Source organism: Eumetopias jubatus, unplaced genomic scaffold (assembly GCF_037043125.1).
Source record: "Eumetopias jubatus isolate StellerSeaLion01/CBP00866 unplaced genomic scaffold, mEumJub1_p1.0 scaffold_14, whole genome shotgun sequence".
Lineage (NCBI taxonomy): Eukaryota > Metazoa > Chordata > Mammalia > Carnivora > Otariidae > Eumetopias > Eumetopias jubatus.
This window is the reverse complement of record NW_028274820.1, coordinates 64,840,329-65,993,761: the sequence shown is the minus strand read 5'-3', so window position 1 is coordinate 65,993,761 and position 1,153,433 is coordinate 64,840,329. Positions and strand designations below refer to the sequence as shown.

The 1,153,433-nt window shown below is 39.9% G+C and overlaps 4 protein-coding genes and 7 pseudogenes across 6 annotated transcripts; 7 read left to right on the top strand and 4 right to left on the bottom strand.

The window, feature by feature from the left end:
* Nucleotides 1–65,327: 65,327 nt before the first annotated feature.
* LOC114200228 (U4 spliceosomal RNA) lies at nucleotides 65,328–65,406 on the top strand (annotated as a pseudogene).
* Nucleotides 65,407–110,843: 45,437 nt separating this feature from the next.
* Nucleotides 110,844–349,609, bottom strand: BMPER (BMP binding endothelial regulator). 2 transcript variants are annotated; one of them, XM_028092257.2, is made up of 15 exons: nucleotides 349,390–349,609; nucleotides 348,270–348,355; nucleotides 320,674–320,773; nucleotides 294,051–294,133; nucleotides 290,092–290,182; nucleotides 286,066–286,148; nucleotides 223,831–223,930; nucleotides 218,630–218,739; nucleotides 214,745–214,885; nucleotides 212,368–212,472; nucleotides 209,031–209,076; nucleotides 187,796–188,125; nucleotides 180,795–181,131; nucleotides 123,665–123,795; nucleotides 110,844–112,262 (listed from the first exon to the last, which is right to left on the bottom strand). In XM_028092257.2, exons 1-15 carry the CDS (start codon nucleotides 349,520–349,522, stop codon nucleotides 112,081–112,083), a joined length of 2,058 nt encoding a protein of 685 aa, XP_027948058.1. In that variant the 5' UTR covers nucleotides 349,523–349,609; the 3' UTR covers nucleotides 110,844–112,080. The 2 variants fall into 2 exon arrangements, with proteins under 2 accessions (XP_027948058.1, XP_087874840.1); XM_088018714.1 differs by having other exon boundaries at nucleotides 349,529–349,609.
* A 201,021-nt stretch (nucleotides 349,610–550,630) lies between these two features.
* On the top strand, nucleotides 550,631–551,124 carry LOC114200212 (small ribosomal subunit protein uS11 pseudogene; annotated as a pseudogene).
* Nucleotides 551,125–633,663: 82,539 nt separating this feature from the next.
* BBS9 (Bardet-Biedl syndrome 9) lies at nucleotides 633,664–1,103,841 on the bottom strand. Its single transcript, XM_028092268.1, has 23 exons — nucleotides 1,103,367–1,103,841; nucleotides 1,089,427–1,089,547; nucleotides 1,081,986–1,082,136; nucleotides 1,079,090–1,079,154; nucleotides 1,072,593–1,072,706; nucleotides 1,006,192–1,006,366; nucleotides 997,310–997,394; nucleotides 988,770–988,953; nucleotides 987,981–988,110; nucleotides 932,262–932,443; nucleotides 927,849–927,925; nucleotides 924,660–924,713; nucleotides 917,976–918,078; nucleotides 915,566–915,670; nucleotides 913,321–913,335; nucleotides 906,711–906,851; nucleotides 884,701–884,796; nucleotides 870,269–870,441; nucleotides 865,483–865,635; nucleotides 739,149–739,331; nucleotides 710,114–710,336; nucleotides 634,318–634,428; nucleotides 633,664–634,102 (listed from the first exon to the last, which is right to left on the bottom strand). The coding sequence occupies exons 2-23, from the start codon at nucleotides 1,089,536–1,089,538 to the stop codon at nucleotides 634,071–634,073; spliced, it is 2,664 nt and encodes an 887-aa protein (XP_027948069.1). The 5' UTR covers nucleotides 1,089,539–1,089,547; nucleotides 1,103,367–1,103,841; the 3' UTR covers nucleotides 633,664–634,070.
* On the top strand, nucleotides 762,503–763,252 carry LOC114200218 (small ribosomal subunit protein eS6 pseudogene; annotated as a pseudogene).
* Nucleotides 777,116–853,117, top strand: LOC114200206 (large ribosomal subunit protein eL36 pseudogene; annotated as a pseudogene).
* Nucleotides 1,046,326–1,046,622, top strand: LOC114200221 (large ribosomal subunit protein eL43 pseudogene; annotated as a pseudogene).
* Nucleotides 1,054,252–1,054,604, top strand: LOC114200219 (gamma-aminobutyric acid receptor-associated protein-like 2 pseudogene; annotated as a pseudogene).
* LOC114200217 (E3 ubiquitin-protein ligase FANCL pseudogene) lies at nucleotides 1,085,839–1,087,211 on the bottom strand (annotated as a pseudogene).
* A 4,703-nt stretch (nucleotides 1,103,842–1,108,544) lies between the features above and the next one.
* On the top strand, nucleotides 1,108,545–1,132,141 carry RP9 (RP9 pre-mRNA splicing factor). 2 transcript variants are annotated; one of them, XR_003607423.2, is made up of 7 exons: nucleotides 1,108,545–1,108,808; nucleotides 1,117,591–1,117,621; nucleotides 1,118,784–1,118,913; nucleotides 1,121,352–1,121,443; nucleotides 1,123,597–1,123,658; nucleotides 1,124,366–1,124,735; nucleotides 1,128,002–1,132,141. XR_003607423.2 is itself a non-coding variant. In XM_028092272.2 (6 exons), exons 1-6 carry the CDS (start codon nucleotides 1,108,657–1,108,659, stop codon nucleotides 1,124,562–1,124,564), a joined length of 666 nt encoding a protein of 221 aa, XP_027948073.1. In that variant the 5' UTR covers nucleotides 1,108,545–1,108,656; the 3' UTR covers nucleotides 1,124,565–1,125,010. The 2 variants fall into 2 exon arrangements, 1 of the variants encoding a protein (XP_027948073.1); XM_028092272.2 differs by lacking the exon at nucleotides 1,128,002–1,132,141 and having other exon boundaries at nucleotides 1,124,366–1,125,010.
* Nucleotides 1,132,142–1,135,327: 3,186 nt separating this feature from the next.
* Nucleotides 1,135,328–1,148,264, bottom strand: LOC148162523 (uncharacterized). Its single transcript, XM_088018370.1, has 4 exons — nucleotides 1,148,123–1,148,264; nucleotides 1,138,115–1,140,046; nucleotides 1,136,356–1,136,445; nucleotides 1,135,328–1,135,383 (listed from the first exon to the last, which is right to left on the bottom strand). The coding sequence occupies exons 1-4, from the start codon at nucleotides 1,148,262–1,148,264 to the stop codon at nucleotides 1,135,328–1,135,330; spliced, it is 2,220 nt and encodes a 739-aa protein (XP_087874496.1).
* Nucleotides 1,148,265–1,153,433: the final 5,169 nt, after the last annotated feature.

The window sequence follows — 1,153,433 nt, the reverse complement described above, 5'->3', positions numbered from 1 at the left end:
CTGGTCGGGGCGTGGGTCGGTCAGGTCGTGGGTCCACGGGGCCAGGGAGCAGGGCGGACTAGAATTGTTAAATCACTATATTGTATACCCGAAAACTGACATAACACTGTATGTTAACTATACTGGAATTTAAATTAAATTGTAAAAAATAAAAAAATTAAATGATGTAAAGGAAAATTATGAAATGCAATTTTCTTACACATCTATGTTTGTGGGCTAGGATTCGTTCCTACTACACTAACTTGCATATAGCTTTTCAATTTTCAAAATTATTTCCTTACCTTAATTACTTATGTCTTAGAATAAATATAGGAAAAGGCGTTATTATCACCCTTGTTTTAGAGATAAGAGAACTGAGATTCAGAGAAGTGGAATAATTTCCCTAAGAAAACATAGCCGAGCAGTGGCAGAGCCAAGAATCAAGGTTAGATACATCTGCCTGGACTAGATACATATTATTTTCAATACGAAATGCTGTCTTTCTAATAGGGAAATGAATACCATTCACTAGGTGCTACTGAGGAGATGGCTGGAGTTATTTAAATATAACTGAGTTGCTAACTTAAGCCACATTTAACAATAACAAAATCAGACCTCCATCATAGGTTGTCAGTGTCCTTGTGGGAGAATTTCCTCGGAATTTTCTACCCAGCTGCTTTGAGACCCAGGCTCCTTCCCAGGCCCTGGGCGTTCCTGTCTTCCTCAAGGAAGCTGCCCCTCTTGGTCTGTCCCTTCAGGGTTTCACCACAGCTGTGCAGTGGCACATTCTCCCCAGGTCTCCCCTTCCTCGGCTGTCCCAAATACAAGCACAGGGCTCTATTCTTCCCCGAAGGTGTGACTAACCTACAGGGAAGGAGTCAGCTCATGACCACTTATAACAGGTTGTAAAAAAGCTTATACATTTCTTATAGCAGCGCTCCCCACTCTCTTAGCATGGCAGTGTGACCTCTGAAACCTAATATCTTCAGTTATAACTTTGCTTCCCGGGACGCGGCTATTATCCAGGTAGAATATTAAGGGCCATCACTTCCTCACTGTCCATCACTCTGCCTTGGCTTTATTTCCCACAGTGTCCAACCTAGATTTCATGGCTCATCATTTCCAATCTTACCCTGTCCCTTCATTCTCCTTTCTTCTTATTTACCTAATAAAACACCAACCCTCCATGAGCCCTGCATCCTCCTCTGCCATGTCTACACCAGCACAGCTGAACAAAACAGCTGAAAATATTGGATACGATATGGTACCTGCACCAAATCTCGCAGCCTAGACGATTGGCTTCACCATAAATCCACAACCCCCTATATCCCATGAGCCTTCAGTTAGGCCGATCGATAAGCTACCTTTCTCGAGTCTTCGAATTTGCTCAAACAAACAAACAAACAAACAAACAAAAAAAAACGACTTCTTACCTTCTCCCCTCTCCTGACATGTTCCAGGCTCCCTTTTCGCCCCCTCTCTTAGATAATGGCCATGCTTCTTAATTCATCCAACCAGTGCAACACCATAAGCGCATGCATCCATTTCCTCCTTCTTTCCCTCAGTCCCAGGGAGGAAATGTCCCTCTTCCTACCAAAGGCCCATGCCCCAGGTCCATCCCTTCTGTCTTCTGCAGCCATTATCTTTCACTCTCCTGCACGACCACTTCTGTCTATGAGGAATCATTCTTTTCAGATATACTTAGAATTGACTAAATCCCATCTTGATAGATGGCATGTTCTCCCTCCCAACTCCCTCTGCCCTCAGAGAACTTGCCATTGCCTCTCTCAATACCACAGCAAAACTTCCAAAGAAGTTGTCCGTATGCACAATATTTCTACTTCCCTACCTCCCATTCTCCAAAGTGCCGCCCACTACCTTCTGTCAAAACTTGCCAAGGTCAACAACTACTTTCTGGTTTCCAAAATCAGGGCCCAGTTGCTTCCCCTGATTTCCTTTATTCCTTCGGCAGAACTCAGTCCCACAGATGACTCCCTCATTGCTGAAGCACTTCTCTCTTAACTTCCTTTCCAGCACGTTCTCCTTCCACCCATCTAAAATGTTCTGAGAGTTTAGAGGGCATTCAGGTCTTGTTCCAGATCCTACCATCCATTAAAAAAAAAACAAAAACAAAACAAAACAAAAAAAACTCTACTCCTACATCATAGACAGGGAGGGAGGGAATTTAGTCATAGCCGACTGAGGGTCCAGTAAATCCAGAGGGGCTGGCCCAACTTCCCTTGATTTCTTGAGCATGGATCCTAGCAATTATGTCAGATCAAGTGGATAAAAGTCACACTTCCTTTTTATGCAGTGACTGACACCTACTCTATAACACATGAGTCTGTCATTTCTGACCATCTGTCATGACTGACGATCAGTGTTATGCCTTTTAGCATTGTCATGACTAGTTCGGGAATCCAGCCTCTCCCTGATCTGATTTTGTGGCTTAGCCATTAGCCATTATGAAAATCAGAGTCAACTGAGTCCGTCCTGAAATAGTTTGCTGTGCCATATGGCCAATAAGAAGATTATGATAACTGATGCTTTTAAAATACATCTTGGCTTTGACTCTGTGTGGCCAATGAAATCATTTATGTTTTTTTCAAGGACGAATACTTGTGCAGGCCCTGGGGGAGTGTACTTCATAACTGACTTCTCATTGAGTTATGTCTAGGAGGGCTTTCTAGTCTTTTAAATTTAATTTGCATGCCTATAAAATTTCAAACTTCAGATTTAGAAAAATGTAGGAGGTAATACCTCTCCCATTAACTAAACTTATTTAGAATCATGGTATATGACAATATCCTCAGCAATAAAAAGAAACAAACCACTACGTGCAATAACATGGATGAATCTCATATGCATCATACTAAGTAAAAGAAACAAGTTTCAATAGCTCATGTATTGAGTGATAGCATTTATATGATATTCTGGAAAAAACAAAAGGGCAGGGAGAGAAGACAGATCAGGAGTTGACAGGGCTGGGGGCAGGAGTGGGGTGGGGGGGTTATTGACCACGAAGAGGCATGAAGGAATTCTCTGGGATGATTGAATGGTTCTGTATCTTCATCATGGTAGTGATTATACAGCTGTGTGTCTCCTCTGGTACGTTTTATGTGTCAGCTGGGCTAGGCTATGGTATCCAGATATTCAGTCAGACATTAATCTAGGTGTTATTGTGAAGGTATTTTGCAGCTATGATCAACACTTACAATCGTTTGACTCTAAGTAGAGTAGATTAGGGGCGCCTGGGTGGTTCAGTCAGTTAAGTGTCTGCCTTTGCCTCAGGTTGTGATCCCAGGACCCTAGGATCAACCTTGCATTGGGCTCCCTGCCAAGCAGGGAGCCTGCTTCTCCCTCTTCCTCTGCCTGCCACTCCCCCTGCTTGTGCTCACTCTCTCTCTCTGCGTCAAATAAATAAATAAGATCTTAGGAAAAAAAAAAAAAAAGTAGAGGAGATTATCCCTGATACTGTGGGTGGGCCTCATCTAATCAGTTGGAAGGCCTTACAGAGAAAGTAGAAATTCTGTCTCAAGACTGCAGCATTAATTCCTGCCAAGGTTTCCAGGCCGACAGCCTGCTCCTGTGGACTTTGGCTTTGTCAGCCCCCACGATTGTGTGAGCCAATTTCTTGAAATAAATTTATCTATCATCCATCTCTCTCTCACTCTCTCTCACTTCCTCTCTCTATCTATCTAAATATGATCTCCTACTGGTCTGCTTCTCTGAAGAACCTAACTCATACAATGTGTATCAAAAATTATAGACATATTCACCTAAAATGATAAATTTTACTGTATGGAAACTATATCACAGTGAATCTGATTTTTTAAAAAAACTGATTCGTAATATTAATCCAGATTGTGTTCTAGGATGTACAGAGAGAGCGTATGCGTGTGTGCACAAGGGTGTGCAGATAAACATGTGTGTGCCCGTGTGCATTGCCCTGTGTGCCTTTGCAGGTATGTGTGTTTCTATGAGGACTATGAGGAAGGTGGTAGAGTTTGAAAGAAAGTCTTTAATCATGCAAAGTGGAGCAATGAAAAGAAGTTCTCTGTCTGCAGAGGGCTCATGAGGAGGTCATTGCCCAACGAAAGGACTCAGCCCCAGTGCAACAGGACACCAGTCGGTTTCTGTCAGGGTACTAATGAGGCCTCACACTTGGCGAGAGAAATCAAATTAAGAGCTTACTGTGATTTGTTGACTACTCCCTATTGACAAGAAGAGGCATCTGTGCCAGGCAGTTCAATGTGAACAAGGTGAATTAAATAGGGTGACTGCCCTCGATGAGCTCACAGTCCAGAGGGGAGCATAATTCCACAAATAGCCATCACCCTGGACACAGAATGGTAAGAGACATCAGCCAGATAAAGAAAATTCCACAGAATGTAAAGGCAGGGGCGTGGAGAGTGGGGTCTCATATTTGAGTGAGAAGGTCAAAGAGGACTATGCCAGGTTGCATGTCAGCTGGATCAGGAGAGAGCAATGTTTCCAGAAGCAGAAAAGGGAGGTGGGGAAGACGGTATTTTGGGAGGAAAAAAAAAAAAAAACAGTACAAAAACAAATAAATAAATAAAAGTGCAGATCTAGGAAAACATGGACTTTAGGAACCGGGAGTTCCAACAGGGCCAAAGAGACAGTTAATCCAACTTAGTTATTAATTCAATAAATACTTGTTGAGGGCTTCCTATGGGTCAATTTGGCTAGAACATAAGGTATATATATATAAAAGAGTAAGAGAAAAACTGGAAAAGGGAAGGTTAAGGTGAAAAACACTGGATACAAATCTTTCATTAAAAATAGCTTTAAAACGTTCCGCCTCTAAATGAATAGACCCAGATGTGAAAGGGGTTACCCTGTCCCTTAAGATCTAGTTAAGATTTGCTCAAGCCATCAATCCATACCCTGTTAAATGCCCGATGGCTTTCTTGAGGCATTTGCTAATTCCTGAGTGCTTAGTCATCCTCACTTCTGGCTCTGATTTTCTACCGCCCTTAAATCCTTGTTTTCACATTGTGTCTTGCAGCTCTTCTGTTATGTGTCTTCCACACCTCTCCACCCATCCTTTTTCACGTCCTCAAGAACCAGGCTCCTGTAAGTTTCCACTCATTCTTGCATCATCCATTTCTCCCTCCCTCCCCGCTGTATTATTTCAACAATGCTATAGAACCTTCAAACTTGAAAACCCGTATGTCTTGCTTCAGCTGCTGGCCAAATTCTGTGCTCCTGTTCGTGGAAAAGTATTCAGTATTTGTCTGTACTCAGTGTCTGCACTTCCTCACCTCTCTTTTTGCAATTTAAAAAATGCATGCAGTATAAAGAAATGATAACGGCTGGCCTTCTCACTGGGGTGCCCTCGAATGTCAGCATCAAATGTCCGGGTTTTTAGAGAACATGAATGCAAATAACCCTATGTCTGAGGCAGGGCGGTGGGGTCACGTCTGTGCGCCAGCGATCTGGAAGCAGCCTAGCGAAGGCATCCTGAGGATTTCCATCCTATTTGTAGACTGGCACTAAACCCTCTTGTTCTCGGCCCCTCACATGGTCTCACGTCTCCTATTCTAGTGTCTCTCTTGTCTTATTTTTTTTTTTTAGAAACAAAATCTTTCCTTCTTCTATGGGGCATGTTTGAGAAGGCTAGAATTGTCATCTGGCTTTGTGGAAAGTGAAGAGGAACCTGCTGTCTATAGAATTTCAAGCCAGTCCCACGCTTCTCTGGGGGGAGGCACCTAGAGCTGAAGAACAAGAAGCTGCTATCACCCATCAGGTGGAAAAGGCAAGGTCAAAGTCCTCTGCTGGTGTCTGGAACATGATGCCTGAGCAGGAATTCAGGGCTGCCGTCTACAAAGGTGCTACCACCACCCAAGTGTCTAGCAAACCCAGGAGGAGACATGCCTTCTCCCCTCCCCATCCCTTCCAATCTCCTGCTTGCCTCCCCTGGGCAGCATCTTCCCTTGGTTCTTCCAGGCCTTCCAATAACTTTATAATAAATGCCCTGTATCAAAGTTCTCTTGTTTGAATATCCTGGAGTGGTTGCCATTCTCCTGACTGGATACTGCCATGAGCATTCTTCCCCGTCCCAGCCACTCCGAAACCAGCACCGCCGTGTGAGTCTCCGCAGAACTGAGTGCTCTCCGAAATGAGCTTGTGTACTTTTGTTCACTTGTTTATTGTCTCTCCCCACCCCACCCCACCCCCTCCACCGGAAGGCAAGGGTTAAGATGGTAAGAAGCTTCTATTGCCTGGTTCACCCTTGTATCACTCAGTTCCTAGAATAAACCCTGCCTCATAGCAGACATTCAAGAACTACTTGTTTGAAAGAATGAACACACGTGAAAATGAGCCTTAGACACTTTTCTTGGTTTCCATTTTAAAAATTATCAACAGAACACTTTTGGCCCTATGCACCATGGCCCGATGGTTTGGGGGAGACAAGGGGAGACGGAGGAAGCTTACAGCTTAGACGTCCCTGCGGAGCACAACTACCCAAATGCATCCCGCTGAAGAACAGTGTCCTGCTCTCGGGCCCCTACACCCACCTTCAGCTCAGGGCTTCCCTGCGTCTCCACACCTCTCAGTGCTCCCCATTTGGTAGACGGCCTCCCATGCACCTTGCCCCCTCTCTGCAATGGGGAAGCAGCAGCAGACAGGGTGGATTTCCCCACCAATACAAACTACACTTTTTGTCTTAGAAAGCAAAATACATTGATTTCAGTGTACAACAACTTAAAAAAAATCATAGTTTATTGCTTTTAGGTAGATACTAAATTAGGAAGGTGTCCTCACATAGGGAGAATAGTGGCCTGTAAGGATAGTCTCCCCTCTTCTGAATCAAATAGTACCTCTGAAGGGTAAAAATAGAAAATAAAGATCCCTGGCTATTCTTTCACTGCCTATGCCCACTCCAAATTCAAATCCAGGCAGGAGGAAGAATGGTGGGCACATTATGTGCCACTCACGCCCTCCACCTTCCGGTTTAACAAAGAAAACTCTTCCAATTCAAAAACGATTTCCGAAGCCAGCAAAATGAAACTCAGCGAAGGGTGTGTGTATTTACGACTGTTGCACATCCTGATAGGAGATACAACATTCCAGACCTAATCCGAATGCACATCGCTCAGAAAATGCACGGACTTGGGAGGTCACCTTCAGACAAGGGCGGAGCCAGTAGCTCCCTCACCGCGGAGAACGAATCGCAGGACTGGCCATGGCCAGGCGGCTCCCGGGCAGGAGGCGTAAGTTGGCAGAGGTGATGGAGAGGGACGGAAGCAGGGCAGAGGAGAGGAGAGAAAAAAAGAGAAAAGAAACTAGGGATATTTGAATACCGTCAGCCGTCACAGCAGGTACATTTTGCTGTCTTAGCTGTGTGACTCAGCCTGGCCGCAAACAAGCTAAAAAAGGCAGCGACGGGGCCGGCTGCAGAGTGCGTATTTTGGGTCCCCTGCCCTGCCCACGCTGGAGCTCCCGGGGCTGCAGCTGCGCTTTCCCTAAACCAGGCACCGGGGGCGGGCGCCCCCAGGGTCCAGTTAGAGCCGCTCAGCTCAGAGGCCCCCGGGAAAGGGGGTGAGGGTGGGGGGCACTAGCTTATTTGCACAATAGTCCTTACTCCCGTCCTCAGAGCTTCCGAAAATGAGAGTTGAACATCAAGTAGAAAATCTTGTTAATCAAACTCAGACGCCTTGCTTAGCCAAGGAACCCGAGCAAATGAGCCGCTGCGGTAATCAAGTTCCAATTCTTATTGGAAGGCAGGGGCCGACTGCGGGAGAGAGTCGAGGTGATAAATGTGCGCGAGTCTCCCTCTAGTGGACGAATGGCATCACCTTTCCCTCGCAAGACGGCCTCGTCCCGGCGAACCAAAAATTCACCAACAGCCAGAAGAGAAGCAGCGAAGGAAGCAGAACACGTGTTATTATGACACGCAGTTCAGTCTTCATTTCCAAGGGGCTCTCTTCAGTGGAAAAACAAAGCTTAGTTGGAGTTTTTACACATCATTTGAGAATTTTTACCTTTAGCGTGTTTGTTATTCATCAGTTGAGTTTGACTCGGTGTCTCACCGTAAGGAAGAGTCCTTCTAGAGAGTCTGCTCCAGCTATTCTTGGCTTTCAGTAGGAAAACTTGAATCTGTGCAATGGCCTTAAAAAGAGTTTTGGGGATTCTGAATATAGGTATATGTGCACATTTGTAAGTGCATGTGTGTGTTTGTGGGTGTATTTGTCCTTTTGGATGAAAGCTTACAGACTGGCAGTTCATGGGATTTTCACAGTATCTGTGGCCTGAGAAATAGTATAGAGCACTGATGAAAACTCTCACTTCACGGGAAAAACTAGCCACAGCAGCAATAGGGTATTTAGGCTGTAGAGTCGGAATGCCTAAGTTCAAATCCAAACTGAGATTCTTTACGAAAGGAACTTAATCTCTCCAAGCCTCAGTTTCTTCATCTGTAAAATAGGAATGATAACAATAACACTTAATCCACTGACTTTGTGCAAAGATTAACTGATACAACATACACAATGCACTTAGCAAATTACCTGGCACATAGAGGAACTCCTTTAACATTTGTAAAATGTTAGGTTCTTTAAAATCCCAGTGTGTGTATCATACACTTTCCAATAATTTTATGATTTTTTGGATGAGGTAGAAGGGTCATTTTTGTCTTTTGATAGGAAAATGTGTAATTTCTTTGAAATAACCTAAGTATCGAGGGTGATGAACTAGATTATAGAATTACAAAATTATCTAATTTTAAAGCAAGTGGAGATGTGAATTATCATCTAATCATATCCCCTTCGATGCCATTTTATAGATACAATAATCAAGACACATCTTGAACAATGACTTGTCCAGGTCACCCCAATTCCAGGACCTAATTCTGAGTTGGTTTTACCATAGCTCTGATAGCTCTTTGAGCCTTTGGCTCAAAGCCAGTATTTTTTTTCCCCTCTGAGCATTGTGTATCACAGTCTCCTCACTGTTTATCTTAGTTTTATGATGCATATCACATTATATTTCTCTTTTGGTCCCATTAGAGCATAAACTTCTTAAAGACAGGAGATATGACCTTGCATCTAATAGAATCAGACAAAATAATGTTTCACAAAGGAAACACTAGATGGTACAAAGGTATTGGAAGGGCACCTATTTCACTGATGAACTCGAACCTGAAAAACTCCAGAGGACCTAAGAGAAGCCCATTGCTCATTGCTGACACTTTCTCCTGGAGTCATCTGGAAACAATATGAACTATAATCGGCCTGTAATCAGGGCCAACAGCACAGAAAGGTTAGAGGTGGGCTGTGAGAAAAAAATCCAAAACCCATTCACACCTTGGGGACAGGACTCTAGAAACTCAAACGGGCTAAAGAGGAGATTCGAGCCTGAAAATAGAATATATGGCAGGGATTTGTTCCTAAGACCATGGTTCCTTGATCTGGTTCCTAGATCAAGACCCCAAGTGAAAGAACAGAGCTGACCAAGTGCCAGGCTCGGTCTACACATCTGAGATTGGATAGGACTGAAGGAGGGGGTGAGATCCCCAGCCTTGCAGATGAGAAGCCATGTGGAAAGAAGTCAGCGTGTCTTCTACTGCTGTTTCTCAGCCTCTCTTCCTTACTGCACCTCAAATTCTGCCGTGAGAGGAGAGGCATGGCCACACTTTCATGTCTTCATGGAGCAAGCGAGGGCTGTTAACCTGAGCTGAAATCGTCCTTTGCCTCCCGCGAAAAAATACACTAAAAAGGAGCCCTAGAACACTGTGTGTCTGAATAGACGATCTGTAGGTTTCCCAAGCTTCTCAGAGAGGTCTGTGACTGAGAAGGGGTGAGTGGTAGCTGCCCTAGTCTCTCAAGTCCCCACCGCTCCCCCAAACCCTCCCAGAGGAATCTTATTCCTTTCCAAGTCCTCGGAGTGACATTTTTTTTAGTCCATTCCCTGGGCCATCTTCCCTTTTGTCATAGGCCAGGACCTGCAGACACCAGTGTCCTACAGAGGATTCTCCAAACATGCTGCACACCCAATGTTATCAGAAGAGGATGCTGGATGTCTGAAAAGGCAGTCTGCCCGAGCAGACATGTAAAGGAGCCTACATGATCCTGAACCCAAGAGAAACTCATGAAACACAGTGCAAACTTACTGACCTCAAAGTGTTCCTTTGACACAGTAGATACGGTAGCTTAAGGAAAATTCGGGGTAATGTGCTTGCTGAGAATCATGAGGCAAGAGTCGTGATTCATTCATTTTCAAATCAGGTTTTGACCTTGACAGAGGGCCGAAGCAGCTTACTTCATTTTAACTTTAAATTATCTGGAGACCTGCTTTTCAATAGCTGGACAAAATAGATGCTGTGTTTGTGTCTTTTTGACCAAAGAAACTCCCATTCCAGAACAAAAAGACATCATCAAGTTTCCACTGCGCAGAGAGAGAGAATTCACAGAGTGTTGTTTGAAGTGCTGGGGCTAATTAAACACCAAAATTTATCTGAGAGTAGCAAGTGAGGGAACAATTTGTTTTCCATGGGATTTATCTATTCTCGTCTTTAGTAAATTGCAAATGTTACTGCAGTGCACAGGTCCCAAGAGTAGGAATAGAAGAGCGTACTCTGAACATTACCCAGGTTTTATTTACCCAAGTGAACAGCTTTTGAAATAGGGCATTTGGGTCTCCTCAGGTGTTAGATGCTCACAACAGCAATATCACTCTTCCATACACCCAGTCTCCTGCACAAAATCCACCATGTCTCAATGAAGAAGAAAGGTAAATGTCAGTGGAAATAAGGATGATTCCTAGAGATTTGGGGAGAAACTGTGTCTCCAAGGATGCTGGTGTGGATGGTTGATGCCTCTGAGAGACACGGCCGGTTGCCTGCTAATAGCCGTTAGCTCTATGGTACCACACAACCATTTTGTTCTGAGATGTTAAGGAAAAAAATTACATTTTCAAACTTTGTTGAAGCTAGGAATGACCACAGGACACCATCAGGCTGCTGAGATATAAGCAGAGTATGGGAAATTTTTCCCCAAAGCTGCTGAGTCAGCTAAGATGTGCCTTTTGACCTTCGCTCTTCCTCTTATTTCTTCCTGGAATAGACACAAGATGTGGAAAGTGAAGTAGGAGACATGCATGGGGACAAAATGCACAATGTTAGGAAAAAGGTAGAAAGTGCTTGGGTCCTTGGTGGCATCATGGAGTCTCCTATAAAGCCTAGACTCCCTGACTCCAGTCTTTGTCATATACGGCAAACGACATACTTGATTATTATGATGCACTAAGTAATGGAGTTTTCTCTTACTTGCAACCAAATGCATTTCCTGCAGATGCAGTGTCTCAACTGTCCTGATGATTTGAGGCTCCCTAATTCCCCTGAAACTTAGATGCAAATCGAGAGAGAGAGAGATGGAGAGATGTGTAAAGCTATATTTTTCTCTCTTGATGACCAAATTGAATTACGCTACATTTTTGGCCCTCAGTGAAATGGAGGCTCAAGAAAAAAAAATTATTTTAGAAACAACTGAAGGATTTTTTTTGCAGATTTGACTTTATAACTTCTGAAATTCATATATGCTACAGAAGTGCAGTATAACAAACAGCTTAAACACAATACCAGAAAACGATATTAAGTTCATCAGCTTTCACATTTAGAAAGAGACCCTTACTGGCGTGTCTTCCTCCTGAGGCCCCAGCTGTCCTTCTTCACTGTTGGAGGGCCCGCTTTTACTCTCTCTACTAAGATCTTTCTTCTATCTTCCTTTTTCTCCATGTCCCAGGGTCATAAAGCCTTGTAATGCTAGCTGACCAGGGTAAACATTCAAAATTCCTATTAATGTATTTGGTAGCAACTTAGCCTCCTGTGTTTTATCACCTTCCATCTCTTCCATTTCATAGTGGAAGAATTATTAATACGTTTCCTTGGACCGAATGAGCAGTCTTTGGGTTCTCCACTTTAGCTTTGCTTTGACAACCTCCCAAACCTCTGATTAATTTTTTAGGCTTTGCTCAAGGTCAGAGTTGGAGGGCTTTCCTCCTCCCAACTGTGACTATCTGCACAAAGTGGTGTGCAGGGCCGGGAGGCCATGCTGGAATCTTTATTCTCTTACATTGCAAAGTAAGCCACATGGAAGTTAGAGGGTTTTCCCCTCTTTTATTTTTTTAATTTATTTTTTAAAGATTTATTTATTTATTTTAAAGAGAAACAGAGAGAGTGCTTGAATGGGGCTGAGGGAGAGGGAAAGGCAGAGAATCTCAAGCATACTCCACCCTCAGCACCAAGCCTGACTAGGGGCTTGATCTCACCACCCTGAGGTCATCACCTGAACGGAAATCAAGTGTGGAGGCTTAACCCACTAAGCCACCCAGGCGCCCCTCCCCTCTTTTAATAGAGATATTCATGTTGACCCTGGCAGCACAAGAAACCCAAATATCAAGGATTGTGAAGCACAGTTTAAATGGTGAGCATCACACAGAAGTAGTTATTTAAACTCAACTCACCAACTCGGCGGCAAGAACCAGAGTTCTCCCCCACCCCCACAATCCCTTCACTCCAGCAGCTTCCTGGGGACGGTGGCTCGTTCCCTGCCTCAGTTCCCAGAGGGTCAGTGGTTCCTGGCTCAGGCATGAGCTAGCACCTCTCCTGTACAGCGACTCCGATTTCCCCTGTCTTCCAGGCCAGAGCCTCTCTTCCCGTTGAAGTTGCCAGTTGCCTGACAGCCACCGTCACTGGACTGGATCCAGTTGATCCAAACTCTGCTCTCACTCGCTATAGTCCTCATGTGTGTCCTGGGCCATTTGCTCAGGAAGTGGGTGTGCACCTTGATAAAGTGTCAGGGCAGAGCTGCTGCAGGGACTCTGCCATGTGTGTTCCCCCTAAGATACACACGCGTGAATGCACACACATATCCCGCGTGCACACACGTACACACACTCACACCCTCGCGCACACATACACAAGCACACATCCACTACCGTGCAGAGGTTGGATGTCCTGCTCCAGGCCCATCACTGCCTCTCTTGCATCAGTTTACTTCCCACCCTGACTCTTTTCAGGAAATATTGCAAACCTCCAGCACCACCATCTCCGCTAGGAGGCTGTGCAATGAAATGGTTGAGACCAGGGGCTTGGAAGCTCATAAGGTTGGGCTTACCTCCCAGCTTGCAGCTTTTTAGCGAAGTGACCTTGAAAAGGTTACTTAACCTTTGTGAGCTTCAGTTGCCTCATCTTTAAAATGGGATTAATGGTTATCCATGTGATTCTTTAAAGGATTATACAAGATGATATCGGTTAAGTACTTAGTACTAGGGCTGACTCCTCATAAGTGTTGATAATTTGGTGTTTCCAATAATGGATTTCTTCCTATTGCAGTTAACTCAGATTCTGGGAAGCCAGCACAGCACACACACACACACCCCCACAGAGTTGTGCTGCTCGCTGGTCTCTCTTCAGTGTGGACTAATCCCTCCCCAGCAGGGTAGGTCCTATGGCTCCTTCTATCCACACCCTTAGTAATTCTTTTTCTTGGTCCCTTTCACACCAAAATCCAACACAACATGTGAAAAAAGGTAACAAACATTGTGAAGATGTCAATGCTACCTAGAGCAATCTACACATTCAATGCAATCCCCATCAAAATACCATCCACTTTTTTCAAGGAAATTTAGAACAAATAATCCTAAAATTTGTATGGAACCAGAAGAGACCCCGAATAGCCAGAGGAATATTGAAAAAGAAAAGCAATTTCTTGGACTTCCAGCTCTATTACAAAGCTGTCATCATCAAGACAGTATGGTACTGGCACAAAAACAGACACATCGATCAATGGAACAGAATCGAGAGCCCAGAAATGGACCCTCAACTCTATGGTCAACTCATCTTTGACAAAGCAGGAAAGAATGTCCAGTGGAATAAAGACAGTCTCTTCCACAAATGGTGTTGGGAAAATTGGACAGCCACATGCAGAAGAATGAAACTGGACCATTTCCTTACACCATACACAAAAATAGACTCCAAATGGTTGAAAGACCTAAACGTGAGACAGGAGTCCATCAAAATCCTAAAGGAGAACACAGGTAGCAACCTCTTCGACCTCAGCCGCAGCAACTTCTTCCTAGAAACATCGCCAAAGGCAAGGGAAGCCAGGGCAAAAATGAACTATTGGGATTTCATCAAGATAAAAAGCTTTTGCACAGCAAAAGAAATAGTCCACAAAACCAAAGACAACCGACAGAATGGGAGAAAATATTTGCAAATGACATATCAGATAAAGGGCTAGTATCCAAAATCTATAAAGAACTTAATCAAACTCAACACCCAAAGAACAAATAATCCAATCAAGAAATGGGCAGAAGACATGAACAGATATTTGTCCAAAGAAGACATCCAAATGGCCAACAAACACATGAAAAAGTGCTCAACATCGCTCGGCATCAGGGAAACCCAAATCAAAACCTCAATGAGATACCACCTCACACTGGTCAGAATGGCAAAAATTAACAAGTCAGGAAACGATAGATGTTGGCGGGGATGCGGAGAAAGGGGAACCCTCCTACACTGTTGGTGCGAATGCAAGCTGGTGCAACCACTCTGGAAAACAGTATGGAGGTTCCTGAAACAGTTGAAAGTAAAGCCTCCATACGATCCAGCAATTGCACTACTGGGTATTTACCACAAAGATACAAATGTGGGGATCCGAAGGGGTACGTGCACCCCGATGTTTATAGCAGCAATATCCACAATAGCCAAACTGTTGAAAGAGCCAAGATGTCCATCGACAGATGAATGGATAAAGAAGAAGTGGTATATATACACAATGGAATAGTGTGCAGCCATCAAAAGGAATGAGATCTTGCCATTTGCAACGACGTGGATGGAACTGGAGGGTATTATGCTGAGTGAAATAAGTCAATCAGAGAAAGACATGTATCATATGACCTCACTGATATGAGGAATTCTTAATCTCAGGAAACAAACTGAGGGTTGCTGGAGTGGTGGGGGGTGGGAGGAATGGGGTGGCTGGGTGATAGACATTGGGGAGGGTATGTGCTGTGGTGAGCGCTGTGAATTGTGCAAGACTGTCGAATCACAGATCTGTACTTCTGAAACAAATAATGCAATATATGTTAAGAAAAAAAAGAAGAAGAGAGCAGGAGGGGAAGAATGAAGGGGAATAAGTCGGAGGGGGAGACGAACCATGAGGGATGAGGGACTCTGAAAAACAAACTCAGGGTTCTAGAGGTTAGCCTGGTGATGGGTATTAAAGAGGGCACATTCCGCGTGGAGCACTGGGTGTTATGCACAAACAATGAATCATGGAACACTACATCAAAAACTAATGATGTAATGTATGGTGATTAACATAACAATAAAAATTAATAAAAAAAGGTAACTCTGGAATATGGAGTCTTGGTTCCCCTCAGTTAGGCTGGTGATGCTCTGAGGGGCAGAGCGAAGGGGCGCTTACCATGCTGTGGAGGGGAACGTCAAGCAAACAGAGAATCCACTGGCACCAGGCGGTTTACAGTAAGTCTTCTGAAGAAACACAAAGAAAAGGCATGGGATTCGGACCAGAAAAGGCAACCATGTAGTGGGACCACTTGAGATGCTCTTTGAAAGAAAGATAGGATTTTAACATGCAAAAAGTAGATGGGGAAGGCAGTCTAGGCAGAAGGTGAAGTAAGAACAAAATGTCAGAGATTGGAAATTATGGAGCATATTCCATTTGGCTAAATCAAGAGGTAAATTTCTGGCCTTTCAAAGTAAAGTTTAGCCTTGGTTAATGTCTAGCTAGGCCTTTGTCCTTTATGTCCATTCATGACAATGGAGGCCAGGGAAAGATCCTTTTGGGAAAATGTAGAAAAGTTGGAAAAAAAACCTGAAAAATCAGCCTAGAGACCTTGCCTGATTTACTCTATGGAGTCTGTACTGTTCCTATAAATGGGAAGTCCTTATAATGTGTCCCTATGACCCCATTTTGATACATACACATGATCCTATCTATCTATATGCATGTGTATGGTATGTGTGTTGTTGTGAATATATACATTTGTACACACAGGTACAAATATGTGATTGGAATTATATATGCCTATGTATTTATCTCTGGTTGGTAAGACTATGGGAAATCTAAGTAAAGATCCATAATTCTAATTTTCTTTCTTTCCTCTTTCCTTACTTAGCAAATACTCAACGAGGTGAGCTTGTTTGGACAAGAAGCCCAAGTATGCAATCAGTGGAACTTTAGAAAACAAAAACAAAATGGTACCTTGTTCATGTTAATAGTTGACTTGAAAAAGTCAGGGAAATTGTGGAAGGTAACATTAGCTAAATAAGATTGTATCCATAGCAGAAAGATGATATTAATGCACCCCCTCCAGGTTACATTTTCAGAGCAGACCCATAAAATCTTTAAAAGTTGATTTTAACCATCCCCCTGAGATTTCCTGCCAACTAGAGGAACAAGTCGAGAATAGAGATCCTAAGGTTATGGGCCTCTGTTCCTCTTCCTCCAACCACTTCCCAGCCCCACTGCAGGTCACCACTGACTCCTTGGGGACAGAGGAGAGGAACTGAGTCAGTCGTCATCTAGTTCTCTAATGTTCTTGCCCATCTCTGACTTAACACACCTGAAGAACAGTGCACCTGCAGCTTGGCACTTCACTCAAAGTATCAGAGCAGTTTTGCACAGAATGGTATTCATTGTTCGTGTAGACAGAGAGACAATCAGTGAGTTAAAGAGATGAGGACAGAAAGATGGGAAGGAGACACACCACACATGGCCCTAGAGGTATTGGTAAAGAGTTTAGCTTTCTTCTAAATGTAGAAAGACGGCATTAGAGATTCAGAGCAAGGCAGGGCTACGATCTAGTTACGAAGGTCACTCTTGGGGCGCCTGGGTGGCTCAGTCGGTCAAGCTTCTGTCTCTTGATTTGGGCTCAGGTCATGATTTCAGGATCATGGGATCAAGCCATGCATCGGGCTCCACGCTCAGCATGGGGTCTGCTTGCCCCTCTCCCTCTGCTCCTCCCCCACCTATGCTCTCTCTAAAATAAGTAACAAATAAAATCTTATAAAAAAAAGGTCACTGTCACTGCTTTGTAGAGAATTAACTAGAGTGAAATGAAATGGAAGGAGGGGGATGAGTTTAGTGAGTGGTCTAGGAAAAAGATAATGTGTTAAGCTCACACACATACATGAATAAATACGCACCTATATATGCATTCATACATATATACATACCCATGTAGAAATATCTATAATTAATGTATTTCTGTTTATTTGAAATAAAATGGCCACCATACTGTGGCCTTATGTAATTCTTTTTCCCATCTCTCCTGAAAAATCACTTTTGACAGGTGTATAATATTTCATTAAACAGATGTGTCACAGGTTATCAAACTAATTTTTTGCTGTTGGTCATTTCTTTCTAGTTTTTATTGTTAAGGATGATACTTTAAGTAACATGTTTGCCAAAAGATCATTGAATATGTCTCTGGCTATTTCTTTAAAGTTAATTATTGAAGTGCAAATGGGTTAAAGGTTTTCTTTTTAAGGGTTTTGACACAGAATGCCAAAGAGCCCTCCACAATGGCTATTCCTTATTTATACCCATGTCAGAAGTGTATGGTGATGCCCAACTCCACATACTCTCCCCTTATGATTTAAACTTGCCAAGTTAATGGACAGAAATATTGCAGGAATTTCAAGTAGTACTTCTTTGATCGTTAATGAGGCTAAATATATGTTTCCCTTTCCATTTATTTTTCTGGGCATTGTCTTCAAGTAGAGCAGAGAGTTAAGCATGAAGGTTCCTTAAATTATGGACATAAGAATGTAAATCATACACAAAACTTGGTGCCAGTCCATAAATTCTTTGTGGTTTCTTAAGTGATTTCTTACATCTACCTGACCTCTAGGTTGCTACATGCCATCCTACTTGCTGAGCAAATCTGCAATGAGTGTAAATAAAATTAAATGCTTTGAAAGTTGGTTCAAGTCGCTATCTGGTATGTGAAATGTGGTACTTAACAAATGATCCTACAACACCCTTGTGAATCCCATGCTGGTCTCACTGTAAAATTAATTGAACAATTAGGGTTTGTGGCTCTCTAGTGGAGGAAGGAAACTCCAATTTTCAGGCAAGCCATGAAAGTGAGAAAGCATCATCTCCACGAGACGTATTATGGAAAACGGCTCTCAACGGCCATCCTCACGATGGCAGGTACCAGGATTGCATGAGTTCAGCCATGGAGCCAGGCGGTCAGCACCCTTGCTTAAATGTAACCATGGCTTGCTACCTGTCAGAAGAAAGAAGTCATGCTCACTTTTTATTGGCAAAACATTAAAAATGTGAGAACTTAGAAAAGGTTTATAAGTTAGAGGACATAAAAGCTGGGAGACTGGTAGTAAAATAAGTGAACAAATTTGTGGTTTTCATTCCTGAGGTTTAGTGCTGAGCTTTTATTGACTCGGAAGCAAATAGGTAAATCATTCGATGAAGTTCTAACTTGGGAGTCTGAATAGCTTTTGACTTTCATCCTGCTCAGCCTAAATTGTGGCAGGAATGAGGTTGGTAGGTGTGGGTTTCTTTTAATAAATATGAAAAAGGTAGAAATCCCTTTTCTCATTTTTTAATTTTTATTTTTTTAAAGATTTTATTATTTGTCAGGGAGAGAGACAGAGACAGAGAGAGCACAAGCAGGGGGAGCAGCAGGCAGAGGGAGAAGCAGGCTCCCCGCTGAGCAAGGAACCTGATGTGGGACTCGATCCCAGGACCCTGGGATCATGACCAGAGCCGAAGGCAGATGTTTAACCGACCGAGCCACCCAGGCGTCCATCATTTTTTTTTTTTTTTAGTTGAATCCTGTGACCTTGGAAACAAAACAGCTGAAATTAATGTAATTATTATTCCTTTAAACACTAGAGAATCATGGGTCCCAAGACCCTACCATAGCCCTGGATTAGGTGTCAGGATCCAATCTCAGCCGTTGACACTTCACACCAAGGCACTGTGCTCCCTAAGGACGTTAGTTAAGCAATGTCACCCCTCACACCATGTCTGTCAGGGGAAAGTACACGGTACTGGGATTATTTATCTTTTTCCTCCTGGGGGAATGTAATAAAGTAATGGAGTCTTAGAGCAAAAGAAGAAAGAGGAGGTAACATTTATTAAGCACCTTCTGTGTGCCAGGCCCTCTAGTTGTGCTTCATATGTTGTTGTATTTTTTTTTTTTCCCAGTTAACTCTCATAACAATCCTCTGAGATAGATATGGATATCGCCATTTTCCTGATGAGGAAAGTAGGGCTCAGAGAAATTAAGGAGCAGGTCCACAGCCTCAGAGCGAGAAGTAATTTAGATCTGTGTGACTTGGACGACTACAAACCCTCTACTGCCCATTGACATTCTGGATTTCAGGATCTGGAGAAAACTCCCCCTTCACTCAGGGAGGAGGGGAGAGGGGAGCAGGAGAGCCCAGTGTGCCCAAGCCCAGCCTGAAAGGCCTTGACATACGGTTCAGCTGCACCCCTGTCATGTGTGGGTGAGGACGTGCAAGCCCAGGGACATGGGCCAAGCTTCCTAGAAGCAGGGACTGAGATGGGGATTGGTGAAGGGATGCAGGCTGGGGAAGGGAAGAAACTAAGCACAGATGTGGTTTGGGGCTCCCAGCTGAGAGCCAGGACCAGCTGCCTGCTTGCAAGAGACCACTGTGGATGCCCCAGCCCTAGGGGAGCCTCTGAAGCTGACACCATGTGGAGCAGAGCCAAGCCATCCTCACTGAGGCCTGCCCAGACTCCTGACCCTAAGAATCATGGGCAATGTCATGGTTTTGTCTTCAGCCAGCCACTAAGTTTTGGGTGGCTTTCTTTGCAGTGATAGATTGTAAAAACATCTCCAAAGCTGTATCTGATGGGGAAAGAACATTCCCTAAAGCCAAATCTGGTTACTGTCTCTAGCAAAAGTGTGCCTATCCTGAGGAAGAAAATAAATGTTAGATAAGTGTACTCCTAATCCCATTTATCTATGTCACCCACCCCCCCACCCCCCGCCTCCCCTCTGGCCACCGCCCGCGTGTGCTCTGTATTTAGGAGTCTGGGTGTTTGCTGTTGTGGTTTGTCTTCTTTGTTTCTTCCTCGGTTCACTTGTCTTGTTTCTTAAATTTCACATACCAGGGAAATCGTATTGCATTTGTTTATCTCTGATTGACTTATTTCACTCAGCATTATACTCTCCATATTTGTGTGTCTGTGACCTTTGTCTGTGTGTGTCCCTGAGCCTGTGTTCCTGGCACATGCCTGTGGGTGTGTTCCTAGTCTATGTACATATCCGTGTGTGTCCGGTGTTCCCACGACTGTGCACCTGCTGGGCGGGGAGGTATGTTGGTTCTATGCATCTCCCTGTATGTCTGTGTATCTTGTGCCCCTGGGATTGTCTCCACGTGATGTGTGTCCTGAGTCTGTGCATGTGTGTTTCACTATTTTCTGTGTGGGCCTCTGGGCTCCTCTCTATGGATATTTCAGTTTTGAGGACATTCCTCCTGTTCTGTGGTGTGTCCCCCAAAGACAGGAAAGAAAGAGAAAGAAAGAGAGAAGGGAAGAAAGAAAGAAAATACACGTTTGAATCTCTTGGAGAAAAGACCTTGGACCTGCTCCTTAAAATTTGCCTTGACTCCCCTGAAAGCGTATCTCATTACTTTTGTATTCTGTCAGTCATTTTTCCTGAAATCCTACGTCTAGGATGAGGCCATCCCTTGCCCAGGAACGAGTATCAGACCACCAAATGCTCGGTCATAGGAAGTTGAAGCTCCAGCGGGTGTGACATGCGTCCCATGGAAATGCTGAGGGATAAGTGATTACATCTTGCTCCTCTCAACCTCGACCCTTCCAACTCTTCCCCTTTCTGAAGGCTGCTTATGTGACTTCTTTTTAGATTTCAATTCTATCTTTCAGTGAACTCCTTTGGTGCTTACAACCAGAGAGCCTTAACTAATACGTAAATTCTGAGAGAAAGTAGCCTCAGAATATAGTTCTGATTTAGCACAGGAGGAGACTGAGGCTGTGGGAAGTTGAGTTTCATTGTTCCAGGTGTGTGGGCAGAATCAGGGCCCAGGCTTTCTGATGTTCAGCCCAATGCATTTCCTCTGTTCCAAAGGAGAAGCAAGTCTTGGGATAGAATTTTCATTTTTTCAGATGGGGAAAATGAAGCCAAAGCCTATAGAGGGGGCGTGCTGCCATCTTCAGGAAAAACCCAGACCCTGAGAGTCGGCAAGCCTCAATACTGAAGCTATTCAGTGTCCAGTCTTCTCTAAAGAGATGCGCCATCTGTAACTGAAAAAAATCTATTTATTTTATTTTTATTTCTTTTAGAGAGGGAGAGTGTGGGGAGGGGCAGAGGGAGAGGGAGAGGGAGAGAATCTTAAGCAGACTCCATCCCAGGACCCCAAAATCATGACCTGAGCTGAAATCAAGAGTCAGATGTTTAACCAACTGAGGCACCCAGGCGCTCCTGTGACTGAAAAAACCTAAACTACTTACCAAGTTAAGTAGTGACCTTATGTTTTGAATCATTAGTAAAGAAATACATTTGCCCCTCCCAATTCAATTCTAAAAATTAATGAGAATTTAGCTTATAATAAATGAGTTAATTGGGAAAATTATTTGCCCTACTTTATAGAAGGTCTCTGTAGTGAGACTATAGGCCCTGGAGTACATTCATGAGATGCTCTTAAAACCCACATAACAAAATGATTTACAGTCCTAAGCCATGAATTAAAAGCTATGGATCTATTATTCATAAAATGACTTAAATTAGTCAAGCAATTTCTGCTTTCTTTCCCCCCTCTCATCCCTAAGTTACTGGTGTTTTTCTCTATTTTCTCTGTTGAAAAACACTTTTTCTTTGATTTCTCCTTTCTTTCTTTGTCAAAAACACATGCCCTTCAAACTAGAGACATTTCCTATTTTCCACAACATATATTGGTGTTGAGTCTATCCACACTGCTTATGTTTTTATAGTCTCTGGCTATACTAGTTTTTCATTTCTGAACTTTTACAGCACTCAGATTCTGGCAATTAAATATAGTTTCTTACACTGCTACTTCCCACCTGTGCTTTCAGCTTCAAGATTACATTTTCATGGTTGGCAATAAATCTTTTTCCATTTTTTGCATGTCTCATAGTTCACACGGGGTTGTAAGACAAGACATTTTTTTCTTCATTCATTCATTTCTTCAACAGCTATTTATGGACAGTCTTCTTCGTCCTAGGGATGGTTCTCAGCTTAGAGCTAGCAAAGATGAAGATGATGCATTACAAACCAATCAATGCCTCTCAAGTCTTTATCAATTCAAGTGTCCCATCACTGAAAAGGGGAATTCACCAACAAAGGCATTATGGAGCCTGAGACACATCCAAGTGACGCATTCTAAGAAGAAAATTCACAGAACGTGACAATAACAAGTGAAAATACTCAGGGTCCTTGAGCCTCACAGAGGTGGAAAGATTCAGGCTGGGAATCTGAAGACAGGAGCTTTGCTTCCAGTTCTGATAAGACCAGTTTTGTGACTGGTCCAAAAGCAGACGTTCCACTCAGCCTCCCCAAACTCTGGTATCTGAAAACCTGGGAAGATGGACTAGACATTCTCGAAGACTCCCTCCAGTTCTAAGATTCTGGGAACAAAGAACAAGGGAAAATTCTTCCAGTTTCTAACCAGAAACAACAGGATAAAATTAAGAACATTAAAAGTAAGGGTGGTTGTGGGAGATAGTTCCCCTTAGTAAGAACCTAATGGAATATCGAGTTGTTCTCAAAGGGGAGAGATTCCTCCTTGGTTAAAGAAATTTAAAAATAAATCCTGACAAATCTCATGGCATATACTGCCAGCATCCTAAGAAAGCCTTTGGAAACAAGTTAAGAATATAAAGGAAGGAAACAGAGATGAATGGACTTTTTTTCTTCCTGGAATATCTATTACTGCATAAAAGAATTTTACTAGTCCCCAGAAGTATACCATGCTTTGCTTCTTAAACAGAATCAAAAGAAATGAAATGATGGTAGAATAGATTTGCAAAGCGTTCAATTAGAGTGACAAATTTACAAATAAACCCTTTTTCCACACAGGACAGCAGCTTCAAGACATCAAGTATGTTTGCTGTTTTGTACCGCACATCAGAATGTTAACGAGACACAGGAGTGAATAATATGTCAACATAACGATAAGCCTGAGTGACAAAGTAATCGAATATGAGGAAAATATTTTTGGAGCAAAGTGGTAACAGCTGCAATAAGGCAGGAGATAAATTGTACAGGATCCATTTAGCTCAGGAGACCCAAGTGAGAGGGGGAAAAAAAAATGCAGCAGCAGGAACCAAACATGAGCTTACATTGTGTCAAAGTCCAAGGACTGAGGAAAACTCTCGAGATGGCAGAGGAAACATACAAAGGAACCAAACTCAACTCAAGAAAGCAAAGCCTATTTGAAGGCATATACATTATTTGGATCATCGAGGAATCACACAGGGAGAATTAATGAGTCAGAACAGAGTTGAAACATAAGATTTCCATAATGTTATTTTACTCCCTTTTCAAAATTCAGTGTTCTTCCTTGGAAAAATGTATGGTGCGTCCCCATATAGCTTTGGAAGAGAACTTGAATAGATTCCAAAGAGGCAGAAGTCGGGAAAATTAAAAGTAGATGTCCAAAAACGTGGCCTCAAGTGTAGACAGCTGTGAAATAAAGCAGAGGTTCGAAAGCCTCCGACGGTAAGAAAATACATTCTCAAATGTACCAAAGCTCTGTTAACATAGAAAGGAGACAATGCGAACGTTACACCTTCATGGAATTGAATTCAAGTTTAAACAAATATCAAGGTGGTTAGGCTCTTTAAGTAAAGTCAGAAAATTCAAACAGATGACTCCCTGGTGACAAGATCTCAGACAGCTTATCCATACGTGTATTTCATGTCTGCTGGCCATGTTAACTTCTCTATTTGTCAAATGACCAGCACTGACTTAGGCGGAGAGTGGTAAACTTTAACAAAGATGTATAACTCATGCTGGGACCTGTGGTTGAATCGAAACAAGTGTACAAAAAATAAAATCTTGTGGAAAGATAGAACATTCTCCCTCTGTTTTCCCCTGACAGGGATTGTTTTAAAGTAGCATACATTGAAACCAAAGTTGCTTTTTTTTTTTTTTTTTCCTAAACCGAAGATTCTTGACATGAGCAAAGAAAGATGATGTGAGTCCAGGGGCAGGGGTTGGATGGCCCAGCCAAAGCATGGCCCTTGTATACAGGACACAGCTCTCCCGGGATCTGGGGAAGATACATACGGCACAGATACCTGGACATACAGAAAAACTGGGCAAGCAAAAAAACAAACAAAAATGTATCCTTACCAAAATACTTCATATGTGTCCTAGGTCTTGCATTTCATAAAGTTTTCTGTGGATACCATTACCACCATTTTCCATACAAGTAAACTTAGATCTGGAGACATTTCTAATTTAATCACTATTGCCACAGCTGGAAAGGAGACCTTCATGCAGGTCTTCTGACACCTAGCCTAGTGCCTTGTCCGTTCTACCACCTTCCTTCTATCTTGATCCAATGGAGTCTCTGGTGGAGAAGGATTGAGACATGATTTACTTTAGTAAAGTAGCCAGTTACTTGCTGGAGAGCTTATATAATCATAATTGAAGAAGTCTCTTTCCGGATATCCAGAAATGTACTGAGTCAGGCAGGGGCACAGGAAAGAATTGTCTCTGTGCTGCACCTAGAGGACATTATGTGGGTAGGAAAGAGAGAAGAGGAAGGAGAACTCACATTTATTGAGCCCTAACTATGTGCTAGACACAGAGCTAAGGGCTTCACATGTTATTTCTCTTAATCCCACCCGAGGAATAGGTCTTAGAGGCTCCATGTTAGAACGGAGAAAACTGGAAAATCACAGAAGTCAAGGAATATTCATTCCCAACATTTCCTAGCTAGAAGGCAGTGGAGACCGGATTTGGAAAAGAAGTGGGTCTGACTTCAAAACCCAGCGCTGTGAATTGTGTAAGACTGTTGAATCACAGACCTGTACCTCTGAAACAAATAATTCATTATATGTTAAAAAAAAAAAAAGAAGATAGTAGGAAAGGAAAAATGAAGGGGGGAAATCAGAGGGGGGAGATGAACCACGAGAGACTATGGACTCTGAGAAACAACCTGAGGGATCTAGAGGGGAGGGGGGTGGGGGGAATGGGTTAGCCTGGTGATGGGTATTAAAGAGGGCACGTTCTGCATGGAGCACTGGGTGTTATAGGCAAACAATGAATCATGGAACACTACATCAGAAACTAATGATGTAATGTATGGTGATTAACATAACATAATAAAATAAAAATAAATAAATAAAATTACAAAAAAACCCCACAACAAACCTCCAATGCCATGTTCCCTCACACCATGCATATTTGAGAGTTACAAATTACAAAAGGCTCTTGCCTACGGAATGTCACTTGATCTGAAGCACAGGGCCCTCTGCTCAGAGCTGGACTGCAGAGTTGGTAGAGGTGGTGGAGGCAGTCACCTTACTCTCTCCCTTTAACCAGGGATAAGAGGAAAATCTGGTTTGGAGAGGAGAAGGCTCTGGTGGCTTCTCCTGAAACCAGGATCTGAGTGCCGATGTAGAAGAGGGAAGCAAATTGTGTCATTGAACAGACTCACCTGCTCCATTGGGCCACGGCCATACGATTGTTACTTCATGACATGCTTCCTGTGTCAGCAGCATATGCTATACACACATTTCAGAGTTTATTACAAACAGCAGGCTGGATCCTGTGGGGAAGAAAACATTCTTCAGTGTAGGGTATACCATTCTCTCTTCAGGCCATGACAACTGCTGCCCTAAGCCCAAGGACAGAAGAGTAGCCCAAAGGCAAAAATGTTCACCAGTGCACAACTGGAGATTATTTTCTTCTTGGGGAGGGGGGCGGTTGGGAGAAACCATCACACTGAGCTTTATGGCTCTGTAAAGAAATGCTAATTTACTCAATATCCCTGAATAAGCACAGACAGAAGCTGCTGTTCCCTCCCTCCGAATTTTCCCACCCACACCCCCACATCTACCCACACACTATATTGTGCCCATTAATGAAAAAAAAATGAGAAATTAGTCAGTGATCTGCATAGATCAGAGAAACAAAGGATTTTTCTGAAGGATTAGATTAATTAATACTAGCTGTTGTAAAAATCTCAATCTTAGTAGCCTAACACAATAAAAATTTCTCATGTATATCATAGTCAAATGAAGATCAGATAAGGCAGTAACAAAGGGGAGACTCTCTCCCTCCACTAGTCTGGTATCAGAGGAGGCATGCTGAAACCACAAGATTTAATAATTCAAATAAGATGCAGAGTCTTATAACATAATGACCAAGATGCCCAAGATACAATCGGAAATCACTTGTCACACTAAAACCAGGAAAAATCTCAATGTGAATGAAAAAGGGCAATCAACACATAACACCAAGATCTTACAGATGTTAGCATTATCTCACAAGGATTTTCAAGCAACCATCAAAAAAAGTGCTTTAGTAAGTAATTACAAACAGACTTGGAACAAATGAAATAGAAAAAAAAAATCTCAGCTAATAAATGGAAGACATAAAGAAGAACCAAATGGGAAATTTAGAACCAAAAATACAATAACCAAAATGAAAAGCTCAACTCAATGGTAGAATAAAAAGGACAGAGGGAAGAATCAGCGAAATGGAAGATAGAATAATAGAAATTACGCAGTCTGAATAACAGAGAGAAAATACACTGAAATAAAAGGAATAGTCTTTGGATATAACAAAATATCTAATATTCATATCATGAGAGTTTCAGAGCAGAGGAGAAAGAGGGCAGGGCTGAAAAAATTTCAAAGAAATCACAAGTAAAATTTATCCAAATTTGGCAAATTATATAAACCTAGATTCTTCCAGAAAATTATTGGACCCCAATGAGAATAAATTCAAAGAAATGCTCACTAAGACCCATTAGCGTCAAACTTCTAAAACCAAGGACAAAACATCGAGAAAGCAGTGAGAGAGAAGTGGACACCCTACCTACAGAGGAGAAACGATTGACATGAGAGCAGATGTCTGTCAGAAATAACCAGGAGGAAGAGGTGCCATAATTTGTTTAAGTGCTGAAAGGAAAGAGCTTATCAAGCCCAAATTCTACATCCAGGGGAAAAACATCCTCCAGGCTTGAAGGAGAAATCAAGACATTCTCAGATGAAGGAAAACCAAGAGAATTTGTCACCTGCAGACTTACCCTGGGAAAATGGCTAAGGAAAGTTCTTGAAACAGACAGGAAATGCAAAAGAACAAATCTAGGAACATGGGAAGGACTAAAGAACAAGAGAAAAAGTAAATGTGGGTAGGTATCATATGCTTTCTTTTTCCTCTTGAGTTTTCGAGATTGTGTGTCATGTTTGAAACAAAAATTATAGCATTGTTTGATGTAATTGTCAACATATGTAGAGGAAATATTTAAGGCAAATGGGAAAGGATAAAGGAAATTAAGATAAGATAAGACTTCCACACTTTATATGAACTGGTAAAATGTCCAACAGTAGTAGACTGTTGGTAAGTTATGTCTGTATAATATAGGACCTAGAGAAATAACAAAATTTTATACAAAGAGATGCACTAAAATGTACTATAGATAAAATAGAATTCTAAGAGAAGTTTCAAGTAACCCACAGGAAGATAGGAAATGGAAAAAAAAACACAGAGAAATAAAATGACAGACCAAATGTTAAGCTGTTTATCAGAATCTTACTTCATATACAAAAGCTGATTTTCCTTTGCCTGCTGAACTAGACCCCTTGCTTTAGTGATGGGCTCCCCTTGCCTGAATAAGTAGCTAAATAAGAGGAAAACAATTCTCCTCATACCCCAATCCATACCCACTTTTCACTGTCCCCAGGTCATAAGTAAATTAATAACTCAACCTACTCCAGAGATCATTACAAAATGTTTTAGAAAAGTGCTGTGATACTATACAAGCAGGACCACCAGGGGATCCAGTCTCTCAGCAGTGAAGGTGTAAATAAACTGGGTAGGAGAGCAAGAAACAGCCATCCCAGCCAGCTACAACTCCATGATCTCTTACCTAAAAGCATAGCATCTACCAGAAATCCGCTCTTTATTATCTCAAGTACATATATTTATATATTTTACCTAAATTCCATTTTGTTTCATTTCTTTCTCCCTTTATGGGTTCTTGATGGTGAATTTTCCAATTTGGTTTATAGCTGTAGACTAACAGTGAAAGAAAATAGAGTATAATGTGGAGATCCCAGACCTGGAACAGGATACAATACTTGATGTAACTTGAGCTGTCTCCTTGTGGGGAACTTCTGGGTGCATTTTCTTCCCTAAGGAGAACGGTTACATGAGAGCATTGTTTTTGAAACACAGGAGGATACATATGGTGCTCGGGCTCATAAAGGGATTGAGTCATGGTAAGACAGAGGTTCACTTCTCAATTCACAGGAAGCCAATGAGACCAGTGGTTCCTTTTCCATACTACCTGAGAGCCAGAAAGGAGTTTAACCCAATCAGGGCTCCCAATCAAAAGACACTGGAATAGGTGAGAAAATATTCACAGTGGTGGTGATAGCGAGAGTCCAGCTGTCCAGGAACATCAAGTGTCCGAAGGTAACAGCACAGAGTAACCAAGTTCTATAGCAAACATCAGAGTAAGCATGTTGCCTTCTCCCCAAAACATATTGTTTTAGATAGCTCAACATGGCCACCATTAACTTTATAAAAAGAGAGACAGGAGAGGGGAAGAGAAAGGAGGAGAAAGAGAGATAAGGAAACAAAGCCGATTTTAAAAATTAGGCTAGGAAAAAATTGGGGTATCATTATTGATACATGAGATTTACTGAAGCAAATAGATCAAAAGCCCACACAGTTTTTGTGGGACGTGTGTTATCAAAGAAACCATGATTCCGGGCTTAAGACCTTCTTTGACAGTTTAACCCTTGAAACAATCTTTGGGCAACCAACCTTACACAAACAGAAAATGGGCTCTGAAAGCCCTATAGCCCTCAAGGAAAGCCTGCTCTCCGATGCCCACTTCAAAGTAGAAGAGAAAAGCATTTCAGAAAGACCTCCCTGAGGGTGGCACCAGGATCCACGGTGTTCCTTCTACAGAGCAGAAGCGGGGCTTCAGTGAGAAACTTCCAAATTAGGTGACCTTCACAGTGCCTGCCCAGCAGTATTCCATCATTACTATGGGCTAGCCCAAGACAAGTGTCTTCTTTTGAATGGGAGTTTTGCTGTTACCCTTCCCATGTTCCATTGTTGCTTGTGGAGTGTGCGAAGTTCAAATGACTTATTCATAGGTAACTGTTTCACTGGGTCATCTAGACCCACGGAGAGGCTTGTACACCACACAGAGATCAAAGTTGGCTTTGGTGACAGTGTGGAACTTTAGTTTCCTCCCTTGATGAGGACGTTGAGTGTATTTTCTCTGCGGGAAGAATGGCAAGACAGATACCATCTTTGGTGAACAGGAAGGCAAACCATGGCAGACTGGCTAACTGTTAACCTATAACCTATTTCCTCTACTACTTAAACATACAACTCATCTACACCTCACAAGCTCCCTCACAGTCAAGTGTGTACAGGTGACTGAGTTCTCTCCTATGAAATGTGAGCAGAAATGACGTGAGTTCCTTTCAAGCTTGTCCCCCAGAAACCACCCATGCATCATCCCTGATGCCTTTGTCTGCTTGCTAGGTTCTTATAAGTGAGCACAGTAAATTTTGAAACAGCAGGAGAGAACCGGGGTCACTGATTGCCATTTGCCCATTACAAACCCTCATTTTGAACTCCATGTGAGTAAGAAATAGACTTCTCTAGTCATTTTGCATTGAGTCATTTTGTATTTTGCCATTTTTTCTTTACCACAGTTGGATTTACCCTAGCTAGAAAAATCTCTTCAGCATTAAATATAGAAGATTAAATCTAAAATATCATAAACATATGGATAATAACTCCACCAAAGAGATTTATTTCTTTCACCAATATCTAGGCATCAGCAGGATGCTGAATTTAGGCAAATTTTATTCTCAATTTTCATACTCCCTACTTTAGCATCATATATATATATATGTATGTATGTATGTATTGTATACATATATATACTTGCAGAGCTATTCTCAGTAAACTGACAGATTAGCCTCAAGCAGCATCTTTATGTCCAATCTGGGGTTTTCTTCAGGGAGTTAAACCCTGCAGAGAACCACACCAATCATTGGCATAATGACTCAAGACAGCAGAATCTACATCCGTTGCCACATTCTCTCCCTGGAAATTTTTCTGGGCGCAAGTCACACGTGTTGATCTAGCAGAAAATTCAATCCACTTCCTCACTAAGACAGAGTAAATTCACAAGAGGTAAATTTTTTCCCACAAGGCAGAGACACATCAGTTTGTAAAAAGAACAGCTTGGATGTTCTTCCTCCCTAAGGAGTGCACATTCCCAGAAGAGTGGGGTGCTGGTGAGGGGAGGTCTCCAACTAGGTTCATACTTCAGAGGTGGGGAGAAGCACTGTCCAAGTCCATGCTGTTTTGCTGATACCTTCTGGACCATTACAGGGAAACGGGGCATACAAACAATGTGAGGGTTTTGCTTGTCTCTGTGAGGACTGCCTGACCTAGGAAACTCTATGCATACCCTGCCCTCAAGGAACTGAGGAATAAAGTTACCCGCTGAAAGAGATTTGAATTCTGGGGCACCTGGGTGGCTCAGTCGGTTAAGCGGCTGCCTTCGGCTCGGGTCATGATCCCAGGGTCCTGGGATCGAGCCCCGCATCAGGCTCCCTGCTCAGCAGAGAGCCTATTTCTCCCTCTCCCTCTGCCTGTCTGCCACTCCCCCTGCTTGTGCTCTCTCTCTCACTATCTCTTTCTCTGTGTCAAATAAACATATAGAATCTTTAAAAAAAAAAAAAGATATTTGAATTCTGAGCAGCAAAACCCACCAGGTCTTATCCCTATTTCTCCTTTTGAGTATCTTGAGTGACAAGAGTTCTGTTGCTCCCTTTCTGCCACCCTAGGTTCTAGAGGCATTCGATGCTCCGTCCTCTGTGCCACCTTCCTCCCCTGCACCGAATACACCCAGTGGTATTCTGTCTCTTCTTCTGTCTTCCCCATTAGACTGTGGACTCCTCAGGGACAGGGATTGAGTCAGACCCATCTTTACACACTCCATACCAGCTCAGGGAGGGCCTAGTGGGCACTAAAGAATCAAAAAGTGGAAACCATTTGTTGTCAGTCTGGATAACTAGAGCTTCTCAGATTTCTTTAATAAATCTCCCCAGTCTTATTTCAGGGCCCAGTCATAGGATTGCTGAAAAACACAATTTAACTTAAAAGATTCAGTTTTATGCATAAAGCCCAATGGGAAATTGTATGAACTTGCTCAGGAGAGTGGCGTTCGCATGGAAGGTTCTCCTGTCTTCTTTCCATGGTCTCAGCTGTTCATTTGGTTGAGACCATCTTCATCTCTCACCAACCCACAGACCTGGGAACTCCCCACTCTTACACCCCACCCCCCATGCCCCATTACTGGAATGAATCACCCAAAGCCCATCTGATTTAAAAGCATCCCATGCTTCCTAATTGGCTACAGATTAAAGTACAGACTTGAAGCTGAATATATTCTCAAGGCTTTAACAGCCACAGACTTGCAAAGATTTTCTAAAAACACCTTCCCCCAACCCCCCCCACATTTTAACATCTCTGAAATCAGTTTGTGTCTTAACATCTCGGGCAGCCATGTGGTGGGAGTGATACGGTTGCTGATGCCTGAGAACACACAGCAGAATTTGTAGACGGGGTGCTGGCAGCGCAGAGAAGGCCCCCGAAACCACAGCGGAGCACCCCTTCAAGAACACCTCGTTCTCAGAGCTCCTGGGGGCACAGAGGACAACACTGTACCAAATGCACACGTGGCTGGGGATGCTGAGAGTGGCGGGGCTTGAGGCATTCTCAAACCAGCTTCTTCTGCTTTTTTGTCTTCTTTCCTACTTCTGCACGAGAATAACATATGATGTCCAATTCTAGGAGAGCTCTATCAATAAAATAAAGTCAATATATTGTGTTGCTATTTAGCTAGCTGGGTTTTCTTTCTGGATGGAGCATGAAAGCATATCGCATCTCACAGTAGATAGTGTTTTCAGATTTGGTTGAAATGGCATCTATCAATCTCATCATAGTATTAATTCTTCCTCTCTCTTTCTGCTAACCTTTTATACAAGCCAGTCCTCATCACCAGTGATTCCTGGATCACTACACTTTTTGGCCTTTTTTTTTAATCCAGGTATTGTACTGGAATTTTGTTATCACTAAACTCCACCTGTTTTAGAAAAGTGCTGTGATACTATACAAGCAGGACCACCAGGGGATCCAGTCTCTCAGCAGTGAAGGTGTAAATAAACTGGGTAGGAGAGCAAGAAACAGCCATCCCAGCCAGCTACAACTCCATGATCTCTTACCTAAAAGCATAGCATCTACCATTGGGCCACGTGGTAGAACAAGTTTTTTTCTATTTCATTTGTTCCAAGTCTGTTGAAATTTTAACCATTCTTCAAATGCCAATTTAAATGTAACCTACTCCATGAAATCTTTCCCCTATCACTCATTTACTGTGACCTCCTCCACTCTCTATAACCCTGCATTGCTTGTGCATCTGTTACACTTCAGATACAACTTGAAATCTTTCTATGGCCTGGGCATGGAGCAATGGTAGGCACTTTGGAATATGTTGTCCCAGTTAATCGCCACAACAACTTTTGGAGGTAGGAACTGGCCTCCACTATTCAGTGAGTTTACCTGATATTTAGAAAGAGCAGTTGACTTACATTTTTTCCTAGATCAGTAGGTGATAAACATGGGTTTTTTTTGGCCCAAATCTGGTTTACCATTGAGCATCAGCTTCCTTTTCTCCAAAGCCTGTCCTCCCCATCTACTTGCATTGAATTTAACTGAATGCGAAATACAAAATACCATTCAAAACTAAATTTTCTTGATAATAATGTCCCAAGTTCACCTGAAAAACAAGCTGAAGCATTTTAAAATTCACTTTTTCGTTATTAGGCCGATGTTCTTTGTTAGAACCCATTTGTTCCAGAAAAATTAAAATTACGTTTCATTGTAAGAAAAGAATCATTGAAGCTTAGCTTCAGAAATTCCATAATTATTTTTCTTGTTCCTTCTGTTATTTTCTTACATAAAATGTAGAACTGAAAATTTAGCAACAGCCAGTTTACATTCCCAGTATTAAAACATAAGAAAGTAGAATTCTCCCTTGTGCTTATGGAAGAGTCAGCTATGGAAACACATAAAAAGCATTCCCTGGCACGGAAGAAGAGAGAGGACTTGCCTTTTCCCAAAAGCGGAGCAGGAGGAAGGCAGAGCAGCCAGCATAACCTTGAAATCCAACAGACCTGCCTCACAGTTCAGGCACTCCCTAACTTTGTGATCTGCGGCAAATTCCTTCACCTTGTTGAACATCAATGTCCTCACTCACAGAATGAGAACTACATCACAGTATCCTTTTGGACCAACTGACAATAGTACCTAAATTAAAGGCATTATTAATTATTATTATTATTATTATCATCGTCATTATTATGTAATGTTCTTAATGGAACCTTTGGCCATATCCAGGAAGAAGACTGTGACATCATTTGATTTCCATTTAAAAAAAGAACCACCTCTTGCTGCTGTGTAGAGAATAGATGACAAGGGATCAAGAGTTGGGCAATCAGACAAATCATGGCAGTTTTTCAAATAAGAGACTGTGGTAGCCCGTACCTGGATCATGGCAGTGAAGATGTTTCAAGTGTCTGCAGTTGAGATGATTTTAGGAGATAGAATCCATATAACATGGTATTGGATTCACTGTGGAGGATGTAGAGGAGCAAGGCATCAAGACTAACCTCTAAGGCTATAGCTTAGGCACTTGGGTAGACGGTAGTACCATTAATTGAGTTGGGGGAAGACTAAGGGGAAGTGGGGAGGAGGTCAGGTTGGGGGTGGGAATAAAATACAAAATTTAATTATAGAACAAAGTCCACTTTTATAAATGAATAGTTTTTAAAACCAGAATTCACCTTTTTATTTTAATTTGGTGATTTCTTTATCTCTGTCCACATCCAAAATGTTGATCCAAGTAAAGAGTGTTTTCTACTCCTCTTCCTTTGCCCTGTAGGTGACAGGCAATATTCTAGAGATCTTCTTATCTGCATGATTCCTTCCCAGAAACCTTTTGGATTTTCTTCCCTCTTGCAGGCAGTCAGTACCTCGGTAGTTAAGTCAGCCATCATGCCTGAATCTTGAAATTCTCCCTACAATTTTCCCTGAAGAAGTAATCGTTCTGATCCAGGAACTTAGGTACTCAGAGTGGGTTGGCTCCTTTGTCCTTGGAGGCAGAGACTCCTTCTAGGGCCCGGAAATTGTGATTGTATCACCTGTCATGTTAAAGCACTTCCCAACCTCATACATTGCTCTGCACCCTCTTAGAATCTCTTTCACAACAACACCCACATTGTTCTGTTTGACAAACTCTCTCCTGATTGATTTATGAACATAAATTCAATTGTTACCTTATGGTCACTGTAATCACAGTTGTAATTTCTAGTCTGCCTTGCATTTAGAGTAATCACCATTATAACCGACATCTGAGTGTCTTAAGCTTCCCCTCGCTGAAATTGTCCAAGCAGAGTCAGTCTAGAGGACCATGATGGATGAAAGGATGACCTCAAAGTAAACTTCCTTCTCTCACATTCTGTGTATTTTACATTTCATATTTTGCAAAAAAACAAAAGTGCTCACTGATCACATGGCTGCTATAATTCACTAAAGCTTTGTAGTACCAACCACGTTTTACTTGATCTTATTCAGCCAAAAAGCTGAATAAGCAGAAACGGTCCCAGATTTGCGATGAAAGAAGCTATTGCTGTCACCTTTTATCTTCCACACACTTCTGCAACACACATAGGGAGCGGCTTGTATTAAATAAGCATCTGTTAAAGAGGTAGGGTGTTGTAGCAGAAAAGGCTAGAGTATTGAATTATTGTCCTCATTCCGGAACCTAAGTAGCTAACTGAATTTGGACAGGACACTGCACATCTGTGAGTCTCAAACTCCTCATATGCAAGATAAAAGGGTTTAACTAGATCAGGGTTTCTCAACTTCTGCACCATGGACACTTGGGGCTGGATAATTCTTTGTTGTGGGGGAGTGCCCTCTTCATTGCAGGATGTTCAGCAGCAGCCCTGGCCTCTACTCATTGGATGACTTTAGCACTCCCTGTCCCCAGGTTTTGACAGCCATAATGTCTCCAGACATTGGCACCTATCTTCAGGAGAGCAAAATTATCCCAGTTAAGAGTCTCTGCTCCAGGTGACTGTATGAAGAAAATGTACGTAGAAAAAGAAATGTAAACCAGGTAGCATCCTACCACCTCCATTAATGTCTACTATAAAAAGTTTGTGGGTTTTTTTGTAACTTAAAGATAAGCACTAGTGGAACTTTTAAGTGGATATGTACCTTACAAATCACTACAAAAAATAAAAGCAAATAAAACCCACCCCTTACTGAAAATAAATAATAAACATTAATAACAAAAACAGACTATGCAGCATTACATAGGCATTAAACAAGAACTCAGAGCATGTCGTAAGACAATATCAGATCAAACACGCCAGTTATGACAGTAACTTAAATGGCTGAATACATCTATCAAAAGACAAAGACACTCAGAAATAAGTCAATCAGAGAAAGACATGTATCATATGACCTCACCGATATGAGGAATTCTTAATCTCAGGAAACGAACTGAGAGTTGCTGGAGTGGGGGTGGGGCTGGGAGGGATGGGGTGGCTGGGTGATAGACATTGGGGAGGGTATGTGCTATGGTGAGTGCTGTGAATTGTGCAAGACTGTTGAATCACAGATCTGTACCTCTGAAACAAATAATGCAATATATGTTAAGAAAAAAAAAAAGATAGCAGGAGGGGAAAAATGAAGGGGGGGAATCGGAGGTGGAGACGAACCATGAGAGACGATGGACTCTGAAAAACAAACTGAGGGTTCTGGGGGGGGGTTGGTGGATGGGTTAGCCTGGTGATGGGTATTAAAGAGGGCATGTTCTGTGTGGAACACTGGGTGTTATGCACAAACAATGAATCATGGAACACTACATCAAAAACTAATGATGTAATGTATGGTGATTAACATAACAATAAAAAAATTTGAAGGAAAAAAAGCAAACACACTCAGATTGTTTTAAAAAATAAAATTGAGCTATACGCTGCCTAAAATAACAGATCTAAAACAAAATGACTTGAAGTTTAAAAGGAAAAGTATAGGCATTGACTTATCTGGCAAAATAAATAACAAAAAAATTGAAATGGCAAAATTAATTTCAAACAATCTAGAAACCAAAGCAAACATTATTAAAATTGAATAAGGAATATTGTTCTATATTAATAAAGGTTATAATTTAGGGTGAAAATATAAAATTAAGATGAAAGGCATAAACTTCTATTCAACCAATAACAAAACATATAAATATATAAAACAACACAATCACCTCTTATTGCAAGGGAATCCAAGAAGTAATTTTTAGCAATATCTAGGTGGCAAGCCAAATAGTATTGAAATACAGCCTCACCCACGGCCTAGCAACTATTATTGGTGGTGGACAGTGAGCAGGTGGAGAAGCTGCTGTTTTAAGAGTGAAGTTGCTGATGAGTTGGCTTTCGTAAATATGACTTAAATGTAGCTATATGGAAAGCAAGAAAATACAATTTCTACCTTTGTAAAGGAGAAACTGATTAAGATAATGAAGTACGTTCCAGTAAATTTTGTTTGACCATAGCAAGTCAAATATTTCCTGTGACCTGAAGTATCATTCATTCAGGAAAGAAAAAACAGGCACATAGAAGGCACCCAATGAATCATATTAAAATACATTACACTGACCAATCTTTTTTAATAGAAGTCCACTATGTGGTTTCCTTATTAATTCAGGATAATATTACAGTAGCGTGAATGATTAATGTCATTTGATGAAGGGTGTCATTATGCAAACTAGAATTATTTCTTTATCGTTTAGTTCCTCACTTTAAAACATGACAGCAACATTTGATAAGCACCTATTTCAACAAAACAATTCATGCTTGACAGATAAAATACATGCAAATAAAAAATATACAGCAAAAACTGAGACAAAAAGGCAAAATTAATTTATAAAAACACAATAATGGCAAGAAAACTTAGTACAATATTATTTGTGTTTGAGTGATAAAATATACCAAAATCAAATAAGGATGTAGAAATTTTGAATAGTATAATTGAAATGATTAAATGAATTAATACTAAATTTTATGAGTTAGATAATCATTTCGTAGACCTATAAAATAATTATCTTAAAACTGATGGCCTATCAAACCAAATATGGGTCTCAATCCATTTCAAAAAGTTCTAAATGTATAAACTCTATTATTTGATGTCAAGAGTAGAACTATAAAATATAAAAATGAAAAAAGTAGGAAAAAAAGCCTAAGGAATTAGGCTTTTGAAATGAAATGAAATTTCATTTCATAAGAAATGAAAACTAGAATTACCGCCTTTGGAAGATAGTGAAAATGAGCATATCACATTTAAAAATATCCGTGATAAAGACTTGCGACCCTGCTGATGACAGAGCGGCTGGTATGGCAGTAAGCTGTGATGCAACTGAATGAAGGAGGTGCCATGACTCTTCTCAGGGGTCTGGTAGCAGCCCGCACAGGACACAATTGCTGGAGGAGAGAAGTGCGGAGTTAAGCGCCATCCTGGGTTTCTTCCTGGGGCATTTCCATGGAAGTGGAGACAGTGCAGAGCCAGGTCTGGTTGGGGGAAGGGAACAGTGATTGGGTCACTAAAGTATCTGGGATTGTGGGTCGAGGGAGCTGAGAGAAGGCAGCTGTTGAGGAGCCCCAGAAGTCATAGGGGCTTCCATCCTTGGCAGAACCTTTAACTGTGCAAGCACTAAGCAAGACTCAGGGGGCCTACCAGAGAGCAGCTGCTGGTGACCGGGGGATAACAGGGATTTCTGAGGTTACACAGGGGCCAGGAGACACTGAAGTTCTGACGCACCAGAAGGGAGAAACCTTGGTCAACACCCTAGGCTTTCCACTGAGACTAGAAAAGTTCACTGAACCTAAAGATGGGCCAAATTATCCAGACTTATGTACAGAGGAAAAATTAAAAAAAAAAAAACAGAAAAGACCATCCAAGATCTATGGGACAATTGCAGATGGTCTCATATATTTGTGTAATTGGAGACAAATACATATTCGAAGGGATACTAGCTGAAGACAGTCTAAAATACGTGAGATGTACCTAAGCTACATGCACAGAAAATCCATAGCTTTATTCACTTGAACTACCTTTAAGTTCAACTAAATTGCAGCAGACATAGTACCAAATAAGTTTTCCAAATACTCCCTTCCATTGCGTATCCTACCTGTGGTTACACTGAGGCTTTGTAACTACTCTTGGCCAATGAACTGTGAGTGGATGAGGTTTCTCTCCAGGACTGAGGCCGTTAGGAGACTATGTCCCCCTTCTTTCCCTCTTCTGCTCTTCCAGTAGCCACCACAGCTAGTCAGATGGCAGAACTACAAGGTGGAGGAGGGCTGGCCAATTCTCACTGGACTTTCCACATATGACATATCTTTCAGGTTCAACCCCTGGAGTTTGTGTGTCCTAGCAGCATTAAGTACGCAATTCTAAAAGTTATAAGAATACAGTCAGAAAAAAAGCTGGAACAGTAAGAAGAAAATTATAATAAATAACAAAAATAATACAAGCATAAATCAATGAGTTCAAAAGAAATAAAAATGAACACTTTTCTTTCCAATTCTTAATCAAATAAATCTAATCATGAATAGATATAGGACATAAATCAACATTAGTATTAGTTTCTTAGGGCTGCCATAACAAATGACCACAAGCTAGGTGGTTGAAAACAGAAATTTATTCTCTTAGGCGTGGTGGCTAGAAGTCCATAGTGAAGTTAATAACAGGACCATGCTCTCTCTGAAGACTCTAGACCCTTCCTTCAGGTTCTGGTGGTTGCTGGCAATCCTTGGCTTTCCTCGGCTTACAGCTGCACAACATCAATTTCTGCCTTTATCATCACATGGCCTTCTTTCTATGTGTCTGTGTCTTTGTGCCTTCTCTACTTCTTATAATGACCCTGGTCATATTGTATTTATGGCCCTCCCTAATCCATTGTGATCTTAACTAATGACATCTGCAAAGACCCTATTAACAAGTAAGGTCACATTCACAGGTACCTGGGGTTAGGACTCCAACATTATCTTCTTATGCAACAGAAGGGAGACAGCAATATGAAGAAAATTTGAAAACTATTAAGAGACTACATGAATGATTCTAAAAGGTACTATGAAAAATATGCTTCTTAGGTAGTGCATGGTGGGGAGGGTGGGTAGTGGTAGAGATCCAGAAACCAAGTGAAAAGCTGAGAGGCTAAAAGACTAAACAGGAATTTGGGTAGTCTCATGGTACTGGAAAGACTAAAAGTGGAGGTGGGCCTGCAGGGAAGGTGAGGCCATTATAAATATATCAGGATTTTAGCTGCGACCCTCCCTACCACACGCTCCAAGAGCTACTCCCTAGAAGTAAGGACAAACAGAAAGTGCACGTGCCTCCCCAAAACCTAAAGTCATGGCAATGGCTGCTTGCATTAAGGTGATTTGCCTCTATTCTATCAGCCTGCCAAAAGAATATTAAATCCACTCTGGAGGAAGATAAAATCTTCCAGAGCTCCGTATTACCTTTCATGGATAATGTCTGGCATTCAAATTAAGAGGCGTGCCAGGAAACTGGACCAAATGACTACAAGGCAAAAGGAACAAAAACATGGAAGGGAAAGAGACCATAGGTGATCACAATACTGAAGTTATCAGACACGGATTTTAAAATACCTACAATGAATGCATTCAGGAAATAGATGAAGAGATGCGTGATTTCTTCAGTGCACTAAAATATACGGAAAATTAAAATTGTAGGACCCTAAATAGGGCAATACTAAAATTAAGAATTAAGTAGATGAGTGTAACAACAGACAAACCAGCAAAGAGGATTAAGCAGCTGGAAGGTAGTCAGTAGAAAATATGTAAATTGCAAACATAAAGAGTGGAAAATTAAAAAGGGCAAGACTCAAATGGCACATAATAAAAATGCCTCCATTGTACAATAGGGATCTAAGATGCAAAGAAAGATGGAGCAGAAGAAATACGTGCGAGAAAACTGTCCAGGGATAATCTGAAATTTATGAAAAATATAAAGCCACAGATTTAAGAATCTCCAGAAACCTAAACAGGATAAATACAAAGAAAAGCACACCTAGGCACATCATAATAGCAAAGAGAAAATCCTAAAAGCTGCCAGGGATAAAGGACACACAACCTTCTGGAAGCAGCAATAAGACTGACACCTGAATGTTTAATAGAAACAATGGAAGCCACCAAATGAGAGAATGGTATTTTTACAGTGTAGAAAGAAGACACCTGTCAACTTAGAATTCTATAGCTAGCAAAAATATCTTTCAGAAATGAAGTAAAATAAAGAGTTTTGACCAGCAAAACTAAGGAAATTCATTCCAGCAGGACCCTACCTACATGTGTATCATATATAGTTAGTAAAGGGAGTTTATCAGGCAGAAGAGAAATAATCCCAGATAGAAGCAATTAAAAGTAGGAAGAAGAGTACTAAAATGAGAGGAATGTGGGTAAATTAAATGAATATTCCTTTTTAGTAACAATAGTAATGTCTAATGAGGATTCCAATAAATGTAGAATTAAAGGAACTGGTAACAATAGCAAAAAGGTGGGAGAGGCATAAATAGATCAAAGTGTTTCAAGTCCTTGTATTATCTAAGAAGTAGTAAATGTACTAATTATAGGTAGATTCTGTTAGATCAAGGACGCATTATAGGTAGCCACTAAGAGAAGAATAAAAGAATACATTACAGTACAACTAATGGAAATAAAAATGGATTTAAAAATACTAGACTGATACAAAAGAAGGCAAAAAAGAGAACAAGAATAAAATAGGGTAAATAGAAAACTAACGGTGAAATTGTATATTTAAATCCAAATATGTCAGTTATTGCATTAAATGTAGATAGACTAAATTACCCAAATTAAAAAAAAACCAAAATACAGATATATCTTACATATATATATCATCCATATCTATATAAATATAAATATATAGAGAGAATATACCTTATCTTTTAAGAATATACCTTAAACATAAGAACACAAAAATGTTCAAAAGGATAGGATAAAACACATACAACCACGAATACATATATTTTTAAAAGGTTGGCATTGCTTTACTAAGATCAGACAACGCAAATTTTAAGGCAAGAAATATTTGAGATGAAGGAGACATTTATGATAATAAAATTTCAATTCAACAAGATACAAAGTAACATAATTCAACAAGGAGATATAATGAGCTATAAGTTTGTATGCAGCTATTAACATAGCCGTAATTATATACCTGCGGAAAAGGCAAACTCTCCCATATGCAGCAACCTGAATGAATCTCATAGACATCATGCTGACGAAAGATCCAGACATAAAAGAGTATATACTGTATTATCTCATTTAGATAAAGTTCAGAAGCAGGCAAAGCAACTCTGGTGAGGCAGGTCTGATGGTGAGTTTCTTCGTGGGTCCAGCAGGCACTAACTAGGAAGGGGCTCGAGGGGACTTGTGGGGTGCTGGCAATGGTCTATATCCTGATCCAGGTGAAGTATGGGTGAGATGGCTTTTTAAATACTCATGGACATATGCACTTAGGATTTCTTTACTTTACTAGGTACATATTATGTTTCTAGATTTTAAATTTAAAAAGAAAAGAAAAGAAACACTGCACCAAAAACTAATGATGTAATATATGGTGATTAACATAACAATAAAAAATTAAAAAAAAAAGAAAAGAAAAGAAAAAAATATATATCTTCAAGAGACTTCTAATGTGCCCCAGGCTTGAGAGCTACAGAGCTGTTCTGTACTTGACACCTGGCTGATGTCCTTATTCTTCAAACCACCTGCTGTCTGGGAGGCGCCTCCTCCCAACTAGACTAACCGCACCCTTGGCCACCGAGGGCATTTTGGACACTCTGAGTACTGAGTACCACTGGGCAGAGCCTTGCTGATGGAGACTCCTCATCTAAACATAGATCCAGAATCCCACTCCTTCTCTGATCCATGGAATTTTATAGCCTGCACTCCACTCATAAAATTCTTCCTCTAGAAAATACTAGACTATATCAAACATATACCCCATTACATCAGTTTCTCTTAAATGAGCCTCAGCTATTTCCTCCCACAAAGGGCAAAAACCTAGTGTTCTAAGATCTATATATGTACTAAGTCTCTACAACCTTTATCTGGCCCCAAGATCCACAACTAAAAATATCACTTTCTTCTCTCCCATCCAAGTTGACTCCTTTTCTCGTTCCTGATCACAGACCCCCATTCCTAATTAGTCACATCGCTTTGAGAATGGGCAGACACAGCCTGATTTTAACACCAAGTGGTGATAAGTCTCCACTTCTGACCATGGATACTATAGCAATCATTTGAGGAGCAAAGGATTTTGTTTATTGTATATAGAAACCTAGGAAAATGCCTCCTTGAGAACAGTGTAATAACCGATGTGCTTATTTTGCAAATGTGGGAAGCATTGCAAACATGAATGCCTTGGACTGGTGCAGTGATTGGACAGATCTGGCCCATCTTCAAAGACGTGTTTTCTCTCTCACTCGCAAGCAAAGGATTCCAGCAGAGGTGGACCAGTTTCATGCATTGATATGATTAACGCACTTACTGATGCATATGTTTGCTGAAGGTGCTACTGGGTTCTCTCTCCCTGTGCTTGAGAACAGGGAAGTTTCCTGGAGAAAAATGTGCTTTGTGTTTCTGCTCAGGTTTATTTATTTATTTTTTTACATTATGATAAATTGCACTGTGTTTTGGGAAAATGAAATAGTACATGTTAAAAGAACAACAGAGTGGAAGAACACAATATGGGAAGCAGCTGGAGCATCTTAAGATAAAAGGGGGAAATAGAAATGACAGAGTTTTAAGAAGAATTAATTTCCTCTTCATCATCCAAACAAACAAAAAAAATGTATCTGCTAGGATCCATTGGGAGAGATGAATGTTTGATAATGCTCATGTTCAAAGTGGTTTGGCATGATAGATGGGTATCCAGTCCCCACCACAAAAGAGCACCGCATCCTGAGTAAATTATTTTTTCTTTCTGTGCCTTGGTTTCCAAATTTGCCAAAACAGCATGATAAGCATGGAAATGATCCACATGGAGGGCTTCTATGTGCCAGTCAGTGTTCTAAGCAGTTTCCATATATTACCTCATTTAATTCTGACAGTGAGGTGAATGCCATTATCATGTCAGTCTTACAGATGAGCAAACTGAGGCACGGAAGAGCTAACTGATGTGCGGATTCAAACCTAGGCTGTTTGCTCAGTGTCTGCATGCTCCTAAGTGTGAGACACCTCACCCACACGGCCACACTCGGGCTTCTCATCCTGTGTTCCCTGAACATCACCTGTGTCCTTCCTGCCTTGGGCTCTCCTCTCTCTCGTTCCTGTGGCTGCAGTCTTCCCCTCCCCTGTGCCAACCTCTTCTGATCTGCTTTATGGACTCCTATGCTTCCTTCAAGTCCTGGAAAACTATATTTCCTCTCAGGAATTTTCTTGACTTCGCTGGGCACTGTTCAGTCACTCACTTTCTATATTCCCATGCAACTTAATAATGTGTACTTCTGCTCTAGTGTTTTGTCGCTCAGCAATACATTGTTTTATGCACGAATCTGTCTCACTTGCCAGATTATGGCTTAGACATTGGGTTTCTTCTCTACTCGTCCAAGGACTCAGTGGTACTACCCAGAGCACTGTGTTGAGAAGGATTCTGAGGCCATATTTGAGCTCACCAGGAGAATGTTGAATGCAGACTTCCTAAGGGCAGGACCTTCCCCGAATTTTACACTTTGGTATCTCTAGTGCTTGGCTCAGTCTGAGTATACAGTAGACACTCAATTAGTATTTATCTGAATGAGTGGTCCATGAACAATGTTACGGTAAAGGAGGTGAAAGTGGTGACATTTGTGACAGATATTTTACAACCTTCTAATTGTCTCTGAATGCCACAAGGGCAGAGACCACATCTTCTTTATCTTAGTATCTTTGATGTCTTATTTAGTGCACTGAATAAAATGTTAATGCTGTGTAAGTACATGATTGAGAGAAGTACCTTAAAGCTCAAAGAGGCTATACTAAGGCAAGGCAGGGAAGAGAAAAACCAAGCCACATGACTCATTCTCTCTTCTGTTCCATAATGAGCCAAATGGAACACGGCAGAAAGTCTTGTTTTCTGTGGCTAAAGATGGGTGTCCCTGCATTGTGAAGCAACAGCAGATGTGCTGAGGGTGGGACTAGAAAGGGAGATGGCACCCACCAGAGGGGGATGGGTGGGGGCGAGCCACACCTCGTGTTATTGCTGTCATCTCTGATTCTCAGGACTATCTTCAGCTCCCTTGCCCATTTACTCTTGCACCTCATCTCCTGGTGGGTCTAAGTTTCATCCCCCAAAAGGCCCTCTTTAAGTCCTTTGGACACGAAGAATCGTTATTTAATTCTGTTTTGAAACTCCTTTCCCAAATTGTCACATGACAAGGAGAGGAAGCTTGGTCCTAAAAATGATTACTATTTTTTTATAATGAACCAAGTCCACGTGGGAAGTTTCCCCCTTGCCAACTTGACATCCACATGCCTGTGCCTCCTGTGGAAGGATATCCTTACTGTTTATTCACTAGCTGATCTTGATCCAAGCCGTTGCTTGGAAGGCACCAGAAAGTCTAAACAGAAAAGGTGGAAGACGCAAGGGAGAAGTGGCAAAGGGGTTCTGGACAATGAAACAACACCTGAGCGACACCAAGGGCCAAGTGCACATTACCCATCTCCAAACTGTGCTGGTGATGTAAGTGGTAGAGCAAACAAGCCTGTGTGCTCTAAACAGGTTCTATTTTCAGACCTGCTCAAATAGCTCTTCTGAGAAAATGTGAACAAGAAAAGTTTTGCTCTTCACAGGAAAAAAAAAATGGAGTGTGACTTTTTTGGTTTAAACTGACTTGAATTGGAATGAATTAACTTCAAACTAATTTGGTGACATTTTTTGAGGTGTTCTGGGAATGTTTGAAGTATCATAAAACCAAAGATAGCTTGAGGAAGGAAAGTGTTTCCTCTTTTCTGATCTCACCCTGGGACTTTGAACAAACTCACTGTGAAATCTAGAGCACAGATTGTCCAGTAGAATTCTCTGCAATAATGGCAATGTTCTACATTTGCACTATCCAATATGGTAGCCACTAGCCACACACTCCCTGCTGAGCATCTGAAATATAACTAGTGTGATTTTACTTTACTCTTTTCTTCAAAATGAATTTTACAATCTAACCAGGAGAATTTTCTTTTTCCCCCTTAGCATACACATTTATCTACAACTCCAACCTTCAGACCCTCAGGATTTTGGTGTCATGAGCTATACCTGACCAAGAGAAGTCTATACAGCCCTACCTAGTTTTTAAATTTGTATTTAAATTCAATTTAGTTAACATATAGTATATTATTAGTTTCAGGGGGTAGAGTATAGTGATTTATCAGTTGCATATAACACCGAGTGCTCATTACATCAAGTGCCCTCCTAATGTCCATCACCCAGTTACCGCATTGCCCCCCACCCCGATCTCCCCTCCGGCAGCCCTTGATTTGTTTCCTAGAGTTAAGAGTCTCTTATGGTTTGCCTCCCATATTTTCATCTTATTTTATTTTTCCTTCCCTTCCCCTATGTTCATCTGTTTTGTTTCTTCAATTCCACATATGAGTGAGATCATATGGTATTTGTCTTTCTCTGACTGATTCATTTTGCTTAGCATAATATACTCTAGTTCCAGCCACATTGTTGCAAATGGCATGATTTCATTCTTTTTGACAATGAATATTCCATTGTGTATATATGTGTGTGTGTGTGTATATACCTCTTCTTTATCCACTCATCCGTCAATGGACTTCTGGGCTCTTTCCATAGTTTGGCTATTGTCGACATTGCTGCTATAAACATTGGGGTGCATGTGCCCCTTTGAATCACTATTTTTGTATCCTTAGCCCCACCTACTTTTAACTGTTTGCCTGGAATATCCTGAACCCCTAGTACCTGCTACCTATCTCTTCAAGACCTAATGCTACCCAAAGATTTTTCCTAACCCTTACCACTTCATTGCTCTGTCTTGCTCAGCCACTTATTTTGCTGTGATCACTGTCCCTTCTCCACTATGACCCCTCTCTCCCCACTTCCTTACCTTCGATTCCTAAAAGTAGCCCCTGAAAATAATCTTCCCCAGCCCCTCATCTTATACAAGGGGATCCTGAGACACAGAGAAAATAACTGACTTGCATCAACCCTCATTACTCCCCCTTTAGTCAAGGCTCATCTCCAGTGCCCCTCTTCCCTGCAAGCCTCTCTCTGATTGTTTTGTACCCGTTGATAAGTCCTTCCTGTGCATTCCTTTAGCATACTGCCAAAAATATCCATTTTGGAGCAAAGTCTTATGTCGTTCTATTACTCTTTTCTTAATGAGAATGTAGAAGTCCAGAAAATAGAGACCATTCTTTCAACTGTCTTTCCACACAGTGTTGTGCATCAAAGTATCTGTTCAATAATACTGTTGAAAGATAAAAATGACAGAACTCGTCCTGACTTCTAAGAGACTAGCATGTACCCTAAAGGGAAAAAGAGTAATCACATCATTTCTCCTCCTCTCACATAAACTGTGGAAGAAAAATGTTTTCTTAATTTGCCTTTCTGTTTAAATGGCCACTTTTGATAGTCTATGCCCGAGCACATATTTAAAAATTAAAATTATGAGCCAACCTATGAGCCCGTCAATTCAATTTGGCAAGTATTTATTAAATTCAAAGACCTTCTACTATAGTTTAAAGGACAATACATTCACACATGAAGGAGATTGATATTAATATGGCAAAATGTAATTTAATTCAAATGCTTATTAAATGCCCACTATGAGCCAAAAAAATGTGTAGCTCAGAGCTATTCAAGGTTGGTGGCAGCAAAAGTTACAAAGGATCACTTTAGTGATGTGGAGAGAATTAAAATAGCCTTTATCTGGTGGTAGAAAATAACCAGGCTAACACCAGGAACAGGATGAAGACTTGTCAGTTACAGGAATTAGCTAAGCAATTGTGTTGATGCAGTAATGCATGGGATCTGCATAGACTTTGGCCAGAGTGGAGGGTATTTACTGAGAAAGGTGAGGATTTCACTATTTGGGAAGTATGGGCCAAGCAGCCCTGATGGGGACCCGAGACTGGGCTTGACTGCTCAGGTGTTGGGGAAGCACACTAAATTTCTGAACTGCCGAGGGGTAAGTGGAAGCATCAGTGATATATGGGGTAGAGGAAATGACATATGCACCAATTATCGTTGTTCAGCAGCAACAAAGAACAAGACATTGACCCATTTTAAGAATAATTGTGAGACAGGAAACCATCAAAATCCTAGAGGAGAACACAGACAGAAACCTCTTTGACCTCAGCTGGAGCAACTTCTGATTAGACCCGTCTCAGGAGGCAAAGGAAACAAAAGCAAAAATGAACTATTGGGACTTCATCAATATAAAAAGCTTCTGCACAGTGAAGGAAATAATCAACAAAACTAAAAGGCAGCTTAAGGAAAGGGAGAAGATACTTGCAAATGACATACCTGATAAAGGGCTAGTATCCAAAAATCTATAAAGAACTTATCAAACTCAACACCCAAAAAACAAATAATCCAGTTAAGAAATGGGCAGAAGACATGAATAGACACTTTTCCAAAGAAGACATCCAGATGACCAATAGACACATGAAAAGATGCTCAACATCACTCGGCATCAGGGAAATACAAATCAAAAGTACAATGAGATATCACCTCACACCTGTCAGAATGGCTAAAATTAACAACACAGGAAACAACAGATGTTGGCAAAGATGCGGAGAAAGGGGAATCTTCTTGCACTGTTGGTGGGAATGCAAGCTGGTACAATCACTCTGGAAAACAGTATAAAGGTTCCTCAAAAAGTTAAAAATACACTATGACCCAGCAATTGCTCTACTAGGTATTTACTCAAAGGATATAAAATACTGATCTGATATATATATATATATGTATATATATATATACACACACACACACACACACACACACACACACACACACACAGTGGAATATTACTCAACCATAAAAAGAATGAAACCTTGCCATTTGCAACAAAGTGGATGGAGCTAGAGTGTATTATGCTAAGCGAAATAAATCAGTCGGAGAAAGACGAATACCATATGATTTCACTCATATGTGAAATTTAAGAAACAAAACAAGTGAACACAGTGGGGAAAAAGAGAGGCAGACCAAGAAACAGACTCTTAACTATAGAGAACACACAGATGGCTACTGGAGGGGCGGCGGGCAGGGGGATGGGCTAGATGGATGATGGGGATTAAGGAGGGCACTTGTGTTAAGTACCGGGTGTTATATGTAAGGATGAATCACTGAACTCTATGCCTGAAACTAATATTACCCTACATGTTACTTATTAGAATTTAAGTAAAAACTTGAAATATTAAAAAAAGAGTAAGACTGTATCGTTTTATGGATATGGAGAGTTTTAGGGAAAGAATGAAAAATGATTCCACATTTGGGGGTTGGGAGAAGGAAAGGATATCTCACTGATGTATAAGAATTAAGAAAGGCAGTAAGGAGCTAATGTGGTAAGAACAGGACGTATTGAGTGAGAAAGGATAATGAACTTTTAGATAGAGATGCACAATTAATTTCAAAGTAGGAAACTGGAAGTAGAACTAAGTGTGGTTGGTGCCTGTATTGTCTGCATGGAGGTTTCTGGGATTTGTCCTGCATAACTGACCACCCCACCCCACATGTACGCGGGCAGGTTAAGGAATGCTGTGTGTGAGACTTGTGTTGCATAAGTGACCTCGGGAGCCTGGTCCGTTGACATTAGCTGGCCTCCAGGTCAGAACTGGCCCTTCTGGTCTGGACGCCAAGAGCTATAAAATTTGCCTTGCATCCCCTCGGGCTCCAGGCCGGGCTGGCTTCCCAAAATGGATCCAGAACAGGAGGCAAACATATATGGCCCGGGCTCCTTGAAGGTGTAAAGACATGATAACATAGGAATGTAGCTCGCTCCAAACTGTGCATTGGTGAACAAATGTTTAACTCCATACCCCGTCATTTGCCTATAAATACAGCCCTTTGGGGGATGGTCAGTTGGAAGTCTCACCTGAGGGGAGGATGCTCCTCCCAGGCCTCTCCATCAGGATTCCAGCCTGGCTGTCTTCACAGGGCCTCCCCAGCCAATGAAGTTGGATGTTGTAAGTACCCAGGTTGATGTAACTTTGTCTTATTCTCCTTTACTGCTTACTATTGCCCTCATCTATGTGCAGATTTCCCTTTTCTTCTTTCTATTTTCATAAGGTTTTTACTTTGTAATATCAGTTAAGTGTTTTTTCCACTTCGAAACTGAAAACACAGCTGTTGTGAATCTTTTCTTTAGAACATCCTTCCTGGTCCTTTTTCTCCTTCCTGTTTCTGTCTATACCACTCTAGCTGAGAGCCGAGAAGGCCCTGTCAACCTCTACTGTTACAGTTCACCAGAGAACGCCAGGCAAACACCATAAATCATAATTTGTTACCCTAGTTGAATCCAAGAATTCCTTGGTTAGGACTTTCAGTCATTTCTAGTCATTTATAAACACTACTTTGATAACCCTGCTGGTGGTTTCTAGCCAGTCTTTATGAATGTGAAAATGACACAGGTCCCAAAGTAGTATCTGATAGCTCAGTGGGTCTGGGTTTTTTGTTGTTGTTTGTTGTTGTTTTGTTTTGTTTTTCTGGGTTTGTTTGTTTGTTTGTTTTTGTTTTACTGCCTGTAAAATAATAGCTTGGAAGAGAGCAAAGGAAAAATAAATCTAAACTCTAAGTTATGAGAATATGTTGGACCACATCCTCTCCCTGAGAGTATGACTGGTTTGGCCAATAATCTTTCAGGAAGTGCATCAAAATGCAGCAGGAGTGAATTCTGATTTTTTTTTTCTGACACAGTATGAATTGTTAAAAAATGGAAAAACACTGAGAAATAAAAAGTATAATTCACCCATCATCTTTTGCCACTGACTGGAAATAGAAAGTTCTATCCTAAATTGTTCTAGAAATTTTTCATACCCACAGCATGCCTAGGTAAAAACAGCTGGATCATGCTCAGGATGTAAATCACAGCAAGACTTTTAAGTGCTTATTTTAAAGGTCACAGCTTTAAATACTGTTTAGAGAAGCTGCAGTGAGAGGTAGCATGAAAAGGAGAGCCAGGGTAGAAACAGGAGTCAAGGGGACAGAAGACTCCAAGTACTGCTAAGTGAGGCCAGTATGACCATCAGGGTACACACAGGCGAAATTCAAACAATGATTTGTAGAGCAGTTGTATTGTGAAAATCAAATGTGGACGTTTTTGCCATTATTGGTAGGAGATGAGCTGGAGAGTACTAACTTCATAACTGCTTTGAATTGTGACATTTATATTCCTGTAAAGTCACTTTAATCACTGAGCTCTCCAGAAGTTTCTTTATACACTCCACAGATTTTACCAGGAAATACATTTGATTCTGATCTTGTTACCCTAATATATAGTATTCCCAACATGTACAAGACAAACCAAACTCCCCTCCCCCTGCACAGCTTAGGCGATCACTCACCACCTGCTACTATTTCCCTTGTCTTCTCCTCAGCTCCAACGCACTCCCATCACATAAACCCTCCACACCAACCATGTTAACGTGCGTGTAGTTTCCCGACCAAGTAATGCTATTTCCCATGAAGGTATGTTCTCAACGTGGTTTTTTTGCCTGAACCCTACAATCAGGGCTCCAGTGTGATGTTCAGTCCTCCAATAATGTGCAGGTGTCCCCCAGTAGATCCCGTCAAGTTTCCTTCTGCATTGTTTAGCCAGGTGGAGCTATTGCCCTCTACCAGACCAACCCCGACACGGCACATAGGACTTGACGTCATAAAGTCAATTCCTAGACCCCCAACCTGGGGACACTGGAGCTCGACTGAGCTCTAGCATCTGTGGAAAGTTCTGGTGTACCTGACCACAGGCTGTACTGTATAGAGCTGAGAGAGGCCACCTCTCAGAGAGAAGCAAAATGAACCAGTCAGGCACACACTATCTATATGGCAGAGCAAGCTTATAGGGTGAGGAGGGAAAGAAGAATCCAGGTTTAATCCAGTAAAATAGAAGTCAGAGAAACAATATGATCCGGGAGGCTAAAAGCACAGCCAGAAACAGCACCTCAAGAAACACCCTGGAACTGTGGGTATCAGTGAGACCTGAGTTAGAAATAGAAAGACAAACTCTATGGGTTTGAATGGATTGGATTAGAGAGTTGCACATCAGATTATCCACTAAGCAGCTATAATTTTAGTTCAAGCTCAGTGTCTCAACATGCACGGTGATTATCTTCCTTTATGTCCGGCTGATTTCCAAGAGCACGTATTTTCCAGTGATTATGATACCTCTCTTGAAACTGATCTAGATGGAATCCCAAAGAAAAGTTATCATATGCTAACTTTTTCAAAATGGAGTTTAACATTACATGTTGTCAGAATTCTTAAGCTCCAAAAAACTTGTTTCCTTAAATATTATGACATAGGCAACTTTTTTTTTTTTTATTCCTGAGCTATAAAGAGAAACATTTTTGGAGTTAGGGTAGACTGGCCAAGCCTCATATTAAAGATTAAAAGAAATGCAAGTTTAAAGGAATGTAAGCGTCAAGGAATGTAAGTTAAGCCCCTCAGCTCATGCCAAAGGGGTGTTTTCCTTCTGGTGCTAGTTCAGTTCTCTAAGAAGGTAGAAGTGCTTTGTTTCAATATTCTGATGCAACTTTGCCAACAGAAAAAGTGATCCTTGATGTCAGATCAATATTCCATATTATCTCACAATGCTGAAGATGTCCTTGATGACCAGCTTTACAAGCCTTTACGTGGAGTCCCTGCAGAAAGAAGTGATTGTCATCCATAATTTGGTTCTGCTGAATGGAAACACTTTTGATAGACAGAAGACACTTGGCTTAATGTCATGCTAGTTCTTTCAAGGGTTGGCATCTTGGCATAGCTGCTCCCAGGTTTATGTGGATGCATAATTGGACCAGGGTTAGTATTGAGGATTAAAAATTGGATTGGAAAAGAGGAACATTCTATTTCTATTGGTAATATTTTATTATCACTCCTTCAGTTATTGGTTTGAAAATTATTGTCAGTAAGTCGGATAAAAACAGGCCAGCTTGGTGATGTGACAGATGAAACAGAATTTAGAAAGGAATTTGGTAAAATCAATCCAGAATAATATTAAATTTCAATTTTATTATAGACCACTATCCCCTCCAAAACACTCACATATAGGATATACTTCTGGGAGGACCTGGGCTTACTGAAAATTGAGAATAAAGGCAGATTAGGGGGAGCTATCCATGACTCTGATAAACAAAATCTTAGAAACAAGATCTCATCTGATATCTAGGAGATCCATTTTCCCAACTTCATAATCTATAATCTTAGGAACTTTGCAGATCCAAGTCCCTTATCTTGTTTGGTTTGCAGATAACATTAGTGATCAAGAAGTTCAAATTTTAACACATGGTTAATGAAGACTTTCTGTCCCCAGAATGTTGATATTCTGTTGAGCCCTCCCTTCACTAATTTGTTAGACCTAGTTTTGTAGGTCAAGTGTAATTATTCCCCCTTTAAATAACATTTCCTCTCTTTCCTAAAAACCATAAACCAAGCAGTTAATGGGATACCCTCTTCTCCTTCCAGCCTCTTATGCCAGTTGCTTCATGAGCAAAGGACAGTCTGGTGGGTCTTAAGTTAATACTTAATTTAAGGAGCAAAAAGTCTTTAAGTATGACTCTGCCATACTTGGTCACTGTTACACTTCCTTATCACCTTGAGAAGCAATCTGTCAGAAAGTGATTCAGTAACCTACCATCTGTCCGTGTTGATCCTTCCCTTGCCTCTGACTTGGTGAAGCTACACTGACCCAGGTTACTGATGTCTTTACTGAGCTTGTTCTTTAACAACAAGGTGATGATCAGGGTTGGTGGAAATAGTTGTGACAGATTAACAATAACTCTTGGCAGTGAGAAACAGAGCTTCCTCTGGCCCTGGTTCCTTTTAACTTATATCTTAATGATTGGATCCTATTTTTAGTTGTGGTTGAGAATAGGTATACATTCTTTTCTGTTCCCAAGAATGTGTACATTCTTTTCTGTCTCTGCTATTTTTATCATGATAAAATATATATGGGCCCCATATATAATTTGCATTATTATCTGATCATGGTCAGAAAGAATGGCTTAGGATAATAGCCTTAAGCCAAAATCATTAGGTTTGGCAGACATCCTCCAAGATTCAGTAGATTTATATTCACTTTTCTAATGGCGGATTAAATTATTTAGTTATACCCATAGTACAGTTTTACAAGTATTTACCCTGAAGGGTTCATCAGGAAGTAAATGCTTAATGTCAAACTTTCAATTTTGTACATAAAAATTCCTGGCAGAGTGCCTGACGCTCCATAAAGAGCCACTGTCATGATGTTAAGGTATTGATGATGGTGATGGTAACCATGATGGCAGCCAGAGTGATCATCAACACCCTTTGAATATTTCATGTACTGCCTTCCAAAGAGTGAAAAACCCATCCTACTGAAAGGTACACTTGAAGTATCAAAATTAGTCCTCTCCCCAAAAGTTTAATAATATGTCTTTTATTTGATAACAATGTCATCTTAAATTCTAGAACCACCTAGTAGAAATGGCTACTGTTTAGTTGGCTTCATTTTTGAATGGCTTATAAAATCATTCTCTACAATCAGATCGACTTGTAATCAGTTTCTGACAGCAGCTAAAGATGCATCTCCTTAGATGTTTTCTAGAGGGATTTAATTAAAAGAATGACGCATCTTTTTCAGCCAAGAACACAGACCGCCTGGCCTAGATCTGAAAAGCAGGAGCGGCAGGAGACTGCAGGCAGGTGGAGTCACCTGATGGGGAGGTGGAGGGGAGCACCTGCACCCCCTCACTGAGGGCCACTCTCTCCGAGCAGCAGAGTGAGAAATGACAGCAACAGGGAGTGTGAGTTACAGAGATGGACGCTCTCCCTCTACCAGGCCCTGCTAATAAGTCAGATAGATAACAGAACTGAATCAGCTTTATCAGTGCAATTTTTCATGAATTGAGCAATTAGTTTCAATGACTACCACCGGATACAAATTCCCCCTTCTGAGCACTCCTGGAAATGTCTAAATTATAAAACAAGCACTATTATCATTAAATTGTGAAGCTCATCACCTCCTCAGGCTTCACCCTGACTCTGCCCACACTGCAACCTGGCATTGGGTGAGAAATGCTCTCATGAGTCACTCACAGCGTAACTGCCACCTCTCAGCCACCTGCGGGAAAGTCACGGGCCAGCTGTCATGGATTAGCTATCTGGCCTCCTCTCTCAACCTCCCATTCCACGTAGCCTAATCCCGGTGGCGCAGGAAAACTCAGTCCTTTTTGGTGCCCATCCCCCATGTCTTTTCTTGCATATTCGCATTTTTCCTGTCTTTTAGTCACACAAAAAGTCTCTGTGGCCTGCTCTTCTCAGACAGTCCTTTGGATCACTCAAGTACTTCCCTGTGTAATTCTATCTAAATTGTCCACCTGCAGTGTTTAAACAATAATTTGGTTTCTTCACCAATTTCCATATACCCCACATAAATTTTAGACACTATTACTTAATGAAAGGTAGAAAGGGCTAAGAAACAAACATTTATGAAGCACTATTTTCTGTCAGGATTTCTCTGAGGCGATACACCTTCAAGATTGTAATGGGGATTAAATCAAACCATATTTGCTGTCTCTATTACATCCGTCTCACTCAGTAGAAAAAAGGCAGTCAGGGAGGTGAAGCCACTACGCCGGTTCACAGAACTGATTAAGGATGGCACATAGAACAAAGCCCAAGTCAGCTTCATTCCAGAGCTATGTTCTGGCAGTACATCTGTGCTCCAGACACCTTTATGAGCACACACATCACCTGGGGGCTTGTTAAAATGCAGATTCTGACTCAGAAGACCTGAGGTGGGGCCTGAGGTTCTGCATGGGTGACAAGCTTCCCAACAGGAAAAGGCTATTGGTCTGCAGGTCACCAGTTGAGTAGCAAGGCTCTACAGTGCTAAGCTCAACTTTTTTTCACAGAAAAAAAAATGGCCATCCTCTGGCCAATCTAAATGCCACAAATCCCACCTTGGTCAGTCAAAATGAATGCATACCAACTTCACGGGAACACAGAAGAGGTAGCGTAGTATTTCCTAACGTGTGCTCCTTGGATCATCTGCACAGAATTCCCCAGAGTGCTTGTTAAATGCAACTTTCTGGGTATCACCTCAGCCCTTGGGGTCCAAAATTGTGGGAGGCAGCACCTGAGAAGCTGTACTTATGACAAATTCTGCAGGCCCTTGTCATGCACATTCAAGTTTGAGAAGAAGTAGAGTAGCCTGAGCACTGAGAGGGGAATGATGATCCCGGAGGCTTATGGAGAAAGACCTGCAGACAAAGGAGCTCAGATGGCATCTCCGTGAAGGCCAAGAAAGCTTTTCCCTTTGTGGTGTAAAAGTGGGATTAAAGAGAAAAGAGTGAGTCCTGAAGTTTGAGAGTTGGAAGTGGGCCAACGGACTAGGTATTTTGACAAGCCCATCAGCTAGGGGATCTCAAGGAGACTATTCTCGGCCCCTTAGGAGGAGGGAGTCACAGCCTCTTTACCTGCTTGGATAAAAACTGGACAGATAGTAAATATTGAATCGACACATGCTTGAGATGCTCTTCTGGCAATGCTTGTCATGCAGAGGAACAGAAATAAGCTCTTATTTGTAAAGCATTTCCACCATGTGTGTTAATACCCATGACATAATCTGCTCTCACACATTGCTTCAGAGGGTGTATAAAGGCAGGGATTATTCATTCCTAGCTCACAGGCGAGCACACTGAGCCCCGGGGAGTCGTAGTGATGCTAGAGCCAAACTTTCAGTCTCTAACACAGCGAGTAGACTTTTCAACCAGTCCAAAAGCTCCCGGACATGGCTTGTGCATTAAAACCACTCAGGCCTACTGAGTCAGAACTTTTAGGAAGGGGCCTGGTAATCTGCATTTTTAAGAACAATTCCATAGGTGATTCTTATGCAATCAGTGTATGGAACCATGTTTGGGAATCACTCAACTAGAATATATGGTATAAAAAGAGCTTCCTTATGACTCAAAGGGTCATATGAAAAGAGAAGAAGCCAAGGTATTGAGACCCTGTGACCCCTTCTGAAGATCAGAATGGTAGCAGGAATGTTCTAGGGTCTTCCCTGCTTGGAATGATGAGCTTAGAAGTAAGATTCTATAACTGCTGCAGGTGGGAAACTTCAAGAAATTCTCTTTTTGAAAAACTGATCAAAAGAAAGCATACCTCAGAACATAGAAGGTTTTATTAGGAAGACCTTCAAGACTACGGGACAAATGTAAAGTTCTCAAACCATAAGATACGGAGAAAGAGCCAGTGCTGAGTTTAAGGTGAGTTCTTGCTTTAGTCCTTACTAGTGGTATGGCTTTGCCCAAGTCAACTGACCATCAAGACGTTCAGCCACATTCTCTCCAGAACATAAAAAAGTGTGAGGAAAGATGAGAGAAGATGAGTGAAAGCACATAATATGTAAAATAGATGCACCTTACGTGTTAGCTGGAACTGAATCTGAGGTTCCTTCGTTGAGTGGGCTGGAGATAAGAGATAGGAAGTAGAAGATTTCCCGCGGCTGCTGGCAAGATCCAGGGTAGCTCAGACTCTAGGATCCGAGCCCTTCTCTCAGCAGATCCGGCCTTCCTAATTGACATACAGGGCAGCAAACTGAGTGGTGTGGTGGTGTGATTGAGGAAAGTTCCTCAGGGATGCAGTGTCTGAAATGTCATAATTTTATCATTTAGAGACTACTCCTTGAAACATCTATTCTTGTGCTTCTCTTTGAGAAATGAAAAAGCCCCAATGAGCTGACTTTTTTCTAAATTTTAATCATCTGTTCTTTTGACCAGAGGAACCCCAAGAACATGTGTGGGAAGAATGGGTGGCTCAGGAGCACTGTGGAGAAAGGATGTGGTAAGAGAGAAAGGGGCCCAGGAAAGGGAGGTGAGGGGTGCTGAGGCCAAGTTCTGCCAGCTTCACATTTCCCACACCATACATTTAGCAACATGGTGTGGGTAGATCAATTTCAAGTACCACTAAAGGGGAGGTTTGTTACCAGAAAAAAATCTTGTCTGACAATGACATCACTCTCCTCAGATGGAGCAGGTGGCCCGTATGAGGGGAAACCTATATCATAGGAGCATCCTTAAGAAGGAGACAGATGCTCCTTATCAGAATAGGGAGAATTTCTTTTAGTAAGGACAAAATACATGATTCATATGAGACCAGTCTGTGTTGTCTCTTGAAGAGAACAAAGTCTCACTGTAGAATTGTGTTTGCTTATAGATAATTCATCAGGGAAAAGCAACATAAATATAAAAATATGCTCAAGTTCATTAGTAATCATGGAATTGCACACCAAGTCACAGTAAGAAACCATTTTATATCTACAGTATTGGCAAAAATTAAATTCTGACAATACCAAACCTGGTACAATTTGGAGCATAAGAAACTAATCATTCTCCTGGAGAATAAATTGGTAGCACAAATTGGATTGTTTAGCATTTTCTTATAAAACTTTACATGTGTATCCCCTAAATCCTAGCATTTCCACTCTAAATAAATACTTACATATGTGCAACAAGATGCATGTAAAAGAATGATCATAGCAGAATTATTTTTAAAAACAGAACCAGAGCAATCCAAATATGATGGATAGGAGAATGGATAAACAGCATGGATGAATCTTTGAAACATAATGTTGAATAAAAACAATAAGTTGCAGAACACTAAAGACTATTTGATCCTATTTTCATAACGTTCAAATACAGAGACAACTAAAAATTACATTGCTCAGGAATACAAGCAGTACATAGAAACAACTTTCAAAAAACAAGGAAATGATAGTATCAATACAAAATTCAAGGTAGTTATTACCTAAGAAGGAGAGAGGGGAACTAGGTCAGGGGAAGCGATATATTCCATGGTATTATTAATGTTATGGTTTTTTTCTTAAAAAATAAGTTTATTGATCTAAAAAATGTAATACCGTTACCAATAAAAACCAAAAGTAGAGAATGGAGACCATTCTTTTCTATTTTATCATTGAATCAAAAACATGTTTTTGGATTATACAAATCATTACCAATCTAAGTATGACTTGGCCACAGTAATCCATAATGTTAGTTTTTGATATGGTATTGGGTCATCAAAATTTAAATCATGATTCAAATTCATATTAATATTATAAAGATTCTTTTGTATGTTTCAAATAATTGTAATAACAAATTTCATAAGGTCACATTCATATTTGTACATGAATCCAGATAGCTCCAAGTCTCTGTTTATTTTATTTTATTTTTTTTAATTTTTTATTGTTATGTTAATCACCATATATTACATCATTTGTTTTGGTGTAGTGTTCCATGATTCATTGTTTGTGCATAACACCCAGTGCTCCATGCAGAATGTGCCCTCTTTAATACCCATCACCAGGCTAACCCATCCCCCTACCCTCCTCCCCTCTAGAACCCTCAGTTTGTTTTTCAGAGTCCATCATCTCTCCTGGTTCGTCTCCCCCTCTGACTTACTCCCCTTCATTCTTCCTCTCCTGCTATCTTCTTCTTTTTCTTTTTTCTTAAAATATGTTGCGTTATTTGTTTCAGAAGTACAGATCTGTGATTCAACAGTCTTACACAATTCACAGCGCTCACCGTAGCACATACCCTCCCCAATGTCTATCACCCAGCCACCCCATCCCTCCCACCCCCGACCACTCCAGCAACCCTCAGTTTGTTCCTGAGATTAAGAATTCCTCATATCAGTGAGGTCATATGATACATGTCTTTCTCTGATTGACTTATTTCACTAAGCATAACACCCTCCAGTTCCATCCAAGTCTCTGTTTAATACCTGTTTTAATTCAGTCTCTTAAAGTTATTCCCACCCCGAGTGAATTTCTGGGAATCCCTAAGAGGTGCCTTCTGTGTATCCAGAAATATGTTGGCACTCACCTCTACTATCCACATGGGCCAATGGCTTCCGCTGTCTAGTATGGGCTTCTGCCTCTATTAATGATCCCTGTTGATTTTCCCTGGTTGCCTCAGTTCTCATGGGGTCATGGAGGTTCATCAGTTTTTTGAGAACAGAGAGGGGGAAGGTTATTCTGGTATTGTTTGGTGCCCACTCTAAAGTGTGGCGGAATCTACTGGGCTAGCTCTTCCAGCTCAGATCCAGGGCCCTATCTTCTCCTACATTGCATTGTCCCAGAGTGACTATGGTGCCATTGGCTCACTTCCTGTTCCCCAGCTCTCAGCCTCCTTCTGGGAGCCTCATGCTGTAATTGGCTCAACTTGCCACCCTCCCTCAGGCCGAGTGGACACTCTTTCAGGAGCACAGTGCTCACACCATGCCACCTGACTTCTGTTACCATTTCTCCCATGCCCCCACCAATCACCCTGGATGCAGCATAGACACAGAATTCAAACTTTATTTTTTAGCCATTCTCCTGTTCAACCTCCTATACAAATCATCAGGGTGAAGAGATGTGAGAGAGGAGATCACCCCAGCCAAATTCAAAACCATTTTTACTCTGTGTCAGTCCTTGTTGCAATTAAAAAGGAAAGGAAATTCTGTATCAAAACTGAAACTGAGAATCATACCATCTGAATACCAGGGATGTCAGGTAGGATTTAATGGAGAAAAGAATGGCTTGAGGAAAGAATGGGTGAGCCCACGATGTACCTTTCACAAAGGATGGTGTGTGTGGGAAGGAAGTGGAATAGTGCTTCCCACAGGACACACCTAAATATGACCAGCCACAAAGGGGGAGGAGCTAGAGGCGAAGGCAGCCTACTGCAGAGTTGATGAGAAGCAAAAGATAATAGCGTCTCCAGAGAAGCATCCCAAGGCTAGTATGGGAAGTACCTGATTGCAGCACTCACTCCCAGCTTATTCCTAGGGCAGAGAGCATGCTAAATAAAGCATGACAGTCCCCCCCCGCCATGGTCATGCCAGGTACAAAAGGGGCATTGCCATCACCCAAGGTAACTTTGACTTGAAGACAAATTCTTTGAAGTAGAAGGATTCTTGCTGAGCTGTGCCTCTGAATCTTGTTCTCTTCCTAACCCCAAGAGACAAGGCTCTTTAAGTAGAGAACATCTACACACAAAGTCTATCTAAAGGTCTAGCTAAAGTTTCTCTCCGGTCTTTGTCTGGACCTGTATTCTTTGATAAGTACCCTCTACTATTTCTGAGTAAAATCCCCTCATCTCCCAAACTGGAAAAGGGATGCCTCACATGATAAAGTTGAGCAAAGGAAGAGAAATCCTCCAACATGGTAAGACTTACTAAATCAAAAGAAATGCCATACCAGTCAAGGCTGAGTGCCATGCTGCAGTGGCCATGATCTCCTCTTGCATGAACACCACTGACCGTTCCAGGTGCTGCCTCCCCAGATCTACCAGAGCTTTCACACCGAGACACCTCTTCTCATGGGCTGCTCCAACACTAACGTGGGCCCATTCCTGCAAGACAAGAGACTCCTTGAACGGCTGGCTTTGGCTAAAGAACTCACCATCCACCTCACCAAAAACGTCTTAGAACTGTAATCCAAGAACCCATTTCTCTCTCCTCCTCCTCCTGCACAGGTGTCAGACTTCATGGTTGAAGCCATTTCCTGCCTTCTCCTGCTTCCTCTCCTTTATCCTTCACGTGGATTTCCCCTAGCTTTTTTAAAATATCTACTCCTGTCTTGGAGTGTACTGAGCAGAGAAGCTGAACCAACCCACACATGAAATAAAAAACATTGAAATGTATTACATTTTGAGGGAACCTGCCTCAGTATAAAAGGGCTAACCCAAGACCAGGCAATGCTGCATTCAGACCATACATACAATTGCTTAAAACATTTCTTTTTTCTAAGTACTTTATTTATTTATTAGAGAGAGAGAAAGCACAAGCAGGAGGAGGGGAAGAAGGAAAGGGAGAGTGAGAAGCAGACTCCCTGCTGAGCAGAGAGTCCAAAGTGGGGCTTGATCCCAGGACCCCGAGATCATGACCCCAGCCGAAGGCAAACACCCAACTGACTGAGCCACCCAGGCACCCCTGCTTAAAACATTTCTAACGGAGAGAAATATTCTGAAGAATAGAACCTGTCAATCTGGCTCACTCTTGCAGAATTTGAGGGGAAAAGATGGATATTGAATATATAGAGAATAGATCCAAGAGAGCCAAACCAATACATGCGATAGAAGAAACCTAGAGGGAGAAGATCGAAGCAATAGAGAGAATTAATGATTAAAGAAATAAAAAGACATACCCCTAGGCCTTGAGATCAAAGGGGTCATCCTCCTGCTTCAGATTCTATAATTCAAGCAGCATAAGAAACAACAAGTGCTGAAAGCTCTATTCTTAGTCATCTGAAAGCTCTAGAAAGAAGTGGTTCTAGAAAACTCTACCATAAATTCCAACCTCTACCGGTCGTGTTCTTCATAAGCTTAGGAGCAAAGAACAAGACTCAAAAACCTGGATTAAGTTACAGCAGATTCATCATTCTAAGAGAGTGGAAACCTAGTTGCAAAATCATCTGTTAGTGACAGAGCATGATCATCAGGTACCGGCTATCAGGTCACAAAGAAACGTCTTGATATGATATGCTTCATCCGTCTGGAATACTGGAGACTGACTTTATATGGATTTTTTTACAAACTAGGTTATTATTTTTTTAACTTTATATCAAAACTCAAAGGAGATCCTCTTAGCTACCTGTCTGATAAGACTGTCATGTCAGTGGGACCAGAATATGTGACTGATTACTGAGAGATAAGGCAAAGTGTTCAGTACTGAAAATGTTATCACCATAATTCACTCAGTTCTGCCCAACCACACAATATTTATATGGCTATTTGTGTCATCAGGGTTATATCCAAATCGGAGTTAAAGTAGAATCCCACCATGACATTTCCTTTTGAAAACAGTAAGATATGATATACTCGGTATTATTTGCTTCCAGAAAACAGGTCTAGTTGTTAGTCATTGGTGTCTTCGTTGCTCATATCTTATACGCAAGTGAAACTGATCGCCTTTGATGGGCAGGAGAAACAGGAGTCAGCGAACAGATTGCAATTTCAGGTTATCACGCTCTAGCTATTACCAATAGCTGTGAATGCAAAAACTGTATTAAAACATGTGGTCTCATTTCATGCACCATAGTACCCATGATCATTCTGTTAAAGGCCCTGGATTCTGATTTTAATAAATTAATCACTCTCTACCTCTTTATAGAATATATTAAAATCCCATACTATTTGGTTTGGGAGATAGGCAATTATTCTGGTGAATCAAATATCCTCATTAATAAATACCGTATAGACACACTACATGAGCATTATCTATTTTCAGAGAATTAAAGTAAAATCAATTCAGCACTAAAATAATCATGAAAAAAGTTAATACCTTAAATGTATACACATTGTTCCTGTGTACACTTTTAAAGTCCTGATTTAATTTTTTTTATTTTTTTACTGTTATGTTAATCACCATACATTACATCATTAGTTCTTGATGTAGTGTTCCATGATTCATTATTTGTGCATAACACCCAGTGCTCCACGCAGAATGTGCCCTCTTTAATACCCATCACCAGGCTAACCCATCCCCCCACCCTCCTCCCCTCTAGAACCCTCAGTTTGTTTTTCAGAGTCCATCGTCTCCCATGGTTTATCTCCCGCTCCGACTTACTCCCCTTCATTCTTCCCCTCCTGCTATCTTCTTCTTTTTCTTTTTTCTTAACATATGTTGCATTATTTATTTCAGAAGTACAGATCAGTGATTCAACAGTCTTCCACAATTCACAGCGCTCACCATAGCACATACCCTACCCAATGTCTGTCACCCAGCCACCCCATCCCTCCCACCCCCCACCACTCCAGCAACCCTCAGTTTGTTTCCTGAGATTAAGAATTCCTCATATCAGTGAGGTCATATCATACATGTCTTTCTCTGATTGACTTATTTCGCTCAGCATAACACCCCCCGTTCTATCCACGTCATTGCAAATGGCAAGATCTCATTCCTTTTGATGGCTGCATAATATTCCATTGTGTATATATACCACTTCTTCTTTATCCATTCATCTGTCGATGGACATCTTGGCTCTTTCCACAGTTTGGCTATTGTGGACGTTGCTGCTATAAACATTGGGGTGCACGTACCCCTTCGGATCCCTACATTTGTATCTTTGGGGTAAATACCCAGTAGTGCAATTGCTGGATCTTATGGTAGCTCTATTTTCAACTGTTTGAGGAACCTCCATACTGTTTTCCAGAGTAGTTGCACCAGCTTGCATTCCCACCAACAGTGTAGGAGGATTCCCCTTTCTCCGCATCCCCGCCAACATCTGTCATTTCCTGACTTGTTCATTTTAGCCATTCTGACTGGTGTGAGGTGGTATCCCATTGAGGTTTTGATTTGGATTTCCCTGATGCCAAGCGATATTGAGCACTTTTTCATGTGTCTGTTGGCCATTTGGATGTCTTCTTTGGAAAAATATCTGTTCATGTCGTCTGTACATTTCTTGATCGGATTATTTGTTCTTTGGGCGTTGAGTTTGGTAAGTTCTTTATAGATTTTGGATACTAGCCCTTTATCTGATATGTCATTTGTAAATATTTTCTCCCATTCTGTCGGTTGTCTTTGGTTTTGTGGACTGTTTCTTTTCCTGTGCAAAAGCTTTTTATCTTGATGAAATCCCAATAGTTCATTTTTGCCCTTGCTTCCCTTGCCTTTGGCGATGTTTCTAGGAAGAAGTTGCTGCAGCTGAGGTCGAAGAGGTTGCTACCTGTGTTCTCCTTTAGGATTTTGATGGACTCCTGTCTCACGTTTAGGTCTTTCAACCATTTGGAGTCTATTTTTGTGTGTGGTGTAAGGAAATGGTCCAGTTTCATTCTTCTGCATGTGGCTGTCCAATTTTCCCAACACCATTTGTGGAAGAGACTGTCTTTTTTCCATTGGACATTCTTTCCTGCTTTGTCAAAGATTAGTTGACCATAGAGTTGGGGGTCCATTTCTGGGCTCTCGATTCTGTTCCATTGATTTATGTGTCTGTTTTTGTGCCAGTACCATACTGTCTTGATGATGACAGCTTTGTAATAGAGCTGGAAGTCCGGAATTGTGATGCCGCCAGCTTTGCTTTTCTTTTTCAACATTCCTCTGGCTATTCGGGGTCTCTTCTGTTTCCATACAAATTTTAGGATTATTTGTTCCATTTCTTTGAAAAAGGTGGATGGTATTTTGATGGGGATTGCACTGAATGTGTAGATTGCTCTAGGTAGCACTGACATCTTTGCAATGTTTGTTCTTCCAATCCATGAGCATGGAACGTTTTTCCATTTCTTTGTGTCTTCTTCAATTTCTTTCATGAGTATTTTATAGTTTTCTGAGTACAGATCCTTTGCCTCTTTGGTTAAATTTATTCCTAGGTATCTTATGGTTTTGGGTGCAATTGTAAATGGGATCGACTCCTTGATTTGTCTCTCTTCTGTCTTGTCGTTGGTGTATAGGAATGCCACAGATTTCTGTGCATTGATTTTATATCCTGCTACTTTACTGAATTCCTGTATGAGTTCTAGCAGTTTTGGGGTGGAGTCTTTGGGTTTTCCACATACAGTATCATATCATCTGCAAAGAATGAGAGTTTGACTTCCTCTTTGCCGATTTGGATTTTTTTTTTATTTCTTTTTGTTGTCTGATTGCTGTGGCTAGGACTTCTAATACTATGTTGAATAGCAGTGGTGAGAGTGGACATCCTGCCGCGTTCCTGACCTTAGGGGAAAAGCTCTCAGCTTTTCCCCATTGAGAATGATATTCGCAGCTTTGCGCAGTGGCAGTATCGTAGCCAATGAGGTTTATCCGAGGCACGATTATTGCTAATTGAGAATGATATTCGCTGTAGGTTTCTCGTAGATGGCTTTTATGATATTGAGGTATGTACCCTCTATCCCTATACTCTGAAGAGTTTTGATCAAGAAAGGATGCTGTACTTTGTCAAATGCTTTTTCTGCATCTATTGAGAGGATCATATGATTCTTGTTCTTTCTTTTGTTAATGTATTGTATCACGTTGATTGATTTGCGGATGTTGAACCAGCCTTGCAGCCCAGGGATAAATCCCACTTGGTCATGGTGAATAATCCTTTTAATGTACTGTTGGATCCTATTGGCTAGTATTTTGGTGAGAATTTTTGCATCCATGTTCATCAAGGATATTGGTCTGTAATTTTCCTTTTTGTTGGGGTCTTTGGTTTTGGGATCAAGGTAATGGTGGCCTCATAAATGAGTTTGGAAGTTTTCCTTCCATTTCTATTTTTTGGAACAGTTTCAGGAGAATAGGTATTAATTTTTCTTTACATGTCTGATAGAATTCCCCTGGGAAGCCATCTGGCCCTGGGCTTTTGGTTGTTGGGAGATTTGGGATGACTGCTTCCATTTCCTTAGTGGTTATAGGTCTGTTCAGGTTTTCTATTTCTTCCTGGTTCAATTTTGGTAGTTGATACATCTCTAGGAATGCACCCATTTCTTCCAGGTTATCTAATTTGCTGGCATAGAGTTGCTCATAATATGTTCTTAGAATTGTTTGTATTTCTTTGGTGTTTGTTGTGATCTCTCCTCTTTCCTTCATGATTTTGTTGATTTGGGTCATTTCTCTTTTCTTTTGGATAAGTCTGGCCAGGGGTTTATCAATCTTGTTAATTCTTTCAAAGAACAAGCTCCTAGTTTTGTTGATCTGTTCTACTGTTCTTTTGGTTTCTATTTCATTGATTTCTGCTCTGATCTTTATTATTTCTATTCTCCTGCTGGGTTTAGGCTTTATTTGCTGTTCTTTCTCCAGCTCCTTTAGGTGTAGGGTTAGGTTGTGTATTTGAGACCTTTCTTGTTTCTTGAGAAAGGCTTGTATTGCTATATACTTTCCTCTCGGGACTGCCTTTGCTGTATCGCAAAGATTTTGAACAGTTGTTCAACAGTTGTTCAACAGTTGTTTTCATTTTCATTGGTTTCCATAATTTTTTTAAATTCTTCTTTAATTTCCGGTTGACCCATTCATTCTTTTTAGTAGGATGCCCTTTAGCCTCCATGTATTTGAGTTCTTTCCAACTTTCCTCTAGTGATGGAGTTCTAGTTTCAAAGCATTGTGGTCTGAAAATATGCAGGGAATAATCCCAATCTTTTGGTACCGGTTGAGACCTGATTTGTGACCTAGGATGTGATCAATTCTGGAGAATGTTCCATGGGCACTAGAGAAGAATGTGTATTCTGTTGCTTTGGGATGGAATGTTCTGAATATGTCTGTGAAGTCCATTTGGTCCAGTGTGTCATGTAAAGTCTTTATTTCCTTGTTGACCTTTTGCTTAGATGATCTGTCCATTTCAGTCATGGGGGTGTTAAAGTCCCCCACTATTATTGTATTGTTGTCAATGTGTTTCTTTGCTTTTGTTATTAATTGCCTTATATAAGTGGCTGCTCCCATGTTAGGGGCATAGATATTTACAATTGTTAGATCTTCTTTTGGATAGACCCTTTAAGTAGGATATAGTGTCTTTCTTCATCTCTTATTACAGTCTTTGTTTTAAAAACTAATTTGTCTGATATAAGGATTGGCACCCCAGCTTTCTTTTGGTGTCCATTAGCATGGTAATGGTTTTCCACCCCTTCACTTTCAATCTGGGGGTGTCTTTGAATCTAAAATGAGTCTCTTGCAGACAGCATATTGATGGGTCTTGTTTTTTAATCCAATCTGATAGCCTGTGTCTTTTGATTGGGGCATTTAGCCCATTTACATTCAGGGTAACTATTGAAAGGTATGAATTTAGTGCCATTGTATTGCCTGTAAGGTGACTGTTACTGTATATTGTCTGTGTTCCTTTCTGATCTATGCTGCTTTTAGGCTCTCTCTTTGCTTAGAGGACCCCTTTCAATATTTCTTGGAGGGCTGGTTTTGTGTTTGCAAATTCCTTTAGTTTTTGTTTGTCCTGGAAGCTTTTTACCTCTCCTTCTATTTTCAATGTCAGCCTAGCTGGATATTGTATTCTTGGCTGCATATTTTTCTCGTTTAGTGCTCTGAAGATATCATGCCACTCCTTTCTGGCCTGCCAGGTCTCTGTGGATAGGTCTGTTGCCAATCTAATATTTCTACCATTGTAGGTTACATATCTCTTCTCCCGAGCTGCTTTCAGGATTTTCTCTTTGTCTCTGAGACTCATAAATTTTACTATTAGATGTCGGGATGTTGACCTATTTTTATTGATTTTGAGACGGGTTCTCTGTACCTCCTGGATTTTGATGCCTGTTTCCTTCCCCACACTAGGGAAGTTCTCTGCTATTATTTGCTCCAATATACCTTCTGCCCCTCTCTCTCTTTCTTCTTCTTCTGGGATCCCAATTATTCTAATGTTGTTTCATCTTATCGTATTGCTTATCTCTCGAATTCTGCCCTCGTGATCCTGTAGTTGTTTCTCTCTCTTTTTCTCAGCCTCTTTATTTTCCATCAGTTGGTCTTCTATATTGCTGATTCTCTCTTCTGCCTCATTTATCCTAGCAGTTAGTGCCCCCATTTTTGATTGCACCTCATTAATAGCCTTTTTGATTTTGACTTGGTTAGATTTTAGTTCTTTTATTTCTCCAGAAAGCGTTTCTCTAATAACTTCCACACTTTTTTCAAGCCCAGCTAGTATCTTTAAAGTCATGATTCTGAACTCTAGGTCCGACATCGTACTAATGTCCATATTGAGTAGGTCCCTAGCTGACAGTACTACCTCTTGTTCTTTTTGCTGAGGTGATTTTTTTGTCTTGTCATTTTGTGCAGAGGAGAATAGATAAATGAGAGAACACAATGCTAACAGGTTAACAACGTCCCCAGCAAATATACTCTATACAAATCAGAAAAGACCTAAAACCAGGGGAAAAGAAAGGGAAAGAAAGAAAAAAGAAAGAGAAAAGAAAGGAAAAAAAACCAAAAGAAAAAGACAAAAACAAAAACAGAACAATACAAAAAAACAGAATATGATCAAATATGATCAGGCTAGTGCATAGATCAGTGCCACACACTAGATTTTGGGCGTATTTTGGTCTGTTAGAAAAAAGTGTCTCCTAAAATTTTAAAGGAAGAAAGACTTATATATGTACAAAATAAGGGTTGATACAATGAAGGGATGGAAGATGACTGTAGAGATGAAAATTATGAAAGATTTTATAAAAGGAATTGATAAGATAAGAAGTTGTTGGAAAAAAGAAAGAAGATTTAAAAAAAAAAGAAAAAAAGGGAGAGAATTTGATCAGGCAGGAGACTAGAACAAAGCCATACACTAGTGATTTAGGGTATATTTTGATCTGTTAGAAGAAACTGTATCTCAGAATTTTAAAGAGAGAACAACTTATATATATATGCCAAAAATAAGGGTAACTACTATGAAGGGATAGAATATGACTCTAAAAATGAAAAATAAAAACTTTTTTTTTAAAAGGGATTGATAAGATGTTGGATGAAAAAGGGAAAAAGAAAAATAAAAAAAAGTTAAAAAAATTAACTTTGAAAAACTAATGAATCATGGTTAAAAAAAGCCATGAATTCTATGTGCAGTATTCCCCTAGCGCTGGAGTTCTCCCGTTCTCCTTGATCAGTAAACTTGGTCTTGGCTTGCTGGGTGTTCGTGCTGATCTTCTTGGGGGAGGAGCCTGTTGCCGTGGTTCCCAAATGTCTTTGCCGGAGGCTGAATTGCCCCGCCCTTGTCGGTCTGGGCTAAGCAAGCTGCTCGGGTTTGCTCTCAGGAGCTTTTGTTCCCTGCAAGCTCTGGTACAGCTTTGGAGGACCAGGATGAAAATGGTGGCCTCCCAATCTCCATCCGGAGGAGCTGAGAACTCAGGGCCCCGCTCCTCAGTGTGCCCCCAGAGAAAAGCAGTCACTCCCGTCTCCCTGGTCTCCGGCCGCACTCCGTGCTCACCCAGCCTGTGACCGAGCGTTTCTATGTCTGGCACCCGACCCCGTGTGGAGTCTCCAAACCCAGCAGATCCCTGCGGTGCGCTCCCGTGCTGCTCCTCCCGGGGGAGGAAGGGGAGTCTCCCCGGATCTGCCGCTTGTTGGGCCCCTGCTGGAGGAGCAGTGGCCCGACTGTGCCGCGGATCACAGTTTATGGCCACCCCGAGCTGAGAGCCCACACCTCGGCTCCGTCTCTGCAGCCGGCTTCCCCGCTCCAATACCTGGGAGCTCTGCCGCACTCAGGCACCCCCATCTTTCTGTGACCCCGAGGGTCCTGAGACCACACTGTCCCGCGAGGGTTCCACCCCCCACTTAGCCACTGAAGTGACGTCCCTCAGCAGAGCCGACTTCTAAAAGGTCCGATTTTGTGCTCCGCGGCTCTATCACTCACCAGAAGCGGTTGACGGAGCCCCCCCCCCCCACCGTCTATCCTCCCAAATATCGCCTCGGATTCACTTCTCCTCACGTCCTACCTTCCAGTAAGTGGTCGCTTCTCTGTTCAGAGAGTTGTTGCTACTCTCCTCTTCGATCTCCTGTTGAGTTCGTAGGTGTTCAGAATGGTTTGATCCCTATTCAGCTGAATTCCTGAGACCAGACGAAATCCAGGTCCCCTACTCCTCTGCCATCTTGCTCCGCCAGTCCTGATTTAATTTTAATACATCTTTTAAAATACATTTTGCTTTTACAAATGTTTTTAAAAATTTGGATCTTGAAGAAAGAAAAGGAGGAAGAGAGTGGAAGGAAGTATCTTATGATTTGTTAAGATAGGAGCACTAGCTACTCCATTTTCATAGGAAAAATGGGAAGAAAAAAAGAGTACTGAAATGAAAGCATAAGCAAGTTCTCAGTAGGAAATGTCCCTATGACTGCCTACCAGCCCAGAGGACTTCAGAAGGGAATGGCCCACTAAGGAAGGGAAAAGTCAGGCTCTCCTCTGATGAAATATTGTAGAAGAGGTGCCATCTTTGCTACAGGAGTGACCAGAAAGGAGGCTTGATTTGGGGAAGCCGTGCTAGGTGAGTAGCACCAATGTCCCTGCTGTCTCTCCCTCTGATTGGTCAGTGCCCGGACTGCACCAGCTATGAAATAGTTTGAATATCACTCCTGTGTCTGAAGAGCATTGAGGCCATTAGCCAGGAGGCCAATGCAGCTTATTCACCACATTAAACTCTGTCAAATGCTTTAAGGGGCAGATAACAGCCAGTTGAAGCTGGCTGGCATGAAGAAATGAAATGGTTTACATAGTGATGATCTAGAGGAGGGCTGGCTCCCAGGCCATTTGCCTGTTACCCCCTCACCCCCATCCTCATTCCTGAGCCACCTCCCCTTCAGGTTATCAACAAGGTGGCTGGAGCCATATTTGCCCTCTGCATGTCCATAGCATCCTCTACAGGGAGAGAAACCACTTATTCCTCAGGCTCTGTCTAAATGTGGCAAAAATTTTCTCAAAAAACTTGAATAACCTTCCACTGGCATCTTTTTGGCCTTTGTTGGTGTCCCATACACATTCCTGTAGCAATCCCATGGCCGTTGATTGGGTTAGGCCTGGGTTTCTGAACTAATATTCCCAGCAATGACAAGGGTATAAAACCAATGTTTCTCATACTTAGGTGTGCCCTGGAAATCTCCTGGAAGATCTGGCCCCTAGAGCTTGTGATTCAGTAGGGCTGGGGTGGAAACAGAGAATTTGCCTCTCCAAAACTATAGTTTTAGAAGAAGCTTATTTTTTTCCAGGTGATCCAGATGCTTCTGGCCCCAGGATCACTGTTTGCGAAACACTGATTAGACCAATCAAGAATGCAGATTATGGTTCTAGAAGGGATTCTGCAGTTTTGACAAGCTCCCACATGATGTTGATGTTGCTGGCCCATCGGCCACCCATTGAATAGCACAGGCTGGGAGGCCTCCTCACAGCCTCTCATCCTTAGTCATGTCTATTCCCCTTTCCGGAGCACACTCTCCCCACCACCAACCCTCTGCCCAGAATCCTTTGTAGGGTGAGCATTTCCTTCTCCTGAACAATAAAGAGAGAGTGTACCTGACAGTAACCAGCAAAGGGGAAACCTCTATTAGACAGCCCTGAGGCCCATCTTTGGTAGACCCATCACTTTCTGGGGTGATTTCTGGGCTTCAGGTGTAGGGGAAGCAAAGATGCATCAGTGTGGTACTATGGTCCGGGCATCTTAGATGGAGGCAGCCTCCTCCTGGCTGAATCCTTGTTGTCAGGTTAACCAGTAAGACTTTCTTTCCAAAGGTCAGTATAATCTTGAGTGAAATGACGGAGAACTTTTTCATTTCAGTAGCACCCTTCTTGAAAAAGGCTCAATCACACGACAGTGAACATTGCAATTTATTAAAAAAAATCATGATGTGAGTGATCTCTTTACTCCTAATGCACTAGTCCTGGTCTGGGAGGGGAACCTGTCAGCTAGGAGTGATGTAGGAATTCATCACTGTTCTCAGCCTCCCCTTTTGCCTATTCTTTGCTTAAAATGTTTTATTTAGGAGCCACAGGAGACAGTAGAAATGAATCACCTGCAAGCCCTCTCTGATGGCAATGAATCACACTCCCGAGAAATGATCCCGTCTAAGGCAGGCAGAGGGGCCAGTGCAGGTAATCACAGTGCAATTATAGCATTAGGCTGAACAGCACTGGGCCAGGCCAGATGATATATGACTTTTCTGAAGGAGAACAGGGTTAGAACACTTGGCAGTGATGGCAAAGACCTCCTTCGATCATCAAACATCACACTGGATTTTCTCAAGAATGAGGTGAAGCACTTCCATGAGGCTGCTTCCACTGCGTGGTGTGCTAAAGCAATCACTTACTAAATGGTGCAGGTCAAAGAAAGAGAAAAATAAACCTAGAGAAGACCTGGTGATTGTACCCTTTGGCCTGCCTCCAGCAGTTTGAGAAACCCCATGAGCAAGAGGAGATGGAAACAGAGGAAGTGGATGTTGGCTGATAACACGTGTTGAGGAGAATGGCATGAAACATCTTGGCCCAGTGGCTGCTATTCAAGAGTAAGCAGAGAGGTCAGATGTCTGGGTCTATTGATTAAAATTCCAGCAAAGCGGGAAGGGCTGTAAAGTTGGCTGTCTAAGTGGAACCAAAGGACAGCGGAAGGCGGAGGGAAAGAATGTGAGAGGAGTAGGTGGGGATGTTGATAGCCAAGACGGGAGCTGGGGTGAGCCGGTCTCCAAAATTCGGTGCTGCTTAATGTTCAGTGGGGGGCGGGGGGGGGGGTAGAGGGCGCATTTGATATATTTAGTGACTGTAATCAATTCTGCGTTCAGAGAGCTTAATCTCATGGAGAGTGGCTCTCTTACGAATGGCCCTATTGAATATGAAAGACAAGGCTTTAGCACAGCCTGAGAAAAGAAGGTTAATAAGGCAAAGCAAAGATAAATTGCTTGTTCTGTTTAATAGTGAAATGGGAATCTTGGACATTTAATAGGAATTAAGGGCCCAGGGATTGAGAGGGAGAGAGGAGAAAGCTCTCGTGGGGGAAGACAGAAGAGTCAGCAGCGTGGTGGGAAGCCAGCTCCCATAAGGAGAGACATAGTGAAAGTTTTCTGTGGGTTAGAGAATGCACATAATGTATTAAGAATAGTGACTCCTGACAATGCAACTAGAAGCTTCCTGTTCTGTACTGTAATCTCCCTAATATCCCCAAATATTTTCAATAGAAGTCAATTAGATGCAACCTGACTTGTATTAGTAATGGCTTGGGGGAATAATTTTAAATGTGTGGTTGTCCATATTTGGGTGAAGTCAGTCTCTCTCTTACCCCAGCTGCAGACGTATGAACTGATGGATTACCAGAAGGAAACAGGAAATCTCTGATGGAGGCAGAGGACTGATACACATTTTCAAATTATTAGCTACATATAGCTCATTAGAGGCTTTAAAGAGCCTTCTGGCTTGTTTTAAGTAAACAAGATTCTCAGTACCCTTGGTGGTATGAATAGCCCTTACAATTTTGAGAGTTATATGCTTAAGTAGTCAGAGGGACTCTTCATGGGTGTCTCACTGAAATGACACACTGTGTTCATGTCTTTAAATAATGAGAATGGGGAAATAACTGTCACCCAGGCTCCAGCCTGAAGATAGTCTTTCTCTAAACCTAATAAAACAGTTTCCGCTGCCACTGGGTGGGTAGAAAGGGAAGCCGTGCTGTCTGTCGAAGTCCAGGGTGGCAGACAGTGTCCTCGGAGAGACAGGATGCTTCAGGACCAGGCAGTCCTGGCTACCAACAGCCAGGACAGGTGTTCTGCAAGTAGCCTCAACTGCTCCATTTCAAGAGTGAATGAATGAACGGAGAGGAACAGAGTCAAGGGTGGAGAGGATCCCGTACAATGACTAGGAGAAAGGACCAGGGGAGAAGAGGAAAGATAGAAACCAATGAGATCCAAGGAAACAGAAGAACCAGGCAGAACAGAGGATTTTACAGTTCTCGGTGGAGACTTAGCAATTTATGTCAGAAGCTACTATGTGTCATTTATAATGTGTTATGTGTAATTTTCCTTAAATTATCCGTATAGTGAATTATGTATATAGTTCTTATTCTAGTACCAAAATATAGGTTCTGTCCATTTCAACAAATCACCTGTGCTGCTATCATAAATGCTTGGGTTGCAGAAGCCCTCCGGGTATTGATGTAAACAGACACGTTCCGGACACTGTGGCTTATACTCAAGTCCCACCCACCCACATGCGTAGATAGGCACATTATTGTAGAAGATTTTTGGACTCAAAATGAGCATAAAAGTTAGCCTATTTATTTTAGAATCCAAACCAAAAATACAATGTGATACACACACACACACAGAGAACAACTCCATATTTTAAAAATTGAGGGATAAAATGCTAGTTAAAAAAAATCAAATATACTTTGTGGAAATTTCAGTGCCAGTATGTTTTGCTTCTTAAAATGATTGCCTGCCTTTCTTTAGTGAGGAGAGATTGCATTGAGGAAATTACATTTTAAGAGAATCTGAACCTCGAAATCCTAAAATTAGCTAGGGAAAGTATTGCTGAGTATATTTTATCAGGAAAGATTAGATAAAAGAAAAATATTCTAGGAGAAAAAGAGAACAAAGGAAATAGACAAAATACAAGTGGCTAAGAAACACATGAAAAAATGTTTAAACTCACTACTGAGCAAGAAATGTAAATGAATACAAAATACCATTTTTTCACATCTCAAATTGGCAAAGTTTAAAAAGAATGAAAATGCCTATTATTGGCAAAGGCATGGGGAAACTGGCTTTTTCTGGTGCTCTGGTGGGAGTAGCACATGGGCAGCCTTCTGGAAGATGTGTTGGCCTAAGTATCAGGAACCATAAAATGCACATATACTTTGGCCCCATAACTTTACTTCCAGGAAAGCTTCCCAAGAAAACAACCAGATAAGAAAATAAAAGATGTCCATTGCATCATCATTCATGATGATTGATTTTTTTTGTTAAGTTCCAGCAGTAAAAATTATTTCAAAATGTGATGGTACACCAACACAATGAAATATACTCCAGCCACTCAAAATAAAGATGGGATTACATACATGTTATCGACCTGAAAAAATGTTCACAACATATTACTATGCAAACAAGCAGGTTACAAAAGAGCATAGTATGATATCCTTTCAAAAAATAGTAAAAACTAGAAAGTTTTACACACACACACACACATATACACATGGGGAAAGAAACAAAAGAAGAATTTGCACCCAAAGGTTAATAATCGATGGCTTTTTATATCTGGGAGGTGAGATTGTGAGGGGTTTTCTCCTTATGATTTATCTGTACTGTCTAAGTTTTCTATAATGAACATAAATTAATATGTTACATGTATAACAAAAAAGAAAAATAGTACACTCTTTCACTTCCATCAAAAGGAGATTGGATTATTTTGTAACTAAATTAATGTTATTATTATTTGCGATTGTTTTTCTTAATAACCACAAAATGAATACCAATGCTTTTTTATCTGTGACCTGTATCCACATGGGTCCCTAAAAGGCTAAGCCGTTTTTCTTCTTCACAGTGAACCTGCAGGAGGGCTGAGGACTGCTGTGTTATAAGTGAAGAAAATGAGGCCAGACAGGCAGTGACATTTTCTCTCGGGTTTAAGGAAGAATTAGAGGCAGCTCTGAGAAAAAAAAGAAATGCAAGACCCCAGACAGTTGTTTTGAATAAAAGTTGATTTCCCTATGAATGTCAGTGGGCATTCTATCATATTGAGCCTCGACAGAGTGTGCTATTTGGTCCCCCCAAAATATCCTTCCTCTGGGTGTACAAGCATCTTCCTTGAGGTGGGAACACGTATGTGTGTGGATGGCAAGATGCTGACATGTGCATTATGGTTCATGTTGGACAGATGCTCAGGTTGTCCTCTGAGCCCAGTCTGTCCTTAGGAAGAGATTATTCTCCTTCTACCAGGGGAAAACCTTCCCAGTAGGAAGGCTTTAGCTGCACCAGGGAGAAAAAGAATATTGACTGGGACATAACCAGGTTTGGCTCTTAAACTCCCAGAGCCTTACCTCCTCCATAACTGAGGAAGGGAAAGAAAACTGTGACTGACTTGCACGATGCCAGGCTCCTGGTAGGGACTAGCAAGACTAGCTGTCTCTCCCCAGACTTCCACACTGTCTGTGACTTGCCCATTCTCCTCCCTGCAGGAAGCTGTGGTCCGCCCAGCCACTGCTCACATCCACAACTCCAAACCCAGATGCGAGCTCAGCCAAGGAGCACGGACCCCAAAGTCATGAGGTTGAAGCTTCAGGGCTCTTCCTTGCAGGGGCCCATTGGAGAGCTGAGAGTTCTGCTGAGAGCTGTAGAATGTTCTATGGGACATGGGAAGACAGGTTACAAGCAAAAAGCTTTCCGGATAAGTATCCCTGGTAAATTGCCTGGTAAGATCTCAAAGGGAAGAGACATGAATCTCCAAGATCCCAGTAATCTGTTGTGATTTCTTTCCATATTCTAAATAAATATTTACCTTTATATCTAATTACATGTTTGTGTTCTTGTAGTTTTTAAGAGGCATCCCCAAATTGTATAAACTCCGGGCCTCACAAACCCTGGATCATCCCTGAGACCTTCGTTTACCTCTCTTACCATCCCCACCTTGGCTCCTGCCTGAAGTAACAGCAACATTTATATCCCCAAGGAAGTCCACTCAAATAAGGAACAGTTCTAAACGAGACCAAATACACCAGTGGAGTTGCAGGGCCCTTGAACTCCTCCTGCTCCTGAGGTCCATTTCCACTCCCTGGGACCGCACAGAACATGTCCTGTCTCTGACGCTGGTTTCCAAGCCTCACACGCCAGCCTTCAGGCTTCTTTCATCTACTTACACCCTCCCTAGTGTGCTGTGGCCCCTGTTCAGGTGGGCTCAGAGCTGAGCCCAGCACGAGAGGTGTGGGCTGACTTACCAGCACACAGCAGGCATCTTGTCCCCACCTCCCGTGGTGCTGGGCACTCTCAAAGTAATCACCCTAAAAGGTCAAAATTTTCCCAGAGGAAATAATGGTAATGAACTCCAGTGTGACATTTCCAGGGCCAAGGCTGCCTCAGCCTACACACTACCTATGCGTTAGAAGACAGCTGTTCCCACACAGACCCAATTCTACCTGCCATAGGGAAGGTCGGGACTAAGGTAGGGTACAGTCAGGCTCTAACATGGTGGACGGTGACCAGCCTGTGGGCAGGACCTGTGCCCTCAGGAGGAGATGCCATCTTTGACTGTCTCCTTTGGGAGCCTCTGGTTTCCACACCACCTTTATTCGGTTCCTTTCATTGTGATCTTGACAACAGTCATGACAGTGCTTTCCTTCAAGTTGTTGAAAGGCGGCTTTTTGGCTTATGTGCTCAGAGGGAGAAGTTGCTTCCTCTGCTTTGCCTACCCACAGTCCCCTCCATCCCCCAGTCAAAGGAGGAATGAAACCTTAATGTCTCCTAAAGAAGTTCTGGAACTGGGAGGGGCTCTCTTGAAATCTTTCCCTCAGGATTTCCTAATAAATAAGGATCCTCTGCTGATGTCATGCAGGGTGTTATTCCAGAAACTAATTCTGCAGTAGGGATAGCATAATAGAGCAGGCACGACCCCAGACATGGCTGAGGTGTAGTCAGGCTGCCAATGCTTCCAGTCTTCACCTATCAGCTCTGTGACTCTTCAGGTCACCTACACATAAACACACACCACACACACACACCTACACCATACACATACCACACATACTACACACACCACACACACGCCACACCATACATACCACACACACACATACACCACACACATACACACACACGTCATACACACACCACACAGACATCACACCATGCACACACCCCACACCCCCCACACACACCATACACACACCATATACAATACACACACCACACCATACATACCATACACACACACCACACATACACACTACACACACACCACATACACACAGCACACACATACCACATACCATACACCACACACCACACACACACACACACATACCACATACCATACACCACACACCACACACACACACATACCACACCATACACACACACATACCACATTCTACACACACACACACACACACACCACACACCACACACTTGTACTGCAGTTGGCAGCCTGTGGTGGACTTTCTATCATGGTGCAGGCTGCAAACTGAGGCACGGACATAGAGCTAACAGAGGCTAAAATAAAAATGGTGTTCCAATTGAAACAAGCCAATGCAGGCAGCCCAAGCAGTTTCTATATATATATTTTATACACTGCATTTATCAAGTAAGGAAACCTTAAACAAGGGAAGCTATTTCTGACATTTTTCCACCCTGCTTGCTCTCCCCTGTGAATGTAACTTGATTTTGTCTTATGTCGGCACCCACAAGTTAGAACACGTCCCAAGCCAAGAGCCTCCATAGATATGACTCTCTCAATTACTCAGAGCCTGTGATGTTAGTGCAATGGAATCACACCATTTGTGATTTACCTTGACCTGTGAAAATTCAGATTAACTGGAAGAGGATAACTGCTAACAACAGTAAAAGGCTAAATTTCAGTTTTTGGAAATAAGCCAAAATCGATTAAATGGGCAGATTGGTTTTGACAGCTCATAGTTTGAGTGTCACGAAATAAATAACACTGGTTAATATGTTCTGTCATGGAAGACCAAGCAGATGATATCTCATGCTTTTTAGGACTGACTGAAGAAGACTGTAAAACAGAAAACTAGAACAACCATTAAACAACTACTTGCTCATTCCACCCAGAGCCTAAAGAAGTCCAAGTGAACTGAACCTACTCTTCACTTTGTTTCATTCACCTACCCATCCATCCCTCCAGTCACCCCCAAAACCACAGTTTGCCAGCCAAATGAGATAGCACAGAGTTATTCTGTTGTTTTGACAATATAGTCATTTTGTCAATGTCTGACACATAAGACATGCTCAATAAATGCTGCTTTGGCCATTTTGTCTCCATGGCTTCCATGACTCAAAAACATGTTCATTCATTCAACAAATTTTGTTTTAGTGCATTCTATATGCCAGGGATCTATTCTTATCACCATCACTCAACAACAAGTGAGACAAAGTGCCTTCTTTTATAGACGTAATGATGGGGAGGGGAGGAAGGAAGAAGAGGGGTAAGGAAAGGAAAGCAGAGAGTTATCAGTCCGTGATCAGCATTATACAGAGAATAACTAGGATGCGGTGGGAATAAAAAGCAACAGCATCGCTATTCTGATAGGATGTTTAGAGTAGACATCTCAAAGCTGGTGACATTTAGTTGAAATCTAAATGAAGAGCCATCCATGCCCAGACCAGGAGGAAGCATTCCATGCAGAGTTAACAGTGAGAGTGAGTGCCCTGCAGTAGAATTGAGCACTGCCTGTTCATGGAAAAGGAAGAAGAGCAGTGTGGCTGAGATTTAGATTCATTTAGATCAGTGCTGTCCAATGTAAACATAATGCAAGCCACCATACAGAATTTAAAATTCTCTGGTGGCCATATATATATTAAAAAACTGGTGAAATTAATTTTAATAATAGATTTCACTTCACCCAACATATCTAAAATATTATTTCAACATATAAGCAATATAAAAATTACTGAGATATTTTCATTCCCCTTTTTTCATTCAAAGCCTTCAATATCTGGTGTATCTCAGTGTGGACCAGACCCATTTCAAGGGCTCAATAGCCACATGAGGCCAGTGGCTTCTGAATTTGACAGGGCAGATTTAAAAGTTTGTAACATAGGATAAAGAGCTTGGATTTTTACTCCAAGCCACTGGACCGTTTGAGCAGGAGAGCAATATTACCTGATTTACATTTTTAAAAGGTCACTCTTTGTGGGATGCTTGTGAAAAATGGACTAGAGGGGGATTAAAGGAGGAGAGAAATGGAAGTTGGAGCTGGAGCTGGGAAGCGATTGGGCTGGTACAGTGAGGGAAACTGGTGGCTTGGACTGGAGTGGTGGAGGTGGTTAAGGAGATGGAGAAGCTGGATTTGGCATGCGGATCCCAGGTTGGCATGATATGTAGGGTAAAGTCCTGTGGATTACAGTGTTGAAATCAACACTTCTATGTGTATTGGACCCTCTGCCACACTCACGTAAATGACACCGATCTTCAAAATGTTGTTCTATCATATTGCATAATGCCATGAGGATTCTGCTTGTCATTGCTGAGTGAAAGAGTTCCAGTAACAGGCCAAATAAGAATGATCCATGCAGAGGAAACAGAATTAGAGCACAGGAAGACTTAACACTGAGAGTGGAACAGGAATAAGAGGAAAGTTCAGACTTCACTAGCACTGGCCTAGAAGTTTCCTTCCCAATTGCCTGCCTACCTGAGGCCTGCTGTGGAAGCCTACATTTCTTAGGGTCCTGCCCCTGCCCCATTTCAGCTCTGCCCAAATCACTGCAAATATCTCCTACTATTTTTTGTTTAACTCACTTCCAAAAGAGGCAGCAGCAAGCAAATAGCCCAGCCTCCCACCCATCTCCAACCTCAGCTTTTGCCCTTCCCAGTCCCTCAGACAATAAACCTCAAAGGAGACAGGCCACAGAGGCAGAAGAAAGAAGGGAGCTGCTCAGAGAAACTTCTGGGCAGTTACGGAAACATACAAGTGGGGAGGAAGCCAGAAAGGAGCAAAAGCAGAACAAAAGAACCGATCTAAATAGTCCACAGAGCAAAAGGCCCCATGTTTATAGAACACTTTACAGCTTGTTACGGGCCTTCCTATATTTGCCCCATTTAATCTTCAGGAAGAACCTGAGGTAGACATTTTTTTAGAACATTTTCAAGAGAGGAGCCGACTCATCTGAGATCACACAGCCTGAAAGAAATGGAACCAGGGGCTCCAAATCAATCCCTCAGTCCCATTACACCCATGCCAAAGTAGGAATAAGTCCACATGGCCATGCTGGGGAGCCAGCCATGATCAAGCAGCTGTGAAACACACAGGGAAGCCGAACACGCCAAGGATCAGTCTTCCATATTGAGCATGTAAGTCATTTAGGTCATGCTCTGTGGACACTGGGCATCTTTTCCTCATTTATGTTTTCTTGTATTTGAGTTTCAGACACCACACTTTAATAAACGAAATGCTGGTTTGGACCAAGGCTATTAGTAGCATCTGGGATCAGCCATCGAGTGGAGAATCTGGCCAGGGCAGGATGGAAAATGTTTTCCATCATAGTTTATTTAAATATTTCCAAGTTAAGTTGACCACCTTGAAATGCCATGGAAAGACAACCAAAGACCCAAATGGCCTAAAAGAAAAAAACAAAACAAAACAGCTAAGATACATGAGCTATTTATTTCCTTTCATTTGTATTTCTTGTCTAGATCCAAATAGAAGATTTCTAACACAGACTTTCTCTGCCCTGTTTCCGTCACAGAAGTACCCTATGAAAATAAATTAACATCAATCCATGCAGCATTTACCAAGGATGAGGCACTCGTCTAAATGTTTTACATTTAATCTTAGTAACAACTCTTACAAGTAAGGCCCTACCATTATTCCCATTTTACTTATGAGGAAAAAGAAAGAAGAGAAGGGAAGGAAGTTGGTAACTATGTTTATTGAGCACTTAGGACAGGTTTTCCATTGAGGGGAGTGTCTTGTACACTCCGAGTTAGCTACTGAATCCTCCCACAGTGCATGGAGCCCTGCTATCCACACTTTACATGTGAATAAACTGACTCAGAGAGGTAAGCCCCTTGCCAGAATTCATAGGTACATATATTAGAAGCAGGATTCAAACCCAGGTCTTCCCAGTACATTCCTCTCCTGCTGCAAGAGAGCCTTGTGATTAGGGCATCTCATATAAAACAATTCTGTGATGTGAAACTGAAGAACATGATTACATTTTGGTGTATGAACAGCATGACTCTCCCTTCTTTTGCCTTTTCATTAATCTGGCTCACCACTCTGTTCATTTGGCAGCTTAACAGGCATTATCGAGTGCCTCATGCACACAGAGCACTTGTACATCATTACCTTCCTTCTGTCTCTTAAAATCCACCCCCAGCTTGGTCATGCCCAGTCTGGGAGGATACTATGCAATAAGCTCAGGCCTAACTGCTTTGCACAGCTGAAGAGATGAGGGGAATATTTATTGACTGCAGACTATCCATCGGGCTCTAGCCCGATGGCACTAGCTATTCATCTAATACAACAATCCCATGAAGTAGGCACTTGATATTCATTTTATAAAAATAGAAACCGAGGCTCAGATAATTCAAGTGACAGAGCTATAAAGCACCAAATCTTAGTAAAATGATATATATGCTCCTTTCAATTGGCTACCAAAGTTGATTTTCTGAAAAGCAGGACATCATATTTGTCAAATGCCATTACCCAGAGGTCTAAATATGACTCTGTACTTGGAAATTATATATAGTTTTTGAATGGGGCTCTAATGTGGGACATTCCTAAACAAACTTCCTTCCTTCCTTCCTTCCTTCCTTCCTTCCTTCCTTCCTTCCTTCCTTCCTTCCTTCCTTCCTTCCCTCATCTATTCATCAGATATTTTCAACTCCTGATTTGTACCAGCCATTGTGCTGGAAACAGGGGATGTGTGGTGAATAGAACAGTCTTGTACCAAAGCTGGGTTTTGAACTTTCCATTTACTCTCCCTTCACTTCCAAGAGCACATGGTCAAGGGCTACGCAGCAGCTGCTGTTCTGTCTCCAGAAATTAAGCAGGATATAAACCCTCCTTCCATTTTCAGACAGGGCCTTTTGACTTCATATCCCCTCTGTAAGACCATTTACTCTGACATTTATTCATGCATCCATTTATTCACTCAACCAACATTAATTAAAATGTATTAAGGGCCAAAGAGCAGTATAATGTAGTGTATCTGTAAGCTCCAGGGTCAGGCGGACTAGACTTTTCTCTTTCCCAGCTATGCAAACTCTCCAAGGCTCCGTTTCCTCCCCTGTAAAATGGGGCTTATAATAGGACCTCCTTCATGGACTCGTTAGGAGGATTTAATTGCACACAGAGCACCTAACACACTCAATAAAATGGTAGTTGTTACTATCTTTGTTACTCTTATGTGCCACGCACTTAATCAGACAAATCAGGCAAATCATAAGATCAGACAAAATTTACAAAGGGACCTTGAGGGGCCAAACACCACCTAGGCAGTATACTGCATCTGGCAAGTCTGATGCATCCAGTAGCCTTAAAGCACTCCAGCGTGTAGCCACTTCCGTTTTTACCCGAGTGAACATTATACATAATTGATCACACTGCAGAACCCATACCTGAGAAGCTGTTAGTTCAATAATTCACCTTGTCTGCTTGCATAAAACGGACGTGACTCTCACAAGCTGGCTGAAGCATTCATTAGTCTGGAGAGGCGGTGCTTATCTGAGGGTTCTAAAAGAAGTAGCCGGAGGATATCCCCGCACTGGGAAGCGGGCAAGACCAGCCCTCCACACAGTGCTTTGGCAAAATAGACTCACAATGAATATCCAGGAAGGACAGCTTTCAGGGGCAGGGAATGAATTTCTCCCCCCAGAACGGGGCATGCGCTCTTTCAGCTCATAAGGATAAAACTTAGCAAAGGACATTGCCCAGAGAAAGAATTGTTGCCTAAGGAAACTTGAAAGAGAATACCAATGTTCCAAGTGGGGTCAAGTTACTCATTTAGATGTTAAATAATAATGTAAATATAGGTGAATGAAATGATTCCACAGCTTTAAACTCTATCTTTGGGACAGATAGAATGGTCAGGGAAGAGGGGTGAAAACTGATACAGGAAACAGGAAACAATCACAGATGAATGACTTGAGAATGGGAGGAGAGTCTAGAAAGCATGGGCCAGTTTTCATTTGCCCTCCCACCTGCAGTCAGTGGGTACTTTTGCAGAGGGTCATTCATTCATTCCCCTAATCATTTATTTGTTGAATATATTTTTCTAAAGATTTTATTTATTTATTTGACAAGCAGAGAGAGACAGCCAGAGAGGGAACACAAGCAGGGGGAGTGGGAGAGGGAGAAGCAGGGCTCCCGCGGAGCAGGGAGCCCGGTGTGGGGCTCGATCCCAGGACCCTGGGACCATGACCTGAGCCGAAGGCAGACGCTTTACGACTGAGCCACCCAGCCGCCCCTATTTGTTGAATATTTTAAAGAGTAAAATTTTTTTCCTCTCTCTCTATATATGTATATATATATATGTATGTACATTTTTTGTGCAATAGCCAAAAAGAACAAGAATTATCTGAGTAATAGAACTTCAACTGACAAAAGCTCTAAACCTAAAATAATTGTAGGCAGAGACTTGCAAGTTCCCCATCAGGGCAGTGAGGGCATGCTCCAGGCTGAGGCTCTAAGAGACACGTGAGTTTCCTACAGTCCTCACGTACTTCTCATTCACCAGAACCTGAGCATGACCCAGGTACCCTCCAGCCTAAGTCTCAGATCTGAGACCCCCATGGAGCAGGTCTGAACCCGACCTACAACCCGAAACCAAGCCAGCTGAGCCCAGCAAAGCACCACAGAGTCACGGCTTACTCATAAACCTGTAAGTAAGAAATTGCTATTGCTTCTACGGGAGGGCTGGGGTTGTCCATAGCACAATTGTGGCAAAATCTGACTGACACAAGAAGTTAAACTCAATTGATAATTGTGCTCACATTCATAGTACACAGAGCAGGGCGGGCAAGTTAAGAAACTTCCCTCCCTCAGTGTTGCCTGAATATGGCCTGACGGTGCCACTCATTATAGAAGTAATTTGAAGTCCAGAAATCAGGATGGCATTCCCATGTGCTATAACCCGGGAAACCCTGGATAATTATTTACAGGTGTTATTCACTTCTTCATTAATATGAATGCTGCCACTGGGACACCTGGGTGGCTCAGTCAGTTAAGCGTCTGCCTTCGGCTGGGTCATGATCCCAGGATCCTGGGATCGAGCCCCCACATCGGGCTCCCTGCTCAGCGGGGAGCCTGCTTCTCCCTCTGCTTCCCCTCCCTCTGTGCGCTCTCTCTTTCTCCCTTTATCTGACAAATAAATAAAATCTTAAAAGAAAAATACTAATGCTACCACTTATAAAGGGCCCACTGCCAAGTCTTTTGCATACATTATTTCATTGAAGCCTCAAAACAACAAAACGAGATCGTTATTAAGATTATCCTCATTTTAGAGAAACTAAAGCACAGAGAGGTTAAGAAAAGCATCCAAAACCACACACGGGTCAATGGTGGAGCCAAGGTTTAAATCCAGACTGTCAACTTCCAGAGTATATTAAACTGTCACTTTTGGAATCCATGGGGCTTACAGAACTGTTCACACCTCCCTACCTCTCATCCAGCCCTAGCCATAGACCGATCTTCCACCTTCTGTTCCTCCTCAGGCCTCATTGCATTGATTCAGGATCCTGAGGCTGGTTTGAGGGGCCCATATGTAAACTAATCCCAAGTATTGTCCTTATGTAAACAAATCCCATGATGACTCAGAGGTGGTCCTGCTGGAGGCCGGAAGGTGGGTTGTGAGCTAGGAACCTCCTGTCAGCCATCTGGCTCTGGGCTATTGGCTGGCTTCTTCCTTACCTTGGTGGGTTCTCACAAAAACCCCACAGTTGTTTTTTACCGTGAGCTTTCTTTTCCTTTCCAGGAAAGGCTATGTTTCTTATTTTTTTCTCTTTAGATTCTCAATACCCCTCGCCCCCACTTTTCTCTGACTTCTCTTACAACTTTGTGTGTTTTCCTTTGGTTTACAGTCTTTGCTTTTACTGCCCTCAAAATTCCTCAAGGGCTTCTAAAGCCTTTTTATGTTTCTTCCACATCTCAGGATGCAGTGAAAGACATATTTCATTCAGGTGGATCCAGCATTGTACTTGGAAAAGAAACAATCCCTTCTGAGATTGTTTGACCAAAAAGAGAAAAGAAAAGTAAAATCTCTGGATGATAAAAGTAATATGTGTTCATTGTGGAAAAACTAGAAAACATAGGTAAGTAAATATAAAAGCTACCCATAATTCTTCCCTCCTGAGATTACTGCTCTTGGTTGATATGTTAATATTTTGATATATTTCCTGCCAGTCTCTTAAATACATTTTAACATAATCATGATTTTACAGTACATGAAATTTAGTAGCTTGTTTTCTCACTTAATATTATAATGTAAACATTTTTTTCCCAAATCCATAAAAAATTATTAGAAAAATGCCTGCCAAAGCATGCCAAGGACCACTGGACTCTAAAAATATCCCACATACAAAAAATACGGGGACCGTGGTCAAACACATTTGAGAGAAAATGTATGTGACATGGCCCCATCTTGGAGATGTATAGTGGCTTATTTAAATACCTGGAAAGCCGTGCAGTAAGAAATCTGTTTCATTTTATTTACTGGGCAATTCCCAAAGAGGTTAGAGCATGCATCCCATGTTTTGGAGGAACAACTATTAAAGTCCCACTAAAGTAGTGTTTTTTGAGACCAGATGAGGGTCCTGGGGATTGCTAATTGGGTGCCCGTGAACTTCTCACTGGAAATCAGTTGGTGTTAAATACTTAGGCCCCAAAGCTCTAAAAATAAGCCATTTTCCTCAAACCCTACTGAAAAATGGGGTGCCTAGTTGGCTTCAATCAGTTGAGCATCCGACTCGTGGTTTCAGCTCAGGTCATGATCTCATGGGGCGTGAGATCAAGCCCCGAGTTGGGCTCCACACTCAGTGTAGAGTCTGCTTAAGATTCTCTCCCTCTGCCCCTCCCCCAACTTGTGCACATGCGTGTATACACACTCTCTCTCTCTCAAATAAATAAATCCTTAAAAAAAAAAAAAAACCTACAGAAAAATCTAGTCACAGTTAAAAGAAGAGATGTAAGGACATATGCTTTTCCAGATTCAGGTCAAATTCCTAAAGAAGACAAACCAAACTAACTCCTTAACCCATTTCAGTTTGTACTGGACACTCACACACGGCCAGGCCTCTGCTGGAGCCCTGGTTGTTTAGTTTCTCATTTCACGGTCTTCATACTCCTGTTCAGTACATATTGTTGTACCCCTTTTACGGGTGAGGAAACTGAAGTTGAGCGAGTGTATGAGACCGACTCAAGGGCATGGGACTTCGGTCTGAGAGCAGCACGCTCTCCACAGCATGGCAGCTGGCTCCGGCCAGTCTCTCCCAGCAGCCCGCAATAGGCACGGGAGCTTCCGATGGAAAAAACAATGGTGGTCTGGAGCTAAAAGCTTTCATCCTAAAACAATTAGCCATCTTCTTAGTCATCATTATGGCCCAGCACAGAATGAATCTTTCTCATTCTTATCCTCTTGCAGCATCTTCCTCTGAATGCACCTCATGTTCCTGCATATTTGGATTATAAGCTAAATCTCCTTTTCAGTCTCATACATTAAAAGCATTTCACTTAATGTATTGAATTTCAGCCCTTTTTGGTACATTAGAAGATGCTAGGAATGCAAAATCAGGCATCCATTTTAAGATAGAATACTGAGAGGTAGCTCACAGACCATCTTCCCTTTAAAGGAGAGGAATTGGAAACAGAGTTTGCATGCTTTATGGGTTTCATGAGGGAAGGATGAAGAAAAGGAAATGAGAATTTATTGACCTATCCCAAGTCAAATGCTCTACATGTTATTCTACTTAATCTTTAAATCCATATATGAGATGGTTACCATGAACCCATTGTACAGATGGGGAAACTGAGTCTCTGAAGACACTACCTGTCTAGATTCATGCGTTTAGGGAGGAGTCCATCCAAGAGCTATACCAAGATCTTCCTGAATTTAAAGCCATATGGTGGCTGTCACAACCATCTACCACTTGCAAGAGAAATGACTCCAGATTCAGCCCCTGGCTAAGGAAAGTTTACTTGACCCCCAATCCTGGAGCAACAGGATTGACAGGAAAAGAAGCAAGGTAGGAATTCTGTTACAAGGCCTGGGACAACGCTGTGGGCTGGGTTGGAGGAAGCAGGCAAGTTTTCGGGGAGGTCCAATGTCAGAGGAAGGTCAGCAGACCTAAAGCCTAGGATTCTTCTGATCTCTGAGTACAGCATGGGACTGGCCTGCAGGGACCCAAGCAAAGCCAGCAAACTGGAAACAGAAGTGCTACAGGCATGAAAAAGCATGGGAAGTAATGCAATCAAATATTAAAGTCCCAAATAATCGGGTAAGAGAACCCATGTAGTGATGAGATTGTGGGGGTAAATCAGAAGGAATGGATTCCTAGCCATGAGCTACATAATTGAATCTTGGATTTCAAGACAGGCTAAAACTGAGGATGTTATTTTATTGATTTCTGCTTGCTTTTGTAGTTATTTGTTTGGTGCATTAATGAAGAAACATCTTAGCTATTTCACATATTAAATTCCAGTTTTGGGGGCGCCTGGGTGGCTCAGTCGTTAAGCGTTTGTCTTCAGCTCAGGTCATGATCCCAGGATCCTGGGATCGAGCCCCGCATCGGGCTCCCTGCTCCACGGGAAGCCTGCTTCTCCCTCTCCCACTCCCCCTGCTTGTGTTCCCTCTCTCGCTGTGTCTCTCTCTGTCAAATAAATAAATACAATCTTAAAAAATAAATAAATAAATTCCAGTTTTGTTTACCAGTTTTTGATACCTAATAATGGATCCAATATACAAGACAACACATAAAAATAATAGAGCTGCAATTCATCACCTCTCTCTTCTTTTGTGTCAGGAAAAAAATGTCCACGTGGCAGGACCTGCAGTTATAGCAGCTGCTCGTATGGCCAGGAGCTGGCCTGGTTATGATAGGGTTTACTACAGGAGAAATGTTGTTGGATAAGACTCAAGTTGCCCCCTCTACCTCCTAGGACAGTTACAGCTAATCTGGACCAATAAATTCTAGAATACAACCTCCCTTCACCTAGCCAGTGAGACAGAAACAAATGGTGGGAAGAGGTGCATTCATCAACTCTGAAAAGGGACAAATTCTATCCTAAATAGAGTTGTGCTCCAGCACCTTCCCCACCCCCAGTCAAGCATACTTATATCTTATTAATGTTTTTGAGGCAAACTGCAACCTCACCCTGCCCCAAGCAGATAATACATCCTGTTAGGGTCAATGTGGCATTAAGCATCTGTTACTGTGGGCCATTCATAGGTGTGTTGGCTGGAGGGAGGGGAGATTCAATAGGGAGCTTATGCTAAGGAAGATGGAAAGGTATCAGTCTAAGAACCAACTCCACTAGACTGGTAGTAACAGTCTGATGCACGGTGTTGAGAAGGATTCTAAGGCTCACTAGAAAAGAGTTGCTCCATTAGCCATGTCCACCATAAGTGCTAGAAGTTGGAATGGTGCCAGAGTGTAAGTGTCATAACCAATTCAGGAGCCCTCTGCTATTCTTGGATATCTGGAATGCAATGCTGGTGGGACAAGCCCAGTGATGATCTGTGCATGTGAGAAAAAGAGGAAGTTTGGGAGAAAGATGAATCCTTAATACTTTGAAAGTCACAGTCCACCTCGTTCCTAAAGACCCCCCACACGGCAGGAGAACAACCACCTGAAGTCATGATCCAGTAATGAATGGTACTGAGCTGATGGAGAGAGCCATGTGCAAACCTCAGTGAGGGCCTGCTCCCCAGGACAGACGGACGGACATGAGAGACGATGGGCTGTAGCCCAGAGCCGTAACCCTCCGACTGCCTTCTAGCCTGGTTCTCACTGGGCTGCCTGAGTCCTCGGAAGAGAGGGCTATAAGGGGGAGGACAGCCAAAGAAGAATTTGGACATGAAAAGACACAGGTAGTGCTGCTCTGTGGTTCTAAGAGTATGGCACTCTTGCGGATGACAGAAGTTCTTCCTACTCTCTTGCCATGGGGCCTTTGGACTGGAAAGGAGAACCAACTGGGTGTCCCAGAACAGAGAGGAAAGAGGCATCACAGTAGTAGGAATGCCAGTACCCAGACCTGTCAAAATGGAGATGGTCACCATGGCAACTGGTAGTCAGAAGGCCACAAAGTAGAAGATCACAGTGAAGGAGTTACCCCAGGAAGTCTCTCCTCTGAGGCAGAGAAATAGCTTTGGAAAGATCTTTCAAGATCTTCCAGCAGGAACCAGTCACGAAGTGGTATCTGTGACTACCATTGGTGATTTTGTTGTGCCCCAAGGCCACGGACGCGGAAATCCCTGCTTCCCAGCATCTCTGTCCCCACAGCCCTGGTGGAGCACTGCTGTGTTTTCTGTCCTGTCTGCTGCTCTGGGGCCAAGCCTGTACTCAGCCCAGACTTGTCCATCCCCCTAGATTTCTAGAAGGGCCTCTCATAGTTTTCTATTTCTCTCTTTCCCAAAAGCCCTTGCCTGAGGTGCCTGACCAAGGGAGTCAGTGTGTCCCTCTTAAACTAGTGGGAGGAAGGAAAATACTTCACAGAGCTGATTAGGAGCAGAGCAAATGATTCTGTGGAAACATTTAATTCGTTCTTGGCAAGCCAGGCTATCAGTTTGGAAAAACAGAGCCGCTGTGTGATCATCCAGCAACAAGAGCCACGCTTTACTGTTCTCCTCCGGAAGCCTATTCATTGGGCCACTGAAAAAAGAAAACAAGAACTAGAGAAAGGTAAAGCCAGCCTTCTCTTCAGCAATCTGGAAGTAATGACAAGCGCTGTGAGTAACTAGTGTTAGCAGGATGGGCAGGGCAGGGAGAGAGCTGGCTCCAGACTGGTGGCCTGGGTAAGCAATCAGCCTCTGGCCAAGCATCACGAGCCCTACCCCAGGGGCTGGGGGTCGCCCTGGCCTCAGCCCGGCCTGGGAGAATTCTGAGCATTGACCCTTCTGGGACTCTTTCTTCCTATACTTGAACATGATCTCTTAACTCTAGAGAACAAACTGATGGTTACCAGAGGGGAGACAGCGCGGGTGGGGAGGGGGGATGGGTGAAAGAGGTGAAGGAGATTAAGAGCACACTTATCATGATGAGCACTGAGTAATGTATGGAATTGTTGAATCACTGTATTGTACACCTGAAACTAATATAACACTGTGTGTTAACCACACTGGAATTAAATTTTTTTTAAAAAGAAAAGAAAATGATCTTAGCTCCAAATGGAAGCCTGGTAACTATTAGACCTCCTTGCTTCCCTGCCTACCATGAAGGGAAAGTGGAATTGATTTACTCACCACTCATGTGTCATTGCATTCAGAACAGCATTGTCTGGTGTCCAAAATACTTGCGAATGCCCCTGCCAGTGGGCCCGGTGGTCTGAATCCAGTAAGGGACATTCGGAAGGCTTAACACAATCAGCAGACTCACAGCCTGAGGGCCCCACCTCCTCACTTCAAAGGGTAGGCTCTGTGAAGGGATCAGAGTTCCTTTCCTGCCAGGATCAGACCTACAGGAATCAACCCAGCCCTCCAGAGGGTTGGGTTCCCTACCAACTGAAGGGAGTGCCACGTGACCAGAAACACGTTCCCTCCCCGTCTCCACCCCCACAGGAGCTTTGCATTGCTCCTGCCCCTATGGCTTCATCTGGCAAGAAGTGAGTGGCCAGCTCAAGTTCAGGCAGCCTGACAGTGGCAGAATCCATGGCATTGCCCCAGACACTGGCCATGTCCAAACAGGCCTTGACTGAGACCACCAGCCCTCTCCAGCTCACCCTCCATTATCTAGCCTCCAGACTACCCAGACTGTCGGCTTCAGCGACGGTCCTCCCAGACTCCTGCCTTCAGCCAGGCCCCCTGCTTCCAAAAGGGACACACATGATGCAATGGTTGCCCCGGTTCTAAGAACTGCCAACACAGAAGGGAGCAGAGGGAGCAGGAGGGAGCTACCATGTGCGCACCCTGGGCGCCAAGCGCCATTAGAGACCAACACATCCAGGTGCAGTATTGGCATACGTCACTTTAGGAGAACGATAGCTCCATTAATTTATTCTTTTATTCTTTTGCTGCACTCCCAGGTTTGAGCCCCTGCCGTGTATGTTAAGATCGTGAATGAGCACACAAAAATGGAAAGAAGCGGCCCTGCTGTGGAGGATTCAGTCTAGAAGAAGAGAGGCACTGCCTAGCCCTAGACAAAATGCCCTCCCCCCGTCTGGAAGGGACTGGGCATCCCCACCGACCCCTCCTCTGTCTCTGGAGCAACCAGCCTCCAGTTTACCTGGGGAGGTCCTCGGGAGCGGGGCAGTGGCGGGGAACACGGGTGCCTTGGCCAAGCCCAGCTGTGGCTACAAAGGCCAGTGCGTGCGTTTCATTGCTGATTCTACAGGGAAGCCGCTGGGGAAGAAAAGCTATAGGACAACAGGGATGGGGGAGGGCTGGTTACCCGTCATTTCCCTGTCCTGGTCACTGGTCGGTGCTTCCCAAAAGTCCCCCCCCCCCCCGGATGGTTTTCCACCATGTGGCTTTGCTTTCTGAACCTTATTATCTCTCCAGCCCCACCTCCCGAAGGCTACTCGTCTTCTCCTCAGCTGTGGGCAAGAAAACCCCTGCTCCCAACCCCGGCGGCCAGTGCCCCAGCCCAGGTCAGATCCTTACTTCTATGGAACTAAAGAGCGTGGAAGGGGTCGATTAGGTGAGGGCCAAAAGAGAGGCTTCAACCAGCCAGCTAGTAAATGGCAATGAGAGGATGAGGGACAGAAAAGAAAGAGAAAGATGTGAGGGAAAGGCAGCCAAGAAGAAAAGTGAGAGACTCCCAAAGAAAGCATTGCTATTCGGCGAGCTTGTCTGGAGCCAACCCTGCTGCGTCATCACTTTCTTCCCCATAAAAGGTGTGGAAAGCACTATCTCCTGTTTCTGGTTTCCTGTGAGATTAAGCTGAGGCAACAGAGATGGGAAGCAGGCTGGGGGAGGGGGGAGTGGTGGGGGGTGGGGAAGAACACGTGAGGACAGAGGCCCTTTATTATGAAGCCTGGGGGATGGAGCACTTGCCATAAAAGTTTCCATCAAAACAGCCTTGTGTGTGCACAATAATGTGGTTTCCTCATTAGTGGTTTTTGTCTGTGATAATTAAGCCTCAATTCCAGATAACCATCCCTACCTTGACATCCCCCATTCAGTTTATGGATGGAGAAGTGGGGCTTGGGGAAGGGCGAGAGGGGGACAGAAGAAGAACTGAACCAGCACCACTAATTTTCTGTGGGTGGCTGTGACGACAGGGGTGGGGCTGATGGAGGGCTGTGGCGGGGCGGGCAGGAGCACCTTCCCTGCGGAGCGAGCCGCTTCCAAGGTCTGTGCTGTGCGGGACTTCAGTCTCCCAATGAAAAGACTTAAGCCCCCCCCCCCCCCCCGGCTCCAAGGGAAGTTCAGTAACCCCGACATCCCGCAGTATGTACATAGTCAGATCCTGGAGATGTCAGAGAATTTCCCAGAAGGCTCTGGCTCGCTCCAGGTCCATTTGCTGGGAGCCCCGGCTCTAGCTTTTAAACTTTCAACACCTCTTCACGGTCCCAGCTTCTGCACTGCTGTTGTCACTCTGTGGGATAAGGCCCAGACCTCCCTCCCAGGTTCACCTGCGCTCGCGTATTCCACTGTCTGATGGAGGCGTGAAGATAATACCAACTCGGCCCCAGAGCATCTTCCTGTTCACATCCCACCTGGGCACCATCCCTCTTTTAAGGACTCCTTTGACTACCTTTAACTCCCAGGGCACCACTCATGAATTTCCATATAAATTTTTATGTGGAATAAATGATATCTTTGTTTTCTCATTTCTCTCCCACTGAAACCAACCCAAAGGCTTATCATTTCACACCCACAAGGTCCTTTAAGGAGTCTTCCCGAATAAAAAGGCCATCTAATAAGAGATAAGAGTGCCTGCCTTGGAGTTCAGGATGGCCACCTTTTCCCTACGTTATTATCCAATTTGGATATTTTCTAATGACCGGTTCTAGTTCACTAATCCTGTTTTCTGTCATGTCTATCTGCTTCTACCTTAGAGGTCATAATTTTAGATATTCATCTTCTTAAGCTCTAGAATGTTCAGTTTAATTTTTTTCAAATAATTTTTGTTACTCTGGTAAAACTTTCAAGCTTTTCTATTTTAAATGTAGAATTCCAAAGAAACTTCATTCTCTCTCTCTCTTTTTTTTTTTTTTTGTCGGAAAAGGGGAGGGGATGCTGATCATTTTAATCTAGTCATAAACTGAGATGAATCTGGGCTACTTTGCAAGTTTTGTTAGGCTTAGTCTACTTCTTATTCACTCTTGTTTCTAGCATACAGCTCTTCCGGGTTTTTTTGTTGTTGTTTTTTTTTTCTTTTTTTAAAGAGCGAGATCAGGAGCAGGCAGGGTAGGGGGGCATGCTGCGCAGAGGGAGAGGGAGAATTCCAAGCAAGTTCCTTGCTCAGTGCAGAGCCCAATGCGGGGCTCAATCCGGCAACCCTGAGATTATGACCTGAGCTGAAATCAAGAGTCAGACACTTAACCCACTGAGCCATGTAGGCACCCCCAGTTCTCTAGGGTTTTTAACTGAGTCTAGTGTGTTGTCAGTGACTCTTAAACTTGACTGTTTTCTTTGCACAACAAGCCTACTATTCAGATGTTTTTATCTTATCTCTAATTTTTCATTCCAGCCCCAAAGACCACAAAAAGCCCCAGTCATTTGTCTGTCATCCATTTTTCTCTTTCTCTGCTTGAGCCCAGGTGGATGGTCAGCCTCTTGTTCTTGCCCAGAATCGGACAAATGGCCACAGGCCAAAAGTGACAACAGACTTTAAGCTCACTTCTTGGTGGTTCTGACCCCTCCAGCCTCAACCTTTCAATCCTCATTGCTTTAGCGGATCCCCACTGCCTTTAAACTAATTATTCTTATATTTTATCATGATTTTTTTACTTGTTCTTAGCAAAAAAAATTGGTCTCGCCCCTCCCATTCCATCTTACATATAAGCAACATTCCAGTCATTTATTTTTATTATCATTTTATTTTTCTTTCTGGTGTATCCATGTCACCTGAGTTTTCCCAAATTATTTAGCATATCAGGAACATCCATCTATTTATTATCCAAGTAATAATATGAGAAACTAGGCTACATGCCTGAAGATAATATGGCCCATTTTTGAATAGGAATGTTCACAATCAGTAGAGACTATGGAACACAAACAATGAATCATGGAACACTACATCAAAAACTAATGATGTGATGTACGGTGATTAACATAACAATAAAAATAGAGACTACGGAAATTTTTCTCCAAACAAAGAAACTCTAACGTTCTAAAATTATAGTTTTCTTTTAAAAACTTAGAGTTAAGATCAAATTCTTAGGCCAAGATCTGATACATTATTTTAGAGCCTCCCTTCTCCTTATACACCCATAACTGTCTACCCCGTATCAGCCATTTCTAGAAGTTGAAATCTTTGCTACAGTATGAGAATAATGCAGCACTGATAAGGAAAGAAGGGTTTGCTGTGAAGAAATTATCTTCTTTTTCTGCCACAAACTGCAGGGATTGTATCACGTTCCCTTCACATCCATTTTACAGATGAAAAGTGAAATTCGGAGAACTCAACTCATTTGTCCAAGATCAAATAACCAACAAATGGTGGAGCGAATAAGTGGTCTGTCTAATTCTGATACCTGCAAAAAACATGCAAATCCAGATAAAGGAACCAGCATCATCTCTGCACTGGTTTCTCAGGGTGATAGTGTAGGCGAGAGGTGAGCTTGATAGGTTCGTCTATTCTTTTCTGGAACCATCTGTTTTCTCACTTCTCCTAACATTGAAACCTATCTGAATGCCTCGAGCATTCCAAATGTGGATTTCCTAGATGTCTTTTTCTCCCCCACAGACAACACAGTTTGTAGGAATCTGAGGGCTCCATGAGAAAATAAATACACGTGCAACGGACACAAAGATGCAGCATCTTGTGGGTTCAGGGGAGTGAGAAGTCATACCAGAGGGGAATGCATATTTATTGGGAAAATTTTTCAGTTAGATGACCCATCTAACAACCACAAGCTCTGGAGTGACAGAGTAAGAAATGACCCTATACCAGCCTGCTTCGGTCCCATGAGACACCTGGAAAGTGAAGAAGGGAAAAAAAAAAAAACAAAAAACATTCTGTTCTTATGGTGGCAGGAAGAAAATCTCTGGTAGGAGAAACCTCCAACAATTAACTTCCTTGACCATGGGATGGAGATTTCTTTAGAGGCAGTAGCCCACTTCTTGTCAGTGGTGAACATGAGGCATTTTGCTGTCATTTCAACATTTGTAGATTTGAGCTGTCTGAATTAAGTCGATGATTGATGTCTAGAATAGTAATAGCATTAATATCTCCCAATTTTTGAGGAATAACATGCCACTATGTTAAGCAACTTGCATAAATTTTAAACCAACCTTCCCAGTAGGATTAGAGAGCATTATTTCTATTACACAAGAAAAACAGGCTCAAAGGAAAGCTACTTGCCCAAAGTCACATAGCTCTTAAAGTCTAAATGAAGTCTATGGCTCCAGAGTACATATTCTTTTAAATTCTTACGTTCTATCTTTCTACTCAGGTTTTTCATAATCCTCTGTATATAGGAGGAGGCTTACAAAAGGTGACCTGCTCACTTTTGAAATTGTCTAGGCATTGATGAGGTTTGTTTAAGCTGATTTTTGAAATCTGTGCAACTTTTGCTAATGTCTTTACCACCTTAGAAAAATCACCTACAATTTCTTCTTTTATTGAGTAATTATTTTTATTTTTATTTTTTAAAGGTTCTTATTTATTTGAGAGAGAGAGCACAGGCAGGGAGAGCAGCAGAGGGAGAGGGAGAAGCAGGCTCCCCAATGAGCAGGGAGCCTGATGAGGGACCCGATCCCAGGACCCTGGAATCATGACCTGAGCCAAAGGCAGATGCTTAATTGACTGAGCCACCCAGGCGCCCCTTTTATTGAGTAATTTGAAAAGCCAATTTCTCCTGGTTAAATTTTTCAGTGACGTGACCACTGCAAAGTCACAATCAAAAGCTTTTTTGCCTGGGATTTTTGGAACTACTCTATTTGACCAGCCTTAGAGGCCTATCTCATGGAATAAACACATCTGCTGGATACTACTTTGTACCTCAGTGTTACAGAAGTGAGCAACACACAATCCTGGGCCTCGTGGAGCTCCTAATTCATTAATTAAACTGGAGAATGATAAATCTGTATTAGAGAAATTTGTTGGTGCAATTGGGAGTAGAGGAAAAATGACACCAATGTCCAATTCAGGAAATGAGAGAAGCCTTCCTTAAAGGAATGCTTTAGAATTTATCTTCCATCAAATCCTCAGGACTCAGATAGTTGGTGTTAAATTTTCTTCACCAAGAAGAGACAGTGCTCCCTTTACTTATCTGGCAAGAGCAAACCCATAATAGGCATCAACTTACCCATCTGCTGAGATATCAAAAGCCCCAGGAGAACCTCTCTCCCCTTAAATTTATACCAGGGTAGCTTCCTCTATTCACCATTTGGATTTTATTCCACACTAACCTATAAACACCCTGGGAGAGATAAGAAATGATACCTTTCCCCCCCAGAAGCTGGCAATCCATGTGAAGAATATGAGAAAGATCTGTGGTATGATAAATACTAATAGTAAGTTCAATTGATCTTGAATTCTAATCCTTCCATTTAATTGTTGTAGGATTCTAGGTTTGATATATCCCCAGTCAGATCCTCGTTTTCCTCATTGTAGACAAAGAAACACAGTTGCACAGTTCCTCTACTTTATTCTTTTCTTTTCCTTTTTTTTTTTTTTTTTTTTAGAGAGAGAGAGGACAGGGAGGGGGACAGGGAGGAGCAGAAGGAGAGGGAGAGAGAGAATCTCAAGCAAACTCCATGCCCAGTGCAGAGTCAGAGGTAGGGCTCCATCTCACAACCCTGAGATCATGACCTGAGCTGAAATCAAGAGTCAGATGCTTAACGGACTCAGCCACCCAGGTGCCCCTCCTCTACTTGATTCTTGATGAGGATCAGAGAAACAAAGGATATGAGAGCCCCCCTCTGCCTATCATTAGGCAGAAAGAGGAGACTCAGGATGCCCGAGTCTGAAAGCAAGAATTTATAGATAGGGGATCATACAGTCCCCTTACCTCATTATAGAAATGGTAATAATGTCCTTTCTAGCACATCTGTATGTCTGAAGCAATCTACACTTCCCAAGGCACCTGAGACCCCCATCCTATCCTCAATCTGCAGCCAAGGGTTAATTAGACTAAGAATGAGACTTGACCCCACAGTGGCAGAAGCAATCAAAAATATTTCTGGAATAATTAGATTCTGCTCTTGGAGATCTGAAAGAGAAGTTGAGAGATTGAGTCAGAAGAAACTGACTCCCTAATGTCAAGAGGTAGATGGAGGTCAAATAAGGCTACATTGATTAGGGTCTCTGCAGGAAAACAGATGGCACATTCAAATCAATTATTTTAAGGACAGTTTTTAAAATGGACTATTTATAAAGGTCTGGGCGGGGATAAGGAATAATGCAGTATCTCAGGTCTAGTCATTGCGGACACCATCACCAACAAAAGGTAGGAAGGAGCAAGAGACGGGACGTCACTAGAATCTGGAAAGAGTTGTGTGGATACAGCTATGTGACCTTCAGTTGGCAGATGAGAGGAACTGAGAAGTAAGTACCTGACCTTATTCTGTTTATTCTCCCCAGACTTTTTGGCCAGTCCTACATAATAGCCAAACCCAATCTAAAGCCACATAGAAAGGGAACCCTCTGGTGTAGACTTCTGGAGAAAAAATAGGATGAGAAAGAATAATAATGCACGTAGAAGGCAAATTGAGTGCAAGACTAATCAAAAGTAGCCAATTGGCTAAGAATAGCTGAAGGGACGAGAGATGAAGAGATGCCCTAACAGACGGTGCAGCCGATAAAGAAGAGCCTCAGTTGCTGTTTCCAGATTATGTGCTTCCTTTTAAACCCCTTTTACTGGCTCTGACTTAGTGAGTAAATCCTTTAGTCAAGCACTATTAACCAATGCTCTACTCCCTGTGGTAGGCGGTTTCAGACATGGCTCCCAGTGATCCCTGACCCTTCTTGTAATACCTTTCCCTGAGATGTGGGCTAGGCCTTTGTGACTTGCTTCTAATACACAGAATACAGCAAAATTGACGGGAATCCCACTTTTGATCAAAGGCCAGTTGGGAAGCGTAGACTTCTATACTCACCAGGCTGTAATGAGAAGCGTCACTCCCCTGTTGGGTGATGTTAGGGAACTAGGACATTCCTACCCCCTGATGGTAATAAGGAGCACCCCCTCTGGTGTCAGTGGAAGCCATGTGGGGAGCAACAACAAAGGGTGCCCTCTCTGAGCCTGGTGATATCAGCAGAAGGCTAGTGGGAAGCCTGAATTCCCACTCCTGCCATCAGTAGCCATGAGCTGCCCCTGCACCCAGAGTGTCAGTAGGGGCCAAGTGAAGAGCATGGACCAGCACACACACTGGTAGGAACAAGAGAACTCTGTCAGTGCAGTGTCAGAGGAAGCCAGCTGCTAGGGACTGAATCATGTCCCCCCTCCATTCATACACTGAAGGTCTAACCCCCTCTACCGTCTAGGCCAATATCTATTTCCCCTTGCTTTGTCTCTGATTCTGGCGACTCAGGGTCAGCTGGGGCATGGCTGGGAAAGTGGCAGGAGAATTACAGCAAAAGTGACAGAAGCCCTTCTTTACATAACTAGTGCTATTTGTAGTTTACTTCCAGCTGTAGAAGCATGTCGAGTATCCAAATTCCAGCTCTTTCTCATGGAGCACATTAATGGTTTTGGTAGAGAACCAACCCTCCAATCCCAACCTAGCAAGGACTCCGCACAGCACACCTCCCTGGCTGACCCCTTCAGTGTCCCCTCAGCGTCGTCTCTGAAGCACTATACCCCTGCGAGCCCCATGCCCTGGGTCCTGCAGCTGGAAAATGACCCACTAGGGCTTTCATTATAAAGCATAGCCTCTCTTTTCTCTAACTGGACAGGGCAAAGAGGAAGGCAGAGTTTGTCTCTGATGTCCTCCTTTTTGACTCCCTGCTCCCTCCCTCACTAACATCTGTGTTCCCATGTCCCATTGGTCTAGAACTTACTACCTGTGCTTTGGTACCCTGAATAAGGAAATGAGTTAACCCAGCTGTCTTCAGGTTCCATGGCAATGTCTGCTGATGGCTTAATCCTCCTCACCTTCCTCCTCCCTCAGGTAATAAACAGGATGCTTGAACTCAGTAGAATATCTACTTCCTGTGGACCATACTGTTGGGTCTTCATAGTGGCTAGGGAAATCATGTGACTCAAATGGGCTTTTTAATTCCTGGCTCTGCCATTTATTAACTGCATATATTTGGGCAGGTCATTCCAACTTTCTAACCCTCATTGTGCTCATCTGTAAGAAGTGAGGGCTCCTCAAATGGATGATGCACCTACTATGGCCCAAAGAATGCTAATATACTGTTATAGAGGGTTCCAGGTCACAGTCCTAGGTTCACAGCCATTGAAGGAGAAGTGTTCTCTGGCAAACAAAAAAATGATTCATTGCTGTATCTAGAATTTTCAGTTTACTCTGATAGGGACTTCGGCTTCCCTGTGATTCTCCTGGCACAGGCCTTCCCAGGCACAGCCCAGGGCATCTAGGGATTCCTGGCTATCTGCTTCCTCATTGAATAGATTTTCATCTGGCCCCATGTGAGGATTTTGTCCTCCTATGATCTATGTCTACATTTAAACACATTTCTGTTTTAAACATCCCCAGACCTGTGGGATCTTGTTCTAAAAGAAGTGAGTGATAAACTCCCCCATATCTTCTATATATGTGCATATATATATATATATATATATATATATATATATATAATCTCAAGTAAAAAAAATCAGACACCCTGACTGCTAGGAATTTGTTTCTTGAAAATAACAATAGACTGCCTCAGACTTTAAAACATCTAATTTGCAAGTGATCTATTTTTATAAAGGGCAGAGAAAGGGTGGTGGGGGGAAGTATACAATCTCATTAAAATTCTCATGACAATTTAATGAGGATGGATTGTCTTCATTTTACAGTTGATGAAACAGGGGTTCAGAAAGATTAAGCAACTTTTTCAAGGTCACACTACATGTTAATAGGGAACCTGGAATATAAAGCTAACTTTCTCTAACGGCAAATCCCATGCTCTTGGCATTGGCTCCAGGAACCCCACTGATGCCACTGGAAGTACACAGGAGTGCTTTGAGTAGGAGAAAGAAAACAAAACAAAAAACAAAGAGTCTTCAAAGTTTTAGAAACAGAAAAGGATGGGAACAGCTAAACAGTGACAACAAAAACAGAAGGGACTAGACCCAGAGGACAATCTCCCAGGGAAGGCAAACGGGCTTCTGCTATTCCTGCCCACCTCTACCCCAAGCCCTTGCATAAGGCTCTGCAATTTGTTGTCACGTGAGTGAAACATACAAATAGCTGCGGGAACAGAGCATTCTGGGAAGAGGAAACAGCCAAGTGCAAAAGCCTGGACGTGGGAACAAGTCTGGCACCTGGAGACAGCGGAGAGGTCTATGGAGAGCTGAGTGTCTGGAGCAGAGGGAGTGGGGAGAGAGGAGTACAGGAAGGAATCAATGGGATCAGAAAGGGAGCCAAGAGTCAAAACATACAGGCTTTTGTAGATCCGAGAAAGGATTTGGGATTTTATTCCAGCTGAGATGAGTAGTTGCTGGATTTTGAAAGGAGGCAGGCCATGCTACGATAGAGCTTCTAATGGTTTACTCTGGCTCCTACCTTCGGGGTGCATTGGGTGGTGGGGGCGTGGGGATTGGGGGGGCTGGGGAGAAGACAAGTGACGGTAGGAAGGGAAGGCCATCAGCAAACTCTTGACAGTCTGGACCAGGGCAGGAGTTGTGGGATGGTGAGAGACGGTCAGATTTGGGATAGATTTTACAAGTACGGTTGACAACAATTCCTAATGAGTGGAATACAAGGTGCGGAGAGTATGGTGTCGGGATGGCTCCCAGCTATTGCGCCCTTCATAACTTCTCCACCCACCTTTTTGTTCCGGCACCTCTGGCCTCACTGCACTTTACCTCTCCCGCCCTTTCTGCCCCAGGCATTTGGGGACCTGTGGAAGTTCACACCACAGGGGCAACTTTTGACCAGTGGTGGTGGGGCACAGGTGGATAACACGCACCCTCTGTGGAGAGAACTCCCTGAAAGTGAGGCCCCGGGGGAGCCCATAGCAGTAACCAGCCCAGCCGTACGTACTCCCTCGGACGGGATTTCCCTCTTTCCATTTGACTCTTCCCAATCCTTTACTACCATTCCCTGAGTTCCCTTCTCAAAATAAACTTCCTCCAGGCATGCCTTGCCCGAGGCTCTGCAGCCAGCCGCGTCTTCTGTCCTCCATTCACCGAAGTGTGAGAGACCGTGAGGGGAGAACCTCGAGAGGAGAACGGACATAGAGTTCGGCTGTTGTGTGAGTCGCCGTCTAGACTTCCACATGGAGATGGCGAGCAGGCAGCTGGACGGCTTGAGTCTGCAAGTGAGAGCACAGAGTGCAGAAGGGACCAGACTCCTTGTCTTCAGTGGCCCCTGTGTCGGGAGTGGCAGGTGCCCCCCACATTCACGGACTTACCCATAGGACGAGTGTCCATCTCCCACTGTGCCCATGGCCGGTGACCCTTTTCCTGGCCCTGCAAGGGCAGCTGAAGAAGATGACAGCAGCATGTCCTGTCTTGGGATGACAGCTCCCTGTGCCCGCCTCACTGAAGTCTACCGCCAGCAGATACCATGTCCTCACCGCGGAGAAGCATCATCACATTTGAATGAAATCTTGTCGTAAAACGTCAGCGTGGCCACCTCTGCAGAGGGACCGCGTGGGATGGGATTCTCTTCCCTCTGTTAAGATCCCCCCTGAGGTTTCTGGGAAGGAGAAAACAAAGTGAGATGAGGGGCAGTTAGGGGAGGCGGAGAGGATGAGCCGCTGTGTTCCCAGGAGCACCTGTGACAGTCCGGGCCCCAGCCCCCAGCCTGAACCTCGCTCACACTGACACTGCAGAGACAGGACATGGCTTTTGTTTTCACTTCCATTTAATTTGCCCAAATGAAGACTGCAATTACTGAGCAGTTATACATTCCCTTGTGCTTCAGGGATGCTGTCCCTGGCACCTTTGCCACCCCCATTTGGAAAATTCACCCATAAAAGCATCAGACTTGCCTGCATAGTATGTGGAAATCTGCAAAGTCATCCTTTGTGCAAGGGATAAAAGTTCACCCCAGGATACCGATTTTAATAAGGCTTAATTAGACCAATTTGTAGTAAGCTGAGGTTTCCACTTTGCAATTTGACAAGCAGCTTGAGCTGCCTTACTACGTTTTTATGTTCAGGAATTTCTGTATATCAAACAAAAGGTCGAATGGAACATAAAATTCTCTCCAAAAGACTCCTAAAGGAGTAGTGAATTTCTGTCGCTTTGTGTGTGTGTGTGTGTGTGTGTGTGTGTGTGTGTTTTAGAATGTCTTTATTGACGGTTAAAGGGTGATCTTGGGTAGCCATGGAGTCCAACCCATCACTGAGGTCCAGGAGGGCAGATCAAACTGGTCCCCCTCTGGTGAAAACCTTGCTACTAGCTCATGGCCCTCTTCCAACAGAGTCAGGGAAAGACTTCACAGTCCCCAGTACAGCACACAAACAATAACTCAAATTCACTTGGCGTTCCCTCAAGAGATAAGCTTAGGGATGGCAAATAAATTTTATATATTATCCTTGGATTGATTGAATGACATTATCTTTAAGACATGACACAAAGTTGATTTTACTGAGTTGCACGTTGATGCCATACCTCTGGACTTTTATCCAGGACCCTTAGAAGGAAAAGTTTTGCAAAATTCACTCATATGGCTGTAGGGAAATAGTTGGGGCCACTGTTCATCAGAAGTGGGATGTGAATCGGGACACAAAATGGAGAAAATGGAATAATTTTTTCTTCAGTGAATGCTTGACATCAGAAATTGTAGACATTCTACAAACAAAAACAAAAACAAAAACAAAAAAACAGAAGGAATGTTCTACAACCAGAAAACATTTCAAAAAATGTTTCAAAGGGCATGTGGCAAACAGAGCCAGTCTTCTATGGAGGTAGGGTCTACGTTGCATCTACATTGCTGGGGCCAACAGAATGTCCTCCTGCGCTCTAACAATCTTCCCTTCCAATCTGACACAGTGCCTTCAATACCCACATTAGAAATAGATGACTGCTTAAAGATGTTAAATGCCAGAAGACTCACAAGAAGAAAATGAAAATATGGTACCTAAACTGATAAAGCATAGACCTCAGAGCAGTTTAAATATATTTTCTACAAATTGATTCTTGAAGGAGTGGGAACCAGGTCAGCTGCATTTTTTAAAAGTGCCAGGAAAGAACTAGAACATGAGATCGTGCCAGGAGGGCAGGCCAATTTGAAGGGGGACCAGAGAAATGGAGAGAGAAGCCTGGGAAAACTCCATTTAAGGAGAGGAGGAGAGAAGTAAAAAGGGACAAAACTGAGAGGTGAGAGGAAGGAGCCTCTGTTGAAGGTTGAAACAGGACAGCTGGTTTGAATTCCTGGTGAAAGGTCTCTGGAAGCTACACTGTGATCTGTTTCTCTTAGAGGAAGCATTGCCATTAGGCCTGCACTCTCTAACCCAACTGCTGGGATCTTTGGCTGGAAATGCTGAGATCCCATGGTCTGTGAGGAAAATCTTTCCTCTCTCTCTCTACTAGGGAAGAAGCCTGAACAGAAAGAGCAAGGCCAGCCCATCCTACAGGCTCAGGGGACATCTGGCAGGACCCCTCCCCAGACAGGTACACACCGGTACCCATGACCTTGGGTGGCTTACCTGGGGCACCTGCTCACACCCATGGTTCAAGCACCAAGGAGGACCAGGCCCACATGATCCCTGACATCCAGCCAGCTCAGGCCATAAGGAGGCCAGTCCACCAGGAAGTTGGCTCCTGTCTCCAGCCGCCTAGACACCTGGATGACAGATCACAGCTTTGAAGGAGTTCAGGGGAGGTTTTTAGACATGGGGACTCTGTTCCCCTGTGTCCCCTGTGAAATGCCTGAAGACAAAGTGTGTCAGGCCATGAAGTTCATAGGATGAGAATCTCAAAACTGGATTTTATTTCCTTCCATTTGTCTGAAGGCAACATAGATTAAGCTGCATCTGCGTGACTCTTGCATGATGCAGCCCCTCTTGGGTTGTGCTGCAGAAAGGTACACATGGTGGTATCTGTTGCATGTTTGCTGTTTACCTCACAGCTTCACCTGTCTCCTCCTAGGCTTCTCTTCCTCTACACTAGAAAGGATTGTGCACTTATGCCTGGAGAATCAGAAACAAGTGAAGTCACATGCATTACTGATGAAAAGATAATAAATGTTGTTAATGTGAGAAAAATAATATGCATATACATTATTTAGACAGATATTTCCACACATTTGCTGTCACGAAACAGATAGTCCAAATGAGCGAGTCATATGAACAATAAATCATGGAACCAATTTCAAGGAAAACGAGTTTTGCTTGGGGAATCGCATTCAGAATGTATGCACTTAAAGTCAGCTAAATGTGAAAATTTTAACATTCAATAAATTATACTGGGTAGAACTTGAATCCAATGAAATATAAAATTCCCCAAATTTGAAAACAATTTTTATTTTACCCATGTTATTTTAAGACAAAAAATTAAAATGTGTATCTGCTCCTTGATATTTGTCCCCTCAGAGTAAAACCAACGGAAATAAATAGCAAATTCAGAGAGAATTAATATGGAAAAAGCCTTCCTCCCTTACTGCCCTCTCTATTCCCAAGCAAAAGGGTGAAGCTGATGGGTCCACTTTGATCCTCAGGCATGGTTGGGCATAGCAAACACCTCCCAGCTCAGCTGGACATACCAGTTCCTCTGGGATGCTCCTCTGGCTGCCATCTTTATCTCCTTTAACCAAAGCAACCCAACCAGTCTGTGGCCCAAGCCAGTGGAAGAGCAAAGAAGGGCAAGACAATCATGACATGAATTATGGGGGAACTCAACAGGCAAACCAAAACTGGTCTAAATTCACCTGTCAGGACCTTTGAAGGGGATAGCCTAGCATATTAGCAGACCATTGGAAGGATTCTCCCAGAAGCATCTCAGAGAATCACAGAATTAACATAGCTGTGTGGATCCATCATGGAAATGAAATTGCTCGGGCTGAGCTGCTCCATGAAAACAGATATTCCCCAAACGTCATCACACGAAACAGAGTGGAGCATGCTTTTCAGCGTGATCAAGCAGCCTGTCGTATGTCCTCCCTGAAGTTTTCGGGGTGGACTGGAGTGGCAGATGCTGTGGCTAAACCTGTCTTTTCATCTTCCCTTTCTTCCCACTGCAATTTCCTATCATAGCCAGTTCTGAGAACAAGTTAAGTGAACAAAGAGTTGCCTAAGACAGGGTCCCCCTGGTCTGGCTCTGTCTTCAGGAGGGCAATGGGAATTCATAGTGAGGATCCTTCGATTCGCCTTCTTCCAGAAGTGTGCAGGTGATCCAGCAGAAACATCTCCCATCACAGGCTCCCAGAGCAGCCTGCTCAGCGCAGGGAGGGATCTGGCCAGGCTTCCTGCTGCCTTCCTCACCCTTTCATGCCTGCTTCAGCACCCAAGCCAGAAGGAGCTGTTCAGGATCCAATTCTTTACATTATATGTCGGAACATGGTGAAAATGGCAATATAACAAATGGTATTGACACTTTCGGAGCCAAAGTGAAACTTTTTCATCACCACAAATATTTCCTAAAGCCCAAAATTCCACTGCTGAAAGAACCCCTCAGAATTACTTAGTAAGCCAAATTCCAGTTGGAGGAAGCAAAGAAGTTTATGTCAGCTTTTAAAGCATAAGCTGGATTATGACATAATGTGGCTAAAACATGACAAGATTGTTCCAACCAGAACTCTGGGTAAGCTATGTTTTCCAGGCTTTTTACCTGTTGGTGTGACCAGAGCTGCTGACACTGGTGGGCCCAGTGTTTGGACCCTAAGCCTCCCATATCCTTACCATCAGACCACAGCCAACTCAGTAAAAGCTGTGGTTAAGTGTATCTGCCTTGGACAGTCTGTAGAAGCAACCAGTGCCTGCAGGGTCTGAAAGATGCCTCCTCATTATACAGTTCAAGACTGAAGGTCCCAGAGAAGCCGCTTCTCTCTTCCTTCCCTCTCTGGATACTCAGAAGACACATCAAAGAACCTCGAACACTCCTAGGTGCAGGAAGCAAAGAGGGCTTAAAACAAAATGCTCAAATTTCCTCAAACTGTGCTTATGCTCACCCCGTTAGAAATCAAGGGAAGTTTGCAAAATCTCTCAGAGCGTGTGAGCTACATTGATGCAACTCAGGAAAGTTCTGTGAATTTGTTATACCCGCCAAATACCAAAAAACCTGTTGTTCTCTGCACGCCCAGGCTACCTGCTTATTTTTCTCCTTATCCATGCAGTGACTTGTGCCTTAAAGTGCACCATCCCTGCCCACACACACACACACACACACACACACACACACACACACACACACACACACACACACCTCTTTGCATAGAGCCTGTTCAGCCTCATAAGGAATAAGTAGAGCCTACTTAGCTTAGCAAGGCTCATCCGAGGAGTCGCTTTCTCTGGCAAACCTTCACTGATGTACTCCCAAATAGAAAACGTCAAATTGAACTTCCTGAGGCTCTACGGCCAGCTTAGTTTTACCTCTGGTTTACCACAAATCACGAGACCTAGACTGTGATTGTCACGGTCTTAAGGCCCATGTCTTCATCTGAATGCTCAGAATGTTTATGGAACTGAACCAAACACAACCTAAAGAAAACAAATTTTGATTTACAATAGAAATTTCTGTAAATCTGCCCCCCCCTGCCCCGTGCCCCTGCCAATGTTCCTTATGTGACAGACCGGCATCCATTGTTAGCACCCATCACTCAAGCCAGAAACTCGCCTGTCATTCAACCGGTTACAGAGTTCTTCCCTTTTTATCCTAGTTTTGGGGGCTCATCACCTGGACTATCTCAGAGACCTCCCACCTGCTCTCTTCACTGAGAATCCCACCTCACTCCACTCACTGAGACAAAGCTCTAGTCACAGAAGTGCTAGATGCAAACAGCCCTGTATTTTTACCCCAACCCAGACAAATGTTATTTTCTGAATGCACTGTGACATTAAGCACTTTGGGAAGTACTGCGACAAAGAAAAAAACTCAGGCTTCTGGGAACGCACAGGAGGCCCTCCCTTCACTGTGCTTTATTTATGCTTTCTCTTCACACCACACCACTTCTGGTGCAGCCTCGGTGCTTTGTTCTCCCTGTACCTGGAACACACTTCCCGCTTTGCTTAGCCAGGCTCACTCTGAATTCGCTTTTAAGGCTCATGTTTGTGTGTAGATTTCCCATGCTCTCCCCCACATTAATCTTTTCAAAGCTGGCTTGCTCCAAATTAATCTGAAAGGGAACTAGAGTAAAAATGGATCTCATGCAAGGGTTTGTCGTTCAGTTGGTTTAATGAAGCCCAATATAGCAAAATGGCTCTAAAGCCCAAAAGGCCCCCTTAAAGGACTAAACGTCTGGGTTCTTAATTCAAAGTCAACATAATCAACAGCACTGGTTTCTTTTCCTTCTTTGTTCATTCTTAGCCGCTTGAACATTTTCAATTTTCAGAATTAAAATCCTGGTTTCTGAAAAGGCTTTTACTTCAGGATTTAGATTGGAGACAATTCTTGCTCGTTCCTGAGGGTTATGTTTGGAGGAGATAGCTAATTAAAATGTCTTGGCACCTGTCCCCTAAGGCATTTTCCTTCTCCCACACCAAGAGCCTTCCAGCTCACATCTTTAGTATTTGTCAGATCCATATGAATGTCAGTGACAAAGAGCAGAAAGGCAACAGAAACTCAACAAGGAAAAACTCCACACAGAGCTGTTGCAACCATGAGGCTTGGCTTGATTTTATTTATGTAAGAAAAATTTATTGACTACCTACTAGGTTATTTTTCATAATTAGGGTATTTATGGGTGTTTACAACATTATTCTCTACACCTTTTTATATGTCTGAAACATGTCATAATAAGAAAACATTTTCCTGTCAAAATGGTTTATCCATGCTCAACAAAAGCTGGGGAAGAGTCAACCACTGGGCTTTTCTCATCTCATTAGGAGATGCCCTTTCCAAGCTGGTGGTCAGACACTCAGGCAATACTCAACCACTTAACAGGGGGAGAACTTCCACTTGAAGAGTTGACGATTCTCAACTTTTTCGCAAATAATTGCTGTTGTCAACATGCCATATTCATTTTTCTTCCAAGTTCAAAACTTTTCATTCAAAATCTTTAAACATTCCTATTTTCACAGGGAGAGGGGAAAGGACTTACTTTTACTGAGCAGCAACTACATGCAGTTGGAATCATAATTGTGATTGTTCTTCATCAAGGGCATTTGTCCCTCGTCAAGTTCAATATTCATAGCTAATAGCATAGTTAAAATAGGGATTCTATATGTGTAGATAGAGTGATATTAACCCATTTTTTAATTGTATATATACCATGGTGCCAACATGAATTGCTAGCCTGGGTTATATATATTAAAGAGTGAAATATAACATTTTCATTTCAAATTCTCTAACTCTGCAGGAGTTTAGCCTTGAGAACCCATTGAAAATATCCCATGTGAATAAGATGAGGCCACTACCATCAAAGCATCTTGTTGATCTCCATTATGATCAATCATTTGATAAAATCATTGCTCATCTATAGCCCATGGCCAAAACCAGAACATGGCAAACAGACCATTTGGCTCATTTCCCCATACTCCCCCATCAGGGAGCTGCCTGCCTGGATTAGTAGGCCTGAATAACCCTCTGCCCTTTCTGCCTTCTCTTTCTTCTAGGATTAGGAATGAAAAAAGTGTACAAACTTTAAACTAGCCATGGACAGAGGACATCACACAAACTTGTAATCAAGCCACCCAAATTGCCAGAGTTGGTCCATGAGGAAGAGTCTTCATCTCATTCACCATGGTCAGACACGATTAAAAATGCTGGGATATGAGGCTATTAAGCATTACCGGGTAGAGTCACTCACTCCTTGGATGACTCATGAGCAGTAAATAACCATCCACAATTTTTCCTGCGTCCCTCTTTCATAGAGAGAAAACCCAGAGTGAACTGGAAAGGAATTTAAAAATAATCTAAAAGAATTAAAGATAATCTAAAAAGGAACCTATCAGGAGAGGTCCACTGATTTGCCCTAACCCTCCTTTCATTTGGAAATACATGAGATTATAAATATAAGAGTTTTGCAGACTCCAAGTGTCCCAGACTTCTGTGCAAGTAATCTCACCAGAGGCAGGGCGTCTAGTTTTCCTGATTCTTAACCCTACCCATAGGCTACCCAGCCTCTTTGTGTTACAGATGAGCAAAAGTGTGGCTCCAAATGCTTAAACAGTGTGGACAAGGTCACAACTATATTTGGAACCCAAGTCCCCTAAAAAGCTCTCTTTCCAAGGTCAGTGCTAAAGCAATGACCGGGCTACCTCGCATTCCAGATATTAAGATATTTAGGACCCATGGGAAACAATAACAACTACATTCTCTGGTGCCCCAGCCAGTCAGTATTATACCCTGTGCTTTAGTCAGTTTACTCAAACAACTAGAGATGTCCCAGTAAAGAATCCAAATTAATACTTAAGCTGTGATGAATATAGGTAAAGGGAACATAAATGTTGTAACAGGCAATGGCAATATGCTGATTGTTAAAAATTTGGGGATTTGCTCTTGTCTATTAATAGTACTCTATAAAAATTAAGTATTGTAGGTTACATAAAACATACCTAAATAAAGCTGTTATAAAATTGATGAGCCCAAAGTCAATATGGCTTATTTATGAAGTATAACACAGCACACCTTGCAAGAGAAAATGCCTTGTTTTAAGTATTAAGCCCTTTATTTACTACACTGTAGAACATAGTATTTTTAGACATCAGTGGGTTTTGTCTTGTTGACATTTTCACTTATTCAACTGAAAACAAAAGTCAGGAAGCTCACATGATGACCAGTAGTAAACTACCAGTAAATTAGAGCAAGTACAGAGACCAGATTTGTTTGGCCTGATGTTAAATCAACTGGTCAGTAAAGGCTTTCCTGCATAATAATTATGACATACTAACAGTCACCAAATAGCACTGGGCTAGGAATCCTCTAGAAATAATTAATGATTTTCATTTACACATAGAATAGTCACACAATGTAAATGGCTTACATCACTCATTGTATTTGCCCACCCTAAATTGCTCTAAGATTCAAAGAAATGGCTTCTTTCTCACATGTTGTGCAAAAGTTTCTCCAAATATCTGCTCATGCTCCATAAAACTAACATGTCACCCAACCATTCTTTAATCTCACTGTGACATATAAATGGACACATCCATCATACACACATGTATAATTAGGTGACTCAAGGAATATGCAAAGATGGCAAGAAACCATTCAATTCTTTGGTTATGCTCGACTGACAAATATATATTTCTTGGCAACTAGCCAATCGGTTTTGGAAATAATATCGGTCTATGACCCAATAAAGTCTAACAACCTATCCCTTGCTTTCCATGCACCATTAGGGCCTGTCACCAATCACCAGCCATCTCTCTCAGGCACACATTCCTCTCCTTGGAAGCATGAAATGCCCCTAGATAATTTTGCCCTTCTCCAGAGAAACACATTTTCCACACAACTGCAAGTCTTGATTCAAAGCTCAAATTAATGCAGGCAGGCAATTTAGGTTTCTTAGAAAACTTCTTAAAAATGACAAATGTATGTGATGTTAAGGCCATCCAATATGTCTGCATGCTGCCTTATTAAATTACAAACACCTGGTTTATTTATACAATGTATCCAATGGCTTACAGGTTAGGATCCTAGAAATAATACATGTCTTATAGCAAAAAATATACATATAATAATCCACCTATAGTTTATATAAATGATGAAATGTTTCTGAATATATCTATCTATATATGTACACATATATACTCTGTGTGTGTGTGTGTGTGTGTGTGTGTGTGTGTGAAGAATCAGCACACAAATACTACAGTCCTTCATTGGCTCTTCCACTTCAGTGTCAAGGACACCAAGTTTCAAAGTCTTAGGAGCAGAACAAAGGTCACCGCTGAGGACAAAGGACTGGCTTGATGCACCTTCCCTTGTGAAGGACCAAGTTCGCTGGACAGTGGCAGCCTGCAATGCACGGCTTATTGCATGGACCGATCTCATTCCAGTTGTCACAGGTCTTGGGACATCCTGGGCCGCAGGTATCATACACAGCCCCGTGCTTACACTGGGTGGCTGAAAAAAAAAGGGGACACGGATGAGACGTGCCAACGTGGCCACGTCAGTTCAACCTCAGCCCAATGCCAATTCTGCATGCTCATGTCACCCGCTGCCCCAGCCCTTTCACAGCACAGATTCACTTTTGCATTTTAACAAAGGAACAACCGACCTCCGACCTTCCTCAAACACCTTGGGAATCACTGGCACCTGAAAAAACAACATCAGAGGTCCACCTGCTGGGCTAGCGAACTTCAAAATAAAATAAAATGGAGAGCTTTTTATTCCCAAAGAAGACAAACTATCCATTAGTGAAACTACCAGGAAGTCTACGAGGTTATTTGGTTATTGAGAATAGTGTGAAAATTCAGCTCCAAATAGTGCTTAAATCTCAAGTTGTGATGAGCTTTTATTTTATGCAACTACATCAATATTCAAACACACAGAATTACACATACAGAAAAAAAAAAAACCCTGCCAAGGATACGTGACAAATTTTAATCATAGTGATCAATTTGAGGCAAACTGGAGCAAGAGTGGGATAAAAACCAAGTAAGGAAAAATGAGATGTGTAACCTGGGGAGACGGAAGTGTGTGGCTGGTTGGCCAGAGAATATAAAAATGATGATCTAGCCAAATCACAACCCATTTGCTATCTTTGTTTACTTAGAGCTAAAATGATTCTGACAGTTCCTGAAAATTCATGAATAGATTTGTCAGAAAAAATACTGCAAACATTCTGGAAGTTTTATGACATATAAACTTTCCTATCTGAATTATTTCCAGTGACAGCCAAAGAGGTCCCCCCTCATTCTCATGAATAGGAATGTTGACACATGTAGGAATGTAGAAGAGGGACTTTCCAAGAACACTACTAACAATCTAACCTTCATCTGACATCGCTCCAAAGAAAATTAATAACAATGGAAGATGATCCATTGAAACACCTCTACTACAGTTTATGCAGTTTGCAAATTAATACCTCGTAAAGAATTACATAATTATAAAACTGAAAAATTGAACTGATTTTCAAGCAAGTGCACCTTATGCTCAATCTTTCAAATTAGATATTTAGAGTTACCATGGAACGCTCATGTTTGACCATATCTAACTTATAATAAGCTAATAAGAGCTCTCTCTGTCCCGAGATCTGATAGCCAACCCCTCCCTTGACTGTTTAGGCCTGGGAATGATAACAGCCTCTCTGTTATGAGCTAGGGTATGATATAATAAGAAATAAATATTTAGTCTTTGTCCCTAGTTCCTGGCACAGAGCTCCTAAAGTCTGTGGAGTAATAAGTGTCTTTGGTATGCTAATGACATGACTGGTGGCTAGGGGAGCCCACACAGCTTCAAGATTGCGGGCTGGTCGCCAGAAAGACCAAGGCATAATTAGAGGGTTGCAACTTTCAGCCCCACCACCCAATCTCCAGGAAGGGGAGGAGGGGGTGGCTATTGAGTTCATCACCAGCGGCCAATGATTTCATCAATCATGCCTGCATAATGAAACTCCATAAAAACTCTTAAATGACTAACAACAAGGTTCAGAAAACTTCAGAGCTGAGGAACATATCAAGGTACTGGGAGGGTGGTGTCCTTCCTCCACTGGGACCGAAACTCCTGTGTCAGGACCCTTCTGTGCCTTGTTGTATGTACCTCTTTTTCTGTTCATTTGTATCCTTTACAATAAACCAGTAATAGTAAATAAAGTGTTTTCCAGAGTTTTGTGAGACATTCTAGCTGTTAAGTCTGAAAGGAAAGGAGGATTGTAAGAACACCTCTCTCCCCCTACTTTGCAGCCAAAACAGACAGAAGTGAGGGTAACCGAGGGACCTAATACTTGCAACTAGCATCTAAAGTGAGGGCAGTCTTGTGACACTGAGTCCTTAAGCCGGCGGAATCCGATGCTAACTCGGTGTAGTTAGTGTCAGAATTGAACTGAATTGTAGGGCACCCAGTTGGTCTCTGGAATGTTGGGAGAATTGGTTAGTATGAGAAAAACCCACACACATTTGGTGTCAAAATATTGTGAGTAAAAACAGTTCATTTCTAGGGCACTGGGCTTTTCTTTGTTATTTTCCTATACCCTATTTATTCCTTTTCAAGAAGTCCATCTATTAAACTCACCTCAATTAGTAAATGTGAGTGTGCCATTTGTTTTCTGGCTGGATCCCAAGTGATACAGTAGATAAGTAAAAAATTACTACTACTCGTTAATTCTACATTCCCTAACCTTACCGCTACCATGTAACTTTATTAAGTTGCTTCAGCTTTTCATAATTTAACTTTATTCTTTAGGCTACTTGGAACCTCCTCTAGGCAAGCCTGAGACCCACCCTCTGCCTTGATCTAGTGCCATTATCTAGCTTGATGAGTGTTAACTACCATCCACCCCATCTGCCCCTGTTCTAGACACTTCCCAACTTTTTCTCCCATCTCTCTTACCTGGATGAGCTGTCCCTTGACTGTATGCTCAGAGCACCTGCTGCCCCCCTCCATTCCTGCGTTTGCAACATGCAATTATAGTCATAGGTTTCCTTGTCTTCTCTCTCTCTCCAACCAAATCTAGGCCACTAGAGGGAAAGGCTATTTTGTTTCTCTATTTTCAGCAATAGTGCGCTGTTTAACATGTAGTAGGTAGTCAGAGGACTACTGAGTGATTGAATGCATTGGTATATGGATGAGTGAGTCGGCAGAACATAACTCTTCCTTTAAATCTTACTTGCTTTTCTGATAATCTTTTGGCTTTTGACAGATCCCATCAAAGTTTTTTTCTCTTTTAGTGGCTAACAGAATACCCTATATTTGTTTATGTCTAATAATTTGGAAACATCCTAGCGGAACAGCATATTCATATACAATAACTATATCCCTGTGTTGTTGTGTTTCCACAGACCAATGGTGTTCAAAACTGAAAATTAGTATCATCAGGGAGCTTCCTGATGCCTGACATTCCCCTCCCACCCTGCAAAAAAAAAACCCTAACCCAGGTAATTTTCCCATGCAGTCAGAATTGAGAACTTATCCTATATACAACCCTCACATTTATGCTTCAATCACTGCGGAGACTCATGCCTTTTTAGCAAATGAGAAAGCAACTATGTCCAAAGTGGAAGTAAGTGCACAATGGAAGCTCCCAAACATGTTGGGAGCTTCCCAACATCTTCCACCTAAAACTCTACTGGCGCTCTTCTGCAGTCTCAGACCGCCCACACTCCCTTACTGATGGATTTAGGTCATCTACACAAGCATCCTTAACTCATCTCCCTACCACCTCTCTGCCACATCTGCACCCATCCTTGACCTGCCACTCTGGTTTCTGACCCATCTCCTCCAGGAACTTGCTCTATTAGTTGTCCTTCTCATTGCACATTTATCTTCTTCTCTGTTGGCTCCATCTTCTAAATATTACAAACATTTTCAGATCAATGCTAATCTTTGACAAAAAAAGATTCCTTAACATATCAGACTTATTTTCTTTTTCCTTTTACCTCTAAATCTCATAAAAGAGTTTACAGTCATTTTATTCAATTCCTCTGCAATTAATCAACATTAGTGACCTTTCTCACCTACCACTTTACTGAAGCAGTTACCACCAAAATTTTCAGTAGTGACTATATCTACTGATACACTGGTTGGCCCCATCCTCCCATAACCTCTCCACAAATTTTTTGGCCTTATTGTGCACTTTGTCTTATGACACTGAACTCCCCAGTTTCTAACACCTTGAGAACACCTTCTCCCCTGGGCTTCTTTGCCTACTCTCTTCTTCCCCTTACATTTTGTCTTCTCTCTCTCTCTCTCTCTCTCTCTTTCTATCAGCTACTACGGTGTCATCTCTAATTTCTAGTTCTGATTCTCTTCCCAAGCTCATCATTTTCCAAGTCTTAATTCAAGCGGCACCTCCTCCAGGTAGCTTCCTGGATCTCCCCCAGAATATCCTTCCTCCCTCTGTACCCCAGAGCACTTTTCATGTTACAGTTATTTGTTTATTTGTTTTAATCCCCAGTTCTAGTGCAGCTGTAGTTCTTAATCAGAGATGCTTACAAGAGTCCCCTGAGGATCTTTTAAAAGGTGTTATTCCTCAGCCCCATTCCCTAAAGATTTTTGCTCTGAGTCTACAGCGGGACTCTTTAAGAGTTCCAGGGGTGCCTGTCATAGTTACCAATGACAAGCACCCCTGGTTGAAGAGGGTGAACTGCTGAGGCCCTGATCCTGTGGGCAGAGTCCTTATCTACCATGACCCAAGGCTCTGGCACAGGGCCAAGCACCGAGGAACAGCTTAATAAATGTTAGTGCTTGTTGGATGATGATTTAATCTCAATGATGCTCAATCCATCATCTCATTTCCCAGTGTGGATTACATTTGGTTGGCCTGGAGTTCATTTTCCACTCAGCTGCTTCCAGAAAGCCTCTTTGAACTCACTTTACCCTCCAGATAATTTGCTTCCCTTTAAATCTTGCAAGATCATTTGTAGGATGAAAACTCGATAGAATTTCCTCTTCCTCACCTGTTATTCTCTCCTTTTCCCACATGCTCTACATGAGCTCTCTCATGTCTCCTCTTCTCTCTGACCTTTCAATTCTTCCTTCTAGCTCTACCGCTTCACTTACTGATGCTCTGCTGTGACAGTTCACCTTTGACTAACTGAACACTGATTATTTCCTTCACAATCTACGGCTAGAAAGTAGAATGTAGAGAATGAAGAACTACTAGAAAAAAAGGGGGGGATCTTTTCTCATGGAACAAATACCACTTGCATTTCAGTTCAAATTAATAAACCTCTCCCACATATCTGCCATGTGGTGGGCATTCTCTTAGGCCAGGGAATCAAATGTGAATAAGATACCATCTCTGATCTCCAGTTACAGGAGTCTGGGCATACAACCAAAGAGGTGAAGGTGACATGTAAACAGATTCTTAATAAAATGCAAAGAAGTACCATAGTAGATCATGAAAGCAAAGTACCGTGGAGGAGTAAGAAGGAGACATCAACTCCATGTTGATGATGAGGGAGCAGAAGGCTAGCTGAGGACAAAGCAGAAACTGACACCCTACACCCTCCGCCCCCATGGGATATATGTGACATTCCTCAGGCACTCCTGGCTGCCCTAAAGGAAAAACAAATGGTTAACTGATAGAGATCACAGTCCTATAGGACAGCAATCTCCCTCAGTTTACAAATGTCCTAGTGATTTACAAAGAAGAAGATTTCTTGTCAATAACCTAACTTCCAGAGACCCATAACGCAGTTTCCTGAAGCTCTAACATCACCCTCCCCTCCATAAAACTGAGGGAAGCTGAGGCAGAAGGAAATGTAAATAAAAGTGAATTTCTTCTAAACCTGAAGCCCATTGACAAGGACGTGTGATAGGAGGAATGGAACATTCCTCCAGGGAACTCCCAACTGTCTTCCTGTTAGTGTCTCCTTAGAGGAGAAAACAGCCTTGGCTTGACAATAACCAGGTCTCCAGTATCCTGAGAGTCTTCTTTGGCATACGACAGTCCTTCTGAGCACCCCCTTTGTCCTCACCTCCCTAACTCCTGCGTATATAATCAGCCACTCCTCAAGACCACAGTGCAGCGGCTCTTTCTGCCCACGGGTCCTGTCCCCGGGCTTAAATAAAATCACCTTTTTGCACCAGAGACGTCTTAAGAATTCTTTCTTGTTCGTTGGCTCCAGACCTCACACCACTGAACCTCACCTATATTCTAAAACTTGATCATTGAGAGTAGGTCAGCGTCAAGGAGGACCTCAGAGAACAGAGCCCACTTAGGTCTTAAGAGGTGAGTAGCAACGGTCAGACAGACTGTGGTGGGAAGAGTTGTCCAGGAAGAGAGAAGAGAGAAGGGCAGGATGTGGGCAACAAATAACTGCCTGGCTCAATCAGGGAACAAGGGTCTCAATTTGGTAGGTGGGAGCACAGAATCTGAGGAGGGAGAGACGGGGAGACAAAAGTAGACAAGTAGGCAGGGGCTCTAAGTCTTGGCAAAGGGGAATCTTGGAAGGGTCTTAGCTGGGCGATGACATGATTAGGTTTGCCTTCAAACTGATCATCAACTTTTATATGATCCTAGAAAGTGAATACTGACTCGGACCCTGTTTGACCCTTCTGTGAATTCGAAGTTATTTCTAAAATATAACAGGCAAAAGGTAGTTTTTTAAAGCCTAAATGTGATCAATATGTACATATACATTTAAAAAAGGATTCAGCTGGTTAAATTAATTTTTTTAAAAACCAGCAAACTACTAAAGTGATTAGGGTTGGCATGCATTTATTCTCAAGGGGGCACACAAGCAGCCACTGGGTAATGCATACAAGCAGTATTACGTGTTACTTTATGTGGTAACCCATAAAAGCGCTAGGTGTTGGCTTTATTAATAAATTCAATAAGCATGGCTCTGTGCCCTCTGGAACTCAGCTGTCTCCATGTCCCCCTACCGGGTGTTGAAGATCACCATACTAACTTTATCTCCTAAACTGTTACAGGAGGCATCCAGTAACTGGCCAAGGAAAAGCTCACTGTGTATAATGAAAGCAGTTGCTACAGCAAAGGGGCTAGGATCACCTGGAATTTGTAGAGGAAAAAAAAAAAAAAACAGAGGAAAAGGCTCACAGAACCCAGCGGACTAAATGATGTGCTACAGAAAGATACACGCTACTTTGAATATCCCAGCACCTTTCCCTCTTATAAGATGTATTACTGAAAGTGCAGTGACAATTAGCATCAGGCACAGGGAGGTGGCCAAAAAACCGTTAAGGATGGTGAAGTGAGATGCAGGAGCAAGATCAGAGCAAAGTTAGCAAGTAACAACCATTAGTGACAAGACACAAATGAATAGAAATTGGAGAGATCTGCATAACAAATGCTTGAATAAATTCATTGATGCTTATGTAAATATGCAAATAAATATATATTCATACTCAAATATATTTTTCCAATGCTCTTGCAGCTCTGTTTTCATAATGATGAACAACAGAGGCTGTAAGGCAAATTGACCTGGGTTTCATTCCCAACTTACTCATTTTGAGCTCTATGACTTGCAGCCAATCACTTAAATATTCTAAACCTCAATGTCCTTACCAGTAAAATGTGGGTAATAGAATGTTACCACATAGATTATAATGCAGATTTAAGATAAAATGTCATAAAAGTACTAGTATAGTCCTTGGGGCAAAAGAAGTGCTTAGAAAATGGTGAATATTAATATAAAGGGTCATTATTAAACTTTTATTATAGACCTTCATGATGGCCCACTGCCAAGTGTATTGTATTCGGTAATTCACATGCTAAGCCTCAGCGCCCTCAGTCCTTTCAGCCACACATACACTTCCTGCTGGTAGTCATGATAGCGTTAAAATCCAGTCCAGCCTTGCAAATGTCATTTGCTCATTTCAGGGTTTCTTGCCTGGCTGGCTTCTTATCTGTTCAACTTCCAAGCTCTTTATTCTGGAAAATTTCTCTTCTCTGTATTAAGTGGCCTTAAGTGCTGTCATAAGTCAAAAGATCTGGGAGCTAAAAACAAGGAAAGAGTATCCTTATGGTCTTCAGTATTTCTGATCAATTGGAACTGGATCTACTGAAAGATGCTGCATGTCTCTGTAAATTTATTTTTCATGTACCAGCTGCCAATATGTGAAAGCTTAGTGTGTGTGTGTGTGTGTGTGTGTAAGGGTTCCCTGCAACTGCAGAGTTATACTTCACTCAGATGGCTCCATTAATTTTAAGTGGTAAATGGAACCTTTCAAGAGCCATATTCCTTGTCCATCAGAAAAGTACTTTTAGCTCCTAAGATTCGGTCCCTGAAATCGGGATCCTGGGGGAAACGTGTAGTCCTCAAATGCAGTGTGCGCACCCAGATGGTGCTACATAGAGCTCCAGGCCAGGAAGAGAGTGTTCCTAGACTCTTTATCTAATATAAGCCTTACCATAGCACCACCACAGCTAATAAAGTTTATAAGGTTCTGCAGAGTTCTAAATCACAGAGGATGGAAGCATCGGGCTTGCCTCCATATATCTTACTCATTTTCTGGTAGATTCAAGGGAAAGAGGACTCAAAGGCGAGAAAGGGAACCAGGAGTATTCAAGATGAACTGAAAGGGCTGGTCCCTCAAAAATATCACCTTCATTATGCTACCCACCCCACACTGATACGTTAGGTGAGAGGTAAGCCATTTCCTCTTATTTTTTAGAAGCCTCAGCCACACCTTACTATTGCGATAGGGAAACTGAAGGACTTCATAAAAATCTACTTTCTGCTCCCTTTCCTGCTTCTATTCTTGCTAGGACCTGCACCTCCCACCCTACACATGTCTTAATGTAAGTCCTCCTTGTAAGGGATGAGGAGTTAACTATTTCTTTGGAGTCTTCCAGCACAATAGGTAATGTCTAAGGAATTATGGGGCAAAGTCATCATGTGCATATTCCAGACCACTAGCGCTAGACATCTCAAGGATGCCAAGACACCCTGGTTCCAGGGAATAAGTGACTCATGATGGACACCTAGACCCTGCCCTTGTTCTGACCAGTTCCTATATGCCTGAGAAGACATGTGCACCAGACCACAATTGTCAGTAAAGACTCCAGACCCCACACAAAGTTGAGACTCATCCTCCATTCCCTTTCTGAGTCTCCCAGATGCTCTGTCTGTATCTTCTCTATATATACCTTCAATAAACTCTGCTCTCACTTCCTCCTGGCTCATGTTTGCTTTCCATCCTGTGTGAAGCCAAGGACCTTCTCGGTTGGTCTTGCAGGATCCCCTCTGGGTCCTCTGGTCCAGCCTGCCGGCATTACTATGAGTTATTTTTATCAATCAATACTCCTTTGAGAAGGGTGGCATTGACAGAGAGGCACTCTTGCTGTGGAAAGTGAACTCAGATACAAAGATCGGACTTGGGTTTGCAGAGGAGAGAGAGCAAATTCCAAAAGGAAAGTCAGAAGAACGTAAAAGGGCTTGGTGCTTTTCAAGAACACAGACTAGTGACTTTGTCAAGGGGCAGCTTGGAGAAGTTTTAGTAACCCCAAAATACCTGGCATCCTACCCCCTCAAAGCCACCCAAATAGGCATAAAAATTAACTCAGTGGTTTCTTTTTCTTTTTAATTATTATTTTGTTATGTTAGCCACCTTATAGTACATCATTTAACTCAGTGGTTTCAACTCTGGCTGCAGGTCAGAATCACCTGAGAAGGTTTTGTTTTGTTTTGTTTTGATTTATTTTGTTTTAAGATTTTATTTATTTGAGAGAGAGAGAGCACATGGGGGGTGGGGTAGAAGGAAAAGAGAATCTCAAGCAGACTCCACACTGAGCATGGAGCCTGATGTGGGGCTCAATCCCAGGACCCTGAGATCACCACCTGAGCCAAAACCAAGAGTCAGACACTTAACCAACTGCCCCACCCAGGTGCCCCTCACCTGAGAGGTTTTAAAAGCTACAGAAGGCCAGTTAAAGCAGGCTGTTTGGGCATGGGGCCCAGGCACAGGTTTCTGGTTTATTTTTTAACCTCCCTAGTGACTCCAGTGTCCAGACAGACTGAGACCCACTGCTCAAACAAGACTGGAGGCGCCTGGGTGGCTCAGTCGTTAAGCGTCTGCCTTCCGGCTCAGGTCATGATCCCAGGGTCCTGGGATCGAGGCCCGCATCGGGCTCCCTGCTCAGCGGGAAAGCCTGCTTCTCCCTCTCCCACTCCCCCTGCTGTGTTCCCTCTCTCCCTTGTGTCTCTCTCTGTCAAATAAATGAATAAAATCTTAAAAAAAAAAAAACAACAAGATGGCCTTGCACTGAAAACACAGCTTCAATGCAATTCTTCTTGACCCTCCTTCCAACCAGATGACCACTTGCATCCTCCACCAATATAGGCATTCTAGAGTTAGTAGTGCCACGAATTGCCTTCTTTTCTAATAGGAGAGCTATGGTTATTAGGATTGGCATAGAATTAGTAACAACTCCAGTCTCTTCATTCCAGGCAAATCTGCCCCTTTTCAGAAAAATGTTGGCCAACACTTGAAGTAAGTGACAAATATTCTGTCATCTCATCTTCAAATCTAAATAGCAGCAGCTGCTTCTATGAGTTGGACACTCTTCCAGATGTTTCATATATATATATATATCACCGATGCTTATCACTCTGTTTAGTAGATATTATTGTAAAATTCCAAACCAGAGCGGGAATCTCTCTTCTTCTCTCCCCGTACACTGCCTCCATCTTAATCCAAGCCACCATGGTTCACCACCACTACTGTAGCAGCCTCCTGCCTGGTTACCTGCTTTCAATTTTGCCCCAGCCCATCTATTCCCCCCCATGGTAGCCTGGACACAGGGTGATCTTTGGAAAGCAGAAAGAGGCTTGCTTAAAGCCCACCAGTGACTCCCACTCCTCTTAGAATAAAGGCTACCCACCTTCCCAAGACCTGAAAATCCCTGCATGATCCAGCTCTTGCTTCTCCTCCACCCTCATTTTATGCCCCTCTTCCCCTTGCCCACTGTGCTTGAGCCACACTGGCTCCCTTCCAGTTCAAGAGCATGCTATCTTAGTCCTACTTTGTGGCCATCAAATACATTTCTTCTGCATAGAATGCTTGCCCTGACTCCCTTCGATCCTTCAAGACTCAGCTGAAATGTCACAGCCTCAGAGAAGCTTTCCCTTGTCACCACCTAAGGAGCCACCCACTCCCTCTCCATTTGCTTTCTATTGCTCTGCCTTATTTGCTTCCTTCATCCCACTTAACATACTTAGCAAGTATTTGTTGTAGAGTTACGATTTTTGTCTGGTTCTCCTTTTGGACTGTGGGCACCTCAATGACAAGGGCTTCTACTCTTAGAGTCACCAGAGTACCCGCTGTGCTCAACACAATGCCCAGCACTTAGCCACTGGGTAAGAAATAGTTCTCGAATGAACAAAGAAGTCCATTTTCCAGATTTCAAATAAGCCAATTAACTTGCCGGAGATCAAAGAGCTCTAACAAGGAATATAGAAATCTCTCTCAGAGGCAAAAGAACATTCTCCTAAGGTTTAACAATCCTTCTCTTTCAAAAAAAATCACACTTATCCTGAAGACCTTAAATGACTGTAATCATCATGAATCTTCTTTGCTCCACACATAACCTAAGCCCCAGCTGTGACTGTCCACGTGCTAAGTACATCCAGCTGGTAGCTTGAGGTTGGGAGGATTTTGCAATAGAGGAAATCCTTAAATTGTTCAAATGTGCTTCTCACAAAGCATTTTTCTTAAGTGCTTTCTATCCTGCCTAGTGGGAAGCCCTTGTATTTTATCAAGTTGCAATCTAGTTGGACTACTGATGGAATTTCCCTTTGGCCAAGGGGGGATGTGGCCCACATCAGCAAGTCTCTTCCATTGCTATTTTGGGAGCTGTAGGGAACTTCTGATGGATGGATACACTGGGAATTTCTCACCTGCACAGTTCTGCTGAGGCTCCCAGTGGACACTGATGCCCTCTCTCTGGCAGGCCCGGGTATATGCCAGGAATGACTCGCAGTAACAGTTTTTATGGACTGGACATTCACACATGTCTGTCACGCAGGACCTAAGGAACCCAACAGAAAGAAATGAACATGTAAAAATATCAAATTATCACACACCCTAAATATGACTTGCAGAAAGGGGTGGGTGGGTGGATGTCAAACCTTGACTGGCCATTAAAGATTGCTATTTTAGATCGGAAATCTAAAAATGGCATAAAAGTTCTGCATGAAGCCTTACTGGGTATCTCTGAACAACGTGATATTAGGTTTCTTTTCTTCTAGAGCAGGACTGTCCAAGAGAACTTTCTGCAATGATGGAAATGTTCTACAATCTCCACTGTCCAAAGCAGTTCTACCACCCATATCTGGCTATTGAACACTTAGAATGCATCTAGTGTGTGTGAGGAACCAAATTTTTTATTTGATTTAATTTTAATTAACTTAAATGCAAATAATCAATATACCTAGAGGTTACCATGTTGGAAAGGCAGCTCCTAGGCTATCGTCACCATCAAAGTGCTGTCATTTTATGAATAGCTCTAAGAATCATAGTTTCTACTTCAATATAACCAAAATAGTGACCAACTTGATGAAAGTATAAAATCCCAGGATGAACCATGAGAGACTATGGACTCTGGGAAACAATCTGCGGGTTTTAGAGGGTAGGGGGTTGAGGGGATGGGTTAGCCCGGTGAAGGGTATTAGGGAGGGCACATAATGCATGGAGCACTGGGTGTTATAGGCAAACAATGAATCACGGAACACTACATCAAAAACTAATGATGTACTCTATGATGACTAACATAAATAAATAGATTAGATAGATAGATAGATAGATAGATAAAATAAAATCCCAGGGCTTTCTGAAGACGTACAATTAAGATTCACTTTTGCAGTCACTTGGAATCTTAAGTTTTTTGAGAAACACTGAACCTCATTCTTTAGAATATGGGGTGATAAATTCCAAATAAAGCAAAACTTTCAACTCCTCATTAGACTGAAAGATAAAGAAGATTGAGCCAAGGTCTTCAAAGCTTAAGTTTAAATATGGAAATGATGGGCCAGGACATCAGAAGAACTGAAACGGACTCAAATGTAAACTAACAAATTTTCAAGCACATTAACCTCCAGGACACAGTAATGAACTTACGTTGGTATGTCCTATTACCATTTACAAAGTGCTTGTGTCTGTCACTGAGTGCTACATAGGACAAAACAGAGTCCCTATTTTATAAATAAAGAGGCCATTTTACAAATGAATAGATGGGCCCAAAGTCCCATTAAAAAGTGGCAAAAGAGTGAATTAAATTACATCCCCCCACACTCAGGCTCTTCCTTTTATGCCATAGAACCATCTTCATCTTCACCTTCCAGCAAGTTCACTCCCTCCCAGTTTGGATTTGACATTTACGCAAGAGACCTTCAAGATTAAGAACATTAAACTACCCTTATTTTTCTTTTCATACTCTTGTTCAGTGAAACCTCTTCCTTATAGAATCTAATTCCAGGCTGAAAGCAAAAACAAATAATAATAATAATAATAATAATAATAATAATAATATTCAAGATTACAAACAGCACAGATGATCTTGAAAAGTGACCAGGATGTGATAATCCAATGTGAATACACCAGCATTTTCTCTTGGTGTGGGACGTGTGTACACATCAGATTACAGAGAGTGGCCCGCTAGCTCTGTGTAAAGGCTGGTGCACTGCCTACTTGGAACAAGAATTAGGTGCCGAAACCGTATTAAAGAATCAGTAGACTCACCATGTACACGCAAAGTTACTACAGCCCAACCCTCAAGAACACAGCCTTGGAAATATGAACTAACAGGGGCAAAAGAGCAACTGTACTGAAACCTGACAAGCCTCTTCCATGTCATCAAGTGAGAAATTATCTGATGACTGATACTTAAGACAGAAAATTATTTGATGACTGATACAGGACAGAAAAACAGATCTCTCTCTCTCTCTGAAATAATAAAGACTGTATTTCCTTTTTTTTCTAAGATTTTATTTATTTCAGAGATAGAGGGAGAGAGAGAGAGGGAGAGAGGGATGGGGAGGAACAGAGGGAGAGGGACAAGCAGAGTCCTTGCTGAGCCCAACGCGGGGCTCGATCCCAAGACCCTGAGATCATGACCTGAGCTGAAGTCAAGACTAAGGTCTAACTGACTTAACTAACTAAGCCACCCAGGTGTCCCAAGACTGTATTTCTTAATACCTCTTCCCACTCGCATTACAGAAACCCTGTGAAATCATGCTCACTTGCAAACCCTTTCCTGCACCAGACACAGTGCTGTGTCTTTAAATTCTTGCAGAGCCTCCAGGCTTCCGAGAAAAGCCAACTAAAGCCTGTTCTTAAAACGGCCTCTAAACATCTGAGGACCAACACTCCTCAACACCACTGCCTTTGCTGTTTTCATTTTCGTTTCAGACCAACCCACACCCATCACACTCCCGCTCAGCTCAGACTTCACAGCGAGGCTTCGGCTGCTAGAGCTAACCTCTCATCCTGCCCCTGGCCTCTCCCTGGGGACTTCCCTGGCCCGTGCGGTGCTGGTCTCTTGGGCACGGGTCCCACCGACGCAACAGGGATGCAGTGGGACCGAGTGGGCCCGATGAAATGATGGTCCTCGTGTGGGAACGAGGTGGTCTCCGCGTGAGGAAACACATCCTCTGATCTGAAAGAACAACTATATCGACTCCGTAAAACTGTGTGGACAGTAAACAGAATTTAATTGGTTTGGGTGAAAGAATTGTTAGTGAACTTTTTCCTTCTTTTCTCTTTCTTTCTACTGGTTGTCTTAGGAAGCTATTTATACGATTTAAAATAAACTAGGGACAGCTAAATCCAATTCACCGAGACTGTCGAAAGAAAATGTGGTAAGCCCATATTTAATGTGGAAGCCCACATTTAACAACCACCCCACATCTGCCCTCCATCTCCACAACAGGCCACGCAGGGCACACACGCAGTCCGCAGTGGATCTGCCCTTTAAAACAAAGGAAGATTTGAGCTAACTCTATTACTTGGCACTCATGAGGAACAACACCACCAGAAGAAAGAACAATTGTCAAAGCCACCCTTGGCAAGGAATATTTCACATATATTAAAGGCTTGGGAGATGTGTTTTGTCACAGAAGTTAAAACTACAAGATGTCTTTTTTTTCCACTTGTCAAGTTGATACTTTTTTTACACCAGATCATACCCAGGGTTTCTGACAGAATGGAGAAAGAGAGGGTCCCTACTCAGCTGGCAGAGTGAACAACTCTTAGCTCTTACGTCGGGCATTTTGCTACCGTCGGCTTGTATGGGGACTATCTCATTTAGCCCACACAGCGACGGGGTCTGAGGCATGTCTTATGACCGGCCCACTTTTGGGGAAACTGGAGCTTGGAGGTGTTAGCTTGCTCAAGGCCACATGGCTGACTTCGGATGTGGAACTGCAAAACCAGGACTGTGATTCAGGTCTTTCTCATCTCCATCCCCATATTAATAACAACTGCATTAGAAGATCTTTCTAGGGAGCAATTTGGCAATACTAATAAATAGCCCTAAGGAAGCTCCCTCCTTCGGCAGGGAAATTTCACACCCAAGAAAATAGTAATGCATGTGGACAGAGACTCTGTACACAGGGGTTTTCATCATAATGCTATTTAAAATGAAAAAGAGAGCAGGGGGATAACCTGAATTGCCTGTAACAGGAGCTAGTTAAATATATCTAGGTGACCTTTATACCCTGCAGACATGTTTTTTAAAATATGAGGAAACATTCCAGCAGGATTGATTGAAAAAAGCAAAGCTGTTTCAGTACCGTGTGGTCGCACATAAGAAGACAAAAATAACTGAAAACAGATATGCCCAAATGTTCACAGCAGTCAACGCAAGGTGGTAGAATTGTGGCTCTTATTTACTCCCTATCTGTATTTTCTACAATAAACACATATCATTTTTCTAAAAAGATAAAATCGGTGTCTTTTTAAATTGACACAAAGAGTAACATGAGACATATTAGTATTTCAGTCAGAATGTAGGGACTAGAGCGAGAAAAATAAAGCGTAAAGAATGAGAGGAAATTAAAACATCCATTCGTAGGTCTTAGGTCATTAAATATTTCTCCAGCTAAAGTTTCCCAGTCTGTGTATCAGAGGCCTCCTGACCACAGGCTTTGATTCTATTCACTGGGTGTTATCCTCAGACTCCCACCTCATTGGTCAACTGATGCTACGGATTTGACATCCAAATGGTTGGAATGGATAATGGGATAATTGGGCACGTGTCTGGTGGTAGGGATTTATTAAGAAAAAGGAGCTTATTAAGAGAAGAGTAAAAGCATCCTCAAATGCACTTCAAATTTCAGGGAGGGGTGAAGCTATTGTGATTCAGGTGTTCAATTTGTGTTTATCACACTTAATAGTTCAGTATGAGAAAAATCTAACTTATGACAGTGGAGTTGAATTTTTATGTGGTAATGGAAGAGTGTTGTTCTTTCCTTAGTCAGTATGCGCTGATACTGCACATTTATATTCGTTTTATAGAATCTATAGGAGAATGTTAATCACTTTTAGTAGTTAGATTTCTGGCTTTGGTTTCTCTGTTTTCATGGCATGATTCTGTCACAGTCATGTTCTGTTCGATGTTGAGTTCCTGCTCAAGAAACACAGGCACCCATTGCTCCAGTGGGAAAACACAGGCTGCATTATAATAGAGCTTTCCCAGGAAAGCTCTACAGGTAATGCAGAATCATCACCTGCCTATGGAGCCCTTTGAAGCATGCCTTCTGTCACAGGAGCTGACGAATGTATCTAGAAATGATGTTCTGATTTCTCTGCCCTGCTCCTGGCAACTTGCCTGACAGCAGAGAGGTGCAGGCAGGATTCCTGCTCCTTGGGGCTCACACAGCCGTGCACCGCAGTGATGTAGAGAGAGGATGCCAAGAGCTCCCGCAGGCTCCTCCCAGGCTGGTGCCCTGCTAGGCAGCCCTTTGTCACACACCAGCTGCCCCCTTCTCTAATCATTTCTTGTACGGGTGTCAAGTCTCAGTAAGACTCTTCGAAGGCCTCTCCTCACTGCGTGCAGCACCGTACTGGTATGGGAACCCACCTGGGGTCAGCTCCCTCCCTGAAACCCAACTTAGCACGATTTATCCGCAGGGGAGCCCCCATCAGCTTCTCCCCTCCATTAGGTTACAACCGCTACCTCCTGCAAAGGCTCTAGAAAGAAGCCACTAGCTACACGGAACTGTTTAAATGGAAATTTAAATTCATTACAATTAAATACAATTTTAAATTCAGTTCCTTTGTCACACTAGCCACATTTCAGGTGTTCCATGGCCACTGTGGTTAGGGGCCACCATACTGGACAGTGCTGATTTACACAAGTTCCATCCCTGCAGAAAGTCCTACTGGATGGTGGTACCAAGAGTACAGCTCCATCTGTGTTAGGAAACCATTCCTCTTCTCCCCAGAGAGATTTACAGATGTTGGGAGATCAAGATCAGGCTCACTCTGGCTCATACTGGGCACTTACAGAGAAAATTCAAATTCATAGTCGCTAGCGGTCTAAATCATCCCTTTTTCTTCCCCACTCACATTCTCTTACCCAGTCACAGGGAATGGCTCGTTACCCCAGGCTTCCTTCCACCTTGCCATTCCTGCTTTGACCGTTTCCTCGTCTTTTTCCGCTGGAAGAATCTGATGTCTATCCTTTAATAAGGACTCAGTTCAAACTCCTCCACAATGCTACCTGACTGGCCCAGGAAAAGTCAGCCCCTTCCTTCTGGGTCCTATCCCTTCTACATCTTTATCCTGGCACAGACCCTCTGAATCCTAATTACCTCTTTGTCGGTTTGAGAGGGGGGAACTTGTTCATCCAGCCAAGCACAGTCCCTTGAATACACAGCTCAGTAAATATGGTGAATCATCACAAGAGTGAATGAGAATGGCCTGATGACTTTTGACCGGCTTCCATGGAGTCACAGTCCGACCCCGATGTCTGAAGAGTGTGAATTCTGTCTTTGCCCCTCCCCCCCGGCCAGTGGCTAACACGGCCTGCCCCCCATCCCCCGCCGCGGGGTGGCTCACCACAGCAACCTCTGAACTATGCTGCTTCCAGAGGAACCTTTCATCTTCATTTTGAACTTCTTGCACCCCTCTCCTGTATCCTAGGGGATTTTCTTTTTAATTTAATGAATGGCAGAACAAAGGATCTGATCGGAGTACTCTGCTTTAATAACACATTCTTCAGAAAAGCACATATTCAATATTGTAAGAACAACCTATAGCTCTTCACGTTATTAAAAAGGCAAGCCTCCAAAGGCTGCTAAAATCAAAACATCAAACATCTCTCTGCTTCCTAGCAACAGCATACCAAGTGGTTTTCGCTCTGCTTTTTCTGGCATGCAGGCCACCCTTGTCAGAGAGGTAAGTGTTCATGCGTTTGCCACCCAAACGGAGTTTTGAAAGACAGATATGCTAACCATCAGGAGCTCTCCACACGGATTCTGGGAGAACAGAAGGGCAGGCCCGGAGTAACAGCAGCCTGCCCCATCCGGGGGCCAGGGCCAGAGCTTGGCTTTTTCCCTCCGCCACCAGGAAGGGTCTTTGGCCGGACTGTGCTGTTCTGTTTGGAAGCCAGCTTTCCTGAGAGCAACAGGAACATGTTGCTAATCCAGAAGAGGACTAGAAAACGTTGGGTTCAGGTGGCTTTCCTTGCCCCGTGTATCTAGAAGTTCACAGAAGCAAGTGAAAGCATCTCAGGCTTGTTAGTGTATGGGCGTCCGTGCGGAAGGGGGAAGGGAGAGGATTCGGGAGACAGTCCCGGCTGGGCGGGCAGAAGTGTGTTTAACTACTAAGAGACTATTAAGAAATTCGCTTACACTTTAATCCTTGAAATTCTGCCCTGACTTCCCTAACCTGAACTGCAGAGAAGTAACTACAGGTAGTAGCCATAAGAAGGCATAGCCATGTCACATTATACCTAATAACTTCATGCCTAACTCAGTAGTGGCTACCTCTGCTCTTCTCAATACTACATGGGCACCCTCACCAATTCACAAAAAATCCCAGCATATTGGCATAAAAAACAGGGACAAAAGATTCAATAATGGGAAACCGGAGTTTGCTTTACTGAGTTGTTAATGGAAGGGGGTGGCGGTGTGAAAACCTGCAGAGCCAGCCAGTAGGGAGTCCAGGCTGCTCCCTCCAGATCCTTCCTGAGCCAGCCACAGTTTGGCACCACGGTGGCTTCAATATTAGTGAGAATATTTGATATCAAATCTTGGCTTAAATGTTGGCTCTGTGGTTGCCTAAGTTCCCAGGACAGCACCGCAAGGCCAGGTATTTCTGGATGAGCTTACTTATTTCACAAACTCAATCTAAGGAGATGGGGCAGGACAATCTGGGAGTCTAGCTGTTTCTCTGGTTGTGGATACTGCACTCACCTGCAACCCAGACTCATCTGATCCCCACCCCCACAGACACACAGACATTAGACCTTTGGCCCACTCCTACGTGTTAAGAATGAATTCATTGAGCCCTTTTTGTTTGTGGCACAGAGGGAGGCACAGACATGAACAGAGATGGACACACCTTCAAACTCCAAATGACAGAGCAAAGGCTGTTATGGGCAGGAAGTTAGTGCAAATGGGATTCGGAGGACTAAGTCCAGAGGGCTTCACACAGTAGGAAAGACACGGGAGCTGGGTCTTGAAGGATGTGTAGAATTTTGCTTCATTCCAGAATGAGGAAAAGGAAATTTCAGGCAAAAGGAGAAGTGTTGAGTCTCCAAATCACCAGATCTCAGATTTGATGGTCATGTGGTCCAACCTCCATTATTAAAAAAAGGGGCCAAAACAGAGTCCCTGACAAATGGTCACACAACCTGTTGCCGAAGACTTCGTTTCCTCACACAGCAGCCTGGCAGGTCCTCTTGTGAAGACATTTCTTTCTTCTTGGGATCCAAATCCTCATCATCTCCAACCTGAACTCACAGGGGTGACACGTGGAGCCACCCGGAATCAGTCAGCGAGCCCGTGCCCTTGATGACACTTCAGTGATATTCCCCAGCTCCACCGTCAGCCTCGTGTGTTCTTCAGCTTCTAACGTCCGGTGTCCTTCCCCCTGTAACTGCTCTCTCTCTCTGCCTCAACAGGAATAAAAATCCAACTACCAAAGTAACAGGGAAGAGCCTACCAAACCATTTTGAGAATTATTCACAATGAACCTCTTTTCTGATCGCCTGCACTCTATTCCTGTCATGTATACATTTGCTTACTTGTATGTATGTACTTCCAACTTAAAACCTAAGGGACTCTACACTTTTACCTAACATACCTTCTCCAGATACTGAACAATACTGATTGCTTTAACCCTCCAGGGTTAAATTCCCCAGGAGGCAAATGGCACTACCTGCATGGCAGAAGCTAGAGTGGCATAGGAGTTCCAGAAATGGTCCTCAGCCTTGGACACCCTTCTAAAGCTAGAGATTGTTTGGTGGAATGACATAGGAGGCACAGAGACCTCCTCTAAAGATAGAAATGCTTATGATTTTCCATAGGTGCTAATTTTAACAGGAGTCCTTAGCACTTGCTCTGAGCAGAGACCAAACAACCATCATGCATGTTCTGGAACCTAAAATATTTTCTCCCTTGACAAAGTCATCTATCAGACCATATGTGGACACTATAATCCCCAGGCTCATAGTTAAGTTTTCTTGTGCCTTAGGGTGGGGGAAGGTGTGTGCACCACCCTGCTCTTTGCCCCAGGCCCAGGGGCTACAACTTCAAGGAGGACAAATCCAGAGACTCCACAACCCCTAACATGGTTAGAAAATACTCCTCTTGGGAAAAATGAGATATCTTTGCTTGAGTATGCAACACTGGCTCCACGGAGGGGAAAAGCTGGCCATGATTAGCAAACATTTGCTGGGTTGTCACTCTCCGAGGGAGAAGTCATTATTTCAGTTTGGGCAAAGATGTCTCACAAGCCAGCCAGGGAAAGGGGAAGCCTGGTCACTACCCCCCTCTAGTGGCCGCGAGTTAGAGTGCCAAGTAACCTCAATTCTTAACCCAGCATTTGCTCCTTACTCCACTTTGGGGGGCGGGGGGGGGGGGGGCAGGCTGGCTGATAAAGCAGAACTTAAAAACGGCTGCTTGTCAGAAAATCAATCACTTTTCTCTTAAACATGTTCAATTCATCACCGTCACGTTCACTGTAAAACAACGGTGAGGCTGGTCGGTGGACTATATCCCCGCATAATCTAAGAGCCCCCTGGGCACCTGCCACAGAGGGTAGATGATCTGAGGCACTCCCTGCAAGAGGGCAGGTGAGGTGGGGCATCAGTGGGAAAAAGCCTACGCTTTTTTGGTTTTCGAAAAATCTCATTTTACCTATGTACTGTTACCTAGCTTGACCTACTTTGTTTTTGCAAAGAATCTGAAGTACAAAAGACTACCAGACCCTTCACCTAAGCAGGAGGTACCATATCTGAGGTGGTAACATAATGAGAGCCAAAGGTGCCGGTCATGTTACTGCTTCCTAATTAGTAAAATGGCAGAATCATTACTGTACTAGTATTCTAGGACTCTAGGTCTAAATGGACTTGTCCAGTGCTCAACGAGCTCTAAAAACTAGGTGATATTCACACTTGGAAAGACCTTCCAGAAATGAGAGGGGTACCTTTACTGAGAAAATCTTCAATATCTCTTCTTTGTGGCAAGCCCACCTCATTATACTTCTACCCCCAACATAGATACACATCACCTTTGCAACCGTTCCATTCAACACGACAAATATCACTGAGTGTCTGCTGTATGCGAAACAACAGGTTGGGCTCAGTGGGGAATCCAGAAGGAAAGAAAGGCCTGCCTTCAGCTTGCGACTTGCACAGTGTCATGGGGAGGGCAGGGTGAGACTGAGGAGGGCAGCAGGGCACAGGCGGCACAACTAAGGAGGCTCCTTCCTTGTGTCATCTCTCATGGGGTTCTCATGAAAAGTAAGTGAGAAAACAGACTGCCCAGCTGTTAAGGAGGAGAGAGAAATTAATCCATACAGGGGCATGAAGGCTAAGAGGTGGAAGCCAGGCAGAGAGCAGGGTCTCCTCTCTTTGCCCAGCCGGAGCTCAACATGAGAAGGGTGCATAAGTGGTGCTTTGTTCTTTCTCTCATTTGGGGGTGGCACCCCCGGGGACTTCCAGCCCCAGCAGTCCCCTGTGAAATCTTGCCATTCGTGGCCCAGCGTGCCAGGACAGGCATGCGTGTCTGGACCACGGCTGCTGGCTGAGAGGCAGGCCCTGGGAGTGGTCATGAGGGGCAGTGAGGAAAATCCATGAAAGTGAAGGCATCAGCATCTGGAGGCCACACCCTGGCCATACGCGGCAGCCACCACCAGCCCAGCCGCTTCAAAGGGGCCAATCTTTCCAGAGGCCTTTTTCACATTAGGCAGTGGAGGGCTGCCAAGTCCACAAACCCTCCACTACATGTGTTAATAAAAGGGCGGCAGTGGTGGACCCGCCCTCAGAGGACTCAGTGCTGTGGTGAACTTTTTCAGATGCTGGGTGCCTTTCATCAAGCATCTGCCGTGCCTTTGGCTCCACAATAAACCAGTATTCACATCCAATCGCTGCCCTAGGATGGGGTTTTTGCACTCCGTACTCTATGCAGCTTGACTGTACAGGGAAAACTCAGTCACTAGACCTAAGAGAAGCATCCTTCCCTGGGGCCCACCCCACTCCCATCAGTGGGCGATGGTACGTGGCCATTCTCAAATTACGGAAAAGAGGTGCAGGGACCAGACATTCCCCAAACCCAAACCATAAACACCATGGGCCAACCACCTTCTTGTAGCTTCCCTCCCTCTGTTCAAATGACAGCATCCAAATAAAAGTCCCAGAGAGATGAAATGTGAGGCCTATTTCCTAGAAGCAATATTCCTGAGAATATTGCTTTGAAGGCCCCAGAACACTCAGAGCCTCAAAAGTGGAAGAAGTGGGGTTAGGCAACATTCCCTCAGTACCTACTCAGTACCAGGTGTGTTGCATATATAAGCAAAATTTATAACAGGAGAAAGAACTAAGACCCAAAGAGGTCAAGCAGATTTTGTGTTCTTTTTTTTTTTTTTTTTTTTAATATCACACAGGTAATAAGTGACAAAGCTAGGTCCGTGTTCTCCGCCCTACAAAACAGTGCCTCATATGACACATGCTGTTCCTTCCACCCCCTTCTCCTGGTTAGAACCTACCCCTCCTTCAATATGCAGGCCAATAGCTTTCTCAGGGGAGCTTCTGAGATGCCCAAGCTAGACGAGGTTGCTACTTGACATCCTCATGGTGTTCCTGAGTGGCCCTTGTCACAGCCTGCAACTCTGTTCTCATCTGATTGATCCCTCACTCCATCCACCTCTCCACGCTCCAGAGAGGGCAGGTCTTGTTCACCATCTTTCACCAGCTCTGGTCAAGAGGAGATGCTCAAAACCTATTTATCTGAATGAATCACTTATAGATGGTTATAAAGTCAAGTCCAGATAAAGTGAATTCTAAGATGACAATGAGCATCAGATGGTTCGATGACCTGAAGAAGTTTCAAGGAGGAGTGAGCATCCCATGGATTTAAGTACAACCAATGGCCAAGAGGAGTAAGATCTGGAAACAGGCCACTGGGTTAGGCAACCAGGAGTCAGTGAGGGCCCTGGTAGGAATAGTTTCATGGGGTGGGGATAAAAGCATGGAAGGTGAGAAATATGTGAGACATTGAGTGAAGGCCATTCTTTCAGTAGGTTGGCAGTGATGAGGAGAGAAATGGAATGACAGAATGCAGGGAAGCCAGGTGGAGCACTTGTGTGTGTGTGTACACGTGTGTGTACGTGTGTGTGTGTGCACACATGTGTGTTAGGGTCAAAGAGACTTGGACATGTTTGGCACCAAGCAAAAAGAAATCCAAGAGAAGATGTTGAAATTAAAGAGATGAAGGGGTTAGGTAACTGGGAGACTAATATCATGAAGAAAAATAGGTAAACATGGGGTCACAAATGTAGGAGAAAGATTGTCCTTCTCTTCACTTACACTTGCTAGTAAATCCCTGAAAAAAATTCCTGGAAGAAAACACACACACGTCCTTTTGTTTATACACAGCAGAGTGGGGCAAGGGGTAAAAAAATCAAGGCTACATTCTAAATCTGCAGTTGGATGAGGATCAATGACCCAATGCAAATACCTAGCAAAGAAGGGGGTAGAATTAAAAGAAATTTGCAAATGGCGTTTCCAGGTGAGGAAGCCCTACAGATGAGGGACAAGATTCCCACCTTTGGAGAATAAGAGTTCCACTCTCCCAGTCCATGACCTTGGAGACCCATAGCAAATGAACCAAAATAAGACTAAGCCAGAGTTTTAATCAGGCAGAAATTTAGTGCTGGAGAAATTAATTGGTTCTTAGCTCCTATGGAGAAAAAAACAATATGGCAGGTTTCTTAAACCTTAATTTTATGATCTAAAATTAGTGGTGGGACAATTTTCCCCATCAGAGGACTCAAAATTTAGAAACCACTTCTTTGCCGGGGGGGGGGGAAGATTTTCTAGATTCTTTCTTCCTAAATATTTTAAGGCTCCCATCTGAATAGTAAAAGTCTTAACAGCAACCACTGTGGCAATCTATCTTGGTTTAGGACAGAGTGCTCAAAAATCCTACCCATAGGCTAGATGACTCATAAACAGTCACCAAATAATAGACTCAAGAGTCTTAAAAGACCTTAGTGAACATCTACTTGCTGCAGGAAATCCTTTTATAACATCCCTGGCAGATGGTCATACATCTGCATCATGTCTGTGACAACAGCTCAGTAGCTTTTTAGGAATATCACTCCTGTGATAAACAATTAAGCCTTCTATCTCTCAGGAAGTTTTCTTATATATTAAAAGAAAACGTGTTCCATAGCTTCCACCCATTTTCTCAGATTCTACCTTCTGTTCCATTGTGGAATTATTCTATTCTATTCCAGCCACCATATGATATCCTCTTCAAACACATTACAAAAAGTAAAAAATGCTCCATTTAAAAGCTAACTTTTGGGGAACTTCCAGAAATACGGCTATTATACCATTTTGTACTTCCTGTGCTTTTATTTCTTTACACCTAGCAGCTAAAGGGCATTCAAGTTAAGTATAAACCTTCTTTCCCTTTTATTTAGTCTTTCAACAAATCTCTGCTGAGCAGGGCACTGTGTTCACCCCCAAGTTAAGGGTAAAGATGAAAAAGACGGGGTTTCTACTCCAACTACACAATGTGCTAAAATAAATTGTAATAAAAGGAGGAAATCAATGAGTGCTATAAAAAGCAGTTACAGTATTACCAGGGGAGTGCAAGGAGAGAGAGAGAGTATTCTGGCAAGGAGGGGAGGGAGTGAGAAGTTAGAAAAGATTACAAGGAGGAGGTTTCATTTGAGTTATATCTTAAAAGAAAGAGCTGGGTTTACCCAGACAAAGAGGAAGGAAGGGCTTTTCAGAAAACTCATATTTTAGAAATACTTTTGTTTGAAATGCCACGTGTGCCATTTGCAAATTCCTGAGCATCAAGAGGAGGAAGAAAAGTCTTAGGAAATCACTAGAAAGGTAGGTTGTGCTCAGATAATGGACTGCCTTGTATGCTAGGCTATGAAGCATGAGCCTTATTTGGAGATCAGAGGAGTCACTGACAGATTTGAGCAGAAAAGGGATAGAGTAGAAAACATAGCTCAGGAACGTGAGCTGATAATCGCGTGTGAAGTAGGCTGGAGGAGGTGGAGATGGAGAATAAAATGGGGTGAGGGTTGGGGGTCAGGCACCTATTGAGGGTGACCCCACCAGGGGTTACAAGAGGGGAAAAAGAAAAAAAAAGACCCGACCAGGGATTTATCGGTTTGGCGGAGGGGTGGGGGGTTGCCAGCAGAAACAGAGAGGAGACATAAAGCACATGAGATAGAAGAAGGGATAATCTGTAGGATTTGGAAAAGGATCTCATGTCGGGGCAAAAGGGAAAAGCAAGGGTCACAGATGCCTCTGGAGATTTGAGCCCAGGTTTAAAGTCTGTTAACCAATAAGGAATGCAGAAGTAGGCTGACAGCAAGGAGGAGTGGAAAGAGAGACAAGGAGCTTGTAGTCCAACATCCTGAGTTTCTGCTGGAACATCCAGGCAGCAAAGGGGTGGTAAATGTTTAGCAACCGGCTCCTGGGGAGTTGGGGAGAATAGAACCCCAGATTTGTAGCCTGTGCCAATTTGCAGGGCATAAATTCTCCCACGGTGGCTGCTTGCAGGCTACCAACATGACATCCCAGATCACGAAGCATGGTGTTGGGAAGAGATTCTAGCAGCCATCCCCGGAGAGCCCCTGGAAGCCAGCCCCAGCACACCACCGGCCCCAGTTAACAATGTGGAACAGGCGCTGGAGAGGGCAGACATACATTCCGCCAAGAGGATTCCTTATTTTTCAGTAAACAAAATGCAATTTCATTTTTGTGAGACAAAGTTAACTAACACCATGGCTACAGGCAGACTTGAGGATCCCTACTGATGTGTTCTAACGTCAGCCAAAAGTCACAAATAAATTATCTCATTCTCTGTTACCAATGTTCATGTAAACACCATAAAAATGAGTGCTGACAGCAACCAATGAGTTTATGCTAGTTTGATTTTTCATAATGTCCTAGGAAGATTCCTCCTTTAAGATTTATTATTGTTTTGCCTACCATGAAATAGTAACTAAGTGTTTTGCTAAATCAATTTAAAGGTTGCTTTGTTTCATTGCCACCTTTGCAAGTACCTCTGGGCTGTCTACTGTTTTATAATGGCTTGTAATAATGCTGCTCAGTCAATCATGGGATACAATTTGGCTTAAAAAAAACCCATAAACTACTCTTTATCTCTTTGCAGGTTGTATAAAAATCTAGCAACATGACTGATTAATACTGGGACCGTCAGTAATGCTATGAGGTTGGTAAGGCATCGGAATAAGAAAATGAGAAGGTGAGAAAAGTGGATAGCTCATATAAGCACAGTGATTGAAAGTCATGCACTGGGGAAGAAGATAAGAGGAAAGAGGGAAAAATGAGTGGTCAAAAAAGATTTCACTATGACTCAGCAGTGAAAAATGGTAATTTCTCACCCATGTCTTTCCAGCGATAGCACAGATAACATCATATGTTTTCTTCCGGACACAGCAGCGAGTCAAGTATTTTTGTGCAAACACTTCTTATAATAATACTTAGGGGAACATAAACTCCTCATTCCTCACATAGCAGCCAAATGATCTTTTAAAAATACAAAATAAATCAAGTCACTCCAAAGATGCCTCATCACATTAAAAATATAATCTACATAAACCCTAATTATGGTCCACATGCCCCTGACAATCTAAACCCTTCCTGCTTTACATTTTCAACTCTATTTACCGCCTCAGCTCACTACCTTCCAAGAAGACCTGACTGCCCACCATTCCTTAAATATGCCAAACTCATTGCTGCCTTTGGCTGAAACAACCTTCTGTGTTCCTAGAGCAGTGGCTTGCACCTTCTTAACTTTCAGGGCAATTATTAGCTCCTCAGACATTCCTTCTCTGACCACAGGTATCTACAACAATCCCCTACCTCCACTCCACCACCCTCTCTCAAATCTATTTAGTTGATTATTGCTTTAGTTTTGGTTGCATTCCCCAGCGAGGGTATAAGCTTTGTTGAAGGACCTTGTCTGTCTAATTTCCTGCTGAATCACCAGCACAGTCACTAGCATGTAGAAGGTGCTCAGCAAACATGTGGGGAAGGAACAATGCTCCCACTCCCATTAACTGGACATATTTTTATGAAAGAAAAACAAAAGAATGACTAGTCCTGTCTCCACCATCCTATCCTCCATTATGTCTAAATATAATGTCCTGCCACCATGAATGCCACTTAAAGTAACATAGCAGCTTAAATAATTTAAATACATGGACTTGGGATCTTGCATAGGACCACAGATTGGCCATTTTAAAGAAACACAACCAAGACTGCATGTGCTGACTTTTCCATGACATACTGAGAGCAACCCACAGTACTTTCCAGGAAGCCTTGCAATAAGGTGAGGTAAACATGAGTTCCCTTCAGTCACTCATTCCTCTAAATAGCATTTACTAAGCAACTACACAAAGACATTGTGCTGAGAACATTGTGCTGATATACACATGGGAAGTCAAAATCCCCATCATCAAAGACATAAAATAGAGTGAGAGAAACAGATATAAAAGGAATTTTGATGCCAATATATTATATTTGTATATAATACTATGTATAGTATTATATAGAGTATATATATGTATGTACATATATGTGTGTGTATGTATACATATATATAGTATTATAATATATAGTATTATAACAGAGAGATGAAGAAAGTCCAGAGAGACAGCAGAAGAGAGAATGATCAGTGGAGTTAAGAATGTGGGCAGTGGGGTGCCTGGGTGGCTCAGTCAGTTGAGCGTCCAACTCTTGATTTCAGCTCAGGTCACAATCTCACGGTTGTGGGATCGAACCCCGAGTCAGGCTCTGTGCTCAGCAGGGAGTCTGCTTCTCTCTCTCTCCCTCAGCCCCTCCCCCAGCTCATGCTCTCTCTCTTTCCCTCTCTCTCTAAAATAAATAAAACTTAAAAAAAGAGAATGTGGGCAGTATATTTGAGGAAATTTCATCAAAGGGAGGGACCAATAATGGCCAATGAGCTCAGTCTTGCGTGAGTTTGAAAGGCAAACAGGGGAAAGAAGAATAGCACGGAGAATAGCAGATATAAAGCCATTAAGTCCTGAAATGACCCCACCTACTTAGGGAACTACAGTTAATTTTATATGGCATGAGCGGCTGCATATATGCAAGGAAGGACCTTGGCCTTATCAAAATACAACAAAGAGAACATAGACAGTATAACTAAAAACTAGCTATTTACAAAAATAAGGGCAAAAAAGACTGTATAATTAAACAGAATCCAACAGTACATTAAAAGAATAACATATTAAACCAGGAGCATTTATTTTAGAAATGCAAGGTTGGTTTGATATCAAGATATTTAATAATATAATTTTTCATCTTAATAGATGAAATAAAAATAACTATACATTCATGTTGACAGATGCATTACAACATATAATAAATTAAACATTTATTCTGGATTTTAAAACTTTATAAACATGGTAAAACTGAAACAAAAGGATGTTTCTTTAACACAGTGAATGGTATCTATCTCAGTGTAAGAAGTCAGAATTATTCTTAGTGATGAAACATTAGAGACATGTCAGTAAATTCAAAAACAAAGGCTGCCTTTAATTACTATTATTAAGTAACAGTATTATAAAGTTATATCCTCTAAAATTACACAACAATGGAGTGCCTGGCTGGCTCAGTAGGTAGAGCATGTGACTTTTGATCTCCAGGTCATGAGTTCGAGCCCCACATTGGCTGTAGAGATTACTTAAAAATAAAAAAATCTTTTAAAAAATTAAAAAATAAAACTACACATGAAGACAAATAATAGACAGATTTTAGAAAGAGCAAAATTATACTTGGCTTGCAAATTATATGATTGTCTATAATTAAGAAACTTCAGAAAAAGAGAAGTTCTAAAAACAGCTTTATTAAATGCCAGCAATAGCTGCTTAGGAACTATCCTCTACAAAAAGACCCAATTCACTGGGGCGCCTGGGTGGCTCAGTTGGTTAAGCGACTGCCTTCGGCTCAGGTCATGATCCTGGAGTCCTGGGATCGAGTCCCACATCGGGCTCCTTGCTCAGCAGGGAGTCTGCTTCTCTCTCTGACCCTCTTCCCTCTCATGTTCTCTATCTCTCATTCTCTCTCTCGCGAATAAATAAAATCTTAAAAAAAAAAAACAAAAAGACCCAATTCACAATACCAACCAGTCAATGTGAGAGAGACCAGACTTAGAAAATGCAGACTCTCTATAAAGCAAACAACAAAATGTACTTGTATAAACAAAAAGACATTTCCTGGGATAATATAGCAGACTTTATTTTTATATTAAAAAATTCTCCTTATGTAAGCATTCCTGTGATAAAAATCAAAATACTAAATTTGAAAAAAAACTGTTTTAAATCTCTTTGGCTGCCCAGTGAAAGCTGGGGTGCAGAGGAAGGGTTAGTGTTCATTGTGGGAGAGGAATGCATCTGAGGGAGGAGGGACAGAAATTGGAAGCACGAAGAGATAATGACGGTTTACACCAAGGCAACAATGGTTGCTAATGCAACCAGGAAAATGGATTTTAGATATGCTTAAAAGCTTCCATCAGCATGATTCAGAAACTGATTGACTATTTGAGCATAAGAGTTAAAGAAGAGAGAAGAAACAATGACTTGTACGCTCAACTAATATTTGCTGAGTACCTTTTATGTGTCAGGCACTAAATGAGAGACCTGGAACCATGGATAATTAAATGAGAACATACATTAATTCAGCATCCTTCTAGGAAAGAGAATGCATTAAAAGATATAAGTCTAACACACAAAAAGCCTACACATATTTCTTCAAGTACACACAAAAATAAAAATTCAATCTGGAACTTTATTAGCTGGAAATTATGAAGAAATTATGCCTTCGAATGAAAGCATAGCTGGAGGAGACTCTCAAAGTGTTTAATGAGTGGAGAAGAACACAGACCTTCAGGGAATGGCAGATGCAAAACTCATCAGTGACTTTGGCTCAGACATAGCAAACTCGGAGGAGCCAGAATCATAATCCAGAGTGAAATTTAGAAGTAGAAGAGGATCCAGGCCTCTGGACCACTGGTTCTCAAACCTGATTGCACCTTAGAATTACCAGGGAGCATTAAGCAACAGTGATACCAGGGGCTCCAGGCTGCAGGAGATTCGGACTTAATTGGCCTGGGTGTGGCCCGGGCACCAGAAAACCCTCGGGTGACTCCCCTGTGCAGCTCTAATGGAGACGCGGATGATCAGATCGTCACCACTCGCTAAATCTTGGTTCATGGTCTAGATACGTACTGCAATCAGCCACTGCTAAGAAGTCCCTATATACTAAGAGTTCACAGATCCCACTAGACCCTAATTCTCCATAGGAATCCTCCATCATAGTAAACTCACTTTTTTAAAATAGGGGAACTAAGATACAGAGTTTTACAATCTTCTACAAGCTAATTAGCTTTTCTAACCTCAAAAGTTTTAAAAGCACATGATAGTCTATTGATTTTCCTCCATCTCTGTTGTTTAAATAAAATTGGGGGGTCAAAATAGAATCCTACTCCCCCTAAAATTTCATTAAAATAATTTTTACTTAATTTTATAAATACTGGTCGGCATTGTGCTCTTATAATTTTATCCTTCCACACAATAGTCCAGAAAGAAAGAATACGATATTAAAGAATGAACAATAAATACTGATTGGAAGAGTTTCCGTGCACTCTGAGAACATTATATTTGCCCATTAACCTTTACACAAGAATCAGGTAATTGCAGTGGCAAATGTTATTTCAGACCTTTGATGAAAATCATCCCTGTGTACATATCATAAACTCAGAAAAAAATGAACACTCTGGGTCATTATTAGAAACTCCAAACAAAAGAACTGTAGTCTTCTCTCTCAAAGCTCTGTACTCATAATGTCTTTCAACTGAAAGTCACTACAAAACCAAAATTCTCAAAGGAAGTTAAGAGTTAAGGGCAAATAACAGGGCTGCCTGAGATTTCTTGTTAGCAAGACTTTCTCTCCAATGAAAGCACTTCTCTGGTGTCTGTGCGCAGGCAAATTCACTAGGCGGCTGAGGGTCCAGTTGAACTCAGTGCCCGGGGTCCTTCTACTCAAACAAGCAGCCTTGACCTGCCTCACCTGGGATCTGTTAGAAATGCAGAATGTCAGCCCTACGCAAAACCTATGAAATCAAACTCTGTGTTTTAACAAGATCACGAGGGATCGGAACGTGCATTGAAATTTGAGAAGTATTAGTTCAGAATAGAGCTACGGAAAATGCAGTCAAACAGCAGCTTCAGCATCATCCTGGAGTTGGGTAGAGAAACAAATTACTGGGATCCTTTCCAGACCCACTCAATCAGATGCTCTGGGCGTGGGGCCTAGGCCCCAGGAACTGGCTTTTTAACTATCCCTACAGGTAATTCTTGCACACAGCCAGGTCTGAGAAGCAGTTGTCTTGAGCAGGTTTTTGCTCTGCCCACCCCTACCTCCAGAGCACTTACTCTCTACAAATTGATAGTTTGGACCGAGACCAAAGGATGAGAAAGAGTTAAATGCGAAAGAAAGAGAAGGGATTGCAGTTTCAGAAAGAATGGTCCATCACCCATCATCCATGCCACAGCCTGAGAACTTATCATCATCCGATGATGGGCCTTATGTTTTCACTCCTTAGAATTTTAGAACAAAATGATAAATCCAGTGGTTTGAAATCTCAGTCTTAATTTATTTTTGCAGAGCCTAACTTTAATTTCTATTTTTTTAAATAAAAAGTTTGGGTCCTGCCCCACTTTCCCACCCCTATTCCCACTAAAGATTTCTGCAGAGTTTTAAAAGCAAATCTTCACAATGATGGAAATCTTTTGATGCACGTTAGCTCTAAAATACTCATATTGTCATTGCTGTTGGTAAGTTTCATTTTTTTCCCCATATTTTCATGGTGATTTCACTGTATGGTAAATGTAGCTGTATCCCTCAAGGAGTTTACTGTGTGCTTCATTGACTCGCTCCCTCTCTCAATAAACATGCATTGAGTGTCTCCTCTATGTGAGGCCAGGGGTAGGACACTGGGCAAGGCAAACCTAGTTTCTCTAGGGGCCCTTATGGGGCTTCCAGCTGGGCAGGAACAGCTAAATATTCAGACACTTAGCATGTTAAGGACTATGGTTAGAGCTACCAAGAATGTTGCAGGATGGACCTCCTCTGAGTCCTAATCCTGAGGTAGAGCGCACTGATGAGGAGGATGAAACTCGGTCTGGGAAGTCAGGGATGGAGTTTCTGAGGCTGGCCCTTGATGGAGAAATGATTTCTTTCTTTTAAAATGCTGATACCTGGGGTTTCATTAGCTCCTTCCAATTCTGTCATTTCCTTGCTATGAGACAGCAGTTAGCTTTGTATAGAGAAGAAAAAGCAGCCTGTCACCTTCTCTGAGTGTAGCAAAAGCCCTTGTTCCAAATTTCTTTGGTCCTCCACAGTACTCTAGAGTTGACACACTGCATTGGATTCTATCATAGATTCTTAGTAAAATGTGATTGTTATTTGATTGAAAAGTAAAAAAAGAAAACTTGTTTTCTCCTGTAGTCCTGTGTGATGCTCAAGGAAGAGCAATCAAGCTTAACTTAGAGTTGGTCAGTGATAAGGGCAAGATCTGTATTTCTTCTTTACACTAAATGTTCTCCTAATGAAAGCTGACTCTATGATTCTTTCTTGTTTAATATTCATGACCTAAACTCTCGGGAGTCAAGGAGAAAAGTGAGTAAGAATGCAAACAAAGAACAAACTTCAAGAGTAGAAGACCAAAAATCAAGTCATTTTTTAAGTATAAATAAACTTAGGAGAAATGGAAGGAATTCAGTTGGAAATTATAAACACTGAGAACTTTTGTACAATAAAAAGTAAGGAAACCAAAATATTGAAACTAAAATACCAAATACTAACTCTGTATCCCTGGGCAAGTAACTCAAACTTTTATTCATAATGAAATATTTCAAACAGAAAAGAACAGAGAGTAATATAGCAAGTAGCTATGTACCCAGCACTCAGAATTCACTAATGTTAACATTTTGCTGTATTTGTTTTAGGTTTTTAAAAGGAGGAAAACACTAGAATTATAGTAGAAATTCTTTGATCTCCTCTATCCCTAATTCCATTCCTCTACTTTTCTTCTCTAGGCAAATGATTATCCTTTCTTTACAATAGTTCTATATTTTTACTATATATAATTGTAACCATGAATAATAGGTGGTATTCCTTTATATTTTTAATTTTACACAAATGGTACCACACTGTGTATATCTCTCTTGAACTTGATTTTTCTACACAATATTGTGTTCTGAAAAATTACGCATGTTGATACCACTACATCTAGATCATTCACTCTAATGTGCAATATTCATTTTTTAATGACATTCACTGAACCAAAGACAATAGAGTTTTCCAATGTGGGGTGATGATTAAAAATAATTCCAAGTGTGTATGTGTCTGTGTACATGTGTATGTATATGTGTTTGCTATCTTTTTGCTATATATTTTGCTATCTTTTTGAAAACTTAAAAAAATAATTATATTGTATGTTATGTCAATCTTTGGAACATGTTGAGACTTTCTGGAGTCTAATAAATGTCACCTTCTTTTTACAACATTCTATGTATGCCATAATAAATGTATACTCCATTTCTTGAATGCAGAGTTCTATATACATCCATTAAATCACGCTTGATTCCAATTGTTCAAATTTCTATATTCTTATCAATTTTCAGCTTGACCTATCCATTTCTTAGACTAGTGTATTGAAATCTCTCCTTATGATTAAAGATTTGTCATATTCTACTTATAAGCTGGACAATTTTTGATGGATGTATGAAGTCAATGTGACTGGAAACACACATGTGCATGACCGTGGCGTCTTCTGACATACTGTTTCTAACTTTGTACTTTCACTTTTTTTTGCCTTTAATTTTATCTCATATTATTGCTATAATAGCCTTCATTGGTTAGTGTTAAGGATACATATTTTTCTGTCCCTTTACTTTCAATCTTTCTGTGCCATTTATTTAGGTATTCCTCTTGAAAACCACATATACCATATATAACTTCTTTTTAGAAATCTAATCCTAGAGTCTATAAATTTTAAATTTTTCCAATTACTGATCTGTTTGGATTTTTGTCTTCCAGGTTTTTATGTTTCCTATTTATAATGGTTTTTCTTCTTTATTTCCCTATTTCCTACCTTCTCCTCTCTTTAGGACAACATAATGTTGTTACTGTCCTACCCAGCAATTCCATTACTGGCTGTTTACTCTACAGAAACAATGAAGATATAAGAAAATATTTGTACATGGAGATGTTCCATGAAGCATTATCTATAATGTTGATCTAGAAACATATGTCCAAAAATAGAGAACACGACTGAAATATTTTATAACCATTACAAATGTTTTGCAGCCTATGTAGCATAAGGAGAAAATGTTGCATGACGTTCTGTTAGGAGGAAGAGCAGAATACAAACTTCCATATATTCCATGTGTATGGCTACATTGCAACCATGTAGACATAATTTGGTGTTTGGCAGAAAGATGTTCAGCCCATCTGATTTCTTTAGGCAGCATTGCCCTTCTTTGCTGTGGGTGCTATGTGGGTACCCTGGCACGTGGGATTTGAACATCTGACTCATGCCTTGCTGCTTTTAACTCTCAGCAATCCTAACCAATGATGTGTATGCTCACCTAGAAAATTCTCCGATACTCACTGTATTAGTCAGGGTTCTTCAGAGAAACAGACCTAACAATGGATGGATGGATGGATAGATAGATATGATAGATAGGTAGATGATAGATAGATAGATAGATAGATAGATAGATAGATAGATAGATAGATAGATGATAGATTAAATAGAGTGAGCGAGAGAGAGATTGAGAGAGATTTATGATACTTACGGTAAAGAACTGGCTCACAAGATTATGCAGGTAGCAAATTCAAAATCTGCAGCATAGGCTGCAAGCTGGAGATACAGGGATGCTGCAGTTCATGAAGGCAGTCATGCTGGAAGGATTCCCTCTTTCTTTGAGGGAGGTCAGTCTTTTTCTTTTCCTTTTTTTTAAGAGTTTAATTATTCATTTGAGAGAGAGAGAGAGCATGCAAGCAAGGGAGGGGTAGAGGGAGAGGGAGAGAGACTTCCAAGCAGACTCTGCAATGAGTGTGGAGCCTGACGCGGGGCTAGGTCCCACAACCGAGAGATCATGACCTGAGCCAAAATGGAAAGCAGGACGCTCAACTGACTGAACCACCCAGGCACCCCCAGGCTTTTTCTATTAAGGCCTTCAGCTGATTAGATAAGGCCCACATACGTTACAGAGAGTCGCTTCCTTTACTCAAAGTCTACTGATTTAAATGTTAATCTCATCTAAACTATGCCTTCACAGAAACATCTAGAATGTTTAATCAAATATCTGGGTACCATTGCCTGGACAAGTTGATGCACAAGATTAACCATCACACTCAGCTTAACATTATACATTCATCCATCCATCCAGCAAATTTTCATTGAATAACAAATATGTGCCCGTCGTTATCTCCCCGCTTACCACCCTCCCACCCATGGGGAGTCTGCTCTGTTCTTCCCCTTTGAGTGGGGAAGGCTCTGTAAAAAAAAGAGAAGATGCAGATACGAACAGCACTGTGCAGAGATAGTAGGATAATTTCTTTTAAATTACCTTTTATAACTCTAAGTTTTATCTTGTTTTGTTTTAATAAAATGGAGTAAATGAATTCAAGGCTTTTTTAAGAAAAGAAAAAGTGGAAAAACCATAACAAAGAAATGCACCGAAGGTAGAAATTTAGTTCTCAGGGATTTTCAGAGGTTTATGCTTAAATCTTTAACACAAGGAATAAAAGTTCTGGAAATGCTTTTTCATCCCCTTAGGATGGCCTGCATTTATTACATTAGCAGAGTGTCCTTTTAACTGGCCTTACAGAAACCTTTTGGATGCCAAATTGGCAGAACGTCTTCTATCTCAACCTTCTGGTTTTGGGTGAAAAATGATTTCTGAAGCAAGTTTGGCTCCTGCTGTGCAAAGACTTTTCAGAGACCCACAGCTTCCAAGGTATTAAATAACAGCCAGCAAGAGTGAAAATTAAAAAATAATAGTAAACAGGGCAATCATAACAATACTTCAGAAAGCCCTTCCTCTAGTTATCATAAAGGTCCTGGGGTTAATAAGATAATGATTTCATTGCTTCTCTTTAAAGAGACTGACTGTCAAACGTGATTGTCAACCTAACAGCTTACTTGCCTGTTTCCTATTACTTACGACTTTTTGACCCTGAAGGGGCCTGGGACAAGATATGGTCTCTTTATGTATCTTTCTGAGGAGCTGAGTTCAGTGCTTCTGACTCAAGAGACCCTTGAGACATCCTGATAAGAATGTGAGCTTAGTACTTTTGACTCCAGTGGCCTTATAAAAATGGCTGTGACGAGTAGAAAGAGCACAGTTTTAAATCCAGAATTACCTGAGTTTCTGAGGTGCCCTTGCCATTGATGAATGAGGCAATTTGACCTGAAGCTCTGACATTTTACTGTATCATAGATAATTCCCCAAACGTAAGGGTAAATGAGATTCTGCTTGAGAGGATATAGATATGCATTAATTTTCAGACTCTGCCCCTCCTGCATGTAGTCAGTATTATTGTCTATGTAACAATAACAATACCCCTTAAGGAAAAACAATGACTTGAGAACACTAATTGATTTTGGAAGTTTACTAATGCATGATTGTGGGACTGGGATATTTTTGCTGTTGTTGTCAGGTTTGAAAAGTCTCTCTTAACTTCCACAATTCTGTAATTATGAAAAGTGACTAATTTAGAGAGACAAAGAAAATGAGCTATAGAGATCTGATACCTGACAAGTTTTCTTTCTTTGTAAATATAGGAACAAGTCAATAAACTGAATAATTCAAGACAAAAGGCAGATGGAAAAAACTATATTCCATTTTAGAAATCCTTACTTTATCCTCACCAGAAGGAACAAGGCATCCATCCATCCATCCGTCCATCCATCCATCCATCCATCCATCCATCCACCCAATATTTTGCTGTACACTACCATTGCCTACTACTAGTTAATGAGATTATACCCATGAATAAGACAGGAAGGTTCCTATCCTCATGGAGTTTATATTCTACCTCATTTTCATCAACGCAAAATGATATGAGTTATTCATTTTTTTAAATGGGAACTAATTCCATCACATAAAACGATACTGAACATCAATAACTGTCATGGAAATACAAACCAAAACCACAATGAGATACCACTTCACACCCAAAGATTGGCTATCATCAATGACAAGTGTTGGCAAGGGTGTGGAGAAATCAGAACCCAAATTGACTGCCGGTGGGCATAAAACTGGCATTCACTGTGGAAAACAGTCTGGCAGTCCTTCAGATGACGAAACATAGAGTTACCACACAACCCAGCAATTTCATTCTAAAGAACTGAAAACAGTTAATCAAATAAATACAAGTGCATGACTATTCATAGCAGTACTATTCAGTACAGGACAATGTGGTACAATAGCCTAAAGGTGGAAACAACCCAAATGTCCATCAACTAATGAATGGATAAACAAGATGTGGTATAGTCATGCCATGGAATATTATTCAGCCATAAAAAGGACTGAAATACTGATACATATTACAATGTGGATGTACCCCGAAATTTATTACTAAGTGAAAGCAGCCAGTCACAAAAGAATACGTATTGTATGGTCCCAAGTATACAAGATTGCCTGAGATGGAGGGTGGGATGAGATGGGGGGGAGGGGGTGATAACTAAAGCATACAGGGTTTCTTTTTGAGGTAAGAAAAATATTTTAAAATCAACTGTAGTGATGGTTGCACATATCTGTGAATATAACAAAAAACACTGAATTATACATTTAAATAGATGAATTGTATGTGTATGAATTATATCTCAGTAAAACTCTTTAAAAAAAAAGAACGAATTTCATGGCCATTTTCTCAAGAGATCAGTCACCTTTCTCCTAAGGCAATCATCCTATTTCTAAATATCTGTGCTCATTTCTCTGTACTGTTCCATTGTATTAAAGTTATTTGTGCATATGTGTATTGTCCCCTGCTGGAATGCAAACACCTGGAGGGCAGGATTTGTATCTGCTTCCTCTTTGTAACCCCAGAAGGACCGAGGACAAAGCCATTTACATGGTAAGCACTTAATATAGTTCTTAGTGATCAAACCATTGATTGGTTCAAAATTAAGAATTATTTGATTAATTGATAATTGGATAATTTTTTAAACACATGGCGAATGACAATCTCTCTCATTTCCTTGTTTTCCTGTTTTTAGTATGAGAGTATGATGACCTGAATCATTACTTGGACCTCTGCGATCTGGCCTGGACCCATCTCTCCAGCCTCATCTCACTGACCCATCCTCTGCCTATACCCGGCTTCCTATCAGTTCCTAAAACAGGCCTTGTTCCTTTCTACCTCAGGACCTTTGCACTGGAGTTCTTCTCACTGCCCTTACCTGATTCATGCCCACTCCTCTTTGGATGGCAGTTTAAGGCCCCCTTCCTCGGAACACCTTCCCTATGGCCCAAGACCACATAGGTTTATATTATAGCATCTCACAACTCTTTTCACTTTTTTTAAAATCACACTTGGTACTTATCAGAGTTTGAAATCACATTTACCTGTGTGATCACTTAATGCCTTTCTCCTTGCTAGACTGTAAACTCAGTGAGGACAGAGATCCTGCCTCTTTATTTATTTGCTTATTTATTTATTTTGCTTAGGCATTCCCAAGCCCTGGGACCTACTAGGCACGTGGGAAATACTTTTGAATGAATTCATGAATTGGGTTCTTCATGGTCAATAAAGAAAAACAAATTGCAGAAGAACCTCAGTGCTAATAAGAGCAAGACTTCATAAATCCGCAGTTCACATGTTGAATCTGGTTTCAGGAGCAAAAGTCAAAGGAACAATGAGAATCCAGAAATGGAACTGCTGGACACACTCGGGGGTCAAAAAGTCAAGTAGTGTAGCCCTTGGCTGGCTGAACGGCCGCACAGCCTGAGAGGTAAATCCCTGGGGCTTTGTGCCCATGGTGATGGAAGTGACCTCCCAGAGATCCTGGAAAAACACATGCCTAAGTTGCTGCTTGTTGTGGAACTTATAAGAGGAAGGGGATGAAGCGCATGGCCACATGACGACAGCTGCCTAAAAATGGAAACCCAGGTTTCTTCTGCAGGCATCATCTCCCCTAGCTTAAAAACAGAAAGGCAATAAAAATGCCAATTGTGTCAATAAATGCTGTCAGTAAGAGAGAAGATGTGCCAACACTCATGCACAGGAACAGCTGCAGTGACAAACCATTAGAGGACTCCAGCAGGAGAAGAAGAGACTGGGACATTGCCCAGACTACATCCCAGCAGCAGGGAGGTACGGACAAAAAAGAGGGAACCTACGGGGGAACCCTGGATTGCAGTTGGGTAATTAGGCCCCTCACCAAGCTGTGTTCTGGGACACTTTGGGAAGATGACCAGTTACCATGAGACCATGTTCGGTAACTACAGGATACTTTAAACTGAGCTTCTTGTTGGAAGTCCATAAAATAATACAAGCAAAACCTTTAGCATACTACCTGGCACATGGTAAAGAGTTAATAAATGTTAATTTTTTAAATTGTTACTATTATTCAATTCAAGGGGTGATATTTCATTGTACAACTTGCTACCAAACTGCACAGACAATATTTGTTCCGGTGTACTGAAAGCATTCTAAATGGTTAAAAAAAAAAAAAAAGTACGCTGATCAAAATAAATTCCAGATGGAGTAAAGATTTAAAATAAAATAAATGAAACCATAAAAGTACTTAAAAATTTATGTATGTTTTTATGCAATCTAAGGGCAACTAAAACCCATATAAGCGTAAATACAAAAGGAAAACCCATAAACCACAAAGAAAAACACAGATATATTTGACTACTAAAAAAGGTAACACTTGCCTATGATATAAACTACTAAATCAGAATAACAAAAACAAATGAGAAAAACTGCAGCATATTGTGAAAGGTTAATATCTTTAAAATCAAAAGAACTGGGGCGCCTGGGTGGCTCAGTCGTTAAGCGTCTGCCTTCAGCTCAGGTCCTGGGATCGAGCCCCGCATCGGGCTCCCTGCTCGGCAGGAAGCCTGCTTCTCCCTCTCCCACTCCCCCTGCTTGTGTTCCCTCTCTTGCTGTCTCTCTCTCTCTGTCAAATAAATAAATAAATAAATCTTTAAAAAAATAAAATAAAAAATAAAAAATAAATCAAAAGAACCCCCCCAAATCAGTAAACCAAGATAAATACCATTAAAAATGAGAAATCAATTTTTACCTATCATTTTAAAAAGAAATTTTTTCTTTGTTTTTGAATTTTTTAGATTTTTGTTATTTATCTTTTCATGAGTTTATTTTTTTCTTTCAAGTTTTCATTTGTTTTAATTAAAAATACTGTTAGCGAGGTTTCTTGCTCACATATTGCTAGTTAAAATATAAATTTGTCTTAGCCTTTCTGGCGGCAGTTGAGAAACATATATGTATATGTATATACGTATCAAAAGTACTGTTTGACTAGAAATTTGTATGCTGTTTGACTAGAAATTCCGTTTCTGAAAGTTTATCCTAAGGAAATGAAGGTAAGCACAACTATTTAGCTGCAAGTTGTGTTCATTGCAATGATACTTAAAATCATTATTTAAAAAACCCTTAATGCCCAACATTGGCAGAACGGTAACATGAACTGTTATATCTCTATGTATATGAAATGAGTTAATATTTGTAAAGCAACTAAAACTTTGCCTGTCATATAATAAACTTTATGTAACTATTAATAAATGAAAACAAAAATAACTGAGTATATAAGAACATTTCCTGATGTGGAAGGATGTGAATAATATATTGTTATAAGGTGAAAACAAAGGTTATAGTGGTATACACAATATGATTTGCCTGTTGTAAAGTAAGTGTATATATGTGTATATGTATACATGTATGCCTCAGAATAATAAAAAAAGGTTATCTTAATGGAGTTATTTTTACTCTCTACATTGTCCGTGTTTCCTAATTCTTCTGCAGCATTTATGAAATGTGTGTAATACACTTTTTAAAGCATACTGTTTGAATTTTAACTTGCTAAAAAGGAAAAATTTCATAAATCTTATAAACTTTCCCAAGAGTTTAAATGTAGAATTTATAGAAACCTTTCTATAAATTCTATTTAAAAATAGTCATATCCATTTTTTAGCAACCATTTAGATAATACAAGATTTTTTTTCTTTTAGGTTCATTTCAGAATTGACAGAAATTCCCACAGACCATAATTTTGCCTTAAATTATTTTCTCTTCAGAGGGCTGAAAGCGGTGTTAACCTGTGAGCTCCACACAGATTACCAGAGAATTATTTATCATCATCCAATGCCAGCTGAGATCCAAACCAAAGTCTTGAATCCAGATTTACTCCACCTTGTTATCCCCAAATGAGATTTATTTCCAGCAGACCACCCGACTGCCTCCAAATGATTGTAACATTCAGGCCTCAGCCAACCAATGAAGTCTTTACAATCCAATTAGATCAACAGTGAATTCCATTTGATTGCTTGTGCAGACAAACCATATTCATAAAAACGGAACTGGGGGACAAATTAAACTTGAACAAAAAGATCTGATGCACAGCCACAGATAGGTAAAACCTCAGGTACAGCTCACCAGGACAAAACCTCTGCTAATAATCTAGAACTGAAATACTATGCTACCAAGTCTCTGATTTCCCATTTAAAATTCTATGAAACAGCGGGAGAGTCCATAAAAGCTTAAGAAAAAAATAACAAATAAAAAGCCGTCTCCCCTCAATAATTTTCCAACGAGCTGTTAACAGGATCATGTCACTGAAAACTAATTTAAGCATTAATCTTGCGTATGGAAATCCCAGCACTTTACTTTCTCTTTGCCTTGCTCTCAAAGCAGGTTCAGCCAGTAGCTTGAAAGGAAAACCACTGAGCCAGAAGGACTTTTTCCCTTGGAAACATTTTAAGAGCAAAAGCAATCTTTATCTCTCCACATACGTTTGAGAGTCCTTGTTAGTCCCTCTTATACCTTAACCCAGAATTCTACCATCATCCCACTACCCTAAGATTAATATTGTTCTACTCCTAATTCTTCACACTCTTATCGGATTATTCAAGCTGGGTGCATTTCTCCCTTCAAATGATAAGTTTTTAAATTAAAAGACAGCATGCAGTGGATCAGGAAGAATAGCTCTGGAGTCTGAGGCCAGCACCTTTGGCTCCCACAGGGAACTTCCTTCCCAGATGCAGCTCATCCAGGGTCTCCATAGGATACAACGGAACCTTTCCACCCTACATCCATTTGTACCGATGCTTCCAAATATCACAGGAACATGCACTATATAAAGCCTGAAAGCACATACAACAGTGATGAGGAAAGTGACAAACATACTACTTCTGTGATTTCCAGACCAGCAGGCCAGCTGTTGTTCTCATCACTACATCCTTTCCTCAACTCTCCCGAGGCTTTGCAATCTGGCACTAACCCTCAGTGCTGCACTAATCGCACCGAACAGGAAGCAAATGCTAACCTGTACATCTACTTTCCTTCTCTCCCTGCTGCCCGACACCCTCACTCCCAACAAATACAGACACTGAGGGGGTGGGGGAAGCAGGGCGGGGAAGGAGCAGGGAAGTTGTTGGAACATGCTGGCCTGGGATTGGCAATTCAAAGCAATAAGACCTTGGCACTTATAAAGCCAGCTGTCCTTTGCCCGAGAGAAGACCAAGGACGATAAAAATGCAAACTACAGAACAGAGCCAATGAATACACAGCCAGCAAAATCCACTGCGCAGGAGAATCAGCAGAAACCTTGATACTTGGTTCAAAAATCAGGTCACTGCTTCAAAATCTCATCAGAAGCATGATTTTATTTGAAACTTCTAGGGCAGCGGAGGGTTTTCCTTGGATGGCATTTTCCACCTCACTGTATAGTGACTGTCAGCAGATTCTACATAACATTAAAAACCAGAAGGATCAAGAGCAGCTCCTTCATTCTGTGAGGATGAAAAAGAAGCCAGAGCAAGAGAGAGGAAACAACCCATTGGTATTGGTTCACCACGAGAAAGTCAAATTTTGAAAGAATCCTTTTAAGTGCTAACACACTTAAAGGACTAAAGAAAATGAATTTCTAAAACCAGGTTGGCAGCAGGCATCTGGCATGGAGGAAATTTTAATCTTGAGGCAGAAGTCATAACTAGTTCAGCTTTGCCTCCCCCAGAGCTTGACCAGTACCCACCTACAGTGGGAGACTCGATAATTTCTTACAGAGCTAAAATCTCTTTACTACTTTTTGTATCATGCCAGTCAAGAACTCTGAAAAAGGATACCAAATGAATAGGGTAGCTCTCGGAGGACCTGGAGAACTGAGTCAAAGTAGAATCTGTACTTTAATTGTGATGCTTAAGTTTATGGGTCAACTTGTCTAGGCCACAGGGTACCCAGATATTGGGCCAAACTTTATTCTGGGTGTTTCCGTGAGGGTGCTTTTGGAAGAGATTAACATTTAAATCTATAGTCGGAATAATTCAGATTTTTCTCCCTAATGTGGGTGGGCCTATCCAATCAGCTGAAGGTCTGAATAGAGCAAAAAGGCTGACCCTACCTTGAGTAAGAGTGAATTCTTCCTGACTGCCTTCCAACGGGGACATTGTTCTTTCCTGCATTTGGACTTGAACTAAAACACGGCCCTTCCTGGGTTCTTGTGAGCCTGCTGCCCCTTGGACTGGAACTACACCATTGGCTCTTCTGGGTCCCCAGCCTGCCAACTCATCCTGCAGACCTGATGGTTCTGTTTCTCTGGAGAACCCTGACTAATATACCACTCCACTCAAAAATCATAATCCAGGTTGAGGGGGTATAAAATAGGTGATGGGGATTAAAGAGCACACTTATGACGATGAGCACTGAGCAATGTATAGGCTTGTCGAATCACTGTATTGTACACCTGAAACTAATATAACACTGTAAGTTAACTATACTGAAGTTAAAATTAAAAACTTAGTGAAGTTTTAAAAACTCATAATCCAACCTCTCCCATACCTGCCCACTCTTGCAAGAAATAATTTAGGCTCCGTCTAAGACTAAGGCCATCTGGTAACCCATACTGGGGTAAAAACTCAAACTATATAATACTCAAGGGAGTGTTCAATGTTTAAGAACATTCAAAAATCCATGGGGATTGTCAGGGCGTTTTTCTTGTTCCAACCCAGGAGTTTGGCATCAGGTGGAAACAACTCTAAATTTCATGTTTGCTATATAAATACCTAAAAATATAGACAGAAACAATGCAGTCAAAAGGTACTCTCCTTTTCTCCACTGATACTCAGGACCCCTGATAATGTTATGGAGAAACCCTAAAACAGGGAATATCACCCTTAAGTAAGAGAGTCAGCAGCAAATACACTATATGCCACTCAACATATCATGTTGTTCTCTAGCATTCTGAAGATTGGTGACCAAGAGAAGGTAGTGGAAGAAAATTAACATGGAAACCGAGAGATCTGGTGTGACCTCAGTGAACGGGTTGGTTCCAGATTCCATTAATAAGATGACTTCACATTCACGGAACCATAATGACAGTGTCCTCTGCTGGTTTTACGTGCCTCCTTGGCTTATCCAGGGTTATGATTCAAGGCCATTTCTAATAAGCCAAGCTCATTTCATCACACTGGAACAGCCAAAAATGTACAAATGTAGGACCAATATGCCAGAGATTAGTAGTTGGAAAGATGAATGATTTCCATTTACCTGTCAAAATTGCTGTTAATAATTAGACATCAAGAATCAGCACAGGCCTTCCATTGATACTTTTAAATCTCTACAAAATCCTGTAGATCCAGGACCATAATCTGAAAAGGGTTTCTCTTTGTTCTGTTTTATGTTATTCCCTATCACTACACTGGCAAATAATATATAACATTTTTTCTAATTACAAACATTTGTTGAGCATTTATTATATCGCAGCTTTGTACTAAGTACTTTAAATACATTTTATCATATAACAGTTACAAAAATCTTATGAACTAATTCTGTATTATGTGTACTTTATAAACAAGGAGTTTAAGGCCTAGAAAGTTTTAGTCATGTTCCTAATGACACACAGTAATGGTGCACGCAGGGTTGGAGCCCAAATGGTTAGACAATAAGCCCTCACTTTTACCTATTAAACCAAAACACAACACATCAAAGAACCAAAAGTATACAACCTTATATGTCACACAATTTCTAACAAAAATAAAAACGCCTGATATGACATGAAATGGAGTCTCATTGGAAGAACAATCCCAAAACATCAAGAGCTGCTCTAGATTTATTTTTTAAAGACCAGAACACACAAGAGAGGAGAAAAACACCTGGACCAGAGTTGGTGTCATATTGCTATTTTACTTCCGAAAAAAAAAACTAAATCTAAGTCCAAATTACATAACACTCCAAATGGCTTACTTAGTTGCTTCTGCTCCAATTTAGTCTCTGGAGAATGTCAGCCAGAGCCATGCTCAGAGGTTTGGCAGAAATTATAAAGTCTGAGAGAATTAGCATTCTAATGTCCAGAGGATACAATGACAAATCAGTTTGAGAATGCTGCACAGTTAATAAGTCATTCAAATTGGCATGTCCCAATCGAGAATAAGATGCTGCACGTTGAGTTGCCACATCTACTGCTAATATATGTTAAAAACAAAGACTTCTATAAAGAAAAGATTTATTCTAATCATGACGAACCTCTCCTGCATCAAATAACTACTGAGAGCCTCCAATGCAAGGAATGTCATGCTAGGAAATGTGAAATATAAATGTGACATAGTCTTCGGTTTTGTGACACTTAACACCCTCTGCTCAAGGAGGTGGGACCTGAGCTGAAGAAAGGAGAAACAGTGACAGAGGATCTAAATTCCAACTCACGTCCACAACAAGAGGCTGGGTAGTTTGGTTATCAGCCAGTCAATGGAGTAGTCAATTCATGTAGGAGTTCAGAAAAAAAGAAAAAGTATGTGTCTTTGGTGGACAGGGAGAACTTTAAAAAGTCATGAAATTTGAGCTGGAGATGGAAAGGTGGGTAAGATTTGGAGAGATGAGAAAGTAGATTCCAGGCAAAAGGCCTAAGCAAAAGGCCAGAGGCACAACAGAGCAGGGCACACTCAAGAGTTTGTCAGTCGGCTAGACCAGAGTGTTTGGAAAGTAAAAATTGACACCACAGAAATACAAAGGATTATAAGAGAATACTGTGAAAAATTCTATGCCAACAAATTAGACAACCTCGAAGAAATGGATAAATTCCTAGAACCATACAATTTTCCAAAATTCAATCAGGAAGAAATAAAAATCTGAATAGACTGATTATTAGTAACAAAATTGAATCAGTAATCAAAAACCTACCAATAAGTAACAGTCCAGGACCACATAGATTCACAGGTAAATTCTATGAAACACTTAAAAGAAGAGTTAATACCTATTGTCCTCAACTTATTCAAAAAACAAGAAGAGGAAGGAAAGCTTGCAACTATAGTCTAGAAAGCCAGCATTACTCTGATACCAAAACCAGACAAAGACACCACAAAGAAAGAGAACTACAGGCCAATATCCCTGATGAACATAGACGCAAAAATCCTCCAACAAAATGCTAGCAAACCACATTCAACAATACACTAAAAGGACTATTCACCACAGTCAAGTGGAATTTATTCTGGGGATGCAAAGATGGTTCAATATTTGCAAATCAATCAATGTGATATACCACATCAACAAAATCAAGAATAAAAATCATATGATCATCTCAACAGAAGTCAGAAAAAGCACTTGACAAAATTCAACATCCATTCATGATAAAAATCTCAACAAACTGGGTTAAAAGGGAACATATTCCAACATAATAAAGGCCATATATGAGAAACCCATAGTCAACATCATATTCCATGGTGAAAAACTGAGAGCTTTTCCTCTAAGACCAGGAAAAAGACAAGAATGTCCACTCTTGCCACTTGTATTCAATAAGAGCGAAGTGTTTATTTTACAGAGTTTGTGGGGTAGAGACTGGAGCAATCCTTACATGCCAAGCTAACGAGTTTGGACTTTGTCCATCAAGTAAGGGAGCCACTTAAAGAGTTTTGATGAGAATACCAGAGAGGTCAAAGCAGCACCTGAGTGTGGAGTTCAGCAGGCAGAGAACGTTAAAGGAGAAAACAGTCTAGCAGGGGGCACGTGTGGAGAAGCCTGGAGCAGTAGTGCAGGCTCACGGAGATGAGGGCCTCACTGTGCCCGTGAGTGAGAAAGGCATGTAGAGGAAGGCAGTGATGCCGGTCAAGCCCTATCTACACACACACTCGGTGCCTAGATGCTTTGTGTTCATGTCCAGTTGGGTTCTAACGACCACCCAAAGTAGAGCTCTTATTCATCCCATTTCACAGAGGAGGAAAGCTCAGGAAAGTTACCCAATCACAGAGCCAGTAAATGGGAGAAGTGATATGTGCATAATTTCTTAGGATAAATCAGCAGAGGTGGTAACTGACTGAAGAGGTGTGAAATGCAGGATAGAGTCAATTATGCCTAATCACACCCACAAGGTTTCAAGCAGAAAAGACTAAAGGTCTTTCCTAATCAAAATATGAACCAACAGGAGCACATAAGAAAGTTGGGTCCCCTTTCTAGGGTAGTTTTCTCTGTAAGTGTGTGGAGTGTGCCCCTGACAGAGGATTGCATTCTGTTTGTTCCCACCCAGGCTTGAAATTAAGCCCCATAAGCCTAGTTGGCATAAGCTTTGGGTACATAGTCTTGTGGCACCTGTGGTCAAGTCCACGTGAGTATTATATTGATAAGAATCAACAATACCTTCTGGAAGATAACTTGGGAGCTGGGAGACTGAAGGCCTGAATATCAATCCACTGCTTCTGGGACTGGGCCACCTTTGGAAAATAGGTCTGCAATCTAATCACTCCCCTCTCCTTATCTGTTAAAGTTCAGCAACGAGAACTGTCTCAATGCTCCTTTGGCTCAGGGACAATGTTAGCATGAATGAAATAGTGTCTCCGATTCACATGGAAGACAGTTGATCTACTCACCTCAAGGCACATGGACCCTTTAGAAAGGACATGGCAACCTTTCACCTTTCTTAAATAGGACTGTGAAGTAAACATGCACTTTGTCCCTTAAATTGCCTCATACTCTAGAAGTCAAAAAGGGACTAACTTCATCTTCATTTAAGAATCCACATATTACAAATTATTTCATCTTCCACTGGAAAAATAACTTGACTCATGAGTCAAAGATCAAACTTCTCATCACTGGTGAGTCCAGACACTACTGATTAGCCCTCTGTGGTGAACCTGGTTACTAAGCATAAATATGATTGACTTTGACAGGTCCTCAGGTGCTTTTAGTTATCTTCCAGTGTCACCTTGAGGGAAGAAGAACAAAACCCAAATTGAACTCTCTTAAGAAAGACCAAAGCAGGACAAGAAGGCATGTATTATTCCAGTGGCACGCTCACAATCTGTTGCCGGCCTCTGCAGACGTACGGGAATGTGTTCAGAATTCACACAACATGATGGCCCTGACAGCCCAATTATGCACAACATGCCTCAACTTGCAATTCATCTGTGAGATGAGATTCACAAAAGACAGGCAGTTAGGAGCAAAAATGACTCTAACACAATTGTAAAGAGCTAAGAACCCATAGACACAAAGGCATACTGTATTACTTACCTCTCTCCTCTCCATAGAAGACATGTACCTCCTTCTTTTATATAAAGTACACATTCCTAGCCAGTCATTTCTCCATAGGAGGTGATTCATAATTAAGATAAATCCAGATCAGTGCACAAAAGAAAGCAAATCAAGCTACATGGTTCATGAAGTAAGGGACATCTCTGGGAATCCCACAGCCCTGAGGCCGTGCACATATCAGCTCTCTCCATTCTCCTTTCCAATCCAAAACGTGTTTCTGAACATGACCAACTCCAATTTTTCAGGTTGGGAGATCCATGATGGTGACATCTCCTTTCTCCCACCCAGGCAACAGGCCAATGGGGGGAAGACAAGTTTGCCACAGGAGGCCAGGGAACTAAGCATATCCAGGAGCAAGTAGAGTGTTATCTGAGCTCATTGTTGGTCTCCCCAAACACCACTGCACAATTATACTTCAACCCCAGAGGCAGGCTATTTGGTCGGGTTGAATTATACAAGGGAAAGTGGTCCTGAGCATTCAGGAAAATATAATCCACATGTCTCAAAAGAAAAAAGAAAAGGAGAGGTTGTGTAAGAATACAAAAGAAAGAAAGGAAGGAAGGAAGGAAGGAAGGAAGGAAGGAAGGAAGGAAAGAAGGAAAAAGAGAAAGAAAAAAAAGGAGAAAAGAAAATTGCTTAACAAGCCCCAGGATTAAAATAGCCCACAATCACCATCATTCACCTAGAGGCAGAGTTCAGTTTAGTGCAATTCACTGTTCCGCTCTTGAGAATTCTGAGTCCCCCTGGCATATGCTGGAGTGTGGCGGGTGTTTGAGAGGGACATAAACCTGAATGGCAAAAGGCCCTTCCCTCAAGAGATTGTATCTCTTGAGGAAAACTGTCCTATAGAGGAATAATGGTAATATATCCAAGACCAAATGGAATTAGTGCATAAAATGGAACAACCAAAGCATGAGAGGCGCAGGGGAGAAAGAATCAATTTTAGCTCAAGAGAATGCTTTTAGGAAGGAAATGTCCTTAAACTGAGCTGGAACAGGGAGAAGCAGGGAAGGACAGTCCCAGCAAATGACAGCAAACAAAAACGAAGGCATGTTCATGGGAAAGTACCAAGTGCCCTCAGGGGTTGCCAGATTGGCTGGAATAGAATGTAGGTAAAAATGAGCAAATCTCAAAACATAAGGTATTGCCAGATGGCATGGAGCCTTGACAACCACACTCAGAAACATGAACTTGATGGAATAAATTAATAGAGTCACTAAGCACTTCCGAGCACCACAGATGGGATATACTAGGTCTCACTGGTGGCCTAGCACCACAAGCTTCTGGATGACTTTAGAGTGCCCTGGGTGGGCCTGCCCTCTGGGAGGCTGGTGCATCTTTATTGTTAAAATCAGCCCTCATGATTCCTTCTCTTGAAGGTCCTAAGAGGCCTCCCGTTCCAGCAGCCCTGCAGACCTGTAAACATGTCACCCCTCTGTGACACCTGCATTCTAATCAGACATACTTTTTCATTTCTTCCTTTCCTTTGAGGGGAAGTTATTTTAAAAAATCAATGTGCTTCCAAAAACTTTTTCCAAGCACAATTCAACAGGAATCCCTCTTCCCAGTGCCTAGAGGAGGAATGGGAGAAATGGTGGAGTTTCAAGTTTATGTGATGGTGGCTTATCGCTCAGAGCTTACATTCAGAAGAAAACAATCTTCGATTCAGCTTAACTAGAAAGGGTCTCAGGCGCAGGATGGAGAGGCACTGAGAGAGATGGGTAATGTCTCCTTTCTTCTGTAGAATACTGAGCTTCAAAACATACAGTGACGAGAAATGGTGAAGGTAGGGAGCAAAAATGCCAGGTCCACTTAAAGCCCAATGCTGGATTTTCAGTAGTTGGACACTAACTGAATATAAGGGCACAGTTCATTCTCTCAACGTCTATGTTTATTCTATCGTATTTCAAATCCCTATTCCCAGAGGTGCTGCTTATGTCTCAGGAAGTTTCTCTTCTTCCTCACAGTAAAAACCCAAGGCCGTGTTCACTCTCTGTAAAGCCCTGTGTTTCTGCACCTCTTCTCTCTCCCCCCTCGCTCCTTCTTCCTTGGATACAGTGACTTCCTCAAACTCTCCAAGCCCCCTGCACTCTGCCTGGAAGGGGTTTTTCCTAAATTGGGGCAGGGCTCACTCCCTCCCTCCCTTCAGGTCTCAGCCCCAATGGTACCTTATCCAAGAGGCTTTCCTTCACCAAGTTATATGAAACACCCCCCAGATTTGGCATTGTCCTCCATCTCTTTCCCTGCTCTGTGTTTCTTTGTAACACATGAAATCACTTCATCTGTTATATAGGTATTTGCTTTTTGTTGCCATCCTCACCACCGCTCCAGGTTCTGAGAGTAAAAACTCTGTCTGGGTCACAGGCGCATTCCCTGAGCCTAAAAAATCCCTCGTAGAGGTGTTCCTCATGACACATTGGCAGGAATTGTGCTTCAATAGGAGTACAAGTATGCTAGAGAGGGAGCAATAGAAATATCCAACTCCCTTCCTCAGCTAAAAGATCACCCTGAATTACGTTGTCACCTCTCTCTCTCTCTCTCTCTCTATGTGATGAGCCCCTGATTGGTTTAAACCAGTGGTTCTCCAAGTGTGGTCCTCTGACCAGCAGCATCAGCACCACCTAGGAACTTGTTAGAAACTCTCAGATCCCACCTCAGATCTGCTGAATCAGAACCTCTGAGTGTGGCATCAGTAATCTGTGTTTGGGTGGATCCTCCAGATGAGTCTCCAAAGTTTTGAGAACCACTTGTCTAAGTGAATCAACTCATGTGATTTTCCCAACTATGGTGATTGGTTTAGAGATGGGTACAAGACTCAGAACAAAGGAGATGCATGAGACCTACTGGGGTTTGGGGGAGAAGAGACACACCCCTGTCTGCATAATTTTTCTGAAGTTCTAAGCAAGAAGAATTTGGGGCAGGGGGACTATATTCCAACACAGAGGGACTGTGGCAGGAACTGGAGAAAGCACAAACCCTGGTAACCTCATTTAAATTCTGGATCAAGCCACGAGTGAAGTGGAAAATGCCCTGACTTTTCAGTTACATGAGTCAATTAATCCTCGTTTTTACAGGTTAAATACATTACTATTGAAACTAGTTTAATTGGGGTTTTCTTTAGATGCAACTGAAAAAAAAAGATCTAATTCATACAAGGGGAGCAAACTTAATCAGCTAAACTTAATCAAAGACAGCTAAAACATAGGAAATAGAGGATGTCATCGAAATGCAAAGAAAAGTTATCCTGCCACTTGAATATATACGTTCTTGTACTCTCCCCGAGCTGTGGTCCCCCACCACCCAAGGCGTACCTGGGGCCCGAGACTCATGTAGGAAGGGTCTCCTACCCAAAGCTGTAAGCAATACTAAAATCAAGGGAAAGGAAAGAGAATGAAACAAAATGGGTGGTTAGCTGGCCCAGCGAGGCAGGGAATGAGTTACTATTACAAAGAACTGAAGGACAGAGCCTGGGAATCAGAAAGCAGGCAGGAGTGGGCCCAGTGGGGAGTAAGTGGTGTGGCCGGCCGGCCAGGCCAGATGCATGAGCTGGGCTGGTGCCTGGGCTACTTTTCACTGTCATCTTGCAGCTCAGTGTCTGGGAAGACCCTTTTAAGAAGGCATGGAGCAAATACAAATGACCTTACAACTCACAAATATGAGCTATTTCACTGATTCGTGTACAATTGCTTTGCCCTGTTTCGGTATCACCAGCCGCTTCAAAAATGTCTGTTAAGAGACTTTCCATCTGATGTAAATAATGGAGAACAAGGCCAGTAACTAACAGGTGACCAACCCATGAATGGACGAAGTGCCTTTGCAGAGTGTGACAGTACACCGTCCACCCCGTCAGTCAAATCCCAACTGTCCCACAAAACAGTGACCTGGACTCCTCCTTTTCTCCACATAGGAAAAGAAATTATTCTATCAAAATATAGATAATTAAAAGCCTCAATGTGCTATCAAGCCTTTCATGGAAGCACTGAGACTAAAATATTCAACAACACAGTACAGAGTGTGTAAGAGTGGAAACCAGCATGGATCACACCTCAGTGTACACACAAATCATGTGGGAACCCTACTGAAATGGCACATTCTGTTTCAGGAGGGTGAGAGGAGGGACTGAGATACTGCATTTCTAACAAGCTCCCAGTGCTGCCGGCCCAAGGATAACAAAGAATGACACGGGTCTGCAGCTCGAGCCGGAGTAGTGGTGCACAAATGTGTACTGACAGCATGACCACGGCCTGGCGTGCGCGTCTGTGCATGTGTGCCCGAGTGTGTGCCCGCTTACACAGCAAAGGTGTCTGCATCGCTCCAGATGGGCGCTGCAAAGGAGCAGGGTCCTGACTCCAAGCATATCGCAGTGAGTAATGCAAACCCCTGCCCTGGATAGAACAGATTCAGCCAAACGGACTTCCTTGAAGGTGAAGAGAAAACCCATTTTAGTCTACGGCCATACCACCCTGAACATGCCGATCCCATCTGATCTCGGAGGCTAAGCAGGGTCAGACTTGGTTAGGACTTGGATGGGAGAAAACCCATTTTAAAGCTCCACAAGAGGGATTTATCTTCAGGGGAAATACGATTCGACACATGACATGACTGAATCACTGACAGGTGAGATTCTGCATCATGGCCTTTATTACATTGGGAATATAACACAGGAAGTACACAGAGATCCTTAGGACAGGCACATGGTAGTTTGGGGGATTGGCTACATCAGCACTTTAGAGGTTCATGAATGTGGCACAATACTCCCTGGTTAGGCCCCTCTCTTCCTGCCTCTTAGCTTAGTTCACTGCTACCCACCCTTTTGCTCTCAGCTCACGTAACATTTGCTGGGGTGAGGGAGTCATTGTCTGATGCATGTGTCTCCCTCTTCCCCTACTCACACACACACCTACTGGGTCTGACCCTCCTGTGAAATGATCTGCTTATACACCAAAGTATTCCTTTATAGCACATACATATATCATAGCATATTTATTAGTGAGGATATTGGATCACTGTCTTTCTCATTCACGAGACTATAAGCCCCATGCAGACAGGAGCCATGTCTATCTCACTCACCAATGTAATCCCAACACACAGCACTATGCCTAACACTTAACAGGGTGCAAAAAAATATTGATTAAAGAGCTGAAGGGAGAGAAAGAGGGAGGAAAGAGGCAGGATAACTTAACTGATGCCTACACAGATAATTCCCTGTCATATGCACAGGAGTGCATGCATTTTTCTAGAAAAAGGACCTTAGCTTTTGTTAGATTCTCAACAAGGACTGTGGCCTCCCAGAAGTTCAGAATCACTGAGTTACCAGTATCACATCAGTCAGAACATCTTAAGCAAGATGTGAAATAAAAATCAGTTTCTTTCTTTAGAAATTGCTTCTAAACAGTCTTTAAAGGCAAAAAGAAGAAAAAAGATGAAAAGGTTAGAAACAATAGGTGCAGAGCACTAGAATCAAGCACTGCCATTCCATGATGAACTCGGCCTTTCGCACTGGGATCTGGCACTAGTGGATCTTAGCGCTAGAATTAATACTGTGGGCCAGAAAAAAAATTTGAGTAGAAAAATGGCCACCATTTTGAAATTCACGTATTTCTATTTAAAAGACCAATAGGATGAAATTGGTTTATTAAAAATTCAGCCAACATAAACTATAGCACAATGCTTCCAAAGCCTGAGCAGATAATTCTGCTTAAAAGAAAAGAAAATATTTTAAAAGAAGAAAACACCCTTTGAAATGAAAATAAATTGTAGCACATGTACCATTTGTAAAACCCAAGTGTTTTTAGCTCAGTTTAGAAAATGGAGAAAATTTAGGGTGGAGGACAGGGGATGAGGAGGCACTATTATCAGATTATGATGGTAATGGTCAAAAGCATAAGCTCTAGGTCAAATATATTTGGTTTCAAGTCCTGACTGCCTCTATTTTGCCTGGTGACCGTGAGTGGTATGTTTGACTCCTCCATGCTCCTGCTCCTCATCCACGCAAATGGAACACTACATGCAAGCAAAGCCCTCAGAGGCCGCCTGGCCCATAGTGAGCACTCCAACATGTAAGCTCTTACTCCTCCAGTTATTGTAGCATTGTCCACTATTATTAACGTCGTAATATATTATCAGACACCCTCCCCCCGAGTTTCCGGCCCATAATGCCTGTCAATCAATGTCAGCTAACACGGTTGCTGGTACCTCCTATTACCAAAGCCCATGGACTCATTATCTATAGTAATACAGCCCTCTGTTTTCAGTCAGCTTCTGGATCTGAAGCTTTTTATCCCCTCAAGTAACTACCAACTTCAGCTTTTCTGCAGCCCTTATTTGCTCTTCAGGCCAATAAATCCTAATGGTGGCCACAAAACCATGGGTCAGTATCTGTTTAATATCTTTCCTTCCCGGCTTTGATCACAAAGACAAAATGAAGACTCCAAATTCCTGGTTTTCTTTTCATATGGAAAAGCTTTCAGGGGCTCTGAAAGGTCTTCTGGCCCATATTATTTGAGCAGCTCAAATGCATCCTACCTTCAAGCTCACACATGGGCCATTTGCTTGTGATGCAATGAACAAACCAGCTTGTCTTCTCTCTCTTTTAAAACTCCAAACACTAGGTAAGGCAGTAAAGATCATAGGGAACTGCTCTTTCATGTTAAAAGAATTATTAATTCCAGTATCGCCACCAGATTTCCCCATTTCCTTGCAAAGCATTTATTTCTCTACTCTCTGTGCCCATTGACTGGGCTCTTTAAAAGTCTAACGCCAGTAGAAAGGAAACAGATTTTTACAGATACATCCTGTCGGCTGATCTGGGCACACAGTCCTCGCCCCTGTCTCCACGTCTGCCTGAGGACGTTGGGGAAGAGAGGATTTGGGCAGCCCTGCCTCTGCACAGGAACCCCGGGCTCTGATCCTGACCAGCAACAAAGCTGTGTTGTATTCAGCCCTCCCTCTCCCCTCACTGGCTGGGCCCTGGGTCCTCTAAAAGTACCCGGGGTGGTTCCCTGCACTGGGCTCTCAGTGAAAAGTATCTCAGTGACCAGGAGAACTCTGACTCTGGATTCTAATTATGACTCACAGATAACCTAGCAGAGCAAACCCAGCACTTCTGCTTGGCCTGGCCTTATAAACAAGGAGGCAGTAAGGCCAGTCCCCTTTCACTCACCAAAAAACACATAAAAAGATTTACTTTGGTGTTTGTACTTTGAACTACACATCAAGGAAATGCCACTGAACTCCCATTACCACTTTGGTCTAAGTGGGCATACACTTAGCTCCTAACCCCTAAGCCACGGACCCACTCTGTATTCTCATCTCTAACGTTTAGAGATAGACTGTAGAGGATAAACACACACACACACACACACATCATAATAAAAAAAGTAAACTTGTTGAGTAGACAAAATCTCAGAGAATTGAGTCCCTCGGGGACCCATAAACACCTGGAAGCAATTCTTCCTATAATTCCTCCACCTTGTACAGAAGTTCTCCAGGTGTGGTCCCTGACCCCCAGCATCACCTGGGAACTTGTTACAAATGTACATTCTGAGGCCCTGCCCTGGGCCCACTAAATGATTCTAAAATCTGCTAAAGTTTGAGAGTCATGACTTAATGCATACAATATATAATAGGTGTATAAAAACTAATAAGTAATTGAATGATGAATAAGTGAAAAGCTTCAGCTTTACTGAACCACTGCTCAGAATAACCTGCTCCAGTTAATGGCTGAAAGACCCTATGTGTCCCTTCCATTGTCTGATGGATGGTGGGGCATAAACTATAATGATCCCACTGAGGCCTCTGCCTCCTGACTCATGGTCCATACCCCTCATTGTTTATGACCCCGCACCGTGGACGCACCGTGGAATATCCTTCTCCTAGCCACCTGTGCCAGGCTCTTGCTGGCCTCCACAGCTTTGAACGTGCAGGCTCCTTTGGCTGGAACCCCTTACTCCTCTTTCTGTGCAGCTAAACTCTACATATGTTTTTGGTTTCAGTTTAGGAAGTCACCTCCTCCGGGAAGCCACCCCCTGGCAGATTCCGACAACACCGTGTACATCTTCTTTCAAAAATGCATCCCTCCCTACCTACAGTCCTGTTTACTTGTCTTGCTCACTCACTAGCCTGATCCGCAAGCTCTGTGAATCAGAGGACTCATTTATCTTGTTCACTGCCCTATCTCCAGCACCTTGAACAACGCCCAGTGAATTATTTAATCAATCAACAGTGACTATAAAATCATCTAATTTTTTTACACTAGATAATATATATCTATTTTCATTTATTATTTATTGATTTCATTGACTCCTAGACATGAATAATTGACCATAAGCTTAGAAAAGAGGACTGTGGATACATAAAAAAAATTCATCATTTCCTTCCTTAAGTAAACTGCCCCTTGGTCTTTTTTTTCCACCAATATACACACTTCTGAATTTATTTATATACACATTGCCCCCTCTGAAAGCCTGTGTGTGAAAGCCTACTACTCCTTTTACTTGCCAGGCCAGAAGAAAAATAAGATTGAATATTAGATTTCCATGTAAATAGAGAACAGTATGTAGGACGATCCACGAATGCAAAAGTTACATCTTACTGTGTATTTGCACGCTCTCCATTGATTTTAATTTCTGCCAACTTGATTAGGAAATGGCCAGAGAATCCTGGAGAGCCATCAGACCCAGTACAGCCCTGCACTCTGGACTGAAGCCCTGTTGCTGCTCCCAGAACATACGAGGACCACCATGACACCTTTGAGAAGCCCATGATGCTGCCAGGACACCAGCTAATTTTACAAGATTCTGCACCTGTCCTTGTGGTTTCACTGAGCCACACAGCTGTACTTATGACACATCAAAGTTCCAACCCATCTGTATGTGGCCTGATGGAAGCCTGAGGACACCTGTCTCCAGGCTCTCTTGATTCTGAGTTCTGGCACCCAACTGCACATCCTGATTTTCCAAAGGATAACCTGAAACAACAAGGCTCAGACCTGCCCTCATGAAGGCCACTGTATCTTACTGGTGACGTGGCCAGCAAAAGTAGAATCCTTGGTCATTCCATCTGGGCTTTACAACAGAAACATCATCCAGCCTCATGAGCAACCTGTTGCTCTATTTCATAATGAAAAACACTGCAAGTTCAGAGGTGCTAAGTATAAAATAATGACCAAAACATATGAGCTTCCAGGAGCCTACAGTTTAGTAGTGATAAGGTTTTTTTTAAAAAGACAGGTATAATACATGTGTCAAATCTACAAAGATAAGAGAAGTAGTCTAGGACCATGGAGTAGGGAGAGGGAGCCCAGAATTGGTGTAGTCACATCAAACTGTTTGAAACAGTTAAAAAAAAGAGTGCTCATATTATATTTTCTGTCAGTATTTAAGAAACAGTAAATCCAAAGATAAGTCAAGATTGATTTCTACATATAGTAGTTGTCTATTGCTGTGCAACAAGTTTAGTGGCTTACACAACAAATTAAGTAGCTTAAAACAACACACATTTACTATCTCAGTTTCTCTAGATCAGAAGTCCAGGCAAGGACTCTGCTCGGGGTCTCACAAGGATGCAATCAAGGTGTTGGCTGGGGCTGCTGCTTCATCTGGGCCTCAAATGGGCAAGGATGTGCTACCAAGCTCATGTGGTTGTTGACAGCATACCCATCACTTTTTTTCTTCCCCTGACAAGTGTGTGTTTTTTTAATTACTTAATTTATTTTTAATTGAAGTATAATTGACATTCAATATTATATCAGTTTCAGGCTACAGCCTAGTGAATCAACATTTATAGACATTACAAAATGTTCACCACGATAGATCTAGTTACCATCTATCACCATACAAAACTATTACAATATTATGGATTATATTACTTATGCTGTACTTTTCAACCCCATGACTTATTTATTCTACTTCTGGATATTTACCTGAAGATAATAAAAACGCTAATCCAAAAAACTATATGAAGCATTATTTACAAGAGCCAAGATATGAAAGCAACCTAAGTATCCATCAATAGATGAATGGATAAGGAAGACGCAATGGAATATCACTCAGCCATAAAAAAGAATGACATCTTGCCATTTGTGACAACATGGTTGGACCTAGAAGGCATTATGCAAAGCAAAATAAGTCAGACAGAGAAAGACAAATACAGTATGGTTCCACTTATATGTGGAATCTAAAAATCAAAACCAACCAACAAACCAACAAAACGAAACAGAAACAGACTTACAAATACAGAGAACAAACTGGTGGTTGCCAGAGGGGATGGGCTTGGGGGAAAAGTGGACTAGGGGAAGGGATTAAGAGATACAAACTCCCATCACTTTCCAGAAGTGTGAGTCATGGCAGCCTCCTTTCTGGTCTTCAAACTGACCACACCTTCCCAGCATCGGGGTCTGTGCCTTTCCCCCTGCCCTGGCTAGGCCTCCTCACCAGTCCTTCCCACCTGCCATGGACTCCACTCAAAGGAGAGCTACTTCTGCAGCTTGTCCCTGTGCACCTAATTCAACATTGGCCTCCCCCAGCCCGCCCTATCTCCTCCATTACTATTCTCACAGTTGGCGGTGACCTTGTTTCTTATTTATTGTTGTCTGCCCACACTAGACTTTGGGTCCTCTGAAGGAAAAGCTTTTGTCTCTCTTGCTCAGTCCCAAATCGCCAACCTACATCAGTACCTGGCACACAGCTGGTGCTCAGTTGAACATTGTAAAAGGAAAAAATTAAGTAATTAATGAAATCTTCTTCCAAACATCATGGCAGAGCAGGATATTTAAAAAGCTGAACGGACAGCGAGAGACTCTGAGAGCAGCCATGGACCAGGGGTCCCATCAGGCTGGCTGCTCAGGCTCCATGGGCAGCCCTGAAGGAGTCTCCTCATCTCTCACCTCTCAGTGCCCCAGTTAGCTCAACGGGGAATAGAGAAAACACTACCCACGCCAGACTTGCTCTCGTGGATGGAAAAGGCCTCGTGCTCATCAATAATGAAAACATAAGGAAGCTACACCAGACTGCCTCCTGCTTACTGAGAAGGAATTAAGACCTCCCCGAAGCAACCAAGAGAAGTACTACAAAATAATCAGTGTTTTACCTGTGACAATGACACTCACTGAAATGTGTTCAAAAGCCTCGTCTAATTACATCCCAGGATGTAATTTTCTGAGGAGAAACACTGCAGGATTCTAGGAAGTTTATGCTGAAAATAAACTCAAAGCTAAAATTAAAATCAAACTGAAATTAGATTTAACCTTGAGCCAGGCAGGCTGTGTAGTGAAGAATTCACCTTGCCCAAAAGTCTGGCCCTGGACTTCGGCTCCCGGGGGGGTGATCTCTAGGCCCCTGGAATGTCCTGCCTGTCAGGAGTATTGTTTCTTGCCTGGGGACTTTGGACACCAGACACTAACAGTGTGATTATGATGGGGGCTTTGGGCCACATCACCACAGTCCCAACTTCCAGAGGAACCGGACACTAGAGGCACCAGCATGACCTCTGGGAGGAGCTGCAGACCAGAAGTCAGCCATGCGGGTAGCAGGTGGTAGGCCCAGTAAAATCCTTGGACATCAAAGGCTCAGGCGAACCTCCCTGATTGGAAACACCCGGTGAATAGTGAATGTTGCCAGCAGGGTGGCCAAGAGGCGTTAATGCCAGTCCATGACTCCATGGGAGATGACAGCAGAGGCTCATGCTTGGACCTCTCCTGGACTCTGCCCTGTGTCTCTTCTGATCTTAATATATGACCTTTCCCTATAATAAACTATAACCATGAGTATAACAGCGTTTGTGAGTTCTGTTAGTCCTTCTAGCAAATTATTGACCCTGAAGGTGATTTGGAGAATACCTCCCAACTGGTGGGGTCAAAAATGAGGGTTGTCTTTTATGGACTGTGCTCCCTCCACCTTTATAGTTGGCTAGCTGTACCATTGGCCCAAACTCTTCAGGTAACCTACCTGCTAAGACAGGTATTGTTTTTCTTTATTTCTTCTTTAAAGGATACTGTTTCTCTTTTTGATATGAAAATTTAAACATGAGATGACTTTAGACTTGGATACAATGATGTCCCAAGCAACACTGGACCTTTCCAAGTGTACTCATATATATATATATTTTTTCTGCGTTAGCCCCAAGAAAATTGGACTAACCAGAAAGGGCCCTTCTGAACTGAAATCCAGGCACTTAGAAGGCCGTTGAAAACCTTTCTTTTGGGTTATGTTGGTGGAGCAAACAGGAAAGAATCTACCTGTGGTTGACATGGAAAAGAAAAGATGTAAGTGTTCAATGAGGCTTAGGTTCCAACCTGCCAGAAGGCTCGGGGCCAGCGACAAGGCAGAAAGGGTCTGACTCCTCAGGGAGAAGACTGAGGGGTGCCAGGGCATAGGGTCAGTTTGCCATGGCAAGATCACCCATCAAGGTCAGTTGTTGTGCCTCTAAAAGAGGAGGCTAATTTGAAGTCCTAAGACCAACTGAGAGAGACCAACACAGAAACGTCTGTGGATCAAAACACTATGTGAGAAGATGGCAAAGCCAAACCCTATCTGAGAGATAAAAGAGGAACTGGGAGGTCCAAATGGCTTTCTTTTTTCTTTTTTTTTTTTTGAAGATTTTATTTTATTTTATTTTATTTTATTTTATTTTATTTTATTTTATTTTATTTTATTTTATTCATTAGAGGGAGACAGAGATAGCGAGAGAGCATGAGCCAGGAGGAAAGGAAGAAGTAGGCTCCCCGATAAGCAGGGAGCCCAGGACCCTAGGATCACAACCTGAGCCAAAGGCAGACGCTTAACTGACTGAGCCACCTGGCACCCCTCCAAGTGGCTTTCAAGTGAATTGTGAGTAGGCAGAGGTAGTGCTGAGCTCCAGAGGCAGTCACAGCAATAGGCTCACACAATAAGAAGTGCTGACAGTTCTTGGAACATGGAAGGTGGACCAGAGGCTCTGCCTGCCCTGACCAGTATAGACTGACCAGTCTATTCCCTGATAGGACAGAGACGCATGCACACTCTGACTGTAAGTGTGTAACTGAGTGTGGGGATAAAGACCTAAATGGACTTGGAATTAAGGGTAGCAGAGGTCACATATCAGAGAGGATAAAAATGGGAGAGAGGCTAGCAAGGGAGCTGAGACACATTTCCTTCCAGGGGTGACTTCCAGGGGTGATGCTGGGTGAAATACAAAAGGGTAGAAAAGATATCCCTCATTCCCCAGGGAACCTAAAACCCAATGCTGGAGAGCCAACGGCAGTGCAACATAGCATATGTTAAATAATGATACACACAGTCAGCATATCTAAGAAACTAAAGAAAGAACATTTATGGTGGCGTGGGATGAGACTTTAGCTGTACCTTCTGCTTAAATCAATGTAGAAAATGGGGGCATCCCAGGAAGGGAATGACATGGACCCAGAGGCAGGAATGTGCATTGTATATTTAGATACAGTAAAAGGAGTAGCCTAGGGCAGAAGTGAGAGAGAGAGCAAGAGAGCACACTCATGAGTAATAATGACAGTATTTGTCTTTCTCTGATGGCCTTATTTCGCTTAGCATAATACCCTCTAGTTCATCCATGTCGTTGCAAATGATAAGACTTCATTCTTTTTGATAGTTGAGTAATATTCCATTGTATGTATATAACACATCTTTATCCATTCATCTGTTGATGGACTTCTGGGCTCTTTCCATATTTTGGCTGTTGTGGACATTGCTGCTATAAACAAATGGGATTTATTCCTGGGATACAGGTGGTTCAACATCCGCAAATCAATGTGATACACTACATTAATAAAAGGACAAGAACGATATGATCCTCTCAAAAGATGCAGAAAAAGCATTTGACAAAGTACAGCATCCTTTCTTGATCAAAACTCTTCAGAGTATAGGGATAGAGGGTACATACCTCAATATCATAAAAGCCATCTATGAAAAACCCACAGCGAATATAATTCTCAATGGGGGAAAAACTGAGAGCTTTCCCCCTAAGGTCAGGAACGCAGCAGGGATGTCCACTATCACCACTGCTATTCAACATAGTACTAGAAGTCCTAGCCACAGCAGTCAGACAACAAAAAGAAATAAAAGGCATCCAAATCAGCAAAGAAGAAGTCAAATTCTCTCTGTTTGCAGATGATGATACTTTATGTGGAAAACCCAAAAGACTCCACCCCAAAATTGCTAGAACTCATACAGGAATTCAGTCAAGTGGCAGGATATAAAATCAATGCACAGAAATCAGTGGCATTTCTATACACCAACAAGACAGAAGAAAGAGAAATTAAGGAGTTGATCCCATTTACAATTGCACCCCAAACCATAAGATACCTAGGAATAAATCTAACCAAAGAGGCAAAGGATATGTACTCAGAAAACTATAAAATACTCATGAAAGAAATTGAGGAAGACACCTAGTAACATTTTAAACTTTAAGGGTGGACTTGTAAGGGCTGAAGTCTGATAGGTGGTACAACTGAGGTGTCTACTGCCACCTGGTGTCAGCATACCTTATTGACAGATTCAGAGTGACTACTCATCCTGAAAGCTTAGTGTGCCAAAAGAAAAATAAAAAGAAAGGCCTATAATGTCACACTTTAAAATGAAGATCTCATTTGATTTAGGATCCTAGTTCTAATGGTAATTTGAGACAAGTTATTAAAAGATGTAAAGAGAAATGTTCCCAGCATGTTCTCTGAAGCAAGGGAAGATTGAGTTGATTTTAATTATAGCATCACAGTTAGTTTTATATGACTTTCTCACACACAAACAGACACACAAAGTCTGTACTCCTTGCCTGATCTCTTCTCTTGTTTTATAATAAATGATTAGTTTCCTTCCCAGGAAAACACAAAGTGGGTCATCCACAAAGTCTGTGATCTTCTCCTGGAAGGAAGCCACTGTCAGTCCCGGGACGCCAGTATATCCAACAACACTGTGCTATGGAGGTTCCAGTGTTCTCCTGCGCTCCTCCCGACTCCTACCTCCCAGTACCTCTGCGGGAAGGACACATCTGTGAATCCTCTGGCGTTACTTCAATTCCTTACAGCTGTACAAACCACTGCATGGAAAGAAAAGAACATTTCCTAGACTGGGAATCCCCAGACACTTTCCCAAACCGAACAAGTGAACAGTTTTTGCTCTGATGAATTATATCCCATTAAGAAGAACAGAGAGAGGAAAACAGTCCTGAGACCACTGTGGTCTATAAATGCCTGGGCTTTGCTGCAGTTCATAGCCATTTTTCCTGACTTCTCTGAAATGTGGGCCGCCCTGACTTCAGAGCCCTGCTGTACTGGCAGGTTACGCCTTCTTGTAACTATTTTATCCGGGATTTGGGTCTGCATTTGGGAGAAAGCCCATTGCCGATGTTTCACACACAACAATGTGGTCTTCTCTTTCCCGGGTTTGACCCACACAGCCCGATCCGCCTCCTGGCTTCTCCCTGCCCAAGGCTTCTCATCAGTGTGGTCCAAGACAGCAAGTGGGGAGCAGATTTGATGCTGGTTGCTGAGGATCTCGAGGGAGGGTTTGGGTGGGGGACCGTCTGCCCATTCCTCCTGGATGTCTCAGCTGGCATCTGGGACATGAATAGAGAAGGCAACTTGAGGCCGGGAAAGTGAGGTGAACATGAGAAAGGAGAAGAGAGGCATGAACATACTCGACATATTCCCCTCGGGGGAGCCCGTGCATGAATCCAAATAGAATTCAAAGGACTTCACATCAATTTTTACACAGTACACTACCTCCCTAGCTACCAGAAATTTCTCTGTAACATACCAGTGAAGGAGAATGCAAAAAATTATTCAAGGAAATTATCTAATTTAAGGACAAGTCATTTAGCAACTCTAGGACTTTAGATGCATTATCAATGCAGCCAGCTAAAATTTTTACGTGATTTGTAATTAAATTATCTTGCACCTAAACATATTCAATTACTGAATTAAACCAAATTATGCTGATCACAAAGCTAAATTAATATTTAATTAAATATTACATTTTTATGCCAAATGAAGCCATGATGGGTAGAACTGATTTGTGAGGAAAATTAGCAAAACTGAAAAAGTTTCCCAAAAGACAAAACAAAAATCTTGGCTAATTTCTTATTCATTTATCAAGTTTTTCAAGTCTTTAGACAATAGACAATTTACTATTTAAAATGCTGAACTAGATAAAAGACCAAAATAAGAGTTTTAAATCCTAGACATCTCAAAAGTAAACTCTAATTCAGAGAAATCAGAATTATGACTTTCACTTTATAAGAATAGTTATCTCCTATTTATAACAGAATTTGCCCTGTGGAATTTATCACATGATTAAGAAAACCCAAAAAAGGTAACATTTCCTCAGAAAAATATCTTCTTTGTTCTCTCCCTTCTCCATGTCATAAATACAGTGCTGCTGGGAAGGCTGCATTTGTATGCTATGTGACCTTATTCTTTGTCCTTACAGGAAATACTCATATTTCTTTGGAGGGTGAAGGGAAAATGCAAGGAATCAAGTTCATACACAATTTATGTATATGACTTTTCATGATATCAAGGCAAATCCTTGATTCATAAATAAGATCACAGCCACAGTCATGTCTATGTTTTCAGATTCATCTTAGAAATTTCACCAATGACATCAACTATACAGGCAAAAATTTACATGGGTTAAATATCATATGATTACCACTTTCTTCTTTATTCACTTTAATATTATTTGTCATGAACATGTATTACTCTAATAAGACAAAAAACACGTTTTTAAAAGGGATCGCAATGGACTCTTGTCTTCTACCATCTCACTCAGTGTCACCAATGAGAAACAGTTCATTTTTAAATTGTTCCACGGATTTATCAGCGAGAATCTATCTAATCCGTTCTCCATGATAAGAGCAGGAGAAGATATGGCCAATCAGAAAGAGCAGTGCCAGAGCTGGGGACAAGAGTCTCCGGGGGAAGGAAGGGACACAGGACAGGAGCCACTATGCCAGCACTAGCCGTCTCCCAAGTACAACATGGCACTGCCCGTTGACCTCAGTCCTTGGAGGAGCTAGCCCACCAGGCAGTTACTGTCATACCCATTCTACAGGTGAAGAATCTGAAGCTCAGCTAGCCACCAGGGCCACACAGCTAGAAAGTGGCAGAGTAGAGACGAGGTCCAACTTGATATCACCCAACACATTCTCTGTCCACTGCTTCTTAAAGCCTCTCTAAGGTTTGGTCCTCATGGGGGATCCCCTGGAAACAAAACTGCCTTTCCATGTTGACCTTGTTCATTTTCTTTTTCCTGCCACACGGATGCTTGAAAGAAAGGAAGAAACCCTGGATCTGCCCAACATTGGCCCCCCTCACTTGAAAATGCACGAAGACACACTCTTGGTTGGGGCATGAGATCATCAGCAGGATGTGTGACAGGCAGGATTGCCCAGCTCCATTCTCTTGAGCTCCCCTGCTTCCTCTGGGAAAGAGTGGCTGGCCACGGGAGGGTGCTCTGCCACCACCCCATGCGCAGTGGAACATGAGCTCACCTCCCACCACATCCCGTGCTCCAGTCCTTATCGCAAAGGTCCCGGGAACATTCTCATAAACTCCCCAGACTCTGCACATCAAGCCCCTAACACAAGCAAGCACCCCCACTGTGCTGCTGTGGAGGCTGCAGCAACTTCCGAGGGCAGAGGGGGAGCATCTGCCTGGCCACCTCACAATTCCGCTTCTCTCTGTTCGCGTCTGTGTCATTTCTCACGACTTCTGCCAAGGTGCTCATCAGATTGCTGTTTGCAGTCCAGGGATCATAATAGGAAATAAATCGCCACAGGGAAAAGAAACAGAAATTTGCAAAAAGGGACTAATCTCTGCAGGCCTGCTCTCCAATTTCTGTTTTCAACACACTCCTCTGAAATGGGATAAAAATCAAAGGTGTAGACTGTTGGGGCCCTGGGAGAAGCACAGCCTTTCCTTTCTATGTTAGACAGAGAAGGGTCTAATCCAAACCTGCAAATGGGGCAGAGGAGCTTCCAAATGAGTCTTTATACTTGTTCATTTAATTTAATTGATAGAAGAAACCACAGCAGCCATCAATTAATTACAGAGCACTTGCTATGCACGTGCACTGATGTTCATAATCTCACTAAATCTGAATTACAACTCTCTAAGGTGGGTTCTTTTATTATCCCCACTTCACAGATAAGCAAACTAAGGTTTAGAGAGCTTAAATAATTGTTCAAGGTTGTAAAGCTGGGCTGGATTTTTAGCCCCATAAGACCACAAAGCTCTTACTTGCTATGCTCTACTGCTTTCCCTCAGACCTTCAAGTGATGGGTATTCAGATCCCAAACGAAGCCTGGTTTGTTTGTCCAGCTGTTTAACTCACTCCAAAGTCTTACATTAAGATCTTTCAATTTCAGTAGACAAGGGTGGGGTCAACCTAGGGGGTGGTACAGGAAGGAGGAAGAAGGGAACCCAGAGAATTCAAATTTATAACAGGAAAATGGCTTGAAAGAGCTAACTGTAGGAGTTGGAGCCAAATGGTTTGGCAGACGCAGCCATGTTCAGGATGCGTGATGACAGGGACAGTCCTTTTTCCACTCCACTTTGAGCTCTCTTTATAGAACTTTATCTTTTATGTCCAAAGATCAAATAAAAAAAGATCACATTTAACGAGAACTAGGGGAAATAAACTGGTGGCAATTAAAAAGTAAAAATAACTTCTCTGTGGCTTCAGACCACAGGAGCTTTCCCATTTTAAGAGGCACAGGCAAATCACTTCAACAAGGCCTTTTGGGCTGCATCGTCTCATGTTTCCTCCCACACCCATGGTGGTTAAAGTTATAGACAGTCATAGCTCTTGAAACCGTGGAATTGTGTAATAAATGGAAGTACAACCCAGCCAGACTCATCAACTCACAAATGCAACCTTGCAGCATGGAAGAAAAGGTTATGGAACCCATATTCTCAATGAAAGACTTTCCTTCTTCAATCTTCGAGCCTTCTTTCTACTCCACCCTGACTTTAGATGCAAAGTCTGAGAGTTGGCCAAGACCCAAGGAATTTTCATTTCACTGCCTTGTTTTCCACTTGCAGATTTGTTGGGGCTAGACAGTGAGGCAGACCTGAACTCTTCCTCAGGCCTTAAATAACCAGGTTCACTCAAACATCCAAAGGCAGCCAGAGTTACTTGAGATTCCCACCTCTGCTCTATACCACCACTATGTAGGCAGAATTCGGGAAGCACTCCTCAACCTTAGAGTCAAGCCAACACCTAGAAAAATCACCAGTTTCCCAGTGAGCCTGCAGACACAAAAAAACAGAATGACCTATAGGCGATAACTCTGAAATACTCCCTGCAATTTCTTAATTTGGTACATAATGTGGGACTGAGTCAAGATAAGATCTGACTCAACACAAGAAAGAAAAAGTGTTTACCATGTGCACTGGGGGCCCTTGTTTTATATGTCAAGAAATTTCATACACTCTGTTTCAAGGTTGAGTCAATCCTTGGTCTCTAATCAAAACCCATCCCCCAAAGCACTGTACCTACCGGTAGAAAGTGGCATAGTCCACAGTTGAGTGGCAGGTCTGAAACTCCCAGGATTTGAGTTTCTGGCATTCTCGATGAGCTCGGAGCTTTACCTTCACCGTCCCTTGACACAGTTCAGGCACTGGTTTTCTCTGAGGTCTGTTGCAGAACTCATTGGACTCTACCCTCCAGGACTCAGCAAAGTCATCCACATCAAACTTGAAGTTTCCATCTCCACCAATTAAGTCATCACGCTTATGTCCATTGTAGTTGCCACAAAGACCACAGAGTTTGCCCTTGAGATGGGGGGCAGCCATGACTTCAACAAAACTGTCTCCATCCCAGGATATTTCCAAACCTAGAAGAAAAGAAGAGGAAAAGAGGATCAACCACTCTTAAATCCACCAATAATTCCCAAGTGCATGTATCCTTACATAGTACATATGACTAACCTCTAACAAGGAACACTAAGGGTCTATCCAAATTCTTGGTTACTGTTTAATCACACCATATTAAATTTTGTATTACAGTACGTGAAACACTTTTGGGGGCTCAGAATTTTTAAACTGTATAACTTTTGTCCTTATATGGTACCTCACATACCCTGGTTTGACTTGTAGAGGACCACTCATTGACCATGTTCTTCTTAGGTTTATAGTTTTGCCCTTTTCTATAGTAATTGTGTTGATCCATCTTGTGCTTTCATTTATCCAATGGCAAGTGAAATGTGGAAATGGAAAGATAACGAAGATGATAATTTTTAATGTAATTTTTTCTTTATCCAAAAATCCCCCATGTAATTATACTAAATGTCAAATGAAAATATCTAAATTATTTGTTATAGTGAAACTATTAAAGTAATAAATATATAGCTTCTGAATAGATCCTCTTCAAAGGAAAACACTCATATGGAAATGTCTGACATGAAAACGTTTGCCTCCTCATCATTTTACAGACATCCCCGAGACAAGGATGGTTGTTTAATCAATGTTTCCTAGGGTAGAGTTGTTGTGGAACCCTTCCAGTCTTCACAGCCCTGAGCTTATCATAAAATTCAACATTTGAGGAGGCACTGGAGGCTACGAGGCCATGTAGAAAAGTTCCTCATGTGCTAGAAATGAACCAGCAGGGCAGAAGCACCTTGTTCACCAAGGAAATAATCTTTGCTCCAGAAGGTAGAGAACAGAGGCTCCTCTTAGTTTGCTGAACACTGACCATCTAATATGCTAGAGGTTTTGTCTATAAACATTCATGTTTTTTTCAGATATGTGGCCCAAGACTTCAAGATCCATCAGCCTATGACCCCACTGAATAGTGCCATTTCTATGTCACTTATAGACAGCTAGGTTATGCTGTCACACACCAAAGATCAGTCTGACTAGAAGGTCACATCAAATATCAGTCTGACTAGAAGGTCAAGAAGAAATGTCCTCATACAGTCCTGATATTGTGTGTGAAAACGCTGTCCATTAGATAAAGCCTTTTCGAGCTCAGTCCAGAGCAAATGACACACTCTCCTGGTCAGAGCTTTTCTTTATGTCTCAAATGTGTGCTGGAAAATTTTCTTACTGTTTTCCTGATAATACCCTCACAGGGCCTGAGTTTCCCAGAGAATGGATGGAGTAGGTACCAGTTCGGTGACACGAACACCAGGAGAACATCTACAACAAGTTGGTGGGCATTTCTGCCCTGGTACTTCTCCTTATTCACTGTCACTGTTTCCTAAGAGTGGCAACCCCAAGAAAAAGTCCCTTTTTTTAACAAAAAAAGAGAAAGTTTTCCGTGTGTGTTTTTTAAATCTTACCCTCTTGGGTTTCTAACAAAATCTAGTCTTTCATTTAGCCTGTTCTGAGCCTCTGAAAAAAGCAACATGACTTTCCTCCCAGAAGACCTTGCAAGATTTGGCTGGTGAGAAAATGTTCAGAAGATGCTCAGAAGTTGGGGGATGAGGCAGTGATAGGAAAGAAGAAAGGGGCGGCAAAGGAGGGAATGGATCTCGTCTGGATATAAAATTGGCATAAGACGAAATCAGAGTGATGTAAGATTAGTAAGAAATGCCCAGAAGTAGGATTCTAAAGCCAATATTCCTTAAGTCTGAACATGCTCCAAGAGGAGAGAAGGCTAGCCAAATAGCATTCCTGTGAGTAGGCCACACAACTGCCACAAGAAAGAGTTACAAATCCACTTTAGGGAGTTACTGATAGAATAAAACAGTGGTCTGAAACTGGGTTTCTCAAGAAATAAACAGAAAGGCCCATAAGGAAATCACTGTATGGCAAATGAAAGGAATGGAAGCATTCTTAGTCCAAGGCAAATGGTAGAGAAGATTTCTTGGTTTGGAGAAGAGCTGGATTCAGAAAAGCAATTAACTAGAGTTGGGTAAAGAAGCAAGGAAGAAGGTCATAAGAAAGTCTCTCTTAGAGAGAGGTAAACCAAGAAATAGATTCTTAACTGTAGAGAACAAACTGATGGTTACCAGAGGGTAGCAGGCGGCGGGGAGGGAGTTTAAATGGGTGGTGGGGATTAAGGAGGGCACCTGTGATGAGCACTGAGTGTTGTATGTAAGTAATGAATCACTAAATACTACAACAGAAACTAACTGTATGTCAACAACTGGAATTTAAATAAAAATTTGTAAAGGAAAAAAAAGTCTCTCTTAGGAGTATTTTGGTGAAGAGAGTAGAGCAATGGGGCAAGGCGATCAGAGAAAGGACACACTGAGAATATCCACACACTGGACTGACCTCCTCGATGGATCTCTGTGAGACAATGGTGTCACCTCCGACAACCACAACTCTCCTATAAAGAGATTTATATTTCTTCATACCCCACCATCTAACACGTTATCTGGCACATAGTATATACTCACTAAATGAATGAATTACCCTGTAAATTGACACACTGAATCTGGAAAGCCAAAGAAATGGTGAATTTCATGCTAGTTAAGACACTGAAATAACAATTTTGAAAAAAGACAAGCAAACTATAATATGATTTGTAATACACTCTCTAAGGTATAGAAGAAACATGACCTCAGAAGCCTGTAGCCAGGCAGCTGCCCAGCAAGAGAAATGAGGGAATAAAATCAATTCCATATAACATTCTAACTTTTAGAACATACTTCCAAAGACTTTCCATGTTGCAAAATTTTCCAAACTGCAAATCTCTTTCCTAGACAGTAGGCAAATACTATTCTTCCAAATGCCACAATGGTTGAGAATTTATATCCAAAGGAGTTCCAACATCATTACTGACAATGATATAACAAATTTGAGACTTTGGGCAACTGAATTCATCGGAAATCAACTCACAGTGAACAAGCCAATCATTATGTTCTTTTCATGCAATGGATTGGTGGTCCGTGCAGGTTTGGGAAGATGCAGACCCACTGTTTCTAGTAAACTCTTCTCAAAACTCTTGACCTCTCAGTCACAAAACAAAACAAAACAAAGCATGGTCCCCACAGTAAGGGAATAATTTGTAATTCACTCTCTTTTCCTCCTCTTTTCTTTGTTATTAGGAGGATTTTCAATGGACCAAATCTAAATTTCATATTGTATAGGGATGACTTACGCAACTATAGATGCCTTTGTCTATGGCTATATCATATACATCTGCGTTTGCATGATTGTCATTACCCTCTACATAAGTAAAATCCATGCAAAGTAAATTACAATAGAGACAGGCAAAATAATGAATAAGTTGTAACTGAAAAAATTGCTCTTCCAAAAGATATTTTAAATAGGCATCTTATGAGAGGAAAACCTTGTGGCAGGGGTTGGGGCTAGTCCTTTCTACAGCTGGGATGAGGTTCCCCATTCCTCTGCATGGGAAATTAGGTAGAAATAACTGGCAGAGTCAGGAGGCCAAAGCCAAGGCACACGTCCCAGCTGGGATGAGGTTCCCCATTCCTCTGCATGGGAAATTAGGTAGAAATAACTGGCAGAGTCAGGAGGCCAAAGCCAAGGCACACGTCCCAACGTGGCTACTGGTGGTGTAAGCAGTAGCCACGTTCTCTCCTCTGCCTGAAACACTTTCCAATTATCCCTTTTCACCAGTGAATGTTTTACCAACTTGTTTTTTACCCTTCAAATGTGTAGCCAGGCTCCAGACCACTAGGGGTTTTTTGTTTTGTTTTGTCCTGGGGGGGGAAGGAAGTTGTTTCTCTTTTGTTGTTGTTTTTGTTTTGCTTTGTTTTGTTTTTTTTGTTGTTGCTGTCATTGTTGCTTTTGCTGTTGTTTACTCAAAGGACAGAGGAGGTACAAAATCTATATACACACCATAGTGATGCTTAAAAATTGATGGTTTTCTGTTCAGATTTTATACCAAAGGAAAAAAGAATAAGAAAAAATATGTGTAGTCTCCAGGTTCATAAAGTATAGAACTCTACCAAAAGCAAAATAAAAAACCACACTCCCACGTGCTAATGCCTTTGGTTGGATCTGACGTAACTCTCTCAGGTAGAGTTGAGGAAGTGAACAGATGGCAGAAAGGAAGTATTTTTAAATTAATCACTAAGAGCCAAGAGTTGGGGTAGGAGTGTGATGGGGGTGAGCAGTGCTTTCTCAAGCTACTAAGCCTGCTCCGTGCCCTCTGTACCACCCCGGTTGTTATTAGGTAAGCAACTACAGCCTAATCCCACCACGTGGCATGGCCACCTGCACTCTTCTGCCAAATGATTCCGTCATGAAGTGCTGAGTTCATAAACCACAGGGGCAAAGAGTCATTCCTCCCCTTTTCCCATCTGCCAGCTGCAGGCTTGATTTAAGCTGTTATTTTGAAGAAAGGACCCTCTGATCATGAGTTTATGAAATTAAAAAGATAATCTATGGGAGAAGAACATTCCAAGGATATATTGTAGTATTTTAAATGGACAACCAATAAATGATAAAAAGAAAATAGCCCTCAGGGGTAGTACAAACTGAGATTGGTTTGGGGAGAAGACTAGTGTCTGGAAATAGAATTGTTCCATTCCAAGGATAATCTCAACACAAGTTTAGAGCCCAGAGGAATACAGTTCTTCCCTCGGAAACAGAAAGATTATGCTATGGGAAATTGTTCAACTGGGTATTACGGGCATCACATAACTTACTTGCATCTTGGAAAAAAGGAAATTGTAAAATCAAGTTCAAGGCCTAGAAGAGTTAAATTCACTAATCTAATTATGGTGTTTATGATCTATTATTATTTTCTTAGCAGCCTCAACCTTTCACTCATTTTTACAGTGTGGAATCCTGACAAGAGGACACTTATTCCATAAGGTATTGCCAGCCATGGGCAATACAGTATCAAAGCTCCTAGACTGTTAGCAATCTTCCAGGATCCAGGATCCCTCTGGGAATTGGGCTGTGGTTGACCAATAATTTCCATATCAGTAGAATCCATTGTGTTCAGCTGGCATGCAAACAGATCAGCAAGGTGCTTCTAATTACTGCTCTGTAATAATGAGTCATCTTGTGCACAATTTACGAGGAGCCACAAACTGTTGCTTTCTTTAAAGAAACAAGCTGAGGCCTACATCTACAGAGTGACAAGTCATTTGACTAAAACAACAGGTGTCTGAATTTTCCGAAGAGGACTAATCCCTCTAAAATTGAATAAATAGAGCTCTTCACACCTGCTACTTTCAAAGTGAAGCTGGGAGTCCCTCTCCCTTTATAGAATGCTCCAGTACATTAATATTTAACTTTTTCTCACTGAAACCACGTTATGCTCTTTAAATAAAAGCTCCCTGGGCTTCGCCTTGGCTTCCTGCCTTTGTTTAGCTAAGCTGGCATCCCATAAACTCGGATCAATTTGTCAAATATATTTTGGCTTGAACTGAAGCAGTTAACAGCGTTCTGAAGGTACAGCAGAGAACAGTCTCTACAGTTCCTCTGAAGTGCCTGCTCTATCAAATCTTTCCCTTTTGGGTCCTTATTATCTAAAGGAACTGGAATGCATTTGATGCTTTTACAGTTACATTTTCATCGATATAAAAAGCAAGAAATATGGTGATTTCCTCAAGTATCATGCCGACAGAAATAGCATACACCAGGAGAATGTGCGGTTCAATATCGAATTGACAAACAATATGGATTAACCAAAGGCAGCGTGGAAGGAACCAGACATGATATAACTGAATGTGTAAATGGGCTGAATTCATTCTTTGGGGCTGATTCTGAAAGGCAGACGTCCGCTTCTAAGAAGACTCTTTAGGTAGTACCCCACAGGCAAGAATGTGAGCTTTCATTGGGCCGCTAGTAGTAACCTGCTAGCCCCTATGAACAGCTTGGTCTCGAGGGGATGTGTCTGTCCATGGAGTGGAAATACAGAGTCCAGTAGGCCACAGGCAATAGGGGATGCTGAGCAAGGGTAGCAGCAAGCAGCTCCACGTACCCAAGGCTGGGGGAAAGCACTCTCAGAGTGCTCTAAGCATCCTCCAGTGGGGCCATTCGTTCTAGACAACCACTAACTCAGCGAGCACCTTCCCCAGGGTCAAGAATGGACAGGACTGCTGGTCACCCAGCCATGCATACTCCCATCTGCACACCCACACATTTGTGGTTTACTTTGGAGGATTCCCCCCTTCTTGGACAGATGCTAACAAGAAAACACTCTTTCTCACAGATGTGAAACTGCACATTACTGGCTGAGATGGGAGAAACACTGACAATTCTAAGCCGGACATCAAGGGCCTAACATTGCGAGAAAACATGAGAAAGAGGTTATTTGGAGAGCAGAAATGCTCTCCAAATAACCTCTTTCTTTTTGGACCGAGGATGTCAGCAGATTGCAAGACTGGTGTGACCGACACCGGACTGCAAGGCTTCACGGTGTGCAAATTTCTCCCACTCTTTTGTGCCATCTTGGAGGTGTCCCTTCAGGGCCCCAGTGAGTGGGGATGAGGCCATGCCTGCAGTCGGAACCCTTGTCTGCCTCCACATTGTCTTCAGCGGAAGAGGCAGAGCGCTGAGGCGGTGCTGCTGTGCTGTGTGGGTTGGTGAGGCAGAGGGGTGAGCCAGGGGGACACAGAAGCCCACCTGCTTTGGTCGTCACTTTCAAGAGGTAGCCATCCAGGTCGATGTGGAACTGCGGTGCCTGGCAGGGCAGCGCAATGCGCGAGCCATTCCAGCGCACGGTCAGGTGCTGCTGGAGGCTGACGGTGCTGGCACCCAGCACCAGGTCCACCGACTTGGTCCAGGAGAAGGACCGGGTCCTGCGTGCGTCGTTCTTCACCAGCACCTGGAAGGGCGAGGCAGGGGAGGAGCAGTCTTTTGTCAAAACGTACTGACACGTCCCCTGAAAGTTAAATGTCCGTCCGTCAAAAGTGTTGTAGTGGGGATCTCCGAATACCGTGCAAACGCCGGGCTCTGCGGATGAGTGAGAGACAAAAGCAGGTCATAAACTGAGTGAAGGATTCAAAGAGAAATCAGGGGTCCCTGCAATATTAACTTGGAGGGGGGCACCCGCCAGGTAGGGGAGGGCCTTAGCAGAGACGCACTAGTGGAAATCAACTTTAAAAAAAAAAAAAAACAGTTTGGTTGTTTTAAAAGTCTGGGCCAAACGTCCTAGGACGTGCAATACGTTGGGTGCTTTTGCACTTAAAAGTTATTGATAACACTTCCAAAGTTTTAAACCATCTCTATTTTGGAGCCTTGATATGCTTCTATGGTCTTAATATAAGGGATAGAGAAATGAAACTAAGATAATTTTTAAACAGAACTGCCCTTACTTCAGAACCCATATAAACAAAAACCAGAAATGAATAAAAGGCAGCAAAATAAATGACAATACAGCAAGGCAATAGTATCATTACCATTTAACTGATTCAAAAAATGTGGAAATATGCTATTGTAAATGTTACTTATGTTTTTTTAAGGTATTATATTCAACACCATGTATTTACTAAGGACAAATCAATAGAATTGCTAAACAGACACATGTCTAATACTATTAGTAAACAAAGTACTGATAAAATTAATAGTCTCTATGTTTTTTACAAATACAAGGTTCCTATATTTTGATCTGTGTATCAAAATCTAAAATTGGATAAAAATAAATTGAATGTGTAAATGAGCTGAATTCATTCTTTGGGGCTGATATTTAATAATCATTTAATAAATCATTTAATAAATTTAAGAAATTCCAAGGCATTCATCACTTCAAAATACCATTCATTCAAATATTTGTGAAACCCAGGTAAAGTGTGACACTGGGGGCATCTCAGAAATTGTTATAGAAAATTAAATATTGTTTCTTTTTTTTAAATGATATTTGGCATTGATTTTTTTCTCCATGTAAAGATATTTTATCTGTTTTCAGGGAGGCATGGACAACCAGGAAATGAGGACTTCATTTAGATAAAGGAGCCCACATGGTAAAAAAACTATAATAAAAAGATCAATTTCCAGTCAACACCAGCACAGGTTCAGAATACGAAACTATCCTATCAGCAACTGCTCTGAATATGTAAGAGAAGAATTAAAAGTCAACACAGAGGAAGGATGTGCCAACTGATCTGAAAGGACCAATGGGTTCCAAGGCAAACATGTGCTTTTAATTTCTAAAGTGTTTGGAGAATAATGTTGTTTTATGTTATGATACATTATGTCATTTCATATGTCAATTACATTTGACTCCATATAAATCACATGTATTTGGAATTTGGTAAATTATTTGTTCTAAGCTTTCCTTGTCAATATCTGATAGACATCCAAAAAGATACAGTTTTTGGTGTGTAGGACAGTTTCAATGAACAAATGCTTTAAGGAATACATAAAAAGCACTACTTGAGGTAAGAGGGTGGAAGAAGTGGGTGGGGGAGAGAAGCTCTGAGAGCTCAGCAACAAAATTTTTATTTGCCCTCCATTTCTATTCCCTTCTTGTCCTTTTCTTGAATGTTTTTTCCTTGTGATTCCAACTTTACTGTTTGTTGCTTCACATTGGACCCCACCTCCACCTTCCCAATCGTATATCCACCTCCAACTAGTATTCCCATCTATCTAACCACTCCATAACACATGTCCCAGTCCTTTCTCCATGCAATTGCTTTCAAAATTGTCCTATCACATATTTCCCTCACAGTCTAACAAAAGGAATCTTTCCCTGGCATGAAAATGGTGTTTCTTGGTTGACAAGGGGCAAGGCAGTTCTTTGGGACACCCCGAGTAGCATCAGGAAAATTATAGTTCTGAGTTAATACTGTCATGTGCCACAAAAAGACTGTTAACGTGACCACCAGATGCACCAAATTCAAGACAAGGGATTTTTTCAGAGTTCTTAACTCTGCATACTCAAGAAAACCCAGAACAAATCAAGGCTTTTGAGCTTTGAGCTTGAAACAGATGGAGCTGAGCCTGCAAAGGCCAAAACCCTAATGAAGGAGCTGAGATACTCCTGAAGAAATCCTCTCTCAGCTGGGAGCAGCACAGGGAAAACACCTTCTGCCCAGAGTCTGAAGTGGCAATCTTCTCCTTGCCCCAGGGATAATCCATGGCTTCTCCTGGTTTTCTGACAACAACTGCATCCAAATTATCATTACCAAAACCAGGAATAGCTAGCACTTACCGAGAATTCACTACCTCCCCTAGTACTCTTCTCCATGCCTACCGATCCATAAGAAAATGGATATTTAGATTGTCTCCTAAAATTAAACAAATAGCTAAGCACTTGGTAGTAAATCCGTAAGGTGAACTATTACCTCGCCACTGAAAAATTGTAAGAATAACATTTGCGATTGAGGAAACGCTTATGACATGTTAAGTGAAAAACAGAAAACAAAATTCTGCCTACAGGATAACCTTTTTTAAAAGGTTTATTTATTTATTTTAGAGAGCGAGAGCATGGAAGAAGAGGGAGAGAGAGATAATCTCTCGCAGACTCCCCGATGAGCACGGAGCCTGACGCAGGACTTGATCTCACGACTCCAAGATCACGACCTGAGCCAAAACTGGGAGTGAGACACTCAACCAATTGAGCCACCCAGGCACTCCTGTCTATAGGATAATCCTAACTGTTAAAATAAATACACAAATACACACCCCAAAATTGTCAATTTCTTGGTGGCAGGACCACGAGTGATTTTGTTTCTTCCTTTCTTCCTTTTGCTTTTCTGTAGTTTTTGTTGTTGTTATAGTTTTGTTTTGTTTTGTTTTTTTAAAGATTTTATTTATTTGACAGAGAGAGACACAGCGAGAGAGGGAACACCAGCAGAAGGAGTGGGAGAGGAAGAAGCAGGCCTCCCGCCGAGCAGGGAGCCCGATGAGGGACTCGATCCCAGGGCCCTGGGACCATGACCCGAGCCGAAGGCAGACGCCCAATGACTGAGCCACCCAGGCGCCCTACAGTTTTGTTTTTAAGAGTCAAAATGTGGGCACCTATAGATAAGGCCAGTTATATGACCAAGCAAATCCTCAAAGAAGCAACAGAAAATATACTGCCTACAGTGGCCCTAGGGAAGCCTGAGCTTACTCATAACTGGGCAGAAAGCAATGAAGGACATCCCAGGGAGACCAGGCAAGGGAAATCACGTGTAACAGGGCTGTCAGGGAACATATTTTTCAAGGGGCCCTAACTTGTAGAAGAGAGGGGTTTGGAGATCAGAATGATTTTTCTCTGTAACAAGATAGAAGAGGCCAACAAAATTTCATGACTAGGAAGATGCTTGAGAATTATGTGTTACATTTGGGGACATTTGTATCATGAGTTAAAATAATTTTGAAACCTTGGCCCTTTTTCCTGGCACCTCTAGGTCCCTGTGCCAGATCCTGCAGGAGCAGTGAACACATGCACTGGAGAATGGCTTGAAGTGAAATGGCTTGAAGTGAGAATCTCAGGGTCACACAAAATCTGCCTAGCTGGAGAGGAAAAGAGCTAGAGAAACACTTAAGGGACACAAATGAATGTTGTAAGCTCACATATTTGTGTGTGCATGTGTGTGCGTGTGTGTGTGTATTTTTTTTTCCAGCAGACCCAGTGAAATGAGCTGCAGTCCAAAATGTCCAGATGTCCGGTCACACTCTTCTGGAAAGCTTGGAATGATAGTCCGAACTAGACAAACAGACCATTCTATAACTAAGTTTGTTTGAGTATGTGTCAGGGGATAGAGAGAAAAATTCCAATTTACAAGTAGTGGTACATTTTTTCATAGTCCTTTAAATCAAACCATCAAATGCCATTTTTGTTTTGGTTTGTTTTCCTTATATGGACACGTCTAAGCATAAAAAAAACACTAGAAGTATATAAACCCAAATATTAAGAGTAGTACTTTTTTTCTCTTAAGTAATGGAATTATGTGTGACATGTATTTTCCTCTTTCTTGTTTATATGTATTTACATTATTATTTACATTACATGTCATTATTTACAGTGACTAGGTATACTTTTAGAATATGAATATTTGTCTTAAAAATGAAAAAGACTGGATTAAAACACAGTGCTTTGATGTTACCTACTTTAATAAGATTGCTATGAGGATTAAGAGAGTCAGGATGCTTCTAAAAACATAATTCCAACATTTTTCTCCTAACCTCATCAGGTACATGTATTTCTGCCACAAGTATATTTATTCTAATGAAATGCCTTCCTTCTGAGAGCAGTGATTATTCCCAAAACATCCGTCAAAGAAAATTAAGGGGAAATTATACAACTCCATGTTATAAAGAAAATAACAGAAATCGAATAGACTCCAAACCCTCACCCCCAAAACACAACCAAACAAAAACAGAAAAAAACAAGTATCATTCATGGTTCTGTGACCAAGAAATAACCACTGTTTACAGTTTGGGAGCTGGGTGTGTGCGTGTGCATGTGCGTGTGTGTGCATGTGCATGTATGTGCTTGTGTGTGTTTTAACATAGTTAAGATTATCCTATACATGAAATTTTATTTCCTCTTCACTTAACATGTCATAAGATATCCCCCGTCATTAAAGTCACTTTGAAAACATACAAAATGACTTTCATTCTCAGTCTTTTAATTCTGCAGAAGACGGTCTCTCCTACTCACGGTACCACAGCACCACACAGATCAGCATGTGTCCAGAAATGTTCTAACCACGAGAAAATCTCAGATAAAAAACACAGCTTTAAACTTTTCTCAACACAAATTGCAGGAAAACAGGTCCTATGGGACTTGGAGTCACCAGGTCATGCAGGGAACCCCAGGTGGGTAAGGTGTGTGATGATGTGCCAAGTTTGAGTCAAGAACCAGGAAAGGCTGGGATTAGACACACTGCCCTTAACACAAGCCCTTATGCTGCTCCAGCACATGATGTAAGCCTCTGACATAGAAAGGCTGTGAGTGCCCCAGCAGGGACTGAACTGCTCCCCGCACGAGTCTCTGGCCTCACACAAAGGTGTCCCTGACTGCTATCGCCCCACAGGACCTGAGGGCCAAGAGATGTTCCACAAAGTGGCACCTGGATTCCTAGAAGATCTTGCATCTTTGTCTTCTGAAGTAAAAACTTAATCTAACTTTACTGTCTGAATGGGTGGGGTGGGGGGGGACAGGAAGGGGGTAGTGGGTCTCTTCCCACCAATCTATAATTCACCAGAGAGACTTACAAATCTACATACGAAAAACTCGTTTTTAAAAAAAGTTGAGTAGGCATCTGAAATTAACATATATCTTTTTAAAAAGTTGAGTAGGGATACCATTAAGAATGTAAATTTCTTCTCACATATTTTCCATATACTCACCAACTCCAAACGGAAGAGCAAAGAAAGCAGCCCCTACCTTCAAGATCTAATCTAAAATAAATCTAACCCCAAAGTCATGGCTGACTTCCTAGGGCCTCCCCAACTGAGCCCAGTGCTACCCTACCTCTTACCTTTGTTCCTGGGGTGGGGGGGGGCATGCACCTGTCCCACACTTCACAGTTCCCAGTGCATGGAACCTTCACTACCTCGTTCAAATGCCAACTCCCCACAGCACCTTCCCCAACACCTCAGCCATAGACATTTCTCTTTCCTCAAAATCCCAAAGGCAAAACTGACCACATAGCTCAGATTATCTGGGACAGTCTTTATTTCAAATGCTCTACCCTATAGATAGACACATGATGTTTTTCAGTTTGAGGGTTAAAAATATCATCACCAAACCCATCGCAGGCTTATGATAAATCAATTTCTTCCCTAACTTACAGTTAAAATGTATCCTTAACTCCTAAACCAGGCTTTAAACTCCTTATATGTAAACTTTGCTCCCAGAGCCTGGCACCCTGCCTTGTAAATTGCAGGTATATACCTATATATTACATGGATTCATCTTGGCATTACTCACAACGATGCCTGCTATAATACATACGAGGTATCCGTAAATATTTCTTGAATGAATGGGTTAATTAATTAAAGAATACATTTTAGTAGGAAAAAAAACTGCCCACACTGAACTCACTAAAATAGCTAATGACTAGCATACAGCAGGTTATCAACAGGATTTTATTTAATCAGTTAACTAATTGGATAATTAATTAATGCTCTCAGAAAAAGGAATTAAGGCTGCAGATGGAATTAAGGTTGCTAATCAGCTGACCTGGAGATGGGGAGATTATCCTGGATAATCCAGGCAGGATGAACGTCATCACAGGGGTCCTCGTAAGTGAAAGAGAAAGGCAGGAAAATGAGTGTCACAGTGACACAGCACGAGGTGGACTGAACTTGCCATTGCTGGCTTGAAGATAGAACGGGACTTCAAGCCAAAAAAATGAGGGTGGCCCCTAGGTGATGAAAAAGGTGGAAAACTAAACAAAACAAAACAAAAAAACGAACACAGATTCTCCCCCAGAGCCTCCAGAAGAACCGCAGCCCTGCTGATACCTTAAATTTGGCCCATTCAGAACCATTTCAGACTTCTGACCTTTAGAACAACATGTGTTGTTTTAAGCCACTAAGTTTGTAGTAATTTGCTACAGCAGCAATAGGAAACTAATAAACTTAGCAATAGCCAAGAAGAGTCGTTTAAAGTAACTACTTTATGCCAGGCACCATGCCAGATGCTTTCCATATTTTCACTATCTCCTTTAATCCTCACTACTTCCCTGCACACCGTATTTCATTACCCTAATTTCTTAGCAATGAATTCAGAGAGGTGGCCATGGTGCCCATGGTCACGCAGCCAAAAGCAGTGAAGACAGAGTCCAACCCAGGCTTTGCAGCTCTGAGGCCAGTGCCTTCCTCAGCATCACTCGATGCTTCCACCGATACCCTGTACCACAGCATCCTACACAGTTGCTGTTAACTAGATGGGACCACAGAGCTCTTTGAGAATCTGGAGAAATGTGAAGACACTCTTCCTCCCAAATGCACACAAGTGCATCCACTCAGATGTAGAGGTTCATGACCACTCTGTCCCAAGACTGATCAAGGAATCCATCACCTTCCATTTAAGAACACTATCTAGAAGTTAATTATAAACTATATTATATGGTTCTCTTATTTGGTATGTTTATAGTTCATCTCCCCAACTTCATTGTAAGTTCCTAAATTCAGGGTCTATACCAGCTTTTTACCCATTTCCTCTACAGTACCTTCCAGAATACCGGAGACTCATCAAACTTGTTATAGAAGATGCATTTGTGCCACTCTTGCCATCCAAACTCTGACCTTAACATGTCTGCTGTCTACAAACTAGAAATTCTCATTTATCACTTAAGAGAGCTGTGCACCTGAGCTGAAGAGGTGGGCTTCACATCTTTAAGTTAATCTAGCTTCCAGCTTTAAAGCCACTTTAGAGCTTTGCAAACATTAAGTATGTTGCTTTGAAGACAGTTCTGGGTTTGAATCCTAGTCTTGCCACTTAATGACTACAAAATCACGCACAGACTACCTACATCCCCTCCGTCTATTCGCCTGTAACATGGGTCTAAGAACAACTACATTTCAGGTTGGTTATAAAGATAAAGACAGCATTGCAAAAGTGCTGAAATTATTACAGACACCGAGAATGTAACAGATGCTAGTTATTATTAGTTTTATAATTGTTATATGAATCCAGACATATACAATAGACATCCACTGCTGGCTAAAATAGGGCTGAATAAGACTGTAACATACACCTAAAATAGATTTGTGGAAAAGACAACGTGAGTTGAGTCCATCTATAAAAGATATATAAAATGTAGATTTGGGGCTAGCATCGAGTAAGCCTTCTAGGCCAAAAGAAGAATGTTAATCAAGTCATGTGGCAGCTTGCACAAGAAGAGCAGAGACAGATCGGACCAGAGTGGGGAGTTACTTCGGGAGATGTAAGACACCCAAACTGCCTAAGTAAATTGGCCTGAGATTTATTGCCAGCCTGAGAAGTTTAAATGTATTCCAAAGAACCAGCATTCCTTAATGTGTTTCCTATGAAACATCAATCCTGCCTGTTGCTCTGCCAAAATAAGTAGAAATAAAAAAAATCTCTGCAGCTCAAATTAGTTTGGGAGGTACTCCATACTCCATCACCCTCCTTAAAGTTTACCCTGCACATTGGCATATAAAGGGCTCTGCAAATTCTGCAGCAAAGAAACATATTTGAGTTTATTTGACCCAGCATTTCCCTCATGTATTGAATCACGGAGCCATGTTTTGAAAATATTATTCACTACTCTTCCTCAGCACTAGCGTTTTATAAAACAAACTTTGAGAAACTGCAAGAGACAGTGAAGGCGGCCCTTGCAAGTTCTTGCGAAGGCCAGTGGCATGCAGGAAGGGCTGAAGGAGAAAAGACCGAGGTCAGTTGCAGGCAAGAGGATGAAGGATGGCTGCCATGGAAATGGGAAGGAACTTATTTATTAGAAAAACAATACAAAGAGACAATCAAGCAAGCAGACTTGATGACTGATCAGCAACATGGGAGAGAAATGCCAAGAGCATGAGAAATAACATAAGGCCCCAAACCTGTGCAGCTGGGGTAAGGGGGTGCCAGAATTCAGTCAACAGATAGAGGCTGGAAACAGCCAGTCATTTCTCCATCCAACTCCCAACGCTGAGAATCAAAGGTAGCAACTGTTAACTAAAATTCAAATGCAGTACTTTGAAAGAATGTGGTGTCCCCAAAAATTAGAAGCTGAGATTTGCCATATCAGCATCTTGTCAAGAAGTCATATTAAGGCCCTCAGAAATCAGAAATCAGAAACCAGAAAGAGAGAGGAGCTACGGAAGGGGTGCTGTGGAGGCAGAGCCATGAGCTCACAGGATAAAAAGGTGAAAAAAGGAGAAGAGATACGTGTTCTAAGGACAGGCGTGGAAGGGCAGAGCAGAAGAATGGAACGGTGGTTGGGGGCAGAGGCGGAGTACTAACCAAGAAGGAACTGTGATAAGAAGAAAGAATGATAGTGTTCATAAATTAAAACTTCACATCAAAGGGAACTACATAGCGCAGCTAATGAGTCACTTCTCCAAACTCCCAGGGAAGGCTAAACCTTCAAGTATTGTAACCCAAGGGATGGGAGGTTAAGTGATCTCATAAATGTAGGTAAGTTTTTAAAAGGTGAGCAAATATAATGGCTCTCTAGTCATGCAGGGAGAAAAGAAACTGGCAAACTTCATATATGTTTGGAGGCAAGCCTCTGAAACAAATAAAAATGTAGTCAATGGAGAATAATAGTTCTTAAAAGTGTTGGCTTAGGAGTCTCATGAAGCCGGGTATCAGCTGCCCACACCCTATTTAATTTCTCAGACCCTCAGATCGCTCATTTGTAAAATGGAGATTCTACTTCATGGATCATTGTGAGAATTAAATGTTAGGATACATGGAGAATGTTTATCACAACACGGACTGACACGCACTTACATTCAATAAATGTTTGCTGGCAATAGGAGCAATTTTAGTGGCAACAGAAGTAAAAATTTTTGTTATTCTTATTTTGCTCATAGTAGACATGACCTCCAGAGAGGAATAAATCTGCCTCAGTTTTGCATACAGTAATCTGTAATTTATTATACAGTATTATCTATAAAGTGTAATATTTGTTTCAGAGTCTGCATTGTCTGGTCACTTTACTATATTTTAGATGTACCATTGCTAAGGGGTTTTGGTCACCAGTTTTTTCAGTAACAACTAGGTATATGCCTCTTTCTTGAAATTCAAGATGGCAGCCTTGACTAAAAGTACCAGATGGCTAGTAATCAATTTATATATCTTTTTCTGTTCAAAACACAGTCTTTCAAAATTAGGCAAGAAAGAAACTTTTAATTGAATGATTTAATAATGGTGCATTTATATTAAGAATACTTTCCCAAGCATAAAGGCCATCCAGGGAGGCCATATGATGTGTGAGAACAAATATTGGACTAGAAGGTTAAAAGAGAGAGAGAGAGAGAGCAGGTTCTCAACCAGCTCTTCCAGTTAATACTACCAGGAGCCGAAGTTTCCTTACCTGAGAAGTGAAAGGGCTGACCTCAAAATTAAGGTTCATTCATTTATACAATCCCATGATGCTGAAATGGTGATAAGTTTGAGTGACAGAGCAACTCTGCCCTTCTTCCTTACTCCTGGTGGAAATTCTACAGTTATTTCAAGTTTAAAACTATATATATTTTAATATTGTGAGTAAGAAAATTTGGAGAGGTCTTCGCCTTAGCACTGAAAATACCTAAGGTGCAAGAAGGGGGGAGAAAGACCTAGAAAAATGAGTGGACATGGAAAACCAAGCCGTTTGATTTGTCAGTGAGCACAGAGCATACCAAGTACCACTGCTCTGCACCTGAGCAGAGGTGGAGGTGTCACCGGTAGAAGAAAGCCTGGGCACTTGAGCAGGCATTTCTTCCAGGGTGGGGTGGAGGGAAAAGCTCTGAAATTGGAAACTCCTCCTAACATCCTTCTCCAATCTCTAATCCCTACCATCATAAAGCCCTCCCGACCTTCTTTTCCCTTCCTAACTGCAACTGGTTGTTAAACTGTACCAAATGACAAAGAAGTCAATGGTAGATCTTCTGGCCAGGCCCTGGGGCCTGATTTCATTGCAGGAACTCAGGCTCCACACTTAACTTGGGCGTTCTTCTTAACCACTAAGCCTCAGTTCCTCAGCTGTAAAATGGAACTCATAACATTATTTGACTCTAAGATGGCCGTGAGGATCAAATAAATAGGATCAAAAGAGATAGCCCACGACAACGCTTAGACACAGCAGAAGCTAAATAAATAATTAGCTGCTGCTGCTACGACTGCTGTTGCATTTCTTGCCATTATTATTTGACGATGAGGATGATGATGAGGAGGAGGAGGAGAAGGAGGATTGTTAACTAAAGAGTCAGAACTTAAGGAGTACTAACACCCTGTAGGAACCACAATAGGTGGTGGATAAAAGATGACCCCTAATAACCTCAGTCTCCTCTTTCAGCTTTGCATCAACCCACGGACAGAAAATTTAAAGTAATAGTACCCCTTAGAATAGAACAGCATATGAAACAGAAAACAAACTGGTGTCCTCACGCCCCTTCCAATGCTGCTGCTGCTGGGGTGGAATTTCCTAGCCACCATGTATGACACCGTTGGGTTTTATTTGCCACCTCTGTCTGCTGGTTGGGCCTCAGAGCAGTGACAAACCCACCTACAGATGCTCAAGCAGAAATTTCAGTGGTCACTTAGCTTAAGACCTCCTTGGCAGGGCTAATGTCAACACCACAAATTCTTATTCTACAAGCATCTTGAGCTGTGGTTTCAAATTTCCTTGCTTTCCTGAGTTAAGGACAGACCCGTGGTGTTAAGGGACCTGGAGTTGCTTACAGTCTCGGGGCCAGAAACCTTGCTTAAACACAGAATTACTAATTTGCAGAACCTCTTGTCAGTGGAGATTTCTCATAAAATGGGCCCCGAGGTGAGAGTTTAGTTAAATTGTTGTTGCATTCCCCCTCCTACCACAACTCTTTAATTGGAGATACTGGTAGGCATGCCTGGGGAGCTAAGTAAGATGTGCCCAGACCAGCCAGGGCAATTCCACAGCACCCTTGATGGGTGCATGCAGCAGGAAGGGGTCCTCTCGGGCACCAACGTGGTGCACAGTTGGAAACTAACCTGGGGGGGAGGGGCAGTTTAAAAAGTCAACTGGCAACTGTGAGCCTCCTTGCACCCTGAGTTGCTGAAATCTGATATTTCCTATTACTTGTGGGATGTGTAGCTGAGGTTATTTCAATTAAATGCACATCTGTGCTCAGTATACCCTACCCGCTTCTGTGTTAAGTAACTGTGACCTTTTGTTTTGAGTTGGGACTCTGATGACTGGGGCTAATGTAGCTACAGGCACAGCTTAATGAATTTATGGGGTCTGGGTTTGGGCATCCATATCTGGGCTGCCTTTCGCTGCCTCTGGTCCTGTACATGGTGAAGAGATCAAATTCTCTCTCATGGTCAACGTCTCTCTGTCTCTGTGTCTCCCTCCCTCCCTCCTTCCCTCTCTCCCTCTACACACACACACACACACACACACACACACACACACACACACACACACTCACACACCTCTCTTATCAGTGAAAACTTTGCCACTAAGTATTATTTCCATGGCTGAAAACAGACATTCTGCCAGCAAAGAATTTATCTGATTCAGGTCTCTTTGCTGGGAGGCTTGGTCGAGATTTCACCTACTGCTTGTCAACTCACAGTAAGAAAACATTTTACTTAAACCAAGTGCTATATGCACAACAGACAGTGGCCTTTTTGGCACCCAACGCATAGTCCTGTGACGCCCAGCCCAGGCAGAGTGGGAGCCGCTCTAGGCTACAGCTCTTACTTTGGCAAGAAACAGCATTTGCATGAAAGCTTTATAAAGTTTGTTTAGCTTACTTCAAATATTTTATTTTAAATAAATCACCCAAACCAAATTTAATTCTTTTCATTTGGACAAGGAGAAAGAGAGAACGTCCATGTTATTAAAAGACAACAATGCTTTTCATTCTTCCTTCAGGTCTGATTTTAACATGACTTTTTATTTTTGTCGATTTTGATGGAATCATAATTGCCCTTTCAGATCAACCCCAGGAAGATGGTGCTACTATGGGGAGTACAAGTTTGAGCCTCAACTGTTGCTTTTTACCTACTGAATTGTAAATTACCACTATCACTGACTATTACAAAGGGAGGCCTATAGAAATGTTCTACACATTTATTTCAAGCTTCCTCTTTGCTGTTCTTTTCAGAGGTCTGCAAGAGCCCCAAACACTACCAAGATGGACTAACCCAGTTGACAAGGCAGAAATTCTGTGGGATTTCAGAAACAGACAATCCAGTGTCACCTCTGCTGGAAATAATGTGACATTCATTTAACAACAACAGGTAATAAAAGTAAGTTTTAGAGTATCTGAAGCTGTATAATCAATCCTTTTCATCAGTGTATGAAACTATATATGTATCTAAGTATTTATTCTTGCCTCCTTCCAAAAAGGATTGGGAGTAGCTTACAGGCATACATACTAAATGATTCAAAACACATAAAGGTAGACATATAAGGTGAAGTCGGGAATAAGCTTATTACCCAAAAACTACCTGCCATTAGAGGTGGGCTACAAATTTATTTCTAGCTTCCTAGCAACTAAAGCAAAGATGGTGAATTTTAACCAATCAAGATTAATTATGCCTTTATCATTTTTTGTAGGGCTAAGCAATGAAAATCTGAACACACTCAATTACATCCAAAGACTTCTGGTCTGCCATTTTTTACCCCAGCTCTAGGCTCCTATTTCATCTACTCACTGTGTGTTGAGAGTAAGTTACTGCTACTAGCACCACAGGTGTTTATTTCTGCATTCACCCATGCTGTTATCTCTGTTAGGAGTACCAATGGTTCTCAACCATTTGTCCTGGGGAGAAGGGTGTAAATCACCCCAGGAGACATTTGGCAATGTCTGGAGACACTGTTGATTGCCATAATCTCTGGGAGAGAAGTGCTACTGGCCTGTAGCTGATAGAGATCAGAGATGCTGCCAAACATCATACAATGTGCAGGATGCAACCCACAACAAAGAATTTTCTAGTCAAACCATATAATACTGAGGTTGAAAACTCTGTAGCAACTAATGGGGTGTGTATGGGTGTGTGTGATTTTGTTTGAATAAGATAGAAATCAGTCACTTTTCTGTTTTAGAAAACACTAGCCTTCGTTTGAACTTCAGCCTTCATTGGTCTGCTCTAGAAACCCGTATGTCAGAAGAGCTTTCGTAATTGACAGAGTAGGAAAAAATGAGCCCAAAGGTTTGTTCTGGATCTTGGATATAATGCCAAAGGAATTTCAAAATAGGAGATCTTTAGGCAATAGCTAAAGGACATCAGAATAAGTCTACCTGATGTGTTAGGAAAATCGGGGCATTGCTTAAAAAATCTGGAAGTCATCCCATCTCTTAACTCAATCTGAATAAATAAACCTTGCCAATAGAATGTGTTTTATAGCACTGATGGAAGAACTGCTGGAGAGCAAGAGAGAGTAAACAGATGGAAAGAACACCAAAGGAAATTGAGAAATAGCCATCTGATGATATCATGTAGATTGGACCAAGAACCACATGCCTGGGCTCTTCCCGCACTGACCTGCTGGATGCAGGTGCACAGTCAATGGTCTCCCTGGTACCCTAACAGCTGGATGATTTTCTCCCTTGCCAACTGCTCTCTTAGAGACAGAAGTCAGGCTCATTCCCATGTTTTACAAATACAATAGTTAAGACGGCTGGTTAAAAACTTGCTTTGATTTTTGTCATGCCCAATCCTACTTTTTTCTTTCTTTCTTTTTTTTCTGACAAGCTACCATTATTCTAGATATGAAAAAAAAGGCTAGCTCATAGTGGATAGACTAATAATGAAATGTGACTTTTCTCTCAACTATCTCAATAATCATCACCTTCATTCTTCGTTCACTTCATTCACCTTCATAAAGTCGGATAATTCAAGATTTGGGCTGTTTATGCACAAGACTGGTCATGTTTTTATTAAACTGATAAGCAGTGATCCCACCTGACAGCACTGTGATTAGCAGATGTAACCTATCTGTGTTCATGCAAATTGAAATGGTTAGCTAGAAAATTTTAAGGGTTCCTTTGAATTCTGTGTCTGCTTCAATAAGGAAATACTTTCTAGAGAAATGCAAACATCTTCACTGACATGGATACAGAGGAGAACCTCATAAACTTAAATTCTACTGTGCTCATCCAGGAAGGAAGGAAGCTGGACCTAGCCTCCAAACCATCCGTAAACAAAGTTTCCTCAGAGAGTCTCTGGGAGGATGATTAAATGTAATAATTTATATACCATTTGAAATCAACTGGTGTGTTAATCATGGGTAATTCTTCCTGCACTAACTGCGGGGCTCTACTAAGTCATACTTGGTTGGCTTCCTTTGAGTTATTTTATGTACAGCATTCTCTTTAAAGAAAAATTATTTTATTAAAGCTACAGTTTAATTTTCATTAATTCAATCTACATTTTATCCAGTGTATAATGTGTAATTATTTAATAGCTCTCTGTCTCAAAAAATAGTGAGAGAGATATATAATAAATATATTTATTACATCTCACATACATATCTATTGTCCAAAAAAACAAAGCCAAGATAACTTTTAGCTATATGATTTTAAACATGTGGAATGAAAAAACTTGTTTCTATGTGAAAGCTGTTTTCAACAATTATCAAAGCCCACTTCTCTAAGGCTAACTAGTTCATAAAATACTTTCTAATAGATTTCATGGCTTTGTTAATCCTGCTTATACAATAGAACCAATTTGATAATGACATTACTAATACTTCTCTTTTGATGAAACACTTCAGACAGCTATCTGCCTACAAGAAATTCAACTTCAGAATTAAGGACTCACACAGACTGAAAGAGCAGGAATAGAAAAAATATCCCATGCAAATGGAAATGAAAAGAAAGCTGGAATAGCTATACTCATATCAGACAAATAGACTTTATTTTTTTTTAAGATTTTATTTATTTAGGGGCGCCTGGGTGGCTCAGTCCTTAAGCGTCTGCCTTCGGCTCAGGTCATGATCTCGGGGTCCTGGGATCGAGCCCTGCATTGGGCTCCCTGCTCAGTGGGAGGCCTGCTTCTCCCTCTCCCACTCCCCCTGCTTGTGTTCCCTCTCTCGCTGTGTCCCTCTCTGTCAAATAAATAAATAGAATCTTAAAAAAAATATATTTTATTTATTTATTTGAGAGAGAGAGAGAGAGCACATACAGGTGAGTCAGGGGAGAAGCAGAGGGAGAAGGACAAGCAGACTCTGCACTGAGTGCAGAACCCCACATGGGGCTTGATCCCACAACCCTGAGATCGTGACCTGAGCCAAAATCAAGAATCAGATGCTTAACCGACTGAACCACCCAGGTGCCCCCAAAATAGACTTTAACACAAAGACTACAATAAAAGGCAAAGAAGAGCATTACATAATGATAAAAGTGTCAATCCAGAAAAAAGATATAACATTTTTATGTTAATGTTATGTTTATTTATTTTAAGTGATTTATTAATTTATTATATATGCACCCAAGATAGGAGCACCAAAATACATAAAGCAAATATTAACAGAGCTAAAGGGAGAAATTGAAAGTAATACAATAATAGCAAAGGACTTTAATATCGCATTTTCATCAATGGATAGATTATTCTGACAAAAAAATCTATAAGGAAACATCAGCCTTAAACAACACATTAGACCAGATGGACTTAATAGATATATGCAGAACATACCATCCCAAACTAGCAGAATACACATTCTTCTCAAGTGCACATGGCACATTCTCCAGGATAGATCACATGCTGGGCCACAAAAGTCCCAATAAACTCAAGAAAACTGAAATAATATCAAGCATCTTTTCCAACCACAATGATATGGAACTAGAAATCAAATTACAATTAATTATAAATTCCAATTACAAAAAATGGGAAATGCAAAAGCATGAAAACTAAACAACATGCTACTAAACAACCAATCAGAGCAATCAGAGCAATCAAAGGAAAAATCCAAAAATAACTAGAGACAAATGAAAACAGAAATGCAACATATCAAAATCTACGGAATGCTGCAAACATGGTTCTAAGAGGGAAGTTCATAGCAATACAGACCTACCTCAAGAAACAAGAAAAATCTCAAATAAACAATTTAACTTTACACCTAAAGGAACTAAAAAAAATAAGGACAAACAAAGCCCAAAATTAGTAGAAGGAAGTAATAAAGATCACAGTGGAAATAAATGAAGTCAAGACTAAAAACACAACAAAAATGATGAATGAAATTAAGTTCTTTGAAAAGACAAACAAAATTGACAAACCTTTAGCTAAACTAGCCAAGACAAAAAGAAAGGGACTCAAAGAAATAAAATCATAAATGAAAGCGGAGATGTAACAATTGATCTCAGAGAAATACAAAGGGTAATAAGATACTACTATGATCAATTATATGCCAAACAAACTCCTAGACATCCTGGAAGAAATAGATAAATTCCTAGAAACATACAATCTTCTAACACTGAATCAGGAAGAAATAGAAAATCTGAACAGATGAATTACTAATAAGGAAATTGAAACAATAATTGAAAACCTCCCAACAAACAAAAATTCAGGACCAAATAGCTTCACTAGTAAATTCTACCAAACATTCAAAAATTTAATACCTAGTCTCAAACTTTTCCAAAAAAATTGAAGAGGAGGAAAAGCTTCCAAACACATGTTATGGCTAGCATTACCCTGATACCAAAACCAGATAAGGACACCACAAAAAGAAAATTACAGGCCAATATCCTTGATAAACATAGATGCAAAAATCCTCAACAAAATACCAGCAAATCAAATGCAACAATACATTAAAAGGGTCACATACCACAGTCAAGTAGGATTTATTCCAGGGATTCAAGGATGGTTCAACAACCACAAATCAATCAATGGGATACACCACATTAACAAAATTAAGGATAAAAATAATACAATCTCAACAGATGTAGAAAAAGCGTTTGATAAAATTCAACAGCGATTTATGATAAAAACTCTCAACAAAGTGCATACAGAGGAAATATATCTCAACATTAAGACATACATAACAATCCTACAGCTAACATCACACTCAACCATGAAAATCTAAAAGTTTTTCTTCTAAGATCAGGAACCAGATAAGAATGCCCCCCTCACCGCATAGTACTGGAAGTACCTACCCAAAACAATTAGGCCAGAAAAAGAAATAAGAGCCATCCAAATCAGAAAGGGAGAAGAAAAACTGTCGTTATTTGCAGATGATATAATATATATATATATATATATATATATATATATATTTAAAACCCTAAAGAAACAACCAAAAAAACAATTAGAACTAATAAATGAATGTAGTAAAATTGAAGAGTATAAGATCAATATACAGAAATCCGTGGCATTTCTATACACTAACAACAAAACAACAGAAAGAAATTTTTTTTTAATTTTCACATATAATTGCTTCAAAAAGAATAAAATATCCAGAAATAACTGTAACCAAGGAAGTGAAAGACCTGCACACTGAACTATAAGACATTGATGAAAGAAACTGAAGACACAAATAAAATGGAAAGATATTTCATGCTCGGGCACCTGGGTGGCTCAGTTGGTTAAGTGACTGCCTTCGGCTCAGGTCATGACCTGGAGTCCCAGGATTGAGTCCCGCATCGGGCTCCCTGCTCAGCAGGGAGTCTGCTTCTCCCTCTGACCCTCTTCCCTCTCGTGCTCTCTATCTCTCATTCTCTCTCTCTCAAATAAATAAATAAAATCTTTAAAAAAATAAAAATAAAAAAGTTTTAAAAAAAGATATTTCATGCTCATACATTAGAAGAATTAAGATTGTTACAATGTCCATATTACCCAAAGCAATCTACAGATTCAATACAATCCCTATCAAAATACCAATATCATTTTTCACAGAACTAGAACAAATAATACTAAAGTTTGTATGGAATCACAAAAGACCTCAAATAACCAAAGTAATCCTGAGAAACAAAAACAAAACTGGAGGTATCATACTCCCTGATTTCAAACCATACTATAAAGCTCTAGTAATCATATTTTTGGTACAAAAACAGAATACAGATCAATGGAACAGAACTGAGAGCCCAGAAATAAACCCACACATATATGGACAATTAATGTATGACAAAGGAGCCAAGAAGATACAATGGAGAAAGGACAGTCTCTTCAATAAATGATTATAGGAAAACTGAACAGCCACATGCAAAAGAATGAAACTAGACCACTACATTTCACTCTACACAAAAATTAATTCAAATCGATTTAAAGACTTGACTATAAGACCTAAAACCACAAAATTCCTAGAAGAAAACATAGGCAATATGCTCCTTGACATCAGTCTTACTGACATCTTCGTGAATCTGACTCCAAAGGCAAGAAAAACAGAAGCAAAAATAAACAAATGGGACTACATCAAGCCAAAAAGCTTCTGCACAACAAAGGAAACCATCTTCAAAATGAAAAGACAACCTACTGATTCAGAGAAGATATTTGTATACCATACATCTGATAAAGGGTTAATATCCAAAATATATAAGGAACTCGTACAATTCAACAACAAAAAAACAAACATTTTAAAAAAGGGGCAAAGGCTCTGAATAGACATTTCTCCAAAGAAGACATCCAGATGGCCATCAGGCACATGAAAAGATGCTCAACATCACTAACTATTATGGAAATGAAAATCACAACCACAATGAGATAACACCTCACACCTGTTAGATTGGCTATTATCAAAAAGACAAGAGATAAACAAGTGTTAGAAAGGGTATGGAGAGAAGGGAACTCTCATCCACTGTTGGCGGGAGTGTAAATTGGTGCAACTGGTGTGGAAAATAGTATACAGATTCCTAAAAAAATTCTACCATATGATTCAGCTATTCTACTTCTGGGTATTTATTTATTTTAAAAGATTTTATTTATTTATTTGACAGAGAGAGAGGGAGACGCAGTGAACACAAGCAGAGAGAGTGGGAGAGGGAGAAGCAGGCTTCCCGCTGAGCAGGGAGCCCAGTGCAGGGCTCGATCCCAGGACCTCGGGATCGTGACTTGAGCCAAAGGCAGACACTTAACGACTGAGCCACCCAGGCGCCCCCTACTTCTGGGTATTTATCTGAAGAATACAAAAACACTAATTTGAAAAGATATATGCACTTCTATATTCATTGCAGTATTATCTGCAATAGCCAAGATATGGAAACAACCTAAGTGTCTATTGATACGTGAATGGATAAAGATGTGGTATATTTAGACAATGGAATAGTACTTAGCCATAAAAAAAAGAATGAAATCTTGCATTGGTAACAACATGGATGGACCTTGGGGGTATTATGCTAAGTGAAATAAGTCAGATGAAGAAAGATAAATACCACATGATTTCACTCATATGTGTCATCTAAAACAAACAAACAAATAAAATAAAATAAAAACAAACTCAGAGATACAGAGAACAGATTAGTGGTTGCCAGAGGGGAAGCAGATGGGGGAGGGTGTGTGTGTGTGAAATGGATGAAGAAAGTCAACTCTATGGTGATAGATGGTAACTAGACTTATGGTGATACTCTGTAGTGAATACAGATGTCGAATTATAAAGCTGTACTCATGAAGCTTATTAAACAAACAAATAAATAAATAAATATATCAGCTGTCTCAAAACTGTATGAATTTGAAAAGGATGAAAATGGCAGTTTGCAAGTCACATGTCAACATGTGTGGATAACATTGATCTTGTTGCTACGCTCTGTCTAAATGATTAGCAGTGCAGTCTCAGCCAGTTTTCGGAATAAGCCATGTTAGAGAGACCCTTCAAAAACTCAGCTTAAAAATAACAGTATGGCCAAACCACTGCCAGTCTAAAGACCTCGCTTCACTTCGCCAACAGTAACACTGGATGTGCACAGGTGAAATGGTAAAGAGGGTGAGGGTGGGGAGAAGGAAGGGTAGCTGTTTGGCTTTATAATGAAAGAAGGAAAATCCCTCCCAGATTATGTACCTTGTTTGTCTTACTGGATATCACCTTAACTGCTATGACTGCAGATGCTATTAGTTAAAATGCATATTAAGTTATCTGGTCCTTCTTAAATCCTCATCAGACCACTTAACTTCTAAATTTCTATTAGCAACAATTTCTAATGGAAACATCTCAATTTTGGCCTTCTGTGAGAGGGTTACAATTGACTTAAAGTGTCCGGAGGAAAGTGGGGTGATTCCATCCCATACTGAGAGACACAAAATGTGCCAAACCTTACACCACCATTTTTCTTGTTGAATTATAAAGTGTGAAACAAATATTAATAGCAATTTCCAAAGGAATAAACTTACTTTCAGTGCAAATAGGACAGCATCCTTTTCTGTTGAGAATTTTACCCTAATCAAGAGGGAAAGGAAAACAAACAAATTTAATGTTAAGAAACAGGGTCTGCTGAGGACAAAACTCTTTTTTTTAAATCTAATACCAGTTAAACCAATGAAATCAGTCCAAGCTGTATTTGAACTTGATTCCCAGACAGTGATGATGGTGGCAAAAATGAACTTTGAAATATCAGGTTCTGATGCAGGCAAAGTCATTCAGAAAGCTTTCCTGTTCTTATCCTCTGAGAAATATAATATCCGAGGGGCTCACTGGTGTGATTTTTCTCACATGGGGGGAAGATGGAGACAGTCTGGATTCAACCTTTTCATTGATATCCAAACTAGCCCTCTAGAGACAAAGCATACACACATAAAAATGGGAATCATCTGTCAACCTCTCGATCCATGTAAGGTTTTCATTCTGTCTTTGCTTGTCAGAGGGGCCCAAACAATAAATCATATCCCTAGCACAGGCCTATAGATATGGACAATATCTGTGCTACAGAAAAAATTCAGTCAGATTTCTTCTTTCAGAAAGTGGTATGCTATCTATGTTAAGTCACTGTTATGCAGTTAAAGCCAATGAAGCTGAGGGTTTTGAAATGCTGAGTAATTCCCCATTACCTTTCTGGAAATACAGTGTAATCTCCTATATTCCATTTCTTCTAATTTTTTTTAATGCATGGCATTAAAAGGAGGAAACGTATTCTCAGGGTCCATATCAGAGAATGTCATTGTCTTGTCTCTGACTCAATGAGACTCACAGAGAAGAAGAAATGTGGTCAATTGCCACTAGGGGTCAATTGCATAAAGAATAGATTTAGGCACTCAAAAAAAAAAAATACAGACTTTAAAAATGCTGGTTGATAATTGAAGAACTAGAACCACGTCTCATTCATTTTTGCATCAGCCAGGCCTAAAATGGTACATTAAAGACTATGACAACTTTGAAAGAGGCTTAAAACTCGGCCCCACTCAGCCCTCCCTGGTTTGGGGCATTATGACCTATTTTCATTGCCTAGAGTTCGATTATCTATTTCTATTTGGCACAGAGGGCCCCCTTCGGTTTCTTGTCACCAAAAGCAGTTGAAGAAAAGATCAACTGAGGTCGGTTCGGGCTGATGGAGTGGTGGCCCCAGGGGAGTGCAGTAAAGTGCTCTATCAGGAGGAGGCAGAACTACTTGAACAAAGGCCCCAACAAAGGGTGACTATATGATCCCCTACATCTGCACCTTGGCAGAAACTGCCATCTCCCTTCTGAAACTGAGTGGAGCTGGTAATCTCACTGAATCACATAAGGAATAAGTCAAGCACAAGCTATGAAGTCTAGGCTCCCAAGTTCTATGTAACTAGCTGTGGAACTCTGGACACATTGTGACCTCACTGGTAAGAAGTGTCTAGTAATAGCACCCAACTCAGAGGGGTGGTCTCAACATTAAACAGGGTAAGTCCTGCAACTATAGGGAAAGTCTCAGTATGTATCAGTGATGATGAGATGGCAGTGTTATAAACAACCTGTCCCCACTGGAACCCCTCACAGCCCTTCTCACCAAAGGCGCTCCTTTTCCTCAGGGCTGGGGATGAGGGAGGGGTTGAGGGAGAGTGGGGTCTGTCAGGGAGGATGGACAGGAAACCCTTCTTCAACAAGGCACACATACTTCTGGAAAAAGAGATGAGTAGCAGTCAGGAAGGATAGAGCAGGGAATAGAGTCTGCTTCTTCAAAAGAAAACACACACACACACACACACACACACACACAAACACACACACACTTTTTTAAATTTCCCCAGGCAATGCAAAGGAGGGGAAATAAGCATTTAACAGGATTTCCATAGTAGAACTAAGTTATCTTCCAAAGTCCTTGTGCTGGCCCCTGAGGAACTGCTGGAAGGATGCCTAGAAACAGAAACATGCCCTTGGGGCAGGAGCCGGGCAGGACAAGCTTCCACAAGACCAGGAGGGGTGAGGTGGGGGAAAGGTCTGCACTTGGAGAGACGGATGCTCCTGGCTCAAATGAGGTTGTCAGAGAGGAGATGCTGAGATGCCGCTGACATGAAGAACATTGACCTCCCCACAGCAAGAGGACAATGAAACCCATCAAGCCTGCCACAAGCCGGGGGACTCCAGTCAAGCTGGAAACCCCACCACGGCCTGCTGAGGCTAGTTACTTGAGCCACCAGGTTGGCACAGCATCCTGTTTTTGTCTTGTAGAATAAGGAAGCCCATTATTACCAACATGTGCTGCCTGAGTTCATTAACAGTGAGGGTTCCCCAAGGACTGGCATAAATGATGTGATCCCATTTTTCCCAATGAATATTTATAAGCAGACCATGTTCAAGTCTACTTATTGTATCTCCTTTTTTTTTTCTTTCACGGGAGGTTTTCAGTTTTATGTCTGAGGCTTTTTAAAGTAAGACTAATTAGGGTTGTTTTTTTTTTTCCTTTTTTTTCTCCTCCATTCAGTTGTGCAATAGCAACAGCTGTTGTTTTTTTCGTGCCTCATTTGGCACTCAAGTAAAAACAGCAACTTTCTGTTTATAATAATAACAGATGTGAATAAAATTAAAAGCTGTCTATAAGAGAGAAGGGAGGACATGCCCTGAATATATGGATATATTTTTTTCATTCACTGGAAGGTATTGAATAGGTTTGACATTTTCCCAAAATGCATAAAACCTTGAGAGGTTTCAGGTTGCCGAGGTGAAGTCAATGAAGCTCATGCTTTAGAAGATAATGGCAGCTTTCTTCCGAGTTCTGGAACTGTGCGTTTCTGAAAAGAGATATTTCCATAGGGGCACTATTTCCATTTGGGGCTACGACAGAGTCCAGGGTTAGGGAAGGAAAACGCAGTAAAGGGGTCGGGGGTGTCGCTAGGCCGCCAGAGAAACCTCTCGGGGAGTTTATTACTAAACGACTACATACTACTTTGAAAGACTAAGGGAAGAAATCCCTAATTTGAGAAAAGAGAAAGAGAAGAGAAAAATGGGAAGGCTGTTCAATGGAAAACCCAACAAAAGGAACAAGAGAGCAGATCTAACAGGAGCTGGAGACATTAAAACAAAGGAGTGGGAAAAGTCAGTGAGGAATAAGGGAGCTGGGACAAGTGAAAGGTTAAGAGCTATTTTCATGCGAGACTAGAATTTCCCAAAGGGGCCTTGCAAAGGGGGTTGTGGCTGTCCAGGAACCTGGAAGTATCAGTGGATCTGGATTCTGTGTTCAGAAGATGGCATGTAACCATGGCACATGTAGGGTGTTTCCCAAGACCTTAAGGTAAAGAAAAAAACCAACCTGCATTCCAGACATACCTGGGGGCAGCTGCTGATGGGAACGCACTGCTTCTTTCGACACTCTGTCTTGCCTTTCACACAAGCACAGATGGTGCAGTTAACAGAGGACCACATCTCTCCATCCTATAGGAGAGAGCACAGGATTCTGCTATCAGCTGGAGGCTGATGGGAGCTAATCCAACACGCTGGGATTTCTCTGCCAAGAAGAGCATTTCTTACCCTGAGTGAGGGATCCATCATCAGACTAAATTACCCTGAGATGTCTCTGCGATTGGAGGGTGTGTGTGTGTGTGTGTGTGTGTGTGTGTGTGTGTGTGTGCGCGCGCGCCCTCTCCAGGATAGAAAAAGAATTCTTGTGCATCTAACCAAACCATATTTGCATCTTGCTCCTCCTGCATTGTTTACTTAGCTTCACCCTTGGAGGGTGTGTGTGTGTGTGTGTGTGTGTGTGTGTGTGTGTGTGCGCGCGCCCTCTCCAGGATAGAAAAAGAATTCTTGTGCATCTAACCAAATCATATTTGCATCTTGCTCCTCCTGCATTGTTTACTTAGCTTCACCCTGGAAGACAAACATGAATTTTCATATATGATGCAGTAGCAAAGGTCTAATTTTCCTGTTTGATAGAACTGAAATGTTTAAGCTGTCCCAGACACCAACAGTTGAGATGTACAAAAGTGGTTAGTTTGTTCCCAGATGTGACATGGTTCTGGACTACATAGGACATGAACATGCAAAGAACAGAGGCTAATTCAAAGGACTCTCATTGCCCAGGCAGACACCTGATCAGCAAGCCATCTAAATATGTGGAGCCCAGACAGAATACTCCAAGATAACGTGTTCCTGCCTGTCAGATCCTCTGCTCCCAAAAAGCTGGTTAGCACCTTGGAACACATTTTCTAACCCAGAGAAGGCTTTTTGAGGAATATTTTTGGCTCACTGAATTTATAATATGCAATTGCCAAATACCCAGCCACAAGAAGCCCCGTTCCTCTAGAGAATGTACAGGGATGCATGGCCTAGCTTGTGGAAAAGTAGATTACATTCAAAAGAGATGGGTCTGAAAACAAAACAAGGATTCCTTCCTGGGTTTGTAGATATAAGCAGCAAATTCTGTTAAAAACAGAAAAACTAGCTCAGATTTTGAGGATGACTGCTCCTTTTCCTCTTCCTTCTCATTTTTTGAAGCTGTATTAAGGACTTCTAGAGCTTTTTATTTCTCAGGAGAGAAAGAACTAACTGAATCTGTCTTAAAGGACATCTGACTAGTCCAAATTCTCTGAGTGCACATTTCTAGGACTTGGTGTTTCAAAGGTAACTCTCTGCAAATTATTTTAAGCCTCATCACATAAAGGAACCTTTGTATAAGGGGCCTTGAAAGCTCTTTGCACACAATACCAGCATGAGAGGGAGTCTATTGCATCCAGGTGCTCGGGAAATGGAGGATGACTTTATGTTAAAAGGACACATGAGTGGCTCTGAGAGCCTGGTGTAAATACAACACACACATGACCCCCTTCCTCTGGGCATGACCCATCATGTCTTCTTACTGATTGCATAGGAATCAAGACTCTCCCTCCAACTCTGTCAATGCAAAAGGAAATCTGGCTAAGTGCAGGATGAGGAGGAGCTTCCACGTCTGACTTGATTCCGTGGTTCTCAGTCTCAGGAATGTCCTGAGGTGGCACCTTCAGGTACAGAAAGACTCCCTCCACCCAACAGACCAGATGGAAAGCCCTTTGGACAAAGAAAATAATCTTCATTCTGATGTTTACATGGTCACTGCACAGCTGCGCTAACAGAAAACTATGGGTAGCAGTTGACGAGTAGCAGATGGTCAGTGGCCAACGCTGGTGGCTCAGTTGGGGCAAGACTCTCTCACCTTTGCTCAGCGGCTGTGCTGGCATCAATATCCTCACCTGAGCATCTTCCAAGTGAGAAAAGTCTCTCTTTGAAAAAGAAGCTTTGTGAAAAATTCTAAAAGTATTAAGCTACAGAACCATCAGGATCTCGGAAAGGGACACTGAGCATCTCTAACTAAATGAGATGCCCCCAGTCATTAGGGCACCCAGAACAGCACTGTCTTCAACTCAGTCCCAGTCACTGGCCCTGCACATGTGGTGATCATGTTTCACAGGCTTAAAATACTTTGTAAAGCAAAAATAAAGCCAAAAAAAACCATTTTTCCAAACAGTTGCTTCTCTGCCCCACATGTATTTGATCTTAAATATATGTATATTTAGTATTGCAATATAAATAATTACATTTGCATACACACACACACACACATGACATATGTGTCTACAAAATATGGATTACTCTGGTCTGCCTTTTGTCTGGAGCTTTCTACATTCCCGTATGTAGAAAGTGGTTCCCAGGCACTTGGCTTGTGACATACCCGGAAAATCTTGTTGCCAAACTTGCACACCTTGATGTCCTCCGGAGGCATGCGCAGGAGGCACTCTTCACAACACATCTCCTCCCCTCTGACGCAGCCACCAGGGTGGGAGCACTTCTTCTTACACACCACGGTGGAGTCCTGGGGGCCCGAGGGCAAACCAGAAATTAAAAATGTTCTCCATCTCTACCAAACATCCCACCTGACCCTCCTTTTAACAACCCACAACTAACTGCTTTAAAACATATTCTGAAGATATCACACTGTAACTTGTTGCAATAAATCTCTCTTTCCCTTCAAAATGTTATTTGTTGATGGAGGTATCTGGACAAGAAGATGAAGAAGCTATGAGAAGTGTGATATACCTTCGCTACCTTCCAATGTCTATAACTTAATGTTCAAGAAACTTCTGGTTGCACTCCAGCCAGCGTGTGGCTCACCAGTTTCCTTCTTCCTGCCCTTTTCCTCTTGCACGTCCTTCATGAACGTTGCTCTCTCAGGTCTCCTCCAGGGCTTTATGCCACCTTCAGGGGGTTTAGCATAAAGGCATAGTATCTAATCAAAAAGTAAACATTAGGAGCTGTTGTTCCTCCTCAAGGTGAAATTCCTTAGTGTGTTCTATGTTCACAGAAGAACTGAACAAGCAAGTCCAAAACTGGGCCTGGGCTCTAGGGCTCCTCCATAAAGGATGTAACCTTCGTCAGACCACTTACCCCCTGAGAGTGATGAGTTTATATCTGTAACTTTAAGAGGTATGGCTTGCTTTCTAAAGAAGTGGCATCGCATGAACAAAATAGCCAAGTAAGTTGTGCCTACTAATTTATTCAACACACTGGAGAAAAATTCAGAGCTGTTCAAGAAAAGTAAACTTGTTTAGTTCCCCAGCCAACAAGTTTCAATTTTACCGGAGTAGGTTGTCAGCTGGAATGAATGTAAGAGCAAAACACTTGTGAGACTCGGTGGCAGGCAGGGATGGAGGAAAGCAGTGTCCCAGATAGATGGGCAATACCCTCACAGTGTGGAGTTACTGGGAGACCGATGACAGGGAAACGAGACCAAGCCCTCTCTTGTTAGTTAGCGTTGAGAGAGAACTCACTTAAACAGGTGTGTCAATCAATGTATGTAACTTCTGTAGCTCCTCTGTTAATCCTATGACTTCAAGAAGTACTCCTGGTATTCATCCACTATACTCCTACTGACCTATCCATCTAAGATTAATATGACAATGAGATAATCCTTTTAAAGATGGCATTAGTTGTGTTTTATTTTTAAGGTTCTACCACATCAGATAATGGGTAGGATTTAGCATTGGACAAGACCAGTTCATTTATTAGGTATGTTATCTTATGCAAATCCATCTCCTTGAGCCTCAGATTCCTCATCTTCAAAATGGAGGTGAGAGTACCTACTTCTCAGGTTTATCGTGCGATTTAAATGAAATATGCAAAGCACTTGCCACAGTTTCTGGCACATAGAAATTATTATAAGTCTACTCATAAACTGGGAAAAAATATGTTGCCAAGCTGCACGTCTTGATTTCTAGTTTGAAAACAGCGTACTCCCTAGCTCTCAAGTAATACATACTTCACAGTAATAGATTTCCCACCTTTCACTACACACACACACACACACACACACACACACACACACACACACACACGGCATGCATTAGATCATATGGCTGGCAGTAGTTTAAGCAATGAGAATACAGAGATGGATGGATGTGCTTCTGTATACAAGGAGTTCACAGAGCAAATGGAGAGAGAGGACCACGGGAACAAATAAATTGCAATATAATGTAGTAACCAGAATTAGTAGAGGTATAGAGGTAACAGAAAAGAGGGGTAATTACCTACCTGTGTGAGTCAGGAAAGCCTCCCCAGGGGACGTAACATGTGAGATAGGCTGTTGTGTAGGAAGAGGAGTTTGCTAATCAAACTGAAAGATGAGGCTACACTCCAGGTGGAGGAATCATCAGATCTGAAGGCCCAAAGACCTGAAACCATACTGTGCTCAGAGTACTATTAAACAGTTTCCTGCACCTGCCATGGCACTGGGTGGAGATGCTGAAGAGGGAAGCTCTAAGCAGACAGAAAATAATACTGATTATCCAAAATGACTTCAAGCATCCAGTTTTCCAAAGATGACTGTAAACGCATACTCTGAGAAAAGACAACCTCTTGAAGGAACAATATTAATTACACTTTTTTGAGCACGGGGACATATTGCCTAATCTTCTCTCAAAAGAATCCATGAGACCCAAAGCACTGCAAGCATAACAGATTCTCAGTCTGCTCTCCTGCAATTAAGAGAATTGGGGATGTGGTATGTTTCATCAAAGGTTCAGTACCCTCAAGAGGAAGCTAGAACCTGTAAAATTCCTGGAGAGGAAGAAAAGTCTGGAGGATGGATGCCAAGGCAAACAGAAGGAGTGGCTATATGTTTAGCATAGGATAGTGCAAACGACGAGAGGAAGGAGCCTGAGGAAAGTATTCTCAGTCTTCGGAAATACTCAGTGTCAGTGCCAAGGAACAGACAGTTCAGCCCCTATTCAGCCACCCCCCTGAAGGAGTGCATGCTACTTAACAAAGCATGCCTCAAGTAATCAGGAACTTCTGAACTCTAATCCTAGCTACTGACTCATAGCTGACATTGAGCAAAACTCCTCTCTTTCCCTCTCTAGCGCTTTAGCTATTAAAAACAAAACAACAACCATCACCACCAAAATGCATTATTCTAAATTCATTTCACACAGATGTTTGGCTTAACCCACTAATGAATGATCCTAAAATCTCCCATTAAAATGGTTCTCTTCTTGGTTTTAAAAATAAATCACTGCATAAGCACAGTCAATTAATGTGTGATGTGCATCCCTTTAAAATTCTGGGGGCACCTGGGTGGCTCAGTCGTTAGGCATCTGCCTTCGGCTCAGGTCATGATCTCGGGGTCCTGGGATCGAGCCCCACACTGAGCCTCGCATCGGGCTCCCTGCTCCGCAGGAAGCCTGCTTCTCCCTCTCCCACTCCCCCTGCTTGTGTTCCCTCTCTCGCTGTGTCTCTCTCTGTCAAATAAATAAATAAAATCTTTAAAAAAATAATAAAAATAAAATAAGATAAAAGAAAATTCTGGAGCTGTGGAATTCATTCTTTACCAGTCATTAGACCTCTGGTTGCCTTTGGAGAAAAGCAAGCAATGCCTCAGGTAAGAAATGGTACAATGAACAATGCATAAATACTCTCTTCCCAAACTATCAGGTTTATCTTTGTGATAAACTATAAATCCACGCTTTTCTTTCCTCTTGAATGTGATTAAAGTCATTTTTAGTGCGAGGTGTGTCAGAGAATTCATCTTTGATAGTTAGAGCCAGAGAACATTGCCACATCTATGTGTCTGATTTTAGAAAGTACCTCAGGATAGCCTCCTCAGACTTTAGTTCTCACCTCTGGAACCTAACTTGTAGGTCCTGGGAAGATAACAGTGAATTGTAATTTGGGTCCTATGTTTTAACTTCCTTGTGACTTTGAGTATGATCTCAACTAGTAAAATGGCATTGATAATGCCTCGTTCCAGTAAGTAACACATTGTGTTACTTGTAACACATGGCTATACTGTTAACAATAAAACCCCGGGGTGCGTGGGTGGCTCAGTCCTTAAGCGTCTGCCTTCGGCTCAGGTCATGATCTCAGGGTCCTGGGATGGAGTCCCGCATTGGGCTCCCTGCTCAGCGGGAAGCCTGCTTCTCCCTCTCCCACTCCCCCTGCTTCTGTTCCCTCTCTCGCTGTGTCTCTCTCCGTCAAATAAACAAAATCTTTAAAAAAGAAATAAATAAATAAAAATAAAACCCCAACTGCATTTTTGGACCGCAGCCCCTCAGAGCCACATTACCTGGCAGGTGCATGCAGTGCAGTTATCGTAGAGAAATGAAGATCCATTGTCATAAACGTCACTGCGAAAGAGGCAGCTTCCAAATGGGAGGTCAAACACTTTCCTCTGACCTAGAGGGAAGCAACAGCATGGTGTAAGCAAGATAGAAGCCAGGATGTCCCACTTTGTCATCAACAATTACATCACAGGGCTGTTAAACATTTTCACAAGAGCAGGTAAACCTGGTACACAAAAATAGCCCTGGGTCAGATGTTCCCAGGGAATCCCCTGGGGTCATAATGTAGAGAGCTTTTGTTATAAAGGGTTTGATTCCACACTGAATCTTTTAAGTTCAACAAATCTTTATTACCATTATAGTGAACCAAGATGACCAGGTCTATGTTGACCTGCCCTCATGGAGCTCACAGTCTACTGGTGAGACAAACCCACAAAGAATGATTTCAACACAGTAATACGGTAAGTTGTGGAAAGAAGCCAATATGGGAACTGTAGGGACAGGGAGGTCAGAGAAGATTTCTTAGAAGATGTAATGCTTGAGCTGCATTTTAAAAACAAGTAAAATTATCCAGAAAGAAGGTACTGGCAGGGAAGAGGCAAAAGGAGTCAAGATATCCCAAGAAGAACTAGAATGAGCGAAAAGAAGAACCAGTGATATTCCATCTCGGTTGGAGATGGCAATGGCAAGTCCACTGGTATAAAGGATGGCACTAACTCAAAATGTGCATAAAGGCAGAATCCAACCCACATGCCAAGTGCCCAAGCTTTCATAGGCATCGCACCTCTGTAGAATTAGCTTGGTTTTCCCTGATGTGAAGATCTGATTGGTGACCAAAAGGGCCATAAAAAAGCAAACCCAAATAAAGACTACAATCCAATTTCCTCCTTTCTTTCAGTATATGAGCATCTACTCCCTGGAGCATACAAAAACATCCCTGACAAGTTACTTGAATCAAGGACTGAGTTAAGAAGTCAAAGATTCATAGTCACTCATTAGATTTACATCTATACTCTTTCTTCTTATAAAAAGATTAAAAGCAATCTCTATTTATCAGAATGCCCAGTGAAATGCTGAAAATACCTATAGGCACATACTAAATGCTACTCTCAGAATTAGAATTGTTGGAATTACCATCAATAGGAGTCAAGAAAAATTCTATCTTCCTGCTAGAGTCAACTTCAAGGCTAGAATACGTATACATATAGAATTAAATCGTTTAGTTCTTACTACCAGAAGTAAACTTGCCTCAAAAGATGGCAGTAAATTATAACCTGGGTCCCACATATGGACCCCCTGGTGACCTTGAGTATTTCTCCAGGCCTCACTTAGGTCACTTGTAAAATGGTACTAATAATGCCTCCTTGCAATAATACACGGCCCTCTCTACCTACAATTCTGATACTAGAGTACATAACCAAAATCCCTTTCATGGTTAGACAAAATTTAGCTAAATGACTGTATTTTTGCACCTAGCAAGTACTAATAACCCAACTAAGATGGGTATTCTTATGTGTACACCAAGGTCCTGAATTTCTTGAAACTTGTGAGAACTTAGAGACTCAATTAGAGGATTACCTGCAAAACACAAAATTCAGCCTTTCTCTAGTTCTTTCTTCTAGGCCCTGAAGGATCAGAAAGCTGTGTGCAGGCCACCCACCCCATTAGAATCACTTCTGTCGCATCACACCTTGGTTTTAAGATATTCTGATATAAGCAACATCCCTAAGCATATCTTTTTTCTCTTTTGTATTTACTATAAAAATGATGGTGATGTCATTTTTCACTGCTGTAAACAGTGTCCTCTATATTAATCTATCAGAGATGTTTTTCTATCCTTCAAGAATTAAAAATAGCTGTTTCAATTCAGCAACTTTTACAAATGTGATAACCTGGTTTGCCTTTTCCCAACTTTTATCTACATGTGTTTCATGTATCCTATAAGAGGCCTTAAATCCTTTGGCAAGAGGCAGGATATAAATATATAAACATAGTCAAGCTTCTTTCTCCACCAATCAAAATACATCTTCTTTATGGCTGAGTTCCACATGACCTCCTCAGAGGCCCTTTTACCTCTTAGAATGAGCAGCCCCTTCCTGTGTTCCCACAGCTTGTAGCTTTTACTACATTTATAGTACTCAGTACTGTGGCATGGCTGAATGAATGAATGGTGAACAAATGGATGGATGGATCGGTGGATTGATGATGCATCAGTAGATCACTGAACAAAAAGACTCTTCAACAAGTTTATCCCCCTGAACAAATGTGAACAATTACCTAGATTATCACCCAATAAAATATAATTTTTACCTAAAACACTGATGTAAAGCTTTTATCACAGAGTTTAGCATTCATTACACACCCGCCATAAGTGGCAGATAATGAGTATTATCATTACTAGCAGTAGTAAAATTCCAATATGATCCTAGGCTGTGTCACTCTGAGAGGTGCATTGGGTGTTCAATGTACACAAACCTCTGATGGGTCTCTTCCTTGAAAATGAGAAAGAGAGGAAGAGAATGTTATAGTGCAAAAGGCAGAGGTATGTCATATAAATGAATCCTAGTCAAAGGAATATTTAACAGCAAATTGGTGTCCAACCAGCCAAAAGTCTAATTAGTCTAAGATTTCAGGATCTAGAAAGTATTCTAATGTTTACTTTTTTTCCTTTCTTTTACCATGTGGGTATGTTTCTTTTTACCCCTGAGGAACACAAAATCTTACCTTAATCCCAAAGTCAGCATGGCCAAAAATAAGATAAAACATTCAAAAGAGTGGTTCAGAGACTCCATATACAGCCTAATTTAAGCCATTTCCACATTATTCCACTGGGGTTTAGGTCAATCAAAAAAGGTCTCATTTGGGAGAATTATGATTTTCAAGTTTCCTAAGACTTGCCGTTCCTTTTGTAGTCTGTCTTATGACCACAAGTGGACAAAAAAAGTCTGCATTCAATACAACAGCCATTGCTCATATGAGAAGTTTCTGAGCTGACTCAGCACATCCACGGTACGGGCTTCAAAGCATTAATCAAACCTACTTATCTTCAATGTCAGGCCCCAAATGTCACTTGCTCTGTGATGACTTTCCTGCTTAGACGGAATGCTGTGTCCACCACGACCAAAAGCATAATGATTTCAACCACAGTGAACTCGCTAACTCTGTGCCGGTGTACAAGCACACATTGGCAACCCAGGAAGCACATATCTCAGTGGAAATGTCTTTAATCAGGCATGTCTAAACAATTCTTCTTTGTTCTTTTAATTATTTCATAGTTACTTAAAAAGTATGTGCGTGTGTGTGTGTGTGTGCGTGTGTGTGTATACATGTAGCAGGAAGGTACACATTATTAGATGAAGAGATGGCAGAGAAATCCCTCGAAGAAGAGAAAACTGCCTTCATTTAACAAGATATTTTTAGCTGACCACTTGGTTGTAGAAAGACAGACTCAGGCTTTCGCGGTGATAAGCTGGGAATGAAAAACATCCATCAGCAGGGTGTTCTGGAATTAACAAGAGCAAACTATGATGGAAAGGAAAGAGGAATCAAAAAAAAAAAAAAGGGGTGTGAACAATAACTGATAGGAGGCTGGGTCCCAAATAAAAGATAAACAGTGATACTCTCCCAAAGACAAAATAGTTAAAACCTTTGAAGAACAAAGGGAGTTTAAGGGTCCATTTCACGTTGTTCGCTGTCCTTCTCTTTAATCACCCTCCTCATTGGCTGCAAGCCTTCAGTAAAATCTACTACATGAGCCTTGATTCAACAACACCATAGAATGTGAAAAGACTGGAGAGTGAGTATCCCTGGAAGTACAAGATGATGTTAAAGGAGGAGGAGGAGAAGAAGAAAAAGAAGAAGGAGAAGGAGGGAGGAAGGGAAAGGGGAAGAAGAAGAAGCAGCAGCAGAGGCGAAGGAGGAGAAGTTATTATCTGAGAAGGAGAAGGAGAAGGAAGAAAATAAAGAGAGAAACAGCAGGAGCAGAAACACAAAGCCAGTGGTGACTAGGAAATGTGTTAACTTCCTCAAGGATCCCTGGAGATTTGAGTGGGGTTGCTGGGGGATTCTAGTGGGAGATGTTCTATTGTATTCATATGCTGGGTCAAGGTGCTTTTATTTGAATCTTAGTCTGACCTCTACTAACTCAGGAGTTTGAAGATCGCGTGCAAGAAGCTGACGTATGGATTATAAACAAGTGCCAAAGGATCCCTTGCTCTAGAGACTCTCCATCACAGGCTGTCTCTTTTCAGTTAGCAATGTGTGTGCCACTCTCCGCATCCCCAGGGAGGCTGAGCAGCAGCAGGTTAAAGCACAGGCTTAGGAATCACAGGGACTCGTGTTCAGGCATCAACTCCATAACTCACTAGCTGTGGCACCTTCTACGAATCTACTCCCCTCTCCTGCAATAATACTAATCAGAGCACCTATATTACATAGCAGAATGATATATTTAGCACCTATACAGCACAGCTTCCTGAGAAACTTTAATGAGAAAAAGCATATAAAGTGCTTTGCATGGTGCCTAGGACATAGTAAATGCTCAACAAGAAATGGCTAATCCTCTTTTGTTGGCTATTTTTCATCGTTCCTTTCCAAACCTCTTGCTTTTGGTGTTATCCTCCGGCCTGTTTTTGCCTCTAAAAGTAACACTGGTCTATGTTCTTCCATATGTTAACTTCATATGCCTTTAAAATACTAGTCATTTCTACTGATCATCATATGTCCGAAGAAAGATAGTTTCTTCAATACTGTTCTCTCTATCAGGAGCTATTATCCCAGGTTGTCTGGTGAACCAGGTTTACAGATACAGGGGAAGACAAGACAGAAGAAACCCCTGTAGATGGGGTGCCTGGGTGGCTCAGTCAGTTAAGCATCTGCTTTCGGCTCAGGTCATGATCTCAGGGTGCTGGGATCAAGCCCCGCATCGGGCTCCCTGCTTCTCCCTTTCCCTCTGCCTGCCCCTCCCCCTGCTTGTGCTCTCTCTCTCTCTGTCAAATAAACACATAAAATCTAAAAAAAAAAAAAAGAAAGAAACCCCTGTAGAGAACTCAGAAAAGAGATAAACTCCTATAATCAGAAGAAGCAGTTATTCCTAAGAAACCATGAACTAGGACAACCTGAGAACCCCAACAATGTGAATGAAGACTCTCAGCAGAAACTCCCAAGAATAAATTACATTGTTTTTGACCTGAAAGCATTCACTCACCCAAACATTTGGGGCAGCACTGTCCTGGGGGAGTGTGGCTAAGGTGCTGAGGACAGGAGAGAATGGGACAGACTTCTCTCACGCACTGTGTCCTGCCTCCCTGAAGAAAAGAGAGAGAGAGAAAAAAAAGCACATTTAGAAAAGTAAGTGCATATATATATATATATATATATATATTGTATAATCAAGATGTCTGGAACAAACCTAGGGCCTTCCCTGGTATTAGGTCCCTGGGGTGACTACTCACATCCGTGTAATTTCTCCCAACTCTCCATTTATCTTCCCTGTCGGCCACACGAACTACATCCTCAAAAAGACTGTCCCTGAAGAGATTATTACAGCATCACCTCTCCCCACCCAACACCACTTTTATTTATCTTTTTCCTCCTCAGGACTAGCCAACCATCTCAGTTTGCCTGAGATTAGAGGCTTTCAGTACTAAACCTGGGAGAGTCTTGGGCAAACCAGGACAAGTTGCCCTCTCTTTCCAACCCCGAAGCAAGCAATCCCCTCTGGATTTTACTGAGAATTCCTCCTCTTTCAGACCCCCATCTTTCTGTAGGTTCTGCAGACATCTTCCTCCAAGAATACTTCCCTTCCTGTCACTGCTTAAAGGTGTTGCTAGCATGACTCAATGAGGCTTGGATTTAAGGAAGGTAGCCAGACTGCTGAAAATGGATATGCTGAAAGCCAATATTCAGAAGAACCATTTCACTGAATTCACTCAGCTAACCAAACCTGTTTGTATCATAAGTACACGGCAAATGATGATTGATAATGGAAGGAATGGCAAAGGCCCAGCTGCCTATGGGAGAAGTTCTAGAGCCTTCAGATTTTTCCCTGCCCCTCATTCTCTGCCCTTTCCTCTTTTCTGACACCCTTTCTTTCCTTCTTTACCTCAGCACGCCCCTACCTCCTCTGGCCATTAATCTCTCTCCCCTCCCACAACTCGAAGATGCAGCATGCCTACTCCCCCTCCTCGACGCCTCACCAGAGGCATCTGTTTTTCCAGCCTCAGCAACTTGTAATTGAATCTTCAGAAAGCTGGGGCAGGGAAAAATAAAAAAAAAGTGATTTCCAGTCAATTTACATCCAACACCCTTGTAAGGCTCATGTGAAAACTATCCTGTGCAAAATGAATTTCTACCAAATTTATGAATAATTAATTTTTTTTTTAGAAAAATCAGTAGATTTGGTAAACAGATCACTAGGCAAATGCAATTTCAGTGGATTGGCTTCTCTGGGATTTGAGCTAGAAAGCAAACTAGTAGACCCTCAGGTACCCGCTGTATGAAACCGGTAATTTATATCTCAAGAGGCCTCAGGAAATGAGGAACTCACGCCTCAAAGAAGGGAAAGATTCCCCGAGGCCTTTCCTCACACCTTCTCCAGCACTCTCTGCAATAACACCAGACGTTAGCCGTCTGGGTCATATTCATGCCCATTCCCCCGCATGGCCGCCGTCCATTGTTCCTGCTCTCCCTTCCTCGTCTTGCCAGTTTTGTAATTACTGTTTATTTTTTGGTATGAGTGGATGAAAAGGGCAGGGCACATTATGTCTTTTTAAATATTTATTATTTTTAAGCCATTTTCACATTGGATTCTTCCCCAAACCAATAGAGAACATGCAAAAACACAACAAAAAGCTCTTCTGTTGTTTTTACATTATTTCCAGACCAGCAAGAATCACTAAAAATCTCCTAAGAATCCCTGGCTGTTTTCTGTGAGGTTCCTCACTCCATTCTGCATAATCCTAAAGTCAGGCCCTTCACCAGACTTCGGAGGCACATAACCTGAGTCTGGGTCAGACTCTGAGGTCTGCCCTAGCTTATACATAAGCCACAAAAGCTAAACCTAGAGGGAAGACATAATGCTTCCCTTAACTTTTATTTGAAAAAATTCATCTGCAAGCAACTTCCTAAAATCTTGAAGCCTCAGGCCACATGAGGCTGCCTGTGTGTTGGCTTCCTGTAGGTGCACAGAGAACATATTCTTTTCTTCAATATTCTCTGTTCCCGTTGGAGCAGCATCTATTTTTCAAGCATATTTTAAAATTAAAATTTTTAAAAAATATTGCATAATTGCAATAGGAGTTAACTTGTCCAATCCTTCAGAAAGCTGGCAAAAGATTATGTGGTCTCCAGTAATTTCCCTTACACTAAGGTCAAAGAGCAGATTTTGCATACATAATACAACTGCAGTTTGTCTTTCCCAAGAGCCCATTAAAGTAACTTGAACTCCAATCTGGGTTTGCTAGTTTAGTCAAGTTTTATTTTGTTTGGGTTGCAGTATTGTGGCACAGCCCAAGTCCCGAGGCTGCATTCCAATTAATACCACCAAAGAAAGTGCCAGCCCTTTTCGGCTCACAACCTGCTTCTGTGATTTCAACTCAGCAGGGAATCTGGTTAAACGATGAGATGTGGCTGTGCTGCAAACTAGGAAAGTTAAAATAGTAGAAGTAAACATTTCGGTTTCTAAAAATGTACTAATTCCTACTGTAACTGCACTAACTCAGGCTCTATCAGATTATCCCAATCTTTCTAACCGGCTTCCCTGCCTCAGCTCTCTTGCACTAACCCATACTGGAAACTTCAATATGTCCAGGACTCCTTTCCAACATCCATCCGTCATTTCATTACTGGATCAAATATATGTTTAAGGTCTACATATGCTGAGGAGACAGCAGTGAATATAACATACAAAAATCACTTGCTTTTTGGAGCCTACGTTACCATGGAGTGTGTCCCCATGCCAAACTGGAGGATGACTTACCACCGCATTCGGGATAAAATTCAGGCTCAGTGTCCATTGTAGAAGCAATTATAGGCTCACTAAAATCGGTTTCTTCTTCTCCTGACATAGACCAACACTACATTTCTCAGACTCTCTTGCGGTTAGGCCTTATGACTAGGTTCTGACCAAGAAGAGGTGGACAGAAATAAAAAACACGCTTCTAGGCTTGACCCATAAAAATGTCTCATCTCAGTGCTCCACACTCTCACTTTCTGTCTCTACTAGATGAATGGAGGGGATATCAATAACGGTACAAGATGGGAAGAGCCTGCTTCCGCTTCCCTGAGTCACCATGTGGAAGTCTATCCACTAAACACTTGCAATGAACTATTAAATGAGCAAGAAATAAATTTCATTGCATTAAAATACTCAGATGCATTAGATCTTTATTAACCACAGTTAGTCTGCTTTGTCAAGATACCCCACAATCTTCTCTCCCATCTCCTTTCCTCACCATACCAACCCGGAGAGGGGGGTCCAGTGTATCTTCTTTATTATCCCCAGGCACATCTGTGGCCTGCCATCTTCTTTATATGTACCTCTTTCCCTCTCTCCCCCTGTCATTGACTCCTATAAAAATCCTGCTTTGTTCAAGGTCTATTTCAAGCCCCTTCTCACCTGTGAAGCCTTCTAGACCCCTTCATTTCCCAGTGACCTGCTCATCTTTCCATATCTTTTTCATTCTCATATGTATTCCTGTATTTTTGACACATACATAGAAGTTTAACCCTGCAAGATGATACTGGTTTTGCCTCCAAGCTAATATCCTTCAGGAGAGAGACAGACTGGACAAAACATCTCAGTAAAAATTTCTTGAATGAAAGGAAGAGCCACCACACAGGATGAGCTCGAGAATCTCAATGAATTTCTCAAACCACTTTGAACTACAGGATGCTGATGAGATGGTATAGTTTCAGGGCTGTCTGCATCTGCTTACCTTGTATTTCCTTGGGTTTTGTACATGTTAGGTACTAACTAAATGTTTCGTGGTGCTGGTATATCAAAAAGCAACACTTAACGTCACCTTATAAGCTGGCAGGATTCCTAGGACCCCATGTGTTTTGTTAAATGTTTGAAAATTTCTACATGGTCAAAATACACAAGGATTAATGACTATATTCTCATGTGGTCAACAAGGAAAGGAATGCTAGGAACTTCCATAAGTACTGGAGAGTTATGATTTCCACCATTTTTCCTTAGTTTGTTCTTTAGAGGTGGTCATTTGTTCCCACTGCATATCCTAGTGCTTCTCCGAAAGTAGCTGTTTTTAAAAGAAAGACATGAAACTTGTCCCAAGTCTATTTACCGCCCCCTTATTTTTTTGTTTTAGCTGATCCAGTCAAGAACACAATCGTTTTGCGTCAAAGTTTACCCCAGAGCAGCAGTCTTGCTGCATAATAAAAATCTATCTTCCTGAATATAGTAATGAGTGCAAGATGATAAAACCACAGCCATGTGCATACAGGCTTCTTCCCCCATCCCTGAAGACCACTGAGAATTGAGGGCTGGAAACCACACTATAACATGTGACATAGCGCTCATCCCTTGACCAGGATGCAGAGCTGGCTCCCCAACAGGAGGCATTTCTAACCAGTTAGAACCAATCCACTACATTCAGCCACATTCTAGAGGGATTTTTTTTCCCCCAATGTTCATTCAATTGTTTGAAGGGAATGGAATTCTCCATTGATTCTAGATGAAGGTGAGAATAGGGGAGAAAAAACCTGGCAGAGCTACTGTAGGGGAGAAATATATCTTGAGTGCAAAGAGTTTATATGTGCACCATGATTCTTATACTCATAATAGCCAGGGGTGCAAAGCTGACTTGTGAATAGAGTAACCACTCTGAATTGAAAATTGGTCAAAAAACATCACAAGAGAGAAAGGATGTCCTTAGCCATGCCTCTCTTTGACCTGCAATTTTTTTTTTTTCGTAGTTTCAGAGCATGACAGTTACTTCCAGGGGTAAAGGTCTTGATCCTGGCCAGTGCAGAACAGAAAAATCAAAGCAAAGATGGCCAGTAGGTGAGCTGTCTGATGGAGGGAGCAGGAGTAGAGTGGACAATGGGAGACAGGATAGCCCAAATTGTAGTGGGTGATGAGCCTACTTTAGAGAGAGAAAGCTATTTATAGACATGCATACACATACATGGACACATGTGTACACATATGTACACACACGATATTGACATATATGTACATAGCACTGTGGTATAATAATACAATGGGTGTGTTTGTGAGAGTTACCCACTAGACCAGGGTCTTTCAAGTTTGTCATTAATAACATTTGGGGTCGGGGTTCCTGGGTGGCTCAGTCAGTTAAGTGGCTGCCTTCAGCTCAGGTTGTGATCCCAGCGTCCTGGGATCGAGCCCCACATCGGGCTCCCTGCTCGGCAGGAAGCCTGCTTCTCCCTCTTCCACTCCCCTTGCTTATGTTCCCTCTCTCGCTGTGTCTCTCTCTGTCAAATAAATAAATAAAAATTTAAAAAAATTTTAAAAAGATTTAAAAAAAAAAACATTTGGGGTCAGAGAAGTCTCTGTTTTAGAGGACCATCCTGTACCTTGTAAAATATTTAACAGCATCCCTGGCCTCCATCCACTAGATGCCAGTAGCACACTTTGTCCCCTGTTGTAACAAACAGAAATGTCTCCAGACATTGCCTAATGTCCCTAGAGGACAAAATCACTCCCTATTAAAGACCACTATCCTAAACCAATGTTTTCTCAAGCCACAGCCCAGGAACCTGCACTTTCAATAACTTTCCCAGACAAATTGGATGCTACCGTCCAAGGCACTGCATTTTGCAAAATGCCTCACTGACATGAGCTTCCAGCAACGAGGTTTTGAGGCTTATTTATCTTATTGGTTCCTCCAGCAACTAGCACATGTCACAGCTTATCACATGTGCTCAAGACATGCATTCTGAATGATGGAGCACATTTCTCATGTGGGGGAGTTCTCTCTGAGCCATGAGCCAGGCCCTACTTCAGATCGCTGGTGGCTAGAGGCCACTTTACTCAGGCTTGTGAAGGAAGAGAACAGCAGGAGCAGAGGCAGGGGTGGACTTGTGATTGAGGTTAATGGGCTGGAATTCACCAAGGGGTCTGGGCTGAGACCACGGGAGGCTTTACCATCACAATCTTTCTACTCTAAGAATCTGAACATTATGCTACCCATGGGCTTACATTTCCAAGTGATAAAATACAACTCAACTTTGATTCTCTATACACAGAGTCAAGAACACATCAGCAAAGTTTGACCAAGATACCTATTCTGTCCCATAAATTCTTGAGCCATCACCCCTGAGAAGTGCCCCCTGGACTGACAAAAACAAAAGCCTTTTGTCCTTCATACCTATTCAAAGAATCATGACCTTTGTCTCGAGAATCAAGCCTAAAACAAATTCCTTTTATGTTTCCCATCAATTTTAATGTCTCTAAGCCCAATTGTATTGTTGTTCATAGTATTGCTTTGGTTTCCTATTGCTGCCATAATAAATTATCACTCAGTGGCTTAAAACAATACACACTCAGTATCTTACAGTTCTGGAAATCAGAAGCCTGAAGTCGGTCTGGGCTTCAATCAACATGTCAGCAGGGCTGGGTTCTCTCTGGAGACTCTAGGGCAGAATCTGTTTCCTTGCCCTTTTCCAGCTTCCAGAGGCTGCAGGCCTTCCTTGGCTCTCGGCCTCCTTACTTCATCGTCAAAGGCATTAACACAGCATCTTCAAAATCTCTCCCTGACTTGGACCCGCCCACCTCCGTTTTAAGGCCTCTTGTGAGAGGGCCCATCCAGATAATCCAGGATAATCTCATATCAAAATCCTTACGTTAACCACATCGCAAAGTCCATTTTTGCCATGTAAGGCCAGTCGCAGGTTTGGGGGATTAGAACATGGATATCTTAGGGGCCAGGGGATCCATTATTCTGTCTACTGCAATTATTGTTTAAGAAATGTGCGGTCCCAGACATAATATTTTAGTCCTTAGGTGACTGTGAAACACTAAAATAACCCACTCTATCCGCCATTCCCTCATTGAAAAAGCTAGTTTTTCCCTTTTTTTTTTTTTTTTTTTTATCAGAAAGAAAGAGGTAGCTAAGAATCTCAGTTTAAATCCTGGTCATGTGGTTGCTGAACTGAGCAAGTTCATGCCCACTTTTTGTTTGTTTTTCCTGCGCTCTTCTCTAGTTATTTCACTACACCTTTCAGAAGGTGATCTCCAACCCAGACAATCTGAATTTCACATCTCATGCACTCTCTCTTTTATTGTCATAGGCCATTCATATGCCCTAGTGGACAGCTCAACGTCTTGGGTGTTCCTAAAGTAGGAAAGCTGTTGTGTCGTCCAACAGACCTCTTCAGCAGCAGCACGCCGGCCATGCTGGTGAGCACTACTCCCCTAAACTCAAGCTCCCACCAAGCCATATGACTTGGCTAGTCACCCTCTGGCCTGTGCTGGCAAGCCCTGGAGGGACTTCAGTGTCCTCTGGTGGCCAGACAGACAACTCCCACCGAGTTTTACGGCGTCCCTCATATTCAAAGACACTTGCAGAAGAATGCCTGTCCTGGCACCCCCCGGGTTTGCACGGCATTGCAGCGAGGCCTCGGCCCACTGGCAGGACGACGGGCCAGGTCCCAGCGGCTATGGAGACAGTGCTGGGCTTCGAGCACACCAAGACGCAGAGCCAGAGGTTAGAATTTTGTAAAAGAAATATTCTTAAATAAACAGGTGATGCAAATATGTTTACTATTATTCTTAAATAAACAGGTGATGCAAATATGTTTACTATTGTTCCACTAATGCCATTTTAGAAGGAGGTTTCTGCATTGTGTTTGCCTAAGCCTCCTATTGAAAGGTAAAACTCGTCTATATTCCTCTTTGAGTCCTTGCTTTTCGCGCTGTCTTGTCACTCACCTGAAGGGCAGGTTGTTGTTTCTGTTTTTGCTTTCTTGTGTTTTTGCTTTGGAAAAGAAAATTTCGAAATTCTTCTTCCTCCCCAAACCCCGCTTTGGCACGCAGGCTGACACACCAACTGCTGATAAGATTGGGATATGGTTTGAGGCAAATTCCAACTGGTTCTGGGTTTCCACAAATATTTCATGGCATTCTTTGTCTATTTTAGAAGCAGGAAGATAAGACCACCCTATGGGACCACGCGCAGAAGAGACCTCCGGACAAATGCCCTGGGAACTGAGGGGTGGGGGACAAAGCCCCAAGAGTCAGAATAGATTCGCCAGCCCTGGTTTGTTTGGTGTCTGCGAGCAGGTGCTGAGGGATGGCTGGAAACCTACACGATCCGCCCTGAGGAATGTGATACCCCTTTCCAGGGTTCACTGGGCGGAGAGGTAGGGGCTTACCCATAAGGCCCTGAGAATCTGGCCCTGCTATGCTGGAGAGCATGCGTGTCCCCCCTCTCTCAAACAATCGATACATAAGCAAAGAAATCCACAAGAGAACAGCCTCCTAATATTTCAGATTCCCAGAGACCTCACAGACCACCCTGGTTAGAACGCTTCTCAAAATGCCACCCCCCCCCCCAAAAAAAGCAAAAGCAAAAAAAATGAGCCCTTTTCCTTTTCTTGCCATTTTTTATCAGAGTTCAACCTTTCATCGTCATGTAAGTAGTCAAAGCTGTTACAAGCCTACTGCTGACACATCAAACGTTTTATCTGCAGTCTGGCCCACTTCCAGGGAGATGAAAAGAACAATCATTCAGAACTCACACCTCCCATGAGTTACGAGCCATTCCTGAAGGGAAGGAAATAACACCAGTGTGGAGGAGAAAGGGCATTTTTCATATTCCTCAGGTTGTCTCCACCATAGCAAAGCTGGAGATGCACTGAGGAAGAGGCCCCATGAAGGCCTTTGATGGGGGGCAAGGCTCTACAAATACTGATCCCCAAAGACAGAAACCCAAGCATCACTGATGAACTGTTTCTCTGAAACCTTTCAGTTGACTTTGAAGTTTGGCTACCAAAAATAATTGATGTACGCTACCTGCTTTGCCCACTGTTTTATTTTGTTTCCACAGTGTTTCATTTGCATTTATCACTTGCCCCAAATTAAGCTGCGATTCACTGGAGGGAGAAGCCATGTGAATATTTCCTTTATCCTCCACAAGGGCCTCAGTCTTCCTAGCCCCACAGCGAGGCCACAGTAACATCAAAAGTGCTTGGTTTTCACTTAAAACCTACCTGCTGGGTTGTCAGCCAGAGCTGAAAGTCAGTCAGATATGTTTGTGCTCCAGTGAGGTTTCCTAAGGCACAAAATTATCTGTTGTCTTCAAATGAATTAGTCCTAAGTAAAATGTACCTGGATCCCCGCAATGTATTGACAAAATTATACTTTACAAGTCCTTGGGATATTTCCTAAATCTGGTACGCTTGAACACACTACTGAAAAACAAGATTACATTTTCACTTCATTTTTAACTTCTGAATAGCAGTTGGTTAGTCACAGCATTTTGGCTTTTGTTTGCCCATTCAACAAACATCTGAATTTCTACATGTTAGACACGGTGGTCTTTAAATGAAAAATTTCAAAATCTTCATTCAATATAAATTACCCTTACACAGTTCTCTATTTTGTATCAAGTGACAATCTCCTAAAATTTTAACAAAATCTTAAATGTTGTAAGTAAAATATGAAGGAGTCCTATAAACATCCTGACCTCAATCAAGGGACCCTATGAAGGGAGACTAGAGGTTTCTGGCACCATTCATTCAAACTAGTGGTGCCCCTGGGTACTGGTCTTGTCAACCAATTCAAAGTTTGTGTTCTGAGACAAACAGGCTGCAACCCAATCTTGGCAAGCTCTTAGGATGATCATAATCTAGGCCAAAGATGATCAAAGGAAAAGAAGTGTACAGGCTGTTGGAAACAGCTGCGGAGGGGGTGGGGGGGGTCCCAGTTTGAGCCAAAGTTAGCATTCAGACATGTCTGGGCAAGTCCAGTGAAAGGGGGAGGTTCACCTGCTTAGCTTCTCATGAGAAAAAAATCCATCCCAAGGGAGGAAGAGATGCAGCACAACACAACCACCAGTTCCTGAGCCTGATTTCAGAAGGAAGGCATTGGTGCAAATAGGACTTGGCATCTGTCACTCGAGTCACCCCAAGTTCTGTCATGGATGCCCATTTGGGTCCTAGAGGAGAAAGATGATGAAAGGAAAGCCTCAAAGAACAGCGTTATTGAAACCTCTGTGACATATTCAAGTGCAGGCCCCTTCTAATTTGGGATTCCTGTGATTGAGTAAAACCACCCCAAAACAGAAAGTGATATTGGTCCCTCCCACTTCCCCTCCACACCACTTTATCAACAGAGGCTTCCAGGACGTTAGCGGTGATGCACCATCAAAGAGGGTGGAAGTTGAAAGTAGTAGCCATGCTAGGTGGAAAAGCAAGGTGCTCATGAAATGGCAGCGGTGCCAAACAGAGGAAACAAGGGCAGACAGACACGGTAGGAGATGGACTCTTACCCAGTCCAGGAAAATGATATTTCCTCTATCATGAACTCTGACCTGCTAGGAGGACTGGCCATCAGTGTCCAACACTAGACAGTATAAAATCGCCACCTAATAGACAAGGCATGGGTATACTGTATTCTCTGACAAACGAATTCATATACTGGTCAAGTAGAAAGCAAAAGTGCTTGGCCTCTTACAGAAACAATGAGTTATATTTAATCAAGCTTCTCCTGGAATAATATCAGGCCAGGTTCAGAAGCACTGTCTGGTGATCTTGGCCAGAACATGTGATCAAGAGGCCAGAAGGGGGAAGGTACCTCATTGAGGCAGCAGCTGGATGGAACGCTTGCCTGGTCATGTACAGCTCTGTGACTATGACAACACTCTTAGCAACCACAGACTTTTTTCCCAAGAACGATGGAGAACCAGGACCGGACAGGTCAAACCCTTAACCTTATTGAAAGGAATGGATAAAAGTTCTACCAGAACAACACAATTAGTACCTTATTTCAGAAAATGATACAGATAGGACCGGGTTCAGGACTGGGTTTTTTACACCTAATAGCTAGGACAGAAGTTCAAGTGCTTGTCAGAACTTCCCTCAGTGCTTCAATGGAAACCAAGGATAGTCTCCTTGGAACTCCTAAGAAGCTAAAAGAAGAAGAGTGGAAGGCCACCTTTAATTGGAAATCAAAGGAAAGGCAACCCACTTAAAACAGCTGTCAGGACTTTAGTGGTGAGTGGACCAAACAAAAGCCACTCAGAACCTGACCCAAATGCTCTCCGAAGACCAGTGTTGAAGGGAAAATCTGGGGGGGGGGGGGTGGAGAGAAATGTCTAGGACTCAGGGAGGCAGTAGAGTTCAGAACTATCCACCATTTTATTATACCAGGCCAAGTGGAAGGTGATGGCAATGTCTTGAAAACAGGCAGATTAAGTGAAAGCCTGCATACTGAAGGCAGACCCCTTTTTTTGACCAAGAAATCCAGAAAAATCATATTTTAAATTGATAGATGTTACTTATAAAAAGCCTCATCCATCAGGACTACAGTTTGGTTACCAAGTTCATAGAACTGATAAACAAGTAGCTCAAAGTATATGACCACCTCATTATCAGAACATTGCTAGTTCTGATTGGTTGAATATATTTGTGATCAGAACAATGCCTGGCATATTCACAAGTGCGTAGACTATGGATATTGCCCTTGCAGTGAAGTATTTTTCTTTAGTTTTAGTCAGGACATAAAATTTTGATTTGTGCTAAGTAGCTATCTGATAAGGTCTGTTCAGGGGCTCTGGGGATGAGACTCCAAAACCAAATGTCTCCAACTCCCTCCAAAAATTGCTAAGGTGGAAAATACACTTAACATTTATGTTACATACATATTTTATTAAAATGCACTGTGTGAACATTCATGCACAATGAGTATTTTGTATTTTTGTTCTAGGAAAGTGTTTCCAGTGGCCTAGGACAGAGCATATGATCTCCTGAGCCTCTTAACTGATCTGGCCTGAGATGGCCTTTCGGCTCAATTCTTGTTCCCTCTTTTGCAAACCCTCCCAAGCAGACTCTAACTTTGCAATCACAAGTGGCCCACTTCCCTAGGATCAGTGGTGCCTGGAAAACGGTTGCTGTCATTACAGCAGTAATAAAACATGCCATGGTGGGGAACTTGAGCAACCACAAGAAGATAAGGATTCAAAATCCATAGTTCTCAAAGGCTCTAATGGGTTTGACTTTCAAAAGCAGAAGAGTTCTCAAAACTTGGAAATAAAAGGAGCAGTGTGAGCACCAAAACTGTTCATAGCAAAAATTGTAAATGACTCTATTCTCAAACATTCCCAATTCCAAAGGGTACACAGGAATGGAGGAAGAGACTCTCAGTTATACATGTATCCCAGTGTTGTGGGCAAAAGACTGCAAATCTTTGTAAAGAGGCCATTTCTTTCATCTAATACTTCTACATAAGGTATTTGCATTGAAATATGCTCAAAACTCCAAATATGATCTATTAGAGTTACAGAAATAGCAATATCCACGAATGTGGAAATGATACTAAACTCCAGATACTGGGTGATGAATCAAGAATCAAGGGAAAATGACTTTTTTAAATGTTTATGAAATCCTAGTCCATGAAGACATGAGAAGAGCTGTGCCTTAAACTCAGTACAAACCAGGAAAATTTCCAGATTCTAAATCAAGAAGGAAAACTGGGAAACCACATGACTCAAAGGAACAAACCCCTGGCATTAAGGACTCCTTCGGACTCCAGTTTATTACTTTGTACTGAAGTTACTTAACTTCCCTAAATTTCAATTTCTTCATCTGTAAATTAGGAAAACAACAGTACCTCTGTGTCACAGAGTTCATGCAAAGAATAAGACGATGGAAGAAAAGCTTTTAGCCCAGGGCCTGGCGCATAGTAAGCACTCATTAAATGTTCGCTCTTACAAATATTTAAAGTCAAATTAATTTTGAATCCCAGCCAGCTCCATAAATTAATAAATGAGTGGACCTTGGGCAATTTATTTAATCTGAGTCTTGGTTCTTTTATTACCAGACAATGCCATTTTTCCCACAAAGCTACTGTGAAAATTTTATGAGTGAATGTGCTTCAAGTGCCCAGCACAGCACTTGAGCTATAAAAGTCCCTGATAAAAATGAACCTTCAGCCCCCTCACCTCCACCCTGCTCTCTTTAGGATCAGCCATTCAAAGTATGTTTCAGTGGCCAAGAGAACAGGGCTGTGAAAGGTACAGGGCTGTGGTGACTTTTCCTCTGAATTAGTTGGAGAACATTTGTGTGTTCCTTGGCACAAGGAACACATGGAGTAGTCTTTGTGGTATACAGTAGTATATACATCGCCCACGTATTTGCATAAAGTTTCAAAGCACTTTCTTGATACATGCAGCATGACAGCTGCTGTCACAATATATTTATGTAAGTTCTACACAGATTTTATAAAATAAACTTGCAGATGTTTGTTTTCCTAAGGAGGGGTATGTTTGGGGATTGACGGGGATAATCATTTCATCTCACTATAGAAAGTAACACACGCGGCCCCCCTCCCCCGCTCGAGTGCCACAAATGGGCTGGTGGGCCCTGAGAGTAAGTGAGGCAACCACACAGATCCAGGAAGTCACTATATAACCATTTTTTTAATGCTTGTTCTGTAAAAACCAGCACTGATGGGCACCGTAGCCACAATCCATCTAAGGTCTAGTAGGAAGAGTGAAATGGATGGCTGTGACTTGTAGCACCCAGAATCCCTCAGGCGAACTTATCATAGCCCCAGCTGGCCGTCCATCTTTCCATATGAAGGAGTCAGTCAGATGTGAAAGGCAATGACAATTCCTTACCAACAAATGCCAACGTTTACCTCAGTCTTCTTTCAGAGCACCAGAAGAATTGTCTGGATTGGCCAAGTCGTTCCCTCAAAAATAGCAAGGTAATTTATACTCCGTTATCTCCTACAGCATTTCCTAAACAAGTGCTTTGTGGAATCCTGTTTTATAAGAAGTCACTAGGGTTTCCATTACATGACTTCTACAAAGAAATGAGTAAGGCTGTGTAAAACAAAGTTAAATTGCTTTCTTTATTGCAAGACTTTTCTTATCCTTTAATGCATATGGATATCCAACAGGAAGATTATTGGTATGGTGTTTCTCAAACTTACCCGACCATAGAACCCTGTTGTCGTGGCGTATGGTACAATATAATGAGGAACACAATTTGGAAGGTGCTAGTCAACTTCAATTTACCACTGTACACCTGTCCGAAGTTTCTACAATGATAGGGTCTTTCCTCTTTGGGGCAAATTTCTCGGCAACAATTTTTGGTTAAACAAGTCCTTATATTGAGCAATCGGTATTCCTTCATTGAGCAAGCAATTCTATTCCCCAAAGCCTTCCCCTCCCATAAATGCTACATTAAATGATATGCTCCTCAAATTCAATTTAAGATTATATTTTTAGAGATTCCTAAAACCACTCTAACAATGGTTTGTTTGAAGGATACTGTCAATACAGGTTATCTCAGGATTCCTGTTCATTTTTTTCCAGGATTATCTTTTTTTTTTTTTTTCCAGAACCGTTACACATTTTACTATAGAAGAAAAGAATTCTTGACTTCAACATTCCATAAACCAGGTCACCCTACCAATATGTGGCATTTCTGAAATATTTATAAATACCATAATATGAAAACTCTACCTCCCACATCCTCTGAAAATATAGCTGACTACAAATTCCCCAGGCAGACGATGTGGGATATGTGGTTTCCATGGCTTTAAAAGGGGTATTTGTAGGATATGCTAAGGAATATTTCAGCCATGTCTTCCTCCGGGGCTTTTTTGTTTTTGTTTTTTGCCTAGCAAACTTGCCCCTCAATATCTGCCTCTGGGTGGCCCTAAAAAAGTGACACATTGTAAACAAATAAAACCCTGATAGATTCCTCAGTAGGTGGTAATGGAAGAAACAAACATTTAGAAGAAAGGCTTGTTTACCCCTGCAGCTCCCTTTGGGTAAGACCTCATGGGACCACAAGTGAGGCCATGACAGTCCTGGCTAGGGGAGGTCAAGGAGCTGTGTAGACTGAGTAAAACAAGGCAGGAGCTTTGTGGATCTGGCAAGGACACCAGGTTGGAAGCAGTCAGAAAGATCAGTGCCCTTCCCAGTGTTTCAAAGAGGCAGGGATCAAAATAGCAGGAATTTCAATCTCTAGCCCCTTATTTCCCTCATATTGAAATTTTAAAAATATCAACATTATTTTTTTTAAATGTGAGAGGTTTGGGGGCACCTGGGTGGCTCAATCCCTTAAGCATCCAACTCTTGACTTCAGCTCAGGTCATGATCTCAGGGTTGTGAGATCAAGCCCCAAGTAGGGCTCCACGATGAGCATGGAACAGGAATGGAGGAAGATACTCTCTCTTTAAAATTCTCTCTCTCCTTCTCCCGTTGCCCCTCCCCCCCAGCTCACACATACGTGTGTGTGCACGCTCTCTCTCAAAATAGATTAATTAATTAATTGTGAGAGGTTTGAAGCAGCTTCTCCATTATTTTCATTTTTATCCATGACCTTCAATTTTGTCTCAACATAAATGTATAATTTTATATCCACAGTCAAGGGCTGTGTCCTCAGTGCCTACCACGATGTCTTTTTCTAATAAATAATTACAGCTTTTTTTGATAGACTGCAATACCATTGGGTAATCTACCTTCCCCACCCAAAGTCCTAGCAAGCAGTTTCCATGATCTTTCCATAATTAACATTTTATTGCCCACTTAATATTCCACTATGTTGAGAATATTCTTTATGATGAATTCATAAACACTTCTCCAAATTCTAATTCTCTTCAGCTTAGAAAGGTCTCATACAGAATCACTCAGGCTAGTCACCACAGCCCCAGCTGGCTGTCCATTTTTCCATATAAAGGAGTTAGCTAGATGTGAAAGAGAATATAAATGTGTCCATAACTGCACACAGGCTCTTCTCTTATCCTTCAGGTAGGTGGAGCCCATGGTTGATGCCTCCTCCCGGGCGGACAATGTGAATATCTTGGAGCCTCTAGATTGTAGGCCAGCAATGATATTTTATGGGCATTTCTAGACAGACACACAGGAACCAAAGGACAAGGTAATGCTAAGAAAACTGGGAAAAAGGCAAAACATGATTTGCTTTATACTTAAACTAGACATGGATTCCTAATTTGGGCTATATGTGGAAAGCCTCACTTAAAAACTAGTGGTTTTCAAAGTTTTGACCTCAGGATCCCTTTACAGTCTTAAAAATTATTGAACCCGTCAAAGAGTTTTTGTTTACAAGGGTTATGTCTATCTGTCAATATTTACTGTATCAGAAATTAAAACTGAGAAATTTTAAAAATTTGTTCGTTTTAAAAGGACAAAAATCCATTACATTAACATAGACAACACATTTTTATAAAAAAAATCTATGCCATCCAGAATACCACAAAACAAAACAAAAAAATCAGTGAGAAAATTGACACTGTTTTACCTTTTTGCAAATCTCTCTAAGCTCTGGCTTAACAGAAGGTAATTGAATTTTCCTACTTGTTTCTTTCAATTTATTGCAATATGCCGTTTTAGCTGCAGTATATAAAGAAAATCCAGCCTTATACAGATTTGTAGTTGGAAAATAGAGGCAGATTCTAAGAGCCATTTCATATCATTGTGGATACTCTTCTTTGATACTATACCAAAATTCAACAATCTTAAAGGTTGGTTGCAATGCGAAATTCAAAACCATATCTTGTACTTTAAGGGGAAATTTTCCCCATGCATGATTTTTGTAATGCTATGTATTGGTCATTTGGAAAATATTGATTTAGGCAGATCTCCCTAATGTTGGTGTATTTCATTATCGAATACCAAAAATAAATAATATTTATTAATGTCATCTTTTATCTCTTCATAAGTCTTTAAGTATTAGAAATATATCAAGCACATAGTGGTAAATACAAGTTTCCCAAAATTCTAATTTTCACATGAAAGTTCAAATTTTTATCACTGATGATTTATCACTAGGCCGCCATTTATTTTCTTTAAAGTGACACACTCATTTTTTTTAATTTTTGAGAAAATGTCTGCCAAATGTCAAAGTCTGAATAATTTGCCTGTCAGTCATTCTTTCGAGTAAAAATGGAATTCCATGAAAAAAATGTCTGGCTCAGCTCACAACTCAAATAAACACATAAGTGTTTTTCCTTTAGAGATATCCACTGTATTTCAATATTCAGCAGTATTTTTTTGCACACTTCCAATGTTAAAATGATGTGTATTCAAGGGTAAGAGTTATTAAAAACATAATTCCTTCATTTCATCAAGGACATTTTTAAGTAAAAATGGCTTTAAATTTTTTTTTTAACTAAAAGTACATGATGGTGACCAATACAATGACCACTTTGGTGCCATTGCCTTGATCCACACTAAGGAGCTAGCACTTTTACCCACCATCAGTATAAATGTGAACATAGCAAAAAAGGCAAATAATGTCTTTGTATTATGATAAAAATCATTTTAAAGCTCATGAACCTTCTGAAACAGTCTTTAGGACTCCCAGGGGTCCGTGGATTACACTTTGAAAACCGCTGACTCAAATACCTTGACTCTTACATTCTTGAGGTCTACCTCCATGAAGTAATTCTTATAACTATGATAAACAAACCAAAGTATAGCAGCGCACTTGGGTCACAAAAATGAACTCTATGGTCCCAGGGAAACACTGTACATCATCACTTAAGTTGGCAAGTTCACTTAGTGGACTGTAATACCATATGGACTACAGAGTGGAAAAGGGATAATCACCACCACCCACAGAGCCAGCTATATACGGGCAATCAAAGCCTGAAAACACCAGTTTTGTTCCAGTAAAACTGTCAAGAATCCATATTAGTCATTTACACCCATATTTCCAGGTATTCAGTAGAAAAAGAGAAAGCCTTTTGTGTGGGTAAAAAAATGCAGTATAAACCCAGGAGGCAGGACTGAGAAAGAGCAGATGCTTGTGTCTCCAGAGTTTGTACTTTTTCTCTAAAAACACATCTATCATCAACTTCAATCTAGAAGACCAACAAAGTACTTTTATAAATACACACAGTGCCCATTTTCGTTTTAGTGACTCTGAATTCTTGGTAATCAATCTGATGGCCATGAGACACCAGCTAACCCTCCTCCAATATGCTCTAGTCGGGGTTTCCTCACAAGATGGTCATTGTCTTGAGTGAACCAGGACCTACAAGAATCAGACCTGATGTGTTACAGTCAACAACATGGCATTTTTAGCTACTTGTTTAGAATTTCTATCTAAAGAAAGATAAATGAGAAGTTTCCATATCTCCCTCATTTCAAAACCCCAGAAATCTTTGCATTAAGTTGGCTCACAAAGAAGAAATAATCCAATGGAGAACCTGTGATTCATAACAATGATGGCAGCTGGAGTGTCTCATAGACCAATAAAGTCATCCTTTGACTCTACCTGGTCCTGTTACCTTACCACTGCTCCAAAAGTGTCTACCTAGAGCCATGGCCCTGTCCTAGTTCCCAGACCAATAAGGGCAAAAGAAAGTAGGGGGTCAATCAGTCTCAAGCCTCTACCTTTCCATCTCCCCAGAGGTACCTGATACTAGATCACCTTTCTTGCTAGGCTGGGCCAGGAGTAATAGTCTAATGCTAAACCCAGTGTAGGGGATCTGGAATTGTTCCTGAAATTCCAAGACTTTTTGAGCCTTTACCCCAACACCTCCTGGTCTTGGGCCTCCCCTGCCCTCCCAAACTCCCCGGAGCTGGACCCGCTAACTGATAAACCCTGTTTCAGCCTCCAAACAAAGGTAAAACCCTAACAGGTAGGTCAGAAATATCTTGGCAACTCTACCTCCAGAGCTTTTCCTTTTAGGCACTAGCAACTCATGAACACACTCTAGGTTTTCTCCTACTATTTTCTAAATCTGGTTTGTAGATAAACATGCCTGTCACCTGAAATTAGTACTAGTCTCCCCTCTGCCCTCACCCATCGTGACTCGTCCCTTACGGCTAAGCTTCTGCATGAGCCCCTCTTTAATCACTGAACACTTATTCTTCCTAGCATCCAGGACCTAGAATCACTTCTTTTTCTGCCCCTGATCACCAGGCTAAGGGGCATAAGCTTCCTTCTTGTAGGCAAAACTTCCTAAAGATGATCCAGTCCTTGCCTCCTGGGATCTCTCCACCTCATCTCAGGCCCCAAGCACTAGCCACCTGTCTGAAGCTGAGCTGTAAAGGTTTTACTGAGCTATGCCTGCCCCTCTGCCTAGCTGTACCTCAATTTTTTGAGCCTATCCTCTGCCTCCTCCCCTACAGCTGTCACATCTGAGAGCCACCATACTCCCTAGACAAATAGAAACACATGTTCAGAAATCAAAGACAGCATTTCATAATATCATTTCAAACATTATAAATCACTTAACTAGAAGGCCAAGTTAAAGTTCATGCTTTCACTGGCAAACCATTCTAGTGGGTATATATTTTTTATGTTTAGGGGGAGCAAACCATTGTCAATCTTATTTATAAACAGCAATTAAATACAATTTGTGTGGAGTCTACAGATCCATTTTATCTATTCATTACAACAGAACCCTTGAGTCACTGCTTACAAATTGCTATGCCTTTATATCCTCCACAGTTCTGGAAATCCTGCATTACCTAACCCTAGAGAAGAATCAAGAGTCAAACTCTTGACTACAGTTTTTCTAAATATCTTCCCTGAACACCTTCATCAGACTTACCGGAATCATTTGCTAAAAACGCATATTGCATCAAAAGGAGGCCACCTTGCACCAACTCTATCAGAATCTGAGTGCAGAGCCTGGAATTTTGATGAACACGTCCATGTTCAGGATTTGTATTATTAGCAGTATTAGTATGTCACATATCAGGATAATAGGTGAATAAAGAGAGAGACATGCAAAAGAGCCAAAATCATCCTCAACAATCACTCCAAGAAATCTATAAGCAATATTTTAAATTGATGAATCAAAAATGAGGATTACAAATATTATTGAGTGATATGGAGAAAGATATCAGAAGAAACAGCTGAAAGCACTGGAATTGTTCACTTATGGGTAAAAAGGATACAGGGTTCCACCGGGGTACTATTGGTTTTGTTATTAACCTTTAGCACCATCTGATTTTTCTTCTATACTCACATACTAACTGAATTAAAATGAAAATATATTACATATAGAGAAAATAAAATACTCTATTATTCAGACTCCTAATTTATTCAGATTAGTGTTTCCATACAACTCCCATTAACCTGTGGTAGTAAAGTGGCACTTCTTGGGAAAAAAACCATAGGAACCAAGGATGTTGTTTTTTTCAATTTTGATTTACTTTGATAGAAGACAAAATATATTCCAACGTATTATTTTAACTGTTAGCTTGGCTGTCTACCTACTTCTTCAAATGATTAAAGAAATTTCACAGAAACTTCCTCACCATTAAATTCCTACAAGTGGTCAAAAATGAATTCTAAACATCATAACTTGGACCACTTCAAATTTGCTGCGTAACAGCCACACAATTCCTATTAATACGTCACAGCATTTGGGATACTTGGATATTCTCTAGAAACTCTTGTAATTTTTCCTTGCCCATTCCTCATGTTAAACCTGTATAACAGGGGTTGAAATTCCTATGCTTAGGGTCTCAGGAGATATGAGATTATTTAGGAGTCAGTAAGGGATGGTGGAAGTTGGGAGGTTATGTCGTCTGGACAAAGACAGAAATACGGAGAGTCGGAGAACAGGAGAAACATGGGAGAAGAACCGCCAGCTAAGAGAAGGGCTAGATTCGAAAACTAACATCTCTCCCCACCATGGCAACAGTGATGCCCCTCCACCAGCAAAAGAACACGGAAAATTACATACCCCACAGATATCAGATTTGTTTCCTACACTGAGTAAGCTCCATTTTTTCATCCCAGATCCATCACACGTCATCAGTGCCAATCAAGCCTTACAACGAGGAGATGTTCTAACTGAAGGGTCTGGGTTCCCAGCAATGTCTGAGGACAAGCCGTCGGTGGCAAATTATGACAACAGTGGGCACTGGTGTAAACAGGATAAATGATTCGTGTATCACTCAGCCAATATTTCTGTGGTGTCACCAGGGAAAATGTGAAGGCCTCCATACAACGTGAAGGAGATTAACTGGATGCTTCCAAAGTGAAGCCACTTACTTGAGAGGACCTTTCTCATATAAAGTGCAGCCCACCTTCCTTAGGTTATACCTTTCCACTGTGGGCCCCTCAGTCTTAATTCATTTTACTGTTAGTTTCAAAGAGCATTCCAAGTTGGCTCAAAGCCCCTCAAATCACATATCACCGCTTGTGACAAGAATTATATTACCATTCACATTGGACTTCCAAGGGGAAGCCCAGAAGGGTGATTCACATTATCACCACAGACAGCATGAGACAACTACTGTATCTGAGATAAAACTCTGGGCTATTACAGGGAAAAGGCAAGGGATGTTTGAGCATTTTACCAACATGATAGATCCTTTTCTGCCTCTTCTCCTGGCCTTTTATTTTTGGCAAATGTTAAAGGGATTGGTCCATTCAGTCATAATCTTGTTAAGTGAAGCCAAATCTAAATTACCCTTGCAAGCTATTTCTTCTTCGAGCTGAGCAGTAGATCTCAGAAAGCTGGCTATGACAAGACTCCATTATATGTCCTGTAGAACTTTAAAAAAGATTTGAGTTAAACACTGAGTTGGAGTTTCCTAATTAAGAAAACTTTCGTAAGAGAGTTCAGATTCTTCCTCCCATGTTTTAAAGTCCCCACTGCCTTATGGAATTTAAGAGTTACCTCTCCTAGAGGCCATGAAAATGGAGAAAGAGGTTGCCTGAGTAGCTCTCTTCACTGTGAATTCCCCCAAACCTGGCACGGGACAAGGGAAAGCAAAGCATGGGACATGATCCCTAGAAGTAGCCCCTCACAGAGCACACCCAGCAAAACAAGCAGGAACAGTGACTCCTACTAAATGGGAATATTTTCAGTTACAAGTCTATAATATTTTCAAAATTAAAGCAGCTCCCTGAGTCCTGTAATTGGGAAAGAATCCCTAAAAGGCCCATCATTTGATGACAGGGCTCTGGGAGTTTCTACACAGGTTGGACAGCTTTCATTAATGCCCAGATGACTCTAGAAGCCATGATTGATAAGCACCATGGAGCAGAATAATCATTAAATTTTTAAAGATTCATTATACCACCTGTTGCGCACTAGTACCCCATAACTGCCATCACATCTCAAGAGCAACAATATTCCACAAGAAAGTAAGTTCCCTGATGGCAGGGGACCCACCTCTTGTTCACTATTACATTTCAAACTTCCGTAGTATCTGGCACTCAATAAATATTCAATGGGTGAATGAATGAATGCCCCAAATACAAAGGATGAGTATAGCTTAGACAAATTGGCATTTTCTTGGAATAACCATGTCCATCCGTAAGAATAAATTATGAACAGGGGACCCAGGTCAGTGAGAAAAGAATGCTAATCCAGCGCCCTCGGTAAAGCATGAGAAAATGAATGCGAGAGTCACAATTCAATAAGTTCTTTGAAAATTTGCTTTGCAGCCAGACTTTGGTTCCAGTTCTAGCTCAGCCACTTAATTCTTATGTGAGTATAAGTATAATTGCTTCAACTGAAAATGGAAATGCTTACCTCTGATGATTGTTGTAAAAACTAAGCAAAATATCACCTAAACATCATGCACAGTCCCTGACATATATAAAGCCCCATAAATACTACTTCTCCTTAGGGCCATGACTGTATAGAATTGTTCATTTTGATTAGATTTAAATTCATTAAGTCAGATTAAAATCTTTTAACTGAGGGAATATCTAGAATCTAAAAAAAGAACATGCTATTACAAAGGCACACAAACCAATTAGTCTCACTTAATTAGATAAAAGAAACCTTCATTACAATTGATCATTCAGTGTTGCCAAAGAGTTCAGAGATAATAAACATCAGTGGCTAGAACTCGTGTTAAGGAGCTAGTCATGCTAAAATACTTTTCCAACAGTTTCAAAAAATGTTTAAAATCCTCTTCCCATATTTCCATCAGCTTTGTCCAAATAAAGAGCCATTTCTTCCACAAGCTTGTGATTCTACTGCATCAAGGTTTGTGAAACATATCTCGCTACATCAAACATAAGTATTTATAAAGCAATTAACAAACTGGAATGTAAAGGGCCAGTTAAACTAACCCTGTATTTGTCTTAAGTCTCTCTCTTTATACACACACACACACCTATAACATAAGCGTACGTGTGTGTGTGTGTGTACACTCTTTTTTTTGTTTCCCCCCAAAGAAATGTGCTCTTGAGAGAGGAGGGATAATTTGATTTTCCTGTTTGGGAAATGCATTTATAAAAGGTAAAATCCCAGTGGAAGATCCATACCGACTGCAAAGTGCACTGACAATAGCTTTGTCCTCATTTTGCCCATTACTGACTGGCACTCTCTCCTGCTGGGACTCTGAGCAGTAATTCTGGGTAATTCAGTTCAGTCATCCTACCCCTCAAGTTCTCTCCAAGGACTTCTCATTTTATCTCCGCGGTTTATTTTCTCCTAGTATGGCTCACAGACCACAAGCATCAGAATAACGCAGAGTTTGGGTAAAACTCAGATTCCCGTGGAACGCCCAGATCTTCAGAATCAGAATCCCTGGGGTAGGGCTGAGGAACCTTCAATTTTAACAAGCACTGCATGCGATTCTTAAACAAACTAAAATTTGAGAACTGCCTATCTGCATATGCTTCCAAAGGTAATTGTCATCTATTCCCATGGCCTCAGCCATCAGACAGGTTGGAAATCCTGGTTGACTTCTATACCTGGATGTCCAGGAGACAAGAGAAACTGAACACACTTGCCACCGTCCCACCCTCAAATCCATTTTCTCTTCCCCAGGAGGTAGTATGATCAGGTTTTCACTGCTTAAACTTCTCAGTGCCTCAAGATCCCTGCTCTCAGGATAAAAGTCGATAAAGAAATCCCCAACTACTTCTCTCTTCCTCTTGCTTCCACTGCCCACTGCACTCATCCTAAACCATTTCTAAGATGTTTCATGGTTGCCCTGGTCCCTGAGCCTTTGCACACGCTGTTCTTTCTGCTCTTCCCTTCCAAATTCTTCTTTCCTCTGGCACACCCACATTCATTTTCCAGATTTCAGTCTGCTGTTACTTCTTCTGAAAAACTTAAAGAACAGCTCCTTTTTTTCCTTCCCTCCCCAAGCAGCAAAGGTCAGTTCCCCTCCTATGTAGACTCACTGGCACCTTCTACTAGTCCCTGGGCACCAATCACTCATGTGCAGAGCTGCCAAGTACTTCACCCCATTTTATGCTCCTTGCTATACTGTTCTGTAATTGCTAGTTTATTGACTTCCATTTTTCACTACAGCTCCATGAAGCAGGAACTGCATCTGTCCTATCCACAATGGTGCCCCCATGTGAGGCACAAGGCCCAGCACACAGTAGAGCCCCATGTGTATTTGTGAAATGAATCAACGACCAAATGAGTGGTCCTTGCTGCCTAAACTCCCCTGAATATGAGAAGGATGCTTTTGTCCCTGTGACATCACTCCAAGGAGGAGACTAAATTCAGTAACATCAGGCAGCATTCCATGAAGGCTGAGTGAGCTCATCCTCCAAGGACTTTACTGGGGCTCAGAGTACAAATGACATAGATCATAGGGGAAAAAAATGTTTTTAACGCGTCTTGGCTCCCAGAAGTAAAATCTGAAGGGGCTGCTGAGACAAGAGTCAACCTTGGATAGCAGAGCCCTTGTTCTTGGTCCCCTGACCAGAGAAAGGCTCCTGGTCGGCTAACATGCCTTCTAACCCTAGCTGTCCATACCATGTGATTTATGAAAGGATTAAAACTCAAGTCTCCATTGTATACAAGCTGTTTGGAAGTTGGTGGGGGGAGTGATGCTCTTTTTCAGTTTCTCCAAAGCTATATTCTAGACACAATGATGCAGTCCTGCAGGCATCTCATTTCCAAGGAAGGACATCCATTCCAAAGACTGACTCTTCCATGGAATAACTAAGTTAGATGTCAACCAGACCATCCATCTGTGGGGCTATTGCTCCTCAGTCCTCCGGAAACCTGCAGCTTTCTTTTCCCAACCTGACCACTGGTGAGGATTTTACAAGCAGATCAGGCTCTGGGGTCTTTCCTGCCACTAACTCGTATTTGCACCCATCAGACCCCTTTCCGAGTCAAGGGAAGCAGCACACTTCAGTTCCAACGTGAGATAAGGAACACAAGGCATAAAGCCACATGGTTTTTGTCTTTTCTCTTTTTCAGTTTTGTTTGGTGATTTTCACCTCCTGGGACTCTGTCTTTCATCTTCCAGATTTACAGGGAAAAAGTAAAACAACTTCCAAGGAAAAATTCCACTGCAACATGGTTTCTCTGCAGCATGAAACATCTCAGGAAGTATTTCCGATAAAGTCAAGGCAGACCTGCATCAAAAGGAATCCGAAACTTGAAGTGTTCAACAAGTGCGAGCCACATTTAGGATTGTAAGTGAAATCTGGAACCCGTCTTGGTGTCCAGTTTCATCTCTAAACTTTTGCGAGGTGTGCAGAATTTTGCCAGGGCCTTTCCAAGGTGATGGTTAAGATTCAGACAGACTTTCTAAATGAGGATCTGAAGGTGATAAAACGGAGCCCACCTTTAATACTAGATCTCTGCTTGCTCAGGCTAACTTTAAAAGGCTAGAACCATCTAAAACTTCTCAGTATGTGCTAACGGTGAGATTTCCCTTTATATTTTAGGGCAGTGGGGGTGGGGAGTGACAGGAAATAGCAGATTTCCATTTGGTTGCTAAGAGAAGAAATGTTCTCTTATATTCCCAAGTCTCTTCTTTGAAGTCAACCTGTTTTTCTGCACTCCATAATTTGAGCCTTCAAACAAGTATTTCTCTGTTTTCTCCTACCAAGGCAGGCAGAAGAGCAAACTGGGTGTGGATACTGGTGACTTCGAATTTGGTAAATGCAGCTCAGGCCACCGTGGTTTTGTTTATCCCAGCACCCACAAGATAAGTAGTGGATTTCAAGCTGCCTTGAAGTAAATGCTCCCTTCTCCAGGACTCATTCATCAAACAACTAGTGGCTTTCGTTAACAAGGTGAAGTACCTTTGGTGGAGGCACCCAGCAGAAGAGACTGGATCTCCCAGGAGAGAGCCACATAGATGGCAGTGAGGTTAACATTTCAGAAATAGTAAGAAAAACATTAGGCATGCAGCATTCTATGGCAACAACAGCTGGCTAGCCCTTTTGCTCAGTGGTTCTCAAAGCCTGAATGACAGCCTCAGCATCACCTGGGAGCTCTTTGCAATGCAAATTCTCAGGCCCTGCCCCAGTCCTTACTAAATCTCTGCCTCTGGGGACCAGGCCTGGCAACTGGGGTTTTAACAAGCACTTCAGAGGATTCAAATTTGACGTTCCCTGCTTCACTCTGTGGTTCCCAAATCCAGCTAGCCGCTAGCACCACAAGGCAGTGTTTTAAAACTTTCTGATCCCAAGGGCTACTTTCTATCTAACTGAAACAGAATTTCCCCAAACTCAAATGATCAGCCTGCAATACAGACCACTGACTAACTCACATTGCTCAAACCAGCACAGTAAACAGACAACCTCTGGGGAGTGCCTGGTGCTCTACTGGGAAGCTGACAATTTTCCAATTCCTGCTTTACCTGGTCTCTGTAAAGTCTCCCAAATCCCTTCTGGTTTAATATCAAGTTGATTTCTGATTTAAAATTAAGTTGATTTCTGTTGTTTGTAATAAAACAGCAATAATACTGACGAACACTAACGTTTTACCTGAAAATTCTGAATTTGTAATAAATACATATTAAGTGATAAACTGCCCGTTGCTTTTCCTAAGAGTTGGAAGACTGCATTTGGCAGGAGAACTGCAAGACGAACAAAACTGTTTTGTCTGAGCAGGAAGTTACACAGATAAAACTGGAAAATTGGGAACCACAGAGGACAACACATTATGAAGGATTTAACATCCAGTATATGCAAGGTGATAAAGACACACCCCAATCACTTTGAGTAAAATCAAGTGTCAGTCCACATCCAGATTAATTCCACCCCAGAAACTGAAAGAAATTGCAGAAATGATCTTAAAATGCAGTCAGTAATCTCAGAATCATGGAGAGCTGAAAAAGTCCCAGAGAAGGGACAAGGGCAAACACTGCCCTCATTTTGAAAGAGAAGGGAATGCTGAATTTTAGAAATTTCAGACCAGTTTAATAATGTTCTTTAATTTTTCAGGCATTGCATCAAACAGGTAGGTTTGAACATACAGAAAGTAAGTAAAGTGATCATAGGCACAGGTAATCATTATTCAAGAACCAATCACAGGGACGTCTGTGTGGCTCAGTGAGTTAAGCGTCTGCCTTCGGCTCAGGTCATGATCCCAGGTTCCCGGGATCAAGTCCCACATCCGGCTCCCTGCTCTGCGGGGAGCCTGCTTCTCCCTCTCCCTCTGCCTGCCGCTTCCCCTGCCTGTGCTCTCTCTCTCTGATAAATAAATAAATAAAATCTAAAAGAATAAAATTAAAAGAAAAAACCAATCACAGTAGAAAATGCTCCCAGGTCTGTTTTATATGGTCCCTGGGGATCAAAGGATATTTGAACCATGCTGTCTCTTTATTTCAGTAAGGTAACTGGCAAACATCCCATTACTTTCCTGGAGAAAGGATAAAAAAAATAAGTGGGATGAATGATAAACACCACCCAAAACCGAAGTTTTCATCTATGCGATAAATATGATCAGGGGTTAGATTATGGTCCTGAGTTTTCTTTAAAAGACTTAAAACTTTACAGTGTTCTCATGGGGTGGGAGTGGGGGTCCGGGGGAGAGGCTAGCTTTCTAATCTCATATCTGAATGAAATAACAAAGCCCAAAATGTTCCTGTACCTGCTCATAAAAATGCGTGTTATTTTCCAGGAGCACTGGGCCCAAGGTGGGGCACACCCTCAGAACTCTCTGCTTGAGCCCCATTGCTGGGAGGAGGGTCTAAGAGTTCTAGACTCAGAAAGTACGCCCCCCTGTTCAGCCCCACAGGTTTGGAGCACTCCGTCTTCACTAGAAGCCCTCCCTGGTCAGAAATAGCCGACAGCTGGGAAGAACCAATATTACTCCAATCAATCAGAGTTTTCATGTGCTCAAATGTACATATCCCCTTTTGAACTTTTTCATTTCTGCTTTTTGCATCTCACCAAAGGAGAGCTGACAGTGCTGTCACAGAAGCCACTGCTGAGGTACTTTTATCCACCGGTATCTATAGGTTATTAAGGACAGTGAGCATCCCTCACTCACTTCGGATTCCCTATAGGTACAATTCTCATAGGAAAGGACTTATTTCATAAATATCAACATCAATCTTAGTAGGTATCACTTTTATACCTCTTACTGTGTAATAGGCACTCTTCTAAGCACTTTTAATAAATCATTCAATCTTTTCCAAGACTGTGAAGTATTATCATTATTGTCCTATTTTACAGATGAGGAAACAAAGGCACAGAGCAGTGAAGTAACTTGTCCAAGGTCACACAGCTCACTGGGAGTGAAATCTGAATTCAAACTCAGTTCTGACTCCAGAGTCTAGTTTTTTTTATCTTCCATGCTATATTCAACTGCTGTATATTTGTCCCTTAACCTGAAAGAATTTCAGCACACATTCAGATCGATCTTCAGAGTACACCCAGTCATGATATATACGGAGCATGAAATGAGAGGTTCTTTATTGATCACATGGAAATTCAATCTTCTGTTTCCCTTCTAGGGAATAGGATACCACAGGGGATAGAAATGCTACTTCCTAGTGGGGATATTACTGATAAGAAAACAAAGCAAACTTGTAAGCATCCTTTTAAAAAGAGAGAAATACTGAAAATATGCGAGTAAGCTAAAGTTAACGATAAATGAAAATGAATCATTCAATTCTATTCTTGCTCATATAAAATACACAGATAGTCTCTCTATCGTACTGACTTGACTCTTTTATTTAGTGAACATATAAACCATTTATAAAGGCTTTCAGAGGACCCTCACTTCTCAATATCATTTTCCTATAAGAACTTAATTTGCCCAAAGAGAATTCTTAGACTAGGTGTTTTCAGGGCCCAAGTCTCCCCAGATGTGAGGAAATTTCATGCTCCATGGTACTAGCCTCACACGGTACTATACAGTCTAGCCAGGAGGCTCTACAGACCAACAGATGAATGGGCTGCTTTGGCCCAAATTCATCTCATCACAATGCCACCTTCAAGGGCCATTGAAAGGGGATCCAGGGCTGCCTCACACATTCACAGAGCACAGCATATCTTATTTCAGGGATACCCCTCCTCATTTGGCCCCCTACACATTAATGTCATCCTGTGCATTTCAGGAAGATTCCCATCTGCTGCCTTTTCTCTGTAAACAGCAAATACCACTCCACATCTCTGACTGCACTGTCACCTCCATCAAAAAGACTGTGACTCTTCCAAAACCAGCTCCTCTTGACTTTGCTCCCTCTGGTTTGTTCAGTCTCTACTTGCCTTTCCCATATTCTCCCACATTCAGGAGAGAAAAAAAAAAAAACCCCATACAACATGCCTTTTTTATAGATGCCATAATCCTCCCTTGATCGAATTTGTTAGCTCATTAACTCATTTCATCCACCCAACAAGTGTCACATGAGCACTAGTATTTGTCAGACATTGTCCTAGGCTTTCAATGACATGGGATAGGAGACACAGTCCATATCCTTATGGGACTTGCAAAGTAATCTGTGGACAATGAAATCACCCCACCAGACTATAATCAGATTCACCGGTATGTGCAATAAGAGGAAGGAGAGGGAACTCTGAAAAGCCTCTAAGAGTTTTAAGCAAGAGAAAGGTATGATCAGATTTTGATTTTAAAAAGTTAATTTGTAATAAAAGTTCACAGCAGCTGCCTTTTGGCTATAGGCAATGGTTATCAATGGCTGCTATAACTCTAAGAGGGAAGGTTATTGAGAAACTGTAAAATGGATAGATCAGGCTGACAACCCCTGAATCCAATCAAACTTGACTTCACAAAAATAGGTACAACCAGACATTAGGTGCCTCCTGATGGAAGTTCATGATATCAACTACGATGTATTCTTTCTAGAAAATCAGACCTATGTCTGATCAATCCTCTAGATAGAACTATAAATTTCCAAAGGATAGAAGAACACATTAAATGACACTATGGGAAATTCTAGTATATAAACAATTTGATTTCTTTCACAAGTAAATTATAATGACAAAAAAAAGAGGGAGATGGAAACTTTGAATTAAGAGAAACTTAAAAGACATATAAGCCAACTGTAATAGATGGACCTTGTTTGAATCCAAACACACCAGTTGTACAAAATGAAAAAAGAGAGAAATTTATATGCTGACTGAACATTCAAGTTAACATTAAGGAATTATTGGTAGCTTTTTAAAGGTGCAATCATGTATTGATGCTTTTTATTTTCATAGGAGTCCTTATCTTTTAAAAATGCATACTGAAATATTTACAGATGAAATAATCTTAAATTTAGAAGGTGCTTCAAAATAATCCAGTGTATATGAGGAAAGTAGTTGGAAGTCTAGACAGAACAAGATGGACAATGTGTTGATGGCCATTGATGGTACATAAGGGCTCACTACACTATTCTCTCTACTTTTGAATATATTAATTTTTTATTATAAACATTTTGAGAAAACAATGTAGGATTTTGGTAATGCTTGCACAACTTTAAATTTGCTTTCAAAATCATTGAATTATACGCTGAAACCAGTGAATTTTATGGTACGTACATTATATTTCAATAGAGGTGTTTTAAGAATCCAAGAGAAGAATAAAAAATAAGAGATCTGCCTATGAAAAAGTATAAAATAAAAATAGCAAAGATAAAAAGACTAGTTAGGAAACCTTCATTGGAGCTCAACTGAGTGATGACAAGCTTGAACTGGAATGGAAGCAGTGAAGATGGAGAGGAATAGATTCAAGAAATATTTACGCTACAAACTCTACAGGGCTTGGAGGATGGTGGGAGGTGGGAAGTGGGGAGAAGGAGAAGGTGCAGAGTATAATTCCTGGGTGCCTGGCTTTCAAGTGGGCAAAGTGCTGTGTTACTTGCTGAGACAGGGAACTGCTGAGAAGCAGGGTTAGTGGGGTGCTGGTGGTGCTCCTGAGTTCTGTTACGGTACCTGAGGAATAAACCAGCAGATGTGAGCAAGGGCAACTGGAGCCCAGGAGAGAGGGCGCAACACAGTGTTCTGCTGGCAATTTCTAGGTCTTGAGTTCTTTTCGGCCATGTCTGCCTGCTAGTGAGCCAGGGTTTCAAAGCTGAGAGACTGGGGATTCCAGAAGTCTGACAATCAAGAAAGATGGCAGTAAAAGACATCACTCTTTCAGAAAGTTTGAGCTAATAATTTTTAAAATACAGTTTAGAAACAATAGATTGTAAATTTTTAATAGTGATTCCATTTGAGACCATCTTTAGAGAAGAGAATTAAACTCAATTTGATGTACTCTTAGATTGACAGTTTTGATTTTTCTTCTCTCAGACTTTTTTTAAGCTTGTTGTTCATACTTCTTTGATCATTTTATTTGGTTGTGACCGTTGTTATAGGAATACCTTATTGGTATAATTTGGTGCTGGTATATTTTGTTTATTGGCATATTATCAATATTTTCTTTGATTTTATTTCTCTCTAGGGTTTTCCTACATGGGAGCATCCACAAGCATGTAGAAGGAAATGGTGTCTGGTTTTGTGTGTGTGTGTGTGTGTGTGTGTGTGTGTGTGTGTGTGTGTGTGTGAGATAGGAGAATGAGGAACAGGAGTTTCAGGACATCAGCTCTTTTTCTGGCAGACAATTTCAACAAAGGAAAATTAAATATGTCATAAACTGGAAAGTAAGTCCATTTCTTTACCTAAGCCCCATTTGCCTTATGATTAATGCCAGTTCCTTCAAAACAGCAAATTAGATTTCTGCCTATGTCAATTTTCAAAGTTCTTGAGAGTATATTCTTTGAGGTTTGGGAGCTATTTTTGTGAGATATTGTAAGAGACTGCATTGAGGACTACCATTTAACTGGGATTTTTAAGGCTAAAACCCCTCATAGGAAATCAAACTAAAATGAGAGCCATCTAGTCTCCATTGAACTTTTAGCCTTTGCCATCTTTTTAGCTTACAGAAGTTTCTTGTTCCCAGTCCTCCTTTGTACAACATCTCAGTGCAGTTTGTATTGGAAAACTGACTTCTCTTACTTCCCTCTTATTAAGTTTCTATGCCCCTTACCAATTTCAACCTAATAATTTGCAGATTTCATTTGGCTTCATTTATTCCCATTGTTGCTATTTCGAGGCCTTCCCAATTGCTGCATGACATTCAACTCTGGAAGCATTCTTGGGGTTTTTCCTTTCAATTAAATGCTTCCAGAAACAAAATTTCAGAAAATGGGTTCACCCTAGCTGACTCAGATCTGAAAGCCTTTCCAAAGAGATTTTCACAGGGAAAATATTACTGGCTTTAAACCTCAAGCGGTGAGTTCTGGGCTGCACTTTGAATTTGGCTTTCATTTTTCATATCTCCAGCAACGTAAAAATCCCAGCAAAGTAACAGTCTTTTCTAAGAAGGGCCCAGATCTCTGGAATGTACTTGTTCTCTTTATCCAAAGGAATTTCAAGGTACGGTGTAAACTTGCTTTTCTTGCCCTGACCAACTGAAAGCAGCAAAGCTCTTATTTATATTCTGGTTTAAAAGGTTTTCCGTTAATGGAAATTTTTACTCATCTTCCAGAAAGTGGTATGAGGATGAGTGAGCTCAGTCTATTGTGAAACTTTGCATATGTAAAATATGCTTTTTATTTCCTTCCAATGACACCTTCAGAGGCAAGCAAATGAGTTTCTAATAAATTCTTAAAGGTACATTCCCTGTCCTTGCTACATGAAGTGTGGACCAACCACATCCTTTTCACCTGGGAGCTGGTTAGAAATGCAGACTGGGGCTTCACCCCAGACTTACTGAATCAAAATCTGCATTTTCAGGATCCTCAGATGATTCACATACACATGGAAGTCTGAGAAGCACACCAACAAGAGTCCAGGTGGTGTTGCTGCTGCCACTGTTGACCAGACCACAGTCTTGAGATGCCAGAGTCTAGAAAATGGAAGGAGAAAAAGTACAGTGGTACTGTAGAAAAGAGATGGCCAGAACGAATCTCTAGAAGCAAGACAGCAACATCAGGCAACCGTGGACCCTGTTAGGTAGAGAATTTGAGGAAAGGTGCTTTGGAGGGTCAGTAGAAGAAAAAGAAGTTCTGGAGGAAGAGAATGATAATGAGGGCCTTTCATACATACACATGCACACATGCACATATCTATGTACGTATGTGTGTGTATGTATGTACAATTCCTAATTTCATAACGATTTTGTAAGGTATACATTTTCAGCTTTTTTTTAAGATTTTTATTTATTTATTTGAGAGAGTGAGCAAGAGAGAGAGAGAGAGCAGGAGCAGGGGGAGAGGAAGAAGCAGGCTCCCCACTGAGCAGGGAGCCCAATTCGGGGCTCCATCCCAGGACCCTGAGATCATGACTTGAGCTAAAGGCAGACACTTAACCAACTGAGCCACCCAGGTGCCCCTCAGCTTTTTTATAGAAGAAGAAAACTGAGGCTCTTTGAGTTTAAGGAACTTACCTAAAAATCACATAAGAAGTCAGTAGTGTGCTTGAATTCAAAGCTAGACTTAGGGGGCACCTGGGTGGCTCAGTCAGTTAAGTGTCTACCTTCGACTGGGGTCATGATCTCTGAGTTCTGGGATCTATCCAGACCCACACTGGGCTCCCTGCTTAGTGGGGAGCCTTCTTCTCCCTCTCCGTCTACCACTCCCCCTGCTTGTGCTCCCTCTCTCTCAGTCAAATAAATAAATAAAATCTTAAAAAAAACAAAAAACAAAAAAAACTAGACTTAGCCAACTTCCAAGCAATTCTCGGAAAAAAACTGTTCTCACTTTACCGTCTTCCCACAATCTAATGATTAAGTGATTAATCATTTTAATCTCTAACGGATAACCTTACTAGAATTAGTACCTGAATAAAAAGAAGCATAAGATAAAATCTTGTTCTCAAAACAAAAACAAAAACAAAAAAACCATAGATATTCAGTATAAATTGAAATTTTTTAACCAAATTTTTTATCAAAAATTATACTTTAAAAAAAGAGATTCCACTTAAAGTAGTCACAAATCTCTCATATTTAGAAGGCATTTTCTAAGTTACTTTATTCCGAATATCGAATTACTATTTAGGAAAGACCCACTAGCCCGAATGCAGGTCAGTCAATACCAGACGAACAAGGTCAATTAGTGGAATCAGTAAAAAGAAAGGAAGTTTAACAAGGGTATGGTAATTATTCCTGGAGCAAAAGTTCACATTTTTTAAGCATAGAATATCCTCCTAAACAAAACTTTAGAAGTTCGCATTTAAAAGTAGTACAGCATGTAGTTACATTGTGAAAGTCATGAATGTAACCCCAGCAGAGATGAATGAAAAAAATGAACATCCCTAATGTATTAGTGGATACTTGTGACAACGTCATTCATGGGTTTAATAAGTACTGGATCTCAAACAACTTAAATGAAGATGGTTTACTCTGGAAAATCAGGACTGATGACTCAAAGAGTAGCCCTATTAATGTCAAAGGTCCATGATGAAGATAAGTGTAATTAGTGCCAATAAAATTGTTCTTATGAAAAATGAGAATAGAACAGCTATGTTCCTTAAATAACATTTACATAACAAGTGATTTTCAACATGTAGGTATAACTAAATTAATAAGTTAAACTTTATTAAAGGTAGATTTTAACTATCCCATCTATACCCCAAAAACTATTTTTATTCAAGTTGACCCAAAAAATTTCTGTTGAATTTTCTCATTGAAAAAAAATGGAGGGAAGCCTCCCTAAGAAAATTGCACAACAATGTGATAAATAATAACAGTGAACTATGTACAAAACGCATACAGAGGAAGGAGCAGGTAATTGGGGTGACCAGGGAAGGCTTCTCGGGAGATGACATCTGAGCTAAATTTCAAAGGTAAACAGAAAAGGAATTGAAGGAAAACACTGCAAACATAAGAAACCACATGTCCTGAGTCACAGAGGGGACAAGACATGGCATGCTCGAAGAAGTGTATGGTTTATAAGACATGTGAGAGAGGGTGGATGTAGAAACATATTTTCAGCTGGAAGAAACTTTTACCTGCTGACCCTGGGGCGAAGGTGGGAGACAGAAACATAGCATCTTATCAGAATTACCTGAAAGGTCACCTTCCTTCTAAAATTGGGTTATTTCAACAAAAATACTTGATGACCATTTTCTTGCTCTTGAGTACAAGCAACCAGGCAACACAGAATCACAGTACAAGCCTAGAGGTAAAAGCAAAGTGATGCTCTTAAAGAAAAAATGGGTCAAGGAATTTCTAATTTTCTAGAAACAAAGCCTGAAAACTAACTGAACAGTTCAAAAGAGGAGACATGGAAATCTTAGCCTTAGTTGAGAGCAGTTTTTTCCATCACATTTCTCTCCAGAAAGGGCAACCAAAGATAATGACTTCTCTCACACATTTATAAACTTTGTGTAGGGATGCACATTTTTCCAGCCACGGGACACTCTCACTCTTCTATTATATTTATTATATTTATTTTTTATATTTCATTATATTAAGCACTCAGTGTCATTATAAAGATAGTAATGATATTGTTAAATAGCCAACTCTGCTATTTGCAGGGGAGGGGGCAATAATTAACACACTTGTCTTGCACGCAATGACCAAGGTGGCCCTTACTAGAGCAAATGGAAAGTCAGTCCCCCTTCCACTAACAGAACACCTTCATGAAGCACAGTTTGGGTCATTTCAGAAAAGTTATTTCATCTCCTTTTCCAGTCCTTAAGAGTTCAAAAAAAAAAGAAAAAAAAATGAAGTCTTAAGCTCAGAGCCTTCGATAATAAATACATTCAAGAAGTCTGCTTTCATATATAATTTCACTCCTAATAAAACAGAATTGAATGGATACTTCCTTAACATGATCCTCTATCAACCCAAAAACCAACCCCATGCATAACAGAGAAACACTGGGGATATTTTCATTCAATTTAGGAAAAAGATGAAGACATCCACTACCACCAGTATCATTTAACATTGTTCTTGAAGGGCCAGTCAGCAATTGTATAAGAGAGGAATTGGAACATATACACATTTTACAGAGGAAGTAAAAATTATTATTGTCAGATGACATGTTGGTTAATAGGGAAAGTCCAAGCACGACCGCAATAAATATATCAACCAGATGCTAATTAGAACTAAACGGACTGTTTAAAACTGGATAAAATTATAAGAAAATTCTGGAAAACTATGAAAAGATGAGTAATATAACATTAAGATAAAACAATCGAATACTAGGAAAAAAACTAGGAAAAATATTTTTTTGATCTTAGAGAGGGAAAGTCCTTCCTCATAGTGACACAAAATCCAAAACCTAATAAAGGAAAGCTGAATGAATTTAACTACATAAAAACTAAAATATTCTGCATGAAAAAATACTCAGAATAGGCAATAAAAAATTGCAAAATGTAACACATATCACAGACACAGGGCCAGTCTCCTTAATTTATAAAAGCCCTTAGACATCAATACAAAAGATCAACAAGCCAGTAGAGAAATAAATGATACTTAACAAAAATGGAAATATATATGGCTCAAATATCATATTTCATCAATTCTAAGTTTGCTTGTTATATGTTAGCATTTCTGAAATCTGGATGAGTCTTATAATCAATGGGTCCTTAAAGGTGATGAATTGCAGTCCATAAAAAAAATATTAAACTACACTCATAGGGAGAGAAAATCAAATTAAAACTACAATGAAATAATATTTTTCACCAATCATGTTGACAAAATAAAAGTATAAAAATACTCTATTAGCAAGGAACAGACCAACAGGCACTCTCACACACTGTGGAGGTAAAAATCACTACAATTTCAATGGAGAGCGGCTTGGCAATATCCAAAAACAATTAAAATGTACACTTTGATCCAAAAACTTTAGTTCTAGGAATTCATCCTAAAGAAATATTTTTACATATGTGAAATGAAGTATGTACAAATATGTATTAATTATATCATTGTTTATAAAATCAAAAGACTGTAAAGAATATATACTTACATCCATAAATAAATTACCCTATACCCATGAATAAATTATCCTCTATCTATAAATGGAATAAGATGCAGCCATTTAAAATAATGAAGCAGTGCTTAAATACATTGATTTGGAACAATATACAATATATAATTAGTGGAAAAAGTAACATATAACACAGTATATAAAATACTGCCATTTGCAAGGGTAATAGGTATATATAAATGGAAATGAATATGGTTATGACTGTATATGCATAGACTATTTGTGAAGAATACACAAAAACCCGGTAACTGAAGAGACTGAGTGACAGGGGTGAGTGGGAGACTTAATTTTCACAATCTATCTTCTTGTACCTTAGAAATGTACATGTGTATATGAAACATATTCAAACAATTAAAATTTTAATTTTAATGCAATATTTATAAAGTTTCTAACCCCCTTAAAAGCAGGGCATAGAAAGATTTGAGTATCACTATCACAATCCCTTCATTATATGGAGAAGAAAATTCATCTATGATTAAACAACTTGCCCAGAATCTATCCTGGCAGACTATTTCAATGTCCTTTCCAATGCTAAGGTTCTGTTTTTACCTTATTTTATTTATGTTAAGGAATACGGTGAATTAGATATAGGAAGGCATAGTTTCATCACCACTCATTGAATCCTGACCTAATCTAGGAAAAAATCCTCAGAAAATCACATTAAGAAGGTATGTTAGCAGATAAGGCTGCATCCACTCTTAAACAGATGGAAGAGTCAATGTGCTTAACAAACCTCCCTCATTCTGGTCTGTTCTCCATTTCTCAAACAAGGGAACAATCACATAAAACATGAACTGGTTTCTTTGTCAATGTGCCAATTTGCACTAACGGTCAAACTATGGCCACCAAATTCTTGAAGTTCTCTCCAGTTGCATCCCAAAGAAGGAGGGATAAATTACAATATACAGGTGTTCGAGAAACATCACTGTTTCCAAATAATACACCACCACTATCAGATATCTGGGAACTCATGATGAGTAGTGATATCCATCTGCCAAAACTACCCAGTTGCTAGTTAAGCATAATATATCAGTGACCCGACTTCAGGTTAGGGTTAGGGTTAGCACCTCCTGCTCCGAGCAGCCATAGCACCACCCAAAGAGAATATCACAGATTAGTAATTTTAATGTCCGGAGTACTCATCAATTTAGCTCTGGCTGTTTGCTTTTATTTGCTTTCTGGTTTTATTATTCTTCCTCTTTTACTTGGCAAATGACAGAGTTTGGTAAGGTCTCCTTTCCAGTAAAACCTAGCCAAAACTACATGATGATTTTAGGGATTCATTCATGCACTATAAAACCTAAGCCTTACTTAAAAAGACATAAACCAAAATCTCTCTCAGAATTTAAAAACACTTCATATTTTATCTATATTTTCCTAGGGCTTTTAAAGTGAAATTAGCATTATGTATATGTTTTTAAATAGAGAATACAATTATTACTTCAGAAAAAAACTATTATTTTTATTCAGATCATATTTTGGCCATTATCCTAGTTGTTACAGTACTTTATTTACATAAGACAAAAAATGGGATAGAACTCTGTAGTTTCTAACTTCATAATAGAAAAATAATATATATTATAATATCCAGAGTTGCTAAGCATGCAGGAAAACACACCTTTATTACATATACTAAGAGCTAAAGTGTGAATTAAGAGAGCCTCTGTGTAACACAAATTGGCAAAGCATAACAAAAAACTTAAGAATATTAATATCTTTTGACCTAGCGATCATATTTCTAAAAACGTATTACCTTAGAGAAAAACTTAAGGACACAAGAAAAGATTTAACCTCAAGGGCTTTCCTAGTAATTAAATAAAATTAATTGATAAAATGAAATGCAAAAGTAACATAAAATGGTTCTGAACAGTTTACAGATTCCAGAACGGTAGAGGAAGGACTACTGAAAATTCACACCACCATAAAGCAATGAGAAAAATCATCAAAATTATATCATCATTTTCACAGCTCTAGAGAATAAAGGCTTGCAACAATCTGAAGAGTATTTATTAAGGAAAAATAACCAAATCCCGATAAGACCAGCAAGTTTAATGGCATTTTGACTTACACTAATCTTGTCCCTCTCTACCCAGCTCTACTATAGCCTTGAAAGCCAACTGTCTTACACCTACAGTGGCCTAGCAGCCACTAGAGTGAGAAAAATGGGTTTGGAGTTCCCCAAATATCCCATCCCGAGTATCTATCTCTATTTCATCTGTCTGAGAGCTTACTGGAAAATTTCACTCTGAATTTATCTTTATTTATCTCCAACTCAAAGCTCACTCTATCTTATCCCCAAGGCATTTGTTAAAAATGATCAGTAGTAATTGTTTAACATAGCAGCACCCTAAAGCAGCATTACCAGTTGGGGTTAACAAAACACTGACCAAAAAACTTAAAAGGAAAAGTTGAGGAATGGTTATCTATATGGGATTTTGAAAAGATCCTACATAATCCTCGGAATCTAGAAAGCCACACACATGTACAAGACAGTATGCATTCCCAGGAAACACCTGAGAAGGCTTAAATCTCTCACATCTGACTAACCTTGAGGCTTTGCACAATCAAGAAGTTAAGGACAGGGTAGTGTTGTAAACTTCCTGCTAGAATATTGAAAGCATGCTCCAACACACACACAGAACCCCTTGGCAAAGACTGGGAGACCTATTGGTTCAAGACACTCAGGGAAATCTCTATCCAATCAAGAGCTGGCAACTAAAGTAAGCAGAGATTCATTGGCCACACATGACAAAAAATACAGACTTTACAGAATTAGTCCAACTAAGTCACCAAATAAACAAAAAGTAACAATAACAACCACAAAAACAAACAGCAGTAACAACAAACCCTGAAAGAGGAAATCTAATTTTCAGAGCCATTATATTGCATTATTTAAAATGTCCATTTTTCAACATCAACAACAAAAATGAGACATACAACGAAGTGGGAAAGTGTGGCTTACACACACATCTACACAAAAAGCAGGTAATAGAAATCATCCTTGCTGAAGCTCAAAGATTATACTTGTTAGACTTTAATTCAGATATTATAAATATGTTCAAAGAACTAAAAGAAATCATGTCTCAAGAAGAAAAGAAAGTATGAGCATGGTGTCTCATTAAAGAAAGAACATCTATAAAGAAAAATTAAAAAGAACCAAATAAAAATACTGGAATTGAAAAGAATAATAATTGGAATAAAAAATTCATTATAGGGGCTCAAGAGCAGATTTGAACTGGCAGAAGAAAGAATTGGGGAACTTGAAGACAGATCAACTGCCATTATCCAGTCTGAAGAACAGAAAGAAAAAATAATAAATAAAACTAAGCAGAGCCTCAGAGATATGTGTGACACCAGGAGCTGTCGCAAATACAAATAATGGGAGGAAAGAAGAGAGAGGAAAGGGCAGAAAGAATACATGAAGAAATAATGTTCAAAATTTCCCCAAATTTGATGAGAAACATTCATCTACACATCCAGGAAGTTCAACAAACTCCAAATAGGGCAAGATTAAAGAAATCCACAAATATATAATAGTCAAACTATAGAGAGACAAAAACAAAGAGAGAATCTTCCTTCATTACTCATCACATACAAGGGATCGTCAATAAAATAAGCTGATGATTTCTTATTGGAAACCAGTAAGGCCAGAAGACATATGCCAAGTAATAAAAGGAAAAAAAAAAAAAAGTCAACCAAAAATTCTACATACAGCAAACTCTTGTTCAAAACAAAGAAGAAATCAAGACATTCCCAAATAAATAAAAACTAAGAGAATTCACTGCTAGCAGAACTACTAAATAAATAGAAATACTAAAAGGAGTCCTTCAGGGTGAAATGGAAGGGCATTAATCAAATCCACATGAAGATATAAAGGTCACCATTAAAAGTAACTATATAGATAAATATAAAAGACAGTATGAATGTATATTTTTCTCTCATTCCATTTTTCCTAAAGTATTTAAAGGAAGCTGTATAAAACAATAAATAATAAACTGTGTTGATAGCTTGTAACTTATAGAGATGTAATCTGTATGACAATAACAGTAGAAAGGAAGAGGAAAACAGTTATATTGGAACAATGTTTTTATATACTATTGAAATTAAGGATGGCATTAATCTGAACTAGATATTTTTAAATCAAGATGTTAATTACAATCTCCAGGAAAACCACTAAGAAAATGACTATGAAAATTTTATATATATATATAATTATTATTTCATATATAAAGAATATGAAATTACTATATATATATATGGCTAAAATATATCTACTTAATAAAAAGAAGGTAGTCATGGTGGAATTGAGAAACAAATAAAAATTGACAAACTGAACAGAGAGATCGAACAGGAAAAAAAGAGAAAACTCAAATTACTAAGATCAAGAATGAAAGCTCATTGCTACTGACCATAAAAAATAAAAAGGATTACAAGAGCATGCTATGAACAATTGTATATTAACAACCTCAATGATCTGCAATGAAATGGTCAAATTTCTAGACACACACAAACTCCTGAATTAAGATTCATAAGTAAGCTTATGAAGATATAAAAAATCTGAATAGATCTCTAACAAGTAAAGAACTGAATCAATAATCAAAAAACTTCCCCTGAAGAAAAGATCACTCCCAGATAACTTCAGTATTGAATTCTACCAAATGTTTGAGGAGAAATTAACACAAATCCTTTACAAAGTTTTCCAAAAAATAGGAGAGAATACTTCCCAGCTCATTTTATAAAGCTACTATTATCGTGATCAAAAACAAAAACATCACAAAAAAAGAAAACTATAGACTAATATCCCTTATAAATATAGACACAGAAATCAACCAAATACCAGCAAACTGAACCCAACAACATATAAAAAATATAATACACTATGACCAAGTAAGATTTATCCCAGAAATGAAAGGTTGGTTTAACATACAAAAATTAATCAATGTAATACACCATATTTATGAAACAAAGGACAAAAACCACACGATCATCTCAATAAATGCACAAGATACGTTTGACAAAATCCAACACCTATTTACATTAAAAATACTCAATGAACTAGAAATAGAAAGGAATTTCCTCAACCTGATAAAGGCATCTACAAAAACAGCCACAGCTAACATCATACCAATGGTGACACAGGTTAGCTGATAAAATGACAAAAGAATAACTTTACAACCACGTCCAATTCTTTGCCCAACACTTAATTTTAAAAAATCTTAAGCCTTCAGAGAAGTTGCAAGAATAATACAATGAACACCCACATGCCCTTCACCTAGAAACACCAGTTTTTAGTATTTTGCAATACTTTCAGGCAGAGAAAGAGACTTTTTTCTGAACTGTTTAAAACTCATTTGTAAACATCCTACCCTTAATTAAGCAATTAAGCATGCACCTCCTAAGACTAAGAACACTTTCCTTTTTCCTTTATAACCACAATGCAACTGTCACACTCAGGGAATTTAATATCAATCAGTACTATCATCGAAAATACGGTCTATCTTCAAATCTTCCCAATTTTCCTAATAATGTCTATTAAAGGATTTTCTTCAATCCAGGATCTAGTCCATGCTCATGCGTTGCATTTAGTTGTCATGTCTCTTTCATCTACTTTATCTAGAACAGTTGCCCAAATTTTTATTTTCCTTCACAACACTGACATTTTTGAAGAATCTGGGCCCAGACTGAATTTGGATTTGTCTGTTTCCTCATAATAAGGTTCAGTTTTAACATATTTTGTTGGAGTACTACATAGGTAATGTTTCAACCATTACTTAAGAGGGCAGGTTTGTTTCTTTAGAATGGTGGTGCTATTTCTTCATTTTTGTGCAAGCATTTTTTGTGGGTAAAATATCAAAAGTATGTTTACCAAAATTCCTCTGCATTAGTAACTTCTCAGAAAAAAATCACAGAACAGCAAGTCCTAAAATGGCCATGACTCAAAGGGTCAGTTTACAGTTCATAAAGGGATAAGCAGTATGAAATCCATACATTTATACACATTGAATTCATTATTTGATTTAGACAAATCTCTGGAGATTTCTTAATTATCAGCTCCTCTTTTCACTGAACAGACATGTGTCTATTAGTTGCAAACACAGTAGAGTCTGGGGTGTAATACACTAATACACTAGTGAGGCAATGGTGAGCCCTTTCTTGACCCCATTATTTAAGATCACTGTCCACCCCACCCCAACACATTTTCTCCACCTTCTCTGTTTTGCTTTTCTCCTTAGCATTTTTCACTCTTTGACATACATATATTTCACTTTTTCTCCCGGTTGTTGTCTACCTTGCCCGCTAGAATGCAGGCCTCATGAGGATGGACATTTTTATTTTTCTAGCTTCACTACTGTCCTCCCAGCACTTAGAACAGTCAGGCTCTTGATTCCAGTAGGTCCAAAGTAAAAAGTGTTATTACATGAATGGGTGAATGAATGAATGAATGGTTTCACTTCCTGCATTTAAATATGCCAAAGTCAGTGTATGTGGGTGGTTCAGTCGGTTGAGCGGCCAGCTCTTGATTTCGGCCCAAATCATGATCCAGCCCTGTCGGACTCCACACTCTGCAGGGAGTCTGCTTGAGGATTCTTTCTCTCTATCCCTCTCCCTCTGCCCCTCCCCCTGCTTATGTGTTCGCTCTCTCACTCTCTAAAATAAATAAATAAATCTTTAAAAAAATATATGCCAAAGTCACAGGGGTAGTAAGAACTTGGGATTATTTGAGCCGCATAACTCCTTTTCAAATATAATTTGATCAAGCTGTCTTTAAACTCATCTCTTCTCATAGGTTTGTTACAGAAAAAAATTACAAATGGGTCATTTAGTAGATCAGAAAAATGAACACAATTATTAACCAAGTTGTGACAGACAAATATAAAACTCTTACAGATCTTGACCATAAAGCTCTGGATAGGATACCTTCCACTAGAAGGTTTGGGAAGGTCTCCAACTTGCTTACAGCCAGGGTTGCCTTTGAAGTTTTGAGGAAGTGGGAGAAACCAAAGAGGTATTTAAAAGAAGAAAACAGACAGTTAAAAAAAAAAAAAAAGAAAGAAAGAAACAAAACAAAAGGACTGGAGAATAAAATGAATTCTCTATGGCCTCCCTTCCTTCCCTCCACCATGTCTTTCCATCACCCCCAAGCCCCCCAGGCTTATGCATAGTTTAACATCAGCCTTTAAAGTACATTTGCACTCATTCAATGAGGACTGTGGGAAGGTCATAAAGAAAACAGTCAACAGACTGGATATCATCTTCCCATCTAGATTATAAGGTCAGAACTGAGGGTCTCAGAAGGAAAGCCTCTTCACAAGAAAGGAGAAACTGATTTCAGGGCAAAATATCCTTTCTCTGAATGAATTCAAAAGTTCTTGTCAAACTATATCTTTTGTAAACACTTGAATGGTATAAACCAGTAAGTATGGTAAAGCCTTTTTCACATTAATTAAAATTTGAGAGCATAAGAATTATTACATAATAAAAATAAGGTTTAAGAACCTTCCTATATTTGATTATTTTTTTATGGAGGGATGACATACCTTTGTAAAGTGTGAGATTTTTGGTTTTAATCCAAAACTATCTTACCAAATTTTAAACTAACCACAGGACCTCCTTAACTTAGAATTCTAAATTCTCATTCACCAAATGGCACATTCTCAGCATGTAAAACCCATTGTGTTCCCAGCACCCAGGAGGGTAAAGGGAAGTCAAAAGGGGATTCATTGCCTAGAAACTTCAATCTTGAGTTTTGACTCTGAAACTGTTGACAAAGGTTTGATTTCCTCTCTGGGAACATGTAAGAAAATGGTAAGAGGCCACTCCACTGCTAGAAAGAATGACTTAGTGTGAAATATATTTATGGAAATTGCCAATTTTATGTTCAGGGACTGAGAGCAGACAGGGAGAGAGGAAAGAGGTACTGAGAGCTCCTTGCTAACCTCCATACTACAAGTTAGAAAATCCTGACAGCCTCTCTGATACCACACACTTCCCTCCTGCTGAGGCCTTCAAAACTTCACCTTCTTGGAGAAAACACAAAAAAGACAAAAGGAAGTTTTTTGGCTTCTAAACTAGACTGGCCTTTCCTCTGAAGAGCCAGGCAGCCGCTGCGCCAGACTCGGGCTTCTGGCAGGGCTCTCTGCAGCCGGAGGATCACATCACGCTGTTTGGCTGCACAAGCCCATGGTTAGCGCTGCTCCCCACACGAATCCAGCCAACAACAAACAGCCCTTCTTACCATTCAGCCTTGACCCTGTGCACATGTTCACAACATTCTCAAGCACCGTGCTGAAACTGGATGGGAAAGATTTGTTTGAAGATTTATAAAGATAGAGGCGGTAATCCAACCTGCCTCCATTAAATATTTAAGTTGAGAGTTCCTAAATTTTGAGAGTTCCTAAGTATCTACTTCCAAAGAAGGAAAAGCATTTAAGAACTCTGCTTGAATTTAATATGAATCTGCTCGGACATTCCAACAAGTCACCATTTAAAATCGAGCAGGCTCTGTGTTTGAGGGCACTGACCAGACTCCCCCTGGGGTCTAGTTGACCTGGACAACAATGTAAAAGTCTGTTAGTGGACATTCCAAACCAGAAAAAAAGTTAATGCAGGGGCGCCTGGGTGGCTCAGTTGGTTAAGCGACTGCCTTCGGCTCAGGTCATGATCCCGGAGTCCTCGGATCGAGTCCCACATCGGCGGGGAGTCATGATCCCGGAGTCCTGGGATCGAGTCCCGGCTCGGCGGGGAGCCTGCTTCTCCCTCTGACCCTTTCCCCTCTCATGCTGTTTCTCTCTCTCTTTCTCTCAAATAAATAAATAAAATCTTTAAAAAAAAAGTTAATGCACAGATGATTTGATTGTATTTTCCAAATTAAGCAAATTAAGCTACTTATCTTGAGCAGGGTGGTATTCAGAACTTTCACAAATTTTAATCAACTGTTGGTAAATACTATGATTGGAATTCTGCATTCTTAGAAATATCAAAGGCTTGGTATTGTTCATCCATTTATCCCTCAGCAAATATTTGTTGAGTGCCTACTATGTGCTAAGCTCTGTTTTAGATAGCAGGAATACAGCATGAACAAAACAATGTCCCTGCCCTAACGGGGCTTGTATTCTACCAGGTCAGTGGGAAAAAGAGAATGATAGAGAAAAAAACAAACTTATCAGATAGCAATAAAAAAGCTCCAGGAAAAAACAGACAAGATCAATTTGATAAGGAGTGTCAGATGGCAGAGCAAACAGGGTCACCTGGCAGCAAAACAGGGTCGCCATTTTAGATGGCATTGGTGAGGAAAGACCTCACTAAGAAGGCGAAATTCAAGCAAAGACTTGAAGGAGATGAAGGAGCCAGACCTGGACATCTGGGGATGAACATTCCAGGCAGAGGGTTCCACAAGTACAAAAGACCTGAAATAAGAGTGTCTGACATGTTTGAGGAATCGCAAGAAGCCTAGCGTGTGTGGGACGGTGTATGCGAGGGGGGAGCATCGGAAGGTAAGTTGGGGATGGAACCTTAGCTTTAACTCTGGAAAAGAAAGGACACCAATGGAGGATTCAGAGCAGAAAGAGGCAAACCCTTAGAAAGGATTATTCTAGCTGATAACTAACTTCCATTTTTTACTTCACCCTAGTTTCTTGGCACAATATCAATCCAGCAGACCGCAAATAGAATATCAATATGGCATGTAATGGTATTGGGCAGGAGGGAAGGTCCTGTTGAGTGTGAATATGGGACCTGCTTCTTCTGTACCTTTCAGCATTGGTTAGACCTGTGCTGTCCAATACGGTAGCCACTCCCCAAAGGGCTATTGAGTACTTGAAATGTGGCTAGTCTGAAATAAGAAGGGCTCTAAGTATGAAATACACACCAGAAGGTGAAAACATAGTATGAAAAAAGAAAAAAAGAATGTAAAATGTCCCATTAATATTTTTATAATGCTTATATACTGAAATGATAATATTTGGGATACAATGAGTTAAATACAGTGTATTATTAAATTTATTTCACCTGTTTCTTTCTTATTTCTTTCAATGTGGCTACTAGAAAATTTAAAAATTGCAAATGTGGTTCACTTCTGTTTTCATTGGACAGAGCAGGGTTGGAATGCTGCTAGAACAGTGCCTAGAATTTCCCAAGGTGGCTAAGGAGACCTAACAGCTCCTTTAATGAAGAGAAAGAATGACTGAAAGCACTACAACTAAAAATTATTCAGCTCTGCAAGAAAGGGAGACATCTACTAAGTGCTGTTAGTAGGCAGGACACTTTGTATGTACCATCCCATGAAATCCTCACAGCGGTATGGGACTTCTTTTATTTAAATAAGAAAAAAAAAATGGGAGTGGGGTAGTTTGGGGTTCCAAAGCCCTAAATTTTCTTTGAAATCTCTGATTTTATTTCTACAGCAAGAGGCAAGAGATCCTTATCTTTTCCGTTTTGCATAAAACTCTTCCGAGATGGATTAGCTTTGTAGGTCCTGTTTGCTATGGCATATTTAGATGGCAGAAAAAAACATAAGGTTCCTGGATATTTTTTGCCAAGAAGAGGTCCCTTATTTTATGAATGAAGAAAGTGGGGCTCAGGGGTATATTCATTTGCTAGAGGAGCAGAGCTGAATTAAATCCCTACCCCCACTGACTCCAAAGACTATGTCCTCCCACCAGAGCCCATTGGCCAGATCCTCGGTGGATTATACAGAACTCACCTGTTATATCCCCTGACTCTATTAATACTATGGTTATGGCTACCCTACCCTATGGAAAACTCAAGCCTCTTCTGTACCAGCATTTGGACAATACCTGGGATGAGAAAGAAACAAGAGTTAACATGGAGAAGGAAGCAACACTTAACATCTGCACAGGTCTCAAGGAACAAATACAGCTGGAAAGGCCAGGGGACTCTCCTTAGAGAACCTCAAAACTCTTCCAGAAAACCTTCGATCTCATACTATTTGGTTTTATACTAATGTGGAAACATATCAAGCCACTGAAATGCCTTTCCATCTCCGAGCAATGAATCCTAGGGTCGTATAATAAACTACAACCTACGTATTCAGCAACATGAGTGAGAGAACCCAGCCACTGGAGTTCTCTATTCTATTCCTGGCTCTCACTACCATCTTATTGTACTGTCTTACCCTTATCCTGGGGGGAAAAAGAAAAGCTTCCTCTATTTCTATCATTGTTCTAAACAAGACCCACAAATACATTTCATGAGTGAAGACCTTCATGAGATCCAAAATGGATGAGAGCCTCTTCCTCCTCATTCTAGACTTATTGGAGGAACCAGACATGTTTTGATATTTCAGAGAAGCTTTATGACTGAAGAGTCAAAACTAGCTTATCTTTCTAGTTTTTTAATATAACTTGTGGTAGAGCTACAATAATAGGTAGATTTTTTTGCATTTCTGAATATAATTTATAATAATATTAACTATTTAAAAATACATGCGACTGTGCATTTGTCAAAACTCATGGATATGTATAACAAAGGGAGTGAATGTAACTATGAATAAATTAAAATTAATGCATTTTTTTAAAAAAAGTAAATTCTAAAATGTAGTGATGACCTGTTATTATATTAGAAAAAATAATCCCATTAACCTGTATTTAGAGTCTATCAAATAACTCGCTTCCTGGGAGAATTAAGAGCTTTTCTGAGTCAGGAAATTATAGAACTGAAAAGGTTCTAACAAGCTCTTGTTTTACTTATGAGGAAACTGAGTCTCAGAGAGGTTAGCGGGAAGGCTCTGGGTCACAAAACTGGCCAGTGACAGAAGCACGACAGGACCCGTTCTCCTCAGACTGGCCAGTGATCTTTGCCCACAACAATGCCCCCTAAGGGAGGCAGAACACATCTGCATGCTTTAAAACTATCCAGAGCAATATAGTAGCAAAGGCAAAACTTTTAAAAATACCAAAAACTTCATTGCCACTTTTCCTCGCACTTGGTCAAATGCTTTTACTTAACTGATAGAAGTTTAGAGTAAACATCCAGTTTGGTTATAAATGAAATCTTGCTTCAATATATGAAATTTTTGCACTGGAAAAAAATCCTTACAGCCTGATGTTTTTCTGGCACGCGTTCTGTTCTTTCAGTTGGTGTGCTTAGTTATTAAAGACAGCTGTGTCCATTGTTGATGAATATTATGGATGCTGAAAACCTAATAACAAAACCAAAAATTCTCAAGAGTCCCCTCCCTCTCCTTTTCTTGAACTTGAAACTGAAAAGAAACACATTTTCCACCAATGTCAAGAACTGTCACTCCTGTCATCTACCAATCACTTTCATAAATTCAGATTGGCGAGGGAAAAGAACCCTAAAGTCAACACATCCCGACAACCAAAATGTGGAAGTACATTAAAACTTGTTTTGTCAGATTAAAGCATGAAAAAAAGTAAGATGTGTATTGGTATGAATGATGTGGTGAGAGTAATTTTTCATACTCATTTTGAAATTAAAAAGATGCTTTTCTATTACTGAATTTTCATTCTTAAAATACAACCAAAGTATACCACCGTATAATGGCTAACTGCTTCTATTGATATTTGACTACATTACAAATTTATATTTAATCAGACCGAAAATGAAACAGGTACCTTTTTCCCCCCTCACTGAAGAAAATGTCATGGACAAACCATGGCCTTTCTTTTGGTTCGTTATGAGTAACATTTTTTACTTGTGTTTAACTCCAGCAATATTCAGGGGTTTAAAAAGTCCCCACATAGGACATCTGGAACAGAATACTGTTAATCACGATCACATTGTCTGATTCTGATGTGTATCACGGAGAACAGAAGAGGCACTAGGCAAAACAGCAGTGCAGAGAATTACGTGATAGATAACGTTTGACAATGGATATAACTCTGGGTTGATTATACATTTCATGGTGCTCCTTGCACAGAAGGTTCATCCAGATCCTGGAGGCCTGTCCCCTTTCCAAACAGCAAAATCTGCTCAATATTTCAAGCTGGCCCTTCTAAACCACAGTAAGAATTTAGGTGGGTTTACAAGGGATGATTCACTGCACTGACTCAGGGTAGGCTCAGAGATGGGCTTTAGAAGACAATGTTGGATATGTTCGGGGGAAATATTCTTCTGTGTGTCTGTGGTCCAGTATCCCCCAATCTTTGGGAGGACAGTGGCTCCCTGCGATCCAAACACATTGTTGCTTACATGAAACAAGTGGTACCATTTAAAATTCCACTCAAAGGGAATGGTGGTAATTGAAGCCATTCACAGGACCACAAAAGCACTGCCACCCTCCAAAGCGAACAGTTGAATGACATTTAAAAGGTGCCAAAATGCGTAATCAATTCATTCAAAAGATAATTCCCGAGTATCTAGTGTGCACAGAGCTCTGGGCTGGTTATTCAAGGAGAGACCAGGATGGCAATGAAAGTGAATTATGCTACTTTACTGAAACAGGCTATCATGCCAAGATACTGATGAGAACCAAAGCAGGATAGCTCCAGGAGGACTGGAAATGACAGGGAAAATGGAAGCAGGAGGGAATGGAAAAGAGATGGGAAAGCAAATGAAGGGGAGGGGGAGTCATAAAGCAGAAACAAGAAGACAAAGAGAGGAGCAAGACCCATAGTACCGATTTTTTTAAAAAATTAAGTTCTCATGGTGATAATGGAGAAAAGATCAAAAACGTCTGGAAATAGTCTAAAGTATCACAATGCTAATATTTTATTCTATTTTGTTGACAAAGTGGGATATTTCTTTTCACTTTTATTAATGCCTGTTTCCTTTCCCTTCCTGCCACACCACAGGGAGATACTTTCTGACATTTGCCCTCCCATGAGGCTGAGGACTCAGAGCTCACCCCATCCCCACTCCTACCTCTTCACACCGCCACTCAGATGTCTCCTCACCAGTTTTTTTTAAAATGCCTTAGATTGCATTCTCTTCCCTCTACAGGTGTATCATAAACCCTTCACGTCACTATGCTCATTGAAAGAAAAAAGTGAATATGTAGCTTATTGCCTTCAAGATTGAAACAAAGTCCCAAGCAGGAAGGTAGAAGGTTCTAGATCATATAACTCATTTTCAAGAACATGGATACTCAAATCAGAAAGTGTAAGACCAGGCATTTAGTCAAATATTTACTGTTTCCTATGTGTGAGACACTGCACTCAAAGGTATAAGGCACATTATGTCTGTCCACAAGAAACAAAATCTGAAACACAGAAGGAGGGAAGGTGGGAACAAGAGCCCCGATGGACGAACAGGCCTGGAAAGCAGGGGGGGTCCTTCTCAGTCTGAGCCAAGAGAGAAAAAGAAAGCTGTGAGGAGATAGAAAGGTGCGAGGGGGCAGAGCCATGGGGTAGGGAGGAGGCACTGTCGAAACCCAAAGAATAACTACACTTTAGCCTGGGAACAGGTACAGAAGATCACTATCTCAAAACGAAGGGGTCAGAGACAGAAAGAGAGGAGCTGAAATCAAGAAAGGTCTTGGACTAATTAAATTTGGGAGCTAACAATATTGACTCACTTTTCTCTTTATTAATATATTTGGATCAAGATTTGAAGAGAAAAGATTGGAAGAACACACAGGATTTCAGCAAACTCTGCCATTATCCAACATGCAGTATACACACTAAGGTCAAACTACACACACAGCATTTTTCTCAGTGTTTTTAAAAACACACCTAATGTAACTAGGAGATTAATATCCTAAATACGTACATAAAGTTCAAAAGAACTTTAACCACTCAATAGAAAAATGAGAAATAAAAACATAAGTTACAGAATAAACACAATTGACTAATTGATGTATGAAAACTGTTCAGTTCCAGAAGTCAAAGGCCAATGGAAACAAGGTTCTCAAATGGAAAAACAGTTTTGGTGCAGGGATATATACACCTCTGTGCTATAGATTGAAATAGAAATTAGGACATCACTTACCTGAGGTGTTTTAGCAAAACACACACACACATACACAGCAGTGTTTGTATCCCCAACCCACTAATTATACGTCTATGAATTTAGCCTAAGGAAACAATCAGAGAAACAAAGAAAGATTAATTCTCAAAGATGTTTGTCATGTCACTCATTAACAGTGAAAACTGAAAACAGTATTAGGTTTTTAATACCAGAAAAAGGCTAAATAAATCATAGTATACTGATGGAATACTATGTAGCCATTAAAAATATTTTTCAATTTTCAATGACTTTTTAATGAAATGGAGGTATGTTCACAATATGATGATAAATGAAAATAACCAAGATGCAAAATGGCATATAGGATGTGATCCTACCTAATTATATAACTATAAGTAAATATGGAGAAAAAAGATTGGAAGGAAATATATCAAATCATATTAACAGTGGTTATCTTTGAATTGTACAGTTGTTTCTATTTTTCAATCCATCTGGGATTTATATAATTATCATCTATCTTAGAGTTAGCAAATATTAGCATTTAATATCATCTTAAACTTTGCACACAAAAAATGTGCTACATGATAGTTTGTTTTGGGGTTTATTTTTAATACACCCAAATCAAAAGACTATAATTGTCTGGAGATAAAAAAATGAAATCCCCTTCATCTTTGAGCCCTCGGTGCCTAATATATTGTGTCTAACACATAGCAGACAATCAGTTAAATGAATAACGACTGACTGGCTGTAGAGACAAGTGCTGGAAAGATGGAAGGAGGAATGGCTAAATAGTTGGGATATTCTTCAGCATTTAGTAAAATCAGCATCTTTCCTGGGTTTTTCAGAGATAAAAAGGACCCATCACATGACACAACTTAAGAGGAATAAAAGGGAGAGGAAAAAAATTAAAGGAATGATCTTTGCAAGGATAAATGGGAGGAGATTTAACCAACTGAGCTCATTTTCCTGCCAGCTCTCAATCTCTATTCCAAACTCCACTCGATTATGTACATGTGCCCGCTTCTTAGATGAACAGTAGAAAGCATCTGCTCAAACACAATTATACACTTGCTTCATTCTACCAGGAGGATGGATTTCTACTCACAGAACCACTGAACCTTGTGTCCAGGTGAACCCAACTCCTCTACATCATCTCCAAAGAGGGCTATCCCAAATTGCTGCTTCAACTCTGTTGGTGATTACTGCAAGGGACAGATGGACCCCATTAGATAAACATTGATTTCTATCCATCTTTAGAAGCAGAAGCAGTGAGAATGGCTCTATCCTAGCGACTCTCACATTTTCATTGTATATTCATAGTTCCTTGGCGAGGAGACGCACTATAGATCATAGCATCTCCATTCCCCAACTGACGTGAGGGTAACAGATACGGGTTCTTCATCCACTCTGGCATCACAGTGACGTACACTTAGGCTGAACGCCCAAGGCTGAAATCTGGTATGAGTTTAAACTTGCTTAGACTTGTGAACTTCTGAGAGGGGAAGTGTAATTCACACTTTTATTGTGTTTGTACCTCTTGCACCAAAATTGGGGTTCTTTGTAAATGCTCACCTCACCATTATTTCTCCCTCAAAAAGTCTGGTTGCTCTTCACTCCATAGATTCAAACGGCATTTCCCACTTCCAAATGTCTACAATCATACATAATATCTCAAAATTACACTGGTTGGTCTGGGGGAAGGAGGGTAAGATGGGAGAGAAATGACATGTGGCTTTATAATCAAGCAGTTCAAGATTTCAATTCTTATTAGCTCTTTGATCTTAGGCACGCTATTAAACTTCTCAGAATCTCACTTTCTTCATCAAAAAAAGGGGGCTAATGCCTCCCTAGATTGCAGAACAATTTTGAAAATTAACGTTAAATCATTATATGTATCTGGCACAGAGTATACACAGCAAAAGCAGCTATTATTAACAATAATTCCTCTGTAAATAAATCATTCACTGATCTCTTTTCAAACTATGTGTTTTCCTATGAATGCTCAAATGTCATACAAGAAATTTCCTTTCCAACCATTTTCCCTAATGGGCTCATTTTTAAAATGGTGCCTCCCTATGTAGAAAAATAACTTTATAGGCTGTTTCAGTTATAAATTATATAAAGAAATAAGCATAGGGAAGCTTAGAAACTACAAAAAAATAAAGATATATGTAGGGATTAAAATCCAGTATTTGGACTGAAACCACATGAGGCAGGGCTGAAATAGGATTTAAAATATACAATAGTTACTCCCAGTCTTTTTAACATCAAAAAAATTGAGCTTCCTGTTGATTTCAGGAACTCTGTTGAAAGTACTCAACTAGTAACATAGATAACTCATCTAGGCTCATGAACTCTTTAAGACATGCCTTGGAGCCCTTGCCTCACTGTTCCCACCAATTCTAGACTAGTATACCATACCAATGCAAATCAAGACCTTACAGTGAAAAACCCACCTTAAACTAGATGCCCCCCAAACCTCCTAAATATCTTACCTTTGCCTTCTCCCTTCTAAGACATAATTTTAAGGCTCTGTCAAGGTAATGATCAATAAACACAGTAAGCAATACACTTGGTTTTGCTTTATAAACAGGTCATTTTGGTGATATTTTCAAGAAGCAAGAATTTGACACTCCCATAACAATACTTGTACATTTATGGATTCAATCTAAAGAGAATGGCATTAAAATAGACCTTTCAATGGTAGTCATAGCTGACAGATCACAGCTGCTCAGATTCATTCTAACATAAAACACCAAGATTCAGAACTTCATGGTCTAGCCAAAGACAAGTATGGCACCAGCCACTTTCCTAAACAAGTAGGAGTCCCCTCCTAGTGGTCAAGTGCTAACCAGACCCCAAAGAAAAGACTCTTTTTTTCAACTGACTGTTCAAAACCAAGAATGTTTTTGTCCTCAAGGTAATGGTACATCCACAATGCAAAATAGAAGACTGCAGCAATTATCCCAATATTTCAGACTACTTTGAAAACTATTCCGTGGGCTTGGGGCCCACACTATTTAGACAAACTGCCCACATTAATCCAACTCACTTGATAATTGCTCAATTCTCCAATTTATTGCCCAGATGTAGCCAAATTTCTCCCTGTGGATAAGGAAGATATAATGACAGCCTGGATCTAAAATGTGCCAAATTGCACATATTACAACAAGTCAGGGAGAGGCCCTATGAGAAGGTTCAAGCACGGAGGGTCCCAAGTCCCCATGCAAGAGGAGCAGCAGTGTGGTTGGGAATATGGGACTTGGATTGCCGTGGCATCATGTGACCACAGAGATGAGGAGATGTCCCACTGCTTCCTATTATAGGGAAGTGCAATCTGAAGCCAAACATGCTGCAACAGGGAGAGGTCAGACACGTCTCCCCCTTACTTCAGGGCAAGGTCAACTCTGAGGGTACAGAAACATGCTCTCTTTCCAAAGCTCTGCCCTGAACATTGGCAAGTGCTTCCTGCCACTGCATCTTCCTGCTGCCATGAGTAATAGGAATCTTTGAGGCTTAAGGAGCACTTTCCAAAGAAGACATCTCCAGGGAAGTCATCCGCATTCCATACAAAGCAATTTATTATAAGTGCTACAGCAGCTGAACATAAATCCATCTTCCTTTCTGAGCTCATCTACCGTGATGTGCATCTCTCTATTCCCTGCTGAACTTGCAAAGACTAAATGTGCAGGGGGAAACTAAAGTAGCAGAGTGGGGAGAGAGGCAATGCGGAAAGAAAGGAAGATCAAAGTAAGTGGTCATTTGTTCATGAATTCAGCAATTATTATGCATGCCCGCTTACATATCAAGCAGTAAGGATACAAACCATTGTACCCTGGTGGAGTTAAATAAAATCATCACAAATTTTTAAAAAATCTAATTACGAATCATTTTAAATGTTTGGGAAGTTAAGGTACGGGCTGCTCTAAAAGGTTTAGCAACATGACCTGATCTCACCTTGAGAAACAGATCAAGCTTCCCTAAAGAAGGAATGTTTGGGCTTCCAAATGCGGGATGAGTGGGTGTTAGCTAGGTATGGGGGATGACAGGGAGAAGAAAGGAGAGAAGAAAAGGCAGCCCAGGTAAATAAAGGCCATGAGGTATTAGAGCAGTACTCCTCAAATTTTATCTGGCAAGTAAGGACTCCTGAGATCTTATTAAACTTCAGATATCAATTCAATAGGTGTGGGATAGGGCTTGGGATTCTGCATTTCTAACAATCTCTCACATGAGACCAACACTGCTGGCTGGGTCCATACTTTGTGTAGTGAGGACTCTGAGGATCTGCCCAGAGGCCAAAGCAAAGAGGACATGGGAGGGCCAAAAATGAGGCCAGAGAGATTGGCAGAGGTCGGCTCATGCTAGGCTGTGCAGAACATCTTAAGGAGTTTGGTCTAAGAGGAGCAGGAACCATGAAGATCTCCATTTGCTTTGTTCTCTCCAAATAACCTTCCGAGGAGTTTCACTTTCCCTGGGAGACAGCACTTTGCAGTATCTAAAGTGTAAGTGAGAGCAAAGGTGTTTATGGACTTCATGGCTTCTAAGAGCCAATAAAGTACAGCTCCTTCATCACAGACAGCCCATTAACAACCCATGTTTATTAGTAAAAATCCTCTGAACTTAATACGCCTTTGTCAGCAAAGTAATTGATCTTGGCCAGTTAATTTGGCTGGTTTTGCAGACTGAGGACTTGCCACTCTTTAAAGAATATCCTACAAACTCTGTGGGCTTTACTCCCTTCAGTAAGGAATTTCCAAGAACGCTGAGCCCAAAGGGTTCTTAAAATAGTTTGGTAAAAGAGAACACAAACATCTCTCATTGGCACCTTGGTCTTTAGTCTTACAAGTCTGTAGACATCGGATTTTACAGAAATGTCTGTGCCAACTGCCGCCATCCTGTTCCCTGAAAATTTGACTGAACAAAGGCATACAGAACTGTGTGCTGTCCAGTTAGGCAGGTAGTAAAAACTCAAGCTTGAACAAAAAAAGAAACAGATGTGTGCTTTAACCAATGCTTGGTATACTTTATAAACAATACTTTGCTTCTGTGTTAGGAAAGAATCGTCTTCTTTCCATTTTAAAATGAATGTAGGACTTATTCACACTGAACACATGCCATAAGGAATGCACTCCAGTATGACTCAGCCAACTCTATGGAACAGCCAAAAGAACTCGAGTTTTCACCTGCCTCCCCATTAGTATTGGGACTCTGGAGAAGTAATTCTCTTGGCTCTCTTATTTATGTAATGGGCAAATGGGGATTATATATAGTTTAACAAGTGATAGGAAAGCACTGCATTTTCTACGTGAGACATGATGATATTCACACCTAAAAATGTTAGATGCTCTGCTTCTAGAATGAGTAAGAGCAAGAGGTTGTGAAATCCTCTCCAGATATCTTCAAATGTTAGCATGTTCTCAACTGTCTGGAATGCCATATATACTGTCCTGACCTAAATCAAGGATGTAAAATCATGCATAAGGCATTTGTTTCATCATCTAAGGCATCCATCTCAAGAAGATGAAATGTCTTTCTGGTGGTCTGCCCCTGTCACCACATCACATAAACATGGGTAGACCAATTTTCACACATTTGGAGAGTGTAACTAAAAGGGTTGGATATAAAATATAAGCCACATGGTACATGCAATATTTCCTTGAGAGAGAGGAACACCTCAGAGAGTTGGCAAGTCATCCATCAGAGATGGCTAACATACACTAGGGAAGCTTTGCTTGTACATGACTCCTTAAGGCGTCTCCCAGACAAACAGAAATCTAATGAGAATGGGATATCTACATACAATAGCCATTCTCCTAGGCAAGAAGGGGCTGGCCAGCTCAGAAGGGCAGAATTGTCACTGGAAGAGAAGAGATCACTGGGTTGTAATGTACTACGTCACAAGACAGTAATATAAAAGAATGCTAACATCACTGAACACTCACATTGCTAAGCACCAAGGTTAGAAAGACATGCATTAGGAGACATGGCTCTTTCCCTGATGGAGCACACGGTCTAACACGGACCAAAGTAAGATAAACCAGTAATCATGCTACAGCCTGCTACCTGGAAGTGTGTGTGTGGGTGCGTGTGCGTGCCTGTGTGCGTGCGAGAGAAGGAGGAAGCAAAAGATGGCGGGCAAGCTAGCCAGTGAGAGCCGTGAGCCTCGGGAACACAAATGAGAAAACGTTGCTGCCACTCTCTGGGGAACAAAGTGGTCAACGAGTTGCAGTGGGATGGTGATAACCAACTCTGAGAGCTCAAGCACTCACCAGGTGAAGAAGAAAAAGAAAGGAATTCCAGACCAGGCAGCAGCAGTAGGAGCAAAGGAAAACACTGGTGCTCCAGTGTTCTAAAGATGGGTATATAAATATATACATATAATACATACACATGCACATATATACAAACATACTCAGAGATATAAACATATTAATGTGCTGAGGACGCCTGGGCGGCTCAGTTCGTTAAGCGTCCAACTCTTGATTTCGGCTCAGGCCATGATCTCAGGGTCGTGAGATCGAGCCCCTCATCTGGCTACACACTGGGCATGGAGCCTGCTTAAGATTCTCTCTCTCCCTCTCCCTCTGCCCCTCCCAGCTCAAGTGTGCATGCTCTCTCTCTCTCAAAAAAAAAAAAAAAAAAAATTAAAGTGTAGTTTGTGTGTGTCTAGGTACCATAGACACACACAAATATGCTGTCGCTGACTGTGTTGCTGCCCCGTCCCCGTCCTCCCACACTTAGCACATGAGTGTGCACGCCAGGCTTCCAACTGCCGGCACCTATGTTTCTTCCTCTTGCTGCTGGAGGCCACTTTGTCACCTGAGCGGCAGCCTCAGAATGGTACCCAATCAGCAGCCCTCTGGAGCAGATGGGAGTTGCTGTAAACATATCTCCTCTTCCTTACCTCTCAAGCAGGAAACTCAGAGGCATGAATCTCACGCCGGCTCCCAGAGTTTGCCCAGCAGGAGTGCACCCTGGCTGAGCACACGGTCTAACACAGACATCCCCTTGGTGTCTTGTTGGTGACATCTTGGTGACATCCCCTCCACTGGCTGCCTCCCCTCTTCATCTCATCACCCCACTCCTCTGCCAGCCTCCTATCTCCCACGGAAACGACTTACATGCAAATCCTTGTCTCAGGGTCTGTTTCTGGGAGAATCCAAACTTAGACACGGACATGTGTGGGTTTGCATTTCTATTTATAGGCATGTTTATATAGACTTGTATATTTATGTGACTATATACACTCATAGATATAGACGCCTACACATGCAAATATATACACACACAGATACCACATACATGCTCAAATGCATAAATGTGTTTGTATCTCTCACAGGATAGTATTGCTTTCCTTTTTACTGAAGCACATGTTATTATACAAGGTCTTCTTTTTTTTTTTACAGAACAATCTATAGCCTACACCCCTTCCTATAGCCTCCCCAGCAGAGCATTTAGCCTCACACTGGTCCTGTCCAAAGCCTTTGTCCAGCCTTGCCCCCTCAGTCAGCAAGATGACACCTCACTCCTCCTAGCACCTTCCATGCCAAAGCTTCCAAGCCTGCTGCTGGGCAGCACCATCAAACTCTGGGCCTCATGGTCCCAGGGTCAGGCTGTACATTTGCAATATTACTTCTAAGCAAACATCTGGGTCACTACTCTCAAAACAGGACTGTTTGCTACCAAAACACTATCTTTTTTTCTTTTAGTGTACTACATCAAAACATGACAAAGTGAAAGAATATAAAAAACCAGGTTATTTTAATAAAAACTACAAAAAAAACAAACCTGACACTTCAAATTTTTATATTTACGAAAAGAAAAACTGCTCTCACGGCTCTCCTCACAGGCAAACCTAGGCACAAATGTCTTATCCCCAAGCGAGAGCTCCCTCCTCTCTTCTTACCCTATTAGCTTTGAGACTGACATCAGGAACATAAGAAAAAGCCATTCACTGCTTATGTGCTAAGGGTGGCAACACAGAGAACTAGAAGGAATATGGGATTAAGAAATTAGGAAATTAAAATACAGGAATATAAAAAAGATAAAGAGATTTGGAGAAAACTCGCTAGCAGGAAAGCTTGGGCGAGAAACATCATCCCTGGATTTTTATTTCTTCAATTGAAAATGACTTCCAGGGGCCTGAACTTGGCCCTCAGGTATGTTTTGTTCAGCACGTTGTGTGCTTACAAACACGTGAAATCTGAATACCTTGAACACATTTGAGTTTGTGACCCCTATATGTATAGTTTCTAAACTCATTTCCCATTCCCGACATTAGATAACTTTGTGTGATCATCATTGGAAAAAACTGCAGGAGACTGTCCTCTTGCCACCTTCTGAATTTCCTCCCCAAGGAGGCTCACCTGCCTGATCTCAGCACACCTTTACGGGGAAGACAATTCACGCAGGTACATATTTAAAATTTCCTACTGAGGGGCACCTGGGTGGCTCAGTCAGTTAAGTGTCTGCCTTAGGCTCAGGTCGTGATCCCAGGGTCCTGGGATTGAGCCCCACTTCAGACTCCTGCACGGCAGGGAGTCTGCTTCTCCCTCTCCCTCTGTCCCTCCCCCTGCTTGTGCTCTCTCTTGCTCTCTCTCTCTCTAAAGAATAAGTTAAAAATCTTTCCAAAAAAAAGATTAAAAAATTAAATTTCCTACTGAAATGTGCCTTGTTTTTCTTCAATTTACCCAAAGGAATGAGATTAACTTAAAAAATTATCAGAAAACTTTACCAATATGGAAGAAATAAAATTAAGAAATAGGCTTGTTATAAAGGCTTCTTTATGTAAGAAATAACATAAAGCTATTTAACCATAATTAGCAAAGGAGAAAAACTGACAGTTGAGTCTGAATACGCAAACTCCTGTCCATCTTCATCAGGAACTCACTTTCATATTTTTGTATATTATTATAGTATTATGGGTATTATACATCTCATATTACATACCTTTTATATATCCCCTCTCCCTCCCTTCCTTCTTTTCCTTCTTCTACCCCATACAAAAACCATCAACCTTGGTCATGTTCACTTTAATGTGTGATGTAGGGAAAGGGAAAGATTTTAGAAAAGATATGTAGAGAAATGGCAAATGTTGTGATTCATGATGATCCACATATGATTCTACTTTAGGATACTGGCGTTCTCCGTGTATATTTTTTTAATATTCTGATATGCATACTATCTGTTCTTCATTACAAAAGATTAAAAAGTTATAAAAATATATGGTTGTACTAACTCCCTACTATAAATAACTTGGAGCACTGATTAAGACTAGACTCCCCATCATCACCATTACCACCATCACCAGTAATGATCTTACTCCAAATCTGAAATAAATTAATTAAAAAGATCCTTTTAAAATTATGGCATACACCAAGTTCCTTCTTTCATTCCTAAGTACTCGGAAGCTATCCTTAGTATATGAATCACAAGTCAACAATTCTTAGAAAGGCAAGTCTACGGCTTTGTCTCACTAATCCCTACTCTGCTCTGAATGCACAGTTTAGTACCAATTTCCTTCTTTCATTCCTAAGTACTCGGAAGCTATCCTTAGTATATGAATCACAAGTCAACAATTCTTAGAAAGGCAAGTCTACGGCTTTGTCTCACTAATCCCTACTCTGCTCTGAATGCACAGTTTGGTGCCCATTTCCTCCTGTCCATCCCCCAGTGAAAATGACCAAGCCTCAGATCAGGTTTTCCTCACCCTACAGAATATATTGAGGCAAGCTGCACTTATCCCCCTCTAAGCAGAGGGGGATGTGACTGCACTGAAGAACTCAACAGCTACCTCAAAAAGAGAATCCAGATCTTCCCAAAGAAGAAGCAGATGGAGGGAAACCAGCTTTTCTCCCTCACTCTTTAAAACGAGTGATTTTCAACCAGGTGTGATCTTGTTCTCCAGGAGACATGTGGTAACGTCTGCAGCTATTTTTGGTTATCATAACCGAGGGGGGTAAGTCCTACTGGCACCTAATGGGCTGTGGCCAGGGATAATGCTAAACATCCTACAATGCACAGGAACATGCATTCCCAATGCCCCCACCACAAAGAACTACCCAGCCCAGAACTATTGGTCAATAGTGCCAAGGCTGAGAAACCTGCCCTAGAGCGATGAGCTTTTTCCTTGATTCCATGTCAGGAGGGAGAGGAAGAGAGACTGTAAAGAGAATCAGGGCTGTTCTTGGTGGATCCCAGCCATGATTCAGCAGAAGGAATACCCTTAGAACATCCAGGGCAATACTTACAACACAGGAACACCTGGTACATTTGTTTCCTTCTGGCTGAAATTCTTCCCCTTCTTGGTACTGCACACCCTCAAACACACAGCCTGGAAGGTAAGGAAAAGTTTAGAATTAGGGCAGTAGCCTTTGCTCAGCTTGACACTATGCTTCTATCCACTGCTCATCCATCCTGTTTATCCACCTCCCACTCCATTTCTACCTAGCAGACTGTCCTCTTTAACCAAAGGACAAGATTGATTCATAGTTAAAAAAAAAAAAGAAAGAAAAAAAGAAGTACCAAAGATTGACAAGTGTCCAGAAACCTGAAGATGCTAGAAAGCAAAGATGGTGAAAGCCAGGTCAGCCCAGGGGGGAACACTGCACAATGGTGAGCCCTATGAGTCTAAGGAGCTCATCATGACCACCCTGACCACAGCCAGGGAAACGAAACCCAGAGGGGCTGGAAGAGGCAAACAGAAGAAGGCCAAGAGAAGTCAAGTGACCGAGCAGAAAACATGAAGAGCTGTCACTTGGTGAATATTCAGGAATTGTCCAGCCTCTACCAGGCTCTTTGTACCCCCGATCTCACTCCATCTTCACAGTGAGCCCACAAAGTGGGGACTCTTGTCACTGTCTCCATAGATGAGGGAAATGTGGCTCAGAGAGAGGAAGTGACTCACCCAGTCGGCAGGTGCCAGAGCTGGAACTCAAACTCAGCTCTGATCTGCCAGCTGAACCACACAGAGGGTCAGGCACCATGGCAGGAAGGGGGAAAGGCAGGGCAAGAGATGTCACACAGTTTTTCAGACCTATCCTATGTGCTATTAAAGAGGTTTAGCCACCAAGTTTGTCTAAAAATAAGACGAAAAGCCCAGGAAGTGTCTCCAATTCAGAAAGACGCTCAGGACACTGCTGTATTCTTAAGGAATCCCACAAATACCTGAAACACAGGCTGGCCAGTCACCCCGTGTCAAACAGGCTATGAAAGGACTGTCAGCTAATGGCAAAGCCACTTTCCTCGGGACCATCCTCATAAGGTGTTTGTCAGAATAGCTGAGGTCACTTTCCACACAGTAGACAGTGTTGGAGCCAGCACAGTGGTGCCAAAAATCAGCAAAAGGAGCCCTTGTGAGAGACTGACACATGCCCCTGAGAGTAAGTATTTAAGTCCTGCCAATTGAAGTCATCAACAGAACCCACCAAACTCTTGAAGCTCGTGGTACCTGGTAAGGGGAAACAAGGATTACCCATAACCAACTAGTCTGGCTGCTGGACCCATTCATTTTAAATCTAGATATGGAGCCCTTTGTCCAACGGAAAGACATGGAAACAAATGCTACTGAGTCTGAAGTTGAATCACTGAGTGCAACTGTGATTTTAAAGTCTACCTGATACCCACAGCCAGAGCTAGCAACCAACCGCCTCTTTGCTGTTCCCACTGACACTTAAGTAAGCTTGGGTCCCTCCAGAGGCTATATCCCAGCCTTGTTAATAATGGCAGGTGCCCAGATGTCTCTTTCCAAAGCATACTTCCAACAAAATGTCTTCAATTCTTTCATATATGTTTGCACACTGGTTTTGTCATCCAGTTTGCCAGACATATTAACCACAACAATCTACATCTGACAACTTAAATAAGGGAATTTTAAACAAGAATTCTTCATAAACTGTTCCCATCACAACCCACCACCCTTGAGTAAAGTCAGACGAAAGGAAAAAGCAGACCAGCAAGAATGCCCTGAAATCTGTTTCAGGAAGAAAGTGACCACAGACTGTACATGTTTGTCATTATGCAGAATACCATTCTATGATCAATGACAGATGCCAGTCCTTCTGAATTACCAAGGAGAATACCCTGTGGCTTCCCTCAACTGTCCCTACATAGACTTGGCGGAGTCCTCCCTCCCAAGACAAAGGACAATACATTCTGGGTGTGGCCTCTTCTGAGTCTTCTGATTTGCACCCAAAGGTTGGCCTTTGAAATCAAAGAGAGGGAGCAGAGTTGATTCTTGACCCCGTAACTAAAGGCACAGAGACTACACAGGTGCCAGGGGGCTACCATGTGGCACTGACATGCTAACTTTTAAAGATCTATCTCCCAGGGCATCTGGACCCAAGCAGAACAATTGTTATGGCATGTGTTTGGGGCAGGGGGAGGAGTAGGTAGTGCAGTATGGTGGCCAAGAAAGAGAAGGGGCCAGAGCCTGACCCCACCTCATGGGCCTTGGGAAGGTACTTATTCTCACTGGGTCGAATTTCTTCCTGTGTGAACTGTGGACAGTGCCTCATTCCTCCCTGGACGGTTGTGAGGGCTGAGTGCGGCAGTAGGTGTAATCATAGAGTTCAGCCTTTCCTTCCTGGAAACTCAACCAAGAGCCAAATGAAAGAAGCAATTGCTCAAATATGACAACTTCAACTGCTGAAATAAATTCACTCAGCTATTTGTATACCCACATTTCCAAAGGCAGCCTAAAAACATGATGATCTCATAAGTAAGGAAGAATGTTGCATACGCTGAGTTGATTCTGTACCAATAAAGCAACAGTCTCTTCAACGCAACTGAATTCATATTTAAGAGTTACAATGATTTTTAAATCTATATGGCATATAAAATTTGCTCTGTTATCCATCTCAAGCTTGCCGGTGTATAGGAATTATGTGGGAGGCCTGGATTCTGCCCTCAGAGATTCTGATGGAACTTGTCTAAAATGCAGCCAGGGCATCCAGCTTTATTTTTTTTTTTAAAGCTTCTCTGGTGATATTAAAGTGCAGCCTAGAGAACTACTGATCTAACTTCATAAGGACCCTTTAGGCATTTAAGAGTATGGTTACATAATACAAAGCACTTAATGCATTCAGAGGCAAAAGGCACTCAAACAAACTCTGTTTGATAGATACAAAATAATTGGATTATGGAAAGAATTCTTTTACTCTCAACCAGTTCTTGGCCTTCTCGTAAGCTCATCTAAGAACACAAGCTTCACAGAAATCCCAGTGTGGAAAGGAAGTTTGGCTCAATCAAGACCGTCCAGGGAACTCAGGAAGGTTAGAGGTAGTGGAGAGCAACTGTCCTCACTGTCATTTAAAGATGAGAAAAACTGGACTCTCTGGACGGGACTCAGGTCCAGACGTGTCTCAGACTGTATGGGGTAGGGGAGGGCAAGTAGCTACCTGCAAAGGGAGCAGGGCTCATCTTTGCAGAGCATCCCAGCATGGTACCTGAGCCATTCCCCAGGAAGTTTTGTAGAACAGAAGGCCCTTTGGAGATTAATCTCAAAAGCAATGAGTACTAGTTGTCAGTATTGCCTCCAGTGAGGAAAAGCACTCAGAGTAAAACCAAAACTCAGAACATCTGTCTGAGAGCATGGGCCAGGGGCTTAAAGGATCAGAAAAAAAAAATCTCTCACCTCAAAATCCCTGGGCTCGTATGTAAGGGCAAGAAAAGATGCAGGAGGCCTTTGTAATCCTGTTCCGAAAAGTGAGAGGAAACACTCTAGCCACTGGAAAGGAAAGATCCCTTTGCTGTCAGCTAGGCAGTGGGGCCCTCTTAAAAGACAGTGGGTCCAACTTGTTGTACCACACCGAAAACTGAGACCAGCAAAACCCTAAGTTAAATTCACTTAGGGACACAGCTCTCAGTTTTCAGAAAACATCTGGTCACCTCATCACCAAGGCAAGTTCTAGCCAAGATACTGCAATATGAAGCAGCAAAAAGACATTTCTGGAAGCAAGAGAAAGCCACAGCCTCTCCTTCCAAAGTAAGCATTACCTGTGACCCTGTGGAGTGGAAAGCAGGCCTCCGGAGCCTGAAGCATCCGCATGCCAAGACCTACAGCACATTGCATTCATCCTGGGCACACCGGAGAGTCCAACCGGACATTTCTATGCAAAGGAGTTTGCTCTCTAAACCCATGATGTACAAAGACACAAAGGGAGACAAGCTCCAGTCCGGAGGGGGAGAATCCTGCATTCTTGGAAGAGCACACAGAGATTTCACAGTCATGTGCTGTAGCAGGGAGCCTGGCAGGCTTCCCTTCCCACGAATGTTACCTGGACAGGTGGGGCAGCACGTTCCCAGATGCTTGGAAGGATTTTTACAATGAACAACACATCGCAGCTCAGACTCTGTGACAACACCTTCCTGAAAAACAGAATGCCACAAACATGTCAGCCCGGAAGTCCCACTGAGGAGTGACTCACTTTGGGAAAGAAACCAAAGGAGTAGGGGAAGAGTCCGGACACCAAAAGTGCAAAGGAGGGTGGGCATCAGGTCCAGAGGACATGGCACCAGTGAGGTCCCATCTCCCCAGCTCACGGCCTGGATGCTTTCAAACTCGGAGCACAAATCCTGTCTTGACCCTGACCTCAGTCTTTCTCTTTGGCCCAAAGTTCTTTCTTTTAAATCTAGTATTTAAGACCTTCTTGCTGTCCGTCAGTAGCTGACAGAGTCTGGCTGTTCATTCACAATTGTTTTAAGTTGTCAACGCTGACTATATTTTCTATAATTGTTATTACACTTTAAGCCATTAATGATGAAGCACAGAGTACATGTGTAACACCCCAGGCTAGCATCTGGAGACCTAATTCATTTACCACCCTTCTAGAAATATCTAGACTAGCTCTGCAATCGTAGAAATTTCACTCTGCCTCACATAGAGAGCCTGGTTCTCAAGCATCAAATGATGAGATTAGATAAAACTACTTTAAAGTTCATACCATATATGGAAAAATAGAGCCTTTAGATCTTAATAATGAAATCAAGTGATTCGTTTCCAAACTGATCTTGGGATTCTAGTATTTTAATGTCAGTTGAAACATTTTTTTGATTAATTTTCAGAGTTGGCCTTTGAAGAATTTTCTCCATATTCTCTACCCATTTTATAAATGGATTTGTGTGTTTGTTTAATTTTGTTTTGCAGGGAGGGCTAGCACAGGCTGAAAAAAATGTTAACAATGTGACAACTAGATAATTTTCTTCATCCTGTCTGCTACCATATTATCTCAGGCCAACAAGGAAAGTTATATCCTAGATGTCTTCATATTTGTGAGGCCTGAGGATTCCACTCCCAGAGGAACTTATTGTGGTCTATATCACATTTGGGAAAGAAAAGAGCAACTGTCAAAATATCACAATCTACAACATCAAAAAAGGAGCTGTGCTTTAGTTACATAACTGAAGCAATGCAAAAAGCTATGGCCCCAGATCAATTTCCCTTTCCTATCTGCAATCCAGATGGAGGATTCAGAATTGTTCCCAGCATGAATTTCCTGTTTGTGATCTTCAGATTTTTCTCTTTAGTAAGAAAGTAAAAGTGGAAAATAAAGGTAAATTTTTCACCATCGAAACTCTTTTGGTAGGAGGATTTAAGAAAGCAGCTAGTTTTACAGGGGAGGGGGATGGGGGGATGGGTTAGCCGGGTGATGGTATTAAGGAGGGCACATATTGAATGGAGCACTGGGTGTTCTATGCAAACAATGAATCATGGAACACTACATCAAAAAATAATGATGTAATGTATGATGACTAACATAAAAAAAAGAAAGAAAAGAAGAAAGAAATATCAAAAAAAAAAAGAAAGAAAGAAAGAAAGAAGGTAGAATTCAACTCAAATGGAAATAAACCAGGTTGTTTGACTAGCTGTTACCTGTCTGGTATCTAATCCTGCCCAGGCCATGCAGCCTCTACCAGGAACTGTCTTTGGTGATGCTTACCATCACCCTAGGAGATGGTACCATCCTGGCCGCACAGGAGATGACACTGAGAGGTCCAGAGAGGAGAAGAAACAAGCTATGTGAGTGGCAGAGCCTGTATTTTGTACTCACTCGCCCCACTCTCTCCTCTGTTACTGCTCTTGTGCCCTGAGAAGGGAAGGGCTTAAAGAGTTTGCAATTGTGCCATTCTGCAGAGGAGGGTCTTAAAGGAAGCCTTCCCTGATAGGTACCAGTAAGTGGCTATTTCCCACATTCACGGATGAGCTCTCATTCCCTAAAGAAGGAAGAAAATAAGCAGGAGTGGGAAGGTGCCAGAGGAGTAGAGAAACAGCTTTTATAACTACCTTAGAGGTTGGCTTTTATGACCATTGAATGAAATGATATTTCTAAACTAGCTAGCAGGGCTTAGGCAACATTTTTAAAAAGGAGGAGAAAAAAAAGGCAAAGTTCATCTTTGGTAGGTAGAATCGCCTCTCTGGGCTCTACTCTCAGTTCAGCACTTCCTGACTCCTAGGGCTGTTGGTCGTTGGGATGGCTTCCAATAATAATGGGATATTCCTGCATCATTCTCTGTGGGCTTGATGAGTGGCTGGTGGCCAAAGATGATAGGCAATAGGACTTTCAGTGTCAACACTTGAAAATGGCTTCATGTGTTACTGAGTCAACAAAATATTTCCTCCCAGATAATAGTTTTCATTTAATTCAAACAAAGTCTTCATCTGAAAGTAGCAACATTCACCATGCCATTTGAGGTCCATACAATTTGAGGATCTTCAAGATCTCTGGCCGTTGCATAAAAATGTTATACTACACTCCAAAAGGCAACTCCAACAAGGTTGTCTCGCTTAAAAGACAGTTTAACCAGGGCTTCCAGAGTGCCCCTATCAGAGTGGAAATTTCATTGGTCAAGAAGCAGGGTGTGAGTGGGGTGGTGCAAATTTTAGAATGAATGTGGACTTTTGATATTATTAAAACTCACTGTTCTCATCTCTTTGTTCCATGAAGCTGGTTGAATCTATAACCCAGAACAAAAATTCAACAAATATTTATCGATTCACTTAATCTATTATTTACATCTGTTCTACCTACTGCTTATTTTCACAAATAATTTGGATTTACTACACAAATGAACTGAACATTTAGCCAAATAAATAACTGACGATCTTTCGAGTGAGTATGCCCACTGTGAGTATGTAACAGCATGGCTGCTTATTAGTCAGATTTTAGTAAACTAAATGTCAGCGTATTTTAGATAAGATCCAAAAGAAATATGCATTATCACACTAATCTTTCTTTCCCCTTTATTTTTTTTAAAGATTGTATTTATTTATTTGAAAGACAGAGACAGAGCATGAGCAGGGGGGGAGGAGGCAGAGGGAGAGGGAGCAGACTCCCCGCTGAGCAGAGAGCCCGATTCGGGGCTCCATCCCAGGACCCAGAGATCATGACCTGAGCCAAAGGCAGACACTTAACCATCTGAGCCACCCAGGCGCCCCTTTCTTTCCCCTTTAAATGCAAGAGCATATCCTGGAACAGTAAAATGGGGCTAAGAGTAAAATGATTTAACAGCATTTTCTCTATAGAGAATTTTTAAATAATGTCAAGATTAGATGAGCATTTTTTTAACTGAGTATTTCCTTAGAGATAAGAAAAGGAGTTTGAACATTGAGATTCCTCATTTCTCCTTATCTTGCTCTATTGAAGACCTGTAACAACTAGAGTCACGCAGAATCAGAACACTTCGCAGGGTGCAGCAAGCACCAACCACAGTGGGCTCCTTAGGAACTGAACTGGTGGTTCTCACATTTGTCAGGTTGAAATCATTGAGTTTACAGTGCACTAATTGCTTTGATTTAATAAGCTTACAGAATGGTTCCAGTTCAAAATGTTTTTAAATCAAAGAAGGAAAACATACATCCTCTAACAATACCTCTTTCTGCTAACAGGAATTCAGGTTTTGCTCAAAGTTGACTCACAGGAAGACATGAATTTTCCCCAAGGACATATATATCTTCCCAGAGATTTTCCAGGCACAATTTAACAATGGTGAACAATTCCATTGCATGTTTCTGGAAGTGAGTGCTATATAGTATCTATCCTGTACCTGTCTTGTTATGGTGAATGTCACAATAAATATGTATAAGGATACAGTGATACAAGTATGCATTTGGGGACTTTTTTATTTGTTTTTGGTTTTATTTTCGGTTTGTTTTTGGTTTTGTGCTCTGCTGTCTAAGAGATGTTTCTGAGGAAGACTTTATCGGTTCGTTTTCCATGGAGAGGAAAATAGACTTTACCTGGCACTGACGTAGAGCACAGGGTTGTGCAGGACTCTGCCATCTGAAGGAGCTGTTATAGGTATTTCCTTCATAGGTGCAACCTAAACAGGAAACACAGAAGCAGGAAAAAAGACCAAGAATGAACGTGTACTTCCTTCATCTTTGGAGCAAAAAAAGTTAGGTATTCTAGGCCAGGACTAGCGATAGTGGGAACAATCATGTTCCGTGGCTATTTTCTCCAAAACACAACTATGCCTTCTAAATATCCACTTGGTTTTCACTTACATTAATTATTTGACTACTGATAAGATTAACCTCCCAGACTGTGTTTTCAAATGGAAAAGCATGGATTGATGAACTCTCCTGGCCAAAATGCATGCATGACCTCACAATTTTATTTATGCCTAGTGAAGTAGGAGGAGAACCAGGGCTAAAATCACCACTGTGCGAGGAGATTTTTCATAAGACTTAAATGAACAGAAAACTGTGAAGGTTAAGAGGGAAGTTTAAAACATGATAGGAAATAAAAGCAGAAAATTAAAAATAGGAAATGATTGCAAAATTCTATACCCACTTAAGACCCTTGACAAGCTACTGTCCTCACCAGATGAAACCTTCCCAGTCTTGCTTCCCAGTTTGAGAGCTATGATTTCACATTTCACTTTGATTTTACTTTTACATAGTGAACTGGATTAAGAAAATCCGAAACTATAAATGTATGGATTATCACAAATTAATTTACTAGCCAAAACAGAAGTCATGCTCATTCATTTGTAAAAACCGAAGTAAGTCAAAGGCCAGAGATCCTCAAAAAAAGGAAACAAGCTAGTTATCTCAAGTCCCTGTAGAAAGAGCCAAAGAAATAATGGTGCCAGGATCACAGCCTAGATCTTTATTTAGCTCATCCAAATATCACCCTCCATCCCGTGTGTTACACTTTCAGGGAAGATGCACCTGCCTATGCCACTTGCCACTGCATATGAGATTATTAGGAGTCCACCAGGCGAGGGGATTTACAAGTCACAGTCTGATTGCTTAGCCCAAGGAGTACAGAAGCTGGAACACACACATAGAATAATGCACAAATAAAAGGACCTGGCTCTCTGTACCAATGAATGATTTCTGGCAAGCCAATCAACCTCAATCCACATCAGTTTTTCTTGTCCCAGATACAGACCAAAGACTCGCCCCCTTCCCTGAACTCTTTTCGGTATTGCTGTGGTAAGAAAATAAAATAAAATAAAATACCCTCTCAATACACACAAATAGAATACTAAAGGACTGAAGAAAATTTCAAGAGACATTTTCATAAACTTGGAACCATGATCTGAATTCCCAGAGAATTATGAATGATTGAAAAGAGTGCAGTAACACTCTTCTCTCTAGTTGAACTACTACAAATCAAATTACTAAAGTACACAGCTGATTGGAAACATATTAGGGAAATGCTTTCACTATATATTTTTTAATTTCCTTTGCATGAAGTGTTACAGTGATAAAATGTTCAACCACAGGAACCCCTAGCACACTACAAATACTTAAGCCAAACCAAGAATGAATACAGTAAATTTTCAACAATGAAAACCAATATAAAACAATTTGGGCTAGCATAAATCTTACTGAACAAACACACTTACAATAGATGTGCCATGTGCATGTCTGATCCACTAACACAGACTCACTTGGATAATAAATAACTTGTTCCGAGAGATGGAGGTGGGGAAATCGGAGGACCAAATCCAATTCATGTTAAGTCCAAGTAAATATGAAATGCCTGCCAAGTCTGCCAGTGGAGTTTCCAAATATGTTCTATATTTTCATCCTCTGGATTAAAAAAAAAAAACTGAAAGAAAGGGTGATTTTCTGCTGCTAATAGAGCAAGCAAAGATCTTGCCTTTTTTTACTTTGGAGGAGGAAGTACACTACAAGACCCATACAGACCAGGCAGAACTGCAGGCCAAGGGACTGTTCCTGCAAAATGCCAGGTCATGTGTGAAGGGTTCCCAGGAGTAGAACAGGCCTCTCTGGATTATTCCACTCAATATGGGATAAAAGGTATTCAAACAAGTGGCCCATGGTGCAGAGAACTCAGCAATGCTTTCTCCCTCAAATAACTGTCAGCCTGAAGGCTGGCTCCTCCATCTTGATTTAACATCTAAAGACCAAGGTCAGACTGTGAAGTGCTCATTGCTTAACTGCCCCTGTTCATCTATCAGTCTACCACACCTGAGTCTGTGTATCAGATTTTCCCAAATGTTGAATGAGTCTGAATGACAGAACAGACTTAAAAACATCTCTGTTAATCTCTTTAGCAAGTATAATCCACACCTCTTCCATTTTCTACCTACCTCGCCAACATCAGCTAGTACAGAGTCCCAGTATACCAAACATTCTAACAGATGGTATATCTCAGGGATTCTTGGGGTTAAAATAATTTTTAAATGGACATTTTCACTGCTCTTTGGGTTTCTGTTCTAAGATAAACACGTTATTTGATGCAAGACACTAACATGAGCTATGTGAAGACTTACATATACATACAATCCAAGAGAACCTCGTATTTACTCCAGAATTACCTCTTATTTTCTTTGCCACCAACTTTATGCTGCTAATAAAGCAGATAGGCAGTATCTTCCCCCTCTCTTCACTGAAACCCCAGAAGAGGAGTATACTAAATATCTTTCTTATTGGCCCAGGGTAGAAAGAGAAGCAAAAAAATATTTCCATCATACCTCAAGGCGGTGCTTCTCAAACTACCTCTAGTGAAAGACCAGTTTGTTTTATTTTTCTTCTTCCAATCCAATGTGGACTGCTATCTTCATAAAGCATAATAAAAATGAATTACTAAAAAAGTTCAATTTAAAAGACTAAGACAAACTATAAGCTCAATTTTTTGTATTATATGTAACAGGCATAAAATTACTCTGTCAAATTATAATAACCATTTCTAGTTGTTTACTCTCTCTTTCTGTACTTAACTCAACGTGGACCAGCAATGTAGTCTATAGACCACTGGCGACCTAGAGAGTGCATTTTGGGTGGCACTGCACTGGGGGATGTGGTGCATGGCAGGGGGGACAACCCCAAAAAACAATCAAAACATTTCAATCTTAGAGCTAGAAGCAAACTTACAGATAATATACTTTATCTCCTTCATTTCACAGATGAGAAAATTCTCACAGGAAGATTAAAGTGGCTTGGTCAAAGTTAGAAAGCATTAGGTGTGAAACTAACACTAGAATCCATGTCGTGCATGAAATCCACATGTTCACACCCAGTTCTAGACAGGTGGTATTATTTGGGCACTTTCTACCGCATAATATCCTTTGCATTGAGAACTTAGTGACCCAGACTGAAATTAAATGACAGCATATTCAGGAACTAAATGAAAGAGTGGGTCCATGGGGTAAGCAGAGGAATGGTCAAGCAACCAGTAGCTTTTCCTTTTCCTTTTTCTTTTTATTTAAACATTTTTTTTAGATTTATTTATTTATTTATTTATTTATTTGAGACAGCGAGAGTGAGAGAGCACAAAGCAGGGGGAGCGGCAGAGGGAGCAGCAGAGGGAGAGGGAAAGGCAGTCTCCCCACTGAGCAGGGAATCTGATGCCGGACTCGATCTCAGGACCCCGGGACCCTGACCTGAGCCGAAGGCATACACTTACCAAATGAGCCACCCAGGTGCCCCTCCTTTTTCTTTAAATATTTTTAAGTAAACTTTTGACAAGGGAATTTATAAATATTCATTAGTTTTCTTCTGGTGACAAAAAGTTGCTCAGATTCCACAAGCTTCAATAAAACTATCCATACTGCAGCAGGAGGAAGTAGTTATTTTCTGATAAAACCACTACAATATATATTGAGAACCAATAGTTCTCAGTCCAGGGCAATTTTACCTTCTTCCCATCCCCCACGCTGGAGACTTTTCATAATGCTGGAAGGTATTTTCAGTTGTTACAAGTGGGGCCGATAAGGGTGTTACAAGCATCTTGTGGTAGAGCCAGGGATGCTGCTAAACACTCTACAGTGCACCACAGAGGATCAACCAACTCAAAATGTCAATTGTGCCAACACTGAGAATCCCTGATCAAAACCATCATACCTCCAAATAGCTCTTCTCTACAATACTAAAATAATACAAAAACAAGCCTAAACTAGCTATATTTCACTTATGCATGTATTTTTTGGCTTTTTATATGTTAAATATTTTCAGGGTGGAATAGAATTTCAGAGCTTTTTTTTTTAAACATACACACTCTTGTAGAGAAGCCTGGCCTAGTCAACTAGTCAACTCAGAAAACACATGGTAATGGTAACAGGAAGTACACAAATAAATTGAATCCACAATTAAGCAATAAAACTCATTTTTCCTATTAGTTGTGACCTTTTTCAGCAGCCACATTATCCCAAGGGAGAAAGAATACCACACATTTTCATCATTCTGTTGTTAAAATAGCTGTTAAAAATCATCAGGACCATAAAAAATGGCATTGGCCTTCTAATAAGCCTTAATTCCACCTGGTCTCACCCTAAAAAGGCTTAACCTTCTCATCTGTCAGGTATCCATTAGCCTAAGAGCAGAGAGCTGGATCTCACCATTACCAACAACAACCCCCATCCCCCATAGGCACCTCACAACAGAGCCCCAGCCTACCTTTCCGGCCCTTTCCTTTCATTCTCGCAACTCCATTTAGGTCCCTGGGATTATCCCCCTTCCCCGATCATAACGAACTTGAAGGCTTCTTAAAGCAGGTTCAATGTCTTCAACCTGGGTTATCGGGCTTCTGCCCCCAGCATCCCACTGAAACATCACTCTCTCTGGCTACAGCTGCCTACTACGTACCCAATCCCAAGGATACTCAGTCTTTACCTTACACAAGACTTCTCTGTGGCAGGCTGACATTTCCCTTCTCCTATCCTCCCCTCCCACAACACACACACCTTCTAGATGTTCTCTTTCATTACCTGTCCATTCTCCATCCTGCCTCCAACTAAGCTGCTGGTTGTTTCCCACCTGAACTACTACAACAGGCTCGCTGATTGTTTCTCTTGGCTGGGATAGGGGCCTTTTTCAAGCATCCTCCTGCGCAGCAACCAGTGTGTGCTCTTTCAAATCTGGGTCTTCATCTCATTCACACGCTTGCACTCTATCAACGACTAACGGTTCACAGCCTGGCTGAGGTGTAGACGGATACCCATCCCCAACCTTTCTTCTCTACACCAACTGGATCAGGGCATCTGGAAGGAGGAAGTGGGAGAGGATTTAAAACCACTGACCTTTACTATAAAATTCAAACTTCTTAGCATCTATCTCTCTCAGGCCTGGCCTTGACTCACTTTTTCATTCCCTTATCCGCTATCCCTAAACTCCCCACCCTGCAGACATGCCGCACTTAGAACCCCCCAAATGTGTCCAAAAGATCTCACCCTCTGATTTTGCAAATGTTGTTCCCTTCTTGAAAAACCCAGATCTCATCCGTTCATTCCATCTCTATCATCCCCACAACAACATTTAGGTCACCCAGGCTCTCCTTCTTTGCCTGGCCAACTCCTCCTTCATGACTCAACTCAAGGCCATGGCCTCTGGGGGGCCTTCCTAGAAACTTCCCCAATCAGGGTATGCTCCTGTGCTCTTTCTTCATGTGTATGCAGCCTTTGAAATGTCCCTTTCCAGGTCTCTTACAGTACTTTGTGTGTAGCAGGTACTCAAGAAATGTCCAATTTCACTAGGAATACATAGTAAGTACTAACATGCAGCTATTCCTGTAAACCACAGGAAAGGAATTTTGAAAAGATGACATCCCTGGACCTCCTGTCTCCTCCTCTTGGCAGGTGGACCAGTTCAATTCACTATTCCACTTCCAGAAACAGTAAACCTTTCCTGGAGCAACTCAGATGTCAAAGCCTGTTTCTGTTAACACTGACTAATGCTACCACCCTCCATGGACCAGGCAGGCTAGGGCAGAACATAATGAAGGAAAGTCCTTGAGCATCTAGCACCTACCAAACCTTAGAAGGGAGAAGCATATCAACACTTTCCAGGTCCCCTCTTCCCATACTGTGCAAGCCTCATGTTAGGTTAATTTTCAGGAGGGTGCCTTTTCTTTCCAAAATCCATTTTGGTCCCCCAAACTTGTTTTGTCTTTTGTTGGGGGGAGGGTGAGCATGCAAACTGTCATACTCACTTAAATTAAAGAGAAGTTGGGGTCTTTGAAGTCAGTTCATGACACATGGTAGAGGGAAGCAGAGCAGACTGCACTGCCATGCTTTGCTACTTCCAGGCCACCTGATCGGGTACCCCCAGCCCTGAGACTTCGCCAATAAGCCCCAAATTACCCCAGTCCAACACAATTTTTTAATGAAGCATTTTTCAGACACTGTTCTCCAGAAACATATGGAAGTATAATCAAGAGGGATAAACATAAAATATGACTAGCCATTCTCAGGCTTATATCGTGTCCTTAGGAGTTCATTTTTAAAACAGGCTTTTATTACTCTCCAAGGCTGTACCTACCATGAATCCTGCAGGCAATTCTGCTTATTTTTGGCTAATGGGAATTTTATAGTCAAACCATTTCCTCAATCCCCAGAGAAAGAATCAGCCCCATGAACTGAGTTCTTAAAGCGCAGTGTGTGCCCCCCACAACATTCTTTTTCATGGCTTTTTGGTGTTCCAATTAGAAATTAAGTATGTGATTGAAATAAAATAATCAACAATAGAAAAAGAAATAGCAGAAAGCAATTTTACTTAACTTTTGATGGCTTTATGAATAAAATCCCAAATATGCAGAAATATTAGATGAGTACAGGTGATTTGCAAATTCAACTCACTTCACCAGTATAAAGGAACACAAAATCTCCACGTGACTTATGTGGATTTCTGATCTATGTGTTTATTGGAGATTGTAAAGTGAGGAAATTGTGGTTTATAGAGCCAGTCTCATAAGTTCATAAGATTATAATATATACAATATCTGGCATTGATATTAAGGTAATAAAACAGATTCTGTGAGCCACAAATAAATTAGGCTTCTATGCAATAAAATATGCTTTCAAACTTTTAGTGTAATTAATACAATAAAGGAAATATGCAATGCATTAAGGGAGAAAAATGCTTGCAACAACTTTCTTATATGAGCCACATCACCCATCACTCCTGCATTTGATCTGTTCTTACCATAAACTCTTTTTTTATTTAAATTCAATTAGCCAACATATAGTACATCATTAGTTTCAGATGTAGAGTTCAATAATTCATCAGTTGCGTATAACACCCAGTGCTCATCACATCACATGCCCTCCTTAATGCCCATCACCTAATTACCCCATCCCCCACCCACCTCCCCTCCAGCAACCCTGTTTGTTTCCTATAGTTAAGAGTCTTTCATGGTTTGTCTCCCTCTCTGATGACTTCCATTCGGTTTTTCCTCCCTTCCCTTAAGGTCCTCTGCTCTGTTTCTTATATTCCACATATGAGTGAAACCATATGATAATTGTCTTTCTCTGATTGACATATTTCGCTCAGCATAATACCCTCCAGTTCCATCCACATCGATGTAAATGGTAAGTATTCATCCTTTCTGATGGCTGAGTAATATTCCATTGTCTGTATATACCACATCTTTATCCATTCATCTGTCGATGGACATCTTGGCTCTTTCCACAGTTTGGCTATTGTGGACATTGCTGCTATAAACATTGGGGTGCAGGTGCCCCTTCAATTCACTACATCTGTATCTTTGGGGTAAATACCTAGTACTGCAATTATGGAATGGAAGAAGATATTTGCAAACAAGATACCATAAACTCTTCTGAACATGGGAGTGCTTCTCCCTCTTGGCTGAATTGGCACTGCAATGGCTGGCCGGCCCTTCTATCTTCAGCACCCCATTGTTAAACAGCCAACACCTATCGCTCCTCAGTAGGCAAAGGAGAAAGAACTGAGTGGATCTCATATGGAGCAAAAATGGAAAATGAATAAAAACCAGGAGAGACTGTCCTGTGAAGTTATCAGACTGGTTTTCTACTGTGGGCAGGCAAAATGTCACTAGAGGTCATTTCCAAAGGTGGGTTCCAAAAAATATTTTCAGAAATATTAATAAAGAATCCTCCAACAAGAGAAAAGGAAAGAACAGAGAAAATAAAAATCACTGCATAATTATTACGGGTGAGGCACTGTACTTGGGAGTTTTCACATGTGATTTCATTTTATCCTCACAAAAAGAATTCTAGGACAGAAAGTTTTACCCCTAGTTCTTTGAATGAGAAATCAAGAAGAGCTAAATTACTTTGTCCAGGTCATATAGCCATTCTTTTTATCTTGCTCCAAAATCCATGATCCATTCATTATTTGGTTCCTGCCAGGCGCATAGAGGAAGCTTAGAACATGGCAGCTTCAAAATTAAAAATGATATGCCTGGGGAACATGACATGCTGCGTTTTGGTGATACTTTAAAATCATGTTCCAGTGATGTCTAAAAACTAATATTATAAAGTAAAATGCAGGTTTTGTGGCTGAAGAGGCAAGACCTGATTTTGTGGGTCTATGTTGAAACTCTGTTCTGAAAGTCTTTACCTTGGGCTACCAATCATGCCATGCTTTAGGCTTTTTGAAGCAACAAATAATAAGGGATCAAAAGATCAAATTCAAACATCTAAGGTTGGATTCATGCATTTTTCAAAAAGGGAACATGTTTCACAGTTTGGGGCACACAGCAGCAATCTAAGAAAATAAGATTTATTTGAAGACAGCCAAATGCCAACAACTTCATAGGATAAATTATGGTGGCCACAAAGAGCAGTGAATGGAACCCTCAGTTTCCCCACAGTAATTTCAAGGACATGAGTGAAAATCTCTTTGACTAGCATGAAGAAGAAATGAGCTATATACAACACACATATGAAATGCCATCTGTGTGATTAATGAATTGCACTGCACGATTTTTACACTTTGGGAAGCATATTACACAGATGTAACCTTTATGGTTGATTAAATAGGATGTTTAGGGCTTATTGCAGAAAAATTGTCAGAAATATCCTATCACCCCCATTTTTCTTTTACTTTTTATTTTGAAATAATTATAGATTTTCAGGAAGATACAAAAAAATATTTTTCCATGCACCTTTCACCCAGCCTCCCCCAATGTTAACATCTTGCTTAGCTATAATACAATATCAAAATCAGGAATGGACACTGGTGCAGTCCACAGAGCCTATTCAGATTTTACTGGCTTTACATGTACTCCTGTGTGTGTGTGTGTGTGTGTGTGTGTGTGTGTGTGTGTGTATCTATGCAGTTTTATCACATGTGCATCTTTGTGTAACCAACAAACATTCAGAACTGTATTATCACAACAAAGCCCTCTCAGGCTATTCATTTATTAGTATACTCATTCCACTTGTAGCCTTCATGCTAAGCCTGGACAACTGCTCATCAGCTATCCGTCTCTATAATTGAGTAACAACTCAAGAATGTTATATAAGTGGAATCATACAGTATGCAGCCTTTTGAGATTGGCTCTTTTCTTTCAGAATAATTGTTTTGACATCCATGCAAGAAGTTTTTGCATTGATCAATAGCTTATTCCTTTTTACTGCAGAATAGTATTCCACAGTACAGATACATCAGTTTGTTTAACCATTCACCCACTAAAGAACATGTGGGGTGCTTCCAGGTTTTGCCTATTATGATTAAAGCTGCTGTGAACATTTCTGTAGAGTTTTGAGGTTCACACTCGTTTTCATTTTACTGGAATTGCCCAAGAGAGCAATTGCTAGGTTATATGGTAAGTGTATATTTAGTTCTATAAACCATTATACTCATGTTCAGAGTAGCTGAATCATTTGCTATTTTTACCAGCAATATGTAAGAGATTTTCTACATCTTCACCAGCATTTGGTTTAATTGTGCTATTTTTTCTTTAGCCACTTTGATAGGTGAGTCGTAATATCTCGCTGTGGTTTTGATTTGCATTTTTCCTAATGGCTAATGATGTTGAGTATCTTTTCATGTGCTTTCTTGCCATCTGTGTATGCAATATGGTGAAACACCTCCTCATATCTCTTTCCCATTTTCTAATTAGATTTTTTTGTTCTCTTTACAAGGCCTTCCCCAAAGCAAAAATATTTACTGAAGTTTAATTTATCAATTTTTCCATTTTGTGGACAGTGCTTTTGGTGTCAAATCTAAAAATCTCTTTGCCCAACCCTAGGTCCTACTGATTTTCTCCTATGTGCTTTTTATACATGTTTTAGAGTTCTGTGTTTCACATTGAAGTTCATGATCAATTTTGAATTAATTTCTGTATAACATATGAGGTTTAGATCATGTTCAGTTTTTTGCCTGTGCGTGTCGAATTCTTCCTGCACCAGATGTTGAAAGGGTCAGTCTTCTTCCATTGAATTGCCTTGGCACCTTTGTCAAAAGTCAGTTGTGCATTTTGTATGACTCTATTTCTGGGCTTTCCATGCTGTTCCATTGATGTATACGTCTATCCCTCTGCCGATAGCACATCGTCTTTATTACTGCAGCTATATTATAAGTCTTGAAAATGGGTAGACTGATTTCCCCCTTTACTCTTGTTTTTCAAAATTGTTTTGGTTATTCTAAGTCTTTTGCCTTTTTATATAAATTTTGGAATAAGCTTGTCTATGTTTACAAAATATCCTTTTTGGGCATGCCCCTTTTTATACCATTTAAAAAATTGTTTATATGGGAAAATCAGGCTTGATGCACACATCACCTAGGAGCCTCTCCCCTGCAGGATGAAGCCTGCCTGTGTTTGCCAATTACACTTTTAGAAAGTATTTGTCAAAGAGCAGTCCAAGGACTAAGGGCATCCCTTGGGGTTTGGGGGTGGGGGGGGGTCATAAAAATGCAGATTCCTACAGCCCATCTTTTTCTTTTTATCTGCCACCTCTTTTACCTGGGCTCTTTTTTAGAAGGTTTGAGCTGAGCTTCATTTGCGTGGGATGATTTTAGGACTGTGTGGCCAGCAGAAAAGGTGTCTGATTAAACAGCCCAAACATATTTGCAGAGTTGTCTGGGAGGCTGTGTGTGGCCCCCCTCTGATCTCATGCCACGAAAACTGAGGGAGGTCTTCATTACATTTGAAACATGGGTAGATAAGGGCATTAAAGAGAAAAATTCAGCTTCTCTCTAAAAACAGGACAAAACTGAAAAAGACCTTCACCTATGGGCAGAAGCTGTAGAAGAGATTGCCAAATATCTAACAAGAAAAGCAGTCACTGATGGGCATGATCATACTTGAAGAGGGCTGAGGAGAAATCGCCACCAGCAGAGAAACCCGCACCTCATCCAACATGGAGTTTAAGGAGAGGGGCTGAATGGGAGCTCTATCAATCACCTGTACTTCCTAAACCCTAAAACTGTGGATTTCTGGGTTTTAGCCTGTTAACAAAGGCTTATCTTTTAAAATGTGTTTCTTTTGTTAGTGGTATTTGTTAAAAAGAAGAAAAATACTGAACACCTAACATGTAGTCAGTGGTGTGCTGCTAATGTTTAATAATCAGCTCTACAAAAGGGAAAAGCCCTGATTTTGTAGGGTGTTCCAATTTCCAAGGTGTAAATACTCCTACCACGGTCAATTTTGAACTACCAACATGATGTCCCTGAACTCTTTGTTGGGAAGATAAGCACTCCCACACACCACTGTGTAAAAACTATGTATTTTAACTTTGGAGGCTATTGGGTCTGTGAAGCCTCTTCTTTTCCTAAGTACAGACCATGAACATTTGGCTAGAGTCCAGGGCATTTCATTGGCATCAGAGGTTATGCTGTTTATTCTATATACCTAGATAAGTAACTTAAGAACACCAACAGTCACATCTTTTCAGTTATGACATTGCATCTGGCCCTCCTCCTAAGCCTTTTCCTATATACAAACCCAGAATTTATCCAAAAGAACATTAATTCCAGTGGCTTCCAAGCCTGTTAGACACCAGAACCACATGGGGGCTAATTAAGAATACAGATACCCAGTGGTAACAACCTAAATGTCCACTGCTGGGTGAATGGATAAACAAAAGATATTATACACACACGATAAATTCTTATTCAGGCCTCAAAAAGGAATGGAATTATGATACACGCTACAACATGAATGAACCCTGAAGATATGTTAGGTGAAATAAGCCAGTTCCAAAATGACAAATGTTGTATGATTCCACTTCTACAAGGTATCTGGAAGAGGCAAATTCACAGAGACAGAGAGTAGAATAGAGGTTATCGGGGGCCAGGAAGGGAGAATAAGGAGTTACTATTTAGTGGGGATGAGTTTTAGCTTGGGATCTGATGAAAAAGTTCTTGAAATGGATAGTGGCGATGGTTGCAAAACAATGCAAACACATTTAATGCCACCAAAGTATACATTTAAAAATGGCAATTATGTTATATATATTGTACCACAATAAAAAAAAAAAGTATAGATGCCTGGGCCTCACTCACTGGAAGTTATGATTCATTTGGTCTGGACAGAATCTGAATATCTCGTATCAGCCCTGGCAATGCTGAGGCACATCTAGGTTCAGGACCTCTGTGTTTTACAGAAGACAAAACCAAGGCCCAGAAAGAGGTGGCTTGGCAAAGCTCAAGTAACTAGAAGTGACAGAGCTGGGAACTGATTCTGCACCTAATTCCAAGTCTAGTCCTCTTTCACTTCATTCTTCAAATGACTGAGAATTTCTATGCCTATCCTCTAATCCACAGGCCTCAGAGCACAGAATTTCCTTGTTTAGATGCCTGAAAATATTACCCTGGCTTTTGCATTTAGGTCCTCAGTGTGGGCTTGCTTCTGGACGTTTCAAGCTGTTAGCTTTGCCTTCGCGGCCTCATCAAGGTGGCCATACCACAACCCCCAGAACCCAAAACATCAAAAACTCAAAGTGCATTTTTAAATCTGATCCCTCTACCTGCCCCAGGTAGGGCTCAGAGAATGCCCAGACATTCTCAGGTAGTCAGAGGGCTGCCTCATGTGGTAAACATCAGCTGGTCAATGCCCAAGCATGTCTGCAGATAAACATCTTGAGCCCTTTAACCACCAAGCTACTAGAAACATAATTAGCTGGCTCCAGTGTAAATAAGCTCATCTGAGTGAAGGATGCACTCGAGTTCATGGACATACCAATGCACTTCGTTCACCTTCATTATCATCAGTACTGCTAAATGTCAGCCTCTGCAGCAGACAGATTTCTAAGGCAAATACATATTAGCTCTCAAGATGAGATTCCTCTCAAAAAGAGAACCTAGAACATTTGATCTCAAAAGAAAAAAAGAGCCAGGTTTTTTCTGAAGATAAAGAGAGTAACCTCTGATCAAAGCCCAATAAGAATGGTTATAATTGCTGCATGATGATCATTTTTAAAATAAAAAAGAAATGCACGTACATTCATGCGTCTTCATAAATAGATACATGTCACCCATATAGACATACTTTCAACTTTGCAGTTGCCAAACTTAAGCAGCAAATCAAAGAGAAGCTGGACAGGCGTTGGGGGCTTCTGTGTCAAATCATTTCTTTCCTGTAGTTTCTAATGATGCGCCCCAACTTTCCACTCAGAACCCCTCACTTTATTTTTTTTCTTGGTCTGATAGCCTCCATGAAACAATGCCAATCGAAGCCCCAGAGGAGATCAGAGTGTTTTGATTCCAAGACATTTTCAGATGATAAGCATCACTATGATTTCATTCCTATAGTGAAATATAAGACAGGAGAGGGGGAAAATCATCTTCAAGTGCAAAGAGGTTTTATTCTTCATGGCGGGCAAGTTACAAGCAGTCACAGAATAGTTTTAAGAGCAGCTGCAGAAAACTCAAAGCCAAATTAGAGGTGTGTTCTATATGTTGTGATAAAAGGAAGCAGATAATCATATCAAATTGATGGTCACTAGGAAATCTGAAGTCATCATTGCATAGTACTATTGGGTAACTTTGCACAAGACAGGGAAAGAGCTACCAAAAATTACACTGAGGTTATCACCAAGTCTGTTAACACTGAAACACACTACAGTCAGTACCACATAAAAATACACAGAGGTGTTGGTGATTTTAAGGACTTTTTTTAAGCTCTATGGAATTCAGTGAAGAAACGGTAAAGTATCAGGAATCTGGGACTAGTTTATAAACATTCAGCCATTTTTCCTTCCTGTTTATACATTGTTATTCTCTCCCTCGAATTCTTACTCAACTGTTTTAAGCCATGCAGAATTCCAAAAGGACTTAAGATGTGTTAAGATGCATATGACTCAATAGTAATACACTAAATATGCAGTTGACTTTATGAGTACTAACTAGGGAAGACTGAAATTTGGTCCAAATTTTCCTATCTTCCTCCTACTCCCCTTTTTCCAACATATATTCAGTAGGCCACCCCTGTGTGCCAGGCAGTGATCACAGCTGAGAACACTATAGTCGCTGCCCTCACAGAACATCCAGTTTAGTAGGTGTTATGGAAAATCAAAATGTTAAATCACAATTGTGCCCCCTCTTAAGAAGGAGGGATACTTACTTTTATGGCAAGTGGCTGTGGAGTCAAGGAATGATGCCTGAAGTGTGAGAACTGAAGAAAGGGTACAGGTTAACTACATGACATCGGATGGAAAAGCAGTCCATGCAGAGGAAACAGCATGTGCAAAGCCCCATGGCAGGAAGTGGGCACAGAACACAGGGAAATGATAAAAGGTCTTCTATCTGGAGAAGTCCAGAACAAGAGAAGGATAGAAGGTAAGCAGGAACCGGACCTTGCAGGGCTTGGTGGCCACCAGACCAGAGGAGGAGAGAGAACAGCCAAGAGTTGGCATTTGTTAGCACTTACAGTGTGCAACACAATCTGTAGGCTATCTTCTAGCCCTAAGCACCATTCTCCATAGATGCTTCTACTTGCCATGCATCTCAGAACTGCTCTGAGTATGGGTGTTAGAATTCTAAGATGGACCCCAAGATTTCTACTCCCTGATATATCCACCTGTGTAATCCCCTGCCATTGACTGTGGGCAAGACCTGTGAATGTGATGAATGGCACTCCCATGATTAGGTTATCTCGCCTAGCAAAGATAAAGAGATTTTACAGGTGTAATTAACATTGTTAATCAGTTTGACTTTGAGTTATTAAAAAGAGAGATTATCCCAAGTGGGCATGACCTAATACGTGAGCCCTTTAAAAGGGTCTATAGGTCAGAGAGATGCTCTCCTGCTGGCCTTGAAGAAGCAAGCCATTCTATAGCTACAAGGAACTAAATTCTAACAACATGAGCTTAGAAGATGACCTTGAGCCTCAGATGAGACCCCAGCCCTGGCTGACACTGAATGCAGATTTGTAAGACCCAACTAAGTCATGCCCAGAAGCCTAACCCATGGAAACTACAAAATAATAAACGAGTGTTATTTTAGGCCACTACATTTGTCATTACTTGGTATGTACCAATAGACACTTAATAGACCGTGCATCAGCAGCTGAATGGTGAGAACACCTGTGTTCTAATACAGCTGTCAGACCCATACCTGATTAAAGCACTTTGCCTATGATACAAAAGGGGGACCAGGGCCACCAGCCTCCTCCACTGAATGAGAACATCCTCAAATTGCCCACTTTAGAAAAGTGAAAACTTAGGGGGTGCCTGGGTGGCTCAGTCGTTGGACGTCTGCCTTCGGCTCAGGTCATGATCCCAGGGCCCTGGGATCGAGCCCTGCATCGGGCTCCTTGTTCCTCGGGAAGCCTGTTTCTCCCTCTCTCACTCCCCCTGCTTATGTTCCCCCTCTCGCTATGTCTCTCTCTGTCAAATAAATAAATAAAATCTTAAAAAAAAAAATAGAAAAGTGAAAACTTATGCATCCGAGCCAGCAGCAAGCCTTGGAAATCTAATCTTCTAACTTAAAGGCAACCACAAACTCTTCACTTAAACTGCCTTCCAAAAATCTTACAGAATTTAAAAAACAGAGGCTCTGAATAAATGGGTTGGGACAAATCTGACAGGGAAAGCTGATTTCTGTTTTATGTTTTCTTACTAGTTTTAACAACTAAAACAGATTTTTGTAAAGTATGATTTTAATGTTAACAAGATTTTTTTAAACAAATAGGGTTATTTTTATTTAAATGCCAAAATAGCCTGGTTTATATTATGGGAAACCAATCTATGAAATATAACATTTTATACATCTTTTTTCAGTTAGAGAAAAAGAGGGAGAAAAATAAAGCCCTCTAATTCTGTTTTGTTATAGGTTTTTTTTCCCGTTTTTAAAAACCTATAAACAACCCCCACTCAAATTTCTGGGGCTGAGTAGATAAAATTAGTTATAATGCATAAAGTTAAAATATATATGCAGGCATTCCATTAATCTAACAACTTTCATCAAGAAACATATCAGAAATTCTCCTAAGCTCAAAATCATGGTAAAAATAACAGTGGCCCTGCAATTGAGTAGTTCAATGGTGGAATGTTTTTCAAAGCAAGGCAATTTCTTGGGATGTTTTAAGTGATATGTTAGGGTCTCAGCGTTAAAACTGCTAGAAGTAAAGCTAATGGATACTTCCGTTTGGTTAAAAATGAACACACACACACACACACACACACACACACACACACACACACACAGTCTGCAGAGGCTGGCTCTAGGAGGATCCCCAAGAATCTGGTAAATGGTTATCTCCAGGAAAGGGTACCAGCTGGTCAGAACGAAGAGGGGGAGAAAGCCTTACTGTGACCTTAGATGCTTTGTGTAGTTTTAATTGTATGAATCCATTCTCTATTAAAAATATTTTAAGAAAGCAGGCACATACATACATATATACAAAGGACTAAAGCTCATCTAAATTGTCTCACGGGGGCACTGCTGCCGTATAAACAGTCGTGGATACTAAGGAGGAAAAAACAGTTAAGTTAGGGGTTCCCAAAAAATGTCAGTTAGTAAGAAAAGCCACCGCCTCCTAAGCCACATGTTGTTTTCAATCACCTCCACAAAACTCCTCTGCCCACATACTTCCTCTGAAATTGCAGGCCAACCCAGGCTATAAAAGCCCATGGAGGGAGAAGGGGTGTGGCAAGGCAAAGAAAAACTCGAGGTCGGTATGGCTCTCTCTCCTTTATTTCTGGAGCCCTCCTGATTCTCCAGGTCTCTCCTCCCCCCTTCTTATCTCACAAGCAGTGTGATACCAGGAAATAGAAGCACTGGGAGTCTAAGTCCCCTCCCCCACCACTCAACAACTGTGGGATCTTCAACATCACTTCATATCCCTAAGCATCAGTTTCCCAATCTGTTAAATCAGAATAATAATAACCATTCCCTTGGGGCTAAATATAAAAATATCTATAAAAACCTAAAGATTGTGATTTGTCATTCCTTCCAAAATCTTCTCTAACTATAGTTCACAGTATAGTTTAAACGACCGTTAGAGCATTAACCTAAGGACAGCTCATTCCTTATTTGGGATGTGAAAGCTGGGGCAAATTGTATCTGGGTAAATCACATATAATCATTACCAAAGAATCTGGTCATGTCTAAAAGAAAGGAAAACAGAGGTTGAGGAAAGAGTCACTCTTTTGTTTGGGCAACCATCAGTGCACCCTTAGGACTGCCAAAAGAACTTTGGTTAAAAGCAAACAACCAGATTTGCACATGGCTAACAGCCTTTCCAACTTAAAATGTTTAAACAATAGGACAATTTACTCTGTCAACATAAGGAGGGTGACTATTTTTAAATAATTTTTTTTTAATGTTCATTCCTATTATATGGTAAGCGGCTGCCACCCTCCAAACAGCCACAAAGCAGTATTATAAAAGGCATGGTCATCTTCCAGGTCACTCTCCAAACAACACTGAAAAGAAGCCCTTATTCATGACCTCGAATTATATAAAGGCAGCCTATAGTTAATAATGTTCAATCTTTTACCATTATTCATAGTTCCCTTTTACTTTGGTCAGTAATTGGTCTATATAAATGAGCCCAATCTCCCTTAAAATTCTCCATGCATGCTGCACTCTCCAATCTTTATTTATCAGAGCCCAGGATTGTTGGCCTGATTTTAGAAATCAGTATGCAAATATTTATATTTTGCCTCTTTCCTTTCATTTCATGAAACATCATAGGATATTTTTTAAATCAAATATAAAAGTTAAACTATTAAAAAAAAATGCAACCCATGGGATCACGACCCATAGAAAAATAAGATAAAGCACAGAGAAATCAAAGACAAGAGAAGATTGTGGAAAATAAATCCCACTTGACAAATGAAAGACTATTCTCTTATATCTTTCATCCAAGTATTGCAGACAATTAATATTTCATGTTCTATATGAAAAAAAAGGATGGAATTTGACCCATAAATGTTGGAAACACACCTTATTCATTTACGATCCACTAATAACAAACATACATTCAGATAACAAATACATTATTGTTCATGAAAGAACCCCAAATTAAAGGGTGAGTCTAAGTCCAAGTAAATACAGAAAAGCTGCCAAAACTGTGTTTGTCTCTCAATGATCTCATCTGTTTTCATCAAACAATATTGAGTTTTTTCAAATTAGATTAATCTTTGCCCTCTCGTTAGGCTATTTGGATGAAATTTATAACCCTTTTTACATAAAATAATCTCAGAAGTACACTGAAATACCTGCTTGAGAAGAACTAGTTATAATTTACTTACTTTTCTGTTTTAAGGAATATTTTGACTTCATAACAGTTAAAAACAATCTGGTAAGCTGTGCCATCCCATAAATACCTGGCATGTAGATCAGTAAATACTTGGATAAATGAATGAAACATATAAGCAACCTAATTGAAGCAAACAGGAACACAAATGCATGCATGCACACACACATACACAACACACACACACACACACACACACACACAACCTTCCTAAGAATTCTTCTGAAAATATTAATTTTGATATTTCCGTCTGGAAGCAGATCTATCCTACAACTTACTTTTCAATAACAACATCTTTTTCAGAGGAAAATAAGTCGAAGCCATGACAGGATTCTATTACATTTTTATCTGATCCCTTCTCTCTCCCCCAAACAATCAACAAATCAACAAAAACTTATGCCAGATTTGTTTTAATTCAGTGGGTCTAAAGGAAATCCCAGAAACTGGCATTTTATCAAGTTCCCTAAATGATGATGAGTGGCAGATAATGTCTAAGAACTATTTCATGTCTCTGGGTGTACCATGACCTGCACCTGGGAGCTTTCCCTTGAACAGCCCTCTTTGGATGTGATGAATTCCTTGTTCATGCAAGTGAGCCGCCCCTTCTGGAAAGCCTTCCCTGCAACACTCCCCAGTCCCGTGCACATGGGCGGTCCTCCTTCCCTTCACTCTGGCACACCTTCCCTAAAGAACATCCCTACTGGACACTATTCCTCTGCCCCTGGGTAGAGCAAGGTTCTTGAGGGCATGGACACTCTCTGGCTGAGCCGTGGGTCACTGACACCTCGGCAAATGAATGATTTAACTTCTCTGGGCCCTTAGTTACTTCATATGTAAAATGAGAAAGATAGAAATTACCTCCCTGCTGTGAGCACTAAGTGGTGAGTGTAAACCAACTAACACAGTATCCTGCATGGTGGGAAAACAAGTCCCTTCAGCACTACTACTCTGAAGAAAATAGTGAGCCTAAGGTCTGAAAACTAATCTTCAATTCCACACCTCACTACCCAAAGAGGGTCAAGGACACTAACTGGAAAGGCAAAGCCCATGGCTGTTACAAGCCTTGGAGTCAGAGCTCTTGGGAGATACAAGCAGGTTCCACTTTTAATCACACTGGAAGGTGATCATGTATAAAAGATTGTGTTTTCCTATAGGAACAACATCATCAGGAATGTGTGTTCCTCATCAGCAGCCTGGCCTCAAACGAAGAATGGGAATAACTTGTAAAGACCCTTAAAGAATGGTCATGATCATAAAGACCAAGATCCAATAAATATAAACGTCTGTAATTATTTAAAGGAATGAAATTAGGCCCCACATAATCATAAATAAGCTATGAACACTAATTACAGAAGTGGCCAAATATATGATGGTGCACATAGAATAAAATATGGGCACAAACATAGACATTGCATAATACAAGATTTTTATGTGGTCCAAACTTCTTTAAGACAGGCCAAGAAAGAATGAGCTGATAATATGTCTTCTCCTCTCCATACTTTCCACATATTAGAAGTATCAAAACAAAAAGTGATAACCTCAGAGCACTTTCAAATGCTTCAAATGTGGACTACACTTGATGATTAGGATGACAAAGATACCAAGAATGGTATTTCTCATTGAAAGATCATTCTTAGAAATATGAGGCAAGGAAAACATTTCCCCCTTTCTTTATCTAGCCTCTGTTCTAAATTTAGTCGATTCCAAACTGCAGTTTGCCAGCACTGGGCCAAATTCTGAGAAAATAGTATCATTCGAGTCTTAACTTGTTGACAATTGTCAGTGCTTTCTAGAATACACTGAAAAGCACGAAAGCAATTGATAGCCCTCAGCTAGGTTCTTCACACTTGCTACCACTTCTCACCGAACCACAGAAAGGGGAAGGAAAATAGCCCCTGTAACTAGGGGAGGAAGTCCAGAACAAGGGAAGAAGGGCGATACGAGTGTCCATGTAGCAGTCGAAAATGAGGAATCAGCAGGAGGAGGAGGGGCAAGGTTTGAAGGCTAAGGTAGCCAACATGTCTCAACGTCGCCGTGTGTAACACTCACTCTCCCTCCTCTCGCCCAACACCTCTCAGGAAGAAAGGGCCTAAAAACTGTGAGGGCAAGAGGAAAGGAACTGCCTTGGAAAAGGCTTGCCTTTTTTGGAGCCCACCGAGTAATGTCCTTTTCAACTGAACATTTGCACACCTCCCCCATGGCACACTGGGTTCCAGGTTTCTGTCCTTAAGAAACATACACATGTGTGCATAACAGTCATGGCAAGCTGGTTCCCTTCTTAGCAAAAAACCAAAACTCTAAACATCAGTGGGGAGATGTTACATAAAGTACTGTACATGTATGCTATGGAATCCATACAAGGGTTAAAAAACATGAACTGGCACGGGAAAGTTCCTAAGTCCTACTATTGTTGAAATACTTTTAAAAAGCAAACTGTAAAAGATGATGTAACATTTAATTCCATTTGTGTAAAAATAAAACCATACATACGAAATTACGTACATATGTATATGCATATATGTGTGAATGAATACGTAATAAACTGAAGAAGGTCTGGGAAAGACCTAATAAACTGAAAAGAGTTGTTATTTCTGAGAAGAGTGGATTTTTGTAGTTCAAATAAGACTTTTTTCCCCTCTTGTTTAAATTTTTTGGTATGATAATGTATTAATGTAGCAAGTATCAAACTGAAGTTAAAATTATATAATTATGCTAGAAAGGGAAAGAGGAAGAGAGAAAAGTCCCAATGAATGATGGGAGATGGGTAACCAGTTCTGGGGGATCGAGCTCTCCCCCATTTATTACACAATTGAATAACTGGGAACAAATTTTGATAAACATTCACCAGCACTTCAATTTTGAGTTATAATTTCTTGGTCATTATCTATTTTACTTTATCTCTTACACCATCATTGTAGTAATCTATAATTTCCAAAAAGGAGGGGACATAGAGTCAGAGAAACACGGTGGCCTCACAGCTACAAAGGTCAAGGAGAGTTTTCACCTCAAAGTAGTTATCAACCAACAGCCTGTAAGTATGTCGTTCTCATTCCTTCATCAAGAAGGCTCACCCTCTGTGCTCCTGTCCTTTCTTCATCTGGTAGCAGTGGTTCTCAAGCCTCAGCCCCCATGAGAGGCCCAGTGGAGACCTGGAAATGCAGACTCAGGGACCCAGGCCCAGGGCTTCTGATACAGCAGGCCTGCAAGCCTCCTGGTGAGACCACACTCTGTGCCCCATCTCCAACATTTTCTAGCTCTGTGATCTTGGGAAAGTCACTAAACCTCTCAGTGCTACCATTTTTTCACTTGCAAAATGGGGTTATGATAGTACCTACCTCACTAAGCTGTGGGGATTTCATGCCTGGCTCTGAGTAAGGATTACCTGTAGTAGCTGCTCTTATTTTGATGAAGAAGATGATGATCTCAGTTACTATAATTATTAGGGGGCAAGGCCCAGGAATCTACATTTAACAGGTGATTCTGTAGTCCACTGCATTTTGAGAATCACTGCTTACACTCCTGAGTCCCTCAGGTAGGAGAAAGGACAGACAAAAAACAATGCTCAAGGGAAAAGTCAAAGCAGCTAGCCAGCTTTCACTACTGCTTCGCCCAGTTAGCAATGCTGGATTTCACCTTCCTGCATGCCTGCTGATGGTAGAAGGGTTCTTCCAGAAGGGCTCTCTCTGCTGGGAAGCCTGGTAGGTCCACACCCTCCACCCATTCCATCAGGTAGGATACGCGTTGCGCTCACCTCTCCAACAGGCCTGACCACACTGTGGCCTAATCTGTTTGGTGAGCAACTTTAGAATGAGCCTTCGGTGGTACCCCTGAATGTAAATGCCCTTCAAAATACAGATGAATTAAGTCCATCAGCTCTCTGCTTACCATGTATTAACTCATCCAAAACCAGACGCTCCATTTCTTTGCTAAGGAAAATTAATTGCCTATTATTCCCTGATCTGATCAAAATTATATGACCCTGAGACAATCTTGCCTAAACATCATTCTGCTCTAAAACACAGTATTATCAACAAACTTCTCATTAATACGATTCCTTCCTGAGTCACCCTCCTTGAATCGGAAAAGCCAAAACCCCCAGTGTTGGCATGGAGGACGCTGTTTGGAAGAGGACTTATGAGAAACGGCTACCATCTCTGAATTTCTGCTGCACACTAAGGGTTTGTTGTTGCCCCCCTGTGTGAACAAAGGGCACAAGAGGGTTAAGGAGAGGGCCATCCAGATTCCTTTGGAAACCAAATCCAGAATGGTCTGTGGGTTAACGCTAACATCTTCTCTCTACCCAGGTACTGCTCCTTTGATTCTCCCTTTCCCGTCCTTCCTTCACTGTACCTGCTCTTTGGTTTCAGCTGTTTGGCTTTAATCTTTCCCAGTGCTAAAATCCAAGATACGACCTCGATGCCCAAAAATGGAGAATGACCCAGTGAATGGTGATACCTTCCCACAACAGAATTGTATGCACTGGGTGTTACACGCAAACAATGAATCATGGATCACCACATCAAAAACTAATGATGTATTGTATGGTGACTAACATCACATAATAAAATTAAATTAAATTTAAAAAAAAGAATCATACGTACCCATCAAGGGCGAATATTTCCAAATAAGTTGAAAAGATATTATGCCCTGAAGTTAAGTGGAATTTTTTTTTAAATAATGCAACATAAGTTCTAAGATATTAGCTAGATAAACACTTTTACACAGAAAAAAATACAGAAAGAAATACACCAAATATTAACAATTGTAACTTCTGGGTGGTGGGATTATGAGTAAATTTATTTTCCGCTTTCCCACAGTTCAGACTATTTTTCAAAGCTTCTTCTATGAGCATATGTTACTATTCTGATCAGAAAAAACATAAACCAGCAGCTATGAGCAAATACAATTGTGTCCCTTAAAATCAAGGAGACAAATTCTGTGTGATGGAGTAGAAATAGAGAAAATGAAGTAGGTAACTCTAACATCAACCACCAGAGCTTGAGAAATCTGACGCATTCATGAGTCTCTCTCACCAAGGACCACCTCAGGGCAGGTTGGGGATTTTGATCTCCCCCAAAAGGCTGACACCACTATCAGAAAGAGATCTCAGGACACTGAATTCGCTGGTCTATTTTTGGGCCCAGTTTAATTTGAAGTAGCTTATCTTCTTAAGCCCAAAAGAACACTCAGGAAATGGATGTGTCTTGGGTGTCTCTTCCCCTTAGAAGATTAGGATAATCAGAGATGAGTAAGAATGATGATGCAGAAAATAGCAGGACAAGCAGGAAAGACCGTGACACAGTACAGCGACAGGAAGTTCCCTTCTGTGTCACAGTTAATGGGGAAACGAACCAAAAGCCTTGGGCATGTTCCCTTAACACATGACACCTCCCTTCTGTGGTAGCCAACTGGCCTCTCACTGGCAAGGCAGCCTTGCTAATCACGGAAAGATAAAAGATGGCAAATAAGCAGTTTAAAAATGAAAGAATGAAAAGAGGGGCTTCTTTAAGGTGAAACAACAGTAACTTGGACATACATTGGCTTGCTAATGTGTTTTCGCTGGAATCACTTTATCTGACCATCTGCTTGGGAGATTCCTGACAAATGAACATTTCAGCCCTTGCACTGATAGCTCCCGGAAGTCACATGGGTAAAACATCTGACTCCCATCTCACAGGAAGGGGGTGATAGATAAATGGTTGACTGAGAAGGCTCTGAAAAAATATCATCCACCCTATTTGTCCCTGTTCCGAAAGTCTTCAGAAGGTATGTTTTTTATAGTCAAGCCCAACAAGTATTTAAAGAGCACCTACTATACTTACATTAACTGAGAAATGCTTACACACCAGGCACTGTGTTAAGCACTTTGAATGGACCTTTCCATTCAATTCCCTCCAATGCAATTAATTATCCCCATCTTATAGGAGGGAACTGGGGGAGACAGATTCCAAGTCTCCACCTGTTCAAGTGGAAATGTTGGTGTATGCTTTTTCCTGGGCTGCCATACTAAATTACCACAAGCTTGGTGGCTTAAAACAACAGACGTTTATTCTCTCATAACTCTGGAGACCAGGAGCCCCAAATCAGGGTGTTGGCAGGACCACACTTCATCTGAAGACTCTAGGGAAGAGCCCCTCTTTGTTTTCTCCTTCCTCCTGGTGACTCCAGGTGCTCCTCGGCTTGTGGTGGCATAACTCTAATCTCTGCCTCTGTTGAGTTTTATTTTGCTTTTTTAGTTTGTAATTTTTTAACAATTATTATAATTTTCTACAATAACCATGGTTATTAATATGTAATTGGGCATTAATTCTTGAAATGGGATTTTATGTAACAGTGCATTTTGAAAAGTTCACAGGATCTTTGTTCAACACTGAGACTTTTGGGTTGTCATTAGAAACGGGCTTTAGAATATTATGGAATATTAAGTCATAGAGATGAGTGGCTCACCCCAGGAATAGAGTCAATGGTACTGTAACAGTGTATACTTGTATGGTGAGAGATGGTAGCTACACTTGTGAACATAGCATAACATATCGTTTGCAAACCACTATGCTGTACACCTCAAACTAATGTAACCTTGTGAGGCAACTATACTTCATTGAGAAAACATTTTTTTAATGGGCTTTAGTTAGCCTGGTATCTGTAGAGTTCTTCTGAGGGTTTTTTAAACCTTCCCACCATCCAAAAAAAAAAAAGAAAAAGTGTATATTCTTCTGGGGGATACAAATCACCTGGTACTAGGTCAAGATCTAGTTTAGTGGTTTCCCCATCCAGACTGCACACTAAATCTCTTGGGAGCTTTTTATTAAAAAAAGGATGCCTAGGGGCATCTGGGATACCTCCCCAGAGAAACTGAATCGGAGTCCCAGGAAACAGAGCCCAGGTACTTATATCTGCCTCTCTCATAATATGGTTGTCTTCTCTGTGTGTCTGTCTGTCTCCTCTTCTTGATGTAAAGACACTAGTCATATTGGATTTGGGGCCACCCTCATCCAGTATGACTTGATCTTCACTAATTACACTTCCAAAGATCCGATTTCCAAATAAGGTCACATTCTGAGGTTCCTAGTGGATGAGAACTTTGGCAAACACTGTGCACCCCGGGACTGCAGGATGCTGGCATGGCCGTGTGACTGCAGAGCCCACATCCTGAGCTACGATGCTCTCAGTGCCTCCTGAGACCCCACTCTGTTAGACACTATCCACACACATGCTAGGTGATGTCAGAGTATGATCTGGCTCCCGTCCCCGAGGAGCTAATGATTTACTGAATGCAAATGAGGTGATGAAGGAGGAAAAGTACATATCGGAAATACCTCTGTGGACCTCGGTGTGCCACAGAAACATGGAGGGGAAGGGACAAGTGATGGCTGGGGGCCTTGAGCATCTGGACCCATGGAGAGGAGAGGCCTGAGCTGAGGCCAAGAGGCAACACCACCACGAAGAGCATGCTCAGGACAGAGTGCATGCCCTGGAGGACCATGGGAAATGAAGTTGGTGTAAGGATACTTTAGAGAGGTTTCAAAGGCAAGGGAAGGAACTCTGATTCAATTTGGAAGGAAAGAAAAAATTAATCGGGGCCAAAATGATAAAATTCAGGCTTAATTTAAAGACTCCTCTGGCAGAGTAAGGCAGGGTAAGCGTGCAGCCTGGAAAAATGGCTGACACTTCTTGACAAAATAAGCTGTGCGCATGTGTGTACCAACACCCAGGGGCATCATGTTCGCATCTTCTCTGTCACATTTCAGCAACTTGCCTTAGAAAGTAAACTGAACCTGCAGATGTTCACCAAACCTTCACCCCTCTGTTAGGAGAGTCCCCGTTACTACCAACCTCCCCAAACTCACACAGACTAGCTTCCCTCCCAACACCCACTTGCACCCCAGCCAAGAGCTGAGTGAAGAGGAAGGTGAGAAAAAGAGAAATAAAAATGCCAAAGCAGCAGCCAGAAGAGAAGGCGGCCAAGACATAAATCACCTTTGCACCGCTCACAACAGGCTCCCCTCTGCTTGATGGCGAGGGCACAGTCTCTCGACAGCACGGGGCACTTCTCTCTCTTACAGGTCACTTCCTTGTTCTAGGCAGAAAGAGACAAGAGACATTTGAAAGAAGCTCCAAACAGAACCCCCCGAACGCTGACACATGCCTGAGGTTTTGCTAGCCTCCCTCTTCCGATCTTGCTTTCATCTTGGCAAGAAACACTCATGCGAGCATTTTGCTCTCTCTGGAACAGAAATATTCATCCAGAAACACAGGACTTTTGAGATTAGGGGCACATGAGAGAGGAATGAAAAGTCCCCTCTTTAGAAACCAACGTCACTTAGATAACTGAATGCCGAGACCAAAGCTTTCTCCCACTCTGTTCTAAGGTTTCTTTTTAGTACACACTACAGAAATGATAATATTTGTGTAAATCATATTTTGCCCATTGGGCTACCTGGGCCAGGACTGCATCGTGAGAACAAAAATATTTGCACACAGCCGTCCAACAATCCTTAATAGTAGAGTGCATTAAAATGCAGCAATCTAAAGTTCCAACTCAAATAATGACAAAGTTGAGTATTGAATCAGCTCAGTAAGAGAAAAAATAATATTCCCCATGCCAAGCAGAGACACAGTCGTCAGTGTTTTATAGCCATGGGACAGCTGCATTATATTAGCACTTATGCTAATGAAGTGTGGTGAACATTTGCATCTTCGGTTTTATCCTGAAAGGTTAGCTGTTAAAATGTCTCAGAGAAGATCCAAACATGATGTATATGCCTGTTTATACACAGGCTAGATCCACGTGTGCCGAAAATACCATGTCACAAAACTTAACAAGATTTGTAAGTTTCTTCTATATGCTATATGCTAGGTGCTATGGCTTTCATTCCTATTAAAATTCTCTGAGATAAGTTATATCACTATCCCCAGTTTATAAACAAGAAAACTGCTGTTCAGAGAAGGTATAAGACCTGAGTAATCGATTCTCTTCTTTTCCCCCTTTTCGGTGTCTTTTATGTGAGAAGGGGGCCTCATGGAGCTAGCCTCATTTACTCCTACAATCCTGTGGTCCTCATCCTAAGGGGTAAATCAGGACCCCTGTGTGGTACTTCACAAAGACTGGCACTGTTGCCCACCCCCTGTAGCTCAGATCTGATGGAAACTAAGGGCCAGGCCTAGATGTTTTCCCAAACTCCCCAGGTAATTCCAATGTGCAGCCAGGGCTGAGAACCACTACTCTGCAGAGAGCATTCTTGTGCCCGGTGAGGCTGAGATGAGTTCGGGAGCTGTCCACAGTCACTCAGTGATGGCAGACGTACCATCTGAACCCAGGTGTCCCAGCTCCAAGCCCTCCCAAGTTGCCCTTTCCTCACCCTGTCCTTTCATAAGGGTGGTAGAATCAAGGTTCCCTGCAAGTCACAGCCCTTCAGTGGATTCTCATAATTTTTCTTAAATTACAAACATAATGCTTAGTATGGTCACAATTCAAATTAAAGAGGTCTGTTTAAAAACTAAGTGTCCCTCCACTACCACTAAAGTAATCATGAACAATGACCAGGTGTATATGCTGTTTGGCATTATTAACAGTGACTTCATTTGGCAGAGTACAGTTCTCGCAAGCCGTCGTTTGATACCGATGCCCCGCCCCACCCCAAGATGTCTGTGAAGTGAACATACTTTCTGAGCAGAACATCTGTTAGCATGGCTCATGCAAACCTGGCCGCAGCTTCGGGGAAGGGCCATCCCCAAGTGCATTTCCTCTCTGAAGGGAAAAATCCTCAGACATGGGGAGTTCAAAGCTCTAAGGGCAGTCACAGTGGGTGACAATTCGGGGTCTGATAAATAGGAAGATGTACACTTTCTTAAATATAGGAACTCTTTGCTAAATTAGAAACCTGGGAGCCAGTCAAAATCCATAACAGGATGCCCAAATTCACAATAAATAGCTTGTAACTACAGTCCAGCACAAAAGTTATTCCAACCAGATGGTTTGTAGCTTCCCATCTGGGTTTTTTTTTTTGTACACACACATGTACACACGTGCACGCACACACACACATACACACACACACACCCCAAACCTAAACTTTAGTTGTAGGTTTAGTGGGGGATTTCCCCCCCTTCTAATAACATTTGGAGTTTTTTTATATTCTACCAAACTGCCATATCTGATCATTTCCCTGGTGTCTAGTTGGCATGGATATGAAGCACATGCTTAGAATCCCAGGACCTCGAAGAAAGTAAGAAAAACTAAAGAATTGCTCATAAGAGGCTGATTCCTCTGTCTCCTTAATTGAGTCCAGCAGCTACAGAGTAAATTTAAGCACAGGTTAATTAAGACCACTTGCTTTGCTTTCACTGATTTTGCCAAAAGACCAAAGCACTGGGCTCCAGCCAGGGGCTCTGGTGAGAAGTGGCGTACACAAAGCCATGCCTGCAGGAGTCCATCTCTACCGGCCTCCTCATCCGCCTGTGAGCCAAGTGTCCTCTGCTCTGAAGCAAGGCCAGGGCTCATTCGGTTCACTTTTCTACTCAAGAAACCTTTTCTGGTGCTGATTCATACTTACCAAATACGTTCTATGTCCAGGGCTCTGCGCTAAGAATTTTACACGCATTATTTCGCACACATGCACGCACACACACACACACACACACACACACACAAATCCAGATCACCCCCATTTTACAGATGGGGAGCCAAGGTTAAGGTTCTTGCCCAGGGTCACACAAAAGGCAGATTTGGAATGCAAACAGAGGTCTGCCTGGCTCCAAAGGCAAACATTTAAATGCTGCACTTTGCTACTTCCCAGACACTCAGGATACGGACAAGAACAAAACAATGTCCTGGCCCCGAGACCCCAGGGGAAACTGGTGCCTCCCCTGTGGTGAAGCGAGCTCTCACAGGAGCTGTGTCATCACCAACCGTGGGAGGGTCTACAAATACCAGCTGCTTTCTGGTCATGAGGATGGTTATGCCACTGGGGACGCAGAGAGGTAGCTGTGCCTATCATTCCTTGAAAGCCAGACTGCCATCCTTGAACAAACTGTCCAGAGGTTCCAGCTTGGGTTTGAACCTCCCCAAATCTAAGCAACAGAGAGAATGGTAGAAAAGCAGTGGAGAAAAATGTCAGAACATTCTAAAAAAAACGGACCTAGCCGGTGTATAAGAGTAATAAACCTTATCACATTTTTCATTCTCAGTCTCTGTCTCCCGGTGTTTATCCCTTTCTAGGGTCAGCCAGCCTGTGATTTACCTGCTGTCAAAGGCGTCGGCATTATTGCCTCCTTTCTGAGAGACCAACTATATCAAAACCCAAAACACAGCCTCTGGAGGCACGTGAAATGAAGTGCCAACATGCAAAAATAAAAGGGGGGCATAGGGAGTAAAAAAGAAAAAGTCTACATGGCTGGCAACAAAGCTCTATAAGGTTGTGAGCCAAACCACAGCCTCAGCCACAGCCAAGTTCAAACAGGATTCCGGCAGCCAGCTTGCTGTGCCTGAGATCTGCCACTAGGTGGTAGCACAGAGTTCCCTGGGCTTCGGAACTGGGACCATGAGACCCGCTAGGGGCTCGCGAACATTCTTCAGCGTCTGGTGTGGAGGGGCATGATCTCTCACTGAAGGGGGGCAGGCGCTATAGAGAAGATAGCCGATCATCACTGTGAGATTCTCCTGTCTGTTTTCTGCAACTAGAAAAAAAAATGTTTTGACATGCTTTTTTTGTTCTATTTCAAGCCAATGTCTCGAAGATATTTTTTTCTAAGATTCTTCCAGGACCAATCCTATTATGAAATATGGAAAGTATTACCTGACCTTTCACTTACATTTAAGAAATAATAAAATAGAAATCTGGAGAGGAAAACACAGCAGCTAATAGGATGAGACTGATCAGGGAGAAATGTCAGCTGGCAAATACTCTATTTTTAGACTCTGAAACAGCATCACAAATCTCTTGAAATAAGAATAAAAACAAAAATACCTGGTGCCCTGCCTGCTGAGACTCCAGGGCCGTGTTAGGAAGGTGGCAGACCCCACGAGTCTCTTCCTCTAGAAGATGGCATTATTTTCCTTCCATCCTTGTCTCTTATGAAAGCAAAGCCTGCCTTGGAGGCAAACAGCTGTCATTTGGCAAACTAGCAAATTCTAAGTGCCAGATCCTTTTTCAGAAAATCAAGAAGGCTGCGAAGTTGTTATACTTCTTTCTGCCCAAATGAACCACACTCAGTATGTCAATGAAGCCTACAGACCAGGTTGTATCAGAGAGGAGATGAAGGGGTTAACAGTGGCTCTCTTCCTTAAATTAGAAACCCTGCCAACTTTCCCTTCCTCCTCCACAGATGCAAAGCTCCCATTCTCATATCATCACTGCAGTCTTATTTGGGGAGGGGCTTATAGATTGTGATGCCCTCAAGAATCCCCCTCCCAAACTGCAAACCTCCATGGGGGCGAACCCATATTAACCCTGAATGGTCTGTACCCTTCATCATCGGCTACTGTCCGGGAGCTGGATGCCCAGCATGACCACTCTCAGAAGTATAGGTACTTAGCAGTGAAGTTCTAGGGCAGCCAAAAAAACGCAGGACGTGACACCCGGGCCATAGTACTCAGTGCTGCTGGAGTGAGAAATCATGCTACAAGCTTCCCCTCTAGTCTCCAGAAACATCTACAGTGTTGGAGGCAACAAGATGTCAGACATTGGCGGGTCACACAACAACTCCTGTGTACCTTCTGGCATCAAGGGAGAATTTCGCCTTGACTCAAAAGCCATCGTGGTCAGTGAGCACAGATAGGACACAGTGACCCTTGATCGAATTATTTTTATCAGTGAATTTATCTGAAGTCCACACACGATGATGGTTCACTATTTGAGAGTCTGGAGACTGCTCACAGAGGAATTTGTTTTTAGGAATACCAATGTCTTGTGTCAAGCTTCCCAAGGAGGAAGGTGATCCGACATCAGCACGTGTATACTCCGTGGAATTTCTAGCCTCCCCATGCATGAAGTCAAAGAGGTCAACTTTTCCTTGAAGTTCCCCATTGTAAACCAATTCCAGCCCCAGAAGAGCCAAAGGGAACGTTATGGTGCTTTTGAACGCAGGTCACAATTTCTCCTAGGCAATATTATAAAACTTCTCATAAACAGAATAATACTTCATGTTTACATAGCACTTTTCTTCTAAAGAGCTCTGCAGACATTATTTCATTAATCCTCACAGGTTTCTTAAGATCCGCAGATGGTGAAATGGCACACAATAAAGTTAAGTGTCTCAGGTCCCTCAAAGAGCTAGCCAGCAGTGGACCTGGGAACACAACCTGGTTCCCAGGCCTGGATTAAGGGGCCAGCCAGGGAGGTTAGTTGCTAAGGCACAGCATTAAAATTTATGGATGCATCATATTAGAATTAGGTTAGCTCCTACTCGACTATTGAGATTTTAGGAATAGATTAATATGTAGCTGAGCTAGTCTGGAAATTTTCTGGAAAGAGGCCATCTGGGTCAGACAGGCGAGGTCTCCTGCCCTTGTTATAAGGTAACCTGTTAAAGGTGCCACACAAGGGCTGGACCGAGACTTGGGCAAACAGACCTGACTGCAGAATGTCACAGTTCTAGAATACAGAGATGTAGGCAAAGGCTGAAAGAAAAGACCCAGAAGGGACAGGTTCCATTGGTTGTCAGTGGCTTTGATAAATGGGACCTAAAATATAGTGATTCTCTGGAATATATGGTCAGGGGAAATCCTTTGCAAGTGAGCATGAGCACTCATAGAGGAGACAACACAAGTTTGTACCTGCTCCAGCCTGTCTCCTTTGGACAAAATCTGTTCTTAATCTCCGAGAAAATAATCATTGGGAGGGTGGGGGGGAACTGAGAGAGTTCAGTGGTTGCCAGTAGCAGTATTAAATTTGATTGATGATTTATTGTTTTAATTAAGCTTTTACTTGCTTGTTCTTTATTACTGATAGTACAATTGACTTCCCCATAACTCTTGCATAGAATGAGCTGGAAGAAAAAAAAAGAAAAGGCAGTTCGGTCCACTACAAAGCCTTAGTATACAAGATGAGGCTCTGAGCCATATCTCTCAGCTCAATGAAAGTAGGGGGAAAAATGGAGAGAGAGAGAAAAAATTAACAAAACCATTTCTAAGGTGAAGAAAAGGTGTTTGATAGGGAAAATGACTCAAACTTCCCAGCCAGGAGAATAGTCTCCCAACACCTCTTTTCTCTCCCAATCCAGTGAGGTCCTAAGATAGGTACAAGAGGTGGGGGATGTCTGAGGTCTGTAGGAGGTGTCAATGGCCCTTGCTTTTAATGTAAATTAGCATTTCCAGATCTTTCTGAACCCCCAACCTCCACCACTTTTGCAAATCCCTTCCATAGCCAGAGCAAGAGAGCTGATCCACTGCTAACCAAACAATGAAGTGGCATATAGTTTTCCGGGCAGGTTGCTGAACTGTTAAGAATAATAGCACCTGGCATTTACAGAAAATCTCCTATTTACCAGACTGTGTTAAACATGTTTTATGTATTGTGTCCTTTTTAACCTTTGCATCAAGTCTCAGGAAGGTACCAATTTACCCCTATTTTATGGATAAGAAGACTGAGGCACAGAGAATGTTAATGACTTACCCAGGTTTACACATAGCTAGGCAGGGCAGAGATTCAAAGGCAAGACTAGCTGATACCAGAGAAGGTGGTGACTTAACCACTATGCTGCACAGCTTGGTTCAGAGGCTAAGATGAGCCGTCTCTTCCTCGTCACTAGGAATCTAAATGTTTGCCTTTGCTAAGCACTCCCCATTTTCAGACCATTATAAACCTTAGTGGTTTATGGTTTCGTTTGGATCACATGAGTAAAAATAGTGCATTTTAAGATAGACAGATTAAGTCTCTGGCTTAAAACTCAGAACGGGTCTCAGTCTCTGAGGACCTGGTCATTTGCAAGACAGATCAGAACCTAGATCCAAAGCCTCCACGTCCTCTCATTTCTTCCTGGATTTGAGCAGGAGGGTGCTTCTCGTGGGAGGCTGGCAGCCTCCAGAGGCTATCCTTTTGGAGTCTAGAGGTAAAAGTACCTTGCAAGAATATATTTTTGGAGACTTAATGTGAAAGCATCTTGCAAGGACATCACACAATTCATCGTGCTACATCTGGGAGTGTTATTCTTTCTTCCTCCTGTCTAGGCTCAGCAAGCCTTTACCCCAGAGACCCAGACCCTGGCAAATGACGCCTACCCCGGCCCGGCTAACAGTGCAAACTCTGAACAAAGCTGCTCTTGAAGCTCAGCCATTTAGAAGACTTTATGAAGCCCACTGGGGCCCCCCGATTATTTTGCAACAAGTCATATCCCATGAAGAAATTCACTTCTCTGCAACACAAAACAGAGGGAGATTAAAGAAAATGGCAGGAGGGGCAGGAAGGGTGGAGAAAAGAAGTAAGACCCCCTGCTGTTCTGTCTGGCCAGAATCGTGTCTTTTAGTACCCATGTCCTCTACAAAGACGATGTTCTGATGATATATGGCCCTAATACATCACTAAATGACAGTGCTCTCCTGATATTGTACCTTGAAAATATGACACGTGCCAGCAGAAGCAACGGGGGATTAATAAGGAGGCCTTTTTATATTTAACTTACCTGACATTTCAATTCTTTTTTAATGGGCTTTAGTTTGTTGGAAGGGATTGTTTGGGGTCTTATGCTGTTTAAGGATGTAGGTCTGGCTTTTTCTTTTGCCTTTTCAAGGAACTCTCAGAACAAAGAAACACAGACCATTAGAATGTCCCAGCTACTCAAGTACAACTCTGATTTAAAACAGGGCAGTGTCAAACAGCTCCTCACTCTGTTTAATCATATTTTGAAATAGAACCAAAACACTGGAGATGGCAGAACACAAAAGAAATAACCACCAAATAAAAATAGTAGCCCAAAGAAAGTAGCACTGCCTGGTTTTTATTAGACTGTACATTGTCTGAGCAAGGGGTCGGCTGGCAGCTCCACGCTCATGGAGCTATAATGGATGGAACACAAAGTAGCCAGTTTGGACCACTGGACGCCGTCACAGATGCAGCTTTGACAACTCGGGCTCCCAGAAGCAGGACGGAAAGCCAGAAGGTGGACTTTGTCCCCTCCTGCCAGGGAACAGGAGCCAGGTGTGTGAACTGAGAGGAGTAAAGGTGGCCATCCTTTCTTTATTTGACCCCAAGCTTACTCCTCTCCCCTCCCCAAGCAAAAGGGAATCAAAGAGCTGGGATGTGGGATGGAGCCGGTGCTCCAGAGAAAATGTACACATACTCCTGACCGGGGGCGAGAGGGGCTGGAGTCCTGCAAAGCCTCAAACACAAGCGGTCCAGCCACGTCTCCCAACACCTCTGATTATTTTACATCGCTGTGTGCCCTTCAGCACATTTAGAATAATGAATCCGCTTCTTCCTCCACCCGAAAAGAAAGCAAAAAGGAAAGGGGAGATAAAATTCTATGAACATCTGTATGAACTTCTGGTGAGTTCTTTTACTCTCCAGATGATGGGAGCCCAACTCCAACCACCAGCAAGACCTATGACACAGAGGGCAGAAGCCAGCTTCCCACCCTTTGGGGGACAGCATGGAGCTTGCCCACCAGGTTGGCAGGGGGACTGGAGAGACTGAGGAGTGAAGGTGAAGGAGTTAAAAACAATAATAAAATCGGAACAACTTCCATCGGAAAGGCTGCAATATGATGTTCAGGAAGGATAGATGAAGATATGACTTCGGCAGTGCCTTTTCTGGCCCACGGCCATGTGAAAGCTGGGCTCCCTGGCTATACAAAGGGGCTGAGAACTCAATGAACCCTTTTAATTGTGCACATAGATGATTCTCTGCCAAGAAGGAACATGTCCGAAATATGCACGCAGAATGTGTTAGACCCCATTTGAGTCCTGCCTGGGTGACTGGCGGTGGCAAACCATGTCTTCACGTGGCCAGCCCTGAAAGGTGCCCCCTCATCAGCACACGCTGCTGCCTGCATCACCCACAGTGGGTGGGACCCACCAGGGCCTCAAACGCCCCCGACTCCTGTGGGTCAACAACAAGCCACTGAACAGATTTTTCATAGGACAGAACAGAAGCGTTTTCACAGGTTGCCCATGAAAGCCCGCGCACTGTTGGGAGCTACAAAAATACCTTCTCTTGACAAGTAAATGGAGCTGACATCACAGGGAAGAAGCAGGGTGGAGGGGCTGCTCGCAGTCCATCTGTCATCTTGACAAAGTAACTTTCTGGTCACTAGTGAGACACTTTAAAGACATCTGCACAATTGACCCCGACCACCAGCAATCACAGAGGCTTTCAAAGGGACCCCTGGGATGGCAGGCTTTAGAGCTGGTTCCTACCATCCTGCCTCCGGATAACGGTAAGGGCGGCGTGATGCATCGGGTGCTGGAAAGATCCCTGCTCCCAGGTTGTCCTCACAGTGATACTGACTACAGAGGGTGTCCAGTGAGCCTGAGGAACATCAGATGGGGGAGCAAAGGGAAGCATGGGCCCTCTAGCTGGCTGGAACTGAAAAAGCCAGCCCCAGATAGCATTCCCATATGAGGACAATTCTGTGAGCTAGGGTTGGTCTGACTCATTCACCAGGGCCATTAGCAGCATGTTCTCTTCACCAAGGCCTTCCCAAGGGCCACGTGCAGGTGTCAGAAGAAACTAGAGGAGCCACAGATTTATTTCATAGGTTTAGAATGCAGTTTGAATCCACTAGCTTTCATTTTCAATTCATTAAACAATCAACAAGTGCAAACTTTGCATATAATCCACGTTTGATTAAGATGTTATAAAGAAATAAAAGTTGCTGGTCTTGCAACTGTAAAATGTCTTAGGTAAAGTATAAAAATACCAACATACTGAATTTTAATTCATATTCCAAAACCGATAATGATCATGCTACCAAGTATGAGCAGTAAGAGCTTTTAAAAAAAATAGCTTTCTATAGGAAAAATTTTGTTTTATAATTGTTATTGCTTATAATTATATATTTTACTCTGACTATATTATTGTTCACTGGAAACAACTTTTCATCTTTTAATGTATTTGTATAATTTCCCCAGCAATCAGACTTGATATGCAAAGTCATGTGAGCTATGAAAAAGGCAAATCACAGAAAAAGCAGAATTTGGAGTAGAAAGAAAATTTCATGATTTACTTTTGGTGGTTGGAATTAGTTAGATCTTCAAATTATGGAATCAAAAAAATTAAACACAAATAGCACATCCTCATTTATTTGACCGATAAGCACTGACGGGGCCCAGCATTCTCTCAGGCCCTGGGGGTACAGCATGAACATCAGATTCGACATCCTCACATGGCCGATATTCTAGTTGGGAGACCTACAGGAAACCAATATCTGCATGGTAACAGGCACTGACAAGGACTTCAGAGAAAATGAAGCAGGACAAGGGCACAGAGTGACAATGTGTACTGGGGAGAATGGAATCCAGTCAAGATGCTTTCTCTGTTTACATCCTTACCCTAGGTGATTTTATGCAGATTTATGGCTTAAAAACCATCAATATGCGGAATGTTCCCACATTCATGCTCCCAGCTCTCTCACCCTTCAAGTGCAGACTCATATCCGAATGTGCCCATGGATATCCAGGAAGCACCTCCCACTTAAGATGGCCCAACAGAGATCTCTGTACCACCCCTCCCGCAAATCTTTCTGACCCTCTACTAAGGAAACATTTGCTCTGAGACCAGAGTGAGGGGATGAGAATAGGTAATATATTGGATAAGTGTGTTCCAGGTACAGGAAAGAACAAACGCAAACACCCTTGTTGAGAGGATGTTGTGTATCATGTGTGCTGGGAGCCCAGGGGTGAGGTCGGAGCACAGTGAGGGGCAGAGGGATGCAATGGAAGGGGAGGCCAGAGGCAGCATCAGGAGCCAGATCTGGGAGGGCCTTGCAGACCACAGTTATACTTCAGACTGTGTTTCGACTGAGATGAGAAGTTACCAGAAGGTCTTTCATAAATAACTGAAATAATTGGATATATACTTTTAAATGGTCGCTGGTTGATAATATATCATCCAGAGGCAAAAAAAAAAAAAAAAAAAAAAAAAAGGTGATCATGGAGGTAGTCAGAAATTCTCAGGTATATTTTCAAGGTTTTGCTGTCAAGATTTGCTAATAGATTGAACATAGGGTATAAGAGAAAGAGAAATCAAAACCCCCGTGGCTGACGGCCTGGGAAAATGGAACACTGCAGTTGACATTGCTGGCTGGAAAGGACTAGATTTGGGGGAGGGGTGGGACAGAGATCTCTGTGGGGGGCCATTAAGTCAGAGGTGCTTCCTGGACATCCATGGACACATTCAGATAGGAGTCTGCCCTTGACGAGGGAGAGACCTGGGAGCATGAATGTGGGAACATTCAGCATATCGATGGTTTTTAAGCCGTGAATCTGTATTAAAATCACCTAGGGTAAGATGTAAACAGAGAAAATGTCTTGATTGGATCTTTGGGCCCTCCAGTATTTAAAGTTTGAGAAGATATGAAAGACCCAGCAAAAAAAAAAAAAAAAAAAAGTCCAGGAAAGAGTAGCCAGATAAACAAAATTCTTATAAATCCATCATGCAAATGCTAAGAGAATACTACACATGCAAAGTCCTTACACACACGCACACACACACACATACACCTGTACCAAATCACTGCCTGGGATTATTACATGAATCCAGTGACCACCAGGGGTCACCTTCTTGCAGTACCTGCCACCATGCCAGATACCTAGAGACCAGGATACTTCAGGATGGACCCGTCACTGTCAGCCACTGAGGCTCAGTAGATGTTGTCTTGGCCGCTGCTGTGTGCTTCTTGCCCCTACTGCTAATAAACTCCATGCCTGCCAAGCTACATCTCTGAGGAAGTAGACTCAAGTTTAGGAAAATTCTGACTGGCTGGAAGAGTTGACAATAAGACCGATATCCCCAACCAACAAGGCTCAGACCCACCAGAGCCTAGTGATCAAAGTCTAGCTGAGTATTAAGGAAGAGTGTGGGAGGGAGAGAACATTAACCCTTAGGAGTAATGGAAAGAAAAGGAAGGGAGAAATCCTTTAAGTTTTCCTTCTCAGTTACACTAAGACCTAGAGCCAAAGCCCTGAGATGAATAAAGTCCACAGTCAGACCCTGCTTTCAATTTCTGATCCCAGCAAATGTGGCTCAAAGCTGGGAGTGTGATCTCATCTATGGCAGGGTAACTAGGATAGAGGGATCTAGGGAAGAGGCCTGGACTCGCAGACAGGCGCTGGCCAAGAAGCAGGGAAGCCAACACCCCACAACCACTTTGGGGCTCACTCTGGAAGTAAGCGAGAGGCAGAGAGGCCAGCAGAGAAGCTGGAGCTAAAGATATGTTGCAACTGTGGGATCTGTACTCCTCTCTGTCCTTTCAACAAAGGATTTCCTTTCCAGATATTGCAAGGCTCTTAAAGTTCCCCTGGGCATCCTCTCCACCAGGCTCAACGATATCAGCACATCATCATTAGCAGAAAATATTTACTAACCCCCTACCTGGGCACTCGGCTCTGATTTAAGCCAGCCCTTTAGCTGTTCCTATCCATCCTTTTCTTGACCCCTTAATCCTTATCACAAATGGCCTGCCCCCTGGCCTTCCACCGGTTCTTCCAACTCTGCATGTGCCAGAGGGCTTCCCACTGGACACCCCATCCCTCACATGTCTGGCCGCCATGGTTTCTGTAGGAAGAACAACCACCCCACTGTAATTCTGTTTGTGTGTCTCATTATCAGGCCGAAACCAAGAATTAGAAACTGAAACTGAGGAAAACAAGACAGAAAACTTGAGGAGTGGTGACATCATGGAAATGCTGAGCTAATAACAGAGAAAGAAAATAACATGGTAAAAAATAATAAAGATGGAGATGATAAAGGTGAAACCCTGGAACAATGGAATGCCAGGCCAATTAAAAAAAAATTTTTTTAAGGATTCTCATTAAAAGTATGGGAAACAGTTTAGCAATGCGACCAGAATTAAGTGAAGGCAACAGCTCGACTCTATGTTCTCCCTGCTCAAGGAAAAGATGGTGTGAGCACAAATGGGGTGGCATAAAGAGAGAGAAAAGAACTCAAGTTTCCCAGAATAGTTCTGTTCTGGATGAGGAAGGTACCTGCTGCACAGATAATGGTTAGCAGAAGGAAACAGCTTCTATTATGGAGGTTTGGGAATGGAAGGGGTTGCGGTGGGATGTCTCCAAACCCCACCTCATCTGGTCCTCCACTCCTTATCGACTACCTGTTTCCTCCGGATGCTGCTGGATCCCAGCAAATAGTCCGAAAACCCTGGCTGTTTTGTCAAATTGCTACATCTAGTTGGCTCATGCTGAAGAAGCAACAAACATATGTCACATCAGCTTTATCCTGCAGCTGCTGCCCATCACAGAAAGACCAAAGAAAACAGAGTGTATCCCTGTGGGAATCCATCATACAAAAAGGCTGGCAGCAACCCAGAGGGTCAGAGGGTCAGCCTGTCCCACCCAAAGGCGCTAGTCAGGACTCTACCTAACTGGACCGCAGGGACTCTTAAAAACCTAAAACCCGGGGAAGTTATTTGCTGGGTGTCTCTCACTCACCCCCCTCACCCCGGGTGCTTTCTCAACCCTTGTGGTCAGGAAACATTCTCTGAAAGATACCTCAGTGGAGTCTACCCGGGCTGGTGCAGGATTCCCGTACTTGAATCATAGTTCCAATTCTGGCTCATCTGCAGCGTGAGCTGTGTCTTGCTTTACTTTTCTGAGCTTTAATTATTTCACCTGTGAAATAGGTTTCTTGAGAAAACCTACCTACCTTAACTCACAGTGTGGTTTTGAAAAAACTGAAGTTCAGGCTCCCCCTAATTTATGAACACAGTATTTATTCATAAAATCATTGTTAAGAGGTGCTATTCTAGGAGCTTCGAACAGTAGTGAGAAGTCAGACACAGTTCTTGCCTTGAAGAAGCTTAAAGTCCAACAGGAGAGACAGCCATGTAAATAATCAACAAAACTTCAGGGTAGGCAGGAGTAAGGGTTATAACGAGAGTGACCAACATAAGTCTTTGAAGAACAAATGATTAATTCCAATCGGGCGACTAGAGGAGGCTTGAGAGTGAAAGGACGTGGAAAGAAAAAGCAGCACTTCAATAAATACCATTAACCTGCAAGAGAATTGTGTGAAAGCCCCCACAAAAACAATAATCTATAAATGGGAGTTGACCCACTGTTAAGTTTTGTACCAATAACAGAACTTCAATTGTCCCAAACCCCTCTTTAACATGTTGCTTCAACGAGAAATTTACCTATATTTATGTTTCTATTTATACATCCTTCCTTCTCTTTCCACTAACCTCAGTTGGAAAGAGTTTTTCAAAAATGGGCCTCCGTGTAGAATGACTGGAAGAGTTTATTAAAAATGGAGATTCTCTGGTCTCCACCAGACCTTGGTGTCAGAGTCTCTGGAGGAGAATCCCTGAATCTGCATTTTTAACAAGCTCCCTCCTGGTTCTTAGGCACATTACAAACTGAGAGCCAAGGCAAAATCCTTACCACTGACTTGTTAGTGTGAGATAACATAAGCAGTCATGTTGAAGTATCTGGGTGAGGACCAGAAGAGGGAGGGGCTGCCAGCCATGGAGACTCAATTGCCTGCTCCTTGACACCAGTGCCCAAAACTCCGCTTGAAGGGCCCCCCCCACACGCACACGACTACTGGTTCAATCCCACGTTCACACTTTTATTTTAGACTCTAGTGATAGAAGGTAGTTTGCAAACTAGTTCCATTATCTTATGTTACACTAAATACATACATATTATGCACGCACGTGCACATTGGTGTGTGTGTGTGAGGGTGTGTGTGTATAACCTATCACAGTCAAGGAATAATAATTTGTTCTGATTAATCAAATATTCCAACCAAGAGTTAATATCTGTGGCTTACATTAGTTCATCAAGAACTCTAGAGCAATATAAGCTATCTAACTTCAAAACTATCTGGAACATAATTTAATCTTTTTGTTCATTTTTTTAAAAAGTGTTTTTCCAATCTCACAGTGCCTCAGGCCACTATTAACATAAATGCTCAATAAATATGTGCTGAGTTTAATGACCATCAATCATTTTCCTCCTTCAGTCCTGCAACTCAGCTCCCACGTTCCCTGCTGAGCACACACCGTGTCCTGTGTTCCCTCTCGTTGGCACGAAGGTGAATGCTTCCCTCTCTACCTCCTCTCCACCCCCACCACCAGAAGAAGGGGTCTGTGGATATACAGAGAGCCCGTTAATTCAGAGCTGGGGTCCAGAGATTGAGAGGTGTTCCTGTTTCACTATTTCACCACATTTTAGGTTTAGTTTATGATCCCGGTGTAAATTCAGCCTTAATTTAAAGGCCCCCTCATTCAGATACATTGCAATAACCTGTTCAGAGTAACTCTCTCCAGTAAGAAAGTCTTAAGATGCTCAAAGTATGAATTAGGTTGAACCACAAAAATTGCTGTTTCTTTGATATTCACCAAATATCAAAATTTTCATACACTTCAACCAAACACCAAAATCTGGGAACTGTATGTGTCTGTCACTTGGCCAAATAGTATGTAAATTACTTTAAGCAAGCTTCTCTTTGCCCTTGTCCAGTGTATGGTTTATACAAAACAGGAAAAAAAAATGTGCATGTTTTTAATAAATCCCAACTATTCCCCTACACGCACACATACAAGCACTCACAAGAACAAGGAAGGCTGCTCTGTGGGACATGCATGCCCAGCACATCCCAGTAAGGAGAAAGAAAGGCTAGTTCGTACAAAGGAAGCCACCCCTGGATTAATGAGACTTGAGAAAAGGGCATATATCCCTGCCCCCCTTCCCGGCCATCCAGCTTTTCCCCAAATTCTGACTTGATTCACCTCGTAGGGGAAAGGAATTTCCATCCCAGTGCTCACCTATGTGCTAATGGGACTGGGAGCTGACCTCGAGTGAGTCCCACCAGGCACAGAACCATTGTTTCACCAGTGCTTGAAAACAGGAAATCACCACATCTCAATTCTAATCGGCCCTGTTCCCCACAAGAAGCACAGACACAGGTACATGGTGAGACCCTAAACTGTTTTGGCATAGCAGATCTCCGGCGGGAGAATATCTGATTAAACGTTCATGTCCTCTCATTCAGAAAATAATGTCCCCCCGGAGACCAAGAAACACGGCTATGTGAAATGTCTTGATGCTACTGCCTTTACACTATAAATCCACAAGGCAAGAGAGACCCAGCAGGCTGTGAGAGCCTCCAGGATTTGTGAATTTCTGAAAATAAAAGGGACAGAAAGAGGCAGTCAAACACGGCACAGCCAGACTTTACCAGAGGCAGAAGCGTCAAGCACCACAGACCACGGACACAATGCAGGTGCATCCGACCCAAGAGTGAGCAATTGTCATATCTTGCCTCAGACACTTCTGCTTAATGGGAAAATAAAATAGCAAAGGAATCCCCACCCCCCGGTATTTTCCAATAAGAAGCTCTAAAAATAAATATGAAAAAGGATGCAAATGTCATTACTTTGCTCACTAAAAAGGAAGCAGTGAGGGGTGAAAGGAACCTTAATGCCATTGCTGGGGTCCACAGATTTCTCAGAGAGAAACCTAGGAAATATAGGTTCAAAAAAAAAGAAAGAAAGAAAAGCAATGTTTACAGAGAAAGAGGGAAAAAATTAAGATAAGGAACCTAAAAATGCCTCTCAGTGAGGCCCAAAGAAATACAAGAAAAACTTTGGGCCTTCTGGTCTTCGTGCCTCCTTTCTGTGGACCAGGGCTGGTCGCCCGATCTCATCTTCCTGAGGTCACCCACAGCGGAGAGGGCCCGCAGCACCAGCCGAGAGACCCACCGCACATGTTCTAAAAATAAGATGCTCAGCCTACGCCTGACAGCCTCAGAGGCCATGAAAAACCATCCAGCCAAAATCTATTTATCTGACCAAGAATACAAGAGCTATTTTGGAAATGCCTGCTTTTATAAGTTAAAATGGGCTGACTGTCATCTCTATTATTTTGATTATTACTGTCATTCTCCTTGAAGTGTCTCTGGGGCATCATCACTCATGCTGCAGGTCCTCTCCCAGAGTCACTTGACGGTTATTCCATCAAAGAAGGGCATCTGGGGAACACCGTCTCATCAGTGGAGATGTTACTTGTCCCACCCTCTCATTTTCTCTTGTTGAGTTACCTGCGTGAAACCTTAAAACTGCCATTCAGGTTACAGACCTACCTTTGAACTTCTCATTTGGCAGATCTGGGTTAGTACCACCCATTACCTAACATTAAAAAAGAAGAAAAAAAAACCTCATTACACTACACGACATGTACACACAATAAGGCCTTTGTCCTTCAAAGAAAAACATAATTTTCAACAGACTCAGCTTCCAGAAGCCAAGGGAGCTAACATCCAAAACCCAATATAAACATTAAGGCTTGTGTCAAGGTTTTGGAGCTAGCCTCACTGGAAAGGGGAGGAAATGACCGGCTGGGGCAGCAACAAGGATGGGGAGGCATTTTTCATTGTGACTTTTGAAAGCAAAAGTGAGATAATCCCAGATTCTTCCCTCTCACACCTCCTGTACTGTCATGCACATTGCTGCATTTGACAGCAGGATATTCTCTAAGAGGGAATGTTCCTTTTGTCACAAAGGAAAGCCGGTCTTAATGTCTATAGGACTCTAAATTTTCAAATGTGAGTACATTCCTTTGAAAGGGAAAAATGTGTTTCTGTAATGATTATTTAGGATGTCTTTTATAGAGAGGGTTGACCTTCTGTGACAAACTCTCTGGGAGAATCATGTTTTGGAACTTGGAGTTCCATTCTAGGGGGAGCTAGCCCAAGTGTTAACAACCCAAACTATAAACAGGAAACTCCAGGCTGACTCCTACTCAAGTCCCAAGGTTGTGGACCTCTCACTGAAGATACGGAGCTTGCAGAGATGACTGGACGAGGTTCTTAGACTTTCAGACTTCATCTCATAAGACATAAATTCACCCAAGTACCTACACCACGACACAGAGCATGCTGGTGAAGAGAAGGCGACGGCACACCCTCAGAGCAAGTGATGAGATCATGGGTTGCAAACATTCAAAGCTGCATGGATTTGTAGGGCCCCCGAGTCCAAATCCAGTCACATCAGTGACTCTGGGATTAACCTGGAGAGGGAGAGGCCCCACACCACAGGCATGCAGGAGTGACTGTGCTCAGTCAGAGAGCAGGACTCTGCACACTCTCAGATGGAGGGGCCTCACAAGGGCCAGGCTCAGCAGGTCCACTCAGTAATTAGGTTTACATCCTTGCCTCCCACCTGCCACCTCCTGATTCAATGGCAAGTGCTGAAAAAGGACAACTAGGCCTCACTACGAACGCAACGTTGTGATCTATCTGTAGATGGGCACCCACCAAGCACATGAGCCTTGGAAGATGCAAAACAGAGCAGCCATCCATCTTGCTAAGTCCCAAAGACGACCAGCGTTTTCCATCTTCTATCAGAAAAGATAGCAGTCATGTCTACTGAAGTTCCTTGTCTACCCTGACAGAAGTTCACAGTAAACATATTTCACAAGTGTCGACAAATATTGAAATAAGAACAGTCCATTTCATCACTTCTTAAAAGCATTGCATCGACAGTCATAGTGGCAGTGGCTATCGCTTCAAAAGTGCTTACCATATTCCAGACCCTGTTCTGAGAACTTTACATGCTTGTTGTTGTTGTTGCTGTTGTTTTAAAGATTTTACTTATTTATTTATTTGCGAGAGAGAGAGAGCACGAGCATGCATGGGGAGAGGGGGAGAGGGAGAAAGAGAATCCCAAGCAGACTCCATGCTGACCTTGAGACCATGACCTGAGCCAAAATCAAGAGTCAGACGCTTAATTGACTGAGCCACCCAGTTGCCCCGAGAACTTTACACGTTTTCACCCACAGTTCTGACCAAAGCCCTATAATAAAGGCAAAGAGATACAGAATATTAGGCAATTCACCCAAAGCCTTACAACTATTAAGGAGTAGACATAGGAATCACTACACCATTGTTCCTAAAAAAATATACTTATTAAATAATCTGCTAAAAACTGGTTTATGGCATATACTTCACTTTCTTCTATTCAAATTCTTGCCCTTAATAATTCCATTTATACTCTTAACAAAGGCCTTTCACAAACAGTGCATTTAACCCACACACATCACCTCAGTTAATGCCTCCAGTCAACAGATGAGGGTCTGCATGATTATTCCTCTTTAGAGGTGAAGCTGAAGGGTGCACACACCGTTGTGACTTGCCCAGGACTCACAACTAAGACTCAGAGAGTACAGGACACGTGTTCAGTGATGCCCAGATAGCAGGTGGCCCCCATGAGACTTGAACCCATAATTTCAGACACCAACGCTGCCACTCCACAGCTGTACTTCAATGACAAAGCAGATATTAAACATTTAGTGAAGGAAGAAAATATTTTTCCTGAAGATCTAACTAAGGGATTAAATTATATTATAATATTTTTTAAAGCACCATTAGCAGTTTAATAGAACAAACTTGAAAGTTTATAATGGTAAGATTTTATATTAGCCAGACTCTTTTATATTGTTGCTCAATAATAATAATAATTAAAAAAAAGCCTCAATGTGGCCTTGTCCATTTTGCACTTAACTATAGAAACATTCCAAAGATGTTTGGAAAAGTATATTACTTTTATCCATGAAATTAGTTTTGTTTTGGTACCTTTTAAAATTTCATGTGGTATTTATTCACTTTTACTAAGAGCTTTCCAAATCAAAGTAAATTTTCAAAATCCCTACAGCAATCTTAGTTCTGGATTTCTATCAAATGGGGTTCCAGCAAATTCCATCTATGATGAACTCTATTCCATGTGAAAACGTACAGCAGGTATTAGGGAGGTGGACACCGTCACTGATTGTTTCCAATAGTCCGATAAGATAATGAGAAGGTTCTTTCTTTGATATTCTAGAATCTTCAGTCTAAGGCTGCAATATTTATTACCACTGGTCTTTCTATTCTTCAAACATCTTCAGCCTTGGTCTGCACTTTCCCGGTTCTGCTCCTTCTCCTATAACTACTTCTCAGTCTCTGTCATGGGTTTCTCCTTTTCCTACCCTTCCCTTAAATATAACCCTTCTTCTAATTACTCTTGTAGGCCCATTTCTTGAAAGCTCCACGTAGACAAATAATTTATTCCCAACGTGTTGAAGTGTATTTCAATTCAGGCAGTTAACAGACGTCTCTGTCCTCTGGTCCTGATTTCTCTACCAAGCCTACTAGGCTCTTCTACCTGGAAGGTCATCAAAGCCAACTCATCAGGTCTAAACTCATTCTCACACACCCACATCAGTGACCTCTTCTCTTCCTACATTGTCTATACCACCGGTAGAACTCTCGAAATTCCCTCTAATTCACCCCATCTCTCACTTCTGCCATCTGTTCTATTGTCAAGTTCTATCAACTTGGGCTCTAAAATTCCCCTGCAAGTCTAGGGGTCCCAGCACATTGATAGACTTTTTTAAGGGGAGCTACCCAATTTTGACTATTGTATAAAATTTGTGCTACCACTGAGAACACATACTATCATGGCAATATCTAACAGATGCAATAATTTGCCAAATGAGTCATGCAACAATAGAGAGCAAAAATGGAATTTTGAAAAGGCTGCTCTGGAAAGTAAACTCTTCTATTCAGGTGGCAGCACCCTGCTCTAGAGACACCAAGTGACTAGCAAAGTGACTGCTACAGAGACACCCTAGCATATCACTCTACCATAATGACACTGCATTTTACTCCTGTCTTGCTGGGTGTGGCTTGGAGTCTTTTAAACCACATATTCTAGAGCTGGAAGGTGGTTAAAGAAATTCAGAAGAGTGAGCAACATTGGTTTACCCCCACGTCTCCTTCCATTCCCACTGCCCATGCTCCTTGCTCTCACTGGCTTGCTGCTTACTCTCTCCTGACCTCGCCTGACCTCTCTCAACACATCCCCGGAGGCTGTTGTCCAAACTCCAGCCTCTCCACACCTGAAACATGCCCACGGAAAATCCTCGAGGCACTTACAGAAAACACATCTGATCGTGTCATGTGGCTGCACCAAAATAGGAAATCCTCCCAATTACATGAGTGGAACTGATCTCATTATTGCACCCAGCTTTCTAACTCCAGCTTCTACCAGAGCTTCGGGCACTCAGGACTTGGCCCCCTCCACAGTCCCCAGGCACACACTCCTCTGTGCCTTTCCTCCAACAATGCCTTGCCAAGACCAGCTTTCCTCCACCTGTCAGGGTCCCAGGTAATCCAGTCAGAACTCAACTGCAACTCCCTTAGTACTTGGGTTCGAGTCGATGATAGTGCTTTTTTCTGTCACTCCTGTGGAACTTATTTATGCCTGGGTCTTTCTCCCCCATTAGGCTGTAGGCAAGAATCTGTCCTGTTGGTCTTTGCTTCCCCGAGGTGCCCAACCAGCACAATGCTTCAAACACAGAAAAAGCTAAAAATAATAAAAAAAAAAAAATGGAAGGGGAGAATGAAGTGTGGAGAGAAGGAAGAAAGAATAATATTATTGAAATTATAACCTGCTATCCCTAGTGCTTTGAGTAGTGTTTTATAGAATTAGATCTGGGAATCAAGAGGTCTTAAAATATACACTCAGCTCATTTGCTGATCTTAACGAAGTTCAACAAGCACACTTGACCTCCCGGCACTATGAAAGGTGGTGTTATTCGTCTTCTTTTTATCACAAAGGAGTCAATATACCATCAGCTGGACAGAAGTGCCACAAAAGAGGGTGCGAAAAAGTGATATCCTTTACTGGTGCCACAAATTTTTATTAATTCACTTTATTTTCCAACGTTTTGCCTTGCCTGACTTTTCTAACTATGTCTTCTTCTTCTGCCTCACCATATCCGTATCCCAATCAGCAGACGGGCTCCCCTTCCTCAGCATCATTTCCTACACTTAAAACACAGTTTACCACTGGTGTGCACTTGAAAGGCCAGAGTCTACGAATGAAATGAAAGCGTCTTTGAAATGGGATGGGATTGGGAATGGGGAAGGGGAGCACACGAGTAAATAGGCAGCAAAAACCCACTCAGGTCTGGAACAGGGTTGGGAGACTTCCACGAGGCGGGCCAGGAAAATCCCCAGGCTGCCAGACCACTAGGCAGTTTTTCCAGAATTACGGCGCTCCTGAGTCCCAACTCTATCCCTCTGCCAATAAAAGTACAAGTGAAGGTGACCCCACAGGCATAGAGATGTAAATACTCTGCAGAAAAACGAGGCCCCTCTTCCATGGAAAGTTTTTTTAGTGTTTAATGGAGAGCAAGGGGAAAACTTACACCAGGGCTCGCAGACCACTGGACCAATAAGGAAGCCGTCTAGATCAGCCCAGTCCAAGTCTGGAGGGACAGAAAAGCCCACAAATGTTCCTGACTTAGCCCTGTTCATTCATAATGATGGGTGGGCTTGGCATCATTATCCCCATGCTTTTTCTTCTTTTTTTTTTTTTTCTTCCTTTTCTGATGAAACTTTGCATCCTACTCCATGTGAGGAAATAAGAATTTAAACAATAATGTCATCATCAACAACAACAACAATGAATCATTCTAGAGAGCTCACTCCACACCAAACTCTGGGCCAAGCCTTCCATGCGGCCGCTCACTTCATTCTCATGGCAGCTCTCTGAGTTTCGTATGGACGTTCATCCCGCTCTCCAGATGAGGAAACCAAGCCTTTGAAAGGTAAGGCGACCTTCCCAAGCTCACCACCAGTGAGTGACAGAGCCTAGATTGGAAACCAGGCCTGTCTGATTCCAGCACCCAAGCTCTTTGCCAAAATATGATGCAATGCCAGACAAAAGCTGCCTGAACTGTGGGTCTTCCTTTGAAAAGCCCCCCAAATTCCAGACTTGGTGTGTGCTACAAGACCAAAATCACTCTAACCGCCCCCAAAGAGAGCCTGTGTCAGCTTTGCAGAGGTTGAAATAACTCTCTGAAGCCCTTGGAAGTATTTATAGGCGTTTCTAAACAGTAAACAACTAGTAAAGGCAAATTGGTTTAATGGAGAAAGCACTCGATTCACAACCCCGTCTGTCTCTTAGGAATGGTATAACCTCAGGACATTTGCTTGGCCTCTCTCAGCCTCAATAAAGCATGGGTAGAAATAACTGCCTCAGAGCTGGTACTGGTGAACTTGCCAGCACAATGCTATAAATAAGTTACCTCCCCTTAACTCTGCTCTATTGAATACACCATTTTGTGGAAAAGCAATTAATCAGAACACCTTCTAAACAGAAAATAAATAAATAAACAAATATCGATCACTTCCTTAGTGAGCATCAAAAGTCTAAACATGATATGAAACAATTTTCAAAAAATATGGCAATCTGTGTACATGTGCACATATTAAGGGCAGTATCTGTCTGAACACATCTAGACTACTTCATATTTCCTCTTTCTCTCTCTCTCTCCCCACCCCCAACTCACACACACACACACACACACACACACACACACACACAAATTGAATCCTGATACAACATTATCTCCCTCATTCTCAAACATGTGCCTAACACTTGTTCAGAAAATAGATATCTACTCTCTAGCCAGTTAACTTAAACAATAAAAAAAAAAATGAGGATTTTACAGAGATAAGGCACCCCAGAGAACCGAAGATGCTGGTAGCTACTTGTTTAGTGACAGAGGATTTTTGTGAGTAAAAAGTAGAAGACAGCAGACAAAGTCTCCTCTGTTCTCACCACTTGGTTGACTCCAAGATAGGTGGAGGCCCGCTTCTTGTAACACCAAATTTCACATTGCTTTTTATGAGCAGAGGGTCCATTTCTACATTGCACCTCTGGATTTAAAAGAGGAAATTTAAACCTCAGAATAATGTTTTTTGCTGAACAAATGTATGCCAAACTAAGCTCTGACAGACTTCTGGTTTTCTGAGTCCTGGCCCCCAAAGTTTTCTCAGGTTTCCAGTACCAGGCCGAACTCACTGGCTTGTCCTGCTTCCTTCTATGTGACAGTTAGGTGGAAAAGGACAAGAAGTAGGAGCACCACCTCCCAGGCACAGTTGGTGGATTTGGGGATGCCCAAAAGATCCCGAGAATTGGTCTCGATTCATTATATGAATGTGACTTATCACCACACTCCAAGAAAGGCACACCCATGTGTTTTCCTAGGCATTCTGGGGGGAAAATTCCAGCAGAAAGGATGGGGGGTGGAAATCATACAAAACAGCAGTAAGTCTGAGCCTTTTCTTTCCCAGCCCCATAAAAAACCATTTTTTAAGGTGGGGAAAAGCCACGCTTTGCTTTCTAACTAAACAATGGAGCACTTGCATCTTTAAAGTGCCCACTGGATTCCCTCAGTTTCATGACAGTGGTCCAACTTCTCACCTTCCCCTTGAATAGATGAACTGAAGCTTTTTGACTCCTACACTTTAAAATTATATCCATCACCAGCTAACAGACAGGTTATTCTTGGATCACAGCTGATTCTGGCAAGATGCTGGGCCTTAGCAGATGAGGATAAATGAGAATACAATTATTCAGTTCTGCTTGCCATAGCCACTGCATCCACTGTCATCTTCAAAATTCCCACAGAAATGAGCTCATTCCACCTTTAAAACATTTTAGAGCTTAAAAGTTTAAATCAGGCCAAGTTGATTTTGTGGGGTTTTTCAAGCTTTTACACTGTAATTATATACAGGACTTTGTGCCACCTATTTCCTCCCAACTGTAACATTTTACGTCTTTTTTAAGCATACGTTGAGGTTAGCTTTTTTTTTTTTTTTTTTAGTTCATGTTATGAAATAAGATATGAGCTTGTGCTTAGCTTTAAGCACCTTTTTGCCAAAAGGCTGGACCAACACAAACTAAATATGACTATTTTCTTTATCCAAAGTACAGTTTTGACTATTACATACCCTCTTAATGTACATACATAAAACTAGCTCACAACTAAAACTCCCTGCAGGTCAACTGAGATCATAATGAGATTTTCCTTTCATATAATGTGATTAACAAATGTTAGCTAACTGAACTCCAAAAAAACTCAAAAGAGAAAAACAAAATAACTCACGCAGTACCAAGAAGTAAAATAACTCAACAATCTAATTTTTTCTTGCTTTTTCACATCTTTAAGCAAATAGCCTGTTCCACTCGATTATAGGGATGTGCTCTAGAGGCAGATGAAACCGAGAGCTAGTTCCAGCTCTATCTACTAAAATATGAACTTCACAAGCTAGGAGACTCCTTTGGCCTCAGTTTCCTTGTCTGTAAAATGGGGGTAAAGGGCTTCAGAGGATTTTTGTGGAGGTTAAATGAAATAATGCAGGCTTAGATAAGTGCCAACAATAGAAATGTTGCTACCACTGATATTATCTATCTGCTAAATATGGCTACCTTCCAAACTAAGTGTAAAAATGCCAACCCGCCTCACAGCAGGCTGGGGTGCTTTGAAATCCTTGTTCTGCAGTGGATCCCTTGGAAACTTACAAGGACACACACAAATACAGAATGGCCAATCCTCTATTCCTTCTCAATTTTATCAAGTCATTACAAATGTTTGGGAAGCACTAACTATGACAGCTGGGGTCCCATAATCCTACACCCCTGCAAGGTCAGGGTAACGTATCACTGGACCTTTTGGCTCCTGAAAGAACTCTGAGGCATCTTACAAATAACAAGCGAGGTGGATTGTCAGAGTCGCGACTTCACCTGTTAAGAAAGGTTTTCTGACAGCTCTCACTCAAAGCAGATACCTCTAAATATTAGATATAAATGAACCGATGGTCCTTCTGAACTTAATCAATACTTTTCCAGGATAAATAATCATTCCCACTTGAATTCCAACTCATTCATCTTTTCAGATTCATTCTTTTAGCTTCAAAATGGCAGGATTCTAACATCTATCTTATTATCAGTAAGGCTGTGCTTTCAGAGAAAGGCACTATTTTCCACCCTGAGGAGAATACTGAGAAGGTGGATTGCTCTGTATAGAATTTTTCATAATGTTACTTGGGAACAGTTTGCAAACTATATGTTTAAACTTCATGAGTAGCAAGACTGCTGAGGAGAAAAACAGTATTTTCACATGTGGAGCTCCAAGCACATTTAAATTTTTCTCAGGAATTCCCACACCCCCCCCCCAAAATCTTAAGAGATTAAGATAAAATAATTCACTCATATTATACAGGTAAGATCAATGAACGGAGAAGGTTATCTCTCCCTCTCCACCACCCCCCGTCCCCCACACACACCGCATTTGTAAATATAAAATGCATACAAAATTTAAACACAAAGTTTCTTCTCAACAGGTCCTTTAGTAAAGGATCACTAATTAACATGGCAACTCATAAACAAAATCCAAAGAGCCCCTCCTCTTGGCTTTTATTAAGGCAGCAATATTTACCGTCTCAGCAGACGTACTGCATTTTTACTTCTGTCTCTGTTGATTCCCTTAGTCTTCAGAACCTGCTAATCATTCGATACAGGTATTCACCTTCACTCATTTATCATTTTGCAACATTGACCTCACCCCTTGTCATGAAAAGTTTGGGTAGTTTAAACCCAGATGGCTTGGCTTTCCCCTAAATTGAGAAGACTCCCCTCCCCAGTTCCATACAGCATGTTGATCTGATAACTAGCAGTCATCTATCACTTTGGGGGTTTGCATTTGACTGCCTGAATGTTTTTCCAGCAGGGTTTTGTGATGTGTAGTTCTTAACCAAGTTTTGCCAATGGCGATTGGCACATAAAACACTCTGAAGCAAAAATTTTGCTCCTTGTGAGTCCCTATTTCATCTCAGAACTTCTTGTTCATATAACTTAATTTCCCCCATGTGGTTACACATTCGATCTTATCATTAACTCCTGCACTAAAATAAATTGCAACAAATTATGCTTTTGAATCTATTAGTCACTGCCAGTGTTAACTAAGCAGCCGACAGCCAAGTGTCATTCTCTGTTAAGGACAGAATGTCTTTTCTGACTCATGCTTCCAGATCAGAACCATAAAGACTGTTTTTGAGATCTTAGGGTATAAAACAGGCAAAGAAATCCAAGATTACATCTTGTCCTCAGGTTTCTTCTTTGTGACTGTCACCTCTCTTACCCTTTGTCACATACCTTATCCCTGACCTTTATACCTAAATGTGATCTCATCATTTTCTCACTAAGATGATAGAACCAAGGCAGAAAGTTTGATGGCACCTATGATTTGGTGGCAACAGCCATTCTGGGAACTAAGAGTGTCAACAGTAATTATCACTGAGACAGTGCTGTACAAAGTCCATCTTAATTTTTTTTCTATAAGGATGATGTCAAAAATAAGAATCCTAAGCCTCATGAAACATAAATTACCAAAGTTAAATTACCAAAGTTATAAAACTCAGAAATCCAGCTGAATTCAACTCACCAGCTATGTGCAGTTTTGTAAGGACTAAAAACAATTTTTAAGATCTGGTTATATGATTATGTTTAATGGATTCACCTTGTCAAAGGGAGTAATTGACTTCACATTACCTGATCCCCATACTTACCAAGCAGACACACATTATACAAGGATTGTCTGTGATAAATGGAATCTGGAGGACTTCACCTTCATTTTCACACTTTGCAACAGAACCTGAAGTGGAAAAAAAATCAATTTAAATTTTGTTTAATGGTATTATTGCAAACATTTAATTTTACACTAATCCTTTTTTGAAGCAACTACCAAATTCAGAAATCCCTAATGAGTTTTAAATTACCAAACTCAACAAAAACAAATTTCCCTCCCAAAAAATATTTTAGTTTTATTTGAAGTTTTAAAAAAAGACTGTCATATAGAGATAGATTTTCTGCTCTCAGACGGCTTAAGCACAAATCCAACTATTTCACTGAATCTTTAATAATACTCCTCTTTGATGAAGGTATTTCAACTGAACACATACCCCCATATGCAAAAAAAAATTTCAAAGTGGACATTAGGGCTGAACAAAATTCAGGACTGCGTCAACCAACAGGCCTTTATATGAATCTGCCTCAGATTGTCTTGAATTTAAATCACTTTTTGAAACAATCTCTCTCCTCTTCTCTTAGAAATTGACTTAATATTTTCTTTTCTGCACCAGGTGTCAGTAAAGTATGTCCTTCAGAATAGCAGCTGAGGTCTTCACCTGCCTGAAAGCCTACCATTATTTTATTCTGCTAGTACTACCCTTTTTAAATATGACAGTTTCTTTAAATTCAAAGCCTGGAGAGCTAGTGCTTTAAAAAGCACTGCGAACACAGAAGCTATATTGGAACCTTACAGAGTGAGAAAGAAGGATGTGCGGAAAACGGTGCGAATTTTTTCCTTGATATGCACTGGAGGAGAAGAAATCAAAATAGGGTTTGAGGAAAACAACAAAAATGCAGAAATTTCTCAAATTCAAACAGAAGAATTCCTATCATCACTATATTCATGTTAACAGCCTCTCGGTCCTCCATCCCTTAACCTACTGACTGCCTTCCCACCCCTTAACACGGCGGACTTCGCTTCATCCTCATCCGCCAGCGAGTGGTAGGCGCCAAGGTGCTCGCTCCCCACCCTCCCGTCCCCCGGGCAAGCCAGCGCCTCCTCTCCCAGGTACTAAGCCAGCGTCCCGGAGGGCCGGTCCCTCCCGCCCCCTCCCCTACCTGTCAAGAAGGAGGAAGCCAGAGACATGGGGACCCCCGAGCAATTGAGCAGCAGCAAGACGCAGCAGGTAATCCCGGGCGAGCGCCGGCAGGGACGCTCAGCCAGAGCCCTGACGCCGGAGAACCAGAGCATCGTCACCTGGAGGGAATCCCGGGCGACTGCAGGTCCCGCGCCGCCGCCTCTGCTCCGCTACCGCCGCTCGCAGTCAAAAAGGGCTCTCAGCCGGCTAGTCGGGAGACAGTCCGTGAAGGAGGGAGGCGGGCGCCCGGGAGCGGGGGGGGGGGGGGGGGAGGGGGGAGCGAGGGGTGAGGGGCGCCAGGGAGGAGGGGTCCTGCGGCCAGGCTCCTCCAATGCGGCTTTTTTTTTCTTTTTTCTTTTCTTTTTTTTTTTTTTAGGGATTTGCTCGCAGCGGCTTAGTCGTCCGCCACCCTACGCCAGAGATGGGGCCGGGAGGAAAGGGATGTCGGAGCAGCCGGAGATAGGCCGAGCAGAGAGGCTGCGCTGCCGACTGCGCACAGCCGCTCCGCCGCCGCCGCCGCCCGGGCTGCAGCTACTGCCCGGGGCGCTGCCTCTGCGGCGGCCGCCGCGTCCTCCACTTCTGCACTCCCCACCTCCCGCGGGCCCCGCCGGCTCTCCGCCCGGCCCGCGCGCGCGCTCGCTCCCGCGCCCAAGACAGGGGCGCACCGGCCGCCTCCCGGAACCCGCTGGGGGCGCCCGGGCGCAGGAACCCCGCGCCCCGGACACGTCTCAGCCGGGAGTCCAGCCGGGCGTCCAGCCGGCTCCCCAGCCCCTCGCGGGAGGCCGCCAACCCCGGGGCGCAGATCCGAGCCGGGCAGGCGTGTCTCCACCGCCCGGCGCGCTCGGTGCCTCCTCCCTTTCCCCGGGGAACCCTCCCCTAACAGGGGATGCCACACCACTCCTGCTCACGCCGGGGTGCCCCAACCCTATGAGAAAGCAGAAAATGGGGCGCAGGGGCGCTTCAGCACCCTGCTGTCTCCCAGGTGCCCCCAGCTTTGGGAAGGGGCGCAGGAGGGGCCCAGCAACTTTTCACTCCTTGCTTTGCTTCCCTCTGGCGGGGGCGCAACAGCGGACTGCCGGGCTGAGCGCACAGAGGGGCGAGGCGCCTTCTATACCAGTGTTCTGGGCTTATGTGTCCGCGCGTCCTGACTCTAGGGAGGACAGAAGTTGAAACGACACGCAAGGTCGATTAATAAAAGCACAGAGGCGAACGCTTTTCGCCCTTAAAAAAGAGGAACAGTCGCTCCAAGACTCCTCCCTTCCAACCTCCGGCTCACTGGGGCGGGGAGGTGCTGTTTGACTAATCATTCATTCACCCGCGAAAGAGGGAGGGACCTGCCGGGCGGCTAATCTCTGGCGGGAGGGGGGGGGGGCGCCACGGCGGCCTCGGGAGCTTGGAGCTCTGTCGCCGTCGCAGCCTGGCTGCGCCCTTCTTGCCTCTGCAGCGCTGGGTGTCGGCGAGCCCGACCGCACGCCCCGCGGATAGCCTCCGTCCGAATCGCAGCCTTCTGCCCAAACCGTACCACCCTCTGCTCAAAGAGGGGTTGCAATGGAGGAGGGAGGGGAGAAGAATTTTTGTAACCAGATTGCGAAGGCGCGGGTTGGCATTTAGGGGACGTTGGGCAAATGTTGGGATCTGATAATCAGCTGTCCTCGGAGTTCACCTTGGGTAGCCGGCTTCCTATCCCCAAGGATGGAAATCAGGTCCCGCGTGCGCCGATCCTCCCGACAGATCACGTCTGGGTGGATCCAAAGGGCAATCTTCGACTAGCCAAGCACTTTTCTCAGCAGGACGCACCTAACAGTCTCCCGGCAAAGGCGATCGTTTTCAGTCTCAGAAACTATACCTTTAAAAATAAATTAGTCTGTTTGCTAACCCATTTAGTCTAGTTCCATCTTAAACCCTCCATGACTGGGGGTGAGGTGCTGTTTATCTGTTTTCATGTTTTAACGCAGCAATGCCAGAGTCCCCACACACCAAGGAGCTGATAGGAGCACCGCACCTTGCTCTGACATGGAAAAAATAAGGGAAGGGAAAGCTATCATTAGCTTAGCACGCTCCATTTCCCTCTCAAAACAGATTTTGAGTGTAAAACTTAAAAGAGAAGAAAGATTACGTGTGACTGGGGTTTTTTTTCCCCCCCCCTCAGATGACTACCATGGCCAGGCAGCTTCCTGAAAATCAGAATGTGTTTAATGTGTTTACTAACCATAAAGAAAGAGATCGTAAAAAAACAAAAACAAAAACCCTCTAAACCCAATCTTACTTTCCAATCCATAGTGACTAATTAAAAAATAAAAACTTTTATGACTACAGATCAGTACAATCAGTTGAAACCACTACCTTCTCAATCTACAAAGATTCTCTCTTAAAGATGTTACTCACAACTTAACTAGGGAAAACGGAATAACAGGGAGGCTGAGAGACCTTTTATCACCCCTGACTTGAGCAGTAGATCTGGATAAACACACATTATGGAACTGGAGGAAATCTGAAGAGGACGTGGGAGTTGCTCTGATGTGCCTTCCTCCCTGGCACCAGCCACACATCCTCAAAGGTTTGGGTGACAAAAGTATTGATGATGGAATCTAAGTGTGTGTGGCATTTCTCTAACCAGGGGCACGGTGCTTTGGGGTGCATTGAAACTCTCCCCGAAGGAACAGATCCAAAAACCACCTGGAAAACATTTTCATCTGCCTGGAAGTTTACAAATGGGAGAGATGTACAGAAGCCTTTGGCAAACCTGTCTCCTCTTCCTGTTTGTTCTAATCAGCTGCCACCAGTGATTTCCCTTGCTGCCTTTTCAGCAATTGGGGCCTACTTCTAGAAGAGCATCCTTCTCCCCGAAGGGCTTATCAGAACGTGTCTGCACACATTCGCTGCTGCGGCCACCACCCCTTCAGCTGATGGTCTCTCAGCTGCCGACTGGTCTCTGCCCAAAGCTGAGATATTCCAGGGTCAAAAAAGAAGGAGGAGGCCTCTGAATAACACAAAAATCTGCTTTCACAATTAAAACAAATGGTGGTACCATCCAAATCCCAAAACTCTCTTGACTGAAATCAAAAGAACACAGTGTGTGTTTGGCTCTGTTTATAACATTTTTAAAGGAGAAGGAGATAATGGGGCTCAAAGACCATTGTCTAACTCAGGGCCCATTCCACTCGCAGTTAGACAAAGTGCTGCCTCATCCTCTTTAAAATAAAATATTTAACCTAATCCGACTAAAAGGAAATCAGGCCTGTGGTACTTGAAATTCTCATCTCCTTGTGAAACTATGATACTGAATTTTCAGTGAAAAATCCAACCAAATATATAATTTAGCACAAGAAATTGCATCAGCTCAGCTTCCTAAAAATAGAAATAAATAGATCCATCAAAAAGGCAGCAGGGTAAAGGAATTGTGATACCAACCACTAGGGAGGGCCAAAAGTATTCCATAAATGTGCGAGGGTTTTGCTTTATAAAAGACATCAGGCTAGGCATTTTCGAGTTGATCAGGAAAAGTGGTGGTGCTACTAAGAAGCTTACCATCTAGTGAAGGAGATAAAGCATGTTTGTAAATGAAGGTAGGAATAAATGTAGTAATTTCCCCTTATCTGCGGGGAAATAAAGTCCAAGACTCTCAGTGGGTGCCTGAAACCACAGATAGTACGAAACCCTATATATATACACACTATGGGGTTTTTTTTCCTATACATACCTATGATAAAGTTTAATTTACATTAGGCACAGCAAGAAATCAACAATAACAAAAGAGCAATTATAACAATATACTGCCATAAAATTATGTGAATGTGCTCTTTCAATATATCTTTTCATACTGTACTCACCCTTCTTGCAATGATGTGAGATGATAAAACGCCTCTGTGATGAGATGAAGAAAGGTGAATGACGCAAGCATCATGAGCTAAGTTAGGCGGCTAATGAACCTTCTGATGATTCGTAAAAGGAGGATCCTCTGCTCCCAGACCTCGGCTGACCACTGGCATCTGAACCTGCAGAAAAAGCCAAACCACGGATAGAGGGCCATTACTGTGTAAAAGGAGGAGATAACAGGCCCTGCTGTGGAAGTTTAAAGAAGAAATTAAGCTTCCTGGAGGAGGTAGTACAGAAGCTGAGCCTTGCAAAAGGAGAGCTTTAGTAGGTGAAGCGCAACATGGCAAGAGTAGAGAAGAACAACCAGGAGACACACAGTTTATAAAGAGAATGGGGAGTAATCACTCAAATGGCTCTCTCTGTTGGCTGAGCAGGAGCTGTGGGCAGCCTTGGAAATCATGAGGAATCTAGAGGCAGCACTTAAAGATTCTACCCCAGATAAGCAACATGAAGTTTGCCATGGAGTAAGTGCCTAATTCTTTTTTTTTCTTTTTTTATGTATTTTTTATTATTATTATGTTATGTTAATCGCCATATATTTACCCCAAAGATACAAATGTAGGGATCCAAAGGGGTACATGTACCCCGATGTTTATAGCAGCAATGTCCACAATAGTCAAACTGTGGAAAGAGCCAAGATGTCCATCGACAGATGAATGGATAAAGAAGATGTGGTATATATATATACAACGGAATATTATGCAGCCATCAAAAGGAATGAAATCTTGCCATTTGTAGTACCTAATTCTTTAAAACAACCAGACCACATTTCTTTATTTTTTTAAAGATTTTATTTATTTATTTGACAGAGAAAGACACAGCGAGAGAGGGAACACAAGCAGGGGGAGTGGGAGAGGGAGAAGCAGGCTTCCCGCCGAGCAGGGAGCCCGATGCGGGGTCGATCCCAGGACCCTGGGATCATGACCTGAGCCGAAGGGAGACGCTTAACGACTGAGCCACCCAGGCGCCCAGACTACATTTCTCTAGAAAGGAAATTATTCCTGCAGGCATATTCAGCAGTCTGCACAAGTAGCATTATTAACGATGATATGGGAGAGCACCATTTCCACCTGCATCTGTTTGAAAGGGTTCAGGTGATGTGATGCATAATACACATGAATCAGTTTCTCAACCTCTGTAGCAATGGCTAGATGATTCTTCTTGGGATGAAAGGAGAAATGCTGCTTCTAACTATTTTTTTAAGCACTTAGAGATCATATAAACCAACTTCCTGCCCTTTCACTTTAAAAATGAGAATCTGAGAGCTACAAGGTAAATGATGTGCCCAGGGTCACTCAGCTAGTTATGGCATAGCCCATTTTCAGAGAGTTCCTCTGGTTCTTGGACATGGGGCTTTCTGTTACAAATGTTCTGCCTTCTTAAGTCATAGGAATTACAGGAGAGCACCACTGGATGTTTTAGATACAATGCAAATTAAAATTACAGAGTTGACACAATAAGTACTCAAATATCAATTGAACTGAACTGGCACCAACGAGTTCTAAGACAGTAAAAAGCACACCACAACCTAGCTCATCGGTTGTACAGTGAATGTGCTCTTAGATCACTAGACTAAATGTTAAAGAACTGCACTCTCTTCTAGGCTTTGCTACTGGTTTGCTTAGTTTCTTGTCCTTCAGGAAAGGGTGCCTACCATCGCAGCCAGTGAGAAGTCCTCCAGATTCTGCCAGAGGGCTCTCCTGTCATTCCAAGAAGTCAGAGGCTCTGAAATTACTTTTTCGTAGGGGAGGGGAGAGTGGGGACAATGACAAAAGCACCATTATTGGTCTATTTTATTTAAATGATCAATATTAAAATTGAATTGCTAAGTCGTTAACCTGATCTTTTTCTCAATTAATTATTTCTCCATTATTTGTAACCTTAAGGTTCTTTTCATATGACTATACTCACTAAAGAGCTTATCCATTTCTAAAGCAGGGCATTTTGGTGAAGATGATAGAACTGAGGCATTTTTAGACACAGTTGCATCCTAATAACAAAATCACTATTTGTCTGTTTGTTTTATCTCTGAAATAATATTGCAGTATCTTAAGTCCCCTTCACTCCCTCCCTGGCTCTCACCCACCTCTGACCTTACCACAACCGCTGCCTCAAGGATGGTGGTACACCATGAGCAACGAGGTAAGGTGTGCCTGTCTCACATAGTACTTACTCACTTAAATATCCATGAGCCAAAACACCCACATTAGAAGAGCTATTTTTCAAAGATGTTTTCTAATTTCCTTCAATATCTAAAATATCTAATAAAGAAATCATTTTGATATTGGAGATTATAAAAATCAGATATAAATTTGACTCCATCACTAGGTAGGCACCAGGGTTGCACATTTATAGAGAATAATCTTTGAGAAAAGGGTCTTTTTCTCCACATTCTCTCTAGGAAATCACTCCCCAAACCCGCTTTGCCCAGTCACCAGCTTCACTGGCACCAAAGCTGCAGCCCTATCTGTCTATCTGGAGTGGTGGATACAGTTGAAGGAATCGCAACACAAACTTCAGGCACCAGGATATTAAGCTAATGCCTTGCTCATTTTGTGCGAGGTTTTACGAGCTCTCCTACGAGACTTTAAATCAATCTCATTTGGAGTAAACATCAACAGAGCAGAGAAAATCACCATTGCCTCAGAACTGTTTTTCAAGATTATCTATAGGCTCGGAGAAAAACTGTTCAATACTACCTACCTAACAATGGATGCTAGTTAACACATATGAGACTGGCAGGGACTCCTGGCTGTCCCCCAGTATCCATTCTTCCTCAATACAGAACCCCTAATTTGTGCAGTGCATATATGGCTTACCAGTAATAAACACCTCTTTCCTCAGCTTCTCTGACAGGTGGCGACCCCATGATGAAGTTCTGGCCAATAGGATAGAATGCAAAGTGTCTTGGGGAGGGGGCATACTCTTCCTTCTTCATGATGGCTGGAATATAAGCATAAATAATGCTGCTGGAACTCTAGCAACCACCTTGTCCCATGAAAAGAGCTTTAATGAAAAAAAAAAAGCTTTAAGGACATGGAAGAGCAAGAAAGAAGAGAGAAGATTAAACTCGGATATGAAATGCAAAATGAGCCCTTGGACTCACTACCTCTGACTTTCTGAACATGAAAGGAAAGCAGTGTCTTTTTCCGGCCCTCGTTAGTTGTATTTTTCCTTGTTATTCTCCACTAAACATACAATCTTCTGAATAATTTACAACTGAAGACAAAGAAAAAGTGCCCAATAAAAAGCTAAATGTATTAATCTGATATTTAAAGATTGAAGCACTTTCAGAGCCAAAGAACAGATCCAGGATTTCAATCAGCCATAGTGCCTGTTTACTTATGTCTAGTGAGTTTTAGGAAATTCAGGGTAACTTATTCTTTCTTAAAAAAAAAAAAACTTTTAAACATTTGTATTCATAGCAGCATTATTCACAATAGCCAAAAGGTAGCAAGTGTTCATCAATGGATGAATGGGTAAACAAAATGTACTAGATACATAAAATAGAATAGTATTCAGCCTTAAAAAGGAATGAAATTCTGACACATGCTACAACCTGGATGAACCCCAAGGACATTATGCTAAATGACCTAAGCCAGTCACAAAAGACAAGTACTGTGCAGTTCCACGTGTAAGAACCACCCAGAGTAGTCAAATTTATAGAGACAGAAAGTATAGAGCGGTAACTGCCAGGGGCTGAGGGGAGGGGGGAATGGGGGTTGTTTAATGGGTAGAGTTTTAGGAGATGGAAAGAGTTCTGGAAATTAGTTACATAATGATGTGAGTATACATAACATTACCGAACCGTACACGTAAAATGGTTAAGATGGTAAATTTTATGCTATGTCTATTTTACCACAATTAAAATGTTTAAGGTAATTTTTAAAATAACTTTTATATTTTCTTCTTCATTACCGAATTATCAAAATAATTGGCCCACAAAGTAGGAAATACAGATTATCAAAGAAAGAAAATGTTGTACTGGTTTAGTTTAGGTTTTGTGTGTGTGTGTGGTTGTTGTTTATTTATTTTAAAGATTTTATTAATTTGGGAGAGAGAGAGAGCAGGGGGGAGGGGCAGAGGGAAAGGGGCAAGCAGACTCTCTGCCAAGCAGGGAACAGGACATGGGGCTCGATCCCAGGATCCCAGGATCATGACCTGAGCTGAAAGCAGGCGCTTAACCGACTGAGCCACCCAGGCGCCCCTGTTGTACTGTTTTATAATCTTATTAAAGTGACTGGCTTTGTGCTAAGCAGTCTACATATTACCTCATTCAATTCACCCTACGAGCTTATGAAGCAGGTACTATCATTAGCCCCATCTTATGTTTGAGTGATATTAAGCACAAAAGACTAAGTAAATTGTTCAAGGTCATACAACATGGAATTGGTTGAGCTAGAATTAAGATCCAATTAGGCTGGCTCTGGAGCCCATGTTCTTCTTAAGTTATGTGAATGTTTTTGTCACTAATTATTCTTTGGCTGCATCATTTTAAGTAATTATATAATATTCTATTTTCTGAAAGTACCATAACAGATTTTTTAATTATTATTGTTACGTTAATCACCATACATTTACATCATTAGTTTTTGATGTAGTGTTCCATGATTCATTGTTTGCGTATAATACCCAGTGCTCCACGCAGAACGTGCCCTCTTTAATACCCATCACCAGGCTAACCCACCCCCCACCCCCCTCCCCTCTAGAACCCTCAGTTTGTTTCTCAGAGTCCATAGTCTCTCATGGTTCATCTCTCCCTCCGATTTCCCCCCCTTCATTCTTCCCTTCCTGCTATCTTACAAAGGTACCATAATTCTCTTAAATAATCTTCCATCTAAGTTGTTTCTGGTTTTTGACTACTATAAGAGATGCCTGATTGAACATCCTTTTACTATTCATATTTATTTCCTTGAGGATAAATTCATTAATTGGCAGAACAAAGGCATGTGCATTAAGGCTTTTGAATGATATTTTTACACATTCTTTTTTTTTTTAAGATTTTTATTTATTTATTTGACAGAGACACAGCAAGAGAGGGAACACAAGCAGGGGGAGTGAGAGAGGGAGAAGCAGGCTGCCCATGGAGCAGGGAGCCCGATGCAGGGCTCGATCCCAGGACCCTGGGATCATGACCTGAGCCGAAGGCAGTCGCTTAACCAACTGAGCCACCCAGGCGCCCCATTTTTATACATTCTTAATCAAGGATTATTTTCCCCTTTGGTCTTACAAATTTTATGTGCCAGACTGATGTACTTGCACGTCGTCAGGAGCTCTAAGCTATTTCTCAGAGTTATCTTAATAGATGTTTGTAGATGCAGAGGATATACAATTAATTTAAAGCTTGTTAAAAATAAAACACAGTCCATTGACTTTCTAGACTTCATTGATTGTGTGGTGTAAATATTTATTTAAGGAAATCTTAAAACAAATAATAGTGACTTACTTGACCACTATCAGCTTCAAGGCATAATATCAAGTGCCTGTGGGCTGCAAGATAAGAATCAGTTCCTCCCATTTTCCCCCTCACTCTCTGCCTAAAAGCATCCTCTTTCAACTTGAATTCACAGTAGCTTTTCCTTCCCCAAGCCATACTTTCCAGTACATCCCATCAGAAAGACAATAATCATATTAATGAACAATCTCAGCATCTCTCAGAAGGCAGCAAAATAAAAATTTCCAGTGCCCAAGTTTTAATCCATCAAAACTATCCCATTAACTAGAGCTTAATTTATTATAGTAGTTTGCTACCCAGGAGATTATTTAGTGGTCATTACAGAATAAAGGAAACTAATTTCACTAATGTGGGAAGCATTCAAAGGGAATTCTTTGAAACTAATCCAATGACTTAGTATCTAGTCCTAGTTCTGCCACTTGACATTCTAATGATTTGAGGCAAATTAATTAACTTTGTAAGGCTCAGTGTCTCCATCTAATAAGAGGGTGAAATACCATCACCTCTGCTTGCTTGTCAGGATTGAATGTGAGATCATTTTATAAAGTGCTACATTAAAAAAAGTAACTGAAAACTAGAGATTTGGGATATGAAAGGACCCTCAACAAGCACCTAATTCTACTCCATTATACAATCTCTTCAACCGAGGTTCAAATAAATTAAGTAACTTGCCCAAAGCTGTGGGAGACGTGAATTTTTTCCAGAAGAGCAAGGACCTTCTCTGGGAAACATTCTTCAAAATACATGGTTTTACTGAGGTTTGCCAATCATTATTACCCCCCTCCCCACTGCCCCCACCCCCATACACTTCTTACAAACAGGGAGATCATATGGCCCAAGCTGGGCCAATTATAACCACTCATCCTTCTGACTGACCACTTTCATTGGCCCAGCACTGAAAACATGACCCCAGCTCTTCTGGATTTTTCAAACTTGAGCTGGAGTGGTGGGGTGGGAGGGGTACCTTTTGCTCTCTGCTTGAAGTCCGCCATATAGTTGGCCCTGAATAAATGTTGGCCAACATAAATATTATTGACAATAATAATTGCAAAGTTAATATACTGATATCTAAGTACTATAGCACCTGCTATAATCGATACCTCAACCTAAAGCACTAAAGCTAATTTGGGAAAAAAAGACTGGTCTTGCCGGACCTCTCAGATCCAGGACAGAGATACCAGGAGCCTGCTTCCCCACTCTGGCGTCTACCCTTATCTTCACAATCCATATCAGTCTCTGCACACCTAGGAATTCATTTTTAAGGGTGTTCAAGGCAGTCAATCCACATATATTGAAAAACTACTGTGTGCATAACAGGTACTCTGTTCCCATTGAAGTAACCATACTTTTATTTTCTTCTTGTTACAGTTGCCATAACTTCCACTACCCTACTTTGAGACATTAATACTCTAGAATATAGAGAAATACAAGGCAGTCACTTATATTTAGCTATTTAAATGTATATATTTTATTTGTGTAAATGGGAGGGATTAGGGGAGAACCCAACACCTTCACTGAATATTTTAGTTGATGTGGCGGGGGCGGGGGGATCAATTCCAAACAGAGGATCTAGTTCCACTGCATTTCTCCTCCCCAGTGAGGTTCAGGATGGAAATAATTGCCGGGCATTAGCTATTGTAGCACTAACAGATGCCATTAAATGGACCCCAGACAAAACAAACAAGTAAATGGCAGACTATTTACGGGTCACTTTATTCTTTACTGCTATAAATAGCTTGTCCTTTGGGCATCATAATAAGTCTTTGCTCTGTATCACGTGCGAATGTGTTACTTTTTGCTACTCAACATCTGGACACTCTGATAAGCATAAGCATAAATGAATTCCCAGATCAGAGTGATGTGAAAACATGCTTCTTCATTTTAAATCACTGAGTCTACCGCTCTACTCTTCCATGTAGTGAATTCCCTAGATGGCAGAAGAGTCAGTTTGAAAAACCTGAAAAAGTGGTAAGTGTAATTTTAACAAATTTTTCTTTAGTGTCATCATTACTCTCCCTTAGAGTTTGGAAAATAATTTCATGATGCTAAATTACTCTTTGATTGAAAGCAAAATTCCTTCAGGTTTATCTAGCAGTGAACACTTTATAAGCCAGCCTAGGTGAAGGAATAGAATATTCTGGTACATTCAGTGTTCTAGTTGATAAAATATTTTAGATGGAAAATATATATACTGATTCTCAAAGCATTAGGAAACAATAAAATATAATTAGTATGCCACAAATTAAATTTTTATTTTCATGATTCAAAGGAACTTCAAGATCTTCAAATTCCTTGAAACTCAAAGTGTGGTTGCTGAACCAGCAGCATCTGCAAACCCCGGGAGCTTGTTAGAAATACAGAAACTCAGATCCCGTCCCAGATTCACTGGATCAGAATCTGTCTTTCAACAAGGTCCCCAGGTGAACAATATGTACCTTAAAGTTTAAGAAGCACTGTTAGTAACACGGGATGGTCAATTTAAACATGACTTTGTAGCATAAATATAGCATAAGTGTGCTCAAATGTCGATTAACTGATAGTGTTTTAGTTGGTAAAAACAAGACAGGGCACTTTGTTTTGTAGTTTATCTACAATATTAATTCATTCAGGTTGGCTTGAATGAATAGACATAGCCTAATTTACAAATGGACAAAGATTTGGGCGCTGGTAATAAAGATCTAGCTCACTTTTGTATATGTGAATATTTCTGCCATAGCATCTTTACTTGAGGAGTCCAGATTTTCAAAACAGTAGCTCAAGGTAAGCAGCATTTGTCATGTGCAAACAGAAGCTCTTCGTGACTGTTGATCCTGTTGGGTCAACTCAATTGTATATGCTTTTATGCTTGGGAAAGGTGGAAAAATAATTTATTGGATACTATGTTATGTGATATATATGGACTCTGGAATGTGAAGGGTGCAGGTTCGGAACAATTGTGTATTAGATTCCCTAACCTACTTTGAAATGGGGATAATAATGCTGATGCTATCTTTCATGTGGATAAAACGCAATAGCATGTCCCAAGCCACTAACTCAGTACCTGGCACATGGTGTGGCCTTAATGTGACATTTCTACATTTCTATGTGTGGAGTTTTGTCATATTTTATTTTGCACTGACCCCCTTTTAGAAATAATGTTTTGAAATGTGTTTCAGAACTGTTGTATCTAGGGCAGAAGCATTTAAAACCTGTACCAGGGAGGAGCTCATGAGCACTGGAAGCCAAGGACGGCGCGCGTTGCCTCGAAGGCCCTGTAGGTGGCAGCACTGAGGCCACCGGAGCGCACAGCTTGAAGTGGCGATTTAAGAAGCTCCGCAGAGGCCCAGCCTGTGGTTAAGCCCAGTCATCTGCATGAACGTGCAAAAAGTTTGCTCCCACGCACGGAGAAACTGTTCTTTCCACTACCTGTCAAGATTTCCTTTTCGCTTCCCTCCCAGTGTAACTTCTCTGCATGTGTTTACATTTGATTGGCTTCTCTATTACGTTGTCTGAACTTAACTCAGAAAATTGGTCTTCCATTCTCTCTCTGATCAGCATCATTTGATTCACACCCAAATATTTTAGAATGGTCTTTTAAGAGTGGCTTCTTCCTCCTCCTGGCCACCCTGGGGCACTCCTGCTCCCATCCTCACTCAGTTTTTGACAGACCATATATAATAAATTGTAAACCATATATAATAAATATCATGCACATTCTATGCACGTTAGGTACTTTTACTCACTTAATCCTAAAACCAGGCCATGAGATATGTAGTATTGTCAGTAACCTGCTCAAAGTCAAGACTGTAACGGTTCAAACACAGGCATCCTGGCTCTTGAATTGGTGTTTTTAACTCCACACTGATTAAAAGCCATCAGGTAATTGCCTGCAAACTGAAGAGATCTCAAAAAGGAAATAAGTCTCTACTCTTCTGGAGAGTTCCCCAAATGCAGATAATAACTCTTCTGGCCCACAGATAGGCAAGGTAATGGGCTCAGCAATGGCTTAATATGGACTTTCACCAAGGCAGTGGGAAGATGAGAGAGGCCGGGTGTGACAGAAGACAGTGAGTCCATTCAGAAGCGTGTTTGGAAGAGCAAGAGTTTCCTTTTCTCAGGTCCTGAGTAAAGCCACACCCAGTCCGATTACTGTCAAGTCCTGACCTATAGGGTTGACTCTGTCTCCTCAATCCCATCTCACTGCTAAGGGAGACCACTTCTCTTACTTTCCCCAGGGAGATCTAAAACAAAGGTGGAGTGGAATTAAATACTTCCTTTTATGGTCTCTGGAATTCAGCAGACCAGGGTTCAAATTTGTATTTCTGTACTCACTTGAGGATATGTAACGTCACTGATGATAAACCCATTTCCTTGTCTGTACAGTGGATCTCTTGGTAGTACCCAGCTCGGAATAACACAGGATAACCCAGGCAGAGCTGTTCACACGGTGCCCAGATGCAGTGAGAGCTTCACCTGGGTTTCTGCAGTAAGACTCGCAAGGGGCTTCCATTTCCAGCTTCTCTCTGGTCAAATCAGAGACTGCACTCCCCTGCCTCCTGCCAAATCAATTGCTCTGACATAGAGCAGCATGCTGTCATTCCTTTGCTCACAGACCTGCACTAGCTTCCATGGCTTGGAAAAGAACATTTAAACTCTTTACACTGACTATCAGAGTTTGCTCCATGGCCCTCTCGCATCACCGGTACAACCAGTGTCCTTCATACAGCTTGGTTGTCGCCAAGCTGAAGCACGTGCTGCACCCACACTGGCCCCCATGGTTTTCCTCTTCTGTCATTCCACTGTTGCTGTTCCCCCTGCCTCGTCCTGTGAGTCCTGTCCTGCCCAATACCATAGCCACGGGCCACCTGTGGCTGTCTAAATTAATTAAAATTAAATGTAAAATTCTCTCCTCAGTCACACTAGCCACATGGCCGGTGCTCAATAGCCACACATGTTAGACAGCACAGATTACAGCACATTTCCATCAGTGCAGAAAGTTTAATGAGACCTTGCTGGCCTAGAGCATGTGTCTAAATCCTAACCATCCTTAGAGATCAGACCAAGTGTCACTGGTGCCCCAAAGCCACTTCTGTGCTTCCCCAGCTGCAAGTTCTCATTCCCAGAGCAGCAGAGGTTCTGCTGGCCATGACTCACCCCACTGACTGGTTACCACTGAGACAGCCGCCGTCCCAGGCCACATGTCACTTCAACTAAAGCAGCTCTTTGGTTTCTGAGCTGTGTGTGGTAGATGGGTGGGCATGGAGGCTAGAAGCACCAAGGGATAGGAAATTTAATATTGGTTTTACATAGGAGCACCTACTATAGCCCAGGCAGTTTTAGGTAGTTTACATACACTGTCTTATTCGACACCTTCAACTCAGTAAAGTAGATATCATGACCCCTACCTTAAGGATGAGAAAACTAAGAACACAGTGGTTAAGAAACTCACCCAAGATACGGTATGCTTGGTATGCGAACATACCAAGAAATAATCAACCCAAATGCAGAATCCAGATCTTTGTGACTCAAAGTTGGGGCTCGTTCCATACACAGGCAGACCGCCCGCAAGCTTGTTGTGAGGCTGCCTTCATTGCTTTCAAGCTAATAAAATGATTTCAGGCAGAGCTGGGGGGTGGGGGAAGAGGGTAGATACACCTGAACAAAGGAAAACAGTATCACGAGCAGACTGTCCAAGCTTTTATTCATGTAAATGCATTACCTCATTCTCATCTCATTTCTTAATTCTCTAAAGTCCCAGAAGAGGAAGATTAAGTCATTGTGTGCATGTGTGTGTGCATGCACGCCTGTGGGTGGTCTTAGTACAGGTATGCAGGGTACAGGAAGAGAAGTTAGAGGCCATGAAACAATGAAATGACAAAAAAAAAAGCTTTCAATATCTCTTCATTGATGTTTGAAAATATTTTACACTATTAGGTAGAACCATAGGAAATCGCTGTATTTGTAAGTAAAAAGGTTGCATACTAGCACTTTCTTATGGTTCAACCTAATAATTTTTTTTATCAATTATCCACTAGTTTATCAATTTTACTCTCAATTTTTATCAGTTAGAAACAATGGCTATTTAGGGGTCTTAGCCTTGAATCTAGCTCAATCCAAGTATGAATGCTTTAAAATCTCTATCAGACACATCTGGGCTACAGAAGTGGTTCCCTCTGCCTGCAACCCTCCGGGACTTGGAACGGTGGGGGGGGGGGCGGTGGAGGGGAGTGGGGAAACCAGGCTACTTTCTGAGCCTTCAACACTATGGGAGCCATAAATCATCTAAGTAGAGATATAAAATCCTCTCAAGGAGACTGAGAGGCTGCCCCAGGTAGCTCCTTGAAGAGGCATTAACATATCTAAGGAAAGAATGTGGATCTCAAAAGGGGAGAAGTAGGGGCGGGGCTTGGAAAAGGGGGACAGAAGCTGGTCCTGGCTTCCTGGCTCGCAGTGATATCTGGCCTGGTGGAGACAGATAACAACAACGCCATTAAAATAAGCCAACTCAGCTCCCTTGCAACTCTGGCTTTCCTTGGGGATTTTTCTGCAGGGGAAGGAATTCCTTGTCCTCAGCTAGCCATCCCTAAAAATGCAGCAGTGTTCTTAAGGTTGCCGAGAAACAAGGCAATTCATACCCCAGGCTTCCATGCATGTTCCAGTCTCTCCCAGTCTCCTTCCCTGGACAATATCTGAATCACAATGGTCAAAATGAATGTTAGTCCTACTTGTGTAGGAACCTGGTATAGAAGCAGAGAGAAAGTTAAATTCCCAGAATATTTATGTTAAAGGGGAGAACCTATGATTCCAAATGTGTTTGGCTAAATTCTTATGTCTATACCACAGGCTAGTACCTTGTGACATTTCACTCCCTATTAAACTGATACCCACAGTTTAAGGGACACATTTAAGCAATCATCACGAGCCAAACTACCTTGAAATGTTAATCAGCCCTGATCAAAGACAAAAATGAGAGTGAGGAAAAGCCTACCTTTGTAAATGTGAATGGTCACATGCCCTCCTACACAAATGGGTTACTTCTGACCCACAAAAAACAACTCACTTTAAGATACAAGTGTACATAGAATTTTTAAAATAGTGTATGATATTTATTTTAGCTATCTTTGCAAAAAGACTTTGAAGTCTTGTAAGAAAAATCTCCAGAGGTCCAAATCCGTTTGTTTAGTGATAAATTGTCCTTGAAATGTGGAACTAATGTTTCTGCTCATTTCATTTAATATTTTTAAAAGCTCTGTGGCCAAATCATCTCATCTTTGGAACTTTCTAAAAGTCTAGAAATAACTTTAGAATTTAAGTAATGCATTTCTGTTAACATTTTTCTTTATTTCGACTGTGATGTTTGTAATTTGGTTTCAAAAAATACTCATGGGGGGCCTAGGAGCAGCCTCAATCAACCAACTCATATTCCTAGCCAAAGAACAGATCATTTAAAATATTTGAGAGGTCAAGATGGACCTGTAATAAAAATACGGAAAAGGCTGCTTTTTGTTTTTCAGGAAAATGTGAATAAAGGGGTCCAGCAGCTTGTGTTTTTTATAATGCCCGACTCCAAAAAAACTCAAAACATAAGTGAATGTTTAAAGTCTGGTTAATATTCAAAAATAACCTCTGAACAATATGGTCCTCCTTTGAAAGATGAAAAAATAAATCCCAAGGAAAGGAGCTGACTTGGCCAGCAAGGCCTTGGTTGATTCCAGCTGGCATCCTCGTCACTCACTAGAATTACCTGATGGCACCTGGAGGCCTGGGATCCTGCCTCCAGCCTGGACCACTGTCTCAGTCCCCATTGCCACTCTTCAGACCGTCCCTCAAGCTGGTCCATATTTGCAGACCATTAAGCAGAGATTGCTGCTGATGGTCAGATCACGGATGACCATGAAGATGGACCAGAAATGACCTGCTCTCTTTTAGAAGCAGCAATTCCCCCATTTACCTTGCCCCGGGGCACTTCCGGCCTCAGCATTTAGCACTGTCTTCACAGAAGACTGTAACCTATTCAAGGGGTAGGGGCAACAATTTAGTATCTTTTCATCTCCCTGTTCTAAAATTGAGGTTGTCATAATCCAGGACAAAAGAAAAGTGGACTGGGGTGCCTGGGTGGCACAGCCAGTAAAGCATCTGACTCTTGGTTTCAGCTCAGGTTGTGAGATCGAGCCTTGCGTTGGGCTCCACGCGGAATCTGCTTAGGACTCTCTCTCTCTCTGCTCCTCTGCCCCAGGCACTCGTGCTCGCTCTCTCTCTTTCAAATAAATAAATAAATCTTTTTTAAAAAAGTGGATTATTTGGAAGCTTGAATACCAATGGACCTCAGGCAGAATAGACACCTTTAACTTTTCTAGCCTCATGGCAATTTAAATAGATATTTGTGTGGACAAAGTTCACTAAGTAAACCAACCTCCTAAGGTTTGTTTTCATTGGAGGCAAAAAGATAGACAGTTGTAGAAAATGAGTGAGGCCAGCATCATACTCATGTAAGTTGTGCTCAGAAGGGCCCCACTCTTGGTTTAATGCTCTACTGTTGAGGTCTTGGAAGGGGCCACTTTGCATTTTTATTTTGCAGTAGGCCCTGCAAATTATATGGTTGGTGCAAACAGTGAGAGAATCCACACTTATTCTGGGGGGCCTTCTGAGTCGCAAACAGAAGACTTGGGTATTATTCCCACATCCTTTGACTTCAACTGGTTTCTCACTCAAGGCTTTTATCATCAGCATATTCTCCAACTAAATAAGGGCAGCACAGTGATAGTGCTCTTAAACAAAACTGTTGATGATGCTGTAAATGCACACAGTCATCTTCATTAATATAAAATATCAGCAAACAGCCAAGTAAGTTGTTTCTGTGGTCTACAGTCAATTCAACCTCATATTTGAGGGTCTAGTGTATTCCAGGCATTGTGTTTGGCACTGGGGGTAGCAAAAAGGAAGTGATCGCAATCTTTGGTTTCAATGGGCTTCCATTTTAGTTGGGAGAAATAGATAATAAATATAAATGAATAAGTCAATACACGTTGAAAGATGATTGACTGCAGGAAAATAAAGCAGAAAAAAGGCAGTGGAGGTGTTTTAAATAGGATGGTCAGGGAATAACTTAACAAGATGATGCGATGTGAGCCAAGCTTTGAAGGAAATAAAGGTGCAGGCTGTGCACTCACATGGGCTGAGAAAGAGAAGGTACACAGACTCTAGGGTAGGTGCACACTGTTGGAGGAATAGCAAGAGGGGGGAAGGAGTGAGAGGGGAGGAAAAGATGAAGGCATAGAGATAATAGGAGACTGATTTTGCACCGATTTGTAGCCTGCTGCAAAAATTTTACTCTGAGCAGGCAGGGAAGTGATGGCAGGGTTTAGAGCCTGCAAGGGACAGGATGGGATGGACCAAGACTGTTCTGGCTGCTGTGCGGAGGGGCAAAAGGCAAGTGGGGTGAAACCAGGAGACCAGATAGGAGAGTATGGCAACCACGCAAATAGAGGTGCTCAGGGCTTGGACCAGATGATTGGCAGCAGAGGCGATGAGAAGTGGCGAGATTTGAAATTTACTTGGAAGGCAGAGCTGATGGGACTTCCTGAAGGGCAACCACGAATAGTAACAACCATGACAAAAATATTAACAAGATCTTAGACCATATCCTTCAACCAGCCTAGTTTCTGGCCAACTTGAGCTAACAACCAACGTTAGCTCAGTCCATCTTCACAGTAACCTTGGACAAAAATTATCTGCATTTTGCAGATGAGCAAATAGGACTCAGAGGGCTTATGTAACTTGCTAAGGACACTAACTAGTAAGCAGAGCAGACACTGAACTCTGTAAATCCAAAACATTAGCAGGACATCAGGGTGGGTGGACACTAGACTGCAGAGTTAACTGAATAAATAAATAAATAAATAAATAAATAAATAAATAAATAAATAAAATAAAAGAGAGCAAGAAAAGTCTTATATGGACTGTGAACTTTCTTCTCTGTTTACTGGCTGAAAGGGTTGCTAATGGTGAGTTAGCACTGGGGTACCATAATGAACTTTGTGCTGGGAAAATGAGACATCTACCAGGCACTGATTTAAGAGAAATGAGCTCATCTCGTTCTTTGAAGAACTTTAACAACCATGGGATTACACCAGTAGGGTAGAACTTGAGCCAGAGAGATACCCACTAAGGTGGCTTCAGACCAGCCACTTACACAAAAAGCCCAGAACTGCCCCTGGGGTTGTGAGGAATGGGAGGCAGTGAACTACATAAATAGCTCTAGAGTTGATGAGAGGCTTTGGCCCCGGGGCCTGAATGGACTGAAAGGTATCTGCCATCCAAAAGGGGAGGCACAGGGAAGGGGGTGGGGAGCTGTCAACTAGAGTGAAGGATGGGAAAGGGGCTGGGAAGGAAGCCTAGGAGCCTGGTTAGGAGAGGCGGTTGTAAAGTAGCTGGTTCATCTTTGCCAGTCTACCAGGGCCCTCATCAAAGAATGAGATGAGCACATGTACTTGTGGGGGGACCAACACCACTTATGTCCGCACAGTTGATTGAAAAGTAAGAGCTTGGTATGGGGGACGAGGAAGGAGACATGGGATGCTTCTTAAAAATAAATAAAGTGAGATGATGTTCTGGTTACAATGCTGCACAGCAATCTACCCCAGAACCTGGTGGCATAAAATGACTTTATTATGCCTATGGATTCCATGTGTTGGGAATTCTGACAGGGTACATGGCAGAGCTTACCTTTGCTCCATGACATCTGGGGTCTGACTAGGAAAATACAAAGACTGGGGGGGCAAGGTGACTTGAAATCTGTGGACTGAAATCATCTGGAAGGGTCTTCACTCACATACCTAGTAGATGATGATGGCTACTGGCTGGGACTTCACTTGGGACTACTGGCCAGAACCCATGACCTGGGTTTCCTCTTAGTGTGGCAGCTGCACAAATGGCAGATTTCCTACATGGAAGCTCAAGATTACAAAGGTGAGTGTCCCAACAAAAAGGGTGGCAGCCATGTTGCCTTTAATGACCCAGTCTCAAAAATCTTGCAGTCTCTTTTCCTGCACTTTATTGGTTATAAGCAAGTTACAAGCCTACATAGACCCAAGGGTAAAGGACAAATGTCAAAGAATTTGTTTGCACATTTAAAACCACGGCAGAGGAGCTTAAAATATCCTGGCATTTGGTAAGCCTGCACTTGTGCACTTATCCCAAGATCTGGGAGGAGAGGAGAGGGTGCAATGACCTGGAGGGGGTGTCACTCTCCAGCAGGAAGTGCTTACATCTGTTCTCTGCTCCTTTTCCTCTGGCCATCGCTCCCCCTTACTTGTTCTCTGAAACCACATGGATTCGCCCTGCCTAACTTGGTACTTTGCGAGGACATTACTTTCCAAATGGTTCATCAGACTCCACAAACTCATGCTTACGTTCTCTTGCTCCTTTATGCAGATGTGTATTCTTCCTTGCCTTATCACAATCATTAGAATTCTGGATGACCTGAGTTTGAATCCTAGCTCCAGAAATATTGAGTCATTTGCACAGATGGCTTGACCTCTCTGAGGCTCAGTTTCCTCACCTACAAAGTAGAAGTTTTGAATGATTAAAAGGGATGATGCTTGGCAGAGAAAAACCACTCGAGAGTTGTAAACTCAACCTGGGCTTAAACTGCCCAAAATAATTCTCTCTTTTTTCTTAACAAGTTTCCTACTCCTTATACTTCGCTCATATGCCTGCACCCTGACAGGCCATAGTCACATCCTGACCCCAAAATCTTCTAGGTATGTGGCCTTGGGGTGTGCCTTTATCCCCTTGAGCCTCAGTTTGCCATCTGTGTACACTGGATAATAACACAGGACTCAAGGGTATTTGGGTATATAAAGTGAAATGATACATAGAAAGCAGCACCCCAGACCAGGTTCTTGTGAAGGTTAATTCCATTCCCTGCCCCATTCCCCCTCCCCGCCACCGTACCCCCATCTTTTTGGCTTTGGTACTGCTGTGCCTCACTGAAGTGGGCAAAGTTCAGTCCACTTAAAGATTCAGAACTCTCTTTCCAATTCCATCTCCTGGGCCTCCTTCATCAATAATCATTCTCAATTTCCCAGTCTCCCACTATGAAAATTCCAGTACCTGAGGCTTTTGTGAGGGGAGGTTGCTTAGAGATAAAATGATCTACAGGATCCCCGAGAAGAAAGTGGAGAGGACAGCCCATATCACAGTGGGCTGCCTTGCCTGGAGGCCTGGGTAAATACCTTAACCAGGCCTGACTCCAGCCCCCTGGTGGGGAGGCTGACACCCTCGGGCTGAAGGGAAAATCCCTCTTGCTGGATGACTGTTACTCAACTCCCAGCCTTTGTACTGAAGGAGCAAGAAGGGCACTGTTGCCAAAGCCCAGGGTTTTCTCATTCAGGACTAAACAGAGCATAGCGTGACAGCAGCTGCCGGGGTGTGACTTCCCCCCAAGGGAAGACAAGCCTTAAAAAATTCTGCCCCTAAATGGGGTAGGCCTTAAGTGATCCCAGCCAACCTTGTAGTGTCTTTGCTCAAATACCCATGATAGTAGCAAATGTGGTCCCTGGCAGCCCAGCAGAAATCATTCTCCCAAGTAACTGTCAGTTTTCCTTCTTCTTCTTCTTTTTTTTTAATGTAAGAAGAAGTTATTTGCAGTGAAAAGAATCTGAATGTTTACATTCCTTAGACCAAAAGGGGAGACCCAGGTCTTAAGAAAAGGCGAGCTAGAAAGTTAAATGGGCATCCTCTTCCCTGTTTCTTCTTCCACTGTCCTCTAGGGAACGCTGTGGGGTTAAAGATGGCGCCTTTTTTTTCCCCCCACATTTCCCCTGTCTGCATCAGTTCATCAACTTATGCCTTCAACAAGCATTTAATGAACATCTATTCTGTGCCTGGCTATGTAACTTGGGTCACATAAAAATGAATTAAACAGGATCCAGCCTTCAAGATGCCCCATGCATGTTTTGGTGGGAGATAATGGGATGGCCAGATACATGAGAACAAGTAAATATCATCAGGCATTCGAGTGTTGTGGTAGGGCTTGAGAGCACAGCCACACGGGAGCACCAACAGCTTCTGGTGATGAGTGAGCAATGGACGAGTGGGTGTTTGCTCCGTGGGAAAGGAGCAGGAGGGTGTTTCAGCAAAGGGCTGCATGCACAAAGACATGATGCAACATGACCCTCGGAAGAACCACAGGTCGTTAGATGCACGAAGGACTTAGCTGGAAATGTAGCTGAACTCATGGGCTAGGCTGGAACTTGCCATGCTACAGAATCTGGGCTTTCTTCCAACCCTCAAGAGAGCTGCTCTTCCAAATTAGAGCACCTGGCAGGCAACTTGCTGTCAGCCACACCCAGGGACATGAACCTGGTGTTTCCTCAGTTTCCCCCATCTGCAAAACATAAAATCATTGATTCTCCAAGTCTTTGCATGGCCAGGATGAGCTCCACAGAGACCATTATGTGGTTTCCAACTTTCATCTGCTTTATTGGTTCAAGAGTGAAAACATTCATTTATTTTTATGGGACACATGGGCTTGGGCTTTTTTTTTATTATTAAAAATAAAATTCTTGAGAAAAATTCAAAACTTTGGTTTCACAGCTTCCTACAATATTAAGTTTGGATTCTATGTCCCTCAGGCAAAGCCAGGAGGAACTGGTCTATGGTGATTGACAATACACCACATGGGTTTCTTATAAAAAAAAAAAAAAGAATGTGTGCATTACTTCCCCCACCCTGCCCTACATGTTCCCCCCAAAGAAAGACTCGTGATTATTTCACTTTCCTACTGTTCAAGGAGCTGACATCTAAGTAATGAGCTGGCCAGTGGTGGAATAAATAAGGCTTAGAGCTGGTTGTTTCAATCTGTGACCATCTAGGATGTCCAGTTTAACAAATAAGAAAATACTGCTTAAAAAGAGAAGGGAAGAGATGTCTCACCCCTCTTTTTCTTTTTTGAGTATAGTTGACATACAATGTTACATTAGTTTCAGGTGTACAACACAGTGATTCAAAAACTTCCTACATTACGCTGTGCTCACCACAAAGATAGCTCGCATCTGTCACCATACATTGCTATTACAACATCACTGACTCTAGCCCCCTCTCGCCCCTCCTTCTTAATTGTTCCTACTTTTCAATCAAGGGATTCCAAAGTGAGACTTGATGTTTTTCATGCTAAGGTAGACCTGTGTCTGAGTTTACTCTTATGAGGGAGTGAAGGGTAGGAGTGGGAGTATGGATGCTGTACTGAAGTCAGCCCAAAGTGGTAGGAAGAAGAGTAGGCTTTGGAAAGAGGTGAGTTTGACCAAGCAGTTAGGTAACAAAGGGGAGTGGATCTTAAACTGGGGTTCAGGAAGACCTTGCATCAGGACCACCCACACTGCTTACTTAGAATGGATGTTCCTTTGACTCCAGCTCAGAGTTACTGAGTAGAATCTTTGGGAGTGAAGTAGAAGAACCTCCATTTTTGACAGGGTCCCACATGAAGTTGAAGAATTATCAGGAAAGGGAGTAGGTATTCTGGTTCTGGGTTCAGACAAAGAGCATTCCAACCCAGGCATCATTGCTACTCACTAGCATGTCACCTGGGAGGCCTCAACTGTCCTATATTATCAAATTAATGATAGTACTACCTGTATCAGTGGGATTTGGTCAGCTGCAATAAACAGAATTCCCAATAGTGTCTTTAATAATAAAAGCATCTGATTCTCTCATATAACCAAAAGTCTGGAGAGAGTAATTCCAGAGTGGTCTGGTTCTACAGCATGGCACCCCCGCTGGCCCTTCCTCCAAAGCTGCAAGATGGCAGCAAAAACACAGTCCCTCAAACTTACACACTGAGGTCACAAGAAGAAAGAAAAGAGTAGCTGCAATAAGCTCTCCCCACAAGAGTTTCTGTCATTGTACCTTGGGAGAACTTACTGTACATGTCGTTGATCTGAACACAGCCATCTTCCTAGGCAAAAGGCTGAAGAAAAGGGTCCCAAGAAAATGGAAACTCAGGTCCATGATAGGCTTCCTGGGGGGCTTTTGAAAAGGATTATTTTCTCTGAGACCTGGACATCTTCACTACCTGAATAAGTTGGCTCAGTGAGTAAGGAAGAAGAAGCCAGGCATGACTGAGAAACAGGTGTGTTTTTCCTCTTAGTCAAGAACCATGTAGCAAGCCTTGTGTTTTCTTTTTTGTTGTTGTTGTTGTTGTTTTACGTCCCTTTGTGCAACTCAGTTGTAGCCATTAAATAGTTCCTTATGTCCTAGTCTAGAACCTTGACTTCCTATTCTATTTATATTGTATTATATGTGTTGTCATTACTGAAAGATGGTTTGAGCATGGATAAAATAGGTAAACACACAAAAAAACCCTGAACAATATGGAGAATTCAGGAATAAGAGTATGTTTGTTCTGCTGTAACTCCATGGAGCTACCTCCCTTACCTTGAAATAGCAGTTGGTTGCCATTGTTCTGAAGAGTTTCATGGATGGGGCTAACAAGAATGAACATCAAAACAATCCACACTCAGGGCCTCAGCCCATCCCATCTCCACATAGGAATGGGCTTAGAGCCAGGGCAGGAAGTAGAAGATCAAGGTATTGGTCTAGTGGACCCACTGGAGAGGGAACTGTGAGCAATTCTCTTGGGGAGCCACAAGGCTATCACTATGAGATAACCAGTCTAGACTTTCTTCCAATGGCTGGGAGACACACCCCCTCCAAGTGCAGCCCAACAAAGCAGGCCGCCCCTTTGCCGTGGCTTCCCAGCTGCTGCCACCGTGGAGTTGTCAGGAAATTTGTGATAATTCTTTTTATTGATCATCTCTATTGATTTTGTCTATGGCGAAAATATACTGCAGACACATTAAGTAGCTATTATAGGCAAATTGTCTCTTAATGAATTGTACCAACAGACAGGATTTTACATTTAACCCTAACTCGGATTTTGACTTTCTAGTCACTGAATGATCATAGAAGGGTTAGATTCTAGTGCAGAACCCAAGCTGACATTTGACCGTGGTCATTTTCCTGGATACTACTGAGGAGTGCTAAAACCTGCCCAAATGAAAAGTGCAGAATACTATCTCAATAGGAGAGGAAATAGATCATTGAAAAAAACATGCAAGAATCAGCCCTGTGACTCCAAAGCATGCAATTTTAGCCATTTTTCCAAAATTTAAGTATTTTCCAGCTGGTTTCTATATTTCAAAATGCCAGCAAAAAAAAAGGGGGGGGGGTTATCACTTTAGATAAACCCCCATCTTATCCCACATCTTAAAAGTAGGTTGTTGCTTTTAAGAGGCTGGAAGAAAGCAAGACTTTGTGCCTTGTCAAAGTGTGCTTCTTCCTCCTTCATGTGTTTCTGTTTTTGTTTTCTCAAAAAAAAAAAAAAGACTGTGTACATGTGTGTGCCTGTGTGTATGCGTGCATGCCTGCATTTTGGCAAAACTGTATTCAGAAGAATGTTTGGAAGCTTAAATCTAATATGCTAAGTGTTAGCCAACAGCAAAAATTTCCAACTCTGTTATCACATCCCAAAAAGAGGGCTTGAACTGGAAGTGTCACTTTGTGGTAGTCCTAGCAGATGCTCAAAGGATACTCTATTACCAGAAGCAAGACTTTGACTATTATTATTTTATAATGTAATGGGCAAAAATCACAGTAAAAATGCTATCTCTGATGGGAAAATGCTTCTTTGCCAGACTCTTAAAAATTGTAATTTCAACAATTTGGCAAAAAAAGACTGTATTTTTGACACAAATGAATTATGACTACAGGCAATAAATAAAAAGGCCAATATCCCAATTGTACTTGAGCTTTGGTTTTGAGGGGAACAATCATTTAGGGCTGGTCAGATGATAAAACTGCACTTTCCTTACACAATATACGGGAAATAGAGTAGCTCTTCCAATCCTCACTGGCCAACACTCCAGAGTCCTTTGGTGCAGATTCAAATGAGGGTTCCTCTCCAAATCAATAGAACCTAGGTCGCTGCTTAGATCCCATGCACTGAACCCTGACTGTAGGTCAGGCTTTAAGCTTACAGCTTTGGTCCTTCTGTTCTTCTGTCAGCAGAAGCTTTATTCCAAGGCTGTTTTGCCTTTTGGTTACAAGATGATTGCCTATAGCAATAAGTGTTCATATGCTTCCTGCTTCACACTTCCAGGAGAAAGAAGGAAAAAAAGAAATGAATGCTCTCTCCCATCATGGGAGGCAAATCATTCCTGTCTGTATGGGTCAACTCAATCTTGTGCCCTCTTCTAAGCAAATGGACATGCCAGGGAAAGGCCATGGACTCCTTGATTTACACAGGTCTGGACATTTCTTTGGAGCTGAAGATAACGTGGACCCCTAGACTAAGACTAACCTGGGGCTCTGTTCAGAAATGAGGAAGTGGATGTCAAGTGGGTATTCAAAGACATTCGCTAGACAATCTTATTTAGTGCATACTATGATCCAATGCCTTAAGGATGACTTTGATTCATGAGGAAATTGAGGCTTAGAGTTATTAACAAATATGCCCGAGCTTATGCAGCTGACGCAGGGTGAAGTCTTGGTTGGAACTCAAGCATATTAAATGGTGAAAGCCCTTAACCTCATCACTCTACTGCCTTCCTTTAGTTGGAATGTTACAGGGCTGTGAGCCCAAAGTTTTCCTTTATAAATTCTTATCATTTATGCCACAAAGAAATAGCATTTTCTATTAGTCATATGGGTAGCAAAGAAATATAGGCAAACAGGATGTCAGCAATCAATTCAGTTATCTATTACTGCTTTTACTTATCTATTGCTGTACCTCAAAACTTAATGATTGTTATAGTAAGGGATAATTTTCAAAATATGGTACAATCATGACTCTCATACAGATATAAAATGAGCATGTGTTTAAGATTTTATTTAAGTCAATGTTAATTGAATTTAAATTAAAAAAGGAAAAAAATTAAAATAAAAAAAAGACTTAAGTCATGAATTAAATGAGGGAAACAGGTAAATGTTATATGGATTCAAAGAAGAAGGCAAAGAAACATAAGTTTATATGGGGTAAAGGGCTGTTGAAATGAAGATGAAAATGGGCATAACATTAACTTCTGGCGGGGAAGGGCAGCTTGTTCATCCACTGGACAGAATTCATTTACATGTCTATAGACAAGAATTATTTTGGATTGAGATCAGTTGTCAACAATTTACAGAGTTCTGAAATAGCTCCCATGGAATCAGAATCTGATAACTTGAGAAAGAGTGTACTCTACACAATGTCATTTTCTACTACAGCACATTTTTTTTCTATATACCACTAATACTTAGTTTCTCATAACTTAATAATTTGAACAGGACTCAGCTAGGCCAGTGGCTATGCTGGCTTCACCTGAGACCACTCCTGTGGCCGCAGCCATCTGAAGGCTTGACTGAAGCTGGAGAACCTAGCCAGTTGGTGCTTGTTCTAAAATTTGTACCTGCAGGATTTTAATTTATGGTGGTAACTGAGTCATGACACAGAAAGGCTAATACCATTGAAAGAAGATTTTTCACTACTTACATTTCACATGAGAAGGGGGCATGCCACACCATGCAGGGCTCCATGGGGAAGTACCAGGTTTTGGTCAGAAAGCAAAAGCAGGAGCAAGAAGAAAGCCCCGTGCCAAAGCTTTTATTGGGATTTAGGATTGGCCACTTTGAGTAATTTCGACAGGCTTTGGCACCTCAGGGCCTGTCCCTAGCTATCTGATAGCTGCCCTTGGGGTGATTTAGGGCAGGGGAAATAATGGCTTGGAGTGGGAGAATGAGATAAGCAGGTAGGTGGCGAGTTGGCACTGAATCAAGCAGGCTGCAAAGGAAAGGCATGCTCTGGGCAAGCTGACCACCACCTCTAGGAATTAGCTGGCCATGGGAGGGGCAGTGTCTCCCTAGGTCTGAAACCCCTGAGATGTCAAAACATTACAAAATACAAAAAAATAAAAAAAACATGACTGACAGTGCTGCCATCTGCTGAGGTTCCTCAGTTCTACCACACATGGCCTCTCATTCTCCAGCGGGCTCAATGGGGCTTCTCTACATGGAGAGATGATTCCAAGAGGGAATGTAGAAGCTTGCAATGTCTCTGGAAACCAAGACTCAGAAATGACATGATGTCATTTCCACTGCATTCAGTAAGTCAAAACAAGACACAAGGATTGCCCAGGCTCATGAGCTGGGGAAGAAGAGTCCACTTTTTAATAGGAGCCACAAACAATTGGCAGCTATACTTAATCTATCCAAGGAAACCTATCATATCACTCACCAAATTATATTAAAATTGCCTGTTGATATGGCCAACTCATACAATGAACAATAAGCTTTTTATGGGCATACCATACTTTATTTATCTTTGTATCCAAGGGCCTGAGATAAAATAAACACACTTGTCCAAAGCTAATGGGTGGGGAGATCATTTAGATAGATGGAATTAAATGAGCAAAGACAGAGAAGCAAGAAAGTACAACTACTCACTTTTAAGTTCTCCAATTTAATGTATGATAGATGGTAGAAAACAAAAGTTATAAGAGCCTTATAGTCAAGACAAAGGATTTGGACTTAGTTTTGGGGAAATAGGATGCCATGGAAGGTTTCCTAATGAGAAAATAACTTACCACTATTTCTCTAAGTTTGCTTAAATTAACTGGTGGCTCTACTGAGGGACCAGTTTAACTAATTATTTGCCATAACAAAGAAAAATGCTAGAGGACACAGAAGGGCCACTTTATCATGCAAGGGAGTCAGTCAGTTGTCTGATGCATTAACCTCATGGCACATCAGCACTGTTACAGAATGACCCAAGTCAAGTTGGTCATTCAGTCATCCCACTTGTTTGGGTTGATTTCTTTAGCCTCTACTAGAAAAAGGTGAGAACTACAGATCTCTCATATCCTCAGGAGCAGCACATTACAATGAAAGTAGGTCTTTGACCAAAGTCTGCCTCACCAACAAGCAACTATTAACATGTAGGCACAAAGAGGTCTCGGAATCTGCTCTAGTAAGCTCAGAAAAGTATCAACTCCACACTCCAGACTCCTTGACAAGTAGTTTGCTTAAAGGTTTTACTTGAGACAAAAGCCACAGTGTTCTAGCAGTAGATCTTAGCTAACCTGAGTCAAATCAAGCCACATAATCCCTCCATATGATGGCCAAATCCAGGGTTGAACAAGAATCCGGGGTTTAGGGTACCACCAAAAAGAGTACTGGGCTCTGGGCTTTCCATATTCTTATGTCTCTTACATGCAAAGGCAGAGGTACTCTACGTTATTTCTAGCCAACTCATATATTTTGTATATACCACTCCTTTCATAGATACATGTACATGTGTTTCTATTATTTATGGTATTTAACAAATGCTCTAGTCTACATTTATAAATAGCTTTATTGGGGTATAATTCAGTTGTAAGTATACAGTTAGATCAACTAGTGTAGATTAAAACAGGATCCTTGCAGCTCTTTTGTATTAGTGATCTATTCCTGCATAACAAATTACCCCAAAACTTGATGGCTTCAAAGACATTTATTAGCTCCTAGTTTTGGTGGGTCAAGATTCCAGACACAGTTCAGTGGGGGTGCTCTGCTTCAGGTCCTCTCATATGCTGCAATCAAGGTGTTGGGTGGGTCCATATTCACCTCATAGCTCAACTCAGGAAGGAGCAGCTAGCTTCCCCTAGCTCAACTCAGGTGCTGGTTGGCAGGATCCCTTTCTTTGTGGGTTCTTGGACTGAGTGTCTCAGATTCTCTATGTCTGGGGGCCACCCTTACTTCCTTGCCATGTACACCTCTCCCACATGGCAGTGGCAGCAAGACAATGCTTGCAAAATGGAAGTCACAATCTCAAAGTGACATCTCCTCCCTTTTGCCGCTTTCTCTTTGTTAAAGGAAGTTGGTTCAGCCCGCATTTAAGCGGAAGAGTTTGTATAAAGGGAAGAATAGTGGAAAGCTGCCCACCACACCCTGTGTTAACTTCCTGGAGACCCTTGATTAGAGTTTTTCAAATGTTAACCAACCACCTCTGGTTAGGTAGCTTTGATTGGTAAGTAGTCCAATTTGGGGTATAGAAGGAAATTAACACAAGTATTTATCACCTGGAAATCCATGTTGAAATATTTTAAAGTCAGTTATAGAAAATATAACAAGCACTGCTACCCTCTTTATCTGGCACAAACCATATTTGTACCAGATTTTATTGAAAATCATTTTATTTCTCAGTATAAGTTCCCTATGATCACTGACCTTTTTGTTAAGTGTTTCAGTTTTAGAGGCCTTGGACAGGACTTAAGTTTGTCTGGAGGAAAGGCAGGTTAAGGTGCAGGAATAAATAGGCCCTAGCCTTAGAAAAGTTGGATTTTTTAGTATTATAAAAGGTTTACATCAACAATGAGGTGCAACACAAAGTTACCATATATTTATTGAATTTACCAAAGTTGTATCTGGGGGGAAAAAAAAAACAGTTGTTAATGAGATCATTCTTTCCAAGAAAAAAAGCCAAAATACGTTTGTCTATCTTGAGTGGAAAGGAAAAAAAAGAATAGCCGCATTATTTCTGCTGAAAATAATCCACTCCTTCTTGGGTATTGAAAAATACAAACTGTATATTTTGACAAGAAAAAAAATATCCTTATTCAGGATGTAATTTTTAATACCTGACATAGAATTGATAACTTCTGTTATGTGACTTGGTTTATGCAATAAAATTTTCTTTCTGCAGACAAGCTTTCAAACAAAATTCTTACCAGCCTGTACTGTGAAGGGTGGTATTGGAGAAGATAATGAACTCCCACCCCTGCACCAGATGAGGTTTCTTGGAAACACAGGACATTTGTTATCCATTGCTTTATTCAAATATGACTTGGATAGAAAATCATTCTTGGGGTGCACAAACCACAGAAGGCTTTTGGATGCAACACAACCTCCAAAAATTAAATGATTCCAATCTTGCAAAGTTTCAGTTGGATTCATGTCTTATAAAAGCCATTTTTCTTCAGTTTGGTAATTGCAAGGGCAAATCAACAGTGTGGGCAGAGCACAAACTTTAAAATGTGTCATCGGGCAGCCAAACCTATAAAAGGTCACATTATTAAGGCAATGTATAGCTCACTCGTGTTATTGGTAAAATATTTTATTCTAACAACAATAACAAACTTGTAAAGTGGCTCAAATGAAAAGCAAAAGAAATCATTCCCATCAGCTTTTGGAAGAACAGTACTGCCACATAACCAGCAATAAGATGAAGATTTCTATTGTTTTTTATATAATTGATAGCATCTTGATTCATGTCAGACTGGCCATTAAATAAAATTCATGTCAGTCTATCACATAAAAATACAACATTTTCTTCTGATAACCTCATGAAGTCAAGGCATTCTCTGGGCTTGAAGCTTGTTCTGATGAGAAACAATAAGATCTTTATGTGGCTATTCATTTTGTGGTATAAATAACTAGAGTCCCAGATAAGAAAATTATATTTACAGCCTCACTTTATTATTTTAAAATTGTTGTTTTCCTCCTTAAACAAGTCAGCTGACTCTGGATTGCTGGAAATCCCTGCACATTCTATCATGCCTGGGTCAGCAATATATTCTTGGCTTCAGAAACATTCATGTTGAAAACTGAACATCTGGCCTTCCCTTTCTATTACCTCCCCACCCCACTCCCCACTATTTCTCCCCCAAATAATCAGCATTCCCTTCTTTGCCTCTCTGGCTTGAATAACATTTAAAACTTGAATTTGGTATGTATTGTATTTATCTGTTTCCGGAGCCAACTGAATACTAGTTCCAGTTCTGAAAATCTCCTAGCAGTGCCATTTCCTGTTACTCCTTTTTATAAACCACTGAAAATAAAGGTTATTCTGATGGGTTGAATCAACTGGTCACTAGTACAAGAAATTATATCCTTGCCCAAGGTCAGAACCCTTCTTTTTTCCTGCCTATCATGGATATTCTTTAAGTAGACCTAATGAAATTTCTCCCATGGTGATGTTCTAGCCCTGAAGTTCTTGGAACCCCAGAACCGAATGAAAAATACAAGATGTATATGAGATATATGTTCCCCTTTTCTTGTCTTTAATCAGTTTCTCAAAATGATCTATAAACCAAAGATTTTAAGAACCACATTTCTAAACCAAGAAGATTAGTCCCTTAGAGAAGCATCCAAACACCCTTCTTGGACTACTGCTGGTTCTTGTGGGGCGTGAGGGACACTGCTCAGTAGAGACAACACTGCTCAGTAAAGACTTGCTAGGTAAAGCATACAGAGCAGGTGTACTGAGTGATCCCACAGCATTGCCAATGCATCTGAGACATGCAGCACCTACTGGAGTGCAGAACATAACCATGGTGACCTGAATTCCATTTGATCCTCCACATTCTATTCTTTTTAAATATAGATCATTCTTTTCTTTATTATAATGTAAGATTCTTTGATAATTCTTGCCTGTCCAGTTGAAGATGTCTTTGAACAGAAAGACCTAAGTTGTACATTTTTTTCCTGACTCTCTAGCAAAACATTTTGCCGCGGTTGTTGAAAAATATCACACACATTGAGGTCTTTGTAGCAAATGGTAATTAAATGTTTTAAGAAGTGTACTTTCCGCAGACTTTCCTAGAGTCACTGAGATGTGAACAGAACCCAGAAGAATTTGTTTCTGCTGTTCCATTTCAAAATAGGTTGAGAAGGGAAATAATGACTTTTTAAGTGGAAGTGAGCTTCAGCTTTTAAGAGACGCTGTAGATTTTTGAGGGAAGGAGGACATGTGTCTGGGATCCAGTATTCCCATGTGGTTTCTAGTTTCTAAAATTTATCTCATGTGTTTTAAGTGTTTGGTATAAATTTTTATGAGACTTCACATTTCCATTCAATGTGTTAAGATTTAGATTAAGACCAAACTTACACACCTTTTTCTTACTTACGAGCAATTAAATGATATAAGAAAAAAAGTGACTTTATTTACAGCACCAATAAAAAAGATTGGCAATGTTATAACTCTAACTTTAAAATTGTAATTTTTAAAAACATTTTTAAACTAACTTTTAAGACAAACTGACTTTTTTTCAAGGCAAGATCCTTGGAACCACTTGGTGAGTATATATTGAATATTTTACTTTTTCCTGTGATACAGCAAGAAGTTCATCCAAATAGAACCATGCCTCCACCACATAAATCATTCAGAAGATCTGGTAACTTTCCATGTGATTCAGTTAAATCCTTTAAATCTCACAGGAGAATTTACTTGCTTTTGGCATATTTCACCATATTAGGAGGAAAACCAGTCTCCAGGGACATGGTGGTTAATGAGAATGGGCCAAAAGCAGATGTCCTAAACTCAGTTTTGTTAGCTTAGGCATTTTCAGATGGTGTTTCTCTTGGTCGAGAGTTCCTGAAGAAGTTTCCTTTCTGGGTCCACAATACCCCCTAGGCCCCACAATGCCTTTAAAAGGATAGAACCCTTCCTCTCATAATTAAAGACAAGACAAATGCAGAGGAAAGTTAAAATGTCGAACTAAATTCATTGGCACTGAGCTGAAAACCCAATATCAGACTTGATGTACCTAATATCAGACTTGATGGGCTTTGAGGGCAGCAGAAAGAGATGAAGTGAAATGAGGAAGAGAAGTGAGCAGGCCTCTTGCTGGGAAGTAGAGAGGCTTTGGGAGGCAAACCAAGTCTTCCCACCTCTCAGTTTTGCCTAGTCCCCGTCTATTTGTGCATTCTCTCAGCTGACATGGAAAGCCACCTTCTGGCGGTGGTTGGTATTTTATGGGTAATGCAAATGCTAAACTGAACCTGAAGCCAGAAGCTTTTCTCATCCTCTATTTCTTTAAGTTTCCTTATGTAAACATGAATCCACAAGGCCCAGGAGAGAGGTGGCATGGGCCCTAAGAAGACTACAGTGCGTCCAGCAGTGTTAAGATCATCACACACATTTTGTTCAAGAAACCATTCCTTCACATCAATGGAAATGGAATGGAGGAGGCAAAATCAGGGACTGGATGCCAAACATTATAAACTGTACTGATGCCACAATGAAAAATGGTATCTCCTCTGAAACACTTCACATACACAAATCTGTAAATGACTAACTGATATAAATATAAAGTTTCATGAATTTGAGGGTAAAATTTAAAATTCTTATTGGGGCTCTCTGCTGAAGGTCATGGCAAAGTCTAGTCTCTCCCATGATCAGTTTGATCATTGGTCATCTCTACCCTAGGGGAGTTTGAAGCATCTGTATTTCCAGACTGGAGGAGGAAGGACGTAGGGTAAAGAAGGAAATAAAAAGTGTTCAGAGAGTGGTCGCTCACTCTGCCTTCATTTGTAATCTTAGCAGTTCCTGATAAGCTCTCCTACATTTTTTTATGTGCCAATTCTTGACATAGAAAATTTCCCAGCACAGAGCTACATAATTTATTGAATTTCTACATATATACTTGCTTTAAAACTCAATAGTTCAGCTAGCTAGCAGAGAGAAGGAAGAAAAGCTATGCATTCAGTCTAACCTGAAAGGAGCATATTATGGATCACTGAGGGGTGATCCTAAGGCTCACTTGGGGCTCATTCTTTCTTAAATCAAAAAACAGACTATATCTTAAAGTCTGTATGCAAAGTATCAAGTTAGATATAAGGTGCTTTTGGCTAAAGAGGAGAGAAAAGATAAAACAGTCCTATGAGAGTAGATACCAAGGCATGTCAAAGGGTATACTGTCAACTTTTCAACTGAGTGTAGGTCAATGAAATACTCCAAGCCTGCAGCTGTGGCCTGAATCCATGGCTCCAAACTTGGACAGAATGGCTCCTTCCGAAGTCAGCACTTAAACTAGCCACCCCCACCACAAACCCAGCCCCAGATGTTGCAAGAACTGGATTAATCTAAGGTCTTTCTAGCCTCCCACTGAGCATACATATTTAAATTCTGGGACTCCAAGCCAAAATTCCCCAGTGGACCACCTTATACTTCCTTAATTGAAAAAATAAACAGTTCTGTAGTAATGGAGAAGGGCCCTTTTCATAGAAGTGTCTTTGATGTTAAGGCTGCTGTAAGGATACATGTCCCCATGCCTCTTGTGAATTTTAACACCAAACTCAAGGACCCCAAAACACAAGGGGGCAACCAATAGTCAAGAACAGAAGTGTTTTCTATAAAGGCAATGGATGGGTAATTATAATCATTCTGACTCCAGTTTAGGGGAACCAAATCACGGGGAGACTAGGGCATTGGGGAATAACAGCTGGTGCATTCAACCCAAAAGGCAGAGCTCAACATAGTGATGGTGTGACTGCCACATACACAGGTTATTGCTTCTCCTCTCTTGAGGTGGTGACAACCTATGACATTTTATTTTATTTTTATTTTTATTTTTTAACGATTTTATTTTATTTATTTCCCAGAGAGAGAGAGAGAACGCAAGAGAGGGAACACAAGCAGGGGGAGTGGGAGAGGGAGAAGCAGCTTCCCACCAAACAGGGAGCCCAATGCGGGGCTCGATCCCAGGACCCTGGGATCATGACCCAAGCCGAAGGCAGATGCTTAACAGTTGAGCCACCCAGGTGCCCCAACCTATGACATTTTAGCTACTGATGCTGATCCTATGGAAGGAGCCCATGGTATGTTATTGCCAACCTACTATTTTTCCATTTTCTTTATATATTGCCATCACGGGTGGGAGGAAATAAGAGTTTATCAATATTTCCTTTATGTTTACTTTGGTGGGGAGGGAAAAAGCTAGTACGTACTTATATATACCAGTTTTCAGTTCACTGGTTTTAAATAAGCATGACAACCTAGTTGAATGTTATTTTCTCCTCTGTGCAGAATTCTTTTGAAGAAGGTGAAGAACACATATCCTCAAGGTAAAAAGAACCACCCTTGTGTGTGGCAAAATAAGAACTGTGGTTATATAGAATTGACACCTAGATGGACCAACTCACCACCTGCCCACACCAACAAACTGAAAATGCATAAGTCGAATCTGCTGGTTAAAAGCACAGGTGCTCAAGTTAGATGGGCTTTGGTTCTAAGCCTAACTTCTGCGACCTAGGTGGGCAATTGTCTTCAGTCAGATTCTTCCAGAATCAGACCGTGAACCAAAGACTCAAATTCAAATGACTTACTTTCAATAAAGAACTCCTAGGAACAAATGGTAAAAGTTTGAGAAGCAGACTAGGGAAGAAGAAGCAGCTGAGCAAAGGTCTAATTTTACTTAAAGACCAGCCTCAACCTGATCCCTGCAAAGGTCTGAAGGGTAAATTACACCCAGAGTTTGTCCAGAGGCAAAGGAAGCTGGGCTTTTGTACTTGAGCATCAAACATCAGCTAGTGGGTACTTGGGCACTGGCTGGGCAACTATGGTAGCCCACGGGCAATCCTCTGAAGAATTTTGCTGCTACCTGCCATTAGCAGCAAGACACACCGAAAGGAGGGATGGATGCCCAGCACTAGCAGAAATGGCTAGAGAGGATTTGGTGGGGGTACAAAGAGTGTCCATTACTGGGACTGGGCAAATTTCTTAACTTCTCTGAGCCTATTTTCTGTCATGTAAAATGAGGATACAAGTAACAAACCTCAGAGAATTGTCATGATCATTAAACGGAGGTACCACATGAAATGCACAGAACCTGACACGGGGTAAGTGTTCAATTAAATATCACCTAGTTTCTCACTGGGTTGTCAACTCCACAAGAGCAGGAGAGCATCTCCTTCATTATTATTGTCTCCCCACTCACTAGAAAAGTGCCTTGTACACAGGAGGCATTCAGTAAATATTTGTGTAGCTTTAAGGTAAGAACAACATCACAGGGATGCATGAGACTTTGCCAGAGACAGAAAACTAAATTCAGGTGGGATTGGACAGTAAGCTTGTAGCAATTCAAAAATTCTATGTTGACAACAGAAAGAAACAGAGTTCTTGTGTGGGGAAAGGTAGGTACAGGAGAGGGATTAATTGGGACTTACTAAAAGGACTTTCACTGGCAAAAATCAAAATCATTTTTTGTCCTGTTTTGGTATGGGCCCAGAGTAGAGAGGGTCTTTTGAGTTGTCTTCAGTTGCTTTGCATTCCCAAGCCTCAAATCAGTGGTCCAACTTCTTAGAAACTAAAACAGACTTGCCTATTTTAGCAATTCTCAAGTTTTTTGGTTCCAGGACTTCTTTACATTCTTAAGAGTTACTGAGGACCCCAAAGAGCTTTAGTTTATGTAGGTTATAGCGAGCAATATTTACCATATTAGAAACTGACACTGAGAAAATGTTTAAATCTTAGTTACCTAGTTGTAAAATAATAATTAGATGTTAGCATAGGTAACATATTTTTATGAAAAACAACTATATTTTCCAAAACCAAAAAATAAAGACAGAAAATAGTGGCATTGTTTTACATATTTACAAATTTAATGTCTGGTTCAATAAAGATAGCTAGATTCTCTCTGCTTCTGTATTCAGCGCATTGTGATATGCTGTTTCTGTTGAAGCCTTTAAGACTTCATCTTCAAGAAGACCCTGACTGACCTCTTTCAAGGGCCACATTTCCAAACTCCAATGACTCCTTCTAAAGCAATAGTTTGCCAACAAGTCAATCTCATCCAGAACGATTTTCTGTTGTTTGTCCTCTGTGTCCAGGACCAAGTGGTTATGCAAGAGAATTTTATCACCTAGGCCTGCCTTACAATTCAACAACACGGACATTTGGAGAAGGGAAAGAACAATTACCAGACAGTCTGCAACCAGCCAGAACACCATTGTATGGGCCAGGGTGCTCTGCTGAGCATCTGTTCATGGGATATTAATATAGCCATAGCATGAGAATAAGTTAGGGAAGCTTGGGGTTAAACCAAAGTCAACAGGTTTCTTTATTGCAGGGCTTTTCAAATTGGGAAGAGAGCACATTGTGTTTCCCAAATGTGTTCAAGAATGAGACCCTTTTTCACCAAGTAATTATCTGCTTAGTTTGAAGAACACATTTTGGAAACACTAACATAAACTCTAATGGCTGAGACTGGGTGTGGGGGCCTCAAAATCTCCTAGCCCCGTTGAAAAGCCACAGACTTGAAATAATTTCTAACAAGCGTTAAGATATTTCGGTGCTCTCAGGGTTCCTTCTCCAAAATTCCAAAAATTCATTAGCCTAGAGTCCATCTGCAAGGTTTGGGTTATTAACACCAAAGACTGAGCCAGAGATGAAGTCTACAGCTAGAGAATATCAGAGGGAAGTTCTTTCCTACGCCTGAACATCTTCTCCCACATACCTCCATGGCCCTTCAACCTCCCTCAAGTCTGCTCAAATGCCATCTCCTCATCAGACCCCCCTTTTACCACCCAACTTAAAATTACAGCCCCACTCCCCAGCACTTCCTATGCCCCTTCTCGGCTTTGTTTTTTCCATATCACATCTCAACTGCTAATATACTGTATAATTTACTCCTTTGTTTTAGGACAGTCTCTCATTACCAGAACGTAGGCTCCACAAGGGCAGACATTTTTTGTCTCTTCTGTTCACAGTTCAATCTCTAGATTTGGTATTCTAAATCTAGTACATTGTCTGGAACAATGCTTGGTGCAAAGTAGTCGCTCCGTAAATATTTGCTGAATGATTGAACGAGTGGATCAAGAAAGACAGGATGTTCGGTTTTTACTTGAGGTTGTGGAGTATATTTTATATTGCTTAGTCTTGCTCCTCTGTCCTCAACGTCTAGATCCCAGGAAGTTAGGCAGTTACCAAGATTACACTTTGATCCTTCAGTACTGCCCCACCTCAAGCCCTAGACATCACTTTGGTGTTTGGCATCGTCGGGGTGAACAGCAGTAGCAGTAGCCTCTGCGTTACCAAGGCCCTCCCACAACCCCCCACAAAGATGCCAGCTTGCAAAAGTGTTAAGGAGAATGGGGAAAATATTATTTCCATTTCCATACAAATAAAAATCAGATATAAATATGGAGATGCTGCTCTGGGCAACAGTCATTGACCATCAAGAGAAGGTAATGCAGTTTACTTAACATTCCCCAAATACTCCATATTTAGCAGTATTTGCTAATTTTTCTGTTATAAACAATTTTAATGAACATTTTAGAATATGACTGTTACACATTTAGTTTATGTCTTTATGGAGCATACTTAAAAGCATATGTACTGACTCCCACTGTAAACATTATCTTGTGATTATTTTCATTAAGTCTAATTTCCTGTGTTTAAATATTCAGATCTAAATTTTGAAAGAAGTTTCATTCTTCCATCAATTTGAATGTTACCATGTACAGTTCAACCATGAACATTTTACTTTATATTGAATATTTCTACAAGTTCTTTATTTTTGGTGAACTTTTGTAGTTTTCAATATTATAAACAAGAGGTGACTTTTCAGGCAGTTAATCATATAACACTTTATATTTTATATATTTTCTTAAGTAATATATATTATGAATTGAATTAACAGTCTCATAATTTGCATTTATTTCTTGGCTAAACTATAATAAAACTGTAAGTAGTTCTTCTCAGATATTGCAAGGTTGCTCTAATCTGAAAATACAATCATTATTTTCCAAAGTCTGCTGATGACTTTGATGAATTTCAATAGGCTCTATGGTATAATCAGCACATCCTTGGGTCAAAATGGTAGGGATAAAAACAAGAGGGACAAAATGTCCTACTTTGGATCAGCAAAGGCCAAATGGAAGATGTTAAATTTCAGCTAGGCATCAAAGGATACTTAGGATTTGCTGCCAGAAGGAAGGAATACAGATGGTCTTTGTGCAGCTGCTATGTTCCATATTTTTCACTGCACCATTTGAACAGGTGGATGGTATGATCTCACTCTTCTAGCCTATTTTGACTCGTGTTTATGAATTTCTTATCCAAATTTTGCTAACACTGATTAATCATCTTCTCACGAAAACTTTCTCAAATGCAAAGATTGGATCAAGTGCCATTAAATCACTTTCCTTCTTTGATCAAATTCTATACCACACATTTACACCTTTTTCAATATTATTCCCATTTTCATTTTTCTCCTACTGAATATTTTTATCACATTATATTCCTTGTAAATTTTTAGATTTTGTGCAACATATTTTTAACTAAGATACTATTATATGCTGGGCGATGACGGGAATATGTAGTAAATAAGACATACTAATTCCTGCATTCATGGAACTTAATACTGAATCATTAATCAGGGTTTCATAGTTGTCTAGAAATAATTTCAGAGTAATAATCTCTGCTTTTGTGAGCCTTCTTTTTGAAGCCACTATTTCTAACAAGTTCAGTGTTTCTGGGTCCAATTTTGAGATTTAATTTATTTTTTAAGAAGACTTGATTCTTCTTTGTTTTTTTTAAATCTGTATCTTGCCATGTGCAATTTTAGCTGTTGACAGTTTTATTTCATGTTGATTATGTCTACCAAGTGTAATTTTTTTCCTGAGCCAATTCCCGCAGTATCCAATATGACCAACATATAACCCTTTAAGCAGGTTTTCATGTATATTTGAGTTTTACCACTTGCATCTTTAGGCATTATCAGTTTTATTTTGTGTTGATTATTTCTGCTGAGCCAAAAATTTTCCCAGCAACCTAGTAAAAATGTCCTTTGGGTCAAATATGTGGGATCAAAACTGCAAAATATTTAAAAAAAAAAATCCTCGAGTGAAACAGTGTAGCAAAAATTGTGATTCAAGACTTTGTACTTTGGAAGAGATGCATGACAAAATATGAAAAGTAGCACCTCCCATACTCTAAGGTGCACACAAATTACCTGGGATCTAGATAAAATGCAGATTCTGATTCAGTGAATCTGGGGTGGCCCCGATCCTTTGCTTTTCTAACAAGCTCTCAGTAGATACTAATACTGCTAATCCCCAGGCTGAAGAACAAGGAGTTAGACTACATGTTTTGTGGTCCTGCAGGCTGGAGTTCAAGACCCTTGCTGGCCCCTAAACTTCAGGAACTTACTTAACCTCTGAGTCTGGTTTTAGTCATTTGTAAAATGGGATGATAATACTATTACCTATCTAAGAGGTTTGTTGTCAAGATTAAATAAGATGATTTCTGTAAAAAACGTAGCACAGCGCTTCCCACCTAGTAAATAACGAATGGTAACCCTTATTAACTGAGTGGTAAAAGGTACATGAAAAACATACGGGAGGTTTCAGAAATGAATGGTAAGTGGCCTGGCTACTCAGAGTGTGGTCGCTGGACCAGCAACATCTGGGAGCTTGACAGAAATGTGAAATCTCAGACCCTGACTCAGACCTACTGTAAAAATTCCTTGGATATTTGCGTGCATATTATAGTTAGAGAAGCAAGGGCACTGAATTTAAAGAAAGGGGGCAGGAGGCAAGTCTGAAAAGGTATCCCAAGGACTGTGTAAAGCAGCTGACTTGCCCATGGAGGACTTTGAAAACTGTTTTGCAGGGCTGTGGGGTGAAAAATACCCATCCTTCACCATCCACCCCACACATATTCCCAAATCAGGCATTGTTAATCAATCAAGCACTCTTTCCAGCTGGGCCTTGGTTAATCTCAAGATCCCTATCTACACAATGCCCTGGGCAACGTCTTATCAGTGAATTCAGGGTGACAGAAATGATAATTTGCCGGCACTGCATGAGACCATTTGGAGCCATTAAAAAACCTTAAAAAGGAAAACATGAGAATATATGTAAGGGCTTAGATTCTGAGTCTGACACCTGGCTAAACACTCAATAAACAGGAGTCAATTACTTCTACCTAGCCTAGCATCTGTGCCAACATTTTCTCCAGACAGCGAGTACATGAGAAAATTTAGGACAGTGTATTCATATTTTGGGGTGTTATAATACCCTTTTATTGTGAAATGATGGAAGGAGTAGAAAATGATTTCTTTTTAATTCTCATATGGCAAAATTAAAATTTTAGCAACTCCATGTTCCCTTCATGACACCGTGAACACCTGGAGGTGATTAGAGCCTGTATTTCTGGGGTCTGGGGGTACTGGGGTCACTCAGGCTGGCCAAAAAGGCCTAGCCAGAGCGGAATGGCACTTCTTACTGTTCTCCTTCTACTCGCCGCACAATGTCTGCCTTTGGACAAGTGTCGATGAGAATATTTCCTTCTGCAAATGGCGTGCCTTGTCCCTCTCACCACATTACACCAGAGTTGACTCTGTGCTTATAGAAGTACTGTTGACAAGTAGTGGGAACCCGTGGCAAGTCCAGCGATGGTGGTGCAGAGCCAATATGGGGGAGTAGAGTCTGACTGTCCCCATGAGGCACAGTCTACTGAGAGTCTCCAGAGAGTCTCCTTATTAGCAACCCTCAGACAGAGGCTAAACTGGGTGGGAGGAGCAGAGTCCAAGGGCCTGGAGTTGAAGAGGGCTGCTTTGCACTAGGTGACCTGAGAGGACTTTTCCAATGCAAGCATTAGACTTTTGGACACAAGTGAACTGTTGGCTACGTTTTCTGGATGCCGCATCACGCCAGGATACCCTGAGGTCCTAGAGCCAACACTGGCTTTGACATGCATGTGCTCCTGCTTCCAAGATCTCAGCTCTCCCTGAAAGTTCACTCAGCAATTCTGAGACCAAACTGTCCTAACAAGCTAAAGAACCAAAGTCTATTGAGGTTTACACCTCCTCCTATTTAAAAACATTTTGTATTCATTGTTTTTTTTTTGTTTTTTTTTTAGGTTAAACACAGGAATCTATGTGCTGTAATACACCACCCACCCCTTCTTCATACACTCCCTGGTGTTATGTATGCAATTGCACTGCCCTCTGAATCTAGAAAATTAATATGCAAATGGAAGCAACAATAATTCCATATAGTGACATACAGTGTTACGTGTAATTTTCGGACTGGTTTCCTATTGGCAGGACAATCCAAGAGAAAAAAGAGAAGGGGAACCAGAGTTCAGAGCTGCAGCGTGTGGGGCTGGAACAGGAACCCCATTTAATACCACACTGTATTCCATATTTCCAATGGGGGACTCACCCTGACATCTTTTTGAATACCCAACTCACCCAAGCTCATCATTAATTCTCTTTCAAAGTGTGGTATCAACAGACTTTGCATACAAACATCTCTCAAATAATGAAGGCTTTGGTTCTACTGAATTACTTTGAAACAGTAGCCCTTAAAAACATGATTAAAAGTTTCCATTGAAGTTTATTATTAATGAATAAGGTTTTGTACTTATGCATATGAGGCCTTCTACAGAGAAGGATTTCAAATTCCTTTCTAAATGAGGCCAGGGATAAACATAACCACTTCCCTTCATGAGTAGACACACTAGAGCTGGTGTGTGTAGCCATTAGGGGCCATGACTTAAAATGTAAAGTAGTTTAACCTCTTATGAAAGGCTTAAAAAGAAAAAGAAGAAAAATGGTGCTCCCCACTCCCAGCTGGTTTGTTGTATTAACCATGTCTTTTGTTTTCTGTATTCTGATGCTTTGACATCTGGGGCCTTACTGACCCTGGAGAGACTGCCCATCCCAGGGTTAGCTAATTCCTAGATAGGAACAACTCACCCACGAACACACTTTTCAAATGCACACCAACCATTCTAGAGCCCACACCTCCAACCGCCCCCCTTTATCAGGCTCTCCCACTCCAGGCCATGGTCCATCTAATCACCTCAGGGCCAGGGACCAGACAACTAGGGACGGCTCCTATGCCCTTGAGTCCACTGCAATTATTCAATCTGGCCAATATTAAGCCTGCTTACCCTGTCTTGCTTGTTCCTTCCCACAGAAACCACAATAAAGGCTCTTGTCTGCGGTTCTCTCTCCCCTCTGCCTTCCAACTGACCCCAGTTCTTCTTCAAATGCCCCCCTGCCCTTTCCACCCCCGATGTGGCAAACCCCTTCCTCTGGGGAATGGGAAGAAACTGTCTTTTCAATGGCAATCTTCCTCCCGATCTGTTGACCTGAGCGTACCTCAAATTTCCTATGAATGCACTTTATGACTATTGTTGAACACGTATCTACATAATCATGACAGTCCTGGAAACCTTCTCTTACCAGGTGAGAGCAGCATATCTCCAGGTTTTTTATTCCCCAGTTCTTCCGGAGGGCTCCCATAATCCTCTGTTTCCCCACCACCTTTTCTCTGTGCCCTATCTGCCACCCCTTCCCACCACTCCCCTGCAAGGGTGTTTCGTCTACCTTCACTAGGCAACACAGTGACGTTCACACAACTTAAACTTTCAACACCTCCCAGGAATTCCTTGCCCCACTTTGAGAACCACCCTCTGAAGCTGCTCACTTCTGTTACTACTTCCGAAAATGTGGAGTTTATTTCATTTTATTTTTAGCAGGGATTATGGAGATGTGGTTATACCTCTTCTTCCAGAAATTCCTTTGAGGCTTCTAAAATGACCTCCTCTCTATGGATGTTGAGGATTCTTGGATTGGTAAAGAAAACACTTCCCTCCCTCCTTCCCCAAACAATTAATTTCAGACCTATTTCCCTGAGAAAGAGACCAGTGTGAGTGAGCAAAGAGATCCATTTCCCTCCATCCCTAATCCCATCACTTTTCGGTCCTCCTTCAGGGGGATTTGGTAACAATTTTCCACACAAAGAGGACCCGCTTTCACATTCAACTTTATGAAGGCCACATAAATGCTTCCAAAAGGTACACAGAAACGAGAGATTCTCCTGCCACCAGACTTGAGACATGCAGGAAGATGCTCGGCTTCAAACCGCACCCCCTCTAGTGGCCCACACCCTCCCCCCACAAAAAAAGAAAGAAGGAAAGATTGTTTCCTAATTATCCAGTGCCAAATCTCTATCACAGGATCTGGACGTCTCTGAGGTGACCTTCACATACAGGTTTCCTCTCCTCATCTATGTTTTTCTAGCTCTCCTCCCAACCGCCCAACAGGGTTACCTATTTTTCTGTAATATTTCACCTGAAATAGAGGCATTGTGCAAATCTCAATAAATACAACTTGATAATATGGAATAGGAGAAAGAAGAAAACAAAAGAATTGACTTAGTCACTCACTGTTGCAGGGATTTTGATTGAATCTGGGTTTGAACTGGGAGACTAAGGACTCCCACAGGACAGTATGTCCAGTTTAGGGGCTTGGTATTTCTGGGAAATAAGGCCCTGCCTCTCTCCACATGCAGCACTGGAACTGGGAATCTTAGAAAATGATTCCTTCCAGTCACCCGAGGCAGATGTTCTCAGGACTCCCCCCATGGCTCTGTGCCCCTCTTAGCTCAGTGCCTCTGGACCAAATTGCAGTCTCTCAGGGAAATGCACCTGTGTTTGTCTGCTGGTAGGTCAAACTTGGTCGGTCAAAAACACAAGGGAATTCATGTCACCCGTGAAGAGCTCCCCTGACCAGACCAATGGGTGTTGATGTAAAAATACCTCAGCTCCCTTACCTCTCCGAGGGAGCACACCCTGCCCCAGGATGTGCTCCATTCTGGCTCCCAGAAATCCACAGCAGAACTGAGCTTCGGTTTCCCGCAGTGGGAACTGGCTCGACAATGAGCCCTTACCTTGGCTTTCTTTTCTTCCCTGTCTCACTTCCCCACTCTCCCACCAGTGTTTCCTGGGATCACCTCTTTTGGAGTCCTTTGCATAGTATCTGCTTCTGCAGGGGCTCAAACTAAGACCATTTGTGAAAGAGATCAACCCCTTTGTTGCAAGTTCTTTTCAGAATAAGATGTGAACTTTATTGGAGTCCTTCATGTACATAGTTATTGTACATCTCACCGTGTGCTAAGCTGTGCCTCTGACTAGAAAGAGAGGCTCTTCCTATTCCTAGTCATCCTGCACAGTAAAGAGCAACTGGGTATTAAGGTGAAAAGCCAACCTCCAGAGTCAGAGTGCTGGAGAAACTAGTGCACACTTATACATACATGTATGCGTATATAAATAAATATAAATATAAACATAAACATAAATACAACTTGCCCAAAAGATACATCCATATCCTAACACCTGCTAGATGTGCAGTTTTGAGTAATTTATTCTCCAGCCTTCAGTTTCCTTATCTATGAAATGAACATAATAATTGTCCCTACCTTAAAGGATTAAATGAGATAACTTATGTAAAGCACGTAACACACCATCTGGTGCAAAGCAAATACTCAATAAAAGTCAGCTCCTCTTATTGTTCTTGTACTTTCAGTTTAAATGACTCCTCCTTAGGGAAGCCTTGCCTGACCTGAGATTCAGTCTATCTCATACGTTCTCACAAATTCCCACACAGCCCCTACTATATATATACATAGTATGTATGAAGACTGTATGTATAATATATGCATACATGTATATCTTCAGTAAGTAGCACAGAGCTATTCACATAACAGGTGCTCAGTAATGGTTGTTGAAGGAGCAAATAGGTAAGTAGCATGGGATCCCTGCCTTCGAAGAGTTATAAAAATTACTGGCAAATGTGGACAAATTCATGTAGAATTAGACCCTTACGAAGTATTTCACTCCTTCACAACACTCCACAAATAGTTACCCAAAAAAGAGCCCTGCCTTGGAAAAGCTGCAAATCGTTCTAGAAGTACTGCTGTGTTCAGGTCACCGCCTGCCTCCAAAGTCTCCCTAGAGAAAACACAATAGTCCTTTTACTTTCTACTCAGCAGGATCCCCTCCAGAACATTCTAGCACTTATAAGAAGCTTTCATTCACCATGATTTCCCGCTAAAGAAATCCTAGCTCTGTACTATTAACAACTTTTCCTTAGTAAACTGAGGGGAGAGCGGGGGACAGGAAGCCTACTATTTCCCTGTCCTCAGCATAGAATATTTCTCCTGTGCTCTTTTGCCAAAAGTGCCACTCGAGAAAATGTAAGAGGGGAACAAGAATTGATTATTGCCAAGATAACCATGGATAATACCACCCAACTAGGCCACACACTCTAGAACACAACCAGAGAATCTGCTTTCCAGTTCTTTCCTATTCGATAAAGACAGATCTACAAAGATATAGCCTGACTTCTACGGAACACTCCATTATTTGGACATGTCACTTTAACCGTGGCCACCCTGCTTGAGTCACTGGGTCATCTGAAGGTCGCAGAGAGGGGTAATTCCTTCTCCTCCCTCTCTGTACAGAGGAATGTAGGGGCACCAAGAAAGCAACGCCTGTGTCGGAGTCCCTTCCGTGGGCACCCTGGCTGCAGACCACCTCCCCACCTCTCTCCCTGACACCAGACGGCTCCAGATGGTAACCATTTCCATGTTTTCCCAGTTAGGTTTGGAAATGAACCAGCGTCAGCATTCTTAATTCTATGAGCAGACACTATTGAAAATCCCATTTCTCTGTAATGGGATTATCTGGGGTCAGCTTCTGCCATTTACTTCTTTCGGTGCTTCTCCCCAGCCCCCACCTTGGTGCCCAGGCTTTCAGATGAGGAGCTGTTGGGCACCCCTCCGCCGTGGCAGGGCACACGATGTGCAGAGGAGGAGGAGACTGTGTCTTGCTTTACATTGTTAAAAATGGTTTTTCTGATTATAAAAGCTGTGAGTGAAAAATAAAAGCTTCCAAAAAGGTATGAAAGCAAAATAAGATTAGTCATTTTCTTACTATTCAGAAAAAAAACCCAACTCACCAACCAAAAACCCATTACCATTACCATTCGATGTCATTCTTCCAGGCTTTGATAATGCAACATACACCATACATATTTTCTTTTGTTCTTTCTATATCCTTGCAAAATTGGGACTGTATAAACAATGGATCTTGATAAATCTCCAGAAGAACCTTCCCCAGTTTTTTAAGCGGTTTTAATCTCTACAGCACAAGTGCAGTGTTAAATGGCAAAGGTGAGAACACAGCCTGAGGTAGGCTCTGCAGAACACAAAGCAAACAGGTACAGCCTGGCTTCTGAGCCAGCAAACCTGTAATAAACCACTGGAGCCTTCAACTTACTAGCCCCGTGTCCTTGGGCAAGTTATATAACCCCTCTAACCCAGAGCTTCTTATCTGGTGCACAGAAAACGATTAGCCCATGCCTAGCAAATAGGTAAAGATCCAAATCACGTTAATACCTGTCTCCTAAATAACAATGTGGTGCCCAAAAAGACTTTCATCATTTCCTCTGGCTAAACATTTCATTCTTAAGAAACAAAGGTCGATCTATATGATAATTACTGATTCTAGTAGTCTACTCTGGCTGCTATTACAAACTAGCATGGACTGGTGGCTTAAGTAACACATTAATTTCTCACAGTTCTGGAGGCTGGAAGTCCAAGATCAAGATGCCAGCTCATTCAGTTTCTGGTGAGGGCTCTCTTCCTGTCTTAGAGATGGCTGCCCTCTTGATGGGGCCTCACACAGCAGGCAGGGAGAGAGAAAGAAAGGGTAAGTTTTCTGATGTCTCTTCCTCTAATGATACGAATCCTATCAGAACAGGGCCTTGCCTTTATGACCTCACTTAACTGAAATTACTTCCTTAGAGGCCCTATTTCCAAATACAGTCACATTTGGGGGTTAGGGCTTCAACATTTGAATTTGGTGGTAGGGACACAGTTCAGCCCATGACACTGATTAATGCTATTAACAAAATAGTACTTTAGTCTTATGGAGAAAAGCAGTGGTATCCTTTTAGCCTACAGTTGAGGTGAACGTGTAGAGAAAGAAGAGGGCAAGTTGAGGGCTTCCCACTGTAAGGAGAGAAGCACAGAGAATCTACTCCCACAGGTAGATTGGCATGTTCTTCAACGCCTTTGTCAATGCCCAAAGAAAAGCACAGTTTACTTCTGCTGACTCCAGGAGCAAGTCCTGAGGTGAAAGCTCTCGGTTTTAGAGCCTTACGATTGGGAGTGGCTTCTAGCTTCACGTTGGGAGAGGTTTCTAGTTTCAGGAGTCTTCCTTGATTTAGATGAAGAAGAGATAAAAAGGATATTAAGGCCCTTTTAGAAAATGAAGGCAACTCCCTCCTCCCCAGCTGTGGGAGGGATTTCCTCGTATTGCAGCAGCTGGATGGTGAATACCATTGCTGAGGAAGACAGAAATTCATTGTAACTCCAATGTGATGCATCTCGACTCACCTGTTCCTGTGTCCCACCCTTCCAGTCAGCCCTGGGGACACTGGTCTGACCCCCTGCCTTCAGGCCAGCCTCTCAAATGCAAACCTCTGATGGGCTCAATGTATTCTACCTGCAGAATGTGAGGGAAGCTTTGGCTCCGGAATCCCACTGACCATTTCCTCTTCATTTTCTGCATAAAGAAGGTAGGGTCATTTCCTGAGAAATTTCACTCTGAGAAATGACTCTGTCTATAGAAGATCTCATGTGGTGGGAACTGTGCTTAAATTTCTCAGTGGTTCCTGACTTCCAGATTTTGCAGACAAAGAAACGTATCCTGGGGGATTCTCAGAATTGTCAAATGAGTACATGCTCTCATAAAAGAGGGAGCGTTTTAAATTAGGAAGAAGGTATTCCTAAAATAAGTAAGTCTTTCCCACAAAGGGCCTTAAACTTAAAAGTTTTTTAACTTTAAACTTTAAAGGTTAAACCTTAAACTGGCACATGGTTAAGTACTACAATCATTTTGCCACAGATGATAAAATAGCACCAAGATGGCACCAATCCACCGATTAGAATTTTGAAATGGCCTTTTACTCTGTTCTTCCTTTTTCTCATTTTTAAAGTTGGTTCTATTCTGCTCTGCAATTATCTTCTCACTCTGTATTCCTCCCGTCCTCTTGTCTCTTTTGCACACAAATTCATTGGCAAACCCCACAGGATCAGTGGGTGGTAGACAAACAGTTGTGGTCAGAGTTGAAGGGCATATCAGGTCTGGACGAGGAAAATTATTTCTGCACCTTAAGCCCTGCAAGCCTCTGAAGTGATTTATGTGAAATAAATTTACTTCTTCCACACTTGCAAGTTACAGGAGATTCTAAGCTGTCTAAGTATACAAATTTCATCTCCATACCCTTTGGCTTGGCACTGTGTCTGGCCCAGAGTAGGGCTTCAGTAATTCCCTGCTGAATTTATATATGTTGAATGATTATTCATTCATTCACCTTAATTATAATTATTTTTTCCTTCTGATCCCAGACCTCATTCAGCCAAAGAGACCTCAAAAGAATTGTGATTAAAAAACAAAAACAAGGGGCACATGGGTGGCTCAGTCGTTGAGCGTCTGCCTTCGGCTCAGGTCATGATCCCAGGGTCCTGGGATCGAGCCCCGCATCCAGCTCCCTGCTCCACGGGAAGCCTGCTTCTCCTTCTCCTACTCGCCCTGCTTATGTTCCCTCTCTCGCTGTCTCTCTCCATAATAAGTAAATAAAATCTTTAAAAAAAACCAAAAAAAACAAAAACACTAATTCAAAAGAATACATGCACCCTTATGTTTATTGCAGCATTATTTACAACAATCAAGATATGGAAGCAACTAAGTGTCCGCTGATAGATGAATGAATAAAGAATATGTGATAATATTATATATAAATAACATAATATATAATGGAATATTACACACCCATAAAAAGGATGAGATCTTGCCATTTGCAACCACACAGCTAGACCTAGAGGGTGTTATGCTAAGTGAAGTAAGTCAGACTGAGAAAGACAATACCATATGATTTCACTCACATTTGGAATCTAAAAAACAAAATAAATGAATAAACAAACAAAAAACAGAGTCAGATCTATAAATACAGAGAACAAACAAACTGAAGGTTGTTGGAGGGAAGAGGGTGAGGGGATGGGCAAAATGAGTGAAAGGAAGTGAGAGATACAGGCTTCCAGTTATGGAATGAATAAGTCACAGGAATAGAAGTCACAGCATAGGGAATATAGTCAGAAAATGTAATAGCATTGTATGGTGATAGATGGTAAGCCACACTTTTGGTGAGCAGAGCATAAGGTATAGAGAAGTGGAATCACTATGCTGTACACCTGATTTGTGTCAACTCTACTCAAATACAAAAAAGGAATTTTTAAAAATATTTTAATTAAAAAAAAAAAACAGGTGTGCCTGGGTGGCTCAGTCATTTGGGCATTGACTCTTGATTCCAGCTCAGGTCATGATCTCAGCATTGTGAGATCAAGCCCTGTGTTGGGTTCCATGCTGAGCATGGAGCCAGCTTAGGATTCTCTCTCTCTCTCTCTCTCCCTCTGCCCCTCTCCCTTCCCCGCTTGCACGCAGGCTCTCTCTCTCAAAAAAAAAAAAAAAAAAATTAAAGAAAATAAAAATAAATCTTAAAAAAAAACACAAGAATTGATTGGGACCTAACCCACTGCCATCTCAGTTACACATTGCTATATTTTATTCTCAGAAACAACACAATCCCAGAGTGACAGGGCTTGGAAGAGAAGGCAGCCAAATGGAATTAAGAGAGCAAATGCTGACCAATATTTCTTCCTTTGCCGAGACTTCTTCCTCCTACTCTCCTCTCTGCAATGGACTGATTCATACAACATAAATGCATGTTCATAATAACCTCCATCTGTGGACCAATTCATATCATTTTGTGAACTTCAGTATCTTGGCACTTTACAGTTATTTTTAAAATATTTATTTAAATAAGCTATATTTAGGGTGCCTGGGTGGCTCAGTGGTTAAGCTACTGCCTTCAGCTCAGGTCATGATCCCAGAGTCCCGGGATTGAGTCCCACATCGGGCTCCCTGTTCGGTGGGGAGTCTGCTTCTCCCTCTACCCTCTCCCCTCTTATGCTCTCTCTCTCTCTCTCTCTCTCTCTCTCTCAAATAAATAAAATCTTTAAAAAAATAAGCTCTATTTAGACCTTTCTTAGCAAAAGGAAAATGAAATAATTAAAAGGTCAATAAAGCCAGTGCAAAGATTCACACTAATTACCTCAAACTTTTATCTCCTTAGAGATTGAGAATTTCAGATGTATAATAAATAAAACATTGAAGGCTCTGGATTCCAGAGGTCTCTGTAACCAACATTCTCACTGACTAACATCCTGAAACTGGATCATCACCTCGTCACCTTCTTCAACCAAATCACTGAGTTGATGCAATCCAGGAGAATTTAAGAACGATTGTTTTAAGAGAGATCTGAAAGAAAGATTAAACTTTCCACCTGATTTTTCCTTATCACCAATGTAATACCTAAACAATAATGGCATAGCAGTCCAACTTGTACTAACTTAAGCAGAAATGACACACTTTGGAAAGAAACTGGGAGACCTCTTAAGACCAAAGGGATGCTGAAGGACTAGATTTGGGCAATGGCAGGAACCAATGAGGTTCCTAATCCCTAAAGGACCAGGTGGTAAAAGCCATGTGACCAGGATCACCAAATACCAGACACCTCTCCTGGCTCAGCGCCTTTGAAATATTTTCTTCTCTATCGTGTTATTTATTGAATAGTCAAAGTCCCAGAAATAATTTCTGATTGGTCAAGCTTAAGTCATCTGCCTGGCCCTAAGATCACATGCTTGGCCTTTAGGCCCTTGAACATAACAATGGGCAGTAGAGAGGAAGAATCTGGACTCCCAGATTCCATAATGCGAGGCACGGTCTTAGAATCACTCTCATGTTAACTCACATTCAAAAGGGCATTCCTCCAAAGATTGGAAGGTTGGGATGACAGTAAGAAGGCCAGGGGGTTTGGATATTAGAAGCTAAGAAACAAGAAATGTCTACTAGAATTGCCTGTGAGAATAGAAGTGTTCCTCTTTACTTTGACATTGGTATGATGTCAACTTAACCTAAAATACCTGTATATATTTTAAAACTTCTCTCAGTTTGGGGAATCTCTTTCAAAACACTTTCCCTAATAAAGTTAATTAAGAACATGTTAGATTCAAGCACCTACTTCCTTTCTAAGATGATTTTTTAAAATCAAGTTAAGGTCTCTTATTCTTATTAATAAAAGCATGTCACAGACATATCTCACAATCACTCGCTCACTTCTTCCCTTGTTCCTCTCCGGTTTCTAATACGAGGAGGAGAAAATGCACCACATAGTGATGCTTCAAAAGGAAAGACACTCTGCCCATAGGCAATAAGAAATCTTCCTTTTAGGATTAGAAGAAGAGGAAGCAGAGCTGCCAGAAGAGAAAAAGGAAAAGATGTGAAGGTATAAATGGAAGCTGGTTGGTATCCAGCTACCACTGGATATCTGCTATGTGTCAGACACCGTATGTGCTTATCGTATTATTATCTCCAAATCACAGATGAGACAACAGACATTCAAAGATTTAAACCACCAGATGAATGACTGAACAAATGAACGTGATGTTGTGTAGAGTTAAGGGGTCACAGCATCTGATGTGCCCAGGGCCCACATGCTTGGCCAAATCTGGTCACTGTGCCCCTAGCCAAATCTAGAGAATGTTGTGTGCTTTGCTTCCCTGCCCACAACTCTGCTACCTCTTAGGGCCCATAGTTCTTCTCCAAACTCTAGAGCAAGTGGCTCCAAACTTAATAGGCCTTTACTCTCAAATCTAGCCAATCACCTAGAGCCACGTTATCCTGGGTCACCTGAGTATCATTCAGCAACTGAAAGATGTAACATACATGACAGGTCTATCTCCTCTTCCCTGCCAGAAAACCAGCTGAGAAATCTTACCTCTCTGCCCAGCCGACATCCTGTGATCATCCTTCTCATGTCAGTAACCATAATAGGTGATGTTGATTTGTCCCCCTGATAAGGTCATGACCATGTAGGGTGCAGAACCCGGCCCAATGCCTCACATGCGTAAGGCACACAATAAATGTTTGCTGACCAAAAACCAAAATAAAATAGCGATGATGTTCTTTGGACTTTGAGTATGGGATGACTTAATATTGTATAGGAGCTACTTCCCAGTGAGAATATTCTGCCCTATCTAGCTCCATCTTCCTCAACACTTTGTGTTTCTAATTCTATAATGTGTCACCCCACACCTGCCCAGAGGATAACAGAACCACATCTCAGCTATGTCCTGAAATCAGTAACTTTTATCACTACAGAAGCAATGGTGTTCAGAACAATGACCAAAAGATGCAGCAGTATTAATTGTTAATGGAATACTTTCATCATTTTGTTCTTCCTAGGGCAAGGAATTATATATTCATTGTGAGTTGAAACAAAGGTCTTTCTATTTAACTCCTACTTGAACAGTAATTCAGTTAACTGGAACACTTAACTCTCTGAGCATTCTGGTAAATCAAGGCTTTACTGTCCTATTCTTGGACAATTTTTCCCTTTTTACATCTGCTGCATTTTTATGATCTTCATAAAGCAGTATGCTGCTTTTATGGAAAAAGTCTAATTATAATAACTTACATTTGTACATGGTTAAAAAGCAATCTCTGATAGCAATCTGAAATGAAGACAGCCAGGCGTTAATGTCCCTATTATATCCGTGATTAAATTGAGTCTTATATGATTAAATATGCCTAGGTTCACAAGACAGATAAAGAGTTCCCATCCATTCATTCAACAAATATTTGCTAAGTACCTACTGTGTGCTAAGTGCTGTGTGGGGTTCTGGGGTGCAATTATAAACCATATGGACAGCTTCTCCTCTCTCACAGAGTGTCTGGCTCTGTGTCTTGCCATTTCCCTATCCCTTGCAGGATCCCCACCCCTTGCCAAATAAATTCCTTACAGGCCCCTAAAGAGTCTGCCCAACCACACAAGAAAAACTGTGTTTTTCTTTAAACATTAAAAGCATTTAAATTTCTTTAGGAGAAGATGGCTGAACACTTCTCCCATATGAATGGTTTAAGCATCTCTCAGTACAGTGGGGCCAGGACTTTGGGTTCCTTACCCCCACCTTCAAGGGGGAGTGAAGTTTAGGTCACCAGCCACACTGTGCAGTCCACTTTGTCCAGCTATGAAACCCTTGCTCTTTCTGATATCAGTGGGTCATCCACCAGGTAATAAATAGACTTGTAAAAATGCTGGAAGAGAAAAATGCTGAAAGAGAAATGCTTAAATGTGGTACTTAGAATCAACATTACCTCCACAGTTATCTTTCAAGACCAATCCAAAATGTAGAAATGTAGATGATGTATGGTTATATTTGGCTATATTTGGGGAGATGAGATTTGATTCTTGACCTACTGAAATGTGGAGAATAACAAAATATGTTGAAAATTCATATTACTACAACTTCAACTTTCCCTTTCATCCAACTTTCCCTTCCATCCAACTCTTTCCCTTTCGTCCAACACAACAAGCTAAACACAGTACATCAAGTCATTCAAATTCCCTCTTCCTTCCCAAGAGAAGCTTCTGGAGCCATTTTAGTAAGCAATGATATTTTATCAATAGTGGATCTTGGAAGGGTCCAGGGAAGACAGCTGCAGAAAACTGATGGTCCAAGGGTACAGGTAGTAGAGAAGTAGCCCAAGCCAACTACATATTCCTCCTTCTGGCCCTCTAACTAGTGGACTTCTATGGTCTTGGATCATAACTGAGACATCTTGTTCCCAGACTTTGGATACAGCTGGCCTGTACCTGCCTGCACCTGTGGCCTCTCTAGCCTGGGCAATCATCCCAATGCCCCTTTCAAGCCATTCTTGATGTCCTTGCATTTGTGTTTATCTCCCTGCTTCCTAGATTTCTGGCTCCATTCCTTATGCTCTTACATGTGACCCTTTTGATCAGCAACTCACCAGCTTCCTGGTCTGAAGATTTAGCCTTCAACTTCCACCTCCCCCAAAACATGTTCTCAGTTCTATTTAATTCTTGGTTGAATTATCCTTTATAGTCTGAAAAAAAAAAAAAAAACAGCTCTAGTCCTGGCCCCAACAAGTTCCCCTGGACAAAGCATTCTTAATACTTTACTGCTCTCTTCCTACTAGATCTTCTTCCTATCCCTAAAACCTAAGCTAACCTGTAATTGTGCCAAACCAAACAGTTTCAGGTAGAAATGATCAGCTTCAGGAAACAATGAAGTTAAATACAGTTCTAATCACTGGAGTACTATGTGGAGAGTTTTTCACTAAAGCCAAGAGGACAGAGTGATTTATGATCTACAGCACCCTGAACAGGACATCGCCACTACAGCTGGTGACGGCAGTGTGGCTGCGCCACATGGCGCAGGGAGGAGGACAGGTGTGCGAGATGTGATCAGACAGGCTTCCTGTATTACCTGCTCTAAACTCTGCCAGGCATATGAAGACAGCCAACAGACACAAACAGCTCAACCACCCCTCCAATAATCATGGCAAAGGGAGCGTTCACCAGCACAGAGGACTCTTGCAACCTGGCTTTTAAAGAGGACCCTCTGGCTGCAATGAGAAGGGTGGTGGAGAGGGGGAGCACAGAGGCACAGTCCTGTCACAAGGAGAGCAGACAGGAGTGCCCAAATGGAGCAGTGGCGTTGGGAAAAGGAAAGACGGTAGAAATCAAGAGATCCTGCAAAAGCAGAATGGAAAGGTTTTCATGGCGAAGGAGAGCAGGAAAGGTGAATCCCAGGTCTCTGATTTGGGTAAATGTGTGAATGTTGACGGCTTTAGCTCTAATGGAGGTTGGGGGCAATGTGGTGCTGAGTTTGTTTTGGGACATATTATGTTCAAGGCCCCGGAGGGACTTGGAAAATGTTTACATCATCAGAGATCTCTACCTGAGAGTTAAAGCACTATTTCTTTATAACTTGATAATATAGTATCAAGACAAGGGTGCCTGGGTAGCTCAGTCAGTTAAGCGTCCGACTTTTGGTTTTAGCTCAGGTCATGATCTTGGGGCCCTGGGACTGAGCCCCATGTTGGGCTCCACACTCGGTGAGAAGTCTGCTTGCAGATTCTCTCTCTTCCTCTGCCGCTCTCCCAACTCGTGCTCTCTCACCTCCCCCTCTCTCTCAAACAAATAAATCTTTAAAAAAAATATGGTATCAAGACAAAGGAAACAATATCATATATATTTCCTGACAAAGTTGCTTTCATAGGAGAACTGCTCTATGAACTCACCGGAGTATGAGAAAGAGATAACAAAATAATGGATAGCATAAGGTTTTAGGCAAAGAATATTATGTTCCTTGTGAACTATAGAAAGGGGTGTGTGTGTGTGTGTGTGTGTGTGTGTGTGTGTGTGTGTGTACATCTGTCTGTCTACATGTGTCTGTAGGGCCAGGACTAGAAGGGGTCTCCAAAAACCACAGTAATCAAGACAAATAATTTTTTCTCCATCATTTTAATGCAATATTTTTTAAAATAAAAATTAATACAAAAATACATAATAAACAAAATATCAAAGTTTTAAATGAATACAGGATCAGTTACAGCGCCATTCCATGCTGAACTATTTTGGAACCTAAAGCAAAGGAAAAATCAGTAAAATTAACCCTGCCTCTATTTATAGTTTTTTATATTCTATTCATCATGGGGGGGTTGCATTAATTTTGATTTTTAAAAATATTGCATGAAAATGTTATTTATCTTGATGTGTGTATTTTTTGGTACTCCTTTAAATTTTGTGCCCAGGGCAAGTGTCTCCCTCACCTCCCTTTAATCCCGACCGTGTGTGTGTGTGTGTGTGTGTGTGTGTGTGTGTGTGTGTGTGTAGTGTGTGTAAATGAGAGAGAAAGAATGAGAACAAGCACATCAAGTCAAGCAGACTTTTACAGAAAATTTAAGATTCTTAGTATGTGCTGTCATTCTGCCCCAAGCAAAACTTTTAACCTCAGATTTCATGCTGTCCATTGTGGTTGTCCAAGATACAGATATAGGGCTCAAGACCACATTTAAACACCAGCAGTCTGATACAATCATCTTTAAGCACATCAGTAGTGTTAAAGAGTCCATGGCCTTCCTTCTACCACCCAGCAAACTATTCTCAAAACTGTGCTGCCTGGATCCCAAGAGGACCTGAGCTTCTCTTCCCAAATGGGCCCCTCTTTTATGATCCTTAATTATCAGAGGCCACATAGGTACTGGGGACACAGGACAGAGCTGGCTGGAATCAGTGACCGGCACTTCGTTGGGCCCATCACAGTACAAAGGCTTCCCCATGTCGACACATCTTTTACTGGACGCAGGAAGTAATACAGCCACAGGCAAAAAAGAGTGGCTCAGATCACCTGAGTTGTGCAGATCATCTGAGAACATGTGGAAACATGTCCAAAAAAACAAGGCTCCAGCCCTTCAAGGTCAATGATAGCCCAGAAGCAGAGTAATAGAAAGGAAAAGATGGCTGCCACTACAGTGGCCAGAGAGAAGGCAGCACATTCAGGACCATGTGGCAGAGCAGAGAGGCGCTGGGTGTAGAAAAGCAAAAGGCTTGGAATCTGGGCTCTCCTCCCTGCCTGATGGCTCAGGCTGAGATCTCCGGGTTTCAGAATGAGGGAGCATGAGACTTGTTCCTAGTCAGCTGCCCTTGCCCAGTATGACATTGGGGGCAATCTAGATTGACACTTATGTCTAGACAATCAAATGTCACCGACAGATTGGATCTCAGTGACACGGGCCCACGTGGGAAAGAGACCATCGGTCCTCTAAACTTCATCCATTCTGAGGTGGTGTGTAGGAAAACGAAAGCAAGCCTTTTGACTTTCTAAAACCATTTGACACATTTCCCAGATTCTGAAGGTCAATTCAGCTGAAATCTGAGCATCCACAATTTGGGTGTTGCGTTCAAAACGGCTAGATGACTCATCTGCCAGCCGAATCAACTATCATGACTGTGATTTGCAACTAGATAATCAAAATGGTTTTTGAGACTGTCTACAGGAATGGCTTCTGCAACCTTTGCGGTGCCAAGTAATGTTACATTTGAAAAGAGCCTGTCAGGCTGCCAAATATAGATTCACCTCATGGTTCAACTTCTTAACACAATTATACTCCTTCAGAATGTGGAAATCCTTAAATCACTTTAATTTTGTTTTAAATGTCGCCTTATTTTATTTGTGGGGGGGTCTTCAATTATTAGCCCTGCATGTTCAGTTTTATAAAAAAAAAAAAGACATGCCATGATTATGGAAAGGAGGTATTATAAGCCCTCCACCTGTCAGGTCATAATTTGAGAAGTAGCTAGGGAACTGCAAGGGAAAGAAGTAAAAAAGATCCAGATGAAATCAACCAGCCAGCTTAAGACTCCCTAGAATAGAATTTAGAGTGCTTTCCCCTGTGCCATCTGAAATGGCTTGAGAAATGGGATTTCCAACCCTTCATTAAAAATACATAGCAGCCCAGTGGGTCCAGTGTTTATATTTTTTCCCTGCTGGAATTTCCCTATGCAAAGTTTTATCCAGAATCATGTAGGAATCTGCGCTAAATGAATGCAACTCACTACTTCCTTAATACCTTCAGATCTGAATGTGCAGGGCTACGTTGGGTTCTTTTACTTTATGTGTTTACTGGGCCTTGATTTTTCTTTAGAGCACTTCTTTTGGTTTTTAATTATATATTCATTATCTGCTTGCTTGGTTAATATCTGTCTCTCCCCTTGAACTGTAAGCTCTGTGACTGCAGGAAACCTATCCATTTCGTTCACCACTTATATTATTAGTTTGCTAGGGTGGCTGCAACAAATTCACATAAACTGGGTGGCTTAAACAACAGAAATATATTATCCCATAATTCTGGGGCCTAGAAACATATTATCCCATAATTCTGGGTCCTGAAAACAAGGTGTTTGTTCACAAGGCTGGTTCCTTCTGAGGGCTGTGAGGGGAAGGATCTGTTCCAGGCCTCTCTCCTTGGCTCCATAGATGGCTGTCTTCATGTTCACATGATATTCTAACTATTCCTTCACATTGTCTTCTTTCTACATGTATCTGTGTCCAAATTTCCCCTTTTTAAAAAGATACCAGTCATATTGGATGGGAGCCCACCATAAAGACCTCACTTTGATTAACTCCATACCAAGTGTATCTCCAAATACAGTCCCATTCTGATTCCAACCTATATTTTGGGATGCAATTCAACCCATAAAATCACTGCATCCCCAGCATTTAACAGTTGGCACTGAGTGAGAGCTCAATAAACATTTGCAGAATAAATGAATGAAATGCCCACCAATTTAGCTCAGGGCCATCCCAAAAGCTTGGCCAGTGTAAGAACCCATTATAGGCTATCTTGCTTGACTGAGAGAATGGAGAAAAGAGGCAGAGCCCAGGCAAAGGATTAAGCACATCTAGGCATAGCCTCAGTTTCAGACTTTCCTCAGCTCCTTAGTTACCTCTCAAAAAGGCAACACTGGTGCTTTGCCATATTGAGCTTTCCTGTTGCATTAGCAAGCAAGACTTTCAGCAACAACATGATAACAAGGCAAACCACCCGTGTTATATGTCAGTTCTGTACATGTGAAAATACATTTCACTAACAAACAAAATTATCTATCTGTATTGTTTTAGTGTGATCAATATTCTCTAACTACTCACATTGGACACACGATCCACAAAAAGTACAGCTTTCCTGGGGCTTATATTCAAGTCAATTAATTTCAAACCTATAAACATTTTACTGAATGACAGCCATGAATAGAGAACAGAACTTTACACTTTGGAGTTTGGTAAAAATGAAAAGTCAAGACTCCTGCTTTCAAATAGCTTATAATTGAATGAGAGATTAAATTGTCTTCTCAGAACATTTGGTGACAAAGGAGGATGTGCTCAAATACAGAGCAGAGGTATAAATGGGACATGATGTGGTAAGGAGGATCAGAGAATAACTAGTAGGCAAAAGATGAGTTTTCATTCCACAAGCAGAAATAAAAGGGAAAGGATGATACTTCTAAGGGAACAGCATGAGCAAAGGTAGAAATAAGATGAGCCCAGCCTTAGTAGGTATCATAGGTGATATAAAGATGAGTTAGAGCTTAGCAGGGAAATAAACTATGGTGAGAGAGAGAATGGGATGACAGAAGATGGGGAGAGAATGGAGAAGGCTTAGTAAGTAAGAGGTAAGTCTTTGAGATAGACCTTAAAAGAAAGTTGCGTTTTCAGAGAGATGGAAGCAGGTCAGTCAAGGCTAAAGGAACAAATTGATGACAGATGGAGAACAAAAGCACAGAGAATGCTTGGGGAACTACAGGACCCCTTTCTCTCATTTTTTTTTTTTAGCAGACTACATGATGGAGAAAGTAGAAAGGTAAGTTGGAGCTCACTGTAGAGGGCCCTGAGGACCATATTGAGGATTTTGAATCAGATACCGTAAGAAAGTGGAGCCAGGCAAGTTTTTGAGTGAGGGCAGGCAGGCCTATGGTCAGCAGTTCCCTGGACAACAGTGCATGCGATGGACTGGAGAGGTCAGGGGGTGGGCACCTAGATTGCCTCAGGCCAATTCCTCTAGAATGTCACCATCACATGGACATGGATGTTTGTTTTGCTCACTGCTGTATCCTTGATGTCTTGGCCAGTGCCCACTACATGGCAGGCATTCCACTGATTTTGGATTTTGAGCAGGAGCTAGGAGAGAACCTTCCTATGTGACCATGAAGCTATGAAAATGTGAGTCCATATCCACTGATACTCCTGGGTCCCTCCTCATGGCAAAGTTGATGGGCACACAGTTAGAGAACCACCTAAGAATCCTGAAGCCATTTCCGGTCTCTGCTCTCCCTGCATTCGATTGTGAGAACCAGACTTTGGCCCAAGCTTGCTTGAGTTAGGTTTGGTTACTTAACCGAAAGAGCACCACCGTCACTCTGTACAGCCCCGCCTCAGCTTAACCACCTTCATTCAGTGAGAGGTCTTGAAATCAGTGCAATGACAGCTCCTGTGCATTGTTCCTAGTTCTGTCTCCTGGAGCTATGCAGAGAAAGTGCACTTGCTTCTTTACTTAAAGGTGGCTTTCATAGTGTGTGTGTGTGTGTGTGTGTGCGCGTGCGCGCCTTCTTCTCTTCTACAGGCTTTCATGGTGTGTGTGTGCGTGCGTGTGTGTGTGTGTGTTCTTCTCTTCCACAGGAAAGAGGCCCCAGTTCTTCCCATTCCATCTCTTCAGATAATCCAAATCCTGGCTGGTCCTCTTTCAGTAATCTCCAGGCTGTCAATATACCTTTTAAAACCTAGTGCCCAGAGATAAGCACATGCTTTCAGGAGTGGTCAGACTCTGAGGTCCCCTTGAGCACCATTATTCATTGGTGGTCACTGTAACTCAATTTACACAGCCTGAGCCTTATCCTAACACACTGTTGTCTCACGCTGATTTAATGTGTTGTCTCATAACAACCAGGTCTTTTGGTTTCCTCACCTGTAAATGGGTTGGGAAGGAGGAAATACTGACTTAACTTTTCTCAGAATTTCTTTCCCTTATGTCATGATATGATTCTAAGTACATGACTGGTCTTAATCAAAGATTGTTCTCCTGGACGTAGCCTTTTGTCCTCTTCCCCGATAGCCAGAACATCCTCTTAAAGACTGACAAAAGATTAACAAAACCCAGGGAGCAGGAGATTCTGACCAGGAAACAAAAATCCCTGATAGATTCCAAAAATTGCCTGGATAGTAGGCAGCTTTTGAAATGGCTTTCAATGATCCCCACTTTGTGGTATTCACATCCTTGTGTAATTCCTTCCACATGAATGTGGCTGGACTAGTGGCTTCAAAATCTATAAATGGAATCCTACAAAAGTTACTTCCAGGATTGGGTGATAAAAGACAGTGACTTCCATCTTGCTTGCCCTGTTTTGTTTTCTTACTTGTTGCTCTGATGGAGTTTGGTTTCTATGATGTGCACAGCTCTGTGGAGACACCACATGGCCAGGACTAGGGGTGCCCTTCTTCCAAAACCCACCAAGGAATGGAAGCCCTCAGTTCAACAGCCACATGTATGAGCTTGGAAGTGGGCCCTGTTCCAGTCAAAACTTGAGAGGACCACAGCCCTGGCCAACACCTTGACTGCAGCCTGTGAGAGACTGGGAGCTTGAGGACCCAGCTAAGCTGTGCCTGGATTGTTCACTCACAGAAACTGGGAGATAATAAATGTCATTATGGGAAATTCATTCCACAATAAGCAACAATTAATATACTTGGCATATGTTCTGCTCATTAGGTAACACTACAAATTACTTGAGCTGGAATTTCACAGGATAATTTTTTTCACAATTAACTTTGATAGCAACTAGCTTAAGGAAGTAAGATATTGAAAAGAAGATGCTTTTCCTCAGAAGTCGACAGCCTCAAATCTCATCCTTATTTACTCCCCACCTCTATTAATGTACCAACCATCCTGCTTGTTCATGATGTAACCTCTTCTCCTCTTCTTGAGTTTATCTGCTCAAGGGATCCTCTGTTGTCTGCTACAGATTCAAGTGTGTTTGCCATTTTTCCAAGCCTTAGAATTAAAGCCCTTGCAGATCAAGACCATGTCAGGTTCAGCAATTATTCTACCTTCTGTTCTGGCATCATATTTAATAGGTTCAATCACATGACATTGCCCATATTTAATTTTTTCTGACCTACAAAGATGGCCATTTCATATGGTTCAACTTAACACCTCTTTGATATTGCTTACTGTTCTGTGTTATCATTCTTTTTCATGTTTCAATCTCTTCTTCTAGACTGTGGCAACTTTAGGGAAAGAAACGGTGATTTACCCATGTTTGAATCCCTGGCACCTGGCCCAGTAGATGCCACATGGCAGACACCGACAAAAATTTCAGAATTGAATTGTTGATTTGTTTCCATTATCTTGTGAAGCAATTAATTATTCATCAATTCAATAAATATTTCCAAAGAACCTGAGTGTCAGGACTGGGCTAGGTGCCAAAGTGACAGAGATGAATCAGTCCCTGTCCCTGAAGTGCTATCACCTAACAGTAGAGAGATATGTAAATAAACAGAAAATTACAATTCAAAATGGAAAGAGCTTAAATAAAGGTATTAACAGTGATTTAAAAGTCACAAACAGAGCTAATTATATTTAGAGTAGAAAAGTGTCTTAAAGGAGGTAAATTCACAGCTAACAGAAAAGTGACTGATGTGTCAGTTCCCAGGCATGCCCAGAGGGCAGGGAAGTTAATACCACACAGGCTTCCCTCAATCAGAGGAAGACAATGTCCCAGCCTCCTTTCCTTCGGGGGACAATTCCGAAGACTCTTCTATTTACTTCCTCAGAGGTCCCAGCATGATGGAACCCCTAGTTAACCTGCTCAATAATACACCCTTTAATGTACTAAAAACCATCGCATTGTATGCTTTAAATGTGTGAATTGCATAGTATTCCCTTAAGAATGTAAGAAAAAGAATAAGCTTCCCTTTATCTGTTCCAATTATATCTCAATAAAGCTATTACAAAAAAAAAAAAAAACCCAACTCTTTATGGGCTGTCCCTGATTTACACTCCTGCTTCCTGAGGTCACCTCCTAAATCAACCACCTACACCCAAGTCCTTGACAAGTTCTGTTTTAGGCAGAACCTAAACTAGGGCAGGCCCATATAATTGCTCACTGAGTCACATTTTCGTTCCTCCACTGACATTAATTGAGGATGCTACAAAAACAGTCTTACGGCTCGTGCAGTGGAGATATTGCCAGGAAATACGTTTGCCTCATCTTTTTTTTTATTTTTTTTTATTGTTATGTTAACCACCATACATTACATACGTTTGCCTCATCTCTTGATGTCAACAGATAAAGTCCCGTATTCGTGTCTCTCAGTTTGAGGGCTCTAAAACTTTGCCTCTACACCACGGAGGGGCTTTGCTTCAGCCACTAGGAAATATCATCCAATCTCAGCTTGACTAATGCAATTAAGTAGGACATGATGGCCTATAAATGTGGGCTCTATTTTTATCTTTCAGTCTTGACACCGTATTTAAGTTTATTTCTTCTTCAATCCTGATTTTCTAATTGTGTTGAATCATTTTATCGTACACATTTCTTGTAATTAGCCTCACATTTTTATGGATAAAATGAAGCACAATTAAATTAAATAATGTTACTTTTGTCATACCTTTTAATGAACTGTTCAGTTCTTCAAAAAAAATAACACCACAATTACAAATTTTTTAATTATAAGAGTAATGCATGTTTCTCGCAGGAAACATGGTGCATATGGAAAACTGAGAAAAAAACTGCCATAATCCCACCAGCCAGATATAAACCAAAATGTATTAGTGATTATGTACTTCTAGTCTTTTTCTTGTATATATGTTATTTACCAAAGTTAATTTAATTAATTCATTTCATTCCCTGTTTTTTTCCACTTAACATTATATCGGGAAAATATTTCTTTCTCCATCTCTAAAAAAGTCTTTCAAGGGCACCTGGGTGGCTCAGTTGGTTAAGCGACTGCCTTCGGCTCAGGTCATGATCCTGGAGTCCCGGGATCGAGTCCCACTTGGGCTCCCTGCTCAGCAGGGAGTCTGCTTCTCCCTCTGACCCTCTTCCCTCTCGTGCTCTCTATCTCTCATTCTCTCTCTCTCAAATAAATAAATAAAATCTTTTAAAAAAAAAAGTCTTTCAAAATGATTTTTGTGTCTCCAGAATATGTATGTCATAATTTATTTAACTATCCTCTTATATTGGGAATTTTGTTATTTGTATATATACCTCTATGTATATTACTAATTATGTCCCTAGGATAAATTATGAAAAGAGGCATTACCGAATGACAGTGTACAAATACTTTAATCCAAAAACCCATAACAATTTACAGTCTTATCGGAAATGTAGGAGTATGACCATTTCCCAACCTCTCACCAATGTTGGGTACTATCTTTTTAAAAAACGTCAACTTCATAATGTACTGCTCAAAATTAAGGAGTCCAACTAAAGAGAGTGGACCCCTCTGCAAGTCACTTTCTCTTAAAATAACCCCTCCCTATAAGTTCTTCAGCTTCTACTTAAAAGCAAAAATATTTGATTAGATAAATACGTATTGACCATCTACTGGTGTAAACAAGGTCCTCGATTCTCAGTTTCTTTAGGCAGTACCAGATGAAATTTCTTGGCTCATGTAAAAAGTAAGACTTTGCCATGTGCCTGGGAGGCTCAGCATTACAAATACAGCCAACAAGAGGAAAATCCACAGCTACACATTTTGGTGCCCAATGCCACCATTTGTCAGACACTATTATAAATAATGTCTTTGAGTGTTTTAGAAGTGTGCACTGTGCCTGGGAGGTGGGACATATGTTAAGTTCCTCTGGAGTGTCAATTTTGAAATGAATTCCAATGACAAGGTCACCACTTCAGCTAGACTTCTCCTCCCAGAATGGCAGCTCTGCAGGAACTCCCATAGTCCATATAGAGGCCACCACTCGTGGAGGGTGAGAAGGTGAGATGAAAACAAATCTCCTTCTTTGAGGTCTATGTCACTTGGAAAATAATTAACTTTAACAGGTGGTTTTGACATCTTTGAAATCCTGGCTTTAAGGTAACCCATAAAAGGACAATTTCAGTTGAATTAAGTTGCTACAGAAAAAGAATTTTCCCCCAGACAAGGGCAATCAAGCAACTCGTCAGGCAAGGCTTCGCTTGGGAATCCAGAGTACATTCCAGTACCAGCCATTCTCGGCCAAGAGGTAAGAGGTGGTGGGATGGGGATGGCCTTCGAGCTACATCCCATTGCCTTCCTCTTCTCGGAGATCCATTGTGCTAGTCCACTGTCTTCCCCGATATGCTCCAAACTTTGGGCTCTCCTCTGAGGGGGACACATAGGGACCAGGTCAGATTTCCTGGCTGGAAACTCAGAGGTGATGGCTATTGCTCTTACACAGGCCAGCAAGCATGGGCCCATTCTGGCAGACGTGGAATCCATTCCCTCTGTAACACCCAGAATCCCAGAATCCTCTCTTTGTCTGGCACTGGTTCATTTCCCCCACTTATCACCCCACTGCACAAGCTCACGTGTGCACGCACACACGCACCTACACGCAGTGAGTCATGTGCCCAGTAGGTTCTTTTGCGTAGGAACTTACTGTTTGGTTTTCCTGAAATTTAGTTCATTTTTCATTCCTATTTTTTCCACCTTTTAGCATCATGATAATGGGAGGGACTAAGGCAATTCAACAGATGCTTCACCATTCCTTTGGTTTGTGTATTATGCCCTTCAAAAATGAAGAAAATTCACATTACTCAATGTCTACCCATGATATAAATAAATGTTTTATATGCAGCAGAGTATAATTGCTATGCTCCAAGTTAAATTAACCCATTTTAAAACTTTACAGGAAACATGTTGATTTTCTTTAGATTCCCAAGAAAGAAAGACTGAGAAAATAAATATCTCCACCCTTCTACAAAGTATTAAAAAATAGCACATTTTGGCACAATTTGGATTCAGAGAAAAGCCAAAAAAAAAAGAGTTAGCACATGAACATATAGCCATATATTTTTGTATCCCACCTTCTTCCCTAAAGGATTTATCATGGAGGAGAAGAAAACACACCAATATTATGGCAACTTTCACCTCAATCTGCCAGGGTTAAAAGGAAAAACCCAATCCTCCTTTTGGATTTGGGTTTTTAGGACTTTATCTTAACCACTCTCCAAGACTGTGAGCAGAAGTTCAAGGAAACTTAAGAGAGAAAGCAACCAACTCAAGATTTTATGGGTCAAATCTAATTTATTTTTTGCCTTAGGATTCACCATAGTGCAAAACAACTTCCCCTTAACTGCCCCCAAGTTTTGCCCACCAAGGAGAACATGCTCCATTCTGGAGAGGAAGTCACATGTACTTTTTTGGTATGTTTTTCACATCATGAAACAAGCAATCTGAACTTTAGGGCAGGAGCCACAAACAGCCAACAAAATGGAGTGAGGCTATGAGTCAAGAGGAGTCATGAGTCAACAGCAGAAAGGCTGCCCCCATCCTGAGTTGATCCCGCCAGTAGGTGTTACTTTAGCCATTAATCTGGGGCGCTCCATGGATGGAGGATGGTCCCTTCCTGCCAAGAAGCACACAACAAAACTCCAAACCAAACTGAAATCTACCAGTTCTGCAAGTCTCTGAACACAGAGTTGGGCCACTAAGACAGGATGCAGAGCTTGCCTGAGAGGCCTGACAGCAGACCTACCTGGCTGGAATAGCAATGGAGAGCCTCCTGGTCACCACTGCAGGCCACTTCACTTCATCATTTAAAGTGGCTTTTGGCATTGGGATTAGTATGATTTAATGCAATCACAACAATAACCATCCTCACCTACTGTCTGAGGCCACCAGAGCCCATCCAGCACTGTTTATTAGCTTTGGCTTCATACCCCATGATCAAGTTCTTTTCAAGCATGCTTTCCTTGTCCTCGTTTGGTTTTACTTCTCTCCAAAGGAGCTTTACCCTCTAGTTTAAGGACCCAAATTCCCCTAGTTTCCCCAATTAAAGCTTGTGTTTTAGGAATTCAAAGGACTCAGGAGCAAAGAGAAACTTTCTTACTGACCTGCTGTGACCACCATATTGAAAAGGAGTTCGCCAGTCTGATTCCTGTACAATTTGTTACTTTGTGGTCCTCGAGTCTACGGTACATGCAAAAGGTCCTCCTGGCCAGCAGGGGGCGGTGCAATCTGTCACCTTAGGACAATTGGCTTGTGGATTATTTGCAAGTTGCTTTCTTGTTCACTGACTCAGATCTATACCTCTAACTTCCCCTTCCTTCCTTTCTCACTCTCCTTCTTTTTCCTGAGGTTAGAGGCTTAAAAAATGTAAAGATGTCCTCAGAGATTATTCATGCCAGACATCAGCAAGCTTTTTCTGCAAAGGGCCAGACAGTAAATCTTTTATGCTTGGCAGGTTATACAGTCTTGCCACTGTTCAATGCTGCTCTTGTAGCTGGAAAGCTGGCTGGATAATATGTAAACAAATGAGTGTGACTATGTTCTAATAAAACTTCATTTACAAAAACTGGCAATAGGCAGGACCTGCCCAAAGGTGGGACTCCTTATAATCTAATATCCTCATTTCTTCTTCCTTTCTTTCTTGCTTTCTTCCTTTCCTTCCTTTCTTTCTTTTTTCTTTTTTTTCTTTCTTTCCTTTTATCTTTTCTTTTTTTTAACAAAACAGAATCCCAGAGAGCTCTACTGATTTGCACAAGGTCACGTGGCTAGTAACTGAGAGAAGGAGGAGGAATCAAGGTTTCTAGACCCCTTTTATAGAGCTCTTTATTCTCTGTGCTATTTTCTATAATGGGATTTTACCCAAAAGGCCTGAAAAAATCTCTTAGGTGTCTGTGATTGGCTAAGATCTATCAAACACCGACTGAATGAAAGCACTTTACTACTCACACAAAATGGTACAGAAACATGATGCTATAAATACTAACTTCCTTGATTCTGGCCCCTGGGTTGGCTCACTCACTGACTTCACAGTAGACAGAAGCAGTTCTGGTTCTAATGCCTGTACAGATCTCTTACCTTTCTTGTAGTTCACAAATCCATATTATATCTTAAACTATGATCATCAACGTCTTATCTATTTCCCAAACTTTACCCTGGTCACAAGAGGACAAGATGAGAGAGAGTATGTGGAAGCATGGGATAAATCCAACTCCTCCCCACTGGAAAACAACTGAAAGAATATGCTCCCCTTTCAAATAGCTTTCAAATAAACTAATTTGCCCTATTATTAGATGAGTACCACTGTTTGAGAGGTATCATGATGAAGCAGAAATTATGTTGTCAGATCCTTTTTGTGTTGTGTTGAGTTGTATGGGTTGAACTAGTTTTCAGAGACTCAGTGTCCAGATGTGAATAGTGGAAGTAATGGAATTTTCCCTAAAGAGCTCTTACTCAGATTATACATAGGATGACCATATAATTTATTGTCCATACCAGGATACTTCTGAGAGTAAAGGGAGTTCCGTTATTACTTATGCTAGGTCAATAGGCAAAATCAGGGATGTGGCATACGGCCACCTAAGTTACACAACATGGTGTCTGGCACAAAGATATTTGACAAATCTTAGTTTTCTTTCTCTTCCTTTTTCTCAAGAATCCAAGCAATTCTACAGTAAGATCTTTCTCTTCTGTTTCTAAATGTACTCCAGTTGGTCATTCGAGCACTCTGACTGGACGGTGAAGCCCCCATTTACTAGCCGTAGGTAACACTCCCCCTCCACCACCCCTTTCCTAATACTACACAACACTGGAGCTGTGTGATCCACACACCCTGCCTTGCTCACACTGCCCTTCCAACTTCTCTGTGATACCAACGATGTTGGGGGGGAGGGCGGCAAGGGTGGGGGGAGATGGCATTCATTATTCTGCCAAAAGCACAGATGGTAATTTGAAACAACAACATTCCTATTTGGGAAGGAGAAACGTTGTGCTGTGAATACAGCTTATGAAAGCATAAAGACTGAACGCCTTGGATGTGGCAAAGGGCCGCATGGGGGTTTCTGATCAGTTCAACCCATGTACACTGCATGAACTCACTTAGAAATAATAAAGCCTCTATGCTCTCTCAGTCTTGTATTTGTCTTAAACTCAGGCCCACCAAATTGTGCCAAATTATGTGTTGTTCAACTTGCACTGCCCCGAGAACAGTAAGCTCATTTTGCAAGTTAACTGTGCCGTATTTGTAAGATTTCAGCATTTCAACCAGGAGTTATCGACAGAGAAAGGGAAATAAACAGATAATTTTTCAGCCATTTTTCACTTCAAGCTTGAATCCAGGTTAAATTCGTTCATGTCCCTCTGTGACAGTTATACACACGTAGGCAGAACTCACGCTACACAGTATATTCTATGTATGGGAACATGGAAATAAAGAGGATTAAGATAAACATCATGCATTGAATTTCTGAATTTTGTGTCTATTTTAAGACAGAACATTTTGGATGAACTTTGCTTTCACTCCATAGAGTATCCTTTTTTCTATATGAAAGTGTAATTTGTTCATTTCTATTTCAAGCTAGCTATTTTTCCCAGGCCAAGAAAATAATCATAATTTAATAATTCATTGAAATGTTACATATCCAATAGTTTTTAGAAGTTTCTTCCCCTTCTCCCTCCACTCTTCCAATCCCCTCCAGTATCAGGCACTAAGGCATACACTGTGGTTGGGATTTTGGAGTATGGGATCAGATCCGAGCGTTTCTACTTCCTACAATGTGGCATTGATCAAGTTCCTTGATGCCTCTAAGCCTCAGTTTCCTCATCTGAAAATGGGACTAATGATAGTTCCTACTTCACAGAGTTTCTATAGGGATTTTTTTTTTTTTTTTAAGCAGGCTCCACATTCAGTGCAGGACCTGATGCGGGGCTCAAACTCACGACCCTGAGATCAAGACCTGAGCTGAAATCAAGAGGCAGATGCTTAACCGACTGAGCCACGCAGGCACCGTTGTAAGGATTAATACATGCAGAGTACTTAGCAGTTTGGCAGGCACATGGAAAGCAGTCCAAAAAGGCTGGCCCTTACTCCTTCCCCTAATGACTCAGCGCAGTCGCCTCCTCTCCTGTACAACCTCTCTCTCCTCTCTCCCTCTCCCTTCTGTGGTAACCAGAGTTCGGGGCCTCTTTGCTGCACCCCTGCACTGGGGCAGTGGTCTTCTCTCCAGTTTCTGTGCCACCGATCTCATCCCACTTGCCTAGCTGTTCTGTGACCACCTACCAAATGTCTTCCTAAACGAGCATTCTCATTCATGCCGCCTCAAAAACAACTCTGAAGTCTCTCCATTCCTATGGGATAAAATTCAAATTCCCCAAATGTGACAATTTAACGTCAGGCACGCCAATCTCCCTTTCCAACCTTACCTTGATCCCCAAATATGAATTACTAATTGCCTCCCATACCCCAACAAGAGCCAGACCCTTCTCTGCTGCATACTTTTCCTTCTCCAGGGACCATTTTAATTTCCCTTCCTCTCTAAAATTTTGTCTACCTTCTCCATCATCACTGACTCTTCCCTACAGCAAGTGCACTCTGTTTACTATTGCCATAGCTCATTTGGCACTTAGTTATAAACTATTTTGTGACAGCTCTATGATCAATGGACTTAGGGGAAGCCAAGACTATCTTTTAGATTGTTCTAGATCTCTGTCACTTCCACAGAGTAGATGCTCAATAAAAAGTTTGTTGAATGAATGAATAAATTAAGAGAAATTAAACTACAGAATCTAAGAGATCAGCATTTCACAATCTAAGAATCACACTCTGATAAAGGCCCTAACTTATTCTTACTGTAATAAACTTTTCTGCACTATAAATGCATAAAATGCTATCACTCATAAAAATTATATTGAGAAATATGATTGACATTCTTTTGAGCTACTTCTTGTGGATGAATATTTCAGAGAATTTGGTCAAATCCAAAATAAATGCAAAAAAAAAAAGCTATACTTAGCTATCATATTAAACTCATTTCAGGGGCACAATCCCCTGAGATCAATCTTACCTTTTACTAACTTTCCAGGGAACAAAGTCCATTAAATGATATCTAACCTACATATACCAACCCATCAAATATAATAAGTTAGAGATTCAAATGGATCTTCATTTTCTAAATATAAACAAAATACCTCAAAGCCCCCTTTAAACCAACATTCATCGCAAAGGCAAGATAATTTGCTATGCATGGAGAAACTTGATAATGTCTCAACATTGCCCAAATGTCTGAGACATATGCTACCCATCAGACCCCCAAAAAATGTTTAAATGCATCTGTTTTTACTCAGAGCCCCCTTTTACATCTTTATGAAGTGAGCAAAACTGAAAAGTCACAAGGAATAAAAAGACGGTTGTAACATACACAGTACTAATCGCTTAATCCTCTTACTAGGACCCGGGCCGTCAGGGCCAAGGACGGTAATGCCGATGCTAATACACGCTGTCTGCGGGAGCTGTCACTGCCACCCGTGTCCCCGAGGTCTGTGTGTCAATACCGGAGGGATTACAGAGAGACAAAGTACGTAACTGAGTAACGTTTGTGTCCAACGTGGATCCCGTTTCCCTGTTTGTCAGTGAGTGCTGATGGAGCCGGGAGGACAGGGATGACACCAGCTGAGCCCTCTGCAGGCAGAATTCCTGTTCCAACACAAGTAATAGTCCCAAGAGTCCAGAAAGAACAATGCAGCGGACCCGAGCTCCAAAACAGCAGGGCTCACTTAGCACATACTTCAGCAGAGAAGTTCCCCTACAGGTGAAATCTAACAGGAGAAGGTGTTGGCTTTTAAAACATCTGGGTGTTTGGAAACCAAAATTCAAAGACCACCTCCATCGCTGCTGGAGCCAGAGCCGTCCCACTGCCGGCCTCGGCCTCCCCCCGCTCTGTATGAAGAGCAATAGGAAGAACAACTGCTCAGATTTAGTGAGACTCAGGGAAGCAAAAGAAGCAAATGGCCCTGGTCTGGTTCCTGCAATTCCTGGAGACGGCTTGCAAGGTGAGGAGGCAGAACCCACTGTTGGGTGGCCCTGACCTGAGGAGTGGCACAACTCTCTCTCTGCTTTGGCCGGGGATGCCCAGGGTAGGTGTGGCACCATGCTTGGCTCATCTTTATTTAAAGACTGCCATCTAAAACCCCAGTTCTGCCCCACCACACCTTCCTGAAAACCTCCATTCCAATCCAGCTGGCATTCCGAGACAGAACAGATTGGGTCAAGAAGCCAGTCTTCACTGGAGTGAAGGCTGATAACAGCTAGAAGAAAAACAGGGAGGCAGTGAAAGGAAAAACTCCTCTCACCTATAAGCTCTATGACTTTTGGGGCCTCACCTGGAAAGTGGAGATCGTCATGTCCACCACCTCAGTCTAGTGCCAACACTGAAGGAGATGATTTATGTAAAAAGTACCTGGCATTGTTTCTAGAACTTGGTAGCCACTCAAAATTAGGTGATTAACATCGTCTTCCTGAACACAGAGGAGTCCCAGAACACGAAATGTTTAGGGACAGTGAGGCCAGAGGGGCTGGTCTTGGACTCTACCAGATCCATGGAGCATAAGAAAAAGGCTGCCAGTCCCACAGAAAGAAATACTCCATCAATGCCTTCACAGCTGCTCTGACAAATAGGGGCTTCGTTTTCCACATTCCCCCTGTAGGACACAATGTCACTTTAGCAGGATGTAAGAGGCCTTAGCCACAGCCCTTTGTGCCTCGACAGAGATTGGAAAACACAAAGGTGAAAGTTGGGGGGTTCTCAGTCTAACATAGCAAGGGTCCAGTCAGCTTTTCCAGATACTTTTTTCTCTTACATAACAGAAAAACGTGCTGGGAGGCTCAGTGCATATCCAGCTTAGGGGAGGGACAAATAGATTAGGGGAAATTTCCTGCAGGCATTAACAAAACTGAGGCTTACATTTGCCCAAAGTTTGCTTTCCATCACACTGTTCAATTTTTAATGTGACAGAGAATACCACATGTTAAATTTCTTACTAAACACACTGTGTATGTTCCAAACCTCCGAGGACCATTCCAGGCAAGGGAGGTGGTAAAAGGAAAGACTTGGGGTGAGCCCTAGTCCCTGTGAGTACTGGGAATAACAACCTAGACATTCAGACTTCAGTGTCTCTAGTTCCCTAACTTGCCTGATGGTCTCTGAAGATTGTCCTCTTTATGCCCCCGATGAAGTTAAAGGACACAGTGTCATGTAAAGATTGTGAGAAGCCAGCACCTAGAAATTCGATAACAGTCCCAGATGGTCTTTGATCCTCCACTAGGGTTCACATGAGAACCTGTGCTAGACACAGATTCTGAGCCAATTTTTGTGAGTTATTCTTGTTACACAATCCAACACTGAAGCACCTCCCTGACTTCATTTCTCACTACTCTCCCCTGGCTCCACACAATCCAGAGCCACACTGGCCCCCTTGATATTCCTTGAAAATGCATGCATGCTCCAACCCCAGGGCCTTTGTACTTACTGTTTCCTCCACTCACAACACTCTTCCCCAGATATATGCATGGCTTGTTTTTCACATCACTCAGTTTCTGCTCATTGTCAACTTCTCAAGAGATCTTTCTCAATCACTGCAACTTACATAACGCCATCAGACCTCACCACCCTCCATCACTCCTTACACTTCAGTGTTTTGCCCTACTTAGTTTTACTTCCCAGCAGTTACTACCTGATATGTTATATACTCATTTGTATTTTGTTTCTTGTCTGTCTCTCTCATTGATATGTAAGTTCCCTGACAGCAGAGGTTTTTCTTATTCTGTTTATTGTTGAATCCTCAGTTACTACATTTGTGTTTGGCACTTACTAGATGCTCAATAAATATCTGCTGAATAAAGAAAAGAATAGAGTTCTTCATATCAGAGGATGCTAGAGCTGTGAGACTTGTAAACTACTGGTTTCATCCTTTGTTTCATAGATGAGGAGGCTGAGCCTGCTGAAGGGAAATAGCTTACCTCCAGCCAGTAAATCTAACAAGTTGGGAGGCACAAGAGGTGATCTGCATAAAAAAGCAAACATATCTAGTGTGGAGAAAAAGTTCTGGCCAAAAAGAAAAGTGAAAAGGAGAAAGAAAGGAAGGAAGAAGGAAGGGAAGGAGCAAGGATAGCTACACATTTTACTGGCTGAACAAGAGACTCTGGAATCCAAACATGTTTAGATAAGGCTGAACTAAGATTTTGTATCTAAAAATTACCTTGCAAATTGTATCTCTTGCAAGTAGACGGTCCACATTTAGGAATGGCCCCTGAGAGGTCCAGCTCTCCATTCCTCACTGCGGTGCAGTGGGAATATTCTAACAGCTGAGGTTTATCTAAAGAACAGTTATCATCTGGGTTCAACTCTCCCACCTGCAGCAGAACTCCTCATGCTAGACAGAGAAGGGGAAGGGGGAGGAAAGAGATATTGAACTAGGCACTATGCCAGGGGCTTTCAAGGATCTCAGTTCATTTTCATGACATTCCTGCGACCACTTTACAGATGAGAAAACTAAGTCTCAGAGGGTTAAAAAGGCTCAAAATCCCCTAGTTGATCAGTGGCAAAGACAGGACACTAACTCAGGTAGTCCAATTCTAGATCTCACGGTTTTTCACTCTACTTGGCTGTTCTCTCCAATGTGTAAAGAACTTCAGAGGAGAAAACTTCCCCATGTGTGTTTTCACGAGCTTTTTTATACCCACCCTGAGGCAAGGTTGAGTCACCAGTCCTCTTTAGGCACCTCCGCTTTCACAAAAGGATCTGATTCCACCACCCAATCATTAGTCTGCAAAAACATTCAGATTTGGTGACACAGAACACATGTATCCTTCAGTATCCCCAAAGCCACTTCTAAATAAACATACAATCCAAGTAAAAACAGCGCACTTGCTGCGTAAGTGCAATTTTGAAACTCCTGGTGGAGCAGGGTCCAATTGTTTGGGTTTGCCTGGGACTGAGGTGCATCTGGTGATTTTTGGGATTTTCAGTCCCCAAACCGAGAAAGTTCTGGGCAAATTGGAAAAAGTTGGTCACTCTACCCAACACCCACCTGCAAACCAGACTATCCCTCTTAAGCCTCCACCCCATGAAGAAATTCTAAGGCCACTACTTTCCTTATATAACAACTTTTGATTGAAGCTCCATTGATAAAAATGTCATTTATGGAAGATGGATTAAAACATAGGCATTTTATTCATTTCTAAATTTTAGCTTTTAATCCTGGATTCATTGGAGCTCTAGAATCCATTCATTTATGGAAGATGGATTAAAACATAGGCATTTTATTCATTTCTAAATTTTAGCTTTTAATCCTGGATTCATTGGCACATACAAATATGTGCCAATGGACCACATTTGTTTAGTGTTTTCACATAATTCTTCTCAGCGGACTGTGCTTTGGTATTTTGCCTTTTTGTGATACTGAAGAGACCACAGAAATACTATTGAATTTAGCAGGGAGGAGGGGAGTCATGAGGACAATGGTCACTACATGATCCAGTGTCATCCTTAATCTCCTAGAGAATTTATTTCAGATTTAAGTGCCAGGGAAATCTCTGTCTCCCTTGAGAAACTGTATTTTCTATGGTTTTTTCTTTATGAAAATTAATATATACCTGATCTTGTTTCCCTTTTTATTTTGACCAGTAGGCAACTAATTGCCAAATTTGTTGTTCAATAGTAAATATTGTACAGGACTCTTTTGTCTATATGTTCACATTTTAACTTACTACATTTTCCAGATTTTAATTATTTATGTAATATAACAAGGTGATAGGTGAGAATAAGATCATTGGCATACTTCATTATAATTTTCAGTTTCTCCTTACAAGTGAAGTGGGTATTTTCTGGGGGATTTAAAGTTCATGCTGGAATCTGTCAGAGAAAGGAGAACTTCTGGTTCAGCATTGGAATGGGAATTTAAGACAAGAGCCAGCTGAACAAACATAGAAATGATTGGTTCACAATTTCCTAATTTATTTCAACATTTGTCAACACCTTCTATACATTACCTAGGACAGGTAGAGAATACCCAAGTGAAAGTTTCATGGCTCCCACCCCTAATTCACTCTATTCACATGATCTCAGGTAAAGTGGGAACAGACTCAATTCCTGTTGATCAATAGGTGACAAATAATCTGCCTGAGGACATCTGGTTTTATATTCTCAAGTTACCAAAGGGGCAGCCTGGTACAGGGCAGGTGATGGGTTTGGAATGGACTCTCAGCCCCAGTGTTTGTCACCAGTGTGACCCTGGGTATGTCATCTAAAGAGTCTGACTCTCCATTTTCTCTTTGGTAAAGGAGGAGTAATAATGTCCACCTTAGAGAGTTATTCGGAACACTAATTAAAATCACGCATATGAAAGCATCTCCCCCCCCCACCCCCCACTGCACTGTGCTTGGCATATAGTGAGACCTAAAAAAAAAAAAAAGGTCTTCGTTGTTACTACAGAAAAGTTAATCCTCGGACTGACAGGGTTCACACTGTCCCTGGCAGTGACTGGAGATTTTATCATAAACCTCTGGCAGCGTTGCCTAATATAACTTTGGCCACTTTTGCTCATTTGTTAAAGGATACTACACAGGCCCAAAGCAGGGGCCCCACATTAAAGCGGTTACTATGGCGGGTCACTAGGGTTCTTTTTCCCTAGGCAACAATGAAACTGCATTAACAAGCATTCACCAGGGCAAACCATAGGCAAGGAACATTAGAACTTTGCAAAAATAATAAACTCTTAAAGAGATACACTGCTACACAGGCTAGCCTTTGGTGATTCTTGCTTTTTGCACATGCTAAGCTGGCTGGAGCCCAACCATTAAAGCAGAAGTGTGCTCTGCAACACGATGTGTGTTCATCCTTGGATACCTGAGATCCAGCCTATGAGAAGTTGCAGATACCTCTCAGATTTTGTGAGCTCAGGACACATTGCCTTGTTTGGTCCCTCTCACCTCCTGCTCACTTCCTTCCTGTCTCCACTCAGCATCCCACCCTGACTGAATTCGATATTCTGTGAACTTTCCCACCCACCACCCTCTCCAAATTCAGGTGCTGAAAGAGGCAGAATAAACAGAACTGATTACAAATTTAGCCCCATTCTTCAGATCCCAGATTCCAACCACCAGAAACAGAGAGACCAACAAGGAAGAGCAACAAGGTCACAGCTCCTGAATCACCAGTGGGAAGTGTCAGATGCTTCTGAAATGCTCCACACTAGAGAGAGGGAAGGGATAGTGCCAGGAAACAGAATGGCAGAGTACCTCCAATAAGTTATACTCCAGGGTGTGATTTGAACACGAGGAGTATTCAAGCACAGATTCTCAGAGCTGACTCTGAGAGGTTGTCTGGACCAGCCCTGATCTGATTTATAAATCAATCTCAGAAAATTTTTACTAACAGAGAAATGAAACCCGCCTGAGGCAGCCCACACTCCCTTTGCAATAACTATAATGTACAAACTGGCCTTCCTTTGTCACACTAAGCCTATGCAATTTCTCCTTCATATTGAAACTATTTATGTATTTGATGAGCACCTGTTGTGGTCTCAGGCTTTGGGCAAAGGGGGTGAAATGGAGAATTCCAAAACAAGAGACACATTCTCTGCCCTGGTGAAGCTTATAGTCTAGACGGCGAGACAGACATTAATCAAACATGACTGATGGGTATGGGATAAATACTCCAAAGGAAAGAGAAACGATAGTTCCGTGGCCTGGTGCCACTTAGGCTGCAGGTAAAGGGGCAGGGGAGAGGGTAGCTGGAAATGCTCCTCAGCTCTCACAGAGAGCTGAACAATAAATAAAGAGTTAACTCTTGAATGCGGGTAGGGACCAAGGACATGCCAGAAAGAACAGCTTGTGGCAAGAGGGATTTGTAGCAGGAGGGATCATGATGCACTCAAAGAACCAAAAGATAGCCCACATGATTCCAGTGTAAGGCAAGTGCAGGAGCCAGAGGCGATGCAAAGATTTCTGTCTTTATTCTCAAACGGCGGGAACAATTCAAGGTGTGTGTGTGTGTGTGTGTGTGTGTGTGTGTGTTGGACCCAACATCTGCACGTACTCAGATTCCTGCCTCAATCCTTTCCCGGACCCCTGGCTGCTTACTTTCAGGGAGCCTTGAATGACACAGCCAAGGGAGCTGCCACCTCACTCTGAGCACTAGCCACTGTCTAGGCCCCCCGACTGCATGCATGTCAGTCAGCAGCCTAGGCTCCTGGGTTGGCCCAGCCTGGTCACTTAGCCCCTGTGGAGGCTCTGTCTCCTCCTACCACTTCTTGGATGAGAGGAAACTCCATGTCTTAGGACTGTTGTCTGACTTGTGTGGGAAATGCATCCTTAGGAGATGGGAAGGAATCAACAAATAAATTCTTTCACCTTGCTTGTCCTCCCTTCTATGGATTGTCAGGAGTGCCAGTGGTTCCACATGGCCTGTTTGGAGATGCTCAGCTGAACGAGCCACTGCCTGTGTTTCTTTGTGGAGCTGTAGCTAGTCTCATGATCACACCATCACCTCATATTTTCTTCCCTTTTTCCCTACCTTACTTCTCTTCTACCTGGCTCCTTGTCCCAGACCTCCAACAAAGCTTTACTTCAGGCTCTGTGTTCCAGAGAAACTGTATGTGGACGACAGGATTATGTAGATGTGTGTGTGTGTGTGTGTGTGTGTGTATCTGTGACTGTGTATATGTACATGTGTGCTCCTTGGGTGTATCTGGTGAGGAGGGAAGGAGACGGAACCATGACAAAGTCATACAGAGTCAAAACATTCATGTTTTGAAAAGGTTACATGTGGTTGCATGTGGTAAATGGAATGGGGTGCTGAAGGCAACGGCAGCCCTCCAGGTGAGAGGCGATGTTGACCTCCTGTTCCCCATTAGCTCTTTTCATGTCCCAAGACAGCATTCACCCACCTCTGAAGCCTTCTCCTCTTCAGGTGAAATACTTGAGCTCCTTCACTTTACAACTGCTGTGAGTTTTCTCAGCCTCTTGTTCACTCTCATCTGCATAGGTTAGCTTGTGAATATTCCTCTTAAAATGTGTTGTCTGGAACTAGACGAAATAGTCCCGGTATCCTCTGGCCAGCCAGAGTAGAAAGAATTGTCAATTTCCTTCTTCCAGATGGTGTATTCCACCAACATGGCGAAGTGCTAAGCCACCATTTCCTTTCCAGTTGTGCTTCAAGTCATGGAGCCACACCACCAGTCCTGTCGTCAAAGAACATCTTGCTCGTTCTCCGCCTGTATCCTAGTTACTGCTATTTTTGTTGTTGTTGTTTTAACTGACATGTTGGGCCATGTATTCATTCCAATCAAATTCCATCCTATTGCTTTTGGTCCACTGCCCCAGCCTGTTGCAGTTTGAAAGGAGATATCGTGTAATGGTGAAGAGCAGGGGCCCAGAAAGCAGACAGTCCTGACTCCAATCCTGGCTCCTTCTCTTATTAGGTATGTGATTTGGGGGGTATTGTTTTAAGTTCTCTAAACCTAAATTTACTCATTGAGGAGATGGGTAGAAAAAGGGTACTGTTGTGTAAGTCAGTTTCTGTTGAATAATAACAAACATTCTCCAAATTTCAATGGCTTACAGCAACACATTTATTTTTACACTCATGGGTCCACAGATTGGCTGGGATTCTGGCAACGAAGGTTGGATTCAGGCTTCCAGTTGCATTCGGATCTGCTTCACCTAAAGTCCAAACTGGTACCTACGCTGAAGGGCTAGACATTCTGGAGCTTGCTCTTCATATCACAGTAGTGAAAGCAGATCACGGTAGTGAAAGAAACCAAGGCAAATGCCCCAAAGTCATATAAACTGCTCTTTTTGATGTCTGCTAATATCCCATTGGCCACAGCAAGTCTCTTAGCCAAAGCTAACATTGATAGGGTGGGAGCTTATACTCTGCCTACACTAATACTGCAAAGTCACAGGGTATAATCATCCTTGGGCTATTTTAAGGAGTACTTAGGTCAGGTCTGTGAAGTGCTTAGCACGGTGCCCAGGCCAGAGCAACGTGAGGTCATTGCTAACCCATCATCACAGTTTGTTCCAAAGCTGTCACCCAGCATTCTCACTGTTTTTCCCAGAAATGGGCCATCCATAGACACACCTGTCCTCTTTAACAAGGCAAATTCTTTGTCACTGATATAATTCATTACAGTCTGGTGCAGAAAAGGAACAGCTCTGTAACTCCGCCAGGAGCTTGGGGAAATGAGCAGTAGTAAAGAAAAACAGCCAACCCCATATAGGCAGAGACTAAATGAGGCAGTTATGCCTCCCTTAGGCTCCTGTGACATTGAGGACCCCTTCTTGTAGAAGAAGGATGTGTGTCAGGGAGAAAGGGCAGGCCTTTGAAAAGTTCAAGAATTTTTCAGGAGAATTTTGCCACTAACGGGATTAAAAAAAAAAAAAAAAAAAAAGGCAAGCTTCTTATATATCACCTAGATGACCCTTTCCCAGCTGGAAAAGAGGAGAAAACTGGCAAACTGGCAGAGAAGAAAAAGTGACTTATCGCCCAGACTACAGTGAGCCTTCTCTCACCAGCTTGTTTTGGAGGGATCATCTGAGTGTAAGCACTCCCGGATGGTCGAACGGAAATGTTTATGACAAGAGAGCAATTTCTCAATACAACCTTCACTCTTGTATTTATACAGAAAAAGTAATATGTAAACATACGAAAAAGCGCTCACTCCCAATAGTCTTCGGGGAAATGTAAATTAAAACCACAGTGAGATACTGCTACACACTGAGCAGATCGGCTAAAATGAAAAAGACAGACAATAACAAGTGAAGGTAGGATGTCGAGCAACTGGAATTTTCAAACACATCCCAGTGGGAGTGCAAATTTACACAACCACTCTAGAAAACTGTTGGGCAGTAACTCTTAAATCTGACCATACACACACCCTATGATCCAGCAATTTTACTCCTAAGTATACACCTCTCAAAAATGCTTACATATGTGCACCACCAACTAACATGTACAAGAATTTTCAAAATAGCACTGTTCATAATAACTCCAAATTGGAAACAACACAAAAGTCCATCAACAGCAGAATGGATGAAAAAGTGGTACATGATGAAATATACTATGTATCTATGAAAATTAACAGGGTACTTTACATGTATTTCATAAATAGGGGTGTATTTCATAAATACAATGTAGAATAAAAGAAGCCAGATGTAAAAGACAACACAGTGTATGATTCTATTTATATAGTTTTTGAACAGATTAAAAATAACCCCTCCTGTTAGGAGGGATAATAATTATCTATGGAGGTGAGAGAGGGGTAGAGCTTGGCAGGGGATGCAAGGACCTTCTATTTCTTGACCTGGGTGGTAGCTATACTGGTGATTTGGGCTGGATCATATCCCCCAAAAGATATGTCCACCCAGAACCTCAGAACATGACCTTATCTGGAATAAGTGTCTTTGCACATGTAACTAAGGTAAGGATCTTGAGAGAAATCACCTGGGTGTCCTTCTAAGTGACAGAAAAGGAAAAAAAACACAGAGACATGGAGTGGAGAGGGCCATGGGAAGACTTCTGTGAAGACAGAGGCAGAGATTGGAGGGAGGCAGCTGCAAGCCAAGGAATGCTTGCAGCCACCAGAAGCCGAAGAGGCAAGGAAAGATTCACTCCAAGAGCCTTCAGAGAGAGTATGGCCCTGCTAAGAATGTGGATTTCGGACTTCTGGCCTCCAGATGTGTGACAGAATACTTTTCTGTTGTTTTATGCCACCATGTTTGTGGTAATTTGTTATAACAACTCTAGGAAACCAGTACAGATTTTGGTCCTGAGGAGTGGGGTGGTGGTGTAACAAAATGCCTGAAAATGTGGAAGTGGCTTTGGAATTGGATAATAGGCAGAAGTTAAGAGTTTTGAGACACAAATGAGAAAAAGCCCAGGCTGCCTTGAAGAGATGGTGGAAATACGGGCTTTAAAGGGGATTCTGGTGAGGTCAGACTAGCAGTGAAGGGCAAGGAAGAGAAATCTTCTAACCTCCTAAGACTACATGTATCATCATAAAGAGAGTCTTAAAAGAGAGGTAAACATTAAAGGTACTTCTGGTGAGGAATACGTTTTTAGAAACTGGGGGAAAAGCAATCCACGTTATAGAGTATGAAAACACTTGGCTAAATTGAGTTCTACTGTTGGGTGGAGGGCAGAACTTGTAAGCTGTGAACTGGATATTTATTTAGCTGAGGAAATCCCCAAGCGAAGTGTAGAAGATGCAGCCTGGTCTTTCCTTGCTGCTTACAGTAACATTCAAGAGGAAAGGGATAAATTGAGGAAGGAACTGCTAAGCAAAAAGGAAGTAGCACTTGATGATGTGAGAGGTTCTTGGCATATCCAGTCGCAAAGGATGCTAAGATTAGGAACTAATACAACAGGCACGCTTGCTTTGTGATAATACATCAAGCTGGTGTTTACAAGTTATACATTTTTATGTACATTTGTTATATTTTTTTAAAGAGCAATACAAGTTCATGGTGGGAAAATTAGGAAATAGATAAGCAAAGTAAGAAAAATTTTAAAATTAAAAATAAAATTAAAAAATTTTTCATTATCCATATTTCTAATCTCTAGAGACAACTCCTGTTGACATTTTGTTTTATGTGCATTAAGATTTTCTTCTACACATTTTTATATTTCTACATATATTTTTGCCAAAATGGGAAATGTCTTGTCACACATTCGGATTTATTGGCTACTTTCCTCTCCATTGGCAGATAATTTTCCCAATAAATATACTCCTATAGGATCACTCTCCTAACCCTCAAGGATAAGGAAGATGGTAAGTGCTTGGGAGATTTATACAAATTTCATAGTAGCAAATTTTATTTTTTATTTCATTCAAATGTCTTTTTTTAATTTATTAAGGAATATAGATATTTATAAAGTAAAAAAAAAGCCTATTCCTTAGGGTAACTTATTTAAATTTGCATTTCTTTGATTACAAGCAATATGAAATACATTTTCATATGTGTATTACCATTTCTGTTTCTTCACCGTAAAATGCCTATTTATAGCCTTTGTCTCTTTATTTCTAATATAGTGTTTATTTTTTCTTATGAACTTGTGATGATTCTTTACATATTAAAGACAGTAATTTCCTGTTTGTCTCAACTTATATGTTATAAACATTTTTCTCGGTTTTGCTACTTGCTTTTCATTTTGTTTATGATAACTTTTTTTTAAGATTTATTTATTTTTGAGAGAGAGAATCTCAGGCAGTCTCCCCACTGAGCACCCTGAGATCACCACCTGAACCAAAACTAAAAGTCGGAGGCTCAACCAACTGAGCCACCCAGGCGCCCCTATGATAACTTTTTTATGCATAATTTGATACTTATGTAGTTACCTATCTACACTTCTTTATAGTTTCTGCCTTGGGGTTATGCCTGGAAAGACCTACCATATACCCAGATTATACGAATAGTAAACTAAGGTTTCCTCTGGGTTTTTTTTTTTTTTTTAAGATTTATTTATTTGTTTGGGGTGGGGGGCAGAGGGAGAGGAGAGAGAGTATCCCAAGCAGACTCAGCCCTGAGTGTGGAGCCTGACACAGGGCTCCATCCCACAATTGATGATATTATGACCTGAGCTAAAACCAAGAGTCCAATGCTTAACCGACTGAGCCACCTAGGCACCGCCCCTCTGGTGTTTTTATGGTATATTCTATCTTTTTTGATCTTCCTAGTATTTGTTTTAGTGTATGGTGAGAGGTCAAGGATTAACTTATTTTTCTTACGTAAAAATTATTCCAGCATCATTTATTGGATAATCCTTTATACACATTATTTTAAAATGCTGGATTTTTTCCCCCCCAGATACTAAAAATAGACATATCCTTGCATTTGGGGTCTATTTCATTATCTTTTCTATTCATTATCCCATCTATTCTACACGTTTATTTGAATGCAGCTTTATGTTACAATTTACTGCCTCCCACTGTAAGGTTCCCCTACAATTTCTTCCTTTTAAATATATTTTTGCTATTCATGGGCATCTCTTCTTTCAGATAAATTTAAAAGTTACAAAAACAAATCTATTTGCATTTCAATTGTCCCCTTATCTGAAGGGGATACGGTCCAAGACCCCCAGTAGGTGCCTGAAACCGTGGATAGCACTGAACCCTATGTATACTGCTTTTTTTGGCAGTATACATAGGCACAGCATGAGATGAACAGCAATAACTACTAATAAAATAGAACAATTGTAACAATATAGAGTAATAAAAGTTAAGTGAATGCACTGTCTCCCTCTCAAAATATCGGCCTGGACTCACCCTTCTTGCGCTGACGCGCGATGATAAAACGCGTACAAGATGAGACGCAGGCATCATGAGGTAAGTTAGGCGGAGATTGACCGTCTGATGATTCGTCAGAAGGGGGATCATCTGCTTTCAGGACCGCGGTTGACGGTGGAAAATTGAAACTGCGGAAAGGGAAACACGGATAAGCAGGTAGTACCATAGATTAATTTTGTGAAGAACTGCTATCCTCTTACTAAATACAGAGTATTCAGGAACAGAAATGCTGAGCATCTGGGGAAACAGTAAGAAACACAACTGTGTGATTGGAGAGAAGTATTCCTGTAGAATTCTGTAGAAGCAGAGAGACAGGTAACACTGGATCTTTAGGTTGTGGCCTGACGGTATTTAGGTTTCTCTTGGAAGCAGTATAAAGCACTTTCAAGGAAAATTAGTCTCACAAACACACATACACTAATGAAAATGGAGAGACGTAGAATGCAAGAGACTGGGGGCTCCTGCAGTGGTTTAGTGGTAAAAGGACTAGGAAGGATCACAGAAGTCAGGACCGGATGCCTCTGCAGGTGTGAGGGAAGAGAGACGACGCTCTTGCGATATTGCTGAGATGGCAGGCTCATCTGACCGGGAGAAGCTGCTGCCAGCCACAGAAATCAGGAAGTCAGGAAGTAGCTCCTAAAAGGCAAAGGAGATGCCCAGCTCGGGTTTAAACAGGCTGAGATCAAGAGATGGTGCGACTTCTAAGTGGAAACATTCTGAAACCAATCATAGATCTGGAGCTTCCTGAGGGTGAGGATTGCAGAAAACAGAGAACATGGTGCACAGGGGACCTTTGATAAATGTATGACGTTGAACTGAACAAGTGGTAGGTTTAACAGGATGTGAGAGCTGAAAATCATGTTGCAGAAGAGGAAAGTTTCAAGGAGTGTCCCTAAACCTTGTTGAATACCATATCTATGGGACAGAAAGAAAACGAAGAGTCAGAAAATAAGCAGATAAAAACAAACCAGCAAGCAAGCAAACAAGTGGGCAGGATGGTTGTGATTATGAGCAACATTGCTGAACATCATCTAATGATGATTCAAGGTGAACACAAATGCACAAAGGTAGGTTTTAAATAACTTTATTTGATCCCTGTAACAATTCTGAGGGTGGGAAATACTAGAATGCTTCCACCAGCAAGAAGTGGCTCTAACTCATCTAAAATTTGCATAGCTCATTTGAGCTACATAGCTTTTATTTAAGGACATGACTTCAATTCTATAGGGTCAGCAAGAAAGAAAAATATCTAACTAGTGTTGTCATGGGTAGGGAAAGACTAGTCATTGGAATGTTTGGAGTGCTCACTGGAACCTGTAGAGAACCGAACACCTCATGGCTTATCATTGTTGTAACAGGCTGTATGCACAGAATATGGTGAGCAATTTAAGGGATTTTCAAGGGTAATCTTGACTCGACATGATTTTTGCCTTTGACAATGACTTCCAGATTTAAATTCTTTCATGACATACGACTTCACTCTAACTTGGTCCTTTCATATAGTTTTTATCATGTCATTTTATTACACTCAAGTTGTCATGACCCCATTATCTGAGCTTCACCAAGAAGAATGTCTAGGTAGAAATCTTACACAGATCACAGAGATGGAAGGGGTGCAACTGGGACCCTCACTGAGATCTGTGGCCCACAGACCTTTCCATCACTGCTGCAGGGAGAGTAATATGGTGGCTAAAATAACGGATTCTAGAGTCAAACTCTCTGTGTTCAAATCTTAGCCCTACAACTTTTCATCTGTGTGATCTTGGGCAAGATACTTAATCTCTCTGAACTTCAGTGGTCTCATCTGTAAAATGAAGCTAAGAATAGTACCTATCCCATGAAACTGTATTTAGGTAATTGTTAAATGAGTTTGATATATGTGAAAATCTTAGAACACCATTTGGCTTATTATAGATCCTCCTTAAATACGAGCTATTAATTTTAATTAGCACTCCACGTAATTTTCCATCTGGTTAAGTAATTAGATAATTTACTCAAATATATACAGCTAGTAAGTGGCTAACCTTAGACTCATAGGCTTCTTGATTAATTCAAAATTTTGTCTACTATTTTATACTTGCTCAAACTTTGTGTATAGTCAAAGTATTGAGCTATGTCTAATTTGGGTAACAATATATATTTGGCAAAAAGCAAGGACTGCTTCATTTAATTAATTTCATTTAATTTTATTTTGTGCAGGCTTTCTGTGAGGTATGTTTGATATATTTGTACACACACATACACAAATACATGATTCTATATGACTGACATGTTATTGATCATGCCACTAAGGATTGTTCTAGAGCCCCTAGGAAGAATGAAGAGCCACCACAGCCAGTCAATCAATGACACGGGCCCTCTTGTACAAACTTCCAAGTTTGAAGAATGAAACCAATAATGAGTACCATTTATTAGGAGCCTATGGTATGCCATGGTATGATAAGCTCTTTATAAATATTTTCTCTAAAATAAGTCTCATCATTCCTATTTTATAAAGGTGAAAAATGGGGCTTACGGAGGTTATATGACTTCTTGAAAGTCAACCTACTAGTAAGAGATGAAATAAGTAGCCAAGTCTGGGTCTAATACCAAAGCCCTTATTTCTCCCTTACTCAACCATGCTGCTTCAACCAAAGCTAACAGAAATTAAAGAAGAAATTAAGTGGTTGAGATTTAGAGATGATGAACTACCATAAAAGTTCACTCTTGTGAACTTTAAAAGGGGGAAAGCTAGGAAAGCTAGCCAGTTGAACATTGGTTAAGGGAATGCTTTTATAATGAATACATGTTTTCCTTTATTTTTCATGTTGTCCCAAAACAAGAGAACAAAGGGTCAACCCAAGTTCATGGCAGGTAAATTTAGGGATTAAAAAAAGAAGAAGAAGAAAATATTTTTTGCCCCTCAGCATGGAGCCCTTCTATGGAATTCCCATATTTTCAGAGTCCAATTTCAGAGCTATAGTTTTTAAAGGCATTTGGTTTGATTTAATGCCCAACAACAATGCTGGCTGTTACCGGGCAAAGATTAGAGTAACCCAACCACCCGCTTCAGGGCTTCAGCTGGTTTCTGCAGAAGCCAAAGAGGCAGTTTTCTTCTTCCTCTCACTCTCACCATCTGCCCCAGAACCCAAGAATCCAGAGGTCCTCTCACTGTCTTGTGGAGCTCCAAGTTCCCGGCAGGGCCAGTGTGTCACTGACAATCCACCTACCCAAGGCCAAAAGACTCAGTCCCCACAGAAGTAGCTAATCCAGTCATTGAAGGGTTACCCAGTCCAAACCCCCAGCCACAAAGTGAAAACAGAGCAGGGTCTTTGTTTATTGATTTGCCTAGGACCCTCTGACTGGCAAAGGAAGAAAAAAATAACCCGGCACAAAATAAATGTTCGATTTCTTTTATGTAAACAAGATCAGGACCAACTTGGCTGTACAAAGCCATTCTTTGCATGTAAAGCAAAAAATAGCTCCCCTGAGGAGGAAGGAACCCAAGCCCTACTCAGCCTTCTTTCTCCACCCTTCCCCCAGCCCTTTCAGTTACCACTGCTTTTCTGCCAATGAATGTCTTATTCAGGGTCCCTGTGCGGGAGTCACTGCAGGCAATGAGCTCACCCCCTCCCCACCACCCTATTCAAAATGTTTTCTGATCAAGATAAAGGCTATGGAGTCTATGCTGAAAGTCAGTATTATTGCAAATTATCTCCATAAAAAGGAAAAACGTTTATCCAAAAATCTCAGTCTCCTATTTCTTTCTGTGGGGCTCCAACCAGTCCCAAACTGCTTTTATGTGGGTTTAGAAGTGGACCAAAGGGAGAACTTAAAAAAAAAAAATCCAAACTCCTTTTTTGTCGAATACTCAGATGGTAGATGGCAATTTGGATACTAATCCCTTAAACAAGGATCTCAAAAACTTAGTTCACCTTTTGGGACCAAGGAAGTTAATACTAAATCCTTGTTCAATCTTTATTCATGCCAAACTCTAGTGACTTAAACAAAACATCTGCCAACTTGGATCACATGACTTGACTTCACTAGCCAGTATATCTATGGATAGGAACATTTTAAGGAAAACAAAAATCTAGCTGAACCCTCACCCAAATCTCAACGCCAACACAAACGAAAACACTCATATTTCAGAAGACCTGATTTCCTGTGGAAAGGGGGCTGCTTTCATTTTTATATAGGTCGCATTTTCTTAGTGCTTTCAAAATGAAGCCTGGACAAATCTCTCTTGAAAATCTAGTTCCCTTACAGTCCAGTGACACCAAGCCAACTGGGCATCAGGCATTTAGGGGAGAGGGTATTTGTAATGCTTCTAAAGCTTTAACTGTTAGGGAAACATTTGGGCTCGTAAGGTTCCCACATTATTGAGGTACTCAGTGAATGCAAAGAAGATGGGAAAAAAAGGATTCCTGCACCTGATGCACTAACATTTCTCCCACTGAGAACCCAAATTCTGGGAGAAGACCCTGAGAGCATTAAAATGCCCACTGACTAAGGTTTGCAGGTGCAAGAATGTTTTTCCTGGATGTACTCTACATGAAAAATCCTCCACAAGAACGCATGGGGTGCTCATTAGAACAAAACTGGGACCATGGTGGTGTCAATACCATCTTACCGTCCTGATTGCTATGGTTTCATCGCTTGGTAAGGAATGCTCCAGGAACTGAGTGGCCTGGTTATTATACAGGATGGGAGGGGACATAGAGGCATACCCTCTCAAACGTAATCCTGCCCCCTCCCTACGGTTCTGGTTTCAGGGGAGAGCTCTTGGGTGTGGAAAGAGGCAGGTGTAAGGAACAAATGAGCAAGTCTTAGAGATGCATATGCAAATTCCTAGTACCCTAACCATACAGCTCCCCCAGGTCTCGAGTGAACTATGGAAACTCAACTTTTCTATCTAGCAATAAGAACCACCTAAGAAAATGAGGAACAAGAGCTATTGACAGAAATAGGTCTTCACATAGGGATGCGTTTATAGCCTAACTTATTCCACAAATTATTGGAGGTGCAATGACTTCATCTCAAAGGCTCAGATGAGGCTCTTCATAATGGTTATTATCTCAACTCAAGTAGAGGATTCAAAAAACATAGGACAAAATTAAGGAAGCAATCAACACCACGTCAACAGGCCCCACCTGCCTGTAAGTCTTTGGGTAGAAAATGCTCTGGCGGTTAAGACTTTTCTGTATTTGGTATTTCCACTCTAGTACAAACTATATGCCACAGACGGTGCTTCTTGTCACTTACTGTGGTGTTTGCCTTACCCACAGGCTGTAAATCAACTATCTGCAAGGCCAAGCTCATACAAGGTTTACCAGAGGGGAAGGATGAGAATTACCATGACATGAAAGGAGAGAATTATCAAGGGATATAAAGCACCCACCCTTCCCTATCAAAAAATTACAAATCTCTAAGGCAATTATTAGGAGAGAGGCTAATTTGAATTAGAAAAAAAACTGAATTTTAAACCCTATAAAAAATAGATTTTCTTTTTTAGAGCAGATTGAGGTTCACAGCAAATTCAAGCAAAAAGTACAGAGTTCCCATATAACCCCTCTGCCCCAACACACACACAGCATCTCCCACTATCAGCATCCCTCACCAGGATGGTACATTTGTTTAACTGATGAGCCTACATTGACACATCATCATCACCCAAAGCCCATGGTTTATATTAGGGTTCACTCTTGATGTATATGCTATGGGTTTTGACAAATGTATAATCACATGTATCCACCGTTACAGCATCATACAGAATGATTTCACTGCCCTAAAAATCCTCTGTGCTTCCACTATTCATCCTTGCCTCCCCACTAGCCCCTGGCAACCACTGATGTTTTCACTGTCTTCATAGTTTTGCCTTTTCCAGAATGTCACATAGTTGAAACCCTACAGTATGTAGCCTTTTCAGATTGACTTATTTCTCTCAATAATCTGCATTCAAGATTCCTCTGTTGTCTTTTCAAGGCTTGATAGCTCATTTCTTTTTAGCGCTGAATACTATTCTGTCCGGACATACCACAGTTTATTTTTCCATCCACCTACTGAAGGACATCTTGGTTGCTTCCAAGTTTTAACAATTATGAATAAAGCTGTTATAAATATCTATGTGCAAGTTTTTGTGTGGACATAAATTTTCTATTCATTTTCATAAATACCAAGGCATGTAATTGCTGGATTGTATGATGAGAATTTGCTTAGGGGCACCTGGGTGGCTTAGTCAGTTAAATGTCTGCCTTTGGCTCAGGTCATGATCCTGGGGTCCTGGGATCAAGTCCCATATCAGGCTCCCTGCTCAGCGGGGAGCCTGATTCTCCCTCTCCCTCCGTCCCTGTCCCCCTGCTCATGCACACACACACACTCTCTCTCTCAGATAAATAAATAAAATCTTAAAAAAAGAATATGCTTAGTTTTGCAAGGAACTGCCAAACTGTCTTCCATATTGGCTGTTCCATATTCTATTCCCACCAGCAATGAATGAGAGTTCGTGTTGTTCCACATCCTCATCAGCATTTGGTGTTGTCAGTGTTTTGGATTTTGGTCAGTCCCTAAATAAGTCCAGAAAGTTTTTCTACAAGTACATAGGTAGCAGTGATAGAGAAAGAGCTTTGCCAATTATTGGCTATGCAGGAAGGATGGTTTTTACAGAGAATTTAGAATTATTGATTTCATCAGGGGTGAGGAATAGCCTTGGAGATACTTAGTACAGCACAGTGAAAGACACACTCTCTCCTCTAATTCTCCTTGCACCCCCTGGACAGGGAAAGACTGTACCCCTACTTAATATATGAGAAAAATGGAGTTCAGGAATTTGCCAGAGATCAAACAGCAAGCTAAAGAGCCAAGATGTGACCACCAAGCTGTCCAACCCGCAGATCCAGCCACACTGCTACTACCCCACATTGCAGAAGGCAGATAATTTTTGCCTAAATTACTTTTCCTCAAGGATCAATTTCACTTGCCCTCCCAGGACCTTCACTGTGAAGGGAAGGCTGTAGTAGGTGATCTCCAAGGACCCTGTAAACTCTAGCACTGCCAGAGGCTTAATGTGATTTTTAAGCCAAGATGGGGCGGGTTTCACAAAACTGCTTAGGTAGAGAAAACCGCCTTTATAGCTCCACCTCTGATATAACTGTGAATTAACTGCCTTGATTTTCCCATTTCAAAAAAGGGACCTGTACCAAACCCACCACTTGCTTCTCTCCAAATATATCCTACATTCGTTCCTGAGAGACATATTTATAACTAAACAAAAATGAAGATTGATTATAACGTCATGAGAAAAAGCAGGGAACAAACTATTTTGCCAAATCTAACAAGGTTATCACTCCTGTTTGAAAGTGTTCTTTTAAAAATGCTGATCATTATGCACTAAGCAGAGGAATTTAGTCCAAGGCAAAGTATAAGGAATGGGTTGAGTGCCTCAGAATCTCTGTCTTCTTCCCCTCTTTGAAGTATGGGGGCTAGAGTCTCACTAGCCCCCCAGGGGCAGAGTGGTGCCAAGAGCATGGGTGGTAAATATTTAAATTCGGTGTCAATTGACTTTTAATCTGCACCAGACAGTTTACTACACTTTGAGAAAAAAGATGGCCAAGATAATATAGTCCTTGCCCGCAAGAGCTCCTGGTCTTTCTTGGAGATCTTTGTTTCTATCATAACACATATAACTAATGACTTTCATAGCCCTGGAACACTAAGATAAATGATCACAATGTTTAGTTATATATAATTCATATTCTGGAGCTATACCTCCACCACTTTCTCTCAATCTCTCTCTCTCTCTCTCTCACACACTCTTTTTCTCTCTCTCATAGGGATATATGTTGAAATAAGGAAAGCAAAGCCAGCGTATCTCATTCACAGTAAGAGTGAACTAGCAATGATGATCTTGGCTTTCTTTAACTCATAATAAAGAAGGAATGTGTTTGAAAATGTGTGTACTTTATTATCAGATAGGACTGACTTGCAACCACCAACTAATGTATCGACACAGCAGTACACAGAACATAAGATGAGCCTGAGAATCATTGGTCATGTGGGAACTGAGGCTCAAGTTCAGGTTGCCGCATCCTGCCTTGCAGGTTGTAAACTGCACAACTCCAGAGGATGCCATTCACATAGCCTAGGATGCGAATGATGCCCCCGGAATGTGTAATGAGATGAGGCTGCCCAGACTGGACTTTAAAACCAGCTTGTAACCTCTCACATAACCACTTTGACCAGACTAAACTTCCACCCCACAACCTGGGCAGATGAGGCTGCCCAGATTGGACTTTAAAACCAGCTTGTAACCTCTCACATAACCACTTTGACCAGACTAAACTTCCACCCCACAACCTACTCAAGCCTTTAGGATAACTTGGTTTCTTACGAAGCTGGGATCTTTAAGACAGAGTAGGATCCATCTCTAGAGGAGGAGAAACAAAAGGTAAGAAGGTATGTCTCCACCCCATTGTTTTCTTTTGTCAAAGGAAAACAGTAATCAAAACCTAGGGCCGATCACATGGAAGGGCTGTATAGCACAGCACTTGCAAAACACCTCACAGGTGCTGGAGGCACGGGAGTTCTGGGGTGCAGGCAGTGCCACAGGCCCCTTCTAGGGACAGCAGGTAGCCCCACCTCTGCCCTGGTGACAGTGTGTGACCTGGGCCAAAAGTAGTTCCAAGAGGTTGAAAGGGATGCAGGATGTCTTGACTTTGTCAGGGGCTCTCCTATTCATTAAAGCTCCTTTAAAGACAGTGTGTGAAGAGGGTTTATGAGTCGGGTACGCTGGGCTGTCCTGTGAAAATGCCTCCCCCTCCCCTGATAAATAAGCCCAGATGTTTTGGGCACCTTTTTAATATATCCTCATCAAAGTTTCCACACGGAAAAAAGCTGTTAGAAGTAAGTGCTCCTCATTCCCCGAGAAAACTTCCCAGTCGTCATGGCTGCTTCCATTTCCCTGGACAAGCTGCTCCAAAGTTATTTCAAGATGGCAGCAGTAGAAAGATGGATTACCTCTGTCAACAGGGAGTCCTAAAGTCCTGCCATTCACTGAGCAAAGAAACGTGTGCCTGCCATGGGCGGCTGATAAGGGAAGTGGACACAGGATAAACTTCAGCCCAGCCAGCTGACAAAGCTCAAACACAGCCTTTGAAAAAAACAGCAACTCCCGGGCCTCTGCTTTGTGAAGGCAAAGACTGCGGGCTTTGTTCGATTACCAGGCTGTTACCGTCAGCGGGAGGCATGCAATCCTGAGCGGCTGTTGCCTTCTGCAGAGACAACAGGACACTTTCCTCATAGGGAACTAGAAGCACAGGTTGTCCAAAAAGGGCCTTTCACCTCCAATGCCTCACCTCAGTCCCTCAACCCCACCCCGTGAACCTCTCTATTCTGATTCATTTTAAGGAGCAGGCCATGATTTGAAAGTGATGGACTTCCCGATGTGTATTTCAGAACTGGATAACCCCTGACACTTATTGGAGCAGTGAGTACGGGCTTCATTAAGAATAGTAAAAGTTTTACATGCAAAAATCTCATTGAATCTTCACAACACTCTGGTGTCATTAAGCACAGCATTTTATAGATGAAGACATGGAGTTATAATACGGTGAAGTGCCTTGCCTAAGCTCACACAGTTAGTAAGCTGTCAGTCCAGGATTTGACCCCCAGCCGGATGGGTCTGGTTTCAAGACCAAATCCTCTTCTACTAAGTGCACTGCTTCCCTTGCCCCTTCTTAGTCTATGGAAAGAGGTCATATTGAGAGAAGCTTCATAGCTTGCAAAGGCTTTGGAAGCCCTTCGCCTGAATTACAGGTTTGGAGAATCATAAACTGTGCATGCTCCAATGCAATAAAATAATAACCATGTGATGCTAATAATAACCATGTCTCCTTTCGGGAGTCCCTTGTGTCTGTGCTTGTCCCCTTTCAAAAGACTGTCCACTTTGCTCGTTCCTATCTTATCTTGGTTAATCAAGCCATATTTTACTTTTCTCTGGCTCCTATAAAGCCCTCCCCCACTAGATAAGCCTCCCAGGGTTCTTTCTCTTTGCCATTAGTCACAATTTCCTAATGTTGAGCTTCTGCCAGAAGACAGAGGAAGCAGCTCCAAATGCAAGTGATTAGCTTGTGTGTGGGGCTTTGACACAAAGTTTTGGTCACTTACAAAGGCAAACACAGGGCTGGCCCAAGGGCAGTTGCTTGTCATTTTCCATCACTGAAAAAATGCAAATCCCAGTAACTAGTTGCTTCAAAACATCTAGTCCCCTCACTTCTGTGGGGATAACGAGGCAGACATCTGAAGGCAGTTACTGGATCTCCACAACATTCAGGCCAGTCTAAGAGCTCAACTAATCAAGGCAACGTGCACATTGTTGAGTGCTGTTTTCTAAAGAGCAGTGACGGTCCATTAGAACCAATCATCCAACCATACAGAGATTTACAAATGAAACTTGTTATTCCTGTGCCATTTCTTTAACAAACATTCCTCTCATTGCAGTGCAAGGTCCAGAGCCAGAGCACAAAACTGCACAGGAAACTTAATGAAAACTGCTATCAAAAAGAGCAGTTTTGAATTGGATTTAAGTACATTTCTCGAGTGGCCGTTATTTTTTAACAGGCATGGAAAGACTCTATTTTTATCAATGGCTTTCTATTTATCTCTGGGACTTAAATACCTTATTTACGTATGCATTCCTTCAACCAACATTTCACGGAACACCTACTACGCCTTGCAAGACAATAGGAATGCCAAGAGAATACACTGAAGCCCATTGAGGAGTTCACTGTCCCATAGGGATGACACACATTGTCTCAGGAAAGATTAGCCAGGTTATGCTGCAGTGACATACAGCCCCAATATCTCATTGGCCAAAATTAGCAAAGGTTCTCGTTCATGTTACATGGCCATTGTGGGTCAGCAGGAGCCTAGGTTGATGAAGCAGTCACCATCTTTAACGTTGCCAGTCAACATGCTAGAAGAAAATGTCTGAAAAGCCTTGCAAAGGCAATGATATGCTCCATTCCAGAAATGACACTCATCTCTTCCATTCTCAATTCATTGTCCACAACTAGTCATTGGTCCCACCCAACCATAAGGAAGCCAGGAAGGACAATTTTCTACCTTATAGCTAGATTTGGGAAGATCCAGAAACATTTGAAGAATAGTCCTAGTGAATACCACATACATGTTAGCAGATAATTGTGATACAATAGGGAAAGTGCTGTAATAGAGAAATAGGAAAAAGAGGGACCAATAAACTCACAAATTTCATGGAGTAATTACAAAAATTTCCGATAGGAGGTAGGATTTGAGTTCAATGTTGAAGGATGAAAGGTGTCTTCCTGGGGAGCTAAGATATGAGCATTCTAGAAAAAGAGGCATTGCTAAGGCAGAGAACAGGAAAACACCTTTCACTGGACGATTGGAGGGAAATTCAGTGCGGCTGAAGCACCACATCTGGGAGGGGAGGAGAGAGGGGGAGCAGGGGCGAAGGCAGGAGGCCAATTGTAGAGGATATTTGCCTTTCTTAGGCGTTTGGTCTCACCCGGCAGGCAACAGCAGATAACAGAGTGTCCTACAGGGGAGAGTTGTACAGTGGAGCGTCAGGAGTATGTTTGTTTGTTTTTTAGGGAGATAACACAGAGAAGCACAGATGAGGAACTGGATGGGAGAGGGAGGCCCGCTAAGGGGCCGTGGCTGTAATTCAGGTGAGAGACAGTGAGCCCCGCCTCTGGCCTGCCAGAGAAATCTGAGATATAAGAGGCATTTCTGAGGAAGAACTGATAAAACCCTAATGTTTTCTCATGAAAATCATTGTTTTTAATTAATTGGGGGCTGATGACAAGGAAACCTCCAAGACCACTTCAAGGCTGCTGGTTTAAGAAATGAGGAAATGCTACACCACTCCCAAGACAGGGAATACAGCTGGAGATGAAAAGCTTAGAGGCAGGAGGATGATGAGCTCAGATTTGGACATGTTGAACTTGAGGTGCCTGTGGAGATTCAGGTGGAGGTGGCCACTGGAATATAGGGCCCCGGAGTCTAAATCCATTAGGAGATATCAATTTCTGATCAATGCAATTTGCAAATAATGCATGTAGTTGGCAGCTGAGCCCTGCTAATACAGTGTCTCCTAGGGAAAACTGAAGAGTTAAGTGCAAATATACAGAAACATTCGGAAGTCGGTTTTGTTAAACATTTAAAAACATATGTATATGTGTAGTAAAAGCTCAGGGGCAAAAAGTTTGGGAATATCTCATCCATCCAAATGCCCTGAGAAAATTCTTCCAAAATTTCAGTTAATATCTACCCCCATTGAAGCAAAAAGTTCTTGCCTAGGAAAATGTAGATAATTTAGAACAAGGAAATGTATATATTTCACTCAGACCTGATTTGATGTTTAACCTGAGGAAAGAATTTTGAAACCAAACTTTTAATGACAATTATAAGTAATCAATGCAATTTTTTAAGTGACTAATCAAGTTTGCAGAGTTTCTGCAAATTTGGGTGGCCATCTGTAGGAATTTTCACTAGACTGGGTTTTTTTTTCCTTTTAAGTTTTAATCAAATTGGCCTAAGTCAGCAATCAAAGTTTCCATGTTACCGTGTAATGTATAGGGTAGCAAGTACACTGGGCTCCCACAAGCTCCAAAAGAGATCATTTAGAAGGCCAGAGGGAGAAATCTGAACTCTCATTGTCAACGTTCCAAGAGATAAACAGAGCATTATAAGTCGTTCTGAGGCAACGGGATCAGGGTTTTTAAATAAATCATATTAATATGTGAATAAGACAAGCATTATTCTCTTCTTTCAAAATTTAATAGAACTTTTGTTTTTGCCAAGTAGGAAGGTGACTGTTGAGCTGTGTGGCTAGGGAGCACATCTCAGACTTTCTGGTCTTGCCTCTCCTGTGCATGCCTGGGTTACATCTGCTTTCTAGGTAGTTAACCCTGACTCCTGGGGTCAGTCCACTTCAGGCCAGCTCAGGCAGTCCCCAGGGGCTAGCTACCTGTTATGGCAGGAAAAAGAAAAAAAAACAAAAACGAAAAAAAACCTGTCTTCTGGGAGGCAGACCATCTAGGAATTGGTAACAATCCACCCATTTCCAGAAGTGAGAGGAAAAAACAAACAGGTTTGATTCAATGAGGCTATTTTCTAAGTTTGACTTTGTCCTAAGCCCAGGCGACTGACATGGAGGGGTTCAAGTCTGCATTCTTTACATGCAGGCCCACACAAAGAACTGCGCATCTGTCTAAACCTACTTTTCCCTCCCTTGCTAATCTATTATTCTGAAAAGCACTGGCTTTCAAACTTTGGGGGCCTGACTCACACTAAGAAATACATGCAAATATCACCCAAACAAAAGTTTCACAAAGCGGCATTTGCCCGAACAGTGTGTGATGTGCCTGACATTTCCCAGTCTGTCATGTTTCATTTAGAAAGCCCTGCTTATGTCCTTCTAAATGACTCATGACTCACCAATTGATTTTGACCCACAGTTTGACACATAGTATTGTAGAGTATCCCTTCCCCAAATATACATTTAAATCTACATTGAAGAAAGCAAATAACGTTGGTAATGCTTTGACACTCTCAACAAGTACATGAAACTAATGAGTCTCTGAGGTCATCTGTTCGGGGCTGGTTATCTCCCATTTCCCACATGGACATTGAGCAGATTCCAGTGGGCCTCAACTCTGTGGAACCATCTGTTGCTTTTGAATGAATTTTCACCACCGGCATGTTTACTCTGTTTGGCCTTTACCTTCTCAAACAGAGCCCCACCCTTTATCCATTCAACTTTAAGCTAAGAGGCACTTGACTTCACTGATCCTAGACTAGCACTATTCAGCAGAACTTTCTGTATTGATGGAAAAGTTCTAGACCTGCACCGTCCAAAATGCTGGCCACTAGCAACAAGTGGCTAGGAACATTTGAGATGGGGCTAATGAAACTGAGGAACTGCCTTTTAAATTTTATTTAATTTCAATTACTTAAACTTAAGTAGTCATGCCGTAGTTAGTAATTTTCATAGCGAATAGTGCCAACTCTAGATAAACCCTCAAAATATGTTTCCATTTCTTCAGTATATATCTTCCCCTCTTATTGCTTACAGTTAATTGCACTGACATCACATTGACTTTGTACTCTTTACACATTACCTCGTTACTTGTGGTCCTTTAAAATCGTGTTTATGGACAAATGATTCAATCCATGCGTTCAGCGCTCTCCGTTTTCCTGCCATTTTCATTTTTTAAATGAATTTTTCCTTTTATTTCCATCATAGCCTCATCTTCCTAGACCTTTCAACATATTCATTTTTGCAATATAACTTTTTTTTTGCAATACAATTTGATGCTTTTTTTTTCAATTTAAAAAAACCTGAACACTGGGGCACCTGGGTGGCTCAATTGTTAAGGGTCTGCCTTTGTCTCAGGTCATGATCCCAGGGTCCTGGGATCTAGCCCTGCATCAGGCTCCCTGCTCAGTGGAGAGCCTGCTTCTCCCTCTCCCATTCCCCCTGCTTGTGTTCCCTCTCTCGCTGTCTCTCTCTCTCTCTCTGTCAAATAAATAAATAAATCTTAAAAAAACAAACAAACAAACAACCTTCACACTAATCACAGACTCAGTATGCCAGGTATGGGCTGGTGAACAGGCAGTAGTTAAGACTGAAGTGACCAATCCCAAATGTTGTTTGGTGGTGGTAGGTAGTGTAGACTGGCTTTGGCTCCGGACTGTACCTTTTTGGCATCTATATGTTGGAAATGTGTATATTTTGTATCTGAAACTGGAAAGTATATAAGTAGAGAAACTACCATACTTGAACAGAGTGATATGTTGGGGAGTAAAAAATGATCTTTTAAGAAGACGCTTTCCACCCTCTAGGGAGCTTTTGATTGAGGGAGGTAGACAAACATAGGTAGAAGTAACTTCCCTATGAGACTCCTCAGGAGATGACGCTGTGAGAGTGGTATAGTATTAAGGGTATTGGGGAAAGAAGAGTTCTGAGTTGGGAATGGAGGTATTAAGGGTTTCTTAGAAGAGGTACCTTGTAAGCTGGGTCTTATGGATTGGTGCTTATAAGCATTTGGGGACAGGGAAGAGCACTCTGGGCTAGGAAACATAGTTAAGGGAGAATTATAGAGCTTGAGTGTGTGGCCTGTTCAAAGAAAGTTAAGTACTCTCGTGTCTTAATGTCTAATGTGTCTAATCAGGCCTGCATTTTAGGAAAATGCATTCATCCACAAATATTTACTTTGGACAGCAAGATAAAAATACTTAGTTAGAGGAAAATAAAGCTGGAGCAGGGAGGTCAGCTCCTCGAGTAATGAGATAAACTCAGTGAGAGATAACCACCCTCTAAACCAGGAGATGGCAAACTGTTCCATGGGTTGTATCAGACCAGAAATATGTTTTTGCAACTAAAGTTTTATTTAAACACATTCACATATTGCCTATGGCTGCTTTCATGTTCAATAGTTGCAACAAAGACAGTATGTATGACAAGCAAAACCCTAAAATATTTACTATGGAGCTCTTTCAAGAAGTTTGTCAACCTGGGGTCTAAACTAGAGTAGTGGAAGTGGAAAGGGTGGAATGCATACCAGGGAAATGATAGCAGCAAAATCTACAGGATTCAGAGACAGATGGCCCAATGGGATTCATTGACAAGAGAAGTTTAATTCAAGGGGTCTTTAGGGTCTCTCACTGGGGAGACATAAAGGAAAGCAATTTTACTAGCTAAGATAGGGATGAGAAGAAGACAAGCTAGGGAAAAAAAGGTAAGAAGTGATGTGTTGTTTTTGAGGCACCTGTGGCACACACACACACACATGTGAAGATGAACACACTCATCTCCTGAGCCAAGGAGAGATGCCACAACTGGACAGGTAGACTTGAGAGCCATCCACCTAGAGTCTAGAGGTGGTGAGAAGATGATGGACCAAAGAGAGAAGAAAGGAGAGAACAGGAACAGACAGAAACCTGGGAGGACATGTCAATTTAAGCATCACACAGAGAAAAGAGAACCAGTGAAGGATTCAACAGAAGGGTAGCAGGAACAGCATGGCATTATGGAACTAACAGGAAGCAAAAAACATGGGAGAGACGATTGGCCAGTAGAATCAAAAGCTGTCCTAAGAGTCAAACTGAATGAGGATGTTTTAGAGGCAGTGACTGAACATATCAAGAGCATCACTGTTGGTATTTGCAGACAGAATCCAAGGAATGAACAGAAGAGAACAAATTGTGACAGCAAATGAAGACTAATCCTTTGAGATCTTTAGCTATTGAGGAAAGATAAAGACCAGCTGGAAGCTGGAAGAGAAAGCAGGTCGAAAGAGGGCTTTCTTGAGGAGAGGAGAGCTTTGGATAAGCTTATTTTACACAAATGTCAATAGACTCTGGCATGAAGACATTTCCCAGACTTTGGACAGTTTACAAATCACTCAGAAGCCTTTGTTTGCTTCCTCTGGAACATACATCACTGCTATGGTCTGAAAGGTGGATGCTTCTGGAACCCAAGCACAAGCTAAATGAAATGCTCCTTCTAACTCAGCCATGTTGAAATTTACAAGGTTGAGGAGAGGTTAGTATCTGGAGTCTTTGGCTTCCCCCCCAACTGGAACACCACTCTTTCCTAAGCCCAGAAGGTTTGTCCCCAGACCTACCTTTATGGGGCCCAGGGTTGCGGCTCTCAGGGATGTGCCTCTTCCACTGCTACTGTCTTTGAACCATCGATTTGACATTTAATTGCTGATAGCTTTACCTTAGAGAGAATGAAACAGAAAACTAAAAACTTTCAGGTTTGTGGGAGGGGAAGAATGAAGGGGGGGAATCGGAGGGGGAGATGATCCATGAGAGATGATGGATTCTGAAAAACAAACTGAGGGTTCTAGAGGGGAGGGGGATGGGGGGATGGGTTAGCCTGGTGATGGGTATTAAAGAGGGCACGTTCTGCGTGGAGCACTGGGTGTCATGCACAAACAATGAATCATGGAACACTACATCACAAACTGATGTGATGTATGGTGATTAACATAACATAATAATAAATAAATAAATAGATAGATAGATAAATAAATGTTATATAAACCCAAGCTCTAATCACTGCTTTGAATTACTCATTATAACTGCTCCCATGTATATTTGTGATGGATGTGTTAATAAACTTCTGTTTTTCTCTTATTAAAAATAAAAAAAGAATACTTTCAGGTTTGGAACCAAGTGGTAAAGAAGGCAAAATGGAGAGAGAAAAAGCAAGAGTCTTTTGTGTCATCATTCAGTTAGTGATCAAACTATGCCTGGAAGACACTCCACCACCGATCTTCTGCTCATGTAAAATATCTCATGCCCCTACTGCGTAAGCTACCTTGTATCACGGTTTTATGATGTTTGTAACCAAGATCATTCCTACCAATATAGTTTTTTGTTTTCTTTTTTTTTTTCCTCTTTAGGAAGCAATGTCTGAATGAAAGAAATTATCTCTAATCATAGAAATTTAGGCCTTTGAAGTCGGGGAGAGTATTTTTAGAACCTTTCAGAAGCAAGGCGTATTCCATCTATATTCTTTGTTCTTTTGCCTGCCATCCTGCCTGTGCCAGGCTCTCCTTCAAAACTCAATTCACTCAGCACCTTGTCTTTGAAGCCCTCTCTGAATTCCCCCTCTTCCCTTCTCCAAAACAAAGTAGATTTTCTCCCTCCATGCTTTTGGTGTATACAAATTGCATATCATGTTGCATTTTTTTTTTTACAAGTCTGTAAGACTCCCAACTCCCCAGAGGCCAGGTTGTTATATCATTTTTTCCCCCTGTATCTCCAGTGCCCCCCATAAAAGTACTCAATAAAAGTGTCAAGGACTGAACTGTGTCCACCCAAAGTTTATATGCTGTACCTCTGAGCCCCAATGTGACTGTATATGGAGGTGGGGCCTTTAAAGACATAATTAAGGTTAAATGAGGTCATAGGGTGAGCCCTAATCCAATAGGACCGGTGTCCTTAAAAGAAGAGGAAGGGACACCACTGATACACAGGAAAGGCCATGTGAGGACACAGAGAGAAAGGAGTCATCTGCAAGCGAGGAGAGAGACTTCAGGAGAACCCAAGCTTGATGGCACCTTGATCTTGGACGTCCAGCCTCCAGAACTGGGAGAAAATGAATTTCTGTTGCTTAGGACTCCCAGTCTGTGGCACTTTGTCGTGGCAGCCTGAGCAGATGAATACAAAAGGAGTGCTGAATGAATGAGTGAGTGTCCTTTAAGAAAGATAGTTCACCTTGCCCCGTAATGGCTGGGACCAGGCCCATCCCTTCTCCACAGAACTGTAATGGTCGGAACGAAACGTCACCGAGGTGGCTTCTCCGTGGCTGAGAGGCAGAAGGGGTGGAATTTGCGCGTGGGCCCCCTCAGCGTCCCGAGTGAGGGCAGGAGAGAGAAGCCATCCTCCTCTCCCATCTCACTCCCTGAGGCCGGGGGCTGAGAGAAAGCCCTGTCCTCCCCTCAGAGGTCAGAGGGGCTGCTCTCTCTCCCATGGTGCCAACGCCCATGTGTGTTGTGTGTGTGAGCAATCCTGCGTGTGGGGGGAAATAAACACCTGGCACTGAAAAAAAAAAAAAAAAAAAGAAAGATAGTTCACACATACATATTCATCTGCTGCTATTAAGCACTTAGGTGCTTCCACTACTCCAAGAATATGATTTCAACACAACTCTGACAAATTAGTTTTATTTTAGCTAAGAAAAGGAAGAAAACAACCTATCTCTTTGCCATGGAAAATAAAGAAAGATATTTTCTCCTTAAGTCTTTCCATATCCCTGACTTCTGACTTTTTCTCACTTAGGTTTGCTTTACGCAGAGAATGATGAACCCAGTGGAGACCTGGGAACTATACACAAAGAGGAAATACGACCAAAGAAAGGGGTCGCTTTCATCTCCCATGAAAGCAACGCTGTTTTTGTTGATACATATGGAAAAAATCAGGGCCAATTATGCATTGTGATTTGGCACTGGGGCTGCAGGCTCCCCACAGGCCTTTTCGTTCTTTCCACAGATATACCATTACAGTCCACGGGAGCCCCTCACCCTCTGTTACTGGCAAAGCCATTCCTCAGCGAGATGGACTTAGCCAGAGGCGTCTCTGTCACTGTCAGAATGGGCTTCAAGCGCAAAGAGCGTTTCCTGTCCGTTGACTCTAAGGAAGAAGAACCGTACTTGGTCAAGGGAGAACCAAGTTAGGCTCCCGATGGAGACAATCACACACTGTTTCACACAGCAGGTGTGGGCACCCTTGTCTTGGCACCCTCTCAAGCCTCAGGGAACCCTTAAAACTGCTCCAGCCTCCTGGTATTTCACCAGCTGCTTATTTCACGTGGGCTTTGGGTTGATAATGATTAATCCCCTTCTCTAATCTCCTGGTCTAAATCATTGATATTGAGAATTTTTGAAGTGGAGAATATCAGGGTGTTAGTAGACCTGGTTCTGGACCTGCTGTTTGCTAACTTACTGTATGACTTTGGGCGAGTTCCTGCCCCACTAAGAACCTCAGTCTCCTCATCTATGAAACCAAAGGGTTGGACTGAGTGGTCTCCCAGCTGAAACCATCTCCTGGTTTCAGCTGCCCACTACAGTAGCCATTAACCACACGTGGCTGTTTATATTTAAATTAATTAAGTGAAATTTAAAATGCAGTTCCTCAGCCTCACATTTCAAGGACTTTAATAGCCACCATGTGGCTAGTGACTCCCATGTTGAACAGCACAGATAAAGCATATTTCCATCATTGCAGAGAGACCAGTTGGACAGCCTGGGTCTAATGCTCTCATTTTATCACGACTTTAAACAGATAATTTCGTAGCAAAGCCTGACAGTTGAATAGTACTTTTGTGTTTATTGTGTATTTCAATACATCATAACATTTTTAAAAAGATTTTATTTATTTATCCGAGAGAGAGAGCAAGCGCATGAACAGGGGATGGGGGGCGGGTAGAGGAGGCAGAGGGAGAGGGAGAAGCAGATTCCCCACTGAGCAGGGAGTCAGGACCCCCAGAGATCATGACCTGAGCTGAAGGCAGACGCTTAACCAACTGAGTCACCCAGGCGCCCCTTCGATGCATCATAACTTTTAACCACCCAAAATAGGTAGGAGAGGTATTACTATGCCTGCCTTGTCAGATGAGTACCCTAACTCAAAGAGTAAATGAGCTCAAACTCCTGTAGGGTCATGCTGCTGATGACCACAGCGCTTTCCAAATCCAGCACTCTCTCTAACACCTGGCACCTTGTCACAGGGAAAAGACGTATGTGGCCTGGCTAAGGTCCCTCCAACCCATGGCAGCACGGGAAATAAGACCCAGCCATTAAGAGCGGATCTAGGGACACTGTGCCTTAGTTTAGATTTTACCTCCGCATGCCCTCGCTGTGGGACCACAGACCAGTTATTTAACGTCTCCGGGCTCCTTTTCCCTCATCTGTCAAATGAGATTGGCAAGAGTACCCACTGCTTGTGAGAATTACAGGAGCAGACACAAATGAAGGGCTTAGCTCAGGAAGTCAGGCACATAACAACTGTTCACTAAAAGCTAGCGACTGTGATGACTACCGTTAGCACTGCCTTTATTCTTCTCCAGGACTGCACTTCCTCTCAGCCCCCGCAGACCCACTGACAGCCCTTGCACACTTCCTGCCAGCTTATCTAAGGAAAGACGCCACTCTTACACATGGACAACAGCTCCCTTTTTTGAAACTTACTGAGAGATTTGGCCTCATAACCTCCTGTGGCCACGAGTTCCCCGGATTAATTACAAGTTGTTTAGGAAGAGCTCTCTCGGAGGGATTGGATTAATCCGCCTGGGCAGCGTGCCACAAGCAAATGGCTTTTCCCATTTAATTTTTCCAAAACTCTTTGGTGCCAGGAACACATCATGTGTCTGCCCCCAAGGAAGGCCTGGCCACAGGAGGTGCCACCAGGGCATGCGGATGAGGGGCGGGGGTGGAGGGCACCTGCAGAGCCTCCTGCAGGGTTTCTCCTCCAGAGCAGGGTCCAACAGCCCGAATGCAAAGCTGGCTCTGCCCAGCGTGCATTTCATCTTCTGGGAAAGGCACGGTAGACACGTGTCCCCCAGTGATGACTTTTCCTTCCCTGTCCCACCACAGTGGAGTGCCGCAAAGAACAATATTTATGCCGACGGAGCCACAGAGCATGGGGGGCCAGGCTACAAAGCCCGGCTCTCTGAGAGCTTAGGAGGTGGGGGGCTGCCCCCGAGTGGGCCGGCACGGCACAGGCCTGAGTCCACAGGTGTTTCCGCCAACCCGCCCATGCTCTCCTGGGGCCCAGCCAAGGATCCCCAAGTAAACAAGGATCCTTCAGCCATGCTTCATTTCTCTAGGAGCCAGGAATGGAACTGTGGTCAGACCCTTGGTGTCTCTCGAGGCAAGAAAATGAAGTGCTTTTGCTACAGGATGCAGCCATGGAGCATCATGGCACACGAGGGGTGGCGCCGAGCATTAACGGGGCCTGTTTGTGGAGTCTATCTGCTGACTACCATGGAGCACCTCAACCCAAGCCGCATGCACACCTACGGGGAAGAGGCACTCACTCGTTCATTCGTTTGTTTGTTCATTCATTTATTCAACAATAACTTCCTGACCACTTGGTCTTGGGAGGATTCTGAGATAAGTAAAATCCAGTCGCTCTTGCAAGAACCTCAGAGAGCTGTGGGAAGTAGAAAGGAGGAAAGAAAAATGAGGTGACAGTAGAGGAAGTGCTCAAACTGAGACCCCAGCAGAGGGCTAAGAGGCCCACACAGGTCCGAGGGAATGACATGGGAGCTGGGTCTCAGTGGCTGACTGAGAATTTAGAGATGCCGGGTTGAGGGAGAGGAGCTGTCGGGGAGATCTCTTTGTGCAGCCTGGTCGAATACTATACAGACTTTTGGTCCAAAAGATGGGGAAAGCCTTTGGTGGGCTGTGAGGAAAGGTGTGATGTGATCCGAATGCTGTTCTGTCGATAACACATTGTTGAGGGGAAGGATGGGAGCAAGAAGACCGGTTTGGGGGGCTCTTACAATAATTCAAATGACAGACGATGTGGGCTTGTTGTATAGCAGACACACTATCAGTGTTGGAGGAAGGACACACGCAGGCATCATCCCATCCACTCGTGATATTCTTTACCATCTGGCCAGACAAAACCTTCTCCCTCCTTCAGCAAGGATAACCCTCAAGTAATAGTTAGAGCCTCTATCTTCCTATTCCTTGCTCTAATTTTCCTCCAAGTCTTCAAATAGCCACTAGGCTCGTTGAGTTTCCCTTCATAGCATGCTCTCGGAATCTAAGAGCTTTGCAGAGTGCCTGCTCCATCTCTGGGGTAGTAGGAACCCCATTCCGTGGAATCAAGGGGACCCTGCTTCGGAGAATAATATTGGATCAAGCCAAACTTGAGCACAGGGGAAGCCTAAAAATCCCCACAGACCCAAGCACTGCTCTGAGGCTTCAGTACGAGAGATAGGGAATGACAGATACCTAAACTCCACGGAGAGTACAATAGATGCTATTCTTTCCGGAGTTCTTAGGAGAGACCCTAGCTGACTTAGAGCAGACTCTCTTTTGTTTCATTTCTCTCCCTTACATGGTGAGCAGTGTCCTTCAAAGGAAGCATTTAGAGGAAAATGTCTCCACAGGCCTGATCCTTTTCTTTGAAAACATAATAACGCTCAAGAATGACAACAATGTAAATCACCAGAATCATTAGGCAGAATCTCAATGAATTAAAATTGCTTACATCAGGGGAAGATTAGGTCAGCTGCCTTGAAGGGAACCAGAGAGCTGGGGTTCGCTGACTCCCAGCCTTTCAAAAGCAAATATTGTCAGAGCTGCACCATCTCGGTAGCCTGGATAGTCAAGCCTGATAAGCCCATCCTTGTCTGGAAAAGAACAAATTACCCTGCCACTCAGGGTCCAAGACCCCTTCACTACCCAGCCCACAAAGACAAATTACCCTGGAAATGCTGATAGGATTGACCCTCCAGAAAGCCTAGGTCTGTCCCGCAAGCATGGGCTACCTCTGCTCATAAAATTTGGGTTGGAGGGGACAGGGCTCCCATGCAAGTCCAAGATGCTGCCTCCTGAGAAAAGTTACATTCAAATGGCCAAGCAAACCCAGGAAGGTCTGAATGCCCCAAGGGGGAGGGAAATCCTCGGAAAAGCAAAATAGAGCCATTATGTCTCAGGCCTAGGAAAAGCCTGAGAGATTCTAGCGCCTGAAACGAATAACAGGAAAAATATGTCAGATGTGCGGTTGTGGCATAAATCATGAACAAAAACACAATTATCAGACTCCGGAGAAGCAGGAGGAGTAGTCGCCCGAGTACGATTCTCAATAACTATTGAATACAATTTCCACCGCCCCCCAGGGGCAGGCAGTTTGTAACCACGTTTATTTTAGGATGTCAGGAGTGATTGCCCTGGGAAGCTATGGTGTACTCTTTTTTTTTTTTCCCATTTGTAATAAAGTAACATTTATCTCCAAGAAATTGGGACTTGATTCCTTCTGAGAGTTACACATAGTCCAGACCGCCAGTGACCCAGACGAGGAAGGAGAGAATGGCCTGAGGGATTAAATGGTGCAAGCCCCCAGCTGGGTCGGAATCCCACCTTCCATTTCCTGGTGTCCTTCCTCCTCGCAGGCGAGCCTTGATGTATCTGATTTGTGCTTCATGATTTGGGCCCTCCTTTGCAATCTCTCCTGACCGGGTGAAGCAACCCCCTGGTGGATGAAAGCGCAGTGCTTAATGCTTGGGTTGCGGGTAAGACCGCCGGGTTCAAGTTCGAGCCCCACCGCTTCTTAGTTGAATAGTCTTGGGGAAGTTGGGTAATAACTCCGTACCTCCCCTCCTTCTCAATAAAACAGGAATAAAGCAGTCGAGAAGATTAAATTAGATCATCCATGTAAAACCACTCAGCTCTCATGAAATATCTGCAGAATGGAATTAAGAATAGACTAGAGATGAGGAGAAGGAAAGAACAAGGGTCTGCATAATGCATGAAACGCAAGCCTTAAACCCCTGGTCCCTGGATAATCAAGAGCTGACCTAGTAAAAACGGTAGTGACTATCCAACAGCAAACCATTTTCACTTTGGAGAGAAATATTTTTATATTTTAAAAATTAGCAAGAGAAAATGACTTAAGATGGGTAGCAATCCAGAGGGTCAGTTATCAACTGTCATCAAAATAGAGGCAAGTGACTCAAAGCAGCCCAGGCAGAGAGAAATACCTAGGAAAGATTTATCTGCAGCCTCTGAGCATGGCCATTCTCTGCTACACGGCAAGGAATCGTCTCGGTCCATCACAGGGAATTTAAAATAGAGGATACAGGAGCCAGCCTTCTCAGAAAACGAGAGACCCAGAATGGAAAGGTCCAACAATTCATTTTTATGATGTTACATGATTCTCAAATATTATTTAAATAATAACAGCTCAATGAAGTATCCCCATTTTACAGATGAGGAGATTTGAGGCTCAGGAAGGGACCAAAAGTCATGTCACCTGTTAGGTGGAAAGGCTGGGATTACACACAAGTTTGTCTGACTTCCAAGCCAGTGCATCCAAACATCGGAGGGTCACTAACCACACACATGTGGAAAGAGATATCGATTAATCTACTATGCCCATTAACAAGTCAGTCTTTCGTTAACAACAGATGGAAATGATGGTAAAGCGACCTTTATTCTTCCTTTACTGGGTCTTCCCCGCCCCCCCCCCCAGTAAAGCAGTTACCCTCGGGCATGTTTCTGTGAGGCAATTTGAGGTTTCAGTGTCCCATAATGTCAAGCTGCCAAGCAGAAAAGGAAAGCCAGTTTTAACAATGCATCTCATTTTTCACCTAATTAGTACCAACACACTTAGGGATGTTAAGGGTGAAGTCTGAGCTGTCAGCTGCTGGCAAACACAAACCCATCAGTGTAAATCTCATCCCGGACCGGGGAAGGGGGGGGGGTGCGTTTCCCCAGTTGAAGGCTGTTTTTCTTGGCTGGGTGGTTGACAAAGCAGGGTCCCTTTCCTTCTATGTCTCTGGTTCTGGGTGAGTCTGGTGCTGCCTCAAACAAGGCTGACCTCCCTTCCAGCCTAGGAGTTTCTTGTGATCCTTTACACCCAAGAAGCCTGGCTCTGAGGGAGTGAAGGGACAGGGCCACCCCTTCTTTCGCCCGGGGAATAGAAGCTGCATTATATCAACTGTCCACCACTATGGATTCTCCCTGCACTCTATTTACAAAATGGAAACAGATGAATTCAATCAAACATAAGCCCCCCGAATTATGGCTTCCTTTATACCTTGTGGTAAAGGAATTTATACATAATTGGCACATGATTTTCTCCAGTGGTTTCAAGTTGTTCCCAAACGTAAAAAGGAACCTTTCAGTTTGGGAATGAGATGATTTTGTTTCAAACCAATCCATCATGCCTTCCAAAGGCAGAGAGAGGGTGGTTCGGCTGAGCGAAACCAGGAAAGCGGCCAGGGGTCGTGGCCTCGCTGCTTTAATTGGGGCAGATGGAGGCAGGCGGAGGGTCAGTGAGAAGAGCAGCACAAAACCTCCTTTTGGCACTTGTGCGGGTTCTGGGGAGTGAGACTGTTACGTTGGAGATGGAAAGCCATGGACTCCCCCACATTTATCACTGCAGTCTGTTACTGGACCATGAGATACAGAGGTAAGTCCTCCCCCTTTGCAGGTCAAGGTCAACCAACACCCAATGACTCCACCTTTTACAGACTCTATAGATCAAAAACACCCTCCACCAGCAAAAGCCAATTGACATAATTGGCTGGCACCAAAAAGCAACGTAGTCATCTTTCAGCTATGTTTACCCAAATCTTTAATGAGAGTCAACATAGAAAACAAGGAAAGACCACTCTACATTTGGCTTTAAAAAGCTGGGTTTGGAGCCTGAGAGGTCTTCCTAAATTACTATTAACACAGTCAACAGGTTAATATGTGTTCAAGGCTTCATCCAAATGGGGCAGTAATGATCTGATTACACTAAGGTAAACAAAAGGGCAATTGAGCTCTCACCCCTGGATCAGGAGGCATCTTAAAAGCTCTTTCATATTTATTTTCCACAATTTAGCAAGCTCAAAAGGGAAATGTTCAACTTCGTTAGAGAGGATTGTTTACATGTTGTGGAAACAGCAGGTCACTCCAGGTTCTCAAGGCATTAAAGATTCATGTAGGATTTTTACGGAGGTCTTAGGCCTTAATGGTTCCACCTGCAAACTTCCCTCAGAGACGGTGGATACAAATTTGGGACGATAGAAGCACCATTCGATGAGAGAGAACATCTGCCATAACCTGTTACAAATTTCTGTTTGGGGGCAAGGAGGCCTTTGTTATCAAGAGAGTCTGGATCAATTGTGAACCCATGGTCTTGCAAGCGCAGGACATCAAATGTGACTCTTTGGGATGCTACACTGAGTTTGGTTCCTCTCTGATCCCTCTCCCAGAAAAACACGAGCCAGGAGCTCTGGTCCACAGAGGAGAGTAACCTGGCAGGAGCCCAGGCCAAATGTGCATCCAGTAGTGAAAGCCAAAGGGCTCAGGGTCCTGGGAGAGCTTTGTAAGAATATCACTGAAATTAAAGCCTGGACCATGGGCCCGGCTGAAGGTAGTGGGTAGGGACCACTGGAAGCAGAGCAGTGGTTTGGAGATTATGAGACAGCCCCTGAGAAGGAGCCCCATGACCACTATTTATGAGACCTGTGGCACACAGCCTCTAAGATGACCCCCCAATGATCACTACCTCCTGGTATTACAGCCTCGTGCAACACCATCCCGAGAGTATGATCTGGACCTAGTGACGAGCTTTTAACCAATAGAAAATGGGATGCTATGAGATTCCTGTCAAAGTAAACCAGAGCCAAACAGAAGTTAGAGCAGTGAAGGCAAACTTTATTTGGGAACTACTGCAATAGAGGAAGAGTGGTCTCACTTTAGAATCGGGCACGATTCTAAATCCAAGAAGGACAAGTGGGGATTTTGGCCATGGCACAGGATGGCGATCAGTGGATGGAAAATGACTAAGAGGAAACAAGAGGAATGAGGGGCATCTGGCTAACCTGACACAGCAGAATTCTTCCTGAAGGCAGGCCAGGCTGATAAGATATGGAGGGTTGGGAATGAGGAATTTTACCAGTTATCAAGAGTGGTCCGATACCAAGGGTAGAGGATTCTGGCTAAACTGACTCCATAGGATTCTTGCTAAACCTGGAGTAAGCAGGCCAAAGACAGAACCAAGTTCTGCACTTGAAGGACTTAGAGGAGCCTGACTCATGTTAAGTCAAGTAAGGTCATTACAAAAAGAGGTGGCTTCTGCCTTACCCTTCTTGCTCTCCCATGTGCTTGCTCTGATGGAATCCAGCTGCCATGTTACGAGATGCCCTATGGAGAGGTCCACATGGCAAGGAACTGAAGAAGGACTCCAGCTGAAAAAAAGCGAAGAACTGAAATTCTCCAACCAGTAGGCTTCAAGGAACTGAATTCTGCTTGGGCGTGGTCCCCCCCTCAGCCTTCAGATGAGACCACAGCCACAGCTGACACCATGGTGGCAACCTTGTGAAAGACCTTCGAGGCAGAGACACCCATCTAAGCCACACCTGCCCTGCAGAAAGTGTAACATAAATGTTTCTGACTTTAAGCTGCTAGGTTTGGGGGGTAATTCATTACACAATAAAAGAAAATGAATACAGGGCCTCTATGGTCCCAGATGGAGAGGACGTCACTGAAGTTTCTCGTGGGCACTAGGACTTGATCTTCAGAGCCTCTGGGCATCTAGAGGGCGGCTGCCTTAGTTGTCGGGTGATTCCTTCATTTGCTATGGAAGCACATGAGCAGGAGTCCTGCTGTAACTCACCATCATTAAGCAACACAGCAAATCACAAAGGGCACACAGCAATTGTGGAATAGCAGTACAAAGCAAAGGGAACAGAGAGGAAAACCTACCAGGGTAGTCTCTGCAGATAAGTTTTACGACCGAAAAGAACAGAATCCATGTCCAGGATAATAACAACCAAATGGAAGAAACCCTTAGGGTTTACAAAGTGTTTTATATCTGTGATGTCCTCTACCCCTCACAAACACCCTGCAAGTTTCTTCTTGGACCTGGAGGGATCATTTGGAAGGATTAGTAGAGGAGCACAATTTCCCACATACCCAAATCAGAAGGATGGTCCTTGTCTATTTGAGGAGACTGACCTCTTTGACCAAGCACAAAGCTTCAGGTGAGGAAGGAAGGGGCTGCCTGCCTAGCCAGCTGGATGGGCTGCATCGATCCCAGCCAACACAGAGAAAGGCCACAAGTAAGTCATACTCACACCTGTACCCCAGGGCAGAGGCTATTTCCGAGTGTGCCGATGAGGACATTACAATTTGTGGAGCTTGTCCAAGTTAGCACAGCCGGGACATGGTACGTGTGGAAATTGGGCCCAGATCTGACATCACACCCTGTGGCTTTTCTACATCCCAAGCTAAGTTGTTGACCACTTAGCATACAAGTCCAAGTTAAGACCTCTTCCTAAGTTGCCCAAGCACTTTCCTCCAGGCCTCAGCAGTAAACAAACGAACAAGGAGAATAGGAGAATATTAATAAAGGGGCTTCCGCATTTGGAAGTCTCTCATACCCTCTGATATAAAAGATCAGGATGAATAGGCATGCCCCTCATTCCCAGTCCATGCTCTAGCTGAAGCTAATTGTTCTTCCTCTTCTCCACTCCTCAGTTCCAGTCAACCCCAGTCCTTTGCCCTCCAACACATGGAGCAAATCTGCTTCTTCTCTCCTCTACTGTTTGCACGGCCGTGGCGCAGGTGACACCCTCCCTCCGCTTGCCGGCTTCATAACCAGCAACCTCATCTCTGGGCTGGGGCCTTATCCACAGAGCGAATCTGTCCAAACCCAGATCTGACCCTACTGCTTGTTTCTTTCAAACCCCACAATGTCTCCCTGTGTATTACAGGATGAATTTCATCTCTTTAAATCACATACACGGTCTTCCATGGACGGTCTGACCACCATCCATCTCAGCAGCTCAGCTCTGCCCCCTCCTTGCCCCCTTGTTTATGTTCCAGCCATGGCTGGGACAGCTTCTGTTTCCTCAAACAGATCATGTTGTCCCACGCTCCAGACCTTTCCTAGAACTGTTCCCTCAATGGGAACCACCCCTTTCCTCTTACACACTTGACTAAATCCTATCCCATCCCTAAAACCTAGACATCTCTTCCTGCCCCCCCTTCCCCTCTCCAATATAGTCCCTCCTTCCTCCGCGCTCCCATTATACTCTCAGCGTCCATCCACCATCACATCACATTATAGCATCATCCATGTATGTGGCCTGCCTCCCACGCCAGCTTGGGGCAGGAGCCTGCGCAAGGAAGGAAGCATGCACGAGTGGCCAGGGTGCTCGTATGCAAAATAAAAAGACAAGCAAAGGCGTGGGTTCACACACTTACCTTGGACACAGATTCCGGCTTGCTCACTCACTCTTTTCTCAGAGCAAAATGTTCATACAGCCATACCTAAGTGGCAAAAGATAAAAAATAAAATTTTAAAAATCCTCTTTCTGGATTCAAATCTAGCACGACTGAGGGAGCCCCAGGCGATGTGAGGGAATGTCAGGCTAAGCAGCTGCAGAGATATGGGTGTGTTTCTCAGAACGGTAATGCCACCAAATGCCCCACTGAAAAGCGTTTGAGGTGCAAATGGATTTGTAAGGGCCCTAGTATTGTCTCTTTCTGGGGGAAAATAAAAGCATTTGCAGGTCAAATAAATTTGAGAAATGCTGCATAATTGTATATTAAAAGCTCTGACACGTTCTGAAGTTGTTGCTTTTAAAAGGTGTATAAATGTCTTCAATCTAACATTCCCCAAATACATGTGATTATGGCCCATCCCTCCCTGTGTCTCTTTTCCACACATCATCATCCACAGTATTCCCAGTCTAAGCACATTTTAAGAAGTGCTAGTTGAATGAAAGTGTGTTTAAGCTATAGAATCAAGCAGACCCTGGTTTGACTCTGCTCACCAGGTTCTAGCAGTAGGTGCAGCTCATTTGAATATCCCAACCTTCCTGAATTTCCTCACCTCTGCAAAAAGCTCAGTAATGTCCACCTGGGGGATTGTTGTGAGGATTAAAAGAGATACTTTAAGTTAATCACTTGACACTTGGTAAGTATTTAGTTGCTAATTCAATTTCTTTCCCCAGCATTTCCTTACTTTCCCCCTAGGGCCCTCCCTGTAGGGCCTTAAACCCTCTGGTAAAGAGGTAAATGTCAACTGCAGGATTACTTGCTTTTTAGGACACCAAGCAAGCAAACACCAAGCTTTACTAATTTTTTTCTACTAAACCAACCTAAAATCGTATTTACTGCAGGCAATCCAGCAAGCCCTCCTGTTCAAACTGACTAATCGTTATTTCCAAATAATGACTTCTTTTGTGCCACAGATATCAGAAGACCATGACACAGACAATAAAGCAGAATGTCCTGGCGCCCGTGAGACGCTCAGTTATAAATTAGCTCCCCAACTAGAGAACTGGGGCCACCAGGGTACTATTCAGAACACACAGCACACACAACCTTCATTTTGTTTCTCTTCCTTTGAATAAAAATGTGTCTGATGCTTCACCTACAATGAAAATATTCTACAAGCTGTAAAAAACAAAAGTAATAACACACTTCATAGGCATGCATAACCATGAGATAATTGTGCTTCTCAGTTCGTTGATGTCACCCCCCCTCCCAACGGGGGTGTTATAATGCATGCCTTGTTGTGTGGTAGTTCCCCAAAATATTATTCGTAGGAGGTTTATAATAACAAAGCATTACCATAATAAATACTGGTCACAAGAGTCTTCTATCAGAGAAGCCTACTAAACTTGCTCACATTCCCTACCCTTGAATCAAGATTAAATTTCACTTTTTTAATCAAAGATTCTAAATCCTAAGAACTCTGAACCTTGAAATTGATACCCTTTTTAGAAAGAAAAATTAGATCGGAACTGTCAGAAGGAGAGATCAAAATGACAGGAGGCAAATCAGATGACGTGCGTGTAAGAGGTTTTCTTTAGTTCAGCTGTCAGGGAAACACTGAAGCGTCTTATCTCCCCAAAAGCCCCAAAGCCACTGTCCCAGGCCAGGCAAGCCAAAATTGTTTTAAGAAAAAATAAAGGCACAAAAGGTTTCTTAGGAAAGTCACATTTAAAGTGTTACTTAAGCCCACATCTTCGACCAGTAACAAACAGGGGACCGGGATGGTAGTAGGCAAATGAGAGAAGAAATTATTTATACTAAAGATCAAATCCTGTTAAAAAGAACTCTAAAGAGACCAGGGTTGTTTAATTATTCTATCCTATTACCCTATCAAATATTCTTTCAAGTAAGTGGGTCAGGATTTAGACCTTGGAAATTTAATTATTATACATAATTTCGTTGGAGAAGCATTTGTTAGAATGTGATCTGACCTTCAGCTTTGATTGAAAAGAGAGCGTATTTTTTAAAAAATCCCTCTATAATGAAGTATTGGTGACTTCTTTTGAGGGGTCACTGTCCAAAAGTCTCTCGGATCATTTAAAATTGACAGTGCAGCAGGGTTAAATCTGTAGTTAAGAAAGATGTGACATAGAGGTTTTTAAAGCTGTTGTGTTCTGAAAGTTAGCTGGAATGCCACTTGCCTTCGCCCCTACAAGAAAATATTCAGAAAGGGTTTGCACACAGGCTCCCTGTCTTTGTAAGGAGTACATAGTGATCCTGGGAGAATGAATGACTGGCCCCAATTCTTTACTCTCCCTTGCCCTGGCCTCGTCATGGGCCAAGTGTACTTCCCTAGCTGCATCAGGAAGGGTTCCATCAGAGAAGCAGAATCATGATGAGGGATATGCTGGATTTATTATAGGACTGAGACCTTCTGTGATCTCGGGAGTGAGTTAAACAGTCCCTTGAAGGGCATCGTGCTTGCATCTGGTGCCAGGCCTGAGGCCAGCAAGGCCAGCACTTGGGCAGAAAAACTGTATGCAAAGCAGGGCAGAGCGATGGCCAACCAGAGCCCACAAGAATGCGCTAGTTCCTACATGGGTGTCTCACTGCCTCCAAGCCCCCTACATTTAGGCAGATCCGCAGAAGAGTTGATGCATTCCTCCTCTGAGCCCCGCCCCGCGCCCCGCCCCCCCGCCCCGGCCCCACTTGGAGCTGCCCAGGAGTCCAGCCCATGTTTCAGAGCAGCTGAAGAAAGAAAGCCTGGTGGAACCAAAGGATCTGTGGGGTGGCTGCCGCCCACACCAACAAGGCAAGCCAGCAGATGGCCTGTGAGAGCAGCAGCAAGAGATCTGACCCTGGCTGCACTTCCACCGTGCAGAGAGTGTGCCCATTTCCCCTGTGGGGCCAGCCCGATTCCCGAATCATGCAAGAAAGGCCATTCTGAGAAACAGAGCTCCAGCTTAGCTAAGCCACCACACTGCCCCAACTTTGAATTCAGCCCTATGACTTGCCTTGACCAATGGCAAGAAGTGACGGCATACCCGTTCGATGTCCAGAACTTCAGAGACCTCAAGTTCTGCCGGACCTCTTACGCAGAACTGAAGAGTCGCAGAGCGAGCTCAACGCAACATCAGCAGCCACGGCCTGAAGCAGAGGACTCCAGCCAAGCCCCAACTAGATGAGCTAAATTGCCACCAATCTGCAGATGTGTGAGCAACCGCAGAGATGGTTATTGAAGCCCCTGGGTTTGGGGAAGCAACTGATGCAGACCCAACTTTACTTGATGATTAAGGACCCCTCTCCCTACCCATCACCCTCAGAGCCTGAATTTCCGCAGTTGTACCAGGCCCCTGCTGCCCACGAGCACATGCCCACGATGTGAGGCAGCAGAAACCCCACAACTGGAATCCAGCCCACTTGCCTGATTTCAGGGCACCCTCTTTCCAAAAACAAAAGAGCACCAATTCAACATTAAACCTCAACTATTGCCACAACAGAACAAAACCTTGAGAAATACAGTGAAAGCAATGCACAAGTCATGCATAGAGACAAATCTAAAATCTGATTGAGGGACGTGAAAAATGGGAAGAGACACGATGTTCCTACTGGGAAGAATCAGCATTGTCAAGAGGCTAGTCCTCCAAATTAAATTATGAATGTCCTGTAATTGTACTTAAAACCCCAGGGGGGTTTGTGTGGGGAAAGCCTGCTAACATTATGAGGGAAAAGAAATGCGTGGGAATAGCTGAGAACTACTTTTTTCCAAGGTAAGGGAAACACACTTGGAGCCTGGTGGTGAAGGCCCTTCTGGCTCCAAGGACGCCATGAACCCTGGCTTCAAAGACCTCCACTTCTGTTTCCTCTCAAGGACATGCCAAGGCACTCCTTTTAGAGACTCAATAAAAACTGATGAGGTAAGCACATATCCACAAACACACAAATAAAAGTTGTGTGTGTGTGTGTGTGTGTGTGTGTGCGCGCGCGCACGCGTGAGTGTGTTTGAATTTCTTGTTTTAGGCACGCCTTTCCATTCTTCGAGCTACTTCAAAAGCCTAGAAGTTGGGATTTGTCCCTGGACAAGAGAGAAACCAAGAGGCAACCCAGTGGCTTCCAAATACACCCTTGATGGTGCAGAAGCTGTCAAGTGCTTGGTGGTGATTTAGACTCAAAACAGATCACTGCCCAGGCCAGCGGGCGAGAGACTGATATGAAAAGTCTCAAGTTTTGCAGCAGATCTGAGATGGACAGAGCTGAGGTTGGTTAGTTTGGTCTTTCAGAAAAAGGCTTCATTTGCACTCAAAAGCCTTCTGTTTCTAACCATCAAAGCCCTGAGTATCAAGGATATCACACACCAGCCCCCTAAGACTCACCTGTGGGTTTTCCTGACTGCTAGGCTCTTCCTTATGTGAGCAGCATCAGCTACAGGCTTTTGAGTCGAAGGCCACACCAACCGTGATAAGATTTTGAGAGAGAGCTCAAGCAAGCAAGTTTACATCAGCCAACAAATAGTCCCCAGCTCCTTCTGTGGGCCAGAGCCAAGGGCAACTCAGAGAATAATGATGGGGCTGCTCCCAAGAAAGCTGCAGCCCAGAGGGGGCCTGGAGCTGGAGTGAGGATAACCAATGCGGGGCTGAGTGTGGTGAGTGGGGTAGTTCAGTTAGGGAGAGGATTCAATAGTAGAAAGTCCTGGGTTTAAACCCCTCTTCCATAGACCATTATCACTGTGAGCAAACTACCTGGCCTCTTAAGAGGCTCTCCTTTCCACCAGCAGAAGTTAGGTAATCCTGGTTCCCACTTGCTAGATCCTCCTGGGATTCAGTAAGAAAGTTAAGTAAAGCCCTTTACACTGTGCCTGACACACAGTAGCACTCTGTAGATGTTTTGCATATAAATGATTGTTGAAAACAATGTTGTTACGTGCTGGGCTGTAGACACTTTCAATCGGCAGCAGCGGGTGGGATTGGGGCTATTGAATGAGCCTAAGGAGTTGGATTAGACTTCTCAAGAGGAGGGCATGTTTGAACTGGAGCTTCAAGACTGAAGGGGGTTTCAACAATGCGTGATGAGGGAGCGCTTTCCAGGATGAAGAAAGAACAGGTGCAGAAGGGTAGAGGTGAAAAGTGACATAGAGGAGGCTAGCCCAGGCTGTGGGGTGCCCGGTGTGCCGTGGTGAGGGGCGGGGGCTTCATCACATAGGCAATGGGGTGGTCATGGAAAGGTGTAAAGTAGGACTGATGACATCCTGGTCAGATAACATCCATTTCTTATACCAACTTTCCCTTCTAAAGAAAAAAACTTCAGAGAAAAGTAAGTGAGGGACGGCTAACAAGCAGGCAGCCCCAGAGTCCACTCGTCCATCACACTTCGGATCCTGTACAGCCTATTATGCTCTACTTTGTGGGACCTATTCTTCCCACCATACCCTGGCCAGGCAAGCCTGGTTGCCAGGCTGTTCCATTTTCCCAAAGCCCCTTCAGGTATAAGAAAATATTTTTCCACTGGGAGTCTACTAAATGTCATGTCTAATTTAATCCTAAATACATTTCCACAGAAAAAGGAGTCAGATGAGTAAACCTCTCCTAAGTCCCTGATTTCTTGTTTCCCTAGCCCTTCACCCACATCTCCGTTCCATCTTATTTTTTCTTTCTTTCTTTCTTTTTTTTTTTTTTCTTTGTAAGGAAAGTAAAAGTGGACAGGGGAGGGGAGGGGACAACTCTGCCACTTACTGATTTGTTTTCCATCCTTAGCCCTGGATTTCTTTCTCTCTGACCTGCACTGAGACAGGACAGATGGAACAGTGCCAAAGGGAGACTAACTTATTTATCTTGAAAGCATAAATTACCTCCAATTATCAGAATACCAATCATATCCAAGTAAGCACCTCTGCCTCTCCTTAAACCTCTTGGTTTTCTCAGCTGCTCACTTAAGTTTTCGCAAGATAGCAGAAGGTCAGAAAGTCAGGGACAAACTTAGGTTTGCTGTAGACCTAAGCCCCCTCCCCATTCCACCTCTGTTTTCTTCCCTGCTCTTCTCTGCGGGTAGACCTTCAATGATTCCAATCAGAGTGACATGGTGGGAAGAGCCCTGGTTAGGAACAGGAGACCAGGCTTAGCATGGGCTTTGCCACCACATTCCCATGGGAAGCCACCCTCTTCTTTCCCCTGAGGCTCACACTCCACATATGTAGGACAAGGGAACTGAAAAGTTTCTCCCCCAAGACCCCTTCCCATTCTCACTGCCATGATTTCAAGATTCCAACTCGAGTTCACCTTTTGTTTCTGAATCATGCTCAGTTTGATTTCAAATAATTTATTAAAGCCTCCTTGTGCTGTATGCGTTAGCACAGAGCTACCTGAAGTGTGGCTATGGACCCAGGCCAGTCTGCAGACTGTTACTGATGAGATAAGCTGGCAAAGTTGAGAGCAAGTGACGGAAACTTTCTGGCAGTTTGACATGGCTGTGACATCCACATGCATGACAAGCCACCTCGTTGGTTGCACTTGCCCAATGAGTTGCATGTGGCACGAACTGTGTCTGAGCTATATGCCATAGGAGCATATATAAACAGAATGGAAATCAGAAAGAAACAAATACTCCAACCAGGTGTCAAGGTCAGCATCAACAGTCATAAATCATGTTGCTAGTTTGTACCGTTGATATGATGTGATGAGGATGGTCTCTGTTGTCTTCGTCCCAATAACTCATAACCCCAGTCTTCTCATGAGAAAAAATATCAGACAAATTCCAGTAATGGGACATTCTACAAAATACTTGCCCACTGCCCCTTAAAACTGTCAAAGTTATCAAAAAAAGGCAAGTCTGAAAAATGCCATAGCCGAGAGGAGCTAAGGAGTCAAGCTGATTAAATATAATGTGGTATCCTGGAGGGGATACTAGAACAGATAAGGGACATTAGGTAAAAACTAAGGAAATCTAAGTAACCATGCACTTTAGTTAATTCATTTCTTAAAAAGAGAAACAAACTGGTCCTTACCACAGATAATTTAAGAAGAATCATTCTAGCATATATTAATTTATTTAATCCTCCCAAAAGCCCTGGGAGGTATGGAGAGTAAGCATTATGGTTGGTATTTTATGGAAATTTTGACTCCACTTCTCTTGACTTCTATTGTCTCTCTTGCTCTTACCCACTTGCTTTTCTGGGTACACATTTATCCAACTTTAAGCTATTTTTCTGATTAAAAATAATATGCTTGGTGTAAAAAAATAGAAAATATATACAAGAATAAAGAAACAGACTCCTTTAAAAAAAAAAATCACCAATTATTTCCCCAATCCATAGCCAACGGTTGTTAAACTTCAGTCTTTTTCTGAGCACCTACCATTCCTAAGTGCGAAGAGGAGAGAGTGGGTCCCGGAACTGAGAGAGACAGCAAGCAACCCCCGGGCAAAGAGGGTCATCCACCAAGAGATCAGCAGATGGGACCTCCGCTGGAGAGATATAGCCAGACTGCTGGAAAAGGGAGGGGACAAAGTGAAGGAGCAACCTGACGGTCCATACACAAATGAGAAGGTGCTCCTTGAGGTGAAGGGGCTGCAAAGGCAAGGGAGAGAGGGCTAGACAGTAAAACAAGGCACTGGAGGAGGTGAGAGGGGCGGGGTCAAGAGCCGTGGTGGGGGGTGGGGAGGCAAGCATTAGAACAAAGGACTGGATTCCTCAGAAACGAAGTGAAACAAAGAGGAAGGATAAAAATACAGGGATTTCTAAAGCACAAAGGACACTTCAAGTCAAACGACCTCATCTTTTTTCGGCAAAGTAGGATATGAGGTCACCTACTACTGAGGAGGGGACAAAAACACAATCCGAGTTTAAGTGTGAAACATTTCTCAGCTGTGTCCATGGGCAGCCGCTACACTTGAACAAACTGTGGAGTTGGCATTGGTGCGCTTTCAACCTTGTGACAGCAAACCCTGAAAGGAAGCCCCGTAGTCACCCGTGAGCTTTCCCAAGCTGGGCACAGATTGCTTCATCAGCCAAGAGTTGAATTCAACATTCCCCACGTACAGAGTTGTGTGACTCAGCATGAGACAGACTTTTAACCCTCATTAGCTAGAGGATGAAGTGATATCGCACCGTATGATATTCCAGTGAGGAACCTGAGGTCATGAAGAACATCAGAACCCACTACAAACAGAGAAAGCAAACCACAGTGAGAACGGAGTTCTATAAAATGTTGACTAGAGGCCAGGAGGAGTTATGGATGTGTCCCGAGGAGTAAAGAGGAGGGAATCCTCCGCTAGGTCTGGTAGCCACTACTACCATCAGGATGGTATGCCCTCTCCCCTTCTACCTTGGAAACGAGCCCCGATTTTGTCGGGAACAACAAGATGCCCAGCCAAAAGACTATATTTCCACCCCTCCTCTTCAGGTGGAATGGCATGTGGCATGGTTCTAGTTAAGTTATATAAGCAGAAGTTGTTGGACGAAGTTACCAGAAAGCCCCTTAAGATGTGGGGATGGGAGAAGGAAAAGGAGGAGCGCGCACTCAGCCATCTCCTGCAGTTTCTCTCTTTGTCTACCCCCTTCATCCTCTCTAGAACATGAAAGAGATGCCAGAGGAGAAGGGCGGGGCGCAACCATTGCTCTGCAGAGAAGAAAGCCAAGAGATCACCAAGAACCTGGACCCTGACATCCTGAGCCATGGTTCCGAGATCAGCAGCTGTGTGCCTCCAGACTGCTCATTGTCAAAGAAAAATAGGACCAGTAATTTGTTTAAGGCTCTGCTTTTGGGGGCTTTGTTCCTCCCAGCCCAATATAATCCCCAGTCCACGGACTAGGCAACATTTCATTTCAATCATTAATTTAGAAATAGTGTGTCAGATATTTGCTTGTACTTGAGTTTCACGTAGCAAATGCCCCTTGAAAGAACCAGGCCATCATTTAGGGGCTTGGAAATCTTTTTGTAGAACTGAGTGTTTTGTTTTGGGGGTGTCTGTCTTTGCTGTAAAGCGAGCTGACCTACATGCACAACATCCGATAAGCATGAAGCAGCCCAACTGGTTTTATTAGTTTTCCTTGGGCTTTGGTCTAAAAAGGCTTCTTGCTGAGTTGATTTCACCCCCGATAACTTCCTTCACACTCCACTTCCTAATCGAAAAAGGCCCACATCAGGGGTAGAGAAACAGAGACCAATCCTTTCCCACCCCTCTCTTGGGACTCCTTAGCTCTTTACTATACCGCTGGGCTGGCTTAGCAAAAGCAATCTGATGTCCAGAATTTCCTGGCAGCCTTCCATGAGTCTGTCTGCCTCATCAGAAAACTCCAATCAGTAAGTCTGTGGGCTAAAGGGAGTCTGATCTCACTGGTGGTGTTGCCACACTTTTGTTCTTTTTCTGATATATTCTGTATTCATAGTGGTTTTGTTCCTTTTCAGTTCTGAAAGCTGACATGATTTTGGAAAGTGAACCGTGCTTCGCTAAATTCTGGCCCATCCCCCGCCTCAGGTGAAACTCTCTAAGCCGTTAAGCTTCAGGTAAATCTCCCCAGAGGAGGGCTTTTTGTATTAGATTCCAAGAGCTACCATTCCTTACCGCCTTGATTTTAAAGATTTTTTATTTATTTTTTGACAGAGAAGACACAGTGAGAGAGGGAACACAAGCAAGGGGAGTGGGAGAGGGAGAAGCAGGCTCCCCGCAGAGCAAGGAGCCCGATGCGGGGCTCGATCCCAGGACCCTGGGATCATGACCTGAGCCGAAGGCAGACGCTTAATGACTGAGCCACCCAGGCGCCCCACCGCCTTGATTTTAAAACTGTTAGTTGCAATGTAGCTTTTCTAAATTAAAGCAAAAGGGGAAGGCCAATACATAAAACCAGTAAAAGCAGGGTTGTTCTCATTAAAGTGTAGGTGGGTGAGGGAAGGGAAGAGGTGTGTGAGGGGAAAACAGCTGGGAGACCCTGCGGATTTACCATAGCCTTTCCCCAAGGAAAACATCCATGCGGATCCTTCAAGGAGCCCTGGGATTCCAAGGAACACTGTCCAAAACCCATTTTGCCAGTAAGCCCAGAGTGGCAGGAAGAGGTTTCATCGCTGTCTTTAAGATAAGGAAGCTAAAGGCAACTTGAATCCAGGACACTGGGGATGTGGGATGAAAAGAGTCTACTTAAAACCTCCCCTCCATTCCAAATCGTAGTGATCATTTTCAAGCCCTTTGCATTTTGTCTGGATTTGTCTTCAATGGGCTCGAAAAGCTTGTTGATTTGCCAAACCTAAATGGACTTGGATCGTTACTATAGCTCCCTAGCATTTTCTAAGTTGCAAAGTAATAAGCCTGTGGTATAGGCGGATGAGCCATATTATATGACCCACAAGCAGTGATTGCGAATTAGGGACTGGATTAAGGGACACGTTCTTTGGGGTTAGGGTTAAGGTTAGGCCTTTGGGGTGAGGTCCTTAGCGTAAACAGAAGGTATTCCCTCGCCCACAATGCCAAATTCTATTCATGTGTTCTACAAGACACAAGACAAAAGGCTCTTATCCACCAGAAGCTCAGTTTCCTTATCAGCAAAATGGAAAGAGTAATCCCAGGTATTTCCTAGAGTAGCCCTGGGGGCCAAAGGAAATAAGGTCACAAAGTTCTTTGTGCCCAACATACCCTAGAAGTTCAATTTCCTGTGTCCTTCCTTCTATTTGCCTTATAGGGCAGCAGGAGAGGACAGGGTGGACCTGCTCTGATTAATTTAAGAAAGGCAGAGTAGTGAGTGGTTGGCACCCCCGGGCTCAGGACCACAGGTAAAGCTCGGCCCTGGGCCCCCACCAAGCTCTCCAAGCTCAGAACGTCCCAGCTCTTCCATCTTCACACACACCATGCTCTCTTTCTTTCCTCGGTTTGTTCTTTTCTTTACTTGTCAGGTCGCTGGGAGGGGCCCCTCACCACTTGCAATGACCATCTTTGCTCTGCCTTCAACAACGCAGCTTCCATTTCATTCTGAGCGTGCTGGCTCCTTAAAAAGGGGTTCCTTTGACCAATAGCAGAGTTGAATGTGAGAGTGAGGAAAATGTTTCCCCTTTCCTGCTCTGATTTGGACCCATTTTTGACAGAGTAGAGAGTCCAGGACCCCATGTGGCATCGCCTGCAAACTGTGGCCAAGAAGCCATTTATTTCCACTCAGGACTCGTCCTGCAACCTGAAAATCCCACCACAAAGCTGTCTTCAAATTACCCCAGTGGTTAGAAGCTGCATTACTTTCAGATCTGATGGGAGTCCACCAAGATTTTGGTAGCAACCAGTGGAAGAAAACCCCCCGATACTGTCTACCTCCCACTCCATCTTGCCTTTTAACACTTCTAAGGAAGTTTCTCTTCTGTCTCTTGCCAAAAACTAGTGGTAGTCGTAAGAGAACTAATATAGTTGGATTTCCTCTTTCAAGCCTGGCCTCATGCGAGACACTTGACACTACTTTAACCCACGCCATAGCCCTTAGGGCCAAGTATCATTATCCCCATTTTAAGTGAAGACACTGAGGTTAAATGCTGCAAAGTTCATCATTCAAGTTGAGCTTTTAGAGAGCGGAGCTGTGCTTTGTTCACTTTTGTCCCCAGACCACAGTTCCTGGAATATCGTGGGGACTCTCTCAGAAGGGTCAGCTCTCTGGGTACAGGGATGGTGACTAAGATTAGGAACCCAGGCCAGGAGTAAGGTGTCAGGGAGTGCGCTCAGGCTGACGAAGGGGAAGGTCTGGAGAAAGGCCTTCTGCGTGGGGCGTGGAGCCTGCTGTCTGGCTTTCCCCAGTGATGGGTTCGAGGTTGCAAAGGGAAGCAGGCTTTAGAGTGGGAGGGAAACACCCGAGCTTGGATTCCCATTCTGCCGGTTTACAATCTCTGTCACTTTTGTCATCTTATATGATCTCTTTGAGCCTTCATTTTCCATCTGAAACAAACAGAGATAACAATATTTATCTCAGACAGTCATGAGTATTAAATGAGAGAACATATGTGAAATTTCCTAGCCCAGATCTTGGCATACAAACGATGCTCCATAAACACTTGTTTCTGCCTTCCCTTCCCCCACCAGCCCAAAGCATCAACTGACTCTTTATAAGGTGACAGGTTTGTACTAAGTACCACCACAACCTCCAATGTTCACAATCTCGATGTCTTTATGAAATGGTACAGTATCTAGAAATGACGATTTAAAAAAAAAATTCAGAATACTGAAACGAGAATACGATACAGTGGATTACTGTCTTCATTTCACGTCCCCCCCCCCCCGTAATTGAAACCACTTTCAAGTTTTATTTAGTACAAAATTAATTTCACATTTTCATCAAGGAACTCATGTGGATCCCAGGGTGATTCAAATTTTCCAATACAGAAATTCATAGCATTCATTACTGGTATTTTTTAAGACAAAAGAGTTTATGCCAGAGGAGACCATTTTGGTCCTGCTGTATGAGCAAAATAAAAAACTTTTTACATGACACTTCCAAATTTAGGCTTGACATTAATGTTTCATAAGAGAACTGATTAAAAAAAAGTCCTCATCAGTTACCCAGCCTCAACTTTCTCATTTCCCAAATAAAAAGCGCAATTTCATTTACCTTAGAAATGAACTGGCTTCCTCTTGTCCTCAACCCAGAAACGACACTGGGCTTGCTTGTCAGGGAGAAATGCACATTATGTCAACATATGTGGGTGAAGTTCTGACCACGGAAACCGGGACAGTTGGCGTCCTGCGCTTTCTTGCTGGTCCAGGCTACCCGGCGCGACCCCGGGACAGTTCACAGTGGCTCGAGCGATACCTCGTGGCATCAGGACAAGGACCCACCTAGGCTGGATTCTATCCCAGGCAAAGAAAAGCAGAGGCTGTGCTTTGGGACATCAGTCCTACGCATTTTAGGGAGCACTCGCTGCTGTTATTCTCCAGGACATAAGCTAGGGTCAGAAAAAACAGCCAAACTGGGGCAGGTGAGCGGGGGCCAGTGGCCAGAGAAAGGTGAGTGGGTGCCTTCTGGACACCCCTGTGCCCACGCTGCCTCAGCATGTTCCCACTTGTCCTGACCCCAAAATTCCTCACCTGCCTCTTTCTGGTGCTGGAATCAAAACCATCGTCTTTCCTAGCCCTGCCCTAGGCCCTGGGAGCACCTCTCAGCCATCCTTGGGATGCAGTCAGCCTTCGGTTCCCTAGCACTTAGGAGATCTGACATTTGTGCCCAGGCTTAACACTCTTAGTTCATGGTCCCTCTCTTTTTTTGAGGTAAAATTCCCTTGACATTAAAGGTAAAATTGAGGTAATTTGGGGTAAAATTCCCTTAACATTAAAATTCACCATTTTAACCATTTTAAGGTGTGCAATTCAGGGGCTTTTAGTAAATTCACCATGTTGTGCAACCATCACCACTATCTCATTCCAGAACATTTTCATTATCCCCAGAGAAACCCTGTCCCTACTAAGTAGCCACTCCATATTCCCCGCTCTCCCCCTCCCCCCCCGCCCCCAGCTCCTGGCAACAGCTAATCCACTCCTGTCTCTATGGATCTGCCTATTCTGGACAATCCGTCATAAGCAGCACTTTTGCCTTGGGCAAAACCATGAGAAATGAAGTTCAGAAGAAGGCCCAACCCGTTTTTAAGATATCAACATGTCGTCAACAAAACAGTAAATTGCCCTCAGAGTAGAGTGCATGTATTTTGTTCTATTATCTCATTCCCTAAAATCCATCTGTGGCATTGCAATAAACCCAGAGTCTTAGTCAACAGCATGCATGCACGGATAGCTGCATGGGTCCAAATATGTCCCTGCGCATGCATGTATGTCACCGTACATACACGTTCTGTTTACCCAGAAAGGTGACGTTCCCTGGTCTCTGCACTGAAAGGCCTTGCTACTGTCAAATGAGAGGTAGCACATTTTGAGACGGGCTAGTGAGAAGGGCTCTCGATTACAGCCTGGCATAGTGGGAAAAACAGCGCCGATGGATTTGGGCCAAGTCACTCTTGCACTTGGGTCTCATGGACTCTGTTCCCCTCTCGATCTATTCTCTGTGCTCCTAGAAGTTCAGGAAGGGGGCTGTAATGCACTGATCTGTCCGAGGCTTCCTGGCAGCACTAGGGGAGCACAATACGGTTTTGTAGAATCATGTTCAAAGGTCAGCCCTACTTGTTAAGATTCTTAAGGTGTCTGTTTCATTTAAATCAAGTTTTGTGTTTGTACATGTGTGTTTTTTAAGGGAGAATGGAATCTCCTGAGAGAACAATCCCACTTAAATTAGAAACACGTGGGGGCATTCAGTAGGCCAGCTCTGTAAAGATGTGTTATTGTATCTTACGTTTATAGGAATTTTACTCACAGACAAGGCCACATATGAATTATAGGATCCTCTGGTGCCCAGGCTACCTGGTTCTTCCCATCCTGATGGAGTCGTTTAGATACAAAAACTCTTATCCTCTCCTTTAGGTAGAGATAAGGAAGAAAAATCTATTATAAATTAAAGAGTGGAACATTAGCTAAATATTATGGGAACACTTATGAAACATTTCAGTGTGGCATCACACTTGATACCAAAAAAGTGGAAAAGACCCAAGGTCTGTGTGGACCACGTTGCTTTCAAAAGCATTGGCCTGTTTTGCTTTCGCTGTAATAGCACTGTCCACCTAGAGGCCAAAGACCCGTCTAAATTTGAGACAGATTTAGAGACAAGATTAATATTGTTCATAGGACTTTCTGCACTTAAAATTAAATACATAAAACTATATTTCATAGGCTGTTCACAATTACTGCTTCTTCCCCTGCCTTCCCAAAATTGCTTTATCACATACGTCAGTCTAATGGGCTAGGGAAGCAGGAAAAAGAAGGAAAAGAAAACCAACATGTATTGACTGCTTTGTCCCTATATTAGGTTTTACTCTATTTGATCTCATTTTTATTTCTTACAACTACCATGTGGGGCAGATAGAATTCTCTCCATTTTACAGATGAGAAAACTGAGATTCAGAGAGATTGAGTAATCCATCTGAGCCCACATAGCAACCAAGAACGGGAGCTGGAATTGGAAGCCAGCCTGGCCCAACTTTAAGAATCACATAATGCTGTTGGTGTTTGACCAGAGGCTCCCAAATACAGTGGGCGGCGCCAGGCCATCCTGCTCTAGTCCATATTCCACCGCTCTCTGGGTAATGCTGTGAAGAGCCAAGAATTCTCAGGGCTTCACTCTCCCCAGTGGTGTCATGGCAATAACACTGTCTGTCCCTTCTGCCTCTCAGGGATATCATGAACCTCATATAAGGAAATTTATGGTAGGGGACAGGGGAGAGACCTTGGGATACAAGATTAAAGTAGTTGTTAATAGGGTTTTGTGATCTACAGCTCTCCCCAAAGTGGGATGCATGGGATCCTTCATTGGAGTATGGGACGAAATTAAGCATTTAAGCTTCTATTTATATTTCATTTACCTTTGAAAAAAGAAAAATATAGCTATTAATAATAGTAGATGTACATAGTTTATCGGTAAATTTACAGATATTAGGAGTGGATGCCCCCCAATTTTTTACTGATTAGGAGCATGATCAGAAAAATTTGAAGACCACAAATCTATATAATAAACAATGTATATCCAAAAGATTGTGATATTGTTAGGGGCATATGAGTAGTGGCGGCTCTAGACACATAACGAAACTACCGAAGTGAGTAGCTCAGAGTTCTAATATTTGTTTTTAATCCCCAAGCATCTCAGCATAATGGAAAAACCATAAAAGTCACTTTTTTTCTTTTTTGTCTTTTAATGGATGAGTTGAATTATTCATTATCTTAGTTCAAACACGCGGGCGTCCTTGGTCTACATAAGGTGACCTTTTGTTTCACTCATTCATTTAGTCATTCGTTCAGTTACAATGCCATGAATACTCATGAGCCCATTACTCTCTTTAAGAACATGAAGTATATTTACCTCTATTTATCTATGTGCCTATTATCCTATATCCTGCCTTCCCACACAGAAGTAACTAGGATCCAGAATATTATGACTATTATTCCTTTGCTTAAAAAGTTCAATCAAATATATATAAATGCCTAAATAATAAAGTGTTTGAACTTTATAAGAAGAGTGTACTGTTCTAAGAAGTCACTTGGGACTTGTTTTCATTTAATATTATACTGACTGAAATCCATACTGTTGTGGGTGGCTGTAGGTCAGTCCATTTCACTGCTGTGTCATATTCCATCGTGTGATTATACCATAAGTTATTCATTCGTTTCCTTGAGGATGGGCATTTGGATTATTTCCAGTTCTCTGCTACTAAGAACAATACTTCTTTGAACATTCTTATACGTATCTCCTGGTGCTCATACATAGGAATTTCCTACAGGAAGTGGAAATTGGGGGCAGTAAGGATATGTGAAGGTTCAATTTAACAGAATAAAACCGCATTATTTTCCAGAGCAGTTATACCACAGGTTCACTTTTTTAGCCAATTTATTCAGTTTTCTCATATGGGAAACCTGACTAAAATGATTACCTTACCGGTACTGGTGAAGATTAAAGTAATTAAACAAGAAAGTACCAGCACCCTTTTTAGAAAACAAAAGACTGTCAATAAATGAGTGTTAAATCTCTTTCGCCGGGTTAGCTTAAGACTATGCCTTGTGCAGAGCCTTCCTTCCCATCTATACCCCGAGGGAGCTGGAGAGGAGGGACCCTAAGCCCACTACAGCTCTAACACTTTGTAAGTTGGTGACAAACGCTGGACCAGTAACCCCTCATGGCAGGTTCCAGAGGCTTAGCTTTACAGTGGGATATGCTTTCTCCCCACCCTGGTACTTATTCCCTGGTCTGTGGAGCAGATACTCATTGGAACTCCTGCAAAATCGGGTGACAGATGACAGGTTCTTGGTGCTAAATAATGGTTGCAATTACAACAGGAAGAAAACAAAACTACTGATAAAACTGTACTTGGAATGAAATCCAAACTCTCTCCCAAGGTCATGTGTAACCCATCCTTGCTGACCTCTCCTGCCTCAGCCCTCCCTAGCGGTTCACCTCTTTGCTCTTCGGGCCACAGCTGTTGTTCTTTTTTGGTTCCTGGAACACTCCAGGTTACTCTCTGCCTCAGGGCTACTGCACAGGCTATTCCTTCTGCTCAGACTGCTTTACAGCCCGCTCTTCCCATGGATGGTTCTTTCTCATGCTTTAGCTCTCTGCTTAAAGCTACGTGCTCAAAAGGCATGTCCTCTCCTACCCCACGTGAAGTAGTTTCACCCTTCCTCCAAATATTCTCAGTCTCAGCCTTCGGGGTCTCCATGACATTTGCCTACATTTGTGGTGATTCTATATATATTTACCTGTTTACTTTTATTTTCCCCTTTCTCTACTAAAATGTTAGCCCTATGAGGGCAGAATCTATCCATCTTAATCATTCTTGTACTCCCCAGCCTCTAACACTGTGCCAAATGTTAGCTGAATGAATGGATGTATTAAGTGTCCACTAGGCATCAAGTTTTACGTAAGCCATTCTACGCATGTGACTGTTTTTCATTATCTCAACAACCCTGTGACATAGCTATTATTAACCCCATTTAGAAGGTAAGGAAACAGGCTTATGGAGGTTAAGGAACAGCTCCAAAGGCTCACTTCTAGGGAGTGGTAGAGCTGGGATTTGAACAAAGATCTGACTTCAAAGTCTGTGCACTTCCCACTGACTCATGAAGCCCATAGGGAAAGGTATTTAAGGAATCCAACTGATGTCGGGTGGCCTTTTCAAACTGCCAACCCAGAGTTTCCCTGGGAATTTCTCATTTTCTATGCTAAATCTCAGAGCTGTTAGTTTTGCAATATTGCACAACATACTGATAGAAAATGTCACCTGACTTCTTTATCTGTTAAACAAACATTAAGAACAGCTATTTGGCCAAACTTACACTATTGTTCCCGCATCTATCACAATACAGTATTACTTATCAATGGAAAACCATGTTCCCAAAATGTCACAGTAGGACTTTAAAAGTTAAATAGACCCATAAATCATTCTTCCAAAAGCAACAAAGCTGACCTCTTCTTTAGCACTCAAGATATTTAATCTGTAAATTATTTAGCTTGTGTCATTTCTTTTCCCCAAAGTTTAAATAGTAAAGCTGCTATTTTCACTTCTTTTTCTTATTCCCCAAGTAATTAGGAAGTAGCACTCTTCAGAAACACAGGCCGCAGTTATATTTTCAATAAATAGATTAAAAGAATAGGTTTCCTTGGCCCATGGACATACTGTACTCTCACTCAAGGGACCCAAACACCAAGGGAAAATGGTTAGAATACAGGTAACTTCCAATTTTCAGGTATTAGTGGGACAGTTACTCTTCTGTGGGTCATCATTTTAGAAAAGACTAGAGTCATACCTTTCTGCCAACCACAAACATCATTTCCCTCAAGATTTAACTAAAGATTGTGTGTCCACCCCAGGAACTCTCACCTGGACTAGTCCCAATTCCTGCTGCTTAATTTCATTCTCAACACCTACAGATGACACTCATACCACATTATTAACTTTGGGTTTAGGTGCTACCTTTTGTTTTTGTTAGTTCCAAAAGTTTGCTGTGTGAGTAAATGTCCAGTCTTACCATATTTAGATGGCAAGCGTTTCAAGTGCCTGGACAACTTCTTCTTATTCTTTTGTGTTCCACACATGTCTATGAATGCATACATTCAGTCTTCTATCCCTCCAGCCACTCCAGATTTCTTCAGAGCAACTCTAAGGTTTTAGAAATGGTGGTAGAGGCTCTTGAAAGATATACATGCAATTTGAATTCAATCAAACTGAAGAGATACTAATTCAATATGTATAGGAAAAAAACTACAGCATGATGTTGACAGCATTTGCCTCAATTAAGGTAAATAGAGTTCCTTTACTGATTTTTTCTACATTTTCAGTAAGAGTATAGGTTTATCTTATATCACAGAAAAGCTATTTTAAACCCAATCTAATCTTTAAATTGAAAGAATGAAGTCAACTGGGTATTTACCCCAAAGATACAAATGTAGGGATCCGAAGGGGTACATGCACCCCAATGTTTATGGCAGCAATGTCCACAATAGCCAAACTGTGGAAAGAGCCAAGATGTCCATCGACAGATGAATGGATAAAGAAGATGTGGTATATATACACAAAGGAATATTATGCAGCCATCAAAAGGAATGAGATCTTGCCATTTGCAACGACGTGGATGGAACTGGAGGGTGTTATGCTGAGTGAAATAAGTCAATCAGAGAAAGACATGTATCATATGACCTCACTGATAGGAGGAATTCTTAATCTCAGGAAACAAACTAAGGGTTGCTGGAGTGGTGGGGGGTGGGAGGGATAGGGTGGCTGGGTGACAGACATTGGGGAGGGTATGTGCTATGGGGAGCGCTGTGAATTGTGTAAGACTGTTGAATCACAGATCTGTACCTCTGAAACAAATAATGCAATATATGTTAAGAAAAAAAAAAGAAGAAGATAGCAGGAGGGGAAGAATGAAGGGGGGGAAATCGGAGGGGGAGATGAACCATGAGAGATGATGGACTCTGAAAAACAAACTGAGGGTTCTAGAGGGGAGGGGGTGGGGGGATGGGTTAGCCTGGTGTTGGGTATTAAAGAGGGCACGTTCTGCGTGGAGCACTGGGTATTATGCACAAACAATGAATCATGGAACACTACATTAAAAACTAATGATGTAATAATGTATGGTGATTAACATAACAATAAAAATTAAAAAAAAAAGAATGAAGTCAGACTTACAGAACAAAGAGGCAGATAGAAGTACAGTGAGTGAGCACTCAGATAGGACTTAAAAGTTTGAATCTGAGTTGGGACTTTGCCCCTTACTAACTGCGTGATCTTTTCAAGACTTGGTGTCCTCGTCTATAAATTGAAGATGAAAATATCTCCTTTATAGAGTTGTTCTGAGGCTTATACGAGATAATGTGACTGAAAATGCTTTACAAGATTGTAAAAAGCAGTAAGTAATGAAAGGTATTATTACTTATGTTGTGAATTGGGTCTAATTTCAATTGGCCAGTGCTGGAAGTCAGACCTATTGCAGACACCACTAAGCATATTATGGGATTAGGAGGCTCAAGGCCAATTATCCACAACAGTGGTTTAAATGTTTGGTTCTTCCCACCCCATGGATGTCACAATTTGGTCCAGATGAGTGAATGTCAAAAATGTCTTACCAATTCAAGTGCCCTCCCTACTTGAAATTAAGACCCAGGCATTGGGGCACCACAGAGGGTGGGTTGGCGATCCCTTGGACTCATGTTTCTTTTGTCTTTTTCTGGGCTAGGATAAAATTACAAAGATCTATTTTGAATTTATTCTCTTAAGTCAGGGAAACTATAGGGAACACGTTGACTTATTTCTCCAGTTCATAAAAAAGAAAAAAAAAACCCACAGTGGAGTCTATATCTAAGATAAGATGGTGAACTTTGGTTTAGAGGAGAAAAAAGTTGCATTTCTACCATGACCAAGTCTCAACTTCCCAATATCTTGTATTATTCCTCTTCTAAAACTCCATTAATAGTTTTGGAATTTACTGTACCTCCTGCAAAGCTCTGTGGCAAATATTCACTCCACATGTCACTTACCTAACTATGGAAACAAACCCTTCAGAGCATATGCTAATGTATTATTTCCCGTCATTCTAAATTTCTATGCACCAAGCAAAAGAAGTGCATTTCCAAAAGTACTTGACAAAGGTTGGCTGAAGTCAAAACTGACCAAAGAACTGCCAAGTAGGTCACCAAACATAAGGCATCCCCACCTCCTCTGAACCTCAAGTTTTCAAGCATCCTCTCCTCTCTCTCTCTCTCTTTCATTAAATGGAAAGAGAACAGCTGTTAGAGTCAGATTACCCTGGGTTCAAATTCTGACTCCACTTATAAGGTTTATGGATGTGGGTAAACAGGTTGGCTTCTTGAAGCCCCAGTTTCTTCTTGCTAGTAAGAATACCTAATGTACAAAACTGTTATGAGGATTAAATGAGATGATTGTAAAGCATCAAGCACGATGCCTGGCACATTATCAGGCTCGATGAATGCTAGTTTCTATCTCCCCCTCCTTGGCCTACTTCATGCTAGTTTGAGCACAGCACATGTCCTGATTGTACATTCATCACAAATTCCTGGACCTCTGGCACATCCAATGTTCCAAGCATTCAGAGGTAATAAACTGGAGGGAGCCCCCAGGGCTGTGGGAAGCCTGGCTTCCCAGCCCCTTAGGCAGACCACCTACTGCTGCCTGAAAGCAGCCACCCTGTGAGGAAAGCAGCTGCCAGATAGAGGGACAGGGGATGGGCCTCCATCTGTACCTCCAACCCTCTTGCCTCTGTGCACAGAGCGCAGCGACGGTTCCCCAGGAGACACCAGGGAGAGGTTTCAGTGTTTCAGATGACATAGCAGCCTATGCTCTCTGACCCAGATTAGACTCAAGCCAGAACCAGCTCACCCGCCTATGTCACCAGCAAATGATTTTAATTCACTCCCAGGAGACTGTAAGGAACACTTGAACCAGGAACACGTGTAATCTGGCTGAGCCCTGCAGTGAGCATTCATAAGGCTGTAGGTTTCACATGTTCCCCTAATATTTCACTGGCCTGTCAGCCCCAGCTTGCCTGTGGGAGCCAGGCTGCACATTCAGCACTCCTGGGTCCCTGGAAAGTTGGGGGAGCGAGAAATGAGGAGGAGGCTGGAGGAGACTCCAAAGGCAAGAAGAAAGGAAGGCATACTTCAGCCCTGACACAGTGGTTCTCAGAGTGTGGCCTCCAGACCAGCAGCAGCAAGAGCATCACTGAGAGCTTGTTGGAAATGAAAACTCTCAGGTCCTGCCAGGGCCCTATTCAATCAGAAACTCAGTGGTGGGGCTCAGCTATTTGTGTTTTCACAAGTGCCCCGGTGAATCTGATGCATGTGATAGTCTGAGAACCACTGACCCAGCTAAATAATGTTTAGGTAGACTGAAAAGTCTAAGTTCAAGGAGAAAAGCAAGAACCCAGCAAGTACAATTGTGATAAAGGAGAAAAGCTCCAGATTTGATCCCGAGGCCTTTGTCTGAATTCTAACTGCAATAATTGCTAGCTGTGTGATCTCGGGCAAGTTGCTTCACTTTTCTGAGCCTCACTTTCCCTGCGTGTGAAACAGAGGTAGTTAGTTAGACCTCCCCTGCAGAGGAGAGATAAGCTCTCCACAGCTGGCTTGGTGTTTATAAGCCTTGTTCTTACACCACTACATCACACAGCTTCTCCCGTAGAGCCTCAGGTCAGGCTCTCTCAACCTTGACACTATTAACATTGGAGTCTGATCATTCTTTGTTGTGAAAGCTGGCCTATGCATTGCAGGATGTTAACAGCATCCCTGGCCTCTACCCACTAGGTGTCTATAGCTGCCCAACCCCATTGTAAAAACCAGAAGTGTCCCCTGGCATTGCCAAATGTCCCCTGAGGGGCCAAATTGCCACTGGTTGAGGACCACCGCATTAGAGTGTTCAGATGCAGCAGAAGCAAAAAGCAAGAGCATTGTATTCCAATTAGAACTAAGATCCACAGGCCAGTTTGTCTACCAACTAGATATCTGACCTCAGATGTAACTAGTAACCTGAGCTTTGATTCCTCACCTTCAGGATGGAGATTAGAACCATCACAGGGATGGGGTAAAAGCGAAGATTTGTCATATAAAAGATGCTCAACAAATTTCCATTTCAATTCACAGAGAAAATCTGATCTCTGTGCTTTTGATTTAACTACTAAGAGGCAGAGTGATAGAGGATACAAACTTCAGATGGCCTCTCTTAAATTACAAGGTAAAGGACAGCCAGACTCATGAAATAAAAGGAAGGCAAGCGAAGGTCAAAGAGGAGGGCTGGGTCTTCACCCTGCTGAGCCTGGCATGACAAAGCACCTCTCTTCAGGAAAAGGACAGGAACAGGCAACTCTTCGGACAGGTCATATGACAGCCCACTTCCCTAGCCCCCCCCTCTGAAGCCTGGGGCCACGTTCCCAACGGATTACTTGTTGTACCGGTCATATTGGCATGGCCGAATGAGAAGCAGTGAAGAAAAGGGAGTGGTTAAGAGCTTGTGGTCTGATTCTCACAGACCTGAGTTCAAATCCTAGGTCTACACATATTGGTTCTGTGAGTTTGGCCAAATTACGTACACTCTCTGAACCTCAATTTCCTTATTTAAACGAAGAGACAAATAGTAGCCACCTGAGCGTCTTAGCAAAAAGCTCTATGAGTTCATGTGTGTGCAACACTCAGCACAGTGCTGAAAAGGTATCATAACATTACTGTATCCGAACCAAAAGAACTATGATCTTTGTCACATCATCACATGGCCAGGCTCAGGGCAAGTGTGCATGAGAAAACTATCTCTTAGCAACAAGCACAAAAATGATACACTGCAGTACAATGAGAACTGGTTCTGCATTTCATTCTCCACCATTCAGTCTTTTCAAGATCATTCTGAGCCTCAAGACTGTCCAAGCAGAGAGGCTGTAGCTTTTGCCAAGCCCTAAAAGATAAGGCACAATACAGCTTGAAAAGAACCCTTTTGAGCAGCTGGGTGGCTCAGTCTGTTAAGCATCCTGATTTCAGCACAGGTCATGATCTCAGCATCGTGAGATTGAGCCCCACGGCAGGCTCCATGCCGGAGCCTGCTTAGGATTCTCTCTCTCCCTCCCCTCTGCCCCTCTCCACTAGTGTGTGTGTGTGTGTGTGTGTGTGTGTGTGTACAGAATGACAGAGAACAAGAGAGAGAGTCTTCTTGAACTCAGTAACAATTGGCTAGAATGTCTCACCTCAAGGACAGGAAGGAAAAACCTCTCCCCATAATATCATTTAGAATTCACTTACAACAACACGGCTCAGTGTGTTATACACACTACTCATTTTATCCTCACAGCCATAAATTGAGGTACATACGACTGTAGTCCCCAATTTATAGATGAAGAAACTGAGGCTGATAGGGCTAATTATGTCTATATCATATTAGGCAGACAGAGAACTGGCCTAAATAACTATTTTCCTAATTCTTAGAGAGATTTTCCAGCCAGTCTCTGTCATCTATTTCACTGTCTAATATTTTCCACAGTCAGAAGAATTATCTTCTTCTGCACTTTGTTCAAGTTGCTCCGAGACCTGATTTAGGGAGGTGAGAGGTGCTGGGCTGAAGCCCGGGTCACCGGCTGGATTTATGGTCTCTCCCAAGCATCTTTATATCCAGGCCAGGGAAAGAAAGTCACAAAGCTCTAGTTTGTTGTCCCGAATGTCTGTACCACCAGGCTGGAGCCCTTGGCCTGGATAACGCCTCTGTGATTATGCCTGAATGGCAGCTGGGCGACACCTGTCTACACCTTGGCCATATCTGGCTCCATTCCAGGGAGCTGAGGCCCTCCTTTCCTCTTTGAAGGTTACCAGATGTCACTGATTCACACACTCTTCATTTTTAGAATCCCGGCTGGCCATAAATGTAATGGCTCTGAAATCTGTCCATTTATTCTGGGTCTGCATGGACTGAGCCATCAACAATCTCTGGACATCTTGGGTGGTTTTTCAGACATAGTTTTATTTTGCTATCCTCCTGAATTCTCTAGAATCTAGACACCAAGACTACAATGAACCAGGCTCTGAAAATTCTCCCCCTGGACTCTCTTCAGTAGTTTCCTGCAACCATCCCAGTAAGGGTTTGCTGAAAGATTATTAGGTTCATAATCTCATGGCCCTGATTAAAGGGTAAATGATAAATTTTAGAGGTCATCTCTAATTTTCTTGATAAAGTTCCCTTTATCCCTTTAGGGATACTTTAGTCCCTTCTAGCTCTTTTCTCTTCAGAAAAAAATAAAATCAACTCCCGCCTGTGCCCCAGTGTGAGTCCACCTGAAACCATTTAGGACAGCTCATTAGGAAGATGCTTAGTCAGGGATGGAATTGGAGGTGGGGTAGAGATGAGTAGGTGACTGTTAGGATTAGCTTCTAATGCAAAGACTGGCTGGGAATCACTTCGGCCATAAAACTTCCACCTCTTAAGCTTAGTCCCCTTGTCAGCAGGAGAAACCAAACAACAAGCATGCTTTGTAACTGGATTCAAGAATGCTGTGTCTAGGGCATCTAAAGGATCTGGGCCCTGAGCCCCAGCACTCACTAGGCAGTGGGAATGAACATAGAGGAATTGAGGAACATGGCCTGTATTGATCCCTAATCTAGTAAAACTCTAGCTCATGCTAGAACTAAACTTGTCTCCAAGGTTTTGAGCAACATTTGGTCTTACCATCTTTTCCTCTCCCAAACACATCTGGACGGCTGGGCTCCAGGCTAAGTGGGAATGAAACAAACACTGAAATCTTGCAGCCGGAAAACCTGTTTATTTTTATTTGAAGGTCTTAAAAATTGTATCCGGGAGGAAGTGTGGTCTAATTGTGAAAATTGTGAATGATCCCTAATATCCTGGGTTCTAGTCTCTTTTACTGTTAGTAACTCATCATACAAGACCTTGGGTGATTTCATTTAAACTAAACATGGCCTAATTTTCCCAGTGAGTCCTAAGACCTTAGAATTAAAGATGTTATTCATACACACGTAAGCAGCTGAAATGGAGAATTTCATCCTGGGCAAGGCGCTTGAATTTATGACCAAACTTGGCCAAGAAAGAGATGGAGGTATTACTTTTGGGGAAGCAGCATCACCATCCTGGATTTTACAAAATGTCTACCGGGCACCCAAGAATTAATGATTTGGTTCTCAAACTGGCTTCAAAGACATCCCCCCACCCAGAAGCCTTCAAAGGCAGGTATGAGTATTGATGAACAATTCCCAACACTTCGAAAAGCCCAGTAGAAACTGTATGTTTATCCTTGATGAGACTAGTCAGGCACACTGTCTAAACCTCTAACTTTCTTTGATTTTAGCTGGAGCAACAAACTCATCTGGTAACAGTTGTCATATTCTGAGCAGAAGATCTGACGCAGTCTTTGATTAATAAAAATCCAAAAATAAATCTTTATTACTAAATTAAGTTTGTTTGCTAGGCCAAAGCATTTAAAATATGGGGTCTATAAGGAAAAGAATAATTTTAAAATGGTCCCCGGTGCAGATGTTTGCTCACTGGACCATTGGGGTGTGGGTTTGTTTTGAGGAGGGTTGGGGAAGTGGGGCAGGAAGCTGAATACTCATGAAAGAAAATAGAGTAGCCAGCAAACAACCCACAAAACTTTAATAAATTAAGGGTAACCAATTATAGCACCATCTAATTGTCAGAGAGGTTTTTGCTGTGATAATTTCTTTAGGCTTCATTCATTTATCACTTTTTCTTTAACTCAACCAGAAGATGGAAAAATAATGGTTCTCTCAATAGGATGCTCTCAGGGTGTGAAACCCTAGGTACTTCCACGGTACCTTCAGGTGTGTCCTCCTTCCTCCAATGAGCCCCTGAAATGCCGATTGACCACAACTTGATGGTTTGTCTGGAGTGGTAATCGGGAGGCATTCTTTTTGTGGCCGTTTCTTCCCCATGGGTACAATGCATGGCTACAACACATTGTTAAAACTTATAAGAACAATACATTGCTACCAACTTAGAAGAATTGGGCTACTTGTTGATCTACATTACTACTCAACACAAATTTCACACAGGCACAATTCTGCCAGAAGGTGGGCTGGGTCTCCTGGCAACCTGAGGAGAAGGCCAGCAGATGCTTATTCTCCCCAGAGCACATATTCCAGACATTGTTAATCAGCCACAGATCCCAATAAGGATCTCTCTCAACACTGCAAGCCAGGCACTACTACTAATTGAATTTCACATAAATTTTATTTGCCTACCCAGCCTTAAGACGAAGAGATCACTTAAACTTAAAATATCACTGTTGGGAGGGAGGAAGACATAGGAGTATGGGCCCACAGTCACATTAAATTGGTCTCAAATCCCAACTCAGTCACTCAACTAGCTCTGTGTGCTTGGGCAAATTATTTTGCCTCTCTGAGTTCTGGCTTTGTTCTCTCTTAAACAACGATTATAGGGGCATCTGGGTGGCTCCATCGACTAAGTGTCCAACTCTTGATTTCAGCCCAGGTCATGATCTTGGGGTCATGGTATAGAGCCCGGCATCAGGCTCAGCACTCGGCAGGAAGTCTGCTTGAGATTCTCTCTCTCTACTTCTCCCTCTGCCCCTCCCCCCACCCACGCTCTTTCTCTCAAATGAATAAATCTTTAAAAAAAATAACAAGGATTATATCATCCACCAACAGGAATACTGTGAGGATTGAGAGAACGTTCCAAGCCTGGCAGCCCAGTGCCTGGAATTTTGTGTGTTTAACAAATGCTGATTACCTTTCCTGCCAGTATTAATGACAAAAGGAGTTCAGCACCTTACCTAGAACTCCAAATTCTCTTTGACTCTTCAACTCCTGAGTATACTGGATTTAGCTGACAAGCAACGATATGAAAACGGCAATACATAAACTCTATTGTGAATTTAAGGATAAGTTGAAGAACTAAACACAGACGGAGAGACGCCAAACATTAAGTTTTATGGGTCAGCTTTGACCCTATACAACTTAGTATACAACCAAGTATTAACAGTCCTGTTGTGCCCAAAGTAGGCACTAAACAGATGGTTAAGCCTCTGAAATCACATACATATACCACTAAAGCAGAGGGGAGAAAAGCAATTAGGGGGGCAGAACTGAGAAGACCCACCATTCCCTTGACCATTTCTGGCCAAAACCTTTGTTCCAGGTCCTGTGACAGAGAATCATCTGCCTCGGCAATCCAACTTCACTACGCAATCTTCTTCTGCTTCCTTCCTCTGGAATAAATAGAGCTTGTCTAGAGTCTGTGTGACCTGATTGTCCGTGCAGATACCAGCTCCCACTGAACTCACAAGCATTGAGGGGAAAAAAACCAAAGAATCAACAAAGAGAGAAGGCTACTACCTTGATCTATTTCTAAAGAGCAACCCCGCTGGTTTTGAGGGGCACACAGGAGCTGTGAATGTAATTATGACCAACGTTAAGATTAAACCCATGAATGATTTGGCTTGAGCTTTTGCAAGAGATCGGAATTGTGTAGCATAGCAGTGTTTACAGGTTTATAGATCTGCCTGGGGCGTCTGACGCCCTTGACTATGATTTATTATTACAGGACAGAGATTATCTCAGACTGGGCTGGAAATGGATCTTGGCTGAGTTATTTACTCACCGGATGCAATGTGTGAGAGTTGATGGCCTTGTTTCTCAATTTGTCAGTTGTAAAGGGAGTCCCCAAGGCTCGATTTCAGACCCAGTATTGTTTATATAGCCCAGCAATAATACATCACATGTGGCAAAATATTACAAATTCATTTCTATGCTGATGATATGGCTCATGCATAATAGCAGCTAATGTGCTTCTCTTTTTAGTTGAAATTGCAGCTAAGTTTCTAAAGGCACAAAGGGGCTTTTGTGTTTTGAAGCATAAAGAAGAGAAAGTATATGACAGTTTTTAGAAGGACTAGTGAAGAGTTTGATCTGCCTCGGCTGCCATCTGTAAGAGTCCCATTATAGCAGTTACGGTCATTATAATACCATACCATCTGAAGATATCTGTCAGGATTTTTAATACTATTATTATTTTATTATTATTATTATTATTTTGGAAGCTATGGGAAATGACTTCCCATTTTACTGTTTGCATTTAGGTGATGGGAAAGGAATAATTTGAAGGATGATTTCCACCTGGTCCTTTATTCAAATGGCTCACACCAACCATATGGAGACAACACTCTAGCACATACACTGCGTGCGTACCAAGGGATACACTATGCTTAAAACAATCTCCGCATAAATCAACTCACTGTGGGTCACAACAAACTGCCTGCACTCTGTCTCTGAAGAATCTTTAGCAGAAAAAACACCAGCATGTTTTAAGGAACCGAGAGATGCCCCAAAGAGGCAAAAGCTGCCTTTGGTTTCTGGATTTGGACTCTGAGAATGCAAATCCTGGGCATCTTTCTCAAGAAAGAGCCATGCCTTTTAAATAAGATTTCATGCTCCAAGACACTAACGAATTAAAAAATAAACAAATAAAGCGGCAGCCTCCTCAGGAATTTGGTATGTTTCAAATGAATATTTACAAAAAGGGAAAAGGACAAAGCCATTTCATAGCTTTTTTTCGGGCGTGTCCTAGCTCTACAAAGCCCTACCTTTCCCCACACTGAAAGACAGCAAGTAGCTGCTTGGCCACGGGTAATTTGGGTTTAATTGTGTTTGTTTAAACCATACATTCCACTCCCAAACTGTAAAAAGGAATCCTAGAAATCTCAAAGACTTGAAAAGTCTAGAGCCTATGTCCTGTTTGCCTTCTCAAAGGAAGATTCCCAGGAAAGCTTCATTGCAACCTGTGTGTTAACCTCTGATATCTTTCTAACACACTCCAAATGCTTAGCAGCTCCTCATTTTAAAGCATTATACAGAAGATCAAAAGATGCAGACAAAGTGCCTCCAAGCAGTGATATCATAGCCAATTGTGAGAGGAGGTGAGTCAGAGGAAGCAAGAAGGGATTCCCAAAGCCTTTCCTCTCATTGGCATATGGCCCAAGGTGCTTACAATCATTCATTCATTTGTTTTTTCAACAAACTTCCACTGAGCACCTAATATATGCTGAAGAGAGAAAGGTACAGTAGTGAGGGTACAGGCTTGAAAGTTGGTGGACCTGAGTTCAATAAATGGCTTTGCAACTTTCTAAATGAGTGACGGTGGGCAAGTCACTTAACCCCTTTAAGCCTGACACATAGTACGAGGTCAGTGAAGATATGTCAAAGAAATAACTAAGTTTTTGTTCCTTAATCTGTAAGCCACGGCGATCAGGCCCTACCTTGTAGGGGTGTAGCAGATCTGATGAGAAAATGGATGGATAGTGCTTTACTAGTAGGAGTTCTTTCCTAGTAATTGGTGGTCTCCGACCTTTGATCTCATGGGGAAGGCAGACCAGGAAATCAACAATTATTACTCTCCAGTGTGATTGAAAACCAAAACATAGTCGGGGGGAGGAGGCACCGGTGGTGAGATTCAGACAAGGTTCCCAGGGGAAACTACCCTAGAGCTGCTTTAGAAGGCAGGTGAAACCTAGCCAGGCACCAGAAGGGAGGAACGGCATTCCAGACAAAGGAACTGGAATGTATAGAGGCAGAAGCATGTGGGCACCGCGTGCCCTGATCAGGCTGCTCGGTATGGTTCGACGTTGGGGCCTGAAGAAGCAGGCCACGTGCACGGCTGCCGGGTCTCACAGGCTCACAGGAGGAGCCTGAACCATGCCCCGAAAGCTGGGAGCTATGAAGAGCACATGAGGACACTTTGGCTCTTCAATTCAAACCAAGTGACAATGACGGAGGCTGTGATGCTGTGATTTATAAGAAGACATACAGATCTGATATTCATCCCCATTTCTAACTGAGAGCTCCTACAATTATTGGAATTTCCTAAGTGACAAGAGCAGTAAAGGCGTAAATGAGATGACTTGGGGCTGGTTGGCAGAAGAACCAACCATGAGATTAGAGGGTTAGAACTTTCTATCCCACCCCCTTTACCACCAGGTAGAGAAGAGGGGCTGCAGGTTGAATCCATGGCCAGAGGCCAATGACTTCATCAATCACACATATGTAATGAGGCCCTCATACAAATCCCAAAGGACAGGGTGCAGAGGGGTTCCGGGTGGGTGAACACACAGAGATGTGGGGACAGTGGCACATCAGGAGGGGACATGGAAGCTCCGTGCCCTTTCCCCAAACTGTGCCTGAGGCAACTCTTTCATCTAGCTCTTAATGAGTCACATCCTTTTATAACAAACCAGTAATCTAGTGAGTCAAATGCACCTTCTGAGTTCTGTGAACCACTCTAGCACATTAATTGAAGGAAGGGGACCATTAGAACTTCCGATAATCTACAGCCAGTGGGTCTCAAGCGCAGCTGACCACCTGGACTTGAGACTGGCATCTGAAGTGTTGAGGGGGCACGGAGCACGGTCTTGAAGGACGGAGCCCTAACCTGAGGGATCTGATGCTGTCTCCAGGTACATAGGGTCAGAATTGAGTTGAATTGTAGGACCCCCAGCTGGTGGCAGGTAGCTGTTTGCTTGCATGTGTGGGAACCTCCCCCCCTCCCCCACACACACCCCGACACAGGTTGGAATTGGGTGCAGAATCTTTAGGAGCACAGGTAAGACAGAAACCTGCCAGCAGGAAACCAGCCCCCCCATCCCCATTGCTGCTGGTCAGTGGGAGGTTCCAGGAGCCAGCTCTTACAGAAGCCACCAGAAAATCTGTGGGAGCCACCAAGAAACCTACCACTCCCCTGAAGCACTCAACTGTAAAGGACTTGTGAAATCTTCGTTTTCCTATTCACAGCCTAGGCTCTTCAGTCCTGAATTCCTGAATGTAATGGCTAATCCCATCTGCTTTCACATTTTCAGCTTTTCATCCAGGAGCCTTTTATCTTAACATTTTACCTCTTCTGCTTTTATGTTTTTATCCTTTTATCTTATTAGCTTCTAGCCTTTTATCTTTTATTCTAAATGTTACCCATTTTATTTCATGTCCCTTATCTTATAAAGATTTTAAATGGATTTTTAACTAATACTGCATTCCTTTTCCTTTACCTTTTTTTTTTTTCTCGCCTTGATGGCAGCGTTGTAGCTATATTCTCCTGGTAACTTTCTAGCTTCCTTTTATTTTAAAAGACTGCCTTCCTCCCTTTCTCATTTTCCTCTTCCTCCCCCATCTTTGCCTTCTTCCTCTTCTTCTATTTGACCCAGTTTGTATTTGTTTTTTTAATGTCTGAGAAGACAAATGCTGGTCGGGAAGGAAGGGTGGTAAGAGGCTGCCCGTGGACAGAGGAGGCTGATGTCCTCCTCAGGGCACGGCCGTGCCTCCCCCAGGCTGCTCAGCCACCCCTGAAATAGAACCTGAACTCTTTTCCCCCTACCTGCAACCCACACCCCGCACCCCCAGCTCCACCAATAACTTGCTGGGCCCTTTAAGGCCTGGATTAAGAGAGAGAAAGGAAACTTGCCTAAGAGAATAATGGGCTAACCCCTTCCAGGGTTATGGTTCTGTGACAGAGTATACACACACGAGTTACTGCTGTAGTTCTTCTTTCTGACATTGTATCCGTCAGACCTTCTGGGCAGTTTTGCATGTGTAGAAGCAGTGTGAGTGTGTGTGTGTGTGTGTGTGTGTGTGTGTGTGTACACATGTATGTGCATCTTTCCTTCTTTAAGAAGATGAGCTTATACTGTACATACTATAAGGTAATATGCTTACATCATTTACTTAATTACAATACATTTCCACATCAGGAAAACTCATCCAACATGATTTATTTTTTAATTTTTTTTACTTCAATATGATTTTTAATTCTTATCCCATTTTATGGGTGAACTATAATTTGTGTAATTCCTGTCATGTCATTTGTAGATACTAGAACCAATACAGCAACCAACATCTTTGTGGCTACACTTTTGGGCACACGCAGGATTATTTCCTTCAGTAAATTTCCTAGAAAGAGTCTTCCTCAAGACTGTACATGTCTTCATGTGTTTTTATATTGCCTAACCGCCCTGCCTAACACAAGAAGGTTGTGTCAATTTCGTAATATCAAAAGTACTGGTTTCTAGGTATGAGGCTGATTATTCTTTTGAATTATTCTTTGTGACCCTCGCCAATGTGATAGCTGAAAAGTGACACTGCGTTTGCATTTTGTAGATTCCCCATGAGGTTGAAGATCTCGTACGGACACACTCCTGGCTCCAACGTCATCCCTTCCCAAACTGCTTTTCCCAGCCTGAACTTTGGAGTATTGCCCTGAACATACATTGGCCGACACTGAAGAAAAGTCCCACAACATGTGTTTGTATGCACTGTAAGAATGTTGTGAAGGGTTTGGGTCACTATGAAAAACAATGTCTTTCCTTAGGACCCACTTTAGTACTAGGAATAGCTGTGCTTTTTATGAATATCCAATTTATTTTTATCTTACTGATACCACGGAATGTGCATTTGACTGCGTTGTCTTTTTATTTTTTTTTTCTTCCAGCAGCAGCTAGAAAGCTCAGAGCCAGTTTTCCTCCAACCTCCAGCAAGTTTATTCCACATACCTGTTTGTGTACCGACCTCACTCTTGGCTCCTTTTCTTTCCAATCCTTATTTCCCCTTTGTCATATTTTCTTCATATTTCAAATTGGATTGCATCTTGTTGGGCAGGCATGTATGCAATGCTGGGCATAAATAAATAAAACATGGTACTCTCTGAGTTGACGGGGGCTCCTTGTGGTTGGTGCCACCCCAGTGCCTTAGCAGTCACTGATACGGAGCCCGCGTGGGGCTTCCCAGAGTTCTTCACATCACGGTGAACATTGAAAATGATGATGTTGGTACAATTACTGACGTAAATGGAGGAGATGCTCAGAGGCAGAGGAGATGGCTGAGGGGTCCTATCCCACCCTGTCCCATTCCCCAAGGTGGAGAAGACATTCCTGTAGCCCTTTGGTGGCACACATTCAGCCACAGAGGCACTGGGCTCGTGGGGAAAAAAATACCTCACAAAAGTAAAACTAATAAAAGTAAAATAAAAGTCATTCCATTTTTGTGCCTACTTCGAAAGCAATGCTGTTTTCCCCTCAAAGAAATGTTTATTCTGTAGATATACTACAAATAAAATAAGAACAATTCCCTGTATGGAGATAACCTATGGACAGCTGCTACCTTTCCATCCTTTCTGGAATTTGTGCCTGCCTATCCCTTCTTCCTTCCTTTCCCCCCATGTTCCTCTAATAGTATTCACTCTCTCCTCAGAGCCTAAAGGGGGCATTTTCTCCTCATGGAGCTCGTGGATTCTTTGGCTCTTCATCTCCTCAGCTAACTCCTGGCTATCCCTTTCTCTTTGCTGCAGGCTCCACAAACTCTGCCCCTCCCCCCAATTTTTTCTCAGCAGCATCCACCTTCTCCAACTCTTAGTTCCCTCTCCCATCAAGACTGGCATCAGAGTAGGACTCAGACAACTAAATTCAATATTTTTGCTCTCTCGCGGGGGCAGAGGTGAATTAGAGGTTCACCATACGTGTTTCACTTTCCTAGGCACACAGCAAAGCCACCTTTCCTAACCCACATGCACCCGGGTGGGGTGCAGGACTGCATTTCACCCATGGAATGTGAGAGAATTGGCAAGGTCACTTCTAGGCCAGGGAGCTAAGAGTGTGTGTTTTTTTCCTCTCTTTCTCTCTTCCCTCATCTACAGCCAGATCATACCAGGGCAGCTCAAAGTCCCATTCCCAAGACGGCAAAGCCACAGAGTGGGAGGAGTATGGATCCCTAAATGACTGTATGGAGCAGAGTTCCCTACTAACTGCATTAGATGGTGGCATGGTGGGGAAATCAACTGTTATAGTCTAAGATCACTGAGACCTGGGGAACTGTTTATTATAGCAGTTAGCATATACTAATTAGCATATCCATTTTTCTTGTTTCTAAAGAAAGAAAAAATAGGCCTTTCTAACTTTTTTATAGCTTGTTCTTATTAATCACAGGGGAACAAGATCAAAAAAAAAAAAAAAGCAGGAGAGGTTTCAGAATTATCAAATTCTTAGAACAATGTTTCCCAAAGAGTGGTTTGTAGAACAGATTAGGGAATGCAGAATGAGAAAAAAAGAGGCTTCCTTGCTGCAGGACTTCTCAGAGCCTTTAATATAAAGCTGTACATTGTGATTCTCCACAAGGGGTCTCTGTGGAACAAATTTGTCTCAGCCTGAAAGACTGAAGATCAAATCTGAGAACACAACAAGAACTGGCTCCTTTCAGATGTGAGATCTGTACCTCTGAGTACCTTTAGATGCAGAAATTCTATTCCATTGGAACTCTGCTATAGTGTAGAGTTCCTTCTAAAACTGACCTTCTAAGGACTTCTTACTCCCCAGAAGAGGAGCCAATCCAGAGTTGACTGTTCCATCATCTGCCTTGTCATCATGCACCAAACCCACCAGTTTTGGCAGTGCCTCTCCCCCAGCATAAGCAACAGGCCCCTCCCACTTCTGAGCTCCTGCTACATGAAACAATCATGGCCTCTTTCTGGGAAGGCAGTAGAAATGACCGTCTCTGACTGCTCAACAGCTACTACCGTTGAATAGTTGATCAGGTACAACTAAAGAGAAGGATGGTGAGGAGCATACCATGTGTGGCATGAAGGGAAAGAGTGAGAAAAGACCATAGAATGGAGGAAACCCAATGAGGAAAGCAAACAATTGGAGCATGTGCTTAATGATAGTCCAGGGGGGCAAGATGTGTTTGTGTCCAAATTCCATATGAGCATATAGGAAGCCAACTGCCTACAAGCTTCCTGGCAAACAGAGTTGAGATTTACATAGATTTCTGAAGGGGAGACTGTCTGAACTTGCCCTGAATCACATTCAGCTGAATGTTGTAATGCTGTAGTCCTCAGGCCTCAACAGCAACTCCAAATGTAACACCTGTCTCTGCCTAAAATCCCCAGACTCCATCCCCAAGGGGGATCACAGAGCACAGATCTCAGCAGACAAGACTACTTGTGAGATACTTTTAAGACACACTACACATGCATTTTAGGTTTTTGGAAGATTGCTAGCACCAAGGCCAGGAGAGGCCTCTGTCAGCTCCAAACCAGAAGGAACCACTGTCATCCCCAGAAAGGAAGCAGAATGAGGCCTGACCACAGGACTGCAAACCAGTGGTGCTCACTAATGACCTTTACATCTATAAACTAATGAAGGGACAAATGCCAGCTGATGTTATGGAAGTCATCCAGCACCCAGGATCCTGGACTGCTCCTTCCTCTGTGTTTCCCACAGTACCAGCCATACTGGAGTTCAACAGATACAAGTAATTCAATAATCAATAATCCAAAGAGGTGAAAGTGGGATAGAACACATGCAATAATGCATTTATGATCTCTAACTCCGACTCAAGTAGCCAACAGTCTCTTTTGTTCACCCTTGGTTTCTTCACTGTATCTCCTAAGTGTGTTTAATTGTTTGCCAGCATCATGATCTCCTGGGTACTTTTTTTTTTTTTTTTTTTTAGAGAGCGAGCGAGCACGTGAGCAGTTGGGGGGAGAGAGAGAGAGAATACCAAGCAGGCTCCATGCTCATCATGGAGCCCAGCGCAGGGCCCAATCCCACAGCCCCAAGATCACAACTGAAGCTAGAATCAAGACTCAGACACCCAACAGACTGAGCCATCCAGGCACCCCTCCTGAGTACTTTTTTAAAGTGCAATGCCCAGGCCCCTGATGAGACATTTCAAAGCAGAGTCAGAGAGGAGTCCAGGAACCTGTATTCTGAAAACCCTGCCCAAGAGATGCTTCTGTACACACAGTCTGAAGAGTGCTGCTCTGGGGTCTGCACTGCCAGCAGTCACCCCTCTCACCAAGAATGAACTGCAGCCGTACCCCACAGGCTCACCTGCCCCGCTTCCCTGAGAACACCAGAGCTACCCACTGGCACTCCCCGCACCCCGCCACCAAGCCAGTGGGCCCTTGCCTCTGAGGCAGAGTTGTATCCTTCCCACTCTTGCCCCAAATCCCTCCTCTCCTGCCTCATCCAGGAAATTGCTCAATCATATGTACTTCAACCCACAAGTACTGCCAAATGAGATTCCCGTCCTGCTGCATCCATGAGGACCCTCAGAACATCCCCATTCTTTGGAGTTTTTTCCCCCTTTACAACCAAATCTGTTAAACCTACTGCCTGCACCTGTTCTCCTCATTCTCTACCTCCTACTCACTCTTCAATCCTCCACCGTCAGACTTCTCCCCACACTCTACTGAATCAAATCTGCAGCATTTGTCATGAAAATAACGATATATTACACCCAAAGTGTACTTTGCTGTTAATAAAATACTTTCACACACATTTTGCCATTTGGACTTCGTGACCCCGTGAAAAAAAAAGTATGTCAGATCTCAGAGATTCCCAGACTTCAGTGTACATTATTGTGCCACCTTCCCAATTTTTGCCGTATCTATTGGCCCCGCATTATTATCTACTTGGTGTTTTTCTTAAAATGACTCACATATTTTAACTTGTTTATTTTGAAAGAAAAATGTATGTAAGTGGAGAATCAGTATCATTTGTCATAAATAAGAGGAACTGGTATAAAGAAATTCAGTGAAAACAAAATAATGTGATTAAATTTTAAAGTCAAAGTGACTCTGGCCTGTGGGATGATAATCAAAGGTAGACTTCTGAACCCCTTGGGAAAGTCAGCTCTCTGGATTCCCCACTGCTCCCACCCAGGGTGTAGGAAGCCTAAGCCCTACTGAGCTCCCTTATGGCCTTTCTGGGTTCACAGAGCCTGGTTTACTTGCAAGTGGTCAATATCAACCCTTTCCCCTCCCCAAATACCAGGTCTTTCCCAGGACCTAGACCCAGACACAGCGCCCCAACCACTATCCAGCCTGGTGGGGGGGGGGGGACAAATCACCACAGCTGTTCTCCCATAAGGATCTCAGCAGATCCCAGGGCCTCACTCACATCCAGTTGCCCACAGGTTTCTACCACAGCCCCAGGAGAGGCAAAGAATGAGGGGTAAAGGCCCCCTTCAGGTGGCCATGTTTTTAGCATCTCTTCTATAATTCTAGTTGGAAACCATCACTTGCCAAGGCTTTGAGACCAAAGACCATTCACACCTTGTTTAAAAATGACATCATCATCATTGGGTGCCTGGGTGGCATAGTCGGTTGAGGGTCTGACTCTTGGTTTCGGCTCAGGTCTGATCTCAGAGTCATGAGATCAAGGCCCCACATGGGGACATGGGGCTCCACATTCAGCATGGAGTCTATTTGAGTTTCTCTCCCCTCTTCCTCTGCCCTTCCCCACTGCATGCTCTCTCTTTCACTGAAATAAATAAATAAATCTTTAAAGGTGAGATCATCGCATACATTTGATTGGTTATTATCAAGAAAGAAAGAAACAAAGAAAGAAAAAGAAAGAAAAGAAAGAAAGAAAGAAAGGAAGGAAGGAAGGAAGGAAGGAAGACGGAAAGAAAGAAAGAAAGAAAGAAAGAAAGAAAGAAAGAAAGAAAGAAAGAAAGAAAGAAAGAAAGAAAGAAAGAAAAGAAAAAAAGAAAGAAAGAAAGAAAGAAAGAAAGAAAGAAAGAAAGAAAGAAAAAGAGGAAGGAAGAAACAAATGTTGGTGTGTACGTGGAAAAATTAAAACTCTTGTGCATTGCTGCTGGGAATATAAAGTGGTGCAGCCACTGTGGAAAATAGTATGGTGGTTCCTCAAAAATGTAAGCATAGAATTACCATGAAGCTGAGATGAAGCTGGAAAGATCCAGCAATTCCTCTACACAAAAGGATGGAAAGTAGGGTCTTGAAGAGCTATTTGTAAACCTGTATTCATAGCAACATTATTCACAATAGTCAAAAGGTGGTAACATGCAAATGTCCATCAATGGATGGAATATTATTTAGCCTTAATAAAGAATGAAATTCAGATACATGCAACAACATAGTCGAACCTTAAAGACATTATGCGTAGTGAAATAAGCCAGTCACAAAAGAACAAATACTGTATGATTCCACTTATATGAGATACCTAGAGTAGTCAAATTCATAAAGACAGAAGGTAGAAGGGTGGTTACCAGGGGCTCTAGGGAGGGAGAAATGAGGAGTTATTTCTACAGCTACAGAGTTTCAGTATGGGATGATGAAAAGTTCCAGAGATGGATCGTAATGACGGTTGTACAACAATGTGAATGTATTTAATGCCACTGAACTTCATACTTCAAAACAGTTAAAATGGCAGATTTTCTGTTATACATATTTTACCACAATTTTTAAAAAATGAAATCAGCAGTTACATGTTAGAAAGGTGTTAAAATCAGATTAGCACTGAGTTGAGACTCTCTACTTGACCAAATCAAGACTGAAATTGAACTGGAGAGCAGATAAGTTTCCTACCATGCGTTTCAATATTATCGAAGGTCACATTCCAGCATCTCCAAAACCACCAGTAAAATGTTTACCAAGTTTTGAGAAAACACTCTAATAATATCTTATACACTCGATACGCAGATAAGGACACTGAATCCCAGACACAAGAGATATCATAAGTGAATTTCCCAAGGTCACACATAGTCAATGGCTTGATCTAGGTTGTCTTGAGTCAGCCCCAATAACTCCTAGTGGTCCTTCCCACCTTCTCTCTTTTCTTCTCCTTTGGTATCCAAGACACTGAACCCTTTTTGTTTTACTCCTACCCATTTTTCTTTCTCTACTTGTTTTTTTGTGATGAAAAACAATTAATAGACTTTATATATTTAAGCAGTTTTAGGTTTACAGAAAAACTGAGCTGAAAGTACAGAGAATTCCCGTATGCCACCCCTCCCCCCAGTTTCCCCCATTAGTAACATCTGCATTAGTGTAGCACATTTGTTATCATTGATGAGCTAATATTGATACAACATTATTAATTAAAGTCCATAGTTTACAGTAGGGTTTACTCTGTCTTCATACATTCTGTTGGTTTTGAAAAATGTATGATGACTTGCATTCACCATTACAGAATCATACAGAATAGTATGATTCTGTTTCACTACCCTAAAAACCCTCTGTTTCTTTCTCCTTTTTCACCCAAGTCAAACAATTCCCCCAAAGTTCTGATCCTGATCCATTTCTCTTCTTGTTCCAGTCTCTCCCTTGGGGGATCATTTTCATCCCCACATTTTCAGGGACCACTTCCATTCTGACAACTCCCTAAGTTAAACGTCTGCTGGCCTGCTGCACATCTCCACTTGGATGTCAGAAGCAAGCCAGCTGTGTACTCAGCCCCCAGCCCCTGACCACCTATTTCTCTTAATGACAAGGCACCCTCCTAGTTACCTCATCACCCTGGAATCAACTTTGACTCTTCCTTCCTTATCCTTTGAGGCAGAGGCCTTAAAAAGAGGGGGGAGGGCACCCAGTGACAGGTTGGAGTCTTGTTCGTGATGAGCTTAGACTCTCTGGCTGCAGGAATCTGTCTTCAAGTCCTCTGACCCATGCAAGGTGAATGGCAAAAATAATGACCTGGTGAGCTAGCAGCCATTTTCACAGAAGTGCTTCTTTGTAGTCAACCTAGCCAAGACCTCTCCCTCTTTTTTCACTCTTTTTTCACATCAAACAGGTCTTCCCCTCTCCAACCCCCACCCCCTGTTGCCTTTGATGTCTTCTCTAACCCAGGTCTTGGCCACTGGTGGGAAAGAAAGTCAGGATGAGACCAGATTCACTGATCACCAGTAGAGTGATGGAGCTTATTCTCTGTGGTCAAAGCTCAAAGAAGCCATTAAAAGTTTCTTTTAAATATAAACTCATCAGTTTAATAAAAATGTACTGTACAATGCTCACTATAACTTAATGTTTGCCCTCAAGGAGTTCACTGAAGAGTTGAGGAGAAGCTTATGTAAATAAGTCATGAAAATTAAGTGTGACATGTATAGTAATAGAAATTTTACAAGTTTAAAAAAAAAAGAAACTTTACAAGTTTAGAAAAAGACAAAGGAGTGCATTGGGTAGAATTGTGGCCAGGTGCATGAAACAAGAAACTGCCAACAGTGACATCAGCAAATCGGGGTCATTTTTCTCAAGTAACAAGAAGTGCAGAGGTTAAGCAATCTAAGGCAGGTATAGAAGCTCCATGAAGCCATCAGGGACCGAACTCTTTTTATCATTCCCCTCTGCTGTTCCTCGTTTGTGACTTTCATCATCTTGCTTGCAAGATGACTGCTTGCATATCCAGACACCAACTATGAGTTTGGGGCAGGAAAAGCAGAAAAGGGTAAAGGTTAAAAGGTATGCACCAAGTGAGACTGTCCCTTTTGACCAAGAAATAAGAGCTTTCCTAGAAGTTCCACCCAGGAAATATAAGCTTCACATATATTTCATTAGCTCGAATGGTGTCACAGGGCTGCCTTCAGTGCATGTGAGCCCAGGAATTCCAGATTGTAAGGTGGGTGCACTGCTGCATGGAAGAAAATTTAAGATCAGTAAAAATGAAGATCTGGGACCAGCCAGCCATCATATTGTGTGGATACTCCATCAGCTCTATGAAGAGATCTACATGGTGAGGAGTTAGGGCACCATGCCAACAACCAGCCATGCAAGTGAGGCATCTTAGACTCTGGTGGCTCCAGCACCAGTCAAGCCTTCAGATGAATGTGGCCCAGCTATCACCTAAATGCAGCCTCATGAGAGACCCTTAGCCAGAACCACCCAGCTCAGCCACTCCTGAACCCCTAACTCTCAGAAGCAGTGTGACATTTTAAGGGATGATTATTGTTTTAAATCCCTTTCTCAGGGCAACTCATTATGCTGCAATGGATAACTAATATGGAAAATAAGAAAGAAGAGATGGAGGGAACATGGGTTGAGCACTAGTTGTGCAGGTGGGAGACTGCTTGTAGGTAGAGAGAAGGCATGCACAGCTCACTGAGCCAACATGGTGTGGTCATGGGAGTTGGAAGGAACACCACCACTTCCGTCTTGCTTCCATCTATTGCTGGCATGATAGCGGTGGGGTGTTGGGGGAGAGAAACATGAAAGAAGCAGGAGACGAATGCAAGGGCTGGATCATAAGTGCTCTTGAAATTCTTCTTAGGTATCTTGGTTTTATCTTACAGGCAACTGAGACCCAGTAAAGGTTGTTCGGAGGGGATAGTCATGATAAGATTATATTTGAAAAAGATCACCCTAACGGTAGTGGGGAGCACAAATGAGACACAAGCTGCCTAGAACACTTAAAAAGAAGATTCTGTTTGTACACTTAGATGTTCAATTTTTGTCAACCATATAGCTTTTAGGTGCTTTAAGTTTTGCAGAGATCATGGACTATTTCCGCAAAGTTTTGCAGAGATCATGGACTATTTCCACAGGACCCGAAAACAATAGAGTATTTAGCATCCTTATATCCAAAATGCAAATAGGGGACAATGGGCAGAGTATACCTGCCTGGGTTCTGGACTTAGACTGGGACCTGAATCATACTCTGCTACTTAGGCAGCACCTCACCATGGGTGACCCTCTGAGCCCCAGAGCCCTTGCCTGCAAAATGAGGATAGTAATGAAGCCTCCCACGTAGCAGTGGATAAGCCTCAGAACTATGTAAAGATCCCAGCAAAATGCCTGGCACATGGAAGAATATATTTAATACTCTTCTGTTGATAATTTTACCTTCAAAAATGTTTCTTGAGTGAGATGGATTGGGCTGAGTGATCCATTTTACAGAGGCAGAAACCAAAACCAAGATGATTAATGTGTACAGCGGAGTTAGGATTTGAATCTGGGTGTCTTGCCTGTCAATCCAATGCTACTCTACTCAGCCAACACACAGCCAAGCAATCACGCTGTCACTTCTTTTGGGGTGGTAAGAGTAAGAGTTGAGAAACACTTATGAAAGATGAAATGAATAACTAAAATAAGAGCAAAGGATTATTTCCACAAAAATGATCTTTAGTCTTCTCTCCCCTGCTTCCAACTTAAAAATCTCCAGTCCAACTTTCTTTATTCTTTGCTCTTATTCATAATGTGCCCTAAGGCAGCTGACAGAAAATGATACACTTTTCTGAGAATTAATGTCCTTTTACTCTCCTAATTGTTGAGTAAGAAGAAATCAGCACTTGGTTTTGTCACGTATGTTACAGGTACATTATTTTAATTCAGAAGAAATTGAGGACATAACATGTGCTGGTTATTGGGTCCTTAAAAAGATACGTAAGCCAGGTCTCAGCCTGGAGGAGTCTAGTATTTATAGTGGGAAAGTCAGACCTTGAGCAAATACCTATCATGCCAGATGGTAAGCCCTACCCTAGAGGATAAACACCCTGCCCTGAGGAGCCCAGACGAGGGAACAGTTCGGTCCGTTCAGAGTGGAGGTAAGGAGGACGGATGGCCCCTAAAGTCATAATGAGGGCACCCTGGAATTAGGTTTTGAAGAAGGAGTGGAAGCTCACCAAAAAGAGAGGCATTTGAGCCAAAGGGGGTTAGCATGAGTCATGTCCAGGGGCATAGATAGGTAAACTGTTTGGGAAATATAAAGTATTTTGGCACTGTCAGAGGGAAGGGCATACAGGCAGAGTGGGAAGAGATGAAGCTGTAAAGAAAGGCCCTCACTAGGAAGGTTAGGCTTCATTTTGAAGGCAGCGGGAAGCACCTGGAATGTCTGTAAACATTATGTTCAGCTATTGGACTTTGGAAGAGGCACCTCCCATGGGCTTCTTTCTCTGACCACTCGTCTGGTCTTCCAGTACTGGGGTTCTTCACACAGCAGGCACCCGCGGGGAAGGCGAGTATCCAGTCTATTAGGGACTGAGTCTGTCTTTCTTGTGAGCCCACTGGAGTCACAAATGAGAAATAATGTGAGTGAATTACATGACCAAAAGACATTTAATCTGGGCCAAATCCATTTGGTCATGAGGGTGATTTATCAAGAAAGCAAACCCATTGCCAAGATAGAGGAGGAGAAAGCACCTAGGTTGATTTATGCTTGCCCAGCAGAACAGCAATGTCACTGCATTTCACTTTCCAGCCGGTCACTGCTCCCTGGCCACTTGAATGCCCCACGCCCCTGCACAGGACTACGTGGAAATGGAACAGCACCTTCCAGACCATGGCACCACACGGATAGCACTAACCAAGCAGAAAGGCTCTGCAGTTCACAAAAGTTGTCCCAAGTCTCCCCTCCAACCTGGGCTCGTAATGCAATTGCAGCCCTCATGGTGGCCTCGTCTGGGGGCCAACCAGGGTGCTCCACAGAGACACCAGGCGCCACGAGGACTGAAGATGTTATTTATCACCTGTAGCTTACAGGGTTGCAGGAGGAGGAAAACCTAGAAAACTCCAAGCATCCCATGGTTCAAGGAACACCCTGCCCAAATATTATTCTGCGCCAGGCGTTTACTGCCCTTCTCCTCTGTGCTCTGGATTCCGGCTCTGGGGCATTGCCATGCCCTGTGGGAGGAAGCCCCTGGTATCTCCACCAGCCCATCCAGCCCTCTCAAGTGACATCGGACCCAGCCAAGGAGCATACCAATCTCGCCGGCAACAGCCGCCTCACTACCCAGGAGACACATAAGTATCTCGGGGCCAGGACCTCACCCTGTTTTGTAACATAAGCACTTTCCACGCAGGGTGCATAAGTCGAGGAGGGTCTGATTGTGGACTCCAAATAGTCCCTATCGCCATGTTATTGTAGCCTCCCCTTCTTCCTCCTGATTACACCACTCAACATAATCTACAGCCTTCAGCGATAAACCTGCTGGCGCTCAATTTATAGGCAAACAATTCCCGTCTCTTTTCAGCCACTTATCTTTTCCAGCAGTCAAAGAAAAACTATATATAGTGTCTCTCTGGCGTCTAATTCTCTCTCTCTCTCTCTCTCTCTCTGACACAAGGGAGACATCGAGTTTTCACGTGGGGTAAAAGAGCTGAATCTAGCTTCTCCCTGGCACATAGCAAATAGCTGCGCACCGGGGCAGGGCGGGCGGGTGATGCATGACTGCGTGATGAGCCCCAACACACAAACTCGGATGTGATAAAAGCAGAATCAGTGTTAGCAAACAAAACAGCAATGATACCAATTAATAACAGTAGTCCTTTACAGAAACACCGCTTCTTCACGGGGCTTGGTGTCATGGAAATGGCATGAGAGGTCTGTGCGGTATTTTATTTATTAAGCAGTTTTAAAATATCTGATCGCATTCCTGTAACAATCCTAGAAAGCAGGCAGAGATGAGAATTAGCCTCATTTTTAGATGAGAAAATTGATCCAGCATATCTGCTTGCCAGTGGTCCTAGCACTACTCAGTAGGAAAGAGAAGGATAAAATGGGCAGGTTTCTGACATTCAATCCACTGCTTTTCTCATTCACTCTTTTGTAGTTTTGTCCACCTTAGGCTAACTCGGTTGTACCCACGCTCAGTTACATCCACACATCTGCACCTAACTATAAGTACTCAAGCAGGAGAAGCCAGGAAAAGTCAAAACATCTCCCTGTGCCAACATTTATAATATTCTCTATCCTCTACGTAGATGCAGTTAGTCACTGCTAACAAGATGTTTTTAGCACTGCAGAAGGAAAGCTAGAATTAATCAGAAGTCAGCAAAAGAAACCTTCGCTCAGTTGAGTATTTTCTGCTCTCTACTTTTGGGGAAAAATATAAAATCCCCAGAAAACAAGTAGATAAACAGGGCTTTTTCAAGGCTATGCCCCAGATTACTCAGCTTTATTCCCAAACCTGCATTTTTAGTCCTTTATCCTACGAACAGAAAGTGAGCATCCCATTTGCTATCCCTTCACCTACTGAAACAGGAAAGAGATATGCAGTTTAGGCAAAATAGCATCAAGAATTAAAAACTACAAGGGGTTTTGCTTATGACAAATTAAAAGAACAAAACTCCCCATTTCCCAAGTGTTACAGGTAATCCAAGTTTTTCTCTACAGGACTTTTGGAGGTTTTTACAAAATTTTTCAGAACAAAATGTAAAAATCACTCATCATTGAAAAGCACCTGCCTATTATTTTTAAATGTGTGGTTTTTTTTTTTTTTAAAGATTTCATCTATTTATTTGGCAGAGAGACGGAGCACAAGCAGGGGGAGTGGTAGGCAGAGGGAGAGGGAGAAGCAGGCTCTCCGCTGAGCAGAGAGCCTGACTCAAGGCTTGATCCCAGGACCCTGAGATCATGACCTGAGATGAAGGCAGATGCTTAACCAACTGAGCCACCCAGCTGCCCCTAAATGTGTTTTTATTTTTTTTTATTTTTTTTAAAGATTTTATTTATTTATTTGAGAGAGAGAATGAGAGAGAGAGAGAGAGCATGAGAGGAGGGAGGGTCAGAGGGAGAAGCAGACTCCCCGCTGAGCAGGGAGCCCGATGTGGGACTCGATCCCGGGACTCCAGGATCATGACCTGAGCCGAAGGCAGTCGCTTAACCAACTGAGCCACCCAGGCGCCCCCCTAAATGTGTTTTTAAAGACTAGACTTATTCTTTATCCCAAATTCCAGATCAAATTCCATCAGAAATGCTACAATGACAAAATGTTTCATTCCCAGCCTTTAGTCCTGGACCTATTTGGTTCTAACAAGACTTCTTACCAGCAACACTTCTTGCACATGGATTGTGTTGGGAATCCTGTGTCATATAGGTCCAGGAAAGAAAGGGTTCTGACAAAATGTGGGGACAAATTCCAGACATATGAGGTGCTCAACAAGGGTGTGTCAGATGGAGCACAGAGCCACATGCAATTCAAGAGTAAGGAAAGCTATTTTGACCCAAAACAGGAAGAGAGCACTGGGGACCAGACAGAAAGATCTTGGTCCTCGTGGAAGAGAGAAGCTAAGTGAAGTCTGCCCTTGGAGCAGATGACACAGGCTCTGCTCTGTTCTTGAGGAGCTCATGGTCTAACGGAATGAACCACCAAGCTGATAAGTACCATGCATGTGAACAAAGAATGACCAGGCTCAGGAGGGGTTGTAAGTGAGCCTGCCTGATAGTGTAGTTCAGGCAAGGTATCGTACGTGAAGGTGACCCCCCCCCCAGAGTGGAGACTTGCAGAATTTTTCTAGCTAGAGAAGGGCTGGGGAATCACTTGAACACAGTTAAAGAGATTGCAGTGGGTTGAATGGGGGCCCCCAAAGGTACACCCACATCCCAGGCCCTGCAACCTGGGAATGCAGCCTTTTTTGGAAAAGATGTAAATGAGTGAAGGATCTCAAGATGAGGTCATCCTGAAAGATCTGAGTGGGTCCCAAATCCAATGACAAGGGTCACACAGAGGAGAGACCCCCAGAGAGAGGGGAGGGCCACGTGAAGAGGGAGGCAGAGATTGGAGGGGTGCCGCCACAGCCAAGGAACCCCTGAAACCACGAGAAGCTGGACGAGGCAGGGAAGGATTCTCTCCCAGAGCCTCAGAAGGGAGTGTAGACTTGCTGACACCTGATTTTGAACTTGTGGCCTCCAGAACGGTAAGAGAATAAATTTCGGTTGTGCTAATGCTTGTGGCAGCCACAGGCCACGAACGCAGGGGTGTGAGAGGAAGACTGGTCCTGGGCTCTGTTCCCCGTGGCCGGGGCGGACCCCTGCGGGCTCCAATTTCCCAGACTCCTGTGCTTTCCCGTGGGCTCAGCCGACAGGAGGCGCTTGGCGGGGGACGGAGGGTGGGAAGAAGGGAAGAGCCAGCGTATTTCTTCCTTCTGCCTCAGCCTCCAGAGGTATACCTCCAGTAGCAGCCATGTCTCTGCCTCGGCTCCCACACCTACCAAATAGCATCCTGTGATCCCACATCTCCCTGGGTCATCCCAGCCCCTGGTTCTAAGTCACGATAGTTTCCAGAAATAAAGAGCCCAGTGTGATTTGGACACAGGTCTTTTTCGGGAAAGGATGGGAGAAGAGTTTGAAAGAGTAGGCCACGCTGGATTGGGCTGGGCGGGTCCACATACACAGAAAGCCATCAGGGCACCAGAAGCAGAGCTTTGAGGCTCCTCTAACAAAACAAAAATCTCAGCAGAAGTCACGGGCTCTTATCCCCGACTCGACATCTACTGGTACCCAGCTTAGTCACCATGAAGTCTCCAGACAGTTCCTGGCAGGGGACTGCATTACTTTGTGAGGGGTGCCATAACTGGGTGGCTTAAACAACAGAAATTTACTTGCTCACAGTTCTAGAGGCTAAAGTCTGAGAGTTTTGGCAGGGGTGGTTTCTTCTGAGGCTTCTCTCCTTGGATTGTAGATGGCTGTCATCAACCTGTGTCTTCACATGGTCTTCCCTCTGTACCTTTCCAAGTCTAAATCTCCTCCTCTTATAAGGACAGCAGTCATATTGAATTCGGGTCCACCCCAATGACCTCATTTAACTTAATTATCCCTGTAAAGACTCTGTCTCCAAATACAGTCATATTCTGAGGTAGTTGCGGTTAGGGACTTCAATATATGAACTTGGAAAGAACACAAACCAGCCCGTGACAGGGATTTACGGATCCATGGCAGACAGAAATGGTAAGAATCATGGCGTCCCCAATAGGAATCAGATGTAACCAGCAGGTGTTCAGTAAGAAACAAAGGTGCTGGGTGGACTTAGGGGTACCTGGCAGAAACTGGAAGGTGCTCGACAGGTGCCAGCAGCCTGCCCGGCAGAAGAGGCCAGAGCAGGGGAAAAGAAGGAAAAAGGAAGATGCCTTGCGGGATCTGACCGTATGGACAGCTGGACTAGCTTCTGGGAGCACGTGAGAAGCCAGCAAGCACTTCCAGAAAGCTGGAGTTGAGATTCTAGTGGCTGTTAAGGACGAGAGTGAGCAAAACAAAGTTTTGCATTATTAATGGGATTTTTGTGTACCCCCAGGTTGATAAAATCTACAAGGTAAAATCTGTGCATTTTGAAAGGGATAAAGTTCTTCCTACCAGCACACCCTCCCCACCACAACACAAACATACACAGATGGTGTCTGGCCTCCTTTACACAGCATCCCTGTGGAGATAAAAACAAGAAAGCAGGGCCCACGAGCAGCCACTGCAAGGGAAGACAAAATCAGACAGCGGCAGCGGGGACTTGACTGGGGGCCCGGTTCAGGCAGAACAGCTATGTTTGCGTGTTGGCCACATGCAGACGTGCCGCAGCTCTAGGACCATAAGCCTATGTCCAAGGGAGCCATATACACGTGCTTTTGCAGATGAGACGCAATTTATTAATATGAGACTCTGCAGGGTGCATAGCAATAAATTGTAATTCGTGAAATTTATAAACTGAGATAGCACTAGTGAGGGTCCTGTGAATTGTAATTCTCTCCACCTGACAAATGAACTGCTCCGAGCAGCAACAGCGTCAGCGGGGTGAGAGAAATAAATCAGCCCGCTGAACTGGGGTAAGAAAGCAAACAGTTTTATGGGTCTACGGATCTTGAGAAATGTTGATTAAGTCAGATCTGGAATCCCCCCACGGTTGTTTTACAAGCGGCTTTATCCTGGAGACCCCCCAGGCCTCCCCATATTAACCACAATCTCCCAGGAAAAACGGGAAATGAGTTATACCGTGTTTGGGGTAGGAAACAAAAACATATTTCTTTATGGTCTTGGGAAAAGGTTAAGTCTGACCATCCAAGGAGTCTTCTGTGTTTCCAAGGTCTGTATTAGAAGAAACCTTTATGGGAGGTTTTCCACAACATTGATAACCTTCAGTTGTGGGACCCATTGTGTGGGAATACATTTAGAATAAGCAGAACTCATCAGAGGTTAGCCTCTGAACTCACAAAGTATGGGTTTTACTCAGCAAGGGCAGAAAAAAGAGAACGTGGTGGGCAATATTAAACCAGAGACACTTGAACAAACTGCTTTTAATTACCTTTGTGTCCTAAGAGAACCCATTTGCTATCAAATAACTAATGTGCTAATGACAATTCAGTTCGTCCATTCTAGGAAACAGTTTGGTTTCAACAAATGGTCACATTTATTCTGAACTGTGGCCTTCAAATTTAAAATGTCATGTATTCAAGCCTTATATTCCCTCTAGTTGATCTGAACTCCCAGACAGGAACTATTTAACTCAGAAGTTGAGTTGCAAGAAACAGCAGGAGAGAGGTAGCAACTCTGGAGAGGCGAGGGATAGGAGGACCAACATTGATTAGCCACCCATGTGCCAGCTGGTATGCTCAGGCTCTCCCAACCTTCGAGAAGCTACTACCATCTCCTTTTAGACAGAAAAGCGAGACTCAGAGAACTGAAAAAGGCACGATTGAACTGACAACTAAGTTTACACCCTTTCCTTTCAAAGTTGAGAACCCTAGAATCTTCCAGTTGAAAGAGTTCTCTCTCTGCTACCCACCCTTTCTTTCTCCCGACAGATGCAGACCCAACCCCGTCCCAGACCTAGATTACTGTGTCCCTGGTTCTTGACCACCTCCAGGGAAGGAGCAACCACCTCCTCCCTAGGGCGAGAGGCCCAGGACACGCGGTCTGTGGCGCCCATTTAGCAAGGTCACCAGGTTTGAACAGAAAGAGAAGGTGTTGGGGCAATGCTCCTCATACCCCATTTGAAGTAGAGCCCGCAAGGCCCTGGGAATGTCCAGTTTCAGGAGCTGGCTGCCTGAAGACTGAGAAAAGCAGGTCACATCGGCGCTGTGGGGCAGACCCTAACAATTTGTTGCAGCTGCGGGAAACTTCTGAGATGTCTTTCACAGAAGCCCTGGCTCCACCAGGAGCTGCCGCGTGTTTGTGGGGCTGCAGGGCACTGGCAGACCCGGCTCTGTCCCGGCTCCCCCCGGGGTCTGGCAGATAAGCAGCCACAGCCATGAAGCCTGACTTCAAAAACAGATCCTGGGGATGGCCACTTCCTGAAAACACACATTTCCTAATGTTGTGCAAAGTCTGGGCTGATCACCACGGGTGCTGCCACCTGAGCGGAAGCCAGGAGTCATTGCTCCGGTGAAAAGACTTACCTGGTCTGACTCTCCTCCTCAGGGTTGTGGCCAGGGGCTCCTACGTGAGGGTTCTCCAACCATCCCTGTGGACTCATTCCTAAACACATCCACCATCATGTTACCCCCCAGCTCCAAATCTTTCTCGCTTCCTCTCAGCCTAGAGCAGTGTTTGAATGAAGACACAGATCTCCTGGGGTTCCTTTTAAAATGCAGACTGTGATCTCCTAGGTCTGGGGTGAGCCCCGACTCTGCCTTTCTAGCAAGCTCTCTGGTGACTAGGATGCTTAGTCTTCGGACCACACTTTGAGAGGCAAAGACCCATACCGCAGGTCCCAGATTCCTAAACTGGGTGTTAAACACTCTGGCCCACCTCCTTCCACCTCCCACTACCCTCCTAACCTATTTTATCTCCCCCCCAACCTACTTCTGCTCTGCTCCAGGCAGACAACACCTAGCCCCCGGGACCCCTTGCTCAACCCCCTGCGGGGTTCCGGGCCTACCGTTTCCCGTGCCAGCAAAGCATGCATCCTTCTCTTTGCTTTCCGTATCTTTCTCCCTTGCAACCCTAGCCTTCCCACAAGGACCATTGTCTTCCTAACAGGAAGAGCTGCTTTCCAGAGTTGTGGCACACAAGGGAACCAGCCCCGCTTTCTCAGGAAGTATCAAAACCAGGGATTGTTTGGGAGACAAAGACCTGGACCACCTCCCTCCGTATGAAGCAAGCCCAGAAAACTGCCCCGGGCTGGCCCATCATTCTCCAGCTGGAAGCCCTGCTCCATGATGGTCATTTTGGAAGCAGCAGACTTTAGCTATGTGCCACTATTTAGGGACGAGAGCGCTTCATGCGCTGAACGGATACAACACTGTGTCCGAGCATCCAGCGGACATAGGTAGAGTTGAATGTTCCTGCTTCACGCTGGTGAGGCCAAATACCAGCTGATGGAAAGTGGATCGTGTACTTTCTAGAAAAATACTTTGTACCGTCTGATATTTAATTGGGAAATGTACTCTTAGCCATCCTTTGTTTCGATTTAAATATTCAAAAGCCTCTATCCTGACAAAGCCCCCTAAGAAAGGCTATCTGAGGCACTCCTTAATTTTCCCTTTTTGCTTCCAAACAGTGAAACTGCAGCCAAAATTTTCTGGTTATGGAACCTCTTCTGATCCTGATATCTCACGGGCTGTGGAAATTATTGAGAACTGGAATGAAAATTTCCATCTTATCTGCCCTCTGTTATTTGGCAGGGAAGGGTGTGGTGTTAAGAGTGTGCAGTGGGGCTTAGGGGAGGTTTAGCTTTGCAGAGACTGCAGTGGGTTCTCTCTTCCCCAGCTTTGCTGTCAGTTGTTTTGAGGGAAATGGGTAACCGGATCTTAGAATCCCTGGATGTGACGAGATAACATTGACTATAGGCAATTCTATTTACTGATAAAAATAATATATAGTTTTCAAATAGTCCCATAATGAGTCACTTCTAAATAGTCAGAAATACGTTTCCTGCAATTCTTCTTTGAGACTTGAATTAATAGTTTTATAAAATTACTCCCCTCACAAAGGTAGTCTATTGAATGCACATAGAATTAGCAACACGGTCTTAAACCTGCCGCAACCTAGACTTTGGGGACCCACCAGATATGCATCAAAGTCCAGAGCATATTCTCTAATAAGAAATATATTCCACTTCTAGCTCCTCTTCCTGAAAGTAACAACAACAAAAAAAATAGCATAAGAACAAGAGTTAGACGAAATCTATCAGCAAGTTTCCAGATTGCCAGATCACTGCCAAAAGCCAAACATCCCACATCACTGACAGATGTCGCTGAAGCCTAATCTAAAATCGTGAGTGAAACTGGGGACTCCTGAAGAAAAAGTAAAGTAGACTTGAATGCCTCATCTTGCTCTGCCACTCAGCTCTGTAACTTTGGGCAAGTCTTTTAAACCCTCTGAACCTCAGTTTCCTTATCTGGAAAATGGGATTAACAATTGCCCCACCTATCTTGCGGAGTGGCTCTGACCGCCAAATAAGATCATCCCCGAGCAAGCACCTTCTTAATTTACAATGATTTTAATGCCATGTAGTTGGCAGGCAGTGTCTTCTGCTGACCTCTTCCCCTGCTGCCCGCCCAGCCCTTCCCCCATAGCTTGGTGACTTCTGTAAAGGTGGAAGTGGAAGGAAGGAAAGCGACCAGTATTTTAGAGGAAACAGAATCTTACCCTGTTTCACCATGTGGTTCTTTAAATCTCTCTCTTCCATTTTCCTCACTGAGTCCCCAAATTCTCTGGTCCTATCTTGTTACCTTTCTCGGTAACAGAACTGACTAATTCTAATTAGTCTGGACAACTTATCTTTCCCCCAGCCCCAGGAAGTGGAGGCTATCATTGTGTTTCTAAAGGCTCTCTGAAGGGAGATGATTGGTTATCTTCACCAAATGATGGAGAAGGGGACTGAAAGGAATTCTAGGGCCTCCTCCAGGACGAGAAAGGGCTAGAGACCTGTGTTCCCAGGCAGAAAGGTTCTGAAAGCCCTCTAGGAAGACGGCAGGGCCTCGGGGAGAAATTACAGCCATGGCAAAGCTCTGCCAAGAGAAGGCAGAGCCACCAGCCTCCAAGGATGATGAGGACCTGGCAAATGAAACACATCCACGGTCACCTATGTGGACCCAAGACCAGAGGGCCATCCCTGAATGTGCCGGGTGGACATTCACAGGAACTGAGAGTAAGGGGGCATTTCTGGAAGGTCTGAGACTGAATTTCCCACCAGCCTGGCAGGATGGCTACAATAGCATATCAAATTTAATTTAGAGTAATAAAAGAAATGTGACATTTCTTATGCCTGATCATGTGGCATAGAATTCACACGCCTGTTGTTCTTTCTGGGACATTCTGGCAGATAACTCTGCTTTCTTTGGATGCTCCAGGGTTTGGGGGAAACGGTTTTAAAGATCAGCATAAGCTCTTTCTGAAGTTACCTTCTGCTCCCACCCCCAGTGAGAATTTACCCAGGGAAATACCAACCGAGCAAGTATTTCCTTCATAACTTGAAACTCAAACCCTGAGTGGCCTGCCTCCCCTTCACTCACACAGATTTCTCAGCAAAGCTTTAGTGGAAGAGAATGTTTGATCTTTCCTATATCCAAAACGTTACAAACAGTAAACACATCAAGAAACAAATATAAAACATCATGACTAGCAAGCACTGTCCATGGTTCCCAGGCAGGAATGAATGCTGAACTGCTACCAACTAAACTCACAATTTGGAAATAGATGTATCATTGTCCATATTTTACTCTGAGGAAACTGAGGCCCAGAGGTATTAACTAACTTGCTAAAGATTTCAAGCTATTAAGTGGCAGAGCGAGGACTAGAACCCACCTCTGCGTTCTGTTCTAGCGGGTTACGTAATCCCAATTATCTGCCTTCTTCAGCAAGATGCTTCTCTGTCAGTGTGTGTGCGTGTGTGTGTGTGTGTGTGTGTTGTGTGTGATGTGTGCGGGCGCACGCGCGCATGCTCTGCTGCTGGATGTAGAACAGAGAGCACAGATTTTTAACTGTAACCATTGCCATATTTGTTTAACTCTGGGAGGAGAAACTATGAGCTCCAGTAGGCGTCCGCTGAGCTACGGCTGAAATGTGCCCATTGCTGATTTAATGTGATAATCAGGGGTGGGGGCCCTGGTGACAGACTGTGATGTATTGGCTGTTGTTCTGCACTTTGATGTTCTTTGGAATTTGTCAAAACTTCACTTCAGCACTCCAGAAAGTGCCATGGCGTCATCTGTCCCTCTCTCTGACCGCAGGAGCAAATGGCAGGGGAGTGGCTGCCACTTGAGTTCAGGTCAGCACCAGGTCAGAAAGTGGCAGACCTTTCCTGAGGACAGCCGGCGGCAGCCGCTCCCCAGGCTCACCACCGCCCACCCAGAGGATTCCTGTCTCTGGGGGATAAACATCTTTGCTGTCCCCAGCTGAAGAGGGACTGCAGATCCCTCCTGTCTCAGCTCAGTCACGGGGCTTCTGGAGAAAGGAATCATGTTCCATACCCTGGGTCATGGGGGATTGAGCCACAGGCAAGGAGGAGGGCTTGGAATGCAGGGGGCACGCCGGCTGAGCTTGCTACCTCCAGAATGCTCCCTCTCAGGGCCGGGAAGCCGGCAGCATGCAGCCTCAGACCCCAGCCTCCGCCACGACTTTTGGCCACCAAGGTCACGGCAGAGGCAGCAGCAGACAGGAGGGCATGCTGATGCTCAGGTTCTCGCGGCCAGATGAGTCAGCCTGGGTCTCGCCAGCTGGAGAGGGATGTCTGTTTCCCAAGGCTGGTCTGGGCAGCATAAAGATTTTGGAACAATGTTGGCAGCCAGCACTTGGGACCTGTACAGCCATCTTGAGAGCAGCTGATTTCAGAAGGGTCACACTGTCCTAGAGGTGAGGAACGGCAAATTTTGGTTGCCCCAACTCTCCTGTTGGAGGAGAGAGTGGTTTGCCTAGAAAACCCCATCACATTATTGGGTGACTTCATGTTGGCCTCTTGAGGACACTGGATATATCAGGTAGAATCTCAGTGGGTCCCTGTTACTGTGACATTGGCATCCTTGTTCTAATCTTTCTGGAACAAGGTGATACCACCTCTACAGCCAACCCTCAAGAAAATCAAGAAAAAGCCATGTAATCCTTCATTTTATTTTTAGCTCTCCAAATCTTAATTCCCACATCTATAACATGAGGTTTGTAAAGTTCTAACCTAGGGAGTTGTCTTAAGAGTTAAATGCGACTATGTACATTAAAATATTTCAGCACAGTGCCTAATGCATACTAGATGCTCAATAAATCTTCATTTGTCCCCTTCTTCCTTGTCCCCTCCCTTTTCAGGATCCACTGTCACATTCTCTAAATGTCCAAATTAAAACGAACACCATTTTATAATAACCAAAGCTTAGGAAAGATGATGTGATGTTGTCTACCATGACAAAGCCAGGGATTCAGTGTGGTCTTGAGAGGCAGCAGGATGCTTCCCACTTCCTAGTCTACTGTTTGAAGCCACATTATTGTCCCCCAAGCTAGGGGCAGAAAATTGTGCTGAGCCTTTATGGATGGTGCCTAGCTAGTGAGTGTGACTGTTATTACAACTCATGGAGGCAAAGAGGCAAAGATTTAAAGTTATGAGGCTTGGACAGCCCAGACGTGGGTCTGCAGGAGAGAGAACCTCAGCCCAGAGAAGCCATCAATTTCCCTTCCACTTAGGCTTGAAGGAGGAGCTTCCTTGCCAACTTCAGGGACCCAGAAAGGGCCACTGCTCACTGTAAGCCAACAATTTCTGACAGGGAAGTGGCCTCAAGGGTCACCTGGGATTAACTACTGGGAAATGATTCCAGAAAGAGGCCACAGACATCGAGACAGTTTGGCTCCCTGTGCTGAGAAAGTGACGTCAGCCATGCAGATAAATTCCAAAGAATCTATCCCTCCCCCCCACCCCCCACGACAATGCTTTACTAGCTTGTAAAATGTTCCTAAGCTCTTTCCATACTGACGACTTCTGGGGGCTGTCCAGGGCATCCTGGAAAATTACAGCAAGAGGGTGGCTTTCCAATTCTTCCTCACCCAGAGCCTAATTTCTTTTAGACTTAGTCTAATTTCTTTCCATTCTATCAATTCTTGTTAAATGCAGAAGCTTGTTCTAGTACTAATGTTGAATGCTGCTCAGAGTAGCCTGGGAAAATTACCAGTCTCAAGGTTCTGATCAGAAGATATACTACTGGATTTGGATGATGACTGCAACATTGCAATTATTACAATTTTCCTCTTGAGTTCTCACTAAGTTGTTTCTCAAGGTCTGCTTATGGGTACTTGTGTATACATTCTACAGACTAACAAACTGAGGTATAATCTGCTTATGGGCATTCAGCAAAACAGCTGCCCAATCAATCTAGAAGTCATGCTTCCTTGCTCCCGGACCTCCTCACCATCCTTCTTTAGGAAAAGAAAGAGACTCAAGAGATCAGACAAAGGTGGGAAGAGAAGGGTCTAAATTGAGCAGGAGTTCCCTTGATCTACCAAGCCCCCCAGTGTCCTGAAGGGAGCTCTTTGAGAGAAGAGATTTCCATGGGGTGGGGGGTGTATGGGAACCAATCAAATCCAAACAATTTGCTGCCAGCCCAGGTCACTTGATGGAGAAGGCAATCTACTTCTACAAAGAGCTTTTGAAAATATATAATATTTTCTCACTTTTTGCTGACAACAGAGCTATGACTACAGACTTATTATTGCCATTTTCCAGACAAGGAAACAGAAGTCTGGAGAAGGTAACTTGCCCAAAGTCATACAGCTAATAAGCAGTAAAACCAGACCACCCGGCAACCCAGCTTTTCTGAATCCAAGTCCACTGCTCTCTGCCCTATATTTCAGAAGTTATTACATGGAGGAGTTAGCCAGAGCTTGTATCGGTGGATGGCAAAGGAAACATTTATCAAAAGAGATGTGACTGTGCACTAGGGGAGCTGACTTTTAAAAGAACATTCACTTGTCAGCTCCCTAAACTATTCACATAAAACTCAAATGGCAGAGGGTTCTAGGATAGCGATCACCTAAGGATCCTACTCTGGGTTAGGAGAAGTCTTAGAAGCCTTTCTCTGCCCAGACAACCCCTTAGGGCTGGTGTCTGTCCAAGATAGGAGTCTCATGTTCACTTTAATATGGGTCCATGATGGGCCCCAAGACCTTGAACCCTAGAGCCTTAGAGGGATGCCCCAGGATATTTCAGCCCTCCTGAAATCCTAGAATCTGCTCTAAAAGGGTACAAACCTAGGCCTCATGTTCTTCCAGGATCTTGCAAAAGACCCAGCCTCCTGTTCTCTATCATATTCTGCACACATAGAGCTGGGCCTCCAGAGGTAAAGTGGGGATACGACAATGTCCCCAGGTATCCACTCCAGCCTAGGCTCCGGCTTTGGGAGCCCAGTCTACAGCCAAATGGCTTGCCCTGGCCAACACAGTCATAAGCAGAGGCAATCACACTCCAAGCTAAAAAGGCGGAAAACCAGTAGGCAGGGAAACTGTTTTGTCATCCAAGGACAATAAAGTTTATGTATTCCCAGATGTGGGTCCTCCCACTTAATCAAAGCAGAGGCCCATTCCAGTGAAAAGAGCTTTTCTCCAGCAAAATGGAAAGGCAGCTTCTTTAGGGCTAAATTTAGACTTCACCCACAGGGGAAGGACTCCAGTTCTTCAGGGCTGCCGACAGAACAAGCAAATGGTTCAGTGTCCCAGCTGGCCACAGCCAGCTCCAGAGCTGAGCCAGTATGAGTCTGAAATGTTCCCAGCCCAGGAGTGTGGGCTGTACTGTCCCTGGGGCTAGGCTCTGCCCTCAGCTTGATCACAGCTTAGAGGGTATCCAGCTTTGGGCATTTGGCTGGTGTGTCATCTCTATTCACCTACTCTGCCAAGGGGGCAGCCACTCGATGCTCATTACCCCAAAGACTGGGGCTCCAGAGGATTCAAGGTGCTAGAAGGCCAAACTTCTGCCCTCAGGCATATTCTAATGGTATCTTGGAGATCCAACACTGAAAAGGGTGATGCTTGGCAAAATGGCCAAATTAATATACAGAGCAATATACAGGGTAATATGGTCCCAAAGAAGAGAGAATAAATTACTCATGGTCATGGAAGGCTTCAGTGGAGGAGTGGGAGTTTTTCTCCTGCAGCAGGGCCTCTTTCTCCATCTAAAGCTTGCAGTGTCCTCTCACTAAGTCAGTACTTTTTCTAAATGGCCCAAAAGCAATCATGGCAGAATACTGAGAGGCTTGCCCTGTTTTGGGAAAAAGTTAGTGTGGTCCCTGCCAAAGAAAGCCAAACAAGTTCCATTCATTTCTCTCTTTGGCCAAGTAAAAAGGAAGGTGGAGGAAAGTGACATTTTCCCAAAGGCATCAAGATCAGGCTTCCCATCCTTAGCTCTCGGACAGTATGTGCCAGTGTTCACCCATTCACTATTGTCAAATCTAATCACAACTTTGTACCAGGCGGGGCTGGGAAGACTTGGAGGGGGAGTGATAACAGTAAAAATGGACTACATCCTTCTCATCCAGCATTCCTGTAGATATGAATCAAGGTTCGCTTAGAAGGTGAAATAAGATGAAAAATACACCTCCTGAAACAAGTCACATTGCACACAGACACAGTTCTACCTCCTGAGAAACCTCTTGCTGACACAGCCAATCACCACCTTCACTGTGCTCTCCTGGTCCTGCACCCTTAGCTCAGTTGCAGCACTTATCCCTCTGTAGGGTCATTAATGGTTTATATTAGCCTCCCCCAGAGACTAGGTACTACTTAAAAAAAAAAAGTGTCTTGATCTTATTTCCTTTTGAATCTCCAATTCCTGGCATACAGCAGGCCTTCCACTGACATTAAATGAATGAATGCATTGAACGAATGAATGATACTCAAATGTATAAACCATCTTACTTAAATATCTCGGTGTCTTTCTTAATAAAAGAAGTTGGTACGATTCAAAGATTAATAGAGTTCCATGAAAAAGAAATGGTATTCCAGATCTTTCCCCAACTATACTCACTAGTTCTCATTAACTGAAAAGAACAAAGCTACCTTGTGTATCTCTCTCTCTTTCTGCTTCCCAGAGGAGGCTACCCTGCCTTACTCTAATGTGATTCCCCTGGCAGTAAATTAAAACAGTTTATCAAAGACCCAACTGTACTCACTCTCTGCATTGAAGCCCCTCAGCAACTTCCCAGCCTATCTGTCCCTGCACCAATGATATGGCTACTAGTAGGCACTATGGGAGGGAGTTCCTAGACATACCAGATAGACTCCAGAGATCAGTTTCTTTGAAGAACTCTCCCCACCAATCCTTATATGAAATACATATAGTGAAAGTCAGAAAACAGAGAATACAGGTGGGAGAATTCCCACTTAAGGAGTGGGAGGATTCTCAGATGACCTAATCAAGCAAAACAATGATCCTATCTTATAATATCAATGCCAGGGATATAAATAATCAAAAGAGAAGCATGCCTGTGTTATCGTTTCTGAGCCACAATTTGTTCTGCATTTTGCCCAGTCAACCAGGAAGAGAGAGAAGGTATCCTTTTTTTTTTTTTTTTTTTTAAAGATAAATTGCATGGCAGCTAGACACAGCCAAAAGACGCTTGGGCTACAAGGCAATGTATCGAACAAGAATACCGGAGATCGCTGAATGGAAGGGTTACTAGGATGGACGTGTGTGTTTCCTGTAACAATAAATATAAATGATTATACATTACCATGATTGAACTTCAACTTGATGTTTTAAGACATTGGACTTAGCTGATAGGAACTATTGCCCTCTACTGGATGGAATGTCACAGGAATGTCATGATTGCATATTTGCTGTTGCCTGGATGCTTTCATGCTTCCAGGGGAGAAAAGGCCATGATGGTGGCAATGATGAGATCAATGATGGCAGAAGAGGAGGGAGAAGAGAAGAGAGAGAAGGAAGACATAATAACTATGGCATTGGGAAGAATCCCTTAGATTTATACAGCACTTTAGTTAATCTTAGAAAGGGTGTTCACACAAATTGTCTTACTCGAGCTTCACAATTTTCACAATTATCCTGTGAGGATGATGGTGTTGCAAATGAAAAGACTTAGCAAAGATGTTAAACCATTTGCCTATAGATTCAGAGCCAGTAAGGGGAAGAGCTGAGATTCCGACTTGGGCTTCCTAAATCCAAACCCTGGAATAATTTTCCTTCACTCTACTTATTTGGTGGGTTTTACTTATATTTTCTTCAATCTACATTTTTGGGAAGAGTTTCTAAAGTCTCCTTTATGTGTCAAAGACATAATTCATTCATAAACATTTATTATACACCTGCTCTGTGCCTGGTCCTCAAGCTATAAACTGGGGAACAGCAGAGAACAAAACAAAGTCCAGCTCTTGTGGAAGGGGCAGTCAGCAAACATGGGAACAAATCCATAAGGATCATGAAGTCAGAGTAATAAATGGTTGGGAGGCAAAGAAACAAGGTGAAAATGTACAATGGCCCCAAAGTGAGAATGCAAATAGTAAATGACAAGTTTTGACTGCTAGTATTTTTAGAAAGGTCACCTCTAATGGCAGAGCACCAGCCTTGGTCTTCCCAAACATAAGTCCAAAAATCATTGGTTGATATCAGAAGAGTGACCTGGAAATGGGCATTTGCCAAGACACCCCTTTAAGAAGCCCCTGAAGTATACAGGTAGGAAAGAACTCCTCTAGAAATGTGTATATTTTTCTATTGACAAAGATTAAGAGAGCCCGTTTCTAAAATATCTCTATGACTGTTATATATTTAATTTGTCCAACCAGTTACATGACTTGAGCACCTTTTTTTATAATACCCCAAACCTATAAACAACCCAATGTCCTTCAACAGATGAATGGTAATACAAATTATAGAGCAACCACATCATGGAATAGTATTCAGCAATGAAAACAAACAAACTATTGATACATGCAGCAATTTGGATAGATCTCAAGGGCATTATACAGTGTGAAAATAACCCAATCCCAAGAAGTTGTACAAGTGTATGATTCCATTTGATTCCATTGACACATTTTTGAAGTGACAATTTTGTAGAGATAGAGCCTAGGTAAATGGTTGTCTGTGGATAGAAGAGTGAAGGAGGCTATGGCTACAAAGGGTGGCTCCTTTGTGGTGACAGAACAGTTCTGGAACTTGATGTGGTAGAGGCTGTATGAATCTATACAAACTATAAAATATCATAGAATTACATACAAAGACATACCAAAAAATGTGTACATGTACTCTCAAATACAGAAAACAAAGTAGCGGTTGCCAGAAGGAAGATGGATGGGAGAATGGGTGAAATGGATCAAGGAGATTAAGAGGTATGAACTTCTAGTTATAAAATAAATAAGTCCTGGCGATGAAAAGTACAGCATAGGAGGTACAGTCAACAATATTGTAATAACGCTGTGTAGTGACAGGTGGTGACTATGCTTATCATGGTGAGCACTGAGTAATGCATGGAAATGTTAAATCAATATGTTGCACACCTTAAGCTAATAAAACACGGATGTTAATTATACAAGAATGAAAAAAAGCAAAAAAAAAGTGTGCATGTAAAAACTGGTGAAATATGATAAGATTTATAGTCTAGTTGATGGTTTTGAGTCAATTTCCTTGCTTCATAATGCTCTGTTACATGAGAGGGCATCATTGGAGAAAGATGGGTGATGGGTACACTGGACGTTTCTGTTCTACTATTACAATTTATTGTGAGTCTATAATTTTTCAAAATTAAAAAAAAAAAACAACAGAAGAAGAAGAAGGCCTCCTTGGTACGACCCAACTGGTTCTGCTGTTTCCCTTAAAGAGGAGAACCCTGGGGTCCTTGTCTTTAGAGGCGTGTACAGTGGGCAAATAATCTGACAATGATGAGATGCCATATGATTCGCAGGAAACAAAAACAGAAGAAATCAGGATTCACGATGAATACCGCGTTTTCAGATATAACAAAGTTCTGCCCTGAAAATTCACCCCACCAACCCAAGACCCAATCAGCACCCTGCAGTGCAGAAAAGAGTGCAGGGAAGCACCAGGCTGGGACAGATCCTTCAGCCTTGACCTCCCTAATGCGGCTTCTCTGTGGTTCGTAGGGCCCAGAGCTGGGGCAGCAGCGAGAGCAGCTGTCGGCCCCACTCACAGCAGTCAGGTGGGAACCATGGGGGCTGTGGTGGCTCAACATGGAAGCTGCTCCAAGGCTGGGGACACAGTGGGAAGAGCCAGGAGAGGGCATGGTCTTGGGCACTTTGGGGAGCACTCAGGGGAACACTTGGGTGGGGGGCTGGCACTGCTGCTGGGTTTGCTGGCTGGACATCTTGGGAATTCAGTCAACTCCGAAAGACGTATATCTTTATTTTGGATTAGATAGCTCTCAGGATGATTCCAGCCCTAATATTCTGCATTTCTGTGAGTCACCTAAGCTAATCGAGTCACTGTGATTCAGCACTCACTTGTTCTCTTTGCCCTCAGCTTCCTGGCAGGCAAAGTGAAGTCACTTTTTTGTGTACCAAATATTTGACACTCATCATGGACAACTTGTATTATTGACTATGGTTTTATAAGTATTTTGTCCCACAACTTGCCAATGAATTTCCTGCTTGCTTATTCTCAGAATTTGTAAACAAACTTCCCTGATGACAAACCTGAAGCCTGCCAAGACAGAACATGGAATGAGCAGGAAGTTGATCGGCAGATCCCAGCCCCCACAGCATGATCAGCAAGATTTCCAGCAAAGCACTCAGCCCTGGAGGGTGAGGGGGCTCTCTGGTTTCTCTCTTTGCTGAGGCCAAAAAAGAGCACAGGTAAGTAGAGAAGGACCACCTGGCGTGAAAGACAAAGCCAGTGGCTTGAGACTTTTTGGGGAGCAGGGGACATATGATTTGCAAAAAAAAAAAAAAAAGTTATTTTTCCTTTCTGTTAAAGTTGCCAAGACCTGAAGGTGCTATTGTTATTGCAGATAATACTGTTGTTTAGCTAGAAAGTGCAAGAATGAACCATTAGCATGGAGCATTTAGCAAAGTGATGATTATAAAATGAATAGCTACATACCAATGGGAGCGGGGAGGAAATGTTGTCTAATACCAAAAAGAAATCCTCTTAAGGAAGAGATAAACATGACATTATGATGAGCCGTTGGAAAAATTGCCCCCAGGGATGAGCAGGTGGCCTAGGAGTAAGACCAAGACAGCCTTCAGCTGCCCTGCCTCCTAGATGAGCAGGAGCTTGGGAGGCTTGGGGCAAGGACAGTGGGAGGAGGGAGAAGAAGAAGAACCTAGAATCTGCGTAGAAATTAACATTGCTGAAAATTTCTCCAGGGTTGGAACAATCTACAAACTTCCAAGAACATGAATAACGCCCCTTCCCCTAAAAAAAAAAAAAAAAAAAAAAGTCTGAGTCCTAATCCCTAGAACCTGTGAGTGTTACCTTATATGAAAAAAAAAAAAAGGAATCTGCAGATGGGATTATTCTCCCAGATTTTCCAGATGGTCCCTAAATATAATTGCATGTATACTTCTGAGAGAGGCAGAGGGAGATTTGACCACAGAAGAGAAGGCAATGTGGCTACAGAGGTAGAGATTGGAATGGTATGGCCACAAGCCAATGCCAGAATCCACCAGAAGCTGGGAGAGAGAAGGAAAAAACTACAGCCTCCAGAGGGAGCGCAGCTCGGCTGACACCTTGACTTGAGTCCAGGGATGCTGATTTTGGACTTCTGGCCTCTAGATCTGTGAAAGAATACATTTCTGTCATTTTAAGCCATCAAGTTTGTGGTCAATTTTTATAGCAGCTACAGGAAATGAATACAATAGCTGACCTCAATTTTGAGAAATTTGCTTTGCTGTTCTGATAAATAATCCCTACCATACTGCTAAATGGTCATATCAGCTTTGCTTATAAAAGCAAAAAATTGGAAACACTCTAGAATTTCTATAAATAGCAGTTTAGTTTAACAAATGATGCTATTTTGTTAAGTGGTGTACTATACAACTATTAAAAAGAAATGGCAGAAGTATGTTTGCTGACATGGCATTAAGTTCATAATACACATAGTATTTGAGTAAAAACGCAACACCAGTTATGTGCTAATTTTTTCAGATTTAAATTTTGATCCATTTGGAAGTTATCCTGGCATATGTCATGAGGTACAGAGATAGCTTTATCTCTTTCTGATTGGCTATGATTTTATGATCTGTTCTAATACCACTTATAGAGTAGCACAGACTTCCTCCACTGATTTCCCATACATTCGATTCCTATCTACTGAGGCTTATTTTTGGACTCTTCAGTGTATTCCACTGATCTGTCTGTGTGTTTTCATGCATCACTACCACATCAGTGCTATTTCTAAGTAGTTATAATTTAATATCTATAGGATGACTTCCCTCACTACTCTATTTTTTTCAGAATTTTCCTGTTCTCTTATAAAAATTTTTATTATTAAATTGTAGTTGACATACAGTGTTATATTAGTTTCAGGTGTACAACATAGTGATTCAACAGTTCTATACATGACTCATGCTCATCATGGTAAGTGTAGTTACCATCTATCATCATACAATGTTATTACAATATTATTGGCTATATTCCCTTTGCTGTATTTTAAATCTCTGTGAGTTATTTATTTTATAACTGGAAGTTTCCTGCTCTTCTTGGTTGAGAATTACCTCAGCTATTTTTTTAAAGTCCTATAGGTTTTTTGTTATGATCATGTTAAATTTATAATTAGTGAAAATTGACCATTAGTGAAAATGGTATTCTTCCCATCTGAGAATTGGTATGTCCCCCGATTTGTTTGTGTGTATATGTGTGCACATGCATGCTCTTCAGAAGTGATTTTGAAGTTTTCTTCCTATAGTTTTTTAATCCTTACGAAGTTTACTCTTAAGTATTTTATCTATTTTGTTACTATTAAACATGTGATTTTTTTATTATACTTTCTAACTTTGAAAGCTATTTATTTCTTTTTATTAACTTTGTACCCTGATATATTACTAAATTTTCTCACTTTTTGGTGGTTTTTCAGGTATGTTCTTGGATTCAACAGATTTATAATAATATCTTCCACAAAGAGTGATAGTTCTATTTCCTCCTTTCTAGTTTTCGTAGCTATAATCTTTCTTATATGAGTCTATCAGTGTGCACCTCCAGTACAATGATAAATAATAGCAGTATCTATATAATATTCTTGAATTTGGTGAGAATGCTCTTAGCATTAAGTATGATACTAGCTTTTGGGTTTGAGATACATGTCAATGAGGTATCTGTTATTAATTTATTGAGTGTTTCATTAAGAATGGACATGGGATTATGTCAAATGATTTTTCTCAGCATCTATTAAAATAATTTTTATAAAAAATTATTTTTCTTACATTAATACAATGAATTGATTTGAAAATTTCTTAATATTGAACCAAACTTGCATTCCTAGAATACCTACCTAGATATAATACATTATTGTTTTAATTTGCCATTGAATCATGTTTCTTCATATTTAATTTAAGATTCTAGAATAAATGTTCATAGAAAAATTACTCTTTAACTATTTTTTGTAATCTTTTAAGGCTTTTGGTATCAACATAATGTATTTTGTCAAACAAAATTGGAAGTTTTTCTTCTTTTTCTATGCTATGGAATTATTTAAAGATTATTTAAATAATATTAAATAAATTACTTAAATTTGTTTAAAGATGTGGTAGAATTGCCCAGTGAAACCATCCAGGCATAGTACTTTTGTGGTGGATTACTCTTTGACAGCTTTCTCTATCGGAACTGATTGGTTTGGATTTTCTTTCTCTTCTTGGGTCGGTTTTGGGAAAATTATATTTTCCTGGAAAATTTTCCATTTCATCTGGGTGTCAAAATTATTTGCATATGGTTGAACAATACAGTCTTTTATTATTCTTATTTGCTCTATTTCTCTTACCTTTCTTTACTATTTCATATTTATATAGAAAAATAGGAAAATTTTTAAATTTAACTTTTAAAAGGTTTTAAAAATATGACTCACCATCCAGAACCCATAAAATAGAATGGACAAATTCTGCCATATAAAGTTAAAAAAAAAATCTTTGCATAGCAAAAGTGCTATAAGCAAAATCAAAAGTTTGACAACAAATTGAGGTAACATTTCCAACTTACATAATAAATCAAGAATTAATATCCTTATATATTTATGAGATATGTTTTAAAAGCTTTTGTAAATACAAAGGGAAAAAACCAACAGCCAATAGAAAATTTACCAAAGGATACAATGGAAAAAACATTACATATGGCTCTTGAACGTAGGGACAGCTGCTTGCTCACTCATAAGAGAAAGGCACATTAAAACATAAGTGAAATACCATAGTTTAGACATATATTGGCAAAATGTAAAAGTCTGAGTACATGCTCTTTGTGCGGGGGTGGGGGGAAGCTGGGGGAAACAGTTACACTCATATAGTGCAGGTGGAAGTAGAATTTCATAAAATATTTAAGCAGGAAAAGTTGCGTGTCTCCAAAAACCAGGAAAATGCTTTGACCCAGACATTCCACCTGCAGAAACAAGCTACATTTCCCAGATTGACAGGCAAATGCATCCTCTGACACCATCTCTGCTTCCAGCAAGTTCCACAAACTCTCACCGGATGGGGACAGTTTTCACACAATGGAGGACAGGCACCACAACGTGCTGACAAAATCACACTTGCTGATGTTGGCCAGAATATTTCTTACAGCTGGTTCTCTTTCCTCAGGATCTCGCACCTCTCAACAGACCTTGCTATTCGATCACACAACACAGCACCTCTGAATCCAAATGGCGAAAAACCACAAATGAGACAGGTACTCCCACCATGGACTGCTCTGAGATGTGATATGAATTAAAGTCACCCTTCCCCCCCCCACACACACTTTTTAATTCAGACCCTCTATTACTTTTTTTCAGACCCTCTATTAATTTTGTTACTCAGGGGTGATTACCCCAATTTTTCTAAATTTTATTTAACAGTCTGCCCTTCCCTTCAACTTTATGCCATGTTTCTAGAGAAGGCTTTTGGTTGAAAGTATCCTCCTTCCTTGTACTTATGAGTCTGCGCACACTGTCTTCCCTGCTTTCTCATAATTCCATGTTCTTCATGGCAATAGGAAAAGTGACATGAACTCTCTTTACCAAAAATGGTCATGATCCTAATATAACATAACCCATTTCTATCACCTTCTGCACTTTCCCCCCAGATCAGTGCAGCCCTCCCTGTCCTCCTGCTCTACTACTGGAATAAGAAATAATCAGAGATGCAGTCCCGGGCCCATAAGAAAGGCAATGATCAAAGGGTTAACCCCTTTCCTCCACAGAGTGAAGCATTTTTGCTGACCCAGTGTGAGATGGGTTGGCCCAAATTCGATTTAACTGCAGTCAACAGGAAAGTGGGAAGGAAAATAGGATTTCACAAACAAAGCATTAAAAAAAAAAAAAAAAAAAAAAAGGAGTCCATGGCAGGAAATAATTATTTGGGCAATTGTTCACTTTGTGAAGGGGCTGGCCTGTATGAGTATCTATCAGGATGCAATGCTGTGTCCGGGGTTTCTCCGCAGCACCCTGTCTGGTCTAATTAGTTACAAAAGTGGTTCTATGGGCTGAAGAAATCTGCAATTGTGTTGGATTTCAGGGGAATGAACACATATGTCATTGAAGTGGAGTCTGGCACTAGCTTATTCTGGTGAAGCCTCAAGTGGCCGGCCAGAATGGAATCAATACGAAAGGAAGCTCTGAATGCCAACAGAAGTGGTTTACAAAAATAATTCACTGACCATTCCATCTGCCTCGGATTAAGCATGTTAAACGGTTCAGTTCAAGTTAACATTTCTAATATATAGATATACATAAATAAACAAAACCACATATTTTTATCAAATATTTGCGTTTGAAAACCTCCACCGACACACACGGAACTCGAACTGAGCTCTTTCATCTAACCATATATTTTCCCCTTTAGAACAGTTACACTAAAAACATGTAATCTGAAAAAGAACTTGGATTGTTCCATTAGAGAAGAGTAAACCCCCTTTGGAAAGGAAAGTGAAAATAATATTTTCAGAATGAAAATCCCTCAATCTGTAAAGGAGTTTTAGATTTGAGTCTCAAGAAGGTCAGCCAAAGATTCAATTGACATGGGAAACAGAGGGGGTCTTGGGGAACCCAAGCCTAGCAGATTGGTTTATTCACTGTCCCAACAATGGGTGCTAGAACCAAATGCATAATCTGCTGGTGTCATAAAAACATCAATTTGCATGTAAAATCCATCAACTGCATCTTAAAATCACATAGAAGGTGACATGATGTAATAGACAGATCATAAATAAAAGATGTCAACATATATTGAATACTTGCTAAACTAAATCCTTCTCATGTAATTGTTGCAACCCACCCTATGGGGTGGGTATTTTATTATTACCCTTATTTAACAGATGTGGAAACTGAAGCACAGAGTGGTTAAGTAACTTGCCCAAGGTCACAAAGCCAGTGAATACACAAAGCCTGGAATGGGACCCAGGATCTGATTCCAGATCACGCTCTACTATGCTCCCTCATGTACGTAAAAAAGGCAAGAGAGGGGGCGCCTCGGTGGCTCAGTCAGTTAGCATTGGACTCTTGATTTCGTCTCAGGTCGTATGTCTCAGGTCATAATCTCAGGGTCATGGGATGGAGCCCCACATCAGGCTCCATGCTGGGCATGGAGGATGCTTGGAATTCTCTCTCTCTCCCTCTGCCCCTCCCCACCCCACTTGCATTCTCTCTCTTTCTCTCTAAAAAAAAAAAAAAAAAAAAAAAAGGGGGCAAGAGATTGGGGATAAACAGAAACCCAAAGCAGTTTCCCAGAGCAAGTCCTAGGAACAGACAGAGCAAGATTCAGCAACTCATCTGTAGGCCTTTACCTCCCCTTTACACCCCCATATCCACACCTCCACAGGGTTCTAAAATAAAGAGGGCATAATGGGATAACTTTAACATTCCATCAGGAAAAGGAAGCTGGCTGCTTCCCTGGAAACGAATCCCCAGGCCCAGCTAAAGGATGGCTTTGCAGAATGTCAAACTCAACCCTGCAAATGAACGTGTCCTGCCAAGTCAAGTTTAAGCCTTAGTGCTTTGGTGCCCCTGTAGGGTCACATGGTGCGTGATTTACTTTATCTAGTAAAGAAGTAGAGAGTGGAACAGGAAGGCAAAGGCCTGATGATTTGTGAGCACCTACCATGAGCTCACACGATTCTTGGTGTGATAAGCATTTTCCCAGCTCACCTCATTTGAGCCTCACACCAAATCCATGGTTACAGATGGTGAAACCAGAGCTCCGAGGTTTAAGTGGCTTGTGCAGAGTCACACAGGCAGGAAGTGACAGAGCGAGGATTTGAGCCGGGCTCTGACTCCAAAGCCCTTGTTTGCCTGGTGATGCCTGGCAGCCCTGCCACCAGCCTCAAAGGCCACTTTGTGCAAGTTTGTCAAAGGTGCCCTTGCTCAAGACACTTTTCTACCAACTGCCAGGAAACTGTCGTAATCATTATAAAAATGTACAAGATGAATGGCTGCCCGTAAGGGGTAGCCCTGATCCTGGACAATAGGAATTTAGGTCCCCAGCATGTTCTCAGTGTTGGGTCCCGTTGGCCCCGACAGAGTGGACCCCTTGACTGTAACCCTCCTACATGGGCAGAGGCACGTCCTGCTTCGGGTGGTGTGGGGTGTGAGCTCATGCAGCTCCTGTTCAAGCTGAGCAAGACCACGGAGAGTTTCCAGCACTCAAGGTAACGGGAAATGTTGCGCAAAGTAGGTGAAAAGCCTTGTCTAATATTTCCATTTATCTACTTTGTCTGTCTGAATAAGTGTCATTAATTCAAACCATTTCAAAATGGGGCTTAATGATGTGTGAGAGCGGAAACCCCCAAGCGCCAGGCCTCTCCACACCACATCCTTGCTGACGCTATCTCTTGCTTGAAGCGATCAATTGAACCCCAGCAAATGCGCTGTGAATAGTGCAGCTAACCTGACCGCTAATGCGCATGTGTCTGTGTGTCTGCGGCAGGGGGAAGAGCGGTTGAGAGAGGCAGCCAGGGCTCTTCCCAGATGCATTTCCCCGGCCTGACTTCCCTTCCTCCCCACAGCGACCCCTCCTTCTCAGAGCCCCCCACTTTGAGACCACAGGAGGGACACTTCAAAGGAAGAAAAGACAGATGAGCGTGATTTTCTCTCTAGGAAATACCCCGCAAATCAACTACTTTGCCGACTTCTCGCTGCTAATGCGGTTCGTAGAGACAGCAGAGTTCTTCCTGCAACACTGGCCAGCCTCTCTAATGCTGCAAAAATCCCTCAGCCAGGAGGAAAACCCATCCCTTTCCAAAAGCAAGAGAAAAGTCTGAAAGCTTAGCAACGCACAACTTTAATATTTTGGTTGATAACATGCCATGAACTCAGAGTATTTTCCATTTCCTCTTTGTCATGTTTCCAATGATTTCAAAGGTCTTTATTGAATCTATCAAAATCTAAATATGGTAAAATTAGGTAACTTTTTTTTCTAAAAAAGTATATGCATCCAAATAAGTCTCATCCTCTTCATAGCAGATTACTATATGAGACCTGGATTTATTTGAGTGCAGCCTCTCTCCCCACTTTTCCCCAACACACACACACACACACACACACACACACACACACACACACACACACACAATCAGTTATCTGTCTGTGTGAGAAATTCCCTTGCAATTGCGTTCAATGCTTAGCTCATCATTTTTTAATCTTCATGATTGCATAGTATGATTTGTGGGAAAAGTCCAAGAAGATGAGTGCTTTATTTCAAAGAAATAATCAACCTGGAGTATAGTATTTGAGGGTCAAAATTAGATTGCTCTAGAGCAAAAAAAAAAAAAAAAAGCTGATTTTTATCACATGGCTTATAAGTGGGCTCTGCAAGCTATTTCAGGGCTGCAAGTACCAACATATTCTGAGCAGACTGAAGCATCTCCAGCTAAATGGATACTGAGGACATTGTGAAACTTCAAGGAACCTGTTTCCTCACTGGCAAGACCGAAAAATTAACAGCTGTCCCACCTGCCCCACAAGGCCCCCTGAAAACCATTTCAGGAAGACATGTTTTTCCAGAAGTCATGTGCATTCTAGTCCAATACCCAAAACATATCAAAGCATAGCTGTTCCAGTCTGAGCACCAAGGAGGAGGGCAGAGCCCTGCCTGTTTAACCCCTGGTACTCAAACCCTCCCCACATGTCACCCATCCCTGAGGCACCTTTGTGATCTCCTACCCTCATCCACAAGGAGCCCAGCATTCATAAATCTAAGCCAACTCTAGAGAAGTCTTTGTTACCTGTGAAGCCTGGGATAAACATGAGTCTATTGTCCCCAGCTTGCTCAATTAGCCACAAGGTCCATCCTCTGTAGATGTTTATGGTCACTGATAAAATGATAATCATTTCAAAACATTTGTCTACTGGTTGACCCTGGCCCTGACCTCTAGCAACTTACTGGACATAAATTGTCTTTCTAACAGTTACCACTGTGGTAGGCAGAATTTTAAGATGTCCTCCAAGATTCTCATCCCTACACGTCGAATCCAAAACTAACTGAGGCACTCCCCATCCACAAGTCACACCTTAGACTAATTACATCAACACCTCAGGAAGGTGAGGGTCAATATGTTTTAAACCTCCTAGGTGACTCCAGTGAAAGCCAAATTTGGGGACCACTGTGATCTGTGGTTGGTTAGACATGAGGGTAGAACAAGATTTGACTAGTTGGGAGAAGGCTTTATCTCCTGGTAGAACTCAAAGAAAATGCTCAAGAGCAAAAACTCATATTCAGGTGTTGGTAGGTTGTTCCGATGGAGTGTATCTCCATTGTTGGATTGCTCAACAGAGAAAGGCACAGACATTATCTGTCTTGAAAACTTTCAAATCCCCCAGGATTTATCAGTGCACATAGTTGGTGCTCAAAATGTTTATGAAGATCCTATCGTTCAGTGATTCTCAGTTCCACTTGGAGGAGTGTGGAAATACTGCAAAGTTTCCTAATGTAAAAATCAAGTGCATTCACAAAAGAAACAGGCCTTCTGCTCACCTTTGCCAGGAGCAGGCTTTCGTAGGACATAGAAGGTTTTTTCTCAGAAATGAGGAGGAGCGTAGTGTGGAAAGACTGTCATTAGACTTTTCCTTAAGTCCTTGAGCCCTTATGGAATTGACATTCTACAACGTGGGATAATGGCAGGTTTTCCTGCATTTATGAGTTTCCAGAGAGTGTTTTAGAATCCTCACATTATTTTGTGTATTCTTAATACTTGGACACCAGGGCAGGGTGGAAGGGAGGGACATTTGTGCTTCTGGTGACATACTCTGTTGAATAAGGCCTGTAAGATGCATTTGCTGGCTAAAGTGTGAGACCTTAGATACCAGGTGGATTCAGTGTGATCACTTTCCAGAATCCTTCCCACATGAATTGCATCCTTGGGCCTTCTCTGCTCCTCCTGATGTTGGCATGATGAGCTGGCATTCTCAATTGCCTGGAGTTTTTCCCACATTCCAAACACCTGAGATTGCCCCTCTGTGGATTCTCTCACAGTGACTCCAGTGAAAATTCTAATGGGAGATTTTCCCACACTGCCAACATGCAAGTTTTCTCTCCTGAGGTCAGTTTATGGCTGAAGCTTCTCCCCACGGTGGCCCTGTGGATCTCACAGTCTCATGAGCACATATGCTAATCACATTTTGAGATACTCTGAAAATGTAAGTTATTTCAAGTGTCCTTCTACTTCAAATGTGTGAATCTGTTTTTATTTGGCCAATGGCCTAGACAAATACCATTAGCATTTTGAGCATAGGTTGGCACAACAAACTTTTCCATAAAACGTTTTTTGAACACACAAACAGCACTTTGTCAGAGGCTTTCCCTGCTGCTATTCCCTGGCCCAGGAACCTGAAGCTCAAGCCTCTCAGCTGCCACTGTGCACTGCTTCTTTGCAGCCTTTAAGCTTAAAGACCACCAGTAAGCTTAAAGGGAAATGCAGACCTGGGGAAGCAATGTCTGGGGAGGGTAGTCTGAAGATAAAAATTGTGCAACTAAAAGGTTTCCACAGTTAATGCAGCTCTTTCCCACTGCAAAAGGGTACCTTTAAGAGCTGCCATTTCCTTTACATTAACTAAAACTGGACACATCTGTTGAAAGAAGCGTGAGAGGAGAAGACAACAGCTATTATGATAGTCGGGCAAAATGAGAGTTGTGTGTGTGCGCGCGCGTGTATGTGTGTGTGCACGCACGCATGTGTGTGCCCATAAACCACTAAAGAAAGTGCAAAGAGGCGAGCCTGGTGGAAAGAGTACCATGGAGTTGCTGTCAGTTATTATTTATACAGCATCATAAATGCATGGCTGTCAAAGCCAACGGCCATCTTACTTAACTGCTACCTAAGTGCTGGCAATGCAAGACCTCAGAAGAATGACTCTCCTATTTAATATTTAACCAGATGCTTCCATTTTTGAAAATATACTTTGCTCCTTGTGGAGGAAGGAGGGGAGGCTGACTTTCAACTTCTGTGATGTATGGACTGTTGTTGGAGTAAGAGAACACCAGGTTTTGTTCTTCTAACTTCACTGTCAATATTTCTATCATGTTGGTGAACAGAGCATTTGTCTACAAGTTTGAATCACTCCCCTACATTATTATATTCATGAACATGCTGACGAAATAGGCTAAGGTGTAGTTACCATGATCCTATAATGGAGATGTGACAACTAAGGCAGAAGGGGCAAAGCAAACCAAAGGAGAGATGGACCAGAACCTGACTTTTTTTTTAGGGCTTGAATCTTAATGATATCACAGAAAGGCCACGTTAGCTAGACTGCTGAAGTCCCCAAGAATTTACCCAGACTACCAAACGGACACAGGACTGCCAGTTCCACTCCATACACTGTGATGGGAAGGATGGGGGGTGTCCGTTTTACCCTCCTACAAACTGGCTGACTTCCCATCTCTCTTCCTTGAGTTCTCCCTCTCCCTGTCTCAGGCACACCCGTTGCTTCTCCATCATTTCCTATGCTTGCCCTTCATCTCTGGGCCTCCTCCAAGGCCCTAGAAAGTACTCTCTCAGACACCACAGCCATTACTGACCATGCATGAGACCACATGCTCATGCATCACCAGGTCCCCTCTGGAAACCAACTTAGATGGCTATCAGTTCATCAATACTGCAGCCACAGGTACACAGTGAAGAGACACTAGGAGCCTCTGAAGTTCACCTGCCAGGATGCCCCTTCCCCTGTTCTGCATCATGAAGAATTTACTGTTCTCGTGGCTCTCTATCTTTGCTTCCATCTGAGTGTGTGGCCAATCTCTAAATGGCTGTGAGCCTCTCTGCCCACGATGAGGGTACACATGGAAGTGGTCAGCCCCTTGAAAGGCCCTCTATTATTCCAGCACTGTTATTGTTACAGGCCGACTGTCAAGCTCTTTCTCCCATATCTCTCACACATCATTTCCTCCTGTGCCCATATATTTTAAATGAAAAATGCAAGGACAATAAGACAGTCTGAGAACAAGAGAGCAATATCCCCAAGAAGGAAGACTGTCTGTTCTTGTTGATCTTGGTTTACTTTAATCTCACCTTTGGGTCTCTTTAATACATCCCACCCTCCTAAAGGGAAAATCAGAGAGACAGAGGAGGTTTGAACAATGAAGCATTTCTCTGCTCCCTTCCCCACCTCCCCCATCCCACTGCCCCAGACCCCCTAGGGCCAAGAACGACTCCCATGCTTCATGAAATTTCAGATGATATTGAGGGGGATGTCAGAATGACTTCACTGGCCGGTACAGACAGCATCTGTATGGGCTCCTGAGGGAGACAGGCTCGGACACAGAGCAACCCCTTGTGCTGGGGACGGCATAAGAGGGTCCCATTATCTGCAGAAGGGATGTGAAATTGGAACAACTCCAGCTGAGAATGCAGCAAGCCACACCATTTACATGAAATATACGGTGTTGGGTCCGCCACAAAGCCGACTGGCTTTGATCTTGGTGAACTTTTGAATCATGTGTGACTAAAGAATTCTTTACAAAGAATTATTTCAGCTTTCTGAGTTAATGAAAAGCCAGCCCGCAGAATTTATGGAAGCAAGAGACCAAGCATTAGAGGGAGGGGAAAAAAGTCATAAAAAAAATCCCCAGGAGCCTTTAATGCGACAGTCCTCATGGTCTGTGCGGATCTCTAACTCCACATTTTTCTGTCAGATTTATTGGGTTTTATTGGAATTCATTCTTCTCAGCATTGGGGTTTGTGGAGATAATCTTAGGGAGAAAAATGTGTCTGAGGCAAAATGAACCAGATTGATGAAACAAAATCAAGGAAATAAGTCCCTAATTGTCAGGCAGTGATCAACCTATGTACACAACACGCCATGCTGCATTACAAAACCAGCGTCACATAAACACCACCGTGGTCCCCAGGAGGAGGTTACCAGAGTCTCTGTTGCCTGGGATCAATTGCTTGTAACAGACGTGGCAGAATTCTACAAAATCAACCTGCCATTTTTATTGTGTGAAGTGGTTCTGCTTCCTAACCTACTTCATGGTAGACAACATATTCTTGGGGGAAAAGAAATATGGGAAGCCAGGGGAAAGTGACCACTTAAAAGCAGAGTGCATGTGTCTTCTGACATGCATAACATCTGCGCACGTTGGCCGGGAATTTGCTACAGAGCCATCATCCAGACAGTAAATCATAGGATGTGTACAAAGAGAAAAATTAGAGCAAAAAGGTTAAGATGTGAGTCATCTCAGATGTGGGAAACCATTTCTCTCCCAAGCCTGAGCATCATTCACTTTCATTTATCCTTTCCCAAGATTTTTCTTTCAAGAAGAGATTAAAGACAGCAGTGATCTCTGAGAAGTTTTCATTCTTTACGCTGTGGTAATAATAAATCTAATCCCTTTCGCTAGTTATCTCTCTCAATGAAAAACATTTTATCCATAAGCTGTCCTCTGGATAGTGAGAGAGTAGTGCTTGGGATAATTTTTCCACTACAGGGAGGCAGACTGGTGCCGAGGTTAAAAGCCTGGTCTCAGCCCCGTGCCACCTTGGTTTGAACCCCCTTCCTAGTTAGTTCTCTCCCTTCCCTGGGGGGCTCTGCACTTAAGAGTTATTCTCTGAGGTTCAATTTTCTCATGGGAGTAATGATAGTGTCTCCCTCCTCGGGTTTTTATAAGGACCAAATGAGATAATAGGTACTAAATGCTTTCTGGTACACCGTAAACCCTCAATAAATATTAAATGACATCCTAAAACTAGGTGCCTTGAAAAACTGATTACAGATTAGGTCCTTTTTACTTACTGTAAGAGGCTTTCAAATTTGAGGAGGAAAAAAACATGCTATTTAAAAAACGGAACAACTGGAATGAAAATAACATCCACTTATTACTCTAACAGAGCTTTCAATTTAACAAACTCCCAATAGCTATTTTTTAGGATATACCTACGTGAGGGCATCATGCCAGATAATCTGATGCTCATTATCTAATTTTAATTCTCAGTATAAACATTTGGAGGAGATAGCTATCTTGTAGCCTTGAACACGTTCGGTGAGGTTATGTGATCGGCTCACAGTTGCAAGGGTAGAAGCGTCAGGGTTTGCATTTAAACTCAGTTTTTTTTTTATTTCAAGTCCATACTCTTTCTAGGCACTTGATTCCTACTTGGTAATATTCAAAATTCAAATTATTGTATGCATAGACTTTATTAATGCTAATAATAGCTGATCATATTATAAAATAAAAAGTGGAATCATATAATCTGCCCCTTAGACAAATACACATGCCTTTTACAAATCAGGGAAAGCAAATGATGTGCCTCAAGGGCAACTAGGAACAATTACACACAGAATTAAGAATATTCATCATTAAGGGTTGAAATTCAGAGAAAAACTAAAAACTAAGTCAGGGAGTTGAGATGAAGATCAGACAGTTCTACTAAATCTTCAAGAAAATAAAGTGAAGGGCTTTTGTTTTGGGGTTTTGGGGTTTTTTGTTGTTTTTGCTTGGTTTTGAGGGTTTTTTTTGTTTGTTTTCAGTCATTTGAAAAAGAAAACCACAAAAATACCTTCTCTCCTTAAAAATGTCCTATCGATAACTTGTGAATTCTTTTCACTGCTGGTTAAAAGTATTATTAAAGGGCCCTGAGGGCTTTTTCTTTTTCTTTTTCTTTCCTGTCCAACATTCCACAAAATAAAAGAAAGCTAATCTATGAGGTCTTACTCTCTTCCTATACCATTTTTGAAAGACGAAATGTCCCCATGCCGAGCCATACTGAATTCATAACTCATGCTTGGCATCTCTTGGAAAAAAAAAACAAATTCCCTCCTGTCAGTGCAGAGGAAAGTGAGCAGCTCTGACAGAATGAGGCAGCACCTCAGTAGACCCGTTCCCTCTACTCAAAGCCAGACGCCAGAGTTTGGGGGCTGTACTGGTTTACTAGGGCTGCCACACAGGGCCACACAACTGGGGAGCTCAAACAATAGAAATGTGCTATCTCACAGTTCTGGAGGCCAGAAGTCCAAAATCAGCGTGTGACCGGGTTGATTCCTTCTGCTGGCTGTGGGGGAAGGATGTGTTCCTGACCTCTCTCCTTGGCTTGTAGATGGCTACCTTCTCCCTGAGCCTCTCCATGTTGCCTTCCCTCCAGGAATGTTTGTGTCCGAATTTCACCTTTTTATAAGAACAGCAATCAGATTAGGAACCTGCCCTCATCTGGGATGCGCTTATCTTAACTAATTACATCTGCAACGACCCTATTTCCAAATAGTCACAGTCTGGGGTAAGAATTTCAACATATGAATTTTGGGGAGACACAATTCAACCCATAACACTGAGTTATGGCTCTAAAATTTTACCTGACGAAGGTTAGCTCTAGTCACTAAGAGGATGAGTTAAGTATTAGGCAAATAATGTCATGCCCATTAACGTACTTTCTAAGAGCTAATTATTATACAAAAATAGGTGGTGTTGTCTCTATAAGCTCCTCACAAATTATTTCCTCTAAGCAAGTAGATTCCCAACCAGTGTAGTCATAAGCTCTAAAATGGCACTCTGACACCAGACATGCCTACCTTGCTTTAGTTGAATTTCTAACACCCAGAACTAAAAGGAGGAAGGAGCAGGATTGGGGATGGGAAACCAGTAAGATAACATGCAGACACATTATTCTGTTGGACTTACAATCCATCACTAACACAGACCAGTATTTCCTACTGGGAACTAAGGCTTGGGGCTTATTCTAAGTAATTCATTTACAATTAGGGTATTAGAATCAGCTCCATGTGGCTTTCTCTGGCTGCTTTTCTCAGAAACCTCCCTCTGCTCCCTTCTACCAAGACGAATGACCTGCCTTTCTCTGGCCTTCCCAGCAACCTGAGTTACTCAGGCACGATGATTATTGGGTTACTGATGTGTCTCCTTCAGAAGATTATAAGATCTTTAAGGGAAGGAGACCATGGTTAATCTCTACAGCCACAATACAAAGACGAGTACAGTAAAGATTTGCTAAATGAAAGGAGTGCAGTAAGTGTTTGCTGAGTTAAAATTGGATAAACATGGACCATCTCAACCTAAGAGGTGGCGAATAGCTGGCTGTCCCTACTTTATAGAGAGGAATGGCCAGCCCTTATTTTTTCTGAAGACACCACATAGGGAATACACAGAAAGGCTCGGGAGCTACACTGGGAATGCCCCCCATGCTGGGGGTGGTGCTGGCTGTTTACACCAGTCCCTTGCTGGCAGGAGCACAAGTGACATATCCAAGAGCACAGACCACAGCTGACTGCCTGGTCAAGATGGAAAGATCACTTTAAACAATTTGAGTCTCTTTTAATCAAAAGTACTATGGTTTAATCCTTGTCCTCCTTTTCTTGAGCTATCTTTGTTGAATCTCTAGCCAAAGTGCATAGTAAAAAATATATATATCTCTTTTTGCAATAGTTTATCTTTTATGAGAATTTCTCTGTGGCATTCCCCCCTATTTTATTTGGGCACATTTGGTTTCTCCCAAAAGGACTATATTGGCTGGCATTAGGAAACTTTAGAAATGTGTTTACACTAAAACACTCTTGAAATTGAATCTTCAAGATGACCCAAGTCTAAAGGGACTGTTATTTTATTAACACAACTCTGTTTTCTCTAAATTTGCTTTTGTGAAACTAAATTTTCTCACATGTTAAGGTTGGGTCAGGAAGCAACAGACAAACTTAAGTTAACTCCTTATCAACTGTAAGCGATGCCAAGGTGGGAAACATCGACTTCATTTGGGTTCCCATCTCTGAATTAGCTCAGCGTGTGACCAAACTTGTGGTAGCTCGATTTAAACTGCCTTCCAGAGTGCTCTCTTCAAGTGTCTTCTTGAGCTACCTTTGCATCCAAACTCAAATTCAATGGAAAGAGGTTCAGAAAGGTATCCCAGGATCCCAGGATGATGTGTTCTGCCTAAGGAATCTAAGTCTTAGTTTGACAACATTCTTTAAGCTGCAAAAGAAAAGAAAAATTACCTCCTTATTCAGTGGCCTTTGCATCAGAAGAACTCCAAGCACTTAAGAAAAAGGATCCCTTTCACCTCTCATGTGCTTCGTTCTGTATGTGCATTGTTCTGGGACTACGCCCGCAAGGCTTCACCTAGGGAGAGGAAAAGACAGCTATGGTTATTTAACACGCAGTCCACTGCAGTACAGACATACCCCTCTCTTGCTCCACGGAGGACCGTATCAAGAGTAGATGTGCAACCAGAAGATAGAGAGCTGAACCCCTTCCCACCACCACCCCTCCCACCCTCCCACTGAACACTGGTAGCCTAACCTAATGTTTACAAAACTGAGCTCTACAAACCACTCCATTGAGCCAGGCTCTATCCATGGAGGAGATGAGCTCTTCTTTTCTTTAAGATAAACCTGATCTTTATCAATTCTCTATTAAATTCAAGAAATAAGGAGAAACTCTATGTATTAGTTTCTTTTTTTTTAATTATTATGTTATGTTAATCACCATACATCATTAGTTTTTGATGTAGTGTTCCATGATTCACTGTTTGTGTATAACACCCAGTGCTCCACGCAGAACGTGCCCTCCTTGATACCCATCACCAGGCTAACCCATCCTCCTACCCCCTCCCCTCTAGAACCCTCAGTTTGTTTTTCAGAGTCCATAGTCTCTCATGGTTCATCTCCCCCTCCAATTTCACCCCCCTTCATTCTTCCCCTCCTGCTATCTTCTTCTTCTTCTTCTTCTTCTTTTTTAACATATAATATATTATTTGTTTCAGAGGTACAGATCTGTGATTCAACAGTCTTGCACAATTCACAGTGCTCACCATAGCACATACCCACCCCAATGTCTATCACCCAGCCACCCCATCCCTCCCACCCCCCACCACTCCAGCAAACCTCAGGTTGTTTCCTGATATTAAGAATTCCTCATATCAGTGAGGTCATATGATACATGTCTTTCTCTGATTGACTTATTTCACTCAGCATAACACCCTCCAGTTCCATCCACGTCGTTGCAAATGGCAAGATCTCATTCCTTTTGATGGCTGCATAATATTCCATTGTGTATATATACCACTCTTCTTTATCCATTCAACTATCAATGGACATCTTGGCTCTTTCCAGTTTGGCTATTGTGGACATTGCTGCTATGAACATTGGGGTGCATGTACCCCTTCGGATCCCTACATTTGTATCTTTGTGCTAAATACCCAGTAGTGCAATTGCTGGATCGTATGGTAGCTCTATTTTCAACTTTTTGAGGAACCTCCATACTATTTTCCAGAGTGGCTGCACCAGCTTGCATTCCCACCAACAGTGTAGGAGGGTTCCCCTTTCTCCGCATCCCCGCCAACATCTGTCGTTTCCTGACTTGTTAATTTTAGCCATTCTGACTGGTGCGAGGTGATACCTCCCTGAGGTTTTGATTGGATTTCCCTGATGCTGAGTGATGTTGAGCACTTTTTCATGTGTCTGTTGGCCATCTGGATGTCTTCTTTGGAAAAATGTCTGTTCATGTCTTCTGCCCATTTCTTCATTGGATCATTTGTTCTTTGGGTGTTGAGTTTAAGAAGTTCTTTATAGATTTTGGATACTAGCCCTTTATCTGATATGTCATTTGCAAATATCTTCTCCCATTATGTCGGTTGTCTTTTGGTTTTGTGGACTTTCTTTTGCTGTGCAAAAGGTTTTGATCTTGATGAAATCCCAATAGTTCATTTTTGCCCTGGCTTCCCTTGCCTTTGGCGATGTTTCTAGGAAGAAGTTGCTGGGGCTGAGGTCAAAAAGGTTGCTACCTGTGTTCTCCTTTAGGATTTTGATGGACTCCTGTCTCACGTTTAGGTCTTTCAACCATTTGGAGTCTATTTTTGTGTGTGGTGTAAGGAAACGGTCCAGTTTCATTCTTCTGCATGTGGCTGTCCAATTTTCCCAACACCATTTGTGGAAGAGACTGTCTTTTTTCCATTGGACATTCTTTCCTGCTTTGTCAAAGATGAGTTGACCATAGAGTTGAGGGTCCATTTCTGGGCTCTCGATTCTGTTCCATTGATCGATGTGTCTGTTTTTGTGCCAGTACCATACGGTCTTGATGATGACAGCTTTGTAATAGAGCTGGAAGTCCGGAATTGTGATGCCGCCAGCTTTGCTTTTCTTTTTCAACATTCCCCTGGGTATCCGGGGTCTTTTCTGGTTCCATACAAATTTTAGGATTATTTGTTCCATTTCTTTGAAAAAAGTGGGTGGTATTTTGATAGGGATTGCATTGAAGGTGTAGATTGCTCTAGGTAGCTTTGACATCTTCACAATGTTTGTTCTTCCAATCCATGAGCATGGAACGTTTTCCCATTTCTTTGTGTCTTCCTCAATTTCTTTCATGAGTATTTTATAGTTTTCTGAGTACAGATTCTTTGCCTCTTTGCTTAGATTTATTCCTAGGTATCTTATGGTTTTGGGTGCAGTTGTGAATGGGATAGACTCCTTAATTTCTCTTTCTTCTGTCTTGTTGTTGGTGTATAGGAATGCCACTGATTTCTGTGCATTGATTTTATATCCTGCCACTTGACTGAATTCCTGTATGAGTTCTAGCAGTTTTGGGGTGGAGTCTTTTGAGTTTTCCACATAGAGTATCATATAATCCGAAAAGAGTGAGAGTTTGACTTCCTCCTTGCCAATTTGGATGCCTTTTATTTTTTTTGTTGTCTGGTTGCTGTGGCTAGGACTTCTAGTACTCTGTTGAATAGCAGTGGTGAGAGTGGACATCCCTGCCGCGTTCCTGACCTTAGGGGGAAAGCTCTCAGGTTTTCCCCATTGAGAATGATATTCGCTGTGGGTTTTTCATAGATGACTTTTATGATATTGAGGTATGTACCCTCCATCCCTATACTCTGAAGAGTTTTGATCAAGAAAGGATGCCCTACTTTGTCAAATGCTTTTTCTGCATCTATTGAGAGGATCATATGGTTCTTGTTCTTTCTTTTGTTAATGTATTATATCACGTTGATTGATTTGCGGATGTTGAACCAGCCTTGCAGCCCAGGGATAAATCCCACTTGGTCATGGTGAATAATCCTTTTAATGTACTGTCGGATCCTACTGGCTAGTATTTTGGTGAGAATTTTTGCATCCATGTTCATCAAGGATATTGGTCTGTAATTCTCCTTTTTGATGGGGTCTTTGTCTGGTTTTGGGATCAAGGTAATGGTGGCCTCATAAAACGAGTGTGGAAGTTTTCCTTCCATTTCTATTTTTTGGAACAGTTTCAGAAGAATAGGTATTCATTCTTCATTAAGTGTTTGGTAGAATTCCCCTGGGAAGCCATCTGGCCCTGGGCTTTTGTTTGTTGGGAGATTTTTGATTGCTGCTTCAATTACCTTAGTGGTTATAGATCTGTTCAGGTTTTCTATTTCTTCCTGGTTCAGTTTGGTAGTTGATACATCTCTAGGAATGTATCCATTTCTTCCAGATTATGTAATTTGCTGGCATAGAGTTGCTCATAATATGTTCTTATAATTGTATTTCTTTGGTGTTGGTTGTGATCGCTCCTCTTTCATTCATGATTTTATTTATTGGGTCCTTTCTCTTTTCTTTTTGATCAGTCTGGCCAGAGGTTTATCAATCCTGTTAATTCTTTCAAAGAACCAGCTCCTAGTTTCGTTGATCTTTTCTACTGTTCTTTTGGTTTCTATTTCATTGATTTCTGCTCTGATCTTTATTATTTCTCTTCTCCTGCTGGGGTTAGGCTTTATTTGCTCTTCTTTCTCCAGCTCCTTTAGGTGTAGGGTTAGGTTGTGTATTTGAGACCTTTCTTGTTTCTTGAGAAAGGCTTGTATTGCTATATACTTTCCTCTTAGGACTGCCTTTGCTGCATCCCGAAGATTTTGAACAGTTGTGTTTTCATTTTCATTGGTTTCCATGAATTTTTTTTAAGTCTTCTTTAATTTCTTGGTTGACCCATTCATTCTTTAGTAGGATGCTCTTTAGCCTCCATGTATTTGAGTTCTTTCCGACTTTCCTCTTGTGATTGAGTTCTAGCTTCAAAGCATTGTGGTCTGAAAATATGCAAGGAATGATCCCAATCTTTTGGTACCGGTTGAGACCTGATTTGCGACCTAGGATGTCATCTATTCTGGAGAATGTTCCATGGGCACTAGAGAAGAATGTGTATTCTGTTGCTTTGGGATGGAATGTTCTGAATATGTCTGTGAAGTCCATTTGGTCCGGTGTGTCATTTAAAGTCTTTATTTCCTTGTTGATCTTTTGCTTAGATGATCTGTCCATTTCAGTGAGGGGGGTGTTAAAGTCCCCCACTATTATTGTATTGTTGTCAATGTGTTTCTTCGCTTTTGTTATTAATTGCCTTATATAATTGGCTGCTCCCATGTTCGGGGCATAGATATTTACAATTGTTAGATCTTGTTGGATAGACCCTTTAAATAGGATATAGTGTCCTTCTTCATCTCTTATTACAGTCTTTGTTTTAAAATCTAATTTGTCTGATATAAGGATTGCCACCCCAGCTTTCTTTTGGTGTCCATTAGCATGGTAAATGGTTTTCCAACCCCTCACTTTCAATGTGGGGATGTCTTTGGGTCTAAAATGAGTCTCTTGCAGACAGCATATTGATGGGTCTAGTTTTTTTGTCCAATCTGATAGCCTGTGTCTTTTGATTGGGGCATTTAGCTCATTTACATTCAGGGTAACTATTGAAAGGTATGAATTTTGTGCCATTGTATTGCCTGTAAGGTGACTGTTACTGTATATTGTCTGTGTTCCTTTCTGGTCTATGTTGCTTTTAGGGTCTCTCTTTGCTTAGAGGACCCCTTTCAATATTTCTTGTAGGTTTCGTGTTTGCAAATTTCTTTAGTTTTTGTTTGTCCTGGAAGCTTTTTATCTCTCCTTCAATTTTCAATGATAGCCTAGCTGGATATAGTATTCTTGGCTGCATATTTTTCTCATTTAGTGCTCTGAATATATCATGCCACTCCTTTCTGGCCTGCCAGGTCTCTGTGGATAGGTCTGTTTCCAATCTAATGTTTCTACTATTATAAGTTACATATCTCTTCTCCCGAGCTGCTTTCAAGATTTTCTCTTTGTCTGTGAGACTCGTAAGTTTTACTATTAGACGTCGGGGCGTTGACCTATTTTTATTGATTTTGAGAGGGGTTCTCTGTGCCTCCTGGATTTTGATGCCTGTTTCCTTCCCCACATTAGGGAAGTTCTCTGCTATAATTTGCTCCAATATACCTTCTGCCCCCCTCTCTCTTTCTTCTTCTTCCTGGATCCCAGTTATTCTACTGTTGTTTCGTCTTATGGTATCGCTTATCTCTCGAATTCTGCCCTCGTGATTCAATAGTTGTTTATCTCTCTTTTTCTCAGCTTCTTTATTTTCCATCATTTGGTCTTCTATATCGCTAATTCTCTCTTCTGCCTCATTTATCCTAGCAGTTATTGTCCCCATTTTTTATTGCACCTCATTAATAGCCTTTGTGATTTTGACTTGGTTAGATTTTAGTTCTTTTATTTCTCCAGGAAGGGTTCCTCTAATGACTTCCATGCTTTTTTCAAGCCCAGTTAGTATCTTTAAAATCATGATTCTGAACACTAGGTCTGACATTGTACTAATGTCCATATTGAGTAGGTCCCTGGCAGACCGTACTACTTCTTGTTCTTTTTGTTGAGGTGATTTTTTCGTCTTGTCATTTTGTCCAGAGGAGAATAGATGAATGAGAGAACAAAATGGTAACAGGTTAACAACGTCCCCAGAAAATATACTCTAAACAAATCAGAAAAGACCTGAAACCAGGGGAAAAGAAAGGGAAAGAAAGAAAAAAGAAAGAGAAAAAAAAGATAAACAAAAAGATAAAAACAAACAAAAACAGAACAAAACAAATAAAACAGAATATGATCAAATATGATCAGGCTAGTGCATAGATCAATGCCACACACTAGATTTTGGGCGTATTTTGGTCTGTTAGAATAAAGTGCCTCCTAAAATTTTAAAGAAAGAAAGGCTTATATATGTACAAAAGAAGGGTTGATACAATGAAGGGATGGAATATGACTGTAAAGATGAAAATTATAAAAAATTTTAAAAGAGGAATTGATAAGGTGCCTGAAAAGAGAAAGAAGTGGACTAAAAAAAGAGAGAGAGAAAGAAAAAAAAAGGGGAGAGAATGTGATCAGGCAGGAGACTAGAACAAAGCCATACACTAGAGATTTAGGGTATATTTTGATCTGTTAGAAGAAACTGTATCTCAAAATTTTAAAGAGAGAACAACTTATATATATATATATATATATATATATATATATATATATATATATATGCCAAAAATAAGGGTAACTACTATGAAGGGATAGAATATGAGTCTAAAAATGAAATATGAAAAAAATTTTTTTTAAAAAAGGGATTGATAAGATGTTGGTTGAAAAAGGGAAAAAGAAATATTAAAAAAAAAAAACAGTTAAAAAAATTAACTTTGAGCTTTTTCCGGTAGTGGAGTCTGGAGAAGACATGCAGAAATGGCACCTTGCAAGGGGAAGGAAAAGAAGGAAGAACAGGTCATCAGCCTTGGACCTCAGGTAGCTGAAGGAGAAAATGTGTTTGGTATCTGCCACATCTTTGCATCCTTCAATGACACTTTTGTCCATGTCACCGATCTTTCTGGCAAGGAAACCATCTGTCGCGTGACTGGTGGAATGAAGGTGAAGGCTGACCGAGATGAGTCCTCTCCCTATGCTGCCATGTTGGCTGCCCAGGATGTAGCCCAGAGGTGCAAGGAGCTGGGCATCACTGCCCTCCACATCAAACTATGAGCCACAGGAGGAAATAGAACCAAGACCCCTGGACCTGGGGCCCAGTCAGCCCTCAGAGCCCTTGCCCGCTCAGGAATGAAGATCGGGCAGATTGAGGATGTCACCCCCATCCCCTCCGATAGCACCCGCAGGAAGGGGGGTCGCCGTGGTTGCTGTCTGTGAACAGGATTCCTCAAATTACTGTTTTCTGTTAATAAACTGGCTTTGTGTGAAAAAATTAACTTTGAAAGACTAATGAATCATGGTAAAAAAGCCATGAATTCTATGTGCAATATTCCCCTAGCGCTGGAGTTCTCCCATTCTCATTGATCGGTAAACTTGGTCTTGGCTGGCTGTTTGTGCTGATCTTCTGGGGGAGGGGCCTGTTGCCGTGGTTCCCAAACGTCTTTGCTGGAGGCGGAATTGCCCCGCCCTTGTGAGTCCGGGCTAAGCAAGCTGCTTGGGTTTGCTCTCGGGAGCTTTTGTTCCCTGCAAGCTTTCCCTACAGCTTTGGAGGACAAGAGTGAAAATGGCAGCCTCCCAATCTCCACCCCGGAGGAGTGGAGAACTCGGGCCCCACTCCTCAGTGCGCCCTCAGAGAAAAGCTGTCAGTTACTCCTGTCTCCCCGGTCTCCCGCCGCACTCTATGCTCACCCGGCCTGTGACCGAGCATTTCTATCTCTCGCACCCGACCCCGTGTGGAGTCTCCAAACCCAGCAGATCCCTGCGGTGCGCTCCTGCGCCGCTCCTCCCCGGGGAGGAAAGGGAGTCTCCCCGGCTCTGCCGCTTGTTGGGTCCCTGCTGGAGGAGCAGTGGTCCTCCTGTCACCGATCACAGTTTATGGCCACCTCGAGCTGAGAGCCCGCGCCTCAGCTCTGTCTCTGCAGCCGGCTTCCCCACTCCAATACCTGGGAGCTCTGCCGCACTCAGGCACCCCCGGTCTTTCTGTGACCCCGAGGGTCCCGAGACCACACTGTCCCGCGAGGGTTCCACCCCCAGCTTAGCCACTGGAGCGACGTCCCTCAGCGGAGCCGGCTTCTAAAGGTTCCAATTTTGTGCTCCGCGGCTCTATCACTTGCCAGAAGCAGCAGAGGCCCCCTCCCCCACCGTCTATCCTCCCGAATATCGCCTCAGATTCACTTCTCCGCACATCCTACCTTCCAGAAAGTTGTCGCTTCTCTGCTCAGGGAGTTGTTGATATTCTTATCTTCGATCTCCTGTTGAGTTCGTAGGTGTCCAGAATACTTTGATCCCTATTCAGCTGAATTCCTGAGACCAGACAAAATCCAGGTCTCCTACTCCTCCGCCATCTTGCTCCGCCCCTGTGTATTAGTTTCTTATTGCTGCTATAACCAATTACTAAAAACTTAATGGCTTAAACCAACTCAATTTATCATCTTACAGTTTTGGAGGTCAGAGTTCCAAAATCAATTCCACTGAGTGAAAATCAAATTGTCAGCCGGGCCACAGTTCCTTCTAGAAGTTATAGGGGAGAATCGGATTTCTTGCGTTTTCCAGCTTCTAGGGGCTGCTTATGCTCCTTTCATGACCACTTCCTCTATCTCAAAGTGCATCACTCCACCTCAGTTTCCATATTTCCATCTCTCCATGACTGTGATCCTCCTGCCTCCCTCTTAAAAGCATTCTTGCACTTCTATTGGTCCCATCTGGATAACCAAGGATAATCTCCCCATCTTAGAATTCTTAACTTAATCACATCTGCAAAATCTCTTTTACCATGTCAGGTAACATATTCATAGGTTCTGGGGATTCAGATATGGTCGTCTTTGGGGGTACCATTACTCATCCTACCTTACTCCATGGAAAACCTAAGTTTATTCCATCACACCTATAATGAAACATTTTTAGTTCTCTTCTTGTACTTCAGGATAGAGTTCAAGAGCTTCCAGCACCCTTCATGACCCCATCCTGCTTACTTTGCTAGCAGTTCAAAGTGACTATTTAGAGTACAGATTCAGAGCTCAGCAATCTGAGTTTTTATGAGCTACAAAACATAGGGCAGGTTATTTGACCTTTCTAAGTTTTGTTTTCTCATCTGGAAGTGGGAGAAATGATCATCTATCCTACAGAGCTACTGGTGAGGATTAAATGAGATAAATAATGTAAATTTAGCCTTGAGCTGAGTTCCTGACACATAAAAAGACCAATAGATGGTAGTTAGTCCTAAAAATATTATACATCAATGAAAAAAAAAGACAAATATTTCCACCCTTGTAGAGTTCACATTCTGGTGAGAGATATACACACACAGGAAATGAAGAAAAAAAGAAAGAGAGAATAGAACAAGTTAGAGGATGATATGTGTTCTAGAAATATTTACAAGAGCAAGATTAGGGAGACTGGGTCCTGGAGTGGGAGGTCCCGTTGCAATTTCAGATGAGGGGTGGGGACCAGTGGAAGCCTCATGGAGTAGGTGACCCATGAGCAAGTATTTGAAGGAAATGAGTGAGTTCACACTCTAGGCAGAGGGAAGAGTGAGTGCCATGTCCCTAAAACTGGGAGAAGACCACATTTGAGGTACAGCAAGAAGGCCTGAATGGCTCAGTGAAAAAGAATGAGAGTAGGCCAGTCTGGATGGGGAATGCTACTTAAATAAACTCCTTGGAAAGTTACAAGGATCCGAAGAGCCTCATAGACATGTTAGAGACTTTGGCTTTTACTCTGAATGGAAGAGGAAGCCACTGCTGGGTTTTGAGCAAAAGAGTGACATGCTCTGAATTGTTTGTGTGTGTGTGTGTATGTGCATATTTGGGTTTTTTTTGTTTGCTTGTTTGTTTTGTTGTTGTTCTTGTTAGAGACATTTCATTTAATCTAACATTTCTAGGTGTCATATGTTTGCCATAGTGCTGGAAATTAAAGTTTTATGTTACTTTATAAACATGTTGGTAACTAATCTCTAGCTTAAGCCCTATCAAATTAGTTCATGTTTAATATGGCTTACCATTTTCAAACCAAATTTTACCAAAAAAATTATTTAATGTAGTGCACCCTCCCCCTTATTGTTGGTATATTTATCCTAGAAAATAGGCAGGAGATTTAGAAAAACAGAGAAAAATAAAAGGAATATATATTACAGGTTCCAAAGCTTGAGAAATCTTACACAATGATTCATCTGTAGTGCCTAATTTATACTTCTTGCTGATATGCTACCCGACTGACACTAGTGAGGGTCACTAGTGAGTGTAATAGTGAGAACTGACACAATTAACTGAAAGATTTTGAACAGTGAAAAACTATGTCTGAAAATTTTATTTTATTGGCTTATTTTATAATTATTCATGTATTAGAAAAATTTTTCTCAGTAACAAAGGGTCTCCAAATAAGAAATTGCAGCTATTACATAATAGACTTTTCTTTTAAACTTGAGGTATAGAGATTAATTCTTTTTTTGTCATCACCTGCTTAGTTTGTGACATAGATAAAATTTGCATTTTAATTTAATTTAATTAATGTTTTATGGGAAAAATAATTATATTTTTAATATTATATAAAATATAAAATAATTATATTTTTAAATATTTTTTAAAGATTTTATTTATTTATTTATTTGACAGAGAGATAGCGCACAAGTAGGCAGAGCGGCGGGCAGAGGGAGAGGGAGAAGCAGACCCCCCAGCTGAGCAGGGAGCCTGATGTGGGACTTGATCCCAGGATCTTGGGATCATGACCTGAGCCAAAGGCAGACGCTTAACCAACTGAGCCACCCAGTGCCCAGAAAAAATAATTATTGATTCAATTAAATATTTGCTTTTTTCTTGAATATTTACACAGAATAATGTAGTTTGTAATAAGAGTTAAATATCAGATGTATATTATCACTGAATCATTTTATTTATTTATTTATTTGTTTATTTATTTATTTTTACTACTGCTAGGACCACAACTTATCAAGAAGATATCACTGGCTGACTTGGGCTTTAAAAGTATCCTTCTGACTGCTTTGTGGGGAATCCACTGGAGGGAGGTGAGAATAGGGCAGGGAGACAGACAAGGATTCTAGTAGTGATGTGCAAGAGATATGGCAGTGTCTCATACCAGGTCACAGTGGAAGAACTGAGAAGGGGTCAGATTCCAGGTATATTTTAAATATGGAGCCAATAGAATTTCCTGATGGAATGCATGTGAGGTGTGAGAGAAAGAGAGGAATCAAAAATATGCTTAATCTCTAATATGGATGAACCTTGAAAATATCACACTGGGTGAAAGAAGCCAGACACAAAAGGTCACATATTACATAATTTCATTTATATGAAATGTCCAGAAGAGGCAAATCCATTGCTACAAACAGTAGATTAGTGGTTGCCAGGAGCTGGGGAGCTGGAGAGAATGGGGAATGGTTGGTAATGGATAAAGGATTACTTCTGGGGATGATGAAAATATTCTGGAATTAGATAGTGATGCTTTCACATTATGAAAATACTAAGAGCTACCAAATTGTACACATTAACATGGTTAAAATGATGAATTTTATATTCTATGAATCTTACCTCAAATACAGGAAAAAAATATCTTGTAGTATTCTGGCTTGAGCAACTGGAAGAATGAAGTGGCCATCAATGGAGGCGAGGAAGGCTGTGGCTGGAGCAGCCTAGTGGGGGGGAAGATGAACAATTGAGTTTTGGACATGTTGAGTCTGAAAGGTCTATTAGGCACCCAAACAGAAATGTCAGAAAGATAGTCTGTAGACAAATTTTTAGTTTGGAAGAGCATTTAGGCTAGAATATTTACATTTGAGTGTTCTTGGCACAGAGATGACATTGAAAGCCATGAGACTCAATGAAATCACTAACGGTGCGAATGTAGATAGAGAAGAGGACTAAGAATTGAGCTCTTAGAAAATCTGCAGTTAGGAATTAGGGGAAAAAACAGGAAGCTGTCAAGGAGACAGAGAAGTAATCAATGAGTAGGAATCAAACCGAGAGATTATTCTTATCTTCTATCACTCTCTCATGTTTACCTTCTTGAGTACACATAAAGGTCCTGGTCAGTGTCATGATAATGTCGTACCTTAAAGAGGCTTCCTACATGCTGTTCTCTGTAACTAGAATGTCCTTGCTCCTTTCTCACTGGTTAACTCCTTCTCATCCTTCAAAACTAATTTCAAATATCACGACCTTTAAGAAGTCCCCCTTTCTCTTCTAGTCTGAGTTAGATGCTCCTCTCTTGCGCTTTCCCAACCCTGTATGCATAATTTACCATAGTCCTGTATACCCAATGGTAAACCCAGCCTACATGTCTATGTCCCCCTCTACTACAAGCGTATGTCATTATAGCACACTTAGCATTCAGTCCAGCATTTAGCACATAGAAAGTAACTAAAAAATATCCGCTGAATGAAAGACAAATATATAAATGCCTTACTTGACTCCATAGAAATGTTCTTAAGAAGTTAAATGTACAGGGGCACCTGGGTGGCTCAGTCATTAAGCGTCTGCCTTTGGCTCAGGTCATGATCCCAGGGTCCTGGGATCAAGCCCCGCATCGGGCTCCCCGCTCAGCGGGAAGCCTGCTTCTCCCTCTCCCACTCCCCCTGCTTGTGTTCCCTCTCTCGCTGTCTCTCTCTGTCAAATAAATAAATAAAATCTTTAAAAAAAATGAAGTTAAATGTACATCAAAGTGCTTAGGAATTTTTCATATTCATAATCCTCTGCTAAACGAACTGGATAGGAATGCTACTTAAATCAATTCTGTGGAAAGTTACTTTATAAAGCAAAGAATTCTACTACAAAAAAAAAAAAATCACCTGCAAATCAGCTGTTATTGAAAGTGTATAATTCTATACACATATTTGGGATTCTTATTTTATTCTAATAAAACAAATTTGAGTAGATACTTTCATATTGCATTTTTACAGGTACTTTCAAATATACAATTATAGTTGGATGTTTGGGGTAAAATGAAATCTAAGAACAACTGCCAGAATATTTATAAATAAAGTTCCCCACCTTTAAAATGGGGAACTGGGACCAGCACACTATGTAATGTCTCCTAAGGGTATAAACTATCAAATGAAGAATAGTTAAAATTATACAGAGGCAGTTAATGAGAATTAAAACATTGTGCTCAAGTCTTTGCATTCAAAAAAAATAATAAATCAAGAATCTCTCAGGAATTTTTTTATCATGTGAAAAAAATTCTCTCTCAACTTTAAGAAGTTTTGTAATCTTATTAAAGGAAACATAAACTCTGACCCTTTAGTCATGTTTAGAAAAAGTAATTCCATATGTTTATTAAATTAGAAAAGGTAATTATGTCAGAGGCCAAACACGCAGAAATAAAGACAACTCTAAGGGAAAGCCACTTCATGATCATCATTTTCCCCTGGAGGGGGACCATGAGAGCAGATTCTAGAAAAGGCAGAAGAGATGACTGAGGTAGCTATGAAGGAATTCAAATTTTGGATCTGCCGTTTAAAGGAAAATAAAATAATAGGAAATATTAGGAAATAATAGGAAAATAAAATAACAAAATTCTTTCAGTCATTGCCCTGGCATGGCCCTAGTACCTGCTATTAAACCTTCCAGCTCTCCTGGGCTTTATGGCCTCCACTCCTGTCTCCACTTTTCTACCTTCAACTTCTGAGGAGTGTTTGCAGGAGAAAAACAATTTAACAACTCAGGGTCTTTCATCTAGATTTGCTACAAGCAGAGTTGAGTTACAGGCTGACTTGGGGAGTATTCCGGACTTCTTTCGGTCTCTTGGTATTTACCAAACATCATTCAGTGAGGAATGGGCAAGCTAAGTCCAAAGCTTGTCGCAAGAGTGTTACGTTACCACCTCGTTGCTTACTGAATGGGATTCAGCATAATCTCTCTCAATATAAAGCTTGTCTTTCGGACGGATTCTGCAAGGAAGAGGTTTAACGGGAACAAAAGAAGGAACACCTTGAGAATCAGCCTCACCAATCCCCAGCCTCCCAAATACCTCACTCAGGCTCTCAGCCACGTGCACCACACGCACAGCTGTGACACCTAATTATGTAGCCACTGGAGGAATTATTTGTCCGAGTCAGTCACAGGACTGAACTGGCAGAAGGCTGCTGCAGGCCAACCTGTTCACTAATATGCCTTCTCCTGACCGAAAACATGCAATGTGATGTAATCTTCTTAGAGTGCCTGTTGTTCGAGACTTACAAAGAATGTTAGTTTGCATGTGTGGTGGCTTTTAGTCTATGCACCTAAAAATACATCGGAGATTTTTTTCCCTTCATGTTAACCCTTCACCACCCACATCTCTTATGAGATTTCAGGCCCCAAGTCTCCCTGTCATTTTGAACATCAAAATCTTTTAGTTAATTTTCTTGTCAAGCGTATTTTTTTTCCTATGCAGTGTGTATATAAACAATAGCCAAAATATACAGCACTCAGGAAAACATATGTGAAAACATGTCATTATAAACACTCACTCCTCAGGCCAGAGTCCAGGCCCTGAAATTCAATAACATGTCAGGAGGCGACTCCAGAGCTGTGGTCACACCGCTTTCTAACATGTAAATTTAGCTGTCCCATCCTAGGAGGCTTCCAGCCTCAAACCAATCATCATGATGAACTGGGTCTTGTTTCAGAACTTCAAGATCATTATACTTATTGTTTTCTGTGCCACATGCCCTAGAAATCACCCTGTTCTAAAACTGAATTTTAGTGTATGTTGCTTCATCAACAAGAAGCATAAACCAGGGCGCCTGGGTGGCTCAGTTGGTTAAGAAGCATAAACCATGCCTGATGCAATTATTCCTTTAATCTACTAGTACATCTGTTCCATGAGGGCAAGAATTCAGTACCTGGCAAATGTGAGGTCTGTACTTAGCAGATAATAAATGAGTATGTCATACTAACATGAGTCAATCTTAAAAGGTTTCTCAGGCTTCCAATATTCTGAGTTTTTGCACGAGAGAGCATACGTATACCACAAACTTTGCACATGAACCTGGCAGTATCATTACATCATTGAGACTCTTATTAGACTTCTCTTTCTTTAAGGAAGGACCTAGGTAAGCCTTATGTGTCTTTTTAATGCCTTACCTGCACTAGCCACAACCAATCCTGGTGTGGGCTAGAAGGAAATATTTCACTTCCAAAATGCTATGATCAATGACTAAATTGTGAATTTTGTTACATTTATCTTAGGTTGAGGTCTTCATCTCTGCACAAAAAAGTTGCGTAGAAAGGAATGAACTGATGAAAACAAGATCAATAGAAGTAAATAAAGAATTTAGATGTTAAGCTTTTTTCACTTGGCAAATGGGTTGTGGCTTCTCCATCTTACCTTAAGGTAATAAAAGAGCATTTCCCTAAAAGTGTGCAGTAAATATGTTTTTCAATAATTTCGATTACTTTTTCTTTTCTTTCATTTCAACTTGTGAACTCTTTGCTATAAGAAAAAAAAAAACCTTGAGGACCTCTATTAGTCATTTTGATAACTTTGTGTTTGATAGCTGATATAAAGCACAAATGGGTACAGGTAGAAATAATAACAATTGCAATACTTATTTGAACAACAGGAAAAGGATTCTCATGTTTATTGTTGTCTTAGAAAAATAACCATAGTGCTTACTACTTCTAAAAGAGATGGAGCTGGTGACTTTCTTTTATAATTTGTCCAGAAATTTTTCCTTCCATAGGTATACCACTTGAAATTCAAATATCCAGTACAAACACGTAACTATAAATACATCTACAAAGTAATAGTATTGTCTTTTAAAAGAAAGGCAAAACTTAAATATTCCCAACACAATCCTGTTCTTCACGGAATTCAGCTTGGGAGGAAAGCCTTATTTTCTCTATGTAGCCTTCCCTAACAACCTAGGAATTGGTTACTATTGAATAATATCTAATATGTAGAAGACATAAGAATATATCAACACAAGAAAAAAAAGAATATATCAACACTATAGCATTTATCATCCTGTGTTTCATGTATTTCTTCTATGCCTTTCCCACCCCACCACCCAAAGTGGATGGATCCCTCATCAAAGGACAGACTGTCTCGCTCATCATTTTCATTCCCAGTACCTAGCAGCGTATCGGAACAACAATAATAGGTCTTGACAGATAATAGATGAATAAATGAGCAAGCAAATAAACTAAAAGTATTTCAATTGTGCTAAAACATTTTTTCTGAAACTCTTTTAAAAACTACCTTCAGAACCATTTTCGCAAAGTATCCAAGCAAATGATTCTCATTACTTCATAGGCACATCACATGCGTATATTGAATTATTTTCCACACTTTATTCATAAGACATGATTGTGAGGTTTCCACAGTGGAATTCTTCCTTAAGAGGATGAAATTAATTGAGAATATCCAATAACTGTGCTTCAGGATCTGAAGGCAGCATTGACACCAGAATCCTCTTTCTCAAGAGAATAACCATGATGCCTCAGGGCCACATTTATCTCCATGATTTTTACCATCATTTTATAGACATACTTAATGACAGAAAATGCTTACCACTGTTCTGAAATAAGCTAAGTCCAGCAATGATGAAGTCACACTATGCTCCCCATAGAAAATATAAGCAAAGCCATAAAAGCCAATAGAGCAATTTGTATGATGTCCCTGTCAACTCGTCTCTGACTCAAAGAGAGAAGATTGAGAACTTATAGGTGATGAATCCATCCCCTTTTGTGAAGGATCTAATTAGAAAAATCCATGGTTGCCTCAATAGCAGAGTTTTAATATTGAGCTGGAATTCCCCAAAGGCCTCAAATGAGAAGGTTCTGTCTCAATGCCATTGCAGTCGTTGGCAGGAATACCTTTTCAGGGAATTCAGGACTAGGCAAACCTAACTCAGTGCTGAGAAAAAGTCCCCTTTGTGGCACCAGTCTGAGCACAAGGACTTCCACAGAACATGACAGCTGTTTGCACAGAGAATTCCACAGAGAGTTCACAGAGAAGTACAGCAGAGTGTAACTTAATAGACTGCATTAGTGTATATTTTTTGTGTATTATATATACATGCATATTAGATTATACTCTAATCTAATATACTAATGGCAGAGGTCAAACTGAACTGCTAAGACGAAGAAATTGGCTCCCTAACAAAGCCTATGTAAAACCAGCCTTGGACAACAAAGCACAAGCTCACCTACACACATATATACAAGGGTGTAAAGAGACACATGTCCTGCAGTGGCTACACCTGACGCGTATGACAGATATCTCTGTGTCTTGGCTCCAAGAATTGAGAATCCCTTGAATTTTTAGTAAGACCACATTTAAGAGTTGCAGGGAGGGAGGTGACTAACATTTCTGGAGTGCTGGAGTCTTTGTTAGGGGATTCATTAACACTAAATCATTTTCACTTTCCTGTACAGACAATGTTGTTCTCACCTTTGTAATCCTTATTTATGTTGTCTCCATAACATGGAATATTCTTATAATTCCTCTTCACCTGGGTAGCTCCTACTTTTCTTTTAAGATCTGCCTGTCGATTTCAGTTATCACCCTATCGAGAGTGATCCCTAACATGCTCCCACACCCCCAGTGCTGGGCTGCTTGCTCATATCTGTGCTTCCATAATGCATCCCTCTGTCCCAGCCCTCACCACTTTACACCCTAATAACCACTCTTGTGCTTCCCTCACCTGCTCAACTGCCATCAAGGATTTTTGGCTTACTTATTGTTGCATCTTTGCACAATGCCAAGTATTATGCCTGGCACTTAAAAGAAGCCTAGGAAATGTTTGTTAAATCAATAAATGAATGAACTTCTTCATTTGTTTAATATTATCCATAACTCTGGTATCAGTTTCCCCAGCTTGTGAGAGAAGAGGTTGAGCTTGCAAAATTGTTTAGGTTGTCCAAGTTCACAGAGCTCATTCAGAGGATTCACACTCTGAAATAATTAGAGAGCAAATTGTCTTCCCTTTGCACCAGACTAAGAGATGGAAAGCAAAGACAAAGAGCATTAACTCTTTTAAGTGGACATAAGCAGCATGCAGGACTGGTCTTAAAAGAGAGAGACCCACACAGTGAAGAGCCCATTGACCAGGAGACCCTGTTTACCTCAACACCAATTCCTCTCCCAGAAATACCTGGGATATTTGGCTAACTCGATGTCGAAGATTGAAGACAACTAAATATAGGGCCAATAGTCAGCACAAGTTCAAAACTCCACGACAACCAAATCTAATTATAATAAAAAGAAGAATGAAGTTTTGCTCAGTCTCTTTAGTGTCCAGATATTAATTTGTAGTCACAGAGAACAATATTCCACTCCCAATATATTCTGATATAAAAGTTAACACCAGAATCTTCACATTTCAAGATGGTACAGTAAAGACACTTCTATCTCCTTATCCTTTTAAAAATAATCTCCAGACGGCAAATAGAATAAGAAAGAGAAACACAAACTCTATCTTTAACAGTATTAGGAGACATCTCTAACCTTATTCTATATTATACACAGAAAAAGGATTGCCCCAAAGGAGTGCAGGAGGGTTAGGCTAAGTGCCTTTGGATGGCTCTGTAGATGAGAAGCAAACTGAATCATTCTGTGGAACTCTAGAAATGCTCAGGCATTGAAAACACCAAGAAGGCTGGGGCAAAGAGAATGGCGAGAACAGGGAGGTTATCTGAAGTCTATTTTAGGGTCAGTTATAACTCCAGGTTCCACCCTTATCAACAGCAATCCTCCCCTGACCAGAGATAAGTGGTACAGTCCCTGGAGAAAGTGAACTAGAAAAACTCCTGAAGAAAGGACCCAGACACTCAGGACAGCAGATTAAAAATATAGCCATTATATTGTAAGTCTGAGTACTGAATAGTGATACCCCCAGTTCCCTTTCCCACCCATCTCTGAACACCAGTCGCCAAGTTTAAAACTCTAAGGCAGGAGATAGAGGATTTTCCTCAGACGTACCATCCCCTCAAAAAGATTGATAGCTACTGACATCTGAGTCACCAGTGAAAAGGCCAGTTAGCAACTGACCACACGACAGAGAGGCATGGTGGCATGATGCGTACACCATTTCCAATCACCTTTTTAGTAGCCCACTTTTAACATAGGAAAAGACAGCCAAGGATACTAGGCAATTGAGGAAAGCTTCCAAAATGAACAAGGGAGACCAAAACGAATAAGCAAACAAAAGAGAACTCAAAAATAACAGAGATACTGCTTGAAGCAATAGAGAATTTCGAAGAAACCATGAAACATGAACAGGTTGCTATATAAGGTGAGTAATCAGAGAAGAAGAAGAAGAAGGGGCTTTTGGATATTAAAAATCTAATAGCTAACTATTTTTCATCAGCAAAAAGTTAAAATGTCAAGTAAAAGAAATCTCCCCAAAATAGGACAAAAATTGAAAGGACATAATAGAAAAAATAAGATGTGGATAAGAAGCCCAATTTCCAGAAGTTCTAGAAAAGGAGACTAGAGAATGTAGCAAAAAGAAAATTATCAAAGAAATAATATAAGAAAATTTCCCAGACTCTAAATTGGAAGGGCACACCAAGTGGTCAGAATAATAAAAAAAGACTCTCACCAAGGCATGCTATCATGAATTTGTCAGATTGCTAATAAAGGGATCTTAAAAGCTTCAAAAGGGACTGGAAAATAGAGTGACATCAGACTTCTCATAACAATATTAGAGGCAATATTAGGCCTGAAATACTGAATGAAAAAAAGATTGAGAATTTTATACCTTGGCAAATCATAAATCAAGTGCAAAAATAAAATAATGGTAGTTTAAGACATGCAAAGTTTCAAACATACCCATGGACATTTTTCTCAGGAGCTTACCAGAGGATACATTTCACCAAAATGAGGGAGTAAGCCTAAAAGAGAGAGAGAGAGAGAGAGAGGGAGAGAGATGGGTTTCAGAAAACAGATGATACAACAGGCTATATAGCAAGGGAGGGGCTATTTACAGGATAACAACGGGGCAACTGGCCCAAAGATAGTTCTCTTTGGAATAGGAAATGAGACAACTCTTAACTATAGACAGAGCAAAAAGTTATTTAAAAAAAACCCACAGGAAAACGAATCATGACATATAATTTGGCTTAGCTGATATATGTGTGCATATATCACTAAGGAAGAATATAACCAAAAATTCTGATATTACTGCACGTAATACCAGGTTCTGTAGTCCGTGGTCCAAGTGCTGGTCATCATCACAAACCAACAGCAGGAGGTCCAGGGAGAGAATGCAGAAAACAGCCTTGAAACTGGTGAGCCTCTGGTTATATACACCTCCTCTAATAATGCTTACCAAATAGTTATTGTGTAAATTGACGAAACAGTGAGTTTTAGAATCGAATCAACTATGTATGTATTTCTCTTTCTGCCAGAGAACAGTTTCATTAAGTATGCAAACAACAGACATGCTGAATAAAAGATAATCTGCAGAAATTATTCCTCAGCAGTCCTCAAATCCTAAAGCTTATTTCAATTTGTTACACTAATTTTTGTTATACTTTTTTGGCATCAAGCTTTTTGAGCCTCAGAAAATATGGAGAGCTGTGTTTTATTAAGTGTCTGTTTTGATCCAGTTACTTTACAAACCATCTATTTTCATCCTCATTCACCATCATAGGAAATTATGATTATAGATGAATTGCTTAAAACAAATTGTTTAAAATAACAAATTGGCTTAATGATTAGTTAGGTAAAAATCTAGGCAGATTTTTTTTTTGTATATATTAGTCATCTTGTTGTATCATTAAGCAGTTTTGGTTCTCTATTCTGAGTTTTTATGCATTTTGCAGGTTTTTTAATTTGGAGAGCAAACCAACATTTTATGTGTGTTTTTACATTTTTGTCTGTTTTCCAGATCATTGGTTTTCAAATATTGTATTTACTTTTAACCAATTCTGCCTACTCTATTTGTCTGGCAATATTTTTTGTGAGTTTTAAATTTTTATGTCCAGTTCTAAGTAAACTGATTGAAAAGTAAAATGGTTCAGAAATTCTTGTTTCTGACCAGTAATTCACATATTGAGGATGTATGTGCATCCTCAAATGATTTTCTTAATTTTAATTAGATTTTTAATTTTTAATTAATTTCCTTTAGATATTTTACCACTTTCTAAGTATTTTGCTTTTGAAATAATTTAAACACATTTTCTGGCAGTTATTCCAACTTTGCCTTTTTAGAAATTGCAAAATAGAAAGATCTGTACCATCTAGATGTATAGTAATGATCTTGAGAAAAAGGCACAACAATGCCTACCAGAATGCTCAAGTACCAAGAAATAGTCTAAACAAATATTCCTTACCTTTTTATTCCACATTCCATTTTTAAAAATAACCACATGAGTGGCCTTCTCAGGAATATCTAGCAAAAACTGCAAAATATAAAACATTTTAAAAATGTGTGGAAATAGCAGCTACAGAGGCAAAATGGACACTCTTTTTGTTGATATTTTGCTTTTATTAACTTTGTCTTTATTGGGCTTTTAGCTTTATCTTTTATTTTTAACTTCATTGTCATAAATGACTAAAAATAGAAATTTAAGGAATCTCAAAACAAAGAAGGCATTAGAGTCCATGAAAAGTTGCTAAATCATCCTAGAAGTCACAAAGCAAAGATTTTAAAACAAACATTCTTTTAAAAATGCTTTCACAAGTGCCTTAAAAGTTGCAAATAACTGATACGTGAACAGAGGCAAAAAATACCAATATTCAACCAGTTGGTCATTTTGACATATGAATTGGCAAGTAAATAATCTGTTTCTGTTGCCTCTGGTATTATCAGGTTACGGGTGAGAAAACTGAGAGTGGGAGAGTATACATAACTTGTCAGCTGCCACCCAGGTAGTAAGAACAGAGCAGGGACATGCATCCATTGACTCTTGTTGACACAGCTCACGCCCACCGGGCTTCATCTCCTAGCTCTGCTTTTACCCTGCGTGATACTCTTAATGCCTGATTCCAGAGGGCTTGTTGAGTGAAAGTAAAGGGGGAAATCTCACGTCTAAGTATTTCGTTTCCCTTTGAGTTTTAAAAATAGCTTGATGTTGCCAGAAATTAGAATCGTTGGTTAAAAATGAGACTGAGATTTTACATGAATTTCATATCTATTTTACATATCCCTGATCCCGAATCATCAAGATCTGACTATGCTGGCAAATATGACCCCTGAAACATACTGGATTCTGAACCACGCCTTTCTTCGCGGTGAAGCCCAGGCACAAAAAGAAGTGTTGTTATCTGGGATAAGTGTCTTCTTTGGACCTGGTTCCAAAGTGGAAGAGGGATTTCTTTGCCAAAAATGCCCAGGCTGCATCCAAGTTTCTTGGACTGTTTCTTGATTTATCAAATCAGAAAGATTTTTAAAAACAGGCAATGTATTTTGGTTGAAACTAGTTCATTTCCCTAATGTTCTAGCTGTCTGAAGGTTGTAAATACAAAACACAGTACATACTCAGTACAACGGCACATGCTTGCTAGAGAGGGGAAGCCCCTGACTAAAATAGCAAAGCCATATATAAATAGATAAATAAATACTGAAATATCTTTAAATAAAGTAAGTTAGATTTGCAGCTTAATTTCTTCCAATCTTTTTCCCCTTTTAAAATATTCAATATATGTGTGTTTATAATGCTAGTAAACAAACCTTGTTTGGAAATTCATAATTATTTGGCTAATTTATCTTTTTTTTCCAGAAATATCACTTAGAAATATTTAAGAGGGGGTGTGTGTGTGGAGGGAATGAATGAACGTCAGTCACATTACATGCATCCTCTCCCTTCATCCTCCCAAAAATCTTGTGCACAGGGAATTAGTCTACCCATATCATAGATGGGACGGAAAAGTTGAGACTCAGAGAAATGAGTCTCACAGGTCGGAGGTGCTGGAACAAACTTTGAGGCCTGGGGCTGCTATTCCAAAGCCCCTGTTCTTCCAGCATTCAGCACAGGAAGGGAAGATTCTCAAACACCTTATTAAGGTCTCTGAAAAAAATTAACTCAAGGAGAAATTCATGTTAAAAACCATGAGTGAAGCCTAAAGTTCACTTATCACGCTGTGAATGCAAACGCATTCAGTCTTTTCTTGAGATGACCCCACGAAGTGGGAGGAAACCTAGGAATTAAGCCTACTTGCCCTACTGGAAATCCATCTCAAGCATATTGATTGGATACTGCATTACACTTCAGTCAGCTTTTAAAAAGTTAAACAAACATTGGCATGTCCCACAAATCATAGGATAAATGTCTTTCTCCGACTGACTTATTTTGCTTAGCATAATTCCTTCCAGTTCCATCCACATCATTGCAAATGGTTAAGATTTCATATTTTTGATGGCTGAATAGTAGACCCTTGTATATATATATACCACCTCTTCCTTCTCAGGCCTCTTTTATAAAGGCACAAATCCTGGGGCCCTCAAAACCTAATCATTTCCCAAAGGCCTCACTCTTAATACCAGCACCTTCGGTGTTAGGTTTCAACCAATGAATTTTATGGGGACACAACATTCAGACTACAGCACTCTTCTTTTATCTAATTAAGAACCAGCAAAAGAGGGAACAAAGCACACATATCAGTGAAGTGACCCCCGCATAGGGTTTCAATGCTCTATCAAAGGATTAGTATCACTCTTCTTTCGCCCCAGACTCCTACATGGCTCTGCACAGCACTGCATCTCATCTGATTTTGCTGAAATTTTTGATATGTTGTTCATCATGGATTTTTGTATTGATTTTTTAAAATACTGTATTGAAATATTATTTATCTTAATTACTGAGGTTTTTTTTTTTTTTCTTTTTAATCCCCTCCGGTATTTTTACCTGACACAAGTGCCTCACTCAAGTGCCTGGTCCTATTCTTATGGACCTCTACAGAAAGCTTGCCAACCCCTAGCTAGAATGCAGAAGAAATGAACACAGTTGTCCTTCTACTAAGAGATAAAATCAGCAGCCATTGGAAATGAGCTTGAAGGAAAGGCAAAGAAAGATAAAAGCATAGTGTGTGTCTTGTCAGCACAATACTATGGTTAAAACTGTCAGTTGAGCCAGATGGAAGGGTTAATGAGTCCCCTCGCTCTCTGCTCTGTAGTCATCCACATGCTTTTAGCCCTCGTTGGAAAAAGCAACAGGCCTAGTGCAACACATGGTCAAGTACTTGTGGGAATAGCTCACAATGTAGTCAAGTGTGGTGCTATCAGACACAGCACAGCTAAGCCTCTTTGAGCAAACCCAATGTCTTAACCCTACCAGAAGATCTATCACATTCCATGGGATTTCCTTGAGCCTCTAAAGCATCTAGAGGCAGGGTGTGCTGGTTTATCTGTTTGCCATACTACCAGTACTAAATTATTGCTGAATGAATGAATGAGTGAATGAATGAATGAATGAATGGGTAAGTGGGTGGATGAATGAATGAAAGATTAAATAGCAGAGGCTCTGTAGACAGAAGCCCTGGGCACAGATCCCACCTTGTGTGACTTTCGGCAACTCTCTGAAGTTCAGTTTCCTCATCTGTAAAATGGAGATGAGAATGATAACTATTTCACAAGGTTTAGGAGAGGATCAAATGATAAAATGTTCCTAAAAGTGTTTCATAAACTGTAAGAATTTAATTTAACAAAAGATTGTATTGGTTTAAGTGATAACTAAGAAAAATGTTGAATGCTCTGGAGGGTATTTTTGGAGAAGGAGAAACTCTTTGGAGCCAAAATAAAAACAGTGAGGGAAGGTCATGAATGATTAAGGGAGGTGAGTGTCTGCTACTGTCTATGGAAAACAGAAATCAAAACATAATTCCCTGAAAACAGAAAAATGAAGCTTTCAAGTACTGAAAAAATCATGGCAACAGACCATGGTCATCATTCCTGCATAATGTGAATATGTTTCAGATTATGGATCTAGTTTACTCAGGACATAGTCAGAATCCCCCAAAGCCGTCATTTTCTATTTTGAATGCTTTTCCAAATATGTAATATTCAAAATAAATGGTTAGATGCCACACACACAAAAAAAGAGAGCGCTCATGTTTTTAATAGCTTGTGAAATGCAGCCATGGGCCTGCTGGTTGGGGTTGAAAGGAAGTAGCCCATAAACAACTCCATCAAGCGTGACAGAGCATGTTTGAGCTAAGTTTCACACAAAGGAAATTCTTCCATAGTTCCAAGTGCCTGGGTCCCTCACACAAGATCACATCCTACTGATAGAGACATAAGGCCTTTTAGGAAAGCCACAATGATACCTCGTAGCCATACTCTCAGGGCTGAGAGGTATGAGGTTTAAGCTTTATAAGAAGTGTGGGATCTATTTATTGCTCACCTCTGAAATGGTTTGATAAAATCTTTCCTAACAGTCTTATAAGGTTAGCGTTTGAATGAAAGCTTACTGTGAAAGGGGACAATTTCAGTTTAATTTTACTTTGGATCAACTGAATGTACATAGGAAAAGGTGTACCTTTTGGAGAGGGGAGGGGGTATAATTCGTTAGATTCCTTCTTCTGGTACTTAGAATTACCACACAAAGCAGTTACATAGTCGACTCAAATCAGGTAGGAGATTCCCTAATGAGATCTAATGAAATACAGTCAAGTAGGCAGAGAGAACTAAAAGCTAAAATCTGTGTTTCCTTCTTCGTCCATCCGGTCATTTACTATATGAGAGTGTATAAGTCCTTCAGTATCTCATCATCTTAGCCATGACCTCGAATAAATGGGAGTCATGGTTCTCATCCTCTGGAATAATTCAACCTGGCTCGTTATCAACTTACGGCTCTTCTCTACCCTCCAAGATGAAGGGGAGCAACTTGTCCCTACTATGTGACTCCACCTTCTGGCTGCTGTTGATTGGTCCAAGGGGACCCAAGTCATGGAAATCAGTTCCTGCAAAATTTGGATCAGATCTAAGAGAGAGTGATTTTCTGCCACCTGGACAGCTAAACAGGGAAGACTATTCTGTAAGAAAGAGGAAACAAGATCCAGGAGAGGCAGAGAAGAGAGGCCAAGAGGGCAGGAACTTGGGGGTTTCTCAATGCCCCAGCTGCAAAATCTCTTCTTCAAGGCCAGCTGCCTACTTCAGAGTTCACGGAGTTCCTCAATCATGAAATTAATAAAATCACCTAGTTTGAACATGTTCAGGTTGGGTTTCTATAATTGCAGCCTAAAGAGCCCCAGCTAACATATTCCTGTAACATAAACCCCCAAACGAACTTAGGCACTACTGGTGAAGCCCACCCCCTGAGCCCCCCAGCCTTCTTTCTCTGTTTGCTGAGTATATCAGATTTATAGATTTGAAGGCTAAATAAACATCTGACCCCATTCCTTCAGCTTACAGATGTAGGACCAGAGAAGTTAAGTGACTTGCTCAAAACCACTTTGCCTATAGTGGAAGATTCATGGAAAATTTCTGTAGCCACAGCATCTTAGGCGTAAGTCTTAGGGTTTTTAAATTTTTATCTCTATGCCTCTCTCTCTGCAGATAACTCTGTTTCAGTGGAAAAGAGTATGCTCTAAGAAACTTGATTCAGGAACTTAAGAGGTTGGAACACAAATCCTATGCTACAAGTCCAGATACCACAGGGAGATAGTATGCTATGTTGGGAAAACATGGTTTGGGCATCTGACTGCCTGGGTTCAAACCCAGCTTTACCACTTATTGGCAAGGTGACCTTGGCAAGTTAGTTAAACTCCTCTGAACTACAGTTTCCTCCCGTGAAGACAGGGATGGCAATACCTATCTCATAACGTTGATGTAGAATGAAATGAAATCACATCTGTAAAATGCCTGAGACACCACCGCATAAGGTTGGCTATTACTTTTATTAAAGGGCAGACCATCCTAGCAGACAGAGGGAAAAGAGCTGCTCATAAGACCTTTCAGCTTCACTGGGTTTCCCTTATCAACAATACCCTCTGCCAAGTCTGAGAGGAGCGACAGCTGCCCAGTTGTGAGACAAGAAAGCAGACTCATTAGAGATTAGGGAGAGCTTAAAAAGCCACCTGGCGAGGCATTCACAAAACTCCCAACTGCTCCAAACAGACATGTGTCAAAATGGGTTTTGTGCTTTTAAACTGTTCTCTTTTTCTGATTTCTACCTCCAGATGACTAGAGGACTTGTTCACACCCTGGAGCCAAATCCTTTCACATAGATGTTCAGAAATACTCCTCTTACTTCATAGCATTGATATTTTAACTATCTGAGAAATGTATTTCTCAATTTGCCCATCCCTGCTCCTTGGGTCTTCATTTCTAATGTCAAACAAAAGCTCTCAGGCACTCCTTTTCTCTCTGACACTGACAGAGAAAGTAATTTAGCAAAGTGGGTATTTATTTAAGTGACTGGGCGTTGATTTAAATGCTAGTGATAAATCTGTGGATCTTGCTCTAAAGACTGTTATTCTTAGTAATGTAATTGTCATGGATCATAACTATAAGACAAAGTATAGCTTCAGCCATTCTGCTTGTTGCAAGAGGATGGAATGTCAAGAGATGTTTTGACTATGGAGCATTTCCTGGAGAACAGAGAACAATAGACCCTTCTCAACATGGGATTAAACACATAGGAAAACATGTCTTGAAATCTGGTGGAAGCATGGATCTATTAAGGCATCACAGGACTGTGTTTCTTTCTTTCCTCTCTTTCAATAGCAGTAACCGGCATTCAGTTCATAACACTCAAGGATACCCCACCGCCTCCTGGCATAGCTTTGCTTTTTGTTTTGCTCCGTGAACCCACCACATTTTCTGACCTCCGTGTCTTTACATGTGCTCTTCCTCCTCTTCTAAACCCCTTCCTCGGGCACCTGGGTGGCTCAGTTGGTTAAGCGACTGCCTTCGGCTCAGGTCATGATCCTGGAGTCCCGGGATGGAGTCCCGCATCGGGCTCCCTGCTCAGCGGGGAGTCTGCTTCTCCCTCTGACCCTCTTCCCTCTCGTGCTCTCTCCCATTCTCTCTCTCTCAAATAAATAAATAAAATCTTTTAAAAAATAAATAAATAAATAAACCGCTTCCTCTTCTCATTTACTTCACCAAAACTTAACTGATTATTCTTCATTCATCAAGAATCAGCTCAACAACTCCTTCTTGGAAGGTTTCCTTGAAAGTCCCAAACCGGACGGGGATCTCTACTCAGGGCTTGCAGACCTGTGCTTCGCAATCACCACACTAGTAATAGTGGACACATATGTCTGTTGTCCCAGTGGGTGTGCATTCCTTCATGCAGGGCCATTCATCTCTGTACAATAGATGCTCAATAGATATTGTCCAATGAATGACCGAATCAGTTCAGAAATCAACGAATGAATGGCCTTTATGTCAAAAAGAAATGAAGATACTATTTCTTGTAACTTATACAAACTGGGAATTTTCTGCCCAGCTGAAAGTGCCCACTGGATTTATGCAAGCCAGAGCAATTGCATAATAGAAAAAAATTCATTTTTATTTTTGGAAAATAGTTTGTTTTAGAAACAATCTGAGATAACAGATCATATTTTCTGCCTTCTCCTGTTGTTTCTTATTCTCAAACTATTTTCAGAAAAACAGGATATTACTTGCCTCAGAGGTTATTTCTTTTTTAAGATTTTATTTATTTATTTGAGAGAGAGAGTGCACACACAAGTGGGTGGAGGGACAGAGAGAGGGAGAGGGAGAAACGGACTCCCCGCTGAGCAGGGAGCCCAACATGGGGCTCAATCCCAGCGCCCTGGGATCATGACCTGAGCCGAAGGCAGACACTTAACTGACTGAGCCACGCAGGCACCCCTACTTATTTCTGATCATGATCCACCCCCTCCATCAAAATGCTTAGTCTTTAATTGGTAGGCACCAAAGAAAATTACAATACCCCTCTTTCCCCAGAAAATATGTCAAATGGGTAATAAGCCATAGGAGCAAAGAGGAAAAATATTAAACTGTCATCATGAAGGTCTTGTTTCGATTCCTGTATCTGACACAACAGGGAAAGAGGAAAAGAATCACACTATTCATATGATACATATGTGTTCATAGGGTTGTTTTGTAAGAGCCCACCCTAAACCTTCCTCTGATTATACAGGCTGATAAACATGAAGGAACAACATGCTATCAAAATGGAAACCAACCTGAAAATATTTAAATATTGTACATGGAAATTACACAGATTGGCCCATAATGACCATTCTATAGTCCTTTGGCAATATGGTAAGAAAAATTAAAAAGTAGATTACCAGTTTTCTTAGCAACAGTCCTGCTGATCAACCTGCAGTTCAGGCTCACGAGAAAGGCTTCCTGTCTCCATGGTGCACTAGGCTAGCCAGGTAGGTTCTTTCTCTGCCTGAGTCTCCACTGTAGTTAGGCATCTGTCTGAACCCTTGCACACTAAGACAACTTCCCTTGCTCATTAAATGCCTTCTCAGAGGGAGACATTGCAAAGTCTTTCTATAGGCCATTCCATAACATTCTAATCAGATCTGGGAAAGCCTATGCGCCAGCATCATGTTTCAAATGACAGTCTTCCTTGCTAACACAACATTGTCTTCCTCCACCGCACACCTTACCTCATTTCTTCATCTGACACATTGTGGGACAGTGTGAAAGGGGGCAAACCTGATCCAGGACAGCCAGTCAAATTCCTTCTGTTTAAAAGAACTGGACAGGAAGGGACTAGAGAATAGCCAGTTAAGACATTTTCCTTTGGAAGGTCCCTCATAATGCTGTGGGAAATTTCCAAAAACACTTTCTGATTCAAAGTGTTTGGGAAGTGACTTAAAACTTTTCCTTCCTTAGTTTCCAGAAGAAACGTTGGGGCAACGTGGCGGAATGAAGTGGCCTTGTGTGCAGTGTCACTCTCCAAGTTCCATTTGGAAGGGCAAGCGGGACCATGAACACGTTGGAAGGGCTGGAGGGGTGTGAGGGGAGTGTCTTGAAGTGGATTTGTACGACTTGCACAATTTTATTTATCAGGTGCAATTTTATGCAAAATGTTCACCATTTTATTATATTATTATTAGATAATTTGTAATGGCAGCTGGGGGGTGGTAATGGGAGCTAATAAAGCCCTTGAAGCCACTGCTGAGCATTGCCTTCCTCAGTCAGGGTCATCCTTTTTGAGCCTCTGCTCCTAACCTGTAAAGCGGACATCAAAAACAATTAAGAAGAGTTCTATGCCAGACCCTGGTTTGGAGGACAAATGACACTTTACATTAACTAAATATTTATGCTCCACTGAAGCCCAGAAAGGATTGAGGTGGCTCACGGTGAAAGACAAATGCACAAGAGGTCTGTGGAGCCGTGAAAGCAGGGTGAAAGAGAAAATTCCAGTAGAAGGGAGAGGGAGCCAAACCACAAAGACTAGAGCATGCTTCTTACCCGGGGATCTTATTACAAGGCAGGTTCTGCCTCACCCGGTCCTCAGGAGTGGAGCCTGAGGTTCTGCATTTCTAACAAAGACCCTGCGAAGCAAATACTGCTGGCCCAGAGTCTACATTATGTGTAGGTTGGAGGAAGCTAATGTAATAGCATAAAAAGATTACTCCACTGCCCAGGTAATTAAACCTTTCTGTAAAGTGCAGTGTGGGTCCTAATACAGAATTGCATTATTTTTTTAATTTTATTTTATTACGTTATGTTAATCACCATACATTACATCATTAGTTTTTGACGTAGCGTTCCATGATTCATTGTTTGCATTCTAGTATCTTTTTAATTAGAAGAAAACTCTGAGGGTATCGGTGTGTGTCAAACAGTCCTCCCCTCTAAAGACTGCTTTCCGCCCCTCTGCCTCTCCCTCCTCCCCCTCGGAGGCCTTCCAGACCTGACACTGCGAGCAGGAAATCTGATGTGCCCGACACATCTTTTTAAATGATTTCGAGGAAGAAGAAGCAGGCTGCACAGATCCTGGAAATGCATGATGTAACCTTTTACGTTCAGAGAAAAGGCTGTCCCTAATTCAAGCCATATTTCGCCCAATGAAGTAGACATATTTGAAACTGGAAAACGTCCAAAGAAAATATGGAATTCAATATATTTCTGCAAGCCTTGGCCTTTGCCTTCTTGTGGCCCGATTACCCACCTGTGCCTGGCGTGGCCCTTCCTCTTGCCTCATGCTGGACATCTCCCAATTCTAATTCCCACTTGAGCTCTCCAGTGAGGCATCTGTTGGGGAGAAATCTATAAAGCACTTAAAGGCTGTTGAGAGCTCCCAGGAGTCAGGCCGTCTGCTAAAAGCTGTAATAGATTATCTCATTTAACTCACTATAAGGACTATCCAGACAAGGATATTCATAAAGATGGAGCGCGTTACAAGGCCAGATGTCTATTAGGTATCACAACAGAGATTCCAACTGAGGTCTCTCTAACTCAAGATTTCTCAAGCCTCAACACCATTGACATTTTGGACCAGATAATTCTTTGTTATTAGGGGTGTCCTGTGTGTTGCATGCTATTTAGCAGCATCCCTGGTCTCTACGTACTTGATGCCATTAGCAACCTCTCACTCTAGTTATGACAACCAAAAGTGTCTCCAGACATGGCTAAATGTCCTCTGGGAAGCAAACTGCCCTGGTTAAGACTGTTCCAACCCAAAGCCTGAGAGCCTGATAAATAAGGATAAGAATTATTTTTCAACATTTTATAAGGATTCACCCTATAATGGGCTGAATTGTGTCCCCCCAAATTCTTATGTTGAAGTCCTAATCCTTAGGACCTCAGAATATGAGTGTATTAGGAGACAGGGCCTTTGAAGGAGTGATTAAGTTAAATGAGCAGGTTAGGATGGTTCCTAATCAAATCTGACTGGTGTTCTTTTAAGAAGAGGAAATTTGGATACACAGAGAGACACCAAGGATGCATGCACAGAGGAAAGACCATATGTAGACACAGAAGAAGGCAGCCATCTGCAAGCCAAGGAGAAGAAACTAACCTTGCCAACACCTTGATCTTAGACTTCTAGCCTCAGACTCTTTCTTAACACTAGTCTCTAAGCAAGACCATCAAAATATCAGAAGTGGCAGGACAGACGAAATTTTATGCTGTCTTAGAGGTAGTGCAGTATTCTCAACCCTGGCTACACATTGGGATTATTTGGAGAGTTTTTAAAAATATGAGTGTTCAGTCTCAATCCCCCAAATTCTGATCAATTGGTCTGAGATAGAGTCCAGGCCTAAGTATTTTTCCAGGGACTCTAATGCACCACCAAGATTGAGAACACTGGCTGAGTGGAGCAGAGTATTCAAGCTCCACCATAATAGCTACAGGGCTATGGACAAGGCTCTCAATTTATCAGGGCCTCAGTTTTCCCACTTGTAAAATGTCCATCGTAACTCTTGACTTTCCTGTCTTACAAGGTCACTTTGTTCAATTAGTTAAGTTGAAAACCACATAAAATGTACAGGATTATAAATTTTAAGTGCTGACATTAGCACTATGGGTTCTCACCTCATCTCTACACCGATCCACTGTACATCCTCAGGTGAGTAACTTCATCTCTGTGGGCCTCAGTTCAGACCCACATAAAATGAGGCAGTGTCTAAAGTCACCTTCAGGCCCAAATTACATGCTCTTGGCAGGGCAGTTTCATACATTGTATATAATAATGACTATTTCTACTGAGATCTGATTTTCTCATTAAAGTAGGATGTTGAGGGTTTAGAATCCTCCTCTTAATCATCAAGATGACATTAGGAATAAAATTTAAATTACACTGTGGCCTGGAAAGTAATTTGATAATTTCAATGCAAGTACCTTACATGTTCATTTTTTTTTTAGCCCAGTTACTGCAATTCTGGAAATCTATTTTAGAGAGAGAATCAAGATATAGGCAAAGATTTATGTACGAGGATGTTCGTTACAACATTATTTATAGAAGTGGGAACACTAGGGGTGGGTGTAGATATATTTACATGAAAAAAGTGCTTTTATAAATTATGAAAGTCACAGGATGGAATGTCATATAGTCATGAAAAAAATATTTTTCAAAAAATAATGATAGGGAAGTATGATAGATAAAATAAATACATAAAAGAAGACAACGAGAAGGATCGAAAATATACGATACATTAATTAAACACACACACACACACACCCCCCTCAGGGAATGATTAGAAGGAAACACACCGAAACATCGATTGGTCATAACAGTCGTGGTGTTTTTCAGAATGTTTTAATTTTCTTTATATTTTCTGTACTTTCTAAAATGTTTTTCCATATACATGGGTTGTTTTTACCATCAGACGGGGAAAAACATTATTTTAAAGAGCTACTGTGGGTTCAGATGTAGTAAAGATAATACCTTTGAGGAAACATCTGGTGAAGGAAAGTGTATAAAGTGCTAATATCTTCCCAGCCAAGGAAACCCACATCGTCCTCAAGAAGTAGGGCCCATGAGAAATCAGTGAGAGATCAGGTGAAAACTGAAGGCCAGCCACTGGTACCTCCTGTCTCCAGCAGATCGTTATCCAATTGGAAAAATGGCAAAGTCTCACTGCTCAGAGCTTATGGGCTTTTCCCCTCTTATATGCAAAACAAACGTTCTACTTTTGGAGGACACGGGCGGGGCGGGGCGGGGGGAGGGAAGAAAGGACCCAACACAAAGCACCAAAGAAGAGGCTTTACCATGAAACTAATGAAGCTGAAGCTTCAGGGCGCCTTGCTTTCCCCAGCCCCTCCCAAGATCAAGAAATGTGTTCACATGGTCATTGTTTCCCAACATTCGCAGAAGTAAAATATTTTAACCACAGTTATGACTACAGTCACTTCCACTTTGACTTCCCCTCTGTCACACTGCTGCTCACATCAGGTGGCATTGGAGTAGCTGTGGCTTTTGGAGGATCCATTTAGTCAGAGTTTACTAGTCTCACACTGTTGACATTTGGGGCTGGATAACTATTTGTGGTGAGAGCTATTTCGTGCAGTGAAGGATGTTTAGCAGTATTCCTGGTCTCTACCACTAGACTCCAGTAGTACCACCCTACCCCCACAGTCATGACAATGAAAAATGTCTCCAGACATTTCTAAAAATCCCAAGGTAGGAAGAGGGGTGCAAAATTTCCCCAGTTGAAAACCACTGACCTAGGGGACACTGAGTTGAGGATACACGTAATTTGGGTTTAGTGAGGTATGTTTCTCTGATTCACAGTTACTTGCATGCTGAGTCAGGTTCCCAGCTGTCCTAGAAAGAATGGCTTTTAGGTACATTCCTACAGCTCTCTGCGATGACTCCCCATGTAATATGACGGTGTGAGTCCAGAGGAGCTATGTGTGATGTGAACAAGTCCACAGCTCTTGACATTTGAAGTATGTGGGTGATGGAGGAGAAATGAGATTTAAAATGTATGGAGCAAGAAGCTTTCTACAGAAAGTTCTTCGAATCAGAAGTATGAGAAGGAGTTTCATTTCTCATCAACACTGATCAAAATGCAAGTTCTAAAGCACATGAATTATAAATGAACAAAATTAGGACATTTCATTTATTTTTAAATGAAATCAATAAAACTATTCTTGCTTTTTTGGTACAACCACTTATTTTTTACACAATTTTTAAATTTTTTTTATTTAAATTCTAGTTAACATTCAGTGTTATATTAGTTTCAGATAACAATATAATGATTTAACACTTCCATATAACACTCGGTGCTTATCACAACAAGTGCCCTCCTTAATCCCCATCACCTATTTCATGCATCTACCCACCCACCTCCCCTCTGGTAACCATCAGTTTGTTCTCTATACTTAAGAGTCTGTTTCTTGGTTTGCCTCTCTCTCTTTCTCCTCTTTTCCCTTTGCTCATTTGTTTTGTTTCTTAAATTCCACATATGAGAGAAATCATATGGTATTTATCTTTCTCTGACTGACTTATTTTGTTTAGTATAATACTCTCTAGCTCCATCCACGTCATTGCAAATAGGAAGATTTCATCCTTTTTTATGGCTGAGTAATATTCCACTATATATATATACACACACACACACACACCACATCTTCTTTATCCATTCATTAGGCAATGCATATTTGGGCTGTTTCCATAATTTGGCTATTGTAGATGATGCTGATATAAACATCAAGGTGCATGTATCCCTTTTAACTAGTATTTTTGTACTCTTTGGGTAAATACATAGTAGTGCAATTGCTGGATCATAGCATAGTTCTACTTTTAAATTTTGAGGAACTTCCATACTGTTTTCCAGAGTGGCTGCACCAGTTTGTATTCCCACCAACAGTGCAAGAGGTTTCCTTTTTCTCCACATCCTTGCCAACACCTGTTGTTTCTTGTGTTGTTGATTTTAGCCATTCTGACAGGGGTGAGGTGATATTTCATTGTAGTTTTAATTTGCATTTCCCTGATGATGAGTGATGTTGAGCATCTCTTCGTGTGTCTGTTGGCCATCTGTATGTCTTCTTTGAAAAATTGTCTATTCATGTCTTCTGCCCATTTTTAAATTGGATTATTCATTTTTTGGATGTTGAGTTTTATAAGTTCTTTTCTTAAATTTTATTTATTTATTTATTTATTTATTTATTTTTGAGCGACAGAGAGAGAGATAGCAAGAGAGAGGGCAGGAGCAGGGAGAAGAGGGAGAAGCAGGCTTCCCGCTAAGCAAGGAGCTCGATGCGGGGCTCGATCCCAGGACCCAGAGATCATGACCTGAGCAGAAGGCAGATGCTTAACCGACTGAGCCAACCAGGTGCCCTGAGTTTTATAAGTTCTTGTATATTTTGGATACTAACCCTTTATCAGATATGTCATTTGCAAATATTTTCTCCCATTCCATAGGTTGCCTTTTAGTTTTGTTGATGGTTTCCTTCACTGTGCAGGTTTTTACTTTGAAGAGGTGAAAGACCTGTACTCTGAAAACCTTAAAACACTGATGAAAGAAATTGAAGGGGACACAAAAAAATGGAAAGACATTCCATGCTCATGGAGTGGAAGAACAATTGTTAAATGTCTATACTACCCAAAGCAATCTACACATTTAAAGCAATCCCTATCAAAATACCAACAGCATTTTTCACTGAGCTAGAATAAACAATCTTAAAATTTGTATGGAACCACAAAAAACCCAAATAGCCAAAGCAACCTTGAAAAAGAAAAGCAAAGCTGGAGGCATCACAACTCTGGACTTCAAGTCATATTACAAATCTGTAGTTATGAAAAGAGTATGGTAGTGGCACAAAAACAGACACGTAGATCAATAGAAAACTCAGAAATGAACCCACAACTCTATGGTAAATTAATCTTCGACAAAGCAGGAAAGAATATCCAATGGAAAAATCATATAGTGTTGGGAAAACTGGACAGCAACATGCAAGGAATGAAACTGGACCACTTTCTTACACCAAACACAAAAATACATTCAAAATGGATTAAGGACGTAATTGTGAGGCCTGAAACCATAAAAATTCTAGAGAACATAGGCAGTAACCTCATTGACATTGGCTGAAGCAACTTCTTTCTAGATAAGTCTTCTGAGGCAAGGGAAACAAAAGCAAAAATAAACTATTGAGACTTCATCAAAATAGAAACTATTCTGACACAAAGAAGCAAATTGCAAACAAAACACTTTCCTAAGCATGCAAAAAAATCATTAATTCTTTAACAAGGAGACATACATTTTGAATCAAAGTAATGAACAGGCTCTTAAATTTCTTGATAATCCATCTAATGAAGAAGAATAAATCATATGAGCATATTGAAAAAAGATGTTGCCCCTTTTGGCCCATTTACATGAAATTACTGCTATGGTTGAAGAGCACATAAAACTCATAATACTCAGCTGAAACAAGGACATCAATGACCAACTGGCAAATGAGTGCTGTCAATTCAAAGAATATTTAGGATTCATTACTTCACAAGAAAATTTGAAAAACCCTGAAATAAATTTAATGACATTTTCCTTAAATTTGACAATTCTAAAATTTTATACAACAATCCCATTAGCAAGTTGTGAAGCTAAAAAAACAATTTTTCTTTAAAGATTTTATTTATTTGAGAGAGAGAGTGAGAGAAAGAGAGAGCATGAGAGAGGGGAGGGTCAGAGGGAGAAGCAGACTCTCCACTGAGCGGGGAGCTTGATGTGGGACTTGATCCTGGGCCTCTGAGATCATGACCTGAGCCAAAGGCAGTCACTTAACCGACAGAGCCACCCAGGCGCCCCTAAAAAATGCTTTTTAAACTACGAATAGCAAAAAATAAAAGAGCGGAGGGCTAATATGATCAACCATGCCAGAGAAAAGACAAAGTTACCTTCCTGTTCTCTCGACAGAAGTGTATAACACAAAATATCACACAAAGAGGCAAGGAGTAGGCAGATCAAAGACGTAAAAGAAAAAATATTATGGGGTCAAAGATCCAGCAGTTAATTAATTTAAAAATTATGTTATTCTGGATATTATGGTATTTGCAACAACTGCTGGCTATTCCGTTTTTTAATTTGAGATTTTCTTCATTCTAATATATTTTTAATTCATAATTTTGTATTTTTTTATGCCTTCCCCCCAACTGCATAAGCTTTAGACCTCACCATTCCTGGGCCTGCCGCTGGGTACACAGCCTGGCCAGGCCCCGGGTTTGTGTTCTCTCAGGCCATATTCACACTCACTAGTGAAGTGGGCCTTGTAATTATCCTTTTACAATTAATCTAATTGATTGGATCATATACCTGCCTCCAAAACATATTAAGGACTTGAAACTTAATTTAGAAGTGCCGAGGATTCCACATCATGGAAGAAATCTCTGCCATCCTTTGTTACTGGACTGTAGAGTCCACAGGTGTTAGTGACTCTGGTATCAGAGAGCAGAGCCAACACCACATTCCAGCTACCTGCAGTGGGCACAGAAACTCTCAAGACAGCAGCTAACAATGAGCATGTATCTAATCAGCCCCATTAAATTGTCTCCTGTTTTTACTTATTTTTTAATATTTTATTTATTTATTTGACAGAAAAAGAGAGTGAGAGCAGGAACACAAGCAGGGGGAGCAGGAGAGGGAGAAGCAGGCTTCCCGCTGAGCAGAGAGCCCAACGTGGGGCTCGATCCCAGGACCCTGGGACCACGAGCTGAACCAAAGGCAGTCGCTTAACGACTGAGCCACCCAGGCGCTCCTGTCTCCTGTTTTGAAAATTTTTAAAATGTGCTAGGTAAATTATAGCGGATAGGGCAAAATAAATACATTTAGTTTAATATCAGCATACTGCACAAGACAGGGACCAAGTGGCAATGTGGTTCTATGTGAAATATTAGGCCATTTATACTGATAATATTTGTTTTGGTGTTCTGAGGAGAAAAACCGTTAGCCCTATAGGCCATCTGGGAAAGGTCTGTTACATTTTCCAGAAGGTTCCATGAGTGCGGGGACTATGTGATAGTACCTAGCACAGTGCCTGATGCATATAGGCACTCAACAAATATTTGTTGAATGAATGAGACTCCACCACTCTTCCCTGTTTCCTGAAAGTGAGAGAAGGAAAAATGTGAATAAATATGAGAAGCCATTTTCTTTGTGAAATGACCCCTGCTTAAAAGGAGAAACCCAATCTTCAGAAACTTATTCTTCAGATTACAGAAATCAGTAGATTCCTTAAAAGGAAGCAAGGATGGCTCCTGGTGACTTAGGCACACACATCTCCATAGTACCAAAAGAGTAGAAGATGAATCCTATCAGAACCAAAAGGCACTTAAAAGCTAGAAACCCCCACAAGGAGCTATTTATTTATCTCAAGGACTAAATTTAGCGTATTGAAGACAAGGAAATCCAAAACTTAAGCCTCCAGAGATTATAATTAATTACAAAATCTTTTCAGTTTTCATGCCTGCATTTCTATCTACCTGACTGTTAGGACTATTAGTCAGGAAAATATATCCTAAAATGTGTGGTTTATACACGTTGCTTCAGTCTCAATACTGATTTTTATTATATAGTGGGACCATTTCCTTCCTTTTGAAACTTTTGAAAATGTACACCTCTAACACCATATTCCACAGGAAAAAGTTTTTTACAGCCAACTTTATAGAAGCATATATTTAAAAGAATTCTAAAGACCATTCCAAAATCCTTTCCTCACCAATGACTGGTTTTGTATTTGTTAGACCTGAATCAATATACAGCGTTCCTATATTCTCTTGCTCTTGCCTTTCATACATTTTTATGTAGATGTTCATCCTCATCTATTTTTAAAAGGAGGCAGTATGAGATGATCATGCATAGGAATGAAAGCTTGCTGTGTGATCTTCCCCTTGGGCATTAGCTGAAGCTCTTGGTATAACTTTACCCTCTGGTCCTCCATATTCTTTTCTATCTACTTACCAGGGGTCAACCAGAGTAAATTAATAAATAGAATGATTTTCGTGTTAAATTATCAAATTACTAACCTCATTTTGTGATCTATTTGTATATGATATGTAGGAAATAACTTTTCTCAAATATATTTTTCAAGATCACATAGGTGATGGCAACCTAGATTTCCAAGTTAATTAAATCTGAAACCAGACCCACGGGGGGAAAAATGCAAAAAAAAATTCCAAATGACTCAAAATAGCAGTAGGCTTCAATTATATTTTAACAACTTTCACAACAAACCCCAGTGTCTCTTTTGGCAAAGACTATCTCATAACTTTATTGAGAAAAACAAGCTCAAGAGGCAAAAACATTTTAGCACAATTTCAGGCTTAACAGTTTATTGCTCTGTGATTTAAAATAATAGAAAAAAAATAATGAAAAGATCTGGAGTGAAACTGCTAAAATTTGAATTTAAATTCTTCCAGCCACCTGCACATGGATGTTTATAACATGTTTATTTATAATTGCCAAAACTTGGAAGCAACTAAGATGTCCTTCAGTAGGTGAATGGATAAATAAGCTGTGTTGCATCCAGGCAATGGAATATTTTTCAGTGCTAAAAGAAGTGAGCTATCAAGTCATGAAAGGACATAGAGGAAACTTAAATGCATATTACTAAGTGAAAGAAGCCAATCTGATATGATTCCAACTATATGACATTCTGGAAAAGGCCAAACTGACAGTAAAATCAGGAGTGGTCAGTAGTCAGGGTGGGGGAAGTTGGGTAGGGATAAAAAGGCAGAGCACAGAGGAATCTTAGGACAGTGAAAATACTGTGTATAATACTATAATGTCGGTATGTGTCATTACACATTTGTCCAAACCCACACAATGTACAACACCAAGAGTGAACCCCAAGGTAGACCATGGACTTGGGGTAATAATGATGTGTCAAGGTAGGTTCATCAATTGTAGCAAATGCACCACTACAGTGGGAGATGTTGATAATGTGGGAAGCTATGCATTGGTGGGGGCAGGGATATGTGGGGAATCTCTGTACCTTCCTATCATTTCTGCCATAAACCTAAAACTGCTCTAAAAAATAAAGCCTTTTAAAAAACTCAGTGCACCTCTTGGAAAGTAAGACTATTCCTCACTGGAGGTTTTCAAGCAGGATGGAGGAACTTGCTGTCATAGGTATGTGCGTACAGGAACCAGGCAGTGGATGGGTAGTCAGACTAGATCATTTCCAAAGTCTTTTTGTAAAATCATTTCCAAAGTTCTTAAAAACCTCAACTAATACAAGATATAGCTAAAATAATTTAAGTCAAAACTCTACAAATAAAATAAAATGGAGAAAAAATCCTGAAGGCAAAAAAAAATTTTAATAGACAATTAGGAAATGTAACAGCTAAATAATCTGGTTAGTAAAGGTATATCAATAAATTTTTGTGAAAAAAGAATTCTTTCAGGGGTACCAAGGTGGTCGGTCGGTTAATCATCCAACTCTTGATTTTGGCTCAGTTCATGATCTTAGGGTAGCTAGATCAAGCCCTGCATTGGCTCACACTCAGTGGGAAGTCTGCTTGAGATTCTCTCTCCATCTCCCTCTGCCCTCTCTCCTCTTTCTAACTCTCTCTCTTTAAAATAAAGAAATTCGAAAAAATTCTTCCAGCAGATTTTAGAATCTATTAGAAGATAGGCAATCAAATGATGTTGGCACAAGTCCATGTCAATTCTCTGCCATGGTGTCCTTCATGAGGGGAGATGATGCCTGCTGATAGTTTAGTTGCTTCACGCTGTTTATAGTGATTTGAGAGTACTGGTCTCTGACCTATGGACTCCATTTCCCAGAGTCCCCATTATGAACAAGTAATAGGCCCAAAGGATGGGACAGCCGAGTTAGGAGAGCGACTAGTACCTGACTGGCCCACAATCAACCAGCACATGACTTTGGCCCCTAGTGCCAATAGAACTAACAACACATGGGACCCTCATGAAGTTCCCTAAGGTTAGATAAAATTGGGAAGGAATAAAATCTAAGGCCCAATTGTTATTATCCCGTCATGGAATGCATCTAGTGCTAACACAGCCATCCGGAGTTGGCAACAGACACCAACTAACCAAACCATCTCCTGAGGCCCAAAAAGAAGAATGTCCAACCTTGCTAATCTGCAGCAGAGTTGGAATGGGGATTCAGGGCTTGACACCTGCAACTAAATTTTTCCATAGAGCCTTCCCACGTCATTCTACCTTGAAATAAACTGATTCTACTCCTCGACCCTTCAAGTGATCATGACTTATGCTTCTCATGGACACTCTGCTTGCCTTCAACAGCAGCTCTCTTGTTAACCACAAATTCTCTTCCATCTAGCCAATCCCTAAGTTTGCCATGCTTTAAAGTGACTGCCAAAGGAGGAAGATAATGATGTTAATTGAGTCTTCTAATTTCTCCCTGTAAAAGTTATGAAGTTGCTTGATGAAGTTAATTTATTATACAATAATGTGTGTGGGCTGAGGGTGGGGGTGCTGTTCCATTTCAGTTCCTGGGTCTGTTGCTGATGAGGCCTTTGAACTCTTGCCCACGCCAAGCCCATGAATCAGTGTCATTTACCATGTGCATTTAGATAATTGAAATAATAAAGATGAAATGGATACAAAAGATCTATTTCATGAATAGTAATTCCCTTTTATCAGTGCACCAACAATGAAGCAAATTAGACCACCTACATTCTTGCCTCATCCTACCATCTTGCCCTATCTTTCCACCATCCTACTTATTTTCATTTTCTTTCTCAAAAAGTACTAATATGTGTAAATATCTATATATATGAGCTTCTAATCAAAATTGTAATTCTGAATGAAAATGATGTGGGAATTTATACTAATAATATGCAGGAAGAAAATCGAACATAAATGTTTATATTTTCTTTCTTCACCATGGTTATAAAAAGCTTAAGCATACAAAAATTGGAAGTTTAAAAACTCAGCTTACTATAAACTTTGAAATACCATGCTGAAAAAGAATAAAAGTGTACATATTTCAAGCCACTTAACCTGCTATAAAGTCAGGAAAGGATATCATTCCTAAAAATTAAATACCCCTAAAATAAACCGAGTCAGGAAGACATCGTTGTTATGAGAGGACATCATTAATTTTGAACATGATTTTGAATGTCTCTCAGCCTGGTCTGGAATGCCAGTGATGATGATAAATCACATTTACCTCCTTTACTAGAAACTAACACAAATTTTAGAATGACAAAGCACATACGATACAAAAGGATTCTTCTAGATCCGTTTCCAATTTCAGTATTAGTTTTTTATCTAGGACTGAATTTCAAAATGCTAAAACAAACCATCCATGTAATGGACAAAAAGAACACATGGGCTTGACAAAGAATGCCAGAGAAGAAAACTTCTGAAGGAAATCTCTGTTAAACAAACAAACAAACAAACAAAAAACAAAGGAAGGGGCCCCTGGGCAGCTAGTTCAGTTGGTTAAGCGCCGGACTCTTGATTTTGGCTCAGGTCACGATTGCAAGATCCGGAGATCAAGCCCCATGTGCGGCTTTGCACTGAGTGTGGAACCTACTTGAGATTCATTTTTTTTCCTCTCTCGCTCTCTCCCTCTGCCCCTCCCCCTGCTCATGCTCTCTCTCAGTAAATAAATAAATAAATAAATAAATAAATAAATAAATAAATAAAATTTAAAAACAAAGCAAAAAAATCACCCAAATCATTTAGCTAATGCATGCATGGTGCTACCAATGCACTTTGTCTTTTGCCTTCTGTGTCCACAAGATTCAGCTTGACAGTGGTCTCAATTCAAAGTGTGGACCTCTTAGTAAACATTTGGGATCTGTTTTCATCCTTTCCCCATGGCAGCCTCCCTTTTGCCATCCTGTGCTGCTGCAGCCCTTGGAAACATCATTCTCCCTGAAGATAATTCTTCCTCAGAGCCTAAAACAGTGGCAGGCACACATAAGTCACTTGACAAATATTTGTGAATTAGTTACTTAGCCAGCACTCCCACATCTCCAGGCTATCTCTTCCACCTAGCCTTACAGCCCAGCAGGAAAAAGCTGATTTCCCCAGAGTCTCTGGAACTTTCTGCTCAAACCATCTAGATATCTCGTTGGGTTGGCTTTCAAACTAGGTATTGCTCCACATGGGAGTGATGTCTGGAACTTTTTCTACAAGTAGTGAGATTAAATCAACAACAACAAAGGTGAAGAAATAAGAAAGTAAGTAAATCATAAGCTCATTTTTCTCCAAATATATTCAAACAAAGAACCTCCAGCACCCTCTGCGGGACTTTTTATTCTCAATTTCTTTTTCTCTTTCTTTTTTTTTTTTTTTTTGCATTCCTTAAAATGTAGGTATCAGCACTCCATGAAGGCATGAATTCTGGCATTTCAGACCAGGAGGGGTTTATTGGAGAGACTTGAGAGTTTAGAAGGTTAAAACAACATCAGAGCCAGGCTTCAGGGATCAGAAGACCCCACTGTCTCTGGGAGCATCAATAATGAACTTAATGCAATTTTGAGGAAGTAACAGTCATTGGCATCTATTGGCCAATCCAAGTATGAGCCCACTCACCAAAAGGAATTCACAATACAGTTCAATTCTAAAAGCATCTTGTGGAGCATCTATGCAGTGCCAGACACTACGCCAGGCAATGGGAAGCCAGAAATGATTAAGAAGTGGTCCAGAGGATGGGGCGCCTGAGTGGCTCAGTTGGTTAGGTGTCTGCCTTCAGCTCGGGTCATGATCCCAGGGTCCTGGGATCGAGCCCCACATCGGGCTCCCTGCTCCATGGGAAACCTGCTTCTCCCTCTCCCACTCCCCCTGCTTGTGTTCCCTCTGTCACTGTGTCTCTCTCTGTCAAATAAATAAATAAAATCTTAAAAAAAAAAAAAAGAAGTGGTCCAGAGGAGAGACATAAGCAAATAGCTATAAAGAGACACACGAATTTACTTTCGGTAAATACTCAGCTCTTCATTTACCATATTTCATTAACAATAGTGTTTCCCTTATGCCTCCAAATATGTTAAAATGATTAATTATATGCAGTGACCAAGCTCTGAAATTCCCAGGGGAAATCATTTTATTTTAAACATCATCCAGATGAGGGGCGCCTGGGTGACTCGGTCGGTTAACTGTCTGACTTCAGCTCAGGTCATGATCTCGGCGTCTTGGGATCGAGCCCCACATCAAGCTCCCAGCTCAGTGGAGAGTCCCTTTATCCCTCTTCCCTCTGCTCCTTGCCCCACTTGTGCATTCTCTCTCTCTCTTTTAAGGAAAAAATCCTTAACAAAACAAATAAAATAATAAAAAAAGAAAAACAAAACAAAAACAATGATCGAGACCCAGATGAGAATATGTAGGAGGCACTGTCAGGTAAGTTGTGGGGAACCCCAAGGGGAGAAGGCGCTCTTGCCTTCCTCCCTGTTTGAGAGTCAGGGGCAAAATGCAATGCAGGGGTCCCACACCAACACAGGAGCAACCCAGCAGAGCAAAGAGGGTAGAGCATGTGGTCAAGTGGAAAGGGCTGGTACCTACTCCAGCCTGAATACTGAGTACTGACTCCTGAGGCTGCCTCAGTACTAAGTGGAGTAGACACTGCTGAGAGCCAGCAGGCCTGCCCAGGGACCTTGCAGGGCATAGGCGGACCTCTTGGCACAGCCTAAGCAGAGTACCTGAGTCAGGAAGAGGATGCAGGACCAAGGAAATTTCTCATCAGCAAAGAGAGGCCACCCATCATTGGCCAACCTGAGAAACACTAGTTGACAAATTTATCAGCTGCAGACATCAGGGAAAGAGGTCAGCAAAACACACAGGAGCAAGGCTGCCCAGGATGCCAGTGTCCACAGCACAGCTGGGAGTCCCTCGTGTAGATAGATCCAGGCACCATCTCAATGTAGACCCAAGGGACCAGCCTGTGAGAACAAATGCAGCCACCCCTCCACACACCCAACCACTGTCTAAAGACAGCAGGGAACTTGGGATGGAAATTCAAGAGGAAATTAGAGCAATCATCCCCATAGACAGGTTTATCTAGAGATACTCTAAATTATTGACTGGGTCTAAGGTTTGAAGTAGATTGTGTATTTAGTTATTTTCTTCTCACCTAAAAGGGTGAAGGACTCTACAGAGTATGATATAGTTCTAGAAAAAATAAAAGATATTTTCTCTTGTGCATCTGAGTTGCCGTGGGCAGCCCCACCAAACAAAAAGAAAGTGGTGGTGAGGGTTTGCCAGGCTCAGAGATTGAAGGAAGCAAAGGTACAGAGTTGGGAATATGAAAAATTCTCTTAAGGACTAAGAGGATTTTCAACTTGACTGTAGAAGAGGTTCAAGAAGAAGGCCAGGATAGGTCAGAGCAGTATGGAGGCTTACAACTCCTTGGAAATGGAATTTAATTAAACCTTGTTTTTCCAACTTTAAACTTAAGTCTGATTTCACTAAGAAGCAGCTTTTATTCTGAATTAGAAAAAAATCAGAATTTCAAATTAATGTCAACATTTACCTTCAATGCTCTAAAGATCTTTTTCTTTTATCAAAAAATGTATTAACAATAGATGGATACATTGACTACTGATAGAGGAAAGAGAGATCTTCAGGGTAAAATAAATCTTATGGACAAGAGGAGCTGAATTCATTATATGCATGTTCACGTAAAAAATGAGCAAAATAATAAAAAGGGACACACACTAAAACTGTACTACACCAAGGGATTGCATGGTTTTACTTTCCACTGGACTGTAAACTGTCTGAAAGAAACAAAAAAAAGGCATGTCTGGGTTGAATTCCAGCACATTGCATAAGGAATTAATTACCTCCAATTTCAAAACTAGCCTTTCTGGTGTTTGCTTTCAGTTTGGGATATTTATGACTTTGATTTATTTTTACACTGAATTAGCAGGGTTTCCCCCTCTTTATTATCTATAATACAAAAGCAGCCATATCCTTCTCTATCATATTATACAGCACTAAGGTCCTCATGATCTCATCAGGAAAGGTGGCTGTCATCAAGAGCCCTGTGTGTCCATCCACCACCTTCAGCAGAGGAGGGTGAAGATGGATAACAGCCCACTACAGCCCTGGGGGTTCTCATCTGACAGACCAGGAAAATCTGCAGCAAGCACTGAAGAAGTGAGTAATACATTAATTGTCAAGGTTTCCCCTTCTGTATTTGTCTATATGCCTATCCTCTGAGCAGAAATGGGTTTTGACCTCCAGGACCAGGGGCATCTGTGGATCACATACAACCTTACCCCAAATTCCACAGATTTAATTTGGAATTTTGTCTGGCAGTTTGGATTGGTTTTTGTTTAAAGGTCAATGGTACATGAGAGACGATGGACTCTGAGAAACAAACTGAGGGTTCTAGGGGGGGTGGGGGGATGGGTTAGCCTGGTGATGGGTATTAAAGAGGGCACGTTGTGCGTGGAGCACTGGGTGTTATACGCAAACAATGAATCATGGAACACTACATCAGAAACTAATGATGTGATGTATGGTGATTAACATAACATAATTAAAAAAAAGTCAATGGTACAGTGCTCCTGCCATCCAATTTACATGGGCTTTTCAAGTTACTGAAGGAGTTGCACACATGGGAATACATGCAGCTCTTCAACCATGCCAAGTTGTTTCACATCTTCTAAGAAGTTGATCAGCACCCCACCCCTACTAGGGACCGTGAGAACCTTGAGGATAAAGAGTTGATTCTAAGATAATGCTTGGTAACTAGTAGGTGTTCAGTAAAGTCTAATCGAATGTGCTGAATCCTAAGAAAAGGACAAGACAACTGGGTTAAGTTATATTAAGAGACAAGCTTTTGTCTTAAAAGATTGGCTTTGCAATGAGCTTTACTGAGCACCAGAATGGTGTGGCATGTCCCTGTGAAATTAAAATCGGCAATCATTAACTGATAAGTACTGATGAATGACTATGGAAGGGAGTGAATATTAATCAACTAAAACATTAGAGTTGGTAGGAGAAATAGGATCCCCCCCAAATCAATTTGTTAAGTGGTCTTCCCTGCCACTGAAATCTATAGGAGGTACAGATGCCTATACATGGATAAATGAGGCAGAGAGATGCAGAGTCTGATTAGTTCAGGGTTGTATGAAAGAAACACCAATCCTTAGAGTATGGGCCAGACTCCCAGGCATGAGACTCATCTGCAGCAAATCAGAATCCCTGAAAGTGTGGCCTAGGAATCTATATTTTAACCACATTCCATAGTGATTCCTATCTACAACAGTCTGAAAACTGATGCATGAGAAGACAGTGATCTCCCTGCTGTGAATTTCAACCTTGAATTCAGAAGTGAATTTCAGTGGAAAAAGTATGATCTTTAAAAAAAAGAAATGATGTTGGATAAATTGCAAATCTATATGGGGGGGAAAACACATGTATCTTGATATCTACCTTAAACCACAAGCAAAAAATCAATTCCAAATGGTTTGTAGATCTATATATAAAATGTAAAACAATAAATCTTCTGGGGGGGAACCCCCAGAAGAATAGTTTCATGATTTGGAATAGGAAAAGATTTCTTAAGTCACAAAAAGCATTGAATAATTTTTCCTTTAGGAAAAAAATATAAATTGAAATACATTTAAGTTAAGAACTGATGTTATCAAAAGACACTATTAAGAAAGAGAAACCCAAGCCACAGAATGGATGAAGATACTTGCCATACATATATCATATCTGACAAAGGACTTATAGCCATAAACCTATAAAAAAAAAAAAAGGCAACTTGACAGTAAGATAGACAAAAGACTCAAAGAGGCACCTCACAAAATAGAATAAACATATGTAAGGGTAGTTATCAAGATTAGTTACTAGGGAAGTGAAAATCAAACCACAATCAGATGCCACTTTACACCCAAGAGAATGGTTACAAATTTAAAAAAACTGACCATGTCAATGTTGGTAAGGATGTGGATCAACCAGAGCACTTACATACCACTTACTGGAGTAAAAATTGGTACAACCACTTTGGAAAATGGTTTGACACTATCTACCAAAGCCAAGCACATGCATACATATTTTATGAGCCAGAAATTCCATTCCTAAGTCCACATCCGGCATACACTTATATGTTCATCAAAAGACGTCTGGAAGAATGTCTAGCAGCACAACTCATAATAGCCAAAAATTAGAAACAATTCTAATGCCCTTCAATAATAGAACAGGTAAATAGTGGTATATTCATACAAAACAAGCCATACAATAAAATTGGTACAATATGAAGAACTGAAGAATTGCTACACGGATGAATCTTGCTAACACTATGCTAAGAACAAGAAGCCAGACCCTAGAGTACATTCTGTGTGATTTGATCTAGGTGAAGTTCAAAATCAGGTGAAACTAAATAAAGAGAGTAGTGGTTACCTTGTCCCAGTGTAGGGAATAAGAAGGGGCATGAGTGATGCTGTAATGTTCTATTTCTTGATCTGGGTGCTGGTTAAATGGGTGTATTCTCTGTGTTGAAATTCATCAAGCTGAACACTTATGATCTGTACATTGTTTTGTATGTATGTTTACTTCACTAAAAAGCTTACTTAAAAATTAAATTTCTCAAACAAGCCTACTTATCTGAATATATTCTTTGGCATTAACATTCCATAGCCTAGTACACTCTTCCATCCAACAGCATCACTAAGCAGGACTTCACCCATAAAGCCACTCTTCTGTATGATTATAATGGATTTCTGCATTTATATGGCGCCTTTCCTCTGCAAAGATCAAAGGGCTTCTGCATAATAAAAGATAGCATATCAAATGCAGCATATCAAACACAGTTAGGTCTGAGAGAATAAAGGGGAAATACTGAACTCAGGGACATATAATCTAGAAATCTTGTAGACATAAAATAAGTCATAAAAACTGTATGTAAAAACAATCATAAACATCAACTATTAAGAATTCATTTGTGTGAAATAAAAGGCCCGCTGCTCTTGAGGTTGCATTCTTGCTCTTGACATGGCAAGGACAGAGAGCAGCCTAGGCATTCAATTTAGGTCTTAGACTCCTAGGCACCACATTGCAAGATTTCTCTGGAGTCAACTTGGCACCTCACCGCAGTAAAACAGAACAACTAAATAAACTGTGCTGTTGTTCAAAGAGCTTTCATATGTGCTTTAAAATATAAACTCACTAACCCTGACAACTAATTAAATGGGCCTTTTTCATATTTGTGAAATAAATATTCTATTGATATATCTCTCTGAGGCATATGGAATTATATACCTTGCTTTTATGTTTTACATTGACATTCACCAAATGTGTTTTCCTCAAACTTCAGTTCTTAAAATCATCAAGGGAAAATGTGCACAATGAGGAATTTTTCACTGACCTGAGGTCGCTTTCAAAACCTGTGTGGGGTGATGTTCTGGCTTGGCCAGTGACCCCGGGAGATATTTCTATAGCCTAACAAAGGACACCTTTAGCTTTGTGAATTGTGAAATCACTGCTCAGACTTCTTTCTGTAATGTCTACACATGTGGAGGGAGGAAAATGAAAATAGTCGGCCTTGAAAAACTTAAATAACCCATGTTCTGCACATGGATAACTTCAATAAAGGGAGTCAGATAAATGCAAGCACTGTTGTAATTTCATGTATATATCCCTTGACGGGGGTGACAATAGACAATGATAATGGAGAAGAGGAGGAAGAAACTGGCCATAAACATTTGGCAATCCCTTTAAATGGATAACCTCATTAAATTTTCACAACAATCCTATTAAGTCAGTAGTTTTTTATCTCCATTTTACAGATACAAAAATGGAGATTAAAAAAAAAGTTTAACTAACTTGCCCAAGGTCGCACTACATAATAAGTGAGGAAGTCAAGACTTAAACTTGGGCAATAGGACTCCAGAGCTTGTGCTCTTTAACCCTAGCATTTATGGAATTAGGGGGAAGGGATATGAAGGTATTCCATGGTAAGATTTTGTGTTGAAAGAGTACCTTGCCATTCATTCTTTTGGGGTTCATGTTTTTCATGGACCGCTCTGGTAGAAGTTACTCCTATAACCTGTAATAAGAAAGGAAGACAAAAAGACCTATTTCACAAAGCAGAAATGGATCACAAGTCCCATGTTCCCACAGGGACCATCAAGATGTGTGTCAGGAACCAGACACAACTGCTTTAACACAACTCATATAAGTTTAAAAGATTACAACCACTCCCCATCATTAGAATTTGCACTTTTTGCAGATTTCTGATTTGTCCTTGTCCTTGTGTTTAGGCTTTTAGCCTTGCGGCATTTACAAAAAAATTCATGTTCCTTGGAAGCCTTATGAATTCAGATTTCCTCTATAGGCAGTAGCAATGATTCATTCAGAACAAGAGTGTTGCTAACTTGTTCAATAGGAGACCAGTCTTTGGGGAAAAAAACAACAGCTAGGAGATTTTCATCTGAACAGGAGGTCACTTTAAAATTCAATTTAGTGACACCCTTGTGGGTTTTCCCTGGCACCTAGAATATATGGACTAATAATTGGGAACAGCTGCTTGTCTTGACTGGAACCACTCTATTTAAATAGCTCCAAGATTACACCCTTGGCCTCTGCTTCTTTATATACTTTGGAAATAAACTACTGTGGATGCCCAAATGTATTCAGACAATGGAAGAAATGATTTATGGAGACTGACCAAATCCAGAACTGCAAGCCTCATTCATTTCCCTGGTTCAATCATCACCACCCATACAAAGGAGAGGGAAGAAAATGACAAGGTCACACAGTTACTTATCCCCAGGAGTCACCCTGAATAAAAGTTACCCTCAGATTGAAGCACTTTTTCATGACCTTCACTCTAAGACACAGTTGTTGCATTTGACTCCACCAAACACCTAACTTAATGTCAAGTTTATTCAATCTGACATTCCCAGAGTATTTATTTCTGGTGTGCCCCAAGTGGAGTCCTAAACAGTTAATAAACTCCCTGTAGAATATGAGATTTACATATTTTAACTGGACACTTTAAAGGATACTTCAGTTTTCTTCCCATTTGGGCAACTTTTGTCCAGTTTTTTCTTTTAAATTATTGATTCCACGAAGATTTATTACATGTTTATTCTAAGCCAAGTGCTCATCCCTCAAAATGGCCTGAGTGTGCCAAACACACTTGTAATCTTTCTTTTCCAATGTAAATATCCAACAACAAAAAAGTAATAAAATATAGCATGACATATCCACTTGGCAAAATATTATGGGCCTATTCACAGATAATGATTGCATCTATAGGATTACAAAGAAATTGGGGAAATTAAAATGATATTGTTAAGTTAAAAGAAGCAAAATTGAATAGACCAATGGTGGTAACCATGTAAAATTATGCACAGACAAAAGATAGAAAAGAAAAAAATCAAAATGAAATATACTATATTCTGAATCTCTCCATAAATAGTCCAAAAAGCCAGAGAGTTCAACAAGATGAGCCAGGAAAACCACTTGAACCCACACTTATAGCACAACCATGGGACAGAAAATACTACAAACTCAAAGTCTATCTAGATAGGTAAATAAATGACTCAGTTCAGAAGAGCCACTTCAGAAAAGACAAAAGGAAAGCAGGGGCCTAGATAAGGAAAAACAGATACAACAACCCCCAGAAAGAGAATGTCTCCCCTAAATGGGAAAATACTAAATATAGGTATGAGACATGGTAGATTAAACTGCAGGTAACTGATGAATCAAAAGGAAGGAACTTTGAAGTCTGCGAGAACAAGGGTGGAAATCTTGGGAAAGCACTGGTTCTGGAGGAAAAGGAAAGCGTGACCTTCAGATATTTGGTGTTAAGAAAAATAAGAACTGGAAATTAAGAGTACTTCAAAGGCTCAGTCATTAAGCGTCTGCCTTCGGTCCCAGGGTCCTGGGATCAAGCCCCGCATCGGGCTCCCTGCTCAGCGGGAAGCCTGCTTCTCCCTCTCCCACCTCACCCCCCCAGCTTGTGTCCCCTCTCTCGCTGTGTCTCTCTGTCAAATACATAAATAAAATCTTAAAAAAAAAAAAGAGAATCACAAAATCAGAAGACATACCACCCTCCCCCACCCTGCCCCGAGAGGGGGCAAATTTTAGGAAACTGTAATTTATAAACAAACAGAAGAAGCAGCTCTTGGATTAAGAATCTCATAAACTACCTAAATCTTCATTTCCTCACCTTATCTACCTGTACAGTTATTGCTGGCCCAGGAAAATAAAGCATTTCAAAATGAAGAGTAAACAGCACAACAGTCATACAATGTTAACTATAAGAAGAAACTACAACATAAAAACCAAAACCTTTTAGCTGATGAATATTCTCCCTCCCCAAACAGTAACAAAGCAGAAGAAAATGCCAACACCCCAATCTGAATTAAATATCCTTAAACAAGCTTTTGGAATATGGAAGAAAAAAACAGCCTGACTCAGAAATTTTGAAACTCAAAACATAAATGGATAAAAATTAGCAATGAAATTGAAGAAAAAGACAAAATCATCTTTGAAATTATGACTAAATTACAATATGCCCAGGAAAGGCATAAAAACAAACAAAAGAATGAAAACAAAATTACAAATTATATAACAAGAATGAGAGAAAGTGATTGAGGTAGAAGATAATTTAAAAATTCAATGTATATCAGAGAGGGAGAAAAACCATGAGAGACTTTTAACTATAAGAAACAAACTGAGGGTTGCTGGGGAGAGGAGGATGGGTGGATGGGGTAATTGGTTGATGGGCATTAGGGAGGGCACGTGATGTAAGTAGTGGGTGTTATACGCAACTGACGGATTGTTGAATGCTACATTTGAAACTAATGATGCACTATAGGTTGGCTAATTGAATTTAAATTAAAAAAAAAGAAGACAACATAAAAATTAAAAATTTTTAAAAATTAAAAAAAATAAAAATTCAATTTATAGGGGTGCCTGGGTGGCTCAGTCAGTTGAGCATCCAACTCTTGATTTCTGCTCAGGTCATTATCTCAGGGTCATGAGATTGGGCCCCATATTGGATTCTGTGCTTGGCAGGGAATCTGCTTGAGATTCTCTCCCTCAGCCCCTCCGCCATTCACGTGCTCTCTCCCTCTCTGTTTCTCTAAAACAAAGAAAATAAAATCTTTTTAAAAATAAAAAATAAAAATTCAATGTATGAACAATTGGAGTCACTGAAAAATTAAAAACAAAATAATGGAATAGAACCAATATTTAAAACTATAATCCAAGAAAATTTCCCAGAGATAAAAGACTTTCATTTACATCATCATTTACATAATGAAATGGTCCACTGTGTATCTAGTAAGACTGACAGAATGGTTAACTTCAAAACATATCCTATTAAGACTATTAGATTTTTAAAGAAAAAGGAAACAAACAAACAAACAAACCAACTCTGGGCCTCAAAGCAAAATGACCAACTCACTTACAAAGGAAAGCAAATCAGTTCGGCATCAGATTTCTCAATAGCAGTAGTATAAACAAGACAATAGTGGGTCCACAACTTCAAGAGATTTGAGGAAAGAAGGAATAAACTAAGGTCAAGTGGATAAAACATAAGGATATAGAAGACATAAACAAAACAGCACTGTAGATTTAATGTATATTTCTTGATCTCTCCACGTTCATACATGAAACATTCATACAATTTGATCATGGGTTAGTTCACAAAGACTCAATAAATCCCACATAGTAGAAATAAAAAAACACATTCTCTCATTACAATTCAATAAAAATATAAATTAATAACAAATTTGTTAAAGCTAAATTGCTTTCCATCTGGAAATTTACAGCCTTTTTTTATTAAGATATATTTGACATACAACATTGTGTAAGTTTAAGGTATACAACATATTGATTTGATACATTTGTATTGTAGCATGGTTGTCATTTTAGTGTTTGCTAACACCTCCATCATGCCGCATAATTACAATTTCTTTTGGTGTTTGGAACAATAAGGATCTAGTCTTTTAGAAAGTTTAATGTTTATAATACACTTTTGTTGTCTATAATCAGTACAGTGTGTATTACGTCTCCAGAACTTATTTATCTACTAGTTGCAAGTATGTACTCTTAAACAACATCTTTCCCATTCTCCCACCTCCCAGGCGGTAACCACCATTTTACTCTCTGCTTTTAAGGTTACAGTTTTACATTGTGCAAGATATGACAGAGTATTTTTCTTTCTCTCTCTGACTTATCTTACTTAGGATAATCTTCTCAAGTTCCGTCTAGCTTGTTACCGTACTTAGTATAATCTTCTCAAGTTCCGTCTAGCTTGTTACAAGTGGCAGAATTTCCTTTTATTCTCATGGCTGAATAGTATTCCACTGTATATAAATATATTTTCTTTATACATTCATCCACTGATGGACACTTAGGTTGTTTTTATACCTTGGTTGTGGTGAAAAATACTGCAATAAACGAGAGTACATGTGTCTCTTTGGTGACCTATTTTCATTTCCTTTGGATATATATCTAGAAGTGGAGTTGCTGAATTGACCATACAGTAGTTATATTTTTAATTTTTTGAGTAGCCTCCACACTGTTCTTCATAGTGGCTGAACCAGTTTATAATCCCACCAATAGTGTACAAGGGTCTCCTTTTTTCCACATCTTTGCCAACACTTATCGTTTGTCTTCTGGATGGTAGCCTTTCTTACAGGTGTGAGGTGATATCTCATCTTGGTTTTGATTTGTATTTCCCTAATGATTAGTAATTTTGAGGAACTTTTCAGTACCTGTTGGCTATCTGATGTCTTCTTTGGAAAAATATCTATGTGCCCATTTTTTAAGCACATTGTTTGGATTTTTGTTACTGAGTTATATGAGTTCTTTATAAATTTGGGGTATTAACCTCTTACCTGATACATGGTTTGCAAAACTTTTCTCCCATTCTGTAGGTTGCCTTTCCATTTTGTTGTTTCTTTTGTTGTATGAAGTTTTAAAGTTTGATGTAATCCCAGTTGTTGATTTTTTCTTTTGTTGTTTGTGCTTTTGGTGTCATATCCAAAAAATGATTGTCAAGAACTAATGACAAGGAGCTTCTTCCCTATGTTTTCATCTAGGAGCTTTATGGTTTCAAGTCTTATGTTTAAGTCTCTGATACATTTCAAGTTAATTTTGTGGGTGGGTGTATCCTATAAGATAGGAGGCCAATGTCATTTTTCTGTATGTGGTTATACAGTTTTCTCTACACCAGTTTTTTAAGAGACTATCCTTTCTCTACTGGATGTTCCTTGCTGCCTTATCAAATATTAGTTGACTGTATATGTGGAGTTTTAATTCTGGTCTTTCTATTCTGTTCCATTGTCTATTTTTATACCAGTACCATTCTGTTTTATTTACTATAGTTTGGTAGTGTAGTTTGAAATCAGGAAGTGTATGTCTCCAGTTTTGTTGTTCTTTCTCATAATTGCTTTAGCTATTTGGCTATTTGAGGGCCTTTTGGGGTTCCATACAAATTTTAGGATTTTTTTGGTTCTATTTCTATGGAAAATGCCATCGGAATTTTGATAGAGATTGTGTTGAATCTATAGATGGCTTTGGGTAGTATGGACACTTTTTGAAATTTTTTAAAATTTTTAAAAAGATTTTATTTATTTATTTTACAGAGAGAGACACAGCAAGAGAGGGAATACAAGCAGGGGGAGTGGGAGAGGGAGAAGCAGGCTTCCCATGGAGCAGGGAGCCTGACGTGGGGCTTGATCCCAGGACCCTGGGATCATGACCTGAGCCAAAGGCAGACGCTTAACAACTGAGACACCCAGGCACCCCTGAACACTTTTTTATTTTTTTTTTAAAGATTTTATTAATTCATTTGAGAGAGAGAGAGAGAGAGAGAGCGTGGCACAGGGAGAGGGAGAAGCAGGCTCCCTGCTCATCAGGGAGTCCGATGTGGGGCTCAATCCCAGGACCCTGGGATCATGACCCAAGCCCAAGGCAGATGCGTAAGGCTGAGCCACCCAGGCACCCCTGGACATTTTAACAAAATATTAACTCTTCCAATCCATGAACACAGGATGTCCTTCCATTTGTGTCTTAAATTCTTTCAGCAAAATCTTGTCATTTTCATTGCACAAATCTTTTACTTCTTTGGTAAATTTATTCCTAGTTATTTTATTGTTCTTGATGTTGTTGTAAATGGGATAGTTTTCTTTCTTTATTTTTTTTTCAGGTGTTTTGTTGTTAGTGTATAGAAAAATAACTGATTTCTGTGTATTGACTTTATATCCTGCAACTTTACTGAATTCATTGATTAGATCCAAGTTTTTAGTGGAATGTGGGGTTTTCAATATATAAGATCACATCATCAGGAAATAGCAACAATTTTACTTCTTCCTTTCCAATTTGGATGCTTTTCATTTCTTTGTCTTGCCTGATTGCTCTAGCTAGGACTTCCAACACTATATTGAGTAAGAGTGAAGAGAATGGGCACCCTTGTCCTCTTTCTATTCTTAAAGGAAAAGCTTTCAATTTTTCTACATCGAGTATAACGTTAGCTGTGTGTTTGTCACATATGGCCTTAATTATGTTGAGATATGTTCCTTTTATAGCCAATCTGTTGAGGTTTTTTATCATGAAGACATGTTGTATTTTGTCAAATGCTTTTTCTGCATCTATTGAGATGATCATATAACTTTTCTTTCATTCTATTAATGTGGTGTATCATAGTTATTGAGTTGTGTATACTGAACCATCCTTGCATCCCAGGGATAAATCCCACTTGGTCATGTTGTATAATCCTTTAATGAGTTCTTGAATTTGGTTTGCTAATATCTGACTGAGAATTTTTGCATCTACTATATTCATCAGGGATATTGATGTATAGTTTTCTTGTAGTTTCCTATCTGACTTTGGTATCAGTATAATGCTGGCCTCATAGAGTTTGGAAGTCTTCCCCCCTCTTCAATTTTTTGGAAGAGTTTGAGATGGATTGGCATTAATTCTTCCTTAAATGTTTGATAAAATTCGCCTGTGAAGGCATCTGGTCCTGGGGTTTTCTGCATTAGGAAGTTTTTTATTACTAATTCAATCTCCTTGCTTATATTGGTCTGTTCCAACTTGCTATTTCTTCCTAGTTCAGTTTTGGTAGGTTGTATGATTCTAGTAAATTATCCATTTCTTCTAGATTTTCTAATTTATTGGCATATAGTTGTTCATAGTAGTCTCTTATAAGCCTATGTATTTGTGTAGTACCAGTTATTATTTTACCTCTTTTATTTCTGATTTTATTTGTCTCTTTTCCCCCTAGTTTCACTAAAAGCCTGTCAATTTATCTTTTTGAAAAACCAGCTCTTTGTTTCATTGGCCTTTTCTGTTGTTTTTTTCTGGTCTCTTTTTCATTTATTTCTACTCTGATATTTATTACTTCCTTCCTTCTGCTAACGTTGGGCTTAATTTACCCTCTTCTTCTAGTTCCTTGAGGTGTAAAGTTCTTTGCAAACTCTCATTTCTTTTTTTTTTTCATTTCTTAATATATACATTTATCACTATAAACTTTCCTCTTAGAACTGCTTTTGCAGTGTCCCATAGATTTTAGGTTGTGTTTCTATTTTCATTTGTTTTGAGATATTTTTAAATTTCATTTTGATTTCTTTTTTGACCTATTGGTTATTCAGGATTGTGTTTAGTTTCCACATATTTGTAGGTTTTCCAGTTTTCATGTTATTAATTTCTAGTTTCATACTATTGTGCTTGGAAAAGATATTTGGAATGATTTCAATCTTCTTAAATTTGCTAAGACTTGCATTGCGTCCTATCATTTATCTATTCTTGAGAATGTCCCACGTGTACTTGCGAAGAATGTGTATTCTGCTGCTGTGGGTTGGAATGTTCTATAGACATCTGTTAGCTCCACTTAGTCTAAATGTATGGTTCAGTCCCATTGTTTCCTTATTGATTTTTGCCCTGACAATCTATCCAGTGTTGAAAGTGGGATGTTGAAGTCCCTGCTATTATTGTATTTTCTATTTCTCCTTTCATATCTGTTAATATTTGCTTAATATATTTAGATGCTTCAATGTTGGGTGCATATATATTTACAATTGTTATATCTTTCTGATGAATTAATCCCTTTATTATTTTTATATAATGATGTTTCTTCTCTCTTGTTATTGTTTTTGCTTAAACTCTGATATAAGTATAGCTACCCCACTTTCTTTTGGTTTCCATTTGCATGGGATATCTTTTTCCATCCCTTTGAAGACTATGTGTGTCCTTAAATCTGAAATAAGATATCTGTTAATATACTTGACCATATTACTAGATCTAAGAAGGAAGTTTTATAACTGTTTTTTTAGATGCAGAAAGGTGTTTGAAAAATCTAACCCATTCCTGATGAAAATACCCAATTTAATAGGAATAGAAGGACACTTCCTTATAGATTCTACACATACACACATACACACATTATATGCACATATATAATAAATACCAATTCATAAATATATACATATACATAATCAGTTCTGAAGACAGTATCTCATGGGAAACACTAGAGGCATATTCACCAATGTGAAGAACAACTACTTATCATTGTATTGGAGGTATTCATTGATGCAATTAGACAAGATAAAGAACTCAAGAATTAGAAAGGTTGTAAAACAATCTTTATTTTCAGATAGTAGAATAATATATGTGGAAAGCCCAAATAAATCAATGACTAACTCAACCAGTAGAGAATTCAATAAAATAGCTAGTCATAAAATTAACATACAAAAACTGATAGAATATATACTATTGATATACATACACACTTACACATGTTTATATATGTAATATATATGTACACACATATACATAGTTATATATGTAATATATATTTACATATATATGCATGCAGTTAGAAGCCATAATGAAGGAGAAAAGCCTCATGTACAATAACAACAAAAAATATATTTCAGAATAAACTTAAAAAGAAATGTGCAAAAGTTTTATGAGAAAAGATTTAAAACAGTCTTAAAATTATTTTTAAGTAATTTTATTTATCTTAAAATTTTATTTTTTATTTTTTTGAATATGCAAAATTATTTTTAAATAAATGGAAAGATGTCTCATGCCAGAAGGAAAAGAATGCTCAGAAGCTGCTGGGACATCAAAAGGACTCATGGGCTCATTGAAGGGACTATCAATGGCCAAACTTGGAGGCATCAAAACAAATAATGATGATAATTACAAAACACTGAATAAAAAGAATCTGACTTCATGGTGAAATTGCGAAGTGGATAGGAGTGAGAGAGGAATTGAAAGATTCCTTACAGAAGAATGCTAACAACGTAGCAGGAATCAATGTAGATGGAATCAGTGTAGAACGAATAATAGAATTTTAAATACTACTATTTTGCAACCACTGATGTAATAATTCAGGCCAAGATCGTCAGTGGATGGTAAAACCATTAGTAAAAATTCTGAGGGGAACAGGACATTTACACAGTCTTAAAATATCACCCCACAGATTATTTATTAATTATGAAGGTAAAGAATATTTTCATGATGAAGGAATCTGGCAGACACCTTCTTAACCAAATGATTCCAATTTAGCATCGTCATTAATGTAACCAACTGATATTTGACTCCTGACAGATGAGTCAAAGAGGAAGTCCTGTCACTTGTGATGTTTTTGCCAAAAATACTTAATCTGAATGGAATCATTAGGAAACAATCAGACACATTCAAATTGAAGGCCATTTTACAAAACAACCAACTTGGACATCTGAAAAATGCCAACAGCATTTAAAACAAAACAAAACAAAAAAACAGCAAAAGGACCATTCCAGATTAAAGAAGACCTAAAGAGGTAGGACAATTAAAATACATGCTTATTGATCATATCATGGAAAAAATCTATAAAATTATTGGAACAACTGGGGAAATTTGGATATAATTATATATTATTAGATCAAATTACTCCATCAATGTCTAATTTTGAGTGTGATAATGATTTTGGGGTTAAACAGGGGAGATGTCTTTATTTTTAGGTGATAATGTGATAAAGTATTTAGGGGTGAAACATGATGTCTTCAACTTTAGAATGGTTCAGAGAAATAAAAAAATGACAAAATGTTAACAATAAGTAAATCTGGGTAATGGAAATATGAGTGTTTATTGTACTATTCTTTCAGGTTTCTTGTGGGTTTGACATTTTTTCAAAAAAAATATGGAAAAAGAAAAATAGACAAAACTAGAAGAGAAACTATGCTAACAATTACCTGAGGGGAAAGATGGAGAAGGGCTGAGGCAGGGGGCAGGGGCACTTCTGTGGGGGATTTCTGGTGGGCTGGCAATGTTTCCTTTCTTGATGTTGGCTACACAGGGGTGTTCACTTTGTGAAAACTCATAGAGCTGTAAACATACAATTTAACTTTTCTGTGTGAGTCATGCTTCAATGAAAAGTACTTTTTTTTTTTTAAGGCCATAGTCATTAGGCTAAGGAGATTTACTTATTTTCTTTTCTCTGTATTTTTTTCAAAATTTTAGTTAAATAATTAACTTTAATCATTCAAATGCTTATGAATTTTTTAAAGTTTAAATCTTCCTTTTCCTCTTCAGAGATGCAGGAGAATATGAATAATCTAAAGTATAACAAGGTGTCCAGGTACTATTTCCTCTCATTCAGGGAAGGGTTGATGTAAGTGCTTAATCAAATGTTAATTCGCTACATTTATGTGTACACCTTGTGTCTTAATCTATCTGTGCTGCTCTAACCGAATGCCACAGTGTGCATTGTAAACAACAAACATTTATTTCTCACCAGTCTGGAGCCTGGAAGTCCAAGACCAAGGCACTAGCAAACCTAGTGTCTGGTAAGAGTTTGCTTCCTGGTTTATAGATAGAACTTTCTAGCTGTATTCTCACATGATGGAAGGGGAAAGGGAGTTTCTCAGGCATTAATCACATTCATGAGGGCTCTGCATTCATGACCTAATCTCCTCCCAAGGGCCCCACCTCCTAATACCATCACTTTGGGGGTTAAGATTTCAACATACGAATTTGGGGGGGACACAAACATTCCATCTGTAGCACCTTGTAACAACAAGAGAATTTTGCATTCTAAAAAATTTTCCTTTGGAGATAAATGACCATTACTTCATTGTGATTAAACATCGGCTTATTGAAAAACTGTTTAGAATATTTGGTCGAAATGATTATTGCATGTGAGCATTTGCTTTTCTACAAACTCGCTGTTTTCAGATTAGTAATGATATGCCATACCCAGGAATCTGTGTTCAAAGAAGTCAGGTTGGCACCAGCACCAGGACCTGCTGTTTTTCCTTCCAAACTTGAGCAAAATTATTTATAATATTTATTTATAATCAAATCAGAGTAATAAATAAGTCTTTATCTTATGTTCACCCATCTCAGAACTGACCTTGTAATGGCACACTGAAGAAATACGGTCTATATTTTCACGTATCTGCAGGACAAAAATGAGAAGATGAATAAAACCAGTGTTTCTCTCTAAGTAAGTATGTCTGTTCAGAGAAGAGTGTCACTATTTGGAAGGGTAGAAATGCCAGTTGTTTTGTTTTGTTTTGATTCTGACATACAAGCTGACTTAATTGATTTGATAGGGGAAAAAAGTAGCCCAAGAGCTTCTAAAGGAGAGCAGAGAGCCAAAATTGGGCAATGTCCTTGTATTATAGAAATAACAGATGAGCGAGACCTAAATAGGTCATTCTCAATATCCTCTAGAGTTCCCTGGGTATTTTTACTTCTCTGAACACATTTTGTAAAATTATAAACTTACCTATTTTCAAAACTTTATTAAATTAAAAACATTTTAATCTTTTCAGGAACGAAACAAAAAACAAGAGGATAACTCATTTCTTAATGGATACAATTTAAAACCTTGGCAGTCTCTTTTCATGTAAACATTCCTCTGCTCTGAGCTCAGTGGGTCTGGGGGTGAAGCAGAGGGATGCACACAGACTCCAAAGAGAAAACAGGTCTTTTCTAATGGAGGCCACATCAACACAACCCTTGCTAAACAAAGTCTAGTATTCTGCTTCAAGGCAGCACAGAACCTGGGTGCAATCTTAGTCTGTATTCCTCTGTGTGCGTGAGCCCCAAACAAGTCACCAGTTGCCCGTTGGCTTCCTATCCTCCATACGGCAGAGAAAAATGAGAGAAGAGTGATGAGGACATGGGAGGGGAAGCTTCCAAAATTCATCTGATGAAGGATACCAGCTGGAGCAATTACTGTCAGTTGTTGGCTCTGCCCTTCTGAAGGAGATGCAGCACATTCACAAGCAAAAACTTCATCTCTGGAGACACTCTTACCACCAAAGGAGAGAGGCAAATTAGACACTGCCTCCCTTTTCCAGAAAAACATCATTGCCCTTAAAAGAACACGGTGCTGATCCTCCCATGGAAATTGATAGAAATGTTCAGCCAAACAACGGGAAGGAGAGGAAAGCCTCTTGAAAAATCACTTTGTCCATTCCTTGCATCTGGTTAAGATCGAACCAAAGTCACTCAGAGTTAGCACTTTATAGCCTAAAATTTTAAATATCCATAGAAGGAAATGGATTTCTCTTTGTCCACAAAGTTCTAAGGATGAAAGAAGTGCATTTTTCTCTTTCTATGTAAACTGAGTTTTCCTAAGTTCTCTAAAGATGGAGAAAGCTTCTTGTAATATTCCAGAGATTCATCCCTCATACATAGAAGCTATTAAGTTCCAACTCAGATGAATCTTCTTCAGGTTGGATCATCTTCATTCCTTTTTAATTTCCTCTTGTGCATTGCACTTCATCATGTAAAGATGTATTCCTGAATACATCAAGCATACATATACAATGCAGCCATGCTTTGCAAGGTCCTGATTCACATGCCATACAAAATTAATTCAAATAAGCCTGTCACTTATCTAGGAGTCCGAATGGTACTTACCTTTGGGGGGTGAGTGACTGGGAAGAGGGTACGGAGGTGCTGATATTGTTCTGTTTCTTGATCTGGGAACTGGTTACATGAGTATTCTCTTTGTGATAATTCATCACACCATGTTTATGATTTTTTGTACTTCTCTTTATGTGTGTTACTACAGTAAAAAATTGTTAATAATAAAATGTTTGCAAAAACCCAATGAAACAAAATCATGTCACCTACTGACTAGGAGCTTAAAAGCCACCAGCTCCTCATGTATCAGATGGAAATCTTACCCTCTCCTATTTCTCAGGATTCTTGTAAAAAAGCATTGAGATAATGTTGAGAGGAAGCTTTGTAAAATGAGAGAATACATAATGTGAGGTATGGTTGTTGGTGTTGTTCTTGTCATTGATGAGCTTCTCAAAGGGCCATGTTCATAATTTTGTGGGACCAGACTATAGCCATGTAATATATTTACAGCTGTATATGTAGATAAAAGCAGAAGGAATACATGATTTACACATTGTTATACCACAGTTGGAACTCCTATTTCTCAACCCTTCTCTAGCCCACAGTCCCAAGACAGATTATTTTGCAACTAATTACTTGCAGATGTGAAATCATTTCCAGTGTTATGAAAATAGCAGAATGGATCCTGGAATGGGCAGCGCTGAGGATGGAGTGGACAACATAACAAGATCATTGTTATTCTCGGCTTGAGGCCTTATTTTGTGGCTCACAGTTCTGTCTCCTAGTATTCTACTAGGGACAAAGTCGAAACTGTATCTATCTCATTAAAAACAAATCCAGATTGTGCGTTTTTTTTTTTTTTAATTATTCACATTCTCAGTACCAGAAACTGAAAATATAACTTTAGGCTTTCCATTGTTCTCAAATAGGTTTTAGCTTCAGTCAACTGAAAATATGACAAATTCTTCAAGAAAAATGAGACAGGCATTAAGTTACTTCAAACTAGAAGAAAGTGGAAGGAAAATAATGAAGCCCTTCTAAAACAGTAAGTGGAAAGAGGGAAACTCTACTAGAAAGAGCTAATGGCAGGGGATTTTTGTCCATCTCTCTTTCTGCAAAATATTTAGCCAATGTTAGCTACTGCTAGAACAGAATGGCACCATTATTGCTTTAAGCAATCATTAAGAAAGGAAAGAAGTTTCTTATGAATTTCAAGGGTGAAGGACAGAGCTTGAAAAGCACATTCCTCACAAGTGGGAAAAGAACAAAGGTAGAAGGAAAATGTTTGCTTGAGACACCACAGGACCAAGTTCTTGCAGGAGCAGAATTTATCTGACAACAAATAATCCATGTAAAGGCCTAATTTGTTGAGGGAGGGGGAGTCAAAACTCAGTGGGGGCAGAAATCAATACATCGTGAATCCCCTGAATTGTCAATTAATTCATGTCTCAGTTGGCTGATGCATGTCTTCAAGTAAATATTTAAAATCAGATACACGGGTACTATAAATTTCTGAGCTCTAGAGAACACCTTTCTGTTGAACCTGAGAATATCTCTCTATTGCTTTAATACATTGCAAACAACTTCACTTATAAATAAATTATTGGATATTCCAAAACAAAAAAGAAAAAAACCGTTTACCTACACTGGAAGAAGTAATCCCTTCTAGCTTTACAAGAAGACAAAAAGCAATAACTCCAAAGTTCGGAGGGAAGAATTACTTTGAACTGGAATTCTACTGACAGGAAAAATATTATTCACTGAAAATATAGCAATCAAGAACACTTTCTATAAGAGTCATTAAAAGAGGGTGCCTAGGTAGCTCAGTTGTTAAGCGTCTGCCTTCGGCTCAGGTTATGATCCCAGGGTCCTGGGATCGAGCCCTGCATCGGGCTCCTTGCTCAGCGGGAAGCCTGCTTCTCCCTCTGCCACTCCCCCTGCTTGTGTTCCCTCTCTCACTGTCTCTCTCTGTCTGTCAAATACATACATAAATAAAAATCTTTAAAAAAAAAGAATCATTAAAAGATATCTTCTAGAAAAATAAAAACAAATTCAAAACACAATTCCAAGAAAAGAGGAAAATATGGGCTATGAGGAAAAGTAATAAATAAATAAATTAGAAAACTCATATATAAACCTCAAAATTCCTTTTCCTTCTCCTGGGTCATTCCCATCTGCAGTAAAAATCCCTATTGTCAATTCTTCCAAATTTAAAAAAACATTTTGCTTCAGAATAATCCAAATTGGTTAGAATTGATTGTTTTGAGAGTGGCATTCATTGTTTTCCTCTTTTGCATATGCCTGAAATTTTCCATTATAGAAAAATCTCTTCTTGAAAGAGACATAGACTGGGCAAAAATAATTCTTTTAAATCTATGTTGATGTTTAAGACAGATACGTTTAGAACAAAATTATTCAGAAGGATTAAAAATAATGAGATGAACAATAATATACCCGATAAATGCTTTCAGAAAAGAACTAGATGTAAAATATTAGTATTTCAAAAATATAATTCAAAATAAAAATATTACTGGGTAATATTGGATAATACTATGGAGGTTCCTCAAAAAATTAAAAATAGAACTACCATATGATCCAGTAATTCCACTACAGGGTATTTACCCAAAGAAAATGGAAACACTAACCCAAAAAGATATATGTACCCGTATGTTTACTGTAGCATTTACAACAGCCAAGATATGGAAGCACTCCAAGTATCCATCAATAGATGAATGGATAAAGAAGATACACACACACACACACACACACACACACACACACACACACACACACACAGAGGAAGGTTATTCAGCCATGAAAAAGAACGAGATCTTGCCATTTGCAATGACATGGATGGACCCAGAGGGTATAATGCCAAGTAAAATAAGTCAGACAGAAAAGGACAAATACATATGATTTCATTCATATGTGGAATTTAGGAAAACAAATGAACAAACAAAGAAAAAAAGAGACAGACAAAAAATCCAGACTCTTAAATACAGAGAACAAACTGGTGGTTGCCAGGGAAGAGGTGGGGGTGTGTGAAATAGGTGAAGGGGATTAAGAGTACGCCTATAATGGTGAGCACTGGGTAATATATAAAATTGCTGAATCACTATATTGCACTAATAAAACACTGTATGTTAACTATACTTGAATTAACAAATTAAAATATTAAACATGACAAAGGGAGAATGCATTCATAAAATGTAGAAGCCTTTTAAGGAATCTTTACTCACCTAAATAGTAATGTATGTATATATACACACACACATATATTATATATATATATATATATATATATATACAGTAAAAATTGTTAAAAGAATAAGGAAATATTAACAAATCCAATGTCATAGTGGAAAACTTTAGGCTAATCAACAGATCATGGAGGGCAATCATAAGTAAGAATCTACAGAGTATTTACAAAAAATGATGATGCAATGGTCCTCAGGGAAAAAAAAACTCCATAAATTCTAAAAAGCAAAAATCATAGCATATACTCTCTAATCACAATATAATAAAACTAGAAAGTAACAGTCAAAAGATAACCCCCCAAAATTCCCTTCACTTAGATTTTAATAATTCCCAACCTGGATACAAGAAGAAATCAAACCTCAAATATCAGACTATTTTCAATGTGGCATATCAAAAATTATGGGATGCAGCCCAGCTGGTACTCAGGGAAAATTTTATCATCTCAATGACATGTACTAGAAACTAGGAAATACTGAAAACAAAAGAACTAACCATTCAGCTAAAAGAAGGAAGTAAAAGAACAAAATAAACCTGTAGAAAATAAAATAAGTAAATTTCATCTTATTCCATTGTCTCTTTATCTCAGCCTGATCTCTCCTTTGGGTTTGTTTTATTTCAGAGACCATGTTTCGTTTTTGTCTTGTTTGTTTTTAAACCTATTGCTGGAGCCCTAACATCCTTCTAAAAATTTCTTCCAGAATCTGCAGTAGATAATTTTTTTAGACTTTAAGGTATCGTTCCCTTTACCTCATTTTATAGTTTTTTCTCACCAGCCTACATTTGAGTTTTTAAAATGTTCTATTCTTTATAGGGAGCATTATCTAAACTCAGTATTTGCCAATATGCAGTAAAACACTGATTTCCCATAGCTCTGCGGACTACCCCCTTGAGTTCTGGTCAGATCTGCATGTAGGTTGATATGAATTTCTCACCACCCAATTCCATACAACTAGCGGGGGCTCAGCAAGTACGGCTCCGTTGTAATGAGGTGGAAGTTTTTTACTTGCCCTGTTGCTGAGAATCTAAACTGGGGATGGGAAAAACCTGATCCATGTAGTATGACCAGACTCCACTCCCGTGCCCAAGACAGATATCACTAATAAATAATCATGGCTGACCCAGTAAGCCTACACTCAACCTTGGACTCTTTCTGAATATAAATTCTTCACGTACTATTCATTATCTGTCAAGAATTGTCTTAAAGATGAAACCTATTTTTCTACCCTGCTGCAAATCAATGGAGCACATACAAACTCCTATCTCTGATATACACTCCACTTGGACAATGCCCCTGACCAGGACTCTGGGATCACTGTTGCCCTAGGCTTGGCTTCTCTGTAGCTGACTTTCTCCCCAGAGCCCCTCCCCTCTAGAAATTTCCCTCCCACAACCCAATAAATACATAGCTCAGAGGTAAAAATAACATGTCAAGTTGTTGTTGTTGTTTTTATAATCTTACAGGCCTTTTGGATAACCCCAGTGACCCTAACTTGGGTCATAACCTAAAGTTGGACCCAATAATCAGCATTTAACTTCCGGCAGATTTCCAGTCATCTGCATGTTAAACTCAGTCTGGAATGATCTAAACTTAAATTACATTGTCTTTGCTCTTTCAAAACTAAAGTGTCTTCATCATAGCTAACTAATACCTAGCCTTTGAGCATTTTAGACCAAAAAAAAGTATATACAGACCAATAATCTTGCAATGAATTTAATTTCCTACTTATACATCTTCAGTGTCATTTGTTACATGAGATCGTTAAAAGAAAAGCACCATTTGGAGCGCCTGGGTGGCTCAGTCGTTAAGCGTCTGCCTTCGGCTCAGGTCATGGTCCCGGGGTCCTGGGATGGAGCCCCGCATCGGGCTCCCTGCTCAGAGGGAAACCTGCTTCTTCTTCTTCCACTCCCCCTGCTTGTGTTCTCTCTCTCGCTGTGTCTCTCTCTCTGTGTCAAATAAATAAAATCTTTAAAAAAGAAAAAGAAAAAGAAAAAGAAAAGCACCTTATAGACTCTCCTATACTTGGATACTTAGTAGTGACTTTAAAAAATTCACCTCAGGGAGGAAGACCCTGGAGTCGGTTGAAGCACACAGGATTTTTCCAGAAAGAAGTGACAGAAACACAATGTAAACTGATTAAAGCAAAACAGGGGTGGAAAGGGTTACAGTAAGAACACTGGTGCAGCTCACAGACAGGAAGAGCCGCAGGTGCATGGACTAGGCTAGTCTGGGGGCCTTGGGGCACTAGAACCAGGGCCTGATCCTGGGTAGGCCTCTCTCCAGGCTTCATTTTGGTTTGGCTCAGCCCTGGGCTTGTCTTGGGCACATAGACTTTCTCCACACACTAGGGTAGACCTCCAGTGTTTCTAACTTCACTAACCCCGAACAGAAAGACCTTCTCCATCAGCTTGTCTCAGTTGTAACTACCCCAGGGAAAGTCTCTGATTGGCCTAACTTGACCTTTGGGCCCATATGTCGTCAGCTGGAGACACTGGCCAAGAGGGTAAGGTACTCTGACAGTCCAGGTATGGATCCTGTGCTCACCCCTGGGGTCCACACACATAATCTGTGACCAGAGAGGGATGGAGTGGGAGTAAAGGCATGCAGGGCATCTAAAAGCCACAGCTCCCACAAACCAGTATGACCTCTTCACATGCATTGCAGCACCTAATTCTGAGCACAGCATTTAATGGAGGGAAAGGGAAGGACACTGGGTATCTGATGCCTTAGAAGACAGAGTCACTAAAAGTAGGGAGGTAGCAATGATGAGGCCAAGGAAACCAAAGGAAAATGTCACTCCACTCCACATTTTTTCTCAGGGTCGGTTCCATCTCCTAAATCCATCAGCGGTCAATTGCACACACCTGTGCCCTGTTTCTGACATGACAATGGTGTGTGTGCGGAGTCCACTGTGTCATCTTTAACCCAGCACACAGGACTAAACCTGTGGCTGAAGAACCTTTTCTTGAGGTCATCATTTAACCAAACTGGGGAGTCAGATCATCCTCCCTTCGCCTGACAGGTTTCAAATTCTGACCAGGTCCCGCCTCAGCTTTTATTTATAGCTTACCCTCTAAAAACAAATACCGTGTGCTTATACATTATTATCAATTCAGAGTTTCTCAAATGGTGCCTTGTAGGGTACAGTTCGTTTGTTTGTTTTAGCTGTTTCCTACAAACATGCACTGAATCTGTTTTACTTGACATAGCCAGCACTGGACAGAAATAACACACCTTGGGTAACAGCACCAATATAAGATATTGCTGACACTGGAAGCATCTGACAGGTGTCAGTGGGAAAGTCTGGAAATGCTCTTTTGTGATTCTTAACATGTCGGGAAATATGCAAAGCATTTTACATCTATTAATCCTCACAACAGTCATGTGAATAAGTATGATTATCTCTATTTCACAGAGAAGGAAAGTGAGGTTCAGAGAGGTTAATAGTATCCAGACGCCAGGCTGCCCCACTGCAGAGTCCAAGCAAGGACTCCCCTCACCCCCAAGCTCATCCACCACCTCTCCTACCTCAGACATCACAAGACAAAACTTGTAGGCTCTGTTAGGTCTCGATCCCCTTTTCAGCAGAGCACTTTAGCCAAAATTGACCTACCTCTTGGCTGACACACAGGCACTTCTGGGCAAGGCAGGGGACTTGAGAGATATGGAGCCTGCAGGCTTTCATCTATGGGCTTACATGGGGCACCTGGTGGGGAAGGTGTTTGTGCAGCTTTTGAGGTGGGGTGGTCAGGCACCTGGAAATTAGGGGAAGGCTGTGTAGTGCTTGTGATTCCCACAACTCCTTAAAGTCGACTCTGAGCCGTGAAGAAAGGAGCTGTGACACTAGGGGCAGCCGCCGTTCTCACAAGTTCAGGAAGGACTCTGAGGCATGGTGCTGGTGGAGGGCAGGGAAGGGTGGATAGGAAAACGGCTCTGATGCCCAACTGACAAACTCCAGTTCACATGGACATAAGGTAGTTTACAGGCAAGAAGTCTCTCTTTTATTGACCTCAAAACCACATTTCCCAAGATAATTATATGAACAAAGTTTTTACTGGAGGAAAAGAAATAATTTTTCCTCACGACAACACTGCAGTTAAACTTGTAAAGTATATTCAAAGGAATACTACAAGTATTCCTTTATTACTTCATGAGGAAGGTATTCCAAAGAGCTTGGGAAGATACTAGTAAAACCCATAAAAGTAACACAATAAATATATTTCAGTATTTACCTGGTAGAGAGCTCCTCTCTTAACCCCTATCCCAATATTTCCAAACCTGAAAAAAAAAGTTAACTTTACCAACTTCACAACGCAAAACAATTGTTCATGAGTTCCCAGCTTTCAAAATCTGTCAGCTGATTAACACAACTTTTCCTGAGAAACATTTCTAAAATGCAGCCCCCTAAAGTATATCTGGCAGTTTTCTAGAAAGAAAAGTGATTTTTTTTTTTAGTTTTTTCCCAAGTCTTTTCTTTAAGTCTTTTTTTAAAAAAAAAAAAACTATATAAACTGTTTTCTAGTAAGATCAGTGACTGTATTTGTACTTTGCCTTAAGAAAAAAACAGTTCCAGTCACATCAGAAGTAACAGGTGAAGGGAAACAAATTCCCTGTAAAGACCGTTAATGCTTCGATGAGCAGCATTCAAGTGGCTCCTCAGGGACTAAGGATTCAGGCAAGTGGCTTCCCCCATGCAAAAGGTTTTCATTCACAGGCCTTGTTTGCTTTGATCCATCCAACTCTGAACCACCTGATTGGGCCACATAAGTGCTTTAGAAGGGATTAGACTGCCCACCACTCACCCACTTGAAAGGTTTCAATGATCCCTTGTCACAAACCAAAGAAATCCTTCCTTAATGCTAAAAGGAAAACATTGTCTAAACAGCCTCTACACATCCCCCTCATTCAAATTCACCCCCAAAGAAACCACAAATCAGTTCAATACTTTTATTAACATCTGTGTGCATTTCCACTGTGTGTGCTTTAATAAAGAATACTTGAGTGTAGAAGTGTGGCCTTTTTATAAGTTGTATATGTTAAAGCCAACACACAAAGGACCCTAAGTAATTCTTTTGCTTTACTGTCATGGACTGACTGGAGTGATGGGAGAGGAAGTGCTGGGGCCTGGAGTCTGGAGATGGGCAGTGGTAGTTTTTAGTTTTTTTGTTGTTTTGTTTTGTTTTGTTTTGAGCTAGAAAGAGAGAGAGAGAGAGAGAGAGAGAGAGAGAATGGATATGTACCCACCAGCAGGGAAGGGGGTGAGGGGCAGAGGGAGAGGGAGAGAGAGTCTTAAGCAGGCTTCAAGCCAGGGTGGAGCCCAACACGAGGCTCTATCTCACAACCCTGAGGTCATGACCTGAGCCAAAATCAAGAGTGGGACGCTTAACCTACTGAGCCACCCAGGTGCCCCAAGTAGTTCTGAAGCCCAACACCTAAGTCCAAATGGGTCAGTCTGTGACTGGAAAACCCAAGAACAGGCAAATCCAAAGGGAGGGCAAGGCAGAGAAACAAGGCCAGCCAGAACAAATGAAGAAGCCACAGGGGCACCCAAGGGTAGGGAGTGATTACTCTGAGGAGGAGGGGTTGCCAGGCAGGATCAGGAAGATACAGGGTGGGAAGGAGGGCTTGCTGGGAGGGTCACTGTCGGGCAGGTGAGGCACCGGAGACTCTGGGCTCCATGTCTGTCTAACCTTGTTGCTCATTTACAAACAGCAAATAATGTTCAAAAAACCTTTCCATTCATGTTATGATTCTGAAATAAATGAAAAGCAGTTTTCACTCTCTTCTCCATGGCATCAGCATAATCATGAGAAATGAAGATTTCTCAGGGTTTCTGATGCTTCTTCGGCTGAGCAAAGGGGTTGATAATCACCCTAAAGAGGAATATTTGGTGAGTGCCAAGAAATACAGCAACAGAAGGGACTCACCCTCCAAAAGGATAGTAAAGGAAATACTAAAGAAAACCCACTTTCTTATTTGAGCACCTACTGCCTTCTCTTTATGTCATATTTCATTACAGTCCTGGCATACCAGTTTGGCCAGCAAACGATTTCTTCTTTACAGTTTCCAGCCGAATTTGTAGGCAAATCTCTTCTTTCCCTCAATGTGAAATACAATACCTTTCTGCAATAAGAGGGAATTTGTTCCATCTATGCCCCAATTAGTGGCTGTGATTCCCCATCCCTGTTCCCCACTTGCTCACTGGAACATTCCCAAGAGGGTACAGCCTCTCTCTCCAGGATCCCTTTAATAATCTTCATCATCGGAACACCAAGCCGGGAAAACTGATGAGAATCGGGATGGCACCCGTAGTGTGGAGTTAAGTCATGGTTGAGTTCTTCTGCACAAACCACATGCTTCCACATCAGATCCAGTGTTTCCTTACCATCTGAAATTACATCAAGCTGCGATTTGGTTTGAATTAAAAGGGAGGGATCTTTTTTTGGTGGGGGAGAGGGTCCCTGAATTGGTGCTGTTAGAGTTAGGGCCACCTGCTGGGAGAGCCTTTGAAAATTGGACTCATATGACCAAGTGGCCTCCCTACGCACTCAGCGAACAGAGCCCCAGTCCTGCTTAGCCTGGTTTTCCCACACACCCATCCCTCCGTGGCACAGCCTGTGAAAGGAGCTGAGGATGCAAGGACCAACATGCCACCGTTCCAGAGGGAGGACGCTTCACCCTTCAGAGAGAGAGGGAAGGCGCCAGAGGCTTCCTAGAGAAGGGGACACCTGAGCTGAGCCCCAAAAGATGAAGGAGATGGGAGAGGAATGTCCAAAGGGAAGGCAGAGCCACTGGAATGGACTGCTAATGGGATAAATAATCACAGTGCTTCGGCAGCCTGGTCTGTCTGCCTCCCTCTGAGGAGTCCAGCCTCGCCGTGCTTTCCTCCCTCTGTGGACCTGCCACATCCACTGTCTCTCCTTCTTTCTAACCCACAGGGCTCTGCCTTCTCCCAGGCAACTGCTGCTCTCTCTTCTGTGTCAGGGCCACACTCACTTCCTCAGAGAAGCATTCCTGACTTCCTCACCACACACAGTCCCTGTATTTAACAGGGACTGCATCAACCATCAGAGCAGTCATTTTACAGTTCCTGTGGGATTTTTCAATTAAAGTCCATTTCCTCCACTTGGCTGTAACCCCCTGAGGGTAGCACAGTGTTTCTTTCAGTCCTCCTACTGTATCTCCACCACTAAGCACTGTGCTCATAGATACTTTGTAGGATGAATGATGGAATGACCAAAAGGTTGAATAAATGAGTGATCCCACAAGGCATAGAACCATATGCCCAGGAAGTGTGAGTGCTGTGTGGCCAGAGGGAAGGGTGTGTGTGGTGGGTAGAGGATGCCAGGGGAGAAACCAGAGAATGTCGTGAAGGAACATGGGTCCACCAAGTCTGTGATTTTGAATTTGAGACTGAAAGCTGTGGGGATCCACTGAAAAAGGGGGGGGGGTGGCTGCCTAAAAAACACAATACAGAAAAGACCAAAAATGTGCTTAAGTATTTGGATCTTAAAGAGCCAGTGAGAAGAGAGTTGGATATCTAACTGACACATGGGTGGGAAATATTGTGGTTTAGTAATCCAATTGAGTTTGCTCAACAGGCAGTAAATACAATTTGCTGTGAACCATCATTATATATGAATTTGATTTTTTCCTCCAAAAATTTCCCCAGAAGAATCAATTATGCTCTGATTTAAAAAAAAAAAAAAAAAAAGCATTTGAACTTGGGTACATTAAAGTTCTCTTAAAGTTTTCTCACCTTATTTATCTTTTGTTCGATTTCAGCTTGGATTAACTCCTCCACATCTGTGAAAATTAAATGGATTTACTTTTGTTACACTGCTTGAAGCCGTTTTCACATAGATCTGTTTTGCTTTGCTTATGTCTCAACCATACACTTTCTGTGTGTTTTAATCATTATTTGGCAAGGAATTTTCAGATGTAATTAAAAGCAGCTAATCAAATCAAAAATTTACATGGAAAGTTTTATAAACCTGTGCCACATTACCCCCACGAATGTCAATAGTATCAATGTGAGGGCTGCACCAGATTTCATAAATAAGAATATGAACTGTATAAAAGGTCTTGAAATATAAACTGTTGAACAGAGAAGGCCCAAATCTGAAATTAGCCTTTTAAAGTCCTCGAAATATTTACACAGCAATAAAATACAGAGGAGCTTTAGAGGAATTCAGAGGTAAGCACAGTAGCAAGTGTAATTGTTCATGTTTAATTTGCTGATAATGTAAGAAAGATTGTATTTATTTAAGGGAGATCCAGTTGAATACATGGGTTTACAGAAATGTAAAACCATGTATTCTCTGATACAGTCACTCCAGCTGATATATGACTAATGTTTGCATGGTATATCTTTTTCCTCCTTTTATTTTTAGCCTAACTGTCCCTCTTTATTAAAATTTTGGTTCTTGTAAACTGCATTTATTTAGATCTTGCTTTTTTATCCAGTCTGACAAAAAATCACACTGAATGTAATTTTCAGTATGGTTGGATATAAGTCTACCATCTTGCTATTTGTGTTCTATTTTTCCTAGATTGTTATTCTTTAATTTTTCTTTCTCTTTTGGATTGAGTATTTCTTAGTATTCTATGTTTTATATTGCCTTCTATACTTGTTTGTTTGTTTGTTTTAGTGCTTACTCTGGGGTTTACTCCATGTAAGTTAAACACATCACAGCCTACGTTCAAATATTATTATCACTTTGTGCTCGCTTCGGCAGCACATATACAAATATTATTATCACTTTATGTGTAATGTAAGAAGCTTACAACAGCTACTTTCAATTCTCCTTCTATCCTTGGTCCTACTGTATACTTTATTTCTATATATGTAATAAATATTGAAATATATTATTTTTGCTACAAACATCCTATTTTATTTTAAATGAATCAAATGAGGAACAGTTTTATATATTTACCTGCATGTTTACTATTTCTGATATTCTTCATAACTTTGTGTAGATCTGAGTTTCCATCTGGAGAGTAAATACTAAAATGTGTTATTTTTGCTACATCAAATTTTCTTTTAAAAGAAAAAAACTGAGGGAAAAGTTTTATATATATACTTATATTTACCTGCATGTTTATTATTTCTGGCACTCTTCATTCCATTGTATAGATCTGAGTTTCCATCTGGAATTATTTTCCTTCAGCCTGAAGTACTTTTAAAATATTTAATGTAATGCATATCTGCTGACAATGAACTATGAACTCTCTTGGCTAGTTGGTAGGAAAATGTTTTTTCTTAATTTTGTTTTTTGAGGGACATTTTTGCCGGATATAGAATTCTCAGCTGACAGAGTTATTCATCTGGCATATTAAAGATGACATTCCATTGTCTTCTAGTTTGCGTTGTTTCCACAGAGAAGTCAGCAGCTCTTGTCTTTGTTTTCCTATATGAAATGTTATTTTTTTCACTGGCTGCTTTTAAAATTCCCTCTTCATCACTGGTTTTCAGCAAATTGATTATCACATGCCTTGGTATGATCTTCCTTATATTTTGTTTGGCATTTATTGAGCTTCTTAGATAAGTAGGTTTACAGTTTTCATCAAACTTGGAAAAAGTTCACCCATTATGTCTTTAAATATGTTTTTCCCTCCTTACCCTCCAACCACCAACTTCCTTCAGGAACTCAAGTTATATGTATTATAAACGTTCCTTGATATTTTCACACAGATCATGGAGGGTCTCTTTATTTTCAGACTTTTTTCTTTCTGAACTTTTGTTTGGGTAGTATCTATTGCTATGTCTTCAAGTTAATTCATCTTTTCTTTTGCAGTGCCTCATTTGATGTTAAACCTACCAGTGTATTTTCTCATATATTGTATTTTTTCTCTAGAAGTTCCATTTGATTTTTAGAAATATTTTCCCTTTCTCTTCTCATTTGATTTTTAGGTGCCATTGGTGACAGATATAAAAATTATTCCAAACCATGGAAAAATGTTTCCTAAAATCAACCTGATCATTCTAATAGTAGTTGTATGGTGGAAATGGAAAAGTCACCTTATGAATGTCCAAAGGGAGCCTGACCTCTGTATCGGTAGTGATACATTGGCAATATAAATAAGAAGGGGAAAAAAACAACAAAGAATCAGTAGGCATAATAGAGAGATAGTAGACAGGTTTTTGAGTCAGACGGACCTGAATTTATATCCTAACCACATTTATGTAACTTTGGGCAAATTCCTTAACAGTTTCCTCACCTGAACAATAGAAATAATAACTTCTTAATATGGCTGTTAAGAAGATTACATGCCATATGAATAGAACTCAATGTCTGGTACATAGTACAAACTCAATAAAGGCCCATTCTCATTTTATTATTATTTATAAACTTGTACAAATACTTTTCATAGCATTTCCAGAAAGAATTTTTATTCTTCTTGTCTTATATGTAAACCATTTGTCTAGACTTTAAGCCCATATAGAATAGGAACCAAGTTGCTGTACTTGTGCTGTTTCAGGTAATAATCAACCATTTAAAAATTATTTTTAAAAAAATGCAAAGCCATCTTTCTCTAATATATTAGTTGGGCACTTGTTACTTTGCATGGATTGCTGAGAAAATCCCCTCTCAATAAATAAGCATCCCATTATTGGTGTCAATGAAGCCTAGCAACACATCTTTCAAGAGTGCAGATTAAGAAATGCAATTATGGCAGCACACATTTCCTAAGCCAGGATAGTTTTATTTATGATGTTTTAATTGTTGAAATGGGACCTGTACCAAACCAGATGTGTTCTCATCTGGGCACTCATTGAGCTAGAATCCTCTATAATCAGGGTGACTCTACATCTCAGTTTGCTTAGAACTATTCCAACTTATGCCTGTCATCCCAAAATAATTATTAATAGTGCCCCCTTTCACTCCCCAAAGTGTTTGGATCATCAGTCATATGGTTACTTTATCTATAATTATCATTTAACAACTATATTCTGCAACACATTTGTTAGATGTCATAAGTACTATTGTGCTGTTATTACTCTTATAGGTGATCAAGGGTTAAGACCTATATTAACATCTGGACTGTGAGAAATACCACGTGGTGAAGCAAATTACTTATAAGCCAAGCTCTCTGTGAATTTAGAGAAAACACATTGCAAGTTAATTAGAAAATGAAAGAGGAGAACTAGATTTCAACCATACTGCCAAACAGAATGTTTATAGGATGAGGAGATACAGATGGGATTGTTAGATCAGAAAGTTAATATTTGCAAAAATTTCTGTCCTCTATTAATCCTTGGCTACAAATGTGGCTACTGTATGGCAATTCTCAAGGGTTGAGGGTAGATGTGAGGGAGGTAGTTGGTGGAAGGAGAAGAAATCAAAATCTAAATAGAGGATGGGTATACATAATTAGATAAGGCATATTCAACATAGTATAACATATAAATTTACATTCGAAGAACAAAAATACCCATTGTTTTCTTAAACCAAGGAAAGTAAAATTTAACCAAAACCTCTACTGGCAAAGCTATACAGGGATTTGCAAATTGGGGCACATCTCTCAAGGATTGAAATCTATCAGGATCTTGAGGGAGATAAGGTACATGAGGTTTTTGTTTTCAGATTTTTTTATGGTGACATAAATTATACAACCCAAAGAGTATATAAAACCTATAAATATGGGGGTTTTTAAATAATGAAATGAATAAAAGATTTGCTTACTAACCAGCTCAAGAAATAAAACAGGTCTTCTGATGCTCCTCCTCATGGTATTTTCTCCTTCCTCCATCTCCAAAAGACAACCTCAATTCTAAAACTTTGTTAATCTCTGCCTTACAGTTTGTCACCTAGGTATATAACCTAAAACAGTATGTTGTTGTGCATTGCCTGATTTTGAACTTTTAATAAACAGGATCATAATGTATGCATTCTATGATTTGCTTCTGTTGCTAAAAAAAAAGTGTTTTTGAGATTCATCCATGTTAATCCGGGTAGCTTTAATTAACTTTTATTGCTGTATATTAATTAATTCATCATAAGAATATATTAAAATTGGTCAACTCTACTGTTGCTGAATATTTGGATAGTTTGGAGGGTTTCTGCTTATGATTAATGCTTCTGTGAGCATCCTTATAAGTTTTTCTTAGGCATGAGTGCAAGAATTCCTCTAGAGCTCACATCTAGAAATGTAATCCCTGGTTATAGGTTATGTGCACATGCAACTTTGCTAAAAAATGCCAGACTATTGGCCTGAGCCAACTGATACTCCTACCTCCAACAGACATGGGTTTTTGCTGTTCCATATCCTTTCCAAGCATTGTTATTTGTAGACTTTTTAATTTTTTCCTATCTAGTACATGCAAAATCATATTGCGGCTTAATTTGCATTTCCTTGATTACTAATGAGATTATGCTTTTAAAATTTCATTTTTAGCATATTAATCATTTCCCTTCTGCAAAACACCTTTCATATTTCTGCTTGTGTTTCTATTAAGATGCCTCTTTCTTATTCATTTGTTGAGGAGATCCTCATACATTCTGGATACTAATCCTTCACTGGTTATATGCACTGGAAATATTTCCTCCCACTTTGCGAGATGATTATCATTTTCCTTATGGTGTCTTTTGATGATCATAAATTTTTAATTTTAAAGCAATTCAACAATTGAATTTATGACTATGATTTATTAAATTAAGAAATCCCTCACTACCCTAGTCATAAAAATATTCTCCTACATGTTTTTCTAACATACTTATAGTTTTTTCTTTCACATTTAGGTATTTAATCCAACTGAAATTCATTTTTCCATATGTTAAAGTGTGAGTAGCAGTTCAGTAATTTCATTTTTTCCCAATATGGTTATACAATTGCTTCAACAGCATTTATGAAAAGTCCATTCTTCACCCATTGTTAGGCAATATCTCTGTCATGTTTGGACATATCTGTTTCTGGACACATTATTATGTTACATTGGCCTATTAGTATATGTCTGCATTAACTTCACACTGCCTTAAGCTTTAATTAGACTTGACATTTGGCAGAGCAAGTTCTTCAGTAGTGACTGTTTTGGGGTGAATCAGATTGTCAAGGTCGATAAAAGCCCTGCTGGGATTTTTTTTTTTTTTTTTTGGAATAGCATTAAATCTGTAAATCATTATTATTCCTAGCTTTCTTATAACATGTTCTCTTTCTCTATTAATTTAAGTTTTATGAATCTTTTTAAGATTCATTTATCTATTTTAGAGAGAAAGAGAGAGAGTGTGTGAGTAGGGGGAGGGGCAGAGGGAGAGAACACCCAAGCAGACTCCCCGCTGTGTGTGGAGAAATCCCACGACCCATGAGATCATGACCTGAGCTGAAACCAAGAGCCAGATGCTCAACTGACTAAGCCACCCAGGTGCCCCTAAGTTCTATGAATTTCTACATGAAAGGCTTACATATCTTTTGTGAGACTTTTCCCTAGGCATTTTATATTTTTATTGCCATTTTAAGTACTATCCTTATTGTTAAAATTACATTTTATAATTTCCAATTGCTACTGAAAAGCACAAAATTCACTTTTACATATTGGTTTGGTGCCCAGCAAACTTCCTAACTCTTAACAATTAAAATAGTTTATCTGTAATTCATCTGTAATTTGGATGGGGAACTTTCTATATAGACAATCATAATATGTACAAATAATGACAGTTTTGTACTTTCCTTTCCAATCCATATATCTTTAAATCGTTTTCTTTTTCTACTACTGACTGGTACCTCTTGTAAGAAATTGAAGGAGTGGTTTCTTTTTTTTTTTTAAGATTTTATTTATTTATTTGACAGAGAGAGACACAGTGAGAGAGGGAACACAAGCAGGGGGGGTGGGAGAGGGAGAACCAGACTCCCGGCTGAGCAGGAGCCCAATGCAGGACTCGATCCCAGGACCCTGGGATCATGACCTGAGCTGAAGGCAGACGTTTAATGACTGAGCCACCCAGGCACCCCAAAGGAGTGGTTTCTTAAGAGTGATGGCAGACCAGGAGGTCCCAACCCTCATCCCCTCATAGAAACAACATTTCAACAACTACTCATGAATGAAAATAACTCTGAGAAAGCTCCAGAGTATAAGTAAGAAGCTGCAACAACCCAGTGCAGCACAATGACTGGGGATGTCTGCATAGAAAATTGTAGGAAACATTTATCTGCATTGCCCCATCCCTGAGGGCAGCACAAATTGGTGCCAAGAGGGACCCCCTACACCACAACTTCCCTTCATGGGAGAAGTGGAGAACAGGAGGACCCCAGCAGCCTTTGCCACGTAGGATCCCTACAGTCTTTTCATGGCTTGATAGCTCATTTCTTTTTAGCACCAAATACTATTCCATTGTCTAGACGTACCACAGTATTTTTATCCATTAACTTACTGAAAGACATCTTGGTTGCTTCCATTTGGGGACAATTTTGAATAAAGCTGCTATAAACATTTATATGCAGGTTTTCTGTGTAGACATGAATTTTCAACTCATTTGGGTAAATAGGAAGGAGTACAATTGCTGAACTGTATGCTAATTATGTTTAGCTTTTGTAAGAAACTTCCAAATTATTTTCCAAAGTGGCTGTACCACATTGCATTCCCACAATGAATGATTGTTCCTGTTGCTCCACATTCTCACCAGCACTTGGTGTTGTTAGTACTGTGGTTTTGGCCACTCCAACATAAGTGTATTAGTATCTCATTGTTGTTTTAATTTGCAATTCCCTAATGACATATGTTGTTGAGCATATTTTCATATGCTTATCTGCCATTTGTGTATCTTCTTTGGTTACATGTCTGTTGAGGTTTTTTGCCCATTTTTTAAATCAGGATGGTTTTTTTTTTTTCCTTCTTGCTAAGTTTTAAGAGCTCTTCATATATTTTGGGTAACAGTTCTTTATCTGCGAAGACAGGTCTGTGGTTTGTCTCATCATTCTCTTGACAATGTCTTTTACAAAGCATAAGCTTTTAATTTCAATAAAATCCAGCTTATCAATTTCCTCTTTCATGAATCATATCTTTGGCTTTGTATCTAAAAAGCCATTGCCATACCTAAGACAACCTAGATTTTCTCCTATGTTATCTTCTAGGAGTTTTATGGTTTTGTGCTTTACATTTAAGGTCAATAAGCCATTTTGAGTTAATTTTTGTCAGGTTTGTCAGGTCTGTGTCTAGATTCATTTTTTTTTTTTTTGTAAGTGTATGTCCAGTAGATCCAGCACCACAGACTAAACAATCAAAGATTAAGAGAGAGATTATATGAACTAATGCCATTATGGGGATCAATTATATACATGCAAATGATGGGAGGGACTTAAATGAAGAACAAAGGCAGGCAGGCATCAGAGGAGGTGATGAAATTGGAGGCCAGCCTGGAGAAAAGTACATCACTGTTACTGGGATGGAAAGAGAGGACCAGATCCAGATGGCATTGATTTCAGAAGTAGAGTGAAGTGTGTGTGTGCACGTGTGTGTGTGCATGTGTGTGAAAATTTGAAAATATATCCCAACTCTCATTCTCTATCTAGCCTATGTGTGATTAAAGTCTGGGGAGTGTTTAATGTTTTCTCGCAGAATTACTTGTTAATTGCTTTTTTTTTTTCATTTTTGTAAGCTGCTGCGTGTGAAAGATGAGGATTACACACCATCATTTTCCCCAAGGAATGAATAACTCCTTAATTTTATCCCAAAAGACTTGGTAAAATAAAAGCTTCAGTTTCCTTACTTATGCCTAGAGACCTAAAGAGATTTCTTAATTTTCATCCTCAGATAAATAACAGTTCACCGAAACGCAGGAAGATAACATGAAAAAGACTGAGTGAATATTACAGACCTAAACTTCACTAAATGGCAAATGACTGGAGTCTGGGCTTAATTAGTATCTGTCTTATGTGAGAAGATAAAGTTTCTACATCTTTTGTTTACATAAAAGCATTCAGTTCCAATTGTTCCCCATATTCACGCGATCTTAATGTTTTTATGGAATGCCTGGCACACAGAAATGAGAGTTTACGAGTGATACCATGAGCTTCCCCCTCTGGAGCTGGTACCAGATGGAAAAACAAACAAACAAACAAACATTGATTACTGTGGCCATTTAAACAGAATTTAGTTAAATTAATAGCACTTTAAACCTCTTCACTCTCACCAATTTGATGATCCTAGAGCCAATAAAGTGGCTGTGGCCCCCTTAAAGTTGATAGCCTGCTTTGTACTTTTTATCTAACATATATCCTTCGGCCAGCTGAGGAACTGATTTAATCCCTTTGGAGGCTTCAATTGGAGTAGTTGCTAAGAGGTAAGGGTGGGCAGAACTGTCCCTGAATATATAAGGTGAAACATCTCTCTACAGAATCAAGGCCATGCCCTAGAGAATAGCTCTGCTAGTCCATATGGCTTATTGATACCTCTAAGGGAAAAACTAATTACCAAAAATTAAAAGTGGAAGTGTACTTAGAGTTGAGCCCAAAGCTAGGCACATTTGAAGAGACTTAGAATGTACTTAAAGGAAGTTTTAATACTTCCTTACAAAATCTGCCCTCCTCACTCCAATGTACATACTCTTGTCTCAGATATTTTTTGCAGTTATATTTTATGGGGGAAAAAAAGCAAATGGACTCTTCAAAGCGTACTTTCTATTCTGACTCTCATGCAAATCAACAAAGCTAGATTTACTGTGACATTAATGAGGCTTAAACTTCGGGGCACTTCCCTTACCTAGGAAAGGTACATGGTCATATGCTTTTGTAAAATCTGCAAAAACAATTTTAATCATGATTGGTAAAGACTGCTGTCTCTTCCACTTGTCTTCCCCTAGTATCGGGCACTGGAGCAGCTGTGGACTTGGGGATCTGGCTAAGGGGAATTGAGTGGGGAGACATTCAACTTGGGCGAATGAGATGCAGTTATGTGGCTTTCAGTCAACTTTGAATATGGTTAAATTATTGCTAGCTGTTCTGTTGGAGGGATGGATTCTAGGAACTCCACTACTGCCCATTGTTCCTTCTTATTGTCATGAGAGGAAAGATGCAGAGCAAAAGGCTGCAGTGGTAAATGAGAAATGGCACTAGAAGGGTAAGTCTGGTGGAGATAAATCATGGTTTGAAACATACGGAATCTGATGTTCTGAACACCAGACATCTAAAAGTGTCACAGACCTGTACCTCTGAAACAAATAATACATTATATGTTAAAAAAAAAAAAAAAGAAGAAGAAGAAGATAGTAGGAAAATGAAGGGGGGGAAATCGGAGGGGGAGACGAACCATGAGAGACTATGGACTCTGAGAAACAAACTGAAGGTTCTAGAGGGAAGGGGGTGGGGGGATGGGTTAGCCTGGTGATGGGTATTAAAAGGGCACGTACTGAATGGAGCACTGGGTGTTATACACAAACAATGAATCATGGAACACTACATCAAAAACTAATGATGTAATGTATGGTGATTAACATAACATAATAAAAAAATAAATAAATAAAAAATAAAAGTGTAAGTAGATTCATGTTTCAGGGACACTAAGTGAAAGTGGAAGTTCTTGCCTGTCAGGCATATTTGATAATTCAGAGTCTAGAATTACAGACCCCTTGTCCAATAACATTTTTTGTCATACTGCTCCTATATAAAATCAATACAAATTATTCTGCTATAAACAAGAAAACTATAACAAAAACATTTTCAAATAATGCCAAGATTAATTCATTAAGATGAGATGATAAATTTCCAATAGAATAAATAGATTCCTGAACTGCTTAACAACCTAGTTAATGAAGAAGAGTGAATCATATGAAGACAATGGAGAAATATTTAGTATGTGGCTGCTCTGACATAAAATTCTGGTACCGATGAAGGTGAGGACCCCTTCAGTGAGGATGCTGATGGCAGACTGGTTAAGGACAGCTCTCAATTCAATGGCTATTTAAAATTTATCACTGAACAATAAAACCTGAAATGCCTGAAATCTTACACTGTAGGTATGAAAGAAGCTTGAGAAAGGTTTTCCTAAGTATATTAATAATCCTGAAACTTACACATTACCAATAAGTTATAGAACAGAAAAAACTATTACAAACTATCAATAATTTTTCAGGGGTTTGGTTAACAATGCCAAAGGAAAATTAAGTTATCTTTTAATTCACTCTATAGAAAATGAAATTATAAAACTGTTGATAATTGAAGAGGTAAACAAAGAATATGAGGCCAAAAATATGCAGAAGTATTAAAAAGCTATATGAAGCAGTTAAGAAGATAAATATATTATTTTTATGGATTTTGTGATATTTGTGTCAATTGTCAACTTTTTACAAATGTGTAACTTATTGTTATTCTTTTTATTCTAAATAAACATATACCTTAGGATCTAATGTTGTATTAGAATTATTGTTTTCCTTTAAAGGTGCTCCAAAATTGCATACATTTCAGATACTCAAAAAACCTGAATCCTGTGTTCAAATCACTGTCACCTAAGTACTCATGGAAAAAAAGGTCGTGAAGTATTGAATTTCTAAGAATCATACCTCTCTTTAAAGCCAAAGTTAAGTAAATATAGTAGGAGAGTCTTATTAGCCTCTTCTGCATAATCTGCAAAAATAAATTAGGAAAGTAAGATTACAGATTTCTCCATTTCTCTATGACTTGTTGACTTCTTTTAAGAGACTGATTTACTAATACAGCATAAATCTACTAATCAGTAAAAAGAATCCAAGAACAGTCATGTCCAAGAAGTCTGCAAATCCATCCCAGCTGGAAAGAAAAATTCGACTTCTGAAATAGAGTAAGTGAGGGATAGTGTGTTTTAAGAGAGGCAGGGAGTTCAGGACTTTTCAAGAGGGAAACATGATCACCAGCAACAGTGACTAGAAAAATCTTGAGAGGTGCCAATATTGATTTATTCACCCCCACCTGTTACGGAAATGATTTAAGGTGCTTAAAGGACCTGTCAATACAACAAAAGAGAATACAGTGAGAAGTGGAGCAAAATAAATAGAGAAAAAAGAGGAGAATGTAATAAGGAGCCAGAAAACGGGACTAAAAGGCACGACCCACAAAGTCGTCCCCACTGTTCTAAGGGGGCCTCAAATGCAGCTCTTAGTATCCAAGTGAGGAGATAAATTTATTCAGACTGAGCCTCGGAGGAAGGGTTGGAGTCTGGGTTGAATATAATTAAAATGAAACAACAGCAAACCTGAGAATGAGGGGTTTCGCAACGTTTTTCCCACATCAGCCGGAACAGAAAACCCCTCTCTGGAGCACAGATGAAGCACTGGGGGATGTGATCACTCCAACAGGCATCTTACTCTGATTAGGTCTTGGCATCTGTGCTGCACTGTAAGTTATACCTTTTAAAGTCCAACTCAACAAATCCCTTAACACATGGGATGTCACATAGCTTCCATGATTCAGCCATAAAAACAGAAAAATAACACCAGCTAATTCAACACTGCATAAACAAAAAGGCTATACAAAGGACAGCGTCTGACACAATCTAAATTGTGTACTGAGCCTTGTGTATTGCTCTTTCAGAAACCTCTCTAATATTTTCATATTTAATTGATATGTTTGCTTTTTGCATCAGAAGATGTTAAGGACATAAAGAAAAAAACCCGTAATTTTCAATATAATCTTAGGCTCACGTTACGGCTACAGATCATAATAATCATGTTATTTTGATGATAATACGTCTACTCTGGACCTTTCAGCATTCTTGGAGTACAATGTCCAAGCAGTTTCTCTAAAACTCATGCTGTTAATATACCAAAAGCTAAGTAACAAGAGTATATTACTGATTATTGTGTGTATCACTAGCACTGATATCCTGAATGATACACACAAGGTTGAGATCTGTTCTCTTATTACAAGAGAAATACATATTCATTACAGAATACTCTGAAAATACAGATCAGCAAAGGGAAGAAAATTAGAGATCGTAAGGTGCAACTAAGGCTGAAAATCCCCAGTTTGGGCTCTTCTCATCAGCCTGTCCCTCATCAGCTCTCTGACCATTTTGGACACACCCTTCATCTCTGAAGAGGAGGCCATGGATAATACTGCTTGGCTCACAAGAAGGACACGGTGCCATGGCAGATGACCACTGTCAATCCTGTATTTATCTAATGCTTTTTAAGGAGTTTAAACACTCCTCACATATATTTTACTTTGATTTTTTTGCCCATCTTCACCTACATTTTTATGTGATAGGGATCACATGCACTGTGACAGACTACTGACTAGTCAGAGGCAGCTATTAAAGAAAAAAAAGAGGTCTCTTTGCTTAGCTACTTTTAATCCAGAGAATAATTTTTTTATTAATGTGATTACAACAAAGCCATTCATAACACAATCTGATGTTCCTCAACTTGAGGGATCCCCTGTGGTTCCAGGTATACTTGACCTATGGAAACACCAAGCTAGTCCCTTGTGAGGCTGGGGAACCAAAAAGCTTAGAGAATGGGGGGATTGGGGCACAGACTCCATAACAAATGATTTGCCTCTCTTGCCTCTGTACATATAGATTTAAGTGGGCATAGCACCCTCAACATGAGCCCAACTTGTGCTCACATGGGATGGGAACATGTCTGGCCATGTCTGACGGCTGGTGTGGGAGCGGACAAGGCTAATTATAAGACTGCTAAAGAATCTTTGGGGAAAGCTAATCATCCTAAAGGAGAGTCCACAGGAGGGGCCCAGCATCAGAGGGGAGCAGGATTTTGAAAACTGTGGGGTCTATTACTTGGGTCACTTTCCCCAGGGTGAAGAAGCTGGGTAAAACCTAGGAGGCATTTCACATAAAACTCTGTGAGATATGAGAGCAGAAAAGAACACAGCTCTGTGTCTTATAAAATCTGTATGACTGAAGCCTGCTACAGCACAGAACACAACAGCCTGCGCAGGACCTTATACTGGCACAGAAAAGAGGCAGGAGAGGGTATCAGACCACCCAGGCTGGACACCAAAGACAGCAACCACAAAGAAAGGGGTTAATAGATTTGGCTACTTAAATTTTAGAAAACGACCTTAAAAACAAACCGAGAAACAAAACTAGAAGACAAGTGAAAAACTGAAAACAGTGTCGATATCATACCAGATCAACCAAAGACTAATATGATTTTTCAAAAGGCTATTAAAATTCAGTAAGGAGATTATTACCACCATCACCAACCTCCCCCCAAAATTAAGAACATGAACAGGTAATTCACTAAAGGAGAAATATAAATAGGTATATTTTTAAAATAACCATACTAGAAATTTAAAAAATGTAGCTATCCTGGACTAAAAACCTTCAGGTTTAAAATGTATTTTATTGTAGTCTTACCAATAATCTCTACATTTTGGGTGTGTATATGGGTTTTTGGAATCAGCCTGGATTAAAATCCCAGTTCTGCTACACACGAACTATGGGACACTGAATAAGTTACTTGGCCTCTACAAACCTCAGTACTCTTATTTGCAAAATAGAGATAACATTATCTACATCTCAGTAATGTTGTAAGGAGTGAATGAAATCGTGCATATACAGTACCTAGCACACAGTAAGAATTTACTAAATGTTTGCTGTTTTATTAGTACCTATTCTGATATATTTGGTAATAATGAGACTATTTGGCTAATCAGAAACCTGGATCATCTTACTTCTTAAAGCTTTCTGAGTTACTCTAAGATTTCAAGACCATGTATACACACACATACACACATACATGAAAGAGATAATGGACAATTGTTATTAAAGACTGAAATACTAGTGCCAAAACAATGAGAACAGTTAACAATTATTTGGGTCTTGATCTTTAAAAAGTCACTTCAAAGGATAACATAATTCTTGGCTGCTAGTAGAAACACTTTATGTATGTTTTTAAATCATACTAAAATCAAGGGTAAAAGACAGTTACATAACTTAAATTTAGGAAATTTTTTTATCAAAAGATATTTTAAAATCATGAATCAAATTATTTTATCATTTTAGAACTTATATTTTATATTTGATAATGTTGAAAAGGCTAATTAGTACCTTCTTTCCTTTTGGCAGCTAGTATAAAATGCAAATATAATTAGATTTTTTAGAAATATGTATATGATGTATGTATATAGAATTCTGTACTAGTGATTCAAATAAAAAAAATTATTTGGTCAAGTAGTTGTGCCAATAGACTTAAGATACTGATAATGATTTCCAGGAAAACATTTAGAAATATACATCTTAACATAAAAACTCTCAGTATGACATGTAATTGTAGGAACAAAAGTCACCTTAAATTCCCAAACTGAAGGTAGGAAACCTTTTGAGTTTACACTGGTAGTCACCCTCTCACAGAAGTGAGCAATCGTGGAGGACACAAATAAAAGGAAATCAATGGAGGAGGGATTTGAAAGAGAGAGAAATCACTGCACTTGCCCATGTTTAAAGTAACCATTACAAATCAAACAATATATTTGGGTTTTACATCATAGGAAATAAAGGGAAAGAATTGGGGGGCGAATAAGTGAAGGAAAAGAAAAACTGATCAAGTCAGATGAACATAGAAACACAAGAGAGAAAAAGAGTTAAAGAAAGACAGTTAGAAGGACACATACAACCAGGGCATGACTCAAGAAAGAAAAAAAAAAGAGAGAAAGGAGAACAGAAATTAGCATATGGAGATATGCACAGCACAAAAAACAACCACAGGAAACAAACATCCAAAAGAAAAAAAAAAGGAAGAGAGAGAGAGAGAGACATAACACGGAAACACCTTTTTGAGAAGTAATATACTTGTTTTGTAACCTTTCCTGAATGAAGTTGTTAAAGATGATCAGAAGTGTTGCATTTTTTGCAACTATAGTCATTCGCGGAGCCATGACATCTTTTACTGGTCCCCAGCGGCTGGGTGAAATTAACCTAATGGTTGATTCTGGTCCAAAGGCTAGAAGTTGTCCATTTCCATGCTTGACAATTAAAAGTATTACATCTTCTGCTGCATCTCCTAAAAAAGAATGCTAGAAATAATAAATAACACATCCTCTGCAGTTTTTTGACATTTCACATATAGAAAAACCACGAACCATATCCCCCTTTATACTGACTGACAGGCATTCCAAAACTGGCACAGACTTATTTTTAATTTATTTAAATCAGTCTTGAAACTGTAATTTTAACTTGAAATTGGCAAAATCTCCTTTATTTCTTGAATATAAAAAACCTTACATTTTAATTCCAATGTGTGAATCCTTTTACAACCTGAATTTTTAAAAGGTGTGACCAGGGGTAATCTAAAGAGGATGTTAATATACTACCTTCCCTAAAAATATTTTAACATTTTCATACAATACTAAAAACTTACCTTCTTCCATTTTTTAGAATAAATAGATCATATGAAAATTCTGTAGTTTATTTATAAAACAATTATATTTGAGTGTTACCATGGAGTAGCAAAGTTTTCAATTCCTTTCAGTTTTTTTCCTTTGAAGAAAAAATGTAGAGAAACCAGCTATAAAACCCTCTAATTAAAAGTCAAATCCAAGATTTTGTTGGACAATGAGATGCTTTATTAAATTTGATACACTTACTATATAAGAATTCTGTGAAAAAAATGGGGTATCAAATTACTTTGGATCTAGGTCTCTGCATTATAAAGTCTGTCCCCAAAAGATGTCCTCTCACTATATCCGATGGCTATAAGCATAGAGATGACCAAAAAGCGGCAATAGCTTTTCCCAGTAAGACAAGTTTCAACTGACCTGCCCACGGTATTACAAGTCCTCCTAGCAAAATAAAAAAATCCCAATCCCCATGTCTATATAGTATCATCTCCAAGCAGGTGAGACGGATGAAGCACTTGGACCAGCCCTACATCTGTGCTTGGCATGAGGTCCACACAGCATCAGCCTTGGGAAAGCCATCTTCCCCTCATCCAGACAACTCTACTTGAACTATTCCGAGACTCCTTGGAGGGGTGAAACTTCTAGAAAAAAGAAAGAGAGCAAGAGAGAGAGAAACAAGGTTTCAATATTGAAAGGAATATACAAATAATCAAATTCAACTGCACCAATGCTGAGGGGAAGAATGAAGAAGTTGGAAAACAAGCAGCTTTGTAAAAAGGCTCTCTGGTATGACAAGAACTGACCAGAGTGCCACTATCCCTGACATATCATTGGTGAAGGCCACCCATTTTCTTACCAGGCATGGGCGTCTCCACAATAAGGTGTTTGTGGTTGGTAAACAGTTCAGTGGAGTCTTGTTCTATTGATCTTTCCTCTAAGTCTGATTCTGGGATGGCAGTACAGCCACCTAGTTGGAAAAAATACATACAATATTTTGAGCAGTGTGTAGGAAAATCTGCCTCTCCACACGGCAACCCAGCTTAAGAACATACCAATCATAAAGATAACCAACGATGTGACAACAATCTTCACGAGCAGACCAAAAAGAATAATTTTAAATGTCTCTCTTTGGTGACAATACTGGGAATGAGTTATTGCCCCCAAAGACATATTATACTGAGATCACTTAGCAATAGCAGCAGTGGTGTTGTCTTTAAATTTCTTCTTTTTGAAGTCAGAAAGGACAAAACCTATAGCATATGTGATATCTGTAATATAAGGGTACCCCAGCAGGAATTCTCTCTAATATCAGAGCATCAGAAACTATAAAAACAAAAGCACACTGACCACAAGGGAATGCAACCTTTCTTGAGCAAAGTGGAAGGCTGCTGGTATCCTGAGACGGTGACTGTGGTGGTATATCTCTGGACTTTGATTCTATCCCTGCGTTCAGCACTTCACAGTACAGACACAAACACTTCATAATTCAACAGCAAAGCCACATGCTGCATTGTGGAAGCTTTCAATTCCAAGTCAATTCCCACAGTGACTTGTGGATGAGCCAGCACCACTGCACTTTCAAAATATTGGGTATAAGTCATTTGATTTTATTCACCAAAATCTTGTAGGGGAGACTTGTGATAACTTCTTGACTGTATCTGTAACTTGATTTGACTAATTTGCTACCATTTCCTGGAAATGTACTGACATACTGTATACTATACATATTTTTTTCCCAAAGCCATTCTTCTTGTTAATGTAGCGTGATTTTTTTTTTTTTTTCTTTTCCTTGTCTGAGGCTTCTCATACACTGAGTCCAAAGCCTCTGTACTCAAGTTTGGCTGTATGCATGAGGGGGTTTATGAGGAAAGACAGGGTATCGCAGCGCTGATTTGTAAACCACATCACTCAAATGAGAGGGAAGGGGCAAGATCCCAAGTCTGAAGGAGAATACACCTTACCATTCATCCCTCTGCATCAACTCTGAAAAAAGAAATTGATGCCAAGGGAAACTTGAGAGAAAAGCATCTCCACATTCATAAAATAAGAATTAGAGGTAGCCTCAGAGGTTCCCCAAGAGGATATGTTAGAATTCTCCAACAGTGCAATGGAACTTGCCTGGCTATATCTAAAAATGGCAAGGGCCCCATCCAGAAGGAGGACCAGGCTTATTTTTTATTCATTTATTTGACAGAGAGAGACACAGCGAGAGAGGGAACACAAGCAGGGGGAGTGGGTGAGGGAGAAGCAGCTTCCCGCTGAGCAGGGAGCCCGATGCGGGGCTCGGTCCCAGGAGCCTGGGATCATGACCTGAGCCGCAGGCAGACGCTTAACGACTGAGCCACCCAGGCGCCCCTTATTTTTAATCTCTTTCCAAAGCCTGTATATCATGGTAACAATAACTATCCTTATTGAGTACTTTCTAAATGCTAGAAACCCTGACCATATTATCTCATTTAGTTTCTAGAAACCATGAAATAGATATTATTATTCTCATCTTACAGATAAGACGGATCTAATGAGATGCAGTAACTTGCCAAGGTCACACGGCTCCTAAGGAGTAAGGAATAAGACCGAACTCGCACCCAAGCCTGACAACACCTAAAGCGCATGTCATCTGATCACTTACTCTATGGCTCCTCAGTTGCAGCATTAGCCAAAGAGGTACTTGAGACTGCAGGACTCAGGTGTCAGCAGGTTTTATTCCACCTGCCAATCCACTGAGTGTGATGGCCAGGAGCACTGCTTAGAGTATTGTGAGGCCAAGGCAGGCCCCGAGGTGCTGGGACCTTGGCAAAGCCCAAGAAATAGCACCCTTCCCCTCCTGGCCCCTCACCCAACTGAGATAAAAACTAGGGTATGTGGGGTGAGGGAGAAGTACTTCTGTAAGACTAATGATAGGGAAGAACAGGAATAAGTGATGTGCTCCTTGCAGAACAGAAACTGATCTTAAGAAAAAAGGACCAGGAATGGCTTGGTTTCTCGTTGCACACTCACAAATCAGTTTAAGGCATCCCTGAGGCAGAGGGAGGGAGGAAGCAGGGCGAGGCCAGGAGCGTTGTACCCCTATAGCTATCTTCGCGCACAAAGAAACCTCAGGAGTGGGGAAGAAGTATACCCAGCCAACAAATGGGAAGACTGCAGTGATCAGTTAGCAGTGTCTGCCACACATTTGTGGAGAGAGGCAGATCCGCGCTGATTAAGTAGAGTCCACCTCTTTCATTCCAGCTGACTCATACTGAGGCAAGACAAAGGATACAGACTTAAAAGCACTTCCTAGTTCTTTAATCACATGGACATAAAAGGACCAGTCAGTCATTACAGACTAGGAACAACTTATGTAATTTCCTCTTTTCTTCCTGGCACAAAATTTTTTTTCCTTGTCCTTAGTACAAAGAGATAAAAAAAAAAATCTCTCAAATCCCACTGCAGGGCTGACCAGTCATTTGCCCTGGGAATCCCACCCCCCTCCTTTTTCGGATGCCTCGATTCAGCCAGACTGCCCAACCATACGCCTAGAGTTTCTGACCTCCCAGTTTGGAAGAAAGAATAAGCTATGGGATCTGGCATCCTGACCAATGGAAAATGGGAGAAGGAAAAAAGCCGGGCAGAGAATTCCCCTCCTGCCTCTCCCCAGGTGGGCCCTGAATTATTATTTTCCTTTTGCCAACCTCCGGGAAACTGCTGTGTGCTGGGTAGATGTATCTGCTGGGTCTCTTCATGGCTCTTTGAGGGAAGAACCAAGGATGAACCACTTTATAGTATATCACATATTTCCTTGACTCCCTTACCTTTTTCCTCATCCTCCCTTCCCCTGAGTTTGTCAAATAAACCATCATTTTAATCCTTCCCTCAGGCTCTGCTTTATTGCAAAAATCACTGACACTGGAAATAGTTCTAAAAAGCAGGCCTCCAACACAAAATTTTGAGGTTAGATTGCCCACCTATGTGTAAGAAATGGGGGCTCCATGAGTGGGAGCAAACGTGATGGGCAAAACCCTGTTATGTAATTATGTAAGCTTTCATCCATGGCTGACTGGAATGAAGTGCATGTAGAGGTCAAGACTAGCAGATTGAATAGCTGTGGAGTGGAAATATTTATAATTATAAGCATTCCCGAATAGGGCGGCTGCTTCTGATGACCAGATATGTTGGAAAAAAAGAAAACGGCAAGTTTGGTGAAGTTAATAGGCAATGAAAGGCACATCCTTAAAGTCAGAAGGCCACTTTGGCCTTGCTAATTTAAGTGAGATCATTGGACCCACGGCACTGGATATCACCAGGGAGCTTGTGAGAAATGCAGAATCTTAGTCCTCACCCCACAGCTACTGCATTTGAATCTGCTAAGAAGGACAGATGAGTATATCTGATGAGATTTTTGCTAGGATAAAAAACATTTGTTTGTTAAAAATTTCAGAATAAACAGTAAATAGAAATAACATATAAAACTTCCAGACTATCAGAGACCCTCTGAAGTCCATCCGTGAGAGTGGAGCCTGGGTTCCATGGATGCCAGATGAAGTACCCTTGGCTTAGAGCCTGTATCATCAAAGGATAGAAAGGAAGAAAAACCACAGCCGGATGAAATCATCCAAACACACATTGTGTGTGCAACACATAAGAGCCAACAGGCAAAAACAAGTGAGAGCCAGGGACCTCCTGATCTGGAAATCATAGTACTATGGACCTAGTGTGTGCTGGACACTTGGCTATGAATTCTCAATGCATTAGCTTACTCAATCCTCAGACAACCCTATCAGTAAGCGTTTATTGGCCCCACTTTACAATTATAAAATTATTGATATTAATGTGTGTTTTTTCTTCAGCTTCCCCCCCGCCCCGTGCCTCTTCCCCCCAAATTTCTCCAGGCCATTTTGCGCTTCCATGCCTCAGAAATTTGTACTGGGGCCAAAAAAAAAAAAAAAAAAGTAGCCTGAAAATACTCTCTTTTCTAGCCTTAGTTTTCCATAGACTGAGCTCACTGAAGATAGGAAAGTATCTCTGGGGAAAGATTTTCTCTAGTGGTAATTCAGAGGGGTAAAGAGAGCCAGGTTGGACCACCCCAAGGGAGCAAAGCATCAAGGAACGGAGATGCAGGCACAAGGAGGGCTGGGGATCAGGAGTTCCAACCTCAGCAAGGCCTCCCTCATCCACCAAGCCTCTGCTGTATGCTTAGGCAATGAGGCTGTTCACAGTACTGCACCCTCATTTTCTGAGCCCCAGAGAGACAAGAGGTAGGGGAGGTGGGGTGGGCAATAATAACTGAGACTGAATTTCCCACCATCCTGCTCATAAAGAAAACTAAAATTTTGACATTTTTTGTATCACTGACTTAGCTTTGTAAGACTAAGTGTCAGTCCTGCTAGAAAGTCTCAACTTATTAAATGTAAACCTAAAGATTACATCATTTGCCAAAGGTCACACAGCAAGTCTATATGAGCTGCAGCCCAGCTCTTCCCAGGGCAGCCATGCTTCTCAAAAGGACCAGTTTTTAAAAAATTTCTAATCTATCTAAACTAATACGTTTGTAAAATGTAATAACAATAAAAGGAGTTACTAGAAAAATGAAATGAATATACCAGCCCTCATCTATTAGTAGTATACTTAATCTTTATAAAAGTACCCTGTCAATTGCTACAAGTTCCTAAACACTCTCAATTACAGGTTCACAAAAAGTCTACAGGCAGATGCCAGTCTTCTGGCCACATTTTAACAACAGTGACACAAGATATGGTCTACCTTAATCAATATGATATAGAGAATTAGAGTTTAGAAATAATTATTCAGCAAACTCCTCATTATTTAAAGTTCAGATAGCCAGCAAAGTCATTGTGGCAACAACAGGGGCTTCTCACGACTTACTTATGTGATCTCTGTTCTTCTCAAATATCTAGGGGCAGCTCCCTCACTGCACAGTGTCCAGACCAGGCCCCATCTCCCTGCCAGGGAAGATGTCCAGGTTCCCCAGTGCCTGCTCCCGCCACAATGATGGGGATCCACTTCTACTTCCATGCCCTTTTATAAGAGGAGATTCAGTAAGGGAAACTGCAGTCAGGAGTTGGGACTAAGAGAACAATGTTGTAAGTGGTAGCTAACCCCTGCAGGTAAAATTTTAAAAATGTGAAGCATGTATCATGAACTGTGAATAATCAGCCCAGGAGCAGTTGGAACAAGATAGTCTATAAATTGGAGACTACACCAATGACATTTAGGAGGATGTTTTTGAGGCACTTTACTACACTGCCTATTCCTCTGAATTGTTACCAAATTATGTGCAAGCTCATTTGTGTTAACCATACGTAGCTGTAAAAATTTGTTTTTTTGCAAGTTAATAACACATTAATACATACAGAAATCCTCATGTAGCCAGGAAATTATTTAAGTAAAAAACCTTACCTAAAATTCTGAATAGGAGTTCACACTATATTTATAAAGATAATGCAACTCGAGGATTTTTTAGGGAGTCCAAACTATCCTCGAACCTGTCTCTGCATTTAAAAGCAAACTATAAAATGGTTGAACTTCCTCCTTAACCAGGTGGAACATATTTTCTCAACAAGGGAATTACGCTAAGGAATTTCCACCCACTGTCAGAAAAACAAACAAATAAAAATAACAATAAAAAAGAGCTCAGGTGGGCGGCTGGGTGGCTCAGTCGTTAAGCGCCTGCCTTCAGCTCAGGTCACGATCCCAGGGTCCCGGGATCGAGTCCCACATCGGGCTCCCTGCTTGGCAGGAAGCCTGCTTCTCCCTCTCCCTCTGCCCCTGCTCTCACTGTGTCTCTCTCCGTCAAATACATAAATAAAATCTAAAAAAAAAAAAAAAAGAGCTCAGGTCCTCCCTGTAGGTTGCTACTGTGGCATTAACTATAAAAGTTATAGAATTCAAAGGTCAACATAGGAGGCCAGGCAGAAACAAATGTGACTATCCTCTAGAATACTAGCTAGAGATCAAAATCTGAATGCAAGGTAAACATTGACACGTCGGTAAATATATAACCAGCTAGCTGGCAAGAGAGAAAAGTAAAGCCCTGATCTGTAGTGTTTGCCCATGTCCATGGTGTAAATACTCCCAACATGGCCAATTTCAAGCAGCCAAAGTGGCATCGCCAAATAAGAGCTTGGCAGAGTTGCACAAGGAGCACACGGTTAGCACTTTCACCACACAGACTCTGTAGACACCAACCACCTCGAGAGCATAGAGTAAAATGTAGTAAAATAGTAAAGAGTTTTTAAGTATATTATCTTTGTTGCTGATACAATGTATTTGATTATAAAAATACATAATTTAGTTTTTAATAGTGGCTGAATTTGTCACTTAGCTCACAGAATACCTAAAAATTCAACAATTGGCTCTCATGCGCTCGTGAAAGCCAGTTCTGGCACTGAAGGTGGGCATGGTGTAGGGGGTTTAATGTCATGCTTTGAATCCTCGATTCAAACTGTGGCACAGCATTTATGAGCCAACCAGTCCTCTGGCGCAAGTTATTTCACTTGAACGAGCTTCAGTTTCCTTATCTATAAAATAGAAACTATGGCATCCCTCCTTCATAAGAGAGAAACTGATGAGTGTGTGTAAGTGCCTGGCACACTGAAAAACACAGGAAATTTTGGCTATTTTCAGGTAAAAGTTAGGAACACCAAAAGAAGAATAAATCGGCCAAGATAAAGGTCCCTTTATAAAGGTGGGAGTGTGAAAGGGTAGGGGTCACACAGGCTGATGCACCTATGGACCAAAGACACAGCTCTGCAACAAAAAAAGAAAAGTGCCCAGAAACCTTAAACATGTGGCCAACTCTGAAATTGACTACTCTTTTTTTACTCATGCCCTATCTTATACTTTTCCTTCTACTAGATTAGCTGAGTTCTAATATTTGATCCTACCCCCATGTGAATCCTGATGGCCCCACTGACCTGCCTCACTCTCTACCTTATAACCCAAATAGTCTAAATCAGGGGTTAACCAGATAGTAAACATTTTTTAAATTCTGCAGGCCACCTGATCTCTGGTGCAATCACTCAGTTTTACCATTGTAGTGCAACTGCAGCCAAAGACAAAATGTAAACGTGAATGAGCACTGGTTGTGTTCCAATAAAACTTTACTTACTAAAACAGGTAGGAGGCCAGATTTAGCCCATGGACCAGAAATGGTTTGCCGGTCCCTGGCCTAATCCAAGGCTCACAGAAAGTTACTTTTTTACAGTATCCTAATTCTAAAGGATCCTAGAGGCGTTTTAACACTGTTAGATCACCTTACAGTTACTAGAATAACTAGAAGGAGGAGGACATTGGAGGAGGAAGAGGGTGACGAAGAGACGGGAGAAGGAGGGGGGTGAGGAGAAGGAGAAGCAGTAGAAGTAGAAGTAGAGGGCGCCTGGGTGGCTCAGTTGGTTAAGCGACTGCCTTCGGCTCAGGTCATGATCCTGGAGTCCCGGGATCGAGTCCCGCATCGGGCTCCCTGCTCAGCGGGGAGTCTGCTTCTCCCTCTGACCCTCTTCCCTCTCGTGCTTTCTATCTCTCATTCTCTCTCTCTCTCAAATAAATAAATAAAATCTTTAAAAAAAAAAGAAGTAGAAGTAGAAGTAGTAGTAGTAAGAGCAGTACTAGTTTAAAAGCATATTGTTGGGCCCCTGGGTGGCTCAGTCAGTTAAGCGTCTGCCTTCGGCTCAGGTCATGATCCCAGGGTCCTGGGTTGGAACCCCACGTCGGGCTCCCTGCTCCGCAGGGAGCCTGCTTCTCCTTCTGCCACTCCCTCCTGCCCCCTGCCCCTGCTTGTGTGCACTCACTCGCTCTCTCTCTCAAATAAATAAATTGTGAAACACATAAATTGAAAAAAAAAAAAGCATATTGTTTACCCTACTGCTACAATATTTTGGTTTGGGCAGTGATAAACTTTTTTTTAATAGACTACTTTTCAAAACCATTTTAGATGTTCAAAAAAATTTAGCAGATAGTACAGTGAATTCTTACATATCTTCTGCACAGTTTCTCCTATTGTGGTATCTTGCATTAGTGTGATACATTTGTTATGATCAATGAGCCAATATTAATACATTATTATTAACCAAAGTCCATAGTCCATTCAAATTTCCTTAGTTTTTACCCAATATCTTTTTTCCATCTAGGATACCACATGACACTAGTTGTCATACCTCTTTTGGCTCTTCTTGGTTGTGACAGTTCCTCAGACTTCCCCTAGTTTTTGATGGCCTTGACGGTTTTGAGGCGTACTGATCAAGTATATTGCAGAATGCCCTTCTACTGGAATTTATCTGATGTTTTTCTCATGACTAGACTTGAGGAAAAATTTTTATAGGAGGTTTCTTTTTATAAATTCTTAAGGTTTCCAATATTTTAGAATTGTCTCCAGGGGTTTATCTTTCCTTTTATCAAAAGCAAAAGCTAAGTGGGTGGTGACTGGAGAGGCCACTGAAGGGGAAGGAGGCCAACAGTGAGACTTGACCTAGACGGTGAAGCTCACAGTAGCGGATCCAGGCTGGATCTGGCGGCAGGACCCAGGCCAGGTTATCAGTTGCCCCATCAGTAAAAAGAGGGTCTTAATGAGGACTATTGGGAGGATTATATGAGACCATGTACACCCAGTTTAGTTCTTAGTACACAGTACATTTTATCATCTCTGCCCTCTATTAATTTTTTTTGGCAAGATGTACTTTCTGCACCATTTTTGTGGAATCAGAGAACTCAGTTTTCAGTTCAATTGCCTTCATTTAGTAGATATCAAAACAGAGGCTCAGAGAAGGTAGCTCATGCCCCTAATGTCCCAGAGCTAGTTCTGAATCTCTTGCTTCCTAAACCACTAGAGCTTTCTCAAGTACTCCTCCTTTTCCAGAAAGATCTCAATGGATTTGTGAGTTGGCTGTCCTAACTAGTACTTCCTTTCAATGATACAGAAAATCCAGCAGGTTGGCAAGCTGTTCTTCGGGTATATTTTAGGATTTGCTGATTTATTTTCTTGCAAAGGTGACCTTTGCAGTCAATTGGGTGTATGAGTGAGAATGTTCCATTCCTTCAGGGAGGAAAAAAACTTTTCTTCTTTTTTCTTCATAATTGAGAGGAATCAAACAAGGTGACACTGAGAATCACAAATGACCCCAGACCCTGCTCTGACTTGCCAGCCAAAGAATCATCTGTTCACGTGGCTTGAATTGCCACTTAGAATGAAAAACAGCAGAAGCCTCAAAAATACACACCAGTGATATTCTTCATTTAACCAAGATTTAGTTGATGGATAGAGTATTTTTTTGAGGGTAACATTCAGATTTCATTTCAAAGGTTTATAATTCATGTAAAGAGTGGGGAATGGGTGCTTCGAAAAGAATACTTCACTATCTTAAATATGAAGAGCTTCCCAAAGAGACTTGAGTAGTAGTTTATAAATTTCTCTATAAACAGAGCCATTGGGAAACGTTATGTTCCTTATCCTCCCCCCTTCTCTATCTATACATGTGTGAGTGCGGGCACACACAAGCACAGAGGCACACAGACATGTACAGGAGTTTTTCTGATAATTCTCCTTTACTGTGTTTATTTTCCTAATTGTTCTTAAATATATTTTTTTCTAACCCAAGGACAGCATAAGCTTAGAAAGCCAAGTATCCTACTGTACGTTTGTATAGCGATTTTAGCTGAGTATTTAGAAACTTTTCAGCAAAATGGACCGGTGGAAGGAAGGATGCAGGTAGAGGAGACAGGGAGACAGAGAATGCAAGGAAAGGGAAAGAAGAAGGATGAAGCACCAACGCAGGCTATGACTCTGTGAACATACTCCTATGTAAGATATTTGGGGCAACTTACTGAAGGTGCAGATGATCAAATATTCAAGCATAAAAAATACATTAGCAGTTCGGAAAAGGTAATGCAGAATAAGAGGGATAGCTAAGAAGAGTTGTGGATAAAACACAGATTAAAGACCTACACAAGGGCTACAGTGGAAATAAAAGGCAAAAAGCTCTGGAGGAAAAGTGGGGCTGCACTTCCCTGATTGATCCCCCACCAATCTCCATCTAAATTGGACCTCAGATCAAAGTGTCTGGTCTGTCCCATACTTGGACTTGACATTTCCTTAAAAGCACATCATAAGTGGTAAGGTTATGCTTGTTGGAAATATTATGACTAATGACCTGTGTGTGTGTGTGTGTGTGTGTGTGTGTGTGTGTGTGTGTGTGTAACTGTTCTGTGCTTAAGAGTAATTTTGGAGAGCCAACATTTCTGTGAAATTGGGTTTAGAAAGGTGCTTGCTTAGCAGATGTGTTCCAGAAAAAAAAATATATATATTTATATAAATGTGTATACATACATATACATAATAAATACAACAGGCACAGACCTCATCAAAACACGTCTTGGAAATAAAGCTGTTGCAAATGTACGATATCGCTGAATATGTTTCTACCACAGCACGGTAAATCAGGTTGATATCATATGATGCTGCTGCTACTCTAAAGGAGGAACTGGATGACATAGGTCTGTATCTTTCTCATCTCTACTTCCATTCTGCCCTTTATTTTGTTGTAATGTGGAAGCACCCCACCCTTAACTTGGTTCAATTTTACAGTTTCAAAATTCAGCAAAGCAGAAGAAGAAAATGCTTTTCCATCTAGTTCTATGTGTCCAGTTCCAACATAAAATATTTGCTTTTCTGTGTTCTGTTTCAGTCCATTCTACAACTTTTCTATCTCCCTGTATTCGCAGATGCCATGCTGACCACATTGACAGTAGCTCATCCACCAGCCAACAGAGATAATAATGTCTAGCAAAGAGAGGCAGGTGAAGGTCACTGTAATGTGTGTCCACCATGACAACCCATGGACTGTTTGGGAATCTAATTCTGCTGCTTAATAATAAGCTTTGATCCCCCCCACACAGTGAGAACTTAAAATGTGTTCAAGACTATGTGTGTACCTATGTTTGAAAATATTTCCATTTCACACCTCATAGCAGAGACCAAGTGTGTGAATAAAAGGGAGTCTAATATATTTTAAGAGGTCTAGCATGTGTCTCAACAAGTTTTAAAATCCCCATAAAGGCTAAATACTAAGTCCCTTGGGGTATAAGGGCTCCAGTTAGAGTCTGTATTTAAGAGAGCAGGGTGCTCCTGGCATTAAGAGGTTTCCACAACTTGAATAATGATAGGTGTCTAAGTATTCTTTTAGCTAGACCACCATTTAGAATTTAGGTCCACTTGGTACAGAGGATTAAGAAGTACGGGAACATAGCCATTTTCATCCATTGATAATTATGTAAACAGAATGTACCAAGCAGAAAAAGAATCCTATTTACAAAAAAGCAAGTGCAGTCCATAAATCCTACAGATTGGAATGGATCCAGGTTAAGAATTTCTCCAGATGTCAGTCTGTAAACAGGGCTTCATAAAGTGAATTCCTCAATTAATTGTTGGCAAGAGTGATCTTTACACTATGCTAGTGCATTATGACCCCCTACCATATGTAGGTGAATTGTTGTCTGGCCCTATAGATCATTAATCAGTTATGACACAAAAGAGGAGAAAGAAGCTGGGGTCAGCACAACTTCTGACATGGAGAGAAGGTACCATAAATTACTGCTCAGGAACTCAGAGCTTTGCTCACTGAAGGAAATGAGAACTCTTCCTATTTACTTGCATTACATCTGTTTTTCTAACACATTTAGTTCTTAACCTGGAGCACTTGGAAAGACACAAACCCAGTAAGAACATAAACATGGAACTTAAAAAAAACAAAACAAAACAAAACAAAACAACCTACTCACCATTTTGTTAAAGACTCCAATCACAATGTTTTCCCACATGTTAACAAGGCCATTAAATCCCCCAAACAGGAATACGAAAGTATTACCCGGCGATAGTGAGAAGGTGGGGAAGAAGAGAAAGTTAATATTTGCTTTTCCTTGCCAGTTGATCAATGTCTGGAGCACTCTGCAATGAAATGCAAGATCTACTGTCTTTCAACTAGATCTTTTCTATACTGATAAGTACAGTATTTTCTTGTTCAAAAAGAAGGTGATTGTGGTTTTTAATTTCCATTTTGTTTCTAAATCCTAAGGAAATCCAATGTACAACTGGAAAGAGACATGATTTTAAGACATTTCCATTTCAAATACTTTCCTCTCCTAACTCCCACTTCAGAGACCAACTCTCTCTCAAAAGTACACATGCACAAATAAAACATTATAGCCACAGTTGAGAAAGAAAGGAAGCCAATAGTTCTGCAATAATAATTTCTTTCAAAAAATGAAATGAAATAGTAAAAGCATAACTCTACTTTGCCTGGACACCACATAATAAGAGAGCCAGTGTTCTTCACAGCCTCCCTCTTGCATCAAGTGGCTATTAATTCCCCAATGATCCTGGCAACATTTCTTCAACTTGAGTTTCTTTCCACAACCCAATTAAAAGCCATAATCTTGACCAAACTGTGTTGTTTTTAATAATGACAGAATCTAGGTGATGATTATGAAACGAAGAGTTCAGTTGGGTCACTCTGGTTACAAACAGGTTCAGAGTAAAGAGAAAAGAACACAATGGTTCTGGAGAGTGCCTGTTCCATCATATTCTTCAAATGCAATGGGGAACCTGAATAAACACTCAGGACTCATTCCAAAGTAACTTTATTGTCTAGTGATACATTTCTAAAATAGTCCATTAAACAATGTCATATCTTACAGAAAAGGGAAATGTACACAGGATAATGTTAGCCCACTGATCGCAGAGAGGGATATCCTGAAAAGGGGCGTTGCATGGCAAGTTTCACTGTATCTTGAACAAAGTCACATAAATCTGGGCCTTAGTTTCCTTTTCCCAGAAATGCAGAAAATATAGCATTTATCTTAGGAGAGAAAAAGATTAAGCTAGTTAATGCCTGTAATATAGTCATCACAGAGCCTGGCACACAGTAAACTCCTAATAAATGTTAGCTATTATTTTCATGATTAACCCCCAATATACATTAGTCATTACAGTTACAGCCAATTACACGTGAAACTGCAAGCCATGAGGACAGCACAAATTTATATTTGACACTCTAAAAAATGCTCAAGTGAAAATTGAGGCTGGGGTAAGCAGACCAGTGGCAGAATGTTTCTAGCTGTACCAAGTAGCCAAAACCCAAACTGTCAATGATGCATTAAAATAATTCACTTGAAAATAGTGCGTGCATTCCTTTTAAGTTGAAATCAATTAATATAACACTGTATGTTAACCCCACTGGAACGAAAATAAAATAAATATAATAAGTAAATAAAAATTTAAAACAATTTTAAAAAGATGAAATCACTGATAAGTTACTGTCAAAGATGACCACCCCTCTTGAGATCACAAAAGGAATTTTTTAAAAAGGCTCACCAAGAAGAAGATGATGATGACGATGACGATGATGGGTGCATAATCACATTCATTGTTTTCTATTTACCAGCAGTGCCATTATTACTGAGAAATGCAAACCCACAAGATAATATGACATAAATGGAAGAAACATTAAGATAAAAGGGTAAAAGAGTGGCAGGTTTGCTTTCTCATGGGAAATTGAAATGGCCAGCAGATGAACCTTAAAAGAGGAAGTCTGCTGACCTAGAGTTACTAAACATAGGAGGCAGCCAAGGAGCAAAGGAATAAAGCAACGTATTTAAATGTATGCCTTGAAGGAAGCAAACACCAATTATTTTTATATGACTTTAATTCTCCTAGTGAATACTTTATAGGTGTTGGCAAGTCCTTCTGGAAAAGGAAGGGATTATTAATGAAGGATTCAGTGGCAACTACTCACCACCAGTGTTTTAAGAAATAACGCTTAACAAAGAGTCATTTAGTTCATACCTCACCTCTAAAGATATAGAAATTTTAAGATCCTTAAATAGCAAAGTATTACATTCATATATACAGTCCTTTCTATTTCAGTTTCCAGATGATTCTCTAGCCTGCAAGGTAAACAAATAAGCTTCCCACAGGAAAATAAACACATAGAGGGAAGGAGATAGTTTTTTTTCTCTTATGCAAAGAGTAGGTACTTAATATATACTATTATATCATATATATCATATATGTGATATAATATATATATATGTATACATATATTCAAAAGGGAACTCATGAAACTTGAAGAAACACACAGGAAACAGTCCTTTAAAAAGTTGTCTTTGAAGAATGCTCTACCACATGATACTAGGGTTGTGGCTGGCGACAGCCCACTAATGTACAGGCTAGCCAAGCTGGGGAAATGCCTGATCAGGTCCTGTATTCTATCTTGTTTCTCAAAGAACTCAATCCATCTACTCTAACAAATTCTCATATCATGTGAAATGAAATCTCTCTGGCTAACATCTTGCTCTGAAAATTTTCCAGTTGCTTCAAGAGCATAAACTCTTGTGCTAGGCTGTCAGAATTTTAATCCCAGCCCCACCATTATTAGTTGTTGTTTTTTTAAAACTAGTTACTTGATTATTTTTCTGCCTCAAATTCCTTATTTGTAAAATGCGGATAATAATTGTACCTAGGGGCGCCTGGGTGGCTCAGATGGTTAAGCATCTGCCTTCGGCTCAGGTCATGATCCCGGGATCCTGGGATCGAGTCCCGCATCGGGCTCCCTGCTCCTTGGGAGCCTGCTTCTCCCTCTGCTTCTCTCTCTCTCTCTCTCCGTCTCTCATGAATAAATAAATAAAATCTTTAAAAAAAAAAAAATAATTGTACCTAGCTCATAGGGTAACTGTAAAGGTTAAATGAGTTAATTTATGTAAAGCACTTCAAATAGTGCCTGGCTCACAGTAAGTGATATACAAGTATTATAATACCACTACTACTATTATCATAAGCATCATTTTTACCTTATATTGCCAAAATTCCCTCACTTGAGCCTGAGAGTCTCATTGTAAGGAAAGGAGATTACTGAATTTCAAGGTGGAGAGCGGCAACTCTGGCTATCTGACCTCCAGAAAAATGAACTGTTGTGTTAGACAAGAAAAACCTTAACTGGTCATCTGGTCTGGAAAAAAAAAAAAAAGTGACCAGTAGGAAGGAAATAACAGCTTGGTAAAGAACGAACAAAGACTGGAGTCTAGATAAATAATCTAGATAAATAATCATGGACAACCATAAAGATCAAATCAGGAATAATTTACTGTCTCTTGACCATACTTTCTTACATCTTCCTCCATTTCTTTGCGCCTCTTGATGGCAAAACTTCTCCAAAGAGTTGTCTGAATTTGCTGTTTTCAATTCTTTTCTTTTCCCTTCTCTTGTACATGCATCTCAGTGTAGCCTTTGCCTCGACCACTCAAGCTGCTTTTATCAGGATCACTATGACCCCCATGTTGCTAAATCTACTGGACAATTATCAGCCCTCAACTTACTTGACCCCTGAGCGGCATTTGACACAGCTAATAACTCCATCTTCTCTGAACCTCTTTCTTCACATGACTTCTAGGATACCACATCTGACTGATTCTCCTCTCACCTCACTACATGCTCCTTCTCAATACCTTTTGCTGGTTCCGCCTCTTCTCCCAAACCTCCTATAAATTAGAAGATGCAGCACTCAGTTTTTGATCCTCATCTCTTCTAAAATCACTACCCTGGTGATCTTATCCAGCCTCATGGCTTTAAATAACACTTTCATGCTGACAAATCCTAAGTTTATAACGCTGGCCCAGACTTCTCTCCTGAACTTCAGGCTCATATATCCAACTACGTACTCACTCACCTCACTTGGATATACAGCGGCATCTCAAACTCCATGTATCCTAAACTGTACCCTGATTTTCCCCCACAAATGTGTTCTACCACAGCCTTTCTCATCTCAACTCCATGCTTGCAGTGGCTCAAGCCAAAACTCTTGGGGTCATTCTGGACTCCTTTCTCCCTCTCACACATCACAGCCACTGTTACTAAATTCTGCTGTGTTGTCTTTGTATTTAAAAGATATCCAGAATCAGACCACTTCTCACCACCTCCACCACTATACCATCACTCTGACGCAATTCACCATCATTTCTTACCTGAATTACTGCTAAAGTACTTAACTGAGTAACCACTGAACTGACTGCCCACTTCTACCTTTGACCCCTTGCCCCCTACCAGTCCATTTTCAATCTAGCAGCCATGGATCCTTTTAAAATGTAAGATCGCATCATTTCTCCATTCAAAATGGACCTACCCATTTCACTCAGAGAAAAAGTATAAATCTGAGAAAGGCCGTACATGATCTGACCCCTCTGACCTCCTATCCTACCACTCTGCCTCACTGGTCTCCTCGCTGTCCCAGGAACATGCCAGGTCCATTCCCTTTACTTGGAACACTTATCCCTCTGATCTATGCATGAATAAATCCCTCATTTTCTTCAAGTCTCTGTTCAAAAGTGGCCTCCTCAACAAAGCCTACCATGACAACCAATTTAAAATCATAATCTTGTAACTGCCCCTTTTCCGACATTCCTTTTCTTTTTCTGTAGTGCCTACCACCTTTTAACACTAACACTATTTTCTAATATAGGATAGAGCTTACTTATTTATGATGCTTGGCGTGCAGTGTCTCCCCCTGCTAGAATGCAGTGCTCCAAAACCGCAAAGATCTTCATTTTGTTCGTTGCTCTATCCCAAGCCCTAGAATAGTGCCTGGCACATAGTAGACACACAATAATTATTTGTTGACCTGAATGAATGAATTTAGGCTAAGAGATCAGGAGGAAGCAATGGAAACCAAAATTCTCTTTTAACATCACATTATCTGCCTTTCCCACTGGGCGGTTGGAAAGTAATTAGAGCAGAATGTAGTACAGTAACTTTTATTCCTACTTCCCAGCGTACCTGATTGCTCTGTGAACCAGAAATGGTTCTCAACAAGTTCCTTGCTTTAGTTGATACTCATCTTTAAGAAACGAACCTTACTGGATGATAACACATGGAGAATCTGTGAGATTGAGTAGGTGCAACAAGAAAACATCCAGCCCAGAAAGGAAATAAGATCTCAGTAGTAATTTGTGTAGAAGCTAAAGTTAAAAAGAAGTATTGGGGCACTTGTAATTCTAGTTCTTGATATCAGTCATTTGTGGATGAAAGAACTGCAAGGGAAGGTACAAAGACTTCTGTCTGAGAAATTTCTCAAAACGAATGAAAAAGGATCCATCTCATTTCCACTGGGGCATCAAGTTATAGCCTGGAACAGTTTATTTTTCTCAGGCTACTTCAAATCTAAACGTGTTTTTAAAAGCAAGACTAATGCAAGATTAGATAAATAACTGGACAATGTTTTTTACACTCTTGTAAACTAAACATTTCAAATTCCTCCCTAACTCTTTACTAACATAAATCTCTAATTCCAGAGAAAGTGAAATATCCTCAAAGTTTAAACATCACTGTGAATTATTCACATTTACCTCCATTTCCCTCTTACACTTTTTTGGCAATAAAAAGCCAGTTTTCGTCCAAACTATGGTACCATGACTCTCTTCCGATGGTAAAACAACTTGGACGAAGCCCAGCTCTACTGCCGTTGAAGACGGCACACTGCAGCCCTTCCCGACACTTCCTTTTCTTTCTTACCTTCTGTACACCCCGCACTGGCCTCTCTCAAACCACACCTCTATAAACAGACGGGAAACGTGAAGCTATTTGCCTGCAATTAAGCTAGGGAAACAATTTTTAAATGGTGTCACACACGAAAGAGGAAGAGTTGGTAAGGCAAGAAAACATCAGGGAGAGGAGGGGTCTCTCTGGCTGAGTAAAGGGAGACGCTGGCATGAGCAGCTCTGTCGGAATGCCACAGGGGAAGAAAGGAAGGGAGGGAGAGATGGCGGAAGACGAAGGGTGTGCAAAAGGCAGAGGGAATGAGGATGGTCAGCCCACAGCACAAACCACGTGTCAGAACATTTGGGAATGTAAGGGGTGGCTTGGAGATAAGAGAATACACCAGGCTAATGGGACCATTCAATCTGCGTCATGTTCCACGGTGTCTGAAACAATCTCACTTGACTTTGGTCCTCACAACAGCTCTTAGTGGTGGAGTAGCTAAAACTCTATGCCCCCACGCCCAAGGAAAACACCCGCCCAGCTCCTGAGTAACTTACTTGAAACTTCTGAATCTCGATTTCCTCATATGCAAAATAATGGGTAGTTCTTATAATAAATAATATGAGGACTGACTGACCCAAGGTCAAACAACAAGCCAATGACCCCGTTAGGAGTAGAACCTGTGTCTTCCATGCCATGAGCATTTTCCACCAAAGCACACTGGTACGGAGACAAAGACAGAAGGCAGAAATTGAGGGGGCTTCAAAGGAGTACAAGTGGAGCAGGTGGAAACGTGCAGAAGAGATAATACAGATGACTACAGACCCAGACCGGGGCTTCTGGGAGGTGAAAAACTGGATGCAATTTTTGCACAGGAATATGAAAGAGAAGACCATGATGAAGGGAAAGAATTAGGGGCTTATTTATGATAGTTGGATAATAATTACATTAGTTCCGTTTTTGAGTATTTGTTATGTACTAGCCATCATGCTACTTCTTTACATGGCTGCTCATTTTCAGCAACCTAAAATGGTGGTTATTAGTATCTCATTGCACAGGTGATGAAACTAAGCTCTAAAAATTGACTTGTTCAAGGTCACACACATGTGAGTGAGAGAATCTGTTACATGCTGACTCCAAAATCCAAGTCTTAAACCATTCCATTATCTTGCTTCTCCCTGACAGAAAGAAAAGACACAATGGGATTGTAAATTATTATTTGAAGAATAAGAGTTTTAGATTGGCAAAACAGGATGCCTGGGTGGCTCAGTCGTTAAGTGTCTGCCTTCGGCTCAGGTCATGATCCCAGGGTCCTGGGATCGAGCCCCTGCTCGGCGGGAAGGCTGCTTCTCCCTCTCCCACTCCCCCTGCTGTGTTCCCTCTCTTGCTGTCTCTCTCTGTCAAATAAATAGATAAAATCTTAAAAAAAAAAAAAAAAGAGAGGATCACGGTGTATACCTTATATTCCCAAAACCCACTCATCCCTACCTCTTGCTCAAAAGAAAAGTGAAAGGGCTTAGGAAAATGACTGAGGTTTCATCTCAGCAAAAAAGAAATCAGCACAGAAGTAACTTAAAGAGCCACCAGTGAAGACAGATTCTTAGACAGTTTAAAAAGACCCTTAGACAGTTGGGGGGTGCCTGGGTGGTTCAGTCATTGGGCGTCTGCCTTCAGCTCGGGTCATTATCTCAGGGTCCTGGGCTCGAGCCCTGCATGGAGCCCAGCATGGAGCCCCGCATTGGGCTCCCTACTCCGTGGCAAGGCTGCTTCTCCCTCTCTCACTCCCCCTGCTTGTGTTCCCTCTCTCACTGTGTCTCTCTCTCTCAAATAAATAAATAAAATCTTTAAAAAAAAAAAGGACCCTTAGACTGTTGAAAAAGAATTCAGAGTTAATGGATGCTTCTATAGAATATAATTACAAAGGAGAGGAAGTGGCTCAATAAGAGTAGATAGGATTTACAATTAGAAAGAAGTGGAATAGTAAAGTGGAATATAAATGCCTTTTCCAACTACACTGAGGAAAACACAAAATCAGTCTTCCATAAGCTGGGAAATGTCAAAGGAGTTCATAGAAGAAAAATTTTAATTACAACAAAAATAAAGAAAAATGGTTAAAAATTATAATAAACTATCTTTCTCATGATGCTAGACCGTGGCAGAACATTTAACATTTACATGAAGATCTGTTTTCCAAATTTAGCATAACTGTGCTAGGAAACTATGACAAAGCCCTGCAAGTGCAAACTCGCACAGAAAAAAAAATAACAAACTCAAGGGCAATTTGTGCATGTATATATGCAAAAAATCCAAATTAAGACAGCAAATCAAACTAAGAATGATATATTAAAAAAGCAACAATAAAGAAAAACTTATTCCAGGAATACAGAATTTTTCGATTAATATAATTCTTCAAACCAGTATATCAGAAAGGAATCTCAACAGAGGATAATATTCAACATGCACTTCTGATTTAAGAAGACACCTAGTGAACTAGGAATAGCTATCTGAAATTCATAGGCAACATCAAATTTATGAGTAAAGCAGATAAAGACATTCAGGGTAAGATAAAAACATGAGTCAAGATAAAGATGAGGATCTTGGCCATCTATCACTACTATTGTTTAATGTGGTTCTAGAAATTCAAGGCAATGTAATAAGAAAAAAGGAAAAGAATGTGTGTATTAGAAAAGAGATTAAATGATCATAATTTCTGGATGATGTAATTATATACCTAAAATATTTCCAAGAAGATGAAACAAAATCTATCTGAATAGGTGGAAGACATATATGTGTGTCTGTGTGTGTATATATATATATATATATATATATACACACACACACATATATATGTATATATATATAACATATGTATAAAAGATAAATATATCAAATATATATACCTATACATACAATCTTCCACCTATTCAAATAGACTTTATTTCATATTCTTGGAATATATATTTGATCATTTCCCTTTGAATTAACAATATCCAAATAGAAATGTAATGGAGGAATTATTATATTCAAGGGATACCAAATAGGGGCACCTGGGTGGCTCAGTCAGTTAAGAGTCTGACTCTTGGTTTTGACTCAGGTCATGATCTCAGGGTTGTGAGATCAAGCCCTGCATCAGGCTCCACACTCAGTGAGGAGTCTGCTTGGGATTCTCTCTCTCTCCCTCCCCCTCTGCCTCTCCCCTCTCCTTCTCTTTCTCTCTCTCAAATAAATAAAATCTTTAAAAGCAAACAAACAAAAACACAAAAGGATACCAAATAAATACTTAAATAAATGCTACTATGCCATTATGGTAATTATAATAGCATTGCTATCAGTGTCAGAATAGGAGAGGAAAATGGAATACCATATGAGATATTTAGTATATTTTACAAGTATATTTCAAATTAGTGGCAAACGATGTATTATCCAATAAACTCTGCTGGAATTTGTGTAAAATATTGAGAAAAAAACAAAAGGTAGGTACACCAAATAAATTTCTGATGGTTAAAAGAGCTTAAGGTAAAAATGTACGAAGAAAAAGTAAAAAAAAAAAAAATATGTATATATATATATATATATATATATATATACACACACACACACACACACACACACATATGGAATCAGTAGAGAAAAAGGAATAGATTTGACTATCAAAAGGAAGTCAGGTTAAAAACAAAAAAAATCCAAACAAATTACCTAAAGCAAAATTTAAAACAAAACTAAAACCTCAGAAAAATATTTGTAACATACATTATAGAAAATGAGTTAATTTCTTTTTGATACAAAGTGCTCTTCAATCAATAATAAAAAGTGATATTCTGATTGATAGAAACATGGGAAAGCGTGAAGAAGTAATTCACAGAAGGAAAATATAAAAGGCTAATACATAATAGGAATGATGCAAATTATTACAAAATTACCAAACTATGGCTACAAATATTTTTAAATGCAGCCTTATTAATAGCCACAGATATACAATTAAAATACCAGTTTCCACTTTGATAACAATAAAGACAAAAAGGAATGATAATCACTGATGTCAAGGAGGCACCAAAAAGTCACTGTTGAACTTTTAAAATCAAGAAGAAATTCCTGGAGAGCAAGCCAAAAACAGAAACAGGTTCTTCAATTCTAGGCCTTTGCTCTAAGGCAATAATCAAAGATGGGTACAATAGCCTCACATAGATGTTAGACACAGCAGTATTTATAATAATTAAAAAATAAAATTATCTAAATGTCCAATAATCAGGGTTACAACACCCATATACTTTCTGTTACAGACCTCTCACTCTAAAGATCCTGCAGGTAGTTTCTTGAACAAGCTCTGGTTTTCCACACTCCTTTGTTCTTATTTAAATTATGTCCTCTGCCCGGAATGTCCTCCTCTAATGTCCTTTACATTCATGTTCTTCGTGGATCAGTTTAAAGAATAATAATAGTAACTATGATAATAAGTATAGAGATAATAACAATAACAGTGGATAACATTTATCAAGAACTTTTAAGAAGCAACTGTTATTCTGAGTTATATATGATAACATTTAATACTGGTAACAACCCTATGCTGTAATGCTTTTATTACTTCTACTATACAGAGAAGAAAACTGAGGGATATAAGAGTTAAATCACAAACCCAAGGTCACACAGCTAGTTAGACGGCACTATGATACAGACCCAACCAAAAATGTGGCTCTAGGTTCATGTTCCTAGAATTTGGCCTCTCCAAGCCACCTCATCTGTAAAATTTCCTCCTGCCCCAAGCCCAGAATCAGGCCCTAGCTCTCAAACCCCCTATGTATTTCTTATAAAATCCCTATGAGAGCACTTTCACACATGATTTGGCATCTTTATTTGTGCATCTCCTGTATCAGACTCTGAGGATTATATCTTACTCTGGCTTGTATATTCCATGATTAAGCACAGTCACTGGCACAACAATGGTTTTCAGTGTATGTTTCCCCAATAAATAAAAACAAAGTATACGCATAAGAAGATTAGCAAAACTGAATATCAAGCATCAAAGAAGAAAACTCTATATAAGGAGGGAGTCAAGGACCAAGGATGGATGGATGGATGGATCGATCTATCTATCTATCTACCTATCTGTCTGCCTACCTACCTACCTACCTATCAGATGTGGGCTGATACCACAATACCAACCAAAAGACTAAAACGAAAACAAAAAAGGGAGACAGGGAGGAAAGTCAACACTGAGCATCTAACACTTGTCAGACCCTGTGCTGAATGCTTTCATATAAGATATGTCATGAAGTAGCCAAAAAGGATATTTCCTTACTGGTGGGTCTGCAGGTCCCTTTTGAGTTCTACAAAACTGATGAGGATAGTCTGAGGAAAACACAGATTTCTGTTTTCACTGACAAGTGGGTGAAACTATAGATACCAGGATAATGATGCAAGAGGATGTGTCTAAGGTAATTTCAAAAATAAAATAAGGAGGGTGGGAGGGACAGGCCACCAAATTTCTAAGACCTGGTCTGGCAGTTCTGCTCCAAAGGCTGGAACCTATGGCAGTGGCACAAACAGGTAAGGTATGGAGTTCCCACCAACAGGACCGACACACTACAGCAGTCATAACAGGAACCATTCAACAAGGCAACACACAGATAGGAGGGATGTGTGCTAAGTTTAAATTTTTAAAAGTATTTGCTTGCCTAAATCCCCACATTCTTTTTAAGTCCATGTAAATATGTAATGTGCCACAACAGCTCCTGAGAGCTTCAAGATGTCCCATACTAAATGTTTACTGAATGGAAGGAAATTGAAACGAGCAGCAGCAGGTGAATAGAAATAGAACCTAAAGGTACAAAGGTGTCCAGAAATGCGGACCATGCATCAAACTCATAAAAAATATATTAGTTTTGTAGAAACAAAGTATAAATATGAAAAGAGGACAGGGGCCACATCCCTCTTCTATTTAAAAGCCTGCAATGGCTCCACTTAGCTTTTCAGGATAAAGGCTGAAGCTCTCACAGTCTGGCCTGGTCTGGCCTTCATGTTAGCTTCTTCCCAGCCTCCCCTAATGGGTACCACCTCTCACCACAGCCCCACTGGTCTACACAGGTTCCTGGGACTCATCCCACTGCACTGCACCTCTGTGCCTTTGTGACAGGAATGTCTTTTCCCTCCTTGTTGGCTTAAACTCCTACTTGTTTTTCCAAAACCCACTCACATGTCTGACAGGCCTTCCTTCCCTGACCCCTGACTCTGACTGTACTTGACTCAAGGACTTAAGGTCAATCAATATTTGACAAGGTAAAAAGGGGTTGAGGATGGGTGGAAAAACCAAGGAGAAAAAGGACAAGTCACAGTTTTATATCAAATCTTATGAAAAAGAAAGAAGAAACAACAACGATGTTCAGCAAAGGCTCTCTGGCTCACTGATGCCTGAATATGTCTAAAACAACTGAAAGAAAAGCTGTCCAGAGAATATCAAAAAAGAGAGAGAAAAGAAAAGGTAAAAATAAGAGTACAGTAACTATTTCTGAAAATTGTGTGTGTGTGTGTGTGTGTGTATGCATGCATGCATTTAAATTCATGTAAGTGAGAAATCAGTTGCATTTCTATAAACCAACAAGACAGAAGAAAGAGAAATTAAGGAGTTGATCCCATTTACAATTGCATCCAAAACCATAAGATACCTAGGAATAAATCTAACCAAAGAGGCAAAGGATCTGTACTCAGAAAACTATAGAATACGCATGAAAGAAATTGAGGAAGACACAAAGAAATGGAAGTACCACCAACTTTTTTCAAAGAAATGGAACAAATAATCCTAAAATTTGTATGGAACCAGAAAAGACCCCGAATAGCCAGAGGAATGTTGAAAAAGAAAAGCAAAGCTGGTGGCATCACAATTCCCGACTTCAAGCTCTATTACAAAGCTGTCATCATCAAGACGGTATGGTACTGGCACAAAAACAGACACATCGATCAATGGAACAGAACAGAGAGCCCAGAAATGGATCTTCAACTCTATGGTCAACTAATCTTTGACAAAGCAGGAAAGAATGTCCAATGGCAAAAAGACAGTCTCTTCAACAAGTGGTGCTGGGAAAATTGGACAGCCACATGCAGAAGAATGAAACCGGACTATTCTCTTACACCACACACAAAAATAGACTCAAAATGGCTGAAAGACCTCAGTGTGAGACAGGAACCCATCAAAATCCTGGAGGAGAACGCAGGCAGCAACCTCTTTGACCTCAGCCACAGCAACTTCTTTCTAGACACATCGCCGAAGGCAAGGGAAGCAAGGGCAAAAATGAACTATTAGGACTTCAAGATAAAAAACCTTTTGCACAGCAAAGGAAACAGTCGACAAAACCAAAAGACAACCAACAGAATGGGAGAAGATATTTGCAAATGACATATCAGATAAAGGGCTAGTATCCAAAATCTATAAAGAACTTATCAAACTCAACACCCAAAGAACAAATAATCCAATCAGGAAATGGGCAGAAGACATGAAAAGACATTTCTGCAAAGAAGACAAATGGCCAACAGACACATGAAAAAGTGCTCAACATCACTCAGCATGAGGGAAATCCAAATCAAAACCTCAATGAGTTACCACCTCACACCGGTCAGAATGGCTAAAATTAACAAGTCAGGAAACGACAGATGTTGGCAGGGATGTGGAGACAGGGGAACCCTCCTACACTGTTGGTGGGAATGCAAGCTGGTGCAGCCACTCTGGAAAACAGTACGGAGGTTCCTCAAAAAGTTGAAAATAGAGCTACCATATGACCCAGCAATTGCCCTACTGGGTATTTACCCCAAAGATACAAATGTAGTGATCCGAAGGGGCACCTGCACCCCAATGTTTATAGCAGCAATGTCCACAATAGCCAAACTATGGAAAGAGCCTCGATGTCCATCAACAGATGAATGGATAAAGAAGATGTGGTATACATACACAATGGAATATTATGCAGCCATCAAAAAATGAAATCTTGCCATTTGCAACAATGTGGATGGAACTAGAGGGTATTATGCTAAGCTAAGTAAGTCACTCAGAGAAAGACAATTATCGTATGATCTCACTGATATGAGGATTTTGAGAAACAAGACAAAGGATCACAGGGGAAGGGAAGGAAAAATGAAACAAGACGAAACCAGAGAGGGAGACAATAAGAGACTCTTAATCTCAGGAAACAAACTGAGGGTTGCTGGAGTGGTGGGGGTGGGAGGGATGGGAGGCCTGGGTTATAGACACTGGGGAGGGTATATGCTATGGTGAGCGCTGTGAATTGTGTAAGACTGATGAATCACAGACCTGTACCCCTGAAACAAATAATACATTATATGTTAATAAAAAAATAAAAATATAAATTCATGTGAGTGAAAAACAAACTGAAATAGTATATGCCATGTATATTATGGCTTTTATTTTCTAAAAACCCTGTAAGGGTAAAATGAGATTGTATAAATGATTTTGGAAAGGTTAGAATATCATAAAAATGTTAGTGACTGTCATCGTTCTGGAACTAGTAAAGGCCTTTGCCCTAAAACTCCCAGATAAACCCTTCTGGCAGGTGATATTTGTCCTAACTTTCATGAAAACAAAACCAGTCATTTATCACCTGGGCCCTGTTTGTTACTACCAAGGGCTGTTCAGGTAAGTAGATTTAGCCAAAGTCTCTGAGTAAGTCACAATAATTGGTTCTTTATGTGATGTCTATTTGTCAAGCAGAGATACGGCTAGACAGGCCATAAAACCTGTTTTTACAGAAACAAGGCAAGGCTGAGGTAAAGTAGCTTTTTATGTACAAGAAAATGGGCTTAATGTGCCAGGGCATGATGTTTACAGAAATAAAGACTTCGGACATAAAGTGGCCTTCTACCTTGGCAGTGAGAAGAACTTACTCTGCTATCATTTAGTTCTACCAGAAACACTACTTATTTTTGCAACTAATGTGCTTTATAGGTAGTCTTTCCCCCAAAACGGAGTACAAAATATCTTGGCCCAAAATGGTCATTTTAGGACTGAAGAAATGGTCTTTCTCAGATACACAACGTTCGGTAAGTGGTAGACAAAACATTTGTCTGAAGGCTGTGGCCAATGGTTGGTTGTATGAAACAATTTGGCATGGCTACTCACCAGCGTTAAAAAACAATCTTTACTTTTCCCAAAGGTTCTGTCCTGAACAATGTGGTTTATGATGCAGAGGGGGTGAAACCTCTGACCTTCCAAGTTACTGAATCTTGGATTTCACTGATATTCACGGAAACCCCCAGCGTATAAAACAGAAAATAGAAGTTATCCTAGCATCTTGGCTGAATCTGTCTCCCTGTATATGTTTGAACTGGAATGATTTCTGTTATATCCCTTTCAGCTATTTCTAGAAGAGACAGTTTTATCTGTAAAAAATTTCCCCCTGGTGAAATTATCCTTTAACAATCTCCCTGGACACTCTCTGGTTCAGTCTCTTGTAGGATTCTTTGATGTTTTCTCTGATCTCTTATGAGCAGCATATGGGTATCCATCACTTAAAAAAGAAAAACAAAGTCTCATCTGGGAACATAATGAGTAGCAATCATTCCACATCCAAATAAGCAATCTTACTTCTTGATTACTACCTAACTTCATTTCTACCCAGCTTCCATGAACTTCTCAAGTGCCTACAACTGTATTTTGTGGATGCCAAATACACACATTAAAAAAACTGTCAATTTCTTCCACTTTGCTAGGCGATGTTCCATGATTAACATTCTGTTCTCAAGGGATCATCCAGTAAACCTGTCATCAATTGACCACACTACCTGGATGAACTGAGCTTCAAAACAGAAAACTGTCTGTGTAGTAATAAGAGCACAGCGTTGGAGTTAGACTTGCGGGGCTTTCAGCTGGAGCTCCACAGCTGTAGGTCTTAGGTGAGGCATCTAAACAATGGAAGCCCCTGTTCTGTCATATGTAAAGTGGGGGGACAATAGAACCTATCTTACGGATTTTTGAAAAGACTAAATGAGACAACCACACGAGGATAGGCCAGGCACACAAAAATGGTCAACAAATGTTAGAGACTATTATTTTTATTAGCATAAATCAATTAGTTAAAACCACATGCCAATTAAATAAAACTTTTCACTGCATTTATGGTGTTCCAATTTTAAGTACTGTCACACAAAAGAATGTTCTTCATTAAGAATGTACCAGCTGCAGAACAAACACTACAAACTACCTTTTTCGGTTATTGTTCAAATGAATGAAATTCATCCAGTTGAACATAAACTGCTTAGTTTATAAAATTTTTAAACAAACATTTGCCTTAGACGTAGAGTGAAGAGGTTGAGGGAATTGGGTAATTCTCTAATCTGTCTTGAAAAGCTTGGCTGACATTGTATTTTATTTTTTTTTTTTACCACCATCAAGAGTTCTGGGCAGCTCACTAACACTCTGTTGAAATGGGTTCTGAAGTCTGGTTGTTGTCCAGGTCATCTCATAATTCAACATTTCTTCATCTGATCATTAAAATGACAGGTAATATCCCAGCCACTGCTGAAACTCTTTTAAGTTTGAGGCTCAAATTGATAGAAAACAAACCTCAGTACCTCAGGACAAGGCTTCCAAAGAGTGTAATAAAGATATTCAAACTCTTAACAATTTAGAAAATAAATTTCCCTTGTGTGACACAAATAAATACAACCAACTTGAGATAGTGAATGGTTTGGTGACCCTAAGGCCTGGCAATACTGGGAACAAGACAAACATACTGTCCTGTTCCATCTCAGATAGAATAGGGTCTCTTGTTTTGGCTCCTTTTCAGCTCATAATGAAGTGTTTCAGAGGATGAAGTCGTGAGTCTTCAGAGGCCCCTGAAGGACAGGAGAAGTTCCAAGCTAAACACTGAAAAGGATGGTCCCTCAAAATTTTCCCACTTTTATTAGGGATTTCAAGGAGAAATATCCAACACTAAGATTTTCAAGCTGTTAGGACTTCGGGCCAAAGAGTGAGCTGTAGCCTTCTGAACATGGAGAAACAGACAGCCCTGCAGACTGGTGGGAAAGCAGACGACAAAAGGCAGCGGCCTAGAGCTAGGCTGAATTGTCTCCTTTGAACACTGAGGATTTTCATGTTCTGGTACGTTTAATGCATACTTCCTTCAGGCTTTACTCCAATGCTTCATACTACTTTTTGCATATGTTTTTTCTTTGCTAAGTATATTCTGAATCCAGATGGAAGACTACACCATTTTCCTTTGTCCCAGATGTAGGAAATATGAAAGCTTATACACTGATATGGGATAGATTTTAACAGCTCATGAATCTCAGAACACAGCTATGATGAGCCCTTATCCTAGAAGGCAAAGCAACATAAAAACAGAAATTCCTACCTGATACCCTGTTAGTATTTTGTTGCAGCCTGTGGCATAAGAGATTGTGCAAGGTAAGTGGTAACACACTCTATTTCCTATGTGATTTCTGGCTTGTCTTCCAGAACTTGCCAAAACTAGGTTTCAATTTTTTCACAGAGTTCTCTATCAAAACAAGAGAAATAAGCAGAGAAATGTGAAATTGGTCTTAAAGGGCCAGCACAAGCAGATGACTGACTACCTGTGGGAAAAAAAGAGGCCATCCCTGACACTGTCTTTTTCCAAACCGGGCCACAGTTGAACAATTATTGTGATTTCTGAGCTCCAGAACACATCCTGCTTGGGAGCTGTCCTGCATAATAGGGTAGAACAAGTATTAGTGCAATGCTGGGCAAATTGCTTGAAATCTCTAAGCCTTACTTTTCTCCATACAGTGGGTGGTAACTTCCCTCCTTATTTCAGCGTTGATGTGGAAATCAAACTGATAACTTATGTGAAAGCATTATAAAAATGAAAAGTTATGAACGAAACTGGACCATTTCCTTACACCACACACAAAAATAGACTCCAAATGGTTGAAAGACCTAAACGTGAGACAGGAGTCCATCAAAATCCTAAAGGAGAACACAGGCAGCAACCTCTTCGACCTCAGCCGCAGCAACTTCTTCCTAGAAACATCGCCAAAGGCAAGGGAAGCAAGGGCAAAAATGAACTATTGGGATTTCATCAAGATCAAAAGCTTCTGCACAGCAAAAGAAATAGTCCACAAAACCAAAAGACAACCGACAGAATGGGAGAAAATATTTGCAAATGACATATCAGATAAAGGGCTAGTATCCAAAATCTATAAAGAACTTATCAAACTCAACACCCAAAGAACAAATAATCCAATCAAGAAATGGGCAGAAGACATGAACAGACATTTTTCCAAAGAAGACATCCAAATGGCCAGCAGACACATGAAAAAGTGCTCAACATCGCTCGGCATCAGGGAGATCCAAATCAAAACCTCAATGAGATACCACCTCACACCCATCAGAATGGCTAAAGTTAACAAGTCAGGAAACGACAGATGTTGGCGGGGATGTGGAGAAAGGGGAACCCTCCTACACTGTTGGTGGAAATGCAAGCTGGTGCAACCACTCTGGAAAACAGTATGGAGGTTCCTCAAACAGTTGAAATTAGAGCTACTGTTCGATCCAGCAATTGCACTACTGGGTATTTACCCCAAAGATACAAATGTAGGGATCCAAAGGGGTACGTGCACCCCAATGTTTACAGCAGCAATGTCCACAATAGCCAAACTGTGGAAAGAGCCAAGATGTCCATCGACAGATGAATGGATAAAGAAGATGTGGTATATATACACAATGGAATAGTGTGCAGCCATCAAAAGGAATGAGATCTTGCCATTTGCAGCGATGTGGATGGAACTGGAGGGTGTTATGCTGAGTGAAATAAGTCAATCAGAGAAAGACATGTATCATATGACCTCACTGATATGAGAAATTTTTAACCTCAGGAAACAAACTGAGTGTTGCTGGAGTGGTGGGGGGTGGGAGGGATGGGGTGGCTGGGTGATAGACATGGGGGAGGGTATGTGCTATGGTGAGCGCTGTGAATTGTACAAGACTGTTGAATCACAGATCTGTACCTCTGAAACAAATAATGCAATATATGTTAAGAAAAAAAAAGAAGAAGATAGCAGGAGGGGAAGAATGAAGGGGAGTAAGTCGGAGGGGGAGACGAACCATGAGAGACGACGGACTCTGAAAAGCAAACTGAGGTTTCTAGAGGGGAGGGGGGTGGGGGGATGGGTTAGCCTGATGATGGGTATTAAAGAGGGCACGTTCTGCATGGAGCACTGGGTGTTATGCACAAACAATGAATCATGGAACACTACATCAAAGACTAATGATGTAATGTATGATGATTAACATAAGAATAAAAAATTTTAAAAAAATAATGAAAAGTTATTATAATGATAATAAAAATAAAGTGATAGGACAAAGATAAGCGGAATCAAGCTTTAAGCCTTCTCAGAAATGGGGACATTCCTATAAAGTTTTCAGAACACTGAGGAATTGTTCATAGTGACTGAATCCTGGAGAGCACCACTCTTACTCACCTCCTAATAAGTTGAAAGGAATACTGAGCTGAAAGAGAGCACATAGCATCAATTTTTTCTGTCCTCTACTTGGGAGAGGTTGAAACATCTATTTTTTAAATCATTTCTTTTTTTTTTTTTTTTTTAAGACAAATTCTTACCAGCCTAAAGTCCTGGACTTAACAGTGGCTAATCAACCTATTGCCAGCCCTGTTCAAATCACATAAGGCTACACAACAGGAGAAGCCAGATAAACACCCCACTTTCGAATAGAGAGATCACTTCTCTTAGTTAAGAGTAGGAAGCAAACCCAAGCTGTAACTTCAAAAAATGGAGTTTAACAGCTGCATATTTTAAATTTGAAAATGATAATCAACTGCGAAAAGAAAAGAAAAAAATAGCCTAAAAATGTCTTTTCAGGGGAAACCTCCTACACTGTTGGTGGGAATGCAAGCTGGTGCAGCCACTCTGGAAAACAGTACGGAGGTTCCTCAAAAAGTTGAAAATAGAGCTACCATACGACCCAGCAATTGCACTTACTGGGTATTTACCCCAAAGATACAAATGTAGTGATCCGAAGGAGTATGTGCACCCCAGATGTTTATAGCAGCAATGTCCACAATAGCCAAACTGTGGAAAGAGCCAAGATGTCCATTGACAGATGAATGGATAAAGAAGATGTGGTATACACACACACACACACACACACACACACACACACACACACACACACACACACACACACACAATGGAATATTATGCAGCCATCAAAAGGAATGAAATCTTGCCATTTGCAACGATGTGGATGGAACTGGAGGGTCTTATGCTAAGCGAAATACGTCAATCAGAGAAAGACATGTATCATATGATCTCACTGTTATGAGGAATTCTTAATCTCAGGAAACAGGGTTGCTGGAGTGGTGGGGGGTGGGAGGGATGGGGTGGCTGGGTGATAGACACTGGGGAGGGTATGTGCTATGGTGAGTGCTGTGAATTGAGTAAGACTAATGAATCACAGACCTGTACCTCTGAAACAAATAATACATTATATGTTAAAAAAAAAAAAAAGATAGCAGGAAGGGAAAAATGAAGGGGGGGAAATCAGAGGGGGAGACAAACCATGACAGACTGTGGACTCTGAGAAACAAACTGAGGGTTCTAGAGGGGAGGGGGTGGGGGGATGGGTTAGCCTGGTGATGGGTATTAAGAAGGCACGTTCTGCATGGAGCACTGGGTATTATACGCAAACAATGAATCATGGAACACTACATCAAAAACTAATGATGTAATGTGTGGTGATTAACATAACATAATAAAATAAAAAAAAAATCTTTTCACATTTTCTTCTTAGTCTTTCTACCTCCTTCAAAACATAACCCCTCCTAAAACTGTATGTATTCCCCATGACTCCCAGTACAACAGACATACTTATTCCTCCCTATACCAGAAACTACTAGGATTACCTGTGTGGTCCCAGAGGATCTCTGCCTCTGTCACCAAAGATGCAGGCAAAGAAAAAAGATATATGCAAACATCCTCCTGCCTTTGCTGCCAGGACCTGATCATACAATTAGTAGACTGGACTTCTGAAGAAGTATGTAACTTTCAACGAATTCCTTTACTTTGCTGGGCCTTGTTTTCTTCCTCAGAAATTGTGCCTGCCTCACTGGGTGATGTAAGGAGTACATGCTTTAACATTTATGACGTGTTTAGAAACATGTCTGGCACACACAGTAAGCACTACATCGGTATTTGCTGCACACCACTGGCACAAGGTTGATACAAGGCAAGAGGCAAAGGTTGCAGCTAAAACTGGAGCTTAAAGGTGAAATTCAAAAACAAGTTCTTCAGCTATTTCTTATAATTACAATTTGAAAAAAGCTTTCCAAATTCATGCCAGGGTTGAGGAGGAGCATATGGTCAGGTATTTGGGAGACCTGGGCTCTGGCTGTAGCTTACGGCTAAACCGCTATGGGATATTAGGCAAGCAAGACTCTGGGCACTGGGACCTCGCATATACCATGGAGGAGCTTGTTCAAGGCCCCTTTCTGCTTTACTAGTCTACCAGTGAGTGACCTGAGGCAAGGAATATCATCACTGCCAGAGGCTAGCACTAAAACCCGCAAGCTAGGTGCAAATCGCTTTGTACATGCAAAATGGAAACTACACAGCCAGCCTTCAATTATTTAGGAGTTGATGCTCTCATACCTTGCTTTTTTCTATTCCTGGGCTATCTGCATCTTGACTATTCACTGTTCATTACCACCCTTACCAGAGGTGAACATAAAGGATAAAAATAAGGTGGAACAAATCAATCAAGGTTTACCCTGATAGTTTTACCCAAAGTGCTTGTATTTGTTTAAGAGGAAATCCTGGAGCATGTTTGTTGCTCTTATTAATAAACAGTTTTATTTTAAATAATTTTAGACTTACAGGAAAAAGTCGAGGAAAAATAGTACAAGTTCCTGTATACTCTTCACCTATATAACATCTTCTACAACCACAGTACAATTATCAAAACCAGGAAGCTAACACTGATATAATACTGTTAACTAGTTAACCTACAGGTTTTATTCAAATTTCGCCAGTTTTTCCATAAATGTCCCTTTTCTCTTCCCGGCACCAGCTGGGATTCTACATTGCTTTTAGTCATTGTATCTCATTGTCTCCTCTCATTGGTGAGAACTCCTCAATCTCTTGTGACCGTGACACTTTTAAAGTTGTACTGTTATTTCCTGGAATATTTTTCAGTTTGGTTTTGTCTGATGTTTCCTCATGGAGACATGTGCTTTTGTTAAGAATACCACAGAAGTGACGTTTGTGCACTTCTCAGCACCTCATATCAGAGGTATATGATGTTAATATGTCTTATTACAAGTGATGTTGATAATGATCATTTGGTTAAGGTGTGTCTACCAGTTTCCTCTGCTGTTAAATAGTATTTTTCTCTTTAGAGTTAATAAACATATTGGGGGGATACTTTAAGACTATGCAAATATCCTGTTTCTCAAATTTTCCCCTACCAGTGTTGGCATCCAGTGATAGAGCTCACCTATAGTAATTATTATTGTGGTGTTTGCCTAATGGTGATTTTGCATATCCCTCATTCCTTCTACATTTATTAATGGATTTTTACTGAAAGGAAGTCTGTCCCTTCTCACCCATTTATTTATTCAATTAATTTACTTAGATCAATATGGATTCGTGGGTATTTATTCAATTCTATGGGTTATAATACAGTACTATCATTATTTATTTTGTTGCTCAAAATTGTTCCAGCTTTGGCTGTTGGGAGCTCCTTGTAGATGGGTTCTGTCTTTTGAATATGCTTTCAGGCTTTGTGGCACAGTCAGATGCTCCAGGCTCATCTCATGTTTTCCTGCCTTTGGTCTAGAATCAACGACTTCTCCAAGGAGCTTTGGTTCCCTTTTAAGTTGTTCCAAGTTATAAAAATTTATATATTTCTTGTCTTGTAAAAGGAGCTATTACTGTTTATTTTTGACGTAAAAATCCCTTGCATTCGGATGTACTTTGAATCTTAAGAAATGCTTCTTTAGACACAGGACAATACTTTTGATAAAGGAAGGAAAGCAGAACATAAAGCTACTTTTAAAGATAAGCACGCATTATCTATATAATTAGGCATGTTCCTTTTATTAGAGATGATAATTACAAACCAAAACCTGGACACCAGGAATGCTCACTCTGCTGTATGTCTTCAATTCTAGGCCCTCTCAGCAGACAGAGCAAGGAAATGTGATGTATACTAACCGTGTACACATAGGCACACACACACATGCATCTATTTTATTTTTGCATCTGTATATCTGTATATACATCTATATACAGATAAAACCATGAGTTCATATACTACTTGTGATTTCAGTCCAACCACAGGGTTCTCCCTTCCATAATTTAACTTCTTTGTTTAATTTTAGTATACACAGAGCAGTTGAAGAATTGATAACCCACACCACCTCTTTGAGAGACAGATTCACTAATTTGAGTACCACATTTGTGTACAGTTTTTTGTCCTTAGTCTCACAATTTCTAATCAAAATACTGTTTTTAAAAATTATTCAGGTTAGTGTGCTTTTCTTTCCCACTCTCTTCAGTGTGAATATATTATTAATTCACAATAGAGTTAGGCTTATCTGTTACATTTTGTTTGTTATTTTTTAAAGATTTTATTTATTTCAGAGAGAGAGAGAGCAAGCGTGAGCAAGCATGAGTGGGGCGGTGAGGACAGAGGGAGAAGCGGGCTCCCCGCTCGGGGGGGCTCGATCCCAGGACCCTGGGAGCATGACCTGAGCCGAAGGCAGACGCCTAACGGACTGAGCCACCCAGGCGCCCCTTATCTGTTACATTGTGTATTACGTTTTGGGTTCTCCCACAGCCTGGTTTTATTTACCTATTTTCAGAGAAGAAAGATGAAAAAGATTATGATGATTCCAGGAATCAAATAATACTTAAAAAAAGGTTCTTAGAATTGTTCCCTCCTCTCCCCTGCTATCTTAGTCCCATGTCCGCCTTTCCTTGCCACTTACCATTATTTCCGCCTTTACCATTCACTCCCATAGGGAACTAATCTCTTTAGTTTTTTATTTATCCTTCCTGTTTTCTTAGGCACAAATGAGCAGACACAATTATATTTTCTTATACTCCTTCCTTCTTACATGAGGGAAGATTACTGTAATGCTATACTGCATTTTACTTTTCCTTAACAGTGCAATACTGTTCAACATATTTTGAAGTTAAGTTCTCATATGGAATCAGGAGAGAGATTCTGAAACTGAGGGAAGATATGATAAATGATGACACTGGCAAAACCTCCATGGAAACAGTAAGGAACAGTCACAATAATTCATTTATACACTTGATTCAAGAAATACTTTTCAAGCATACACTATATTCCAGGAACTACTAACAAGTTTCAACATCTTTAACCTTAAAGAACTTACAGTCTAGAGGTGAAAGTTGAGAATAAAAAGGAATTCTAATACACTGGGGTGAGTGCTATGATATGGTAAGCCATAGGCCTACATAGGAGAAACATAAAACCTTGATTTGGTGAGTAGGAGGAAGGAAGTGGGGATGTCAGCGGGAGCTTCTGGAAGAGATATCATGCAAGCCGAGATACGAAGGTCAGTTAGGAACTGGCTAGACAAAAGTGGTAAGGTAGGAGGAGGTAATCACTCCAAAGAGGGAGCCATATGCAAATGTTTATAGTAAAGAGAAAAGGCAGCTTGCTGCTGCTCTCATGGAGTAGGAAGCAAAACTAGAAAAGAAGGCAATATGAGATCATGAGGTGATGCACGGCCTGCTACCATGGTGAGGAATTTGGACTTAATCCTGGAAACAATGGTTGCTGCTGAAGTTAAGATTTAAGTCAAGGGGGTTCTTCCTACATGTTCCGAAATGTAGAGAATGTATTGAAGAAGAAAGACTAGCAAAAAAAGAGAAGAGGCTGCTGCAACAAAGCAAATGTGGCAAGAGCAGTAGCCCAGAACAAGCTAGAGGCAGTGAGGACAGAGAGCAAAGACTTGAGACAAGAGATTTTATGCATGAATGTGACTAGCTCAGGCACCTAAACAGGGGACAGTACTAACCTGAGATATGAAGTACAAAGAGAAGAGGGCTTGGGGTAGGGTGGGATGTGGACAGCGATGGCTTCAGTTTCTGAAAATGTGAGCTTAAGATGCATACGTCACATTCAAGTGGAGCAGGCCAACAAGTGGCTGGATATATGGAGCTAGAGCTTGGGAAAGAGGTGGTGAGGATACAAATCTGAAGTCATTAGTATATAGAAAGACTAATGACAGAAATTAAAATCAGCCAGGAAGAAAGAAGAGAGCCAAGGACAGAACCTGAGTGAGTATCAACTTTTCAGGCTAGGAAGAGGAAGAGAGGCCCAGAAAGGAGGCTGAGAAGGAGCAGCCAACGAGATGAGACAACCAGGAGAGAACAGGATCACAGAATCAGGGGAGGATCACTTTAACGAGGAAGGAATGGTCAGTGGCACCAAATGCTGCTCAAGGTCCAGAAAGTTAACAAGAGACGGTTTCAGAAAAGTTTGACTTTGAAAGAAAGAGAAAGAAATGTCAACAGCTATCTAGAGTCCTGGGATCCAAGAAAACATGTGTAATATTAAATGTACATACTTAGAAGAAGGGAGAGACTCTGCTGAGTTTGAATGCTGCTGGGAAAATGAATGAATTGATATATTTTCAGGTTCAATAAACAACACTGCATCATCAGATGGAAAGAAATGCATAAAGATAGGTCTCACGTAGGCTCACCCTAAGTACTTAATAGAGAACTGACTGCATCTGATTTCGGGATCCCTTAAGTAACACACATCTAATTAAATCTACTTCACTCTGACATCAGGCTTCCATTCTGAAGGGGAACAGAATCTGAGTACGATTCCTGCTTCTTTTTCCTTATATGGTCCTCACTATCCCACTGAACCACCTGGAAGGAACATATGATCTGGGGAGATTTAGATCCTCATATGGTTATTTTCTTATGTTCTTGAATCGTAGCTGTTCATATTCCTAACATAAAGGGTCTAATATTTGTTCTTATAATTTTCTTTGGGAAAATGTGTCTCTAATTTGTCAACGTACATTCTTCTTCAATGAAATTTTAAACCAATTTAGAATCTTTCATTTGAAAGCTTTGTCTTTATATTAATAACATATGTATTTTACAACTTTTTGGCAAAAATGTACTCCATATATATAGTAATGACTCACTAATTCACCTTGTTAAAAAAGAAAAAGATAGCACTCTGATAATAACCAGAGCTATAAAAATAGCAAACAAGGGTTTAAATTTGAAAGGCACTAATTCTTTTCTCTCTACCTTCCAAATCATACATACTACTTTGAAACAAACAAACAAACAAAAAACTAGGGCAAGTCCTCTTTAATTCTTAGATCAGAAGGTCCTTATTAGAAATGCTCGGTTCAGGGCTCCTGGGTGGCTCAGTCGTTAAGCATCTGCCTTTTGCTCGGGTCATGATCCCAGGGTCCTAGGATGGAGTCCCATATCGGGCTCCCTGCTCCGCAGGAAGCCTGCTTCTCCCTCTCCCACTACCCCTGCTTGTGTTCCCTCTCTCACAGCCTCTCTCTCTCTCCGTCAAATAAATAAATAAATAAAATCTTTAAAAAAAGAATGCTTGGTTCTTGGGGCAACTGGGTGGCTCAGTCAGTTAAGCATCTGACTCTTGATTTCACCTCAGGTCATGATCTCAGGGTTGTGAGAACAAGCCCCACTGGGGGGAGGGGGGGAGGGCGTTCCACACTGCACGTGGAGCCTGCTTAAGATTCTCTCTCTCTGTCCTTCCCACCCCTACTTGCACACATGTGCACACTCTCTCTCTCAAAAACAAAAAAGAAAGAAAAAGCAAGCAAGCAAGCAAGCAAGCAAGAAATGTTTGGTTCTCTTCATTTAATTTTTTTTAAAGGTTTTATTTATTTATTTGACAGACAGAGACAGCGAGAGAGGGAACACAAGCAGGGGGAGTGGGAGAGGGAGAAGCAGGCTTCCCACGGAGCAGGGAACTTGATGTGGGGCTCGATCCCAGGACCCTGAGATCATGACCCGAGCCAAAGGCAGATGCTTAACAACTGAGCCACTCAGGTGCCCCAGTTCTCTTCATTTAATGGAAACTTTAAAAAAGCTGAAGTTATTTTCAAAATTTACTCTTCCAGGAAATAACTTACCATGAGAATTTAAAAATACGTATTTCGTAATATGGATAATTTATAATGTAATATATAAATCATATATTTCATAATATGTATAATATATAATATAATCTATATTATAGATGCATGTTCTATATATTATAAATTATAGACGTATAGTACAGAGACACACACATACATGTATATTGCAATGTGAGAGCTTTCAAAATTAGTAGAAGTACAGGCCTTTTTTTCAAAAAAACATCACTGCTTATCTGTAGCATTTCTTTTTTTTTTTTTTTAAAGATTTTATTTATTTGAGAGAGAGAATGAGATAGAGAGCATGAGAGGGGAGAGGGTCAGAGGGAGAAGCAGACTCCCCACTGAGCAGGGAGCCCGATGCGGGACTCGATCCCTGGACTCCGGGATCATGACCTGAGCCGAAGGCAGTTGCTTAACCAACTGAGCCACCCAGGCGCCCCTGTAGCATTTCTTGATCACCAACCTAACATTATGCCAACATCTTAACAAAAATGAGAACCAAGCTTTCTCATCAGTATATATCAAAATTGTGTTTATATATATGTGAATGTGTGAAGCATAAAGTGGAGTCTGTGACCCATAAGGCAGAAATCAACAGAATCTATATCTAAAGGAAACAAACCTAAATAAACATTAGGAGATAAAATTGGTCCAGATGTTATCTGCAGACCACACTCCCTGTGCTTTTTCCCAACAATAAATAAGTGGTCCAAATCAGATCCTGGGACACAGTCCCTTCCAGTTCCCACCTTGTACCTGTATAAACAAATACTCTGTAGCTGCTGTCTAGGAAGGGTTCTGATTTATTTATAGCTATAGTTTACTGTCATACTTTGCAGATACTTCATCTGGGGAACTGATAGCCTTGATGTTTTGTATTGATCTGGGCTCTGCTTTTGACCCTACATGAATACTGACTGCTCTGCAAGTCTCCACATCAGCCCTGAAGACAGGCTGTTAAAACTTAAGTGATGACATGCGCAGACTTTCTCCTTCGATGGCGAGAGAATACCCACAACCTGGGAGCTTTGAACTAAATACAGAATTTAAAATAATCTCTACTACCTTCATGTGTCAATGAGAAAAACAAAAAAGACAGGGGATCAAGAGAAAGAAGAGAAGAAAATAAAGTGTTAAATAACATCCTTCCATTGCGTACAAGGCCAAGTAAGGCAGAAGTCATTAGTTGGCACAGATGCATTTCCTGCCAGCTCACTAGTGTTTTAGTTAGTAAATAGGTATGACTTTATTTCTCTTTAAGTCACATTTTCCTAAACTCTACCAGGCAACTTCGATGACAGGACCAGGCTTCCTCACACCACGTAGGCAAACAGGGTAATGGGTCAAACACGAAGGCTCAAAGTCAGAGGGCTTAGAAAGCGGGGCTTAGGAAGCAAGTCAGTAGCTCCGTGGTGAACCACCTCAAACACAGGCGGGACCAAGGATAAGAGAATTTACTGAACATCTACATGGAGACAGATTCAAGGTTCAGCTACTGTATGTATGTTTTCTCTTTTCTTGATATTTCAGTACCCTTGTGAATTAGGCATGGGATAAGCATCATTTTAGAAATGACACTGGTGCAAATGATCTACAATGACTAGGTAGAATCTAGATTTAAATAGGTTCATCCAATACCGACCTTTAAGCTACTTCCACTTGCCCACGCAGCCTCACCCATCACACTCTGCAAATATTTCCTTCTGAAGTTATACATATACTGCAGTTTCATAGCCAGGAGATTCTTCAGCGTTAGTTCCAAAAAATTAGTACAAATTATTCTTTACCTCAAAAAGAGAGATTATCTCCCAGCAATGAGTTCAGTTTTTAGAGAAACAGGCTGGATCTGCTTTCAATCTCAAATGCCTGGTAAGGCAACACAGAAATATCTGTGAGATTGTTATTCTCATCATAGAATGAGCACACATTACATTTTCACCTCTTTTCCAGAAGAAATTGATCAGGGCTTTAAAGTAACAGCCAAGAATTTCTTTATGTAATCTTCCATGGCAGTTTTAGAACATCTGACGCAAAAAGGAATAAATCATTTTCCATCATAATAATCATAATAAAACAAAAAATCAACATGAATTGAGTGTTTCCTATGGGGCAGGTCCGGGGCTGTGTTCCTTGCTTTATCTCAGTCGGTCCTCACAGTGCTACTATGGCGTCATTTGAGGAGACAGAGAATCAAGAAGGGTTAGGTTACTTACTCAAAAATCACAAGGCCAGTCTAAAAAACAAAACATATGAAGAAACAAAACGAAACAGAAACAGGCTAATGGCAAACTGTTGCTTGCCAGAAGGGAGGAGGGTGGAGAGATGGGAGAAATAGGTGAAGGGGATTAATTGGTACAGACTTCCAGTTATAAAATAAGTCACTTGGGCCGCCTGGCTGGCTCAGTCAGTTAAGCGTCCTACTCTTGGTTTCGGCTCAGGTCATGGTCTCGCTGTCCTGGATCAAGCCCCACATTGGGCTCTGTGCTCAGTGTGGAGTCCGCTTCAGATTCTTTCTCCCTCTCCCTCCCGCTCACTCACCCTCTCAAATGAATAAATAAATTCTTTAAAAAATTAAAAATAAAAAAATAAATCACTAGGATGTAATGTACAGCATAAGAAATACAGTCAGTATATCTTATATACTTTCTATGGGGATAGAGGGTAACTAGACCTATCATGGTAAGGATTTTATAATATATAAAATAACTGAATCACTCTCTTGTACACCTGAATATACTATTGTTTGTCAATTATAATTCAATTTAAAAAAAGGGAAAAAAAATCACATGGCAAGTAAGTGATAGACTCAAATACAAATCCATGTCGGCCTGCCTCAATATATCATGCTCCAAAAACACAACATATCACCTCCAACTAATTATATGTTGCTTGCCTTATTATATTAAAATGCCTTCCGAAATTAAAATGCAGGAGGTATTATAAGTAAGAGTTACAAATATGATGAGAGAGGAGCATAGCGTGGATAGTGTAAGAATAGACCCCTAGCAGATACGTTACACTATAATGTAACCAAGATGCAAATAAAAAAGATCTCCCTCACCCCTTACCCCCATCTCTCTCTCTCTCCCTCATTTGCCAATAAAACAAAGAGGAGACAGCCTAAAAGAAGACAGTCCTTATCTTTAAAGCAAGACACAGTAGTATAATGAAATACATTTTTTAAATTGATGGAATTCCAGGCAAGATTTTTAAAAAGTCTTTCAAAGCTAAAATGAATAAAGCATAAGTTCCAGTAAGTACTTGGTCTTATTGGCAGCAACATACTGAGACCTGAAGTTTTAACCTAGCTTCCTTCTCAAATACTCCAATCATGCAATAAGGCCCACCGTAAACACTGTTCAAAGAAGCTCTCACTCACATCTCATGACTCATCTCATGCTTTAGCACTGAATGTAGATTGGCACAGATATTATATTGCACTCCTACTCAGACATTCCTTCCCTTCACCATCATTTACAGTATGCAGTGTGGCTAAACTGACCCGTACGTGCAACTCAATAGGCATAGAGGATTGAGTTACTCATACGAGAATCAATTTCACACTAGACTAAAATAAAAAGTTGCTTTTAAAGTGCCAGATAAGAAGCCAAAAATACACACCATTTCTTTGGAGGCAAAGACACCACACTGTCTCCTTTCTAAGATAGAGGGTAGTTGTAAAATGGCCCGTAAAAAAAGTTATTAAAATGCAATTTTCTAATCAATGTCTTGACTTCAGATCAGAATGATGTCAGAAGTGATATTTTTCTGCACAGACTTTACCTCCTGTGTTTGTGGAGATTGTGAATTCTTCTAAAAGTAGTCTTTTTTTTTTTTAAAGATTTTATTTATTTATTTGACAGAGAGAGAGACAGCGAGAGCAGGAACACAAGCAGGGGGAGTGGGAGAGGGAGAAGCAGGCTCCCCGTGGAGCAGGGAATCTGATGTGGGACTTGATCCCAGGACCCTGGGATCATGACCTGAGCCGAAGGCAGGCGCTGTGCTTAATAGCTGAGCCACCCAGGTGCCCCTAAAAGTAGTCTTTTAAAAGGATAATAGCCATTGGGTGAGAATGAATTAAAATGAAACAGTTATCACTGATCCTAACAACAAGCCCATTTTTAGATCTCAGGTTTCAGGGGTCTGATCCTGGTTTAAAGTTGAAATGAAATGTATAGATGTTTTAAAATCTGGAAGCCAAAATATAGGCAAGAACCTACATATTATCTTGCAAATTATTTATTTAATTATTGACCCGAAGTTGCCGTTTTGATAATCCAGATGATACACAACACAACTGAAGTACCACTTTGACACTATTTCTGATTTGCACTCATAAGACCCATTGCAGTTGCCTAGGCCTTAGCAAGGTAAGCAAATCAAAAAATACACTCCCTAAAAATAATTACACTGTATTCATGCTCTCCATTGCACCAACATATGTCATCAAAATTGGCATATTTTTGGTTGTATAGAAAATATTAAGAATGTCTCCTCATTTCTATGGTTCCTATCACTAAGTTTCTAAGATATCAGGCTTTTTAAGTTTTTGTATCTTAGATGTTTCAAGTTTAGTTGAGGCTTAAGGGTTGTGCCACACAATGGGGCATGCATTTGATTTAGCAGAAGCCAATTAATTTAATTTAGGGGGAAGATGGCATTCTGTCCTGTCTGCAGAATAAAACTTTAGTCAAATGGTACCTTTCCATAGAAGCAAGAGAAATACATGTTTCATTTCCTTTTGATTAGTTATAGTTAATTTTAAATAGCTGTAGGTGACAGATATGCACATTTAACAAGAAATCCCTCCTTAAGGCATCCTCCAAACGTGCTTACTAATGTTTGTTATCCTCTGTTGCATACTACAGAGACCTAATATTCAGTCCACTAGCCATGTAGTGGCTAGCTATCTTCCTTTGATTTTCAAGGATAATTTAAGGGCTAACTAGATGTTCCTTAAAATGCCCTGTACTGCACTGCTATACAGAAGACAGAGTATCATCAATAAAATCGTCAATGCAGAGAATAAAACATAATGCTACTTATATTCCTAACTGAATTTGATGTTACTCTGAAGTTACACTAATTTCAGTAGCAATTCCACTTACAGTCAAAGATTATTTCTGAAGGGTCAGACTATGTAGAATTATTAAGGGATCAAATTAATAACACCTATCTTTCCACAAAGTATAGGCAGCTGCTGTTAACATGTCTATGAGGAGTTCCTGGATTAACAGCATAGGTTATGTAGCCATCAACAGAAAATCTTGTCATGTTTATTTTACAAATTTGAGTCACTGTTCTTATTCTGGAATTTTATGCTTGTTGTTGTTGTTGTTGTTTTTATTTTGCTAAGGAATCTTACCATGATATTTTCCTATCTGAGGATCACAAATTAAAGCACTTTTTTCTTCATACTCGATCACATCTGTGTTTTCTTCCTGCTGTGCTTCCTTTTCTCTCCTACTTTTTAATTCAACTAAATCCTCATTCACACCTCTCATTATCTTCTTTCTAATTTTTAGGGAGAAATTTCTATTTTTTTTAAGTTTTCTTTAAGTCATTTCTACACCCCATGTGGGGCTTGAACTCACGACCCCAAGATCGAGAGTTGCACGCTTTTCCGAATGAGCCAGCCAGATTGCCCTGAGAAATTCCTATTTTTAAGGGGGTAAACACAGTTGTATTTTTATTTTCCAGCTCACCTTCCTTTTCATATTATTCCCAAGTCCTTATCTCAGATTCCCAAAAAGATCAGAGTTCCATGAGCTGGGGAATTTGCAGCTTCTGCCAACCCTACCAGCTATTGCCTCTAGGATCTGGGAAAGGCAAGAGGAAAAGAGAATACCGTTCCCTTTCCTTCTCCCTCCATCCCCTGAGCTACCTGGCAGGGTAGTGAGTACACCTAGGAGCCAGAAACACTGTAGTTGTGGCTGCATGACACTTACGTATGAAGAAGCAAGAAATGAACAGGAGAAACATTTCACCCTGAAGCATGGGAAATAAGGGCAGCGAGGGTACTGGGCAACGGTAGTAGATCACTTGGAAAGAGGAAGAACTCTACAACTCTAAAGCGCTTGACAACAGCGTCCATCGATTCTTTTTCAGTGTGTTATGTGGCTTACTAAGATTATACAGATTGGCAGATTGAAAAGATAACTGCAGGATTAAATGACAGATGACAGAACTGAAATGCACGGTCCCTGATATCTGCTGCAGTAAGAGCAATGAAGGGGCTTTAAAAGGAAGAGTTTCCAAGAAATGGCAAAAGGAGAAAATGGGAGAACTGGGTCCATTTAACACCAGAAAGAGAAAGCTGCCTGGAGGAAGTTTGGCATCTTCATTTAAAAACAGGGTAATATATGGTGATTAACATAACAATAAAAAAATTAAAAAAAAACAAACAAACAGGGTAGGTGGGTGCTGCTGAGTTATTTGTTTTTTATTTCCACCACAGCCAAGATGAAAGGAAATGAGTTTAAATTGCAACAGGAGGGATTAAAGTTAGACATTAAGGGAAAAACCCTTCCTGATGAGAAGGCTGGTGGGATAATGGAACACATAATTGAGACGGCCGTGTAAGCCTCTATCCCTGGAGATGCTTAAGACTAAACATCTATCTTTCTGGGGGTCATCTTAGACAGAGAACGGCCTAGAGTATTAGAATGGAGACTTGTAGATTTATCCTCCAGTCCTAAAACGCGATTGTGTTTCTGTAATGAGAGAGGCTGTTCAGTGGTGCAGGCGTCCACTGAAGTGACAGTGACCAGGGACAGGAAGCAAGCAGCAGTGCTCTTCTTTTGACCTTGCTTTGATCAAAGCAATTCTCAGAGCACCCAAACCAAAGCCTACACCCAGGTGTGGCTAATCTCATAATAGTTCATGAATGAGTCTCGTGGATTTCACAGGGTACAGCAAGTTTGGACCATGTTCCTTCATTAAGTAAAGGGATTGTAAAAATGTCTTCATTTAGAAAGGGAAGCAAATTGTTTCTAATGCAATGAGGGGACTGAAGTTTGCTTATCTCGTTACTACCAATAATCCAGGATGAGATCTAGGCTGGTTTGGAGAGGAGCCAGCTGTTCTCTATCATTTCAGGGCCAGAAAAGAGCTCTATTGCAATGGATCCGATCCATCCAGCACAGAAAGCCTACTGTGTGCAGACTCTGTGCTAACAGCCAGGAGTACCAAGAGCACAAACAAAAGCTCTATCCTCAAGGAGCCCACAGCAGGGTTGGGGTAGGGCATATTGATCTCTATTGTAATACACGGCAATCCCATCTAGGGTACGCAAGCACAAATGGGGATGAAGCCATGACCCAGGCAGAAACAGGCACCAGGGAGTGTGGGGAGAGGCAAGAATGGTCTCAGAAAATATCTGAGTTGCAAAAGACGGCCGAAGTCAGCTGGCTGGAGTAGGCAAGACGGGAATCCGAGGTAGAGGAGCTACATGCCTGGGGACGAGGGAGACCCAAGGACAGGAGAGAACATGCTTCTTCCCGGGAGCTGCAGATAGATCAGAACGGTAGCTGCACACACTGCTAATGGCAAGTGCAAGAGAAGGGGCTGGACACACACAAGCCAGATCACGAAGGGACTCATGAGCCATGGCAGATAACTGGGAGTTTATTGTGAAGGCAGTCAGAACTTCAAACTCTAGAGGGATAGGATCGGATCACGTGCATCTACACAGGTTGCACAAGATAAGTAAACTCAGCTAGCAGCATAGTGGGCTGAGATTCCTCAGTACTGTATAGTGGCTGGGTCAGGTGAACATTCAGATAATTATCAGGCTGGCAGACTCAAACGCCCAAGCCACAGTCCTATTTTTATTGGGTTAAGTTGCTGTCTAAAGCTGCAGTAAGGCAAGCCTGCTCACTCATCCTGCTTCTACACCCAATAGCTAAATGATGAGGTCATAAAACTGTGGGCAACTCTTGGCATTTATTTCTTAAAGAAAAAACAAACAAACAAACTCATGGTTGGCTAGCTCCATTCTTAAAGAGCAGCTTATACCACTTATACCCTCCTGACACCAGGAATGTCAAGAGTTACAGAATTCTACTTTATCATTGTTAAATATCTTGTGGTTTTAGAGCAATTATCATTGTGTTTTACCCATCAGCTATGCAATGTTTATTCCTGGTCTCCTACAGACACAAAAATGTTTAGGAAATCAACTACGAAGATAAGTGTGGTCACTGGGGACAATTCTCTTGCTGACGATCATTTTCACCAAAAGCAGGGAACAGGGTTATGAATCATCTGTGACCACTTACGTTTAAGCTGAGTACATTAAAATTTAATGGTTTTGACACAAGAAGCCAGTCATAAGTCTGCACATCAAGGCACTAATGTGTTAGGCCTAATTGTACTTAGATGAAATAAGTCAGGAATGCATGGTAGCCAACTATATTTTGTTGTAAAATGAAAATTACAAATCTCTAATCACAAGTGAGGAGTCTTTTTTTACAATTTATTATTCATGATTTCAATCACTTTAAATTATTCATTTTCTCAAATGTTATTGCTACAGCCTTTTAAACTTTCCTACTCCTCCACTCTCAAGTGATAAATACCTGAGAACTTAGTGGTCTCAGGCCTCTGAATACAATAAAGTGCTTTTTCAACAGGCTGCTGACTTCTCACAATTATTCCAGTTTATGAATGCAGGTTGGCTCTTCAAGGTTAGGACTGCCACCTTTCATTTGGTCTAAGAGATAACAGGTTTATAAAAAATGTCCTATTCCAAGAATGGTCATTCTTAATAAAGCCTAAACTTTGAACAAGGCCTCCTCTATGCCACAGAACCATGTGCAGCTTTGTTTCATACTGAAACCCCCTCCTGGGTTGAGAAAGAGGACATACTTTGCCCAGGACCATCCTTCCTCTGCTGTCATGGTCCATCATCACTGCTTCCCTGGTTAGAGCCTCCTCTAAACAGATCATTAGCCAGACCATGTTGTGCAAAGGGCTGATGCTCCGTGCAAAAGGAAAAAAAACTAAATAGGTCAAGTTAATAGAGACTAAGTCTGAGAGTTATTGAAATATATTTTCACAATAAAAATCAAAGTCTGGTATCTTTGAGCATTTTATGCTTTCTCAAATTAAGTGATGCTTCTGGCTAGCACACAGTGTGTTACTACAATAAAGAAACCTTAGATTCAGATATTAAATATGAATTAATGATGATGGCCTTCTAAGTAATTCAAAAAGGTACTCAAATGGAAACTGAGTGCATAATTACTAGACATTCTTGGCAAATGCAAATAAAAAAAAGTAAAAGATCTTCAGATAAGAACTCCAATTAAGCACCTTGGGATTATTGAGAGATAATTTTACAAGTATTCAAGATAGGGTTATTTTTGTTTGTTTGTTTTTGTTTTTTTGAGTACTACTAAGTTTTTTTACAACACTTCTTTGAAATATTATTATTATTGGCATTTGTAGGAGACCTGAAGCCAGGGAGAGGAAAGGTAACTGGTCTTGCCATAAAATCCATGCCTAAAATGATAAAGGCTCAGAAAAAGGGGCTTAAGTAAATATTTGCTAAATAATTGATGAGCCAGATAAACACTGGAGGAACAGAAAAGCTTAAGTTTCAATTCCCAGTCCCACATACAACCTTTAGATTAGGCCAGTCTTCTTTTAGACAGGCTTGTATTTCTCATTACTTATTAAAACAAGATTTTGGAATGCCTACTGAAGTCATTCAAATTGCCCTTTTGTACCTTAGGCGGCTAACGTGGCAATATAATTTACAGAGGATACATTATGTTAGACTTTACAAAGGTTCTGTGATGTTCTCAGATGCCCACCAAGGAGTCCAGCAAATTGACACCTCTAAAGTCATTTTCCTGGCATCCTGAGATGAATTTAGTGCCAGGTCTTCAAATGTGAATAGCTCATATGTCATCCCATTATGCCACCTGGCCTCGGACCAGCACACCTTTAAAATAGATTTATTTAGGCTATAAACTTACAGGACAGTGCCTCTGTCTTCAAATATATTACATTTAAACAGCTGGGAAAATAAAATCCTAACTTTCCAAGGCTGAAATCTCTGAGGCCAATTTGAAGTATGAAGAGCACTATCAAATTCCGTTACTGACACAAATTTAGATGATGTTTTATAACATATTAAAGGAAAAAGCTCACAAAAAGCAAATTTTGAGATGGGAAAACTCTTGAGGGTTTACCATCCTTGTGTTTTGCTTGCAGTTAAGTTAAATACTATTCAACATTTTAAGTGGGAGGGGTTTCACGACTTTAATTAGAAAGTAGTTCCAGATAGGGAACATAATCCACTAGTATGTCAGAGTATATAATTCACTTTATGTCAACAAACTCACTCATTCCTATTGCCCTGGAAGACACTTGTTATCTAACGAATCTTTGTAGATTATTAATTAACCCATAAGAAATTAGGCTGTGTCTCAAGAAAAATCACCTAGTGACACTGGGAATCCAAATATGCACTGCCATATAACATCATGCTCTGCCAAGTGTTACCAGTTGTATAAACAAAAAGAGTGATCACATATTTTGTGCCCACGTGGATTTTATGTTCTAACTTAGAATACACATATAGCAATTAGAGAACTAGACAGTGTAACATGAAGTGCCAATGGGAAGTACTGAAAGTACTGAACTCCTTTCTAAGTTGTATTAGCTTAAAGCATATGGACTTGCTAACATTATTTACTCTATAGGAGTTAGAATAATTAGCAAAGGGTAGAATATTCAGGGAAGGCTTCCTGCAGGAAAAGCAGAGATGAGATAAGCCCTCAATTTCAACATGGACAGAACCGAACTCATCATCCACCTCCCTCAAGCTTTGTTCTCTTCCAAAGATGACTTTTCAGTGAATGGCTCATTGGTCAACTGTGACAAGCGATCCAGGAGCCCTTCCCAATAGCTCTCTTTTACACTCAACCCTGATCTCCAATTACCAGATTTATTGATTTTATCTCCTGAAAAATTTACATCTATCTGCTCTTCTTGATCTCTATTGCTACTTCCCAAGACTGAGCCTCTCTCATCTCTTGCCTTCATAGTATTTACCTCACTTTGTAACTGAATATCTGTATAATTATTCCAATTCTAATTGACAAACATAGGCTTCATGATGGTAGAGACCATGTCTATTCCGCTCACCATCAATTCTTCCACTGCCTGAAACAATACCTGGAACATAAGGAAGTAAAGAAATTGGCTAATGGAGCTAAGGTTCAATATAAAGATGAGTGGGAGAAGAAAGAGCAATTATGCCAGATTATGAAGAGCCAGGACCTGAAACAACAAGTTTGGCATTGTTCTAATTAGGAAAAGGGCTGATACCATGTCCGTCTGAAGAAATAACAAGATGAGGAGAAAGTACTGATTTGTTTAATATAGTGCTTCAATTTGCTATTTCTATTAACTAAAAAAGGGGGGGCTAGCAAGATACACATAACTTTATTTCCATTAACAATTAGGAATACTTTATACACATAAAATATATAAAAGAATAAATGCTACAAAAGCTGTTAAGAGCTCAGCAGTAGTATGACAGCTCCCACCTCTGCCCTCATCTTGCTCCATCTCAGTAGCACGTGACAATGCTGACCTTGGAAACGCTCCCCTCTCTTGGCTTCCACGTGGCTACTTTCTCATAGTTTTCCTGTTACTCATTCTTTGGCTGCTTCTCCTCAATTTCTGATGTTGGTTGTTGCCCTTCTTCCCAAACTCTAGATGCTGGAAGGCCTCAAAGTTTAGCTTAGGCCCCTCTTCTCTTTTCTCTTTCCACATAACTGAGTCCATTCAGCTTTAAATACCACACAGAGGCTCTGTCCCCCGACTGTCTCTCTGCACCTCCGGCTTTTCCCCTGAGCTCCAGACACCCTGACATCCAAAAATGGGTGCCCACACAGCCTCTCAAGTGGAACAGATCCAAACAGATCTTTTATTCTGCCCCCCACATAACCCACAGGCCCACACACACTGTTCTTCCCTCAGACTTTCCCATCCACTACTGTCCACCTCATTACTAAAACCAGCACTCCAGGAGTCCTCTCTGCTTCCTCGCTCATCTCACCGCTTACATGCAATCCATCACCATGTATGCTAGCCTCTAAAATATGCCCTAGCGCTCTCTAATTCTATCTCTATGGCCACAACCCCAGTCATCGTTGTCTATTGCTTACACTTCTACAATAGTCTTGCTAGCTCTCCCCCATTTCCACTCCAGCTGTTTTCCAAATCATTCCCTAACAGTAGCCATAGTAATTCTTAAAAACACAGACCAGATCACATAATTTCCCTCTTTAAAACCACTCGATGGCTTCCCACTACTCATAGGATACCATCTAAACTCCTCACTATGGAATGTAAGGAATACATGACTTGGCTCTCCCTGCCACTCTTCCTCATTAGGATCGAGCCAGGGAGGCCATGTGTCTTTTAAATACACCAAGCCCTTTCTTCCCTCCAGGACTTTAAATTCTTTTATTTCTAGTTTTATTAAGGTATAATTGACAAATAAAATTGCAATTGAAGTGTGCAATGTGATTTGTTATACGTATACATTATGAAATGATTCCCCCATTGAGTTAATTAATATACACATCACCTCACATATTTACCTTTATGTGTGTGTGTGTGTGTGAGAGAGAGAGAGAGAGAACATCTAAGTTCCAATTTCTCAGCAAATCCAGACCTTTAAAAATTCTATTCTACCAGCTCAGAGTGCTATGCCCCTGGTTCCTCATTTTGTCATCCTTCTGCTCACAGAGTCCTTCCCCAATAACCCTGTCTACACTAGCCTCCACCCCAAACTCTCTTAACTCCCTGTTTGTTTCAATGAACATAATATCACCCCCAACTCTTGTTTAGCTGTACAGTGGTTATTGTCTGGCTTCCCCACTAGAATATAAGCTTCAGGAAGGTAGGAATGCTGTCTTTCCTCTTAATCAGCATATCCCAGTGCCCACCATAGTGCCTGGAACATGGTGGTATTTTTTAAAATATCCGTTAAATGAACCAAAAATAGTCCTATTTCATGAATAAAAACTCCTTTCCCCCTTTTAAGAACTTATGTGTGTCCATTATGCTCCTAATATTATTCCCTGGGCCAAAAGATGAATTGTTTATACATGGTGCTATTTAGCTTCATCCCAAATTTATATTTAAGAGACCACAGTATAATGTGTATGGTTTACAAGTCTGAAGGGGAAGAAAGAGAAGACAGTTGATATAATGAAACAAAGGAGAACTGAGCAAAGTTAAGAAATGGGAAGGTGGCAGCAGAAACAAAAGGGCAGACAGTTCAACTGAGATGACTATGAGGCTACAAGGTCCCTGAGGAAACAGGAAAACAGAAGAGGATACAATTCATCCCTCAACTGTCTCTGGGATACCCACTGCATGGCAGGCACTGAGCTGAGTATATGGTAGTAAATAACATAGACATGGTCCCTCCCCTCATGAAACTGATAGTACAGTGAGATAAATATTAAATAAATACACAATGAAGGTATAATTCAAGAAATTATAAATTAATATAAATTATATAATTATAAATTTATAATTAATTATAAATAATTAAAAATTATATTAATTAATTATAAATAATTAATTAATATAAATAATAATACAATTATAATTAAACAGCCTCTCAAGAAAAATCTGAGAGGCCATGAGCAAGAATGATAAGGGTCACAGAAGACCTCTCATGGGAAAGTGATCTATAACTTGGGAGAAATTAGCTGGTGAGCATGTAGATCTGTGGCAGGGGGTAATTTCTGGGGGGTGGATAAAGGACAGTATTTGAGGCAAAGAGAAGAGCATATGAAAAGACCAGAGGCAGGAAAAATCTTGATGTGTGGAACTGAAGGGAGACTTATATGCCAAAGGAAGAGAGGGTAAGAGGAACTGTGGGGAACTCCTGGCAGAGAAATGGATGGAGGGAGAGAGGAAGCAGAGTCCTGCAGGGCAAGGTGACAAGTCTGAGTTTCATCCTAAGACCAAGTATGTCTTCTGAGAAAGAACAGAAAGACAAAAGATGAATAAAATTGCAAAAATTTTAAATAAACCAAGGGGAAATAGAGTTTGCTTTGGATAGCCTCGATCTTCACAGTAGAGAAGGAATGATGGCTTCTGTACAGTTTGGAAGAGAAGAGGAAGGAGCTTGAGCAAAATCACAAGAATTAACTTCTGCTGGGAATGAGATAGAAAATCAAACAAAAACAAGCAAGTAGAACTCTGATTAGCAGAGGAAGGCCCAGGTGAAATCACACAGCATGAGAGGAAAAGAAGCAGTTGGGTCAGTTTTATGATTAATTTTAGCAATAATTTCTGGTCCCAGAGTAGATCCAAGAAAAGCCAAAGATGTACTCAGGACTGGAGACTGACAAGGGATCTGGGATAGAAATTCATGAAGTTCCATAAGGCAGAGCAAAAAAGGGCTAGTGAGAGGCAGATAGAGATGGAGTAGGTACGTTGGAAAGTGGGGTTGGAAGGAGGAGTAGAGAACTGGGTGATAGGAAACTGGGAAAGAGAGGAGATAATGTTCAGGTGAATGATTCAATTCAAATCATATTCACAAGGATATGTTGAGCATCTTCTGCATTCCGATTATATTAGATTCTAGGGATGAATTCTAGCAAAATGAATGACGGTCTCTGCCCTCAGAGATGTCATAGTCTCATAAGCTGATGTCAACAGAGAGTAAACATCTAATAATGACTGATGGTATAACACAGAAATAAGAATAAACTCAAAATAAAAATAAGATGAAAATAATATGAAAACTGTATGATACAAAATGTTCTAATGATCACTATAAATATTTAGAAAATTTACCTATTAGGAAAACTTCTCAAGAATTACTTTGGTTTCTCTTCTAAAAATTGAAACACATTCTTTCATCAGAAAGCTTTAGGGGGCCGCCCTGCATCAGGCTCCCTGCTCAGCAGGAAGCCTGCTTCTCCTTCTCCCACTCCCCCTGCTTGTGTTCCCTCTTTCACTGTCTCTCTCTCTGTCAAATAAATAAATAAATAAATAAATTAATTAATTAATTAAAAAAAGCTTTCGGGGCACTTGGGTGGCTCAGTCGGTTGAGCAGCTGGCTCTTAATTTTGGCTCAGGTCATGGGATCGAGCCCCACATTGGGCTCCACGCTGGGTGGAGTCTGCTTGAGATTCTCTCTCCCTCTCCCTCGGCCTGTCCCCTGCTTGTGCTCTCTGTCTCTCTCTCACTCTCAAATAAATCAACAAATCTTTTTTTAAAAAGCTTTAAAAAATATAGCACCCAAATAAAATATTAATAACAAAGTTAACTACAATATTATATAACTAAATGATTATTTTAATGAGTCACAAAATGTATCTGTCCCAAATAATGAAATATGCCCTCCCCCGATTTCACTAAATGAAGGAAAAGAGAAAGAGGCTTTAGTCATAAGAAAGATGTAGGCACAAATATAATCGGCACTCTTTCCTCTTACCCTGACTTACTTTTTTGCATTGCACTTTCACTATCTGAAATTTGCTTCCCTGTGTATTGACTGTCCCCGACCAGAATGAAAGCTCCAAGAGGGCAGGGGTTGTGTTTGTCTAGTATATCACTATGCCCCTAGTACCCAGAACAGTGCCTGAAACTTAGTAAGTACCCAACAAATTTCACCTTGGAATCTCAATCATGGCTTGGGACATGAGGTGTTTTTCAATGGAAATAATGAAGTGTGAAGTGTAAAATTTATGAATTGTTAAAATGTATAAATTATAAATGATTTTCCACAAGTTAACATGTTAATTTTAAGAAATTAAAATCTGATGTTTTATCTAATTTTGAAAGATTTTTTTATCTCTTAAAAATATGTAAAACATGGAACATCAGGTAACTTACACAGTCATGTACACTGACTAAACATCTCTCTTGACAAGGTATGCTGTATTGAACTTTATTTTTTTCATTGAAACCCACCAGATTTCTATACTGAGCCCTTAATATTTGCCACTGCATTTGCTCATAACCAGAGAGCCAGTAAGCTGGAGCCTTGTATCCCTTGCCATGCTATTCACCAGTACAATGTATTTGCTTCTTGTTTTATGGTTGCAGTTACTTCCAAGTTTATTTTTAACAAATGACAAAAGTATCTTAGAGCAACCAATATGCTAAATAAAAATCATCCTATTGGTATTAACATAAATCATGGCTTCTGAAAGCTAGAGAGTGACATCATTTTATTTTTTGGTAACATTTTCCACATGACACTGGGATATGGCTCTGAAAGCAGACTTGAAAGAAATATAAAAATTCTGGCTAACCAAAATATTTATTTTTAAATAAAAAATTAAACATTTTAAAAACTAAGAGATACTTTTTAAAAAACATAGAGTTTAGACATATGTACAGAGGAATACAACTAAAGGTGTTTTACTTTTTAGAACTGGAGATTTATATGCTCTAAGAACCACCAGAAATGAATCATTTTTCATTTTAATTGTTTAAGAATTACCCACATTATACATAAATCAGAAGGGATTGACAATTCCAATAATTTACTTGAATAAACACATTAAAAATGAGGTTTCTTTAAAGTTTAGTATAAAAAGATTTTTTAAAAGGTTGGCAGCATGGACCTGGCTCCCCTCAGGATGACAATTCAAAGTGAAAGAACATTCTCTTTACTTCCTAGGGCTGTTCAGTGTCATCAGAGTGTTAGTCCTATTTTAGGGCAGGTGTATTGGCCCAAATTAAAAATGACTAAGACATAGGAATGGGTCAAACTGTATTGTCTGCCCTATCTATTTGTGGATATTCTCATTATGCATATGTTTTAAGTTTTTAAATAAAAATAACATTATATGAAATAAGTCTTAATGACTGTCTCATATAAGTCACTGATGAATTGTTTTTAAGCACTTAACATACTTTATCCAGCCACCCTAAAATCTAAAGAAAAATGAAAAACAATTAATAGAACTTTAATACTATTTATCAATTTACACTGAAAGCAGAGAAATGTATCCTTCTTATTGCTGAAGATGTAATTGCTTGGACAGATAGCTGATACTAGGAGTAAAAGTTGAAGGGAAGAAAACAGGAAGTATGTTTGTTACAATTTTGAGGTGAACCAGGAAAACCTTACTGTTGAAGACAGAGCCACTGCAGTAGCCAAAGCTGATGGGGGGTTAAAAGTTGAGGGGAAGAAAACTGGACAAATTGTTACCAGTTTGTAGTGACTCTGTAGAAATCCCTTCATATTAGCAACTGCTGGAATAAATACCAATTTTTTCAGCCTCCTATTTGATGATAAAACAACCCCAAATGTGAATAGAATATGTGAGAAAAGGTCTTTTTTATAGAACGCAAAGTCCCAGAAATAATTATCTTCCTGAGGAATGCTCCAGTGTATTGAGATGCTCTTTCTTTTGGCCAACCTCTGCAATTTTTAAAGATGCTGCAAATTACATGAGTTAGGATTTCTATTGTAATATTTCCTATCAGAAAAGACAGCTCACATTTAGAGCTGGGTGAGGGTAAGAACGGGCATTTTACAGATCCATCCATATGACATGACTAAAGACAGAGGCATAGTGATGTCTTTTAAAAGTTATGTAATTTATTTTTTTATTTTTTATTTATTTATTTATTTTTAAAGTTATGTAATTTATTACCTTGCTTTCAGGTAGGGTTTCTCCCAAATTATCTTTAAACTGTCGAGTATCCACATTAGTTTAAACATCTGCAAGGAAGGAAATTCCTCGAACTTCCCTGGTATTTGATTCCTGTGTTAACAGCTCTACTTCCAAGAACTGGGCTTTGGTCATCCCACTGTAATTAGTTACCAGCCAGCTTGTCTATCAACAAGTATTTGCTAAGTACACACAGGGAGAGTGTCGTTCTGTTAGGTCTTTGATGGTAGACTTTTCCCTATAGTTACTCCTAATTGCTTCTCCTGTCAAATACAACTCTAATCCTGGTTCAAATATTCTCCCACTAAATTTCCATTAGTCCCATTATGGACTCCCTATTACAATGGATAAGAAGGAGCAGCCTATTAAAAACTGAATGTTTTCTTTATTTATACAATAAAGTTCGATGTTCAAAACAATTTTGAAATAGTATGTTGTTTCAAATCCAGGAGGTGTTATCTCAAAATTTCAAGTGAGGAAACCATGGCCTCAGAAGAGTAAATATCTGCACAATTACTAAATGGCTGACTTGTCCTTCCCAGAGTGGCTCATGCAAATCAACTTTAATTTGCCACCTCACCATTCACCCCTTCCTGCTCTCTCACAGATCATTGTAAGACTTTACTTTTCCAAAACTCATCAGCTGGGTTTCACTTAATTTTCCTTTTTAATAAATCTCCATATATTCCCAACTTATATCTAGGTCCTCATTTCTTCTCTTCTTAAATACTCTCTTCAGTTTATCTATATTCCAGATTATTCCTCTGCCTCCTCAAAATTTTCCATTTAACATGAATGCTGCACTTTAGCATTCTCATCTTGCCACCAGCCCTTGACCTTCAAACACCTCTAAATATCATTTTTTTTAAAGATTTTTTACTTTTTATTAGAGAGAGAGAATAAAAGCAGGGGGAGCAGCTGGCAGTGGGAGAGGGAGAAGCAGGCTCCCCACTCAGCAGGGAGCCTGATGTGGGGCTTGATCCTAGGACCCCGGGATCATGACCTCAGCCAAAGGCAGACGCTTACCCAGGTGCCCCTCTAAATATCATTTCTGAACAGAAGGAGAGAAAAGAAATAACCCAGACCATAGCCTACTTCTTCCATCTGCCTTCCTATGTTCCTTCCAGTTACAGAAGGATCTTTGCTTGGGCTTCTTCCATCCTTGATAGTACAGACATCATCTATTCTGGGGATTCCTTACAATTCCCTCCTCAGGGACACCTGGGTGGCTCAGTCGGTTAAGCGGCTGCTTTCGGCTCAGGTCATGATCCCAGGCTCCTTGCTCAGCGGGGAGCCTGCTTCACCCCCCGCCTGTCGCTTCCCCCCTGCTTGTGCTCTCTCTCTCTCTGACAAATAAATAAAATCTTAAAAAAATTTTTTAAATTAATAAAAATTTTAAAAAATTCCCTCCTCCCTATAGAATCCCCTTCTTGTCCCAGATTTCTGGTTCTGCAGCTAAATCCCAAATCTAGTGTTTCCCTCCCTATGCACTCTCTCAGAGGTTTCATCCAATTGCAAATTTTTTTTTTTTTATATTTTATTTATTTTTGCAAGAGAGAGAGAGTGCACACACAAACGGGGGGGAGGGCGCAGAGGGAGAAGCAGACTCCCTGCTGAGCAGGGAGCCCGATGCAGGACTCCATTTCAGGACCCTGGGATCATGACCTGAGCCGAAGGTAGACGCTTAACGGACTGCAATTGCAAAGTTTTAATGATGACTCTAAAGCTCAGGATACAAAAATCTACTTTTCAAGCTTCAGTATATCCCTTAAGCTAGAATTCCTCAGATCCAGCTGTTGACACACATCAGCTCTTGGATGCATCTCAAGCTCATCATACTTGAAATGAAGCACATTATCAATAACAAACAAAATTCACTTGCCAACTTAATCAGTTCCATCAATGGCAACTAGAAAACTTGATGGACTATCTGTATTCTTCCCTGTTTGTCATACTTTCCTTTATTCGGCATAACATGCTCAGATTAGTACTTCTAGAACACTGCTTTTTATATCACTTATAGCTTATGAACCTATAATAGCTCCCATTATCATCTGCATTATGCTCAATCTCTTTTATCTAGCTTTTCAAGTTCTTATATCAAGTAGTGTTTACTGATCTACTCAAATAAATTTCTAATCTGAAACTTAGCCAGTTTACTTACAGACCCACATCTCCTTGCTCAGATCACTAACTCTATGTATATTATCTGCCATCACCCTTTTAAAAGTCCAAAACTTATACCTACTTTAAGACTTACCTCTTTTATGAAAAACTCCACTGATTCATTCTAAAAATGTAAACCAATGTCAATTTCCTATTTTTGATACTATACTACAGTTACATAAAATGTCACCATTGGGGAAAGCTGAATGAAGGGAACATGGGATTCTATGTAGTATTTTTGTAACTTTTTATGAGTATTATTCAAAATATTATAGATATTTTATATTATTTCAAAATAAAAAGTTTAAAAAATATACAGTGGGCATCAACTATATATATGCCAGGCGTAAGTGGGGTGCTGAGGTCACAAAGAAGAATACAATACATACTGAGTCTTCCATGCATGTCTACCTTCTATCTGGGAATGTTATGGACTGAGCTGCGTCCTCCCCCAAAATCACAGACTGAAGGCCTAACCCCCAAAATGACTGTGTTTGAAGACTGGGCCTTTAAAGAGGAAATTAGAGTTGAATGAGGTCATAAGGGTGGGGTCTAATCCAAAAGAACTGGTGTCCTTACAAGAGAAGGAAGAGGCACTGGGAGCGTGCACATATAGAGAAAAAGGCCATGTGAGGACACAGATAATAGGTGGCCACCTGCTCACCAAGCAGACAACCTCAGGAAAACCAAACCTGCCAGCACCTTGATCTTGGACTTTCAGTCTCCAGAACTGTAAGAAAATAAATTCTGTTGTTTAAGCCACCCAGCCTGTGGTATTTTGCCATGGCAGACTTAACAGCCTAATATAGGAGTGAGGGATGAAGTAAAAATATTAAACTATGGTACCATATGATAAGCACTATAATAGCCATATGCCCAGAGACCAAGAAGGGCAGGTGAGAGAGGGACTAGCACTGCCAGGAGGACTAGGGAATGCTTTGTGGAACATCATTTCAGCTGAGTCTTCAGAAATTAGTGGTAATTTTACCACCAGCCAAAGCCTGACTCTCTAAGCCAAGAAAATTACAGAAGCCTGCAAAGCATGGTGCATTTGGAAAATATTGAATACTTCGGTATTGGTAAAGACTCTTTTTTTTTTTTTTTGGATAAAGACTCTTAAGGATGAAAGTGTAAGAGATAACAGCTAGCAGGATAATGTTGGTCTATTTCATAAAGACTGTGTACTTCAGGCTTAAGACTTTTGATTCAATGTGGTAATTAATAGGGAGCTGTAGAATATTTTCAAGCAGGTAAGTAACATACTCAGGTCCCTATTTTTGCAAAGAAACTCATACTCATGGAAAACTGTAAATTCATTACAGATGTATGCAGATTTAGCTAAAAAAATGCTCACTAAATTGTTTATCATACTAAAATCAGAAATTGTATATTTTTTAAATAATTTTTTATTGTTATGTTAATCACCATACATTACATCATTAGTTTTTGATGTACTGTTCCTGATTCATTGTTCATGCATAACATCCAGTGCTCCACACAGAATGTGCCCTCTTTAATACTATTCACCAGGCTAACCCATCCCCCCACCCCCTCCCCTCTAGAACCCTCAGTTTGTTTTTCAGAGTCCGTCGTCTCTCATGGTTCGTCTCCCCCTCTGACTTACTCCCCTTCATTCTTCCCCTCCTGCTATCTTCTTCTTCTTTTTTTTTTCCCCTTAAAATATATTGCATGATTTGTTTCAGAAGTACAGGTCTGTGATTCAACAGTCTTGCACAATACACAGCGCTCACCATAGAACATACCCTCCCCAATGTCTATCACCCAGCCACCCCCTCCCTCCCACCCCCCACCACTCCAGCAACACTCAGTTTGTTTCCTGAGATTAAGAATTCCTCCTATCAGTGAGGTCATATGATACATGTCTTTCTCTGATTGACTTATTTCACTCAGCATAACACCCTCCAGTTCCATCCACGTCGTTGCAAATGGCAAGATCTCATTCCTTTTGATGGCTGCACACTATTCCATTGTGTATATATACCACTTCTTCTTTATCCATTCATCTTTCGAAGGACATCTTGGCTCGCTCCACAGTTTGGCTACTGTGGACATTGCTGCTATAAACATTGGGGTGCACGTACCCCTTCGGATCCCTACCTTTGTATCTTTGGGGTAAATACCCAGTAGTGCAATTGCTGGATCGAACGGTAGCTCTATTTTCAACTGTTTGAGAAACCTCCATACTGTTTTCCAGAGTGGCCGCACCAGCTTGCATTCCCACCAACAGTGTAGGAGGGTTCACCTTTCTCCACATCCCTGCCAACATCTGTCGTTTCCTGACTTGTTAATTTTAGCCGTTCTGACTGGTGTGAGATGATATCTCATTGAGGTTTTGATTTGGATCTCCCTGATGCTGACAGATGTTGAGCACTTTTTCATGTGTCTGCTGGCCATTTGGATGTCTTCTTTGGAAAAATGTCTGTTCATGTCTTCTGCCCATTTCTTGATTGGATTATTTGTTCTTTGGGTGTTGAGTTTGATAAGTTCTTTATAGATTTTGGATACTAGCCCTTTATCTGATATGTCATTTGCAAATATTTTCTCCCATCCTGTCGGTTGTTTTTTGGTTTTGTGGACTGTTTCTTTTGCTGTGCAAAAGCTTTTGATCTTGATGAAATCCCAATAGTTCATTTTTGCCCTTGCTTCCCTTGCCTTTGGCAATGCTCCTAGGAAGAAGTTGCTGCGGCTGAGGTCGAAGAGGTCGTTACCTGTGTTCTCCTTTAGGATTTTGATGGACTGCTGTCTCACGTTTAGGTCTTTCAACCTTTTGGAGTCTATTTTTGTGTGTGGTGTAAGGAAATGGTCCAGTTTCATTCTTCTGCATGTGGCTGTCCAATTTTCCCAACACCATTTGTGGAAGAGACTGTCTTTTTCTCCATTGGACATTCTTTCCTGCTTTGTCAAAGATGAGTTGACCATAGAGTTGAGGGTCCATTTCTGGGCTCTCTATTCTGTTCCATAGATCGATGTGTCTGTTTTTGTGCCACTACCATACTGTCTTGATGATGACAGCTTTGTAATAGAGCTGGAAGTCCGGAATTGTGATGTCGCCAGCTTTACTTTTCTTTTGCAATATTCCTCTGGATATTCGGGGTCTCTTCTGGTTCCATACAAATTTTAGGATTATTTGTTCCATTTCTTTGAAAAAAAGCGGATGGTATTTTGATGAGGATTGCATTGAATGTGTAGGTTGCTCTAGGTAGCATTGACATCTTCACAATGTTTGTTCTTCCAATCCATGAGCATGGAACGTTTTTCCACTTCTTTGTGTCTTCTTCAATTTCTTTCATGAGTATTTTATAGTCTTCTGAGTACAGATCCTTTGCCTCTTTGGTTAAATTTATTCTTAGGTATCTTATGGTTTTGGGTGCAGTTGTAAATGGGATCGACTCCTTGATTTGTCTCTCTTCTGTCTTATTGTTGGTGTATAGGAATGCAACTGATTTCTGTGCATTGATTTTATATCCTGCTACTTTACTGAATTCCTGTATGAGTTCTAGCAGTTTTGGGATGGAGTCTTTTGGATTTTCCACATACAGTATCATATCATCTGCAAAGAGTGAGAGTTCGACTTCCTCTTTGCCGATTTAGATGCCTTTGGTTTCTTTTTGTTGTCTGATTGCTGTGGCTGGGACTTCTAATACTATGTTGAATTGCAGTGGTGAGAGTGGACATCCCTGCCGCGTTCCTGACCTTAGGGGAAAAGCTCTCAGCTTTTCCCCATTGAGAATGATATTCGCTGTAGGTTTTTCATAGATGGCTTTTATGATGTTGAGGTATGGACCCTCTATCCCTATACTCTGAAGAGTTTTGATCAAGAAAGGATGCTGTACTTTGTCAAATGCTTTTTCTGCATCTATTGAGAGGATCATATGATTCTTGTTCTTTCTTTTGTTAATGTATTGTATCATGTTGATTGATTTGCGGATGTTGAACCAACCTTGCAGCCCAGGGATAAATCCCACTTGGTCGTGGTGAATAATCCTTTTAATGTACTATTGGATCCTATTGGCTAGTATTTTGGTGAGAATTTTTGCATCCATGTTCATCAAGGATATTGGTCCGTAGTTCTCCTTTTTGATGGGGTCTTTGTCTGGTTTTGGGATCAAGGTAATGGTGGCCTCATAACATGAGTTTGGAAGTGCTCCTTCCATTTCTATTTTTTGGAACAGTTTCAGGAGAATAGGTATTAATTCTTCTTTAAATGTCTGACAGAATTCCCTTGGGAAGCCGTCTAGCCCTGGGCTTTTGTTTGTTGGGAGATTTTGGATGACTGCTTCAATTTCCTTAGTGGTTATAGGTCTGTTCAGGTTTTCTATTTCTTCCTGGTTCAATTTTGGTAGTTGATACATCTCTAGGAATGCACCCATTTCTTCCAGGTTATCTAATTTGCTGGCATAGAGTGGCTCATAATATGTTCTTAGAATTGTTTGTATTTCTTTGGTGTTGGTTGTGATCTCTCCTCTTTCATTCATGATTTTGTTGATGTGGGTCATTTCTCTTTTCTTTTTGATAAGTCTGGCCAGGGGTTTATCAATCTTGTTAATTCTTTCAAAGAACCAGCTCCTAGTTTCGTTGATCTGTTCTACTGTTCTTTTGGTTTCTATTTCATTGATTTCTGCTCTGATCTTTATTATTTCTCTTCTCCTGCTGGGTTTAGGCTTTATTTGCTGTTCTTTCTCCAGCTCCTTTAGGTGTAGGGTTAGGTTGTGTATTTGAGACCTTTCTTGTGTCTTGAGAAAGGCTTGTATTGCTATATACTTTCCTCTCAGGACTGCCTTTGCTGTATCCCAAAGATTTTGAACAGTTGTGTTTTCATTTTCATTGGTTTCCATGAATTTTTTAAATTCTTCTTTAATTTCCTGGTTGACCCATTCATTCTTTAGTAGGATGCTCTTTAGCCTCCATGTATTTGAGTTCTTTCCGACTTTCCTCTTGTGATTGAGTTCTAGTTTCGAAGCATTGTGGTCTGAAAATATGCAGGGAATGATCCCAATCTTTTGGTACCGGTTGAGACCTGATTTGTGACCTAGGATGTGATCTATTCTGGAGAATGTTCCATGGGCACTAGAGAAGAATGTGTATTCTGTTGCTTTGGGATGGAATGTTCTGAATATGTCTGTGAAGTCCATTTGGTCCAGTGTTTCATTTAAAGTCTTTATTTCCTTGTTGATCTTTTGCTTAGCTGATCTGTCCATTTCAGTGAGAGGGTGTTAAAGTCCCCCACTATTATTGTATTGTTGTCGATGTGTTTCTTCGCTTTTGTTATTAATTGCCTTATATAATTGGCTGCTCCCATGTTAGGGGCATAGATATTTACAATTGTTAGATCTTCTTGTTGGATAGAACCTTTAAGTAAGATATAGTGTCCTTCTTCATCTCTTATTACAGTTTGTTTTAAAATCTAATTTGTCTGATATAAGGATTGCCACCCCAGCTTTCTTTTGGTGTCCATTAGCATGGTAAATGGTTTTCCACCCCCTCACTTTCAATCTGGGGGTGTCTTTGGGTCTAAAATGAGTCTCTTGCAGACAGCATATTGATGGGTCTTGTTCTTTAATCCAATATGATAGCCTGTGTCTTTTGATTGGGGCATTTAGTCCATTTACATTCAGGGTAACTACTGAAAGGTATGAATTTAGTGCCATTGTATTGCCTGTAAGGTGACTGTGACTGTATATTGTGTGTGTTCCTTTCTGATCCATGCTGCTTTTAAGCTCCTCTTTGCTTAGAGGAGCCCTTTCAATATTTCTTGGAGGGCTGGTTTCGTGTTTGCCAATTCCTTTAGTTTTTGTTTGTCCTGGAAGCTTTTTATCTCTCCTTCAATTTTCAATGAGAGCCTAGCTGGATATAGTATTCTTGGCTGCATATTTTTCTCGTTTAGTGCTCTGAAGATATCATGCCACTCCTTTCTGGCCTGCCAGGTCTCTGTGGATAGGTCTGTTGGCAGTCTAATGTTTCTACCGTTGTAGGTTACATCTCTCTTCTCCCGAGCTGCTTTCAGGATTTTCTCTTTGTCTCTGAGACTCGTAAGTTTTACTATTAGATGTCGGGGCGTTGACCTATTTTTATTGATTTTGAGACGGGTTCTCTGTACCTCCTGGATTTTGATGCCTGTTTCCTTCCCCACATTAGGGAAGTTCTCTGCTATTATTTGCTCCAATATACCTTCTGCCCCTCTCTCTCTTTCTTCTTCTTCTGGGATCCCAATTATTCTAATGTTTTTCATCTTATCGTATCGCTTATCTCTCGAATTCTGCCCTCGTGATCCTGTAGTTGTTTCTCTCTCTTTTTCCCAACCTCTTTATTTTCCATCATTTGGTCTTCTATGTCGCTGATTCTCTCTTCTGCCTCATTTATCCTAGCAGTTAGTGCCCCATTTTTGAATGCACCTCATTAATAGCCTTTTTGATTTCGACTTGGTTAGATTTTAGTTCTTTTCTTTCTCCAGAAAGGGTTTCTCTAATAACTTCCACGCTTTTTTCAAGCCCAGCTAGTATCTTTAAAGTCATGATTCTGAAGTCTAGGTCCGACATCGTACTAATATCCGTATTGAGTAGGTCCCTGGCAGAGGGTACTACCTCTTGTTCTTTTTGGTGAGGTGATTTTTTTCGTGTTGTCATTTTGTCCAGAGGAGAATAGATGAATGAGAGAACAAAATGCTAACAGGTTAACAATGTCCCCAGCAAATATACTCTATACAAATCAGAAAAGACCTGAAACCAGGGGAAAAGAAAGGAAAAGAAAGAAAAAAGAAAGAGGAAAAAAAAAAAAAGAAAAAGAAAAAGATAAAAATATAAACAGAACAAAACAAAAAAAACAGAATATGATCAAATATGATCAGGCTAGTGCATAGCTCAGTGCCACACACTAGATTTTGGGCGTATTTTGGTCTGTCAGAAGAAAGTGCCTCCTAAAATTTTAAAGGAAGAAAGACTTATATATGTACAAAATAAGGGTTGATACAATGAAGGGATGGAAGATGACTGTAAAGATGAAAATTATAAAAGTTTTTATAAAAGGAATTGATAAGAGAAGAAGTTGTTCGAAAAAAGAAAGAAGATTTAAAAAAAAAAAGAAAGAAAAAAAAGGGAGAGAATGTGATCAGGCAGGAGACTAGAACAAAGCCATACACTAGTGATTTAGGGTATATTTTGATCTGTTAGAAGAAACTGTATCTCAAAATTTTAAAGAGAGAACAATTTATATATATATGCCAAAAATAAGGGTAACTACTATGAAGGGATAAAATATGACTCTAAAAATGAAAAATAAAAAATGTTTTTATAAAAAAGGGATTGATAAGATGTTGGTTGAAAAAGGGAAAAAGAAAAATAAAAAAAAAACAGTTAAAAGAATTAACTTTGAAAAACTAATGAGTCATGGTAAAAAAGACATGAATTCTATGTGCAGTATTCCCCTAGCGCTGGAGTTCTCCCGTTCTTCTTCATCGGTAAACTTGGTCTTGGCTTGCTGGCTGTTCGTGCTGCTCTTCTGGGGGAGGGGCCTGTTGCCGTGGTTCCCAAATGTCTTTGCTGGAGGCAGAATTGCCCCGCCCTTGTGAGTCCGGGCTAAGCAAGCTGCTCGGGTTTGCTCTCAGGAGCTTTTGTTCCCTGCAAGCTCTCGGTACAGCTTTGGAGGACCAGGGTGAAAATGGTGGCCTCCCAATCTCCGCCCGGAGGAGCTGAGAACTCAGGGCCCCGCTCCTCAGTGTGCCCCCAGAGAAAAGCAGTCACTCTCATCTCCCCGGTCTCCAGCCGCACTCCGTCCTCACCCGGCCTGTGATCGAGCGTTTCTATCTCTGGCACCCGACGTCGTGTGGAGTCTCCAAACCGAGCAGATCCCTGCGGTGCGCTCCCGCGCCGCTCCTCCCGGGGGAGGGAGGGGAGTCTCCCCGGATCTGCCGCTTGTTGGGTCCCTGCTGGAGGAGCAGTGGCCCGACTGGGCCGTGGATCACAGTTTATGGCCACCCCGAGCTGAGAGCCCGCGCCTTGGCTCCGTCTCTGCAGCCGGCTTCCCCGATCTGATACCTGGGAGCTCTGGCACACTCAGGCACCCCCGGTCTTTCTGTGACCCCGAGGGTCCTGAGACCCCACTGTCCTGCGAGGGTTCCACCCCCCGCTTAGCCACTGGAGCGACGTCCCTCAGCGGAGCCGGCTTCTAAAAGGTCCGATTTTGTGCTCCGCGGCTCTATCACTTGCCAGAAGCGGCCAACGGAGGCCCGCTCCCCCGCCGTCTATCCTCCCGAATATCGCCTCAGATTCACTTCTCCGCATGTCCTACCTTCCGGTAAGTGGTCGCTTCTCTGTTCAGAGAGTTGGTGCCACTCTCTTCTTTGATCTCCTGTTGAGTTCGTAGGTGTTCAGAATGGTTTGATCCCTATTCAGCTGAATTCCTGAGACCAGACGAAATCCAGGTCTCCTACTCCTCCATCTTGCTCCGCCCCTCTTCAGAAATTGTATATTTGACAAAAGGGGACTGATTAAGTATGTAGCTATTAAAATATGTATAATATTTAATAATGCAATAATGATTTAATGAGTTTTTAAAGTGGGTTATAAAGTAGTAGGTTCAGTGTGACCCAATTTTATGAAACAAAAGTATATATGCAAAATAAAAAACTGGAAAGATATGTATACACACACACAGAATATATATATGTATATACACATACATAAATCTATATACAGCAGCATTTGTATCTATTTCAGGGTGGTCAGATTAGTAGCAATTTTTAATCTTTTTTTCCCATCTGAATTTCCTAAATTTCTACAAAACATGTTTTATCTGTGTATTAAAGATATGAGTTATTTTAATAACTTTATTACAACATAATTTACACTTTTAAAACATATATTCAGTGGTTTTTAGTACATTCACAGAGTTGTGCAGCCATCATGCAACCTAATTTTAGAATACTTTTCTCACCCAAAAGGAAATCCCATACCCATTAGCTATCACTAGCCATTTCTCCACCCCTACCCCACCCCTAGCCCTATGCAACCATTAGTATACTTTCTGCCTCTCTGAATTTGCTATTCTGGACATTTTATATGAATGGAATCATATAATATATGGTCTTTTGGACTGGCTTTCTTTCACTTAATATTATGTTTTGAAGATTCATCCATGTTGTAGAATATTCCACTATATGGATGTGCCACATTTGTTTATCCACTCATCATTGATAAATATTTGGATTGTTCCCATTTTGGGCTATCATGCTGCTATGAACATTCATAAGTTGTTTTGTTTTTTATGATAGTACTAAAAATAAAGGAGGAATGTTAATTCAAGAAGACTACTGGTAGGCCATTTTAATAGCAATAGGAGACAAGGGCATTAAGTAAGGTAATAGCAGTGTGGACAGTGAAAAGAGATACATTTGGGAGGTGCCACCATCAAGTTTTGGTGATTGACTGAACATGAGGAATAAAGGAAACAGAGGGTCAAGGCTGTTCTGAGGCCCCTGGCCGGGGCACTGGGTAACATCATCCACTGATATGAGACATGCAGAAGGAGGTGAGGTGCATTCAGGCACGTGGAAGTGGAGAGGCCTGTGGGATACTGATGGAGACACATGAAATCTGGAAAAAATAGCCAGACAGAAATGTACAAACCTAGAAATCATGGAATGCAGGTGGTAGTTGGATGAAACTGTCCAGGAGAGCATGAAGATGGAATACTGACAGTCGAGAGACAGAAAAAGGGACAAGAAGCCACAAAGCAGTCAGGAAAAGACACGCCTGAGGAGGACAGGGACAGTTTCCAATAGTGAAAGAAAAGCCGAGGAACGAAAATGTTGTAAGGAAATGGTCTCAGTGTAAAAGGGTACAGGGCAGCCAAATGAGTTGTAGGCAAAGTGTTCACCAGATTTAGCAATTATGAAGTCACTCATGGAAAGGTGAAAAAGTTACTTAGAGATCAATAAATGGCATAATTTCGCCTACTTTCAGAGAGGAGATGAGATGGGATGGAGGCAGAATCCATAACCTGGCTGCACACATTTATACAAGGGGTCCTGGGCGGGAAAGGACTTGGGCTCATTTATCAGGATGGAAATACAAATAAGCCCCATAAGCACATGGTCATTGCCTTTGAACAACTTATTTCTTTTTGGGAATAAAAAAAAAACCATTAATTTTCCTGGTCTATGAAATGAGTCCTTGGTTTTTCCTTACCACCATTTCTGATACAATTATAGTTGTTTTCTTGGTAGTACTTTTGATCATGGTCCCTTCTGATGAGTTATATACATTTTTTGTAGGAAAATGTACACAGTATATGGACAAGAAAGAATAGGAGGGTACTCAGCGCCTATAACTCCGCTACCCAGGGTAATTACCATTAACACGCCCCTTGGTTTATATGCTTCTGGACCAGATTTTGAGAAGTATGTACCTGAAGCTCAATCTTTTGTTTCCTGCCTTTACTGACTTACTTAGAAAGACCTATCCTGCCTCCACATCTATGTGTCTACCTTTATTTCCTTCTCTGTTTTGTGATCTCATTTTTTTACATTTAAATCTCTTAGCTATCTGAAATGCGCTATAGCACATGGTAGGGACTAGGTAATCTATTTTTTTTCTCCAAACAGCGGGCCAGTTCCTAGCACCATTTTTAAACTCACCCTGTCCTCTCTCCTTTGCTTTGAAATGTCACAGAAGCACATGAGGTCTGAGTTCAGATTAGCACATTCTAAATTCTTACATATTTAATGGGCAGAGAGGGAGGCGGATTTTCCTGCTTATAGAAGTTCTGATTATCCCAACTGTAGTCACAGAAAAGCAAAAGCATAACACAAAGACATTCACTCAAAAACTAACAGACTACTTATAAGATCAGTTTCTCCTCAAGGGTCTTTCCACATTTAACACTAGATGAATCCCTGGCTGCTATCAACTTTTTACATGGGTCCATCCCTCACCAGCTGTTGGAGATTGTTGCAAATACAGCATAAATGGGCCGCAGAGGGAAATTATAAATCCTGCAAACGATGCAAGATTTAAAGCAGCTTAAGTGTCATTAGAGATGCAAGGACAGTGACCAGTGAAAATCTGGCAATCATTCCAATTAATCAAGAGAAGAAAATTGACCAGAGGATGACAGGATAGATGTTTCTGGAGAAAATGATTTGCATATGAAAGGATTAAGAAAGACCCCACCTAGGGAAATGGATGATGCCTTGGAATATTTTTTCCTAAAAAGAACACTCTCTTTGTAAAGGTGCTTATAAGGTCAAATGTGAGTATCTATCAACATGCCAAAAACAAAAATCACACAAAATTCTTTCATTGTTGTCCTAAGAATTAGCACATAATTGTGGGCATAACATAAATTTTGGCAAATACATGATAAAATAAACTTATTGCTAATTTTAACTTTACTTATTTTTCAACTGAACCTCTTTATTTTCCCAAATAAAAACAATAAAATGTTGGTTCCAGTTTCAGGTAGTCTTCTTCTAATACCAATTAGTCTCAAACCTTCCAGACTTTAATCAATTTTGAATGTTCTATTTGGTGTATCAAGCTCCCTTGTTGTAATTGCAACACTGCCATTCACTGTTACTTTATGATAAGTATCCCAAAAAGGCAAATTTTACACTCTTCTTTTTTAAAATTTCCTGTCTGATCTTACATTTTGTTCTCTTGTAACTCTAGAATTCTTTTATCAAATTCTCACAAGTGCCTTTTAGATTTTATATTAGTATTTATAATAATTATTAATAGAAACTCACATTTAGTGAGAATTTGCTGTGTCAAGCACTTACTCAGCACTTTCCAAGTACTATTATATTTAATTTGGCTAAAAACTCTGGTAAAGTACCGTTATTATTCCTATTTATAGTTGAAAAAAATTGAGAAGCCGACAAGCTAAGAAACTTGTCCTGTATTATATATCTGCTAAAGGACCAAGCTAGCTCATGTACTTCTGAAGTCAAAGTCCACTTCACAATAGCACAGTTGACCCTTGATCAATGCAGGGGTTGGGAGTGGCAACTCCCTGTGCAGTGGAAAATCCATATATGACTTCTGACTCCCAAAACACTTATTAAGAGCCTACTGTTGACTGGAAGCCTTACCAATGACATAAACAGCTGACCAGAATACATTTTGTATGTTGTCTATCTTATATACTATATTCTTATCATAAAGCAAGTTAGAGAAAAGAAAATGGTATTAAGAAAATCATAAGGAAGAGAAAATACATTTACAGAACTGTACTGTATTTATAAAAAAAAAAAAATCTGCATAAAAGTGGACCTGTGCAGTTCAAACCCATGTTGTTCGAGGATTGACAGTATTTTACCATTTTGGAACTTGCTCCTTTTTTAAACAAAAATGAATCAAACAGATTCAGAAGCTATTTAGTAATTTTTCCTGAGGGCTTTCCTATGTTGAATTTGTCTAAATTTCTTAAATGAAAGACTTCAAACTTATAAAAATTCAAATAAAGTGTAAAACCAACAGCTAGATCATGCTGACAATATGAAAGTAAACACCAAATGCCTTACCAAGCAACCAAGTGAGACCTGAGAAAGCTAAATTTAAATGCTACTGAAATGGGTCATTTGGAAGAAGCCTCAAAATAACATCAACCCTTAAGGCAAAAAGGTCATTAACTCAAATTTAAAATACTAAAAAGTGGGAGTTTTAAATATATCTCCACAAAGGATAGAATAGATACCTTATTCAAATTTTTACTCTCTATTTTCTCCTACCCACTTAATATAGTAAAAATGTACAAAATACTAAATTTGGGGTGGTCCATATCACATCTCAGAGTTAAGTTTTCTGACCCATACCTGTAAAAAGGCTCATCTTATTTATCAAACTGTCTTTGCTTTCTTCTTCCACCCCAAATTGGCTTCCTTACGGCCCAGGAATCCAGCAGTGCCAAAGCAAATACAATTGAAGCTATGGCCCGTTGCAACTTCTGATTCATTTGATCACATTAAGAGAATAGTCTCTTGAGGCACTTGACCAGCCTAGATTGTCCTTAAGCCTTTTTCTCTGCTCAGCTTGCTGTGCCTGCCCTGCTGTGGGACCCATACCATCTGCTCTCCAAGCTTCCATCTGATGGGCCATCATAACCCCCTCCACTTCTTGCAATGCAAAGCATCACCTAGACACATGAGGGTTAAAAACCATACAGACGGGGTACCTGGATGGCTCAGTCAGTTAAGCAACTGCCTTTGGCTCAGGTCATGATCTCAGAGTCCTGGGATGAAGCCCCAAGTCAGGCTCCCTGATCAGCGGGGAGTCTGCTTCCCCCTCTCCCGCTGCCTCTCAGCCTACTGGTGTCTCTCTCTCTCATGGTCCCTCACTCTCTCTCGAATAAATAAAGTCGTTAAAAAAAATGAACAAAAACTCATACAGAAATGATAAAAAGCTCCAGTATTCATGAGGTTAAAATGACTTGTCTCCAAATACCGTAAGTTAGGCCCACCTATGTGTGCATTAAGTTTTACATATGTGCTTGAGAGAGTCAAGTCTTCGCTATAATTAGGCCAGTGAAATATCATCCTAGACACTGAGGTCATAAAAGGAAGCCTCTGGCCATCTAAGGCAAATCTGTCAGCCTCAAGCACCTACAGAGACAAAGCAGGTAACAAACGTGTATAAGAAAGCCAGCTAGGCATTCACATTTCATTTTTTTTTTTTAAAACACCACCCTGGTGGCTTTCTGTGACTCTTGCTCTAAGGGGATGCATACAGCTGAGATTAGAGAAAGGACATTTAATGAAAGTGCAATATTCCCCAGCAGAAAAAAATGTGAATCTGGAGCTCCAGGTAGGAGACAGTTAAGTTTAATGGTTCTACAATTAAAAAAAGACATACACCCAGAAAAGGGTGAGCTAAATCTTGATAGAGCATCTGAAGGTTCATAAAGGCAAACAGGAGAAATGTGAGGCAAAAAGTCCGTAAGGTAATTCCCAGTGGGAAAGATTTTCAAACTCTGGATGCCAGGGAGGATGTTGTCATCATGGCCTTTACTGGAGCAAAGAAAGGGCACATCCAAGGTGCCGGGCTCATAAAGTCATGAGGCTAGAAAAGACCAAGGGTTTTTTATTTTGAGATGTTTATCCATCTGCCATTTAATAGGGAACATGGTAAAATGACACACACTCCTGCCTTGTAATACCAACCACCAAGTCACTTCATCTTCCTAGGCCTCAGTTACCTCAGCTGTTAAGGGAGGGAGGTGAACCAGATGATTTCTAAGTTCCTGCCCAGCTTTTAAAAAAGATCATGTCTGTGAAAACTGCTTGTAAGCTTATGCGTTCAGTAACCCACTCCTTTCTAATATGCCACTTTCCTTTTGTGTATTCTGAAACAACTATTACAGCTACACTAACACTATAAATTGCACAATTACTGGCTTGAAGTAACACAGTAGTTCTTATTATCTCTGTGATGATGGGGATCATGGCACCTACGGAGATAATAAAAATGAAGCACAAAATAAAGATCAATCTTTACCATATTCCTCACAGCAAAGAAAAGACACTGTATGAAACTGTTTCTGCCCTTTTCCTCCCACACTGCTAGACTGGAGTGAAAAGAAGGCCAGATCAAGAACAGCTTACACAGAAGGAAGCTCAGGCTGGAAATGTGTTTGTACCACTGCGGTCTGTGTGGTCTAGAGGGAAGCACAGTGGGCTAGATTTGGATTCTAGACTGAACCCTTCCGGTCACCATATAACTCTGGGCAAGATATTTAGCTTTTCCTAAATCCGTTGTCTGTTTACAAAACAGCAGTAACTCTACATGTTTCTTCTACCTCAGACATGTGCTAAGTACAGAAATAAGTGTGTGAAAAATTTGAGTTCTAGGGAGGAAATGTATTATAGGCAATAATGGAGCATGTTAATGACAGAGAGCACTGATTTAACAATTTTTTAAAACTCACTACCATAATTAGATCAAAGCAAGCAGGACAGAGTCACTCAACCACAGTCAAAAACTGGGTCAAGTAGAAGCAATGAAGACCTTGATAGCGCAGCACAGATGCACAAAGCCTCAGTCTCCCCAGTGGACTGATCTTAGCTAGACTGGGCATGAGAGGCACAGACCTGGCTTATAGACTCCTGGTTTGTGAACAAATACATTTTCCATCTACCTGCATTTTTTCATTTCTCCCTCCCTCCCTTCTCTTCCTCTTTCCTGTGCCCCTTCCTTCCACACATTCAAAAATTCTGCACTGAGGGCTTATGTGGAAATAGCTCTCAAGATGCTTCTGAACCTAGTTATTTAAACAAATGACTAAAGTTTCATAATCAATAAATGTGGCTAAGGGAGCATCTGTTCTCTCCAGGTGTCAAGGTCTTTGCTCACAGCATTGCCACTGGCTATTCTCGAAGAGGCTCGGGCAGGGAGGCGGAGAACAAAGGGCAGGGCTGCCCAGGCCTGTACCGACGGGTAGCTATGCCAGCCAGTCAGGGGGCCGCTCCCACCTCTTTCTTAAGTTTTCTCTTTTATATATTTGTCCTTCTCCCTCAAGCTTCCTTTGTTTTTCTAATTGGCAAGGAAGGAGGGAGAGCCATATACTGAGTGCTGATCATAGTAAATATTTTTCATTTACTATCTCATTAAGCCTAAATATTTATTTCTTACAAATATAACCCTGTAATAGGGGACAGAAGACAGATGAGTAGAGGCCAAAGGACCAGTTGGGCGGACATGAACAGAGCAAGAGGAAGAGGGCCTAAATTAAGATAAACTATATTAGAACTGTTTCTATGTGGAAAGACATTTCTATTCTGAAATGGTCATATTAGAAAATTCTTTTGGAATAAAAGGTTCCATCCGAGTGCAAATAAGGTAAAAAAGATTTCAAATCACGGAATATAGCAACCCATGATGCCAAATCAACTACTCCCCGCCATGTATATCTGTAACAATGGTAAGAATTGTTGGAGTGTGTTTTATTTTTTGAGTGTGTCTTTACTTTTGAGTGTGTCTCAATCCCAAACATTGTCCTAGGTGCTTTACAAACATTTAAGGCCCCAGTGACAAGGAGGACATTATTATACCTACTTTCGAAAGGAAGAAACTAAGACTCTGGAAAGTTAACTAACATATCCAGGGTCATATAAGCGGTAAGGGATAAAGGCAGGACCCAAACACTGGTCTGTCTGCCTCCAGAGTCTGTCCTTATTAGATTATGCTATGCTGTCTCCATGTTTATCTTTTTAAGTTTTTGCTTGCATTCCTTTTTACTTCTAGGAATGCTGATTGAGGGGAAAAGGAAGCAAGAGGAAGAGCATCAGCATGTGGGGGAGGGGCACATAAGGCATGTGAGAAGGAAGAAGAGAAAACCACATCACTTCTCATACCCTGGTCCTTGCTTTAGAAGGAAAAAGATACTACAGCTGTTGCACTGAATTTACTTTATGTTCCCTGCTGTTGCCATAAGACAGACCACTAAGGGAAGCAGGACATGGGAGCTGCTGCCCCCGAGGGACCCAGGTGTAGCACCATTGATTGCTTAGCCCCTCTGACCATGGAAAGGGCTGACCGGGATGCCCATGGCCAGCACTAACTGCTCATGTTGGGGCAAGCTGGATCTCTCTCTACCTTGGCCTGTAGGCGCCATGTCTCCGCAGCCTGTTCACATCTCCTGATCCCAGTCTTTTTCTTTGTCTCTTCCCCCCTTATTCTGATGACCACAATCCAAGCGAACAGCAGTAGGCACGGGACTCGCTCATCTGGATTACATTAGCTGCTTGTATTATGCTATTTACATTTATGAAATATGGTATCGCGAGACCACATTTAGTAAAACTTTTTCTTAAAAATAGTTCTATTCTCTAATCCACTTTTTATTGGTTAGAAGCAAAACAAAATGGATCATATATTTAAAAGCAAAGGGAAGAAAAAAGACATACCATTCTAGAAATGTCTAGCAAGCAAATACCCCAAGAATATTTATCCAAGTGGTTACGCTGGGATATCTGAGGGGAAATGTGAAAGCAATTTTCTTGGCTATCATCACTTTAATATGAAATGTAAACCCCAAATACAACCTCAGGCACATTCCTTTAATTTGGGAAAAGTAGTCGTGTTTAGGGAACATGGACGAAGCTCTTACCTGGCATGACTATGGTCTGCGGAGCCGCTGCATCTGTACTTAGGCAGAGACGTCCACCCTTGGCTAATCTATCACAGAGCAAGGTGATATGTTTCTTCAGTCGGCTTGTGTCTTTGGGTATGTTCAGCTGGCTGCTGAGGTTCAAGGCCTGCTCCTTCGAACTCTTTGATAGGCAAGTCTTCAAGAGGTGGGAAATGGCAGCATCCACTGTTTCTTCCCAGCCCTGGATGCAAAAACCAATTTTGAATTTACACAAAGATTAAAAATGAGCAAAGGAGGCACTTGACTGTAAACCAGGTTATAAGATGGCGTGTTTATGTCCAAGTGTTGGGGGCCTTTTGAGAATTTGGTTTCTGAACTATTTCATAATAGTCTGGTTTCAAATTCTAGCTCTGTCAGCTGTTTGACCTTGAGCAAGTTACTTAATTCCTCTTAGCCTCATCCTTATCTACAAATGAGGATACTAAGAGTCTGCAGCTCCAAAGGCTGAGGTGATTAACTGAGATGATATAGGAAAACTATTTAGCCCTGTGCCAGACATAAGTCATAAATAACAATAACGATAATCGTCTCAGGTATAGGTATATTTGATGATCTGGATCCTGAAACTGCCAGGATTACAGTTCATTTGCTTTATCTTTCTGCTCAAGGAGAACTGGCCAGCACAGGAAGGACCTTTGGAGATCTTGGGGGAAACTGGAATGAAGAGAAAACCCTGGTGTCTCTCTCAGCTACTGATCCCACAGCCTTGGGGTTGCAGGCAGAAACCAGAGGAGCTTATTTCAAGAGGAATTTTGTGAGACATAAGCCTATCTGGTCCCACTTCACTGCCCAGGTGATAAAAAATGACACAAAATGAGGAAGTGGGCTTTTAACCCCACTTTAGCTGGGACTAGTATGGCTGTGCTACAGTGAAGACCTCGAGAAGTGCAGTGTCACCTTAGCACCGTGACGGCTGCAATCCTAGAAATACCAATGCTGGGCAGGGACCTCGTCATCATCATAGAGGGAACCACCAGCAAGACTGGCGTGAGGAGGCCCCACCCTCAGGTGGGTTCAGATAATAACAGAGCAAGAAGCAGGAGGAGTCAGCTCATGAGCGCCCACTGGGCATGGCCAGGGAGTCCTAGAGATAGCTGGGAAAGATTTTTATAGAGGTCCAGAGGTCCTAAGCAGCACAATAGGCAAGCCTAAGTGAAATCTGGGTATTGTTGCCAGTGTGACTCCATTTGTACCCAGAGGTTGGTAAAAGCTAGAGCACCATGGGCCTGACGATCAAAATGAAACTATAAAGGAAGACACTGAACGAATTTATTTGCATAGAATGCTACGGAATAGTCCAAGCCCCTTATATAAGAGGTAAGAAACCTGAGACTCGGCTGGAACCCCTGGGAAGCCTACAGTTAGCACCGCTCCAACCTCAAATATCCAAAGTGGATTAGGTTACTTCTCACCCTGTGCTGTAGTGGCTGGCTGCATGTTTGGTTTCCCCATGGGAGTGCCCGGAGTTCTCTGCACTCCTAGCACTATGCTTGATAAACAGAGGGTGATTAAGAAATGTGTTAGCTGGACAGAGAGATGGTAAGACATAGAACATAGAACTAGGTTGGGAGGACTTTAGAGATCCAGTCTTGTGGGATTTTCCTAGGACCCTGTTTGCAATAGCAACCATCTGCCTAAGCATGGTTGTCTTCACAGTCCAAAATTACTACTTTTGGAGGCAGTTCACTCCGTCCAGGGACATGTGTAACCAGCAGAAAGCTATTCTTATAGTGAGTCAAAATCTGCCCCGCTGGCCCTGAGTCTACCCTCCAGAGCCATGCACAATAAAGCTAACCTCTCTTCTACATGATAGCCCTTTATATCTGTGAAGACAGCAATTCTGTACCCTCTCCTCCAGAATAAATAACCTCAGTTCCTCCAGCTCTTCCCTATATAAACATGGTTTCAAGTTTTCTCTCTGTCCTGACCACTTGTATTTGAATGAGCTCCAAATTTAAACAATTAAAAATTTATACAGCTAACTAGAGAACCCCAAACTGACCCCCAGGACACCAGGCTGGGGTTGGGAGTGCAGGGTAGGAGAGGGCCATCCCTCCCATTTACTGGGAATTCTCCCTGCCAGCCAGGCCTTTGGTTGCCTCTGATCTCTTGACAGCTGCCTCAACTCTTGATTCACAGTGAGCAACCAGACAACTAAACTCTAGACCTTTTCCATACTTGCCACATGTCTTCCTTCCGCGCTAATGGAGTTGGTTCTTTAGACCTAAGTGTGAACTCTCTGTATGTCCAATGGAGAACTTCCCACTAATTGCCAAAATTAAGGGTTTTTGCCCTACTGAGCCATTATAAATAGCACTGACTAAATTAGGATACAAATTAATTACAATGATCTTGAAAATCCTTTCAGGAGATGTCACAGACTGTGAAAAGAGCTTCCTACCCCAAACCACTGAAGAATAATAAACCATTATTTACCACAAAGACTCTCTATACAAAATCCAAATCTAAACTAGACCAATACCTAAAATTGAATTTGTATTTCAAGATAATGGGTTTAAGACAAAATAGTAAACCAGGTGAACCAGAAAACATATTTTTAAGTTGCCTTTGGAGCCACTGACAAAGAACTCTGGAGTATAAGAAGGAAAGATCCTTTGTATATAATTTGGCATTTGTGTGCTCTGTGGTCATTTCAGCATTAAAACAGTTCCTACTATTTTATAGACTATTTGTCTAAGCAAACTACTGTTTTCATAAGATTACAGTAGCATATTAGATAATTTAAGTAGATATGGCATTTAGTTAACATAGAAGTACTATGAATTTCCTCTCTTACTGCCAACTTGCAGATCAAGTCAAAACCATGTCATAGTTGGCATGGATATTTCTTTAATATAATGAGGCATAATGCCAATACTTCAGAAGGATTGCTACTAAAATATAGGATTATTATTTAGAAGGACTGTATTGCTAAATAAACTCAAATATGATAATAAAAGGAATGCTATGAGACAAATGAAGAGCCTTTGAAATGAGAGTTTTGTTAAATAAAAATGCAATGTGATAATTTACTGATCAAACACATAGCAAAATTACCTCACAAAATGTGAGACAAAAATATGTGGAAATGTAGAATCTTCAAGTATGAGAAGCACGTTAAAGGTAAGCGATTTTAACCATCTTTTTAGTGTTTGAATCCACCACCTTTATTTACAGCTCTTAAATTGACAAGTTTAATGTCCAGTTTTAATGTCTATACAAACACACACACACACACCATGCATATACCTAACCTTTATCCTTTATAGCTGAGTATCAATTGTACTAATAATTTTGCCTCTTCTAATTGTAAGAGTAGAAGAAAATCTTAATTTGGGGAAAATTGTGCTAAAAGTGTCTGGAAAGGGAGAAAATACTAAGCATGTGCTCTTCTGTAAGAACTGATATGATTTTAGTTTTCAAATCCCAGCTATCTCATGTGTGGCTTTTAGAAAACAACAGCAGGTAGGAAGTTAAATAAAAAATGTGTGAATCAATCAATCAATAAATTTAAGGGGCACCTGGGTGGCTCAGTCAGTTAAGCATCTGCCTTCAGCTCAGGTCATGGTCTCAGGGTCCTGGGATCGAGCCCCAAGTCAGACTCCCTGCTCAGTGGGGAGCCTGCTTCTCTCTCACCCTCTTCCCCTTCCCCCCTGCTCATGCTCAGGCCTTCTCTCTGTCTCAAATAAATAAGATCTTATAAATTTTTTTAAATAAATTTAAATGTACATGTTATTCTGTTTTATCTTCTTTATAACCCATGTCAGTTAGAAATTAATATATTTATTAGGTTTTTTGGTGCTTACTTCATCCAGTTTAGTATTGATAATTAGGGTTTTCCTTTGTTCCCAAGGTCTCAGCTCAACCCCATCTTCCTCTCATGCAGAGGGCTCAAAATGTTGAGCTATTTACCTCTGAAAAGTAAAACAGCCCTTTGAACCTAAAACACAATAAAATAAAACTTTTTAAAATTATACCAAGCTGAAGGGAATTAAGAGTACATTTACGGTAATGAGCACTGAGTAATGTCTAGAATTGCTGAATCACTCTATTGTACGCCTGAAACTAATATAATACTGTACGTTAACCATACTGGAATTAAAATTTTAAAAAATAGAAAAAACTGACCCAAAAACTAACACAAACCTTTAAGAATTAAAAAAAAAAAAAATGACACCAAGCTGTATGGCCTCAATGGCATCTTAGTAAGTTTCAGATTATTATACTCAACAGTTTTTATAAAATAAAGCTTTGAAAAAAAAATCGGCTTTATATTTTTCATCCTATCAATAATAAAATGAAACACTTGCCAATCATTCTTTTTAAATTTTAAACCAAAGTGATTTATTGGACTTTGGAGTTCTCTACTTCTTTGTCATGATTCAAAAGCTGTAAAAGTCTAATTCACATTTCAACCAAAAGGAGAACAGGGTACTGGGCTTATCAACACTGCTTTGTGAAAAAATGAAGCATATTGCTTCCTAATGGAGGACAATCTAAAAACTCTGGCAAACAGAAAACAAGTGACCTTCATAGAGTTTAGCTGCAATACAACCAGAAAGCATGAGGTTGCTTTAAACAACATACTCTGGTCCTGTTTCCTTAAGCTTATGTTTTGCATTTGATCTGTACTCCCATGCTGACCTCAATGCTATCTACAGTAGATTACTTGAATTATCATAAAACTTGATCCTGGATAGCCATATTCATTTTAAAAATATTTCATTTATTTATTTGAGAGAGAGTCAGAGTACAAGCGAGGGACAGAGGGAGAGGTAGAGGGACAAGCAGACTCCCTGTTGAGCACGGAGCCCAATACAGGGCCGACATAGGGCTCAACCCCAGGACCCTCGGATCATGACCTGAGCTGAAGTCAGATGCTAAGGCAACTGAGACACCCAGGTGCCCCTAGACATATTCAGTTTTAAAATAAAACATCAATGACGTCCAATGGAGCCAATCACCCTCACTAAGCACTAACAATTGCTTCAAGAAAAGCTCCTGATCAATATGCACTATTCAGAAGCAACATACAAAAAAACATTAAGACTGGAAAATCAAATTGATAATGAAGATTCCAGAGGAAAGTTCCTTCTAGCAATGGTAGATTAGGTAATTTCAACTAATTATCCCATGGAAAATAACTAGAGACAAATATATAAAAATCATTTCTTTGAAGGTACAAGATAGGGGACAATGGAGGCCCAAGAAGGTGAGCTCCAAGAAAGTAAATACTAAGTTTGATGCTGCTTTTCCCGCTGAGGTCATTAGCCTGACTAATATGCATCACTTATCCTTCACTTATTCACCATTTCATGCTAATGACTTATGCTTACTTATAATTTCCATAGAAGCGTCAGCATAGATCATGAAAGGTGCATTGGCTTAGAAGTCAGGAGACCTAGGCTGAATTGTGGCACCTTTCCTTACAAGCTGTTCGTCTCTAGGAAAGTTATTTTAGTTCTCTGGGTCTTGGTTTCCTCATCAGTTAAAGACCAGAAAATGAATTTCCCTTGCCAGATGCTCGCAGATTTGAGACATATTTAGCAATTGTATATACTTAATTCCATGCTATCATTCTTTCTTGTAAGAGTTCTCTCCAAAAGGTTATCTTTTCTGAGCTGGTTCCCATGAATAATAGCCCCAGAAATAACAGCAACGGCAGCAACAAGAGTAAAAACCTCTTATGTGCTAGAAAATATGCTGAAAATTTTACAAATAATATTTTGGTTAATTCTTACTACTATCCTATGAAGGTAGGCATTGCAACTTCCAGCTAAGGCTCTAGATATAAAGTATTGCACCATAAAATGACACAATTATTAAAAGGAGGAGCTGTAATGGAATCCAGGATTATGCGGCCCTAAATGCCCTGCTCCTTATCTCCCCATGCTCTAGATTTTGGAGGAGACAGAAGAGACCTTTACACAGCTCCAAGTCAAAAATGAGAGACTGGTAAAGGGTGGAGACGGGAGTGAGAAAGTCAAGAATGCAGGTTTCAGAGAAGAATTAAATTTGTTAACGTTTTCCTAAGATGACATTGAAAATTATCTGTCATAGCAACCAGGGAAAACACAAGTAATATTTTCAGAGATCAGCCTGAGAAAACATTGTAAACCACCACAATTGCTTCATATATGATAGTTACTTAGATGGGTTGGTATATATGTTTGCGTATTTGTTTGCTGTTTTTAAGCAAATAAAAGTTACTTTCATCCTAAGAAAACTAATGAAATTAAAAAATAAATCTTGACCACTATGCTACAGAGCACTTCTTTCTCATTTCATTGTATGTCTTGCAATCTACTGTCATCAGATCATCTTAGGCTCCTTTTACTAAACTTGGCTTTAGAAAATATCATATGAGGTCTTCTCCCCCAGAAAATTTATGGGCACAATTAACATATTAACAGAACCAAAATTTAAATCAGCTTCTGGACTCAAATGAATAATCTGCATATAATTAAATAAGATTTTATCTATGTCAGTTTAGATGGGTCAAACTTTCAGAAGAGTCCATCAAAGCTTTAGCACCTGGGCACCTGGGTGGCTCAGTTGGTTAAGTGACTGCCTTTAGCTCAGGTCATGATCCTGGAGTCCTAGGATCGAGTCCCGCATAGGGCTCCCTGCTTGGCAGGGAGTCTGCTACTCCCTCTGACCCTCCCCCCTCTCATGTGCTCTCTCTCTCTCTCTCTCTCTCTCATTCTCTCTCTCAAATAAATAAAAAAAAGCCTTAGCACCTGCATAAACTACTGAAACTGACACCTAGGAATGGTCTATGAGTCTGAATTATAGTTGCTTGTTTCAGGGATTCACTATTAAGAATACTTGAAGCAGCCACTCCTATAATAAAATCATAAGTCACATGGGGTCATAGACTCCCTAAGTACCCATATCTGATGGAGTCTGGGGAAAACTTAACAAAGCTAGAACAAGAGAAGAACCATGTGAACAAAGTAAAGGCATCAACTCCTCCCCCTGATGATGCTTTGTTCTTAACACTCTCAAAGAACAAGGAATGACCAAAATCAGGGGAAAGCGTCCAAAAAAAGTGTGAAGATGTACAGGATCCTTTTCTTTATGTTTTTCTCTCCTCCCTTTAATTAGTTTGGGTTCTTCAGAACCACCCAGTAGCTTCACTATTTTAAGATGTGACTACCTACTTCTTTCTTAGTCAAGGCTACCAATGGATCTGAAATAGCTACAAGAAGGTCCACATACTAGGTTTCTATTTCTATTTTCTTTTAAACAGAATTCTGGAGAAGGAGAAAAGGTATTTAGAATGGTATCGTAAGTTACTGAGTGGCACATCATTCAATGTTAGTGTCATTTTTCACAATCAAGCCAAGGTAACAAATTCAACAGCACAAATCTCACAGTTCAACAGTAATTATTTATGAGATGGTATGTTTATCCCCATATTGATCCTAATTTTAAATGTCTTTGTCCATTTAATAAAGCACTAGTTTTAATCAATATAGTCATTTATTTATTTTATGAATATTTATTTAGACCTGACTGATACAAGACATTACACTAAATATTGTAAGGTTAAAAAAAAGGGGATCAGACATGGATCCTATCTTCAAGTAACTTTCACTCAAGTAATAACATAAGAATGTATACAAAAATGATGATGAAGAAAATGAAATGTATTTAGAAAGAGGTACAGGTAAAGTGATTTTCGAATGATTTTTGTTTTAGCCTCCTTCCTAGAAGAACATCAAGAATTATCTGCCAATAAGTTATTCAAGATAGAAGGTCTTTACACTTGTCTACATAATAAGGTAACTTGCCATCAGTTTTCTGCAAAACTCAGTATATATTTTGAGTTCATCCCAGTGCTATGTGAAATAAACCACAAGTCAATTAAATTTGCCCATTAAATTATCTAGTATAGAATCTAACACAGGTAGACATAAGTACAAAATATAAGTTATACTTATCCTTGTTAAAGTAGTCAAATTGGAGAAGAGTAAAACTTCAGTATGATCAACTCTTCTGCTTATTTTTTAATTGGAGTATTCATTTTTTGTGTGTTGAGTTTTATAAGTTCTTCATATATTTTGGATACTAACCCTTTATCAGATATGTCATTTGCAAATATCTTTTCCCATTTGAAGACATGAACAGACATTTTTCCAAAGAAGACATACAGATGGCCAACAGACACATGAAAAGATGCTTGACATCACTGATCATCAGGGCAATACAAATCAAAGCTACAATGAAATATCACCTCATACTTGTCAGAATGGCTAAAATCAACAGCACAAGAAACAACAGGTATAGGGAAGGATGTGGCAAAAGGGGAACCCTCTTGCACTGTTCCTGGGAATGCAAATTGATGCAGCCACTCCGGAAAACAGCATGGAGGTTCTTCAAAAAGTTAAAAGTAGAACTGGGATGCCTGGGTTGCTCAGTTGGTTAAGCATCTGTCTTCGGCTCAGGTCATGATCCCAGGGTCCTGGGATTGAGTCCCACATCAGGCTCCTTGCTCAGTGGGGAGTCTGCTTCTCCCTCTGCCTGCCGCTCTCCCTGCTTGTGCTCTCGCTCTCTCTCTGACAAATAAATAAATAAAATCTTTAAAAAAAAAAATAGAACTCCCCTATGATCCAGCAATTGTAGTAGTAGGTATTTACCCAAAGAATACAAAAATATTAATTCAAAGGGATACATGCCTATCTACAATAGTCAAATTATGGAAATAGCCCAAGTGTCCAACAACTGAGGAATGGATAAAGAAGATGTGATATATTCAGCCATAAAAAAGAATGAAATCTTGCCATTTGCAACAATGTGGATGGAGCTAGAGAACAGTATGCTAAGCAAAGTAAGTCAGTCAGAGAAAGGCAAATGCCACATGATTTCACTCATATGTGGAATTTAAGAAACAAAACAAATGAGCATGAGGGGAGAAAAGAGCGAGGCAAACCAAGAAACAGACTCTTAACTACAGAGAACAAACTGATGGTCACCAGAGGGGAGGTGGGTGGGGGGATGGGTTAAATAGGTGATGGGGATTAAGGAGGCACTTGTGGTAATGAGCACCGGGTGATGTATGGAAGTACTGAATCACTATATTGTACACCTGAAACTAATATTACACTGTATGTTAACTAACTGGAATTTAATTAAAAATTTTTAAAAATCCTTCAAGGTTTTTTATCTTTTTTTATATCTTTTTTATCTTTTTGAATAAGATCACCTGGTCAAAAGTTTCCCCATGGAATCAGGCTGTTCATTTTTGTGAGCCCTCTAGTTTAGATTCAAATCTTGCCTGGTATTTTCTAGGCATGGTTCCTCATCTGTAAACTGGAACTAGTAGTCCTGAGACAAGGATGTGAGTGCAAATAGTTTATCCAAGAGCTGATCCAAGAAGTACCAGGGGTGAGTGAGGAAGTGAGATTGGGAAGGGGGGAAAAGCCAATAAACCGTGCTGTCAAGCAATTACCATTAAAGGCAACTGTGCAACCCTGTTGGACTACTCTGGGAGATTGTGCATAACATACCTTGGACTTTCCTGGTCAGAGGGACAAGGGAGCTAGGGTATTAATCTACCAACTCCCACCAGTCACTGACTGAACACAGTGGCTGTACAGCCTCTGCCAAACAGTAAGAGTACTCGGGCAAAAAGCTGTACATGTTAAGAAGGCAGAAGCTTTCAGGAATGGTGGGAAGTGAAGAGATATGGGCAGATCACACATAGCATCTGCTAAAACCCCCTACTTCAAAGATGCATAGGATTAAATGGGGTAACATATGTAGAGTCCTTGGCCAATACATAATACTTAATAATGCTCAATAAGAGTTAATTTTCTTACATTATTTTGAATTGTGGGAAGCAGGCCTATCTCTCTCTCTCTCTCTACTTCTCCTTCTGTATGTGTGTGTGATTCCTCTCCTTTTTTCTCTACAAACCAGGGAAATCCTCTAATTAGTGAAGTTTACAGGCCTTGGTTCTGAGATTGCTAAAAACTATATAGAAATATTTATAACCTTGAATTTAGAACAAATGGGTTAGAATGCAACTAACCATTGCCATTAAGCCACAGAAATTAGATTTTAGTTCCAGGAAAGTGGAAAGTCTCACTACTCTCAAGGCAGAAAGTGAAGCATATTCCTGTTAACGATACCAGTGATTTCCTCTGCATATTCATATTCACTGTGGTGAGAGGGAAGACCTGGGTTCCTACAGTTCTCATAAATGACATATAGGGAAATTTAAACTCAGATTTCATAACTGTGTTATGCAATCTGCCAGATTAAAAGTGGTATCAATAGGTACTCAACCTTCATTACTTTTCACAGCTTATTTGTGGCTTTCTCTTCAAAAAGCAGCAACTAATAAGATTTTTTTTCCTATTTATGTGAAATCTGCTTCTGGTCAAGGATGTCTGCTCCAAATGGAAAACTAAGGCCTTTCCTTTTTCAATAACTTCCTGTCCCCAACTCAAACTACTCAGAGGTTTCCTGTTAATAAAAAATGACTATAATTATAATTGTTAGTCTGTACTTAACAATTACATTCCATCAATTCCAGGAGTTTCCTCCCCCCACCCCAATTTTAACATCTCTGAAATAGGGATGTATCTTATCTAACAACTGCTGGCTTCCAGGCTCCAATAATGCTATCGTTGTCAGTGTCTGTGTATGCACAGCCTTTGTCCCAGCTATTTTTATATTGTCACTTCAACTGACATATGTGCAATGCTCAGACTCCCCTATTGAACTGTCATTTAAAATATCTTTAAAAATTATGCTATGACTCACTGAATAAAAAAGGTGGAATGGGGCAGTAGGAAGTATAAATTTGAAATCAGTGAAGCAAATATTTACGACAGAAGAATGACAACAATTCATATTTTCTTGCAAAAGCTAAGTGCTTTCCAGGATGTAAGACAAGAAGATACAGATAGAAGAAGTCTTTTATGTTTTGTTACTGAGATACATGCACTCAGGTTACATCCTATGCCAAGCCATACAACTGAAGTAGGAGAAATTACCAAATCCCTGGAAGAGAAGTGGTTTGATTAATTAATGTATCACAGAGAACTACTGTTCAAGCAATAAACATCAATTTGCCTAAAACTTCCTGCTAACTCTGGATGGAAGCTACTTAACTTCAGCAACATCTGATTCAACTGAGAGCAAAAAATAAGGCTTTGAGCTTAGTCAAAAAGGAAAGTATTTAAAACGGATATAAGAGGCTCTGACAAAAGTCGGGAAGGCAATAGTGGCACGCTCTGAAATGCTGCATCAACAAGCCTCTTCATGGGTGCCTGGGTGGCTCATTCATTAAGCACCTGCCTTCTGCTCAGGTCATGATCCCAGGGTCCTGGGATCGAGCCCCGCATTGGGCTCCCTGCTCTGCAGGAAGCCTGCTTCTCCCTCTCCCACTCCCCCTGCTTGTGCTCCCTCACTCACTGTGTCTCCCTCTGTCAAATAAATAAATAAAATCTTTAAAAAAAAAAAGCCTCTTTGTGGCACACAGGTCACACACATGGCACATAGGACAATGCTACATGGAAAAACATGGATAGCAATGACATGTAGAGTTGAAAGATGAGTTAAGAGAATCGAATTTTGAATGTGAAGAAGTGTCAAGAACACTTAAACCAATTTATGTTGCCTGATTCAGACATGAGAGTAATAGATAATAAAATATATGTCTAAAGTCTAAAAGAGCTCCTTCAATACTTATTAAAAACCTTACATGAGGGGTGTCTGGGTGGCTCAGTTGTCACGTGTCTGCCTTCGGCTCAGGTCATGGTCCCAGGGTCCTGGGATCGAGCCCCGCATCGGGCTCCCTGCTCCACGGGAAGCCTGCTTCTCCCTCTCCCACTCCCCCTGCTTGTGCTCCCTCACTCACTGTGTCTCTCTCTGTCAAATAAATACATAAAATCTTTAAAAAAAAATCTTACGTGACCAAAAACACTGTCATAGTTTAATTGACAGTGTTTTTTTTTTCTAAGTGGTCTATAAAATAATGCTGCAACTTATAGCAGCTTATTGTTCAAAACCAGTAGTAGTATTAATAACTAATAATTCTTAGATGATCATCATATTCCCGGCTCCACATTTGGTATTTTATGTATATTATCTCAATTAGTCCTTACAGGAATCCTAAGAGGTATATAAAGGGTATCCTCATGATGCCCGCACACCTCTGACAAGTAGTTCCCAAATGAGGTCACAGATGTAATGCAATTTTTTTAAAGATTTTATTTATTTATTTGAGAGAGAGAGCACAAGTGGGGTGCGGGGCAGAGAGAGAAGCAGACTCCCTGCTAAGCAGGGACCCCGCCCCACCCTCACCACCCAGATGCAGGGCTCGATTCCGGGACTGCAGGGTCATGACCTGAGCCAAAGCAGATGCTTAACCAACTGAGGCACCCAGGCGCCCTTGTAATGCAATTTTTTAAAACATGGCTTAGCACCTCTGTACATACAGTAGTAGTAGTATTTTGGTCAGTATACATAACTAAACATCAAAACCCTGAATCTGAAAATGATGATGGAGACACCCAAGGGAGGCTCAGTATGTGGTCTACTTCACTGAGACCAACAAGCAAAGCAATTTTCAGTTACTTTGTGTGAAAACTAGAATTTGGATCATGTCTTCTTGAGGAAGAAAAACCTTGGTATATATTTTTTTCATTAAATGTTTATTGTGTTTCAGTCAATCATTTGTAGTAGGCCACAGCCAAACCGAATTATGCAATACAGATAATATAGTACAAGAAAGGATATACCTGCAATGCAAAAAGAAACTCCATGTGCAACAGCTCCTCAGATGCTGACGTGGCCCCGCTCCCAGCCTAACTGTGAGAAAGGCAGTGAGCCTCTGGTTCTAAACACCTCTGAACTGGCAGAGTCCCCGCCCTGCACAAACTGTGTTTTCCATCAAACTCTGGGCATGCCTTCATGAGAAAGGCACTAGAGAGCCAAGTTCACTCACTTTCTTCATCTCATGTTCTTCCTCTCTACCATTTGTTTACTGGTTCAGTAGGAATATAAAGTGAAAGCAAACTGAAATAAAATCTGAATAGCCAGACCTCTCTTCAAAGCAGAGCCAGTCCTTAGGGTCTGGTCTAGTTCACCACTGTACAGATAAGGAAACCAATGCTTAGAGAGTTTCATAATTTGCTTAAGGACATAGAGCTAGTTAAGTATTTGCTCAAAAAAAAAAAAAAGTATCTGAACCCCAGTCTGACACAATATTCTATTCAACTGATATACTACAGTTTGTACTTTCCAACTGTTAGCATTTAGGTTGCTTTCAGTATTTCATAATTATAAAAATAAACATGGTACCAAATGGATTTTAGTTTACTACTTTTAGTGCATTAACTTAGATTAGCAGTACCAAGTGTTAGATTTGTTTTGTGACTCCGCCTTTTCCTAGTGACCCACGACCCTCTGGAAAGCCTATAGCTTCAGAAATAGGTGGGTATGTCTATTTTACTTCATGTCTCTCAGCACTATTTATTATCAAGTTTGACTAAATCAATATAGGTGAGGTGTACCTAATAATTGTTTTCACTTGCATATATTCATCACTGGTATGATTAAAAATTTCTGTATTTACTGGTTTGAATTATAGGACATGTGAATGAATATATGTATAAATATATACATGTGTGGTGGTCTGGCAATCAATCTATCTATATCTTTTACCATCCATGCAGGAGAGATCAGGTTTCACTGTTACAGAACCCAAAAATATTTGAGGTTGCTTGCAAAAATGGGGGTGGTGAAAAATGGAAGGAGAATGCTTCCTTTTTTAATAAAACTATACAGTTGTTTGAGGAGAATCTGCAATTGTGTGGAACACTATGGAAATAAATGGGGTATCAAGCAATCCCTAGATACTTATATCCAACTATATGCTTAATTTAAGTTTTTAATTCTATAGGGATGTAGAAGAATCTGTCCTTACATTTATTAGAATACAAGACAAGTGGGCAGCCTCCGTGGTGCAGTCGGTTAAGCAACCGACTCTTGGTTTCGACTCAGGTCGTGACCTGATGATTGTGAGATTGAGCCCTGCTTTGGGCTCCATGCTCAGTGGAGTCTGCTTGAGATTCTCTCTCTCTCTCTCTCTCTCTCCCTCTGCCCTTCCCCCCCAACTCACGCACACACTCTCTCTAAAATAAATAAATAAATCTTAAAAAAAAGAATACAAGATAAGCACATTGACAATTTCAGAATATATAATGAGAGCTAAATTATGTCACAGCCCCAAGTGACATTCACAAGAGAGTGGAAGTCAGAATAAATAAGAAGGGAAAGAGAATTGATCTGCCTCTAAAAGAGGGTGGACAGAGGGGTAAACAGAGGACACTGTGTTAGGTGAAGAAAAAAACACTATTAGCCGTGGCCTGATGCAAAGAAGCTGTATACCCGTGGAAAGTCAGATTACCCAGAACGAAGTAGGAAAGCTGGGGAGTCACACAAGCTGATTTTGAGAAAGAAGATATGATGGTGCCCAGCAACTGGAAGTCCTGAGTGCCCGGCAGTGGAGTCCAAACTGAACCAGGAGCAAAGAAGAGCCACAGAAAGTATGCAAGCAGACATGTGACAGAGAGCAGTGGGCTGAGTCCAGCAGTGATGTACAGGGCATACAATGCAGAGACATGAGCAGAAAGGCTACTTCAAATACAACCACAGAAAGCCAGGCAGAATAACAAGGATGCAAGCCAAGGGGGTTTCTGAGAAACATTTCCAAATGAACCACAGCAGGCCAGAGTGACCGACGAAGACTGCAGCTCTGTGTGTGGCTACAGCACAGGGGAGCACTGGTTTTAGAGGAAAGAGACCCCAATTTCCACGTGTACCTTTCTAAAACAATGCAATGTCCCAGATGTCAAAGTCATCGCTTTGTAATTTGTGGATTCAAACTAAGCTGGGTAAAGGTATTTTAAGGAAATCAAATTAATATAAATATACTTCTGGGGCACCTGGGTGGCTCAGGTCATGATCTGAGGGACCTGGGATCGGGGCCCTGCGTCATCGGGCTCCCTCTTCAGCTGGGAGCCTGCTTCTCCCTCTCCCACTGCTGCTCATCCTGCTTGTGTTCTCTCTCTCTCTCTCTCTCAAATAAATAAATAAAATTTTTAAAAAAAAATACACTTTTAGCCAGGATCAAATCAGTGGGCATTATGAGGATGATGATGATCTTTATTTTCCTCACTGTGGTTGTGTGAATTCACTTATTTATTTATATTTAAACCACACCTTGCTTCACAAAGGTTTTGGGGTGGCATACAGTGAGAGTGAAGCTTCAATTAATCAATTCTTTGTTCATTTATTTAGTATCTCTATTCTTGAATGTATAAATAATATTAAATGTATCCATTAAAGTGCTGTTTCATATCTAATATACATTCTTTTTAAGATTTTATTTATTTATTGGAAAGAGACACAGCGAGAGAGGGAACACAAGTAGGGGGAGTGGGAGAGGGAGAAGCAGGCTTCCCGCCAAGCAGGAAGCCCAATGCGGGCCTCGATCCCAGGACTCTGGGATCATGACCTGAGCCGAAGGCAGATGCTTAACGACTGAGCCACCCAGGGGCCCCCGTATCTGATATACTTAAGAGAAGTTTAAAAAATTACACATCACCACTGGTATACTGTATTCTACTTGGCTGCTATTCTGATGTATTCCAATTTTTATTTTTTTATTATTTTTCTAATTGATTTATTGTTATGTAAATCACCATACATTACATCATTAGTTCTTGATGTAGTGTTCCATGATTCATTGTTTGCGCATAACACCCAGTGCTCCACGCAGAACGGGCCCTCTTTAATACCCATCACCAGGCTAACCTGTCCCCCCACCCCCCTCCCCTCTAGAAACCTCAGTTTGTTTTTCAGAGTCCATCGTCTCTCATGGTTCGTCTCCCCCTCCAACTTACTCCCCTTCATTCTTCCCCTCCTGCAATCTTCTTCTTCTTCTTTTTTCATAACATATCCTGCATTATTTGTTTCAGAAGTACAGATCTGTGATTCAACAGTCTTGCACAATTCATAGCGCTCACCATAGCACATACCCTCCCCAATGTCTATCACCCAGCCACCCCATCCCTCCCACCCCCCACCACTCCAGCAACCCTCAGTTTGTTTCCTGAGATTAAGAATTCCTCATATCAGCGAGGTCATATGATACATGTCTTTCTCTGATTGACTTATTTCACTCAGCATAACACCCTCCAGTTCCATCCACGTCGTTGCAAATGGCAAGATCTCATTCCTTTTGATGGCTGCGCACTATTCCATTGTGTATATATACCACTTCTTCTTTATCCATTAATCTGTCGATGGACATCTTGGCTCTTTCCACAGTTTGGCTACTGTGGACATTGCTGCTATAAATATTGGGGTGCACGTACCCCTTCGGATCCCTACATTTGTATCTTTGGGGTAAATACCCAGTAGTGCAATTGCTGGATCGTAGGGTAGCTCTATTTTCAACTGTTTGAGGAACCTCCATACTGTTTTCCAGAGTGGTTGCACCAGCTTGCATTCCCACCAACAGTGTAGGAGGGTTCCCCTTTCTCCGCATCCCCGCCAACATCTGTCGTTTCCTGACTTGTTAACTTTAGCCATTCTGACTGGTGTGAGGTGGTATCTCATTGAGGTTTTGATTTGGATTTCCCTGATGCTGAGCGATGTTGAGCACTTTTTCATGTGTCTGCTGGCCATTTGGATGTCTTCTTTGGAAAAATGTCTGTTCATGTCTTCTGCCCATTTCTTGATTGGATTATTTGTTCTTTGGGTGTTGAGTTTGATAAGTTCTTTATAGATTTTGGATACTAGCCCTTTATCTGATATGTCATTTGCAAATATTTTCTCCCATCCTGTCGGTTGTCTTTTGGTTTTGTGGACTGTTTCTTTTGCTGTGCAAAAGCTTTTTATCTTGATGAAATCCCAATAGTTCATTTTTGCCCTTGCTTCCCTTGCCTTTGGCAATGCTCCTAGGAACAAGTTGCTGCAGCTGAGGTCGAAGAGGTTGCTGCCTGTGTTCTCCTTTAGGATTTCGATGGACTCCTGTCTCACGTTTAGGTCTTTCAACCATTTGGAGTCTATTTTTGTGTGTGGTGTAAGGAAATGGTCCAGTTTCATTCTTCTGCATGTGGCTGTCCAATTTTCCCAACACCATTTGTGGAAGAGACTGTCTTTTTTCCATTGGACATTCTTTCGTGCTTTGTCAAAGATGAGTTGGCCATAGAGTTGAGGGTCCATTTCTGGGCTCTCGATTCTGTTCCATTGATCTATGTGTCTGTTCTTGTGCCAGTACCATACTGTCTTGATGATGACAGCTTTGTAATAGAGCTGGAAGTCTGGAATTGTGATGCCGCCAGCTTTGCTTTTCTTTTGCAATATTCCTCTGGCTATTCGGGGTCTCTTCTGGTTCCATACAAATTTTAGGAATATTTGTTCCATTTCTTTGAAAACAGTGGATGGTATTTTGATGGGGATTGCACTGAATGTGTAGATTGCTCTAGGTAGCATTGACATCTTCACAATGTTTGTTCTTCCAATCCATGAGCATGGAACGTTTTTCCATTTCTTTGTGTCTTCTTCAATTTCTTTCATGAGTATTTTATAGTTTTCTGAGTACAGATCCTTTGCCTCTTTGGTTAAATTTATTCCTAGGTATCTTATGATTTTGGGTGCAACTGTAAATGGGATCGACTCCTTGATTTGTCTCTCTTCTGTCTTGTTGTGGGTGTATAGGAATGCCACTGATTTCTGTGCATTGATTTTATATCCTGCCACTTGACTGAATTCCTGTATGAGTTCTAGCAGTTTTGGGGTGGAGTCTTTTGGGTTTTCCACATACAGTATCATATCATCTGCAAAGAGTGAGAGTTTGACTTCCTCTTTGCCAATTTGGATGCCTTTGATTTCTTTTTGTTGTCTGATGGCTGTGGCTAGGACTTCTAATACTATGTTGAATTGCAGTGGTGAGAGTGGACATCCCTGCCGCGTTCCTGACCTTAGGGGAAAAGCTCTCAGCTTTTCCCCATTGAGAATGATATTCGCTGTAGGTTTTTCATAGATGGCTTTTATGATATTGAAGTATGTGCCCTCTATCCCTATACTCTGAAGAGTTTTGATCAAGAAAGGATGCTGTACTTTGTCAAATGCTTTTTCTGCATCTATTGAGAGGATCATATGATTCTCGTTCTTTCTTTTGTTAACGTATTGTATCACGTTGATTGATCTGCGGATGTTGAACCAGCCTTGCAGCCCAGGGATAAATCCCACTTGGTCGTGGTGAATAATCCCTTTAATGTACTGTTGGATCCTATTGGCTAGTATTTTGGTGAGAATTTTTGCATCCATGTTCATCAAGGATATTGGTCTGTAATTCTCCTTTTTGATGGGGTCTTTGTCTGGTTTTGGGATCAAGGTAATGGTGGCCTCATAAAATGAGTTTGGAAGTGTTCCTTCCATTTCTATTTTTTGGAACAGTTTCAGGAGAATAGGTATTACTTCTTCTTTTAATGTCTGATAGAATTCCCCTGGGAAGCCATCTGGCCCTGGGCTTTTGTTTGTTGGGAGATTTTGGATGACTGCTTCCATTTCCTTAGTGGTTATAGGTCTGTTCAGGTTTTCTATTTCTTTCTGGTTCAATTTTGGTAGTTGATACATCTCTAGGAATGCACGCATTTCTTCCAGGTTATCTAATTTGCTGGCATAGAGTGGCTCATAATATGTTCTTAGAATTGTTTGTATTTCTTTGGTGTTGGTTGTGATCTCTCCTCTTTCATTCATGATTTTGTTGATGTGGGTCATTCCTCTTTTCTTTTTGATAAGTCTGGCCAGGAGTTTATCAATCTTGTTAATTCTTTCAAAGAACCAGCTCCTAGTTTCGTTGATCTGTTCTACTGTTCTTTTGGTTTCTATTTCATTGATTTCTGCTCTGATCTTTATTATTTCTCTTCTCCTGCTGGGGTTAGGCTTTATTTGCTCTTCTTTCTCCAGCTCCTTTAGGTGTAGGGTTAGGTTGTGTATTTGAGACCTTTCTTGTTTCTTGAGAAAGGCTTGTATTGCTATATACTTTCCTCTCAGGACTGCCTTTGCTGCATCCCAAAGATTTCGAACAGTTGTGTTTTCATTTTCATTTGTTTCCATGAATTTTTTAAATTCTTCTTTAATTTCCTGGTTGACCCATTCATTCTTTAGTAGGATGCCCTTTAGCCTCCATGCATTTGAGTTCTTTCCAACTTTCCTCTTGTGATTGAGTTCTAGTTTCAAAGCATTGTGGTCTGAAAATATGCAGGGAATGATCTCAATCTTTTGGTACCGGTTGAGACCTGATTTGTGACCTAGGATGTGATTAATTCTGGAGAATGTTCCATGGGCGCTAGAGAAGAATGTGTATTCCGTTGCTTTGGGATGGAATGTTCTGAATATGTCTGTGAAGTCCGTTTGGTCCAGTGTGTCATTTAAAGTCTTTATTTCCTTGTTGATCTTTTGCTTAGCTGATCTGTCCATTTCAGTGAGGGGGGTGTTAAAGTCCCCCACTATTATTGTATTGCTGTCAATGTGTTTCTTCACTTTTGTTATTAATTGCCTTATATAATTGGCTGCTCCCATGTTAGGGGCATAGATATTTACAATTGTTAGATCTTCTTGTTGGATAGAACCTTTAAGTAGGATATAGTGTCCTTCCTCATCTCTTATTACAGTCTTTGGTTTAAAATCTAGTTTGTCTGATATAAGGATTGCCACCCCAGCTTTCTTTTGGTGTCCATTAGCATGGTAAATGGTTTTCCACCCCCTCACTTTCAATCTGGGGGTGTCTTTGGGTCTAAAATGAGTGTCTTGCAGACAGCATATTGATGGGTCTTGTTTTTTAATCCAATCTGATAGCCTGTGTCTTTTGATTGGGGCTTTTAGCCCATTTACATTCAGGGTAACTATTGAAAGGTATGAATTTAGTGCCATTGTATTGCCTGTAAGGTGACTGTTACTGTATATTGTCTCTGTTCCTTTCTGATCTGTGCTGCTTTTAGTCTCTCTCTTTGCTTAGAGGACGCCTTTCAATATTTCTTGGAGGCCTGGTTTCATGTTTGCAAATTCCTTTAGTTTTTGTTTGTCCTGGAAGCTTTTTATCTCTCCTTCAATTTTCAATGAGAGCCTAGTTGGATATAGTATTCTTGGCTGCATATTTTTCTCGTTTAGTGCTCTGAAGATATCATTCCAGTCCTTTCTGGCCTGCCAGTTCTTTGTGGATAGGTCTGTCGCCAGTCTAATGTTTCTACCATTGTAGGTTACATATCTCTTCTCCCAAGCTGCTTTCAGGATTTTCTCTTTGTCTCTGAGACTCGTAAGTTTTACTTACTATTAGATGTCAGGTTGTTGACCTATTTTTATTGATTTTGAGACGGGTTCTATGTGCCTCCTGGATTTTGATGCCTATTTCCTTCCCCACATTAAGGAAGTTCTCTGCTATTATTTGCTCCAATATACATTCTGCCCCTCTCTCTTTCTTCTTCTTCTGGGATCCCAATTATTCTAATGTTGTTTCGTCTTATTGTATCGCTTATCTCTCGAATTCTGCCCTCGTGATGCTGTAGTTGTTTCTCTCTCTTTTTCTCAGCCTCTTTATTTTCCATCATTTGGTCTTCTATATCACTGATTCTCTCTTCTACCTCATTTATCCTAGCAGTTAGTGCCCCATTTTTTATTGCACCTCATTAATAGCCTTTTTGATTTTGACTTGGTTAGATTTTAGTTCTTTTATTTCTCCAGAAAGGGTTTCTCTAATAACTTCCACACTTTTTTCAAGCCCAGCTAGTATCTTTACAGTCATGATTCTGAACTCTAGGTCCGACATCGTACTTATGTCCGTATTGAGTAGGTCCCTGGCTGATGGTACTATCTCTTGTTCTTTTTGTTGAGGTGATTTTTTCGTCTTGTCATTTTGTCCAGAGGAGAATAGATGAATGAGAGAACAAAATGCCAACAGGTTAAGAACGTCCCCAGCAAATATACTCTATACAAATCAGAAAAGACCTGAAACCAGGGGAAAAGAAAGGGAAAGAAAGAAAAAAGAAAGAGAAATGAAAGAGAAAAGAAAGAAAAAAAAACCAAAAAGAAAAAGATTAAGAACAAAAACAGAACAATACAAAAAAACCCGAATATGCTCAAATATGATCAGGCTAGCGCATAGATCAGGGCCACAGACTACATTTTGGGCATATTTTGGTCTGTCAGAAAAAAGTGCCTCTTAAAATTTTAAAGGAAGAAAGACTTATATAAGTACAAAATAAGGGTTGATACAATGAAGGGATGGAAGATGACTGTAAAGATGATAATTATAAAAGATTTTATAAAAGGAATTGATACGATAAGAAATTTGAAAAAAGAAAGAAGAAAATTTTAAAAAAAAAGGGAGAGAATGTAATCAGGCAGGAGACTAGAACAAAGCCATACACTAGTGATTTAGGGTATATTTTGATCTGTTAGAAGAAACTGTATCTCAAAATTTTAAAGAGAGAACAACTTATATATACATATGCCAAAAATAAGGGTAACTACTATGAAGGGATAAAATATGACTCTAAAAATGAAAAATAATGTTTTTTTTAAAAAAAAGGGATTGATAAGATGTTGGTTGAAAAAGGGAAAAAGAGAAATTAAAAAAAACAGTTAAAAAATTAACTTTGAAAAACTAATGAATCCTGGTAAAAAAAAGCCATGAATTCTATGTGCAGTATTCCCCTAGCGCTGGAGTTCTCCCGTTCTCCTTGATCGGTAAACTTGGTCTTGGCTGGCTGTTCGTGCTGCTCTTCTGGGGGAGGGGCCTGTTGCCGTGGTTCCCAAATGTCTTTGCCGGAGGCGGAATTGCCCCGCCCTTGTCGGTCCCAGCTAAGCAAGCTGCTCAGGTTTACTCTCAGGAGTTTTTGTTCCCGGCAAGTTCTCGGTACAGCTTTGGAGGAGGACAGTGAAAATGGCGGCCTCCCAATCTCCGCCCCAGAGGAGGCAAGAACTCGGGGATCTGCTCCTCAGTGCACCCCCAGAGAAAAGCAGTCAGTCACTCCTGTGTCCCCGGTCTCTGGCCGCACTCCGTGCTCACCGGGCCTGTGACCAATCGTTTCTATCTCTGGCACCCGACCCCGTGTGGAGTCTCCAAACCCAGCAGATCCCTGCGGTGCGCTCCCGCGCCGCTCCTCCCGGGGGAGGGAGGGGAGTCTCCCCGGATCTGCCGCTTGTTGGGTCCCTGTTGGAGGAGCAGTGGCCCGACTGGGCCGCGGATCACAGTTTATGGCAACCCCGAGCTGAGAGCCCGCGCCTCGGCTCCGTCTCTGCAGCCGGCTTCCCTTCTCCGATACCCAGGAGCTCTGCCGCACTCAGGCACCCCCCGTCTTTCTGTGACCCCGAGGGTCCTGAGGCCACACTGTCCTGCGAGGGTTTCACCCCCCGCTTAGCCACTGGAGCGACGTCCCTCCGCGGAGCCGACTTCTAAAAGTTCCGATTTTGTGCTCCGCGGCTCTATCACTTGCCAGAAGCGACCGACGGAGGTCCCCTCCCCTGCCGTCTATCCTCCCGAATATCGCCTCAGATTCACTTCTCCACACGTCCTACCTTCCAGAAAGTGATCGCTTTCCTGTTCAGAGAGTTGTTGTTACTCTCCTCTTCGATCTCCTATTGAGTTCGTAGGTGTTCAGAATGGTTTGATCCCTATTCAGCTGAATTCCTGAGATCAGACGAAATCCAGGTCTCCTACTCCTCCACCATCTTGCTCCGCCCCGTATTCCAATTTTTAAAACAGCAAGCAAGTCATCAGAAGGCTCTGAGATATGTTATACTCAATACTGGTAAAGTAGAAAACCCTACCATTACAGAACAGCAGTTGCATGTATCTAGCAACAACACAGAGTATGTGGCCATTATGAACATGAAACTAATTCTTTCATGTTTATCTTGTTGGCTAAGATCAAGGGGATTACCAAAATATTTACTTTCTCCACTATGTTCCCATAGACAGTTTATAATTGTGATGATACTTTAACAGTCATAAAGGCCGACTTGATACTGACACCAGACTTCCTCCTTTTGTTTGCCTTTTAAGAAGAGGTCATTAATAACAGCAATGATTAGCCATCTCAGTCATCACTCAATCCAGACAGGAGGCACAATGGCCCTTATATCAAACCTGAGCTGTGACGTAGAAGCCTTCAAGCCCTGTAAGTGAGCCTTGATAAGTCTCTCCACACAATAGGATTTCCTATTATAAACATCTGTTTTCTCACATGAACCATGTTGAACATGTTAAAAATAAGTTTCTCCTTCCATATCAGTTTGTCAAAGGAATAATCAATCAAAAACTAAGGCTGAAGGTCCAAATCTCCTCCCCCAGCTGATGTAAGTTTCCACCTTAACTTTCTCGGGGGATTTGAAAGTTCAATACTAGGGAAGGTAACTGTTAAACTCTTAAAAGCACAATAAAGCTTTTCTTTTTCAAACAGTAGATAACATCTACTAAAGATACTAAATGCACTTTTAAAGAAAAGAAAAAGTAAGGCAAAATGCTACACAATGTGCCGATAATACTCCTTCTAATTCTAGGACTGTGTGTACTTAGGTCTCCAAACGGGCGCACTGTTGCTCTTTTCCTTAGAGATTCCCCTGGAGTCAGGTGGAACATAAATGAACATTTGGAGCAGAAGTCAGAGAAAGCCCATTTGGAAATAACAATATTGTTCCTCTTTGCTCTCTTGCCATCTCCTGGACTTTATGTGAAAGAATCTTAGACATCTAGCTGTTTGCTAAGAAAATGAGAAGCAGATCTGTACAGAGATCAGGAAAGGCAAAGAGGATTCATCCACATACCAACTGCAAGTGATAGTGACTACCTAGAATGCTATATTCAAAAGGATTCTGAGGTCATGTTGCTGACTCAACAGGAAAGAATTTGCAGTGATTATAACGTCTACCAAGATCATGTGAAGGGGGAGTAGCAGCACTTGCACCAGCTTATTTCCTCCCTTTTGTGTAGATGTATTCATCTCCCTGGAGAAAGCCTGGTTATTGCACATGTGACCAGGAAGATGATACCAGAATATCAGAAATAAGGGCTGCTAAAGCAAACACCATGGCATAACTTAATGTCAGTGTCCTACCCTTCTCTCATTAATTTGTTAATATGTGCTTGAGTTGTCAACCCAATTGACAAAACCCTTTCTCTTTTAATGACGGAGAGTACTATGCAACAGAAATTATTATGGTGAAGGAAATGTTCTATATCTGCACTTTCCAATGTGGTAGCCACTAATGGTAGCCACACGTGGCTACTGAGCAGTTGAAATATAGCTAGTGAAATCGAGGAACTGAAATTTTAATTTTATTTCACTTTAATTTATGCAAATTTCAACTTAAATAGCCACATTTGGCAAGTAGCTAACATATCAGACAGCCAATACGTTTATGGCTAAATGTGACTGGAATCTGTTTGCTTAAAATGTTGATGTAAATCCACAAAGGATGGGCTCCAACTCTGTTTTGTTTATTGAAATATGCTGAAAGCCTACAACACTGCCTGAAACATAGTAGATGCTTAATGAATACTCATTGAATGCATAAATCACTGGATAAGACTTCAAGTCAATCCTGAGGTATGTATAGTTTTGCAGCTTTTGGCTTTTATACAACATTATGAGAGGGAGATATATGTCCTATCACAATTAAACACTCTCTCAGACTCAAACCAGTAACCCAGCCCTCACTGACCTAAGTAAAGATAATATTTTCCACAGAGCTTCAAACAGATAAAGGGTCAGTAGATACATGTTTAAATTCTGCATTGCAAATACTCTGAAATCTCCTCAGCCCCTAACCTGAAAGTAAGAAAACAATTCATTTTAGAATTGACCCATCAGGTACTCTGAGAGAATACACTATTTGGGGCAACATTTCTCTATCATGACAGGAAGATGGCAGGGACAATATCATATTTATTATCAAATCCACTGATGGAACTGAGTTTAAGAGCTCTTTTTGGAGATGACAAAGAAAACACTTAATGTCTTTCTTAAAGTGAAGGGAAATACCCCTAAAAAAACCACATTTGGCATATGAACTTTCAGCACCTTGGAAAAGTCACGTGTAATATTCCACAATACCGGCATTTATTTGCCCCAAAACAGTTATGAGAAGTGGCAAAAACAGAAAATCATCACTAAAGAAACAGATCAAAGAAAACAATGATGAATTCTGTTCCAAATGAGATTGTATTTAAAAAAAAAAAAAACTGATAATATAGTGTGAAGCACATTCCTTTTCATTAGTAATAATAAATTCTAAATATTTTTGCTTTGTGAATCCAATGCCAGTAAGAAAATATTCCAGAGGGAACTAGGGCATTTTGCCTGCCTTTGTGACACATGCCATCTCAATAACAACGCAACAAACCATTATGCAGTGCTATTTGAAACATAAATAAAACCTCTTCTGAGTACTTTCTTCCTCCTCTCAATACTTGTGGGGACATCTGACCTTGAACTGAGAGTCTCTTCTGAAAATGTTGTCCACATGTCTGAAGTTCTCCCCCTCACACATGTACTCTGCCATCCACTTTCAACCAAACCATCTAAATTACATTCAGATTTTTGTGGTATCATAATAACTTCAATATGGGATATATTTTCAACATTCTGGTCAGAGACTCCTTTCTTCCCCGCCTCACCCTCCCTCCAAGTTATTTCAGGTTTGCATATTTCATTTTCACATCTCAGTGGGATACCCATCACATAACATTTATTTGTGAGGTCTAAAGGCATAATGTGGAGGATTGTGAACTAGCATGTCAAAACCACATACTGCATGCGTACGTCTTAAAGAATGAAAAAAGATTCCTTTTTTCCCCAGACATATAAGCTGTCTCAACAGTATAAGTCCAAAGTGAATATCACAACCTAATTAAAGATGAAGAGCATAACAAGCAGTATTAAAATGTCTTTCTTGATTCATTCTTCTCCAAGTTATGTTTTTATCAAATGTCCTGTCTCATTAATGACTTCGATAGACATAACGAGTATACACACCTTCTAATCTCACCACATTCAGAAGAAAGTTGAAAGAATTTTCCCCACCCTGCTTTGGGAGGTATGACAGCAGAGAACCCAGTGGTAGGGCAGAAAGCAGCTTTGAAAAGATGCCTCGTCCATTCACCTGCTTACAGGGATGAACATACTACATACTCCCAGCAGAATGAGGCTGTTTTTAAAGATCTCTAGATTTGGAACTACCACAGTCTCTCTGGGGACTCAATCCCTACATTTGAGAACCTTTATTTCAAGGAAGTTCTTCCTCTGGGTCTAATCACACTTCAGGAGCATGAGAGCTGTGCAGTCGCACAGGGCTCGACGTTCAGAAGGGCCCCACACTTGAATTAATGCTTTGCCGTCGCCATCTTGAAATTCTTAATAATGTTATCTTTGAACTTGTGTTTTGTAAGTGAAGTCCGATGGGACAGTGAAGTGTGTGTGAGAAGGGAAGACATGCCCAATATGCGTGGCCTTCTCCCTTTCTGCTCCATAAGCTTAGAATTCCACGGCCCCTGAATGAGTGGGAGTCAGGGAGACTCAAAGCAAGTACAAGGAAGGCGTGTTACATCTAGACTGATTAAGTGAGGCACTGACAGCCCTTCAAGGCTTTTCATTTGCACCAAAACTTGTTTTGAATGAAGAAAGAAACAGGAATGACTAAGGCAGTCCATTATACTCCTGTTACTTCCTTGTATTATCCAACTATTACACTGAAACCGGTAACAGAAGGAAGGGGAAATAGAGCAACACAGAGCTCCTTTTCCTTTCTCTCCTTCCTTACTCATCAGTAAGCTGAAGGTGGAAAGTGTTGGTAGATGTGTGCATATCAAGAAGTGAAATAAAAACAGTTAATTTTGTGCAGTGATTCACAAGTTCTTTAAGAACAAAATGCATAGGCATGTATGAGCTACAAAATACAAATTACATAATTTTGGTGATTCTGCATAGAGGGTCAATGCTCTTACATTTGTATTAAAACTGGCATTGCATACTAAAGATTGAGGGTAAAATTCATGCTAACAACTTAAATTTTTAATTTTTCTTCATTAAGAACATAAAATAGCAAATAAAGCACCATGATGAGAGAGAGATGGCAGAAAGTAAAAAGCTTTGTTTTAGTATCTGTTTTAACAACACTTTAGCACTTTTCTCTACTTTTTGAACAGCGGATCTACATTTTCATTTTGCACTGGGCCCTGTACGTTATATAGCTGGCCCTGCCCTGATCCTTCATGCTCCAGATTATATCTACTACCTTTGTTCTGCCAAGTCAGCTCTTAGTAGCTTTCACCCTTCTCTCCAGTCATTCACCCAACAAATATTGACTGTGCTATGGTCAGGCATTGTGCCAGATGCTGAGAAAATAAAAATGCGTAAGATATAATTCCACTCTATTCCATTATCTCATTTAATTCTTATTCAATATTGCATAGGTCCTATTATTGCTTCCAGCTTAGAGCTACAGAAGTAGAGATTTAGAACAGCTAGAAAACCTGATCAGAAGGCATCAAGTGGTGGAACCAGGAACTGAGGCCACCCACATCTTTCTGACTGCTAAATCTGAGTTCATAGTTATCATTCTTGCTAATACACTCCTAATTGTATTGTTTTCTATTACTACAATGTCCCTATTTCTAGCGTCTCAAAAATCAATTTTAGCAGTAATTTTATTTTCTCAATCTAGGAAAAAGGTGTACTCTAAATTTTTTTGCAATTTATTTATTAGTATTTTGTTTAGGACATAAAATATAGTTTGATTTTTTTTTTCATCTGACAATCCTTAGAAAATTACATTCAATTGACAAAGCCTGTGATTTTCAAAATCTTGTTCATGACTTTGTTTGTTAAAATACAGTGCATTGGTTAAAAACATATGCTTTGAAAGCAGCCAGACCTGGGCCCAAATCCTGGCTCTACCACCCACTAGTTTCCAAAAGGTACTTAACCCTCAAAGCCTAAATTTTTTCATATATAAAATGGGGATGTAAACAGTACCTTAACTACCTTACCTTTGGCCATGTTTAAGATTAAATGAGATAATCCTTGTGAAACACTTAAAATATCACCTAATGCCTACCTAGTAAGCACTCAAAAATGTTAGTTTTAGTAGTATTATTTTTAGTCCTATGTTCTCATAGCTGTGTTTAAAAATGGAGTTGAAATGATTTTTTTCTTGAAATGGTTTCCTCCAATACAGAAAATAAGTCCAGGGGTCTCTAATTTCCAAGAAGTATATTATTTCTTTGTATATAAAAGCATGCAAAAAGTTCCCCAAAAATGACACCTGGTAGTCATATAAACCTCTAAAATTCAAGGGCTCTAAGATGTTTTTTACTCATATAATCTTTCACCAAAAACTCCAAATATGAACCCTCATTTTGCCCTGTTTGGTTCTAAACTGCCTACTCAAAGGGTCAAGAGTAAAGGAGTTTATACACTATATACAAAGAACTATATAAATGTAACAAAATATTCCTGTCATTTAACAAGGCTATCTCAGCTCTCCCTAACCCTTGAAGTAACACTTAAATTTAAGAACATTGAGCAAATTAAAATGGCTGAACTGTTTTCTCTGGTGGAAAAGGAAAGGATTAGCTAATCTGAAGGTTTACTGCCATCGCTCAGGCAGTCAAATGACTATTTCCCTGGCTTCTAAGTGATTGAAGAGCACATAAAAAATAGACTGGATACCACATAAAAATGGACTATATACCTATTTTTAAAATAGCTCTAGAAAAAAAAAGGCCTTTATTTGACATTTTTATTATGGTTTAAAGAAAAGAAAAACAGGATCTCGGTTAAAAAAAAAAAAAAAAGCCTCCATCTGATACCTTAGAAAACATGATAGCCATGTGAGATCTTCCCCAAACCACACTCTTTTCAATAATGATGGCTGTTACCACTGCAGGCTTGTGGGTCCTTACCAATTCTTGAGTGTCCTGCTGCAGTGGCAGAAATGCTGCTTCCAGAATAGCAACCTGGTCAGGACTAAGCTTCTGCCACAGCCCAATCAGCAGAATCACCAGATGGGTGGCACTTCTCAGCTTGGTGAATGACTGGAACAGATTGTCTTGGTTTTCCTCTACTGCATCTGCTAGAGCGATTACCTGCAAAAATGACAAACTTCAGTTAGGGATAATTTCACAATTCTTGAGCCCTCAACAAATTACATTTGGCACACTCTTGTTTTTCTTTAAAACAAATTGATGAACTTTGTCTTCCACAAACACAAGCTATGTTGAGTAATAAAATAGTTATCATTCATCTGTTCACTTCCTTCTTCAAAAAAAAAAAAAATCCCTAAGGTAATTCCAAACCCATATGGCCAGGAGATGAAAATATCCATGAAATCAGCTTAATGGGGACATTGTTCGGTGTCTGCTTCACCATCAATTGACCTTCTACAATATATGATAATATAAGTAACCTCAAATACAGTTACAGTAGTCTTTATTACTAGCCACAGAGATTGATTAAAAATATCAAAATAACAGCATTTGCCACATAATTTAAAATAATGACTTCATTACACACTTCAGAAAGTAACTGTCCGCCTCTGATTATTATTCTTTACATGTTACAGGATGCTAGGATATCTAGTATTTCTTTATTATAACCAAAAAGTAGATAATGTTCAAACATTTGACCAATTGAGTAATGTCATTTTTAACATAAATGTCAGGCACTAGCCCACAGGGACCTGAAAGAAAAAAAAATGTTCAGGGTGTGTTAGCTTTACAATGCCAAATCTACTTAGGATAAAATTGGCAGGAGTAGAGTTGGCTTTTTTTTTTTTTTAATCCTCTTGAATAATCCTGTGGAAAAAAGAACTAAAGCAACAATTGGATGGAACATCCAAGACTGCCCATTGGTGTTTTATTTTAATGTCTTGGTGAATTTTGTGCTCATTAAAAGTAATGAACTGACTGGCCCAGAGGGTCAAGGCGTCTGACAGCCCCCAGAACAGGAAGAGTAAAAGCCAGGGCAATGTGAGCTCCTTTCTATCAGTCCCTGCCAGCTTGAGGAACTAGAGCTTAGATGACTTTCAGAACTCTAATGCACATGAACCATTTGGTGATATTTCATGCCTTATTGACACTGGCCCAAAGGGCTTGTTAAAAAAATCATCATTCAAACAAGTAAGAGTTTACAGCTGTGTGGTCTCCCAAATTCCATGTAGCAACAGGGGCTGTAGGGGGACAGTCCTCAGAATATCTGGGAGATGCTGGAAAAGACATACAGTTTCGGAAAAGACAAAGCGATTGAAGGTCCTTGCCTGACAATGCTGGGCAGACCAAGATTCTTTGCCATTTGGTTGAGGGGTTGCAGGAGATAGAAAAGACAATCACAATTCACATTCAGATCTCCAGGGAGCCCTGGGAGTTTGGACCAAGGTCAGCATTACAAAAAAGCGCATTGCTTACTATGTACCTAATACGGTGCTACTTCCTTTCCATAGGTGTTCAGAAAAGTACATGATATCTTATAGTCCATAAGGATCTTATAATTTGTTGGACAGGAAACATACATACACAACCAATTAGTGGAAAGAAACATTACTGAAATAATGTCCTAACTGTGCAGAACAGAAAATAAGTGTAAAAGAAGTTAGCAAAGGGACAGATTACTATCGGCCAGAGTTAATATCCCTGAGGCCTCTTTTACTCAAATGAGGCTTGGAACTCATCCCTTCCCTATTACTTCAAGAAGTCCCCTCTAAGAGACAGAGCCACTTTCCTTAAACCAAAACACCTGGAATCATCTGCTTCTTCCCCCACCCTCACCATGATTACAACTAACTCCTATTAAAGTCTACGTTTATATTTTTTTCTTCCTGTGAGTGTTACCAATTAAGCCTCATTGTGAGGACCATCACATAATGACACAGATGCTTTATTGTTGATAAGCCCAAATCACACAAAGATCAAGGTCATAAACACCTCCTAAGTGCCAGGTATATGCAAGAATTTGCAGGAAGCACTCTAGGAAATTCAATGGCGACAGATCTAATCTCTACCTTCAGAGAGTTTATAATGGAAAAAGGAAAAAACTTCAGAGGCAAATGTTGACATTGTAGGGAAGATCCTATGAATGATAAAGGAGAATGATATTAATATAATTGTTAGGTTAATAATAATCCCTGTAATTAAGTGAGCACAGACTACATGCCAAACATTCTGCTGTGCCATACAGGTATCAGTGCCTTCAATCCCCACACCTCCACCCACTTGGAATGATCTCTATTTTACAGATGAGGCCTCTGAGGCTCAGCAGATGTAAGGAATTTGTCCAGTACTGTTCACAGGGATGCAATGCCCATGCTTAGAAGGGCTCCGTGCTTGGTTTAATGCCCTGCTGTCTCTGTCTTGAAATTCTTCTTCTTCTTTTTTTTTTTTTTTAGAGAGAGCATGAGCAGGGGGAGGGGCAGAGGGAGAGAGAGAGGGAATTTAAGCAGGCTTGACACCCTGTGCAGAGCCCAACGTGGGCATGATCTCGTGACCCTGAGATCAAAACCTGAGCCGAAATCAAGAGTCGGACACTTAACCAACTGAGCCACCCAGGAGCCCCTCTGTCTTGAAATTCTAAATAATTTTATTTTTGAACTTGTGTTTTATAAGTGAAGTCAATGAAGGGATGATAGACATGCACATGAGGAGATAATGCTCATTAACTCATAGCATTAAATGTTCTTATATTTGCATTTAAAACTGGCATTGCACAATATAAGATTAATGGTTAAAATTCATGGTAACAATTTCAAATTTAAATTTCTCCTTACTTGGAATGGCATTAAATAGAAAATAAAAACACGATCAGAAGGTGTGAAAGAGAGACTACCGAAGAAAGAAAAAAGCTTTGTATTTTAGTAGTTATTTTAACAGCACTTTCTTCCGGCCTTTTAACAAGGGCCCTGCATTTTAATTATGCACTGGGAACTGCAAGTTAAGCACTCAGCCTGACCATCACCTAGCAAGTGACAGATCAGGATTCAAACCTCGGAGTCTCTCACTTCAAAGCCTGCATGCAACCTGAAGCACCTTCTAGGTTCAAAGAAAGGCCTTACTGATTCTGGAGCACTTTAGGAAAGAAAAGGTAGAGGAAGAAGCAGTGGTGTGCTGGAACCAACTTGTCCAGCTCCTACAGGCTCCAGAGAAAGGATGGGTCATTTGATTTTCAGTTTTGTATACCAGCTGTTAAACTCGGCTATTACTAAAAATTAAGCTACATAAACTTAAAATTAAATAAGTTACAACAAAACAAAGGTAATACTCAAAACTCGTTACTTCCTAATTAGTTTACTATCGTCTAGGCCATTGAGGTTATTTATGCTTATTGTATCTGTATGCTGGAAACACTGCAATGGTGGGTTATTGCCCATTTCTTCCCAACTTTGCATTCAGTGACCTCACACTGGCAGATTGAAATCAGCCACGGCAGAAGAATTTACAACATGAACATCAACAAATCCTCCCAACATCTCTCCTTCCCAGAGAACGAGTTGCTAAATATTTACCAGCATGCCACTGCGAGAGGTACCTGAAATTCATCCTCAAGAATAGATGCTGGGTAAGGGCGCTTTAAAAGTGCAGGAAACAACTGAACAAATGCATTAAAGCAGAAAAGTAGAGGCTGCTTGTTCAGGAAGGAGCAAATATTCCAGTTTGGGAACAGCATTTGATGGGATTAAAAAAAAGGTAATCTGGGCATCTATTGTAGAGGAAACAGAATGTCAAGGTGAAGGGCATGCACATAACACTATAGTACTGTGAGTGTGGGTGTTCCCTGTTGGAGGCTGCACTCAAAGCAACTATCGATCATAGTAAACATTTGGGCATTTGGTGGGACTTAAAGTAAGGCTGTTACGCACGTTCCTCACTATCAAGGGAAAATTCTTACTAAGTGTAACAGCATGTCAGTTCACAGATCCACCCAACTTGCTAAACACAGCTGTGGTGGAAGAATGACTTCTCAGAGAGACAGCAGCCCAAGCCACAGGATCTTTCCTGAGCAAGGCCCAAAATACATCAGTCTGGGAGAAGCATCATTTCTCTAAGTTTCGGTCTTGCTGGTTATATTTCTGTGCCATTGTGGAAAGTCTGCTATCCCCAAACGGTCACAGAAATTGGAAAGAAATGGGATAAACAAGTCCTTATGTAAATTACCCCCAAGGAAAATCTTCCTGACCTAATGGCCAGCATGAAATACTAAACAGATCTCCATGTTCTCAATTTGGTTTTACATATAACAGCCAAGTTTACTTTGTTCTCCATAAGAGCCAAATGAATTTAGCAGAATTAACAAAAAGGGCTGGAAAACGTAGACCCATCAAGATTTAGATCTGTCCCACTAAGGCCTAGAGGATCTCGCTGCTCACCTGGAACTGCAAAACGAGGCCAACCAGCTGCTAGGCCTTAAATCTGAAGGAGAGTGATTTTTCAGTGCTCATCACTGGCTGTGCAAGATGTGTGTTCCCTGGTGTTCAAAAGAACTACAGAAAGGGAGGGGTTTAGGAAACAATACATGCTAACGATTTCAAGCACGAATGTGTTGATGGCCTTTGTTTTGCTTTTTCGAATTGAAGGTTTCCAAATAAAGTGGAGACCCCAAAGGACATCTATGTCCAACTGCCGTATCAGTTGATGCCAAAGTAATGAGGCAGAGGCCCAGGGAGCTGCTTGCAGGAAAATGCTCAACTCATAAAGTGAGTGTGAAATTAATCCCAAATTCTTGCAGCTGCCAAGATCGGCTCTAAAATTGGTTACAGGAAAGCAGGAGCAGCAAAGCAGAGCAGACATGAATCATACTGTGTGAACACAGACACGTCCAATTCCTTCACCTAAACTCACCATCGAAGCTGCCTCCAAATCTCATGTGTGGCACACAGAACCCTATTACATTGCTGTTTAGCTGTCATTTACTGAGCGCTGACTGTGGGCCAGGCACTGTGCTAGTGCTGTTATATCCAGATTATCACTTGGTCCTCATGACTACCCTCTGAGATAGGAATTGTTGATCCCTGCAGCCCCCATTTCCAGATGAGGAAACAGAAGCTTAGTGCTCAGATGAGCTTAGCGCCCGTGGTCAGGAACTACAGCAGAGAAGTGCCAGGATTCCACTCCTGTCTCCTGATTCCCCACTGAGTGCTTTTTCTTCTGCAGTGGTACACAAATATATACAGTAGGCTCCTTAAAATAATCCAGTAGGTTTTTATCTTGATAATCAAATGAAGATACTAAGGAAAAACACTACTAATACATTATGTCCGTAACAGGCATATGTGCTTTAGTTAAATTTCCCCATTGTTGGGGCTTTTATCATGAGGTCAACTCAGGTTGAAACTTCCAGGCCAAAGTTTCTGCCCAAAGTTATGGCATAAGGAAATTAGTTCATCATTTGTAAAGGATGGGAAGATTTTTTTCTCTTAAAAAAATGTTCCATATAATTCAAAATTAGGAAGACTTTAGAAATTAGCTATTTATTTACTATATCTGCTCCTTTAGTGAAGCTACTTTTAAAAAAGGGATGATTTATTTATTTTCTACAAATCACAGACTACAATCTTTTCAGTGGTCTAAGCAAGTTGATGTTATGTAATAATAATTGTCATCATTAACTGGGGCTTTCTAGGAGCCAGGCATTGTGCTAACCTCCTTACAGAGATTAGCTCATTTTATTCTCAAAACAATTCTATGAGGTAGAAATTATTACTGCCCCCATTTTAAAAATAAGGAGACAGAGGGGCTCCTAGGTGGCTCAGCTGGTTGAGCATCCAACTCTTGATTTTGGCTGAGGTCATGGTCTCAGGGTCCTGAGATCGAGCCCCGCATCAGGCTCCCCAGTCAGTGGGGAGTCTGCTTCTCTCATTCTCCCTCTCCCTTTGCCCTCCCTCTGCATGCACTCTCTTGCTCTAAAAATAAATAAATAAATATTTAAAAAAATAATGAGATAGAAAGGGTCAAAGCAATTAGTCAGCAGCAGAGCCAGAATTTATACCCAAGCAATCTGACCCAAGAAATGTCACCAAGTAACATCACCTGCATTGACTTTCTGCCTGCACATCGATTTCATCATAGGCATATGTGGAACAAATTCTATCAGAAGCTTCCCAATGGCAGGTTTCCTCTTTGCTGATATTCTAATACCCCCGTATGAATTAAGATAGGTTTAATTTAATAAAAGGCCAGCATGGATGAATGAGTGAAGAAAATGGAGTCATATGATAGGGGTGAGTTTATACATCAGGGCTGAATACAGCAGGCTGTGCCAGGACTGCCTTCCCTAGGGAGCAACTTTATGTCACTATGCAATTTACTTCCCTTTTCTAGGCTCTAGGTTCATCACCTTTAAAATGTAGGGGTGGGAAATATAATCACTAACATCCAACATAGCTGTAAGTGCCAGATTCAAAAACATTTAAATTATTTTTGGATGATATGTTGTTTTGAATTATCCATGCCACTTCCTGTGTTTCTCATTTCATGTTTACTGATCTGGAGTTTTTAATCTATAAAATAACAATAAGAATAATCCTCATTTATTTTATAATTATAATCCTACAAGAATTAAATGAGAGAGGTAAAAAGATGGACAATACCAAGTGTTGGCAAGGATGTGGAAAAACTGGAAACCTCACATACTGCTAGTGGTAATGTGATATGGCTCAGTCACTTTGGAAACAGGTTGGCAGTTCCTCAGAAAGGTAAACATTGAGTTGCCATATGAGGCAGCAATTACAGTTCTAGATTTATACCTCAGAGAAATGAAAATATATGTCCACTCAAAAACTTGTTCACAAATGTTTATAGCAGCATGATTTACAATAGCCCAAAAGCAAAAACAACTCAAATGTCTGTCCATCAACTGATGAATAGATAAATTATGTGTGGCATATCTATATAATAGAATACCATTCAGCCATAAAAAGAAATGGGAGTACTTACACGTGCTACTACATGGATGAACCTTAAAAACATTCTGCTGAGTTAAAGGAGCCAGTCAGAAGGACTGCATGTTGTTATCATCTATGAGATGTCCAGAACAGGCAAATCTATAAACACTGTAAGTAGACTGGTGGTTGCTTAGGGTTGGGGGGTGGGGGGTGGACAGGAGGGAATGGAAAATGCCTCCTAATGGTTGCACAACCCTGTGAATATGCTAAAAATATTAAACTGTACACTTCAAATGAGTGAACTGTATACATATATAAATTATTTCTCAAAAAGTTGTTAAAAATCATAACAGAAGGAAAAAGTACTGTGAAAGTATAATTCATGTAAGGTAGATAAATTAACCCAAATAAAGGCAACTTTATTTAAGCAACAATTTTGATATGTTAATGGCTATACCATATTGTAACTTGGGCTTAATGACATTCAGAATGATATAATAATCAAATAACTTTGGAGTCAATTACATATGTATGAATACTGGTAATGCTACTACTTGCTAGTTGTACAACTTCGGCTTCTCTACCTTCCTCAGACTTAGTTTTCATCTATAAAATAGTATTCAATCAGTTAACATTCTTTTTATCCATTTCTAATTTGTTTGGCTCCCGGTTACTATTTCTTAATACTCTATAGTTGAGTGCTTATTTCAGTGTAGTAACATCAGGCAAATTCTACTTTTTCTGTTAGGTTAACAAAGACACTGGAAAAAGGAAGACCCTCCTCCAGTACTTGAGGCACACTACTAACTACTACCTCCTAAGGTGATGCAGGACAGCTGGTCATTCTGCAATGCTCCCTGGCCCTCTCTGTGTGGTCACTCAATGGAACAGGGCTCTTCTATAGCCAAGTTCAGTCGAGTTTCAAAGTAAAATGTCATGAGACCATGTATCAGATATGTACCAAAAACCATGCAAGGTTACATGTATTAGATTCCTTTTTTTATTCCTTCAGCAATTCTATTAAAACACACACACACAAACATACAACTTTGCCTGCTCTTGACTTATTCTCTAAAAATCCTCTGAGGCTTGTTAATCAGGGAGCTAAATGTTGGGTTTTTTTAAATACCTTATTGAAAATGCTGGAAAATTTGGTGATTTAAATAAGATGTTTATAAAGTACACTATGAAAAGGCAGAGGGAAAACAAAACTCATACTCAGCCCAAAAAGTAAAAAGAGCAATCGTTAAGTCCCCACCATGCCCTCCATTTTCTAATACTTGGTAAACAGTGGGTATCCCATAAATGCTGGCTGAATTAATGAACCTCAGAGTCCACCTAAAACTCCAGCAAAACTAAACTGCCTCTTAAATCCTAGACATACTCAATCAGGCATTGTCAGGGTCCCAATTTGAATGGAACCCAAGTGATGTCACATGGAAACAACAGATCTCAATATATCTGTCATCTACTTAAAAAAAAAAATTGCTTCAGTTCACCTTTAGCCACAGCTGCCTAACACCAGGCTACAGACAGCTATAATGACTGCCGAAATGAATTGTTTGTTCACATTGGCTGCCCTTTGGTCAGAAAGACACACTTTCTGTCTAGGGGAGATCTGGAAGCAGGCAAGAAAAAGGGCATACTTCCCACAAACAATATTATTTGTGATAGTGTTTGCTGCAGACTCCAACATGGGAAAGCCCCTGCAATAAGGAAGAAGAAAAAATTTACCATGTCTAAACTTTTACTTTGGTTGAAAAGATCCAATTTGTATCCAAAAGAATTGTTCTTTTAACAGAAACAGTGAAATAAGGTTCAAAATGAAAAGAGAAAGGGCATGATGAATCAAATGCCAGATAAGCATGTAACTGCTTCATTATCTGTGTGCTCAACTTTTAACTAGATAAAAGAGAACCCTAGGTTTTTAACTGGAAGGCATAGAAAGAATCTAATTCTTAGCTACTTTTGCTACTGTGTTATTTTGTATAAACAGGACAGGGGACTAGATTACATTCTATTACACTTCTCATGAAGTAAAAACCTAGCATTCCCCTATAACAAGCATTTAGCTGAAATTCCTAAACCAGACCCAGGATTAGAATACATTTCTAACCATGCTATCATTTGGGGGTAGCTATTAAAACAACAGGGAAAATGTACCCATTAGTAAAAAAAAATATTCAGTCACACATGATTTGTCTTCATAAAAAGAGACCTGCTAATTGGCCAAATCACCTGATGCTTTGGAACATTGAGGTATGATCGTTGACTCTTAGAAGTCATGATGGTTTTACTGGTCTAGGATTCTAATTTTCCCTGACACCAATCTACCCTTGCCAAATGCCTTGAGAATTCATTTAAAACTGGTTTTAGAAAAACAAATTATTCCTGAGAAATTTCTTTATACTATGTACTTTTTTTTTTCTTTTTTAACTTTTTTTTTTTCTTTTTTAATGTTCTGCCCAGAAGAATATGAAAGGTGGGCAGTGCTGGAATATAGACTTTGGCTGGGACTTTTAAAACATATACCACTGATACATAAAAATATTAAATAAGACAATAAATCATTGGCAAGTGACACAGGGACAAATTTTGCTATTTCTGCAAAGTTTATTCATCAAATAGACAGGTAACTTAATCAGCTCAAAGGAAACTAACTCCAATTCCTGGCTAATATAATGCTAAAAATACAACTGATCTCAAACCTGATTACTATTTTTACCTTCCTCCCACCCTCCACTCCCCCGCTGACCAAATTTTTACCTCTTTCCATAAAATTACCTACTTATAGCCAAGTGAAACCCCAATTTAAAAAATAGCAATTAATGGAATCAAGCTGTAAAAAAAGAATGAATGTTCTCTGGACCACGATTACTCATTGAACAGATCGCAGTTAAAGCTGGAATCTATGGTTGGCAATGATAGAGCTCGTTTTACAAACCCTGGAGAATGCCACAGTTATCACTGTCCAAAAACAACATTCAAGAGGTCTGATCTGAATAGTTCCTAAGTTCAGAATATTTTAGACCACATTCCGACAGGCAGACATGTCAGTAATTACGTAGCCACCCACACAGCCTTGAGTGCCATCTCCAATGAAGGCAAATGATGGAGAGATGGGTACTTAGTTGGTTATCCTAAGGGCATTCCTTTACCTAAGGCTGCTAATGCTAAGACACATTATTACATGTGATCAATTAAGGCATGCTGATAATCCACCCAAAAAAGCCAAAAGAGAAACTGGAGACTCCAATAGTGTTGATGATGGTGTTGAACATTTCCTTCGTTCCAGAGTTTAAGAGGTAAATGTGGCATTTTCACAACAGAGTGAAATTGTTGAGTTTTCTCTTTCTATGCATCTTTTTTTAAAACATCTAGTTTTTCAGAGTCCATTTCTCTTGAACACCAGTGGTTTTATTTTTGCTTTTTTAGATAAAATACATAATAGTTACACCACTACTATCTGGTAGTACTTTGGCAAGACATGTACAGGGCTATATGGCTCAGATCACACGGAAATAATACAAAAGTCAATGAGTGGAGCTTCCTGGTTTCATATGGAGTGAAACGAGGGTAAATTATTGGTATTTCTACAATCATAGGTTGTTTGGACATTATAACTGGAGGAGGTCTTGCTGAAGATATGTTGTACGTGATTTCTTCTGTGCTATAAACTCCTCCAGGCCAAAGACTGTTTTATTGTTTGGTGTACCCCTTCCATAGCCTTAGTCCCATAACAGGCATTTACTGTAAGTTTACTATACTGAAGCAAAATAAAAAGCCTGACAACTCAGTAGCGCAAGAGTGTCCACTAAGATAGCAATTTATAGGGGTGCCTGGGTGGCTCAATCAGTTAAGTATCCAGCTCTTGATTTCAGCTCAGGTCACGATCTCAGGGTCCTTGGATCAAGCAGGCATCAGGTTCTGCACTCAGTGGGGATTCTGCATGAGGATTTTTTCTCTCTCTCTCTCCCTCCCCCCCACCCCTCCCACTGCTCTCATGATCGCTCTCTCTCTAAAATAAATAAATCTTAAAAAAAGAAAAAGGATACCAATTTATAGGAGCACTACTTGGGCAATGGAAATCCATCCCTACATTCCAGGTGGACAAGACCAAGGCCTACCATTTTTAAAAAGCTTTTATATGCTATTTATTGGATCTACCATAGGTATTAAGTAGCTAGGCTCTAAATTCATAACTTCCACAAGTATTACATTACAATGAATTAGTAAATTCATTCAAGTCTTTACTATTAAGTTTATGTGATGAATGTTATAAAGACGGTAATTTAACTTTAAAATACATCCTCATAGAAAAGGTCATACGATGTAAGCAGGTGAGTCAGTTTAAACTATACCCCAGAGCAGGTTCTCAACCTTGTCACTAATGACATTTGGGGTCAAATAATGTTTTGTTGTGCTGGCCTGTCCTGGGCACTGTTAGAAGTCTAGCAACACTCTGGACTCTATAAACTTGATGTCAATAGCACCCTCCCCCCAGTTGTGGCAACCAAAAATGTCTTGTGACACTGCCAAATATCTCCTTAGGGGCAAAATCACCCTAGTTGAGAACCACTGCTCTAGAGTCTGAGTTTGTGCTCAAAGGAGCTACCCTTCTATAATCAGAAGAAAAGCTCACATCAGAGGTGACTTAAGTTATTGGTGTCTCTACCAATACCGAAGACTTTCTAATTACCATAATGAATTTCAGAAATAGGTTCTGATTAGTGAGATCAGAGGTTGGATAATCAGCATTATGGTGTTAGAAATAGATGCACTGGCAAAATCAACTGTATTAAGATATGTGAATTGGCTGAATATTTTTACACTCATACTTTTCCTTACATGAGAGGGATGAGAATCCAGGAAGACACTGAGAGGATATGGTCCAAGGCTTGAGCCTAAAAGATCCCGTGCCCTGCCTTTGGGGCAGATTTCTAGCTATCCGATGCCCACTATGAGGGTAAGTAGATCCAAAGATTACTGTCCTACCTGCTTCAAGTGAATCTTTCCAGAAAGGTGGTATTCTAGTGCCTACAAGACATAGATTAGAGCTTCACCCAGCCTACTACAGTACAGGCTGCATGAATTGTTCCATGCCCACTATGAGGGTAAGTAGATCCAAAGATTACTGTCCTACCTGCTTCAAGTGAATCTTTCCAGAAAGGTGGTATTCTAGTGCCTACAAGACATAGATTAGAGCTTCACCCAGCCTACTACAGTACAGGCTGCATGAATTGTTCCAATGTTTATTTCATAAATGTCTTTGTATAAGGCAAAATTTGACATGAGACTTACTTCGATTATAGCCAGGGAGAATGGTTACAGGAAAACAGTTCATTCTCATCCATCTCAAGCTTTTTGATGGCTATCATTACTTACCGAAAAGAATTTTGACATGACCAAATTGGCAAAGATAGTGTACAAGGTCAATTAAGTGCTAAGTGACAGGGATAAGTGCAATTTAAGAGCTGCCCGCAAAGAACTAACAGTAAGGAAAACAAATATATTAATAAAAACAACTTCTGCTTACTATGTGTCCACTATGTGCCAGGCACAGTCCTAAGAAGTCAATGGATATTATTCCTAAACCTTTCAACAACATTTTAGGTAATTATTATTTTTGACTTATGAAGAAAACAAGGTTCAGAGAAGTTAAGAAACTTGTTCAAAATCACAGAGCAGGGGTGCCTAGGTGGCTCAGTCGTTAAGCGTCTGCCTTCGGCTCAGGTCATGGTCCCAGGGTCCTGGGATCGAGCCCCGCATCAGGCTCCCTGCTCCGTGGGAAGCCTGCTTCTCCCTCTCCCACTCCCCCTGCCTGTGTTCCCTCTCTTGCTGTGTCTCTCTCTGTCAAATAAATAAATAAAATCTTTTAAATAAAAAAAAATCACACACCCATGCCCAAATTCAAACCAGGGGTGCCTAAAACCTCCAAAGCCCAAGCATTTCCCAACCCACCACACTATAGCTTTAGATAGATACACACACGCACACACATGCACACGCACACACACACGTACACGCGCACACACGCACACACTGCTAGATGACAAGCGTTATACAAATGACTATTGGGTTGAGTTAACATATGAAAAATCTATAAACAAGTCTTCCCCACCAACCTGATTTCCTGGCGATAAAGGGTCTACAGATTCTTCTGTTGGTCCCTCTTTTAAGTAAATCCACATTTGAATGTTTGAACGTTTGTGGTTCAGAAAAGCACTCACAGTGCTGAACATCACTCCTACTGTCTTCCATCTACATCTCTGTTACCTGTCTGGCCCTGGAGTCATTGAGTTTGCAACCCCTGCAATAATCACAAACCTTTCAAACATAAAACAACTACAACAAGTATGGAGAAACAGAAATCGCCCACATGACAAGTGATTAAATCTGAATCTGGGTTCTGGTTCTGTCCCAACACTCCCTGTAGTTTCTGACACCATTAATCCCTTCAAACTTCAGCTTTCTCCTCCATAAAGGAGAGGTATTTGCTGCGGAGCTCAAATGAGATGCAATATAAATGTGTTTGTCACAACACCTAGCACATAGTAAGCACTCAGTACAGCTTAGCACTGTTACTGTTATTATTATTTATTGTTCTCTGGCTAAATACCCAACCAACCAACTTTTTATTAAAACAAAAAACTATTACATACAGTAGCAACCCCTTCCTTTGCCTTTTCATCTCTAGTTTACAGGCCCAATAACTTCAGCATCTCTTCATGGGATTGATTTAGCCCACAAGTTATATACATTATTTACCAACATGTGTAGCATAATTCCCACACCCTACACTTTCAAAGCACCTGTATGTCCCCTTCCATTATATCCATCACATTCAGAATAACTTGTTTGATCATTTTAAGCTCTGGGAAGGCAGGAATTGTGTTTTATCTTATTTACTGTTGTGTCCCTGCCACCTAGTACAGGGCCTAACACATAGCAGGGATCAACAAATATCTGAATTGGAACTGAAATAAACTCCATCTGGCATATCTTGGAAAAGTAGCATCTTGGCTTAACACTACTATCTGAAGCTTCTCTCAGAAGTAGAGCTAATGCTATGGTGAGCACTGTGAATAGTACAAGACCGATGAATCACGGATCTGTACTTCTGAAACAAATAATGCAATATACGTTAAGAAAAAAAAAAGAAGAAGATAGCAGGAGGGGAAGAATGAAGGGGAGTAAGTCGGAGGGGGAGACGAACCATGAGAGACGATGGACTCTGAGAAACAAACTGAGGGTTCTAGAGGGGAAGAGGGTAGGGGGATGGGTTAGCCTGGTGACGGGTATTAAAGAGGGCACATTCTGCGTGGAGCACTGGGTGTTATGCACAAACAATGAGTCATGGAACACTAATCAAGAACTAATGATGTAATGTATGGTGATTAACATAACAATAAAAATTATTTAAAAAAAAGAAGTAGAGCTAATGCCTAGCATACCAGTTGTGATGTCTAAAAAATAGCACACTTCCTTAATTCCATAATGCACTTTGCTTGTTAGGTGCCCCCCCCCAGACACACCCATTCTAATGATTTTCAAATCATAATGTGTCTTATCTCTTTGTTCATTTAATGTGCTAATTTTACCTTTTATTTTCAAAGGTAATCAAATCAACAATGTGGCTTAAAATTAACATATTAGGGGCACCTGGGTGGCTTAGTCTGTTAAGCATCTGACTCTTGATTTCAGCTCAGGTCATGATCTCAGGGTTATGGGATCAAGCCCCACATCGGGCTCTGAGCTGGGCATGGAGCCTGCTTAAGATTCTCTCTCCCTCTGCCCCTCTCCTCCTCCCCATCTCTAAAAAACAAAAACAAAAAATCTTTAGAATCTACTAAATATATTTTTGTTTGGTATTTTGTTTGGAATCATACCTCCCAATGTCAGGGTCTTCATCCAGTTCCCAGAAAATAAGTGTTCCCAGAGCATCCCTAGCTGTCCTTTGTGGGGCATTCTCTCTTCTTTTCTTCTTTTTTTAAGCTTTTATTTAAATTCCAGTTAATTAACATCAGTATAATATTAGTTTCAGGTGTACAATACAGTGATTCAACATTCCATACAACACTGGGTGCTCGTCACCACAAGTATACTCCTTAATCCCCAACACCTATTTAACCCATCCCCCCCACCCACCTCCCCTCTGGTAACCATCAGTTTGTTCTCTATAGTTAAGAGTCTGTTTCTTAGCTTGTCTCTCTCTCTCTCCCTCTCTCTTCCCTTTGCTCATTTGTTTCTTAAATTCCACATATGGGTGAAATCATACGGTATTTGTCTTTCTCTGACTGACTTAATTCACTTAGCATAATACTCTCTAGCTCCATCCATGTCATTGCAAACGGCAAGATTTCAATCCTTTTTATGGCTGAGTAATATTTCATTATGTATATGTGTGCATATATATATATATATATATATATATACACACACACACATACATTATATATATATATATATATAATATACAAACACAATCTTCTTTATCCATTCATCAGTCAATGGACAGTTGGGCCATTTTCATAAAGGTCCCCTCAGCCTTACCTGCACTTCCCAGTGGGACCTAATGTAGGCCAAGCATGAGTTCTTTCATATGGTCTCCATAACAAAATTGTGCAGTAGAGTTGCTAGATTCACTCTGGTCATGATGAAACTGAGGCCCTTTCTGAAAGGTTTGAAAGACTGTCCACAAACATGCAGCCAGATTCAAACCCAAGTCTGTCTAGTCCTAAAGTCCATGTTCCTCCACTGCACCCCCTGTTGCTACAGAACCTTAGCTCCATGGAGCTAGAAAATTCACTTCTGCAAATTTTTCACTAATTTTTAAAAATTTAATTCTGCTTTCTTATGATCAATGAAAAAATCCATTTTGGGAAGGTAGTAAAGTATATTTCTTATTAATAAAGGCTAAGACTGATTTACCCTAGTAAACATTTGTGAGATAGTGACTTTTTCACAATTACAAAAGTAATTTTTGGTAACTATTTTCAAAATGATCTTGAGCTACAAAACTAGCCAAAAGATAGTAAATATCTATGTACATTTCTAATGTACATAAGACTAGAATAACATAAAAAGGAAAAGGATCCACAATGGTTTCAGTCCTGGCATCAATATTCTCATTTAAAGTTTCCCCTTTTAAATAAAACATACAAATAAAAACAAAAACAAAACAGGTAGAAAAACAAAAGAAAAAATATTTTTTTGCCTCAACAAAAAAAAGGGAGAAAAAAGTAAAAAAAAAAAAAATTACAAACACAAGCAAATAAATGTGGTATATATTAAAATGAGATCTTTTCTTGAAATGTCCAAGTCTGGATTTGATAGGATGAGAGGTCCTTCTAAATCCAAAACCTATCTTTTCTTCCCTCTAAGTGGCTGAAATAGACTATATGAGGAAGATTGTGTCTGATGAGAGAGGTATGGGTTGCAAACTAGTTCTTTTTAGTTTACTTAAATCAAACAGGTGCCACAGCTAAATGAGAATCCTCTAATAGAGTCCATTTACCAGAAATCTGAATCCATTTTCAGGGAATAACAAAAGAAAAAGATTATCATCACACCAGGAACTGATTCACACAGCCGCTTTTTGTTTAAACTCTTGGTATTAATATCCAAAGATGTGATAACGAGCTCAATTTGGATAAAATAACAGGTATCACAACAACTATCCAGAGGAGAAATTTAAAATCTGGGGATAGACTGCCATGTTGGCACTTGTGGCCTGCATGAGTGATGGGAAAGATTACAGTTTAGCTTGTGAACCCTCAGGAAGCAGTTCTTTGTTTCAGCTCTCTAGAGTTTTACCCTGCAGCCATCATTTTAATTCTCCTAAGAACACCTTAGAAAAGTAGGGTTTAACAGTCCTTAGAGAAATTACGGTTTGATGATTAAAAAATAGTATTAGGAAAGATTATACACGTTATTAGGGAACTGCTCACCGCAAGAGTTCCAGGATGTCAGAAACCCATTCTGGCAGAAGAAAGGCAAAACATAAATGTTGCATAAAAAGAAACTGATATGAGGGCATAGGTGTGGTTAGGTGGAAGAAAGAGATTTTGAAGTTGGTAGTGGTAAGTATCTCCATAAAATGGGATCATGATCTGGGTTTATTTTGACTTTCTCTTTTCTCAGAAACTTAGTAATTTTCTTCGCTATCACAGTTTTCTAATTTGTATGGGTGATTTCATGTATAGCTTATAGTCTACCACATCTCTGACACTGATGATTATTTTCCCTGTGATCACTAAGTTGTGATACTGGGACATCAAGTTGAGATGTTATGTTAAAAGGGACGGGGGCGGGGTGGCGGCAAGTGAAAGGAGAGCCCTGAGCCTCTCCCTAACTCTTTCTCAGTTTGGGCATAAGGTTTCTGTTCCCTAATGATTGAGAAAAAGACAATTTATAAAGGACAAGGACCCAGACATATCAACTGGCCACTCTGGCCAGAGCTACTGGGAAACCGGGGACCAAAGTATGGTCATGGATGAAAGGGGAAAAGAAATGGCCCAGACAACTTCTTCAGCAGCAAAAATCTGCCTTCGGCTCAGGTCATGATTCTGAGGTCCTGGGATCAAGCCCCCTGCTGGGCCTGCTCAGCGAGGAGCCTGCTTCTCCCTCTCCCTCTGTCTGCCGCTCCCCCTGCTTGTGTTCTCGTTCGTTCTTTCTTTCTCTCTCTCTCTCTGTCGAATGAATAAATACAACCTTAAAAAAAAAAAAAAGATTGCTTGGTATGTTAGAAACTCAAGGCCCTCGACTTAACAGTTTGATTCCCAGTTTTGCTGTTTCTCCAAATATTCTTAATTAATATATTCCAAATGGAGACCTACTATTCCACTAACTTAGAAGGAAAGAATATAATATCAGTATCTTGTCTGGAAAAAAAATAGCATCTGGAACAAATTTCTGTTTAAGAAATGAGGATACCAATGGATTACAATGAATCTTTGGCATATGTCCTTAAACAAAGAATATTTTTTAAGACTAAAGATTTGTCAGATTATACAGGAGTAGAGGGGACATTCAATAGTTGGGTTCAAAGGATTTCCAATATCAAAAAAATGGATAGAAAGAACTTTTGCTTTCTGTAACGCTGGTATTGAATTTCAATTTCTAAAATAAAACATGTCGTTGACTTTGGACATGCACAGGATGAGGAGAAAGGGTAAGACATCACTGAACAAGTCATAAATTCAACTTGGTCTCAATAAAAGATATTACTAGCTAAGACAATGAAGCATGTTTTCTTGGCTGGTAAGAGCACCAGCGAATATCAGCTCTGGTCTCAAGCAGCTAAAGAGATTAGGAGAAAGAAAAAGGCTTCCCGAGGATCCCACGCTTCATCTCAACAGTTACCAGGGCCACCTCTGAACAGGCAACGTCTGCAGAAAGACAGAAGTTACTGAGATTTTTTTCAGCGTCTATAAAAACAACAACAATAACAAGTTGGCTTCTATGTTGGGTGAGGGAAAAGAGTAGGATCTCAGCTTCGTCCCCCAACCTCACAATTCTGAACAAACCTACGCCTTAAAAATCGACACGTTTAAAAGTTAGTCAAGGATCCCCGAATATATAAAAAAGTATTGGAGAAATCTATTCACTTTAAAGAATAATAGTTAACAGACTCACTTTCATGTTCAGCAACTCTCTGAACGCACTAAAACCAGAATCTGATTTAAAGAAATTTTGTTTCTTTACAGCTTTTTCTCAGAGCACACTGATACAGCCCCAGAGGAGATACTTGGCCTGCTGGCTCCCTCACTTCCAGGGCTTCTCTGCGGGGCTGCCCCTGACCCATACATCCATGAGGAGATCATGTACAGCCCATTTGAATAATACGAATTGGCTCCTGTTTGTAAGGGGAACTGCTCCAAGACTGCCGCTGATTGGAAGCTGAAAAACAAGTTAGCCTAGAAGATTCAGACTGAGTGAAAACTGCCCCAGATTCAACTTTGGCAGGGAGTCTTGAGCTAAAAATTACATCCCTGAATTTTGGAGAGGACAGAGACCACTTTGGTGTTCCCCTACACATTCCCCCAACCCCTGAAAGAGCATAAAAAAAGAAAAGATTAATTTCCAAAGTTAGGAAATTAGGCTTCAACCCACCATTGTGTGGTCATAAGAATTACACCCAACTACTCATGAGTCATAAGGCACTGGATTCAATCAGTGAATGAATTCATCTTTTTTCCAGTGGCTATCTCTACTGCACCAAAGAACTGGCAAAAATGAACAAGTTGGGGAAAGTGAGCCACTGGCCTTCTTACAGTTCACACCTAATCAACTACTTAATTTTGGATTTGAATGTATCAACTAATTTGACCATATCTTCCCACTCTCATCAAGGCTGATTATTCACTACATCCCACCACGTCCACCTTATACAGACCCAGAAGAAAAATTCCTCTCAGTATTAGGGAGGTCAATCCGATACTGAAAAACCAAACAACAACAGATAAACAAGCACACAAAAAACTAAAACAAGAAAAAGAAGTGTCCTCTGTTTCTTTAAAACATTAAGAATCTTTTAAAAGGATGTGATTCCAATTTTGTACTGACTAGAGAGAAATCAAATCTGTGGCTCATGTCTAGCAATGTAGGAATATTTTATATATATTTTCATCCAGACTGCTTGAGACTTACTGAGAAATCTACTTTGATTTAATTTACCTTTTTTTTTTTTTTTTTAGACTGTCTTGGGTACTACTGGGCTGCCTTGACTAATTAACAAGTGCAACTTCTTGCTAAATTTGATTTAAGTGGTTCATCCAAGGCTGAGCACAATAAAAACAGTCTCAATTCAGTTCAAGTAACATCAGTAATGTTTAGGTCTCAATCCAATAAGTCTCATTTCAGAACATTTTCTCCATATCACCTTAATACTAATGCCAAGTACCTGCTGATCATTTACTATGCGCCTGGTACCTCCCTCAAAAAGGAGATTCTTGTATTTGAAAGCCTAAAGGTAACACTGTGTAAAAGTTCAAGTGGAGATCAAACTAGCATCTATTAAACCAAGGAAAATATCACACGGTACTAAATTCAGCGGTAAACTTCAAAGTATTTCCTGTAAATGATCTTGATGAGCTTAATAAATGAAGGCTGGAGTTGTTAGGAGAGACTCCCTGGAGTTTGGAGAACCTAAATTTGTTGCGTTGAAGAAGTCTGTAGGTGATTCCAAGCAAGGTATATACGCCAGTGAAGGCATAGAGGTAAGACTCTGTTTTCATGGGCTAATGACATCATGTTTTCGTAAAGCAATGACGAGACCCATGTGAAAAAAAAAAGCAAAAGTTATAGGATAGAAACTTCTGGAAAATCAATTATGTGAGGACATAACAAATCAAATCAAAGATTTGAGCTTGGTGATTACAGTGGCCAAAAAGAGTGCCCCATCTTTCCATCTCGGGCCAGGTCAATATTGAAAGTAACTACTTCTCTTTATGGAGTATAAAGATTTCCTGCTCAAGGCCAAGGACCAGATTATTTTAAGATAGGCTACCAATTATCAAATATTTCAGTCTGTGTTTAAGCTATTTCCTAGAGAAAATAAAGGTGTTTATTCTTCATTTAGAATTCATGACTTACTCGAGCTATGAGATTAAAACGTAAAACTGCCCCTTCTCTTGATTTCTATCCAGAATCTGGTTTACTAATCCACCTTTAGAATGGAGATAAATAACATACTCTAATCTAAAGGAAATGAATAAATCCCATTTCCATTCCAGAACAGCCCAGAAACAGAAACGGTAAAGTGTGTATGCCCCAAACAACAAAAGGGTCTTATCCTCTAAAAGCCACTGAAGCACTAATGCTTTAAATCCCAACATTTCTGCCAAAGTCTATAGAACCTGGAAAGATACAGGTTTAATACCATATAATTTCAACTGAACTGGAAATAGTGTGGTTTCTAACATAGTTTCAGCAGACAAATTTAAGGCTGGCTAACTCTTAAATTGAAAGAAACATATTCTAAAATTAGTAATTAGGAGAGGGAAAAGGCCAGTATAATTAGAAGCTCTAAAACTTACTACTAAACATAACGTTATTTCCAGGATATCCCTTTCTGTCTCAATTGTACAACGTATTTTCTATTTTGAGCCATCCTTCATGGCATCTCATCTATGTTATTAGTTAAACTTAAAAAATAGGCCACCACAGCTTTTGGTAACAGATCCCTTTTTCAAATCTGGATTAAAAAAGAAAAGAGAGTTACAACCAAAAGACCAATCACAATGGGATACATGAGTATCAGTGATGTACGTTTTCCCCCCCATTCAAGGCAACATGGTAGTCAACCAAAAGGGAGACCCTTTCTCGCCCACTCAGTAAGCACCTGCATATAACCAGAGGTTCCTCTATTTCCCTAACTCTTACTTTCTCACTCTCTAAAATGAGAAATACCATACTTGTCCATTTTCTTCAAGAATATATGAGAAATGAGAAGACACTTGGTTTTTTTTCAAGAATGTTATATTCTGAGATAGAAAAATCACAATTTTAGCCACCAGGCCCATGCTTACACTCTAATCTCTGCTTTACCTGATATAATTCACTACTAACTTCTACTCTAGCTGCTGCTTCATATATTATATAATAGTTCCAGATATTGACATTAATAAGCCAATGTTCCAATAAAAAGTGTCCCTGTTTGCAGGGTGCACATCCCTCCCAAGTTTACTACTAACAATAACTGCCTCAAAACCTAGCATCATATTTAACTCACAAGTCCTCCTTTAACCACTTAAATATTAAGTAAGTCACCAAGAACTTTCAGTTCTGCCTTCAAAATATCTCCCTGTATGTATTTCTTCCTCTCCACTCCAACCACCACTATCCTCCTCAAATCACCTCTAGTTCAGGTAAACTGAAAGAGAGGAGAAAAGATCACTCAGACTGTGCCAGAGAGAGTGATTATTAATATTTTAAGAAATACCTTCTCAGACAATTCTGAAACTAGCTCCACATATACAGATATGTATACAAGTTTACATGAACGTGATATTTTAGGTGCTTTGCTTATTTTATGCAACATTATATAATAAATCAATAATAAATACAATAAATATCAGACCACATAATTTAATTTTAAATATAATTTTCTATACTTGTATTTCCTAACTGATCTATTCCTCATTTTATAGAAAAGAAATACATGTGTGGAAGTTATAGGTCTTGCCCATGCTATGGAATAATTTAGTAACAATACTCAAAGTCTCCCCAATCTTGCCAGTGTTTATCTTACCTAATCTCAGTTTATACTAACTCTCCTATATCAGCCTTTTTATCAAAAATAATTTGGTCCACTCATCATTTCCCAGACACCTCGAGTATCTCCACTAACATACATTAACTTGTACTCTTCCTTCTGCCTATAAATCCTTCTTAATCTCCTCTTAAATGTGTGTCCTTCCCTCAAAATTAAACATAAGCTTTGCCTTCATTTATGCACTCATGACTCATTCATTCAACATATATTTATGCTGTATTATGCCCCAGTGCTAAAGATTCAGAGTTCAATAATACACACACCAACCCTGACCCTAAGCAATTTAGCCACTAATGATCAAGGAAGACAACTATACAAGTAATAACACAAAAATGTGATAAACATTAGGTAAAGGTTCATGGCAGAGACCTACAGGGCAGCCAATAGGAGAACTTCCTCTGTGAAGCTTGAAAAGACATCCTGGTCTGTAGTGTCTCCTCCTAGGTCAGAATTCCTCTGTCATTTATTTATTTATTACCTATACTGTTCATTTTGAAACTTCGTCTATGCTCTCTTATACCATGATTTACCTTTGGGGTATATGTTCTTCTTCTCTATTTAAACAATTAGTTTCCTTACAAATGAAGAACTTGTTTTATCCTTCTTTTGTGTTCTTAGAAATTAGTACAGAGCCTTGCAATAAGCAATAGTGTATTGTTATTGTCACTGCTAACACTGAGAAATAAGAATTGGTCTATGACTAGAAACTGCCTGTTTCTAATAATTTGGAGTAATATTTATCATTTGCAGCTTCCTCATATTCCTAATCTGTTTCTAGAGTTTAGAGTTTAGGTGACTCTCTACCGAGACTTACCTCTCTAGTACACTCATGAGCACTAGTACATGAAAACAATGCTGTGACTCCTCTTCCCTTCGGCTGTGTTGGGCTGGAAGTCAGTGAGCTTGGCACCCAAGGGTTGGAAACCCTTCAAAACAACAGAACCGCTTTGCTATATTGTACAGCCATACCCTGAACCTGCGCTCATTGGTTTGCTTGATAATACTGATTTTAGGAATATAACTTACTAGTAAATGGACAGTAAAATAACATCATCAATCAAGAATAAATTATGTTTCTCTTTTTCGTGACACCTCGGAGGCGGCAGGCTGCTTCAGGATGAAGCTGAACATCTCTTTCCCAGCTACTGGCTGCCAGAAACTCATTGAAGTGGATGATGAAAGCAAACTTCGTACCTTTTAGGAGAAGCGTTTGGCCACAGAAGCTGCTGCTGATGCTCTGGGTGAAGAATGGAAGGGTTATGTGGTCCGAATCAGTGGTGGCAGTGACAAACAAGGCTTCCCCATGAAGCAGGGTGTCTTGACCCATGGCCGTGTCCACCTGCTGCTGAGTTAAGGGGCATTCCTGCTATAGACCAAGGAGGACTGGAGAGAGAAAGCGCAAATCTGTTCAGGGTTGCATTGTGGATGCCAATCTCAGTGTTCTCAACTTGGTCATTGTAAAAAAGGGGGAGAAGGATATTCCTGGACTCACTGATACTACTGTGCCTCGTCGCCTGGGGCCCAAAAGAGCCAGCAGAATCCGCAAACTTTTCAGTCTCTCTAAAGAAGCTGATGTCCGCCAGTATGTTGTGAGAAAGCCCCCAAACAAAGAAGGTAAGAAACCTAGAACCAAAGCGCCTAAGATTCAGCATCTTGTTACTCCACGTGTCCTCCAGCACAAACGTTGGTGTATTGCCTTGAAGAAACAGCGCACTAAGAAAAATAAGGAAGAGGCTGCAGAATATGCTAAACTTTTGGCCAAGAGAATGAAGGAGGCCAAAGAAAAATGTCAGGAACAGATTGCCAAAAGACGGAGGCTGTCCTCTCTGAGAGCTTCTACCTCTGAGTCCAGTCAAAAATGAAATTTTCTAAGAGTGACAAATAAACAAGATCAGACATCAAAAAAAAAAAGAATAAATTATGTTTGATGGAAACAAAAACATCCTGTTTAAATAGCTCCAAAAAACATTAATAACTTTGCTTCTGTTGCTGATTTTTAAGAATAATCTATATTGACTATTTTGCAGACATGTCAAGATTGTCTAAACGAAGTATGACTGATTGGATGTCTACAAACAGTCATATAAAGCAAAATATCTGGCTCTAATGAATCATGTTCTGATTTATGTAGAATGAAAGAAATAAAACAAACAAAAAACCTGGAATAATCTCTCAAGTAAAAAAAAATTACAAATAAATTGCTAACAAACCTTCTTGATTGTTTTGACTAAGTCAAACCTTCCAATAAGAACACCTCTTATTCTGAAATAAAACTATATTTAATGTATTTTTTTGTTTCCCTTACTAAATATTTGAAATTCTTACTCTTTTTTCAGTTAAATAATTCTAAGTTTATTGCACCTTGAATCAGCTACTATATTCTACATGATAGAATTCTGTAAGTATTCTATAAGAAATGTAAGAATTAGTATGACCATACCAATCCCACAGTCAGAAAACTACAGTGGCTCCCAATTGCTTCGCAAATGAATAATAAAATTATAAAACCTGACATGTTTCTAAAAACCCTAAATTTTCCTTTAACCTAAAGGTATAACCTAAGCCCAAGAATAGACTTCAGGGGTCAGAAAGTCCCCTGAGGGGTGCCTGGGTGGCTCAATTGTTAAGCATCTGCCTTCGGCTCAGGTCATGGTCCCAGAGTCCTGGGATCGAGCCCCGCATCGGGCTCCCTGCTCCGCGGGAAGCCTGCTTCTCCCTCTCCCACTCCCCCTGCTTGTGTCCCTGCTCTTGCTATCTCTCTCTCTGTCAAATAAATAAAATCTTAAAAAAGAAAAAAAAGAAAGTCCCCTGAAACTAAAAGTAACATTTTGGGTGATTTTATGTATTTTTCTAGAGGAAAGAGCCCAAAGCTTTCAGAGTCCCATTGGAGTCTCTGACCTCAAAAAAGGTTCACAAGTATAATTTTAATATTCCCCTTTCACCACCTCCATCATACTTAATGGCCCACATCCATTATTATTTCACAGATCTGGAATTTCTAGCAGTCAAGAAAAACTACCTGCTGCCTCGAAGCAAGAGACATATGATTTCCTTCACTTAAAACACCCTAACCCTCACAAAGCTCTCTTTGAGATTCCGTCCTCCACCAATCCATCCTACCAGATCTCACTGACCCAACTCACCCCGATGTATCAGAGTTACCAATCTTCAACTGTTGACAGATGACACAGCTAACTAACTGGTTGAGGACACCAGGCCAGTCCACTTGAATTGTGGGCAAATGCGCTCACAGGGGTTTTTCTGGTACACATTCCCCAGGTTGCCATGTTACAAGGACTTTTCAAGACAAGTGTTGAAATGAAACAAATAACTTGAATGATAAAAACTGTAAGCGTCCAAAGCTGGAATAATAAGGTCTTTTAAGGCAGGTTGGGTCCTACATCACCCTCTATGTCATACCATATCAGTATCCAGCTCCAACACTTATAGGATAATTTTCAGCTCTAAAATGAATCCCAATAAAAATCTGTCTTCAAATCTACACAATAGCAATTAATGTTAAAATTCATAAATAATATGTGCAATCTTAAATGAATGAAGTAAATGTTGCTTTTCTCCCTTTGTTATTACTTCAATTTTACTTTAGGGCAAGTTACTTGACAAATCTAACAGGCAACCCAAACTATTTTTAGGAACTTAGCACGACATAAGTGACAAATAAAACAAATTTCCACATCTCACATCAAATGTTTCCAACTTCTTGGATCTAAGAAATTTAGGACTAACGAATGAATAGCACTGCCACCCACAGAAAAGTTGAAATGTTAAATAGAAGACCTTTTGTTTTTTAACAACTATTTTAACAATTAACATGTCAGGATTAGTATTTCCTGACTTTTTTTTCTCCATATCTCTCAGAAGACTGCTCTCTTCTTCCAAAAAACAAATAAAAATGAAACACAATGTAACACATCCTATAAAAGTTTCAACTGATTCTCCCTCCCATTCCTTACATCTATTCCACTGTTAGGTCCGTGTCTGCATAATTCGTGGTTACCACGTAACTTTGATGAATTAGCTAATGCTCTTCTAGAAGCCCACTGCTTACATCCCTTGATTAAAATGCCCATAGCCAAGAATATATCCGTGGGGAACAACCTAATGCTATACTTTTTTATTCACAGTGTTTCCGGACACTGTATGATAAGGCATGCTGAGCCAGTACCTGCCATAGGCCAATTAAACCCATGGAATCGAGAGAATTTTTCTTACTCTTCTTAAGATTGAAATCCTGATATTCACAAAAGCTTTTTTTAAAGTGATAACCTCTATTATAAGATATTAAGGTATGCGTATGTGTGTTAATTTATATATACTTTAAAGCAGTTGCACTCATGGTAAACAAATTAGGAGGAAAAAAGTACTTCAGAAAGCATATATTCAAATGGGCTTTCCCTTTGGGATGCATTTTCATCCTTACTCCATGTAGAAACTTATTTTTAGGGCCTGTAGTTCCTCTCCATAGTGAAAGGCTGACTCAATCAGTTATGGCTAGGGTAAGTATTAAAAAAATAGTGATGATGATGGTTAATATTTATTGGGTGCCTATTATAAGCATTTTGGATATAATATTCACTTACTTCTCTCAACAGTCCCTTTGAGACCAAAAATGTACCATTATTTTCACCAACTTATGGACAAGAAAACTGATACTGAGAAACTAGATCGTTTGCTTAAAGCCAAAATGCTAGTAAATAGAAGGGCCCACTTAAACCTGGGTAGTTCAACTTCAAAACCAGTGTTCTTTGTCTCTAGGCTATAATAACGGGTCCCCCTGTGAAATAATTTACCAACTTTTTAACTTCCTTTTCTATTTATAAGAATCTGAAGCTAACAGCTATCAAGACTACACCTTAGTATATGCGTTACCACTGACAATTTCAACAGATGCATTATTTGTACTTTCTTTTTTTTTTTTAAGAACAACAAAATCTCCTGATGGGATAAAAAAAATTTTAGGTATATGACAAGACAGTTAGGGCTGGGCTTTGTATCAGTACGAGTTTAATCAAGAAAACAGAAACCACGTTGAATATTTTTAATTCAGGTATCTTAAAGTAGGGTTTAATGGGTATGGAGGGCTGAGAAGCCAGGCAGAGGGTGGGTGATGACTGACGTACCTAGCAATTAGCTACAGCAGGAAGCTACTACCACCTCACATGCTGGAGGGATAATGGGAAAAGACAGAGGTATCAGAGCCCAGGGACCTGGAATCACCAGACAGAACACTGGCAGACTTGTTCAGAGGGAGCTGGAGCCCTGGAGAAAATGCAGCCCCAAATGAGATGCTGCCCAAAGCAGATGAAGACAGGGAGGAACATTAACATCAAAATTCCTGCCGCCTTCAGGTCTCCTACCAGTGCCTCCCAATTGACATGGTTCCTGAGAGATGCAGCCTGCAACCCTCTGACACAGAGCAGAGCTGGAGAAGGCTAAGGAATGGCTCAGTAACCACGCGGGTTTCCACCGTGGCTTTGTTACCTATATAAATAGCCAAAGTTCTGGTCCAAATAGTATCCAAGAGTAAAGATTTCCTAAACAAAAGGCCCATACATTTACCAAAGCCAGATTTTTCACATTTTAACTATCTAAAATAGAAAACAAATTATGTTAATGTTCCTTTTTAAAGGCCAACAAAATTTTATGAACATAACATTAACTCTTTCACAGACTTTGCATGAAAAACATCCTATAAGAACCAAATGCAGATGTCACCTTTAACTAAGGCTTTATCTAATGGGATGTTTTGCTCATTAAATATTTCTCTACCTCTCTGTATTCATTGCCAGGCTCTCCATGAAGTTCCTTCAATTATGCAATTAGATTCTATGCTCAAGAAAACCTTAGAAGGTGGGTATTCTTGCTCCATTTTCTGAAATATTTTGGCCAGTGAGGTCTTTTTTCCAAGGAGCTATGATGTCATCAGCGGTACACACTCCTAGCCGCCTATCCAGCCATCATTTCTCTCGCTTCTTTCCTCACAGAATGGTGACGCTCTGCCCCAAATGTGAACCTATTCCCAGATCCAGGGGGTAGATCTGAGTAGTCTAAGTCTAAGGGCGATGGAGAATCAAGAGATTTTGCCCCCTAGAGAACATGTGGCAATGTTTCAGACATTTCTGGTCTTCATACTAAAGGGGCAGGGTGCCTACTGGCACCTGGTGAGTAGAGGCCAGGGATGCTGCTAAACATCCTATCATGCACAAGATAACTCCCACACACACGATAAAGAGGTACCAAAACCCTGGTCTAAGCCATTGGTTCTGAAAGTGAGGTTTTTGAACCAGCATCAGCCTGATCTTAAACCCAGTATCAACTGGGAACTTGTTAGAAATGCAAATTCCCTCATTCTACCCCAACTCTGCTGAATCAGAAACTCTGGATGGGGCGACCTTATATTTTAAAAGCTCCCGGATGATTCTGATGTATGCTAATGTTTCAGGGTCACTGCTCTAACAGCTCCAGGAGTTGGCCATCTCTGGCCCACGGGCCTGCCACCTGTTTCTGTAAAGTTTTATTGAAACACAGTCAATACCCATTTATTTACTTGTTGTCGATTGCTGTTACAATAGAAGAGCTGAACAGTTGCGACAGAGAACAAACGGACTGCAAAACCTAACATATTTACTATCTAACCGTTCGCAAAACAGTCTGCCAATCCCTGAAGCCAATCACGGTAATTTCATCATTCTTGCCGGTTATTGGTTTAGGAAGCACTGTTCAGGAAGGCATGAGATTATGAGGAGCAACAGGATGGGAGAGGAATGTTGGCAGACATGAGGGTGGGACGTCAGAGAAAGCATTGTTTACTTCTAAGGAGGAGAAACAGCAAGGATGTCTTCTTTTCACCTCTGGGTATTATATTGTCTGGATGTGGTAGCTAGAACTGCAGCAGCCATTTTGCAGCCAAGGGGAAAGCCAGGCTAAAGGCAAGAACAATATTCCAAAGACAGGGGAAGTGGCAGAAAGAATCTGATTTCTATATGTTAATTTTTTTTTTCCACAGTGAGGCTGTATTACATGAGGAATAAGAAAAAAAAAATAAATTGAGAGGCAAAAAGACTGGATAAGAAGCCAAAAAAATTTTTTTTTTAAAAATGGCCAAACCCAAATAACCACAGGCGTTTTTAATTACCTTAAGTCTATGTTTTACTGTATGTATGTTTGGAACGATAATCCATACAAATTCTAAAGTAAAACAATTCTGGTTTGAAGCAAATTAAATTTTTCCCCCAACAATAGTGAAGAATAACTATTTCCTTTTCCACTGCAACCAGAGCAATTTAAACTAACAGGCCACATTTGCAGAAATATAATCAAAGGTTTACCACAGGGAGCACACAGCACAAACTCATTCTACTTGCAATCATCTTCTCCAAGAAATCAACAGCAACTAAAGAGACCACAACTTAGATTTTAATCAATTCGAATTTGTGCAGCACCAAATCCAAATGAATATTTAAAATCTTAAAAGTGTGAAGAACCTCATTTTCCACCGAATATAATATAGCCCAGCACCTATCTACACAATATATAACACAAATGGCATTGTGCTAGCTAGGTTATAGAGATACAAAAACAAGACATAATCCCCTGCCTTCAAGTAGCTTTCCCTCTGGTGGAGAAAATGATAAATAAATACATACAGAATTATAAGACAAGGAATCATAGTACAGAAGTTTGTGTTTGTAGAAACAGGAGGAGCAGATATTCTAGTCAGAATCCAAGTCACATGTGAGAAAATATTATAGAAACTGTAATTTACCACACAAATACAAATATTTCAGAAGCTGCTATTTGGAAAATTAATATTTTTAAATGTTGCATAGAGAAGGCTGTAAAGCTTATATTGTAAATTAATTTGAATATAATTATTTAAAATACATTAGTCTGCAGGAAACATTTTTTGGGGGGGAACATTATTTGCAAAACACTATTCTTCTTAAAAGGTCACTGTACTTGGGAGATTTATCTTCATTAATTTCTCATTATACACCTGGTAGAAGGAGGATACCATCTTTCAAGACTGATAAGGATGGTCCCAATGTCATGAAAGTCTTCCCAAGTGCAAAGAAGGGTCCATGCCAGAGCTGGAGATTAGCAGGGCCATCTAGGGTCCACATAGCCAAATTAGAGCCTGGGGTTATGGAGAGTCCAAAACCCTGTGGAACCAGGAACTAGATCAATACCCAATCAAGTCATCATAAAGAAGAGATCTAGGATGAATCATTTCACTGCATTTTGGACCAACTAGAAAAGCAATTTCTTATGTGGTTATGGTCCTATTGATTATGTTTATCATGTGGTGAGTTCCATAAACAATAAAGTTTCTATGTTCACCAGAAAAGAAAAGTAAGAGTGGTTAAAGGGATGGGGCTAATGTTGCTGCACGTTAGACCTAAGGAGTCACAGGACATTTAGAAGCCATTTGGCCCAAACAGGTCAACTATAAAATCTGCTTGTCAATGCATCCTTCAATTACCTCTTTGCTAAAGAACCTCTCAAGTAGTTAACTAATGCCAGATCTGCTAGGGACAGTATGTCCATAAATACTAGCCAACCCCCAGGTTATTTAACATCATGCCCTCATCTTATTAGATCTGAGAGGTCACCCAGCCTCAAGCTTATTTATTACATTTGGCCCATTTACTAGACTCCTCTCTGGGAGATATTTTCTCAAGTATTACATAAGAAATCAGTGCTACATTTTTTTCTGGAAAATGATCCTCCTTACGAATTTTGCTTTGCTATTATCCACTCTAAATATCAAAAGATAAATAAAATTCTCCATGATCAAGGTCTAGGCCTTCATCCAAGATTCTCATCTGCTCTTCATCTATTTCTTTTCTCTCAAAACTTAATAAACTCACCTGGACAACTTTACTGCATTTTAGATATGCTTATTGTCTCTGAAGGAATAAAAATATGATTTGTCTGTGTAAGTCATTATTTATCATTGAGCAATGACTCCTACACCCTCTTGCTTACTTCAAGAATTCTCAGTCAGAGCCTACAGAGATATGAAATGGATCAACGTCTCTCTAGAAGTTATTTTGTGAGTCAGAAGTCCTTAGAGAAAAAATGAGTTTTTATCCTGAGAAATGATGAGGAGAACAATCTCTGGGAGTAGATGATTTTAGGCACTTGTGGTCAGAAGCAATCCAGCCTGACGGAAGTCCTCAGCCTGAGCCACCATTACCCATCTGCTCTACCAGCTGTGCAGAGCTCTGGCTTACCATAAAATCAACTTCACTGACCTGGTGGCAGTTCATGGTTTTGAAATTCCACTTTAACTGGAAATTTTCGAAAACAGTTCTGTAGCTCTGGTTTGCTAACAACCAACATTTGCAAATTTGGCAAGACACCCATCTCACCCCAGCTGCCTCCGATTTCCTGTCCCTGGGCGCAGTCTCCAGCTTGGCTGTGGGGCTCCACACAGCTAGCTCTGCCATTGCCTCTGGCAATGTGGTATGGTGGAAGGCACAGTGGACAGAAGCTAAGGAGACCTGGGACCAGTCCTTCTTCTGCTACTAATGAGAATGCCCTTAAATTTCCTGGGTGTTGGTTTCCGCATCTCTAAGCTCCCTTCTAGCTCTAGTCAGACAATTGTTCCATAGCAGTTAATGAGCACCTATTATGGGCTAGGAGTGTAACAACGGATATAAGCCAAAAACCCCACCATCATAGTCTAATGATTCTCTGATTTAATACACAGCCAACTTGCCATCTTTTATGCTAAAAAAAGAAATGCTGCTGATAAATCCAAAATCAATTCCAACATCTAATTTTGGCCAACTCTTTTAAAACTTCTCCACCAACTATAAGCAAATATAAGTATAAGCAAATAGGTAACAATTTTGGAATAAATGAAAGACCATCACTTTCGTCTTTCTTCCCTTGTCCACTGGGACTTTCCATTTAAAAATCAAATAAAAGGAGGGGGCGCCTGGGTGGCTCAGTCGTTAAGCGTCTGCCTTCGGCTCAAGTCATGATCCCAGGGTCCTGGGATCGAGCCCCACATTGGGCTCTCTGCTCGGTGAGAAGCCTGCTTCTCTCTCTCCCACTCCCCCTGCTTGTGTTCCCTCTCTTGCTGTGTCTCTCTCTCTGTCAAATAAATAGATAATTAAATCTCTGAAAAACAAACTGAGGGTTCTAGAGGGGAGGGGGGTGGGGGGATGGGTTAACTTGGTGATGGGTATTAAAGAGGGCACGTTCTGCATGGAGCACTGGGTGTTATACACAATGAATCATGGAACACTACATCAAAAACTAACGATGTAATGTATGGTGATTAACATAACAATAAAAAATAAAAAAAAACTAATGATGTAATGTATGGTGATTAACATAACATAATAAAAAAAATCAAATAAAGGAGGATGAAACAGAAGGAAAAGAAGCTTGGATAAGTCAACAATGAGATAATTAGCCACCGGACAACAAAAAATTGCCTGAATTGATGCTAAAAACAAAACAAAACAAAACATACTTTGTAATGATACCAGCTAAAAATCTCAGCTTATTCTACATGTGAGATATTACATTGAAAACTGATTAGAGAATAGTGTACAGGATGACAACCTAAGCACATACTCATTGCTATTTTCTACCTCTTTTGGTTTTACATCTTCCAAAGCCCGTTATGCTTAGAAGTCTAGTACCACTTGGAAAAGAGGGAATTCATAATTGAGCATTGGCATCATACATATCAGGAAAGGAAAAAATCTTGCTATTTTCATGGAAAACTAGAGATGAGCTACAGCTGAGAAATAAACAGGAGTGGTATGAAAGCAAAGGAAAAGAAATGGAATTTACATTAGCAGATTAGGGAAAGAGACTATCAATAGAAAAGTAGTGTCCTTTAGAAGGTCTGGACATGATTTTTTTTAAAAACATAGGTTCTCATTTTCTACCATACAAATAATTAGTTGAGTCACCTATATCAAATCACTTATCTGAGAAAAAGGATGCTGGTATTCGCTGTTTACAAAAATCTAGGAAGCTAATACTAAAATGAATATGAAATTCTGAGGAAAAAATTCACGTAATTCTATATTGTCATGAAAAGGCAAAATAACACCACAATTTGGTTCAGCGAAATAAGCAATTCTTGAGGGCCTACCATGGCCCCAGGGAATTGTGCCATGTGCCAGGTCCTCAAGTTCCAAGAATGAACAAGAAATGGCATTTACCCTTGAGGAGCTTACATTCAACAAAAACTTACATTCAACAAAAACTTTCTCAGAACAAACCCAATCTAACATATCAACATCTTATTAGTTATGGTAACTAAAGTCTCCTCAAATACGCTAAGTATATACTCTTGAGAAAAAGAAGATATTTCTGTAAGAAAATCAAGACAACACAGTCAGCTGATTCATTCAAGGGCACACAATGAAGAACAATGGAAGCAAATAAAAGATAGTAGGGTGCTTTGAGTCATAAACCTGGGTTACATGCTTTCTGGGAGCACAAAGGGCCCAGCAGCTTTTCTTTTCTTTTCTTTAGTCTTTTGTAACAGCTGGGAAAGTTCTGGGGTAAGGTGCCTGGTCCAAAAAAGTTACTGTTTTGGCTTTGCTTAGTTTTGCAAAAATAAAAAGTCTTTCAAAAAAGACTTCACATTTCTGTAGTTCATTTAACCCTCCGGATATTTTCCCATTTTGTCAACCATTTCATTTTATATCTTAGTTGAGAAACATCTCCCGCCCTCTCATCAATTGCTTTACTATTTCACATTTAATTTGGTAATGATATCCCTTCTGTCTGTAAAGAGACAGGACTTTATGATATAATACATATCAAAGATATTTAGCCAAATAAAACTGATGTCAATTGGAAAAGCAAACCTTAAGATAAAGTCCAAGATCTTGTTATCCAAAGACATGCAGGGATGTCTGCACATACTGACTCTACTGACCACTCTGTAGGTCTGAACCAAATGAATGCAATATAAGATAGACTGCTCTTGTCTGGGATGCCATAAATTATAACTCATATTGATTTTTCTCCCCTAGCTGGGAAGAGAGATCTGTGTTTGCAAAACAGTGCGTTCACCAGTCCTTCTATTGTGCCTCAGAGTCTACCAATGAATCACTGGATGGGGTGATGATCAGTTTGACACTACCTTACCAATGCACATTCAATCTATTCCACTGTGATAACTGGTTATTAATACAACCGCCAAAAGAGCAATCTCTGAATTCCTATCAGAAAGTGAAGAATTCAAGCATTTATCACTGTTTAATGGGGTCAAACGTTATAGTGAAATGCATCTATTAGAACAGGTTTCAAAAAGTACTAAGAAATATGTAGGTTTGAAACAACATGAGTCGACTCACTACGTCCACGCTACCCCCCATTAATGTTAGAGAGTCCCTTTCTTTTTTTCTTGTTACATCTGTTTTATCCACTCCCTGATCTCCCTCTTTTCATCTTCCTCCTTCCACTATTTTCTATAACATCAGAGTGAAAAAATACATGCATCTTCCTGTAGCTACATTTTTCCCTAAAATAATCACTTGAACATTTAGATCACAGAGAATTATGTCTAAGATTTGACCAATCATCAGCAAAATAAGAGACAAAATCTTTTTCAAGGCGACCAGGTATTCTTCAGCCTGGGGTTTGGCCAACTCAGTGAGGTAACATATTTAGATTTCAGCCTAAGGACTAGTTTGCTTTCTCTTATCACTTGATTCCTCACCCTGCCCCCCATTAACAGGAGCTGATGCCTTTTCTCCTCACCACTGTGTCATCTAGGTACCCTGACTACTCAGAATCTGTTAGAGTTTCTGCATGTTAAAAGATCCCCCTCATTTATTATCTTTCAGCACAAGAAATACCTATTTATTCATTGCTCCTTCTCGTTTTCAATTTCATTTCTACCACCTGATGATGATATAAAGTTATGTGCAATGTGTGTTCTGTTGTTGTCCATGTGTATGTAAAAGAATCACATGTGTATGTAAAATTCAAGTCCAGCTAAACATCTTGAACAAATTAAACATCTCCTGGGTTTTATTCTATTGATTGAATTACCCTTCGTTGCTAAAATACTGGAAAATAGAGCACACTCCTCAGCAGCTGGGCCTTAATTTAGGATCTATTAAGAGATGGATAGATTTGGGTAGGAGGACAGCGTTTGGGGTTAAACATGGTGAGTCCTAGTCTAGGGCATAATTTTCAATGTCATCAAAAAATGTAAAGAATCCTCACAGTGGTTCAGAATAGGAGAACGAGCTGTAGTACCATAAAGTCACAGCTACTGTTCTGTGTCAACAGAAGTCAAAAATCTCAAAATGGTTAAAGGTTACATTAAATTCCTACAGGCATAGCACTGATATACCTCAATGCAAATTAGAAGGCAAAAGGCTGTTAATGGATTCTGTCATCCATGCTACCTATAATAAGTCACAAAGAAGCCAGTAAAATGTCTTCAGCTGGTGTAACAGATAATTAATACTTTAACAAAAATGAAGACAGACCAGAAAGTCATGCTTAAAAGAAAAGAGAAAGAAAAAAAGGAGGGGACATAATGAGTTCTGAATGAAGAATTTGGCTTCTAAATCATTACTTCAGCAAGATCCTTTCATTTACATAGGAAAATTCTATTATAAACCCCAAGTTAGGACAGAAGATTAACAAATTATATCAAGAGTACTAGCCGTTATAAGACAATTACAATAATGGAGGTGGGGTGGGGGGTTTGTTCCATACCACACCTGGATCAGTGATAAAGGGGGGCATTTGAAAAAGAAAGGATCACACAACTGAGCCAAAGTGCAAGAAATACAGAGATGAACTGGTAGACCTTTCTGCGTAAACTAGGAATAAGAAAGCACAAATTAATTGAAGTTAATGATCTTGTCAAGCCCCAAAGAAGATACAAAGGAAATTTAACACGGGGTCTGGGATCTCCAATGATTTTTAAATAGATCTGGGGGGTGACATAAACAGAAGAAGACAGCACATCATTTTGGGTCTAGTAAACAAACTGAAATGAAAGACTTTTTGCTGATACAAGTAACTGAGCAAGGAGACAAAACTAGAGATACTGCATGGAATGCTCTCTGGAAAACCATCCTATTAGAATCAAACCCCTCAACCCCCATCCTCCCATTTTCAGTAAGCATACAGCAAATGTCTTTAAGCCATCTTCAATCACTGCCTCCACCCCCACTAAAAAGGTAACCTATATTCTCTTAATGATGGCAAGCCCTTGGATTATTGTCATTCAACGGTTTTCATTACGAGTTCAGTTGTCCTAACAAGGGAAAGAAAGAGAGAGGAGGAGAGAGGGAAGAGTGGGGAGGCCTAGGGGGTGGGCACTGTTCCTGATATCAGGAATCTGCACCAAAGCAGTACTCACCCTTGACCTCTGCCTACAACTCTCCCCCAACCTTCCCAAGCTTTCCACACTGAATCAGAGCACCTAACAGGCCCCTGTCCATGACATATTCCCTGGGCCAAGTTTGTACGTACTGGACTTCTGAGCTTCCCTCTTGTATGCTCGCTCTGACTTACATATGATCAATACTTGGCATTGTTCCATTTCTTCCTGGTTATGAAATACCTCTCTTTAACTGCGGTTTATCCTTCTTTTCAGCATTTTTGCATTTTTAATTATCTCAACTGTGATGTCATGATTCCTACTCTCCTACCCAGTCATCAATTAGTCTTTCAAGACTACAATTACTCCTAATTAAATGATCTCCCTTGATTTATATCATCTTGGTTTATTTTTATAGTTCATCAAATATACTAAGAAACGAAATCACGACTTTCATTGCTAGAAAGGGTATTTTTTAAAGTTACTACTCCAGTTAACTGTAAGCAACAAAGCAGGAACATAACAACAATAATAATATTGACAGCTAGCACTGATAATTAAGCATTTAGTATGTACCATGCACTGAGTGCTTTAGATATATTAACTCAATTACTCCTCAAAGCAATCTTAAGAGGTGAGGTTGTTATCACCCCATTTTACATACAAGAAAACAGATATAGATAGCAACATGCACAAGGACACAAAGCTAGTGAGGGCCAGAATTCAAACCCAGACAGCCCCCAGAAGAGATTTATAATTCAAACCAGTCATTTCTGATGGAATAAAAATGTTCTGAAATCAATATTTATGGAGTGTTCACTTTATCTTCAGTATAAGATACAAAGAAGTAACTATCCTTCATTTTTCGAACTGAAGTACTTTTAGCACTACAGCACTCATGTTTCCCCCTACTGGCCTTCCTCTGCAAGTGCACCGTTCACAGTGCCCCTCCCCAGTGAGAATCGCACTGGCAACAGTTTCCATAAGCATCATAAAATGAATATGTCTCATGGAAGGATTAATGGGAAAAAGTTGAAGAAAGCAGAACCATTCATACTTACTTTTCCATACAGACCCAGCATTTCTGATACAAAAAGTATTATCTCTGAAGCAAAACTACAGGTAATAATGTCTATATAAAGCTGCCACCAAGTAACTGAGAAACGCACAGGAGCTGTGGCTTTTATAGAAGAACTGGCTTTTTGCAGGTTCTAAAAGAACAACGTGATTAACAAGTAAATTATAAAGCCTGGCCGACTGACACATACCGTCATGGAACCTGGGGTTGGTAGAGAAAGCGTAATAGTCGGAAAGAACGAGTTTGTAAGCCTCAGTTTCCTCCTTACCTATAAAATATGATAATAACAACCGCGTAATGGGCTCATTACGAGAATTAAATAAAATTAAACAAGAACAGGGTGAATCTGGTGAATATGCTTTATAAAATAAATACTGATTAAATATGTAATATAAAAATTGAGAATGAAATCACTAGCACTCCATATTTACAATCTATCAAAATAATCTAAAAAATACTAATATATCCTTCTGTATTCCAATGCAGAAAAAATTATCAAACAAACACTATCATATCTTCAACTGGATCATCTAAATAGAGACCTTTAAAAGCTCTGGGGAAAAACCTAAGTTCATAAAAACTATTCCTCACCCCTTCAAAAAAAAGTCTTTACATAATTATAAATAACTTTTCCAGCTTCATATCCACTACATATTTATTATTCTACCTACTGTGAAGGAAATGTATTATTATTCTTATTTTATAAAAGAGGAAACTGAGTCAGGGAGTAAGTGGAAAAGCAAGAAATAAATCTCAAATCTTCTGATCTACATTTCTTACCTTTTTACATTGCCCCAGGCTATCAAAAATAGCTCCCTCATTTTTATGAGGCCCTTTTTTGTTTTATCTTGACTTAGGTTTTCTGATAATGATGTCTGCCTTTAGGTAAAGTTAAATCATGTTTTTCAAGTATTTTAGGCTTTTAAGCAATTCTATTAGCCAAAGCAGATAGCGAAATTTATAGAAGTCCCATGAGACATTATACAAATTTGATATATTATAGATGGAGTATAATTTTAATTTAACAAAACAACAAGAATAATCATTTAAAAGCATATTTTAAAGTTAGCACATCTAAAAATACTTCAGGATATTATACCATAAGATTTGTCAACCCCACTGAACAGGCAATAGATAGATCTAGAACAAGATTACATAATTTAAAAGTAAAATAATCATATACCTACATAAAATAGAAATGTCAACTCAGAATTTCAGAGAGGGCTAGGTCTATAGGGAGATCAAAATTCAAATTTTAAGTTGAATCTCTCCATAAGTGAATTGAGCATCTTTACCTTTGTATAATATTTGATGGATCTCATTCTGTAAATTAGGCTCTTCTGTTTGGCTAACAGAGAATAGCTTAAAAGCCTAAAATACTTGAAAACCATTATTTTAATTTTGTTTACATCTGGTTGCAATAACCCCAATTCACTAGCTGAAGTTTATTCCAGTGTAGAGGAATTTGATTCACTTCATTTCAAACAAAAATAAAAGATTAAGGGCAATGGTAAGAGGACATTGTAGTTCCCAGGGACAGTGTATAAACTCACAGTCTAGAATCTTAGAATTTTTAGAACCGGAAGGGATCATGGTAACAAGGAAATACTTTGCAACCCACCTCATTCACAAACAATACAACTATTTTTTCTTTCATAAGGACCCTAACTGAAACTAGGCCTACAGAGTGAGATGCATCTGAAAGTTAATGCAGAAACTCCCTTTGCTATTTCACTTCCTGTATTTACAAGTCCAGCACAATTGGTCGCAAAGGGGAAATCTAAGCCTTTTACATATCTGTGTTTTGGACTACATGACTCCAAGCAACCAGTTTGGTTTGATTTCATCTTCTCAATTAATTGACCGGCTGTTCAGCTAAACAACATAGCCTCAATCCTCTGACCACAGACAACTAAACACAAGGAAAGCCTGGACACACCACTTTCTTTAAGAAATCTTGGCACATCCTGACAAAATACAAATCCATTACTCTTTATGCAGACCCTCCAGGTTCCCCAGCCTGGGGATGGCCCAGGCTTTCTACTTTGTTCATTACACACAAGCATATACCCTTCTATCACCCATGTTCTCCTGGTTTGGCCCTCTAGTTCTAAATCCTAAAAAGTTTTGACATACAAAATGATTTTGTAGTTGATCTACTCACTTGGACTTTCTTTAAATGTGTCCTAATAAAAAACTTTTTTTAAAAAGATTTTATTTATTTATTTATTTATTTATTTATTTATTAGAGAGACAGAGTGAGAGAGAGAACAGGAGAGGGGGGAGGGTCAGAGGGAGAAGCAGACTCCCTGCTGAGTGGGGAGCCTGATGCAGGGCTCAATCCTGGGACTCTGGGATCATGACCTGAGACAAAGGCAGACACTTAACGACTGAGGCACCAAAGCACCCCTAAAAAACATTTTTTAAAAGTGGACAGAGCAGGGGCTTCATGGGTTTTTCTTGAGCCAAATCTAGAAGAGCAATTCCATTATGCAAGAAGAAGCTGCCATTCTGGACATTTTCTTTCACTTTAGCTGGGTATCCTCATTCTGGTTTGTTCCAAGTAATATCTCCATTTGTGTGGAATACGTTTTAAAGAACCCACTCAGAATCTTTAAACGTTTTTTCATATGTGCGTGAACACAGATTTTCTGTTAAAGTTTAGTTAAAGGCAAGTTGAGCTCATCATTTTGTCAATGTTAAAAATAATGTGAATATTTCAAACTTTCATAGTTTCAGATTAAACTACTACAATTTTCCAAGTCAATATACTGTCATAGTTTTTACTGTCAGCCCATGGTGTTTTCAGGTAAGTGTAGCCATCTATAGGAGAATACTTCTGATATCTAATAATTGTGGCAACTTAGAGTTAAATTTACTATGTGCCATCTCCCAATGCCAACCCCAAAGAAGTACTATCTGGTTCCACTTCCTACAATGACATATATTTTTTCTCAAAAATTTTATGTATTTCCTGGGGCACCTGGGTGGCTCAGTCGTTAAGCATCTGCCTTCACCTCAGGTCATGATCCCGGGGTTCTGGGATCGGGTCCCACATCGGGCCCCCTGCTCCGCGGGAAGGCTGCATCTCCCTCTCCCACTCCCCCTGCTTCTGCTCTCTCTCTAGCTGTCTCTCTCTCTCTGTCAAATAAATAAAATATTTTTAAAAAATCTTTAAAAATTATATATTTCCTTAATCAAGGAAATGATTACAAAAAGGGCTCTGATTGACTTCAAATATAAATGCGAAATACATCTGGGATATAAAAGACAGCCATGATTATGGATACAAATTTGGAATATTTTATATATTCAATAGAATGGAAGTATTTCATAATAGGAGAGGCAAACAAATAACCAAGTATTATCCCAAAAAATATTCCTGTGTACTCAAACTATAGTGAAGGTTTTAAATTTAGATTGACTTTTATTATTTAACAATTAACATGTACCTACCCCAAGGAAAAACTACATAGCTTCATGTTTGAATATCATAGATAACAAATATAGACTTAAAATTAAAAGTACCTTTGATATGGAAAGAATCAGCTTCAGAAAACTGGCCTTCACCAGTACTTAGAAAATACTTACACTATATATTAGAGTTTGTTCATTCACGCAATAAATATTTATTACATGCAAGAGAGTGTTAGGTGCTGGCAATATCCCCATGAACCAGACAGACACACTTCCTACAGTCATGAGGTCTCCTGTCTGGAGAATTCACCATCAATTCAGTTCAAGAAGTATTTGTCGAACATCTGTAATAAACCAGTACTATGTTGACTCATTCAAGAATACCAAAAAGCTAACATAGGATCCTGGACTCCCTTTCTGTGCCTTTGGGAATAAAAAGCTCATATTAATGAAGTACTTAGAAAACATACAAGCTATTTGCTGCTAACAATAAATACCACAGAATATGCACACTATTTCTGAATCCACTTGGTAATGACACATGCTGTAGGAAGTTACAAGAATCCAGTGCAAAAGAATATCTTTTTAAGCTAATCTTTAAAACCCCAACAACATGGCAAAGAAAGAAAGAAACCAGCATTCTATTTCATGGGTGGGTACATCTTAAAACGCTGATCTCCTTTTTTTCCTATTCAGAGTGAACAAAACATTTACAATCTCCTTAAATATACTGTATAAAAGGTTATCGAACATGCAATAAAATTTTTTGTTTGTTTTTTGTCAAATCACATGGAAAGCAGATTCTATGTCTGAATATTTAAAATGGTTATGCTAAGCTCAGGTGAGAGCTAGCTAATTGTCTTAGAGCAGAAGATGAGAAATTAAAAGCCTTGCCTCTTTTTCTGAGAGTCTTACAAACTCTCCTGAGAAGAACATGGGGATTAGCCAAAGATTTTTTTAAGCAGCTCTGGAAAAAGCAGTGGCTCTGTTAAAGAATAATCTATTTTGAGAGGCCGCTGGGAAGATGGCAGAGTAGGACGTCCCTGGGCTTGCCTCTTGCCACGTGGTCACCTAGAGAGCACTCATGTCGGCATAAATAACACAGAAAGCAACCCGAAAACTAGCAGAACAGACTCTCCACAGCCAGCAGAGACAAGAGGCCACAGCGAAGCAGATCTACCGCCTCCTATTGCTCTTGGCAAGATCCCATCAAAGCGGTGCCACAAGCCTGGCAGTGTGCGCGCAGCCCAGACGAGGGGCAGCACTGCTCCAGAGTGAGTCCTGCCCCAGGGAGAGGGGAAGATAACCACACACCAGTCCGACTGTGACCCCAGCAGTGGGCTGGGGGCAGGCAGCTCGTCTGACTGAAGGCCCCACCCACCAACAAAACCTTCTCAGGGGACAACACAGGAAAAGTGCCTGCAGTTTGGTGCTACTGCATCTCTGGCAAATGCCTGGTCAGACTCAACTTAAGCCCAAGGCAGCCCCCGGACCAGCCCACTAACACCACGAGCACCAGACTCTGCCCACAACAGGCAGAAAGCCATCGCAAGCTGGACTGAAGGCATACACATCCCAGCCACAATGGTAGGACACCCCTGGAACAACACACATAGGAGACACCCCCTGAAGCACCAGGTTATGGGGAACAGGAGACATTGCACTGCAGGACCTCTTTTTCATAAAGCCACTACTTTAAAGTGCAGGAGACGTAGCTGACTTCCCTAACGCAGAGAAACAGACACAGCAATAGACAGAATGTGGAGACAGAGGAATATGTCCCAAATGAAAGAACAGAACAAAATCAGAGCAGGAGACCTAAGCGAAACGGAGATAAGTAATATGCCTGATAGCAAATTTAAAGTAATGCTCATAAAGATACTCGCTAGAATTGAGAAAGGAGTGCAAGACCTCCATGAGACCCTCCACCAAGAGATAGGAGAGGTAAAAAAGAACCAACTATTGGACTCACTAAATGGAAATAAAAATAGACCATCTGGAATAAAGAGCAAGCAAGAGGAAGTGGAAGAAAGGATCAGCCACCTGGAAGACAGAGTCATGGAAAGTAACTAAGCCGAGCAGATGGGAGGGGAAAAAATTCGCAAAATGAGAACAGACCCCGGGAACTCAGCAATACTGTCAAGCATAACAGTCGCATGATAGGGATCCCAGAAGGAGAAGAGCAAGAAAAGGGGGCAGAAGATTTGTCTGAAGAAATAATAGCTGAAAACTTCCTGAATCTGGGGAAGGAAAGAGAAATCCAGATCCAGGAGGCACAGAGAGCCCCCAACACAACCAACCCAAAGAGGTCTGCACCAAGACACAAAGTAAATAAGATGGCCAAAAGTAGTGAAAAAGAGAGAATTTTAAAAGCAGCAAAAGAAAGGAAAGCAGGTACATACAAGGGAAACCCCATAAGGCTATCAATGGGTTTTTCAGCAGAAACTCTGCAGGCCAGAAGAAGGTGGCATGATAAATTCCAACTGCTAAAAGGAAAAAATCTCCAGCCAAGAATACTCTATCCAGCAAGGCTTTCATTTAGAATAGAAGGAGAGATCGAGTTTCCCAGAAAAACAAAAGTTAAAAGCAAAACCAGCCACATCCCTGTCACACACGATGCCATTGGCCTGTGGGTCCCAAATCCACAGTCTGGCCGCCCTCCTGCCTGAGTCAGCATACACTGCCTGCCACCTGCTCAATGCCAAGTCAATACGCCTTCACCTCAGATTGCCAAGGGCTCAAATTGACACTCTTCCCCTCAAATTCCAGCCCCTGTGCTCAAGTTTGTGCACAAAAGTGGGCATAATTATAACAGCAGAATGAAGCAACTCAAACATCTAACTATTTCTATGGAATACAGAATGGATAAAAGGAGTGTGCTAGGCTGAGAACATCTCCAACAAGCACATCAAAGAACAATACATACAGCATCATTCTGGTTAGTAAAAAAAAAAACAAACCTGAGAAGAATAAAACAAGATGAAACCAGAGAGAGAGACAAACCATTAGAGACTCTTAAGCATAGGAAAGAAACTGAGGGTTGCTGGAGGGGAGGGGGGGGATGGGGTAACTGGGTGGTGGGCATGAAGGAGGGCACGTGATGGAATGAGCACTGGGTGTTGTATGCAACTGATGAATCACTGAACTCCACCTCTGAAACTAATAATACACTATATGTTAATTAATTGAACTTAAATTAAAAAAAGGAAACCCGCCCCAAAATAAAAATAAAAATTAAAAAAAGAATAATCTATTTTTTTAATAAAATCAAAGCAATGAAGAGAATATGCTTCCAAATTATTTTGATTTAGATAACAGACATAAAATTAAGAATAATTTTTAAAAATCATTCCACTGCTGTAGAAAACAATTTAATGGTTCCTCAAAAAGTTAAACAGAATTACCATACAACCCCACAATCCCAGTCCAAGGTATATACCCAAAAGAACTGAAAACAAGCACTCACATAAATACATACACACACATATTCACACCAGCATTACTCACAGTAGTCAAGAGGTGGAAACAGCCCATATGTCCATTAACAAATAAATGGATAAACAAACTGATATATCCACACAATGGAATATTCAGCCATAAAAAGGAATGAAGTACTGATACGTGCTACAATGCAGATGAACCTCCAAAATTTTATGCCAAGTGAAAGAAGCCAGTCACAAAATGTCACATGCTGTATGATTATATTTATATGAAATATCCAGAATAAATAAATCCATAGAGACAGAATTCAGATTGGTGGCTGCCAGGGGAAAGGGGCAAATGGAGAAATGGCTTAATGGATAAGGGGTTTTCCTTGAGTGACAGAAATTTTTGGAACCAGATAGAAGTGGTTAAACAGCATTGTGAATGTACCAAATGCCAATGAATTGTTCACTTTAAAATGGTTGATTTTACATTATGTGAATTTCACCTCAACAAATTATTTTTTAATAATGCTACATCACCAAAACATCTGATGACACAGAGGATAATACTATTTGGAAAAATACAGACATAGAAAACTCTAAGTTTATAAGTGATCAACATATGGGATACCTGGGTGGCTCAGTCTATTAAGCGACTGCCTTCGGCTCAGGTCATGGTCCTGGAGTCTCGGGATCGAGTCCCACATCGAGCTCCCTGCTCTGCGGGGAGTCTGCTTTTCCCTCTGACCCTCTCCCATCTCATGCTCTCTCTCTCTCATTCTCTCTCTCAAATAAATAAAATCTTTAAAAAAAATAAAAAATAAAAGTGATCCCAAATAGATCCTAAATATGAAAAACTTTTAAGAATATCTTGAACAATTTATTTTATTTTTTTCTTTAAATGTATACTCAAGTGTAATAAATTATAAAATTTGTGTCTAAATAAATCTCAAAGAGTTCTCTCAATTCATATAAAATAAACATTTATGTAATAAGAAAAAAATCATTGCACTGTTTTAAAATCAAAATTATTTTCATTTGTACTTGAAAAAAAAAAGTCAATGATGCCACTTAAAGAGAAAACCCTGACAAGTTATATAGATTGATCATGGCTATAGGAGACAGTTTCTTAAATATGCAAAGCAGTTTAAAGGCAAAGCCAGGAAATTTTAGAAATCATCTTTAGAGAATTTAAACCTTAAATTTCTCCAGAGATATGCACATTGACCAATGAAGGATTAAAGACAATCAAAGAAATTTAACTTAATCACAAAAGAACTCTTATAGCAAGGGTCACCATTATACAAATTTTCACACACTTCCGAACAAATTATCTGAATGTTAACAGGGCAGGACTAAGCACCTTCCAGCTGTAGGAGGCTATGACATAAAACTACATGTGCTAAGTGCTTAATAAGAAAAGTTGACTTAAGGCAAGAGTAGCCTCAAATGCCATCAGTACACTATAAAGGAAGAAATATAGTTTACAAATCACATTATTGAGATTTCATTTATTTATAAAAAGTCATTCCTAATTTCAGTATTATTTGGGTAATCTGAAAGTTTCATATAAACTCAAATATCAGAAAAATACTTTTTAAAGTATACTCATGTGTATAGTGAATACCAAGGTTTAAAAAATGATCTAATGAACAAACTAAGTTTAGATTATGGAGTTCAAAACTCAGTGTAAATGAGCACACCCAGCACCCAGACCTTGGCTTCTAATATTACTCTGCAACAAAAAGAACCAGGGCTCCTTGGAGAAATAGCTGATTCTAGCACCGGGGCAGGAAATACGAAGATGAGCCTGGAGAGTCTTTAAAATACCAGGAAGTAAGTGCTCAAAACAAAAACAAAAACAACTCAGTACCTTCACTACCTGGTGCGGGATATTTAGAATAACTGCTTACACAAACCTTCTATAAATTTGCAGAGACAGGCCAGTTTTTTCAAAAGTCTTTTAATTTTTTCATCCAGAGCAGAGTTCCTCAATGTTAGCACTATTGACATCTTGGGCCCCATGCTTGTGTTGGGGGCTGTCCTACGCAGCGTAGGAAGTTTAGTGGCTTCCCTGGTCTCTACCCACCAAAGGCCCATAGCACTGAGAATCACTGCTCCAGAGAAACTCCCATAATGATGAACTAAATAAAACTTGGTAGCTAAACTGATAGAACAATGCTGAGAGATTCTGTCTGGTGTTAAGAGCCAACATAGCAATGGGAAGAGGGATCTCAATGGGGAAAGGAGCTGCTTTTTGTTTGTTGAACCTTTTTCTTCTTTCCCCCTCAGCAATCAGCAATAAGGACTTTCTAACAACTATTTTAGCACTGTACTCCTGATCCCCTAACTCCATTCCCACTGCTTCTAAAAAGCTTCCTGGAAGAAAAGAGAAAAGCCCTAGCACTTGACACTTCACAAAAGCTGCCTTTCAAAGACACTGGGTGAGAAGCAGTTTAATTAAGGACAGGGACAACAGCCTCCCAGTTAAACTCAGAAAAACCCCATAAGGAGGGTGCTACAGTTTCTGGAATCTACTGCTAGCAAAAGCTCACTGACCCCAGAGCACTAAAAGAATCGCCATAACATATTCTGGGTGTGAAATTGAGAAATGTTCACCTATTCCAGTGAATCACTCTTCCGTAACATTTGCAAAGAAGTGCAAGTATACTCCCCTTGGGCAAACACCTGTTTATGAACAAGAACATGTCATTAACAGAGACCAGTTTCTTTTACACCCTGTGCCAAATTCAGTGTAACTCATTTGGCTTCTTTCAGAATTGGATTTCTAATCCTGTGTTCTAGACAATTAGCTACAATCCTTAGCTTCTTGTTACTTATTTTGGCCTAAAAGAAGAGAAGGATTTTTCACAAAGAGAAATGGTACAGAATAATTAATAAAAACACTCTCTCCAAAATGGTAAGCTAATTCTACAAATTCATAAACTGGACTAGAATTTTAAGCACTGATGTTAGATGCTCTCAAGGAAGAAATTTATGGATCAAATGAATAAACAGGTACACTGGCACAATGTTCTGAGAGCTAGGTTTTTAAAAGGTTACCTACACTTGTTTTATCATTCACTTTTTTCTCTCATTCAGAAAATCAACTTTACAGATGTGTTTCATTCACCTCTTCCTTAGCTGAGATTTACATTCCATCTGACATAAACAGTTTAGCCAAAAGCAGACATTTTCTATAACAAATACTTTTCAAAAAAAAAAAAAAGGCACAGATTCAGTCAAGCTAGACAACTATCCCTTTTACAAAGTGCACCTGGAAGCTCCATTTAAATTTTCTTGTGCTAAACTCAGGGGAGAACTACCTAATTGTCTCAGAGCAAAAGACTAGAAATTAAAAGCCTTGAATCTTCTTCTGATTCTGCCGCTTGCTGTGTTATTTTGACAAGTCACTTAACCTCTTTGGACTTTTATTGATCTATAAATGGCAACTATTTGGCAAATGATAGGGTCATTTATGAAAAGGACATTTTAGGAGGGTTGACTAAGAGTCAACCTTTAAATGAAAGTTAAATTGTATTTTTAAACTCTAAGTAGAGATATTAGGGTTTTTCAATAACACTCTTTTCAGACACAATTTCAATAAAGTTTATCCTCAGATAAATCTTTCATATTTCCAGACAAATTAATCTTGAATTCAAAATTATCAGCTGGCTATGGAAAATGAAGACTATTCTAAGATACATGCTTTCTATATATTCTGTGAAACATTTTAAGTACAAAAATTATACCTTATTCCATCAATAAGTAAGTTTCAGAAGGCATCTGATCTCATAATGTATGGAAATGAGTATGGTGACATTTCTCATTGATTAAATATAGTAGAGGAGCTTATTGAAACAATAATGTTAGCCAACATTCATGGATCCTTATTCTCTGGTCCAGAGAAAAATCTTAATCAAAATTCTCTTAGATCAAGCAGAAGAAAGGCTCCACAATCTGCCCCACACCATTTCTCAGAGTGTATCAATAATAGGAGACAACTTTTGTGGAGGTAAAAACTCCTCTGAGCAAACATAAGCTAATTTATTTCATTCTTGCTGTTCCTCTTGTACCTTAGAAAATATGTGGCCTCTTGCCAATAATTCTCAGTATTACAAAGCTAATTACTTCTGTGACTCATTCATCAGTGTGTCCCACGGATTTCCAGAAAGATGACTCTCTGTGTAAACAATGACTGAAGAGGCCCACAGAAGCCAGAGAAGAGGCTTCCCAGAAGACAGTTTAAAATAGTTCTGGAGTGCACCTTAGCTTCTCCGTAGGGGCTCTGTACGCATTCTCCATTGTGCACCATGGAGACCAAGTCTTGGCCCTACTTACTAGTCATCCTACTAATTAACAGTGTGACTCCTTTGTTCTACAAACATATTTTATTAAGGAAAACCATCTTAAAATCAGAATCAGGTTTTTTATTTGGCTTTTTAAGTTTTTATTTTAATCCCAGTTATAATCAGAATCAGTTTTAAAGGTAATTGGTAATCCTATTTATGGCATCTGTATTTGTTCTATTTAAAAACTTGAAAAATAAAGAATAAATAAAAACTTGAATTTTTTGGAGGATATTACATCTTGCCACTTTTTAATCAAAGCTCCATCTGACACTGTAGGAAATGCAGAGACATTATTTAATGGGATCCTATATTCATGATCCGACATTGATTTTGCCATCTATGATAGCAATCTTAAACTTTCCATTTTATCTGGAAGAGATATCTATTTAGCCATATCTAAGACACAGAAAACAGATACTTCAAGGAGAGGGAGGAAAAACAAGGGACATCCTGGTTCTGACTCGAATTTTGCTTTTTTAACTCTAAAAAATAGAGTCATGGAACAAAGTAAAAGAGTCTTCCAATTACAACTTAAAAATGGCTCTAATATAAATTAGTACAGGCGCATGATTAAGAGGAAAGATTCTGAAGTGAAAACACCATCTTTTGTCATGTGTCTTTCCTCCCATTCATAATTACAGAAATAGAGCTGCCACTGTGAAAATGATGCTGTCCCAATTAAATGCATAGTTTCTTTTAATACACAAGAAATTTGAAGTTACCTAATGGTTTAAAGGATTTAAACTTAGAACTTAAATTTTTAAAATTTACATCCTTGGGTCAGTTCCAAGATACTTAGTTGCCTTTCCTCTGGGAACTATAACTAAAAATATTTGTTATCTCTATGATTAAACAGTAATTGTTTACCAAAGAGCACTAATATTACGTAAACACATCTTGGATTAATGGGGTGTGTGTGTTGGTGTGTGTGAGCCTGTGTGCACGCACGCATGCATGTGTGTGTATTTGATCCTATGCTTCTGCTTTGAAGGTGAATTATTCCCCCAGCACAATAATTTCATTATCTCCACATATTCCAAATATTTCTGAAATTGCTTGCTATTAAGTACATAAAAGGCAGATATATTGATTTACTCAATAGTACTAATTAAATAAATAACTTCCTCTTTTATAATATTGTAACAAAATATGTTGAGCCGAATAAGCAACCACTTATCACTAACAGCTCTGTTAAAACAGAACACAAAGGAGGCCAACCCAGATTGTTCTTACCATCCCCTGTGGTTCTGATCTTGTGTTAGTTGGAGCCCCAACTCAACATTGCCCTTTTTGAAAAAGTCAACACCCTAGTTACCACACCACATGGGGGTGTTTTCACCACTAACAGTTTTCTATGGTTTCTAATGCCATGGTTAATCATCGCTACGGGGATAATTTTGCTGAAATAAAGTCTAGGAAAAACAAGACTTTAACTTTGTTAGACCGCCTTGAGTAAGAGGTGGGACATAAAGGCAATACTTTGAAGTAGGAAAAAAAAAAAGAAGAAGGGGGATACTTTGTCAAAGATTTCTTTCTGGTTTAGTAAACTGACTTTCTTTGTAGTGCAAACATATTTTCTCATCAGAAGCAAGCAGAGTTTACCTGGAAAATGATGGAGGGCCTTTGTGATGATCCAGAAGCTCTACAGGAAAACGGAGGTTTCCTCACAGTCCAGACAACTGCAAAGGCTGTGCTGCTGTTATTTTGCATTCCCTCTCACTACATCCAGCAATGGCTCCCAATTAGACATCACCATCCATATTTCAAAGACAAGGAAGTGATGTTTGAGGAGATGAAGTGACTTGCCCACCGTCTACCCATAAATAAGCAACAGAGTCAGGGATCACCTGTGTATTGGGCGCTGAAGGACACTAAAAATAGCTGGCATTTTGGGAGTATTTGGCATACTTCATCTCACTTAACCTTCACAACTTGATGAACTGGGTACTATGGGTATTATTACCCTTTACGGAATAAAATTGAGTCTCAGCAGAATTGTCACTTGCCTGTGGTCTTATGGTTCATCAGAACTGCCCTGATACCAGGAAGATAAACCTTTAGACTCTGGGTTTGGAGTTCTGAAAGGCCAGAGCAGGCCCTACTCTCTGTACTTTTCCCCATGGGTACAAAAGCATATAAAGCCAAGGAAATGTATTAACCAAGAGTCGTGCATTCTCCTGCTAGACACGCTCTGATTACCTCAGAATTCCTTGCCAAACTGGCCCGAACTCTCCTGCACAGCCTCTGTGGGCCTCTTCCCCAAATCCATTGCTAGGACTGACTTTAGAGCAGGTGTCACATGCCCATAGGCCTAGGCCCAAGGTGTGTACAAAGGTGGCTTTTTGAGTAGGAAAGACACAGCCTGGACATATCAGCCGGCATGTCAACACTTGGTAGTGTGGCAGAGACACCAGCAGGCTATGGACACAGAATGCAGGCCTGGGTCCTACCCTCCATATATAATCATGTTCTAGACAGAACTCTGAGGTATCCAAGTATTCAAATTCAAACATGACTCTCCAGATCATTATAAAGGTATATTTATCAGGTCAGAAAAAATTGGTTTGATTTATAACTTTTAAAAATGTGTCCATATAGTATATGTGAGCCATCATTTGAATTTTTTCCTCAAACGCCACAAATATCAGGCTAGGGCCTGCAGCTAGTAAATGGCAGAGCTAAAACTTGAGAACAAGTCTGTTTGACTCTAGGGAGAAGACTGTGCTATCCTCAACCCCTATGCACCCACAGCAAGGTAGCCATTATGATCTAGGTGGTTTGGCACCACTTCTAGAGGTAAATCATGATTTGTCTAAAACATTCATAATCCCATCCCTCTAGGCAATGACTGGTTCAGGGACCTGGCCTAAGATACTCAATATTTAACATTCCTCCAGCATGAGAGATTGCTTGGAAAATGAGTAGCTGACCCAATACAGGCCAGAAAGAAATAAGGGAAAGTCTGCTGGAGGCTCTTAGAATTTACGTCCTCTAAGAGTAACCTCTAGATGTCACATGAGCTGTAGGATTCCAGCACCGCTGTGGACATCTCACTACTACCAGCCCAAAGATAAAACCAAAATGCAGAGGAAGGCAAAGCCAAGTGAGTCACTAGGCCCCAGAATGGAAGCCACTGGACAGACAACCCAGAATCCTCTGGACTTTCAGGTATATGGGCCCATACATCACGTTCTTGTTTAAGCCAGTCTGAGCTGGGTTTTAGTTACTTACAACCCAAAGCATCTCTATCTGGTAGATCTCAAAGCCCATGCTCTTGACCACTACATAACACTGCCTCCCTTGTAGAGCAAGGAGGAAGGAGTGGTGGACAGCCCTGACCCCCAGGAAAAGTCCAAAGGCTCTTAAATCCCGCCTAAGTCCAGAGTCAAACATGTACTTAGATCTAGTCTGGCACTGTTGGCACAGCAAGGGCCACTTAGCCCCTTCTTCCCTTTAGCTCAGCTCAGAGAACACGAATCCCCCAGAATATATTATCTGAAAAGTATAAAGAGCATGTCTTGTCTAATGGCACAGCCATTCTTACCCCCACACTGCAGCAGTTTGATTTCCAGTACTTTAAAATCTCAGCCATATGGAACATCAGGGATTTTTAGATAAGCTGAAGGTTTGTAGAGCCATCAGTAAAACGGGCACTATTTTAAAGGAAAATTTTTCTAAATTGTGCCCCAACCCCACTGCCTTCTTAAATGGAGTGCACTTCACATAATTTAATCTTTTCCTGATGACTAAAAGAAGTCACTATTATGAGCATCAATTGCTGTATTAGGCTGTACATTCATTCAGCTGGAAGAAATTATGGAGAGGTGGAAAGTTCTTTTGATCCTATACACATAGCTATAACTATTACACAATTGTTGCTCTTGTATCTAATTTTATAGTTGCTGACTTCTTGCTTCTAATCACACAATCAGTTGTTACTACCCACTCTTGTTAGTCTACCTATGATAGCCCTCTTACCTTTATAAGTTATTACATTTACTCTAGTGTGTTTTTAAATACATGAAACATTAAGAATTTTTTTATTTTTATTTTTAATAATTAAATTAAATTAAATATTATTTTTAATAATATTTAATAACAAATATCATCTCCTGAGTGCTTGGCATGTTCCATTAGTATATTCAGAGTCTTAGGTCCTTTATCTCATGTAATACTCAACCTCGTAAGAGAGGTATTATCCCTACTAGAGAAATGAGAACATTGAGGCTCCAGGAAACTGGTGATTTTCCCAAGGTTAGACAGAGGTTAAGGGCAAAGTTGAAGTGAGGATATACAGAACCTGCCTACAGGTAAAGTGCAGAGGCTTGGTTAACATTATTTTGATTATTCAAAAGACTATGGGGGGGCGGAGCAAGATGGTGGAGGAGTAGGAGACCTGGATTTCGTCTGGTCTCAGGAATTCAGCTGAATAGGGATCAAACCATTCTGAACACCTACAAACTCAACAGGAGATCGAAGATAAGAATAGTAACAACACTCTGAACAGAAAAGCGACCACTTTCTGGAAGGTAGGACGTGTGGAGAAGTGAATCCGAGGCAATATTCGGGAGGATAGACGGCAGGGGAGGGGGCCTCCGTCAGCCGCTTCTGGCAAGTGATAGAGCCGCGGAGCACAAAATCGGAACTTTTAGAAGTTGGCTCCGCTGAGGGACGTCAGTCCAGTGGCTAAGCGGGGGGGTGGAACCCTCGTGGGACAGTGTGGTCTCAGGACCCTCGGGGTCACAGAAAGACCGGGGGTGCCTGAGTGCGGCAGAGCCCTCAGGTATCGGAGCGGGGAAGCGGGCTGCAGAGACGGAGCCGAGGCGCGGGCTCTCAGCTCGGGGTGGCCATAAACTGTGATCCACGGCACAGTCGGGCCACTGCTCCTCCAGCAGGGACCCAACAAGTGGCAGAGCCGGGAAGACTCCCCTTCCTCCCCCCGGAGGAGCGGCGCAGGAGCGCACCGCAGGGATCTGCTGGGTTTGGAGACTCCACACGGGGTCGAGTGCCAGAGATAGAAACGCTCGGTCACAGGCCAGGTGAGCACGGAATGCGGCCGGAGACCAGGGACACGGGAGTGACTGCTTTTCTCTGGGGGCGCACTGAGGAGCGGAGCCCAAAGTTCTTGCCTCCTCTGGGGTGGAGATTGGGAGACCACCATTTTCACCCTGTTCCTCCAAAGCTGTACCGAGAGCTTGCAGGGAACAAAAGCTCCTGAGAGCAAACCCGAGCAGCTTGCTTAGCCAGGACTCACAAGGGCGGGCCAATTCCGCCTCCGGCAAAGACATTTGGGAACCACGGCAACAGGCCCCTCCCCCAGAAGAGCAGCACGAACAGCCAGCAAGCCAAGACCAAGTTTACCGATCAAGGAGAACGAGAGAACTCCAGCGCTAGGGGAATACTGCACATAGAATTCATGGTTTTTTTACCATAATTCATTAGTTTTTCAAAGTTAATTTTTTTAAACTGGTTTTTTTTTTGAATTTTTCTTTTTCCCTTTTTCAAACAACATCTTATCAATCCCTTTTTTAAAAAAACATTTTTTATTTTCATTTTTAGAGTCATATTTTTATCCCTTCATAGTAGTTAACCCTTATTTTTGGCATATATATATATATAAGTTGTTCTCTCTTTAAAATTTTGAGCTACAATTTCTTCTAACAGATCAAAATATACCCTAAATCACTAGTGTATGGCTTTGTTCTAGTCTCCTGCCTGATCACATTCTCTCCCTATTTTTTCTTTTCTTTTCTTTTTTCTTTTTCTTTTTAAATCATCTTCTTTCTTTTTAAAAAACAACTTATCAATTCCTTTTATAAAGTGTTTTATAATTTTCATCTTTACATTCATCTGCCATCCCTTCATTGTATCAACCCTTATTTTGTACATATATAAGTCTTTACTCCTTTAAAATTTTAGCAGGCACTTTCTTCTAACAGACCAAAATATGCCCAAAAGCTAGTGTGTGGCACTGATCTATGCACTAGCCTGTTCATATTTGATCATATTCTGTTTTGTTGTCGTTGTTGTTCTGTTTTTGTTTGTTTTTATCTTTTCCTTTTACTTTTTCTTTTTTTCTCTCTTCTTTCTTTCCCTTTCTTGTCCCCTGGTTTCAGGTCTTTTCTGATTTGTATAAAGTACATTTGCTGGAGATATTGTTAACCTGTTAGCATTCTGTTCTCTCATTCATCTGTTCTCCTCTGGACAAAAGGACAAGACAAAAAAAAAAATCACCTCAGCAAAAAGAACAAGAGGTAGTACCGTCTGCCAGGGACCTACTCAATACTGACATTAGTACGATGTCGGACCTAGAGTTCAGAATCATAACTTTAAAGATACTAGCTGGGCTTGAAAAAAGCGTGGAAGTTATTAGAGAAACCCTTTCTGGAGAAATAAAAGAACTAAAATCTAACCAAGTTGAAATCAAAAAGGAGATTAATGAGGTGCAATAAAAAATGGGGGCACTAACTGCTAGGATAAATGAGGCAGAAGAAAGAATCAGTGATATAGAAGACCAAATGATGGAAAATAAAGAGGCTGAGAAAAAGAGAGAGAAACAACTACAGGATCACGAGGGCAGAATTCGAAAGATAAGCGATACAATAAGACAAAACAACATTAGAATAATTGGGATCCCAGAAGAAGAAGAAAGAGAGAGAGGGGCAAAAGGTATATTGGAGCAAATAATAGCAGAGAACTTCCCTAGTGTGGGGAAGGAAACAGGCATCAAAATCCAGGAGGCACAGAGAACCCGTCTCAAAATCAATAAAAATAGGTCAACACCCCGACATCTAATAGTAAAACTTACGAGTCTCAGAGACAAAGAGAAAATCCTGAAAGCAGCTTGGGAGAAGAGATATGTAACCTACAACGGTAGAAACATTAGACTGCCAACAGACCTATCCACAGAGACCTGGCAGGCCAGAAAGGAGTGGCATGATATCTTCAGAGCACTAACCGAGAAAAATATGCAGCCAAGAATACTATATCCAGCTAGGCTCTCATTGAAAATAGAAGGAGAGATAAAAACCTTCCACGACAAACAAAAACTAAAGGAATTTGCAAACACGAAACCAGCCCTACAAGAAATATTGAAAGAGGTCCTCTAAGCAAAAAGAGAGCCTAAAAGCAGCATAGATCAGAAAGGAACACAGACAATATGCAGTAACAGTCACCTTAAAGGCAATACAATGGCACTAAATTCATACCTTTCAATAGTTATCCTGAATGTAAATGGGCTAAATGCCCCAATCAAAAGACACAGGCTATCAGATTGGATTAAAGAACAAGACCCATCAATATGCTGTCTGCAAGAGACTCATTTTAGACACAAAGACACCCCCAGATTGAAAGTGAAGGGGTGGAAAACCATTTACCATGCTAATGGACACCAAAATAAAGTTGGGGTGGCAATTCTTATATCAGACAAATTAGCTTTTAAAACAAAGACTGTAATAAGAGATGAAGAAGGACACTATATCCTACTTAAAGGGTCTATCCAACAAGAAGATCTAACAATTGTAAATATCTATGCCCCTAATGTGGGAGCAGCCAATTATATAAGGCAATTAATAACAAAAGCAAAGAAACACATTGACAACAATACAATAATAGTGGGGGACTTTAACACCCCCCTCACTGAAATGGACAGATCATCTAAGCAAAAGATCAACAAGGAAATAAAGACTTTAAATGAAACATGGGACCAAATGGACTTTATAGACATATTCAGAACATTCCATCCCAAAGCAACAGAATACACATTCTTCTCTAGTGCCCATGGAACATTCTCCAGAATCGATCACATCCTAGGTCACAAATCAGGTCTCAACCGCTAGCAAAAGACTGGGATCATTCCTTCCATATTTTCAGACCACAATGCTTTGAAACTAGAAATCAATCACAAGAGGAAAGTCGGAAAGAACTCAAATACATGGAGGCTAAAGAGCATCCTACTAAAGAATGAATGGGTCAACCAGGAAATTAAAGAAGAATTTAAAAAATTCATGGAAACAAATGAAAATGAAAACACAACTGTTCAAAATCTTTGGGATACAGCAAAGGCAGTCCTGAGAGGAAAGTTATTAGCAATACAAGCCTTTCTCAAGAAACAAGAAAGGTCTCAAATACACAACCTAACCCTACACCTAAAGGAGCTGGAGAAAGAACAGCAAATAAAGCCTAAACCCAGCAGGAGAAGAGAAATAATAAAGATCAGAGCAGAAATCAATGAAATAGAAACCAAAAGAACAGTAGAACAGATCAACAAAACTAGGACTGGTTCTTTGAAAGAATTAACAAGATTGATAAACTCCTGGCCAGACTTATCAAAAAGAAAAGAGAAAGGACCCAAACCAACAAAATCATGGATGAAAGAGGAGAGATCACAACCAACACCAAAGAAATACAAACAATTCTAAGAACATATTATGAGCCACTCTATGCCAGCAAATTAGATAACCTGGAAGAAATGGGTGCATTCCTAGAGATGTATCAACTACCAAAATTGAACCAGAAAGAAATAGAAAACCTGAACAGACCTATAACCACTAAGGAAATGGAAGCAGTCATCCAAAATCTCCCAACAAACAAAAGCCCAGGGCCAGATGGCTTCCCAGGGGAATTCTACCAGACATTTAAAGAAGAATTAATACCTATTCTCCTGAAACTGTTCCAAAAAATAGAAATGGAAGGAAAACTTCCAAACTCGTTTTATGAGGCCACCATTACCTTGATCCCAAAACCAGACAAAGACCCCATCAAAAAGGAGAATTACAGACCAATATCCTTGATGAACATGGATGCAAAAATTCTCACCAAAATACTAGCCAATAGGATCCAACAGTACATTAAAGGGATTATTCACCACGACCAAGTGGGATTTATCCCTGGGCTGCAAGGCTGGTTCAACATCCGCAGATCAATCAACATGATACAATACGTTAACAAAAGAAAGAACAAGAATCATATGATCCTCTCAATAGATGCAGAAAAAGCATTTGACAAAGTACAGCATCCTTTCTTGATCAAAACTCTTCAGAGTATAGGGATAGAGGGTACATACCTCAACATCATAAAAGCCATCTACAAAAAACCTACAGCGAATATCATTCTCAATGGGGAAAAGCTGAGAGCTTTTCCCCTAAGGTCAGGAACGCGGCAGGGATGTCCACTCTCACCACTGCTATTCAACATAGTATTAGAAGTCCTAGCCACAGCCATCAGACAACAAAAAGAAACCAAAGGCATCCAAATCGGCAAAGAGGAAGTCGAACTCTCACTCTTTGCAGATGATATGATACTGTATGTGGAAAACCCAAAAGACTCCACCCCAAAACTGCTAGAACTCATACAGGAATTCAGTCAAGTGGCAGGATATAAAATCAATGCACAGAAATCAGTGGCATTCCTATACACCCACAAGACAGAAGAGAGACAAATCAAGGAGTCGATCCCATTTACAATTGCACCCAAAATCATAAGATACCTAGGAATAAATTTAACCAAAGAGGCAAAGGATCTGTACTCAGAAAAGTATAAAATACTCATGAAAGAAGTTGAAGAAGACACAAAGAAATGGAAAAACGTTCCATGCTCATGGATTGGAAGAACAAACATTGTGAAGATGTCAGTGCTACCTAGAGCAATCTACACATTCAGTGCAATCCCCATCAAAATACCATCCACTTTTTTCAAAGAAATGGAACAAATAATCCTAAAATTTGTATGGAACCAGAAGAGACCCCGAATAGCCAGAGGAATATTGCAAAAGAAAAGCAAAGCTGGCAGCATCACAATTCCAGACTTCCAGCTCTATTACAAAGCTGTCATTATCAAGACAGTATGGTACTGGCACAAAAACAGACACATAGATCAATGGAACCGAATCGAGAGCCCAGAAATGGACCCTCAACTCTATGGCCAACTCATCTTTGACAAAGCAGGAAAGAATGTCCAATGGAAAAAAGACAGTCTCTTCCACAAATGGTGTTGGGAAAATTGGACAGCCACATGCAGAAGAATGAAACTGGACCATTTCCTGACACCACAAACAAAAATAGACTCCAAAAGTTGAAAGACCTAAACGTGAGACAGGAGTCCATCGAAATCCTAAAGGAGAACACAGGTAGCAACCTCTTCGACCTCAGCCGCAGCAACTTCTTCCTAGAAACATCGCCAAAGGCAAGGGAAGCCAGGGCAAAAATGAACTATTGGGATTTCATCAAGATCAAAAGCTTTTGCACAGCAAAAGAAACAGTCCACAAAACCAAAAGACAACCGACAGAATGGGAGAAAATATTTGCAAATGACATATCAGATAAAGGGCTAATATCCAAAATCTATAAAGAACTTATCAAACTCAACACCCAAAGAACAAATAATCCAATCAAGAAATGGGCAGAAGACATGAACAGACATTTTTCCAAAGAAGACATCCGAATGGCCAACAGACACATGAAAAAGTGCTCAACATCGCTCGGCATCAGGGAGATCCAAATCAAAACCTCAGTGAGATACCACCTCACACCAGTCAGAATGGCTAAAATTAACAAGTCAGGAAACGACAGATGTTGGCGGGGATGTGGAGAAAGGGGAACCCTCCTACACTGTTGGTGGGAATGCAAGCTGGTGCAGCCACTCTGGACAACAGTATGGAGGTTCCTCAAACAGTTAAAAATAGAGCTACCCTACGATCCAGCAATTGTACTACTGGGTATTTACCCCAAAGATACAAATGTAGGGATCCAAAGGGGTACGTGCACCCCAATGTTTATAGCAGCAATGTCCACCATAGCCAAACTGTGGAAAGAGCCAAGATGTCCATCGGCAGATGAAGGGATAAAGAAGATGTGGTATATATGCACAATGGAATATTATGCAGCCATCCAAAGGAATGACGTCTTGCCATTTGCAACGACGTGGCTGGAACTGGAGGGTGTTATGCTGAGTGAAGTAAGTCAATCAGAGAAAGACATGTATCATATGACCTCACTGATAGGAGGAATTCTTAATCTCAGGAAACAAACTGAGTGTTGCTGGAGTGGTGGGGGGTGGGAGGGATGGGGTGGCTGGGTGATAGACATGGGGGAGGGTATGTGCTACGGTGAGCACTGTGAATTGTACAAGACTGATGAATCACGGATCTGTACTTCTGAAACAAATAATGCAATATATTTTAAGAAAAAAAGAAGAAGAAGAAGAAGATAGCAGGAGGGGAAAAATGAAGGGGAGTAAGTCGGAGTGGGAGATGAACCATTAGAGATGATGGACTCTGAAAAACAAACTGAGGGTTCTAGAGGGGAGGGGGGTGGGGGGATGGGTTAGCCTGGTGATGGGTATTAAAGAGGGCACATTCTGCGTGGAGCTGGGTGTTATGCACAAACAATGAATCATGGAACCCTACATCAAAAACTAATGATGTATGGTGATTAACATAACAATAAAAATTATTTAAAAAAAAAAGACTATGGTTCTTGGTGAGAAATCAGAAGAGCTAAATTTCAGAAAGACAGAGTGTTATTGTGGAAGGAAAAGCTCAGAAATAAACTCAATTCTATAAACTGGTGTTTAAGAAAGAGTACTTCTGTTATTGACCAAGCATGATACGATTTGTTTTCTTAATTCCTATGGTAAAAAGGAGACAGGCATAACAAATATATTTGGATGGGTGTGCTTACCTCATCTTAAATATGTTTCATTTCCAGATTTCATATATACATATATTTCAAAAATAGTTAAGTTTCTCAAAAAAATAGTCAAACTTGAGGCCATTCTAAGCCCTCACTGCAGGCTTCCTGTCATTGAGACTTCTCTCCACCCAGCCATCAATGCTCTCCAGGGCTCTAGGCCCTAGAACTACTCCGGCTACTCTCTATTGGGTAACTTAGCTATTTATTGGTGAAGCACGCTGAGTTTCAAGCAGTGAAATTACACGTTTTGGAAAACCAACCTGCCTGCAGTCAGCACTATTTTGGTAGTGATCTATTTGCTATGGGTGGTAATTCATGTACCACCCCATCTTTACTACTTACCTTATAGAAACCCCATGGAATAAATAACGCATCCTGTCCTCCCCAAAATCAATCATTCAGAACAACATTCCTTTCTAAAACAGAGGCAAAATCCAGTTATATGGCTCAAGTACCAAAGTCAACCTCAAATACCAGGAGTCAAGATACAGGATTTCATCCTTTTCTGCCACCTTTCCTTCTCTCATGTATCCAGTGAATATTTATTGAAAGGCAGTGGAGCTCTGGAACCAGACTACTGACCTCAGACTACTTACTTAAATTCTCTAGATGAGTCTATCTCTAAAATGGGTGTATTGATAATACCTACGTCATTGTTCTTTGAAAGGAAATGAGTAAATTTATGTGAAACACTTTGAACAGACTGAATACAAATTAACTGGTCACTAAATGTTAGCTATTTTTCTTATTATTCTATGCCAGGCACTCTGTCAGATAGTAGGGAGACAGGAATGAATGAGACTAACATGGGTCCTGCCCCATGGAGCTTTTAGACTCACAGATTTGGCACCAGTTCTGACAGTATATAATCAAGCTGTCTTAGATTTGCCACTCTTTAAAAAGAAGAAAATAACTCTAGTCAATGTTTGGTTTTGGTTTAGTGTAATAATCATCATTATCATATAAAATCACTTCGACTTTACTGAGTGCTTACTACATGCCCAGGTACTGGGCCAACTGCCTTACAATATTACCTCATTTAATCCTTACAACAATATCGTGCAACAGACACTACCATCCCCATTTTATAGCTCAGGAAACTGAGGAACAGGGAGATCAAGTTAAATCCCAACATTCAGATGCAGGTCAGTCTGACCCTAGAGGGGCTCTTCTAGATCCCAACCCCAACCTGCCTTCATAACAGCAAATGAGGGACTACCCACCAGAGCCTTGAAGTGGAAAACTGCCAAGACAAAGGAAATGCACTCGGACTACATCTCAATCTGAAGAATCAATCCTAGCCTAAGGGAGTGTGCCTAGGTCACTAGAAAGACTAGGAAACAAAAGATGGAAAAGAGGCCTGAGCTGAACTATTGGGTATTTACCCCAAAGATACAAATGTAGGGATCCAAAGGGGTACGTGCACCTGATGTTTATAGCAGCAATGTCCACAATAGCCAAACTGTGGAAAAAGCCAAGATGTCCATCAACAGATGAATGGATAAAGAAGATGTGGTATATATACACAATGGAATATTATGCAGCCATCAAAAGGAATGAGATCTTGCCATTTGCAATGAAGTGGATGGAACTGGAGGGTGTTATGCTGAGTGAAATAAGTCAATCAGAGAAAGACATGTATCATATGACCTCACTGATAGGAGGAATTCTTAATCTCAGGAAACAAACTGAGGGTTGCTGGAGTGGTGGGGGGTGGGAGGGATGGGGTGGCTGGGTGATAGACATTGGGGAGGGTATGTGCTATGGTGAGCGCTGTGAATTGTGCAAGACTGTTGAATCAGAGATCTGTACCTCTGAAACAAATAATGCAACATATGTTAAGAAAAAGAAGAAGATCGCAGGAGGGGAAGAATGAAGGGGGGGAAATCGGAGGGGGAGACGAACCATGAGAGACGATGGACTCTGAGAAACAAACTGAGGGGTCTAGAGGGGAGGGGGTGGGGGATGGGTTAGCCTGGTGATGGGTATTAAAGAGGGCACATTCTGCATGGAGCACTGGGTGTTATGCACAAACAATGAATCATGGAACACTACATCAAAAACTAATGATGTAATGGATGGTGATTAACATAACAATAAAAATTTTTTTAAAAAGAGGCCTGAGCTGAGAAAATACCTGGAGGTTTGAGCAGGGCTGAGACCAGGCGATTTGGGGTTCAAAGGAACAGTCTGGCACTGGCACACACACCCATCAGTGCAAGTCCTGTTCTCCCTTATGGCGGGCAACGCTGCGGCTACCAGGGCCAAAAGAGGCCAGAAACCTGGCAGCTAGGAATCAGAGCGATGGACCATCAAAGGCAACGGGCAGCCTTCCGCCTCCACCTCACTGGCCAGAACTATAGAACATGTCCACTCCAAGCTGAAAGAGCCTAGAAAATGAGAGCTTTTAAAATGAGGTACCAATAAAACTTTGCCCACCCATTCCTTTTCCCAATCCCCACATAAAATTGGGAGTTCCACTAATAAATAAGGAGTGCTGGATACCATGTAGGCAACCTAAAGTCCCTGAGCAACATATATCCACCTTTCCTTCTTCACCAAAATCAGCTATGATTCTTCAGTATTTTTTGGAAACTCCCCAAAGTAATATATCTATTGTACCTAGGGCAAAAGCTATCCAAAGTTAGCCCTGGTTTAAAGTTCACAGAAACTCTCTAGTAGACGCATGACCCATAGCATCCACCTCAGATCACCAACCTAATCATTCCACATCAAAAAAATATTTAACAGATCAATGGTAAATTTCTATAAAACAACAGTAAATATATCTGGTAGCAAATTAAGGGAGATATTTATGGAAAAAGTATTTTTGGAAACAATTAGATGACTAACCTTCTAACAAGCATCCAAATCAGATCAAATTTTATATACAAAATTTTTTAAATGTCAAGACAACACTAAAGTCAACTCAACGATGACTATTGAAAATGTAGATATTCTTTGTTACTATTTTGTATATTAAGCATTGCAAATGCTAATTGTAATGAGGTTTGTCCTCTGAAATACTAGTTCTGACTGGACTGTCTTTCTCTGAAGTCTGTTTCTTTGTGAGGTGCGCCCACTAGGATTGCTTTTCTGCAGCTTCAATAATTAAATTTGGATCTCAGGCCTCTCATAATATCAGTCTGTGGCCATCTGGCCTAGAAGTGAGGAGAGAAGACTGCCAACTAAGAATAAAGGGGAATATTATGGTTTGTCTCCTCTTTCACATCTTTAGCAATCTTTGTTTTTCTGTTTCTTCCTCCATGATAATGTGTAAGAAACACAATCCTAAAAATACTTGCATGGTCTTTGGATGGACGATCCTAAGGTCTGATTCTGGCCTTTGATAATGTGACATGCTTCTTTGCTTATCCTATAAATTCATTAGTTTCTTTACCACCCATCTTTGGCTTTTTTTTTTTTTTCCTACTACTACTAATAAGCAACTTTCACTTGGTAGCAGGGTTTGCCACCTTTGGCCTAATATAGGGTGAAATGAGCCTCACAGTCAACTCAGATTAAATCTGTTCTCCACGTGTTCAGGCTTTGTCCAGATGCCAGTTGGAAGACTTCTGATGTGCTCAAAACCAGATCCTATCTGGGGATTGATATGCCTCACACCAAGGGAATGGAAAGCAAGTAAATCCAAGTCTTCATGCTAGTACTGCTCACCATTCACACCATAGCACATGAGGAAGCACTGGAAAATGGGGTATTGCCTTTTTGCTAGAATGGCAAGAAATACAAGACAATGGAGAAGGCAAGAATTGAGCCACTTTCTCATTTAATCATTTTCTGCTTTTTCCTGGCCAAACACCAGGTTTCCAACATTAAATAAAGTTTAAGTGAAGACCTTATTCTGTTAGATATGCTGTTTGTCAAATATGATCATGGTACTGAGCAGGGACCAAACTAATGTTTGTCTGGTTTTAGATTTGATTTGATGGTAGTTATGACACCTAACACTTTAACGGAATTTGAGCTCTTTCAAGAAAATAGCTTTAAGGGCGCCTGGGTGGCTCAGTTGGTTAAGCGACTGCCTTCGGCTCAGGTCATGATCCTGGAGTCCCAGGATCGAGTCCCGCATCGGGCTCCCTGCTCAGCAGGGAGTCTGCTTCTCCCTCTGACCCTCTCCCTTCTCATGCTCTCTCTCTCTATCTCATTCTCTCTCTCAAATAAATAAATAAATAATCTTTAAAAAAAAGAAAATAGCTTTAATATTTAATTTTCATTGTTAATATTAATTATTAATAAATATTAACTTAATATTTAATATCAAGATATTAACCAATTGGTAATACTCCCGACTCAGAATTATACTCTGATATTGGACATAGGAACACAGAAATTTTGGCTCATATGTGTTATTCTCTTTGGTCATAAGGACTTCATTTTTAGGGCCTCCTTCATTCACTTATAAAGTATTGTGACTTTGTCTCTATGATAGATGGGTTTTGTTGTTGTTGTTTTAATCTCAAGCAGCCATATGCCAGAAGTCTCAGTCTCATGTCAAATATATTTATACTTGAGGTTCTAGGTCTTAGCATATTATTTGAAAGAATGATGATATAATTATACATTTTCTACTTCAAAAATATATTAATACCATTTAGATGGGTTAACATAGTTTCAACAAAGTGAGGAGCAATTTGATAAACAGAGAACATGCCAATTATATGATAATAACATAAACTTTCTATGCCCCAGCTTCTCAATCTGGTCACAGAGGTCTTATTAACTTTATATATAACTATATATAACAACATGCAAGTAGTTTACTAAGTAGATACCTACTATGGTATACCAGCATTTCTGATATAAATGCAATACATGTGTTTCTGCAGAACTTCCCTTTCTGCAAAACTGCAAAAATAACAGGATTAATGGGAGGAAAGGGACTATGGGCAGACCACTCAAAACTTAGGTAATTCTGTAATCAGAAATAAAATGATAACAGTTCTAATAGTAATATTAGCACAGTTCAATATCCACTGGCATTTGCATCCAGCAATGTATCTGTGCTTTACAGCCTAAAACCCAGGTTCATGCTTCCTCCTATAGGATGTAAGTCCTTGCTTGGATTCATTTCCAATAGAGACAAGATGCATCAAAATTCCAAATCCGACCTAGGGATCTGACCAGCACATAACCTCGCTCCTCTTCTCCCTTTCCTTCCTTCCACCCCCTTTCCCCCAACACACATACTGTTTTTTTAAACACGGGGAAAGGTGCACTCTATACCCTCAGCTTCCCCCAGATAACTATTGTGGAAATGCAGCAGTTTTGAAGCAATTGAACAAACCACTACTTGCCCTAAAGTAAGAGTCCTCTGCAAGATTTTCAACTTATATCTTAAGGTCTCCTTTCAACTTATATCTTAAGGCTTTTTCTTTAGTTTTCTTTAGTTATGAGAGAGCTTAAAGTATGTTATAGGAGAATAGACTATACTGGGCATCTACTCTTTACAGTGACAGACTCTAAAGCAGGGACTAGAACTCCCATAATAAAAAGGCAGTTTGTATGACCTCCCATCGTGCAATGTTCTGGGCTCTTAAGATCACTAAGCCTGCACCCTGGCATAAATCCAAGCCAGCAATCATTTAGTAATACACGTGTTCTTGGAGCCAAGACATCTGTGTGTTATAATGACATGCAAGTTACAAAGGAATGTTTATATCTCACTTTAGTATAACATGAATATTTAGCTGTTGCAAATCAGCTTTCTGTAATGACCAGTCCTTGCTTAAAGGATTTATTATATTTCCAATTAAAGTCCTTCACAATGTACAATAAATTTATATGTCCTGATTAACTTGTTCATTACCGCAACTCCAGAGGTGCTATGAAGATAAGACAGTAGCTAAACATGTTGAAAATTAGGAGAAACTTTAAAATAATCTATATTGTATAAAATAAATATACCATATTAGACCTCTTTCCAATAACTTACTTCATTTTTATCTCCTTAAATAAGAGAGTTATTGTTCTCCAAAACCGACAATGAAAAAACAGTGTTAGGGCAGAACAGAATGATCCTCCTGCAATTAGGAGCCATCAAGATGCCAACTGGTTTGGATCTGGGGAGGCACCAGCAACAGTGGTGGCCATCTCTATTCGGTGGTCCTAGTGAAATACAGTTGTGTAAGGTCACACCCTGACCCAATACACCGCACTACAGCATCAGCCTTCAAGGAAAAGCTGAAATTCTGGCCAGAGTTGCCTTAGGGTGAAAGAAGAGAGTAATTATCTTTCAAACCTAAGAGAAGGTAATGGAAAAGGTCATTTCAGAGGTCAAAAGACCAATTCAAACAGCTCATCAATTCAAACACCTTCTCTAATTTTTTAACTACTTCTCCTTGTGGTGAAGCACAGTTTGAACTCTTTTGGTAACTCATAAACCTCTGCTGATGACTTCTTTTCTTGGGCATTCATTTTATGGTCCTAAACTTGTCTTATGTAAAGACACTTTTAAAAAGTTATAATCCATGTTCATATAAAAGGGGTCTGGTGTCATATGTACCCTATTTTGGCTTGATTACAGGTCAATACTTGCTAACAGGACTTCAAGAAAATGCCTCCAATATGAACTCCTTATAGGTCACAATGGAGAATCAACAAGTTATTTTCAATTTTTTTAAATGATGGAATGTGAGTGTTCATGTATAATATGGCTTCTAAACTAGAGTAAAATGTTAAGTGTCTTTGTAGAAATATAGATTATTTCACACTGATCAGAAACTTTTATATGTAATTCTATGTAGGCATTAGTAAAAACATGCAAAAACTGATATAATATCCTTGGGAGAAAAACAGTATTTAAAGCATGGAGTCCATAGAGAAGGATGATATATACAAGTTCCCAGAGGGCACACAGAAGACAGGATATCTGGATTTAAAAGAATCCCCGTGACAAAACTAGTCCTCTACCAGCTGAATATGCAAGGATGAAGTTTTCCATATTTCTTTTCATGAACCAGCAGACAGAATGACAAGTAAGTCTCCTTTCCCATCTCCATCTTTTTATCAAACCCTAATCAAGTAATTCTGGTGAACAGTTACACACTGAAAGGTTTGGCTATTAAGGCATTTGGCTAAGACAAAGTCATTTTTATCAAAACCAATCTCTAATTCATAAATTTTTGACAATACTGCCAGTTCTACTATAAAGCAGTCATATTTTTTCATAGAAATGAGTATATGATCTACCCATTTGCCCATATACAAGGTGTGACAGTACAATAATGAGACCAATTCCATAAGCCAGTCATAAAAACCAATTCCATCAATTTTTCACACATGACATAGAAGATGCCAAAACTGCTTTATGCTCCCAATAGACTTCCTTAGTTTTCAAAGGTATTTCTTAGGAATAATTTTTTATTTCTGCCTATATTTGCACAGTGTTGAAATTGAATAAGGACCAATCCAAGTGAAAGCAGCTTATAACTCTAACCATACCTGCATTAACATCAAGCTAATGAGACAAATACAAGGATCATGTCATCTTTAATGTGTACCTTCTTTGAGGGACTATAATCCTCAAATTTGGTGTTTTTACAGTGGAGCGTCCCATCATTGATGTTGATTTGTGAGGTGCTAATTACCTTTTCTTTCCCAACCAAATGACAGAATTTTTCAGACAAAAATGGACTTGCTTCCATTTTAATCAACTGAAATACTTTAGCTCATAATTTTAAAAATTCTTTCCAAAATTACTAATTTTCACTCCCTCTAATTCCACTAAAAATTTAATAATTTGGTGAAATGTTTCCAGAGTACTTCATATGCATGCCACTGATACTGTCTTGAGAACATTTTAGTTTTAAAAAATTCATACTTGGATTCTACATACAGCTTGTACACCACAAACCACACTGCTTCTTTTATATGCTTTATGTTATAGCCTGAGTTATGCAAATTGTTGTTATCATAATCTCTTTCCTCTTCTTTGACAAACATAATACAATAATTAGTATCAAGGGCTTTTAGACCAAGAATTCATGCATTCAACTGTCAAGCTGACTGAATGTGAAAACTTCTTAGAAGTATATGCCAGGGATGGTTGAAAACATTCCTATAATTGATGGGCAATTTTTATGGGTTGAGCTGAGATAACCTATAAAAGGAATGTCTTTAATTCATCTTAAACTTTCTGAGCTCCACAAAAGATTAATCAAAGTATTCATAATGGATTCTTAGGAAACAAATCAAAAAGGTAATGAGATAAAACAAAAGTCATCAAAGTGCACATTAGTTCCAATTAAAAGGGATAATAACCATGTGAATACTAACCACCTGGTATAACGGAGTTATCAGACAGAGAAAGGCAAAAAAGAAAAAAGTGGGCATTTAAGCCTCAGGGTGTACTTAACAATACTACTCAAGATCTCAAAAAGATCATTCTTTAAAAAGTACATATATTTTATGTAGTGATAATCTAAAATATCACTGAATGATTAATTATTAAGTTTCCATAAGCTGTTATTGGGATTCTCATTTTATGAGCACACACATTAAAGCATTATTATTCAATCATAAATTCTTTGAAAAATCAATCTGCTGTCCTGTCTCAGTTTACACCCTGCTCCCTCTGCGCCTGTGTGCATACAGGTTTCCAGGGCTTGAAGGACCTCTTTGGCATTTACAGTTCATCATTTCCTCAAAATCCAGCTCAAGAACTCACCACATAGGGGGCATTTCCAGATTAACTCCATTCCAGCCTATTTTGATGATTCTTTCACTGTATTTTGCATCAAAATTAGGTGTTCCACTTATACCACTTGATTATTGCTTTCATACCTAGTAATTTTTTCCACTTAAACATTTTTCTGCCTTTATTATTTTTGTTGAAGCATAATTATAAGCAGAAAATATACAAATTTTAAGTAGCAATTTCAACAAGTTTTGACAAATGTATATTTCTATATAAACAATACTCAAGATATAGAATATTTCCATCACCCTAGAACTAAAAAGTTCCTTTATTCCCTTTCTTAACTAATTCACCTCCCTCCCTAAAAGCAAACATTCTGATTTCTATTCCTATATATCATGTCCATTTATTAAATGTAAGTTATATCACTGTCATATTGGTATATACCCACTGCATAGGTCCTTACATGCTGCTAATATATTTTTATTGTTTAATTTATCTATTTCTCTGGCTCCCAGATTTTTATCCTTTAGAGTCAAGTCTGCTTGTTTATCTATAACTGGTCTAACACATAGTCTATTTGAACAAAAGATGTACTAACACAAAAGGTTGCACTTCCTTTTATTCACCCCAGTTTTATTAAAAAATAATTGGTATATGTCACTGCATAAGTTTAAGGCGTACAGCATGATGGTTTGACTTACATATATTATGAAATGATTACCACAATAGGTTTACCTAACATCAATCATCTCATATGGATATAATAAAAAGGAAAGAAGAAAAGTTCGTGATAACTCTTAGGATTTACTCTCTTTTTTTTTAATTTTATTTTATGTTATGTTAGTCACCATACATCATTTTTTTAAAGATTTTATTTATTTTATTTGACAGAGAGAGACACAGTAAGAGAGGGAACGCAAGTAGGAGGAGTGGGAGAGGGAGAAGCAGGCTTCCCGCGGAGCAGGGAGCCCAATGCAGGGCTCAATCCCAGGACTCTGGGACCATGACCCAAGCCGAAGGCAGATGCTAAACGACTGAGCAACCCAGGTGCCCACATCATTAGTTTCTGATGTAGGGATCCATGATTCATTGTTTTCGTATAACACCCAGTGCTCCATGCAGGACATGCCCTCCTTAATACCCATCACCGGGCTAAGCCATCCCTCTACCCCTTCCCCTCTAAAACCCTCAGTCTGTTTCTCGGAGTCCACAGTCTCTCATGGTTCGTCTCCCCCTCCAATTTACCCCCCTTCATTTTTCCCTTCCTTCTCCTAATGTCCTTCCTTCTCTTAATGTCCTCCTAAAGGAAGAAAAATGTTTAAGTGGAAAATAAGTGAAACCATATGATAATTTACTTTCTCTCCTTGACTTAGTTCACTTAGCACAATATCCTCCACTCTCATCCATGTTGACGTAAAAGTTGGGTATTCAACCTTTCTGATGGCTGAGTAATATTCCATTGTATATATGGACCACATCTTCTTTATCCATTCATCTGTTGAAGGGCATCTCAGCTCTTTCCACAGTTTGGCTATTGCAGACATTGCTGCTATGAACATCGGGGTGCACATGGCCCTTCTTTTCACCACATCTGTGTCATTGGGGTAAATACCCAGTAGTGCAATTGCTGGGTCATAGGGTAGCTCTATTTTTAATTTTTTGAGGAACCTCCACACTGTTTTCCAAAGTGGCTATACCAACTTGCATTCCCACCAACAGTGTAAGAGGGTTCCCCTTTCTCCACAACCTCCAACATTTGTTGTTTCTTGCCTTGTCAATTTTTGCCATTCTAACTGGTGTCAGGTGGTATGTCAATGTGGTTTTGATTTGAATTTCTCTGATGGCTAATGATGATGAACATTTTTTCATGTGTCTGTTAGCCATTTGTATGTCTTCATTTGAGAAGTGTCTGTTCATGTATTCTGCCCATTTTTTGACTTATTTGTTTTTTGGGTGTTGAGTTTGAGAAGTGCTTTATAGATCTTGGAAATCAGTGATTTGTCTGTACTGTCATTTGCAAATATCTTCTCCCATTCTGTGGGTTGCCTCTTTGTTTTGTTAACTGTTTCCTTTGCTGTGCAGAAGCATTTTATCTTGATGAAGTCCCAAAAGTTCATTTTTGCTTTTGTTTCACTAGCCTTTGGAGACGTATCTTGAAAGAAGTTGCTGTGGCCGATGTCAAAGAGGTTATTGCCTATGTTCTCCTCTAGGATTTTGAAGGATTCCTGTCTAACATTGAGGTCTTCATCCATTTTGAGTTTATCTTTGTGTATGGTGTTAGAGAATGGTCGAGTTTCATTCTTCTGCATGTGGCTGTCCAATTTTCCCAGCACCATTTATTGAAGAGACTGTCTTTTTTCCATTGCATATTTTTTCCTGCTTTGTCGAAGATTATTTGACCATAGATTTGAGGGTCCACATCTGGGCCCTCTATTCTGTTCCATTGTCTATATGTCTGTTTTTGTGCCAGTACCCTGCTGTCTTGGTGATCACTGCTTTTTAATATAGCTTGAAATCAGGCAACGTGATGCCTCCAGCTTTGTTTTTCTTTTTCAACATTTCCTTGGCAATTCGGGGTCTCTTCAGATTCCATAAAAATTTTAGGGTTGTTTGTTCTAGCACTTTGAAAAATGTCAATGGAATTTTGATCAGGATGGCGTTGAAGGTATAGATTCCTCTGGGTAGCATAGACATTTTAACAATGTTTATTCTTCCAATTCATGAGCATGGAATGTTTTTCCATCTTTTTGTGTCTTCTTCAATTTCTTTCATGAGTGTTCTGTAGTTCCTAGGGTATAGATCCTTTACCTCATTGGTTAGGTTTATTCCGAGGTATCTTATGGTTTTTGGTGCTATTGTAAATGGAATCGTTTCTCTAATTTCTCTTTCTACAGTTGCATTGTTAGTATACAAAAAAGCAACTGATTTCTGTGCATTGATTTTGTATCCTGCTACATAACTGAACTGCTGTATGAGTTCTAGTACTTTGGGGGTGAAGTCTTTTGGATTTTCCACATAAAGTATCATGTCATCTGTGAAGAGAAAGAGTTTGACTTCTTCTTTGCCAATTTGAATACATTTTATTTCTTTTTGTTGTCTGATTGCTGTTGCCAGGACTTCTAGTACTATGTTGAACAATAGTGGTGAGAGTGGGCATCCTTGATGTGTTCCTGATCTTAAGGGAAAGGCTCTCATCTTTTCCCCATTGAGGATGATATTCGCTGTGGGTTTTTCATAGATGGATTTTATGAACTTGAGGAATGTTCCCTCTATCCCTATACTCTGAAAACTTCTAATCAGGAAAGGATGCTGTACTTTTCTGCATCAATTGAGAGGACCATATGGTTCTTCTCTCTCCTCTTATCAAGGTGTTCTATCACACATTGATTGATTTGCAAACGTGGAACCACCCGTGCATCCCGGGGATAAATCCCACTTGGTCGTGGTGGATGATCCTTTTAATGTATTGTTGGATCCTATTAGCTAGGATTTTGTTGGGAACTTTGGAATCCATATTCATCAGGGATATCAGTCTGAAATTGTCCTTTTTGATGGGGTCTTTGCCTGGTTTGGGGATTAAGGTAATGCTGGCCTCATAGAATGAGTCTGGAAGCTTTCCTTCTGTTTCTATTTTTTGAAACAGCTTCAGGAGAATAGGTATTATTTCTTCTTTGAATGTTTGGTAGAATTCCCCCAGGGAATCCATCCGACCCTAGACTCTTGATTTTTGGAAGGTTTTTGATCACTGCTTCAATCTCATTACTGGTTATTGGCCTATTCAGTTTGTCAATTTCTTCCTGTTTTGGTCTTGGCAGTTTATAGATTTCCAGGAAGGCAACCATTTCTTCCAGGTTGCTTTATTGGCATATAGTTGTTGATAATAATTTCTAATAATTGTTTCTATTTCCTTGGTGTTAGTCGTGATCTCTCCCCTTTCATTCATAATTTTATTAATTTGGGTAATTTCTCTTTTCTTTTGGATAAATCTGGCCAGTGGTTTATCGATCTTATTAATTCTTTCAAAGAACAAGCTTCTAGTTTCGTTGATCTGATCTGCTGTGTTTCTGGTTTCTAATTCATTGATCTCTGCTCTCATCTTAATTATTTCTCTTCTAATGCGTGACTTAGGCATCGTTTGTTGTTTTCTCTAGTTCTTTAAGGTGTAAAGTTAGTTGGTGAATTCGGGATTTTTCTGTTTTTTTGAGTGAGGCTCGGATGGCTATGTATTTCCCCCTTAGGACTGCCTTTGCAGTATCCCATAGGTTTTGGACTGATGTGTTTTCCTCTTTGGTTTCCATAAATTGTTTAAGTTCTTCTTTGATTTCTTGGTTGACCCAAACATTATTGAGCAGAGTGGTCTTTAACTTCCAAATGTATGAATTTCTTCCAAATTTTTTCTTGTGATTGAGTTCCAGTTTTAAAGCATTATGGTTTGAGAATATGCAGGGAATAATCTCAATCTTTTGGTATCGGTTGAGACCTGATTTGTGACCCAGTATGTGGTCTCTTCTGGAGAAAGTTCTGTGTGTGCTCAAGAAGAATGAGTATTCTGTTGTCTTAGGGTGGAATGTTCTGTATATATCTATGAGGTCCATCTGGTCCAGTGTGTCATTCAAAGCTCTTGTTTCTTTGTTGATTTTCTGCTTAGATGATCTGTGTATTGCTGAGAGTGGAGTATTGAGGTCTCCTACAATTAACATATTGTTATCAATAGGACTCTTTATTTTGGTTAACAGTTGGCTTATGTAGATGGCTGCTCCCATGCTGGGGGTGTAGATATTTACAATTATTAGATCTTCTTGTTGGATAGACCCTTTAAGAATGATATAGTGTCCTTCTGTGCCTCTAACTACAGTCTTCAGTTTAAAATCTAATTTGTCTGATATAAGAATTGCTACCCCAGATTTCTTTGAGGTCCATTGGCATGGAAGATGGATCTCCATCCCTTCACTTTCAGTCTGGATGTATCTTTAGGTTCAAAATGAGTCTCTTGTAGACAGCATATGGATGGGTCCTGTCTTTTTATCCAATCTGTAACCCTGTGCCATTTTATGGGAGCATTTAGGCCGTTCACGTTGAGAATGATTATTGAAAGATATGACTTTATTATCATCATGTTGCCTGTGAAGTCCTTGTTTCTATAGATTGTCTCTGTAAATTTCTGTTCTATATCACTCTTGAGGTCTTTCTCCTTTTATAGAACCCCCCTTAATATTTCTTGCAGGGCAGGCTTAGTGGTCACATATTCTTTTAATTTCTGACGGTCTTAGAAGCTCTGCATCTCTCCATCCATTCTAAATGGCAGCCTTGCTGGATAAAGTATTCTTGGCTGCACATTCTTCTCGTTTAGTACCCTGAATATGTCTTGCCATCCCTTTCTGGCTTGCCAGGTCTCTGTGGATAGGTCTGACGTTATTCTGATGTTCCTCCCTCTGTACGTAAGGAATCTCTTCCCCCAACTGCCCTTAAGATGGTTTCCTTGGTTCTAAGATTTGCGAGTTTTACTATCACATGCGGGGCGTTGGCCTGTTTTCCTTGATCTTGGAAGGGGGTCCTCTCTGCCTCTGGGACACGCATGTTTGTTTCATTCCCCAGATTAGGGAAGTTCTCAGCTATGATTTGCTCAAATATATCCTCTAGTCCCCTCTCTCTCTCCACCCCTTCAGGGACCCCAATAATTCTGACAGTGGAACCTTTCATGGTGTCACTTATTTCTCTGATTCTATTTTCATGGATTTTGAGTTATTTTTCCCTGGCGTCCTCTTTTTCCTTCTTTTCTATCAATTGGTCATTTAGATCACTAATTCGTTCTTCTGCCTCGCTTACCCTAGCTGTTAGATTATCTAGATTAGATTGGATCTCATTGATAGCATTTTTAAGTCCTGCCAGTTCAGCTTTCATTTCTGCCCTTAGAGACTCTATGTTGCCATTAATCGATTTCTCCATTCTAGCTATCGTCTTCACAACTGCTACCCTGAATTCCATCTCTGACATCTTGGTTATATCTGAATCCATTTGCAAGTCTGTGGCACAAGTCATAGTCTCTGAGTCTTTCCTATTTTGGGGGTTCCTCTTCCTAGTTTTCTGTTGATGGGTGGTTGAGGGAATGTATAGAGTCCAAATTATTGACCACAACCCAAGCAAGATGCACCTGTTTTATAGGGACCTTAGGGTTGTTGGCCTCTTGTTCTCCCAGCCTGTCCTCTGGGGGATGGGCCTGCTGCACTGTTACTCAGGCAACCCTGTTTGGGCAGAGTTGCCCTGCCCCCTGTGGCAGGGAATGGGCTCAGTGAAAACAGGTTTTTGGGGGCTTTTGTTCTCTGGCAGCTTTCCCTGGTGGCTTTCTGCATCTCTTCCGAGAGTGAGAGCAGAAGAGATAATTTCCAACCCTCTGCCTCAGAGCAGACTGCAGTCTGTTCTTCAGTGACCTCTCCAGGCCACACTATCTCCGTTTCTGTCCATGCTGCTATAAACTGCAGCATCCTGGGTTGTGCCTCCCCCCGCAGTACTCCCAGTCCTGCCTCCCGGTCAGGGCACGTCTCTGCCCTTTGTGCTTCTAAAACCGCCAGCCACACCCAGTTCACATGCGTGGCCCCACCAGTCCAGGTTTCATTCCAGGGGGCTGCCCTAAAGTCCTTTGCCCACTGCTACCAGTCTGTGAGTCTGTGCCTGGTCCCCAGCACAGGAGGCTATCGCTCACCGGCAGTGTATGATCCCCACTGCTCCCTCCCCCTTCTGTTTATCTTCAGATATGTGCCCGCAGAATCACAGCTCCCCACTTCATACCTCAAAGCCAACCACCTGTGATATTCTGTTTGTAGAGATCCAGATATATCTTCTTACATATCAGGCTGATTTCGTGGGTGTTCAGAGTGGTCTGGTAGATATCCAGCTCAATTCCGGGAACTGGTTGGAATAGGGTCCCCTACTCCTCCACCGCCAGGATTTACTCTCTTAACAACTTTCTTATATATCACACAGCAGTGTTAACTGTAGTCATCATGTTGCATATTACATCTCTAGTACTTATTTGTCTTCTAACTGGAAGTGTGTACCTTTTGACTACTTTCCTCCACTTCCCACTCCCCTATCTACCACCTCTGGTGAACATAAGTCTGATTTTTTTTTTCTATGAGTTTGGGTTTTGTTTTTGTTTTTGTTTATTGGTGGGTTTTTTTTTTTTAATTTCACATATAAGTGAGATCCTAAAGTATTTGTCTTTCTCTATCTGACTTATTTCAGTGGTGCTGGGATAATTAGATATTCACATGTAAAAGAATGAAACTGGACCCCCACCTCACACCACTCATAAAAATTAATTCAAAGTTGACTAGACTTAAATGTAAGACCTGAAACCATGAAACTCCTAGAAGAAAACATATGAATAAAGATCCTTGACATGGGTCTTGGTAATGATTTTTTTAGACATGATACCTAAAGCACAAGCAACAAAATAAAAACTTATCCAGTGGGAGCACATGGGTGGCTCAGTTGGTTAAGCATCTGACTCTTGATTTTGGCTCAGGTCATGATCTCAGGGTCCTGAGAACGAGCCCCATGTCAGGCTCCACACTTGTGGGGAGTCTCCTTGAGATTCGCTCTCTTCTTCTACCTTTGCTCCTCCCCCCTCGCACGTATTCTCTCTCTCTCTCTAACAAATAAATCTTTTTTTCTTTAAAGATTTTATTTATTTATTTGACAGAGAGAGAGACAGGAGAGAGGGAACACAAGTAGGGGGGAGTGGGAGAGGGAGAAGCAGGCTTCCTGCTGAGCATGGACCCCGATGTGGAGCTCAATCCCAGGACCCTGGGATCATGACCTGAGCTGAAGGCAGCTGCTTAACCGACTGAGCCACCCAGGCGCCCTCAAACAAATAAATCTTTAAAAAAAATAAAGAAAAGATGCTCAGCATCACTACTAATCATTAGGGAAATTCACATTGAAACCATATTTTTTGATTAGGTGACACAGGTAACCTGGCCTTTGAGAACACTACTGAACCATTTTAAACTACATAAAAATTAAGTCCTAAAATTTCAACTCTTCTATTGGCATTGCAAGTAACAAAAATTGTCTGAATAAATCTTCAACAGCCTTTTAAAGTAGGCAGGGGCAAGTGGTATTCTCAATTTATAGATGAAGAAAAGATTCAAATTGTAACTGACTTGCTCAAAATCACTCTACGAACTAACTGGTGGCACCAGCATTAATTTTTTTTTTCTCTCATTCCACTATCTCAGGCTGCAGGCACACAAGAAAAGAGCTGACTTGTGTTCAAAATTCAACTTCCTTGTTTATTCTCTGAAAATGCCTATGTTGCTCACTTTTTCCAAAATCCACCATGGTACTGAGCACTATTAAAGCCCAAAGATCTTGCTGTGTCCAAAGTCTTTTCACTTCTTTCTTATCTAGCTAGACAAGAATACGCTAGACTGCCAGATTCAGATGGTTTTATTTCATTGTACTTCTCTTTGAAATATCTTGGGTTCCTATGAGCTTGGTCTACCTCATTGAATGGTATATAGATGGACCCTGGAATTTTTCCATGTTCAAGAATGCCCAGTGTCTCTTTAACATCAATTAACCTAATATTTTGTAATTCAGTAGTTTGTTAGGTTCTTGATAAATAACTTCTTTAAGAAGTAAACACTGAGAGCCGAGTTAAGATGGTGGATTAGTAGAGGGACCCTGAACTTGCCTCGTCCTTCAAATATAGCTAGATCAACATTCAACTATTCTGAACAACTAGGAAGATGATCTGAGGATTAAGGAAACAATCTGCACAGTTGGAGGGAGAGAAAGTTGCATATGCAAGGTCTGGAGCCCTTACCTGGGGAAGAGGAAAGCCCCATGGCCATGAAGGGGAGGCAACCCTTTTCATGGAGCAAAGTCAGAAGACGGAGAAAGTGGGAAAGAGCCCAGAGGGTAGGGACCACATAATAAACCGTGGTGAGGAGATCCCCTGGGTCACACTGCAAGCAATAGCTCCCCTTCCCAAAGGGCATTTGGAAGAGCATATTTTGCCTCTCCGAGGACAAAGGCCAGCCAGGGACCCACTGAGCCATGCTCAATAGCAGGGTCAGAGATGGGTGCAGAGGGCAGAAAACCTCTTAACAACTTTTCACCATGAGCCACAATAGGCTTAAACATCTGTGTGTGTCTGAGCGACTGCTTTTCTTTGGCAAAACTAAGCAGAAAGCTGAGACAGGAGCAGATTGCAGATAACCTGGCTGCCACTTTTCGCTATCTGCCACAATAGATAGAATAAAACCTCTGCAGTGGCTTTTCTGGGACCAAAGGGAATAAACTCCAACCTCTGTGCAGCACTGTGTGACTGCTTTTCGGTATGGGATGATGCTGGGCACGCCCTGAGCCCCTCCTTCAGGGGACTAGAATGGGCCCACACCTTACCAGGCCCATTGAAACTTGGAGTTTTGAATCCCAGCCACCGGTCAGAGATAAAATACAGGAGATCTGTAGCACTGGGCTTGTCCACAGCCCGGGCACAGACAGGTTAAGGGCAGGGAACTGATGAAAACTAGGGACACAAGGAGATTGTTTGCTCTTCTAAGAGGGCCTCCTGAACAGCGGTGGCTGGGGGTTCCACTATGCAAGGACAAGAGGGGAGGGTAATGCCATATTCTTCCTCCACCGCCAACACTCCCTCCTCCTGCCCACCAGTACAGTCAGACCTCAGAGAGAAACACAGAACCTCCAGTGGAGGCTGGGGTTGCCTACATAAAACCCCGCCCCCTGCTCTTGCAGGGGCATCTTTACAAGAGTAAGTCAACTTCTGAGCCAGCCCAGCAGGCTTCTCTCTCAGAAGACCAACACAGGCCCAAGCATCTACCAAGTCTACTGATTAAAGAAAGCTCCAAAACATCAGCTTCCAGTGGAAATAGGACCAGGCTTGTTTCCTTTGTTTTTGTTTTTGGGTTTTTTTTTTTCATTTTTCTTAATTTAAAAAAAAATTTTTTTTCTATTTCTTATTTTTTCTTTATCCTTTATTTTATATATATTTTCTTTTTTCCTTTTCTCTTTATATTTTTTTTATCAGCCTTATAGTCTTTTGTTCATTTGTTGGTTCATTTGTTTCCTTCTCTTATTTTTCAGATCAGGCTTCTTATTTTTTTTCTCTCTTTTCTCCTTCCTTCCTTCTTATTTTTTAAATGAGGCAGAAGAGAGTCAGTGATATAGAAGACAAAATGATGGAAAATAAGGAAGCTGAAAAGAAGAGAGAAAGACAACTACTAGATCATGAAAGGGGGACTTTGAGAACTCAGCAATTCCATAAAATGAAATAATATCTGGATAATAGGGGTCCCAGAGGGAGGTTTATATGAACAAATTATAGCTGAGAACTTCCCTAATCTGGGGAAAGAAACAGGCATTTAAGTCCAGGAAGCAGAGAGAACCCCCCTCAAAATCAATAAAAACAGGTCAACACCTCAACATATATTTGAAACTTGCAAATTTCAAAGATAAAGAATATTCTGAGAGCAGCTCGGAACAAGAGGCCCTTAACCTACAAGGGTAAAAACATAAGGCTGGCAGGAGACCTGTCCACAGGGACCTGGCCAGCCAGAAAGGACAGGCATGATATATTCAATGTGCTAAATGGGAAAAATATACAGCCAAGAATACTTTATCCAGCAAGGCTGTCATTTGGTATAGGAGGAGAAATAAAGAGTTTCCAGAACAAACAAAAACTAAAGGAATTTGTGAACACTAAACCAGCCCTGCAAGAACTATTGAAGGAGCTCCTTTGAGTGAAGAGAGAGCCCAAAAGTAACAAAGACCAGAAAGGGACAGAGACAATCTACAGGAACTGCTACTTTACAGGTAATACAATGGCACTAACTTCGTATCTTTCAATAATTACTCTGAATGTAAATAGACTAAATGCTCTAAGCAAAAGACATAGGGTATCAGAATGGATAATAAAAACAAGACCCATCAACACGCTGCTTATAAGAGACTCATTTTCGACCCAAAGACACCTCCAGATTGAAAGTGAGGGGGTAGAGAGTCATTTATCATGCCAATGGACACCAAAAGAAAGCTGGAGTAGCAATCGTTATATCAGACAAACTAAATTTTAAACCAAAGACTGTAATAAGAGATGAAGAAGGACACTACATCATAATAAAAGGGCCTATCCAACAAGAAGATCTAACAGTGGTAAATATGTATGCCCCTACTTGGGAGCAGCCAATTATATAAACCAATTAATAACAGAATTAAAGAAACACGTTGATAATAATACAGTAATAGTAGGGGACTTTAACACCCCACTCACAGCAATGGACAGATCATGTAGGCAGAAGATCAACACGGAAACAAGGGCTTTGAATGACACACTGGATTAGATGGACTTAACAGGTATATTCAGAGCATCCTAAAGCAGAATACATATTCTTCTCGAGTGCACATGGAACATTCTCTAGAATAGGTCACATACTGGGTCATAAATCAGGTCTCAGCTGCTACAAAAAGATTGCGATTATTCCTCACATACTTTCAGACCACAGTGTTTTAAAACTTGAAGTCAACTACTAGAAAAAATTTGGAAGGACCACAAATACATGGAGGTTAAAGAATATCCTACTAAAGACTGAATGGGTTAACCAGGAAATTAAAGAAGAATTTAAAAAATACATGGAAGGAAATGAAAATGAAAACATGACAGTTCAGAATGTGTGAGATGCAGCAAAGGTGGTCCTAAGAGGGAAGTATGTAGGAATACAAGCCTTTCTCAAGAAACAAGAAAAGTCTCAAATATACAACCTAACCTTACACCTAAAGGAGTTGGAAAAAGAATAGTAAAAAAAAGCCTAAATCCAGCAGGAGGAGAGAAATAATAGAGAGTAAAGCAGAAATCAATGATGTAGAAATAAAAAAAACAGTAGAACAGATGAACAAGACTGCTTGGTTCTTTGAAAGAATTAATAAGATCAATAAACCCCTAGCCAGACTTATCAAAAAGAGAAAAGACCCAAATAAATAAAATCATGAATGAAAGAGGAGAGATCACAAACAACACCAAAGAAATACAAACAATTATAAAAGAATATTATGATCAACTATATGTCAACAAATTAGGCAATCTGGAAGAAATGGATGCATTCCTAGAAACATATAAATCACCAAAACTGAAACAGGAAGAAATAGAAAACTTGAACAGAGCCATAACCAGCAAAGAAATTGAATCAGTAATCAAAAACCTCCCAACAAACAAGAGTCCAGGGCCAGATGGCCTCCCAGTGGAATTCTACAAAACATTTAAAGAAGGATTAATACCTATTCTTCTGAAAATGTTTCAAAAAATAGAACTGGAAAGAAAACTTCCAAACTCATTCTATGAATCCAGCATTACCTTGACCCCACAACCAGACAAAGACCTCATCAAAAAGGAGAATTGCAGACCAACATCCCTGAGGAACATGGGATTCTCACCAAGATACCATCTATATGCAATAGTACATTAAAAGGATTATTCACCATGACCAAGTGGAATTTATTCCTGGGATGCAAGGGTGGTTCAACATCCACAAATCAGTCAATGTGATACACCACACGAATAAATGAACAAGAACCATATGATCCTCTCAATAGATGCAGAAAAAGCATTTGACAAAATACAGCATCCTTTCTTGATAGAAACTCTCCACCATGTGGAGATAGAGGGAACCAAAAAATGCACAGCAGAGCCATGTGAGTGGCAGTAAGAGAAGAAACTGCCCTTCCCACTGGCCCAGGAAAGAAAATTAGGCATGAATCTCAGAGCTGAGCAGGCCCGAGGCTTTCAGACTGGATGGCCCATAAAGCTTCCTCAACAGTAGAAGTATCTTGGTTGTTTGTAAATCACCTCAAAGCTTAAAAGCCGTTTTCATTCTTGGTTGCCCATCTACCAAAACACCAGTAGAGTGTTCAAAACCCTATAAGCATCTACCAAATGTTATGAACTAAGGTCATAAGAGTCTTCTTCAGAGACTAGTCGTCATTACTCAATGAGCTGACTGTCCCAACTGGAGTGGAGAATAGCAGTGTACAAGAAATTTTACTTGCTTTGGGAAACGAATACTGTCATAAGATCTGATTCCTGGTTCATTGTCTAGGCTTACCTCTGATAACCTTCCTGTTTTCTCATTCTATCCACACCCCAGTCCTGAAAGTGTAGAAATAAACTGCATATAGGTCCCTGAACACAAAATGGTATTGCATAACCCCGTGCCTACACACTGTACCACTTTTCCAAAACCAGCATAAAGGTCATCTATTCCAGAGGGCCCTCCCTGACCTTCCCTCAGAGAATGAGTTCGCCACTGTGCATTTTCCCCCCTTCCTTGTAGAATGAAATAGTTAAAATACACAAGGTGGTATAGAAAATAATACAGCAAACACCTGGCATTTGTAAATCTTTATTATCCTATATTTGCCATTTCTTTTAAGAAATTAAACAGTTTAGATACAGCCAAAGCCCCTTCTGGGCCATGCTCCCATCATATCACCCTCTCTCTTCCCCTGGAAGTAAGCAGTATCCTGAATAGAATGTTTGTATACTTTTACTATATACGTATCCCTAAACAATATGTCTGATCTTTTTGCATGTTATTAAACTCTAAAATCACACCATGGGTATTCCTCTGTGTTCTATTTTTCTCAACAGTGTATTTTTGAGGTTGTTTTAAATGTTGACATATTAAATCATTTTAAGTGCTCTCTAAATATTATACCAATTTGTACTCCTACCAGCAGTGTACAGGAAGTTCTCTGACTAGAGTCTCTGAAGAAAACTCTTATGACCTTAGTTCATAACATTTGGTAGATGCTCAAAGGGTTTTGAACACTCTACTAGTGTTTTGGTAGATGGACAACCAAGAATGAAAACAGGGCTTTTAAGCTTTGAGGTGATTTACAAACAACCATGTATTTGCCAACACTTCATCCTATCAGAACTTTTAAATCTTTTTCAGTTTGATATGTATGAAATGGAATTTCACTGTGGTTTTAATTTACATATCTTTGATTACTACGAAGGCCAAGCATCTGTTTATATGTTTTTTTGGCTACTTACATTTCCTCTTTTGGAATTTTCTTCACATACCCACCGCACATTTTTCTTATTTTTATGTAGTCCTTTACATACTCCTTTGTTGGTAGAATTAACTAAAAAATTTCATCTTAATTTTGTTCATAGTTTCCTTTGTTGTACAAAAATTTTCTATTTTAATATAAATCAAATTTATCTATCTTTTAAGGACTCGCTAAGCTTTTTGTAGCTTTAGAAAAATCCTTCCCAACCCTGACGTTATAAAGATGTACTTCTCTCTTCTCTTATAAAAGCTATACATTTTATATCTAAGTATTTAGTTCCCTTAGAATTTATTTTTGTTTATGGTGAAGGTAAGGATCCAACTGAACTTTTTGAATATGGATAGCCAATCAGTTTAGTTCTGTGATATTTAAAAAACAAAAAACCACAAAACTTTTACTGTGGCTCTTATCACAAGATACTGCAATGTACTTTTTGGTTGTTTTTGCCAGCAGATCAGAATTGCTAAAGAAGAGAGTCTATGTCTTTTCCATTTCTCTATTTCAGAACCTAACACAACACCAGCAAAAATACTGAATGAATTACTTGTTAAAGTACAAAAGCTATATCTAAAGACAGACCAAAAACGTATGAACACCATTATCTAGGAAGCTGTCACTTCTTGTGTGTAATAATCCTCAATATAAATCAATCTGTGTTTCTAGCTAAAGAATTAATGTGAAATTCAAAAGAATTTTCCCAAAGAAATTTGAAGTCTCATAGATAACCACACTGATGATTCTCTGAAGTTTGGCAATTAATACTAATAGTTTGACAAACATTCATGTGTATTCACTCAAAATTCCCTGGAGTTAACCTGATACAGCACCTGGCTTTGTTCAATGAACAGGTTCAAGCCTCTGCTTGGAAGAGGAGTGCAGTGGGAACTAAGAGGTCACAACATAAGCCCTACTCTGACATTAAGAAGGGTCTTGCCAAAGCAAGTTTCAGTTTATCCTAACTCAGTTTACTTCAACAAAAATGATGTTATATTAGGTGCTTTCTAAGTATCCTTCTAGGCAAGAATTAAATGTTTGTGATTGGCCTGAAGGAGAGACAAGACTGTGATGGACAGAGATGGCTTCCAGAAGGCTGGTCCAATCAACATGTAAAAGCCATAGGTTGTTTCTCTGTTCTTTATTTAATTCCTGATATTTTGAATCATCTACTAAAATTTCCTTACTCATGCATAAATATCACCCGCGAAAATTCTGTTAAATAAATCATGCCACAATTATCAGTCAAGTCACACAAAAATGATCTCAGATCACTAATGCTTGAGTGTTTTATACTGTATTCCGTGTTTAAGTCATTTCATGACCATTTCAAACACATTTATCTGGCACTTATTAACAATGGGGACATATACTAAAACAGGGATATCACTGAAGAAGACAGACCCTCTTCCCTTAAACAGCTCACAGCTTTGTTAATAACACAGATGTGTAATCAAACAATTGCAATGCAATGTCATAAATGCTGTAATCAAAGAGGGCCTAAAAAGCTGTGATGGCAAATCGGGAGTCAGCAGTGGATCAGAGTCTTAAATGAATAGTTTTTAAATAATTTCAGTGGATCTAATGGTTCGGGCTTAAAAAACCAACCGTTTTTATTCATTATTTCTAGTATGAGAGTTTGAGATTATAAATTATGTAATTATAAATGTCAACTATAAATTCCTTAAAGCACTAACTTTCTGAACAATGATTATCTGAAGTTAGATGTTAGATGATTCAAAGTTGGTACACTGATCAAAAGAATGTTATATCGATCATTAATAGTAACAAAGTAAGGTTTTTTTAACCACTGGGTAGCTTTCTTCAAGTACACTATAACATACTTATTCCATGCATGCGAAAATATGATCTAAGTTCATATCAAGAGTAATAGCAGTTGGCCATATGCTTTTGTCATAGGATTCCCACATCTCTAAGATTCAGGGAAGAGTTAAGTAGCAGGAAGATAGTAGGTGATGGCAAACCAACAATTCTTACTTAAATCAGACAACTCCAAACTGTAGTGGCTCCAGCTTCAGTGTGGCAAACTGCTGGGAAGTTCAGAGGTTGACCCATCTTGAAGCTGTGCTTGCCCAGCACTTTCCATACAAACACTGCAAATATGTTATCTCTTCATATCAAAGAACTGGAGAAGGCTGCTGAAGGTTATAGGACTAAGGATGCTTGCCCCAAGTGAACACTTGGTACCACCTCTGGCTGCAAAGAGTGCCCTGATAACTCTTCATGGTACCCTTGCTTCACACACAATTATCGCATTGATAATTCTGAGCCCTAAAGTTTTCACACATCACAAAGAAAAGGGACCAAAAACTCAGTGTCATAGAAAGCACACTGAATCCTCTTGGAGCCAATTTAATGGCTTTTATGGAAGATATACCTGCATAATGAACAGGCACTGCTATTTTGTGAGTAACATATTTATAATTACAACTCCTACAAATTGTGCAAACTGGTTCCAACAGTTGCAAACACAGGATGTTGTCAACCTATATCTTAACCTTGACATTTAAGATATGTATTTTTTTATTTTTTTAAGATTTTTATTCATTTATTTGTCAGAGAGAGAGAGAGAGAGAGAAAGAGCACAAGTAGGGGGAGGGGCAGGCAGAGAGAGAAGCTCCTCAGCAAGAAGCCCGACATGGGACTTGATCCCAGGACCCTGGGATGATGACCTGAGCCGAAGGCACACACTTAACCGACTGAGCCACCCAGGTGCCCCTAACCTTGACATTTAATTCAGTATGTACTGGTGCATCTGTATTTCAGAGAAAGAACAAAAACATCTTGAAGGTATTATTTTTCTGAGTGCTACATGATACATGCTTAATGGTTTGGTTCTTCTCAACAGAGTCCTTAGTCTAGCTCTAACCTTCGACATATTATACATGTAAGAACAAGAAAGGGACAAACTTTTGCTAAGGATCTTCTACAAATGCAGTATTTCATTCATTATTCCCTTAAATCTTTGAGGTAATGACATCCCTTATTAATAAATGAGAAAATTGAGGCTTAGAAAGTATCAAGAACTTGACAAAGGTCATAAAGCCAATGAATATTACAGACAGAATCTTTAAATGACCCCAAGTATCTTGATAATTACAGAGCTTCTTCCCCTTCACCATTAATAAGAAGTCTAACAATGCCAGACTAAAGAAGTATACTACAGTAGAAAAAGTGCCAAAAATGACCTTCCCAAAATACAGTATTTATATTATGCCCAGATTTTAGAGTTACTTTATCATGCAGTAAAAACAGTGTTCCCACCAGCTGGGTCAGAGGAACAGAAATTATTATTCATTTCACATAGTCTTTACAGAGGATGTAAGATTTCCTAATATATCTTAAAATGTCTTGATAGAGGCTAAAAAGAAGTAATAAAGTCACAACACTCTAATTAAAACATTTCCCTTGAACTTAGTATTTTCTGCATATCTTATGAGGTCAAAGCCACAGAATTACTTCAAATTCATATAATATTATGTCATGACCATCACTGTACATTTGGGACCCCATTACTTAAGATCCAATAAGTAAATGAGCAGGTATGTTATTTCAAATATAACCTCTTTTGATTTGATTACCAGACTTTCTACTGATTTTGACATATTTATAAATAAAAAACTAGGTCACTAAATGTTTCTGTGAACTAGATTAAAACACAATAAAATCTCAGTTAGTATTCAGGAAGCAGTAGACAGCAGCTCTCACTTTTCCACATCAGATGAACAGAACTGTCATTATCTGCTTAAATGCTCAGACCCACACTATATTTCTATTCATGCATGTAGCCAGAGGGTCTAGCAGTTTAAGTCATCAAAAATTACATGCTAAGAAAAGATGGTACACCAACATGTCAGGCAGCTCTTTGCATTAGGAAGCTCTCCATCGTTGGTTATTTTAGCAATCTAATGATGTCTTAATTTGTCTATTTTAATGAATATATTACTGAAAAGACAGAGATAGACAACCTTACATCAAAAATGACTACAGGAGGTGTGCCTGGCTGGCTCGGTCAGAAGAGCATATGCCTGTACATCTTGGGGTCATGAGTTCGAGCCCCACACTGGGTATGGTGATTACTTAAATAAATTTTAAAAACTTTTAAAAAAATGGCTATAGCAACATAAGTAAAAGGAAGACTGTAATTTTTTTGACCAAACAGGAAATAATGGTTTAGTGTTTTTGGAAAGTTGTTTGGCAGCAGGAATCAAGAGCTTTTTAAATGTTTTAATTTTTGGCCCAATAATTTCACCTCTAGAAATCTATCCTAAGGAAATACACAGGGATATATGATCAAAGATTTATGAACAAGGACATGCATTCCTATTGATAAAAATAAAACCACGCAAAAATACAAATGTTTGAAAATTGAGAATGTTTGAAAATGATACAATATGAAAAATTATTATAAATACATCAAAAATCAAGTTTTCCAAAATGTTATTACATATAATTGCTAAAGAAAAACTCAGCATTCAAAACTGTATATACAACATGAACTTAAATTTATTTTAAAAAAAAAGACAAGAAGGCAAGGCATTGGATCAATATGTGAATAAGGTGATAAAATTATGATTTCATTTTCCTCCTTATACATTTCTAATTTTTCCAAATTTGGTACAATGATTATTGTAAACTAAAAAATTATTTGAGGTTACATTTACATCAGCCTTATTTTAGCTTCTTAATTCTAACTGGCACCAACAAAATAAAAAGATACACTATACAAATGAAGATGCTTCTATGAATGTGAAAGAAATGGAAAAACAGGACAAGCTGACACAGAGAACTCTTGACATAATTGTATCTCTTCAGACTGAATACTAATGCTGATAGCACTAATGGAATGAAACCAGAATGGCATGAATAATACATTACTTGCACCAATCGATGTTAGAATGTTACAAGCTGATGGAAAATAAATGCTCAGAGTAAAAACAGAGGAAGACATTTCAAACGCAAATACAGTATAGCAATCCATCTAATATCTCTACTGGACCAGGGTATGGGAGAATTGTTGCAACTCTGCCAAAAGAATACAAAATCGATAACAACTGTTGCTTTCTCGCTGCCAAACTGTGTTCCACCAATGATGTATCAGAGGAAAGACATTACAGATGACTGTCACTGGAGGTAAATTATTGATTAATACACATGTGTTTTCATGTAACTATGTGTACCCATTAACAGAAGACTTATCATGATGCCAGGAAATGCAAAATTTTAACCGCAATTAGTATAAAATTATATGCTGTATATTAAAACAAAGAACAGAAATAACACAGACATAAAGAAAGTTAATTGTAGCACACATTATCCATATTCCTAAGTCAAGGGTCTTCTAGCACAGAGCTCTGAAGGAAATAATGCAGTTTTCAGTCTCTAGGTAAAGTGGCTAGGTGATTGATGGAACATGCCTCAAGGAATACATAAGCCCCCTCTTATTCACATATATGTCAGTTCCTTTTCAACTGAGGGTCTGAATTATAGAGTAGATCAGTGCCTTAAGAGAAAGTGAAAACAAGAGGATACTACCAGGTAAAAGGCTCCTTAACTCTCAAATCCTACAGGGGAAATTCAAAGGACATCATGTTCCACATATGGTACAAATGGGGGAAAATATCTTGGAAAAAAGGAAAAGCATGTTTATTCAAAAACTTGCTTAGAGATGCCTATAGTAAAACTCTCTTATAGACCAAATTAACAATGATACTTTTATTTCAAATCATCCTCCATTTTGAATAAAATACACAAATTCGATTTTCCAAGAGCATTTTCCTGCCAAATTCTTGTAAAACAAGAAAAGAAACAAAGACATCTTAGCAGTTTAATACTTTGGCATAATGACCAAAAAGAACACCCTGTATTTGATATTAGCGAGTTTTCCATGGACACGCCCCCCCCACCCGCGCAGGTTATCATGAAAGAAACAAGATTTATAAAATCACATCATAATGGAATTCTGCAAAATAAAGATTTTTTAGAATAATTTAAGAAAACATTCCAGACACAAGTGATGGACAAACTAGAATGGGTTTCTTGGGGATATTATACAGTATTTTTTCTTTGGGGATCTTAACAAGAACAAATGTAGCCCTAGGGGCTTTCTGGTTGACATAGTGGCTAGCAAATGGTACTTGATTTGCTGTTTTCTCATATTTCAATGTTAACCCTCTTGAATGCACATAAAAAGAGGCTCAGTTACAAAGCAGTGCAAAGTAAGAATATTTGTCAACTACCCACTGTACATCAGGAGTGATTTCTATTGAATATGTAGCCCTGACTCTGAACAAGAAAACCTGGGTAAAGAAGGGGTACGTGCACCCCAATGTTTATAGCAGCAATGTCCACAATAGCCAAACTGTGGAAAGAGCCAAGATGTCCATCGACAGATGAAGGGATAAAGAAGATGTGGTATATATACACAATGGAATATTATGCAGCCATCAAAAGGAATGAGAGCTTACCATTTGCAACGATGTGGATGGAACTGGAGGGTGTTATGCTGAGTGAAATAAGTCAATCAGAGAAAGACATGTATCATATGACCTCACCGATAGGAGGAATTCTTAATCTCAGGAAACAAACTGAGGGTTGCTGGAGTGGTGGGGGGTGGGAGGGATGGGGTGGCTGGGTGATAGACACTGGGGAGGGTATGTGCTATGGTGAGCGCTGTGAATTGTGCAAGACTGATGAATCACAGATCTGTACCTCTGAAACAAATAATGCAATATATGTTAAGAAAAAAAAGAAGAAGAAGATAGCAGGAGGGGAAGAATGAAGGGGAGTAAGTCGGAGGGGGAGACGAACCATGAGAAACGATGGACTCTGAAAAACAAACTGAGGGTTCTAGAGGGGAGGGGGGTGGGGGGATGGGTTGGCCTGGTGATGGGTATTAAGGAGGGCATGTTCTGCGTGGAGCACTGGGTGTTATGGACAAACAATGAATCATGGAACACTACATCAAAAACTAATGATGTAATGTATGGTGATTAACATAACAATAAAAAATTTAAAAATTAAAAAAAAAAGAAAACCTGGGTGAGGAGAGAGAGAGAGAGAGAGAGACCTTCAAAAATGATCTCCACCAAAATCCAGATCTATCCTTTGCTTTTATATAGGTTTAACTATGTGAAATTTTACTGGCTAAATGCTCTGGTCAGCTAAAACAACTAAAAATTAAGAAAGCTGAATCCTTTAAATTTTGCTCTTTGGCAAATAAAATCACTCTCCTAAACAGCTACCATACAACTACTGTGTCAAAGGGAAATCAAAATGGAAATTATACAGTATTTGTAAAATCATAAAAATAATAAAGATAGGCACTTACTGGTCAACAATTTACCTTTCAGGTACTATGCTACGAACTCTACAGACAAGATTTAATTACATTTTTTAAACCTAAAAGGTAAGTTATTAATAGCCCCATTTTACAATAGAAGAAACTGAGGCTCAAGGTCATGAGATAATAAGTGGCAAGATCCTAATAAAAGTCTTGCTGCCTCCTAAGTCTATATTTTCACCAAGCCATAATGCATCATCACTGCACTTAAATGTGTATGTTGGCAAAACTGTACTCAAAGACAAATTCATAGCCTTAAATGCTTTCAGTGTTCTAAATAAAAATAAATGATGCAAACACTCAAGTAAACAGTTTGAAAAAGGAACAATGGAAATCACAGTAGGCAGAAAAAGGAAAATTAAGAGATTCAGAGCATAAAGAATTATTATCAATAAATAATAGTTCTGATTGAATTTTTTTTTTTAAATCGGAAGGCAAAAACTACCCCGCCAAAAAAAGTGAGCAGGTGAGGACAACACAAAATTAGTAAAGAAAAGGAGATATAACAACAAATAAAGGTGTCGTTTTCTTTAAAAAGGAGAAATACACTTGGGCCAATGTATTCCAAAGTGTGCTTCTAGTGTTCTATAGAAAGTTAATAGATGCTACACACACACACACATACACACACACACATACACACACACACACACACAAGCATTCAGTATCTAAATTTGGGAAATTCTGGGCTGAACAAAGTGAAAAATTATTTCCAGCATTTCTCCTCATCTTTAACATGATAAAGTTTATTGTTAGTCTCCAATACTACTCCAATACTACTTTATTTGACAGGAGGATCATTTCACACCTTTAAAAAAATACTTCAGTATAGGGGCACCTGAGTGACTCAGTCAGTTAAGCATCAGAGTCTTGGTTTTAGCTCAGGTCATGATCTCAGGATGGTGAGATGGAGCCCTGTGTCAGGCTCCATGCTCAGCATGAAGTCGGCTTGAGATTATTTCCCCCTCCTTCTCCCCATCTGCCCCCCTCCAAAATAAATAAAATCTTAAAAAAATACTTCAGTATGGAAAAAATGTACAAAACATATTTACAAAGCTTGCCTAACACTCATATCAAAAAAATCTAACAAGTAGTGCAATAGAGAAAAATCAATTGAAAGCCACTATAATACCCTGTAGAGGCTAATTAAACAACTACGTGTAAGCCACAACAAGAAAACTACCATAGTTATTACAGATCTGTATATTAAATATTATTCTCTGTTTTAACTCCCACTGGAAATGATGTCAAGGAAAACAAAGTTTTATCCTTTGTCAGTTGACATTGGGAGGACAAGATAGGATTGCAGTTTTCCATCCTCAGATGGGTTTCATTTAGAGGAGAAATATGGACCCTATAAAACCAAGTCAATCATGTTCCTCAGTTTGAGGGAGTGGAGGGAGACAGAGGGAAGTAATTTTCTCATGATCTGCTTTAAAAATGCCATAAATACTCCCTCTACTTTGGACTGCACTAAATTCTGGAAACCCATAAAACAGTGAGGTGTGAGAAAAGGATATGCAGTAATCCATTTTATCTATATTGGAACTGTCAATAAGGGTGGATCTACCTTGGCAATAAAACACTTTTAAAAGCACAATAAAATATTTAAAACTATTTGAATTCAACATATTGACTCAATGAAAGATCATATCCCACGCTGTCAAAAATCAGCAGTGCAAATATAACTACAATCTATCCTAGTATTTACTTACGCATTTTGCACATGGTAGAATGACTGCACACCCTGCTTTTCCATGACAGTCTAGGCTTACACTTGCTATCCTGGTGCAATTATTAATTTTGCCCCTCTTTCCTCTCCAAAATGTCTAGTTTGGAGTATAACTACATAGTCACCCTAAGCTCAAACCATATAGTACCATTATCTTCCTAAAACCTCAGGTCAAGGGTTGGGGAGTGACCTGATATCAAACTCATATACATATCTGCATTCATATCATAGCTCTGCTAATTATGTGACCTGGGTGAGATCACTTCACCTTTGGTCCTCAGTTTCTTCACACATAAGATAATAATAATAACTATTTCTTGGTCATATAAGGATGAAATAAGAAAATATGCTGTTTACTGGTATTCAGTAAATGCTCTACAAATGCTAGCTATGAAAATTATAAAACCACCTCAGAGAGCCCCGAGGGTTTTCACACATAAAATGAGTATAATAATACCAAAATCCTGAGTGATGTGAAAGATTATACTAGAAAACCCATGTAATGTGCCTGGCAGAGTGTCAGGTACACAATATGTGCTCAGTAAATGTGTATTTCCTTCGTTTTCTTAAATCTACAAGGGCTGTAGTACTAATCACCCACTAGTACTTTGTGTTTCATTATATAAATACAAATTCTACACCTGGAAAAATAAAATACAAAAAAAGAACAATAGCAAAATATGATAGCGTCTAGTAAATAAAACTTGAAAGCAACAAGAACTGAGGTTAATTGTCTCAGAGGTACAAAATTGCAAGGAGATTCAATATTCTAGAACATTAGGAAGGTGCTTGCATTTTGGAGACATACATAGTTAAAACTCTATTTTTTAACATTCCTCATAGCCTTCCCCCAGCCGCTCCACCCCAGCCCACCCCAGTCTACTCAGCCAAAAGTAGATCCATTTACCTCTAAGGACATATTTCAATATTTCCTCACTGTGGAGAATCAAGAAGAGTCTAAGATTTTACACTACATGCAAACTAACAAGTTAATTGCCATCATTTCATAAATGTGTGCAGAAGACTCAAGACCCTTAACCAGAGCAGCGCCTGGGTGGCTCAGTTGGTTGTCTGCTTTCGGCTCAGTTCGTGATCTCAGGGTCCTGGGATCAAGCCCCGAGGCGGGCTCCCTGCTCAGCCGGGAGCCTGCTTCTCCCTCTCCCACGGCCCCTCCCCTGCTCGTGCTCTCCCTCGCTTGCATCCTCTTTCTGTCTCTCTCTCAAATAAATAAAATCTCAAAAAAAAAAAAAAGACTCCTAGCCAGAGGCAAAGGATTTTATTACTTAAAGTAACAGCAAAAGCCAGAATGTCAGCATCTGTGCTAGTTCCCCAAGCCCAAATTACCACAAGTGATACAAAAAAGGCCAAGGTGACATCTACACATGTGGCGGGCTGGGTTACAGCAGAAGAACCCAGAGCTCAGGGAACCTGAATCTCTTATAATGATCAGTAAGTTCACATGGAAGGAGTACTTATCTTTATTATATTACACAATAAATAACCTACGCCTTGCACTGGAGGGAGCTACTATCTCTATCATCCAAGGCTATTCCTTGTAAAAAATATCCTTAAAAAGACAGTCCAGAGCAGGCAGTGCCTCTGATCACAAGACATGCAGAAACATGACACACTGTGCAGAATTGTCTCCCAACACCAACCAGGTACACATGGATTGTGCCTGCCCCTGGGTTCCAACACACAGTGTTCTGTGCTTAGATAAATTAGGGAAATATTAAACACAGGGTTGTTGTTGTTTTTTTAAGTTTCTTTAAAGCAGAACATCTCAGAGCCTAGCAATCCGATGTGGCTTAGTGAACCCCCAACAGGAGGATAGAATGCAGGTTTTAAAACTCATTTTTCACAAAACACCTATAAATATCTCCCAAAGGCATATTCCTTGGATCACAGTTTGGGAACTCTGGGGAGAGTTTATATCATGTGCTCAATATCATCATTCTCTCTTGTATAAGGTTAGCTAATATTTTCCCATTTATTTCCTAAAATCCCAAATCCACAGGGAAATGTTTACATAAAGAAATGCCTTTTAAAAGTATTAAAATATTGGAAGCAAAAAAACTGTAGAGTCCCTCTGTGCAAAAGAACCCTTAAAAATAATTGAGATAATATAAGTAAAGTACTTAGCACTAGCTGGCACACAGTAAGTACTCAAAAAATAGCAGCAATTATAAGTATTAGCCATTTTATCATGGTACATTTACAGAACCCTCTTTGTTATAACACACTGAATTCCTATTATAAGTAAGCTGGTGTGGCTGTAGTAACATCGGGTCATGACTAGTGATTTTTCCTTCTCTAATTCTACTACCGTACACTTTCCTACATGCAATGTTTCCATTCTCCTCATGCCAATATTTTACTCCACAAACTGAACCTTATAAGCCTCTAGGTTTATTTTAGTCTAAATTTGATAAATGTTACTCAAAGCCAGTCTTCCTTTTTGTTTTCTTTTAATGTGAAAAATTAGATCCCCATTTGTTTAAAAGAACTAATTCATAGTTTAAGTGTCTGTGCTTTCTTTGTTTTTTTTCTCTCTTAACAGGGTTGTCACTGAAAGGTCAAGCTGGATCTCATGAGCAAGTGGCAAAGACATTGGCTTAGTTACTGGAAGCTCAGCACTAAAATAAAACACAGTGAGGCCTGCTTGGTACTTCAACGTGAAGGCAGTGTCAAGTTGGCTTGTGTAGGTCCCAAAAGAGATTTCTAATCCCCTGCTTCTTCCAGCTCCCCTCATGACAGTACCTTTTCATTCTGAGCCTTTGGAGGAGGGGAGACTGCCAGGCAAGCTGGCATCCATTTCTACAAGACATCCATCACCTGGCCACACTCTTTCAAAAGTGTGCCTGTTTGTATTATCACCATACTTTGATTTAATTAATGATAAACCACTGGATAAAGTAAGGTCTAGGATCTATAACCAGTCTCTAAATTTAGACATGGGGTCGGGGGGAAAGAGGGAAGAACTTCTCCAATTATACCAGAATGGCAGATAACAAAATGACATGGAAATCAAAATAATCTAGTATTCTGTGTGTTTACAGTATGTTAGAATGTCCTTAAATAAAGGCTTTTCCTCCTCATTGCTCAGTTTCCTGTCTGTAAACTGGAATGTGATTTTCCCCCTTATTTCATAGTTTAGAGGAGAGATTAATGAACATTTGTAAAATATTAATTTTATACCAAATAAAGCATAAATGATATTTTGTTTTTCACAAAATATGATGGTGAATATCCACTTGCACGTTACTCTCAGAGGGATCAAATCTCTAAGTCAAGTTATAAAAAGGAACTTCTATTACTGTGGCACTCTAGATCTTCCTTGAATAGCAGCTAAAGCTAAGTGAGAAATTAAATTTCCATTTCCAAAATAAAAAAAAAAACAAATCTTATACTTTATAGCCATTTATGTGAAGAAACTCCCAAATAAGAAATTTCATTAAAATGTGGTCTAAGTTTTTTTACAAAACGGTGTTAAAATCTCTGCTTAAAACCGTATGACATGAACTATTTGTGGGTATTTCTAAATACGTGTTTCCAATATTTTAAACTTTTTGAGAAGTTAGTGCTGAGGAATTTTCTTACTAGTATAGTTCTCACAAGCTACAGAAAAAAAAGTTGCCAGGCATATTCCTGGACTTTGCACAAAATCACCAAGGAACCTTTAAAAACCATCCCTTGTCTCTTAAAATTCAGTGAATCTAGAGTGGGGCTCAGGAATCTGTATTTCTAAATATCCCCTCTAGGGGCACCTGGGTGGCTCAGTCATTAAGCATCTGCCTTCAGCTCAGGTCATGATCCCAGGGTCCTGGGATCAAGCCCCGCATAGGGCTCCCTGCTCGGCGGGAAGCCTCCTTTCCCTCTCCCACTCCCCCTGCTTGTGTTCCTGCTCTCACTTGCTCTCTCTCTGTGTCAAATAAATAAATAAAATCTCTAAATATCCCCTCTAGATCCAACCCTAGGCAAATTTTAGAACTACTGAAAGATTGCCATTGTACATTTCAAAAAGCATCAAGCTGGCAGTAGAAAACCGTGCTTTGGAAAAGGGGTGGTTCTTTTCTTTATAAGAACAGAGAGCAGTCCTCTCTCTATTCTTTTGAAGTGATAAGCCAAGGAGTTTCTTCTGTTCCTCCATATATAACCACTTGTTCTTCAAAAGAATTTTAAAACAAATATAATACATATTCATGGTGTATGTGTGTAGTTTCTAGAGAAACGAAAGTCATCATCAGGTAAAGTCAAGTCAAAGGAAGACAGACCGTTGCTGGACACTGAAGCAAAAAAAATGCTACTGAGTAGCTGAAAAGTCAAAGAATGCGCCTTCTAAGCCAAATCAAGAAATTAATTCTAAGTTTTGTAAACTTTTCAAACTTTATTTTATTTGCTTTAGTTCAAAAAGAAAGAAAAGTGGTCCTTTTAACCTTCCCACCAGAGAAAATACTGTGCAGACATGTAATTTTAACCAAGTCGTGGCTGCCCCCTAGTGCCTGCTTACCCCAATTACAAGATTTTTTAAGGGAGTCTTACTAGTCCTGAAAAGAATACTTCCTTTCAGCTTTGAAGTAAGAACACAAACTAAAGTTGGTTTCTAAATGTCCTGATATATTCATTCTTGTAAAGTGACTATCCCTAGCCCTTTAATTTATTTCCCAGGATATCTACAATTTTTGAAGTCTACCTGACTTTGAACGGTGTTGCTAAAATAATGCAAGATATTTCTATGCTTTTGTTTTCTGTTTGTATATTCTTTGCACACCATACAGAAGAGCCCCTTAATCTTGGCCCTTGCTAACTACCAGAAGCAGGGTGTGCCCATGTGCCATGAGTCTGAATGCCTCCCCTTCTGTGTTCCTACAGGCCCAGTAGCAGAGGCAGATGTCTGCAATGGAGCCAGACCCACACTTGTGCTTTTGCAGCCAGTCTTCTACCAGAGCCAGGCCTGCTAAATGGTCAGGCCCTAGGTGGGTGGCTTCCATAATCTCTCTAACCTGGCTATAGTTTCCTAATTTGCTGATCTCCCTGCCCCTGAATCAGCAAGTATCAGGATCCCAGGCACTCATTGGGACCACCGCCCTAGCCTGTTGGGGAAATGGCATTGGCTTGTGATGGGAGGGTCCTTGACTTGGGTCACCCCAACTTCTCTCCTAGTTAGGATTCCTTCAGGAATATTCATATGCCAGACATAATTCAAATAGGTGTGCTCATATACAAACTGGATAGTTAGCATTTACTAATTATGTCTTTTTTTTAACTTACTTGCTTTTTTCTCTTTGCAGAAAGCCAAATACAATTTTATGCTTCTTGAAAAACTATACTGAACATAAAGTAGTCTTCTTTCAAAGTAGGAATTTAAGTAAGACAATCAAAAGTAATGGAAATTTGGTAGACAGAAAGCAAGAAAATTTGGGCATCTATTTTGCTACTTAACCAATACTTTAAAAATCACCAAATTTAAGGTATTATCACTATGTAATCACATTCTAGTGAAAAATATCACTCTCTCTAAAAATGGCCAAAAGTTAGAATGAGAAGCTTCTGAAAGTAAATCACCAACAGAAAGAAAAATCAGCTAATCTGCAAAAGTAAATATTTATTCTTTTGGTACACATCAAACATACAGTGGTCTGCATCAGAATAATATTTATTCACAAAGTGAAATGAATTACTTACATGTTACTATGAAACAATATGCCACATTTTTTGAAAGGCAGAAACATACCATACAAATGTTACTGAAATCAGCAGCTAGAGTAACTAGAGTAGCTATAACTATATATATTGACATGTAACATGTTAATGATTTATTTTTACAAGGAAAAAATAACTTTCCAAACAGCATGTACCTTATGACCCTATTTTTAAATATTTTTTAAAATTATTTTTATTTTTATTTATATTTACACATGTTACAACACATTCAAAATCTGAAAGGATATATACTAAATTGAAAATATGATTTCTTCCTGGGTGGTAGAATTAGGATAATTTTTATTTTCATTTCCCTCTCTTACCTATATTTTCTGACAAAGAATTCTGATATGTAGTACTTGTGGCTTTTTTAAAAGCTATTATTTTTTTTTTTAAAGGGAGTAAAATTATGCCATGCTAACTTTTATGGTTATCCTCGGCTACCACTCTGTCCTTTCTTCAAGTTCAGTCTTGCTGAGTAAATTAGAGAAAGTTTTTCTTGGTTGGGGCCTACACTTAGGATGGGGGAGCAGGATACTGTTTAAGGATCTCTATTGTTTGTTTTCATCATTTTTTGAGTCTGAAATTCCTCTGTTTCCACAGTCCAGACTGACTAAGGAAAGACTAGAGTACATTTTGCAATAACTGGCTTTTGCTGCACTCTGCTGGAACATTCTCTGGTGTTCTGCACAAAATGATCAACAAAGAATGCTCAGGCCTTTGCTATATATATCTGGTTTAAAATGTCGTCATGGAGGTTTACATATTTCTATGGATAAATGAGAATGTTCTTTATCTAATAAAAGGGATATAGTTTACAAACATACACACCAAGGATCACCATGCTCACATATCAATAAGTGGCTATACATGCAGTAGTTGATTATGGTATGTTAGAGGTAACATTTTTAAGTGTTTATTTTGTACCTTCTAAATGGTAGATCTTTTCTCAACTCTTCTAACAAACTCAAAGATCTATCTTCAATCTTGTAAATTCTTTAGAGGTACCTAACTGGACTCACATTATGTGGAATCATTTGTTACATTAAGAAGAAAAAAAAGGAAACCCTACCAAATTAAAGCAGTTTTTCAGTTTGTTGGGAAATACTCAAATGACTTACACCTGCTTTGTCTACCTACCAATTTCCCTGTTTTTAGTCTTTTACCTCTTCCCCCAAAATGCACCTGCAGTCAACATTCAGCATGAAGCTCTTTCGGTGAAAAGTAAATCAATTTGTGTTGGCCCAAGATTCCACAAAACAGTGTCTAGAGAGGCCTTAGTAACACAGATGCAATGGAAAAGAACCGTGGCAGGCTTGTTTCAACAATCTTCTGAGGGCAGTAAGAAAAAACTTTCACCTTAGACCTGTCTTGGGAGTTGCAAACACAGATGTTGGCAAGAATCCCAGCATACACAAAATACCTCTCAATTTTTACTAATACCTGCTAAAATTATGTTTTGGACTCTCTGCCTGGAAAGAAAAGTCTGGGATGACCCGTCTTTTGACTTTATAATCTGCATAAATCTCTTGAAGAGGGTTCACAGGAAAAGTTTCCATGGAACATTTCTATTAAAAAAAAAAAGACAAAGAAGAAAGAAAGAGAGAGAGAAAGAAAGAGAGAGAGAAAGAAAGGGAAAAAAGCAGCAGCCTCCACAGCATCATCTCCCTCTCTGTGGATTTCTCTGCTGCACTCTCAAATGAGTGGGGAAATTCAGGAGTCCACAGGCCACAAGACAAAGTGTGCATGGGCCTCAGAGCGGATCCCTGCCCAAACCTTCCAATAGCATGGTCAAAAGCCGACTGTATACTGGTGCCCCCAAGTGTCTGGTGCTGGGCCAGCAACAAACCTAGACCTCAGGGCCAAAACAACCAAGGTCTTGTTTTGCATAAATGACCTGCTATTAAGATAATCCTGTGTTGTAGGAAAAAACACTGGCCTGACAGAGGTAAAGAAGCCCCACCAACTAAGCATTTAGAAGGGCCAAACCCTGAACCAGCCCTCCAAATTCATTCTCTCATAAAATCACTCAATGCCCTTAAAACAGAAAACTAAAGGAAACTGTGGCTCAGAGAGCTTTAATAATCTGCCCATGGACACAAAGGTGGTTAACAGTGAAGTCAGGGTTGAAACCCAGGTCTGTTTCATCCCAAAATCTCTTTCAAGTCCACCAAACTGTCTCAGAGATTCCAGTTCTTGTCCCATCTCAAATACTTTTAAAGAGTCATTGACTCTTCAGGGCTTTTTAAAATTCTTTTGTGAAATGATATAACTGAGCATAATTTCTAAAACTTTCTTAAACTCCCAAAATCCATTATTCTCAGGATCTGTTCATATCTTTCTTTGCCCACCTCTCAATTTTTTTTTTTTTTTTGGATGTGACATAGGATGTAAATTCTCTAGGCTAAAAAAATCCAAATCCAAGGTAATCCTAAAGGCTTCAGATGTCAGACAGTCTCTATTGCTGAGTATAGCTTGGAATTGTCACTAATGTTCTCTCTAAACCTGGTCATATTTAGTGGTGTGTGATTATCAAATAAAAGTAAGCCATATAAAACACCAAGTGCTATAAAAATATTTAGCATGGTCTCGGGAAATTCCAATCCCTAAAATTATTTATTATTTATTCACTACAAATTATCCCCCCAAAATTGTCTAACATATTGGGAATCAAATAATGAAAGATGTTTTTGCCACACCACCATTATGATCTAGTTTCACAGCATTTTATTACTGTATCATAATCGCTCAGCATATTGATATAAGGTGACAATGACTCTATTTGGAAAACTTTTATATTTAAAAAGCAAGTGTTTTAAATCTTTAAATAGAAATAAGCTACCCATTTCCATCAATTGTTTGATCAATTGTTTGACCTTAACCAAAGCATGGTTATTTCAAAAAGAAAGCAAGTAACACTTTTACAATCTATTTTCCTTAATAAAAGGTACATTTTATTTCATTATTGATGTACAATTTTAATTAAAACTCCAAGTCCACATTTTGCTTTTTAAATGATAGATATTTTCATTAGCTAACAAGAAGTTAACCCATTGCCACAATCCTCCTGAAATAATGTGTGTGATGAAGAATAATTAAGGTAGCAAGGGCAAAAGGTTACTTAAGACTTTACTACGGTGTGAGCTTAAATTATAGGTTTTAAACAAGATGTAAGGACCAATGCGCATAAAAAAAGTGCAATTTTAATGGAATGCAGAACAAATTAACTTTTTAACATTTAATAATACCCAATTGCATAATGGGATTTTGTAAGTGCTACAGGGAGCAGAAAATAAAAGTAACACTGCAAGGTATGCTTGTTAACTACTTCAAGCTAAAGCATTACTGGCCTACTAAATGCTGTAGTAAATGGACACACTGACATGAAAGACTGGATTCTGCCATCTGATTGGCATGTTTTGTTTGTTGTTTCTTTTTAAAAAAGCGGAAAAGATCAAAAACCTTTAAGGAATTTTGTTAGCATGTTCTCAGAATTTCTTCTCAATACTTCCATAGGCTGGGAAAAGTTTCTCTTGCAGGGTTACCTTCTCCCCTATCAAGTCAACCAGAAAGGTGGCTACAAGATCCTTTTAAACCCAGCTCTCTCCACAGGGGCAGAGCCACCATAGCATTCTGGTCCTGGACCTAGGGAACCCACAATTCAAACTGTGCCTCTTGCCTGTAAAGCAATAACCACAGGGCATGGGGCCAGCCTTTGTTTTCATCCGATTAATTGAGCGAAAATGGTTTCAACTGTGAAAAGTCCCCCATGACTTAGCTCCAAAGCTTGACAAAAGAGGAATGGAGTATGTGCCCAAGCTTCAGAATTGCATTTCAAGAAGTCACTGTCGGCCACACACCCTGTCTCCCAAGGGAGAGGGTCAGTGACATGGTCAGTTCTTATTCCTTATAATCAGGGGTGAAAATATATCCATCATCCTTCTGCTGACCACATTTGTAATCAAACCAGAGGAACCAAAACCATGTAACTTTCAAGAGCACTAAGAGCTAATCTTAAGTTTCCTCCAAAGATGTCAGGGACTACATTCATTTATTCACGCTATAAACTCTGGGTTACCTTCCATAGGCCAGGCAATGTGCTTGACAGAGTGAACAAGACAGCTATGGTCCGTGTCTCTACAGGACCTAGAACCTAGCAGCTGCACACTGCCATAGATAGTCTCGGTCAACTGAGCTTCAAACTCTTGGTAAAGAGGAAAGTGCCCAAACTCAAACAGTGAACACAGGTCAGCAGAAACACTATTTCCACCTAACTTCATTATATGCTCTCTTTTCTGTGCTTTAATCCTTTGGTGAAGCTCCTGAAGAATTTGGCTGAATGAAAGACTGGCCATTAGAAAGAGAAAATACTAAGACCCTTTCTAAAGGTTGACAGTGAAAACCCATTCTGATCAGCCAGAAAATCTCCTTTCTTATAGTCAGGCATATACTAAAACATTCTTAATCCCCACCTCTTTGACTCTGCTAAACAGTTATGGAAACAAGTCAGCATTTTAGGCAGCCACCACCAACTGTTCAGAATTGGCATAGGAGATAAAAATTAGTTGCTAGTGCAATCTTAGACTGTATTAAAAGAGTTTCTAATGCCATAAATATAGGAATATGAAATTCTAAAAATGGGAAGTATCCAACTTAAATTAATTCCAACATTCCAAAAGTGTGTTTATTGGTAGGGTATTTAAATCATAGAAGGAATTTCCCCAATGAGACAATACTATAAATTGTGTTAATGTCACAAAACAGTCCTCAAAAGACTCTTTTATCCCATTATGTGCCAAAATGGAACTGAACCAGTATACATTTGAAATGAAAAACTAATAGAAAATAAGAGACTTATGGGGGGTTAGTATACTACTCACAATAAAAGTTTAAGACAGCATTGTGGACTAGACTCAAGAGCTAACAACTACTTAAACTGTTAAAATGTTGTGTCTATTACAGCTGTTGGGATGCATATCTTATTGCCCAACTAGACTAGAAACCACTTGAGGAAAATAACCATTTCTAACACATCTTGTACCCATTCCTAACTTCCTCCCCCTTCAGTGTCCCTGATAAATATTAAGCAAGTGTAGATAAATGACAGAATTTCCTAGTAGGAAACCTAGGATTATCAGGGAAGCAGATGCCCCTACTCTTTTCTATACACAGTGAAGAAAAAACGAACAATGAGGCAGCAGTGTCACTTTTTTGCTCACTAAAGGGAGACATTTGGCTACCTTTTCCACTGCCTCCATGTGACTTGGAATGGCCATTTATACCTGTAAGATGCTGATAAGCTATGGATTTAGAGTAACATGGAAAAGTCCACTAGACTGTCAACTCCATAATGGTGGGGACCATGACTGTCTTATGAACCACTAAGGACCTGATGACTATCTCAGTGACCTGGCACATAGTAGGTACTCAATATGTGTTGAATGAATGAAGGACTATAGTGTTCAGGCAATAGTTTTTAACAGGCCCCTGGAATTTGTACTGTATAGCATTTTGAACCCTAAAATGTACATAACTTCTCGGCCTATCATTTATTTTTCTAATTTTTATAAATGTGGGTAAAAGAACAATTTCCCTTTCCTTTTAATGTGATAAACATGAAGAAAAAAAAAAGAAAGCAGCACACACTTGATAAATGGTAACTGGCCCTTGCGCATAGTGTCGGGAGACACCACCAGTGAGGGAGGCTACCAAGCAGAAGGCAGGACTCACATGGAGAGGGCTGCCAGACAAACACCATGGGGGAATGCAGGCCCAGTGTGGCTAGGACTTCTGATTTTTCAAGAGGAACCAGAAGTCAAATTCTTCAAAATAAAATCTCTTAGTATTTAATTTTGGCAACTAATAAACATTTTAATAAACTGCATTAGCCAATTCTGTTTTCTGATCAAGAAGATGAAAATGATTTATTCTTTTGCTGTAACTAAAGGCAAAAGAGAGAGAAAAATGGGAGAGAGCTCTCCATTTCCTTGTGTTTTAGCAAAACTACAAAGGATCTCAAAGGCCCTTTCTAAGTTGGAAAAAACTACTAAACAGGGCAACAGTTTTCAAACATTTAAAGAACTGAAATCCTAAGTGAAGCCCAATACCTAAAAGAAATAAAACTGAGGTCTACCAGTTGTACCCTTCACCCTTATCCGATGGTGCAAGGCATGCCAGTGAGGCCCTAGGTTTCCATTGCTGCCATTTTGGAAAACCAATGACTGTGGTGGTGGGCTTCTTGGAATGAGAGGAAAGGAGACAAAGTCTCAGGCAAATCCAAGAAGGGAATGGACTTAAGAGTCACAATCCAAAGTAAAAATATATTTTGTAAAATGTTCCATTATAAAGTGCTATGGGTAACAGCCAAAGGCAGGAAGAAACCTAGTAAGCTAAGAACTGCAGTTTTTCTCATATTCCTTGAGTTCAGAAAGCACATGTAAAAGAAGATGCCACAACAAGGCCCAGAGACAAACTATATAAAACCACTGAGAAACTAGAACTCTGAATGGGGGTCCTATGCTTTAATCACCACATCCAACATTAGACATGAAAGAGGAATTAGCTCATCCAAAATGTTGACAAAGATTAGGACCAAGGCCTAACCACACTACAAACTCACACACACTACAACTAGTAGGACACTATTTTCGTCTATAAAACTGGCAGAGTTTTTGTTTTTTTAATGATAATTCCCAATGTCAATACAGGAGCCAAGAAGTAGACGTTCTCATGTGCTTCTGGGGGGAGGGACAGTAAATTGATACAACCTTTCTGAGGGGAAACATGTATTAGAAGCCTTTACAAATACACATGGACCTTGGTCCAGCAATTCCACATGCGGAAATCTATGCTGAGGAAATGGTCATGAATGGACCAAGTTTTACCTCCAAAGATATTTACTGCAGCATTATTTGTAGAAATGAGATCTTCAAAGCAACAAAATTATCCAACACTAAAAAACTGGGTAAGCTGATTTTGACATAGCTGCTATGTAGCATTAAATAAGATGTTATAATGCTATTTATAATGACATGAAAACTATTCTTGAGATAAAATCAAAAAACAGGACTATAAGCACATCTTTTATATAACTATCCCAATTTTTAATATAATGCATGTATATACACAGAAAAAGAGAAAAAAGAATGTTCACAAGGAATTACATTCATTTTAATTTTTGTGGTTTGCATTTGTCTGAGTTTTGCAAATTTTCCACATGATAGTATTTAATGCAATTCTTATATTTTGTTCAAAAGGTACATAAAATGAAATTTGATTATTTTTTTTTATTTCTGATTGTTTTAAAAGAGACTTTTGTAAAAATTTTCTTTGTGGATATAATTTAAAGTCATTCCACTATATAATCCAATCAAAAGTCAGTCATTGCTTGACATTGTTTGACTTGCCCCTTTTCAATCATTTTCCCTTTTCTCTCCATTTCTCCCAACAAACAGAGCCATTTGTAGGCCTGAAGAAGTCAGAAAAATTCCTACTAATTGATCTAAATCCCAAAATAAGGGAAGACTGCAGGGGCACTCATGTGCTGCCTCCTTCTCAGTCCACTTTGAGAAGTTCGGTTTGGTTTGGTTTGGATTTTAATACACTGTAAGCAAGGGGCCAATGGCCGGCCCCTGTCTTTATCTATTTGTGACAGTATTCTATATGTGTTTCCATATGCAACTCTTTGCTCTCTTCAGTTGGACTGGGTGGTCTTCTAGCACAGGACTATGTAGACATATTCTTTTGCAGTTTCCCTCTAAGGTGCTCTGCAAATAGTGATCCTGACATATCTACTAGGGAAGATACCATTAAGGAAAAATTAAAGCTCCCCTTGCACATTCTATGCTGCTGGTGGCACTATCAACTCACAAAATTAGCAATTACCTGGTCATTTAGATTAAAGCCTTAAAAATGTTCCTATTCTTTGAGCTAGTAATTACTCTAATGGAAGTCTATCCTGAGGAAACAAATTTTTATTTAGGAAAAAAAAAATTCAAAACAAAAAATTAAACTCAACCTAAGTCTTACTAAGGGAATGACTAACTAAATCATCATTCACGGTCCCAGTGGACTCTCCATCTTGACAAAGCTGAAAGGTATAATGGCTGACAGTGGAAGTGAGCCTGTAAGATTTCTCAGGCACCAAGAGTTGTAGGAATGCCTGATTCTCCATCCCTTTACTATTGAAACATATTGTATCTGGACTTGTACTTGTTTGGAGGCTAAAGGAACTATCATTTAGCTCATAACCTAGTCTTGACTATGAGGAGTCCAGAAGAACTAATTCACAGTAAAAAATAAATTGACTCTTTTTCTAGGTCCTAGGTATCCAATTATCTTCTAACATCCCCTATTAAACTATATCAAACATTGCAGCCATCAGCTTTCAAGACTTTATGGAAAATAATTTTTATTTTAAGAAGAAAAGCCAAAATCAAGGAGACGCTATCAAACTAGAAATTAAAATTTGGAAAAATGAAGTACCTCATCGGAATCTGTGATTCAGGCTCATGAAAAACACATTTAAAAAAAAAGAACTGTAAACCTAATTGGAATGTAAAAAATAATTTACCTCAAATGACATACAGCATAAACCTTTCAAACACTTGTAACTTAACACCGAAAAGATGATAGAGCCTATTCTTGTTCCAAGATGATAATTGCTTTTTAAGTACAAAGAGATCATAAAAATTCCAGGGACAAAACAGAATCCTGAAACAATTCAAATCACAGCAAAGGAGGATTAGGAGCATTGCCCATTGTACCTGCAGTGACTGCTCAACTCCAGGAGTAGGAATGATAAACATAGGTCTAAATATGTAAGTTGTAAAGTGCATATCTCATTAGCAAAATAATATCCTGGTCCCAGAAGAAATTTCTGGCAGAGACATAAGACATGCCTTCAGAAGCTCCCTGAAGAAATGCCAACTACCGCTGGGGCAGGACCACTGAGTTCAAGAAATAATATGTTGAGCCCTACTATGTGCCACACCAGGCTCTGTGCTAGGCAATGGGGCACAAGAGTGAACATTAGATCTGGTAGTTACTGTTATCCTGGAAACAGACTAAAAACAGATGGAAAATCCACTTCAACTGAAATGTACAGTACTTATCTGCTAAGTAAGTTTCAGGTCCTGTAAGAAAAATGACATGGAAGCATGGCTACAAATTTTTTCTAACATGATGGGTCCTAGTACAAAAACTACACTAAACTAATCTGTTGTTTAGTTATTACAGCTCCTATTAGTCATTGTTAATATCAATTAAAATGATTTTCATCTGATAATACATTTTAATTTAAAAAAATTATATATGAGGGCGCCTGGGTGGCTCAGTTGGTTAAGCGACTGCCTTCGGCTCAGGTCATGATCCTGGAGTCGCTGGATCGAGTCCCGCATCAGGCTCCCTGCTCAGCAGGGAGTCTGCTTCTCCCTCTGACCCTCTTCCCTCTCGTGCTCTCTGTCTCTCATTCTCTCTTTCTCAAATAAATAAATAAAATCTTTAAAAAAAATTATATATGATGCATCTACTCATAGCTCACTTAAGCACTACTGTATCTTTTTTGAATATTTATCATCTTTAATGGCAAAAGACTAGACTAAAAGGTAATATTTGTCTACCTTTATAATTATCATCACTATAAGAAGGTCACGCTCCTTGAGGTTAGCAACCATATCATAAACACCTTTATATACCTCTTCCAGTCACAAAGAAACTCATACATAGTAAGTTGCTCAATAAATATTTGAGCGAGTAATCTCCTAAACGGAATCTTTTAATCCCTGAATTTCAATGATCAAATATCCTATTTTTTCTTAAGTTTTTTTTTTAACTATTTCCAAATATTTTGACACACCACATTAAACATTTGTAGTCTGGAGAACACTTTTAAGACTTAAGAATTACCACAAAATACATTTCCTAGGCTGAATCTAAAGGAGTTATATTAAGCACACATGTAAGCTTACATGAAAAGCAATAAGAAATATTCCATTTTTGTGTTGTTTCTTGAAATCTGATCAACATACAAGTTTAAATTTAAATGTATAGGAAAAAAAGAATAAATTGACTTATTTCAAGAAGACAGTTTTGCAAAGTTGTAAAACCGGTTCCATAGAACCTAAGATTTCATCTCTCGTTAGGGAACCTAACAAGGTTTGTGGACAAGCAACAGTGTTGAAATCTTGTCAAGAAATATTTTAAATATTAAAAAACTATGTCAACCCTTGTTCTGTTCATGACTAAACTTGATACCATCAAGAAAAATTAGTTTCGGATGTGGGATACTTCAGGGATTTGAAGTAGTTTGCTAAATAGGAAGCTAAATCCAATTACTTTTCTGTAGATTTGGCATCTTCAACTGAAAACCAATATTCCAATTAACATTAGACAAATATCCAAGCTTATCCACATGTTCCAGGCATCCTTTTTGGCTAACAAGTAGACTCCATTTCTGTATTTAATTATTCCCTTATGTATACATAGGGCCTGCATTATACTTGAGGTATATAAGGCAAAAAAAGGGGGGGCGGATTTTAAATTCTCCTGTGGTTCACTTCTACATATGCACAACCCAAATTTAACCTCCTATATAATTTTATCTTCTTTTCTAAATTTAAAATGTGCCAACACTAGTCTTCTTTTAAATATGAGATGTTTTGAACTACCTAAATGGTACAAATGTCAAAAGCACTCTCTATATCACTTCACTCTACTCAAAAATTACAAACAGACAAACAAAACACAGCTTCATCATCAAATATTGCCTTTAGCTTGCCTGAAGCTTAAAAGCAATTGAGATATTCTGAGCCAGATTATTTATGTACCTGGCTCCCTTACTTCAAGGGAAATTTCTGACGTAAGAGTAGCTTCAAGGAGAAAAGATTCAGTTCATTATCAATCAGTAGAAACTCTTCATAAATGGAAGAAGAAATTCTCAAGAGTGGGAAACTTGGTTAGCATGGAATATATACCTGTGGCTCTAGAGTGATATAACGTATTTCATCTTTTGTCGACTACATGAAATGTCAAATTTTATATTAATGTTATGTTACCAAAGAACACAAGTTTTTCTGACTAGAACTTTACAGCAAGCAATATTTATTTATTAAGAACCAGCAAAGACTATCATTATGTCAGTAGTGAAGTATCACACCAGGTCTAACTTAGGAAATTGCCTTCAGTCTATTTTCTAAGAGTGAAAACTTCGTAACAAACTATAAGAATGTGTGTCTGTATATAGATGTGTGTGCAAGTATGTACATTCAGTAAAATATCAGCTATCTAGACCTTGGTAATGTCATCCATCCAAAACAATAATAAGAACTGTGAGGGAGCCTGGCTGGCTCAGTTGGTAGAGCATGTGACTCTTGATCTCGGCGTTGTAAGTTTGAGCCCCATGTTGGATATAGAGATTATTTAAGCAAAATCTTTAAAAAAAAAAAAAAAAGAATTATGAGGGATTAGTGGAGACAGTAAGAGGAGAATATGCCTGAACTCCCAAAAAAGATTCATAAGTAAAACCCACGTCCTAAAACAAATTCACATAAAGCACCAACAAGTTTAGGCCTCTGCTTAGCATTCACTCTTCTTAATACATGTATCAAACAAACCTAGTAACCTCTTTGCTAAACCTCTAGAACCAGTAAATTAAGAATCAGCTTGGCTATTACAAATCAGGAAAAGCAACAGAAAATAGTACCCCAAAATCCAACAGAAAGAAAGAAGTCAGATTATATTTTATTTTAAGGTAGGCAAAAGAATTTTAAATAGTATTTTTGTCTAGACCATTCACTGCAGGGATGAGGAATACTTAATGGGCTTTATATGTAGAGGACCACCAGACTCAGGCTTCAGACCTGTTTTCTGCTCTATCCTCAATGCTTCCCAATGAGTCATGACCTATTAGTGGTATGTGCAGTCAAATAAATGGGTTATGAACATGGTTTTTTGTATGAGGAGGTGGGATATCCTAGTTGAAATATATATTCATTGAATATGGAAATAGGTAGAGACTATCTCTGGTTAATTTTTATCACCCATCCCCTCACAGTGCCTAACACAGGATTTTAAACATGAGTAAACACCAAAATGTCCCATAAGGGAATATATGAATCATATGGAAATCATCTGGACAGAGCATGTCAAGAGAGAGGAGCAGCAGGTCAGATGGTACACATCAACATTTAAGGTAGGAGAAGGAAAAGTAGCCTATGAACACAGCAAAGAAAAACCAGTTATAAGAATGGCTATACATTAAGATAGCCTGGGAAGCTTTCAAAAAAGTAAGATAGGTTGACAAAGTTAAACATGGTAGAGGAGCGTCTGGGTGGCTCACTCAGTTGAGCACCTGACTGTTGACCTCAGGGTCTTGAGATCTCAGGGTCTTGAGATCAAGCCCCAGGTGGGGCTCCACACTCAGCAGGGAGTCAGCTTGGGATTCTCTCTTTCCCTCTCCCTCTGCCCCTCCCCCCGCTCACATGAGCACGCTCTCTCTCCCTCTAAAGTAAATAAAAAAAAAGAGCATGGTAGAAAGACTGTGTAATATTATAACCAAAAAAATATTTAATGGATTTGGCAATCAGAAGGTCAGAGGCAACAGCAGCAGGGGCAAAACCACATCATCTAAAGTGATCTACAGAGTCAATGTATTCTCTCTTCATAACACTGGACTTGGCTATGGATTCCTGGATATGACACCAATAGCATAGGTAACAAAAGCAAAAATAGACAAGTGGGACTACATCAAATGAAAAAGCTTCTGCACACCAAAGAAAATAATCAACAGAGTGAAAGGCAACCTATGGAATGGAAAAAAAAAATTCACCTATTATACAAAACATATAAGGAACTCCTACAATCTGATAATAAACATCTTGTCTACGGCCATATCACCCTGAACACGCCCAATCTCGTCTGATAATAAACATCTATTAGGAGGGCCATTATCAAAAAAGAAAAAAATTAATGTTGGCAAGGATGTAGAGAAATTGGAATACTTGTACACTATTCATTGGATGAAAAAATGGTACAGCCACTATGGAAAACATATGGAGGTTCCTCAAAAGATTTAAAATAAAACTACAATATGATCCAGCAGTCCCACTTCTGAGTATTTATCCAAAAGAACTGAAATCATTATTTCAAAGAGATTTCTGCACTCCCATTTTCATTGCAGCATTATTCACAGTAGCCAAGGTATGAAAACAATCTAAATGTCTATGAAGAGATACATGGATTAAAAAAAAAATGTGGTATATGTATATACAATGTAATATTATTCAGCCATAAAAAAGAAGGAAATTCTTCCATTTGTGACAACACGGATGAACTTTGAGAACATTATGCTAAGTGAAGTAAGCCAATCACAGAACAACAAGTACTGCATGATTCCACTTATATGAGACATCTAAAGTAATCAAACTCATAGAAGCAAAAAGTAGAATGGTAGTTGCCAGGAGTAGAAGCAGGGTGGGGTGGGAAAGGGGAGGTCCTATGCAGTGGGTGAAGAGTTTCAGTCATGCAAAATGAAAAAGTTCTAGAGAGAAAAAAAAAAAGAAAAAGTTCTAGAGATATGCTGTATAACAATGTGCATACTGTCAACAAAAATATACTGTAAGCTTAAAAATTTGTTAATAGAGTCTATATATGGGTTTTTTTAACACAATAAAAAAGTGGACAGATAAATGAAATGGAAAATGAGAGAATAGAGAAAATAAAAGTAGACAGTTTCTGATGAGACAAGTGTGCAGAGGGAGAAAAGAAAGAATGGATTACATGTAGAAGAGAAATACAAAGAAAAGTTGCAAGAGGCAGGTCTGTGACAGGATAAACTTCAGCATGTTTATAGGCTATAGGGAAGGAACAGAGAGAGGGAGAGATCAAAAATGTAACAGCCAGAATAAATGATGAATAAGTTATTATTCCAGAAAATAGTGGAAAATCAAAAGGATCAAGTGAAAAACTGATCTTGAAGAAGAGGAAGAAACCCTCACATGCTGCTGATGGGAATATAAAATGATACAACACTGAGGAAAAAGTATACCATAAAAATTTAAACATAAATTTACCACATAACCCTGCAATTCTACTCCCAATAATCTACCAATAATAATCCCAATAAAAACAAAACATATGTCCACAAAGACATGCAATAAATGTGCACAGGAGCATTATTCATTTATTGGTCAAAACTGAAAACAATCCACATTATCTATCAACTGATAAAAACAAAATGTAGTGGGGGCACCTGGGTGGCTCAGTCGTTAAGCATCTGCCTTCGGCTCAGGTCATGATCCCAGGGTATTGGGATCGAGCCCCGCATCAGGCTCCCTGCTTGGCGGGAAGCCTGCTTCTCCCTCTCCCTCTCCCCCTGCTTGTGTTCCCTCTCTCGCTGTCTCTCTCTGTCAAATAAATAAATAAAATCTTTAAAAAAAATGTAGTGTATTCACACAATGGAATACTATTCAACAATAAAAAGGAACAAACTGCTGACACATTCTACAATATGGATGAACCTCAACAACATTATGTTAGGTAATAGAACTCAGATCTAAAAGAATACTTATTGTACAATTCTAACTATATTAAATATCCAGAAAAGGCCAACTTAGACAAAAAAATAGATTCGTAGTTTCTTGGCATTAGGGGTAGAAGAGGGGATTAAGTGTAAATGGGCACAAGGGAGCTTTTGAGGATAATGGTAATGTTCTAAAACTGTATTGTAGTGATGTTTGCACAACTCACTAAAATTCATTAAATGGTACATTTCCAATGGATGAATTTTGCAGTATGCAAATTATACACCAATAAAGTGTTTGTTTTTTTTAAGAGATTAGGCTAACTTGACTGGCATGTATGTTTTGCAGAAGTGGGAGTTAAAATTAGAAGGAGTTGTGTCCCATTCTTCAGAGATCTTTGAATGCCAGAGAGAGAAGTCTCAAACAGATAGACAAAGGAGATCCCCTGAAGGTCTCAGAATGGGATAGGATAAAAACAAATAAAAAATACAGATAATTACATTCGGAAGATTAGTCTTATCTAATGTGTCAAATAAGAAGTTGACACATTAGATCATAAAGACCAGGAATTGTGGGCTCCTTGAGTCCGTGGCCTCAACTAGCAAGAGCTGATCCTCTTACATATTTTCACCTTGAATCACAAAGGTGGGATAAAAGAAAGATGGCCCATGAAAATCTATCAGTTCCATGAACTTTGAGCCCATCATTCCAACTGAGAAATCAACTAAACATGCAAATTAAGTGCTGGCTAGAAGCCAGTCCTAGATGGGGTTAGAGGGAGGCAAAGAATCAATATTTGGGTGGGAAGTATGGTTGAATTTTCCTGAAATCCAATATCCTGCTATAAGAGATTTAGAAATCATATAAAAGGAAACTTAAAAACCACAATATAGGGTGGTCCATCAGGGAAAATAGTGATCTTCTGATTTTACTGCAAAACATTCCACTAATGATTCCCAAGTACAGTGACAATACATCTAAATCCATTTAAAGTCCAATGTTCCTTCTGCCCCAGGAGCCATGGAGGGGCAACAGCCATAGCTCTGCACTACCCTACGGCCATGGGCCTCAACAAGGGCCACAAGGTGACTAAGAACATGAGCAAGCAGCAGCTGGTGCCTCACTGAGCACACCAATTTCCAAGCTCGTGTGGGACATGATCTGAGAGGTGTGCGGCTTCACCCCATAGGAGCAGTGTGCCATGGGGTTGGCTCAAAGTCTCCAAGGAAAAGTGCACCCTAAGTTTATCAAGAAAAAAGTGGGGACACACATCTGTGCTAAGAGGAAGAGAGAGGAGATGAGCAATGTCCTGACAATCAAGAGGAAAGCAGCAACCAAGAAGGACTGAACTCTTCCCCTCTGTACGTAATAAAGCTTTTTTGGAACTTGATAAAAATAAAAAATAAAAATGAAGTCCAATGTTCAAAATTCATTTCTTTTAATTAGATTAAATCACTTTTACCTATTACTACCTTGTTCCTGAATATACAGTTGAGTCTCACAAAATATCTTTTTAAAAATATATCACCTCAATTTATCTTTGGTTACATTTCATACTTTCAAACAACACTCAGGGCACTATTAGCCCTCTGGATATAAATATACAGGGAAACATATCAGTATTGATATAACTACTTAGCTGTTCATAGATAATCCCTTAAAGATCATACACATCTTTTTATTTTGTTAAGTAATATCATAAAATAATCTCTTTGGCTTTGTTTTCCTTAACTGAGAGAAAGAAAGAAAGTGGGGGAAGGGAAGGAAGGTAAACAGGAGGGTTATGAGGATGGTGATCATTGTTAATTCACAATTCAAACCATTCAGAACTCCATTTACAGAAAACTAATACAAAAGGAATAATTGTGCTAGATAGGATTAAACAGGAAGATAGATAACATAAATGAAAGAAAACTCATATAATTACAGATAATTAGAGGCCACTTATATATTTTTTCTCTCATCACTAATACAAAAAGGTAAGATTTTCATTTCCTTATAATGGGTTCATTAATAGTTTTATTGTAATATTAGAAACATCTTGTTCCTGAGTATCTCAAAGGACTAATTTTTTTAAAAGATCAAACAACAAATAGAAAGAGATTTTAGCAGAAGAGGGTACCCCTGATTACTTTTGGTTTAGAATACTTTATATCAGACAGATGATCAAATTTCTGAAGCTGAAAAATTTGCCAAAATAAAATCCTAATACTGAATGTACAATCTAAGTAGGTATTCACACTAATATTAGCAAGCAGAAAAAACCAACTATCAGTTGAAGAACATGCAGATAAAGAAGTATGAGTTCAGTTTATTAAAAAAAAAACAAACATATGACCCAGGGAAGTAAAGCATACCAGATGGATATTAAAAGTAGAATGTTTTTATATACAAATAGGTCTGTTTTCCCCTTGATTTATGTACAACCCCCATTAACGTCAATTAGTGTTACATACATAAATCAAAGGAAGCATAACTCCAATGTCATAATACTACTCTGCACTTGTATATCTTGTTTGAAAACTAATTCAGTTTCAAAAAGCCCTGTTACTTAGATCACTATTATTAGCATCCACCAAATAAATGTTGACTAGCCAAAAAACACCCCCCAGGCTTACACTAAATGACCCTAAAGGCCCATTTGTTTCTGAAATTCTGAACTGATGGAAATTTAAGATTCTAAGTCCGGTGCCTTAACCATTATGCAGATACAATAAATACTTATTGAAATTTTTACTAGAAGATAAGCACCATGCTGGATGCTGCTCAGACAGGTTCTAAGGTGTCCAAAGATAAAAGTGAAGAAGCCAAGTGACATACCCAAAGTCAAAGAAACATAAAGAGCTGGAACTAGGACCCAAGTCTGTTGACACAAAATTTGATGCTTTTATTTTTCTTTTTTTTGGAACAATACGTGAAGACATGGTTTATGTGAGCAAAGTTTCCTAGTAGTCCCCCAACCATCCAAGGTTGGTTCCCACCGCCTGCTAGTCACAACCAGTGAGTGAAAATCATTGCATTAATGATAGTCTTATAATGAGCTATAATTTAAAGGTATTAAGGAGGGGTGGCTGGCGGGTTCAGTTGGTTGAGCGGTTGTGCTCCACTCTTGATTTCACCTCAGGTCATGATCTCAGGGTCAGGAGATGAAGCCCAGCATAGGGCTCTGCACTCAGTGGGGAGTCTGAGATTCTTTCCCTCTGCCCCTCCCCCTGCTTGCATGATCTCTCTCTCCCTCTCTCTCTCTCAAATAAATAAATAAATCTTTAAAAAAATTAAAAATAGGGGCCGTTGGGTGGCTCAGTGGGTTAAGCATCTAACTCTTGTTTCCCACTTAGGTCATGATCTCAGGGTCCTGAGATCTAGTCCCGAGTCAGGCTCCCCGCTCAGCAGGTGGTGTACTTGAGATTCTCTCTCTATATATAAATAATAAATAAATAAATCTTTTTTAAAATATATTAAAAAATAACAATAAATAAATAAATAAAAGGATTAGAGGAAAGAAAAAAACAAGAGACATTACAAGAAACAATATAAAACTATGAGTTCACAATTATCTGTAGCTAGAACTGTAATGTCTGCTGAGGTAGCCACTAGCCACATACAGCTATTCGGAGCTTGCAAAGTGCTGCAAATGTAAACTAAACAATGTACTGAAGACTTACCATGAAAAAAATACAAAATATCTTGATAATTTTGATTTGATCACATGTTGAAATGACGTTTTACATATATAGGGTTAAATAAAACACATTATCAAGATTAATTTCACTGGTTTCATTTTGGTTTTTTTTTTAAATGTGGCTACTAGAAAATGTAAATTATATATGTGGCTATACTTGCGGCTTGAAGTATATTTCTGTTGGAACAGACCTTATAGCCACACACATATATTAAATATATCAGTGATATACTTATAACAAACACACTTTGGAGATTACATTCTAGATTGCACTCTGACCTAGTGGAAGAAAAATTTACATAATTTTAGAAGAGCTTTGTATATTCCTCTAGTTTTGTTGAGGGACTAGTGAGGTGAGAATGAGACAGAATAAGACAACCCTCATCCTTATTCATATACTAATTCAAGCATACCATTCAGTTATCTAATTGCTCCCTTTTGAGTGAATAGGAATAAACTAACTCATATATGGTACAATAATCTGAAGTTCTAAACATTCAGGGAATAGAGAAATGAGTTTATAGGGTATATACGGGAGAGAGAAAATACTTCCTTCAGAAAATACCAATGAAGTCCAGGAGTTTGTGATCACATCCCATTTTTAAAGTTATTATTTTTAAAAATTGTAAGATACACAGAACATAAGATTTATTATCCTTTTTTATTTTTTTTAAAGATTTTATTTATTTATTTGAGAGAGAGAATGAGAGCATGAGAGGGGGGAGGGTCAGAGGGAGAAGCAGACTCCCTGCTGAGCAGGGAGCCCGATGTGGGACTCGATCCCGGGACTCCAGGATCATGACCTGAGCCGAAGGCAGTCGCTTAACCAACTGAGCCACCCAGGCGCCCCTTATTATCCTTTTTTTAAGTATATAGTTCAATAGTGTTAAGTACATTTACATAATGTGAAAAATTATTTTCATGCTTATCAAATTGTGATCATTATAAAAGGAAACTGCTTAAGAATTTAAAGTCATCTAAAACAAATGTGCACCATTTTCAATTTTTTTATATTCCTTCCACATCTTTGCACACTCACCTACTATAGATACATCTATTTCATTATTTGAAACTTACTACATACTAACTGCTATTTTCAATTATTCAAAATGTTTATATTATTCTAGTTTTTTAAATGATGAAATGAAATAATGATATGAAATGAGATCATATCAAATGGTAGCACTACAATAAAGTTAAGCATTTTCCAACCATGGAAAGCTAGTTTATAGTGATTAATGTTATAAATGACCAACCTGATGGATGTATTTTTTTCCCTTTGTGAACTATTTTCTTAGATAAATAGCCAAGAGTAGAATTATGGGATAAGAACATATAAACTCCATTTTTTAGCTTACCACTTCCATTCATCCCCAAACATATGGCTGCAAATTTCTGTGCTCCTTTTCTCACCTGTTTTTTCTATCTCCTTCAGAGGAGAAAGAATTTCTTCTTGGCTCTTAAGTAGTTAAAAGAAAAACAAATGCAGCAACATCACCAAATCCCTAATACCACCTTCTCAATCTATCAGCATATTGTTTTTACTTGCCAATGGCAAGGAGGAAAGTAGGCCTGAATGTTTCATCACATATTCCTTTGTGTTATCAGCCAAAATCATGTTCCTTTAAAAAATCATGGACCAAAAAGCTCTTAGACTTCTGCGTGACTTAAAATGATTTTTATACATCAATACCATACAAATAAACAAAGTGGAAGGAAGTTTTAAGTACAGAAAAAGTAACAAATAGCAAACTCCAAACCACAGGATCTCTGTTTAAAATTATGCCTAATACAACCTCTGTTTTGCAGAAGAGAAAAATCAGCCAAGTGCCTTTCTAGAACACTAATGACTATCAGTCATTACATCACACATATGTCATCTGACACAAACTTTTAGATTAGTAAACATTTTTCCTCTGCTACAACAGAGGGTTAGTGTTAAAGTGGGAAGGGAAAAAAAAAAAACAAAACTCAGTACACATAAAAGCATCAAAACACAAGCCAAACTGTAGGGTAAGTCTAAATGTCCCCGATTTCAATTCAGCCAATCAGTCTTGCTTTGACTAACACACGTACATAAAATTTTTATAACATGAAAGAGAACTTATTTTCCAAAGCTTTTCTGCCAAATTCTAATGCAATAAGCATTAGAATTTGATAGCAAAGAAACTGAATTCAGTATAAGTGAACAAATTAACAACGTTACCTCTTCCTCTGATAGTCAAGTTTCAGATGTAATATAATATAGACTTTGGGGAACTCTTCAGATTTTACTACCTTTCTGATATGTGTATACCCAACGAATATTGGATGATCATGAATATATACATATATACAACATAGTATGTACAAATAGTTTCCATGAATCTCCTTTTTCTTTAACCTGACTATACTTTCACTAAAGAAAACCTAGGATGCCTACATTCCACATGGAAATGATTAAATACGGCACATGACATACTAAAGCACGGACTTTGGAATAGATGGCTTAATATCTGTGTAACACTGAGCAAGTTGCTTAACCCTGCTTGGAGTCTCAAGCTCTTCATCCATAACTTGGGATCCATTATTGGGAACAATAATGCCATCTTCACAAGATGACTGTGATTATTAACTGAAGTAATAAATGAAATTTACCTCAGACTCAACAGATGCTCAATAAACATGAATTTCCCTTCTCTTCCCTTAACTTCCTTTCTTAGGTCCTCCAAAAATACATTCAGATTGACAAGGCAGGATTCCAATTGTACAAATGAGGAAATCTAGGTTTCTAACCACTGACGAAAAGAAATTCTTGACATGGTTACTTTCTTTCAACATTATGCCTTTAAAGCCAGAAGTAAAGTTGAAAGCTCTTTTCAAAAAGGAAAACTTTTTTTCCAAATTCTAGACTAAATTATGAAATTGTAGTGGGCAACTGGAAAATCCTCATTCACTGGAGGATATAAGTATCACAAGATGCTTTTCCTACAGTGATAGCCCCAGTCCCCTCTCCTTGCTTCAGCCATAGGCTGACCTCAGGAAGGGGTGCCTGGTATATGCCCTCAATGGAACGTGATATGATGGAAGGTAGATACTATGTAGGAAAGGCCTGCTAGTAAGAGTAAAATGCTAATGTGGAAATGTGTGTTGTGGGGTTCCTAGCCAATCAAAAATACAGGATATAGGAAATGACTTGCAGTTGAATGGGAGAAAAATGGTTGGCTGACCCCCTTGTGCACCAGATCTTGTAATGATTGATGGCACATCTTGGAGCTAGTGACCCACCTGTTGGAAGTCTAAAACGAGGCTGGTACCCACAACATGCCTAGAGACAACTAATTGCAGAATGATATTCCTAGATGAGATAAGCCTTATCACTCATGATCAGTTAACCAAGATGCCTTTCCCAGAAAGAAACCCTTAAGCTGCCCCCAGAGTTGCTCTCACTGATGCCTACTGCATCCCTTTTTCTCCAACTCTGGGGAACTTAGAGGTGTGTCATAAAGCCATTCTGGTTTTGAACTCTGTTCTGTATTTGAACTCCCAGTTTTCTTACTCTACTCATCAGAAATTAGTTAGTATCCTGACAGGGCCAGGACCATCTACAGTATTTGAGGGGCCCAGAGCAAAAGGAAAATAGAGGGCCTCTCGTTCAAAAGTATGAAGAACTTCAAGATAGCAACCATAGGGCTTTAAACCAAACATAGAGTTCTGCATGACTGAGCTGGTCGCATGTCCATGAAGCCCACCCTGGACAGGGCTAATGCGGAGCCTTAGAGGGAGACTGAATCACTGATTCCATCCCCAAAACAACTGACCATAACTAAGCACACAGGTGAGTAGTATTCAGGCAGTCTCACTAACCTGAAAACAGTACAGATGCTCTGTTTGCTTTTAACAACTCTTGACAAACCTAATTAATTATAAGATAAGTTATCTCCACGGTTTACAGACCAAAAGTGATTATGAATAAATAATATTGTAATGACAATAAAAATTTAGGTTTGAATATCAAAAGTGTAAGTCTAAGGGTTAGGAAGGGAAAAAAATTGTCTTCTAAAACATTTTGCTAATTTAGTATTATGTTCAAAAAAAAAATAGGGTAGATTGCAAAAATGCCCACAATTAATTCTCTACTCATCCAATAAGGAGGCAGAGTCTATTTCCTCACCCCTTTGATCTAGGTTGGTCAAAACCTATAGGGAATTAGAGACAGGGCAGAGGCTTGAAGAATAGTTGTACATTGGGACCTGTAGCCACCATGTGAATAAAACCAGGCCAGCCTGCTGGGCCAGGAGAGACATGTGGCACAATGATCCCATCTAACTGTGAGCCAACTGCCAAATATGTGAGTAAGTACATCCCAGGCCATCCAGTCTCCAACTGAGCCACCAGCTGACCAGGGACACATGAGTGAGCCCAGTGGAGATCAACCAAGCATGGCCCAGATCAAGAGATGTGCCCAAGTGAACAACGATGAATTATTGCTGTTTTAAGCCACTAAAGTTTGGGGTGGTTTGCTATAACAGTAAAATCATTAAATGATACAGGTAGTATGTTAGCTCAGCAGGAGAAAAATGGATTATGTAATAAGCAGGGGCTGAGACAACTCGCTCACCCTTTTTGGCAGGGAGATTAGATTCCCACTTAATTGCATAATCTATTCCAGATGGATTTTAAAAGTATATATAAAGAATGATAGCATAAAAATGCTAGAATAAATTATATGTTGCTATTCAGGTACTCTTGGCATGGGAAAGGCTTTCCTAAGTAGAGAAACTTAAAGGAAATAGATGGATAGATTTTACTATAGAAATACTTTTTAAACTTTAAATGTCAAGAAAACATAATAAAAGGCAAATGACAAATTTGTAAAACTTTTTTATACATGAAGAAAGATTACATCGCTTATATGTGTATTTTTATGCATGACAAAAGTATGATAAAAGATTGCCACCTCCTAATATACACAAAATAACAAGAAAAAGCTGAACTACCTGATAGACTACTGAACAGAAAACATACAAACATAAATCACTAGAGAAGAATACAAATGGCTAATTAACATTTTAAAAATATTCAATGTCACTAGTAAGCAAAGAAAGATAAAACAATAAAATTCTTTTTTCAGTTCAAAATCGTAAAGATCCAAACAATAATACCTAGAAAACAGACATTTTCATATACTGTTAGTGAAACTATCATTTGGTACAACATTTCTGCAAAGCAGTATGTATGTGTAAGTACACACACATGTGTGCACGTGCCTGCGTGTGTTTGTGTGTGTGTGTGTGTGTGATGTTTTGTTTGTTTTTCCTCTAGGGAGACATTCAGATGAAACAATCAGGGATTCAGGAAGGACAGCCACTTGACCTCATGATCCTGATGTCCCTCCCCTTTTGGGATCCTCTCTGGAACCAAACAACACACAAAGGAGTGTGGGGATGTGCCTGAGGATACAGGATCTTCCTCATTCTTGGCTGAGGTCTAGATTTATGAGGTTGCCAGATAGCAGAGTTTCAGAAAGATGATGAATTATTATAACCTCTTTTGTCTGAAAAATGAATAGCATTGTTTTGAGATGGCATAACTTATTAGTCAAATAAAAATGAAGAAGAGTCCCCCAGAGTTGTAGTTAACATTTGTTGAGAGCTCATTCTGTACCATGCACTATTCTAAGCAATTTATGTGTTTACAGATTTCAGTCCTCATAACAACCCCATGAAAGAGGAAGCATGCTACAGGTGGGAAAATTGATGCTTAGGATGGGTTTTGTTTTCTCTTTGTTTAAGTAATTTGCCCAAGGTCACAGAGCCAAGACTAGAATACAAGCAAGCTAACTCGAGACATAGAGTTCTTAACCATTTTACTAGGACACATCAGATATGCCACTTTAAACCCTAAAGCACTTATTAGCATGTATTTAAAGGAAACAATGATGGATGTCTTACTGCAACCTTAGAAGCAGTGGCTTTCTCTAGTAGGCTCTTGTGGACCAGAATCAAAGGTACCTAAACCCCAAGTCATTCAAAGATCAGAGGCCTCCTTCATGGGCTCACTATGTAAGCTAGTGGTACCTGCAGTTTCTGCTAAACACCAAGGGCACAGATCTTATACGGCTTACCCTGGCCTTACCTACGTCTGCACCTGATGAACTGTTTACTTGAATGAGTATACTATACAAACTAATTCACATTACAGCCAAGTCAGTAATGCTTAACCATTTGTATATGAAGTACCTTGGTCTTCACTTCAGTTTGTCCTACGAACTTTATTAGAATCCATAACAGTTCCTAGACCTCCTAATACGTGTAAGACCCCCAAACTTCCTCCAGTTGTACATTTCTATATCCTATCCTAGCTGCTCAAAGACATGAAAGAAATTGCCTTCCTAGAGGAAGAACTCAACAATTATGTAAATAAGAAATGAAGAGAATTAAACTTTTCATGCTTCTGGACATACATTAATATTGAAAGAACCCAATTAATTCTTATGCCACTCAGAACATGATGGGATTCAACCTCAACAATGTTCTACCTGTACATAGGTATTTCAACAGATTATTATTTCAAATTTACATTGGCATTCACATATTCATAAAAAAAATAGAAAAGATTTTCTTAGTCAAGAATTTGCAGCTATAAAACTTTCCTAGCTATGACAGTTTACCTGAGTCCTCCAACTAAATTATTTAGGAAGACAGAAGAGAGTTTCCTTCAGTGGCTTTTGGGGATTTTAAAACAAACCATCCCAGTGATTCATGAGCCTGAACTCAAAGAATTCTCTACCAATCTGTTCTTTGTAGTGCTGCCCTTATCAAAAACATAGTTTCAATAAATTATATTAGTGGCAATAGAGAATTCATTCATAAAGCAAATATTTATTAAGCACCTATAATGTGGCAAGAAATGTATCATCCTAAGAATATAGCAGTAAATAGGCAAAAAAAAAATAGTTCTTGCCTTCAGAGTTTACACACTAGTTTTAGAAGGATACTGGCTTCTGCTTCTATTTTCACATAAGCCAATTATCACTGTTCATTAAATGCTAACAATGTAACAGCCTCCAGTTAAGTGCAATAAAATGTAAATCTTTCACTGGACAGCTCAGAGTGCTTCTCTCACTGTTCCTGGTTGAACTAAAGTGGCACTAAGACTCACAGAAGGACTAACAAAAAAAATTAAATGCTCCCTACACATGAAAAAACAAGGATTTTACACAGGTAACAGATCTAATTTTAAACTGCTATATTAGGAAAACACTTTAAAAGATCTACTGACAGTCATGCCATGGAAAGTAGGATCAGACTCTAGCATTGCTTATTATTTCGTGCATTTGGCTAATCTGCCAATTAAATCATGCCCCCTACCCAGGCAAAGTATAAAGATAAGAAAAATTTATACTAGGTACAGAAAGTATGTGATAGTGAAGTATGTCATATGCCTGTTTGGTCACAGTAGAGCTCTCCAAAAAGGATTTTTCTCACTGTTGACTCAACACTGAAACTACTATTAAGATCTGTTCTTTAATAAACTGTAGTTTGTCCATACTACAGAATATCTATATACTACATAACACACAGAGAGGTAGATCTATACATTAATATGGCAAGAGCTCTAGTACATACTGTTAGAAGAAAAATTAAAAAGCACACCAATACATATAGTACAATACTATTTATGGATTATTTTAGCCTCACAAAACAATACTTCATTTCTGAATGCAAAAAAAAAAAGTCTGGAAATACACAAAAATATAAAAGTGATTACATTTTTGAGGAGATGATCAAGGGCCATGATAGAGAACTTAGCACTGTGTATAATCTTACCATTTTCTTTGGGAAATTATATTCATGAATTAGCTATGTCATTAAAAGTTAACTAAAGAGAGTTAAAATAGAGAACAGTCAATATCTCACTATAATTTAATATGAACATATAAAACTGAATAGCAAATTACATTAAAAGTAAGTCAAGTTCCTTATAGTATTCATATCTTTCAAAAGCTTATTCATTCTCTTTTAATCTAAAATGCATAGAGACTTAAAAATATGGATTTGAGCTAAAACCCATGGTTTTGATCATCTTGTCTGTATTATAAATCATGGAAAAACCCAACACCAAGGCTAAGCAAAAAAAAAACCCCACAAAACAAAAAACAAAAACAAAAACCCCTAGCACTTTAAACATATAAAATACTAAGGAAGTCTTGCTATATAGAAAATATAGAAAGCATTAAATCAAATATCCTCACCAAATTCCTTTAAACACCCCCCGCCATTGTGTCCACAAAAAATGTAAGGTATCATTAAAGACAAGAGTCAGCATATCTTTACCCCAAGCACAGCAGGTATGGCCTAAGAATGAGATAGATTAAGTCATCGAAGAGACATGAAGGGAGAGGAGGAAAAAAAGAAAGGAAATGAAAAACAAACCAAAACAAAAAGTGTACTTAAGAGAGAAAGAAGGGTGGGAGAGAAAGAGCATTACCAGTGCCCACTGACTTAGGAGTCCTAATTGCTCCGGCACAAAGGAAACTGGCTGTCTAGATTTGTAACACAATTTACCAAGCATTTCCACATACGTCAGCGAATAGAATCTTTGTAACAACATAGCATTTATCCCATTTTATGGAAAGAAAGTGAAGCTCTGAGAGGGTCAGGGAACTGACAAAAGCTGCACAGCTAATAAATGACAGAACTGGGGTCTTTGAACTCCAAGCCCTGTGTTCTTTCTAGTACCCTACTGCTTCTACAGACTGTTCCTCAAATTGCTTCTAATTTTCACATAACCATGAATATTTCAAGAAATAACTGTATCATCAATACATTTATTGATGTCTACATGGTAAGCTATTCTTCTTTTTCAGATAACTGAAAAAAAATCTGATTTGTCCATTCAAAATCAACAGAATATAGTAGAGGAGGGCAGTGGGAGTAGGGGGCGGCAATAAAAGGCAACATGAGGGAGTTTTGTGGTGATGGAGCTGTTCAATATCTTGAATGTGGTGGTGAGTACATGAACCTACACATATGCTAAAATTGTATAGAACTTAAAATACACATACTCATAAACTAGCACAAGTAAAATTATGAAATTCTGAATAAAATCCATGGATTTTATCAATGCGAATATCTTGGTTGTGATATACTGTAGGTTTGCAAAATGTTAGTACTGGAGGAAAATGGGTAAAGGATACATGACATTTATCTGTATTTTTTGTTATAACTGCAAGTGACTATATAACTATCTCAATTAAAAAAATCAATTAAAAAATGAACAGAATACTCATACCACCAACACTGACTTTGGAACAGATTAATGATATTATATAGAAGCATAAGAAGACGTGTAGTCATTCAAAGCTGACTCCATTATAGTGGAACTGGCAGAGGTTTTACCCACAAAATTTTAAATTTTAAAAATTATTATTTCAAGCCAGAGATGATAATTTTGAACAGCTTTTGGTGACATAATACCGTAAGAATGAGAGTCATATCACCCTAGCCATGCAAAGGGTGAATCATTGATGGAAAGAAGAATCAGGAAGAGGAAGAAACAAGTCTTTTGGAACTAGAACAAAAAGCTGTTTAAGAATTCCTTCTCAAAACATCAAATGACGTAATAATGGAAGTGTAAGCCAGTTGCTCAGTAGGACAATTGGGGAATCATAGTGATAATTATGAGATGCACCAAGAATTATTTAATAATAACACCAAGCATAATAGCTACTATCTATCAAGCACATACTATGTGCCTGGCATTGTGCTGCCGGCTTCTTCACATAATGATCAAAAACCTTCACAATAACTCTGGGTAAAATGTGGAGACTGATGAATCTTATGTAAGTTGTTCAAGATCAATAATTAGAAAGTTGCAAAGCTGGACATTTGAACCCAGGTTTTCCTGACTCTAAAGCTTATGTGCTATTCACTGCTCCACAGTACACAGGAAAGAAATACCTTATCTTGATATTCTAATACATGACTCTAGGGCTAGGGATAAAAATTATATCCAGTAGTGGAAACTATCATTGATATCATATTTACCTGCTTGTAAGTTCCATCTAGCAAGGTGTCCAGGTGTTGGAGGGGGGCAGGTGTTTTATCTTTGAATCTTGTCAATAGTCGGCGTTGAATGGCCCGAAATTGTATGGCTCTTTCAGATAAGAGTTCTTCTAATTTTTCACCATTTATCCGCAACTACAATAAAGAATTTCTTAAATTCAGGTTAAATGTGCACAAAAAAACATTTAAAGTAAGAATACAGGCAATGCCAATTAAAGCTTGAAAGAGAGTAATGAAGAAATTTAAATTGAAAGAGAGTAATGAAGAAATTTAAATGTATTATAAAGTTAAGAGAATTAAAACTTATATTTGGTACATGAATAGATAGATACATAGATAATAGAGTAGGATAGGTCAAATGGAAATTCAGTAAAGATGACCTAGTATCACTAGGGAAAAGACAGATTATTTAATAAATGTCCTGTAATAACTGATTACAGAGACAAAAGAATAAGAATTTCTCCCCCAGTCTTTACAGCAAAATCACTTGGAGGAATAAAAAGTTTAGACACAATAAAAGTACTAGAAAAATTAGAATTTTTAAATAATCTTGGCATGAGAGAGACCCTTATAACTCAAAGCCAAAAGCCAACACCAAAACAAATTATGTAATATATGGTGATTAACATAACAATAAAAAAATTAAAAAAAAAAAGCCAAAAGCCAGACACATACACACTCACACCTCTGATAAATTCTTAACTAAGGAAAAAAAAAGAATTCTATACAGTTAAAAAAAAAAGAAAAATATCATAAGTAAAGTGACAAGACAGCAAACTGCAAAAAATAATAGCAATAACCAGAGACAAAAAGTCAAGCCCATATCTAGAAAGCATCTAAGAATCAAAGAGAAAAGGACCAAAATCCAATACAAATCAGTAAGAAAAGTATCAATCAATAGAAAAAAGGGCAAAATTTATAGAAAAGCTAATACAAATAGCTCTCAAATATAGCCTTTGATCTAGCAAGCCCATTTCTAGGAATTTATCCTAGAGGTATGCTTGCAAAAAGTAATGTACATACAAGGATATTCATTATAGAATTATTTGTTCTGTTGTATTATAGTAGGATATTATTAATAATTAAAATACCCAACAATAGGGGGACGGGTTAAATAATAAAAAAGACTACTTTGCAGAACTACTTAAGTACTAATATGCAATGTTATCCAAAGATGCACGGAATGAAACAAAGCAAAAAGCAAAAACAAAAACAAAATACAGAATAATAGTATGTGTAATAAGCTACCATTGATGTATTTTTTATTTTTTATTTTTTTAAGATTTTATTTATTTATTTGACAGAGAGAGAGAGATAGCAAGAGCAGGAACACAAGCAGGGAGAGTGGAAGAGGGAGAAGCAGGTTTCCCACAGAGCAGGAAGCCCGATGCGGGGCTCGATCCCAGGACCCTGGGATCATGACCTGAGCCGAAGGCAGACGCTTAACGACTGAGCCACCCAGGCAACCCCCATTCATGTATTTTTTAAAAAGAAATCTGTACATTAACATAGTTGTGACTGCATATAATAGTTCTAAAAATATACACAAGAAACGGGACACCAAAATTTGCTTCCAAAGAGGAGACTGAGTGGCTGGAGGATGAGAATCAAAAATAGACTCTTTTTACTACAACTCTTCTCATAACCTTCGAATTTAGTACCATTAAAATAAAAGAAGCTAGTGAGAGTCATAGAGTAGAAGGAACACTCCATGAAATCAGATTATGTGAATTGCTAACTCAACTTTACAAAAGAGTCATCAAGTAGTCCTGAAATAAATAGCATTTTCTTCAGAAATCAGGGGCACCTGGGTGGCTTGGTAGGTTAAGCATCCGACTCTTGATTGCAGCTCAGGTCATGATCTCAGGGTCGTGAGTTTCTGCCTGCTTAAGATTCTCTTTCTTCCTCTCCCTCTGCCCCTACCCCCCTGCTCAACCTCGCTCTCTTTTCCCCCCTCTCAAAAAAAAAAAAAAAAAAGTTCAGAAATCAAACATATTACAGTTTACATTTCTTATATCAAACCAAACTTCCTTTTCAGTGTATGCATTCTCCAGACACATGATTAAAAAAAAAACTTGGAATTTTATTACTGTCTTTTAATCCCATTTTCAGAAGCACTAAGTAACTAAATCAAAGACTATTCTCTTGAAGGGAAAAAAAAAAACACTTTCATGACCAAAAGTTAAATATTTTTTTAAATTACTAAATTTTTAAAAAAGAATATTAGCCTGATTATTAATAATACACTCTTTTAATAATATAATTTCCAGCTGTAATATTTTATTTACTAAATTCATGAAACAAAAAAATTTTAGAAGACACTTTCAATACTGACTAACACATCAGCCAGGTTATCATTCCATTGAATGTGTAACCAAACATCAGTGATTGAAATGTTTTCATGTGCCAGAATTTCAACATTTAACAAATACTATTGATCTCAGGGCCAAGCATTGCTCTAGGTGCTAGAAATTATAGCAATGACTAAAACAGACAAAAATTTCTGCCTTCATGGAGCTAACACTAAGGGACACTTGGATTCCAAAAGCCATCTTAATTCAAAGATTAAAATCATATTTTTTTTTAAAAAGCAGAGAGTGGGGCCAGAGAGAAAGGAAGTATAATGATGCTCCTTTTATTTTTTTAAAAGATTTTATTTATTTATTTGAGAGAGAGAATGAGAGATAGAAAGCACGAGAGGGAAGAGGGTCAGAGGGAGAAGCAGACTCCCTGCTAAGCAGGGAGCCCCATGTGGGACTTGATCCCTGGACTCCAGGATCATGACCTGAGCCGAAGGCAGTCGCTTAACCAGCTGAGCCTCCCAGGCGCCCTAATGATTCTCCTTTTAAACGTAGTGTAACAGGGGCGCCTGGGTGGCTCAGTCATTAAGCGTCTGCCTTGGACTCGGGTCATGATCCCAGGATCCTGGGATTGAGCGCAGCCTAGAGCCCCGCCTCAGGCCCCGCCTCTGCTCAGCGGGAAACCTGCTTCCCCCCCTCCCACTCCCCCTGCTTGTGTTCCCTTTCTCACTTTGTCTCTGTCAAATAAATAAATAAAATCTTTTAAACAAACAAACAAACAAACTTCGAGTAACAAATGGAAGTGCCTGTAGTTCATCTTGTTCCCTAAACCCCTCCCAGAAAGAAAATGCCCCTGATGTGGAAACTCCAGGGATTTACCAGCCAGCAAATAAGGGCAAACTGTATGTCAAATTTACAGTCAATCAGAATCTAATATTTTGTGTCTTAAATATCACAAATACATAATTAATATAGTCTTTTTGTGGACTCTTCCATAAACCACTAGAACCCAGTTTTGCACAGTGAAGCATGAATTTTTCTAAATATATCCTAGAGGATTGCAAAGGTTCTCAATCCTTAAAATACCTAAATATATTTCCCAAATGTCAATTTTGGTGCCATGATTTGGCCAAAAGCATACTGTCCTACAAAATACTATCAGCACAGGGGCGCCTGGGTGGCTCAGTTGGTTAAGCGTCTGCCTTCAGCTCAGGTCATGATCCCAGGGTCCTGGGGTCAAGTCCCACATCAGGCTCCCTGCTAGGCAGGGAGCCTGCTTCTCCCTCTCCCTTTGCTGCCACTCCCCCTGCTTGTGCTCTCTCTCTCTCTCTGTCAAATAAATAAAATCTTTAAAAAAAAAATACTATCAGCACAGATGAAAGATAACCCAAGTAAGTTCAATTTATTTGATAATGACATGTTATTTGTCATTAAAATTTTCTCTTTATGTTCACACTCTACTAAAGAAAGAAGTCTTTATAGGTTAAAGTCAATGTTCTTAGAATGTCCAAGGGATTAAACAATAGGTAGAATGTTCACATGACATGATATATTCTCTCTGTCACGTACATACCACACATCGTTTATAAACTGAAATGCAAAAACCTATTGATTCCTTAAAAAGCAGTTATGCTAGAGAACCAATGCTTCCTTGAATAATGTTCAAAATCCTTTTGAAATCCCCCTCCCCCCTTTGTAACTGCCTACAGAGTCTACTTATGGGCAAATAAGTAAGTAGAATCTGGTGATTTTTTTTTTTTTAACACATGAGATTTTTTAAACAATGACTGTCATTTGTCCAGTTCACTTATAAAACATGACCCCTGACTATTTCCAAATATCAAATCAGTCTTCAAAGAATGAAGATTTTATACCATCATGATACTCAGGACAATTAACACAGGCTCTTCCACAGAAGAAATGCAAAAAATACTCGGGTAACACAGTCACTGTCAGATCTTATTTGTTTAGACATTTAATCATTCAGCATTTACTAAGTGCCCATTGTGCCAGAAACTGAAGAATATTTTATGTGGCTAACCCTCATTCAGATGCAGAAGTTCTGGTGTGCTTGTTAAAAAAGAAAAGGAAAAATCACCTTACTTTATAATCACACCTCATTTATGGCCTGCTAGAATTAGTTAGCCAAATGGCTGCCGATAAGCTCAGTTTTAACACTGGGTTATTGGGGTCAAAGGTTAAGTCCCGATGTGGGAGAATTAAATCAGCTCTGTTCTGAAGCCAGAACACATGTTAGCTCCAGGCAGCCACTCTGTTAATATCTGCAAGTGACCACAAACTGGGCAAGAGGGCAGGAACAGATACACAAAATCTACCATCCACATAAAATAACTACTTGAAGCACTAGATTTAATAGCCAAGTACACTAGAGTTCTTTCCTCTGTAGCATCTCTTTCTCTTTCATATATAGAAAAATTGCAGGTAATATGAGTTACGATCGTACACACCTCAAAATGATGATCAATCAACTCAAAATATTCTTGAAGGGGCATAGATCCAGAAAAAGAACAGGCAAAATCTTTGATTCCCTGTTTTTCAAAATATTCTTGAAGGCGGATAATAAGTTCATTTGTTATGAGCCAAAGATCTTCAAACTGTTCACTCTGAATACGATACCGTTCTAAGAGAGAAAAAATAATTAAGGAAAAATGCTTATTAACACATAATTACTAGCTGAAACTATGTGAATTATCACTAACTCTGACATAAATACCCAAACAAAAGACGTTTTTTCTTTTTTTGGAATACAAATATGATTTCTACTGCTTTATTGCAGTTTTCTACATCAACCACTTAACATTTTCAAATTTAATTCCAAAGGTTTGCGGTCACAGTAGCAAGCTGTAGAGTATGGTCCTTTTCCCTATGTTTCTTATCACAGGTTTCGATATAATAAAAAAACCCAAATTTTAGTCGAAGGAAGGAAGGAAGGAAGGAAGGAAGGAAGGAAGGAAAGAAAGAAAGAAAGAAAAAAAGAAAGAAAGAAAGAAAGAAAGAAAGGAAGGAAGGAAGGAAGAAAGAGAAAGAAAGAAGGAAGGAAAGAAACAAAGAAAGAAAGAAAGAAAGAAAGAAAGAAAGAAAGAAAGAAAGAAAGAAAGAAAGAAAGAAAGAAAGAAAAGAAAAGAAAGAAGGAAAGAAAGAAAGAGAAAGAATGAAAGAAAGAAAGAAAGAAAAGGGGAGGAAGCAAGCAAGCTAGCTTTGTTTACAAGGTAAGAAAAAAGTCATTGCAAAAGTATAATCTGGTATTCATGAATCTGTTTCAGAATTTTGATGTGAAATAAAACTTATTCTGTAGAAAGTCCCCCACATCCTAGACATTGTAGCCAGCTTAAATCCCTGTAATCATGATCAAAGTTTTCTATTTTTCTAATAGTTCTTTTATTTATATTTGTAATCAGACTCTTCCCTAAATATAAATCTTGTTGCCCTCCATTAGCTGAAACCTCAGCTCCAAGAAAGCCCAATTCCTATCCATCCCCTACCCTGATTTAATGACAACAATGATGACAGCGGTAAGAGTAACTACATTTATGATAAGAGCAACTATTATTTTTTGAGCACCAACTATGAAACAAGCACTATGATCGCAACAATCTCTTTTTAATAAAAAGGAAAACTACACACAGAATTTCAGAGACTCATCAAAGGTCACAAAGCAAATTAAATGTCAGAGCTAGAATTCATGATATATATCCTTTTTCCCTGTCTAAATCCTACCTATTCTCCAAGACCTGGCTTCAGTCCTACCTACCCCAAGAAATCCTTATTTCTCTACCATCCATAGCAGCCTAATATGTACTAGGCACTGTCTCGAACACTCTGCAGTCACTCTGGTTTAAACCTCAATACCCCTATGGGGGAAATATTGTTATCCCCATTTTACAGAAAAGTTTAAATAATCTGTAAGGTCATCTAGCCAGATAGTAACGGCAGGGATTAGAACTCTAGCTATTAATCCAAAGATTAGCTATTAATCTTAACCACATTACAATGCTGTATCTCTTTGAATTTATATAGAGACATAGTATGTCTACAGTTTACTATGCACTTAACCACATATAACCATGCATTTTTTAAATTAACTTTTAATTTTAGAACAGTTTTAGATTTACAGAAAAATTAAGAAGATTATACAGGGTTCCCACATGCCCTTCACCCAGTTTCCCCATTATCTTAATTACGGTACATTTATTATGATTAATGAATGCACACAGATACACTATCATTAACTAAAGTTAATGGATTACAAAAGTTAGGTGGATTACACTGATTGGTTTTCAGGCACTGAATCAGCATTGCATACCTGGAATAAATTCCATTTGGTCAGGGTATGTACTTTTTCTTATTCCTATTTAACTTTCCAGATGATTATATTCAGTTTCTCCAAGAGATTGTAGACTTTGAGATTTAGAACCAATTCCTCTAGTCTATGTGATTTACAAGTTATTGAGCATCTATTATGTACAATTTCATAAGGAAAGAAAAGTTGGGAGTACAAAGATGAACTCAGTCTCCTTGCCTAGGGTGTCTAGGGTCTTGCTAAGGTAGCATGACATGTGGACATGTGAAATATTTATTATATTCCCCATGGTACCTTGACAAATTCTATAAATATATGTCATCTTTAAATTGGCATTAGGACTTCAATTTGTCATCCTCCATCAGAATTCAAAAATATATCTCCTCTCATTCTCCTAGTCATCTCTCTTTCAATTACATAAGGAATAAAATATACTGGGTATGCCTCCCAAAGCGTATGGCAAACACCCTGATGTTCTCTGCTATCATATCATTTCCCCTGGAGTGTCCCCCAGCCCTCCCCTCACCCTAGTCTTATTCTGGATTCTAATTTCTACCCACAGTGTTGATCAGATGATTTCCTCATTTCTCCCATCAAAGAGAATAGGGCTAAGGTCAGATATCACAGCTTTACCTTTCTTTACAAATGTCACTGGATGGTTAATGCTCTAAGAACAGAAAGAGCAAAACTGTGGTGGGGCAGGAGTAAAGAGGTAAAAAAAAAAAAAAAAATTATGATGACAAAATACAATATTAGAATTCTGCAAAACTCGGGTCCTATCCAAGCTAAACTTGGGACCCAACATATTAATCCCAGACTGGTATTCATTCACTCTTTCACTCATTTCCATAACTCAGTGCAAGATACTGGGGATAAAACCATGAATAAAGCAAGAGCCTCTGCCCTTAAGGAGTTCACTGCAGACCTGGAAAGATGGAGTGATGGGGGAAGAGTAAACACTGTTTCTGCCATCACTGATTCAGGGATACTCCATGAAGGTTGACGTTGCCACAAAAGTGCCAGGACTTCCCCACAAGGGATACATTCCTATTTTTAAGTAAAATGTGATGGTCTATCCCACAGCAGAAGAGTTAGACAATAGCAAGGGAGCTGCAAAGGGCAGAAGGCACAATAAGTATTGTGTAATAATTACAGATATTTGTAGAGTTAGCTGCCTTAGGAGGCAGGGAACTACCTCACTCCTATGGAAGCATCTAAGGCTCTGAGCTCCTTGGCATTTGGTGCTTTCTTGAAAATCTCCTTGGGAATTGTATAACTCAATAGGCAAGAAAGACAAATCTGTCTGTCACTCCATCTGTCATGGGACAGGTATTTGGTGCCAGCTCAGTGCTGCCTCCAGGTCCTGGCCATTTGTCCCTCCTGGGCAGATGTTTGGTTTCTGGCTCAGGACTGGCTCTAGGACCTTGTCTTTTTATGTGTCTGTCCATTTTGGGCAGCTATTTGCCCAGCCCATAACCCCGCCTCCCCCCAGGACCAGGTAATACCCTAGGCCTCCAAGGAAAAGATGCTAAACTGGGCCAGCTTCATCTCCTTTTGCAGCTTTGTGATCTCCCAAAATATTGGCTTCATATTCTTATGCAACAGGTCTTGCTGGATGTAGTAGATGAAAGTGACAAAATTGTACACTACTGTGATCCAAGCTAGAGAGGATGGTGAGGTGTAGTTGTGGCTCTCAAAGTGACAGAGCCAGATGTGGTACTGGCAGGTGTGGACACATACGTTGGCACTGCCACACTTAACTGTGTCCACTCATACTGCGGCAGCATCTACAAAGCCATGGGCTAGGTGGTGAGCATTTGTTGTCCTCCCAACTGGCCTACAGCAGCACCAAGAAATCCCGCATTATAAAGTCCAGGCAAGGGCCCACATCCCCTGGGTACACCCTTCCAAGGAAGTAACAGGGCTTGTCCACGATATGCAATTCCCTCCAGGCTTAGAATTTGGCAAAAAGGGCCCTATCCATCTCCTTGTCCTCCTCATCCATGGCAAAGGTATGTCCCGTAGAGGGGCTCACAACTGGGCAGAGGGAGCTGCTAGTGTTTCTGGCCCTTGTGGGGCCCAGTGTTAGCGGGGTTCAGCAGCTGCAAGTGGGGCTCATGGCTGGGAGAGGCTGGATGTGGATGTGACGACTGCTACCTTCAAGGTTGTCACCTCCACCTGCAGCCTGTCAATTCTACCCACCACCTCCTTCAGCAGCTTTTCAGAAGCCAACTATTTCATGAGAGCTTCTCATATCATCTTGTGAACTTCCTCAGAAAGTCTGGCCATCAGCCACACCTCTAGGTCCTGCTCCAGTGTTCCTACACCTCCCATAGCTGCTCATGGTCCTCATCTTTCAGCTTCAGCTCCTATGGGCTTTGTGAGCTCCTCCATCAGGAGCTCAGAGCTCTGCCTTTCTTGCAAATCTCCACAGAGATCCTGTAGGAATACCTGTCAATAATATTAAAGAAGAGCTCCCTCCCAGGTTCATAATACTGAGCAAGTTCCTTTACCACTTCCAGATCCTGAGATTCTGAAAGTGAAAAGACACAGTGCCTTAATAATGCTCATTTTAATAAAATTCTTAAAATGCTGCCTGCCACATAGTGAGTACTCAATAAATGTTACCTACTATCATCCTTGTCACCATTATTTCCTCAAGGGTGTGCATCCCCAGTGCTAAATTCTGATAAATTTTCACACTAACTTTGGTGGACAGACTTGCCTGGTCATACCTGAATATGCCATGTTTCCAGATTTTCTTGCCAGTGTCTACATGGGCAATTTAACAGAAACTGGTATGATAATCTTGTTACAGCGCAGCATAAAAACTGCTCACTCAGCTTCAGCCATACTAGCTTCCTCAGTGTCCCTGAAAGCACCTTCCTGCCTCAGGGCTTCAGGGCAGGGATTCCATCATAAACCCCGTAAGACCCACATAGAACCTAATTAACCCAGTAACTTCCAAAGAGCAGATATGGAAAAAAAAAAGTGGCTTTAAGAAAATGTATTTTCCTTGGCATAGAATTTGCCATTTTAGATAAAGCCATAAATTTTTTACATAAACATTATAGTGCTAATATTGCAAAGGAAATCTCATTTATTCTGGTTCTAGAAGGATTTTGAATAGGCTTCCATAAGCAGGTAGAAAAACCTGGGACGTAGTCTAAATACACCTAAGGAATAAAATTTCTTGTATAGAAAATGAAATAAAACTACAGAAAGAAAGTTATTCCATTCAACTATAATTTTCCAATATAAATGTGTCACAAATTATATACCTGAAAAGAGATGTGCATAAACAACTGGTATTATTGTGACACTTCTAAAAGAATTATAGATGTAAAAAAAATGTGTGACCAACATGTAAAAAAATTTACACTTCAAGATTCCTTGAATGAAGCGAAGGAGCAAGCCATGGATATCTACGGGAAGAGCACTGCAAGCCAGGGAACTGAGTATAAAGGCCCTGAGGCAGGAAGGTGCTTTCAGGGACACTGAGGAAGCTAGTATGGCTGAAGCTGAGTGAGCAGTTTTTATGCTGCGCTGTAACAAGATTATCATACTGTTTCTGTTACATTGCCCATGTAGACACTGGCAAGAAAATCTGGAAACAAGGCATATTCAGGTATGGACCAGGCAAGTCTGTCCACCAAAGTTAGTGTGAAAATTTATCAGAATGTATCACTGGGGAAAAAATGGACATGATTCTCAGGAGAACACCAACGGTAACCCCAAGTTCGGCTGGCCAGGCGCTGACTGTTGATTGTACAGGACAAATCCAATTAGCACCCACCCTAATGCCTCCTTGACAGTGCTGGGCTTAGTCCACAATCACAGCTTACAGTGGGCCTAGGTGTTATATTAAGGATGTTGTGCCAAGAAAGGAAGCAGTACCTAGAACTCTTCCCCAGAGAGGTGAAGTGTCTTGTCTCTGCTGCCTACAACTGGAACTCCTTTCCCCACCCTGGCAGACAACAAAATCACTAATCTGACAAAATGAAACATGGGCAAGTCTAAACATTTCCCTTCTCCTTTCATCAGGATTTAAATTATCTGAACAGAGGCCTATGAACTCTCTGAGAGACCCATCTCAATCCCCCATAGTGGGCAAACAAAGATTTCTGCTCTATGAAGTAACAGAGAAAAGTCATGTACAGTAGTTCAAAGCAAAGGGGCAAATGCAGGAAATGAAATGTAGCTCCCTTTACGGAAGGGCCACAAGGCAAGAATATCTTTGGTTGACAGTCTCAAGGACATTCAAGGTAACACTCCATCTATTCATCCATTCAAAAACTATGAAGTGTAAGAGCTGGGAGACAACGGGGAACAACACCTTCTGGTCCCAGTTTTCATCCTAGTGGTAAGGGCAGAACATAAATAAGTAAACAACAATTAAATAAGTAAATTAAACAATTAAATAGTTATATTTAATAGTTATAAAAGAACTAGAATGCAGGTGAAAAGGGTGCTATAATAAAGGCGAATGGGTACTCTTTCTTGAGATACTATGGGTCACAGAAAGCCACACTGAGAAACTGACATCAGTAGTAGTACTAAAAAATAATAGGGACGAAAATAATACTAGCAGCTAAAATTTACCTGGCACATAGAGTATACCAGGAAACTGCTACATGTTTTTTAGGGATTATCTCATTTATTCTTACATAATATAATTGTACAGTTTTATCCCCATTTTATAGATGAAAATACAGGCATTGTTAATTTTTCCAAAGCCATTCAGACAAATTGTAAGGAGAGCTGGGGTTGCAACTAGCAATTTGCATCTAGATCACACATTCCTCATCATTTTGTCATAAGGTCTGGACTATAATGATGAGAAGAACAGTTCAGGTAGAGAGTCTGGCAAGCTCACAGACCTCAAGGCTGAAAATGTCAGACAGGTACCAGAAACTGAGAGCAGGCCAGAGTGAGGAAGTGAGTGTCCTTAGATGAGGCTGGATGTTAGGCCGGGGCCAGAACACACAGGGAGGACTATAAGTATTGGTAAAGAGTTTGGGTATTACTATAAACACAAAGGGTTTCAAGCTGGAGAGTGGCATGATATAATTTGTGATTATATGTTTCTCTGTTTTTATTATTAGAGCTGCCAAGTAGACAATGAATCAGAAAGGGGCCAGAACAGACTGACAGTTAGGACAATATAATCATGGTCCAGGTCACAGATGCTGGTGGCATGTGTAGTAATTAAAGGCATCATGTTAGGAAGAAAATCCTCTGTTTCTCTAGTCTTAGCCTCTGATCAAAACTTAAAATCTAGTAAATTTCTAAATCTGTGACTTCAGTACAAATAAATGATAAAATCTTCAATTTTTTACATGTACACAAATGGGAAAATAAAATATCCTTCACAAGGTTAGTATAAAGATCAAACATAATACTATATGGAAGAGACCTATACAAATGCAATTTACCTTTATATTTTAAGTTTAGACCAAGCAAATTAGATGTGAGTGAGTCAAAGATTTATAAGGCATTATTTTTATTATTAAGCATTTTCTCAGTATTAGTACTCCAAGATGGTTAATATGACCCTGGAGACTTTCCAGAGTATACATTTCATGGAAAGGAGAAATAAAAATCTCTATTTATAATATAACATGAAAGAAGAAACTTGTATTTTAAGATACACCCTTACAATATTTGTAATTAAAATAGCTGCAAAAATGAACATTCAATTTTTTTTATCTCTTTTCCTTTGCATCTTGTAATAGCAGCTCAGTGGAAATAACCATTTCAGTCTGCAAATGAAATCAATTTGGATAATTGGAGCCCAATCAATTGCCATTCCGCTGTACTACAAATGGCGAAAATAATATATTTAACTAAACCGGGCACAAAAATGTATCACGTCAGTCTCTATTCATGTCAGAACATCTGAAGTTCATCAATATAAATAATGTTTGTATTCATATTATAAACAATGCACAAATATAATTTATGCTATTTGGATATTTTAAAATGTGAGATAGATAAGAGATGAATGCATTTTTTAAACCAAAAAGCTGGAGGAAGTAATATAAATAATTTCAGTAGATATTAGTATAATATTCCAGATATACAACTTCTTCAATATTAGTAGAAACTATGGATGATTTCTTTAAGTTTACTTTTCAAGAAGCTTTTTCCAATCTGGATTTATATAATATTCCCTTGGTAATATCGCTAAGAAATTTTAAGATAAATATTAACAGTCATATTGTATTCATGAATCACTGTATACATTAGATTTGATCATTACATTTGTCTCTAAATTTTTGGCTTCATTAATGGACAGGGGCGCCTGGGTGGCTCAGTCGGGTAAGCATCTGACTCTTGATCTCAGCACAGGTCTTGATCTCAGGGTCGTGAATTCAAGCCCTGTGTTGGGGTCCACACTGGGCATGGAGCCTACTTAAAAAATAATAAGTAAAAATTAAAAAAAAAAAAGAACTCTCAGAGCCCCTACTACATGAACTTCCAGGCACAGAAGAAAATTTACTGATCTCTAAAACCCCATGCTTTAATAACCTTCTCCTCTTTCTGAAATCCCTTCTACCTAATAATCTCCTATTCATTCCTCAAGATACAAATAAAATCTCATGGAACCTTATTCCTTTAGGTTCCAATTGCACCTAAAGTGTATTTCTGTAAGCTTACCAAGCATTCTATTATCAGTTCTCTGCTTGTCTCTCCCATTAGTCCAGGAACTCCACAGGAGCCATGACTGTCTTTTTATCTACTATGTCTGCTGAATGAAAAATGAACAAAGGTATAACCTACTCAGATGAAACAGAGGAAGACCCTTACTTTCCTTGTTCTAAATATATTTTAGTTAACAGAGTTCAAGATCATATACGCTTTCTTTTGGGCAGGTGCAAAAAGAAAGCCTTTTTCAAGGCCCAAGCCTTATTCACATACATAACTATAATTTTTTCATTATATCTGAAAGTAAAATAATCAAAACAGACAAGCAAATGACTTTTACGCTTGACCTTAATCAATCCAATCGCTCTTTCCAGTATATTAAAATCTTTCAGGATATTGAAATGTTCATTGTGTTAGCTATCTTTCCCATTTTCCAAAGGCCTACCTGAGGCTACATAAATTTGCTATTTGCAATTGCTTAGCCCTACTTGTGACACTGAGAGTACATGCTTACTCAGCATTCACTGCTAGCTACCAGTTTAGCAAGGCACGAAAATCTAACTTGAAAATCATTTCCTTCAGATCTTGGGGAAAATTTTCCATTGTCCTCTAATATCTAAGGATTTTGCTGATAAGTTAAAATGCTTTCTTGTGTAGCGTTTCTTCCTCTCTAATCATAGAGAATATGTTCTGGATCCTTAGTGCTCTAAAATTTCACAATAATGTATCTGAATGTGCTTCTTTTTCTCACTTATTATAGTAACATCAAACAGGCTCTTTTAATATCCATAGCTATGACACCTCATTTCCTTGAAAGCCCTGTCTCCATTAGTCTTCTCGCATCTTCACAATCCACTCCCCAAGGTCACACCTTGTCTGATTACCTTGTCTTTGTCAGAACCTGCAGTTCCTCTGAACCCTGACATTAACATCTCATTCATTCTCTGACCACGACCTTTTGTTCTTCTAGTTCAACTGTTGTTCTACAACTGCCACTATGACACTTCTTCAACCTTATTAAGACTCGTGATCCATTGACCCCATTAATTTTTCACCATGTATCAATTTTCTCTAATCATTATTTCTCTCAACAGCTTAGATTTGGTAGTCCATTATTATAATCAGTCTCACAAAAAATATTTTACTTGCAATTATCTGCTTCAAAGTCCCACTCCTGAATTTAGTTGCTTGGATGCTAGTAAACAAATCACTGCCAGAGAAAATTGTCTTGGGATGACTTGGTTTCACTTCAAAATTCAGGATTTGAAACTTCAAATGGGTACTCAAAATTGCCTTATCCTTTCATGAGCTTGCTTTCTTATTCTCCAAGACACCAATATCATAACTTTTTTTCCAATTTAGACACCACCAGAGCTCCTTTATCATCCCAACAACAAATCTACAAAATCTCACTGGACCTACATCCAATCCCTCCTGTCACAGTAAAGTTAGAAAGGCCTATCCTTCAATCTCCCCTGTCCCCAACCTCTGCAACCCACATTGTTTCTCCTTCTCAAGGACTTCATTGCTTTGTGAGTCCCCTTCTTTTTCCTAATCATGAGCCTCTCCCACTGAACTCAATCTTTTCAATTATTATTTAAGTATGTTCTAATAGTGATCATTTTAAAACAAAACAAGGGTGCCTGTGTGGCTCAGTCGATTAAGCATCTGCCTTCAGCTCAGGTCATGATCCCAGGGTCCTGAGATCGAGTCCCACATCAGGCTCATAGCAGGGAGCCTGCTTCTCCCTCTGCTCTGCCTGCTCTGCCTGCCACTCCCCCTGCTTGTGCTCTCTCTCTCTCTCTCTCTCTCTCTCTCTCTCTCTCTCTCTGTTAAATAAATAAATAAATAAAATCTTTAAAAATTTTTTTAAATAAATAAAATAAAACAAACCCACAACTCCTTCCAGCTACATCTCACTTCTGAATTACTAAGTGCTTTTACTTTTTTTTTTAAGACTTAAAAAAAAAAAGACTTTATTTATTTATTTGAGGGAAAAGGCAGAGGGAGAGGGGGAAGCAGACTCTCAGCTGAGCAGGGAGCCCAACGTGGGGCTGGATCCCAAGGCCCTGAGATCATGACCTGAGCCGAAGGCAGACACCTAAATGAATGAGCCGCCCAGGAGCCCTTTGGTTGTCCAATTCTTAGTGAAAATACTAGATACTAAAAACTTGTAACACTAGATACTCTAAATTTATCCCTGGATTAAAATCCTGCTCAGACTGCACTGATGTGGGCTGAGACAGTATTATATTCAGTAAATTGCGTTCATCCTTATTTTTAAAGCTCTATGAAATTTGTTACTCATAAGTTGTAATTACATAACATTATAATTATAAAAATAAGCTATAGAGACATTACCGAAGAAGTTGTCCTTGTGAATTCAGAAATTTCATTCTGGACTCAGAATCAATAAAGGCTGTGCATCTCCTAAGCAACTTATTTGATTTTATCCTTCGAACATTCTGAAAATTGGAACTCAAATGTTTTCTTATTACTTTGAGTCTGCACCCTATCGACTGAACAGTATATATTTCTGAGTGTTAATCTTATTCATATCTTTATTAATTTCCTGCTCTTATTTTCTCTTTCTGTTTCCTTCAACTATTTATTTTCACCTTTCATATTTTGGAAACTTGTAAACTATTTTTAATCCTTAAAGAAACAAGTGGAAATAAGGCAAGGTACAAATAGATATAGTACAGATAAAGATCAAAATAGAAACGGGGGGAACATGGGTTGCTCAGTTGGTTGAGCATCCATCCGACTCTTGATTCCGGCTCAAGTCATGATCTCAAGGTCCTGAGAACAAGTCCCACATCAGGCTCCATGCTCAGCAGGGAGTCTGCTTGAGATACTCTCCCTTTCCCTCTGCCCCTCCCCCAGCTCATGTGCTCTCCCTCTCTCAAATAAATTAATTTAAAAAATGAAACAACTAAGGAATCATTGAACAGTACATCAAAAACTAATGATGTGTTGTTATATGTTGGCTAATTGAACATAAGAAGGAAGGGAAGAAAGAAAGAAAGAAAAAAAGAAAGCAAGGAAGCAAGCAAAAAATAGAAACAGATAAACACCAAGAAAAATAGAGAGAGAAAGGGAGAGAGAGGAAGGAGAGGGAGGTGGCAGTGTTTGTTGTATGAGGGAATAAGTCACTGGAAATGGAGTTTAGGAAAGTAGCATGGCAGGCATATATACACATTTAGGTAATGGCATATTCCTTCTGAAATCCCACTGTACTGAATCAGTCAAAATAATCAACTTTCAAGTACAAATATTTACAATTCTGATTATAAAAATATTTGATCTCATAAAATTTGACCTGTCTTATTATTTTTAACAACTTTACAGAGGTATAACTGACATACAAAAAACTGCATGTATTTAATGTATACAATTTGATGAATTTGGACATATGCATACACTCATAAAACTATCACTACAATCAAGGTAACAAACATAGCCATCACCTGTCTTACTATTTTGAGTTTAGAACTCTGGAAATCATTTTCAGAAATTTCTCTAGTAAAGACTGTTTCTCCTAAGTATTTTTATCTTCAACACTTTGTTTTTCCAGAACTCACATAATAAACTCTGATTACATTGAAGCAGTACTCTATTTTCTGAAAATAAAAACCTATTCAGTTCCCCCAGAGAATGTGATTTGGTATCTTAGCCAATGAACTTCATTTGCTTTTCTCTTGTCTGCTTTGGCTGATCTATAACTAATCAGGAAATTGAACTAAAATTACCATCAGCACACTTCAAGGCTTGGTTAATTATCAGGCAGGTTTTAAAAAGAGATGAATATGTGGAGCCCACAGAAAATACTACCCAATATCCAAAGGCAACTGACAAAGCACTTGGCAGTTTACGAGGGAAAAAAATATTGCGTTCTTTCCATATGTAGGACTTTTTTCTGTCAATTCAGATTTCTAAACCAAAAACTATGTGCTTTTCATAAAAAAGAAAGATGCCAAACACAGACTGGATACAAATTACTTCATTCCTTTCTTGGGGAGGAACACTCTGATACAGCAAGCGAGAGCACCAACATCTGCCTCAACCCCAGAAAACTACTCTCTTCATACCTACCTCCCTTTATCACCAAAGGGCATTTCCTGGGTAGAATTCTGTGTGTCACTGAAGCCAAAAAACCTTCAAGGAATTGTAATAGCTACTATTCAGGTTTCAGGTTACATAGCTCATTTGTTCCTTATTTAAAAGGTCCTGTCTTATTCTATTATTTAGTCTGCCCATTCTATGGCTATGAAGGCACTGCCATATATTCAGATGAATGCCATATATTCAGATTATTTCAGATGAGAAAATCAGTTATATATCTGGATATTTGGTGAAATTTAGAAACAATAAGGTAATCATGGGCAACAGCAATGCTCTAAGAGTTACCTTATCTAAAAAAGAACAAATTAGGACATAAGTATTCCCACTTGCATCAAGAATAATTTTTGCCTTTTTTTAATAATCTCAATTTCAGATTCATCATTACAGCATTATCAAGTGAAGCTGAACAGATGTGTACAGTTTCCCAAGGAAATGCTGGCAATAATTTTTTTAGTTTAACTAAAGAGAACAGTTTAACAAAGAGAAATGTACTAAAATAATCCCATCATCCAACTGAAGATTAAATCTAATCAAAACAAAATGGTGCCAATGCAAAAAGGACTGCAATCATAACCAATCAAAAAGACCATGAAGGGTGCCTGGGTGGCTCAGTTGTTTGAGCGACTGCCTTCCGCTCAGGTCATGATCCTGGAGTCCCTGGATCGAGTCCCGCATCGGGCTCCCTGCTCAGCAGGGAGTCTGCTTCTCCCTCTGACCTTCTTCCCTCTCATGCTCTCTCTATACCATTCTCTCTCTCTCTCAATAAATAAATAAAAATCTTAAAAAAAAAACAACTTAAAAAGACCATGAAAAGTACAGAATTCTCTCATTCTTTTAAGAATTATCTTTGATTTCTATGCCTTATTCTAGAATTTTTAGTTGTATCCAAGTCTATTTCACCAGCCCCCAATCTATATATTCCAGAACTGTAACATTGTTAGTTTCTAAAATAGGGATGTGTTTATATTCCTCCTGCTAACACCTTCATTTTTCAAAAGGAATATGTCCCTATTTTACTATATCTTCTGATGGTGCAAGAAATAACCAACTAAAACTGCAAATGCATAAAGTAGAAAGTGGAAGCCCATTGCACAAACTGCAGAGATTTAAAAATTGGAGTGTACTGAGCCAGACTTTTTTAACATATAAATATCAATATATGCATTTATTCACACTAATACCCTTAGTGTTCCTAAAATTTGTTAAACACTATTTTCTTAATATTTACTTTATTTCCATGAAGGTGTATATAACTCAATGAGTTTAGCAGCTTCAGTATCCCACATACATCAAAAGTCAGTTTTACATTGAGTAGTTTCAACTATTATTCTCAGATGAAGCAACGAAATCAATGAAGAATATTTACATCTGAAATTCAAACTTGACTACATAATTACTCTTTTCATTCTACTGAGATTAGTGTCAGCAGAAGCTATTCACACTTTCACCTTCATCTTTGCCAATATCCAAAAGGAGGACGTATGAATATACATACACACACAAATTAATTCCAGTTTCTAATAGTTCCTAAAACCTAGTTCACCATATACCTATCTCAACAATATTTTCAATTCTTTAAATTTCTCTCTCAAACTCTCCTAATCCCCAAAACCAAAGTTACATATCTCTAATAAAACAGGATCCTATCTTCATAACTTTTATGTCCTAAATACTTAATACCATGGCTCTTTGTTTTCAATAATGAACTGAACATATCCTTTGCAGAAATCGTGATGTGATGATGATCTGTGATGCAGTGTACTCAATGGAAAATTTCAAAAGCATTAATACCATAGTTTTACTTACGAGAGGTTTTAGACGCAAGAAGAGTAACTCGAGAACCTCCTAAGAAGTGAAAACCCATTACATTCACCTGATCATCTTCTGACAGATTGGCAAAGCCTACAAAGAAAAAAAAAATCACCTTGCATGACCACAAAGAAAAACACTTAATGTTTGAAATAGGAAGTTTAGTTGATGGCAAGTATTTTCTATGTTACCAGTCAAGCTGAAAGCCCATGTATAAATTAGAATATATAAGCTGATTTCCACGGTAATTCCCAACTGCTTAAATCTCTCCCTCACAATAACATTCTTAAAACATTTAATTTCCTTCCTTCTACTGCTTCATTCTAGGTTTGAGGCAGGAAATGCACAAGATAAACCTCAAATACCTGTCACACCAGAAAGCAAGGAAACTATCACTGACTAGCAGAGTAGTATGAAAATAAAAGCAAACTAAAAGAGATTACTGGCCAGAGATGAAAATATTTGAGTATCAAAAAAGTGAAACACATCAAAAACATCTAAAGGCATGAGTTCATATTGATCTAAAAACAGAAAAGGCCAAATGCCCACTAATGGAGGCTTCTAGAGAATCAACTCAATATTTTTATTTTTATTTTTTTTTCAACTCAATATTTTTAAAAATCAGTAAGATAGGGCGGAGCAAGACGGTGGAGGAGTAGGAGACCTGGATTTCATCTGGTCCCAGGAATTCAGCTGGATAGGGATCAAACCATTCTGAACACCTACAAACTCAACAGGAGATCGAAGAGAAGAATAGCAACAACTCTCTGAACAGAAAAGTGACCACTTTCTGGAAGGCAGGACGTGCGGAGAAGTGAATCCGAGGCGATATTCGGGAGGGTAGACGTCAGGGGAGGGGGCCTCCATCAGCCACTTCTGGCAAGTGCTAGACCCGCGGAGCACAAAATCGGAACTTTTAGAAGTCGGTTCCACTGAGGGACAGTCACTCCAGTGGCTAAGCGGGAGGTGGAACCCTTGCGGGACAGTGGGGTCTCAGGGTCCTCGGGGTCACAGGAAGACCGAAGGTGCCTGAGTGCAGCAGAACTCCCAGGTATAGGAGCAGGGAAGCCGGCTGCAGAGACAGAGCCAAGGCGCAGGCTGTCAGCTTGGGGTGGCCATAAACCGTGATCTGCGGAGCAGTCGGGCCCCTGCTCCTCCAGTAGGGACCCAACAAGCGGCAGATCCGGGGAGACTCTCCTTCCTCCCCCGGGAGGAGCGGCGCGGGAGCACACCGCAGGGATCTGCTGGGTTTGGAGACTCCACACGGGTCGGGTGCCAGAGATAGAAACGCTCGGTCACAGGCCGGGTGAGAACAGAGTGTGGCCAGAGACTGGGAGATGGGAGTGATTGACTGCTTTTCTCTGGGGGCGCACTGAGGAGTGGGCCCCCGAGTTCTCCGCTCCTCCAGGGTGGAGATTGGGAGGCCGCCATTTTCACTCTGGTCCTCCAAAGCTGTACCGAGAGCTTGCAGGGAACAAAAGCTCCTGAGAGAAAACCAGAGCAGATTACTTAGTCCAGACCGGCAAGGGCAGGGCAATTCCGCCTCCAGCAAAGAAATTTGGGAACCATGGCAACAGGCCTCTCCCCCAGAAGATCAGCAAGAATGGCCAGCAAGCCAAGACCAAGTTTACCGGTCAATGAGAATGGCAGAACTCCAGCGCTAGGGGAATACAGCACATAGAATTCATGGCTTTTTTACCATGATTCATTAGTCTTTCAAAGTTAATCTTTTTTTAACTTTTTTTTTGAATTTTTCTTTTTCCTCTTTTCAACCAACATCTTATCACTCCCTTTTTAAAAAAATATTTTTCATTTTTCATTTTTATCCTCATATTCTATCCTTTCATGTAGTTACCCTTATTTTTGGTATATATATATATATATATATATATATATATATATATATATATATATATATAAGTTGTTCTCTCTTTAAAATTTTGAGATACACTGTCTTCTAAAAGATCAAAATATACCCTAAATCTCTAGTGTATGGCTTTGTTCTAGTCTCCTGCCTGATCACATTCTCTCCCTTTTTTTTTTAAATCCTCTTCTTTCTTTTTTCAAACAACTTATCAATTCCTTTTATAAAATCTTTTATACTTTTCATCTTTACAGTTATATTCCATACCTTCATTGTACTAACCCTTATTTTTGTACATACGTAAGCTTTTCTTTCTTTAAAATTTTGGGAGGCACTTTCTTCTAACAGACCAAAATGCGCCCAAACTCTAGTGTGTGGCACTGATCTATGCATCAGCCGGATCATATTTGATCATATTCTGTTTTTTTTATTGTTGTTTTTGGTTTGTTTATCTTTTTCTTTTTCCTTTCTTTCCCTTTCTTTTCTCCTGGATTCAGGTCTTTTCTGATTTGTTTAGTGTATATCATTCCCTGCATATTTTCAGACCACAATGCTTTGAAACTAGAACGCAATCACAAGAGGAAAGTTGGAAAGAACTCAAATACATGGAGGCTAAAGAGCATCCTACTAAAGAATGAATGGGTCAACCAGAAAATTAAAGAAGAATTTAAAAAATTCATGGAAACCAATGAAAATGAAAACACAACTGTTCAAAATCTTTGGGATACAGCAAAGGCAGTCCTGAGAGGAAAGTACATAGCAATACAAGCCCTTCCCAAGAAACAAGAAAGGTCTCAGATACACAATCTAACCCTACACCTAAAGGAGCTGGAGAAAGAACAGCAAATAAAGCCTAAACCCAGCAGGAGAAGAGAAATAATAAAGATCAGAGCAGAAACCAATGAAATAGAAACCAAAAGAACAGTAGAACAGATCAACGAAACTAGGTGCTGGTTCTTTGAAAGAATTAACAGGACTGATAAACCCCTGGCCAGACTTATCCAAAAGAAAAGAGAAATGACCCAAATCAACAAAATCATGAATGAAAGAGGAGAGATCACAACCAACACCAAAGAAATACAAACAATTCTAAGAACATATTATGAGCAACTCTATGCCAGCAAATTAGATAATCTGGAAAAAAATGGATGCATTCCTAGAGAAGTATCAACTACCAAAACTGAACCAGGAAGCAACAGAAAACCTGAACAGACCTATAACCACTAAGGAAACTAAAGCAGTCATCCAAAATCTCCCAACAAACAAAAGCCCAGGGCCAGATGGCTTCCCAGGGGAATTCTACCAAACATTTAAAGAAGAATTAATACCTATTCTCCTGAAACTGTTCCAAAAAATAGAAATGGAAGGAAAACTTCCACACTCGTTTTATGAGGCCACCATTACCTTGATCCCCAAACCAGACAAAGACCCCATCAAAAAGGAGAATTACAGACCAATATCCTTGATGAACATGGATGCAAAAATTCTCACCAAAATACTAGCCAATAGGATCCAACAGTACATTAAAAGGATTATTCACCACGAACAAGTGGGATTTATCCCTGGGCTGCAAGGTTGGTTCAATATCCGCAAATCAATCAATGTGATACAATACATTAACAAAAGAAAGAACAATAACCATATGATCCTCTCAATAGGTGCAGAAAAAGCATTTGACAAAGTACAGCATCCTTTCTTGATCAAAACTCTTCAGAGTATAGGGATAGAGGGTACATACCTCAACATCATAAAAGTCATCTATGAAAAACCCACAGCAAATATCATTCTCAACGGGGAAAAATGTCCAATGGAAAAAAGACAGTCTCTTCAACAAATGGTGTTGGGAAAATTGGACAGCCACATGCAGAAGAATGAAACTGGACCGTTTCCTTACACCACACACAAAAATAGACTCAAATGGTTGAAAGACCTAAATGTGAGACAGGAGTCCATCAAAATCCTAAAGGAGAACACAGGCAGCAACCTCTTCGACCTCAGCTGCAACAACTTCTTCCTAGAAACATCGCCAAAGGCAAGGGAAGCCAGGGCAAGAATGAACTATTGGGACGTCATCAAGATAAAAAGCTCTTGCAGAGCAAAGGAAATAGTCAACAAAACCAAAAGACAACCGACAGAGTGGGAGAAGATATTTGCAAATGACATATCAGATAAAGGGCTAGTATCCTAAATCTATAAAGAACTTCTTAAACTCAACACCCAAAGAACAAATGATCCAATCAAGAAATGGGCAAAAGACGTGAACAGACATTTTTCCAAAGAAGACATGCAAATGGCCAACAGACACATGAAAAAGTGCTCAACATCGCTTGGCATCAGGGAATTCCAAATCAAAACCTCAATGAGGTATCACCTCACACCAGTCAGAATGGCTAAAATTAACAAGTCATGAAACGACAGATGTTGGCGGGGATGCGGAGAAAGGGGAACCCTCCTACACTGTTGGTGGGAATGCAAGCTGGTGCAACCACTCTGGAAAACAGTATGGAGGTTCTTCAAAAAGTTGAAAAGAGAGCTACCATACGATCCAGCAATTGCACTACTGGGTATTTACCCCAAAGATACAAAGGGATCTTGTAGGGATCCAAAGGGGTACGTGTACCCTGATGTTTATAGCAGCAATGTCCACAATAGCCAAACTGTGGAAAGAGCCAAGATGTCCATAGACAGGTGAATGGATAAAGAAGAAGTGGTAACATATATACAATGAAATATTATGCATCCATCAAAAGGAATGAGATCCTGCCATTTGCAATGACATGGATAGAACTGGAGGGTGTTATGCTGAGTGAAATAAGTCAATCAGAGAAAGACATGTATCATATGACCTCACAGATATGAGGAATTCTTAATCTCAGGAAACAAACTGAGGGTTGCTGGAGTGGTGGGGAGTGGGAGGGATGGGGTGGCTAGGTGATAGACATTGGGGAGGGTATGTGCTATGGTGAGCGCTGTGAATTGTGCAAGACTGTTGAATCACAGATCTGTACCTCTGAAACAAATAACACATGATATGTTAAAAAAGAAGAAGAAGAAGAAAACAGTAGGAGGGGAAGAATGAAGGGGGGGAAATCGGAGGGGGAGATGAATCATGAGAGACTGTGGACTCTGAGAAACAAACTGAGGGTTCTAGAGGGGAGGGAGGTGGGGGATGGGTTAGCCTGGTGATGTGTATTAAAGAGTGCACATTTTGCATGGAGCACTGGGTGTTATACACAAACCATGAATCATGGAACACTACATCAAAAACTGATGATGTAATGTATGGTGATTAACATAACATAATAAAAAAATAATAAAATAAAAATAAAAATCAGTAAGAAAAAGAACAAAACATTTATCCAGATGCTCCTACTCCAACTGCACCACATAGCCAATAGTAGGTAAGGGCAAAGTTCTCTGTACAGAAATAACCTAGCAAAATATTAAAGAAAGCTTGAAAAAAATAGATATCATCATTTTTCAACCTCGATAAATTTAATAGATCTCAGCATTAAAATCAATGGTTATTATATACAAAAAAAGAAAGAGAGTGAGATACAAACAGATAATATGTACTCCCTGCTGAAAGTATATACTACCAATTCATGGAAGCAGTGTGGCCAAAATAATCAATCCTGACTCTAATACCTCTAGATGCAACTACCAGTTAACAGGCAATAAAGGGGACAAAGAAAATATTAAACATCACAGGGATGTAATCAGGAAAATTCAGAGTGTGGGAAACTCACAGGAAAAAATCATCTTACTCTTTAACAAATCAACTGCAAATTAAAAATAGAAGTGGGAAACCTATAGAAAAAGAGATAAAAAATTCATATCAAAAATTACAATAAATGAACCACATTTGAATCCTGACTCAAAAACAAATAAAAATTATAACATTGAAGACTTTCACTTCAGGCCAAGATGAAGAAACTAGGGCCAAATTTACCCTTCTACTTATAACAACTAAAAAATGGGACAAAATATATGAAACGTTTTTGAAGACACTGGAGACCAGGAAATGAACAACAGTGATCCCTGACAAACAAAGAACAAAGTGAGCCCTCTGATTGCCCCAGCCTACTGCCTAGAGAAAATTTCCAAGACACAACACAGGGAGGGGAAACCCAGGTGCAACCTAACATTCTCCCCAAGTTGAAGACACGGAGTTGGGAGTCTGGGAAGGCTAAAGTATCAAAAGTTCACAGGGCAGAGTGCCAGAGAGGAGACAGCTACAAAGAGAGGGGAAAAATTTTGAAAAAATAATGACCAAAATATTTACAAATTGGATGAAAATTATAAACTACAGATCAAAAAATCTTAACAAACCCCAAGCATAAGAAAAATAAAAATAAAACAAGGGGTGCCTGGGTGGCTCAGATGGTTAAGCATCCCACTCTTGATTTTGGCTCAGGTCATGATCTCAGGGTCCTTAGAACGAACCCCACATCAGGCTCCATGCTCAGCAGGGAATCTGCTTAAGATTCTTTCCCTCTCTCTCTGCCCCCAGCCCCCTACCCCCCACACGTGCTCTCTCTCTCTCAAATAAATAAATCTTTTTTTAAAAAAGAAATAAAATTATAGATTAATATCCCTCATGAACACAGATGTAAAAATTCTAAACTAAACATTAGTAAGTTGAATCAAATAGTATATTGAAAGGATAATACAGGGGCGACTGGGTGGCTCGGTCAGTTAAACATCTGCCTTAGCCCAGGACATGATCCCAGAGTCCCGGGATTGAGTCCGGCATCTGGCTCCCTGCTCAGTGGAGTCTGCTTCTCCCTCTGCCCCTCGCCCCATTCGTGCTCTTTCTCTCTCTCTGTCAAATAAATAAATAAAATCTTAAAAAAAAAAAAAAAGAAAGAAAGGACAATACATCTTTCAGTGTGATTTATATCAAGAATGCCCAATTATGCTAAAATCCAAAAATTAATCAATGTATACACTTATGAGCAAAGCATAATATACACAGTTGTTGAATCACTATCTTGTACGCAATATACACAGTTGTTGAATCACTATCTTGTACGCCTGAAACTAATGTAACATTGTGTCAACTATACTTAAAGTCAAGGGGCGTCTGGGTGACTCAGCTGGCTAAGCATCTGCCTTCAGCTCTAGTCATGATCTCAGGGTCCTGGGATCAAGTCCCATATTGGGTTCTCTGCTCAGTGAGAAGCCTGCCTCTCCTTCTCCCTCTGCCCCTCCCCCCTGCTTGTGTGCGTGCTCTCTCTCCCTCCCTCTCCCTCCCTCTCTCAAATAAATAAAATCTTTAAAAAACAAAAATAAGGGGCGACTGGGTGGCTCAGTCATTGGGCGTCTGCCTTCGACTCAGGTTACAATCCCAGGGTCCTTAGATCAAGTTCCACATCGGGCTCCCTGCTCAGGGGGAAGCCTGCTTCTCCCTCTCCCATTCCCCCTGCTTGTTTTCCCTCTCTCACTGTCTCTCTCTCTCTCTGTCAAATAAATAAAATCTTCAAAAAATAAATAAAATATAATAATTTAAAAATTTTTAAGTCAAAAAAAGTATCAGTTTAATTCACCTATAAATAGTCTAAAAAAAAGATTACAAATATCTCAATGTAGAAAAAGCATTGAGAAAATCCAATATAAAACAAACTCTCGCAAACTTGGTATAGAAGGGAACTTCCTCAAATGGTATAGGACATCTATAGACTACCTACAATTAAAACATACTTAATGGTGAAAGCCTGAACATCCACTCTGCCATTTCTATTCAACATTGTCCCAGAGGTTTTAGCCTAGATAAAATGCTAGCAAGAAACAAACAGAATTTCTAGATTGGAAAGGAAGAAGTAAAATGTTTTCATTTGCAGATAACATAATCATTATGTAGAAATCTGAATAAATGTACAAAAAAGGCTAGTAGGACCAGTAAGTAGTTTAACAATGTTGCATAATACAAGATCGATATACAAAAACAGTTGTATATCTATGTATAGGCATACCTCACAGATACTGTGGGTTTGGTTCCAGACGACCATAAAATACCAAATATTGCAATAAAGCATGTCAATGAATTTTTTGGTTTCTCAGTACCTATAAAACTTACATTTACCCTATACTATAGTCTATTAATTATGCAACATTATATCTAAAAATACAATGTACATACCTTAATTAAAAAATACTTCATTGCTAAAAAATGCTAACCATCATCTGAGCTTTCAGCAAGTTGTGATTTTTGTTGGTGGAGGGTCTTGCCTCAGTGTTGATGGCTGCTGACTGATCAGGATGGAGGTTGCTGAAGGTTTGGACAGTTGTGACAATTTCTTAAAATGAGGCAACAATGAAGTGTGTCACATCCTTTCAAAAAAGATTTCTCTGTAGCATGCAATGCTGCTTGATAGTATTTTACCCACAGTAGAATTTCTTTCAAAATTGAAGTCAATCCTCAAAAACCCTTCTGCTGCTTTATCAACTAAGTTTGTGTAATATTCTAAATCCTTTGTTATCATTTCAACAATCTTCACAGCATCTTCACCAGGAACAGATTCCATCTCAAGAAACCACTTTCTTTGCTCATCAAAAAGAAGCAACTCCCCATCCCTTATAAGGATCCCTTTATCATGAGATGGCAGCAATTTAGTCACATCTTCAGGCTCCACTTCTAATTCCAGTTCTCTTGATATTCCACCACGTCTGCAGTTACTTCCTCCACTGAAGTCTTGAACCTCTGCAAGTCACCCATGAGGGCTGAAATCAACTTCTTCCAAACTGCTGCTCATGGTGGTATCTTGACCTTTCTATGAATCACAATGGTTCTGAAATAGTGAATTTTTTCCAGAAGGCTTTCAATTTACTTTTCCCAGATCCATCAGAGAAATCATTCTCTATAGCAGCTACAGCCTTAAGAAATGTATTTTTTTAATAATAAGACTTGAAAGTTGAAATGACTCCTTGATTGATGGGCTGCAGAATGGATATTGTGTTAGCACGCATGAAAACAACATTAATCTCATTGTCTATCTCCATCAGAGCTCTTGGGTGACCAGGTACACTGTCAATAAGTGGTAATATTTTGAAAGGAATTTTTTTTTCTGAGCAGTAGTTCTCAACAGTGGGTTTAAAATATTTAGTTAGCCATGTTGTAAACAGATGTGCTGTCATCCAGGCTTTGTTGTTTAATGCACAGAGCACAGGCAGAGTAGATTTAGCATAATTCTTAAGGGTCCTAGGATTTTTGGAACAGTCAGTGAACACCGACTTCAACTTAATCATTAGGTGCATTAGTCCCTAATAAGAGAGTCAGCCTGTCCTATGAAGCTTTGAAGCCAAGCACTGAGTTCTCCTCTCTATGAAAGTCCTAGATGGCATCTTCTTCCAGTATAAGGCTGTTACATCTACACTGAAAATCTGTTGTTTATTGTAGCCGCCTGCATTAATTATTTTAGCTAGATCTTCTGGAAAACTTGCTGCAGCTTCTACATCAGCTCTTGCTGCTTCCACTTTGTACATTTACATTATGGAGATGACTCCTTTCCTTAAACCTCATGGACCGTAACAAATATAATAACAATAAAAGTTTTCAGTTACCAAAATGTGACACAGAGACATGAAGTAAACAAATACTGTTGGAAAAATGGTGCCAATAGACTTGCTTGACCCAGGGTTGCCACAAACTTTCAATTTGTAAAAAATGCACTATCTACAAAGCACAATAATTCAAAGCACAATAAAATCGGGTTTGCCTGTACTAGAAAAGCACTATTTGAAAGTGAAGTAAAACGATATAATTTTCAATAGAAAAATATATTAAACCCTTAGGGATAAATCTGACAAAAGATTTATAAGACCTATACATTGAAAACTACAAACTCTCACTGAGAAAAAAGAAATAAGTCCTAAATAAATGAAGGTCTCTACTTTCATCTTAAGAAACTAGGATAACTAGAGCAAATTGTACCATGTTTAATATTGTTAAGATGTTATTTCTCTCCAAATTGATCAACAGACTTAATGCAATCCCAATTCCAATCAAAATCTCAGCAGGCATTTTTTTTAAATTGACAAACTGATACTAAGATTTATATGAAAGTGCAGGGATCTAGAATATCCAAGACAACACTGAAAATAGAAGAATGAAGCTGGGGAAATTATACTCCCTGACTTTTGGACATACATATTTATAGTAATTAGGACACTATACTATTGGTATATAGCAGTAATACTGGTGGGCAAAGACAAACAAATCAATGGAATAAACTGAAGAGAGCAGAAATATATATAGTTTTTCAGATGATTTATACAGCCCTATGATACACAGTCAGATGATTTTCAACAAAGTTGCAAAGGCGATCCAGTGAAAAAAGATAGTTGTTTTTTTTTTTTTTTTAGGGGAGGAATCAGAGGGGGAGACTACGGACTCTGAGAAACAAACTGAGGGTTCTAGAGAGGAGGGGGGTGGAGGGACAGGTTAGCCTGGTGATGGGTATTAAAGAGGGCACGTACTGAATGGAGCACTGGGTGTTATATGCAAACAATGAATCATGGAACACTACATCAAAAACTAATGATGTAATGTATAGTGATTAACATAACATAATAAAATAAATAAATAAAATAAAAATGTTTTAGACCATTTATTACAACTTAGAAAAAATTGAGTTAAAATAAGCAGAGCAAAATCAAAGCTAACTGTAAAGAATAAGCTAATACTGTCTGTCTCCTAGTTCACCAAGAAGATATGCCTCAACAGCACTGCTGAAATGATTTCTTTTGTTGCAAGAAATATCAGGTGCAAAATATCTGTGGCAAGAATGATCATCTTTTTCATTTCTCCTGGATAAAGAACTATTCTCTATTCATACTTATTTATTGAAAGTCTTTCCAATTCCTAATAAGTCAAATCATTGCTAAACACATGTACATAATTTTTAGCTGATAAGCAATATAAAATGAGCTCATTTTAATTTTATCTGGACTTCCTTTAATTGAGTGCCTTTAAAATGAATAAAACAAAAAAACTGTTCATGCAATCATGAAAAATAATTCTACTTTGTATGTTACTTTCAGTTTATAAAGACTTTTATACTTTTCAAAAATATAGTCTGAGGTTATCTTAATTGATTCTTTCAATAAGTCTTTTGAAGTAGATGAGGTAGCTATTATATTTAAACCCCAGGTCTTTCTGTGAAATTAAATTAAAATGGACTCATACTTTTTTAAGAAAAATAGTTCAAATTCTACTGTGTAAGTTTTCTTTCTTTAATTTGAGGAGATTCATTTTAAACTGGTAACTTTTATTGTTCAATCATCCTCAAACTTAGCAGAAGGAAAGAAAATAAATATCAGAGTGGAAATAAAATAGAGACTAAAATGATGATAGAAAGATCAATGAAACGAACCATCAGTACTCTGAAAAGATAAACAAAATTGACAAACTTTTATCTACATACACTAAGAAGAGAGAGAGCTCAAGTAAATAAAGTCAGAAATGAAAGAGAAATCACTACTGATACGAAAGAAATACAAATGATCATAATAAACTACTATGAACAATTATACATGAACAGATTGGACAGCCGAGAAGAAATGGATACATTTCTAGCAACATATAATCTTCCCCAAGACTGAGTCATAAAGAAATAGAAAATCTCAGTCAACTGATTATTAGTAGAGATTGGTTCAGTAGTCAAAAGATTCCCAACAAGCAAAAATCCAAAACCAGGAAGTTTTACCAGTGAATTCTACCAAACATTCAAAGAAGATTTAGTACCTGTCCTCAAATTCTTCCAAAAAATAGTGTGGTGATAAATGTTAACTAGACTTATTAGGATGATCATATCACAATGCATACAAATACTGAATCATTATGTTGTACACCTGAAACTAATATAATGCTATATGTCAAATATACTTCAAGAAAATAAACAAATAAAATTTTTAAAAAGGATATTTTTTTCAAAAGTAGTGCTGGAACATTAGATGCTCATATGTAAAAATAAGAATTTTATCTGTATCTCACACCATAAAGAAATACCAACTCAAAATCAAAAAGAGACCAAAATGTAAATTTAGAAAACTTCTAGACAAAAACACAGGAGGAAAGCTTTGTACACTTGAGGGAAAATTTTTTTAGATATAATGTTAAAGTCATGAAAGAAAAAACTGATAAAATTGGGCTTTATCAAAATTAAGAACTTCTGCTCTTCCAAAGACATTGTTACAAGAATGAAAAGATGTGCCACAGATTTGGAGAAAATATGTGTAATTCATATAATCTGATAAATGACTGAGAAGGCAGAGAAAAAAGAGGACATGCTGAATAATTCCATCTTATAAAATTCCAGAAAATGCAAACTAATCTATAGTGACAGAAAGTAAACCAGTGGTTGCCTGGGAATGGGGGATAAGGGATTATAAAGGGGCACAAGGAAACTTTTTGGGATGATCTATTTTCAGCATTGTAATTGTGGAGATGGTTTCCCAGGTATATAGAAACATCCAAAGTTATCAAACTGTATACTTTAAACATTTGTATATAAGTTATAGTCCAATAAATTTTTTTAAGATTTTATTTATTTATTTGAGAAAGAGAGAGAGGAAGCACATGCGATTGGAGGGGGTAGGTAGGGGGAGCAGGAGCAGAGGGGGAAGGAAAGGGAAGGGGAAAGAATCTCAAGCAGACTCCGAATTGAGCGTGGAGCCCAAGGTAGGGTTCGATCTCATGACCCTAAGACCATGACCTGAGCCAAAACCAAGAGTCAGTCACGTAACTGACCAAACCACCTAGGTGCTCCCCAATAAAGTTATTTTTTTAAAAAAAGCAAAAAATACACACTAGAGTTGTTTTGAAAATTAAAGAATGTATTAAAATGTACCAAAAGAAAATATAACTAAATATCTTATAATCTTAATAGAGGCCATTTTAAGTACAACATGAAACTTGAAACTATAAAGAAAGCAAGAAAATTAAATCTTAAATTTTACTACATAAAAATATAAACCTAATATATTTAAAAAATACAAGTAATTAATGAAAATTACAAAATGCCTATGCTAATAATTTAGAAATGCAAATTTTAAAAAAGGATGTCATTTTTCATCTATGTCAAAACTTTCCAATATCCAGCTACTACCCTTAGTATGAACCCTGATGTTGGTGGGCACATAACTTGAAACAATTATTCTGGAAGAAGGTTGGCATTTAATTAAAGTTTTCAAATGTGCATACTCTTTAACTCAGTCATTTGTTTTCAAGGTGTTTCTCTAAAGAGAATCAGAGAAGCATCAAAAAAAAAAAAAAATAACTATATACACAGTACCTCCAAAACAAGGGGATGTTATGTAGTCATTAAAATATAAATTTATTGATAAGGAAAATAGCCATGTATTTGAGTAGCATAAAAGACTGTTACAGCTGCATGCTATTTGTTATTCCATTTAAGTAAAATTTTTGTGTAAAATTACTGGTATCATGGCATACTCTGAACGTCAGCTAATTTAACATCTATTCCCCCTTTCCCTTAGTCCATCTGTATTAGTTCTCAGCCTCCTTTACAGCTAGAGGAGGCTATGCAGACACTATTATAGCTATTGAGACCTAAGTAGAAATTTCCTAAGAATATTATAGAAACATGCCTTTCTGATAAAAGTTATACTTGTTGCTACAGCTACCTCTTTCCCCTACCTCTTGCCTTGTAGTCAGGTATGATGACTGAATCTGAAGCAGTTTATTGTCATATGCCAACCAACACACTAGAGAAGGCACAATGCAAAGAAAGAAAAAAGCAGGGGTGCCTGAGTGGCTCAGTCGTTAAGCGTCTGCCTTCGGTTCAGGTCATGATCCCAGGATCCTGGGATTGAGCCCCACATCGGGCTCCCTGCTCAGTGGGAAGCCTGCTTCTCCCTCTTCCACTCCCCTTGCTTGTGTTCCCTCCCTTGCTGTCTCTCTCTCAAATAAATAAATAAAATCTTTTAAAGGAAGGAAGGAAGGAAGGAAGGAAGAAAAAAGCTGGGTCTCTGATAATATTCATAAACCACTACACCAGGGTCTACTGCCCACTTATCCCCCATCGCTTTATGCGGGGGGGGGGGGGGGGGGATATATAGATAGATAGATAGATAATGTAATTTATATATACATAGTATAAATGTCACTTAGTGCTTAAGTAACATTTAGCCAAAACCACCCCAGATGGTTATTTATTATATACATAAGTAAATATATAGCCATTAAGCATATTAAAGCTTTTTATAATTATAATATTCTTTAAAGGCAAGGATTTGGGGTACTAATTACCTCCACTCGAATACTGTTGATAGAGTTAATTGATAGGGCCCTTTGGTCAGTTTGACATTATATTTCAAAAGCTTTAAAAATATTCTTATCCTTAAGAGATGAGGAAGGACACTAAATCCTACTTAAAGGGTCTATCCAACAAGAAGATCTAACAATTGTAAATATCTATGCCTCTAACATGGGAGCAGCCAATTATATAAGGCAATTAATAACAAAAACAAAGAAATACATTGACAACAATATAATAATAGTGGGGAACTTTAACACCCCCCTGACTGAAATGGACAGATCATCTAAGCAAAAGATCAACAAGGAAATAAAGACTTTAAATGAAACACTGGACCAAATGGACTTCACAGACATATTCAGAACATTCCATCCCAAAGCAACGGAATACACATTCTTCTCCAGTGCCCACGGAACATTCTCCAGAATCGATCACATCCTAGGTCACAAATCAGGTCTCAACCGGTACCAAAAGATTGGGATCATTCCCTGCATATTTTCAGACCACAATGCTTTGAAACTAGAACTCAATCACAAGAGGAAAGTCGGAAAGAACTCAAGTACATGGAGGCTAAAGAGCATCCTACTAAAGAATGAATGGGTCAACCAGAAAATTAAAGAAGAATTTAAAAAATTCATGGAAACCAATGAAAATGAAAACACAACTCTTCAAAATCTTTGGGATACAGCAAAGGCAGTCCTGAGAGGAAAGTATATACCAATACAAGCCTTTCTCAAGACACAAGAAAGGTCTCAAATACACAACCTAACCCTACACCTAAAGGAGCTGGAGAAAGAACAGCAAATAAAGCCTAAACCCAGCAGGAGAAGAGAAATAATAAAGATCAGAGCAGAAATCAATGAACTAGACACCAAAAGAACAGTAGAACAGATCAACGAAACTAGGACTGGTTCTTTGAAAGAATTAATAAGATTGATAAACCCCTGGCCAGACTTATCAAAAAGAAAAGAGAAAGGACCCAAATCAACAAAATCATGAATGAAAGAGGAGAGATCACAACCTACACCAAAGAAATACAAACAATTCTAAGAACATATTATGAGCAACTCTATGCCAGCAAATTAGATAACCTGGAAGAAATGGGTGCATTCCTAGAGATGTATCAACTACCAAAATTGAACCAGGAAGAAATAGAAAACCTGAACAGACCTATAACCACTAAGGAAATTGAAGCAGTCATCAAAAATCTCCCAACAAACAAAAGCCCAGGGCCAGATGGCTGCCCAGGGGAATTCTATCAGATATTTAAAGAAGAATTAATACCTATTCTCCTGAAACTGTTCCAAAAAATAGAAATGGAAGGAAAACTTCCAAACTCATTTTATGAGGCCACCATTCCTTGATCCCCAAACCAGACAAAGACCCCATCAAAAAGGAGAACTACAGACCAATATCCTTGATGAACATGGATGCAAAAATTCTCACCAAAATACTAGCCAACAGGATCCAACAGTACAATAAAGGGATTATTCACCACGACCAAGTGGGATTTATCCCTGGGCTGCAAGGCTGGTTCAACATCCGCAAATCAATCAACGTGATACAATACATTAACAAAAGAAAAAACGAGAATCCTATGATCCTCTCAATAGATGCAGAAAAAGCATTTGACAAAGTACAGCATCCTTTCTTGATCAAAACTGTTCAGAAGATAGGGATAGAGGGTACATACCTCAACATCATAAAAGCCATCTACGAAAAACCCACAGCGAATATCATTCTCAATGGGGAAAAGCTGAGAGCTTTTCCCCTAAGGTCAGGAATGCGGCAGGGATGTCCACTCTCACCACTGCTATTCAACATAGTATTAGAAGTCCTAGCCACAGCCATCAGACAACAAAAAGAAACCAAAGGCATCCAAATCGGCAAAGAGGAAGTCAAACTCTCACTCTTTGCAGATGATATGATACTCTATGTGGAAAACCCAAAAGACTCCACCCCAAAACTGCTAGAACTCATACAGGAATTCAGTCAAGTGGCAGGATATAAAATCAATGCACAGAAATCAGTGGCATTCCTATACACCCACAACAAGACAGAAGAGAGACAAATCAAGGAGTCGATCTCATTTACAGTTGCACCCAAAATCATAAGATACCTAGGAATAAATTTAACCAAAGAGGCAAAGGATCTGTACTCAGAAAACTATAAAATACTCATGAAAGAAATTGAAGAAGACACAAAGAAATGGAAAAACGTTCCATGCTCATCGATTGGAAGAACAAACATTGTGAAGATGTCAATGCTACCTAGAGCAATCTACACATTCAATGCAATCCCCATCAAAATACCATCCACTTTTTTCAAAGAAATGGAACAAATAATCCTAAAATTTGTATGGAACCAGAAGATACCCTGAATAGCCAGAGGAATGTTGAAACAGAAAAGCAAAGCTGGCGGCATCACAATTCCGGACTTCCAGCTCTATTACAAAGCTGTCATCATCAAGACAGTATGGTACTGGCACAAAAACAGACACATCGATCAATGGAACAGAATCGAGAGCCCAGAAATGGACCCTCAACTCTATGGCCAATTCATCTTTGACAAAGCAGGAAAGAATGTCCAATGGAAAAAAGACAGTCTCTTCAACAAATGGTGCTGGGAAAATTGGACAGCCACCTGCAGAAGAATGAAACTGGACCGTTTCCTTACACCACACACAAAAATAGACTCCAAAAGGTTGAAAGACCTAAACGTGAGACAGGAGTCCATCAAAATCCTAAAGGAGAACACAGGTAGCAACCTCTTCGACCTCAGCCGCAGCAACTTCTTCCTAGAAACATCGCCAAAGGCTAGGGAAGCCAGGGCAAAAATGAACTATTGGGATTTCATCAAGATCAAAAGCTTTTGCACAGCAAAAGAAACGGTCCACAAAACCAAAAGACAACCGACAGAATGGGAGAAAATATTTGCAAATGACATATCAGATAAAGGGCTAGTATCCAAAATCTATAAAGAACTTATCAAACTCAACACCCAAAGAACAAATAATATAATCAAGAAATGGGCAGAAGACATGAACAGACATTTTTCCAAAGAAGACATCCAAATGGCCAACAGACACATGAAAAAGTGCTCAACATCGCTCGGCATCAGGGAAATCCAAATCAAACCTCAATGAGATACCACCTCACACCCGTCAGAATGGCTAAAATTAACAAGTCAGGAAACGACAGATGTTGGCGGGGATGCGGAGAAAGGGGAACCCTCCTACACTGTTGGTGGGAATGCAAGCTGGTGCAACCACTCTGGAAAACATTACGGAGGTTCCTCAAACGGTTGAAAATAGAGCTACCCTATGACCCAGCAATTGCACTACTGGGTATTTACCACAAAGATACAAATGTAGGGGCCCGAAGGGGTACGTGCACCCCAATGTTTATAGCAGCAATGTCCACAGTAGCCAAACTGTGGAAAGAGTCAAGATGTCCATCGACAGATGAATGGATAAAGAAGATGTGGTATATATGCACAATGGAATAATATGCAGCCATCAAAAGGAATGAGATCTTGCCATTTGCAACGACGTGGATGGAACTGGAGGGTGTTATGCTGAGTGAAATAAGTCAATCAGAGAAAGACATGTATCATATGACCTCACTGATAGGAGGAATTCTTAATCTCAGGAAACAAACTGAGGGTTGCTGGAGTGGTGGGGGGTGGGAGGGATGGGGTGGCTGGGTGGTAGACACTGTGTAGGGTATGTGCTATGGTGAGTGCTGTGAATTGTGCAAGACTGTTGAATCATAGATCTGTACTTCTGAAACAAATAATGCAACATATGTTAAGAAGAAAGAAAAAGAAGAAGATAGCAGGAGGGGAAGAATGAAGGGGAGTAAGTCGGAGCGGGAGATGAACCATGAGAGACGATGGACTCTGAAAAAGAAACTGAGGGTTCTAGAGGGGAGGAGGGTGGGGGGATGGGTTAGTCTGGTGATGAGTATTAAAGAGGGCACATTCTGCGTGGAGCACTGGGTGTTATGCACAAACAATGAATCATGGAACACTACATCAAGAACTAATGATGTAATGTATGGTGATTAACATAACAATAAAAAATTAAAAATAAAAATAAATAAAAATATTCTTATCCTTTGTTTGACTGTCTAATTTCACTTTTAGATATTCATCGAAGAAGTAATAATAAATTTGAAAGAGTACTGCTACAATATATTTACAATATTAATAAACTGAAAATAACATGTCAAAAACATAATGCTGGCCGAATGATGTTATAGTATGGATTTATGATAGGATATTATGCAATCCTTAAAATTATGTAATAAAAATATCTAATTATATAGAAAAATACTTCACAGCATTATGCAAAGTAAAATCCTTTGGGGATAATGAAAGCTATTTTTATAAAGATTAGGGCAATGCGATTTCAAGCTATATTACAAAGCTGTGATCACCAAGACAGCATGGTTCTGGCACAAAAACAGACAGATAGATCAATGGAACAGAAGAGAGAGCCCAGATATGGACCCTCAACTCTATGGTTAAATAATCTTCGACGAAGCAGGAAAAAGTATGCAATGGAAAAGAGACAGTCTCTTCAATAAATGGTGCTGGGAAAATTGGACAGCCATATGTAGAAGAATGAAACTCAACCATTCTCTAACACCATACACAAAGATAAACTCAAAATGGATGAAAGACCTCAATGTGAGACAGGAATCCATCAAAATCCTAGAGGAGAACATAGGCAGTAAGCTCTTCGACATTGGCCACAGCAACTTTTGTCAAGACATGTCTCCAAAGGTAAGGGAAACAAAAGTAAAAAAATAAACTTTTGGGACTTCATCAAAATAAAAAGTTTCTGCAGAGCAAAGGAAACAGGCAACAAAACAAAGAGGCAACCCACAGAATGGGAGAAGATATTTGCAGTGACAGTACAGACAAAGCACCAATTTCCAAGATCTAGAAAGAACTTCTCAAACTCAACACCCAAAAAACAAATAATCAAGTCAAAAAATGGGCAGAATACATGAAAAGACACTTCTCAAAAGAAGACATACAAATGGCTAACAGGCACATGAAAAAATGTTCATCATCATTAGCTATCAGGGAAATTCAAATCAAAACCCACACTGAGATACCACCTGACACCAGTTAGAATGGCAAAAATTGACAAGGCAAGAACAACAAATGTTGGAGAGGTTGTGGAGAAAGAGGAACCCTCTTACACTGTTGGTGGGAATGCAAGTTGGTACAGCCACTTTGGAAAACAGTGTGAAGGTGCTTCAAAAAATTAAAATAGAGCTACCCTATGACCCAGAATTTGCACTACTGGGTATTTACCCCAATGACACAGATGTAGTGAAAAGAAGGGCCATATGCACCCCAATGTTCATAGCAGCAATGTCCACAAAAGCCAAATTGTGGAAAGAGCCGAGATGCCCTTCAACAGATGCATGGATAAAGAAGATGTGGTGCATATATACAATGGAATATTAGTCAGCCATCAGAAAGGATGAATACCCAACTTTTGCCTCAACATGGATGGGACTGGAGGAGATTATGCTAAGTGAAATAAGTCAAGCAGAGTAAGTCAATTATCATATAGTTTCACTTATTTGTATAACAAAGAATAGTATAGAGGACATTAGGAGAAGGAAGGGAAAAATGAAGGGGGGGACATCGGAGGGGGAGACAAACCATGAGAGACTATGGACTCCCAAGAAACAAACTGAGGGTTTTAGAGGGGAGGAGGGTGGAGGGATGGGTTAGCCCAGTGATGGGTATTAAGGAGGGCATGTATTACATGGAGCACTGGGTGTTACATGCAAACAATGAATCATGGATCACTGCATCAAAAACTAATGATGATAGTTTTTTAGTATGGTGACTAATATGACATAATTAAAAAAAAAGATTAGGCAAATGTCATGAAACATAAGTAGACATTGCTGGATGGTGGAATTACCAGTAATTTTTGTTTTCCTCCTTTTGGTTGTCCATTTCTAAATTTCACATTTCTTTTGTAATAAGAAAAACTAAAGTTATTGTAAGTATACCTATATTTGTTCAGAACAAAGAACTGAAATAAACAAATAGGAAGAGATGTAGATTAAATCTAGTTTTATTTCTTCTCTGTGAAGCTCATTAATTGGTTTACTTCAGCTAAAAAACAGATTCGCAATAGCAAATTTATCTGACATCAATGTAGAAAGTCTTATACATACCAAGAGTAAAAAGCACTCTCAAGAAGTAAAAAGTGAAAAAGTAAGAAGAGTACTTATTTTAAATAATTACAGGATTCCATCACGTCCAATATGAATGCACACCCAACAATTCCAAAACAGAACATGCCAAATCATATACATTGGATCTGGGGGAAAAATTTTTTTAATTTGTCATTGAGTCCCATTTCTAGAGTAAGTAAGAAGCAAAAATATGCTGATAAGCCTAAGATAACCTGTGACATAAAAACAATTGAGCCTAAAATCAGGAGGAAAATGGATGAGTTATCTAAGCTTTCCTTAGTTCTTCTTGTCTAATCCATATCTTACAGAGATTACCTCTCTGGTTAAAAGCATCCATTTTTATTCAATCTCTGTTGGTTTTCATCCACTTATAGTAAAAATCACCCACTCAGAAGCCAAGGTCTTAAACATTTTTCAAATAAATTCAGTGTGCAGCATGCCATTTCCGACTATATTCCCAGGACAGTATAGGAGACCCAAGGAACTAATACATTTGTATAAGATGTTGTAAGGATAGTGGCTCTTTCCACCTTTTTTATAACCCAAATGTGTTATAAGAAAATTGAGAAGAAAGAGAAGGGAAAGGAAAAGGAGAAAGAAACCAAACAGTATCAAAATATTTGCTAACAAAGTGTGTGTGTGTGTGTGTGTGTGTGTGTGTGTGTGTGTGTGTGTGTCCAAACTCAATTCAAACTAAAGAATACATTAGTTGTAATAAAGAGTATTTAATTTTGGAGATTTTTCATTGAGTTAGATATAAATAAAGCTTTTTAAACACTTCAAATCAATTAAAAATAAATTTTAAGCACTTTAAGTAGTTAATAACACGAAAGTTGACTTACCATAAATTTCTAAACCTTGTGGAAAATACTCTTTGTATTCTAAATCCTATCCACTAATGCCTGGGTGAGGATGCGTACCATAGTCAACAGTGCCAATTTTTAATAAGGGATTTGAAAAGGTTGATTTAATTCCCAAATTTTTTTTTTAATGCCAACCCATCATCAGGATTAGAAACCCTGGTTACTAAAGATGTTTTATCCAATCAACATCTCTCTCTTGTCTAAGCTACTCAGAAAGAAAAACTGATACCTGGAGAAAGTCACACCTTCACAAATTACCCCAAATTCACTGTGATATTCAAGCTTTATATACGAAACCTCTTTCAAAGGATCAGAACCAGAGAATTGAACAATCGCCCCCTCCAGCTGCTGGAGAAAGCAAAACCACAAAGAGCATCTACTTACGAGATTACTTTTTAGGGGCATAGAATATACTTTAAAAAGGTAATAGCCAAAAACCTACAATAAAGATGAATAATAAATATTCACATTCCAAGCCAAAAAAATTCCACAGTCTAAAAAGAAACATTTGATTGTTTTCATTTCTGAATACTGAAGCAAAATGATTTTAATAATTTTAATCAAACTTAAAAGGTACACCTTATTACCTTGTTGATATAAGCTATTTGCCCTTGAACAGGCAAACAAGAAAGAAAAATCTTTGAGACATTTTTATATTCTGACTTAACAATTATCTGATAATTACCCTATCATTACCTGCTGATGAAGGATTCCATTCTGAATTCTTAACATTTCTGATGTTATAGGCATGTTACTTCAAAAGTCCTACCTGGAAAGAGACTGAGAAGACTAACTGGAGATTTGTTGGTATCAATAGTTAGTTTGTGGCTTGCAGTTTTTGAAGGCTGACCTGGTAGACAGATTAATTTCAGGGGAAGTCTAAATTTACATTGGATAACCCGAGGAATGCCTGAAATAAAAAGAGAGAAATGTAGATTCATAGACTTGACAGAAAATTTGACCCCCAAAAATTTGAACTATATTAATAGTTTGAGTAGCAATATATCTTATCTTAAAATTTTGCTCTGGCCCATTTCATTTAGCATAACTGAAAAAACTACAAAGTATTATCATAATACATATTTTTATATTATTGTCAAAAAGTTCAAGACAAAAATAAAATCCTAAAAAAGAGCGTAGGCATGAGGTCTGTCTTTAATATAAGAGCATACTTTAAAAATCATCACAGGTGAACACTATACAACACGGTATATTTACTCAGAGAGGGAGACAAACCATAAGAGACTCTTAATCACAGGAAACAGACTGAGGGTTGCTGGAGGGCAGGGGGCTGGAGATGGGGTAACTGGGTGATGGACATTAAGGAGAACACGTGATGTAATGAGCACTGGGTACTACATTAAGACTGATGAATCACTGAACTCTACCTCTGAAACTAATAATACACTATATGTTAATTAATTGAATTTAAAATTTAAAAAATTTTTAAAGAGGCAAAAAAAACCAGTTAATTCAATTTCATATTCAATTACTGAACCATCTTTAAACTAAGACCTTCAAATCTCTAGCCCCTAAAATGAGCAAATATGTATATGAAATCTGTATCAGGAAGATGCTATATGACCTTATCTAATATTTTTTCTACCACCAAAAAATTCAAATCTTTAGCTATTTTTACTTCTTGAAGATTCAAATTACAATTAAAAATCTACAATAAATTATAAACATGAAGGCAGAATTTGCTCTACTGTAGTTCTACTGAAGTTCATGTCATTTTACACAGTAATATTAAGAATATTACTTTCATATGAATTAAATTTTTCTCAATCCATTTAACTTTACATATCACTGTTAAGTGACATTTTGAAAGTATTACATGGTCATTCAACTGAATTTTTTAGTACATTTACAGGCATATTGAAAAACATAATTAAATAAATAACAATGAAGAGTTTTATGTCAAAATTAAAAGTTTTTAAGATCATTCCTTTCAGGGGCACCTGGATGGCTCACTCATTAAGCGTATGCCTTTGGCTCAGGTCATGATCCCAGGGTCCTGGGATCGAGCCCAGCATCTGGCCCCTGCTCAGCACGGAGCCTGCTTCTCCCTCTTCCACTCCCCCTGCTTGTGTTCCCTCTCTCGCTGTGTCTCTCTCTTTCAAATAAATAAAATCTTTAAAAAAAAAAATCATTCCTTTCAATATTTTTACAGAGAATGAAATTGAAACCAAAGCAAATTAGGTTCTTTACTTATAAATCTAGCAAAGCCATTTCTACAACTTCATTGTTCTCTCCTTTTATTCTAGGATTCCACCTTTGATTGGATAAGATAAAAGGTAATATACTGAAACCTCTATCTTAGTATATTGCTGTAGAGAAATGAAAAACTTAAAACGTCCTACTTTACTTGATGTAGCCACACATTAATTCCTTTATCTCTTTATAGTGGAGTCAGTGAGCAGCCTAAAAATAGCAAAAGCAGAAGCAGTTAAAGCTTGGGGACATGATCCCAAAGCAGAATCCCTAGAATTAGCGATATATTCTGTTAATGCCAATTGGAGTTATGGGGCTTGCTTGACATCCAAGCTGGGAGTACACTTTCCAGCACTACTTATTCAAGAGGATAGTGAGAGATCTCAACAATGGCAAGCATACTGATATATGAGGTCAATTAAATACTTTTTCAGAGCATGTGGAGCCTATTTGTGATTCTCTTCAACATAATCTATTATCCATTAAATTTTACATAGCTCATTTTTTGCTCATAACCAACAGATGTTAAATTCACTTCTCCTGGAATCCTAGATGCAAATTATAACCGGTGTCTCTTCAGAAAAGTCCCAAGGCATTATTTCCTGACATTCTCTGAGGTTTTAAAGGCATGTGTATTTGTACTTTACAATGATGAAATGTTTTGTCTCAAAATATTATGGTAACATGATCTAAGCTACTGCTCAAACCACAACCATCAATATCACCATAAAAATATTACAAAGCATTTTTTCCAACTTCATATATTACATATAACTCCAAATTATGGAAATATACCTACTAATATGTTTCCTCTACAATATATAAATTACAGCCTCAATTAATAGATGCAGCCTGGAAAGAACAAAGACACTAAAACCTATTTCCATTTCCTTCACTTTTAATGAATGTAGTAATGGAAAAAAATCCGTCATCTTTTGACAATTCTGTACAGGCATGAAGAGAAGCTACCTTTCTATATACTTTCACCCAAAGTCTGAGCTAAGTGTTCAAACAAAATTTGACTATAAATGTCCTTCTGAAACTATACTGCTAAAACTGTGGCTCTACTTCACTTGGATCAGATAGATACTATTTGAGTTGGTGGTAAAAAAAAAAAAATTAATCACAATCAATAACACTGGCCTTATGTTGCTGAGTCTATATGTTATGTCTTATGTTACTGAGTTACTCTAAATTTCCAAGAACCTAGAGCTAAAGAAACTGGTCATATATATATGTTTTCAGAAATTGAAACAAATGGCTTGCAAACACTAATGAACCCAAGAAGGGAAATACATTATAACTCAATTCACAACTCAAGTCAGTTAATGACAGTATCACACACTAGGGCAATGGTCTGCAGTTGCTAAGATTTGTAGAAACCCTCCATAATTGCTTTTCTCTCCAAGAACTGTAAACCTGTTTCATAGGACATTTGGAAAACATTATTTTGAAAAATGATGACACTCATACTTAATAAAATGATTATGGCTATTCTTTAAACGCTGGCAGCTTGAAAAGTTTTACCATTGGTGGGGGGCGGGGGGGAAATGAAATCCTTTAAAAACCAGTTTAAGGAAAACATATCTTTAAAAAGAAAAATTGTAATGCCAGTATTTAACACTACTTTCCATTAAATTAAAACCCCAGTCTTTTAAAATACAATCTCCATTATTTAGACATGGAGTTTATCAGAGGCACATTTCTATTGAGCTTTATGCTTTCTTGAAAAACCTGAAATGAAAATTTGCTAACAATTTACTCTTCAGGCTGTGATTGCATCTAAGAACCTGAAGCCAGAGGTATAGAGGTATGTGTGAATGCATGCATATATGTACCTATAATAAGGAAAGAAAGAATTGCATGTATTTAAAGACTTTTCAAATTTGCTACTAGAATAGCTTTTGACTTAGATGAAAGTCTAATTGGTCCTAACTTTGCCTACCATCAGTGATATTTTCTCTATGTAGTTGGAAAAACAGTCTCTGTATCTGGCTTATTCAAATAACTCTCTGTTTTGCTGAGAAAAAAAAATGTCATTTATAATACTCAAATATTGGCCTACTCGTTCATCAGAATGACTTTGTTCTGCAGTTTTTTACCAAATATAATCACCTCTCCTTCAGACACTTCCCTTTCTAGCCTAACAGAGGAAATGGATAGTCGCAACTACTCTGGTGCAATTAATCACAAAATTATTTAACACTTAGAGAGAAAATTCACACTAAATCCACTCTTGACAGAACAATTTCTCCAGGAAGACAATTCTAATTACACCTGGCACACCCAAGAGCCCAGTATCACTGTCAAGAGAGAAACCAAATGTGCTTTGGGGGGGGGGGGGAGGAGAAAAGAACATATATATCAGAGTAGAATAACTATATATATTACACATCTATATAATGCCTTCAGAACTCTTTCCAGGGGCCTGCTAGAGTCATTTCATTTTGAAAACAAGGAACCCCAAAGCAGTAGCAATGTCTGGGAGCCAGAACTTCCTTGATCCCTTCCTGTTATGTCTGGCTACGTACTGTGCCCCATCTGCAGTCATGTTTTACACTGCCCATGTCATGTAACTTTAATGCAGACATAATGGAGACTAACTCTTATGGGACAACATAAAACCTCCTTTGCTTCTCTTTTTCCACATGTAAAAGCAGAACTGCTTATCTGCAAAGAGCCTGAACAGATCAGGCCAATAAAATGGACCAGTCTTTGAAACTTGAAGCCTTGTGTGTAAGTTAAGATCTAAGTAGCAATATATTATTTAATCTTGCCAACTAGGTGAAGCTGAATATTGTAACCCTACTCTGTAAAGCTTAATTATAATTTAAAAATATATCACAAGAGATTATTAGCTTTGTATTGAAATACTAAAATTTCCATGTATTGTGATTTTTTTTTTTCTCATGGTTTGGACTGAAGTTACAGTAAGAGGGAGTAAATTCCTTTCAATAATAACCTTAACCAGTTTTTTAAAGTTAAAATTAATCATTTAAATAATATGGTATTTTACAAAAGTTAGTATAAAATCTTACTAGCTAGATCCAAACTTGCCAAGTAAAATGTAAATATTTATTGTTAATAATCAGTTATTTTTAATAACCCAAAATCCCAATTTGACAAGTATATTTCATGTTATTAAGCTAAACACTTACTCCTATTAAAATGTTTCTCATATAAATATAATTTCACTTCCCAGATACAATGCAACTCAAGTTGTTGGCATTACCAAAACTGTATGAGTAAATCACTGCCATTATTTTTTAAGTACTTATTTATTACTAATTAATATTGTTATCTAATATTTATCTTAAAATATCTAATAAACCACCATATTAAGTCTGTGTTGAGAAAGAAAAATAGTTAAAGTAGGACATACTCTAAGTGCCTGTCATCTACCCTGACATCGCACAATTCAAAGATGAGTACTTAAACCCTGCTCCCGAGGAGCCCAAAATCTACTAGGGAAACCTAAGGAACAAACTTATTGAAATTCATATTATGATTGGTATTGCAGCACAGGCATACATAAAGGATTGGGGAAAACAAAATAGGTAACAATCAACATTGGCCCAGGTAAGTTCAAGGGGTCAGAACCTTGATGACATTGCCCCACAAATTCTAAACAAGATAAGAAATAGGCCCACAGAATAAGTGCTTGTGGTGCTCTGATTAGAGAGAGCAGTGGATCTATTCGGACATATAGAAAACAGAAAATCTGTATGTCTCAAAAGATGTGTGCATCAGTACAGGTAGTATATAATGTCAGTTTGTGCTGATATTAATGACACTAACATTGATCACTTGGTTATGGTAGTGTTACCAAACCACTCCTGTAGAGACTGTTTTCTCCTTGTAATTAAAAAGTAATCCATGAGGTAATGTTTTGAGACTGAATATTCTATTACTCCAATGAATTTAGTGTCCATTGATGAATCTTTCCTGAACTAATTATTACAAAGGTTTTGCAAAATAATGATTCTCTAACTCTATCACCCATTCTACACTTATTAGCTGACCTCCTTTTGCAGAGTTTTCCTTCTATACGTGCCTTTATTTTATCACTGTACTGACAGATTCTAGTTCTGTCTTCAATATATTATAATAAATTACCATTATTATGATTTTGATGCTCAAAATGTCCCATATCTAGCCAGTGGAAACTCCTCCACCGGCTTCTGAATCATTGTGAGGTACTGTGATCATTTCTCTTGACCACTTCTTTGCTCTCTGACCCAACAATATAGAACAGACTCTCTTATTTTCCCTTCTCCAGACCTGGAAACAGCCTTTTCTCTAAGAACCCTGATCCCTTTGACTAGAGATGGTACTCAGATATGAAGATCTCTGCAACAGAGGTGCTCACTGCTACTGAGCTGAAGCCTGAATAGGTCTCTGCCCCATCTCCAACACCTCTACTCTACTCCACTGCAATAACCTCCAGCTGTAATTCTGACAGGCAATTTGGCTTCAAAACCAGTTCTTCACACTGAGTCAGAGTGATCTTTCCAAAATACAAATCTGTTCCTGTCCTTTCTGGGGCAAAAGCATATGTGTGCATGTTCACATCCATGCACTTCATGACATACTTAAAACCATTTAGTGGCTACCCTTTGGTCACAGAATAAACATCAAAACCACTAGCATGATCAAAAAGACCTCACAGGGCCTATCCTTTCCCTATACCCTAGTGACATTTTGACCACTTTACCCCAGCCCTCAATCAATTACAAAAAAAAAAAGATAGAAAGAAAGAAAGAAAAAGAAAACAGACGATGAGAATTCAGTGACGAACACCATTTTTTCTTTATTCTTTCTTTATTTTAAGTAAAATAAGATAGCAGAGCATATGAGTAAATCACCAATAACTTACAGATATAAGTGGTCAATGACACTTTTGATTTTTTTTTCCAAAAAAGTCATGGAGCTTCATTCTTTTTCATGACTCTGAAACAACTAATAATGAATGACAAGTCTCTATGTAAGGAAACATTTATGATCCTCTCCATAGCCACATGAAGGCACTGAATCATCCTAAAGAAGTTTCTATAGTTAAAATAGCAGTCTATAAAAATAGTTCATTCATGGTATAATACCAGTTAATTCACTGACCAAATTTCAATTCTGAAATTCATTTTGTTCTAAATTATCTTTTCACTTACCATCAGGACTTCGATCTATCCACCAGAGGCAATGCAAAAAAGGACAGGGGAGAAAGAATGCAACAAATTATTTGTGGTAAAATTACAACACAAATTTAATACACATCTGCTTAAAAATATAAATTAAAAAGGGCACGTATTGAATGGAACACTGGGTGTTATATGCAAACAATGAATCATGGTTCACTACATCAAAAACTAATGATGTAATGTATGGTGATTAACATAACATAATAAAATTAAATTAAAATATATATATATAAATAAATTAAAATTTTTGAGATTCTCTCAGATGATTTAAATGGCCCCCAATAAAAATAAGTCAATTCACAACTGAAGAATATAACATGAATAAGTGAAATCTAACAATATATTTGTACATTCATTCTCAGAAGTCAATGACAGTGTGTTATTTCAGTGTAAATGTGGCAAAAAAAAGTCATAAGGTATATGATCTAGATCAAGAGCAAACCAGACTCAATATGTAAATGACATCAAGAGGATTAAATGAATTGTTGGGAAAAAAATTTGAGGGAAATGCCAAATACACAGTATTTCCAGTTACTCTCACTTATATTATAATGTCTTTTTGTTTTTGGCTTGTCTTGGTATTCCTTTATTTTTATAGACTTTTTTTACATTTTAATTTCTAATTAACTTTCAACTAATTAATGCTATTCTCTTTGGTTTAGCAATAATTTATAATCTTTTAAATTCTGTCTATAGAAAAGCATAATAGTTTTAAAAATGGTATGTATAACCATAAGATCACAGACTGATTTTACAACTTTATAACATATTTTTAAAGCATTTTGTCCACTTGCTATGTAACCCATTTCTCTATTTTAAATTCATATTCAACCAGTGTCACCCCTTTCTCTGAAAACAAATGAAATACTTAGTTGAATTAAGGCATCAACAGTCTCTACAACACATATTTGAAGTGTAACAAGGATAAAAAGTGTAAAAGTGCCTATGATTATTGAGATGCTCAATTAATGATAAACGATCTAGAGATTTTAGCCAAATATTTTTCTTTTTTATTTCAGAACTCAAAATTAAAATAACACTAAAACTTTCAATGTTCTTTTCAGAAATATCCAACTAAAGAAGTCTCTCTTTGATGCCTTATGGAAGTTTTGTATTTCTTTCTGAAGCCAGCTTCCTCAAAGTCATTTAAACATAAAATATTTACATAACCCCAGATTTTGAAAATATAGGTAAATGATTAAAATGGTCAATACTGGTTAATAATGAATTTTTTTAACAACTTAAAGCAAAATAACTTACAAAGCAGAAGAAGTAGATTTTGAAAACATGTATTAAAGTGATAACGTTATCTTAGAGTATAGGGTTGTCAATGCATAAGCCAGAAAATTCACTTAGACAAAATTAAAACTATAATTATTAAAAAGCATTGCTAAATACACAAAGTGGACATCAGTAGAAAAGAAAAAGATAATCAAGGCATCTCTAAAACTTTTAGAACTAAAAAAACTGTACAGAAATGTTTAAAAAACACAAATGCAACCTTGCTAAAATATCCTATTATCAGTTACACTACGTTAAAACATTGAAAAAAAAAGCAATGACTAATTATTCATATTCTACCAATAAACAGATTGTCAAACAGTTAATATGAAAAATTCACTGCACAGGGAAAAAAACAAACTATAAAATTTAACCAAACGAAGTTGAAATTTACACTAACTGAATCTCAACTGGACTGAAGATAACGTTTTTAATTTAAAAAGAGTTCCTTGAAAAAGCACAGATCAAATTTTAGTAAATCTGTTCTTAAATATTTTAACACGTACGATACTAGAGTTTTATTTAGTCATTAGAACAGTCTCTGAAACTCTGAATACTGCTTTATATTAGAGCATTTCATAATAGTCTTTTTCACTAATTCAGACAAGGCTTTTCTTCTTTGTACAAATAAGTGAAGTCTAATACCATTCTTTGAGTGTGAATAAAAATATATCATATTTGCTATTAATTGAGAAGACAGAATCAAACATTATATGTGGAAATCAGCTAAATAGACTTATCTCTAATAATTTATAACACACAACAGTAATTTGGACATACAATTTCATTTAACACTAGGAAAGAGTTATTTCTCCATTTAGTAATATTTTACAATGTGTTTTTCAGTCTTAAACATTTAAATATTTAACTCATAACCCCAATATTTTAAAAGGAGTAATTAGGCTTATAAATCTGTGAACAACTGCGTGCTTACCTGATGGTCTGGAATAAGAAACAACAGCATTTCCTTCCAACTGAGGTGGTGTATAACTCCCTTTCAGATAAACAGAAAACGATACTGTTCTACTCATCTCTGGTGCTATAAGCAATGTAAAAGTAATATTAAGTTACAAAATTTTGGACAATTATTATTAACAACAGTTAAAATTATGCATACACTACATGCCAGCTAGTATCCTAAGCACTTTACATGGATTAATTTATTTAATCCTCACAATAACCCAGTAAGGTGTGCACTATTATTGTCCCCAACTTTTGTGCATGAGGAGACTGGCTACAGAGAGATTAAGAAACTTGCCCGAGGTCATACATCTAACAGAGAACTGGAAACTGACTTCAGAACAAGGGTGCCCATATTCTACATCACTGCTTGTCTTTAGTCAGATGAATAGGCAGCATGATCAGAGAAATATGTACACAAAAAGGCAAGAGAATCTGGGAACAGGGATTAGTACACTTTATCATGGCTAGAATACCGACTGCAGGGGAAAATGGGAGGGGGGACTGCATAAGGATGTAACTGTAACAACTTTGCAGATTGTACATAGACTTCTATATTCATGTATTGGACCTCCAACCTGTGTTAGGCAGTCTTAAGAGGTTTTTAACTGGAAAAATAAATTGTTCAGAATGTGTTTTGGAAAGACAAATTGGTTTCCTGAGATTAAGAATTCCTCATATCAGTGAGATCATATGATACATATCTTTCTCTGATTGACTTATCTCACTTAGCATAATACCCTGGAGTGGTGGGGGGGTGGGAGGGATGGGGTGGCTGGGTGATAGACACTGGGGAGGGTATGTACTATGGTGAGTGCTGTGAATTATGTAAGACTGTTGAATCACAGACCTGTACCTCTGAAACAAATAATACATTATATGTTAAAAAAAAAAAAAAAGAAGATAGTAGGAAGGGAAAAATGAAGGGGGGGAAATCGGAGGGGGAGACGAACCATGAGAGACTATGGACTCTGAGAAACAAACTGAGGGTTCTAGAGGGGAGGGGGTGGGGGGATGGGTTAGCCTGGTGATGGGTATTAAAGAGGGCACGTTCTGCATGGAGCACTGAGTGTTGTGTGCAAACAGTGAATCATGGAACACTACATCAAAAACTAATGATGTAATGTATGGTGATTAACATAATAAAATAAAAAATAAAAATATATAAAAATAATAATAATAAAAGAAAGACAAATTGTAAGTATTGTGAAAAGAATAGAAAATAAAGTGAAAATCCAATGATTCTCACCTACAAGGTTACTTCAACCATTCGACCATTCATTCAGTGTTTCAATTAATATTTTATTGAATTCCCCCTATCTGTCCGGCGCACTCAAGTAAGGGTTGATAATACAAAGGCAAAAGAGAGAAATGTGTTCTTGACTCCATGAATAAGATATAGAATGACCAGCTGAACAGCAGCAGTAAACAAAGAAAGAAAAAGACTAGAAAGATAAACAGAAATCATTTTGATGGGACTAATGACAACTGGGATGCAAATGATAGGACATGAGAGATTCTGTGCAAAGAAATCTTACCAAAAGTGGCCATTTATGACCTGTCTACTATTTTAGGCATTATTACAGGTATCTTACACAGCTTCATTTTCTAATTAAATCCGCAAAACAGCCCTGCAAGACAGATATCACTATCCCCTTTCTGCAGATTAAAAGAAATGAAGGTTCCAAGTAATTACTAAAGTAGTTTGACGAAGGTTACACATCGAGTAAGTGTCAGAGCCAGAATTCAAATTCAGGCCAGACTCCAAAGCCAATATTCTTTCTTCAAACATAACTGATTCAATAAACAGCTCACTAGAGAAACACCAATAAAGAAAGCCTTCCAAATTATAGTATTAAAATACAATTACAGGCCCATCCAGTTAAAGAAAGCACTTGAAAATCTATAATTACTTCAGCTCAATGACCATTCACTGAATATTGCTATTTTTTAAAAAAGTATCAATCATGCTTGATGTTTGGAGGGAAAATATAAGCAAAACAACACAATCACTGATTTTATTTTATTTTTTTTTAAAAACTTCAGTTCTTTTTTTTTTTAAGATTTTATTTATTTATTCATGAGAGACAGAGAGAGAGAGAGAGAAAGAGAGAAGCAGAGGGAGAAGCAGGCTCCCAAGGAGCAGGGAGCCCGATGCGGGACTCGATCCCAGGACCCTGGGATCATGACCTGAGCCGAAGGCAGACGCTTAACCATCTGAGCCACCCAGGCGCCCCAATCACTGATTTTAGAAAGATACCAGCCTCACTTATTCAGACAAGAAATATAAGCCATGAAATAAACATACTAACTAAAAAAAATTTTCTTTAAATAAAAGAAAACCTCACACCATGATAGACTTTAAGCCAAAACAGAACACTTACCCATAAATTCAAAGGTGAACTGATCACAGGTCAATACTAAAGGTGGTTGCACATAGACTGATAATTTGGCTTTTTGCAGTGCCAGTCGATTCTGCAATGTGACCTAAGGAAACAGAAATTGTTATTAATAGAAAATTACATTTTATCCAAACTGATAGGATAGCAAAAGTATGTAAAAAATCATTAGCAAATAATTAGGAAACATTGTGAGAAAAAATGAGTAGTGACAAACATAACATGTAACATAAATAGTAGATTAATTGGTAAGTAGGTAAGTGGTAATTTCTACCCAGTTAGAAACTGGACAAAGGAGTTAAACAGACTTCCCTCCAAAGAAGATATAGAAATGGCCAAACAAGCACATGAAAACATGCTCAATATCTTTAATCACTATGAAATACAAGTTAAAACCACAATGAGATACTACTACACATCTACTAAAATGCTGTATTCAAAAGAACAGACACAAAATAGGTGTTAGCAAGAATGTGAGGAAAAACACCTCATACACTGCTGATGGGAATGTAAAATGGTATAGCCATGCAAGAAAATAGTTTTGACAGTTTCTTAAAAAATTAAACATAAATTTACCATATGACCTCACAATTCCATGCCAAGAGAAATGAAAATATATGTCCCCCCAAAAATTGTACACAGATTTCATAGCAGCATTCTTCACAATAGCCAAAAGTAGAAACAACCCAAATGTCCATCAACTGATGAACGGATAAACAAAATATGGTATATCCTTACAATGAAATAGTATTCAGTGTATTCAGTAATCAAAAGAAATGAAGTACTGGCACATGCTATAACATGGGTAAACCTTAAAAACATTGTGCTAAGGGGTAGAAGCCAGTCACAAAGAACCACATATTGTATGATTCCATTTATATGAAATGTCCAGAATAGGCAAATCTATAGAGACAGAAAATAGATTAGAAGCCGCTGAGGGATGGGAACGGGGGAGGGGTGGACCATGGAAGAGGAAAGGGAGCATGTGGTTACTTTTAAGGGGGACAAAAATGTTCTAAAATTAAATTCCGGTGATGGTTCCACAACTCCGCAAATATAATAAAAATCACTGAATTGAATTCTTTATATGAGTAAATTGTATGGTATATGAATTATATCTCAATAAAACCATTAAAATGTTTTATAAAAAGCAAAGGACATTGCTGCTATAAACACTGGGGTGCACGTGCCCCTTTGGATCACTATATTTGTATCTTTGGGGTAAATATCCAGTAGTGCAATTGCTGGGTCATAGGGTAGCTCTATTTTCAACTTTTTGAGGAACCTCCATACTGTTTCCCAGAGTGGCTGCGCCAGCTTGGATTTCCACCAACAGTGTAGGAGGGTTCCCCTTTCTCCGCCTCCTTGCCAACATCTGCCGTTTCCTGACTTGTTAATTTTAGCCATTCTGACTGGTATGAGGTGGTAACTCATTGAGGTTTTGATTTGGATTTCCCTCATGCTGAGTGATGTTGAGCACTTTTTCATGTGTCTGTTGGCCATTTGCATGTCTTCTTTGGAAAAATATCTGTTCATGTCTTCTGCCCATTTCTTGATTGGGTTATTTGTCCTTTGGGTGTTGAGTCTGATATGTTTATAGCAGCAATGTCCACAACAGTCAAACTATGGAAAGAGCCAAGATGTCCAACAACAGATGAATGGATAAAGAAGAAGTGGTGTGTACACACACACACACACACACACACACACACACACACACACACACACACAATGGAATATTATGCAGCCATCAAAAAAAACAAAATCTTGCCATTTGCAATGATGTAGATGGAACTAGAGGGTATTATGCTAAGTGAAATAAGTCAATCAGAGAAAGGCAATTATCATATGATCTCACTGATATGTGGAATTTGAGAAACAAGACACAGGATCATAGGTGAAGGGAGGGAAAAATGAAACAAGATGAAACCAGAGAGGGAGACAAACCATAAGAGACTCTTAATCTCAGGAAACAAACTGAGGGTTGCTGGAGGGGAGGGGGGTGGGAGGGGTGGGGTGGCTGGGTGATAGACATTGGGGAGGGTATGTGCTATGGTGAGCACCGAATTGTGTAAGACTGATGAATCACAGACCTGTACCCCTGAAACAAATAATACATTATATGTTAATTTAAAAATTTTTTAAAGAGGGGCGCCTGGGTAGCTCAGTTGGTTAAGCGGCTGCCTTTGGCTCGGGTCATGATCCCAGGGTCCTGGTATCGAGCCCTGCATCAGGCTCCCTGCTCAGCAGACAGCCTGCTTCTCCCTCTCCCTCTGCCTGCCTCTCTGCCTACTTGTACTCTCTCTCTATCTCTCTGTCAAATAAATAAAATCTTTAAAAAAATTTTTTAAATAAATAAACACATTTAAAAAAAAAAAGGAAAAATCTGCCCTGCACTTGGTGAATAATTACATCATGAAATATGTATTCATTTTCTTTTACGTATAGATGTGGCAATGGGATTATCTTATCTAGTATCTGCATACCATCTTTTGCATAAATTAATTATTCTCTAAAGATTTCCTTACTAGGTGGATATTTACTAGCCTAGATACATATCAAAGCACCACATTTTATTCCATGGCTTAACACAAAAATCAGATCTAATTCTAGAAAATATCAAAGAGTGGCAATATTGACTGCTGCATATCTCAGCTGGTTGCATTTCTAAACTGGTGCTCTTATATGGTGACGCTAAGAAAACCCTCCCATATTAGAATCAAAAGCTAAGAACTCTGGGTTAACAGTGTGACTGGGAAGTAGGACAGGTTTGGGTAAAGAAGGCCAGGACTTCTCTCACTCCCTAAGGAGGAACAGCAGCAGAAAACATCAGGCCCGTGGATTTTTACTGGGCCACAGTGCTAAGGGGCATCATTTTTCAGGCTATCAAAGAAAAAGCTTAAAGATCTTACTTCCGTTGCGCATGTTCTCTCTTTGGACTTCTGTGTCCTAAAAGTCCCAACCTTTGAACAGTCTCATTTGGATGAGTTCATCCACGTGGTTGGTATGGTAAGCCAGACTTAACCACAGTCAACTGCCAGGTAGGGTTGGTATACCAACTGAATCACAATCTCTGGGGGTAGTTCTGGGTATTGTTTTTTTTTTTCCTAGCTCCCCAGATGATACCTATGTACTACCAGAGTTAAGAAGCACTCTTCTATATGGCACCTTTGCTGTAGAGCAACTTATAGTCGAGTTATTAGATTCTAGTATATGAGAGAAATACATGTGATTATTAACTCACATAGTGCAAGGGTACACTTATTTTTAAGAAAAGTAGTTTTCAAATTTCTCTTAAGTAAAAGGCATGTATCACCTATTCCTTAATATATATTTTACATATATATTCATATATATATAATATATACGTACACACACATACTATAGAGAAAGAAACAATATACAGGAATACACAACTGGCCCAGAAACATTATATACATATAATTAGATTCAGTAAGTATCGTGCAATCATTTTAAATGATGTGGGTAGTCTATACAACTTAAAAAATAAGTTAAACACAAAAATTTTGACTTGCAAAATAAAATTTGAAAGGATAACTATTGATGCAAATAAATACAATAAATACAGCAAATGAACAATGAATCCTCAATTTTTACTTTATAAGCCCTGGGAATACATGAGGGGAATCTGCATACCACAAGCAAAGCTTCCTTCATGATATCTGATCACTATAAACAAAAAAATTTTAGTAAAATCTTGATGGTAATTATGGGAAGAAGAAATTATGCCAGGTCCACTGAATAAACAGGATACAACTTAAATATTTTACTATAAATAATAATATAATGCTAGTCTATACATATATTTTTAAATAAAATTAATAATATTAATGATAACCATTAACGGCCTTTTATATTCATGGAACCATGTGAATAAATTATTTGTGTGCATTATCTCATTTAATCTTCACAACATCATGAAACAGGGACTATCACTATACATCATTTTACAGAAGAGAAAACTGTGGTTCAGAGAAGCTAAATAATTTGCCCAAGGCCACTCTGATTATAAGTAAAAGAACCACAATTTAACTTCTGTCTGCCAGAATCCAGAGTCCATGCTCTTAATCAACTGTGGTTAAGTCTCAAAACAAGCCTGTAATTAAAAAGTATCCTCATTTTACAGTTTAAAAAGAGAGGTTCAGAGAAGCTAAATAACATGTCCAAGACCAATAAGCCAATATGTGCAAGACAACTGAAAACTATCACCATGAATATATCATAAGAGCTTAGTTTTAAAAGTGAAAATGAAAAATCTTTAAAGTAGTAATAAGCTGCTTATAAGAGAACATACATTCTGGACCGCCTGGGTGGCTCAGTTGGTGAAGCATCTGCCTGTGGCTCAGGTTATGATCCCAGGGTCCTGGGATGGAGCCCCATATGGAGCCCAGCATTGAGCCCCCCTTATTCTCCCTCCCCCTCTACCCCTCCCCCTCCAGCTCATGCTCTCTCTCTCTTTCTCAAATAAATAAAATCTTAAAAAAAAAAAGACATTCTGACTCCACCTGGCATAACAATGTGTACTTAGACAATGATCACACAATTTTACACTGTGTAAAATCATGATAGCTCTCATGCACAGATTTATTAAACCCCAACAATGGCCTAGGCATTTTCAAATGTGAACCAAGGAGATGTGTGATGAAAATAACTAGAGGAACAAAGAAGACTTGTGTTTGAGCCAAAAAAAAAAAAAAAAAAAGAGTTAAAGACTTGGCTAGATCATAAACCTCATATTTTAAGAGAAGAATAATTACAGAATATTAAGGGGAAAATATAAAACATTAATATAAGAATTTTCCATGCTGTTTTCTGGTTCTAACAAAATGAAACATGATCCTTAGGAAATATAATACCAAAGTTTTATCCTAGATATATAAATATGACTCCAAAGGCCAGGTATGAACAACCACTCCGCCTTAGTTGCCTGGAAGAGATGGTCACGCATCGTGCACACATACTCAAGGTAGCCACATCTTCATTCACTTGGAACGAATGGAAAAATTTTCTCAATTAACAGGATTTATTATAATGGAAACTTGCATGGTTATATATCTTGGCTGCTGTTGTTATAAAAAACTATAAGAAGAGATTTATAGCAAAATTTGTATAGAAACTGTCTGACAGAATCAGGAAGTCATTGTGTCTGCTGTACAAGTCCAGCTGATTTTATGCAACCCTTCTGTGTTGCATTCTTTCTCATGCTCTTAATAATGGCAATAAGGAAGAGAGCTGAGACTTAGTCATTCTCAAATATAAAAATTCCATTAATGAAGGAGAACTTTCCAGTAGTTTCATGCCATCATTTTAAGATGGCTATTATTACACGTGAAAGCCTAAAAACTGCATAGGTGAGAAAGGTGTATTTACTTACAGCAATAACCAGCAGTTGGTGGGGGGGGTGGGAATTAGCATGAGCACTGTTATCTGGTTTAAGTACAGGATTTCTTTTTGCAATTTATAGTGTGCTCCTGAATTATTATGTGTGTGTGTCTGAACAGTATCGGTAGATAGATAAAAAAGAGGTTTCTCTACACAAAAGTCTATAGATCATTCCTGGAACTCTGCAGCATTTTTTTTTTTAAGTGTTTGATTTCTTGCCACTACTGCTTTTCCAGACTCAGAGGTATTAATGAGATAGAGCCTTTGATTGGATGGGGGGAGGGAGAACTGGGGAAAGACCACCCTTGTTTCCAGTGGCAAGAATCCAAAAAAATTAGCTTAGGAAACTGTTACAAGTTTGGGCTCCCTTCAACTTCTACCAAAGATCCCCACACTTGGGCCACCCGCTGGGTCCAGTGTAAGCGAACACAATTGGTAAAGCCTGGTGCCCTGTCAAGCTCCTCCAAGGACAGCAACCCATAATCTAAGAAAATAAAAAGTCCTGTCCAAGTTTTAACTAAGCAAATCGCCAAGATCCACAACTTTTCCTGGCTCCAAGGTCTGGGCAGTGATAAATATTTTCAGCTTAATAACGTGCTGACTGATTACCACGCTTTAATCTAAATGCCTTAAGAGGGTTCTACATTTGAGTTCTAGTTCTAAAATTCTACAATGACAGAACTAAAAATCTTAACCAAAACCACATCCTTCATATTCTATTTTTTTAGGATTATCAATTTGTCATTACTCTACTTTGTGGCTTCTTCATTTAATATTTTCTTGCTATAAATACATCCATTTAAAGTTAATGTTATGGCAGGTAGATGAGTGGAAATTCTTCTCAAATATACACATAATTATAGATAGAAGAAAGATAGTAGTATTCATATGATTCCCCTATATATATATGATGCTGCAATTCACGGGTTGGTCTATCATAAATGGTGATGACACAATTCCTCCAACATATTTAAAATGCTAATTTTGTTTCTAGAAAAAAGACCCTAGATCATTTAAACATAATGGTTAAGCATAACCCATAAAAATTATTTATATTACATAACATTGCTACAAATGCAATTATCAGTTTTATATTTGTAGGAAACAATAAAGGTTATGCTTCCTACCCAAGGCTGAGGGAAATGTGTAAATTTCAAGTGCTTGTTTTACATTTCCATAAGCCAGTCGTAGGGTGACAACAGTGGCAGATGTGATGAAATGTGTAATACTGTTTGCACAATACAGTCTAGAACCATGGTACAATACCTTAACTGTGACTGAAGGGACAAGGTCAGTTCCCACTTCAACATCAGTAGCTTGCTGTAAAAACAGAATTGAGAAGAGAAGGAAGGAAAGAATAGTTGCAAATTACATGTCCATCAATGAGTAAACACAATGCGTGCAATATATACTTCCCACCACCAAAATGGGGAACTAACCATAAAGGACTTATCAATCTAATGACAGACTAAAAGGGTCAATGTGGCTTTTTGAATGCCTTCAACTGGAAAGTCATAAGCTAATAAAAACCTTTTCCAAAATGGAAGGAAAAGGTCACATATTTTATTATTAAAATACTCTCTTGACAAATTTATTAAATGTTGAAATTAATAGAATTTAAATAACAAAATTTTGGGGCGCCTGGGTGGCTCAGATGGTTATCTTCTGCCTTCAGCTCAGGTCATGATCCCAGGGTCCTGGGATCGAGTCCCACATCGGGCTCCCTGCTCCTTGGGAGCCTGCTTCTCCTTCTGCCAATCTCTCTCTCTCTCTCTCTCTCTCTCTCTCTCTCTGTCTCTCATGAATAAATAAATAAAATCTTAAAAAATAAATAAATAAATAAATTTTTTTAAAATATTGAAACTAATTAATTCTATTAACTTGTTCTTTATATTATATTGAAGAACGTCTCCTTGTACTTCTCAGATAAGCATTATGCTATCCTTTAAGGTCCTTATATTTTCAACTTGCCAAAGGTATTCTGATTAATAATATGTATCTAAGACACATAACTAATGATACAAAGCTTGAGTGGCCTTACACCTAGAAAATAAAAGTAGAAGTGTATTTTTTTACTAGCTCATATCATAAACTAGGTCACTCTTTGAACATCAGCCTGGGTTACTTGGTCCTACCCCTTCAAGAATTCAGAGCATAATATAATACAGCAAACATTTCCTTATAATTTATAATTTACTTATTAGAGTGATAGATTGAGAGGAAAAAATGCTCACTCTATGACAGAATAAGACCAAGGGGTAACATAATCTTCCATAATACCCATTATTAGGGAACAATTAAGATCATAAAATCATTAATCCAACCAATGAATAGATCCATTGTGCTTTTAGTTAACTTATTTGAGTTTTTTTTTACTAAGAAAACCTAAGCCACGTCTAAGCAACAGGGACGGCTGTAATGTACTGGATACCACCATAAGTAAGAGTTGGGAGATTCATATTCTATTCTATACAACTCCATAGTAAACGATATATGAACTCTGATCCACCTCAGTCCAGAAGACAGGACAGCAATGCTTGTCTCATCTATAAAAGACCTCACTCTAATATAAGTTATATTATTTTTTAGATGTGTGCTTTCATAATAATGACAAAATAAAATACTAAACTAGGCTTTTTGCTCTAGTAGAACCTAAAATCCAGGAAATGTTTTACATTTACCTGTCCACAGATCTAGAAGAGAAACCAACATCTCCTGTTTCCTGCTCTTTTCAATCCATGTTTAAACACCTAGGTACTTCAAGGACAGCAGTCCTTTGGGAAGATAAAATTATAGCCAGAGAGAAATAGCTACACAAAGGACACCATGACACCATAGCCATATAAATCGTTGGGTTAGTGTGTTCTAATGGGATGAATATGATACTCTCAGGAATATCTTAAGAAGGAAAAAATAGTAAGACAGGGAAAATGAAGCTGGAAAGAGACACCTAGTTAAGAGGAAACAGCACTCTGAGTTACCAATAGGGAAATATACATTACAATATAGTGCTATTACACAAGGCCTTTTCCTACAAAGATCAAAAGTTGCTAAAGAACAGAAAGGGAATCCCTCCTTCCAAACAGTTTATGTTTAAGAGAACCTAGAAAAAATTATATAAGTTGCCCAAAGGAAAATAAGAATCATTTCCAAGGCAAGAAAATGTGTGTACGTTTGTCAGCTAAGCAAAAATGTTCCACTCAGACTACACCCTTCAGGTAGAGTGAGAAATGGTGTGTGCTGAATGGCCAATGTTTTAAACAGTGCCTCTACTATGTGACCCAGCTGAGTGAATGTTTCTTTCATATATAGTATTTTTTTTTAAGTATGCCCAACTTACTATATTATGGCAATGTTAACGTGATTTTTATCACAGCTTGGGTTGGCTCTTTATTCCAAGATTAATCTTTGAAAACTTAGGACAAGTACTTACTATATTATGCTCTGATACCTAAATATCGAAGTCATTTCCTAGGTAAAATTACATGACATGAACTCCAAATATAGTAAAAACCAGTGAATTTGATCACTTGCCAAAACTGATCAACTTCTGATTCAGACACAGATAAACTTAATAGATTTTTGCCCAAACTGCAGGCAGTGAGACATAACCAATTATAATCTAACAAGTGCTTACAGAAAACTAAACAAGGAAATGGGGCAACATGACCAAGGACAGTCCCTCTTTCATCCTTCCTGTTTCTCATCTCCACTCCTTTATGAAGCAAAAATACTGAGCACTCATTATGTGACAGACACTAAAGATACGGCAGTGGACGAGACAAGCAGTGGAATGCAGGGTATGGTGGTGGTGGTGGTGGTGGTGGTGGTAGTGGTGATGATAATGCTAAAAGAACTAAAATGTAATTTGATGATGATGATGCTGATATTGTTATCATAACAATTCAACAAAGTAGATTCTATTATTATTCCCATTTTACAGATGAGAAAAATTGAGACTAAGAAAATAAAATACTCTGCCCTGGGTCACACAGACAGAAACAGCAGGAAAAAATAATTCTTGGCCCAACTGCCCAACTGTTTATTGTTAAATAACACACACAGACACCTCCCTCCCCACCCCCATCTCCCCCAACCCCACAACACTAGCTCATTGAACCTTCAACAAAAATCTTGTAGGGTATTATTCACCTGGATTATGATTATCTCAATATTCTGGTACTGAAAAAGTTTTGTTTTTTTTTTTTAAGTAGATTCAGAATAATGAATCTTCTACTGTTGCCCCATCCTCTCCTTTTTTTAGACCAAAATCCTACCTAAGGAACTCCTAAGAGATTGGAAATGTTTTTTCTAGAAAGTAATAAAGACTAAAAGTTGTTATCCTCCCTAAAGTTTCTATCTGGGGACCAAAAATTTAAACCAATACATATTGATCCCAAATCAGCAGAGTCCACCACTATCCTAAACCCTTTTAAAGTCTGCGAATATACCTACAGACACTGAATCAAAGTTAGGAGAAACCATGGCAGAAACTTTCAAATCATCTTCTCTCTCCGTCATGGGCCAAACACCTGTAATTTAAAAAGAAAAACAATATTTAATCATAAGGTAAACCTGATGCATACAGTTTTTTTAAAAAGGTTTTTCTATACCATATATCAAAAAACAACCCCATAAACATACTCACAAGTTGAAGAAAACTAATGCATTACAGAATTAGAAATCTGATAATTCTTCCCCCTCTACAAAATTTTAAAGAAAAACTGTCTTTCTCCAAAGATATTATCTAAGATGTGTCCCAGTGACTGAAGAGTGTTGGGAACTTCAATGCTCTCTCCTTAACACTATAGGTAGGAGCCCAAACTATAACTTTTTGAAGGTAAGTTGGGCAGAACTATCAAAATGTAAAATATACATTCCTATGATTTAACAATTCTACTCCTTAGCATTTATCCAATACTCACAGACACACCCAAGGAGCCTCTCTGCTGCTGGTAGTTATTAAAAACAAAAACAAAAACAACCTAAATCCCTATGTTTCTATTAATAGGGAAATGCTTGACTAGATTATGGTATATCTACACTATGCAATGATCCATAGACCAAAGCTATAAATAAGAGTGCTAGCTAACTTTATACACTATTATGAAAAGAACTCCAGGACGTGCCTATTAATAAAAAAAAAAAGCAAGACGTTGTACAATGCATCTAATATGCACATATTTGTGTAAAAAGAAATAAACATGAATTTTTTTTAAAGAATACACAAGCACTCTTGATAAAGGTTACCTTTAAATAATCTAGAGGAACTAGGATCTGGGGGTTTTACCTTTTTAGTACTCTTAGAATTATTTTCATCACATTCGTGTTATTTTCACAACTTAAAATTTCACTATTTAAAAATGTTTATAGTGCATACTGAGATATGAACAAGTGACACAGATCCTAAATGAACAAGAAACCTAAATAATATATATGCAAAAATACATGTGTATATATGTGTGTGCATTCATATACACATATATATATATGAATAACAGACTATTGGCTGCCCACCTAACAACCACTTTCCCCTCCTCCTCCTCCTTTGTGGCAGAACTGTAATTCTACTGAGGCATTCGCCTTCTTCTCAAAGTCCTTGGATTGGTCAGATCCAATCATGGTGATTTCATTCCCCCGACCATTTGTTGCTTTAGGCATGAGCACTGGGGCTTAATCCTGGCAGACGTGAGGTGAAGGGAGTTGGGAGTGGGGGGCGCATGCTTCTGGGAAAGCTATTTCCCCATAATAAAAAGGGAGACTTAGGAGAAATGTCTCTCTTCTTCCCTGGAAATCATATTTGCACATAATGCCTGGAACTGCTGAAATTACCCTGTGACCTTGAGAGGAAACATCCCTCACACACCAAGGATAGCTGACTGAAAACATGGAAAGTTCTTGGATGATGCCACAGGAATCAGCTGTCTCACAAAGAGAAGAACTACCTACAATTGCCATCAGGCATTCCCACCAGTACTGCAATATTGGATGTAGGAATTTCCATAACTTAGTGACAATACGAAAGCCTGCTCCTTGCCTGCCCAAAAACCATTCTTCAGTTCTTTACTAAAAGAAGCTCAATTTTATTCTGAGCAACAAAGTGCTCGGCTAAAACACGAATTTTCCCAGCCTCTTGTAAGCTTGGAGTGGCCAGTGAGATGTGAGTAGAAGCTGCTCAGGGTGTGGCTTCCAGCAAAGATCCTTAAAGGGGCTGACTCAGCTGCAGATGTGAGGGCAGGAGTTCCAGAAGCCATCCTGGACCAACGGATGACCCTGGGAGAGAAAGAATTGGAGTCCCTGACGACAGTGGAACCGCCAGACCAACGCTGGTCTGCCCATTGCTGGACTTCTTTTCCATGGGAAAGAAATAAACCTCTGCCTTGTTTAAGCCACCTTATTTGGGTATTGTGTTATGTGCAGACAGACTTGGACCTAAACAACACATCTTCTAACAAGGTCACCAAGTACAAATGCTTCTAGTACTCAATGGTAAAGGCAACTTAGTTATCCTAGACATATTTTCAATAGGGTACAGAGTTTCATTTATATGCCCCTTTCTTACTGTTCTCTTTCCCTTCCTGAAGACACAATTGTGTGGGAGGCTATCTCAATATCATACTCATTCCTTCACACCCCAGGTAAAGAACATGATCAACTGGCTTAATTATAAGGAAATTCTGCCTTTGAAAGTGCCTACCAACAGATGTGGTTGACTACTGGTAACAGAAATGCTAGGCAGGATTCACACTAATGAGCTGAATATGAAAAGCTTCAAAACCCATGAGCCATACAGAAATTACTATAATTTCATGCTTACAACATACATTCCTCATATAAGTTACACACATAAAATCAGCTTCAAAAACACTTTTATTACAGTAGATAATATACACCAGGTGTACAACAAAATGTACTCTTTAAATTGGCTTTAAATTTTGCTGAAACTCTGCTTTGAAGAAATAAAAAAGCTCTAAGTACCAAAAATAATCCACAAGACTGTGAACTTATTTTTGTGAATGAAAGTCACTATACTAAAATAAGTGGCATTTAAATGAATAATGAGGTCATCAAAAAGTTCAGAGTTTTAACTTCTCATAATCTTCTATAATGAAATGATTTAGTGCTTTTATATAATTACAGGTATTTAATAAACAAATATACCACAGTTTTATAAGGGTACAGAATACTAAGTTTTTTCAATATCTAGAAATAAAATATTTTAAAATTTCTTTCTTACAAGTTTCTCTTTGGGTTTTTTTTTTGGGGTGTGTGTGTGTGTATGTGTGTGGGAGGTTTTTGTTTGTTTGTTTGTTTTTTTAGGACTAAAACCAAAGGATGATGGCAAAGAAGTGTCAGGGAACTTCAAATATTAACTAAAATTTGAGGTTATGTAAATAATGAACTTTGCACCCATGTCTGTGGGCACATCCCTACCTTAATTAGCAGTTATTTCAAAATATACAAAAGGATCAAGGTAATGACAACTTTAAAAGAACCCAACCCTTCTCACTCAAGGGCATCACTATGGCCAGCAAAAAAAACTTTTAGCTGTAAGGGATTTTTCTGAGAAATCTTTTACACAGTTGAGTGTTAATCAAAATATCACTAACACATTGTTTATGGAAAGGGCAAAATCTCAAGACACAAGATCTAAAATGAAAAGCAACATTAAATTTATTTAATGAACTCTGGAAATTTCATGTTTCATATATATGCCACTCTTCTTCAATTATATTTTTAAATGACATAAAGAGACTCATAATTCCATTAATCCCCAAAACACTAGTATCAAAAAGGGGGGGAATGTGTATATTGCAATGTGACACATCCAATTTTAACAATTCTCCATTTGAGAGGGGGTTGCTGACAACAAATAGGTTTTCTGTAATTGGAGGTACTTAAAAGACCTAAATTTCACTGGTTTACTTTCAAAACTTTCTAGGAGAATGTGTGAAGCCAAGGCATAATAATTTTACTTTAATAATCATATTTTTAAAATATATTATCTAAATTCCTCTGAATCTGTCTTGGTAATGGAGACTCAAAAATATATAAATCTAGTAAAGTGATTGGATCAGGATTAAGATTGGCTCTGGTGTTTTGGTTGGCTTTTGATGCTCTGCTTCTTTTATTATTCCTACTTGTTTTAATATTTCTCTTATGTGAAAATACTCCATATTTTTTCTCATTAAAAAAATACTTTTACCTGACTCTGAGAAGAAAACTTAAAATAATGTTTTTCACATGTCCAATTCAAACTGCAGGATTGGTGTTTTGTTTCTCCTTTTAATTTACAATAAAATTATACCCCTGTGAATCCCAAATAAAGATAACACTGAGTTGCTCAAAACTCAGAAACTGAAAATATCATCAGCCTCTGAGTCATTAGAAATCAACATACTGCAGGCTACACTACATTTGGATAGCTAATTAACTGCATACCTAAATAATATCATTGAACTGCAAAAGACCACATATTTAGTAACAAAGTGGTAACTCATGTACTGCTTTAGTTTCTTTTAAAAGAAGCAACTTAAAATGTTTTCAGGGATATTAGAAGTTAACAAATGATCACTCTAAAGTTTAATGCTCTTCTCAAGTCCTGAAACCACTAAGCAAAGAAGTGTCTTGTTCCTTTCTTAGAGTTTAAAGAAAAAAAATTAGGTAGCTCTGTCCCTGAAACACACTAACAAAAGCAATAAGCTATAAAATACAAATTACAGAGCAACACTGTTTTTACAAATATGATTTTAATTAAGCCTGGAGGAGAAAATTAACTAATACATTCAAAATATTATCTACATACAAAATAATACCAATTTTATAATGAACACTAAAATCAAATACTAAAACTTGCAAATAAGATACCTTGTGATTTATTAACATCTTTGATGATTTTCTGAAGTTCTTTCAATTCTATATCAAGTTCATCATAGTGTAGTTCTCTAGACTCAACCTTTGGAGCTTGGAACAAAGAAGGGTCTGTCCCCAGGTATGAACACTGCAAGTGACCATCATCACTCAGAGTGACTATCACTCCTTTTAAATCACTACAATAAGAAAGAGAAAATGAGACATAATTCAAATTTTTGGTGGATTTAGACTTGACCAACAATATTTTTATTCAATTTAGTTTCAACATGCCATTAAGAAAATGGCCATATAATTATTTCTAAAGTTTTACATCAAGGACTCAATTCAAATATTTCAAACATGATTTTTATTTATATAAACACTCCCAATGTTAGGATTCATTACACGGGGGGGAAAAAACCTTAACAATTATTATAATAGCTGTCACTTTGGGGGACCTAACTACGTGATAAATCATGCTCCAAAAGCTTTTCAAGTACTGTATCATTTAATCCTCGCTCCAGCTCCTGCTTGGTAGATTCTGTTTGTTGGTTGTTTTTTTTTTTTATTTATTTATTTGAGAGAGAGAATGAGATACAGAGAGCATGAGAGGGAGGAAGGTCAGAGGGAGAAGCAGACTCACTGCTGAGCAGGGAGCCCCATGCGGGACTCAATCCTGCGGCTCCAGGATCATGACCTGAGCAGTCACTTAACCAACTGAGCCAGCCAGGCGCCCCCACTTGGTAGATTCTTAATAGGCATGTGAACACTTGTGAAGCTACCATGGATCAAGAGTGAGCCTCGGGCTGGCTGAAGATCATGGCTGAGGCACAGGAACAAAGACAGGACAATATGGGCAATGGTGAAAAATATTAGCGAAGTAAGCCCTGCAAGACCTTGAAGAGAAATGAAATCCCTACTCTTTTCCTTTTCATTCTCCACCCTGGGGACTTGTGTTTGCGCTCTTTCCCCCAGGGCCCCCCACCATGACTTCCCTCACACACCCTCCTACTAGAGCAGTCACAGTTACTCTTGCTCTTCACTCAGAGAGGGAGGGAGAAGTATCCCATTTCCTCATTTTGTAACTCTCTCTCCATCCCTCTTCCTCCCATCCTTTCACTCTTCCTTCTCTCTTAGGCTCCTTTAACTTTGTTTTTTTACTCTAGAATCTGGACCTAATATATAAATTATAGATAAACTTAGCATATCATTTTTAAAAGTTGTAAATTTTCCTGATCATGCTATGAAAAGCTGAAATGAACACTATTTGCTTCCTCCTTTGCTTACTCAGAAGAAAAAATAAGTCAACATTGTCATAAGTCATTTTGAGCTGATGCATAATGAATTTGTTTGATTTTCATTTGTTATATTTTCTAGCGGCCTTTGATTTAAAAAAAAAGGTTTCTAGCCTCATTCTAAAGGTTAAATATTAATCAAAACTTATAGAAAATTTGAGAGAAAAAACAACTTGAAAAAAATACTGCTATTCATCTGAAAAAATATATATATATAAGGTATATAAGAGTCTAGGCCTTATTCAGAATGAGTAAGAAATTTTAAAACTCCCCAACATTGGGTCATGGCAAGTGGTCAGCTCATTAATCGAAAAGCTTAACTTGGATGAGAGTAGATACTAACATTGTTCAATCTCTCCTATAGGGTGGCCACCAGCATCCACTTTACCACCTGCCTTCAACAAAAAATTCCTTTTTTTTTTAATATATGTCTGTATATTCAGTCCTTACGTTTGACTCAGAAGTCAAGAAGTACTTGAATTTTTACCTCTATTTCTTCAGGTTCTTGATGCATAGAACTAACTTTTTAAAAAATTTTTATTTAAATTCCAGTTAATTAACATACAGTGTAATATTACTTTCAGGTGTACACTCTAGTGATTCAACACTTCCATACAACACCCCAGTGCTCATCTCAGCAGGTGCACTCCTTAATCCCCATCACCTATTTTACCCACCTCCCCTCTGGACACAACATTCCTATACATACTTTCTCTAGGACTTACTTAGGCACGGTCAGTGCCACATAACCCTCCGGTATGACTTCAGAGAAACAAAAAATAAATTGATATCTCTAACTCAACTGCTAAAAAACTAGACTAGGAGTCAGAGACTCTGGGTTCTAACTCTGACTCTGCCCCATATAGCAGTCAATTTAGAGAAGTCTTCCTAAATGTTATCTCTAAAATGAGAAAGTGAGGCTCGATGATCCTCTAAGGTCTTTAAGTTTTATGAATTGGTTCTGTTAATCTAGCTCAGGAAATAAATACTCCCAAAATAAAATTATTTTCTTAAAATAAAGTGTGAAAAGCAACCACACGGTACCTCTGGGCTTTACCATTTCTAAGCAGTCAGCTGAAGCCACCTAGTGGCCATGCCATGGAAATCCTAATTTCCAGCTCTGACAAGGCCTTTTCAACAGGGCAAACCCTCTGTCCCTTCTGAGTTGTGACTGTGGTCTGTTCCCCATTCCACCCAACCCCACTAAGGTCTGGAAACTTAATGAGTCCTCAGGAAACTCTAGAACACTAAAGACAAGATCTTTGGCTGGCTTCTCAGAGAATGTGGAGATCATCAGTTGTTTTTTTTTTAATTCAAAAGAGTATTTCCATTTTATCTTTACCCTTTGAGTGGTCCATAATATATGAAACCTAGTATGACCCAATACAAGTATCCCTCAGCATTCAAATTCATTTGGTCTATGAATTGGATAACTTATTATTGAATCAGTTTTGTTCCACTGTTTTAGACAGCAAATGGCAACAATTCAGACACGAGATTTATCTAAAAATGTATTGAAACCTATTAAGTTTAAGATAGAGTTTAAACAGTAGCGTATACATGTATTTCTTCAGACTCTTAAAAAAAAATCATTACTGGTGCTCAACCTGTACAAATATAAAAGGGAGGAGTCTTCCCTCACTGAAAGAATTTAACAAAGGTCACCAGAATGTCTTAAAAATAAATCACAAAACTAAAAGCAATTTACTTTTTTCTTCAGTAGCATCAGAATCATTGCATATAATTTAGATAAAATAACAGAAATTTAGACTTCAGTTGGATTCATTTAAGATTGTGCATTTTATTCCACAGGAACACTGTAATAAGCTCTAAAAACTCTAAAATAAATGAGTGGAATTTCTGTCTAAAACATCTATGATGGGACAGACAATTTGATTGAAGCCTAGAACACTAATAAATAAGTCATCACTTGGTATCTTAATTCAAAGAACAAATTTTAAAATACATATATCATTCCTAAAGCTAAGCCAAATTTAAGTATAAAGAAAAAAGGAAAAACACAATCAAGGTTTTTTTTTTTTAATCTTTCTAAATAACATTTTATTTAACAATACTATCCATTTAAGTTAATGTGTAAGCTTCCGTGGATGATAGAATTTTATGCTAGAAGAAGCCATCAAGTAAATCAAGTATGGAATACACTATTACTTATATCTTTAGAGTTAACATTGCCAAAATTAAGGTCTCCAGATTATTGTTGGTTCTTGAAGCTCATCAGCTAACCCAAGGCATTAGAATAATGTATTTTATGAAGAACCAAGGTCAAAGATGTTATATTCCTAGGACACATAATAATTTTGTGTATTTAGCAATGGAGCATGAAAATAAACAACAGAGGTTACTCAGGAATCTGAAAGTAATTGTTTCATCACTCAGTAAACAGATCCCTGCCTTAACAATACATTCAAACAAAATTCCAGATGGATTTTAAAAGTTAAATTTTAAAATATGAAACTACAAAAATATTTATCTGCCCTTGGGATAGAGAGACCTGTAGTTGTAAGAAAGCAATGGAGAAAACTACAAAGGAAAGGATCACTAAATTAAACAACAAAAAAATTTTAAACTTGTTATATGCTTTAAAAAACATGATAAAAAAGAACAAAAGGCAAACTGGGAAAATATTGGCAACCAACATAAAGTACATAATTTAAGTTGAACCATATAAAGTTGTGAATATTTAACTGTTTTTGACCTATAATATCTATCTTGTATGTTTCATCTAATATGTAAAGAACTCTTACAAACCAAAAAAAAACTCACAAATCAATGAAAATGAGATTATATCTCAAAAGGAAAACGTAAAAGGAAATGTACAATTCAGTTAAAAATAAGTCAATAGATAGATGAAAAATATATTTTTAAAACCTGTATTTGATTATTTAATACTTTAAACTAGAAAAAAATTGTATTTAATAATCAGTCCTGTTAGAGAAGTTACATGGAGGTGGCGGAGCAAGATGGCAGAGGAGTAGGGGGCCTGGATATCGTCTGGACTCAGGAATTCAGCTGAATAGGGATCAAACCATTCTGAACACCTACGAACTCAACAGGAGATCGAAGAAGAGAGTAGCAACAACTCTCTGAACAGAGAAGCGAACACTTACTGGAAGGTAGGACGTGCGGAGAAGTGAATCTGAGGCAATATTCGGGAGGATAGATGGCGGGGGAGGGGGCCTCCGTTGGCCACTTCTGGCAAGTGATAGAGCCGCGGAGCACAAAATCGGAACTTTTAGAAGTTGGCTCCACTGAGGGACGTCGTTCCAGTGGCTAAGCAGAGGGTGGAACCCTCGTGGGACAGTGTGGTCTCAGGACCCTCGGGGTCACAGAAAGACCGGGGGTGCCTGAGTGCTGCAGAACTCCCAGGAATCGGATGGGGAAGCCGGCTGCAGAGACAGAGCCGAGGCGCGGGCTCCCAGCTCGGGGTGGCCATAAACTGTGATCCACGGCCCAGTGGGGCCACTACTCCTCCAGCAGGGACCCAACAAGCGGCAGATCCGGGGAGACTCCCCTTCCTCCCCCGGGAGGAGTGGCGCGGGAGCACACTGCAGGGATCTGCTGGGTTTGGAGATTCCACACGGGGTCGGGTGCCAGACATAGAAACGCTCGGTCACAGGCCGGGTGAGCACACAGTGCGGCCAGAGACCAGGGAGACGGGAGTGGCTGCTTTTCTCTGGGGGCGCACTGAGGAGTGGGGCCCCGAGTTCTCAGCTCCTCCGGGTGGAGATTGGGAGGCCACCATTTTCACCCTGGTCCTCCAAAGCTGTACCAAGAGCTTGCAGGGAACAAAAGCTCCTGAGAGCAAACCCAAGCAGCTTGCTTAGCCCAGACCAACAAGGGCGGGGCAATTCTGCCTCCGGCAAAGATATTTGGGAACCACGGCAACAGGTCCCTCCCCCAGAAGAGCAGCACCAACAGCCAGCAAGCGAAGACCAAGTTTACCGATCAAGGAGAACAAGAGAACTCCAGTGCTAGGGGAATACAGCACATAGAATTCATGGCTTTTTTTACCATGATTCATTAGTTTTTCAAAGTTAATTTTTTAACTGTTTTTTTTTAATTTTTCTTTTTCCCTTTTTCAACCAACATCTTATCAATCCCTTTTTTTAAAAAAACATTTTTTATTTTTCATTTTTAGAGTCATATTTTATCCCTTCATAGTAGTTACCCTTATTTTTGGCATATATATATAAGTTGTTCTCCCCTTAAAATTTTGAGATACAGTTTCTTCTAACAGATCAAAATATACCCTAAATCACTAGTGTATGGCTTTGTTCTAGTCTCCAGCCTGATTACATTCTCTCCCTTTTTTTTTAAATCTTCTTCTTTCTTTTTTCAAATTTCTTATCCTATCAATTCCTTTTATAAAATCTTTTATAATTTTCATCTTTACAGTCATCTTCCATCTCTTCATTGTATCAACCCTTATTTTGTACATATATAAGTCTTTCTTCCTTTAAAATTTTAGGAGGCACTTTTTTCTAATAGACCAAAATATGCCCAAAATCTAGTGTGTGGCACTGATCTATGCACTAGCCTGATCATATTTGATCATATTCATTTTTTTGTATTGTTCTGTTTTTGTTTTTATTTTTTTCTTTTTGTTTTTCTTTTCTTTCTTTCTTTTCTCTTCCTTTTCTCTTTCTTTCCCTTTCTTTTCCCCTGGTTTCAGGTCTTTTCTGATTTGTATAGAGTATATTTGCTGGGGACATTGTTAACCTGTTAGTATTTTGTTCTCTCATTCATCTATTCTCCTCTGGACAAAATGACAAGACGAAAAAAATCACCTCAACAAAAGGAACAAGAGATAGTACCGTCAGCCAGGGACCTACTCAATACTGACATTAGTATGGTGTCAGACCTAGACTTCTGAATCATGACTTTAAAGATACTAGCTGGGCTTTAAAAAAGTGTGGAAGTTATTAGAGAAACCCTTTCTGGAGAAATAAAAGAACTAAAATCTAACCAAGTCGAAATCAAAAAGGCTATTAATGAGGTGCAACCAAAAATGGGGGCACTAACTGCTAGGAAATATGAGGCAGAAGAGAGAATCTGCGATAAAGAAGACCAAATGATGGAAAATAAAGAGGCTGAGAAAAAGAGAGAGAAACAACTACAGGATCACGAGGGCAGAATTCAAGAGATAAGCGATACGATAAGACGAAACAACATTAGAATAATTGGGATCCCAGAAGAAGAAGAAAGAGAGAGAGGGGCAGAAGGTATATTGGATCAAATAATGGCAGAGAACTTCCCTAATGTGAGGAAAGACACAGGCATCAAAATCCAGGAGGCACAGAGAACCCCTCTCAAAATCAATAAAAATAGGTCAACACCCCGACATCTAATAGTAAAACTTACGAGTCTCAGAGACAAAGAGAAAATCCTGAAAGCAGCTCCGGAGAAGAGATATGTAACCTACAATGGTAGAAATATTAGATTGGCAACAGACCTATCCACAGAGACCTGGCAGGCCAGAAAGGGCTGGCAAGATATCTTCAGAGCACTAAACGAGAAAAAAATGCAGCCAAGAATACTATATCCAGCTAGGCTCTCATTGAAAATTGAAGGAGAGATAAAAAGCTTCCAGGACAAACAAAAACCAAAGGAATTTCCAAACACGAAACCAGCCCTCCAAGAAACATTGAAAGGGGTCCTCTAAGCAAAGAGAGAGCCTAAAAGCGCAGTACAGATCAGAAATGAACAGAGAAAATATACAGTCACAGTCATCTTACAGGCAATACAGTGGCACTAAATACATACCTTTCAATAGTTACCCTGAATGTAAATGGGCTAAATGCCCCAATCAAAGACACAGGCTATCAGATTGGATTCAAAAACAAGACCAATCAAAATCCTTTCTGCAAGAGACTCATTTTACACCCAAAGACACCCCCAGATTGAAAGTGAGGGGGTGGAAAACCATTTACCATGCTAATGGACACCAAAAGAAAGCTCAGGTGGCAATCCTTATATAAGACAAATTAGATTTTAAAACAAAGACTGTAATAAGAGATGAGGAAGGACACTATATCCTACTTAAGGAGTCTATCCAACAAGAAGATCTAACAATTGTAAATATCTATGCCCCTAACGTGGGAGCAGCCAATTATATAAGGCAATTAATAACAAAAACAAAGAAACACATTGACAGCAATACAATAATAGTGGGGGATTTTAACACCCCCATGACTGAAATGGGCAGATCATCTAAGCAAAAGGTCAACAAGGAAATAAAGACTTTAAATGACACACTGGACCAAATGGACTTCACAGACATATTCAGAACATTCCATCCCAAAGCAACGGAATACACATTCTTCTCTAGTGCCCATGGAACATTCTCCAGAATCGATCACAACCTAGGTCACAAATCAGGTCTCAACCAGTACCAAAAGATTGGGATCATTCCCTGCATATTTTCAGACCACAATGCTTTGAAACTAGAACTCAATCACAAGAGGAAAGTCGGAAAGAACTCAAATACATGGAGGCTAAAGAGCATCCTACTAAGGAATGAATGGGTCAACCAGGAAATTAAAGAAGAATTTAAAAAATTCATGGAAACCAATGAAAATGAAAACACAACTCTTCAAAATCTTTGGGATACAGCAAAGGCAGTCCTGAGAGGAAAGTATATAGCAATACAAGCCTTTCTCAAGACACAAGAAAGGTCTCAAATACACAACCTAACCCTACACCTAAAGGAGCTGGAGAAAGAACAGCAAATAAAGCCTAAACCCAGTAGGAGAAGAGAAATAATAAAGATCAGAGCAGAAATCAATGAACTAGACACCAAAAGAACAGTAGAACAGATCAACGAAACTAGGACTGGTTCTTCGAAAGAATTAACAAGATTGATAAACCCCTGGCCAGACTTATCAAAAAGAAAAGAGAAAGGACCCAAATCAACAAAATCATGAAGGAAAGAGAACAGATCACAACCAACACCAACGAAATACAAACAATTATAAGAACATATTATGAGCAACTCTATGCCAGCAAATTAGATAACCTGGAAGAAATGGGTGCATTCCTACAGATGTGTCAACTACCAAAATTGAACCAGGAAGAAATAGAAAACCTGAACAGACCTATAACCACTAAGGAAATTGAAGCAGTCATCAAAAATCTCCCAACAAACAAAAGCCCAGGGCCAGATGGCTTCCCAGGGGAATTCTATCAGATATTTAAAGAAAAATTAATACCTAATCTCCTGAAACTGTTCCAAAAAATAGAAATGCAAGGAAAACTTCCAAACTCGTTTTATGAGGCCACCATTACCTTGATCCCAAAACCAGACAAAGACCCCATCAAAAAGGAGAACTACAGACCAATATCCTTGATGAACATGGATGCAAAAATTCTCACCAAAATACTAGCCAATAGGATCCAACAGTACATTAAAAGGATTATTCACCATGACCAAGTGGGATTTATCCCTGGGCTGCAAGGCTGGTTCAACATCCGCAAATCAATCAACGTGATACAATACATTAACAAAAGAAAAAACGAGAATCCTATGATCCTCTCAATAGATGCAGAAAAAGCATTTGACAAAGTACAGCATCCTTTCTTGATCAAAACTCTTCAGAGGATAGGGATAGAGGGTACATACCTCAACATCATAAAAGCCATCTACGAAAAACCCACAGCGAATATCATTCTCAATGGGGAAAAGCTGAGAGCTTTTCCCCTAAGGTCAGGAATGCGGCAGGGATGTCCACTCTCACCACTGCTATTCAACATAGTATTAGAAGTCCTAGCCACAGCCATCAGACAACAAAAAGAAACCAAAGGCATCCAAATCGGCAAAGAGGAAGTCGAACTCTCACTCTTTGCAGATGATATGATACTGTATGTGGAAAACCCAAAAGACTCCACCCCAAAACTGCTAGAACTCATACAGGAATTCAGTCAAGTGGCAGGATATAAAATCAATGCACAGAAATCAGTGGCATTCCTATACACCCACAACAAGACAGAAGAGAGACAAATCAAGGAGTCGATCCCATTTACAGTTGCACCCAAAACCATAAGATACCTAGGAATAAATTTAACCAAAGAGGCAAAGGATCTGTACTCAGAAAACTATAAAATACTCATGAAAGAAATTGAAGAAGACACAAAGAAATGGAAAAACGTTCCATGCTCATGGATTGGAAGAACAAACATTGTGAAGATGTCAATGCTACCTAGAGCAATCTACACATTCAATGCAATCCCCATCAAAATACCATCCACTTTTTTCAAAGAAATGGAACAAATAATCCTAAAATTTGTATGGAACCAGAAGAGACCCCGAATAGCCAGAGGAATATTGCAAAAGAAAAGCAAAGCTGGCGGCATCACAATTCCGGACTTCCAGCTCTATTACAAAGCTGTCATCATCAAGACAGTATGGTACTGGCACAAAAACAGACACATCGATCAATGGAACAGAATAGAGAGCCCAGAAATGGACCCTCAACTCTATGGTCAACTCATCTTTGACAAAGCAGGAAAGAATGTCCAATGGAAAAAAGACAGTCTCTTCCACAAATGGTGTTGGGAAAATTGGACAGCCACATGCAGAAGAATGAAACTGGACCGTTTCCTTACACCACACACAAAACTAGACTCCAAAAGGTTGAAAGACCTAAACGTGAGACAGGAGTCCATCAAAATCCTAAAGGAGAACACAGGTAGCAACCTCTTCGACCTCAGCCGCAGCAACTTCTTCCTAGAAACATCGCCAAAGGCAAGGGAAGCCAGGGCAAAAATGAACTATTGGGATTTCATCAAGATCAAAAGCTTTTGCACAGCAAAAGAAACAGTCCACAAAACCAAAAGACAACCGACAGAATGGGAGAAAATATTTGCAAATGACATATCAGATAAAGGGCTAGTATCCAAAATCTATAAAGAACTTATCAAACTCAACACCCAAAGAACAAATAATCCAATCAAGAAATGGGCAGAAGACATGAACAGACATTTTTCCAAAGAAGACATCCGAATGGCCAACAGACACATGAAAAAGTGCTCAACATCGCTCGGCATCAGGGAGATCCAAATCAAAACCTCAGTGAGATACCACCTCACACCAGTCAGAATGGCTAAAATTAACAAGTCAGGAAACGACAGATGTTGGCAGGGATGTGGAGAAAGGGGAACTCTCCTACACTGTTGGTGGGAATGCAAGCTGGTGCAACCCCTCTGGAAAACAGTATGGAGGTTCCTCCCACAGTTGAAAATAGAGCTACCATACGATCCAGCAATTGCACTACTGGGTATTTACCACAAAGATACAAATGTAGGGACCCGAAGAGGTACGTGCACCCCAATGTTTATAGCAGCAATGTCCACAATAGCCAAACTGTGGAAAGAGCCAAGATGTCCATCGACAGATGAAGGGATAAAGAAGATGTGGTATATATGCACAATGGAATATTATGCAGCCATCAAAAGAAATGAGATCTTGCCATTTGCAATGATGTGGATGGAACTGGAGGGTGTTATGCTGAGTGAAATAAGTCAATCAGAGAAAGACATGTATCATATGACCTCACCGATATGAGGAATTCTTAATTTCAGGAAACAAACTGAGGGTTGCTGGAGTGGTGGGGGGTGGGAGGGATGGGGTGGCTGGGTGCTAGACATTGGGTAGGGTATGTGCTATATTGAGTCTGTGAATTGTGCAAGACTGTTGAATCACAGATCTGTACTTCTGAAACAAATAATGCAACATATGTTAAGAAAAAAGAAAAAGAAGAAGATAGCAGGAGGGGAAGAATGAAGGGGAGTAAGTCAGGGCGAGACAAACCATGAGAGACGATGGACTCTGAAAAACAAACTGAGGGGTCTAGAGGGGAGGAGGGTGGGGGGATGGGTTAGCCTGGTGATGGGTATTAAGGAGGGCACGTTCTGAGTGGAGCACTGGGTGTTATGCACAAACAATGACTCATGGAACACTACATCAAGAACGAATGATGTAATGTATGGTGATTAACATGACAATAAAAAAATTTTTTAAAAAGTTACACGGAGATAAAAACTCTTGTACACTTTCAATGGAAATATAAATTTGTTAAAGATGTTATTAGTGATCAGTTAGAAATATCTATCAAAAGCCTTAAAAATGCTCATTACTTTTTACACAATAATTGACTTCTACAGTTATTAAGGAAATTTAGAAACAACCCAAATGGTAATAAAAAGGGGAAATATTTTTAAAAGCATGATGTATCTCGAATAGAAAGTATAGAAGCCATTAACAACCATGTTTTACAAATATCTGCTTTCAGAAAAAATAGCTACATACATAGTGTAAAAGCAAAACACAATATTGCGTATATACTTACTTTAATTTTGTAAGATATATGTATATAAAATACAGATTAGAAAACAAATTACCCAAATGCAAAAGAATGGTGACTATCTCTGGTTAGTGAGATTATGAGCTATTTTTATCCTGTCTTAATGGTTATAAGATTTTTTTAAACTATTTTCTTTTTTTTTTAAGAAAGAAAATGTATATTCCATTTTCTATCCCCAGAGACTGAATTTGAATTTGCAATTTAAAAGTTAAATAATCTGTGGAATTAAAACTTTTATCCAGTTCTCTATTTTCTGACAAGGCCACTCTATCAAATATGCAACCTGAAAGTATTTGACATGGAGCTCACAAAAGATAGAAAATGAACAGTTACAATAAAACAAATGAATGGAAGTTTTAAAAACAAATGAAAAGAACATGCACTGACTCTAACGGTCTCTTGTCCACCTGCATTTTATGGAAAAGAGAAATATTTTAAGTTATCAAATTGTCGAAGTCTGGTGTTTATTACTAGATATAGATATCAAAGAAATCTTAAAAACTTAAATACTATTTACTGTACCCAATTTTTACTCTGCCTCAGGAAGGGGCATACAATTTAAAGGTACTTCCCTTTAGGAAGAGCAGGCTGACTCAGTGTGGGCAGCCCTTCCTCAGCCCCAACAGGTTGGATGTGGCCATTTGAACATATTTTGAGTCATTTCATCATCACTCATTTAAGACATGTTTATTTAGCATCTTCTATACAATAGAAGCTACAAAGGCAAATAAGACATGGTGCTTGTCCCATAAAAAAACTCTGGTCTAGTTGAAAATGAAAACTTATTTTAAAAAAAAGAAGAGAGAAAGATCCTGATTTTGATTTCTCCCCTCCAACTCAAACCTGTCCCTCCTACAGGTCATATTATTTATTTTTCTAAGCATAATACCTAAGTATTCAAGAATCAAATATGGAAAAGAAAAAAGGAAAAGAGACAAATTCTACACAAAATGTCATGTAAATGATATCTGCCTTTAATCTACAAAATTAAATATGAAATGATTATGGTATTTCCTCTTGTTGAGATGAAATTAGCTGACACACCTGGTTGGAATTCTATAGCAAGGGCACATTTGATAGCCATTTAGAAGTTACTTTTGTCAGCAGCTTCCAACTTTGTACATTTAGAAAAAAATTAAAAATGTTTTTTGAGGGGGAGGGACAGAGGGAGAGAGGGAATCTCTAGCAGGCTCCACACTCAGCATGAAGCCCAACATGGGGCTCAATCTCACAACCCTGAGATCATGACCTGAGTCGAAATCAAGAGTCAGACACTTAACAAACTGTGCCAATCAGGAGCTACTAAAATCTCTTTTGGTGAGAGTTATCAATTGTTAAAATTATCTGAGTTATAAAGTAGATTAATGAATACAGAATCTAACAGGGACGTGGCTCTTCTTGCAAAGATAAGTATATCTTAAACAAAAGAGAAATAATTTTCACACTGGAAATACCTCAAATCATAATTATACTTATGATTAAACCAGCTTTGGAATCTTTAGTGCCTCTACCAAACAAACATTAAAACAGAAAACAAAAGCAGAGGGTGCACAATATTGTTCTACTCTCTTTTTTATATATTCACCTCTCATTTCTCTACTGCATTTCATTTACTCTTCACTCATTCACTTATTCATTCATTCATTCATCAAGCATTTTCAAACACCTATTATATGCAGAATATCATCTGAAGTGCTATAGAACATACACAAATTAATTAAAATCAGAAAATTAGGGGCTCCTGGGTGGCACAGTCAGTTAAACGTCTGACTCTTGGTTTCAGCTCAAGTTGTGATCTCAGGGTCATGAGATCGAGCCCCATGTTGGGCTCCATGCTCAGCAAGCAATCTGCTTAAGACTCTCTCTCCCTCTCCCTCTGCACCTCCCCCACCCACATACACACGTGCTCTCTCTCACTCGCTCGCTCTCTCTCTAAAATAAATCTAATTTAAAAATCATTTTAAAAAAATAAAATCAGAAATTAGCTCAAAAAAGATTGCAATCCCATAAAAGTATTATATGGCATGGAAGACATAAGTGCCATAAAACATGTATAAAGTACTTTAGCATTCATAAGAAACAAAGTCATTTCTAGCCAAGAGGATCAGGGAAATTTTAATGGTGGAAATTGAAGCTGAAGTTGAACACTGGAATGTAGCCTATTCTTCAATAACTGTTTCTGAAACCTGAATTACCCCTTTGTGATTTGTAAGCAATGAAATGCTATCAATAGAACTTGAAGTTGGTCCATACTCAATTTTGCCACTACCTGAATGCTTTGAGCCTCCAAGTAGCAGCAGGAAAATGGAGTACATGACCATATACAATGCATCATTCTTCCACTGTCCTTCACAGCTCAGTTTGTATATGTGACCTAGACAGTGTTTCTCACGTGGTTCTCAAGATCAGTGTGCATTTTGCTCTTATCTCCTCAACCTTCCTTCAAGCTACCTTCACCTTTCTGTTTAAAAGTAAAGTCCTACTCTGAAAAACAAACAGGGTTCTAGGGGGAGAGGGGTGGGGAGATGGGTTAGCCTGGTGATGGGTATTAAAGAGGGCACATTCTGCATGGAGCACTGGGTGTTATGCACAAACAATGAATCATGGAACACTACATCAAAAACTAATGATGTGATGTATGGTGATTAACATAACAATAAAAAATTTAAAGAAAAAAAAATAGTGAAGTCCTAGGGCACCTGGGTGGCTCAGTCAGGTAATGGACCAACTCGATTTCAGCTCAGGTCATGATCTCAGGTTTGTGGGATCGAACCCCCATTGGGCTCCACGCTCAGTGAGGAGTCTGCTTCTCTCCCTCTCCCTCTGCCACTCCCCCTGCTCACATGCTCTTTCTCTCTAATATAAATAAACCTTTTAAAAATACATAAAAAATTTAAAAATAAAAGTAAAGTCCTTGAGGCGCCTAGGTGACTCAGTTCATTGAGTGCCCAACTCTTGATTATGGCTCAGTTCATGATGTCGAGGTCCTGGGATCTGCCCGCACTGAGCTCTGCACTCAGCGTGAGGAGTCGTTTGAGATTCTCTTCTCTCCCTCTCCCTCACCCTCTGCCCCTGACCTCTAAAAAAGAAAAAGTAAAATTCTCTTTTATTGTGACTTTTTGTTTGTTTGTTTGGTGGGTTTTATTTTGCTTACTTTTTTGGTGCTCCAATTAAAAAATTGTATAAATTTTAAGTGATTCATCCCATAAAAATTTATTTTTTAAAACCTTCTTACTGGTACACCTGAAATTAATGCAACACTGTGTATCAACTATATCTCAATTTAAAAAAAAAAACTTCTGGGTGCCTGGGTGGCTCAGTTGGTTAAGCAACTACCTTCGGCTCAGGTCATGATCTCGGAATCCTGGGATCAAGTCCCACATCAGGCTGCTTCTCTCTCTGACCCTCTACCCTCTCATGCTGTTTCTCTCTCTCTCTCTCTCTCTCTCTCTCTCAAATAAATAAATAAATAAAATCTTTTAAAAAAATAAAAAAATAAATTAAAAAACTTCTTACTGTTAATTTTTAATTTATGACATTATAACAAACATTTATAATATTTGGATCTTTTAAATTTGGAGAGTAGGTGTGAAAAATACCCAGTATGAAGGACATGAGAGAATAAAAGCATGAAGGGAGAAAAGTTCAGACTATGTATGAGAAAGAACAAGCAGCCTGGATACAACATGTGGTAGATAAAATTAAGAGGAGACTGTTGGGAATAAAGCCACCTAAAGGTCTTAACCATTACTCTATGCAATTGTGGAAGGAGTGAAGGCTTTTGAGCCAGTGAGTGACATGAGCAAAAATAAGCTTTAAAAAGATATACCTTAAAAGACTCGATATTGCTTTAAAAAAAAAGTTGATTCTCACCAAAATGATCTATAAATGCAAGACAATCCAAATGAAAACTCCCAGGCTTTTTTTTTTTTTTTTAAGAAACTAACAAGCCAATTTCCACATTTCTATGAAATACAAAAAAAACCTAGAATGGCAAAACAATCTTAAAGAAAGAATAGGGATGGAGAGCTTTCATAAACTGATGTCAGGACACACTATAAATCTACTGTAATCAAGACACTATAGTATTAGCATGAGGATAAATAGATCTGTAGAACAGAATAAAGACTCCAAAAACAAACCCATATTCATGCAGTCAGGTGAGTTACAACAAAGATGCCAAAGCATTCAATGGGGGGAAAAAAGTCTTTTTAACAAATGGTGTTGGAACAACTGGATATCCATATGGAAAAAAAGAAACTTCACATTCTATACAAAAATTAATTTGAGATGGATCATTGACCTAAACATAAGGGATAAACCTATAAAGATTTTTGAGGAAAACATAAGACAATATCTTAATGACCTGGAATAGACAAAGATTTCTTAGGTACAAATAAATAGAGAGTTATAAAATAAATAAGTCACAGGGATGTAAAGTACTGCATAGGGAACATAGTCAACAATATAATGACTTTGTGTGGTGACAGATGGTAACTACAATAATTGTGGTGAGCATTTGGAAATGTATATAAATGTCAAATCACTGTCTTGTACATCTGAAACTAATATGATACTGTATGGCAACAATATTTCAACTTTAAAAATTAAAAACAAATAATTTCTGAGGATATGGAAAGCAAAAATCATTTAAAAAATGATAAATTAGATTTGTTCATACTTCAAAATTTCTCATCAAAAGATACCATTAAGAAAATGAATAGACAACCCAAAAACTGGGAGAAAATATTCACAAAACAAATTTCTGACAAAAGACCTGTGTTCTCTGCACATAAAGAACTACTACAACAAATGACAAAAAGATCAAAAAAATTTTTAACTGGGCAAAAGACTTGAGTAAACATTTCAGAGTAAAGGATAAAAATGGCCAAAAAGCTAAGAAAAAGATGCTCAACATTATTACTCATCAGGGAAATGCAAATTGAAATCACAATTAGGTACTACCACACATATATTAAAATGTTAAATTAAAAAGATTGACAGCACTAAATGTTGGAGATGATATGGAGCAACCAGAACTCTCATACATCCATGATGGGATGTAAAATGGTTTAACTACTTTGCAAAGGGCTTGGCCGTTTCTCATAAGGTTAAATACATACCAACCCTTTGGCCCAGCAATTTTATACTCCTAGTTAATTATCTAAGATAAATAAAATATATGTCCACAAAAAGGCTTATACAAGAGAAGGGAAAAAAACAAATTACGGGATAGTCATTGAACAGAACACTACCCAGCAATAAAAAATAGGGGCACCTGGTGGCTCAGTTAGTTAAGCAATGGACTCTTGATTTCAGCTCAGGTTATGATCTCAGGGTCCTGGGATCGAGCCCCATGTCATGCTCTGTTCTCAGCAAGGAGTCTGCTGGAGATTCTGTCTCCTCTCCCTCTGCTCCTCCCCCCCCCGGCTCATGCACTCTTTCAAATAAATAAATAAATCTCTAAGAAAAATAATTAACCACTGTTACATACAACAACAAAAATGAATGTTGAAAAATATTATGCTAAACAAAATAAGAGACTTAAAAATTACATACTGTGTGATGTCATTAATATGATATTCTGGAATATGCAACATAAACCTATTATGAAAAAAATAGTAGTAGTGGTTACCTAGAAGGGGGTCATTCATTAACTAAAAAGGGACACAAGGAGTATTTCTTTTTCTTTTTTTAAGATTTATTTACTTTACTTGAAAGAGAGACAGCATGAGCGAGAGGGGCAGAGAGAGTCTTAAGCAGACTCCACACTGAGTGTGGAGCCAAACACGGGGCTTTATCTCAAGACCCTGAGATCCTGGCCTGAGCTAAAAACCAAGAGTCTGACACTTAACCAACTGCACCACCCAGGAGCCCCAGGAATATTTCTGATCATGAAAATGTTCTATAACTTGAGAGAGATATAGGTTACAGAGATATATCCATTTGTCAAAACTATACAGTTAAGGTTTGTGCCTTCCAATATATATAAATTTTACCTTTAAAAAAAGGAATAAAAAATAGGATAGCTGAAGGTGTAGAAAAAACAAGCATGCCAGAACTTTGATAATTACTGAAGCTAAGCACTAGGTACAATGGAATTCATTATATTATCCACTTACTTTGTATATATTTGAACTTTTCCAAAATACAGAAATGGAGGGAGGAGGGACAGCAAATAAAATGTATACATACAAACACTATATATGAGAGAGAGAGAGAGTATAGAGTGTGTGTGTATGTGTGCATATATGTGTGTGTGTGTGTGTGTGTGTGTGTGTGTGTGTATATATACAGAGAGAGAGAGAAAGAGAGACACCATCAACACACTACCCACAGAGATGATATATAAAATCAACCGTGACATGACCTCTGCCTGTCTAACATTTTCACTCTATATTTATGCCATATATGTTCTCTTCCCCTTCCCACACTCATTCCACCCTTTCCTTCATCCTCCCCTTTCCTCTTTACCAGTGTAGCAGACTACAAAGATGGCCAAAATTTTCTCCCTCTATGTATCCAGTGGCTCTTGCAATATGACTTTATAGCTCCTCTCATCAAGTGGTGAAGTCTATTTCTTCACTCCTTGAATCTGGACTGAACTTGTATCTTGCTTTGGCTAAGAGAATAATGAGATCACCCTGGATCAGAGGGGGCTATAATCCAATTATGTGTGTCCTTATAAGAGACAAAAAAGAAGACACAGAGAAGGCAAAGATAGAGGCAGAGAGTGACTGGAGCAATGAGTCTTCAAACCAAGAACACCTAGGGTTACCAGAAGCTACCGGAAGCTAGGAGAGAGGCATGGAATAGACTCTCCCTAAGAGTCTGCAGATGAAATCAGCCCTGTTCATACATTGATTTTGGACTTCTGTCATCCAGAACTGTGAGTGAATAAATTTCTGTAAGGTACCAAGTTTGTTGTAACTTGTTACAGCAACCCTAGGAAACCAATACACAAGCAAAGAGCAGAAGAATCATTCAACCAAGCCCAATCCAAAAGTGACAACCCACAGAATAGTGACCTAAATAAACAGTTGTTGCTTTAAGCTACTAAATTTTGAGATGGCTTGCTACATAGCAAAGCTAATTGACACAATCAACCTTGCAAATACCCATACCTTCTTTAAAAATTATCTCTTCCACAGCCAATCTTATTACTTTCAAACAAAATGGACCACTTCACTGTATCCACTACATAATACTTCTATAACAGCATCTATAAAATGTTATAGCATTATTTTTTAATTTTTGTTTGTTTGTCACCTTTGGCCAGCCTGTAAACTCTCTCAGGACAGAGATTATGTAACAGTGAATTAATATCCCTCAATATCAGACACGGTAACTTCATCTACCTGAAATTTTCCAAAAGAATTCACTCTAAATTCATCTTTATAATACCTATTTTTAAGCAAATACAAAAAGACCACAACATTCCATACAGCAATTAATAATTACAGACTAACAAGACTCTTGAGGTCAATAATAAAACATACCCAACTTTATTTACAGTTATCTAATATCCCTTCCTTATTCCTCCTAGTCATCAAACAATAAGGCAATGCCAAGTAGTGGGAAGATAGAGTATGCAGGTGGTAGCTCTAACCCTTCTATGTCTAAATGCCAAGAAAGCCAGTATGCAAATACATTCTCTCCCAAGGAAAAGAAGAAAGTTTTCCAAAGAATAAGTTCAAGGCAATGAATCTTTCCATAAATAAAACTAGATGCTGCAGTCCTTCCCTGTTGCATGAAAGAAGACATGATTCTATGCCATGATTTCCTAGGGCATTAAGCCCTTAACATGAATTCAGTCAGGCATTAAACAAACCACCTGTGTATTTTCAGCATGTATGTGCTGAAAAGTTACTTTTGCAATTTTTAAAAATAATTATGCCTTGTTTGTCCTTTCCTGCATGACCATCTCTCAGGCAAAGCATCATACCAATACACTTTGATATACATAGCTCATACCGAATATGAAAATCTGGTAGCCAGGAAGAATCAAACATAGAATCTAAATTTCCTGATTCACACTGAGGTATTTTTTCATTCACCATTCCATACAGACTTCCCAAGAATGGGAAATTTAAAATAATTTTTAAGGTGCAATTTGAGGCTTATATAAATGGTTTTCAGTTATTGCTATCCATAATTAGCCTCATGATAATCAAGAGCTGGATTATTTAATGGGAGAGACAAGGTAATTAGAGAGTCCAATAAAAGGACAAGTAAAATGGGGGAGCCAAGGCCAGCTTCCAAAGATATCAAAGTAGCAAAAACTCTGCAAAAAGAAGTTGTCACAGCAAATTGCAAAAATTACAGAGGTTGTATCGGAGAGACAGAACAAAATATCTTTTGTATTAAAAAAATTTCCAAGCATCAAGAACTCAGAGATCAAGAACTAATTCTTATTAGACTTAATAGAAAGTCAACACAAGACTATATACTGCATATGACTAATGATATTCACAGACTAAACAAGAAAATCACTAACCAGGAAAAAAAAAATGATGTAACTTCTTAGAAGTGCCTATTTTGCACTGGGGAAGCAAAATGTGTTGATAAGGATTTGACTCAATTCTAACTTCTTTCATTATTAAAAAAAAATTTATTTATTTAGCACCTACTGTATTCAAGCACCATAGGAAGTTTACACTAGTCATTTCTCTTGAAGAACTTAGAGTACAGTGGGCAATACAGACATGTAAACCAAACAAGGATGTACAAGACATGCTCTGATGGATATTGGATGTAAGCAAGGGACCCAATAGAAACAAAGGAGAAGAACATCAAATCAGGTAGTGAAAGATGAGAATGCTTCCTAGAGGAGATAACACAAGCAGGAATTGGATAAGAGAAGGAGCAGAACATTCCAGCCAAATGCTCTCCATGAAGGACACACACATACACACAGCACAGAATAACGGACATTCAGGAAGAGTGTTTTAGTAAGGCCAGAACCACTCATTCAACAAGTATCTATTGAGTATCAAAGATGTGCCAGGCACAGTTCTCAAAGTGAGATAATCAGTGAAGAAATCACACAAAAATCTCTGTCTTCTAGGAGCTCACATTCTAGTAAGGAGACAAATACAAAGAACAAAAGAAATAAATATATGTTCAAAGATGACAAGTCTATGGAGAAAAAGAAAGCAGATAAAGTAAGACTCAAGTTGGACTTAAAAGGAAAGGCATGATTTGCATAGATGTTAACCTTAAGAAGGTCATTCCAGAAAAGTGGGTAAGCATGAGCATAAGTAATAATATACAGGTGTTTCCAACAGCCAGAAAGTCTATTTCTCCCCAAGAGAATTCAGATGGAAAAGTGGTTGATAAAAATTAAAGAGAGTAATGGGAAGTCACTGAAAGATTCCAGTGGAGGAAAAAAACACATTTTCTCAGTCCTCCTCAAGTCCCATGTATTTGACAGAACTGATTGTGTCCCTCCCATTCACTCATTCAACAAGCACTCCTGATACTGTGTATATTTTTTTAAAGTAACACTGTATAAAATGTCATAAAAGTTTACAGAGGTGTGGCTCATGTCCAGTCACTAAGGAAGATAGGTGCCTACATCCTATTCTGGGTAACACAAGACATTATGCACTATATTATAATGGATGAACAAAGTTCAATAGAAACATAGACAAGGACATTATAAAACGTTAAACTTGTCAAACTAAGAAAGGCCTCATGGAAGATTTGAAAAATGCGTAGAATTTAAACAAAAAGAGATGGACAGAAAAAAGGTATGTTGGGTGGAGAAGCAGCGTGAGCAGAGGTTTGGAAGTACACAATCATAGGTCATTGCAAGTGCAGTATGAGGTAAAGCATGGCAAGAAACTTTTTTTGCATAAGAGTTAATTCAGAAAAAATGCAAATGTTTCTAGGCCATATTACCTTTCTTGCAAAATTAAAATAGTGTTTAATATGCCCCATGGGAGGAAGTTTATTTCTTACTATTTAGATTAACATTCTATTGAAGAGAAGAATGTCAGTGGGGAAAAAATAATAGCCACTGTTTTTAAGCCACTAAAATGTTAACATATAGACATTTTTGAGGAGAAAAATATAGCAGCTTTCTACACTTCATGCAGTAAGCAAGGTCAGTGCGTAAGAAACCCTGCAGAGTAAGGGGAAGACTGTAGATGCAAATGTGCCAGAGCAAAACAGATCCCAAATGCTGTGAGCACTCTCCTTTAAGTAAGGCAGTAACACAAAGAGAGAACATTTTAGAAATGGAATCTTCTTTAAAATGCAAATCTGATCACACCATTCCCAGGCTTAGAAACCTCCCTTGGTTTCCCAATTAAAATTCAAAATCCTTTCAACAAAGCTGTGATCTGACCCCTGCTTACTTCACCTGTCTCTCCCCACCCACTCTCCCCACCCCATCCCCCCACACACACTGTGCCCCCCAGCCTTCCACAACACTGACTTTATTCCATTTCTTTGGGATTGTCCCTCTCCATGCCCCTCTGGTGCCTGGTATGCTCTTCCTCCTCTCTCCTTATAAATTATCTTTGTCTAATTCAAGCCTATTCATCCTTCAGATTTCAACCCAAATGTCAGAAAATCTTCTCCTGTCCTCACATTCTAGGTCAGATCTCTTGTTATATATTCCAAAGGTACTAAGTCCTATTCCTTTATAGGGTTTTTCACTGTTGAAATAATATATTTATGTAATCATGTATTTAATCTTGGTCTCCCCAACTACAGGTTCCATGAATTCAGTGGCCATGACTGTTTTGCTCATAAATGAATCCCCAGAACCTAGCACAGTAAGTGGCATAGAGAGGGAGGGAAGCTAAATAAATGTTCATTGAATTAATTAAGTGAAGAAAGCCAAATGATTCTTTGTCGTGGGGCTATCCCATGCACTGCAGGATGTTTAGCAGCTTCCCTGGACTGTACCCACTAAATACCAGTAATAACTCTCCCCCTTCCACTTATGACAAAAAAATGTCTCCAGGCATTGCCAAATGTCCTTTGGGAGGCAAAATCACTCCCAGTTGAGAATTACTGAAGTAGGTGATCATACATCCTGGTTTGTACAGTCCCTGCTTCTGCCTGTTGTCCTGGTAAATTATTAAGAGCACCCCCTTTCATTCTCAGAAGTATCCCAGTTTGGATAATAAGTTATATTGTCATCCTACCTGGATGTACATTTATGGGTTCTCTTCCCCAGAATAAGTAAACTATTATGTACATGATGACCATGGTTTTACTTCTAACATAGCAGAAATGATATTAACATTATTTCCAAGAAATATGGTTAAAAACAACAACAAAAAACCTACTATCTATGTAGTACATTTTGGATTTAGCAGAAACAGTATAATTACAATGGACAGAAGAAATATGGCAGGGACAGGATGAATAATAGTACAGGATAATCAATTAAGTATGGAAAAAAAATAAGAGAAAGAGTCAAAGAGGATTTCTAAGTTTTAGCCTAGAAGAGCTAGGTCTTAAGCCATCTATCAAGAGTCGATACAAAGGAGAAGAGGGGATGGATTGCAGGGTAGATGGGGAGGTGAAGAAGATAGCAAGCTTGCATTCTGAGGCAACTCCTCCATATTCAGGTGAAACCACTAGACATGTGGAAGCACAAGTCTTTGTAGACACACAGATCTTTGTTGTGATCTACTCCACTCCTTTGGCTCCAATGCCACTGGACTGGACTTCCCTTGCTTTTCTAACTACTATTTGGCTTTCTTTAAGAGCTCTTCTTCCTGCCTCCCAATTATGAGAATTCCCTAAACACTACTCATACCTCTGTTCTTTCCCACTCACTGTTAAATGAGAATTCAACATTCTATTAGCTGTTAATCTGTACTGACAATTGCTAGGCTCATTTCTAGCCTGTAATCTCAAAGATCATGTAGCCAGATCGATTCTAAATATTTCTACTTGAATTATATTAACTTATATGTATATGAGTCTTTCCAGTTTAAAACGGATCTTTGCATACATTTATTTCCAACTATATACATCAGCCATCTTAATTCAACATGCTGAAACTAAACTTTTCTTGCTCATAAACCTGGTTCCTTTTCCAAGCTTTCCATCTCTTTCAGTATCACTACAATTAACCTCATCACCAAGTCCCAGATAATGACCATAATTCTTTCTCTGCCTTATGGCTCTATATTAAAAGTCACCAAATGTACCAGAAAAAGCATTTGACAAAATTCAACATCCATTTATGATAAAAAAAAAAAACTCTCAACAAAGAGAGTATAGAAAGAATGCACCTCAACATATATTATAAGGTCATATATCACAAGCCCCCAGCTAATATCAGACTCAATGATGAAATGCTGAAAGCCTTTCCTTTGACATCAGGAACAAGAAAAGGATGCTCATTCTTGCCACCTTTATTCAACATTGTGTTGGAAGTCCTAGGCATGAAAGAAATAAAAGGCATCTAAATGGGAAAGGATGGGGGCGCCTGGGTGGCTCAGTTGGTTAAGCGGCTGCCTTTGGCTCAGGTCATGATCCCAGGGTCCCAGGATTGAGCCCCGCATCGGGCTTCATGCTCAGCAGGAAGCCTGCTTCTCCCTCTCCCACTCCTCCTACTTGTGTTCCCTCTCTTGCTGTCTCTCTCTCTGTCAAACAAATAAATAAAATCTTTAAAAAAAATAAATAAATGGGAAAGGATGAAGTAAAATTGTCACTATTTGGAGATGACATATTACATATACAAAACTCTAAAGACTCCATTAAAAAAATTAGAATAAAATACAGTAAAGGAATACTGCAGGATACAAAATCAACACACAATATCTGTTGCATCTCTATACACTAATAACTATCAAAAGAAGAAAATTAAGAGATTTACAAATTAAGAAAACAATCCCATTAATAATTGTATCAAAAAGAATAAAATACCTAGGAATAAATTTAACCAAGAGGGTTATTGAAAACTACAAGTCATTAATGAAAGAAATTGAAGAAGATACAAATAAACAGAAAGATACTCTGTGCTCATAAGTTGAAAGAATCAATACTGTTAAAATGTCCATAATATCAAAAGCAATCTAGGAGTGCCTGGTGGCTCAACCAGTTAAGAAAGCGTCTGCCTTCAGCTCAGGTTCTCAGGCTCCTGGGGTGGTACCCCCTCCCCAGCCCGTCTCCTCTCAAGTTGGGCTCCCTGCTCAATGGGGAGTCTGCTCCTCCCTCTACCTCTCCCTCTGCCTGCCCCCCACTCATGCTCTCTCTCTCTCTAATAAATAAAATCTTTTAAAAAAGAAAGCTATCTACAGATTCAATGAAATCCCTATCAAAATTTCAAGGGCATTTTTCAAGGGAATAGAACAAATAATTCTAAAATTTATGTGGAACCACAAAAAAACCTGTATAACCAAAGCAATCTTGAGAAAGAAGAACAAAACTGGAAGCATCATGCTCCCTGATTCCAAACTATATTAAAAAGCTATAGTAATTAAAACAGTATGGTACTGGCATAAAAACAGACACATAGATCAATGGAACAGAGTAAAGAGCCCAGAAATAAACTCACACGTATAAGATTAATTTACAACAAAGGAGCCAAGAATGAACAATGGGGAAAGGACAGTCTCTTCAATAAATGGTGCTGAAAAAACTGGACAGCTACATGAAAAAGAATGAAAGACAACCACTATTTTACATGATACACAAAAATTAAATAAAAAAGGACTAAAGACTGGAACATAAGACCTGAAACCATAAAACTCCTAGAAAAAAATAGAGTAAACTCCTTGACATAGGTCTTGGCAATGATTTTTTGACTCATTACTAACAACAAAAGCAAAAATAAACAAGTGGGATTACATCAAACTAAAAAGCTTCTACACAGCAAAGGAAACCATCAACAAAATGAAAAAGCAAACAACTGAATGGGAGAAAATATTTGAAAAACATGTATCTGATAGGGATAATATCCAAAACATATAAAGAACTCATACAACTCAATAGCAAAAAAAAATCCAATTTAAAAATGGACAGAAGACATGAACAGACATTTCTCCAAAGAAGACATACAGATGGCCAACAGGCACAAAAAGATGCTCAACATCACTTATTATCAGGGAAATGCAAAATCAAAACTACAATGAAAACTCACCTCACACCTGTCAGAACGGCTAAGCTCAACAACAAAAGAAAGAACAATTTAAGTGTCCATTGATGGATGAATGAATAAAGAAATTGTGGTATATATATATACAATGGAACATTATCTGATCATAAAAAAGAATGAAATCTTGCCATTTGTGAGAATATGGACAGACCTCAAGGGCATTATGCTAAGCGAAATATATCAGTGAGAGAAAGACAAAATACTGTATGATCTCTCTTGTATATGGAATCAAAAAAAAAAAAAAATAGCTCAAAGACTAGAACACACTGGTGGTTGCCAGAGGTGGACAGTGAGGGATGGGAGAAATGGGTGAAGGAGGTCAAAAAATAAGTAAGTAAATAAATAAATAAATAAAATCTTATGATGAATAACTAAATCTTATGATTAATGGTGTTTTCCTGTAGCTCTATGAACCCAAGCTAGCAAACATCAGACCTTTAGTGAATAAACAAATCTTACAATTGGACAGACACCTTAGCATTGATAATTCTTTAGGAAAAATCCAAATAAAACAAAGAATTTCAGAAACTCATTGATGTCTATTTTTTTCACCTTCTTTACTCCTGCCTGAATATTGAGGCTAATCTTAACAGTTCAACCTCCAAATTGGGAGCTAATCCCTTAATTCTGGCCTTACTATCTTCTTTAAGGAGAGAAAAGGGTTCTGTGCTGAGCTGCATCCTCCAACTTGAATCATTCCTAACTTGATTCCATGTTTCACAGCAGATGTTATACATAATCTTTGTGGGGCATACAGTTAGCTAGCTGCATGAGCTGCTGAGAACAAGCAACTAACAACATCCTGCCTATCTATTACCAGTCAAAAGATGACATTTATTTACTTGTATATCTTCAATTCCCACCCCTCTACACACATATACGCTACTGAACATATGTCACTTCATTATCACCTGACTTTTGACATTTTCTTCATTCAGTGATTGACCTGCTAACAATATCTAGCAATTTGTTTTAGAAATTCATTTTGGTAGAGTATAGAGTGACAACACTGCAGCAAAATACAATATAATGTGAATAGCTTCATTGAGTCATTTCATTACAGCACAAATCTGTCTCCTTTTTTTGTAGGCCTACAAGACTTACTTATTTGCATTCACATTAACAATAAGCAAATCATCTAAATCTACCTGAACTTAGCCCAACTGAGCAACATCTTTAAGTTATAAAAGTAAAATATTCCTTAATGTCTATTAGCTTCTACAACTGAGGAATTGCTAATAACAAATACACCCCAAAAATACAATAGATAAGGCAAAGACTGTACTCCTAAACTGGACAGCAAATTTTTGAAGAACATTTCATGCTAATAAAAAAATGTTGAATTCTAGATGGTGATGGTAACCCATTGATAATAATAGACCAGACAAGGCTTGTGTCTCTCAAAGTGGGAAATGAGAATGGCCTTCTTTATGATTACTCATTACTTCTGCTACTACTATTACTACTGACTGTAATTAACCTTACTTGAAATGACTTCAGAATTTTGTCATCATTTAAAATCCAGTAAACACAGGCCACAAAAAGAAATCCTAATTTTGTTACTGCGTGTACACACCTAAGTGATACTTTATAAGCAAACATGTTACAAGTTGAATGTTAAAAAGTATACTATATGGTGGTCACTAAGGAATTGCTTGTCATTCAATCAAATTGCTTTGTGCTCTTGTTCTTTTGAATTACGTGGTTTAAGGACATAATTATTGAATTTGGTAGCTTTTGGGGAAGATTCCTCAGAGATACTGCACTCACACAATGTCCCTGCAAATATCATTTCATTCAGTGGGTTGCCCATAGAATTTGTTATCTCAATTACTTGCTGAGATATTTTATTTTGTGTTATTTCTATTACATATCATGCCAGAGTCACAGAAATACTGGATTTGAAGGGGCACTCCAATGCTTAAAATATGAAACAAATTACTCTAAAATAACCTAACTATGAAAGCAACTCCTACACACATGTGGTAATAATCTGCAAAAGCTATCTTTTATTGGATTTTAGGTAATAACAATGGCATATGCTTTTTGTACATCTACTCTTACAAAACAAATTTTTCACAACATAACCTTTCAAGAAATCAAAATGCTTCAGATACTTTCCATCATATAATATCAATCCAATAACTCAAGTATCTGGCTTACAGGATTTAGTACACAAACTTTTTCAGATTACTATCAAAAGAAAAGCATTTCATCATTTTTACTCCAATACAGTTTAGTGATTATAAAAAATTTTTTACATTTTAAATCATAAAATTCCTTGTTCTCCTTTTTCTACATTTTCTTGTCCTGAGTAACAGGATTGACTATGAGAGATTTCACTGATGCTAATATAAAATGAACTTGGTGTATGGAAGGAAAAAAGTTTCAGCAGCGTGACGGCCTTCATTACAGATTAACATTCATTGGATAAAATAAGTCTTTTACCATAAATAATCTCCTACCCTTTTTAAGATCCTTCACTTTGTATAATGCTTCTGAATTGATATGCTTTTCACTAAAAAGCATTTCTCCCTCCAAATGTATTATTTCATTAGTGACAAAGTGACAAAGATAGAAGAGAACGCTAATAAGTCTATATATTACACTGTAATAAACAATGAGATCTCAAACAATCACCTTCTTCTCTTCTATCTTCTTTCTCAGTGCTCTGGGTAAAGGGAGAAAAAGTGTATGCTTCTCTTCTCTTCTTCTACTTTTCCAGCATTAGATCAGTGAAAGAGAGAACCTTGTTAGATTCTCTTTGACCTTTCCTGACTTCCTGCATTACCATCATCTCCTGTTGAGAACCAGTATTCATTCACACACACACACACACACACACACACACACACACACACACACACACACACACAATGGATGATGTGTTAATTAGCTGACTGTGGTAATCATTTTACAATATATATGTATATAAACCATCACACTGTACAACTTAAATATATACAATTTTATTTATCAATTATATCTCAATACAGTTGGGGGGGAAAAAGAATCAACATTAAGAAGAATATGTGGGGTGCCTGGGTGGCTGTCGGTTAAGCATCTGCCTTCAGCTCAGTCATAATCTCGGGGTCCTGGGATAGAACCCCACCTCAGGCTCCCTGCTCAATGGGGAGTCTGCTTCTCCCTCTCCTGCCCCTCCCCCCACTTGTGCCTGCACATGCGCAGCTCTCTCTCAAATAAAATCTTTAAAAAAAAAAAAGGAATATGTAAAAGTACTTAAAAGAAACACTATTAACCTACATACATCAACCTCACTACCTACCGGTTTCTTTCACCAATTTCTTTTTTTTAACGTAACAATTAATTATCACCCAACCTTTTGGGTCCTCTTGAAGTAAGAGCTTTGGAAAGAAGTCAGTTGTGAATGAAACCATAACTTTAAGCCTATCATACTAAAATTGCTAAAATCAAAAAGAGAAAAATCTTAAAAGTGGCCCAAAAAGGACAGACTACCTTCAAAGAAATAATAGAGTAACATAGCTATTTTCTCAGTAGTAACTATAGAGAGAGATGACCAAGGACTGATATTTTCAAAGCACTGAAAGAAAATAACTGCTAATCTAGAATTCTACACCCAGCAAAAATAACTTTCAAAAATGAATATAAATCTTTTCAGACAAAGAAAAATTGAAAGATTTACTTTCCAGCAGACCCATACTAAAAGAAATAGTAAAGGGTATTTTTTAGGCAGAGAAAAAATTACCTCAGATAGAAGTCTAAAGATTTAGGAAGGAAGACCAAAGAAAAAGGTAAAAAATGTAGATATATCTATGTTATTAAATGTGCAAAGTTTATTATTGCATGACCCCTTATTGTATCTATCTAGAACAGGAATAGTACTGGTATTGGTATTCATATTTTAAAGAAGAAGAAAAAAACACGGAGAGGCATATCCAAAGTTCATTTGTTCAAAACCCTAAAGGTAACTCTGGCAATCCTAGTCTACATTCTCCCTAAGAACCCATGCTCCTTCTGAAATCTGTAATTTAGAAGACAAAATTTAAAAATTAAAATTAAAAAAAAAAAGCAAGTCAAATGATTAGAGACAGAAGTAAAAAGTCCCGGCTTCACTGATGCTTTGACATTGAGAAACTATTTTCTTGGTAGTGCATCTATGAACTGGATATTTTCCGTTTGCCCTGAAAACTTTCCATCTGTTTCCAATCTACTCTGTGCCAGAAGAAACTGATCACTGTATCAAAGGATCCCTTTTCCTCTGGTTTCCAGTTGAGTTTGGCCAATGAGGATCGCTGGCAAGAGACAGGAGAGGGAGGAAGGTGGGGTCAGGTATTTCCTTCCTCAGTTCCTTCCCTACTAGGTCACCAAGGGGGTTGTGTAACCTCAACCTAAGGCAGTGTAGCTCCTCAGATGGCCCTCTCTGATAACTACAGCTAGACTCTTATTTAAGAGTATTCTATCCCTCCACACAGAGGGATGGTAATGGTTCCCACTGCTGCCAGCTCACCTCCCCTGTTGTTCTCTCTTACCCTTGTTCACAATTACTCTCTCAATTACTCCATTTGAGTGTGCCATCTATTTGCTGCTGAGACACTAATCTACATAATTTGCATGGCAATTTAACATGGGAGGCAGTAAAAATAGACACTAAGAGCTCAGACTCTAAAGTCAAAAACAACTGGAATTGTATCCCTGCTCCCAAACTGTGTGACCTTGAAATAGTATGCTAACATCTGTCTCTTTTACTTCATGTGTAAAAATAAAAATAAAAAATTACCAGTACCTGCTTCAAAAATTGTTCTTTAGTGTGAATTACTTAATGTAAACAGCTTAGCTTGGCAAAGCCTTACAAAGTAAGGCTTAATAAATATTCACTGATTATTATTATCATTATTATTATTGATTAATATTTGCTTCATAGTTACAGTATAAAATTGACAAGCCTGTAACTATGGAATAAACATATCCATCTTACTCCAGCTGTTTATTTTAATATTTAATACATCATGTTTCATACCAGAAAATCATGTCAAAGATGGAAAACTATGCCTTTTACAGCATGTTGCCTGCCACAAGATTAAAATGCAACTAGCACGCATAAGTTTCCTGTGTAAATATGCATCTGTACATTTTAGAAGAGAGCATTAGTACAATAAGTGGTTCTGCTCCAGTTCAACATTACTGGAAAAAATAGTGGCATAAATTAGCTCAATCTTATTTGAGCTGGCTCAGGGCTAAAGCAAATTCTAATTGGGTCACGTCAAAGCAAATCATTTCAGTACATCATATACTTATCTAACTGCCCTGAGCCCACCCCTCCAAAAGGGTATATCAGATAGAATTTGAATATATACTTGTAATCAGAAATGCCCAAGAATAAATAAGCAGGAAATTTAGGAACTAAAACAAAAACAGATGAAAAAAAGATCAAGAGCATCAAAACACAGTATGCATCCTTCAATTTTAGTTTTGCAACCAAAAGTGTTAGTTAGTATGCATGCAACTGTGTGTAAAAAAAAAAGACCAAATATAGCCAGCAATACTACAGCTGGGTGCATGATAGCTAGATTGGTTGCATGCCCTTTGGAAAACAACTGCAGCTGGTGCCTGCAGGGTCTGCACACTAACAATATATTTGGCAGCACTGAACAGATAACCATCTTCCAAATTTTCTCTAAGTGAAAAACAGTATCAACAACAATAGAAGACTGCTGAATGCTATTTAAACCCCAAGCAAAAATATTTTTTTCTGGGTTGGTTATAGTACTGGTTCAACAAGTAGAAAAAGAAAAGCAATGCATGTTCCCTTGCACTGCATCAAGGTACCAGTTCAATATGGCTTCCATGTGGACTACAGTTCAAGTCCTTGATCTTAGAGACTGTAACTAGCTGCCTTCCTGAATCAAATCCCTGTAAGAAACACAATTTCCAAGTCCTGATTTGAACTGTTTAACTTGATGCAACCCAGCAAACCGAGGAGGCTAAAAGAAAACTCTGTACACATGGGCCCTAAATGATGTTGTTGACTAAGTGATCTATTATATAATATTTACCAGGAAATACCTAACTCTTTGCCTAGCTTTCCTATCATGGGCCCGATCTTCTAAGAGAGATATAATTCAGAGACAACTGTATTTCTGCAAAAAAAATGTAATTCAATAACTACAATTATAGGCCCCCTAAGCAAAACAATTGCCAAAGTGAAAAAAAAGGCAAATGCACCAAATCTAATAATAATGTTGGCTAAAACATGGACAGTGCTATCACCAGGCACTTTTCTAGGTGCTTATATTAGTTTTTTCAATCTTCATAACAACCTCATGTGTTAGGTACTATTATTAGCCCCATTTTACAAAAAGAAGATCTGAGGCACAGAGAATTTAAATACCTTGCCCAAGGAGCTAGTGAGTAGGCTAGTGAGTATGTGGTCCACAGTCTTCTGCTTTAACCCATCATGATATCATAAAAACATGGCTTTTCAAAGTATTCCTGAGACATGGAACCTTACTGAGTAAGGTTCTTTTAAAGCTCAAGTCTCTCCTCTCTTCTACTTAACAATTATCAAATTAACAATTCAAAGCTGAGGCAAACAAAGAGAACTGAGCATATCTTTCCTAAAAAAGAGGGCATAATTAAATTTCTATCCAATGAAATTTCAGAAGGTTCACTACAGTAAGCTGTAGAGACAGAGAAACTGTCTTTGATAACTATTTATAAGTTACCCAACTATTAAAGAAGTTTTCAATAACATGATAATATTTGTATTTACCAAATTGATTCTGCCCATGCTAGATAGTTAAAGAGGAGCATCCCAAGCAAAAAAAGTCAATCAGAGAAAGACAAGTATCATATGATCTCACTGATATGAGGAATTTGAGAAATAAGACAGAGGATCACAGGGGAAGGGAGGGAAAATGAAACAAGACGAAACCAGAGAGGGAGACAAACAATAAGAGACTCTTAATCTCAGGAAACAAACTGAGGGTTGCTGGAGTGGAGGGGGGTGGGAGGGATGGGGGTGCTGGGTTATGGACATTGGGGAGGGTATATACTATGGTGAGTGCTGTGAATTGTGTAAGACTGATGAATCACAGACCTGTACCCCTGAAACAAATAATATATTATATGTTAATGAAGAAGATAATATTGTATATAATGTAAGCTACACATACTTTTGGGATTGGAATAATTCTTCTGTATTTTCACACAGCAATTCTTAGGGTAAAAACAGTTTTAAATGTTCTAATAAAAAGCATCACTTAAAATGCCAAAAAAAAATAAAAAATAAAATAAAGAGGAGCATCCCTTCATGATTCTGAATGTACTATTTTACCAACCATACTCAGAACTTACCAAATATATTATCAAATCCCTGTTTTTAGCTTTTCTTTTTTTTAATGTTTTATTTATTTACTCATGAGAGTCAGAGAGAGAGAGAGAGAGAGAGGAAGAGGCAGAGACAGAAGCAGGCTCCCCGCTGAGCAGGGAGACCAATGCGGGGCTCAATCCCAGGACCCTGGGATCATGACCTGAGCCGAAGGCAGACGCCCAACCACCTGAGCCACCCAGGAACCCCATTTTTTAGCTTTTCTAATCCTAAATAGAACATAATCAACTAAACTCCAGGAGTCAGCTGCATTGGTAGTATTATGAAATACATCTTTTGTTGCCCACTTTAACAAAAAGATAGAAAATATGTGCCTAAGAAGGGGTCTATTCCTTCTTGCTTCTCTGTTTCTTGATTTCTCTATTGCTTCCGGATTACTGTATCTGATGCTAGAAGTACCTAACTGAAACTGACAAAATGCATCCACTAATTTTAGATTCTAAAATCTGCTAGCCAAGTCACCTACTACTAAAGACCAATCAATAGATTGGTCAATCAATACAATTTCTTAGAGAAATGCTTCCTTATATTCTTTGGTCGTATAGAACCTTATTATGTCCTTTATAGTACATACTTGACAGCATGTTCTACATCAAGTGTTTCATGTATTCAGAATAGTGGTATTCATTATGGTGATTTTTTTTTTTTTTTTTACTTTTTTCTTTCTTTTTTTTTTTTCAAAACAAAGCTGATACCTACTAAATAAGGTTAAGATCATAGGAGCAAGAATGTAGAGAAAAACTGGCCATCTGAGATACCCACTGAATTCTGAAATAATTCACAATAGGTCATCTCCTCAAGTCATAAGTTTTTCATTTCTACATGTTCTTTTACTCTGGCTTGTTTTCTAAGGCTTACATCCCAGAAAATCAGAATGTTTTCCCTTTCATGTCAACAATGACTCTTTTAAAAGTCTTTTCTATATCAGAGGCAGAAATATATTTCCACTGAAATTTTCTTTTACTCTGCAACTCTTGAAGATAACCAGGCACAGAAAGACAAAAACTTTCTTTTGAAGAGTAAATGGCGCTTGGTCATTGTTTTTTCCTGTTGTTTGTAACAAAAGTACTAAGTCCTAAGATTCAAGATACACTATTGAATTCTATCTGGTTTCCTATACAAAACAAACTACAACTGGAGGTGCCAAATTAATTCTGAACAAATTTGCTGCAGGGCACCTGCAGGGGCCATGGACCTTTAATCTTCACATACCAAGAGTGTTTATTCGTCCTGTTGTAAAGAGGAGGTCTTTTTTTTTTTTGTAAAAAATTTTGTAAAAATGCAGGTCTCTGGAAAGTCAAAGGTTAGCCAATGGAGGAGAAAAATGGGGTAGAATCTCTCAAAATGACAGAAGAAAGTAATGAACCCTGCAAGTGTTTTCCCTGGCAAGCTGAGAGAACTGCCAAGTTTGGGTCAGAGGTCTAATTTAATTATAGTCCATCTTGCTCTTTTAGATTATCACAATCTCAATGAAGCAGGTGATCATCCCTTGACTTAAAAGAATTTCCAAATTATAAATCCAAAATGGAGGCATGCCAAATAATGCAATTTGTGAACATTAAATAATTGCTTTAAATTAATTGGCTGTCAAGTTTGTTTACAATTTCAATAAAATTTTATCAAAATACGATTAAACGTCATTTATTCACAAATTCTAATGATATAGTATTTTATATATGGTATATAATATTTTCCACAGATCTATAACTTAAAAGTTGTAACCAATTCCAAGATATGCCCAGAAAACTACTATCAAGAGTCATTAAAAATAAAAAAATCCAATTATAATATTTACTGTGCTATTTTGTCAACGGCCTAAATTAAACATTTATTGGTGTGATTATTAAATCACGTTACAGTGTATTTCCAGATAGATTTTCCTTGATTTGTCTGCCTTCTACTATAGCTGTGTTTTAAATTCTCACCTTCCTTCTTCCATGTCAGTGTCTTCTGAAATAGAAAGTCACTCGATCCCAATGTTATCTAGGACTATGTTTTTTTTCTTTAGTTCCATAACCTGAAATAATAATCGATTTTTTTTAATTTTGAGGTGGGAGAGGAAACTATGGAAATTCTAAAAAATGGGAAAAACTGGAAATTAAGTAAATTCAGAAATAAATTTAAAAATTTAGGTACCACATAAAATTCTGGTTTCTTTAAAAAATACATTTTATAATTTTGCCTACTTTATTGCTTTTTTAAATATTTAAGTATATAGTCTATAATTTTTGAAGTTTTATTTTAAAAACGTTTTTTGGCAATTTCCCATTTCAAACCTAAAATTAAATACTAAAAGCTGTGTATGAATAACACTGAAAGAATGAAACGAGATGAAAAAGATCAGGAAATTCTCCATAATAGTTAAGAATTTTACTCTTAAGCATCAATGGCAATTAATCTCTCCCTCTTTCTCTAACACTATGAATTAGGGAGAACTAAATGCCTCTGAATTTCTGCCCCTTTTGATCCAATTTTAGATCCAACATCATTTAAGTACAAATTCTAACACTGCTTTTTTAAAGGTAGAAATCTATGAGATTACATAACATCTCTGTATATCTTTTGATCTATAATTATATTTCAAATACTCAATATGCCCACTCAGGTGGTACTAACTAAAAAAAAAGCTCCTAAATAAAAGACAAAGCAAACAATCATATTGGTCTCATTCTAACAGTAAACATTAAGTTACTTCGAACTAGAGCAACTTCTGCTTAGGAGAGAAGCAACTATTTGAAAGAGCATTAGACAAAATTAATTTATCATCAAGAAAGCTACTTGCAGTGAAGCACAGAGTATCACAGCATAGCTTTCTTTTTTGATTATGTCACTTTACATAGATGAACACTAAAAGCAACCATCTGAATTTCTAGATGAATTAGTCATTACCTAGAAAATCAAATTTGGCTTCATGTACATAAATTCATTTTTTTAATGTTTATCATGTTTAGACTTTTTAAAATATAAGCATGACTATGATTGGATAAAAGCTTCCAAATGTGATTTATTTAGTAAGAACATAACTCTAAGGTATCGCATTAAAGTTGCCACTTACAGCTCTGGTATCCAGCAACTGAAAGGGTCAGCTGCATTACCAAAAGTGAGAGGGCAGATGCTGCCTATTAAGAATGCCTACTGTCTTAAATCAACAGCATCTCCCAGCCAAGGCCTCCCTTCCCCCACCCCTCTCTAGAAAGCCACCCACATCCCATCAACTGTGAAGGGGAGGAAAGATACTGAAATACATACATACCTAAGTTTTGTGGGGGAAGTTTTGTGTGTGGAAGGGAAGGGGGTTGCTGATGATGATACCAGTACACATCTCCAAATGGAAAGACATTTAAAAGTAATCTTATTGCTACTAATTGGCCCAATCAAAGTTAAACAGCATCATATGTTTACTGTGATGTTTACGAATAAATTACTTACCTGTAGTGGCTTCTAAGAAAATATATAGTAAACTGAGATTTACAGTCTTATGTTTTCGTGTTCCAGGTCGGAGGTTCTAGACCACTCCAAGAGAAAGGAAGAAAATGTCTTTAAGACACCTCCACATTAGGGCAATGTAACTTGTACTCCACTACGAAATGAAATAGCATGAAAATATTTCTAGCAATTAAGTGAAAGCCGTATGTAAAATTTTGTTCAGATTTCTTCATATAGGGAAAAAAGTTAAGTCTCCCAGAAGCAGAAAGTGAAAAAATAAAGAGGTATATAATGGAGATAAAAGAAGATACTGGGAGGAAATGAAATTAATAATAACTCATTAATAAATGTAAAAATTAAAAGTGTCTGAATCACTACAGACAGGTCTATAGAGAGAAGTTCTTACCTACTGATTAAATAAGACAGTATTATTTAGACACACAAAGAAGGAAAAGTGAAAAATAAGCCTTGGTGTTATCTATCCTAAAAGAGATTTAAATTTATTATAAGTTTTCTTTACTTATCACACTGTTCCCTAGATATTATGTGACCTCAAGAAACAGTATTTCAAATCAAAACAACAGTGTTTGCATTATAAGGTATGAAGCTGTTCATGCCTTCACAAAAATCTATACATTCTCTGACCTGTGTTGACTCATCTCCTCTCTTGTGACAAATTACAGATCCTTTTTCCTTTCCTATGAGTCCTCTGCTTGTCTATTTCATGACTAAAACTCTGAGATTTTTCCCAAATAGCATCAGAGTATTGTGTACTTCTGATTTTTGTTTTGCTATAACCCCTTCTATTTTCACTTTCTTATAATTATGTATTTTAGGTGGCCAGTGCTGATATAAATGTATATAAGTTTGATAAGATTAAATATTTTCATGCAAAATATATAAGTGGAAGAAATTTTGACACAGTCCATTATGAGACAGTCAAATGTGTTTTCTATAAAGTGATATCTGTACACAAAAATACTTGAACTCATGACTGTTGACATAAAGTAAATGCCAATAAAAACATAATTCTTTTGAAATTTCTTTTCTAGTCTAAAGTAACAATGCAGGCATATTCGTTAGCATAGTGAATAATTATGCATACAAGGAATTCAAATTGCAATCCATGCCCTTTATGAAATATGGATCCAAGACTCTTTGTGACATCATTATCTATGTCTGATGAAATAAAAAAATGTCAGTAAAATGTTTGACCTAAACAAACAAATATTCCACAAGTAAACCCCCAGCACCCATAGGAGAAGTGACAAGATTACCAAGACTTAACTAAATTCCCACAAAATTGAAAATCCTTGTTTTAGGCCATAGTTTTAACCTACTCCTGTAACAAATGGAATTCAGTCAAAAATTCTTTTAGGTAGCCAAATTAAATGATCTTAATTTCCCATAGGCAAACTGGTCAAGCTCTGAAGCTCCTCTAAGTCACCTGTTTCTAGACCATTCCTTCTCTAATCCTTTTAGTCAGTCATTGGACCAGCATTCAATAAATACCAACTCATTGCCAAGAATGAAGAAACTGAGTAAGAATGGTCCACCCTATGGCCAAAGAACAAACACCCATTCTTTTTTTTTAGCTTTATTGAGCTATAACTAACAAATAAAATTGTATACGTTTAAAGTACACAACACAACGATTTGACATATAAATACTTTGTGAAAAATGATTATCACAATCAGATGAATTAGCGTATCCATCGCTTCACATAGTTGCCATTTTTTTTCTTTTATGGTGAGAATGCTTTTTAGGTCTACTCTCTTAGCAAATTTCAAGTATACAATACATTATTATTAACTATAGTCACCATGCTGTACATTAGATCTCCAGAGCTTATTCATCTTCTAACTGAAGATATAAGATGTGCCCTCTAACCAGCATCTCTCCATTTACCCACCCCTGGTAACCACCATTCTACTCTCAGAAATGCCCATTCTATAAGCCAATTCCCTAGAGAAAGTCTTCGCTTGAGAATGTACGCTCCCCAGACTTGAAACTACAGTGGCCCTAAAGACTACACATCACAGGACTCTGATCTTAGCCAGAGAAAGAGCCTATGGGGGGGGGGGGGGGGGGCTAAAACCTATGAGAATTCACACTGGAAGACAAATGCTTCGTTTCTGTGCTACATGACATTCTGAATGAACCTCATCTACTACTGCTATTCAGTTTAACGTGTCTTTAAGAAACCAAACATTGTAGAACTCACCGGGCCTCTGGGGCTAGTAAATTTCACTGAATATTTGAATATCACTTGGATGGTTCAAATGGCTTAAAAATGAGGTTTGCCAAAACTGGAAGTACTGCATTAATTGATTTATCCCTAAAGGTAACATAATACTTCTAATCACAACTGTATTTCCTGAACTCAAATGGGACATAATCTTGGAAGACTTTTTCAAAATAAATATGAAATTTCATGAAATATATACAAGCTGGAAGAAAGATACGTATTTGGAGGAAATAACACAAGAAAAGTGACAGCAATCTCCCTAAAAGCGACACATAATATATACTGTATTGTTTGATTTTTCTGTTTTTATATTATAGTACATAAAAAATGGGCAAAAGTAACCTAGACAAGAATTATTCTGATTTTAACAAAACTTTATTTAACTTTTCTTAAAAGGCCAGTTTTCAGACACTAAATATTTAAGGAACAGAAAAGGAAAAGAAGGTTAAGATGAATAATCAATCCAAAATTACCCTAAGGATGTGACTGTTGATTAAAAGTAAAGATTCACTGTCTAAACTCTATGCTAGCAAACACAAGTCCGGTTTGTAAACCAATCAGCAATAAATAAAATTTATGAGGTCCAACTCTAGGCAGGCACTAATAAATAAAAAGTATTTTATAATATTTCATGTTATCTAAAAAGAAATTTATTTTGCTTAGCACTCCACTTTTATTAATTAATTTTTTATTTATTTGTTTGTTTTTTAGTGCTCTACTTTTAAAAAAATATTTAGGGGTGCCTGGGTGGTTCAGTTGGTTAAGCGTCTGACTCTTGATTTTGGCTCAGGTCAAGATCTCAGGGTTGTGAGATCAAGCCCTGAATCAGGTTCCACACTGGGCATGGAACCTGCTTAAGATTCTCCCTCTCCCTCTAAAAATTAATTAATTAAAAATTAAAAATGTTTAAACTACAAAAATGGTATACTTGCTGAACTAAAACTGGCACAAATAATTATTATAACTATTTTTCTAAAAGTAATTTTTGTGAGGGGCACCTGGGTGGCTCAGTCAGTTAAGCAGCTGACTCTTGATTTTGGCTCAGGTAATGATCTCAGGTTTGTGAGCTCTAGCCCTCTGACAGGCTCCATGCTTAAGATTCTCTCTTTCCCTCTCCCTCTGCCCTCCCTCCCCTTTCCCTCTCTAAAAAATAAATAAAATTTTGAAAAGTAACTTTTGTGTAGAAAACAGTAATATACATTTCCATTTCTGGCAAAAATACAATAGTCTGGGGGGAAAAAGTAATAAAACAAATGCATAGGTTTAGCAAATCACATATACTATAGCCCTTACTCAAAAAGTAATTCATTCCCATGAAACACATAGAAATCCCTATGTTTAATTCTAAGTCATGAATAATTGTCTACACCATCTCAAGTAAGAGAAATCTGTTCTAATCTCAGAGTACGTCATTCCTGGGCATTACTTCTATCACACCATTATGCCACACACACTAAACAATAAAAAATAAAAGAGAGAATCTTTCAACAAACTATAACTTTGATTCTTATAATCTTCTTTCCATAGAACTGTGTAATAAGTTCTAAATTTTGCCATTTTTATAGGGTGACACTTAATGGTTGCAGTAGTTGTGCTGATGTCAGTTATGCTAAAGAACAACAGATGGGCTGGAGGGAAGAACAAAGCATTTCCTACCATCTGGAAGCCTGCAGAAATTGAAAAAGTGGTAAGATAACCTTTTTCACTCCATTCCTCCATTACTCCCAATGTGATTGTGTTTTAATTTTTCATGTATTTCCACTAACTTTAAGTACTCTGAATATTGCTTCCATAAAAACTGTTTCTGCTACTTATTTACTCATACATAAGCCCCATGTTACATACACACTATATGGGCACAGCTGACACTCTGGAAAGTTCAGAATGTTTTTTTCGAACTACAGATATCATATTTGCTTGCTCTGTCATTAACAAAGTTTTTTTAAGGGAATACAGAATTTTTATAATCCTAAGTGTTGAAAATTATTGCAAAATTCACTGCTAAATATAAATCATGTGGTCCAAATCAGAATTTTCCTTCTAAGAAAAATATTTAAATGTTCAATTAACATGAACTGTACCTACTTATTTAAGATATGTAGGCAACAGAATGGAGTAGGAAGAGGGAAATTTGGTGTTGGAAATGAATATAAATGAAAGATAAAAGCATTCTAAAAATAGCATTCTAAAATACTGCATCCAAAAGCAAAAGGTACTATTTTTTGTTGTATCTGACTACTGAAATACTAGTAATTTCTAATTTATAAACCACAATTCCCCTTTAAATAAAAAAAGGAATAATTTTCTGTAACACTATTCTCAGTTAAGACATTTACTAATTTAGCTTTCATTTTTCATACCAAAAGGTTTTTGTTATTTATATAAATAAATAACTAAACTATTTAAGATTTAAATCAAAGAGCTTTGGCAGTGTTATTATTCTTCCAGAGACTGGAGTTCATTTTTGGAATACCGATATTTAGAGAACATATCCAGATTCTTCCACCCCTCCAAAAGTAATCACTTGTTTTAGGCTTCTGCTTTCTGGCTTTTCAGACGTTTACCATTACAACTTCAAATAACGTACTTCTCATTAGATTGAATATTGGGTAGCACTAATCTGAAACGGACGCAATTGTTTTGGGGAAAGGAAAGGTATGAGAGTTGGGACATCTACTTCTAGTAGTATGGTGAACTAAACACTTCGAAGGCCTATCATTTTCTGCTTTTCTATATTAATAACATTTACCCACTTACGCTATAATGAGTAGTTCATGTGTTTGATTATGCTCTTGGGTATCTTATCTGATCTTTCTATGCTTCAGTTTCATCATCTATAAAATAGGGATGGTAATAATTGTAGTAACTGTTCTTAGAAGAATTAAATAAATATGTGCAAAGCACTTAGAATGGTACTTGGTGCACAGGATGTGAAATACATATTAGCTATTATTATTTGTACTCTTAGAACAGTATTACAGTGAAAGAACACAGTACTAATTAGATAATCAGTTCATGCTCTCAAACATCTTCATAATATGTAATATATGCTAACTACCTGCAAATATTAAAATACTCTCACTCTAAAGTCATTTGAAAATTAAAGATGTTTTTTGATGAACTACGAGGGAAAAAAGGATAATAAATCTTTCTGCACTAAGCAAAGTTCTTATCTAACCAAGCCTTATCAAGATTTGAACATATACTCTAATTAGAACATAGGCTCTACATTAATGAATTAATATTCAATAATGGCATTCTGTCACCTTTTACTTAATTAAAACAAAAAACACTTTAACTTTGAATTAGTACAGTTTTCCTGTATAGTTTAAATATTATACTCTCAAGTATATGGATATCTGCTTTTTTTAAGTACATCAATAAAGCTGGTACTAACTGCTTTTATTTTACACTTATTTTAAATAGTAAACTGCAGTGCAATGAACGCAGTAGATAGTCTCTGTCTGCAGGTAAGAAAACCACTGAATACAGATCTCCATTTTAGAATATATGCAAACCGGGCGCCTGGGTAGCTCAGTTGGTTAAGCGACTGGCTTCGGCTCAGGTCATGATCCTGGAGTCCCTGGATCGAGTCCCGCATCGGGCTCCCTGCTCGGCAGGGAGTCTGCTTCTCCCTCTGACCCTCCCCCCATCTCATGTGCTTTCTCTCTCATTCTCTCTAATAAATAAATAAAATCTTTAAAAAAAAAAAAGAATATATGCAAACCCTCCTATCTACTCAGTAGCAAATCCTATGGATCATAGAGGTCAGACAATTGAGAAATAAAGCCCTGTTTTACCAAATAAGATTTGATTTACTTAAAAGTTTCAAATTAGGGGCCCCCAGGTGGCTCAGTCATTAAAGCGTCTGCCTTGGGCTCGGGTCATGATCCCAGAGTCCTGGGATTGAACCCCACGTCAGGCTCCCTGCTCCCTCTCCCACTCCCCCTGCTTGTGTTCCCTCTCTCACTGTGTCTTTCTCTGTCAAATAAATAAAATCTTTTTAAAAAATAAATAAATAAATAAAAATAAAAGTTTCAAATTAAAGTTACAAAAGAGACTTAAATGATGACATGATTGACTATATCATATTTTTAACCTTGTTTTTAGCAATTTTAGTTAATATTCTGTTCTCTTGAAATGAAAAAAAAATATACTGATGTTCTCCTAAAACTGTTTTTTGAAGATGTAGGGAGTTAGTAAAAGTGTCTAAACTATTAAACCTGTACATTAAACATGTCAAAAGTTTTGAATTAGCTAACAGTTCTTTTTAGATTTAAGATCCTTATGATGCAAAGATGCCAGTGCACAGCAGGCAATAAATATTGCTATATTTCTTGCATTTTCTTTCAGATAACAATTGATTCTAATTTTAAGTGATCCAACTTTAGCCTACACAGCAAGATTTATACATTGACAAACATTTTTTTATTTTGGCAAAAACCCAGATTTGTATGCCAAAGCGAGTTTCAAAATATAGGCCATACACTGGTTAATAGGCTAAAGGAACTAAGTCCATCCAAAGTTCCAAAGTTCTTAGCAGCAGCATATAAACCCAATGTTAGGAAAAACAATCACTTTGTTTCACTTTTGTATTCCCCAGTAAGCAACTTAGAAAACCATAACCTTTTCCCATTAGGAAATAGAGATATTAAACACACACACACACACACACACACACACACACACACACACACACGACACACACACACCCAAAAAACCCTCACTCTATCTTTGAAACCAAAATTCTTTTTTCTTTTATTAACATATAATGTATTATTTGTTTCAGGGGTACAAGTCTGTGATTCATCAATCTTACACAATTCACAGCGCTCACCATAACACATACCCTCCCCGATGTCCATCACCCAACCACCCCATCCCTCCCACCCCCCACCACTCCAGCAACCCTCAGTTTGTTTCCTGAGATTAAGAGCCTCTTATGGTTTGTCTCCCTCTTCTTGAAGTGAGGAGAGATTACATAAAATTGCATGGGTTTCCAAGAGATGAAAGCAAGTCACCAACCTGACACAAAAGGTCTCCCAGAACCAAAGAGTCAAGAAGATATGCGCTTACTAAAAAGCAAAACCCACCCTAACTAGTGAAAAGCAAAATACTTTCCTGCTGGCTACAACTCTAGTGAACAACTGACTCCCCCACCCCAATATCCACTATCAAATTAACTCCCATACCCATTACGGGATAGAGAATCAGATCCAAAACACAAAGGCACTTTTCCGGGGCGCCTGGGTGGCTCAGTCGTTAAGCATCTGCCTTCAGCTCAGGTCCTGATCCAGGAGTCCTGGGATTGAGCCCCGCATCAGGCTCCCTGTTTGGCGGGAAGCCTGCTTCTCCCTCTCCCACTCCCCCTGCTTGTGTTCCCTCTCTCGCTCTTGCTGTCTCTCTTTCAAATAAATAAACAAAATATTATTTTTTTAAAAAAGGCATTTTTCCATAGAGATTATTTTCTTTGAGATTGAGAAGTTCATTTTTAAGAGAAGTTCACAGTCTCAATGACAGTACGACAGAGAAAATTTTCAGTGGAAATACATGGTAATAAGAAGAATTCTACCATTAAAATATTTAATTTATAAAACAAAAAAATTCAAACCCAACTAGCATTCTAAGCATAACTCCTTATCCTTGGCTATACAGTGTTTCTAGAACCTCTGGCAAGAAAATTAAACAGATTTACTATGGAATGTAACAAAGTCAAATAATCTGGAACTGTAATTACTATTAAACTTTTCACAAGAATGGGGGATGCTGTGTTCTACATTATTACATAAAAAATAAAATAATAATGAAAACATGAGACCAAGCAAAAGATTTCTAATTTTCATAAGGAGGGTTTTTCTGAGGGTTATAACCCCAGTGGACAAATAACGGCAAAGATACGGCTTTTTAATTTATTGATAAGATGACTGCAAATCTTTCCTATGTGAATAAAACACTTAAAGTAGCAATACTGCAGTTCATAAGAGTAATAGCAAATCACAGGCAGTATGTCAGCTATGGGGCAAACCCATGGTGAGCAGGGCATTACAAGCACAATTCTTGTTCAATCGATATGAAATCCAATCAATATAAAATCAGGGGGTCACCTCATTAAAGACCTTCACCTCACACAATGGAAATATATGCATGCAAGTAATGATGACCATCAAAAATAATGCAATTCATTTTACTCCAAAAATGCTTTAATACAATTGACATAAACAAGTTGTCCAATTCATGGTTAATGAGGTATTAACAATAAGAGGAAGAAAAAAAATAGCAAATATAATCAGTTTTGTTCTTCTCTTCCCCACAACTCCTTATGTTAAGTTATAAACTATTATGTTGCATTAGCAGGCCCACCAGGCCCCAAGTGAAGCCCCCATTTTCTGGTAGGGGCTCTCTCACCCTATTTAACATTTATGGTTAAAAACCCAATTATAACCTTATGCCACTTAAGTTACAATGGGTTTCTTTAAAACGGATTTATCACTATTAGTACAGAGAAGAAAATGTTTTTTACTTTCTAAATAAAATGAAAATGCAAAACAAAACAGAACAAAACAAAAAACAAACAAACAAAATATATGGGAAAAAGATGGACTTCTCAGGAAAAAATAATGGTGAAAACACTGAAATTCAATAGTTAAAACACAGTAAAATGAGCTAAATAAACTTAATTTAATTACAAAGCCAAAAGCATCAGTTACAACCAAAAACACAGTTTCTAAAAACCACCAAAACAATATAAATACTACATTATGATAGGGAGATGGGAAAGTTAGGAAAATAATCATATTAATGTCAAAACCCACTATGTCAAATTTCATGAAAGTATATAAATTCTTTCACTGAACTAGAATTCAGCTATAATGAGCACTGCATGAAGTAAGACCAAGTATTAACTGGGAAGGAGGATAGTGGGGTATCTAATTATTAAAGACAGTAATATTTTCTGTATAAAATCAAGAGCTCAGCCACCATTCAAGGATCGTATCTTTCTAAAAGGGCTGGCATTTTATTTTTAATTTTTTTTTCCAAAACAACAAAACACTACACTGTTCAATCTCTCGTTGAACTGAATTATTTTTGGAAATTAAAAGGTACTTAGAACTGGAAAAAAGCCAATTTCTCCAAAAGAGTCCCTAAATTCAGTACTATTCCAATCCAATTCCCAGATTTTTCTCTGCAACTTAAAAATATGATCCTAAGGCTCTTCAGAAATATTCAATTCAACATGGCAACAGCCTTCAGTGCAATCTCTCTAATACCTAACCAAGATCACAATGAGGGAACTGAAAAGAAACAGACACAGACATAAAAATCATTAGAAAAGGTGAGAAAAGGAGGGAGAGAGAGGAAAACAACCCCATAAATTGTAAATCCAAAATCTAAAAGAAATTTTGACTAGTTACCAGATAGATGAAGCCAAAAATATAGTTTCAGCTCATGCCAGACCCCAGCTTCACTTCATAAAGACCACCTGAACAAAGATAGGAAGATGTTTCACTCCTCTTCCCTAATCCTAATCCCTGACTCAATCTGATTCAGAAACCCAGGTTCTACAGAAACAATAAAACTATGTGGATATCTTACTACTCAATTCTGACCTATGATGGAAGCAATATATTTTAACCCTACTCACCTGAACCTTTCTCAACTATTCTACTGCCCTTACCTCCTCTACGCTACCCACCTAAATCCATACAGGGATAACAAATTCTATAAAACAACTGGCCATGTAAAGGACAGATATCAGTAGTAGCACATTATATGCTCAGAGATAGAGTCCCAAAATAAACACTATAAACATGTTTCAAAATAAGACATACCTGGTAAAAGTGCATTATGGGAATTGTAGCTTGCCATGTACTACACTAGGTACTCATACCAAAGGTGCAGAAGGTGGGAGGCATGAGGAGAAAGATATTGCCTCAGTAAACTAAAAAACTCTCCAATGGTACACACTAAAAAGACCAAAACCAATGCTGTAAAAGCTCAAACCAATGATTAAGAACACAAAATTCAGACACTCTCCCAAAAAACAGGAAAAAAAATGACACAGAGTGAAAATTATAAGGAAGAAGATGGCATATATAAGGAACAGAAAATAAACAGCCAACCAAAAGGTATTAGTTTCCCTGAAGAATGAAAACATCGAACAGATCTGAAAGAATAATCAAAGATGAAACATAAGGAAACTTTCTTTAGCTGCCAAACAAATGGTTTAAACAGATTACACTCACTATATTCCCAACTAAATCAAGGAAAACAATACTAGACAAATATATGACGGCAAATGTGACATTTACAGAAAAAATGAAAAACATTCTATAAGCAATCAGACATAAAGAACTAGTTACTCATAACAGAACAAAAATCAAGTTGGCCATAACTCTCTCACCAACAACAATAAACATTAACTGATAAAGAAATGACTTCTAATCAAAAATGGCACAGCAAAACTCCTCAAAGCTCACCAAAAACAGCAAAAAGTATGACAATAACAACCACCACACCCCAAAAAAAGGGAAAGTTGAACAAGGAAATAACTACAATCACAATTAACACATTTTGAGACACATCTGTTGTGCCAAACATTTTAAATTGTGGCCCACAATAAAATAGGATGCCAAGAGCTGGCACATACTCCTCAGGCCTCAAGAAGAATAGAGGGTCAGGTCCAGGCTAGCATAAAAGGATCCAAACGCATAGGTGGGATGCAGGACATGGAACATCAGAAAACCACAGTGGAAATAAAAGATGCATTTATTAATCAGTTAGCTTCCTAACCAATGAAGATAAGAAAACAAGCAGCAGCCACTAATTCTTAGCACCAAGGGCCTGTGACTGGGGGCTAAGGGGGACTCCTGTTAGACTGACCAACCTCTTAAACCCTGAAAACTGAGGAAAATGGGTCCCCAGGGCAAAGGAAAAAATAAACACAGTGAGAAGGTGAAAAGACTCAGGTGGTCTGAGCTCATTAGTCTCTCCCTTCACTTCCCACATGATTCTTCAACAAATTTCTATCACCATTTTTAAAATGAGTAATAAAATGAAGGGGGGGGAATCAACAGGGGAGATGAACCATGAGAAACGATGGACTCTGAGAAACAAATTGAGGGTTCTAGAGGAGAGGGGGTGGGGGGATGGTTTAGCCTGGTGATGGGTATTAAAGAGGGCACGTTCTGCATGGAGCACTGGGTGTTATACGCAAACAGTGAATCATGGAACACTACATCAAAAACTAATGATGTAATGTATGGTGATTAACATAACATAATAAAATAAAAAATAAAATAAAATGACTAATAACTGGAGAGCAATTAACAGAGGACCTATGTGTAGAAATTGCAAATAAAGTAAAAGAGGTGAAAGAAAGACATGAAGGAAATAGGAACCTAAGCAAAAGGCAGAAAATGTCCATTGCAAGAACTTCCTGAGGAAACAAAAGGAGAAATCAGACAAATAGTTACCACTGTTATCAATGAATTATCAACATAATTTATTTAAAAAGCTCAAGCAAGGGGTGCCTGGGTGGCTCAGTTGGTCAGGCGCCTGCCTCGGCTCAGGTCAGGATTCCCGTGTCCTGGGATCAAGCCCCAGGTCGGGTTCCCTGCTCAGTAGGAAGTCTGCTTCTCCCTCTGCCTCTGCCCCTCCCACGACTTGTGCTCTTTCTCTCTCTCTCTCTAATAAATAAAATCTTTAAAAAAAGAAAAAGCTTAAACAAAAGCTATAGGGATGAAAGCCACGGTAAAAGCAATAACAAGAGGGGTGCCTGGGTGGCTCAGTCATTAAGCGTCTGCCTTCAGCTCAGGTCCTGATCCTAGGGTCCTGGGATCGAGTCCCAACTCGAGCCCCACATCGAGCCCCACATAGGGCTCCCTGCTCGGCGGGAAGGCTGCTTCTCCCTCTTCCACTCCCCCTGCTTGTGTTCCCTCTCTTGCTGTGTCTCTATCTGCCAAATAAATAAATAAAAATTTTTTAAAAAGCAATAACAAGATAAAATAAAAACAAACTCAAGAACATGATAGAGAGACATGGAAAAAATCACACCAATCAAATTGGAAAGAAAAAATATATACAAATAATTAATGAAGAGATGCTAGCTTTGGAAGACGAAGTAAGGCTAACATTTATAGCAATGATATTAAGGGGGCGTATGGGTGGCTCAGTCGGTTGTCTGACTTTGGCTCAGGTCATGATCCTGGGATGGAGCCCTGCATAGGGCTCCCTCCTCAGGGGGAAGTCTGCTTCTCCCTCTCCCCTTCCCCCTGCTCATGCTTGCGGCTCTGTCTCTTTCTCTCTCTCAAATAAATAAATAAATAAAATCTTTTAAAAAAATGATATTAAGAAAACTAAACTACTGGGGGTTAAATGCAACTGATGAATTATTGAATGCTACATCTGAAACTAATGATATACTATAAGTTGACTAACTGAATTTAAATAAAAAAACAAATCTAAACTAGTAAAGCAGAACCAATATTCAAAGCTATAATGGAAGAATATTTTCCTGAAATGAATAAAAACTTGAATCTATCAATTCCCACCTTGTCCCAGAACAAACCGATGCAGAATTAATCAACTGTCAATATGCTAGTTAATTTTACAGTTCTTTAAGGATTTAAAAACTAAGTTAGATATGAGACAGGCAAAAAAAAGTAATTGATTCAATAAGAAGTTTTGCAAATAAATTTAAGTCAGCCTCAGACCTTTCCACAGCAACTGTCAACACCAAATGGAATGTCCAAAATTCTGAGGGAAGCTAAGAAAACCTTCATGTATAACAGCAATAAACAACTCTCAAGAATGCAAGAAGACTTAGAGGCTTTCCTCAAAACTACTGGAGGATTAAATTCAACTAACCAAGAAGTGAATCAAGACAATTCAGGAACAATAAAAACAAACTGGCGGTAAGCTTTGAGTCCATTTAGATATGGATAGGATGAAACGACTGTGAAAACTGTGATTACTAAGATGTATGAAAATATTTTAAACTTTGACCAAATGGATAATAAGATACCAACAATAACAGAATTTGACAAAAAGAGAGGAAGAAGAAAGTGTAAGTATGCTGCTTTCCTTATCTTTAATAACAGAGACTCAACAGACACTGCCAAACATTGAAATGCAGCTTTACAAAACTGAAAATATCTGTTGTAACAAATTACCAACACAAACTTTTGCTTAAAACAAGAAAAATTGAAAATAACAACCTTTAACCTCTTTTCTATTCTTGTTTAGAAGGGTCTTTTAGAAACTAAAATAAATTGCTGTGAATAAATATTTACATAAAATTCATTTATTCCTTCCATTTCATCTATTCCATTTGTCTGTTAGAATATAATAAAATAAATGTATATTTTAAAAACATATTATTCTGGGGTCGCCTGTCTGGCTCGACTGATAGAGCACACAACTCTTGATCAAGTCCCACAATGGGCATAGAGCTTACTTAAAAAAGCAATAATAAAATAAAATTAAAATTAAAAACATATTTTTCTGCTTTGGAAATTTTATTCTATGCCTAAATTTGCATCTCTGTAGACAAATATGTCAGCTTCATGTTTAATAGGTGCTAACAAATGTTAAATCTGGATGGTAAGACTGAGATAACTTTGGTGGCAGTTAGTTTTTGTGTTTTGTTTTCTTACTTGCACTTTTAAATACTGCTTGGGTTTTAAATAGTACAGCTCTATACTTTTTATAGAAATCACAAGATTATAATTTTCCACAAAAGTTATTTTTAAAAAAATAAAGGAGCAACATCAATAAAGTTTGAGGGGAAAATGTAACTATATTTTTACCATAAAATATTAACACCCTATACCATTCCTGGGAACATTAAATTATCCTATTAAGAGAGGAAGTGAAATTAATAAGTTAAAAAATTATAATTTGTGATATAAAAAGATTCACATTTAATAGATATAGAAAAATAACAAAAATTAGTATAGGTCTAGACAAAAAGTGAATACAAATTTTAAAACATTCTCAAAAAAAGGACTAGTATAGTTTAATAATAATTTATAGTTAATAGCTTATGTTACCATAGCAAAGAACAAATGGCAACAAAGGCTGTGTGGGTGTGAGGGGGTGATATGTGTGAGAACAAGCTCATGTGTATACCCATGCCTGTGTGTGGAGGTGGTACTAGGAGTGGGAAAACAGGAAAGGAGAAAGAAATAGTGTATTAAACCCTTTGCCTATCACGGGGAGAAAGATTCATTTCATTTTTGGATTATGGCAAAACTAAAAAGTAAATACTAATAGAAATAAAGAAAAGAGATATGTATGTGTACGTACCATCCAATACATAGGAGAACCAAGGACAGAGAATCCCCAACTCACAAAGAGATGGAAAGCAAAGGAAATACAATTAAAAGTACAGAATATCATACAGATGAAAAATGACCAAATACATAGATTATAACAATTGTAAATGGGTAAAGGGAAATGATCTTCAAAATGGGTTTCAAAATCCAATCAAATCTTCTGTTTGCAAGAGATGCATCCAAAATAAAATTACAGCGTGCCTGAGTGGCTCAGTTGGTTAAGTGTCTGCCTTTGGCTCAGGTCATGATCCCAGGGTCCTGGGATCAAGTCCCACATCGGGCTCGCAGCTCAGCAGAAAGCCTGTTTCTCCCTCTCCCTCTGCCTGCCTCTTTGCCTGTTTGTGCTCTTTCTGTCAAATAAATAAATAAAATCTTAAAAAAATAATAATAATAAATAAAATTACAGATTAAAAAAAGCACAGACAACAGCAAACTGAATTCAAAGCAAGTAAAACAAAACAAAAGCAAACAAAGAAATATTAAATGAGAAGACAGAAAGGGGAATTTTATATTGATAAATTTTGCAAACTCACCAAAAAAGTAAAATATTATAGACATAAGCTGAATATACAGAACTAGACTATATAAACCAAAATGCTTAGCTATTCAACAAAAAAATGACAGAAAAAATATACTAATGAAAGACTAACATTCCAGTCCTGAGCTACAACAGATTAATAGGGGAATATACCAAAAAGAATGCAGAAATTCTAAAATCATAATTTATGCTCTACCTTATTTCCAGGAATATTTACAAATTTTATGTGTACCATTAAGCCACAAAGGAAATCCTTAAAAATACAACATAGGAAAAAGTGTCTATTTAGGTCCATGTTCCCTTTCTAAAAGCACACAAAAAAAGAAATGACAAATTGACAGCAAAAGTTAAAAAAAAAAATCACTCTGAAATTTGAAAATTCTCCTAATAAGTTTGTCTTCAAAGAAGTAATAGCCTTCCATCTATGACTCTCAATTGTTCCATATCTTTATTTTTTTTTTTAAAGATTTTATTTATTTATTTGACAGAGAAAGCACAAGTAGGCAGAACAGCAGGGAGAGGGAGAGGAAGAAGCATGCTCTCCGCTGAGAGGGAGCCCGACGTGGGGCTCGATCCCAGGACCCTGGGATCATGACCTGAGCTGAAGGCAGCCGCTTAACCGACTGAGCCACCCAGGCGCCCTGTTCCATATCTTTAAAAAGGTATTTCAACTGAAAGCTCTTAGAAGATCTTTTCATCCATTCCTCCCCCTGACATGCACAGATCACAATGATTTTTACATATTTACCAAGCATATACCATATATTCAGCTTTCTGGCTGATTATTCAGTGTAATATGCAAAAATAGAAAGGCCCCTAACATTAAAGGAGAGTATAATTGAGTTGAGGAGTTAGGAAAATCAAACAGCATTCACCAACATAAGATAAATATAGAAATTCAGAGGAAGAGGAGACCAGAGAAGAGAGGGAAGGCTTATTTATGTGACTTGAGTTAGGACTGGAAGATAAAAGAAACTGGAAAATCCAAAGAAGAAATGGGGAAAACATTCTGGTCAAGATCACTACATCGAAGAAGGTTAAAGAATGAAATGATTAAATACTGACAGTTATAGTAAGTTACTATAGTAGATATAGCCTAGGAAGAAAAACACTGAAGTACCAGACCAAATTGTTTATCCTGAAAAACAAGCTGCAGTAAGATTTTAAAGCACAACGGCTGTGGTTGCCAGCTGAAGTTTGGAAAGGTTCTCATCACTTTGAACATCCATTCAAATAGACTTCCACTTTGAGGTATATTTTCTATCTCTAGAGAGAATAACATTACGGATAAATGATGATCTTTATTTGCCGTTTGGGAAACTGACCACAGCAGAGCTAAGACACTGGCCAGGCTTCCACAGCTACTTCGTGCAATTAGAGGAAAACAATAATAGCTGAGATTTTAAAGAATACTATCACATTCATGCTCTTCTTATTCTTTAAACTACAAACTATACACTTATATCACATTCCCATAGTTTAATACAAAAAATTAAAATAATTAAACTAAAAAAAAAAATCTCTCTAATCAAGAATGCCGTTTACCCTGAAAAGAAAGAAGAAAACAGGCAGATTTAGCATTGGTTTATAATAAAAAAGGTAAAGGACTTAGACTGCCAAGTAAATGGGAGTGGGAGGAAATAAAGCATCTTAGTTTCTGAGCAAAATGCTGTTATTAAGTATAATTGCATCAACTTGATCCAAATCCAGTATTTCTTATTCACTGAAAAGAAACATATTAAAATAGCAGCAATTTCCTCTACAAATAAACACATTCAGCCAAGGAAGTTGAACCAAAAAAGTTTAACTCTAAAGGTAATAAAAAGCAGAAGCAAAATTATTTCACTGCTTCTAATTCCAAATGATAACTTCTAAACATAAATACACTATAGCTAAGTCAATAATAATCACTTTTAAAATTCTAATACAAATTACAATGAAATTCTTTCAGTCTAACTCTATACTTTTATATGCTAAAGTACATAAAAATAAGAAAAATTTTCCAATGAATAATTAAAAGCTATTGTTACATAATAATAAACTGTGGAAATCATTAATGGCAATATTTACATTTAATTGTTTATAATTATGATGTTGAAAAAGCTATGAGAAGAATAGGAAGTTTCACTTACAAATACCTCAGTTCAGAGGTGACAGACTACTTCTGAATATAGCATCTTGATTCACACTACATGGAAATTTGGTTTTTCACTCCGAACAATTTCAGTTATTTCTGGACCCTTAACTCATAAGGTGCATCTGAACTGAAACCATAAATTAACCATAAATATCTGCTCAGAAACTGTATCTTTGAGCTTCTCTGAGTACCGTGACTCTTGAAATGTGTAAATAATATATGTGTAAAATAAGCATTTCAACTAAATGGTCTCAATAAGATCTTTCCTATCCATCACTCTCCTCTGCCCCACATACACACAAAAACCACAATGACCTTTTAGTATTTAAACCTATAAGCCAAGATAAGCCACATACCCATCAGTGTGGATCTGTCTTCTTACACCTGAGTTGTCACTTGGGAGGCCAAACAGAAGAGCTCTTGGATGGATATATGGACTACTGCAAGAATTACTCTCCCAGAAGAGAAATACTTGACATTGCCCTGCTGGCAAGATGTTTTTCCTGTTCTAAATCCTTTTAAGTAAATCTGATTTAAAATGTCTGGTGAATCTAAGTGTTTGGTTGAACTTAAAAGACTATCTGGTAGATGTTGTAAAAGCCAATCTTAAAATTTTATATTTTTCTTCAGATACAAAATAACTATAATTTAGTTAAGTGCATAGCAATTATATGATGGTATTTTCTCATAAAACATGAGAAAGCAACTTCTTTTTAAAATAGTCAATGTTTTCAAAATGGTGTTTCTATTTTTCCAGTATTCAGGCTTCAGATTAACCATTAATGCAAATATGAATACCCTTCATTGAGCTTCAACAATTTTACACATCCAATCTCTTAATTTGGGAGAATTAGTCATACTGATCAGATACTACAGGTGCCACTGAAGAATTCTACATATGGTTTTTAAATTTCAATAAAATTATCTAAATAAGCAGAACTGACTAGATCTAGGGAGTCTATAAAGCTTTAGAGAAAGTTGAGTTTCTAGGGGGAATGTGGCTAGCTCAGTCAGTGGAGCGTGCAACTCTTGGTCTCAGGGTTGTGAGTTCAAGCCCCACATTGAGTGTAGCGATTATTTAAAAATAAAATCTTTTAAAAAAAAAAGAAAGTTGTCTTTCTACATATTTACTGGGATTTTCAATTCCTAAACATAATCTGAGATGCTAAAGGTTAGTCAGGATCTTGCCTTTTATACTGACAACCTAGAAAAATTACACAGTTATGTCTCATTTCTCTTATTTTTGATAAATTTTGTAAATTTAAGGTATGGATTTTATCTTTCATTTTAAAAGCAAATTGGTCCTATTTAAAATCTGAACTGTCTTAAATACATAATCATTAGCAATTCTGCACCACTTGACATAATAAGGTCTGAAACAAGTTTTGATGTTTAATAGTCTCAGTCTAATAATAACTGATCTCTAAATGGAACCCATCAAATGCCTGAAGAAATCCTTTCCTATTTTAAAAAAAAAAATCTATCAGGTAAGCCATTTTCTTTAAATCTTTAATTTACAAAAGATATTTCACTAGAGATACTAAATAAAAATGATTGAGGAGATTAAGGAGTGCACTTATCATGATGAGCACTGGGTGATGTATGGAATTATTGAATCAATATATTGTTCACCTGAAACTGATATAATACTTTATGTTAACTATCTGGGAATTAAAATAAAATAAAAATGATTGATGAAGGCTAAGTAAGGCCTTTTTATATCCTTTTCCAATAAAAGTTATATTTTAAATTGTTTCCATTGTTCACATTCACACTACAATGTCACTTGTCATTCCTAGTAAAATCACTTGCTATTGTTTCATAAAACTTCTACAAAATTCCTAGACTAAGATCCTAAAACAAAGTTAAATCACTTACTGTAAACAGCCCACTCTTACTGCTACAGGAATATGGGGAAGCTGAGTAGCCCACTTCAGTGTCACATCCTGATAAATATGCAACATGTTATTATGGTTTCCAATCAAAGTATTTGTTGTTCCTTCAGAAACTGTATGTTGAATATAGAAAAGAGGATAATAAGAAAACAGTTATTTGCAATAGTATAACACTTTTAAGGGATTTATGATACAAACTAATTCTAACGTCTTGATGGAAAAGCATAAAGTAATAAGGTATTTATTTTAAGTAATAAAATAGTATTTTTCAACTTCAAGCACCAATATCAAAAATTAAAATAATAATTTTACAGACTTGGGAACTATAAGTAGATAGCAGCCAACATTTTTGCATTTTATCAAGAAAGCATGAATTTCATTAATATTTAACACAATGAGCTAATGGTTCTTACTGGGCACTGGCTACAGATAAGTCATTCCATTAGGCATTACTATGCTCCTTTCTGCTTATAAAAGAATCTGGTGTTCTTTTGCAAATATCTTGAACTGCCACTTTTTGGAAAGCATAAATGTATACCTGAGGCCAATTCTCCAAGACCTTCTATGCAAAGTAAAATGACTGACAAAACCAAATGTGTGCTTTATATCAAATGTGTATTCAAACTTTAAAAGTTAAAATTTCCATTACACGTTCTGTATAAAACTATTTTCTCAGATGTTTAAAATATATGCATGTGAATTTGGCTTTTCCTGATGTATATAACATAGCCTTGACATATGGAAAAGATAAAAGAAGAATCCTTCTACCCACCTGAGCAATACGGGAGAAAACAACTTGGGCTACAATCAAGTTTCTTCATGAATCGAATCTGTCCATTATCCTTAAGGCAAAAAAAGTTTCTTTCACCAAGAACAAAAACAGAAGATGCTGACTGATTGAAAGAGACAATACATATATCAAGTGCTTGCTCTCCAATATTTAGAGTCCAATCCACCTACAAAAGAAAACCTAAAATCAATTTAGTTGCTAAAAACAAAGCATTTCAGTCACTTACATATCAATACAATTAAGAAACTGTTTTACAACAAAGCAGACATAAAGATTGGCTGTCTTCATTCACTTTTTTTTGCGATGACCGTGTTTCTGATATTTTATACACTCTAGTAGACTTTGTGCCATCTTTTACCAGATGATATACGCTCTTCAGTGGTTCAAAATTACTCATAAATTTGGGGAATGGGGCAGGAAAAAAGAATACTCATATAAATTTAACCAAGGAGGTGTAAGACCTGTACAATAAAACTATAAAACATTGATAAAGAAACTGAAAAACACTAATAAATGGAAAGATATGCCAGGTACATCAATTAGAAGAATTACTATTATTAAAATGACCATTCACCCAAAGTGATCTACAGATTCAAATTCCTATCAAAGTTCCAATGGCATTTTTCACAGAAATATAACAGAAACCCTAAAATTCATACAGAACCACAAAAGACTCCAAATAGCCAAACCAATCGAGCAAAAAGAACAAAGCTCGAAGCATCAAATTACATGATTTCAAAGTACACTACCAAGCTATACTTAGCAAAAGCAGCACACTGCTGGCATTAAAAAACAAAACAAACAAACAAAAACAACCTAGACCAATGGAACAGAAAAGAGCCGAGAAATAAATGCATTTACAGTCAACTGATCCTCAACAAAGGTATCAAGAACACACAGTAAAGACAGTCTCTTTAACAAATGGTGATGGGAAAACTTAATATCCACATGCAGAGGAGTGAAATTGGACCCCTATCTCATACCATATCCAAAAGTCAACTCAAAATGGGTTAAAGACTTAAACATAAGACCTGAATCTGTAAAACCATTAGAAAAAAACATAAGGAAAAGTTTTTTGTCATTGGTTTGGGCAATGATTTTTCAGATATGACCTCAAAAGCACAGGCAACAACAGTAAAAATAGACAAAAGGGGTTGCATCAAACTAAGAAGTTCCTGCACAGCAAAGGAAACAATTAACAGAGTGAAGAGACAATCTATGGATGGGAGAAAATACCTGCAAACCATCTACCCAATAAGGGGTTAATACTCAAAAATACATAAGGAGCTAGACAACTCAATAGCAAGAAAATATCCTGATTTAAAAATAAGCAAAGGAATTGAACAGATATTTCTCAAAAGATATACAAATGGCCAACGGGTATACGAAAAAATGCTCAACATGACGAAATCATCAGGGAAATGCAAATCAAAACCACAATGACATATCACCTCACACCTGTTAGAATGGCTATTATTAAAAAGACAAGAGATAACAACGGTTGGCAAGGATGTAGCGAAAAGGGACTCCTCATGCACTGTTGGTGGGAATGCAAATTGGTACAGCTACTGTGGAAAATGGTAGGGAGGTTTCTCAAAAAATGAAAAATAGAATGACCATATAATCCAGCAATCATACTTCTGGGCATATATTCAAAGGAAATGAAAACAGGATATCAAAGAGATATCTACATTCCCATGTTCACTGCAGCATTATTTGCAATAGCCAAGATATGGAATCAACTGAAATGTCCATTGATGGATAAATGAATAAAGAAAAATGAGATATTATATAGAATATATATACTATATAATGTGTATAATATAATGGAATATTATTCAGCCTTTAAAAAGAAGGAAATCCTGCCATTTGTGACACATGGATGAACGTGGAGGGCATTATGCTAACTAAGTGAAATAAGCCAGGCACAGAAAAACAAACACTGCATGATCTCACTTACATGTGGGATCTAAAAAAGGTAAATGTATATAAGCAGAGAGTGGGATGGTGGTTGCCAGGGTCTGAGGGAAGATGGAAATGAGAAGATGCTGGCCAATGGGTACGAAGTTTCAGTTACACAGAGCTAATAAATTCTGGAGACTTGATGTACAGTCTGGTGACTATAGCTATAATACTGTACTGTATAGTACATATACTTGAAATTTGTTAAGATAGATCTTAAATGTTAACATAAAAAAAGGTAACTATGGGAGGTGATAGATGTGTTAATCAGCTTAATTATGGTAATCATTGCACAATGTATTTATATATCAATAGATGTAGTTTACCATAAGTTTATATAATTTTTATTTGTCAATTATACCTCCATAAACCTGGAGGGGGGGAAAAGGCAGGTAGAGAATTGGTTGAGAGAATGCCCTATGCAAAGTGAACCACCTATACAAAGATCTTAAGACAGAAAAGGAATGATCATGACTTGTTCAAAAAATACATATATAGGGTGCCTGGGTGGTTCAGTTGGTTAAGCGACTGCCTTCGGCTCAGGTCATGATCCTGGAGTCCCGGGACTGAGTCCCGCATCAGGCTCCCTGCTCAGCGGGGAGTCTGCTTCTCCCTCTGACCCTCCCCCCTCTCACATACTCTCTCTCAAATAAATAAATAAATAAATAAATAAATAAATCTTTAAAAAAAAATACATATGTACACATAAAGAAGTTATCTGCTTCACTGAAAAATTTCCCTAAGAGAAACTTCCATATTGTGTTTACTTTGCAAATCAAATTTGATAATCACTAAAACCTAACCAATATTGTTGTAACTATAATATTTTAATATAAAGACAATTAAAAGTGTATCAATATGTATATACAGAGCAGTCATCAAGCTGTCCCAGGAATACAGACAGGATCCTCTATACCTCAAGAGCTACTCCAGGGTAACTCCGTATCTCTGGAACATGGTCAGTGTTTAAGAAATGCTTCTTAAAACAAGGAAGGAAGGAAAAAAAAAAAGGAAAAAAGAAAAATAAAAATAAAACAAGGAAGGAATGAATGTAATGAACATGCTTCTCAGAATTCAGCCCCCGATCAATATTTTTAAATTAAAAAAAAACAAAACAGAAAAGAGGAAAGACATGGGCTGACATATACAGACATATACTGTATTCAGACAGCAATGACAGTGAGATGGCTCCACAAAAGCATCGGGACAAAGAGGAAATAAGACTGCCCTCAAAGTTAGGCTCTAATCAACAAATAATGGATCAAAGAAGAGATATGAAAACTCACACTAACGATACAAATTTCTGACCATCAAGATTTGACTTAGATATTTATCTACTTCAGGTATTAAAATATCTGAAGAAGGTATGAAATCCAAATGGGGCTGGACAGAAGAACAAATATTATTGGTGTATATATAAAAACAACCTGAAGGAGGAAGACAGCATAGTGAATATAGGTGAGTGATCAGATTATCTTCATCTGAATCAGGATTCAACACTAAGAAATTATTCAATTACCATTAAGTTCAAGTGTAGCTGACCCATAGGAAAAGATTCCATGGTACACAAAGCATAAATGTCAGTCCCATGAGTCACATTTCTCCTTACATTTTAATAGGCCATCATTCTAGCATTAAGTATCACTGTTAGGGCGCCTGGGTGGCTCAGTCGGTTAAGTTTCCGACTCTTGATTTCGGCCCAGGTCATGATCTCAGAGTCATGAGATGGAGCCCTACATCAGGCTCCATGCTGGGACTGGAGCCTACTTAAGATTCTCTCTCTCCCTCTCCTTTTGCCCCTCCCCCCTTCTCTCCATCTCAAAGAAAGAAAGATCACTGTCTATAACTTGGGCTGATGTGTCCCTGATTCTGAGAGATGACGATTCATTCAGAATGGATAAGCAAACCAAGTTTCTGATGCTGCAGGCTGAGATCCAGCCAGTAAACACTTTTAATTCACTAGGTACTGAGTGCCACTCTCTGTGACCTCCCCTTAGGGAAATATACCACATTCTAAATTAATGAGTCTCAAAAAACACAGAAGTTTACTAAGAATAATAATTTTAAAATTCTTCCACTTCCAGCCAAGACAGAGTAATAGGAAAAAGACTTTACCATCCCACCTGAAACAATACAACGTGGACAAAACATATGAAACAACAGTTTGCAAGGCACTGAATATCAGACAACAAAGGACAGCAATCCCTTGAGAACAAAACAAATGAGGTGAGTGGTATGACTGCTCTATCCTTGAGACAGTTTTCAGGCCATGGCCCCAGGAGGAGGAACCAAGGCAAGGCCCAGCAAACTCCCTGAATTGAGGAAATGAACACTGGGAGTTCAGAGAAAGCAAAGCAGATGAGCACAGACAGCATGCCAAAAGGGAGAGAGCAGTGCAGGGACGGAACTTTGACATCTGTAAAGAATCCTCTCAAATATTCATCTGAGTACTTACCAGCACATTCATGTAAGGAAACTACCCGAAGCCAGGGAAAGAACCACCCAAAAGGATTAGAGGTAACAGTGCCCAGCATTCATACCACCTGGAATACAGCCTGTGCCTGCCAGCAGATTAGAACACCTCATAATTCAAAGGAAGCTGAGGAGAACACTCAGAAGGGTCTTGTCTCAGGAGTGGGGAATAAGCAGCCTCGGGATGAGTGCTGCTCTGGTCCTAGCTAACAATCCAAAAGGATCAAGCTGCCCAAGTACCATTAACTACATCCCAGGCCTAAGCTCAAGAACAGTTATTGGAATACAAAAATATCTGGCACCCAAAAGTAAAATGACTATATCTGGCATCTAATAAAAAATCAGCAGACATGTAAAGAAATAAGAAAATATGATTCGTAAGGAAGAGATAAATAAGTCAACTGAAACTAGACTCAAAACTGATGCAAGTGTTAGAATTAGAAAACAAGGACATTAAAACAAATTTTATAATTGTATTCTACATCTTCAAAAAGTTAAGTAGAGACATAGAAGATATAACAGAAAAAGAAACCAAATTGAACTTGTAAAGATGAAAACCATGAGAATTAACACCAGATTAGACATAATAGAAAAAAGGTTAGTAATCTTGAAAACATAGCAAAACAAAATAGAAAAAAAATGTTTTTAATGAAAATAAAATCTGTGAGCTGTGAGACAACTTTAAGTAGGCTAATGTATGTGTAACTGGAGTCCCCAGAGGAGAGAAGAAAGATGGAACATTAAAAAAAAAAAAAGTTTGAAGAATTAAGAGTCAAATATTTTCTAATTTTCATGAAAACTATAAATTCACAGATGCAAGAAGCTCAACAAATTCTAAGCACAAAATAAAGAAAACTACACAAAGCCACAGCATAGTCTAATTGCTTAAAAGAAGTGATAAGAGAAAATCAGAATAGCAGCCAGAGGAAAAAAGATACTATCAAGAGAGGAACAAAGATAAGAATGTAGGCAGATTTCTCATGAGAAACAATGGGAGCAAGAAGAGAGTGGAGCAACCTCTTAAAATGCCAGGGAGGGAAAAAAAAAATCTGTCAAACTAAAACCTTATACCCAAAGAATATATTTTCAAACACAAAGGCAAAAAAAACCTTGGAGACAGAAAAACTGAAAGAATTCATCACCAGTGGACTCTCACTGAAAGAAATGTGATAACAAGTCCTTCAGGAGGAAGAAAAATGACACCAGATGGAAATACAGTTTACACAAATTAATGAAGAGGACCAGAAATGGTAGCTATATTGGTAAATATATTTTTTCTTATCATTTAAATCACATTAAAAGATACTGAGTATTTAAACAAAAATGATAACAATGTAATATGGAGTTTATAGTGTATGTAAAAATATAGCATATGACAATAACACAAAGGCTGAGAAACAGAAGTATGGTTCTTATATGTGAAATAGTATAATACCACTGAGAGTAGATCATGATAAGTTAAATACTGTAAACTCTAAAAGAACTCCTAAAATAACAAAACAAAGAATTATGACTAATAAGCCAACAAAGATAAAATGGATCATACAAAATACTGAATAACTCTAAAAGAAAGCAGAAAAACAGGAAAATGGAAACAAAGAACAGATGGGACAAATAGAAATCAAATGGCCACATGACAAATTTAAACCTATCCATATTAATAATCACATGACATTTGAATGGTCTAAAAAACAAATTAGAAGGCAGAGCCATATCATACTAAACAAAAAAGCAAGACCCAACTATGTGCTGCTTAGAAATGAATTTTCACTACAAAGACACAAATTGGATAAAAGTAAAAAGATGGAAACAGATATATCAGAATAATACTCATCAAAAGAAGAATGTTACCAGAGCAAAAAGATAGAGGGTTACTTGATAATGAAAAGGGTATATGTTCATTATAAGACATAACAATCTTAAATGTTTATGTACCTAATAAAAGAATTTCAAAATACATGAAGCAAAAAACTGACAAAATTTCAAGGAGAAACAGACAATCCACAGTCAGACTTCAATACCCCTCCCTGAATAAATGAGAGAAATTAGTAAAAAAAAAAAAAAAAAAAAACTAATAAGGACATAGAAGATCTGAACAATGCTATCATCCAAACTAACTGACATTTACAGGACACCCAAGAACAGCTAAAAAAAAAAAAAAAAAATGGACATTCTTTTCAGGTGCTCAGTGAAGATTTACCAAAATAGACCACATTCTAGGCCATGAAACAAATCTCAATAAATCTCAAAGAATTCAGAGTCATACAAAGTATTTCCCTAACCACAAAAGAATTAAATTAGAAATCAACAAATAGTTAAGAGGTAGCGCTGAGTAACATAGGCAGCTTTTAACTGCCTTCTCACAACTACCTTATTAAAAGCATTCCCCTGGATAAATTTTGTTTCTCTGCAATAGACTTAATGTTCCATGGCATCAGAGTCCTGCCAAGTGACTGTGGTGTAACAAAAGGAAGTTTTACTGCTATTTCTTACTCAACTTATTAATTAAAGGAGAATGGGAAAATCACTCAATTGTAACTGCCTTCAGAATACATCCTCAGTGTAAGGTACAGAGTAGTATCAATAAACATTTACAATTAATAAGTAAAGGACATTCCAGACTAAATAAAAAAATACGTGCAGAAGCCTTGAATCAAGAACAGCCATGGAAAATCTGGAACAATGAGAAGCCCATGTGGCTGGAGTGCAGAATATAAGGGACAAATGGAAGAAAACCACTATTGAGGAGGAGGTCAAGGACAATTTGACTACCATTATCAATGTCATCTTCATCATCTAGATATTTTGCTAAGTGCTATAAATATATGTGTGTGTGTGTGTATATATATATATATATATACATATATTTCAATGGCAACATTGTAAAATAGGTATTATCACCATTTTGCAACTGAGAAAACTGAGATTTAGCAAGGTTAACAAACTTGCTCAAACTTGCTCAAAATTAGTAGTAAGTATAGCTCTCAAGATCTGACTCCAAGGAGCACCTGGGTAGCTTAGTTGCTTAAGCATCCAACTCTTGGTTTCAGCTCAATCATGATGTCATGAGTCATGAGATCGAGCCTCAGCCCCTCATCGGCTCTGCACTTGGCGGAAAGTCGGCTTGAGGATTTTCTCCCTCTGCCCCGCCCCCTACTCGCAAGTGCTCTCTCTTTCTCTCTCTCTAAAATAAATAAACCTTAAAAAAAAGTCTGACTCCAAAGTCTATGCTTTAACCATTATCGGTATGGTGCCTCCAAATTCCATGAAAAAGTATGTCATATTTGTATTTGTTGTGTTCTCTCTTTCACTTTTTACTATTAAGAAAATATGTTTTCATTTCATTCTTGGTTCAAGTTAGCCTTCCTTCCTACCTTAATTTCTATATCCTAATACAAAAAATTGGTTTTCTCTAATATTCTTCCTTCCTTGGTATTCTAATTTCCACATTATTTCCTCATGTGGTTTCTTAAGTATGTGTCCATCTCAAATACACTTTACTATTTCCATTATAATCTTCAATTCCTTCTGTTTTTTCCTGTCTATGGAGGTTCTCAGGATAAAGAGTTCACAACCATCATCTATTTCCTAATTTTCATTAAACAGAGAATTTACCATTTACAATTTTTCTTCAAACTATTTTTCAAGTTACCAAACTTCTATCTTTGTCTTTGAGCCAATTTTATCTTTGTGGGCTATGAATTTTTATCTTTTGCTTATATATTTAACCACATGCCTACTTGTAACAATATTTTTGCTTCTTAAAGGTTTTTCTTTTTTAATTTTTCTCTTTTTGCTATGTTGTCTTATAATCACTTCAGTTAAAAGTGACCTCATCTGCACATTTATAATTCTAGTGGTGCAATTCTATGATCTAATAAATTATAACAGGAGCAGACATGTGTCTCCATTGCTCAATAATAGCCAACTAAATTTTTGCCCATTGATAGAATCATAACATAGAAAAGAAAAATAATTAAAATAAATCTTTTTTAAAAACTTCCTTCCCAGGAATTTTATTCTGGAAAAAAAAATTGGTGGTTAGATATGACATTACTGAAATTCTTATATAATAAAAAAGGCCTTACAACAAGTCTCTTTCCAGAACCAAGTTTTTGTTGTTCAGTCTCCTGTCTTTTATCTGCATCCGTTGCAAAAGCAAGTACTTGGTACCTGTTTGAAAGATATGAATAATTATAAGTCATTTTATAGTTAAAAGGTATAAATTACTTTAAACTTTAAAATCACATAATCTATAAACTTATGAATTACTTTTTTCTTGGTTTTAAAAACTGTAAAATTTAAGACTGAATTCTTACTGGATGACACTGTGACATGAAACTATGTAAAACTGTCATGATAAAGAAATTATAACCATGTCCCAAAATTCCATATTGGGAAAATAGCTCTGCCTACTATCAAAGCATTTCCCTTAGAACTTTATATGACACACAACAATATTCAAGAAAGATCCAACACCAAAACACCACATAGAAAAAAACATAAATAATGCAAAGCAGCCAGATGTAGTAGAAATTGTTAACAGATATTCTATGAGCCCAGAAGACCACAGTTTAGTCCCCAGATAAACCACTTACTAGTCGGCAAATTAATCACTGTGTCTTAACTTCCCCATCTACAACATGGGAATAATAATCTCTAACTCAAACATGGTTAAAAGAATTTAAAAATAATTTAATGTCTAGTATAGTATCTGGCATATATTAGGTGCCCAATAGATCAACAAACAGACAGACACAGATTTACATATAAATAGAGATCAATCACTTAGTAGTTTATCTGGTAGTTAATAAGTTCTCAATAAGGGGTATCATGTACATTATGACTTTCTATAAATGTCTGATAGCTTTTATTTCATTAGTAACCTTTAGCTTAAATCATTCCTAAAAACAATTCACAAATATCATTCAATCTAGAAATGATTAACTTAGCCAATAAAATTTAAATTCTCTTATTTCCCATTAATTAATGGTATATTGTTAAAATAATAATCCTACTCTGAATGAAGAAACTTCAGACTCATAAATTCCTTTCTTTCCTATTGAATCAAAACTCTTGCATTGTTCTTCCATAGCTAAAAGGAAAATCAGTAGATATATTTGGACATCTCATATTGTCTAAGAAAAAAAAAGCTGAAAGTGTAAAAATCAATGACCTGAATGAATAAAAGCAATGTGGAATACCTAAATAAGCACTAAAATGTACACTGGTATTCAAATGTCATATACCAACTCTTAAAACTATCTCAATCAGAAATACTTGGTAAAAAAAAAAAATGCCTTTAATTGCAGTTGAATGCAAAATAACTATGAATTAAGATCGACTTAGCAAGGTATTCATGAAAATCAGTCTTATGGTTAATATGGAAGCTGAATGTATATGAATTTCATCAATTCAATAAACATATAGTAGCGATCTAATACATCTAATATATCTAAGAGTGCTCTGTGCTAATAATAGGAGGTATGCACATGGTTCCTAGGGAACATGGTGGCAGAAACAAGTAATTGAGATGGAGATATATGTTTTAGTATAGGTTCAGGAGGAGAAAGCCAGGTTTTAAAGAATAAGTGAACACTCATCATGCTGGTAAAGAGGTAAAGGCATTATGGCAAGGCCAACAGCACATGAAAAGGCAAGGAGTAAAAAAAGACATGAAAGGCCATGACAGGAGTTTAGGAGAGATGCATGGCAGGGAGGAATGAGTCATGGGAAATGAGACACAAAAGGTAGGAGGGTGAAGATCTCAGCCTTGTAAAACCATGCTAAGAAATTCCATGGGCAGCTGTAGCAAATGTCTCCATACCATTTGAGACTGACCTACAAAATCCCTCTGTCTCCAGCAGTGCCAAATAATTAGACCTCACATTCCAAGCTTCAGATAGGATTATTTTACTCTTCCCAGCACAGAGTAACAGAAATAGTATGCACTGGTGACTAAAACATCAGCCCCAGAGCTGGGCCTGCTATGGATCCAACCTCAGGCAATTAATTACATAGGCGGTTCATTTCCTGCACACACCAACCTGCTAGAGGATGATATGGATATTAATGAGATTGTTGTAAAAATCCAAAGCTTTTGAGCTGTTTGAAGCTTCTTAAAGAACTACAAAGCATTATTATATCATGCAGGAATAAGTGAGCCCCTAAAGTGGCCTCATTAACATCAAAACAGCAGGCAGAGACACAGCCAAAATTGACTCCTGATTTCCAAATCCAGACCATTGCTCTTCCTGGAAGACAGCTCAGAAGAGTATTTTATTACTAAATGTAACTGACAGTAAATTGAGATGATGACAAACTTACAACAGCATCTATTTTAAGTTCTTCCTTAAGTCCTCTTTACTGTGACCAATAATGTACATGGAAACCTATTTCCAAAACCAAACAATTCCAGGCAGACTTGGAAATTCCGAAATAAAGAAAATACTTGGGTTTTTTTTTCTTACCACCCAAATGTTCAGTGATATAAGCTAAGGAATAGAATTCCCTCATTGAGACTGCTGAAAGAATAATCAGGCCCAGTGTAATAAGATTTCACAAAAGAGTGTATCATATGTGTTTCTCAACAGAAAGGCACTAAGCACAAATACAGCAAGTCCAGGTGAATGGTAGCACTTTTTGACCCAAGAGCCACAAATGCTTAACAGGTCCTGTGGAACACCAGTGACAAACTCAGCCATATAATTTAGTGCTCTTCCATATCACATCGTAAAAACAGCACCAAGTAACTAAAATATGGATTGAGGTGTCACAGAGCACAAAACTAAACCCTCCAAAATCACTTATTTTCAAATGAAACATAGTTGTCACTGCAAAGGCACCAGGAGATCTTGGAAACTTGATATTTACCCAGAGAACTCTACTAGAAATGGAAGCTCCGGATACAGAGCATTACTATGTTCATTACGAGTAAAGCTAAAACATTCTTAGTTATGCCAGGAAGAGTCCTTTTCATTGAAACATGCCAGCACCAAAACAGCTTTCCTTACAAACTTTTCACTCTTTCATCAAGTTCTTGTTAAACATCTCCCTTTAGCAAGGTACAATGCTAGGCATTTCAGGAGTTACAAAATCCCTGCCATCAAGGAGCAGTTAGCCCTGTCAAGGAGAAAAACAAGCAAATATGTAATACCAGTTAAAGTGTGACTAGTACTTATGGAAAGAGCAAAAAAACTACTCCGTACAATTAAGAAGGAGGAGGTGCTACTTACAGCTAGGTCAGGAAGAGGAGCAGGGGGGCAGGGAGGCTTCCAGACATAATTTTCATATACAGAGAAGAAAGAAAAACCTTCAGAGAGAGTACAGCATGAGCAAAAGAGGAAAGAGAGAAAAGCCCTAAACATGTATGGAAAACAGATATTTCAATTTGGCCAGAGCCTAAGGATGGTGAAGAACACAATATTCTTTTTAAAATATTGTCAGTTGGGGCGCGTGGGTGGCTCAGTCATTAAGCGTCTGCCTTCGGCTCAGGTCATGGTCCCAGGCTCCTGGGATCGAGCCCCACATGGGCTCCCTGCCTGGCGGGAAGCTGCTTCTCCCTCTCCCCCTCCCCCTGCTTGTGTTCCCTCTCTCGCTGTGTCTCTCTCTGTCAAATAAATAAAATCTTTAAATAAATAAATAAATAAAATATTGTCAATTAAACTCTACAAATAATTTAGAAATACTTCTTTAAAGTCGCTTATCTACTCAGCAGTGAACTAGGTACATGTTGGGTATGGTGTGTAGCAAAGACGAGGAGAGAAAATAAAGCTCATGGCAGGTATAGTTCTTCAGAGAGCCTCCCTCCACTGAACCTTGTTGAGAGGTCCCACCTGCAGGCCTCCTCAGTATCCTGTGCACAGCTCTCTAGAGCCTCTATCACAATGAACTGAATTGTTCAGTTGTGAACAATTGACACACTGTTGTGACTCACTACCTCCCACCCTTGTTTGCATACTGCTTGAGGACAAGAGACAGCTCTTACTTGACTCTGCGCTTCCAGTACCTGGCACAGTGTGTGAACCAGAGAAGCACCTTGAAAAATGTTTCCTGAATGAATAATTGAATAAATGAACTTATTCAGCCATGTTTAAGACAAACTCTGCTCTCAGGAATCTGATAACACAAGACATACTCTGGAATATTTCAGCAGAATACAAGAAGGCAATATATGATATTTGGCAAAAATCAGTGTTTTAGGCAATAATATATCAAGGAGGTGAAAAAAAGGAGGATAACTGAACCAGTTAACTTTAAAAGTCCCTTCCAAGTCTGAACATCCAAATGAATAGAGGTAGAATGGGACTGGGTTGTAAGGAGCACTGAATGTCAATGTATGAGGGTTTCAATTTTTTAATGGGAAACAAAAATTATCCTGGCTTACACGGGTTATTTTAAAAGGCTAGATATGAGAAGGATCCTTCAAAGTCTAGATTAGAAGTAAGAAAACCAGAAATCCAAGTGAGAAATAAAGGCCTGGGGCGCCTGGGTGGCTCAGTCGTTGGGCGACCGCCTTCGGCTCAGGTCATGGTCCCGGGGTCCTGGGATCGAGCCCCGCTTTGGGCTCCCTGCTCCCTGCTCCGCGGGAAGCCTGCTTCTCCCTCTGCTTCTCTCTCTCTCTCTCCTCCTCTGTCTCTCATGAATACATAAATAAAATCTTTAAAAAAAAAAAAGAAAGAAAGAAAGAAAGAAAGGCCTGGCCGCCTTTATGGGAAATGGGAAGCAAAGGCTGAATACCAGGGAGAAAAAGACCCAAAGGTCAGGATTTACTGACCAAATAATTCTGACAAGTAAAGGAAAGAAAAAGAAAAAGAAAATAAAAGCTAATCCAAAATTGGGACGAACATTGCTAAGAGAATGGTATTATCTATCCTGCAACCCCCCCCAAAAAAGGCAAACAATTCTCTCACTTCAAAAGAAAAACAACAAAGTGTGTCTCTGAATTAGAACCACCTAGACTATATGTTTGCAATGATGATCCCTCGCTCGTATCCCCAAACCTACTAAATCAAAGTCTAGTGTACTGGCAATCGGGGATTTGCAAATATGCATTTTTGTAACAGGCTGCCCAAGTGATCCTTACGCACACTGAAGTTTGAGATCCACAGCCTTCGCTAGTTCCTATCTGAATATAACTGAGCTTGTTTTACAGTAATTAAATAGCAATATCAAAAATGAAAATAAATTATGTCTTAAAAGCCTTTCCTATTAACTGATTACATTCTATTAACTGATCATAAATAGATGAAGCCTCAAAAGAACAAACCTAGAGTTTTCATGCTTCCTCCAACCCTAAATGGCACCAGTGATTATCATTTAATTTAATCTATTAAACTTAAAAGCGTATATAAATGTAAGATACTATTTAATGTTATAAGCCCTCTTAATTGCATCATTTCATAATAATCCCACATCCTATGCATTTTTACCATTATAAAAGATCCACACAATGGATAAGGTGTGCATTTTTAGTCCCAGATGGAGATGGATTTAATAGATTGGTATGTTGGTAAATTACCACAGTTCAAAGAGGGTGAGTTTCTTTGAGATTAAACTTACCCATTAAGGAAACCTACACATTGCTTCCTCATCCAGTCACTCCTGGAGTTATTACCAAATTAATTCCTATGCACATATTTCAAAGAGTAAGTCATGGAGCATTCAAATCTTCCTATTGTGACCCCGGTGTAGCACTGCCAGTATCCCTACTTGGCAGGAGTTGAGACACGGAACTGGGTGGAAAGCTGAAAAGCAGATCTCCTCAATATTGCTTAATCTTTGGCAGGCTTGAATGAATTATACAGATATTTTTCTCAACCCTCTCAAAATAAGTATGTTTTATTTCTTACCAGTAGCAATGCCACAATTCATTCGTCTCCTTTGGATAAGAGCCATAGGAGTTAAAGAAGGAATATGATATAATGACACAGTACCTCTGTCAGTTAACTTCTGCTTAGTCACAAACATTTGCTTATGTTCAGGGTTTTGAATCTAAGATACCTTGACAAGAATTCACAAAAGGGAGACTGCCACTTATGAAGGTGAAGGGAATACTGCACTAACTTGCTATATGCACAATACTGAAACTTAAAGACAAAAATTTACAGGTGTTGCCTGATGAATTTATATTTCTTCCTGCCTTGGTAAAAATCATACGACCAAAAATAATACTGAAAAGCTATAATGAAGTGTTGCTTAGACATTTAAAGTTCTAAGTGTTGCCATCGGTAAGATAACAACAATAAAGTTACTGGAGATACTCTAATCCTCCAAGTCTATTTCTTTTCCAAGAATGAATTTGTACTTTCTTTTCCCCACTATCCCCTCCAACAAAAAAACATACCCTCTAAAAACTCAAACCCCTAATTTTTATTAAAATTTAGCTGGTAGAAGAAAAAAGTCTCTCTCAAACACAATTCCCCCAAATCAGTAAGAATTTCTAGCAAAAAGTATAAATTGTTTTCATAGAGTCATTTTCATACTTCATTTCTGCTAAGAATTGTTCTTTTTAAAACATTCATAATAACACCTGTATTTTTGCTAGTATTCTTCCTATGTCACATATTTTTTTATAAAATAATTTCATATATGCATCTTTTCATCTGGCTTTTTTCACTCATACTGTGCTTTATTATTAATAATTCAGGGAACAGTCACAATAATTAATCAGCATTTTCCATGGGTGACAACTTGACATACATTCAATCCTTTTAACAAGCTTGTCAAAACAGCCGTTATTCCCACAACTATATGGTCAATTAATCTTTGATAAAGCAGGAAAGAATATCCAATGGAAAAAAGTCTCTTCAACTGGGGTGCCTGGGTGGCTCAGTTGGTTAAGCGTCTGCCTTCAGCTCAGGTCATGATCCCAGGGTCCTGAGATCGAGCCCCAAGTTGGGCTCCCTGCTCAGTGGGGAGTCTGCTTCTCCCTCTGCCCCTCCCACTGCTTGTGCTCACCCTTACTTTCTTCCTCTCAAATAGATAAATAAATCTTTTTAAAAAATGGTGTTGGGAAAATAAATTGGACAGCAACATGCAAAAGAAACTAGACCACTTTCTTACATCATACACAAAAATAAATTCAGAATGGACTAAAGACCTAAATATGAGGCATGAAACCATAAAAATCCTACAAGAGAACATAGGCATAACTTCTTTGACATCAGCTGTAGCAACTTCTTTCTAGATATGTCTCCTCAGGCAAAGGAAACAAAAGCAAAAATAAGGTACTCGGACTACATCAAAATAAAAAGCTTCCACACAGCAAAGGAAATGATCAACAAAATGAAAAGGCAACCTACGGAATGGGAGAAGATATTTGCAAATGACATATCCAATAAAGGGTGAGTATCCAAAATATATAAAGAACTTATAAAACTCAACACCCCAAAAACAAATGATACAATTACAAAATGGACAGAAAACATGAACAGACATGTCTCCAAAAAAGACATACAGATGGCCAACAGACACATGAAAAGATGTTCATCACCACTTACCATCAGGGAAATGCAAATCAAAACTACAATGAGATATCACCTCATACCTATCAGAATGGCTAAAATCAACAACACAAGAAACAACACGTGTTGGCAAGGATGTAGAGAAAAAGGAACCCTCTTGCACTGTTGGTGGGAATTAAAACTGGTGAAGCCACTCTGGAAAACAGTATGGAGGTTCCTCAAAAAGTTAAAAAAAAAAAATGTTAAAAACAGAACTACCCTTGGGCGCCTAGGTGCCTCAGTCTGTTAAGCATCTGACCCTTGATTTTGGCTCAAGTCATGATCTCAGGGTTGTGAGATCGAGCTCCTCATCAGGCTCCATATTGGGTATGGAACCTGCTTGAGATTCTCTCCCTCTGTCCCTCCCCACTTGCTCTCTCTCTCTCTCTCTCTCTCAAAACAAAAACAAGAATGGCTTAGCCTGGTGATGGGTATTAAAGAGGGCACGTACTGCATGGAGCACTGGGTGTTATATGCAAACAATGAATCATGGAACACTACAAAAACTAATGATGTAATGTATGGTGATTAACATAACATAATAATAAAAAAAAAAAGCAGAAATACCCTACGATCCAACAATTGCACTACTGGATATTTAACCAAAGAATACAAAAACAGTAATTCAAAGGGATACATGCACTCCTATGTTTACAGCATTATTTACAATAGCCAAGATATGGAAGCAGCGGAAGTGTCCATCTATCGTTGAATGCATAAAAAAGATATGATACACACACAAACGTACGTGCGAGCAATGGAATGTTATTCAGCCATAAAAAAGAATGGAATCTTGCCATTTACAACAACATGGATGGAGCTAGAAAGTATAATGCTAAGTGAAATAAATCAGTCAGAGAAAGACAAAATACCATATGACTTCAATCATATGTATAACTGAAGAAACAAAACAAATGAGCAAAGGGAAAAAAAGAAAGAGACAAATCAAGAAACAGACTCTTAATTATAGCGAACAAACTGATGGTTACCAGAGGGGAGGGAGATGGCGGATGGGTTAAATAGGTGCTGGGGATTAAGGCATGCACTTGTGATGACCATTGGGTGATGTATGAATTGTTGAATCACTATATTATACACCTGAAACTAATATAACACTGTATGCTAACTAACTGGAATTAAAAACTTTAAAAGCCAAAAAAAAAAAAAAAAAATAGCCATTATTATCCCCGTTACAACCAGGCTAAGGACACTGACCATCAAACAGCTGCAAGTAGCAAAATCAGGATTCCAATCCAGGTCTGCCTCTTTCCAAATCCTTTCTCTCAATCTCTGCACTATACTTGCAAATATTTTATAATATGTAAATGATATCCTCTAAATCACCACAATTACATTTTATCAAAGAAACCAGTCTCTTTTTCATTTGTAACATCCAAGCTTTTTGTAAAAAAGAATCAGCAACATACCAAGAGTCATGATTCCAAAGATTCAACGTCCGAACTTACTTGTAACTTTCCACTTGTCGGCAAGAAGAGACAGTAATGAAGGAATCTGTACGGGAACTGTAAGCAAGAGGGCCAGGTAAAAGAGAACCAGGGAGAAATCTCCCGAAAGCATAACTTTCCTGCTCAAACACCATCAGCATCCCATCCATAGACTGGATACAAATTAAATCTCGACCTAAAGAAAAATTAGAGGAAATTAAGTGGCTTTTTCTTTACAAATATAATGGTTTCCATTTATCACTATCCATCACAAAAATGTCATAGTTAATCTTTTCCCCAAAGGGCAATATAAGCAGTTAAAATTTTAAATTACAAACTGATAAAGCTATCAGATTATTGCATATCAGTATACATACATTTCCCAATTTTTAAATTATTTAGAAGATGTCTATAATTTTAAGTACACTTATTTTCATTTACTATATGCTAAAATCTCTAGCTCAAGATAGATAATCTCTCAGAACAATCATGACCCTGTAAGATATTATTTTTTTTCCAAAATCAGAAATATAACAAAAACTAATGAGTAGAGGCTACTTCTCTTCTTCATAGTATGTCAGTCTCATACTTTCAAATGACTTAGACATGAGTCAAACACAAGAGACCAAAATCATATACATGTGTTAGGCACCAGTTTTACACAGACCATAGTGTTAAGCACTGTTGGGAGTGAAAAATACTAATATTGAAAAATACTAATCACGGATGTGCCCTAAACTACGGATTGATTTTGAAGTGTCTTCTGCCCTAGGAACAGACAGAACATCTATAAACTACATATCAAAGCATTCAAAAAAGAATAACAGTCTGGGTTCAATATGGGCTCAATATTGAGTAGGAGCAACTATTAGGCCTATACAACTCAAAAAGAGAAAAGTCATATTATAGGGTATAAGAAGTTATTAAATGGATTTAATGTAGTTTTGTATAACTCAGTCATTTGCAAAAAAGAACTTGTGACAGAGAAGCTAACTGTTCCCCCTAATAGCCATTCTTTCTTTTAATACTTGAATTTCATCACTAGACATGCGGCCATTCAGCATAAAAGTCTGCTTATCCAGGCCTCTATTACAACAGATACAATTACATGATTATGTTCTTGCCAATGAGATAGGAGCAGAGGTAATATGTGCAATACCCAGATATGCCCGTAAAAGGACTGAGTATACCCTCCCCTCCACTCTCCCCAGCATAACGGTGGAACTGGCATAGCTGTCTTGATAGGCCTCAGAGATGGAAGCCACATATGGAGGACAACAGAGCCCACCCCCACCCACTACAGCCCGGGACCTTTATCTTCAGGTGGTTAAATATGGCAGAAATAAACAGCCTCCTTATTTAAACCATCATTAAGTCTGTGTCTTTGTTAATGCAACCAAATATCTATATCTTAAATACCACAGAACTTATCTGAACCTAAAGATCCATTAGCATTGCTAAAACTTAAATTTTAGTTTCTATTGATTGGATCCTGGTAATAAAAAACAACAAGGTAGGGGCACCTAGGTGGCTCCGTCATTAAGCATCTGCCTTCAGCTCAGGTCCTGATCCCGGGGTCCTGTGATCAAGCCCCGCATCGGGCTCCCTGCTCATCAGGGAGCCTGCTTCTCCCTCTCCCACTCCCCCTACTTGTGTTCCCTCTCTCGCTTTGTCTCTCTCTGTCAAATAAATAAATAAAATCTTTAAAAAAAAAAAAAACAAGGTATAGAAGACACTGGAACAACTGGGGAAACTGGAATATGACTATACATTAGAAAAAATTAGGAATTATTGCTTTAAGTGTGCTCATGGTATTGTGATTATGTAAGAGAACATAACATTATGTTCTTATTGGGAGATGTGTGTTATAATATTTATGGATGAAGTAGCACAAGATCTGTACCTTACTTTCAAGTGGATCAAACTAAATCTGTGTGTGTGTGTGTAAATATACATATACATATACATATTATTTATAACTGTTGACTCTAAATGGTGTAAATATGGGTGTTCATGTTACTTTTTCTGGTATTTAAAACGTTTCACAATAAAAGTATAGACAAATGAAATACAGTGTTTAAATATATATCTTTTGTATACAAATTCACTTTCTTAACAATTGGGGGGAAAACTCAGCATTAGTGAATTAAGTAGGACCAGGGAGGAGAACAATAAATTTAATCTTAATAAGCAAGAATCAAAGAGACAACAAAATCGAATTAATGAAAAATTTATGCAATGACCCTGACCTATGGGGGAGAATATTACTGTAACCAAAATGTATTCTTGATGTCTGTATTATTAAAGAATGTGAGGTCAGAACATGTGTATTTCTAAGCAGAAGTACCAATGAAATTTGAGTTCATTTCAATATGTTGAATATCACTGAACCACAAATCTTCAGACTCCCAAAGACCTAAAAGAAGTGGTCCTCAAAGCATGGCTCCCAAGTCACCAGCATCAGCATCATATAGGAACTTCTTGGAAGTGCAAATTCTAGGGTTCTGCTCTAGATCTACTAAATCAGAAACTTTGCTATTAGGGTCCAGCAATTCTGGGTTTTACCAACCCCTAGAGTCTCTCCGACATACGCTAAATTTTGACAACCACTGCCTTTGCGTGCTATAACAAAGAACTAGAGTTTGAAGAAAACTTGAGCCCCAGAGAAAATTCGGCTCCTTAGCATGGTACTATATGAAGTCTTATTTCCTGAGACTCTAGCAATATAGAGGAGCATACTTATACTGTAATGTCCACATGGGCTGCCTCTACAGTCAGATAATCTGGGTTTGAGTCTAGCTCCACCAATTATTGGCTATGAGCCTGGGCTCAAGTTTCGCTGTCTGCAAGACGGCATACCTACTTTAGTTAGCTACTGTGCAAATTAAATGAAGTAAAGTATGGAAACTAGATCCAGCAGGCAGCAAATACTCTCACATTGTTATTTTATGTTATTTTATAAGTCTCTACTACACATTGTATTAATGTTCAACTACTTGCTGTTTCCCACATACATCGTGATGGTGTTTGCTTCCTTGATTTTGTTATGTTATTACCTTTCCCCAAAAAGTCTTACACTCATTTTCCCCGGGCTAGTGCACATTTGCTGGCAGCCTCTTGTTCGTCCATTCTCCTCTCCTCCTATCTTTGGCCATGAAGTTTGAATAATGAGACTGACTTCATTCTAAGCTTGAGGGTAGGCCCTGACTTATCCAAACCAATCTGTATCTCATTAATCACAGTGATTGGTTCGGGGATAGGTAAAATTTACAGTCAATGTGCAAAGTTAAATCTCTAGGTTTAGCTAGAACTAGAGAAAAACTTACTCTTCCCTCTGGGGAATAATATGTGAGGAGGATAAAGTCTGGAATCACAGAGGCCATTTGGCTTTTACAAAGGCACAATTAAAAGAGGGCCATGGAAGACATGGTTTGCGCCAAGGCATCAAGCGTACCTTGAAGCCAAACCTACCTGGGAACTTTGCAGGCAATAAATTCCCATAAATATTGAAGCCACTTTGAGTTAGATCTCTGTCCCTGAATCAAGTGGATCAACCCATTTGTCCTCTGGGAGACATCACAAACAGGCTCATCTCTTTCCCGCTCAACCACCCTCCAAGTGTGATCCCACAGAGCTCAACCCTCACCTCCATCTTACAATTAATCATCAATTGAAATGATCTGTTTTTGTGTCTCTTGTTCACCCTAGACTAAACTCCAAGGCAGGAACCATGTCTTACTCATCTTTGTAAATCCAACAACTATAAAATGCCTGGCACAAAGGAGCTACACTAATAAATGTCTGTTGAACTGAAGTAAGCTAGGCAAAATAATTTATTCATCTGAAGTTCAGATTGGCCAAGATTTTATTCTATGTGTTTCACATACTGCATTTGAGGTATGTGAAAAATGCTTTATTTATTACAATCTCAGCTGCTGACGTTTAGAAAAATGTAGGGATCAATCCAAAACATTACTCAAAAATAAATAAATAAATCCTTCAAATCACTGCTTTGGAAGCCACTTCAGAATACATACCAAAGGCTCCCCTTACAGATAATGGGAACAGAAAGAACAGTCTAGAGAAGCCATGAAAGTTTTGTAGTTCTGACAGAACAGAGCCAACAGGAAGCCTTCATAAAAGCGATAGGATTTCAGGAGCTATTTAAATGACCTAGCCCTGAACCATACTCAAAGTCCTTACCACATGCTCAGTATTATATTAGGAGCTGTAAGAAATATAGAACATCAGGAATAAAAACTACTATTGACATTTACTGAGCACCTGTTATATTCCTGCCTTTGTGCTAAACATTTACCCAGCATTATTAGCTATAATCTTTAATAACCCTAAAGGTGGACAGTAGTCCCATGTGACACATGAGAAAACTAAAACCCACAGAGTTTAAATAATTTGCCTAGGGGCACCTGGATGGCTGAGTCGGTTAAGCGTCCAACTCTTGGTTTTGGCTCAGGTCATGATCTCAAGGTCATGAGATCAACCCCACATCCAGCTCCATTATCTGTGCAGTCTGCTTAGGATTCTCTTCCTCTCCTTCTCCCTCCCCCTCTGCCCCTCCTGCTGCTCACACACTCTCTTTTTTTCTCTATAAAATAAGTAAATAAATAAAATCTTTAAAGAATAATAATAACAATTTGCCTAATGCCAAAGAGTTAGAAAATGACAGAGCTAGTACTCAAATAGAAATCTTTCTCACTCGATTATACCACATGTTCCCGGGGAGGCTCCATTACACCACACTGGATCCATTTTAAAAATTAACGTAAGTTAACATATAACATCTAAATGATATGAAACAGACTAAGTACTACAGAAAATCAAAGAGCTTCATTACAGTGAACATCCTGGGAAAGATTTCATGATAGAGATAGAATGTATCTGAGAAGGATAGGTATAATGAATAGGGGTCAAAGTTAAGAGTAGAGAAAGCTTCTGGAGGGAAAAGGAACATACTAGAAGAAAATGCAGAGGAATTTAGACTTGACCCAGTGCAATGTATCAAGTTTTACCAATAGGGCATGAAACATAAAAGCAAGCAGTAGATTGAAAAGATGACAATTCTTTTCTTGTTTTTAAGATCTTATTTATTTATTTGAGAGAGAGAGATAGCGAGGGAGAGCATAGGCAGGGAGGAAAGGGAGAAGCAGGCTCCCCACTGAGTAGGGAGCCTGACGCAGGGCTCGATCCCAGGACCCTAGGACCCTGGAACCATGACCTGAGTCGAAGGCAGATGGCCAACCGACTTAGCCACCCAGGCGCCCCAAAAGATGACAATATCTTAATGATGCTTCCTCAAAAATTATGCCTTAAATGTACAGAGAAAAAATGTCTTTTAACGTTGAAATAATTTGGAAGGTTGGAGATTTCATCAGAATTTAAAATCTGGATATTTATCCCATTGATCTTTAACCATGATGAGAGAAAACTAACCATTGTGATCTGAAATATTATTTGCAAGAGCTAAGAACAAATTGAGAAAGGATTCACCAAAAACATTTTGAAAGGATTTTTAAAGTCATTATTTTTTCATTTTCAATGGCAAAGAAAAAATTTTATGTCTGTGGGGATGGGGAGGTGGAGGCAGGAAAGTTCTATTATGGCAGCCTCATGAAATGAACATTTATTAAATACTGTGTCTCATTTCCTGATGTTAAAATATCATGTAGTCAAAGCTTTAACATTATGGATAAACATGTTGAACTGACTGCTAGATTAACAGTCTTCTTTACTAAATTATAATCTATTCATTACAATGTGCGTGCATGAGTGCATATGTGCATGTGTGTGTCCCCACGCCCAGAAGTTCTTTCTACCATGCATGACCCAGAGCATTTTCCATCATGCACAATTACAGCAACAAGAGTCCCATGGAGGGCAGTTCTGAGTACCATTTCCTCCATTTCTCTGCTTTTTCTTCCTGTGAAATCTACACAGCAGAGCAAGTGGAATGGCATACATGAAAGAAGACTACCATTACTCAGCATGCTACATGTTTTCTGAATCTCTCTATGCTCATATTTCTTTTACGCATTGAATAAAAATACAAGTGAAGAAATGCAAACGTGACCTGTGGCCAAGCATATATTGCAGTTCAGCATGCAGCTGTCAAAAATACTTGGTCTTTCTCCAAGCCTGAAAAATACATGAAAAACAGCTGTATAGGTAGTCAAAAAGGCAGACAGGAAACATCAAGAGACTGATACGTAAGAACAGAAGAGTCCAAAAGTCTGTGGAACTTCCGCTCGCTCGCTCACTAGTTTTGCACACATGCACGGAAAAAAACTTTTGTTGTTGTTGCTACAGAAAAACTGAAACACTAACTCATTAATCTTTATTGCAAACCTAACTCAAAAATGATACAACATGTTTGCTACGAGCAAGTACATAAAAATGTTCAGAGTAGAATTTCAACAGATACTGACTTAAAAACAAATGGTAGATGGATTTCTAGAGCTTGCAGGATTTTAAATTCACCATTAAATAGAATTTTTATACTTTTTCATTCATATCATCATATCAACAAAACTATCATACTTTCGAGATACATGATACTATTTGGTCATGCTTAATAATTGGCAATTAATTTAATCAAAGAATAGCTAACTTCTTTCTTGTTACTCTCTCCCTCATATTTTTTATTTAAGCATTCTAAAAGCAATCAGTGTCTGATAATAATGCAATATTCAAGTAGATTCTAAGTTTAAAATCTTAGTTATATATAAATAAATAAAATTTAAAGCCCTAAGCAAACAGATGAAATCAACAAATAGAACACATGTGTTGAGCTAAATAGCTAATACTTTTAAATATGTACCAGGGAAAAATTACACAAATTCTCAACTATTATTCAAGAGTTTCCCCCAATAAATAACTTCATGAGACTAATTACTTTAAGGCTCAAGAAAATAAAAATTGGGTCTACAAACTAACTCTTCATATGAACTTGCCTTTTGACATTTTAATGTGTCTCATTTTAACAGGCACTTTAATAGACTTACAAAGACCACTAGTGTGTGTTCCGCCAAGCTATTTATCACAATTTTCCCCTTAAACTGTGAACAAGTTTAATAACACAAAGAAATTACAACCATTCACTAAATTAGCATTATATGTGATGGATTCAATATGAATGCAATGTTAGCATTTAAAAGAAGGCGCTAAACATATTATCACTTGCATCCATAAGATAATGGGTGAATTACTTTGTCCAATGTAATGATAATGAAAGGTTCAATAGCATTCTCCAGAACTCACATTCATTCAATGAATTTCGCATTCACTGTATACCTAGTTAGTATGTGCTACAAGAGAGACATAGTTGCTACCCTAAGAAAGCGCAGTGAATATGGGAGTTAACCAGTTAAATATTCTAATAATGTAAGAACAGGGGCATATTAGAATAATTTAAAAGGCAATGCAGCTTGATTAACAGTGTCTGAAAGAATCAAGAAAAGCTTCAAAACAGAGATAACACTTGGGTCTTGCAGGTTGAGAAAGAGATTGCCAGACAGTAAGAGAAACAAAAACAAAGAGCACACTGTGCGCAGACACATGGGTTATAAGAGAATTATGTCTGGAGAGGAGTGAGAGCAGTGAACTCTGGTGGAGGGTCTGAGGAGGAGAGAGAGACTGCTGATGAATATGGCAGGGATGCTCCTCAGAACTGATGGCAAAGCCAGAACTTGAGACTAGATTTGCTGCATCCTTATTTTAGCCCTAAAGCTTTGCCAGTTCCCTCACCTGTAAAGCAGTGGTATGAAAAGATAACATGATGCTGCTATAAGGATAAAATTAAATAAAAATACATACTGCCTGATCCTGGTAAGCATTCAATAAATGGTAAGTAAGTAAGTGATATTATTGGATTGCCCTCTTTCCCACAGATCAAATTATGTGAAAAAAACTTTTAAGTTGAGGGGAAAAAATTCCTTCAGAGCAAAAAGGGTAAATTTAATGTAAGAAGGACTACACAATCAGAAATTTATCCTTTTTGTCAAAGCAAAGGGTTTTTAAGACTTTAAGAACTATGGAAAATCTTTCAAAACGTACATCTGTGGGAACTGCTGGCTCTTCAAGTTGATATTCTGCCTATTTTAAGTTTACTTTGCTCAAAACAGCAATTCCCTAACATGGCAACTATTGAAATCTCTAAAGAAATGTGAGTGTGCCAGAAAGCTCTATCTGGGAATGCAATGTCCCTGCCTCCACACCCTTACCCCAACACACACAATATCTATAATCTTCCCCCACCTCTATTATTAATGTTTTATGATTACCCTGAATGACGTAAGAAAGACAAGACAGATGATGTCATACAGAAGAGTCCATTACTTCTTAGCATTCCTTTCTTTTCTCTCATCCAAAAGAAAAATTCTTAAAGAGTATGCTGGGGGTATAGTTTTTTTAAGTAACTAGTTTCAAAGCAAGGTAGAGTTCTCAAGGTAATTAACAAGTCATGATAAGAAACCAGAGAACCAAAATAAAATTAACAAACAGAAAAGATTTTAAATACCTCTTCATTTTGTACAAATATTCTTCATTTGCAATATTAACCATCCCATAAAGCAATAACTCCAAAAGCTAAATATTTCCTTTTTATATATTGTTAACTCTCTTAATCCTAAAAATCATGAGTGGTATCAAAAGAAGGAACAATAGCCTATAGTCTACACTAGACTCACTATAACTAAATAAATTGGGTCATAAAAAAATAACTAAAGCCAAAAAATTCTCAGCTGAGGTTCAACTTCATCTAAACTTCTATAAGTTTTAAAATGTAAATCAAAATTAGTTAGGGATAATGACAATGATGACTTTAAACTTCCTGAACTGCCAATTCTTATCACAAAGGTCGATGTGCCATTTAACCATTGTTTGGTCTAATAAATTTCCTTGGAGTCCTCTAAAAGAAGCAGTTAAAATACCATATCATTAATAAAGTTCATAAAAACAAATATACCAAAGCAATCATCTTAATATACAGATGCAATCATGTTATCAACCCACTCAAAAACTTCAAAAGTACTCCAGTGTCTCCAGAAATAGGTATAAATTAATAAGCAGGAAATCCAAAGAACTCTTTAATGTGTCTGCTAAATGAACTTTGACTACTCCCTCTCATCCAGTCCCAACCAAACCAAATGCTTCAGGTAACATAAGCCTGACCTTTAAATGCCCTTACACGTTTGTCAGTCTAGTTCAATTCATCTCAGGTGCTATTCCCCCACCTTAACCTCACAAAATCATTCTATACATCCTCAATCCCCAGGATACAATCCCATCACTTCGAAGCCTTCTCCAATCCCCTCTAGGCATAAATACCACACTATCCCTCTAGTCTTTCTTAGTACATTCTGTATCACTCCCTATTAATACTGACAGTATTTTTCCTGGTGATAAGGCTAAATTTGGCATACCTCTCTCCCCTCTCCAACTTCCATAAACAAAGCATAAGCCCTAGAAGATGAGCCTATTTTGTTTTCATTATCTAGCTCACAGCATTGAATGACATCCCTTATATGTTGGGGCCCAAAGCATCTGTTCAAGTAAACTAAACCATCATGCGCCTGGGTGGCTCAGTCGTTAAGCAACTGCCTTCGGCTCAGGTTATGGTCCCAGGGTCCTGGGATGGAGTTCTGCATCGGGCTCCCTGCTCCATGGGAAGCCTGCTTCTCCCTCTCCCACTCCCTCTGCTTGTGTTCCCTCTCTCACTGTGTCTTTCTCTGTCAAATAAATAAATAAAATCTTTAAAAAAAAAATCATGAAAGTAAAAAACCGGGGAGCCTGGGTGGCTCAGTCAGTTAAGCACCTGCCTTTGGCTCAGGTCACGATCCTGGAGCCCCAGGATCGAGCCCCAGGATCGAGTCCCAGGATTGAGTCCCGCACCGGGCTTCCTGCTCAGTGCAGAGTGTGCTTCTCCCTCTGACCCTCCCCGCCCTCATGCTTTCTCTCTCTCACACTTTCTCTCTCAAATAAATGAATAAAATCTTTAAAAAAAAAAAAAGTAAAAAATCATGTCAGACTGTAGTACTAGGTACCAGGATGCCAATGATCCTCAAGTGGGCCAAGATATTTAACAATATTGGCATATTCACATGAAAACACCTTAAGATCTGGCATTATGCTTTATTCACCACAACTCCCAACCCTGAATAGTCCCTAGTATATAGTAGGGCTCAACAGCTCAATAAATATTTGTTGAATGAATGAATGAATGAATGAATGAATAGCATTAAAGTAAAAATGGCATAGTAAAGGCCCCAAAATAATTAGTTTTAATATGTGACACTTAGCAATTAGAATTCTAAATTATTTTAGGGCTTAGTACTGTCAAAAAACAAAGTACTCATTATATGCCCAACATCAGATACACTAAGAAATATTAAGAAGAACGGGAAAAGATAAAAGATAACTCAGTTCTTAAGATAAACTCTAATGGAAAGGCACAGGAAATAAAGGTGGGGTGGGAGAGGATCCCAAAAGAAAATATATAAATTAATCTGAAAATCACTCAAGCACAGAGAATAAATTGTGGAAGCCCAAAGAGGCTGCCAAAGGAACAGAATGATCTTCAGATCCATCAGTATTTCATAAAACTCTAACGTGAAAAACATACACAGATTAAATCTTAAAGCTGTAGTAATTATTAGAACTCTGCATGCAGTCTTTCCGGGCAATAAGAAACAAGAGATTATTACCCGAGGAAAAATACTCAAAAAAGGATACTGAATAAGATACTCTCTGGCTGTTAACCTTTTCCCAGAGCAGGATGGTATATCATGAAAGAACAAAGTGGAGAAAGTATCAAATGCAGATTAATGTATTAATGTGTAGTGGAAAGAGCAATGATTTTGAATCAGAAAGACAAGATGATAAGGTTTTGAATCCTGGCTCTGACACAGTGATGATGTGACTTTGGTGGCTTTGTTTAGTTTAATTCAGTCTGTTTCTTCAAATGCAAAATAAACCTTATCAAAACCTCTGTACCCCACTGGGTTGCTGTGAAGATTAAAGAAGGGAACATATGCAAAATACACAGGTTAGTATCTGGAACATGGTAGGAATGCATGCCAATCTTAATCTCAAAATCTACATGCTAAAAAAAACAACCAACTAACTTCCCCTAGTACCTACACTTATCTATGAACCTTAGATATGACAGTTTAGTCAGTAAGTCTCACTTCATAGGTATAAAAGGGTAGAAAACCTCTCAGGGGTTGTTAGGACAAAAGGTGACCATGAAGTTGGAAATGGTTCAGTTCAGAAATTCCAATCTTTATTTGCAAAAGTACTTGCTAAAGCAGTGATTCCAGGTTTTTGAATTTCACTGATCATCACAAATTGTCAACCTTGAACTGCTCAATCAAAAGATTTTTTTTTAAGAAACACAGACTGGGGCACCTGGGTGGCTCAGTCGTTAAGCGTCTGCCTTGGGCTCAGGTCATGGTCCCAGGGTCCTGGGATCAAGCCCCACATTGGGCTCCCTGCGGAGCAGGGAGCCTGCTTCTCCCTCTCCCACTCCCTCTGCTTGTGTTCCCTCTCTCGCTATGTCTCTCTCTGTCAAATAAATAAATAAAATCTTTAAAGAAATAATAATAGGGCGCCGGGGTGGCTCAGATGGTTAAGCGTCTGCCTTCGGCTCAGGTCGTGATCCTGGAGTCTTCGGATCAAGTCTCGCATCAGGCTCCCTGCTCCTTGGGGAGCCTGCTTCTCCCTTTGCCTCTTTCTCTCTCATGAATAAATAAATAAAATCTTACAAAAATAAATCTTAAAAAAATAAAAATTAAAAACACAGACTAGTATCACCAACATCTTCTATAAAGACAATACAGGTAGGAAGTAGAAAATGTTAGCACTAAGTACAGCCCTTTAACTGACCAAAATTTTTTTAGCTTTATAAAAAATTCAGTACATTAGCTAATTTTTTTGTTACCTTAAAATTACTCAAAACTTAAACATGGGATAGCATTTCAGAACCACTATTTTAACCTAGCATTAACCACTTTTATTTTTTTTAAGATTTTATTTATTTCTTTGAGAGAGACTGAGCAGGAGCATAGGTAGAGACAGAGAGAGAGGAAGAAGCAGACTCCCCGCTGAACAAGGAGCTCGATGCAGGGGCTGGATGCAGGGCTCAATGCTGGGCTCAATGTGGGGCTCCATGCAGGGCTTGGAGATCATGACCTGAGCCAAAGGCAGGTGCTTAACCATCTGAGCCACCCAGGTGCCCCCCGGCATTAACCACCTTTAAAGAACTTCCCACAGCAGCACTTAAGAGCCACTACTGTAAAGAACTCAGAAAACAAGTACAGAAAGTTTTTTCCTTTATAAGAACAAAGGAAAAACTTGTTCCAAAACCTATTCAGTCCTAGGTAAGGAAACAAACATTTTCCATAGACAAATTGGCTCCTTATAATCTCACCACCATCAGGGTTCTGGAATCCAAAAGTGAGGCAAAGGCTCCCTCTGCTGACAAGTAGAAAGGAATCTAATCCTGTCAAAAGGCAATGGACTTTTAAAAAATCTTCCTAATACTGACTGGATATTGCATGCTTTTACTATTCTCTATCAAAGACTAATTTCACTCTATGCCCTAAAACACTGGAATACAGCTCCAAATGATATGGACATGAAAGAGATGTATAACTGGGTAACACTCAATATTTCAATAAATCTTTCTAAATCAGCTTTCAAATTTCTTGGTTTCTCCTCTACGCTCTAAAGGTGAACTGAGCTATAATGTCACACAAAGAGGAAATTAAACCAAGAAAGGTAAAGAATTAAGGTGGGTTTTAAGAGATTATATGGGACAAAGCTAGCACTCTGTGAATGCACTGATGACCTCTCGGAGACATCTCATGAGACTAATAGCTAGAGCAAATTAAAAACTTCAAAATTAACAATAATAGCTGTTTATAAGTGCTGGCACAGATTATTAGCATTATTAGCATATCCAACTCTAGAAATAATTCTATAGCTTGGGAAGGTCAAGAATTATTGTTCTCATGTGACTGTGGAGAGACTGAAGGCTCAGGAAAGTTCGAGGATTTGTTAGGGATGCACAGCTGGTGAGTAGCAGGGCCAGAATTCAGCCCTCTAAGTCTTCTAATCTCCAGTCTTTTTCCTCCAACTGAAAACTAAGCATAAAGTAGGTACTCTAATGACATGATCTCTAAATCTCTTTCTGATTACAAATTCAACACAGCCTATCACAACTGCACTTTGTATGCTTATAAGTAACATCACATTTAAATATAAAATGTTAATTATTTCACTTTGGCAGACAATGCTTGATATAACTGCTTGCTGATTCTTCGATATAATTTCTCTTTTTATTCTTGTCTTATTTACATAAGAACTCCTTACAAAGATAAATAAAATTAAATTATTCAGGGGCGCCTGGGTGGCTCAGTTGTTAAGCGTCTGCCTTTGGCTCAGGTCGTGATCCCAGGGTCCTGGGATCGAGCCCCACATCGGGCTCCCTGCTCCGCAGGGAAGCCTGCTTCTCCCTCTCCTACTCCCCCTGCTTGTGTTCCCTCTCTCGCTATGTCTCTCTCTGTCAAAAAATAAATAAAATCTTAAAAAAAAAATAAATTATTAAATGAGTAGATGAGAATAGTAGATAAAACCCTGATTTTCCCACTAAATTACTGAATAAAATGTTTGTTAAAAGCAGCATTTTTAAAAACATCAATATGCTGCCAAAAAAAGAAAAAGGTAAATAGAATTCAGAAGCCAAACAGTAAATGAAAGTGAAAACTCAAAAAGGTAAACAGAGCCCCTGGGGCATTTTCCTAAACCAGATAATTTCCAGCTTCAGTTTTCACGGTCTCAAATGACATATGGTAAAGGAGAAAAACCTTGGGGCCCACCCTATGTGGGGAATCTAATTGATCCTGGACATTATCTCCCTCCCCCGAGTAGAAAGTTAAAACCACAAAGGGCTCTACCCTTAGTGTAAGAAGAACTTAGAAATAGCATTTCCCCCTCAAGCCTAAGAGAAAGCAAAATAAAATGCACATCCCAAAACTTGGAACCAGATGAAGGAAAAAAAAAAAATCTCTCCTAAGAATTCATAAACCCCAAGCTGATCTTAATGTGGGTTTTCAAACCAAATTCATTCTATTGGCTTACCCAATAAGTCTTAATCTGTGAATTTAGTATAAAGGGATCCTGGGTTAACAGAACAACCAAGCACCTGACAAAAGAAAACTCAAATCTCTGAAGGAACAAACCAGCCATCCTCATGGATACATTCCAAAGAATATGACCTCACAGGCAAAATCAAAATATACAAGGAATTGAAGGCAATGAAAGTAAAAGACAGCAAAAATAATAGAGAGCAGAATCAGAACTACAAACTATACTGAAATTATAAACAGAGAATATAAAAATACTGTATTTTATGTTTAAAGAAATAAAAACAGGTATTAAAAATGTGATCACAATTTACTTGGTTAAAAAAAAATGTGATCACAAGAACACTATTCAGAGAGGCATATGCACCCCAATGTTTATAGCAGAAATGTCCACAATGCCCAAATTATAGAAAGAACCCAGATGTCCATCAACTGATGAATGGATAAAGAAGATGTGGTATATATATATATATATATATATATATATATATATATATGTATATAAAATGGAATATTACTCAGCCGCAAAAAAAGAATGAAATCTTGCCATTTGTAATGACATGGATGGAGCTAAAGAATATTATGCTAAGTGAAGTAAGTCAATCAGAGAAAGACAAATACCATATGACTTCACTCATATATGGAATTTAAGAAACAAAACAGATGAACACAGAGGAATGAAGAAAAAAGAGAGATAGAGAGATAGAGAGAAAGAGAGAGGCAAACCAGAAAACAGACTCAACTATAGAGAACAAACTGAAGGTTGCTGGAGAGGAGGTGGATGGGGGATGGGCTAAATGGGTGATGGGGATTAAGGAGGGCACTTGTAATGAGCACTGAGTGTTACATGTAAGTGATGAATCAATGAAACCAATATTACACTATATGTTAACTAACTAGAACTTAAATAAAAACCTGAAACAAACAAAAAAAAAGTGAAAAAGAGTGTCAACAACCAAGCAGATTTTTTAAAGGACAAAATAAACTTTGAGAAATAAAAAATATAATAATTAGACTTAACAAAGTTAACAAAACTCCAAGAGCAGTTTCAACAGAAATTAGTCTCTAAATAGCAGTGATTGAGGAAACAAGAAAATAGAAATAATCTAGGATGCACTAATAAGAAACATAGAGACAGAAAATGCAAGTGGACTTGAGAGATATGAGCAATATGGTAAGTTGGTCTAACATGTATCTAGCTGGATTTCCACTAGGAGATAATGGAAAGAATATAGGAGAGGCAATACTCCAAGAAATAATGGCAGAGGGCTTTCCAGAACTGCTGAAAGGCACCAATCCTAAAATCGTTTTAAGCCACATAAATTCCAAGTAGGATAAGTAAAAATAAATCCTCTCTTAGATACTCAACAGAGAAACTGCAGAACACCAAAGACAAAGAGAATCTCTTAAAAGCAACAGAGAGAAAATGACAGATTAACTAGCAAAAGAGTAACAGCTAGACTGAAAACTAATTTAACACCGATGGAAGCCAGAATACAGAAGAATATCTCTTGTGTAGCAAGAAAAATAACTGTCAACATAGCATTGTATATCCAGCCTTCTCCCCAAGTACCCCCCTAAATTTTAATGTAATAAAACAAAGATTCTAGGGGTGACTGGGTAGCTCAGCCGTTAAGCGTCTGCCTTGGACTCAGGTCATGATCCCAGAATTCTGGGAACGAGCCCCACATTGGGCTCCCTGCTCTGTAGGAAGCCTGTTCTCCCTCTCCCACTCCCCCTGCTTGTACTCCCTCTCTCGCTGTGTCTCTCTGTCAAATAAATAAATAAAATCTTTAAAAAGAAAAAAAAAGATTCTACTCACAATAGTTACCAAAGCAATTAAGTTCCTAACACACTCTACTCAGCTAGAGTTGACTCTAACCCAACTTTCAGATCTTGACTTCCTTAGGAAGGCCAGATTAAAGCCAAATTAAGCAATACACCCCTGAAATACACCCTCATTAACATGGCATCGTTTCCTTAATAGCACTTGTGATTTCATACCTATCTTTAGGATTATCTACTTAATGTTTATCTCCCTCTCCAAATATAATGAGGCCACAGATTTCTATATTTGGCTCACCACTGTATCCATAGTATCTACCAGGGTATCTAACACATAAATGGAAGGAAGGAAGGAAGGAAGGAAGGAAGGAAGGAAGGAAGAGGGGGAGGGGAGGGGAGGAGAGGAGAAAAGGAGGAAAAAAGGAAGAAGGGGAGATCTAACAAATTAATAACTAATACAGATAAAAAGTAAAATTTTTACTAAAAGACATAGAAGGATAGCTAAATAAATAGTAAGACATATTGTATTCCTGGATGGGAAGAATCAATATCATAAACATGCCCGTTATGCACTAAAATAATCTACAGATTCAATACAATGCCAAACAAAATTCTAGCTTGATTTTTTTCATGGAACTCAATAAACTATTTCTTAAACTTGAGGGAGAAGTGAAAAAGAGCAAAAAAGGTCCCCCACTTTTGATGCCCACTTTTGATGCTCACTTTTGATCATCAAGCAACTTTATTTTGAATATAAAATTTCTAGTATTTCTATTTCCCCTCTGATTTTTGTGGTACTAAAATGTTCTTTTTTTCCTTTCTAGTTTTATTAAGAAATAATATTTGAAAATTGTTAGAATAGATCTTAAGAGTTCTCATTACAAAGTGTTTTTGCATTTTTTGTATCTATATGAGATGATGGATGTTAATTAAACTTATTGTGTCTGTCAAATAGATGAATAAAAAAATCTTAAAAAAATTAAACTTATTGTTTAATTGTGAAGTAAAAAAAGTGAAGTAATCACTTCACAGTATATGTAAGTCAAATCATTTATGCTGTACATCTTAAACTTATACAGTGTTGTATGTCTCTGGTTTATTTTTGCCTTTGTTGCCTTTATTTTTGGTGTCAAATCCAAAAAAAATCATTGCCAAGACTTTAGTCAAAGAGTTTACCTCCTGTGTTTTCTTCTAAGAGTTTTATGGTTTCTTACATTCAAGTTTTTAATCCATTTGGAGTTTATTTTTGTGTATGGAGGGGTCCAGTTCATTCTTTTGCATCCAGTTTTTCCAACACCATTTATTGAAGAGACTATCCTTTCCTCAGATGTATATTCATGGCTCCTTTGCCATAAGCTAATTTCTGGGTCTCTATTTTGTTCCATTGATCTATGTACCTATTTTTCTGTCAATGGCATATTGTTTTCGTTACTATACGTTTTTAATATAGTTTGAAATAAAAAAGTATGATACTTCCAGCTTTGTTCTTCTTTCGCAAGATTGCTAGCCACTTGAGGTCTTTTGTGGTTCCATACAAATTTTAAGATGACCATAGTATTTTTAAAGACAAAATATTAGAAACAATTCCATCAACAGAGCTACATCATAAAATACTCTATAATCATTCACAATTATATACACTAGAACATTTACTGATTTTATAAATATTCATATTGTAAACTGAGAAAAAGAACTTAAAAGAATACAGTATTACAATATGAATACAGTTTTATGACATAAAAACAGAGTAAAAAGATGAAGTAAATACACTAAAATAGTCATATTGATTAGAGAGCTCTCAGTGGCAAGAATAGAGATTTTATTTCCCTCCTCAAATAAGTCTCATCCAAAATTTTCTACAATATGTTAAATTAAAAAAAAAAAACATTGGAAGGGGCAGGAATCCAGCAAGTGCCCCACAATTCCTGAAACTGAAGTCCCTACAAATGACTGGCTCTGCCATAGGGAATAAAGATTAAAGTTCAGGCAAACATATGTTAACTGTACTGGAATTTAAAAATAAAAAAATTTTTAAAGGGGGGGAAAAAAGAAATAAAGTTCAGGCAAACATTAAAAAATCACATGTCCAAACATAAGTTGAACCCTAGCAAGAAGGCAAATTAGTTAAAAGACTTTTGGCAAAAAATGATGACCTAAATTTTAAAATAGCTGACTTGTATTCTTTTCAGAATTAAGTAGCTAATAAGCATTTGGCCTTAAAATAAAATAATAAAATAAAATAAAATAATGCCTTCTGGATATATCATATCTCCATTTTTATGGATGAGAAAGGAGGGAAGAAAAGTGAGGAGAGAAGAGAGAGATCATGCATTCAGCTCATCAAAAAGTACTTGATACGATTTCTAGAAAAGCCCTGTTTCTACTCACTATAAAAGGTCATCTAAGCCATGAAAATGCCAGATTCCTACTGATCTTCTTCTTTCCCAGGATAAAAGCATTGAATAAAAAGATGTGAATGAGCATTAATTACTGAGTAACGTACCTAGAAAGAAGTGATACATTTCTTTTCACCGAGTAAAAAGTCAATGAAAGAGTAAAAAACTGGTTTCCATTACCGCATCTTTTTAATTTTAGACAAAAATTGCCTCCATTCCCAACCTAATTTTATGTCAGTAATGAGAAATTTACCTACAATTGCATATTGTTATCAGAAAATAAGTTATAACAATGCTATCTCTGTAAAAGATGATAAATACATTGAGGGCCATCAAGAGTAGAATAACTGTGCTTCAAATTCTCCAGCACCTCAAGAGAAGCCTGGATTCAAAATTAATTAGCACAAAATATTACACAACGACTTCTGTTGTTCAGTATTATATCAGCTTTATGTATATTACTCTCATATCCTCAGCCATGGAAAAAGATACTGGAAGGAATAACAATCATTCAAAAGATATTTGTCTGACTGAATCTTGTTAGTTTTTTTTATTCCTGCCAGTTTGCTATGGTTTTTCTTTGGCAGCTTTCCAGAACTCTTCAATTAATCAAATGGGCTTTCAGTGAAAAGGTTAATTTAAATGATTGTTAAAGAATATATATATAGGGGCGCCTGGGTGACTCAGTCAGTTAAGTGTCTGACTCTTGATTTCGGCTCAGGTCATGCTCTCAGGGTCGTGAGATCGAGCCCCGCATCAGGCTCCACACTCAGCGGGGAGTCCGCTTGAGATTCTCCCTTTCTCCCTCTCCTTTTGCCCCTCCCTCCTGCACTCTTTCTCTCTCTCTCGAATACATAAATAAATCTTTTAAAAAAAAAGAATATACTATATGAATGTGGTAAATCAGAAGTGAGGGACCTCCTGTGCTCACCTTATTTGATCAAATTCTCTGCAAACTTTCATTCTACCTTAGCCAATTGCTTCTATTCTCCACCGTAAGTTCAACAAATACAAATGAACTCCTAAGGGAAAAAAATGTAAATGCTAAAATACATGTCACAGTCAGTCCAATGGTGTAATCACCTGTGACTTTTACTCTGAGTCTATACATCCAAGTAGAGCGGGCAAATGCAAAAAGAGTTTGTCCACAACAATAAATTTTGGAAGCAACCTTGATGGCTAAATAAATTATGAAATATCCATACTCTATGAAGCCCATACAAGAACAAGGTAAGTCTATGTGTTTGAACATGGAAAGATGTCCATGTAAACGAAATGAGCAAGTTACAGATTTACATATAGTGATCCCACTAACATAAAACAAAACCAAATATGTTTGTAAGTTAAAAATTAAGGTAATAAATAAATAAAATCTTAAAAAAAATTAAAAAATTAAAAAAATAAACCACTACTTTTTTTTTTTTTAAAGATTTTATTTATTTAACAGGAAGAAACACAGCGAGAGAGGGAACACAAGCAGGGGGTGGGAGAGGGAGAAGCAGGCTCCCCACTCAGCAGGGAGCCCGATGTGGGGCTCGATCCCAGGACCCTGGGACCGTGACCTGAGCCGAAGGCAGACGCCTAATGACTGAGCCACCCAGGCACCCCAAACCACTATTTTTATTATCATCCATTTAAACATATTCCTCTGATATAATGAAGATGGAAAAAAACCAGTATTTCCCAAGAATTTTATTTTTTCTCTATTCCCTTGAGATTGCCATTATGACATTTAAACCCTAAAATTTTCAAATCTTTTAATAAATATGTGTGTGCATTTATTTATATATATACATATATTTTTGCATATGTGTATATACACATACACACACATACACACACAAATATACATGAATGCAAAGAATTCTGACTGCCAATTTCCTTATCTGTAGGATGGGAATAATACCTACTTTGCAGGTTGTTAGAAAAATTAAATGGAAACATATGGAGGCACCTGGCACAGTACCAGACACATAACTACAGCCTGCAGTCAAAAAAAGTTTTTCTTAGCTTTTGCAAAGACAACAGTAATTTCAAAGTTAATATCTTTATTAAAAGATATCTTTAACACCAGAAAAAAATCTGTAGTTGTCTTGTTTTTTCCTTCTTAAATAAAATATACTCTCCATCTAAGATATTTTAATGATTCTTTACTAACTTCACATTTTCAGATGGCAGTTATATAATACCAGAAGGTTTCATAAGGAAAAAAAAATGGTTTGTCTAACAAAAACATAAATGTATGAAACACAATGTTGTTCCTCTTATAGAAAGTCCACATTCTTTAATATCATATAAAATAAGCCATTGTCAATAAATCTCTAATGACTCCAAAAAAAAGATAGCAAAAAGTTAATAACACAAACTTCCCTCTCCTAGATAAAGTAAATAAAATACAACCTTGAACAGATTATTTAGAATTAATAAAAATGTATTTATAACCTGGTAACATTTTACTAACTACTTGAAATTAGTCAAAATTGCTGTGGTACATGCTAAGAGAAAATAATAAAAGCAAAAACAAATTAACATTTCAGCATCACCATTAACCACCTAAACTATCAATGTCAAGATTCAGATTTAACCTATAAGATTATTTCAGTTTTCCAGACAATGTCTCACTTCTTAATCCCCTCTATTTCTCCAATAGATACGGCATGCATCATTCTGGGAAATTTCTAATTGTTAAATTCTGTTAAAAGTTTAAGTCAAAAGGAATGCCTGGGTGGCTCAGTCATTAAAAATCTGTCTCCGGCTCAGGTCATGGTCCCAGGGTCCTGGGATCGAGCCCCATATCTCTCCCACTCCCCCTGCTTGTGCTCTCTCTCTTGCTGTGTCTCTCTCTGTCAAATAAATAAATAAATAAAATCTTTTTTAAAAAAAGTTTAAGTCAATGAACAAATGCTTCTTCTAATAAAATGTAATAACTGTGATAGAATTATGGATTTAACATGTAAAGTCCTATAGCATTTTCTAAGCAGATGAATTGTTTGAGAGTTACTACTTTCCTTAGGTCTCCCTAGATAAAAACACATTTTTTCAATTATATAGCAAAGACTAAGGCTTCTGTTCAAACCTAGATTTTATTGTTTATAAAATTAGAAACAGATACAGATATACATAGAAACATATATCCACACATAGGTAAACATATACACCTAGGCTATATATATGAACAGTTGAAAGGTTTTATGTATTATATAAGAAGGTACACTACATACATAGGAGGAAATTAATGTTAATCTCTCAAATGAATAATTCATTCATAAACAAACCTTTTTTAATCTCATAGATATCCTCATTACATGCTACCAAAATTATTTACACAATTTAGTCAAAATTAAGTGAAAATATTGATGAGACATAGCACCTTCATTATTTTGAAAAATCAAGAACTATTTACTGTCATTTTTTGCCACTTTTAACCCAGAAAGGGAGGATTCTATTTTGATCTACAGTATCTCTAAGAGTTCACCAAAATCACTCTGCATTTTTATCAATACTTGATTTACAACTACATGTATCTGTTTGTATCTAAATTTTAGGATTAAAGGTGCTTTATATTTTATTCTTAATAATTTTCTATATTTTTCTAAATTCTTTTTTTTATTTTTCTTAAGATCTTATTATTATTTCAAAGAGAGAGAGAGAGAGAAAGCACATGAGCAGAAGGGGGGCAAAGGGAAAGGGAGAAGCAGAGTCCCCACTTAGCAGGGAGCCTGAAGCAGGACTTGATCCCAGGACCCTGGGATCATGACCTAACCTAGAGGCAGATGTTTAACTGACTGATCCACCCAGGCACCCTCCCTAAATTCTTTACAGATGACCTCTGTAATTTAAAAAAGAAGTAATTTTAAAGCAATAATTAAAACATTTTGAGTATAAAACATTAATCAGAAAGCTTGGTATTGGTCACTCCCTCAAAAAAAAAAAAGTGTAGTACCAAAGGGGTAACCTATGAATTTATGACTTCTCATGGTTTATCAAAAATAACACATACAAAATTCTAATTCAGATCTAACACTTGTAATAGGAAAGGAAAAGAGGGGTATAATCAACAAGAGAAAGGATTAAAAACCACATGACCATTTCACTTTATGCAGAAAAAGCATTTGACAAAGTACAACATACATTTATGATAAAAACCCTCAACAAAGTAGGCTTAGAGGGAACATACCTCAACATAATAAAGGCCATATATGAAAAACCCACAGCTAACATTGTACTCAGTGTGGAAAAACTCTCAGCAAAACAAACCAAGGATGTCCACTCTCACAACTTTTATTCAACACAGTACTGGAAGTCCTAGCCACAGCAATAAGAAAAGAAAAAGGAATAAAAGACATCCAAATTGGTAAAGGAGAAGGAAAGCTTTAGCTATTTATAGATGATGTGATACTACATATAGAAACCCTAAAGATTCCACCAAAAAACTATATCTATTAAATGAATTCCATTGCATTTCTATACACTAATAATGAAGCAGAAGAGGAGAAATTAAGAAAACAATCCCAATAAACTATTAGGACTAATCAAAATAAAAAGCTTCAGCAAGGGAGAATCAACAAAACTAAAGCAATCAACAAAACTAAAGGACAGCCTACTGAAAATAAGGAGAATATGTTTGTAAATAACATATCTGATAAAGGGTGAGTATCCAAAATATATAAAGAACTTATAAAACTCAACACCCAAAAAACAAATAATGCAATTAAAAAATGGGCAAAAGACATGAACAGACATTTCTCCAAAGAAGCAATACAGATGGCCAACAGACACACAGAAAGATGCTCAACATCACTCATCATCAGGGAAATGCAAATCAAAACCACAATGAAATATCACCTCACACCTGTCAGAATGGCTAAAATCAACAACACCAGAAACAAGCGTGGGTGAGGATGTGGAGAAAAAAGAGTCCTCTCGCACTAATGGTGGGAATGCAAACTGGTGCATCCACTGCGGAAAACAGTATGGAGATGCCTCAAAAAATTAAAAATAGAACTACCATATGATTCACTAATTCCACTAGTGGGTATTTACCCAAAGAATATGAAAACACTAATTTAAAAAGACATATTCATCCCTATGTTTATTGAAGCATTATTTACAATAGCCAAAATATGCAAGCAGCCCAAGTATCCATCGATAGATGAATTGATAAAGAAGATGTGGTATATATATATACAATAGAATATTATTCAGCCACAAAACAGAAGGAAATTTAACCATTGGCAACAACATGAATGCATCTAGAGAGTCTAATGCTAAGCGAAATGTCAGAGAAAGTCAAATACCATATCATTTCATTCATGTGTGGAATTTAAGACACAAAGCAAATGAACAAAGAAAAAAGAGACAAACCAAAAAACAGATGCTTAACTATAGAGAACAAACTAATGGTTACCAGAGGAGAGTTGAGTAGGATGGGTGAAACAGGTAGAGGGGATGAAGAGTGCACTTATCTAAATGAGCACTGAGTAATGTAGAGAATTGCTGAATCACTTTTTTTAAAGTTTTTATTTAAATTCCAGTTAGTTAACATATAGTGTAATATTAGTTTCAGGTGTACAATATAGTGATTCAACACTTCCATATAACACCCAGTGCTCATCAGAACAAGTGCATTCTTTAATCACTATATTGTACACCTGAAACTAATATAATATTGTAAGTTAACTATACTCGAATTAAAATAAGTCAATCAACTAATTAGTTAAATGGGGAAAAAAAGCAGGGGATAAGTTATACCTAAGATACAGTCCTTAATTTTTTGTTAACACTAATCCTGTAATGTAGAGCAGTGAGGGTGATTTGTGCTGCCCAGTGGTTGTCACCCTGTGTCGGGGAGGAGGTGGGTGTTACTAGCATCTAATGGGTAGAGACGAACAACCTGCCATAGCACAGGCCAGCCTCCACAACAAATAATTATGTAGACCAAAGTGCCAATAGTGTCAAGGGTAGAAGAAACCCTGACAAAGAGAAAAATAAACCTCTTAAGTTTAAATTACAAATCAAACCCTAAAGACAATGATAATTAATTTTCCTTCAAAAAGTCATTCTTATATGTTTTTGAAGGACACACTAATTCAGATTTTCTAAGCACTTAAACTACCTACTTCTTTAAAATAGTTTTAAAAGTAAAGCCTAATGGGGCACCTGGGTGGATCAGTCAGTTAAGCCTCTGACTCTTGATTTCTGCTCAGGTCATGAGTGAGATCGAGCCCCACACTGGGTTCCACATCACTGGGGAGTCTGCTGGAGATTCTCTCCTTCTCCTTCTGCCCCTGCTGCCATGTTCTCTCTCTCTCTCTAGAATAAATAAATAAATCTTTAAAAATAAATTAATTTAATTAAATTAATTAAATAAAGCCTAACTCTTCTTTCATTCTCAAATTTAATTCTCTATCCTCACCTCCTTTAGCACATTCCTGACCCAAGGTCAAGTATAACTTCCTATCAAGAGACCTAACGATATATAGGAAGTTACCCTTCTTCCTTTTGTTACTTTAAGGACTCTACTGCATTATCACTCATACTTTTTGAAATTCATTTCATCCCACTTTTTTGGGGTACTGTGTGTATTTTTTTAATTAGGGTAAAATATGCATAATCTTTCATTTTAACCATTTTTAAATGTACAGTTCTGTGGCATGAAGTACATTTATACTGTTGTACAATCATTACCACCATCTGTCTGCAGAACTTTTTCATCTTTCCAAGCTGAAACTCTGTACCCACTAAATACTAATTCCCCATTCCCTCCTCCACTCAGCCCCTGGCAGCTATCATCCTACTTTCTGTCTCTATGAATCTCACTATTCAAGGGACCTCAAATAAAAGGAATCATACAATATTTAACCTTTCATGACTGGCTTAGTTCACTTAGCATAATGTTTCCAAGGTTCATCCATACAGTAGCATATATCAGTACTTCATTCTTTTTTATGACTGAATTAACATTCCATTGTATGTATATATCACATTTTGTTTATCTATTTAACTGTCACAGGACATTTGGGTTGCTTCTACCTTTTGGCTATTGTAAATAATGCTGCTATGAACATGGGTATACAAATATTTGCTTGAGTTCCTGCTTTCATTTTTTGGGGTGTATATACCAAAAAGTGGAATTGCTGATTCATTCTATGTTTAATTTTTTTTAACTTTTTGAGCATCACTCTTGATAACACAAATACATATTTCATATGGCTCTTACATCCTCTTCTTTGTTCCACATAAAATCAGAAGTGAGAGAAGAGATTTCTCTAATCTGGCAGTACTTATCTAACACCTACCAATAAAAGATCTACAAGATATACCCATAATAACCTAAGAATGTCTAACAAAGTAGACTTGGGTATTTGTTAAAACTCTAAAGCTAACATCATCTAACAGTTTAAAATTCATTAAAAATTATCTCCCAGAGGCACCTGGGCGGTGCAATCGATTAAGCATCCAACTCTTGGTTTCAGCTGAGGTCATGATCTCAGGGTTACGAGATCAAGCCCCACATCGGGCTCTGTGCTGCTTGAGATTCTCTCTCCCTCTCCCTCTGCCCCTCTCTCATGCTCTCTCTCTAAAATAAATGAATAAATCTTTTTAAAAAATTATCTTCTATACTAACATGCAAAATTGTCCAAAAAAGTCTCCATTTTGGAGAGTATAGGACAAATTTTCTGCTTTGGGATATGAATTCTCAAGAAGGTAAGGGTAAGAATAGTTTTTTCAAACTGCACTGACATTCACCCACCATTGAGAATCTGAAGTCTCTCCCACCATCATTTTTTTCCCTTGAGAATGATAATTATTGCCACCAACCCATTATGACTAAAGGGGGTGTGCTATAGTTCTGGATATCTTAGAAAAGAAAAAAAAGTCTGAGAACCAATGAGCAGGGCAGTGTTCCCAACGGGTCCAGAACACATGCACATATGTGTGTACATAAGATCACTGAGGATAAGTAAAATTCCTGTAGTTCTGAATATGAATTGCAAGTATCAATATGAATCCATGATATATTTTAACTTTTAATATTATTTATGTATATTTCCTAGCTCTATCCACCAAAACAACCCAGAAGCAATAACCAACCAGATGCAATGAGCACCACTAGTACCCAGACTGTGATCTTCAAATGATACTTGAAAAAAGAAACAGACTCCTTTAAAAAATTACTGATTCCAGTTCTGGAAGATGAGGCTGGAACATCTCATAGCAGGAAGCAAGAAAGCTGACAAAAACTAGTGGAGCTATGTCAAAGGGCTCAGGAACCAACTTGAAGAAGCTCTGTTGGCCAAAGATGGGATGATTTTCAGCATTAATAAAAATAATAACTTCAATAAATGGAAATACATCAAATATTTAAATCCATGAGTTCATAATAATATGCAAACAACAACTAATTTGTCATCTTTGGAGGATGCTAGGGAACCTACTCTATATTTTGAAAACAGAAAAGCAAGTATTTATCCTGGCATTCCTATATGAAATGTACCTGTGGGTAACCAAATAGTTGATTATTTATTAAAGATTTTTTTAGATGTATTTTGGCTAATAAATAATAAAGGAATAGTAAAATCAGAATAAAACCATTTTGAATCCCTAATAAAACAATGGTCTAGGCAATAGTCATCAATGGCTATTGACAAGACAGAAAGAGAGACAACTAGGCATCATCTGCCCTCTTTACAAAAGTGTACACACCAGCTGTCAAGCTGTCTCGCCAAAAAATCAGATCCAAATCTGATAAAGCTTCCAGATCAAACTACAAATGTACAAATTTGAAGGACAGAGGAACATATCTATAAGACACTATGGGATACAATGAGCAAAATCCAGACTGTGTGAATTAATAGGACAAACAATTTAACCTACTCAACAAATAACTTACAGAGGAGAGAGACACAAGAGAGAAAAAGAACCCAATTTTAACCTGTTAAGATATTTTAAAAGAATACAAAGCCAGTAAAACTTGGTGTTATAACATATTGTTTTGCCACTATGCTCTCAAGTTAAGCCTAACTGAAATATATGCTGTAAGAATGTTTTTTAAAACTTGATATAAGCTCACTGCTTTCAAATTATTTGCAATCACTATCATAAATACAACAGGGAGACATATAATAGTTAAGAACTCACTGGGTATTATATAAGACTGATGAATCACTTACCTCTACCTCTGAAACCAATAATGTATTATATGTTAACAGAATTTAAACTTAGGAGTGCCTGGGTGGCTTGTTAAGCGTCTGCCTTGGGCTCAGGTCATGATCCCAGCGTCCTGGGATCGAGCCCCACATCGGGCTCCAGCCCCGCATCAGGCTCCCTGCTCAGCGGGAAGCCTGTTTCTCCCTCTCCCACTCCCCCTGCTTGTGTTCCCTCTCTCGCTGTGTCTCTCTCTGTCAAATAAATAAATAAAATTTTTTTTTTAAAGTTGAAAATAGAGCTACCCTATGACCCAGCAATTGCACTACTGGGTATTTACTCCAAAGATACAAATGTAGTGATCCAAAGGGGTATGTGCACCCCAATGTTTATAGCAGCAATGTCCACAATAGCCAAACTATGGAAAGAGCCTAGATAGATGTCCATCAACAGATGAATGGATAAAGAAGATGTGGTATATATATAAAATGGAATGTTATGCAGCCATCAAAAAAATGAAATCTTGCCATTTGCAACAACGTGGATGGAACTAGAAGGTATTATGCTAAGCGAAATAAGTCAATCAGAGAAAGACAGGATCATAGGGGAAGGGAGGGAAAAATGAAACAAGACGAAACCAGAGAGGGAGACAAACAATAAGAGACTCTTAATCTCAGGAAACAAACTGAGGGTTGCTGGAGTGGAGGGGAGTGGGAGGGATAGAGTGGCTGGGTGATGGACACTGGGGAGGGTATGTGCCATGGTGAGCGCTGTGAATTGTGTAAGACTGATGAATCACAGACCTGTACCCCTGAACCCCTGAAACAAATAATACATTATATTAATTAAATAAATAAATGAGTAAAATAATAAATAAAACCAAAATATAATTACCATAGTCATTCATTCCAGACATTAACTACTTGCTATATGTCTGGAACTGGGCTATGTACTACAGATTAAAAATATGAATTAAAATATAGTCCTTGATCTCAAGAAAGAAATACTGGGGTCAAGAAATACTGAAACAAATCATTACACCATAACTTAATACATGCAGTAATTAAAGGTTAGGTATAAACAAATTCTGTAGAAATAAATAAGCAGAAATAACCAACCAAAAGCTAGACCAGGAGGGCTTTATGGAGAAAGAGACACCAGCAGAGCTGAGCCTCCAAGAAGTCTCTGGGGACTGTTGATGAGCCATCAGTTGGTAAATGCAACTGGGACAGGAGAAACTGCATGTGCAAAAAGCACTGCTAAACTTGTAAGAGAGGCTTTAGATTTTTCTCTTACACTTTAGAAAAGGTACATGGCTTTAACTGTGTAGTTGTAAAACAAATTTCTTAGTCTAAATCAAAACCATAAAACATGATTTCTTTCCCCTTACCCTTACTTAGCCAAGTATAACTTATATTTAAAAGATGGGCTTGGAATGTTTCATTTTATTATTGTTACTTCATACTAATTTCAGAATTAAGAAGGGCGTTGGCATTTGTTTTGCCCTAGTTGGTATAAGATTAAATGTAAATTAGTAAATACATGAATTGGGTAATTTACAATAGGCAAATAATATATGTATAAAAGAAAGTAACACATAGATCTCATTTCTTTACTAACAAAATCACAGTATGCCTGAGAATCAACTACCTTCACATTTCGTAAGTATGATTGTACTCAAAACCACTTAAATCTAGCCTTTATGTTTATGGACATAATTGTGTACAACATAGTTTTATATATAACACAAATCACTTCAATAGTGAAGACTCAGTCTAACCACAAGAAGACTCTGGCAAACATCAGGGCACGTGGGTGGCTCAGTTGGTTAAGCATCTGCCTTGAGCTCAGGTCAGGATCCCAGGGTCCTGGGATTGAGCCCCGCATTGGGCTCCCTGCTCAGTGGGAAGCCTGTGTCTCCCTCTCCCTCTGCACCTCCCCCATGCTGGTGCTGGCTCTCCCTCTCTCCCCCTCTCAAATAAATGAATAAAATCTTAAAAAAAAAAAAAAGACTCTGGCAAACATCAAAGCAAATCCTAAATGCAGATCAACTGGTAACAGCCTCAATATGCCAACCCGGGAATGCTTTTCACATTCAGCAATATAGGGTCAGTCAAAAAGTATCAGTGGCATCCACTCTGAATCTCTCAACATAGAAATATGTCATGATACCAACTCACACTCTTCTCATTTGAAGATATGTTGACCCCAACAAGCATTAGTTGTGAAATGTGTACTCTGCCTTTTGTCAGCTACATGCCCTTAAAGAAATTCTTTAAACCTTAGTTTCCTCATCTGTAAAATAGACTACAGTTATACAACTCTCAGCAAAATAACTGGCACATAGTAAGCACTCAGTAAATGCTAATATGAGACCTTCAACTGATGTAGGTGATTACATGAGATCAGTAAATCACCAGTAAAGTACTTGGCACAAGTCAGCATGTAACTCATGTCGGTTTCTGATATCGGTTTCTTACCTTTCTTAGGGCTGGGATACTAGCATGTATTTACCTTATAACTCTAATAGTATCTAGCAAAGAGCTTCCCAGACGAAGCCTTTGTAAATCCTAACTAAATAAGAAGGCCTGTGTAACTACTTCTGAATAGTCAGCAATCTTTCAATGTCACATGTGGTTCATAAGCTCTGGCTTCACCAGTTCAGTTACTGCACGCTATAAAAATAATACCCGGAATTTACAAAAGCGGCTTTCTTACCAGGAGCTTAAGTCACTTCTAAATAACAGTTCATTACTGACAATGACAGGATCAGGCAAATACAGAACCATATTTTAAGGGAAACCCAAGGCTAAAAAGAGGATGTGTTTTATACTGACAAAGTCAGTCAATGGCAAAACAAAGACTCAAACTCAGAATATTTTGCCTCAAGTTCATAGTTTTTTCCAGCCCAGATTGCATTTCCTCACAGGTCAAAAGTACATTGATACATTGATTCACATCAATTTTCCAAGTCTTCACTCAGTACATACAAAACCTATATAATTAAATATTTATAAAATATTTATAAAACCTATATGATTAAATATTTATAAAAGGAACAATGTCAAAATCTTTTCTTTATTAAGGTATATCAATGTATCCTTTGCTGTAATGTCTGAGGTTGATCGTGTATCTTTTTGCTCTTTTAAGGAGGTTGGCTTATATTAAGTGTAATTATTTTTAAACCTACTACAAAAAATAAAATTGTACACAAAATTTAATGTTTTCATCTTATGAGTTTTTATAATTCATCTTGTTTCCTCTGGTCATTTGCTTTTAATGTGCAACCAGTGAACGGTATTTTTTTTATGTTTCACATTTAAAAATGCAGTCTTCCAAAAGCTCAACCAGAAATGTCCATTTGAAAAAGCTTACTTCAGCCAGTTGGCTTTGTCAGTAACATATGTGCAAAGTGAAAATGTAACCAATAGTGATTTTCTGCAGGTCAGATGGAATCACTTAGCACACTCAACATGGTTTCCAGTCCATGCCTCAAGAGGAATGTCCTTCAGCAAGCGTTTCTTTTAAACATCAGATCAGCTACTGTTGTTTGAACACCAGTGTTATCTTGGCATGGATGGAATATATGTATATTCTGAGGATTATAAATGCTATCCTGTATCAAAATATAATTGGAATATATTTGCATTATAAACACTGTACAGAATCAATACAAAATTTAAGTAATCAGCCGGTAAGGTACTATTTGGGGAACTAAAATTTTTGAATTTTAATCATTTCCTTTGTTTTCAAAGTTTCTTTAAGCTCAAAATACTGCACAGATACAAAAATGGTTCATGTAAGCAGATATACTAATTGTCAAATAAAGCACCTTCAGTGTTAAAAAATTAGGAACTGTAAGTAATCTTATATATGATCTTTTCTGTCACACAACAAATGACTATTTTTTTTAATTTATTTATTTATTTATTCATGAGGGAGAGAGAGGCAGAGGGAGAAGCAGGCTCCCAAGGAGCAGGGAGCCTGATGTGGGACTCGATCCCAGGACCCTGGGATCATGACCTGAGCCGAAGGCAGACGCTTAACCATCTGAGCCACCCAGGCACCCCAAATGACTATTTTTAATAAAAACTACCATAAAATTAACAACTTGGGAAACAAGAGATGTTGGTGAGGATGCAGAGAAAGGGGAACCCCCTTACACTGTTGGTGGGAATGCAAACTGGGGCAGCCACTCTGGGAGAATAGAAGGCTGTGAGACAGATCCCTGAGAGCCCCTGGTTGAGCACCGACCCAACCATGCACACAGAGAGACCATGACCAGAGGATGATGGCTACTGGGGAAGGAATGGAATAGATACCAGCAGTCAAGCGGTGCTGGGGAATGTTAAAGGCCTGGCCCAGCTGAGATGGGGAGACTTCATGAACACCCTGTAAACGCCCTGGGAAAGGCTGCTGTTCCCTTAAGAGTAAGAACCTTGCCCAGAGTAAGCCCTGCTCTAGACCCACCTACCAAAGCCTAAAACCAAGCCTTAACAAGATCCACAAGGAAGAGAGTTTGGGAGTTAAGATATCTCAAGTCAAAGAGGTTTAGGAAATACCTTGGACTTCCCACAGATCTGCCCTATGAGAACATAAAATCAAGCTGTCATGTGTCTGTTTGCCATTTGTGCCATCAGGGAAATTCAAATCAAAACCACATTGAGATATCACCTTACACCAGTTAGAATGGCAAAAATTGACAAGGCAAGAAACAACAAATGTTGGAGAGGTTATGGAGAAAGGGGAACCCTCTTACACTATTGGTGAGAATGAAAGTTGGTACAGCCACTTTGGAAAACAGTGTGGAGGTGCCTCAGAAAATTAAAAATAGAGCTACCCTATGACCCAGCAATTGCACTACTGGGTATTTACCCCAAAGACACAGATGTAGTGAAAAGAAGGGCCATATGCACCCCAATGTTGATAGCAGCAATGTCCGCAATAGCCAAACTGTGGAAAGAACTGAGATGCCCTTCAACAGAATGGATAAAGAAGATGTGGTCCATATATACAGTGGACTATTACTCAGCCATCAGAAAGGATGAATACCCAACTTTTACATCAACATGGATGGGCCTGGAGGAGATGATGCTAAGTGAAATAAGTCAAGCAGAGAAAGTCAATTATCATATGGTTTCACTTATTTGTGGAACATAAGGAATAGCACGGAGGACATTAGGAGAAGGAAGGGAAAAATGAAGGGGGGGACATCAGAGGGAGAGATGAACCATGAGAGACGATGGACTCTGAGAAACAAACTGAGGGTTCCAGAGGGGAGGGGGGTGGGGGATGGGTTAGCCTGGTGACGGGTATTAAAGAGGGCACGTTCTGCGTGGAGAACTGGGTGTTATATGAAAACAGTGAACCGTGGATCACCACATCAAAAACTAATGATGTATTGTATGGTGACTAACATAATAAAATTTTAAAAAATAAAAAATAAAATAAATAATAAAATACATTACATTTTAGATTAAAAAAATCAAGCTGTCACAAGTTCACAGTAACTGAACTTGTTATTTTCAACCTTTTTTTTATTTTAGCTTTTCTGCTGGATATGTAGAGGTATCTCACTGTGGTTTTAATTTGAATTTCCCTGGGGCTTATCGATGCTGAGCATCTTTTCATGTCCTTATTGGGCCATTGGTATATATCTTCTTTTGTGATATGTCTCTTCAAACATTTGTCCATGTTTTAAAATGGGGTTATCTTCTTATTGAGTAATAAGAATCCATTATATGTTCTGGATACAACTCATCTGTCAGCTATATGCATTGTGAATATTTTCTTTCAGTCTGAGGCTTGCCTTTTCAATTTCTTATAAAAATGATTTCTTTTCAAGGTGCCTGGGTGGCTCAGTCAGTTAAGCGTCTGCCTTCGGCTCAGGTCATGATCTCAGGGTCCTGGGATCAAGACCCACATGGGGCTCCCTGCTCAGCAGAGAGCTTGCTTCTCCCTCTTCCTCTACCCCACACCCCTGCTCATGTGCTCTCTCTCTCTCTCTCTCTCTCAAATAAATAAAATCTTTATTTAAAAAAAATGTTTTCCTTTGAAGTTATCTTTTGAAGACAGATTTCAATTCTGGTGAAGTATAATTCATTTATATTTTCTTTCTTTTATGATTAATGCTTTGTATGCCTGAGAAATCTTTGCCTACTCCAACGTAATAAAAATCTTCTTTATAAAAATAAATATTTTTTCTTTGACAAGTTTAATAGTTTTAGCTTTTAAATTTAGGTCTATAACCAATTTTATGTTAAATCTTGTAGTTTTTCTTCTTGCTTTTGTATGGTTTTATTTTCAATTGTAGAACCAATCTTATATTCCTGCAATAAACTTCCAATTGGTCATGATAGGTTATCCATTTTGTATACTGCTAGATTCCATTTGCTAATATTATTTTTGCATCTGTGTCAATGAGGTATACTGATTGTAACTTTTCCTTATTATAATACCTTTGTCAGCTTTAGTATCAAGATTATATAGGCCTCATAAATGGGTTGGAAAGCATTCCTTCCTCATCTATTTTTGGAAAGAGTTTATATAACACTGATATTATCTCTTCCTTAAACATTTAATATATTTCACCTGTGACACTATCTAAGCTAGAAATATCCTTTGTGAAATGGTTTATTATGAATTCAAAAATTTGAATAGATATAGGTCTATTAAAACTTTCCATTTCTTCTTGTGTTGGTTTTTAGTAAATTATGGTCTTGAAATTATTTATTTCATCTAAGTTATTAAATTATTGGCATAATGTTGTTCATAATGTCCCTTTATATTCACTTTAATATGTCTGAGATCTAAAAGTCTTTTATAAAACAGAGTTTCTAGATTCACAGAGTAATGGTGGTCACCTAATTCAAAGCCCTTCCTCTTTTACTCTCCGGGGGGGCGGGGGGAGAAGAGACATAAAACTCATTGACCTTGTACCTTCTGCATTACTGTGATACAGAGAAGACTGCAACCTCCACCATGTGGACAGGGGAATTCCAACAGCCATTCTACCACCAGCCCAATGTTACTACCAGAAACCGAAGAGTATGGAAAGTAGAGAAAGAAAGGCTGGTAAGATTCGATGAAAAGTAACAGAGGGAAGCTGAGATCTTAGGGAAAGAACAGATAAAAATCAAAGAAAAGGGGCGCCTGGGTGGCTCAGATGGTTAAGCGTCTGCCTTAGGCTCAGGTCATGATCCCGGGTCCTGGGATCGAGCCCCACATCGGGCCCCCTGCTCGGCGGGAAGCCTGCTTCTCCCTCTCCCACTCCCCCTGCTTGTGTTCCCTCTCTCGCTGTGTCTCTCTCTGTCAAATAAATAAAATCTTTAAAAAAAAAATCAAAGAAAAAAGTGAAATAATGCAAAAATACTCAACACGGGTTGTGACCTAGGAGTTCATGGCTCTGGCCAGAGGGAAGGAACTTGAAAGTATGCAGGATTCCAAGGGGCAGTCTTAGAGAAGCACTTGATTTTGGGAGGGAGCTAGCTAAAAAGAGAAGGAACAGAGGTTTGTTTATTGTAGTGATATGGTCAGAAGACATTCTGAAACTATTTTACATGTGTTATAGGAATGAGTGAATGAATACATGTGTGAATGTTGTTGGGAGCCACGGATCCACTTTGGAAGAAGGGATATAAATATGGAATGGGAAAGGAAAAAAGAACCATGTAGGGAAAGACTAAAATTGGAGATATTGGTGTGAACTCATGATATCTAAACAATGTATATGTCTAAGTTGATGCACGTTCATGTGAATATATCCATATTTCTGTGCATGTTTCTATGCATGTGCTTCTGTATGTATGTATGTGTAAATATATGTACATGTACATATTTATAGATTTGTCTTCTAAAAGGGCCTAAAAGCAAAGATACCATGTAACAAGAGCACACCCAGCACTCATATCTCAGTCTCTAATACCATTTCTCACTAATAGGAACCAAGGCTGCCTAGAGAAATAGCTTATTCCATGGCTAGAGCAGGATAGGTATAAGATGATCCTGGAACATTCTGCTGTGCTATAAAGTTTTAAAAGTCCTTAAAAAAAAAACGTATGTCACAAGGACACAGGAGCTAGCTTGAAGAGGATTCCACTGGCCAAATCTGGGACAATTTAAGCACCAAAAGTATTAAGTTCAATATTGACATAAACTATTGAGAAAAATAGAAATTCATGAGGCCACACTAATAATACACAAATGAATAAATGAGGGAGAAGGGCAATCTACTGCTTAAAGAACATCGAGAGCCAAATGGCAAATATAAAGGAAGTGCTGAGTTAGAAAAATCACCTTGTAACCATCACTGTAAAGATTTTATCAGGTGAGAATCAACAATGAATGATAAATTTAAGGGGAAATTTTGATGAAAAGCAGGATATGTATACTGCTTACTAGTAGCAATGGGGGAAAACAGTAATTATACAGTGGAGAAGTCAGGCAACACCTTGACCAGCAGATCAAAATTAATCATCAATGAAGGTGATTCTACATGATACTGTACAGAAAACGCAATATTACCTATTCTTGGCAGTAGTATACTAGTCTGGCCAAGAATGTATAATCTTAACGTCACAAGGAAACAACTGATAAACAAAATGAGAAATTTTTTTTTTAAGTGGTGAGAGAGTCTCTTCAAAAATGTCAATGTCATAAAAGACAAGGAAAGGCTGTGGATATTTCCCAGCTTAAAAGAGGCCAAAAATACATGCAAATCAATACAGCCTGGACTAAATCTTGTAATAGTGTGGGGGGGATGCTATAAAGCACCTTTTTACATTATTAGAACAATGGACAAAATTAGAATTTGGGTATTAGAACAGATAAAAGTATTATATCAATGTAATTTTATGAAATTAATAACCGTACTGTGGTTATGTAAGAATATTCCTATTCTTAAGAAATACACACTAAAGGGTGCCTGGGTGGCTCAGTCGGTTAAGCGTATCCATGAGAGAGTGAGCACAAGAGAAAGAAAGAGGTGATAAAACAAATGAGATAAAAATATTCAATGGAGAAATCTGGTTAAAGGGTATAAAAATGTCCTTTAAATTATTTTTAACTTCAGAGAAAACAGAGAGAAGAAATACAATCATGCCTCAGCTGTCAGTAGTGTCTACACAGCCATAATAATGTAAATTCTCATATTAGTTACATTAAAGGTCAAGCTGCCATAACAAACATACCCCAAAATACAACTATTTAAATTAGATAGTTTACATTTATTCTGCTAACTATAGAGACAATTTCTTTTCTTAACTCTTCCCACTCCTCTATAAGTAATCCCACTTCTTTAAAGTCTCTTTGAACCATCTGCCATGAATGCTTTTTCCTGCTGGGATCTTTTTTTTTTTTTTTGGCATTTTTTTTAATTTTATTTTATTATGTTATGTTAATCACCATACATTACATCATTAGTTTTTGATGTAGTGTTCCATGATTCATTGTTTGCGTATAACACCCAATGCTCCATTCAATACGTGCCCTCTTTAATACCCATCACCAGACTAACCCATCCCCCCACTCCCCTCCCCTCTAGAACCCTCAGTTTGTTTCTCAGAGTCCATAGTCTCTCATGGTTCGTCTCTCCCTCCGATTTCCGCCCCCTTCATTTTTCCCTTCCTACTATCTTCTTTTTTTTTTTTAACATATAATGTATTATTTGTTTCAGAAGTACAGGTCTGTGATTCAACAGTCTTACACAATTCACAGCGCTCACCATAGCACATACCCTCCCCAATGTCTATCACCCAGCCACCCCATCCCTCCCACCCCCCACCACTCCAGCAACCTTCAGTTTGTTTCCTGAGATTAAGAATTCCTCCTATCGGGCGCCTGGGTGGCTCAGTTGGTTAAGCCACTGCCTTCGGCTCAGGTCATGATCCTGGAGTCCCGGGATTGAGTCCCGCATCGGGCTCCCTGCTGAGCGGGGAGTCTGCTTCTCCCTCTGACCCTCTTCCCTCTTCAAAAACTAGTTACACATTATTATTTGGCATACTGATAAGCATTTACGAGTAAAAACTCTCTGTCATGCAAAATTTTTAAAAAAGGATATCTTCTTTTAGTCCAATACCGATGACATTGTAAGTAAATCTGGTAAGCAGGAAGTGGCAAGTACCCCATAAAAATTCAAAAGCGCACCACACTGTGAAGTTTCCAGGAAAACCTAGGACATGTTAGAATATGCCCTCTAAAAAAAGATGTTGCTTCACCTTGCACTGCCTTCCAAAAAGAAAAAAAAGCACAAAACTTGGAGACTGTCCTTGAATTTTGGAAGCAATGTGTCATACATTCAGGTAGAGTGGCTACTTTTAAGTAGAGCCCAGAGCAAGAGTGGGCTTTAAGGCTGATAAAGGCTATAAAGTAAGCTGATCTCCTATGGCCCAAAAGACCCAGTAGTACTTGAATTACCTATGCCAGAAAAGTCTACTCTATAGAGCCTCTGAAAACCCCCAAAAGAAGAGTCATTGTACAGACACTCAGGTTATCTGTCAACAATTATTCTCCATTCGAGAAACAGCTCCTAGTTCTGCAGGGCCATGATACAGATAGAACACCCAGTTACAGGACACCAAGTGACTACAGGACCAGAGCTGCCCATCATGAAATGGGTTACCCAATCTACTGAGTTACGAAATTGAGTATGTGAAACAGCATCTTATCATTAAAGAGAAATGAAATATATGAATAAGAAAAGAAGGCATAAACTGAATAAGTGGCTCAAATCCCATAGTACCTACTCCAGCTGCTTCACTGCCTCTTCCATGACCTCATTTCAATTTCCCGTTCAATTTCCTATGACCAATGAACCGAAGAAGGAAAAAACCCACAGCCTTGGTTTACAGATGCATCTACATGATACGCTGGCAGCACGGGTAAGCTGTAACATCAGTTTCTCACTCCAAAGTTTCCTTGAAAAACAGTAACAAAGGAAAATCTTCCCAATGAGTTTAACTTTGAGCAATACATCTCATTGTCACTTTACTGATAATGTGAGACAGCCTAAGATTCAGATTTACACTGATACATGGGTAATGGCTAATGGGTTGGGATCAAGGAAGTGGAAAGAAAAAGACTGAAATATTGGTAAAAAGGAGGTCCAGAAAGGATCTGTGTGGAAGGATTTCTCATAATGGACATACTTTGTGAAGACATTAGAGATGCTAGTTCCCAGGAAAAGAAAGCTTCCAGCAAGGAACACGGTCACAGTTCTATTAAATTTGAAGCTGAGACTGCCCCAGTTCGGATTCTACCACAGGCAAAAAAAAAAAAAAAAAAAAAGGTTAATGTGCTGACAGAGTGATTTCTCCCTATTACTAAGAGGAAACTGAGTGGCTGTTGTACATCAGGAACAGATAAACTATGTCTAAAATCCAAGGGATTCACTGGCCAGCCTCTTAGTATTATTCCTATGTCCAATAACAAATTTAATGAAAAAGTATGTTAACCCAATAAATATAGGACGCTTAAGGACTCAGATCTTTGGGGTATGAAGGCAAAGAAGCCTGACTAGCCAATGTGCTGAAAAAAATATAAGGAGAATAGAAAATAGGTAGTGGAGAAAGACAGTTATGATTATCAACTTCAGTATGCTGACCAGCTACAAAAATGGAAAATGTCACAGCTAAGCATATTTTACATTAATTATTTCTTCACCATCCCACCCCCTTTCCCACTAGGTTATAAGATGAGCACTAGTGATGACTACATTGCAATTCTGGTTTCAGGTGGGAAAATGACAAAAATAACACCTTGCAACAAAAGGTGACTGATGAGACTTTGTGTCTCCCCTACCTGAATGAAGAGTAAGAGGAAGGGCCCTTCTCCATGGCTCTCGCTCTTAATAAACCCTCAAAATAATACCATTCCTTCCTCCTGTCCCTTCAACCCTAGAAGTGGTAAAAGTTGATCCACTCCTGATAATACTTGGATGCTTCATTATTTGTTCCCTTAACTCTGCCTACACCTGTCAAGGATGCCTTCACTAAAATCTCTTCATTTAAATCATCCGAGATAAGCTCTATTTCCTGCTGGGATACTGACTGATACCAAAGTACATGTGGAAATTAGAAAAGTAGTATTCTGACTTAGTAAAAATAAATAAATAAGGATGATTTTTTAAATGTTTTTAAATAATCTCTACTCCCAACATGGGGCTCAAATTCACAACCCTGAGATTAAGAGTCGCACACTCTACTGACTGAGCCAGCCAGGTGCCTCAGGATGATTAACTTATAATCTTTGTTACATGAAATCTACAGAGCAGCATTTCTCATAGTATGGTGTGCTGATCTTCTGTGGTTCCTGTATAAGAATTATCTGGGGTTGTCCATCAAATGATGAATGGATAGATAAAATGTGGTATATATCCATACAGTGGAATTTAAAAAAAAAAAACACAGAATTAGCTAGGCTACTTTAAAATGCAGATTCCTAGGCTTCATCCCAAACTTTCCAAATCAGAATTTCTGGAAATGAGGCCCTAGACCCAACACTTTCAGTAAACCTTCCCAGAAAATTCTTCGCACACTAAAATTTAAGAACCAGTGTTCAAAAGCAGTGATTCTCAAAGTATAGTTCCCCACACCAGCAGTATCAGCATCAGGTAGAAACTTGTTAGAAATGTAAATTCTTGCTCTCTGGGCTCAGACCTAGTTTGCGGCGACATGGCTAAACGCACCAAGAAGGTCGGAATCGTAGGTAAATATGGGACCCGTTATGGTGCCTCCCTCAGAAAAATGGTGAAGAAGATTGAAATAAGCCAGCACACCAAGTATACTTGCTCCTTCTGTGGCAAAACAAAGATGAAAAGACGAGCTGTGGGGATCTGGCATTGTGGCTCCTGCATGAAAACCATCGCTGGTGGCGCTTGGACCTTCAACACCACTTCTGCTGTCACAGTAAAGTCCGCTATCAGAAGACTGAAGGAATCAAGAACTAATGATGTAATGTATGGTGATTAACATAACAATAAAAAATTTTAAAAAAAAAGAAGACTGAAGGAGTTGAAAGACCAGTAGAAGCTTCACCATTTGAAACATTACTAGCCTATAATAAATGGGTTAATTTATGTAACAAAAAAAAAAATGTAAATTCTTGAAAAAAAAAAAAGAAAGAAAGAAATGTAAATTCTTGGGCCCCACTCCAGTCCTACTGAGTCAGAAACTCTGAGAGTGGGGCCAAGCAGTCCTGTGTTTCAATAAGCCTTCCGGGTGATTCTGGTGGACACTGAAGTTTGAGAACCACTATTCTAGAGTTTTGTCTTTTCTCTGCACAGCAAACATGTGATTTTTGTCAGCCAGCATCTGTTCCCAAATTCTATGTGATTCAAATAGGACTAACTCAATCCCCACAACCTACCAAAGAGCTAAGAACTTAACCAAGACCTTACCTGTCATCTTCTGACCTTACTGATAGGCTCATTCTAGTTATGAAATGAGTAAGTCATGGAGATGAAAGGTACAGCATTGAAAATACAGTTGTAATAGGAAAGTATGGTGACAAATGGGAGCTACACTTGTGGTGAGCACAGCATAATTATAGTGTTGTTGAATCACTGTTGTACACCTGAAACTAATGTAACATTGTATATCAACCATACTTCAACTTTTTAAGTAAAAAATTTAAAAATTAGTAAAAATAAACTGGTTTAAAAAATGCTCTTACAGTAGATCACGGACTAACATAGTGTTCATCTCCTTTCCCTAGAGAAACCATATTAGAATGAAAGTAGTCCTTGCATCTGCCAAAATTAAGAATACCCCCATTCTCTGAGCAAAACCAATCCTATTGATAGCAATGAAAATGAAACTGTAAGAAACTAAGAGACAAAATCCTGTCAAATGTTTACACTCCCCTTCTATTCCCCATTAATTATCATGCCAAGTACTCAGATATTACTGGCCCTGCTGCCAACCCTGTGCCTGAGGTGGGATTACTCAACCGTCTGAACATTCACTGGGCCCCAGAGGTGAAACCACTCACTCAACTGTGGGCGCAGACAACCAAGCTTTTTGCCCATGACTTACAGCCAAGCTTCTGTAATCATGACCTGGCAAGCATTCTGACCCCCTTTATTATTATTTCACTCAGGGCAGAAATTAAGAGCCTGTGGAGACAGCCACTCACATTTTCTTTACCTGACTAGTGACTCTGATGCATTAAATCAAAAGAGTATGACATCCTATTTCAAGATTGTTAATTAAAGACTATTATGTCCTCTTCTCCTCTAAAAAAAAACCACCCCAAACAAAAAGGAGTAAAATAAACAGACATAAACTCCTTCAAAGAAATCAAAAGACCTGTGGTAAGCCTAACCACAATCTATGAAGATAGGAAGTGAACAGAGAAGAGGTAAACAATACAAAAGGGCACAGCAAGGTCAAACCGAAATGCCTGAAGAATATATTTATTTACCCCATAAAATTCCAAAAAGACTCAGGAAGTAAAAGCACAAGGTATCAAAGAAAGTGAGGTAAGAAGGGATCTGAAGACAAGAGAGTTATTTAAACATCTATGTAAGTAACAGATACACAGAAACCAGGAAGTATAGTCTCTAGAGAAGTTAAACGAAACAAGGGACTCCAGATTAAAGGGACACACAGATAGAGAATAGCATGGGAATGGGGCAAGTAACTGAAAATACACGGTTGAAGAAAAAGTCTATATCCTGGATAGTCAATCCTCTAATTCCCTTCTCCAACCATGGGGCTAGGCTCATGATCCCCAGAAAGAAGTTAAAGAAACCCCTAGAGAAAGAAGACCACCTCAGGAGAAAAGACCTACAGCTACAGATATTTGGGTCCCCAGGAAAACAGCTAGGTAGTTCCCTAACTGTCATCAAGAGAAGCCCACCAATTGACAAGCCCTGGCCCCTGGCCCCAGGGACACAGTTTGGAGAAATGCAAATCATAACCACAATGAGATACCACCACACACTCACTAGGGTTGCTATAATCAAAGAGATGGATAATAACAAGTGTTGACAGGAATGTGGAGAACCTCATCCTTGGGTGGAACACTAGTGCATCAATGGTAGGAATGAAAATAAGTTTACAACTTCGGAAAAATGTTTGGTGGTTCCTCAAAAGGTTAAGCTTAGAGTTACAGCTATTCTATCCCTAGATATAACCAAGAGAAATGAAAATTTGTATATGAATGTTCGTAACAGCATTATTCACAATAGCCATAAAGTAGAAAATCTAAATACCCATCAAATATGGCTTCTTGGCCTTTTGGCTAAGATCGAGTGTTTAAATGTCCATCAATTGATGAACAGATAAATATAACGTGGTATATTCATACAACAGAATACTATTCTACATTAAAAAGGAATGAAATATTGACACATCCTACAGTACAGATAAACCTTGAAAACATTATACTAAAGGTCACTTGGGTGGCTCAGTTGTTTAAGTGTCTGCCTTCAGCTCAGGTCATGATCTCAGGTCCATGGTCCCTTGCTCTGTAGGGAGTCTGTTTCTCCCTCTCCTTCTGCTGCTCCGCCCCCCGCCCCGCTCATGCTCTTGCTTGCTCTCTCTCTCAAATGAATAAATAAAATCTTAAAGCTCTCTCTCTCAAATAAATAAATACAATCTTAAAAAAAAAGAAAGAAAGAAAACATTATACTAAGTGTAAGATAGACATCACAAAAGACTTTATATTTTATAATTCCATTTATGTGAAATGTCCAAGGGTTTTCACAATTTCCTAAGTGTTGAAAGCAATAAAGGTCTCTTTTATTATGTTAATGAGATGACTTTTGGCCCCCACCTAAGGATAGGGACTGTTGCCAGGAGAACCAACCATATGATTAGAGGGCTGGAACTTTCAATCCTACCATCCCAACCTCTAGGAAGGGGAGAGGGGCAGGAGGTTGAACAGATAGCCAACGGCCTGTGATTTAATCAATCATGCCTAAGTAATGAAGCCTCCATAAAAATCCAAAGGACAGGGTTTAGAGAGCTTCTGAGTTGGTGGAAAGTTTGGGGAGAGTGGCATACCTAAACAGGACATGGAAGTTCCTTTCCCCATACCTTGCCCTATGCAACTCTTCCATCTGGCTGTTCTGGAGTTATATCCCTCACTAAAAAACAAAAACAAAAAAACCAGTAATCTAGTAAGTTGTCTGAGTTCTGTGAACAGCTCTAACAACTTAATTGAACCTAAGGAGGAAGTCATGGGAACCTCTGATTTATAGCTGGTCCATCAGAAGTACACATTACAACCTAGGCTTGGTACTGCTGTCTGAAGTCTAAGAGGGGGTCATGGGAACTTCCAATCTGTATCTGGTGGGTCAGAAGCACAGGTAACAACATGGGCTTAAAACTGGCATCTGAAATTGGGAAATGGTTGGGTGCACTGAGGCTGGGGAGCAATTCTGTAGAACTGACCCCTTAACCTGCGGGATCTGATGCTATCTCCAGATGGATAGTGTCAGAATTGAACTGAATTATAGAACACCAAGCTGGTGTCTGGAGAATTATTTGGAACTGCATGGGAACCCCACCCCCAGCCTTGTTCCACACATTGAAAATTGAGTCTCGGACATTTCAACGGTAAGAGGTTTATTTTGGAGTGGTAAAAATGTTCTAAAATTGATGTGGTCATGGCTGCACAACTCCGTGAGTATAATAAAAAGCATTAAATTGTGTGCTTTAAATAGGTGGATTGTATAAGTGACTTACATATCAATAAAAACATTTTGAAAGATTAGATATACAGATAGGCAAGGACACCAGCTAGCCAGCTAGCTAACTGCCCTCTTTCCTTTCCCTCTTCCCACTTGCCATATATATTCAACAGGCAGGTATTTATTGCCCTTCACCCTCAAAACAAAACAGAGAGAGAGAGAGAAGTGTTTTATTCTTTAAAGAAATATTGGCCTGTCTGGGAAGAACTATAGTGATTAATACTGGTGCTAGTTCCTATGAAGGTATAGGCCTCCTCTCCTCATTCTGACATTTGGAGGTCCCTAATTTAAACTAGATCCCCAACCACTCACTTTAAAGCTAGGCTGGCTGGTCAAAAGCCAACCCACTTTCACAGTACTTAATCTATTGATTGATCCTCAAAAAAAAAAAAAAAAAAACTGACAACCAAACACTTGAGGAAGGCCAGAAATAAGAAAAGCCCAAGAAAAACAAAAGATTGAAATAAAAATGACTCCAGAACAAAATGTAGTAATTCAAAAAGTAAAAAAAATTGGGGAGAAAAAAAAATCCCATACCTCCAGATAACAGGAAGGTCCCCAGGAACTACAGGGAATTGACAGATTCAATGGTATGACTGAAAGCCTAGAAAACTTGAGGAATTATAAGGCTATGTAAAGAAATATATGATTTTTTTTAAGAAATGTATGATTTTTTTAAAAAAAGGAATCTACTAGAAACATTCTCCTTTGAGTAGCACAGGACATTGTAACCATAAAGAAAGGAAATATGATCCTGGCATATACTACACTGAACAATATTTACATATCTCAAAGTATGTATTAACTTTTAGAATCATCTACAGAGAAGTCACAGAAGATTTAGCTACAACTACAGACCAGTATGTAAATTTTATTAACCTTTTTTTTTGTAAATTTTATTAACTTTGACAAAGCAAGAATAAAGGTGAGTTGACAGAAGTTGAGAAACTTAAGGTAGAGAGTAATAATGGTAAAGATAAAATGACTAATGTGCTTGTTTTACAAAATGTGGAATCAAGGAGTTGAAAGCTGATAAAACAAGAAATAGAAGTTTGAGTATCCTTTTTGTGGGTGCAGAAATGAGCAGCAATGGAAATGAGATAGTGATATAACTGGAAGGATAAGAGAAAATGTGTTATTAATCAAAACACTTTGTCACTGTGGTACATCAACAGAAAAAAATTAAATATGATGAATTCAAAAATAGTGGGTAATTACATTATTTAGAGATAAGGAGTTAACCATGAGGGGGAAATGATGCCTTCATAAGTTTGCACTATTTGGCTTTTTATTTTTATCAAATGAACTGCACATGGTTAAAAGTTATTTTGAATGCTTCTGTGATCTTGCAAGGTTGAAAGCAAATAGTCCTATTTTTAAATATGTAATAATCTATCTTGCTAACATATTTCTAACATCTCTCACCTAAGCCTAGAAACTTCATCTCTGGTTTTCTAACATCCCTACAGTGGGCTGGATATTAAGGGGTGTCACTGAACTCCCCCACCTTCAATGAAAATAGTACATAAATGTGCATGGTGTGTAATCATTTTTTAGTGGGAGAGAGAAGACAGGAAAATGAGTATGGGATACAATATTTTAAAAGATAGATTACTGAAAAACCAAAAGGTAGAAGACTGATTTCTATACTTCTAACTCACTTCAATAGCAGTGTGATAAATACAAAGAGTTCAACTATTCTATAATAAGCACTATATAAATCCTAAAACTCTACCATAACATATTAGACTTTAAAAAGCCAGAAAAATATAGCTATTGCCAGTTAATCTCAAAACTGGGGAAAGTTTACAAGAAATATGGTTCTGGCATGTTAGAGATCCCTAATTTTAGTGTCCTCATTAACTGAATAACCTATTGGGCACAACACCTACTTACCCATTTTATTTGTCAAGCTTACATTTATTCAAATATAATTAATACATACTGATTCCCCAACAGATAATCTATTCTACACACTGACATCAAAACAATATGGTTTTTAGGAAGTTGGGCAGGAAAGGCAAAGAAAGAGTAAGGGATGAATGATGGAGCTAATTTCCCAAGTTTCAAAAGAATTTGTCACCATCTTTCAAAAATAAAAGAACCATTGATTGGGTTCCCAAATTATATTATGTGTTGATCAATTCAAGAACAGCCTAATACTGCTGAGAAAACCACAGAATAACAGGATTTTGAATAATCTTTCATTGAAAGGCCAAAGTTAAACATCATATTCCTTAAGAGAACTAGCAACAGTAGACATATTAATAGTGCTAGGCACTGTTTCTAATATATCAGGGCCCACATTAAAACCACTGCTAAAGTCTAGAAATGGTCATAACAAATCTTTCAACCTTACAGCATAAAAGTCAGTTGATAATTTCTTTGTCTAACACCTAATAAAACTCATTCTTCCAAAATTGTGGAAAAGCTAAGCACAGTCCTCCCTTATTATAAAGTTTCCTGTTACAAAGTTGCATGGTTTACACATATGTTATACTTTATTATTTTTTTAAAAGCCCTCCTTATAACACCCTCTTTGTTGTAATACTCAACATACTTTGCCTCCAGGCTAGATATATAATGAAAGCAAAATGAATTCAGACAGATTTTTGAGGAAAAAAAGCTAGTTTCATTTTAGTAGTCTTTCTAAAGTCCTTTTTCTTTCCTTGTAGCTTTTCATCATCTCAATGTTTTGTTCCCACTGAACATTTTCCTTTTCTTTTTACATATTTCCTTTGGTAAATGAAAGATGATAGATTGTTAAAACCATTTTGTACTACCTTTGAAACGAGAACTTTTAATCTACAATTCCTGCCTCCCAAAACCTTGTACAAATTTCATCTTTAAGACAATGAACTGTATAGGACTTAACCAGCTGCAAAAAGCCATATGAAATCTTAATTTTCCATTCACTTATGTTCATAGTCCCCTAAAATCATGAATATAACTTTCCAAATTAGATTTAGGAATACTTCTCAGTTATTGTTTCCATATTAAATAATACTGTCTTATTTTAGCAAAAATCTAGAAATGCTTTCTTATTCATAAATTTCAATGTAAGGAAATTTGGTATTAAAACCATGCTTGTTTTTTTTCTTTAAATTTTTTATTGTTATGTTAATCACCATACATTACATCATTAGCTTTTGATGTAGTGTTCCATAAAACCCTGCTTATTTTTTTTTTAAAGATTTTATTTATTTTTTTGACAGAGACACAGCGAGAGCAGGAACACTAGCAGGGGGAGTGGGAGAGGGAGAAGCAGGCTCCCCGCTGAGCAGGGAGCCCGATGTGGGACTCGATCCCAGGACCCTGGGATCATGACCTGAGCAGAAGGCAGACGCTTAACGACTGAGCCACCCAGGCGCCCAACCCTGCTTATTTTTAACTTAGGCAGAAATACAGTTCAAATTAATATAATATGGGGGCCTCATTCAGATATACCAAGCTTAATCATTTATCATATTCTCAATTAGCCAGAAATGACTTCAATTAAGTACTCTATGAAATACTGATGGTACAAATTTTATATCTTTAGAAGTTGAAGAGGTAAGTACACACAATACTATTCTTCCACATAAAGCATGCCTACTAATACTAGAACTCTATTCTTGATATTCTTGCGTATCTCAAAATTTATAATAGTGAAAAAAAATTGGGAAAAAAAAGTTAGCAATATAATTCTTAAATCATCCTACCTATGTATAACATTTTAATATTTACTGTCCACATAAAGAATTATAAAAGAATGTTCATAGCAGTTTTATTCACATTAGTAAAAAAATTGGAAAACCACCCAAAAGCACATCAAAAAGATAATCTAGGCCATTGTTGTTGTGGTTGGTGCACTGAGCTCCACAGCTCCGAGAGCCAGCTGCATCCCTTCCCTGCCACCGCCATGAAGTGGATGTTCAAGGAGGACCGCTTGCCGGAACACAGATGCGTGGAATCTGCGAAGACCCAAGTGAAATATCCCGACCGGGTTCCAGTGACTGTGGAAAAAGTCTCAGGCTCTCAGATTGTTGACAATGACAAACGGAAGTATCTAGTTCCATCTGACATCAGTGTGGCTCAGTTCATGTGGCTCATCAGGAAAAGGATCCAGCTTCCTTCTGAAAAGGCAAGCTTCCTGTTTGTGTGTAAAACAGTCCCACAGTCCAGCCTAACTACGAGACAACTTTAGGAGAAGGAAGAGATGAAGAGGGATTCTTATATGTGGCCTACGGTGGACAGAACACTTCTGGCTTCTGAGGGCCAACACCGGGCTAGGTGCACCATTCCTGTTTGCATATCTTGTCAACAGCCAGCCATTTTCAGTTACCAGATTCTACACATCGACCTCTTAGTGCATTTGTAACTGGGTTTATTTTGTACTATATTAGACGGTTTTGTTTCCTTAGATTAGTAAGTTAACATACAGAGTTTTGTTATGAGTTTTCCTTTTGTGCACTGTCCTCATGGCTGTACTCTCCAGGGAACCTGTTCCTCTGAAAATCATATTTAATGAAGATATTTCCATATTAAAGTGATGGAGGCAGGGTATTATAATGAAAGGGAAGGAGATGATGCATTTCTTCTGGATTATGTTTGAAGTGCTAAAGATGGCTAAGTGTTAAAAGCACCAAAATTAAATCCTTAGCAATCAGAACACTTGTTTCACTAGATTTTGCCAACTGTCAATCATGTTGGACTGAGCTAATCTGTTCCTCTTTCTGAAACTATTAAGGTAAATAATTAACAAACTTCTGCTTATAAAGGCAAAAAAAATCCGATAATATACTTAAAGCTTATTGTGTATGTTATTGTGTGTATACATGTGTGTATATATATACATATGTATGTACGCACACACACACACACACTTATATGTGTGTGCAGATAGACAGATATCCTCTACACAGAGTACTACTAATGTACTCTTAAAATAACTTTAACCTGGTAGTAGTCAACAAACATTTGTTTTTCATATTAAACATTAACATGTATCTCTACCCTGTGTTTTAGAATTTAAATCTGCAAGCAAGAGTTTCCATGCAGATTGGAAAAGGGTTACTGAATCAACTTAATTCAAGAAATACTGGGGGATGGGAAGGACTGTTCATTTCCATTGGCAATATGTTTGGTAGATGAATATTTTAAACTGTTGGAACATTTTATGTCACAGTGTCATTTAAATAAAGTAGTTTATGGTAATCATTTTCCTTCTCAATTGAGTAAAATATTTAATAGCTTAGTTATTCCACTGTTAAGAAAGGAATCATGATGAAACATATATATAGATCAAAAATGGCTGTCAAGTCCTATCAAAACTACCATATTTAACCTTTCTCTCGTCAAAGGCAGTCCTGACCACAGACATTTCCATAACACTTTTCCAGCCTTGGCATTCAGCCACCATGAAAGAAATTATTTTTTTCAAACAACACCAAGAAACTTAAAATATTCTTTTTAGCCTTTCCCCTCTTAGCCACAGTAGGCAAAAAGGCATTTAACCACCAAATTTCCAAAGTATATATAGAGAAGGAATCAGAATTCACCTTTCAGGAAAAGTAACAACTTTAAATGATCACGTAAAAAACGAATTTGCAGACTACAGGGAACCTTCTTTATAACCCTCCCCCGGGAACTAAAGGTTTTATACAATATAATATACAGGAAGACGGGACTTGAAAGTAACATTGTTTTATGGGTCTTGGACCAGAGATTTTATAAATGAATACCATATATATGAGAAAACCCAGCACAGGATGAGAATCAATCCTATTATCCCCTTGATCTTCTGACTTCTCACTATGGATCCATAAAGGATCTTAAAAACAAATGAGGGAAGTTCTCCAATATTATAAAATACCTACCCTTTAATGCCAAGGCAAGGAACAGGAGCCAGCCCACCATAGGGATCCTTTTCTAACATTATTCTCTAACATTTCAACCATATCTGTTAGAAAATAAAGGCCATATGGTTCACTGGTGAGACAAGGGTTATCAAAACATTATCTGTTGATTCCCTATAAGGAAAATAGCACTAATCTTTTATTAGTACTAATAGCCCCACACAGAAAAGCAGGACTGTGTTCTGGCTGTTCATTCACCCCAGCTGAGCATATCAGTTCACTCTCTGGATGACTATCAAAGAATCCAGACAGCTTTGGGAAGCACAGCCTCTCAGCAACCACATGTGGCCACTAACACATTTCCTTGGCAGAAAAGAAAAAAGCCTCAGTTTAGACAATTAGAAGTTATTTGAAGGCTGAGGATCTGCTTATCGAGGGTTGCCTCAAGATGAGGCAAAAGATGACTTACTTATTCTTCAGTTTACTGTTTTCTTTCACGGGCTTTTTATTCCAAAGAATGTATGAATTTTTATTTATGTGACAATATAATCCCATACAATCTTATAGAAGTCATTTTATGATTTGAAAAATATTCCACCACGCTCATATAAATTATTAGTAAAATCTGTTCACCTTCTTTACTAACAATCATATTCCAAACATACTGAACCTTTTATATACAGCATTTTCTCTCCACTTTGGTCACAAATTTGGGACTACTGTGCTGTCAGACCTTTGTAATCCATACCATGCCCATATTATGCCTACATTCTGACTTTCAACTTTCCTTGATAAAAATTCTACTTTCTTGAAGTTTCATTTGTTGAAAAAAATCAAAGTAAAATAAAAGAACTGTAAGGGTTCAAGGAAAATGAGCTCTCACAGACACAGAAAGAAGAGAGATAAAAAGGGTTAATGAGAAGAAATGTCTTTTATACTAAATATCAAAGAATTTAAATAATTTTTGAAAACTAAAACCTTTTTGACTTGTGAATATTATCACAAGTACTCAGTAATTTTGAATATCACATTTTATGCAAAAAACATTGATAAGAAAAGGATGAATAATATATAGAAACAAAACTCCAAATCATTGAAAAAGCTCATTATTTCTACTGGTAAGCTTGACTTGCATAAATGCTGCCTCACTGGTATATGGGGAAATAATGTGAGTAAAGGTAAGCCCAGAGGCCCAAGTAATCACCTCCACCTTTACCACTATGGTAACTACTATATCCCATGTACTACAGTACTTGGTCAACATGTGTTTGTGAAGGAAAAAACAAAACTCAGAAGTTGGCTAGAATGAGTCCACTGGGCTAACATTTGTTTCCAAAACATAACCTTGAAAGCCTGATGTGTATAACATCAGCTCTGTACAACCACATGGCAATTTTGTTTCATTCACCCAACAAATACTATGTGCCAAGAACTGTGCAAGACATTAAATACGTGGTGAGCAGAAGACATGGTCTCTACCCTCACTAAGCTTACAGAAAGGCCTCCCTCTCCTTCTTGCAGAGTGCACATAGACCCTCTCTTTAATTAGCAAGAATATGAACTAAACAAAACAAGCACCAATGACTGGATGATATGGAAGGCTGCAAAACGGAAACAAAATGAGAACCAAACAAAACCCTAACAATATATACATATGAAATACAACATTATAATAACTGAGAAATAATTTGTTATCAAGTGAGATACAGTGGTAGTGTCATCTACCAAATCTCAAATAATCAGTGGATGATCCACACAATACGAACAAGATGTAAAAGGAACAGATCTAAAATGACTCTCAGAGACTATTTCATATAGGGAAATCTCAAATTTCATTGAGCAAAAATCATTTACAAGTGATAGTTCAAGTATATAGACTGAAAAGGGAACCTGAAATGGCAAAGTACCAAAAAGAAGCAGAAGGCACTGATGACTGTCAGAAGTGCTGTTGTACATGCTCCCCATCAGTCTCAGAGTACTGATACAGGGTACTCCCCATCCACTTGCAGACACTGTTACCAGACATCCTGAGCTGTTACTGGACACAGCCCTCAAGGAGGCTTTCCCATAATATAAGATATGCACAGGCTTAAAATCACTGTATGAAATTTTTTACCATTTTAAAGGAAAGGCCAGTTTGATTTGGAGTATAAGAATTGACAGGTAAAATATATCCATCGCCAAATATTTAGGAATATCATATAACATGCTATTTTTCTATTTATAGATAAACCCAAGTAACATGGTAGCGTTTTTCTGTTTGCTAGTAAATCCATGTTTTCAATTGATGCAAACTGAAGACCAATATTTAATAAATTCTTCAACTGACTTCAGATATATTAAGTAAAAGCTTTGCTGAAAAATATACCTACTTCACATATTTATTGCCATAACTTGCATACATATTATAAAGCACCAGACTTCACATGATAAACATACTTTTTCAATGACTGTGCCATTTTAATGGTGAGATAACTAAATTCCAGAAATATAAAATTACTCTGGGTTAACTCAGATTGGACTATCCTAGGCTATAGTCTATTTATTGCACACTGATATGTTAATGGTGGGTATATTTGGAAGATGGTGCTAAATCATTTATTTCCTCTTTTCTACACATCCACATGTTTAAAATATTCCTTTGTGAACATGATTATTTTTATAACAAAAGTATACACATTTTGGTGTGGGGAGTATTAAAGAAGGAAAAGATGAAGTAAAATCAGGCCCTACATCACTTCAAGTTTCAATTTATCTATTAAGAATTTGGAACATGCCGCCAAATTTAACATAGACTAAACCCAGAACTAAAAACATGACAAATGGGTGCACGGTTAAAGGAACCAAGCCAGGGATCTGAACATTTAAATAGCATGTCCGGGGGCAGAGCAAGATGGCGGAGAAGTAGGAGACCTGGATTTCATCTGGTCTCAGGAATTCAGCTGAATAGGGATCAAACCATTCTGAACACCTACAAACTCAACAGGAGATCGAAGATAAGAATAGTAACAACACTCTGAACAGAACAGTGACCACTTTCTGGAAGGTAGGACGTGTGGAGAAGTGAATCCGAGGCGATATTAGGGAGGATAGACGGCGGGGGAGACGGCCTCCATCGGCCGCTTCTGGCAAGTGATAGAGCCCAGAGCACAAAATCGGAACTTTTAGAAGTCGGCTCTGCTAAGGGACGTCGCTCCAGTGGCAAAGCTGGGGGTGGAACCCTCGCAGGACAGTGTGATCTCAGGACCCTCGGGGTCACAGAAAGACCGGGGGTGCCTGAGTACGGCAGAGCTCCCAGGTATCGGAGCGGGGAAGCCGGCTGCAGAGATGGAGCCGAGGCCTGGACTCTCAACTCAGGGTGGCCATAAACTGTGATCCGTGGCCCAGTCGGGCCACTGCTCCTCCAGCAGGGACCCAACAAGCGGCAGATCTGGGGAGACTCCCCTCCCTCCCCTGGGAGGAGCGGCTCAGGAGCGCACCGCAGGGATCTGCTGGGTTTGAAGACTCCACACGGGGTCGGGTGCCAGAGATAGAAACGCTCGGTCACAGGCCGGGTGAGCACGCAGTGCGGCCGGAGACCAGGGAGACGGGAGTGAATGCTTTTCTCTGGGGGCGCACTGAGGAGCGGGGCCCCGAGTTCTCAGCTCCTCCGGGCGGAGATTGGGAGGCCACCATTTTCACCCTGGTCCTCCAAAGCTGTACTGAGAGCTTGCAGGGAACAAAAGCTCCTGAGAGCAAACCGGAGCAGCTTGCTTAGCCCGGACCGACAAGGGCGGGGCAATTCCGCCTCCGGCAAAGACATTTGGGAACCACAGCAACAGGCCCCTCCCCCAGAAGATCAGCAGGAACAGCCAGCAAGCCAAGACCAAGTTTACCGATCAAGGAGAACGGTAGAACTCCAGCGCTAGGGGAATACTGCACATAGAATTCATGGCTTTTTTACCATAATTCATTAGTTTTTCAAAGTTAATTTTTTTAAACTGGTTTTTTTTTTTTGAATTTTTCTTTTTCCCTTTTTCAAACAACATCTTATCAATCCCTTTTTTAAAAAAAACATTTTTTAATTTCTTTATTGTTATGTTAATCATCATATATTACATCATTTGTTTTTGATGTAGTGTTCCATGATTCATTGTTTGTTCATAACACCCAGTGCTCCATGCAGAATGTGCCCTCTTTAATAGCCATCACCAGGCTAACCCATCCCCCTACCCTCCTCCCCTCTAGAACCCTCAGTTTGTTTTTCAGAGTCCATCATCTCTCATGGTTCGTCTCCCCCTCTGACTTACTCCCCTTCATTCTTCCTCTCCTGCTATCTTTTTCTTTTTCTTTTTTCTTAAAATATGTTGCGTTATTTGTTTCAGAAGTACAGATCTGTGATTCAACAGTCTTGCACATTTTTTATTTTTCATTTTTAGAGTCATATTTTTATCCCTTCATAGTAGTTACCCTTATTTTTGGCATATATATATAAGTTGTTCTCTCTTTAAAATTTTGAGATACAATTTCTTCTAACAGACAAAATATACCCTAAATCACTAGTGTATGGCTTTGTTCTATTCTGCCTGATCACATTCTCTCCCTTTTTTTCTTTTTTTTCTTTTTTCTTTTTCTTTTTAAATCTTCTTCTTTCTTTTTAAAAAGAACTTCTTATCAATTCCTTTTATAAAATCTTTTATACTTTTCATCTTTACAGTCATCTTCCATCCCTTCATTGTATCAACCCTTATTTTGTACATATATAAGTCTTTCTTCCTTTAAAATTTTAGGAGGCACTTTCTTCTAACAGACCAAAATATGCCCAAAAGCTAGTGTGTGGCACTGATCTATGCACTAGCCTGATCATATTTGATCATATTCTGTTTTTTTTTGTTTTGTTCTGTTTTTGTTTGTTTTTATCTTTTTCTTTTTCCTTTTTTTTTCTCTTCTTTCTTTCCCTTTCTTGTCCCCTGGTTTCAGGTCTTTTTTGATTTGTATAGAGTATATTTGCTGGAGACGTATTTAACCTGTTAGCATTCTGTTCTCTCATTCATCTGTTCTCCTCTGGACAAAATGACAAGACGAAAAAAATCACCTCAGCAAAAAGAACAAGAGGTAGTACCGTCTGCCAGGGACCTACTCAATACTGACATTAGTACGATGACGGACCTAGAGTTCAGAATCATGACTTTAAAGATACTAGCTGGGCTTGAAAAAAGCGTGGAAGTTATTAGAGAAACCCTTTCTGGAGAAAGAAAAGAACTAAAATCTAACCAAGTCGAAATCAAAAAGGCTATTAATGAGGTGCAATCAAAAATGGGGGCACTAACTGCTAGGATAAATGAGGCAGAAGAAAGAATCAGTGATATAGAAGACCAAATGATGGAAAATAAAGACGCTGAGAAAAAGAGAGATAAACAACTACAGGATCACGAGGGCAGAATTCGAGAGATAAGCGATACGATAATACGAAACAACATTAGAATAATTGAGATCCCAGAAGAAGAAGAAAGAGAGAGAGGGGCAGAAGGCATATTGGAGCAAATAATAGCAGAGAACTTCCCTAATGTGGGGAAGGAAACAGACATCAAAATCCAGGAGGCACAGAGAACCCGTCTCAAAATCAATAAAAATAGGTCAACACCCCGACATCTAATAGTAAAACTTACGAGTCTCAGAGACAAAGAAAAAATCCTGAAAGCAGCTCGGGAGAAGAGATATGTAACCTACAATGGTAGAAACATTAGATTGGCAACAGACCTATCCACAGAGACCTGGCAGGCCAGAAAGGGCTGGCATGATATCTTCAGAGCACTAAACGAGAAAAATATGCAGCCAAGAATACTATATCCAGCTAGGCTCTCATTGAAAATAGAAGGAGAGATAAAAATCTTCCAGGACAAACAAAAACTAAAGGAATTTGCAAACACAAAACCAGCCCTACAAGAAATATTGAAAGAGGTCCTCTAAGCAAAGAGAGAGCCTAAAAGCAGCATAGATCAGAAAGGAACACAGACAATATACAGTCACAGTCACCTTACAGGCAATACAATGGCACTAAATTCATATCTTTCAATAGTTACCCTGAATGTAAATGAGCTAAATGCCCCAATCAAAAGACACAGGCTATCAGATTGGGTTAAAAAACAAAACCCATCAATATGCTGTCTGCAAGAGACTCATTTTAGACCCACAGACACCCCCAGATTGAAAGTGAGAGGGTGGAAAACAATTTACCATGCTAACGGACACCAAAAGAAAGCTCAGGTGGCAATCCTTATATCAGACAAATTAGATTTTAAAACAAAGACTGTAATAAGAGATGAAGAAGGACACTATATCCTACTTAAAGGGTCTACCCAACAAGAAGATCTAACAATTGTAAATATCTATGCCCCTAACATGGGAGCAGCCAATTATATAAGGCAATTAATAACAAAAGCGAAGAAACACATTGACAACAATACAATAATAGTGGGGGACTTTAACACGCCCCTGACTGAAATGGACAGATCAGCTAAGCAAAAGATCAACAAGGAAATAAAGACTTTAAATGAAACACTGGACCAAATGGACTTTACAGACATATCCAGAACATTCCATCCCAAAGCAACGCAATACACATTCTTCTCTAGTGCCCATGGAACATTCTCCAGAATCGATCACATCCTAGGTCACAAATCAGGTCTCAACCGGTACCAAAAGATTGGGATCATTCCCTGCATATTTTCAGACCACAATGCTTTGAAACTAGAACTCAATCACAAGAGGAAAGTCGGAAAGAACTCAAATACATGGAGGCTAAAGAGCATCCTACTAAGGAATGAATGGGTCAACCAGGACATTAAAGAAGAATTTAAAAAATTCATGGAAACCAATGAAAATGAAAACACAACTCTTCAAAATCTTTGGGATGCAGCAAAGGCAGTCCTGAAAGGAAAGTATATAGCAATACAAGCCTTTCTCAAGAAACAAGAAAGGTCTCAAATACACAACCTAACCCTACACCTAAAGGAGCTGGAGAAAGAACAGCAAATAAAAAAAAAAAAAAATAAACCCAGCAGGAGAAGAGAAATAATAAAGATCAGAGCAGAAATCAATGAAATAGAAACCAAAAGAACAGTAGAACAGATCAACGAAACTAGGAGCTGGTTCTTTGAAAGAATTCACAAGATTGATAAACCCCTGGCCAGACTTATCAAAAAGAAAAGAGAAAGGACCCAAATCAACAAAATCATGAATGTAAGAGGAGAGATCACAACCAACACCAAAGAAATACAAACAATTATAAGAACATATTATGAGCAACTCTATGCCAGCAAATTAGATAACCTGGAAGAAATGGGTGCATTCCTAGAGATGTATCAACTACCAAAATTGAACCAGGAAGAAATAGAAAACCTGAACAGACCTATAACCACTAAGGAAATGGAAGCAGTCATCCAAAATCTCCCAACAAACAAAAGCCCAGGGCCAGATGGCTTCCCAGGGGAATTCTATCAGACATTAAAAGAAGAATTAATACCTATTCTCCTGAAACTGTTCCAAAAAATAGAAAGGGAAGGAAAACTTCCAAACTCATTTTATGAGGCCACCATTACCTTGATCCCAAAACCAGACAAAGACCCCATCGAAAAGGAGAACTACACACCAATATCCTTGATGAACATGGATGCAAAAATTCTCACCAAAATACTAGCCAATAGGATCCAACAGTACATTAAAAGGATTTTTCACCAGGACCAAGTGGGATTTATCCCTGGGCTGCAAGGCTGGTTCAACATCCGCAAATCAATCAACGTGATCCAATACGTTAACAAAAGAAAGAACAAGAATCATATGATCCTCTCAATAGATGCAGAAAAAGCATTTGACAAAGTACAGCATCCTTTCTTGATCAAAACTCTTCAGAGGATAGGGATAGAGGGTACATACCTCAATATCATAAAAGCCATCTAGGAAAAACCTACAGCGAATATCATTCTCAATGGGGAAAAGCTGAGAGCTTTTCCCCTAAGGTCAGGAACGCGGCAGGGATGTCCACTCTCACCACTGCTATTCAACATAGTATTAGAAGTCCTAGCCACAGCAATCAGACAACAAAAAGAAATCAAAGGCATCCAAATCGGCAAAGAGGAAGTCAAACTCTCACTCTTTGCAGATGATATGATACTGTATGTGGAAAACCCAAAAGACTCCACCCCAAAACTGCTAGAACTCATACAGGAATTCAGTCAAGTGGCAGGATATAAAATCAATGCACAGAAATCAGCGGCATTCCTATACACCCACAACAAGACAGAAGAGAGACAAATCAAGGAGTCGATCCCATTTACAATTGCACCCAAAACCATAAGATACCTAGGAATAAATTTAACCAAAGAGGCAAAGGATCTGTACTCAGAAAACTATAAAATACTCATGAAAGAAATTGAAGAAGACACAAAGAAATGGAAAAACGTTCCATGCTCATCGATTGGAAGAACAAACATTGTGAAGATGTCAGGGCTACCTAGAGCAATCTACACATTCAATGCAATCCCCATCAAAATACCATCCACCTTTTTCAAAGAAATGGAACAAATAATCCTAAAATTTGTATGGAACCAGAAGAGACCCCGAATAGCCAGAGGAATATTGCAAAAGAAAAGCAAAGCTGGCGGCATCACAATTCTGGACTTCAAGCTCTATTACAAAGCTGTCATCATCAAGACAGTATGGTACTGGCACAAAAACAGACACATCGATCAATGGAACAGAATAGAGAGCCCAGAAATGGACCCTCAACTCTATGGTCAACTCATCTTTGACAAAGCAGGAAAGAATGTCCAATGGAAAAAAGACAGTCTCTTCCACAAATGGTGTTGGGAAAATTGGACAGCCACATGCAGAAGAATGAAACTGGACCGTTTCCTTACACCACACACAAAAATAGACTCCAAATGGTTGAAAGACCTAAACGTGAGACAGGAGTCCATCCAAATCCTAAAGGAGAACAAAGGCAGCAACCTCTTCGACCTCAGCCACAGCAACTTCTTCCTAGGAACATCGTCAAAGGCAAGGGAAGCCAGGGCAAAAATGAACTACTGGGATTTCATCAAGATCAAAAGCTTTTGCACAGCAAAAGAAACAGTCCACAAAACCAAAAGACAACCGACAGAATGGGAGAAAATATTTGCAAATCACATATCAGATAAAGGGCTAGTATCCAAAATCTATAAAGAACTTATCAAACTCAACACCCAAAGAACAAATAATCCAATCAAGAAATGGGCAGAAGACATGAACAGACATTTTTCCAAAGAAGACATCCAAATGGCCAACAGACACATGAAAAAGTGCTCAACATCGCTCGGCATCAGGGAAATCCAAATCAAAACCTCAATGAGATACCACCTCACACCCGTCAGAATGGCTAAAATTAACAAGTCAGTAAACGACAGATGTTGGCGGGGATGTGGAGAAAGGGGAACCCTCCTACACTGTTGGTGGGAATGCAAGCTGGTGCAACCCCTCTGGAAAACAGTATGGAGGTTCCTCCCACAGTTGAAAATAGAGCTACCATACGATCCAGCAATTGCACTACTGGGTATTTACCACAAAGATACAAATGTAGGGACCCGAAGAGGTACGTGCACCCCAATGTTTATAGCAGCAATGTCCACAATAGCCAAACTGTGGAAAGAGCCAAGATGTCCATCGACAGATGAATGGATAAAGAAGATGTGGTATATATACACAATGGAATATTATGCAGCCATCAAAAGGAATGAGATCTTGCCATTTGCAACGACGTGGATGGAACTGGAGGGTGTTATGCTGAGTGAAATAAGTCAATCAGAGAAAGACATGTATCATATGACCTCACTGATATGAGGAATTCTTAATCTCAGGAAACAAACTGAGGGTTGCTGGAGTGGTGGGGGGTGGGAGGGATTAGGTGGCTGGGTGATAGACATTGGGGAGGGTATGTGCTATGGTGATCCCTGTGAATTGTACAAGACTGATGAATCACAGATCTGTACTTCTGAAACAAATAATGCAATATATGTTAAGAAAAAAAAAGAAGAAGTAGCAGGAGGGGAAGAATGAAGGGGAGTAAGTCGGAGGAGGAGATGAACCATTAGAGACGATGGATTCTGAATAACAAGCTGAGGGTTCTAGAGGGGAGGGGAGAGGGGGGATGGGTTAGCCTGGTGATGGGTATTAAAGACGGCACATTCTGCGTGGAGCACTGGGTGTTATGCACAATGAATCATGGAACACTACATCAAAAACTAATGATGTATGGTGATTAACATAACAATAAAAATTTATTTTAAAATAAATAAATAAATAAAATAAAAAAATAAAAACATGACAAATGGCCTTGAAAAGCATTTGATTAAACTGAATTATAACAAATCTCTAAATATGAGCAAACATTTGGAGCAATTATCACCCCACAGTACAGCCAGAATGAGACTGCATGCAGCCCACAGCAAAGCACACGTTTCAGTTGCTTATCCCCTGCCTCCTCCAGTTCACATAAACACCTCACGGCATACTCAAATCACCACTGCTTGCCTCTCCTGGCCGTTGTAAAGCAGCACCCAAAGAAGGTTCTCGGACAGAAAGTGAAGTCAAAAACAAGATGGACATTTACAGTGTGTTGGCCACCCAGCATCTATTTCAACCTCTTCTGTTAATGTTATATACATGAGTTAAAGGTGGCCCCTATGTATTGGCCCCAAGTTGTTTAGTTCCTCAGAGCAGGCTGACCATGAATGTGAACTCAAAGTCCACAGATGCCAAACTTAAATTTTTACACTTTCATTTTCTTTAATTATAGCCCAGAATAGCATATTTTTAGTCATTTATAGTGTGCCTGCTTTGCATATTCTGCAAAAATGCACCCAACATCTACTAGCCATAGATGAGACAAATCCTGGAGCTAAAGAAGTCACTGTTGCCCGCCACAGCTTCCAGACCAGGACTCACCATCTAGCATCTGAGCAGTATCACCTACACATATATGCCCCACTCAGATTTCCCTCTCCCCAGGGAGTTTCCTTGCCCGCTTCCCCCTCTAGGTGGTGGTTCTCTGCCATGGTCTCTGGAAAATCTCCTTCAGTGAGGGACTTCCCTTCAATGCAATCCTGTCAAACCACCACCCAAATAAAGCTCATTGGGGGCTACTGACATCTCATAGTCATGCCTTTTTCTTTGATCGACTCCAAAATCCTCAAACTCACCACAGTTACATACAGAAATTGAGAGGTATTGGTTTTTAATGGTAATGTTTCTTTAAGTCTGCAGTTGTCTATTACCTGGTAAGCTCAAAATATAAATATCCCCATGAAAAACAAAAATTAATAATCAAGAAAACTAGTTTTAAAAATTAGAGCCGCTTACAGATAACAATATTATATCGTACACTTTAAAATCTGTTAAGAGATACAAATATCAAATCATTATATTATACATATGAAACTAACATAATGTTGTTTGTCAACTGTACCCCATGTTAATTGTTCTTATAGATACACACATACAGCTCAATTATCTTGATGGTAGCAAGAAAAATTACATACACTAAAGTATCTTACTTTACCAAGCTAAGTGGTTGCAGTTGTTGACCTTACAACAATAGCATTCTTTCTTCACTGTACCACTGGCTTTCTGTCAGTCCATATTAATGCTGTCCTTTTCAAAATACAATTCTGAATTGGCAAGCTTATCTTAACTAGGTAAAGTGCCATATCAACCACCACTATTGTAGTGACACAATGAAACAAAAGCTGAGGAAAATCCAGCAGAGATATTTGTTCCTTTTTTCAAAAACAAGTAGAGTTCAAATTACCAAATAAATTCCATCAATTTTAATAACATATTTTTAAATCAATTCAAATCTACCTTTTCAAAACTGATTTAGTATCTTCCCAAACTGTAAGTTGATTGTCCATGTTTATGCCACTCACTAAATTTTGCAAGTATTAGTTTGTCAATGGTATAAAAGGCAAAGATAAACTACCATTTTTATAAAAACCCAGTCACATGTTCTTTAAAAAAAGCATATATTAGAGAAACTACATTTTTTTAACTCCAAACACATCTCCCACACTCCTTTTGTTTAAAAAAGCCCAATACAGTCATTAATATCAGTCATTTCTCCCTAAAAAGTATAATATGGAAAGAATTTTAACTTAAATTCTGCAATTGTAGGCAGTAGTCTGAATAATGGAAGATATTAAGCAAATATGCTTCAACTAGTTCATAAAACTAGATTTCCTATTTCCTTACCACTTCTTCTCATTAATAGGCATTACATGTAGCTTGACATAAAGCCAACCCTACTGCATCAAAGGAATGTACCTTTGAGTTTTTGCAAATGTATAAAAGGTGTTTTTGAAAGATTTTCTTAATGAACAAGCAAACAAAGAAAAGGTTAAAAAAACCAGTAATCACTCTTTTGCTAATTTCAAATCATATATTATCCTCCCATATATATACAACCTCTTTGATCATTGGGAGCCTGGGGGAGGATTTTTCTTAGAAACCAAAGCACGAACTAAAAAAAATCAAATTGGAAAAAGCAAGTATCTGACCCAGAAGTTACTCAACATGTTGTCCATAATCTACAAAGAACCAAAGTTATGCACTAACTTCAGCCAAACCAAGATACACCTCTTTCTGATAGGAAGGTTTTTTTCTGAATTAGGAAGAAGGTTAATTTACTCACAGCCCAGACAAGGAAGCATTTTAGTATGGTTAACACCACAAGATTCTGGAAGCAGAGAGTCTGAGTTAGAATCCCTTCTCTACCATTTGTTTAGTGTATCTTAAGTTACTCAACCTGTAAAGCATTTAGAGCAGTGCCTAGTACAGAAGAGTACTCAGTAGATGGAGGATATCAACATACCTCTAGATCTCTGAGACCTGGCATCACTGAGAAGAGTATCAGAAATTCAAACTCAGGTCCATTTCTGGACTTACAGAGTTAGAACCTGCATTTTTATCAAGATCCCATTGTGATTCAAATGCAACTTTAAGTTTGAGAAGCACAGCTAGAAAGCATTTTTACATTATATTCTGAGATGTTACCTATTATAATTAAATTTATTTTAAAACCACTCCATTACTTTTCTGCAACATGAAGAAGTTACATTTATTTTTAGTAAAAGGGAAAGTATTATTTGGGCTCAAAATTCCTCCACTGGTGATTTCCTACCATACCTTAAAGGCACAACCAACTAAAATCCAAAGCTGTAGAGTACTGCCATCTAGTGGTAGTTTATTCTGGTGCACATGCAAAATAAATTCACTCTGCCTTCCCACTCCTTATAAATACATTTGTTTAAAATGGGGCCAGGTTTTCTTCTTGCTTAATTCCTTTCTTGAGGACTACTGACATGATTATACAACTAAATAATTCCACAAGAAGGCATCCTAAACACAGAGGAAGATAGAAGACAACAAATGTTAAGTTTCCTTTTTTAATTCAGATAAGTCTAGGGAAGTTTTCAAATTAAAAGACTGACCCGCTCACTCCTGGAAAGGTGCACATTAGGTACACACAGTGATATCAGGCTTAGAAAACGGGCTTTGTACTGAAATGTGCATATCCTGGAGTGACTTTTACTTTCTTCTTCTTAAGTTCTGTACTTTTTACAATTTATTTATATAGTATATGGCAGGGGGAGTTTTCAGGTTGAGAAAAAAATTTTTATAACCTACTGACTCACTATCCCCATTTTCACATTCTATCCTAGGGAAATAATCAGAAATGTGGACAAAGAGTTATGTACAAAGATGTACATTTCAGCAAACAAAACAATCTTAATAGCTTCATAACAACCTACTGAACTAGGCATCAAAACTTAGTCATTCTCCTCTATTACTCATTTAGATAAGTTCTAATTTTTCTCTATTACAAACAAATATATAAATGTATATATGAAAGGAAGGACGGGAGGACAGAAAGAGGAAGTAAATAACTATATGGCAACTTGATATGATTTTTCTATATTTTGGATCATTTCCTAATACACATTGCCATAAGTCACATATGAACATCCAAGAATATTTTCATGGTTTTCAATAGCCAACTTGCTTTATAGGAATATTATGTCATTTTACATGGCCCCAAGCAATGTAGGATACGCAGACTGTACTATCACCTCTCTAGCATCAGATTTTATCCCATGGCTAATGTTTTTGACAATTGTATTGAGATATTATATATCACCTCTTTAAAGTATACAGCTCAAGTATTTACTGTATTTGTAGAACTGTACAACCATCACCATAATCTAATTTTAGAACATTTTCATCCTCCCAAAAAGAAATCATGTACCTATTAGTAGTAACTCGGTTACCCCCTGGAAATCTGCCAATACGGCTGATTTTCACTAATTTACCAACCCCACTATTTTTTCATATTTTTTGTAGATACCACAGTGATATTATGTGTTTCAAACCCTTTAAATGGAATAATCACTTCTGCTACTCAGACATTTCTGTTTCAAATTGTGAAGTGTTCTGCTTAACCAAAGGAAAGTAAAGCGTGTCAGAATGGCCTCTTGTTTTTTCAACAGGTACTTTTTAAGTGTAAGGCAAAGTTTAAGAAATAAGAGAAGGTATTATATAAGTACAAAGTCATCTGCTCTTTTCAAAACAATTAGCAACTATATCATTACTTTGGAAGTCCATTATTAAATCTGGCAAAAATGTCACACAAAAGCAAGGAATCTCTTTTTACTTATTTAAAACTTTATTTTAATTGGGTTAACTTGATCTGATTAAAAAAAAAAGTACAGTGCAATCAATATAACATCTGATAGGTGGTCTAAAGAATTGTCTTGATTCTACCAAAAAAATTAAAACTTACTTTCATTTAGCCAAAGCACTTTTTTCTCTTATAATTTTTTGGACTCCAGATGCACAGAATTTAGCAATTTGCCTTTTGAAGATTTAGTAAGGGAAAAGAATTAAAACAGTTTATTAAACAACAGAGGCCTAGGTCCCCTGATCATGTCAGACTTTTTTTTTAAAGAACAGTGAAAATCAGTTCTGACAACTGAGATTAGGAAGGGATACTTCACTGATAAAAGTTAGCCTCTCATCAAATTTTAGCACTTTCTCTCCTCTCTTCATCCAACTCTGGACATCTCCCGTATTCCTTAAATAATCCAAACATTCCCATTACTCAAGTTAAGCAAGTCCACAATCTAGCCAAGTGTTTTGTTTCATATCACTTTATGCAAAACATTTATTTGTACATCACCACCTAAAATATTCCTGTTAACTGATAACACTCAAATTCATTCTTCCTCACCTATATCTCTATGTATGAAAGAACTGAGTTCACACAAATGACTTCCGAAATAAAGTCATTTTTTTTCATGTCACTAAAGAAAAATCTAACATAGGCAGTCTACATTTAATACAATGATTAAACAATAAACTCATAAAAATGAGAAAGATATTTTACCCAGAAAGAGGTAAAATATTGTGAAATCCCTAGTTCATGTTCCACAGGTACCTCCCCACCACCCCCCCAACACACACACACAACCACAAAGGTAAAGCGTCACTACCTGGCTTCCTGTCCTCACTCCAGCACCAGCGGCTCCTCTATCGCCCTATCACAGTGAAGTGAGAGGAGGTAGATGGTAGATAAAAAAACTCTCCCATGCCAACAGCAACAGGGTACCCAAGCAAGCATCAAGCCCTGGTAACGCAGGAAGCTCTGGGATTAGGGTGGGCAAGCTGCACGTAGTCCCATGCTACCTAGAAAAAGATACCCCCCCCCAAGGTGGAAGGAGCCCAGCCTCACTGAGCCAATACTTGGTAAATGTAATGCCTTTGTGAAATTTAGAAAAGGCCCCCTTCCTCTGGGGAGGTTTATTCTAGGCCAGGGCACATGTCTTGATGAGCAGGATGAGGTCTGCATTTCAGTCTCCGCTTGCCCCCAGTCCAGGCACTCTAAAGCAGAAACAACCTACAGAACCCTGGGCAGTGGCCCTGGAGGTGGGCGAGGTGGGGAGAGGATTCTACAGCTTCGCCCGGCCCTATCACAAGTAGGACAGGGATGCCCTATCAAGGAGATCAACCCCTTCTTCCCCTAAGAGAGGCAGTCACACAGTTCTACCCAAAAAAGCTCAATTTCAGTCAGCTCATGTACAAAGACAAAATTTAAAGAAAAGACATTTTTAGAAATATCTCTGTAGACCATATAAAAGTGCTGGTTATAAGAAAATCAAACACATTTGATGTTTAAAGTTTTTTCTTTTCATTATTTTGCTTGACCACTTGAATATAAAGGTCTCAATAAAATATGTTTAATTCCCTCTGAGATTCATGCCCCATGATCCTCCATTTTTATATGGCCAAATATCCTAAATCTGGTACTTGCAATAGCATACTCATGATTAATGCAAATTACCTTTTACACCACCAAATGATCCATAAGTCATATTGCAGGCTGTTCTCTGAAGATTATGTTCATACATCAATTTGATCTGATATTGGTTTCCATGTTCCACATTACCCAAGGTTCCTAAGGAGAAAAAAATTACAGAATTGCTTTGTATTTGTTTACATTTAAAAATATTCATTTCTTCTCATCCTCCACCCCAATTCTAAGTAATTCAATTTCAGTGAAATTTAAAATGACAAAGCACTAAAACAATGCGTATTATGAATAATTAGCATACTGATGACACAGAATTCCAGCACAGTTAGAACAATTTAAGTCTTGGGTAGATTACACCATTAGATGAAATACCACCTTGGGTGACATTTCTTATCTATTTCCATTATGTTTGAGTAAAGTATAATTATTTTAAATAAAAACAGAACCGTTCAATTTTAGTTCTGAAATAAATGAGGTCAAGTTCCTTATACTTAAACAATAAAAGAGCAAAGACATGACTCAAAGTGTCTTAGAAAAAATTCCCCACACTTTCAAGCAATTCAGCTTCCTGTCCCAACTTTCCAAATACTCAAGCCCCTAATACACTATATCCTAATTTAATGGATAGATATTCTAAAGTTTCCTTTAGCAAGTAAAGAGGACAATATGTTTTATTTGAAGTCCTCGAAGAAGAATCTCCTTCAAAGCAAAGATACTTTTTCTGCATTTAATAGATCATATGTACTATAATTTCTTTCTATTTCTTTCCAAATTTGAAAAGATTCTTTTTTTAATAAAGATTTTATTTATTTGAGAGAGAGAGAACATGAGTGGGAGGGAGGGGCAGAGGAAGAGGGAGAAGCAGACTCCCCACTGAGCAAGAAGCCTGATACAGGGCTCGATCCCAGGACCCCGAGATCACAACTCGAGCTGAAGACAGATACTCAAGCGACTGAGCCACCCAGGCACCTCAAGAAAGATTCCTTATATTTATTTTACCCTCTGGTTGTTAGGCTTTCTAGAGGACTTATAGCTGAAGCTATGTCCCAGTAACCAGGCAAGAATGTTATATTAAAAGAGGTGATAGAAAAAAAAGGATTCAGAATGCAACTTTTCCAGTGAGCATCTTTGTCTTTCATTCAAAAATGCAAAATTTAAAGAAAAACTTAAAATACAGAGCAAATGAAATAGTCCCCAAACTGGATAGTATTAGATCATTAAAACAATCTAAACATATATGTCTATCTGTATGTATGTGTATACATATTTATACATGAGCATTTATTTTAGTCCAAAAGGTTTTACCAATGTACACTGAGGTTGTAAGAACCAAAATATTTCTATTTCCATTTTAGAAGTGAGGCAAGTACACTAAGTTAAAAAAAAGTTTAAGGGACACCTGGGTGGCTCAGTCGGCTAAGGGTCTGCCTTCGACTCAGGTCATGATCCCAGAGTCCTGGGATCAAGTGCCACATGAGGCTCCTTGCTCAGTGGGGAGCCTGCTTCTCCCTCGGCTTGCCACTCCCCCTGCTTGTGCGTGCGCTCTCTCTCTCTCTGATAAATAAATAAATAAATAAATAAATAAATAAATAAATAAATAAAATGTTTAAGAAATTTTCCCCCAAATCACACAGCTGGTAAAGGACAGAGTACTCAAAGGAGGTCTTTAGAGTTAGCACCATATATCCTGGTGCCTGGCTGTCCATCATTTTATAACTTGGAAAAAACTTGGTAAGCCAATGACAATTTCCCTAAATAAACCAGCCATCAAAATACATCATTTCCACCTCCACCTTTCTTAGCCTGGCCTTTTCTTCATTTGGAAGGTGAAGGGTTGAAAGAGAAAACTAACAGGGGAGAATTTCTTGGAGGAAAATCACTTCTCTGATTTATGCCCCTGAAAATGGGAACAACAGACTTCACATACCAATAGAATAATAAACAAAGAGAAAGACTCAAATTTGCCTGCTAACCCTGATAGATGAAAGCTTTGTGAAATCTAAATGGTAGTAAAATCAGTAAGGTGCAGGGAAACGGGTAATCGCAACCACATGGGCCAAAAAAAAAGAAAAGAGAAAGAGAAACACACACACACTTAATAACTCACAGCCTTAACCTTAGGAGAGGTCCAGCCTACAAGAAACCAGGAAAAAAAAGTTCCAAGAAACTTGGAAATTTGGTTTGTCCCTACAGAAATTACAAATTTCATCCTGTACCTAAAACCAAATCAACTCCTCTGAGTAAGGAATGCATTTACACATGTTTGCTAGCTGAAAGGTCAGTGAACACAGGGGTCAGCATTCAATACTTAGACAAACTTGGCATGAAATGACACTAGGATTTGTGTTCTGCAAAAGCTCCAAAGGCAGTAGTAATCTTCAGATTTCAGGTAATAGCACTTTAAAACTTAATAATGCACCTATGGAGAACAGAAGACAATTTGTCTTCCTTAGATACTACTTCGGAATAAAATATCTGAAAAATATAAAATTTCTGACCATTTTTTCCTAGAGAAGCATCGATGACACAGATTAAAATTACTTATACACAGGTTTTGTCCTGGGATATACAGATTGAATATAGCAAGTGTATCTCTATAAATACAGTCCATGTATAGCTAAAATTAATATGAAGTTTCATTGGGGTGCCTGGGTGGCTCAGTCATTAAGCGTCTGCCTTCAGCTCAGGTCATGATCCCAGGGTCCTGGGATCGAGCCCCGCATCGGGCTCTGGGCTCTGCAGGAAGTCTGCTTCTCCCTCTCCCACTGCCCCTGCTTGTGTTCCTGCTCTTGCTATCTCTCTCTCTGTCAAATAAGTAAATAAAATCTTAAAATATATATATATGAAGTTTAATCAATTAGAAAGTAAAATGAATATTAGAACACTGATGCTATTGGCCTTATTTAAACATGATGTGATTTAAACAAAAAACTCTCTGGAAAAATCAAAGGTCACCTTGACAACAGTTTTTGGTGCAATTTTAGATAACTGTGGAGAAATCTAATGAAGTTAAATGAAATAAAAGCCATTACAGAGTAATAAATTAAAAGGTTCATTGTGTTAAATAACCAAATTAGATTATATAAGCCTATCAAAAGTAAAGAACCACATCTTTTTGCCCACTCGCAGCAAACATTAAAATTCTATAAATATGTCAAATGCTTAGCAAATGCTTGCTGAAGTACATAATTTTTGGAAAAGAATATTTAAGAGAACATAATCAGTATGGCTTATGCTCACACATCTGTAACCATTTACTCAAAAACTGAAGCCCATCAGAAAGGAATCTGAAGAATGGATAAAGAAAACATGGTATATATATACCATGGAATATTATGCAGCCATCAAAAGGAATGAGATCTTGCCATTCGCAACGACGTGGATAGAACTGGAGGGTGTTATGCTGAGTGAAATAAGTCAATCAGAGAAAGACATGTATCATATGACCTCACTGATATGAGGAATTCTTAATCTCAGGAAACAAACTGAGGGTTGTTGGAGTGGGGGTGGGGTGGGAGGGATGGGGTGGCTGGGTGATAGACACTGGGGAGGGTATGTGCTATGGTGAGCACTGTGAATTGTGCAAGACTGTTGAATCACAGATCTGTACCTCTGAAACAAATAATGCAATATATGTTAAGAAAAAAAAAAGAAGAAGAAGAAGATAGCAGGAGGGGAAGAATGAATGAGGGGAAATTGGAGGGGGAGATGAACCATGAGAGACGATGGACTCTGAAAAACAAACTGAGGGTTCTAGAGGGGAGGGGGGTGGGGGGATGGGTTAGCCTGGTGATGGGTATTAAAGAGGGCACGTTCTGCGTGGAGCACAGGGTGTTATGCACAAACAATGAATCATGGAACACTACATCAAAAACTAATGATGTAATGTATGGTGATTAACATAACAATAAAAAATGGGAAAAAAATAAAATAAAAAAAGAAAGGAATCTGAAATGCCATGTGATGCTTTTCCTTTAGGTATGATAAGGTGGGCTAACTTCATTTCAGCAAGACCCTGCTATTTCTCTATATTAAGCATGCAATTGATAACATATCACCCACCAAAAAGAGGTCAGCACAGCATCCTGACTATGAAGGGTTGTTTGGTGTGTCCAGGAGGTCTCCTCTAGTATGCCTCAAATCTTTTTTTAGAAGCACACAGCATAAAAAGAAAACAAAACCTATTTGGGGAGGGAGCAGTTGGAGGTGAGAATGTCAAGTTCAGCTAACACTTTCATCTGTTGACACCAGCGGTTTTATTTAAACTAAAAAATGTTTACGCTTGCCCTGTTATAGTAAAAGCTAGGTAAAAGTTCAGTCTGGAACCTCAAGAAACATATTCAACAGAACAAAAATATTAACTTTCCTGCTTCTCAATTCAAGCCAAGCCAGAAAAAATATACAAATTGTCAGCCTCCAAATATCATAAGAGGCTGAAGAAATGAGAGACAGAATAGGGAAGTGAGGTGGGACCTAAGGGACTGTAGTTTAGAGGAGAATACAAAGCTTGCAAATGAATACAAAGAATAAAAGAGCAATAAAATCACCATTCCCATGACAAATAACTTTCATTTTCAACACTAATTTGAAGGAAAATACCAATGTCCCATAAACAAGTTGTGACCAAACATGCCAGTTTCTTTCAGCAGGTTTTTTGGATAAACATACACTTTATCACTAATCTATTATGCCCTATGCCCCAGGGAAACCCTAGAGGTTTTGTCTTTCAGGGCCATCATTCAAATGGGACCAGGGAAGGCCAAGAGTCTTACATAATTTCTAGTTTGCAGGATTCTTCCCTCTCCTGCCCTCCTAGAACCTCCGGAAGGGACCAATTCTCCGAGAAGTATTCAGGGGTAACTGTGCACAAGTTCTCCTCCTCCGTGTCCTGTGAAACCCAGTTAATAGTATCACCTCACGGTTAAAAGCCTTATGATGGAAAACAGAGGAACAACTTGATGCATGCAGGAAAGTAGCCTATATCACATCTTCTCCATTTATTCTGGAACACTAAATATTTGCCCTATCACTAGGAAAAGCAACATCTTTTACCATGAAACCAGTGGGAGTGTTTACCAATGACAGAGAGGTACTATATCGGGCTTCTGACTTATAAATGGAAAAGTGGAAAAGAAAATGACAGTGGTAACAAAGGAAAAAAAAGAAGAAGAAAAATAACATACAGTAATAAAGAGCCCCTACCAATTGCCTCAGCACTACCCCAAAATTAGTTCACTCACACAGTCAACATATGCCTACCATATACCATAGTCCAGGTTACCAAGCCTGCCTTTGAAATCTAACAGAACTTCACCCCCAAAAAGAGACTACTTAAGAATATCCAGCTCAGGGGCACCTAGGTTGCTGAATTGGTTGAGCGTCCGACTCTTGCTCAGCTCAGGTCCTGATCTCGGGGTCATGAGTTCAAGTGCCACACTGGGCTCCACACTGGGTTAAGGGTATATAAATATACACATATAAATACAGTAAAGACAAATCACTACTCAAACTGAAAGCAAAATACAAAGAAAGCCCAAATAAGAGAATGAGTATGAAAAATTCAAATCCTAGAAGCTAATATTTATAGCAAACTCCAAAGACCACCTCTTGTATGAGGAACAGACCCCCAAACAATTAGCTTTATTGTACCCATAAAAAAATTTCCCCAATATTGACATCCATGAAAATAACTCTCTCAGCTTGAACTAAAATTTATCTAATTACTACAACAAAAATTTTTAAGTTAACTTTTATATTTAATAAGGATCAAAATGCTGAAACCAAACTATAATTAACTGCTATACTGGTACCTACAGAACAGTGTCAGGGAATGACAAGTGCCTTAAGGCAGGCTGAGTAAAAACAACCAAAAGCCAAGAAATTTGAACTGTAAAGAGAAAACACTTAAGGTTCATCAAAGAAAGAGTACTTTAAACCACCATGACTCTCAGCATCTAATGCATTTTGTTGTTGCTATTAAACATTTCTTAAAACCCAAATGTCCTGGATAAAAGGCACGGCATAAGGAATATAGTCAATGGTAATGTAATAGCGCTGTATGGTGACTGATGGTAGCCACAGCAGAGCACAATGTATAGAGAAGTGGAATCACTGTGTTGTACACCTGAAACTAATGTAACATTGCGTGTCAGCTATGCTTTAATAAAAAATAAATAAAAGTTTTTTAAAACACTCAAGTACCCTAAGTATACAGAATTGGCCTCTATTAGTCACAGACAATCCTGGACACAATTCCTGAGAAGGAGATTACAAGGAATCCTCCCCTAGAAATTTACATATGCATATAAATAGCAAACCAAAAAAAAAAAAATGTAATAGCCTAAGTACTTGAAAAAATAAATGAACAAGGGAAAATGTTAACCAAGATAAGATAATCTTCAACCAAATGTTTTGTGTGTTCTCTAGCAAGTGAACATAAGTGAGTATCTATTCTTACATAATATTAAAAGTTTTTATATTAAGGTGTTTTTAACACAAATTTTACATTAGAAAAAAATGTTTCTTACCTGAGATAGAATAGACACAAAGTTTTCTAGAATGCAACACAGCCAAATGAAGCATTTCAGTACCTCTGAAAAATGGGAAAAGTTTTTAAAAGTTTAAATATCAATTTCAGATGTAACAAAAAAATTATAAAATTTTTAAAAGAGATTATAACCACAACATACTATCAGTAAACTAAAAATTTAATACATAACATTCAAAACTGAAAAATAAACGTAACAACAAACACCCACTTTGACAATCCCAGAGGCTCAAGGACTCTGCCTCAAGGAACTAACTGCCTGAAGTCAAGGGAGCCTCCCAGGAGAAGTCACATCCGAGGCCGCTTCATGAGGGCTATCCCTTAATACAGAGATCCAAATTCTGGCCCTGTCTCTCTGGGTAATTATCCTATGACCTTGGGCAAGTTACTTAATCTCTCTGAGCCTGTTTCCCCCTCTGGAAAATAAGAGGTTTCAATTAAATGAAATAAAATCATGCAACAGCACCTTGTAAAGTATAAAGCATCACAGAATGCTAATCATTATTAGTAAATGGCATATGTCACTTCCAGCTCAGAAATTTTATTAAAGGCACTGAAAATATTTCAGTTTGGACTAAACTGCCACTGTCACCAATACACTTCTCAGCCCCTATCAAGTGGTTTCCAAGATATAACACAGTCTAGAAATCCTAAGTCCAGTCTTCAAGATCAGGTCAGTGGATAGAAATGAGTAAAGGGTGTAAATGGCTGTGGTCTGCTGCAGAGTAGGGCCAGACTAGAGGAAGTAACTACTACTCAGTTCTGGGCATGTGGCCAAATCTCCACATTTTTTCAAGAAAACCCAGAAAGCAGGGATTTTATGTGAAATCTCTGGTTCTTAAATATTGGCAACTCTTTTAAATTTAAAACACATCTGCAAGCAGTCCTCCAGTGTACAACATCTGATACAGACTCTGTTTGTTCTAAACTAGAAAGACTATAAATTAAATCCGAAGACCTGGATTGGGGTCCTGATTGTGCACCTTGGCATCTGTGTAATCATTTAATCTTTCAGAGTGTTAGTCTCTCATTTACAAAACAAGAATTATATTAGATAATACCTGCAAAACATCGTTTTAATGAATGTAAATGCTCACCATTCACTCTACTACCAGAAAATGCAAAAAATATATACAACTATCACATACTCAATACTGACTTCAAAAAAATTTTATTGCCCTGCACACTCAAAACAATTTTTCTATCATGCACAGGAAAAGAACATTATGTCATAGAAAGATAACAGAGTATGGCATCAGATAGACCTAGGTCTAAATCCTGGCTGTGTGACCTAAAGCTCTAAGCTCTAGCTAGTTTCATTCTCTTTAAATACAGATCACATCTCATAGATAAGATTAATGAGATAGTACCGGTTAGTTAATACTAGTACACTATCCACTCATTAATGTTAACCCCCTACCTTCCAACAAGTGACTACATAGATAAAAGCTATACTTAGGACTACTGAACAGAATGATCGTGACAGCACCTCCCTCTTTTAAAAAATGAAAAGATAAAAATGCTTTTTTTAGAGGCAAGAATCCTTCTGTCTCCTTACTTTATAAACCTATCATGCCTAATATATGCTAGGTATACAAAGGGCACCTAATCATCATCTACTTTTAGATGGAGTGGATATTTACCAACCACGTCGGACACAAAATCTCTCTGATCCAGCCTATCACAGTACATAAAAGTCCTACCTCATGCCCTGCCTATAGCATCCATTCAGCATAAAACATCACTAGAAGGGGGTCAATGTTCAAGAATGGTTGTTCAAGTTTTTCTAGCAAGAGTCAAGGCCCTGAATAAACGGAAACTGGGGCCAGTAAATTATGACAAACGAATGTAGTGAGTCAAAATCCAGAGCTCAGGGTATTCCCAGACTTAGAAAGGCAAAGGGAACTTTAAAAAAAAAAAGGTAAGGAATAATAAGACCACCTCTATCTATATAAATTTTCACAATACATACTTTTATAAGGATTAAGAAACACAGGCTCAATTTTAAGAAAACTCATGTATGAAAATAAGATAAAATCAGCAGTATCATCAGGAAATAAAAAGCAGACATATTACACAAAATGCAAACTAATAAACAGCTTCCTAAAATAAATTTGTTTTAAAAATCAAGTACTTTGAAACAAAGCTCTTGTAAAAGTTAGATTTACTTTGTGGATTGAGCTGGCTTCTTTTAAGAAACTAAGGACCTTTCTACACCAAATAAGTGCAGTAATTCATTTTAAAGCTTCAAAGTAAATGTCAAATACCATAACTGCTACTTTGTCTAATTATTTAAACAGACATTTATATAACCTAGGCAATTAGTGCTTTAAGTAAGTGAATACTTTCTACTTCTTTATTTATTTTAAATAAAGCTTTTAAAAGCTTATCTCTTTTTCTTTAAACTTCTGATAAACTTCTGGCATGTTAGGTCTGTCACCATAAAAAAAAAGTCCCAAATTATTCTCATAAATCTGCAGGTTTCCATATAAAAAAAATATATTCATCCAGTACATGAGGAACACCCAGGTAACAGTAATCAGAAAATATATTTAACTCATGGATAATCCTTTTTTTATTTAAGCATCCACAAAAATGACAGTCAGGGAATGACATCCTCCAAGTAAGATAAAATGTCAGAATTAAGGAGCTGTACTGGGGCGCCTGGGTGGCTCAGTTGGTTAAGCGACTGCGTTCGGCTCAAGTCATGATCCTAGAGTCCCGGGATCGAGTCCCACATTAGGCTCCCTGCTCAGCAGGGAGTCTGCTTCTTCCTCTGACCCTCTTCCCTCTCATGCTCTCTATCTCTCACTCTCTCTCTCTAATAAATAAATTTTAAAAATTAAAAAAAAAAAGAATTAAGGAGCTGTACTTACGAAACAAACTTCCCTACTTCCACTTGCAATATTGGATCTCGTAGATGCACTTCTAGAAGCAAATCTTCAGCTTGAGTTCCATCTCCTGTTTTTACAGGATGGGGGTTAAAGATTCTTAGGTATCCCATAAAGCTACCCACAATTATTTTATCTGTAGAGAGATGTTTTTAAAAGATATAAGAAGAAACAAATATTAGCAACAAAATGTCTTTGGAAATAAACTTTCTAATGTCTAAAAGAAAAATTTAAAAATTAAAACAATCAAGTCTTGCTTCATATACAAAGGCTAATCTGCCAGCAGATGACATAATTAAAATGAACTTATTTTAATGACATAGCTTTTCAAAAACACCTTTTTTTATATCACCAATATTCAAGCATACTAACATATTACATGTTTTTCATAAGCCTTGCTTTGATGTCACTCAGTCAAAGCAAGTCCTTTCACAAAAGACTAGTATAAGGTTGTACACTGATTTCATCATAGAGTGTCAACTCTACAGCTGTCGAAATCATTGTATTAAAAAGAATTCTGAGCCCTCACTAGATAGAATGCTCTGATGAACAATGTCTGTACTTGGACACAAGAGGGGGAAATGGTAAGATAGGTGTTGTGGGTTGAATTGTGTCCCCCACGCCAAAAAAAGATATGTTGAAATCCTAACCCCCAGTACCCGTGACTTTATTTGGAAATAGGGTCTTCACAGATCAAGTTAAGATGAGGTCATACTCAATTAGGTGTACGATAAAACTCTCTTATAAGAATAGAAAGCGGGGTGGGGGGTCGGCCTGGGTGGTGCAGTCAGTTGAGTGTCCAACTCTCGATTTTGGCTCAGGTCATGATCTCAGGGTGGTAGAATCCAGCTCCCAGTCGGGCACTGCACTCAGTGCAGAGTCTGCTTGAGACCTTCTCCCTCTCCCTCTGCCCCTCCTCTCTGCACTTGCTCTTTCTCTCTCTCTCTCTCAAATAAATCTTAAAAAAAAAAAAAAAGAAAGGAAGAAGGAAGGGGGAGGGGAGGGAGGAGGGAGGGAGGAGAATGCCATGTGAAGACATTTAAGGAGAAGATGATCATGTGGCAATGGAGACAGTGATTAGAGTGATAAATCCACAAGCCAAAGAATGCCTGGGACTACCAGAAGCTGGAAGAGGCAAAGAGGGATCCTACGGGCTTCAGGGGTAGGATGGCCCTGCCGACACCTTGATTTTGGACTTCTAGCCTCTAAAAACTGCCAGAGAATAAATTTCTGTTGCTTTAAGCCACTCGATTTGTGGTACTTTGTTATGGCAGCCCTAGGAAACTAATACTTTAGGTGTCAGTTTTGAAATTGCTGTATTAGTATAGAATATTGACTTTTTTCCATCTACTTAAAAGTAGGAGTTCTACATACTTATTTACTGAGAGCTTATCGCATGCCAACCAATGGTCTATGTAACTTTTATGTATTAACTCATTAAATCCTCATAAGAACCATATGAGAGAGGTACTATTCTGAGAATTTCAATCCTGAATACAGACACCAGGAATCTGCTGCTAGATGATCTGATGACAGACCCCAAGAGTTCTATACAGTCTCTAGAGCCATGCTGTTCCCATCCCCTACTAAGGTTTGGCCAATCAAACTCTTCTTGCATTTGGGAGATCTATGCCACTCTCACTCCAATCCCTCTTTTATTTATATTTATCAGAGTTGTTTCCTATAACTTGTGACCAAAAAAAATTTTTCAGAAAGAAATTGGCAGCAGAGAATAAACTGCAGGTACCAATTCCTGCAGGGATATTTGGAAATTGGTTCTTGAGTTGAGTTGGGACACAAAACAGCAAGACTCTAGGCAGGGTTAAATAACAATAAAATTGTACACGGTGACAGATAGTTAATCAAGTTAACCCTCCAGGTATCTGGGACCCTGTGCCCACTGCAGGTGACACTCTGGTGGACTGGATAGCTGCTGCCCTAGGCCAACTGAACAGGAAGGAGGAATGCCAAACCATATATAAGATGGCTTTTCTAAGAGCACTAGATAATTTAAAATAAGAGAACGGTAAGTTTAAACCTCAAAATTCCCATCTCAGGGTAAAGAATAAAATTCAAGGTCCTTGGGACTCTGCAGAAGGAATTTCTTTCTTCTTATATCAGTGAGGCTTACCCACTAAGAATCTAATTCAGGGACTGATTCTGTAGGTTTTAAATTACAGTAACAAATGAGTATGCATAAAAGCAAAGACATTCATCACAAAGAATGGGATTACAATGTTACATAATGAGGTTACTAGCAAAGTCTAGAAGGCTTGAATATACTTAAACCTCCAAACTTTTCTAAAACAATCCTCACTGAGCTTCCTATGTATCCCGCCATGCCCTAATCCCTATTTCACTCACTAAATAACCAAGATTCAACTTCAACACAGCACTTTCTTCAGAGACAAGAGGAAGACAGGATGGCGAAGTCCACACGGTGACAATTTAACCCCTAGAATCAAAATGTGTATGTATGAGTATTAAAATAGTAGCACTTTTATAGTAACCAGATCTCAGGTAACCGTCTAATTCTCACAGATTTTAAGCTATGATTAATGGGATCCCCAGGAATGAAATGAACGACTCATTAAGACCCTTTTTTTCCCAGTGGTTCATTTTGTTGTTGTTGTTAGAGTAGTATTCAATTGTAAGAAGGTCCTATAATGTGTTTATCAAACTCAAGCCTTTTTTGAAATCTATAACCAAAAATATTACAGGTCTCTGAAAAAGACTAACTCAAGCCACCATATAGACAGTCATGGCATCTCACCCATTTCCACACTGAAGTCAATTTACAGACTCAGAGTCCCTTGAATAAAGACAATACAGTGTACAGATGTTGCTGTAACACCACACATGTCTCATATAAGTTTTCCTCAGATCCTTCTCTACAGGACAAGTAGTTATTTATCCAGGTACACTGAGGAAAGGGAAATACCCAAACTTTGTGAGAATACTGAATACTGGCTCTGAGTTACTACTAATTCTGGAAGCCTAGAAATATACTGTTGTTGTTAATTATGGAGACTCAGTGATAAATGAATTTTTTAACTTAGTTCACCCAGTGGGAGAGCAAAGCCAGCCTATGATTTCTCACCGAGTTTCTGAGAGTTTAAAGGAAATGTATTTTCACAGAAAATAGTAGAACATCCTTTTGGTTCCCTAACATGTACATGAAGGATATTATATGGGGAGAGCTATATGGAAGCCAATGGAACTCTATCTCCCCATCAGAGAGAAAAATCTAAATCAATACCACAGGTAGAGGTGCCTGGGTGGTTCAGTTGGTCCGACTCTTGGTTTCAGCTCAGGTCTTAATCTCCAGGTTGTGAGTTCAAGCCCTGTGTTGGACTCCACACTGGGCATGGAGCCTACTTAAATACATACATGCATACATACATACATACACACATACATACCACTGCTAGGCCTGATTTGGGGTAGTTTTCAAAATTCGATGCCAAAAAGCATTAATATGCATATGTGGTGATTCCTACCACATCCCTGTTTAATAACCAAATCTGTCAATATTCAAGTTTAATGGGTCTTATAGAGAGAGTTAGGGTTGATCAGTATAACTTAAAGGGTAACCCCAAATTCTTCTTTTTTTTTTTTGTAACACATTTTATTTAGTATTCTTACAGACTACACAAAATAAATACTAGGATAATTCAAACATAACACAATATATATTTTTTCTATAGGAAAGCACAAGGAGAAGACAAAAGTATTGTGAGTCTCAAGAAATTCTGAATGAAATAAAAAGTTCTCTACAACAGTCCAGCTGTATATATTTCCCAAATTCATTTTATGAACCGTATCAAAATTCTACCAGTCCAGATATATTCAATAATTCAAGATCTTCATCTTGGGATACATCTACTTCTACAGCTGATATGGAGGTCACAGACTTTGAAGAGACAAAGGCAGACGTGTATTATTATGGCTTCATCATTCTTTTTCTTTTGACTTTAGTATGTCTTGCTTTATATTTTCTGTGAATATATCAAATAAAATCCTTTTGATAATTTTTCAAGTTGCCAGTTCTTCACAGAAATGTTACATTCTTATTTCAGGATTTCCTTCCAGACATTTTCAAGGTAATTGGCTTGCTACAATATGGGCATTCACCAAATATGATGTTAAAACTCTGTCTACTAGTCAGTAGTCCTCTCAACCACTCATATAAGCATATTTGATGGAAAGGCTGTCCACAATGGGAATTATCACACACTTGATCAGGAATGGCGCCATCAAGTTGATAGGCATAACAAATCCCACAATCCATAGAAAAATCAGATTTTTCCAGGTTAGCACGAGCTGGAAAATCTATTTCTAAAACATCTTTCAAGTTTTGTAACAGACTATTTTCTGGATCCCACAAATGTATGTTTCTGCTCAGCTTAATTCCCAGAGGTTTTACCACATGGTCTGCTCCAAGAAAGCAGCACTCAGGAAGCATAGTAGGATGCCTGGGGTCAACGTTTATATTTATTGAAGCATTATTTCCTAGTGCAATTCTGCGTGCTGTTGCACTCCGGGTAGGTTTTTCTGGCTCAAGTACCCAAGTCTTCTCATCGATTTCATCCATAACATCCCAGAATGCCTTCAGTGATTCTAAGGCTGCCAAAAACTGACCGTAAATGCTTATTAAGGAGCTCTGTGGTGTCCAGGAAACAGAAAATGAAACAGGAAAATCCACAAAACAATCTGGTGATTCTGCAGGGTACTTTGCCTTCAACTTGAGGGTAATTAGATGCTTTCTACCAGAAGCATCTTCAGCTTTTAACTTGATGGTACTGAGACAAGTAACCACATATACAAGTTTATCCCAACCAAGAGTTCCTATCTCTTCAATAAGGCTTGCGTAGAACTGGGGAGGAGGAGGTGGCGCATACAACTCTTGCTTATTCTTTAAAGCAACCTCCAAAATCATCTTCAACTCCATCATAAAGCTCATTAGATCAGGAGAGTGCTGCATTCTCTGTTGTACTATTTGATGGTATCCATTAAGTATTGCTCTCAGTTGCCAACTACATAATAATCTTGCATTCTTCATTTGTAAATCTTCAGGCAACACTATTCTAAGGTGAAAATCACGTCCCTGAGCCGAAATGAATCCTTCGTACACTGTTTTCGCCCAGTTCTGAGGCAGAAGCAGCGGGCACTGGCGCAACAGGCTCGCTTCCATCTCCGCCATGGTTCGTCGTCTGTCCCCAAATTCTTCTATATTCCGCATCTTGTCTTTCTTGGAGCCAACTAATACAACCTATCTACTTGAATACAGTTTTAGATCTTAATAATGCATTTCTCCTTTCTAAACAGAAACAGTTTGCTTTCACTGGACAGGAATAGGCATATATCTTTAAATGTACTTCCCACAATCCATTCTGCAGAAACCAGGACTACCTCATCATCATCTCCTAAGAGCCAAATGATGCTGAAAGAAATATGAGTGAAACCCAGGGATCTCCAAGGATCCTCCCCCATACTGTCTGGATCAGTAGTAAATGAAACTACTACAGTTCTCTTTAGGCAAGCATTAATGTACTACATCCCTCAGGAATACAGGCCTAGACCAATTCTCTGGTCCCTCCATCTCTACTCAAGACCAAGAGCCCTAACCAGACAGAAGGTAGTAAAAAAAAAAGTAAGTAGCATAGTTACACAGCCCAGTAACCAGATACAAAACAGAAGGTATCCCTCCAATATGACTTCTTTAAGTTACCATACAATTTTTTCTACTCCTCCATCTTAATTTTAAAATTTTTCCTTCTCTCCCTCAACTATTATATATAAGTTTGGAGATAGATTGTACATACCACTGAGTCTAGAGGCAGCAGAATATTGGAACGTGATCATGACTAAAAGACAAGGGAAAGGGATATCACCCAAAGATCCTGGACTTGCACAGCTGGGGCTCCCTGAAAGTGCCTCTGAAGCAGTACGCGTGCATGGTTTTTATCTCCCAATGCAGATGGGTAACAGCACGTGCTTGTGGAGTTGTACAAGGGACAGTTGCCCCATGTGAGACATAAATGCTGAGTAGCTAAAAGATAAATGTAGTAGCTATTTTTCAGTCAGCTTTATGTGTTTTCCACTTAGGATACTTGTAGTAAACTCTCCTCCAGGCCACAGGCTGGCATGGAATCTAAACTGCACCACTGAGACTCTCCTACTCACCCCCACTTCTTACTATCTGTCTCTCCCATGAATCTGAATCTTGAATTGAGAAGAACAGGAAAGTAAGTACCACTTTAAATGCATGGAGTCTAATTTCAACTGGGATCTCAAGATTAGTAAGGAATCCTTCTATATATCAAGTTGGCTTTGCTTAAAACAATTTCAAGATGACTAATACCATCTTTCCACTCTCTCATCACTCCAAAGAAAAGTAGGGGTCATTATTGTCTCAACTTCCCAAACTGACCTGCAAATTTCTCTTCATCTGTATCCATTCTTACCCTCTTGCCTTCTGTCACAGTGAAAAAAAAGTTCTCACACCTTCCATCTGCACACCTGATCCCATCTCTGACTGTCTTCTCTGGATCCCTGCTCTATTTTTTTCTTAAGATTTTATTTTTAAATAACCTCTATACCCAACATGGGGCTCAAATTTACAACCCTGGGATAAAGAGTCACATGGTCCACCAACCAAGCCAGTCAGATGCCCCATCCCTGCTTTAATATATCCTCTCTGCTATACATTGAATTTTTCCCACTTGTCTTTACCCTACATTACCACCAGTCATCATCCTCCATTCTTCCTTTCACAGCTAAGTTTCTTTAAAGGGCCATAAACACTCAGTCTTCTCTACCTCCTACTCCTTCAGTCACTGGGCAAATCTAGATTTTGTTACCATTGTGCCCACTCCTCCACCCTCGCCAAGACAGAATGCTGTTTCCAGTATCATAATATGAAAATGAAAGTAATGATTTAATAATTGTTTTCTATCAACAAATAGAGCTACAATAACTTTTCCATTCTGGTATGAATGGCTTTCAGATTTAAAATTTTTTAAAAATATAATTTTCCTTGAAAATAATTTCTAAAAATACTTCAAAATTAAAAATATTTTAGTAGCTCCACCTAATTTTGCAAAAAAATGAAAACAAATTTTACAACAAATGAAAACAAACTAAATATTGTCTTGTAATATTTTTCCAGTTCCAAGTCATATGACAGAATCAACACAAACCAGAAAAACACAAAGAGCAAAACAGCAGTAAGAACTATATTTATCAGTCTGCTACCTAAATATTATAAGGAAAACTACCTTCAAAATTAGGGCATAATTATGACAATTCACTTAAGTTCTATAAGTATACTTTAAAGTGAATAAGTATACTTTAAAAAATGAAGTCATTTTTATTTTATGTCTGTAAAGTTTTGCTCCAAGAGGCATGGTCATAAGTTGCTTACCTTGTCCATTTCCAGTATTGTCAACGTCAGCCAAACACAAACAGCCTTGATCAAATTCTTCTTTTTCTCCCAGAACAGTAGACCACCAATCACGGGCTTTAAATAAAGACATTTTCGTTCACTATAAAAAGAAAGCATATATTTATAGTAAAAATTTACTTCACACCATGAATTATAAATTAATTATGTCTTAAAGCATAGAAAATTAAACTTGGACAATGTTAAGAAAAACATTTCTGAATTTAAATTTAAATTTTTTATATTTTGCAGAAATGTGTGAAACCACAAATCCAAACAACTGGAAACATAATCAGATATTTTGCAAAGCCATTGGAGAGTCAGTCTGAAAAATTCTATACATAAATGTTGGGCCAATTCTTTCTTCTGGAACATTTGGTAGAGAATGACACAAAGTATCAAAAAATATTCTTTGGAGGATCAAGATTCAAATTCTAACAGCACTAATTAGTACATAATTCCTTAGCAAAATACCTGATTTTCCTTCATTTTGGTCTTTGGAAAGACCACAGCATCTCTTGTCACAATGGATTGCTGAGAAGAGCAAATGAGTTCAAATGACTAACACTGGAACTGATACATTACAGGGACTCAAAAAGCATTCACACACTTTCCCCATTCTAATTGTAGAAAGGCAAAATGGAAGAGGGAAATTCACACCAAAACACAACCAGGAAAACTGAGTGCACAGGCATTTATACCACTATGTCACTAACCACCTGTGACTCAGGCAACCCATAAAATCTCCCTCTACTTTGATTCTTCATCTAGAGTGAAGATATGCCAGTCACATCTACCACTGATATTGATATAGTAAATGTGAAAGCCCATTGGACTTCCTGAATTACAACACAAACATCACACACCCTGGGATTCTATGGAAGTTCACTTATCCAACATAAATGAGCCTTTTCTTCATGCTACACTGATTTAAATAATTGTTAGGAAATGCAGTCAATTTTCCTTATTCAAAGACATTCCATTCTATAAGGCTGCAGCAAACCTTAGCAAATACTGAACTACTTCTCCTAGGGAAAGTAGAAAGTTAGGCTCCTGTGAGCCTCTAGTCACAATATTTTCATGAATCAATCAATACATAACTTTGTTTTTTATGTGTCTCTGTTTAAAGATACTTTATTTAATATACTGTTGATTCACGAACATTCAAGCTCAAGAGTCAATAACGCTATCACTGGGGCGCCTGGATGGCTCAGTCGTTAAGCATCTGCCTTTGGCTCAGGTCATGATCCCAGGGTCCTGGGATCGGGCCCTGCATCGGGCTCCCTGCTCCGCGGGGAGACTGTTTCTCCCTCTCCCTCTTCCCCTGCTTGTGTTCCTTCTCTCGCTATCTCTCTCTGTCAAATAAATAAATAAAATCTTAAAAAAAAAAAAAAACACTATAACTCATACTTGAAGGAAGCTTATCTGATACATATGTTTTCTCTATAAGGTACATAGCAACCTTCTCACACTTAGGAACATTAGACAGCCCTTCACCACTACATCTGGGAACCTTTTTAAGCAACAAAAATTTAAAAAAACAAACAAATAAATAAACCCAAACCACAGAGATGTGGAAAACATGGCACTAAGTAGACCATGAAAAGGATGCTTGTATATAGTATAAGAGCTGAAACAAGTAGGCAGTTACTGTGGATGATATCTGCTGGGAATATGTGCGTCAAGTGACTCAAATTTTTTGCCACTCTGTGCATGATCATGAATGACCCAAAAGCACCATGAGTATTGACTTTGGTATTACAAATAAATTTTAGCAAACAGGTAAACTCACAAGAAGGGAATCTGCAAATAATGAGGATCAACTATACATTTAAAAAAATGTAGGGCACCTGAGTGGCTCAGTTGGTTAAGCGTCTGCCTTCGGCTCAGGTCATGATCCCAGGCTCCTGGGATAGAGCCCCACATTGGGCTCCCCTGCTCTGTGGGGAGCCTGCTTCTCCTTCTCCCTCTGCCTGCCACTCCCCCGCCTGTGCTCTCTCTCTCTCTCTCTCTGTCAAATAAATAAATAAAATCTTTTAAAATAAATAAAAATTAAAATTAAAAAATGTAAATCAATCTGCTTCTTAAAGTAGGCTTTCCACATAGGCTAATCACAGAAAGCAAGACCACTTGCTTTCATTAAGTTGGCCAAGAAATTAGCTGAGAATCATGTGGTGGTGAAAACTGCAGAATCTGGAGAAGGTCAATGTGAATTTGAATCCATGTTCCATACAAACCATGAAATCAGTGGAGGGTTACTAAAAGTCAGCTTCCTCATCTATAAAATAAAGAATGATATTGTGAGGAATAAATAAGAATGCAGTAGAGGCAACCTATGGAAGAATATATCTACAAATTACATATCTAATAAAGGGTTAATATACAGAATACATAAAGAACTCATACATGTCAACAAAAAAAATTTTTTAATGGGCAAAGGACTTGAACAGACATTTCACCAAAGAAGATATATAAATGGCCAAAATGCATGTGAAACAATGTTCAACATCACTAATTATTAGGGAAATGCAAATCACAAACATAATGAAATACCACCTCACACCCACTAGGGCTCCTACAAACAAACAAAAAAAACAGAAAATAACAAGTGTTGGCAAGGATGTGATGTAACTGGAACCCTTGTGCACTGATGGTGAAAACCTAAAAGAGTGCAACCACTATGGAAACTGTATGGTGGTTCCTCAAAAAATTAAAAATACAAATTACCAGGGCTCCTGGATGGCTCAGTCAGTTAAGCATCGACTGTTGATTTCAGCTCAGATCATGACCTCAGGGATGTAAGATAGAGCCCCATGTTGGGCTCCGTGCTGAGCATGGAGCCTGCTTAAGATTCTCTCTCTCCCTCTCCTCTACCCATCTCCCCTGCTATCTCTCCCTCTAAAAAAATAAAAATATAAAATAAAAAACAAAAAATAAATAGATAAATAAATAAAAATATAAAAATATAAATTACCATATGATCCACCCATTCCACTTCTGGGTATATATTCAAAGGAAATGAAAACAAGAATTCAAAGAGATATGTACGCCCATGTTCATAACAGCATTATTCACAATATCTAAAAGGCAGAGGCAACCCAAGTGTCCATCAATGAATGATTGGATAAACAAAATGTGGTATATACATACAAGGGAGCTCTGACACATGCAACAACATGGATGAACCTTGGGAACATTATGTTAAGTGAAATAAACCAGTCACAAAGACAAATATGGCATGATTCCACTTATATGAGGTATCTAGAGAAGCCAAATTCATAGAGAGTAGAATGGTGGTTGCCAGGTTTGAAGTGAGAAAGAAGTGGAGAGCTTTTGTTTAATGGGTATAGAGATTCAGTTTTGTAAGGTGAAGAGTTCTGGAGACTGGTTGCACAAAAATGTGAATGTACTTAACACTACTGAACTGTACACTTAAAAACGGTTAAGATGGTAATTTTATGTTATGTATATGTATGTTATATGTATATGGTAACGTTATGTATATGTATGTATTTTATGTTATGTATGTTATGTATATGTATATATGTTATCACAATTCAAAATCAAAAATAAAAACTTTTAGTTTGAAAAAAGAAACATGGTATTATTAGCACAATACTTGCTACATATACGCACTCAATAAACCTTAGCCATTGTTATGGTTTTTACCTTTTTATGATATTTTTTTTTTAAACTTACACTGAAGAAAAACAAATGTCCTTCAATGTGTGAATAAACAAACTATGGTAAATCCTTACCATATAATAAAACTCAGCATTTTTTTTTAAATGAAATAACAGCATGGATGGATCTCAAGGGCATTATGCTGAGTGAAAAAAAAGCCCAACCCCCAAAGATCACATATTAAATAATTCCATTTCTATAACATTTTCAAAAGGAAAAAATTAAACTGATGGAAAACAGATCAGTGATTGCCAGCGTTGGGGAGGGGGGTGAATTTAATGGGCTAGGAGAAGGGAATTTCCTTGGGATGATGGAAAAGTTCTGTACCCTGATTTTAGTGGTGGTTTCATGGGATAAATTTTAATTTCTTCGAGCTATATTCCAAGATGGAAAGTGTATATAATATAAAACATAGTGAAATCTAAGATTTTTTAAAGTAAGATTTATAGTTTAGTTATAGTATTACACTAACATCAATTTAGTAGCTTGATAATTGTTCTGCTACCACTGGGAAATCATTACTTTTACAATTTCTATGTGAATATATTATTTCAGATGATAAGTTTAAAGAAACAAACAATAGGAAAAAAAGAAAAAAGAAAACTCCATCCAAGGCCTCTCTTTACACTAAAAAAGAAATTAGTCAGATAAAGGCAAAGTGTTGATGGAAGTGAAGGGAAAAAAACATAGGAGGTAAATAAGCTTATGCGTTTTAACATATGTGGGAGAGTTTCTGAAAAACATCTGCATCATTTGTCATTACTAATGCCATTATATACATACAGATTGCCAGATGACTAAACTTCAAACCTGGCAGCAAGTATACAAAAAATGTAATAAACACTTTATTATACTTTTACTAGATTTTTTTTATTTGAGAGGGAAGTAATAGTACTTAATAAGTGCCACATAGTCTCATTATATACTCCAGATATATATGGTAAGTTGTTATACACCTATATACTATTAGACTACAATATAAAGATACATCATTCTCTTGCAGCCCAGAGCAGAATATTACCCAAATTCAATACCACTCAAAGATTCACTTGGAGGACTCACAGCACTCATCATATAGTTATTATCATGGCCATGATTTATTACAGTGAAAAAATAAAAAGCATAATCAAAAAAGGGAAAAGGTGCATAAGGCTGGGCTGTGGGGGACTGGGGGGCGGAGTTCTGGAGGAAATCAGACACAAGCTTCCAAGGTAGAAAAACTGGGCTCTGGGGTCAGAGGCCAGGAAAAAAAAGAAAAGAAAACTGAATAGGGGCATCCAATGATACCAAAGGAAAACCAGGAGAGTGCCATCTGGAAGGAAATAGGGAAAAAAAAAGTGTATCTAGAAAAAGAGAGTGGCCAGCTCTATGAAATGCTGCTGATATGTCACAAAGAATGAAAACTTGGGGTCAAAACTCCATTTGGAGACATAGTCAAAAATAGAAATCAACAGGCTAACCGACAAGTATGGGATCCTTTGTACACATTCTGCATCAGCCAGTTTAAAAGGAGTCTCAAGGAGAGAAAATAGGAAGAGAAGATCTGTTCAGCATCCAAAGGGGTATCTTTCCCCTCATGTAGGCAGAAGAGAAAACCTCCTGGGACCTGCCTAGAGAACATATTAAACACACAAGTAATGATCACAAGGAAGAGTTTTCTCCATCAATGCTATTAAATAATATATAAAAAATCAAAGTGAGTATAAACACACATGACTGCATCAGGTAAAAATAGCTATTATGGGGCGCCTGGGTGGCTCACTTGGTTAGGCAACTGCCTTCAGCTCAGGTCATGATCCTAGAGTCCCGGGATCGAGTCCCACATCGGGCTCCCTGCTCAGCAGGGAGTCTGCTTCTCCCTCTGACCCTCCTCCCTCTCGTGCTCTCTATCTCTCATTCTCTCTTTCTCAAATAAATAAATAAAATCTTTTAAAAAAATAGCTATTATGTGAAAATGGCCTCAAAAATCTTTGTTAATGAGCAAATTTTTTCAGCTTGCTAAAATAAAAATGAAAAACCCTCCAATATGAAAAACTAACTCTCCAACATTGTCTGTAAATGGAAATGTCATCAAGCACTAATTTTTCAAGGACTTCAATCATAAAATTTAAGATCTATTCCTATCGACAAAATAACACAGGCAACATTTAGTTCCTTCCTGCTTCTCCTGCTCTCGGTTTCTCCTTAGTCACCCTCCACTTCATTAGCTGCTGAAAGCTCTCCTTTCCTACATTGTTTAGCTCCTTCCTACCCAAAGTGTACTCCATGGACCAGCATCAGCATCACCCAAGAACTTATGATACAAAACCTCAGCCCCACCTCAAACATTATCCCCAGGTGATTCACATGTACCTTAATGTATAAAAAGCACCAGTTTAACTGATACCTGATAGCCAAAGTAGATGTTTTCTTATAGCATGGCTCTACTTTCCCACTTCCTTCTTCCTGGGACCTGTGCCACCTGTAACCTTTCCAAACTTGAAAAAGAGACTTTAACATGAACAGCTAGAAGGTACCTAATAATCAGTTAGTCCTCTCATTCTGTAAGAGAGGCCCAGAGAGGTTAGTTACATGATTCCCCTAAGTCACACAGCTAATGGCAGAAACTTGCTTCTGCGTACCCTCTCCCTGGTCTCTAGCTTCTTGTCTTGTTAGACTGCCACTGCCTGCAATTTAATATCAAGAAAAAATGAAAAAGCATGAGTCAGTAGAGTGGGGAGTCTGCTTCTCCCTCTTCCTCTGCCCCTCCCCCTACTCATGCTCTCTCTCTAATTAATAAATAAAATCTTTAGGGGCGCCTGCGTGGCTCAGTCGTTGGGCATCTGCCTTCGGCTCAGGTCATGATCCCAGGGTCCTCGGATGGAGCCCTGAATCGGGTTCCCTGCTCTGCGGGAGGCCTGCTTCTCCCTCTCCCACTCCCCCTGCTTGTGTTCCCTCTCTCGCTGTGTCAAATAAATAAATAAAATCTTTAAATAAATAAATAAAATCTTTTAAAAAAATTTCTCTTTGCACACAGCAGTTGTGTTCCTAATAAGCTTGTATATAATAACTTTTTAACTGACTCTTAAAAGTCTTACAAACACTAGAGTACTTTGATATCTAATGGAACTCTGACCAAATCTTTTGATAACATAATATGTCTCCCATAACCATTATGCTATGAAATTTAAAATTTCAGAGGATTTCACTTTCAGAATGACATGTGAGAAGCTCCATGGACCCACTCCCCAGCAAAACTGGTGAAAATTATTTTTTAAAACAACCATTTAAAGTCTCTGGAAATTGTCCTAAGAGTATATAGAAAATAAACATAAAAAATCTACTAAGACTAAGATAATTAAGAGTCTGTAGTATTTAAAAAACCAATAATCACTCCTTCTCTCCTCACTCCTAGCTCAAAACAAGATAGAAACTCCACTCCAGACTGGTACAGCCAAGAACAAAGGCACCCTCTCCCCACAGCCCCCAGTCAGAGAATTATCTTCCCTAGAGGAGCAGGACAATCAGCATTATTTATCTTGATTCCAGCCATCTGTTGCTGACTAAAGATGAATAAGAAAATCTAAATCAAACAACTACCCACAAAAAAGACCAGGCTCAGATGGTGAATTCTACCAAACACAAAAAAGTTAATACCAATTCTTCACAGACTACTCCAAAAAATAAAAGAGAAGGGAAAACTTCCCAACTCATTCTATAAGGCTAGTGTTACATTGATACCAAAATTAAGCAAACACAAGAAAACTACAGACCAATATCTCTAATAAATATGAATGCAAAATCCTCAGCAAAACACTAGCAAAATGAATCAAGCAACATATAAGAAGAACTAGGCACCATGACCAAGTGGGATTTAACCCCAGGAATGCAAGGTTAGTTTAACATCCAAAAATGAATTAAAATACTACACCGTATCAATAAAGCAAAAATTAAAAACCACCTTATCATCTCAACTCAGGAAAAGCATCTGACAAAATAAAATCCAACACTCTTCCATTATAAAAACACTTAAAACACTAGGAAATAAAAGGGAACTTCCTCAAACTGATAAAGAACATCTATGCAAAACCCATGGCTTATACCATACTTAATGATGAATGACTAGATGCTCTTTCCCTAAGATCAGACACAAGAATAGGATGTCCATATTCACGACTTTTAGTCAACATTGTACTGGAGGCTTTAGGTCAGGCAATTAGGTAAGAAAAAGAACTAAAAGGCTCCCAGACTGGAAAGGAAGTATAACTATCTTTACTTGCAGATGACATGATCTGGTGTATAGAAAATCCTAAGAAATTCAGTGAAAAACTATTAGAGCTAATAAACAAGTTAAGTAAGGTTGAAGGACACAAAAGTATTAACATACAAAAATCAATTGCATTTCTATGCATTTGCAATGAACAATCCAAAAAATGAAACTTAAAAAAACAACTGCAGTTACAATAGCGTCCAAAAGAATAAAATACCTAGGAGTAAATTTAACAAAAGCAGTGTAAAGCATATATTCTGAAAACTATAAAACACAGTCAAAAGAATTAAAGATCTAAATAAACAGGAAAACATCCCATGTCCAAGGATATGAAGCCAGAACATTATTAAGATGCAATACTTCCCAAATTGATCTACAGATTCAGTGCAGTCCTTATCAGATTCCCATATGGCTTCTTTGTACAAATTGACAAGCTTATTCTGAAATTCATATAGAATTGCCAGCAACTGGGGCACCTAAGTGGCTCAGTCAGTTAAGCATCTGACTCTTGATTTCAGCTCAGGTCATAATCACAGGGTCATGAGATCCAGCCCTGCCTGGGGGCTCCACACTCAGCCAGGATCTGCTAGAGAGTCTCTCTCCCTCTCCCTCTCCCCTCCCCCTGATGCACGTGCACTTGCGCACCCTCTCTCTCTCTCTCTCTCAAATAAATAATTAAATAAATCTTTAAAAAAAAAAAAAAAAAGAAGTGCCAGCAACTCAGAATAGCCAAAACAATCTTAAAAAAGAAGAACAAAGTTGGAGGATTTTCCCATTTCAAAACCCAACTACAAAACAATAGTATTCAGGACAGTATGGTACTGGCATAAGGATAGACATACAGATAAATGGAAAAGAATGGAGAGTCCAGAAATAAATTTATACACCTATGGTAAACTGACTTTCAACAAAGATGCTAAGACCATTCAATGAGAAGTTGCAACAAATGGTTCTAGGACAATGAAATAACCAAATGAGAAAGAATGAAGTTGGACCCTTACCTCACACCATATAAAAAAAACTAACTCAAAATGGATCAAAGACTTTTATGTATGTTAATGCATAGCTAAAACTATAAAACTCTTAGAAGATTTACTAGAAGAAAACTTAAAAGTAAATCTTCATGATATTAGAAATTGTGATAGATTCTTAAACTTGACACCAAGAGCATAAGTAACAAAAGAAAAAATAAAGGGACTTCATCAAAATTTAAAACTTTTGCTTCAAACAACACTAAGAAAGTGAAAAAGACCCACAGAATGGGAGAAAATATTGCAAATCATATCTCTGATAAAAGACACATATCTGGGGACACCTAGGTGGCTCAACTGGTTGAGCGTCTGCCTTCGGCTCAGGTCATGATCTCAGGGTCCTGGGGATCGAGCCCCTCATAGGGCTCCCTGCTCAGTGGGGAGCCTGCTTCTCCCTCTCCCTCGGCCTCTCCCCCAGCTTATTCTCTCTCTCTCTCTCTCAAATAAATAAAATCTTTTTTAAAAAAGACACATATCTGTAACATACAAAGAACTCTTATGACTCAATAATACACAGATAGAAACCCAATTTAAAAAATGGGCAAAGGATCTGAATATATATTTCTCCAAGTCAGATATACAAACGGCTGATAAACACATGAAAAGATGTTCAGCATCAATAGCCAAGAGGGAAATGAAAATCAAAACTACAATGAGATACCACCTTATACCCACTATGATGAAACAAGTTTGGGCAAAGATGTGGAAAAATCAACATGCTCATACACTGCTGGTGGTAATGTAAAATGGTACAACCACTTTGGAAAGTGATCTGGCAACGCCTCAAACAATTAAAGATAGAGTAATCATATGATCCAGCAATTCCAGTCCAAGGTTGCAAGAGAAGTGAAAACATATGTCCACATAAAAACTTATACAGGAACATTTATAGCAGCATTATTCATAATATTCAAAAGGTAAAAATGATCCAAACAAAAGGTAGGAATGATCCAAATGTCTATCAACTGATGAATATATAAACACAATGTTGGCATATCCATAAAACGGAATATTATTCAACAATAGAAAAAAGTACTGATATACGCTACAACTTGAATGAACCTTGAAAACATTCTAAGAGAAAGAAGCCCATCACTAAAGACAACATATTTTATGACTTCATTTATATAAAATGTAGAGAATACATCTCAAACTAAATACTGCATGTTAATACCGCTTCAACTAAAAATAAATAAGCAAACAAATAAATAAATAAATAAAATATACAGAACAGGCAGATCCAGTTTCACTAGAAAGTAAATTAGTGGCTGCTTTGGTCCTATAGGAAGAAAAAGACAAGAAAGTTACAGGTAGAAGTGCAAGCTGTCTTTTTGAGGTGATGAAAATATTCTAAAATTGACTGGAGTGCAAGTGATGGTTGCACATATCTGTGACTACACAAAAATAACACTGAACTGTACAAATTATATAGCAGAAACAAGGGGCATTTTTCAGCTGTGACACCTGGATTTTCTGTTATAAAAACAAAAAGTATGCTGAATAACAAAAAATTAAATATGTATAAATTGATTTTTTTATTTGGTTTAGTTAACTGCCTTGAATAAAAATAAGAAACAAGGATCTGCATTATTATCCCCTATTCATTCAGTGTTGATTCCCAGGGCCTCAGTAATTTTCTGTTTTTAAGTAAATGAAAAACTAAAACCAAAAATCAGGTTTTTGATGGCTATCATCTCCCTTCACTATAAAGGAAAATAATAGCTAACAGTTACTAATCATTCACTGAGTCCCAGGCAGTGCTCTAAGTGCTTTGCAAGTACTCTATTTTAATCTTCAAAACAGAACTACAAAGTAAAAGGTAGGTACTATTACTCAGGTATCCCTGAATACAGAAAGGTTAAGAAACCTGCCCAAGTGGTCACAACTAGTAAGTAGTAGAAGTAGCATCCCAAAGCAGGCTGTCTACTCCAGAACCCTAAACAAGTGAAGCCACCCCACAAAGACTAAAAAGATAGACTCTACTGGTATTAATTGTAGTCACTGCAAGTTCAAACCGCAAGAAAGTATTTCATACACCTAAATAAATTTTTTGTTAAGATTTTGTTTATTTATTTGAGAGAGCAGGAGAAGTGGGGAACAGAGGGAGAAGCAGACTCCCCACTGAGCAGGGAGCCCCACGAAGGGCTCGATCGCCGTACCCCGGGATCATGACCTGAGCCCAAGGCAGATGCTTAACTGACTGAGCCACCCAGGTGCCCCGACCTAATTAATTTTTTTAAGGACCTAATTAATTTTTTTAAGGATGACTAGAAAACAACAATGTGAAGGTTTTAAAGGGTCCATACCTATAACCACAAAAGATTGATTTCTTACGCTTCATTAGAATAATAAATAGAAGATAACCTCTTCGGGGCGCCTGGGTGGCTCAGTTGGTTAAGCGACTGCCTTCGGCTCGGGTCATGATCCTGGAGTCCCTGGATCGAGTCCCGCATCGGGCTCCCTGCTCGGAGAGGGGCCTGCTTCTCCCTCTAACCCTCCCCACTCTCATGTACTGTCTCTCTCTCTCTCTCATTCTCACTCTCTCAAAATAAATAAATCTTTAAAAAAAAAAGATAACCTCTTTATCCCCTAACTCCAGAAATACTCTTCCATACTTGACACTTTCTTGTTTTTAATACTTAACATATATACATTATCTTCCACATCAAATTTACTCAGATTTAGTTCTCATTTTTTTTAAAGATTTTATTCATTTATTTGAGAGAGAGAGAGAAACAGCATGAGAGGGGAGAAGGTCAGAGGGAGAAGCAGGCTCCTCGCTGAGCCGGGAGCCCGATGCAGGACTCGATCCCGGGACTCCGGGATCATGACCTGAGCTGAAGGCAGTCGCTTAACCAACTGAGCCACCCAGGCGCCCAGATTTAGTTCTCATTTAAGATATGGACGTTTTAACACCCCATTGGCCTAGTCCTACAATATGGAAGGATGACTAGAAGAACTGCTGCGACAAAGATAACCCCAAGAATCCTGTGGAAAGAAAATTTGGGGGTGCCTGGGTTGCTCAGTCAGTTAAGCATCTGATCTTGACTTGGACTCAGGGTTGTGATCTCAGGGTTGTGAGACTGAGCCCCAGGTTTGGTTGCACACTGGGCGTGGTGCCTGCTTAAAATCCTCTCTCCTTCTCCTAAAAAAAGAGAGAGAGAGAGAGAGAGAGAGAGAGAGAGAATATGTGGATTAGAAGGTAGATTCTGGAATTAGGAGGCTAAGCTGCTGACACTGTTGTTGTTCATATTTGCAGTTTTGCTTTCTCCAGGTCATGCTAGTACTGACTCAAATTTTGGAAAGTAGGAATCAGGTCATCTAGGGCAAGAAAAGTGACAAATATATGTAGAATTAGAAGAATGCTGCTTTTGAAGACAATATTATAAGGAATCAGTATTGAAATTTTCAATAAAAGACAAAGAAGACAAAAGAGCACAGGAGAGGGAGTTAAACAGACCTGGGTTCTCTTTTCCATTTCACACCTCAGAAGAGTGACTTGAAACAAGTCCCTCACCTTCTAATCTCCTAATTGTTCTGGGGGGTGGGAAGATAAAATGGCCTAACACGTGTAACTGCTTAACCATAGGATGTACTCAATAAATGTCAGATAAATGTCAGTAGTAACCTAGTAGTAGTAATAGAAGTGGTGGTGGTGGTGGAACGTATTCTGAGCAATGCCAATCTGAACCTCTGGACTGAATATTTAAATGCGACATTTAAAAAATGGGGTGCGTGGGTGCCTCAGATGGTTAAGTGTCTGCCTTTGGCTCAAGTCATGATCCCGGGGTCCTGGGATCAAGTCCTGCATCAGGCTCCCTGCTCCTTGGGGAGCCTGCTTCTCCCTCTGCCTCTGCCTCTCTCTCTCTCATCAATAAATAAATAAAATCTTTTAAAAAAATAAAAAATAAAAAATGACAGTAATCTTTCACTGAAATGTTAATCAACAGGGATGTTTTATAATAACATCATGTGTTTCAATAATTTTTAAGAAATATTTGCATCTTTATTCTGAAGGATGAGACTTGCTACATACATCAAAAGATGTAAAACATTAACAACTACTATATACTATTGATATTGGATTTTTCCCCTTCAGTGAATGTTTTCATCAAGAACTTGTACCATAAACATAAGTGTGTGGTTGTAATTTAAGAGCAATTACACACAATTACACAAAACTAAAGATTCCTTAAACTCAAATAGCTTATAAATTATTTGCAAGTTTTTTTTAATTCTCCTAAGTAAGGATTTAGTCTATTCACACACACACACACACACACAAAAAAAAAAACTCAGCAATTATTCTCTTTATGTATTTCTAACAAGTTAGAAAATCTATGCCACTCTAAATGCTGGACAACTTTAGTGAAGACCGATAGTTTTCCTCCTAGCATCTTCAAGTTGTGTATGTGTGTGATGTGGTTTCATGTTTAAAGTAAAAGTGAGGTGGCAAAAAAAAAAAAACAATTTCTCCACTGAAGTCAATTGTAGGACTTAATTAGGGAAAGGAGATGCTGATAAAAATCAGCTCAGTTCATCTAAACTGCTGTGGTCTGCAATATAGAGAGAGAAGGAGAAGCAGTAATCCTATTGCAAGAATTAGAGGGTATTAGTGCATGCATCCTACTGCAGTCGTAGGCTGAGAATTGCTTTGACCATTTGCTCACAAGACCTGTTGAAGAGTCATGGGAGGAGGATGCTTGTGCACCACGTGACATTTCTGAATGGAATCTTTAAAAATTATCACTCTCTCAAAAATGTTCATAAGAGTCCACACACTTTGTGCATCTAGTTGCGTTTTGTTCGATTTTTAATGCAAACAACCTTCCTAAGAAACCTATCATCCAACATCCCCCAAAACCATTCCATGGCATCAGTGAATCAGTCTTGCCCACAAAACAAAACACAGAAAGGGCATTCACGCTCCCATTGTTTAATTCCGGACATACACTTACCTGATGCCGAATCAGGTGGGTCCTGCCCCACCTTTCCTCGAACTCTCCGCAGATTTCCCTTTAAGAACGCCTGCCAGGGTCCCAGGGCTGCAACGACGAGAGCAAGAATGGAGGGTGCAGAGCAAAGCAACCCCTCGCTTCACTACTCCCTGTCGTTCCCCTGCTCCAACTTGTTCCACGTCCCAGATAGAGAGAAAGAACCTCACCAGGGAGCACCACCAGCTCCAAAGAGTTGGAGCGACACCCACAAGGAGTAAACCTGCATCCCTTCTGTGTCAACCCCGCAGACACGCAGGGGAAACGGCATCAATCCCTTGCAAGAGACCAGGCAGGCCAGAACAACGGCAAGTCCTGCTTCTCACAAAGAGGAGGAAATGGTGAGGGAGGCAGTCAGTGGGATGTAGCGGATAGAGGACAGCAACGGCGGAAGGGACAACTCCCTACTCCCGCCTAACTCCAAGCCATCTTCGCCCTGTTGTCATAGCACTTTACAACGAACGCCGCTGCGCAAGTCGGATGGCTGAGTTCCGATGCCTTCTGGGGGCTGTAGTCCAGAATGGCAGAAGAGGATGGAAGGTGGAAGACTTTTTTTGCTTGGGCCTGGCTGGAATCAGATTTCTAAAGGAGGGGCCTGGAGTGAACCAATCCCTGATCCTCATTAGCACAGAGATAATTAATACCATTCCCTTTCCGGTCCTTGGAAAGTTCCCTCCTGCCTCGGCTGTGGACGCAGGCCACGCCCCTCCCACGCCTACCCGTCCCGCGTGTCAGCGCGCAGGATGGAGCTTCCCTCGGGGGCGGGGCTTGCGCCGGAGGGGCGGAGCGTCCGGGCTTTTCCGCGGGCTCGCGCGTCCCAGGCTCCCAGAGCAGTTATTTTCCCCGCTCCCAAGCTCAAGAAGCCCCGTATGTGAACCAGGCGGTGGTAGCCAGGGTCGCCGCAGTAGCGAGCGCCAGTGTGGGAGCCCCGGTGGCGGGGGTGGTGTTGGCCCAATATACATTCACCTTGAAGAGGAAGACGTGGGGAAGACAAACATCGTGGAGGCGATGGAGCATTTAAACAACTTCCAGGTGCTTATTTTTTCCTAGGAGAAACAGTGCTGCCATGAGGTTATTTATACGTGGCTCCTGATGTGCCGCAGCTCTCTTTAGCATATACCTTAGAGTGGATTACCTGGTATATAGATATGTAAATGTTCAACTTTACAATTGAACATAATAAGTTCAGTGTTTTTTTCATCTTTGCTTTCAAAAGCAAAGGGGTGCCCCTAGAATAAAAAGATTTTTTTAAATAATAGAATAAAATACTGTATGAAAATAATCATGTGAAAATTACCTTGAGGGCGCCTGGGTGGCTCAGTTGGTTAAGCAGCTGACTCTAGATTTCAGCTCAGGTCTTGATCTCAGTATCATGAACGAGTTCAGGTTGTTGGCTTCTGCGCTGGGCATGGAACCTACTTAAAAAGAAAAAAAAAATTATCTTGAACTGCTAATTTATATTTCAGCCCGCTAAGATATGTAACTGCTTAATTAAAAAAAAATACATATTCCCTGTGACAGGAGAAGCTTCTGAAAGCTTGATATCCAAATTCAGCGTATTTCAGTGACAGCATGGGACAGTGCGAAGAATAGTATTTGCTGGGAAACCTAAGGTAATTTATCATTTCTGGCATGAAAAGTTTATTTTCAACAGCTGGTGCCATATTCCTCTTAATGAGTGTGATAGTTTACAAAAATAGCTGTAGTTTTTTTTTTTCCATCTTTGTGTGCCCATTTCTTTACAATGTGATTTTGCAGCTCTACCCTTAAATCTGAATTTGACCTGCTTGGTCAATGAAACATTAGTAAATATGATGCAAGCAAAGCTTCAAAAAGTGCTTCTCCCTCTCGTGCTTCTCTTGAAAATACTGCAACCACTTCTATGTGAATGACCTGTAGAAGCTTGCTGAATGATGAAAAACATGTTGTCAGGTCATCTCCACTACCCCTCTAGACACATGAGTGAGGTCATTTTAGACCAACAAAACCCAGCAGAGCCACGCCACACCAAAGCAGAACTGCCCACCCAACAAATGTTACTTCTTTGTATGTAAACCTTGTAAACCTCATGCATATTAGACACATAGAGGACTCTACCCATCATCAAGGCCAATTACTTATTGAGCCAGGCACACAATAAATATATGTGCCAGGCACTATATGAAGCATGTTGGATCATTTAACATTGAGAACACAGCTGTCAATTATTTTTTGCTTTAACTCATAGGACAAAATTAATTTGGAAAGATAATATCTAACTTATTTGCGTGTGATGCCCTCTGTATTACTACTTTCTATTTCCTTTTTTATTTCATAGTTTACAATGTTGCTGTTGATTTCACAATTCCCTCAGTTGATTTCACAATCCTCTAATGACTCTTGACCCAAAATTTGAACAACATGAACGTAGCATTTATCAGTCCAAATAAATATTTCTAGAATGAATGAATGTCATGAAGGCAGATTTGGCACATTAACAGCTGCAGAATGTGTGTAGCATCACATAGTGTGGAACCATATGGTAGCTAGAGAAATGTTTAAAATTCAAATATGATAATGACTTCTTCCAACTTTATTTTCTTCATTACCTTCCTACCACACTTACTTTGAGATCCAGGTCCTTCACAGATCCTGGACAATCTTGTCCCGTCTGCCTCTCCAGCCTCATTTCGTGGCTCTTCTCCTTGCTCCCCAGGCTCCAGCCCCACACTGACCTTCTTTCTCATTTCTTCTGTACATGAAGCCCCTTTTCCACAGGCTGCTCTGCCTCTTGGGATACTTTCCTTTGCTCCGCCAGCTCCTACTCATTCTTTAGGCCTCTGCTTATATTTCCCTTCCCCCTGGGAAGGCTTCCTGGACCACCACTAGAATAGGTACCCCCATATATCTTATAGAACTGATCATAACTGAAATTTTAATATATGGGTAATTGTCAGTTCAACATTTTTCTTATGTAAGCTCCACAAAGGTAGAGACTGGTTTCTCCCTGCACTCAAAATATATTCACATAGCAGGTCTAATTCAGTGTTTGATGAATGAATAAATGAATGTTTTTGAAATTTTTATTAGCTCTTTCCTTCACCTTTATAACCTTACATCTTCTGGCTCTCCCCCAGAGTTCAGACGACTCCATGGTGCATACCAGAGATAAATCTGAGTGGCTCACACCAACCAAATGACTGGCATTGTTCCTTCTCTCCTGGGGTGGCTTTTCTCCAGGCCAAACTTGGGTGCCTGATGCCTATGACCATTAGTGGGTGGGTTCTTGCTCAGGAGACTCCATGGGCTCTGATACTGTCAGGATCCAGGAAAGCTCACCTCAAACATGGACTAGACGTGCTCACATATGTGGAATTGTACCAGGAGCGGTGACTTGCACACAAGCTGGGACCAAGGACTTCACCATTCATAAACTGAGTTATTGAGTATCCTCACCTCTCACATGTGAGAACTGTAAGAGGTTGTTCTAAAGTGTAAGAAGGAAACCTTATGTTTCTAAATAATGAATTATACTACCATTATATTCTTTTAGTATCAGGACATCCAGGTTGATTTTTTTTTTAAGATTTTATTTATTTATTTGACAGAGAGAGACAGCAAGAGAGGGAACACAAACAGGGGGAGTGGGGGAGGGAGAAGCAGGCTTCCCGCGGAGCAGGGAGCCCGATGTGGGGCTCCATCCCCGGACCCTGCTGAAGGCAGACGCTTAACAACTGAGCCACCCAGGCCCCCCCAGGTTGATTTTAAACACTAACTTTGAGGGGCACATGGGTGGCTCAGTTGATTAGGCATCCGATTTGATTTTGGCTCGGGTCCTGATCCCAGGGTCCTGGGATGGAGCTCCTCATGAGTGGGGAGTCTGCTTCTGCCTCTCCCTTTCCCTCTGGTCCTACACCCACCTCCACCCCCCTGCTCATGCTGTCTCTCTTGTTTTCAAATAAATAAATAAAAATCTTAAAAAAAAAACTAACTTTGCAATCAAACATTGTTTCTGACAGAGTTCTTTAGTCACAGATAACAGAATCCATTCTAGCTGGTTAAACAAAAACTAGTTTCAAGGAAATCAGGTAGTTCATCAAACCTCTTGGAGACCCAGAAAACCAGACTTGAACACCTCACAGCCAGGGTATTTATGGGGCAGTTACTGGTTCAGGTAACTTGCATCAACTGCTAGATTGGTTTATGCACCAGTTCTCCCTCCAGGGGGAGGACCTGATTTCCAAGCTCTGGGGCATATCAGTGTAATACTGTTTCTGTTCATAGACCTTGTGCATTCCTTCATTTGGATTTTCCCTAATAAATACGAAGGAGCTCCTCATTTATTTTAAGTATTAACCATATTGAATGCCACATTTGAGGGGAATAGTCCCTGTGCTGTTACTTTTACTTCGTTTGTGGTTTCTTCCATTATGTTAAAGCTAAAACAGTGATCATAACTTCACATACCAGATACAGTTACAGAATGCAACCTAGTTAAGCACTAACAATTCGCGGCCTGGCTCCACGACTTCTACTTCTGCATCCTTGGGCATGTTATTTGACTCTCTCCGCCTCCTTCTTATGTATAAAATAAGGGTAATACATACGGGTAATAACAGCACTTAGTAAGTTTTTAAAGATTAAATCAACTTTTCTTACAGGCTTAGCTCAATGACGAGCACATAAAAAGCGCTCAGTGTCTATAGCTTTCAGTCTAGCGCCCAAACCTTGTCTAGATTCACGGCAGGCTGACTACGTTTTAACGACGCTCTGGAAAATCAGAGAATTTCTCTGGGGTGTCTTGCTTTCTTCAAAGCTGGGTGAATCCCAGCACCAAGTAGCAGCAGCCCGCGTCTAGCCATCGGGGCCACGAATCCGCCGCGCACGGGTCCCCGAGCCTCCCAGGGGAGGGGCACGCGGGGGTGGGGGGCTCCCCGGCTGTTCCGCCGGCCTCCCCCTCCCCCACCCCACCCCACCCCCGTCCCGCTTGCGGCCGCCGCCAGGGGGCGCGCTCCGATCCCGGCCGGCCTGGCGGCGGGGCCACCGCGCTGCCAGCGCGGACTTGGGGCCACGACGCGGGAGGCGGCGGGGAGGCCTGGCGGGAGGCGGGGACCAGGAGGCCTCGGCGGGGACAGCGGGCCGGGCCTGGCCCGGGCGGGCGGCGGGAGGGGGCGCTGCGGGGCCGACCGGCCGCGGCGCGGAGGAAGTGCCGTCTTCCCGCCGCCTCAGCCGCCTCAGGCACGCCGCGGGGGCCGCCTCAGCCGCGCGGGCCGCGATGTCTTCCCGGCCCGGACGCGACGACGCGGGGGCCGGGGGCGTGCGGCGGCCGCGGGAGCCGGCCGAGCAGGAGCTGCAGCGGCGCCGGGAGCAGAAGCGGCGGCGGCACGACGCGCAGCAGCTGCAGCAGCTCAAGCACCTGGAGTCCTTGTGAGTCCGCGCCGCTCCCGCTCCTCCGCCAGGCGCGGGGTCCGGGTGGGCCGGCGCCGCGGGGGCGGGGGAGGCTGGGTCCCCGGGGACCCGTGCGGCGCTGGCACCCGGACTTCCAGTCGCGCCTCCGCGGGGAGGGAAGGGCCGTTGCTCCGGCGCGCCGAGCGGCCTGGGCCGGCAGGGAAGCTCGGGCTTTATTTCCCCGCCCGAGGTCGGCGTGCGGCCGGGGCTCTGCTTAGCAATGAGGACCGTGTGGCACTTAGTAGGCGCTCGGTGGGGACTTGGGGACTGAACACGCGGCAGGTGCAGTGAGCGCCGCCGTCCTGCCCTTTCAGGGTTGTCGGTTGACAGGGCCCCCCGGGAGCCGGATAAAACCCCCGATCTCTTCATTCGCTGCTAGGAAGGGAAGAGAACACGCCGTCCTCTACCGTTAGTGCGGTGGCGAGGAGAGGGCTGGAGAATGGGGTGAGGGACTTGTCCCTAAAGATCCCAAAGGTGGAAGAGAGTGGAGACTTGTTCTCTTTAGGCTTGGGGGGGGTGGTGGTTTATCAGCATGAAGGGTGGGGGCTACAAAGAGGCCAGTTCCGGCTCAACAAAAAGACTTAGGACCAGAGTCTCCTGTGGTTGCTGGTCAGCATGGCCTGACTTAAAGGGGCACCGTGCGCCCCCAGCTCCAGCGGGTTCGGGGAGAGAGCCCAGAACCCGCGGGAGGAGGGCGGGTTGTAAAGGAGATTGCAACATCAGGTGGGAGGTGGACCTTCCAGTTCTTTTCTGTGATTCTGTCTTTCTGTAATTAGCTTTAGAAGGCAAACTTGTAAGTTTGGTGCTCACGGAGTTCTTCAATACATACTTCGTTTCTATTTCAGGCACTTGCATTACCTAAGCTAAGATGATCATGTAAGGAAACGTCCTCAAAGGATTCAGATTCTTTATAATTAACCTGGGAGCTTTGACACAAAATGCATTGCACTGTTGGAGGCTGGCCTCCTCTTTTCACTGTGACCCCTGAGCTGAATTTCAACTCAGTAAGGCAGTCGTTTCAGGATATAGGTGCTGCATTGCTAGCACCCACAGTCCTGGCCCCTTTGGGCCCTCTGTGGCCCTGACCTGTGCAATGCAGATGTTCAAATATCTTTCCCTAGATAAGCCTGAGCTTCGCAGAGCCCAGTCTGACCCTCAGTATCTTTAACTGTGGGGTACCAGATAGTAGTTAACACTATACATTTATTTTGTAGCTCATAAAGCACTCATAGACATCAGAGAGATTATAACCTCCTTTTGCAGATGAGGAAATGCAGGTTTAGCAGTTAAGTAACCTGATCAAGGATACATTGACCTGTAAACTAGCAAAACTAAAGAGGAACCCAGGTGTCTGATTCCCAAACCAGTTGGATTTTTCCACTTCAGGGATTTAAACTTTCTGGGCTGCTGACATATTTAGTTTGACTAATTCAGGGACTTGTTTGCTTTTAAATCAGAATTTTTATTTTTAGAGTAATACTTTAAACATCAAATAGTACTAAGAGACTAATTTCAAAAAATAGTGGTTCACATCCCTGTTCACACTGCCTGCAACCCTCCCTCCAACCAAGTTTACAATACGGAAACCGTTTTTTCTTCTGGGACTTAACTACTTATTCCCAATTATATGCTTATGATGCTTTTTTAGATTGAACAACAGACATTACCTATAAACTTCATGTCACATACATGAGGGTTTAGTTCCCTTTCCCTACCCTTCTTGCATCCATCCTTCCAATATAGCTCCATGGTAATTTTTGTTAAATCAATAGTGGGTATTAGCATTATTATAACTATTCAGTATTGTTCACTTTTGAGCCAAAGGGTGTTCTGTGATTTGTTTTGCTTTCTAGCACAATTGTTGTTTTTCATCTAGTTAATAAGCACCTCAATTTTTTTCATTTGCTTGAATTTACTATTAACTGCTAATTTTATCTGAAAGACTCTAAAAGCTGAGAGTACTTTTTCTACTTGTTCCTACATATCAGACAGTCTATCAATTTGTTTGTTTTTAAAACCAAAAATCTTCCTTCTGCTCTCCAGTACACTCTGGTTACTTTCTAGACCTGGTGTACAACTGCCTTCATCACTCTTCTGTCTTGGACCCCATTTCTGGACCCTGTGTCTTGTCTTTCTCTCTTTATCTCATTTTGTTTAAGTATATTATGTAACTTCCTATAAAAAGTGCCTTGGGGTGGGGTCCCTGGGTGGCTCAGTTGGTTAAGTGTCTGCCTTCGGCTAAGGTCATGATCCTGGGGTCCTGGGATCAAGTCCCACATTGGGCTCCTTGCTTGGCGGGGAGCTTGCTTCTCCCTCTGCTTGCTGCTCCCCCTGAAATCAAGAGTCGGTTGCTTAACCAGCTGAGCCACCCAGCTGCCCCTTGCAGTTTCATGATGTGAACTTTTTCTCACCAGATTTCAGATTTTTTTTTAATTTTCTAAATACTTCATGGGTATTTAATATTCATATATGATCTGTGTTTTAATTTCCTTCCCTCCATTTTGTTTTTTCGTACTCTTAGACTTCTGTGATCCTCTTTTCATTCTACTTTCTAAAAGACTTATCTTCCAATCTTTCCACCATTGCACTTTTAAGTTTAAGAGCTTCTTGGCCTGAGAATTCTTTTTTTCATAACATCCTATCGTTTCCTCAATAACAAATCTGTCATCTTTGAGGATACTCATTTTTTTTTCATTTGCTTTCTTCTTTGTTGTCTGTTTCTTCTTTGCCTTTTCTTGTGATTTCTTTCACTTAGAGGTTTTTTCCTAATGTGCAGGGATCCTTGGATCTTCCCCGTTAAGAGTGAGGCATTATAAAGCTATTTTGAAGGGAGCAGTTGGGAGAGAGAGAATGCAAAGGTGCTGGTTTATTGACTGGTAAGTCTCACTGTAGGGATATCAGCCTGCAGTGAAAAGGAAGGCAAATAACTAAGTTGTCCAGCCAGCCATGTAAAATGGTTTTTCACAAATTGAATTCAAATTCTTTTATCCCCTGGTTGCCCTCGTTAGGTCCCCTCACACTCCTCTGGTCAGTTTCTTATACTTGACCTTACCTTTTCTTACCTTTTGACCACACCTGCCAGGACCCCAGAGGCATCTGAATCTTTCACCCTGTGCTCTAACCATGCTCCAACCCTATTCAAGTGTCCCTTGTCTGCTGGACATAACAGAATGGAGATTCTGTATATATGTGGCATTTTCATCTCTGCCTTCCACCCCATAGGAGCAAGCTGTGGGAACAACTGGAATTGACTATGCTTACACAAAGGACTCTTCCAAAAAAAATCCTATGCCAGCACTCAGAAATACAAGAGTATTTTTAAGCACTTGGCAGAATAAAGATTTCTTTCCCCATGCCCAGTTGGGAAGATAAGTTTTTCCTCTCTTATCTAAATTTAGTCTTCATACTGCTCAGAGAAACTTATTACAATGTGAATGATATAATAGCAAGGCTTCACAGATGGTACAAAGTAATGGGCCTCCACTAACTTTTTTTTTTTTTAATTCTAAGGATTAACTACAAAAAGTGCACTCTTCTCAACTGTCACAGCGCAGAAGCCAACTACACAATAAACACACTTCCATTCTAGGTCTGGTTGGGTTTTGTTTGTTTGTTTGTTTAAGTAATCTCTACACCCAGTGTGGGGCTCAAACTCACAACCCTGAGATCAAGAGTCACATGCTCTACCTCCTGAGCCAGCCAGGCACCCCCCAGATATGTTATATTTAATAGTTAAATAATTTTAATAGTTAACTATTACTTTAGACTTTGAGAAATATCTTTTTTAACATGTTACATAAACTAAAGAATTGTCAAGCCCTCGGAAAAAACACCAACCATGTTCCTTTAAATTTGGAGAAACAGTTGTAAAATGGACTTTTTAGGAAAGTCCATTGCTATTAATAACAGATTTCAAAATGTGTAGTCAGGGGGCACCTGGGTGGCTCAGTCGGTTAAGCGGCTGCCTTCGGCTCAGGTCATGATCCTGGGGTCCTGGGATCGAGCCCCACATCTGGCTCCCTGCTCAGCGGAGAGCCTGCTTCTCCCTCTCCCTCTACCTGCCACTCTGCCTACTTGTGCCCTCTCTCTATCTCTCTGTCAAATAAATAAATAAAATCTTTAAAAAAAAATGTGTAGTCAGTTCTCATCACATTCCTTTTTCACTTAGGCAAAAGCTTTTACATATTTTTCAGGAAGTGGATTTTAGTTTAGCCATATAGTATTTGTACTCCTCCTGTGGCAAAAGAAAGTATTGTTGGATTATTGGGTATTTATGAAGATGTTACCTCCTCCCTTCCAAGCTCCCTTAAGTCCCAATCCATAAAGGATAGCATTAATGTTTCTAATGAATGGCTACTGGTGGGCTGTATCACCTTCTTAATATAGGCAAATTTCCATTATTCTTGCTAAGAGAGGCCTAGGCATTTGGTTGGCATGCCACGGCTTTCTACCGGAAAATAGTGGAAGTATTTGCTCTGGAAATATCATATCTAAAAAGTTAATTCTGTTTATACCCAAAACAACTTCAGGGACTAAGTCCTCCTCTGTCCCTTTAGAAAAACTCTGGATTAATGATGGCGAGGATGAGAGTGGAGAAGCCTCCATCACCATCCTTATTTGGAAGCATCCAGAGATGAAGCCAAGTGGAAGTTTTCTTTTCTGTAACGATTCATGGCATTTCTCATCCTTCCTCTGCTAGAAAGGAAAAAACACTCCTGTTTTTCTTTTCTACACTCATACTACACTCAGAGCACTACTCTAACTGTGTGGGACTTTTCCAACACCACGAAGAAATTCTCCTATTCTCAGACGACACCAAGTATATGTGTTACAGATCTAATTCTGACATTGTCCACCTGGAGTCAGCATCAGAATCCACAGGTTAAGGGCACAGTTTCACAGGACTTCCCCTCTCCACATGCTTTAGATGTGTCCCAAGGCCAGGTTGTTACCAACCTATTGTCTGTACAGCAGAGGTTCCCCCAGCACCACCCTCCTCTGGTTTGGTTAATTTGCTAGAGCAGCTCATAGAACTCAGGAAAACATTTTATTTACTTGATTACTGATTTATTATAAAAGGTTATAGCTCAGGAACAGCTAGATGGAAGATACATAGGGTAAGATGTATGGAAAAGGGCATGGAGCTTCCGTGTCCTCTCCAGATACACCACACCTCCACGTGTTCAACCTTGAAGGTCTCTGAAATCCATTTTTGGGTTTTTGTTTTTTGTTTCGTTTTTTTTAAATTTTATTTATTTATTTGACAGATCAAGAAAGAAAAAGAGCACAAGCAGAGGGAGCAGAGGAGGGAGAAGCATGCTCCCCACTGAGCAAGGAGCCTGATATGGGATTCGATCCCAGGACCTTGGGATCATGACTGGAGCCAAAGGCAGTCACTTAACCAACTGAGCCACCCAGGCGCCCCAGTTTTTTGGGTTTTTTTTTTTTTAAGATTTTATTTATTAGAGAGAGAGAGCAGGAGCAGGGAGGAGGCTAGGCTCCCTACTCAGCAGGGAGCCCTAGATAGGGCTGGATCCCAGGACCTTGGGATCATGACCTGAGCTGAAGGCAGACGCTTAACCAGCTAAGCCAGCCAGGCGCCCTGGGGTTTGTTTTTGTTTTTGTTTTATAGAGGCTTCATTACATAGGCATGATTGATTAATCAGTGGACATTGGTGATTAATTCAATCTCCCTGGAGGTACGGCTGAAAGTTCCAACCCTCTAATCACAGAATTGGTTCCCCTGGCAACCAGTCCTCATCTTTAGGAGCTTTGCAAGAGTGATCTCATTAACATAAACAGTTTGGTTGAAAGGGGCTTGTTATGAACAACAAACTTTTCACCTTTATAGCTCTGGACTTATTTCAGGAACTGGGAACAAAACTAAATATTAAAAGAAAAGATGCTCCTATGGCCTTTATATAGGAAATTACAAGGTTTTAAGAGCTGAGTGTCAGAACAGTGAAGACCAAATACATATTTCTTACTATAAGTTGCAATATCACATCCACTAAAGTTGTTTTCTTTCACATCTTAAGAGAAGGGCCAAAGGAAAGGCATGCCACTTTTCCCTTGGTCAGTTCTCCCTAACCCCTGTAACCTCCAATATTTAATCTGTTCTGAAGGGTCTTTAAAGCGTAAGAAGAGGGTCGGGATAAAGAAAACGTTAAATCATTAAGTGTTTCTATACTTTGCAGCCATTCTGAAGTATTAAAATGAGTCCTTCCCTGGAGGTTTACAAGGTTAAGGCACAGATCTGAGCTAAAATGCTAATGTATTTCTCCTTATAGAAGAGGAGGACAAATCCCTTTAAGAGTTTGAGACACTCTTTGAGTACACAGACACCCAGCCTCAGAATTTGCTTCCTGTCTCTCGGGCTTTTGGGTCTTTCTCAGTTCAGTCCCTGGCTAGAAATAAGGAGGGCCTGGCCAGTCTGGTGCCTGGGTGCTGCTGAGCACAGACAGGGGACGTTTTCTGCTTTAACAAAGTGATTCTGGTCTGCAAAACAAATGATGGAGGTTTATCCTTGCTAAAATTCGTGATTAAAAACCCTGTAGCTTTGTTTCCCATTAACTTGGTGAATGTCAGGGCCTGGCTCAGATGTTGACTCCTAGCTTGACATTTCCCTTCACAGACTCCTTAGAATTATCTGCCACCACATGAATGTTCCCAGCATCAGCAACCAAATGTGTATGCATTTAATATCTGCACACACTCAACCCAACCCCTGCCTCAGAGAGGGCATGAGGTCATTGTCCTTGTTACTACCTCCCTCTAGCCTCATAGTCTTTTGCTTTAGGCTGAGGAGGGCATTGTCAAAACAGAGGGAAGTATGGTATATAAATTTTATTGCAATAAATAAAAAGTGGATAATTGAGCAATGTGGGGGGAAAATTTTAGAGAAAACTGGATTTAGAACCGTATTTGTACCCAAATCAAATTGTACTCAAGCTCTGAATTTAAAGTGTTCCTGGAGTCTTCTGTTTTCTAGTGACAAACATAGTGCTAGAATAATTACTGGATTCAGCTAGACATGTACTAACAGTCATGTACAAGTGAGCACATGGGCTCTGGCTGTGCGCCCTTGCGCAATTTATTTAACCCATGAATAGTTATTAATACAAGAAATGCATTGCTGACTTAGTATAGTGGTTGCAGCTCAGTGAAAGAACTCTAGATGTCACAAGATCTGGGTGATTGTCCCAATTCGGCCTGTTAATTGGTATAGCTTCCAGTTATTGGAATCAGTGAGGAAAAATGTTGGAACTGATGTTGGAGAAAAAAGACATCAGAGTCCCTGGCCTGCCGTACCTTATTCTGAGATAGTAACATGATAATTTAATATCTATAATAAGGCATATTTTATGAGCCGCACAAGAGAATGGGGATAGACTTGGCTGAATGCTGATGTACCATGTACATGGGGGGGAAAAGCAGTGATTCCTGCAGCCAGATATGGAAAAGGAGTCTCTGAGTCCCATGGCCTAGAAAGGCAGTAAGCCCAGCTGGGGATGGTGTCTGTGGGAAGTCCACTGCCGGGTCTCTGCCCACCTCCACTTAGGAGCAGCCAACAAATCCCTGTAAAGCTGTAGATCTATCAAAAGATGTGAAGACTGGCTTGGGATGGCCAGGCTTCTCTGCTGGTCCACATCTTGGCCTTTGTGATGCTAGTGCTCCAGTCCTGAGCGGCCTCAGGAGGCTGCTGAGAGCAATGACTTGCTTTCAACAGAAGGAGCAGAAGCCAGCATTGTGAAGTGCCTTTTCCAGAGATGGAAGAGTTGTTTGCTGTGACATACTCACCAATGAGGAAACTGAGGCTCGGAAGGGTTAAATAACTTGTCCAAAGTAGACAGCAGTGAGAATGAATCAGAACTCAAACCAAATTTTTTATACCTGTGTTAAAGAACAAAAATTCAACCTAGTAGATTTGAAGATCTAATTGGCTTTATTAATTGATTCACGAATCCAGCAGCATCCCATCTAGCAAGTAGAGAGATGCTCTAAAGAGTTGCACAAAATGGAAGATTTCTATAAGGAGGGTGGTGAATGAAGTTCTTAGCAAAAGAAAAGAAAGGATTGTTCCAGGCCAGGTCACTTTCCCTTAGGAAGAGCAGGGAGTCTTATCTTGTAGATTACCTCAGCTTTTGAGGGAGGATCAAGGGGGCCCATATGACAGATTAGTTTTCTATGCCCTTAGTTCTCTGATACCTAGCACTATACCTGGCATAATTGTTGTGTGGATACTTCTGTAACGAGTAAGTTCTCAAGTTGAACCTTCAGTATTTCCTGAGAATTAAGTTTAGTTTCCCCTATTGTACCTGTTCTTTCTTTTTTTAGGAGGAAAATCAAGTTGGATAAGAATAAGCAGAATCCCTGCTGAGTACAGAGCCCCACATGGGACTCAATCCCAGGACCCTGAGATCATGACCTGAGTCAAAATCAAGAGTCAGACACTTAACCCACTGAACCCCCCCAGTGCCCCTCTGGTTTTCTCTTCTTCAACAATAAAATCCTTGTGCTTAGACACAAAGTTAATTATTACCAGTGAATTTCAGTTCTAGATCTCCACAGGATGTGGTGTAGCATCAGTTTATTTATATGGGACCTCTGACTGCTGGGCATATTTTATTAACTGCTTTAGACATAATGCAGTTTTGAGGTTTTACTAAAAATATCCTTTTTATTTTGGTCTGCAGTGCTCACTAAAATGTGTTACATTCCTCTTAACATGATCGATGATGTTTTTTCTTTTCCTTTCTAGTTATGAAAAACCTCCTCCTGGGCTTATCAAGGTCAGTGTGAAGTTTGTGCCTTTGGTCATTCTCTTAGACATATTTGACTCAGTGCTCAGACTCAGTTACTTGTTATAAAAACCTGTTGCATAAGGTTTTGGACACCCTTTTATGGTAACCCTGCTTCTCCCTGCAGATGCCAGTCAGTTCATACACTTTGGGCTTTCTGTGTCCAGCCTGTGCCTTTGTAGAAATGTAATCAGCCGTGTGTCTGTTCCCTAAGAGACGGTGGCAGCCCCACATGTTCATCAGCCATCGGTCCCCTTCTCCCGCCCTCTCTCTCTTGCTGTGGCTGCCATCTTCTCACAGCTGTGCTCCTTCTCTGACTTGCTGCTGCTTTCCTGAGTATCATCAGCTCAGAGAACAGTAGTCTCTGAGGAGACTGGAAGGCCCTCTAGTCCAGCCCCTGGTGCAGGACACCCCCCTAACCACCCCTGCCCCCCAACCCCCCACCCCTGCTCCGCGACAGCACCTGGCCCTAGAGTCCAGTATCTGTGGGAGGGAGACTTAGAGGGCTCAGTGGAGGTCAGGACAGCTTTCTGCTTGCTCACATTCAATGAAAAAAGATTACAAAACCTTCTTTCATTATAAATATAATATTCATGGGAGCTGAAAACAATCAGAAGGTAAAAAAAATAATAACAACAATACCTTAATTGTGTAATGAAGTTATTTGGTGGTGAAAGCACACTTCAAAAATACAGCAGGTGCGAGATTGTAAAACATGACAGTGGCCTCCGAGGGATAATAATCTTTTTTAATTTAACACGTTATTTTTATTTCAGGAAATCTTGTTTAATTCTATACTTTGCTTCATTCCACAAGGCTTTTAAGGTAGCAGAAAAGTTTGTGATCTGAATCTAATTTTTGTGATCTAGAATCAGGATTTGGAGCTCACAAATCATTCCTAAGTGAACAATACTAGTAATATTTCTCTAAGAGTAGCTGTGTCATTTTCATGATATGGTTCTTCTGGTACATTTATTTCTGGTTTTTCTGTCAGGTATAATTTGTCTTTCTTTCTAGTACTTGAGAGGGTAACTTAGGAGGACATGACGTGTCCAGCCCGTGAGAAAGGCAGGCAGGGCTGTGTCCTGAAGCAGGTGGGAGAGAATGCCGGTGCTTTTTTGCCATGTTGTGGACATGTTGTTTCCTTTTTTAGGAAGATGAGACTAAGCCAGAAGACTGTATACCAGATGTACCAGGCAACGAACATGCCAGGGAATTTCTGGCTCACGCACCAACGAAAGGACTCTGGATGCCACTGGGGAAAGAAGTCAAAGTTATGCAGTGTGAGCACGGGAGAGTTGCAAGTAACACTCCTCATACACGCAAGTTATATACCACAGTTTACAAAGCGCGTTTACTTCCTTTTTTTTTTAATTTGTTCTCACCGCAGCCCTGTTAAGTCAAGGCACAATCTCTGTTTCATAGTTAAGGAAGCTGACCTGCATATGTTAGTGAGTGGTCCGAGGTAAGAGGTAGAGAGGAGCTTTGACTCCAGGGCTTCTGACTCCAAAGGCTGGGGTCATCCACAGGGACCATAGCTACCTTTGGAGTTCACTCTTTGGTAATATTGCAGTAACAAAAAGGATATTCTGTTGTAGAAATGCCATGAGGGACAAGGAATGTGTTGGAGGGCAGGTCCCTTTGGGTCTTGCATCATTCGCCCCCCATCAGTGGTGTTAAGGTTTCATCCATGTAACCTGGGAGGAGCTGTGGGTCTAGAGCAGGGTGCTGTACATGCACACCCCCACCCCACCCCAGCCGCAACACCTTCATCCAGCTTAAGTGGTATTTAGTATTTGAAGAAAGGGTACTGCTGCCTTTTAAAGACATTTGTACAAAGATTCTTCATGCATGTAATTAAAATAGCAGTTCCTAGTCCCTTTCCCCCATTAGCCTCACCCTAAAGGTAACCATGTAAACCTCTCTTAAGAAGGTTATTTGGGGGCACCTGGCTGGCTCAGTCGGAGGAGCATGCAACTCTTGATCTGGGGATCATGAGTTGGAGCCCCACATGGGATGTAGAGATTACTTAAATAAAATTTAAAAAAAATTTTTTTTGAAGTTTATCTCCATGTATCTAAATAACAGGGTTATATTCCTGCCTCTTGATTTTTTAGGTTTCTTCATTGTCTGTTGACTTCTTACTCTAGAAGAGTTTCAGCTTTTTTTTGTGCCTCAACCACACCTCATACATACTCTATCTCCCATTTTCTCAATACGTTATATCATAATTTAAATAAATCTTTTTTGTATATTTATTATTTTCAGAATTGAATCATATAATAAACCAATTGCATTTCCTTTCATACATCCTGCATAATATTTTGTTTGCCCTGCAATTAATAGTTGTCTTTTTGTTGTTCTTGTTTTTGCTTTTTTCTGTGTACTGATTTCTAATTCAGCTCCTTCAGATGCTTGAGGTATTCTATTAGTTTTTTTCCTCCTAAAGAGAGTTGTTCCCCCTGCTATCACCCAGGGACCTTCCTTCAGCATTCACTCTTTGGTTTCCCTTAACATCCTTCTTGTGTTTGATCTCCTATTTGCCGTATCTTGCATCTTTTTTGTTACATTCTCTTGCTGTGGTAGAGCACATTCTCTAGTAGCTGAGAAGTGGGTTTATGGGAGGTAAATTTTTAAGACTGTATTCTTCTGGAAAAATCTCTATATTTTTGGTTTGCTATTTAGTTAGAATTTTGTTAAAAACAAACTTCCTTCAGAATTTTGAAGGCACTGCTTCGTTGCCTTCTCATTTGTAGAACTGCTGTTGACAAGTCCAAAGCAATTAAGATTGTGGGATGATTTGATATGACCTGCTTTGTTGTTGCTGTCTGTTGTTTTTTATTCTTCTTTCCTAGAAGCTTATGAGATCATCTTATTCCCAGTGTTCTGAAATTTCACAAATTATTTCATTGATTATTTCCTCCCCTCTGTGTTTGCAATTCTGTTATTCAGATGAAGGACTTCTTAGATTGATTTTCTAATTTCTGATCTTTTCTCTCCTGTTCTTGTTTTTTGCTTTCTAGAATATTCCATCAACATAGCTTCCAATCCTTCGATTTTTTATTTCAATTCCAAAAGCTTTTTTCTTTCATGATTTTTTAATTCTTTAATTGTTGCAAAATGTTCTCTAAGGATGCTAATTTTTTCTTCTCCCTAATGTTTTTATTTCTTCCAAATTGTTTTCTATTTATTTTTTCACCTTTTTCATTTATGAAGAGGCTTTCAGGTGACTTAAAGAACAGAAATATATTATCTCACAGTTCTGGATGCTATCAGTCTGAAATCAGGGTGTGAGCAGGGTTGGCTTCTTCTGAAGACTGTGAGGGAAGAATCTGTCCCAAGCCTCTCCAAAGATCCTATCTCACAATGAGGTCACATTCTGAGGTACAAGGGGTTAGGACATTCAACATAATGACGGGACAGCATAGAGGGGGCAACACTGTTCAAGCCATAACACACTATTTTTAAAAAATCACACTTTGATTTTTGCACAGGATTGCTTAGTAACTAGGCTTATTTCGAAAACCCAAGATTAAAGGATGCTTGAGGAAGCGATTGATTTCTGTTTTCTGGTGTCTTACATGATTCATCCACTAATTGCATTTGCTTTGGAAATTGAAATCTAATGAAGAATATCTTTAGTATGATCTACTGATACTTTATCTTGATTAAGTAAAACTACATCATCTTACAGAAATATATCCCTTTTCTTTGTTTTTAGGTTGGCGTTGTAAACGGTATGGTCACCGAACAGGCGACAAAGAATGCCCTTTCTTTATCAAAGGCAACCAAAAGTTAGAACAGTTCAGAGTAGTAAGTAAAACCCAGAGTTTCAATTTACATTTGCCAGAGGTGGTGAATGTCAGTGACTCAGGCACTGACCAGTGAAATGGAGGTTAACATGAAATACATTCCCAGGGCCTTTTGGCCAAAGTATCTGGTATTAACTCTGTTAAACTGAATTTGTGTGACAGATTAGCTCATTAGTAAAAAATTAACTTTTATTAAAGTGTTATTTGCTTATGCCTTGGGAACACTGATTTCTTTTTCTGAAAGACATTGTTATATATTCAGTCACTTTTTACTTATATTTTAAAAAATTTTGTTTTGGGCGCCTGGGTGGCTCAGTTGGTTGAGCAACTGCCTTTGGCTCTGGTCATGGTCCTGGAGTCCCGGGATCAAGTCCCGCATCAGGCTCCCTGCTCAGTGGAGAGTCTGCTTCTCCCTCTGACCCTCTTCCCTCTCGTGCTCGCTGTCTCTCATTCTCTCTCTCTCAAATAAATAAATAAAATCTTTAAAAAATAAATAAATAAATTTTGTTTCATAACTAAAATCAGCATTCTAGTTCCCAGTCTTTATGTAAAGATTAAATATCTATTATAAACTAGATATGTATGTATAGATGATATATCCTCTTTGCATGACAGTAAGATAGATGTCATTTCCCCACTTTATTTTCACAGTCACCTCCCAGGGTTGTTAACTCACCATTCAGTCACTGTTTCAGTCAGCTTAACTATGCTGTTACCAGAGAGATTGGCACTATCACCTTATATCAAACCAGGGTCCACAAACATTTTGCCAGGACTTTAAGACATTTTAAAAATTGTACTTTCATTCAAAAAATTTGGAGAAAATAGGGGCACCTGGGTGGCTAAGTCGTTAAGCATCTGCCTTCGGCTCAGGTCATGATCCCAGGGTCCTGTGATCGAGACCCGCATCGGGCTCCCTGCTCAGTGGGGAGCCTGCTTCCCCCTTTCCCACTTCCCCTGCTTGTGTTTCCTCTCTAGCTGTCTCTCTCTGTCAAAATAAATAAATAAAATCTTAAAAAAAAATGTGGAGAAAATATTCTGTATAAATCAATGCTACCTGGAATGGCAATTTTACAGTATCTAATTTACAGATAGATTGGTGATAACGCTCAAAAAAAATGAACAGATTCATGTATTTTTAATTCAGAAACCTAAATTCTAAGAACAGATCCCAAGCCTATAACAAAAATCAATATATACAAATTTTTATGAATATATAAGGAATTATTCAGAATTACATCTGTGACTGAAAATTAGACTAAAGAAAATAGGAAACAACTTCAATGGCCAGCATACCAGCATAAGGACTGTGACACAGAAGTCATAGCTTTTAAGAATTATGTTTGGGAAAATGTTCATGAAAACATAAGTGAAAAAAAACAGAATTATATATATAACGATTATAATATTTTGTAAATTATGAATAATGAGTGGAAGAACCATATTAAGATGTTAGCAGTAGATATCTCTGGCGGGTAAGACTATAAATATTTTTAACTTTTTTATCTTTAATATATAAAATTTTTACTAAACATTTTTAAAGATAATTCACATACCATAAAATCCAGTCTATGTGTCATCATATTCTTAGTAAGTATTTTAAATTATACAAATATTTCAAGAATACATTTGCTTTATTTTAACAAAATTGACATGTTACAGTAAGGTTTTTCACAATTGATTTTTTAAGTCCAGTACTGCCTCTCTCCAGAGCAAATATGCATTATGTAGCTTGATGAGGACACTTCCATGCTTCTTTCTGGGCACATACATATGTTTTTGTGCAACTATACGTGAGTCATTCTTACATATCATTTTCCAACTTGTTTTGTTTAATATCTCTTGATCATCTGTCCACACAGAGCAAAGAGAATTACCTCAATATTTCTTACCTTGAGTAATATTTAATAATGATTCTGCCATGTTTGATATCCTTAAAAAGGCTATTCAAATTGTATAATAGGAAAATCTTTTTTTTGTAGCTTCCGTGAATTTGAAGTGATGGTGACCCTTAGCGAGGATTAGAACATGTTAAATATAAAATTACACCAAACAGGAAAAAAAAAAACTGGTTTCAGTGAAATATGGATTTAATTTTTATTTAACTGATAGTCCATGGTGCCTAACTCAACCTTAACCTTTCTCATTCTCAAGGCACATGAAGATCCCATGTATGACATCATACGAGAGAATAAAAGACATGAAAAGGATGTAAGGTGAGATGGTCCTGGTGATAACAATACCCTTTTAAAGTCTGAAATTATATAAAGTTGGAAACACTCATTCCGGTATTAGATGAGTGGTCTGGTAACTATGGTACTTCAATTGTGAGCTATTTGGAAGGCAGGACTCATCACAGGAAAGGCCAGTGGGTGGGGAACGGGAGGCCAGCCTCATTCCACTTGGGTTAGCAGTGGGCTTGGTCCTGCCTGCTCACACCCTGATGGATGATTACTTAGTTTATCTTTAAGGATCTGAGCTATTATTAAAAGTTATCCTTAGACATGAATAAAGATAAGATGAAGAAAGTAGAGGGTTTGTTTTTCTCAAACTGGTTCCGTGGAGTTCTAATTGTTAAGGAGATAGATTACCTAGTATGAACTTGAGTGGTTGTGGGTCGTTGGGGAGGTAATGGAGAAGTGGCATCTATTCGAAGTTATGTAGTAAGGACTGGAGAAACATGCAGAAATACTTTGGACAGTGAAAAGAATACAGAATGGCTTGTACACTGTGTACAGTCCTGTCAAAGAGACATGGGTGTGGACAAGAATAGGGAAAACATGCAGAAATAAAAATAAGTACTATCTTAAGTAAGGTGGTTATTCATGATGTTTTTTACCCTCACTGCTGCTCTTATGTCATTTTTATCTACCTTTTTTTTTTTGAGTTAAATATGGTTCTTTGGTTAATCTTCTATGTTTAGGATACAGCAGTTGAAACAGTTACTGGAGGATTCTACATCTGATGAGGATGGAAGTAGCTCCAGTTCCTCGGAATGTAAAGAGAAACACAAGAAAAAGAAGAAGAAAGAAAAGCATAAGAAAAGGAAGAAAGAAAAGAAGAAGAAGAAGAAACGAAAGCATAAGTCTTCCAAGTCGAATGAGAGTTCAGACTCGGACTGACAACAACTTGACTTGTTCAACATTCTCTTCTCCCTAATCAGACACTGTGGCCAAAGACCAGAGGATGTGGAATCGGGGAGGACTAGGAGAGAGCCGCCTAGAGAGCAGGGTATTTGGTGTCACGTGTGTGAATTCTCACCTGCCTTCCAGCAAAGATGTGACCCCAGGAGGGTGAGTTGTACTTCCCCAGGCACTAGCTCTGGACAGCGGCTGATTTCAGGCAGGAAAGCTTTGTTCAATGTTGTCCTCCCGCTGATCCCTGCAGTTTGTGATTCCTTCGAGCTGCCTCTGCCAGGGTGGCCCGACCGAGGGAATGAGTCTCTGAGGAAGCTCCAGGTGCTGCTGCAGCCTTCCCCTCCCCAGGGCGCTACTTAGTTCCCAGAGACTTCAGATTTGACTCTTCTCTGTTGTCGAGGATAATAAAAGCTCATTATTTATTTTTTTAATGTATTTCTTTTTTATTTCTGAATAATACATGCATGTGCTCCAAATTTAAAAGGTATACAGGGTTGAATCATGAAAATTCTTCCTTCTTCCTTTCTCCCCTAGCTGCCTATATCCCTTTGCCGGTGGCTACCGGTTTTACCAGGTTCTTGTTTGGTCTTCCAGAAATATTTTATATATCACGATAAATATAGGGGTTTTTTTTGTTTTGTTTTTTTGGTTTTGTTTTCCCCACAAATGCCATAAACACTCATATGAACATTGGGGTTTTTTTTTTAACAGCATAAAGCAGATTATTTTAATATCAAGTACATTTAGCATTGTTGCAGCAAAAGGTGTGTGTTTATAATCACCGGAGATGGTTTAATATAAAAGCAATGAAAAATCTTGTGTGGCAACACTGTATTTCACTTGCTTGGATCTTACTGCCTGAGTCCCAAAATTTTTCCGAGTCATTGACTCAGAAAATTTTTAAGAATATAGGGGAGGGGCGCCTGGGTGGCTCAGTTGTTAAACGTCTGCCTTCGGCTCAGGTCATGATCCCAGGGTTCTGGGATCGAGCCCCACATCGGGCTCCCTGCTTCGGCAGAAGCCTGCTTCTCCCTCTCCCACTCCCCCTGCTTGTGTTCCCTCTCTCACTGTGTCTCTTTCTGTCAAATAAATAAAATCTTTAAAAAAAGAATATAGGGGAATTATTATATGGGGTCAGCTACCTACGTCCCAAAATACATCCCTCACTTCCTTCATCTTCCTGTTGGTTAAACACAGCCCACCTGTGCTCCTCTGTCTTTGTGCCACAGCCCATCAGTGTGGTGCCTGCAGCTAAGCGAGAGTAAGTCTTGATCTTGACTGAACTATATAGAGATAGATCATCCTCACAGGTGTCCCTCCCTCTTCAGCAGGGGCATTCCTGTTTTCAGGGCCCCAGTAACTCTTCTCCCATTTCTGTCCTCTTTCCCTGGGGGTTGAATTCCACCCCCCTTAAAGAACAGCCAATCCAGTCCCAGAATGGACCCATCTCCTACTCATCAATAAATGCTCCCAGTCTTGGCCTTGGAATAGTAGTACCTGAGTAACACATTGGTACAGAATGGAATCAGCAGGCCAAGGTTTGTGTTTTCTGAAAATTCTAAGGGCAGTTAATTCAGGTGTCCTTTACATTTATCCTAGGCATCCTAGGTCAGCCTGCAAAACATGGGCCATTTGACCTCTCCTATAGGTCTCAGTGTTTCCTACTCATCTCATAACTCTTCTAGAAATTTCTTACTGTCCTTCTGGAATCTTATTCATGATAAAAGTATTCTTAAACAATATGAAAGTCTGCATCAATGATTCTCAAATCTTTGGGGCATCAATATCAACTACAGTGCTTGTTAAAACAGAGATTCCTGTGCTCCCAGACTTCCAGAGTTTCTAATTCAGTAGGTTTGTGGTGAACCTGGGAATTTTCCTAACAAGTCCCCAAATGATACTAACATTGTTGGTCTGAGAACCACACTTGGAGAACCACTGCTCTGTATCTTTAGCCTCTTAATGGAGCCTTCTTCCACTTCCTGCTTTAACTAGAAATCTGGCCATCTCCTCCAACCCTTGCAAGGTAACTACTGTCCCTACTCCCTCACTCTGGTTTTCTCTATCTTTTGTTTCTGGCTTGATCCGAGAGTCCCATTACTTAAGCCTGTCATCTCCCTTGACCTGTGGTCCTTTTGCCCTGGTTTCTCAGAAAAACCTCAAACCTCTTCTGCATCTATAACGAGACACTAGAGAAAAATCACAGGGCGCCTGTGTAGCTCAGTCAGTTGAGCAACGGACTCTTGGTTTCTGCTCAGGTCATGGTCTCAGGGTCACAAGATCAAGCCCCGTGTTGGGCTCCATGCTCAGACGTGGAATCTGCTTGGGATTCTCTCTCCCTCTTCGTCTCCCTCTGCCCCCATTTGTACGTGCTCTCTCTAAAAAAAATAATAAAGGGGCGCCTGGGTGGCTCAGTTGGTTAAGCGACTGCCTTTGGCTCAGGTCATGATCCTGGAGTCCCAGGATCGAGTCCCGCATCAGGCTCCCTGCTCAGCAGGGAGTCTGCTTCTCCCTCTGCCCCTCCCCCATCTCATGTGCTCTCTCTCATTCTCAAATAAAATCTGTATCCCTTTTAAAAAAATTAAAAATAAAATAAAATAAAATCTTTAAAAGAAAAATCACACAGCCATATAGATTGCCATCCCCACAAATTCATCATCTCCAAACTCTACTGAGCCCATTAAGCTGAATAGCAAACCAAAAGTTTGTTAGTCACCTACTCAAACCTTCATTCTCATACATCTCCTCTCAAGTGGAGCATTTTCCACTCCTATTCAGGAAGTCATTACAAGACCTCAGACCTCCCTTCACCAAGGCATCCTACCAATCAATCATCATAGTTGTCGTAGACAGAATTCTAAAATGGCCCCAAGATTTCCTGCTAATCTCGAGGACTGTTAATATGATGAATTTTACTTTCGTGATTAGATTATTTTATAAGCACAAGAAAAGGGAAATTATCTGGATGTTCCTAATGAAATAGAGGAACTCAGATTCTAGGCCTGTGAAACATTCCTTGTGCCATTGCTGACTTAAAGATGACAGGGCTACAAGGGGATACAAGGTAAGGAATGCAGCAGACTTAATTACTACAGGAAGCCCTAATTAAGAGGCCCCTGACCCACACCAGCAACTAAACAGGGAACTCTGTCCTACAGCCAAAGGGAACTTAATTTTGCAAACCTCGACGACCTTGGATGCAGAATCTTTACCCAGAATCTCCAGATAGGAGCCCAACTCTGCTGACATCTTGATTTGGGTCTTGTGGGACACTAAGCAGAAAACCCAGTTGAGCCTGCCCAGATTTATGATCTATAGAACTGTAAGATAATAAATGTTTTAAGCCATTAAGTTTGTGGTAATTTGTTATGCAGAAACAGAAAACTAACACAATGGTTTAATCAGGTTTCTCTTCCTGTCAGGCCAATCTCCACCTGTGCCCTGGACCCCAACTCTCAGCCAGCAGTGGAGGGCAGGGATTAAGAGCACTGGCTCTGGAGGATCCACACTGCCTGGTTTTGAAATCCAGCTGCACCATTCGTGAGCTATCAGACTGTGCAAGTTGCCTGACCTCTCTGTGCTGCCATTTCCTTGACAGATAATATTTACCTCCTAGAATCATCGAGAATTAAGTGACTTGATAGTTGTAAAACATCTAGAACACAGTTTGGAACATTTCAATTGCTAAATGAATGTTAGTTGCTCCTGCATACTTATGCTATCATCATTATCTGTTCCTGCTTCCTCAGGGATCTTCCTCCTTTCATTATCCCACTGCACTCTCTGTTGCCACTGGCATTTAAAAACTGTTTTGAAATTATAACAGTAGGGGCACCTGGCTGGCTGAGTCAGTAGAACATGCAACTCTTGATCCCAGGGTTGTGAGTTCAAGCCCCATGCTGGGCGTGGAGACTTCTTAAAAAAAATTTTTGTTTCAGTAAAATTTTAAAAGTAATACATGATCATAAAAAGTTCCCAATTCAGAACCATTACAGAGTAAAAAGTGAAAGGAAAATCTACTTTAAATGGTTTTAAAGAGCCTTCAAGATCTTTTAAAAAATACATTACCAGTTTTTTAGTTTGACATAACTGAAAAACACTATGAATACTATTCTATGACTTCATCTCACTCTATCTTGGCAGTCTCACTGCTTACTAACAAGCTTTAAATGGCCACAAAATCCTTGGTGGGAATGTGCTACTTACCCATTTAACCATTCTTCTTTGTGCAATTCAGTTGTTTCTTATTTATCCTTCTGTGGAATGGTGATTTATGAGAAATATGTATTTGGTTGTTGTCAAAGGGAGAATGTTCTCTGCCCTTCAAGGTCCTTCTAGCTGGACTAAGAATCAAACTGACATGAAACAGAGTAACAAGAGAAAATCAAAGTTTCCTACATATGAAATTCCAAAGACAGTGAAGCCATAAGACGCTTATATGAGCTAAGGACAGGAGTAGGGGACTGAGCAAGACATTACCAGGGAGAGGAGAGATGCTTGGAAAACAAAGGCTGCCCTATCACACAAATAAGTATCTTAGATAAAGAGGAATCTGTTAATAGTGCTCTTCCTGGTACAGCCAGGAAGTTGAGGGGGAGATAAAGAGCTTTTCCTGAATCGGCTGGGTTTTGATTGCTTTTAACTCAATTCATGTCAAAGTGACCCATTTGAAGCAGCCTGCCCTTGGTCCCGTACATGGTCATTCAGATGACCAAAATATATTTCTCGTATACGTTTGGTCTTTATCTACAGTTTCTGGATCACATCTCCCCAAAACACTTGGAATTTCATGACTGAGGAGAGCAATGGGAGAATTTTTTCTTTTTTTTTTTTTTTTTTTTTTAGTATTTGGTCTCCTGTTCCCGGTTCCTGAAATCACTTCAGAGCCATAAAGGCAAAATGAGTGTTTTGTTACTCATAACAAGCCCCTTTCCACCACAACTGGGTTTATGTTAATGAGGTGAATTTTGGAAAACACCTAAGGATATATAGCATCAGGAACTTTCAGTCCCACACCCCTGATTTCAGGGGAGAGTAAAAGGGCCAGAGAGTGAATGAATCACCAATAGGCAATCATGCCCATGTAATATGGAGCCTCTAGTATATTTGAGAGCTTCCAGAAGGGTGAACACACGGAAGTCCTGGAAGAGTGGCGAACCAGGACAGGGCATAGAAGCTCCTCACCCTCCCCACATACAAGCATCTGTTATGCCTGGCTGTTCCTCAGTTACATCCTTTTATAATAAGCCAATAATCTAGTAAGTAAAATGTTTGTGTGTGTTCTCTGAGCTGCTCTAAGCAAATTAATCGAACCCAAAGCAGGGGGCATTGGAACATTCAATCTAGTCTATCAGAATCATAAGTGATAACCTGGGCTTTTGAGTGGCATTTGAAGAGGGGTGGGGCAATCCTGTAGGACTGAGCCCCTTACCTGTGGAATTTGATACTCTCTCCAGGTATTTAATATCAGAATTAAGTTAAATTATAGGACACCCTGCTGGCATCCTGAGAATTCCCACACACACATTGGAATTGGTTCCAAAATCTTTCATCTTCCCACAAACACTAATGAAAACCTATGAGTATATATCTTAGTGTACATATGTGCATATTTCAAAAGAATAGCTCTTTAATAGTGGAATTACATATTTTAATTTTCACATACTACCAGATTGCCCTCCAAGAAAGTCTGTATCAATTTTCACAACCTCTTACCTTGTTTAAAGGGGTCCATTTCCCTGCCCAAGAGCAACTAATAACTTCAAGGTTCTTTCATCTCTTTAAAACAAAAAAAAATCCTCCCTTGATCCCATATCTGTCTAGCTCTTTCCTCTCCTTTATAGCAGGAATTTTGTTTTGTTTTGGGTTTTTTTCTTTCTTTTTTCTTTTTTTTTAAGATTTATTTTGGTGCGGGGAATGAGTCGGGGGCAGGGGGCAGAGGGAGAGAATCTTCAAGCAGACTCCCTGCCAAGCGTGGAGCCTGACTTGGGGCTCAATCCCACGAGTCACAAGATCATGACCTGAGCAGAAACCAAGCATCAGACACTCAACCCACTAAGCCACCCAGGAGCCCCTTAAAGATTTTAAAGTAATCTCTACACCCAACATGGGGCTCAAACTTACAACCCCAAGATCAAGCACTGCATGTTCTACCCACTAAGCCAGCCAGACACCCCTACAGCAGGGTTTTTGAACCTTGGCCCTATTTATTTCAGGGGCTAAATCTTAGTTGTGGGGGTCTCTTCTGTGCATTGTAGGATATTCAGCATCATCCCTAGCCTCTACCTACTAGATGCCACTAGCACCACCATTCCTCACTTGTGACAACCAAAAATATCTACATACAAAGGAATAAAACTGGAACCTTATCTTATACCACACACAAAAATCAACTCAAAATGGAGTAAACATTTAAATGTTAAGACCTGAGGGGCACCTGGCTGACTCAGCTGGTAGAGCATGTGACCCTTGATCTCGGGGTCATGAGTTCAAGCCCCACGTCGGTCGTAGAGTTTACTTTAAAAAAAATAGTAATAATAAAAAATAGATAGATGATGTTAAGACCTGAAGCTACAAAACTCCTATAAGAAAACATAGGAAAAAGCTTCTTGACATTAGTCTTGACACTGAGGTCTTGGATATGACACCAACATATTAAACTAAGAAAGCTTTTGCACAGCAAAGGAACAATCAAAATGAAAAGGCAACCTATGGAAGGGGAGAAAATATTTACAAGCCATATCTCTGATAAAGGGTTATTATACAAAATATATAAAGAACTCCTACGACTCAACAGCAACAAGCTGATTTTAAAAATAGACAAAGGAATTGAACAGACATTTCTCCAAAGAATAACTATCAAGTACATTAAAAAAAAAAAAAACTGATGAGGGAAATGAAATGCAAATCAAAAGCACAATAAGATATCATCTCATACTTGTTAGGATAGCTGTTATGAAAAAGAAGATAAATGTTGGTGAGGATGTGATGAAAAGAGAACCCTTGTACACTGTTGGTGGCAATGTAAATAAGTGAAGTTGCTACCAAAAACAGTATGGCAGTTCCTCAAAAACTTAAAAATACAATTACTTTTTTTTACTAACCCCAAGTCTAAGTATATATCCAAAGGTATTAGAATCAGGATCTTAAAGAGGTACTGCACTCCCATGTTTATTGCAGCATGATTCACAATAGCCCAGACATGCAGACAATGAAAATGTCCATCAACAGATAAATGGGTAAACACAATGTAGTATTATTTAGCCATAAAAGAGAGGGAAATCCTACAGTTTGTGACAACATGGATGAAAGAGGAGGACTTTATGCTCACTGAAATAAGCCAGACACAGAAGACAAATACTACATTACACATGAATCTAAAATAGTCAAACCCACAGAAACAAGAGGGTAGAATGGTGGTTCCCAGGGGCTAGGGTGAGGGGGAAACAAGAAGGTATCAAAGAGTAAAACGTTTTACTTATATAAGATAAATAAATCCTAGAAATTGACTTTATAGCATAGTGCCAACAATTAATAATACTATATCATATACTATTTTATGAAGGAAGATCTTATGTCCTCTATATATAATTTTATATAGAGAGACTTTTACATATGCATAGAGTTTTATATATATATATATATATATATATATATATATATATATATATATATATATATATATATATATATGGAGAGAGAGAGAGGGAGGGAGGGAAAGAGAGCATGCATGCATGCATGCAGGAACAAATGTTTAAAGGTTTATGGCATAGATTGTGGGGAATATTTTCACAGGTATATACTTATTTCCAGACTCATCAAGTTGTATACCAATGTGCAGCAATCATACCTCAATAAAACGGCTTAATAATAAGATAAATAAAATGTATGGAAACAGCCTCAGTTGGGAGTCACTGAACAGTTTCTTGAAAGAATTACCTATACAGTTGACCCTTGACAGCATGGGTTTGAATTCTGTGGGTTCACTTATACGCAGATTTTTTTCAACAAATAAATGTATTTTCTCTTATGATTTTAACACTTTTTCTTTAACTTACTTTATTGTAAGAATACAGTATATAATACATACAACATACGGAATACGTATTAACCAATTATGTTACCTGTTAAGGCTTCCAGTCAACAGTAGACTATTAGAAACTTGGGGGTGGGGGAGTCAAGTTATACTTTTTGCACAGGGTAGCTTTCCTCTATGCCCACACAGAGCACTTTGTTCTTTCTTGCTCTTTTATAAGAACAGTTCTTTTGAATCAGGCACCCAGTCTTATGGTCTCATTTAACTTTAATTACTCCCTTAAAGTCCTATTCTCCAAATGTAGTCACACCGGGTGTTAGGACTTCAACATATGAAGCTTGGGACATAATTCAGTCCATAACATCTCTGGAAGTGCTCTTGCTAGGACCACCAGTATTGCCATTGTTATCAAATCTAACAAATCCTTCCTAGTTGTTTCTTTTTTTAGCATTTGACACTGTTGACCACTTTTTCATGAAAGATCCTTAGCTACTGGATTTCATGATACCTTTTCAGATGCTCTAACCGAACTATCTCATTGGCTGCTCCTGCTTACCTTCCGGTGTAACTCTTGGCTTCAGTCCTTTAAATAGGAATGTTTCTCACAGTTCTGGCTTAGACCTTCTCTTCACTCTTCTGTTCTCAGTGACTCTTATGGCTTAAAGTATCAATACTCTGCTGATGACAGCCCTGAACACTCTCCTGAGCCCTAGACTTACTCACTTCGATGTCCTGTAGGCATTCCACCATTCTATCGGCTCTCAAGCAAGATACCTTCAGCATTTTTTTACTCTAAAGATGGTGCCAACAGTCACCTCAATTCTGAGTCAGAAGCCTAGCCCAATCCCAGAATCTCTCAGCTGCTCCTCCTGTGTGCTTCTCAATACCAAGGCACCTAGCACACTCTAAAGTGACTATTTCCTTGCCTGACTGCCCTATTTCTTGCCTGACTGCCCACTAATCTGGTAACTTCTTGAGGGCTCAGACTATGCTCCCTGTTCTATCCTCAGCCTCCAAAACACTGAATGACATATTAATGTTCAATACAATTTTACTGAATGGATAGATTCTCCATTGGAAGTACCAGTGCATACCAGTGCATACCATACTGCACCGCTTGTGTCCACCCACTCATGAACAGCAGGCCCAACCCACACGTGGTGTTAGATGGAGGAGGGACAGTAAATTACCCCTCCAATTGAGAAGGTACTTTGAAACCAGAAAACAGCAAGCAACTCCCTACAGTTTACAATTTTCTTTAGAGTAACTCACTGACAGGGGATCAGATAGTTTACGATCCAGGCATCCACACAACTATTCTCCATAAAGTCCAGAACCTTAGTCCCCAGATTTTATAGAGCAAGGGGGTCCAGAGGACGTTGTAATGAGGTCAAAGGCTCTAACACCCGTGTAGCAGAACTCAGGACACAATCTGTACGTGGTGGGGTGGGGGTGGGCATAGAAAACTGTTATCTCTGGTAGTTATTTAAAAAATTAACTACATAGGGGTACCTGGGGGCTCAGCTGGTTAAGCATCTGCCTTCGGCTCAGGTCATGATCCCAGGGTCCTGGGATCAAGTCCTGCATCAGGCTCCCTGCTCAACAGGGAGCCTGCTTCTCCCTCTCCCGCTCCCCCTGCTTGTGGTCGTGCGCACTCTCTCTGTCCAAATAAAATCTTTTTTAAAAAAATTTACAAAAAAAATTAAATAAAAGAATTAACTACATAATGGGGATATACCATAGAAGATATAGCAATTATCATTAGCACAAAAAATGCACACCATGGTTCAAAGGTGCGACAAGTACACCTGCTTCATGTGTCATGTCATGAAAATGAAAACAGTACATTGAGTACAAGCAGATATGGCTGGAGAAGGTTAGGTTACATAGGATACAGGCCAGAACTGGAGTTAAAGCAGTCCTGAGCTGGGAATAATGCAAAGTCATACATCTTTATGTAAAACCGGCTTTGTAATACTCTTTCCCTTGCCTCCACAGCATTGCTATCACATTTTACATTTCACTATGCTACCTACAGAAGTATTAGGTTAGTATAAGGAGTTACAAATACAGAAAATATATGTTCACACAGCTTAAGTAGAGACAACACTGACTGGTCCCATGCATATATACTCATATATGCCTCCAGAGAGGCATTGTTGGTCACACAACAATAAAATCCCACATCTGAACGCTACCATACCTTGTTCTTTCAAATATAGGGAGCCTTCAGCCACATATAAATCTTTTTGGTACCTAGTCTCTATGGTACTCTACCATTTATTGAGACACTGTTGATTACAAGTTGACCATCTAGGTCTTAGGTTTTAAAAGCATAAAACAATGGTTTCCCTGGAGTGCCTGAATGGCTCAGTTGTTAAGTGTCTGCCTTTGGCTCGGGTCATGATCCCAGGGTCCTGGGATCAAGCCCCACATCGGGCTCCCTGCTCAGTGGTAAGCCTGCTTCTCCCGCTCTCATTTCCCCTGCTTGCATTCCCTCTCTGTCAAATAAATAAATAAAATATTTAAAAAAAATTGTTTCCCTAAAGCTTCCTTTGTTTCAAGGAGTACAAATGGGTGGAACTACAGAAGACACTACTACAGACTGGATGGTATCCATCAGTGAACCTACCATATGCCTGGTTTCCATTTATACAAAATGAGTACGGTACCTTCACCATTCCCAGAGTAGTTCCTGTTTATGGGGAATCTTTCATCTCTTTATTCCATCCTCAACTCCACCATCCTTTTCCCCATATTTAAAGGTCCCTGGAGATTATAAGACAGTAATATACATGGCAGAAGTATTCATGAATGACCCAACTCTACTGGTGGTATTACCAGTGATGTGGCCATTTTGAGATGGGAAAAAATGCTTGAGAATCACACAACCATGCAATTGACTTTATTTGCTGTTTTATACCTTTTAATTCCAAAGGTTCTGCAATGTCACATTTTCTTTTTGTTGGTATAATCACTTTATTAGTTCAAATCAAGGAACTTTAAGCCATCATGATGATATACTATTTAGCTCTTCTATTATGTAGCTGGAACTAAGAAATTTCTTTCCTATGAAATAACAATGGAATACTACATTTCCTTAAATTGATTTATAACAGACTCAAGATCTACAGAGAATCATTACTAATGTCGTTAGTTTCCACCTTTAGGAGAAGGTTGAAGGTCATGACATTTTTGCCTTGGTTACCAGACTTTCCTTTATAACCACTGCAAGGCAGGATGGCCTTTAAAAGGCCAGTAACTGCTTACTCCCTGACACTCCAGGCCTAGAGGTTGAAGGTGGGGCAGGGATACTTAATGCCAAAACTTAGTCTGAAGGCGAGCCTGTCATTCTATTAAGCCCCTTAAGGGAGACTCTGAACTTCCAGTACCAAGCTCTACCACCTCTAAACTGGGACACTTCAAGTGAAGCCACCAGGATAACTTACAAAATCCCATATAACCCACAACAGACTACCATTAACAGCCCTGGGAATTAAACGTGGAAAATCAGCATAAAAATGACATTCCACGGGACTGAAAGGCTTTGGCTCCAATCTACTTGTAAGTGAGGATCTATAGATCTACAGGTCTAAAACGCAGTCAGAATGCTGCCATTTTCCACTGCCCACAAGCTGTGTTAGTTTTGGAGGGCAGAACACACACTGAGTAGGAAACCCCAAACAAAGCCCTAAAAGCCAATCATGTGACACCCAAATTGGACACAGGATAGATACCAACCTCTGTACCTGCTGCACAAGTACAGAGCATCTGCCTCGAATCTGTTCAAAACTTTGTAATGTACCTCGGTTTTCCATCTCTCACAGTTACCTGAGGGAAGAAGGGACTCATGCATTAACTTACCCAAGTTGCTTAAAAACAAAAGGGAAAACAGAAATCCAAAAAACATCTTTCAAAAAAAACCCACGTCTTTCAAGAAAAATCTATCATTCAAGATACTATTCTGTATGATTCTACAGTCCAGAAAAAAAATCATTTGAAAAAAACAATAGGGCACAATCTAGACAATTCAGCCTGAAAATTACAATCTTAACCGTGTAACCAAGAGTAAATTGAAGTTATTTTCTTCACAGGGCTGTGATAGGATAGAAAAAACATCCTATACATTGATGGGACATGACAGCAGAGGCAAATGAGACTTTTGAGAAGACCAAAGGTAAGATGGACAGTGTTTTGGTTTAGAAACTAAGACTGGAACTTAATTAAATTTCCCCAGGGGCCATTATGCATCCCATTCATCACTTACCCGCTTCATTTCATTTTTGCACCCCAGATATAATCATGCCCCAGGATCTATTTTGGGCCCTTCCCACTCATTTGAGCCCCCTCCCTAAACACAGAGTGGTCCAAACTCAAGCTTCAACCAGGTGTGCATGACCTGCTAGTCCAGCCGACAACCACACAGTAAAGCAAAACAATTTCCCTTCCCAAGTTTACTTTTCCATGGAGGTTATCGTTTTCTCTAGGTATTCAAGTTCAAACCCTAGCCTTTTTTTCTTTTTCTTTTTTTTTCTTAAGATTTTATTTATTTATTTGACAGAGACACAACGAGAGAGGGAACACAAGCAGGGGCAGTGGCAAAGGGAGAAGCAGTCTTCCCGCTGAGCAGGGAGCATACCAGGACCCTGGGATCATGACCAGAGCTGAAGGCAGACACTTAACCGCTGAGCCACCCAGGCGTGCCCCCCAGCCTTTTTTTCTTTAGAGTCAATTTTCTTAATGGATTCTCTGAGATGCATATCTTTTACTCCCATGTGAGTTAGGACCCTCATCAGTTTATATCCAATGTTCAGTTAAACTGACTTTATACAGGGATTTCATCCATACAGACAGGCTTCAAATTCTTCCTACACTGTACCACCAGCTAAAGATGCCTAGAACACATTTCTTCCTGCCTTTCTCTATTCAGTTTGCTTTTGGCACCTCCTTCTTGCCTTCAGGACAAAAATCTAAAAAGGAAAATTTCTAATATTTTAGCCTCTTCTGCTCAGACCCACTTTCCCAACTCATCACAGGTCTCCCCTCTGGCTGGCTGTTCTCAGGCTCAATCCCTGGAACACACTTGACCTGCCCTGGCTGCCCATTTGATCCCATGCTACTGTCTCCTTTCTCACTCCAAACCACAGCCCCCAAATCTGTATCAAAATTCACCACCTCCACATGGACTGCCCTTTCTCAGCAACTCCATCTAGATCTATGTCCATGACTCTTTTCTCTCTCAGCGCCCCTGTCCTTTACCACCACCCAGCTCTCCATCATCTCCTACCGCTCTTTGTTTCAAATTACATTACACTTTCCTAGAATGCAGGACCTCAAACCTGGGATCTCTGCCAATCCTACAAACATGAGCACCGACAGGTGTTGAAGAACATACTTTCAAAATGGAGAAATACTACTGATTTATGACTGCCTTTGCATCCAGGACCCAGTATGGAACCACCACAGACACCCACACAGGATGAGCCTGTTAGTCACTTACATTCCCAGGCCTTGTGAGAGGCTCTGTTGGACTCCAGTCCCTCCTGCATGGCCATGGTACGTTCCCCTCGGAACCTGCCATTCTGTCCCGTCGCTTCGCATACCATGGGGATGCTCTCGTATTCTCCAAGCTTTAACCTGTACTTATTTCTGGTGGGCCACACAATAAGTTGGGGAGGGAGAGAGCACTCAGGTGGCAGCCTGATGATCCTGCCAGCCTCACGATAAATCCTTCCTTTGGAAGATGTCACAGGGCCCAGTGGACTGACTTCTTCAAAGAGGCATTCTGTCTCATACATTTCATCTTCAACTTCCTCTTCCAACTCAGAGTCTTCTGAATCCTTGGGAAGTACAGTGTTCAAGGCAGCATTTTTCTTCAATAAGTAGACTGTGTTCCTGCTTGAGAAGTTGCTCAGGGATTTCTGCTTCCTGCCTTTCACAGTTTTTTTAATCTTTGCACACTTTTTGAAGTTCTCACGATCCTCCTCCTCAGTCTCATCATTCATGGTCATTTCTTCTTCATCTGTTTTCAACTTCCCATTCCTGATGGTCTTCCATGATCCCTTAGTTTTGCAGTCTGGTGATGACCCTTCATCTTTGCAAGGCATTTGCTCAGGGGATTTCTCCAGCTCTGCATCCTGCCACCAGCTCCTATCACACTGAATCCCTTCATCCACCCCCCTGCTGTTCATCTGGGCCAACCAGGCAGGGCCAGGAACACACTTTGAATAGCTGTCCCTCTCTACCACCTTGTCCAGTTCCCCACACCTGACTGCCTCCTCTTCTGTTGGCTTTCTGCTTTCTAGCGAGGACTCAGGAGATTTCCCGTGCTCTGCATCCTGCCAGTGGCTCATATCACATTGAATGCCTTCAGTGACCTGGCTGAACCGGGCCAGGAAGGTAGGGGGAAGGACATAATTCTCAGCGTAGCCGTTGCTCTCTACCACTTCATCTTCGTCCACGTTCACAGCGAAGCCAGGGCCCCCACTACCATTGTCTGGCATGCTTTCCCCAAAGCTAATGGGACTCCGGGATTTGGAGTCTAGGCTCAGGTCCTCAACGGCTTTATTGCTGGAACAGATTGGCCTTTCCTGCTGGAGCTTATTGCTATCTCCAGAAGACTGGCACAGATTGGAGTTCAGGGTATCCTGGACTTTATCTTTGTCTTTCGCTTCATCTGGAGAGGACAGGAATTGGGGAACAGATGCGTAGCCTTTTTCTTTACCCAAGTTCATGTCCATAATGGAGCCCAACTTTACCACCTCATCACGTCTTACATCATGACACTGCTCCGACCAGATAGTGCTTTCTTCATCTTTACACGTAATGCCATCTGCACCCTCGTGACGCTTACGAAGCACACTTCTACTCTCATGAGAACTGTGTGACATCCCACCGTGCTGCACCATGATGTCTGGCACGGCTTTACCATAAGCTAGGACATACAAACGGATAGTTTCCTTCAAAGTCTTCCAGAACTGTGTCACAGGGGATCCTTTGCTCTGTTCTAGCCTCATTTTCCCTTTCCCAGATGCATAATTTACTTGAGGTGATGTTCTATACACAGTGTTAAGAGAAGGGCTCTCACCATGTAGCTGCTGCTTCTGGGCAACAGATGAAAAAACCCCATCTGTTGGTTCAGGAATGTTGTCAGTTTCTGTGTCAATATTAGAAGTCGGGATACTGGTCACCATACCACCTTCTGAGTGGGTGTCTTGTTTCCGAGTCCGGTTTGCAGCCTGATGAGGTTCAGTCTGAGTCTCTTTCGTCTTCGTTTTCTTTCCATAGCCACTACACTGCCGGAACTGTGCTGTGTTACAAAACACGGGTCTTCGGTTAAGCGCAGTGGGCAACGGGGACTGAGGGATGAGGAAGCCAGGAGACTCACTGAGTACCACTGAATATGGGAAATACAGACTTCCATTTCTGAAACCTAGGAAGAGAACACGGGTAGTTAGCCACTCTGTCTCCCGCAGCCAGTCACAACATTCAGCCAGTACGCAGTCACGTGGCCGCACCGATTGGTAAAATACACAGTTTCTTCCATGCCAGTTGGTAGCTCCTGGCCCCCACTTCTCCCTGGATATCCTCAAGGATTCGAGAAGGGAATGTGCAGTGCCCAGAACGGTGGGACCTCCAGAACCCTCCTTCACCACGAGAGCAAGCATCTGTCTGATGGGTTGGTTGCCAGGCCATCAGATAGTCAGCATATTATGAATCACCCCTACTTAGTAGTGACTCTTTTTCAGAGAGACCTAGCACCCACCAAGCATAATTCAGGATTGTTGTGGCTGAAGTAAGAATAATTGTGTCAGCTCTGATAGAGCAAGCCTTTCTAAACCTGTTCATTCAGCACTATTCATTCATTCATTCACACACACACACACACACACACACACACACACACACACACACACACCTTCTCCCATTTTCCTCTCTTTAGGGGTAAACAGGATAATGGTGCCAATAATGCCAGAAACACTACTGTCATACATAGTCACATGGGGAAAGGCATTTGATTTTGCAAGACAGATTTATACAACTGATAAGATAAAACTTCTACCTTGCATATAAAAGCAATAATTACATTCAGATCAGTGTTCATCAGGCAATTTACTCAATATTGAGGTTGATCTTATGAACTCAATTTCACTGTTTAAGACTGCATCAAAATGCCTCTTGGGCCTGGCCTAATGTATTTATACATAAAAGTATATGGGTTTCTTTCTTTATAGAAAGGAAGCAGACAGGTCTCAGCTTGGACTTCAACATTGTCTGCAAAGGTTGGAAGCCAACAGAATGAAGTTCATGAGTCAGATAACTTCCTACCATACATCTGGTACTGTATCATACAATGGACCAAAATACCTTAATGTAGCTCCCTGCCACTAGCATCCATCCCAGGTCCCTATTCAACTACTCACTGCAGAAACATAGGTGTTAAGAGTTGTTATTTTGTCCCTCACTAATCAGCAAAATCTATGGCTACTCTTTGTAATACCTTCCCTCTTGTGCTACCATGCACAGGACTTTAAGTCATCTCCACGTTTTTACCTCAGTAACTACTACTAGTAACTTCCTTGACCCATCTCCCTGACATTCACAGGTCTGTAATCCATATTAGTTCCAGAATTTTCCTTCCTTTCTTCCTTCCTCCCTCCCTCCCTCCTTTTGTTGGACGTAATCTCTACACCCATATGGGGCTCGAACTCGCAACCCTAAGATCAAGTTGGATGCTCTCCCACCTGAGCCAGCCAGGCACTCCCAGAATGATCTCTCTGACTCAAATGTGACCCCTCACTTGAGAGACAGTATTCGAAGTATTGTCACTGCCAGTCAGGAAATGAGGAACAATGACCACATTCCTTAGGATGCCATAAAAGCCCTCATTATTCTGATTTGTCACCCTATCATCTCACTCTCCCACTAAGCCTATATGCTCTAGCCATATGTGGGTTCCTTCACAGGCTAACTTCTCTTCACTTTTCTGGGACACCCTCCTTCCCTACTTCTTCCACTGCTACCAAAACCTTTTGTTTTTTAAGTGGAAATCTTGCCATTTGTGACAATAGGTGGACCTTGAGGGCATAGTCCTAAGAGAAGCTGGACAGAGAAAGACAAATACCATATCATCCCACTTCTATGTAAAATCTACAAAAGATTAACTCAAACAGTAGAATAGAGGTATATCAGGGACTGGGTGGTGGGGTTAATGGGGAAATGTTGGCCAAAGGCAAAAGAAAACCAATTCATCTTGTTATACAAAGGAGGGTACTGAGGCAAAGAGAATTTAATATTGATTCAAAATCAGCCGATTTAGGGGCGCCTGGGTGGCTCAGTCGGTTAAGCATCTGCCTTGGTCATGATGCCAGGGTCCTGGGTTTGAGCCCCACATCAGGCTCCTTGCTCCATAGGGAGCGTGCTTCTCCCTCTACCTGCCGCTCCCCCTGCTTGTGCTCTCTCTCTCTTTCTCAAATAAATTAATAAATCTAAAAAAATTAAAAAACAAAACCCCTCCAAATCAGCCTCTTTATAAAAGCATGAATTGGCCCTCTATTTCAGTTGTACAACTATGTGTACTGCATGTCTAATTAATGTTTAAAGCTGGCAGAGTTTCTAATTGCACGTAAGAAGAATATGGAAGAAGTTTGGAAGTCACTTACTCTGAACAAAGTAAAAAGCTCAACTGAAAAATCAAGAATTTTTCCCAGATAACTTCACAGCAGTAGGTTACAGGGCAAAGTGCTATCCCCAATGTTGGAGAGATATGTGAATGTAGACAAGCACAACTTACAGGAGCAGAAACCCAAGAGATAAAAATTCCATGGGAACTAGTAGTAGGGTAGGGAAACCTGAACTGTTATTGACAAATTGCAGGCTCAGGATGAATAAATCTGAGAGTTAAAAACTTCAGGGGGACCCATTCATAAGGAACCCTCCCCCCGCACTTTGTTTTGAGATTTATCTATAGTAGCTCAGCCAGTTTCTTACAGTAAATCTAGGAAAGAAATCCCACAGGAAGAGTGGGGAAGAGAAACCACTGCGACATACATAAGGAGCACTCTATTCCTACCAACACTGGACCTCAGGACAAGCTAGTTAACCGGAGCCTAATTGATAAGGAGGTAGGCAAATACTTATCTCAAACCCACCCTAACCACCCTTCCCTATTCAATGGGAGGAGGAAGATGAAGTACATGCATAGTTCAAAGTCCAGAGGCACAATCTCACTAAAAGACTGAGACCTAAAATCAGTCCTTCAAGAACCAGATGACTATGATCCCTGTCCCACCTCCACAACTTAACAAGTCACTAACGGCCTATTTAGAGCAGTTCCTTTTATCCAGTATAGAATGCCTGGCAATCAAGGAAACATTACAAGATATACTAAAAGGCAAAACCTATGTTGTCTGCAAAAAAATTCACTTTCAACATAAGACAGGGATGAAAAGTAAATGCATGGAGAAAGATGTTCTGTGCTAATACTAATCAAAAAACAGTGGACAAGCTGTATTTCAAACAGAGCAGACTTCAGAGCAAGGGAAATGATCAGGGATAAAAAGTGGCATTACATGAAACATCAGTTCTTCACTGAAACATGACAATCCCTAAAGTGTGTGCCCTTAACAGAGGGTGAAACTATGTGAGGCAAAAAGTGACAGAACTGCAAGGAGAAACAGAATGACCCACTATTCCTATTGGGAGACTTTACACTCCTCTATCAGACTAGGACAGATGCAGTGGGTAAAAAAAAATCAGTAAGAATGGTTGAACTAAACAGCACCTTTAACCAACTGGAAATAACTGACATCCACAGACTACTTCATCAAACAGAAGAGGCATCTCATACCCATAGGGAACATGCACCAAGAAAGCCCATACCATGGGCCAGAAAACATTTCTACAAATTAAAAAGTATATTAATCATATAGTGTCTGCTTTTAGCCTACAACTGAGTTTAGAAAACAAAGATAGCTGTAAAATCCCCAAATACTTTGAGATTAAATACACTACTAAATAAACCTGAATCAATGAAGAATTCTCAAGAGAAATTTAAAAAGATTTTGAATTAAATGAAATAGTACTTCTCAAAATTGAAGCAGTGCTTAGAGGGAAATTTACAAAATTAAAAAGTTCTGAAAATCAATCATACAGCCTCTAATTTAGGAAACTAGAAAATGAAGTGGAAATTAAAACCGAAGAAAAAGAAAATGAAAATTAAAGCAGAATTAATGAAACTGACAACAGAAAATCAATAGGAAAACAAAAAAGCTGGTTCGTTGAAAAGATCAATAAAGTTGATAAGCCTCTAGCCAGTTTACTGAGTAAAAAAAAAAAGGAAGACACAAATTACTAATATCAGAAATGAAGGAGGGTACATCACTACAGATCCCACGGACAGTAAAAAGATGGAAAGAATACTATGAACTCTATTATCACAACTTTCAAAACCTACAAAAAATGGACCAATTCCTTGAAAGATAAAGTTGGCCAGACTCATACAAGTAGAAATGGACATCTGAATAGATCTTTATGTATTAAAGAAAATGAATCAATTAACTGATAACCTCCTAGAGCAGAAAGTGCCAGGTCCAGAAAGGCTCACTGGTGAAGTCTACCAAACACTTAAGAAATTACAAATAGATCAATGTAGGATAGAAAAGAGAGCCCACACACAGACCCATATAAATAGAATCAACCAATGTTTGACAAAGGAGCAAAGACAATACAATGGAGCAAAGATAGTTTTTTTCAACAAATCGTCCTGGAACTGGACATACATGTGCAAAAAGTGATCCTAGACACAGCCCTTGCAATAAACACCCTTCACAAAAATAAACTCAAAATGGACCACAGACCTCCATGTAAAATACAGAAATTGTAAAACCTAGAAGATAACACAAGAGAAAAACCTAGATGTCCTTGGGTATGGTGATGACTTCGTAGACAAAATACCAGTGGCATACATGATTCATGCAAGAAAGAACTGATAAGCTGACCTTCATTAAAATGTAAAACTCTGCAAAAGATACTGATACTATCAACTAAATGATAAGCCACAGATTGGGAGAAAATATTTATAAATACATACCTGATAAACGACTGTTATCCAAAATATACAAAGAACCCTTAAGACATTAATAACCTGATTTAAAAAGAGACTGTAGACCTTAACAGGCACCTCATCAAAGAAAATACACAGACAAACCTTGCCGAATAAACATATGAAAACAATGCTCCATATCATATATCATCAGGGAAATGCAAATTTGAGCAATGAGATACTCTACAAGTACTAGAATGCTGAAATCCTGAACACTGACAACACCCAATGCTGGTGAGGATGTGCAGCAACAGGAACTTGGATTGCTAGTGGAAATGAAAGATGGAACAAATGCAAAATGATATAAGATAGTGTGAAAGGAAGAAAGTTTGGCAGTTTCTTGCAAAACTAAACATATTCCAAAACTTGGGAGAAACCAAAATATCCTTCAATAGATGAGTGGATGTATGTCATAATTCAGACAATGGAATATTATTCAGCGGTAAAAACAAATGAATTATCAAGTAACAAAAAGACGTAAGGAAACTTAAAATGCATATGACTATGTAGAAGAAGCCAATCAAAAAACTATATACTATATGATTCCAGTGATACAACTTTCTGGAATAGGCAAAGCTATGGAGCCAGTAAAAAGATAAGTGGTTGGGGGCGCCTGGGTGGCTCAGTCGTTAAGTGTATGCTTTCGGCTCGGGTTGTGATCCCAGAGTCCTGGGATCGAGCCCCACGTCGGGCTCCCTGCTCGGCGGGAAGCCGGCTTCTCCCATTCCCCCCTGCTGTGTTCCCTCTCTTGCTGTGTCTCTCTGTCAAAGAAATAAAATCTTAAAAAAAAGTAAGTGGTTGCCTGGGGTTAGGGAGAATGGAGTCGTGAACAGGCAAAGGATTTTTAGGGCAATGAAACTATTCAATTACAATATTATAATGGTGGAGAGCTTTCATGATGTATTTATCCAAAACCACAGAACATACAGCTCAAAGAGCACACCCTAATGTAAGCTTTGGGTGAAATGAAACATTGTAGGTTCACCGATTACAACAAATATACCACACTGGTGAGGGATGTTGATAATGGGAGAGGTTATGCAGGATGGAGGGTATATGGGAAGTCTCTGCCTTCTGCTTCATTTTGTTGTGAACCCAAAGTTGCTCTAAAAAATAAAGCCTACAAAATACAGGTTTAGAGATTCTTGAATATGCCTAGAATATATCCAGAAAGATCCCCAAATCACTGGCAATATTTTCTGCCTCGGGGAGGGTACTGGGAAACTGGGAAAAGGGATTAAGAGGGAAAGATTTCATTCCTTGTTTGTATACTATTTTAATTTTTAGCCCATGTATTTGGTTAGTTTTTCAATAAAAAAAAAATAGTTTAAGCCAGTTTCAAGTGAAGAGATGTTCTGTTATTCATAAAATAGTTACACCTCTCATTCTGAATACTTCCTAGTCAAAATGACTAGGTACAAAATAAACTACAATAATTTGCCCTGTAGGTTAATACAACCAGGATGCTTTGAGTCCACTTGCTCAACTGAACTCATGTTATATTCCCTCAAGGAACATCTTTACATCCTTGGCTGTGACAGACATGCTGTTTAATACACAATTTCATCAAGCCATTTAACAAGTTCTAATACCTTACTCTCATTTCCTACTTAACTAACTCTATCCAAAAATGATGTAAATTACCTTCAACATCTTTCTGTACTGGCATCCATTCTTCTCTTGGCGATAGGTCCTTCAAGCTCCTTTGAAAAAGGAGAGACCTTCGCTGTCCAAATGGAATCTGACAGCCTCATACCACCTTCAACATGGGGCATATAACCTAGACTGGTCAAGGAGATGAGTCCATCTTCCTGGATTGGTAAGTAGAACAAGGATGACATGTGACAAAACCAAACCACCAGGAGTCAGCTTTGGAACTCTTGTTGAAATACTGGAAGAGAAGGCTCTTTCTTCTATGGGATCCCTGCCATGCAATCATTACAGGCCCACAAATGCTGTAACCGTCTTTGCCACTTTGAAATGACTGAGAATGAGGTCAATACAGAGAGTCAAAACCTAGGGAAAAACCAAACTAGAAATAAAGGGATACAGATTCTAATATGGATTATGTCTTTGGAGTCCCTATTTAGCCAGCCTGAAGTGGCTTCTTTCTTGGAATTCTTGGTTGCACAAAACAGTGAATCGTATAAACTTTTTTTCTTCTTCACTAAAATCCCTGAGTTAGGTTGCGGTTAAAACAAACAAGCAAAACAAACAATACAGTTCTGATTCCAACTCCCAGTACTCATCACTTTAATTCTCTTAAACCACAGCTCTCAGGACAAAATATCTTAAACCTTAAGGTGAAGTACATGAAAAAAGTGCACAAGTACAGAATCTCAGCCTTTTAATTCAAGTTTAAGATACAATATGCATTTCTTTCTTTCAGGAATTTCCCACCCTCTGACCTCAAGAGTCTTCCTCATACAATTCCTTCATCTGAACCACTCCAAAATCACATTTCAACATCTGTATTAATTAGGGGTCACCAGAGAAACAAAGCTAATGGAATGTTTATAAAAATTTCTTTAAGAACTAGCTCATGTGGAGGTACAAGTCCAAAAGATGTCAGGCAGGCAGTTTTGCTGCAGACACAGTGAGGAGCTGAAGTCCACAGGTCATATGCTGGCAAAATTTCTTATTGCTCAGACTGCAATTTTAAAATGGCTGCCATTAGGAGCTCCTTGGACTAAAGATTCTACTACTTAGGTGGGATCAGTGATTGATGGACTCAAAAGCAGCCCTTATCACACCTAGTTTTCTCCTTGGAAAACAGTTGCATAAGATACACAACATACTTTATCTACAGCAGGGTACACTGAAGAATAGATTTAACATTATCTTTGCTACCAGAGGCATGAGAAGGGTGAATCACTCCATGGATCCTCCTGCCCTGCCTAAAGCCCCCTCCCACTCTGTAATGCATGAAATCCTAGATGTCTACCTCCCAAACATTTAAGCCTCATCATTCTTCTCCCAGCTACTTTTTCGACCTCCCCAGGACAGCTCTTAGAATCTTTAGGCCTTGTTGAAAAAATTATAGGGACTAGGAGCTCTAAGGTACTTCTACCAGACTGGTTTCATAAAATTTTGGTTTGACTCCTCTGTTAACTCTGGGCAAGTCCGGGACTCTGAGCCTCTGTTGCTTCACTTGTGAAACACAGGAATATTACCTAGCTGATGGGGGTTGTTGAGGTCAAATGAGAGAGCCTACTTCAGTATTTGGCAGAATAAGTGGCATATAGGTAGAATTCCAATTTTACCTATTAAGGTGAACTTCAAACACTGCCCCTGTGTGCTGCCATAATCTCTTTCGTGTCAAGACAGGGTGAGGAAAGGGAAGTGGTGGATTAAGGTATTGCTTTAGGGGAGGGTCCCTAACCCCACTGAACTCGGATTTCTTACCTGCCCCGGGAACAGAGAATGGATTATAGGTGGGATTCTGGTACCAGGGACTCGGGTAAGGCTGCTGGCCCACGGCATGCACATAAAAAAGGGGTCTGGCGTTACCACCCTCAAAATGTGCGTTGTTTTCTGAAGAGTTCATTTTCTAGGCTGAAAAACAGGTGTTCATATTTAGGAAAGGACAGTGGCGCTCAGCGCTGCCATGAAGGGAGAAATCATCCTAGTTCCCTTTCAGAACCCCAAGGCTGGGTGGCAGGGTCCTCACCTTCTCTTCCCGCTCGCCGGGATCGCGGACACAGGGCTGCACCGCACTGCGCACCTGGGCAGCGCTGCCCACGGGCGGGGCCGTAACCTGCCAGAGCAAGTCTCGGCTCCCCGAGCCGCAGCAGCAGCCCCAAAGGAAGACCGAGGCCTGGGAGGCCAAGAGGGAAGCTGTGCGGCGCCTGGAGCGCGCCGGGCTACGCCCAGGAGCTCCACTCGAGGGCGGTGGCTTGGGCCCGGCCTGCAGGCACCGGACCTCGGCCTGGCCTGCGTGCCTACCCCGCCCCCTCCCCACTCTGGAGGATCCCATCCCCTGGGCCCAGTGTCTCCTCACCCACGGCTCACACCCCGCCCCCGTCCCACAAGCCAGTCTACTCCGCTCCCTCGGGACCCGCATCCCCACGCCCCCACCTGCGCCAAACCTACCTCCGCGACCTGGAGAGTCTCTGGCCCCTGCTGCCCTGGCTCCCGCCCTTACATACCCTGGCTAGCACGTGCTGCCTGTTGCGCAGGCACCGCCCTCCCGCAGATGGCCCGCGCATGCGCTCTGGACGAGGCCCGCAGCCGGGCTGCTCTGTCCCGGGGCACCTGGAGAAGCTCGAGAGTAGTTTTCCACACCATGTAGCTCCAGTGCGTGGACGCCCAGGTGTCGGTGCTTCCAGAAGACGGGTCAGTCCCTGCGCCCCACCTCCCTGCTCTCCCAGAGTGTACCTTTCATTTGAGTGTGTTCAGTTAGGACAGCCTGAGTTCCCTCCTCTGAGCTCCTGGTGTCCTTCGTTCCTCGGGCCTAACGCCTCTGACACTTAGGAAGAGGAGCTGACTGAGGACAAGGAGAGAGGAAGGAGGAGGCCAGCCTGGACGGTGCAGGCCTGAGAGGAGGCGATTCACAAAGGACGGGCGCTCCAGCCTGCTTCCCGCTGAGGCGAGTAAAAAGCAGCGGTGCAGAGGCTCTGGCAGTCAGGGCGCCATTTGGGGAGAGTGAGGGCCAGGGGGCCTGGGAAGTCGTCTGTGAGCGGGTAGGTCGGCAGTTTGAGGGAGAAGCTGGCGCGCACGGACTCCGCTTTTCTTTTGCACGTGGGAGAAAGGGAAGACTTCTGGGAGAGTAGTTAACGGGAGTCGTGGGGTGGGAAGGAGGATTGTGAATTTTTTGTTTTGTTTTGTTTTTTTTAAGATAGAGATTTCGGTAGCTTTATGGCCAGAATGGACAGACGGGGAGATGTTACCTACCTATAGTGGAGAGAGAAGGGATGTTAGGAAGATGTTCCGAGGAAGCACAAGGCAAGGTTAGCTAAACGTGGCTGCAATGCTCTGCCTGGACAGAAGTTACTGGGATAAGAGGGAACGGAGGTCCTCAAGGCAGGGATTTCAGTGCTTTAGCATCGAATGACCTTGATTTTTTCAGTGGAGGGCAGGAATAAGACTTACAGGGAGCACTGAATATTTGGAATGGGTGTCCACATTATTTGGTGGAAATTGTGTTTGACAGAATTTGCCATGGGTGAAACAGAATAAAGATTTTCTTTCACATAAAGAACCCTGCAGGTAGACTGCCTGAGTGCGGTTTGGTGGTACCTTGGCATCACAGAGTACCCAATCTCTTCCTTCTTCAACTTGCCTCATGATCCAAGATGCCTGTTGCAAGCACAAAGAAAGGGAAGGAGCCGGGAAAGGATTTAAAAAAAAAAAAGGAGCAGAAAGGGCCACAGCAACTTCTGCTCTGTGATCAGTCTTGTTCTTAAGGAGTTATACTAGAAAACCCATGTAATATCAGATTATAATCTCATTGGTTACCCACCGCTGAAAGGAAGTTTGAGAGCTCTTCTCTTTTAGTAGGGTGTCACTTGGAATAAGGTGGGATGCTGTGACTAAGAAAGAGGGGAGAATCGGTGTTAATTGGGCCAATAACTTACATTGCTTTAGTTGATGAAAGAAGCAGTATTTTCCCACTTCCCTTTACTTATATAAAGCCCAATCATTCCCTTCACAGCTAATTTTCTTCATAAAAGGTCAAAAACACTCAGTCTTCCCCACCTCCCACTCCTTCAGTCACTGCAAATCTAGATTTTGTTACCATTGTGCCCACTCATCCACCCTCGCCAAGGACACTAATGAACCACTTGCTGCTAAATGGCATGTAAACTTCAGTCCTCATGTCACTAAACCTTGCCTCCCAGGTACCAGCCCAACTGGTTCTACATCCTGTCTGCTTGCCCTTCTTTTTTTTTTTTTTCCCCTGCTTGCCTTTCTTAAAATCTTTTACTGGCTTCTCTTCCAAAATTTCTCTCTTTAATGTTCATATTCTCCATGTTGTGGTTTATTCTCTCTTATTCCACTTTCCCTCTCTGTATTTTCACCCATTCTCAGGGCTTCAAAAACAGCATATTGCTCACTCCTAAATCTCAATCTCCATTGTATCTATCACATTTATATCCCAACAGAAGACTTTTGTTGTCATTAGGGCATGCACAGACGATGATTTCTGTTCACATCCTTGGGCAAAAGCAACATCCCAGTGTACTGTTAACCTCCACAGGTGGCATAGCAGTTGAGAAGCTCTATTAGATGTGTGTGGATAGACAATATGTGATCTAGAGAATAAGTTTTCAACCCAGCCAATCAGGTGTAGTTGTTGTAGGTTTCAACTTGTTCTCTGGCAGTGTTTTTGAGGTATAACTACTTTATGTTACCAAATAGTTGAGGAACCATAATATTTAACAATATTTAGGTCTGGGAGCAGGGTACACAATCCTTGAGAAACCCCAAAGTATACCCTCTGAATAGAAGGCCTTTCTACCTTCTCTTGGTGGAACCTCCAGGTCCAGATTATCCTTAGAAATAATGTATTAGGTATTCAGTGCAGTTTAATCTTTCCTACTCTTCTTTCCCTATATAATTTTCTTTTTTCAGTTTTCCCCCTAGATTCTGCTATTTTCATTATAGGCAAGAGAAATGGTTAAAGAAAAATGGACTGTTTGTATATACATTCAACAATAGAGGTGTTAGCAGTTTGCTTTTTTAGTAGCAAAAGAGTTATTTGGATTCAACTAACTACTTTGATCGTTTTGGGGGAGAAGCTTATGCCTATAAATTATTAAAAGCAAATGCAAAATGTAAATAACAGTGATATAGAACTAAAATATTTTAAAGATCATTTAAAAACATGCAAGGATGCAAAGAAGGTATTGTGGCTGAATTGTGTTCTCTTAAAATTCATATGTTGAAGTCAAACCCCCAGGAGATCACAATGTGACTATATTTAGAGATAGGGCACTTAATGAGGTAATTAAGGTAAAATGAGATCATTTGGGTGGGCCTTTATCCAGTATAACTGGTGGTCCTATAAGAAGATGAAATTAAAGACCCAGACATTTGCAGGCAGAAAGACAATGTGAGGATGTGCTGTGAAGGCAGCAGGTCATGAAGAGGCCATGGAAGAAACCACATCTGCCAAAACTATGATCACACCAGAACTACAAAAGAGTAAATTACTATTAACTAAACCACTCAGCCTGTAGTATTCATTATGGCAGCCCTAGCAAACTAATGCAGAAGCAATTAATATAAGAATAGGATAGTGTGTTGTGTGTGTTGTTTTCAGTACCATAATATGAAAAAAAACTTTTATAGCCAACAAATAAGCCAGCATAATTCATGCATTCTGGTACAACTGGCTTTCATTTCCAACAAAAAGGAATATGATTATTCTTGTATATTATTGTTAAATATAACATTTCTTAATTCAGAATATTCCTACTAGCTCTACCTCCACCAAATGTAGGTTTTTAGGAAATTAAGCAAAACCTCAAATTTTTCTTGAATTCCAATAAAATAATATGTAAGAGGCAACACAAACCTATACCTCTCTCTAGAGAAGGGTAAGGTCCCTAGATGACTACAAGGTGGAAGCTGGTCACCAGAAAGACCAAAAAAGATAGGAGGGTTTGAACTTTAAATTCCCTTCTTCACCTTCTCAGAGGGGAAGTTTGCTGAAGATTGAGTGGGGAAAAAAACAAAACAAAACAAACTTGAACAAGGAGATGGAGAGAGATTTGTGTATCCCTTTCTACTAAATTTGACTCTCTTCGTAACAAGCAAGAGAAATGGAATGAAGAAAAATGGGCTATTTGTATACATACTGATGTGATGGGAAGATGATGCACCAAGAGAGGGCCTGGATACTCTGTGCCATCCCCAAGCCCCATATCTTTCTTAGACATGTCTTCCATTTGGCTGTGTCCTTTATAGTAAACTGGTTAATATGTTTAAAGTTCTTTATTGAGATCCGTGAGTTCTAGTGGATTTGCAAACTTGAGGTGATGGGAACCCCTCCAAATTGATAGGTGGCTGGGCAGAAGTTTGGTGGCCTGGCCACCCCATTTGAAGCTGGCATCTAAAGTGGGGGCAGTCTTCTGGGGTCTGTACTATGGGTGGTGTCAGAATTGAATTGTCCGATTGAACGTAGTTGGTGCCAGAGAATTGGTTGTTGTTTCAAAAACATACATTTGGTGTTAAAAACAGTGAGATTCACTAGAACTTTCTTTGCTTAGGTAAACCTATGGTTTGGGAAGAGAATGCCTAAAAAGGCAGTGATGAACAATCTTTGATTCCTGACTGACCACATGGTCACCCGTGGTATGGAGCAGCAGCTGTCCTACTAAACTAAACGGTAACAGTGGGATTTAGAGATGGACTCAATTCCCAGGGAGTTGGTTCACTTGATGCATAAGGAAATGCAGACTAATAAGAAACATGTGAAATATGTAACATCTTGGCTATTGTCAGTTGTAATAGCTGAAATGAAAATAAAAGAGAGTACTGGATTGGACCTTGATGCTGGACCAAGCTCAAATATTGATTAGTCCCAGCTTAATCCATAGCCTCAAAGCCACCCCCAAAGAAAATAATTATTCTGGGACAACAGAAATTACTTCTAAAACCTCCGGTCACCCAGAAAGTAGTGCACAGTGGAGGAGGGCAAAACCAGGAACTTATTGAAACCAGGGGGTTCCAAGTTCTGAAAGTGATTGAAATTGACAAGTGAATTCCTTTT

Excerpts from the sequence above, each read along its gene's own strand:
- BMPER (XM_028092257.2), bottom strand. The coding sequence starts at position 349,522 with ATGCTCTGGTTCTCCGGCGTCAGGGCTCTGGCTGAGCGTCCCTGCCGG. Across the intron at positions 294,134-320,673 it reads CTGTTGTGAGCGGTGCAAAG|GTTGCACCTATGAAGGAAAT; the intron begins GTGATTTATGTC and ends TTTCCTGTTTAG. Across the intron at positions 112,263-123,664 it reads GCCTCAGCAGAACTGTGCAG|CCACCCAGTGTAAGCACGGG; the intron begins GTGAGAAATTCC and ends TTTTTTTTTCAG.
- BBS9 (XM_028092268.1), bottom strand. The coding sequence starts at position 1,089,538 with ATGTCTTTATTTAAAGCCCGTGATTGGTGGTCTACTGTTCTGGGAGAA. Across the intron at positions 884,797-906,710 it reads TCTTCTCAGTCTCTTTCCAG|GCTTTGCCAATCTGTCAGAA; the intron begins GTAGGACTTTTG and ends TTTTCTTTGTAG. Across the intron at positions 870,442-884,700 it reads TCTTGCGTCTAAAACCTCTC|AACGGTATCGTATTCAGAGT; the intron begins GTAAGTAAAACT and ends TTTCTCTCTTAG.
- RP9 (XM_028092272.2), top strand. The coding sequence starts at position 1,108,657 with ATGTCTTCCCGGCCCGGACGCGACGACGCGGGGGCCGGGGGCGTGCGG. Across the intron at positions 1,108,809-1,117,590 it reads CTCAAGCACCTGGAGTCCTT|TTATGAAAAACCTCCTCCTG; the intron begins GTGAGTCCGCGC and ends TTTCCTTTCTAG. Across the intron at positions 1,123,659-1,124,365 it reads AGACATGAAAAGGATGTAAG|GATACAGCAGTTGAAACAGT; the intron begins GTGAGATGGTCC and ends TTCTATGTTTAG.
- LOC148162523 (XM_088018370.1), bottom strand. The coding sequence starts at position 1,148,264 with ATGAACTCTTCAGAAAACAACGCACATTTTGAGGGTGGTAACGCCAGA. Across the intron at positions 1,140,047-1,148,122 it reads ATTCTCTGTTCCCGGGGCAG|GTTTCAGAAATGGAAGTCTG; the intron begins GTAAGAAATCCG and ends TTCTCTTCCTAG. Across the intron at positions 1,135,384-1,136,355 it reads CTTGTGCAGCAGGTACAGAG|GGACCTTTAAATATGGGGAA; the intron begins GTTGGTATCTAT and ends TATAATCTCCAG.